This window comes from Rousettus aegyptiacus, unplaced genomic scaffold (genome assembly GCF_014176215.1).
Source record: "Rousettus aegyptiacus isolate mRouAeg1 unplaced genomic scaffold, mRouAeg1.p scaffold_m13_p_2, whole genome shotgun sequence".
NCBI classification, from domain to species: Eukaryota; Metazoa; Chordata; class Mammalia; order Chiroptera; family Pteropodidae; genus Rousettus; species Rousettus aegyptiacus.
In genome coordinates this window covers 68,723,520-69,876,952 of record NW_023416295.1, presented here as the reverse complement: position 1 = coordinate 69,876,952, position 1,153,433 = coordinate 68,723,520, and the positions used below count along the sequence as shown (strand labels likewise).

Sequence of the window (1,153,433 nt, the reverse complement as noted above, 5' to 3'; positions counted from 1 at the left end):
AAAAATGATGCCTTAGTTAATCTAAGTTGCAGGTCAAGTCTGTAACTACTGATTAAAAATACCAATGATTCTAGGTCAGGATTTTTAGCTTTTGTTGGACTTGATAGCCACATATGAATCTTGGGAAAAATTCCAATGAATTGCTTTGGGGAGAGGCTAAGGCATCAAGATTTTTAAAAACTTCCTAGTTAATTCTGATGTATGATTAAGATTTAAAATCCCACAATAAGCTTGGAAAACTAAGTATTCCCCAGAATCATGAATATTAATTATGTTAAAATAGCATTTGGGATCTTGAAAGATCTTAGTCCTAATCAAGGAAACATTTAAAATATAAAGGTGATTTACACATTAACTATATTTCATTTGGGATCTCTATTCTGTAATATATGGCTCAACCCCCCTAATTCATGGCTTGCTAAATCCAAATCTTGACCATCATTTCTGTACATTGCCAAACTTCCTTTGGTCTATACGTGTATAAATTCACAAGATCTAGTATAAGATTTTTGCTTTTACGAGTTACATTTAAAAAAAAAAAAAGTTACCCAAGCCATGAAATTTATGAGTTCAGCTTATCTGATGATTGTGAGTGCACAGGATCTGTGAAATTGTGAACTGCCAACATTTTATACTAAACTTTTCTTTGTCTTTTACACCTGACAATTGACACCTTCAGCTAAAAGCGATTCCCTTCTTGCCCCTCTAAGATAGGAGTGCACATCCAAACTTTATGCAAACTACATTACTTTGTTAGTATCACTAAAATCCTAGTAAATATTTTTTTCCTCTTATGCCTTCCTCAGCAAAAGTTATTTTTCTCTCACTGGAAATCGTTGGTAGATGAGACAAAGCTTATTTTTGGCTGTATATGGGCATCTTTAGCCTCATAGATGAACACTTCCTCTTTTTTATATTTGCTTAAGGTCAGCAGAATTATTTTCTGAAAGCCCTTTTATGGTCTGACTTTCTGGCTCATTTTGGTGCCTAAGGTGAGAGGATATTTTCTTATCCTGACCTCAAATCAATAGTTCCAAATGTCTCAGGAGCTGTCACAGATTATAAACAGTGATATTAAAATTTAAAGGTAATCAAGGAGACAGATTGTTCAGCACACTCCTCTACCATACTTCTATAATCAGAGATGTTCTAACTTTTCAAATTGGGAATGTGCATCATCAGATGAGCACACAGCCATTTCTGTGTCATCTCTCCATGGATTTACTGCAATAATCCCAGCCCACAGCGTGAGCTCATATTTCTGGTTAAATCCATCCTGTTCGATTTCATTCCCTTATAGAAAATGAAGCCCTCTTTACTTCCTAACAAGTTTGCTTGATGAACAACCACGATTTGGAGCTAAATGGTAAAAAGAGTGGCCTCTGCCTTCTTGTGTCCCCTAGTAGTAATGCATTTTTCACAGTGGCCACTTATTCTCACTGGCCTGATTTTTTTAATACGGTGGTACATTACCTTGTTTTTTAGATTTCTATGAAAGTTTCTTGAGTCTTTATCCTTAAGTATAGAACATTCCTTTTTTCCTATGAATGCAACTCCCCTTCATATGTACAACAATTCACAAAATGGAAGATGCTGTTTCCGAACCCCTTCTTTTCCACTTTCCAAAGATGGTCTTAATTTATAGAGCATTCATAAAGTTCAGTCTTAATGTGCCCATGGCAAATGTCTTCCATAGCTCCTCTAAGTTTGATGGTATCTCCACAGCTGCTGTTAGGCTCTGGAAAAGCTGTGTTGCCTCCACCAAAAGCTGACACAATATGAAATGAGGCCTGCAAAAATCATCCCGTTTTCAGATTTGGTGATTATCAGAGAAGCCTCATAGATTGTGATACTTATATAGAATTATCTACCAGAAGTATAGGCCAATCTTAGAAGAGGGCAGCAATGTAAAGGGAAAAAAGATGAAAAGTAAAGCTAATTTGTATTTTCCTTTTTACTACCCAAGAGAAGACACTTCAAGGCCTGAGTCTTTATCGGAGTTGCACTAGGAGCTCTGTCCATAGCTCCCCTTCTTTTTTCCTGCCTTTGAATGTATTTACTTATTAGTATCTAGTTTACATGTAAATCTCTAGTTGCAATTATGACAGAAGGAAATGAGGTAAACATTGAAAGCTAAATAGAAAAAGGGAACAGTTTTATTTGGTAGGTGGTCTATAAAATAGAGAAAATGTAAACTTTGAATTTAAACTTTGTTTCGAATATTTCACAGAAAAGGTGACCCAGATGCTTAAGGGGTTGGTTAACCAAGTTCTGTGCTCTGGTCCTAAGGTGGTGGTGACAGGAAGGCAGCTGACACTTGGGGAAATAATTATCTAGGGAATATGATCAAGGAAAATAGATGCTGCTCAGACCCGTACTGATGCAAGGCTCCCAAAGGAACATCCATTTGGTCCAGAGGAAATATCTTTTCTGAAGTCATTATGGTAGGATGAGGGTATAACTGGTCACACAGAGGTTAAAATTAGCCTAACAGACTTGGAACACAAGTCAGACAAGAAACACCTCAGGTGCTGATTCTTCCCATGTAAAAACTACCCTCCTGGAATTATTTCTGGAATTACTTCAATCACTCTTCCATTTATGCTTTTTAGGCTTGATTTAATCCTTCTCTTTTAATTGTGACCATAAATAGCACCTCTGCAGTGCCTTGAATTTGACCAAGGTATTGTTCAAATCCACCTGGCTCAGCTTCTCACCACTCTAGTTAACACTTAAACTACATGCAAATAAAATTACATTTATCAGTAGGCCTGGAGATTTATAAACATATGCTTATCTCTATTTCTATTTCTATATGTATCTTTTAATAGATGAATATGTTTCTGTATTACTCACAATATTACATATTATATGATAAAAGTTCTCCACAATGATTTTTTTCTAGTAAGTGTCATTCTGCATACTAGGCCTTATAATTCTTTTTAGTAAACATATATTCAGACTATTCATGTGTGATTTGTTAGCATACATATCTTGTCACATTTGTACAAAGGTCATTTAACTGAGATTAGCTTTTTGTAAAATAGTTTTCTAGTGGAAGATTTGTGTGTTTCATTAGCCTGAGACCTAACATAAAACTGTTTTTTTCTTACTATAAAAAGAGTTAAACAATGTTTGGCCTTAGATCATTTTACTGTCTCTACTAAATTATGGAACTATCACTCTGTCATAATAATTCACTAGATATTTCCACTTTATTTGAAGTGATTTGAGGACTTTAAGCCACAGGAAATAATTGCTTTGTCTCTAGGCAGGATTTTTTTGGAATATGGATGCTTATTCTTAGTTATCGATTATATAATTTTACCGATTAGTATATTGTTTCATTTTATTTCTATCATATTCACAATGATCATTGCCATTAAATAATAATTATTAAGCATTTCCATTTGGAAATTTGTAAGGATTTAAGCAAAACCATTAGAATATTTCCTCTATTCTCAGGAGATTTACAGTATAAAAACAGATGGCATTAATTTCTACAATCAACAGTAAACAAGATAATTATACAAAAAAAAACATAAGAAACATAATAAGAATTAAATGGTAAATAGTAGGGCTCGTATGCAGAGGTTGTATAGACTGAAAATAGCATATAAACTAAGGAGTAAGGACAAAACTAGAAATTCTCTAATCTCAGCAAGATGTCATTGTGATTAATTTAATATTTTCTAATTGAAAAGATGTCATTGTGACTAATTAATCTTTTCTAAATGCTCATGCTGTGATCCACACTGTTCGAATAAGTGAGAAAGCCAAAGTGATCCCATTAACTGTAACAAGACTCCTCCTGTGGATTGAGAAACATAATCAGATAAGGTTTATTACAAATAGAGAGAACTTAGAAAACAAGAAGATATTTTGTTGCACAGAGGCTGTAACTTGCATAAATCCACAAAAGAAAGTGCATTCAATCATTTTGAGAGTGTTTTGCTCAGGATGATTCTCAATTGACCTTAGATCCTTGAATGGGGAAACCCAAAGCGTTGAGCACACGTTCACAATGATTGGACCATCATTTTATTTGAATGAAATGATGAAACTGGTGTTCCTTTTCCAGAAAATTGAAGTTAGCACTAAGAATACCTCTCCCTGTTGTCGCGTTAGTGACATATAAACTTGGGACCATTGAATGACCATCTCTTGCCTTTCAGGTAAACTGAATATCAGAGAGAGTGAGCCAGGATCACAGAGAACAGTGGAGATGAAAGATTAGCACTAGTGCAACTGCCTAACATCTTTGCATTTCCAGGTTTCATTAGTATTCTAATATCTGACCACATTCCTAAACTTATTTCTTGTAATGAAGAGTCCTAAAATGGATGCAGCAAATGAATTAGATGGTTAAAGAGAGTAGGCCAGAAATCCATAGAGAAAGGAACAAAATGCATTTCAAACTACAGGTCCCATATTTATTTCTCATTTACTTTCTAAATAACTCTTTTTAAAAATATCACTGCAGTGTGGTTCTGTCTTTATAACTATATCGGGTATATGCAAATACTGTATTGAGAAAATCAAAACTCTCTCTGCGTATAGATAGATATTACAAAGAAACATTTTATTTAGCATTTCACACTCTGTAGTGATTTCGCAAACAGCAAACAAATAATTTGTTAAGGGATACACATTCTCATGTGCTTCAGTATTAACATCGAAATCAACTCTGGCTTCTGTCCTCTTCATCATCTATTAGTTTGTTCACTGCATGGTGTTTCTGAGATGAAAACCTTATGATTGCTTTTCTTTGGATCAGATTACCTCTTACTGTATTTTTAGTACTCTGTCTTGCTTGCCCTGACAAACTGTGCAGAACATCAAATATATGGTTTACAGGCACTCAGCGATGAACAATACCTCTAGTTAGGATGAGCAGTAAAATCTTCACGAAAATCAAAGAAAAAAAACCTTGGCTAATGGGATTTAAGAGACTTAGATTCAACACTTAACAGCGACTTATCAGTCTTTCTGATTCTCGGCTTTAACATCTGTAAATGGGAATAATAGTGTTTATATGATAGGACTGTTAGGATTGTAATGAGGCAACATATATAAAGTGTAGGACAGGGACTCTGTCACATTAGAGACACAAGCACAATGGATATTATTACTATTTGTTAGAGGGAAATCCTTTAACACGCTAATTCTGAACTTAGTCACGTTATTGATGACCCAAATCCATTTGTAGTCCTTATGTACGCGGAAGCTTTCAAACTTTATTTCCATCTGCAGAGCTGCGCTCAGGTAATAACTCAGCTAAAGAGATTTTTTTTTTTCCCTTGAATGAATTATGCTTCTGGTGTGCTAAATTTTCTCAAGGCAGTCAACCATAAAAATTATATTATGTATTTCTCTTGTGGAACTTGTGCGAAAGTAGAGTTTGTCAAAACTTGCTGCTCAGCATTTAATGAGAACCTCCACTGCATTTGATCCAAAGTCAAGCTGTATATCAACAAGGTAAACAGGAATGTTAGAGAGGGAAGTTAAAAATAATAAAACAAGGTAATAAATAATAAGGGGAAAAATTTTAATCTAAAATGAAGAATTTGGTGGAGAAAATCAACTGATTGTCACCTTTTTTTTTTTACAAGTGAAAAGTGAATTTCTTTTGTGTTGTACCAAGACCTAAAATTAGAGAACTTTATTTTCATTGAAGTCCTTAATACTCATTGGTGATATATGGAGCAGATGTCTCCCTGACCTCTACCTAATTGAACAGGAATGTCAGAGGGAGGAGAGTCATCAATCTCTTGATTGTCTAGAAGAAGGTCTTGAGGATTTTCAACAAATGATTCTGTTATATAGAGATGATGTGAAAAGATTATATAAAATTGGAAAAAAAAAATAGTAGCATCCCTGCAATTTGCAGATCTGGATTTAGAGTTTATGGATTTTATTATTTAAGGCATGACAAAGAAATTTTTCTTTTTTTGTCTCTAATCTATTGCAATGTTAAATCATATTATATTCTCACATTTACTGAAAGGTAATTCGGGATTCTGAGTTCATCTTAATTTCGAGCCACCTTGATTTGGGAGTCAAATGCTCATCCACAGTCCCTCTAATTCTTGCTCTGAGACAGAGTTGCAGTGCGTAAGAGAGTGTTTCTGAGTAGTTTGCTGCCTTTTGCAATTGTGTAACTTATAAATCCCATTAGCGCAGAACATGTTGCACTGAATCAGGATGACCATCTGCTTGTCTACTTTGCCTATTAAACAGTGAGAAATTATGCTTCAGTTGCTTCTTGTATCCTGAGCAGCAAAGACTATCTTCAGTCCTGCTCTTCAGCACATTAACTAACCATCTCTTACCTGGATTGTTGCAACCTCTTAAAGGTTATCTTAACCTCCTTCACAGCAAAATGATCTTTATAATTAGCAAAAACATGGTGCATTTTTTTCCCCCACCCACATTTTTCTAATGGTTACCTACTGTGCAGGGAAAAAAAAAAAAAAAGAATCAAATCTTAAACCGAACTCTTATATAAACTTTCTTAATAAAATCATATTATATTCCATTTTCTGCATTTCTTTCAACTATGTTCTAGCAATGTGAGGCCTACACACCTAGTATCTCTCACAGTGTTGGGCATATACTAGTTGGATGAATAACAAAATAGCAGAAAAGTAAATCGATGACAACGTAGAAACTGTAGAATATTTCAGAACTATAGCCCTTAAGGCAGTGTTCTTCAGCATGGTCAGAGATTCACCCATGCTCACATTACTTGTTAAAATCAAATTTCTAGGTCTTAGCTCATAATCAGGCCCAGAATCAAGGTATCTGTGATATGCCATGGTATTGCTAAGATACACCCATAGTAACTATCATACTCTCTGGTGATGTTTATGTTTGCTCTAGTTTGAGAACCACAGCCTTAGGTTGTGGGATGAGTATTCAGTGTGAGGGAAGATTGCAGAAGTGGAAGTCTATAATAACGTTGAACTTCAGTAGGACCTGAAGGCTCTGCATGTACTATTCTGAAGGCTAATAATACACATAAAAATGCTCTATGAAACTTTTGTAATAGTTACATAGACCTAAGTACTGAGTGGTCTTCTAAAATTTATTTTTTTACTATGGGTGGTGGTAAAAAAAAAAAAAAATTGAAAGCCATTGCTTTACCAAAATAAAAGCAAAATAATTTTAACATAGATAGGTATTTATGCCTACTGTTAAAAAATATGAGCACGAGAAAATTCAAATGAGTCAGTACATGGTTGCATTTCTTTGCACTAACTCAACAGCCAGAGGAGGCGTATTACAATGCTGATTCACGTGAAGCTTCTGACCAGGGTCACGTTCCATTAAATTAGAGTTTTCGGTGTGCATTACCTAATCATTTGCGAAATCTTCAGGCTTCAACAACTAAATGTATTGATGAAAGGTGGAGTAGTAGGGTGAACGACTCATCCTTGTTTTTTTGGGAGTTTCCCTTTGTTAGCACTGAAACTTGTCCTGACAATCCCCTTGGTTCTAGGCAAACAGGGACAGTTGGTCACCCTATGTTTTCTGCAATAAATTTTATTAGTTATTTATTTTTTATTCAAATTTTTACTTGGAATTCCAACATAAATGAGTTGCATGTAAATCTGTTTTGCTCTAAATGAGAGATGCTAAAGCTTTCTTCGGTCAACCCAAATTCAGCATCTATAGCTCTTATCCAAGGACTTGATGAGGCCCTGTATTTAGAACATAGATAGCATCCCTGCCTTGCCTCCATTTTGGTTAGGTTTCATTGAGTATGATAATTTATCCAATCTTCAGTTTCCTCGTTGGAATATGGAAAAAATATTTTTTGCTAAGCTGTTTGTGATATTTAAATTTATCCTGCTTGAGGCCGATTTTATTCCCAGACTTCCATAAGACAGTAAAATTCCTTTAGTGTTTTTCTATGGAAATGAATTGTAAAGGACAATCAAACCTGCTAAGTCATCTGCCTCACATACATTGATTTATACAGCAGTGTTTAAAGACTGAAATTTAAGTAAAAAACATAATGGAAATACAATTTTCAAACAGTTGTATTAGATGTCTGCATTTTAATGTGTGGATGCTGAATCATCACTGATAGAAAGATCAAGGCTCTGTGTAAGAATTATACAGTTATGGAAACCAAAAGTTACCAGACAAGCTTCACCTATAAGTTTGATCGTTTGTTGTTTTGGTGTTGATATGTGTGTTTGTTACTCAGCAGAGTTGGGCTCCCATAGGGAAAATGTTCATTTCACTTCCACTATTTCTTTAAAAAATGCAGATGTTTAGAGTTGATATTACAAACTTATACTTTGAAATGTCATTGGAAGTAAAGACTGAGCAATAAGTTTAACTGCAACAAAAATTCCAAAATGATTCTTAGTGAGCATGTTTAAAATATTTAAAAATTTAATTGAAATGGTCATAATCCCAGAGTACATATATTTATCTTTCCATAGATAAATATTACTTTATTAGTCTCAACATTATATGTATTCCACATCAAATTTATGTTCTCTCCAAATTCTTTTCATGCAACTATTTATTTTAGACTAAGATGAATTTAAATGACCTTCCCAGAAATCTGTAATGCAGACATGAGGTTTGTTTTGACTCTCATGGTAGAATGTGAGAATGGTGAGAAAAATATTCACCATGAGATTAGCAACCATTTTAATCACCCTCCTCTCAGAAACATCTGGCTGAAGCCCAGACACTTTAGTCCTACATTTAAAATGGGAATTGATTCCTGGAAAGCAACCAACTGCATCTACAATAAAATCCAGTGCTTTGCGAATGAATTCAATTAGTGTTCCCAACTGAATACAAGGAGAAAAGATAAACCTGTTGTTTTGTATGTGGCTTCACAATCTCACAGAATTTTGCCCATTGCAATAAAATAGTTTAATAGCTTTTCCAATTAAATAAATTGTCAGCTGCAGCAACGTGTTAAAACTTTAAAACTGTTCCTAGAAATATTGTTTTGAGCCAAATTTATTTCACTTAGCGTTCTTCCAGTTTGTGTGGCCCTTGTTGCAATTCATGAATGACTGTGTATCATCTTTCAGCTCTATTCTCAATGTTGTGTCTGAAAATGATTTTCCACAGTTCTTCTGTATTCCACCAGGATTCTGGACAAAGAACAGTTAATCTGTGTCAATTTGCAGACAGTCACCTGTGTTACTTTTTTCTCTGCTTTCTCTCCACTAATAGTTGCTTGGACGGTGAGTCCTACAGTAATGAGATTTTCCTAGACAATCTAACTTGCTGGTGAGTCCCAAGGGCAGCGACAGGGAGAATTACAATATTTTGGCTCTTCAATGTAGGTCACCTTGATGAATTTCAAAAGGTGATCTCACAAAAGCAAAAACATAATTTAGGATTATCTGCCCTTCACTTTAAATATGCCAATATCTTCTTTTAAAAATTAAACCTAAGCTTAGAAATGAGAACAGCAGGTCATTACCTTGAAAAAGAATAAGGATCTGCACAGGGTGAGTAAATTATCATGGTGATAGGGGTGTACTAAAGAGAATATAATAATGTTAGGGGAGAAAGCAAACATGTAGTCAGGGTGATGAATGAGTAGCTTTTACAGTGAATCCTATTTGCCTTTTGACACTGACCAAAATTCATTCTTCAAATAGTTCAAATTTTATTCACCTCTTCCTCTTATACCCATCGGTCTCCCTTATCCCTTCTTAAACTCTGCCCCCCTCTCCCCCGCCGCCGCTCCCGTTCCCCTTCTGGACACACAAACCTGAACACAAGGGAGCTATAGGATAACTTGAGATCAAGCAACAACAAATAGAATGAAAGTCTTAAAAATAACTTAAGAGCTGCCTATTTTTTTATGAGGAAAAATATTTTACACATAATTTTTACAACTGTTCTTTTAATTATTTCTAACAGTATTCAAGAGAACATTATACTCTCTTGAAAGTTAAAAAAAAAAAAAGATGCAATCTACAGTTTTTTCTACAGTACCTTATTTTATACACAAGTTGTTCGTTATGTGTTTATTTTACTCTGCATAGTACTGGCTTTTCATTCATAGGACCTTCAAAGTTTGACCTTCAGAAACACTGGCCCAAGACAAATTGGCACAGCAGGAAGTGATAGTTACTCTGTGTGACTTAAGAGGAAAAATATACATTATTTCTTTCTAATCTGCTGAAGCACATTTGACTTGACTCTCATGTTGATTTTCATTTGACAAGATAGATAGTAAGGGAAGCACAGTTGTATAGATTTGCACATTTATTCCCACTTGCAAGGCATGAATGAAGAAATCTTTCCTGGTTGATGACTTAAAGTGTCCTGTCACTCTGTTCTTAAGTATATAAGTATTCAGAAATCAAGATGCTGTAATATGCCATTACAATAACCCATTAACTCATTGGGTTGAGCAGTACTTTGATGAGTTAAAAGAAAATAATTCTAATTCAACTGCCACTAATTGTTACATCCACCACTGAAGCAAGGCACAGTGACACAGGGGGCTTAATTTTAAAAACTACCTTCGAATTCAGGAGGGGACATGTTCTTATAATAGGAAGAATGGATTCGTCAGCTTTTTTTGACACGTTCTTTACCCATTATAGCCAAGGCATGTGCTAACAAGCACGGTGCTATGAGAATTCTGTGACTAGGTAAGAATTTTCCCTTTATAAAGACACATAGTTCATGTCCTGATACTTTATGTGATATAATTTTTTGGTATCAGGAAAACTCTGATGACCTGAAAAAGGGATTGGGGTTGGTTTTTTGTTTTTTGTTTTTTAATTATTTTTTTTACAAATCTTCCCCTTATTTAGGCTGAGAAAATTGAAATTGCTTTTAAGGAGCCTGTAGATTATGATTCAGGGCATTTTAAAATACACAACAAAACCTCCCAAACATCAGAATATGGTTTTGTACTTGAAAAGAAACATCCCCCAAATCTATATTTCTTGGGTAAAGGATATGCATAACAGTGGATTTCATTCTTTAATATGTCTAACTTTATTATCTTGGGGTAGATTTTTACAACAGTGTCATGTGGCATAGTTTTGGTATCATATGATTAACTTAGCTATTTTGTTTGTTAACCACAGGCTGCAGCTATAAATCTTACTGGCCATCTTTCTATACACTGTTGGTGAAAAAAAAAAAGAAGGGAAAGGAGATGACTGGATATGTAAAAATCTATCAAAATTCTAAAATCACCTCTTCATTAGCAATTTCAAGCTGGAATTAATCCAACACATTTTATTTACACTTTCGTTATGTATAAGAGACTTTAGTAAGTTTTACGAAGGAATCAAACAATTAATTAGACACAGTGTCTGCCATCATAAAGGCGACAAAATTTTACAAAACAATAAATATTCACCTCTACACACACAAGCCCAGCCACATGCCAGTATATATATAAAAAAGAAGACAAAATCTGCTAAAGAAGCAAACATAATATCATAAGGCTGTGGAAAAACAGAAAAGTACATAGCTGAGGAAATATAACTAGAACATAAATTTTAAGCAGATACAAATTAGTCATTATTTTTAAAAACTTTTTAGATTGTATAATGAATTGAGATTAGAGAATAGTTGTCAAAAAAATACAGAGATTCCCTGTATACCCAGCTCCCCCTAATGTCACTATCTTTTATAACAATGGTACATTTGTCAAAACTAAGAAATTGACCTGGGAACATTACTATTAGCTAAACAAAACACTTTATTGGAATGTCACATGTTTCCACTAATATCTTTTTTTCTGTTCCAGGATTCAATCCAGAATAAGTCATTGTATTTAGGATATAAATAATTATGATTCATAACTTCCATCCTCAATTAGAATCCTTGATAGAGGTTACATGTTAAGATAAAGTTTGGTTCTGGACTCTGAAATGCTTCATCTCAAATTCCCGTTTTGACAATTATCTCATTACTATAACACTGAGAGTGGAACCAAACCTTCTTAGTCCATAGTGTGCTCATTTGTAATAATAATAGTAGCAACTTCTGAGTTGTTGTTCAAAGTAAGGAAATGTATTTAAAGTGCTGATCTGGAGTTCAACTCTAATATTTAATGACTACTAGCAAATATTATGTTTTATTATATTGAATCACTTTAAAAAGTAGAAGTTTGAAAGTGAAGATGTCAGAGACTTAAAAATGTCTAACATGACATAAGAATAGCAGTGCATTTTAAATCTCAAATTAACATTACATGTACTAAAAACTGGAGTTCACAGTAGACAGAAAGTTTTAGAGGGACCCTGCTTTAAGTTGGATAGTAAGAAAGGAATATGATTTGCATAGACAGGAAAAAAGTGTAAGATATTTTAGGCACTCATTTAAAAGAGCACAAAACAATCTGAAGTAAGGAAAACACATGTGTTTAACAATAATAGTAGATTTATGAATATGAGCATTTAAAGGAAAGGCTGGAGAATGAAATTGGGACCAGTCTTGATGAGCCTTCAATGTCAAGGTAAGAGGCTTAGACTTGATTCTATAAGCAACAGGTTGTCATTGAAGACCTGGTTCCATAAAACATGATTTTAAAAGGTGAACAGAATTTGTCATGGGCTGGGTCCTTTTGGAAACATATTAACTCTCATTAATATGTGAAATACCAAAAACTTTTTAGTTTATATAACAAGATTCCTGGACATGTACACAGGTACTGAATTTATACTCGAGTACTTTTAGAATGAGTTATTTTGGGAGATTTTTAAAGTAATTTTAGCTCTTGTGCAATAATCACATGAAACATTTCTGAATTAATTTTCATTTGGAAAACACCTACTTGAACTTGACTATTTGCAGATGTGAGGGTGAAAGTGCTCAACTACTTATTGAAAATATTAGATAATTTTAGTCTGTATTCATGTGGTTATAATGAAAAAATATTTATTCATATTTTTATTGGCATTATGTCAGTCATGTTTTTCATATTTATTATCTTAGGTACAAAAGGTATTATTGTACCTATTCTAAGGCTTATTTGTGAATATGTCCCAGAGATCTGTAGTATAAAATGGTGGACAAAATTATGAGGAGATTTTCTCTGGACTTGGTGTCAAAAAGCTATTGTCCTGGATATACAAGTTTTGAGTTATCATCCATGTGACTTGGACCAGTCTCAGATTCTTTGGGTTTTATTTTCTTCACCTATCAACTAGAAACAATAATGTAGAACAGCAGCTTGTCAAAGCTAATATAAGGGTAATATTAAAATGTAGGAGTACTTTGTAAAATGTAAAAGTTATACAAAGATAAGTCATTATTTTATGATATTCTCTAAATATTTCAATAAGCTAGATTTTTTCCTGCTTGATATCAAGAAACTGGCATAATTCAAATCTATATTTCATTATATCAAACACCTTTAACTTTATTTCTCACCAATTTATCACTTATGTTATGAAAAGAGTCAATGAAATACTATGAATTTCACCCTGAATACTTTTTTCTCTATATCCATTTTTAAATAAAGGTTCCATGCAGGTGTAAAATAATAAAAAGGACAAAATACTGAGAAAAGATGTGAAATTAAAAGATTGTTTTATCCAAAAAAAATGATCATTTACGTTTCTTCCCATTGAACTGACTACAATGTCTCTCTTTTTACCATCAGGTTCAAAACATATTCTGTCATTTCTCATAAATATTCCCTAATGATGTTCTCAAATGAGAGAAAAGATTACAAATGAGGTAGTGAGTCTGACCCAGGAAGAGAATCGAAGAGCTCTTTAACAAAATCTACTTCTAAAGAAATAGATCCCAGAGTCAGGCAGTTGTCCTCAATTCCCAGAAGTTCAAACCCAGTGATTAGCAAGCCGTGCCAAAGGTGATGAAGAGATTTGTAGACCTCTTGGTTCTGGTGAAATTTTTTCAAATGAGTAAATGATTAAAATGGCTCAATGAAAATCACATGCAAAAGGATAAAATATAATGACTATCTGATCTGTTAAAAGGAAAAAGCTTTTAAACTAATCGATCTTTTCCACAACAATTTATGTCATAGCCTTTTAAGATGATCCCATCTTAAATGGGGAAGTGACAAAGAAATATATATCTAATATACTTGTTCATTGAATAGATTTTCACTACCCTAAGAAAATGCATTTGAGAGCTTTCATTGTTAAAGGAGACTGCACATTAGATTCTTGTAGATGATCTTACGTTTAGTTTTACCCTTGTTATCACTAAGGGTTAGAAGGTAGAAAATTAAGACCAAGACAGTTTTTCTTCAAGGCTTGATAGGCAATCGTGCAGCAATCATTTAACCTCTATGTGCTTCATTGCTGGCATCCCTCAAAGGAGTACACTAATGTATGTCACACTAATGCTTGCCATCAATCTACTTCATGGACACATTACAAGGGTTAACTAATAAGACTGATAAGCACTTTGCAAATTCAAAGTACAAAGTAGAAGTGCTAAGTAAGCTAAATAAAAAGAAAAGACCCAGCTGATGGTCAACTGATTTGAATTTTCAATGATTATGGATTTCGTGAGTACTTTCTTTTATCTTTTGCAATAAAGTAAAGCCATTTTTGATATATTTTAAAAACTAATTTTGAAGATATAAGAAATGAACATTGTGTGTATCATTTCGAATGTGAAAATGGTTTATATTACTCAGATGTTTTAGTTTTCAAGATACATTACTGTTGTATCTCATTTGTATCTCACTTTTTACATAGAAATTATAAAGTTCTTTTATATTTCTTCACTCTGATAAGATCTTATGATAAAATATGTGACAATAACAGAAGAATAAAATACAGCTGACCAGCATGGAGGTTGGAACAATGCCAATCCCTGTGCAGTCAAAAATCTGCCTATAACTTTTGACTCCTCCAAAATCAAACTGCTAATCACCTACTGTTGACTAGAAGCCTTACTAGGTCAACAGTCATTAAACAATAAACAATCATTAACACATATTTACATGTATGTTATATGTATTATATGCTGTATCCTCACAATGGAGTAAACTAGAGAAAAGAAAATGATGTTAATTATAAAGAAGAAAAATATATTTATAATACTGTACTGTATTTGTTGATACTGTTAGTTTATATCCTCTGTTTATAAGATAAATCTTCTGTCAGGATCTATATCAATATTGTCTTATATAATACAAAACACTCTAGATGATATATGTGTTCCTAACATTTGACAACAAAAATGAAAAAAATAATGTGAAAAAGAAATTCATATTTATTTACAAGTATAACAATTTATGTATTAATGACAAAGAAGCAGCAATATGATTGCTATATGGTACCTTAGTATAATTGATATGATTGCTTTACGATAGCCTGGCCTATATGCTAATGAATGAATTGTTATAAACTTTTATGACAAAGAGTATCACAGTCATATTCATAATACAGTATTGTGAACTGTTACATTAAAAAAACACACCTGTAATGATAGGCTAATATGTAATTTCTCCAATTACAAGTGGGGGGGAGGGAAGCACACTGTGTGGTGATATAATTCTTTAAAAGCAAAGATATAAAACAGTAAGATAGATAACACATTACTAATTTTTTATTAGATATCACTCACCTTATGTATGTAAGTCTAGACTACCTACTTAAACAGAAGCCTTGCACATGATGTTCTACACAATGAATACTTAGATGACAATGACACGAGGTCTCATACAGTTCTTGACATACAGTTATTAGATTTTCACATGAAGACACTCACACACATACACAACATATAAGTTTATTAACTGTATGGCATAACGATGATTTACTACTCATCAAGTGCAAGTAGATCATCATAAAGGCCTTCATACTCATCTTCACGTTGAGTAGGCTGAGGAGGAGGAGGAGGAAGAGGAAGAGACAGCTTGGTCTTGCTATCTCAGTGGTGGCAGAGATGCAGAGATGGTGAAAGAGGGGGAGAGAGTGGCAGGCTCACTATGTGTAATGTAATGAAAATACATTGTGAATACATCTATCTGACTCGCTTTTTCATTTCTCTAAAAATGTTTCTACATAGTATATGTCTTTTCATCATTTGCTTTAGTTTCAATACCATATTATAGAAGAATTTATGTTGTAAAGGAAGTTAAAATCATTCTCAAATAATTGGAACTCTTCTACCAGATTATCTAATATAAAATTTGTTTTTTCTGTCTCTACTTTTCTATGTCTTCTTTCTCATCATCGGGCACTGGTTGAAAAGTATTCATTTCTATCAAGTCTTCTGTTAATTCTTCTGATGTGGTATCTGTTAGCTCTTAAATTTCCCCAAGATCCATATCTTGAATCCCTTCACTGCCACCTTTTACGCCATATCCACAATCTCATTCATGATTTCCTTAATCACCTCTACCATAAATTCTGTAAAGTCATGCACAACATCTGGACACAGTTTTTTTTCCAGCAGGAATTTTCTGTTTCTGGCTTGGTGACTTTCATGGCTTTGTCTGTAACTATGATAGTATCTTTAATGGTGTAATCTTCCCAGACATTCATGATGTTCTCTCTATCATGGATTCTCTTCCATAGCATTGATAATCTTTTCTACAGAGTACCATGTGTAATGAATCTTAAAAGTTCTTATGACCCTCTGATCTTGATGCTGAATTAGAGTTGATGTGTTTGGGGGCAAGTAAACCACTTTGATGCCTTGGACACTGAACTCATGAGGTTCTAGGTGGCCAGGGGCATTGAACAATATCAAGGGAACTTTAAAAGACTGTTCCTTACCAGTAAGGTACTTCCTGACTTTAGGAACAAAACATTGATGGAAAAGCAATACAGAAAATGGTTCTCATTGACCAGGCCTTCTTCTTGTACAATCAAACACTGTAAGATGGTATATATCTTTCCCTTTAAGGCTCGGGAGTTAACAGCTTGATAGATAAGCGCAGTCTTAATGGTAAACCTGACTGCATTTGCACAAAACAGTAGAGTTAGCCTATCCCTTCCTTCCTTTATGGTATTTTTTTTCCATAATAGGCACTTTTGTCTTTATTAAAAATCTGTCCAGGCTGTAATCCTTTCTCCTCAGTGATTTTCTTAATGGCATCTGGGAACCCTCCTGCTGTCTTTTGGTCAGCAGAAGCTGCTTCTCCGGTTAAGTTTTAAGCCAAACTTCTTTCTAAAATTGTCAACCCAACCTTTTCTGGCATTAAATTCTTCATCTTTAGAGTCTTCACCTTCTTTTTGCTTTAAGTTGTTATGTAATGGCTTTGCTGTTTCCTGAATTGCATTAGAGTCTGCTATTGCAATTCTGATACATACCAAGCAATTCAACTTTTTCTTCTAATGTTATGACTTTGCTTCTTGGGAGTACTTCCAGCATCACTAGTGGCACTTCATATGAATCCCGTGGAGTTTTCCAAGGTTAACGCTTTTCACTAAACATGATAAAAAATATACAAGAACTGTTTAGAGCACTTTTTACTGCAATATGAAATTTACTGAAAGGAGGAACTATTCATGGGGAGATGATTAGTGTCACATGGTGTTTTAAGCTGATACTTTTGAAACACTTGTGCTCACTGCAATAGCAACAGAAGGTGGCTACAAAATTATTACAATAGTACAGTATGTGCTACAGTCAATTTTATGCAGTTATGATTTAAGACTACATTTTTATATTTGCTTACTTTTCTTTCAACTGCAAATGGTATCATGAACATGTATGCTTTATAAGTGTGTGTGTTTTCATAAATGTTAACTTTTATAATAAATTTGTGTATAAGTATGGTAATAAACGATAAAATAGACTGTTTTCTCTATTTTTAGGGTATGCAGTTTTTCAAATTTTTTCAACTTGTTGTAAATATCTAAAAAGTGTTCCAATGTATTTGTTGAAAAAAAAATGTATAAGTGGACCTGTGCAGTTCAAACCCATGTTGTTCAAGGGTTAACTTAGTCAGAATACCAGGATGGCAAAAAACAAGTTTCCTTTGACTTCTGAAGACATAGATCTCAACTTTCTGAAAGAAAGATGAACTCCAAGGGAGAAATCAGTTGTTTTTTATGTTTTTTTTTTTTTTTTTTTTGGTTTAAAATTCAGTTCTAGTCATACTTCCTTCAGTTGTCAGGAAGGAGACTAATTAGTGCCAGTGATGATGGGAGTTTTTGTGATGCCAACTTCATCTTTTAAGAACTGGATTAAAGTCAAAATCATTTCCTACACTCTGCAAAATGAAATGCTTTGACTATGTCTCAGCAAAGTCACAGATGAAATTATTTTCATCTGACTTTGACCTTATAGTTATAACTAGAGGTAAACAATGAAATCGAAATAGGATAATTATCTCAGATAAAGCAAACCAATCAAACTTTGCTATGTGTATTAGTTTGCTCAGGCTACCATAACAAAATACCATAGACTTGCTGGTTTAAACAACAGAGATTTATTTTCTCATAGTTCTCGAGGCTAGAAGCCTGTAATCGAAATGCCAGCAATTGCAGTTTCTGATGAGAGCTCTCTTTCTGATGTGTAGAGAGTTGCCTTCTTGCTGTGTCTTCCTTTAACCTTTCCTCTGTGTTCAAGTAGAGGGAGAGACAGAGCTCTGGTGTCTCTTTCTTTTCTTATAAGAACAGTAATTTCATCTGACTAGAGACCCACTCTAGTGATTTTGTTTAACCTTGAGTACCTCCATAAAGTCCCTGTCTCCAAAAATACTCATACAAAGTTTAGGGGGACAAAATTCTATCCATAACATTAGGTAAATGAGATCCAAATGCTTTTATTTGACTACTCTAGATCTTCGTAGAATCATAATATCCTTGTATACTTTATAAGGATGTAAACTAAGCATACAACTGAATTCTTTCTCTTGTATTAATTTCCTATACAATAATATCCTTTTTTCTATTTAAATATCATCAATGTAGTTAAGAACAATATATTAAAATCAGACTGTCTCCAATGCATGAGCAGTTAAGAGGAGATGGAAATGTCTCTTATCCCTCTTAGGATCAGTTGTAATGCTAGTTAGACAAAACTGAGTAATATGGCCTCATGGATGTCACTTTTCTCACTTTAATAAGCAAGACGTAGTACTTGGTTGGCTTGAAATTCAACTAGAAAAAAAATTATTTTGGTCCATAAACCTCAGACAAAAGCAAAACCTGATTTAATGTAGAAAGTACCTTCCTAGAAACATTGGTATTGAGTTAAATTATGTAAGATATAATCATACTATCCATTATTCACCCTCCCAGACTTAAACATTCTCATTTGAACCCAAAAGAAAGAGTACACCCAATCCCATTCCCAACCTTATACTAGTAGTATCTATGAGTTGGTCTTAGAAATTGTCTGATTTACCTAATAGTTTATACTCCTGTATTTTTTTGTCTAAAATTGTACACACACACACACACACACACACACACACACATGCATGCATTATTATATTAGTACCTAATAATATTTCTTTAGTTAATTTAATAAAGAGAAGGGAACAAGTTAGCATGAAGGGAAGACTAAATGCTAATTCTTCCCAGAGTATGAAAAAGATTAGATAATTATTTGAATGGAGAATATAGTGGGATATTCCCCAATACACGGCTTCCAGTGGCATATAACCCTAGGAAACTACTCGTACACTGGTGACCTCTTTCAGAAATAATAATCTGTCACTTTTATTTAATAACAGAATCTGAATTATTTCTATTTAGCTATTTTGTTATTATTTAATTTGTAAATATATCCTGGTTACATAGTTGAAAAAATACTTAAATAGAGAAAGTTCATACTTAGTTTTATATCTGTACAAATAACAGACTGTAGTCTTTCAATATTTAAAACATATATGTATGTGAATATCACTGGCTTTGCCTTATTTTGACAGCTTTTCTAAATACAAGTGTAATTATTTAGCCCTTGTTTGAATGAAAACTTTATTACACTCCTCTCAAAGGAGAAGAATTAGGAGAGTTTATTTGTTAAGGCTCTAGGTCTATATTTTTGCAGCGTCTAGTTTTCAATTGCCTGTCATTAGGACTGCAAATTAATGTTCCACTGAGACTTTTTTTTACAAGAGCTGTTATGAGGGGAAGACACAAATAGAGCTTTTTGGTAAGGTGAGAAAAGTTTGGAAGACGGAGCAGCTATAGAAGAGGGGGAAGTAAGGATCCTGAATATTGGTCCTCCCTAATCTGTCACTGTAGGTGTTTGAATTGTAACCTCCCAAAAGATATGTCATGCCCCAGAACTTGTGAATGTGATCTTTTGGCAAAAGTCTTTGAATACATAATTAATTTAAAGATCTTGAGATGGGGTCATCCTTAATTAGAATGGACTCCATATCCAATGGCAAGTGACTTTATAAGAAGATAAGGAAATACAGAGAAAGTCATGTGAAGGTATAGGCAGAAATTGTATTTGTGGAACCACGAGCCAGAGAATGCATGGAACCATCAGAACTAGGAAGAGGCAAGGGAGAATTTCCCATTAGAACCTTCAGAAAGAGTGCAGCCCAGATAAAACTTAGAATTTGGATTTATGGCCTTCAAAACTATGGGACAATAAATTGCTGTTGTTTTAAGCCACCAGGTGTATGGCAATTTATTGCAGCAGCCTTAAGAAATAAATAGTTATTCAAGTATTTGATGTGGTAATAAAGATTCTGGATAGAAGCTGTGCATGAAAGAGTCAAAAGGAGAACTGTATCATTCCTGTACTAGGAGACAGATTCGATCAGAGTCCTCTTGGTCAATTAACTACACAGATGTTATACATATGGGAACTCTGGCTTCAACCAAGTGGCCTCCATGAGAAACCCCTAAAGGGAGCATGCATGTGTTCCATATTTTAAGCTTTGCTTTGTCGCTCTCAATCCCCAGTGCACGGATGTTTTAGTAGAAGTGCGGGCTCAAAATGTCCTCTCTGAAATGACAACATAATAAACCAGCTTCCCAGAGCCTTCGGTACTTATTAGAGAAAGAAAGAACAAACAAACAAACAAACAAACAAACAACGACAACAACAACAAAAACTCGACAACAGTCTAAGAGATAAAAGTGAAAAGAATACATATAGGAAGGCAATATGTAATATAAATAGCTACCAAGAAACTCAACTTAGCAGGGGAAGTATTGTACAAGCATGAAAAGCATTGATCCTTTCAGGTTTTGTAATAAGACAGATGGACTTGAACTTGGCTATATGAGCTCAGGAGTGGCAGCTAGGAGGAATATCTTCAAATTAATTGAAACATCATTTTGAGGTCAGTGGCAGGGTATATTCTGGTTATCTAGACTGTTAGCTCACTTGTTCTTGCATCCTATGGTTCTGCTTTAAAACAATAGTGGAGAAGAATAATCTCAAGGGTAATCTGTTAAGGAGGTCTGGTTATTAGAGGACTTTTGGACAAAATACATGCCAAATTTATATTGACTAACTCAAAAAAAAAAATATATATATATATATATATATATATATAGTGTGTGTGTGTGTGTGTGTGTGTGTGAGCTCCTTCTTTAGGTACTAGAGACATATTAAGGCATAACACACATAGAGTAGGTTCCCTCATAAAGCCATATCTACATCTTTACTTCTAAAAAGTAAACTTCTGTACAAAATACATAAACTAAATATATTTGTGACCTATGAGTTTGCACTTTGTTTAGTCCCAGATAACTGCTCTTTTGGAACCTACTATTCATTTCATGTCTCCTGTATGCTTGCAGAAGATATAAGAAAGTCAATAGCCTTTTTTTTTTCTTCCAGAAATTATCTGAAAGTCTATGAAAGGATCCTGTTGCGATTTAACTGTAGTCTCAAGACCTGTCTTGGAAATGTAAGAAAAAGAGACTTCTTTGTTCCCCATATTACTTGACCCTACTAATAATACCTTCCATTTGTGTATAACAATTTTATCTTCTTTAAGGAGTTTTTCGCGCTTGTTTCATTTCATCCTTACAAAGGGTTAAATTTCAAGGCCAAATTATTCTCTATATTGCCAACTGGCTCCTTGAATTTCTGGCTTTGGCTTCCCAGTATGCCACTAAATATTAAACAGGGATATTAAACAGGAACTTCCTGAGATCACATTTCTGTCCCAGCCAATGCCAACTGACATACTCCTACAATTTATTCTTCTTACATATGATCAGAGAAACACCATGTGTCATCAAGAAAGTCCTGACTTGTACTTAGTATATCAGAGAATCTGTCTCATTAGGAAACATAGTAAATGTATAATATGACCTTGGAAATGATTCTGCAATGAGGAACACAGTATATCAATTTTCCTATTATTCTCTCCTTTCTAAGAAAAGTGGTATCCTGGACCTTCACTTGTCATTAGGGTGAGTGAAGGCAGGTCTCATGTATCACATTTTTAGGAAACAAGTTGCCGTAACATCTTGCAACATGCTTGGATGTCCTGGATATCAGAAGACCAACCAGAAGGTCAGAAACTGAAAATTGTTTTGCAGAATAATTTGAGTGAGTGTCTTAAGGTTATAAAGGTAAAATGCTATCAATTTTTTATATATATTTCAACCTTTAGAAGTAAGACTATAATGGAAATGAAAGTAGAGACAGCAGTTAAAGTATGATTTACTCTTTGCCTCGGTATATCTTAGAGAGTTCTTTGAAAATCTTAAAACTGACAAACATTTAATAATGTCTCAAATAAAATAAAACTTTTTCAAAGTTTTCTCTGTTCTCAAAATTAGTGATATACATGAAAATAAAATAGCATTTTTCACAAAGTTAATTATTCTGTTGAAAAATTGAAGTATTATTAATGTGATTTGTTGGTAGAAATTCAAAGTAGATAATATATATTCAAGATCAAAATACAAAATAGAGAAAAGATTTAATAGTTTCAATACATAAATGGCATAAAAATAACTTTAAAAGTGGAATATATACAACAATATTTTTCAGAGTCATACCTACTATACCGTATCATACCATACCATATGAATGCAGAAAAATAGATCTAATATCAAATCTACATGCTCTCTCTATATTGGATACTTACTATGTAAACTCTCCAAGATGTTATTCCATTTAGAATCAAGAAATATGGCAAAGTATGAGAAATAGATCTCTCTTCCAAATTTAGATGAGAATAAAAATAATGATTTGGAATAGACATTAAAATAAATATGGAATTAAAAAAATGTTCATACCCTGACACCCAAGAAGTATGCTTTCAATAAGCTAAACCTGATATAATCCAAAATATAATTAGGAACTGAAAGCATCTAAAAATCCAACAACAGAAAATGATTTATCACTTTGCAGTATATATCATATAAATTTATGATATAATTACACATAGTGGAATATTATAGAGCATGAAAAAAGTTTCCAAAAATTCTAATAACATTATCAATTGCTTATAACAATATTTACAAAAATATTAAAAAATAGAATTTCATTTCATAAACAATATAAGCTCAAATATAATATTTTAAGAATTTATATTTTTAGTGATGGAGTTATGAAACACTTGAAAACTACTGTGTTTGATTTTATTATTAACATTTTCCAATAACTTTATTTGTCCAATACTGTAAAATCATCTAGAAAAAAATGTGCATTCATGTAAAAAAATCCTTGGAGAGTAAAGCTTAGGAGTAGTGGAACAACGAGAGAGAAGATGACTCATTTGAACAGATATTAAGTAAACTTTTGAAATATTGATTTAAATCTTTAGGAATTATACTCTCCAAGGGGATTCTCTCAGAGAAAAAAGCAAGTGGTTCATACTGGGCTTCTATTTTATACCTCATGTATTTTTTAAATTGGCAAACATAGCAAAATTTGTGATTGTGCCTTGGCCCTCCCTTACCAAAGAGTGACTATCTCTGAAAAATATTCTTGTTGTGAATATTGAGTTGCTAAATGCTTTCCACAATGCAAGAAAGAACTGAGCTGACTGTTCTCTATGTGCAATACATTCTCAAAAACTGTCATTTATAGTTTTGAGCATGAAGCTCTCAGCATATAAAAAATTTTTCTGATCTGATATTTCGAATAAATTATTTCACATTATTAAATGACTCACAAGAACACAAAAGACTCACTAAATTAAGCTAGTTAACATTTTCCTTATCAGCTAAGTCAGAAAATTTCAGGATAAGAAAAGAATTAAGTGACTAGAAGAAGGTGAGAAGGCAGTATTTAACAGAGGACCCAAGCTGAGCTCCTTAGGTGTGGTGCTGGAAGGACATCACAGCTTTTGATTTAGATTGTCTTACATCTTTTCCTTCTAAAGCGCTATGATAAGGCATGCTTAGTTCACCATGATGGAGAGCAGATTGGGTCAGTGCTCTTGCTGAAAATAGATTCCACATCCATACAAGGAAATTGAGGAAGGTTTACAGGGAAAACCAGTAAGAGTTGGTAAAGAATCTTAAGGTTAGTAACAATGAGAACTATTATAGCATCTGAACTCGAAGCCAATAAGAAAGAGTATTTACTTGAAAATCAGAAAAAACAAGTATAAGAGAGGGCCTCCCAAAAGGAAATAGAAGCCATGGCCTTTGGTAGAAGGACAGTGTCAACTACTCTGATCTGTCCAGGATGTATAATCTGATTTTACTTTCTTCCTTGTCTCTCATTGATAAATATTAGATCCAAGGAGAACCTGTTAATGCAATCCACAAAGGTTAGCACAAAACAAGATGGAGAAGGAATGGACAGCAGATCTGAAAAAATGGAAGTTATCTGGCACATGGATATTTTTAGTGATGACATCTTCTTCATTTAACCCTCACTCTCTTTTCTCAGTATGTTACAGCTAAAGATATGAATAAAAAGCAAGCATTTTAACTGGAAAAGAAGGAATATGAGAGCCTTAGGGGAGAGAGTAAAAGTAACTGGTATTTCATTTATTTCAAAAGTTCTGTAAGCAGGTTTGATGTTTATGGTTAGAAGTGAAAGAGCCAGAAACTGTGGGACCTTTTTTACAGAGATGTTGTAAAATTCTAGACACAAGAAAAGTACCTTCAAGGCACAGATGACAAAGTGTGGCTAGCAGTTGGAGACCATAGCCTTCTCAACATCTCTTCTTGGATCCCAGACAGTACATAGCCAACATGGATGCTCAGCCTTTCATGGTACACAGTCAGCAGTGAGGCTTCACTAGAAGCTTAGACAAGAGGAAGACAGAGAATGGAATGAAGAGAAAGGCAATACTTGATGACTGACTCTAAAAAGAGATACGATTATATAGGAGCAGCAGCCAAACTGTGACCCCAAATCAACTGCATTAAAAGCATAGGAAAAGGAGTGGTTAAGAAGACATGTGTCCTTAGCCCAGTGAGATTATTGCCCTTGGTCTTGGGTGTCCTGCTCTATCTATATTACCTGCCAAGGGCTGGCCCAGGGCTGGGTACCCACTTCAGCCAAAGAGGAGTTATGGAAAGTGTGTAAAATATTCTTCAATACTTAAAAAGTACAAAAGTTTGTTTACTAAAATATAACTTTTTTTCCCTCAATGTAGCTGAGTTTCTAAATGGATGAGAACAAAATAATTAGTGGGATACTTCAATAAGATGTATTAAGACAGTTTATAGAGAACTCAAAAAATCAAGTTTAAAAAATATATATATTGGCCTAATATTTACCTTAGGTGTGTAAAGAAGATGGAAATTAAAGACCAAAAAAAAAACTTTTGGAGAGATAAATTCGTTGGAGTGTTGAGGATCCCCCCACCATTTCCCCCAAGTGAAGTGAGAGAAATTAAAATGTGATGACTCATAAAGCTTGGTGCCTATTTCCTGGTGTTTGCACAGCACAGAATTTTGTTCCTATAGTGTCTTGAGAAACTTAAACATAAAATAAATAGACTATGGCTAACTGGAGATAATATTTAAGAATGAGAGAGAGAGAGAGAGAGAAATTGACCTATGCTGTTTTCCTCTCAAAATTCATATGTTGAATTCTAACCACTAGTTCCTCAGAATGTGACTATATTTAGAGATAGGGTCTGTAAAGAGATAATTAAAGCTAAATGGAGTTACTTAGATAGACCCTAATTCAGTATGTCTGGTATTCTTATAAGCAGAAGAGTTTGGGGAGATAAAGAAAAAAAGTGAAAATTAAGACACTGACACAAAGAGGTAAGACCATGAGAGGACACCAAGAGAAGGAGGCCATTTATAAGCCAAGGAAAGAAATCTCAGAAGAAACCAACACTGGTAACGCATTAGTCAGCCTCTAATGCTGTGAGAAAGTACATTTCTGATTTTTTAAGCCATCTAGTTTGTGGGACCTTGTTATGGCAGCCTTAACAAACTAATATTGGCTAAATTTCAACTTCATATATGAAAGAATGATATGTGATTATATCTCATGGAAGAGAGCAGACTTGCTCAATAAGCCAAACTGAAGGGTCTCTGTAACCCAATGAATGAGGTAGACTGAGAAGTGCCCAGGGCCTGAAGGATGAAATTAATACTGCTTGTCATGGGCCAATGAATATTCTCAACAGGGGAACCCTGGAGAAGCGGAAACTATTCCTATGAAAGAAAGAGTCAGCTTAGAAAATCTACAAATTTAGAGGAAACCAATGCAAGATAACATTAGTATTTGAAGTAAGACATTTCTTGTCTCCTACTTTGCTTCTTTTTTCCAACACATACTCAAACATGATTTGCAAAGTAGTAGAGAGGAAGGGGAGAAAAACCTCATTTCTCCCTTCGATCTACCTTTGGACTTAAAAAAAAGTAATACCAAGAAAGAAGAGGGGGAAAAGCCTTAGATTATTAGTTTAGATAGAATATTTTGCTGACTGAACCACTTGTGAAATTAAAAATGACCGAAAGTCTACTATTATGTAAAAGTGACTTGAAAAGTGAGATCTTATATAGGGACAGAGAAATGGATAGAGAAATGTAATGCTTTCTACTGACCCTCTTTGGAGACTTGCATTTGGATTATGTTAAGTGTCTACACTGATGAAAGTTAATTTCAAACATGATGCATTGCTTTTAGCAAGTACATGGAAATTCTTGAGAATTGCACTGACAGGAGCTATCAGGCCCTTCCAAATATCTGGTGCTATTTAATCTTCTTGGAAGCTCTGCATTTTATAGTTTTATACAATCAAGATAACTTCTCATTTTCCTACAATTTGTAAATAAAAGAACTTGGGATTTGTACATACCATACTGTGATATGTCTGCCACTAAAGCCCAGATATGTTTAATTAACTATGACCAAAGTTATTCCCTTATACCACTTAGTAGTTTTTTTCAATAAGCAGTTTAAAAAGAAGTTGTAAAATTCCTTCCAAATTAAGGACATTTATCAAATAAAACTTTAACAATCACCAGCAATTTAATTATTTTAATTAGCTTAAATATTTGTATAAAGTACATGGAAATTCTTGAGAATTAAACTGACAGGAGCTATCAGGCCCTACAATGTGCTACCTATTGTAGTTTATTTAAAGAATAAAATATAACCGTTGTTTCTCAAAGGACTCAAAATTCAATGAGAGAAATTTTATAATATGAAAAATCTAAAGAAATGCTCAGATAATCCCTCAAACACTTCTTTGAGAAATATTCACATGCGCTAAGGCAAAAAAAGTTTAAAACTGGTTTGGAAAGCATAGAAAATTTATTGAAGTACTTGATAAAATACAGAAGCTCCAGGTATTTGAAGATATTGAAAAATATATAAAATATAATTTAAAAGTATATTGAACATTTTAAATATTTCAAATAAGCATTCATATTTGAAAGTAGAATATAGGTATTCTGCTTTTCAAAAGATCATTTTCTGTTGCACTAATAATATACCATTTAGTGATAGAAAGATATATAATTTTATCTTCGATCTATTTTTGCCTTATCTTTTTAGTTTTTAAAGCTATTAGTTCATATACTTGTCAAATATTACCACATATGTAAACATTCACATTCTAATAATATAGAGGCTGAGAAAGCACTATGTATGCTGTTGTACATCGATATAATAAATATATATTTGTATCTTTCAAAACTATATTTTCTAAATTGTGTTCTGAGAATACAGTATATGTACTGATAGTGCTTATCAAGTCTTATGTACCAAAAATGCACTAAAAGATATCAGAGTCAATAATTTGGGAAAAACTAAATTAAACAAAGTTAAACTAGTGTATTTATTTATAAATAAATTTATTATTTCAAAAGTTTAGAGTACTTAACATAAAGATGTGGATTATGAATTTCCAAAGACATATTTTCTATGCAGCTTTTCAAATTAACATTTGAGCATAGAAAATATTTTCGTAAGAACTTTTGATGTCATAAGGTATTTAAATGTGAGTTGGGTCACAGTTTTGAAAAAATAAATTTAACTAAATTACAGATCAATGTAAAAAGCATTTTGAACTTAAGTATATTAACTAAAGTGCTAGTATGCATTTCATATGTCATAAAGAAGTTTATTAAATTACATTAAATGTCACTATTATAACTTTTCTGAGGGTATCAACCTAATTATTTGGAGATCTCTGGGTTAAGATGGCTAACAGTATCATAATGTCCAAGACAAAACCAGAGTCATGAAATCTCATAATGCTTGCCACAGTTGTTAATAATTAGAATAGGATTTAATATAATATTTACAATGTAATTCAATAATTTACACAGTTACAATATATCAGTCTTTGCAGGTTATAACTACAGTGAAAGCGAGTGAGTGAGACACTTGCCTCAGGTGCAAAATATAAGGAGATGTCAAAAACTCAGTAATCTAGAAGATTCATATTTTAATGCTGTATTTAAATAAGTGAAAGTTAATTCAAAACTGTGATGAACAAGTTATCAAAATTTTAAATAAAGATAGAATTAGTATTACTGATTTTCCTTTTGCTTGCCTTAGGCTCTAATGTAACTAATCATGGAACATTCTTTGCAATAGTTTTCTCTATAGCTCAGGTAGAAATTACCTAAAATAGAACAAATTATTATAGTTTTAAACATAAAATCGGTTTCATGGTAAATAGCATAAAATTTTGTGGGGGTTTTCAGATTAGTGGTTAGATTTATTTTTATAATATATAGGAGAAATGCAAAACAATAAAACTTTCTGAATGTTATAAAGGAAAATCTACAAATCAACATTTTCCACAGATATTTTTAAGAAAAGTTTCCTTCAGTTTCAAAAACTCTTTTCCCAAACTTATTTGCATATTTTCAAACCAATATGTAATAAGATATATATTTATACTTGGATAGAAATCTACTTACTAACCAGAAGCTATCTTTTCTGGTATCAGAATCCACGTTTTACAACAGTTTAAGTTAAATATTTTTGACAGAACATTTAGTCTTTGGGGTAGATAGGTAGAGGATATGGAAAATTCCTCTAGCAACACTTGATAGGTCCCTTGCGGCATTAAAAAAAAAATAAAAAACTAAGAAAATCTAGAACATATCTAGACACTCATTTGTAATTTGCCCACTGGGAAAATCTTTTGTGCAGATAGTGTATTTATTTGAACGGTATAGCAGATGTAGTGTATATTTTGCCTTGCACTATTTTTCCTTATGTTTAATTGTTACTTACAGCCAGGAAGATGTAAAATACAATCAAGTAGAGGAAAATAGTGGTTTTGATCATAGGCATGTGGTATCTACAGAAACTGTTATATTGAAAAGGATTTGCCATTTCAGTGATCAAGTTAATGAAGGTATCATTAGATCTCTATTTTAACACAGCAATTTCATTACATATTACATTTTATGCAGCTGAGCTGTTACAATGCTAATTTAGCTTTTCAGAATATTGGAATCAGAAATTCTTTTATTTCATAAGGAACAAAAGGAATACTGAGTATCTGAAATAAACACTTTTTTTTTTCTATTTAGAAACAAGATAGTATTGTGGTGAGATATGTTAATGAATAGATCCCTCTGTAAGAATGACTTCTTCTGCCTCTTTCAGGAAAGGCAAACACAATCCATGAAACTACCAGACCTGGCTATAATCTGGAAGAACGTACAGGTGTTAGATAAGCTAGAGGAAATGTTCTTTCCTGAAAGCCTAGGAACATATGGAATAGTGCAACACTTCTTAAACAATAAAAAGCTAGAGAGAAAAAAAAGAAAACAAAAAAGCAAAAAGCAAAAAAAAAAAAAAAACTACATAGTTCAACTGCAAGCTGTTTTCTAAATGTTATTTATAAGTTTCCATGAGAACAAGTCTCTAGGAGTACAGATTAACTAACTCTTTCTTTAATTTATATGCAAAATTTCCCAAACTCTATTATGAATGATCTATGCAGTTATTGAGAGAAAAAGGACTTCCTATGCCACAGACTCTATTTTCAAGGCAGTGGCGCTTGAGGGCTTGAACCCTGATCTCCCACTCATCCTTCTGCCTTCACCCTCACTATACTAAGGCTAGGTAAAATAAACAAACAAACAAACAAACAAACAAACAACAACGTATGCTTATTGCATTATTTTACTATCATTTTTGGTGTCTCTCAGACCAAACATAAAGAATAATTTTTTTTTATAGCGCTAAATGTGTCTTTACCTTCAAATTAAACTTCATTAAACCAATCACTTTTACTGCTTTCTAGAGAACATTTCCAGGTGAGCCATTGTTGGATTTGCCATTTAAATCTAACGGTGCTAATAGTTCATCTAATAAGTTATCCATGGTTATCACTGACAAAAAAAAAAAAAGACATCTTTTCAGGAATACTGAGAAGTATATTTTTCTATCTGTGTCTTTGTTTCAAAGGACCATTATAATCTTTCAGAGAGATATTTATTGTCATATACACTTTTCCTCCTATTGGTCCCTCACCGAAAGAAGGCCTATTCAGCAAGAGGTATCAAGCTAACGCATTTATATGAGCAAACTGCATGATCTAAGTTCAACAATCCAAGCTTTGTGTGAATGAAAACAGAAAGAATGAACAAAATATTATATTTCAAATTTTAAAAAGCCAAGGGACAATATGTTCCATGTCAGATTTTTAATCTTTTCCTTGCTCTCTTTATTAGTACCATGGTTATTTGATTTTTCCTTTCCTTCTCTTTGTAAGTCAGTTGCTCACTCTTGATTTTTTGTTACATCTTAACATGATGGCAAATCCGATGCTCTAGTCCTATGAGATAAAACATCTCCTCACTCTTCACCAAATTCTATCTTCTTACTTAACCCTAAGTGGTCTTCCAGAAACTTTATGTGAAATAGCTACTACAAACAAAGGGCATTTGATTGTGTGAAGGTTTGATTTAGTGTTCTGAATAAATAATATATCCCTACTGTACAAAGGAAAAAGAGTTCTCTACTCTTTTGCACTGTGAAAGGAAATTCTGAACATCTAAATCTGGTCCCCAATATTTCTGGCACCAGGGATCGGCACTGCTATGAGAATCTAAAGCCAGATGATCTGAGGTGGAGCTGAGGTGGCGGTGCTAGCGCTCGGGAGTGGCTACAAATACAGTGGAAGTTTTCCTTTCTTGCCTGTCACTCACGTTCTGCTGAGCAGCCGAGTTCCTAACAAGCCATGGACTGGTACCAGTCTGGGTTTTGGGAACCCCTGCTCTAAATAACAGACACTGAATTGTTTCTAGTTACTACAGACTAAATCTATAAAAATAACAAATATTCAATAATAAAAGTGAAGACTTAAAATTTAATATATGGGAAAGTATGATTATTGATCTAAAAATTTACTGTGTCAGGTGCTGTGCTAGGCTATAAAATACAAATTTAATTAAATCACCCTGAAGGAACTCAGTTTTTTAGCTGAAAGACACATATGTAGATTGGTTATTTCCTGCTAGAAATAAATGCCACAACCAAAGAGGTAAATTTTGAAAGTTTAATAAAGGGACTATTTAAAATGAAATGAGCAGGAGAGAGAAGTGGTAGGTGCTATTAATAAAAGAGACTATCTAATAGTGTATGCGTGGGTGAGAGGAACAGAAAGTGGATCTGGAGGGGCAAAAGAAAAATGCCCAGGACATCAGACAATTACATAGTAAGTAAAGTAGAATGTCCAAGAAATCTTGGAATCACAGAGGATTGGTGGGTGGGGCCAGAGGGCAGGGATGAAAACAGATGGGAACAATCTCATTTCTTCCTTGTGTGAGAGTCCCTCCTATTGTCCATTATGCTAGCACTGGGAGAGTGGCTGCAAATACAGTTGTAATATCCCCAGTTCTAGTTCAGAAGTAAAGAGGTCATAGTGCTTAAGACCTTGACTTTGCTTTATATGAAGATAATAAAACAAGGAGGTATTTTATCTACTTCTTCCTCTCTAATAAGCATACTTCGAGAAGTAAATGGAATAACTTCTCACAAAGATGTCATCTTATAAAGCCCCTGTTGTTTGCTTCTTTTGTCACCTAGAGGGGAATACTTTGTTGGACAATAAGTGAGAGCATGGGGAGTAATTTTACTTAAGTAATTAGTAGTTTGCCTCTGTGCTTCTATGATTCTAAAAGAATTACTTAAATAACTTGTTATGGACTTAATGTCTGTGCCCCGCTCAAATTCATATGTTGAAGTCCTAATTCCCAATGTAACTAAATCTGGAGATGGGGTCTTCATAAAATTAATGAAGTTCAGTGAGTTCATAGGGTTGGTCCATTGCTGACAGCTTTAGCGTCCTTTTAAAAAGAGACACTAGAAAACATTTCTCTCTCTCTCTCTCTCTCTCTCCCCCCCCCTCTTTGCTCCTCCCCCTTTTCTCTACATCTCTCTTCCTCTCTTTCCTATCCTTTTTTTTTTTTCCCACTCTCTCTCAATCATGTGAGCACAGTGAGACAATGACCACATACAAGCCAAGAAGGGAGCTCTCACCAGAAACCTAATTGTCCAATACTATGATCTTGGATTTTTCAGCCTCTCGAACTGTGAGAAAATAAGCTTCCATAGTTTAGGTCACCTAGCCTGTGGTATTTTGTTATGGCAGTCTCAGCTGATTAATACATAACTAGAAAACATCGTCTCATATTCTCAATTTGCTTACTAAAAAGGAAAAGCTAAAGAAAAAGGGGGGGAAAAGTCTTAACTAGAATTTGGGTAAAAATCAAACAGGATCAGACCTGGAGGAATTTTTTAGAGAAGTTGATGCTTTAACTAAGTTTCAAAGAATAAGAAAGAGGTTAGTTAAGCAAAGATAAAAGAAAGTCATTTTATAAACATCCTAGGATCATAGAAAAAGACCTAGAGGTAGAAAACAAAATAGTGCAGAAATACAAAGACTTAGCGAAAGAAAAAGTTTGAAACAAAGAGGGATAAAAGATGAGGTAATTAAGGGCAGATCAGATGGCTAAAAATTGTTTGAAAAATTGCAATATATCTAATGAAAAATCTCTCTTGAAATATCTAAGCCTGTAGGTGTTTGCTTTCTGTGTGTGCTCTCAAGATTGCTTATTTGGAACTGAGAGAGCACATTAGGAAATACTATGATATTGTTTCTATTATTAAAGAAATATCTCCCATTGACCTTTGTCCCATTTTTTTTCTAGTTATTTTATGAGACAGACAAACCTTAGCACACAAGAAGGTAAGCATTGGGCTTTTTCTATGTAGTTTCAGTAGAAACTCTACAAATTAAAACATAATAAGTAAGAATACAGGTGGTATATTGCAGAATAAAGCTCAAATTAATTTAGTCTTTAAAAGAAAAATAAATGAATGGGCCTAAATCAAAGAGAAAAACTTCTGCACAGCAAAAGAAACCATCAACAAGGCAAAGAGGTAGCCATTCAAATTGGAGAATATATGTGTGAATAATACCTCTGATAAAGGCCTAATATCCAAAATATGCAAAGAATTCATATAACTCAACAATAACAACAAAAAAGTAAAAAAAAAAAAAAACCAATCGAATTAAAAAATAGGCAGAGGACCTGAACAGACTTTCTCCCAAGAAGACATACAAATGGCTAACAAACAAAAAGATGCACAACTTCACTAGTTATTACGGAAACACAAATTAAAACCACAATGAGATGCCACCTCACACCTGCAAGAATAGTTATCATCACAGAACAAGCAATAACAAGTGTTGGAGAGGTTGTGAGGGAAAAGGAACCTTCATACACTACTGGTGGGAATGCAAATTGGTATAACCACTATGGAAAACAGTAGGGAGATTCCTCGAAACACTAAGAATTGATCTACCATGTGATCCAGCAATCCATCTTCTGGGTATTGACCCCCAAAAAATATGAAAACATTTATCTGTAAAGATATATGCACCCTGATGTTCATAGCAGCATTATTCATAGTGGCCAGAACATGGAAGCAACCAAAATATTCTACAATAAATGGTTAGATAAAGAAGATGTGGTACATATATACAATGGAATATTACTCAGCCATAAGAAAAAAATGAAATACTGTCATTCATGACAACATGGATGGCTCTTGAGATAATCACGCTCAGCTAAATAAGACAGAAAAAGTTGAAAACCACATGATATCGCTCATAAGTGGGGTATAAAACTGAAAGCAGCAAACAAACATGACAAACAGAGATTCATAGAAACTAATGGTGTGTTGATTAGTGGTTATCAGAAGGAAGGGGGCTAAGAGGAGGTAGACGAGGTCAAAGGGGTCAAATATGTGGTGACAGAAGGAAATCTAACTCTGGGTGGTGAGCACACAATGCAATATATATATGACTACTGTCGAATGATACACTTGAAGCTTATTTGATTTGTTAATTAATGTCACCCCAGTAATTTTTAAGAAAACAAAATAAAAACAAAACCAAAGTACATATAAAAATTTAATTTAGTCTTAGACTGAAAAGTTAACCAAAACTTTGATCTTGAGTTTATTTTTTTAATAGTTCATGACAATAATTTCTGATAATTAAATTATTTTAATATGTGAAAACAAATACACCAAAATGTTATAAGTAGTAAATAAATAAAGTCCCATGTAAAAAAAAAAATATTTATCTAGAGGAATGACTCCTCCTTCAAACAATTGGTGTGCTCACTTTCCTGGGTAGAAAAAGAAAACAAAATAAAATATTTAGCAATGTTTTATTTATACTAATAAATACATACTTTTACACTTTGAGATCTTTAAGTTCAAGAGAATTCTTAAAAATGATGATGGCTGGCTAAGCCACAGTCGCAATATAGTTGTCGTTGCCTCAGCAAGCATGAAATTAATCATAGCTGTTAATATTGTCTTTACAACAATTGAGTTATGTGCATTATTTGTACTGAGTGTGTTATACTTAATTGCTGCTTAAAATATCTTTAAAACGACAACACTATGATTCAGCATGAAAAAATAATGTGTGTGTGAGCAGAAAAGTATGACAATACAGTACATTAATATATAATTAGAAAAGAAACTCATGGCAATATAGAAGAAAAGTTTATTTGCAGTAGATGTAGAAATCAAGTTTCAAGTGATTTTTAGAATCATTTTGTTATACAGGAATTAACAGTATTTCTTCTCTTTTGGTGTAACTTTAAATAACGGTGCCTCATACAATTGATGGTGTCTTAAATGCACTCAAGTATAGTAGAGAGCTGCTCCACTCCCAAACTGTGTTAATACAAAGAATATTGCCAATAGGTTCTTAGGCCATAGGGATTAGCAATGCTTAGAAAAAATAAAATGATAAAAATTAAGAAAGTTTAAGCAATAAAATTATACTTTAACTTGTGAATCAATTAATCCTATTCTTGGTAGACTGAGTAAATGATTTGTCTATACATGCATTGTTGATGACTATATCTCAGCAATGTAGAATGATAAGAGCGAGTCTGAGGAAGTAAATGCTACATGGTCTCTCACAATCTCCACTTTGCCTCACTTCAAATCTTAGTTAAAATAAGTATGAGAGAGTGCTGCTTCCAATACAATAGAGTGAATGCTGGATCTTTCTACATATTTCAGTTATAAAGTCTGGATCAATCCTCCTGTGAACAAGAGTTATAAACTCTGAGCAAAATACGTGAAACAACTACCTAAGGGCTCTGGAAAATAGAAAAACAAACAAAAAGGTCTGACAAATATTAAAAGTAAGTCAAAACTTGGATGAAGTGTAATAGCACGAAGTATTCTCCAGTTTTATTTTGTTTCCTTGACAATGGTGATAGTTATGGTTGTCATTGAAGTATAGTAGCTGCAGGATTCTGAAAGAACAACCTATTATCTTTCTTACTAGAGAAATCAAGGAATGGGAGCCAGGGCAATAAAAGTCACTGGAGACTGAGAAGAAAATCCTGGAAAGGAGAGAGCCAAAGAAGAGGAAAAAGTTTATGCATAAATTCAATCCAAGTTTATAGCAGATCCCTGAACCTGCATAGGGAAAACTGAAAGAAACTTTCAACTAAAACTGACAATGTTGAATGAGATCTGAACTGCCATATGTCACTGCGTGATATTTTGAAGTTTGAGTCTAAGCAAGTTAATTGCTCAATAAAACAAAAATGTATATATTTTTTGGGACAATATTGGGAGATTCATAGTCTATATAACAAAATATCTAAAATTTCCAGGATGAAATTGACATTCTTAACATATCAGAAGCAGGAACATATGACTCAGTCTCAAGAATAAGCAATAAACATATGCCAATCTCGAGATTATCTGGATGTGGAATTATCAGAGAAGCTGCTATAACTATGCTTAGTGGTCAGGTAAAGTTAAATATGCTCATAATGAAAAAAAAAGTAAAAAATATTTTTAAAGAACCTAATGCAATATCTGAAGTAAATTAAGGAATTGAAAAATATAACATCTAAAATAAGAGATTTACTAGCTGTACTTAAGAGTGGAAGGGATATAAAAGAAGAAAAACTTAAATTGAAGGTAAACTTATAGAAATTATCCAATCAGAAGATGAGAGAAAAGATTATAAGATGTGCAGAGCTTCAAGAAACTGAAGGTTAATATAGAAGTTCTTCTCTCTCAAAAGATGAGGAGAAAATAGCAAAGACAATATATTTGAAGAAATAGTGGCAAGAAACCACCTAAATCTGATAAAACATGTTACTATAGAGACTTAAGACGACTTTTGAAATCTAAACAGGATAAATTTGAAGAAATTCGCATCTAGGCACATAAGTCAGATGCTGAAAACTAAGATAAAAAGAAAAATTTTGCAAAACAAAATTTTTAATGCCCCGAGAAAAATAAATATTAATATAGGGAAAATACAAACTAAAACATCACAGACTTCTAAACAGAAAACATGAAGATTAGAAGACAATGGAAAATCTCTTTAAAGGATTGAAAGAAAAACGAAACAACAGAAGTCAACAAAGAATTCTATATCCAGTGAAAATATCTCCCAAAAATGAAGACAAAATAAATAATTTTCATATAAACAAAAATTAAAGGAATTTGCTACTACCAGGCCCATAAAAGAATAAATGCCAAAAGGAAATTTTTAAGTTGAAGGAAAATAACAGCAGAAGACACTTGGATAATCAGCAATGAGTAAAAAGCATTAGAAATAGTCAATAGGTGGGTATATAAAACTATATTCGCTCCTAGTTTCTTTAAATTCATAGGTTTGAATAAAATAAATGTTTTAACACAATCTTTTGGAGTTGGCTGTAATGATGCTATCAATGTAAGATAAAATAGACTTCAATATAGAAAATATCACCAAAAATAAAAAGAGGCATTTCAGAATCACAAAAGAGGGTCAATTAATCAGAAAGACTCATATGCGAACACTTTAGAACAAATACACATTTTTCTTGCAAATGCACATGTATGTTCACCAAGATAGACCATATGCTAGACCATAAAATAAGTCTAAATTAGTTTTAAATGATTTAAATCATACAAACTATTTCCTCAGATCACAGTAGTATTACATTAGGAATAAATAAGCAATAAGATATTTAGGAAAGCACCAAATATTTGAAGATAAGCCATATAATTCTAAATAATCTATTGGTCAAAGAAGATATTGCAAAGGAAAGTAGAAAATATTTCAAAATGACTGATAATAAAAAACATAGTATATCAAAGTTTGTGGGAGAAGATACAATAGTGCTTACAAGGAATATTTTAGCTTTAAATTTAATTGAATTGAATTGAATAAGAACCATATTACCAAAACCAAATTCTAAGTAAATAATTCTATAACCCACTAATACCCCTCCTAAACACAGATACAGATATCTATAATAATGAATTAGCAACTTGAATATAGCAGTATACATGTATTTTTTATAAAAAAGAATAATACATAATGATCAAGTAGGATTTATCACAGGAATGTAAATATTCAATCAATTTAAAAATCAATCGGATTTGTCATGATATTGGAATAAAAAACAAAAGCCCTATAATCAATCTAATAAATACAGTATAAGTTTTTAAAAAATGTATTAAACTATCTTTTGGAAAAGTAGTCATTAATAAGAATTCCTCATTCTGATAAATAAAATAATAAAAAAATCTTTCGCAGTTACAGAATATCATCATAGAGTTATTACCATAACATCATTTCAAACTCACATACTAATTGTAGAGGTAAAACATCTGAAATACACTCACTTTATCTTATATCTTTGCTTTGTGTACAATATTATGTTAGTCTATTCTTAAGCTAACAACTTAACCAACAAATACCTTTATGTACCCTTGACTCTAACACCTATACTCTACTTCCTTTTTCTCATCTGTAAAATGGGAATAATAATAATAATAACAACAACAACAACAACAATAATTATCTCTTGGAGTTTTTGTAGGATAAAAAAATGTTATTCTGTGTGAGATGCTTAGAAGAGTGTCTGGCATACAGTAAATGCTTTACATGCTATTTATTTTTAAATATATAATAATTATTACATAAAAAGCTAATTTCTATCACAGAACTTAGATGAGTTCCAGATATTATTTTTCAGTCAGATTGCTAATATTTTAATGTCTCCAAACTTTTGTTAATTCGTGGGGATTTTTCACTACACATACTAATTTCATTTAAAATGACTTCTTTTATTTATTGTAATATGGGATCTCTTGAATGAAACTTTAGAGTCACCACCTCATATATTCATAATACTTACATTTAGTTGTTTTCAATTTGTCTGAGCTGTAATAAACATTTTGTGGAGCACAACATCATAGTAGTCATATTTTTGACAGCAGGAGTGAGAAGGTTTCAAAATGCCAAGAAAGCAATGTTTAATGTAAAAACATATAAAAGAATTTTCATTTTATTCATCAAGGTATAGGATTTTGGATAACAGAAGAGTAGTGAGCAATTATAAGAAGTGCTTACACACCTCATAGAATAAGCATGTAATGCAAGGATTGCTATCTGCATTTTGTAGATGAAAAAATAGAAACTACAAGACCTTGAGTAATGTGTCCTGGGCCTCATTACTAGCGAGGAATGCACTCAAAATCAGGTCTGCCTGATTCCAAATTCATTAACATATTGTGTATCAAAGTTATGTGTCAGACATATTACTTAGTAAGTCTATGACTAAAATGCTTTACCTGTGCAAGACCCTTGCAATAATTGCATTCCCCACATGTCTGTGCCACATAGCCTGAGAACTAGTGTTTTACATCGCTCAGCACTGCATGCTTTATCTGGCTATAAATTATCCATCAGAGCTCTACACAGGGCTCTCACTTCATCAGCTTCCAGCAGTCTGGTTAAAGTGATCCCTGAAAGCCTGTTTACCTCTTAAACTTTTGAGAAAAACAGAATATGTCCCTTCAGAGTTAGCACGCTCACTTATTTTCTATTTTTTCACAGCGGGTTTCATAACATATATTGTAACACCCCAGTTCATTTGGTTTATCGCTTGGAAATTAATTGCATCCTAGCAGCAGGTCCATCCCTCACAATCGATTATTTTCCTCCCTCTAGTTCTCCATGATTTATTCTAGTCATGCTTGTCTTTAACTAAGATATAAAAAATTTGTTTCTTTTTAAATTTCTGCTCTCTAGACACACCCTGACAATCAGAGATGCACGTTTACTCCCTCATGCTGACAGCATGCTATATGCTTAAAGGGTAGATCAATATTTCTTTTCAAATTGGAAATGCAATATTTTCCTAATAAAAGTAATTTAAATAACGCATAAAAACTAAAAAGCATGAACCCTTTTACTTCTCATCCTCGCCTCAACATTAAGTAAATGCACATTTAAAATTAAAGACCAAATTTTTATCTAAAGAATTTATACCTATTTCACTAACACCCACCACACACACACACAAAAAAAGCATGCCAAATTCCACGTATGCTGACTGTATCAGTCAGGGTCCAAACTGGAACTCCTAAATTTAAACAGAAAATTTGGGTCACAGATAATGAGAAAGTTGAGAAAGCAAACAGGTGATAGTGAAGCAACCATGAGATTGGTAACAGAAGGCCTCTCCCTGAGAGAGCTGCCTTTGTCACTCCTTAATCTGGATGGGTGGCCAAGTGGGGAGTGGGAGCCACGGAGTATTTTGGGAGCAAGTAGCCTTGGTGACAGGAGTATATCTTTAAGTCACTGACATTGTTTAGAATTATTAGCACATAGTAACATATAAAAAATAAACAAACAAAACACATTGGTTTTTATTTGGTTTCAGTGTAGTTTAAAATTTTTCTTCCCACAAAGTACCCTCTTAACTGCTTGCACCCAGTGGAATCGTTTCTATTGCTTTGCCCTCTGAGCATGACGCTTGTGGAAGAATAAAAGGAGGAAGAAGCTGGACTTAGCTGGAAGTAGAGCCAAGGAGGCAGTGTAACTAGCCAAAGGCTCTGCTCCAAAGAGAGAGAGGGGAAGAAATAACCTGACACTTTTTTCTGTCCACCTTAGAGTCTAATACCAGTTCATTCCCTTGGCAAATTCAGCTGGAAAGCAGCTGACATCGGTATCTGTATAATACATCCTGTCAAGCCAGTAGTCCTACAGTGAAAAATGAAGCAGAGAAAGAGCAAGAAATGGACTTAAAAGCAAATAGGCAAATAACCAGCAAACTTTAGATATTAGCTATTACCAAGCCTTATAGTATTGGCCATACCAGCAGAAAAATAAATGTTTTTCTTTGATTTGTAGTTAGGTCAAACATTGGTCATTTGCTTTGTTTTGTTTTGTTTTCTAAACTGTCTGCTGAATTACTTGTGAATTTTGTAGGGGGGCAGTTTCTCTGTGGATTTTTTTTTTTTTAGTAGTGTTTCTTTATCTGCTTTATCCACTTTTTAATAACTCTTTGTCATATATGTGACAGATTTACCCATTTTGCCTTTCAACTTTGTGTCATTACCATTCAAAAGTTTCATTTTTTTTTTTTTTTTTTTTTTTTTGAGACATTTACCCTTGGAATCCTGCCGCCATGCTCTGGTAGAGCCTAAGCTACACAAAGACATTATGTGTAAATGTCCTGGACAATAGCTGGGCCTGAAAAGGAAAAATCTTTTATAATAACACCAGCCTTAGCCACTGAATGCAGTTATGTAAGAGACGCATAGAGAACCACTTACTTTTTGCCCAGTGAACTTCCAGAACCATGAATAAAAATGTTAAATGATATTTGTTGTTTTACACCACTGTGATTGTAGCAGCATGTTATGCATCATTATACAATCTAAACAATTGTCAAAAGCAGAGACTATGGAATTTCTTACTAGGTAGGTATGTGACTTTAGAATTGTCAGTTTAAATTATCTGTAAAATTAAGGATAAAATATCTCATAAAGTTGACGTAGATATAAATGAAAGATATGTAAAATATCACTTACAGTATCTGGAACATAATAAACCCTCAATATTTTATAATAGTGGTCAATATTGCTGTTACTATAGCTAGAAGACAGAATGCATCCTCATTAAAATAATTTACATGTACATTTCTGTTAAAACTGCCATTCTTTAATCAAAGGGTTATAACATAACATCTAACATCAACCTTAATTCCTAAATTTAGGATATATCCCATTTTAACTGAAGATAGAAATTTCAAATAATGTAATTCTTCTACATTTGGAAGTCACAGAACTAAATTAAGTTTTATAGATTCTCATCTCCATTTTCTGCGAGACATTTAGAAATTCTTGGATGTCTGAGTTTTCTAAGAATGCAATGTATTGCTTTTGTGGTTACCCAAACTTAATTAGTAAATCTATTTTTAGCATTAAATAGATTTTAAACTTAATTAGTAAAATCTATTTATAAATATTTGTTGGCCATCTATTTAAATTAGGAGCGGGGAGAAGGGAAAGCTTTTCTTTAGAGCAGTTTCACTGTTGGATGCCTGGAACATCATCAATCTCATATTTTTTGAAGGCTTGTAAACTACAGAGTCACTGAACTTATTGCCAACTATATAGAAACTATCATGTAAACAAAAATATCTGAAGATTGAAGAGTCTTTCTGGACCCAATACAATAATGCGATGTGATGCAAATGGATCTATTTCCTTCTACTTCTGTTAAAATATGAGATGGTTACTATCACTTTCTTTACAAGTGAAGAAAATCGTCTATAAGGAGCTCAACTATAAAAAGCGTAATCACCAGCAAATTTTTATTCAGCAGAGGAAGCACTATTTTCTAGTTTCCTGCTGATGATAAAAGACTAGAATTGAAACTCTGTTTCTGTGTGGTTATATAAGCTGTTATGCCTAAAAATCTTATTAAAAATGCCTGGGAGTTGTAAACATTAAATGAGTTTGCATTGTTTCTTATATTTCTCAGAGTTCTGTGTCAAATTTTTAGCACACAAAAGATTCTTTATTATATGGTGTCAAATAAGGGCTTTGACTGCATTGCACAATAATTCTATTTTTGTTTCAATATTAGAATTGAGAGTCTATGAAATATTAAGAGAACAAGGAAGTTCCATTTACATTTCAGAGGTAATATCTGCAAACACAAAGACACTGAAAAAGAAAAATGGCTGAGAAGGTATATTCATCCTAATTGTGTTTATGTAAGTCAGGTGGAACACACTTACCTTTAAGAGCCACATAAATGCTTTGCAAACATCCGTAAAGTTCAGTAGAAAGCCTGGAAGCCCTTGCTATTTCTGTGACAGTAATAGGTGAATGATAAACCTCTTTGCTATGTAAGGAACTTTGAGGCAAGAATAAAGTCTCAACCTTTGGAAAACCATCCTTTGCAGACATCCTTTGAGAAGTCTGTCACTAATATGTAGGCTATTACTTTGGCCAAATTTTTTCTCAAAGTATGAAAGTCCCAGGTTTTGACTGCACACACAGCTCTTTTGCCACTGTCTAATTAACAACTATTCTTCATTTCCCATGCCTTTTCTTACTGTATGTTGGTTTCTGTAGTGCAGCCTCACATGGTCAATGACACTGTAACAATGATCAAATAAAGAGCTCCAAAAGCTGGTGTGAAAATCCTGAGGCCAATTAGATTATCATCCATTCTTCCTTGACTACACCACAGCAGAGGATGAGCAGTTCCCTTCTGCTTTTATTTGACAGTTCCGGTTATGTTTGTTGTCTCTCAAGAAACACAAACTACTTACTATTCCCTTTCCATTCTGCCTTTAAACTTGAGGAGGGGAGAGTAGAGAAAGGAGAGGGAAAGACTGTAATCCAGAGACACACGTGGTAATGTACCATGCAAATCTTCACTTCAAACTGGCCTTGGGATCACTTGTTTCTTTTTTTTCCTGATCGTTCTGCATACTGCAGAATCATTAAGTCCTTAATCATTAAGTCCATAAGGTCAATATCAAACAGTCTTAGGAGCAAAGCGTCAGGACTGTTGACCACAGAAACAGAGTTTTGGTCAAACTAAAGATAACATCTTGCAGCTCTGCACCCATGAAGGGAAAAGGACCCCACCAGCATCCCTTTGAAACCAGACAGAATTACACCATGACTGACATCGGGATCTAATACAATGATCAATTGCCTCCTACCCTAACCCCGACTAATCAGTAGAGCCCACAACCCCAACTCCCTTAGCTAATAATGAGTTTTCCCCTATATAACCTATCCTCTAGAGCAGCAGTCTCCAACCTTTTTGGTACCAGGCACTGGTGTTCTTGTGAGACTCTAATGCCTGATGATAGAAGATGGGGCTGAGGGCATGATGCTAGCGCTGGGGAGCTGCTGTCAATACAGATGAAGCTTCACTCTCTAGCCTGCCACTCACCTCCAAATATGCGGCCTGGTTCCTAACAGGCCATGGACTGGTACCAGTCCACGGCTGGGGTTTGGGGACCCCTGTCCTAGTGGTCCTCAGATAGCAAGATCTTTGAATGCTAGCTCGCCTGCGTCAGGCTTGGCACCATTTCCTTAAATAAATCTCTGCTTTCTTTGCTGCAAACTCCTATGTCTCTTTTGGGTTTGACGTATGCAGGCAAAACAAATCCCTCAAGTTTGGTAACGGTAAGAGACAACTGCTTTCTTGAATCCATCACAATTATAATCTTTAGCATTGCTTTTAAACATTTGGATTGCTGCAATGATTATTATTCAAATAAGCTTGCTGTGAAAGAATGCAGTCTTTTCTGGTCTTTTGTAAAATAATAGATTATGAAAATATTTCTGAAAGTCCTAAATTCTAAAAGTCCTAAACAAAAATGCTGTCAATATTGTGTTTAACATTTTTGGTGATTAGTAGGTTGGTTTTATATGGTTTAAATTTATTGCAGGGTTATATTTTTTACATATACTAACATTTTTCATAAAAGGAAGTTTTTTCAATAATTAATGTTTTTAGTATATTTTGTGTTTGTATTAGATAGAGATGGAAAAGTCTGTTAATACTGCTGGAGACTAATCTACCTGTACAGCCTCTGGGGTTTACAATTTTCCTTTTATTACAGTAGCACCTAGTCAGATAAACTGTTTCATTGGCTTGCACAAAGTATTAAGTGTGACCAAAAGTCATAGGTCAGGGGTTCATCTTCATTTCCCAGGAGAGCTAATCTTAATTTCACATGAATTTCCTAAGCTTGATAGGTTTCCCTCCGCCATGTTAGTACCTCATGGGAAAGGGGTGAGCTATATGCCCTGGTTTTCCATCTAGCTGGCATTACAGTTATTCTCAAAGTGTCCAAAACAGGACACATACTAACTCCCTGATTAGGAGCTCCAAGTATGTCATTTTTACTTACGTTTCTAACTTCAGCACATATTTATTAAACTTCCCGTGCATCTAGACCAATGTCTTAAGTCCAAGGATTCAGTGATAGAAATGTACTTAATTCCAACTGTTGAGCATTTTATGATCTAATATTCCAGTAGTTTTGGTTTCTAAGGTCTAGTTGCTCTCACCTTTTAATTTTTTTAAAAAATTTTGTTATTACTTGCAGGCACATAAGTGATACATGAATACTCAGCTTTAAAATCTGAACAAAAGAGAATCGTATGTTGTAAATATTAAAGATTCTCTCCTACTTTCACTTATTTCAATCTTGGATAGTTTCCTTCTTCAAAATCAACCTCTATTAACATTTTCATATAGCTTCCCAGTCTTCTGCTATGTATTTATATACTATTACTAGTGGTAAGATGTAAAAATTAAATTTCTAGGTTCTAAAATTTTAACTGAGGACAACAGAAGACATCACAGCACACCAAATCTGCCTCTAAAGAAATTTCTATTTTCCAATCTCTTTAGCAACCTAATTAATTTTTAGCATTCTTTTGTTTGAAGGTAACTGATAGGCTAATACTGACAGAACTTGAGATAAACATTGGAGAACATCACCATTTTTCTCTGGGGTTTGAGAATATAATTTGATTAGAAGTTGAACATTTCGAAATCTCAATCCTGGTTAGAATTCCTTGAGAGAGAGACTACAGATATATATATATATATATATATATATATATATATATATATATATATATATATATATATATACAGGTTTACTACACACAACCAGAGTGAGACAAAGATGAATTTGCCAGATGTATATCCTGACAAAGGAAGGAGAAAATAATTATGAACAGATCCCTTCTAAGAATACTTTATATAAGATGAGATGACTACTACAGAGGGATGGAACTTAGGAATTCAATGGCTGAGGAAATAGATAAATTGTTAGAAAGCGAAGGTATTACCCTTATTCAAAGAACTTCATTTATGAATCCCTTACTAGAGCAAATCCCCCAAAATGCATAAAGAAACCCCTTGGGAAAATAAGCCAGTATTTGTTGATATGGTACACAAAAGACCCAGTCAGCCTATACTCTTTCAGTAAATCCAGACCTGTCTTTCCCCTTACCTCCTCTCCCTCTTCAATGTCTAAAGGAGCCAGGGCAGCATGCATAGAGACCATAGAATAAAAGGTGGTGAAAAAATAAAGATGACCTAAAGGTTTACCTTTCCTATAATAAGTTTATAAACTTAAGGCAAGCTCAACTGGATTGAGAAAATATTTAAATTTAATGAAAGGTAGAAGTTTTGCTACTAGGTTAGACTAAATATTTTAAGAAGGTACGGATAATAGATTATGGATGACTCTCTGGAGTTGCTCGAAAGAGCTATGGTGTTCACCAAATATTATATCTGGAGGAGGAAAGAATAAGATATGAGTGGATTTAGAGATGTAGGGTAGAGTTATTTTCTTTTTGTATTCTATCAATGCCAACATATTTAATAAACCAATTACATATATAATATGCATGCATACTTAGAGTATTGAGAAAAATATGATTAGATTTTATATGTGATACTTATATATATATTAGATACATTAGCTAATATATATTATATATAATCTTTATTTTCTTTTGTAAACAGTTACAATTATTCTTGGAAATATTTGTAACTCAGTAAGAGCCAATTCACTCCCCTTTTTAGTGCTTTCCAGCATTCATTGGTATTCACATCAATGAGTATGCCTTCAGCTGCAAGTAATAGAAAAACAACATGAAATGGGTTGAATAATGAGAAGAAAATGTATTATGTTATAGAAGAGGCTACACAAAGAAAGGTAACCCTAAGATTGATAGATTTGTCAACTTGCTCTCATTCGTAAAAGCTCAGGTTCTTTTCAACTGTCTGCTCTTCTGTATTAACGCAATGGTGTAGCACCCAAGTCAGCTCCAGGTATCACACCCAGAGTTTCCAATGCCCGCCAGGAAACTGCCTCTTCGTGTGTTTTCTTTTATAAGTTCATGAGAGCTCTTCTAGAAGCTCTTCATTAGAGCTCTTTTCGTTTACCAATAACCGCTCCTAAACCAATTTCTGTCACAATGAATAGAATTACCATGATTAACTCAGAGTAATCAGGATTAATCATTATATTGAGAAGAAACGTATTTACCTTCTCAGAGCAAAAAGCTCTAGAGAATAAGGTGGAAACCTGGAAATAAAATTAGAGCTATGCCAGTGATGAAAAAAAATAAAAGACTGTGGATACTGCGAGAAAGGGTACCAGCAATAATCAGTGGTTCACAAAAAATGGGTTCCTTAAAGAGAGTTAACTATGAAGGATGATTTACACAGGTGTGAATGAGGCTTAAGAAAACAAGCTGTAGTGAAGAACCTACTAGTTCACAGTAGCGGAAAACTGTTACCTACCATCTCTAGATCTCAGGAAGTGAGTAATAGATAGTCCCTGACTGAAACTGTGGCTTTTATTAGACAGAAGCCTGTAACTTTCTGTAGTTTGGCATGGAGGGAGTCATTATCGTAAACATCCAAACCTTATTTGAATTAGTCTTCTGATTATTTATTGGTGAGCTCCAAACAGAAGCAAATGTTAAGGAGGAGGTCTGTGATAGTCCATAGCAATTACCCTCCCAGGTCCAGAGCAGTCTGGAGATGGGTGGAGAATATATTTGAAGGAGAAATGGAAAATCTTCAATATATATCTATCGGTGCCAAGCTGATCGAGAAGGGAAGGTTCAATGATGAGATGCCCAGTTAGAAGAATACACGAGAGGCAGACATGAGAATGAAACAGCAGGCACTAACTTTATTGTGTGGAATGCACTTCAGTTGTTTCTAGTGCAGTTCTATGGGGAACTGTAGTATTGCGCACATTTCTTCTGCTCCCCTCTTGTGCTCCCCTTCAGCTCCCCAGGGGACCGCATGGCTCCATAAATAGCAGAGTAAAATAGTGGCATTCAGCTACACATGCATGATACAATAAACTGAATTATGTTTACATATTTTAGGTGAAGGCACCCTACTACACTAATGTAACGTTCTAAATACAGGTCCTATTCCTAGCTGGTAGCCTGGATCATAGCCAGACCATGGACTAGCCAGACCTTGGACCAGAAAGACTGTGCACTAGCTGGACCTGGCACCCACAATATCCATAATGGCAATGATTATTATAATTATAGTAAATGCTCACATATAACTATGTCATATACAGTATCTACTATAGTATTTATGCACAATTTACTCAAAATTGTACTTGATTTTTAACTATTATAAAAATGTAGCAATTTCCCTCTTTTTACATGTGTATTAGCTTCAGTAGTGAAATTGCTGAAACAAAGAATGTACAAATTTCAAACATTGTTAGATATTGTCAAATTGCCATTTAAAAATGCTAAACCAATTTATACTCTCTCTTTTTTAAAATCTTGCCAAAGCAAGATTAAACATTATTCCCAAAATGATGGGTAAAACGTTATGTTAAATATTTTGCTTTTAATTTGCATCAATATTGGTGTTATTTTTTTTCCTACTTTTTATATGGAGATTGAAAATCTTTTCATTTGACTACTTTTGGGGGTTTTGTTCAGTATATTGTTTGCTATGTCTTTTACACAGTTTTTATAGGATTTGCTTTTCTATGCCACATATGTTACCTAATACATATGTTATTCTTATCTCCAGTCTATTCTTTATTTTGTTTTTTTCAGTTTATTTTATTTCTCTTCATGACTTTTTTTTCAGAAATTTTAATTTTTATGTGGTCAAATTGTCAGACTTTAACTTTCTAATTGATTTGTTGTGTTGTTTAGGAAATGTCTTCTCCCAAATTCTGTAAAACTATTCTATATTCAATCATTTAAAAATAATTTCTTTAAACTTGAGCTTTCCAATACTTGTGGGAGTTAATTTGTGTATGTGTATGGTGTCTATAATGTAAATTGAACAGCTAATGGTTTCTCCTAAAGGAGTAATGTGCATCCATGTAATTTATAATTCTATGCATATTTTTTTAAAAAACTTTTTTAATAAATCTGATTCTTGGCCATTTATCGTTTTTTGGTGATCTATTTATCTAGTTCTGTGCCCATGTTACAATTTTAACCACCAGATCTTTATAGAATGTACTCATGTTATGTAAAATGACAAATTTTTGTCATCAATTTTTTTATAGTTTGCTTGGATATTATTATAAAATTACACTTTTAGGTTGACATGTGTCTAAATTTTCAAGTCCCATAACAATACTATTAAATATTTTAAATAAAGATTATATTAAATTTATAAATTATTTATAAAATAGTTTTATCAATGTCTTATAGTTTTTAGTATACATGTTTTTTACCTCTTCAGTTAACTTTATTCCTAGGTATTTTATTTATTTATTTTTTGATGCAATTGTAAATGAGATTGTTTTCTTAATTTTTCTTTCTGATAGTTTGTTTTTCAGTATAGAAACACAACAGATTTTTATATATTAATTTTATCTTACAACTTTATTCATTTATTTAAATAATTTCTGGAGGAGTTATTAGGGTTTTATATATATAACATTATGATATCTGCAAATAATTACAAATTCGCTTATTTCTTTCTAATTTGTTTGCCTTTTTTTTTTCTTGCTTTATTGTTATCTCTAGGACTTTAAATACTATGTTGAGTGCAAGTGGTGAGAGTGGGCATCCTTGTCTTACTCCTGATCTTAGAGGAAAAGTTTTAACTATTTACTGTTGAGTGTGGTATTAGCTGTAGATCTGTCATACATGAGCTTTTATGTTGAAGTATTTTCCCTCTGTACCTACTTTGCTGAGATTTTTTATTATTGGAAGATGTTTAATTTTGGCAAATTTTTTTCTGTATCATATAATTTTTCTCTTTCATTTTATTAATGTTGTGTATTATGTTGATGGATTTATGGATGTTGAACTATCTTTGCATCCCTAGAGTAAACCCACATGATCATGGTGTACGATCCTTTTACTGAATTATTGAACTTGGTTTGCTGATATTTTGTTGAGGATTTTTTTCATCTGTGGTCATCAGAGGTTTTGGCTTGTAATTCTTTTTTGTTTTGTTTGCTTGACTTTTGTTTTGTTTTGTTTGTGCTGCCCTTGACTGGTTTGGCTACCAGTGCAATGCTAGCCTTATAAAATTATTTTTGAAGTATTCTCTCTTCAATTTTTTGGAAGAATTTGAAAAATGATATTAAATCTTCTTTAAATATTTGGCAAAATTCATCAGTGAAGCCATTTGTTTCTAGACAAATCACTGGCTCATCAAAGAAATCAAAGAATTAAAATTACTTAGAGACAAAAGAAAACAGAAATAGAATACAACAAAATATATAAGATGCAGCAAAAGTATTCTAAGAGAGAAGTTCATAGTAATATAAGCCTACTTCAAGAAACAAGAAAACACAAACAATCTAACCTTATATCTAAAGGAACTAGATAAGGAAGAACCATCAAAACCTAAAGTTAGTAGAGGAAAAAAATAACAAAGATGGAAGAAGAAATACATAAAATAGAGACTGAAAAGACAATAGAAAAGTTAAAAAAGATAAGAAATTAAGAGGTGTTTCTTTGTTTTTTTTTATCTTCTATTTTTAAAAAATTAATTTATTTTTTATGGTTACATTGGTTGATGAAATCTGGTTTCAACTGTACATTTTAACAATAAGACATATATATATTTACATAGTTAGATTTCTTTCTGTCATCACATATTTGACCTCTTTTACCCTATCTACCTTCCTCTTCTCCCTTCCCCTCTACCTTCTGGTACCCACTAGGCTATTGTTCATGAAGAGGTGGTTCTTTTAAAAGACAAAAAAAAAAAAAAAAAAAAAAAAATTAACAAACCTTTGACAAGATTCACCAAGAAAAAAAAAAATAGAGAAGGCTCAAATAAATAAAATCAGAAATAAAATAGGAGAAGTTACCAATGACACCACAGAAGTACAAAGGGTCAGAAGAGACTAGTATGAACAATTACAAACAAGTTAGATAGCCCAGAAGAAAGTTATACATTTCTGGATATTAAATTGACCCACATATTTTACTTTGAACAAAACTCAGGAAAGCCTTCTTTTTCAAAAGCCAGGCTACTTACTGTTAGATAATTATCCTGCCTACTTGGATTAGTTTTATGACTTCCACATTGAACTAACTGTTCAAAAATCAAGGTTAGAAATATAAACCTCTTTAATTCCAGCACTGTCAAGTCTCACAGCAATCAGATAACTTCTGGCCACCCAGGAAATTCCCCACAAATTGATCTATGTAAAATTTTCCTTATAAGACTATTTTAACAAATGATACTTCCTTATGTAAAGGCATAACCACTTTAAGGCTTTGGAATGAGATTCTTTATGTAAGCCTAGTGATTAATAACATTTATATATTCCACAGATGTTTTCTGAAAAAAAAAGAAAAAAAGGATCTCAATTTATACATACAATCAGATTGTCACATATGAGCTTTTTAGATGGAAAGCTCTATCTATTATATCTCTTAACAAAAATAAAAATAATAATGCTATGTACACTTTCATAGTGTTAGAACAGTCCAGTTGATGACCAGAATTAACATTTTCTAAACGGCAAATCTAGAGCTGAGACTTTTGAATTCTAGTACACTACCCTGTCTCTTTTAGTACTCTTACAAGTTCAAAATTTGGGTCCATGACATCCCTAATCATAAAAAGCCAAATGTCACATTATTCAGAGTATTAATCTGAACATTTTAACCTAAAAAGTGATATCTAAATCCTACTTTAACCAACCAATCAATCAATCAACCAACCAGCTCTGAGAAGTTTCCATTCCAGAGACTGAATGGAAAGAAGTAACTGAAGTATCTCCATACAGACTAAAGACAAAGTAATATATATAACTCCATATCTCTTCAGGGTGTTTCATAGAGTAATCAAATTTATAAATACTAGTGTATTTGAAGAACTATTTTTTACTATCATGGAAAATACAACATTCCTTTGTATATTTCTCTTTGAATATTATAGGATTATATGGCAAGATGCAAATACAAGGCCACAGTAACTATAAACTTTCCACATTGAAGAATGAAAAGTAGCTACCTTGTGGACTCACCATACTTTCTTCAAATGACTTTTTTTTTTTCTGGAAGCATGGTAACATTCAATGAGTAGCATAATTTTTAAAAATCATTTGTACCTATGATTAATACAAGTCCTATCCTATGAGAGTATTTTATAAATATTTATTAAATAAGTGAGCTAATTAAAAACAATAAAAAGGCAGTTTGGCAAATTCTTAATAATATCCACTATAGTGATCAATGGATATGAAATCCTTATTTCTCCCCTTTTTTTCTAGGAAAATCTGGAATAAAAGTGGTAAATTTCCACTCTTTGAGGCATCTTGTTTATATCTGGCAATTGGTACACATCTTCTACAAAAGGAGTGTCATAAACTAGTTTTATATAAAATTCCTCGAAAGTATCGGGACTGTGCAGGTGCTGTTCTACCTAATAGAATAGCTGCAAGACATGATCTTACTTTAGAAAAACTAACTCGCTTGTAAATCACTTCAATTTTCTGTGTAATGTAGGTCGGTCTAAAATAATTGAAATATAATTAGTCTGGAAATATAGAGATTTGAATTTAGACTTACATTTATCACCTACTAGGTTCAAATTCCCTTATGTTAAAATTAGGAGATTGGACACTGAATATCTGAAGCTTCAAAATACTATGATTATGAGCATATGTGCCCTATATTCAAATAATTCTATATTTCCAAGGTTGTAGTGTTTTAATTTTATGATATACTGTTAATTTATAGACACTATGAGGACAAATTTTTGATAAAGAGAATACCATTTACATATAATATTGTTTCTGAGAAAATACAATTGATTTTATGGCCATCTGCTTTATTGTATAACTTTTAAAAAAGCTATTTTGTAAACAATACAGCTAACATGTAGTAGCCAAGTTCCATTATGTTTGAAAAATAATACCTCTGTGAAGTTTTTGTATTACACACTGTGTGAAGTTGCATTATGTTATATGAGGGATTATTTTTATTTTTAAAAATCACAATTGACATATAACATTGTATTAGTTTAAGGTATACAACACGGTAATTAGACATTTACATAACTTACAAAATAATCACCCTGATAAATTTCGTACCCATTTGACACCATACATAGTTATTACAATATTATTGACTATATTTCTTATGCTGTGATTTACATCTTCATGACAATTTTGTAACTACCAATCTGTACTGTTTAATCCTTTCCCCTTTTTCATTTGCCCCCTGAACCTCCTTTCATCTGGCAAGAACATCAAAATATTCTCTATATCTGAGTTTGTTTCTGTTTTTTTTGTTGTTGTTTGTTTGTTTATATTCTTTAGATTCCATATGTGAGTGAAATCGTATGGTATTTGTTTTTGTCTCACTTACTTTACTCATCACAAATATCCTCCAGGTCCATGCATGTTGTTGCAGATGGAAATATTTTATTCTCTTTTCTGGCTGAGTAATATTCCATTGTATATGTGCACCACTTCTTTATTTATTCATTCATTGAGGAACATCCAGGTTGCCTCTACCTATATCTTGGTTATTGTAAATAATGCTGCAAGGTATATATGAATTCACCTGTCCCTCCAAAGTAGTATTTTGGTATTTTTTGAGATAAATAGCCAAAAGTGAGATTCTTGGGTCCTTCTTTGTCTCTTGTTACAGCCTTTGTTTTCAAGTCTATTTTATCTGGTATAAGTATTGCTACCCCAGCTTTTTTTTTCTTTTCCATTTTTATGAAATATCTTTTTCTATTCCTTTACTTTTAGTCTATGTATGTCTTTTGAACTGAAGTGAGACTCTAGTAGGCAGTATAAGTAAGGGTCTTATTTTCTTATCCATTCAACAACCCTATCTTGATTGGAGTATTTAATTCATTTATTTTTAAATTAATTGTTGATAGATATAGAGTGAGTAATTCCATGTGTAGGGCCCTTAAGAAGTAAGTCTATGACTCCAGCTACCCTACATCTTACTCAGCAACAATCTCTACTGATTTTCATAGCCAGAGTTTATGGAGACTTTTTTTTCCATCACTGGAAGCCTGGGCTGGGGAGCCTAATATGGAGGCAGGACCCCTTCCTCCTCCAGGGGGACTTCCATAGCTGAAATATCCTTCCTGTTTCTCAACTGCCACATGCAGGTATAGAACCAGCCCATTCCACATCTCTGCCCCTCCTACAAATCCCACTGTGTTCTCTTTTGTGTGTTCCCACTTGTAGAACTTCTGTTCAGCTAGATTTCAGGTGACTCCGATGATGGTTGTTCTGAGGTTGGTTGTAATTTTGATGTGGTCATGTGTTTACTTATTCTTCCATCTTGACTGGAACTCCGGTTATACTATATTTTTGGCCAAATTGATACACACACTACTCACACCTGTTTATTCCAGCCAGGTAATAAAAAATATAAAATGTATCTAATAATCACCTAATCATGCTATTAATAATAAATGAGATCATCTTTCACTTATACTTAGAAAGACACAAGCTGTACATTCCTCCTATCTGCTGAGGCAACTTGGCAAAATAATGTTTTATTGCATGGCCATTATTATATTATCGGAGGGACTTTTAAATGGGTAAGATATTTTTTAAAACTTATCATGAGAAAAGATGACCTAGATGTTTTGTATCCTGGCCTTTACAGGAAGTGTACAATATTACATTTAGCTAACAAAAGACGAAATGAAGTTGACAAACTGAATATGACAAAGGCCAACAAGATCTCAATAGTCTTTTAAAAGATATATGCTACCACAGCAAAGCCAGAAATGAGCCTTTCACTTGATCTGAATAGACGATAGTTTTGAAAAAGGTTAATTGCTATAAAAGTAGGAAAATCAAATCTTAGCTAGCCACTATTGTCTCAATTATTGCATGATAAAATTTTTTTCCACTGAAAGAGGGAAGACTAAAGCTTTTATTCTCTTGAATCAATTTCTTAGCTAGTTTTAATTCGTGTTTTACGATGGACTTTTACTTATATTTATTTTGACCCTCGCAACAGTTATATAGGTGAAGTATTAGTAAAAACCAGTTAAACAAATAATGAAATTGAATCTGAGAGGGTATATGAGACTTGCCAAAATTTGTTAGTGATAGCCCCAAGTTGCTTCATTTTAGAAGAGGAAGAATGTGAATACAGTACAAATCCTCATTTATAAAGTCTTCTAAAAATTCTACAGATGTTGCCATGACGCAATCTATGGCCAATTGAGCTCCATCACTCTACACCTGAAAAACGATGTTTTCTTTAGTTTACATTTTTTTCTGGCTCAATTACGCCAAACTCTTAAGAATCACCTGCTGTTTTAAGGTAATTTTATAAATTCTGTGCTTATAAAGACAAACAAAACATTAACGATCTGCCAAAAAGCTAAAATAAAAATCTGAATTTATATTCTTTCTATAATGTTATTTGAGTTTATCCTCCCAACAACACATTGTGCTTCACTGAAAAAAAAATAAGAAAACTAAAATGTAGAGAAAAGTAAATAAAATATCTACTGTCTTCTGTTAAATGCAAAACCAAGAATCATAATTTGAACCACTATCTTATAATTAAATGTGCTTTCTACTATGTAATTTAGTTTCCTGGATGGTTGATGTTATAGATCTTTCATAATATGTTGGTTTTATATATAAACTTCCTTTTAAAAAAAATGCAACAAATAAAGTGCCATTTTTAGCACATCCCCCAAAAGAGGGAGAAACCAAGGTTAAGTATTTGTTTTCCAAGGATTAAGAACTTTTTCATCGAAATAAGATTTAAAAATAGTTATTTAATTTAATTTGGCTGTGGTTTGTTGCAATTGTATTTAAAGAATCAAATTTAATAAATATAATTAATACTCAATAAATATTGAATTTAACTGAGTATTCTTTATATCTAAGAGTTGTAGTATTTGTTGGGGCAGAATACAAGGTAATAAAGAAAAATAATAAGAAAAAATAAAAACTAAAAAATAAAAATAATAATAACTTTAACTTAAAGAAGTATTCAATAGTGATAAATTGAATATTATTTGCTCAATTCAATAAAGCTTAACTATTATTAGTTACATTATTATAATATGGTATAAACTCATTAGTTGAAGTAAAATTTCTTAGGAGGACACTTTTGTATGCAAAAAGTATTGTATAACATTACTTTATTAAACACCATTTTTCAAATAGAAGTAGGTAACTTTATCTTTAACCGCAAGCATAATTTTCTCTGATCGTACATTTCTGATCATTGAATTTAAATGGATGTTAGAGTAAATAATATATCTATCTCAATTCTCTCTTTCAACCTCTTTTATTTTTTTTACACTTTTTGTGTAAAATGAAATTTGGACGTAGTGCAAAAAAGAAATTCCAGTACCTTCAACTTAACTAAAAGCTCCTATTGTAATAGTAGTTAAATAAATCTAATGGTGAAGGCATTGTCTTTTTAATGACATACATCTCTCCATGTAGAAGCTACAGAATTTATGTTAAATTACAGTGGTTAGATATGTAAGTAAAATATGTGTCATGTATCGAAATATTCTAGTTATTGACAGAATTCATCATAATATCAACAAAAAGTTTAACTAAACACTGTTAGAAACCAAACAGCAATGAAATATTATTTTTTAATACTGCGCGAAGTGCTGTGGGGAATATAAAGAACCATAAGGCAAGGCCTCATCCCCCATAAACATATATGTAGTAAATTTTCCAGGAAAAACAGTGTGTAATAATCTCCAAAAATGGATGCCACTTCACCTCTGTAATCCAATGCCTTTCTTCACATTAATAGGTGGACTTTATTTCTCTCTCTTTGACTCTTGCTGGTTTTAATCTAGAAAAAAAACAGCAGAAATGATATTCTGGGACTAAGAAACCCAACCAAGTTTTAAGAGGATTGGCAGTTTCCACTTCTAATTCTTGGAGTCTACTGCCCCTTGGAGGAAGGTTTAAGTTAGAATACTGAATAATTAGAGGCTATGATGGAACCCAGGGGATGAGTTAAACGATCCTCACATTTCTCATCTTCTGTATTCTTTGTTTCAGCTGAGTTTAAATTCCATTCAAGAGGTAAAATATTAACCACCAACCTTTACTATTATTGCACTTTATATGAAAATAAGAACAGTGAAAATTGACTTAAAAACCACTCTCTTTTTCACTAATATATTATAACATCTGGTTCCTGAGTACTTTTATATTCTATATCAAAGTCTTTTTTAAAAATAGAAAGAAAATACAAGAACCACAAGAAAGCAGAAAAATCCTTCCCTAGTAATTAAGACTTAAACCCAGTTGTACTAAAAGAAAAATAAAACTTTTATTTTATTATGTATATAATGACAACATAGGCAAAAACAAAGACAAGTGACAAGTTAAAAAAGTATTTGTGTTATATATAAAAGATAAAAGACTAATAATCAAATTATAAATAACTCTAAAATTGCAGAAAAAAGACCATACGTCTGATATAAAAATGAGAAACAGACATGAACAGATTTTTTTTTAAATATGTGCACAAATGGCTCTTAAACATATGGAAAATTTTCAACTTCATACATAATAAAAAAATCAAAACTAAGCTTAATGTCATTTTTGCCTATCAGGTATGAAAAAAAAATCAGAATACTTTGTTGGAAAGTCTATGAGGCGATCTTATACTTTATTTTTTCCTGATGGAATTCAAAATGGAGTACATTTTATAGAAGAAATCAGACTACAGTCAACAAAGCTATGTATTTATATACAAATGTATATAATGTATATATATAATCTATTTTACATATTAATATATATTACAGGACATTTACATATTAATATATATTACAGTACACTAAAAAGGATTAGAACCACAACACATCAAAAAAATAAGCACATTTAGGTCTAGACTGAGGGGCCTCCCACAAGGTAAATTCAAAAGGAAAAGTGAAAATTTTGGTTCCAAAGAAAATCAGGAGGGAGGGAGGGAGAGAGGGAGTGTGAGAAGAAAAGAGGACAGAAGGAAAATAGGCTGACATAACTAGAAAATCACTCATTTGAAGGCACAACTGATTCAGGCACATGGCATCAATGGATGCTAAATTATTGGTAAAGTTAGCTGTGGAAAAGGTTATCCACAAGATTTCAACATATCGACTCATGTATTATTTATCAGAATGGGAAAGCTGCTTTTGAAAGGGAGATTAACCAAATAATCATATTTAGCATCAGTAATAATAAAGCATGCTGATATTATTTACCTTTACTTCTTGATGTGATGAAATGGAGAGTATGTATCATCACCTATGTAATATTTTGTCAAAAATGTATAAATCTGCATTTAGTCATTAAAGTATTCCAAAACTCACTCTTGATATGGTTGAACAACTGTATAAATTTTCTGACTCATCAAACTATACATTTATAATATATAAATATTATGATATATAATAAAAATAAGATCTAACTCAATGAAACTATCATAAATGCATTTTTCAAATATTCTGCTTTTACAACTAATAATTTTTCTCACATGGCAACAATCAGTAAACACAATTTAATGCATGCCACAAACATATATGTAAACAAGTTTGCCTTCTGAACATAAAAGAGTATTTTGTTATCCCTTACATTCAAGGGAATGAAAATATTTTTACTTTTGACCTTATTGTTTTAATCCTCTCAAAGAGGAAGAAACTTGCTTTTAATGTACAATTTCCAAATGACAGGCAGGTACTGGTTTAGATTCTTTATATGCATTGTTACATTAAAACTGATAAAAATGCAAGATATAATAAGCATTATATATATATTATATATGAAAAAAAATATGACCTGAGAATATTAATGAATCTGTTGATGATTAGATACTCAGAAAGTAGAAAAACTAGAAAGTGAACTGGGGCTTCAAAGTATATGTTTTTCCTTTGTTTAGGCTTCTTACCCCACCCCACCCCCACGCCTTTAAAATGAGAATTGAGATTTCCATGTTCACACAGTTTAACTATTAGGATTGAGAATTCAGGCCATCTGTATTGCCATGGCTTAACAATTTGCTTCAGGAAATTACTGTAAACCAATTTATCTGGACAAATAGTTTGCTTCTGGACAAAAATCTTTCCTATCAGGGCAATATATTCCTTATCTGGTCAAACAACTCACTTTCAAACACCAATTTACTTTTTAGGGCTCACTTCAAGACTCTTGATGCTGTACACAATACTGAATGGTTATATCACAGATTTCCTCCATCTGAGTTAACCCCATACATATAAAGATTCATCTTAAATCATTCTAGCCCAGACCCCAAAACCCTATAAATATCTATTGACTGCCCCATGCCAATAAGCTACTGATACTCTTTCAGTGTAATGTTCTCCTTTGCTGTAGTTGGCAGTCCTTGTAGGACAAACTTTGGCTTAGGTCTTCTATTTATTATGTTTCTTCTGTGTTTTTTTTTTTTTTCTTTTCCACCTACTGGATTTGTTGGGTATGCAAATACAGATAGCCAACCATTAAAGTGAGTCTGAGCCATGAAGCACACTAGTAACATATTTAATCAACCATTGCCATACTTTCATGATTTTGTTCTCACTTTAAATCTGTATTTCTTCCAGGTCATATTCTTCCTTTTTTTAAATAATATATTCACATTTTAACTCTAATTTCTATTTTTTCAAAATCTATTTAATTTTACCAAATATAATTTAAAATTACAGCATAAATAAAATTGTTAATTTGAGAGGTCTTAAAACAAAACAGGAGTAAAATTCAAAACATCTAGTGATCTCCATTGTTTTAAATTTGTATGAGGAAGTTTTAAAAATAATTTTAGATAACAACTAATAATGAGGAAAAAAATAAAACGGAATAAGCATTGCTAAGGGAGTCACTTGAAATAGAGTCAGGAGGTTGTTAGGGAAATACAGCTTATGCACAGCACATCTTATGCTTCAGTTCTCAGAGCTGCTATTAAGTTGCTAACTGGCTGCTGAATTCAGCTCAAGGCTGAGTTATAAACATCCTAGAGCAAAACTGCCGTATGGACATCTATGGATGTTTTGCTTCCCTTGTTTCCATATTGGAAATAACCAATCCCTGTTAACCTAACCAGTAATCCTTCATTTGCATGAAATGATTACTTTGTGTGCTTTTTGCCTTTATAAATCTAGCCTTTCTTTGTTCTCTCCAGAGCTCAGTTTGAGCTACGACCTGAATCTGCATCTTTCAAGATTCAATTGAAGACACCAACTTTTAGATTGTTTTACAGCCTCAAATCTTTATTGGTTGACATAATTTTGCATGTTAAAATTTCCCTTAAATAGAAAACAGTTAAATCTGTGAAACTTTAAAATTTGCTTTCTCTCTTAGTTTCTTGCAATTGTTACTTAAAACTAACAACCTTTACACAATTCTTGTTATTTCCACATTACATGATCCTCTGTGTACTCTGCCCACACTCCTCAATCTGACCCACTTCCCTTTAGATAGCTGACCAGAAACTCACAAGATAAATGGTCTCTTCAAATTAATGCCAATTCAGAACAGAACAAGCATATTAAGACTGACTTTAGGCCCTGGTCTCTTTCTCAGATGAAAACCATCATTGAAGACCTCTACAGCTAGATAAGATAGAAAGAAATTTACAGATCAATGTAGACTAGGTCTAGATATACAAATTCAAAGATCCCCAGATCTGTATTAGTTGGTTCCTATGTTATTAGAAACTTCACATGCCAAAATTTATATATGAGAGGATAATGAAGGTGACCTAAGCGACCTAGATTTGATTATTCTGCAAATGAACATCCCATTGTTCTAGCACCATTTTAATAAAGTCTTTTCCTTCCTTTATTGAATTACCTTTGAATTTTGTTATAAAAAAATCAACCGATAACATTTATGTAGGTCTGTTTCTGGTCTCTGTTCCATTGATTCATGTGTCTATACTTACACTAATATAATACTGCCTTGATTACTGTAGATTTGTAGTACAAAATATACTTTTAAGCCTAACTTTTCCTTAGAAAAAACCCTAAAAGTTTAATTTATTGAAGCTTTTTCACATGTTTTCCTATTTAACTTTTCCTTACCACATTTCCTTATGTAAAAATTAGTTGTGAAGGTTGACCAGTGCTCCCAGGATGTATTGAGTAAAATGGAGCAAGACAAACCATTCTTTACTTCAGAGGATGAACAGGAACATATTGAAAGCACTTGCAAGTAATGGTATGACCATATGGTGGGGGCAAGAGAAGAGGAGGAAAGTAACCATTGTGAGGTATTGTGAGAGAAGGAGGTAGGTGTAATTCAGTGTGTGCAGAAGAGGAATAGTACTGTGGTAATATATTTTCTTCCCCTGACATCGTCTCTCTTCCAAGGTTACTCTATTGACATCTAACCAAGCAAGTTCATACTGTAGACGAACATAAGAAACATAGGATGCAGCAAATTTTTTGAGTAACATATTAACCAGAGTTATTTTTTTCTCATGTAAAAAAAAAAATATCCATGAAATAGAAAAGCTGTCTAAGTTTTTAAATGGTGCTTTTTCTACAAACATAGTAACCAGATTGCAGAGCTGAGGCCCTTCTGTTCCACTGGTAAATGTCCTTTTATGGAGATTTGACTCCCAGATGGCCATTCTATCCCCATCACCTACTCCCTCCCAAAGAAATACTAGCTGCTGATTTTTTTTTCTAACTGAATATATTTAGCTGTCCTTTGCAGTACTTCACACTGAGAGTGTAACTCTGAGTCAGGCTAGAACAGTCTCATCTCATTCATTTTGCATGAGTCTTTCCTATATATATTTTATTAATCTTAAGAAAATTTGAAAATATCTTTGAAATCATTTCACTCATATGCTAAAGAACTTTGTAATAATAGTTTTTCAAGAAAAAAATTTATAAATTTTCTGTATTTTTTTTTCTTTTAACCCTATTTTCTAAATTAGCATAGCTTGAGTTTGAGCACGGACTTCATTTCTTCCAAGTTAATATCTTCAGTTTGGACCAGTTTAGTCCTGAGACAGTCTTTTTCTCATTTGTTCTGCAATTCTTAAAAGATACTAGTTTTCAGAATTCTAGAAATTTCAAATCAACTTTAAATCAATATGTATGCCTGATAACCACTGGTTATGGACCCTTCTTAAGCCCTGAATCCTATGTACGCTATATTTGTATGTGTTTGCTAAGTTGCTTGTGTTGTAGGAAACAGCATACATATCTAATCTCATTTATTTAAAAACTCAGTGCAGACATCACAAAATAGCCAAATAAAATACATCATTGGGCTATAAAACTCTAGTAGTCTACAATCTGTAGCTCTCGCAGTATCCTATTACCAATAGAATTTTAAAAGTCAGAAAAGATATAGCCCACCTGAAACATACAAATGAACTGAGATCTTTATTCAGATGCTCTCTCTCTTTGAGAGATTTTCATTTCTTTCTTTCTTTTTCTTTCCTTCTTTTCTTCCTTCTTTCCTTCTCCCTTACTTGCTTCCTCCTTTCCACGTACCTTTCTTTACAAAAAGGAAAAAAAAAACTACAAAAAGCGCATTTTTAGTTCTAAATGGCATATTACTGTCTCTTCCCTTTGAAATACATTGTGGTGTTACTTTTTGTTTGAATCTGATGGCCTGATTCAAAACTCTATAAACTGAACCAAAGATATACTTAAAGAGAGTAAATTCAATACATGGGTTAAATGTATGAACACACACACACATACACACACAGAAATATTAAAGTGGACATTTAACATTGTTTCCAAGATCATTATAACCAAAATGAAGATAGTTACAATCTTTAATTACCTACTTTCATGCTAAAGTTTACTTATTAAATCTTTCCGAAATAGCTACTCTCTGTCATATCTTGGTTCCATAAATAAAACCCACAGTTGATCATGACATTACTTACTGGAAAAGGATGTTCCATAGTATAGAACTTAAAACCACTGAAAATCTCTTTCTGGTTTATCATTTTTTTTTTGCTATAAAGATATACCTTTATTTCATAACATTGAAACATTTTCTTGGCATTTTGTAGCTGTTTTATCAACAAGACATATCATGTTTTTGAGGCATCCATTACCATAATATCTACTATAAAACCGTGTATAAAACAACAGAGAATTCCTGCTTGACCTAGGCATCAGAATTCCAAAAATATTTCTGTAGGCATGTTAATGTCATGCCTTTACAATTTTTTTTTGATACTAAGCCAGTTTAGGGAATTTTTCTAAAAATAAGAATACAGATTATATTATAGCATAATTTAGTGCTGAAGTTTAATGCTTTGTCTATTACCTACTCTCAAGCCCCAGTGAAAAATTTAGTGCCTATGCCCTGAACACTCTGATCTTGAGTTCTCAGAAGAAATTTAAGTAGCACAAATAGAGGTTAAAGAATTTATTTAGCTGATATGAAATAGGGCATCTGACGATGAAGTGCTTCCGAATTCATAATTGATGCAGTCGGAGTGTTGACAGGACAGGGGACAGTTGAGTAGCTGCACTTGTGTTTTTGATTTAGGCAGCAATTTTTGACTTTAAATGAAACTCATAGTTGGAAGTCATGACTTTTGCTCAGGGTAACATCAGAACAGTATTTTCCCAGTATTATTTTTGCAAGCTTTGTGGCTTATGAGCTACGCAAAGTTTTTGAAGGTAGGGAAGAGAGATAATAAGGCAGAAAAAAAAGTATGTGTGGGAGGGGTTTGTCAAAAGCTAAAGAGCTAAAGACGAGAAAGATAAAGTTATGCTGTATCATATTGTTTAGACCTTTTACACCTTGTATTTTGGATCTATACTGCAAGTATTGATGGTCAAAGACTTCCCCAGCTTACCGTCTAAGGCTGATCAAATTATGTTTTAAATGTATGGGATAGTTTATTGAGGTGAATTTTTACATCAATCATTGAAAAATGGCCATGAAGACACTGCCTGAGAATTTTCAACTATTCCAAGGTGTCAATTAAATTACCTGTCTATAAATGATTATTATATGGTGAAATTACTTCGTTATGCTGGTCTCACTTGTGTTAGAAGCAAACACAGATTTCAGGTTTACAAGCAAGACTCTATCCTTTTTAAGAACTGCATTAAAGAAAGGAAAGAGAGGAACACTCATAAGGAGATGAAAAACTTTTTTTCTTCTCCAAGAGGATGGTGAATAAAGCTTTCAAGAATTGCTTTGTAATTCACTAGGGCGGAGGGTCTTCATGATCTTTAGCTAGGAAAAGAATTTTCATGAGCCTCAGACTGTGGGGAAGATATCTCATAAGCTCAGCACGGAATGGGTAACATACCACAAGTTAACTCACTTTAAAAAGTCTCTTTTAAAAGGGGTTTTAACGATATATAATTAAAATTCATCAATGTATTTATCCTGATAAATATTAAAAATATATCATATTTTAGTTTTTTTTCTCTCAAGTATGTCAGGTAGCACTGTCTTTATAGAGGGAATGCTATATCATCTTTCTTTTTTTATAGAACTTACCACTTAATGTATATATATTTTGTGTTTTTCTTGCTATTGATCTCTCTCAACTAAAATGTGAGGTGCAGGAATCAGAGGTTTTTGCCTATTTCTTTTACTGTTATATTCTTAAAACACATTGTAGGAATTCAATAAATATTTTTTGAATTAATGAATAGTAATCATAATATTGTGAGATATATATTATATATATTATAGATAATATATAAATATATTATATATTATATATTATATTATATATTATATATTATATATTATATATACATAACATATATAAGATATAGACTCTATTATTTATATATATATATATATATATCTCACATCCAAGCGTTATTTCAATGAAAGCAAACCTTACACAGGCATCTTCCTGTTTATGAAATGTGTAGGTGTCTCAGATAAGATTCCAAATTTTTAAGATGTCTCATTTCAGGAGAAAAATATAATGATTTTGTTGGGGCCTCAAAATATTTTCAAAGTACATCAGAAATCTGCTGCACAATCAGAGCCCTGTACTAGTTACTGGGAATACAAATTCTAAATTAGTATCTATTTCAAACAATGCTCCTTAAATTGCCTCAAAGGGATTAAAAAACAATCTGTGAAAAAAAGAACTCTAGGTGAGTTATCATATTTCATTTTCTTTAAGCAAACTTATTTAAAATAGATGCAAATACTACAAATGTCCTAAAGCAGACCTTTGTAAGAAAACAGCTATCAAAATTCTCTGTGTACAGTTAGAGAGAAAGAAATCTCTAGGTTTTCTTTCTCCTTTTATAAAGACACCAGTCCCATTGGATTAAGGCCTCACCCTTATGACTTTATTACAGCTTTATAGACTCTATCTCTAAATCCAGTTACACTGAGGGTTAACACTTCAACATATGAACTTTGCGAGGACACAATTAAGTTCATAATACTTTTCCTGGTGAAAACAAAAGAGTTAAATAAATATTTATCTACTTCTGCTCTAATTTACCTCCCAGTATCCATGCAAGAAACTGGAAAAGTCATCTCTACAATATTTGGGTAATCTAAAGTGTCTGATATGAAGCATTTTTTGCATTATAAAACCCAATAGAGTCACCTTACAAAAAACCTCACCACATGTATGGAGGAGAATGCATTCATGTTTAATACAACCTAAATTAACAGACTTTTAAGAAAAATCTGAGTTTAGTTTATGAACCATTGGCTGTTGCCTATTCAAAAAGTTTAAAACAAAAAACCTCACAGAAGGTTTGTAAACAAGAGCAAGCTCTATTTCCTATAAGTTATTATTGAGAAAATGGCCACCAAAAGACATTTAGTATAGTTAGACAGGATATGATTATGTATGCTGCAGAAACAAAGAAATCCTAAATCTCAGTGGTTTAGGTAGCAAAGACGTATTTCTCTCAAAATAGTATGTGAATTAGAAAATAGCCTGGATTTAATATCCATCTGATAACTCTAGAATTTCAATGCCTTCTATATTTTAATGCCTCCATTATATGGAAATGAAGTATTGCTGGGACAAGGGGACAAAGAATGTGGGGGACCCATTATTCTCTGATACCAGAAGCAACACTCTTCACTTCTTCTCACAGGACATTGTATAGAACTCATCCATATCCTCAATTTAATTATACTGGAGGCTAAAATAGATACAGAAGCATATGGAATACTTGGGACGCTCTATAATCTATGCCATACTGGGTTCCTCATAACTTCAAATGCCACATTATCTTTCATAAAAAGAGTCATCACCAATAAATTATTAATATAGTATGATTTGTAGATTTTTCCAGTCATTTAAATCAAGACTTACTGAGCAATGTAAAAATATATTTGGAAGGCTGTTGCTTCCTCTTATCTTTGGTTATTTGTAAAACAAAGTTTGTTATTTCCTAATAATGATAAAGTTGGATCAAGGTGAATTCCAGACCTTGTAATTGAGGTTAAGGAACACATGCTTTATAAAGTCAGTATAAATATACCGGTTAGCTCAATAGCGATAAGATTCAAAAATGATTTCTCCTAGGGTTACAGACATAGAGTATCATTTGGAGTATTTTTATACCTACTTGTATTACAAAATTGGAGAAAACATTTTGATTAAAAAAAAAAAGAAAGAAAAACTGGGTTAGGATGATATCGGCAAAGGAAAAATAGGTTTTGTTATTTTGGTTTGTTTTGCTTTTTGTATTTATAATTTATTAGAAATTTGATAACATTTTAAAAGGGTGGGGTATTTTTATTAAGTAATTAAATTTTACTTTTTGTTCAATTTTCTTTAAGAATCTAGTTACATACAGCTGTGATATAGTTCAAATTTGATTTTGCCTTTATAAAAATATATTGCAACTAAATTATTACTTTTACAACTTCCTGTGTTATTACTCTTTAAAAGCTTGATTCCCAAACATTAGTGAGCTTTAGAATCATTTGCCTTCTTGGTCAAACACAGATTGGTGAGCTATGCCTTAGAGTTTCTGATCCGATTAGTCTGGGTGAACCTGAGAATTTGCATCTGCAACAAGTTACCAGGTATATCAATACTGCTGATCTGGAGACTACACTGCTTTAAACTATAGGATATTCAGCTCACTAAAGTTTTCTCTACATCAGATAGTTTTTGTAGATGGCACATTGTTTCAAGAAAGAAATCATTTGTCATTTATTCTTTTAATCTCAGCACCAAGCAGACATACTAGAACATAATAGATATTGAATAAGTTTTTAATGAATGAATAAAATATCTACTCTGTATCTTCATATCAACATGTTTAAAATACATATGGTTAACCTTCAAAATTGATTTTAGTTCTATAAAATAATAGATGAGAAACTGAGGCTTCCACTATTGTGGTTTATTATGCTAAACTCAGCTCATCCCCAGATTTACGGTTTTCATGAATTGAATGTGAGTCATCTGCATCTTAATCAAGATAATCTAACAACTATAAGTAATTAGGATCAACACTTGTATGAGAGAAAGGAAGAAAGCAGTACTGGATAGGAAAGAAGTTGGTAGCAACCCAATCCCAATATAGGTCTTAGTTAGATCCACAAGGGGCCTTAAATTCTGCATAACTCTTCAGAGTTTTACCATGTTGCACAGAGAAAGGATTGAGTCCCATAGCAAGCAGTTATTAGGTTTAGGCTGTCCCAAAGAAAGGAAAGTGCCTTGGGGCAAGGCAACACTCTTTAACCAAGGGAAATTGCCTGAGTGCCTGGAATAAGTGTGTGTGTATATATAAATTATTAGCAATATATATTTTTTCAAATATTTTAATATTTTTTTTTATTTTTGAGATTTTTTATTAGTTTCAAATATATAGTCCATTGGTTAGACATTTATATAGCTCATGAAATGATTTCCCTGATTACTCTACCTTCCCTCTGGCTGTACACATAGCCATTATATTACTGCTGACTGCATTCCCAATGCCATACTTCCCATCCCCATGACCATTTATCAACTTCTTTAACACTTCACTGCTTTCTCTCAGCTCCCACACCTCCCTCTGGCTGTCACCAGATTGTCCTCTATATTTAGCAAGATATATTTTATTCTTAAAATCAATTTAGTTATTATTTAATAATAAAAATTTAAATATATAATTAGTAATTAATGTTTCGATATATATTTTAACTGTTTCTTTACATTTTAAATAATTTAAAAGAAGAAAGTATGCTTATCTATTACCACTGTTTTTGCAAGAAGTATTGTTGATTAGGTACCTAGATATTGAAAATTAAAAACTTGATATATTCTCTTTCAATGACACAATGAACATTTAGGATCTAACATTGATTTTTAAAGCTATTAAAGTTCACTTGCACATAGATGAAATCATTTATTTGATGTCACATTGTCTGCCAAATTGTTAATTGTTTTATTTGCTCTCTGGAGTTACTCTTAGCCAGGAATGGATAATGGTGTTAAAGAGGAAGTGCCAGGTAGACACTGAGAGAATAAAGTATTTCGGGTGCCTACATTAAGTGGGCAATACAATGGCTCATACCAAACATGAACTCAAACTTCTCTAGCTTAGTCACTTTAAACAGAAGCACAGGAACAGTGGGTCATTTTAGGAAACAAGAGTTGTGGAATTAAGAAGCTGCACTATTACTTTGTTACTATAATTGCAAAGAGAAAAGAGGATGTTGGACATCGCATCTTAAAAATTTGGCAGACAAGATTACATGGACTGTTGTCCTTCATCGTGCCTATTAGTATAATTGGAAAGTGTAAAATCAAATACTTCCATATGGAGAGAGGTGTAAATGTATTCCCTATAGTAACACTTATCTCATTTACTTGTCATTCAGGCTCTCTATTCACTTACTGGCATATGGTTATTAGATATGTACTGCCTATTGAAAATATTAATGATTATATGGAAAAACAGTCATTTATACATAAGTGATCAGAGAAATCTCTGGATGTAAAAAATAACTCCAGCAGTTTTTGAACATTTTTACGCATGTCTATTTCTGTTGTTACTTGTAATCTAAAACAAATAAGTCAAGTATTATAAATCTTCCTTGGTTCAAGTTCTTATCTTCCATATAATCTATTGTAACATTTTTTAACTAACATGTCTTCCTCTCCAATGTAAGTAATATGCTGACTCTGGTGCACACAAATTGTATTTTATGATTATCTATGTTAAAAATGTTCAATAGATCTTCATTGCCACATGATATTAAAAAGTTTTGTTTCATAGTACTCTATGGTTCTTATGAGTTGTCATTCCCCCAACCCTTAATTTCATTTAGTCTTCTATTGTTGTCATACCAAATTTCTCATTATTTGGCTCTCTTATAGTTCTTTTATCCCCTCTAATATTCCTTCTGCCAAAAATATTTTCACTACCTTTTTATTCCCTTCCAAGTAAATAGCTACTCATGCTTTCTGAACTTCTCTCAAATGTTATCTTCTCAGTGTGATAGTCTCTTACCTCTTTAGGCCTATGTAGTCAAGTCTCCACTGTGTTGCCATGGAAAGCCGTGTATATCACTTTTATAACATGTATCTGCTTATTTTGCCCAGCATATTATGAACTCTTCAAGATAAGAACCACGTTTTACTCATCTTTGGCTCCCTTAAGTTTATAGTCACTGTTAACATGTCAGCATATTATAAGTATATATTGAATTAAATTCATGTGGAATACTTAACGTCTGTGATCTAATACATTTTGATTAATTTTTTTATACACAACAATTAAGATATTTCTAAGAACTAAAATTGTATATTTATTTTGTTATTCTAAGTAGTAGGCGGTAATAGAAAATTGTGGAAGAAGACAGAATTTAAATAAAGAAAAGGTAGGATTTGGGGTTCAATAACAATTCAACACATATTCCTTGAGCCCTGCTGGTACCAAGGCTTGGTGTTCAATGCTAGTAGAACTTAGTCCCTGTCTTCAATATGCTTGTGAAAGAACTGATAGGGTGTGAAATAAGGCTCCTCAAAAATAAAAAAGTATATTTTAAAAGGCCTCACACTGGCAAGAATAATACAAAAACTATGAAGAAAATAAGTAGTCATATAAATATTTTATAATGTTTACCTTAGTTTATAAAATATATCCATAGTTGAGTATTTTTAACTATTAAATAAATTAGTAGTTGTACCAATTTTAATTTTAAATATAATGGTCAAATAAGGTTTGTATATACATATACCAAGAAGATATTATAGTTTACAGTTAAAAGAAGATTAATTTGAAGCAATCTCAGTCATCTCAAATAAAAAGATAAAATATCATCAATTGAATATCTAAAAATATGACAGATCAATATCAAATATGGTGTTATTTTATTTTTCAGCAAAACAAAAAAAGTAGTAGACAGACAATTCTAGACATAAGTACATTCTTTTTTTTAATTCTTTTTGAAATGAAAGTTTAATTATGAAGAGATAACTAGAAGCTATGACCTGAATTCAAATTAATTTTTGATTAAATTTCACAACACAGCATGGAGCTATTACTGGAATGAACAGTTTGATAAAATTAAAATTACTTAGTAAGAGATATTAAGCTAAGTAACTATTAAATTGCTTATTTCTTAGGGTATAATAAGATGTGTCAGAGGAATAGCAGAGATTTTTCCACAAACACAACCTTGGTAGACTTTCAGAGATTCAAAGCTGTGTGGGTGAACATCTCTTGATCTCAATTTGTATTAGCCCTTCAGACATGTGATGATGTTTTACAAATTTCTGCAAATAGCTGATGATGTTGGAAACACAAAGAGTTAATGTTCCTGAGCTACACTTTTAAAGGCTAAATGGAGGAAATTTGTATTGAAATTAGAAACCAGTTATGTGCTAAAGAAAAGGGAAAAACAAAATACAACATTTAACCCTTGTAAATGCGAAAGAAATAAATACGTTGGAACCATTTGGAAAAGAAGCACCCCAGAGCAGGGAGAGGAATTTCTAATTAGTAAATCATAACAGACACTTAGAGGAAGGTGTAGTTGAGAGGGAGAAAGGAGGCTAAACTGGGGATTCAATGGTGATTCAAAATGTTAAGTTCAGGAAAATGTATTGGTTTCTACAAGAATGTGATCCTTCCCTTCAATGTGCTTGAAAAAGATCAAGTATAAACAGACAGCTAAAATGTAATTGAGAATATGGTGAATGCCCTAACAAAATCACAATTTATAATGTACTTTAAAAATATGGAGATATTTCACTCTATGAGCAAGAGGAAGAGATGAGCAAAATTTTTAAGAAGGCAGTTACATTTGAGATAGTTTCAGATGTTGGTAGTAATGAATAGAACAGAAGCCAGGAACCAGTCTTTTGGCTAGAATAAGCACTTTGGTAGGTGAGTGTGGAAGTAGCCCTGGGATCTTATTCTGGAGAACCAATATTTGATCTTCACTCTGCCAAATATCTACTGAATTATGGATGAGTCATTTAGCCTTTTGGAATCTGGTTCTTTCAGCTACACATAGAGGAAATGAACTAGATAATAATTAAGGTCATGCTTGTTATAAAATGCTAGGATCTAAGTAGAATAAATTGATTCCTGTTGTGAATGGCCTGGACCACTAAGTTTATAATTTTTTTTTTTTAATCTGTAGGCAAATGAAAATTACTGAGTTTTCTGAGCAAGGTATGATTAAAGTTATACACTTAGAGATTAATCAAATGGGTATACATAGGATTAATTCTTGTGAGAGGATTATTTAGAGCCTCTAATGTTCCTGTGGAAGGTAATGAGGGGCTAGCAGAGGGACAATATTATAATAGCCCAATTCATAAGACCTGTCCTCACTATTAATTAGTGCCAATGAGACAGGATAAAGAAACAAACAAACAAACAAAAAAAGTACATAGCTTCTGGGCTTTTTATCTGAGAGATTTTTTACCAGACCAACCTAGGAAATTTTTATGTATAAATATCAATGCAAGATACTTGGAACTAAGTTGTTAAACTGCCATCTGAAAATACAAGCTTATATCTTCCTCTTCCAAGATATAAATTAGAAGAGAGCTTGCAAATTCAAATGCTTACAGGGATGAGGGAAATAACAGGCTATGTTCAAAACGGTACAGCTTCAAGAAATGTAGCACCCTGAAAAAACAGACCTTTCTAAAGGAGGTAGCTGCCACTCAGTTTCAACGGATTGGTGCTCTTGCCATTATAGACTATGTTTTTCTAAGACAAGCCAGAAATATAGATTGTTTCCCTTTTTAAATTATTGATAAGGAAATTAATTCAGTAAAATTAACTGTGGGGAATAAACAAAACATGACTCTATCTCATGTTATTATACAGACTGCCACATAAATTTAGGAAAAGTATATTAACCTTTTCAACATTAGTAGAAAGATAACAATGATCAAAATGGTGAGAAAAATAGAGATTTTTAAAAACATGAATTTAAAGAGCAAAATCTAAGGAAAGATTCTCAAATAATGTTTACACTTAAAAAGTCAAGTAAAAGAAAATGGTGGTTTCTTTATATAATAAGGATGTCAGAAATGATAAAAACATATTGGACAAACTTACTTATTAAATTAAACATGTGCTTATCCTAACCCCTAGAGATATTTACTATAATTGTGAAGTTACTATCCATTACAAGAAGACAACCTGGAAACAAATACTTAGAAGATTTAATTGTTTATTTGTATTATGAGGTAGACAGACAAGTTCACAGTCATGGCTTTTTTCGAACACATATAAGAGAAATTAAAAAATTAGTTCGATTTAATGTTTAGATGATATTTTAAAGTGTCCCCTCACACATACTGTATTCACTGACTTTAAGAATGAATTAGAAAAACAAGTGGAGCATCTCATTGGAGACATCTCAGTCTCTTATGGTAGGAAATTAAGAGTCTCAAAGTTGATAAGCTTTATGTTTTCTATGAAAAGAAACAGCTCTGCAAACAGATGGTTGACTGCCAGATTTTGCTCCATTTTAAAAATATTCTTTGTAAACCACCAGCAGTCAAATTTTATCCTATCTATGAGGAAGGAGCAATGAGTGGATCATGAATCAAGCATCATTAACGGTAATTTAAAAAAAAATCAAATGCAACAATGTCTTGAATAGTAATTCTAAGATATTAGAAAAACTTTTTTTCGAAAAGATTTTCCAAATGTGCAAAAGATTGTCAAGGAAGTGTTAGAACATGACAATAAAGAATATAAAAGTAGGTGATAAAAACTGCAATACAAACACATGTGCATGTGTGTGTGTGTGTGTGCATGTGTGTGTGTGTTGTAATTTGTATGTGGAACATACTAAGCACTCAATAAGTACTTGTTGTTGCATAATTTTTTCTGCTGCTGCTGGTCACAGATTTGTCCTGAATTTCTTCTGACAGCCACCTATAGAGCCCAAGAGACCTGACTGCCAACTTTTTTCCTTTCCAGTTTTCCCTATAATTTTGGTAGATTATAGAACCTTGCTGTCTTTCTTCCATGGTCTATTAGTAATTTTTTTTTCTTATAACTTTTTTTCTTTCTTGACTTACAATCAAGCTTAAATTTTCTTCAGGATTTAATAAGCTTTTTTCTTCTATTTCTGTTTATTAAATAGTACCACCCCAAAATTAGTGGCCAAAACAACAACCATTTTATTTTGCTATTGGTGTTCATGGGTCAGGGATTCAGACAGGGTATAGCCATGACTTGTCTCTGTTCAAGTCTGGGACATCAGCAAAGAATTTCTAATACCTGAGAGTAACTCAAAATTCTGGAGGTTGAAATCTTTCGGGAGGCTTTTTCCTCCTATGGCTAGTGCTTGGAATGACCCAAACCCTGGGCTCAACTGAAACTTTTGATTGGAACACCTATACTTGTCATTACCACATGGACTTGGCCTCCTCATAACATAGTGCCTGGGATCTGAGAACAGGTGTCTAGAGAAGGACAGTCCAAGAGACCCAGACAGAGGTTACATGACTTTACTGACTAGCCTTAAGAGTCACAAACTGCCACTTCCACCAACTGCTATTGTTTGTAACATTTAGATCCTAGATTTAAAGGAGGGGATGTAGATTTCAACTCTTAATGGGAAGATGTGTCAAAAATTTTGTGTGGTCACTGTTTTAAAAATGACTATTAAAATATGTATAATCATTTTAAACTAAACTTCTCTATTTGGCTTACCACTAATTCAAACTTATATATTTCCTTTAAATATCAATTTTCCTAAAAAAAATTGGTTTATAGTTGCTATCCCCATATTTTCATTACGGACTCTTCCACAACCCTTAGCAATCTGCCTCTTGTCAAGATCAAGCTACTGAATTTCTCTTGAAAGTCACCAGTAGCTTTCTGATAACAAAATCGCAATATTTATTTAAGTATTTACTGCATGCAATATATTATTTCTTTAGTTCTTTACTAATACCAAGAAAAAAGTAGTACTCCCTTTACATAGAACATAAAAATAACAAAAATTACACACAAAAAAATTGAATGATCTTTATAAGGTACTGAAATAATAAACATTTGAGGCAGAAATTCAACCCTTATTGGTTATAAAAAATAACCATCTTTATCTATAGTTACTAAACAAGAGAAAATTTGACACACAATATGAATGTCATATGCAGCATGAGAAGATAATTCAATTCTCTATGTTTATTCTATCTTCAAACATCTCCAAATACATTTTTAAAAGTTAATATTATACAGTTATCAAAGGTATTTAAACCCACCTCTGAATACTTAGGTGGGAGGTGAGCAACCAGAGGCCTGTGTTCTACTAACCATAATGAAATGGATATTACTGACTCTCCTTGACCTTGGGCAAGTCATCAATATCTTTGCTGTTACTCATTTTCTAAGTCTCATAAAACTAAGTGGTAGTATTCAAACTGGGTAAACCTTCAAGGCAAGCTCAGCCTTATTTTCAATTGATTATTAGATATATAGCATATAAGGGTTGTCATTGGCAGCAAACATTTGAGGGAGTGGATAATGAGTTAAATATTTGGCTGAACTGCATATAATGGAAAGAGAGCTGGGACTGGGTACCATGGCAGCAAAAAGAATGACAAACCAGTCAAACTCAGACTAATCAAAGTTGTCTAGCTGGCTAAGAACGAGCCATAAGAAAAAAATTACATGCCAGTCATCAGGTAAAAGTGTTAGTTGTTTATTTTCTGAGATCAACTCCCTAAGTGTTCTCTAATACTGAAACTCACAAACATTTCTCTACTTATCTTCTATGTATATGTATATGTAGGCAAACCAATGGATAAAAAGAGATGAAAAGATGAAGGCAAAGTGAGGTTTAAGTTGTGAAAGGTGTTCAAAATTATAATCTGAAATGACCTCTCTCGAAAGTACATTTTCCCTCTCATAAACTCTTATAACACATACAACAATTTAGTGTAGAGTTTATTCTCTTTAACATTTCTTTTAATTACTTAAATTTATATTAATTTATTAAATTACCTTCTCTGCTAGATGGTAAGGCCTTGTATGTTTTATTAACCTTGAAAGAAGGGAATATTTTATATATGTTAACTCCCTAGGATATAAGAAATTATTTTTCCCATGGGTAATCCACAATATTTCTTTGTTAAATTTAATTGGATTCTGTTTTCATGTTTGAAAATGCAATCCACAATGTAATGGTTAAGTAAGGTGAACATTGCAAAATCTCTAAGATTTCTTATGATGGCTGCCATGAAAATATTTCAGATGGATCCAGGTCATCAGGGACCTGTCTGTGTATGTGTATAAGACAAACTTTAGGGAGGTGTACGTTAATAAGTAAACAGTGAAAAGTAAGTTTCTGGCAACTTTATATTATACTTCTCTAAATTCCTGGAAGTTTTACAATGAAAGCATATTATTTTAAATTTTATTGAAAATATATACCTAAAGTGGAGACTGACCTTTTTCAAAATGAGTAGAATTCAATCACAAGTGACAGATGAGGCTGTGGGTGTAGTACATAGTTGAGGGGAAGATAAATGGAGAAGATGATAGAGGAAAATGTAAGAGGCATGAGGGGGCACTAAACAGAGAAATCGATGGGTTTCATAGACAACATCCTTTTACTTTAAACATTTGTATTATGTCAACACTGCCTTTAAAAAAAGAAATTCATGATTTAGGGAAAATTCCCATGTCTTACACCCTTTGAGTTAGAACAATTTAAAGAGTGTAAAATATTTAAATCTTTCCACATGACAATTACTGTGGCAGACATTATGGAAACAAATTATAGGAAGAAACTGAGAATCAAAATCGACATCATTTCTGTGCTTAGTTAAATAATGTTGAGTCTGAATGTACACTCCTGTATGTATGTGAAGCAACACCATGAGTAAACAAAAATAACCTAGTACTTTCTATATAATATATGTTTCTAGAAGATAGACTCTAGAACAACTAAACAAATTACTTATAAAAGCAAATAGCTTCTTCATCAAGAAGTGCTTCAAGACCCTCATTCCTGTGTGGCTACCAATACAAAGCTATTATGGCATTAAACTCTGTCCAATTTCAATCTGTTCTATACCTTGCAAGACCAACCTAAAATCAGCCAGCCAGCTCAGGACCTAAAGCATTATAAATATCCTCCTATGACCGCCACTTCTGAGATACTACAAGACTCAGTCATGGTGGTGTTCTTCCTCACTTCATTAAATCTGATAAACCTACCTTTATGCTTAAACAATTGATGTTGAGGTTAGTGTTTTGAGAGAGTCAACTGTTAACACATTGTTTCTTCCTTTAAGAATTTCAGAAGTTAAGAAAATGTGATCTCTAAATATTTATCTAGATAGAAGTTTATCAGACTTAAAGTGATGGAAAGTTGTATCCAACATATTTACTATGATTATTAGAGGTTCCGTATCTGTTCATTTATTCATTCATTCAACTATTCGAAATGGGTGACTATGAAAATTAAGAGTACATTCTATACATGGGGCTATATCTCATATATGCACGTGCATATATATATATGAAAATTTATATTATATCCCTATACTCAAAGAGATTGTAATCCAACAGAGGCAAAAATTCATGCAACTGTAAGAAAAAAATGACCATGATACTTATAATTCAGTATGCACAGGTAGCAATGAAACTATAAAAAATACCTACATGTGCCTGGAGAAGTAATGAAAAATGTCATGGAAAGATTTTTGAGTCAATAATAACTTAATAAAAGGGCATTTGAAGAGGAAAACATAATAAGTGCAAAAGATGTAAGCGAGCAGGCAATAGTGGCATTTCTGCAACAATCTAGTATTGTTGGACTGTATTACATAAAATGTGTGCAAGCAGATTTTTAAGGGCCCCTTATACCATGTTAGGAAGTTGCTAAAATACTCTTTAATTAATGGCAATCCTTAAATAATATTGAGCATGGGGAACATTTGCCCCTCAATACATGTTAGCCATTTCTCTGGCAGTGTTCTGAAGGATGAGTTATTAGGGGATGAGAATATAGGTAGAGTGACTGGCAAGAAAGTCCCTGCAGCAGTTCAGAGGAATGTGACGACAGTCTAACCTCCTTATAGAAAAGGGAGCATTAGAACAAGAGAAATTGAGGACATTGAATTAGAACAGTTAAAATAATTGATTAATCATTAAGATGAAGACGGTCAAAGTGAGCAACAATTTTTAGATCATTATCAATAAGTAGTTGGTTAAGATTATTGTGCTATTTAGTTGAAGTACTGATGATGGAAAATTATTGCCATAATATATTAGTCTTAAAACATTTATGAACTCATCATGGACATATCAATCTTATTTGATAAGTCAATATTATTGATCTACTCAACCACATGCAGTTTTTTTTATTTAACTATGTGGAAATAAATGACCATGGAGAGAGTGGTTAATAATAAAAAGAAATGATGGTGGCTATAAAAGTACTTAAAATAATTCAAAATATATATATAATAATTCATAATATATATATATATCCATCAATGCCAGCAACTGCCCAGTGTCAATCAATTCTTGAACTCAAACCTATTGAAAACAGTCTAATCCTTGATGTCTATTATATTAAGTATTATTATCTTTTTTGTCACACTGGTCTTTGTGAAGGCACATTGAGAGGTGAGAAAATCATTTTTGCTGCTTCATTCTATCAGAAATCCGTACCTACATAAGGTTGGATCAAGTACAGTTTTAAAAATAGAAAGGTACGAACTTGGGTAGGAAAGAGGGTGATTTTTAGAAAAGTGAAATTGAAACATAATAGGTTTACGTAATGTCAAAGAATTGTATCAGAAAGTCTATGAATTGTTTTCATATATATTACTTCACAGTAACAACATTGAATTAAAGCATCCTTATATAAATAAGTATTCACTTGTCCTATGCACCTCAATCATTTTTTCTAATGGGTAAAAGCAAAATAGCCTTTAATTCTTACAGAAAGACCCTGGAAAAAAGGTTGTTTATTGTGGAATACTGAGGTAGTATTTCTATCATGTTGCTTCTAGGCAGGTACAACATGAGCTGTTGTTGCATACATAAATTAACTCTACTAGCAGCACGAGTTCTAGCTGTTTGATGGATTGGCAGAAAGCATGAAAGTATGAAACTATTTAAAAATTTTTTACTTTACTATTAAGTATAGCTAGAAAGTCATGTCATGCCTAGAGATGGAATATATCTGTTTTCTTAATAGTACAAGTGTTTTGTACTCATTGTTTTGTACCCAAAATTCAGATTTCATTATTATTAAGATATGGCGAGGCCAACAGATCAGGTGAGAATTGCCACTAAAGAGAGTTTTTTACTCACAGTTTCCAAGAGGAGATGGCATGTCACAGCATGCAGGAGCCACATAGAAAATACCAAAGTCGTAAGGAGGCAGAGGGAGCAGGGAGTAGGAGGAAAGCATGGACAGGAGCCTTCACTGTAGTTTTCATGGGAAGGAATGGACAAGACAGAGTAAGCATATTTAGGATTGGCTTGTTTAAATAACTTCAGTGCTCTGGGGTATATCAGCTCTCTACAGTTGTCTGGTACCTGGCTCTGGGTAAATAATTAGGGGCAAGTAAATAGTGGCCTGGCGTGTAGAAGTCTTATGAGTCTGATAAAAGAAGTAGAGTATATGGGCTCTGGATTGGTTGGTTTGCACATGAAAGTTGATCTTTCAGGTTAGTCCTTTACTATTTCTAGGAATTGGCTAGCCCTGGGAGAAGCAGTCTCTTCAAGATCAGCAAGGCTCCAGATGTCAAAGCTTCAAAAATATGAAAATTAAAAAGGCATGATTAATACACTCATCAATGTCAAAACCTTTATGTTTATTCATCCCCCCCAAAAAAAATAAATAAAAATTAAATCTGTTCTTATCCATAAGCCCAAACTGATTAATCTTGCTAATAACTAGAGACTTCTGGGTTGGTCCTGCTCTTGCTGCTAAATCTGAGAGAGCCTAGACACAAGACAATTTGTAATTGTTTTTGCTTGTTTTTTTTTTCCCCCCCAAAGACTTTAATATACATCATGAATTCAAAAAACTATATTTAAGGTAAAGAAGTATTTCTTTTCCTGTTCATGTATTGGGATAAAAACATAAACAGGAGTTTAAAATCATCTGGGAGAAAGAAAATTTAGAAGGGAATTCAGTTTGCCTCTTTTGGCTTCAAGTAAAGTAACACATAACCTATTTACAGCAGAGAGAAATCCATTTCACTCTGAAACAGGTAATAACTTTATTACACTATGTTTCTATATAGAAGACTATGTGGGGTTCCCCCCACACACACACCTATGATATTGTACATCCAAAAATATAGAAGGGCAATTTATTGGTTAAAGACTTCAGGAGAAGATAGGCCCACAAATAGACTGAAAGTTTGTGCCCCCTCCCCCCATATTTATATGTTGAAACAATTACCAATGTGATGGTGTTTAGAGGTGATACTTTTGGAAGGTGACACGATCCAGAGGGAAGAGTCTTTATGAATGGGATTAGTGCCCTTATAAAATAGGTCTCAGCATGATCTTTCATTCCTCCTGAAATATGAAATTATAGCAAAAAGAATATATAGGAAGGAGCCCTCACATGACACTGAATCTGCTGTTACCTTGATCTTGAACTTCACAGCCTACAGAACTGTGAGAAATAAATGTTTATTGTTTATAAGCCACCCAATCTATGGTATTTTATTATATTAGCCCCAAAAAGACAAAGACAAGACCCTATACCTAGTGTTCAGATTGGAAGTTATAAAATTGTACTATATATTTTGAGAATTTCCTTTGGTTTTATTGTAATTACCTTTAAGATTTTTTTAAATGAATTTTATTTGTGTCTGACTACCTAATAACTTTCAGTTTTATTTCTGTCGAGAATAAAGGAATACATTTTTTTTCACAGCTTAATTGATGTACACTTGGTAAAACAGTCAAACAAACAAACAAAAAAACAAAAAACCCCTTCATATTTAATATATACAATTTGATGAGTTTGGATATCCATGACATCATACGCCCATGATACCATAATCACAGTAAAAATAATAAACATATTCATCACTTTCAGAAGTTTCTTTATGTCCATTTATTTATTTATTTATTTATTTATTTATTTATTTATTTATATTCTGGTAAGAAAACTTAACATTAAATCTCCCAACAAATTTTAAAAGGCTCAATACTGAATTGTAAACTATAGGCACTTATACAATATACCAACTGCCGTAACTCTTCTCTGACTATATTTCAAATCAAGAATGTGGCTGTCTTTAGATGAATCAAAATACTTATAACCATTCAACCACTCAGTAAGCATCTGCTGAATTCCAAATTATATTGTTTTTTTGGCTTAGCTATTGCAATCAATACTTATTACAAGATCTACAATTATCCCTATAAAACTAGATCACTTTTAAATGCACATTTCCATTTGATTGCTTCTGAGATAAGAATGGTAAGATGTAGTTGTAGAGTTTTCAGATCACGAATATACATCTTAACAGTCCACATTATAGCCTAATCCTGGAGTTAATTAATAAATTGGTTGAAATAGCAGTTTGATTAAAATCTCAGATGTGCTAATTCGCTTTCCTAGTGCCCTTTAATTAAAACTTTAATAGAGTCTGCAATTACCTGCAAATTTTTTCTTTGTCTTAAATATTTGTGCTTCTGTCCTTAACTTTCAAAGCTCCTTCAACTCGCCAAAGCACAAGAACAACCATTCTTAGAAATTAAGGCATAGAGGGAATAACCATTTTTTCCTTCAATCAGATGAGCAAGTATTGTATGCCTTTAAAATGCTTATTGAAATTTAAGTTGCAAAATGGGTATTTTACTAATGGTGTGGGTGTTTTTGTCGTTTTTGTTCTTGTTATAGAGAACACTACTTTTGGTAAATGAGGCAGCATTCTGTGGACATTTTCTACTTAAACTATTTTGCACTTAATTGAATTTTAATGTAGCATATTTAACATTCAAATTTGTTTTCTGTGTTGAATTTTGAAGAATTTTAAGAATGAGAAAAAATATACAACTTTATCTCATCATTTTCAACTACTTCTCTTTGAGATTTTACTGTGTCAGGCATTGTTCAAAGTGCTTTAAATTGTCATTTATAACTGAATTTGGTAGAGGTCGTTAATTGCATTTTAAAGATAAAAAATTATGAACTACAGGCTTGAGGTAAGTGGTTCAAAGTTACAGGCATATGAATTACTGACTTACAACTGAAAGGCAGATCTGTTTGACTCCAAAATTTGTGATCTTAACAACACTAAACTTATCTCAATTATTTGAGTTTATTGACTTGTTATTAAGTATACTAGCATTTTTTGTGTGTAAGGTAAAGGGGTCCCATGCTATTTTAAATATCATGGATAATAGGATACATGTTTGATACAAACTTAAAAACACAAAGACTAATTTACTGATTACATATTTTAAATGGAAATATAGACAATGTCATAATATTGTTTTATGGTGAATTATACCTTCGCTTTAAAGAATTTCTACTATACCTAAATCTTTCTTTAAAAACAAACAAATGAGCAGGCACACAGACCTCAGTCTAAGGCTTAAAAAAAAAAAATAAGTAGCAAAAATTGCAGCAAAAAGCCCACCCTGGATTTGATTGCTATCCAAAAACAGCTTCCCTCCCTCCTACCCTCAAAAGTGTTCTCTCAGAGAACTGAGTCTGTTGCTAGGAAACATAGCTAAGATTGATTCAGGAAACCTCAAGAATTTTGTAAAAATATGTGTTATGCGACATATTGGAAAGTTCCAAAGCAATAAAAAAAAATGTAGCTCTCAGCTTAGTTTAGAAGTTGTGCAAGCTAATAAAGATTTTATGTTTGGGGAGTTACCTCTTGAGAGAAATTCTATCATACTCACTGATCCAGAATTTTTTAAAAGTTTATCTCATAAAATATATAATTAAACAAATTTATTGAAAATTTAAAAAATTATGCTTGTATGCTTTGAAGTCACTTATATAAGATAGAAAATTAGTTTAAGAGAATGCCTTAATAGTTATTCTTGCATGTACTCTTGAAGTAAGCTCATTACAACACTGATACTATAAGAGATAAAAAAGATTTAAAGAGTAAATTTCAATCAGTTTGTATAAAAAATATGTTTAAAACTTGTTTGTACTCATTTAAAACAATTTTTCACAGATATTCATAATTTTTGAAATTGCAAATTTGTATATCACATAAAAAGTGTAGGCCGATTCAAATCCCAATAGTATTTGAAAGTGGGGTGTTAGTAGAAGGAACCTTCTAAAATAATACTAATGTTCGAATTGAAGAATAAATGCCAATGACAAGACTATTTTGGAAAAATACTTAGGAGCAGCTTGTCTTTCTAAGTGTTCAACTTATATAATAATTTAATCAATATGAAATGGTGCAAAGAGTAAAAAATAAAACAATGAAACAAAATATATATTTTGGAAAAGAACTAGTTTATATAAAAATTAAATTTTTTAGGAAAAGAACATCCACAAAATAAGAAATTATATGCTTTTAAACCTAAGTTACTTAGACTATATTTAAATGCCCAGACATAAATGAAAAGATAATTTCGAATTTGATCTATTAATACATAGAGTGTCAGTATTTGGGTTACTCTAATGAGCACAAAATATGTATTGATAACTATTAAATTTAAAAATATTTCTTTTGGATTTATATGCTAAATATCTGACTCTAGCCAATAAAATACCTATTATTTAAATATTTTCAAGTGCTTTTCTAAAGAAGAAATAAAGTTTTCCAAAAAAAATGTTTTGCCATAATAATAAAACTAGCTTAAAAAGCGTTAGCAACATCTTGGTTCTGGAGCTTCAGAAAATATACATAATTTGATGATTTTCTTAGCCCTGTCTTCTCTTCTGCATATGCACTTTCCTTTTTTACTTTTGCACTATTATTTCTCATTGTGATTATGTAATTCATTCTGGTATATCACCTTATTTCTTTCCTTTTTTAGGTCTTTCAAAAACAAATAACATGATCTCTTTTCTTTTAATACTTTTCATGTAGTTTATCCAATATCGTATTTTTATTAAACCATAAGAAAGTAATAAAAAGATGACATGTATTTGAAACCATGTTTTCATGCCAATGGGCTGTATGGTTATTTGATAAGTAAATACTTAGTGAAGAATACATTTTTAGAAAATTTAAATTTTGGAGGAATTTGTGGACCATTTTTGTAGAATCTTAAAAAGAATCTATGCCTATCAACTATATGGTCATTCATTAGAATGCACTATTTCACAATCAGCAGTGTATTAACTAATATACACCGATATATTTTATAATTCTCAGCTCACCTGATAGAGTCAGCTGAGAGAAGTAAATATTTATCCAAGAAAAAATTCTTAGAAAGTATAAATTTTGGAAGAATTCATGGACCATCTCTGTAGAATCTTGAGAATAATCTATAATGCTCCCAAGCTGCCATGGGTATTCATTAGAATGTACTATTTCACAATAAGCAGTGTGTTAATTAATAAACATTGATATACTTGTATAATTCTTAGCTCACTTGATATAAAAATAGACATTTCTACATGTCTTATCATAATTAAGATATTTTTAAATATCCTTCAATAAAACGAAATGTAATAAAGTTATAAAATGAAGAAATGGTAATGAGGTAACACTGAATCTAATAAGACTTAAATTTGTCGATAGCAATTTTAAAATAAGAACAGGTGATAAATTCAGAGACTCTTTTCTCCCTGATAAGTTTTATAGACAGATTATAAATGCTAAACATCAAAAATGGTATTTTATCAAGATTAAGGGAAGGAGAAAAACCTAGTTGAATAAGCCAAGTAAACACAATCGTAGGTAAGAAAACTTATTGTGCTTTGTAAAATCAGAAACGACCCACAATGCAATATATATATGTTGTACTATTGAATTGTACACTTGAAACCTATTTGATTTTGTTAACCAATGTTACCCCAATAATTTTAATAAATAAAAAAGAAAAAGAAACAGCCTGAATTATAGATAATTACAAACTTTAGAATATTTGGTGGGTGGATGTCTAAGAATAAGAGTTACAAAAACTGTAAAAAAGGATGTTCGGAAACTTTGGATACACTTTAAGAAAAAAGAGAACAATACTGAGCTACATGAAATGAACACCTGGAAATGGCAGAAACAGAGGAACCTAACCTAGTGAGAAAAAATGTGATAAGGAACAAAGAGGTGTTATTACCTTGTCAAGGTGTACTGACTGATCTCTGAGGAGAGAAACTGTGCCTATTTTGCTTAATGTAATTAGGTTCCCCAACCCCATAATAAGAGCATTTGAGCACATCATTTTTAGAAAAGTCAAATTAATGCTGTTCATTCTTTTTTAAACTATAGATATATGTGAGACCTATTATTGCATGTTTAGCTACCAGATATGGTGAAAGCATGTAGCTTCCACATGGCCACAATTAAAATAAATATTGTAATTATTCTTCCATATGAATGGTACAGTTTCCTTATTTATAAGGATTACAGTGCAAAAGTTTTTATATCTCCCCTAGTTTCTCTTTTTATTGAGAACAACAGCAATGGAAATTAATATTATGTCTGCCTTGCCTTGATTCAGCTCTCACCATTTCATTTCTAAACAGATGTAAGAGCTTTCTAACAAAGTTTGCTGCATTCAGTCTTATTCTATATGATCTGACCACTACATTTGTGCTGTATAGTCTTTCTGAAACAGAGTTCTGATCATGTTATTCTCATGAATAAAAATACTGATTGTCTTTATATTGTACCAGTACAAAGTAAACCCCTGAGCACAACATTCAACGCCTTTCAACAGTCTGTTCAATTTAGCTCCTATCTACATTTGTACCATTTTGTTCTCTCCTCTGTTTGCCTTGTGTTCTAGAAAACCCAAATTTCTTAACCATTGCCAGGAGTCATGCTATTTCCACTACAATAAGAGAGCCATTACTCCTAACCCCCATTCTTGGCTGTACTTCTCAGTCTAATTGTCCATCTGGTGAACACCAATTCCTGTGTTCAAGGACTTAGTTTAAATGTCTTCTCTGATGAGCCTTTGATGACCTGTCCTAGCAAAATTTGGCACACCTTCATAGACTATAATACCTCTATCTCAAATTTTAATCTACCAAGTATCAGTTTCCTATAATAATTTAGTTATATAAGTGCTTTAAAATTAAATGTGAGTATATAGAGGAGAGAATTGTTCTTTTGATTGTATTTTATATGAATAGAGTCTAGCATGTGGTAGGCTCATAAGAAATTTGTTGACATAGTAAATGAATAAGACAGCAATTACGAAAACTCTGATGACATCTTTTTTTAAATATTCAAAGCTATTTTTGACTTCATAAAGTTTTATAACTTTAATCTTCTTTAAATTTCAGTAACAGAATTATTTCCTGAAACAAAACTAAACAACTCTGCTACTTGTAAATAAATTATATAATTATATAATTATTAATTATATACAGATATAATTTAATTTAGTATTAAATGACTGTAATTATTTACCTATCAACATATAGTTCAGAACAAGCCTTAAAAACTTTTACAGATCAGCTAAAATTTGTTCACAAACTAAAGTTTTTATCCTTTACAGGTAGAGAGGAGTTCTTCAGATGCTCAACTTTTACTTACGATCTAATTACTCTAAACATGTACTTCAATCCATTGATCTGGTGATTATTGAGCTAATACTTAAAATAAATTTAGTAAGGAATATCAATATTAAAACTATAATGTATGCTTTCTTGGAATTGATAGCTCAGATTATTAGTATCTCTTTCATTGCATAATTAAAACAAGCAGACACTAGAATGGCTCCATCTTTCATTTTCCCTCCTCACAATAGGAGAGAAAATCTGTAATTCTTCAAATGACCCACATTGTCATAATAACTTTAATTTTCAGGTATTATAACTTTTAAAAAGTCTCTAAAATGAAGCAGCTATACACCAGTATATAGCTCTAAATGTTTTCTCCACTTGAAAAAAAATATATGTAGTGGGTTTTGTTGTTGTCGTTAATTGTAAAACATGCTTCATATATCCCTAAGATTTACTTTATTCTTAACTCTTTTTCTTTTCCCGGAGTGAGACTCAGAATGGGTAGTTTTTGTGAAAGATGACTATTGCAAATAGCACCTGTTATTTTTTTTGTAATGTACTCGAAATAGCAATAGTAATTTTTTCTTTTTAAATTTTTCTGTCTGTCTTTTTTCACACCAGCTAGAAAGTTCTTTAAATAATCAAGTTTTAGCCCATATATTATATACTCCTCCTACATGTTGTCTATTTGATGCAGAAAAAAATTGAATTATTCCCTTCTCTACTAGGTTACATTATGCTTCTATTAATTCATCCTAAGTTTACAATAGCTATTTTTTTTTGTGACCTTAATTCCTTATTGTCTCATACTTACCTAATGGTAAAATAAGACTTTTTTTTTAATGAATAACAATTGTTTTGTAGTAATGATTTTGATTAATCTTGACCATACTCTGAGAGAATAACAAAATTAAGTGCTTCATTTTTAAGATACGTTTATTCAACCATTAACTACTTTGGGGTATCTATTTTGTGTGCATTGCAGAAGGTTTTCTTTACAAAGTGCTTAGACAACTAAATCAGATAATTGAATAAAAACATTTTATTATTTTATTTTGTATGTTATCTAGGTCTTTATTTTTTGTATGTTATCTAGATCTCTTTTTTAAAGCAAATAGAATTATATGTATTTTTTAGCATTCTGAATAAGAATAAAATTGCTTGCATTTAATATGGTACACTCCAGGTAAATTATTTTTCATGATTTTGTATTATAGAGAATTCTAATAAAGAAGTTTCTGCCAATGGGAGAGGCAAAAGGGCAGTTCAGGGATTGTAAATTATTGTAAAAGAAACCCAGTAGAGTTGTTAAGATATTAAAGATAATCTTACCATACAAGGAAGCAAGGATTGTTTTTATTTGTTTATTTATTTGTTTAAAACAACCAATTTTCTGTCCAACTTTTAAAAAAATTACTGGGAAAGCTTAAGTCTTCCCTTCTGGTTTCCACCTTCCATTTTTCTCCCATTTAATACTTATTAACCTGCTCTAGTATCTATCTGTTCCATCCTTATTCACTCACCACAGACTTACCCTGGTTCTGTAGCAATCTCAAAAGTATGGTCATATGTCTATAAATGTGAAGTATTATAGATTAAAAGAAAAAAGTCATATTTAGGTCTAAGTTCTATGATTTATTAGCTTTACAGTTTTGGACATGTGGCTTTACCACAAAAAAAATATACATTTCCTCATCAACAAAACTGAGGAATAAAACAACTCATCAAGTTAGTATGAAGTTTTAATGTACTAAGTAAATAATATATAATAACTGATGTTTTAATTATTACTGTTATTTTCATTCTTAAAATCCAATACAGAAACACGTTTATTCCATGGTCTCCTTCCTGGTCCTTTGACAATGCCTATTTCATGAATAAACTTTCTTTGCCACAATATGTTTGCTGTCTAACTTGCTCCGGTATTTCTCAGGTGAATATGCCTCTTCTTGGACCTCTAATTCTTGTCATTTTATCCATTTTTCTTGGGAATTTGCTATGTTTTTACATGTCTATGGCCATTTGGTCATGCTTACTTTAAAAAGAGGAATCCAATATGGGTTTAGAAATTTATCTAAACCTATTGTAAATTATTTTGCATCTTTTAGCTTATTTATTTGTTTGGTTTGGTTTTGGATTTATGAATCTAGAAGAGTAACTTTCCTAAGTGCCTAGTAGGCATTTTATAAAATTTATTAAGTAAATGATTGAACATATGAATTTTGTATAGTTAAAAGAAATAAGAAATAAGTCTTATGATTGGGCAAATATCTGTGTTTGTTGTCTCTTATTATTTTGTACACTTTGCAAATTTGTAGTAGCCTTCTTTAAATAAAAAACTTAATTTTTTTCCTTTATCCCAGTAACATGTGAATCAGAAATTATACTAAAATAGGATCTTTAGAGTTTATTGTATTATATAAATTATACAGTAAACAAGAATTCAGTTTCGTTCAAATTATAAATATTTGGTTTTTTATAGTAGGCAAGAATGATAAGAATTTTACAGACAAAAGATCGAAGACAGGGAAATATTGAGGTAAAGGAGAACTTCTAAATCTTTAACTTGCAGTCTGATTTACTCAAAATTTTTCCTTTTGTATATTTTATGAATAAAAATGAGAAAGAGACAAGTCCATGAGAAATCTGAACAAGGTTTTGGTTTGACAGTCAATTGATTATGACTGATTGGTGACTTCATCATTGGCAATTTGATCAGTTTTCCGTTTCTCACAATCTGCTCATCCAGCTGTCCAAGGAATGCTGCTGAAGTAGGCTGTCTCCATGTTCTCTCCCGTCTGCTGTTTTAATTTTTACTCTCTAATTATGAAATTAGGTCCAGGAAAGTGTCAAAATTTGCAATATGCTACATCTACAGTAAGTTTTCAACATCATATAAAAAATTGGTTGGTCTTGTGTAGGAGCACTAGGCAAGATCTCACAGGAACAGGGTTCTTATTCCAGCTTCATTACCAACTAGCTGAGTAGCATTAGTCGAGTACTATGCAACCTTGCTACTCTATGATTTCATTACTTTAAAGGCCTAGGATGGTGTATATTATGGATAAAACAAAAAATTAATACTAAATCTTAAGATATCACTTTCATACAGATCTAGTGATACGAAAACAAATTTTTAAAAAAGAAACATTCTAAGTTTGTTACTGGCATAACAATAAATGTATATATCAATGGCATGGAATAGAGAGCCTAGTAATAAATTCACATATATAGAGTCAATCGATCTTTGACAAAAGAGCCAAGAATATATAATAGGATAAAAATTGTCTCTTCAAAAAATGGTATTGGGAAAACTGAATATTAACATGCAAAAGAGTGAAATTGAACCCATATATTATAACATACAAAAATATCAACTCAAAACTTATATATAAGAACCAAAGTTGTAAAGCTCTTAGAAGAAAATATAAGGGTACATCTTCATGACATTGTTATTGGTAGTGATTTCTTGAATATGATGCCAACATCATAGGCAATAAAGTCAAAAATAAGAAAAATAAGCAAGTAGTACTATTCAAACTAAAAATCTTCTGCCCAGAAAATGAAACAATTCAACCCATAGGTGAGAGAAAATCTTTGCAATTTACATATCTGATAAGGTTTTAATATCCAAAATATATAAGGAACTACTACATTTCAATAGAATTTAAAAAAAAAAGCCACTAAAAATGAGCAAAAGACTTGGCTAAGCATTTCTCAAAATAAAACATATAAACAATCAACAAGGATATGAAGTTTCTCAACATCATTAATCATCAGGGAAATAAAAATAAAAATCACAATGAGATCTTACTTTATATCTGTTAAGATAGTTATTGTCAAAAAAAAACTAATAATAATAAGTGTTGATGAGTATGTGGGGAAATCCGAATTCTTCATGGGAGTGTAAAATGGTGCAGTTGTTATCAAAAATAATCGAAGCTTCCTCAGAAAATTAAAAACAAAACTATCATATAATCCAGCAATCTTACTTCTGGGTATTTATCCAAAGGAATTGAAATCAGGGTCTCAAAGAAATATCTGCATTTTCATTTCATTGCAGATTATTCACAAAACCAAGATGTGAAAAAAGAACTAAAAGTCTAATGAATAGATAATAAATAGACAAAGAAAATGTGGTATATGTAAATGATCAAATTTATTTAGTCTTTAAAAAGAAGGAAATTCTGCCATACATGAACCTTGAGGACATTATGATAAGTCAAATAAGCCAGAAAAACAAACACTATCTGATCCTCCTTATAATGAGGTACTTACAATAAACTCACAGAAACAGAGTTGAATGGTGTTTACCAGTGGCTGGAGCTAAGAAGAAATGGAGAGATGCTTTTCAATGAGAATAAAATTTCAGTTTTATAAAATGAATACGTTCTAGAAATCTGTTGTATAATACTGTGCCTATAGTTAACAATACTGTATTGTACACTTAAAAATTTGTTACATAAATATTAGGAATTTAGTATACAACATGATGATCAAAGGTATAACTGCAGCATGCACACACACATATATGCTGTTAAGAGAGTAAATCCTAAGAGTTCTCATTATAAAAGAGACAATAATTTTTCCATTTTTAAGAAATTGTATCTATATAAAATGATGAAATTTAACTAAACTTATTGTGGTTATCATTCTGCAATATATGTTAGTCAAACCTTTATGCCACACACTTGAAATGTATTCAATAATATGTATCAACTATATCTTAATAAAACTATAAATAAAGGGAAAAAAATTAAAAAGTTTAAGAGGATAAATCTTGTGTTGCGTTCTTACCACAGTTAAAAGGAGGAGGAGGAGGAGAAAATGGAGAATAAACTTAACACACTGGGAAATGCCCAGGTTTAAGATAAAATTACTGTCTGTACAAACACTGGATTGAATAAGACCACATTAATTAATTGATTGATTAATTCCATAAAATAAAAATGCTATTTCATATGCTATCAATTTACCACCATGCTTTTTCAAAGTTATTTTGAAGTAATAAAAGAAGTAAAAAACACACCGAAGCTTACTGAACTTACATAACATTTTTTGTTCTAATAAACGTTTTTTCCTAATAAAACAGACCTGTAGCTGATAGGAAAGATGGTTCACTCGTGCACCTGCCAATGGTTTCAAGAGATTGGGAGCATAAAGTTCACAGAAGAAATAAAGGAGTGACGTGGCACCATTTAGTGAAGAACTTTGGGTACCCTGGTGAGAAATCAGAATTTATCTTAAAGATAGTTAACATGATTAGATTATATTTTAGGAATATTATTATGCTTGAACATGAAAAATTAATTGCAGGAAAGACAATATAAAAATTGGAAAATTAGATAGTAAGGAGTTCTTATGGATCCTTGCCTTATAAATCTTTCCTTGTAAGTCCAGACAAAAGATGATGATCTGAACTAAGAGAGTGAAAGTGAATATCTAGAGAAAGCAGGAGAAAAGAGAGATTTTTAGGAAGTTCAGTTAACAAAACTTGATGATTGGTTTATTATTCTTAGGTTCCATTTCAAAATATTCTGTTCTCTTATTCTTCCCTTGAATCTTAATTACTGATATACATTTAAAATCACCTTGATCTGTACTATTATTAATATTATTTCAAACTATAAATATTCTAAATTGATGCTTATTCTGTTGAAATTTGAATTATCGGTAACCCAAAGAAGCATTACATTAGGTGATGTTTCAGAAAGTAGGTTCTGCACAAAGGGAAGGTATGCTATTAAACATTAGCATGCAAAAATAAGGCAGTATAGTAGACTGAAGAAAATTTGTGATGAGTAGTTCCAGCAAAATCTTTACTATGGTGGTATAGAGTGGGATTTTTAAAAGCCATATATTCTGGATTCATATTTAGTATATGACTGGGAATCACTCTTGAAATATAATGAAAGTTACATTTTTGGAAGAACATTTAGCTCAGCTGGTCCTTGAATTTTATCATTTTGTTCAACATCATTGATAACGTTGATGAGATGTCATAGAAACTTAACTGTCACTTGTATCAATCAGCCTATGATAAAAGTGGTTTTGTTATACTTTGCCTCACTTAAAGTCATAGAACCTACAGATGCCATTAAGTGAGGACTGACTGTATCTGCAAACAAGATTTTCCTATTAATTGAGAGTTTATGTGTCAAAGAGACTTATCCAGTTTTACCCTGAATTTTATTAGGGGATATAAGTTATATATAAGAAATCGAAGTTGAATATATTTTACAAAATGGAATTGCTTTTAAATATTGCCTTGCGAGTTAATCTCTGATAATCATTATCATGCAATATTGACTTTTTCCAGGAATATAAATGGCTATTTCCTGTCTTTTAGAAAATTTGGGCCTAAAATGGATGACAAAACAGAAAACATAAACACAGAAAAGCAGATGAATAAATCTTTACTATATAGAAATCCTGAGAAGCAATGCGTTGAAAAAAATTAAGTCGAAAGAAAATAAATTCAATAAGGAAAAACCTATATTTTACAAATTACCTTATGCAGGAAATTAAATACATATAAGCAGATATGAGACAAGAATTGGAAATGTTCTTTGGGTATCCTTTTCAACATTCTCAGTGTCTATAATGATATTCATTATAGAGCACGTTCATTTCTATTACCCCGCTTTTTAAAATCTTCAAATATATTAAAAGTTATTTACATATTATACATATTTACAATCCAACTCCCATGGGCCAGTCCAACGAAAGTTCCACAGAAATTGAATATAAATTACGTAAACCTGAATGACTGCCAAAAGTTTGTTTCCCTTTACCTTTTTTGTTCTCTTGTTCTATTTAATTAATTAATTAATTAATTAATTAATTAATTAATGTGTTCCTGGAACAATTGTCTCTGGGCTTTTTATGTATTTATATGTTACCTGGAGTATTTATCTCAAATTTTAATTAGCATATTGTTCTTTTCCCCTTAAATATTTCTTTCTAACTATAGTTTATTTTCCTATTAAAGCAATTAGGTCCAAAGTCGTCTTATGCTCTATCACATTCAGAGACTGAATTGTTGTATCATTTCCCACCCGCTCCCTCTGTTACCATTAGAGCATTTGGAGTTCCGGTAATACACATCTCTAGGTCTTTTTCACTGCTGAAGAAATTAATTTCAACTCAGCAAATATGAGAAATATTCATTTGTTAAAAGCACATTATGAGATAGAAGACAGGTCAAGCTTAAAACTGGCTAACCACGTGGAAACAAGATTACGTACCCCTGGGAGGAGGAGGGTATGTAACCTTCCGGGAGAGAGAGGTCTATGTTATATTTGGGAGCGTGATAGGTAGTTACAAAGGCGTTCTTAGGTGATTGGCAAGTGAGATCATTTTGATTGACACTTTGCTTCCACATAACTCTGCCTAGTGTGCATGTGCTTACCCAAAATTCAGTCCTTTATAATTAGATTAATAAACCGCAAACATAAACATAGTATTATAAAGACCTTCTGCTTAGACATCTGTGGCCAGATTAAACCAATAAGACTATGGCCCGCCTACCTTTTGTCTCTGGGGAAGCAGGAGGGATTCTCTAACTACCAATAGCCTGTTCGCTGAGCAATCTCTAAGCTGGGCTTGTATTCCATTTTTGCCCCCTGTCACTCATATCTGACTAGCTACCTAACACCTCCAGTCTTTCTCTCAAACACATACACTTTCTTTAAATTTAAACTTGAAGACAATTTTTAAAAACCATGCATCATCTTCTGGTCTTTGATTTCCTTCGTCCTCTTAGCTACATTTTAAAGTTCTACTTCCTCACATTACTCTTTCCTAATCACTATCAATGCACAAAATGTGTCAATTTCTTTCTTTCTTTACCTTCCACTTTCTCAGTTTTACAGGATGGATTCTTCATAACCTGTGTTTCTTTACATTCTTAACTTTCCCTTTGACTGAGTACTCCCTTCACCAGGGGCTCAAAGTGAGTACAAAGGATTACAAACTTACCTGTTAGCCATTTCATCTTCCTTTCAGATATTGAAACTGGAACTTACTCAACTGCAGTGTAAATCTGTATTGATTTTGACTAACCATGCACCTTCAATGTTAGGTACCTAGGGTGCAGGTTCCTTGAATTGATCTTGCTGTTCAAGGAGAGTCTGCAGGATTCTGCATGATGCTGATATTCATTATTGCCCATAACTAATATTTGAGACAATACTCATCTAGATATTAACCACAGGTAACACATAACTTTAAGACAGTATGTTTTTCTTTTCAAAATTTATTTGCTATTCCTTTTCTGTCAACATGTATGACAGGTGTTTTTACTGTTCTGTCTTCAATGTTAATAAATCATACTTTGCATTTTCTTCTGTGACTTTTACTCATAATTCTCTGGCATAATTTTTTATATCTTTTAAAAATTTGTCTCTTTCTTTTTCTCAATTAGTTTGAGAAATGTCAACACAGAAGTCTATATCATGAATATAACCTGCTCATTACTTTCTCTTTTCCATCTTTCCACCATACTATTTTCAAATGTAGAATGCATTTTCCTGAAAGAAATCTTTCAATCCATAATCAGAGTGGAAGCTAAATGGGCCGCTTAACCTTACTCCCCTTGTCACTTTCATAGCTCTTCCCATCCACCCATTTAGATAAGGGATGCCTGTCACACTGGCAAACAAGAGTATTTTAGCATTGAAGACATCATTCAGCCTGTCTTCATATTTTCTTAAAGAGAACATAATTATTTGCTTGTTCAAACGTAATAAAAACAGCCCATCTATGTTCTCCTTTGGAAAAATTGAGATTTCTCATGTCAATTGAACAGCTATTTCTCTGTCCTTTAACGGTGACCACTTCTCCTCTAAAAGTCCTCCAGTGCAACACACTAACATTATCAGACATAATGGGGATTTAATGATGCTAACCAAAGCCTTCCAACTCCATATTTTCTCTTTCTGTCTCTTAGAATTTTTGCACTATTTCAAGTGAATAAAATATGCTTGGGAAATCTTAACATTTTTAGATGCCTCCCAAGGGGAGCTATAATTCCTAAAAGCAAGTATCTGTCTGCTCTTCCATCAAAATGTAATACACAGGCAGCTCCAATTCAAACAGTCTTGATGTCTTCACACCTGCAACTACTTGTCTCTTTCAATTTTCCTCCTCCTGGATATCTTTGCATAACAATATTAATGTAGCACTTCCTAAAAATAGGCAATGTCTGAGCACTTTATAACTTTTAACTTATGTGATCCTTATAACACCTTGTGAGGTAGGTACTATTATTATTTTTATATTACAGATAAAGAAACCATAACACAGAGAAGTGTTTGAACTTGCCAAGTATGAATAGCTTGTAGGCGACAGTAGAATTTGAACAGAGTCCTAGGCTTCTTGTTAAATCATTTACTTTGTGTCTATAGTAAAAAAAAAAGTCTTTTTTTTTTCAATTAGAGTTGACATTCAGTATTATTTTATATTAGTTTCAGGTGTATGGTATAATGCTGAGAAATTTATAAAATTTACAAAGTGAAAATAAACTGTAAGACTCAAAGCAAAAAAAAAATCTTAAACATTTGGTAACTGTAAATCTCAGAAATTTGCATTAGAAAGTGCTTAAATTTTATTTGTTGACACAAACGAGAATATTTGTTATTTTTAAGTAAGGGAATTTAGTATATTTGCATTATCAAATTTATATACTTAATCTAATATAATTTTAAAAGTTTAAGGTTTCTTTCTTTTTCTCTTTTAAGATTTAGAATATAATTTTTCTTGTTTTCTTTCTTTACTAATTTAATAGCTATAAAAACTTTTTGTAATTCTAAAGATTACTTTAGCATTTTAAAATAACACATTCAAACCTATGTTCTCTTACTATCACAGTTAAACTGATGTTATATGTTGATTCTTCCCAAAGAAAAAAAAAATTAGCACAATTTATTTTTCTTTTCTACCTATAATCATTTTCCAATTTTAACTTAATTTTATATTTTAACTTCATATTTACTTCATTTTTAAATTATATATCTTTTTATCCCAAACTGAATGCGACCTTTGTGTTTATATTTTCTAACTATTATCTTAACTTGATGTTAAATGACTTCATGTCAATCATGTGACCTTTCTTATTATGACTACTATATTTTTAACTTCTTAATTTTGATGCAGCTTTAAAACAGCTGCATATTTCAAACAAAAATATCTGTGAAGGTATTCTCTCTTTGTAAGACTGTGAAAATTACACATGTGCATCTGAAAATTTTTTTCTTTTTCTTTAAACATAATAGTTATAGAGTTCTTGGTGGTAATATTTACCACCAAAACCCTTTTGCTATTTCAGTGTGTTCTAAGGGTGGTAATATAGAATGAGTTTGAAGTCAACTTGATGTTATTCCTTTGTATGTAAACTTTTATTTTTTTCTGCCTCAGTGTCCTTATTAGTCCATGCATTTCAAAAATTTCATCAGGCTATCTAGAAATTGGTATGATTTCACTAATAAATCCAGATATTAGATTCATTGAGGTAAGCTGTTTCGTTCTAGATGCTTAATTATTACTTCTATCATGTTGTCATATGTATGTTATGTTTTTTTAACTTTACTAATAAATTATGTATGTGTTCATTTGTCATAATATTCATATTTTTGTCTTAATATTTTACCCTCTTCTAAATGTTGGACAAACTGTTTATATTTTTCTCTCATGCTTTTGATTTTATTTCTCACAGTGATCCTTATTTCTTTAAATTTATGTTTTAATTCATTTTCTCTCATTCATTTATTAAAAATTTTCTCTTTTTTGTCATATATCATTTTGCTTCACAGTTCAAAATTGTTTTAAATTTTATTTTAAAAACCCAGATGACTTCTAAAATTATTTTGTATTTCTCCCAATAAAAATATGCTCAGGAGTATTATTTTCCTCTGTATCTGTTATATAACACTACTGTTCTCTAAACTATAATATTTATTTATTGGTTCTAAGAGATTTGGTTTTGTTTTTTAATTAATAAATACAGAAAATTCTAGCAAAGCCAGATACTTTGGAATATTTCATCCTCCTCCCTTTATTCACATCATTTTAGATATTATGCTGAAGTATAGTTTAAAAGTCTTAGTAAAGTTTCAGGATTTTGTAGTTGTTTGAGATTGATTTCCTGCAGCAGTTCTGTACTTATGTAATTGTGTGGAAGACAATTTTTTTTTTGTCATTTGTAGGATTTTGTAGTTTTCATTTTGTCAAGAAAAAATATATGCAAAAACACATCCCTTTCAGACACCTTTATGCCTATAGATCTGCTAGCATCTGTCTACCTATTACTACCAGAGCCTCCATTTCCCAGGATTCAATGAGCATAGGTGTCTATTTACATCTCTAAAACTACATTATATTTAAATGAATATATTTTAAAAATCTGTTTTGGCTATGATGCAGTAACTTGCCATCACACAGTAAACAATTAGAACACTGAAAGAAAATACAAAACAACTGTATTTAGACACTGGTCAGCTCAATATTATTATCACTGAGAAAGGAATACAGAACAGATAAACACAATGATAATCTTGGCTACTTTTCCATAAGCAATTTTCAGACTGTAGTGTAGTTTAGAAAGAAGAATTCAGATTTATTTGTATATATAATCAATAAAAATTGTCGATAAAATGTTTTAAAAATATTAAATACCTAAGGTTGATCTTAAAGTTTGTAAAAAATTCATAAAATATTACTTAAGTTCATTAAAGATGACAAAATAAATGGAGCAATAAACTATGAATTGAAAAATTAAGATTATTTATTATATTTATATATAAATTTAATGAAATGCTAATCATCACCCAACATTGTTTTCATCATAAGAACTGACAAGAAGATTCTAAAATATACAGGTAAATAAAAGGACCTGAAATAGTCCAAACAGTTTTTAAATAAAAAAACTAAGTTGAAAGATTATACTACCTAACTTTATGATAATTATACAGCTATAATAATGAAGACAGTGGTATTGACATAACGATTATATCAATGAAATACAGATTTCAGAAATGAGCTCACACATGTATCATCAATTTAATTTTGAAAAAGGCACAATAATTCAACAGGAAAATGACAGTCTTTTCAACAGATTGTGCTTAAAGCCATGGCTGAATCTCAAAAACATTATATTGAGCAAAAGTAGCCAAATAGAAAAAAAGAAAACACATCTTTTATGATTCCATTTATATAAAATTTTAGAGAAAGTTAATTTAATTCATAGTGATATAAAACAAACAGGAATGAAGGAACTTATGGTGTAATGGAAATTTTCTAAATCTTGACTGTGATAGTGGTTACTCAAGTGAATACATTTATTGTATTTTCCTAACCATGTCATAAAATTATTCATGCACATTTCAGGAGAAGCGCCTCACTTTCTGTGCAGAAAGTTGTCTGCATTTTAAGAGACTGATATTGAGGGCGGATATGAGTTAATCTTGTGCAGTTTTTTCTTGGCTAGTTTTCCTTTATCACTTTTGAAGTTTAATATGTTGCCAATACTTATTACTTGTTTTCAAGATTATGCAATTTGGCATTTTGTTGTTTAGTCTCAAATACATTTTAAGAGAAAACTGACATTGTTAACTAGCTGTGATCCATGCTTGAGTGTAGTCACTTCTCTCACAAGCCCAAGGGAATTTCTTTGCATTTGTATAGAAGAAGTCTCTTAGTTCCATTACTTTATTCATCTGGAACTCTGAAAACAGCCAGTTGTTCATGCCTTAAGTTATTTTGCACGTCTTTGGTAAATTTGCATGGGTATGACTTTTTCATCAAATATTTGCACATATTTCTCTTCACCTGAAGCCTTGCTGTGTTCCTGTTTTTCATACATTTTTAATTTCTGAGGTGCCTCTACAGCTTCTCTGTGGCTGAATAACTAATTCTAATTGTTATCTTCTATTTTCCTAAATAGAAATTTCCTGGAGCCTTTTAAAATCAAACATTAAACTACAAACACTCCAATAGAAAAATTGATAGAACAGGCAAGTTACAATAAACATGAAAGGACTTAACCTCCCAAGTAATCAAAGGGATGCAAATTAAATGGTAAGGAATCAAATTTGCCCATTGTTAGGAAAAAAATCAAAATATTCATTGTTTTAAAAGCTGTAGGGAAAAGATAAATTGTTTTTTGAAAGAAAAACTTAGATTTTTTTAAAACCTTTAAAATGTGTATTATCTTCTGCTCAGAAATTCTATACCTAGTGGTTTCTTCTAAGTAATCAGACAATAGTACAAATATGTAGGCATAAACACATTTACCACAGTGTTTTTTAAATGATAAAAATCTTTACATTTCTAATAAGGAAAGTAATTGATTGTGTATCACAGGAATAACGTCTGTCCAGTATTTGATGGTTTAGAAAACTGCTTATCTACAAAGTATTTTATATAGATGTCATATCTTTTGTTTTAAAATGCATATGTATTTAGAAAAAAAATCTAGAAACAAATACACTGAAATGTTAATCAACAATATTTATGAGATTAAGAAAATGTTTATTTTTTTTTCCTTTGGTGTTTCTATAGTTTGCAAAAATCTGAAATCAATATATAGTATTACTTTTATATTCAGATTTCAGGCATATGAATAACTTTGTATTCCATGGGCCTGTTTTAACCTCTCAGTTTCATTGCAATCTGTCTGCATTTTGTCTCATTTTCATTTATCTACACTATTGTCTGGTATATTACTTAAGAGGAAAAAATCATCATATGATTTCCCCAAGGTTTTCTGGTGACTCGATTATCCCCAAAATAAATTCAAACTGTTTACATAGTACATAAGATCCTTCATATTCTGGCTCTAATTTACTTCTTCAGCATCTTCTTCAGTCACTGTTTCAATCCTCCTACAGTTATATTTCGGTCTCAGCAAATCCCCCACGATCACCTTTCTCAACCTCATGCTTTTGTGTATACAGTTTCCTGTAAGGCCAGTGCTCCAAGAAAAAAGCCCCAAGGCCATCAGGTCCCCGCTCCTAGCTCCCCCCCACCGGCCACCTTAGGCCCATGGACCAATCCGCAGGTGCCAGGACTACACGCTGTGGCGCCACACCGCTGCACCAATGAAAAAGCCCCACACTGTGCTTTTGCCTTTTTTGAATCTTCCCCTTCTTGGACGGGACCCTTAAAACCCTGCCCTGACCCCGCCCGGGTGCGACTTTTCTGGCCCCTTTCCTTGGATCCAGAGAACCTCACCCGGGACCGCTTGCCTTTCAATAAAGGATGCCTGTTAATCATGTGTCAGACTCTGTTTGTTGAGCGGCCGAACCTTACATTTCCTATGCCTAGACCATCATTTTCTTTCACAATATTATGCCTGCCATACTACCTATTCTATCTGTTCAGGTAAACTGTACATTCTGTTGAAAACTTCTCTAACTGTGCCAGATTGTTTCCTCCTCTGGCTACTCATAGTACTTTGATCATCATTATTTGAAGTATTTTGTCATACCTAATTAAAATATCTATTTCAAAACTAAGAAGCAGAGATTAGAGAATGAGTATTACATTTTTGCATTCCCAGATCCTAACACCTAGAACCTAGTACATTATAAACTTCATTATATATTTGTAAAGAGGAAAAGAGAAGGACTAAATTTCATAGCAAGAAACGAAAACTGAAGTACACAAAAACAAAATAATCACAAAGAGTTTGGGTTTAAAGTGGGGACATAGGAGACTCCTCAACTCATCTCCTCCCAAGGACACAGAGATTGTACAACTATACATGGTACAATTCCCTCTGAAAGATTTCTAAAAACTATTTGAGCAACTACTACAAAAAAAAAAGGGGGAAATATCCGCATCAAAACAGATGTTGGCTAACCCTCAACTACTAGGAGACACTTAAAACAAAGAAGGCAGCTTAGACAACCACAAAATATGAGACAACTAAGAGATAAGGCAAGGTTAAATGATAACATTCATCTCCTACAAGAGGCCACTTCATCAGAACTGGGAGAAGTGGTTGTTTTATGTTTTATCTAGTACAGAGAAGCAAAGACAATCAAGTGGGGGGAGGGCGGGGAGAAAGAGGAGGATATATTCCAAACAAAAGAACAAGAAAAAACTCTAGAAACAGACAATAATAAAACAGAGATAAGTGATTTACCAGATAAAGGGTTCAAAATAGTTGTCATAAAGATGCTCACCAAAGTCAGAACAATGCATCAACAAAGTGAGAATTCAACAAAGAGGTAGAAAATATGTGAAAGTACTAAACAAAAATCACAAAGCTGCAGAATACAATAAAAACTAAAAAAATACAATAGAGGTATTTAACAGCAAACTAGATAAGTGGAACGAAAAATCAGTGAATCAAAACAGGGCAGTGGAATTTATTTAATCAGAGGAACAAAAAGGAAAAATAAATAAAAAGAGTGAAGATAGCTTAAGGGACTTCTGGGATACCATCAATCTGACCATTATTTGCATTATAGGTTCCCCAAAAAGAACAAAGCCAGAAGGGGTAGAAAGTTTATTTACAGAAATAAAGACTGAACACTTCTCTTATTTGGGAAACAAACAAACAAAGAGACAAACAATAATAACAAAAAACAGACATCCAGAATGAGAAAGCTCAGGGAGTTCCCAATAAGAAAAACACAGAGAGACCCACACAAGACCATAATTAAACTGTCAAAAGTTAAAGGTAAGGAGAGACTCTTGAAAGTAGAAAGAGGAAAAACAACAACAACAACAACAACAACAAACCCCTTATTGGATAAAAGGAAACTTTGTGGGTTAAAAGGAGACGGCATGATGTAGTCAAACTGCTAACAGAAAGAAAGAAAGACAAATAAATAAATGAATGAATGAGTGAGTGAATGAAAACAAAACTACCAACCAAGGATACTCTGCCTGGCAAAGTTGCGATTCAAACTTGAAACAGAGGTAACGAGTTTTTCATACTAACGAAAGCTGACAGAATTCGTTACCACTAGGCTGGGCCTACAAGAAATGTGAAAGGGACTTCTTTAAGCTGCAACAAAAGAACTCCAGTTGGTAACAGAAGAACATATGAAAGCATAAATCTCACTGGTAAAGGTAAATATATAATTAAATTCAGAATACTTGAGTTTTGTAATGGTGGTGGGTAAATTATTCAAAACTATACTATGAAAATTAAAGACAAAAGCACTAAAAATACAAATTGAAATAATTTGTGATGGATGCACAAAGTAAAGAGTAAAATTTTTAGAATGTGGCAAACATAGTTCTAAGAGGAAATATCATAGCAATAAATTCCTACTTTAAGAAACAAGCAAAGTCTGTAATAAATTTATACCTCACGGAATTTCAAAAGAACAAACAAAGCTCAAAGTTAGTAGAAGGAAGAAAAGAACAAAGGTTTAGAGCAGAAATAAATGAAATAGAGACTAAAAACACAATAGAGAAGATTAATAAACTAAGAGCTGGCTCCTTGAAAAGGTAAACAAAATTGACAGACCTTTAGCTAGACACTAGGAAAAAGAAAAAATAGAGAGGACTCTAATAAATAATGTGAGAAACAAAAGGGGAGATGTTATAACTGATAACAAAAAAAAAAGTTCATAAGAGAGTACCATGGATAATCATATATCAACAAATTGAAAATTCTAGAATAAATAAATAAATTCCTAGATATATATAACCTATCAAGACTAAATTATGATGAAATAGAAAATCTGAATAGACCAATTACTAGTAAGAAGATTAATTCATTAATCGAAAATCTCCTATCAAAAAAAAAGTCCAGGACCAGAAGGCTTCACTGGTAAAGTCTACCAAACATTCAAAGAATTAATGCCAATCTTTTTCAAACTCATTCCAAAAAATAGAAGAGGGAAGTCCTTCGAACTCATTTTGAGTCCAGTATTACCCTGATACCAAAACAGACAAGGATGCCACAAGAAAAGAAAATTACAGGCCAATATCCCTGACGAACATAGATGTTAAAATCTTTAATAAAAATGAACAAACCTAAATCAAAAATACTTTAAAAGGATTGTATTAAATCCATCAACTCAAGAAATAAGTTGGACGAAGAAAGACCAATACCATATGATTTCATTTATATATGAAGTCTAAAAAACAAAATAAATGAACAAACAAAACAGAAACAAACAAAATTCATTAACTCAAAATGAATTAAAGACTTGAACATAACATCTAAAGCCATAAAACTCTTAGAAGAAAACATATGCAGTAAGTTTCTTGGCATAAGTCTTGGCAATGACTTTGTTAATCTGGGATTAAAAGCAAAAACAACAAAAGCAAAAATAAATAAGTGAGACTCAATTGAACTAAAACACTTCTGCACAACAAAAGAAACCATAGACAAAATAACAGTCATTTACTGAATGAAAAAAAATATTTTCAAATCATATATCTGATAAGGAGCTAGTATCAAAATATATAAAGAACTCATACAACTCGGTAGAAAAAAAAAAGACTTAAAAATGGGCAGAAGAGCTAAATATTTTTCCAAAGAAGAAATACAGATGGCCAATGGGCACGTGAAAATTTACTCAACATGAAAAATCATCAGGAAAAATGCAAATCAAAACAATGAAATATCACCTCACTTCTGTTTAAATGGTTATTATGAAAAATTACAAGTGTTGGTGAAGATGTGAAAAAAAATAATCTTTATGCATTGTTGTTGGAAATGTAAATTGGTAAGGTACTGTGCAATACAGTATGGAGGTTCCTCAAAAAGTGAAGAACAAAACTATCATATAATCCAGGAATTCTACTTTTGTGTATTTATCTGGAAAACAACCCACAAAGTTGAAAAGGGATGCACACCTACATGTTCACTACAGTATCATTTACAATAGCCAAAACATGGGAGCAGCCTAAGAGTCCTCTGATGGGTGAATAGATTTAAAAAAAAAAAGTGTAGTGTACATACATACACACTTTGGAATATTATTCAGTCATAAAAAAATGAAATATCGCCATCTCAAAAACACGAATAAACTTCAAGGTCACTATGCTAAGTGAATAAGTCAGGTAGAGAAAGACAAGTATTGTATGATCTCACATGTAGAACACGAACTCATAAAAACAGAAAAAAGATCAGTGTTTGTTAGAGTTGAGGAGTAGAGTATGAGGGGAATAGGTGAAGGTGGTCAAAGTTATGAACTTTCAGTTATAAGGTAAATAAGTCCTAAGAAAGTAATTAGCAGCATGTTGACTATAATTAATAATACTGTATTATATATTTGAAAGTGGCTAAGGGAGCAGATCTTAAAAGTTCTCATCACAAGGAAAAAAAAAGTATAACCAGAAAGATGATGAATGATAACTAAACTTATTAGGCTAAGCATAATAATACACATATATTAAATCATTTTGTACATCTTAAACTAATAATCTTATGTGTCAATTATATCTCAATAAAAGTTGAAAAACCATTAATCATACATTAGAACTATTAATCAACAAAACTAAATATAGTACTTAATTTTCTCTGATCAGTATTATTTCTTCTTAAACCCATCTATCTTTGCAGATGTGTTTTTATGGCATTACCTGTATTAAAAAATCAAATGAGGTTCTGAATGAGGTTTGTAAATTCTAAAGCCATGAATTATTGTTTTTAAAGAATGAAATTGCACAAAAGTCCATTAATTGACTTTGAGAATAGCTGTGATTCATAATATGTGTTAAAATATTTACATTTAGTTGATACTTATGAAAGTATAGGAGAGAGTTCAGTTTTAATCCTCAAAACTTAATGATTAAAATGTCTTGTTCCTTGTTCTGGGTAGACAAGATAAAATATGCTGCTTAGTTTTATTGAGGAAAATATTTCCTTCTTAGCTATTTCAAAATATCCTATGACTTCAAGAAATGTATTCACTAAAGTAAAATGGAACAATTTGCCAAAAATTAAATGAAGCAACACACAATCTAATCATCCAGGCAGAGTGATATTTTGCCTACCTAAACTCCTCTTGACATTTTCATTGGTTAAGGAATTACTCTTCACTTCACGAATTTAAGTTGCTTAGTGCTTCAGTAAAAACAGCTGCTGAGTTTACTTCCTAAAGTGACTGTTTGAAAACTGTAGATAAAGCAATATTTGACAGTATGTTGTATATTTATTTATAAATTAGAAGGAAGTCTTAGATGAAAAAAGCATTTTATATACATTTTTAAAAATTCCATATACTATACGTAGTTTCTCATCACCACATGTTAAAATAATTTCAATGAAAACATGACTTTTGCCCCCAAAAAACTCAATTACTACATAAATATTTTATTAAAAGAAAAAATACAATCCCTGACAGTAATCTGAAATCCTATTCCTTTCCTCTCAAAATAAATACTGCTTTTGGTTTGATGAGATCCTTAAAAATCATTTTCACGTGTTGACTGAATATAAAATATATACTTATATTATTTTTGTTTACTCAAATAGTCACATGATATGTTTTGTGTCTCAATTTGCTTTTCTTCAATTATATGTTTCTTTTTAACCAGACATTATGAATATATTGTAGGTTCTTTAGTTTTGTTTCTGTTGATAAAGATTGAGGTCATTTATTTACTTACCGTGTTTATATCTGATATTTTTGAGGCCTTCCTCTATACTCTTAAGTAGTCTAAATACATTAACTGATTTACTTTGCACAAGGTTTTAATGAATAAATTCTATTATTGTCCCTACTTTACAAGGAAGGACCAGTAAGGTGAAATAATTTTTTTTAAGGTCAAACTGCTAGAAAGATGTGATTTCATGATTCAACCCCTTGATTTCACTGCTGTTTTGTATGTTTTGATACTATTATTTGATATATTGACTGTAGATTCTCACAAAAACACCAAACAATGGTAAATCGATTAGGCTGATCGCAGTAAGAGAGAATATCAAGTTGATAGTCTTAGGAATGTCCTGATAAAAGGGGATCAAGGTTTTAGGGCTTGAGTGGGGTAATTTTTTTAGTAAGTCTTATATGGTAAGGTACTGAGTAGAATTGGGCCGAATTTATATTATAACATCTTTGGATTGGTGGTCATGAAGGTTTGAAGATCTGGAATCAAGTTTATATAAGAAATCTGCTATTCTTGATAAGTAAGCTATTGTAGTTGGTTCTAAATCTTATCTTCCTAGAGCAAGTATCTAAGTTAGTTTGCCTGTTCTCAGCAGTGTTTAATAAGGGGGCAGGAAGGTATGTCTATGTTCTAACCAATTCTGTTACAGTAAATAGAATTGTGCATGACTATGTATATGTACAAGTATTTTTCTAAGATATATTCCCAGAAGTGAGCATTGTGGGGCTTTATATTTGTACATTTTTTAAGTTAACAAATACTGTCAAATTGCATCCCCCAAAGACTGCAATCATTAACATTTCCAGCAAAGGAAATGTTATTCCCCATACCCTCACTTACATTATATATAATCAAGCTATCAATTTTATCAACCTGATAAGAGAAAAATGCTGTTATTTGATATTTTAATTACAATTTCCTTGATTTTTTTCTGCATTTCCCTAACAAAATTAAACATCTTTCTTATGGTATGCATTTATATTATATCTTTAGTGATATAGCTGTTTATATTCTTTGACATTTTTTCTATTGATTTGTAAAACTATTTTATATAATATGGATTTCTTGCTCATATGTCTAAGAGATGGCTTAGTCAGTTCTGCTAAAAGTCTGCCATTGATTTTACGTTTATTTCACCTGTACCAATTTTGGACTTTGGTTGAGTGGCAGTAGTTACTTGGAACATCTATTTCTCATGGAGAAAATGAAAGTTCCCAGAAAGATGAGTGGAAATATGAGTTTTTTTCTTAAAAGTTGACATACTTTCACTTGCTTCCACATTCTGCTCAAAACAAATCACATGGCCCAGCCCAAAGTCAACAGAGTAGGGAATTTATTCTTTTCATCAATGTCAGGGAGAAAAGGGAGTGAATATTTGCAAACAAAAATCTAATCTACTTAGTTATAGTTAAGACTTACTCTAGCTTGAGCCCTCCCAGGATATAGTCATGATGCAGAATTTGATAGATATCATTGCTATATATGTTCTGTCCCTAGTCAACAAATACGATTTATGTATCCATGAACTATATTGTATATTGTTATATTCAGGCTTTATCCATGTTTACAAAAGTAATCACTAATAAACATATAAAGAGATGCTGAATCTGGTAATTAGGGAAATATAAATGAAAATAATAGGTTTCTCATATAAACTTTCTTCTACACCTTTGCCTCTTCATGACCATGAATCCAAGGTGCTATATTACAAATTCAGCCCAATCTCCACTCAGTCTGTTACTATATGACTTTTTAAAATAATGTTTACATTCTTTTTATAAAAAAAAATAAATAAACATGATAACACCAAGCGTTGGTGGGTAAGGGTGAAATGAGAATTTTTTTATTCGGTGATGATAAAAGTGTAGTTGGTTATATATATATATATATATATATATATATATATATATATATATATATAGAGAGAGAGAGAGAGAGAGAGAGAGAGAGAGAGAGAGAGAGAGAGAGAGATTTAGTTTTGACTCATAAAGCTGAAGTTGCACATATCTTAAAACAAAGCATCTTCCCTTGCTTTCTTGCTTTTCTGGAAGAGATTATATACACAGGAATTTTCTGTTTCTTCAATGTTTTGTAAAACTGAGCAATATAACCTTTGAGAACTAATGTATATTTTTGTAAAAACTTAAGCTACGTTTTAAATTTTCTATGGTTATTATAATATCTAGATTTCTTCTTGATTTTTGAATCAGTTTAGATAATTTAAAATTTTGCACCATATGTCATTAATTTTATTTAGAGATCCTATTGATATTTATATTAACTGTTGATCCTTCCTTGTTTTCCAGAACTGCTCTGATGTACTGCTAAATTTTAGATCTATAATTTCCTGGACTTGATGTAAAGATGGGAGATAAGCCTGTCTGACCAGGTTATCAATCCGATTTCCTTTGTTCATTGCAACAGCGAGGCTAGATAGACAGTGTTATCTCCAATATGCCATGTCTTTAAAATTTCATACTGAAAATTTGTGGTAATTCAGAGGGCCATGCAGAAGGCCATGTATATAGAAATCAAAATGTTTAGGCTTCCAAGAAAATGTAGTAATCACCAGTGAGCCTAGTTATAGCTCTTGACTATAGTTACAGCATAGAAAACCGTTGATACGCTTTTTTCTTTTCTTTCAGCTACCGTTTGGTAAGAAACCAAACTTGGTGGTACCACCATTTTTTTCTCAGTTTGCTCTAATAGTGCACATTCTGTGTTTCTTTGTTTTCAGGTTGATACAAAATATCCATGTTCATACCACTTACAGAATCTGGCCAATTTTCAAAGTGAAATGGGCTATAAAACTCAATGATATCTAGCCAAGTCACAAAAACTCTTTTTCTTTATGCCTCCTCATGGCAGCCGAGATATACCGCCGGGGGTGTTGGCGGGGGGGGGGGGGGGGGGCGGTTCCACGGCTGCGGGTGGCTCAGGGCGCCACCTCATGGCTTTGGGTGGGTGGAGGCGCAGCACAGAGTTTCATAGCAGTGCTGAGCCTGGTGACGTCCCAGGTCCCAGGCCCTGGCTACAAAGAGGATAGTGGCCTGGCCTTACCTGGGCACATAGTCCGTAGAAACTCGGGATTCCCCCAGTCTGCATTCCTGTGCCAGGAGTGGGGAGATGTTTAATATAAGCAAGAATTCATTTCCTGTGAAAGGAAAAGGCCTGGCCAGATAACAGAAAATACTCTTTTAATTTTGAAATTCATATCTGAACAAACTAAAACTAATCTTACTATGTAATTAAAGCTTATTTTCAAATTGTATTTACACACATTGTTTTTTAAAACAAGTTTTAGTGAGTCTTTTCATGAATTATGGCAACATGCTCTAGAGATTTTATAAAATGGTCTATTTTTTCTATGCACATCAAATTATTGAAAGTTTGGAATCTCACTCTCCCTCTCCCCCTTAGGGACAAATCATTTCAATAATATATTATGACCTTGACTAAGTTATAAAGATAGAGATATCATGGGAAAGTTAGAAAGTCGAGCTGTCCTAAACTAGAAATAACTGAGGAGCTTGATCAATTAATTTATAGAATTAGTTCTTCCAATGAGTTTGCATTGAGTCAAAAACTAGTAGAAATCTATATAATTAAAAAGCTTTAAGATGAATTAGTGGCAAAACAATGATCACAAACACCTGTAATACCCAAATCATCCTCATTAATAACCAATAATTTATCAAAAAAATATGTATTACTTAGAATTATAAAATTACCAAAACCTTATATAGCCTTAGCCTAAAGTTATTTGGTGAGAGGATAAGTAAATAATCAGAACTTTAAATATCTTTTAGAGTATTTATCAAGTAACCCCACCAATGCCAGAGAGCCGGTTGGCCCATAACGAGTTAGCTTGTCTCATACATTTCAAAAATGAGATGAGCTATATATTTTAATGTAACCTCAAATGTTCCATTTTATAAGTAAATGAAAATCTCAGCTTCAAATTCATAGTTTATATGTATCAAAATTAAAGGACATAAGATTTTAACATATCTGAACAAATTTGGAGGTCTCAAGCTGCAATTCTATTTTAAAACTTCTTTGTATGAACAAAATTGCATTTCTCAAATAGCTCTATAATTTCAAACATTAAAAAAATTCAACATGTTTTCTATTCATTTTTTGTGCTTTAGGCATAGTACTGTTGATATTTTAGTCATTATCATGTACTTTCTAATTATCTCAATTTAAAACCATTAAAAATTAGATCAAAGTTTAAATGTTAGTAGTAATGAATTAGCCACCAAGAGTGATGACAAAATTGAATTCAATATAAATCTATTATTTTCAAATGTCACTTTTTTCATTAAATGAATTTTATTTTCTATTTCTTGAAAATACCATTTCCAGTAATTTTAGAAGTAAATTGTAAGATATATTTATTGAGAAGAAAGATCAACTGATTAGCAAGACATTTCAAAGGCCTATTTTCTCTAATGACACAAAACTATAAAATATTAAAATATTTTTTCTGCCCACACTAACCAGAACAATTTGAAAATAAGAGAGTACTTGTAAATAACCTGTGAGGTTTTAACGAAACAAACTTCATCAAAGTGCATAATCTCTTTCTATGCCACAAAAGGTGATCATAAGAGATCCAACTGATTGGAAATTTATGTAAGCATCAATTAAAAGGCCTTCAATTCCAACCAAAATGAATGGCATTTCAACAAATAAATGGGATTAAGTGACAGGTCTGTTAGGTGTGTGAGGAAGGTAACAATCAAAGTGCTTGAGGTACTATAGTCTTAGGGGTAGGATAACAGGTTCTTTGGGAGATTCAGTGTTTTAAAGGATCCAAATTCATAGTATACAAACTCAGAGAAGCTTTGTGTTTGAGCAGAGAAAACTTCTAATTTTAATGAAAATACAGAAAAATGTGTATATTTTTCTTAGAAAAAGAAATCTACACAATAATAATATGAGAGGCAATTTAAAATTGGAACAGATTGAAAGAGGTTTAAGGTTCATTGTGAAGTTTAAACTTGATTAATAGGAAACAGTGACACTTTGAAACAATATGCCAACATGTAGTAATTTAGAAGTTAGCTCTCCATTTCACTCAAGTGAGTTTAAACCATGTTTTAACATCTCAAGCTCTGGTGTTAAGGGCAAGGTTAAATGAGAGTTTTCCAACATATGACAGAGTTCTGCTGAAGATAATCAGGGAGGAGTTACATGAACAATAGAGTTTTAAATAATTATGAGGGCTGTTGGTGTGGTTTGGTTGTAGCTGGTATAAGGATTATAAAGGATAAGTAGAGGGAAAAGCAATTCTCAGAGAAAATTTGAAAAGAAAGAAAGAAAAGACAAAAAAATTCTGGAGGAAAATAAATGTGTCATAGGAAAAACTAGCTTAATTTAAAAATTGAAATTTATTATTCAGAGTAGAGTCGCAGATAAGAATATGGGAGAACAAAATAAGTATTACAGATTTTGAGATATACAAATATAAAATATATTAATATTTATGGGATTAGATCTCAGATCTGACATATAAAATACTTTTTTTTCAATAGTACTATGTTACACAAAGAAACATAATGAAGTGAGAAGTTGAGATAGATGAGGAATTTTAGGTTTTACGGAAATAAACAGACCTTGTGTGAGTGAGATTCAATGAATAAGAGAAGAAATAATATTGTAGTAGTGTACTAATGGTTTCCATGGAGAAAAAGGGTATGGTGTTTTTTTGTTTGTTTATCTTGTATGAGAGTGTGTAGAACTAGTTCAGTGGGAAAGTATGAGTCGTGGTACGTAATACAGAGATGTAAAGAATGTTTCAGTTTTCTAAATTTAAATTTCTATTAAGCCTTAACTTGCTTTGCGGATCACTAAAAAGATATGGGAACAATGAGGGAGTGCTTTTGGGGTCTTTTTTCTTACCAACAAGGAAGAATTGGTTCATCAATCGAACTTGGTAAAAATTGTGGTAGGAATTTACCATACTGTTCCAAATGTAGACTATTGAAAAACAAGAATGAAATATAGAATCACATATAAACTAAAGATCAAGATGTTTTCTCTTTTGTGATTCTCTAGCAATAGAACATAATTACATTGAACCGTCATCTGTTACTATTCCATCTCCTCAGACTTTGAACCATTCAAAATCCACAATATTTTATTCATCTCCATATTCTTAATGAGTAGCATAATATTTCTTATTTGAGAATTTAATACAGTTGATCCTCATTATTCATGGATTTTGTATTTGCAAATTTGCCTACTGACTAAAATTTACTTATAACCCCCAAACCAATACTCATATGACACTTTCACAGTCATTTGAAGACATGCAGATGTACAAAGAGGTAGGAAATATGAGTCATCTCATATAAATTTTCCCAGCTAAAATCAAAGAAAGAGACAGTCTGCCATTTTGTTTCAGCTTTCAGACTATAAACAAGCGTATTTTATGTGATTTAATGGTATGGTTTTCACATTTTTGTGCTTTTTGTTGATGATGTTGTTGTTTAAAATTATCCCCAAGCAGTGTTGAAATGCTGTCTACTGTTTCTAATTACAAAAGGCTGTGATGTGCCTTACTAAGAAAATATGTGTTAGATAAGCTTTGTTCAGGCATGAGTTATAGTGCTATTGACTGTGAGTTCAATGTTAATGAATCAACAATATGCATTAAATAGGTGTCTTTAAGCAAAACGCACATAAAACAAAGTTATTACAAAAATGTTGTGGCCCAGGCTTGCACCCTGTATTTCTTCTAGCAGCAATAATTTCATATTTGTCAATTCAGTGTTCACAAAAACATCACAGAGTAGAACTAGAGTGAATATTGAGAATTAAATGTATATATTTTTCTTGAATAAGTGTATTTCAAAGATGTATCTATTATTCATAAAGCTAGTTAGACCTACTTTTTTTATAAAAGCGATTTTCTGTATAATTGAGTGGATTTAGGAAGTTTAACAGCTGGAGTTCCTAGCTCAGTCAAGTTCCATATGACATGCTATAACTTTACATCAAGTCTCTAACTTCTTTGAGTTTTTACCTTCAGCTCTATAAATAATTGTCTCATGAAACTCTTGTAAAAACCCAGAGACAATGTGAAACAAAACATTTTCTAAACTCTAACATGCTGAACGAATAATTGTTATCCTTTGATTATATAAATTTTATCTATTGAGACATATCAAACTTAAATAATTACTAATATAAATATTGTACTCACTTTTAAAAAAATTGATCCAACAACTACTAGATATTTGGAAGTCATCTTACTAGAGGCTATGAGCATGAAGAACATCAAAAGTATAAGACTTTTATACTCAAAAGAGCTCATAGTTAGGTGAAGAAATTTGGCATTCAGACATGTCTTTTAAAATAGCAATATAAGGTAGTAAGTAATAAATATGCAAAAAGAACTTTCTATTAGGGCACCGAGAAGGGTGAAATCATAAACAAAACTTCCCTCAAAGGGACAATGTAAATGGTACACACTTCCCTCACATGGAAACAGGGAGAAAAGAAAAGAAAAAGGTTTTGTTTTTGGCATTTTTTCTCTTAATTTTAAAAATTATTTAAAACTCAAAAAATATTTCTAAGAAATAGTCTTATACAATAATTATTTTTATCAAGATATGAAGTACAATATGTTTAATGACTTTTTTAATAAAATATGATTTTTGAATTCATCTAATGCTTTTTTCTGTAAAAAATATAAGTTTTTCTAGACTTGTTATATGCTTTAATTATGTTTGCTAGTTGTGACATAATCTATACTAATTACTAACTGCTGTAATTATACACAACATGCATATACACACTAATTTACTTAAGATAGTATTTAAAAGAATCTTTTTCCCTGCCTGCAACAGGAAAGGATAAAGTACTGAGACTTATTAAATAAAAAAGTCAAAATCACAAGAGATATTATGATTTGTGCAAGCAAGTCATAGGGTGGGTAAATGAGGCAAATATTCTTTACTGTGTTGAGTGGTTCCCTTGCTTCTAAAGAGCTTTCTTATTCCTTAATGGCAAGTGTGCAACCAACAAAGTTGGGGATAAAATAAGATAGAATTACCTTACTGGATGATGTAGCAATACCATATACAATTTTTTTGTAACCAGAATTCTAGGTACATATTGGATCCTTTACTTATCTAACACAACATTTTGAATGTTATTAAGCATATAAATAAACCAACAGCTAATGGTTATAAGAGGCTCCTGAAAAAAATCCAGTCTTTATTTTATATATTATTTTCAGAAGAGAATAATGGAAAAAATATAATAAACTTTAGTTATATATTTTACTTTCAATATTTTACTTAATTGTCATAATGCAATGAGATTTTATTTAGGTCTATTTTGCCTATTTTAGAAAAAGCAAAATGGTTTTGATGAATAATTTTCTAAATTTACACAGTTAATAAGGGCTAGAATTGGTATTAGAACCATGATTTTAATACCTGCACCCATTCTATTTTATGTGACGTCAGTGGCACCTCTAGAACTTCTGTTAGAATTCTCTTGAGCCATAGCACATAGTCTTAACTATAAAACAAATTTAAAACGAAAGTTCCTTTTTTCTATGATGAGAGCTGATTAATGTTTGTTTCATTATGTTTCCCTTTGATTCTGGGTCTTGTTTGCCTGAGCCTGCAATTCCTCCTGAGATTTAGGCCCTTGGCTCTTACTGCTTTACTGTGCTTTTCTCCATTACTATTCATATTCCAGTGTGCTGGACAGAAATCAGCTCATCAGCAGTCCTCTTGGTATGATTTTTCAACCTTGGTATTGAAGACAAAACTTTTAAAATTTAGGCCATTACTTCCATATATTATAATGTACTTATCTGGAAGGGAAACAGAATTCAACAGATTGTTTGATTTTGGTGGTTGACATCAAGAAGGCAGAAGAGTGTTTTTGAAGGAATTGAGGTTAGAAATTGAAGAGTGAGTAGGAGAACCTGAAGAATTGTGAAATTAAGTGACCCATTAGGGATGTTTTTTAAAAATCAATTTCTCTTATCCCATCTCATTTCATATAGAGCTCATATGTATAATTTAGGAATCAATTCAAGTTTCTTTTCTTCCAAAAACCTTTCTCACCTCTCCAGTTTTGATCCTATTCCTTCTAAATGTTTTTATGGTATCTTTACATAAATTGCAACAGTTATCATATAGTTAACATATTAAAAACAGAGACTTCGCCTTTTAAATTTTGTTTCCTCAGCTGCAAACACATATTTTGTTTCTTTGACTAATAAATTGTGTTCCTGGAACAAAAAGATAATGAATTACAGCTAATCTAGTTGTACAGAGCTTCCATTTAAGGTTGTTTAACATACTCTAAGTTTTGTCTTGTAACTACTTATGAAGATCAGTAATATGGGTAAATGTTGTGATGCTGTAACTAAATTGAAACAGTGTATGGCAGTTTTTGTAGCTATTGGCCAAGGCAACATAGAAGATCTTTTTTCTGTAAATATGTTTCTGTTTTTATATAAAATAGTCCCTGAATGCTGACTTAAAGATCATTACTCTGGTTTTCTCACATTGGAAGTTTTATATTTAATTCTAAGTGAATTATTAAAAATAAGTGATGCTTTTCTGAGCATAAGTAAAAGATGAAGATCTCTTTCTAAAGGAAAGAGACTAGTTGCTAAAAACGCAGAGGGGAAAAAAGATAGCAAAATAACTGTGTTTCTTGTTTTAAGCTGCATAATTTTACATAAGAATGGGTCAAGATCACTTCTAGGAATATACTTTTACTAATATTACTGAGTTTTAAATCACAACTTAAGCAATATAGATATATTTTTTAATTGGGCATTAAAAAATAATCTGACTTATGAGGAGTGAAACTCAAAACAATTTAAGAAACTATTTTAGTGTACAGTTGTTAACATATAATAATACAAAAACTGAAACGGTGTGTTTGTTTTATACCATGAAAGGAAAGCAAATGACACCAATTTTAAGAAAGTAATTACAGTGTCTAAGACCTTTGATCCAAGAAATCCAACAGACCTATGTTTACTCTTCAAATAAGATAGAAATTAAGAAAATTTCTTATTTAATTATGCTTTATTTTTAAAATTATATAAAGAATTTAAAAATGTGTACTCTCTTTTCTTTCACATAGTAACTCTGTGAGATGGAAAAGTTTCATATTGTTACCACAACTTAGCAGAAGCCCAAAACAAGCATTTCAAGGTAGCATAAATAAGTGTTTCAAATACAACATGCTCACACAACCAAGAACTCTAAACTCTTTGAGGAAAACCAACCATTTAAAAGAGAGGCAGAAAATTAAAAAATTGAAGAACTAACATCTGTGGAAACAGACAATAGGGAAAACAAAGTATTACTTTAGATTGCCATTATTGTCAGAAATATATCAGCACAGTGATTGTACAAGTTTAAAATTCTATCATGAGAAACAAAACTTTCAAAATCTGCATTTCATATCATAACTGACTAGAGTAGTGAGTTAAATTGTTGAATAGAGGAATATTCCAACAAACTAATACAAAAAGGAAAATAAAACATAAAGGAGAGAGCAGTCTTAAAATACATTTTTTAAATATGTTACAGAAGATTTGAAGAAGGCAAATGTTATTTTTATTACTGCTTTTGCTGTATTCTACCAAATGTTGATATATTATATTATCATTCTTATTTTTCTCTACATATATTTTCATTACTCCCTTTATTTATTCTTTGACCCAGTTATTCTTTAGTAGCATGTTTTTTAATCTCCACATATTTGTGGGGTTTTCTTCTCACCTTTTTTTGCCATTGATTTCCACATATTGTGAAGTTCTGAGAAAAAAGAACAAAGCCAGAGGTATCACATGCCCTGACTTCAAATTATACTACAAGGCAACAATAATCAAAATAGTATGGTATTGGCAGAAAAACAGACACACAGCAATGAAACAGAATTGAGAGACCAGTAATAAACCCACATATATATGGGCAACTAATTTTCAACAAAGATGATAAAATCATGCAATGAAGAAAAGAAAGTCTCTTTACTAAATGGTGCTGGGAAAAGCCTAATGCAAAATAATTAAACCAGACTGCTATTTATCACTGTACACAATTAACTCAAAATGGATCAAAGACCTACACGAAAGACCCAGAAGAAAATGGGCACTAAACTTACAGACCTTAGTCTTAAAGAGAATTTTATGAATTTGACATCAAAGATAAGGGGAGTAAAAGCAAAAATAAATGAATGGGGTTATATCAATCTAAAAAACTTCTGCACAGCAAACCAAACACATCAACAAAACAAAAAGGCAGCCAACTGAATGAGAAAAGATATTTGCAAATAATACCTGTAATAAGAGGTTAAAATCCAAAATATATAAAGAACTCATGTAACTCAACATCAACAACAAAAAATCAAACAATCCAATTTAAAAATGAGCAGAGGCTCTGAAAAAAACATTTCTCCCAAGAAAACAGACAAATGGTCAACAGAAATATGAAAAGATGCTCAACTTCACTAGTTATTAGGGAAATGAAGATCAAAACCACAATGAGATACTTCGTCACAACTGTTAGAATGGGTATTAGCAACAAAACAAGTAATAATTTTTGGAGAGGTTTTGGGGAAAAAGGAATCCTCATACACATTATAAACATATAGACCCTTCGATGTTAATTGCAGCATTATTCACCCTGGCCAAGATATGGAAACAACTGAAGTGTCCTTCAATAGATGATTAGATGAAGAAGATGGGGTACATATATACAATGGACTATTATTACTCAGCCATAAAAAAAAGATGAAATACTGCCATTTGCAACAACATGGATAGATCTTGAGAACATTATGCAAATCAGAATAAATCAAGTGGAAAAAGTCAAGAACCATATGATTTCACTCATATGTTGGCTATAAAATTGAAAGCAACAAATGAACAAACAGGACAAACAAATTAACAGAAGTCTCATAGACACAGACAACAAACAGCATGGTGGTTACCAGAGGAAAAGAAAAGTGATGAGGGTGTAGAAAATGGTAAAAGGGATCAAACATATGGAGACAGAAGAAAATTTGACTTTGGGTGGTAAACACAATGCAATATACAGATGACATATTATAGAATTATACACTTGAAGCATGTAATTTTATTAACCAGTTACCCCAATAAATTTAATAAAATTTTAAACGTGAAGAAAAATTACTTAGAATTGAAGAATGATGGGACTACTAAATTGAAAAGTCTTGCCAAATATCGAATGCCAGGAATTTTAAACACACACATACACACACACACACACATACATTCCTAGATGCATCATTATTGTAACATTTCTAAATTCCCCAAATTAAAAAGAAATCACTTTATGAGTTAAAACATATTACAAGTGTTAAATGACATTAAAAACAGGCTTTTTATTGGCAGTATTTGCTGCAAAATGATTGTAGAAATATATCTTCAGAATTCTGAGGAACAGCAGATCATGATCATAAAATCTAATATAAATCAGATTGTCACTGAAGGGAGAAAACATACAAAAACTCATATTCTGTTTTAAAACTTATGCAATCTGAAAGTATTATAAAGGAACATACTCAAAAGAGCAAACCCAAAGAAACAATTCAACATGAAGAAATCAATAAAGTTTACATTAACTATGAAACAGATCTGTTTTAAAAATATATACAAGCTTATAACTGAAATTCCAGGGTTACTTATTAAATTTAAAAAATATATGATTTGGGGGAAGGAAAGTAAAAAAAAGAGATTAATGTTTTATTTTATTATATATATTTTAAAAATTTAAGGCTATCAATTAAAACATATATCTAAATATCTTTAGCTATCTTACAATGACCAAGAGTGAAACAAAGAAAATTTGAAAATCCAAACAAAGGCAGAAAATGAGAGAGCAATAAAAAAACATGGAAACTTGTAATTCAACATACGGGGTAGAAATAATCACAGATATTTTATTAATGAAAATGGGTTTAAATTCACATTTAAAAGGCAGAGTTTCATACATGAGTAAAATCTGTTTACAAGAAGGAGAATTAAAAAAATGCAGAACTACTATCAATAAAGACAGAAATACATAAATACTAAAAAATTTAACAAATTAAATATAGATGCAAAACATTAGAAGGGAAATCACTCATATTAATAAAGTTATGAGAAGATTATTTAATCAGACTAGTTATAATGTAATAAATGTTTACTTATTATTCAAGTCACAGCCTAATTGATATTTAATGGTAAGCTTCTTCATGATGATTCAGGCTCCCCAGATTCTTCCATTTGCTCCTTCCAACTTTTACAACTTCCTTTTTTCCTTTACATTCTGATGAAAAAAAAAAAAAGAACAGAAATAATTATGTTTTCCTTTTTTGGGGGATCCAGATCTGGGAGAGGTATACATCATTTTAGGCCCCATTCTACTAGCCATAGGCAGTTATGCAGACTCGACTAAACCACAAGAATTATAAACTTGAAGGAATACTGTGAAGTGTAGTCCCTCAAAGAGCATCTACTTGGTATCTAAAACAAAATACAACAATCTTTATACATCTATCATCATAACTTCAAAATATATGAAGCAAAAATTTATGGAGTGACTGACCATTTCACAACTATAGTGGGATGTTTATGTGTGTAAATTCTATGAGCAAAATTATCAATGTAAAATTTTACATTATTATTCCTTAGAGTTTCCCAGGAGCGGTATAAAAACATGCATTTTCAAGGAATCAAAAAAATGAAATTAAGCAACAACTTCTTTAGTTTTTAAAGTCAGCTTTCTATCATACATAAGTATGTGTGTATGGTTGTGTGTGTGTGTGTGTGTACACACATACACACACACATACTGATGTGAGCATGCATACTGTTGTGAGTATAAATTGCATATATATACATTTATATGTGTATGAATTGTGTATATATACACACAGCTTATGTTATTTCAAAATATAGAAACTAATACTATATACATTTTGTTGCTATTGATATACTTGTTATTAGAATCTTAAAGATCTGTGAAACACCATAAAAACTATTTATAAAATCCTATTCAAGTCCAAGTTACAGCTTGAATCAAAAGTTTTGTTATTGGTTTTGTCTTTTTTTTTTCTTAATGAAGTTTGAGCAGCATGAAATGAACCTGTTACAGTAGGTGATATTTATGTAAGTATTCCTAATTAAAAGTATTTATAGCCTTTAGAAGAAATAGCTTAGTAAGTTGTCAAATTTCCCCCAAATCTTGTTAGAAATAAACAATACCATTTTTTAGACTTAATTTTGCTGTGTTTGTATTTAGACTAAGGGGATTGAATAGATGAAATTTTCTAGCGTTCTGATTCTACCAGCAAGTATTTGAACTCATGGCGAAGGAAATGAGTTGTTATTACCTCATATCTCACCTCTTCATTGCTAGCAGAGAAAGCTTAGACATACATCATACTTATCAAACACAATTCTCACTGTGTGTGTGTTGCTTCATTCATGAGTTCTTTAAGAAAAAGACAAAGTTTTTAGTATCTTTGCATTTCTAGTACCAGGTAGTACCAGCACATAGTAGATTTCGGAAAAGTTTATTTGTGGAATTTTATATGCGAAGAGGAGGCCAGGCCAAGAACGATTTTAAAACAAGAAAAATTGTCTGTTCATATCATCTTTCTCCTTAACCACATTTATCCCTACTAGGACACCTAGCCCTCGACTTTTAAATTACATTGGCTGTATTTCATCTAACATTAATTAAATCTTTATTTCAACACGCAGGGATATCGTTGTTCATATCAACTGTGGGAGTGGGTCAATCTATATGTTAATTGCTAGCACAGAGACCAAGAACTGTTAATTAAAAAATATGCAGATTTGAAAGCATTCTTTTTGTCTTTTTTATCCCAAATCTGTGTGCAGATATTTCTTAATATGATGTTGAACTTCCTGACAGAGAAATGACATTTTCTTTCTAGTCAACAACTAGCCTTCTCCCACATGTAGTAAAATATTAAATAATTTAAGTATTCACATTGATAATTCATTAAGCTGACCTCTAGCAAAATGTGGATTTCTGGAGTTTAGTCTGCCTCCATGCACAGGCTTTCCCATGATTTATATGTTCTACAATGATTTCTACTTTTGAATCTTCCCGTCACCAATTTTACTCTCTCTGATCAGTCTTTTCTGTCACTCTCTCTGGAGTCTCATTTTAGTCTGCCTCATCAAAAATATATTAGTTATCATTCTAAAAAACCCAGCTCCTGTTTCTGTGCCCATCTACATGCAGACTACTCTAACAGGCATCACTGGCTTTGCTTGCTAGAGTTTATTAGGGTCCAGGATTATTATTCAAGGTAGCTTCTCAGGGCTCCAATGATCCCCTAGCCTTCTGCTAATGGCTTTTTCTCCTAAAGATGCAAATAACGGCTGCCTAAAATCCTGTTTTAATTGCCTCAAAATGAGGCAATCTGGCATCCTTACAGAGTCATAAATAATTCTGTGAAACTACTCAGAGAAATGCCCCATCAAGATGTTTTTTCGGGGCTTGATGGTAAAAAATGTTCAGTGCCAAGTAGCCACCATATACTAGATCACATCTGTAGGAGGGATTTGCTTAAAGAAGTTTCTCTACAATTCTTCCCTTTTATTGTAGATATAAAAACCGCCTTCATTCATTAATATCACTTGAGTAGTGATGTTAGGACTCAACACACTATCCAAAGAGCCAGTGTAAAGTTAAGGCTTTATGAAAATGGAAGTGGGCCTTCACCTCTGCTGCAGTCAGATTAATCTTGTTTATTTTATTTAACTATACTGAAAAAACTATATTCTATCAGTATTTGAATTTATTTTTCAAAACTATGCAAAAACCACACCTCAATGATTTATACCTGGAATTAGGAGAATAAATTGGGTAAATCAGAGTGGCAAAAGTTCTTGACAGAAATTTGATTTTACTACCGCATATTAAATAAATAATGTAGTTGATCCAATATGAACAATTCAATGTAAGGATCAAGAGTGTTAATGTTAACTGAGTTTCAATATTTATAATTAGCATGCATATTTATTATTATATACTCAGATGTATAGTCTCTGGAGCATAATTATTATCCAAAAATAATTATTAGACAGATGAATTAATGAATATGATTTTTAATATCATTTTTAGCTCCTCTGATAAAAACATTGTGTATAGTTTTATAGGCATTCACCTAAACAGTAATTCATCTTTCATTCAGAAATCAAATTACTGCAATTTTAGCCATCTTAAAAGGAGTCAAGAGCTTCACATGGTAAATGAGGAGGTAAGCCTCCATCACATAGAATATTCATTTTTACTAAAATTTGTATTATGATATATCTTGATAAACATTTTTTTTTTTTTAAGAAGACCTCGAACAGAAGATCCTGGAGCAGAAGAAGGGTGGGTAAAATATGTGTCATGATTCATCATTCTCAAAATGCATATGGTGATTGGATTACTCAGTGAGCCAGGCATAGTGAGGGCTAATCAGTGAAAATAGAAACTAGCTGATTAAGCATTCTTAGATGAGTAAGAGAAGCACATTATTACAAAAATACAAAACTTGGAAAATCTCAGTTATCCTGTTTAGCTTATTCGTCCAGAGAATTTAGTTAAAACACTTATGGACACAAAGTTCTTTTCTTAGTTTAAAGATTTGTAGGAGAAAAATAACATTGTAACAACTTACTTCACTAACCTACCTACATTATTTCTTAATAATCTCTAATATCAAAAAGCTATTCTATTTCATCCAAAATTTTGCCAAGTAACAAGTTAATAAGTTATCTGTGTGATTATGTAAGTATCTACCAACCTATTTTTCAACTTTTTACTTATTTTCATAGTTCTCTACTCAAAGTTTACAAAGTTTTCTGGGCACTTTTTTTTTTTATTCTCTGCATCAAATTATAAGAATTTCAGACCTTAAAAACAGTATCAGAATCTAGAGTCTGCTCAATCTGGAAACGTTAATTAAAAGATAATTATTAATTTTTGCTTCAGGTAGAGACAAAATAAAAGAATTTCTGCTCCTGCCCCAAGCAGCAGGGAAAATGAATAAAACATTAGAAACAATATTTTTCAGATATTGTGTAACAAGAAGCACAAGATAGAATGAATGAATAAAGAGAAGCCCTTTCATTACTTTAACTTCCCATGCAGAGGCAGTTTTGGGATTGTAGTGCAGGAAGGGTAAACCGTCAAAGAACATAGTGGTCACAAATATGAGGAGACAGAAATCAAAGTTTGTGGAGGCCATAGTGGCCATAATTTGTGGCACAATAATGGAGATGGATTACTGTACAGAGAAAAGCGTGAAGAGATCTACAGCGGGCCACCTCAACTCCCCAGCTGGGTACTAATCAGTGCCTGTGTTTAAGGAAGCTACAAAAAGCTGGGGAATTGTATAATGTAAATATGAGCAACTATTGTCTATTATATTTCAATAAAGCCTGAGGCTGGGGGTGGGGAAGGTGGGGGGTGGGGTAGAGGGAAGCTGGGGAAAGACCTATCAGAAAACAGGAGGCTGAACAATTTTAAAAGCTCACACATGACTGAGAATAGTTCATATTACTATGAGCCAAAATGGAAAAAGGTCATAAAAGAGGCATCAGATAAGAAGTCTCAAACACTATCATCTTAGTAATGAAGTTGAATTAGCCTTAGATTAAATATTGTTCTTTGCTGATCTAACAAAAGCTAAAAGCAAACCTCAAAAGATTAAACAAATTCCAAGTAACCTAACTACATGCCAAAAAAAATGTTCAACACTCTTTAAATGAATGCAATAACACCAAGTATACAAAATGTCAGATTCATATTGTTCAGTATCTAAATGATCAGACATACATACTAAGAAGTACGAAGATATGACCCATAAGCAATATAAAATTCAATCAATGCAGATTCCAAAATTATATCAATCAAGTAATTTTTAAATGTTAAGTTTTCATTAAAATTTTATTATTAAACAGAGATCCAGGAATTGTTCCATATGTTCAGGCTTGTGAAGAAAAATACAAACCTGGTAGGAAAAATGAGTGATACCAAAAAAGACAAATGAAAATTCTAGAGAAATAAAATTCAGTACTGTAAGTGAAGAAAATGAATATAGCTAACAGTAATTAGATATTAAAGAAGAAATCAATAGACATAGACCTATCATTAGAAACTATCCAAAATGAGGCATAGAAAGAAGATAAAATAACCATCATCAGAGGATCAGTGAAGTGATCCGAGGAAAAACATCAAGGGTGCTGTGATATTCATAATTTGATTTCCAGGAGAAGGATAGAAAGGGAGGCATAGAAAAAAATACATTTAAAGAAAATTAAACAGCTGAATCTTTTTAAAATTTGATGACAGTCATAAACCCAGAGATCCTAGAAACTCTAAGAAACTAAAGCACTATAAATATAAAGAAAACCACACAAAGGCACATTAAAAAGAAACGTGGATAGACCTCAAGATAATCATGCTACGTGAAATAAACCAGACAGGGAAAGCTGAAAATCACATGATATCACTTTTTGTGGGATATAAACCTAAAAGCAACAAATGAGCAGGACAAACAGAGACTCATAAACATGGACTATAGACTAGTGGTTACCAGAGGATAGGGGGATGGCGGAGGAGGGGGGAGGTAGATGTGATAAAAGGTGTCTAATATAGGAGGATTGGGTGAAGGTGAAGTGGGTAAAAGGGATCGAATATATGGTACCTGAAGGAAACCAGATTTTGGGTGGTAAAGTCATAATAGAATATACAGATGTCAATTTATAATGTACACCTGCAAATTGTACAATTATATCAACCAATATTATCCCAATAAATTTAATAAATTATTTTTCAAAAAGTTTTAGTGACAGAAGAAAAATTTGGAGCACCAAAAATGGTAATTATGGGGTTAATTACAAAAATATATTTATTTTTAAAATTTTCTCAAAAAATATAACTGCTTCTTTATGGCAAAAATAATAACAATATATTATAGTGTTTATAACATGCATAAAGGTAAAACCAACACCAACAATGCAGAGGATGGGAGGAGGAATTTAGTTGCAGAAAAAACCATACCCACAGTCTATCGAATGTTCTTATCAAGGTTATTCATTAGAACTACAATCCAAGATATATATGTAAATTTTTATTTTGTAGTAGCAATATTAAAAAACAAAAAAGAAACAGGCGATATTAATTTTAATAGTATATTTCATGCAACCCGATATATGCAATGTAAAAATATTATCACTTAAACATGTAAAACATGCAAAAGTTATTAATGAATGTTACATTCTTCTTCTTCTTCTTCCTCTTCTTCTTCTTCTTCCTCCTCCTCCTCCTCCTCCTCCTCCTCCTCCTCCTCCTCCTCCTCCTCCTCTTCTTCTTCTTCTTCTTCTTCTTCTTCTTCTTCCTTTTCTCCTTCTTTCTTCTTCTTTTGGTGTTAAATCTTTAACATCCAAAGTGTATTCTACACTAATAGCACATCTTAATATCAAATGCTCACTAGCCACATGTGGCTATTGGCTACCACTCAGAATGGAAAATACGTCTATATCATGATTGTTGTGGTTGTAACATGACCTAATATAACTATCAAAACTTGCCAAACTATACACTTAAAATTGATGACTTTTATTGTATTGCATTGTATTCAGTATGTAGTTACCACTCAAATCACAATATAGAATATTCCCATCATATCTGAAAGTTCCTTCATGACTCATCTCAATTTCAACCATTCCTGCAGAAGTAAGCACTGTTTTGGCTTCTATCACTGTGGAATTAGTTTTGCCTTTTCTTGACCTTCGTATTCATAAAATCATACATTATTTATTCTTTTGTGTCTCCCTTGGTTTACTTGACATGAGATTTGAAAGATTCATTTATATTGTCTATAAACATATATATGTAAATAAATATACATATATTTTTATTACTGAGTAGTATTTCACTGGGAATATGAGTTAGGTATCCATTTTCTACTGGAAGACATTTGAGATGGTTTCAGTCTTTGACTATTATGAAAAAAGTCACTGTGACATTTTTGTACACATCTTTTTGTTGACATATAAAAATATTTGTCTTAATACCTAGCAGTGAAATTTCTATGTCATAGATATTAGATATATCGCATACATGTTTATGTTTATTAAGAAATGCTAAATAGGCTTACAAATGGTTTCATTTTATACCTCACTAAGCAATGCACAAGAATTGCATTTGCTTCACATAGTTGCCAATACATAGTATGATCAGTCTTTTTAAATTTTAATCATTCCAATAGATATGTAGTGGTACCTCTCAGTGGTTTGAACATATGTTTTCTTAAAGAATGATGATACTGAGCACCTTTTCATATGTGTACTGACCATTTGGGTATCTTTTTTGTAAAGTGCTTATTCAACTCTTTTGCCCATTTTAATTTGGGGATATTTATATTTTTATTATTGATTATAGATAGAAGTCCTCCATTTGCTTTCTGTTGATAGAAATGTTTTTATCCTATTACTTAAATTTATGGTAGATCATTTCAGATTTCTCCTCCATATTATTGGTCTGATTATTATTTGATTTCTACCTTTCTCATTATAATGCAGGTATTAATTCTTCTCTTTTATTTTGTTTTTTTGATATAACTTTATTTTATCCAGGTCACTTTTCCTCAGTCATATTTTATTTTACATTTATTTATGTTGTTATCTCATCTTTTATTTCTTATTCAATAAATAGATAATTAATTCAATACATTGAAAAGAAAAAACAGGCAATTTCTAACTTTAAATCGGTTTTCTATAACAAAATATTCTTCAAAGTGATGCTTTCCTTTTTCATCTTGAGCCAAAATAACTTAGTTTAGCAAAATAATTTTTAATACCATGTTTTGTTTTGTTTTGTTTTGTTCATTTTAGGATGATTGATGCTTCTCAAAGTCTGGATGGTTAATTGTTACTGGTTCTTTTCAACCTCCTATATTTTAGACTAAGCTGAAGGACACACTGAGGGAAGCAACTGCAAATCAAATTTATCTGATCTAACAATGATTCTGCTGGAAGAAGGAAAGAGCTCCTATTCCCGAACACTGATGATCTGGTCACAGAAAGGAGAATTTATTCTTTTAGGTCGTCTTTTGCTTGACACTGTGCTTGAAATGCTGCCACACAGAGAAGACACTATGTTCTTGGCTTTTATCAATGTTTGTACTTTTTCTTACTAATTTCACTTCCCAATCTAAAATTTTACTCTATTTTCTTGCCTCTGATATTTTTGAATTATTAGATATGTGGGTACCTATTTGATAAAAAGCTTGAGATAAGAGGTTATTCACCTGGCTGGCTCGAAAAGCAGATCATGGTCAATAGGTAAAGTGGCTTCTGACTGCTCACTATACCAAATGATTTCTGTAACACTTATCACATTAAATTATATTTAGCTTTCTTTTTTAAAAATGACTGCTGGCTGAACTCAGAGCTCATTCATAGGCTATCATAACAAAGGACTTTTTGCCAAGCCTTCTATTGAGCATTTCACAGGCAATATTTTTTTTAATTACCAAGATAACATTTGAAGTAAATACTATTATTACTTCCATTTTACAGATGAGAAAACTGCTGATTAAGGTGTTAAGTATATTGCCCAAAGTCACACAACAAGGTGAAAATGAATGAAAGTAAAAATCTCAGTCGGGCTTTTAGGGGAATGAAAAGTATATTGGTAGAATCTCTTCTCTCTGTCTCCATTATATTCTTGCAGACCCAACTCAATATTCATATTGTTCAAGAAAGGTTGCCAAATAACACTTTCTTATGGTGATTGATTTTTATTTTCTGATTTCCTTAGCACTGAGATTCTGATGGTGACAATAAATTATCATGAACAGAGAAGAACACACAGATGGTGGCGGACAGAACTCGAATCTCTCCTGTCCTCCTACAACTCTAATTTCTATTTTTGAAATTAATAAAACTATTTAATATCATCTCATGATATTCTTTAAAATTCCAAAATAATAATGTGAATTCACATATAATTAAACACTCTACAAACACAAAAAAGAGCTGATAGAAAATATCTGCTCTGTGAAGTGAATTTTCTCGTAATATTAAAATTATTCACAATGTCTTAGTATAAGTGTATAAAACAAATTTTCTGTTGAAGATGGATACTCAAAGTAGCAAAAATATAAAGCTTTCCATCTCAGAACATTTATATGAGAAAATGCAATTACTTTTATTAAACTGGACAGATTAACAAAAAAGTAAGCCTAAAATACCTGTTCTGAAATCTCAGAACCATGCAATTCTTACCTTACCAATTTTATTTTTTTTTTTGTAAAGACATTAATGGAAAGGCAAAAACAAACTTATTCTGGTTGAAGAGTGTGGAATAGGAAGAGACACAATTCATTCGATCACTCAATTGAATCCACCTTGTTTTAATGATGTTCTTTAATGCTAGAAGTTTTATAGCTTCAAATACCTTTAACTTCAAGTAATTGCTTACTATTATTCAAATTGTGATCTTCTTGGCAGTTCCTAAAGCTTTTCAATAAGGATCCTATCAGATAACAGACCCTAGTATATAAGGAATATATAAGGAGACTACCGATATCGTAGACCAGAGGTTGACAATTTTTTTTTTCTGTAAAGAGTCTGGTAGTAATACTTTAGGGTCTGTGAATCATACAGTTTCAGTCAGAACTTCAGGAAATCCTTGCTTTTCATAGTAGTTAGAAAAGGACTAGAAGAATGACTATGCAAGTCAAAACTATACAAAGCAATCCTAGTAATTAATGATTAAGTTATGTTTGTTTCATAGCCTTTGAAATTGTTGTCAAAACATCAAATAGTCATGGTCAATTGTAAATGTATAGGTAAATTAAACAAATAGTAAAACTCATATTTATTTAGTACACTCTCACTGCAAACACTGAAACACTAAAAATTAAAATGATTTATTTCTTTGTATAAAACTTATCATCCTGATTGTGACTATAGTTTTGGAAGATGTTATAATTGTGTCAAGGATACATGGATCTCTCTGCATTATTTCTTAGCACTGCATGTGAATCTACACTTACCTGAATTTTTTTTTTAAATCATTAAAAAATACTTAGGAGTAGTTTGAACAATGTTTGCTTTCTTCTAGATGTTGTGTCACTAATATATGAAGTGGGCATCTTTTCTGTACCTTGGGGAATTGCCATGCATTTTTCTGTTTGCATCAGCTTCCAACATTTTATCCTTTGCTCTTACAATGTCATGAAATATCTCCAAGAGTTTCTTTATTGTGAAGGCTTTGCCAGTGTCACTTCCTCTGAGACATATTCATCTTTTCTATCACAACCACTTTACTTACAATATTGATAAGTTCTCTTCATCAAATTTTTCTGGCTGTCTATCTAGAGTCTCGTTAATAGCAGCAGTTAACAGTAGCAATGTTAACACTTGCGCAGGCAGCTATTGCTTCTCCAGCTCTATTTATGTTACACTCAAGTTTCACTTCCAGTATTATTACTTTCTATTTCTCGAACGCACCTTTGTCTTTTTCTGTTCAAGTCCCTCTTTAGGTTATACATTTTTTTTTAGCATATCATGTGAGTTTATCACTAAAAACAGGGAAGCAACACAATAACATACTTCTCTGCCTCTGCAAACTGAATAGTTGATACTGAAGAATCTTTTACTGATTGGTCACTGATTATAAAGTGCATCTGTTATTTACATAGTGATGTGAAGACTAAAAAGCTAGCAGCAAAGCTTGTGCTTTATGTAATTACAGTTATATACCATGATAACTGAAACTTAAGCCATGTGCTTCGGAGATCGGCGTTATCTAACTAAACTGTGGTTACTGAAATTTGTGCACATCAGAACCATGCAATACAAGGGCTGCTTGTACTCAACCCTGACACTGCATCATGAAAGCAGTCATAGACAATATGTAAACACATGAACACTACCATGTTCTAACAAAACTTAATTATAAAAACAGAGCTGACAAGATTCGGTTTGAGGGTCGTAATTTGAGTCTGCTGAGTCATATGACCCAAGCTATAGGAAATAGTTTATGCGATAGCTTGGACCTGCGATAATCCTTTCTTGCATGGCCTCTTATCCAAAGCTGGCTTCCCTGTCACCAACTAAATGAATTAGAGAAGTGTTTCCAAGTGTGAAATATGCTGTCTCCATTACTTCAAGAAACCAAAGGCTGTTCTTTCTCCTTAGTGATGAGAGGTACTAGTTTCACTAATTTGTCCTTGATTATGAATGGTCTATTTTGGCATATTCTAGTCCACTAGGCTCATAAACACTTCAGTGAAATGTATATTTCCTAAATCTTCATAGATTTTAAACATCCACCCTCTGGAGTACATGCTTTTCACCGAAGTTGCCAAAATGCTGCTTCTCACTCATCATGCCCAACTAACACAATGCCAACCATATAGTAATATTCTATGGACTATCCATGGAATCTTGGTCTCTTTGCAGTGTAATATGATAGAGAGGAGAGTTGACATAAACTAGAGAAAGATCATAAATATGTATATATTCTTGTTCATTCCATGTGAATGTCAGCTGCCTCTGATTTACAGTTGTTATAGGGATGAAAAAGAATGTTTTCTTTGGATAATGACTATATATCACATACTTAAAGTTATGTTAATGTGCTCTAACAACTTCCACCACAAAAACAGTAATTAGGGTTACTCTAATTTCTGATAGTCCTTTGTCAAACTTCAGGATCCATCTGGCTTTTATAGGGGCTACACTAGTAAGTTAAATAGGAACATAATAGAGACTATCACTCCCGCATCCTTTTTAAGACTCCAACGGTGACACTAATCTCTGTCATTCTTTCCAGAATGTGACTCTAGGTTATGATTTATTACCAAATTGTTGAAGGGACAGTTCTGGGAACTTCCTTTGGCCTTTCTCATTATAACTTTCTATCTGTTCCCCATGGAATGATTGCTCTGGAAGAAATCATCTACCATGTAAGAAGTTCAGATACTCTGAGAATACCATGCTAGAGAGTCAGCATGCATTGCTATAGATGACAGCCTCAGCTGAGCTCTTAGCCAATATCCAGCATCAGCTGCTATCCAGGTGAGCGAACCATCTTATCTACCTAATTCAGCTGAGTCTTCAGATGACTGAAGCCTCAGCCAACATTTGACTCCACCAGCATTAAAAGTCTTAACTAAACTCTTCTTAAAATCTTGACCATCAAAACATGAGAAAAATAAAATGTTTATTTAAAGCCACTAAACTTTGAGATACTTGTTATGTACAAGAGTAACCACAACAGAATATTATACTAACAAGATATGCATTTAAATTATATTTTGGGAAACTTGGGAGGTTACTATCAGGTACGTTTGTGGAACAACTAGAATGAGGGTAATATGAACCTGGGCCAGGTTTGTTTATTATCCATTCATTATCCCATTTATTATCTCACTGCCACATATTCCCAGAGCATCATTACTGAGTAAATATTCATAGATTTTGAGGGAAAGACTGGGGAATCATTACTTTATATGTTTCCTAGATGTTACAGAGTGCTGAAGACCCAGCCTCCCATTCGATTGGTGAATTCTTGGTATATAGACTGACTCATGTATGAAAATTGGGTTTTTATTAGTGCTGCTTCTCTTGACTTCTTGATCAACCACCATATATTGTTTGTTCTATTGTGTTTTATTTTATAAATCAAGCAACATCATTGTCGGCTGCCCATATAGCTTTTTCCCAGAAACTTTATGTTCTATTAACAATCACCATAGTGGTGGTTGTGCTGGTACCTGGCTTCCACTCTGACTTTGACATATATTTCAATAATTTCACTCATCTTTCTCCTACCAATTAAACCTTGCCACCTGGCCTCTATTAATTTGACATTCCATCACCTTCCTTTCAATCCAATAACATTGTCTTTTAAAATCATTTCTAACCTACAGAGGATAGCTATCACTGATATTTACAATGCTGATGCACCCCTCATTAACACATTCCTTACCGCTTTGTAAATGAATTGTACTCAGGTTGCCATAGGGTTTCACAGATGTATATGCTATATGCACTGTAATTGCCCCTGTTTGTGATTATATTACTTTTTTCCACTGTTCCCTAGGGTATTTCTGCATTTCTTTTTATTTAGTGAGGGCAAACGCTTTTTTGACCTTTCAAAAGCCACTCAGTAGTATATTAGCACCATATCCCAGCCAAATTATTCAATAATTTGGCCTTAGCTAGGAGTTTTAGGACAAAGAGCAAAAGTGGCAGTATAGCTTGAGGAAGAGATATATTGTTTTTCAAGCAGAGGTATCTGCATTATCTAACATGGATAAAACGATAGTCTTTGAACGTGAAGGAGAGGAGCACTTCTGAAAGGCCAGAGAATTTTAGATGATCTCAGGTTGCATGGTTCTAAAAACCATTGACTTAGAAAGCAATATCCTTAATCTCAGCGTTTCTCTCTTTTCCCATTATAGCCCAGACTGCGGTGTAGTTGACATATTGGGTTCTACAACCCTTCTGGTACAGTCCTGAGATTGATCTTCACCTTTCTCTGCTCTGTGACATCAGAATATAGGAGTCTCTTTACATATTTCAAAGAAAGCATTGCGATTTTCAGACATTGCCTTAAAACAATGATTAGTCACACTCTACCTTTCTTTGTCTTTTTCCAATGCATTGATAGTATCCAGCAAGAGTCATATAATTCTTTTACTTCTTAAATGCCTGAGATATTGAAATATCTAATGTATTTATTTCCATTTGTTTACCACTGGTGAAGTTCAATAATTGCATTGCTCTAACATACATGGCTTATCAACCAGTAATAGGATTCAAAATGCTGGCCAGCCAGTGGGTGATCCAGCTCCAAGATGCCATTTCACAGTTCACTCTTTAGGATCACTCTTGGCACCAATTGACTTATGTCAGGGTCCTCAGGAATAGTACTAAGATAAGAATTTGCATGCAGAAGCTGTACTAGGGAAGACATATTGGAACACCAGTAAAGAAATGAAGGAAGTAGAATTGGACAGAGAAACATATGCAACAGAGGCCTCAGCCAGCCCCAAAGACATCTGTGGAACAGGTTGGCTCCTTGGAATTGTTCTAAATTAAAATAATGGGCCAGGTCTTCGAAAACCTGCTTTTACCAGACACTGCATGAGAGTCAACTCCAACAACAAGCATGAACTTGGGAGAGGTAGCTGTTATATGCTGAGGGCAATTTCTAAAGTAAACCAATTATGAGCTGCCTATAGGAGATACTCATGACTACTAAAAATAAATAAATAAAGAATAATAATGTCTCCTTCTCAAAGGAGGGAGCTGAGGCACACAGCAAGATTTATAATAATTGCTACGTATATAAAGAAGAATGTTCAATTGTAATGCACATATTCACTAAGGGATCTGTTTTTAACAAGGATCTGTGTTGCAAATGACTCCGTGTCATAGAGCCCTGAATAAGAGAATATCCATGGGGATTGTGACAGGTTGAAAGTGTGTAGCAAATAGAGTGAAAATTGCATGCTTAACTAAATGAGAGAAAGAGAGAGAGAGAGAGAGAGAGAGAGAGAGAGAGAGAGATTGAGAGAGAGAAACAGTACCTGCAGTCATTCTTGATGATAAAGTAGATGACTAAGATTTTGAAGTTAGTGATATAAAGCAAAATTTCTGTACTCAAAGAATGTTATTTTAAGCAAAGGCAAACGTAAGAACCACAAGCTGTCTTGAAGTAGTAACAAGGTTCCAATGTGACATAATAGAATTGGGACATTTCAGGGAGAAAAGGTAGTTCGACCAAAGCTTTACACAGATGCAACCCTTAGACTTTCACCTAAATTAAGTTTCTCACATACTTTGTGAAACAGAAATCAGAACCTCACTGAAGGGTATATCCCAAGGGAAATAGTTACGATTCTCTTCTACCCCTAGATTTTGGAAGATGTAATTATAGTAACATATAATCCAAGTTGAACAATCCTCAAATTGACAAATGATTGTAGAATGCTTATATTTAGCAATGTTGGCTAGGCCAACTCGGCTCGATTATGACACTCAGTAATCTGTGGTCCAGAGTAGACAAAATTAGGTAGGCTCCACATGTAAGTATAGCTTTTTAATTTAGTCTCAGACTTGATTCTGTCTAGACTGACTACCTGTAAAAATCATTGTGTTATAACAAGAAATTTGATAGGATTTAGCTGTTAAGAAGTTTAAAAAATCAATTTGGAATAAAATTATTTAAAATAAACTACATTAAGAGAATTAGAAATACGTTAGCAATATAAAAATGTATAAAACACTCTTATTGGCAGGAAGTGGGAGAATAGGAACACAAGAATCTTTCTCTTTCTCTAGATTTAAGCAATCTGGGCCCAGGATTTGACTGTATCATGTTCATATTTATAGTCACATTAATTAGCAGGTTTGACACATTGATATTTGTTCAGTGAAGTTAATACATGCATAAACAATATCGATGTAATTGCTTTATTGACCTGTAAAGACTATGACTCCTAATGCTGAAACTTGTTTTGGTTTGAAATTTGGCTCTAGTTTTATCACATTCCTCTCTTCCATGTTTGTGAACTATTTTATCCAGCTCTGGACATTTAACGTCATTTTCTACCTCTAAATGCCTGAGATACGTCTTCCTTCAGTGTTCTCCGTCTGTCCTAAGTTCAGCTAAGGCTTTTTGCCATACAACATTGACCTTCAAATCCATGCAGCAGAGCTCTTTTTCTTCTCTACTGACTGAAAGCAGAAGAAAAAAAAAAAATTCTACCCTGTCAGCTCTTCGCTATCCTTCATGGATTTCAATTGCTTATAACTTTAGCTGTCTAAATTTAAAGTCATGTTTTCAACTCTGAAATTCACAAAGTGCAAGTGAATTTCAGAGTCATTTAACTACTACAGACATTTTATTAAGAAATATCAACTTTTGATGGTATAAACATATAACGATTTTATGTATGCAAATACTATTATGTAGTGAGTCCCTTAATTTATTAGTTATCAATAAATTTATTGTTATTTCTCAATAATTAGAAGAATTTTCACATTAGTATTTAATATATGGTCCGTTATTTTTTTAAAAATCACATTAAACTAAGTTCGACCTTTTTTTTCTCTTTCTCACCATCTAAAATCTCTTATGGCTTTAGTGTCTTGAAAGAGTAACAAGAAAGATCTGACAGGATCACTATTTATGTACTCACCTCCTTCATTTTCTAGTACCAGTCACTGCGGTTGGAAGAAGGAACGGAGAGAGGAAATGATAGTGTTCCTCGACTTAATAGTGAGAGGCAGCAATCTGGTTAGGTTGATTTGTCCTTCCTTTGGATAACTGAAACTGGCTACTCTTGCTTTATATGTAGCAGTTACCTAAACGCTGGCTTTTTGAGAAAGCACACCTGTTGGTTGTTAAGAATTTCTTCTAAAGTGGAATTTAATGGCATACTTTCCTAAAGTCAGAGATAAGTCTCTGGCTAGATATACTCCAATGACATTCATTTCCTACCAGCATCAATCTATCCCAGAGCCTCTTATTAAGGAAGTCCCTCCTATCTGTTCAGCAGACATTGCCAAATGGTGAAACACAAGCAGCTCCACCCAGCTCCCTCTTTCTTAGCTCTGTCATTTCTTTCTCTTTGTTGAGCTGGGTAGTGCAGGAGCACAGTGGCAAGAATGCTGCCTAAGCAGACAGCCAGTGGAGAACAAAATCCCCTCTACCTTTCTTCTGGCCACCTACTCTTCAGAAGTGATTCCCTTGACATCGGAAAGAGGAATGCTTTTCTCTAATAACATTCACAGCCTTCCCAAGTGGTCATCTCATTCCACAGTTCTTTATTATATCGCTACCTCTGCTTGGCTCAGACATTTGGGAAAACAGAAAAAACCTCTGCTCAGTCTCATTTGACATTAGTAAGAAGTACAACCAACACTACAAGTTTCTACTTCTTTCTTCAAGGGAAGCGTGGTAGGGAAGACCCACCAGGCATAGGCCAGTACAATTTGACTTGTGCTGGACCTGACAGATCTTTTTAAGTCAAGCATACCAAGAGGACCAGCTAAGATCTATAGAAGTCTGGCCAGATAGCAGTCAAAGTGAGAAGAGATAGTGGATCAGTGTAAACTGATTCCTATGAAATGTTGAAAACAAGTTAGTTCATTATTTAGGAGAACTACATCTACATAACAGTTTTAAAACACATAAAAACATAAATTTATGTTTTGAGTAAAACTAGATGTCTATATATAAAAAGTATTTCTTGGGACACAACAAATTAAGTCTGATATAATTAGAGTATGAATGGTAGGTAAACAATAACCTAAGAGCATGAAAAGAAAACTTTTTGACAATCCCTAACCAACTGGAATTTCCACCCCTAGCTCTTTCTAAATATTTTATGGATGAAAATGGAAAGTGTTAGAGATTCCTGGATGAGATTTGAACTACAGAATTGCATTTATACCACTTACAATTAAGTTTAGGTGCCATGTTTTGCTATAACCCCCTGTACTGCAAACCTCTCGCACCATATGCAATGATATGTATTCTGTACTGCTCTGCCCTGATTTCTAGGGCCTTTTTTTCCCCACTGTGGATGTGAATGTCTTCATGGGATGACTGTCATAACTCTATCCAAGAGAGAGTGTTTTTACCTGAGAGACCATATCATCGGGAGATATTGGACCCTAGGTGAGGTGAGGAGGATAGAATGAGGAAGATTTCCGTATTGTAGGGTGACTCCACTCAAGGAGTTGAAGCAAAGGTGGGGAGAACAGGACATTCACATATGACCACAAGGTGGAGCACAAGTGGAGTGAGAAAAGCATCTGTGCATGAAGAGGATGACAGTAGTGTTGGAATATTGGTTACACAGAGGGGGATTGATCGATCACATTAATAAATATGTTAGATAGGAATAATGGGAACTAGATTTCTCACCACCAGAGAAAGAAATTATAAATATGGAAAGGGCAAAAACCATTTTGAACTCTATGATATTATGTTAAAATTAAAGGTACTAATGTGAAATCATGATTTTCAATACAGAAGTATTAGGAATAAAGAAAGACATAAATGTGTGTTTACAAATGTGTTTTCTAGTTTTTCCATCGAGAAAGGCTGGAAGCAGGAACATCTCAATGGTAACAAACACAACTTGAACCCAGATCTTTATTTCTAAATTCTATTCTCCCCAAGATAAACTAAGACTCCTTGAAGAAAAAGTCTGATTGCAGAGGTAGGGCAGGAAAGGGCAACATGAGCTTAAAATGTCGTATTGTACCAGAAAACAATAAAAGGCTCAAACAATGAGGGGCATGCCAAAAGAACACAAAAGGCAACTTTAAGAGCTTTCACTGGCCAAATTTGGGACAAAACCCATAAATAATGGATTGCAGCTCACTGAATAACTATGGTTCATAGTGATATACGAAAATAAATAAATCGAAAGTCTGTGTAGTGGAAAAGTATGGTAGACACCACTTTAATGAAGTAATCAAAGTTAACTTTACCAGTAATAGCACAAATTAAAATCTTGGACAATCTAATAAGATGTAATGAATATACAATATTACCTCTGTGATATTACTAAAATATACAATCTGATTCTAATTGTGAATAAAAATCAGACAAACTTAAATTGAGGGGCATTCTACAAAATACATGGCCTATATCTATGAATACAAAATGTTATAAAAGCCAATAAAATATTTAGAAATATTTTTAACGAGAAGGGGACTAAAAGATTTAATGTACCACGGGATTCTAAATTGAATCCTTTTGCCATTAAGAACATTTCTGGAATGGTTGGTAAAACTTAGGTCGCAGCTTGAATTCTATTTTGTTAAGTAAATAGTAGTAATATGTCAATATCAATTTCTCAATTTTGATGGTTGTATTGTACTCTATAGAAAGCACAGTCTTGTTCTAACAAGTACACACTAAATTTTTTTTGGGGGGGGTGATAAGGCATCATGTAAACCACTCTTTCAAATGGTAAAGAAAAATTAATTTTCTTATGTTATACTTGCAATTTTTCTGTAACTAAGATCGTTTCAAAAATTAAAGAATACAATTTAAGAAAAATAAAAGCAAGATGTTATCAACTTATACTAATAAAACTGAAAAAAAGAAAGAAGAATTTGATACTTTTTTCTTTCTTCATATAACAGTTTAATGGAAAAAAGTCTACGCAATAGAAACATTACTGAATTTGGGGTCATATAACTTCAGTAACTACCTCCAATTTTTACTCACTATGTGAAATTAAACAAATCTACTTCAGGTTTCAGTTTTCTTCATGTAATATGTAATATCAACACTTAGATTCTCTTACATCAGTTTTATATTTAAGCTAGGAGACTCAGAGACATTGTTTGTGAAAAAATTTTGTAGACTGTAAAGTGTCATAAAAAGAAGTCAGGTATTAGATAATAACATGATCAGACTGGGCTCAACCTGTACTGAGTCCATTGCAAAATTCCTGGTGTGTTTGTTCAAAGTCAATTGATTCAAATCTCGTTCGATTACCCCTTCTGTTGGTCTGACATAGATCACAGTCCACAGCTATGCCATATGGCTGAAAGGGGTGTGTAAGTCTGAATCTATGGTGTTCTCTCTAGCTCCATTCAACACACTGCACTGAAGTTGCTTAACTCACTGTCAGACATTTTTGTGCATACTCAACCACACAGAGCTATATTTCTGCAACAATTTGCTTCAAGGTAGGTGAGCTGGATAAAGTCAAAAGTATTTCCTAGCAAGTCAACCTTAACTTTGAAATTAAGAACACTTATACATGATGTCAATAAAGGTCAGGCAACATATTTTTTTTTCTTTTTATTTTACAGTACAGTAACCCTCTGAGGTAAATACAACAGAACTTTTTCTTTGTATTTTTGTTTTTTGTTTGTTTGTTTGAAGAGTACTATTTCTAACCATTTAAAAGATCAGAAAACTAAGATCCAAAGAGATCACTGTTTTTTTTTTTTTTAGGAAACTCAGAATGAGGCAAGAGTCTATAGCCTCCCCCATTGATGTTTGTATAGACTATACTACTATGATCTTACTGTGACTATTGATTCTGATGTTGAATTTGTTTCCACCTTGAAGCTAGAAAGGAAAGTGTGTCAAAGGATGTGGTAACTTTCCTAACTAAGTAACAAATATATATTTAAAATATACTTTCAACTGAAGTCTGATACAGTTGTGTGTATTTGTGTGTGTGTGTGTGTGTGTGTGTGTGTGTGTGTGTACACGTGCTTGACCAGAATCAGTAAAAGCATTATTCTGATATATTACAGGAAAAAGAAAAAATCAGTAATACCGATTCTGTTTTTATTTAAAATTTTGACATTTAGTGTAGCATAGGTTTTGAATTAGTTTTTATGCCTAAAAAATATTGCATTGAAATACATTTATCTTGATTACTGAGATTTTGGGCACCTACCTAACTTTTATGTCTAGTCAAATAACCATATTTGCCTAAACCTAGACTTGGTGCTGGCCTCTAGAATAAGATTGGTTATAAAATATATAGTGATTATTGTTATTACATGCAGTCTAGATTTTTCAAAACCAGAATATCAATGAGACATGGATATACTCTGATATCATGGACTCTATGGCTGCTGAAGCCTATGAGAGTATGTGTTTGCATGTAGATTTCTCTGCAGAAACTGAAGAAACTGTAAGAAAATGTTTCCATTTTCACCCAATCATTCATCAAAGAGATTAAACTCTAAATGGGAGATGCCTGAGAAAGCATTTCTCATAAGAATTCATTTTTTCCTGTTACACTATAGCTATAATAGTAACCCATTTGTTGAAAGACTCCCAGTCTTCAAGAAAATTCCACAGAGAGAAATTTGTCCCAAGGTGCTGGCTTAGATTTATAATCTATCTTTTTCTCAATTACTGTTTTGTTTTTCCTTGTGTTAAGGATTAAATAACTTCATTTATTTATCTGTCTTTTCATTTATTCAACAAGCATTTTCTGAGCACCTATAGAGCTCATGGAAGGAGCTCAGGAAAAACTTTTAAGAAATGACATTTGAACAGAATGTTTAGAAAACAAATAGGTAGCCCTAGACAGCATGGGAACAAGAAAATCATTTTATGCAGAAGAAGCAAGCATGTGAGATAATAAAGTTTTCTGGAAAATTCTAGTTGTGCAGAAAAGCTAGACAGCATTATATGTTGTGACAAAATATGAGTCTACAGAGGAACAAAATGGAGCTAGAAGGAATATTAATGTGCATAAATGTGCAGAAAACTAGAAAGATTTAACAACATTCTTCTTGTCACATGGATCCTAGACTATTTAAGCAATTTGATTATGATATGCCTTGTAGTGGTTTTTCTTTATGTTTCTTCACTTCGGTGAGCTTTTCGAATATGTCTACTATTCTGTCTCTCTGTCTCTCTCTGTTTCTTTGTCTCTTTTTCTCTCCTCACCTGCCATCTGCACCTTCATTTAGCCCTCTCCTTTATGACACCCTATCTTGTATTTCCTACCTGCCTTGGCCTCCTTGAAATCTAACTTGTATCTCTCCACAGATGTTTCAGAAAATACTCTGTACATGGTATTGTGGGGCCATTAAGAAAATCATTTTTGGTCTTTTCTCAAAGATTGTCATCCTGCTATGCCTGTGGTCCAATGTCCATCATTTTATATATTTTGTTTTTTTAATTGTTTAAAGTAGAAGAGTAAATCTGGTCTCTTATTCTATTATGTACATACGGAAAATAATTTAATACATAAATCAAATTTTTAATTCATCATTTTACATTTTCTTTTACTCAATTTGACACCTATTTCTTGCTCCAGACTATTAAAAGGATTTATTATGTTTTATTTTCCCCCTAACTACAGTCCTAAGAAAAAGCAGATAAAGTTGCAGAGTGGATAGGAATGTTCAGATGTTGTCATGGTGGAGAAGAGTAGAAAAATAGAGTCCCTGTTTTTAGGTGGTTCTAAATCTTCTTCATATATGACTATCTCTATCTGTATTACCTAAGAATCTTTGGTTTAAAGTAACTGATTTTTATATCTATGAACTCTGGTTGTTTTTGGTGACTTGGAAAACAGCACACTTTACTTTTTGATTTTAACCCTAGAAACTTCTTTCTTTAATTCACTGTAATGGGTGTGAATTTATGCTGCTAAACTATCACAATTATAATGATTATTCTACATATGAAGCAGTTGATTGAAATTATTTTTCTCAAATCAGTGCTGTACGTGATCTGAATATATTTTCTGAGGCATTTGGAATAGTCAATAATGAACGGGATCTTGTTCCAGTTGATGTGATCCTGGGTAATAATAAGGCTTAAATTCTATTTTAGTATTCACCTTTAAAGATAAATATAGAAAAATAACTTTCATATATATAAAGTTATTCTAAAATTTTTAATTATTTTCAGAAAGTCAAGTGTATTTTCCTATCATATAATATTTCCAATTTGGTGTGTAAATGGCAATGGAATGATAAATCTAGTAGGTACTATTTTTCCCCAGAAAATAAGCCTAACATTGAATTCTAATTTCACTAACTTTCATGGCATCTTCAATTTTGTCAACAATTGTAAAAATGCATTTCTTTTTGTCTCAAAAGTGTTTGTCATCCAAAAAGTGCAAAAAAGGAATATTTCAGAAAGCTGATATTATAAACCTTAATGGTTATTAATTAGGCCGCCAAGTTTATTTTTTGATCAAGAAAAAAAGGTAACACTGGAGCACATTTTAATTAGCCAATTTTAAATTCTTCCATCACTGCCATTGAAGATTGTGAGAAGAGTTTCGACAAGTGATGCCATTTTTTCATATCTCTCCAAAGACATGGTCATTTAGATGATTGTGGTGGATAACACAAAATATCCAGTAAGAATTATACAAGGAGAGACTCTTACCCCTCCTTTAACCTTTGATTTTCTTGAGTCCATGTTAAGAACTGCACACTGAATCTCACGCATCCTAAAATATGTGCTGTCTACTTGAAATATTTCAGAAAGTTTCCTTCTGTTATAATATCCAACAAAGTTCTACAAAACAGCATGCTTTCATTCAGCGTTTTCGAAAGTATATCTTAGAAATACCAGCAACTGAGCACAACCTGAAACATCTGTGGATTTGTCCATTTATCGGGCAAAGTAATCACTTCCCATACTCTTTAAAACCAGCTGTTCACAGGCGTTAATTGCCATGTCACTTATACACTTTAGAACAGCAGCATTTGACAATGGCGCACGTGTTAATTTATTTACCACATCTGGTTCTGTTTCAGTGAGTATTGTCTTCACGGCAGATGGTAATAGCAGAGTTGTTACAATTATGTAGTTTAAGAGGGCTCTAAGTTGCGAAGGATGTGGTTTTCATTTAAGTGACTAGATTTTTATATTAAAACCCATATGTAAATTTCTTTAAATTTCTGGTTAAAGAGTTCCATAATCTTTTTTTTTGTTTAATTTTAGAAATATACATATTGAATCTATGATGACAAAATACTTTTAAAAACTTACCACTTTCATATGTCAGATCTTCAAATATATATCATGCCTATCTTAAAAGAGATACACATATTGGTGTCCTCTCTCCATGAGCATCAAAGCTCCCTCATAGGGAGTGCCAGTTTCCAACATCCAGGACCCGTTTGAACAATAATAAAGGTTACGACTTTTATAGAATTTATTTGGGAACAGTAGAAGGCCACTGGGGTCTGAGAAGAAAAAGCCACACTGTTTTGACACACAACCTACCCTAAAGATCCAATTAGCCTGGGGGAAGAGGTTTACACAAGAATTTTATCAAATATTCAGCCTTTGGAAAGCCCTCTGGAATTAATGTAAATCTCTAGTAGCTTTTATCCCTTCACCTTCCCTTAACTCGACTTCTAAAACTATTCCATATTCTTGATGCTCAATTTTGTCAGTCTTCTCAATCTTATTGTGTGTGTGGCATTTCAAACTTAATTGGATGTTTCAATAAGGAGTTAAATTGTAAAACCTTAAAAAAAAAGTATTAAATTTAACATAAATCTCACCCTATCCCCAAACTTGCTGTTTCTATAATGCTTCTTATTTCAGAAATTTTGTTATTCTTTTTTACTTTTTTCAAAAACCTTGTAGATACTCTTTTCCTTTCTTTGCCTAATATTTCACATACAACTCAGCAGAAAATGAGGTCACTTCCTCCTTCAGAATATATTTGGAAGCTCGCTACTTCTGTCACTTTCGCTTTCGCTTCCGCCAGCATCTCAGGCTTGTATATGGCAATGACCTCTTGACTGGTTTTCTTGCTTCACCTCCCCCTATTCACCTTCCACCACAGTCTATTTAAAACATATCAGAAAGAGGGATCCTTTGAAAATAGAAATCAGATCATATCTCCCTTTTTTTTCAAGACCATTCATTGATTTCCCATCCTTCTCAGAGTAAAAACCAAACTCTTCCGAAGGTAAACAATACTTTTCCTCTGTGATTCTCAAATCTAGATGCACACTACAATTTTTTGGCAAGCTACCAAAATACATGAATTTTGGAGCCCTACCCAAGAGATTGTGATTTAATTTGAATGAGATGAAGCCTGGTTGTTGGTCTTTTGTAAACTTGTGCAGCCAAAGTCAAGAACAACTATCCGATGGTTCAACCCATGGCCACCAATATGGCCTTGTTTTCAGTCACTCTTCCCCTTGTTTGTTTCACTAAAGGATGCTGGACTTTTAACTGTCCCTCTAACATACCAAGCACATTTTTCCCTTAAAGCCATTTCACTTGCGATGCTCTTCTTATAACAATCCTCTCTCAGTTACCTCCCTGGCTCTTAACTTCCTCAATTCCTTCAAGTCTGTGCTCAAAGATTGTCTAATTGACAAGGACGTCAATCACTATCCCTCATAAAACAGCAGTTCCACCACCATTGCTTAGTCTTTATTCTCCTCTCGCATATGATATTTTTATGTACTTATTTATTTACTCTCTTCCCTTCTTCCTCATTAAATGTAAGCTCAAGAGGGCTGGACTTGTTCAATGCTACAGAGGTGTAGGCCCAGAATAAACTTTGACTCCAATAAGTGCTGAATAAATATTCGTATAATATTTGTATAATAAATAAATAAATATAGAAATAGTTATTTTAAAAATGAAAAAGAAAGACAAACAATTGAAATTTTAAAAGATCAAGTAATATACATGAGCCAGAATCTTAGTCAAAGTCAGTTAAAACATTCGAAATATGACAATACAAAGATTTTTTTTATGAGGCATAGGTGTAGGACAGGGGTCTCCAAACCCCAGGCTGTAGACTGGTACCAGTCCAAGGCCTATTAGAAACCAGGCCACACAATAGGAAGTGAGTGGTGAGCAAGCAAGCAAAGCTTCATCTGTATTTTCAGCCATTCCCCCAGCACTGGCATCACCATCTCAGCTCCATCTCAGATCATCAGACATTAGATTCTCATAGGAACACTAATCCCTGGCGCGGAAAAGGTTGGGGACCACTGGAGGGAAACCACATGGCACAGGTTTAATGATATTTCAGCTAATACCAACCCTAGATAAATGAACAAAAAAAGAAATAATTACCAGAACTTGAAGTAACAGAGAGTTGTGAGAGTCTGATTGCCCTGAGGAGAGCTGTGACCTTCAGTCCAGGGACACAAGTTGGTTTAAGGTGCCTAATGGTGGAGAAAAGGATTATCATGAAATAAATACTCTAATTTTATTCTCCTTTCTTTCTCCTCCTGCTATTCTTTCAGAATCCTTATTAGCTAAATCCATTGAGAACCTAGATAATATAAAATCCTTGAGAAATCCAGCTCCAAGATAAAATCTTTTGTGTGACCTTTCAGGCCTGATCATAGGCAATTATAAAGTCTTTACCTGGCAGGTCTCATGGAGGGAAGCCACCCACCTCACAACAGACTAGGTACACAGCCAGTGCATCACAACCTCTGAAGAGAGATACAATTAAAGACTTATCCCTACCCGCTGCCACCTCTCACTGAACAGCCAGTCATGCTCTTATACATGTCTGTAGTCCTAGATCTGGTGCCTGTATTCAGAGGCCTCTTTATCAAGGGACTTTGTGCTGAGGCCCTTCCCAGGTATCTTTGCTTAGGCCACTGTAGGAGGTGAGGAAATTAAAAATACTTTTTTCCATTCTGACTCAGTACTCAGTGTTTTTACACTCCTAATCCTTCCAGCTCTCCCTTCCTCTGGCCTCAGTTCTACGGTGTGATAGGAGAGTTTTTTTTTTTGGTGGCATTCTTGGCAGAGAGATGATCTCCCTATCCACATTGATGCACATAACCCTTGTCCCAATGTTATTCTGTAGGGGGAAAATGAAACACTGAGGGAGTTTATCGGCCAGAGAAGACGAAAATGAGGGTGAGATTGAGCCAAAGCGAAGTATAAAACAGGCTTTATTAGGGTCTGCGGGCAAGGTTCTCTGGTGCTGAGGAAAGGGGCCAGAGAAGTCGCACGTGCCTGGGGTATAGGCGCGGTTTTTAAAGGTTCTGGCCCAGGATGTCGGTGGGGTCACAGGGTGGGGACTTTTCCATTTGGCTGATCTAAGGATGTTGGTGGAGTTACAGGGTGGGGACTTTTCTGTTTGGCTGATCTTGCCGCCCGGAAAGCCTCTGCTGTAACTTTGGTCGTGAGCCATCGACCATCTTAGGTATTGAGCCACCTTCCTGCTGGAGTAATGGCGCCCATGAGCAACCGAACAGGAGTTGTCTTTTTTCTGGCCATTGCTTATACTGTCTCAGTAAGTAAATAAAGGTTTGGCTACTACTTTTAGTTTGGCTTATTGTCCTATTTGACCACCTTAATATCTGGCATCTCTCTCTCTCTCTCTCTTTTTTTCTCTCTCTCTGACAACTCCTTTTGTGTAATCTATGCTCATTAGCATCCCTAGACAGATAGCAAGGTAGAAAAAAAAAAGTGAAACAGGATCTGAAGGATAAAACAAAATATATTCAGTATATTTCTGTCCTTTTGCCTCTCAGCCTCCTCCATGGCTCTGCACCTCAGCCTCTATTCTTGTCTTTCATCTAAGTAAATTTTGTGTCTCTAATATGGAGAATACATGAAGTCCCATCAATTATAATATCACTGCAAAATATTGCCAATTTAATCATATTTTAAAACCTAAATAAAACAGGAAGAATATAAACAATTTAATTTCATAAAAAAGAGATGCTGCAGTCAGTGTCTCTATATTTAATCACAAGATTTACGTTAAATAACATAGTTGACTTTCTCAATTAATTCCAGGTCCTCTTATCCTCTTCTCTAAGTTTATCCAAATGGATTTTTTACAGGTTGAATGACCCAAATCCTAATTCTTATAAGATTTGAATACTTGATGATCTTTTTTTTTATCAGATTGCTGCAGTTTTTCATTGACCAAAATTGACTATTTGGCAAGGGATTATTAGGATATACTCCAAATCAATCCTTTAAATTTCAAATACAGTCCTCTTGCAAAAATGTTATACCAGCAACTCATTTCCTTTAATAATCATGATCAATAATTCTAGCCAGTGCAATATTCCTCTTCCTAACGTTTAAGATTTGTGAAATGCTATTTCATTTGGAGAAAGTCTCAAATTTTGCTTCATAGAAAACATGGCCATGTTCCCTAATGGAAACAATACTTCCTTAGGCAAAGCACCCCAAAATCTATTGAGCCAAAGATAATGAAGAAAGTGAAACAAAGATAATGAAGAAAGTTTCCTTATATCTTGGGTTCGGGGAAGATGGTACAAAATGCTGGTTGATAGTTTGAGATATATGCTGTACCTCAGACTTGTTGGGTGAAGTCCTCTATTGGCATGGCTAAGCCTTCAATAGGCTGCTTCATCATTCTATCAGGCCAGTTGTTTGTGGATGGGACACACTATAAAACCAGTATACACCATGGATCTGAGTCACTGCTGTATGTCCTTTACCAAAAAATGAATGTCCTTTGGCTGGGTGCAATGTTGTGTGGTGAAATCTACAAAGAGCTGAAGTTTTTTGAGAAATCCATATGTTGACTATATTTTATTTTATGAGGACAAAGTATTGTATTTTTCATAAGAGAGAGGTCCAGTATAATTGATTTTCCATCAGCTAGCAGGCTGGTTCCCAGCATCACCTACGCTATCAGGAGATGATGCTATATTGAGGCTCAGCCTGAGCTGAAATCATGTAGACGTCAGGGAAGTAATGTAATCTGTCCATGCTAGAATGGGAAGAGAAAAATAGAGAAAAGATCAGGTTGATTCAGGAAACAAACAAAAAGTATTCAATACAACAATCAAATAAATAATAGTAAATAGACATTCAAAAGATGACTAAATTAATTCACAGTTCAAGTACTGCTACTTAAAAACATCAACAAGCTATATTTCATCCATCAGATTAACAAGGTTTTGTTTTTAACAAAATTGAAAACAGTACTAGTGGATAGAGGATGTGGTGAAAGAAGAATTTCCACGTGCTGCTGGTGAAAATAATAATAAAAAAAAAACATGCCTTTGGGAAGTAGATTTTCATCAAAATCAAAATGTGCTGAGCCTGATTCTATATCAAGGAACATAGAAATAAAATACTTATAAAGAGCACAGAAATCTTGTTCAAGTTGTTTATTGTTTCAATGTGCAATAAGCAAAATATGGGAAAAAATTTAAAGTCCATAAATATGTGATAAGAAATAAATTATGGAATAATAAAGTACAATGAGATTTCATTCAGCTGTTTAAAAAAGGATTAAAAATCCTTTTTAATCCTGTACTAACATAGAATTAATTTTGTGCCAAAATAATTAAAAGAAGTTGCAGTATAATTTTTAGAGTATGCTTCCATTACAGTTAAAAAAAAGTATACACAAATTATCCAGTTATTACTAGGAAATTTTATAAGATACAACCATTATTCAATTCTATTGTTTAGGACAGTAAATATCCTCTCCAGATTTTCTATTTCTCTATCTCTGCCCAAGCATGAAGATGGATTTAGCACATATTCACACACACACACACTGAAGTTTCCTATTGTTGTTTTTCTTATGGTACTTCTTTACTAAAATTTAAGGGAAGGTAGAGAAGAAATGCAAATCCAGAGTCCCAAAGTTTCAGCTATCTTCCTGTTCCCACCCCTTTTTATAACATTTCTTATCTTTTCAGAGATAAAGACAAATTGTTCCCCTTTTTAATTTTTTTTTCTTATTTTACAATAGTTCAGTTCTTTTAGTTGCTTAGGGGGTCTTTCCTTTTGCCTTAATTGTCTAGTGAAAATTTTTTTTCCAAACCATATAGCATAATCTACCTGGGAGCAATTCTGTTGAACACAATTTTCCCTATTTACTTATTTAACTTATGTACATTGTTAAAATATGTATTCGGAGATATTTATTAAGTGGTTAACAGTGGCTACCTATAGAACTAGTTGGTGTAGTGCATAGTAGAACCTTTACTGATTAATTTTATAACAACCATGTATCACATTTATAAATTTTAAAAAAATATTTGTTGTTTTAAATAAGTATACACTCCAGGATTTAATTTTAGTCCACATCTCCTTCAATTGTTCTCTCATCACATTTACTCCAAAGGTTTTAATTACTCTGTGTATAGCAAAGATCACAAATCTACATTTCCATTTTGGACATTTTTAAGCCAAAAATCTGTGTTTCCTACTGGAATTCATCCTATCATAGTAATATAAGTATTACCTGACTACTACATGCCAGGCGATGGGCATACAGTGTAAGTGGCTAATGCAAAGTGATAGTCCCTGCGTTCACTCAGTTGAAAGTCTTTGGAAGTGATATATAATAAGCAAATAAATAAGTGTATTTTAACATGTCATAAGAGTTGCCCTCCAGAAAAAAAAAAATGCAACACAATAATAATAAAAATAATTTGAGGTCCCTATTAGATTGAGTGGCCAGAAAAGTTCTTTCTGAAAGGATAATTTTTAAGATGAGCCAGATGGAGATGAATTGACCAACCATGTGAAGAGTAGCATCCAGGCAGTGGTTCAACAGGTAGAGAAATCTGAGTTGGGAAAGTACTTTCTTTGTTTTAGAAATGAAAAGAGGACCGTGTGGCTTAGGCATGAAAATCGAGAAGGGATATGGCATAAAATAATCTCAGAGACATGAGCAATCTTTGATCATATGGAAATTTTGGACTTTATCTTAAAAACAATGGGACTCATTGAAGAGATTTAAGTAAATTAAAGGTGCATTTTTGTTCACAGTTTTTAAAACTTCTCTTTGTTCTACCATGTAAAAGGAGGTCAAAGAGGCAGAGAAAAAGCATATCATAAGAACCTGTAAATTGTTTAGATTTTCCCTATAATATCTCCATTTTACATTTCAGAAATATATATATAGACTTTTCTATTTGCTTCATTTGCTCCACTATTTTGTGATAAAGTTTTGACAATTTTAGATTCTTAGTATTTCTCATAGGTATAATTTCTTCTTCTTTTCCTTTACTGCCTTAAATCAGGGCTTCATAATCTTCTATCTGGACAATAAAACACTCTTCTTGACATATTTCTATGGCTACTATCATGCATATAAACCCTGATGATGTAAACACAGGCTTATCACATTAATAAAATCAATGTTTAAACATGGTACTCCACTAATATTATCACTGAATGTCTGCAATAAAATATATATCTTCATTTACATAGAAAAATGTTATTTATTAAGGACCTTTGGTGGCAATGTTAATATACCTAATCTTTATAATAACTCTGTATGTTAGGTTTTCTATTACTCTTGCTTTACACATAAAAAAACTGGGACTTGGGGAAAGTAAATAAAAATGGAAATGAATTATTTGGTTCATTGCAGGGTAAACCCACAGTTAGAAAGTACTTCATTGATAGATTACGAATCACCTTGAGATTATTTTTGGAGGAGCTCACCATCTTGAATTTATAGGCAAATGTAGCTTTTTAAAGAGGCTCTCTTTAGGTTCTTTGGCATGGATCATCTTGACAACAATTTGGTATGCTGGCACTGGGAGCTTCAAGACAACTTTAGAAAGTAATAACAGTTTTGGAATAAGACTAGTAAAACAATATTTTTGGTGATTTATCACAGTGTTTTATTTTGTTTCTTTTATTAACATTAAAAATCTTATATAACAATTTAAAATGGTTGATCTTTGAGGTAAGCAAAACTAGATCCCATTTTTTTAACATGTGATAATCTGTGCAATAAGGAGTATAGATTTCCATCAAGTTTGCAAGTCATCAGAACTAAAGCTTGCTGTCTCTCTTCTAATCCAGGACCTGAGTCTGATTATATCAATATCTGTACTTATTGCTTTCCCTCCTCTCCCGACTATATCATTGGCTCTCTTAAAATCAGCTTCATTTCATGGAAAAGGTTACCAGTCAGCCAGTTCAACCAATAATGGCCCCAGTGGGCCTTAATAGAGTTTTGATTAAAAATAAAATAAAATAAAAATTACAAAGCAATAACTATGGAATTCCACAGAGAGCTAATCTGTTGTCAAAACATATATCACATTGCCTTCCTTTTACTGCTTTCCTTCTCTTATCTTAGTGAAGAAGAGAAAGAACTGAAGGTGATTTGTAATTTTAGGATCAAAGTTCTCTTGAGGATTTATTTTCCATATAGTAGTTGAGGCAAAAATTTCATAACCTTTCTGAAGATTTTTAATTCTGAGATTCTATAATACAAACTTGACCACTGTCTATCAAGGATATTACTATAAACAATAGCTGTTAAGCACAAACATAGGCAATGAGTAAAATATTTTTAAATCACATGACTTTCTTACTTGGTTTGGAGATTGCTTTTCCTTAGTCAAAAGATAGGACTTAACTTAATGACCACTAGTATAGCCCTTATTTTTTTCCTGATAAATAAAATTTTCAAAAAAGGAAAGCCTGTATAGAATATGGCATGCATATATGTGTGTATATATGTGTATATACATATATGCAAATATATTTTGCACATATAAATGAGCCCCTCTTAGATTTCCTTCAATGTATCAAGCAATATCACATTATGAGCTGAATTGTTTCCCCATAAAAATGTATGTTGAAGTTTTAATGTTGAGTGCCTTAGAATGTGACAATATTTGGAGAAAATTCATTTAAAGAGGTAATTTGATTTGAAACGAGGTCAGTAGTGTGGGCCCTAATCCAATTTGGAGAGTTTCCTTACAAGAAGAGGAAATTAAGATACAGACACACACAGAGAAAAACATGTGAATACATAGGGAGAAGATGGCCATCTACGAGCCAAGGAGAAAAGAGTAATAAGAAACCAACCTGGCAATTCCTTGATCTCAGAATGCTGGTCTCTAGAATGGTGAGAAAATAAATTTCCTTTGTTTAAAGCTAGTCTGTCTGTGTTTCTTTGTTATGGTGGCCCTAAAAAATAATACATTTGCTTATACATATGAGCCCATATTAGCCCTACTGGGCAATGACGATTTGCATTCTATTACTTTTTTCATAAGTTAACTTCTAGTCCTATAAAGTTGTAAAATAGTCTAGCTATAGAAAGAATAAAAAAATGCATACCCCTATAGAATCAGATATTCCTCCAAAGGTTAGCTCGTCACTTGTCACTCTCCTGAAAGGATGTCCCGTGATCATTTTTGCCCATTTCTGAGAGTTAGATATTTTTAATTGACAACCCACAAACTCATATGCTGAATACATCTTCTATATCATGCATTTAACAATTAACCATATATATCTCATAATTTATGTTTGTCAAGTATATTTTTCCTGCATTTAGAAATACTTGTGGGAGTAGTTTGCTTAGTAGCATCTATGTACATTAAACTCAGGGCAGGAAATCCTCCTGGATCTTAAATGGATCTCGTCTACCTCTAGGATACAGGTTTCTGTCTTCGGTTATCAGCTAATAATCAGAAGTTTTGTCATGCTCAGGTGCAACATACAGTCCACACATACACAAACATCAGATTCTCATAAAAATAATGAGGCTGCATATACACTTCAATAAAATGGATGAAGCCATTTTTGTACATACCAAATCTGTTTTAAATTGCATTACATCTTTGAAAAAATTCAGATTTTTCTGTTGATTATTTTTTCAAGTAAGCATAAGAGTCCTGACAATTGAAAAGCAGGTGGGAGGAGAAATATAAACAGGTTTTAGAAAAGGGACATATAAGGCAAAAATGAAGCTTAATTTGCCATACAGGATTTAATTGACAAGTCCTGCTCTTAAGCCATATAAAACCTTGTTTTATTCATTCATGACCTAATTTATCTTTAATATCATCTGGCAATACTTTATTCTTTTTCCAAGATCCCCTGATTATCAACGTAAAGCTGAAATATCTTGCAACAAAACATTTGAAGAAATAATTCAATCAATGTAAACTTTAATCCTCCTCATAAAGTCTGTTTTTAGAATTTTGCCCTAAAGTTCAATGGTAGGGACACTGGAAATTCTAAATTGTGTAATTCATATTTCCCAAAGGTTATGCTTATTTGTTTTTCCTGTTTTAAGTGAAAATTTCTCAACAAATTGGAACATTAAATTACTCAAATGCCCAGTTTAAAAATCAAAGGGAGCTGAAAATTTGACTTGGCAATCATCAGTGAGTGACAGTAATGAGTGTGGAGGAGATGAAGAACATGAACTTTTCAGAGTGTCTTAAAAATGACATTGTTATTTAAAGTGCCGATCATTTAGTGATTTTTTTTTAAATAAGATTTTTTTTTCTTCACCAAGAGAAGATTAAGCTGTGCTTTTCATTGCTTTATTTCCTCTAAAGCACTGGAATTATCCTCTTTGTTTAGTCCATGCCCAGCTGCTGCCCTAGTAAGCCCCACAAACTGGCTTCACAGCTGTGCTGGCTATTCTAGATTTTGGAGTTGGAGTTTTCTTCTTGGGAGTCTCAGTGATTTTGGCCCAGATTTCAGGTGAATATTCTCATAACTCTTAAAAGCATCACTTTTTTTTTGTGAAAATCGCATGCAAAGTGAGTTTTTTTGTATTGTTGGAATATTTAGACCAACTTACCACATCTTACAGATATCTCAGAGTTCATGAAGTACTCAAAATCACTAATTATTAAGGAAATAACATATCACTTCACATATGTTAGAATGGCAATTACAAACAAATAAGCATTGGGGAGGTATAGAGAAATTAAAACCTTACACACCGTTGGTAATAATGTAAGATGGTACAGCTGTTAAGAAAAATAGTATGCAGATAAAAAATTAAAAATAGAACTACCATATGATCCAGCAATTGCACTTCTGGGTATATATCTAAAAGGATTAAAATCAGAATCTTAAAGGATATTATTGCAACATTATTCAAAATAGCTGAAATGTGGAAGTAATCAGAATGACCATCAGTGGATGCATAGAATGAGAAAATGTGATATATATATATAATGGAGTATTACTCAGCCTTAAAAAAGGAAGGAAATCATGCCATATACAACAATATGGATAAACCTGGAGGACCTTATATTAAGTGAAATAAGCCATTCAAATAAAGATAAATACTGTATGATTCCACTTATATGAGGTATCAAACAATCAGACCCATAGAAGCAAAGAGTAGAATAGTGGTTGCCAGGGGCAGGAGGGAGAGGAAAACAGAGTTGCTTTTTTGATGCATGTAAAGTTTTGACCATCCAAGGTGAATAAATTCTAGAGAACTGCTGTATAATGTAATGCCTATGGTCAACAATATTAAGCACTTAAAAATTTTAAGAAGATAAATCTTACATTTAGTGTTCTTTCCAGAAATACATACACATACAAAAGCAAAAGGGAGCAATGAAACTTCTGAAGGTAATGGATGTGTGTATTACTTTCACTGTGGTGATGATTTAATAATTGTGTGCACGTGTCCAAGCTCATCAAATTATATACATTAAATATGTTCAGGTTTCTGTATATCAATTATATTTTGATAAAACTATAAGAGGGGAAAAAAATCTCAGGAGATATAAAGCTAAATAGCCTAACATTTCCAGTGATCAAGTGAAGCTAAACTGAATAATAATTCTATTTCAGTTCTAAGGCATTTCCAAATAACCTTAACAATTGCCAAGACACATGTGTAAATTGATCTCTATCTTTGACGAATAACCCCAGGATCTAAGTTCTGTTCTGTTTTGACATTTATCTAGGACCAATGTCAGTGACATTTCTTCCTCTATCTCTTCCCTTCACAGAGCTTCTTCTCACACAGAAGGGTTCTGAGCACTGCTGTTTCCAGTTTTTCAGTTTTTGTTCTCTCAGAAAATACTGTATGCTCTGAATTTTTGTCCAACAACTCCCAGAAAGCAAAATTCAATTGTCTTTTGTTTGATCCTATCAGTCTATTTAGTACAAAGCCAAATAATTTTATACACACACACACACACACACACACACACTCACATATATAAATTAAACTCTGAAATTGATGCATGATATCAATTTGTAATATTTATTCTCTCTGTATTAACTTTACCTTTGTACTATTTTGCCATTTACTATATTGCAAGTTCCTTGAAAGTAACAGTATATCTCATTCAGTCTTCTGTCATCAAAATTAAGCAATTACTTGCCTGACAGATGTAAATTCTAATAGGAACTGAACATTTGAAGTTCACTGGGGCTATGTTGCTCTGAACCAAACTTTGGTACTAAACTAACAATTTACAATAAATTGTAAAACAAAAAATATATGAATAGTTACAATCGTAGCCTGTGCCTTACTAAGAGGAAACAATATTTTGTTCCTTGAAATCCAGACTTTTATTTTGTTGATTAGGTTGATCAAATTGAGTAGAGGCATAACTGAAAAGATCTGAAATGGGCTAGATTGCTTTTCACTGGCAAGGTCTGAGTTTCACCAGATAGATAAAAATTAATTATGGAAGCTGGACTATATAGGCTTACTGAACAAAAATGAGAAAATTCTGAATTGTAAAGAGATTTTTGTATGGAGGTTAAAAATAAACAACAACGAAAAATGGAATAAAATTTTTCTCTAACATTTGTGAGATTTAAGTCAAGGATTGCATTGATATTCAAGATTTCTTTCTTTGTCTTTCTTTTTTTTCTTTTTTTCTCCTCTTCCTTCCTCTTTATCTTCTTCATGTATTCCAATAATTTTTAAAAAATAATAAAAGCAGAAAGAGAGCCAGATTTGTTCCAAGGATAATATTTTGCCAACCTATGGCCTAGAGAAAATCAAACATTTCTCAGAAAGTACACTAGGTGATCTATCGACTTACTTCTAATTCAAAGTTTTATGTATCTATGCTTTTGTGGTTAAAGACTCAGCCAAAAAAATGTATTGAAACAACATGGATGAATCTTTAGGGCATTATGCTAAGTGAGATAAGTTGTAGAAAGAAAGTCAAATGCTATGTAATATCACTCATACGTGGAATATAAAAAAGATGAAATCATAGAAACACAGAGCAAAATGGTAGTTATCAAGGCCTGGAATTGGAGAGATGTTATTAAAAGGTACAAACTTATAACTAGAAGATGAAAAAACTCCCAGTGCTTATTTTCAATGTTGGTGTTTCTTTTGCATGCACCCCATGCAAGAAACAGATTTAACAAATGCACATTATGCAGTGATTTAACCTTTGTGGCAAGAACAGTGGTGATGATAAGGAGAGGTGGTTCAGTGGTTCTTAAATCATACTGCATAGGTGACCATGGAAACCTGGTTCAACATACCCTAAAGGCTTTCTAATATATTTTATACATTTCTCAAGAAATAATTTAGTTCAGATACATCCAGTGTATGAAACAACTATTTGTAAACTTTACATTTACTGTATAGATATTTTATATAAAGACTATATTTTATTAATATATTTTGTTATTTATTATATTGTTTTCTTACAAAAGTAATGTGTATATTCTAATTAAAAAAACAATATTGAGAGTATATATCATAAAAAGATATTTGTTTTTTGTCCCTGGTTCTTGGCATAGAATTTCTAAAACCCTAGGAATTTCCTGAGTAATAAATGTAATAGAAACATTCTTTATTCAAATGAAGCACTCTTGATTACCCCTTAGATAGCTTCAGAATGATAGTTGATCTCCAGAAGGATCGAGTCCTAATTAGAAGTTTGGAACTTTCAGCCCCACTCTTCAACCTCCAGGAAGAAGACATTGGGTTAGTAACCAATAGCCAATAACTTAATCAATTATGTGTATATAATGAAACGTTCATAAAAAAACCCTAATGATGGGGTTTGTAGAATTTCCAATTGTCAGGAGTGTGGTACACTCCAACTCTATGGGGATAGAAGCTCCTATACTTGGGACCTTTGGAAACCTTTTCTTATATACCACTTTATTTGGCTGTTCATTTGTATCTTTTAAATAAACCATGAAACATGCATAGAGTACCTTCCTGAGTTATGTGAGTTATTCTAGCAAGTCATCAAACCTGAGCAGATAGGTTGTGGGAACCTTCAAATTATAGCGAGAGAGAGAGAGAGAGAGAGAGAGAAATAAAAAAAAGACAGACAGACAGACAGAAAGAAAGAAAGAAAGAAAGAAAGAAAGAAAGAAAGAAAGAAAGAAAGAAAGAAAGAAAATAACATCTTAGTGAGTCAAAAAATAAAAAAATTGATAGACTCACCATCCTCTCACTCCCCAGATAAACAGAGGTAAGATACATAGATAGATAAGTAAATACACACATATACATTTATTCTCTCTTCAACCACATACATTAAATCACACAAACAAATAATTTTATAATAAATTAAGTTTATAGCATACGGATTGCTTCATTGTCAATATATAGATATCAAAAATATTTTCTTTAATGGAATAGAAAACTATTTTACTGACATACATAATTTATTCAGCTAATGGCAACTACTACATTTCCAAATATCATGAGTAGTCATTTTAGTGTCTTAAAAGTGTAGTATTTTAAGACAAACTGTATTAAGGAAACATAATCTCACAAAAATTAGAGCAAATAACAATAAATATTATCTATATATCTTCTATATTCTTTCCAACAAAAGTGAGACTCTATAGTAACTTATACATCCTCTCTGAAGGTTTATTGTGTAATGTAGATGCTCCTCAACCTACATTGGGGTCACGCCTCAATAAATCTATTGTAAATTGAAAATATCATAAGTAAAAAATGCATTTAATATACCTAACCTACAGAACAGTGTAGTTTAGCCTATCTTTGGGCAATTATCTTGAGTTTCATCTTAAGAGTAAAAGCCTTCTTTTCACCAGAGGCATGACACACAGATGGGCATTTTGTAGACATGATGGAACGTGAAAACACAAGACATAATATCCAAAAACATTGATAGCGGAGTACACTATAGAGTATAGGTTGTTTACCCTCGTGATCGTGTAACTGACTGGGAGCTGTGGCACATTGCCGTTTCCATGTATCATAAGAGAGCATCCTACCACATATTGTTAGTCCAGGAAAAGATCAAAATTCAAAACTCTAAATAAAGAAAAAAATAGATTTGATGCAATGATCATTTCTGTGAAATATATCTAATAATACTAAAAAGTATTTATTATCTGAATTCTAGAGGTACTATGTTTCAAACTAACTTTTAGAGATTCTTTTATTTATTAAGCCAAGTTTCAGTGGAACAAAACTTTCAATTTATTTGAATTAGAATACACAGGAGGATTTTGGATGACTGAATCCTTGGATAAACTGAGATATTCTATTAATCAAAAGAGACAAAAGGAACATAAATCTAATTCTTCATATAAATTGAAATCAATAAGATTCTGTCAGGCTGAATTAAGCAATATTGTATCATTAACTTCAAATAATACCTAGTGTGTCTAAATAATTTTATTTCTTTTTTATCTGAGTTTTTTCCTCTTGACATAAGAATCTAGAGTCACATAATTTTTAGCATAAATAAATCTTAAATATTAATTAAATAACTCATAAGTTAGAGTTCAAACTTCTTTGACATAAATATTGTATTTTCTTCATCTGTTGATAATACAGTAACATGCACAAGTACATCTAATTTTTTAATTTAATTAAATTGAACATGGAGAATCTGTGTTCCAAGAAGTTAAGTAATTATCCAATGACTAATAGGAACTTAGATATTGCTAGACTTTAGAATTTATTATTTTTTAATCCTAGACAACCAATAGTACTATTTTGCCAGACTTCCTCTCTTAACACAAATTTCTTTAACAATAGAAATTATTATGCATGGCAGCTCTTCTCTAATGAAATTTAATAGTGGTATGGATTTATCTATACCCAGGTTCTGTACTGAAGTACCCAGGCAGGATGAGAAAAAACAGGGGATTACGATAAACTGAATAACTCAGGTTCCATCTAAATAAGGCTTCTGGAAGCTCCTCAGCTCCAGGGAATCATGGAGATTTATTACTGCTCAAGGTGGAGCAAAAAACTGTTTCTCACTCAGTACTTAAAACAGACACAAAGCAGAGTTTAACTGCCATTGAAGAAAAGGATCAGGAATGCAGAGACAAAATCCCACCTCCAAGGCCTCAGAACACAGAAGCTGTTTATGGCTGAAGCTGGGCCAAGAGATTAAAGAACACTCCTCCACACAGATGTTATAGCAACTCTACTCATAAGTGTCACAATTTGGAAGCAACTAAGATGTCCTTCAGTAGATGAATGGTTACATGAACCGTGGTAAATTCAGACAATGGACTATTATTCAGCACTAAAAATAAATGTGCTATCAAGCCATGAAAAGACATAGAAAAAACTTAAATGCTTATTACTTGGTGAAAGAAGTCAAAGCAAAAATAATATCTACTGTATGATTCCAATTATATAACATTTTGGAAAAGGCAAAACTATGGAGACAGTAAAAAGATCAGTGGTTGTCAGGGGTTCTGTTGAGAAGGGGGAAAAAATAGAGCACAGAGGATTTCTAGGGCAGTATAAATACTCTGTATGATATCATAATGATGGATACATGTCGCTAAAACTTGCTCAAATCTATATCATGTGTAACACCAAGAGTGAACAGTAATGTAGACTATTGACTTTAAGTGATGATATATCAATGAAGGTTCATCATTTTTAACAAATTTTACACTCTAGTAAGAAATGTTGATAATGGGAAAGGCTATATATGAGTGCAGGTAGGAAATATATAAGAAATCTTTATACTTCCCTTTAATTTTTGTATGAACCTATAACTACTCTAAAAAAAATAAAGACCAAAAACCTCAGACAAATAAAATAATTATTTGTTTATAAATAATTACATTATTTGTTTATTAAAAAGTAAAAGAATCTGATGGAAGTATTATCAAGAAAGCTAACTAGGTATATGTAAAGAAATGAACACGGCTGGAAAAACAAAATACAAAAGTAATCATAATTAATAATTTTTAAAATTATACTCTGAATAACAGCTATACAAATATTATAAATATATTATGTTTATACATATGTAAAATAAAACACTTGGCAACAGTAGTATCAAGAATGAGTGGCACTAAGATTCTTACACTACATAAAAATGGTATAATATTATTAAATATTATACTGTGATAACTCCGGAACAGAGGTTAGCCAGATATGATTACTCCTTCATCCTTCACACACACACACACACACACACACAGGACATTTGGCAATAGCTGGAGACATTTATGGTCATCATAATTGAGATGTGCTGCTGAATCTAGTGGATACAGCCCAGGGATGTGTTACACAGCTTACAAGGCAGAAGATAGGCCCCTATAACTAAGTGAGAATTGTCTGACTCAAAAATATCTATGGTGCTGAGGTTGAAAAGCCCTATTCAAGAATGATAATCAAAAACATTAAAAAGTGATATATCTAATAAGCCAATAGTGAAAATAATATGGAATAGGAAAAAAATATACCCAGTTAATCTAAAAGAAGTCAGGAAAAGAGAACAAAAAGAACAGAGAACAGATAGAACTAATAGAAAAACACATTGCAAAATGGTAGATTTCAATCCAACTATAATTACTTTAAGTTATATTTATATGCAGTTTGATTATATTAAGTGTAAGTGTTCTAAATACTCTCAATTAAAAGGCAGAGCTTATCAAATTGGATAGAGAGCAAAACCCAAATATATGCTGTATAAAACTCATTTTAAATGTCAAACACAGATTGATTAAAAATAAAAGAATAATATAATATGTTCCATGTAAACACTAATAAAAAGCAAAGTGGTATGACTATAATAAGAATGAGTGAAGTAGACTTGTAACAAGGAATATTACTGTGTTTAAAGACAGGCATTACATGATGATATAAAGTTTAATTCATAGGCATGTGATCCTAAACATATAGCCACTTAAAAACAGTTTCAAAATATGAGAAGCAATACTGATAGAACAAAGAAATAAATCAACAATCATAGTTGGCCAAATCAATACTTTACTCTCAACATCTGATAGAAAAAATATACGGAAAATTAATATAAATATAGACAACCTGAACAATACTATTAACCAATGTGATCTAATTGATATTTATAGAACACTTTCCATCAGGAACAGAACATGCATTCTTTTCAAGTACACATAGAACATTTATCATAATAAGCACGAGTCTAAGACATTAAAAAAATTAATAAATTTAAAAATATATAAATCATGCAATTAACCAATGGGATTAATATAAAAATAAATACTAAAAAATCATATCTAAGTGATCAAAAAAGAAATCACAAGGAAAATTAAAAAACAAATCAAATGAAAATACAACATATCACTATTTGAAGGACTCAACTAAAGTAGTGCTTTGGGAAAAATTTGTATCATTAAATTTTTATATTAGAAAATAAAAAAGTCTCAAACCAGTAATTGTAACTTTTGCATTAAGAAACTAGAAAGGTAAAAGCAAATTAAACCTAAAGCAAGCAGAAAAAATAATATAATAAAGATAGAAATAAAAAACAATGAGATTAAAAAATAAGAAACCAGGAGATAATATCAGAATATAAAAAATGGATTACTTGTAAAAAATCAAGTTGATAAGACTCTGGCCAGGCTAATCCAAGGGGGAAAAAAAAAATGTATTAATAGAATCAATATCAGGAAAGAATAAGGAAATGTCCCTGAAGATATACTAATATTTAAAAGAGAAAGAAATATTATGAAAAATTGTGAATAATTGTGATCAATACAGAAATTTGTGATAAAATACAAAAATTTTTTGAAAATCAAAGAGTGCCAAAAATTACATAAGAAGAAATACATAACCTGAAGTGCTCTTCTCTATTAAATAAATGTATTGAATTTATCATTAAAAATCTTTCCCTCCACTATACAATAGCAACAGCTCCATGTCAAATGGTTTTATGGATGAATTCAATAAAACATTTAGAGAAGAAATTATATCAATTAAATGCATACATGTTTCCATTATATATTTGTTAATTACAAAGAGAAAAATAAAAATCTAACATTGGAAAAACATGACTAGTGGATTGAAGTTAACTTTATCAGTAATAGGACACATCTACATCATTTGCACTTCGATGTGATACCCAAGAACAAAATATCTCTTCTGTGGTGTTCCTACAAAAAATGTGTTGCAGAATTGAATCATATCTTACAAAATAGCTGTCCTGTCCTCTACAGGAATGTTATGAATGACAAAGAAAAACTAAGAAAATCAACATCTCATTTCAAAATACCTAAAAAGAAATTTAATTTTTTTCTCCCCAAACATGTCCTTCCATCTGAATTTTTGAATTACACTTTTTTAATTATAGATAGTGGCAGTGCCACAGTCACACAGTCACACAGATCAATCACAGAATGACATTTTATTGACAACCTTATTCATTAACACTCTATGAATTACTAAATTCTGCCAATTTTACTTCTGAAATATTCAAATTCACCCACTCCTTTTTAAAAAATTATATTTAAATATAATTTATTTCAACTATTACACAATTAATCCATTGAAGTGTAAGGTGGAAGAGTTTTCAGTATCTTCCCAGAGTTGTGCAACCATTATCACAATTTTATAAGGTTTTATCACCCACCCCCAAAAAGAGAAGAATAGGGAATTATCCATTAACAATGATTTCTCACTTTCTTCTCAACCCTCCCTCTCCTGGCCAACTACTAATCTACTTCCTGTTTCTATACATTTGCTTCTTCCAAATAATTTATATAATGGCATCATATAATATGTAATCTTTCTTTTTTTGACTTGCTTCTTTCATCTAACATAATGTTTTTAATGTTTATCCACATTGTAGCACAGGTAAGTACTTCCTTTCTTTTTTCTTATTAATATTCCCTTGTATACCACATTTCATTTACCTATTCATCACTTGACTAACATTGGTTGTTTATTATAATTTTTGGCTATTATGAATGATGCTGTTATGAATATTCATGTACAAGTGTTTGTGTAGACATATGTTTTCATTTCTCTAAGGTATATACTTAGGACTGGAATTGCTAGGTCATAAGCTAACTCAATGTTTATGTTTAAAGAGCTGCCAAATTCTTCTCCAAAGGGGCTGCAAAATTTTACATTTCACTGGCAATATATAAAGATTCTAATCTTCTCACATCTTCACCAATATTTGCTATCTTTCTTTTTTGATTATAACCATTCTAGCAGGTGTGAAGTGCTATTTCATTGTTTTTATTTGCATTTCTGTAATGGCTAATGATGTGGAGTGTCTTTTTATGTGTTCACTGTTATTTGCATATCTTTGGAGAAATATCTATTTAGAAACTTTTCTGATATTTTAATTGTGTTATCTTTTTATTATTGCATTTTTATTGTTCTTAATATATTCTTAATATAAGTTCCATTTAAGATGAATGATGTGCAAATATTCACTCCCATTCTGTAGGTTACCTTTTTACTTTCTTGCAAATGAAAATATTATTTGCCATCCACTTCTCTTTATTCTCACAGTAACTATATGAATTAAGGTCTTTGTCATTTCTAGATCATTTCAGAATTGTTTAGTAGACTTCTGAATGGACTGTTGATCTTCAGTTTCTATTATCTCACATTGATCCATCATGTATCTGTCAGTTGTCTTCTAAAATCGAAATATCAAATTGCCATTTCTTTCTCGTAAACTTATCTGTGGCTTCTCTTTGTACTTAAAATAATTCTTAACTCTTCAAATACTGGCTTCAACCTAGGATTTTAGCATTAATCTCTGATGTTAATGTCCTAATACTCTCATGATCCTTGACCTCCCACAGCCTTCACCCAGGTTTTAGGTTATTTACAAAATTATTAATATATTTCTGTAATTTTGATCATGTCTGAAACATTTTACTCTTCTTCCATCTCCACCACCAGATCTGTACCTATCTTTTATGCCATACTTGAAAATCGACTTCTTTAGAAAGCCTTTTTCTAATCGTTATGTCCCTAAAATAATCTAAGAATTTGTCTCAGTCTGTTTAAGAGACACGGTGTGGAAGTGGCATAAGGGTTAAACAATCTAGTTAATGAGGTATCTGTTTCACTATTTGTTAAACTACTTGTTACAAAAAGCCATATATATCTTTCCATATCCAACATGTATCGCATGTTTAATTACTAAATACGAAAATGAAAATTTTAAAAGAGCATTCAGAATTTATTTGTCAAATCACAAAATAATTGTTGAGTTTATAAAAAGGTTAACTGCAAATATACTTTTGTTTACTTGTTTGTTTTTATGTTAAAATGCCCTGGGGAAATTTTTATTATCTTTTATAACGAAATTTCTTTATGGTCTACTTTCAAGATATCTATATTAGCATAATTGATATTTCTATATTGTCATTTCTATAAATGGTCTGTAATATATTACCAGTGAACATGATTCCGGAAATAGAGTGCTCTGCTTTGTTTTATTTATCTTTTCCATCAGTGATTTACATTGATGAGAAATGCTACATTTTTCACCTTGCTAATTTTTAGCCTCAGTTCCCTTATTGGTATAATAACTATTAGATCAAATGACTTATAATCTTCCATTTAATGCCTAATACATGCCATGTACTGGACATTTGCTTATGATCTTGGGCAGCTGCCATAGATTTTGGATGTTACTTTCTCTCTTTATATTGTCATCAGCATTTAAATTTCAGCTCCTTATTCAGTGGAAATATTGTTCAAAGCTCTTTCAATGTGGTAGTGCCTTTTGCTTTTGGAGACTTTAACTGGACAGAATATGCATGAAATTCCCCCAATTCTAAAGCTCAGCCAGTGATCTGTTCTTAGACTGTAACAAGTTTACAAGAATATGTGAAGATTTTAAATGTATTCAACTCATATTTTTTCCTTCTCCCTGAATTCCCAATGTAATCTTCCCTTTTCTGCCTCTACATGAAAAGTAAATGCTGATGAGAAAAATTTGATTTAAATCTATAAAATTATTTTTATTTCTGCTTGCTTTGCTCATCTTAACCTGTGCTTTATCTCATTATATATTCCAATTTTCTCATATTTCTCATCTGTATTAACATAATTAGCTTTATTTGATTTGTTAGGCTAGACTACATCCTTTCTATGACTCAATGTTTTTGAAGAACCCTTTCTTCCTCCTATTTTTCTTCATCATTATTATCATTATTAATATTATATCAATAGCAATAACAAATAATAATATATCATTATTGAGTGCCTTTTATGTGTCAGGAATTATTCTAGGTGTTTTGGATTGTTTTTCTGGCTAATCATTACAATGACACGCTGAGGTGAATATTATTAAATACAATTTAGAAAGGAAACAGAATCAGAATGATTAAGTACTTTATTCAGCTTTATTGGAAGTAGAGAAAGTTGGATGTGTGGAAATAAAAGTCTTACTTCAAACCGCGTTTTTTAATGTTATACTATCACTGAATATATCTATTTTTGGGGGGGGAGCTTAAAAACTCATGTATATTGAGGATTTCCAGGTAAATATTTTTGTATTTATCTATGTGGATTTTTAGAAGGCTGAGTCTAAAAATCATGAAATCTAGAGATAAGGAAAGAAACATTGTATTACGCTATATAGATCTCCATTTCAGTCTCAGTCTATGACAGAACTATCTAGCCTTACACTCCTCACAATTAAGTGAATCTCTCTGAGATCCGGTTTTTACCTCTTTCAAAGGATAAAACATTGTTCACCTTGCACAGATTTTGTAAAAATGATAGTCGTTCTTGTTATTTCAACATCAGTAGTGTTTAAACGATACTTTAATACAAAAAAATTTAGAAGCCAAAGAACCATGTGGACTTTAAAAAAATAAGCATTTAAGTTTTGAATAGGTCAAAACTATAATGATTATTGGTTTATTTCCAAAACAAAACGAAACAAAACAAAACAAAACAATTCAACTATTCTTTAAAAACACATTTTCTGATTTATTATATTATTATTAGCACATACTAAAAGGTCAATTAAGAGATTTCTGATCCAGATAAGAAGCTGTAGAATCATTTCTCCTCTAAGGACAGCTATATAACCCGGAAAGGGTATAAGATGCAACCAAAAAAATCTGAAAGGCAGTAAGAGGAACACCAGCTGGTTTATGACACCAAAATTGGAGGTACAACACAGTGGCAGCAGGACATCTTGTTTCCCTTACTCAACAGAAGGCACCAGACCTACCATTTCCCAAACCTAATGTAACAACAGAAGGCAGGTCATTCCTCTCCAAACAGAAGTACTTCTGAAAACACCAAGGAAGCCTGATACTGGAAAAGGGATTAATTGTGAGCTCTGACAGAAATGAGCAGCCAGTGGAAGCACTATTTCCCCCTAGGCTTGAAACTCCCCTTATTCACCAAGAGATACCCAAATGAGTAGGTAGAGCTGCCAGAAGAGACAAGATGCAGAAAGTGATCTGGACCAAGAAGCATCTTGGTCCCTATGTGACTAAATGTCTCCTACACTGATCAGAGTCACCAGGGTGAGTAGGCAGAATCCATATAAGGGACAAAATGACAGCGAATGGCCCTGGTCTGATAAGCGTCTTTGTTCCTGCTGTACCCAGACTCATTTCTCCCACATAGCAAAGGAAAATGAGCAGGTGGAACTGAGAAAACAGATGCAGCCACAGCAAACAAGGTGGTTTAGGAAAAATTTTTGTCTCAGTGAGACTCTGACAAAGGACAGTATATTGGGCAAGAGTTAAAGGACCTAGCTATCACAAGGGGCTAGGCCTAAGAAACATCTGTGTCCCTGCAGGCACAAGAAACATCATCATGAAAGAGAGGTATACAAGAATAAATCCCAATGCACCCTCTCCCACCGAGAGATGCCAGACATTCAGGCCTACAGTAACCCCTTCCACATCCTGAGGCAGCACCATCAAAGAACAGTTGGAGCCACTACAGCACCAGTTAAACCAAGCAGATCAAAATAGTACCACAAAAGCTCTGATAATGAAACTGACATTAGATTTACATACTACAAATGTAGGCCAGGATGTTCAACACCATTAGTCATTAGGAAATACAAATTAAAATGACAATGATATATCACTAAATATTTAGGATAATGGCCAAAATTAAAAACAAAAAATAGTAACAACACCAAACATAGACAAGAATGTAGAGAAATTGGATCAATCATACATTGCCAGTGGGAATCTAAAATGGTATAGCAGTTCAAAAAAACAGTTCAGCTGTTTTTTAGAAATGTATATAAATACTACCATACACCTGAAAAATTGAACTCTGGGTTTTTTTCCCATAGAAATAAAAACTAAGGTTTACAGCAAAACCTGCACATTTGTGTATAGCAGTTTGTTTTCAATTGCTGAAAAATTGAGATAAGTCCAGATGTCTTTCAGTAGGTGAATGGTTAAACTTTGGTACATGTATAAGAGACTATTTGATATTCAGCAAGCAATAAAGAGAAATCAACTATTGATACTTGAAACAACTTGGAATAATAGTTAGAAAATTGTGCTGAGTAAAAAAAAAAATCCTCAAAGGTTACAAACTATATGATTCCATTTATACAACATTTTCAAAATGCCAATATTTTAGAAGTAAAGGAGAGATTAATAATTGACAGAGGTGAGAGATGGGAGTGGGACAGAAATGAAGAATAGTGGATTTAGTTATAAAAGGACAACATGAAGAATCCTTGAAGTGTTGAAATTCTTTAGGGTCTTGACTATTATGGTAGATACATGAAACTATAAAGTGACAGAATTGTATAGGAGTTAATGTGTGCCTGTGTGTGTGCACACACACATACGAATGAAAGTTAAGAAAAACAACTGGGGAAATATGAATAAGATTGTTGAATTGTGTCAGTGTCAATTTCCTGGTTGTGATGTACGATAATTTGTAAAATCCTACTAGTAGATGAAACTGGGCAAAGTGTTAAAGGGAATCTCTCTGTATTCTTTCTTGTAACGGCATGCAAATCTACAACTATCTCAATTTTAAAAAATAATTAAAAATAAAAAACAAAAGTAAATTAGTCCGGAAGGCTTCTAGTGAAAATCATTGTTTACTTAGTACCCTGAAGACATAACTTCATTTATTGTCTTATAAGAACAATGAATCTAATCTCATCTACAGTATTTTTATTCTTTCAGAATTTTTTTTAGAATTTTAAAATTTTCTCAGTGTATCTAAGTTTTGATGATTTTTTATTTACTATATTTATATTCAGGCCTTTCTCATGTGAAAGCATTTAACTCAGAGAAATTTCCTTGTATTAATATTATTATTGATAACTTTCTAATACTTTATCATTTTTTATGTCTTATCTTTTCTCTCTCAATTTTACTTCTACGTATTTTCATGTTTTTTGTTTAGGGAGATTTTTAATTTACTTTTTATTTTTTTAATTTATTTTTTAAGCATATTAAATTTTGCTTTTAGTTTCCAGGAAATATTATTTATTTTGTGATTATTTCTTTTCACTATATCTTTTCAAATGGATGCAATATATATTTATTTTTTATCTTGGTCTTTGTCTTTCATTTTATAATATTGTGTGTATGAGGGGAGAGGAATGGTTAATTATCCAAGTTTAAATGAGTCAAAGGAAGGTTGACTTGCTGCTGTATTCACTTATCTGAGTTTTGTCACCTGGAGTATATTTCTTTTGGGTGAGTGTCTGGAACATGATCATTTTGCTGAAGAATCTTATATATATATATTTTTTATTAATTGTTTTTAATGCCTACAGCACCTGGTATTCCTAGGTGGTCTCCCATTCAAGTACTAACCAGACCTGACCCTGTTTAGCTTCCAAGATCAGACGAGATTGGGCTTGTTCAAGGTGGCATGGCTGTACACAAGAGGAACCTTAAAGTGTAAGAATAGGAATGGGGCACTGATGCCTATTATTTTTGCCCAAGTCATTCCTAACATGTTTTATTTAAAGTGATGAAACCTGATTTTAGATCATCCCATATGTAGAGTGGAATTGTACATTGGCATTCTATCATTCCTGTGACCTTACAGTCAACCTTACTTCTCACTCCTGCCTTCTATAGCCTGGTAGGCAGTTTAGCTAGCTTGTTAGGTATAATCCCTTCTGTTTGTCAACTAGACTGTGGTTTTCTCATGTCATTAGTCAACACTGTGTTTACTGTTTTCTGTCTTCTGGAATTTTATTAACATTATTCATTTTTTGTGGCATCCATTTGATATTCTTTATTGCTGTGGTTTATGATATTAATTGCATTTGTTTTACTATTATTTTAACATTTCAAGAGAAAGAGGAAATATGTATCTGTGTTATCTGCAATTTTCAAACATAAGTCACCATTATTCTCAGCATAAAAATATAACATATTCTAGTAGCAGTAATTTAAAAATTAATAAAAATTCTCTTCTCTCTAGAAATATAATTGAAAACTAAAGATGTAATTATATTTGCTGACCTAATAAGTAATTGAAACATTAATTTCTTTCACCCTACAAGTCATGTTTCATGTGATTTTAGCTACTAGACTTTTGCAATTAAAAATAAGTTCAATTTCTTACAAAGTATTTTGAAATCCTTATTAGAAATAGTTTTGTTTATTTATAAAGAAGTGTTTTCCTATACCATTTTTTATTGAGTCAATGCTAGACACAAGTATTCAATCAATTAATACTTGTTTGTAGATAACCACAAGTGTAATTTTGATGTGTAGTGACATGCAGTTTTATGTTTTGTGAATCTCGCTTGATTTTCTAACATCACCCTTCCACCCTCAAATCAATCTCCCTTCCAACCTTGTCATAAGTTTTACTGACAGTAAAGTCAGTCCTCTCAGTGGAGCAGAAAAGTAAAAGAAGAATCATTGTTTGGAACTACTGGCATATTGTACATTTATTTCATTTAGTTCAAGAATCAAAACAGCCAAGTCGTTTTAACCATGCCAATAATAGCAAAATAGCTTCCGGGCCTTTCAATCTCTTAACAGCTACAGAACTACAATTTATATGCCTTTTTTTTTTTTTTTCCTACCAAACATCTTATTTCTCAGTGAGGCCATTTTGTGTACCTTTGTGTACCTAATTAAAAGACTGGAACAAGGCAATGATGAAAATGACAACCAAGGAAAACATTTAAAACACACAAGGAAAAGCAATCATTGACACTTCTGGTTTAACCACTTTCAGTGAGGGTTTATGTTAAGGTATAATGTTGCTGCAGGATAGAGTAAATTCCACGCCCTCTTCCCTAGAGGCCTTGCGCTAAGAGGGAAAATGTTTTTGACAGAATGCAGGAAAAAATTCAAGTGCACACCAGAGTCAGAATGAAAAAGGACATTTATTAGAGAAAGGTGACACTCCATGGACAGAGCAGGGTTTCCTTCAGAGCCAAAGAGTGAGAGAGCTGAGAGAGACTCAAAGGGACAGAGACAATAGAGGAACAGAGAAAAAGACAGTGAGAGGAACTCTGAATGAGTATTCGAGGTATTCAGTTTCTATATCATTCTTACTTTCTGTGAATTACAATTTAAAGTCTTTGCTTACCCATTTTCCTTTGATAGTATGGCATACAGTGTGAAAGGTAAGATTATGTAGGAAGAAGACCTGCGGACAATTCACAGCCTTTGATCCATAGGTTCCCCATGATTTTAGCCCAAGGAATAAATGATTGTGATTTATTTTGTGAAGGGCCTGACTTAAAGACTGTTTTCCTGTTTTCCACTCACAGTATGGGTCAACGGTTTGCTAGCAATCCCAGCAGAAATCTTCCTTTGTTCTACAGGTTTCCTCCTGGTCAGCATATTGCAGTCTCTGAATGTAGCTTGATTTAACATTTAGTTCTCTTGCCTCCTTTCTACATTAATATTACTTATCATTTAAATGACTACTATAAAGTTTTAATTAGCAGTGAAAGAAAAGGAGAACACAAAATTTTATGTTAAAGTAGTTTAACTTTGAATAACTAAACATTTACATGGTGGCTTTCTCTTTATTCTTTATATAGCTACACAAGAAAGGGAATAGAACTCTCAGAAAAAAAAAAATCTAATTCTAAGCAGTAGTTATAAAATCATTGTGAAGGTTTAACTCTGTCATCAAAGTTAGGCTTGAACCGGGAAATGGCTAACTTTCCACAGTGTGAACTATAGAAAAATAAAATCTGAATTAAGTTTTTATTTACCTTGCCTGTAGACATTACAGGTTGGAGGAGTCAGATTAGGGTAGGAAAAGATTCGCTCTATTTATTAACAACAACTGAATAAACGATTGTTATTCTTGATGTTTCTTCCAGCTTCCATTGTTATATCTAAAAATATTATTTCTTGCTCAGGTAATTAAGATCCTTTTGTTTTAGTATAAACTACATTTTATTCAGAAAGGCCAACTACTCTAATAAACAATTCTCAAATATACAGGATAATCACAATGAAAATTTATTTCTAGCTAATACCGCATTTCAAATCAAGGGGTTTTGTTCCCCAGTGTCATTCTGGGGATCCAGTTTTGTTTTTTGCTTTTCTTTGTTTCTTCTTCTTCTCTTTTTCTTTCCTTTACTTTTTACAAATAGATCTTTGGAACTGATCAAAGAGAAGAACTAGCTCTTTTGATTACTGACATTTTTCTTGAAAAGTTTTATTTGCTTATTATTTTTATCTGATAATCAGGCTCTCTAAAAACATGTCAGTAATTCTATATAAGACTTTTCTTTTAAGTTGTATTTTCAATGTTCTGGTTCTAAAGAGGAGTTATGATTATCCATAATTAAAGGCTTTCACCTTTCACTCATTTAAAAAAAAAAAAAAGACTAAATCCTGTGTGGCTTCATGGGTTTGTGACCTGCACAGTTGCAGAAGACTCAATAGTCAGAAGGGCACCATACCGTGCTTGGTTCTGCTATTGACATCTTGAAATTCTTTAAAATTTTATCTTTGGACTTAGGTTTTGAAAGTTAAGTTGAAGGGACAATACAGCATACACATAAACAGAGGCTTAATGTACAATATGTGTGTCTACCTCCTTTCACTTCGGCTCCATTCCATTAGTCACATTCACAGTGCCCAGCGAGCACAGAATCCCCATTAGCTTTCCCAGTCTAGTGGGCTCTCTGTATCCTTACAGGATCCTCTAGTTCCTGTTAGCAAATGAAAGAGGAGAGACATAGTGGAGAATGGGGAAGCTTTAAATTTAATTTAATATAATTTAATTTAATTTGATGTTCTAGAGTTCATTTGTCAAAGTGGCGTATATCAACTTTATCAATGTCACTGGGCCAAACTCAGTCCTATAGTCTCAATAGGACCATCTACATAATTTGGGAGCCTAGTAAAAAAATGAAAACATAGAGCCTCTGTTTAAACATTATTAAGAATGTCATGACCATGGTAACAGTGCATTAAACCAACACAGGGCCTTTCTACACGTGGGTCACGTGTGACTGCACAGTCCACATGCCCATGAAGATGGCCCTAAATTTCACTTAAATTCCAGGGAAATTGAGAAATGTGGTCCAGCTATGTATGCAACAGGAAAAGTCAATGGTGTTTGGTTAAGTATATTACCAAAAAAGACTGCCGTGAAAAATTACCACAAACTTAGCGGTATAAAGAATGCAGATTTATTATTTTATAGTTTTAGATGTCAGAAGTCTGAAATGAGTCTTGCTGAGCTAAAATCAAGCTGTTGGCAGAGCTATGTTCTTTTCTGGAGGTTCTAGGGGAAATTTTATTTACTTGCCTTTTACTAAATCTAGAGACCACCACATTTTTTCACTCATAGGCCATTCTCCCTTCTTCAAAGGCAGCATGTTTCTGATGATTCTTCCTTAGTCATGTTTCTTTCTGACCATAGCTGAGAATGATTGTAAAGACCCATGATGATCCAGGATAATCTCATCTCATGGTGTTTAAAGACATTGGGATGGTCCCTTTTGCCATGTAAAGTAACATATTCACAAGACCAGGAGATTAGGGCATGGGTATCTTGGGAAGCCATTATTTTGCCTACCACAATAAGTATCTGACATTGTTTCTATTACAACTTGCAGCAGCATGAGATTTAGTATAACATATTTCTTTAGTGACGTCTACCTGAAGAAGTTTAGTTTCTGTTAATTAGTCCTAATTAAAACTGTGTCACATAATGGAAATCATGGGTTCCAGTGATGGCTCTGGTGCTATTTTTCCATTATATCCTCTCCGTAAACTATTTTCCTTTTTGAAAGCACATGATTGCGATTTTTAAACAATGTCTATTAAATCACCCAGTACTAGATCACTTTTTCTACCTTTGTTTCAATTAATCTTATTTCTAAAAGGGACACAAGATATTTGAATTACATGAAGATTGAATTACTGAAGTTAAATCAGTATAGAGAAAAAAGAAGGAAAAATATATATGTGTATGTACACATACCAAGTCAAAGAGTTAAAAATCATACCCGTAAGTTTTTTTAAAAAAAAAAAACTATATTTTTTCTTTATGTTAAATGCAGTTGCTTTAAATTCTGAAAAAATGTAACCTGCCAACTGATGCAGAAAATTTTTAAAGCAGTTTTATTTGGTACCCCAAAAGCAAAAAATCCACTAATTTTTTTCTCATTTTTAAAATTAATAGCAGCAAAATTCCTTATTAGATGTCTAGAGGCATGTTCAGACAATGTATTGAAGTTCAATGAGAGAAAAACCACATTTTTATTCTCCTTGGGCAACTTTGATTTAGTTTAACTATTTCTGAAAGAATGAAAGTCTCACTTGAATGCCATCTGCTTGATTTCCACTATGTTTCATTTCTTGTTTCTTTATTAATAAGAGAATTTGGAGAAAGTATGAGAATTCACATTTGAAAAAGGAAGAGGGAAAATGGGAGGAGCAGTTCTGTATATTTTATATTTCTTCACCTCACCTGCATGGGAACTAATTATGGACACTGTAAGATAAACTCACCAAATTCAGTCTCTGGCAATGATTAAAACATACATGTATGAGGAGGAAGAATGATGCCCCTCAAGTGGAGGTGACACCCTAGTTCCTATGTGTTTATTGAGAAATTTTAATAGCATCAGGGCAAAAGAAAAAGTAGAATTTTTGTTTGTATACTTATGTATTAGAATAATACTTATGTACTTGAGTATAGTCAACTGTTGCTAATGTATGCAATGATAATAAATAATCTTAACATCTTAGTAGCATGTAATAACATTAGTTTAGTTCTTGCCTGTGCTATACATTTGTGGTTGTCAAGTGTTTTGCCTCTACTCTGTATGCCATTACTTTCCAGAACATTTCAGACATGCTATTCTTATGGCAAAGAAAAAAGAGCAAGATAGTTGGTGGAAACAGACAACAGCACATAAAACTTCCTCTAAAAATAGGTTTATACCACTTTTGGTTTCTTTTATGGACTGCAGTAAGTCACACAGCCACACGTGACATTGGAGAGGAAGTATATTGCTAGAAAGTAATGCAAGTCACATAGCAATGTGCCAAGGTATGTAAACCTCTAATACAAAAAGAAAGAGAAATAAATGATTTGGAAGCATAATGTAATCAACCACACTTGTTAACACACTTCCTAGTATAAAGGAAGCTATTATTTTTTTTAAACACCTGAGTTCTTTGACTTACCTCTCTTATATTTTCAAAATTACATAAATTAAAGTAGAACATTTCAATATTGTAATGTTGAGGCAATTACAAATTTAAAGAGATAGTATAAAAACTCAGAGAAAGCTGGAGTATTGATTACAATACTACTTTATTTTTGCTAAGGGAGCAAAACACTTCAATCAGAGAATAGTACTTTCTTCTTTCAAGCCTGTTATGTTTTCTTTATGAATGTATTACTATTTTATTGCATGCGATTGTGTACTCAGTTAAGTGACTACATTTCTCAGACACCCTTACAACTAAGGTATTCAATGAGATATAAATGAGAGTTGACAATGGCACTTCTGAGAAACTCCTTAAGAGTGAAACAGAGGGCGAACGTGTACCTTTTTTGCTACCACTACCTTTAATCTCCTTTCTGCCTAGCACTAAGACCTCCAAAAATGAATATATATAATTATTTAGGTCCTTGGTTTTGAGGATGAAGAGAGCTAAGAATGTTGGAGCTAAATATTAAAGGCGTTTGTGTCTTTGCTGGCAATATGTAGCCTTCTTATTAGTTCTGGAATTCTTAATTCTATACTTCTTTTATGAGAAGGCAATATAAATTTCAGTTTTGTTTGATTCACTAAGATTTTATATTTCTCTTATTAGCAGCTGGGCACAATTACTGTACAACAAGACTTGATTAAAGAATATTGCCTAAAAATTGAGGTGAACTCTTTGAAACTTTGTAACAGAGACTTGTGTTGATGTTTAACTAAGAAATAAGATGATGCAGAGAAGATGCCAAAGAGAACAAAGCAGGATTATAATGTCCAAGATCAGAAAGAAGACAGAAATAGTACTAGTATTCAGCCAAAAGAGTAAAACTTAAAAAAAAAAAAAAAAAACGATATTGCTTTAAGTAATATATGACTGCATAGAGCTTAAACATTTAGCTATACTTATAGATACGAATATGTATCTTTGAGTAGACACAATTTACACAAATGAACATACATAAATAAATAAAAAGTTTATATTTTTGTGTATAAGTAGTGTCAAATCAAATAAACTCTTCAGTGATGCCTACACTGAGACACCACAGAACCATGAGTCCTTAGTTAAGTAGACTGATATAAGGCATGTTCTCTTTTATGGGCCACTTGACACCACTGCCAGCCACTTGCTATACACCAATGCTTGACAATGGGAACTGTTCGAATGGTTCTGTTAGGAATGGGATTGGGTCTCGTATATACACAAGTGTTTAATTTTGTTGTTGTTATTGTTTTTAATCTACCATTTGAACATTTTTCCCCTCTCTTATTTCCTAATAGATGTAAGATGAATAATAATAATGGTACTTCTCAGTTCTGCAGAATATCTGTTCTAAGTAGTCAGGGTCTGTTCCAAACAGTGGGCTAAGTAGGCACACCTTGGTGTTTCTTAACTCTTGTGGTGTGCTGTCTTTGTCCGTGCCCTGATTTTGTCCTCCCTCATTTATTCATCATCACTTGCACACAGCAAATCTAAGAGACCTCTTAATGGCTAAAATTTTTAATTTTGAAATGTGTCGGAGTAGGTATTCATAATTTAATATGGATTAAATAAAAGCATAAGAAAGAAATAGTCTCAAATGGTTATGTCAGGAAATATTAAAACACAGGGATGATTTTAACTAAAGCAGGTATGATCAGCATACATAAATTGATAGGTCCACATAGGTTGTTGCCAAGCAAACAATTATACAATTAAAAAATATTTTAGTTAGTTATAATTGCAGAGATAGAGGATGTATGGTAAATCTCTACTTTAGTTTCCAAAGTCAGAGGATTTTATTTTCCAAGGAGAAACTGAAAATATTTGACTGGTTGAAGTAAAGGGAGTATTATTAGTGCTTGTGGGTTGGAACATGAAGAAGTAGAAGGACTAAGAAGAGAGGAAGAAAGAGGAGAAGAAAGAGTGTGTGTAAAGTTAACATTTTAAGCAGAGAAGGTGAAATGAACAAATGTTGGAGGTGAGCAAGTGAAAGTTGGCTGAAGATCATAGAATAATAAAGGAACTAAACATTAGCTGCTGGCTAGATGTCTACAAATTAGTATGTTTAGGCCATTTAAATATTTACATCAATTTTCATTGACCATAATCAGAAATTCACACAGATTTTAAAGAGGAAATGAACTAACCCAATGCTCAAGTAGCATTAACATCCTGGTTTTATGGAGATGTTCAGGTAACATCTTTCTTTTGCTGTATATTTTATTGTTTTTATTCTACTAATGAAATATATGATAATTTTGTATAATTCCTAAACTGTAGTAAATTAAAAATTATTAAATAATTCTTCAAATGAATATCTTACCAATTAGTCAATAAAATAGTTTAAATCTATTTTCAATGTAAAGAAGCCAATGTTTTCTTTTCATTTATATTTCTTTATCTTCTGAGGGAAGTGAAGTATTTTTTTTTTTCCTATTTCAGAATCTACCTCTTAGAGATGTATCAATTGCATTCAAGGTCTTACAATTATATTTGTTCATTTAAAGTTATTTTCTGTACTTATCTTGGTGGTGCTACTTAGCACATAATAGCTGGTTGTCTTGTTGAAATAGAAATGTCCACAGTAGACTCTTTTTTCCTTTCAGAAATAATTTCAAGCTTGAAAAAGAAAACAAAAGGCAGCTAAGCACTTGTCATTTTTTTTTATAAGTACTACACTTGTTTCAGGCATTTAGGAAAGGACTGAATACATATTATTTGATTTATTTTACCCTCGCTTGAAGTACATTTGGTTTTGTGTATTTTAAACAGAGAGACAGAAATGACTTGATAAGCAATAACCATCGAAACAACTTGAAAACCACTTAAGGTGTTGGTCTTTATATGAATAAAGTCAAGATAGCTTTTCCATCCAAGTAGTTTTGAGTACTTCTGCTAAAAGTATATGGAAGGAAGGTGTCGAAGAGGGGAGTAAAGGGAAGAAAGAGAAAGGTTTAAGTTGGAAATATGACTTCAGATATTATTAGTGCCTTTTAAAACAGAAGCCCCAAACAGTAAGTTCCTATTTGATAGTAATAAATGTCAACATTTGGTCTGAAGTTATAGCACTGTTGAAAAGCTTCGGTGGTTAAATATAAAATTCTGCTTCAAATAACAACAAACTTGCAGATGTTCTAATTGATTCAAAGTGTCTTGCTCAAAGAAGATACTCATTTTATGTACATTGGATTGCTTTATCACCTTTCAGAAGAGTAACTAGGACTTTCCATTTTAGAGCATTAGTGAATTAGCTTTGAAATCTATCATAGTAAATATGTAACAACAAATGATGCTGATTAATAAGGGAAGAAAGGAATAGATATTGCCCCAGTAAAATAACGTTACGGTTCAGGAAGTTGGTAAAGAATTACCCAATTTGAAATTCGATCAGAAGACAATCATGAGTGCGTGCGCGCACGCGCGCACACACACACACACTCCTAAAATAACATGTTCTCTGCTTTTTTAAATGACCACGAACAGACAAAGCATTAGTGTTGTAACTGAGAAATGAGAAAATGATTGTTGAGACTAATGCCTTGAATTCTAATATCCATCTCTCCATTTATTTTGTTCATGAAGATTTCTCATTTCTTAACATTGGCCTTTTTGCGTGTGTGGAGGTCTGATGAGCTTAGCTCATGTAATGTAAAAATTAAATGTTCTGCCAAGGCCCAGAAAGTTAGAATGATAAATCCATACACAGTAATGGTCATGTATGAGAAGCAGAGATAATTAACCACAATTAGATTGAATAAAGAAATGAGTAGAAGCTCAGTCATTTAGCCTAGAATCAGAGTAGAGCTTAAAGGCAAACTACCACTGTGTCTACAACCATCAGAAAGAACCACACTACCCCTTATCAAAGTCTGTTTTAAGTTGCTGCAGTTTATCTCAGCGTGTTCTGGTGCCTAAATCAACTCCCCTCCTGGGCATAGTAATTCTCCAAATTTTCATATTAAATTCCCACTGAATAGAAGCAGGTTAGATGGCCAAGGATGATGGTCACTTAGTCACCCACCAAATGGACAACACAGTGTTTTTTGCAGGAGTCAGTGTGGTTAATTTTGCAAACTGAGAAAATCACATTTTAAATGCATTGTCTGTAGACCATTTATAGCTAGTTTGAGAATGAACACATTTCTCTAAGGCTAAATACTTAAATAAATGTTAAGAGTATACACATAACCTACATCACTCATACTGCCTTTGTGCAAGCTAGAAGTAGACTCGATTATATTCCTCTTTAACCTACCTCTACTTCACCTCTCTTAACAAACACACAATTCATGGAAAAAAGAGGAAAAGACAGTGTGAGAGTAAAGAATAATGAAGCTATTCCATCAGCTTATTTTAAAAAATTACCTGTTTTTTCTAGGTCAATAGTTTTAATAGACATTTTTAAGTATCTTATTTAAACTCACAGTAGCATTATGTAGTATTAATCACTCTCTTTCTCCTGAAATTCCCTTTTCCCTTAGCTTTCATGAATAATATACCCTTCTGATCTTCCACACCTGCCATCTTTCTGGTCCATTCATATTAATCTTTATTATTTTCTCATCCTCTTTTTAGATTATGAATGTTAGAAGTTCCCAAGATTTGGTCTTATTTATTATCTTTTCACTGTATCCTTTCTCTCTTGGTAATAGCATTCACACTTGTGGTTTTACTTACTTTTTAAATTTATTTATTAGAGAGTTCACTTTTGAAGTTTAGACCCTTATCACCCTCTTTCAACATGGCACCTGCATTTGAACATTTCAAAGACAACTCTATATTATCATATCCAAATCGGAACTCAGTTTTTTTCTTAAATATTATGTCCTGTTCTAGCATTCTCTGTTTGAATGAATGAGATCACCATCCACGAAGTTAAGCAAATTAGAGAGGTTTCAATTCATCTCTCTTTTTTATGTCTCATACAAGATATATTTACATATTCTGCATTTGTATTTTCCATGTGCTCTATCCATAACACCATCACTCTGGTTAAAGACTTCGTTTCACTCACCCTACTACAATTAATTCCCCCTTATCATTCACTTTCCCATATCGAGCACCTTGAATAGAAGTCAGGGTGATATATTTGTGTTAGTCCCCTGCTAAAAGTCTTTCAAAGATAGCCCAAATGCAAAAATGTATTTAAGAGTCAACCCCTATTTCTCTAGGTAATTTTATATTCTTCACCTCTATTTCTGCATTTCATCTATAGATGAAAACTTCTTTAAGTTTAAAAATGCCACTTTGATCTACCTACTCATGTCATTGAACCAGCTCCAATCTGGAACTGTACCACCTAAAGCAAGTTACTGCCTTTTCATTCATTATTTCAGCTTCATTGTCTCTCCCTAAGGTGAGCCTAATCAATTGCACAACCTAGAAATAGCCACATTATAACCTCTCATAACTCACCATCATTTCTCTTTTTATACAATTATTATGACTTATAATTATATATATATATTTCCATAACTAGATGATGAGCTCCATAGAGTAACATTCATGTTTATTTCTCTCCACCCGAACAATAACCTAGTGTCTGAAATATATATTATACATTCAAGAAATGTTTTCGAATGTCTAAAAAAAGGACCTAGTTTATTTTGTATATCATCAAGCTGAATTGTATCATTATAGTTGCTCCATATTACCTGTGTTCTCCTACATTTCCACATAGTATTTTTACTTTCACAGCATCTTTCTTCCAATATTGCCTCAATAGCTATATCTTTTTATGATCTACAAAGGAGCACAATGCAAGGTTAAAAATATGGTTTCTGAAGAAGACCATGTAGTTCAAATGATTTGTCTAATTTCTTAGCTTTGAGATATTTGGCAAGCTACTTAATCATTCTGTGTTTTAGGTCCCTCATCTGTAAAATTGGGGATTAATAATATTGATTTATGAAATTATGTGAAGACTAAATAAAACTGTCCATTTAGAGCCCTTAGAACAACAATTAATACATGCTCAATGAATATTAGCAAATGTTCTCAATCAGATTTTTTATGTATTGAAAAAATTGAAAGTACATATGGGGAAATGTGAGTATAGACAACCCATTGATTAATGCTGAGTTCTGTAGTAGAAATTTGGAATCCATCCAAAAACCTGATTTACGAAAATATTTTTTTTTCGAGTAATGATGCCGTTTTCATAAACTGTAATGAGAGTACAGGAAAAAAACACTATCCTATATCTTCAGGCACTTTTAAAGAGAAAAATGATAAAATACTGGTCAGTAATTTATCTTTGGTATAAATGCTTAAAGTCTATGTAGAGGCTTTTAATTCTAGTCTTGTTTTGGGTGTTGACTTACAGTAAAAACTACTTAATTGGTTCCTATAAAGAACATACTTATTTTAGACCTGATTTTTAAAGAGGATCTTCACTTCAATGAGGATTATTATAATTGCATGATTTTTAGTTCATAGCAATATATTTCTGGAAAAATGATTACAAAGTCTGGAAATAACCAGAATAAGAAACAATTTATATAACAGTTGTATTGTGACAAAAGATGATAGCTATTTTGCATCTTTTTATCTGGTTGTTGTGAAAATTGTTTGATCTTCACAATTATCTTGAGTTTTTATTATATTTGAAAGGTTATCATATTTAGTTTGCTCTTACCTAGAATTATCCACTGCAAACCAAAAAATAGAAACATATACAAAAATACTTAATAGTTCCCTTGTTCTAAATTTAAATCGCACATAAATATACTGCGGTCATTGGTTGGTTATACAATATTCCTTTATCTTTTATAGTAGAATTATAGCTAAAGGCAGTCTCGATTGCCTTTCCCAGAGGTAGAAACAACATGAAACATGAATGAGTATCTGAATACTGTCACTGACTTAATTCAGAAGATTTTTGTCTCATTTTGAGTATATTGCTGGCACCAGAAATTTTAAACATGGGTAGAAGCAAGAAAACAAACTATGGAAATATTTTAAATGTTACAATATTCCCATTAATTTATGTATATATAATTCCTAATAAATTGATATAAATGGCCAATTAACATATAAAAAGTCAACTCCATTACTAAAAATATGTATGCAAATTTTAATCTAGCATATTGAAGATATTTAAAAGGATTATAATATTCTGAGTAGAGGATGGTGTTGATAAATATGTATTTACAAACTCAGTTTATATGCATAGTACAACCAACTAGAGGACAATTTTAAACTATATATTAAAACACTTTAAATGTAAATATATTTTGATACAATTTTTTCACTCTTAGAACTTAATATTGAGTAATTTTACTAGTAGTAAAAATGTCTATAAAATTTATTTTTAATAAAACTTTTATTACAGAACAGTATTAGATTTTTTTTTGTAAAGTAAAGCATAGGAAATATAGCCAAAATATGGTAATAATATATATAGTGCCAGGTGGGTACTGGACTAGTTGGGGGATCACTTTGTAAGTTACATAAATGTCTAACTGCTATACTGTGCACCTGAAACTAACATAAAATAGTATTGAATGTCAACTGTAATTGAAAAATTTTTAAATGCTTTGGAAGGTGAAGAGAAATAAGAAGTTCAAATTTCCAGGTATAAAATAAATAAGTCATGGGGATGTAAAATACAGAATAGGGAATAGAGTCAATAATATTTGTGATAGCATTCTATTTGTGATAGATCATTCCTTTAGGTATATAAATGTTAATAACTATGGTGCACACCTGAAACTAATACAATGTTGTATGTTAGCTATATTTTACTAAAAATATTTTTTTTTAAAAAAGAAAGAAAAATTAAAGATAGAGTTCCTATATACTACATGCTCAGGTTTTCCTATTATTAACAACTTTTTTAGTGTGGTAAATTTATTACAATTAATGGAACAATATTGGTACATTGTGATTAACTAAAGTCCATATTTTATTTAATATTCTTAGTTATTACATAATGTTTCTTTTCTGTTCCAATTTCTTCCAAACTACCACATCATACCTTCTTAGGCTGTGCCTCTTGGTTGTGCATTTCTCAGATGTCCCTTTTTTTCATGATCTTTTGAGAAATATTGTTAAGATATTTTGTAGAATGCCGCTCAATTAAAATTTGCCTATTTTTTTAATGATTAGAATTAAATTACATGTTTTTGAGAGGAAGACCACAAAGTGTTATTTTTATCACAAGGGTACACACTATCAGTGTAATTTCTTAATATCAATGTTAAACTTGTTTACCTGGATGACAAAGTGTTGGTTAAGTTTCACTACCATAAAGTGATTCTTTTTCCTCTGTCCATGCGGCACTTTTTTTTTTTTTTTAAGAAAGTCACTATGTGCAGCCTACTTCCTTGAGGGAAAAGTATCTAAATAAATTATTTAGAATACTTCCGTATAGAAGATTTGTCTATTCTCTTCCATTTACTTTTTTTCAATAATTTATTTACATCACTCTCGACTCACATTGATATCATTTATATCAACACAACTTAAAAATACTTTAAACTGTCCACCATTAGTGATTGGTTAAATAAAGTATGAAATTTTAGGCAATAGAGTAATATGTAACATATTATATCTCAAAATATATATTGATATGAAAAAATATCCATATCCAAAAAGAAAAAAATACTTATTAATACCATCTTATTTTTACCAAAAAAACAAAATAAGGTGTGTGAATTTGTGTTTATGTGTATACATTTTAAAATGTCTGAGTTGGAAAAAAAGCACATTGTAAGTAACTATAACTGATGTTATAATTATAAAAGTGATTTTTAATTTTTTATATTATACAGTTCTAAATATTTTTGGATATTTTTGATACTGCATACATACCAGTTTTATTGTTTTTTTTTAATGTCTTTGTTTTTCATGTTGAATTCTGTTTTTAAACAAACATCATTATCCATCTCTTACTGCATAGTTTTATTTTCTCCTTGCATAATAAATGTGACAAACAATCCAGGTCTCTTTAAATGGATTTTCCCACTCATGGAATAGAAAGGGCTATTATTTGTTACATATAATGAATTCTAGGTCCTCTGAGTGCATCATCTGACTTCATGACGTAAAAACCTATGAAGAAATATCTATCATTATATTCATCTTCATTTCAGAGATGAAGGTCTTGAGGCTTCTAATGTGTCCCACACACTTGTAATGTGTGTCACAGTTAGTAAAGAGTCAAGTTTTAAACAACACTTTGTTTAAAACCCAAAGTTTATATTTCTAATTATTATATTACATATTGAGACACTTGCTCCTATAAGTGTGATCCAGCACTGCTCTCCACCCATCTATTTAATACCAACTGCATTTTTTTGTTTATTTATTTTTATTTATTTTTTTGTTTTTTTTTGTTTTTGTTTTTACTCACATCCTTCCTGGCTCTTCATTTCCCTTGCTTTCACCCTTATGTCAAAATATTCTGCTTGAGTCTTCTCTTATGTGATAATTCATCCAAATGAGTCATCATTGGTTTTTCCCTTAAATTTTAAAATGTATTCATGATAAAGTACTCCCTTTTGAGTTCACACACTTATAGTTATGAGGTGCATAATATCATTAACAAGCTTGGGCAATACCAGGTTCATTCTTATAAGTCATATTCATAAAAACAGTATCTGCTGCATTGCTTAGCTGTATTTTTGATACATGCAGAGTTTTCATTAGCTTTGAATAGGAAAAAGAAAATAAGACCCCCACCTTTGAGAACAAACATAATTTTTAAAAAATGAATTACCCTTTATGAATGAATTCTGTTTTAATTAAAGGATAAGTATGAAGTAATAACTCATTCCTTTTGTTTGACCAAATTAAGTAAATTGTGCACCTGAATATTTTAAATACATTATGATCACAGACCTTGACATCTTGTGTAGTTGGGTGACAAGCAAAAGTCTTAACTGTGGTTGAATTTTATAATACTCTGCTCTATTTCAGTGAGTTTTTGCATTCATTTTTTTTAAAACCTGAAGCCCTAGGAGATACATATCTCATTAATATTTAAGGACCCTCTTTCTTATTTTTTAAAAAATGTGTTCTAAATTTAAGTTTTAATTTTTTTTCAATGGTTATGGTTTAAGTTTTAGAATAATTGCATAAAGTCATAAAACAAGTCTACAGTAGGAGATAGTTAACTTCCAAAATTAAAACTGCTGTTAATAAAAATGTAAAGGTTCATGGGAAAGAGCTAGCTTCTTTAAAAAAAGCTTTCTGATCCTTTTGCTCTTTTTTTTCCCCTTCAACACAGTAACTCAATATTATATAACTCACAAATTACATAACATGAACTCAATGTTATATCTAATTTTGAGTTATTTATTTATTTTCTTAACTGTAGAGGTTATAAGAATCTTGTATTACTGAAAATGTTACCTACCATGATGGTTTCGCTATCATTTCATTCTGAACAAACCTTATCCTTCAGGTTGTCAATATTTTAAGAGTGGGATATCTTTGGGTAATCTTTTGTGTTATTGATTTATTATTTATAATAAATATAGTTGTCATTCTCAACCAATCATCTTCCTCAGATTAAGCTTTCAGTATAGACATGATATTTTTCAATGCTTTGTAGAGATGTTCTTTGAAAAATGTTTAATTGTTATGAATAATTATGAGTAATAATTAGGCAAGGTTCAAATTGATCTCATTAAAAGTCCGTGTTAAAGAAATCTAAATGTGTATTAAATTTGGTAATGGAATGTTTATAAATGATGCTCAACTTAGTAAAGAGTTTAACAACACAAAAACAAATTAACAAAATGCACAAGCCATAAAGTTTTTCAGAAAACATACATAATAACACTGAAATTATTTTTTCAAATTGCTCCAAGAAAATGGCAGAATCCAACCTTCCATGTGCAGGCAAGAAGCAGGTTATTTCCATATTTAATATTATATAGAAAGCATGTTAATAGATTAGTAAAATGATCTGAGTAGCACATTTAGTCAATCAGTGTCAAATATACTACTGTGGTCCAGCACTAATCTAAGAATTTTGATGCTCATCTCAGGTAGTGCTCATGACAACTGAAGGAGGCAACTACTGTTATCTTCATTTTACAAATGATTAAACAAACTGGAGCCAACAATCATTCTTTGTAAAAAAGTGAACAAAGCGGTAAGAAAGATCCTTGCAGATAAAAATCAAGAAGAAGAAACTTCTTTGACTGAGATTTTTAAACTACTAAGAAAAAAACGTATCTGTTGTTTTGTTTTTGCAAATGCAAGAGACTTTATCATCAGAAATTTACATAAGTAGAGACCATCAATTACTAGATAAAAACAATTCCTCTGGAAGGTAAAGATCACAAGCATCTATGAAGGCTCCACGAAAATTGGCTATGTGATTCTACCTTTATCCTAATACTGTATGCGGACACAGGATATTTAAAAACAAATAAATTACATCATTGAGTAAGAAGTCTCATTCATTACAATATTTTTAATGCTCCAGACCATGCCACTTTGGGCTTCCTTCTTCTGCAGTCACTGTCACATAATCACTCTACTGAAGTTTCTCTATTTGTGCTGTTACTTCAGGGAATGAAAATAGATGAAGTAGAAATACATTGATGGCCCTGGTTAGAGGAGAGGTCAAATAAACTGGCTCTGTACTATGCAGCCACAGAAGGAAATGGCTTCCTAGTCAAATGATTCTGCTAAAAATATTTGCATCACGGGAAGCAAAAATATTTGCTTTTTGGAGATTTTAGGTCCAAAAACAGATATAAATATTATTTTAAGCAATTATGTACAAATGGCCTTCCTATTTTTAATAATCAATCAGAAGAGCTAAAGAAAGATTGATAGATTTGCTTAAGATAAATAATTCCTTTGAAAGCGTATACAGTTTTTCTAAGATAAACCACATTTGGCTGGCCAGATTTAACAAATAAAACTATAAGATTCCCAGCTAAATTAGAGTTTCGGATAAATGATGAATGATTTTTTAAATATAAATACTCACAATATCACATGATACATACTTATATTTTTTAAAAAAATTCTTGGTTGTTTATCTGAAATTCAAATTATCCGGGGATTCTATATTTTATTTGTCAGCCCTACTAGAAAATGTATCAACTAGAAGACATTTTGGAAATATGGAAAATAAGATGATGGTTCAATAACTCCTCAGGAAGAAGAACGAATATATCAAAATAAAGTTCTCATATATTAGCCCATGGGTTAACATTTTTCTGGGCCAAAGCACATTAAGCATGAGAAAAAATGACAGTTCTCTGAAATAAGGGCTAGGTGGCTACTCTCTTTTTCGTTCTGTGGAGGTAAATGCAGTGCTTTCTATAAATGATGCTGCCTTACTCGCTGAGGATATGAAGGCCCACATATCACGTCCATTTCAACTGCTGGGTTTTCTAATCTTTATTACTGAGAAGCATTGGCCTGATCTCTATTTGATGTTTACTGTACACTTCATTTCAATCAGTGTTTTATGTATGCATAAGCTTTGTTTTGAAGGACTTCTAGGGCTTAGAAACTAAATAGGATTCTGGATTTTCTGTGTATAACTGTGTAATTTACATTCTATAATGTTGACAGATGAGGAAATAAACAAAAGGATTGTATTTTCGAAAACCCGATAAACCTAGTAGCTTCAGACACTTAAGTTAATAAGAATGGGGCTCAAAATGTCTCCCCTACTAGAAATAAAATGACAAGGGTTCCCCAGTCTCATGCTAATGAACATATACTTATTTTCTAAATTTATGAGCAATGTCCCCTCCCTGCCTTCATTCTCTCTTTGGTAAATCAATATGTAAGATAGAAAGTATGTCAAAGCTCTGCACATTCCACGACATTTATGGGTTTCTCTGAAGCTTGCAATCACATGTGTCAAAGGAGCAGGACACTAAGGTAGCTTGTTGCCACAAGCTATATAAAGAATTCAGATTTCATGCCTCAGGGATTGACAAAGCAATCCACGCTAGTCTGAAGAATGAGGGGCTGAACTAAAACCAAGTTTCTCTGAATCTCCAGCCACATGGATTAATTAACTGTGTGTTCTCTAGCAAAGGCCTCAGAAGAGCTTTATCCTTCAGTTTGCAATTTCCTAAATTAGTCTTCCACCTCATTTTTAGGGTGCACTTTTGTCTATAAATGGTATTACTGCTTGGTTATTGTGTTCAAAGTCACACAAAAACACTAAAGATTGAAAGTATTTTGCCTTGTGAATATTTTTTGTTTTTTCTCTCTATGGACCTCAGATTTATATATGGATAGACACAAATTAGATAGGTGATAAGTAGATAGACAGATGATACATATATATATATATTTATATTTACATATATAAATATATATTTCCAACTTTAAATCCATTAAGGAAAGTCTGTTACAAAATTGTCTCTGATTGTAATGTTGTCATTCCGCCTCACTAATCATTTTCAAATGACTTTGCTAAACTTCTAAAATGATGCAGACCTTAATCCCATCTTGGATGTACACTCACCCTTTGAAGATCCAGATCGCATAGAAGAAAGGCAAATTTGTCACATTTTTGCCTTCCTCATTTGGTTGGTGTTTGCTTAGTAAGCTGCAAGTTACTAGCAAGAGTGCCAGGCTTTCTCTGGGCACTGTAGGTGCTCAATGAATCATTAATCGTCAAGTAAAGCTGCATGGGTTACCAAGAAGTTAGCCACCACGCAGCAACTGCTGCGGTGTGCTGCTTTGAGAGAAAAACAATCAACTGACATAAAATCAGTTAATTCCTAATGAAATGAGGGACTTCCTTTAAAGTAAAAAGTTTTGCTCATGGAATCACTCAACAATAATAATAGTAATAAAGAGGATAAGAGAAAAAACATAATCTAAGCATTTTTTTCAAATTTGTTACACAAGTGAAGTAATAGAAACCCATATACATGTCATTCAAAAATGCATTTCCAGACTTTATCACTTTCTCAACTTCTCTGATGCTCTCTTGGCAATTTTATTCTTTTCTTCCTCCAATTATAACACCTTACTGTGCTGTAGCAGTTTTGAGTTACTGTGTCTTCCTGAGACATTGATAATTTCCATCTAATGCATTGTAGTGCTTGAGACTAAGAAAGGAATATTGTGATGTGTCATCATCTTGTCTTTGCGCGATTTCATTTGCAAAATTCTCTAAGTGCATAACTTACTCTGATATTAAGTTAGACAACTTGAATACTACATTATAACCTGACAAATCCTAAGATATCCTAAATTATTAGCAGGAAGATCAAATAAAGGATAAGTAGGTTTGCTAGTCTGTGGGTAGGTCGGGGAGGAAAGAGAAAAAGGCAAAATATAGAGAAATAATATAGGTTTGAAATTGTGTTCCCTGAATAAAAATGGCATTTTGGGTACTCTGTTGAAATATTAAATTACACTGGAAATACAAAAAGGCCAGACAAAAGAAGATTGAAATCAAATCAATCTCTTTATCATATAACCAGAAAATGTGAAAAAAAAAAAAAAAAAACAGAGGCAGGGATATTATAAAAATCATACTGAAAGTTGTCTGAAACATTTTATCACCCCAAAACTTTTGATTCTTTTGAGTTCTTCAGTAGTCAGTTGGATGATTCACATCATGTTGCCCTATTTCCTATCTCACAATCAGATTTTAATTTCCATTTAGGATAAAAGAACAAAATCCATATGAGCTATTCAAAATCATCTTCTTTGATATTTTTTCTTAATCTCCCCCTTCTAATATCCTCTCCCCATCATTCTTCTTTTTCATGTTTACTAGTCTAAGGCGTTTTCTATAGAAAGTCCAAAGGCAGGATCCTGGCTTTGGGATCTTTGACCCTCTAAGTGTGCTGTTCCATTCTATATAAGTCCTAGGTTTCAATTGAAATCTTTTTTGTCTTTTATACTTTTTGTTAACAGTTCAGGCTAATTTACTTAGAAATACTTGAAAATATTTCTCATTCAATTTTTAAATTAAACTCAAAGCTCTCTAAAACATATTTGAAAAGTTTTTCATTATCCCCTATGATTAAAAGCATTAACTAAGGCAGAGAGGTAGATGATGAGGCAGTGAGGTACACAGGTTTTTTTCCACAGAAATAATTTGTAAAGCGCCTTTCCTCTCTCTCTCGCTTGCTCTCACTCTGGCTCTCGCTCTCACTCTCTCTCCAAATATCTATCTTTAGAGAGTCTCAAAATTCACACTTTATTTACCTTGAGCAAATGCTAGAAAATATTAAATTTATATATCCTTATCTTTGCGTATAAAATAAATATCTTACTGAAGCAAGGATTTAGAAGAGATGACCCAAGCTTACCTCCTTTTTTTTATTTTTATTTTTCAATTAGAGTAGAAATTCAAAATTATTTTTATTAGTTTTGGGTGAAAAGCATAGTGGTTTGACATTTATATGATTTATGAAATGATCATCCTGGTTAGTCTAGTACCCACCTGGCACTATACATAGTTATTATGATATTATTAACTATATTCCCTATGCTGTACTTCACATTCCTATGATTATTTTGTAACTACCAATCTGTACTTCTTAATCCCTTCAATTTTTTCACCCAGCCCCCCAACCTCCTCTTCTCATCTAGCAGTAACCAGTTTGTTCTCATCTATGCATCTGTTTCCATTTCGTTAGTTTATTTTGTTCTTTATATTCCACAGATAAGTAAAATCATACAGTATTTGTCTTTGTCTGACTTATTTTACTTAGCATAATATTCTCTAAGTCCATCCATGTTGTTGGAAATGGCAAGATTTCAATTCATGCTTTTTTATTGCTGAGTAATATTCCATTGTATATATGTACCACCTCTTTATCTAATCATCTTTGGATGGCCACTTCAGTTGTTTCTGTATCTTGGCTATTGTAACAGTGAACATAAGGGTATGTGTGTGTGTGTGTGTGTATATATATATATATATATATATATATATATATATATATATATATATATATATCTTTTTGAATTGGTGTTTTGGTTTTCTTTGTGTAAATAACCAGGAGTATAATTTCTAGGTCTTAAGATAGTTCTGTTTTAAACTTTTTTGGTGTGTGGAACCTCCAAAGTGTTTCCCATAGTAGCTGTACCAATTTGAAATCCAACCAACAGTGCGCAATGGGTCTCTTTTCTCCACATCCTCACCAACACTTGTCCTTTGATTTACTGATGATAGCCACTCTGATAGGTATGAAGAGATATTTCATTGTGGTTTTAAATTGCATTTCTCTGATGATTAGTGATGTTGAGCATTTTTATATATCTATTGCTCATCTCTATGTCCTTTTTAGAGAAATGCCTCTTCAGGTCCTTTGCCCATTTTTTAATGCCAAGTTATATGAGTTTTTAAATAAATTTTGAATATTAATCCCTTATCAAATATATTATAGGCAAATATTTTCTCCCATTCAGTAGGTTGTCTTTTTGATTTGTTGATGGCTTCTTTTGCTGTGCATAATCTTTTTAGTTCGATGTAGTCCCATTCTTTATTTTTTCTTTTGTTTCTCTTGCTTGAGGAGATATGTCAGAAAAAAAATATTTCGAAGAGCAATGTCAGAGGATAACTGCCTCTGTTTTCTTCTAGGAGTTTTATAGCTTCTCTCTTTTTTTAAAGCATTTTATTGAAGTACGATTTGCTATAAAATTCACACATTTAAAGCATACAACTCAAGAATTTTTAGAATAGTCACGGAGCGCTATAACTTTCCCACAATCAATCTTAGAACATTTTATTAACTCAAAAAGAAACCTGACAGTCTTTAGCTATCACACTCCAACTTTTTCCACCTTCACCTCCTCACCTAGGCAACTGCTCATCTGCTTCTGACTATACTTGCCTATCCTAGGTATTTTATAGAAATGGGATAATATAATGTGCAGTCTTTTGTGACTGGCTTCTTTCACTCAGCCTAATGTTTTCAAGGCTCATCCATGTTACAGCGTGGATCAATCCTTCACTTTTGTTTAATCAAAGTAAGTTCACATAACATAATATTAACTATTTTAAAGTGAATAATTCAGTGGCTCATAGTTGTGCAACCATCATCACTCTCTAATTCCAGCACATTTCCATCACACCCAAAAGAAAACCCCTACCCATTAGCAGTTGTTCTTTGATCACTTTTGCCCCCAGCCTTGATAATCACTAATCTTCTTTCTTTCTCTATGGATTTACCTAATCTGGATATTTCATATAAATGAAATCATAAATATATGAACTTTTTTATGACTTCTTTCAGCCTAAGATTTTTCTGATTTATCCATGTTGTAGCATTTATCAGTAAGTCATGCCTTTTTATACACAAATAAGATTCCATTATGTTGATATACCACTTTATTTATTCATTCAGCTTATGATGGGCATTTGGGCAGTCTTCATCTTTTGGTTATATTGAATAATGCTACTATGAACATTCATATTTTATTTGGACATATGATTACTTGGTTTTTTTCAGCTTTATTGAAGTATAATTGACAAAATTTTAAGATATTTAAAGTGTATATAATAATGATTTGATATACTTATACTTTGTGAAAGGATTCCTCTCATTTAGTTAATTAACATATCTATCACCTGTAGATTTATCTTTTTCTGTGTGTGTGAGCATTTAAATTTTAGTCTCAGCAAATTTCAGTTATACAATACAGTACTATCAACTATGACCATGTTATTTATTAGATCTTCAGACCTTATTCATCTTATAGCTAAAATTTGGTACCCTTTTTCTATTTTCCCTTGGTCTCTGCCAACCACTTTGCTACTTTGTTTCTATGTATCTGAATTTTTATTTAGAATCCACATATAAGTGATTCCCCATGCAATATTTGCCTTTGTCTGGATTATTTATTTAGCATAATGCCCTTAAGATCCATCTGTGTTGTCACAAATAAAATGCTTTCCCTTTTTACTCATGATCGAATAATATTCACATATATATTTACATATATGTGTATATATAATCATATTTTTATCCGTTTATCTACTATGGGCACACTTAGGTTGTTTCTATATTTTGGTTATTATGAATAATGTCACAATGAACGTAGGGTGCAGATATCTCTTTGATACCCTGTTTTCATTTCCTTTAAGTAATATTCAAGATATTTCTTAATTCTTTAAGGAAAATATATACTATTTTACATAATGGCTGCACCAATTTGCATCCCTACCAATAGTGCAAAAACGTTTCCTTTTTTCACATCTTTGTCAACACTTGCTATCTCTTGTCCTCTTGATAAAAAACATACTAACAAGCATGAGGTGAGTTCACTGTGGTTTTGAATAGCATTTTAGTCATGGCAAAGATCTTTTCATGAACCTGTTGGTTATTCATATGTTTTCTTTGAAAAAATGACTTCGGTTTTTCTATATCTTTTCTAATCGAATTTTTTTTTTTGCTATTAAGTTGTGTGAGTTCCTTATATATTTTGAATTTTAACTATATATCAGATATATAATTTATATGTATTTTCTTTCATTCTGGAGGTTGCTTTTTCATTTTGTTGATGATTTCCTTTGCTGTGCAGAATATTTTAGTTTAATGTAATACTACTTGTTTTTGCTTTTTTTCCCTTTACTTTTGGTGTCAAATCCAAAAAATTACTGCCAACAGCAATGTCAAGGAGCTTGTCCTCCCCTTTTTTCTAGTAGTTTTATAGTTTTAGGTCTTAAATTTAAGTTTAATGCATTTTGAGTTGATTTTTCTATATTAGTCAGGGATCTAGTTCCAGTTTCATTCTGGCTATTTAGTTTTCCCAACATCATTTATTAAATAGACTATCTTTTCCTTATTGTATATTTTTGGCTCTTTCTTCATAAATTAATTGATTGTAGATGTGTGAGTTTACTTCTGGGTTCTCTGTTCTGTTTCTTTGATCTATGTGTCTGTTTTTATGCTGATACCATACTGTTTTGCTTATTATAGTGTTGAAATATAGTTTGAAAACAGAAAGAGTGATGCCTTTGGCATTATTCTTTCTCAAGATTGCTTTGGGTATTTGGGCTCGTTAGCGGTTCCATACAAATTTTATGATTGTTCTATTTCTATGATAAATGCCATTGGAATTTTAATAGGGTTGCAATAAATCTAAGATTGCTATAAATAGTATAAATATTTTAATGTTAATTTTTTCATTTATTGGTGTCTTTTTAAATTTCTTTCATCGAAATCTTATAGTTTTCAATATACAGAATTTTCATCTTCTTGGTTAAATTTATTCCTGTTTATTTTATTTTTTTTGATACATTGCAAAGGGAATTGCTTACTGATATCTCATTCTGATCATTTTTTCTTATGATATATAAATATAACTTATTTTTGCATATCGATTGTGTATCCTACACATTTATTGAATTCATTTATTATTTTTATTTTTGGTGAAGTCTTTAAGGTTTCTCTATATATAATATATCATCTGTGATTAGAGATAGTTTTACTCCTTTCTTTATGTTTTTGATAATTTATTCTTTGCTTAATTGCTCAAACTAAAACTTTCAATATTATGTTGATTAAAAGTGATGAGGGTGGGCATCCTTTTTTTGTTTCTGATCCTGTGGAAAGATCTTTCAGCTTTTCATTAATGAGTATGATTTTAAATATTGGCTTGTTTGTAGGTTTAACTCAGAACATAGCCCCACCATGTAATTAGAAGGAAAATGACCACCTGGCCTGCAGCCATGAGGAAGACAGTGCACAAAGGGCTCTGGGCAATGCCTGTTCCCAGGGATGTTTTCTGCAGTTCCTATGGATATTATCTACTTTCTTTGTTGGAGAAGGCAATTGGTCCACCGTTCTCACGGACACTATCTACTTCTGTAAATAAGCAGCACACCTTGCTCCAATCTGCTTGAGAAAGCACTGCTCCCTCAATGAGATAATTCCCCCTACCCCCGCTTATATATCAAAATGTTACTTGCTTTTGGACGGGTGCCTTTTTCTGAGCTCTGACCGGCCGCTGCTGAAGTTTCCTTGTCTCATGAGTAATAAACAGCGTGTCTCATTCCTCTGGTCCTCCTGGTGGTTTATTCAGAATATTCAAGGCTCAAGTTCCAGACCTGGGGCTCCTGTGTTACCCTTGTCATATATGTCCTTTATTGTGTGGAGATTTCCTTCTTCTATACCCAGCTTGTTGAGTTTTCATCATAAATAGATGTTACAATTTGTCCAGTTTTTTTTTTGTTTTTTTTTGTTGTTTTTTTTTTTTTTTTTTTAGGCATCTACTGAGATGATCACCTGATTTTTATTCTTCATTTTGTTAATGTGGTGTATCATATTAAATGATTTACAGATGTGGAAACAGCCTTGTATCTTTGTAATAAATCCCATTGGATCATGATATATGGTCTTTTTAATGTGCTGTCAAGTTTGGTTTGCTAATATTTTGTCGAGGAAATTCACATCTATGTTAATAACAGATATTGGACTGTAACTTACTTTTTTTTTTTGTAGTATCCTTGTCCGTTTTTGGTATCAGAGTAGTGCTGACCTTGTAAAAATGAGTTCAGATGTTTTCTCTCCTGCCCTATTTTTTGGAAGAGTTTGAGAAGAATTGGTGTTAATTTTTTAAGTGTATGGTAGAATTCACCAGTGAAACCATATGATCTTGATTTTTGTTTATTGAAGGGTTTATTTTGTTTGCTTTTTGTTTTTATTGGTTTAATCTTACTAGTAATTGATCTGTTTAGATTTTCTATTTATTTAATAGTCAGTTGGTAGGTTCTATGTTTCTAGAAACATAGAACCATTTCTTCTAGTGTGTCTAATTTTTTAACATTTAATTATTTATAATAGTCTACTATAATGCTTTATTTGTGTGGTATCAGTTGTAATGTCTCCTCTTTCATTTCAGATTTTATTTCATTTTTTGAGTTTTCTCTCTTTTTCTTGGTAACTTTAGCTAAAGTTTTATCTATTTTGTTATTTGAAAAAAAAAGCCTTGTGATTTTATTAACACTTTCTACTGTCGTTTTGATTTCTTTCATTTATTTCTGCACTAATTTTTATTTATTTATTTTTATTAATTGGGCTTTAGTTTGTTCTTCTTCTAGATCTTTACAGTGTAAAGTTAGGTTGTTTATTTGAGCTCTACTTTTCCTTAATGTAGATGTTCATCATATAAACTTTCCTCTTAGAACTGTGTTTGCTGCATCCCATAAGTTTTGATTGTATTTAAATTTCAGTTGTTTCAAATTAATTTTTGGTTTTCCTTTTGATAACTTCTTCCACCTATTGGTTATTCAGTAGTATGTTGTTTAATCTTCACATATTTTTTAATTTTCCAGCTTTCTTCTTATAATTGATTTCTTTTCTAACTACTATGGTTAGAAAAGTTGATTAATATAATTTCAATCTTCTTAAATTTATTAAGACATTTTTGTTTCTAATATACATTCTATCTTGGAAAATGTTTCATGAGTGCTTGAGAAGAATGTGTATTCTATTGCAGTTGGATGTAATGTTCTGTAAATATCTTCTAAATCCATTTGATCTAATGTGCAGTTTGAAACCAATATTCACTTATTGATTTTTTGCTTGGAGGATATAACCATTGAAATGTGATATCAAAGTTCTTAGTATTGCTGTTTATTTATTGCTGTCTATTTCTCTCCTCAACCCTGTTAGTACCTGCTTTATATGTGTGTATGTGTGTGTGTGTGTGTGTGTGTGTGTGTGTGTGTGTGTTCCTATGTTCAGTGCATAAATATCTATAGTTGTTTTAACTTCCTGTTGGATTTATTCTTTATTGTTGTATAATGACATTCTTCGTCTCTTATTACACTCTTTGGCTTAAAATTTATTTTGTCTGATATAAACATAGTTACCCCTGCTTTTTTTTCCCTTTCCATTTGCATGAAATATCTTTCTTCATCCCTTCATTGTCAGTCTGCATGTGTCCTTAAAGCTGAATTGAATCTCTTTTAGGTAGTGTATAGCTGGCTCTTGTTTTTTTAATCCATTCATCCACTTCATGCCTTATGGACTTACTATTTTTATTTTGTTAATTATTTAGTGAAGTATAAAAATTGGTAGAAATTAAAATGATGAATGGACTACCAGAACTATCACTCTTCCAACTAAAATGAGAGCATGCACGTTGACCTTTGGGAAGGTAGATAAAAATTACTTTTCGATAGTGTAAAATGCAGCTGTAAGTGGTCTGAGGGTGCTAAATGAATGCTTTTGCAATATGAGAAATTTTAAGGGCATTTGTCCTCTGATGCAAAATAGGTAGAACAACAAGGAAATGCTTCCTTACTGGACATTTGTTTCCCCCTAGAATCTTAGCAAGCATGTCTTTTGGATTACTCAAAACTGTTCTTTAGAGTAGGGACATGATTCTTGTGTCAAATCCATGCTGATGCCTGTTTCTATAAATAAGTTTATTGGAACGTGACCATGCCCATTTATTTTTACTGTTGTCTGTGGTTGCTTTCACCCTACATTGCAAGTTGAGTAGTTGTAACAGAAACCACATGGCCTTCAAAGTCTAAAACATTTACTCCTGTCTTTTACTAAAAATTTGCAAGATCTGTTATATAGTAAACTTTTTAAGTTAGTTCATACCGCTATTTTTAAAATTGAATAATTAGGTTTTGCCATATCAATAAATTTAATTAGATGCGTGTTAACATAGAAATGACAAAGGTAAGGAAAGGAAAACTATATAATGCTTTGGGACACTGCTGCCAATGACTAATGTTATGTTTACAGTTACAAACCATTACAATTACATGGTCTGCATTGAAATAAGTGTGCAGCAGCTAGATCAATTTAGAAGTATTTTCCTTGGAAGTTGGTATTTGGCCTTAGAAATGAATTTGGTGAGACCAAAGGCTAAGCCTAAGTAAACCGTTTCTGTTTAATTCCATGCCAGACAATTATACCCTGAGAACTAGTCATTCTCTTTGTCTCTTTTAATTGGCGCGCTCTCTCTCTCTCTCCCCCCCCTCCTCTCCTCTCCTCTCCTCTCTTCTTCACTTCTATCTCCTTCTCTCTCTCTCTCTGCATTTTGTATCTTTGTTTGTTCATTTCTGTCCCTGCTTCTCTCAGTCTTTGCTTCTTCTCTTTTTCTCTCCATTCTGCTATTTTGTTTCTTACACTTCTTGACTCATATAGAAGCCACACGAATACAACAGTTGCAGCTCTGCCTATATATTGTAACGTTCAGTATTTTATTAGGAAACCAATTGAGAGCTGCCTAATGATCCCAGGAGAGGACTCAAATGATTTGACATAACCTCTAAACAACATTTGAGAAGCAATTTCCCAGGGCCACATTGGAGCAGGTAGTGCAAAGCTGCCCGTGCAAGGGCAGTTTAAAGTAATATGTATTTTGGTTCCTCTTTTTTGCTTTTAGCACAGACATAGAGTCCTACAGATATTTGCTCCTGGTACTGCTGGCTTCTCACTCTCATTTTTATTTAAAAAAAAAAAAAAAAAAAAAAAAAAACCTAACAAGGAGCATTAAACAGCTCCCTGTTTAATTTCCCATAGAAAAGCAATAGTTTCAAGCATTCCACTGTTGGAGGGAATATTTAAATGCAAAATGCGCAGCTCTGCCAAATGTATGCACCAGAGCAAAAAGGGTTTCTTAATATGACAGGTTAATACCTTGGATTTTTATTTCATTTACCACTGAAATAGCTAATCAGAGAGAACGGGACTGATGGAAGCAAAAGTAAAATTGGGTAGCTGTTAAGAGACAAAGGATGTTGCTTGTCGACCTTCTATAGTTGTAATATCATGCTAGTTAACCACTGCAGAATTGACTAAAAGTTACCCCATGGGAAGATTTGTACTGAACTGCCCTCACTTATATGGGTCATCTAGAAGCTTTCTATACAGACACTAAGTGAGACTTGTGCCCATCCAGACACATGTTCAGGCCCTGACTCTCTCTTGTTCAATGAAAACAAAATTATATTAGTACAAAAGTTAGAAAATTTTACCTAGAGAAAATCTCTAAGGCTTCATATCAACCTGAATATTTGGCTTCCCTTTGCCTCCGAGTAAATGGACACATAGTAATGTCAATGTTTGTAGAAAAGAGGGTGCCCTAAGCACAGATTTCATGAAATCTTTGTACAAGTCAGGCAACCGTGTCAGAAGATCAGCTTAGCTCAGCCTAGCTTTATAGGAAACAATCCTTTAGTTTTATTTTTAACATATGTATCTCTTAAGCTGATCCTGCTTCCTTAGGCCAGGTTTCAATATGACTCTTCCTTTTTTTTTTTTCATTCATAATCTATGCATCCTAGTGAAATCCATAGAATGAATAATGGTGCTTTCTGATAGGAAACTTGGTAAAACTTCGCAATGATACTTGAGATCTTAGGCAAAGGCACAATTATCCTGTTCATCCTATAACCACACACTAACTTCACACAAGCTTCATTTCTTTTATATAGCTTTATTCTCCGATCCAAGCAGTCTAATATAACGTTGTGGCTCATTTGCTCTATCTGCCCATATCCTTCTACCTTTGTATTACCTGCTCCCTTGTTCCAAGACAAGGGAGATAAGTTTTCTGATTTATTTTCTTGTTGTCCAACTTCTTCATGGGCGTGTGCACAGGTGGCTCAACTCGCTCCCTAAGGCCAAGCCAGTATGAGCATTGGAGAGCACTTCGTCTAAGATACGTATATATAACAAGCCCAGAGAGAAAACAACTAAGCAAGGACGATACACACACAAATAGTTGACAAAGCATCACACAAGTTTAATCATACCAGATCCTGATAGATTTCAGTCCTAGTAGACCACCTGGCGGTGCTGGTGGAGACAAGACATGTATTAAGCAGTGACCAGTCAATCCTGGCTCAGATGCTGTTGATCTGCGATGGTCGATCGGCGGAGGCCTCTTCTTCCAAGCAAAGCAGTCAGGAAACAAGAGACATAGGAACGTAGTCCTGGGAGGATAGGGAGCACACTCTCTGAGTCTGCATTAGAGTCCCTTTCAATTTATACTCTTTGATGACGTCTTTGGTGTCTTATCAGCCAGCTGCACGGGTGTCTGTTTATCTTACTGAGTCAAAACAAGTTTCACACTTCAGGTGATCAAAACATGCTTACATTTTCTGAGTTTGCATTATCTGAGTTACACACACACTGCAACAGTAGCAACAGGGAGAAATGCAACTTTTAAATTCTTATATTCTTATATAACACACACACACACACACACACAAGTAATCATATTATGTTTGCCACTTAGATTACTGTAACACTTGGATACTATCAGGAATAAAATCTGTCTTAAGAGCAATTGTAAAGTTAAGTTTCACTGTATTAGTGTTAACATTAGTGTTGGGAGCCATTACGAGGCACCAAGGTGTCATGTAGCTAGAAGCAGCTGCTAAAGCTGCTTAAACAATGGTTTTAGGAAGCAGGATTTTAAGTTAAATATTACTGATGCAGGTGAGGAGATTTGCCTCCTAAAGAAATCCTTTCAAGATAATGGAATGATTTACAGCCTTGTAATCAAGAATATTTATGCCCTGAGAGAAGGATATTCATGATTTATGGGAACTAGGATGATGTTGTGTTTAGTAAACTGCGGCATGCCTAGAGCTAAGCTGATCTCTCTGTGCTTAGGTATAAATAGGCTGGGCTAAATAAACTCGAGGCTGCGGCATTGACTGTATGCCCTCCCGAAGAACTTTCCTGTCTTCTTTTTTTTTTTTTCCCTTAGGCTTCACCCCCCTCTTTCGGGTGCTGTTCAATCTCAGCCGGCTGGCTCCAGCACATTAGTCTCTTATAGAATGTTCAAAATAATCATATCTAAACTATGTAGTCAAGTTTTGACAATTAGAAAGCAAATGTACCTTGGGACACTTCCTCCAATTAGAGGAATTGAAAGCCATGTCTCATTGCAAGTTTGAGAATTTCACAGTAAATTACTGTCTCACAAGTCCATGACAGGTAGATCAGCAAAACTTCCATAGAAATGAAAATAAGGAAATGGAAGTGGAGATTGTAACTGTTTTATTATTGTAACCATTTATTTCCTTTCCTGTCTCATTTTTATGTACATAAGAATGCCTTGTTAACTAATGCTTAACTTGAAGGTGAACAGTTTGCTTGTTTGAGAACCCTAGAAATGGACTTCAAAGGAAGCTGACTTTGTTCCCAGGCCTTTTGGTGCCAGAAGATTGATTGCCAAATGGTCGGTCCCCTAGATGAAGCAAACCAGACCTCCGCTTGACCAGCTCCATGTTGTTTAGCAGAGCAGGCTGCAAAGGACAGTTGGTGATGCAGACTTGCACCTGAAAAGAGGAACTCCACACCCCCTCCTTGTCAGTTTTTTTGTTCTCTTACCTCCCCCTACCCAGGTGGCATGAGAAAGAAGCCAAGGCCAGAAGACAAGATAGTTGGCCTAGAGACATTCCCCCTCCCCTCCAGGATGTAGCCCTGGAATTTCTCTCTTGTCCCTTACTCAGACCTCTGCTTATAATAGCCACTGCTGGCACCAAAGTGGCAACATGGTCTTTGCGACAGTAGTTCGCCATCTTCTCAATGTTCTAGCTCTTGAAAAAAACTTTTTTTCTCCCAACAGCCCTTATTTCCCAATTATTGGCTCATGAGCGACAAGGAGCCGAACCTGAATTCGGTAACAATACCAGTTAGGTCTGTTTTTCCTCTTAAAGAGCAAGACTTTGTCAAACGATAGATCAAAAAATTACTTGCAATTCCAAAATAAATATTGACAAATATGCTAGCAAATCTTTTAGAATTTTTCCCTTTGCTTGAAATGAATGTTACTATTCAAGTTCTAACATTCTATTTCTAAAGTCCAGATCCACTGTCATCTAGATTCCATTAGAATACAACTACATGAAGTTTTGACAGATATATCCTAGTTTTCAAATGTAGAAGAAGACTCAGGGATAAGGTGCAAAGGAAGCTGCAATCCACATGTCTGAAGAAAGCAAGATGCCAGAAGGCTCCAAAATAATAGACAGATTGCCACGAATTAAAGGAAAGAGAAAAATTTCCAGCAATTTGTTTACTTAGAGCTCAGAGAACAATGCCCTTGCTTTCAAATTAAATCACTTCTGTTCTGCTTCCCTAGCCAAGCATCGTGAAGGAACTTTCTGAGGATCCGAGTGATGTTTTCAACAATAAATTGAAAATGGCCATTTACAAATTAATGCTTTCCAACAGGTCCTTTTTCTGTTAGCTAAGGCAAAAGAGCATAGCTTTCTAAGATAGTAACAACAGAGAAAGAAAGAGAAAGAAAGAAAGAAAGAAAGAAAGAAAGGAAGGAAGGAAGGAAGGAAGGAAGGAAGGAAGGAAGGAAAGGACAGAAAGAACGAAAGCCAGACCACTAACGCACATAAAGCAACCACCCGACCCCTCCCGAGCCCTACCTCCCTTCTCCTTTCTTCCTTTCTTCCTTTCTTCCTTCTCTCCTTACTGCCTTACTTCCTCCATTTCCTGCCCTTCAGTCCCTTCCCTCCTGCTTCCTCCCCTCCATGTTCCCTCTCCCTATAAAACATACCAAACTCAAATGTTATATGTACAAAAAAAGCTATTACATTTTCAGGGCAGAAACCAAATAGATCACTGGTGTCTTCATTAAATAAAAACATGATATCCTAATGACTGTGAAATAATGTTTTCATTTATTCTGGTTAAATGGTGCTGTGTATGAGTAATGCAGCATCTAAACACCGAGCCCAGAACACATATGGATAATAATATTTGCTGCCCTTTGGTAAGTGTCCACTGCATGTCAGGTATCATTCTAAGTGTTTTTTTAAAAATTAAATTTAAAATTTTAGGGATTTAGGGTTTAAGATGACTTAAATCAGCAATGAGAATAGTTTTTATTTTATCTTTTGCCATAGAGTCTTCCTTCAATTTGTATATACAAAAACAAGCTTTATTCTGTTCTGGGTTATATGAATATTTTTTTCCAAGATTTTACTTTCAACAATTTTTTTCAGGTGTATTTCTTGTAAGTTTTGCTTTCTTTTGTTGTTATCCGTCACAACATTTTTGTCATTTATTTGAACTCATTCCATTCCATTTAAGGCATTCACTGAATTATTTAGGCCTAAATCAACTATCTCACTATATGTTGTCTATTTGTCATATTTTTCTATGTTTTATTAACAGTTTTGCTTTCTTTTGATTAATTTTACATTTTTATCTTCTTTTCACATGCTCTTACTGTGTTTAGTAGTTACCCTACAGGTTAACTACTACTATAATACAATAACCTTGCACCATCTCTGGCAATAAGTTAGTTGCATTAAAAATCTCTCTACCCCTGTGCTATTGTTACTATGTGTTTTAATTACTTTGATATTTTTATTTTCAAAAGTTATTATAATTGTATTAGTTATCAATATTTTAAAAATAAGTGCAAATGGCTAATATCTTCATTTTTAATTATCTGTCCCTTATTTTTTGTTTTTTTCTGGGTTTATTATATATCTCTTTGAAAATTTATTTAATTCAAGCCTATGGCTGACAATTTTTTTAATGTCTTTGCCAAAATTTTTGAGGAAGTATTTTGCTGGGTTTAGAATTCTAACTTGGCAGTTATTTTATTTTAACACTTAAAGGATATAATTCAGTTTCTCCCTAGCTTCTGTTTCTGTTCAAAAATTAACTGTCATTTGTATTGTAGCTTCAATGGTATTATATATTTATTTTACATGTATTTATGTTTGTGTGTGCATTATTCTCCATCTCAGATACTTTTAATGTTTTATCGCTTCTCTGCGTTTCAGAATTTTGTTTTGTGTCTAGGTATGATTTTAATTTTATTTATCTTTTTGGGGGATTTTGGCAATTTTTGAAACTTTGATTTGACACGTTTTATTATTTTAAGAAAATTCTGGGCTATTATCTTTTTATATGTTACTTTTGTCTAAGTCTATAATTTCCTCTTCTGTCTCAAATCATGCACATGATAGAAATTTTTTGTCTTATCTAACATATTTTTAAATTTTTAAAAATTTTTATTTTTCAATTAGAGTTGTCATTCAGTATTATTTTATTTTAGTTTCAGGTAGTTAGATATTTACATAATTTATGAAGTCATCCCGTAATTAGTCTAGGACCCATCTGATATAATACACAGTTATTACAATATTATTGACTATATTCCCTGTGCTACACTTCACATCCCCATGACTATTTTGTAACTACCGATTTGTGCTTCTTAATCCTTTACCTTTTTCACCCAGCCTTCTAACCCTCTCACCCATCTGGCAATCACCAGTGTTTCTCTGTATCTATTCATCTGTTTCTGTTTCTTTATTTTGTTCTTTAGATGTCACATATAAGTGAGATCATACGGTATTTGATTTTCTTTGTCTGACTTATTTCACTTAGCATGATACCTTCTGGGTCCATGCATGTTTTCACAAATGGCAAGATTTCATGCTTTTTTTTTTTTTTTTTTTTTTTTTGTAGCTGAGTAATATTCCTTTGAATATATGTACTACGACTTCTTCATCTAATCATCTGCTCATGGGCACTTCAGTTGTTCCATATCTTGGTTATTGTAAATAGTGCCGTAATGAACATAGGGGTGCCTATATTTTTTTGAATTGTTTCCATAGTAGCTATACCAATTTATAATCCCAACAACAGTACACAAGGGTTCCTTTTTCTCCACATCCTCACTAGTACTTATTGATTGTAGATTTATTGATAACAGCTCTTTTGACAGGTGTGTGGTGATATCTGTTTTACTCAACCACAATCCCTGTTGGTTTTCACAGCCAGAAGTTGTGGAGACTTCTCTTCCCGACACTGGAACCCTGAGCTGGGTTCCCCCTGAGCTAGGGAGCCTGATGTTGTTAGTCCAAGACCCCTAGTTCTTCTCGGGAGACCTCAGCAACGGAGATATTTCTTCCAATTCTCAACTGCTGCACACGGCATGGGACTGGCCTATTTCACATGTTCATTACTCCTTTACATGTCTCAAGGTGGCTTCTTCTGTGTTTCCCCAGTTGTAGGACTTCTGTTCAGCTAGACTTCAGGCAACTCCCAATGATGACTCTTCCGTAGTTAAGTTGTAATTATGATGTGGTATGAGAAGAGACAAGCACAATTTTTACCTACTCTGCCATCTTGATTGGAAGCCCTCAATTAGAATGCCTCTTTTTTTTTTTTTTTCTGATTGCTGTGGCTAGGATTTCCAATAAAAGTGATGAAAGTGGACATCCTTGTCTTATTCTTGATTTTAAGATTAACACTTTTAGCTTTTCTGGTTGAGTATGATGTTAGCTGTGGGTTTGTCATATATGACATTTATTGTGTTTACGTATGTTTCCTCTATTCCTACTTTGCTAAGAGTTTTTATCATAAATAAATGCTGTGTATTGTCAAACACTTTTTTTTTTGCATCTATTGATATGATCACATGACTTTTATCTTTCAATTTATTTATGTGGTGTATCAAATTAATTAATTTGTGGATATTGAGCCAAACTTGTATCCTAGGAATAAATCTTACTTGATCGTGGTGTATGATCTTTTTAATGTATTGCTGAACTCAGTTAGCTAATATTTTGTTGAGATTTTTGCATATATCTTTATCAGTTATATCAGACTATAATTTTTTTTCTTTATGATGTTTTTGTTTGGTTTTGGAATCAAGGTAATGGTGGCCGCATAAAATGAATTTTGGAGGCTTTTCTTCTCTTGAAGTTTTTGAAATAGTTTGAGAAAAATAGATGTTACTTCATCTTTTAATATTTTACCTATGAAGCCATCCAGTCTAAGACTTTTATTTGTTTGGAGTCTTTAAATTTGATTTCATTAGTAATAATCAGTCAGTTTAGATTTTCTCTTTATTTTTGATTCAGTCTTGAAAGAATATATGTTTCTTTAAATTTATCCATTTCACCCATATTGTCCAATTTGTTGGCATGTATTGCTTATAGTATTTTCTTATAATCTTTTGCATTTCTGTGGTGTCAATTGTCACTCCTATTTTATTTTTTAGTTTTATTTATTTGGGTTCTCTCTCCTTTTTTCTGGATGAGTCTGCTTAAAGATTTATTGATTTGTTTATATCTTTTCAAAAAATCAACTCTTGGTTTCATTGATCTTCTGTACTGTTCTTTTAGACTTTATTTTATTTATTTATGCTCTAATTTTTATTTTTTTCTTTCTATTAACTTGAGTTTTATTTGCTTTTCTTTTCTAGTTTCTTTAAGTTTAAGGTTAGATTGTTTATTGGAGACTTTTCTTGTATCTTGAGGTATGCCCGTATTGCTATAAATTCCCCTCTTAGGACTGCTGTTCCCATGTCCCATATATTTGGGGTCATTGTGTCTTCATTTTCATTTATCCCAAGGTATTTTTTGATTTTTTACTTGATCTCATTGTTAACCCATTTACTGTTTGGTAGCATGTTATGTAGCCTTCATGTGTTTGTGGTTTTTTTCAGTTTTTTTCCCTTGTAATTGATTTCTAGTTTTATACCATGTGGTCATTGAAGACACTTGATATAAGTTTAATTTCTTTAAACTTATTAAGACTTGTTTTGGGTCTAATATGTGGTCTATCTTGGAAAATATTCCATGTGGACATGAAAAGAATGTATGATCTACTGCTTTGGTATGAAATTCTCTTTTAAAATCAATTAAATTTATCTGATCTACTGTGTAATTTAAGGCTGCTATTTCCTCGCTGATTTTCAATCTGGAAGATCTGTTAATTGATGTTAATAAGGTGTTAAAGTCCCTTACTATGTTGATGTTATTGTCTATCTCTCCCTCTACATAGGTCAATATTTGCTTTTTGTATTTAGGTCTTCCTACATTGGGTGCATAATGTTTATTAGGGTTATATCCTCTTGTTGGATTAATCCCTTTATCATTATAAAATGTCTCTCTTATTATAGCCTATGTCTTAAGACCTATTTTGTCTAATATAAGTATTGCTACTCTAGCTTTTCTTTTTCATTTGCATGAAATATTTTTTTCTATCCCTTTTCTTTCCATCTGTGTGTATCTTTCAATCTAAAGTGGGTCTCTTGTAGACAGCATACGTATGGGTCTTGTTTTCTTATTCATTCAGCTACCCTATGTCTTTTGATTGGAGCATTTAATTCATTTGTACTTAAAGTGATTGTTGATAGGCATGTAGTTATTGCCATTTTATCATTCATATTTATGCATCTGCCTCCACCCCCACTTCTTAAAAAAGTTATTTTAACATTTCTTGCAATACTTGTTTGGTGGTAATGAATTCCTTCAGTTTTTACTTGTCTGAGAAACTCTTTATCTCTCCCTTCATTTTAAATAATAGCCTTGCTGGGTAGCGTAGTCTTAGTTGTAGGTCCTTGCTTTTCATCACTTTCAGTCTCCTGCAAAGTGACTGTCTAGAAACTGGCTGAGTCTTAAGGGAATTCCCTTGTAGTCAACTAAGTGCTTTTCTCTTGCTGTTTTTAAGATGCTCTTTGTCTTTAACCTTTGTCATTTTAATTACGATGTGTCTTGGTTTGGGCCTCTTTAGGTTCCTTTTGTTTGAGACTCTCTGCCCATCCTGGGCTTATATGTCTATTTCTTTCACCATGTTAAGGAAGTTTCCTGTCATTTTTCTTCAAATAGGTTTTCAATTTCTTGCTCTCTCTCTTCTCTTTCTGGTACTCCTATGATGTGAATGTTGGTACGCTTGATGTTATCCCAGTGATCCCTTAAATTATCTTTATGTTTTTAGATTATTTTTTCTTATTGCCGTTCTCATTAAGTGTTTTCTGCTACCTCGTCTTTCAATTTCTGATTCAATCCTCTGTTTCATCTAATCTGCTATTGACTGATTCTTTTTAGTATATTCTTTATTTTAGTTATTGTATTCTTCATTTATGACTGGTTCTTTTTATGATTTCTATGTTCTTTTTTATACTTACTATCTGTTGACATTCTCACTGAACTCATTTCTTCTTCCATCAAGTTCATCGAACATTCTTATAACCAATGTTTTAACTCCGTATCTGGTAGGTTGCTTGCCTCCATTTTGTTTAATTCTTTTTCTGTAGTTTTATCCTGTTTTGTTCATTTGGGACATCTTTTGTTTTATCATTTTGTCTGCCTGTTTGTGTTTAAGTGCATCTGCTATGTCTCCCAGTCTTGACCAGGTGGCCTTATGGAGTAGATGCCCTATGTAGCTCAGTGGCTCAATCTCACTGATCACCTGTGCCAGGTCCTCTAGGAGTATTCCTTGTGTGTCCCTTTTGTGTGCCCTCTTGTTATAGTTTAGCCTCGATTGACTTTGGCACATCAGTGGGTGGGACTGATTCTCAGGCCAACTGAATGTGAGGATTGGCCAGACCCACAGCTTATGAGTTGCTGTGTGGGGATGACCCCACAGAGTGGAATTCGCCTATGCTTGTTGAGACCACCCTTTGGGTGTGCTGTTTGTGGAGCTAATCAAGTGGTATTCTGCTGTATCTGACACCAGTCTCCCAGTATGTTGGTTCTGGGTCCCCTTGGGAAGGGCTCCTATTCAGGCTAGGGTTAACCACTGTCTGTGACTAGCCCAGAGCTATCTGGTAGGAGCTGAAAAGGGCCTGGGACATCTCAGCAAAAGGCCTAGAGTATTCCAAAGCCTGAAGTGGTTCATTAGGTTCACCTAGTGAAAGAACGTTGGGCAGTACCCAAGTTGGAAAAAGCTGGGAACCAGGGGGTCACCAGGGTAGGCAAGTGATGTTCACGAAGTTAATAAAGACTCAGGTTTGGCACCAGTGCTGAGCTTAGGGCCAATCACAAAACCCTCAGATCACACCAAGGCCAACCACTGCCCTCAAGCCTACAGACTGCTAAGATTTGTTCAAGAAAGATTATATTGCAGGTCCACTCTTTCTTTCTTTTACTCAGTCTTGATAATTTCTTCTGATCGATTTTCTAATTTATTAATTGTCTCTTTAACTGGATTTAATCTGTTTTAAAAACTCATCCTCTGTGAATATTTAATTTTCTATATTATGTATTCTAGTTCTAAGTTTTTTTACTTGGTTCTATTTTTATATTAAACTTCTAGTCTGCTGAAATTTTTCATCTTTAATTTAATTTTAAACAAATATCTTAGTTTTTTTTTTAAATGTGTTCAACAAAGCAAATATCTTCTTGTATTGTGTTCCTTTTTTTCTTAATTTTCATTTAGTTCTTGCCTTTTGCAAAGTTAATCTTTCTGATTGAATACCAGACATTATGAATTTTTAATCCATAGATAATTTGATGTTCTAAATGCTGCTATCTCCCCCCAGAAGTAATTTATTTTTGCTTCTGAATCATGGAGTGAATTGATTGAAACTTGAGTTTCTATGTTTGTGATAGTGTATCTATTTTTGACACCTAACTCCTAGGGTGTGTAATCTAGAAAATCACAAGTCTGAACTGTAAGTCTGAGGTATTTCCAGAGACAGCTCCTCCTTGGAAGACCTCGAATTCCAATTTTTATTCCCCCTAGTTTCAAGAGATAGGTAAAGCATAAATAAAAGAGACAAACTAATATTTCATCCAGTATCTCTATTGATATTTAATGGGACAGTCAGTGTAAATTGAGTTAACCCATCATTGTTAAAATAGTTACATTTACAAAAAAAGATAATACATTCTATAAGATATTAGAACTTTTTAAAAGGAAAAGTAATTATTAGCAATCTGATCAATGTAGTTACCCGGAATGAATCATACCTCTGTTTTGCAGATGATCAAGTTTTTATCTCTTTGAGTGTGTGTATGCAATTGAAGGAAAAAAGCTCTATTTTAGTGTGTGCTTTGTAACTTATAAATCATTTTTCATAAGAAAATGTCTTATTACAACAATTCTGTGTGCTTGTATAATATGTGAAATGTATCATTAGATAAATAAGATGCATTTATTGTAAATATGTATATATTAGGAGTGTGCATCTATTAGATTTTTATGGATTTTATATTATTTAATTTTTATTACCAATCAAGTGCTAATTCTGCCTCTATCTTCAATAGGTATAATTTATATCCTGGGCAGTCTACCCATGTTTGCAGAATTCTGATTATAGAGCTATTCAAAACATTAAATCTATATAGCTTAGTATAAGCAAAATCATTTTACTAAAGGATTACTAATAAGTTATTTTATTAATTAGAATATATGCAAGTATATTTTGTAAAGCAACTGAAAATAAAGTAGTCTGTAAATGGAAATCTCTGGAGAGTGAAAAAAGGTGCGAGAGGGTAAGCAAGCAAGAAGTATTTAGAGAACATTTGACCCTAAAACAGTTTACCATTTTAAAGTTCTCTTTCATGTTTGTGTCTCCTTTCTCATCTTTTCCCTTTTATGCTGTATGCAAAGATTCAGAGCTAAAAATTATTCAAAGAGCACTTGTTTCAGACTTTCACAGCATTCATAAATAGGTAGGAGATCAAAAGAAAATTTCATGCATTTTTCAGCTTATCAAATGTAAAGCAAAGCATGAAACAAAGTTGTTTCTCTTTTTTGGTTTCTATTTCTTTGTTTTCACACTCAAATAATAATAATATGGACAGAAAGCCATTGTTGAAACTTATGTTCTACATCTTTTAAATGAGCATTGTACTCTGAGAAAGAATCCAATATTTTTTAAAATTTTATTTTAACTAATGCATGACATAAAGTTTCCAGTTGAATCATGGAAAGTGAGAGAGAGAATGAGAAAAATGAACCAGACAGTGAGATAGTGCTGAATGCACAGATAACAAGGAAATGGTTTCCTTGGCAACAATAGCACTTTAGAAGATTTCACACAAGAGCACAACTGGGTACAAAGTATCTGATTAAAATTTATTGCAGGAGAAAAAATTTGTGCGAATTAAAAAGTACTAGAATATGTACTGTTAACTTGAATGTGATTGATGAAAATTAATATATAGAATTTATCTCATTGAGATTATTTTCCCTGTTTTGGTTTAAAGTAGCATTTAGGGGGCTACGTCAATCTAGAAAAGAAAGTTCGAAGTATCTAAAAAATATTTATGCTTGATTTCTTACTTAAGAATCAAAGCACATTGACAAAAGTGACAAAGTCCATATCTAAGAGAGCAACTTCAGATACCTCTTGGGAGACTACTAATATCTCCTTAGAACTCCATTTCTTCAGAGAAGGGTAATATTCACTCTTCTTCATTTTCAACCATTAAGAATAAGAATTAATTATGGGTCATTTCTTGACTTTTAAAAATAATCCATATCTAGTGTTTAGCTTTCAAAGCTAAAATAGGACTATAGATCATCATGATGAAAATCTATGACATAAATTTTGGAGAAGCAGAGTCACTCTCTACTTGTCACTCTGATGGACATATTCTAGTACATATAATGCTGACAACCCAGTATTACATCATCTTAGGCAGTGTCCTGCATATTACGTACTACAGAGAAATAGGAAATGAAGAGTTGCTGAATCTCTAAAATATTACCAATTCTGGGAGAAAGAAATTCAAATATCATAGGTTAAAATGAAATATAAACAACATTTTAAAAATTCTTTTACATGCATGCTTGTGCACAAAATATTGTATATTTTCATAACGGTATATTTGCATAGTTTTATAAAGATAATCTTGTATTCTAAGACTTATCTGATTGGCACGAACATGTAAAAAATTGCACTATTTAGTTCTAATCACTTCACCTTATATGGATAATCATAAGCGATGTTGAGTGAGCTTTTATTCATTTTTATCTGTGATTACCAATAAATTTTCTGAGAAGCCAGTATGCCTAAGATGTTAAATCTTAAGGTAGTAACTGAAATAATATTTCATTAAGAACATTCAAATTAAGAAATTATTTTAGTTTTCTAATTTAGTTTGCTGAAAAAATATAGAAAGGAAGAAAGCATTTCTATTTATTAATTTTGTCCTTACCTACAACTAATAAGAAATTTAAATTAAAGAAAACATTTCTCTTTTGGCTCTCTAGAAAAAAATATGGCAGGTCAACATTTTAGCAAAGGATTTGGTGTTGACTAATGTAGATGTTTAATTTATCTCTAACTGGATAATTTCTAATGAGTATAAAGAGGGAAATAGAATTTAAATGTTCCACAAAAGAGTATATATTCCCATTTGCTTTTATCAATCCTAGTTCTGGTAAATTGTATTTAAAATATCACTGGTGAGGGGGAGGTAGATGGGGTAAATGGGGTCAAATATGTGGCGACAAAAAAAAAATCTAACTATAGAAGATAAGCACACAGTGTAAACATATATATGCCTTACTGTTAAAGTGTACAGCTGAAACTTACTGGATTTCAGTAACCAATGTCACCATTTAAAAAGAAAAGAAATAAATAAAGAAGAAATAAAGAGAGAAAGAAATAAAGAGAGAAAGAAAGAAAGAAAGAAAGAAAGAAAGAAAGAAAGAAAGAAAGGAGAAAGAAAGAAAGAGAAAGAAAGAAGGAAGGAAAAGAAAGAAAGAAAGGAGAAAGAAAGAAAAAGAAAAAAAGAAAGGGAGCAAAAATGAAAAATAAATAAATAAAAACTAGAAAAAATTTTAAAAAATAAAATACCACTGCTGAAAGAACAATGAAATTTCTAAAGCCACCTCTTCTATAACATATTTTGACAAATAAAATGTCTGACTTTGGCCCTGAAATATCACCATTAATTTTTTAGTTTATTTAAATTTCCACTTCAAAGGACTACTATTTTGAAAGAGGACAGCCCTGTATTGTGTATAATGCAAACTTTCTTTTCATTTCACAAAATTGATACAGTGCACGAATCATTATTGCAAATGCTAATTACCTTGCAATTGAAAATCTGATTATTTTTATAAAGATTATTACTAATGTGTGCATTTCCAGTAATTTTCAGCATATCTAATTCATTTCATTAAAACTTTATTGAGGAACTACTATGAACTTAATATTTGAATGGATACTCAGAATCTGAAAAAACAGTCTTGCACAAAGACTTTGCTCTAAAAAAGAATACATACTCCCTAAGGATATGAATGTTGAATTACTTCTACAGATTCTATGCTGTCACATCTTTGGGCCTAGATACAAGTTACCATATAAATGAATAAGAAACAGTTATGATAATTATATAATACCGCATATATAAAGTACCAAAGGAAAGTTTAATAATGCATAAATTTTAAGAAGAAAGTGATGATGAACTCAACTGATTTTTATAGAAAAATGTTTAGAAGTAATACTTGAACTGGATGTTGGAGAATTTTTTGATTCAAATAAGCAAAAAGGATGGGAGAAAGCATTCAGAACAAAAACGATGAATAAGAAAATGTTCAGAGGTAGAACTAAATAGTAAGTATGAAAATTTAAGTAAAGTAAAGGATCCCATTCATGGAAATAAACTAGAATATACAGTCATGCACTTCATAATAACTGTTGGGTCAATGACAAACCTCATATAGGATGGTGGTCCCATGAGATTATAAAGAAACTGAAAGATTCCTATCCCCTAGTGATATAGTAGTCTTTGTAACATCATAGCACAATGCACTACTCATGTGTTTATGGCGATGCTGGTGTAAACAAGCCTGCGCTACCAGTCATATTAAAGTACGATGAATATAATTATGTGCAGTACATAATACTTGATAATGGTAATAAACAACTGTTACTGGTTTATATATTTACTATACTATACTCTATACTGTTATTTTAGAGTGTACTCTTGCTACTTATTAAAAATTTCCAGTAGCAGTCTCATATGTCTTTTGTTTACCTCATCTCTTGATTACATCAATTTCTCTTGTGCTGATTTAATCTGTTGTTATTCTGTATAGTAACATACTGTACAGGCTTAGAGTGTAGAAGTAATAGGTTATACCACAGAGCATTGGTGTGGAGTAGGCCATACCACCTAGGTTTGTGTAAGTGTGCTCTATGGTGTTTGTGCAATGATGAAATCACATAACAAATTTCTCAGAATGTATTTTGTCATTAAATGGCACATGATTGTATATACAGAGGTAAAACTAGGAGAGTCATTTAAAGCTGGTTAAGAAGTTAAGACTTTCAAAAAGCAAATGGGAGGAACCTATGCAAAGTGGGATTTAGATTTATTAATATGGGACAATTTGAAGGATGGGTAGGTTAGACAAAGATTCATAACCCAGAAAGGAAAGTCAAGTAAGTAGTAAGCTGATAGAAACATGTGTACAGGTGGTGGCTTATGACACAAAAGAAGGGACAGACTAAGAAAGCTGACCAACCTTGAGGGTAGAGTGGTTATAAAGAGAGAAAAAATCAGGAGCTGAAGATAGTGCAATCAGGAATCAAGAATGTAGACTAATAAAAAGTGAAAGATGTTCTAGGTTCAAGTCTCAGTGATTCTTAACTAGTAGATTTTCTTAACTTTTCTTAACTTTTGCTTCAACTGTAAAATAGGAACAAATATGATACTTATTTCATCGGGTAGTTATCAATTCCTTAACATGGTATCTGACAGGCAGGAAGAACTTACAACAATTAAATCACTAATACCATTCTGCTGATTCAAGCCAGGGTGATGAGGAAAAAAAAAAAAAAAAAAAAAAAGACAGTTGAAGGGGCCATCTAAATAAAAAATGGTTTAGAGGGGGAAAATTGTCTAAATTATGTTCACTTCAAGTAGTTATTATAGATCTTGGAAACTAGGACAAGGAGTTAAAAACAAAAAATAAGAGACCTTTCCATAAATCCTTTTGAGCTGAGCTGAAAGCAGTGTCTCATCTACTCCTACAATGGCTCAGGAAGCACAAAATAAAAACAAACAAGCAAACAAATAAATAAAACTGAAATTCTGAAATTCTGTAAGTCAAACTGGTCTCTGACTTTAGTATGTTAGCCCCAATATCAGTGGGTTTTGCTAAGATTAACTAACAATGATATGTAATTTGGATAGAGGGTGAATGATCCTGGTACTTAAGGTGATTTCAGAAGACTTACATCAATAAAATACAGAAGATAAAAATGATAAGAAATATCACTAGACTGTAAGTTCCTTGGGCACAGAGACTATGTCTTGTTCTCTTCATAACTAGATACCCAACAAGAGCACTACACTCAATAAGCAGAATTTTAGTATATAAAATATAAGTTAATAAAAATTTGACCATCATTTATTATGACATTAGTCATGGCTGCCCATCTTGCAAGAGGTAGCAACAAGAGACGACTCTATAATTCTCTGACTTTAAATCCTATCTTGTTTTTCCATATATGTGTTAATAGCAAAGTCCAACGTTTGGTGAGAGTCTAGTGCTTTTAATGATCCACAGGAGAGAGAATATGATCGATTGATAAGTCTAATTTTCATGTTTTATTCACAAATTAGAACATATTTCTTGGTTCGGAGGGTATTAATATTTTAATGAAGTTAATATTTCTAAAGACCTTAACTTATGTTATAAAAATGCAAATTTCAAGGTAGCAAGATATATTTTGAAATCTAAAGCTGTCAACTAGAAGAATTTTATCTTAATCTAACCTATATTTTTCCTTGACTGCTTACTTTTAAGCAACTAAAGTATTTTTGGAAAATAGGCAATACTTTTTTGGTCCAAATTAAATTTAGAAGTACTTTCCATTAGTTTCAATATAAATAAAATGGGAGTGACTCCTAATCACTTCTTATTTGGCACCGACCCATTTAAATCTGTTTTTGTTCAAATAAACCCTTAAAAAATAAAAAATAAAATAAAATAAAACTGCCCTTCTGAAATTCAGTTCTAATGAAACATTCTACTTAAGGGTGTCTTGATTGTAATTTAATTTATATTATGCTTTTCTGAAAATTGAAAGCAACTTTTGAATATCATAAAGCTTTAGAAATAGTGTTGATTATTTCTTTGTTATTGTTAAATAAATGTTGGTAGGTGTCAAAATTTTCTGAGAAATCTTCAGCATTAGTATAGACAAATTTCAGGAATTCACTCTTAACTACACATTGAATTGAAGGACATCTCAAAGCTAAAATAGGTAAGATAAGTTGTTTCATTTATTTTCGTAATATGTATCTACTGTATATGCTAGCTTCAGAAAACTAGCCTATACAGTAGATACACATTAGTTTTCAGTAGCAACAGAAATTTATGTTTTGGCTTCTAAGGAGGTTTCACAATTTGTTCTGTGACTAAGTCGATGCTTAAAATAAACTGCGTTTTAAATACATCAATATATAAATCTCACTTTTATAAAATATTAGACTTTTTAAAATCTAAATTCTTTTATATTAGCTTAATGACATTTCATCTTCTTTTAATATCATTTTATCCAGTAAAAGTCAAATAGACATGACATGCAATCATATTTTATGCTTTGGATATTAGCCAAGTGTTAGAGTTTTTTGTTTTGTTTTGTCTTGCTTTGTTTTGTTTGCTTGTTTTTAAAATTTTCCTTAAGAACTCTAAAATAACACAAAATGACAATTGAATATGGATAGCACAATTCTTTTCTTAAGGGTTTTAGTACTCTTACCCATTGTTTTATTTTAAATTATGTTATTGATAAATATGCTAAGCTTAAGGAACAACTTATCTCTGCAATCTCATCAATTTAAAAGCTACATTTGATTTAATTAATAGGGAGAGTTTATGGGAAAAGCTTTTATGGATGGGCATTGGTTTAATTCAGCTTGGTCTTTTGAGAACGATGTGCTATAATAATTGATCTAAGATCACATTAAAGAGGGCAGGTCATTTTGTATTCTCTCCCAACTAATAGAGAGGTCAGGTGAGATTATTTCCTGACGCAGCTACTATTTCATTATTTTGGCTGATATTACTAACTCCAAAAAGCTATTTCCAGTATTATTTGGGCCCAGAAGACATAGTCATTGACAAGCACAGTGTAAACATAGAAAACAAAACAGTCTATTCATATTAGGACATCAATTTACCATTAATATTCCATTCTTGACTACATGATAAATTGCACACATCAAAGGCATCATATTGTAATCCAAAAACAAAGTAGGTAATTGTAGTGTAGTGACCACCATAATTATTATTCTGAGTGTAAGTGTAGCTATAATCCAGTTCAGATTTTGACTCAGTGGAAATTTTGTCAAAACATTTTATCCAGTGATTTTCATATTATAGTCACTGAAACACCTTAAAGAAAACAAAACAAATCAGAATGGTGACGATTATGTCCCACTGCCAGAATTTGATCCTTCTATGATTTTTCAGTGTATTAAATATTTCAGCATTAATCTTAATGAATGTATGCATTTGTGTGTGTATATACATATATATATATATATATATATTTGAAAACATGCAGAATCACATTTAAATCAAAGGCGAAAAGTCTAGAGCAAATGTTTAATTAAATCTATATGACTTTTTTTCTCTTATATATATATTTTAAATTACACAGTTGATGTACAATGTTATGTTAGTTTCGGGTATAGAACATAATGATTAGACATTTCTAAAATTTATGAAGTGATCACCCGATAATTTAGTACCCATCTGACATCATACATAGTTACTACAATATATATTGTCTGTACTTTACAACCCAATGACTGTTTTGTAACCACCAATTTGCACTTCTTAATCCCTTCCCATTTTTCATTCATCCCTCAACACCTCTTCCATCAGGCAACCATCAAAATATTTTCTATATTTATGTTTTGTTTTGTTTGTTCCTTTTATTTTGTTCTTTAGATTCTACATGTAAGTGAAATCATATGGCATTTGTCTTTTTCCGACTTACTCCACTCAGCACAATACCCTCTAGGTCCATCCGTATTGTTACAAATAGCAAGTTTTCTTTCTTTTTTTATGGTTAAATAATATTCCACCATATATATGCACCACTTCTTTATCCATTCATCTATTGATGGACACCCAGTTTGCCTTCATAACTTGGCAACTACTGTAAATAATGCTACAATGAACATATGGTGGCACATGTCCCTTTGAAGTAGTGTTTTGAGTTTCTTCAGACAAATACTCAGAAGGAGAATAATTGGTTCCTTCTTTGTCTCTTGTTTTCAAGTTTATTTTGTCTCGGATAAGTATTGCTATCCCAGCTTGCTTTCTCATTTCCATTTTAATGAAATATCTTTTTTCATCCCTCTACTATCAAGCTGTGTGTGTCTTTTGATTTGAAGTAAGTTTCCATAGGTAGCATATGTAAGGGTCTTGTTTTCTTATGCATTCAGCCTCTCTATCTTTTCACTGGAGCATTTAATCCACATTTACATTTAAAGTAATCATTGCTAGATATGTAGTTATTGCTATATCATATTTTTAATTTTTTTCTTCTTCTTAAATATTTTGTGTAATATTAGTTTGGTAGTGATGAACTACATCAGGTTTTTCTTGTCTGGGAAGCTCTTTATCCTTCTATTCTGAATGATAGCTTTGCTGGGTAGAGTCATCTTGGTTGTAGGTCCTTTCTTTTCATCATCTTGAATATTTCATGCCAATCACTTCTGGCCTGTAAAATTTCTGTTGAGAAATTAGCTGACAGTCTATGGAAGCTCCCAGTAGGAAAAGCTAACTGCTTTTCTCTTGCTGCTTTTAAGATTCTCTCTTTGCCTTTAAGCTTTGGCATTTTAATTAAGATGTCTCTTGGTGTGGGCTTCTTTAGGTTCATCTTATTCGGGACTTTCTGCATTTTCTGGGTTTATACATCTAATTCCTTTGTTAAGTTAGAGAAATTTTCTGTCATTATTACTTCAAATAGGTTTTCAATTTCTTGCTCTCTCTCTTCTCCTTCTGGTACCCCTATGATGTGACGTCGGTACCCTTGATGTCCTAGAGATCCCTTAAACCAGCAGTCCTCAGCCTTTTTGGCACCAGGGACCAGTGCTCCTATAAAAATCACCTGATGATCTGAGGTGGGACTAAGGCAGTGATGCTAGCGCTGGGGAGATGCTGCAAATACAGATAAAATTTTGCTCATTCATCCATCATTCACCTTCTGCTGTGCAGCCCAGTTCCAAACAGGCAATTGACAAGTCTGCTGTTGGGGGCTGGGGACCCCTGCCTTAAGCTATTCTTATTTTTTTTGGATTCTTTTTTCTTTTTGCTCTTCTGATTGGGTGTTTCCTGCTACCCTTTCTTCCAAATTGCCAATGCAGTCTTCTGCTTCATCTTATCTATTATTGATTCCCTCTAATGTATTCTTCATTTCGGTTATTTTATTTTTTAATTTTTTACTGGTTCTTTATGTTTTTTTATCTCCATTTCTATGTATTTTTTGTGTCTTTGATGACGTTCTCACTGAAATCATTGAGCATCCTTATAACCAGTGTTTTGAACTCTATCTGGTAGATTGCTTGTTTCCATTTTGTTTAGTTCTTTTTTTGTAGCTTTGTTCTGTTCTTTCATTTGGAATACATTTCTTTGTCTCCTCATTCTGGCTGTGTCCCTGTGGTTTTTTTCCATGTATTAGATAAAGCTGCTTATGTCTCCCAGTCTGTCACCCAGTCTTAGGAGAGAGGCCTTATATAGTAGGTGTCCTGTGGGGCCCAGTGGCTCAGTCTCTCTGGTCGCTTGAGCGAGGTGCTCCAAAAGTATCTCTTGTGTGGGTTGTGTGTGCCATCCTCTTGCAGATGAGCCTTGGTTTCTGTTTGCAAGTCATTGGGAGGAATTATCCTCCAGGTTGATTGATTGTGAGAACTGGCCATGACTATGGTGGAGGAGCCATTGTGCAGGGGCTGATCCTACAGAGAAAGATTTGCTTCAACAGGGCTCCAGTATCTGACAGTCTGCCTGTGGGTGAGTCATTTGTGGAGGTGGTTGGGTGGTGCTCTTGTATGATTTAAAGCTGGCCATCATGTTTGCCAGTTCTGGGGCCTCTTGGGAGAAGCTCTATTGTAGGCAATGGTTGTCCACTCCTCTGCCTTGCCTGGGGCCACTTGGTGTGAACTACAAAGTGATCTTCAGGTGATTGCCATTTGTGCTGGGCTTGGAAACACCTGGGAGGTGCACTAGCTACTGCTACTGCCAGGCTTGGTCCTGCTTTGAAAGAAGTACAAGCATGCTGAGACCCCATGCTGCTTGCTTGGGGTTCGTGAATATTAGAGATTTTAGGAAAGTCCATAGCATGAGCCAAGACAGGAAAAGTCACTGAAAACAGCTTGGATAGGCCTGCAAGTTGCGAGGGACAGAGTCTCTGGGAATCTCCAGTGTAGAGTTAATGGTGTTAACTAGATTGCTTGTGACTCAAATATGATGCCCTCCTGTGTCTGAACACCTGGTAAGGGGAGAGATCAATAAAGGAACAATATCCTCTGCCAACACTGCTGTCTGGGAGAAAGCTGCTCCTTCAGCTCTTGCCCTGAAGCCGGACAATTTAGTTCTTTCCCGTACATCTCTGATGCCTTTCAAACTGCTGCTCCAGGGCTTCAGCTCAGAGTGAATAAGTCTGTCAGTAACAAATGTGTGTGTGGGCCCTTTAAAAAGAACACCTGCAACTCCAGTAGCACCCTTATCTCACTCAGCCACAATCTCCACTGATTTCCACAGCCAGAAGTTGTGGGGACCTCTCTCCCCAGCACTGGAATCCCAGGCTTGAGAGCTTAGTGTGGGGTTGAAACTCCTTTCCCCTCCGAGGAGATAGCCACAGCTGAGATATCCCTCCCAATTTTTAACTGCTACATATGGGTATGGGACCAGCATTTTACATCTCTGCCCCTCCTATCAGTCTCAACATGACTTCTTCTGTATATCCATAGTTATAGGAATTTTATGTAGCTGGACTTCAGGCAATTCTCAATGATGGTTGTTCTGTAGTTTAGATGTAATTTTGATGTGACTGTGAGAGGAGACAAGCACAGCATTTACCTATTCCACTATCTTGACTAGAACTATTTCTTATGATTTTTAATAATAAAAGTGCTTAAATGACTTTAAAGCCATATATTATATACTTTTTAAAAGAACATTTCTTCTAAATTTTCTTCTTTAATAAAGTCCATATAGTATAATCTAAAATATAAATGACATCAAATTCAATCATAAATGTGAGTCTTTTATAGGGTATAGATTCCTGATTCTTTTTCTTTCTAAGGCAAAAAGGTACTTCTAACTGGAGATGCTTCTAACAAGTATTTTTCAAATAATTACCAAATAGTGAAAAAAAATCTTTGATTAGTTGGTTATTATTTAATACATACCTTATTGCTACCATTGCATTTAATTTGTAAGTCTTTTAATATTCAATTTGCAATCAGGAAGAATTATCAGTCAGTCTGCAACCTCTTCTGTTTGCTTTATGGTAGAGAAAATGTACTCAAATTATCATCTGTATATCATCACTGTGTTTGACAGATGAGGGGTGGATAGTCTTTGACTCCATGGATCTTAAAACCTTACAAAAGAAGACCTAGCTGTTGTTACTCTAGAAAATAAAATAAAAATCTTTGATTAATCAGGTAATTAATTTAAATTACATAAACGAAGGGTTCAATCTAGAGATTTTTAGTGTCAGAAAATAAAAAAGATAGCAGAAAGAAACCGACATACAAAGAATGAGGGAGAACAGCTATCTAATTTAAATATCTATGAATCTCCAGCATGTAAAGCTATGCATAATAACTTGACCTCATGATTTCTAGCTGTATGTTTTTTTCTTCCCTATACCTGACTATGATAATTTATTTAGGGCATGCATCTCAATCTGCCTTATGGTGGTTCCAAGCTCTCTTGAATTTTGACTGAGTTTGTATACAAATCATTAAAGTTGATCAAGGAAACCAGGTAAAGAATTATAATTTCACAGTTTATACCAACAAAGTTAATTTAAAGTTGAAAATCAGATATATAGGGTTGAATTAATGGGATGTTTAGAAGCTATGAGAATCCCGTCTTCAGTATGGAGGAAAAAACTAAATATAGACACCTTCCATCTTCACCTGACAGAGAAATTTAAGAACCTCTGGAGAAAAAAAAAAAGTCTTTGCCTCTTCGCTGTCTATATCTTGTCTTTTACTTCTCTCCTAGGTTTATTGCATCAATTACTATAAAGCTATTTTTTTAATTTATATTTCATACAATCATAAATTTATGAGACTGAGAATGACCTCAAGAGTCTCAGTCTTATATCCCTTTCTCCCATAGACAGAATTCTCTCCTCACAAGCATAGGCTGCAAAAAAAGTTTCAGAGTATTTCAGTGAAGCGTTCCACGTATATCAGCACCAGATATTCTGTCACCCCTTCTTCCTATAGCCTTTAACAGAAAAATGTCATTCTTTTAGATCTTCTTGAGAATCTACCTATCTTTTGAAACAAATTTTTTTTTGTGCCACATGAACTTAGGTTTATCCCTTAGCTTCACTTTTTAATCCATTATTGGTTTTATTTCATCTTTTTAAAAATATATATTTGTTTTCTAATTCATTTTTAGATGGTTTGCCTTTAGATATTCCTTTTCATATTGACCACCAACACAAATCTAGAAGGCTCTTTTCTATCACTATTTGAGGACCAAGATATTAGATTTATCTCAGAATAAAAAAAGGATTTAAGCTTAAATTACTTATATCTCTATTATCTAATATCCCAAAAATCTATAATTTACACTTTGGTTTTATTATCTTTACTTTTTTTTACCTGTTCAATTCAATTGGTACTTATTAATTCTCTATTAATTGATGACATTACATGATAGGTGAGAGAATAGAGCAATTAACCTTCAAGAACATTACAATCATGGACCAAAATGTCAATACGCCACAAGCATCCATCAAGTTAATTTGATTTAAAATCAGCTGTTGCTACTTATTCAAATACATCAACAGTTAATTGTTCCCTTCATCGAAATAAATGTGAATAGTTATTATCCTGCAAGCAGGTGAGGGAAAAATGTTAGTGCTTATCGTAGATACCATCACCACCTTTGCACACAACCTTCTGAAGACCTGACCCTACATGTATTTGGAAGATATTTTACCATAGTTTCTAGTAGATAAGAACTTAAACTTAATTACTGTAAGTTTAAAATTATAGCTTTTGGTAAAGAGTAATGTACTAAATCCAAGTTTATAGACAACCATAAAATTGAAAACGTTGGTACTTAGATCAAAGTGAGAACTGACTTTTAATGTCCAGTTGTTGAGCAGCTCTTTTAGATTAAGAGAAAAAGCAAACCATTTCACTCATGGGTTGCTATCTCCTTATGAAGTTTTGTAGCTTATTTTTAGGTCCGCTTCTTATTCTAAAGCTATTATAAAACAGCTTTATTATAAAATGTTTACATGTATAATTGGCCACGGTAATAAAAATACTTAAGTGCAATTCAGTTACTTTTCAAATGCACTATTCCTAGTCTAATATTAACAAATTATAAATAACATAAGTAGAATGTGGTCAGTCAAATTTACTATTGTTTTCCAGCATGTTAAATGTGAACAAAAAAAGCCTATTTTGTTCTTATTTATGTTATCAACATTTTGTTTTCAATATACTTTGTTATTACTGAAGTATGAATTCTTTTACATTTCAATGGAGATTAATATTCTGTAGGAAACAAACAAGTAAACAGAATTTAATACATACTTAATAGTGAAATAAAATTCTGTCAGATAAATCATTTTAGAACAAAAAGCTTAATTTTTTTTTACTTTCTATCTACAGTACCTAACCTTTTTGAAAACTAAATCTATTTTTCATTGTTTTTCTACCTTTCTCTCTCTTGTCACTTGCTTTCATCTTTGTCTCAAACATCACCATATAAGCACTAATTGTGCTACTTATCATGTGTCAGACACTGTTCTCAGTGCTTTCATGAATTATCCAATTTACTATTTATACCTATGTAACAAAGTGGTTATTATTATTGCCACCCTTTGCACAGATTAGAAAACTGAAATATAAGGAGATTTATAGCTCTTCTTCCCACATCTTTATTTCCTGAAAACCCTCAGGCATTTTAGAATGGATGAATTTTGCTCAAGCTTTTCTTGAGCAAAACAATTTATTTAGGATTGAAATGCTAAGTTGTTACTAAGAAATAAACACAGCTTATATGAATATAATTTATACATCCCTCTCTTGTTACTATTTAAATATAAATCTGGTCCTCATCTAAATAAGTTCAAAAGCTGTGTTTCAGCTCTCTCAGAAAGTAATCAGACCAGATTCTCTCTGGCACAAAAATCCATTCTTGGTAATCAAATATATAAAAATATCTCTGATACATCAAAGTGTCAATGTGTTTATTTACAATGAGAAACTTAATTTCCTTAGATTCAATGACATTTGTGCTGACCAGTATAAAGATGAAGATCAGGCTTATCCATGGAGGGAATATAAATTATATTCATATTTTATTAATACCACCTCCACTGTTCAGTCACTCTCTGAAATTCATCCTAGGCACTCATCTGCCCTTTTGTTAAAGAATTTACTACTCAAAATCTCCTCTGGTCTCAATCTACTTTACATCCCTAACAGCTTATTTCTTAAAAAAAAACTCTAAACCATCATCCTGATTAGTTTACATCCTCAAAGTAATGTTTACTTTATTTTGTCTCTCTTTCTCATATCTCTCTTCAAATTAAGGTAAACTTAGATTATATTTTTCTGCATCTGCTATAACATCTCTTGCCTTCCACTCCTGATATCATTCTGGTAAGAAATGTCACTATATCCTGCTTAGACTGTTTTACCAATCTCTGAATTGGAATGTTCAATTAATTGTCTCCATTCCCAGAAGATTTATTTTCTTAAAGAATATCTCAAACACTATCATTTATTCTCACAGAGTCCCCCATTACCTACTGAAATAATGAGTAAATAAATAAATATATATATGTTTTAAAACCCAGAGTTAAACATTCAAAACAGTCAATCCTTCATTAATCTCCTTCATGTGTCACTTATAGTTCTTTACATTAACTGTAAAATTTATTCATTTATTAATTTAGTTATTTTTTTCTGGAATAATTTTTCTTCCCATCTCTTGAATATTAAAATTTTTCTCGCTCTAAAAGTCCTTTTAAATGTCACCTCTTCCATGCAATCTTCCAAAGCTTCAGTAGATAGATATCATTTAATCCCTCCTTTGAGTTTTCAGAAAACAGCATTTTTACCTTTCTCATCACACTATTATTCTTTCTTATATTAGAGATATCTGAGTACTCATTTAGATTTTTAACATTCTACTGGATCATAAATTCTAAAGGCCAAGGATTATGACATTTATTTTTGTTTCTTAATAGCACCAATTTACGAAGTATTTAATAAAAGTTTGTCCCATTTTAAATTAAATAGATCAAAATGAAGCACTTGAATCCCCTACTTTCAGTTATATTTCATCTTGAAACTTTACTTCTCTGTCATTTTTCCAAAGAGGTTTATACTCTCCTTCATCATATTTGCTAATTAAGTCCACAGTTTCAACTTATATTTGAAAAGTGGAAAGAAACACTTCATGTCCAGACAGTATTTCGCAGTCTTATTAAGATTTGAGTTTAAGAAAATTGTCTGTCCTAGGTGGATACTATAAAGAAATGTATTTTCAGTGGAAAATTATTAATTTATTTAATTTTACATATTTGAAGGGTATTAACAGTAATGAATGATTCTTCTGTTTTTTCTTAATACAGCTAATGTCTTTCAGTGTTCGAATAATTTTAAAATTAAATTTAGTTACCATTTTACTCAGACACTATTGGTTCATTGGACTATTTTTATTGATGGGTTTAGTGTAGTAAATGTTCAAGTTAATTCCTACTGACATATAAAAAAATATATTTCTAAAACAAGGAGTGACCAGGGTTGTCTGAGTCCTAGTTCCTAGTCTCAGTCTTAAATTTTTCTTCCTCTTGTCATTCTGACCTCTCCCCTACAAGTATAAATTAATTACTTCTGATTATTGTTGACATCAGTATCCAGATCAATAATATTTTTAGTTTCTGACTATATTTAATCAAAAGTCAATATTTTAAGTATAAAGTCTTTCTGCATCATCTCAGCATACATTGATACATATTTCTGCTATTACTCAATGAGATGGTCTGCTGTTAGTTGTCATTATACCAATCTCTGCAAATAAAAAGAATTTCAAGAGATGGAAGTGAACAATCCTTTCAAATGCGAGCATAGAACACTAGACAAATGTCTTTGACTATGAATTGTATGAGGGGAAGCCTGTTGTAAACCCCTCTGGCTTAGGCAGACATACAAATACCCTTGGAATGAATTCTGCTTACAACATCATCCTCCATTACTGACTTGCCAAGTCTTTTCCCATGTTTGTCTCTCACTAGCCACTACTTTAGACTGTGCACTCAGGATCCAAACTAATAAAATGCAAGTCTTTGTTTTTCCAAGGCCTTATTGTTTCATGCACATGAGGTAAAGGTAGTAAATGGAGCAGTGCTGCAGAGTCTTATGTATAAATTGAGGCATAGACTCTCTGGGCGGTGACAGAGATGAAAACCAAAGATTTGGGGGAAGTCACTGTCACATTTGGAAATAAGATTTTGACATATCTGTTAAAGCAAAAAGGTACTAAATAGAAAAAAGGACACAACTTATAAAATATCATGATGGAGAAAGTCAAGGGAGTACAATTTCTAGACATTTTTCTTCAGAAATATGTTAGAGTGACTTTGTAAGGTGATGCATCTTCCTTTTGATTGCTTTGCCAGTGCTGGGAACAATTTTCAAGAATATTCCCTACACATTTTTTCTTAATCAAAATATCCACCTTCCTCTTTATTTTAATGTTTTTTGAATTGTATGATCAAATATCATATTCAGGTAAGAGTTTTAATTTGAACTTAAAAGTTATCATATAGTTGATGGGAGTTCAAATGAAATCAAAACAGGATATTTCTGCTAAGTTCTAGATGCATCACAATGATATATGAAGTGACAACATCAAAGAGAATACTCGTGGTGTTATAAAATGTGGAAAATGATCAATACTTCACAAAACATCCAAAAAAATCATCCTAAAAAAAATGAATCACTGAGTTGTGTCTGTTCTGTGGTGCTTTACATCTTGTTCATTTGAAGCTGGAACTTCAAATGGATCCCCCAGTCACCTTTTCATCCATACATTGCTAAAAAAAGAAGACTGCTTTGGTGCTTTTCCAGATATTGTGCTTAAATTTTGGCTTTAAATTTAGTTTTAAAAATACGTGCTCACTGATTTACAAAATATCTAAGAAGATATTTAAATTCAAATTACTGTAGTGGGATATTCAGAGCAAAACTATAATTGTATTTTATATACTGTCTTTTGGTTATCTCACAAAAATCTATGCCTCTGATACAATCCACAGACTGCAAGAAAGAATGGTATGACTTCTTAGTAATTTATCACCTTCTGTATGATGGAAAGCCTCATTTTCTAAAAGAATATCAGAAAAGTGAAGAAAAGCACTTTGTACATTATTTTATCATTTTACCAAGAACAAAAAGAATGTTTTAATACTTTCCGTAATTCTACTTTATTCTTCTGAATACAAAGTAAGTTGCACAAGTTCAAGATTAACAGATTCTAATTGAAATGCTAAAAGACAAATATAAAGTGTAATTATCCAGTTTAAAGTTTAACATTTTAAAGATTTTTAATGTGAAAAAAAATCTGTTCAGAGATGTCTTAACGCATGTCATATTAAAGAAATAAATGATCACTGATTTTTCTAGATGTTTTCAGTGAGTAAAAAAATATGGTATTTTATCTTGACTTTGTAACCAAACACCATGTTTTTTAACAGATGCCATTCTCTTCTGATTACAGTAGCTCTCTATGAATTACCTCTGTTGGGAAAGGGGTAGGGCTTTTAATCAAAACATAAATCTATGCACCTGAAATACACTGTGCTGAAGACAATAAAAAAAAAAGAATTACATACATACAAAAATCTATCTTTGCCAATTTGAAAAAATCATCAAACTTTTAGAGCAGAAATAGTGAGGTCTTGGGAAATACCATAAAACCATTAGAGCAATATATTTATACATCCAAAGGTAGTATTCCACCGTAATAAAACCTTTCTATATATGCAAACAATAATGGCATCGATGTAAATTGAATTATCTATAAAATACCATGTTTTTCTTATAGGATTGCTAAAAAGATGTTTTAAGTTATGATACTGTTAGAGTGCTATCAGGTTTCACATACCAAGGCTTCTTAGACTTGTCAATTGCTGATTGATTACTATCATAAGATAAAGGAGCAATTGCATCTTAGCAATTATATTATCTTAAGGGTACAAAATGAAGTGTTCTGCTCTTAGCTGTCAGCAAGATTTTACCAAACGAAGGCACATTCTATAACCACAGGCTGTTCAAAGGCCCTCTGAGAACCTAAATGGCACATTAAACTCTGGGTATATTGCTACTCAAAAGAAAAAAAAAATGTAGTAGAGTGAAAATGACTAGATTTTCATTGATAAAATTTGGCTCTGTAACCTAACATACTGTAATGTCAGAAAATATGGCCCATAGAAACATGCAAAATTACTCTAAGTGTTTTTATACTTCATATACTTTCTCATCTCCTCCCCGCTTTTCTCTCTGTTGACTCTCATTCTCCATGTATAAACAGCCTTACATTTTTGAGTAGATACATATGTTTCATATATTGAACTTTACTTTTCAATTTATTAGTTTTAAAATATTCTGTGGATATTTGTATTTTTAAATGTGTTCTGGCAACATATTTTTCCCTTTTCTTAAGAATGAAATACTGACGAGTCTATAATTATTTAATAATAACTCCAGATTACTTACTAAATACTATTTTTTATTCCAAAATATGCTGTTTGGGGATTAAAATATTTCTAGTAGCATTATTTTAGGTGTTTCTTTCAAATTCCAAAGTCAAGATTGTGGTAAATAAAAATATGGAATTTAAGAATTCTGCAGCCATAATAGCTGTTGTAGTTTCAAATATTTTGAGGTGGGGGGGTGCATATAACTGATTTGGGATATAGGAAAAAGGCTTTAAGTTAGAGATTTATTATAACTTAATTTTTTCAGTTTTTTTATTTTAATTTTTCAACCATCATTGACATTCAATATTATTTTATATTAATTTCAGGTATATAGCATAATGTTTAGCTATTTATATAATTTATGAAGAGATCAGCTTTTTAAATAAAGAATATTGAATGACATTTTAGTTATTATTACTGTAAAACAAACCACCCAAAACTTGAATTGGAAAACAACACCACTTTGTTATTCTCAAGGATTCTCTAGGTCTGGAATTAATTAGGATGGGATACACTAGTGACAGCCACTCTGTTTCACAGTGGCTGAGGCTCACCTTGGAATGTTTGAACAACTGGAGACTAGAATAATGTTGACTTATTTTCCGATGCTTTTCTTATATTAAGGATAAGATGACTCAAAGGACAGGAGTAGACAGATCTGTCTACTGAAGCGCCTACTGAGGCCTTCCACATGGCCAGTTATTCTCACCATATATTTACTGAGTTCTGAGAGAGAAAGTCATGAGAGTTAGCATTCCAAGTGAATCAGGAAAAAGCTATATGGGCTTTTAATTTTTTTTTTATTTTTATTTTTTTGTCATTTGATATTTTGTTTCCATTCATCAAAAATAAATATATTTACTGTCTGACTCCACATATGAGATTTTATAAACTAGCCCTAGTCACCTAGGATCTATTTGTGCTGGGATCTACTAGTTGAAGCAAATACAAACCTCACTCATATTCATGGTAAGGGTTCATAGAACCACCTCTCATGTGAGGAGAGTGATATAATTTGCTTTATCTGCTCATATTTTATTTATATAAATGTATAATTAAAATTCAGGATTCAGTCATCTAAATGTGGTCCAAGCATAGAAGAGTGTCCTTGGTATCATCCCTCTAGTACAGTCCTTAAATATTGTTTCTCTCAATCTGAAGGCTGGTGAACAAAAGTGGTCTCACATACCCAAAGTACAATGGTGAAATAGGCATAGGATAACTGAAGTGGCACTTCTGCTCAAATATGGATGCAGGGCAGGAAGAAGGAGAGGAACAGGAAGTACACAGCAATACTGTCCCATATTACTTCTGAAATCTAGAGAACATGAGTTACCAGCCTCTAGATTAGAGTTTAGTCCTATTCCCTTGCTCCTGGCCTTGGATTCTCTGTGGCTATTAGTTCTGCTCTCTGGGCCCTTGTTCTGTCTTCTCTGTCATCCTTGTTAAAGGTAGTTCATATTTGCAACTATTTGTTTTAACCTGATTCTTGCTTAGAAAAAGCAGGATGTTAAGTCTTTTTTTTTTTTTTTTTTTTCTCATTTCATACCATCTCTGTCTCTTTTGGTCCAGACTGGTATAATAATTTTAAAGCTTTATTTGTTACTTGTGTGCTGATGTATTATTTACTCTATTAGACGAAAGCCACATCTAAAACTTTTTCTCTCTCTTGGGGTTCCTGTAAAGCTGATGTGAGACAAAACCTTAAGAGGCTTAGAATCCCGATTGTTTTCCAAAATATGTCTGAGACACAATTTTATATTCTGAACAGGTTTATGAAGAATACCTTAAACCTTAAATATTTAGGAGTTTTATAAAATAAGACTTTTCTTCATTTTTACTCTGAAATTGTATTTTCCTTATTAGCATCCTGGATTTGCCTTGAGGCCTTCTGCTACTTGAAAATATTCTTCTGAAGATAGTGGGTGTGACAGTATAAAAGCATGCCACTCAGTTCTCCGTCTGGGTGAAGCATAATGACAGATAATCCCAGCTGCTATACTCTGAATCCACCATTATGTGATAAACCCATATTTCCCATGAGCTGCTCTTAGTGATGACATGTAGCAAGCATACTAAGCTAAACACATTCCTATGAGAGACAGAACTTCTTTGATGGGGGCCTCTGGTTTAAGGACTCCTCATCTGCTTACCAGAAATTTCTTCAAACTCCACCACAATCTGATAATTTGCCCATCCAATATTCTTTCCTTCCCACTCTCCTTAACTTAGACAGAGCTACATCTTGGCCTAATCGTTTTTCCTACCTTCTCTGGCTTCCAACTATTTTCCCTCACAAGATTTACTCCAATAAATCTCTTGCACATTTAATCCCCTCTTGTAATCTGTTTCGTCGAGTAACTAACACAAATGACATTGGAAGTAAAAAATATCACTGCGGAGAAAGTGAAACAGAAACCTCTAAAACCCTCCTCCCTCTCTCCACCATAAAAGTAAATCAAAAAAAATATTATAGCCTAGGGTGGATAGAGTTTGGAGCCTTCATTCGTGACCTAAAAGATGTAGAAATGATGATCCTTTCGTATCTCAATATAATTAACCAGTCTGGCCTCTACACAAACTTGATGTATCCTTAATAATGATTGTAGACAACTAAAGGCTTAACGATGTAGTATCCCATATTACAGCTGCTGTGCCACATGTGGTATCATTACAAGAACAAATTAGTAAAACTTCAGGTACATTGTATGTGACACCGATTTGACAAATGCTTTGTTTCCATTCAGATAAGAAAGGAATATCAGACAGTATGAGTTCATGTTGTTAGACAACAATATTCATATTGTTTTGCCTTGGGGCTATGTTAATGTTCTTACTCTCTTCCATCATATAGTGTGAAGAGATCAGTACTGTCTGAGCATCCCAAAGGACCTTACACAGATCATTACACTGGTTGCATCATGATGATAGATAAAATGAGCAAAAGGTAGCTAGTATCTTAGAGGCTTTGGTAAAGTTACACGATCCTCAGAAGCTGTGATAAATGCTACAAAAGTTTAGACACCTGACACTTCTGTAAAGTTTTTTAGTGGTCCACACTTTAGAAGCATGACAGGATAGCCCTTCCAAAATAAAAGACACATCACTGTATCTTGTATCCTTTACTACAAATAAGCACAAAACATAGTAATAAGCCCCTTTAGGTTGTTGAGACAACATGTGCCATATTGCATTCCACATAAAGAATAACATGGAAAACTTTCTGTTTCCTATGACATGAGATTTTTAATGCTAAAACCAGCCTTAGACAAACCAGGGTGATTAGTCACCCTGGTTGGGTCATAAAATCTGTCAGACTATGTGGTGTTGGAGGTTGGAGATATTAGTGGTGGAATAATCAAAAGATGGGTCCAGACCCTTGCAATTCTGGAAAAAAGCCATGTCACTTCCAATAGAAAACAATACACCATTTGGAAGCATCTCCTAACATATTAATTAGCATGACATAATAAATGACCTTGGAGCAGAAAGTGACCATGTATCAGGAACTTCCTATCATGGGTTGGATTCTATAAGATCCACAAATTGGTAGAGGTGGACAGACTCAGCAGCAGTCCGTAGAAATAGAACATTCAAGCTTAGAATAAAACAGAACCAGAGGACCTGGGTAAGCTAGCTGCATGAGTAGGAAGCACACATCTTCATATCGCCAATCATTATCTGCAATTGCACCCCTACTCCAGCTTTCACTACGGTCATATGGGGGATTTTACAAGACCAGCTAAGGAAGGAAAAGTTCTCATTTTGTTTTACAAATTGGTCATCTCTGTACACGAATGCAAACCAAAAATGAATATCGACTGTGTTATAACCACATTCATGAAGGACAATAGAGGTAGAAAATCTTAATAGGCAGAGTTTTTAGCGATACACCTAGATATATACCGTTGAGGAAGGAGATGTGGTGATCTGGGGAAAGAATATATTTAGATTCCTGGGCTGTGGTCATGGCCTGGCTTTCTCTCTAATCAAAGACTTAGGAGGAAAATGACTGGCAGATCAGAGACATTTGTAGATTGGCATACAGGAGTCGGCACAGAATTTGGAGATCTCTGTATACTTTAATGCTTACCAGAAAGCATCCACCATGGAAATGTCAGTGAAAATTCAAGGACACACAATGACTTGGCTAGTTGACCACAGTCAAACTTATTTACTAAGCATTCTAGAAGTACCATGATGGACTCGTGATTGGAGGAGCAGTGGTGCAAAGATGAAAGCTATACATCCTTACCTACTTTCTGGCAATGGAGAAGCTATATTCAGCTTATGACTATAGGATCTACTGGTCACATGCTTCAGAAGCAGATGGATTGGTAGAATGCAATGAAACAGGCTTGTAAAAAACATAGTGGAACTGTCGTCAACTTGATGGAAACACTGAAAAAAAGTAGGTGAGCCATGGGGCATTTCAGTGCTCTTGGGACTTCTTATATCCAGGAACCAGTAGGTGAAGAGAAGTTTCACATTTACAAGCATAATTGACCCTTGTCAGCAAAAGAAGGTATGGCTGCTTTTATTCAATGAGGAAATGGAGAGATATGTGTAGAATGCAGGTGATAGACTTGGGCACCTCCTGGCATTCTCTTGTTCCATTGTAACTGTGAATGGGCACAGGCAGCAGCCAGGAATTAATGAGTATGATTGCCAAGTGTTCACCCCTTGAGAAATAAAACCTTGGTCACTTTAATGGACCACCAAGATCGTCCATGGAAAAGCTAAAAGTGAGGGGAATTTAGATAAAGTGGATGAGTACTGCTTATGGTTCTAAGAAAAGATATAGCGATGGGACCTATAATCTATCTCATTAACCACCCCATTCTAAGTTTTTCCTCAAAAATAATGGTCCATGGGACACGAGAGGAGCTGTACTTTGAACCTGTGTAGAGAAATATATTTGTGCAATGTAAGTAGTGAACTGTGATGGCTAAGAAAATTCATAATCCGTATTTCTAACTTCAGGAATTCTAATTGACATATACCCTAGCTGTCGCACTCTAGAGCTACTACCATTTTCATACCATGGTCTTAATTGCCAGCAACTTTGACCTGGCTAAAATTTCTTAGAACTACACTGTAGTCTAAGACTATCTAATCCTCCTTCCCTTTCTCTTTCCTTCACAGATGTCATACCTGCATCATGGTCTACCAGCTCTTCCTCCCTTCGTGAGCTCCCTCTTCTTTTTACCTTCCAGGTATTTTCCCTTACAAACCTCTTACAGTCTTGACATCTGCTTTTTCAGAGAATCTGGAACAATACACTGGGATGAGTCGATGTACTTTAAAGCCAGTAAGTCCTGACTTTCATATTTTCTTTAAGCGCTGTTTAAAAAACTAAGTTTTTATTTACCTTATCTCTCTATTCACACATTGAGATGCACAACTATGAGAAAGTAATTTACACTTTGAACATGTAGGCTAGAAATCTCCTTAGCAAAATCTATCAGTTCATTAGAAAAATAGTCTATTTTCCATGTTACTGTGCTTAATTATTCATCACTATGTAACAAGAAATCATTTTCCTCCAGCTTCCAATAACAGCTTCTTCGTTTTTCTTTAAGCTTTCCCAACAGCTTCCTCAAGGCCCATTTAAGCATCTACCCATGACAAATCCCAAAGTTAACAACATGTTTTAGATTTCGCTTTATTTTTTAAATTATTGCATTTTGCCTATTTTCTATTTCCCTTTTGTTTTATGATTTGACCCCACCTCAAGATACCAAATTCCATTCCAATTACTATTGTTGCTTAGGAACCATTCTTAAACAAAGGACATGTAACAACAGTTGCACTATGTTTATGCATACACTTTGCTCTTCCCATATTCGAAGTAGACCCCTAACCCATCCAGTTTCAAAGGGAAGAGTATGAAGACCCTATTGCTCAATAGGAAATGTTCCAAGAAATTTGCAGCCATTCATTTAAACTTCTACAGATAGTATTCATCAACTCATTACCATTTTGAAAATGTGTGAATCTAAGATTCTAACAGCTTGGATTTTTTTTTTTTTTTTTTAGAAATCTTTAGATTTACAAAAGTATTCATTAACATTGCCTATTTAGGATTCTTCCTTCTATGTCTTACTACTATTCAAGTCAGTACTAAAGAATAATTGTTTTTAAACTACTTCTCTACTGTCTGGTGACGTGCTCTTCTTCTCCAATATGAAACTACAACATTTCTCATTACCTGTTAACTGGTAATCCAAAGTTTTTAAACTGCCTTTGTCTCTGCTTTGAATTTTGGTACTTACCTTTCTCTTCTCCTTAACACCAATTCTCTATTCCAGAAATTTCAGTTCTCCTTATATGCTCATAAAGTGTGAGTCTTCATTACCTTGCCATTTTCAATAAAATGGCATTTGTCTTTCTTCTCCTACAAATGGTTAAATACATAACTTTTTTCAAAAGATTGACCTGACTCACAATCTCACAGATCTTGTTCTCTTTGAAAGTCTCCTAGAAAATGTGTTTTCTAATTGTTTACTCTGTTAGCTAAATAAAAATGAGACTCACATTCCTATTTGTTTTGTGTTACTTAAAATCTATTTCTGGATTGATAAATTAATTCTATTTTCTTGGGAATTTTTGTACATTTTTTTTTTTTTTTTCTCATTCATGGTGCTGATCTTCTTCAGATGTTATGTTCTTTAGTTTTGTGACAGAATGCTCTCATTTGCATTCTGGGCTGTCTTACCTCCCTTGTGAACTGTGACATTCTATTTGGGTCCTTAGCTTATTGCTATTTTGGTAAATTTCAGGTGGATGCCTTTTTTTAATATGTTGTACAAATCCAATGCCTCTGAGACTTCCCCTTTATTTTGATCATGGTTACATGCTCATTAATCAGTTTTTGCAATTATTTTCCTGTACTTTTGTAGATTCAAGTGGCAAACAGTGGAATGTGTGCCTGGTCTGCCGTTTTAGTAGTGAAATTGTCCACTGTACACTTTACGTTGCTTTCCATATCATTAACAGGTATCATATTTTCATTATCTTGGCTTGCATAGTAGCTAAAAGAGTATATTAAATGTGGTAGGTACTAAATTAACATTTTTTTAAATGACTTAATTAAATGCCTTTGTTCCAACTTACAGTTTAATTCTGACACTATCTTGGAAATATCGTTTTAAAGAGGAATAAAACAACAGTATTTCCTCAGATTTAGATTATATGAAAATATTCATAATCACATATAAATTTGGGAATTACGAATACTTCAGAAAAACCATAGTTTTATATTCAATCTAGGTTTCTCAAGCCTTTCAGTTCAGACTGTGGTATATTTCTTCTTTCAAAAAATTTACAGATTAACTAATGTTTTCAAATATTGTTCTAGATTCCAAGTTTATAAAAATAAACAGAAAAAAACTATCCAGCCATTAAGTACACTGTGTTATGTACCTCTTGTTTTAAAGAAGACAGTGTAGCTAAAACAGGATGGCAGGAAAAGTAGCAGACAAAAAGGGCAAAGAGGTAATGAAGAAAAGATTGTGTAGAAATCCTTAGGTCATTGGAAAGATTTTGGATTTTACTCTGAGCTGTATGGAGTGGAGCACTGGAAGATTTTGGTAATGGAGTGACATTGTTTTACTTATATTTTATCAGTATCACCCTGGCTGCTGTGCAGATGTCAGCCTGATAGATAGATATTTACCTGGAAGGGGTAAGAGCAGAAGTCTGAAATCCAGTTAGGATGTCATTGTCATTATATAAGCAAGAAATGATGGTAACTTGATTTAGGAATAGTAGTGATAAATGTGTTAAGAAGTGGTCAGATTCTGGGCTATTAAGTAAAATGTAAAAGACTGAAGTAGAAATGGGTTTTGGAAAAAAAGTCAATATGTATTTTTAAATGTGCCAATACCAGTTTTATTAACTAAAACCATAGAGTAAAAAGGGAGAGTTCTAAAATTCTTATAACCACAAAAGGATCTCTCTTCCATTTTAGAAGATGTTTCAGTCTTCAAGGCTTTACTAGAATAGGAATAACTTGTTGTGAGAGGGACAATTGTTGTGGATGATATTGTTCCTTCGTCCCTCTAGTCCATGGCCATCACATCACCTGCACTTAACTTTTACTATACCTGATAGCAATCATTCTCAAACTTTTTGGTCTCAGGACATTTTTAGCAACTTAGAAATTATTGATAACTCTAACTGAGGGTCAGAGACTGCACAATAATTTAAACAGATGTTTAATGCAAATAATTATTATCAAGATATTATAGTAGAGTAGCTAAAAAATGGAAAGATAATGTCGAGGGGAACCCTAGACAGAGGGAGAGTTCTCAAAGAACAAACTTCAAAAAGGAATGTTGTTGAAGAAGGTCTAGAGCAATCTGGGGGATTATAGTGAACTTTTCTGAGTTGCCTGGGTAGAGCTTGTCCGGAGTCACTGGGGGAAGTGTAAGAACCCTCTGAGTTGCAGGTGAGCTGAAGCTGGTGTCTAGGCTCCCAGAGGGTGTCAGAGCACCATTGCGAGAACTGTTGAAAACAGAAGCTGCACAGGCCTCTGTCTGAATAAACTTAGTACACTCTGTGCCTGCATTGGGCTGTGTGGGACAAAGGTTGGATGGTCTGCTCAGTAGATGCAGCCTGATGGGACCTCTGGCACTTGTATATTTGCAGAGGACTGTAGAGAGGATGCAGGCAGCAGTGATCTGAGCTGGGCTGCAGGTCTCACAGTATTTGGGAGTGTTGGCTATACCACAGCTACCTACATTGAAAGCTACAGAAAGCACATTCTCCAGGATCCTGGAGATAAAGCCAAACCAGAAGCAGAAAGAAAAATCTCCTTCATCTCTAGTACCACTCCAGTACCCTTATTGACTGAGCTTAATTTCCTGCTGCCTGGGAAGGGAAAATTATTTATAAGGCACATACCTTCATTATCACAGAGCAGGCAGGTAAAAAGAACGAATTCAGGGCTAAGAGGTAATAAATTGATAACTGGCACAGGTACCAAAAGGGGCCTTTGTTGATGTGAGTTAAATGTGTAAATTAAAACTATAGATATTTTAAAAATATTTTTATTAAGCTGTTAGAACTGCTAATAATAAATTCATTACATGTTAACATTTAGAATTATTTTTATTAACAGTCTTATATTTTAAAAATAATGAGAGCAAAATTATTTTACATTTTGTTAATTTCTTTAAAATCTGCTTTAAGAGAAGGCAATTGAATTCTTATATTTGTTTTTGCATTCACTCTGTTTCAGTATGTTTTCTTGGTTGCAGAATATTGAAAAACACATCAGATTAATTATAAAGATATGTAATTGGAAAATGGAAGAATATTTTAATCGTTTTTTCAGATGATTGTGGGTCGTCTTTGATACAACACCAAAAGTTTATGAGAGGTAATTTCTTAAAGTTTGGCTGTACTAAAAAATCTGAAACCAAATCAATGAAGCTTTCATACTCTATTATACTAATATTTCTTGATCAATCTTGAATTCTGAATGGATGTTATCAACATATAATTTTATAACAATATATTGGTCATTTGGAAAATCTTGGTTTATTGATTGTAGATCTCTTAAATGTTGACACATTTTATTATACAACATCAAAAACCATCACTTTTATTAATAACATGATCAAATTCATCAGAAAAGTGTTTAAATATTGTGAAGCTGGCAGGCTTACATTGGCAGATAATAATCTTTCAGAATTTTAATTTTCCCTTAAAAATTCTAATTTTATCCTTAGCAATATATACTGTAATTTGCTTTGGTTAGTTGTTCCTTTTTTGGGAAAATATCTGAGAAACATCCAAGTCAAAACATCTATATTTTATCTATTTGTCATTTTTTTAAAGAAAAAATTATTTTCCATAAAAAAAATGTTTTTAGTTCAGCTCACAATTTTATCACATGAGGGTTTTTCCTTTAGTCAATCATCCTACTTCAGTATGCTGCAGAAGTATTTCTTATACACTTTCCATTTTGACACACAGAATATTAAACATGTGTACTCAAAGTTTGAGATTTAATCAAATTAATACTTTTAATCGAGGGCATTTATAAGTGAAACTGTCATTGTGTTACTGCAAATCTGTAGCAGTTAGAATACAATGACTACTAGAATATGCCTTAATTCCTACTAAGATATCAGCAGTTTTACCCACTTGTGCCTTTTAAGCATCATTTCTCCCTTTTCTGCACTCTCATAGTTCTTTCAATGCACTTCTTTTAGTGCATGTACCTTTCTCACCTTTGAGTTATGGCCAATTATGTTTCTGTCCCTGCCAAAGTTCTAAGCTCCCTGAAGTCAGCATTTATATGGTTTTACTTCAACTGCCCCAGTGATGTTCATGTAGTAGTAGTCTAGTAATAGTCTATTTTTTGAATAGGTAAATTAACATATTTTTTTTCTTAAAAAGGAGATAATGTGTTATAATCTTATTAATGATTATTCTCCACTGAGTCTTTCTGTACTTAAGCTATATAAAATGTCAGGTTGTAATATATGCAGCCTGTACTCAAAGTTTGAGATTTAATCAAATTAATACTTTTAATCGAGGGCATTTATAAGTGAAACTGTCATTGTGTTACTGCAAATCTGTAGCAGTTAGAATACAATGACTACTAGACTATGCTTTAATTCCTACTAAGATATCAGCAGTTTTACCCACTTGTGCCTTTAAGCATCATTTCTCCCTTTTCTGCATTGTAATTTATATTTACCAGTATATAAGAGTAATTATTTGCCTTACAGCAAAAAAAGTGCATAATTTTATTTTAATTATTGATTTACTTCCCTTTATCCATTATGATACTGGAGCTCTTTACAGGCAAGGAATATGTTTTATTTTTCATTTTGAAAATTTAGTGTCCAACACAGTATTTTGTACATATGAGTCATTCGGAAATTGCTGATGAATACACAAATGAATAAACAAATAACTTTTTGGAAAAAACTTCACACATAAAGAAGAAAGACTACACATGGTGTTGGAAAAACTGGGCATCCAAATGTTAAAAAAAAAAAAAAAATGAATGTAGACACAGATGTTATGCCCTTCACAAAAATTAACTCAAAATGGATTGCTCTAAATGTAAAATGCAAAACTGTAGACCTCTCAGAAGATAACATAGGAGAAAATCTAGATGACCTTGTTTTGGTAATGACTTTTTAGATATAACTCCAAAGGCAAGATACGATTGATAATCTAGACTTCATTAAATTCAAAAACTTTGCTCTGCAAAGGACACTGTCAAGAGAATGAAAAGAAAAGACGCAGATTGGGAGAAAATATTTGCAAAAGATGTGTCTGATAAAAGACTGTTATCCAAAACAAAGAACTCTTAAAACTCAAGAATAAGAAAACAAACGACATGATTAAAACATGGGCCAAGGAACTTAACAAACACTTCACTAAAGAAAATCTATAGATATCAAATAAACATATGAAAAGATGCTCCACACCCTTCATGTATCATCAAGGAAATGCAAATTAAAACAACAGCAAGATTCTAGTACATATCTATTAGGATACCCCAAACCTAGAACACTGACACCATCTGATGCTGGCGACGATGTGGATCAACAGAAATTCTCATTCATTGCCACTGAGAGTGCAAAATGGTGTAATTGCTTTGGAAGAGAGTATGAAAGTTTCTTGCAAAATTAAACATAGTCTTTCCATGCAATCCAGCAAATATGTGCCTTAATATTTACCCAAAGAAGTTGAAAATTTATGTCAACACAAAAGCCTGCACAGTCATGTTTATACTAGCTTTATTGATAATTGCCAAAACTTGGAAGCAAGCAAAAGTCTTTCAGTAGGTGAAATGATAAATAAACTGTAGTACATCTAGAAAATAAGATATTTAAAACAAACGAATGAGCTAGCAAGTCATGAAATAAGAGGCAGAAATTTAAATGCATAGTATTAAGTGAAAAAAGCCAACCTGAAAAGGCTACATACTGTACAGTTCCAACTATATGATATTCTGTAAAAGGCAAAACTATGTAGACAGTAAGAAGATCAGTGATTGCCAGAGATTAGTGGCAAGGGAAGGTTGAAGAGAGAGAGTACAGAGTATGTTAGGGCAATAAACTACTGCTTCTGGTACTAGAATGGTGGATACATGTCACGATAAATTTGTTCAATTCTGTAGAATGTACAACATCAAGAGTGAACCCTAATGAAAACCTTGGACTCTGAGTGATAACTGTCAATGCTGGTTCATCAATCATAAACAAATGTATCACTCTGGTTGGCATGTTGATAAATGAGGGAGTCTATGCATGTGCTGGGGCATGTGGTATATGGGAAATCTCTGCCTAATTTTGTTGTGAATCTAAAACTATTCTAAAAAATAATGTATATTTTTTTAAAAAGAAAATTTCCTTGTATGCTGTTGTACATTTAATATAATCTATACTCTGCAGATTGAAAATCAGATTCACACTGAAAATTTTATTTGTCCTTATGACAGACCAATTAAGTACAAAGCACAGATATTATTAACCATTTCTGTCACTTGTCATTGCTCTCCATTTACGCTAATATTAACCAGTCCTTTAACCAATGTTAAAAATTAAGCTTTGGCAAACCTATGGCTGCATAATATATGTGTACAAATAGATGGATTGATAATTAGTTTAACACTTGGACAGCTTGATCACATCATAAAATTATAATAAGAATAATAGTTAACATGTACTGACTATGTATTAAAAATTATATCAAATGCTCAATAATAATTATTTCATTTATTAACAACCAAGTAAAGAAGGTTACATAAGTATTTCTATTTTTCACATAAGACTGAAACATAGAAAAATCAAGCAATATACATAAAGCCACACAGTCAGCAATTAGAGCCAAGATTTGAACCCAAGTGAATTAATTCTATCATACTCTTAAATACTATAACATAGTGTCACCATCTTCACAAAATAATCATTAAATATCATTAAACATCATATTTTGGTAAACATTCTAATCAGACACTGTCTAACCTTTTGATACTTTACAGCTCAAGAGGCCCACTGCACAAATGAAAAATAAAACATGCAGCTGGAGTTTGTACTGACCTTTAATAGCTTGCTTTACATGATGATGTGAAATTAAATAACTATAATAGATTAAATTCCCCTGATTTATAGCTCTCTCACTATTTTAATAGTCTAACAACCTACAGCATCCTCTTTTCACTCACCACTAGTTTTGGGCATCCCCAAGTGGTATTGAATACACTCATTAAGCATATCTTATAAGTTGTTGCAGTTGTGATGGTTAATTTCATATCTCAACTTGAATGGTGTTTCTGGAGGAGATCAATGTTTAAATCAGTGAAATTTAGGTAAAGCAGAATGCTCTCTATAATTTAGGCAGGCCTCACCAGTTGAAGGCCTTTCTAGAACAGAAAAGATTAGACTTCGACTGCTCTTCCTCAGTAAGAGAAATTATCTAGCAGCCTGCCTTTGGATTTCATCTGAACCATTACCTCTCCTGGATATCTGCCCACATGCAGATTTTGGACATACAGCCTTTGTAACTATGTGAGTGAATTCTTTGTAATAGAAATTTCTTTCTTTTTTTGTTCTTTTTTCCTCTGGAGAACTTGACTAATATATACCAGGCCTCATCATCAGACTTGTCATGGTGCCCAAGTGACGTGGTGATTTGTGACAAAGTAGAGCAAAAGTTAATTCCCTGATAGTAGCTTTCTCCCAGAGAGATCCTAAAGCAGAACTGCTTGTGCCTAGTGTTTTACATAGTTGTTTGTTTGTTTGTTTGTTTGTTTGGGTACAACTTTTATTTATGGTTCTTTTCCTCCTTGGTATCAATGGGATTGGGCTGGAAGTATTTGTTATAGTGTAATCAGAATCACAATTTCTCTCCTACAATGATGCTCTGGTTTACACAATCAACTCATATACAGTTACTTCTTCTCTTAGGATACATTGTCTCCCTCTTTTACTCTCAGGTTGGCCTGTTTTCCTAGACATGCTCCAGATAATTCTACTCCTAAGTAGAGTTCTTTCCTAAGGATCTTTTCAGATACCATACAAAGGAATTATCTTAGAAGTGGCCTATCAGGACTTCAAGAGTGCCCACAAATGCCTGATTCCCAAAAAAGGTAATATTTCTGTAGTATGAAGCATCCTTACTTTGTTTGAATTCCCCTGGCATTCATAGTATGTTGGAAAATCAGTTTCCTACTCTCCTTTTTCTATTTTTTTATTTGACCAGATGTCACTAAGCATAAAACACTAAAAGTTTCGCTAACTTCATATATGGACATAAGGGGCTATAATTTTACCTAAATTTTGTTTGTGTAGGAAGCCTACTCTGCATGAGAGGTGAACATATATTTACCCTTTTATGAGGCAATGAATTGGCAAACATGTACAATGTGTAATTTGACTAGTAAGTACATATTAATGGGGACAATAGGGCAAAATTCGATATCTAGACTGTCCAAAAAATCTAGAATGTACAATCATATTAAACATCATTCCATAAAGAAATGAGATAGAGAAGAAAAAGTAAAAATACAAGAATACACAATCTAAAAATGAAGTTCTATTTAAATTGTGGAGATGGTGAACAATGACAGCTAATTTAGTTTTAATGTTTAAGTAGGTGAGGTCACATCTGTACTTCTGGTTTCCTTCTATTATTAAGAGTCTTAGAAAGAGGTAGAATTTCTCAACTTATTTGAGGATCAGAGGAGAAAATGTATTTAGCACTCCAGGGGATAAAAAGAAGATTCTCCAGACATTAAGACAGCTTCACTACTACCTACGCATTAGCTGTCTTATAACAATAGCTACCTATCAATGACTCATCTAAACCAAATGTGAAGTGTGTAACAAACTGTGAGTAGATCAAAAGCCTTACCTTCTAGCCTCTGGTATTAAGAACAAAGGCATTAACGTTCAGGAGACAGAAAATAAAATGTGATGAAAAATTTACTACAATTGTGGGCTGTGAAGGTTTTCCAAATGGACCAGCTACAGTCATCTGTTGTTTAAACAAAGGCACCCAGCTCTGTCTCCAGAGTTCTGTCTACTGGTCTAAAGGGTGCCCTCTGGATAATGTCTGAGGTAACAGTATTGCAGGTCTGCTTGTGAGTTAAGCTAAGTTTCTACCACATTAAAATTGGATGTATTAGAATTTAACAAATATGTGGGACAGAGCATTTTCTTGTTCCTGAATTTTCTGCTCATTTTTAAATCCCAAAGTATTACTTTTATAATTGTAAGCAAAAATCATTAGTTAGAGTATTGCTCACCTACTTAAAAAAAAATACTACTCTTGATTCTTTGTGCATGCAGCTAAAAGGATTCTAATCGATATATCTTACATTTAGGAGACATATATATTTATTACTTGCTTTCACTTATGCTCCAAGAGCTTGGATTTTTTTTAAAAAATGTTGAATTCCTATTCTGAGAGACCAAATTCTCCCAGATAACAATTGGTGAGGCTGCTACAGAGTACATTCAGGAAAAATATGTACTTTTTTATTTTTTAGGTATCAAATCTGATCAGGGATTCCCATCAGATTTTGATAACTATACAGTTTGGCAAAATGGCTCTATATTTTAAGTGAATAATGTTGAATTAATTAGACTTTAAATTTGATATCACTTTTAGAAGAGATGAGTTATCTCTATATATTATATATTCTTTATCTTATAAATATTTTAGACTAATCTGTGTCAATGTTAGGCAAATGGTGATATTTGTAATCTAGAAATCTCACCAAATTTTCAGAGAACAACTAAGAAACTACAAAATTTCTTATTAGAACAGATGGTCTTTTGATTAATGTTCTAGTGAATAATTCTACCTCTGTCGAGTCATTTTAACAAGAAATTGGTAAAGTGTTCTATCCATTGGCTGGTCAAATTAACATCAAGCACCAGTTAAGGTGTAAACCATAAGAATAAATGCATCTAGTGGCCCATGAACAAGTGAAATCATATCTACAAAAGTGCCTTTTTAGTAGAGATCATGAATTAAGAATTAGGAAAGTTGCATAGAAAAAAGTTTCTCTTTGGTTTAAATTCCAGTCATTGACAATTATTATATGATACAGGCCTATCTTAAAATTAGTCATCCAAATATTTCAAACAAATCACAAATAACCAAAGTAATCAAAGTCCTTCAAAACGTTCTGAAGATATGCACATTCTCAACACTAAATTTAAATGAATTAAAATGACTAGAGAAATAACATTTTAACTCACATTTCCATAGTTCTTTAGGTTTAATAGTGTGCAAACGTAGCATATAGAACGTTGTTGTATTACCTATATACCTGCTCCCATCAGCAGCCAAAAACTTTTTCAAATAATTCTACTAAAAAACTTCAAATTTGAAATGTAGCTATGAATCCACTTATCTTCTCTTAGAAAGATTTAAAAGCTACTATAATTTATCCATTTAGTTTCAATATAGATTATTTTAAAGGCCTTTTTATAAAAAGTAAGCCTTTTAGATTAAACTTTCCACAACTGCTGCTCCCAAAGTTTAAGTATATAAAATAGTTTTACTGGGGGAAAAAGAGAGAGAGAGAGAGACAAAGAGAAGAGACTCTTGAACTTTTAACCCTGTCAGATGGGCTAAGTAAAAAATTACCAGTAGGTTACTAGTACTCTTTCATATAAATTGGAAAGAGAATAATGGCAATGGATAGGTTTAGACTTCTCTGAGAATGTTGCTGGTTACCTTGATGTGCTAGTGTATTTATTGGATTAAAAAATATAAGGGTATATGCTTTATACAACTTCCAAGCTTTTTTGATCAAACCCTTTCTCCAGTACGATTACTTAATGATAACATACTTATTGAATAATAGTGGTCCTCCAAAAGCCCTTGTTTCCTTTCAGCAACTTATTTATGTGCACATATATCTTCTTAATTTTGTAGCTTATTTTAGTTCCCCAAGTGCATTCTGATATATTTGTTCAATGGCTATGTGGGCAAACCAAGTGTCAAGAGATAAAATAAGGAGGCCATCAGGCCAATATCTTAGAGAAGAATGTCAGTACAGAGTAGGTTTTGCTGTGGTAAAAAACAAACAAACACACAAAAACAAACAAAGAAATAAAAGAACAAAACACAGTCCCAAGGTCTCTGTGTTTTAACAAAACAAAGATTTTGTTTCTTCCTTGTACATAATCTATTATAGACCAGGGCCCCAGCAATTGAGAATGCAGGGAACTTAGCCTCTACTACATCAGCAGGAGGCCTTGTGTGCTCTTGCCTTAGGGAAACAGAGAGCAGAGCTGTGTGCTGACTTCTATAGACACTGGCTGGAAGTGACACATATCTCTATGCCTCTAGTCCACAGCTCGGAATTCATTACATGGCTAAGGGGATGGGGGTGGTGCAGATGGAATGTTAAGCAAATGCAACAGTCACTGCCATAGTCACAGCCTGAAAATATTCATGCTTTATAGTAACAACAGCAAATTCTGCTAACATTCCAGAAAGGAGTATAAATGGATAACAGGAGACTGTATCTCAGATGTGACCAGTTACTACTTGGTAAATTGGAACATCTTTGATTTATTGATTTGACAATTTTTCACAAATAAAGTGAGTTTTAAATGGAAGAGTTAAGAAATAGTAAGAGGCCAGATATTAAACACATGTTAATCATGTTAATTCTCCACTTGTCTTTATATATAAACTTTTTTTTCCTCCTTTCATTTGCACTGCATTCATAGAATAAAAATTTATAGAATAAAATTTGTCTTTATTTTAAAAAGCATAAAATTTTATATAGATTTGGCAAATCATGACTTTTAGACCCTCATTATAGGTTTTGATTATACGACCCATCTCTATTCTCTACAGGTAAGAAAATCGAGAAAACACGGAGTTTAAATGATCGCTATTGCTCTTGAACTGAAGGACATGCTAGACTATGTGTATTCTGAACCCAAACTCTGTGCTCTCTTTGTCTATATTTTGAAAATATCTCTATGTTGTGTTCATCTCATTCACTAGACAGAGAACTCCTTAAAGTTGAGCCACATGACTTTTTGGTATATGCTTAATCTCCACCATATAGATTACTAATTTCATACCAGTGATCTGACCAGGAATTCACTATTTTATACACTTCAAGGTCTAAGGAAGCACAAAGATTCATCAGGCCCAGATTCAATTTTGGACAGATACCATATCTGATATTCATTACTTATTAACATCCACACCACACCACCATTATAAATTCCTAGAGATGATAATTATCCAGGATAAATCACTAATCATAAAAAAAAAAAAAGAAGAGAAAAAGGATAATGGTAGAGACATTGTTCTAAACATGATGCTTACATTATATTATGTAACATTTACAACCATATTGACAAATGAATTAACTGGCTCAGAGAAATTTGATGACTTTTGAAAGTCAGTGTTAAACCTGAGATTTGACCTCATGTCTACCTAATTTCACATGTTGTCTAGTTCCTCAATTGCATAATGACTCTGCCACAGTAAGAGTATTTAGTACTCTAGCAAATAAAAACATCATCATGCAAAACTATTGTGGTCCTACTTCTGTCTTTCCTCCTTCCTTGATATATTACTTACTTTCATATTGGGTAGGAATTTCATTCATGCATACCAGCAGTAAACCCATCGGTTAATCTGCTTCGTAAAATAAGGCCATAGTGCATGAAGACTACTGTTTAAATATGTCTCCTAAAACTGACCTCTGCCTTTCTATTTTTTGGTTGAGAAATAAGAGAGCATAGCTGTCTTCGAACTAGGTAAACATATTTTTGGGAAATCATGAAGTTCATGAGAATGATTATCTCTCTTACATGTATACCAACATTTTCTAAACGGGAGAATATTCTGAGATTTAAAGAGTAAGGGGCATTCTGCTTTCTCCTGTGATTTTCCAGCTCCCTTCCTATTCCAGAAAAGACTCTTTTGTGACAATGTGTTTTCTGTTTCTTCATTAGAGGTCAGAGACATTTCTGATGATAAAGAGACATCAAATATGTATTAATTTGTTCATTCGGTAAATGTATATTTATTAAATAAATATTTATTGAATGTTTGAATGCCAGATGCTCTAGGCATTGCATAAATTAAAAGCATATTTACTGTTTTCTTTTGATTTACAGTCAAAAAAGAGAGAGCAGAAAAACAGCATGAGGGCAGAGAAAAGAGTACTTATCTCCTGTCCTTCATTTCAAACATAACAAAATGAACAGGTTTCAATGTTCTAATAGAATTTTCAACGTAATGATAGTGGGACAAAGAGCACATCCAAACCCTTTTAATGTAAAAGAGTCTTGGCTCTCAGTCAGCCTTCTAATTCTTGGATCATCCTCTGTGCCAAAGGAATAAGCCAAACATTCTATTCACTACCACATTATTGGTATCTAGTTCATCGGTTTCCTGCATTTGTTATTCCATCTAAGCAGCTTGTTTTTCCAGCCTGTAAAATTGTTACTGATTTTCAGAGTTAGGCGTGGGATGGTAATAAAAATGTTTAAATGGATCTTTGTTCAGAATGTAAAGTGGCTTTTTAATAAATGCCTTACCTACATTATAGGGACGAATTATTTGATATAGGTGATAAACCAGGAGGCACTGGGTTGTGTTCATACTTATGTATACACTGATGTCATCAAGTCCAGGTTCAATATTTTTGAACCTGGGTTAGAGATGTAGGTAAATGTTTTAAATTAAGGAAGAAATTTTCCATCTATTGTTTTTGGGAATAACTTGAATGGACTTCTCTGGGCTAGTCAATTATTTCTGTGTGTATTTGAGCATAAAGTAGATTCTCATTAGAGATGTTGTCCAGAAGTTCGAACTTTACACACAGCATTAAACTAGATAACTTAGAATGAATCCGTGTTAAGGTTTATAGGATCAGAAAATCAGAGAGTCATAGAACATTACAAATTCAGAAAATAGTCCCTCAACACAGAAGAACAAGTTTTATTTTACATATCAAAAAAAAAAAAAAAAAAAAAAAACAAAACACTGTCCATTTTAAATGACATATATTTGGTTGAATTAGAAATCTCAAAGAACACAAAATACCAAATCGGGTATATTTATAATTAAAATATCCTCTCATATTTTGTATTGATATTTGCAATGGGTGAGGCTGGAGTCAATTTTTGATCGAAAAACTCAATAAAAGAACTTGATTAAGAAATATGGTGGTTTTTTGACATTCTTCAATTAAGAGGTAACATCTGTGTCTTTTCTCTCTGAAACCGACTGGGTCTCTATGTCTTGACAAGTAGAATGTAGTGAAAGTGATGCTGTATGACTTTCAAGTATAATTTGGAAAAAGTCATGTACCTTTTGCTGTTTTTCTTGGGACAGTGGTCTGGGAGCATTAAGCCATCATGTACAAAGTTCAGCTACCCTGAGCTGCCATAGAGAGACCGTCTAGGGATACAGAGATGCCCATAGAGCTCAGTACTAGATACTTGGGGGGAAAAGCCTTCTCTTTGTCTCAGCCTAGCCAGTATCTTACTGCTACTCTGTGAGGTACCCAGAGAAATAACTGGCTTAGCTGAGTCCTGTTAACCTCCAGATTTGTGAGTAAAATAAATTCTTGCTATTGATTTAAGCCATTGTTTGGGGATGATTTGTTACATAAAAATAAACACCTCAAACATAGACATCTCATTATTATGCTTTCTTTATACAATGCTTGCCCATTGACTCGAAAAGAGAAAAACTCAGTCAACTGACCAGTATTTTTGGCTGTTTCAGCTCTCAATAAAATTTTCAATTGCCAGTTTCTTTATTTACTGGAGAAAGTACATTTTCAGTGGCTATGTGGAACTATATAGTTCATGTATGAGTTTAGATAAATAGTACTTGCCCTATATTGTTAGTTTGCAATCTATAATATATTAACTCCATTTAATAAAAAGGATATATAAGTACCTATATATAGAACTGTCTAAATATTAATCAAATTCTTAAATTAATTAAAGAGAGTATTTCATTATGCATAATAATAGGAAAAAACAAGCCCTGGAGTGCTGAGAAAAATAAATATCTTAGCTGTTAAGAGCCTGAAGATGAGTAACCATCTTAAGAAGGAATAAATGCCAAAAGAATAAATAGTAAGCCACTCCCCAGAACTGTAGGTGGGGGTATAATTGACAGGTCAGGTTAGTGAAGCACCTCCTTCTGACCTGAAATTATACAAACAACACATCCTTTTCAACATGTCACTGGACTACCAAAGATTTAAAGAATTAACATTTCGTTAACCTTTTCAAACATGTAACTTCAAACATATACATGACCTCTAATTGTTACTGTTTGCTCATTTCATGCATAGACAATACACACTTTTAATTGATAAATATATTGTGAATTGATAGGATGTTGATAAATATCAACATTTTAATATTGGAGTTTGAATGTTACAATGACAACATCACTCATAATAAAAACATTAAAATAGCCTATACAAAAGTAGTAGTAAAAAAAAAATGATAACTTCCGATGCATTATTTTTCAGATTCCAGTAGAAATTGGGTAAATACATATACTTATTTATGTCATAGTCAGCAACTTCCAAATATATTTAAAACAAAGAAAAGTGAGGGCTAACATTCCAACTTTATATGTGTAGTAAAAATTTATACATATATTTAAAAATAAGTTGACATTATACAAATGAAAAAAATCTCAAAAATGATTCCATTCCTTTAAAAGTTTCTTGCCAGAAGTTGATAGCTATAAGCTTTAGTTTTCCTGTGCAGATCAATTTTAATATATACTCCTCTACATGTATTCCATTAGATAATTTAATATAATTTTATTAATTGTTCATATTTTTGATAATTTTTTTAAATTGATGAGATTGGTTCTCATCAATAGTGTCTGAGTTCTTATTGATTATTCTACCTTAGATATTAGCAAATTTAAATTAACACTATTTTTTAATAGTAAAATTACCCAACTTGAAGAATAATTAATTTGTAAACCAAATGTCCTCAAACTAATCATTAAGTGTATCCTAAAATGCTCTTTTTTTCCTTATAGAAATGAATAAATCTGTATTATTAGATGAACAGGAGATTATTTACAACAGTAAAATTACAAGGTGATAAATATGAAAAATGTCAAAGTTTAAATACCACAACCAGTGTTAATTACACATCCCCAAGTGATTATTAGAATTTAAAAAAGGAAATAAAAACCGAAAGTTTAATATATGACATCCTGATCATATAAATTGTGCAGTACAACAGTATAAGAGTGCCTCCAAGTGGCATTTATCAAAATTCCTTATGAAAAATTTAAATATAAGATCAAAATTATCATTAAATATCTACAATTAAACCCCATTAATCCTCAGAATTCTAGTTTATTGTTAACACATTAACTATACTGTCTTGATATAGTATTTAGGTGGCTTATGAGGAATTATTTTATTTTCATTAATTTTGTATGATAGATATTTGTTTCAGTTAGTTATACTATGCTTCTCTTTTCAGCATTCTTCTTAGAAATATTTGCTAGACCCTCAAGAATAAGAAGGACAAAGAAATTCTCTCCTACTTAGAGAACCCCAGAGTTGTAGGATTGTGTAATTCCACCGCTCCAATTTAACAATTAAACATAAAAGTAAGTAATTTAGCTCAGGTCGTTATTGTAAGTGACTTAACTAATGAAATCTGTCTTCCCAGACTTGTTACTCAGTATTTTTTCAATCATATTTACTATGACACCAAAAATAGAGCTCTTCTCTATGCCTTAAACAAATGCATTTTTAGTACAAGGCTTTTAAATATTCAACCAAACTCTAGAACATCAAATAAATTTAAGAAGTTGCATAAGACAAAAAATGTTCAGGCACTGACAGATAAACTAGTAGATTCTAAATATACTTTAATAGGTTTTAAAATCAATGAATGTTTTGTATTTTGGAATTATTTCAGTTTTATGCTACAGAAATGTTTAAATCAGTAGACCAAAAAGGATATCCGGACAGTAATAAACAGAGCAATTGAGTTTATAACATAAATTAGAAACTGAAATTTGTTCGCTCTGAAATGTAATCTTAGAAGTGAAAGTTATTTTCAAACTGATTTCATTTCTAAATACTATTTCCATTATTTACCACTTTTCATGATATTTATTCTAAATCTTATGTTTTACTGTTTATTTTTCCTTCTTCTGTTCCATACAGATGATTCCAGTAAAGTATTCTGTCCTTTCCCAAAGGTGTCATAGCAATTCTATTTTCCTAATTATTTTTCCTTTTTCACATCTTAACTGCTTTTTATGGCTCTTTTTCTTTCTCTCCTGCCACTTCGTCTATAACTTTTTGCACTGAATTAGCTATCATTAATAACAAGATTTAAAGTTTAGTTTCTGAGGGGTGATAATGTAGATATATCTAGAGTATTGGGTATAGAAAAGTACATGTAGATTTTCAAATAGATATTTGGATATCTGCATATATAATATGAACCGTTAACTTGTTAAACTTTTGAATGTATGCTATAATATCTATGGAAATATTTTGCTGTGAAATTAGAATGTAATATTCAAATTTATTATTTACTCTTACTTATTTCCAAAATGCCTTATAAATATTGAACTCACACTCCATCTACAGATTCCATTAATTTTTTTAGCTATATCCCACTTACAAAATTAAATGTTTTAACTTTTGGGCCAAGATTCTACCCATTTAATGTAGTTTCAAATGCAGACTTTGTGTGTATGTATCTGTGGAATTTTCACTACCTGCTAATTTGAGCTCATTTCAGAATTTCATTAGTACTTTGTTTACTCTGTCTCTGAGATCATTAATGAGGTTTCAAATAAGACCAGGCTGGTATTCATCCCTATGGCACCCAGAGAATATGACATTGTTTACCATCACTCTGATTCAAGGCCATCATCCAGATTTTAAACATTATGACAATGCTCAGCACTAAGCCTAATTTAAATTAGCTTCTCTGAATAAAATTTCTGACTGAAATTTAATGAAACATATCAAAACTTGGCTATAATTAATCCAATAAGTTCTCCTACATATCTGTAGCTGTTAACCCTGCTTATTTCTCCCACAATTAACTCTTCCTATGTTTATTTTTCCCATAGTGAGTCCTTCAGATATTCTCCTTGATATTTGCATTTATTTTGTTAGTAATAAAAGATACATGTTAACCTTTATAAAAACTTCAGTATTTTTAGTATGGTAAATATTATTTAAGTTTTCATATTGCATGCCAAATAAATCCAGATGGTATGCATATATCAGAACTAAATACATATAATTATAAAATCCAAATTAATATCTTGCCACATTTTTGATGACTTACTCCCAGAATTAGAATAAGCAACTGAAAATGAGTAAACCACTCATTTTCTGGGTTTTATGCTAATTAAATATAGCAATAGATGGAATCATTTTTAAAAGACAAAAAAAAAAGAAAAAGACCTACAGATTAAACTGGGTTATAAGATATTTAATTAAGTCTAATAATAGTAATTTATATTTAGGTACTATCTACTCCTTAACCAATTAAGTCTAATAACAGTAATTTATATTTAGGAACTATCTATCTTTAGGAAAAAATGTAAAATTACCTTTATTTTGTATTCACCTTAAATGAGAAAGTTCAGGGAAAATTATATTAAAATAGAGGTAATAAAGGATACATGTATTTGAAAATTATGTTTGTTAAAAACTACTAAACTATTATTATTTGATGATTATTCGACAAATGGCTTAAAATCTGTATGTATATTTTTGCCTTCCTAAATAAATTGAAAAATAGTGACAGGAATGTATGCTATTGAAATTAATACACTGGTTTTCATTACAAAAAAATATTATTTGCTAAGTGTTTGATGTTAATGAGCTATATTGCCTCTAACAATATGGTCCTTGTGTTAATTTGCTTCAGAATTACCAGATTTTGTTTGTCAATTACTGAATCAGAATCTCTGTGATGCAGCAGGTTCTACATTTCCCAGATAAGCTGTGGAGTCAACAGTTTTGGGAATCATTGTCCAGTAGCAACATAAGAATAAATGAATGAATGAGTTAATCAGTTAGTCAATCAAAAAAATATTTATGTGCTTTCTAAAAGCACATGATGTAAAAAGAGCCACAGCATTTCTATTGAGGTAAGAGAGTAACTTTATAGAAGCTTTTTGAGTTGATTATCAGCATTCGTAAAATTTGATGACCAGATAATTACCCCATTCATCAGATTATGCTGTCTCTGTTGACTGAATATGATATATAGTGTATCTGTTTAATGTCATAATCAAAATGTCAGATTATAAATGGTATTCTTCAAGTTAAAGTGGCAGTGAATATTTAAAAAACTGATCATAGTTATCTATGCTTATCTCCAAAGATTTAGAGATATCTACATTGGTAAAATTGATGTCAACCACTGATCTGAAAAACTAAGTCAAAACACAGTTATATCACAAAGATATATCTGAATCCTCTGGTTAACTGCCTCTAGGTTCCCAAATTAATATTTCTAAATAAAAGCTACTTAATTTCTCCAGTTGTCACAATAGAATGAATATCAAGAGTGAGTGAAATTTAAGAGAAATTTAAAAAAATCTGTCAAGAGATAGATTTAAAGGAAAGCAAATTTTTGCTTAAATTCTCATTATAGAACTTGTTAATAGAGTGACCTAAGCCATGTTAATTTGTCTTCTCTAAAATGGAATAATAAAACCAAAGGAGGGGTCTATCATATAAGATGACTAATTCTGATTAAAACACAATGTTCGAAACCTAATAGAGGTATTATGAATGTTTGTTATTATTTTTTAAATGATAGGAAACTAGAGATACTACAGTTGAGGGCTGGTTGCAAAGACCATTTGAGATTCTTGCCTAAATTAAACACACAACTCTTATGTGAACAGGATTCAATGAGTTCATAACTTCTTACTTGCTTCAATAAAATTTTGTGATTCATGATTTTGTTCCTGCAGAAATGTTATACTGAGGAAAAAGCAGATGTTAGGGAAATTATTGTGCATCTTGTGAATTATAGCCTCTGAAGTGAGTACTTGAACAGAAGTACTTTGATTAGAGAGCCATTGGGAAAAAGGTCTCTTTTGCACTGATGCAGATAGACTATCTAATGTTTTAATTATTAGATGACTGAAAAATTGCTGTTCAGCTGTTTAGATATAGCTAAAAGGATACTAAAACTAAAAAATGCACACAGCTTTGTTGTCAATCTTATATGTTAACATATAAATTGAATAAAATAACTGATATTAAAAGTTTATGAATTACTTCTGCTTGTGATGCTTAAACATGGTCCATAGAAGTCAAATAAATGACATATTTTACAGAAATTACTTGATTTTCATCAATGTACTAAATACCTAAAATGTATAATTACAAAATAATAAACATTTTTTCAAGTATTGAAAATACAAAAACCAGCCTTAACCATATCGTCAAGGTTTATACAATGATATTCAAATTAATATTAATACTCATAAAACAATTAGAAGGCAATATTAGAAAATAGGTACATAGAAATACTATAGGAATTGAAAGAGAAAGATACACAGAATGTCATTTAAGAAGGTTTCATGAGGTAACAAAACTTTCTTAGTTGTTTTTTTGGCAACAATGAGGACCATGTAAATTTTTTTAGTTTTATTTTCTTACTTTCATTAAGGGTGAAATATTTTCAAATGACCCACTTCTGCTTCCACTGTTTAATGTTAAACAGGGTGTAGTTCTAGGAGATATTCTGTGCAAAGATATGCTAATGTTAAGGGTGTAGTTATCCTGTGTAAAGATGTGTTAATGGCCAGCCTCTGCTTCCGTAAACCTACTTGCCTTGCTAGAGGGGATTTTGGGGCTTTTTAAGCTATCCCCTGTAGAGGCTCGGGGCTGATCTCTTCTAACCCTGCATGGTAGAGAGTCAGTTGCGGCCTGCTAATAAAGGCTCATAATTCATCTCAATTGGCTCCATGGGTCTTAGATTTGATGGCACCACAACACTTTGTACTTATATTCACATTTCTAAGAGGTTTTCAGAAATGTACAATTCGGAGTACCATTTATTTTGAGGCTCTTAAGCACTACAAAGTATAAAATTGTGATTTAATAAAGAAAAAAATAAATGAATTAATTCAAGATCAGACAAAAATCGTGAAATAAAAAGTCAACTGATTTAAGTGCAAGAACAGAGGCAGTATAATAGAGAAGTAAAATTCATAATTGCAATGCACACTGTTAAGGGTAGAAAATTTTCAAATGGCCAACTTCTGCTTCCATTGTTTAATGTTAAACAGGGTGTAGTTCTAGGAGATATTCTGTGCAAAGATATGCTAATGTGAAGGGTGTCATTATCCTGTGTTAAGATATGTTAATGGCTAGCCTCTGCTTCTGTAAACCTGCTTGCTTGCTAGAAGGGGTTTTGGGGCTTTTTAAGCTATTCCTTCTAGAGGCTTGGGGCTGATTCTCTTGTGGGCAGAGTCAGTTGCGGCGGCTAATAAAGGCTCATAATTAATCTCAATTGGCTTCGTGGGTCTTAAATTTGATCGCACCACAACACACATCGATTAATATTTTAAGATCAAAATCCAATTACAAAAGAAATTACTCTAAATATGTGAAGGATGACTGTAACATAAAAATAAATTTAAAATATTAATTTAAAACAAGTTTAAAAGCACTTCTAAAAGACGTACTTTTCATAACAGGAAAACATATATAGTAAGAGAACGTCTTTGGCAATAAAATATAAAGGGAGGACTTCGCTGTTGGTTATAAAATTATATAATACATTCACAGATTAATTATTTAATGAAGACACAAAGCTATTTGATTTCACAAAAGCATTGTGACATTTTTTAATTTTAGGAGATAACCCTAAGTATCTCTGAAGAGTCATTTATGCTTAGTCAGAAAATGCCCATGATATGATAAAATAATTGTAAAAAAAAAAAAAAAAATCCATGTTGACCTCACTAACTTTAGCCTTTATTTTTTTAATTGTCACAAATATCTTGCTGTTCAGCTTTAAAAAGTAGTAATAAAATAAAGGACATCAAATAAATATAATGGATTCTTCGCTCAAGAAATGTAATGCTAGTTTTTTCATATTTCTTTCAAAGTGTGATGTTTAAACTCTTGTAATGGGAAGATTTCAGAACAGCAAGATCAGAGGATATATAGCATAAACAATGTTTATAGCACATAGAATAAAAAATAATGATGTTTGGAATTATGTGTTTTGATAATGAATCAAAAAAAGATTTTAGAGTATATTTATTTAGACATTAGGGAATTTGCACAATAACATATATTGGTTAGTACTAATCAATTTCATGTCTATATTATGAAAATAAAAACTGCCTCAAAATTCTGGTCAAGAGAGATTTAAAATCTTGCAGAACAGAGGATGTAACTTTAATAGGTTTCAAAAGTTGTGAAAATAGAGTTGTCACACTTCAATTATTTATGGTCATTTTTAGTACTGGGTAATACAATAATATTATGTTATTTCATAGCAGACAATATCAACCATTTACATATATGCAGTAGAGATGACTTTAGCATTAGCCGCAGGCCAGCTAATTGCCTATCTTCTATAAATTAACAATTGAGAAATTAATTTTACTCCTCATGACATCTATTTCTGTACATTTTCTGTCTCATTTCCCACATGATCTTGTTCTACCTCTGTCTAAATTGATTATTTTCTAAGCATATGATATTTCAGTATTCAATATAAAAATATTTACAGACAACATATCATTGCTAAGAAATATGTTGGCTAATGTGGGAACTTCCAAAAAAAAAAAAACAGAAAAATTCTTTGCTTTTACATATACCACGTATACCACAGAATGTAATTTGGTATTGACTATAAAATTGTTTTTAATTTTGTATAATTTGGAAGTAGTTATGAAACCTCATAGGAAATTGTTTTAAATCCACTAGGGAGAAAAAATGCATCAATCATGGTGTATTAATGGATGTATAAGATTTTTGTTGGTTGACACAGAGAGAATTCAGATAAGAAATATAAATGAGAGAGGAAGAATTTTAAAATATATGTTTTAAAGTTGCAGTAACAAAGGGGATCTAGTTTTGGGGGTAGAAAGGAGTCTAAATATATTTTAGAGCAAGAAACTCTTCTACTGGTCAATGTGAATTGTTCTGTAAATAATTACAGGACTCAGTCACTCCTCACTTTGAAATATGGCTGACATCTGTACTGCAGTTTTCTAATTTGGTGAGTTTTCATATACTCAGCTCTCATTCAGAAAGCTGATTATCAAATTGAGGAAATTCACTTATGTTTCCTGTCATTATAAGCATTTTTATTTTAGCTAAGTTTCAGAATTTTCTTTGGTTAGATTTGTATAAAGAAAAGATTGCAAACCTGGATTGAATTTTATTTTAGTTGAACTTCGCAATACAGTGTATTGTTTTATTTTTCTTTCCAATGATTTTTAAAAATTTATTTTAGCAAACAGCTTTCAGACTTAGTTAAACACTCTGCATTAAGCCAGGAAAAGTTAACGAAACTTATAAATTGAAGAGGCTTTACTTTCTAGAATGTGATATTTACCAAGTCTTAAAATGTTCATCTGTAGTATTTGAGTGTTGCCTAAAAAAACATAATGCATTTGTTAATAGCTTATGATTTAATTTAAAATTTTCAATTTCTCCTACATAAAATTAATAATCATTTACTTTTACATTTGCAGGTTTTAACTGCATAGCATTCAGCACTCAATGAAAATATATTGGGCAAATTTTACAGTTCTCAGAGAAATGCAAGGAGTGAATAATGTGAGGCTGCATTGGGAGTAAAGTCATCACTTTAAAAAGCAATTCTTTCATGGCCTTTCTATCTGCTTCTGCAGAAATTACTTGAAACATCCAAGAAGAATCACATCTCCTTGAACCGACTTTACACTCTGCAGTACCCTTAAGAGCATCAACAATGCATGAGTAAATACTTAGTTAATATTATCAAAAATAATACCTATATAATCATGATATGAAAAACTTTGAAGAATGGGACTGAGGAGATGTATAAAGAATATCTATTTTAGAGATGATAAAATAGCAAAAATCAGTAGTTTTCAAACTTTAACGTGAACAAGGACCATCTGAGAATATTGTTTTTACTGAATATGCCTTGAGGTGTTAAGATTCCTCATTTTTAACAAGACTTAGAAAAACAAATGCCAGTGTTGTTGGTTGGTGGACCACAAGCTGAGTGGCAAGTAATGATAGGACACCCAGAAAGCACAGAAGTAATCCGGTGAGGCATAATCACAAGAGAAAAAAATTAGTACGTGTCCAAACAAATATGTGACTGGGGAGCACACTGGCACAAGAAAAGGCATTAAATCCATGCTCTGTTATGACAATATTTGCCACCAAAATTTGTTTACCAACCGTATTAATTGAGGCTTGATTCTGGAAATAACCTGGCCATTGATATTCCAGCTAAAAAGTTTCAATCTCTTTGTAGACAGTCTAGCTGACTATCTAAAAAGATACCAGGTCCTAAGAAGAGATAAGGAATTGAAAATATTGAGAAGGAAAGTAGAATTAAGAAATGTGAACCAGAGAGAGAGAGAGAGAGAACACGAGCGGTAACCCATTTTCCGGAGAAAATATGGTGCAAAAAATAAGGCTGGGATGATAATTGCTTTGGTCAACTAAATGCAATGAAAGAATGGTTGTTTCTTTGAGCTTTGCTATGTAGCTTTTTCATTTTTACTGCTCAGCTATATTTCTTTAAAATGTTTTCTAATATCATTCACTTGCTTCAAATAATCTCTTTATTTTCTTTGATTGTAGTTGCTACTTCTCCTTAACATCACCACGTGAGTCTATTAAACCTCAAGCAGTGACTTGGGCAAGTTACATTCTCTGGGCTTTAGTTCTCTCCATGTAAATTCAAAAGTTCTTTCCCTTGAGTTAATGATAAAGGCAGGATAATGCTAAAGTTAGGTAAAGTTAGTTAAATTCTCAATTCACTTATTTCTCCACATTATCACAATGTCTCTTGTTGTATTAGGATGTAATGTAAAATCAAAGAACTTGGAATTAGAAGATCTGGGTTCAAATTCTGACCTGTGTAAACTTGTGGAATATATTCGACCTTTCTGAACTTCAGTTACCTCATCTATCAAATGAAGATAATTGTAACATCTTATTTCAAAAGTATGATTTAAAAATAACATGATAATGTTTGGCTGGCCATCAATTACTGTGTAACCACCTCATAAAAGTTTAAAAATGGGAATTATTATTAAGCAATTATGTTGCTGTTAGACAAATAATTCATTGCAGGATCATAAATCAATGTTTTATAATGCTATCCTAATATATTTTTATTACTCAAATTTCAAAACTAACCTATTATTAATGAATTTTTATTCCAAATAAAGTTTGTCTATAATTATTTCCTAAAACAAAAAGGTGTGTTTTCCTGATTAGTCAATCATTATAATTTCTTTTATGTTAAATATTAAATGTTTTTTAAAAGTTTAACATATTTTAAAAATATGGTATCACACCTTTGCTTCTTATTTGGAAGAGTTCTGCTGGCACATGTATCTTACCTAGGTAAGTGCTCTTTTGAATGCTATGTTGCCTCAAGCCAAATATTTGTCTCAGCAGCCCACAAGTCTAGAGTAAGTTTCACTATTTTTGTCTGATATTTAGAAATACTAGATTCCCTTCTGAAATTTCTCCTCTAGAATAAGCTAACAATAGAAATTAAGATGGGTTAACACATATAATAGCTTAATTTTGGAATAACTATAGGATTTAAAATTCTATTTCAAATAAATTATTTCAATAATTACATTCTATTTCCTAAACTTTAACAGCAATACAAGTCAACAATCAAACAATTGAATTTTGACATCTTTAAAATATCTCACCAATATTATATACAGAATTCCCCCTCCCTCCAGTGCAGTGGGGGGGGGGGGGGGGATGGACAATGATAATAGGATCCCAGGAGCCTATGTGCAAGACCAGAGAAGAGGTGAAGGGAACTATATAAATGACAAGTGAACAAGCACTCACTCATTTTCACTGTTTTTCACAGAATTACAACAGAATGAGGAAAAATTTATAGAGTCCTCTACTCAAAGAAATACAAAAGCTGAGATATTTCTAGTCTCAATTTACTCCTAATGCGGTGAGACTGAGATTCAAAATGTCTCAATGCCTTTCTTTTCCCTCTGCTTATCCACTAAAGACAATGACCTGTATTACTCTTTGATTTTAGCTTGGTGATTAAAAAATGCTTTTTTATAAAATTTGCTAACTTACAAATAATAAAGGTAAATTTCCCAGAGAAAATAATTAAGAAATAATTTTCAAGATTTAGTGGTGGGCTTCTCTGAAATAATAAAAAATTTAAAAAAGGAAATTTAACAGTTACTGTATATCTGCCTTTATTTTCCCCCACATAAACCTATGGAATAGTCATTATCAACACAGATTAATTGAAGAAATTGAGACTAGATAGGTTATACAACTTGCCAGATATCACATAGCCAGTAAGTGGAAGCACCTTGGATTTTTCTCAAACAGTGTTTTAAGGCTTCGGTCACATTTCCCTTATCCCCGGATATGTTATTACCTTTATGATGTCATAAAATCTTTAATCATTTTCTACTACAATTATGCTCCCCTTAAATGAAGCTGTTTGAATAGAAGTTCTCATTTGCTCTGAAACTCTATCATATCATGAGTCTGACTGGGAGATACATCGACAGAATAATTGGTCAAGAATACAAGGTTATGGCATCATCTCTGAAGCTTGCCACAAATGACCTGAATAAATAAAACTAAATATAATAACAACTCTGTTATAATTCACTCAATAGTGTTCCTTTTGCCTGAGAAAGTTAACACACCACCCTGAATATCATGTTTAATATAAGAGAATGAATGAGTCATTTGGAAGATGGAGATCAATGACATCCCTGAATGAACATCAATTGTAGAATAATTAACTAAAACCTAAAACCAGGAAGTTCAAAAATTGAAATGTTCTTCAGTGCACTTTTATATCACCGATCATCATTGTACATTAATGTACAGAATGTACTTGCAGTTGAGGATAGCAGCCTTGACGTTTTAATGAAGAAAAGATAAAATACAGTAATTCTACAGACAGCAAAGCTGGCGTCCTATTTATCAACAAATGCATTAGGAAACTTACATCACTAAATCATACATCAATAATGGTATGAAATGAAAAGAAACAAGTGCCAAATAGGTTGTCTGATATAACAAAGCTGTTGATATGTAAGCCCTCATACTCATAAAAAAAAAAAAAAATCTTACTGATCTATGACCTAATTGTATGGTGATATTAACAGGAATGGTTTTATGGTTCTTAATGAAGCAAAAATTCCATTGACATCAATAAAGAACTTGCCTAAGAAATACAACTTAAGTCCTAACTTCTCAAATAACATACACATTTTTACACTTAAATGGTACTTATTAAAATAATATTAGTGTTAAAATCATATAGTTCTGCAACATAGGAAGCAAAATAGCCTAATAGAAAGCAATAAAAATATGCTACATATTTTAAACATAACTTCTTTAATTAGATTTTAAGGGGGGAAAAGTAAAATTTTTGGATTAAAATTCAGTGATTATAAGATAATTTTCTAACAGCCTTCTAAAACATCAATAAATCATGAGAGAAGCTAGAGATTTCTTTAACCTTAAATTATTTATATTGTCATCCTTAAATAAAAAAGCATTTATTGTAAAACAATATTCTGCAAGTATTCGATTTATCTATAAATCATAGTCATGACAATGACCTATGCATAAAACTATGTAGTAAAAAAATAATAAAAGTATGAAATTTGACTATAATTATAGAAAATGTTAGATTTTTAATGTTTTAAAAATAAACTTAATAAACTTTAGTATTAAAATGAGAGTATCATTTTTCAAAGTAACTGTTTTTGGTAAATTTTGCATCAATTCTAAAAACATATCAAATATTCAAAAAATTTTGGAATTTATTTTTAAAAGTATCACTCAGAGATTTTCAAATATCCTGGCAGAGAAAAATATGATAGAAAGTAAGAGGAAGAACAGGTCTGTTTTTGTTATTGTTGTTGTTATTGTTGTTTTGTTTTGCTTTGATTTTAGTAATTTTAATCACCATCCTGATACGTTTTGCTCACAAAACTTGAACTCAACTGGGTGTAGAATTTTTGAGAGGTTGTGCTTAATTTCAATAAAGATGCACTAGACAAAGCAACAGAGTGTGATAAAAGCATCTTCTACTTCTTGGCTAGATAATGTTGGACAAGTTGTTCAAACTCTCAGAGACCATTCTCTAATATTCCAGATCGAAATGAAATAATTTCATGTAAAATAATTGTGAGGCTTGTATAATACTGCTGTCAGAGTTCTTGCTTGTCTGGGCTTTGGGTGTTAAGGAGGAGTTTTTTAGAAAGGCTGCTATGCAAGGGACATTTGCCTAGATCTAGCACTGCTGTGCCTGCCTGGAAGAGTCTGCATATTTCTGGAATTGATTTAGAAGGCTGAGTTGACTCCCATACTATGCTTTCTCCTATAAATTAGATGTTATCAGATAAGAGGGACAATTGACATCCATATTTAAAATTTAAAATACAATTGACCATCTTCTTCAGAACCAAGGAAAACCTCAAAACATAAAAATATACCATAAACTCTGAGAGTAATTTAAAACAAAAGTCACAAAATGTATAAAATCAAATTGCTGTAATTTGTTATAGTATCTCTCAGTGACTACTGATAAGGTTAGCACTTACATGTTGTATAAATCCTGGCAGGAATGTTATAAAATTGATTCAGAGTTAAAAATAATCTTTTAATTTTGCACATAGTCATAAATATCTTCAGAGTCCTGTATTCAAAATAAGAAGAAAATACTGTAGCATACTCTATGTATCCTTGCCATTATTAATTGTGTTCCAAACCAATAGAAATATCATGTTAATCACAAATATTAAAGTTTAAATCCATATAATTTAAATTTTCTAGCAGCCATATTTAATAAGTTAAAGAAAAAGATGAAATACAATTTAATAATATGTTTAACAGAAAATATTCAAAATATTACCACTTAACATGTAAATATAAAACATTAATAAGCTATTTTCTATTCACTTCTTTAATATACATTCATCTAAAGTCTAGTATTTTTTTACATTCACCTAAATTTGAACTAGCCACATTTCCAATGTTTAGTAGCCACATGTGTCTAGTAGATACTGCATTTGATAACAGTGTATATATAAACCTTTAAAAGAATACTATCTCAAAACATTACACACACACATACACACACACACACACACACACACACACACACACACACACACATTCATGTTTATTAAAGTAACAACTTCATTAACCAAAATAAGCAAAATGGAAAATTCCAATTGAATTCTTTTGATGGACTTAGGTAAGATTGCTCCCCCCCGCCCCACCCGCCCAATCAATCTTCTTTTCTTGATTAACTGTCATTTAGCAAAAGCATTTTTATAGTTTTTAAGCAAGTGAGATAATGAACAGTTTTTTTTTTCTTAGAAAAGAAAGAACAGATGCACGTAGACTGATTCGTCTACCATGCAAATGAAACTCATATAAATTGAACCTATTTTTTTCCCCAAATTTTCTGCAACACAATTAGTCATTTCAGATCAAAGCAGCTGAAACTATCTGATATTTAGCATAGAGGGGAATTGAATGTTATGTTGTTTTTATCAAGATTGGCCTATTACATTGCTGAGTCATTCAGCTTAGTTACACAAAACTTTGAGCTTTCTTACAATGCAGAAACTAAAACTAATAATAGATTAAATTTAGGAGCAATATAGATCAAATCAAGACAGGATTCTGTGCTCTTCATGATATTCTACAATTACTCTTGTAGAATACAAAATTTCATTCTTTTTGGCAGCTTGTGCAAAATAAAGACTTTGGTCACTTAACAGTATTTGGTAAGGAAAAATGTTCTGGTCTTCAGATGATGTAAAACTTTCTTCCAACTCAAATTTGAAATTAGGCTTAAATTTAATTTCTCTGATATTTTTCTTTCATCTTTCCATCCACTCTATTATTCCTAAGCACTTCTTCCAAGAGAACTGAAAAGATAGAAGTGCATGCTTGCTTTGGCCTTCTCCTACCCTGCTTTAGACTCCACCTGCTCTCACTATTCACCCTTAAAGTCAGAGGCAGACTCTAGCTGCAGTACTTCTTTAGTGGAGAAAAAAAAAATTTTACTTTCTGAATATTTAAGATGCATATATGAATAATTTTGAAGTTTTCAAGTTCAAACTTTTCTATGGTTTTCTCCACTGAGATGCGAATCTTAAAAAAAATTTTTAACTAAATTCAAATGATAAATTCTATCTTAAAATACATTTCAGAAGCTGTAGAAAATGGTTTATATATTTTATGATTGCAATCACATTAAAAGTAAATGTATGCATATAAAAGTACTAAAAGAAGTCAAGTGTTAATAACAATCAGTTGCTTTGTGCTATGGGATATAGTTGTTTCTTTGTTTATTTTAGAGTTTTATTTTTATTATGCTATAAACATTATATCATTTTTAAAATCACAAAATAAACTTCATAAAATAAAATAAAAGAGGCATCAATGTGTAGCATTAATCATAGAAAACTATTCTGAAACCTCCCAATGTACAAGGATCTCAAAAAGATTATGTCAATTTATCAAGTCAACTGAGTTTTTAAAATATATTAGAAGTGAACAGTTTAGTGAATCAGAAACTGAAAAGCATGAATACTCCCAACACGATCTGTTGTTAAAACATAATATTACAGTTTGAACAGATTTCAGAAATTATTTTGCTCCTCATCGCAGAGTTTTTAATATTGACTGTCATTGACTTGGTTCAAAATACTTAACCCTTATTTCAAATAACCTTCGAAGCAGAACTTGTCTTGCTTATCTTTGTTCTTTTACTTCTGGAAAAATATTACCTTTCCACTATTATATATTCTTCTATTTTTCACTGTTGATTATGATTAAATTGTAAACTAGAACATGAGAATATAGTAAGTGTAGCTATTGAACATTCCTAATACTTTTATACACATTAATTTATTCAGACAGGAAGGCAGGCAAAATGTTTATATTTTTTTGTTTTCATTTTAATATTGAAATGTTTTAAGCATAGAGACAAAAACAAAAAATATCATGACAGATATCTTTGTTCCCACCATCAAGATTTAGCAACCTTAACATTCTGTCATAGTTGCTTCAACTTTTTATTTTAAAGAAATAAAACATTTCATAAACAGTAAAGCTTCCCAGTGTATTCTATTTCCCCTTTTTCCTCTTTATCTAAAGGTAATAATTATCCTCAATTTGTTGTATATTTTTCTTGTGTATGGTGTCATGTTCTACTATTATAAATTCATAAATAATTAATATTGTTCTTCATTTTCATTTGCATAAATAATCCATATTATTTTGTATCTTATTTTATTATACATTTGGTTTTTGAGTATTACCTCAGTTAACACACCAGATTTAATTTATTTTAATTATTGCTTAAGAATTTATCTATTTCCATATTGATAATCATTCAGAATTTTTTTCAAGATAAACTGTAAGAAACATCATACCATGAACATCTCTATGTACATAAAGAAGGATGCACTAAGGTAAACATATCACAAAAAGAAATTCTGGATCATGCAACATGATCATCATCAGTTATTTAAATTTTGCCAAATAAAAATCCATTACAATTGTGTCAATATACACTCCCTCCAACCATGTATAGTTATCCATATCCTCAAATGAACTTGTTGGAATTATGATTCGACTTGCAATAAACATATTAATTTGGAGAGAACATATTTATATGATTTATGTATACTTTTATACATACCATATTTATAGATACCATGAACATGGTATGTTATGAACATGGTTACATGTTAAGAAAGACAGTTTTCCTTGGGATTCTTATTCCTACCATACATCTTGCTGGATGACTATTTCTAGTGGACTGAAACAGGCCATTTCTTAGTGTTGTTTATGTAGCTGGTAACTCTAAGGGATGAGGTAATACTTCCCCTCAAGCCAAAAAACAAAAACAAACAAACAAAAATGGTCTTGCTTACTGCTTGCTATGAAAGAGGTGGACTTCCCAAACTCAGTACTGCCCTTCTATAATCAAACCCACTGTGTGTGGAAGCATCCACCTGGGTCCATTATGTCACCCTGTGGTCTTGGGGGATGGGGGTTATCATGGCCAAAGCAAACATAGCAATGCTCATGATGTTTCTTTAGTTGTAAGTAGTAAAGTTTTGTTGTCTCTAATTCAAGAGCTGTATGTCTTCTGCTGTAATCTATAAAGTAATAAGAGGCTAATTTGGCAGCTTTTAAGCAGGATAAAATAAAATCTCAAAGCCAACAGTGTACATTTTGTTTATTGGAAACTTTTTTGTAAGTCACAATACAGATTTATAATTTACATCTTCTGTCAGAAGGAAGAAAGGGAGGAAGGAAGGAAGGAAGGAAGGAAGGAAGGAAGGAAGGAAGGAAGGAAGGAAGGAGGGAAGGAAAGAGGGAAAGAAAGAGGGAAAGAAAGAGGAAAGGAAGAAAGGATTGAAGGAGGAAGGGAGAGAGGAAGGGAGGGAGGGAGGGAGGGAGGGAGGAAGGAAGGAAGGAAGGAAGGAAGGAAGGAAGGAAGGAAGGAAGGAAGGAAGGAAGGAAGGAAGGAAAGAGGGAAAGAAAGAGGGAAAGAAAGAGGAAAGGAAGAAAGGATTGAAGGAAGAAGGGAGGGAGGCAGGGAAGGGGAAGGGAAGAAGGGAAGAAAAATGTGACATTTTGGCCAAATAAAAAACAGTTTCAATCAGATTTGGGATTGTGGTATGCTAATTTGCTAGCACTATGCTAAACTGCCCAACCTATGTGCATTTGTTTTTCTTACTGTTCCTCAAGAATACATACTCTGTATTAATCTTGTCATAATTTATATACTTGGTATTTAGTGTGTAATATGAATATGTTATCTTTCACATATTCATTTAAGATTATCATGTGCTCTCTTCAAATTGTGAAGTCTTCAAAAAGACACAGATAATATATTCTCCTTCCTTTCTATTTCACCAGTTGGCATAATACAAAATTCTGTGTGTGTACTCATAAAATAAATGCAACTGACTGGCAGACTGACTGTTTATACTAGCTAGAAGCATATTTTAAGATGTTCATGGTAATTACTCTCACTATTTAAGATGATTATAATCACAATAATCACTTTTATTTGTATAATACTATATATTTTCCAAAACCATTTTCATATACATTATTTAATGTGAGTTTATAACAAGACTGGATCTACATAATCAATATAAATAATATTCAGTTGGCAAGATAAATTGATTACATATACTATTACACATAAAATTAAAATAAGCTAACATTATGCAAAAATAAAAAAACAATGGACACATTTGCTTGTTATTTTACCTTTGGCGAACATTTGTTCAAATCATTTATGTTGACTTTGATCAAACTACATCTGCTTGTAAAATGCTTTGACATGTTTTACAAAGTAAGTTGCCCCTAGGGCATTAACAGATTGAGCAAAAGAGGGTAAATTATTCTTTCTTTTCAGATTTTGAATTAGATAGTTTTCTTAGCCAAAATATGTCAGGTCTGGGAATATTACTTTTCTCAATTAATTTATAAATGTGGTTACAAGTTGGTTTTTTTTTTCCCCTTTCCTTTTTCCCAGCCCATTTGTAATATTGTTTAGTACACTCCAGGACTAAAACATTTCCATGCTCAATCACATTAAAGTGTAAAACTGTCTCTCAATTGGAAGATCACTAAGATGGACTGTGTCTTTGAGAATAATTAATATCTGGAGACTCAATTTAGTTCTTTTTGTTTTAATGTTCAACAAAGATCCTCACTTATCAATGTATGTTTCCCACGTGTCACATTGCTATCTGGAAAGTAGGTCACAGGAAGAACAGTATTGAGTTTTAAGGTCTCATATTCAAAGATGCTGTTCCAGTGAAAATGCATGTTCTCAAAGCAATGATATCTAAAAGGTCATTGTAGGGACAACCACAAACACCTAATAAGGATGACAAAAGTTCAGGAAATGTCTCAAAGTGGTAGAAAAACTGTTTTCAATTGATTAATGTACTATTATAAACCTGGAGAATATATTTATATATGCACAATAACCTTCAAATAGCCCAATCTGCTTGAAGATAATACTGTAAGTGATACAACTATGATGTCTATTAAGATTTTAATTTGAGACTATGTTTTCAGTAATATGGGTAAAGCCATTAAATTACACAGCCAGGTCAATTAATGAAGATTTGTATAAATAGGAAGGTATTACAACTAGAGATAACTTTGACATAAGCGATTTTAAATTCCAAGTGAAATAAATACTAAAGGACATGAAGAAACAAAGAAAATAAGGAAAAAAGAAAAGGAAGGAAAGAAGAAAAGAAGAGAGGAAGGAAGGAAGGAAAAAATTGAAAGCCTAATTCATATATACTTTATCAAAATGGCAATCAAAGCAGCATATATGTTATATAAAGTATGTTTGCTTTGACATAATCTAAAATTTAATAACATCACCAGTTAACTCATTTTTAAGAAGTATTTTCAAGGCCACTTTGATTATCATAAGTGTCTGCAATCTTTATTTATTTATGAGCTTTTATCCCTAATGAAAAACTATAATTATTCTTAAAAGTAATGTTGCATACATTATCACTAAAAGGGCAAAAGTTTACTGGGTATGCTGTGAAGAAACTGAATCAGGTGCTGGGGCTACATGTTGAATCAAAATCATTCATTAAATCAGGACCCTCGGTTTCATTTTGATATTCTTAAATCGACATGTTCTTCTCTCTCCCTGACTCAGGCTGCTAGATCCTGCTATAGATATGCTAATTGGCTAGAGGAATTCTGCATGAGATTTGAGTGTTCTTCAAAAACAGCCCCTCTTCAGAGGAGTCTTTGCTGAAGAAGTGGAAAATATGTGCAAAACAACGTTCATCAAAGATTTTTCGGGAACCTCAGGGCTGACTCATTTCAGCAGGGTTCAACAGCCTACAGGAACAAAGAAATTTAGAGATTTCTCACCCTTCCTTGGATCCTACCCCTTTCTCCATGCCTTCCTCTCTTCCCCAGACATAAAAGGCATTTGAACTTGAGGCGCTCTCAGGATGGATTTGAGAAAATAGAGAAATCTCCTGTCTTCTCAGTCAGTGCCATCTCAGTTAATAAACCTTTCCTTATTTCATACTCTGATCTATTTAATATTGAATATTTGAAGTGTTGAGCTCATGAACCTTGTGACAGCAGCAGACATTCTGAAGTAAAGAGTTTGATAATAGGCACTGTGTTTATTGGCTAAATGTTGGTGCAAAATTGTATCTACCCCAATGTTTAACTTTAATAAGTAATTAAATAAGAACCATGTTTTAAAAAATAAGGACCAACTCAGAAATAATTTAATGAAGACATTATAACACCATAGGAAACTACCAGGAAAAGCAGAGTAAACAAAGGAAAGGTCGTTATACAGATTTAAGTCATGGCCTTCTGAATCTAGAGATAAAGTCATCCCCTCTTCCTGGTACAAAAAAAGAGAAATACTTACAAATGGAAATGTCCCTAAAAATATAAATGTATTTTACAAGGAATATTGTCTACCTGTTTTTCACAGCTTCTCTCATGTCTGCTATTTCTTAAAATTGACCAGACTAAAATAATTCTTATGCCAAGGAGATATATTTTGAGGTGACAAATTCTGTTCCCTACAGCTCCTAGGCTACGAAGCTGTATAGCACGTTACTGTAGTGAATACTGTTGACAGTTGTAATACAATCGTAAGTGTTTGTATAATGCATTGCACTATACTGTTAGGATGGCTACAAGGTCACTAGACGCTAGAAATTTTTCAGCTCCTTTATAATTTTACAGGATCATCTTCATATAAGGTGGTGTATCATTGACCCAAACATCATTATTATTCTGTTCATGACTGTCTGAAGACCCCTTACACACAGAACACTCAATTTTCTTTGACTGAGAAAGGAAGCAGCTTGATGACATTTGCTCTCCCATGTGAGAACAATGAAGCAATTACATAGGCCTGTGCTTGGAAGTCTTGGTCTCTCACGAAACAGGTTTGTTTAGGAATTTAAATGGTAACTGGATTGGTTTTAGAAACATATTTCAGCAAAACTGTCAGAACAGGAGCAATGAACACAATAAAAATATCAAAGAAGGGAGAATTAAGAGATTTTCTTTAAAAAAAAAAGTTATAATCTTTATATCTATAGGACAAGCTTGAAGTGCGGTAAGGGATATCAAAGACGTGCTTGAGTCTAATTCAATGTGCTGGTAAAGATGTGATAAGAAAAAGGGGAACCAATATTGTAAAGCAGAAAAAGAAAGACAAAATTTCATAAAGATGGCTGAAATGACTGAGGATAGCTCAAGAAACCAGAAAACAGAACAGACAAAGAGATTGTGAATATGTTGGAGAGGAAGGAAAGCAAATCAAATGAGTCCTGGTAACTGTAGTTGCCAAATTACAAATTTCGCAACTTTCCAAGAAAGTAGGAGAATTTCAGCGGGCACACTCAGAGAGTAGATATAATTCATAAACATAAGATTTTCCCCAAAGAAACATCAAACAAGACAGATGAAGTATTATAAATAGTCTCTTGATGAGATATTTCTTCCTCACTGGATTTTAGTTCATAAGACATGATCTATGGACAACTCTGATAGGCTGATGTGAAACTGAAAGCTAGAAAGCTGTTGTGGCTTGATCCCTTTCTACTGGCTCCCCTGTGGTTTCATCAGAAGGAATCAGAATTGCATGAAGTACTGGGTTCTGGAATCATCTTCTTGCCTAAGACAGAACTCTAGAAACTGGGGAGTCACTTAGATTTCTAAAAATTAGGATGGGGGTTTGCAATGTTATCTTTGTACCCAATTACAAGTTAATACTGTTAATACTCTTTAAAAAATTAAAGAATATTAATGAATTTTGTTTGGATTATTTTAAATTTTAAAAGTGCCAAAGAAACTATATCTAATCTATTTAGACAGCCCAGTCTGTTACTGCTGAAAGAAGAGGCGGGTTTCTAATATAGATTAATCTATGTGTAAAAGTTTTAAAAATATTGGCAATAGAGATAATTTTGTTTAAATTATGAAAACTTAAAAATTAGTTTTGTTTTCAAAAGGTAGTTTCCCCCCCCCCTTAACTTCACTTATTGCAAAGAATTAACAGTAGGGATTTTTTTTTGACAAATGAAAGTCTCTGATTTAAATTTAAAAACTGCTATTTCATTAGCCTTATCTGGTTTCTGTCAAAAAGACAATAATCATATTTTTAGACTTTGTTAGTTTTTTTTTTTAATCCAAAGAGGTAAAAATAAATCACAACATATGTAATCATTAAATGATTAACTAGAACTTTTTTCCTGATGAATACATGTACAATTATTTTAAACAAATAAATTTTAATCTAATAATAATTATCTTCCTGTTTTCTTCTTTCACATTTTGCCCTCCAATCAAAGGATGCAGTGTTTTTTAACCTAACTATGCTATATCCATTGTATCGGTTAGGAAGATTTTGTCTGCAAGGAAAAGAAACCTGTATGAAAAGGGGCTTACAATGTAAGAACACATGTGATCTCATATGACCAAAAAAAACCAAAAAACAAAAAAGGTTTGGTAATCCCCAAAATGGACCTCTTAACAATATCCTCAAGGTCCCAGGTTCCTTCCTTGTCTCTGCTCAGCCTTTGACTTGAATGGCTTATCCTCTTAAGTTTGCCCACCTTTTGATCCAAAGGTAGCTTTTGTATTTCCAGGTGTCACATGCAGATAAAAGACAATACACAGATCTAGAAAAACTCTTTCCCTCTATATATCTTTTTCAAAAGCAAGAATAATATTTTCTACAAGTTTCCAGCAGAAAATTATTTATTGGCTGAAATCAAATCTCACAAATACTTCTAAGACAATTAAGAAAAAAGAGACTGAATTATTTGGAATGATATTTAAATATTTAACAACCAGTATAGCAGTCGCCTGTCAGAACAGAACATTACTAATTAGAATGGACAACAGTCATCACAGTACATGTGAATTTTCAGGTGTCTCTTGTCTATCTGTATAGTATTAGGGATTACTATTATTAGGTTAGACTAGTAGTTCTTAAATAGTGTTCTCTGAACCAGCGGCATCAGCACCATTTGGGAACTAATTAAAAATGGAAGTTCTCAGGTCCTATCACAGATCAACTGAATGCTTGAATTAAGTATGTGTTAGAGCCAGGTATTACAAAGCCAGAACTAATGGTCTAATAGGAAGACAGATATGGACAAGACAGGGCAGATATTAAATAGGAAACCATCAGTGTTTCTGCCATATCCATACACTTTTTTAATCTCTAAAATTCTCTTTCTCTCCCTCTCTGTCTCTGTCATTCTCTTTATCTCTTTTATTTGCTTTTTAAAAAAGCACTTGTAGTGAAAATAATCATAAAGAAACATGGTTCTTTTTCTTGTGATAATTATGGTAAACTAGAATGTACTGGAGATATTTCAAACAAAAATGAGTTAATAAATTATTTAACTCTACCAATAAATATTATGCACTTACTATATGCCTAGCTAAATGGTATACAATAATTATCTTGCATTTTTTTCTTAAACTAATTTAAAGGACATTTTTAACATACATGTGTAGGAAGTCTCTTACTGTGAGGGAGTCTCTTAGGTCCAAAATTATTTGATTCTTAAGGCCCAAGGCTGCTTTTTCATAAGCAAGTCATTGCTTCATCAATGATTTATTATGGAATGAAACAACATGGATAATCTTGGTACGGAATGATTTAATATTGAGCATATAACCAGATAACAAATAATATTTTACTAATCTATAATTTTTATAGTGATTTCTATTACCTTTTACAAACTCCCAGGAGGGAGTCACTTATGATACTGCTTCTAGGGTGAAAAACATTTTTAGAAGTTCAGATTTGCACTTCATTGACACTTTCCCTTCAGAGATAGAGAGGATCACAGTTATTTTCTTTAAAAGAGATGTAAGTTAAAGAAAAAAGGCAAACTTTAAAGCTTTAAGGACATCAAACAGAATAATCGGATATTTTATAAAATATATATCTTGATATGACAGCCAATATGTGTTTTCAACAGAAGAAAAAAGTTGCAAAAATCATCAAACATCAATTTTCATGAATGCAAATATAAATGTTAACTCTGGGCTTATTTTAATTCTACTGAAATATTTAAACTTGTTTTATCATATTGCTTCTTATTTTTCAACCCTTCTGACAAGTAGTCTTTATACAAAAAGTGAGACATTTGCGAGCTGATGAATCATTATCAATTTATGAGGTATGAATATGTAGTGAAATTTGCAACTAAAGGATATTAATAACTTGCAATTTTGGAATTATTTATTATATTTCTTGTACCCAGCAGGTAATAGTGCTTTTAGCATTTGTATTTCTCACATATTATAAAACTTTCTAGACTAAAAGAAGTCTTTGGATTTAGGGTTAAAAATATTATATTTACTTATATTATATTTTCTCCTTCATGTAGTCTAATTCCCCTGGTCAATTTTACAAATTGTTTTTTGGTTCAATTTTATGTTTCTCTTTTAAATTATATAATATAAAAAGTAAGAGTCTTTAGTTTGTCTAGCACTTTTAAAGAATATGCAATTGTTCTATCTGTAAAAATATTAAAAATCAGAACTGTGGAGTTATTTACAGTGGGCTCTACCCTCTCCAACTAAACTTTAGAGGCTGTACTAGAGTGAAAACTTTGGTCCTAATTGTAGAGACTTATTACATTGAGGTTACTCACCAGATAAAGCAGTTCTGCTACATCTAAGATGATGCATTCTTATTTTATATCCTGCTGAAAAAAATAAATAAATCTGGGGTTAAAGTTCTAAACTGACATCAATTGCAAGACACATCCTGATTTTAGAAATGTTAAAATGTGTATGTAAATAAGTGGGCCCTAGACTGATGAAATAAACTACATTATATATCTTTCTGTTTTTCCTCAACATTATATCCAGATGCGATAGAGACTTATAAAAATTGAGTATACTACTACTAAAAAATAAACTATGTCTTTGGAAAACTTTTTATTAGAACTCAATATCAAACTTTACAATTCAGATTTTTAACTTGTTAAATAATTATTTTACTTTAGTTAAAATCAATACTACTAAAATATTTTGTTAAAAAGAGTTATTTTAATGTTCAAACGTGAAAACAACCTAATATCAACAATTTGGAATATGGGACTAAATCACTGGATTAATAAGGAAAGTTTTGATTAGTGCTTATCGATGGCTCTCCATTGCCTACAGGAGAAAGTGCAAGCCCTCGGCATAACCTACAGGCAGACTGAAGCCAAATCTCTATCTCCCTTATAGCATCTCATCTGTGGCTTCCCTTTTGCAACACATAAATACCACACACAGTGCAATAATGGACAGTGTCTTCAAGTTATTTTATACTTCTGTGGTTTCACAGATGCTCTTCCCATTGTAGACTCCAACGAATATTCCTCATTATCTTTCAAGACTGTCTCCACATAGCTCTTCCTCTCTGAAGACTTTTCTAACCTACTTATAAAAAAGCTTGCACTTAGCCACCACTATGTTTAACGCCTATTTTATAGCATTATAGTGTGTGTTTGTGTGTGTCTGCAAATTCCTTAAAGAATAGAATTATGTCCTTCACCTTTATTTCTTTCATAACAATCACAGTGCTATGCACATAACTGGCACTCAATAAAACTTTGTTGAATTCATAAGTATTTCAGTAAATGGACTCTATAGAAACATTATACTTTAGTCAAACAAATTACACTCAAGTTCCTTTTTAGAAAATTATTTTTATTGCCTTTATTGTGAGCATTCTTTCTTTTCTACTTGAGAAGAGCTATTGGGTAACTTTGTCTATATGGAGAGTGAGATCTTTGCTTAGGAATTAATTTTTGAAAGCAAAGTTAGATATTTGGTTCTTGAATTTTCTGTCTTTTATTTAGCTAGTATAAATGGGATATAAAGAAATAATTTATCTTTAGTAGGGATTTTAAGAGATGTAAGAGAAAGCTATGAAATATCTTAAATATTTTTTCTTTAGGACAAAAACAAAAATAATTTCTTAAGACTTCTCTAAAGAAGTTTGAATTAGAATTCATATTTTTATTTTCTCCCCTTCTTGTGGTGTATTCAAATCTAAGACCCACGGAGCCAATTGAGATTAATTATGAGCCTTTATTAGCCACCTGGCAACTGACTCTCCCCACTAGAGAATCAGCCCCGAGCTTCCAGAGGAGGCAGCTTATAAAGCCTAAAACTACATTGAACAAGCAAGCAGGTTTACAGAAGCAGAAGTTAGTCATTAGCATATCTTTGCACAAAATATCTCCTAGAACTACACTCTGGTTAAACATTAAACAAGCGAGCAGAAGTTGGCCATTTGAAAATTTCCCCCCCTTAACACTCTCTTCTTAAAATAGAAATGCAGATAACACAGGAAGCCAGGTAAGAAGATTCTTTGTTCAGATGTTATCCATTCATACTAGCTGTAACAATGGACACTCTTGTTTTATTGCTTTCTATTGATATTTATATTTCTTTTACTAATGATCCTAACCAAATGTGTAGCTTCAGCCACTGTATATAATCCACTAACTATCCACACCCACTCTCTCTTTTCTTATACTCTTTTCCCCCCATAAAGAAAATAAGACATGAAATAGTTTTATTTTCTAACATCCCCATAAAGATATGAAACTTTGGGAAGTATTTTATTTCTTATCCTTCATCTTTATTTAGCAGTTTTTGCTGTGATAGTTTGGAATTTTTAGTTCCTTATAGCAGTTTGTGTCTTTTACTTTAAGAAACCATAACTAGGCCTGATTATATAGCATTAGTTACCACATCTTTACCCACTACTGACCAGAGTATTGTTTCTTCTCTTTCTCCTATTGAGATCATTGATATGATTAATTTGTTTGCTAGTACTCTTTCTTGAATATATATGATATTTATACTATATATATATATATATATAAAATATCCTATTGTTGTGGTACGATCAAATCTAAGACCCATGGAGCCAATTGTGAGCCTTTATTAGCTGGCCAGCAACTGACTCTCTACCATGCAGGGTTAGAAGAGATCAGCCACAACCTCCCAAAAGAGGCAGTTTATAAAGCCTAGAACCACACCCTGGTTAACAAGTAAGCAGATTACCACACCCTGGTTAACAGAATCAGAAATTGGCTGTTATCATATCTTTGAGCAGATTACAGAATCAGAAGTAAATCCTTAATGCTGGCTTACTGGAAAATCTTCCATCCTTAACACTATGAAAGCTATATATTCACTAATATTTCATTGCCACAGGAAGCTACCTTACCTGAATAGAAGATTCTTGGTTTGAAGTTTATTTCTCTCAAGAATTGTCAGGAGCCACTTTGAGGAAAACAAAGCTGTTTGTTAAGCAGGATGTTTTTGCAGAGTCAGTCAGCTGTGCAGTCTGCTGACTCAGGAGGAAGTGCACCTGGTGTGGGGGCGGGAAATGGAATGATCTTTGAATAGCTATGGAGTTTCCCTGATTGGTTGTTATTTAGAGGTGTTTTACTTCTTACCTACTCAGTAGGGTATAAATACGTGTTGCAAAATAAACTCGAGGCTGCTGCAGTATTGACTGTGAGCCCTCCGGAATCTATCTCTTGTCTGTCTTTTTCTCAGTCCTCACTCCCCACCTTGGGTGCTGTTCGACCTAGGCCGGCTGGCTCCGCCAAAGAATCTATATTATATTCCATTGCAATATCTAAGATCACTGAGGAGAAAATTTTATTTCTCTTTGTATATAGCTTCAGCCTCCCATGTGGAAGACTACAAGATTTTTTTTTACCTGTGGAGTTCAGTAATTTTACCAAGATATACCTAGGTCTGTGTTCCACAAATCCTATCTAGAATTCAGTGAACAATTTTAATTTGCAGACTCAAGCATTTCTTCATACCAGGGATTTTTTTTTTTTAATTTGTTTAATTATTGTCTATCCTCCATCTGCTCCTCCTTCTCTTTACTGAAATTGCTATTGCTCACGTTGTGTTTTCTATATCTGTTTTCCTTGCCTCTTTTCTTCTACTTCATGATTTTCATCTCTTTATATTTTTCATCAATGTTTTGAGATATTCTTTTGCTTAATTTCCCAGACCACTAGTTCAAATATCAACAGTGATCATCCTTTTTTCATTCAGTTTTTTGAATTATTTGTTTGAAAGCGTGTTTATTTACTTCCAGTAAGTTATTATTATTATTTTTTTTGCTGTGTTGACTCTCCAATGATAGATGACAGATAGATAAATGATAAATGATAAATAGAGATAGAAATACAAGGATAGATATAAATGTATGAAACTGGAAGTTTAATATGCATTTATTGTCTGGATCTCTCTATGGTACTAAATATGCTTTAAAAACCTCTCTTTTATGGTTGTCTCTCTTTTATGTGTTATAATGTTTGGCTACCTCAAATTTAATTAACCATTTTGTAAACACCACTGAACTTTTTGGCTATTATAAGTTTTACTGTTATAAATATTGTTGCAGTAATATTTCTAATAGCACATATTCTAGATGTCATACATATGTGTTAATCTCTTCGGGTTGGGTAAGATTATATGATTTTTCTTTGCCTCACTGTCTACTTTATGAAAAAATTTGCAATAAATTTGTTAATATGAAAAGTTAATTTTAAAACTTACAGTACAATTTTAGCTACTTTAATGTTTATATATTTCTCAACTCATTTTCTGGCCATCCACCCTTTACTCTTTTTGATTATGTTTGACCGTTTATGATTTGTATGCAAATATATAAATGCATTTCTTCCGGGTTAAATCATCTGGGAAAGGACTATTTTATTTATTTACTTTGATCCCACCATGTAAAAAACATTCCACTGAAACATACAGATAAGCAAAAAAAATGATAAATTAATAAAGAATGTTGTCTTCAGTTCCATTGCTGTTATTGTATTCAATTTCCATGCAAACTTTTGTCATTTAACAAAGGTTAAATTTAATGTTTAGACATGTCATTTAGCAGAAGGTACTGGAAAAGTACATTCACATATTCATTTATTTTCCATTCTCATTTATTAGCTCATTCATCTAACATTTATTTAGTGGCAATTATGGCCCAGATCTTTAGTTTAGAGCTAAGTTCCATCTCTGTTCTTTTTAAAGGAGAAATGTCCCAAAGAGATTTTTTTCTCCCTTTTACACTTCATTGGCTTGGTCTCCACTACTTGCTCCAGATGCCATTCTTCTCATTTAATCCACCTTTCAATTAAGAAATCTCTCAACTCTGTTGTTAAAATAGCCTTATATCACCTATTGCATGTGCAGATATAACTATTTTATCAAAGAAAGCATTCCTTAAACAGCTACACATGATGTCAGTGTTTATTAAGTTTGAAAAAAGCAATCTTACTGTTTACTCATGCCTGCCTTTACCACTCTCTAAAAAGGATTGATGCTTTGGGGTGGGGTGATAATAACTGTTATGAAAGCAGAAAGTTTTGAAAAAATCTTTTAGCATCAGAGTTCAAGGCTCTAATCAATCTGGATGAACTAGATAGGTGTACAAAGTGGAAAACAGTAATTCCTGCCATCAATCGTGAGCTATAATGATATTCCTGTGTGTAGACAGACTAAACAAATACCATAAGGGATGTGAATAGCTTTAAGCATTGTAACAGTGATGCTAACTAATGAGAAACAAATGTTGCCATTCGATTATGAGAGAGCAAAATCATAAAGATGGTTATATTCAAAATTATTTCACCATTTGAATATTGCTTTGCATCCTAGTTTTGTATATGATATTTTCTTAAGTAAAAAACAATGAATCAGGTTTATGGACAAAGTACTGCTCTAGGACTATCAAAGCATCAAATTAATGTATTTGATTTTAGTACTGTCCTTTACTTTTTAACATTGAAAACAGTAAATATTTATATATATAGTTTGATGTAACAAATAAGAAAAATCTCTATTAAAGGCTACTCTGGAACAGTACTTATTGTTATGTCTACCTTTTAGGATCAATAGCCTAAATGGAAATTATGTATTGGATTTACCCAGACAACTCTAATTTGTCTTAAATGCATTTGCAAAAAATAACTCTCCCCCTTACACAAAACAAAAACATAAAAAAATAATTCTATGAGAAAGACTATATTCTTACTAAAGAATATCAACCATGTAGTTAACAAGTTAAGTTCATGAAAATCTAAAACTGCACAGTGTTATACTGGGACTGACTTATTATGTCTCACTAAGGAATAAGAGAAATTTTTAATAAGGCTAAGGAATTTTTTTCTAATAGCTCTGTCTAGATTATCTCTTTGATTAGCTCAACATCTCATCCTCTAGAGGTAGTGGGTTCTCTGTTGGAGTGGTAAGGAGTGCATTATATCAGTGAATAATACTAATTGAAAATAATTTCTAGACTTTGGGTTTGCAGCTGTTTAGAATTTAGATTCTAAATGCCGTTACACCTCCAATTAGATGTAATAAAGTTCCTTGACTTCTGTTCACTGTACAGAATCTTAATGCCTTTTCAACTTAGGAATTGCCTCCTTTTGCACTGCTGCTGTCCTCAGGTGTGTCCCTCCCGACCGTACCTCCGTAGGTAAGTGCTGATGGCTTCTATGTTGCACTCCCACCTGCAGAAGAGAAAAAGTTGTTTAGACCTTTGCTTTGTGATTCAGACTTAAAAGTTTTCCAAATCAAATAGAAATTTTGACTATTTGAGTGTGATTCTATTAAATTATCATCTTTTAACTATGAAATTTACTTTTAAAAAATTTACATTCACAGCTATATGTCTGGGTTAAGGTTCTTTGGTTTATGAGTAACAAGAACCTACTTAGGTTAGTATTAAAAAAAAAAACGACAACAGGAAATGTAGGATAAAATTAAAGCTGTACCTCATGGATCTCAGAGGAAGGTAGTGATGTCAGCCTTTGAGGTGAGAGAACTAAAAAGGTCTCAGGAATTAAGGCAGTTCTTAAGTATTTCTTCTGGTTATTCTCATTTATTTTGTTCCCCTCTTCCTTTCCATTTTCTCTTACTTTTAGGATAACTGATTATTCTGAGTAATTTAAATTCTACTCTGCTTGAAGTCTTTCCATGCTCTTATTTTAAATGAAGAAAATGTTTGTCCAAATCCTTTGTAGTTTGCAAGTTTCACTTCAGAAGAGCCGAAGTGGACTTCTCTGAGTTCGCAATTCAAGATTCCTGCTCCATGCAGGTGTCTAAATCAATTGTGTCCAGGAAAATGAAGTCACCCAGAATAATCACAGGTGCCAGGACTCCCACTTGGAGCTTGGCAGACAATCTAAAAAGTCTCCATTATACTTCTAAAATTTAACAAAAAGAAAAAAGGGTATATATATTTTTAAACAATGTAGCCAAAGTATAAGCACTCCTAGGTCATAAAGAAAAACTGAAGAAAAAATAAATAGTTTCTAGAACTAATATAGTAAAAAAAGTATATTGATGGATGTCAGTTTTCAGACATTGAATTTATACAAGGATAGGTTTATGGCTTCTTCAGGAAAAATTCACAACTAAGCAATAGAAATAGAGGGCTACTATGTAAGATTAGTTTAAAATGAAAAAAAAGATAATATTAAACTTACCAAAGTTAAATTAAAAACCTAGCACTAACTTTTCTAATATTATGTTAGTACATTAAGATTTTATTGAGAAAATGAAAAAAAATAAGCATAAGCATAATAAACATCTGGCCTTCATCAGGGATGTCATACTATTGTCATTTATCGCACCTGTTCTGATTAACAATTATGTAGAGAAACTTATAAAATAAATAGAACATTTTCTACCCTGTGGTGATTTTTTGTATGCATTATTACCAGCTCCTCAACAACCTTAAAGATTGCTATCATTATGTGTATTTTAGGGAGGAGGACACAGGTTCACAGTAGTTGTGATTTGCCTGAGACAATACAGTCAGTAAGGAAAAGAAATGAATTTTATTACAGGCCTGTGTTTCTTTAAAATCTAGGCGTGTCTTACTCCAAGTTTTCTTTTCTCTCTTTTTTTTTTTTTAATAGACAATGGTGTCTCCATTTGCAGCATATGAATCCTCTCTCATGACTATTTCAAAAAAGAAAATTTGCTTCTCTGGTCCCTTATTCTCCATGTCTTCTTATTCCTGAAGACTTCCTCGATCATATTTGGTCCTGGACAAAGATTTCTGTTTTCTTCCTTTTTCTTAATTGCCCATCATGAAATAGAATAGAATACTAATTCTTATTCTAAAATAACATCTATGATCCCAAATGTCGAGACTGAATGTTTTAGTACCAAAGACAGGGTATTAATTACTAAAATTCTCTGCATGTGACTGCTAAGGAAAATAAGTTTAGAGACTAAAAAAGAAAGGAATATAGTCATAGAACATAATCATGAGAAGACCAAGAGATATAAAGAAGATAAAAACAGGCTGCCTAAAAAAAGGCGATTTTGGAATATAGGCCAAAAAAAAGTTGGAGTGCAGAAAATAAAGAGGAGCATATAGCAGGCAAGTGACATTAAAGTTTGTTCTGGTGCCACAATGGGCACCATAGATTGACCACTGTGTACTGTGATGCAATGAGGATTTTACTCAAGGATAATTGCTTTGTTGTATATTGAATTATATTCTCCAATCGGATCAGGACATTTTTTTTTCTGAACTTAAAATTGATTATTATTTCTGTCATGTGACAATTCAAATTGTTTTTGTATATGAGCTATACATCTATCTATCTACTTAAATACCTATGTACATTTCTATCTACATATCTACCTATCTATGTATCTATGTATATAGATATGTATGTATATATGTATATATGTATCTATCTATCTATCTATCTATCTATCATCTATCATCTAACTCTAAAATAGATGTTTAATTTGATCACAAAATCCAAAGAATCTTTTAATTACTAATACTTTCTTTTGTTTTAAAAGTAAAAACTTATTAGTTACTTGTAAAATTCAGATACATGAGCAGGGAAACTGTTTGTTTGTTTGTTTGTTTGTTTTAAAAATGTGATCCTCTGTTCTATAATAAGCATTTATTAGCCTGAGTTAAGTTAGTTTCTTTCAATCATCACATAAGTTACAAAGACAACCAGATGCATCTTCTTTTCTATATTTGGTGTCATCAAGATATTCCAATTGACTGAATACATTATATTAGCACCAAATCTTTTTGTCAAGAGCTTTATCCAACAACTTCCACGTTTCTCACCCAACCATCTGCTTTTCTTGGTCCTTAGTCATAAAAAATATATATACATATTATAATTTTTTGTAACATCCATATCGAGCTAACCTAATAACAGATTCTCATTGACTTCAGAGAATGCTAAGCACTTGGATTCTTACTCAGAGTGTGCAAAAAAGAAAAAAAGATGTGAAAATGATTCAGAGAACTATATAAGTGAGGTAGTGTTGCCATTGGGAACAGATACAGATGCCTTCACTCTTCTGCACTCTGGATTTCAGTGAATTAAAGCCAAACATTCTCATCTATTGAAACAGTGCAAAATAAGTTATTTTAAGAAACAGATTGGAAGTAGAAACTGACTCTCAATGATGTACTCTAGTAAATATGTTTTTACATATCATCCATTTGATTTGACAGTAGACACAGAAAACCAAATTTTCCCCTGTAAATCTATCAATCATTAAAATGATTACTGGCCCATATATCTACAATTTAGTTACAAACAACAAATTCTCCTTCATTTATACCTAATAGTTTCTTTATGCTCTTTATAATATTTTCCTCCAATAAATATATCACTAATTTGCATATATTCAATGTTTATGAACTCAGACCATAAAACATGAGTAATAATTTCCCATAAGGATGTTATAATTGTTTTAAGTTCATTCGGTCATCATCAAGGTAATGAATACCCCTTAAGTTTTCTGGCTGTGTTTAGGCTAAGACATTCTTGGAACTTAGGTAAATTCCATCACTTTAAATAGAGATTATATAGTTTGAGTCTGTATATTTCTCTCTTCAAATAAACTAGAAACTCCTCTTCAACAATAACAGTTGTTGTTTATTCACTGTCATGGTGGTTTGTATAGAAACTCAGGCACAATCCCTATGCTGATGGTGAAAAGAATAAATTGTCTATCTGAATGGCTATATCTGGAAATACCTTCTTTCCAGCCATACCCATGTTATTGTGCGTGTAGCTGCATCATGAGCCCTTTACATGTTTGAAGTAATTGGGGGATAGGGAACAATTATATTCATCTTCATTTTTCTCTAGGATCTAGCACAGTGTTTGTCACATAGAACAAAGTATTCAAGAGATTTATTTTCTTGAATACAAAGGAGAGGAAGTAACTAAATTAAGGCTTCAACTGTCCCTTAATCATCTATAATCTATACTACATCAGTTTTGTGATTCTTTCATATCTCTATCACATTATATTATTTTACATAGTAAAAGCATTCCTTTTGTTGTTTTTCCTCTTGAGTAGAAGCATTTCATCAAAAGATCTATAATTACAGATATTTATCATCTTGACAAAAGAACATTATTATTCCATTCAGAGAGCAATCTTTGTAACTAAGCGTTATAATAGAGTTCTGTAAAAATAGTCCACATCAGTTCCAGTCAAACCATTTGTAGATTTATTGGAAATACTTCCAAAATGTTTCCATTGGTTATGGGATAGTGATAATTGTTGGATAAAGCATTTATGGTTTTCTGTAGTCTCACTACTTTAGAGAACTTAGTAATCATCCAAAGTTACTCTTTATGAATGATTGCAGCTTTCTTTCAGGCATTCAATGCAAGCCTCATTGATTCTTTTCATAATTTATTAAGCCAAGTCACTTTTGTGGTTAAGAGACAGAATTAGATTTCACTGTAATACATTTTGTGATAGTTTTTAAAAAGCTTTGTGGAAAAATATGAAGATGTATATTGCCTAAATTAAGTGTGTACTTATTCAGAGAAATATGACCTATTTTCAAACCATTTCAAAACCACTCATAGCTGATGCTTTCATAAGATATAGAATTATTCGACATTAGAGTATGTTTAAAACATTTATGCAAAGGAATCGCTTATATAATGAGTATTATTTTAAATAGTACTTGGTCAGAAAAATAATGGTCTTGTTAATAATGACTGAGACCTGGGAACCTAGTGGGTTAAAATATTTGAGAAAGACCATGGGAGATACACACTCCTACTCCAAGAGGATGCTTTATAAGAAGTTTGCTAGGTAGTTGTCCTCAGAGAAGTCTGAAATTCAGTAGTGAAGACTCTACCGGGTAGAAAAGGAAGAGAAAAGGAAATGTATTCTGGAAGAATGGAGGACAGGAGAATGAAATATTTTGGTTCAGTAGACTTGAGTATTATCGAAAGAACTAAGAAACAACCCAATTATATGCTGAGATGATAGGGATTTAATAATTAGAAATGTAGTCAATGAAAAGCCCTGCTCTTAAGTCTGGAGCATGTCAAATAAGACCAGAAGTCTAGCTAACTTGATCCTAAAGAAAATAAATAATAGCCCAGAGATTTATTTTCTTTCTTTTTCTTTCTTTCTTTCTTTCTTTCTTTCTTTCTTTCTTTCTTTCTTTCTTTCTTTCTTTCTTTCTTTCTTTCTTTCTTTCTTTCTTTCTTTTAACCTACCCAAGGGTTTCAGGTGCTTTCGAAGAGCTAAATTTACATAAGAAAATTAAAGAACTTCAACACCATTTAAGAGTCAAAGGGCTGCAGGAGCTGAAAGCTTGGCAGACTTTGCATTCATTGCATTTACTGCTTCTATGAATATTATGGAAAACTAAGGGCATTTAAAACAGAAGAAAAAGGGATTATAAAGTTTAAGTGGCTGTCTAGAGTTTTTTTGTGTGTGAAAGTGCAAAAGGAATATATCTTTAGTTTGCCATTGTGTTTTACTTAAAAAAAAAAAAATACAAAGGAATCAGAAATTTTCTGGCCTATGCAACAGGATAGAATGTGGGATAAAGATTTATACCTTAGGTAGAATAATGATGAAAGAGTTGGCATATTCTTTCTCTTTTAAGTTATAGATGGAGGTAACTCACTACCAGGAGAAAGGAACTGGAGGAAAGAGGAAGAGACCCTTGTGATTTCTTTCTTTTCCTTTCCTTTAAATACACATCATTCATTATTGATCTTGATTACTGTATCACTGTCTGCTACTCTTTTATTTACTGTGACTTTTTTTCTTATGAAATATCATTTTATTTGGAATGGAGGAAACAATAAGAAGCAAGGTAGAAAATTATGCTTTGAAAAGCAGCATCAATAGCTTTACAAGTGAAATTACTCCTTTCCTTTTTCATCTTTCCCTACCTCCTTTAACAGTTTAAACCTGAAAAAATCAATCTACAACTGCACAATGGTCCTTTTCCCCTCAGGTAAGAAGGAATCAGTGTGTGGTATGAGCACATAATTCAGAAATAAGATTTCTGAATGAGAGCACTGTTTCTATGAAAAAATTATGAGAGTTGGGTCTGCTGTGGAGAGCACATTTTTTAATGCACAATAGATGTAGGGAGGCTTAGTAATAAAATGTAATTAGCCTTTTCACAATACATTTTATAATTACCATTAATTTGGATAATCAGTTTCTCTGAATCTCACAACTCAAAATATTTAAAATGTAAATAAACCAAATAAATCTGAACTGGCTATCGGATGTAAACTTTGCAAGAAACTATATGTGGAATCAGCAGGAGCAGAATGAATGACAGGGAACTCCTGAAATTTCAGGGGACTGTGAGTTTATAAACATTTTATAAGCTGTTAATTTGCTTGCCCTTCTTGCCAGCTGCCATGAATTTTCTCTTTCCTCTTCAGTCACAAAGATGCAAATATAGTAGCCTCATTTTAGATGCAAAAAGATGAATCTAGGTCATTAAATAATTTATGTTGTTGGGAAAGATTTACACCCTTCCATATTCTGTGGGAAGAAGCTCAATTCCTTGCTTAGGTATTTGATTTCAGTATATGACCCTTTATTACCAGAGAGTGGGGATCCTTTCCCTGAGAGTTGTCCAGCTTCTTGATGTTTCAAACAAAGAATTAAGCAAAACATCAAAATACAGTGGAAAAGAAAAGTTTTATTAGAAGGGAAATTATACTTCCAGACATGGAAATGAGCCTGAGCAAGAGAAGCATGGCTCAAAAGGCCTGGTAACTACTCTTCAGGGTTTTTTATCCCCTTTTGCTATGGGTGGTTACTTTTCTTAGAGAAGTGGACTTCCTTAATTGACAATTAAGATTGACAAGACTCAGTAATTCATCATTTTGCTTTCTGTCCATGTTTGTTCCCAGAATTCAGTCTGTTGTAATATTAATGAACTTTCAGGAATGTGCATCATATTATAATGATGATATAATAAGGCTCAGGTGAGTTGAAGGTTGCTTGGGTCTTCATTGTGCAGGTGCAAGTGACTGGTTTAAACTGGTACCTAATTCTCTACCTACTGGTTTCTTCGTGTGAGTTAAAAAATGCCTTCTGGTTAGCTTAATTGTGGGAGGATTAGGGCGGATCCCTTCTAAGATAGGATGACTTTGCAAGTAGACCCAAAACTCCCTAACTTTCCTGCCTACCTCTTTTCTAAGAGCCATGAATCCCCTTATTATTAGTATGGATGTTGAGGGATGGGAGGTCTCTTCTTCCATACCTGCTTCCTGCTGAGAATGGCAGTAGTCCCCCTACAGGGATTTCATGGAGCTCTTTCCCTTGTTGTGGTTCACTCAAATCTAAGACCTACAGAGCCAATTGAGATGAATTGTTGAGTCTTTATTAGCCAGCCTGCGACTGACTCTCTATCATGCAGGGTTAGAAGAGATCAGTCCAGAGCTCCCAAAAGAGGCAGTGTATAAAGCCTAGAACCACACCCTGGTTAACATAAAACAAGATTAATAAACAAGCAGATTACAGAATCAGAAATTGTCCCTTAGCATATCTTTGAGCAGATTACCACACCCTGGTTAACAGAATCGGAGTAAATCCTTAATACCGGTTTACTGGAAAATTATTCGCCTTTAACACCCTTTCTGCCTCAGTCAGGGTGGGGTCTTGGGTTTCCTGCTAACGTGCCACCTCAGTCCCTAGACAAGAAAAAGATACAAACTTGTTATTTAAATCCTATATCTATTAATTTCTATTATTGATTTGCCTATTAAGCAAGTAAAGGGAAACAAGCTTGGTTAATATATTTCTTAGAGTAAAAAAAAAGACCTTTGGCCTAAAGTCCTCTCCCCTCTCAGACTCTAAGGGTCCTGTCTGACTTAACACCATTTCTTCTAACAATGGGTTGATGACCCTTATCAATAGCCAGAAGATCTGAGTTGCCAGTGCAATTATCAGGATTGAGGAAGAGGGCTTTTTTCCAAAAAAAAAAAGAGGGAAGAAAACTTAACTAGATTTACTAAAAAGATGAACTCTGCAAGAGATGCTCCATTTTATTTCCTGCTAAAAGATTAAGAATTTTACAAGTGATGTCCCATCTCACCTTAAGCCAATGTCTTAAAATGCCTAAGTCTGTTTTATTGTTGTAAGAAGTGACACTTGATGGAGGAATTTGGATGCACAGACAACTTTGTTAGAGGAAGGAGAATTTATTAGGCCGGCGGAGCACATGGGGTTAACTCCGTGCACGAGCTCAGTCTGGTTAGATTTATTACGGTTAATATACTTTTGCAGTGTCCATGTGATTCCTTTACCTGAGGTTTTTCATGTGCCTTCTTTCTCAGGATGAGGAGAGGGAACTTTAGGTAGGGGGCTGCAAGCGGGGAGGAATTTTCAGACCACTGGTCTTACGGGTCATTTGTTTTGTGGAACCCAGGGCCTTGTCATTATCAGCACCATTATAGGATTCTTAAACAGAGAGTCAGAACTCCTAGGCTATTGTTGTAGCCACCAGCCCCTGAAAGACACACGGACCACCAGAACTCAGTGAGTGAGTTATAGGAAATACTCTTTATTCAGCCAGCTGGGTCTGCCAGGGGTACGCAGACCCCAAATTAAGCAGCCCCAAAATGTAGAGGTACAGGGGTTTTAAACCCCAAATCCCGTTCTTCATTCTGTCTAAACACAAAGGTCTATCCTTCTATTCATTTACCTGTCAACTCACAGGTCAGGTGCGTAAGTGGGGGTACAGAAGCAGAAAGCTTATTGTGAGAATGTTATGTTCCTATGGGTGACAGCCTATGTTCCCATGGACACAGTCAAGCAGTAATTTTCCTGCAAGTAATAAATTTCTAGCAGTCATTTTTCAGCCATTACACTGTAAGCAGGGAGCAGCACTTATTGATGCCAGCACCTGCTCAGCGGATTCCTATCCAAAGGCTGAGCTCTAATTGTAACATAACAAGCAGTTTTTACACAGTCTTGTTATCCCTACACAGCTACAGAGATGAGAACATTAGTTGGTTGGCAAGCCATGAATCAACAGATGTGAGCTGGAGAGTCCTTGAGGTGGGGGAGGTAGCTATGAGAAAACATGTTAGCTGGAGAATCCTGGAGGCTGGGAGGAAAGGGCAGTCGAGAATGAGCTTTAAATGGCTGAGTCAGTCATTTCTGCAGGCTCTTTCCTTTGTTTTTTTTTTTTTTTTTTTTTTTTCAGATGCCTCCTCTCCTCTCCTCTCTCATTGTCATCTGTAAAAGCAGAAGCAACAAAACTCATTTTACTATTTTTATGGATGGTTCAGCAAATAACGAGAGTGTACCTTATGCAGCTAGAATAGATTAAAATGTTATGAAAATACAAGGTATTGGTTAATCTTGGGATTTGAAATCACTTATTTTTCTAATATTAAGGACATTTGAATGTATTCCTAAAATATTATGGGAGCATCCTGAAGAGATGAATTGCTCCTGCCAGCTTAGGAAAGGATCTTAATTATGACAGTAAAAATGCAATCTTTATTAATTTGATAAATATTTATTGAAAACTACTATTATGTACCAGTCATTGTATTAGTTTCTGAGTACAATGGTGAATTAAATAGACATAATCATTATCCTAGTGAAGGTTTTATCTAATGGCAAAGTAAATCATTTTATAAACATTTTACTCAAATGATCTTCCTATGAGTTTTCCTGTGAGAAAGAATTACATTTTTAATTTAGGCCTATAAACAATTCATAAAATTATAAGAAATTTGATGTCATTCAACTCTTGCTTTGGATTAGATCTTTGACTTTTACTATGTAGAAGAATAAAGAAGTAGGAGAAATCACAATCCAAATATATATATATATATATATATATATATATATATATATATCAACAATTTATTTATTTTTTCCCTGTAATGTTAGAATCTAGAATTGAACAAAATTTCTCAGCTAACTTATTTCTGTAGTTTACCAAGGCAGACTTAAGGGGCGGGGGAGTGGGGTGGGGCGGAACATTGAGGCTGATTTATAGCTCATCAAAATCATCCTAATAGTAGAGTGTCATCAAGATCAATCCCATAATGGTTTGAGTTAGTGAAAGTCAACCTAGCGCTGACATGGCACATCTTAAATTCAAGAATGATAGCCAAGATAATTGACACTACATTTGCCTCAGTAAAACCTCAATTCATCAGAAGTTCAAAGAAAGAAAGCTATATACATATTGGTTCTTCTGACTAACAAAAGGCTAAGAAGAAAACTTTTTCTAGCAGGAATTTTTTTCATTTTCCTTCTTTTAGTAAGTATGTAGATGACTGAATCTTTCATGATTCAGGTTCCTGTTTTGCTTCAAGTTTTTAAATTTATTTATGAAAGCCATTGAAGAAGTCATTTTATATTAAAGACAAAAATAATATTCAGAGGTATTTTACAATTCTTGAAAAATATAGATGACATGTTTAAGATAAAAGTTAGATGTAATAGGTAACAATGTAGTGATTAAGCAGGTACAAAGGGTCATGCTTTTTGAGTTCGGTCTAAGTCCCTAAGTTCTTAGATGTGTAACATTGAGCAGTGCTTCATTTTTTTAATTAATAAAGTAAAATCACCATATTACCTAGCACTGAGGTTGTTATAAGGATTCAGTAATAAACAATTAGAAAGGATGTCATCTTAGGACAATGCCTGCATCATATTTATCATACATAAATGTTTCTTAAGTAAATAATACACAGACAAATAATTTTGTGATTTATAAATGGGTTCTGAAACCAAATTAAAACAAAACTAACAAAAAGCTTTGAAATATATTGAATTATAACAGTATCATTAGAATAAATAAATAACCCCTGCAAAGGTAACCACTTAGAAGAAAACATTAATTCGAATGTATAAGTAGAAGCACATTTCTTAAAAGCTGTTTCATTTCTCTTGAATCTCACCTTATATGGTGGCCTAGATCTGTCTGCTGATCATATCAATGATGTTGTTTTTGTTGTTCATCTTCCTCTGAAATAGGAAGGAAGCTTTGAAATCAGATAACAAAAGTGAGACCTAGTACAATAGACACAATAAAGGGTTCTTCTTTTTTTTCAAACTAATAAAATGTCATTAGCTTTGTAGTGAAAATCAAAAATTAAAAAGATAAAGTACAGTTATTAGGAATTCGAGCTAGAATTCATAAAAAAATATATAGAAATCTAGGAAGACTAGAATTACTAAGTTGTTTTGGGTGTGTGTGTGGTGTCAATATTTGTGTTTAAAAACAAACTGCTTGTCACAATACATACGAGTTAAAAATATTGAAACTTTGATATCAATCTCAAACAAAATTTTAGAAGCTTAACTCTAATATTCAATTGTGAGAAACTAATTTAAAAATATTTTGTATTTTAATTTCTTAGGATATATTTCCCCTGGACCAAAAAAACAACTGGAAAAGTAGAAATTTCCTGAAATAATTGTGTGTGTGCAGGAGTGATAAGGGTAGACTTTTGTTTGTTTTGTTTATTACATACCATTAAGTAATTAGTCTGTGGTTTTTATCATTGTCAGACAGATTTAATTGGAGAAGTTTAAAATGTAGAAATGGTGTGTGCACTTCATCATATAAAGATATCAACATATGATGACTATTCAAAGTGAAGAAATGGTATAGAACTCAGGAAGATAAAAACTGAAAGTGAATTTAGAGGTTATAGATTTGCTGAATGATCCATCTCTATCCTCCAAAAAAAACCCCTCCTGACTTTGAGTTAAAGCTAATAATACTGATAGCATATTCTATCCCTCTGACCCAGCCTCTCTGGCCTCATGGTTGTTTTTTGAATTCACCAAAAATTCTGCTGTATTAGTCGAGGTTCTCCAGGAAAACAAACCAACAGCATGGAGATATATATATACCTATAGATATAGATGTAAATTTGAAGATATCTCTTTATCTATCTATCATCTATCTATCTATACACACACACACACACACACACACACACTCAGTCATTAAAAATAATAATGATGAATGAGTATATGGATCATAATGTCTTCAATTAACTCATTTATTATAAGGAAACAATCTCTTTGAGAATGGAACAGCTGTATTTCATACAAATGTTGAGGAACAAATTGGACAACTCTCTTCAATATACCACATTGTCACCCTCTTTTACTAGGTCTATAATTTAAGCTTCACAAAGAACATCTCACAAAGAAAACCCTATTAGAAGCTCTGCACTTCCATGATAATTCTCTGCTTTATCTCAAATACATTACATCAGTTAGAATTATGGTGATTGGTTGCAAGGGTCAAACTTGAGCTGACTTAAGCAAAAGGGAACCATATTGGCTTATATAAATGTAAAAGAACAAAAGTCAAACCTGGTTTAAAAATTGCTAGATCCAGGAGCTCAATGTACTTAAAAATTGGCTTCCCATGCTGCAAATCTCAGCTCATTTTTTCATTCTGTCCTAAAAGTCAAGTAAGTTTCTGCCCTTGTGGTGGCATGATGACTCTACATGCACATGGCCCAAAAAACATTTCAGGATTTGCTCTGATTGGATTAATATGGATGGACATCTCTCAAAAACTCTGTGTGTATAAGAGTTAATGGTCATTTGAGCAGCAGCATCTCAGAAAGAACAAGTGAGTTTTTTAAAATAAAAAAATTTTAAGTAGTTCTAGATTTAGAGAAAAAATTTCAAAGATAGTAAAGAGAGTTCCCATACCCTCCAGTTTCTCCTGTTATTAACTTTTTATATTAGCCTGGTACATTTATTATATTAATGAACTGATATTGACACATTTTTATTAACTAAAGTTCATACTTTATTCATACTTCTTCAGTTTTATCTAATGTATTTTGTCCTTATCAGGATCCCATTGAAGATATTGTATTATATTTAGTCAGCATGTTTCCTTAGGTTACCCTTGACTGAGACAGTCTCTCAGACTTTTCTTGTTTTTAATCATGTTGACAGAGTACTGGTAAGCTATTTAGTGGAAGATTTTTGAACTGAGATTTATTTCAAACTTTCTTATGATTAGAATGAGGATATGGGTTATTGGGAGGAAGACTGTAGAGGTAAATTGCCATTTCAATACATGGCATCAAGGGTATATACTATCAACATAACTTATTACTATTGATGTTAACTCCAATCACCTGGCTAAAATAGTTTTTGCCAGATTTCTCCACTGTAAAGTACTCTTCTCCCACATTTCCATACTGTGCTTTTTGGAGGAAAATCACTATGCTAAATCTAGACTTAAGGAGTAAAGAGCTATGTTCTACCTCCTTGAGGGCAGACTCTGCATAGCTCACCTGGTATCCTTTTACATGGGTTATTTGTCTATTCTCTCACATTTATTTATTTATTTATTCTGTCATTTATTCATATCAGTATAGACTCATGTATACTTATTTTATTCTTCAGGTTATAATCCAATGGTACGTTAATTATGTCATTATTCAAATTGTTCCAGCTGTGGCCATTGGGAGCTCTTTCAGTTGTCTCTTGTGTTCCTTTAACATAACTCCATAATAGCAGGATTTCTTTTAGAGTACTTTTTTAATTTTATGACAGTACAAGATGCTTTACACAAACTGGAAGCAATGATCAGAATGGTGAACGCAGATACGCAAAAACAACTGAGTAATCACATGTATCAAATCCTTTCTGCATACTGTAATTAGACCAAGAGAATTTTTGTGAACTGAGCTCAAATTCTGTTCTATGATGTATAATGTTTTGTTTTAGTTTCTTCTACCAGAAAATTCTGAGACTTTGATCTTGTATATGCCATTGACTATTACACAAAAATAGTTTAAGAAATGTCTTTATATAATTAATCATTGAAGGTTACATTCCAACTCAAATGTTAAGGTCCACATTGATTGGATTCCTTTCGGCTCATATATCCGCATTTTAGTATTTAATACAAAAGATGTTAAAGAAAGCTCAATTGTCTAAACCAGTAGACAAAAAAATAGTTTCTGTTCATCTTTAAGTTTGTATATAATACAGTATTCATTTTTTTGGAAAATATTTTCTTTTTTAACAGAGCTGAAAATTATAGATTATCACAGTTTTAGAGTAAACCACCATTTTATTGCATCTGTCCCAATAAAATAGTTTCAATTCTGGATTCTAGTGTGTAAATGCTTACTATAACATAGCAAGGATAAGGCAGACAAAGAGAAACTCACTGTGCCAAAATATTTTTGTAAAGAATACAAACTTGGTCTTAATTATTTTCCAGAACCCATTCTACTCTTGTGTTTCTCTACCCACTGAAGCTCTGATTCCTACAAATGATTCAGGCAGTAATATGTATATTCGTCCTACCTGTAATCCCTCAGTCTAAAGTCACTTTCTCTCAAGAACATATATTTACAGTGTCTTAGACTAAAGTTATTATCTCATAGAAAACTTCTTTCATCTACAAACACGATGCTTTTTAGCTGAGTGCTCTTCAAATTTATTTTTTGTCTGTGTTAAAATTGTTATTTTTTTGTTATAATTTCTTGCTAATTTCAGGGGGTTTTAACATTGTTTATTACTTTGGAACCAGTTGAAAGGGGAAAAAAAGGCGCATTTCTGAATTCCTAGCCAGTAAGATTTTTTTTTAATAAAAATCTGTATGCTCTTAGGAGGTTGTTAAGCTATGTGAATAGGGTATTCTTCCAACTACATGGCTCTCGAAGGTCATTTTCCTAGTATTAACAACCTGTGTTCTTATTGCCATATCACAAAATTTATACTCTATGCCTTTCTTCTTTTGTGTTTCTCTTTCTGAGTATCTTTACATAAATTCCTGGTTGATGTTCTCTAGCTCTTCATTCCTGCAATTTAGTATCCATTGATAATGTCCCCTGGATGACTGAACTTAAGTGCTCTTATCATCTATAGCTAATAGGAAAGTTGCTTCTGTTCCTTATAATCAGCTCCTTCCCAGAGATTTACTAGATAGAGCAAGGCATTAAAAGTATTGATCAAAGAATAGATTGTGTGTGTGTGTGTGTGTGTGTGTATGTGTGTTTGATACAATGAAAAAGGTGGTATCATATTATGAAATCAGAAAGAAAATTATTTTCTCTTGTTTCCATTTTAAAATTGATCCAACAGCAATAATAATGGCAGTGGGGAGCAGGGTAGTGGTACCCCACACCCTTGAATAAATAATCAGAACAATTGAATGATTTCTCCCATTATCTAAGAGTGTCCATAGGACATTTAATATCACAAACACAATTTCGATTAAGCGATTCAAATTATAAAGTCCCATGTAAAACCAAATCTTCCAAATTTACTTTGCCAAATAGTCAGCTATGGGGTGAGAGTGGTTTTCAGCAAACTCATTATGTCTTTTAGAAATATTTCCCAGAAATTTAAAAGCAATATAAAATACCACATTAGATTGGAATATACAAACTCAAAGATGAGGTGACAACAATAAGTTTAATTTATAGAAATTTGAAGTGAATAAAAATAAAAATGAAATACAATAAAATCATTTTATCATATCATCCTCATTCAGCTTAAACCCTTTAGTGACTATTTAATAGCAAAAGAATTGTAATCACTTTGTCCAGGAGGTTACAAAAGATATGGATAATTTTGCTCCTGAATTCTTTCCTACTTCACTTCTCACTAAAGCTTATCTTCTGTTATATTGCCATATAGAACTGCCTACTTTTTCTCAAAACTTGCCATGCAATTTCAAAGCTTCCATTTTCTCTCATGCTGTTTCCTCTACGTGGAATGTATCACTTCTAATATAGCCATTCAAAATCTCAGCTTATTATTGTTGGATATTTAAAGGCTTCAGACAGCTCTGGGTCTTAATTCTGACTCTGTCACTTCTTAGCTGTGTGATCACCTCTCTGAGCCTCAGTTCTCTCCATTTTAAATGAGTATAAAAGGACCATATGAGCAGTCTAGACAGAAAGGTGAGGGAGGGGGAGGTGTTTACTTCAGTCCAGAAGTCTGATTTTATAATAAAGAAGCCAGGAAGGAATTGAGGCCTCAGTCGGGAAGGAGCCCCTGCGCTTCTGGGCTGAGACGGCATCGTGTTGAATTGCGGCTCTGGTACTAGTCTGTCCACACTCCGTGGAGGATGTGTGCAGCCCAGAGGGTGTCTTGGGTGCAGGGATGGAAGGATTAGATGTGTCATACACCTCGGGTCTCCGACCACACGTGCTAGCCTTCTCATGTCTGCCAGTGAGCACCTTGGAGGCCCAGCTCACAGCAAGGCTCATTGGGCAGCGGGGGTTCAAATACAAAGAGGTAACAAACTCTGTGAGCCTGGGTAAGTGCCTTCTCCATAGCCTCTTTAGCACACTCTTACTTTTGCAGGGTAACAACACGTTCACGGCCTCTTGCATCCCAGTGGAGGCTATTTGTCCTCCCCTGGGCCAGAGCTAAACAGAACTTCTTGGAAGATGTTTTCCAAAGCATGTGCTTGGAAAGGCCTGTCTTCCCTAAAGTAGTGGGGGCAATGCCACCTCTTTTAAATAAAAACTAATATATATATATATATAGAGAGAGAGAGAGAGAGAGAGAGAAAGAGAGAGAGAGAGAGAGAGAGAGAGAGCGCGTTATGGAATAACACACTCAATTCACATGAATTGTAAGTTAAAAGTGATGACTTCGAAGAAATTTCTTACCCAGCATCCTGGGGGCGATGGAAGGGTGGGCCAAAGCTTCCCTGGGCATGCTGTCTCTGGTGGCCCTGAATTCAGCATGAGGATGCAGAGAGGAATGAGACTTAGTTTGTTCCCCAAGGAGCCCAACGTGTCAGCAAATGCTTCTCAAACTTCTGTACTAAAGTACTCACAGATGTACTCGCAGATGTACTTCTCAAACTTCTGTACCCAAGTACTCACAGATGTATTCACAGATGTACTTGGGTACAGAAGTATGAGAAGCATTTGCTGACACACTGGCTCCTTGGGGGACAAATTATGTCTCATTCCTCTCTGTATCCTCATGCTGAATTCTTTGACCCCAGGTATATGACACATCTGATCCTTCCATCACTCCACCCAAGTCACCCTCTGGACTGCACACCACCTCCCTGGATTGTTTACAGATGGGTGCCAGAGCCACAATTCAACATGGTCTTTAGCCACAATTCAACTTTCAGAGGTAGCATAGCCTTGCCTACACTCTGATTTTAGACTCATAGTCTCCAGAAGTATCGCAAATAAATTTGTTTTTTTGAGCCACCTTGTTTGCAGCAATTTGTATGACATTTCTAGTAAAACCAATATAAAACTAACAAGTAAATTAAATAAATGATTGTGCCTAATATAGATTTCCATTATTAAACCAGATTTTTTTCTCAGATTTTTGTTCATACCCTGTATAAATGGCATTTGGAATGATTTTCTTGATGATACGTACAATTTATTTCTTAACTCTCATTTGAAACACGACATGCAGACAAATGCCTTACTAACTGGACATTCAAGATTTGCTACAGTACCCGAATCTAAAACCTAATCTCACTCATTCCTAATGTCTAGGGTAGAGATTTCTTATATTTGTCCCCATAGATCCTCACTCCATTCCCTCCTGGTGTTCTCACATGGAAAGTCTTTAAAAATGTACATGGTCTGTAATTTTCCTCTGAAAAAGCCTACTTTTCAAAGCCATCTTTCCTTCCAAAATCTCTTATTCCCTTTCTTTCCTCCTGCAACTGACTTTGTAGTTAAAACAATTCTATTATCTTTTAACCAGTGACATCATGCTGTTCTGCACTTGAAAGGCTGAAGTACCACCAGTGAAAGAAACAGAGAATAACAAAAGAGAAATGGGAAAAATGATTGGAAACTGGAAGTTTTGACAAAAACTTTGCTAAAAATCACAATTTTGAAGAAGACCGCCTTTTTTATTATCAACACTGCTTTGACAAATATAAATGACAGGAATGGAAGTACTAGGGGTCTTAATGCCCTTCAGATATTAATGCTAATCCCTTAGCATGTGAGTGTGAGGAAGCGCTCAGAGGAGGGCTCACTGCTCACGGGAGAAGACTTCAACTCTGCTAATGGCTAATTTGGTATCCAGACCAAACACCCTGCTTAGGAACTCTAAAAAGGTAGGACAGTATATAATGATCATCCAACAAACATGAAAGATTCAGTAAGGTAGTGAAAATTAGAAATCTGAAAATAGAGGCAAAAATTACAGAGGTGAGCCCAGGGAATGGGACTGCTTAAGGCTACGTTAGGTACTTTGCAAGAAAGTGCAGAGGTAAGTTTTTATTATTAGTCTGAAGCTTAGAGCTGCCACCTTTCCTCAAGCAGTTTCCTTCCAATATATACCTAAACTATGAAAAAACAAAAAGTTGAGTGGAAGTCTTTTCTGTCTGCTTGGAAATGACAAGATTTTAGCCTTGTTCTCTGTAAGCTGTTTATGACCCATAGAAGCAGAAGATATACACAGATAATTATAGATAGTTATACATATACACATGCATACATATATGTATATGCATATAAAGGTAGAAAAAAATCAGAAAATAAAAAACAAATTAATAGATTATATTAAAATTTATCTCATTATTAACTCATTACAGAAAGGTTAAATTATGTACAGTGCCCCCAGTTTGAGGAATGTTACAGAAATGTGAAATTTACTTCTGTAAAACCCTCCTACCCATATGTACAGAATAAATGAAGCAATACTGTAAATACCCTTGCCTTCTCAGAGCCAACAGCACCAGCACACCACTCATAACTCATACTAAATAAATATTTATTGACTAGAAAGAAAAATTGCATTTTAATGTTTGTAATTCTTTCATAAACTATCAAAGGATGACATCGAAATCATTAAATTCAAAGACCAAGTTGCCTGGATCCTTTCACAGAGCCACTGGAGAAACTCAGTTAGGGCACTGTGATGACTTCCTGCCACTATTTCAAAATAGAACATGGATTCATCAGGAATCCAATTTGTTGGAGGTTAATAACATTTAGCATTTGACTGCAGAGGTCTGTTAGCATAGGATTTAGAAAATGTATGGATAATTTGGACACTGATGAAAGGGAAGCTAAAGAATGCCAAATTCAGTTGTTGCTTCTTCAATGAGCAATTTCTGTTAAGAAAATACTATAAAGAGCCTCTAAGTATAGTTATTAGAGAAAGAACGAGAAGCTGCATTTTCCCAAACTGAGAAACTAGACATGGCATGTTATTAACATTTTCACATTTTGTAATGGGGTTTTTATTTATTTCCTGACATTCTGTTGAGACAAGTTTAGGTCTTTAATTTTGTCCCCTGTATTACAAACAAAAGAGTGCTCTTAAATGCAAAAGAGGAGTTTAAACTGATAAGATTCAGAATTTGTATCTTTAACCTGCTCATTAGCTAGAGATATCAATATTACTGGAGAAATCTGTAGGGAGAATTTATAACATTTTAAATTGCTTTTAGATAAAATATAAGGGAATATATCTGAAAATAGAGAAATAATTGATTTTGATATCAAACTTGAAATCCACAAAACAAGATAATATATTCTATAACTACTCAAAAGCTTAACTGCAATTATGCACTGATATTAGAAAGACAATTCTAATATTGTTCTGTATTATTAAAAAATATTAACATTTATAAGTTAACACAAAAAAAGAAACAGTTTGACATAGCAACTGACTTCAATTATTATTCAACACATTGACCAAGCACTATCCAAATTTTGCTAAGCAAACCTTATTGAATATCTGTCTTAAAAATGCTTAAATCAATAAGAAAGACAAAGTTTATTTGACTCATAGTCAGGTTCTAATTCTAGTTTCACTTTTTCTACAGGCTAAGTAATTACAATTAACCACTGATTAATGGTGTAGTTAATGAGAAATTAAAGCATTCTTTAATTTTCTCCCCAAACCAAAAGCAACATTTAGCTAAAATATATTTCATTGTTGACAAGGAAAGCAGACTAGTAAGCGAATATTTTTTTTAAGTTAAATGCTACTTTCAATCTGTTTGTTTGTTTTAATACAAATCTATATGCAAGTTTTGATGTGGGAAAACTTGGCGTTTGATGTCCTTTCACAATCTTATGCCGCCTTTGTTTTCTGTGGTTCATTCTTTTTTATCGCATGTCTGAGACCTTTATTCTGCTCACTGGTACCCAGAATTCCCTGTCATAACCCTCTAGCAGCATTTCCTCTCAAGATAAAGCTTCACTTTTCTTGTGCTTTTCAAAAAGTGCCCACTTCAGCATTATTCTTGCAGAAGGTAAAATTTGAGTCTCAGAGATGTTAACCCATTTCCTGTTTAGAAAAAAAACAATGCTGCTCACTGCCAGTGTTAATTTCATTTTACATAAACACAGTCTTTGAGGCTGAAGCATATTTGACTAGTTTTCAATGTGAAAATAAAATATAAAAATAGTTCTTGGAGTTATTTCTAAACAAAACTTGTCTCTAATCCTAAAGTACCAGAAATGTGTACATAAATTGGGTTTATCTAATGAATCTTCAGCTAACTATTCAAGAACAATGTTAACATCATGAGTAAGAACGCTACGTTTTTTAGGATTTGGCATTTCCAGCAATCGAGAATTACTATACTTTGTAAATGTAAATACCACTACTAAAAACAGAATGCTATAAAGAGAATAATGTCATTTGTTTCCAAAGACTATTGAGATGCTAGAGCGATGTGAGAATAATAATAAAAAGCGAAATATTCCATGACAAACAATGAGGGTAAGGTTAGGACTGTAATCTTCGAGTTATCTTGGGGTAAAGGCTGCAGCCAGAGCACCGCTGGGGAGTAGTCTTGAGGCAAATGGGAAACGGGTTAAATATCTTGCCAGAGATCATCCTAGAGAAACACTTTTTGTGAATTACTAGATTCTATACTTTATGTACTTTTCACTCTCCCATACTGCTGTTATTTAATTAGAGGAAAAGAAAATTTCAGTTAAATGTTTTAGGGCAGGGGTCTCCATCCCCCAGACTGCAGACCCCTACCAGTCCGAGGTCTATTAGGGACCAGACAGCACAGCAAGAGGTGAGTTGCAGGCTAGCACACGAACTTTATCTGTATTTGCTACTGCTCCCCACACTAGCATCACTGTCTCATGTCATCAGGCATTAGATTCTCATAGGAGCACAGGTCTCTGATGCCAAATAGGTTAGGGACTACTCGTTCAGGGAGATGATGCTATACCTCTAAAAGATGTCATTTCCATCATATAATATGTGAATAGAAAACCTCCCTGGAGTTAAATAGTACACAACACGTGTGGCCACACAGGATGGTCCCGATGTTGCTAATTTAAGAAAGGGAAGAGACTGTATAGATTCCAAACAATAGTAATTAACCATTGAACTTAGAGAACTAAAGAGGGGGAGATACCGAGGATGATTCTAAACTTTAATTCTGAAAGATTACTTTAATTATAATAGAATAAAGAGACATAGGAAAAGTGGCACCTATGTGAAGGAAAGTGATACATTCGTTATTAGATATTTTGGACTTGAAATAGACACAACACATGAAAATAGAGAGGTCTTCAGATGACAGTAAAATTATGGTACTGAAAATTGAGAGACTCATTGAAGATTCAAATATAATTCTTACTGATAGAAGTAAGGATTAAGTCATAAGATTGACTGAAAACAGATTATAGAGAAACTAGGAAGAGCTCAAGTATGGATCACTGAGGAAAAGATATTTTGCTATTTAGAGAAATGAAAAAACAAGCATCAGAGTATTAACAGATAATTAGAACCAAAAATCTTACAATGGGATGAACCTCAAGGAAGGTAAGATCTTTAAAGAGGAAGATGCAAAGATCCCTATGAAATGATAACAAGCAGAAATAGTGTATAAAATCCAAAAAGGAAAAATCCAAAAAGTAGCTCATTGATGAAAATAAAATAAGATATAAGATATAAGATAAGATAAGATAAGATAAGATAAGATAAGATAAGATAAGATAAGATGAGAAAATAAAGCTACATGGAGATGTGTATATAATCAGCTAGGCTCATTTGGCTAAGGAATTCTTTCTTCATACTAGTTTTAATATATACTGCTTATTTTAGACTGTGCCTCAACATATTTTATAGATTGGATGTAGCCATTTAATAAGTCCATTTTGGGTATTCGAGTTTTGACAAAGTCTAGAATTCATAAAATCTATTATATCTAGCACTATATAATCCCAGACTTGAAAAGAACCGGGATTTAACAATAAGAGCTAAGAAGAGAGGAGGAAAGAAAGTTTCCTTTATTTCTCTTCTTGCTTTTTCCTGTGTTACAGGGAAAACGGAAAAGCAAAGATAATCAAAAGTGCTTTTACCTCACTTTTTTACGCATCCATTATAAAACATACAAAATGTATTTATCATGTCTCACATATTAAAACATAAGCTTCCTGAGTTTAGGGATTTTTGCCATTTTGTGTTTTCAGCATCTTGAACTATACCTGACAGCAAGTAAGTGTGGAGTCAAGTCTTTGCTGAATAATGAATTTCTTGACATTGAACTCTCAAAAATCAAAGTCTTAGAGATTTAAGGGTGGTTTATTCGATTATGTGTGATTCTTCAACTTATTCTCTTTCTTAGAATCTAATCTTTACATAAACTGGAGCACCATCATTTTGGACAAATATTTATGTTCAAAATTTGTGCTGTGCTCACAAATCTATAGCACAACAAGCAGTTGGCATCCACATATACACAATCATTTGCCAGCAGATGTGTGGAATATAAAGGACAAATAACAAACAAGAGTTAACTTCTAATAAGCTAGAAACATAAAAAAAGAAACTACTATGACATTTAAATTTTAAAAGTACATTAAAATCTAGCCTCAATACTTCTAAATTTTAAATATTTTTGTGGCTTCACTAAGATATTTAGAATTAGAAGTACTCCATGAAGCCCAGAAGTAACTCATTATGGACTGTCCTCTTAAATTGTATCCAAAATGTACAGATTTTAAAATATAGATTGCATATTTATATTTTTCTGGGGAAGAAATTTATAGATTTTTATTAAATTTTAAAAAATAAAGTTAAGAACTATTGATGAATGAGATTTTTTTTTTAAAAAATCATGGGTTTGTTTGTGTTTACTCATACCTAGTAAATTTTATTTATTGAACAAGCATATACATTTTAAGAGTACATACTAAGTGTATGCTATATATTCCAGGTAGGCCCTTGGGATAAATAGTAAATACATACGAACTATTAATGCCCCTTTAGTTAGAGTCTATTAACAAACATCTGTAATTGTTAAAAAGTATCTAGTTTTGGACCAAATCATCTTATAAGTATTTTCATCTTCCTTTCTGATTTGACCCTACTAAAATTCAAATCAAATAATATTCCAATGAATTCAAAATTTATAAGCACAGAGATGAACCATTTTACTTCATGTTTATGAAAATATATTTAAGGAACATGAAATATATTTCTTATTATCTGGTGCAACATCATAAATTATTGATAGCTTTCCTTTTACTTGTTAAAATATGCAGCATTTGGTTCTGATATTTTAAGTGTTTTACACATTTATAAAAATAGCACATTAGAGTTGTTTATGATCCCCAACCTTATACTACTGCAAATGTGTTTCTTTCTTGCAAATTATTAAGAAAAATACATAAAAATAAATTAATTTGAAATTGCTCTTACTTTCATTCTCTTTTCACAATGCTTCCTTATACTTTTGCATGTGTTTTAGAAGTGTTAGCTCTCCTTATGTACTAAATCTGTTAGGCTTCATGTTCCTCTGTTTACAGGATATTAGTCTTCTGACATAAGGCAATAAGATTCTTGTGGACAGTTTTCAAATTTTCTCATTCGTTTCTTGATGTATAAATAATCAAGTTAAGAATCTGTTTAAAGTCCTTATGAGATAATGGCTGTTTCTTCTGATCCACTTCTCCTTTCTACAATTCTTTTTTTTTTTCTTTTTTTGTGAGGCAACCCTTGGCTGACTTCACAGATTGCAAGGACCTTGTCAGCTTACAATTCTTTTTTTTTTTTTCAGTTTTTTTTTTAGTTTTTTATGCTTACAGCACCTGGTCTTCCTAGGTGGTCTACCATCCAAGCACTAACCAGGCCCAACCCTGCTTAACTTCCGATATCAGATGGGATCTGGCTTATTCAGGGTGGCATGACAATAGGATACTTATCTACAATTCTTAATCCCACACATAATGAAGATATGAGAGTAAACTATGATTTCATTCTGTTTGTTTGTTCGTTCGTTTATTTGTTTTTTGGTAATTCATCTAGTTGGCATTACACTTTCTGTGGTGATAGTAAAAAATGAGCCTTCATTTAATGAAGAGAAAGATCATCAATTAGCTTTTTCCATAAGCTCATGCAACTCTTATTTTTCCTTTATAATAGTTAACATTCAAGTTAAGTGCTGATTTAAAGCCATTCTTACCTAGTGAAAATTAGCATTATCTGCAAAGCATGACATTAAATTTATCATCAAATTTGTGTTATTTTGTTCTCATATTCAATGATTTAATCAGTTAAATGATTTCCATTAAATATACACTTTGCTATTTTTAGATACAATTCAGAATCTGCCTTTTAAATACCAGATTTGTATTTTTCTGCACACATTTACTCTCCTCTAGCAGATATAAGCACTTTAGCATATTTTAACTCTTTTAATTGACTTCTTAAATAATATTTTATATGTCTTAATATTATATGCTTTAAATTCTTCACTATTGTTATAATTGCCATCATTAATGTTAATTTAGATTTATGTCCAAATTCAAATTTTTGCCTTTATTTTCCTGCTTCATCGCTGAAATTGCATCTGGAATCATTTCTTTTTCTTCATGAAGAAATTTTTATAGTTTTCTTTTAAGTTTGTCTGCTGGTAATTTTTTCCCTAATAATTTTACTCTGGCAGTTTATTTCAAGGAAACAGACTGATAAACAAACAAAAAACCAGGGGAACTCTTTACACAAAAATACATTAATTATCATATTTTTTAAACTCTAAGAAAAATGGAAACAAGTCATGTATTAAATATAAGAAAAGATTTGTATCCATACAATGAATGAGTATTTGACAGTTAAAAGTATTTCTCTGTAATCATGCTACCTAAAATTCAGAATATAGAATTTTATAGACTATGTAATTAAAATTATGTAAATCAATGAAATAGGGCTATAAATCAAAAACATTAGTAAACAAATCACTAAAACGTTATAGTAGTTATTTCTTAAAGTTGCATTTATTTTTATTTAAATTTTTGAATGATGAAATAAGGCCATACTACTTTTAAAATCAAAAAAATATTATTTTAAACCCATCTGAAAGGAAATATGGCAAAATATAATCAGTAATTTGATTTGGGTAGTGAGAATTTGTTTTCCTTCTTTTTTGTTGGTATTTCACAAATTCTCTAAGATTAGTATGCACTGCTTTTTATGATCAAAACAAAATATACTCTACTAGAAAATTAAAGCCTTTATTCCTCCCTGAAAATAATATTACATAAGCTCTTGCTTATTAAACTGTTCATAAAATAAAGTTAAAATCATCCTAAAAGGATATGTGGTAAAGTTTTGTAAGAAATGTTGTAGGCAACTTAGACACCGTTTAGTGTTTACAGTAATAGTTTATACTGGTAACATAAACTGGTAGGATTTTTTTTCAAGTTTTTAAAAATAATTTGACTGTAAAAAAAATGCACTTACATTGTTGTTTAAATAAGTAGTTGGTATAAGGACTGAATTAAGGGAGAATTTCATGACATTAATTTTCTAGTCATTTCCTCAATGTAAAAATATAGCTAAAGAAGGGAATGTAGTCTTTAAATGCTTTATATTAAAAGCAAAATACTGTATGCTATTTTTTAAAAAGCTAGATTTCTAGAGCAAAACATTTTTACAATAAATATAATGTTAAAGAGTAACAAATTACTTGCATCAATGTATAGCCTTCTGGTCCATGTAATGTGATTCTTTCTTTTACAGCATCGAATTGCTTCTTTCAAAGGATTCTTAAGTACTTTATCTCATTGTAAACAGTGAGAGAAAACATATTTCTAATTTTTGTCCTAACATCCACTATTGTCTTGGTATCCAAATCTAATGTCTTAATCAATCACCTCCCATTAATTCTAGCTTTGTTTTCTTGGTCGCTCTTGGTAACACCCACAGTTATATTTCTGAGACTGCAATGGTTGCTATGTAATATTCACCTCGCACTGTATGTATGAAACTACCTATATTACTTTGTTCACAGTAGTTTTAGTTACAGAAATAAAACAAATTAAACAAAAATGCATTATGCCCTTGAATTGTTTCTTGCCTGGGCAGCAGGTTAATTATGACCTCAGTATAGGGAAAGAACAGTTAATTGAGCTGATAATGACATCACCTAGGTGGCTTGACTTGTTTGGAAAACATAATGCTGCTCTTTGCAAACTGATCGTGTAAAATAGTAATTTTTACTTTCTTCTCAAATCAATAACATTTGGTCACTCCTGATATTTAGATAAATAAATCAGTAAATACTTTTATATTTTAAATTTGTCTATCATTTTAATCGTGTTTTCCTTACAAAATTTGTTGACCAGATGGTCCATGCCAAACTTGAATATGAAATTTTAAACATAAATGCTTTTTTTGTAACTTAAGATACTTTATAAAATCAGTCTTTATTTATATACTTACATGTATTCATATCCCACTTTGTCTAAAGGATTTTAATATATATGCATGTAATGAGATATGAATACTGATAAAGTTAATGGGTGAGAAATGTAGGACAAAGGAAAAATGACCAAAAAAAAAGATAAGGTGACAAAAACATGACATTAATACATGAAAAGCTCACCAAGGGGTTCTATATATTTGATAGCTGCAGTATATAAATTTGGCCCTAAATTAATTAATAACATGAAATTAATCATCGTAATTAATATGAAATAAGAAATGTGATAGGTAACATAATTCAATAAGAAAAAAAAATATTTAAGTATTATTCTGCCCGATACTAAAACCAGAGAGAAGTTATTTTTGTGAATGCTCACAAAAAGGAGGCTGCATTATGCAAACAACAATTTTTATCGTAAACAAAGCTACTTGTTCAGTGGTGCTGTTTTCTATGTAATAGGCTCATTCTGAGTGAATGGGAAAAGACTATCATTCAATTCAGGAAAAACAGTTAGAAAGGGGACTCGAGATACAGCCGAGTGTATAGTTCTCTTCTGGCCTAGCTTAATTCAAGTCTCTGTCAAGATTCTTTTTTATAAATAAAGGTTGTCTCTACTGTGACTTTCATTCACATTAAACTGTAGTGATCCCAAAATTCTAATCCTTGCCCAGTAGCCATTTTATGTTTCAAGTTAAACAAAGAGCCACAGGCAATATCATTTAGTTGAGCTGGCATATAGTTGACATGCACTTTTGGAGATGGAGTACCCTAGAAGGATCTGCCTAAGGAGAAGACCACTGTCACCTTTGCACAGAAATGAAGGAACACTCAAGGGCTGATTAAAGTGTCTCTAGGGATTAGTTGTGGATCTAGTTCCAACAGCTGCTGTAATTTACAGAGATGTAGGTGGTGCTGTGCATAATGCTCTCTTTATGAGTATGGGGACTAAAGGATTGCGCATCCATGCGGATTTGGAGACACTTTGTCCTGATTAACATAAAGGATCTCTAGAAATTAGCATTGGCCAGGTTAAAATGTATTTACAAATTAAGTACAAGCAGTCCTTGCTTTTACATCATTTTGAATGCACACATTTTAGTAACAATAATTTAGTTAGCAGTCTCCTTAGAACACCATGTAAGTTTGCATTATCATGGTGTATGAGTTATAAGCATTTACCTAGTAGGACAAACTTCATTACTAGCTCTTCAGTGCACAAATCATAGTAAATCATAGATGTGCATCACGAACCATGACCAACTGAATCACTTATTTCAAAGCTTCTTGGTGATTGATTTCTGAGCAACTGTTAACAAATCTGCACAGAGACAGCGAGATATGCAATTGTGTTGATTTCTTGTCTCCTCAGTGGTAAATCCATGTGACATTTTACAAAATTAGATAATCGAAGGAGAGAAATCGTCAACAAAGATGAAAGTGCAAGGAAAAAAAACAAGAAGGAAGAGGAGGAATAGGAGGAAAACAAGTGGGAATGCTGGAAGTGAAATAGGAATTGAAGGTAAATGGGGTTAAGAAGAAATAGCTGACTATGGGTATGCTAACACTGGCACCATTCAAGAAATTCTAAACACGTAGGCATAGTAAATTAGTGAAGGTAAACTTGTTGATGTCCATTGAGTAAAATTGTGATGAAAGGATGCAGATGTGTCAGAGAAAGTGATGCAAACAAAAACTTCACATTAAAGAAACTCAGAGATATTTCATAACATTAAAAGCGCAAGGGATAAAATACTGACACCTGATTCAAACTTTGAAAGAAGTTAAGTCTACAGAACATGTAAAAGATGCTCATTTCATGTAGCAAATTATAGCAGGAGAAGAAAAGGGAACTGCTATTCAAACTACTCTTGGTAAGCTTTTTCACAAATAAATAAAACACTTGAATTTTCAGTGTCTCTAACGTTTTAAATTACAATGTAATAAATTAGCTTTACTAAATTAAATATATATATATTTGTAACCAATAGTAAAATTGTTTTTAATGTTTTGACAACAAAATTTTTCTTAGAAAGTTTTTTTTCCCCTTTTAGCAAACACATTTATAAGCTTTATGGACATTACATGCTTTAAAGGTAAAGGCTACATTCTGAGGGATTAAATAAAAACTTTGAAGTTAATAGTTGATTCACCTGGCGACAAATTTTAAATGTCACAGAACATTTCTGTTTCTCATTGATTATTAAATTGTTTTACGTGGTTATAACATGCATGGTCATTTTTGTAATTTTACACTACTATTGCAAAGAAAGGACTGCTTCATTAAAAATCATAGGTGTGCAAATAAGTAAATTACATAGAATACAATATTGGTAAAACAAATGTTATATATAAAAAACATTTTGAATTATTATGATAAAAGGCAGAAAGCAGAAAGTGTATTCATTTTAACAGTACTAATAAAAACTTCAAAAGTGACAAGTAATATTCAAAAGCAACAAACTAGAAAGTATTTATAACACGTGTGAAATAAAAGCCTTAACAACCAAGATAAATAATTCAAGCAAAAAAAAAAATGACAAATATTCCAAGAGATAAATGTGATGTCAAAAAATAATGATAAGCTCTAGAAAAGAAGATTTTTTGTTGCAAGGAACTAAAATACACTTAAGCTTGCACAAACTAAAAGAAAATAAGTGAAAAGCAAGAATTTCATTCAGTCTCCGTGGGGATTGGTGTATGGAGATAAAAGTCAGGAACGGAGTCTGTTTTGTTTTTCTTTTTGTGGATTCTCTTTCTCTCTGCTTTTAAGGCAATCTTGCTTTGTTTATGCATCTTCTGGTTGGCCATAAAATGGCCACCTCAAGTAAAATCTCATCACCGTTCGGGTCCAAGGTCTACTATGGCTGGCTTTAGTTTGTGGGATTTGTATGTCTAAATTCTCAATAAAGAATTCAATCAACTATCAATTATTTGCCTGATCTCAGGAAATGTTTTTTATCAGGATAATCTAGCAGTTTGTTGGCTGTTGTTTCCAGAGACTGAGCAGGGCAAATGCATTTACTGATGTGTGTAATTCACTTATTTAACAAAAGAGGAAATTAAAAAGACTAATGAACATTTGAAGATTCTTAAAATTGCAATTGAAGAATCTATTCCTACAATAATGAGACATCAAATTTTAATTTTATTAAATGTATTGGGGTAACAATAGTTTAGGTTTGAAGCATACAATTTTATAATACATCATCTGTAAACTGCATTGTGTGTTCACCATCCAAAGACAAATTTCCTTCCATTGGCATATATTTGACCCCCTTTACCCTTTTCTACCTCCCACCTTCTTTTGCCTCTGGTAAACCACCGTTGTCCATGTCTATGAGTTTTTGTTTGTTGCTTTCGGTTTTATATCCTACATAGGAGTGAAATCATTTTGTTCTTGACTTTTTCTATATAACTTATTTCACTTAGCGTGATCCATCCATGTTGTTGCAAATGGCAGTACTTCATCTTTTCTTAGGGCTGAGTAGTTTTCTATTGTATATATGTACCACATCTTCTTTATCCAATCATCTCTAGAAGGATAATTAACATATATTAAAGGCTTATTATGCCAGACAATTTTTTCTATACAAAAAATATTCAACCTTCAAAATAACCATGTAAAATAAATAAAATTGCTGCATGCTTTTCACTGACACACTGAAATTAATTAATTTTTCCAAATACACATCTAGTCAGTACTGCTACTTGGGCTTGAACCTGGGCAGTGTGACTCTAAAACCCACTTCCTAATGGTTCTCCTGTCTCCACTCACACTGCACTTCTTCATAACTGGAACCTGAACTACTTGGAACCATGGTGTAGAAATTGAACACTAAATGTGAACTGTGCTGAGATGGAGGTCTTCTGGTGGCAGAAAAGAAATTTGAGGATAAACACACTTTACAAAAAGAATTAATAGAATTTAATGTGGATTGTGTTCTGAGAATGCCTTTATCTATTCTAGTACATTTTTGATAAATTTGAGTCTTTGAACTCCCCAAAATATTGGGTATAATTGGATATATGGAGAAAGTGTGAAAGGGACCGAGGTATGTTTCTAGGTTGTCACTATGTTTCATCAATTGTACCATACAGGACATACCAAAATTAATTGTGCTAAAGGTTGCATTTTTAAAATTAGAAACTATTTTATTTATTTCTTTCATATTTATCTGTTTTGCAAGACCTCATATAGAAAGGGCTGTACTATTATAATACTCAGTTCATGACACATTGATCTGGGCAACAATCCTTTTTTTGTTTTATTATAATTTTGATTCTCTTTTGTCTTAACTCTTTACTTCCATTTCTCTACCCTCTAAAAAAGGCAAATATTTTAATATGTTATAGATAGGTAGATAAGTAGATGAAGATGACAGATTTGATAGAAGATAGATAAATAGATAGATAGATAGATGATAGATGATACTTTTTGGTAAATAGATAAATAGATGATAGATAGATAAATAGATGATAGAAAAATGGATGATAGAGCAAGCTATCTTATATTTATTCTAAAAATATATCTTATTTGCATATATTCTTATAAAATATGTATTTTGTCTATTATTTATTATTGTTTTCTTTCAAGATTATGTTTTTAAGATCAGGGTACATTAATGCCTATACATCTTGCTCATTGTTTCTGCTTATGTCACAGTGTGTGTTCACGATGCATTTTAACTTCAAGGACTCTTTTCCTCTTAAAGTCCTAATTATGACTCACTCAACTAAAATAAGTCAACATAACAAAATTAAATTATTTTTAGGTAAGATTTAATGAAGCCCTTTTGTGGTCTTTAGCTTAATTACAGTATGACATGTTAAAATAATAAATAAAATTAATAATTATTATTTAGTTCTGGTGAATTAAAATAAATGTCAATTGGTTTTACTTTTTAGACCCCAGGTTTCTAAGCTAATATATATTTTTTTTATATACAAAGTTCTGGGAGCATAAGGTCATTATATGTATAACTCTATGGACGTTCATGGCAATTCTAGAGTTACTTGGATAATTAGCATCTCAGTATGACCTAACTAAACTCTAAATATGCTTAGGATTCTCGACATACAAAATAAAAAATACATAAATGCTTTAAATTCACCAATTTTTTATAATCAGGACTTGGTGGGGAAAAAAAATAGATGATTAAATTTACTTTATACAGGCTTGGTATAGAAATGGAAGACCCATTAAATTAGTCAAAATTCAAAACAACATAAAAGAGAGTTTAATTTCATTTGAGTTAAAAAATTAGTGTTCAGCATCATTTTATAACTCAATAATAACATCACAAATAATGTATGGATAAGATTATATTTTATGTTTTTTGTTTTATATGATAAAAAACTATTTGATCTTATAAAATTTACTGTAAATAAATTTTAAAAATTAGCAATAGTGTCAAGATTAAAGGCCATTGAGCCCACTAGATCACAGGTTCCTAAAAGGATACAAGATGTTTTCTCACTCAGTATCTATAACTGAGATTTGATTATCTAAAGGTAACACAGCATAGTTAGTAGTATTGTGTATGGGATTTTTAAGATTCTACAAAGAATAAAAAATGTACATACAGTACTTGGGGAAAAGGAAATTTGAAATCATTGAGGATATAATGTTAAATGGTAGAGATAATATGAACAAACATATAGTCAAAATAAATCTTAGAAAGTTTTAACATAGATGTGTGCAGAGTACTGTCTATGATGCCTGCCTTAAGTCAACAATTTAATATTAGATCTAATAACAGTTTCAGAAGCATTTAATTCATGAAGTACATGCTATCCTATCCTAAGAAAGAGTTACAATAAACTTATAAAGTGCTATTTTTGCATGTAAAGATGACACTTCAGATCCCACAATTTTTTAGGTACATTATTGTTTTTGCTAGGCAAAATAAGGTGATGCTAGCATATCTACTTACTTCTTAGTCTCTATTATAACTTTTTTTTTTTTGGTGAGAAAATGTTCGAAAGGATTTTGAAACCAGTAGTTACATATAAGTGCGTGACCACATGGGATCAAATCCATAAAATCACAACATTAGTGTCCTACTTTTGTGAACTGTCTTTCCAGATACCGATATATACTTAGTAATTAATTTTTTCATTCCACAAATGTGCACTGTGTATTTATTGATTCCAGGTACTCTAACCAGTCTAAAAGGTAGAAATATGGAGGTTGACTTCTATTATAGTACTTATGATCGGGCGGGGGGGGGGGTCGTATATGAATATAATAAGATGCAAAAATATGATATAAAGAGCAAAGTAATTTAGGAAAATGAGAGATCACATCTGGATACACCAAAAAAAAAAAGGATTTCTTGGAAAAGGTCATATTAAGTAGTACTGGTAGTTTTATGTCAAATAACATGTATAGAATAGATAAATAATGTGTGTATAATATTAAGATCTCCGTGATCTCCATAGGAAGATAATGGTCCACAGTTTGCAGACTTGAAAATTTGAGATATGTCACAAGTTAACATATGGTAATTAATCATCTTAATTGGGGTGTCTCAACTAGGATTCTACATTTGAACCATAAAACATAGAAAATATTTTTGAGTGACTATTTTCTTAATTGTCTCAATAAGTACCATTAAATGCATAAGTGAAAAGATAATTCTTAACCTTCAATGAATACCTTAGGACAATAGGACTTAATTATCTCATGATAGTCCAGGTGAGAAAGACCTAAGAGGTATCTATCTATATACTTATATATTTGCGTGTATCTATCTATCCATCTCTTTCTTCCTTTCCTTCTTTTCTTCCTTCCTTCCTTCCTTCCTTCCTTCCTTCCTTCCTTCCTTCCTTCCTTCCTTTGTTTTTTCGTTCATTCATTCATTCATTCATTCATTCTTTTTTTCAAGACCGAGAAAGGAATTTTTATATGATACATATGATTATTGAGTTTACTGCTGATCAACATTTTCAACTCTTACAGGTAGACCTATATATGAAGGATATTTTCAGAAAAAATTATTCTTAGAGTACAAAATAATGACACCATTGACTTATAAGACCTAATTTATTTTTTTCCAAAATAAGAAAGACTTTTTGCAAAGACTTGATGATTACTTGTGGCCCAGAGTATATTCTCTCTCCCCTGAGCCTTGATACACTGTCATTGTTTGTTTGTCTGACTCTCTCTTTTAAGTACTTGCTTGAAATCTGTCTTCCAATCGAAGTATCTTCTCTTTAGATATCTCTCATACACATTATTATACTGATAATGTGTTGAACTTAACTTTCTAAGTCATGTGGCTTGCATATTTTAAAGAAGGAGATGCCCTTCTCAGAAGTTTAAAATATCATAAAATCTTTAACTGCATATTACATTTGAGGTGTGACCTTTGTGGTTATATTTCAAGCATTTCATACATGTACTACTTTGTTCTCTTCCTTTACATTTGAACACACAGTTGTCAGGCTTAGATCTAATGAACATCCATTTGAGTTAAAATATTCTACACTTTTGGCTCTCCTAGTGAGTTTCAACTTTTACCACAAGCCTATCAAGGTTATGACTTGTATTTCTCTTCGTTAAAAACAGTACTTTCATTTTCTGGTTTTTTTTTTTTTTACCCATTTAATAAAATAAACAAGAAAAATATGATAAAACAGTGATTTTAAGTTTGTCATGAGCAGAATGGCACATTATTCAAATAGTATGTAAAAGAACTACTGTATTTGAAGTGTAGCGAATGCCATGGGGCCCACTGGCTTGCTCCCTTTTTTCCTACAGCCCTTGTAACAAAGACACATTTGTGGTGTTGTACTGTGAGGTTTAACCACTGCAAAGATTGATACAGATATTTAGATAGGTAGATAAGGTAGGTAGATCCCTGGTCTGTAGTGTAGTGTATACATTTCCTTTTGCTACTGTAACAAACTACAACAAACTTTGTGGCTTACACAATATAAATTTATTATTTGATCTGTAAACTAGAGAAGTCCAACACAGATTTTACTGGGCTAAAATCCAGGTGACAGCTGGACTCTTTTTCTTTCCGGAGGCTATAACATTTTGAATCCTTTTCCTTGATCACTTGGGCTCTTGGCACAATTCAATTACTTGCAGTTATAGAACTGAGATCTCAATTTTCATTCTGATTGTCAATTGAGAACCATTCTTAGCTTTTAGATTCCATCTGGATTCCTTGGCTGATAGCCCTCTTCTTCCATCTTCAAAACCACCAGCAGTGGTCCAGTCCTTTTTAAGCTTTCAATCTGTTCTTCTTTCTTCTTCATCATTCTTACTCAGCCAAGATAGCTTGTTCACTTTCAATGATTCATGTGATAAGATTGAGCTAACTGGATAATACAAGATAATCTCTCCATCTTAGGATAATCTCAAGGTCTGTATTTGTGATTACATCTTAAAGTTATGTTTGCCATGTAAGATAACATATTCACAGGGATTAGAGCATCTCAACAGCTTTTGGGGAGGAGGGTGACTATTCTACTTATCACATAGAGTCTCTGTGCAGTTCTAAAGTGGAAGTCTGACCAACATGCAAGGCTACTATGAAAGATTTTGATTAGTCATTGTGCATTTAAACTTCTTTAACTAGTTTTTATGCTGTAGAAATTATTCTGACTTTTGAGGAGGCTTTGTATTTCACAGTTTATTTAATTATACATTGCTTTTTAGTTAATTTCTAGAGAAGATATTTACACCTTTATTTCCATATTCCAATTGAATGTAGGTAGGGGAAAACTTACAATTGCCCCATGATAGAGGCAATTTTAGAACACGGCTGTCAGATAGATCAATAACAAACTATTATTCTTTCTGCTCACAATTTAGCTATAACACACACACACATACATACACACAAATATGAAGAGTTACTGAAGTGAAAAAACAACCCAGAGCCAGGCTGACAACAGTTTTGAATATACTGAAAGACCAAATTTTGACATGCTTATCTAAATCTAATTGGAAATTCAGATCTCTATACAGTCATTAATTCTTAAGTTCTAAGCCATTGCACTTCATCTGTTATTTATGACCTCATTTAGATTTCAGAAAAAATCCAATACTTCATGACACGTCTTAATTTATACTTTACCTTAAAGATTTGGTTACTCTTTGAGCCAAGAGTATAACACTTATTCATGTGCACAGGTGTTATGAATCACCACCAAAGGTAAATGTCACACTCACATAATGAAGATGTGTTATTGGTCCAGCCTTAGTGTCTGAATGGTGATTTGAATAGTGATGAAAATAATAATACTCCTTCTAATAGTTTCAAGACAGAATCTTCTCGTGGGATTGTGGCTTTTGGCCATTCACTTCCTCGAGCACCATAAGTAGCAGAGGAAAAAAAAGGCTATAATAGCCATCCTGGGGTACCTTTCATTTGCTCTGGTCACTAGAGGCTGATGTGATTGTTGTCCAAGACAACTTCTATAAAACCCGGCAACAGAACACTACACAGACCTAATGTACTAATAAGAGAGAGAAACTTAGTTTCTTTACTCTCTCACTTGGGATACTAGAGGGCAGTAGGGCAGCTGCCAGCAAAAAGTCCTAGCACACACCTAGCCACACAGAAAAAGGTACATTGCACAAATGGTAGACACATGATATATTTTCTTCTCATTCTCTAGGGGTCAGCTGATTTCTTAAATGTCAGTTCCCATTACAATTGGTGCTTTTAACATTTGTGAAACACTTGATGTATTACATTCAGCTACAAAATGTGTGTGTTCAGGAAATGGGGACTGGTTAGCAACTGCTGATCACAGCTCCCCACTCCACAGGGGTTTTCTCAAAGGAGAACACAGCTTTAGGTCTACCTTTAGGGAAGGGTCCTGCTCTTTATGAAAGTTCACCTAGATTCTTGACTATCCTCTAAAACCCTGAATAGCAATAGGAGAGAAAAAAATTGAACATTTCAGAAAATGGAATATGTGCATAAACAGCATTACATAGGGTAAAAAAAAAATACAGGACTTATGGAATATAAAGCAGTACCACTATATATGTTTGGAAATATCACAGTTCAAAGGCATTCCGTGCTAGGGTTTTAATGAATCACAAATACAATGAGTACATTAGTGAATGCATTGTTGCTTTCAAAAAATCTGATCTGTTTCTGAATAACAAGAATAGTAAAACCATCTCTCAGTTTCCAAGGGTCAAATTCAGGAGCATATTACAAAAGCCCTTTCAGATTCACTGCATGACAAAGGCATTTTAGAAATGATTAAACCAATGTGTCATGACCCAAGGAGGAAACATAACAAGCTCACTGGTAAACCTGTTATAGCTGAGAGAATAGCCTATGGGTTCTTTTTTGTGCATTACAGAGTCTACCATCAGCACAAGGTGAGAGTAAAGGAGTAATTGACAAAATCTAACTAGCTACCAATTTCCATTCACTGGGTAAAAATATTTCTTATATTCTGATGTGAGAAAACACAAGGATTTGCTTTTTAAAGATGAGGTTATGCTAGAGGAATAATAAACAGTAGGTATCATCAACACTTAGATTCGTAGGTTTTTTTTCTTTGAGAAATGAGACATAGTTACACCACCTCTGAGACAAGCGCCTAGAGGTGAATCCACAAATACCAAGCTGTTTCATGAGCAGCTGGAAAGTCTGAAATTTCTTTGCCCTGTGTATTTTCTAACTGACATAATTGCTTATTTGAGTGCACAGCTCTGGAAAAGAAATAAGATTTTTTTTTTTTTTTTTTTTTTTACTGGCGCTAACTTATACTGACTTATTTGTGAAAGCCCAAACTACCTCATTCTGAAGTACTTTTGGAAGACCCACATATCTGTGGAAAATACATTTGGTTTGCAAAATTCACTTGAGCCTTGCATACAAATTTTCTATAGTGTCATTACTTCACCACTTTTTTTTCTCTTTTCCCGTTATATTATATGTTAAGAAGACAAGTATATGCTGGCTGTAAATGTGAGTAACATAATATATGCTAGCATTCCCTCACAAATAAATATTCCTTTGAAGAACCAAACAAAATAGAAAGGCCAAGCAGAACGTATTACACTTATTTAGTTTCATTACATCATTTTATTTAGGGCTGAAGCTGATCCCCTTAGTGTAGCTATAATTTCTTTCGATCCTACACAGTGTACATTGGGTTAATGAGGTCAACTTGATCTCTATATGGTACCCTAAACCTGTGCCATCTCTAAATAAAATATAATTCTTTCATGACCAAAGGGAAATAGAGAATAAATTTAAATGTAAATGAATCAGACTGAAATTGGGACCATTCTAGATTTTTTCTTTTAAGTTGGCTTTCTATGCTGCATATCTTACTGTTCTAGCTTCAATTCAAGCTACAATTCAAGCTTCAATTCAAGCTATCATTTCTCACCTGGATTTTAGCAGTAATCCTGCTGATACCTTTGCCTCGAGTCCATCTCTATATTTATTCTACCATGTACACTGATACTACAGTAATGCTTCTAAAGCACAGGATATTTTTCTAACTTGTTTAAATCTTTTGGTTATATCACTAATCCCTTGAATGTTCACAAAAACATAAGACCTCCATTAGTAGTATTACATGTTCCTTGGGCAAGTAATATCAAAGCACAAAAGCAGGAGTCAAGCAATATACTCTGAACTGATGGGTCATTAAACCTTCATGAGAAAGAAATTAAACATAATCCGTAGTAGGAATTCAGATCTATACAAACATGTGTGATGACTAGGAAGACCATGTAGTAACCTGGTTTTAGGAAGTAACTAATTGTGGCCCTGGGAGAAAATCTTTGAGAGTGGACTGAATTAATTATTAAGGTGGACTATATTCAAAGCAGAGACAAATGTTTGCTAACAAGTATTTTTAAAATAATTTTTATTTTTCAATATAGTTGACATACAATATTATATTAGTTTCAAGTGTACAGCATGGTGATTTATATAACTTATGATGTGATCACCCCGATAAATCTAGTACCCATTCAATACCCCACATGGTTATTACAATATTGCTGACTATATTTCTTATGCCATATTTTACATCCCTATGGCTATTTTGTATCTACTGATTTGTACTTCTTAATCCTGTTCCCTTTTTCACGTACTCCCCCCCAATCTCCCTCCTATTTGGCAATCACAAAATGTTCTCTGTATCTATGAGTTTGTTTCTGTTTTGTTTGTTTACTTTTTTCTTTAGATTCCACTTGTAATATCATATAGCTTTTGTCTCTGTCTGACTTACTCCATTCAACACAATGCCTCTAAGTCCATCCATGTTGCTAATAATTATTTTTGAGATGCATTATGTAGCCAAACTTGAGTCCACTAAATCCAGTTGTGTGCCCCACCCTCAAAGCATCTAAGCACTCTATAAGGATCTGTGCCACATAGTAAAACTCTATATAATTATGTTAGTATAACTCTCAGGATTTCTAAACCTGGACATCTTCCTTTCTTAACCAAGCACTTAAAGAAAGAATCCCTTTCTATACCAGACTCAAAAAAAAAAAAAAAAAAAAAATGTATAGTTGAGATGAGTAGAAGAGATGGCAAGGAAATCTGTGATGAAAATGGAGAAAATACAGATATTCCTGATATTTTGAAGCCAGATACAGGTTTTGAAGCATTTGTAGCTTCATCTAGAGAAAGATGTATGGGATCAGTGGCAGACTCATTAATGCACTTGGATCAAGAGATTAAAAAAACAAAAAATGAGACCAAAAGTCATGGGCAGTCACTCCGAAAACATATTTGAGTCACCTCTGACTATTTCAGAAAATTTCTAAAGAGACAGAAGAAAAATATTGAGATTTTGGTAGAGGTTACTGAGACAGCAACCTGAACTTACATGAGTTAGCTTTTCTATAAGGTAGGATGGCTTGGCTGAAAGCAGTAAAAGATACAACTCAGTATAGCTTAAAAAGTAAAGCTATCTCACAATATGAGTTCAAGTCTGTTCCAAGGTTTTTAATTCAGTGGTTCACAGGCTCTTTGACCTTTATGATCAGCTACCTTCAGAATGTCACCTTGACCTTTATGCTCACCTTAATAATGTCACCTTGATCTTTTGGCTCTCCTCTCATGGGTAAAACAGACATCACCTCATCAACCAAAAGAAGAATAGGTGCTTCTTCTTTGAGATCAGATACAATTTTGTCATATATAGACCCCGTACGGTGTTCATATCTAATTGCCTAGGCTAGGTTGTACACTCACCTTAAATTACTAGCAAAAGAAATGAGAATATCAAGATAGATTCACCCAAATTTTGCCTCATTTCAAACAAAATTGGGATCTCAATAGCTAGAGCGATGGTACAAAAATTATAGTTATGAAGGCACAAATGGTGTCTGCCAAACCTATGAGTCACAAATCATTTTGTTCTATGTCAATGCTTTGTGAACTTTAGATTCTGAATTTCCAGATCTGGGGCGGGGCTCAAGGTTCTACATTTCTAACAGTCTCCCAAGTGATGTTGCTGCTGGTCCATGGGCTTCACTGTAAATAGCAAGTATTTGGGTAGCATTAAAAACTTCTTATTTCATTGATTTCGATAATTGTAAAAATAAAATCCAAAGTTTGTAACATGACTGTCCTACATTGTCCTTAATGACACGCAATCTTGTCACTTAATTCTCATTTCCCATTACAACTTCAACATGTTCTGTCTTCCCATATGGACATATTAAGTGACAAGGGCTGAAAGAATTTAGTCTCATATGGCTTCTTGCTTTCACATTTATTTCTTCTCCTTATGATATAATTTCTCATACCTTCTCTCTATTTCCTTTCTTCATGTGGCTAAATAAATTAGTTTTGGTAGCCTTCTCTAAACCTAAGTTAGGTGCTTCCTTAGAGTCCAACGAGTCTATAATTGTAAGTCACACAGCAATATAATTAATTCTGTACTTTTTAACCCCCTTTTTTAAATAATGAATTCTTTAATGACCAGGTAGTCTAAATGTCACAGTATTGTAAGATGTCCGATAAAAAGTGTATTTAATAGATGAATTACCCCCCTCCAATAGCTTTCATATAGGTCTATCCATCTATATAGAATTGGGCCACCACCACTTAATTAACATAAGAACTGGAATTCCATCTTCCATTATATTCGATTCCATGAGTTTATTTGCTTTATACTTGTTTTGTACTCTACTTTTTTCTTTCTTGATATTCTTAATTTTCCCCTCTATTTTTTATTAAATTTTGTTCTAGCGGTATCAATAATATGTTAAATATCCCATAAATTTTATGTGTATTTTATTTATATTTTTATAGACAATTTGTACAAGTTACTAAATAAATCTTGATCCTAAAGGAGCTTAGAATCTACTAAGAGATCTGAGAACTGTGCATTATTCAAATCTAATGCATGATTGAAAATGAGAAGATTAATAATAGGGAAACACATGAAGTGGCATGTGAGTTCAGGAACTATTCCAGACAGGTTACCAATAAAGTTGTAACAGACTATTACATGCTCATTCCCTGGGTATTGGCAGGATTTGGTTCTTTGTAGTTTGTTGAACTAAAGGTTTTAGTTCCTCAATGACTATTCCTTATATACATTCCTCAGTTCTTTATTATGTAACATTCTGCCTACAGTAGCTCAAGACATGACAACTAACTTCCATTACAGTAAACAATGGAGTGATAAGAAGAAGTCAACAAGATGGAAGCCACAAACTTTTGGTAAAAGTAGTATTAGAAATGACATCCCAACATTTTTACTGTATTTTATTTATTAGAAGAGAGACATTAGGAACAGCTAACATTTAAAGGGAAAGGAATTACACAAATGAGTAAATGAAACGCCAAGAGGCAAAGAATATTAGGAGCCATCTAGAGGCATGCATACCATACGTACCAGATGAAACTTTCATTACAAATGTCAAAACAACAGTAAACAAAAGTAGAGAGCACAGACCTTCCTTGAAGCCATCTGAATAGGCAATTTTCAGAAGACAATCTAGAAGGCAAGACAAATATTTAAAAGAAATAGTAAGTGAGAAAATAGCAAATATGAGCAAATCTAAATGTTTTGACACTATAAAATAATAATAATTGATGACTAATATGGGCTACAATAAAAAGTAGGCAAATTTATAAATAAAGAAAAAACCAAGACATTAACATGTAAAAAAGGAGAGTAATTGAAAATAAATAATTCTAAGGCCCTTGTATTGTTTTTAAGTTTCCTAAATTCAAGCACACATTACATTTTAAGTGTGACCACTAAAAATAAATATAAATTATGCTGCTTCCAGACCAGTAGAATGGTTATGCATTTGTAAGACAGGCAGTGAGAATATCAGTAAAACTCAATAAGTCCAAAACAAAACAAAACAAAACAAAACAAAACAAAACCCTGGGAGGCATGAAAAAACTAAGTTAATTAGAAATCAAAGAATGGCAGACAATAAGATGTTTAAAAATAAAGAAGTCACAAAATGGAAGAGCTAACAATGAAGCAGAATCCACAGATGATAACAACTAATTAGATTTTGAGTGCAGAGAAAGAGAAAATTAAAAATCTGCCATTTTTCATGAGGATGGTTAGAAAGTTGATTGTGATATAATCAGAATTAGGGAATATAAGACAAGTTATTGTTTAGTGAAAATGTATGACAAATTTAATTTTGGAAATTTTATTTAAAATTGATCAGTTTTCCCAGAATTTCTAAGTAGCATGACCTTTGGTTGGCAATCAGGATAGAGTTGCTAAAGCTGTGTTTTTATGACATTTTGCAAAAGATTGAAAAAGTAATAATAATGATTCACATAGTTTAAATAGTTAACAGTTAGGCTATCATATTTCTAATGGTTTATATTTGTAGTAGTCAAAGCATTGTGAACAAATTTCAGGGGCTTAAGAAGTTAAAGTATTACATTTAGAAAGTAGATTGGTAGTTAAACTTAAATTTTTTGAGACTTCTCACTTCTCATTGTATATTAATAATTGTAAAAAAAAAAAACCTGTATCTAAGGTAACAAGAAAGAGAAAATGTATAGTTTAATCATAAGAAACCTTGCCCTACCCGGTTCTTTTTACCAAAACACATTGTGTTGATGGTGCCCTTTGGGCTCCAAATTGTAAACATGCTTCGACTTTCTTTACTTCGCTGAGAAAGGTAATTTCAATACAATGTTTAAATTCTTTAAAAACTATTTCACAAACACAGTTGAAACTTACTTAAGTTTTTACGATTATAGTCAGTCAAAGTTTATAATTTCTGACTTATTTCTCTGAACAATCACTTTAAAGCAAAATAAAATGTAGCATTAATCACAAGAGAGGTGAAACTATAAAAACATTATTTTTTTTAGTGACTCAAGTCTCTACTGAATCTAGAGGTTTGATAAGATTCATGTGGTATAGGCACTTTTTTTTGTAATATGTATACAAAAGATGTATGCAGTACTATCATTAATTCATTTTTAAATGTACAATACTGGTTTACAAGTAAAGATGATGATGTACTCAAATAACTTCCATTATTACATAATTATCTTTTAGTAAAACAGACATAATTTTAAACACCTTCGGCACTATAGATTCCAATATGTATATATACCATTCCACATTTCTAAGGGTAAAACTTCCCAAAGTAAATCTATTTGCTTCAATATATCTGGCATGGCCTTTGGAAATAGTAACAGATTTGATTTTCTTTCCATGATTGTTTTCTTTCTACCTGGATATCCTACCCATTAACTTTGTTGCATCCATTGCTTAGGCAGTTGAGGGTTGGGTGGTGGTGGATACAAGTGAAAGCAAAGTAACCAGCCAAGTTTCTTAAGAAAATGCTTTAAAAACTCATAGCTCATACTATGGTCCTAAACCAAAGAATCTTATAATTTAAATAGCTCGCCTATATAAAAGAAATTTTGATGTTTAATCACAGTTTTCTATTTTTTTTCTCTTCAAAGCAAAGAGTTTATACTATAAACAATAACGTGAAAAAGAAATAAATCTGATATAAGAGACATGTCTCATTCCAAAACCGATAAAGACATATGATTTGAAATAAGAGAAAAACTTTGAAAGAAATTTTTAAGTAAATAAGAAAATTAGATAATTTTGAAGGCCACAAGAATGTCCTGACCATTTCTCTTTGGTCTTTATTCCCTCAGCTGCCTACTAGGGTAGGGAGTGGATGACAGAAGACCAATAGTTCAAAAAGAACTTAACTGCAGAAAGATTGATGACTTATTTTCTTAGACTGGAGCTTATACAAATAAAGTTCCAAGAATAAGTGTTACAAAATGAATTGGCAGAAGAGATTCCTACTATTCCCCAAATCTTCTTGCAGTCAGAGAATCACGGGAATTTTAATGTTCCTCCATCTTTATCCCCAAGTGGACAGAGATAACTAGGGGCTATAGAGTTGGGCTGAGGAGGGACCAGAAAGTTTATATGTTCACAGCGATAGAGGATATAGAACCTAAAATTTGAGCAATAAAAGTAGGAGCTCATGATTAAAAACCTGTGGGAATTATATACCACTGAGGAAGCTAGAAAGATGCTTGTTGGTGCAAGAATGATACACCTTTCCACTATGTAAGAATAACGTGTGAACCCTCAACTGATCAGCCCCATTTATCCCTCGAGATCTATTCTCTTCTGCCTTAATTTAGACCTAGAGGCTAACTAATATGGACTGTCTTACTTAGGCAGGCTCTGTTGCCATCTGGATCTTTGTCATTTTTGGACAATAAAAAGTATGTCAAGAGATAAGAAAGAGAAGGAAAAATAGGTCAAAGTATTTACTTATGTTTCCTACTTACCCTTTCCATGTCTCTCTTCACTCCATCTGTTTCTGCCAAGACAAGTTTTGGCAGTGGCTGCTTTCCCCTCCATGACCTATGACTATGCATTTTCCCTGAATTCTAGATATTGCCTCTTCTATTGTTTCTTTAGGCATGAGATAGTAACAACTTCCCCTTCTTTTAAAGCACGGAGTTATGAAATCTCATAACTTTGCCCATACCTCTATAAATAATTCTGTCTTTACATTCTCTTCCTTTATTACTTTGTGTGTGCCATTTTTCACTTGAGCTTAAGCCATCTTCTGGCAAAAATTTTTACCCAGGAAATATTAGAAGCTATGAGTTTCCTTAGGACTGATAGATAATTTTTCCAACCAATAGAAAAAAATGCTGTACAAAAATTTAGTAAAATTTTTAGAAACTTTATAAATAAACTTCTCATTTTGTACACATAAATTTGCATTCTTTAAAATTCAACCAACTACATGTAAAGATATTGTTTTTCAATTTTCTTTTGCAAGCCATTTTAAAAAAATAAATTTTGACTCATTCTAAAAACCATCATTTTTAAAAGAACTCACTATATTTTTTAAAAAGTCTTATAATTGAACATTAGTCTCAGATAAAATTCTCTTTTATAGATTAATTTTCTCAGAATTTAATTATGACAAATGATTCATTAGTCATGTGTAATCTAGGAGTAAGTAGTAAAGATGTAATTATTATTTTCAGCTTGGACTAGTTTTAAATTTGTAGGTCATTAATTTGCTAGGCTTTATTCAATGGTATGACTCACAAAGGTTGAAAATTAAACATACCATGTCTTTAAACTCAATATTCTAGAATAGTGTTTTTTGTTTTTTTTTTTAAAGGTCTGTGAGTGTAGGTGTTTGTTTCTCCTTTTGTAAATGTGTTGAGAAAACCCCAGTTAGGATAAACCCAAAGAAATTCAGGATAAGACACATCATAATCCAACTTCTAAAAACCTAAGTCAAGAGAAAAATCTTAAAAACAGCACAAAGAAATGATGCATTGCTTACTTAAGAAAACCAATTCAAATGACAGAGAATTTCTCATCTGAAACCATATAGGCCAGAAAAAGTGGCGCAGCATTTTTCAAGTGCTGAACAAAAATAACCCCAAATTCAACATCTGATGAAAATATCCTTCAGGATAAAGACATTTAACAATGAATAACAGCAAAGAGAATTTGTCACTAGCAAACTTATCATTAAAGAATGGCTAAAGGAAGTTCTATAAATAGTTAAAAAATGGTCATAAAAAAAGATTTGAAACTTTAGAAAAGAAAGAAATTTGGAATGGGTGAAATAGGGTAAATACAATAGACTATCTTACTTGTAAAGAATCTTAAAATATTTGATTATTGAAGGAAAAATTATAACACCATCTGATGTGGTGTTCAATGTATGTAGAAGAAATATCTACCTATTATATTGTAAAAGTAAGGAGGGTAAAGGGATATAAATAGGGGTAAAATTTTACGCTTCCCTTGAAATGATAAATCCTCATTATCAGTTGGTTATATACATATATATCAATATCTTGAGTGACCAATAAGAATACTATACACAGCTATATACTGAAAATGCTAGAAATAAATCAAGGTGAGCCTTTTTAAAAAATGTATTAAAATACACCAATCAGGTGACATAAAGGGAGAGGTATCTGAATGTTTTCCTCATAAGCAATGAATGTAGGGGGTGAGATGTCCTATGAGGGAGGTTACTATGGGTTTAGGGTTAGATTTGGGATCCACACAGCCAAATTCAGAATGGAAGAAACAAGAGATTCATGTAGGATCACATGGGGTGATACAGAGTCATAATAAAATAAATTATAAAAAGTCAATAAAGAAAAAAGAGTCACAAAAATAGTTAAAATGCCAAGGTCAAGAATAAGTGCAAAGCCAAGTCAAATGAGATCAGAGTGAGAGGAGGTCTTCAGGTAATAGAGAAATTGGGAAAAGAAAGGCTGATTAATGGCTTGCTGTTACTGGCTGACAATTTTGAGATACATTATGCTGAAGGCATCAGACTCATCTGAGGTGCAGTGGTGAGGAAATACAGTATAGGGAACACATAATAACGATTAGAGGGTTTCATACCTTCAAGGAGCTTTTCTTATATCATCATCTTGTTTAGTCCTTTTGTAAGTCTGTATGACAAGAAATTTTAGCCTCATTATACAAATGACTTCACAGATGCTTAGCAAATTGAATAACTTAAATAAAATAATTTAGCCAAATATGACTGGATTAAGATACAAATCTGGTATTTTATAGGTCTTGCTCATAGGCACAAAACAGCGGAACTGAACAAATGGTCTGGGCTGATAACTAATCTCTCTACTACCTCCTCCCTCCAATATTACGTACCATGTACTTGTTCAGTTCATGGTTAAGAAACTATTTTCATAATCTTTTCTTTTATTGTTAGAGCACAAAAAGTTCTTTAAATAAAATAAAGCAGGATGTTGGTTAACTAAGGTCACAAGGAGCTTTTTAAACTAAATAAAAGTAAAGTGTGGGAAAAAAGAGAGCGATGCAATGGAGCCATTTTCTGTTAAAATATCAGTGTGTGTTGTTTGCCTCTATTAGTTTTAAAATAATAATCTTATAGGAAAGTAATATATTTCCACTATTTATATTTACTTTTCTGAGAAATCCATGTTGGTTAGTGTTTAAGAATATAGGCTCAAAGTCAACTGACATGAATGAATCCAGAATCTGCTACTTCTTAACTGTGCAACCATTGGGGTGAAGTTAACCTCTCTAAGGTTCAGTATGCTCTTCTGTAAATTGAGGATAATCATTGGGGTTCTTAGAGATTAAATCAAAGATACATATAAAATAGTTCAGTATCTTCTTGTCTAAATATTTCTTGGAAAGCAATAAACTTTTAAATGACTATCTGGCAAACAATGTTTGTTAAGAAATATTGACAGAAGATAATTAATTCACTAGGTCTTATTTATGACCTCCCATCAGAAATTTACCTCTACTTCCAGCTACACTTTGAATCTTGAACAAAAATAACTAATAAATGACTCATGATAGTCATTTGGGACCTGGGTGAAAGGCCTTTAAAGAAAACCAATGTAGCGAAACATAAAATAGTTTTTAAGAAAGTAAAGTAGAAATATAATGCTTACTCAGTATTAGACAGATTAGAAAAGGAATTATTTGGAAATAAATGATTGCAAGGAAAAACAAGTTGCAGCTTTTTCTCACAGCTAAAGACTATGAAATCATAGATGAAAGCTAAGCTCCTTAGATGGAATGCTATGAATTCCAACTGTGTGGAGTAGATGAATTGACAGAAGACAACTTCCTCAGGAAGAAAATGCTTGAAAAATTAAGTATTTAGATCAATACATTGTTCTGGTTTAAAAAAAAAATGAGTAGCATCTGAGAAGTGAATTTTTATTTTTCAATCAGATGTAAATATAAAAACAAAGGTCCTTTACAACTTTATTTTGTTATCAATGTTACCATGATTCATTGCTGTTATTTTATTTTTATAAGGAACATAAGGATTCAAAAATTATTTGCTTCTAGTAGTCATTTATCAACAATATGATATTATTATTTAATATTCTAATATGATAAAATACTTGGCATTGTAGAAAAATTGTACCCATTTCAAATAATTTACAAAGTATATCTCTATAATTAAGACCTAAATATTTTATATTTTATTTAAAAATTAAAATTTTAGAATTAAGATTTTCATTGTATTATACAATATTTGTATGCTAATTCACTCTTGTCCATTCTCACATCTTCAGTTGGTACCGGAATGTGATTTGGTGTTTCTGGGAAACAAAGCATCTCTTAAGTAATACTGTCAAGTAAAATCATACACTTCCCAACAAACTGTAAAGTATTCATTCATTGGTGGTTAGACTTCAGTAACTACAATCATTACTTATTATGTCATCTCTAAAGTAAATAAATAACTTTTGATATAAAATTTTATTTGTTTTAGTTTAATACAGTTTAAGTATGGACACCAGAATATACTTGTTTGGGGCAGATGTCAAGAAGATGTCAATTTATTTAGATTCATCATTATGTAAATAAATGAGCAAACAACACAAAAGATTATATGTAATAGATACAAAATTTATTATCATATAAGAAAAGGTTTTAAATTTTAGTGTGAACTCCAAAATACAGACTATATGAAAATTGAAAGTCACATTGGAAATTGCAAGCATTAAATATAATCGAGTTGTGTCAGTACTTAGAATTAGAGACATTTAGTCTTAGAAAGGTGTCTACTTTCTCAACCACAAAAAGAAAAAAAGGTATCTACTAAAATCCTTTAAAAATGTGCAGCAAGCTTCCTCATTAGTGTTAGTTATTGTATGCTCATTGAAGAAAAAATCTTTAAATTATTCATCTTGCAATGCTTAATGACTTTCGCCTCCATAAATAAGGCAGACTGGGAAAAAATATTCACAATACATACATCTTGCCCACAACTTTTATGCAGACATGTGAAGAACTTTTATAAATCTGTATTAATAGGAAAACAATTCAATAAAAAAAGTCATAACAAGATACCATATAAAAGATCAATAAATGTCAATAATTTTAATAAATATCAGAAAAATTCAAACTAAGCCACAGTAATATGACAATTGTTACCCACTAAAATAGCGAGCATATAGAAGCCTAAGACTAGTGTATGTTTGCAAATGTATGGCATAACTGAACATCCCATACATTGCTCATGGAAGTGTCAAATAATATTATCACTTCGGAGACCTGTTTGACAGTTTATTATAAATTTAAACATATACCTACCTACAGTGTGCCTGAGCAATTCAACTACCAGATTTTTATTAAAGAAAAAATGTGTATGTTTACAAAAAAAGGTTAAAAATATGTTATAGAAGTTTTATGTATTTTATAGTCAAAACTAGAGTTTTTAGAGTTTTTGACTCTAGTGTCCATCAGTAAGAGGAATGAATAAACTTTTTCTGATAAATTCATAGCATCCAGGACTAGAGCGAGACAAGGAAAATATATATGTATGTATGTCTGTGTTAATATATATACTATATATATGCACTCATATATAATATATATTATTAATATATTACATTAATATGTTTGATTTAATGCATTGTTTATAACATATGTATATGTATAAACATATATATATTATACATTTATCATGGCTAACTATATAATTTGAGTCTAGTACAGAATGAAAATGTGGGACTACTTGATCAAAAAGCAGGGAAAACAATACCATTACTGTTCATTTCTTGTGTTGCACAAAGCTGGTTTTAAATGCAAATAAGAGCATTTAACAAATATGTGAAATTGCTGAAATTACATCTCATATTTTATAATTGAGATATGCATATGTATTTTGTTCTTACTAGAGTGGTAGAAATGTACACAAGCTAACTCAACTAATTTTATTTTACTAATTGTAACTTCTTGTTACAGATATATTTAACCAATACTCTTTACTTTTGGTTTATTGATTAGTAAGGAATGATTAAAAGGAACAGTACTATGAGTTACCCTATCTTTTTAATTTTTTCCCATCTTTCCTATTCAGAGGCAGCACTTTCATAAGTGGTTGGCTAATAGAAGAAAGTAACATGACTAAGAAAATATGTGTTAGGGTTTCTTGGTTGTCTATGTTTCTGACAATGTCATTGCTGTCTTTCTGTATCGGAAACACATATTGGTTCAAATGAAAGTGTGGCATCTCTAGACTGTTAGCACTTCCACTTAATTATAGATATAGCAGACTTACCTGAAGTCTTACTAAACTTTCATGCATTGCAATTTCCCCAGATTTCTGTGATCTTGGACATTGCAAAAGCTATTTGTGATTGGAGCATCAAGGAATAGCAGTAAACACACATATAACGCTTGCTTCTCTGCTAATATGCATGTTCCTTTCTTCTATTGAACTACATTTACAGAACACAAATTTAAAGATGAAATTATAAATAATTTCAAGATGGAGATGATAAATCATTAAACCAAACATAGATCCTTCTAAACCTGAGCTGCTTTGAAACTGTACAGGCTGTGTATTCAGGAAGCCAGAACTGATTACATAGACAGATAATATAAACATGATAAGTAGATGAGATAGATCTTAGGGTAGTCCTTTTTAAAATCTAAGAGAAACCTCAGAGAAGAAAGGTAATAAGAAGTGATCAAAATCTGGATACATGTTTGAGGAGACAAAGGAGTTTTGAAGAGAGCTTTAAGACAAAAAGAGAAACCAAAAGTGACTCTAGATTTGGGGCCTAAGAAACAAGAAAGATGGAGACGTATTTTAATCAAATGGGGACTGCTACAGGAGGAAATGGCTTGAGAGATGACAGATGTCAGAAGTTCAATATTGAACGTATTAAGTGCCTGTTATAGATAAAAAATGTAAATATCAATTAGGCAGTTGGCTATGTAAGTATGGAGAGCAGAGAAGACATTTGAGCTAGAGATTTAGTTTGAGAGTAGTCAGCACAATGGTCACATAATATTTAAAGCCACAAGATGTAAGAACAGCTGATGTAAGAAGTAGTATGGAAGGAGACGAGAGAGGTGAGAGGACTCAGGCTTGGAGAGCTCCAGTATTCAGAGATCAAACAAATGACAATTGACCTACAATAAAAGGTTGAAAATTAACTTTGGCAAATGACTTAATCTCTCCAAACTTAATTACTCCTTTAAGTAACGGTGTTAATATCTACTTTTTAAAATTGTTAAGAAAGAAAATATAAAAATAGTATTATCTAAATTGTCTGAATACTCAACACAATTTCTTCCTCACTCCAAATGCAGTCTCTCCATTTTCTGCTTCATTTCCCATGCTTTCCCCCAGGGCACTCAAAACAAAACAAAACAAAACAAAACAAAACAAAACAAAACAAAACAAAGCAAAACAAAACATAGTAATCATTTCACTTATTTATTTGTACTACCACTCTTTATTTTCTTAAGACCTTTGATTGTCAAGGACAGGAAATGTGTTATCCATCTTTGTAACTCTATCATTGAACATATTGCCCAGAAATGAAAGACAGTAATTTTTTTTCAAAGAATAAATGTACTCTCAGCAAACAAGGTTATTATATTGCTCTAAAGAAGTCTTTACTATAGCTCCTACTCCTTCTTCTCAAGACAATCAGGAATCTGAGCTATAAGAAATAATGATTTACATTCCTCACTGTTATGTTTGCTTTAATTTGATAAACTGAAATGATTTGGGAATAAATTCTTCAGTTTTTTCTTCCTGAATTAAAAGGAATAACAGCAAAATCTTTAAACCTGACAGCCCCTATAGGAAATAAGTAACTCTCTCAGCCTACGCTGGTAACTAAGTTGGAAACTAAGTGTTCTTTGACATTCAAGAAGATTTATAAAATGTCAAGATAGCCTCCACTTTCCTAACTTATTCTTAACTTTGAAGTGCTTCATTCATGTTTATGAATTACCTCTCTATTTTCAGTGGGAAAACAGCCTTTTATATTAATAATAACTTACATAATTGTGTTAAAGGGCTAGACGCTGAACCTAGGAGAACAGTAATACATATACCCCTGCTCAAAGTTGCAAGCCTTTGATTTGGGTGGTATAGAGCCAAGTCAAAAAGCAACATAAATGTTGGTTAACTCCCCCTCACTTTTTTTTTTTTTTGTACAGCCTTCCCCAATAGTTACCGATTGAAAATATGCAGAGTTTCCTAGAAACTAAGTTAAAAATTGACCCTAATGTTTATTTCATATGGTCTTTGACTCAAGCAAGTATCTTTTCGACTAAAGAGAATACTGGTCATCTGAACCAGTGTCAGGAAATAAAGAGGAAAAAATAAAGTCACATTGAATATATAAACTGAAGGGATTGAAATGTAAGGAATTGGCTAGAACAAATTACAAATTATTGCAAAAACAAACAAATAGGAGACAGTAAGGGAATCCAGGCATTCACAATAATAAGAAGCCCCAACCACCAGACTTAAGGGACAAAGTGAGAAGGTGGTTTTACTAGGACTCGGATTGACATTTTCTGCTAGATGTTAGGACATATTTATACTGACTGGTCAGCACATTTTCTCTATGTTAGACAGTGGTTAAATTTGGTGTGCATAAAAGTAACAGGGCAAAGGCTTAAAATGCAAACTCCTAAGACTTAACTCCAGAGATTGTAATTCAGTAGAGTTTGATTCAGTGTTATTAGATCTAAGAATATGTATTTTTAACAAATATTCTTGGTGATTCTAAAAAAAGCAATACTTGGGGCACATTTGTAAATAAACTGTTAAAGAGAAATTTTCAAGAAAGGTCAAATTATAACAAAACTGCTTGTCAAGAAAGAAATCAGCCCAATGTTGAGTGAGGAGCAATGGAATTAGAGAATGTTTAGAATGTATTAATGTAGTACATTCATTAAAGCCTGTCTCTTCCATCTCCTTTTTTCAGATCTCATGCTAATTACATTCCATCTATCTCAAATTAAATATTTGTACATAAAGGTATATATTAATTGGGATTTTTTTGATTGCAGGTAGTAGAGACAGCCTTAGGTCCTCTCAGGATTTAGTATCAAGTTACTCTGGAGGGTAAAGAGCAAAGGAAATTGTTTTAACAGCTGCTCAGCTGTTTCCATAAAATAAAATTTGAAACCATTTTAAAACATCATGTCTAACATCAGCTGTTGTGATCTAATAGACAATCAGGTAACCAACCTTTCTTTATATTCTCATATATCCTACCTGCACCTCTATTTTCTTAGCCATTCTTATGACTCAGTTTTTCTTATTACCTTTTTTCATGTGTGTATTATTTCCTTCTTTCCATGTCTGCATCTTCCTCAGATGATTCATTCATTGCTAACTCTGATCTAAAGTGATTTATCTGTCTTTAGATTCAATGCTTCCTAAAGATGTTGCAATCAAGTAAGTGAGACAGCACTCTATATGGAGCCTATATTGAGCAGACATCTCAGAATCGTTCAGACTTTTCAGCAAGAATCAAATTCCAATCCTGCTTTAAGACTTCAAGTCCCCATATTTCTTCATATGATAACGGTTATTCACATAATTTCAGCTGATAACTAATTTTATTAATGGTGTTTTGCTATTTTTTCTAAATTACCTGTCAAAATCATGGCTATTCCACTGTTAAGCAGATGTGCTAATCAAACATATACTACAAGCAATAAATTAGCTGCTATTCAAATTTTTGAGTAAAGATGATATCACTATGTAATCTGTCTGCCTATTCTACAGTTTCAAATCATTCATTATTCCAAAGATCTTCTTTTTAAGAAGTAGCAACTACTTCACTAAAACTTTAATAAAATACACCAATGATGTCTGAAAAATATATAGAATATGTAGAATCTATTCTTTCTCAAACAGAATAACTACTCAAATATTTAAAAGCATCTATTGTGACTCTCTTAAGTCTTTTATCTTCAGACTAAAATACCTGTTTCTTTCATCTTTCCTCATCTGTCAGTTTTCAGACACCTCACTGCTCTGAACACATGCTAATTTGCCAATGGTTTTTTTTACATTAGTTGTATAGTATAGGAGAAATTATTCCAAGTTTGAACTGCATAGTAGATGGAATGAATAACTTTCTTTATCTGGACATGAGTATTTGATTAAGCAATTTAATACCCTGTCATGATAATATTTTCAGTGGTATGATCAGAGTGTTGACTCATGCTGAGCTTGTCATAACCAACACAAACACAGTAAGTTTCTATTCAAAGGTGCTATCATATCAGTTTTTCCCAGGATCCACTCACAGAATTTATTGTTTCATCCTAATTAGGCAAATATCAACATTTCTTTCTTTTAAATTTTATAATATTGATTTGATTCACTTATTGGTTTTATAACAATGATTTGAAATGTTAAAATTATTAAATCTTAGAACTTGGAAATGGTTTAGTTTTGTCTGTAAAATTGAAATAAAGCAAAATGGACAAGATAATCTCTATATTCCAGAATTAATTTACCTTCCCTATACATCAATTATGTGATTCCTTAATTTTCTACTTTATTCATGCATGTGCCATCTGAATATTTGATAACCATAATTAGTGAGCTTAATTTGGTTTCCAGTTATCATCTGATGTTTATAACATCTCTGATGCAGACACTTAAAATGATAATCCCTGTCTGAGACTCAGAGAAGAACTAATCTATATGGACAGGAAGCACACCTGGAAAGGGATAAAAGGTTTACAAAGAGGTATGAGAAATCTTTTATAGTGACGAATATATTTATTATCTTGATTGTGGTAATGAATTCACAAAGTACATCAAATAGATTTGCCTATGGGTAAATGTGTTCATTCATGGTAAATCTGAAAAAAAAATATTGATTCTCTGAGTTCTGAAGTTTTCCCTAAATTATGACCCATTTCATTTTTCGATATCAAAATGACAAATTTGTTTCATTTTGAGAATGAAGATTGTTTCTTCTCTGCATTACTATCATTTTCTTGGTCTTTGAGGCAATATTCTATTTCAGTAAATTAAAATATGTAATGTCATCCTGATACAAGTAAATCTTTAACTTAGAGTATGGTAATCTGTCCTCTTATGGATAGAAACTGTTTCAGTAAAAAACATATACTCATAGCATTCTTGCTATGCAATATAGACCTTTAAGATCTAATTTTCTTCACACATACGCACACACATTTTCAAGATTCTATTTCCTATTTTCTATACCCAGTTTCCAATATTCAACTTGCTTGTGCACATTTCATTGAATTTCCACATATGCGTTTATCTTATTCAAGAAAGCTCTTTATTGTTTTGAACAGGGAACTCTTACTATATACAAAGATAAGATTCATAGCCATTATTTGAGGTAAGCCTCCTTGACCCTTCAGAAAAGATAAGAGTTCCTTTTATATATCAGCTGATCCTACTACTTTTTTGGTCTTTCTTATGATTCAAGGAAAGGTATCCCTTCTAGAAAGATGCAGGCAGTCACATGGCTTGGCAAGTTGATAGTACCTTATACAATGAGAAGCAGGCATATCTTCCTTTGATTGGACACAACCAGGTAGGAGGGAAGAATTGGCTTGGATTATAACCACCATTTAATACTCGATCAGGAGCATTTATAAGGGCATAAATGTTAAATCCTTTCTAGATGCCCTAACTCTTTCTTTCTCAGCACTTTTCTTTGCAGAGTGTAAAGTTGTGTCCCCAGGTAAACTATAAGCACCTTGAGGGAAGAGTCTTTGCTCTATCTGTATTCCCGGGATGCAGCACAACATCTGACACATTACAAGTCCTCATCAAATGGGTATAAAATGAGGAAATATTTGTCAAAACATGTCGATGGATATATATGCAAAAAAAAATGATACTCATCAGAGACTTCTTCTTGAGCTTTTTGTTACCATATATATGTATTTTCCTTTCACTGCCATGTTTATCATACCATCCATCTGCATAAGATAGGCTAGTTGTAAAACTAACACATAAAAATGAAATTATTTATGGGAAAGTTCTATTTTCTTTTAAAAATGGGAGTGTAAAGGATAAAAAATAGATGAATAAATATATTTAAAATACTAATTTGGCTAATAAGGAAAGGAGAGAAAAGTGCACATCTTAAAATATTTAAATCAATATACATTACTAAAAAATACATGATACTTTTATCATCTGTGGTGTGCTTGGCTTCAAATAGTCAAAAAGATGACAAATAGCAACTTGAAAAATTAGAGTTTGCTTCACATAACATAAAATTTTGAGAGGAGACAGTCTAGTTCTAGTGAAGAAGCTTGATATGCCAGGAGGGTACATGGATTCTTTTTCTTTCCATCCACTCTTTGTTTTGTGGCATTTACTCATCATTGTGCTAGTGAATTCTATACAAATATTGTGTGGCAACCCCTAGCTACAAAAGTGGATGGGAAATTTAATTTTTAGCAATTCAGCACTTATAGTAGAAGACAAGTGAAAATGGACAAGAAAGGCCTTTTGACTAAGAACTGTAATGCATGCCATAGCAACTACTCAAACTACATTCATATATTTTCATATAAATGTTTGAGATTAAATTTAAACAAATTTACCAATATTCTTCTACATTATACTTCTTGCACCAGTTGCTTCGGTACTTTAACACTGAAAAATGTCAATTGCAGAAAAAAAAAAAGTGCATCCATTGTGTCAACAACTAAAGTATTAGGATATTGTGAATTTAATAAATATTTGTCATAAGATTTTCAAATGTAGAAATTCTGTTGAAATGGATATTAGATTTACTTTGCTAGACTTAATAATTCAAAATAATTCAAGATTTTAGTTTACTTGAATTATTTACTGTCATTTCAAAAGATTTCTGAAAATTACAAAATATCTTAGATTTAAATACTTTAAATATTTTTTTAAAACAAATCACATAAATTTTTAATCAATTGTTAGCTTATGAGTAATTTGTTGATAATTTATTTTGGTATAATTATCAATATTTTATAGCAATATCACATTCTTTAAAATACTTGTAGATGAGAATAAGAAATATTGTGATAGGAAATTAGGTTACAATACTATAGAATTTGACATCTCTAGGGATGAAACAGATTTCTGACTAAATTTCTGAAAGAGTTAAAAGTAGATCAGAGAGCTTTATAAATGGGAATGTTTTTTGTACTAACATAAATATTTTGATAATAATTTATAATATTTATCAATGGTGTTAAATGTACTTGTGATTTTTGATCATGTCATATTTGTCAAAAACTGGTACATTATGTGCATATTAAAATTAAGGGACACTAGAGGCCTTGAAATGTGACATGACATTATAACCTTTAAAACCTTCACCACTCTCATATTCTTTATTTAATCAGTCAGAGATTTTTTTTTTCCTTTCTAATATGCCTAATATTTATTTGCCTCTTTTTTTCATCACTCACTAATCTAATTCTTACTTAAGTAAGAGTCACCTTATGAAAGTATTATAACTCGTTTTCCTTCTTTTATTTTATCAGAAAACCAAACATTTCAAATAGCTCAAGTTATCCCAAAATAATTTCTTAAAATCATGTTACATTCACCTTATTTCCCTCATTTATTTTCTCTTATTTTTTCTACTATGTTACATTTTGAACCATTTTATATTTTCACTTGTTTTTATATGATTTATCCTATTTCTGAGCATCTACTTGTATTCTGACGAGGAGGAAAACATAAGTTATAATTTTGTGTGCATGTCAGTTAGTGGCATTGGTGAGGGTTGTGGAAACCAAGGAGATGGTACAGAGAAGAATGTCAGAAAAATACATAAGCTTACTGAGAAAATACTATATCAGAAAAATAGCTTGTAGAGATATAAGACTAAAAAAATAATACATATTTTTTTCAGTGATCAAGGTATATTTGGCAAATAAAATTATAAAATATTTCAACTGTACATCATGATGATTCAATACACATATACATTATGAAAGTATTTGTCTTGCTCTTCCCCTAAGCAGCCTGCAGTGACCTCTGAAAATGGTTTGCTATTCACTTGACCTAGAAATCCCCACAAAATCATGCAAATCAAGAGGTTCAAATCTTTATCTTCCCTTTAAGAACACTCATGAAACTTCTCACAAGTCCATCAAGGGTATGCACATCTGAAAAGGCACCAAGTGTCTGAGGGATGTCACTATACAGAAGCAATGTGTGCCATTCCATCCTTACAATGGTGGAGTTGGTAGGTGTGCCCAGGCTAAAAAAGGGTCGGTGGTCCAAAAAGAGCACTGAATTTTTACTGCACATACTTAAAAATGCAGAGAGTAATGCTGGACTTAAGAGTTCAGGTGTAGATTCTCTGGTCATCCAGACGAACAAAGCTCCCAAGATGCCATAAAGAACTTATGGAGCTCATGGGCAGATTGACCCATGCATGAGCTCTCCTTGCCACACTGAGATGATCTTTACTGAAAAAGAGCAGATGGTTCCTAAACCAAAGAGGCAGTTGCGCAGAAGATTCACCAGAAGAAACTGAAGAAACAAAAACTAATGGCCCAGGAGTAAAAGTATATAAAAAAAGAAAGTATACCTCTCAGTTAGTTAATTAATGGGTCCATCATCTCACATATTTTTATTAATTTATTAATTAATTTATTTTGGCGAGAACATTTAATTAAACTCTGCACTCTTAGCAAATTTCTATTATACAATGCACAATGGAAAATTAGTTACTGTTAAGAAAATAAAATCCTGCCATTTGTGACATGAATGAACCTTGAGATCATTATGCTAAGTGAAGTAAGCTAGACAAAGAAAGGCAAAAATACTACAAGGTATCACTTACTTGTGGAATCTAAAAAAGAATATCAAACTCATCATATGTAATTTTTGAGAAAAAAAAAACATACTTTTTCTTATGGTCATCCCAACGATGTCACTAATTATTTTTTAAACTATATTCACATGGAAGATGGAATTTTGAGATAGAGAAAATTAAAAATGAAAAGGGTAAAAGGAGTCAAATATGTGGTGACAGAAAGAAATCTAAGTATGAGTGGTGAACACACAATGCAATATATATATGCCTTACTGTTGAATTGTGCGCCTGAAATTTACTGGATTTTGTTAACCAATGTCACCATAATAAAAAATAGAAAGAAAGAAAAAAAGAAAGAAAGAAAGAAACAAACAAACAAACAAAGACGAATCATATTTTTCTTATTTATGGAATCAACAACACATTACACTTTACAAATGTATAAGTTCTTGAATAGTTATCATATAAAGAATATTTCTATCACTCTCAATAAATACAACATGTTCAATTTTTATGACCTCTATTTTATTATTCCTTATATACTAGTCCAACAGCACACTTTTATACATACAGAACTGTTTCATTCATTTTGATGACTACATAATTTTTTTCTACGTAATTTTTTCTACCTTTTCTCAGAGTGCATTTTTTTTTCACACTGCAATTTGAGCAAATTTTTAACTCACTAATATTAATTTTTTTAATTTTTGAAAAATAATAGTCATAGATTTTTTTCATTTATTTAAAGCAAAATACTCTTCCTAGTTATCCGTTTCACTGAATTAACAGCTAATTTATTATGTCAAATGGAGATGGTGTTTACACTCATAAATTGTAGAAAATATTATCAAAAGAGGTCAGAAGAGCAGTTAATAAAAATATTTTGAGAGATAAAATAATTATTTGAATTTCTTTAATGAAATTCATACTTTTATAAATGTAATTCTGTCATTATACCCTTTATTTTGTTTTTTCATCTTTTTAATCCTTTTATTGATTAAGGTATTTTCCCACTAAAAAAAATTGACTCATCGAAGGCGTACACTAAAATATATATATATACAGCCTCTGTTCTTCAGGAACACACATCTGATTGAGGGAACAAAGGTATAATAAATAGCATGCAGTGTTATTTTTTTTTTTTAAAGAAGACGGTACACTAAAGCAGTTTTTTTAGTACAGTCACAGTTGTGCAATCCTTAGCACTTCTTAATTTTAGAACATTTTCATTAGTCCCCCCCAAAAATTGTACCCACTAATATTAATCTTTTATTTGACATTCTCCCACAATCCTCAATTTCCACCCTCCCGCCCCCCCCCGCCCAAGAAAACATATACATACCCTTCCTTCTGTCTCAATAGACTTATGTATTCTGGATATTTCAAATAAATGGAATCATACAATTTTATCATATAGAACCATATAAACAAAAGCTAATGTTTTCAAAATCCATCTATATTATAGCATGTACTCATTTTCCATTCTCTTTAATAGCTGTGTAATATTTCTTTGTAGGGATATACAACATTTTAAATCAAATTTATCAGTTGATGGGCATTTGAGTTGCTTCTACTTTTTATTATGAATAATGCTAATATGGGCACTTGGGAACAGTTTTTTGTTTGAACACCTGTTTTCAATTTTCTTGGGTATATACCTAAGAGTAGAATTGCTGAGTCATATGGAAACTTTAAGTTTAACATTCCAACGAATTGCTAACTTGTTTTCCAAACTTCTGCACCACTTTAAAATCCCACTAGCAATGTATGAGGATTTCAATTTCTCCACATTCTTGTCAACACTTATCTGTTCTGCTTTAGCCATCCTAGTGGTAGTGAAGAGGTATCTCATTGTGATTTTGCTCTTATTCTCCTAGCGACTAATGATGTTAAGCATATTCATTTGCCTATTTGTCATTCGTGCATGTTTTTCAGAGAAATATTTATTCAATTTTTTTTATTATTTTTAAAATTGGTAACTTACACAGTACTGCAAATAGTAGATTCTTAATAAATACACATAAGTAAAAAGAAATAGCTTTGGTTTTTTATAATTTTTTTTGCTAATTAGTGCATGTTAAATTACAAGTATTTTTTTAAGTTCAGTTAAGTGCTAGATTAAGTATTATGGAAAGATAAAATGGGTATTTATTTTGCAGCGTATGTGGGTATTTGTTTGCAGCTTGGTTCTAGAAAATAACAAAGAATATCTTCATGACTTGGAATAATAAAGATTTCTTAAATAGGAAAAAAATGCTAAATATAGGCAATTACAATGATAAAACTTAGAACTTTAGTTGATCAAAAGATATCATTAAGAAAGCGAAAAACAAGTCACCGAGCATAAGTTATTTTAATTATATGTCTTTTGTTTAAAGAATTTCTATAAATCAGTAAGAAAAAGATAGTCAACCTAATAGAAAAATAAGGAAAAGAATTTAATGAGCATTTCACAAAAAAAGATACTAAATGTCCAATCAACATAAAAATAGGTTCAATATCATTACCAGAAAAATTAAAAATTAATCCACTTCTCTCTCTCTCTTTCTGTCACACACACACATACACACACACACACCCCAAAATGACTACGAACTAAAAGACTGTCAGTACCAATTGTTGATGTGGACTAGAAGTAGTCATAATTTTCACAGCCTATTAATGCAAGGTAAATGCATATAAACACTGAAAAAAATTGTCAATATATAATAAAGCAGAATACAAATCTATTTTATAAAACAGCAATTCACATATTTATCTCCAATAGAAATGCTTGCATATGTGTACCAAAGGACATTACTGATATGTTCCTGGCAGCACTATTTATGTAGCTTCAAACATGAAATTTCTCAAATATCTGTTAATAATAAAGAAAATAAATAAATTGTACCATATTATATAATAAAATGTTAAGCATTAATGAAAATTAATAAACCACTGCTGCATGAAACTAAATGGATAAATATCAGCAACATATATTAAATGAAATATGTTTCCCCCTAAAAAAATGAATAATTCTAGTTATATAAATTTTTTAATGGGAAAACTGATTTGTGGTGTTAAATGTCTTCCTAGATTCCTCCTGGGAAGCAATTCCTGTGAACACTTTTTTGTTTACCTTTCCACATTGGCTATACATGCTTTCTCTACACACTATTCTATACCTTATTTAGTTTCCCCCAAAATAAATAAGTCTAACAGATAGCACATTTTTATACATACAGAACTGTTTCATTCATTTTGATGACTACATAAATTTCATAGTATTAATGTATCATAATTGATTTAACTAGTCTTGTACTGATATTTAGCTTTTCCCAAATCTTTTCTATGTCTACTGTACTACAACACACATTTTTTATGCATTCATCATGAGTGAATATAGCTATAAGATAAATTCTTAAAGTGAAATTACTTTCAGTGTTATGTGAATTTTTAATACTGATTGATATTGCCACATAATTTGGTCCATTAAGATAGAAGCAATTTATGTCCTCATCGGCCATATATAATTTTAAGCATTTGTGTTTTAGAAAAATAATTCTGTGTAAAATTGGAACATGGCAAAGAACAATGATATGTAGGATGCTAACTCAGAAGCTAATACTATAATAAGTATATAAAATCGTCAGGGCAAAGGCAATAAGAAGTGAGAGGAAGTACAATTTCAAGAAGTATTGGAGTAGCAGAGTTGAGAAGATTGAGATAATGACACCTTTGATTGCTCTATCCATAATGGCCTTAAGTATATCTTTTACTAAATCATTCAAACAAGTCCCAATAATTCAAGAGACATCCAGTCCATTACTACCTCAACCTTTGACTTATCAGCCTCTCAGTTCCTTTTGCCAAATACTTACTTCGTTAAAGTGCTGCTAAAATGAATTCCCTTTGTCAAATGTCTCTACTACTTTCCATTAAGCCATTAACATGGGCTCTTCTCTCTCAAGACCTTTGGCTTTAAAGGTTAGCAAACTTGAAGTTCAAGTATTTGGGTTTTATCATTAAAAGGCTAAGAAAAAACCATTCTTAAATCTGTCCCCATGTTTATCTTCCAAATTATATCAGGTTCAGTATTAACAACTCTATATTCCCAGAAGAGAGCTGTCCTCATAATTTACATGTGAAGAAACATTTAATTCCTTCCAGAGAAACTGAAGTTTATCAGGAAATACAAGCAGCAACTCTTGATTATTTGCATAAATTCGATGAGTTTCCAAAATCCTTTGATATGCATGAAATACTCTTTCTTCTTGATATGAGAAAACTATAATTCTAATGTTACTCTTCCAAATGTTGGGAACTTATAAATTTGGAAGAAGATAACTAGAGCTAAAATTGTGAACCAGTTTCTCCTGTTAAAAAATAGTAAGACTGATACTGGATTTTTGCGAAAACTTTTATTAAACAGTTTTGCTTGGACCTGTATTCTACTTGGGAATTTCACTTTGGTCTTCCTATACAACCTTCCCAGGTAGTACAATTAGCTGAGTACAACATAAGAACGCTTCAAGAGATGGAAAAGACAGTGTGATCCCTAGAAAGGCTTAGTAAGGGCTTAAAAACATCTTTTACAGGTAGAAATGTCTGTAGAGGATGGGCATACCAGAAACTTTGATTAAAATTTAAATGCAAACTTCATCCTAATATCTTTGAGATCTAAAGTTGGCATAAATGTAATTGAAAGGGTAGTGGAGCAAACAAATAAAAAACTAAACTAAACGATGCTGTCCTTTTAAAGCAGTCAGGATATTTTCTGCTTTCTAATTGTTAGAGACTTATATTCTTCTTTCAGGGAGGCTGGTTTATTGTTCCAGGAAAATTGCACACTGAAAATGTGCTTTTTAATTTTGAAGATGTAAAGCAGAGACGTGACTCCAAGGGATGCAATTGCCCTGTAAAATAATGTAAAGAGGTTGGCTGTGTTGCAAGCAGAGTTGCATATCGGCAGATTGTGTTTCCCTTAGAGGAATTTTTTTCCAAACATGATTTAGAATGTGCTGTCTCTGAAAATTACAGCAAGCCCTTGGGGGAAATTTTTATAAAAATAGTGGCCACAAAACATGAGCAATAGAGACCTCAAAGGACTTTAAAAAGATAAGAAATCCCAATTAACTTGAACTCGAAGTTAAACTGTACATTGGAAATAAATTGGGCTTGGCTAAATATCAGACTATTGAAATAAAATAATGATGTCCCATACTATTACTATTCAAGACAAATAATTTGTTCGTCAAGAGAGGGGCTGATGCAGGACTATTGTATTCCAAGACAATTGTTCTATTGAAGGATTGGGCCAGACCACACCTCTGTGGTTGCAAATAAAACATTTCTTAAAGGAAGTAGAAATGTTCATGACAACCATCCTGGGAAGGGGTTAAACTGGGGATTAACGGTGAATTTGACAAATCTTAGAAGAAAAAAAGACATTGTTTGTCCTACTCTGGATAGTAGGATGGTCATGTCCAAGAACACTCCTTTAAGTGTGTAGAAAGCAGAGAAATTAAAAGGAAGGAAAATTGGCCACTACCATGCAGATAGACTAACGTTAACTAGGAGCCATCTTGCTAGGAATGTCCTAACAGAAAGTTTAATTTAGGTGATATCTTTGAGTTGACATATCTAATACTGAAAATATAATACACCCAAGGTTTTTCTTCTGTTGTATTTTAATTTTCAACATCATCGGTAGGAGATTAAGAGAAAGTTTATATCCATGCATGAGTAAAGGACAGAAGAGAAAAAAAGCGCATTCAAAAACAATATACTCATATGTTCATTCTGCAAATAGATTGGTGAGCAAAAAAGTTTTTGTGAATGAGACAGTATGTCTCATAAAGATAACACTTCAATGTAAAAAGATCAACAAAATTGAGAATTAGCAATTTAAAAATTGACAAATAATGTAAAGAATTTTGAGGGAAAATATAAAAATATAAACTAATAGTTTGATACTCATAGGCAAGAGATACATGTAGATGATATAGATATAGATACATAGATGATATAGATATAGATATAGATATAGATACGGATAGAAATAATTTTCCACTTCAAAAGTTGAACTCAATCTTCACAACTGATCTTGATTTCCATTTGGGGATATACGTTGTTTCAAACAAGCCAGCTATCCCCTGGTGCCAGGGTAACATATGTGACCTACACTAAGGAAATCAGTACATACTATTCATTATAGTGATTGGTTCGAGGATAATCACTTGCCCCATGATATTTCCATCAAATTGAATCTCTGGAGTTTTTCAAGAATTTCTGAGGCTAAAATACAAAGAAGGAAACGTAGTCCTGTGAGTTGCTGTAAGCCATCTTCGCGTCATGAATGGAGGAAGTCTTAGGATGATGCCAAAAGCCTTAAGGCAAAGTGAAAAGTCAAATAAAAAGATTTGGGAACATCATTGAGGACAATGCTACATCGTCTTCTATTTATATAAGTCATACAATTTCTTTTATTACTTAAGCCATTTTGGCCATATTTTTTCATTGTTATATTCAACAATAAAAATAAATTCTACCATTAATTTGCCTATAAAGTGGAGATGAGCTTAGAGTTCATCAGAGTGCAGTGATTGAAAATATTTATTAAATAATTTGAAATTCTTATGGGGAAAAGGGATAGACAAAAATCGCAAATCAGAATTAGATTTTAATATTAGTATTTAGAATTTAATATTGAGTATTTAAAATTTAATATTATAGCACTTTAACAACACATTTTTTTGTACCACAATTGATGCTTAACTCTTTTTATGTTATCAAAAATGCACTTGCAAAAGCTTTTGTTTTAAGAAGCTTGGAACTTCTTGAAAACATCTCATCAATCCTCATAATATCTTTCAAAAATATGTAGGTTATAAGTAGAATTTATTCATATTTTACATAAAGCACAAGCAATTTAAAATTCTTATATTTCCATTTTTCTAAAAAGATGAAAGTAATCACCCCAACAGATTAAATATAAATCGACAGTGAGACATGTTGATCCTGAGTTGCTTCAATGTTCAATTCATAAGGCAACCAAAGGCATTAAGTCTTTAGGCATTTTTTTCTTTAATTTTGGAATGGGAAAGCTGGTAAGGAAGACTTTATCCCATGCTTAGTTTAATGAAACCTATCTTATGTGCTAAAATGTATTTATATTTATGTATTTTAGTTGCATTGTTTTCAAATAATATTATCATACTGTTAAGAATTAATGTCATTTTCTATCCAGAAAAATAACTAAATTGTATCATAAAATAGAAAGAAATTTTGAGACACTTATTTTAATAATATTAATAATAGTGAACAATAGGTTTAATATTGATTATGCTTATCCACCCATCTCAGCTTCAGTATTTCTTTGCACTAATAATGCATATTTTGAGAGACCAGTTTTCAGAATTAGAAACAGTCTGTGGCAAGAAATCTACTTTAACCAGTTAAAACGAGTCATTATCAGATTGACAATCATTGTTTTGCCAAGAATGAGAAAATAATTAGCATGATTTCCTGTAGTAATCTTCTGCGAGTTTTAGTCTCATTTTTCAATATTAAACATTGCACGTATATTGGGACTGCAGTTAGCAAACTAGGCACATTATCACTATTAAACAGTATATCCTGTCTTCACAGATTGTCACAAAATCTGGTGCTGTAAATTAATGAGCTTAATTTTTAACTATTTAATGATTGCTGTCTAAATGGTCAAGTGTTCTTTAAATATATTTTCTAACACAAATGAGAAATGGTGTATCTTTCATAGACTATTCAAGAAACTAAATACATTTTTAAACTACTTTTTATAAAATTACATTAAAATGAAGAAATGATGAATTTTTGTAAAAGTAGATTCTTATATAATATTCCTGGAAAAAGAATCAATTTTAACTCTTAAACACTTTTGGATGTACACATCTATCAATTCAAGCTATTAATTGAAATGTCCTGACTACATAAAGTCACCTTAGATATTGCAAGGTCATAACTCACAAAAGTTAAATACTATTTCCCATAAAACTTTTCTCCTGAAATTAATAAAGTCTCGATGATTAGACGTTTCTCTGACTTAGGTGAAAATAGTATTGACTTAAGAATAGTTTTTACAGAAAGTAAAAATTTATATGTATGTGTTTTTAAATTACAATCTGGTTTTAAAATTAAAATTTTCAAATATATACCAATTCCTTTCTAAAATTACTAAAAAGGTGAAGGTGATGACATAAAGTAGCATTTTTTTTTTTTTTGCAAAGGAGGTACATATAATGGTATACAAATTTAATTTCAGAATTTAGACAATGTAGACAAATTATCGAATATGGAAAAGAACAATGTTAACCTAATCTTGATTATATTTGGCTACTAAATTACCTAAAAATAAAATGCATATACATTTTTTTAAATTTATTTTATTAGTTTCAAGTATACAGTATGTTGGTTAGACATTTATACAATTTATAAAATGATCCCCCTAATCACTCTTTCTCTCCTCTGGTTCTCCATCCAGCCATTACATTAATGCTAACTGTTTTCCCTATGCCGTGCTCCCCATTCCTGTGACCATCTATCAGCAACTAATTTATACTTCTTTAACCCTTCACACCATTCTCCCAGCCTCCTCCAATCCCCCTCTGCTCTGGCCATCCCCAGATTGTCCTCTATACTTCTGAGTCTGTTTTTGATTAGTGTTCTTTTTGTTCTTTAGATTCCACATGCAAGTGAACTCGTATGGTATTTTTCTTTCTCTGACTTATTTCACACAGCATAATAACCCCTAGGTCCATCTATGTCATTGCAAATGGTAGGATTTCATTTTTTTAATGGGTGAGTAATATTCCATTGTATATATGAATCATAACTTCTTTATCCAATCTTATGATGATGGGCATTTATACAAAGAAAACCAAAACAATAATTCACAAAGTTCTAGGCACCCCTATGTTTATGGCAGCACAATTTACAATAGCAAGATACAGAAGCAACCTAAATGCCCATGTACATTTCAATTACTAGCATTAATAGCATTTATCCTCAAGACACTCGGAAGTTTTAATTTGAACTTGTCAATATAATAGCACTAAGTTATTAGACACACAAAGTAAATTGGTTTACATATAATTTGATGGCAACATTCCTAAAGTTTATCTCATAAAGGAATTTCACCTTTATCTATCTTACTGCCCAGTATGTGATATGCATGTGTACCACACACACACACACACACACACACACACACACATAATATTCAGCCATAAAAAGAATAGAATCTTGTCATTTGCAACAACACAGGTGGACTTGGAGGCCATTATGCTAGGTGAAATGAGTCAGACAAAAAGATAAACTACATATCATATCACTTATACGTAGAATCTAAACAATACAATAAAACAGACGAGCCAAAAAAAAGCTCATAGATAAAGAGATAAATAGAATCATGGCTATTAGAGGTAGAGGATGGGGTGAAATGAGTGAAGAGGGTCAAAGGTACAAACTTCCATTTATAAAATAAATAGCATGATGACTATAGTTAATGATATTTCATTTCATATTTGAAAGTTGCTAAGAGAGTATTCTTAAAAGTTCTCATCACGAGAAAAAAATTTGTAACGACGTATGGTGACCCATGTTTACTAGACTTATTGTGGTGATCATTTCACAATATATACAAATATTAAATTATTATGTTGTACACTTACTTGAAACTAATACAACCATTATGTATCAATTATACCTTAATTTAAAAAAAAAAAAAACCAGAAAATTGACACTGGCATAAACCTATTAACTAAGCTACAGACTTTATTTAGATTTTTCTAGGTTTTATAGTCATTCTTTGTGTGTGTATGGTTCCATACAATTGTTTTTTTAACATTTTATTTTTTTTTATTTTCCCCCTTCCTCCTCTCCCCTCCATTCTGGTAACTACTAGTCCATTGTCCTTGTCCATGAGTCTCTGTTTGTTTGCCCTGCTCATTTGTTGCTTTTAGGTTTATATCACACATATGTGATATCATGTGATTTTCAACCTTTTCTGTCTGGTTTATTACTCTTAGTATGATTATTTTAAGGTCCATTCATGTGGTAGCAAATGGCAGTATTTCATCTCTTCTTATGACTGAATAATAGTCCATTGTATATATGTACCACAGCTTCCTTAGCCAATCATCTATGGTAGGACACTTTGATTACTTCCATGTCCTGGCCACTGTGAATAATACCGCTATGAAAATGGTGTGCAAATATCTTTTCGAATATAAATTTTCAAGTCTTTGGGGTAAATACCCAGTAGAGGGATTGCTGGAACATACAGTAGGTCAATTCTTAGTTTTTTGAGGAACCTACATATCACTTTCCATAGTGGCTGTACCAATTTGCAGTCCCACCAGCAATGTATGTGGGTATTATTTCTCCACATCCTCTCCAATATTTGTTATTACTTTTGCTGTTGATTATAGCTATTCTAACAGATGTGCGATAGTATCTCATTGTGGTTTTGATTTGCATTTCTCTAATAACTAGTGATGTTGAGCATCTTTTCATATATTTGTTGGCCATCTGTATGTCCTCTAGGGAGAAATGTCTGTTCAGGTCCTCTGCCCATTTTTTGATTGGATTGTTTGTTTTCTGCTGTTCTTGTTATTGGGTTGTATTAGTTTTTAGTATATTTTGGATATTAGGCCCTTATCAGAGGCGTTGCTTGCAAAAATATTTTCCCATTTGGATGGTTGTTACTTTACCTTGTTGACAATTTCTTTTGCTGAGCAGAGCTTTTTAGTTTGATGTAGTGCCATTTATTTGTTTTTGCTTTCACTTCCCTTGCCTTTGAGGTCAAATGGATAAAATCTTCTTTAAGCTCCAGGTCCTTGAGTCTAGTTCCTATGTTTTCTTCTATGCATTTCATTGATTCTAGTCTTATATTCAGGTCCTTAATCCATTTTGAGTTAATTTGGGTGTGTGGTGATAGACAACAATCTAGTTTCATTCTTTTGCAGGTGGCTTTCCAGTTTTCCCAGCGCCACTTATTGAAGAGGCTTTCCTTTCTCCATTGTATGTTTTTGGCTTTTCTGTCAAAAATTGCTTGACCATATAAATATGGGATTATTTCTTAACTTTTGATTCTGTTCCACTTATTCGTGTGTCTATTTTTCTGCCAATACCATGCCGTTTTGATTACTGTCACTTTGTAGTATAATTTGAAGTTGGGCAGAGTGAAGCCTCCAGCCTCATTTTTTTTTTTTTTTCAGGTTGGCTTTGTCAATTCGGGGTCTTTTGTACTTCCATACAAATCTGCTGATTTTTTGTTCCATTTCTTTAAAAAGTGTCAATGGGATTTCGCTGGGAATTGTATTCGATCTGTATAATGTTTTAAGTAATATGGTCATTTTAACTATGTTGATTCTCCCAATCCAAGAACACAGAATATCTTTCCATTTCTTTGTATCTTCTTCGATTTCTTTTAACAGGGTCTTATAGTTTTCATTATATAGGTCTTTCACATGTTTCATTAGATTTATTCCTATGTATTTTTTTTTTTTTGGTTGCAAATGCAAAAGGAATTATTTTTTCCATTTCTTTTTCTGACATTTCATTATTAGAGTATAGGAATGCTGTGGATTTTTAAATGTTGATTTTGTATCCAGAGTCTTCACTGTATTTGCTTATTGTTTCTAGTAGTGTTCTTGTGGAGTCTTTAGGGCTTTCTATATAGAGAACCATGTAATGTGTGCAAATAGTAACAGTTGGGCTCCTTTTTTTCCATTTGGATGCGTTTTTTATCTTTCTCTTGCCTGATTGCACTAGGACTTCCAATGTTATATCGAATAACAGTGGCAATAGTGGACAGCCTTGCCTTTTCCTGATCCTAGAGGGAAGGTTTTTAGTTTTTCATCATTAAGCGTAATGTTGGCTGAGGGCTTGTCATATATGGCCTTTATTATGTCAATCTACTTTCCTTCTATCCCAATTTTGTTAAGTGTTTTGATCATAAATGGATGCTGTATCTTGTCAAAGGCTTTTTCTGCATCTATTGATATGATCATATAATTCTTATTTTTTAATTTGTTTATGTGGTATATCGCATTAATCAATTCACGGCTGTTGAACCATCCCTGTGCCCCTGGGATGAAGCCCACTTGATCGTGGTGTACAATCTTTTTAATATAGTTGCTGTATTTGGTTCACTAGTATATTATTTAGGATTTTTGCATCTGTTTTCATGAGAGATATTGGTCTGTAGTTTTCTTTTTTTGTGTTATCCTTACCAGGTTTTGGTATCAAGGTAATATTGGCCTCATAAAATGATTTGGGAATATTGCTTCCTCTTCAATTTTTTGGAAGAGTTTGAGGAGAATAGATATTAAATTTTCTTTAAATGTTTGGTAGAATTCAATGGTAAAGCCATCTGGTCCTGGACTTTTATTTTTTGGTAGCTTTTTGATAATTGTTTTCACTTTCATACTACTGATCAGTCTATTTAGATTTTCCAGTTCTTCTTGACTGAATCTAGGAAGGTTGTATTTTCTAAGTATTGGTTCATTTCTTCTAGGTTATTAAATTTGATGTTATATACTTTTGCATAGTATTCTTGTATGATCCTTTGTATTTCTGCAATGTCAGTCCTAATTTCCCCTCTTTCATCCCTGATTTTTTTTGTGTCCTTTCTCTTTTTTCTTTAGTGAGTCTAGCCAGGGATTTGTCAATTTTAATAACCTTCTCAAAGAACCAGCTCTTTGTTGCATTTCTTTTTTCTATTGTTTTTGTTGTTGTTGTTTTCAATTTCATTTATTTCTATTCTAATTTTGATGATTTCTTTCCTCCTGTTGACTTTAGGCTTCATTTGTTCTTCCTTTTCTAGTTTTTTTTTTTTTAAGATGCAGTATTAGGTTGTTTATTTGGACTTTTTCTTGTTTTTGGAGGTAGGCTTGTAATAATATGAACTTTCCTCTTATGACTACTTTTGCCATGTCCCCAAAGTTTTGATATGTTGTACTATCATTATCATTCATTTCTATGTATCTCTTGATCTCTCTTTTTATTTCTTCTCTGACCCAGTTATTCTTCAGTAGTATGTTGTTTAATCGCCATGATTTTTGGTTCTTTCTGCTTTCTTTTTACAGTTGATCTCTAGTTTCAAAGCATTATGATCAGAGAATATGGTTGGTATGATTTTAACCCTCTTATATTTGTTGAGGCTATCTCTGTGTCCCAGTATGTGGTCAATTCTTGAGAATGTTCCATGTGCACTAGAGAAGAATGTATAAGCAGCTGTTTTGGGATGGAAGGCTCCGTAAATGTCAATTATACCCAGTTGGCCTAATGTGTCATTTAAGGATGTTATTTCCTTACTGATTGTTTGAATGATGTGTCCATATCTAACAGTGGGGTGTTTAGGTTCTCTACTATGATAGATGTTTTGGTCTGTTTCTCTATTTAGTTCTGTTAGTAATTGCTTTACATATTTCAGGGCTCCCCGATTGGGAACATAGATATAAATGTGTTATGTCTTCTAGGTGCATAATTCCCTTTATCATTATGAAGTGTCCCTCAGTATCTTTCTTTACCTTTTTTATTTTGAAGTCTGTTTTGTCTGATATTAGTACTGCTACTCCTGCTTTTCTCTGAATGCCATTTTCTTGAAACATCATTTTCCACCCTTTCGCTTTGAGTCTGTATTTGTCTTTAAAACTGAGATGTATCTCCTGGAGGCAGCGTATGGTCTTGTTTTGTTTTTTGATCCAATCGGCAACTCTGTGCCTTTTTATTGGTGAGTTCGGTTTATTTATATTTAGGGTTATTATTGAAATATAGATCTTCTTATAGTCATTTTATCTTTTGCTTTCTGGTAGCTCAGTGTTTCCATTGCTTCTTGTCCTTGTATTTTACTTTTTACTATTTTTTTTTTTTAAATTTTGGTTGGCTTTGTGGGTTTTCCCTCTGTTCCTCTTGTTTTATGTTATATACTTTAGTTTTAAATCTTTGGCCTGTGGTTACCATTATGAATAAGTTCCATACAATTTTATCATGTGTGTAAAACTATAACCACCACCACAATCAGGATACATTAATATTCCCTCACTCCAAGCAAAATTCTTCTTGCTACACACTTATTGCCACGATTTCCCCACAACTTTAACTCTTGACCATCACTAATTTGTTCCTTATCACTACCATTTTACGATCTTCAAAATGCTATAGAAGTGGAAATGTGGTATGTAACCTTTTGAGATCAGCTTTTTTTTCACTTAGCTCAGTGCCTTTGAGATCCGTCAAAGTTGTTACATGGCCAAATAGTTTTGTTTTTGTTTTGTATTGCTGAGTAATATTCTTTTGTATAGATGTATTGCAATTTGTTTACACATTCATCTGTAGAAGAATATTTAAGGATTGACTTTAGATACTAAAGTAACATGTTTACTCTCATAAAGCCTCAATTCCTAGCTAGATTAGCAGATTAATACACATTTATTGGTTGAATTGATTTCCAAAAAAAAAAAAAAAGAAAAGAAAAAATGGTATTAGTTCATTTTTTGACATGATGTCTAGTGAATGTTGTCAAATTTTGTTTTTAAGGAGCTCTGTTTTGAAAAGAGTATGCATAGGCTGTAGAACTTAAACATTAAACTTCCAACTCTACCTTTTATTAGCTATGATACCTTTGACAGCCTACTAAAAAATTTTCTCCACCTCTAGGTTATATTATCTTTTTAATTATTTTGATAAAAAATCCATGAAATATTATTTTCCATGTTCCAGATAAGAAAACTGAGCCTCAGCAAATAATGTAGAATGCAAACAAATAATAAAAAAGATAAAACAAATTCTAAGGCAGAAAATTAATGAAATGCCTAATAATTACTTAAAAATATTTATCTTAGCAAGCAAATGTGTACTTATTGAAAAATCAATATTATTTTTTAACTATCAAATTATTCAATATTTTTTAAACAGTAATATATACCCAACATTTGTAGTTTACTACTAATGAGATCAAAAGTTGGCACAAGGTTATAGAGGGCTATTGACTCCTATAATATTTTTACTAAAATTACTTAATGAATCCACTTCAAGTATTTAAAAAAAAATTACATGTGTGTAGACACACATATATATGTACTCATATACATACATACTTGTCAACAAGGTGTTTTTACTAATAAAAAAAGTCAGGTGTAATATAAATATATGAAAAATAATTACATACAGAATGAAATTGGAATATTTGTAGAATTTATATATGATTTTCATATATATAATTAGTGATCTCTATAATTTTTATAGTTTCTATGTTTTACATGTTGTAATATATATACAGTATTTATTTTAAAATAAGAATACCTATACATTAAAAACATACATTGTTAAGACACTTTCTACACTTAAAAATCACTTCTCACCTATGTCTTGTTTGACTTTAACAACAACCATTTACGAATGTCATTACTATTCCTATTTTATTGGCAGAATATTGAGACCTAAATTGATGAAGTGATTTACCAATCTCTCACAGATAATGAATGTTGAATTTAGTTCTAACAATCACGTTTTCTTTCTCAGACTGCAGTGTTCTTTGTAGTACATCATGCTGACAACATATGAAGAATTGCAGTTCATGGGTAATAAATATATTTCACCATATTTATGCACTTTAAAACTTACGTTTGCATAAGTAGTAGTTTTAAGTACATAGGCTTAAAAATTGTTATAGCAATTTTTAAAAATTATTCAGTATTTGACAAATGTAAACTGTGACAAATACATTTCGAAAGAAAGATTGTCAAGCATTGAATGGAACACCTCCATCAATATTTCCAATATTTGGTTGTTATGAAGGACATTGAATTTCTCTGTAATACAAGCATAGCCCAGGGGTGTTATATTTAAAAATACATCGACATTTCTATTAAAATCTCAGCTTTTCAAGGGTTTATGCCAAAGCCATAAAAATTCTATTTGATAGAAAGGCAGAAATGAAAATCTCCGTGAAAATTGTTTTCTTCCCTTTTCATATACAATCAGCCAACTTGTTTGTTATCTTCATGGAATCCTAACACTTTAGAAGAACATGAATCTTGGACAACTATTTAGCTGTTAAGATATACCAGAATTCTCTCAATCTGAGAATATGTAGCTGGTCATACTTTCTGAAGTCTTGGTTATTCTATATTTTGTTTTTACAAATCTAAAAAAGCTTTTTGTTAATGCTAATAGACTCCAGACCCACAATATTCTGAATCATTGTGCCAAGAGTTTATATTGAACGGAGAAATGAAATGTTAGATTGTCCATGTTATTGCGAAAACCCCATGATTTACATTTTAGTTTTTGAAGGGTGGCACAAGCCAGTCAGTTATCACTCAGAGGCACAGAAATTTAAAAACTCAGTCTTTGTAATTCTTTATCTATTATTTAATTAAATATGTCTTTATCAAACCATAAAAGTATTCACTTAGAATCATATTATTACTGTAGGAGATAAGAATATTATCAGAGGCGGTTCTGTCCTCAAAGAGCTTCAATTTTATTGAAGACACGAGGTAAACCCATGATGCAGTGTAATTCAATACATAACTTTAATCATTGTGAAGCATTTAGAGAGAACATAGATGAAAAACCTTGTGCTCTTGAATACAATTTAATTATTACCTCACTTCTTAAGGACTTTGTGACTGGAAACAATGTGACACGACTATGTACATAAGGAACATTAAGAAATTGGTAGAGTTATTGATCAAACTGAATCTCAGTTTTCGTAACTATAAGATGAATGTTTTTCAAACTTAAAAGGGACTGTTACACCTGTTAGCAGTTATTAAATTAATTAAATGGGTCACAACCATCTTTCTTTACAAAATAAAATAGTAAAGAATAAATAAAATAGAAAATATCAAAGTACATCACGTAGTTGGATTAATTACGTTATTTCATGAAACTTTGTTTTTGTGTGCATGTGTGTGTGTGTGTGTGTGTTTGTATATGTAATTCACCATAAAATGTATTTCCTTTTGTGGATCATACTAAAGTTTAAATTAGATGGAGTAGTTTTGTTCCATCTCTTAAGGTTTATAGTTTTTAAAACTATCTTAGATTCCATCAAGCTATTGCAACACTATATTGCATTAAATATTGGTTCCCACTGGCTTTAAACTTTAATCAGTTTAAACAAGAATTTCATCCCTTCTAAAAATCCCTGTACTCCCAATCTGTTATTGTAGAGAGTATGAAGGTTGATGGTATCTCATATGTGTCATGACTTTTCTAAGATAATTTTTTCTACTCTGACATTCTTTTCTGGGCATTGAGCCATGTCTGTCCTGAGACTCGTTACTAGGTCTTTGAAATCTCTACAAATCCTCAATTTCATGTAAGGTATCACGTTAACCCTGAAATAGCAAGGCTTGTACCTATGTTCCCATAGTGCAGTTTATGAACTGAATTCTTTCAACTTCTAGTTTCAGCCTGCTTTTTTTTTTTTTTTTTTTTTTTTTTTAAAGCCAGAGATCAAATCTTGTCCACCTGGCTGGTAGAGCAACTGATACTACTCCACCATTTTCATATTTTGTCACTTCCCTCTCCTCTCCTTTTTAAAGTATTCCTGAAGAATCCCTCCATCTTCCTCTTGTCAAAAGATAACAGTCTTTTGTGTAGTTCTTTTGCCTGTTTCCTGCTGGTCACTAAACCCTCCTCTTCTATGCTCTGCTTATATTGTAGGAGTCATAATGTCAGCGTCTTATTTTTCCCAAGTCATTTTGACAGTTAACTTTTCGATGAGTTCTTATCATTAGGAGCTTTAAAAAGGAGATCAAAAAGTGAGGGAGAGAGAGAAGTTTCCTACCCCCTGTCCTTCAACTGGGTAGTTGTTGAAAATTGCTAGAGATGCAGAGAGGGAGTATGATATTGGGCATAAGCAATCTGGCAAAGGTAGTTACCTTTTCAGGCCAGTCGTGGTCAAGATGAAACTTCTTTAGTGGTTAAAACAGCAAATAGAACAGTTTCCAGTAGAATCACAGTAAGCATTAGCTCATAGACTCCAGTAGAAGGACTTTTGCAGCTTTCGATCTCTGAGTATCACTTTTTTTTTTTTTTTTACTTCTTTATATAACCTCTTTTTTTTCTCTTTTGCTCTTTATATCCCTTTAACACTTGTATAACCAATTCTCCAGATTAAATCTCCTCTGAATTACTAGAGTTGATCTGTATCTCTTACTGAATCCTGATTAATATAGTCCTGTCCATGTTAAATTCTTCATTGTAATTAAGGATGGAGACAAATCACTGAACAATACTTTCCAGAAGAATTTCGTTTCTGGCTCTGGTTTAGTTCATAAAATAACAGAGGAAAATATCTGCCTCGGGTTTATTAGTAGCTTCATCAATTTATTTTTTCCCCAAAGGTTCTTGAAGTAGATTGGGATATTTTTCAACAAAAATTTATTTCACCCTACTTCCATATAGGGAGTATATATCTCTGCTCCACGGAAGAAAGCATGGCCATGTGATTTCTTCTGATCCATGGGATACGACTTAAGTAACAGCATTAAAATAGTGAGCCTAAGTCTTATGGGGCATCTACATATTTCTGTGAGATGTTTGTTCTGACTGCTACCAGAACAAAAACATGCCCTTATTGGCTTCTGTCCCTGTATCTTAGGAACTCTGGGTGAATATGCAAGGAATAGAACCATCCCAACACACATATGGACCCATAGCATGAAAATGAGTTATCTTGGTCAAGCCACAGGCATATGAGCATTAAAATAAAAGCTGTCATTTGCCATTGAGATTTTGCAATTGGCTGATGTGCAGACAATGCTACTAATGCCATAAATCTCACCACATTTTAGCTTTTCCAACCTTGTTGAATTGTCTCTACGTAATTGCTGAGATAGATAATCTCTGCAATCAATATCTATGTAATTCTGACCTGTCCATTTGGCCTGCTGTGACCTGCTACATAACATTTGGTGATTTCACTTAGAACCCTGAGGAAATGGAAATGTGATTAACTTTTCAGGATTTGCATAACACTGAAATCAAGTGACAGACTCAGCCAACATTTTTAGGAAATTATGTTTCTTCAAAATAGATCCTATATTTTGCTTAAACTAAAAGTTTGTTATTTTTTATTCATTGATTCATTGATTTTTAATTATTTCAAGTATGAAGAATACAGCAGCAAACCAAATGAGGTTCTCTGTTCTCTTTTTGGAGGTGAAGACAGACTCTAAAACATAAACAAATCTTTACTATATTGCCATAGGCTGTCTTAGGGTAATCACAGAAGACATTTGGTCTTCTGCCAGAATTGTTGTAAACAATAGCAGAGCTTACATCTGTGTTATTGTTAATACACACACACACACACACACACACACACACACACATTTTGTTTATAAGATTAGTTCAGAAATTTTTTTTTTGTTTTATTCAGCAATAATTTTGTTAAATGAGTTCTTGTACCTTGCAGAATACCTGATGATAATTTCTTATTAGAAATTATTTCTAATTTCTTATTAGAAAGTTACAAAGAGTATCTTTCAGAACCTAACAAGGACCCAGACATATCAAGTGACTGGAAAAGTAAAATAACTGCTTTCTCTATGTCTTTTTTTCCCCTGAAGCTATACTGTCTCTTTTTCTGCTTTATACTTTGCTCTGTGAATGTCTTCTGTATTCTTTTCTCTGAAAAATGATTTTCTCTAATTGCACATGACCTAACATGGCCACTGCACTCCCAAATTAATAGATTTTATTTAAGATAACTTGTAACATTCTCAATTCCAAATTCTTAGTAAAGCAAATATTACTAGCTTTCCTCAAGCTCAGAATTTCTCTACATCAATGATTCTCAGAGTGGTCCCTGGATCACTAACAACAGCATCACCTGAGAATCTGTTAAAGATAAAAAATCTCAGACCTAGCTCCAGACCTACAGAATTAGAACCTCTGGGGTGGCAATCAGAAATATGTGTCTTTACAAGCCCTGGTAAAGGTGATTCTGATGTGTGTTAAATTTTGAGAACCGCTGTTATATTTTGTGTCTCCAGCATTGATGAAATTATCTCTAGGTAGATTGTTTGCTTCACATATTAAACTTTTTTATTTTTATTATCCATGAGGTGCAATGGAGAATGAATTTAAAGAAGAAATTTCCTTAAAATAGAAAAAGGAAATATGGAATAGAAATGATTAACCTCCTTCATGTGTTTTCTATGATTTATTGTTTCATTTTAGAAATTGATTATGCATAGGTTTTCTTTCATGTAAAAATCGGGCTATTTTTATTAATATAAATTATCTTGATTAAATATAAGAAATTTGTTTTGGGTATTTAAGTAAGTCATAATTTGGAACACACAAAAAATATGTTATTTATTTATTTTTCATATGGATTAGTTCTAAGGATATTTTTAAAACATTTATATGGCTTCTCATAAAAAGTGAAGGATTTTAATTTCTTCTATATCGAGTTTTGGATTTTAAAATAATGTAAATATTGTTTTTATGGACTTCAATGGCTAAATAGTTCCATGGGAATCTCAACACAATATAGTTCATAAATATTGAATAAAGTGATTTGACATTCTTAAAGGCTTTCCTCTGACATCCTTACAAGCTGTTAGTATTAAATTTATAAAGGCAGCAGTGAGATTTAAAAGCATTACTTATTCAGACTATTTGCCAGTAAAAGTATGTACAGAGGCTTTGGTGTTTGGATACATCACTAAAGAAGAGGAAGAGAAAATTCATATGACTTAATAACTACTACCTACCCTGAAGAAGTAGGTATTACAGAAAATCCTCACCACCCTAATACTGTCTCAGGCACTGAACAAAGAAAACTATAAGATATGCCTTTTGTCCTTCAAGAGATTACCATCTGAGAATATTTATTTTGCCTTAAAAAGACTTATTTAAGTGACCCAGAGCAGAGTAGAAGTCACAAATGCAGTTCCCAACCAGTTACTGTGTAGGTGAAATAGAAATGGGAATGACAGGACCCATTTTACGTCACTGGAAATGCAAATCTTCAAGGGGTAGGAGAATTGATATTTTCATTGTGTTAAATGTTTAGGCACAAAATAACTTGCTTAATTTCTGTTCAAAATCTTTTCATTGTAGTTCATTCAGTACCTTTGTTTCTCTGTTTTCTCTTTCAACTATCAACTGCTAAAAGAAATCATAGGAAGTGAGAAACTACATTCTTCTCGTAAAAATAGAGGCAAATAAAACACATTATGGAAATTCATTTCATGCAGAATGCAACAGAGAAGAATGTTTTTATGGTAGAGACACGGAAAAAAATAAAACAAGACCTGGGCATATCTTAATGATATAAGGTAGCTAGTCAAACATGAGTGACAAGGGAACAAAAGAATAGAAGCCCAGCCTAGAGACCACTCAAAGAACACTCTATGGTAGTTAGAGAATCCCTCCTGCATCTCCAGAGGCAAAGGACTTGGGGGGCCATAATCTATACCTTATTTAATCTGGCTACAGACTCCTGCAGAGAAGGCACTACCCTAATTTGAATACAATTTTAGCTTCAATATGATACTATGTTATGCCTGAAATTCATGAATCTAATTATAACAGACTGAATTCTGGGTACACGTATGCATATTAGGCAGAGTTATATAGGAGCTAAGTGTCAATCAAAATGACCTCACGTGCTAATCACATAGGAATGCCTTTGGAACTACCCCATCACGGCCTAGATATAATGCAGACATTTCCACTTCTGGATCCTTTTTGCTCTTTTGTGGCCTTTTGTGTGAACTTTTGTGGCCTTTGTGGTCTTTTCGTGTTGCTTATTATGATTGTTGTTACAGTGCTCTGTTATAGCTCTTCAATGGGACCATGTGTCTTCTTGGAGCATATTTTGTCTTTCTAAAATATACTTTTAATAAATCTTTTCTAAATCTCACTGACATGTGATTCTTCACTGCATCAAAGACAAAGAACAAAGGAAGAATGCTAACTACACTTCTGCACCCTCATCATCCCTTTTCCCCAACCCCTGCTGCCGCTGGGGTGACAACCAACTCCTGATTGGCTCCAATGGTAACAATGACATGAAAGTGCATAAAGAAAAGAGTGAGAATTAGAAGATGCTTGAAAAACTGAAAATTAAAATGGAATCTATAGTGTAAAGGCAGTGAGATTTTTGTTTTAAAACACTAATGCAATATTTAATACATATAAAATATATATGCTTTAAGAAATAACTCCTGAACCCACCAATAATATAACAACTGGAACATACCTATGTGCTCCTACTTGATTTTATCACTGTCCTTATTTTTCGTCATCATTTCTTTTACTATAAAATGAATCTTGCCACATATGCATGTGTCAAAAGAAAAGACTGATAAAAATATGACGTCAAAATGAATGTTTGATATAAAAGGAGGAAAAATAATCTTAAAGATACACTGTAAATGATCAAACTTATTCTCTCTATATATAATTGATAAAATAAGTGAATAAAAGTTAAATAAAAAATCAGCAAAGAATACGAACAATAGTATGTATAAGAAGAAACTCAAAAGACCTATAAATATATGAAAATTTACTTATTCTCAGTAGTAACCATAATAATTTAAATTTATAGAAATAGTATTACTTTATTATTGATTAGATTAGAAAAGTGAAAAAAAATACTATTAATACTCCAACAACAAATTATCAAATCATGAGGAAATAGTGTCTTTTTTATTCCTGCCTTAGAGCCATTTTGGAGAAGAATTTGGAAATATCCATTAACACTGAAAATGTACATACACTGTGATTCAGTAATTCTAATTTTAAATATTTAAGATTGAGAAAACAAATTTACATATGCATATGGAGACATGCTAAGATGTTTTATGAAGCCTTTCTTGCCAAAATTAAAGACTAAAACAATTCCTAAAAGAGTTAAATCTAATTTGTTCATTTGATGGAATAATATATTGCAACTATAAGGAATCAACCAGATCTAGTTGAATTAGCACAGACAGATTTAAAACATGTTTGTGTAAAAAAAAAAAAGAAGAAGAAAAATGCAAACCGCAAAATGATATGTACACTATGGTATTGTTTATGTGAAAATAAAAACCTGTAAGAAAATTTTTATATATTTTTGGTGCACGTATGAAGTCTTTTTAGTTTCTGCTTGAAAGTATTTTTTTTTTAATAAAGATAAAACTAAAGAAGATCAAGGAAGCACTTTTAGGGAAATGGGAGCTTGAATCACACACTTAACCTGGACTCTAAATATAATACATATTATATCTTCATGAAAATAGATCCACCAGATTATCATAACATGAGGCATACAAATAATTGGTCTTCCTTTGAGTCTCTATTATTTCCATAGAGTAGGTTTTAGTATCAATATCCAAGGAAAGAATATGCTTAGCTTAACAGAATAAATTCATTTGTTCACCAAGTATTGGATGTCTACCATGCACCAATCACTTTTCTGCATAATGGGGCTATAACAGTGAACAAAACAAGTCATAATCCTTGCCCTGTGGAGCTTCATTGTAGTGTAATGTATTAAAATGTTAGGTGTTGGTAAATTATATGGAGAAAAAATAAAGTGAAAAATGGGGCACAGAATTTCAAGAGGGAGTAACTGGAAATGAAAGATTGGCACAAGGATCATTAGGTTGCTGTAAGTTATCTTTAAGATTTTTTATCTTACTCTGAGTTAGATAGGAAGCAGTTGCTGAGTTTTAAGCAAAGGAGATTTTATTAGGACCTCTTCTGGTGCAGTGTTGAGAATACACTAAAACAGAGCAAGAGTGGAAACAATGATACTTATTAGTAAGTTATTAAAACAATCTAGGCAAGAGAAGATAATGGTTTGGACTGGTGTGATAATCAGGAAATGGTAAGAAATGTTCAAATTCTAGATGCATTTTGAATGTAGAGTCCTTAGAATGTGCCGTTAGATGGTTGTGAAGGTTCTCAGAAACAGAGATGTCACAGATGAGTGCAAGGCTTTTTGCTTAAAGTATAAGGATCCAGTGATGATTAACTGAAAAGGGCAACACTGTAAAAAGAGCAGATGTGAGTGAGTAATAAGGTAAATAATATGTTCATTTAGGTGAACATGTTAAAATCGAGTTAGAAATTTCTTAATGTATGACTGCTCTAATTCTCATTATAAATTAACAATAGGCATTCCAGTTAATGTATCATTGCTTCTGAATATGGTTAGTGTTTCTCTCTCTGTGTAAGGTAGCACAACTATCAGTATAAAAGTATAATCTTGAATGTAGATTGTTAAGAAGAGAGAACGACTGGAATCTTTTGAGAATCTCTTAGCAGTCAGCCAGCCAGCCAGTCTACCTTGTGACATTTTCTAAAGACATCCATGCTTCGGCACCTGCCTGCTTTCAAACATCAAGACTGGTGGAAAAATAAAAACTAAATAATAATAATAATAATAATAATAATAATAATAATAATAATAAAACATGTAACTGCAGCCTGAGACTTGATGCACATAATCTTCCATTTAACTTGGAAGAGAAATGGGGACAAAGGCAAGAGCTGCACCTTCTAAGGCTACTTATTTAGATGTACTGAATAGATAGGAGCAATTAGTAATAGAGGAACTATGTGTATGAACTTGAATTTAGCTGAGGTTGATAGCTCTTTCTTTATATCTTTCTGAGGGTTGAAGCACAAGGAAGCAGTCTTAGCTTTGATGTCCAGAGAGAGAGAAGAGAGAGAGAGAGAGATTATTTTCACCCTAAAGGGGTAGGCAAGGGTTAAGAATAACAAACTTGATCCTTCTTCCATTCTCTGATTTTTTTTTTTGTTTTCCATTGCATCCTGACATAGTTAGAGAAATTTTAATGTCATCTATTCTATGACATGGAATAATTTTGTGACGGCTTTAAGAGAATTTTGAGAGTAATTTTTACATCATACTAACTGAAATTTAAATTACTCTGTTTTCTTTTAAATTGCTATGATTATGTATTTCTATTATAAACTAAAAAAAATAGGGTTTTTCTTTCTTTTCTTACACGTTGCAGTTCTACCTCTTATAAATTTGGAACATATATTTTAGTTTTAAGTAAAATTACTAATCTATTTACTAAACAATTTAATTTAAATAAGTTGCTATTTAACCTTTTCTTTAGATTTTTATCTTTGTATCATCCATATGTATAATTATTGGTAATTTTTATATAACTTTGTGTTCGAAGTACACATTTGACTTTAAGCTAAACAATTTTGCAAATTACAATTAGTGAATAAATAACATGTATGTGGACTTTAGAGAAACATCTTTGAAGGGTTTTTTTTTTTTGTAATAAATACTGGGTAAGCATAGTTTACTTCTGGATATATATCAAATCACAATTACAGAATTGATTACATTTTTAAATTATTAGACAATCACTTCACAAGTCTTTCTTTCCTTATTATGCACTCTTACACAGAGGAAACATTAAAGAATTCCTGTTAGTTGATCTTTAGAATTTTAAAACTGTAAGCTCATCTCAAGGTCTAAGATTACTTCCTCTGAGATGAAAATTAATACAATGAAACATCTTCTACAATAATTTAACAAAAGTTGAATGCTTTCTTTCCTGCCTCTCTCTAAAAATTTAAGCTATTTAAGCCATTATGATAGTACTAACAACAACATTTTTATGTCTTACTTCTTGTCATAAGTACTAGTGTTAACTATGCATAGCTAAGACACTAAGTAGTCTGCGCAGGTTACCTCATTTAATATTAAAATAATCCTATGAGGCAGGTAGTTTTAGAGCTTAGAAAAAGCAAAATGGAGATGTGTATTAGAAAAACTACAGTTCTCCTCCTGTCTTTCTTTTTTTACTTCTACTCAGACCACTTCACTTCTGATACATTTGGTTGCTAAATGTATGGTTTTATTTTCCCCATACCACACAATTTTTCACTATACCCTCTGGGTGTCCTACATTAACTAAGTTCTGACACTCTTTACCTAGAGATAGTGTTAAATCCCACAGATTAAGGGCTCAGTCCCACAGGATTGCTGCCACCCCAGTTCAGATGCCAATTGCAAGTCATAGATCCTCATGTTACTCACAACTTCTTAGCTATAAATCAGAGGTTCTCATAACCCCCTTGTTAGGTTCTTTGTTAGGTTAATTTGTTAGATAAGCTCACAGAACTCAGGGAAATACTTACTCATGTTTACTAGTTCACTAAAGGATATGGTTAAGAATACAGATGAACAGTCAGCTTAAGAAATACTTAAGGTGAGGTCTGAGAGGGTCCCAAGTTCAGGAGCTTCTGTTGCTGTAAAGGTGGGGTATGTCACTGTCTTGGTACACCAATGTGTTCACCAACCTGGAAACTCCCTGAACCTTCTACTCTTAAGATTTCATAGCGCCTCCTTCAAATAGGCATGATTAATTATTAACTCCATTTTCATCCTCTTTCCCCACTCTGTATGATAAGGGTTAAGGCTGACAATTCCAAGCTTTTAATCATGGCTTGGTCTTTCTGGTGACTATCTCCCAACCAGGAGCCCATGCAGAGCCACTTCAATAGAACAAGAGTGCTCTTAGTGATCGCACCACTTAGAAATTTGCAAGGTTTGAAGAGCTCTGTGCCAGAAACAGGGAGAGAAATACATACAGTGAATTTTGTTTCTATTATTCAACAAGAAGCAAAGAAATTTGCCTCAGATTAAAGAGCTTTAAACACAGGTCTCTCTAACTCTAGATCCCAAATATTGACCATGGTGTTATAAGGATATGCTATACAATAATTAATTATCTTACAAGGTACAACTTTATCAATTGTATAGACAATTTTATTGCAGTAGAACATGTTTAATTAACACTATTGCTTTAGTTATTCCCAATAGTCCTCTGTCTAAAACATCTGAATTGAGAGGACTTAAACTGAACTATATTTGAGAAAATGCCTATTATAGCTAAATATACTAGCTATTATGATAAGCAAATTGTAAGTTTAGTAAGATCTCCAATACATCTTTCTTTATTAGTCTAAGTTAAATAACACATTGTGTCTGTAACACATAACTTAGCTCAAAACTTTTAGCATAGATGATTCCTTTGACCCATATGAGTTTGTATTTTTGTTTTGTTTTGTTTTGTTTTTAGGTAATTATTAGTCATTTGTCTTACAATTTGCCACACTAAACATATGTGTACATAAGTTATCTTAAATTAAGCTGCAGAACATATTCATATTCTTATCTATAGATCATAATGTTTGTCATGCAATAAATATTAAGTAAACATTTTTAATAAATGAATAGCAGTAATAACATAAGTATCAGAAAAGTAATTATTCAAAAAAAAAAAAATAAAGGTGCAGCATATGCACCCATAAAATATCTACTTGTTAGCTCTGCAATTGTCTTAAAATGATTTTGACATGAATAATGGCGCCTGAAAGATGTCTTTGTTTTAATCTCTGTTAGCTGTGAATATGTTACTTTACTTGATAAAAGGAACTTTGCACATGCGAGTAAATTAAGGATCTTGAGATAGGGAGATTAAACTGAATTATCTGGGGGAACCCAAAGCAATCATAAGAGTCCTAAAAGCGGGAGGCAAAAAGATCAAAGAAAAGGAAGATATGCTGATGGAAAGATGTTGGAGTGATGCACTTGAAGATAAAGGAAAGGGTCATGAGTCAAGGAATGCAACAATGAAAAAGGAAGGAAATGAATTCTCCCTTAATGCTTCCAGAGGGAACAGTCCTGCCAACACCTTGACCTCAGCATTCTGACCTCCAGAACTATAAGAGTATGGTGACAGTGAAAATTGGGAAGATAAAATAGAGTCATTTAACCAAGCTGCTAAAATTGTTAGCATGAAGGTTGAGGTATGAGGAAAGACTTAATTCTTGTTCTAACTAGCCTGGGATCTTAAACTTTTTAAAATGTCAAGACATGAGTTGATGTCTGGAAATACATCCAGCCTCCAGGTAAACCTTTAATTATCCTTTGAAGGACTCACATATCCAGGCCACCTGATTACACCCTGAAGGACTAATGTATACATCGACCTGACATTCGTTATCCAGGCCACGAGGGCCTGACCAGACCTCCTGGAAACCATCTTCCAGACAACTGGCATCCATCATCTTGACTACCTAACATGATAATTGCCTTAGACAAATCCTAGGGCTAAGAATGCAGGACTGATCATTCTCAAGAATGTACTTTTAACTATAAGAACTTTTAACTTTCAACTTTCTTCTTTGGAACATTTCTGGGTTTTTTTTTAGCTGGGTTTCTAGTTTACAAATTCGAAGATCCTTGAATAAATCTCTATCATTTATTTCTAGCAAGGCCTCCAGGCACCTTTTGAGTTCATTTAATAAGAGAATAAGTTCATGTTATTTTAAACCACTAAATTTATAATAGCTTTATAATTATAAAAATAATTATAGCAGCAATAGAAAACTAATAGATAGTGATCATTAAATTGAACTTTCTACACTTTTACCTTTGGCCAAGATTTACAATCATACCTGAAATAACCAAAAACAAGCAAAGCAACCAACTAAAAACAAAAATCCAAAACTACAAAAAAAAAAAATAATAAGATATGAAGAAAAAGGAACCCTTGTACATTGTGGGTGTAAATGTAAATTGGTGCAGCCACTATGAGAAAGAGCATAAAGGTTCTTCCTCAAGAAATTAAAAATATAACTCTTGTATGATCCAGCAATCCCACCTTTGGGTACATATCCAAAGAAAACAAATGAAACCACTATCTTTAAGAGATATTTGTACTCCCATGTTCATTGCAGCACTATTCACAATAGCTAAGATGTGGAAACAACCTGTGTCTTTCAGTCAGTAAATGAATGACTGTAGAAAATGTGAAAATATATATGTACACACACAGCCCAAAATATTATCCCAACTTGAAGAAGAAGAAGAAGAAGAAGAAGAAGAAGAAGAAGAAGAAGAAGAAGAAGAAGAAGAAGAAGAAGAAGACAACGATCCTGTCATTTGTAACGACATGAATGAAACTGGAGAACTGGAGATCATTATGCTAAGTGAAAAAAGCCAGACATGGAAATACAAACACTGTATGGTAGCACTTATATGTGGAATAAAAAAAAAAAAAAATGGTCAAACTCATAGAAATGGAAAGCACAAAAATGGGGGTTAGGGAATGGGAGCAATAGGAAGCAGTTGGTATAAACTTTTACAGTACTAACTTTCAGTTATAACTTAAATAAGATCTGAGGATCTAATGTATGAATAACATAAAAACACCGTGGTTTTGATTGAAATTTGCTTAGAGAGTAGAAGTTGAATGTTTCATCAAAAAAAAAGGTAAATATATGAATCAATCAACTCAATGTGGGGAATCCTTTTACATGTATATGAACACTGAATCATTATATTTTACATTTTAAATATCTTGCAATTTTATTTGTCAATCATACTTCAATAAAGCTGAAAAATATAATCGAAAAAGGGAAAATTGGTAAATCATACTTCCTCAAAATTAAAAATCTGCTCTTTGAAAGGTACTGTTTAAAAAAACATAAAGTACAGATAAAGATATTTATAAGCCATATTTTAGGTAAAGCATAAATATTTTACTGCCAAAACACAATAATAAGAAGTCAAAAACCTGATATAAAGAAATGGGCAAAGATTTGAACAGACACTTTACCAAAGCAGGTATACTGATGGCATATAATCACAAGAAATATGCTCAACATCATTAGTCATTAGAAAATGCATATTTAAACACCAATGAGAAACCACTATGCATCTATTAAAATGGCTAAAATTAAAAATATATATATACATAACAAAGGTTTGAAAGAACTAGAACTCTCATAAACCTTTAGTGGGATGTAAAATAGTGTGCACACTTGGAAAGCTGTTTGGTAGTTTCTTTAAAAGTTATCCATACACATACCATAAGAATCAGTCATTCCATCGTTTCATTACTAGTTATTCACCCAAGATATTTACCCATGTGAAAATACATGTCTATACAAAGACTTGTGCATGAATTTTATAGTATCTATATTGTATTGTAATAACCAAATACTGGAAAAAAATATTCAGGAGATCCAGACAAATAAAGTTGTAAGATCTTTAAAATGTACAATGTGATGATTTAGTATACATATACATGTAAAAAGATCCCCCCCCACCACCACATTGAGTTCATTAACATCATTGCCTCACATATTTACCTTTTGTTGTTGTTGTTAAAAACATTTAAGTTCTACTCTCCAAGGTGAATAGAAAAGCACATTGTGTCACATCCATACAATGGACTGGTGTACTCAGTAATAAAAGGAATGAATTATTCATACACAAAACAATATGGACAAGTCTCAAAAGAATGATGTTTTATGAAAGAAACTAGACAAAGAGTTGTTTTCTTGTATGATTTTATTTATATATCACGAACCAATCTATAATGAGAGATAGCAGATCTTTAAGAGTGCAGAAAGAAGCGAGAGGGAAGTATTACATGTTCATGGGGAAGTGGGGTGATAGATGTGTTCATTGCTTAATTGTGATTTCACATGTGTTTACATATCTCGAAATTTATCAAATTTCTCACTATGAATATGTGCAGTTTATTTCATGTCAACTATATTTCAGAAAAGCTGTTAAAAAATGAGCTTTCTCTGTCTCACTTTAAATAAATAAATGAAGATATATACTCCAAACTAAGATACGTAGACATTTGAAATTGGTGTTTAAAAATTAATAAGGAAATCTTATGCCTTTCACCCATATAAAAGGGTCAGAAGAAAATTAAAAGATTTCAGAGTAAAGATTTTGGTTTTGGAGTAAATTATGGTTTTGCTACAATTTGTACCTTTCCTTTCATGTTGGTTCTTCTCCTTTTATTTGAACTATATAAAATTCCTAGAGAGTTAAATGTGTCTCCTATAATTTGAAGATTAGAGGAGATTGATGTCTTTTTTTGTCTAGAACATGTAAAGTGACAGCTACCTGCTTTGAACTAGATTGAAAAAGAGGTGAGTGAATTAGCCTGCATTGTGCACCTAATCAGAGTAAGGAGGCATAAATATTTCTTGTGAACCCATCATGGGCCATACACACAAAGAAAAGCTATTGTGAAATTGACAGATTCTGTAGACGAGGGCTGCCTAGAAAGTAGTAGACTAGAGCAGAGGGAAACTAAGGAAAGACAGATAGTTAATCTACATGGAGATGTAGTCACGCATATCAAGGGAGAGTAAATGATATCTAGCGTGCTCAGAAAAAGACACAAAAGCATTCAGAATGGAAAGGCAGAAATAAATATCTACAAGTCTCAGAAAGTGAAATGCCAGTTTATAAGAATATTAAGTAGATAAGAACCTTTTCGCTTTCTTTTTTCTCTTCTGCATTCTGTCTGCACACATCTTCCTACCCTGGAATCCTCCTCCCAACAGCAGAAGCCACTTTTAGCCAGCTCTGGAAGGGAATGAGAAATGGCCATCTGGAAAAGCCACTCTCTTTTCCTATCATGAGTTTTGTAGTGAAACTGATCTCAGCATGGGATGACAGGGAAAGATCTCATGTTAAATTCAACTCTAAGTTTTGACTATTTTCTAAGTTGAGATGTTTTTTTTTTTTCTATTCAAAATGACCAGAAAATTATTTATATTGTATAAAAACATTTTGGACAAAATCAAAGATTGAAAACAGAGCCCCTGTTGAATCTACATGGGGACAGTGGAAGACAGTCTCTTTATGATTATATACCACTAACTGTAATATGTAAAATATTGTGATTCATTTAATAAACAAGGCATCACTGATAAATTATTCAAAACAGTTTTAAGTTACTTATTTTTTGACAGAGATTTTCTGAAATAGGAACATAAGTGATGTTAAGTAGTACGTAATCAATCTGAATTTTTTACAATCCTTGTAAAAAGGGATCAAAATATTCTCTTGAACACGAAGCCACTGATAACAATGCTCCTGGTGATGAAGGGTCTGTGAATGCATTTTTGGGTTTAACAAAAAACTTAATGTCAGAATGACCTTTAAATATTACGAAGTTATAAAAAGAAATGTTATACACCTTTACAAGTATAATTGAAAAGACTACAAATAAATACTACATCTCTATTAGCAGCTTTTTAGTATTGATTTAAGTGATGTTTTCATAAATGCCCCCCATGAGAACCTTGAACTGAGAGTCAGCAATATGGATTCTTTTTTCAGCCCTGTTGCTGGTTTCACACAGTACTAGAGAAACTATAATCTCTCCTTTCTCTCATTCTACATTTTTAAGACATATATTAATTATAGCTATTCCAAATAGGGCAGAAAGTCAGTTTCATGTGCCAGGTATGTAGCTCTGGTATGGTTCCCTAGTATCTGGAACTATGCGTTACCTTGTGCTTAAAGAAGTCTTTTTAGAGATTTAAAGTTGCCCAGAAATAAACAATTAAAAAGGACTTTTAAAAAATTCCACTTACAATACCTTCAGAAAACAAAAATAAGAATGAATTTAATAAGACATATATGTGCATGATGTCTGCATAGAAAAGTGCAAATATCTGCAGAGAAATTAGAGAAGACCCAGATAAATAAAGAGATTTACTTTGTTCGTAGGTTGTAAGTCTCACCATCTTTATCGATTTTCCTTAAATCAATCAATAGATTCAGTGCCATCTCAATCAAAATCTCAGCAAACTTTTTTTTTTTTTTGGTAAAAACTGGCAAGTTAGGAGGTACTAGAATAACTAAATATTTATATGAGGGGGAAATGAACCTTCTCCTTTATCTCTTGCAAAACACAAAAAATAATAATCCATGGGTTAATTCATGGAGACAGAAAGTTGAACAGTGGTTACCAGAGATATAGGGGAGAAAGGGAATGGGGAATTATTGTTTTAATGGGTACAGAGTTTCAGTTTGGGATGATGAAAATATTCTGGAGCTAGATAGTAGTAATGGCTGCACAGCAATGTGAATGTACATAATATCAATAAATAATATATTTAAAATTATTATAATATTCAATATTATGGCATATACATATTTTTAACCACAATTAAGAATAAAAAGTAATGTGAGTCTTTTCAAAGCAGGGTAGGCTTCATGGTAACTTCACGTCCTGACTAATGTGAGGCTTATCAAATAGAATGAGATAAAACCACCACCTTACTTAAAGGCGTGGGGCCAAAGTCTGAATAAAGTGGTACTTCGAACTTGAAAGTATATATTAGACGGGTGAAATAAAAAATGCATACCCAGTACATGTTGAAAATGTGTGCTTTGAAGTCTAAAAAGGGGAAATAACATAATTTCTATTGGAATGAGACATTAGACCAACTTAAGATACCATACCTGGTTTCTTGCACAACATGTGCCGTTTAATGTATGCCATTTATACCTCAAAAAACAAACAAACAAAAAAATTCAAGGTGAATGATAAAAATGTAAAACTTTTAGAATAAAAGAAGAATATCTTTGTGATGTGGTTTGACAAAGATTTCTAACAAACACAAAAAGTACTGATAATAAGACAAAAAATGGGAACTAAGACAACAAAATTAGAGCTAATAAAACCATTAAAAAATCAAAATGATAACCACAGATACAGATATAAATATTAGCAATGTCTATATATGATAAAGAACTTGTGTCTAGAATATACATTTTTTTTTTAAATCTCTAAAACTCAATAATAAAAAGACAAGCACAGTAAAAATGGTCAAAAGACTTGACGAGCATTTTCCCCAAAGAACATATAACTGTTCAATAAATACATAAAAAAGTATTTAATATTATTACTCATTATGGAAATACAACTAAAGACCATGTTACTAGAATGGCTAAAAAAATAAATAACAATACCAAGTGTAGGCAAGCATGTGGAGCCACTGGAACTCCCACACATTGCTGGTGGGGGCAAAAAAAAAAAACTGATACACTTTGTAAATTGTTTGGTAAACTATGAAGGTAAAATATACCTACCCCATGATCCACAAAATCCACTACAAGGCATTTTCCCAAGACAAATCAAAACTTATGCTCTCAAAAATACTTGTTACAAGAATGTTTATTACAGTTTTGTGTATAATACTAAAAACTGATAAATTAAAATATGAATAAACAAATTGCAGATATTTATATAGAGAAATACAAGCCAGACATATTAATAAAAGTATGACTAAGGCATACTGTATCATGGTTGAATCCCACAGAAATCATTTTGGACTAAAGCAGCCAGATATTTAAAATTCCGATTATAAACAGTTATAGAACAGGGAAAATTGATAATAGAAGTTAAAGTAAAGGTTACCCAGTGTGGGAAAAATTGAATGCAAAGGTGCATGAGTGAACATTCTGAGGTGATGAAAATATTTTGATTGTAGTGTGGTTAATTAGAAGAATATATTTGTCAAAACTCATTCTACTGAACACTTAACATCTGTGTGTTTTATTCAAATTATACTTTGTAATGGTTAATTTTATGTATCAGCTTGGAGGGTGTTTTCAAATGAGTTTAATATTTAAATTGGTGAAGCAGAATGTCTTCCATACATGGATAGGCCTCATTCAACCAGGTGAAGGTCTGAATAAAACAAAATAGTGGGCTTTGCCAACACAAGAGAATTCTCCAGCTGATTGCCTTTGGACTTTATCTTTACCACTACCTCTTCTCAGTCTCCAGGCTAGTGGCCTGTGGACTAGAATTGTATCATCAGCTCTCCTGGGTCTCCAGCCTGCTTGCAATTTTTGGATTTGCCAACCTCTATAACTGTGTGAACCAATTCTTTATAATAATTCATATATACCATACCTATCTCTCTCTATATATATCCATATATAGATATATATTAATTAGCTTATACTATATAATAATTAAATTCCTTATAATTATATATATCCATATATATACCTGAATACACACACACACACACACACACACACACACACACACGCACGCACACTATTTATTCTATTTCTCTGGCCAATACTAATACCTGAAATTCAAAAAAAAAAAATGCAGAGAAAATTCTCTAGAAACATATGTTAATTCAAGGAATTTTTTTTCAAGTCAATAGATTTTATTCCAAACTAAGATTCAGAGTGCATACTTCAGAGATAGCCAAAAATACGGTTTATTTTTCTCTATAAGTTTTGAATAGTCCTACTACAAGAAAACCAAGTCTGAAGTTCATTGGGTCAACTTCATCAACTTCCTCCCTCCTGACTGATCTCCATGAAATCTATTTCTAAGCAGCTATTTCAGTTTATCCCTACTCCTTGACCATAGCTCCTTATGCCTACACTTCTACATCAGAATCATATTCTAGATATGACCTTTCTGGGGTACTGGAGGTACTTGGAATTCCACAGGGCCCTTCCATCCTGAGTGTCTGGATGTTGATATCTGCCTCCCCAGCATTGTGTACTTCAAATCACTGCTTACCTGTTTGGCTTTTAGACACTGTTTTCTGCCGGTTTTCTTGGAATCTTGCTCTATGTAGACATTGCTCAAGAATCAGCCAACTACTGAAAGAAATTTGCATGGAGATTTTTGTACTAACTTTTCTGAGGTTTCCTCATGGCTGAATTTTTTCTCCCAAGTCGTATCCATTTTTCTAGTACCAAGCTCATTCCTGTAAAATCAGCCATTTTCTGCTTTGGCTCTATTCCCATTAATTGAAAACTGAAAAATACCTTTAGAGAAAATAGCCAAAATGCTTGAGTAACATCATTTTTGCTTCCTTTCTCTTAAGAGAAGGAGCCCTACTTCTGGCCCATCTCAGTTGCCCTCCAGTACTTTCCAACAGTTGTTTCCTATACTTTTTCCATATTTCGTAAGAATTGTTTTCAGGGCCATCACGGATAGAATCAAGGTTAACAGAGCAAATTGAAAAATGAATCAGATTGTCAACCCTAGAACTGTAAAATTCTTTAATGATTTCCCACTAACTTTGAACAAATTCAGATATCTACCCTTGACCTGAAAAGGCTGCATAATCTAAGACTTGGCTATTTCTCATGGTTCACCTGGAGCACTGACACATTATTTACAGTTATCTAGCCACATGTCCTACCTTGCAGCTCCTAAAACACAACTTAGACACTTGATGCCTCAAGGCCTTTATATTTACTACCCTCTTACCTCTGCCTGAAACACTGTTCTCTAACTCTTTTATTAAATTATTTCTTCTCATTTCCATGGTTGACCTAAATGCAACCTTCTCAGAGAAGTCCTCCTTGATCATATTATGTAATTTCATACTCCCTTGTTCTTCACTATTTCTACTCATTTTTATTTTTCCCTTCCAGGCTATATCACAATATAATAAATCATGAAGCAAAACCATACACAAAGAATTGGAGAAAGTGAATGAAAAAATAAGCAGGATTTAGCTATTCAGAAAAGAAGAGAATTCAGTTACACCTTCTGCAAAGTCAATTACATGAAGACTAGTGACAATATTCAAGTCTGAGGAAGGTGAAAAACGGGACATGAATACTACATTTTTTACTAAAAATTGTGTTCATATATTATTGCAAGTTTTGATTGACATCTGAAATGAACAATTAACAGACATTAAATTATTTTATTTTTATCAACACTTAGAACAAATTTGCTTTGTGTCTTCTCATCTCTTCTATGCAAGTAAAGAAAATTACCATTTCATGTTGTCTTCTGTTCTCAGTGCTTTATTATTATTAATGGGGTTTTTGTTCTCGGCTATAAACTGTCATCAAAGTATTTTATATATCAATTTTTCAGTAAGGTTAATAGATCTTTATTATATATATTATACATATTTTACAAGTTTTTTACTTTTAATTTTATTCTAACTTATTTGCCATATTAAAAGTTTTAATTTTGTGTGGTTAAATATATGTCCTTTTCTTTATGGTTCCTCTATGTGTCACACTTAGAAAGTATTTTCCTACACTAAGATGCATTCAATTTTTTAAGTCATCTTAAAAGTTCATTGTTAATATGTTTTAAATATATCTAGAATTTACTTTGATTTACGTGGTGAAATAAGGAATCTACATTATTATTTCCTAAATGTCAGCCAATCCTCACTATGTGCTGTAAAATGATCTTTTTTCCTCATAACTTTAAGATGTCACTTTAATGAAATATTAAATTCATATACATATATATGTGTGAATATATATGAATTCAGTACACACACACACACACACCTGCTTAATTAATATACTCATTAACTTTTATAATAGTATTTCATGATGACTGTTAAATAGAATTAAATTACTATATTAGTTATTAATTTTTTCTTAATTTTACTTAGTAACCAAATTAAATAATTAACTATAGGCTATAATATCTCAACTTTACATATATATTTTAAAATATTCTAGGACAAAGTACCATTGATTATCCTTATTTTCAAAAGCTATTGAATATTTTATTTTCTTTATTCTTAAAATATACAATATTAAATCATGATCTCAAAACACGTTAGAAAAATGTCATGTTTGGTGCAAAAATAAGAGTCATCTAGAGATGAAAATAAACATAGGGAGAGAAATGCTTTTCATAAAACTAGGATGAAATGAGATTTTAAGGATTTGTTCCACCTTATTATGATTCATCCAGTGCCTTACTACACACTCAGAAACCTTCAGTAAACATTTATTTATTGATTGAAAAACATATTTGAAGGCATTTGAAATGTGATCTATTTGTCCAAACTGTAGAAATAAAGTTATACAGATAAAAAATTCCCCTTTACAATTTTATGAGACATGAATGTTTAGTTGGCTTGAATCCACAATTAATACATGTTTATTGGTTATATGTAGAAATTTCAGTTATTTTTATGGTCTGTACAAAGGACTAGATAATGTAATGGGTCTATTGTTTGAAAGAGTTTGCAATATAATCAGGAAAACGTAATGTACATTCTACCATTAGAAGAAAAGTAAGAATTTTGAGGGTTAAGAAAGTTTGTAAGCTCTGGAATCCTACAGGTTCCCCTAAAGAAGGCTAAAGAAGAATGGTTTTTCCCCTCAGGTACATGACAACAGGCAGGAAAATGTCAGCATAGCAGATTTTCCCTTCTAGGAAACATGAGAGAGCTTTGATGAAATATTCCCATAGAAGAAAGTAGACTACTCAAGTCCTATGACAATTAATTTACGTGGAATTCTTTTGAAAAATATGGTTGACAGAAAAAAATAAAACATGATATTTCTGATTCTTTTATACATATTGTGAATTTTCCTTTCTTTTTCTTTTTAATTGTTTACTTTCTCTTCTTTTTAAAATTTTATTTCCAGGCAAGAGGCTTGGTCTGGGGCAGAGGGTATTAACATATGTATTCAGTTCTGTTTTCTACAGTTCCTAGTATTAACCAGATAATTAGGTTATCTATTTTCTACATATTTATTTCCTTTACCACACAGTAACATAAAAACAGTATATACTAACAAAGGAAACAAGAGAAAAAATAAACATATTTAAGCCCACTCTGTTATGTCTATAGACATGATGGTAGGCATCTTCATGGACATACACAGAATAGGCCCTTGAATGGGTTTGACATTTGGTGCACTAGGCAAAGACACATGCAAGAAAAAAAAGAAAAAGAAGAAAAAAACAGAGCAGTTAACAAGCTAATGAAAAATTTTTATTGAGGTTAAAAAAATAATTAGATACTGATATTTTTTATTAATGTGTACATATAATTTACCCTTTTAAAATGTTGTTATATTTTATGATCTTTTGGAGAAGTAAATTCAAAACAAAACTCTTCACAATTATTATGTCATTTAGAGCATTTCATTTAGTATTTTATCCTGGTATGTTTATGAACTTTCTGTTCACCCCAATAACCTTGGAAAGCCCCTTAAGATTATTCATTTTAGTGCCTGCTGTTTGATATTTATGCCTTTTAGCAACAAATGCTTTTATTTTAAAATTACTTGTGAAGGGGTTAAACTACTTCAGAGGATAAACATATATTTTCCCTTGATAAAATACCAAGAAAATAAAAATAAATAGATGGATTTATGGATGTATACCAAAATATCACTAAAGTTTAGTCGATTCTGCTTACAAAGCCACCTTAATAATCAGTAGAGATCACTACCAAATCCATTAAACCATAACAACTGATAACAGTAAAAACAGTCAGTTTCATCCTTCCAACTATATTGCATTCAAGCACAGGTGTGCAAGCTATGTACTCACAGTCCCAGATACTGAACTCTCTTTGTCACTCTCCATCTCTTTCACATGCTTTCTATTTTATATACAAACATTTTATAGAAAATAGATTTCTGTAGCCCATTTTTGACACTAGAATTTCAATATAAAAATGAAACAGACTTTCCCTCTCTCGTATACCCAGTTCAAGACGAGAGAGGATAGAAAGAGACATCTGAGGCTCAAGTGTCCTCAGTTACTTTTTCTTGGTTTTGATATGTGGTAACACCTGAAAATAGAGCAACTAGGGCTTCTAGCCCTCAACTATCTCCTTTTATATTCAAGTCAAAGTGATCAGTGAAGTTCAGTTCCTTCCTGGGAAGGCCCTATGAGCTAATAGATAATGATTTGTGGTGATGCAAATCCTTTTAAAAGTTTTAGCTTTGGTGTTGGTAGTTATTCTTCTGAGTAGCTCACAGGAGAATGGGAGATGCAGAGTTTCCAGTAATTAAGACAAAGTCCTGTGGACTTTTTAACCCTTTGGAAAACAAATGTTAGCTAAGTAGATAATTTACAACTCAGATTTTGACAGAAGCTTTTTCCACAGTTTTCTGTTCTAAATGAACCTTACCTACAAGCTGTCCCAAAGAAACCCTTGACAAATAGTACTCTGCTGCTGAGTGTAATGGTTTTCTTTACCTATTCAGATCCAAAATGGATGTATAGCTATTAGTATCACCATTATGATAACTCTGAGCCAAGGTCAGAATGGCAGCCCCTCATCTGATGTTTCTTCCCTCTTTGTTCAATGTTGCCATGTTTCACATGTTAATAATGATACTACTTCATAGTATTGGGAGAATTAAATGAGCTGATACATTACAGCACTTAGAACAGAGCAAGCATTCAATAAACATTAACAGTTTTACTCTTTTGTTTCTTGCTGTGGCTCTTGTCTCTATAATTATCAGTATTGAATGTCAGCCTGCATGACTGCCTCACCCTCCTGCTCCCTCTACGGTCCCCAAATCCTTTGGATCATTACTGCTATGAAAATGAAGGCAGGAGGAAGTAAGCGGATGGGAGTGGAGAAGGCACAGCCCTCCACTTTAATCTTTTGGGTTAAAAATAAATACTTATGTAAAATTACCTCTGCAGGATTGTGACTGAATTGAAACTTTAAAAATAAAATTAGCTGAAAGTTTATGGTTAACAAAAGGGTATACAAATAGCAGAGCTTGTTTTTTACAACTGCTGATCAATGTGGTTCAGTTCAGAGTCCACTGACCCAAGACCACATAATCCTCATGGATTTTCTAACAGTCCAGTGCTCTAGCTGACTATTTGCCTACCAGTAGCAAGGTCAGCTTATCTCTCACCATCAAAAAAGCAATGAGGTATTCTGTTTTAGGTTTAATTCTTATGAGGCTCAGAGGGCAAAAACATTTCCCATTACCTGACCAAGGAGTTGTCTCTTGAATTTTCAGTTCTTATACCAGAATGCGCCTTTTCCTCTAAGTCATTTTCAACAAAAATTCTCATCTCTACAATATAACAATACAATTCGATGTAGTTTAATCCATTCTAAGTCTTAAAAAAGAAAAGAAAAGAAACATTTTTGTCATCTATTTCCTCCTTCCTTTTCATACAGATAAAAAACAGCAACAAAGTCCATGGAAATAGGAAGTTCTGCCTCAACAAAATGTACTCAATTTTATATTGCAAAGCTGAATATTCTAGCTTCTCCATCTAAATCATTTGCATTTAGGTTAATGGACATTTCAGTTCTTCCCATGTAATGATGATTGGGTATATTATGGTACATCATGAACATTTATAAATGTACTCATTTATTTATTTTAAAAATTGCTTTAAGTGCCAATGATATGCTTAGCATGAGTAAAAACAATTTTTTAAAAAATATTTGAGCCTATCTTCTGAAGCTAAAAAATCTAGAGTTAGAGAAATTAAAGTTAGTTTAAAAAACAATATTTTAATGGCTTGTTATAAGTTTTATGAAAAAACAAAGCAATGTGGACTAACAACAAATGGCATTAGTGATGGTGTGGGATTCTTTCAGCCACAGTGTGGTTTGCCCAGGAGTGGTATGTTTTCTAGGTATGATCTTGTTTTTGAGAATATCATTGTTTCCATTATGTCTGAAAAGTGCAGAAGCTGGGTAAGTGTTGAAAATACTAGTTAAACAAAAGATTCACTATAATGAAGCTAAAAATGGCAGTAACAAAAATAATTAAATTTGTAAAGAAAATGGCAAATTTGGCATGTGTGGGATGAATCTTTTGAAAAGAGTATCAATATCGAGGAACAAGTAGCAAAGTGTACATAATGTTAACAAATACTAGGCTTATGCAAGAGCCAATAACCAGTAGAGTAGCCTGCTGGCCTTCCTCATTTCCCATCTGCTCTATTTTTAAAGAGTTTTAACCGCTTTTCACAATCCTATATATGTTTATTATTTACAAAGCTTATTGCTTATTTATTCCCACTAAATTATAAGTTCCACAAAATCAGATTTGGGTTTTGTTTTTTTATTATTTTTTATTTTTTTATTTTTGTGAATCTCGAGCATAGCAAATAGTACCTTTCACATAGCATGGGCTCGATTTTGTTAAATAAAGGACTATGGAAAGTAAATGAGTGCACAAAGAAACCAATAAGGAATCTGATAATTTCAAGATAAATAACATTGGATAAATTCTAAAAATAACTTAACATAAATAGCCCCATTTAATATTTCCTATCATTCCTTTGTCCCATAGAAATCTGATTAATTTCAGTGTATAAATAATTTTGATTACTTGTATATTTTATTAAAATATAAGATAATAATGTAAAAAACACTTGGAGAGTAATTCATAAGAGAAAATGTAGGAATTTAAAAAATATTCTTATATGATGGTCAATATAGTTACCCATCAATTAAATAGTTATTTATTGAGCGTCTACTCTCCGTCAAGCATATAGTTGTGAAAAAGAAAGATGATATTACTGACCTCCTGGAAACACATGTAAACAAGTCAACAAACCGAATTATTTTAGAGAACGCTGAATGCAATGAAAACTTAAGATGGTGGAGGGATGAAGATCTTGCTTTTAGTCAAGGTATTTAGGGAGAGTCTATAAGAGGTGACTTTTGAACTGTGATCATAATGAAGAGGTTATAGATGCTATGAGAAGATTGGAGAAAATAGTTTTTCAGGCAGAGAGAACAAGTATAAAAGATAAGAAGTGAGCACAATGAGCATGATTTGCGGAATAGAAAGAAGGCCAATATGGCTGGAGGTCATTGAGAAAAGAGGAATGTTGTGCATTGAAGTCAGAAAGGTATCAGGGACTAAATCATGTAGGTCCTTGCTGACCATGAAGAGAGTTTGGTCTATGTTTCTTGTTTCCTTATACTTTGCTGGAAGGTTTCATGCTGCAAGTAACACAATTTTATTTACTTCATACCTTAAAAGATATCCTAGATGTGTATAAAAAAAAAGACCTGCTCTGTGAGGGAAAAATATTTTTATCATACGGTTTCCTTTTTTCAATTAAGTTTCTCATTGAGAAATTGTAACAAAAGATAATATGCTGAATTATTATTATAATTCTATATATCTAGGCTTTTATGCTTTAAAAATCACAATTTTGCAATTTATTCATATGTATTGCAAATAAAAAAATTTTAATTTTATTATTAATTTTGGTCTGAAAGATATCCACTTACTCAGGACTAACTTAATTTTTTTTCTGGAGTTGGGGAAAAAAAATTAATGACTGTTACTCCAGTCCAATGATATTACTTTCTGTAGAAGTAACCTTAAATCTTAGTTTACTTCATTCCTTTTCAGTAAAATTGCACATCAATCCTGGCTCATTGCAATGGGTAAAAATCATCAATACTTCACTTTTTACTCCTAAAAACTAAAACCTGATGGGCCGAAAGTAAATTTAAAATTTATACCACCACGGAGTTATATTAAATTCAGTTTTGACATTTAGCAGATATTTTTTATCCTATGACAACAGATGTGAAAAAAATAATTGATCTTGTTGACATCATTACCCTTGTATGAATAGAAATCAATATTAACAATAGCATTTACCATTGCACATTCTGGCAAGGAAATTTTTACTGTTCATAAAGTCAGGTTGAGCTTGTTCCCCATTGTAGTGTCACAGCCTACTTTTGATGGGAAAATTTTTTTTATTTGCAATTGGTTAGTCATTTACTTAGTGAGACATCACAGGCAGTAGATGGCATCAACAATTAGATATAGGAAAACTATCATCATTAATTTTACTGAGACCTGGAATTGGGATACCTGAGCTTCCAGTGGCAGACTCAAAAAGAAGGTGATACAATTTGTGATTCAAACAAATGAAGTGTAATACATTGTTGTTTTTCTCATCCCCCTTTTTAAGTGCAGGATCAATTCTAAGTCTACATAGTAGTGAGTAGCACCCAAACAAATTTTGGGTATTTAATCTGAATTTACTACTGAGTTGCATTTGAGCTTCCTAACAAGTTTCATAACAATCAGCCATGTGTTATGGGTAACTTTATTTTGAAGATAGATAGATAGATAGATAGATAGATAGATAGATAGATGGATGGATGGATGGATGGATGGATGGATGGATGGATGGATAGATAGAGATGATAAATAGAGATTGAGATATAGATAGAGATAGAGATATATAGATAATCAAAGACTGAAACAATATTCTAGATAGTTGTTCTCATACATTTTGATTGGATAATGAAAATTTCAAGAGAAATTTGCAGAGAAACACCAAGTTTGTGTTTTAAAAAAATTTTCCTGTCTTTTAAAATACAGTGACATTGTTATTTTAACAAACAGAACATACTTTCAGAACGTAAAACTGAATCAATAAATATAAAAATTTTGCTGCACCTATTGTTCCTAGCATAAGATATACAAATCTAGCTGATCCTAACTACTAACCAATATTAATTTAATTATTTATGTATTTAGCTATTGTCCTTTATATTTTATGTTGTACAATTTGCAGTTTTAAAATATGTTTCTACTTATGCTCTTATATATCCACTGCAGTTGATTTCTGACTAGCCTGTTTCTTCTCTTTGAGTTTGACATTTCTTTGTGCTGTTCTTTCCATTTAAACGTAATCATGTCTTTAATTTTCAGTCTATTTAGTATTGAACTTTATTTTGGCCTGCTTTCAACTTTTCTTTTTTAAAATTACACTGATATTTCTCCAAAAGCTTATCGGAAATTTTATATGTTAGTTCATTTATTTTTACCATTCTTAAATTAGAAAAAAAAAATTCTCATGCAATAAAATTCTGCCACATCGCCCATTCAGAAAACTCCATGATTACATAAATCAATGATCTGATCAAAAATGCACATGCTTATTACAAATGTGGTTTTGCCCCCTCCCCCACTGGATTAAAAAAATATATATATTTTGCAATATCTAAGGTTGTTTTAGGTGGAAATCCAAAACTTACTTTCAAAAGGATAAATTTATAAATCACTCAGAGATATATATATTTACCAGTCACCTATCAATATTCACATTTATAAATTAACGTGTGTGTGTGTGTGCACATGCGTGCATATTCACGTGTGTATTTTAAGTTATCAGTTGGCTTTGTATTTGGGAATTTGTATTTGGGAATTTTTTGGCTTGGTATGATAATGCAGAGTTATGTTTAACCAAAAACTTAGAAAACTAATTTAAAAATTTATGTAGATCTTTTGTTTCTATTTCTTTCCCTCATTTTCCTATTGATTTATAAACTAGTACTGTGGCTTACCCGCTGGTGCTAGTATTAACACTATTTACCCATTTTAGCAAAGATGTAGGCATTTGCCTTCTCATATACAGTGTACATAACTCTGAAGATAAAAATAACTTGGGCACGCCACACTTCTTTGTGGCTGTGAGTGGGGTGTGTGCGAATGTGTGTGCACGTGTGTGTGTGTGTGTGCATGCTCACATACTCTTGCATGTGTACGGTGGGGTGACAGAGGAGTGGACTAAAAAAAACAGGAATATACCAGAAGCCATTAACCTGATTATAGAAGCTCTTACATAAATTCACTTCCTGCTATTCTGCTATTATTAGATGAATCCAAAGAAATTTCAGACTCGGACAAAAGTAACTCAATTTGACTACCATTCTTTTCAGGCTGGCACATTCTTACAGGACACTGCCTTAATTCACTTTATCTTCTCCATCCTAATTTTCTCCATTCTGTTCCTCTCCTACAAAAATAAAAATCAGCAACTTTAAATTTATCAACTAATGAGCACACGTGTATGAAATACAATATGTATGTAAAATATACCATTAACACAGCAGTGGCTTGTCTCAAGGTGGTCTTCATACTACTAAAAGCAAAACAGTCACATTCTTTGCTTCGAAAGAACTTAATGGTCAAAAATTATGGACATTCTGAAAGTTCTTTCCGGAAAAAGATCCTTCTCCACTCAGACCTGGTGTTTCATCTTTCATAACCACAGAAATTTTTTATTAAGAGATGGATGGAGAAAGAGATACTCTCTGAACATATTATTATGCTCCTGTGGCCATGGACTCATCAAGTGAGCCTTCTATGGGAATATTCCTACATGTATATTATTTCATGTAATCTTCACAGCAATCCTGTGAGAGAGGGAGACAGATGAGAAAACTGAGACACAAAGAGGTTGTCTTCAGCCAAAGACTTCATACTAAAAAGGGGCATATTCTCAATATAAAGTCTGAATGTTCTGGCTTTAAGGTCCACATTCCCTCTTCCATGTCTTATAGCCCCTAATGCAGATCTCAGCACAGCTGGCAATGTCAACAGAGCACAATAAACTATTGAGTACTTTGCTCTCTAAAAACTTCTTGGCCTAATTATACATCTTAAAAAAAAAAAAAAGCCAAAAAAGTAAAAACTGATGAGTTGATCTTGTGCCCTTTAAAGTAAAAAAAATAGTATATATAATTTTTAACAAAACATTTAAAATATATCTATATATTCTCCAGTGGCCTCCCCCTGATAGTTTTTAATTCCACCAATTCTAATGCATGCAATCATATTATACATTTCTTTCTCATGGTTCAAGTTGCAAATATTTCTGGAACAAGTAGAGCACAGAGACTGGTGTCACCTATTAAAGTTTCTCATCTAACTGGAAAGGTGAGCAGTAAAGAGCACTAAATAATTTTAAGTGAGAGACAGAGGAGAATTCAGATGGATACTTCCAAAGAAGTTTCTCCATTTCAGTTTCCCCTATATTTGACCTTGCTCATATATCAAGTGATGGTACAAGTTAGAAACATAAATAGCATATAAAAGTCTTAAATATGCACTGATGACTGTTCCATATGGGCTTTGAAGAAAAACAGTGGTGTTTTAGGAGCTCTTTTTTGACATTTGAGGTTAGTATCAAGTACAAGCATGTCTCTCCATAGCAATATTTTGGCACACTGTTAAGTGACAGGATTCTGATAGGGGCAATGTTCAAGTCTCTCAGATCTAGCAAATATTATCCTTTGACTTATAAACACAGCCTCTGCTTTTATGATGCTATCTACAGAGAAATGAATCAACGCAAAGTTGACTGAGTGTGTCCTATGTTCACCTGTTGACTATGTTTGATATAATTGACTGACAACAATAAAAGAGGATTAAGACAAAGAGACATCAGTATTGTCAAGTGGGTGTCGCTTAACCCACACTCTCCAAAGGATGGTCAGGATAGAGATAGATTGAGAGGAAAGAAGACACCATTCGAGGAAAGTACAGACAGATAGTAAAGAAAGAGCGTGGCAGCACACGTCTCTGTCAGTGTTGGGAGGGGTTTGCATGTAGAAGAAGAAAAGTGGAGGGGTCTTTTACACAGTTAAAATGTTAGTCCCATTGAATAAATAGTTCATGTTGTTAACTAATAGGAGATAATTTTAAAACTGTAGAATTCACTGAAATTATTGAACACCCACAATTTGGGTTTATTTTTATGTTGTGTTTGACATTTCAACATAGTAGCACCATAGCTCACTAAAGAAAATTAATTTTAAGTGAATATTTTATATAGGCTGTGACTTTCATGCTTATTACTCCTCTGTACGCAAGAATATCGATCTAACAAAAACTCACCGTCTAGCCAGAACAGGACACTTTATGCATAACAAAATTTTGAAGTGTTTTTAGAAGGATTGTATAAAAAGAAATAAAGAATATGTAGAAGATAGCTAAATCCATATCTGTAATGAGAGTTGAGTACATGTTATTACTACAACAAATGTTTACACACAATGAGCTATAACATCCACGCACTAGGTTTTGTTAAAACTTTTACTTCTTCCCATTAAAGAACTTATGGAAGCCACTGGCCAGAGTTTTTCTGATGGTCCAACTTATATTCTTATTACTACTCAGATATTTTTTAACATTTTCTTGTTAATTCCTTTAATCACTTTTAAAGTTTTAGTTCTGCTTTTCTGACTTGAGCCTCCTGTGTGTGTGGTCTTATCCTTTGGTTAGCAGTCTTCTGAAATGAGAGAGAAAGAGGATTTTTTAAACTTCTCTTTGAGGATCTTGTGAATTGACTCAACTTAAAAAGAAAAAAGTTATATAATGCTTAAACATCTCAATTTTCTTCCTTTAAATTGTCCCTATCTTAGAAACATGGATACTCTAAACTCTGTCTTGTAAGTAGATGGTCAGGGCATAGTATTTAATTGCTGTAGTGTGACAGACTATGCCACTCCAAAATCTCCCATTTTACCAAAGCTATTATCTTGAGCTGAAGGCAATTAATAATAACTATAAAAATTTCTCTGTCCTCTCCTATTTGCACAAGAGCAGGACATAAATTTACAAAGATGTCCTTCCCCCTTTCTCTACCAGGAAGGACAAAAGTAAATAATTGAAAACAACTTTCAACTCTAAGAGTCTAGCGACAGCATAACAAACTATACTAACTAAACTTTATCTACTATTAATTTCTCATCTATTTGCCTTTGCACAATCTGCCATCTTTAGAGACTCAAGGTCCTTTCTACTTCTCTAAAAATTCATTATTCCTCTGTTAAGTTGAGGTATAAGCCTAAGTTCTAACCAAATCTTTGAGTTACTCATCTTCATGTACTCACATGTGCCATATGCATGATGTATATTTTAATTAACTTTTGTTTTCTTTTCTCTTATTAATTTATCTTTGACCAGTCTAACTTAAAGGTCATCAGCTGGAGAACCTAATGTGTAGTGGAAGAAGTTTATCTTCCAATACATCACTTAAATTCAAAATTCTGTGGATTTATCTGTAAATCTTTATGACCAGATAAGTTCATTCTATGCCTAAACATAATATTCAATATGAGAACCTTAAATCCCAGCTACACAATGTTGAGCAAATTCTTCTTGCTCCTAGCCTTGCTATGTGGTATAGGTCTAAAGATGGATAGCAGTGACAAACCTAGTGGGCCCTTGTGCAGGGAGAGAAATAGGAATGACAGATAACGTGACAAATAGAAGAAACAACCAATTAATCAGTCAGCATTGATACATGGTGCTCCTACTAGAATCTCTGCTAGGCAACATGGGAAATGATATAAGCCTTGCCTTAGAAGGTCTGATTTGAAGATTCAATATTTATTCAAATATTTTCAAGTAATTACTCCAATATTCCAAATTTTAAGAGTTAATGATGATATTAAGTAGAAGAAACATTATGAATTTAAGGTTTAGGAAATATATGGACATTTTTATAGGACTTTGTAGCAGGATTTAAAATGACAGAGTTTCAGAAACAAATATGGAAGGTATTATAAGAAGCAAAAATCACTGAAGCAGAGAAGGTAAAAAATAAAAGGCTGAAGGAATATTCTAGAAATAGTGAGGAGACGTAATTGAAGAGAAGCATTCATCAAGATAAAGCCTGAAGTAAAGAAAGACCACCTGTTTATCAATCAGAAATGTCAGGATAAGGGCTATTATTCAAAGACAACAGCAAAGAGTGTGGAAAAGGAATTCTGCAATTAAAACAGCTTTAAAATTATGTTTCTTACTGATGGTCTGTTGACACTCTACGTATAATAGGCATCCACACAATGTCCAAGAATTATTGTCTGGGCAGAATAAACATGTCACTTTAAAAGTTAAATTAAAGCTTTTATCCCCCAAATATGATTTGACTTTGGGTTTAGAGTGATCAATTTCTATCACTAGTAGAGAACTATACTCTGAATATTGAGTTTAAGATTGGTCATTTGCTTGAGCTACATTATAATGGTTTAATGTTTAAGACAACACTGCTGAAATCATTTTCATACAGAAGCCAGATAATAGATTGTAATACAGATTAGAAGAAAATGCAATGCATTTCTTCACAGTATAAAACAGGTGCAGTTATGTCTCTGTGTGTACCCTGATACTCATATATTTTAAATGTAAGTTGTTTTCTTTTAAGAAAAAAAATGTTCTATTGAATATTGATGCAAAGAGATTATATGTTTCCGTTTTATTTTCCTGAGTTGTAAAACTCATTTTCTTCCTTTAATGAGAGTTCCATGAAATATTCCACAATATTTGTAACAAATCTGGCTTTTAAAGAAGCAGATTTATATAAACTAAGCTGAGATTTTTTTCTATCTATATGCAATTTCTTTGTAACATTTTATGCAGGCTTATGATGATTTTATCTATAGATGTATTCAAATATGTTTTGAATAGTAGAAAAAAAATCAAAATTTGAAATTGAAAAAAGAATTCAAACTGAGTTACCAAGACAATGAGTTCTTAAATAATGGATTTTAGAAGTAAGTTAAAATTCTTCTGAAATGAATGCGCTATATAGAGCATATATCTGAACAATTTCAAGTAGTAACTTAGTAATCAAGATTTCTTTATAACACTGCCTACAATTATTGTTGTATTACATATATACAAAAACCTTAAAGAGGTCTCCTTTAAAATCAGTGACCAATATAATTATAACTCAGAGGCATTTACATGAGCAACTTTGTAATAAAGAATAAGCCCAATGGTATAAGCACAAGTTAATTTCAATCTCAGTTTGAAGTTAAAGCACAAATGGGGACCACAGTGAGTGTTTGTAATTACAGGGATGTGCTATGCATTGGTGTTTTTGTTTGTTTGTTTGTTTCCTTGAAGCTATTTCTGAAGAAGATAAATGTGGCATGATGTTAGTACTTTTTCATTTGGTTATATTTTAAGTTGATCCTTTGTAATAAACATAAGGTGACTTAGGAAAACAAAGACTGATGGACCTGAAGATGTTGATACCAGAACAATCTCTCTATACAATGATAAACAAAGTAGTTGAATTCATCAGTGGAACTTATCCATGAAAAATGAATAGGCCGTACATTATCATTGTACGGCCTAAAAAGCTGGAACTCCACAACCATCGAGTGAAAAAGTAATAACTCAAAAGAGATTCTGGAAAAATGATACTTGAATTCATGTTCTTACAATTCTACCTTCTTAATTCTAACTATATCCACAACTACTGCTCCTGAATGAAGCACTGCTGAATAGATTGTTAATGTTTCAGGCACTGCTGGGTTTTGTGTCAATGAGTAAATAATTAAACCCACCACTCTGTAAATGCTAAGTTCAGAAGAGTTCTAGTACTATTCAAAGATAGTTTGAAGTATAGTGGTAGTGGGTTCCTACCCTTCTGCAATGCATCGAATATATTCCCCCAGGAAACAAATAGGTTATTGCCATTTCGAACCAGACTCTGTCCTGATAAACTTACCATGTCGGTGAACCAAGCAAAATGCAACTTTTCGACAGGTGAACAGTTCTATAATAGGGAAAACTCAGAAGTGGTTTGAGCAAAACAACTCATGCTGAAGTTTCTATACATGAAAGCTTGAGACCAGGAAAACCAAACCCCTCTCTCCAAATCAAACCCCAAACTGATCTGGAAAGAAAGAGAAAATACATGCAGAAAGTTTATGTTTTAGCTAGATAGATGTGTGGCAACTGAGTGTGGAGAATCCTGGGATGAGAACTAAATTCTGCGGTTTTTAGAGAAAGCTCAATCTGCAAAAATCAATAGATTCCGGAGAAGATGGGTGACACTTGAATAAATATGTCATCCTAGGAGTACCCTGGTCTTAAATGAAATGTTGAAACATTTTCAGTGGGCACATCTGAATCTGAATTTTGGAGAATAGCGCATTTTTCAGTGAAAGAGATTATGCAATGTGAATAGTTCTTAATGGCACCTCAAACAGGGGCAGACAGATTGCCAGCTGGTTTATCACCAGTGCCTGTTTGGGGGCACTTCAGGGCCTTCCATCACTTGTATTTTTTAAGTTATCTCAATAGCTTGGTCTGACTTATAAAGGCAAATAAAGCCAAGAGTAGGTGTATGCCTAAGGAAATTTAGTACATAAAGACCAGAACAGTAAAGAGACAACCATCCAAATGGGAAAATATATTTGCAAGCAATGCCTCTGATAAGGGCTTAATATCCAAAATATACAAAGAACTCATACAATCCAATAACAACAACAACAACAACAAAAAACAAACGATACAATCAAAAAAATAGGCACAGAATCTTAACAGACACTTCTCCCTAGAGGACATACAAATAGCCAACAAATATCTGAAAAGATGCTTAATGTCACTAGCTATTAGGGAAATGCAAATCAAAACCACAATGAGATACCGTCTCACACCTGTTAGAATAGCTATAATCAACAGGACAAGTAATAACAAATGCTGGAGAGAAAAAGGAACCCTCACACACTGCTAGTGGGACTGCAAATCGGTACAGCCACTATGGAAAACAGTACGGAGGTTCCTCAAAAAACTAAGAATTGATCTACCATGTCATCCAGCAATCCCTCTACTGGTTATTTACCCCCAAAGACCTGAAAACCCATATCTGAAAAGATATTTTCACACTGATGTTTATAGCAGCATTATTCACAGTGGCCAGGACATGGAAGCAACTGAAGTGTCCTACAATACATGATTAGATAAAGAAGCTTTGGTATATATATGTATATTATATATATATATTATATATATTGTGTATGTGTGTGTATATATATGTATATATATGTATGTGTATATATATATACATACAATGAAATATTATTCAGCAATAAGAAGAGATGAAACACTATCATTTGCAACAATGTGGATGGACCTCGAGATAATTGTGCTAAGTGAAATAGCCAGACAGAAAAAGTTGAAAATCATATGATATCACTTACATGTGGAATATAAACCTAAAAGCAACAAACAAACAGGACAAACAAACAGAGACTCATGGACAAGGACAATAGACTAGTGGTTTTTACCAGAGAGTATGGGGAACTGGGAGAGGGAGAAGTAGATGGGGTAAAGGGGGTCAAATATGTGGTGACAGAAAGAAATCTAACTATGTGAGGTGGGCACGCAGTGTAAATATATATATGCCTTACTATTAAAATGTACAGCAGAAGCTTACTGGATTTGGTTAACCAATGTCACCATTAAAAGTAAATTAATTTCAATCAAAAGAAGAAGACCAGAACAACCAGGAAAACATTCCAAACAGGCAGTTTCTTCTAGTGAGTTTGAATCTGGATTTGAATTTAAATTTCAATCTAGCTTTGAAATTGAATATGGAGGAAATAATGACAACTGTTAAAGAAAAAAAAAGGAACATTGAGATTCATTCAATTATATCATAATAAGGCTTCAGGAACTAAAACATATAATTTTCAAAGTTAAAAATTATTAGAAGGACAAAAAAAGAAGATGGTGATTATTAAAATTGAGGTAAGTACCCTGAAATCTTGTAATGATAAAAATAACAAAGATGCTGACAAGAAACTTGTAGGACATATCCAAAAACTCTAATGTTTGAAATATAGAAGTTAAAAAAAATGATGGCAGTTGGGGAGAGACAATAACTAAAGAAATAATAAAGCAGAATTTTCCCACACATATGCACATGCGCACACATACACACACATCCAGGAATGCTTTGGCAAAATGTCTGAATCTAAAAATAGGAAAAAATTCTAACAAGCTACCAGATCAAAGGAACAAGTTACTTACAAAAGATAATCACTTGGGCTGGCATTGACTTTTTCTTTACAATACCAAAGGGAAGAAGTACATGGAATAACATTGTCAGGCTACTAAAAGAAAAAGATTTGAATCTAAGTATCTATACCCAGCTCAGAATCATTAACCTGCCAGCAAGAAAGAAGCATATTTGTTGATATTCAAATATTCAAAATTGTATTATTTTCTATACCCATCAGAGAAATACTCAAGAACGGATTTAAAAACACACACCAAAAAATGTGGAATAGATTTCACAAGAATCATTATAGAGGATTATGGGCAAGAGAGATCCTCTGAACTAGAAAAGTGAATTCTGTTAATTTCTATCCTTCTGTGTCTGTGCATGTTTTATGTTAGGGGCATGATATTTTCACTTAATGGACATTTGTATTGTCATTGTTGTAGTTTTTCCTCCACTATCTTAAATTTGGAATGGGAACATGGGTTAATCTTTATTATAAGTCATAAATGCCAGAAAAATAAAAACCTATTTGTAAAAAACAAGAAGAATGCATATATCCTAAAGTTGCTGCTTTTTAGGAAAAAACTTTAATTTGCGTAGATTTTGGATTGTCTCTCTTTGGACAATAGGGTGATCATGTTCCAATCACACATGGAATAGTTGAATTGGGACCCTGGGCACATGTTTAGAATTATGTATTTGCAGGAAAAGATTGTTTGTGGATGCTAGAAGTCAAACTGTAGAATATAATAGGTATATTGTTTGGTCAGTTTACATCCTTTCATCAGGGAGCAAAGTTCTGCTCTATACTAATTCTTATTTAATTGTGTTCAGCCTAGAGTTATTACATCTGTGGATTTTGTCTACGTGTCTGCCTTTTTTTTTTTAAATCCAGATTTTAATTGATATTGGTTTTATATTCATATCCAGTTTTCTAGATTTTCAAGTTTTTTTTTATTGCTTAATCTAAAACACTTATTCCTAATCCGTTGCAGAGTAAATTTATCATGTGTTTAATCATTGTGTATGTCTGTTAGTTCTAAACCACTTGATATAATTTCAATTTTAATTTGCAGACTTACTTTGAAAAAGAGAATTTTGTGTGATTATTCACATTCTCTCTCTCCTCACATTAATTGCCTTATCCAACTCACGCCCACCCACTCCTCTCTTTTTTCAAAGTGTGGGTCATAGTTCTGATAGCCCAACTTGTAAGGGGAACTTTTGTCTCTACAGGAGGCAAACTTACAGACTTTATTTTTTTAGCTCTATCCAGAGTCCTGTAGGCCAGTCACTTTAACTCTTTTTTTGTTTGTTTTTTCTTTATTGCCTACCCACGGAAATATTTGTCTTTTTTAAAATTCTAATTATTTTGTTTTTTCTTTTATCATGTTTTCTATTATTCTTGATTTGGGGATCTATAGTGCACAGAAATCTCTCCCCTCCCCAATGCGCGTCCGTGTGCATGAGCGCGCGCGCACAGGTGTACACACACACACACACACACACACACACAAATATATTATATTTTATTTCCTTTGACACATTTCTATTCCCAATTTCATCCCACTAATAAGAACTTATTCTTTTTTCCATAATTCTAATCCTTCCCAAACCACTATCTGTGACTTACATCCATATGAATTTTTGAAAAATGCATGGTATGTTTCTGTATGTTTTATGCTGATAAATCATATTATGCAATACATCTCATTATGTAACACCTCTCAAAATGTCATGATTCTGGTTTTTACTAAATATTTCACTTTTAATATTTACCTATGTTGATACAGATAAATCTTGTTCTTTCTATTGTTACATAATATTCTATTGTAAGCATATCACATATTTTATCTATTAACTTGTTTTCCTTGATAACATTTTTAAATCTTTGTTTTGCAAAGCACGCTAAGATGGACATCATCACACATTTTTCTGTGGACATATGGAAGTGTTTCCATAGAAGAGAGAGCTAATTTCCAGCTGGACAGGAAGAGTTGTGTCTTTATCTCTGAGAATGGCCTGGATGCCTGGTTTTTGACTAGGCTAGGATAAGGGCAGTGGACTTTATAATGTTTTGGTTATAGTTCCCAATTACCTTGAGGACACCCCAGGTTAGCTTCTTTACTGATAGTTTGCAGTTGGCCTAATCAGTTAGATGAGTCTGACCTGATTACTTAAAGAGCCACTGAGAGCTTTTAGATGGAGGTCTCCCAAAGACAAAATTCTTGATGCAGACTTTGGCAGTTTAAGTCAGAGACTCCGTCCAGTTCCAGCATGCAGAGATCTCTAATGCTTGCCTGCATTACATAAATAAAAATTTTAAGTGGGTGTAAATTGTAGCTTTGATAAGTCAGTTTAAATATCTGAACTAGAAAAAACAATACCGATATATCCCCAGGAGTGGAATTGCCGAGTTATAGGTTACATTCCTGTTTCATTTCAATGAGTACAAAAGGACCTCCCTAAAGTCTTTATAAGACCAAAGTACACAGGACTTCCCACTTTTCTTCATTCTCTTCAGCTCTAAATGTCATCTAAATTTTTTATTTCTATTAATGATTGATGTAAAATATTCTCAGCATATCTTTAATGTGCAGTTCTCTGATTCCTAAAGGGTTTGTGTATCTCTTCAAAAATTGTATTGGCCCTTCAGGTTTTCCCTTTGTAAATTGTGTACTTTAATTCCTTAACCATTTTTTATTGTTTTCTGTCTTTTTTTCCGAGCCACTCTTTAAATATTCTGTATATTAATCTTTTTCTAATTTGTTAGCTGGATCTATTATTTTCATACTTCAGTTTTCTCCTTTGTAAAGTTGAAACAGTAATAGTACCTATAATTCTTTTTTCCCTCTAAGGATTAAATGAGATAACACAGATAAAACACCAGTACAATATTTGACACAGTGAGGATTCAATACACACTAGTTATTTATTAAGCTTCTTTCAAATTAAACTGAAACATTTTTGGAACTGGATATATGTATAAACTTAGATTAAAATTTAATCGATCTAGATTTAAATCAAATAATTTTTCCTGTACTATATTTAATCCCAGAGCAAAGTCTCAGGTTAGACACAGGAAATTATAAATCATCTATAGTGATAGATGGAGGAGATGCAGCTGGGAAATCAGGAACCATTACTCTACTCTTGAACTCACATTAGCCTTGCACTCTTGCCTGTGTGGGAAGCAGACCCAACCCTTAAAGGTGACCTTCCTTTCTGTAGCAAGGACCTGACCTGATGGAGGGACCCACACTCTCTTCATTTGGGCACAATTGTATTTATTGAAGCCATACGTTTATATTTTCAAAAGTGCAACACTTTCATCACCATTACTCTTGCCCCTAGTGCACGATTGATCACCCAACATGTCAAAACATTTTGAAAAAAGCATCATAAAATACAAAATTGTGTTCGATTTTTTTACTAGAGAACAAACCTGGAAAGGAAAGAAAAATACTGCTAATGCCATGATAGAAAATGAACTCATTCATAAATTCATGAAGCAAATGTTTTCTAAAATTTATATTATAGATATTGACAAATAGATATAGATATGAAAAACAATGCAGAAACTGGAATGTTCTTATAAGTGCATAGAGTTTTCTCTTAGTTGAAACTTTTCCTTTTAGTTACTAAACAAATTCTCTAAACATTGAAAATATTTCAAAAGTTTTCAGGAAATGATCATTAAAGTAAATTGTTAGTGTTTGATAAATTCCCACTCCAGTGTCCTTTTTTGGCTCTTTCAATCAATACCTCTATCTTGGCCAGATTCTTTACCACCAAGGCACTTTGGGGAATATGTTGTATTTGCTTATCTATATCAGATTAGTCTAAGATGTATGTTGTCTTTGGTTGTGCATGCTCAGCTAGGTTGGTAAAAGCAAATCATCCCTTCAAATTAGTTCCTGGAGTACTCTGTTAAGAAGATGAAAGAGCACTAGCACAGAGGAAGAGAGTACTCTGTCAGCTCCATTAACTGTGGCTGTCACAGGTAAGGGGAAAAGCAGCAGCTTCATATGTCTATTGACTCTTCTCTAGAAACCTCTCTGACTTCTCCAAGCAGAATCATCATTATCTTCTCCCAGTTCCATGGGATGTACTTTCAGAATACTTTAAATAACTTAATTGTAATTATATTCTTTGGAGATCCAGTAGATTGAATATGAATATGAAATAACTGCTTTTCTTAGAAACTATGAATCTTTATTACAGTAATCAATAAGTTCAATTAATTAATCAAGTATATTTCCAGGTATCATGGATTTAGCGATAGTGCAAGTGCTTCCCAAACTGAGCTAACTCTCTTTGTAATTCAGTGAGCAATAAAGTGTGGTCTTGTGGTGTTTGGATTATTAGATAGCACATTGTTCTGTAAACAATTTGTCAACAGGCTCAATTCTCACACACATTATGGGAAATGTTCCTTTTACTGTGTACTGTAATCCAGATGTAGGGCACAAGAATCCATAATAATAGACGCACTTGTTAAATCTCATAAATTATGAGTGAGATTCATTTAATAAGCAGAGTCTCCAGGTCAACTCAGGCTAAGAGGCAGAGTTACAGAGAATAAGCTTTTCATAAAATCTCTTTAGCTAAAAATATAAGCGCAATAATTTTTGTGAGCATACAATGAAAAAGATTAATTTTTACTCTGTGTAGGTATGTATGTGTATTTCCCCAACCATGCCTATGTCTGCTCATAATAGAAGCAACTTAATTTTTGAAAGAGTCAGCTGTGAGGGTATGATAAAGAAGAAAGAAGCTCTGATAAAGTACATTTCTCTTCCTAGTGCTTCTATAGCTAGAGTTTAGTACCTAGTAGATATTTTTTATTAATCTGGGGGGGAAAAAGTATGTTTATTTTATTGGTGGGATTTTTTTTGTTTTATTAAAATTGCATACCTCTGCAATGCTTTACATATAAAATTTTATGATAGTAAAAATATAGACTAAAATAGTCTTTTCAGACCACCGGCTAAGAACATGGTAGTGATTTCAATATACTTTCTAATGTGAAAACTAAAAGTAAATCTTTTGATATTACAGAATCTTAAAATTTAAGATATTGAAAATAAGCATATATATGTATATGAAATAACATTCTCCTTTGTCTACTTCATTTGTGTCTACTTATTCTAAGGTCTTGTGTTCATCTCTAATAATGTTGGGTTAAGACAGTAAACAGATTCCCAGGCTCATGGTTCAAAGAATTGTTTTGTTTTGTTTTTAATTTACTACTCCATTTCCGTATTGCTGTCTTTTTGCCTTTGATTACAATTAGCGATATATTAATATATTTAATTTATGAATTTATCTGGCTAATAACAGATCCTAGAGACTAGATACAGTACAGAGGCAACCTAATTGATTAACTTATGAAAAAGGCAGTAAAAAAAAAGGGTAAAACCTCATGCTCAAGTAACAAGAAGATAATCATGCATACAAATAGATGGAGAACTCAGCCTGTGCTAAGGGCTCTTAAGACAGTACAAAAAGTGTAACAAGTACAAAAACAAAGGGATGTGTTTTTATTATTAATTAAGGAAAATATCATGGCGTGTGACTAGAAGAGAAGAGACAAAAGAGAATGAGGAAGATTAAACTGAGATTCACACTGAAAAACAAGTGTTAGGAATAAGAGCTTTCAATGTAGAGACTGTCAGCAGAGAAGACATTTTGGATTTGCCAGTTAAGAAATCATTAGAGCTTTGCCAGAGAGGAAGTTCAGTAATACAGTGAAAGTGGAAGTAAGATTTAAGGAGGCACATTAAAGGCATTCTATTCTGTTCTCCTCTTTGAAATCATGAGAAAACTAAAAAGAAAACTTCTTATAAAGTGGAGAAGAAAACTCTTGCTTTAATAATACAGGTAATAGCTTTAATTCCAAACCACAAATTATAATGAATAGCTACTGAATACAATAAAGTTTCAGAACTAGCAAGTCTGGGTGAGGAGAGTACACTCATATCTCATGTGAGCCCTGGAGCACTCCCAAGGCAAGTGGCATGATCCTATGAAACACAGTGAAAAATATCTTATCCAGAGCAGTAATTCTGGAAAATTGGATAGGCTGAGGAGCAATCTCTAAACTCCATTCTACACTGAGTATTGGAAAGAGACATAAGACTGGAGGAGAAAGTACATAGATCAACCATTATCATAAGAAATTGTAGTCAGTATAGTAATGGAGGAAAAAGCAGCAGCAATTTGCTTTACCCACAAGGGTAAGAGCTAGAAAAGTCATCTCACAACACAAAAACCTGTGCCACCTGGACCTAAACTCTAAGCCATGTTGATTTATTGATTCGACAACAACAACAAAAGGATTGAACCATACTGAGTAAATAAATCCTCTCATACCTCCTGGATACCTCAGTCATGCTTCTAAGTAACAGACAATTTTAACTCACTCAGAACTCATCAGTCATCTAGATAAAATATTGAGGGAAGTATCATAAAAATAGATAATAAAATCTGACTGGAGTATAAAGGAAGACCTCAGAATTAAGACAAAAACTTAAGCTGACTTTTGGAAGAGGGCAATAAAAGGAGAAAAGAGCATTTAACTAGAAGGAAGTAACTGAATAAGAGGAAACACCAAGGTGGTGAGAGAGTTTGGGGCAGTCAGATTATAATAGTGACTTTAACATTGCTGGACCATAGCAACCATGGGGAAGAAGGATCGGAATGAGATTCCAGAGGTAGACACAGGCCAAAGCATAAAAAGCCTCATATGTGATATCAAGAATTTCATCCTTTTTGTATAACACTTTAAAAAAGCTTTTAATTAGCATTTTAAGACATGATTGGAAAGATTAATCTGTGGATGACACGGAGTTCAGGTTATAGTGGAAAGTATAGAGATAAGGAAACAAGTTAAGAAACTGTCCAACGGAAGTCACAGGCGATAACAGCTTAGACAGAGACAGGCAGTCGAGTACTGAATTGACAGTACTTGGTCAAAGTGAGGATTTCATGCTTTCTGTAAAGCACTGATAGGGTGATGATTCTGTGATCTTTATAAAGAATCAAGGATAAAAGAAAATTAGGGAAGAATTCCTTCTGCATATTTCCTCCTGCTGATGATATTTTAGTTTTATAATAGTGTCCTTTTATTTTAAATTATAAGGTGTCTTGCTTAGCTAGTTACTGGTGTTAGTAAAACATTAACCTACTATTGTTTCCATCCTGTGTTAGGGCAGGAAGCTCAAAAGTCCATTCTTAAAGCACAAATAAAGATACAGAGTTTTCATGTGAAGGGATTAATTACAAGGCGTTTCTTAGGGGAATAATTACAATGAAATTATCTTTCTTCTAACAAAGAACAAAGGTAATTGAAAAGTAGCAGTTATAGGATATATAAACTGCCTTAGCGGAAAGTAGGTCCTTTGTAAACCACATAGGAGATATAGCTAGTTGCTTACTACTCTACAACAGATGCTGCTGACCCCACAACAAACATCTAGACCATAAAACCCCCTTGTCATATAGAATGACCTGTAGATGATCTAATCAATACAGTGAAGGCTATGGGGATCTGAACCTACTTTTTGAAGTCTTTCTCAGATGAAGAATCATGAGAGTGGATATTAAAAATGGATGTTCTAGAGAATACAATATGGAATCAACATATGAAGAGTAAATGGATTACTAAGCAGCAATTAGGGGCCAACGTGAGAGAGGGGAAATTTGTATGGGAGCAATAATCACCTAATTGTTTGTTTATTTGTTTCTCTGTTCACTACCATTTAACCAGGGCTGGGGGACTTATATTATGTATTAAAATGCAATAGGTACACGGTGATTAAAAATAAATAAATAAAGAGATTGATGCAATGAAAAGATTATTGTACAGTAAATACAAGAGGAAGTTAGAACTCAGTTATGTTAACCAAGTTTCCCACAAGAATGCTAATTGGAGAGCAGAAAGTTCGTTTTAATTTCCTAGCAGCCAGAACAAAACTAGAATAATTTGGCATAGTTTTCCCAAAATTAAAATTTGAATTGTATTTCCCCTATGATTTCTTAAAGCACAATCATGTTTTGAGGTAGAATATACATAAAGTGAAATTCATGTTTCTACTTTTTTTGTTTCCCATGATTCACATCAAAGCAGAAAGTCAAATTGGAGTTCTACGAGAGCCAAACTTGTTAAAACAAAAGAAATGGTGTTCAAGTGTGCAATATAATGTAAATCAAAAATCTTGAAAAGTCACCCAGATGTCAACTGATTTCACCATTTTATTTTAATTGCCAATAATATCTGAGGATATCCATCCTCAGAATGTCTTTCCTTGTCCCAAGAGTATGTGTGTGTGTGTGTAGTGGGGACGGGTAAGAACATACTTGTCATCAGTTCTTCCCTGAGTTCCTACTTCCACAAATTTATTTCATTTTATAGATTATCTCATTCCACTAGCGACTCTCTCTTTTGCCCTTCAAATCATACTCTGCTGAACACCAACTCTATTATTTTATTCTCAGCAAGTATAATACAGATACTAGACTTGTAGCTGGACCTTTAGGCAGAAAAGACTCACGCTGCAGTACAGTATCATGAATAAGCACCAATCTTCTTTGTCTCCACCTTCTTTTATCTCTTTGCCCATCACTTTCCACATTCAGGAATCTTAACATTGTCTCAAATTTAAAATGGCAGAAAAATTTTTCTTTCTCTCTGTTCCACTCTAACATAGTTATATTTGCTTTACAGAATGAGCTGCTTGACAGTAAATTTGTGGTGTAGGTTTGCACTTTTCCCTCTGTACTCAAAGGATTGAGAGATCAGAAATTTACTTTAATCTCTTGAAGATGTTAAATTATGTCTGAGTCATTAAGTAGTTTTTTGCCTCATCCAGACGGGAATAGTAAGGTCCAGTTGAAACACTTATGGTATCTGCCCTTATAGATAAATGGATAAATAACTCCATGTTCAAGGAATAAGTTGCAGTCATTCCCTTGTGTTCAAAGGGGTGTGTGTGTGTGTGTGTGTGTGTGCGCGCGTGCGCGTGTGTGTGTGTAAAGGTTTATTTTGTGTTTGAAAGTTTGTGCGTGTATCTATGTTATGTTTAAAGATGTATGTGTATGTATATGTATACATAGAGAGAGATGTATTTAATAGAAGATTCTTAGGCTTTGGGTTCATATGGTGGCAAACACTGTAGACAAATCTGTCCTCTGATTCAGCAATGGGTCTATTGGTGGAAATGACTGTACAAAACCAGTAGAGAATGTTTGAGGTAGATCGAGCTTGTGCCAATACCCAAAAGTCACATTATAATAGAAAACTATGCCTTAGGGTCGCAGACACAGCCCATTGAGAGAAGGTGCCACATATGCTTTCAAGATGTCCCTTCAAGAACCCGAGGATGATATTCATTAACCTCCTTGGCCACTGTATACACAAAACTCCTATGAGTTACATCTCTGTGCTAGGCCATTCATGTGAGACTACCATCCATACTTCAACATGCAGTCACCCCAAGATATGCTGATTCCTGAATTTCTCTTCTAAATACATCAAAATTTGACTAAATATGAGATGGTTAATGTCCTCTTAAAAAGTAGATAGTCTTTGACTTTACAATATAGATGGATAAATAAATATAAAATGGTATGTTGATATGTATTTAGCTAAAAGCCTTTTAAAATACAAACGAAATAATGGGGCACTAAAAGGTTGAAAATGAGGGGAAAATGTGAACAAAAAATTGGGTTAACCATTATTAATACAAAAAATTAAATTCATGATAAAAAGTATTAACTAATAATAGAAAATATTTTCATTGAGTAATATAAACACAAGTAGTAATAATTCTTTATATAGTAGGAATATTAATCTATATGTATACTATGTATTTCAATTATTTTTCCCAGTTTGTCTTTTATCTTCAGTTATTGTGTACAGGGAAGTATTTGTTTGAAATGTAAAGAGATTTTTAAAAATTAGTTTTACAAAATCAAATTTATCAAAAATCAAAAAAAAATTTTGATACTGCATTTTTAGAAACAACAAGGAATCCTTTCTCTTTATCCAGGTTTTAGAGAAAATCAATGTAAGAAACAAGTAGAAATTAATCAAATTATTTATCAGCTGTGAACTTAAAACTACTCTAAAAAATAAAGTTTACATAAAAATTTTAAAAACCAGATAAATTTGAAAAGGAAACATTAAGACCATGTAAAACAGAACAAAATATGCCGAGACATGTAATGGAAAATAGCTATAACTTATTTTAAAAATAATTAACATACCCTGAGTAAAAATAATTCTGGAGGAAAAAGCTGTGTCATAATTTCTTATCGAATTTTTTAAAAAATTGAAACAGATTTTTATAGCTTAGACACCTACCCTTATCAAGCATCAGTATTTAAATTTGAACAATTTTAGAAAATGAACAGAAAAGCTCCTCTTTTCCTATAGTCTGAAATAGTTTGAATAATATGGGAATCCCATACTTTTTAAAGTTGAGCTAGAACTCAACAATAGTGCAAAACTATTCAAACTATATGCTAACTCTTTAAACACATTTTCAATCTCTTCTTTAAAATTTATTGTTTTCAAGCATTCCTTTAACTCAATTTTGAAAATATGTATTTTACTAAAAAAACAATCTCTTTCCTCCAGATTACAAAACTAATTCTATAGAGTGGGATACGATTCCCATATCTAAGAAAACAAGTTAAAATTTCAAGTTTATGGATGTACATTTCCTCTTCTCGTTAGTTCTTAATCTTCTCTAATACAATGTGCTTTCCTTATCTAAAGGAGAGTCCCTTAAAATGATTTTCCTCTGGTTCTTGAGGACTTACCATAACGTTCTGTAGATTCCAGACTAGTAAAATCTCTTCCTTTGTCTTCAGTGTGGGATTAAGGAAATTTAGGAATTTGCTACACATTGATGAATGTGTATCATCACTGTGGTAAGTCACAAATGAATATGAACTGGCAAAACTGGTGTCCAGATACTAGACACGCACACAGTGGGAAATTTTATAGCACTTATTAATGGTGCTAGAAACCACATTACCGGTCAATTACAGGAAGAAAGTCAAATGCCAGGGGAAGATCTTCAAGAAATACCTCTAAACAAACACTCATTACTGCTTTTCTTGATAGTCATTTTTAATATTCTGAAAATTATTTTGAGATATCAGTTTTTATGGTAAAAAGAGAACATTTGTATCCGTTTTTGTTTTGTGAAAAACTAGTATATAAAAGCTTCACCTTCTAATGGAAATTTGCATTTTTGCAAAGAGTCATCACAATGTTGAATATATCATGAAGTCAATAATGTCAACATGACTTAAGTCACTCTGTGTTTTGTGTTTTACAGGAAACTCAGGGGGCCTCTATTTATGCAGAGGATGATGATAACAGTAACAACATTACAAAACTGTATTATTAAATAAATAGTTAAAGCAACACCTATGATTGCAAAATGGTTTATTTGAAAGCTTGGAATGGGAGTTTTACAATCTGTAACGGTCATTTACTAATTAATCAAAGTTTTGCATATCTAGATATGATAACTCATTGAAATAGGGCCAGTGATGTTAAAAGCAATTGCTTGTTTCAAAATTATTTTGAAAACTTTGTAGCTAAGCTCTGATTCTTTAATCCACTTACTATTTAAATACAGAGAAACATAGATTATGTTGTTAATTCCAACTCTCCATGTAAACGATCAGACATCTGGGCAAACTGACATACAATTACATGTAATAGAGAAGTATTTAAGTTTCCTTGCTAGAGTACGACATATAAATTGCCTTAAATACCTTTGTAAATTTAACAGTGAAAGAGAAATTCTGATCTAGGGAAAAGTAAATGTGTTACAGGAATTTTAGTTTCTAAATGAATTTTAATGAAAAATTGTCATTTGATTATAATGAGCCTTTGTGTTTTTCTCAGAAAAACAGAAAATACTACTTATAGAGGAAAGCAAAGTCCCTGTCCATTACTGGAAAATTTTTCTAATAACTAAAATATATATCTCATAGGAAGGAGAGAATAGATTATCTAAGTATAGCCTAGCTATTTATTGGCACATTAAATTGCTTTGCTTTCTCTGCTATAGAAGTGAGGGAGAGGGAGAAGAGAGAAAAGGAGAGAAGTGGACAAGAGTGGAAGAGAAGAGAGAGGAGGAGACATGATGGGGAGAAATGGAGGGGGAGAGTTGGAGGGAAGGCAAGGGGAGGAGGAAACGGGGAGTGAGGAAGAGAGGAGGAGGGGAGAGGACGAAATGAGGAGGGGGATAGGAAGAAAAGGAAAGTGAGGGTAGTAGGGAAGGAAAAAGAGGGTGAAGAGAAGGAAAGTGGATGATAGAGGAGTAGGGAAATGAAAGGGAAGAGAAAATAGCAAAAGAGAATTTTAAGTATGAATTTGTTCTGTTCTTTATGTTTGTCCCTACTCATATATAGAAGGTTCTGCATTTCTTGGCTTCAGAATAGAAATTGCTTGATGGGAAAGCCCTTACCTGGTTTTGTTTGGAGAAGGCATGTGTTAATCCCATGAGGAAAGACAAAGAGTGCTAGGGTGTGGGGGGTGGTGGGGAGGGGTAAAGAAAGAGGTAGAAAGGAAGAAAGAGAAGGAAGCTAACTGGCCAGATCCACAATATTTTGCCGTGAGTAAAATGTCTGAATTTTTCATCACCCTCTTGAAGAAGGAAGGAGAACCCCAATAATGACTCGGATTAAATTTCCTTCTACAAAAGTAAGAAGTGAGCTCCTGAAAAGTTTTTTTTTTTTTAATTTAATTTAAAAAATAGATTAATGTGAAATTTTCTACATATTATCATGGAGGAAAAATAATTTTTCCTCTACTCATCTGGGTTTTTAGCTGGGTTCCCTATAATAAAGAACGGATTAACAAGTTAAAAAAAAAAAAACAGAAGTTTATTAACATGCGTAGGTCTCTTATGTATATAAGGGAGATACCCAGGGAATATGAGTAACTCATAGAAATATCTTATAATTCCAGCTAAAATCTCATTTTAGTAGGGAAAGGGGAGTGGGGATTAAAACCGCTCAGAGGAGATTAAACGACTTTTAAGAAAGAAAAATGAGCCCTTGAAGAATAAAAAGGGGTGTAAAGTTTGTGACAAAGTTCATCCGTGTGTAGTTTTTACTTCCAGTCTTTTCTGAGATGGTTCAATCTTTCCTGGTTGATGAAACTCCTGGGAGAAGATTTATGACAACTAAGTTCCTTTAGGAGGCTCTGTCTTTAGGCAGAATGGGGGAGTTCAAAAACAATCTCTCCCTGTATTAGTTGTTTTTCAAGTACCTACTGCTCAAAAATAATTAATATAACAAAGACACATATTTTGGGATGGCAACTCCTGAATTGCTACAGTCATATATTGGGGTGATACAGTCTGCTACCCTTCAGCACCCAAGTTTGAGAATGCAGCTTTGTATTTATTCTTTCTCAACCGGACCTTGAGGTTGCAGTTTAGCTTCACTTTTACAAAACACTTTTCATAGTGGGATCTCAATTGGCCACCAAGTTTCACCCATTTTTTCTTATTGATCTCCTTACTCATTTTTACTTATCAAACATTTAGTGATAGAGTGTCACAGTTGGATCTGCAGGCTTGGATTCTTACAGAAACATTGTGCTAAACTAAATTTAATTTGGTGAATATTACAGCAAGCACTCATTGAAGTCTACTGTATGTGCTAGCCACTGGGCTAGCTATAGAGAATTATCCCTGAAAAATAAGAATAAAATTCACGATTTAAGAATTACTTTTGGGTCTATATCTGTGCTACCCTGATCAAACCTGATCTCATTTAATTTCGTCTGATCTTGGAAGCTAAGCAAGGTCAGGCCTGGTTAATACTTGGATGGGAGACCACTTAGAAATACCAGGTACTGTAGGCATAAAATAAATAAATAGATAGATAGATATCTAGATAGATAGATAAAGGGACTGTAAGCTGACAAGGTCCTTGAAATCAGTGAGGTCCACCAAGGGTTGCCTCGCCTAAAAAATAAATAGAAAAAAATAAAGAATTACTTTTGGGAGACCAGAACCTCCCTTATAACCGATCCCAATTATTAATTTTAATGTCAGGACCTGAATCTTTTTTTCAATTAACTAATTTAACAAATATTTATTTAGCTGTATTCGTGGACAAGGTTTTGAGGAAGATAAAATTGATCTCCGCCACTCAGACATATCATGCTGCAAGTGAGATGATGTTCATGGAAATTAATAGACAAATCCAAATTGGTGCACATATTTATCCTAGCAACATATTTCTTCTTTCTGTTTCCAAAAAAAAAAAAGGAGAAATAGAAACTTACTCTGTTTTTCTTTTCCCTCCACAGCTGGCCATTGAATCTTGCTTTTATTACCCCCCGCTACAACTTGCCATCTCACAATTCCTTTATATTTTTAGGAGCATATGTTAATATTATAAAGATTTTGCTTACCATTATATCCCTGGCATTTAGCTTTCTACCCAGTGTAAAGAATATGATTAGTACTTTTTTCTTTTTAAATGAATGAAAGTAACAAATTAAAAAAAAAAGATTTCTAAAATACAAATAATAGGAGTATAGTTTAGACCTCCAAGCAAGTGCTTTTAAAGTGACTATGTTAAATAATACTTTTTAAGATAAAACTTTAATGGAATGGTTTTTAACATTATCATAAAAGATTTTAGAAGAAACAGTGTAAAAGCAAGAACTCAGTATATTGATCTCTATCTCTATTTCTTTATCTATAACCGTAGTCAGTAATTAAAAGGGTATAATTCTCTTACTAACAGTGACACAGACTATATCCTTAGGCCCACTTCCTGGATATTCGAACTTGGTAAATCCTCCAAAGTTCTTACAGCACAAGAAATAAACAACATAAAAAAAAAAAGTACAAATTTTGAGACACCTTATTAAATTTAAAGTTTTACACTTCCAACTTGAAATGAGGATATTTTATGTACTCTTAATAGGATTACTATAAGGATAAGATCGATAAGATGAAATATATTTTTTTCACTGTTCAATTACTTGTATTAAAATAATTGCATGTGTTTTATTCCCCTCTTTTAGAGACAAGAGGACAGTACTTTTGGACTAGTTAATTTATAAAGGAATATATCACTTATTAACTTATGTGTCTTGGTATACTAAATTTCTACATGAAATTTTTTTAATATATCAGCAATCTTGTGAGGAAAGGTAGTTTTATACCTCCATCTGAAAGATGTGATACTGAGCCTCATTACAGATTAAATGAATTGTCCAGGGTTATACCGTGAACACATGGTAGAAGATGATCAAATCAAATAATGCTTTACCTGGAGTGTTGTGGTAGCTCAACAAGGTATAGATATACAAAAGTGATTCAATTATTCAGATCCAGTTTTTATATTTGGTCTTAATTCTGAATCTCTTTGCCCTTGGTTTTTATATCTAAAAGAATATTAGCCAAAAGATCCAAGCATGGAATTAAGCAGAAAGAGATAATGGAGGTAGAACAACAATCACCCAATAGGTTTACAAAGATAATTTACATTATGAGTTTTCTAGGTTATTTTTCCTTTGATATGCAACTCTAACTCTTTCTTTCTTGGTTGTCTTGTTAACTGTCTATATTTATGATCTAAGAGTTTTAAAATCACACCTATTGGACAACAAAGTATATTCTAGAACTGAGAGTTTATTTTAAATTTTTGACTAAAATGTTCAACCATTAAATGTTATTCTGCCTTCATACTGGAAACTCACAGTGGAGTACTGCCTCAAAATACAAAGTTCCATTATCTGCAGAGTTGAGGGGAAAAGTTTCTTCAGTTCTTAGTCTATTCCAGGGCCCAAAGCAAGGAAGGAATGAGAATTTTTAAATGTTAGCTCCTGGACAAACTCCTTGGTTCAGCTTGCAGGTGACTGAGGATACTCTGCTTACTCTACAGGATTATATTATAGGATACAAATCACAGTTCTAGAGATCTGCGCCGTTGGAGAGCAAGGACGTGTTTACAGGAGTTTAAAGGACAGAGCTGCTTAGGGGAAAGTGGGAAAAGGAGAGCCCCTAGTGTTTGAAACAGAGCAAGAGCAGCATTTTGCTTTAAGATGTTTGTGACTGGAGATCTACAATTACTTTAGGTAGGGTGGGAGGAACTAAAAGTAGCTCACAAATTCCCCACAGGGTGGAGTCTGAGCAAGTCTCTTGAATTTCTTACTCCGAGATCTAGCCTATAAATCTACTAGGAACTCTTGAGAGTTTGCTCGGTTTGTTTTTTTAAACAAGACTGGGAGGTGTAAACACCATTGGAATCCTAGCTGGTAAGCACTGAGACACTGATACACACTCTGTACACAAATCTATATTCCGTGAGTTTTCCAAAGTGATATTCACTCTGCTAGTATCCTTGTCACAATGTTTTAGAAGCTTCTCTTGCCAGTTTTCTTTTCTCTAAATTATATTTATAAAAGTAGTGTAACTCTTTAGGGGCTCCCCTCTTTCCTGCAGCCTTTAAAATTTTGTTTCAAGACTATACTTCCAGGGATCGTTTCTATAGTTCATAAAATTTTGTGTGAAATGAAGAGATCTTAACCACTATAGTAAAAATGATGTCAATAAGCACTCTGAATTCATCTACTAAAAGATGAACACTTTTGATCAATTAAAATTAATCCTGTAGTTATTTGAATTTAAATGATAATATTAGATCAAAATTAAAATCATTAAATACGCTTTAAGTCCTTTATTTACGGGTAACTCTCTAGTCATTCTATGGTGTTATTAGTTGTATTAAATATTTATTTAGAGAAGTGAAAGTATCTATTTCTTAAGCAGGGTTTCTTCCCCTTTCATTTTATGAATATTTGCCTAGGAACAGAAAGTTGATACATTTTTTTTTCTATTAAGCTGAAAGAAGGGTTTATTTTTGATCCTACTTTTATTTAAAGAGAGTGGGGTGTTATTTAGGTAGTAAATTGGAATAAATGCATTGCTCTTATTAATGTGAAGCTCAGAACATCATTAATATACTCTTAGATATGAAATATGCAGTTGTGACAGTGATGTCACTCATTTATTAAATAATGATAGGTTTAAAGAATGTTGTTCTATGCACATATATTAAATGATGCCTTATTTCCCTTTTTCTCAAAAAAAAAAAGTCACACACGTTCTTTATAATTTACTTTTCTGGGTTCTAAACTTTGAACTCTGGTGTATAATTAGTTCATTTTAGCATGAAACCTGAAACTGTATAAGAACTAACCACTGGATACTCAGAGTCGTTTACATAACTGTTTAACCTTAGACCAATGTATTACTAGAAGATCCTGATTTCCATGATTTCATAAAAACAATTAGTTTTTATAGTTATAAAATTTTTAGCTATGAAGTTTTAGCAGTCTAAATAAAATTGTGAAAATACAATTTAAAAAGTTTCAAAAGCTAAATTGAAGGTGAAATGACAAATTTTAGCACAAGGTATTAGTATTGAAAAATATCATGAGGATATATTTTATCTCGTTATAAAGGACTTTACTTCATTAATTTCACTTGATATTAAACATGATCCTCTGAAGAAAGTACAATTTAACTTAGTTTCATATAACATTACAGCACAAAAGTTTAGGTAACCTGCCCATATGTGTATATGCCCACCTTCTTAATCAAATTAGCACTAAACACGTAAACTGTAAAATTTGGGGGCGTGTTTAACTTGGACTGAGTGTATTTCATAATAACAGCATGCCAATTTACTTGAAAATGGTAAACCTATACAAAGCATAAAATTATATTAACTTTGGATTGAATGCAGAATTAAGCAACAATTCTTATGAGTTCATAAGTTACTTCCTTGGAGTGTGGGTACTGTGTCATCATGGGCACTGATGATTGTGTTTATTTCTGTTTTGAGGCTGCACATGGTGAAAAGGTGAGAGGAGTACTTGCAAGAATATTCCGCCAGCAGGTATCTCACTATCATTGCCAGTGAGGTTGTAACATCTGGGCTGTGACAGGCTCAGAAGTGAAACCAACTTCTTTAACTTTTGTGAAACCAGGACTGAGGGAAGTGATTAAAAAGAGTAGATGGATTCATAGCCTGTGGTGCTTTGCAGACTGAATACAGGGCTGAAACAGTAAATAAAGGAAGATAAAGGAAGATAAAGGAAGATAAAGGAAGATGGGTGAAAGAATATTTAAAGAATAAAGAAATTAGGAAGGAAAGGGCAAGTGAAAATAAAGTGAAAGTTTCAAGTCCTGGGCCAGGAATTCTGCTCTGCACATTCCACCCACATGCCATGTCAAAGACAAGTGAAGCTGACTTAGGTCCTCAGGCAAAGTGTAGTCCCAAATTGTCAGCTTTATTATGCTTTTTTTCCTGTCTTTATTTCTGCTCTGTTTATTCCGGAGTTTAGTCCCAAAATGGGGGAAATGATTCTGATCCCTTATGATTGTTACAAGGATTACATAAGAAACAAGTATAAGGAGGTTTATGAATTATTGTGACTATTTTTTTAAAATAAGGAAAGCTGAATTTTACTGGGATATGATGGTACCAAAATAATCTGTATATTTATTTAGGCAACCACCCCTATTTCGAGTTTAGAGTCAACCTCAATGAATTCTCAAAGAGCTCACTCTCCAAAGAAGTTCTCTTGATTCTGAGACTCACTTGAAATGTTTCTCTAACTAGTTTTCACGTGGTTGGAATGAGAGAGCATACCCCACTAGTAACATGTCATTAGTCACGTAAAATAATTTACTGAGCTGTTTTGTGTATTCTTATTCAGCTGCCATTTGGGGAAAACACTCAGTCTAGAGGGCAATGGGGTGACTATAAAGATAAATTATACAAGATTCAGGGCCTTCAGGTGAATAAAATTTGGTAGGGTAGACCAGCAACTCAGTCAAGTGATCCTAAGTATTGGCCTTCTATTGAAGACACACCTTACTGCCTGCCAAGTAGGCAACCTTCCAGGCTTGCACATAGTTTGTTGCATGGACTGATTCAGTGATTCTCCAGACTGACTTGTCCTGTCACATTTTCAGGAACCACAGCTGTTCTATCCCTGGCTATTGTGTAACAGCGATTCTTACTTACTGTTGGAATCACTTCATACTTTACCAATCAGTGGTTCTGTTTGACTCTGAAAAATGAGTCACTCATGATAATACCCTTCCTAAATTCTCCCATTTTATTACCCTGTCTATGATTCTTTTAAAGTTTTGCTCCTGTTTCTAAATAAACACCAGTTAAACACCATCATGATTGTTTGGTCAGAGCTTTTACAGCAGGTCATTCCACGGACCATTGACAGAGTCATTGCCCTCAGTGAGTCAAGTGTCAGGGAGAGATCTAATTAATGATGACCAGGCGACTGCTAATGTCAAGTGGTAGAGTCACAGTCATCTCTATCCAGAAGGCAGTTGTCTTCATCTGAAAGTTATAGGTAGAGATCCATTTAGAATCAAATTGTTGGCATGGCAAGCATGTTTGATTTTCCCCATCCACGTATGTATTTGAATAAATAGAATACTGGCAGAATGTACTACTTATTACAAGTATGCTTACAATAAGATGTGTGCTCATAAATGTTACAGGTGTTCACAGGAGGAAAGATTACTTTTAATTGAGGCATCATGACAAACCTTATGAAAAAAAGTCACATTTCAGTTAGGGCTTTGCATAATGGCTAAGATCTGAATATGTAGAAGAAGAAATAGAATGTTTTAGGTAAAGAGAGTGGCATGAGAAAAATCACAGAAATAAAATTTTGTGACAAAAATAAATAATTTAATATGGTCTGATATTGAAAAAGAACCGTAAAGATCAATGTTGAAATCATTGACTTGTAAAAAGCATGATTGTAGCAATTGGAACCCATTACTGGTATCAAAGCTAAAAAAACATGCTTAGATGAATCTTAGTATCCTTATCTGGGGAATATAAAGGATGACTCATAAGGGGAGATCATTAGCAGTTGAGAAAAGAAGAGGTCAAATAAGCAAAAGAAATGAAGTTTACAGGATAGGAAGAATGTCTGTTTTACTGACATCGTATAACACTCAGACAATTCTTTATTGCTTAATAATGAGTATTTGGGGTAAGAGAAAAAGAGTGGGAGGTAGAGGAAAGATAATTAAATCTTGATTCTAGAGACTCATCTATGTCTATTTTAGTTGGTCTCTAGGTATTCTAGGCTATGAGTTGAAAACTATCAAACTTGTATCTTGTGATCCAATATTCCTGAGCTACATTCTTAAACATTCTATAGCCAGTCTGATATTTCTACCCTGATGTTCAATATTTATCTGAAACTTAACATATCCTAAATAGAACTCTTTTTTATCTTTCCGAAATGTTTCTTTCTTGAGTATTTCCTTTATCATTGCTTTTGACATAACTGCTCAAATCTCAAAGCTAAAAGTTACTTGCTTTCCTGTCTTCATCAGAGAATATCTAGTTTCCTCCAAAATATATTGTAAATCTAGACACTTTTCCTTCTCTACCTTTCCCTCACCATATTTAATCTACCATCGTTTTCCCACTGAATTACTAAACTAGCCTTAATTTACCTTTCTTTTTTAACTCAAAACTCATCAGAGAGTAGAAAAAGTGACTTTTTTGTAATGTTAAATTACATCATGTTATTTTCCTACTCAACATTCTCCAATGATTTCCCATTAAACTTAGAAAAATATCCAAACTCTTTCCTGGCCTTCAGAGTTCTTTATGACTAACTTCTGCCTCTACTCTTCTTACATTATAGTCTCTCACTCCTCCTACTCCCCTCAGTGCATTAGATGACCAGGCCAAGTTTATCTCTACCTTAGAGCTTTTGTAGGTGCTGTTATCTTCCATGTTCATGTCTTCACCATAGCATGATTCAGAAATTATCATATACTCCTACCTCAGAGAAATGCATGTGAGCCCCCAAGGTAGCTTATTCCATGCTCTAATGATTCTATCCCATTACTCTGCCCTGTTTACACATAGCTCTTGAAACTATCTGAAATTACATAATTTAATTATTTTTTAATTCTTCTTAGTAAAAAGTAAATTCCACATGAGTCACTACTTATAAATTATTATACATTGTTGTTCCACCAGTTTGCATGGTGCTACATGGTAGACGCTCAATAAAAATTTATTGAAAGAGTAAATGAATGGAGGAATGTAGAAGCAAAGCTAGCAAAAGTATACATATGTATATCAAGTGAAAAATTTTTTTCTAATACTATTTTTACTCAATTTCAAAAAACTATAACTTTGAGAATTACAAATGTGTATAAAAATTGGGTGAAGTTTAAAAATATGTATGTAAATCTCCATTGTTATTTATCCACTTCAGAATGATTAAGTTTTTGTTCCCAAAAGATGGGGAATGTTAAATGATTAGATGAAGTAGAATATGCTTTTAAGAAACACCAAAGTGTCCTGCTTTGTTCTAAGATGTGTATATGATAGTGAAAGAAGTTTCTCATCATCAGCTGCAAGTAGATCTCTTCGGTCTTCATATGCCAAAAATTATTAACATTATTTAAAGTTCTCTTGTTTATCAATATTGTTTTCATTCACAGTAAAGAATGTTAAGGTTCTATTACATATATCTTTATAGTTTTAAAACTATAATCTAAGAACCATCCAGGATGGGATAGTGGAGAAGAGATAGCAAGAAGGACAAGCTCAACGGGGCACTGTTTTTCTATACTTTTCACAAAAGTATCTTTACTGTTAATTTTTAGTAAGGCATTTAGAGGAAGAGGTGATAAAGATATATATTTGAAAGCCATTAATTTCATTCATTTTTCTGAAAATAAAAATGAAAAGAGCTAACATTACCTAATTCAGTCCTTTCATCATCCCTAAATGACTATTACTTTCTTCATTTTATACATAAGAAAAACTCAGGCATGGAGTTTAGTGCTGTTTGGTTAATTATATTATTTCTGAAGCTGAGAAGATGAGAATCTTAGTTAAAACAAAAGATATTTTACCTAAAGTGTTAATTTTCTGCAGCAAAATGATGGTGGCTTTATTAATTTTTAATTTTTATATTTATCTTCAGTGAACAACTTGTAATGGAGCCTTTACTCCCTGAGTTACCCACTGACACGCTGCAACGTGTGTCATCTGAACTTAGATGTCACCCAACAGATGAGAAAGTCGCCCTACACCTCGATGAAGAAGATAAGCTGAGGCACTTCAGAGAGCATTTTTATACTCCCAAAATGCAGGACTTGCCTCGAGGTGAGAATACTAGAAAGGGTTTTATTTTTTTAATCAGTTTATTAATTTATTTTTACTACTGCAAGTGCTTATTATAAATCTTTGAAAATCATAGTTCCGTTCCATAACAGAGCCATTGTAATTGTGTCTGAAAAACAGCAGGTTCCTGGTGCTACTAAATCAACAACATGTCAGTCTACCTTAGCCTCAGATTCTGTTTCCTCTCTCCTGAATAAAATATTTACATGGTGCTTATACTGTCATCTACTTCTCTGAACAATAGAATGACTGATTGAAAATTATAGACAGATGCATTTAGTTGTTCTTTAAACTTAGAGCTCAAAACGATTCCTTTTCAATACAGTATTAGAATATCTCATATTTTGTGGTACCTAGTTTATGATAGCATGATATTTGCCTTAGAGGAAATGTTATTTTGGAAGTTGGTATATTAAACTTTATGCGAATAGCCATTTTGTGTGTGTGCTGTGAGTAAAAATAGCATGAATAAGACTTACTCCACCCCTGCCAAAAAAAAAAAAAAAATCAATGATTGAGAAATGAATACTGCATTAAAAAAATAATGGAGTAGGCTGACTCTGTTCTTGGTTATGGGGATGTTCTGTTTAAAAAAAGAAAAACAAAACCTAAGTAGCACAGGTATAAAAGTATGAAAGAAATTTCCATATTTGGCTTTGCTCCATTTCACATCAATGAAAAAGGCTACCAGGCTGAATGAAATTAATCCACCAAAATGGATTCCACATATTTTGCAAAAGTCTAATTTCCTCTCTTCTACAAATTAAGCGAGGCAGGTACAATTTTGGATACTCTCAATCTAAAAGAATCAGCTAATATGATTTTCAGATGAGACCGAGTCACATGATCATCTTAATTGGCTTATTTGTTATTGTGTAACATAGGATTCTATCCTGTAGAATTACAGAAGGATGAAATAAGAGAAAACCCTACATCTAATTTAAAGTATTGCAATATCAATTGAGAAATACACTGACACAAATGACAGCTTTATAAGACCAGATAAAATAGGGCTATAAATGAAGTGATCTGAGATCACAGAAGAAAAATCATCTAGGTCTTTCTAGAATCTAGAATGAAAAGGTATTTTGATTTTAATTGTGATAAAAAGAAATGTTAATATGTGAAAATGAGGAAATTAAGTCTAAGAATATTCTTTCAGTGATAAGAGTGAAAAGGCCAAGTGACATGCAGCACAGAGTGTGGAAGTCCTTAGAAATACTCATGACTCACTTGAGACAAGTCAGCTCTGGTGACCTGCCGGAACCCACCGGCAGAGATCGGACAGTACCTAAAAGAGGGGGGTGAAGCCTCAGAAAAAAGAAGACAGGAAAGTGCTTTGGGAGGGCATACAGTCACTCCTGCAGCCCGAGTTTATTTAGCACAGCCTTTATATAGGTTTTTGGATACAATAGCAGAGTAGATAGCAAAGCACAGAGTACAATAGCAAAATACAGAGTACAATACCATAGGAATGCTGACATTTACATAAGTTCCAATATATTCTTCCCTCAGGGTACAAACAGACTTTTCTGGGCCGTAAAACATTCCACTATCTTAAGAGGATTTCTTTAGGAGGCAAACCTCCCCTCCAGGGTCAGTAACGTTTAACTCCACGCCCTGCTTCCTAGAACCATTGTTTAAGCTGTCTCAGCAGCAGCAGCTGCTTCATGGCTATCAGCTACGTGACTTCTTCAGTGTCTCTTAATGGCTCCTGACAGTGACCCTGCCCCAATGCACTCTCTAGCCCATGGGCTGCCTGGGAGATTTGGTGAGCTCCTACCTGAGGTATGATAGCAGCCCTGGAGTGCCACACAGCATTTGGTCTCTTTCTCAGCATGCAACAAGAACCATAAATCAGCAATCAGCGCTCTAAAGTTTTATAACATTTATTGGAAGTTATAATTTCCTCACGATTAAAAAAAATTAGTTTTCATGACAGATAAGAAGAACAGATACAACAAAATAAGCAAACAAAAAATACTAATGAAACCTTTCCAATGAGGGTGGATGGTGGTATTGCAGAGAGAAAGCAGAACATAGCATAAACACTGAAGAGAGAAAGTGGTCAGTAGTGCACTATGGTCTCAGTTTAGGGTGAGAGGTTTTGGGGAAGGATGTTAAATAACGGCCACATCTAAACACACATTTATGAGCAATGGCTACTTCCTGGGCACTAGAGTTGATGCAATTAGGAGGGGTTGGTGTCTTTAACTTTGTTTTCTTAAGATGTCTTTATTTATATAATAGCATTAGGGATTTGAGGTAGGACCCAACCTTGAATTTTCAGAAACAAGAGACTGTTCAAATTAAGGGGTACACAGAAAGTTAAAATGGTATTTTGAATTTGTCACTTTTTCTGTTACTGAACACTCATTAACTAATATAACTTTCATCCTCACGTTTCATCACTTCCATTCAACAAATATTTATTAGTTACCTTTTCATATTCCTCCATATGCTTTGAAACTTGCCTTTTAATCCATAACTGCCATTCCCAGTTCAATGGATTTGCAGCATTAACTAACAAAAGTCATAATGTTTGTCTTAGGAGCCTCTGTGGCCTGAGATTACTGTGAATTTGTGGTTCTAACTTTAGTTGGGTGAATTTTGGAAGCAAGTAGCTGTTCAGCAGAACCATAGTTATAGGTATAACATTTGTTTTAATTAGATATCCAATGGAAAAAAAATTTTAAAATTACAGTTTTAGATGCTATTGCATCTAAGTTTATTATCTGTCTCTGTATATTAGAATAAAAGTTCAGGTATGTCACAACCTAGCTTTTTAGTTCACTGATAAACCATTCCAAAAAATAGTGTCTTGAACAGAGTAAGTGCCTAAAAAAATTATCTCTTGAAAGAATGAAACCCCAGAGTAAAAATGAGAATAAGAATTAATTGATCCAATTCTGTCATCTAGAACAGATTTATCCAATGGAAAAAATTTTTTAAATTACAGTTTTAGATGCTATTGCTTATTTTTAAAGAAATGTAAAGGGAAAGAAGATAAACTGATTCAATAAAGAATTTAAACAATGTATTTGTTCAAAAAGTACCGTTTTGAATGACACTAAAATTTACTACACTAATCTCAAGCATTCTTCTAAATTAGGTATTGTCAAAGTGTGTGGCCTCCTGACCAGCTGCATGAGGATTACTGGCGAATTTACTAGAACTCGCAAATTCTTGGGTCCCACCCTAAAATGAGGAAATCAGAGATCCTGAGGGGAGTCTGTTCTAGATGACAGAGTTGGATTAATTAATTCTTATTCTCATTTTTACTCTGGGGTTTCATTCTTTCAAGAGATAATTTTTTAGGCACTTACTCTGTTCAAGACACTATTTTTTGGAATAGTTTATCAGTGAACTAAAAATCTAGGTTGTGACATACCTGAACTTTTATTCTAATATACAGAGACAGATAATAAACTTACAAACAGTAATATATACTCTACTATCAAGGAGTGCTCTAAGTGTTATTAGGGTAGCCGGGAAAGTGGGAGAGTGTTATTTTATCCAGGGTAGTCTGGGAAGGAAACACTGATGAGATGACATCTGATCAGAGATGAGAATAAAGTGAGCAAGTAAGCTACATATAGAGAGGAAGATGAACCTAGTGGTTGTTCAAGTTTATACTGCACAAAAACATCGAGGACACAAGGACAATCGGTGTTTAAACCTCCTTTTGATTTTGTTTTTTGAAGTAAGAATTCATCAAGAAATTAGCACTTTCCCTTATTAAAACCTTCCAAGAATATCTAAAAATGATATTGTATCTCAAATTATTATGAGACTAGCATAATAACAAGAACAAATATTCTTTAGCGACTGAATAATAAAAAGCAAAGAACATAAATAAACAAGTTTTGAACAAATGAAAGGATCACAACTCCCAGTATAGGCTTTAAAAAATACTAAAGAGAGGTTTTAGTTCTAGCCTATGGTTTTCTGATATTTTTGATATTTTGTCATTAAGAACAAAGTTTGCTTTGGGTTTCTAATACAAAATTTTATCAAAAGAAATTTCTCTCTATTCCTAGATGTTTTCTGAGATGTTAGGGAAAAGGATCAAAACTATTTTTACTCAGATGGTTTTCCACTTATGTTCAGCATTGTTCTAAAGACCATAGCTAAAAAATAAGAGAAGGTAGAAGGAGAGGAAAGGGAAAGAAAAAAAACATGGAAGGAAGGGAGAGAAAGAAAGAGAAAAGAAGTAAGGAATTCAAGATAAAAATATTGGAAAAAACCTGTCTAAATTTTTGAAATTGTAAATATTTTTGTTTGTTTGTTTGTAGGACAACTTCTGGTATCTAAAGATATTTCTTCCCTGTAGCTGACTTAGTTAGTAGGCTCACTTTGAAAATTTTCCACTGTTAACAATATATAGACATATACTGGCAAACACAAATAGAACACTTGGTTCCAAATCTTGTTTTGGAAGCCATTTACAATTTATATCTATCCTTGAGAAGTTAAGTTCCAAATGACTTTCCCATTTTTAATTTTTAATTTCTCAAAGAATTAAAAGCCATTTTTAATTTCTCAAGGAATTAAGTTGACATCTAAACAATATACATAATAGGTTGATCCATTTATCTAAATCCACTTTTATGAAGCTTTGAGAAACCAATTAAATGTGTCGTCTTTTCTTTCTGCCTAATTTTATAACCAGCTTTTTCTATTTGTGTGTGCAAAAGATTTAAAAGTATCAAAGGATCTTCATCTTGGTCATTGTAATATTAATAAGAGGCTGACTGTTGTGGAGCGTGTTGGCCTTAGAGGCACAATTTCCAATTTTAATTTTTAGATCTAAAGAGTCTGAACAAACTTCTAGGGAAAATCAGCCCTTACATGCACTTCTGCAGAAGAGTTAAATGTGTTGAATAGCTTGATAGGGCTGTTTTATGCTCTAGAAAAAACTTCCCCTCAGGCAACTCCCAAAAGATTTTTAGTCGCCTAAGAATGCCTGAGCAAATGCCAGCAAGAGCTTACCAGATGCTGCTTAAACCAAAAATACTTGCCAAGGCACCGGCCCCTCTCTAGGGACTCTCTCTCAGGGTGCACCTATTCCTGGGCTCTCTGCCTTCTTCCCAGAGCTCCCTCCAGCTTCTCTGAGATCAACTGTGTTACCACACTGGAAGACTCCTGGTGCCCGTCATAGATTGCCACTCTGGATTCAGTGATCTGAACAGTTATTGTCACCCCTTTGACTACTGGATCTGGGAAAGTGCTATCAAACTCAAAGGGTTCGTTTTGCCTACATGTGTCAATAGCCACAAGAGACATGGACAGGAGTTTGTATAAGGCCAGTGCTCCCGGGAAAGGCCCCAAGGAAGTCAGGTCCCCACCCCTAGCTCCCGCCTGCTAGCCACCTGAAGCCCATAGACCAATCCGCGGGTGCCAGAACTACACGCTGTGGCACCACACTGCTGCACCAATGAAAGAGCCCCACGCTATGATTTTGCCTTTTTTGAATCTTCCCCTTCCTGGACAGGACCCTTAAAACCCTGCCCTGACCCCGCCCGGGTGCGACTTCTCTGGCCCCTTTCCTCAGGACCAGCGAACATCCCCTGGGACCGCTTGCCTTTCAATAAAGGATGCCTGTTTTTCCTGAGTCAGACTCTTGTCTGTTGACCGGCCAAACCTTACAGTTTGCAGCAAAGTTAAGTGGAGGTTTTATTTAAGAAAATAGTGCCAAGCCTGGAGACACAGGTGAGCTAGTGCTCAAAGACCTGGCTCCCTGATGGCTTCTAGGGGATAGGTTATATAGAAGAAAACTCATTAATCATGATGACTAAGGGAGTTGGGATTGTGGACCCTATTGTGATTGATCAGAGCTAGGAGACGGTTGATCATTGTATCAGGTCCTGATGTCAGTCATAGCGTCTTTCTGTCTGATTTCAAGGGGATGCTGATAGGGTCCTTCCTTCTTTATAGGTGTGGAGCTGCAAGATGCTGTCTTTAGTTTGATCTAAACTCTGTTTCTGTGGTCAAGAGATCTGAGGCTTTGCTCCCAAAATTGTTTGATACAGATACAAAGATTAAGGGAGTGGTGGGGCAGTATGCAGGAGGATTAGGAAAGAAAAGAAGCAAGTGAGCCAAAGGCTACTTTGAATCAAAAAAAGGAGAAAAGAAAAAGTCATTTTAAAGAAGTAACAATTTGCTCAGTTACGGAAGCAAATGTCCTTTCTCTTTTGCAGCTGGAGAGAGTGCAGTCTCTCATTTAACCAGTGAAGATTTTGTTCAATTAGTAAGCAACCCAACTAAAAGCCGAACTTAAAAGTGTTGTGGATGGACAATTTTCCAGTAAGCCAGTATAAAATATTTACTTCTGATTCTGTTAACCAGGGTGTGGTAATCTGATCAAGGAGATGCTGTTAACCAGGGTAATCTGATCAAGGATATGCTAATGACCAACTGTTAACCAGGTGTGGTGACCTGCTCAGGGATGTACTGGTGGCTATATAAACTGCCTCTTCTGGAAGCTCAGAGCTGATCTCCTCTAACCCTGCGTGGTATAGAGTCAGTCGCCAGCCGGCTAATAAAGGCTCATAATTCATGTCAATTGGCTCTGTGGGTCTTGGATTTGATCGCACCACAACATTTGGAGGCTCCAGTGAGATATGTCCAAAGGGGTAGGTCTTCTAAGACCCACGACCCCGGCCACCTTGGGCGAGGACCTGCCCCATCTAGGGGACAGCCGCTGAGAGACTTTCCTCAGCCCCAGACACCAGGCGGACTCGCCCAGGAGGGCAGGCAGACAAAAGGTACAATTCTGTAACAATTGGGCACGAGCCATCTGGAGCAGCTTCACAGGTGAGTCAGACTGCACTACAGGTATCCAGGTTTCTGGGTATCTGTCGGGGAACTAGTGGAAGGCTGGAAGCAGCAATACTTCCATAGTTCAGTCAAGATCTGAGACATTACACTTGACTTCTGGTATTACAGGTATTCAAGTTTCTGAGTATCTGTCTGTGAGCTCTAGGGTACATCTAAGTTTCGGCTTAGACCTGTCTGCTGGTAAGCCCTAGAGTTTGTCTAAGCCTCAGCTTAGACCTGTTCCTGTCTGTGGGCCCTAAGAACTAGTGGAAGGCTGGACGCAGCACAACTTCCCTAGTACGGTCAGGTCTGAGACGTCAGATCCTGACCCAGTACCTGCCTGATACGCTAGCGTTTTGTGTTACTTGTAGTCTGTTTTGTCTGTCTGTCTGTCTGGACTGGTCTGCCTTAGTCTGTTACTGTTCTTGTCTGTCTGTATTGTGTCTATCTGTCTGGACTGGTCAAAATGCACTGTTACCTTCTTATTGCCTTGGCTTTCATAAATGTACTCAATATATCGATGTGTGGTATTTTAATTCTTTCCTTAGATCTGGCCACCGTGGCCCTGTCCGATTGGATGCTGGGTCAGAAGTTGATCCTAGCCCTGGCTTATTTGGCTTTTGTGGGGGCCTTGCCTGTTTTTATTAACATGAGTCAAGCTTCTTCCTCGAATCATCCTACCCCCCTTCAGTGCCTTCTTAATCATTTTAAGGATTTCAGAAGACGAGCCCATGCCTACGGAGCCTGTGTCACTCCCTTTGACCTCCAGAGGTTCTGCTAGTTAGATTGGCCCATATTTGGAACAGGGTGGCCATCAGAAGGGTCACTCAACCTGCAAACAGCCTTTCAGGTGTGGAATATTATCTATGGAAACCCTGGCCACCCTGATCAGGCTCCATATATCGATGTATGGATCAATATTGTTTCTGATGCCCCCAAGTATTTGAAGGACTGCCGCAGTGGAAAAGAATCAAAGACGACACCCAAATCTGTCTTTTTCTCTACACCAAAGGAGCAAAAAGAGAAACCGTTCGGACAAAGACCTAACCCTCTTTACCCTGTCTTACAGGCGCCCCCTTATGCCCCTTATGCCCCTTATGACCCAGTCCTATCTCCATCTAGCAGGGAGACAGAACCCCTCCTGAGTCCTCCCCATACCTGCACTGGGGTTGTGTACCAACCCCCACAATACTTTGATACTGTCCTTGATTCATTGAACCGGGCAGGAGTCCTGGCCCCACTCCGGAAATTGGATCCCCTGATTGGGGGAAAAACCCAGAGGCCATTCATGGTCTATGTCCCTTTCTCCACCAGCAATCTATATAATTGGAAACACCAGAATCTCTCATTCTCAGAGAAACCCCAGGGATTAACCTCTCTCCTAAGAGACTATTTTCTTTACCCACCAGCTGACCTGGGACGACTGTGAGCAACTCCTCCAGGTCCTGTTTATCCTAGAGGAGCGGGAGCAGATCCAGAGGGAGGCTGCAAAAGCGGTATTAAGAGCCCAATGGGCAGCCTTCCACTGACCCGGCCCGCATCCAACAGGTTCTCCTGAACGCTCGTCTACCTTGGGACCCCAACACCGACCGAGGTAAGGAGGCTCTCCAACGGTATTGTCAACTTCTGCTCTAGGGCCTCCGGTCTGCCTCCCAATGACCTACTAACTTATTTAAGGTAAGCGAGGTCATCCAAACTAAGGGTGAGTCACTGGTGGCATTCCTGGAACGACTCATAGAGTCATACCGGTTATATACCCCTATTGACCTGGAGGACCCTAATAATAGGAGGGCTGTGAATTTAGCCTTTGTCAGTCAGTTGGCTCTAGATATAAGAAATTGCTGAGGATGGAAGGATTTGAAGGAAAGAACCTATCTGAGCTGGTCGAGATAGCCCAACGCATATTCAACAATAGAGATGAGGTAGATATAGCACAGACTAAGAGGATGACCAAGGTCCTGCTTGCAACTATGCAAGAAGCCAAGCCAAAGGGACCACCAGGAAAAGGCAGAGGCCGAGAACAGGCACCCAGGGCGAACAATAAACCCAGAAGTGTCGGGTTAGAAAAGGACCAGTGCACACATTGCAAGAAAAAGGGACATTGGAAGAATGAGTGCCCCGAAAAAGGACAAGCCCCCCAAAAGAAGGCCCCCCTTGTACTTTTTGAGGATGCAGAATGAGGAGGTCGAGGCTCTTATATTATGAGCCCCCAGGAGCCCAGGGTAACTTTACAAGTCGGGGGCAAACCTGTGAACTTTTTGGTGGACACAGGAGCTACCTACTCTGTCCTACAAAGCATCCAGGGCCCACTCTCAAAGGAAAAGACACTTATACAAGGGGCCACCGGACAAGGAAAATCTTACCCTTGGACCCAAGCCAGGATAACAGATCTGGGAAAAGGAACAATTACCCATTAATTTCTAGTTATGCCAGAATGTCCATACCCGCTGCTGGGTAGAGACTTGCTACGGAAGTTACAGGCCACAATTTCCTTCAAGGAAAGGCATACTGAACTGACTTTCAGGTCAGGTCCACCAGACTGTTGGATTTCCAATGCTCAGATCACCCAGTATCAGGTCCTGCTTCTCAACCCACCTCATATTCAGTTCCTGAAAACTGCCACACTCAACCCAGCTATCCTACCGCCTGACAATGACCCTTGCCAACCCCTGCATGACTGCCTTGAAGTCCTAGAGAATGTCACTTGCACCAGACTGGACCTGACAGACAGCCCTTGCCCGAAACAGGATACTACTCTATTTACGGATGGGAGTAGCTTTGTCTCAAAAAGAGTCAGGTATGCTGGGACTGCAGTGGTTACCACTGAGACTCATCTGGGCACAAGCCCTAAGCCATAGAACTTGAACTCAGCAGGCTGAACTAGTGGCAGTGACTCACGTTCTGCAGTGGGGTAAAAACAAGACTTTTAACAACTACACAGACAGCAGGTATGCCTTTGCCACGGCACACGTACATGGGGCATTATATAAGGAAAGGGGGATACTGACCTCAGAAGGAAAAGAAATTAAGAATAAAGAGGAAATACTGGCCCTCCCTGAGGCAATTTGGCTGCTGAAAAAAGTGGCAATCACCCATTGTTCAGGGCACCAGACCTCAAGCTCTGAGATAGCACAGGGCAACTCCTCCGCTGATCAAACAGCAAAGGAGGCTGCCCCAAAACCAGTGGGGCCAATTGACATTCTGCCAGCCCTACCACCCAGAGGGCTAACGGACACCTCTACCTATACTCCAGGGGAAGCTGAACTATGCAACAAGCTGGGAGGCAAAGAAGAATCTTCTGGGTAGGTTAGGCTCCTGGACGGCCGCATTGTAGTACCTGAGGCCTTGAGCCGAGACCTTATAACCCAGGTTCACCAGAGCACTCACTTGGGAGGACCAAGTTAACTGAACTGTTAAAAAGAGACTATTACATTCCATAGCTGCAACGATGACCAAGCAGGTATCAGCCCAGTGCCACGTCTGCGCACAAGCGAATCCAGGGCCCTTCAAGGAAATACAACAAAGGACGAGACTTCATGGACAAGCACCGGGGGAACATTGGGAGTTGGATTTCACTGAGGCCAGCCCGGGAACTTTTGGATTCAAGTACTTGCTTGTATTCACTGACACTTTTTAGGATAGACTGAAGCCTTCCCCACCAAGCAGGAGACCACTCAGGTAGTAGTAAAGAAATTAGTCTCAGAAATAGTACCTCAATTTGGCCTGCCCATAACACTGGGGTCCGACAACGGCCTGGCATTCATCGCCCAGACCAGCCAATCTCTAGCAAAAGTGTCAGGAATCAATTGGAAATTGAATTGCATTTATAGGCCCCAGAGTTCAGGACAAGTAGAAAGGATGAATAGGACCTTGAAAGAAACCTTAATTAAATTCAAGCTGGAAACTGGCAAAAACTGGGTGAGTCTCCTCCCCTTTGCCCTTTTAGGGGTACGGTGCACACCCTATTGTGAGGGCATCACGCCTTATGAAATAATGTTTGGAAGACCCCTACCTCTCCTCCCCAAGTTAGGGGAAGAAAAGCTAATAGAAGTTCATAATTTTCACTGCTTAAATCTTTGAAAACTCTCTCCCTCGCATGACAGGAGACCCACCAACTGGTCTCTGCCACCAGAACTGCTGCTCAGCATCCAGTCCAGCCACACAACCACACTGCAGGTGATTGGATCTGGGTGAGAAAGGTACAGGCTGCTTCTCTTGAGCCCCGCTGGGATGGACCTTTTCCTGTCATCCTCACAACACCCACCGCAGTCAAGGTAGCTAGACGCCGTCATTGGATTCACTGTACCAGAATCAAGGCTGCACATCCACCACAGACATCAGAACAATGGACCCTGTGATGGACAGAGGACCCACTAAAAATAAGACTATCAAGGGTCCAGTTTGGACCATCTTAATTCTCTCTGTCCTAAAGTAAGGGGGTCTTTATGGCTTTAGGTGAGGCCTGACAGAGTAGGAGAGGATTAGACCTACTGTTAACCACATATGTCAAAAAAGGGTGCAGGCAGTGAAACTCAGAGCTCACTGCCCACTGCTCCCTAGAAAACCAGTGGAGAATGTTATGAGTGGAAAATTTTCCAATAAGCCAGCATTAACGATTTATTTCTGATTCTATTAACCAGGGCATGGTAATCTGATCAAAGATGTACTAAGGGCTAACTTCTGATTGTTAACCAGGGTGTGGTAATCTGTGTGCTTGATGTTAACCAGATCTGCTAAGGGTCATCTTCTGCTTCTGTAATCTGCTTACTTGTTCTAGGCTTTATAAACTGCCTCTTTTGGGAGCTGGGGCTGATCTCTTCTAACCCTGCATGGTAGAGAGTCAGTCACCGGCCGGCCAAAAAAGGCTCACAATATTTTATTTCTCTCACAATTCATCACAATTGGCTCTGTGGGTCTAAGATTTGATGGCACCACAACAGTTCCTCTGGCAATATGGTCCTTGGGTGACATTAGCACCCCAGGAATAAAGATGAGAGTAGTCCAGAAAGAATATTAGACCAGCAGGGTTGTGATCAGTAAGCAGAAGGGCATTAATCATAAGTTTCAGGGCAACTTTCTATGGCAGAGGACTTTCCATGCTCTGGGTCAAGCTGTTACTGGAGAGTGGAGGTCTTTTCCATTGTGTTGTCCAGATTCTTGATGTCTCTAATAAAAAATTGAGCAAGACACTGAAATACAGTAGAAAAGAAAAGTTTTATTAGAAGAGAAAGTACATTTCCAGACGTGGAAGCGGGCCTGAGCAAGAGAAGCGTGGCTCAAAAGGCCTGGTAACAAAGCCTTTGGGGTTTTTATCCCTATTTGCTGTGGATGGTTACTTTTCTTAGTGGGGTGGGCCTCCTTGATTAACAACTAAGATTGACAATACTCAGTGATTCATCATTTTGCTTTCTGCGCATGTTCGTTCCCAGAATTCAGTCTGTTATAATGATACTAATCAACTTCTGGGCATATACATCATTTTATAGTGATGGTATAATGAGGCTAAGGTGAAGGTTGAAGGTTGTTGGGGGTCTTCATTGTGCAAGTGCGAGTGACTGGTTTAAACTGATACTTAATTCTCTACCTATTGGTTTTTTTGTGTGTGAGTTTAAAAAATGCCTTCTGGCTTGCTTGATTGTGGATGGATTAGGGCCTACCCCTTCTAGGATAGGACGACCTCAGTGTCTTTGTAGGCAGATCTGAAACCCCCTAACTTCCCTGCCTAACTCTTTTCTAAGAGCAATGAACCTCCTTATTATTAGTATCGATGTTGAGGGACGGAAGGTCTTTTCTTTTGTATCTGCTTCCTGCTGAGATTGGCTGTAGTCCCTGCCTACAGGGGTTTCATGGAGCTCTTCCCTTTCTCAGTCAGGGTGATGCTGTGAGGAGTCTACCATGGGGATCCCAAACAGGCCCTTCTTCGGTATTCCAGTAATACAAATGTTATACCTTTTGGTATTGTCCTATGTATTGTTGAGGCCATGTTTATTATCTTTTGTTTGTTTGTCTGTTTTTTATCTGATGGATATATTGGATAATTTCTATTAATCTGTCTATAATTTCATTTCCTTTTTTGTCATTGCCATCCTGCTTTGAGTCCTGGGAATTTCTAGAACTTGTATTTTTTAGTTCTAAAGTTTCAATTTGTTTCTTTGAAAAATATTTTATTTCTCTGCTAAACTCTTTTTATTTATTTCAAGAGTGTCTTCCTTTACATCTTAGATTATGGTTATGATAGCTACTTTAAAGTCTTTGATAATTCTAATAGCTATGCTAGATTGAGGTTGCTGTTCATTGATTTTCTTTTCCGTCAGGTATTGTGCTTGTTCTGATTCTTATATTGAATAATGTTATTGTGTATCTTAGACATTTTGAATATAGTCATGTGCCCAATAAGGATATTTCATTTAACAATGAACTGCACATATGATGGTAGTCTTATAAGATTATAACGGAGCTGAAAATTTTCTATCATTTAGTGACATCATAGCCATTTAACATCACAGTGTAATGCATTACACAAATACTTACCATTATGTTACAATTGCCTGCAGCATTCAACACAGTGACATGCTATATGAGTTTGTTGTCTAGGAGCTATGGGGAACAGAATTGTCATTTTAAAGTATGTCTCTTTGGTATTAGGATTATTTTAGGCTTGTTAATTTAAGAAACAGCAGACAAGCAGGAAGGTCTGTAAACCAAATCAAAGTTTACCTTTGTAAAATACATTTACATTTTTAAGGGAAAGCTCTTTGTAGGAGTGTCTCCTTGGCTGTACCAGAAAGAAGGGGATGATCTTACCTCTAGAAATTCTTATCAATGCAGAAGATAAAGACAAATCTACATAAAAAGCTTGCCAGTGTTCACTATGCTTTGAACCTCCTATAACTGGCCTCCCCCACCCCCCATCATCTTTTGTCTTTAGCTGAAGATGGTATTTAAAGTGGTGACTTAAGCCATTTTGGCAAGTTACTAATTTTTCATGGTTGTCTTCAATGATGCAGGAGGTATGATGTTATTAAACTTTTTTTTCTTCTGTAAATCTTTTATTATAGGAGGTGTCACAGCCAAGAACCTGGAAGGATAAAGGGCAAATTAGTTTTAATCCCCTACAGAATAATAAGCTATACCATATAGCTAGGTGTGTAGTGAGCTATACTTTCTAGGTTTGGGTAAGTGTACTCTATCTTTACAAAAGGACAAAATTGCCTAAGGATACTTTTCTCAGAATGTACTTCTCTAGTTAAGTGGCACATGACTGTATTGTGAGACATGGTATCTTTTTCAACTCTTTGATATTGCTTGTTTCCCTTGGTTCGGTTAGCAAGCAATCTGCACAGATAAGTTCAGTTTGCAAGGTCCTACCCAGCTACTGTGGATGATGGTTCCAATGTAAATTCAGTTCTTAAAGCTTCTGCAGTACTCTTTGGATCTGTCTGTGTGTCTGTTACTTGATTACCAATGTGGGACCTGGCTTTAGCTCTCAACGCTATGTTACACCATTTAGGTTTAGATCAACTTGGGCTCAGTACAAGGGTGAACTTAGTAGTTCATGTACAACTTTATACTTAAGCTCCCTCTTTGTAATAAGCTTAACACTTTTCTGACCTCAGGTGGCCACCTTCATTTTTCTTTGACTAAAAAAACTAAAACTTTACTCATTTAGTTATATACTTCCTGTGACTCCAATTGATTCTGGTTCCCAGCAGCAAGAGAACGGAGGACAGAGAGAACAAATGCAGTCAGAGTAACCCCATTTTTTAAGAACCATTCTTCCTCTGATTAGAAAAAAGGGGACTCCTTCCTCAATTATTTTAGTGTTTTTGATGCTGTTGCTGTTACAATTGTCACCACTGTGACAGGATTGACTGCTGACTACTATGAACACACACACACACACACACACACACACACACACACACACACACAACAGAAAAAAAAAATCCTACAGGATTTTGCCAGTCTTCTTGTTAAAGGTGGAAAATTTTCAAGTGAGCCAACTTCTGCTTCTGTAATCTGCTTGCTTGTTTGATGTGGTTCTAGGCTTTATAAGCTGCCTCTTTTGGGAGCTGGGGACTGATTCTCTGACCCTGCGTGGTGGAGAGTCAGTCACAGGCCAGCTAATAAAGTCTCATAATTCATCTCACTTGGCTCTGTGGGTCTTAGATTTGAACGCACCACAGCACTCTCTGATCCTTGGTGATTCTCTCTCTCACTCTGACCAGAAATAGGAATAGTGAGCTTCTCTTGGAGTTCTTACAGTCCACACTCACCACATAGTTTGGGTTTTCTGGCTGTCTTTGAAACCAAGCCACAAGAAATTTCTCGAAAGTGGAGAAAAAAAAGAAACTCAATGACAATTTGGTGGTATTTCAAATTCTGCTTTTCTTCCCCAATATATGTGTTACCATTTATTTATTCTTCAGAGTCTACAGTGCTACTCTGCATTTTAGTTACATTCACTGTGTCAAAGTGGAGTGTACTTCTCTATGTCAAGTTGTGTCTTAGACTTCTCTGAAGTGGAGAAGCAAGAAATGGTTTTCTGTGGTATAAGAAAAAAAAATGCTTATTAAATCTAAACTATACTTTAAAAGAAGAAACATTTATTTTAAAATATTTTTTAAAGAAAAGAAAATGTTAATAAGCTAGTCTTTCATTCTAATGACCAGAACCAGGACTGGCCCTCAAAAGTAGTGAGATACAGTTCTCGACGTGCCATTTATTAAAGTGACAAGTTCTGATCCTGTTGGTTTGCTTCTGGAGATTATTTGTCTATTGATAAAATTTTCCCTTGTTCCTCAGAGGACTATGGTAGAGGACTATGATCTCAGAAATTTATAGACATAAGCATCAATTCTAGTTAAGCAGTACTCCAAATTGCCAAAATTAATTCAATATTGTCAGTGACAACCACGAAGTTCCAATCACATTAGTAACTCAAGTATTACTATTGGGACAATTTTACAATTAGACAGTTGTTATCCAAAAATTTGTATTAGCTGCTTGCAAATTTTTGGGCATTAAAAATACTCCAAATAATCAAACTATAAATGAAACAAACACAGCTGGAATCTCTTTCCATTACTGATTATAATACCATCAGCAACAATTTTATGTTCACCAATCTGTGAAAACAATGTTTATCTTTGAGGAGTGTCTTTTCTTTTTCTTTCTCTTCTTGCTTATTTTTTCTTATTAAATTTGAGACAGAATTCCTCATTTTAAAAAATATTAGTTTGTATTTGTCAAAAGAATGATTATAGTAAGTTAAAATTTTAGCCTAGGATTTCTAATCAGAAAAGCACTCTAATGATTCCCTGAAACTCCTAATTACATGACCTTTTAATGGTATTGGGGGGATTTATCTTTTGGTACATATATGGAAGAAAGATTTCTTAAATATAAATTCTTTTAAAACAAATAAATGAACATGTTTCTTGTAGGGGTTAACTTCCACAGAGATGGTTCGAAAAAATCATCATGAAAATCTAATAGTCACAGCAACCATTCCCTGGATATTGCTTACAAAGTAACTTTTGACCAATAATACTCTTTCTTAGATCATTGTCTAAAGCTTTGATTCAGCTTTATTTCTTTATATTGAGTTATATCATAAGACTTTTTAAGTTTAAGTATAACAGCCAAGTAAATTCCTTAAGTTTGAGGTTAAAAAAATCAATTAAAATTAAACTATATTTTAAAAAAAGAATATTTATATATATTTTTAATTACAGAAGGATATGTAAACAAACTAGTGTTTAATTCTAATAAACAAATATCTAGTAATATTCCAACAAAAAACAATTTTAATAAATCAAAACATTTTTGAAATGCTGAAAGGAAATAATTAGACTTCAAATAGTAGCATTGCCATTTTATGTTGGTTTATGTATATACAATATCCCCATAACATACATATCAAAAATACACACTGGCATCTGATAGACATAACTATTAACATTTGAGTTCCTATTTAAAACAATTTTAGAAAATATTCTTTAACAAGTCATTTTTAAAATCTTTGAAACTCATTTTTATTTTTTTAGTCAAGCCACATGGTTACTTTTTGGTTTCTCCTTTCTATGTAAAAAGAAAAAAAAATTACTTCATCGTTCTGTTAATATTGCAAAAACAAAACTGGATCCTGGTTAGACTTCAAACATATAACTAAACTAAAAGAGTAAGAAAATAAGGTCTAGAGTGATAGACACTTTTGATGCACTAAAATATTCCTCAAAAGCAGTCAATTGAATTTCCAGAATCATGAGCTCTATAGCAATCATCCTGGAACCTTTGTTGAGAGACGAGACCTCCCACCAAATGTCTCTAAAACTGTTGACTTAAGGCCTAATTTAGGTGAGACCTGTTTGTAGAAAGTTGAAATTCTAGTTCCTAGACCAATTGAAGTCAAATAAACCTTTAAGAAAAGTGTTATAGGTTGAATCGTGTCCCCTAAAAAAATGTATGTGCTGAAGTCCTAAACCCTAATACAACAGAGCGTGGCCTTATTTGAAGAGAGTCTTTTTAGACATACTCAGGTTAAAATGAGGTTGTTGGGGTAGACCCTAATTCGATATGACTTATAAAAAGGGAAAATTTGTAGACAAGCAAGGAGACATGCAAGGAGAATGTCTGTGAACATGAGTACAGCTATTTATGAGTCAAAAAACTTAGAACAGGTCCTTTTCTCACAGCCCTCAGAAGCAATGAACTCCGCCAATAGGATTTCCAGCCTCCAGAATGATAGATAATATTTTTCTATTATTTAAGCACCTAGTTTGTGGGAATTTGTTACAGAAGCCTTCACAAACTAATACAGAGGGCCTATAATAAGAAACAAATATTCCCAACTCAGGGAAGACTTACAAGAGATGGAGACTTGACTGATAAAGGAAATTTATAAATTCTTTCCACATGCCCAACATGTGCTAGAATAAGGAGAGTGACCCTAGGATGAGGGTCACTAAACATTTTTTTGTAATAAAGTTTTATGAGAATGCAGCTACATTTATTTATTTACATACTCTCCTGTGGCAATATGGTCTGGACAGTATGGGTTAAGAGGAAGAAACTGAGACATTTCATTTCATTTATTTCTTCATCTCAAATGTGAAATGAAACCAAACACAAAAGATGACCTTCTCAAATAAAAGAAGCAAATGCGCTAAAAAAGAAAAAGGTTGGAAAACGAAGAGTTGATCAGTCTTGAGGCATTATGACTTAACCAAGATTTCAAGACCCACCAAAATGATGTGTTGATCAAGCAGAAGTTTATTTGGAAAAGGGAGAAATTGTAGTAAGCTGCATGTCCTTTGTGAAAAGGCTTTTAAACTAGGAGAGAAAGCCAAAAAAGGCTAGAAAAATTATAATGGCTTATGCCCAAATTGGCATCTCTTACTTCAAAGAAAAGAAATATGAATACTATCATTTTAAAAATATATATTTTGGAAGAACATCAAATCTTCAATATGCTAAAAAGTTGTCAACGACGGAAAATACCCTAAAGAACAAGATGACTGGTTTGTCATTTCTGACTTGAATTTGGAAGAAAGAATAAATACAGTGAATGTATTCATAAAGAGAATTCTCCCATGCCCTTGAACACAAAATATTAAACAAGCCATCCAACAGAACCCAAAGATGTAGAATCGTATAACAACCAGGCCACTGGCACTGAAACAGGAAGAAGTATATTCTCATCTAGAGCTCAAACGTTCTATATGTATTCTGGCAGACTCTAGATTTGAGCTCTACCTATAAAGAAGCAACAGCTGATTATTGGTAATGATTGATGTGACAATCAATAAAAATTGACATTACAATCTTGAGGATGGGAATACATAAGTCATTGTTGACCCCAAATTCTAAAAAATACCTGGTATCCTAACAAAGGGTCTCCCCTTGGCACAAATGCAGAAAAACCCCTAGACATTTGGGGAACACATGAAGAATCCTATAATTGAAGATCCAGAAGCTGATCACAATTTGAGAATGCTATGTTCAACTTAATTCTTTTCCTCCTATATATGAAATATTAAAAGAGTTGTTGGGTTGCAACAGACTAAGGAACAGAAGGGAGAGGAGGGGAAAAGGAAAAATAACTTTGAGCCATATAATTATAAACATAATATCTATGTACATGATATAATCTTTGTACAGCAGCTGTCTGAGGGCCCTCTCAATACCCTCAAGGGTCTTATACTGCTGTCAGTTGAGTTCTGTATCTCCTTGTCCACTCTAAGCTATCATAGCTATTATTTCTCAAGGTTAGTTACTGACAGGGGAGTGGGGGAGGGTGGTGGGTATACAGTAGGTATGTATGAAGGTAGGAGGTGGTACTTCCTACCTCAGGTTCCAACTATCCTTCTCACATTGCTAACTTATTCTCTTTTCTCTAAGGAAACGTCCCATTCTGGCAGTGCTGGCAGAGAGAGAGAGAGAGAATGAGAGAATGAGAAGAGGGGGAGGGCTGGGGAGAAGGGAGAGAGAGAGAGAAGAAAATGAATCTGTAAAGAAAATAAATTTACAGGTATAGGGCATGATGGAGATATCGTACAGGTGATTGAATGAGTCTTAAGTGAAATTTATTTGAAGAGTAGAGGTGTGAGAAAAATAAAGCTAATTCTTAAAGAACTATATCTTGGGCTGTCATGGAACGAGATAATTTAGTTTACAATTCTGCTTTTCTTTCACATTGAGCACCCTTTAAAAAAAAAATGACTTTCTAAATAAAAGCAACCCACTACCTATTTGTCTATAAAAGCATCAGCAATGAAAGAAAAAGTAAGGTAATGGGAACACAGATCTGGGTTGTTGCCTCCTTATCTGAGATCATTGATAGGGCTGACACATCCAGAGAATATGTTTAGTTTTCAATATGTACTTATTTGAATGCTTAGTTGAAATTTGACCCATGATACACCAATTAAAAGCACAGAATTCTAAATAAAATCCTTCAATATTTGTTCTCTAGGTCAACAAAGAACTTAATGAATCAATTTAAATGTGTGAACAATATTTACACCTCTTTTATTGGATCAGGCTTAAGAGATGCAATGAAAAAGATGCACAGTATCTATAAAAGAGGCCAGGTTGAAATTGATGGTAGGTCTTTAAAGAGCCTGGAAAGGTTTAATTAGGTAGTCTAAAGTAAGGACAAATATATTACCAAATGATTCGGATGAAATATCAGCCAGGAGTATTTTTTTTCCCACAGAATTAAAAGAATATTTAGTAGAACACAATTATAAACTTGTGCATTTTTGGACTATATTTTAAGCAAATGGATTCGCTTGCTGATGAAACTCCATTCATTGTAGTAAGGAGAGAGTTATAAGATAGACAAATCACTAAAGTTCTGATTTATTTGACTAAGTAGATATAGAGAATGATCTTTGTCTATATATGTTTTAATAATATATGTATATAGATATATAGAATGAGAAAAGGTAATAATTCAATATATCTACTTTAGATGTGTAAATGATCAATTAGATTTCTTTAAAAGTTGCCATATCTACAACACCAATTAGTACTTGCCTAAATTCTGGTAACCTTCCACTCTGACTACATAGGCTGATATTCTTCCTTTTTTTTTAATGCCTTTGGCTATTTATGATTGAGAGTAGTTGCTAATTAGATTTTCTAGTGAAGCAAAATAAATATGCGTGATCTCGACAAAAGCTATGTAAATTATATTTTAAAACATAAGTGTAAAAAATTAATTTTTTTCAGAGAACTTGATGTTATCCTTGGGAAGAATTAAACGATTTATTATCCTTCTTGGAGTTAATCATATTAATTGTTTGTACTGGATTAACAATGCCAAATGGAAGAATGTGAATTAATTTAATAAGCATTTTAAAAATATTTTCTTCTGTTTCAGTTGATTTATCTCTAGTGAATAAGGATGAAAATGCCTTCTATTTCTCAGGACATTCTCTTGGCCTTCAACCAAAAATGGTTAAAACATATCTGGAAGAACTAGATAAATGGGCCAAAATGTAAGTATGATTTCAAAAGCTATCATTCAACATCTCCTGTAAAAATTTTAAAAATCACACTAGGTTGTCTAATATTTGGAAACTTATCTATAAAATTCTGGAATTTTAGGGCAGAAAGGAACCTTAGCAACCATGTTTTTCGATACTCTCATGTTGATGAAATACCTGAGGATCAATAAATGAGGTCATATGGCAAGTTAGTGGCAAGAGTAAAATTTTTAATTATTTAAAAATTTAAGTCTCTCTCCTGAGTTGTTACTTTTAAACTACATATAATCATATATTTTTTTATTTCTTTAATGATTTAGAAGAGAGTTAACATTTATGATTTAATTCAGCCATTTGATAATTAGTTTTTAGCTAAACTCTATCACGCTAATTTTTATAAATAAAAATTGTGGGTTTTGGGGGTTGGGCAAAAGGTCTAATGGAGCAGACGGCACGTTCCTTTCTAAACTGAACATGATTTCTGAGAAGATTCTCCACTTGGGCTTAACTAAGCAATTCACTCCAACCATGCAGAAATCTTAATTCAGGATCCATTCTTCTCTCTATTTCTTCTGTTCTAATTTTATTTTGCTGCCTACAAACTTTTTGCACTCTCTAATTACCTGAATGCTTACACTCTTTAATCCAAACCTTTCGACCACATTAATAGCCGTCCCAAATGTCTGTTGCATTAGTAGTCAATTTAGAGATGTTTATGTTCATTAAGTTCATATTCTTAGTTGTATTATAAATCCTAAATCCTATATACATCTTATCATTCCCCAGTAACTACTGATAAAGCCGAAACTAGAAATATTTTCAAAATATTTTTAACGATTTAAAAAATTTTATATTATTAAAAATGTTTATACATTTATAATTTAAAAATAAGTAGAAATATTTTTAAAATATTTTCTGATTATTAGAGTCTGAAAGTAGTTATGAAGAAGGAGCCAAAACTGAAAGTCAGGAAAAAAATTTCAGAAAAAAATGAAACTAAGCCATGTAAGAATTCTAAAGGCGAGACATTTAGCTCTAATAGAAATTCAGAATGTCTTTTCCATCTTCCTTTACTCTTTATAACATTGATCTTTCATATTGGAAATAGTACCTTTTTAAAAAACTTAGTTTACATTGACTCTGCAAATAATTACACTACTATTAGATAACTCTGTAAAGTCCTTAATTTTAGTTGTTAAAAATATAAGTTCAGATCTTAATACAAAACGATAGTTTATATAACTTCTTAAGCTCATTATAACTTTATCTGCATAACTTTTGTGCATACATTGGAAAATAAATATCACTGAATTTGGAAGCATATTCTAATAGTAGGTTTCAACATTTTAAAAAGGAGGGCCATAGTTAATAAAAATGGTTAATATTCATTTCTGGCTTTAATGTAAAAGAGAACAGAGACTTAGATTAAATGAATTTAAACTTCAGAAAGTGTCCTTGCCTCTTGAATATTCAACCAGCAAGGTTGTGCATTTTTATTATCTAGGCACTTTTAAAAATGCTGCTTTGCTATCCTATTCATATCTTTATGATTATCCTACTTATTAAAAGACTGATTGATTATTTTCAAGACTTTAAAATTATAGTCCAGGAAAGGACCTCCCTGTCATAACACTTACTTTTCTACTGCCATTACCTTTTAATTTTATATTTTACCTTGTGACAACAGAACATTACATAATCTTAAACTCTCTCCCCTTCTATTTTTCGTTAGACAAATAATTCGGAAAGGAGGTACATTTTAATTCTTCAAGCAATATAAACTAAAAAGACGTCTTCTGAGAAATAGATTAAGTAGTTGGTTTGTTTCGTTTTGCCTAGTCTGTGTTTTATTTAGCCTTCTTGCTTTGTGTTGGAGTAGCCCAGTCAGCATCATGGCTGATCAGTGCCAGTGGTGTTTGAGGTGTGTGATTACAATCCTCTTCCCTCCTATTCAACCCCCATCTTTGATCTCAAAAGAGTTTTTCATTATTTCTTTGCTCCTACATATATAGTTTAAAATCCTATTCTGGCCTTTTCCAGTTAAGGTTCTGTTGGGAGGAAAACTTTTCTTCTACCAATTTATACTCTTTGATTGGAGGCCTCTTAATTAATTAATGACTGTCAAATTAACAGGAGAAAAATTTTATTTTACTTGCATGCAGAAGCACTCTAAAAGCAGTAGTTCACCGAATAGCCAAAGGTATAGATTTATATACCAGTTTAACAAAAGGGGATAGTTTTAGAGCATCAGTAGGAAAGTACAAAAGGTTCCATTAGGCTTCTTTTTCATCCTGATGACAACGTGCACTATTATCCCTGGCTGGAAGCTCCACAAGAGAGAGATTGATAGCAACTGAATTCAGAGAGTCACCCTCCCTCTGAGGGTGGGTCAATAGCAGCTGTATTTCCAGGGGGTTCTGCTTAAGTTTAGACACTGTTTCTTTCTTTGGCTGCTGTTTATTCACATGCTCCAGTTTAAAGTTGTCTTCATGCCATTGTTACCCTTCCTGGCACCCTGGGAACATTGAGGGGCTTGGTTCTTCTCGCCAATGCAGTAAAGAATTGCAGATCAGCAAAGTTTAAGAAAAGCAAAATTTATTAAAGTATTTCAAGAAAGAAACAGGCTATGCCGGAAATGGTAATAGCCCTGCAAAATTACGGAGGTATACCTTATATCGACTTTTGATGGGTGGTTACGAGGGTAGTGTTAGATGATTGACGTGTGAGGTCAGTTAATTGACATTTAGCTATTACATAACTGTTTGTATATTGTGCATGCAGTTATCCAGAATTCAGTCTGCTATCATTAGATTCATGAACTTCCAGGCATATGTATGATATTATAATGCTGGTATAATGAGGCTACAGTCAAGGAAGGTCAGTGTATATACTTACCGCATGAGCACTTGTGACCGGACCAAACCAGCAGTTATTTCTGAGGTTTTTACTTCTTTGTATTACAGGATGTAAAGGTATTTTTAACTGTAAAATGAGTGTTTCAGGGAGGCCCTAAAGGAAGTCTCTGGGTTGGGCCTTCATTCCCCTGTCATTCATGTGTATCTATCTGCCTAACACCATTCTGGTGGGCTGTTGGTCTTCTCACTTCCCTTTCTGCTGCTTTGCTTTTTGTACTAAATCTCCTCTGCATATGTTTCAGTTTTCCTCTAGATCCAGTGCCTCCCATTATTTTGCTGTTTTATCTGATTGTCTGTTCCTCTTCACTTTCTCCTACCCAACTTTTGTCCTACTTCTTGGCAGATACCCAAGCCTGGCCAGTGCCTCCCTCTCTTCTTGACCAGCAGAAGATCTGAGGAAGGACTGAGTCAAAAAAAAAAAAAACTACACAATCACTAAATACTCTAATGCACATTGAAATTAGTTGCTTAACAGGAAAAAATAATATTAAAATTTTATGATATTAATAGTAACAAAAATTAGACTTCTTTCATTATGTAAGATATTGCTCTGATATATTGATATCAAGTCTCTGACTGGCCATCCATAACCTAGAAGATAGGAAATGGCATTTGGCTCATGGTTGTCATTTTCCATGTCTTCATCTTTTATGGCCTATGGCATACATACTACCTACCTCTTATAAAACAAACCATCACTGGTTATAATGCAACTTGACTTTATAATTCATATGATAGCATCTTTGATTACTTATACTAAAGGAAAGTCAATAACGGAGGCATACTTAGAAGTATTTTAGGACCCAAATCATTTCTTCTAAACTTCAAGTTATTTAAGGCAAAACTGTGAAAATACAGCACTTTACCTTTGTGGTTTTTTAAAAAGTGCTTATTTCCTAATATAATTTTCAACTCTGTGATTTCTAAAGCAGATTAATGACACTACTTTGAATACTACTTTTGTTTTGTGAAATGACAATATTCAGATAATATTCTAAAATAAAAAAATATTTAGGGTGATTTGACCCATTTGACATATAATGATTAATTTTCAGCAAAATGGTACTATAACCATAAGTAACAAGATCAATATGTGGATCAGTTGAATAGATAAATGATAAGGTTAAAATTTTTTTCTGAGAACATCTTTTATTAAATATTTATTAATGACTCAGATTATTTAAAGGTAAATAGCATGGGTTAATAATCATATTGATAAAGCTCAGCTAGAAGAGAAAGATACATCAATCCTAAAGAGCAAATTGTAAGCTAAAAAATGTCCCTAAGATATAATCACAATATTTTAGGTCTTCGGTATCATCATATCTACTAGATATAGTTTTCTTTTTCATAGGAGCAAAAATTTGTCATAATCGTGTTTTTATAGGGATTCTTCTAAGAACTATAAAGTTTTAGGTAGGATTACTTAAAGAGAAAAACAGCCCACTGAATTACATATTAGGAGCAAACATCTGGTTTGCAGACAATGGCTTACTTTATATAGCGTGTGCAGAAAGGGCACTGGTGAAATAGGGGAGAGCTGTGCTGCCGCAGACACTGTACAGTTTAAATGATTTCAATTTAAATGATTATTTCTTTAAAAATATTCTCTGAGAGGGGAGAAGCGACTTTCTCTCTACTCTCTTAGGTCTGATAGCTGGACCTATGAAATAAACTGACAACGGGTAAATTAACAGGAAAAAAGACATACAGATTTATTAAATTTTAATATGTGCAGGAGGACATCACAGGAAAAGAAAAAGTAAATACCCAAAAAAGCAGTGAGATTTGAGAGCTTATATATCATCATAATAGGGAAAAAGTAGGGAGATGTAGGCCTCTTAGGGGGAGAGTAAATGATTTTTAGGAAGGCTGATGGACCCTTAGAAGAATAGATGGAGGGTAAGATAGTTTGTGACAGTACTGTCTGGGTGAGGTGTCAACTTATAGACTCCTTCTGTGACAGGAGTCAATATTCCCTGGATGATAAAACTCCTGGGGAGGGGATTTAGGAAAATGGAGTTTCTGTTGGAAGATCTGTCTTTAGACTGATAAGGGGAATTCAGAGATAGCCTCTCTCTGCATGTGCTGTTTTTCAAGTGCCTATAGCTCAAAAGAATTCTTATGTCATAGAGGAAAATTTTAGTGAGGCATATTCTGCCACCCTTCGAATAAGAAAGCAGATGGTATGACATGTTACAAAGATTTTTCTGAAATCTGTGTTAGTTAATGATCTATTGGGTCACAGAAGAAAAAAAAAGTTGTGCTATCATGAAGAAATACTGTGAATTCTTATTTATTTATCTATTTATTGGAGAGAGAGCTTTTAAAACCAGGGCCACTTTTCATTTTGTAGGATAGTTAAAGCATAGCCCTATTTAAAGAGCAGCCACATTTCTATTAAGCTCTTAATTAGATTTTATATCTCAAAATCTAATTTCATGAGCAAATACTGCTTCGTAGACATCTCAAAGAAAACTCCACTCATGGCAATGATTTATGCGATGGCAGCGAATTAACTCTCTCCCATCCTTTCTTCCTTTCCAGTATTTGTAAATGAAGACTGCAACTATGCTGTAATTATATTAAGCAGTTTTTAAGGAGAACAAGATAGCCTTTCTTAATACTAGTATGAATGTTTACAAATGCTCTGTAATCGACATCAACTTTTTCTAATGACAGACCATTTTACTTTGAGTTTATTTGGTAATACTCTCTAAATACATTTCACTACCCCAGGCTAGTGGCATGACAAAATGAAGGAGCAGATTCTATGTGTGATATTTTAAAGGGAAGGAGATGCCAAAAGCATTGCAGGAAGAAACATATCCTTAAAGATTATTACTACTACCACGGTGTCTACCAGAGTGAGAAGTAGGTGGCATAATATTCTGAGATATAAATTCTCTGAGGCAGAACATAGAATTTTACTACCTAAATGTAATAAGATGCATTGTGCTATCAGCAAAGGCCATGAAGCTCTATGTGATTAAAATAAAAAAGGAGCCAAGTATCTGCCTTTAACTACCATTTAATGATAATGATTTCTGACTTTAACATTTATATTAGAAAGTCAAAAAATGAAGCGAGCTGCAGGCTATCTAATAATAATATGAATAATAATAACTAACAATTGCCTTTCTCTTCCTCTTGCGTTCTTATAGTTTACATTTATTCTTAAAGAAAGTCCTCTTCCTTCATCTCAGTTTATATGGTAATTGACATATTATTTTAAAGATTGTGTTGTATTCCACATGCCCATGAAAGGAGTGTTAGCCTTAGATTTACATTAAGAAAGAAGACTCAGAAAATGGATACTGTATACCAGCCTTTTTTACAGGTTATTTTATTTCACATCACTCCTTTAAAGTACATATTGTCACTCATTTATTTTTACAAAAGTGGAAAATTAGGTCCTATAGGCTTCTAATAATTATAGTCTCATAACCAGTAGCACACTAGAACTGGCTCAGACCAGGTAGTGAAAGCCAATTGTTAAATATTCATGATTTTTATTGATACGCTGAAATTGGCTACAATGGTAGTATTCACTTAATGAAAATAAGCAAAGTTTATAAGACTGGTGCCCTCTCCTCCAGTTTTCCCACTGATCTCTAGGGAAAGAAAAATAATTTTCCCCCCTACTCTTCTGAGTTCTTAACTGAGACCACTATAATAAACAACAGATTAACAAGAGAAAAACAAACAAGTTTATTATCATGTATCCTTCAGGTATACATGGAAGAGACCCAGGGAAAAATGAGTAACTCTCCAAGGTGGCTTAGAATTCAGGCTTAAATATCATCTTAATATGGAAAAGAGAAGAGGGGATGAAGGCCCTTTGGGGGAGGGTAAATAATTTTTAAGAAAGACAAATAGATCCGTGAATAATAAATGGGAGACATGAAGTTTGTGTCAAAGTTTGTCTAAGCATGGTGTTGACATCTACTCTCTTCTGTGATGAGGCAACCTTATAAGAAGAGATGAAATACTTCATTTGCGACAAAATGGATGGACCTTGAGATAATCATACTAAGTGAAATAAGCAAGACAGAAAGAGTTGAAATTCACATGATATCACTTATATCCTTATAAACCTAAAAGCAACAAATGAACAAGACAAACAAACAGAGACTCATAGATATGGACAATAGACTTGTGGTTACCAGAAGGAAGGAGGTAGGGGGAGGTAGAAGGAGTAAAAAGAGTCAAATATGTGGTGACAGAAATCTAACTATACGAGATTTTATATTACATATTTAGATTGCATATTAACAATGTGAACATATATATGCCCTATTGTTAGACATACAGCTGAAACTTCTCATATTTCATTAACCAATGCCACCATAAAAATAAATTAATTAAAAAAAGAGTCGATTTCTTTGATTGATGAAATTTATATGTAAGGGATTTACAAAAATTGAGTTCTCTTGGAGGGTCTGTTTTTAAGCAGATAGGAGAGTTTAGAGAAAGCGTTTCCCTGAATTTGATGTTTTTCAAGTGCCTACAGCTCAAGGTAGTATACCATAGAGACATATTTTAGGGTGGCATATTCTGCTACCCTTTGCCTCTGAGAGCAGGTTCACCCATTCACCACTGCCAGTTTACTGAATTTTAGAGCATGTATTCACTATACCAAAACACACGCTTATTCCTTCCTTCCAAGTTTACATAGTTTCTGAATTCCTAAAGAATTAAGAACAATCATATTCAGAGCTTCCTAAAATACAAGTCGTTTGTAACAGCTCCCCTTTTGATCCTTTGTCTAGTTTCTTCTATATTTTTCAAATATATTTGTCTTCCTCATTTGGCGGAAACTTTTTGAAAGATGAATTCTCTTATGTATTTTATGTTTTTCCATTATGCTTACTGAGATATTTACTAGAATAATGAAATTAAGCTGGAATATGATAGATGAAATTGCTAGAAAATAGGGCAAGATGTAGTATTGGCTTTGATTATTGCAAAGTTTATCTACTTAAAATGTCATCATGAATATAGTTACATTTTATATACTTTAATTTATAGATTATAGCAATGTATTAAAATTGACTTATAAGCAGTTTAATCTCTAGCCTCAAAAAATAGGTATGTTTCAGTATAGATACTCCATATGTTACAGGTATACACGAAGAGTATTCATATAGGGTTGATATTTTCAAAATAAAAGAGAAAAATAACAGCTTGCATTCTAAAAGATAATAATAATAAAGTAGAATATGGTAATGTTCCCTAATCTCCAACATAAAAGAAGTCAAAGATATTTAAAAATTACAAATTAAAACACAGAGTTCTTAAGTATTACTTTTGGTTTTAGAAAGCATGCTTTCATATAATTAGTAAAACATTACAAAGACTCATCTAGAAATGTCCAGTCAATAATGCTTATATTTAAAAAATCACGTGCATGCGCATATTCTCTCTCTCTCTCTCTCTCTCTCTCTCTTTCTCTCTCTCTCACACACACACACACACACACACACACACACACAAGCTAAGAATGTTTATGTTTCTTTTCAATTTCAGGGGAAGCTATGGTCATAAAGTAGGGAAACGGCCTTGGATTTTAGGAGATGAGACTATTACAGGCCTCATGACTGACATTGCTGGTAAGTACAAAAATAATTTTTTCCAAAACAATTGTAAAGACATTATTTAGTTATAAATGTAGATTATAGGGTCAAAATCTTATTGAAGAATATCTTGATTTTCTATTTTAACCAATAAGAGTAAAGAGCAAGCATACCTTTACTTGAGACTTGATCGCTACAGAGAACATAACTAGGTTATTTGGTACAAAAATAAAATGTTATTAATTTTCTTGTATATTTTAAAATTAATATTCCCCAATTAAAAACATAATCATTTGTTATAATTAAACAAATTTCATAAAAAAACAACTTAAATTTCTAAGATTTCATTTTTTAGTAAAATAAACACTAACTTTCATATGCTAAAGGCCTAAAACATCAATCAGTTTTTGTCTCATTTCAAAATAATTCTTGGTGATTTTATTTAAAACTAGGCTGAGCATTGTCAAAAATAATATAGTTCATGCTTTTTTTCAGTCTATAATGTGTTTTTTAAAGTGAATGATTTGTACTCTTGGTGGTACTCAAGCTAGTTTTAGAAGGTAAATGTGTTAAAATTTTGAAAAATAATTATTTTTTAAATAGAACGAATATTCAATATTGCCTGAAATCTTATATAAAATTTAAAGTATTAAATACAAAAAAAAAATGACATTTAAGAGTTGGAGTCATATTATTTGGAAATAAAAGGAGGACTTAGGAAAACTCCAACTGTCAAAATGTTTTTCATACCTCACTCTCCTATAGGCATTTGTAAAATATCTTTATTGTTTTACCCCAATTGTATCCTGGCCAGTAATCAGGGGGAAAAATCAACTTGAGTTGGAGGGAAAATAGAATTAGAGTGAAGAAAGTAGAACATACACCCAGAAAGAATTATGGCAATTGATAATCATGAAAATCTAGAGAATATTTCAATTCTTAAAAAATAATTATTGAACCCTTGCTGCATGTCAGGACTTGTGGTAGACACTAAAGATAAAATCCTTACCAGCGTCACCCTCATAAGATTCCCATTAAAGATACAAAGAAATGTAAAATTAGTATGTATACATCATCACATAATACAAAGAAATATAAAATTAATCACCGAGATTAGTGCTTCAAAAAGAGTCAATTTTCAATTAATGACAAAAGTCTGAACACATTCATTTAAGCACTCTTTTTTTTTGAAATGTCACTAAACTACTCTTAATAGAATTAGAAAAAATAATGTGTAAGCCCCAAAAGACAAATAGAATGACAAAGGAAATGATAGCAACATTTTGGGAACTGAATAGCAAGCAAACGAACATTAAATGTCTCTGTTAAAAAAAAAAAAAAAAAAAGCTAACCAAATTCTAATCACCCAATGATGGGCCAAAAATAAACTGCCACTTGCTTTACACTGTAGATCCTTCAAAAAGCTTGGGAATTACTCCCAGTAAGCACCTCTAGAAGTGAGAGTGAAGATAGGAATAAAAACAGAAAGATTTGTTTTTGAAAGTCTGTTTAAAATGCAGTTAGAATACCAGATCCCCTCGTTTACTTCATGCAGCCAGGTGAAGCCTTCCCCATCCTGCTCAGGAGACACCTGGGTGAGTCTCTGGAGAAGGGAGAAGAAAGGCTCTCAGGGGAGGACACACAGTATACTGTCTCAGTCAGCCTGGGCTGCCATAACAAAGCATCACAGACTGTGTGGTTTAACAGACATTTATTTTTTTGCAGTCCTGGAGGGAGGCTAGAAGTTTAAGAACAGGGATCAGTTTCTGGTTCGGCCTCTTTTTCTGGCTTGTAGTTGCTGCATCCTGCGTCCTCACATGGCCTTTCTTCTGTGTGGCTTAGAGAGAAAGAGATCTCTAGTGTGTCTTCTTCATCTTATTCGGTCACCAGTCCTGTCAGATTAAGGCCTTACCCTTATGATGTCATTTAACCTTCATCACTTCTGTTTAGGCCTTATTTTTAAAATCCAGTCATGTTGGCGTTTAGGGCTTCAACATACAAATTTTGAGAGGATACAGTACGGTCCATAACATATTCCATGGCGAAAACAAAAGAGTTAAACTTACTTAGTTAAACTAACTTAGACCCCAGAAACCATCCAAGAGACTGGAAAAGTCTTTGTGGTATTCGGACAACTTAAATAAAGATTCTGATGTGAGTTTTCTCAGTACAATGGCCCAATAGGGTCACTTTACATCGAACCCCAACACACTCATGTTTAAAGCAGCCCAAATTAACGGACTTTTAAGGAAAATCTATTTTTAATTTATAAACTATATGAATATGTTACCTATTCAAAATGTTTAAAAAACAAACAAAAAAAAACTTTATAGAAGGATTGCAAGCAAAAACAAGAGCTATTTCTTACTACTTATTATTGAGCAATCATTACACTGTACACATTTCTGTTTTATATGATTATATTATAGGATCATAATGTGACTTGTAGTTTGAGGTAGGTAGCGTGATAAGTACAAACTAAAAATACTCCCTTCTATTTCAAACACAGAGAAATGATAGAAAAATTAAATTTACAAACATATAGCAACATTAAAAAAAATAGAAATTTTTTACAGACCAGAAATATAGCTATCGCTGAAGAAAAGAGTGGCTGGAAGCATAGAAAGGCAGTATTTTGGGGGCCGCACATGGAGCCAGGCTGAGCATGTAGGGCCTGAGTCCACAACTGGCCCACGAAGCTCCAGGGCTAATATGCTCAGCTCTGGGTGCCTGGGACTGGGATTTGGAGCCAGAAATTTTGTCTCCTGGGGCAGGTAAAGAGGAAAACCAAGCATCTCTGGCCATACCAGTCAGGGAACACAATGCTTGATCAGGCTGTCAGCATTATTTAGAAGAGTGTATATTTATTGAAGAAAATTCTCACCTTAATAATCCTGGATTGAGTTTAAAGGTGTGCTAAATAGTTGTTTAATAATGCTTTCATTTGTCTTCACTTTTTAGATGCCACTAATATTCATTCAAATGTCTAACATGTAAATCAAAATTTTGAAAAAAGTCCTGGATTAATTTGACCTGAAGATATATATTTCCTTAGTTGTAGGTCTTATTTTTTTTCTTTCCTGAGTTTGCTTTCAGAAAATCAATTTTATTCTAATCCTGTTATTTTGTTCTTAATATTTATCATTCTCTAAAGAAGAGTTTGGAGGTTAATATACAGGCCAGGGAAGTGGTAAGGTGATATTATTTAGTGAGATTTATTTATGAAGCGAATCAATCCTGTAAAAAGACTTCCTTTGACATTTAAGAGTTTAGCCCTCTATTGCTACTTATTAAATGTTCCCGTGTTTTGGTGCCTGATAAATACATATATGTCACAATGGTTCCTAAAGTTTTAAACCAGCCACCTTTCATTATCTTTAATCAAGAAAATGAAAAAAAAAATTAAATATCCAAATTAGCTTAGATGGGTAAAGAGACCTAACGTATTTAATTTTTTAAAGGATACTTATTAATTCTAGCTTTCAGAGGTTTTATTCGTCTTTGAAATAGCATACAAAGTTATAACACATATGGAACAAATTTCTTTTCATTTTTTGTGTTTTTATCATATTTCATTTGCAACATTGTCAGTGAATGAAGGGAATCTAGTTTAATGGTTATGTTATTGTTTGTTTTGTTCTCTACGATTCATGTTTTATCAGGGAAAATATTTCTACTATTTGTTGACCAAAGGAATAAAGATTGACAGTGTCTGAAAAAATGTATTAAGGGCAATATTTTAAAATTTAGGTATTTTTCTTTAAATTTTAGCAACTATTACTCCCCAAATTTATTTATTTTAAAAATTACATATATTAGTCAGAAAAATGTTTCTTAAGTTGAAAAATCAATGAGTTCACTATTTGCTTTAGTAGAAACATTTTTTTAGAAGATGTTTGTGTGTGTGTGTTTGTGTTTAGTTTATTGGTTACAAATTTCATTCAGGTTCCCTTTTTGCTCTAGTTGTTAGGAAGTTCTAAGAAAATTTGGTCAAGTTTTAAGTAGAAAAACACTTAATAGATTTTAATTTGTTTCTCATCTGCATATATTATATTCTGTACTTACTTTATACCATTTTTCCTCACATGGTAATACAAGAAACCTGAAATCCACTTTGAAAGTAAACATGCTATAAATCACAAAATAATTAAAATAACTATATGACATCTTACAGTAAGGAGCAGTAGAAATCATATTTATTTTTGCTACTTTCTGAGCTATCTAATTGTGTCATGAACAGACAAGTTGTATATTTTAGGCTATGACTGAATCTTACAGGTTCTTGAAAAACATCACCTTTATTTTACCATAAAATATCCCAAAAAGAAGTAACAGGAGAATAATAAAAATTACTATGTGTAAAATTGGTAGAGTGGATAGAGAGAAGGAAAAGACAATGAGCAGCCATATTTATTCATGGACACAGAAAAGAATTTAAATTTCAGATGAGAAGACAAGCTATTAAGAAGACATTTTATAGAGAGCCAACAGTTCTGCAAAACATGGAATGACTTTCTCTTATAATTAATTTCATATTATCACGATGCTAGAAATAGAATTGCTGAAAAGTATTATTAGTATTATTATTAAACCTACTTCTCCCTGGGTACATAAAAATCACAAAGGGATAGATACGTGCATTCTAGCTTATAAAAACATTGTATATGTGAACATAAATTTGCTTTATGAAATTTGTGGTTGACCCTTGGAGAAGCAATAATCCCTGGAAATGCTCTCTAAAGAGTTTTGAATGCTCAGTCATACAGTAGCCACCTCTATAAGCCAAAGAAATTTGCTATTTGAAAAATAGAGTGGAAAGCTTTTGGACTTTGCCTAACTACAAACTTTATGACCATATCCACAATAACATTTGCACTACTTAATAAAATGTACAGAAAATAGTATGGCAGTTGCAAGACCCATCATGAATCCTGTTATCAAATGCTAAGCAGCTGGGAGCCCTGTCATCCTCACTTTACATTATATTTGAAATTACAATGGGACACAGAGGGAATTTGGTGATAAACATGGGCCTCCTATATTTGACTTACAGGGAGTAAGTAGATAATGTAGATAACTCTTCCAAATGTAATTTGAACAAAAGATTTTATTTATTTATTTTTTCTACAAGAGAGTGAGTTTTTGTCTACTTTCTATCTGCAAGACTTTAGGCAAGTCAATTAATCTCTTTGGACTTCAGTTTTCTCATTGATAAAATATGGAAAATCGAAGTAGATACCTTATCATTTTACTGTGAAGACTATTTGAGATAATACAAGTCACATATTTAGAAGTATTGGCGCATTGTAAGGGTTCAGTAAATTTTAGCTCACCAGGCATTGAGAGAAAAGGGGAGAGCTTGCATCTAACTAAGTTTCACCTTCTGGTAAAGCAAAAGTATGTTCGATAAGTAAACAATCAGGAAATCACTCCTCAAATGAAGCCCTGGCTCACACCCATCTCAGGTGAAGTGATTCAAATCTTGGCTGCAATGAGTTTTGATGACCTTTGAAATAAAGACTCTTTCAAAGCCTGATAATCTTTCTGGAGGCTTTTTTTCTTTTTTAATTTGCCCCTACAAATACTTGTAGTTCTTGATGTTGCAACATTAATTTTAAAAAAGCTCTTAGGAAAAAGAAGAGAAACAAAGAAAAACAACATGAAAGAATTTCAGTTTGCTTTTTTTTAAAAAAAGTTTGTTTTCTTGTGGAATTCTGATATTAAAATGTGTTGGTTTCAGAAATACAAATTGAATTAAAAGAGAGGCAAATTAGGTAACTTTTCTTTTAAAAATACACTAAAAATTTGTCTGACTTATAGCATTTGAAGTGAAAAACACTTCATTATTCAGTGCCTTTAGGTTATATTTAGAATAAACATTTCAGTTAATGTTCTACTTTAATATTAACACCATCCTCAGATACACATGTGTGTGCATGTTCACACAATAGACTGACCCAGTCTTGATAAAATTCAGTAGCAGATGAGGAGAGCATTTTGTGAAGCACTTGGTGGAATTTTATTTAAAGTGTTCTAATGTGAAATAATTTTTGTGCACGTGGTCAGACAATCCATTCGAAGCAGCAAAGGATTATTTATAAAGAATTGGTTTGGTGTTAGCATGCCATTGAATGTAAGGGGAGGAAAGCACAATGCCAAGTGTCTGTCTACATTAATTCAGCTCCGTATGTCTAGTTCATCACATTTCTATGCAAGAGAAAATTTAGATGATCCTAAATGAATGCTATATTGTTGGGAGGACTAAAATTTTCCAGGAATCTATAATCATTTTAATCAGAATATAAACATTAAGCAAAAATAGAATGTCTAAGCTTCTATAGAGAGTGTCTCCTTATCCCTTTCGACTCTTTTATTTCTTTGTTTTCATTTTGTGATAACATGTTTTCTTTTTATTTCTTTTCCTCATTACAGTACATTCTTTCAAATGATTCCCTTTATAGTAATTCTGCTCATCCTTGTATTACATTTTCTTCCTTTCCTCCTTCCATTCTCCCTACTGAAATATTTTTTATTAAAATAAATGGTTTTCAGAAAAGATGCACATAAATAACTAACAGAATAATATCAGATTACATCTTAAATAATATTAGAAATAACAGTGAAAATTTATACTATAATGCAAATAAACAAATAAAATAAAGCTAGTATAATTTATTTTACCATATTTCAAAAAATTTTTTTTTGTATTCATATCTATCTAGTATGTTTAAGAGAAATTTTCTTTAGTGCTAGAAATATAGAATGAGATTGTTCCTTTCACCTCTTAAGTTCAGATACTGTACACTTTACAATGAATGACCACAGATACACCCATCACTTGTTTACCAGCCTTGCACATCAAATAGTAAAATCCATCTGCCAAATGCAACAATAAGGGTTTTTTGTTTGTTTATTTGTTTGTTTTTTGACTAGATAAAAAGACATGGGCCATTTCTTAAATGGCTGTGTTGAAATCTACATTCCTAAATTGTACACTTATTCCCAGTGGCCTCCCCTCAAGTCAACTTATCCTAGAATCTATTGATTAGTTACTGTCTATTCTTTTAAAATGAGACTCTAGCAAAAGTATCTCTGTAGATACAAATGTCAGACTTGTATTATACATTTTTCTTAACACCTAGGATAGCCTTACAAACATTAAAGCTCATAGCCCAATTTTCTCAGTGATGGTAAAGAAACATTATTCTGATTACGCCAGTCTAATTTCCTTTAAAAGAAATCATAAGAGCTAAAAATAGGGGAAGTATTATTACTGTTGTTATTATGTGCTGTGTTCTTAAGTGTCCAATGTATGCTTTGTCTCTGGGTCTATTTCTAGAACCAAAATCTTCCATAATAGGAATTAGATCAAGTTATAATTGTGTAGTGGGTATCTTAATTTTGCATATTTTCTCCATCAGACAATACATATCTATATTTTCTTGCATCAGTGTGTATGAATAAGCCCCAGATCTATTTAGCTTTTTGTTTTTTATTTTCTAGCTCTTTTGTGATATAAGCTATTATATATCTCACTGTAATAACAGTGAATTATGTTTGGTAAAGTTGTCTTCTTTTAGGTGCATTTTAATTTGATGTTAGAAATAACCAGCTTTAAAAATGTTATTTGCCTTCATTTCTTTCAAGTTTTCTTTTGGAAATACACTTATCACATAAATGTGCTCTGTGGGAATTTGACAAACTTGCTGATACTAGTATAAATCATTTTTAGTTTACAGGAAAAAGCAAATGTTTCATTATTTTGTTGTTATTGTTTACTAAATCCAAAAGGAAATATAATTTTTAGCTAGCTATGTGCTTATAAGTCCAAATATCATTTGATAAAATGAGTCAGGTGGGAAAACTTCGATTTCTTTATGATGACATATCAAATATGCCCTTATCTCTAAAAACATTAAGAATGAAAGAGTGACATCACTCTACTTTGTTTTTCTAAGTATCTTTAGCACTAATAGAAAAATTTTAATATGACATTTCTTTACAGGAGCCAATGAGAAAGAAATAGCCATAATGAATGCTTTAACTGTTAATTTACATCTTCTACTAGTAAGTTACCTTTCTCACTAATGTTTAATGTATGCTCAATTTACAGAATCTAAAATTGTTCTATCTTTAATTCATGAGCATTTGGTGGTTTACTTATTTAAAATAAGTTGTGTGGTTATTTTCATTTTTACCAGGAAGTGGACCATGATAGAATGGTTTCTTCATAATCATGGTAGAGTTGACTCTTGCAAAGAGCTTCAGAATAATGAAGAACTCTTATCACAGAACATAAAGAGTCGTAGTGGGTAAAAAAGCAAAATCGCCTGCAAATACACGAAACAGTGTAGAAACACCAGCAAATACCGAGCTTTTCAGAAAGACAGTTTTCCAGTGTGCTGGACTATAGCAGGCTAAAATTATGGATCACTACGTTTTTGTAGGTTAATTTTGGGGGATTAGGTTAAAAATTTTTGAAAATAAAATTAAATTGGAGAAAAGAAACTTAGTACCTTAAATGACTTGTTTAAAGTGATTCTTACATTCTAAGTATTTAATAAATGTTTATAACTTAAAATAGATACATTCTTGATTTGGAATATGATGATTATAGGAATTGTTTGATGCTTTAAAAAATGTTTATTTTTTAAGTGTTTTAAAAACATGTCTAGATGGCCAAGATGCGCAATGAAGATTTTATTTTATTTTATTTTAGTAAAGTGGAAAAATGATTTTTAAATATTACTGAAGGAACGTGCTTGTGCAGTATGTTAAGTATCGTGATAAATGGCATAGTTTTCAGTTCAGACACCCCTGGGTTTGACTCTCAGCTGTTATTTAATACTGTTTGACTTTTGGACGAATTTTTTTTGGCATTTCTAAATCTTACTTTTCTCCTCTGTAAAAATGAGGACAAGGATATCTACCTTGTAGGTATGCAAGAGTATGAAATATAATAATGTCTAAAAATTATTTTAGCACCCAGGCTGATGACCAACACCAATTAGCAGCAGCAATCATTTTCCTTGTTATCATTGTCAATCTCATTCTCCAGGAACTATAGGAAAAAATAAAAGGATCCCTCTGAACAAATGAGCCACTTCTCTCTGGTGCCTCTAGAAATGTCAAATATTTCATGTTAGGGCTAAGGTACTTTTAGTTGCGCCTAAAATAAAGTCCCAAGAAATAATAAAGCAGTGGAAATATTATTTACTAGAAATCAAATAGGCAGTGCAAGATAACTCATTATTAATAAGACATACATAAAACATGAACTTTTCAGTCTCACAATGAAGAAATTACCATTAAGTACATTGGGAAGATAATTTTTCAATTAAAATTTAAGTAAAGTTTGAGAATTCATATTTATCTGATTCCCATTTTCTCCTGAATTTGCTTCTCCATCAATAAATGTAATGAGCCAATATCATCTTCTTCTTTACAATTCATTAGAAACAAGGCTAAATGAAAAAGGTACCCTTGACAGACATCTAGATTTGTAATTATTTAAAGCCTTTAAATGCTGGAGATTATAAAATAAAAGCATGGTGTAAAATAAATAAATGTAGAAATTGTGCATTAATGCTTTTCTCAATAAATCCATTTCATTACAGTTATTGTTTTTTAAGCCTACACCAAAATGGTATAAAATTCTTCTAGAAGCCAAAGCCTTCCCTTCAGATCATGTAAGCATTCTTCAAATTATATTTATATTCTTTCTGTCCTTCCCAGAGGAGCATATCATTTGTCTGACTTGAATGTTTATTCACTAGTCTTTTCCCAATAACTTCAGACTAAAAAGATCCGTCAAATGCTTTTGATTTAGACATTAAAAAAAATAAAGTGTAGCTTTATTTCTTTCATTCAAGTAAAACATGTGCTAAGGGAGGAAAGAATTGAATAGGAACATTGATTTATTATCTTTTTTTAACAGCATTGAACAAACCGCTGGTCTAAATCAAGTGCAGTTATAAATGTTTTGTTAATTCTTGTTATTTTATTTTATGAAATCAAATCAATAGCATGCCCCAGTGCTAACCATTCAGCTACAGAGAATAGAAATATAAACCTTTATTTGCTCATTTGTTTTTATAACTTGCTAGTATCATTACTGGTGCTTTAGTATTGAAAAAAATATATTTATAAGAGATCAAAAGTATTTTTCATGACTCACGAAAAAATCTGTGCTATTTTTCAGCAATTCAGTTGATTAGAAATTTGATTGTTCTAGACACAGACACAGATAAAACTACATTGCATATTTCAGTTTTAGTGTTGGAGAAACCTGAATTTTGTCTTTACATTATCACCGTTAACTATTCTAGCCCACATCTTGTAATTTTAAGGCATTTAATTATATCCAAATTAATAGTCATTATCTTACTAAAAAGGATCGAAATCCTAATATATTGAAAAAATATTCAAGGCCCCCATAATTGCTTGTTACCATTCACATCTTATAATCTCAATGAAGGAAACTTTCTGGTGTTCATTCCTTGTGTTACCTTACTCTTTCTAGAGTGAGTCATTTCTATGTTCTAGTTCAAGTCTAGGAAGTCCATACTACTCATCTTGGAATTTTGTAAACTCCAGTGTTGACTTATATAGGTGATTTAATATTTCACTAAAAAAAATCTCTCGTAACTCCTTAACTCCCTAAAGTCTAGATGACTCTTATGTTTCCATTTATCTCTGATATTTAGTGTTTCAAGGAATGTTCAGATTCTTGCATGCAAATTATATTAAACAGTTCTTTTCTGACACAGTTTAGTCAGTTTTAACCTTGACCTTGAATTTTATATCGTAAAATATTTTTATTCTTATTTTATTATTTATTTTCAGAGCTATTTCAAAGTACTTCTGTGCATTGGACTTGATTTAATAAATCATCTTTCTTTTCCAGTATGTTATTGAATCACAGCTTCAACTTCATGGACTTGACATTGAGAAGAGTATGCGGATTTTAAAGCCAAGAGAGGTATATGCGATAGAGAAATAAATAATAAACATTCAACATGCTTCTATTTGTATTGTTTTTTTTTCTTCATTTTTCTCAAATGTTTATTATCTTTATTACTTTAATGGAATTCTCAAGAAAGTTTAAAAGACCTATACTTTTGTTACTAGTAGGTCATTTTGCTTAAAATGAAGAATTAACTCAGAAGTGCATTTTTATTTTAAGGTTAGTCATATTACAAGCAAATTGTTTTTTCTGTTAATAGCATTGGAGTCTGCTATACTCTTCACTGGAATGGGAGGAGATGGCAAATTACATATGTCATTTTCGATTTCAAATGCCATTACCCGTGGATGCCATAAAAATTGTATTAAAGACTGGTGATATTGTTGAAATTGCATGATGCCTATCTTTTATGTCTTAATGTAAGTATCAAGTGTTTTCCTTTGAGCTTAGACTAGAGTATAGAAAGGGATGTGGTGTAATGGGAAAAGCTTGGGCTTTATACCCTACTAATATACCTCAGAGAAATCCCAGACCCACAACTTTCTGGGTAAGGGACTTTGGGAAAGTTATTTGTTCTCTATGTGATTCCTTCATATTTAAATAGATAACAAAGGAAATACCTCATCAAAATTGACCTATGTTCAAGATCTAAAACACTGCACAATTTATATTAATAGAGATATAAGACTGTCGTATAAACTTTGACATCTAAACCCTGAAACTTGTGAAATATCACACCAAGAGATGCACACAAAATAAATTTTAGGTTTCAAAATGATTCTCCCAGGCTGTTAACTCAGTGTTCGAGGAATTATTTCTTTCAACCAAGAATACTTTGATAAATTAAAATCTACTTCATTCACTTTTATTTGCCAAAATGTAATAAATCGATGAAGTAGAAAGTTCTCACACCTGTGAGAGGATACCTTTTTTATAGGTCATATATAAATTGCTAAATTCTAGCAAAAATGAATATAGTCACTGACATACTACAAGTCTTAATGTTAAAAGTGACAGTGTTGTGGAACCTCATGAGTTAATCATAATCTTGGGAGTATTCTTCATCACTACTAGATTAAAACAAGTCAGCATGAGAGAGGACTCTATCTTACCTTTAAGAAATATATTTCTTATTTGCTTAATATTGAATTTCTTAAAGTTCTATATTAAATATTAATATATATAGTACTTTCCGTACTGTTTTTTTTTTTTTTTTGAAATTTCGGTGGACAAACCATATTAGATTTTTTGAAGAAAAATTTTTGAATTACCATGTTATTCGTTTTACTTAGACTTTTTCTTAGAATTGTCAAAATCCTTTTCTTCCTACATAAAATGCACATCACTTAATAATTCAGAGATTTCAATATCAATACTGTTTTTATAGATTTCTGTTTTGTAAACAAGTTTCAAACTTCTAGTAGAAACTAGAATATTTGCGATATATACGTAATATATGCCTAACATGGGACACAGTAATTCACAAGTAACAAGAATGATCAACAATTAAAAATAACTGAAGAAAAATTCATAAATGTCTTAATAAGCTTCCCTCAAATATTAATACATTTAATGATCCTTTAACCTCAAAATCATGTTAGATTTATCACTGGAAAAAATTCATGAGAACTTAATAAATAAATAAAAATTGTTAGACTACAAGAAGATACTTTGTATTTAACTAATATCTTTTTGCTCATGTTGTTTGCAAGACCGAATCTAAATTTATTCACAATTTTCACTAAGTAACCAATCATTAGTTTTAGGTGGGAAGAGGTGGCAAAAAATGATCTTAATAATTGAGCTTTATTGATATTTTTCTTCATGTTTGGGCCTTGATCTTTAGATTGGTGTGGAGGAAGTTTAATTCTTAAGTTAACAGGAGATATTGGTTAGGTTGCATTCAGATGAAAGATGTATAAGTGTTTTTATTCTGCAAAAAAACAACAAACATATTAGATTGATAAGTGAAATACTAATTTCTAAGAAATTTTTCTTGCCATTTAATATTTCATGGACTTCTTGTACTTTCTGATATTTTATTGGACGGAAATAAAGAGGAAACAATTTATAAGTATATAAGTAAAGAGTAATTAAAAACTGAAGAGTAAGTCAAGTAATGTTTTGCAAAGTCTTAATTTTATAAAACTCTAGTATTTTATTACCAGTACCTAATAATAACAAAAAGCATGCTCAAATGCTTCCCTCTTGCCAGAGTTTTGAAGATCATTGAGTTGAAAAAAATTTTTTTTTCGATTTTACTTATGGTGGGAAAGGGCTCATGGTGAATTTTAGATTGGGAAATATGAAGTGAGACATTTAACATTGTGGGTATAAATGTAACTTATACCTAACTCAACTTTAGGGAGAAGATACCTTGAGAACAGAAGATATTCTTGAAGTAATAGAGAAGGAAGGAGACTCGATTGCAGTAATCTTGTTCAGTGGGCTGCATTTTAATACTGGACAGCTCTTTAATATACATGCCATCACACAAGATGGGCAAGCAAAGGTATGCACTTCATTTGCTCCTTCCCACCTCATCACAAATATCACTCTACTGAGAAGTATTCTAATTATATATCTAGTGAAATACCTTTGTTCGTGCCCAGGTAAAATTACTTAAAGAGTTAAAAAAAAAAAGAGTAAGCTTTACATTTAAGAAACCTTTATGCTTTTTTGCCATAGGCTATTTCTCTATTTAAACTTCTTTTTATCAATTCTGTAGTCTCACCTACTTACTAGTATCTGTTTTCTCAGTGTTTTTCTTCTCTGGTCAGCGGGACAGGTGAGCTTCTAGTAGGTGATGTCATTGGTACCTAGCTGCTCATTCAGCAGGACACGGACAGAATATTTAGGATACTAACTACATGCTGGGACTGTTAGAAACTCAAGTCTGGTATTTTGTTATACTATATCTCATTCTACTATAATTCAGTTCTCACTTAACCCTAGGTACCTGAAGAAGGAGAGGTGCAGAATAAAAGTTGATCAGTAGATTGATTTTCACAGTTTATTTTAAAGAAGCCATTTTTTTTCCCCTCAAGAATCTTAAGAAATTGTTATACTGCCTATAAGGAGAGTTTTTTCTTACATATTACCAAATCACACTTAAATTGTTTACCATTTTTAAACTGTGTCTCTTTATATATGTGTTTTAAAAAACTGATTTTAATATTTGTTTGTCCGAAAAAAGAAATTAGAGAGGAGCAACAGTCAACAGTTATAATTTGGATTCAAAATCCTTAAATAACGGTTCTATTTGAATCAGCAGTCAAGTCATGTATTTAAAAGATGACCATCAAATTTTGTTCTGAACATTAATAAGTTATGGGATTAATATATGTGTGAGGTCTAGTTAATATACTCAGTTATTGAAGCTAATGAATGGAACTAATGAAAAGAAATTTAGTACCATTATGAGCAGTCTCTAGGAATTTCCAGCCACGAGTTCCAACTGATTTGATAGATAACTGTGAAAGTGGTGCATTCAAAAGATATAAAGATAATATCTTCTTAATTTAGATATTAAATGTTAAGCACCAAAATAAAGGGAGGCTAATAAAAAGTCATATTTTAAAATGTTATGCAAGTAATCAGTGTTCTCTGAATCCCTCAGTATACATGTATGTCTCATTAACCACCCTAGAAATGAGGCAGGAAGGTAGAGAAGAAAGACAATGGGTTTTGGAATCAATCATACAATCTGAGGTTCAAATCTTGGCTACAACATTTAATCGTTGTTTGATCTCAAACAAGTTGCTTAACTTTTCAAGTCTGTTTTTAAAAGTGTTTTTTTTTTTGGGGGGGGGGCAGGGATAACTATACCTGGTTCATAAATTTAATGTAGAGATAAGAGTATAAAATATCTACTGGATTGTATAGATTCTGCTGTTAAGTGATAGTTACCTCCTCTGCTTTCTACTGTCCTCAATAAGTATGCAGCTATAGAAAGTGGCTCAGATGGAAATTATCCTTTATTTCTCATTAAAAAGTATTAAAAAGCAAAATATATTTGTTTACTTATACATACATATATATATATAATATATATGTATGTATAATTCTTTCTTAACTACTTTGGTTGCTAAAACCATTCTCTCAGCACTTTGTATGCTTTCTTTCACTTAAAAAATATAAGTACCTACCAACTGAAATTCTCTTGTAGCTTTCAGTCAAATAAAGGAAAGTAGAATGAGCAGGTCCATCTAAGTTTAACCACACAGAAGTGATGGATACTGTGGAAGATAAATAGTGATATAGCAGATGTATTCATTATAAAATTATTCTAACAAACATTTATACTCTTGCTAGACAATTCCTCCGCCCCCACCCTACCAGTCTCAATGAAAGTTGAGAAAAATTCTTTAACATGTAGATTTACATTACTATCTTGTGTGGTCTATGAAGATAAATCTCAATGAGAGGCAGAGAATATATTAAAGTAGTTAAATCAAGAAAGAGTTTGGAAATTCTAGGAAAGAAAATGCCGTTAGAAATGGCTAAATGAAATAAAAAAGAGGAAATGGCTAAATGAAATTAAAAAAAAGCAAAAAATGAAGTATGGTAGGAAACAAAAATAATGTTGGGATGGAGCAAGGAACATCAACAGGAGTAGATTTTGAAACAGGAACTTTAAAATTATGTAAAAGAGAAGTGAGGACAAGAATTTTGAAAACTATATTAAAGAAAATCATGACTACCAAAAGGAGCACAAATCATAAGTGATTTGATGAGTTATTTTGAACCCTTAAAACCATACACCTACATCAAGAAACTTCTAGGACATTCATAACACTCAGAATCCTCAAGTGTGCGTTCTCCTAAATACTGCCTGTTACCTCCCCTCAAAAAGTACCACTCTTCTGACTTATAACCATATGTATTAGCTTTGCCCATTTCTGAATTTTGTATAAATGGATTAATATGTATTCTTTTGAGTCTGGCTTATTTGCTTACTATTGTATTTGTGAGATTCATTCATGTTGTACGTAGCAGTAGTTTTGTTTTTCTTTTCATTTCAGTATATTATTGTAGTATGCAAATAGATCACAATTGATTATTTTTTTTCTATTCTAATCTGGATAGGTATTTGGATTTTATTTCTACTTGAGGGTAATTAATATAAATGCTCCTCTGAATATTCTTATAAATTTCTTTGGATAAGCATTCATAGACATTTCTATTAAGTATATAGTTAGAAGTGGATTCTTGAAGCATTAAGTATGTGTATGTTCATGCCTTATCAACTTTCCAAAGGGTTGTATCAATTAGGCATACACTCCTATCAGCATATAAGAGAGTTTCTATCACTCTCCAACTTCATTAAAAGCCTGTCTAATTAGTTTGTAATGGTAATGCTTTGTAGTTTTTTATTTTTTTAATTGATGTGTAATTAACATAAAATATCCTGTTAGTTTCAGGTGTACATCATCGTGATTTTTTATTTGTATATATTATAAGATGATCCCCACAATAGGTCTAGTTACCATCTGTCACCATACAAAACATTACAACATTGTTGACTGTATTCCCTATACTTTATAGTATATCCCCATAATTTATTATTTTGTAACTGGAAGTTTGTATTTCTTAATCCCTTTTATCTATTTTACCCGCCCCCTGTCCCCAACCCCTCCTCTCTCTGGTAACCACTACTTTGTTTCCTGGATTTTTGAGTCTGTTAAGGTTTTGTTTTGTTTGTTCATTTGTTTTGTTTTTAAGATTCCACTTATAAGTGAAATCATACAGTATGACATTTCATTTAGTGTAATACCCTCTACCTAGGTCCATTCATGTTGTCACAAATGGCAAGATTTCATTTTTTTTTTTTATGTCTAAGTAATTTTCCATGATTGATATATATCACACTTGGGTTGTTTCCATATTTTTGCTATTGTAAACAATGTTGCAATGAACATAAAAGTACATATATCTCTTCAAATCAGTGTTTTGCATTTCTTTGAGGGACTTCCATACTGTTTTCTATAGTGGCTGCACCATTTTACATTCCTACCAAAAGTGTATGAAAAGTCACATTTCTGCACATCCTCACCTATATTTGTTATTTTTTGTCTTTTTGATAATAGCCGTTCTGACAGATGTGATGTGATATCCCATTCTGGTTTTGATTTGTATTCCTTGATGATTAGTGATGTCAAGCATCTTTTCAGATGTTTGTTGGCCATCCATATGTCTGTCCTCTTGGGAGCAATATCTATTCAGGTCATCCGCTTTTTTTTTAAATCGTATTATTTGTTTGTTTGTTTTTTATGAGTTCTTTGTATATTTTAGATATTTACCCTTTATTGGCCTTTTCTAATATCTTCTATTCAGTAGCTTGTCCTTTCAATTTGTTGATGGCATCTTTCACTGTACAAAAACTTGTTAGTTTGATGTAACCTCATTTGTTTATTTTTGCTTTTATTGCTTTTGCCTGTGGAGACTAGTTCCCTAAAAATACTGCTAAACCCAATGTCAAGAGTATACTGCCTATGTTTTCTTATAGGAGGTTTATGGTTTTAGGTCTTATGTTCAAGTCTTTAATCCATTTTGAATCTATTTTTTTATATGGTGTAAGATAGTGGTTCAGTTTTATTCTTTTGCATTTAACTGTCCAGTTTTCTCAACACCATTTGTTAACCAGACTATCTTTTCCTCATTGTATAATCTTATCTCTTTTCTCATAAGGTCATTGACCATACATACGAAAGTTTATTTCTGGGCTCTCTGATTCTATTGATCTATGTGTCTATGTTAGACTGACATAGAAACCACTAAAAATATATTTTAGAAAAGAGTATATTTTGTCTCACATCTAAATGGATTTCTCTCTCAAGTGTTAATACCATGTAATTGATAAACTAGATAGTTGCCTTAAATCCACTTTACAACAGGACAGACAGATAAAAATAGATAAGTAAAGGTCAAAAGTCACCACACATCCAAGAAGTCAACTACACATTGTTGAGGAGATTGTGATTGACTCATATATCTCCTATTTGATGCCCTACCTCGCATTTCTCCCACATAATGACTATTATTCTTCTACCATTTATGGGAAAGAGTCTAAATCACTTTAGCCTTTTCTGATTTCACATACTTAAATTATCAATATCATAGTTTCCTTTGCTCACCACATAACTTATTTTGCAGCTAAACTAAGCATTTAATATGTTCCCTGCCCAGATATCATATTCTTTTTGCGTGTGCTTTTATTATTAGTTTTCCCCCCACCTACAATTACCATATGTAAATATTTTCTCTTCCTCCACTCCAGCTGTACCACTATCTGCCTCACAGGTTAAAATCTGTCCTAGAGATTTACTTTACTTACCCCTCTTTGTATATGTAAATATTGTATGTTTAAAAGTTTTTAAGCAAATGCCGACAATGGAATATCAGGAACTTTCATATAAAAACTTCTATTTCCAGATATCTTCTGATAAATTAGAAGTTTGTCAACACTGGATCATCATTCCTGTAGAATAATGCATGGCAAGGCTGAGTAACAGCTCTGCCCATTAGCTAGGATTCAAGCAATCCAATACAACTCCACTCATATGTATTGAATCCAACACTGAAGCATAGTGATAGCTGCCATATATATTTGCTTATTGTTGCAGTATTCTTACAATAAAAGGCAAAGTGAAGTATTTCTTAGAGACCAAACTTGTATGTTTCTTGACTAACTCATGTAGAACCATGAATGTACAATCCTTGAACTTCATCAAAATTTTTGTGCTCTCTGTGTCAGACTAAATCTATCTTTCTTTTGTATTTTTTATATCATGATAGGGAATGTATTATTGGCTACCTTTTGTACTGTCTTGTAATTATTTCTACGCCTATCTTAACTCTCAAATTTAAAAAGCTTATGTCAGTAGAGTGTTCAATGACTGATTGAGGCTATTGCCTTACACACTGTCATATCTTTAAACACAAACTTATTTGGCCAGTGAAAAGATAGTGTTTGTACATCAGCAAAAGTGAATCAGGCTAATTTTTTGGCTCGCATATTGCACAAAAAAGCACAACTCAGTTCCCATTTAAATAGAATCAGAAAAAATTGAAGAATTACTTTATAATGGTTAGTTGCTCTAAAAATCAAAATACTTTTTGTAAATTTTGAGTTCTTTTTCAAATTCCATTTTTATTCTTTGACACACTTAGGATATGCAGACTGCTTCATTAAATCATTAAATATAAAATGAACTAAATTAAACTTGAAAAGTTATTTTGAGCTGTTTTTCTCATCTTGGATATCTGGAATAAATCAAACAAACAATATTTTGTGTGAGATCTTTGCCAACTGGAGAAAGACTCTAATTTGTTTGGTTCTCCCCCTTTACTTTTGTACTTACAATTAACAATAAATAGAAAAAAAGGTCACTGTTTTTCATGTAAAAAAAATTGAAATTTGCTCTTGAAAATGCACCCTTAGATAGCAGGATATTTTCACTTACAAATCACTCAACTCTTTGCGGTCTCAAGATCTATTTGCTTTTCCTCTCTCCCAAATACTTCATTCTTTCCCTCCATGTAGCAGTTAGCTGTGACTCAAACTTAACTGACAAATTCCCCTTCAATTTTATTAGCAGAATATCCCATACTTCCCACCTCCTATCTCATCTCTGGATTTACCAGTCTAATGAATATCTACTTTAAGAAAGCCAAGCTAAAGGGGTAAATGTAGCTTTTGCAATAGTGTTTTGTACAAATGTGAACAATTATATGTACTGTTGATGGGCTTCTGGGCTTCATTCACTTGACATGTAATATTTCCAATCTTCTCAGTAACCCTGACAGTAAGCTCGTACTATTGCTTAGTTGAGTAAATTGAGTCTGAGAGACGTTAAACGCTTGCCGAAGGTGTCTTAGCCAGCCAATAAAGGCTAGAATTGTAGTCTAGTTTCTGGCTGGTATCATACCTTTCTTTCCACCACATTGTCTATTTTTATATATGTAAAGTAACCATGTAATGGCAAAGAAGTCGCAACACATAGAAAAGTCAAAACAACAACAACAACAACAACACATATTTGCATACATAGCCCTCCTTTCTTGGTCATTTCTTTTCTTGGGTACCTGAGATCTTTGTCTTTAGAGCTGGTACAATTGTCTCTTCACTTCAAAGAATATCAAAAATTCACAATTTTTACTTTGTACCTAGATGTCAAAGGTAGGAATCAGAATTATTGCTGATTGGGATTCTGTTTAGTGCCAGCATTCAGCAGTGCCACATCTTAGAACTTCAAACCCACTTGTTCAAACTGCTCATTTTAAGAGAGACCCCTAGACACTGGCTTCACCCCACCTCCTTCTGGTACATCTCTCGGGCAGTTGCTCCACTGACAATAGCGCCCACCAGTGATGGCAGCATTATTACTCCTTTTAGTAGCTCTTCAATGGCCTACAAATATTTGCAGGAGGTCTTCCTCTAATTAGAAGAGCTTACAAACTTCTATATGACTGGAAACTAATCTACATGACATGAGAGAATTTCAGCAGGAAGTTCAGTGAGCTCTCTAATGGTAGCTGAGTTGTGGCTTATTCTCAAGAAATTGTATTGTCTCCTCTGTAAAAACATATTAGTATAAATGCCTTCAATCAATAGCTCTAGGACAATGTGGGAATTTTCTTAACTTATGTAGGGTAACGGTTACTTGTGATGTCATCCTTCTCTATACACTTGCACTTTAAAAAATATTTTGACAGAAGATATATTTGAAATTATCAGACTATAATCTTGCAGTAATTCAACAAATGGCCTAGGATAACCTTCCCAATTTTCCTTGTTTCTGTTCCTGTTTGCTGTTGAACTGCAATATGAACATTTAGATTTGATTATCAGATGCCTAGCTTCTGGACTGGAATATTTTGTGTATTTTTTTTTTCATGCATATGCTTGATTATTTATTTTTCTGGTCAGGACTAAAATTACTTTGAATAGCATTCAGGTTCTGCTCTGCAAAAAATTTTAAACTTTGATTCTGGTTGCCATACTACTTGATTTCTGAAAAGATTTCTTATTGTTCCAGTTGAAAGATTACATCTTGTTCCTTTTTATTTGTATGTGTCTTGTCATTTTTTTATTGTCTTAAGTTTCAATAGTGAGGAACTGCTATTCTCATTAAACTATTGGTACAAATAAGTTAAGACTTATTACTTCAAAAAAGAGTAGATAACTGTTTTATAGAATTTTTGGAAGGAAATTGTGATACAAATAATGTTGACTTTAAGTACAGAATGAGCATAATACCAGAAATAACGCTTAGTTCCTGTTTATAACTACTGAGTTAAATGAAAAGAAAAAAAAGGGAAAACCATAATAAATTTAGTCTGGACAAAAGGAAGAACTTTTAAAATTAAAGTTCACTCTGATTTGAAATACAGGAGGGTATAGGCCTTTATTATAAGGATCTTTATTAGATAATATTTTTTTCTAACTTAGCATCTATGCATGTTTTTGAATCATAGTTCTTGAATGAATTTTGAAAGTTAAGTGCTTCAAGACTGTGGAAAGAAACTCTACCAGCTTTCATGTTCCTTCTTTTTATTCTCACCTGCCCCAAGTACTATTCAACAACTCCCTAATTAAGAATTTCTTTGGAAAATCCTAAGATCAGATCAGAACTAACTATTCAACCTGTCATTGTTAATCTACCATTTGTTTATACCATCTATATAGAGTTGACCGACACACACACACACATATATACACACACACGTACACCTACAGAGTTATACCTGTAACTTTTTTTGTTCACCTTCTTCCCATTTTCTCATCAGTTTTTTTTTTTAAGGTGATATAAATTTATAGCACTTCAGTTATTTGATTATTTCCTATGGCATTTATATCAAGACAGGAGCAATGTTGAGAATACTTAAAGGCCTGACTGATTTGCTGTGGAAACTGTAGTTCCCACAAACAGCCATGACAAGGCCACACTTCCAGCACTAGTACTCATTACTAGCCTTGAGGGACATAGAGGCACCTATAATTTACTGGCCATGATGCTAGTGCCACTGCCAAGGGCATCCACTGCAGTCTGGACCTTTACTGAGCAGGAAAGTTGCAGAGGCTGGTATATATAAATGGACCCAGAGTAGTTAGCAGGCACCTCTTGCAGGAACCTCCCAGGTTCTGTGGGGCCTGCAACCATGGGTAGTTTACTCAAGCAGCTCAGGACAAAGGCTACTTACCTCCTTTAAGTATTTTATTACTTTAACAATTATACGGGTATACCAATGCATTACCAGCTAACTATCAGCTCTGTGTATAACTACAAATATCTTATCTTGTATAATTTCCCTTTTTAATACCAAATCTACTACTTACTGATGATTTCTACAATTTATAAAATTTTCTTGGTGAAGAAAGAACAAACTAAAATATCAGTTCAAAGTCAACCTGTTACAGAATGAATCAATAATCAGGATTTTAATACTACTTGAAAAAACATTAAACTGTACTTTTCATATTTAATTTTAATAAGTAGACAAATAATGAATCAAATTTGAGAGACAGTGAGCTGGCATTTCACCTGGAAATTCTCAACACAGGCTCTCTGTATAATATTCCACTGCTTAAAGATAAACATTTATTATTGTGCTAAAGAAGGTGGCAAAGACAAAAACATATGATATTTCTTGCTTTATTGAGTGGGATTTTGAACATTTTTAAACTACTGTTAATTGTCCAAGAAACTTCATTGTAAAAGCTATCTGAACAAATAACTTATGCAATAAAATTACAACAGAAACAAAAGACCTCAAATAATATTCTTTTGAGATTTAACATCAGTTTAGAGAATATATATTAACAATTATATGACATTATTTGTTCTTTGCTTATTTATTCAACAATTATTTAGGCTCATATTGTGCAAAAGTAGAAGACAATTAATTGGAAAATTGCTACAAGAGATCTATGAAAACAGGGCTGGAAGATGAGAAAGAAGAGAGTGTTTGGCAAAGAAATTTTTCCATAGAAGTTATCCTGTAATCAAAATCTGAGCTATCCAGACAAATGAAGAGGGCAGAATACCCTAGAAAAAAAAGGTTTATGCAAACAGAGGAAGGTAGGTATGAGGCACCTGAGACAAGAAAGTTGAAAAAGACCAGATCATAAAGTCATACCAAGGAAAATAAGTTACATTCCGAAGTTAAAAGGAGGATCTTTAGAGGAACACAGGGAGTCATAATTAATTGAATGTGTGATTTTAGAAAGTTCATTGGAGGCAGGCAGGCTGGAAATATTCAGAATGACATAAATCACTGGACACAGACTATTAGAATACTATTTTAATAGTTTGGGGATTGACTCTAAAGCAAAGTGACTGAACACTGCTATGTTTCTATGTGATTGCAGCAATATGAGTGTGAGCTCCTGTGGATAATTTTAATAAAAATCTGTTAAAAATATTTGTTAATTTAAAATTTTTGATAGATACTCATATTTGGAATTTATGGTTTTTTTCCTAATCATATTGTTTTACCTACTTTTAGAAATAAAATACTAAAAATATTAACTGGACAGCCATAGAGAAGTTTGAGGGAATTATTAGTTATTTCTTTATTTTTATGATGCTGCCATCTAGTGAAACATTTGTAAAATCACTTTGTGGTGAGATCAAGTTTGTATCTTCTAGGGCTTTCCTAAAAATGGTTACATTTTAATAGTTAATGTTTTCTACCATCCATGGGGAAAGAATTGTACATGCATTAAAACATTATAGATGCCACAGGAATTTTTTTTTTTTTTGATGTGGTACCACAGATGTGACCACAGGGCTTTTAATAACAAGATAAGGTAGGTAAAGTTTCATGGTTCATTGTGTCATTCTTTATAAATAATTGATAATAAAATGAAAATGCTGCCTTTTCTATTCCTTGATTTAAATATATATTAAAAATTAAGTTGTAAAAATTGTTTCATAAAAAAATCAATACTTTAATTGAAAATGTTGATAAAAAATTTTCAAATTCAGAATTTTCTTTCTGAAATAGGATTTCAGTATTAAAAGTGTATCTTAAAATATAAACAGGAGACCATTCAAGAGAATATAGAAAGTAGATGCTGTGCATGCCTCCTCTCACGACCACACCAAACTTATAATGAAACTATAGAGCAATCATCACTGGGAGTCTCCTGAGGTCTGGCTGAACAGAAGTCCTATAACGGAACACACATAAGAGGTTACCTCAAAACTGGTAGGAAGGAGTGGAGATATGAAATGGCCCAGTCCCACAACCACGTGTGACAGTTGAGAATAGAGAGAGTTATCTTGGCTACAGAGCCCCCACCTTCCCCCTGAGGAGCAAGGGGTCTTGGACCTACACTGGACTTCTCAGAGCAGGCTCCCAGTGTCAGGATAAAAAGTCCCCATAACCTCTGCTGTGAAAACCAGCGAAGGTTGTGGCTGAGTGAGATGGGCTGCAGGAGTTGCCGACGTTCCTTTTAAAGAGCCATGCCTGGACTTACTAACAGATTCATTCGCTCTGGGCTCTCACACTGGGGCATCTGCTCGAGGAGTGACAATGACATACAGAGAGACACTGAGTTGTTGAACTTCAGGGTGAGGGGTGGAGGGGCAGCTTTCTCCTGGACAGAAGTGCTGGCAGTACTCACTGTTCCTTTGTCAAGCCCTCCCCTCACCCAGCATGAAAACACAGGCCGCCTCTATATCTGAGTTCTCATCAACCTGGGTAACAGGTCACTTCATCTAGGTAATTCCTTAAGACTCTTGCGGTCCCACCCAAGCTGTGTCCAGTGGTTTATTTCATACAAATAGCCTGCCTTGGCTCATGCTGCAGACTTTCTCAAAATCTCTCAGAGGCTCATGAAACTCAAAGAAACAGCATCTGGCTTCAGTGTGCCCTATACCTTTTGCTGAGCAGCTCCAAGTCCGACATTAGCAGCAGGCAGCCTCAGTTCCTAGCTTGGCCTCTTGGGGTGCCTATAAGCCCAGAATGGGTGGCAACCATCTGCAGTTTGCCTTGTGACTCTTACCGGGTAGCTCTGGTTGTGCACAGGCTGTGGTTGATCTTAGCCTGCATCTGGGACCCTTGTAGGAGGCCCTTGGGCCAGCATATCCAGTGGCTTGCTTTGACCAGAGCTAGACACCGCCTAGGGCTGCATCTGTGGAGGACATACCTAAATAGCAGACTGAGCAGGCACCAGAGTCCTACTGAAGTGAATCTTACTCCATAGGCGCAATCTCTCACTGGCTAATTCTCACAAGCAATCAGCCCAAGGGTGAATTCCTCCCATCATTGTGCAAATAGCAACCAAGTCTCAACTACAATAGAAAGGCACAGGCAGCCCACACAAAGAACACACTTTAGCACCTGGCTCAGATGACCAGGGAAGACTGTGGCAGTGGACCCCACAGAACATCAATTACATAAAGTCACTCTACTAAGACTAGGAGATTAAGGATCCCTGCCTAACACATAGAAGCAAATGCAGGAAGGTAGCCAAAATGAGGAGACAAAGAAACATGTCCCACGTAAAAGAATAGAAAAAAGTTCCAGAAAAAGAACCAAATAAAATGGAGACAAGGAATCTACTAGATACAGATTTCAACAATAGTTATAAGGATGTTCAATGAATTTAGGGGTAGATGAGATGAACTCAGTGAGAACTTTAATGAAAAGATAGACAAAATAAAAATGGAGATGGAAAACATAAAAAAGAACCAGTTGGAAATGAAGAATATAACATCTGATATGAAAAGTGTGTTAAAGGGAATCAACAGATTGGCTGAAACGGAGGATCAAATCAGCAATATAGAGGATGGGGTAGCAGAGGACACCCAATTAAAACAGTAACAACAAAGAAGAATCTAAAAAAATGAAGATAGTTTAATGGGCCTCTGGGACATTAAGGGTAACAACATTTGCATCATGGGGTCCCAGAAAGAGAAGAGAGAGACCAAGAAAGTGAAAACCTATTTAAAGGGATAATGATGGAAAACTGCCCTAACCTTATGAAGGAAATAGACCTACAACCCAGGAAGTTCAGAGAGTCCCAAGCAAGATGAACTTAAAGAGGCCCACACCAAAACACATCGTAAGTAAAATGTCAAAGGTTAAAGATGAACAGAATCTTAAAAGCCAAAAGAGAAAAACAATTTGTTACCTACAAGAGAGATCCCATAAGACTGCCAGGAGCTTTCTCAGTAGAAACTGTGTAGGCCAGAAGGGATTGGAAGAAAATATTCAAAATGATGAAAAGAAAGGACTTAAACTAAGATTACTCTACCTAGCAAAGCTATTATTTAAAATCAAAGGACAGATAAAGAGCTTCCTAGACAAGAAAAAACTAAAGGAGTTCATCACCACCAAGTCAGTATTATAGGAAATGTTGGAAGGACTTCTTTAAGAAGAAGAAAATATGAATCAAAAATATGAATAAAGAAGGGCAATAATTATATATCTATTAGAAAAATACTTCAAGCAAAAAATTATTAAATGCTCCAATCAAGAGGGTAGCCAAATGGTTAAGAAAACAAGACCCTTACATATGCTGCCTACAAAAGACTCACTTTAGATTAAAATACACACACAAACTGAAAGTAAATTCGGTTAATTGTGAATATTTCATGATGGACTTAGAGGGTATTGTACTGAGTGGAGTAAGTCAGATAGAGAAAGATGAATGCCATACAACTTCACATACATGTGAAATCTAAAGAACAAAATCAACAACAACAACAAAAAAACAGAGACAAACACATAGATACAGAGAACATTTTTGAGGGTTATCAGATGGGAGGGTGGCTGGGCTCAGTGAAAAAGGGAAAGAATGAAGAAGTACAAATTGGTAGTTACAAAATAGTCATGTAGATATAAAGTATAGCATAAGAAACATAGTCAATAATATTGTGATAACTATGTACAGTGTCAGATGGGTACTAGATTTATTGAGGTGATCATTTCATGAGTTATATGGATGTCTAATAACTATATTGTACACTTGAAAATAATATAATATAATATTGCATGCCAACTATAATTGAAAAATAAATAATATTATTAAAAAAAATCCATTTATTTGTATGAGGGTACCTTCCCTCTTGCCAGTATTCAAACATATATAAAAAAGTGTGTGCACGTGTGTGTGTGTGCATATGTGTGTGAATTGAACCTAAACATTAGTCTGCAAACCTGGGTTTTGATAATCTCTAAATTTTGATAGAGTTTAATTGTATTTCTTTCCTATCACTCACAAAACTTCTTTTAGTATGAAATATCTGTTGTATTTTTATGACATGTATTGCTTGCTTATTTTTTTGTGAGAAGCAAAATCCAAACAAAAATTAATTGATTATTTAGTAGTAGTAAAAACTTTTTTTGTATGAGATGCTAGCTCAGAGCACATTATAATGAGCAAGGTTTCCAATTAACTGACTCTTCAATATATTGAGTTTTCTTTACAGATACTAAGCTATAGGGAAGGGGTCAGCAAATCTTTTCTGCAGTAAGTCATATTAAATATTTTAGACTTGTCAGATATATAGTCTGTATTGCAACTACTCAATTCTGCTTATAAAAGCAGACATAGACAATATTTAAACAAATGAGATTGTTGTGTTCGAATGTAACTTTATATTAAAAAGAGATCATAGTTTGTATCCTTCTGTTCTAGGGAAAGTACCTGTAATAGCAATTTGGCGTTAGTTATTGTTAAGAGGCAGAACAATCTAAAACCGGTCTCTCTGCAATTGCTTCTCTCAAACACTTCTATCAATAGATATGTTTCTTCGAAGTTGCAGGATATCTAAAATTTTGAGAATGCAATCATTATCTGTGCACTTAGTAAGCTAAGAATAGAATTTAGAGGTAAAACATTTTTGTAAAGTATCATCCTCATTTAATGATGAGTTTATTTTTTAATTCATGTTCATGGACAAAGTTGTCAATGTGGAATGAATCACTATGTTCTCCAAGTAAAACTTTAAAAATTTTGATATGCAGAAAGCTAAATGGTTTGACAGTAAGCCATTAAATGAGAAAGTTGCTACTTGGGTGCACTTTGGATAATAAAAATTTACTGCTCCAGGTTATCCTTCTGGAAACTTAGTGGAAACAGAGGATCAGTTTCTAAAACACTGAATTCTCCTAAGCAGAGATACAAAACATGGGAAGCCATACAAATAAATAGCTAAAACAGAATAGAGTCAGATAGTAAGAGGCTGTTCAGGTCTCAAATCAGTAGGGAGAACACAATTTAGAATCAAAAACAGCATCATATCTTATTGGTCAACTTTGTGTCAGCTGATCTAGGCAGATGTTGGTCTCAGGGATCTAATTCACATTTTTTTTTTTTTCATTATCCATCTGAGCCAGACAGTTGGCCCAGACTAGTTCTTTTCACAGAGATGGCAAAGGGAAAGAGAGGGCAAGCACTCAAAAGCTTTGGGATTCTGCTTACATGCATTACAATTCACCTGGCTGGTCACAGAGGCAGAGAATTGAACCCTGCCCACAGTGGGTGGAACTGAAAAGTGACATTGCAAAGGACAAGGATACAAAAAAGGACAAAAGAACTGAAACCATTAAGGCAATTTCCCACAGCATGCATACACTTGAATTGATTAAATTAAATATGGATGTGATATGTGATTAAGTGATAAACTGCAAACTTCTATTAATTCTTTCAGATTGATAGGATACACTAAAGCAGATGTTCTCAAACTTTTTAGTAATGCGAAACCTTTAGACTCTTAAAAATCATAGAGGACCTGTATTTGTAATTAAAACAGAATTTTAAAACGCATGTATTTATTTTATTTTTAGAACAGCAATAACAAACCCATTACACATTAACATAAATAATATATTGTTAGGGAAACAAAACCATATTTTCTGAAATAAACAAAAAAACATTTTAACTTTGGCAAATCTGTTTACTGTTTTGTTTAACAGAAGACAGCTGATTTTTTATATCTACTTCTACATTCAATCTCTTAATTTTCTTTTTCTTTGTGAAGAATAAAGAAAATTAGCCGTTGTGCAGATATATAGTCAGAAAAAGCAGAAGTCATTTAACAAGCTTTTCAGTTAATGGTGAATATTTTTTGATAATACCGCAAAATTTAACAAGTAAGAAATTAGAAGTTATAGTGTGGAATGTAAAACTAAATTACTAAACTTTCTGTACTTTCTTATATTAAAATCCATTGGTTGGTTTTGCATTTTGAAGAGTTCTTTTATCCATAACATGTAACATCAAGCATTTGTCATTTGGAAAATATTGTTTCGCTGAGTTATGAATATTTTCCAAATATTTACATAGTTTATTGTACATTATTTTAAAAGTAAATATTACTACTAAGCTCATCAGAAATAGCTTTAAATCCTGGGAAGGGGTCATCCTCATAGAAATGAATTTTCCAAGTTCTAATTTCCAAGTTCTAAATTTCTAAATTTTCCAAGTTCTAATTTCTCTTGGAAACTACTTTTTTTCTTTAGAAACAAATACAAGTTGTTTTCCTTGACTTGACAGTCTCATGCAACTCACACTACTATCAGTTTCTCTTTCATTAAAAAAAAAAAAGTTATCAAGTAACAGTGGCTTGCAACTCAAATAACCTCATAAGTGCATTTTGTTGAGACAACCATCCTACTTCAAAAGGTGATCAAGTGTTTTATGCATAAATCCCACCTTAAACCTTAAAAATATGAGAATTTAGATATGGAGATTTAATAAAAATGTATCATGTTACAGCTTTACCAAGGAGACTTTTAAATGAAATTATCTTTTCCCCCCCCGCAACTGAATGGCTCTGATATGCAGTGGCTACCAGTACTATTTGGTGCCACTGCTTTGATTTATGCTAAGTTGCCGGTAATTTTACCTGTCACTACCTTTGCATTATCAGTGCAAATCAACACAGTGACAAAGGCAAATAATGTATATTATGAAAACTATTTAGACCTAAGAGGGTCTTGGAAATGCCCAGGGTTTGTGATTTACACATAGCGAACCACCGCACCAACTGGTGAACCATATTTATGGTACAGCAGTTTGTCAAAGATTTTCTTAAAAATATTTGTACTTACTATTTTAATCATTAAGCAAATTTAAACCTTGGTATTATGTTCTCCCCTAGGGTTGTTTTGTTGGCTTTGATTTAGCACATGAAGTTGGAAATGTTGAACTCCACTTACATGACTGGGGAGATGATTTTGCCTGCTGGGGCTCTTATAAGGTACAAACTGGTTAATATATTTACATCCTTTTATTCCACATTAACTTTAACCTTAATTAAAAGAAAAATGAATAGGTGACCATTTTTAACTATTTGTATAACTTTTCTCCATTTCTTTTATTAGTATATTTTGTGGTTTTAATTATTTGTAGAGTCATAAAATAGAATAGTATGATTAAATTTTGGTGTTTCCATCCACTATAGAGTACTTACTTATTCCTTCAATTCCCTGGCTGCTATTTAAAAAAAAAAATTTTAAAGTTAGGGGATTCTGGAAAAGAGCTCCACACTTAAAACTTAATTCAAATTGATTAAGTTCTGAGTTTGTTTTCTTTTGTTTTTATTACTCTTTTTGATACTTTGTGAAATTTCTACATATGTAAGATAATTCTTATTTGCAGACAATTTAATTAATAAGGAGCACGAAAATGAAACTAATTTTATTTTAATTTAGAAGTTTTTAAAATATAATACTTTGATAATTATTTAAATATTTTTGTGACAGAATAATTGAAAGTAACATGTTTTGAAACTAGATAAACTTCAGTAAAACCATTATCTACTAGCTGTGACAAAATTTGGCCAAAAAAGTAATAGCTATTTATTCTCTAATAATGCTATGTTTCATTTGTTTTTCTTTAAACAAGGTAACCCAAAATTTTGTTTAATCATAAATGCTTAAATAATCACACATTTGGATCTGGCTAAAGTTTGGTTTCATAACAAAAAAGTATGATTATATTGTTAGTTTTTGTCATGTATTCAGATAAACTCATGCAACTTAGTTTATTTTCAAGCCAGTATTTAAATGCAGGAGCAGGAGGTCTTGCTGGTGTCTTTGTCCATGAAAAGCATGCCCACACAATTAAACCTGCATGAGTATCATCTTTTGATTATTCTTTGATGATGATTAAGTTACTTTTCGTTAATAATATGCTAAATTTACATAAATTCTTTAAGATGCTACCATTAAGAATCTGAATTGATTATAATTATTTTACTACTTTGTTAACAATAATTTGTTTATCAGGAATAAATGCTTTCCAAAGGGTTCAATTGTTTGAACAAGAAATTTAATCACAGAAATGGAAGCTTTGGTGCTAAAAAAAAAGTCACTATGATCATGTAGAGCATATGGTTTAATGCAAAGAGACTACTTATTTTTTTCCAAAAATTAAACTTTAGAAAATTTCAGATTTCTAGCATTAATGAGTAAATCAAAGGCATCCAGAAATGTGCCTAATAGAGCTTTAAATGTGATGCGTTATTATTTTTAAAAATCTCATTTGCCTCTAAAGCTAGAAACATAATACGATGGTCTTGTAAGGAACATCTCCTGTCCTAAAAGATTTTATAACCCATGAAAACTGAAGAAGCTGAACACTGAGCAACAGACTATGTAAAAAATAATACTTTTCTATTTTATGTAACTTTCTTCATTTTTATAGAGCAAGTATAAATGCAAATGTGATACATCAACAAATTTACACATTTTTATTTGAGGAACTCATAGTATTTCTTTAACTTTTTTTTTTTGTCTGGTATGGCGATAAAGAAATAATATTCTGGGGGAAAAGAATCTTCCATAGTTGTACCACAGTGTGTAGTATAAGGAGACTGTCTAGACTCTTAATAGGTAACGTAATGATGTTTGATTAGTTTTCTGAATCTTCTCCACCACTGGCTTAGTGTTATATAATCTTCACAAGCATTAAAGCTGAATTAGTAATAATACTTGGAGCGCTTCACGTTTCTGAGTTCCTACACATATAAATCCTAGAAATTTAAGATTATTTTCTATAGTTCATTTAATCATGTTTAAAAATTCTTCAAGATTTTAAAGTTTTGAAATTAAAAAGAGCATTCTCTTTAGATAGGTATTTGTCAGGCAGAAATCTCCCTTTCATAACTGTCAGTACATTAGATTTCTCCTCTTGTCCCAAATTCTCTGAAAAAAATATAAAACATATGTTATAGGAATACTAGGCATTTTTTAAAAGTTCTCTTTTTCATTTTTCACAAACTTCATTGATGTTTTACCTAGCATACTTGTTTTCCACACAGACCGTATATAGATATTACTGGCTTTTGTGTGGTGATTCATCCTGATTGATTCCCACTCTTCACTTATTTAAATTGTAAAAGAGGATCTGATGTATTATACCCAAAAGACGAGCCAGATGGGGGTAGCAGGGTCATTGTAACTAATCTATACAAATTCTAGAGAATGCAAATTTTGATAGTTAAGCTCTGCTCTTACAGCATCAGTCTAATTCTCTCAAGATTTTTTTTCTCCATTATTTATTCTTTATGGCTAAGAACCAGAAGAGGGTGAAGGGGTTATAGTGTGTATATGTATGCCTTATCTTATAGAACTCCAACATCTTCTAGATGCTGTAATTGTTAAGTTTATGTTCTTTGAAGAAAGACCATTTAGGCAGACAAGAGTCACATTCAGTATGACCACTTGCTGATCCATAACCTGAAGAATGTTCCTTGACATCTCAGTGTTCTTGCCCCTAAAAATACAATATAAGTACCTACCTTATAGTTAATTATTGCGAGAATAAAATAGGACGATGTATGTAAAGCACTAACCACAGCCACTTAAGCATTATATGTGATCCATACATGTAGGCTAAGCACTCTGTTACCTCACTGTGAAGTTACCTTTTTAACTTGCAGACTTTTGCCTAGTAGAGAACATTTCTCTCAAGCAGGAAACATAACTCCAAAGGTTATATTTTGTCACCTTTATGACATTAAGCAGTTTTGTACCTGTCACCAAGTTCATTTCAGCAGGCCTTTGACAGACGAACTTTGTAAGTCTCCATTGCTTGAATTCTCTCTTGTACCAGACTTACCATCTTACTGGTTTCTTTGCTAATAAATTAGTTGAATGAGATCTTTGTGTGTGTGTTCATTTTATATTTGTACCAAAAACATACTTTAAACTTTTTTTGAAAATTGTGCATTACTAACTATTATTGCATTTTAACTATCTGGCTTTAGAGACTGACAAGACTCAAATTAGGCTTGACTCACAAAGCCCTCCTTCAAGAAACCCTGGTTCTCTGTTTGTTTGTTTGTTTGTTGTTAAAGCTTCTTTTTTATATTACATCAGAATGACTAATTCCAATGGTACTACTACCTTCTACCCTATAGTGGAATATAACTGATAATGATGTTGCAAACTTTGTTGCTTAAAAAAGGATGACATCTAGTGGCTAACCATGTTATTTAAAATAAATAGTATCCAAATAACATTTCTTTTCCTGGTCATCATACATTCTTTATCAAGGATTCTTAAAGTATATATACTTAAATTATTTTTATTTTAGATCATTTGACTATATATTTATAAGGCAATAATTGTGTAGTCAAAGCCTTCAAAAAAAAGGTAGAACAGGATGAAGGTAGAAGTCAAGGTGGGAGGTATTCTAAGTGCAAGGTTAAACAGCATGCATAAATGTTCCTCAAGGCCAGAGAAGAAGGGTACTATGGAAGTGGCTGATCTACCTTGTGTAGAGAGCAGATTCCAGGATATATAATTCTGAATTCTAAAATATCTTTTGTATGATGTTTCCATAAGCCACTGGTAAATTACATTTCTACCAAGATATTTCACTTCCTTTTGTTTGTTTAAATAGGCATTTTGGCCAAACTGATGACCTAAGAGTTTTTCTAAGAATGCTTTACCAGTAAAGAGAATGAGTAGGGATCAGAGTCAATCCATCGCATTAAACGTCATAACTGAAGCTGTAATTTACAGCTAGAATTTGACCTTTTCCTAGTTTATCATCACTTTTTCTCTCAGGTAGCATATGCTAAACTTCATTTGTAGCTAAGAATTATACTAAATAAGGACTGATAGTGAGTAAACACCATCTTGTGCATTTTTTTTTCCTTTTAGGTCTGACTTCAATTCAGTCTATAAAGTTAATTGTTGCTTTGAATATGAAAAGAAATATTTTTATATGTAAAAATTTGACAGTCAGAAATGTATCACTAAAAAAGTTCTTAAAATACCTTTGAATTTTTCTTTTTAACTTTATAAATGTCGACTTTTTGGGTACATTTTAAATTAATATTTAACTTTTTGATTTTAGTGGTTTCAAAGATATCCGAAATCTATAAAAAGATTCTTCTGCAAGAACCCATAGACTACAATTCAAGATTCTCCTCTCCTGCATTTTTTCAAAGAGGGATTCTAACATGAATATAGGAATGGATTATATGAGCTATTAAGATTCCTTCTATCATTTACTTTTTCACCCTGTCCAGTGTAATCATACATACTGGAAAACTGCTCTCCCTTACTTTCCATGATGGTATAATAAACCTCCAAATATTTCCATGTGTTAGATCTCTTGAGTGTTCATTTCTCCTGGATTTTTTTTTTTTAAGCTTTCTGAGTGGCTAGTAATGGGACTGAGTAATAACTTTGATGAAAATGCTAGAATTTCAAGTCATGCCAATACATTTTCATACTCAACTAGAGTTTGATTGATGACTTTAATAGGGATGACATTTTAAAGACTTCATTAAGGGCTTGAGTCATCCCCTTTATTGTAATTTGCAGGTAAACAGGAACCAGTGAAAGAGGTTAGTTGACTTCAGTGCATGGTTAAGGCAAATTTTTGAACTCAGATGTAAGTTAGTATTATCATTTGGCACATTAAACAATATTCAAGAAGTCTAAGAAAAGATAAAAATAAGTATTAAGAATTTTGGCAAAAAAAACTTTAAAAATTATAAGCATATATCATGCTTGGCTCAACTGTACAATTAATGTTGTAAGAGGAGAACATCTAATGTGCCTTCCTTCTGGGCAGTGCTGAGTTGGTTTATTTAATTCCATATACTTTAGAGACAATGCTGGAGAATGCCATAGCCCAAAACTTATCTACAATTTAAACGTTGTTTTGTTTTCTTAGTGATCCTTTCTGACTTACTACTTATCACATCCTTGTCTAGTGTCTGCATAATGTCTCCTTGTTAAAGACCGAAAGAACGAGGACGTGTAGGTGGCAGTAATGAAGTGTGTAAATTCACAAGACTCCAGGTGCTTTCAGTTGGGATAGGCCAATATCAGTAGATTTCTAATCGAGCGTTTCCACAGAATCTCTAGTTGAAATATGACCTAGCCTTCCCAGGTCACATGTTTTATTTACCTCTTCAGCCTGTTACTGGAGTTGCATGTTCAGCATTAATGTGGATGACTCCTCAGCAACAACTTCTCAACCTCTCAGCCATGTTAGGTATACTTGGCCATCCCCTTTGTCATTAACATCGAACTTCCACAGCCCTAAGTCGTGTATGATTTTATCTTGATTCTGTACCAATGTGGATGATTACTCTATTTCACAAGGTTTACTCTTTCACCATTTCATGAGTTCTCTCCATGTTCTTTTGTCTGGGAGTATCTCATCCATAGTCATGATTTCAACAACTGACATTTCTAGAAGACACTGATTTGCATTTCCAGCTTTACCACTTGCTCTCTTTTTAGCCTTTATTTTCATCTGATTACAAATTGCAAGAGTTCCCGATTATCAAAGAATCCCTGAAGATACATGGTAATGTAGAAAAACAAAGGTTGTCATGACAGGAAATATTTGCGAATGAACGACCCACTTATAAAATTAGCCCTTACTTAACACCTTTTCTCAATTATTATTAGTATTTATGTCTAAGAGTTATTATTTTAAAAAAATCTTGCTGATTATAAAATGTTTTAATATCAAATAACAATGAAAACATGATGAAAATGGGTTATAAAGTAAAATTTTTTTAAGAGATTCAAGATTTCATGAGGCAAGTGATGCTCAAGAACGGCTAAATTACAAAATCATGAAAAATGAGAATCTTTCAGAGTTAGAACCATTAACAGATGAAGTAGAGGAAATTAGACATGGTTCTTCAAAAGCAAATGACTTGAATATCAGGGATTAAAAGGAAATGAATGCTTCAAAAACTTTTGTAAAATGATCATTTTTATTGTCATGCTAAAGAAGTTAAATGTAATATAAAAGAGATTCATTTTTGCTATTATAACATTTATCAAAATATACCAAAAAGTCAAAACTAGATTTATTATTTATTCTTTTTAATAATTATCAATTATAATTTTAACCTAAGTATTGTAAAACATTTTTGCAAATTTTTATGCTTATTCGAGCCAAACTGATGGCATATGCCCATGAGCAAGATCTCAAATGCTCCTTAATATTATAAAATTATAAGTTTAAGTTTTTAGGTAATGTTAAATGGTTTTCAAGAACATCTCAAACAAGTATTTCATTTTTTCTTCAATAATTACTAAAAAGTATGATTACTGCTATAAAATAAATTTATTTTAAGTGGCTTTTCCCCAGCATTTCATTTGTCATTAACTAATGAGGACTTTCAATATATCCATGTCTTTTTAATCTCAGGAATTAAACATGATAAAATTTCTATTTTATCTTACTCTAATAAAATCATGTTTTTTTCCTAAGCTGTTCATTGATTTATCATATAAAGAGAATAATTCTGAGTCAATTAAAGAGACAGAAGAAATATAACTAACACATACCTTTGTATAAAAAATTTTCATAGGCAGAAACAAATATAGAATATTGCCTATGATTTTAAAATCTTACAATCTGGAGAGATATCATTTAATAGGCAAATAAATGATTTAAATAACAAGTAACACAAAATTAAAATATTTGTCACAAGGCAACTTCTTAATAATTGCTAGGTGAGTTCTTAGACACTGCTATAGTAGTTGTGAAAGGGTACATGACTTTAACTCAGAGCTGCTTTGAAAATCTTGACCAAGGTTGTGGGGAAACTTATGGATATATATCCTCCAAAAAATGAAATGCTATGTTAACGAAGTGAATAAATTTACTGTTACTTTGAAAGCTGAAAATGTTGCCTATGAGAAAGATTTCACGTGATTAGTTTCATTAATTTAAGGAAGTATAAAGAAGAGAGTATTACCTAAATGACTTTTCTTAAAGGGATATATCAAGTGATCTTTTCCTTTTTCAACTCCTCAGTAAAAATTTTAAGGAATCTGAGTTATTGACTTAACATTTAAATGTCTGCCTCTTATCATAGAATTGTTCTTTATCTCTTTTCTACAATATTTTAAAAATTATAAACCGTAGCAAAATCAAGTTTGCTTCAGGCTTACACTTAGTTCCAAAGCCATGCTCATGGAGTGGGTTGTACATGCCATAACTCCTAGCCTCCAAATCTTCACTTGTAAGGGATCCAAAAGAAGACAGACTGATTAAAGAAAACTCATTTATGGAATAATGATATATAACCTACACCTGTTTTAATTTGAAAACCTCTTTAGGTCAATAATTTTAAAAGAATCCCTCATTTTCTTTGCCTTACAATTTTACTATGAAAAATTTTCCAGATAATCTTTGTATGTGGTGAATTTAAGCTGGGATCATAAAAATATCATTTATGTACTAAGGAGTGATCACAGTTAAAAATAAGTTCAGTAAATACTCTGACTTTTTAAAAGTTATACAGGCTCTTAAAAGAAAGCCAAAATAGTAATTATCAGTATAAAAAAGATAAATTAAAGCCATTGTTGCTTGAAAAATCACTACTCTCAAATAATGATAACATAATAATTAATTTGAGAAAATTAAAATCTTTTGAAATCTTAAAATTTGTTTTCTAGAATTTCCATCTAGTGTCTCTGAAGGCATATGAGGTCAATGATTCTTTCAGCCACAAATAGTACAATTCGTCAAAGAGCTTCAGCTCTTGTTTAATTGTTTCTAATTTTATCTCTAAAGTGACCTTTGAAATCTGTATTTTTTAAATATTAATTATGAGGAGTAATTGCTAAACTTTTATTTGTTCTTCTTGCAAATATACATGTGTTCATCTGGCTCTTTATGAATGCCAAAACAACCTTGGCACAATGATGCATGTTGTGTGGAGCTCATCACACACAGACCCGCTGGGTCCTGGGGCTTCCAGACTGAAAGGTTAACTTCACACATCACAAGAACACTTGTGTATACATTGCACAGAACCAAAGTCTAAACAACTCTAATCCATTTTCTCCTTTGTTCACTTGTTTTTACTCTACTCTAGAGGAGAAGATTTGATTGGGAGTTCTCCTTTTCTCTAGAATTGAATTCTGTCTTCATCATGACCAGTTCATGTATAGATAGATAGCTTGCCTTGGTCTCCATATCAAATCCTGCTCTAATCAGCTTTGCTCAAGGCCACAGACAATTTGGCACAAGCCATGACAACTTAAGCAGAAAATGGCCATTTGGCTTTTTTTTATAAGAAAAAAATTAAAAATTGATTATAAATTAATTCTAAATTGAGTATAAGGCCATTGTTTTTTCTGATCTTTCTTTATTTCCATAGTCTAAGAAACCCTGGAAAATATATATTTTTTTAAATTTTGTTGTTGAATATATAGCTTTTTCTTTACTCCCAGCATAATAGACAAACCATCTTCTAACATATGGAAGCATTTCTATTTTCCAAGTTATTCTGAAGGGGGTATGATTTGCAAAATACTGTCAAATTAAATATGTATTTCCATATGCTTCTACAAAGACCAAATATATCCATGAAAACTAGCTACAGACAACTCAAAAAAAAATTTTCTTCATGAGTATTTCAATTAACGTTGCAAAAATTTCTTCTAAAGTCTTAAATTCAGATGTATTATCTATGTTTTGGGGCTTTTAACATCAATATAACCTCATAGTATTCTAAATCAATATTTTAAAATAATATATTTCAATCAGTATATGCAGAAAATTTTCAGGGACTTTATTTAATAAAGCTTTCACAACAAGGAAATACTGACTTAGCTCTTTTAAAGAAAATATATTATTTTGGATTGTCAGTAAACAGTTTTTGAGAACTAAAAGTCATGATGTCAGGAAGTGATAATTATGGTTATCACATTGTTAACACACTGGACATATTTGAACCAGCCTCATGTTAAGTAAGATTTGAAGATGTAATTGAATATGTAACAGAACTAACCGAAGTACCGCATCTTAGCAATATTTAATGATCAACGAACAAATGAGAGGAGAAAAGGAATAACTTTGTGATACCTTCTCAAACTACATTTCAGGGTATTGGTAAATCATTTTATTTAGAACAGAACAGAGAGACTGTAAATAGATGCATTTTTTAAAAAAAAAAAAAAAATCAGGATTGAATGCCTTTACTAGGTTTGAGTTGATAGTATTCTACCTGTAATCCTAATATCATGACCATATCAAGCCATCCTTGGAGACCGGTTGCTGGCATCAAGGGATAAATGTACCATTTACATGTTGAAGCAACCTATTTTGGCAGTTTTCAAGATTTTTATTTATCATTAGCTTCTTTGAATCTGCTTCTGTCACTTAGCCATGCATTTATTTTTCCTACAAATGTGCCGGTCACCAACTGCCTGGATTTAGCTTCCCCTTGCTCGTTGTCTCTTTTTTAGTTTGGTTTCTTGGGGGCCTCTTGTTATAATTTATATCTACTGATTTTTCTCCTCCTTATTCCTGTTCACTAACTTCACGTTGCCTGAACTACAGTTATTTTTGGATTCTAATATCAACTTGAACTGTAGCAACTGTAGCGACTGCATTTCTGTTTCCCAACCCTTTCTTCTCACTCTGTATGGTACTTAAGCAACACTAACATCCTGCTGTGAGAAAAGACCTAAAAAAATTGACTGGGAGACCTATGTATCCACTGCAACCATATCCATATCCTACGAAATTGATCTTACTTCCTCATGGGCAGAGTTTTAATATAGTCAAGCCCAACCTTTTTTTGCATTTGCTCATCCAAATTGGATTGATTAGTTAATAAAGACTGTCAGTGGATGCTGGAAGAAACATTTTTACTAATGATAGTTGCATAAAACTTCAAACAACCAAAAATAAAGAACAAAAAAGTCTATAATGTGAAAGGAAGTTAATATTTTCAGTGAACATTGTGGAAGAATTTTGACTTCTAATCCTTGAAGGAACAACTTCAAAAGCATCTGTATGACATTTGTACTCATTAAAAATTTATATATTTATTGAGTATCTGCTATAATCTAGACAATTTTTAATGTATTCAGGACGTATAGGCAGCAAAGATCCCTGTCCTCATAGAGCTAACATCCAGGAAGGGAAGATAGACTGCATACATAACAAAGAGAAAATTAAATATTATATTTGAAGTTGATAGGTCCTGTGAACAATTGGAAAAGTAAGACAGGGAAAAAGAGGTATAGAAATACTCTATGTGAGATCCTTGGCAAAGTGCAGTATTAAAAAGGGATTTAAGAAAGCCCATGTTGGGAAAATAAGATGTGGATGAAGAGGTGAAGGAGGGAAGGATCACCAAGCAGTTATCTGGTGAAGAGAGTTCCAAGCAGAGGGACTATTTTATCAAGGGCTTCAAGACAGGAGTGTGTTTGAAGAACAGCAAGAAGGCTCCCATGGCTGGAATAAATTGAGCAAGCTAGAGATTAGTAGATGAAATTAGAGAGAAAAAGAGGTTTATAAAATGCAGTTTATTATAAGGCAATAAAGACTTGACAACCATTGCCCATTTTGCCATAAAATTGACATGACATAGCAACTTTTAAAATGATCGCTCTGGTGGCTTTGTTAGGAATGGATTGTGAAAGGGTAAGAGTGGATGTTGAAAGACTGCTGGAGAACCAGTACATGAAGTAGGTAATAAGTGACAATTCAAAGCAGAGAAGTAGCAGAGGAGGTGATAAGAAGTTGTAGGATTCTGGATCTATTATAAAAGATAGGTTGCATCACTGTAAAGGAGGTCAAGAACAGAAACATGAATTTCAGTTAAGAATTGTTTGCAATCATAAAGAAATGAGTTGCTCAATATCTAAAATATGGTAATGCAAATGAAATGACAAAAGGAAGACAGTTATTAGAAAGTTGAATCAGAAGGGCACACATATTTGGATAGAGGGTCAAGAATCAGGGAAAATCAAAGAGTAACTTAATGTTTGGGCAAAAGGATGCTAAATCATTAATCAAATGTCATACAGTTTTTTTTTTTTTTCATTTATCAACTAAAGAAAAACTTCTTGAGCATATGCTATAAACAGAAGCAGTATGCAAAGCATTGGGGTTACAAACATAAATGAGATCCCATTGCCCTGGAATGTACCATTTGGTAGAAATAGCCAAAAGAAAGAGAGAGGTTAGAAAATCCTCTGCTGAGGAGATAGATGAGCTGACTGGATAAGTCCTCCACTTAGTCTGACTAAAAGGCAACAGGCAGTGGTGGGTGTTCCATGCAGGGCAGCTTTACATGCATTTCAGTCAGGGGCCAGGGCACAAGTCTTTGAGTTCCAAGCAAGGAATTCTGATTGTCTTAAAGACAAAGAAGAGCGAGCCATGTGATTGTTCATGTGGAGCAAAATTTATGTCTCTTCACCTCGCCAGGTCTTGATTTGCTCAAAGGGGGAAAAAATAGCTATGCCTGGGACATCTCTAAGGTTCCCTTTCAGATTTTAAACTCTTTGATTCTTAAGTGATGAAAATGAGGCATAGGAATAAGAACCTAAAACCAACCGGATGAAAATCTGTGTGTCATTGACCATATTGATGGCTTTGGTGATTCTCTTCTCTACCTTTTTCTAATAGATACAATCAAACACAATGACTGCAGATGATTTGTAACAAACTTTATTATAATTTTCTCTTCTTTTTTCTTTTCTCATATATGAGAAAGTACTATGTATATATTTCTTAAAATTTGGCTGCCAAAAATTGTATTATGAAAATACTAAGAAAAATATATAAAAGCTATTGAATTAATAAATTTCTCCCTACTTTCTGAATAAAACAATCTTTGTGGAACTTTTGATTCTATTAAACATGATTATTTGATGAGGATCATAAGTAATATACTTTTACTTGAGGTTAGGTTATAGAGGATATTAGGATGTAAGATGACAATCAAAGTTATTCCCAATGTTATTACAGATTTTGTTTATGAATGAACAATTATGCTGTACCCCAAATGTCCCATGTTTTTGCAATGCAATAACAGTTTGTCTGATTGAACACGTTTTTGAAGCTACGAAAAAAGTAAGACAATTGTATTTATTTCTAAGTTGTGACCTTAAGAAAGAGAGAGATAGAGAGCAGAGGGAAAGAGAAGAAAAAGAAAAGAGAAGAGGAAGAGGAAAAGAAAAAGGAAAAAAAAGTTTACTTCTAATCAGGTACATATTTCTAAGCATAGACTTAAATTATTAAATATCTGGTGATAAATATTCAAATTAAAGGGCAGTATGAAAACACTCTTTTATGCAAATGTACCTTCTTAGAAAAGACTGTGATCTCATTTCTTTATATGTTGGATTTTGCTCTGATGATGAACTGCATATTTAACATAGGCTAAGAAAACTGGGATAAGTTGTTTTGTTTAGTTTTAGTGAGTTATGGGGTGAGGAGAGGTAAGGGGTTTGCAGAATAGTTTAAATTAATTCCATGCATAAAATATTTAGGGATTTATACTGGAGTTTTTGCCACAAAAGGCTTGTTAAGGAGATCAAGGAGAGTTTGGATATTTCATTTCCTAATTCTTAGCATCCAAAATCATCTAAGTGGATCCCTAGTGGCTTTCTCTTACTAAATCTGAATATCATGCCTCAAGATGCCTTTATAATAAGTGATGCTTTCCATTTGATTATACTTATTTGAAACTCCTTTTAGGAAATTTATGATGTTCAAAGAACATAAAGCATATTAAATCTTTACTTTTTATTATTTATTGGATCTTTTCCAACACCTTCTCTCAAAATTCTGTTAATATCTTCATTCGAAGTAAATTAACTTCCTGCTCAATTTTTAATTTTTGATGGCAAAAGGTTCAAATTTCCAGTCCAAGTACAATGAGATTGCATCTTAATTGTTATTGTTTATATTCAGTTTGTAGGAATGATTTATGAGCTTGTCGTGATAATAGCTACTTATAAACTAATTTAATGGTTTTTACTTTTACTTCATTAACTGTAGATTTTTTTTTAAATTCCTGCCAAGATTATCCATTTGTAAAGATTTCAAATTATAATATATGAATAATCTGCTTACCTAAGTTCCTTAAATAAGATGTCTAGGTTCCTGCATTTTGAAGAAGAGGAACTGAGTGTAGAAATTACAAAAGAATGGAGAAAATTAAAAGAACAGTTTTTAAAGTAGAAAAAAAAATTGCATATATAAAGAACGTGGCTGTTATCTGCCAGCTCAGAACCCTAAATGGTGTGTTTAAGTAATCCTAGGAGTATTGTTTTTATAGAATTTCTTTTTAAAAAAAAAATATCTGTTGCAGGTGATTTTGCATTTGTTTGTGTATATCCTTGGTCATTCCACACCTGGGCTTCAACGACTAATGATTGTGTTATCTTGAGCTATTTACAAAGGCTCCTGGAATCTTAATGTCCCTATCTATGTAATGAGGATAATAATAGTATATACTTCATGGGATTATTTTCAAGATTAAGCCATTGCTTAAAACAGTGACTCATAACAAAAGTTTAATTAACATTTGTTTTTGTTGCTCTCAAAATTATTAAAACAACTACAAGAACTTAATCAGGAAAAAATATATGTCCCTAAATTAAATTTATTTGACTATTTTTGCAAGACATGTGCTAAATGTCTTTCTATCAATTGGAAGATAATATGGGAAACATACTTTATCTCTCTAATGTATTATTTTAGTAAATAGAAATCTGTTTTCTTATTTTCTTTACATTTTTAATTAGTTATATTAGCATGGTTCTTATATTAAAAATATATCATTCATGTTGTTTTTCATGAAAGTATCTAAATAACCTGGAAAATGTCAGATATTAAAGAAGTGATCTAAAGACTTTTATTATACAAGGATTATGAGTAAAAATAAATTTTAATAAGATTAAAATGTCATTCTCTTATAATGCCTCATTTAAATGATTAAACTTCTTTTTATCAAGTGAAAGTGTAGAGCAATTAATTTTGAAAAGTTGCAATTATTTCCAGAAGAAATAACATTTAGAATTTCATTTAGATTGAAGATAGATAGCACTAATGATTAAAAGAACATAGTAATTATTAATACTTTATGTAAGAATACAATGCAAAGGAAGAAAAATACCATATGAAAAATCAATGGCAGTTTGAAACAATTAACCACTACTAGGCCCAAGACTTTGAAGCACATACAACATGGAATACCTCACCCCATTTTTTTAATGGCTACATAGCGGAAACTGTAAGAGAGTTTGTATTTATGATTTGTTGAGTTGTCTTGATGTATATTTTTTAAAGTAATTGCTTTGATCACTGAATGCAATGATATCACTGTCACCTCTAGATATTAGACTTCCTGTTCTGGAGTACTATGGCCTCATTTACTATTAGTTGTTGGGGAATTATGGTGTAATTAATCGCTATAAAGAGCTGCGGTTTTCTTCTGTTTTTCTAACTCTACTTTCCTTCTTTTAATAAACTCAATATTCATATCGATGAAACTAAAACTTCTCATCTTCCTGAGTTTCTAGTTTTATTTCTTTCAGAGTTTCAAGCCACTCACTGTCTTACTCCTAATGAAACATGCCAGTAACTCTGTCTTTCTTGCTATTGTTCGATATAAAACAGGTGTCCATTTTCCTTCTATTTTTTCCACCTCACTATGCCCCCTGAATTATTGCTTTTTGATGAAGAGTTGAGAGGAAAGAGGTAAATCAAAGTCATGAACACTAGGAGGCAGAGATGGGGTGAGGGGGAAACTGATCACCTTTTTGTTGACTTAATATTTGTTTATTTCCTACCTCCGCCACACCTTGTGGTCAGGAATCATTTTTTTTAAACTTACTATTGTACTACATCTCTAGTTTCTAGCAAAGTGTCTCATTAACCATTTTTGAAGAAATAATGAATAAAATATAAAAATACTCTAATAAGTGTCAAAAGGAAGGTAGTTTAAATAGGAACATAAACAATAAAAAAAGAGTCACTAATAACAATTTTCAGCTGCTCTTACTTTTTTCTCACTTCTATTAAACTATCTTACTTTACACAGGTTTACTTTTAACTTCTGTTCTTCTACTAAGCTTCCAGGGATTCTATTCACTTATTGGCTTGTTAAAATATTGGCTTTAAAACACACTCTTTTAACTTCTTTTATAATGCCATCTCAGCCACAGCTTCCTGTTTTGGGGCAGTGTTCCTGCTTACTTACTCAGCAGGATATGGGTTTAACTAGCTTTGTTCGTTTGGATGATTACTCATTTCTGGAAGCCTTATTTTTCTCAATTTAAAGTGCTGGAAATAATACCTATCTCAGAGTGTTGCAAAGATTAAGTGAAATGACATGAAACTGTCATACCCATTTCCCAGGAAATGTGTTTTAGTTTCCATCCTTCTTTCTATAGCAGTCCCCTACGCAAAGACTTGCTCAATCATATCCTTTGAATAGGATTCCCTACCAGCATGAGAATCAATAATTTGATTAGCTAGAATACTTTTAAATGTTCTTTGAGATTATATAACTTCCATCCAGGTTATATTGATGTGATGGTGGAAGGTAATTGATGGCAAACAATTAGAATATCCATTGGGGCTGGTCTAGGGAGTGGTCTCCCAGTGTCCTTTATACTAAGCTTTGGGATAACAAAAAATAATTTCTTTAGTGACTAAATGCAAAAGAAGCATATCATCACCAAATAATGTGGTAAACAACGTGGAAACAATTACAATATTGTATTTGTACTTTTTCAAATGTAAAGTTAAAGTACTTTCATCAATTCAGCAAGTAAAGCATTAAAAAAATGATGCTTTGACCTCCATTATAACATCACTTCCAAGTTTGTTCGTTTTCTCTAAGAACAGATTTTTCTTTTCATGGAGTCTCTTGTTTCTTTCATAGTTGGGTTATGAACATGTCATCGGTACATTCAAGTAGAAGCTATTATTTTTTCCTATGATACTAGGCCTTTGATGTTTCTGTCAGATAAACCCAGCAGTCATCACAATTCATATTCTTGAAGTTTTAATATCACTCCACAAACAGGAATGACAAATACCTAGTCCTTTAATGAATACACAATAAATGAAAGAAAAATTGCTAAGTAAGAACAATATATTGAAATATTCTCCAAATTTTTATTTTGATCCCTTTAAAAAGAAATGAGGGTGAGGGAAAGGAACATGTCACCATGTTGTATCACAACCACTGTATTTTCTCCTGATTTTTTTCTAAAAAAATGCCAAGGGTAAATTTTGAATATCTTTCTACAGAAAGCATTTTGTGTAAAAGAGCTCATTTATTATTTTTTGATGTGTAACTACAGAAGAAATAATTCTCTTTAATACACTGTAGCATTGTTTTTTTCTTCCAAAAGATGAAAAATAAAATAGTCAATTCCTCTATTCTAAATGATGGTGAGTGAATCTAATTCATTCAGGCTAGAATTCCTTCCTTCACTTTTGCGTTTTATACAAACATAATTTTAACCTCAATAGAAGGTGCGATACTGAATTACCCTCAGAACCCAGCACGATTCCATGCCTACTGAAAGAATGAGCTTTCAATATATATATACATCACAATAAACATAAACACCTCAAATAAACATTTACTTTTTATGATGGTTTTGTTTTTCCACTCAATTTAACTCATCGATATAGCTCAGGTATGTATTCAAATTAATTCAAGATAGGTTCTCATTCTGATATTTAATACAAAAACATTTCAGAACTTTGATAAATATATTTTTAATTTTATTAATTCCAGTTGTCATCTGAAATTTGATAACTTTTTTTAAAGCTATATATGTAGATGTCATCAGGCTATAAATTTAGGTGGGCAAAATACTTTCCTTTTCTTCATTTTTTATCTGTCAACTTATCTGATGCAGTAAATGCTTTCTTGAAACTTCCAGGTAAGCTTAGTGACTTCTGTGATTTTTCTAAGTAAATTCATAGTTTAAACTGTCAGCACAGAGTTCTTTTCTTGTCCTTTTCTCCTTATGATGACATCTAAGGTTGCAGGGGTGGGTGATGTACAGAGCACTCAGACATAGGTAAGGGAGAGCATCTGACTCACAAACCACCTCCTGGAATCCATTAAAATGTACCTGGCATCTCCTTGGGCATCTGCTTCCTACTGGTGCATGCTCCAAAATATCTCTGGAACTATCCTTATCGCTTGCCCTCTATCTCAACCTTCCAGGTCCATTGGAGATGTTGAGTTTCTCAGTTATGTCTACTTTCTTCCAGGGGGACACAGGAATCTCAGGATAGTCTCTTGGGTCTCTTGAGTTAGTATAATGTTAATGGAAATGCTATCTCAGGTCCATTCTGGTAACATTTTTCCATGAAGACTATGGCATCACTCTGGCAAAGAGGGAGTCTATACAAACCCTTTGGATTGCGTCATAGGTTTGAGCAAACATGACTCAAGTGATTTTTATCATCGGGTCCTTCCAAAGGTACCTGGAGTTCCCACTGACCTCTCAACCATCCCAACTCTCATCTCCTAGAATTTAACTGGGGGATGGGAGTGCAGCTGGATTCAATATTAGGAATCTGAATCCAATGGTTTTTTGTTTTTGTTTTTTTTTCCATTTCTGAAGCTTCTTTTTCAGTAGCACAAGGAAACTATATTATTAATAGGTTAGGTTTATTGCTTCTATTCTCTTTTCTCTTTGCTTTTTACAGCATGAACTTTGTACTGGGCTATATGAGAAATGTGGCAACTAGAATTCTGAAATGTCTGTTTATTACAAATCAGAAACCTTGGCTTTTAAATATTACTGTCTCTGCTACAAGTTGCAAAACCTCATTTTGGAACTCAAAACTGAAAAGGGTTTTGCTATTGTCTTTGGTGGTCTCCACTTAACAAATGGCCCTGAAGCAATAAAATTTTTTAATTCACTGTGAAAAAGAATAAAGTTTAGGAAACTATGTAAGTAATGAGAAAATATTTTAATTTATGTTTTCAAAGTTTTTACTACCCAAAACATTTTTCAAATAATATTATATCAATAATTGTCCTTGAATCCATAGATTTTTTTTAATTGACAGAGAAAATTGGCAATTAACATGTAACTAAAAATGACAAATAGCAGGAGCAGAACGCAAACTGCATATCAGTTTTCTAATCAGATTTAGTAATTTATTCTGTAAAAACCACTCAACAACAATTCTGAAGTTGAATATTAAGTGCACACCTAGAAATTTAGTAAACTTAACTTAAAAAATTAGCAGAATTCATTTAAGGTCAAACAGTAGAGAATCCATACGTACATGTGTGCACGCACACACACACACACGCACGAGAGGTAAAGGAAGTGGGGCAGGGGAATTGTCCTACATGGTCTATATGTGTATTGGAGGAGTAGGGAAGTTAAGGGACAAGCAATATGCTCAGTGAGCCAAACAGAATGAATTGGTATTTTGTGATTTTTCATGGTATCAATGTATACAACTGAAAATCTGAGAGATTTTAAAATGTTAAAAGACAAATAGCTTTTAAAATGTTAAATTCATTTTAGATAACACCTCTTCAGTGCATATCAGCTACATATCAAATGATTGACATAATTGTCAATTATACAACATGAAGTAGTCCACTTTGGAAAAGTCATTAACTTTAAAAGAGCCTGTCTTTTCTCAGCTCTGGGCCTCTGCACACACTGCTTTAACTATCTGGGATACTCTTTCCTTTCTCTTTTGCTAAAACATACTCATCTTTATTGCTCAGCTTCCTTGACAGCCCCCCTCTCTGACTGGTTCAGTTGCCCTAATCTGGGCTTTACCTATCAACAATTCATCACTCACATTACAAACACTCTTCCATAAGCACAGAGAAACAAGTCTCTGATCTCTTGAGATTACATTGAAGTTGAGAGAGAAAAACAAAAAGCAAGTGATATTTGGTATGTGTAATAGATAATACACATTTTGTTCATCATTATTTTCTGGTTCCATGCCTCTTATAATCATTCCCTTTCAGGACATAGAACTTTTCTTCATTCACTTTTAATTTGAAAACCAAATGGTATTTTATTATATAGATTTACTGTAATTTATGAAACCAGCTTCCTACTGAAGGAATTTTACATTCTTTTCAATCTTGGATTATTACTAAAAAGGATGCAGTGATTACAGTGATACATCATTCACTTCATACTTGTACAAATTCTGATGAATAAATTTCAAGAAGTGAATTTGCTAGGTCAAAGGGTATATGTATTTACAACTTATATAGCTATTATTCATTTGTTTTCCAGAGGGGTACATTGACTTATACTCCCACAATACATAAGAACTATTCTTTACCCATGTTAACACCAGTAAAGTTCATAATTAAACTTGAATTTTTGCCAGTCTAAGAAGTGAGCTATGCCGTCTCAATGTAGTTCCAATATGTATTTTCCTTATCATTACTTTTTAACTTTTAAAAGCCATTTTTCTTTTCAATATGATTTATTCACATATTTCGGTCATTTTCTTGGGTTGTTATTTTTGCATTATTGACTTTTAGATATTTTCATTTCGAGATTAACTAACGTCTTGTGACATGAGTTGTAAATGATTTTTTAAAAATAGGTTGTTGCTTGATAAAACTTTCTCTTATGATTCATTAATCTATGGAGATGATCCTCTGATATAATGAATTGTGTATTAATTGACTTATTAACATAGTACCACGTTGTTCTTATTTAGAACTTTTGAAATGTAGTGACATTATGTAGGAATATTGATCATCATTGTTATTATTTTTTTCATAGTTCTACTGTCTACTGTCTTGTGTTTTCTCAATTAATTGATATCCCTCTCCTCCACCAAAACTGATTTTTTTATCCATGTAACTATTTTATGTATTCTAATTGTTAATTTCAGCTTTTATCTTTATTAATAGCCTACTATCTCTTTATTTCAGTTTATTTTCATATTCTTTATAACATTTTTAGTTTTATTGATTTATTTGCTTTTATTTAATTTTTTATTAATCTGAAATCTAAAGCTATGAATTTTTCTTTATGCCTTATTCTAGTAGTATCCAGAAGATACTACTATATCTATATAGTGTTTTCATTATTCTTAAAACAAAAAATTCTAGGCATTCAGTTTGACCCTAAAAGTAATTTTGAGACATATTTCATTTGAATTTTTCAGGTAATTCAGTCTTTCTTTGGTTTTCTGAGTTTCTTATTAATTCCTAGTTTTATTTGATTATAATCAGAAAATACAGTCAGCAATATGTCCACTTTAGAAATATTAAGATTTTATTGTAGTTAGTTTTAGTCAGTAATTTATGAACACTTCTTTAAAAGCTATAATCTCTGTTTCAGAGGAAAGCATTAAACATTTACCAGTTAAATTTCCCTTCTTAATTGATATTTTTACTTCTAACTCAGGATATTTCTACCTCTCCTGTAGCTTTGGTATTGTCTGTTCTATGAATGCTCCTGTATTGTTATATTTTGTCTTTATTGCGAATTATCTTAATTAACATTTTTAAATGTCCTTATTCAAATCATTTTATTGTTTAACTGAATTTCTTCTTGTTTGATATAAAAAATATATTCAAAATTGCTTTATTTTTGAATTTTTCACTTATTCTTATATTTGTCTTTTTATTCTTTTTGTTTCTGAATTACTTATTTTAACAAAACCTCTTCTATTTGTGGTATAATATGATAGTTTTTCTCTTTTGATATATGAATTAAACCTTTTGACATTTATCGCTTTGTCAGCTGTGTGTGGTCTTCATTAAATGCCATTTAATGTCATATTTTCTGTTTCTAGAGCTTTTTCAACATTAGCTACATTTTTTTTGTCTATTATTTTTTAGTTAATACCTGTTCTGATATTTATAAAGATTTTAATTTAAAATTTTATCTTTCTTGTTTTTTCCTATTTGTTTCCTTCCATATGCAATAATAGATTTAACAGTTTTTCTCTTCTTCTACCTAACCTTCTATCAGCCCATGGTTTAGTCAGTTTTGACTTTCTTGGTGTTTATTTTATATTTTTAGCTCTGATTTTACTTCTACTTGACTCATCAGGTTTAAATTATATATGATCAGTGAAATTACTTTACTTCCCCCCATTTTGCCATTTGTTCATTTTTACATTGTCAATATATTCTCACATTTGTTTGATCTGAGTCCCATAATTAAATACATTCAATAGTCACAGCACATCTTCTTGTCACAATTTCCTTAGTCATTTCTTGGCTGACTTAAGTTTACCCTCAAGTAAATTTTCATGAAGAATCCATGATAAAAATATTACCTGAACTCTTGCTTGATCAACACCAGTAACATTTATATAGTTCAGCTTATGCAAACATGATATTTTACATTATTCTTTATTTCTCTTTCTTTGAGTATTACATAGGTAAATTTAAAGCCAATCTGATGTTTTTTTCCTTTATTCTGTCTTCACTTTTTTTTTTTGCCTAGAATCATAAATTTTTGTCTTCATTTTTAAAATCCAATAACTTTAATAAGCTATAAAAAAATTAATACTTGGGGTTAATTCTACCCAAATCTTTCAGACAATGTTATATTTTTTCTATATGTAGATTTAAATAATTTTTTATTTAATCAAAGTTGTCTTGAATTACAACTTTTTTGAAAGCTTATTCTTTTGCTTTCTTCTTTGGAAGCTCACTTTGGGTATGACAGAAATTTTTGTCAGCTTATTAAATTTATCATTTTCTCTATAAACTATTTTAAATCTCCCTTTTCTCATTTTTTCTTATTTTTTCTCACAGCTATCCTCTGCCCTTTGCTGTCTTTTCCATAGTTTCTTAACTTCCTTGAATTTCTTCTAAATTCTTTATTTTTGTGTTTATTTTCGTTTTCTTTTTTTTTTTTTTTCTTCTGATTTCTGCAAGCTTGTTTTTATCCTTCCTATTGTCAGGCTATATCAGTACTATTCCTGCATTTCTACTTGGTATTTTTCCATCATCTGGAATATTATTTTATTTCCTCTTGCCTTATTTATTTATTCCTTCACTTTACTTTTTTATCAGCTTTCTGGCAAACTTCTGGTGCACGTTTTTCACCTATGGATAGATCTTGCTATTTTTACAGTTTTTATGGGAGAGATATCTAAACTGGAGGTTAAGTGAAGAAACAGGGTAGCCTTTAAGGTGTCTTATTCTCTGACTACTCCCAACTTTTATGATTTCTCCTGATTCTTTATAGGCTTCCTCTCCTTTTCTGCATAAGAGCTAATATAGCAGCCATTCTGAAAATGACTCTTCTCGCGCCCTGTTCTTTACCTATGGTTGCATCGAAGGTATAGCTTTTGAAATTCAAATTAGAAAAGCTTGCCTTCACTTTAGAAAGTGTATTTTCACTGGAACTTCCTTAGATATTATATCACTTAGGCTCTGCCTACCCCTCTAATTCTTTTCTTTAATTTCTCGTGTGCAGCTTCTACCCATGTCAGTATTTCAAGCAGAAAAATTAGGGTGTTGGGGCCAGTATTTGATAGGTTTTAAGAATGAATAATTTAAAATGAGAAAAATATTAAAAATGAGGTTCGAAAGGTATGGTTGAGTTGATAAGCTGTAAATTTTCTCTTTAAGGGTAACTATGTAATATTTTAAAGTGATAAGGTAAAAAGTTTAATCATCTTACATAATTCATCAAACTTGCTGACTAAATCTATATTAATATATATACAAAAAATGTACAAATTATGCTATTTTATAGCATTTTTTAAAAGTTTGGATTAATGAATATAGGTTAAAATTATAATTGAAACTTTTCTCTGATGCAAGAACAACACATGCTCTAGAAAATTTTGGAAAACATAGATATGAATAAAACAAATATTTTTTTTATTTTAACATTTTGGCCAGAGTTACATATAAATGCATAATTTATATTTGCTTTTTCTCAAATTGGAATAACACTTTAAATATTGTAATCTCCATTTTTAATTCTTTTTAAATATTTTTTTAAATAGAATGTTTATAATGGTTACACGGTATTCCCTTATATAAAGGTAGAATAATCTACTTTATTAATTCTCTATTATAAGATATTTAGATTGCTTTAACACTTAAGCATATTGTGCTAATTGTACAGAAATCATAGTATGCTCTGAATAGTGTAATCCAAATAGTCCTTCGCCTAAATTGAAAAGAGTAAAAGGACTAGAACAGAAAATTATACATGTTTTTCATGTATATTTTCAAACTTTCAAACTCTACAAAGTTTTTATTACTTTACTGTTTTCTTAAACAAAAGGTTCATTTCTTTATATTTGATTAATTGATGAAAATAGGCATCATAATTTTAAAATGACTTTGCCAATTTGGTATATGAGGTATGGGTTCATATTTATGTTATTTCATATTTTTAATTAAGCATTGTTTTTTTTCTGAATTTGTGGGGGCATTTGTATTTCTGCTTTTATAAATGCCCTTTCCATACTCTATAGCTGTGTAGCATTGGAGGCATTGCTCTTTTTCTGATGAAAAACTTGGCGAAAACTCTTTTACATCAAGCAAATAGCACCATTTCTTCTGATTTTGCCTGTCATTTTTATACAGAATTTTAGATATTTATGTATCTATTGATAGGTTTCTGTATATTTTATTTCTTTTCATAGTTAGAAAAAATTTTTTCTTATAAAAACCATATAAATATGTGAATGTTTTCTTCACCTTTACATTTTTTGAAATGTCATAATTACCACTTGTTAAATTGTTGTATGATCCGAGGACCCTTTTATATTTTCTGTCATGTTTTATTTGTCTCCCCGATGCTTCTTTACCAGTACTATTTTCATTTATTAAATGAATTTTGTAATATGCTGTATAACATATAACATAAAAAACTTTATATTCTTCTACTTCAAAATGTATTTTTTTTTTTGCTCATATATACTGTATAAACTTAAAAACGTTTGCTGAGTTCCAAAGAAAACTGTCTTAGAATTTTTTTTTTGACAACATTAGAACTAAAATATGTATTTAGGGGGAATTGATTATCAAGAATATTGTATTACTCTTTCTCAAATTTTTCTTTAAACTATTTTGTATTTTTTTCATCTAGTATGCACACATGCATACATGATTTTTCCTACATATTTTTCATTTTATCTCTGGCCAAGTAACATTCTTATTAAACTATGAAGGTAACTAATTTCTTTAGAAATTTATTTAAAAATTTTCAACAATGATATAGGTTTTCTTTAGGGATATATTTCTTTTTAGGGAAACAATCATGAAAATATATTATTGTATTAATTGATTTTTCCTGTTCAGCTTTTACCTTTGTTTTAAAATAAAAAAAACACATTTTTGTTCATTTTATTTTATTTTAAATAAGAAAAAAAAATTATACATAGCTCTTCAGATGACCTAACTTCATAAAAGAACACAACTAGTAATATGAATAAATTGATTTTATCCTCATTCTTGATGAGATTACAAAAATTGCCTTAGGATATCATATAGAACTTAAGTATTTGATGACTTGTATCACAAATGATTTCAATATGATTTTTATATTAATTGTGGTTATTTTTATAGACTAAAGTATCTAATGTTATTTATATTTTAGGTTAGTGGGATGGTTTGGCAATGAACTCAGCACCAGATTTAAAATGGATAACAGTGAGTGTATTCAATTTCACTTCACAAGTCATTTTATTTTAACTTTATTTTAATTTTCATCTGTCTTTGTATGATGTATAATATACATGCCTCATGAAGAGCGCACTTTGAAAATGCCACTGAGAATTTTTAAAATAAGAAGTGACATTTCCAGAGTGTAAGACTAAGTGTTTATAGATTTTAGCATGATTTTGAGTCTATCCCTTTGTCGAGAGATAAGAGAAAGTGAAATCTAACATAAGGGACCCAGATCTCATCAATATGGAGTACCCAAAACAGTGGGCAGTGAGGACAAGAACTTTTGGCTAGCAGTTAGACTCAGAGGGGTTTAAGTGTCAGTCTCACTGCTTAATAGTTTTGTGATGCTGAACAAGTTATATCACCTTTGTTTTTCTTCTCACATATTTAACATGAATAATGTCTATTTCAGGATTTGATTTAAAGGTAAGACAAGTTCAAAGCCATAAACCAAGTAGCAGAGCAGTGCTATTTAAGAAATATTCATTTTTATCTTTCTCTTCTCCCAAATTTTCCTCCTTTTGTAGTTTTGCAACATACTAAACAGTAGCAGTTACACCCCAGTTGGGTAGAAATTAAAGTACACCATGCACAGGATGCTCCTAAACTTTCCTAATTCTTTTCCTCAGTTACTCTATCTCCAATCACATGGGATGCAGAAATCTTCATGTTTTGAAAGTTCCACATAAACAAATGCGATCCTTCAAATTGCTTCCAACCCAGAGATACTATTTGAAATATATTCACATTTGCAACAACCAAGACGCAAAGAATCAAGATGAGCTCTTCTAGTCGATTAAAGAAACCTGTATTTTATCCTAGCTGCTAAAATAATTAGCTCTGTTATTATGCAAGTTACTTAAATTCTTTGTGCTGGGTTTTCTATCTGTAAATGAAGGAATTAGATTCGATCAGGGAGCAAAGTTTTTCTGTGAAGGGCCAGACAGGAGATATTTTAAGCTTTGGAGGCTATACTGTCTCCATGGTATATACTCAACTATGCCATTGTAGTGCTAAAGCATAGACATACATAATGAATGAGTGTAACTATGATCCAATAAAACTTTATTTATAAAAATGAGTAGTGGGCCTATCTGTCCCACAGGACATAGTTTGCCTAAACCTAGATTAGATAAATCTCTAGAGGCCCAGAATATTTTGAAATTCTTTCAGTTGGTTTTAGTTTTAATTTAATCTCTAACAACTCTATTGGATTTAACTTTCTATTATTCGATCTAATTAATTCTAGTTAGGATAATATCTGTATTCATCTTTTTCATATTTCATACTTAGCAAGATTACTTTTTATGCCCTCTCCCTTTTCTTTCCCTAAGAAAAGCCACTCAACCTAATAATTCTAGTGCTAAAAGTCACCTTCATAGGTCATTTCATTTCTATACATGCCTTTGGGCAATGTTACAATTATAAGCCATTTAAATTCTGATATTTTCCTCTCATTGACATGGTTTCATAATAGAAAAAGAAGTAAAGCATGGAGTAGAACAAAGAATACTGGTTTAGGAATGGGAGGCCAGAAGGTGGAGTCTAGAAAAGCTTCTAGGAGAAGTCATTTTAATTTTGTGTCTAAGGGCTCTAGTGTTTGGTAGTCTGCTGAAATGTGAGGCAGGACAGATGGACAATGTAGGTGAAGAGGAAATATGCCAGTATTTTAGGTCCACAGAGTTTCCCTTAAATATCTCAGAAATTTTAGGAATAAAAGTTTTTAAATCTTATCTTTTTCTCTAAAACTTTATTATTATTTTAAAAAATCTACAAAGGTCACTTTATGATACATTAAATAAAAATAACATGATATTAATTTTTCAGAACTGCAGTTGATCTCTGGGGCCAATGGATTTCGAATTTCAAATCCTCTCATTTTCTTGGTCTGTCCCTTACAAGCTAGTTTAGAGGTAGGTAATTTATGCTTCAACCTTCCCACATCTTTACCTTTTTCTTTCTTTACCTGGTTGTGACATATTTTAACACTTTCTCTGCTAATCAGCAAGATTATAAATGTTCACTATGCACGAACAATGTGCCAAGGGTAGTGTTCTCTTTTAGGATAGTGATTGTGTGCTAATTGTCACCTTTTATTTATATCCCCAGCCCCAGCAGAATGGTTGGCACATTGTTGGAACTTAATAAATATTAAATAGAACAGACCTGTAGAGACGTATTTTAAGTTCCGCTTAGAATTTATGTGAACTTGAATAAGTCATTTAATTTTCTATTGGTCTCTCTGTATACAAAATAAATATGCAATATTTAGTTATTGATTCAATCATTCACCAATTATTTATTAAGAAAGTACTATGTGCTAGACATTGTTGTGATTACTGGGGACTCTGCTTCTATTTCATGAATCGGTGAACTGACAAAGTGCCATGTGACAAAGTTATAGGCAGACTAACTTTAAGGAGAGGAAAACAGAACTATCTCATGGGATAGGGTGATTTTTTTTTTTAACTGGGGTTTCTATGTCATTGTATTCACGTATAATCTCTACTCTTACTGAATCAATATTTTTCTTTAAGTTCATTAATATTTTCACTTAAAAAAGTTCGTCTCACCTGACTAATATCCAAGGAATCAGTTTGTTTTTCTAGATATTTGTATCTGTCTATTTCTATATATCTAGATACTTATCTATATCTATATTTACCTATCTTTGTATTCTAATTATTTAGATATTAATTAATTTCAGGGTGATACTAAAGTTGGAAAATCTATTTTTGATAATTACATACTATATGATAACAATATTAATATATTTAAGAAAAATATATCTTTATATACACATTTAAGTAAAATATATTTTAAGTAAATATACATATATATTTTAATAGAGATTTAAAATATATAGCTATTCAAATAAATTTGATATTTTTAAATTGAAAAAGCTAGTTTATAATATTTTAAGAAATCCTGTTTTGGAGTATTCCAGCATGACTGGATAAAGACTTCCAAAACTCTCTTCTAAACCTATATTCTAGGATCGTGATCACTTATAGCAGTTTCTCATGTCGGCCACTGGATGGCAGTGTCAAGCTCCTCTATTTTTATACAACTTCACCATTACAAGAACGTAGGAATCAACTCATTTCATTTTATCCCAGTTTAAGGAGCACCTACTCAGTTTGAGCACTAGATGGAGCTTGTGCTGTTTTTACTTTTTGGCAGTGTTTTGTTTTGTTTGTTTTTAAGTTGAAATAGACCCAGTAACAAGATTTTTCAATCAGTGATACATTTTTTTTTTGGCGGGGGGGTGGGGAGGGCGGTCCGGAGGGGACAATCTGCTTAAAAAATTGATAATGCTGTTTGAGTTTTTTTTATTAAACATTTTAAACAAAATAAAGTTTTGCTTACTCTGCAAATTTATATCAGGGTGAATTACATTATCAAAAAAAGGCACTAAAGAATATCTTAGAAAGAGCTAGAACCTAAAGCTCTTTCCCTTGAATTTCCTTATCTTTGCAAATGACTTCTTAATTATATCTAGAAATGTTCTTTTCAAACACTCTCACTTTGGTGTATTTGCTGCAGTGGGCAGGCTCTTTTCCAGTATTCACTCCTCAGCCGTGAGAAGAGTCAGATTCTTATTCTCCTTACCATTAGTTTCCTTCTACACTGTATTATAGTCACCTAGATATGATTTCATTCTCAGCTGGAATCTGAAGACTGACTTATCTTTTTTTTAATATCTAAACTTGAACTTAGCAAAAAGATCCTAAGAGCCACAAGAAGAGAGATATACACTTCTCTGGAGTTTCTTGAAAATACCTCACTTATGTAATTCACTGTTGGGGCTATGCTCTAACCCAAATTATATTTAGGGAATCAAACATTATGTTGAAGAAAGTGTTTTAAGGAATTCTTCCTTCCCATTATAATTCGTGAAATTCTGAAATTACAAAATAATACATTTCATTGCTTTCCATTCTCTACCTGTTAAAATGTCCTACTTTCTAGATCTTTCTGAGTTTGCCATATGGTAAATTAATCATGGTAAATTTCTTTATTATTGCTGCCTCGTAATCATTTATACAATACTTTTTAAAAATATTGTGGATCAAGGCAAAGAGCACTAGGGTACAAATTAAGTGGCAAATATTCCATCCCTATGGGGAGACTGTCTTACACAAGTGGCAACTACTCTTTAATTCATTTGCTTCAATTTTTAAATGAAGATGTTTAAACTAGATTATTTTAGAGGTACCCTCAATCATTCAATTACTAACTTGAAGTTAAATAATACTTATATTGTGTTTTGGTCATATTTTTTTATGTAGCCATATACAGACAATTTTTAGACCCTTTCAGTATATGCATTTATAATGAAATAAATAGCATCAAAGTACAAAATTAGAGAATTCAACTAAAATACATGGTAAATCAGGAAAAATATACTATGTAATTCTTCAGAAAGTTTTTAAGGAGCCAATTTTAAGAATTTAAGAGAAAAAATATATAACAATCGAAAACAATATGCTATACTTATTTTTACTTTTTAAACTTAATCTAACTTTTTAAGCTTTGCATTCATTTTATTCAGTAAGAAAAATAACGCAAGCAATTGAAACTCTGCCAAGAATCAAAGCTGAATATGTTCAAACTATACTTTTTAATTTTTTATATTTTTTTAAAAAATTATTCTTTTTCAGTACTGAAAGCACAGAAATAATGAGAAGCAAAAATAAAAACTAAAAACTAAAAGGATATTTACTCCATTTCCCTGTAAACTCCTTCATCGGCCCCTCTTAATATTTTTACATGAGTCCTCAGAAGACACTTTGACACTCTGTGAGAAGAGTTTAAGAGTACTTCTGAATGCAGCTGCCCTTGTTATGGTCGTATGTGAAAAATAGTTTTACATTTAAAAGTTATTTTATTGTTATCAAAGAGTAACTATGTTAAGTTGAGATATTTGTTATAAAAACATGGTATCTAGCTTTTAAAAGACATTTTTAAGGGCAAAGCCTCCTGTAAAAAAACAAAACAAAACAAAACAAAAAACTATAAACTTAAGTAATATTCCCCAAAGTTTTCTGAACCTATAAATGCAAAATGACATATCATTATAAGTATTAGTTCACCCTTTATCCCCATCTACATTTTGTGCAGCTCATATCAGAACCAGAGAATTTTCCAGAATTATATAATAATTAAAATTCCTTTAAATAATTATTAATTTCCAAAGAGAAGCTTGGAGAAAAGATTTATCTCATATTTTTAATTCTAAATCTGAGAGTCAAAACACTGCTGGGCAGCACCTTGCCTGTCCCTGCTCCTGTCTTCTGTTAGTACACTGACTCTTGATCTGCATCGCTTGTCCCAAAACTTGAGTCCTCATTGTGCCAAATGTGCTTACATTTTGTTTTACACAAGAAAACTAAGAGATGCCTTTTACCAAACTCATATAACTGGGGTTACCTGAGTCCTAAAGCTGTACAGTAATCCATCCTTATCTGCAGGGGATACATTTTAAGACCTCCAGCGATGCCTGAAACCACAGATAATATCAAACGCTATATATATTATTTTTTCTTATACATACATACCTGCAATAAAGCTTAATTTGTAAATTAGGCACAGTAAGAGATAAACAATAATGTCTAAAAATAAAATGGAACAATTATAACATTATATATTATAATAAAAGCTATGTGAATATGGTCTCTCTCTCAAAATGTCTTGTACTGTACTCGTCCTTGTTCACACTTTTTTCACAGCTTCACGGATAGAAGATTCATTTTTCTGTAGATCTTAGCAACCTCAGCATATGATTCTTTTTATTTCTTTATTAAGTTGAGAACCTTCAGCTTTTCACTTAAAGGAAGCACTTTATAGCTTCTCTTTGACATATCTGAATTGTCAGCATCACTACTCTTGTGCTTTGGGGTCACTGTTAAGTAAAATAAGGGTGACTTGGATATAAGCACTGTGATACTGTAATAGTCTATCTGCTAACCTAGACCTCTACTAAGAGACTAAGGAGTAGGAACATATACAAGTGGAGATGCTGGACAAAGGGGTGATTCAGGTCCCAGGCAGGATAGAGCAGAACTGTGAAAGATTTCATCACACTGCTCAGAATGGCACACAATTTAAAACTTATGAATTGTTTATTTCTGGAATTTTCCATTTAGTAATTTCAAACTTTGTTTGACAGAGGGCAACTCAAACTGTGGAAAGCAAAACTATGAATGAGGGGAGACTACCGTATTATTTACACTGCAGACCTCGGATGCCTTTTGAAACAAAGATATCAGCTTCTCCTGGCAGCTGATCTCTTCGCTAAGGGCAAACATAGTCTGTGAGGTCTGGTTGGCAAAGGGAGACAGATATCACTCTATTCTCTGTTCGTTCTCTCCTCCTTAGATACTACTACTTTCAATACAACTCCCTTCCTCTACTTCAGCCAAATCTACAGCCTCCATGCAATAAAGGTAAAGAAAATGTATGCCCAGATGGCTTGAGTTCTATTAGAATGCCTGCCCACACATGTATACATATATACAGAAATAACTGTTTTCATAGGCTTTACAGTCTAGATATCACCAAATGACCCTATCTTTGCTCTGTGGCATAACATGATACAGAAAATGAACATTAAGTGAACATCACACTCTGCAGTTCATTCAATTCTTATATGTAGGATATATTTTTAAACTCTATTTGACCTTAAGAGATAAGCTAGAAAAGCATGTCTGTTCTGACCTCTAATGTTCCAACACCAGTGATTGTGTGCCCTTGTCATTCATCTTACTATAAGACACTTCAGGCAGAAAACGGCAGTATTCTCAGACCAGTGCTAGAATCTAGCATGGAAAAAAAAAAATGATATCAGAAGAAAGATAGAAAAAAAGAAAGAAAGCCCAAATGTTTCAGTACTCATAAGTGTGTTATCTAACATTTTTCACTTCCCTGTCTGACAAAACTTAGATTTATTATTTAACTGCTTGTTTTCTTACTGTTAAACTGAGGGAGATTTAGGAATTGCTAAAACAATTATAAGTAATATTGGGAACACTGCCTTTCACATATGCATTCACATTTAGTTCTTATTGCATTGTTTTGTGAACCAAACAAATTTGACATCAGAATAGAAAAAAGACTTCTTGATTATGATTGTAAAAAGTGGTTTTGGAGAAAAAGTTTAAATTTTATGTATTTAAATGTATTTATTAAGGAATATTCATACTAATTATACTAAGTTAACCTAAGAAACATTATATCAACTTTTTTCTTCTTTTACAAGTATCATTTAAATCACATTTTTACAGTTTTTCTGACATGGAAACCTTGCATTTAGTTTTTAATGGCAAAGAATATAAAAAAGGACATGTTTTTACAAAAAGACTCTTTAAAATGAGATTATTATTGGGGAGATTAAAAGTGGTCATTTATTTTTTTATGCATGATTAATAGTTAATTTTTGCTTCTTTGTAAATCAACAAGACATTGTAAATCTGATTGTTTCTCATTGTACAGATTTTTAGGAAAGCGACTATGAAAGCACTGAGAAGAAAATCTATTTTGCTAACTGGTTATCTGGAATACATGATTAAACATTACTATGGAAAAGATAAAACAGAAACCAAGAAATCAGTTGTGAACCTAATTATTCCATCTCATATAGAGGACTGCGGCTGCCAGCTAACATTGTCATTTTCTGTTCCAATGAAATATATATTCAAAGAACTAGAAAAAAGAGGAATAGTTGTAAGCAATCTCTTGCTTTGGTACCATGTTTTCTCTATTAGTTGCATGTTAGGGATAAAATTTGGATTCTTTGGTTTATTCACTGTTGCATGTTATTTCACATCAATCAGTCAGTTAGTAAGGATAAATTAAGTGCCAACTAAATATTCAGCACTTGCTAATTGGAGGCATAGAGATCTGTCATTTCTGATGAAAGAGAATAAACCACAAATTTTGGATATATGAAACAGTTTTACGTCATATATTCATTCTTTTCATTACAGTTTGGGCAGAAAATTTTGTTTTATCATAATCAGTTATGACACACTTTCATTAGTTTCCATTAATAAAAGTTCCAATATATATTTATTGAATAGATACAAATTTAAAAACATATCAGTATGGTGGAGGTGGAGAGAAGTCAGTCTTATTTAGTTGTTTGATTGAGTTGTTATTTCAACAGTGTCACTGAAGTCATAAAAGATTCAGAGGTACATTTCAGTAGTGTTAACATTGTATGGAATGATTTTTATTTTTAACTATCGAGCATGACTAGGCTTCTTAGTCTTCTGAAGGGAACTAATAAGTGTTAATGAAATAATTTCAGGGAAAAATGGCAATAATATATCTATTGCCAGTGGTAATGTATTCTAGGAACTTCTCCACTCATGTGGTCCTCCAAAACTTTAGAAGAGATCACAGTAGATTCTAAAGAAACAAATCAGAATATCAGCATTCCAAATCAAGCTCTATGTCCAAGCTATATGCTCTCAGGGAAGTTAGTTAACATTTGGGTGCAAAAATACTTACCTCAAAAAGTTGTTATGGGAATCAAATGGACCAGCATACATAAACCATTTATTATATTGTCCATCCTATACTGTGTGTTTCTTAAGATAGTTGTAGCGATCGTCAGGCTAGGAAAACTATCTAGGCCCAATTTATAACATTTCAGCATTCCCACTGTAAATCAAAATTAATTTTAGACTTTAATAAAGGAAAAAAGTATTATTTAAGCAAAAAGGACTGTAACCTGGGAGACATAGGTTCAGGTAGCAACCTAAATTGTTTCCCCTGGAAACAAAGGGGAGGTTACTGACCAGGTTCCAAATTATGTCCATTTTATGCAAAGGAGGTATCCAAATTATACAGTTCTGATTGGTCAGTATAGATGCAAATGAAAATACAATTTGTTTAGTTCTGATTGGATGTGACAAGTTTCAGTCTATTGGTGGTAAAAAGATGAAACCAGGGTTTCTCTGCAGTTGTTGACTCAGAGGGCGTAACTAAGCAGGACAGAGTACCAGAAACCAAGGGTTTGGTCTGAGGTTTTTCCTTGTATACAGAATACATGAGGAGCCCTTGTCAGCACATGGCCTCTAGACTTTTTTATTCACAGCTTGAGACCTCGATTGACCATGGGAGTGCATCTCAGCAAATGTTTCATATCAAATAAATCTTTTTTCTTAGAGTCTATACCAGAATTACAGCCAACTCCTCACCTGCAAGATTAGGGATTAAAGAATTAAATGTAAGAATAATTGACCAAAACTGTCTAGAACAGTCTGCGGTTGTCATTCATTTAAATATGTCCAAGAGTCTGGGCTCTTAAGGGTCTCTCCACAGACAAATTATACATATGATCTATTGAATGCTTAAAGAAGATCATTGCTAAGTGGACTTTAGGAAAGTGCTTTTGGATATTATTAAACAATCCATTAATGTTTTAATTAATTATAATTATGAAGAGAACTTCAAATAACATAGAAATGCTATATTTTAAAGTGAAAAAATTTGCTTATATATTGGTTTTTAGGGAAATCAGTATGATTGTTTCAGTAAATTAATCTTGAATATAGATTTTTATTGTGGAATAATGCTGATACTTTTGTGGCTTTATTCCCCCACCCCATAGTGTGACAAGCGAGAACCAAATGGCGTACAAGTATCTCCAGTTCCTCTCTACAATTCTTTCCATGATGTTTATAAATTTATCAATCTGTTCAATTCTGTACTTGAGTCTGCAGAAATAAAAAGAAAAATGAGTGTCATCTAGAATAAATTAAGCAAATAATACTTAAAACATCTGTGGTTATTTTATTATGATTATGATTATTCAAATTTTAATAAGTGGAAGCATTTTAAAAACTGATTACATGTAACTGTCCATGAATTGCATACTTCACACAAAAAAAATCTGATATAATTTTTATGAAAGTCTAGGTGTCTGAGGAATCTACATGGCTGTCCAATTTTTTGGTGTTTTATGGATCAAGGTCTTAATTGATTTGAACATTATGTATACAGTCTTGGTGAGCCTATTACATTTCATAGTCAGTGAAATGTTTTTGTTGGTTTAATTTATAATTTGGCAATTTTATAATATATGTAAAATTTTTGTGTCAATTTTAGAAATATTATTATAGTTGAACGTTCTGATATATGTATAATTTTGTAATATTTTCCCCAACTCTAATCTAAGGAACAGAAAATAAATTGTCTAGGTCAATGGTTTTCAAATATTTTTGGCCACAATCCAAACTAAGAAATATATCTAATATCAGAGACCTGTATTTATGGTGCATGTGCCTTATTTCATTTATCCTAATACACAATTTTTAATCATATTTTAACATCTGTGAAAGAAAAATCTTTCAATTTTCAATCAACAGTTTCTCACAGTTGCCATTGGCCATTTTTGCCATTACTGTACCTGAAATTAGCATGCATTTCACAGTGAATAGATAACATATAACAGTCTATTTAAAATAATGTACATAGCAAAAACAAAAGTTTCTTAAATTATTTGTCTGTGATCTGCTATTTATTACTCTAATTTATCTCATTAAAACAAATGTTGGTTGCAACTCATTAAATTGATTTCTCCACCCACTCTTGGGTCCTAATCCATTTTTCAGTTGGGATCCCTTTATATAATGTTATCGGAATCTCTCTCTTTTTTTTATGGGAACTTCCCCTGATTAAAATAACAAAACAAACAAAAACTTTGAATGTTGCTCTATCACTAAAATAATAAAACAACTCACCCCAAGATACTTGCATTTGAAGGTTAGAATTAGGAAATGAGTGCTTCATCTCTTGACTTCTATCTCAAAATTATGGATCTTCCCTTACCCACTATGAATACCACAGTTACATTCAGCCCTGCTGGACTTCCCTAGTTTTCAGCTGTTGATGTCATAACCACTGTTCATGGATTAGCAAAATAGTTTACATTTGTATATATTAGCATCAAGAAAGAGTCACTATGACATAATTATTACCCTATTAAAACAAATTTGAATGAAATTAACTTGAACAACTTTGGATGATAGAGTTAAATAAAAAGACACTACAGAACTCCTTTACCAAGATCAATAACTACTAATATTTATCGTGACCCTACCACATACTATGTACTGTGCTACTCTATTTATATGTTATCTTATTTGAGTGATTGCATAATTGCTTAAGCAAAGCTTTCCACTCTAACTTTTGCCAAAGTTTATCCTCATAGATGAAAAAGTTCTAAAAAACTTAAAATTCAACCATATATGAGTTCATCTAGAAAAAAATTATTTTTGAACCTCACCATGGTAAAAAAAAAAAAAAGAAGTCACAGTTTCAGCTCTCATGGAACATATAGCTTAATGGGAAAAACAGATAGCATGTGTGTGTGTGTGTGTGTGTGTGTGTGTGTGTGTGTGTGTGTGTATCTCCAAGTAAATATATAATTACAAACTGTAACTTCTATAAGACAGACATGATACTATGAAAGAAAAATCTCAGGGGTATTAATTAGTTGGTAAGGGAAGGTGTATGAAGTTGGGGTTCTAAAATATTTCATGTTAATCACATTCAAATTACATAGAATTATACCATATATACAAACCATTCAAAGCATAATTGGTACTGTGTCCTCATCACTAACATCATGAAATAGAGCATTAGAAATTCCCTTTCTCACAGCTTACATTCCTCTCCCCAATTGAGAGGTAATTATCAAATTATATTTTGTGTTAATGATTTTCTTACTTTCTTTAAAGTTCTATACCTTTGTATGTACCCATAAAAATATATTAGCTAATTTTGCCTGTGTGTGGGCTTTGTATAAAGGTAATCATACTGTATATGTTCTGCTTCTTTTGTTCAACATCCTATTTTTCGAGATTCATTCATTGCATATTCTCTTTTCATTCATTTTCATTGCCGCTCAATATTTTTTATATAATTGGAGTTATTAATTCATTCTACAAATGATGAACATATGAATTGTTCCACATACTTTTAAAATTGCAACAATGCTTCCCTTAACATTCATTTGAAAGTTTTTCTAGGACATGAACTGTGAAAATGCTGAATCATAAGGCATACACGTGCTTAACTTTACTATGTAGTGCTAAACTATTTTCCAAAGTGCTTGCATCAGTTTCCACTCTAAACAGTAGAATATGATAGAAAAGACATTTATAACTTCTACATAAGTAGAAGAGAAAAACAGAATGAGAACACACACACACTGCAGTTAATGCTTCAGAAACCATCATTAAGCCAAGACTAGAATTTTACACTTGCTCAGTTCTTTCTGTCTCCATAATCTTCTTAATTCTCCTCCTCATAGTTTTCTTCCTGATTAGCACTTCTTCGATAAAACATACTTATCTAAATCCCCATCTCAAGCTCTACATCTAGGCAACTCAATCTAAGACAGCATTTCCTTTATCAAGTCTTAATAATCATAAGTGTTTTCTATTCTATATCTAATATATGATAAATATACAGTTCTGTTTCTGTTGGCTTTTACATACAATACTGCCTCCCTGTGTATATTGTAATTTTAACTTTAAACTGCTCATTTACCTTGATCTTTTTGGAATTTTTTGAGAATGGATTGAAGTATGTTTCTCCGAAGATACTCATGTTTGTTTTTGACAGTTGTCCAGGGCTATTTCTGACACAAGAACATGTGAGGGCTAATTTATAGTTACAAATCTTTAGAAGATAGTTATTTTTCTTGCTGACCCTTTACATAGCCTTTGGTTGTCAACATTATGCAGGGCTCTCCTATCAGCTCATTTACCTTGATCATCCGAAACTTGTTCCATGTCCCTTTTAGTTATCAATACCGAAGTTCAATGACTCTAGGAATTGGCAAAAACTGTTAGGAAGAAAGCCATGCTTTGATCCTAAGCTCACTTTGATTTTTGCTTACCTCCCAGGTTTCTGCTTTTATTTCATTTTAGGGTTCTGAGAATTTTGTGCTTTCACACCATCTCATTTTCAAAGGCGTTTTTTGTTGTTTTTCTTTTTTTCTGATATCTAATCTCCTACAATATGCTAAATTGTCAAGAAATGTTTTATGGCTAAAAATAAAAATATAATGTATTCTTTTTATTTTTGAAGTAGAATATCTGAAAAATTAATTACGCTTTCTCAATAACTCAAGCGCATTTATATAAATGCTTATTCTTTTATAGTGATCCCCTGAGATTTATTAGAACACATAGGTTTGTTTGTGTATCACTAAATTTTACTTATTATACAAAACTGACTGCAAAATATGCTAGGTGTGAGGTCAATGACTTAATTTAAAATTAAAAAAAATTAACTTTTACTACAGCTATTTTCTGCTCAATAACATTTTACTTATTCTTAAGGAAAGTATATGGTATATATTCAAAGTGTGTTATGTCTTTCATACACTAAAATTACTAAAGCACTGATTTTTAACTAAATGGATTTTTTTCACAGTCTTAAGAAAGAAGCAAGCAAACGCTGTGGAAGCATCACATCATAAAGCACAACATGGAAATCACTGGATTAGGGCACTCTATTACTGAGATGATAAATTTGATATTTGTATGGGCCATTAGCATGTGCATTATGTGTTTGAGAAAGATAAATGATATGTTCCTTGCCCTCTTGTAATATGTTTAAGCTCAAAGAAAAAAATAATAAAGAGGACCATTATAAAACAGATTTGAATATTTGTGATGTGTTTTTGGTTTATTGCAATTATTATTTTTATTAACGCTCCAGTTTTTCAATTTTTGACTCTGTAAGGTGTCTTCTGAGGCCTTTTGATGTCACCGCAACTATTTTTTGATAACTTTATTGCTTTTAGATTGACAGGATTTCTTACCTTGTATTTTTTCTACCTCAAATTTCACAGCACTCAATCTTCTAACAATATCCAGTTCTTTTTGAGAGAAATGGTATTTAGAAACCATAATCTAAATAGTAAGAATACTCATTGTAATTCCATTGATTATTGTTTACAGGATTTCAGTTAACAGACTTGGAAAACACATATTTTTAAGAGAAAATATATCTTCATTTTATATTCATATTTTAAATTCAATTAATGATGATAAGATTTATTATTTAACCTAATTGATTCATACTTTATCTCTTATGCTGATAAAAATCTTGGTTCTAATAATAGTAATTACTAGTTTTATCATATATAAATACACTATTTTTGTCATATGTGTGTGTATATATATACAATTTAGTTTTAGAATTAGTAATACCAAAACTATCATGAATAATGTAATTAAAAGAGTTTAAATTTTTTGAAGCTTTTTTTGTTTTGTTTTAAGAATATATCTTATTAGAAATAGTAAGTCAAATTCCTATAATTTAAAGATACTTGTAATAACTCTCTTCTGAGTAGTTATAACACCAAAATTACATATATCTTTGGGTTAAGTACTTTGGAATTTTTTTTAATCTTCATAAAATTCTTTAAAATTTTAAAACACATTTCAGAATTGTATGAAATATTTAGATAATTTCAATTTTAAATATGCAAAACAAGACATACTCAAAAAAGCTTGGATTGTGTTTCTATACCCTTCACCCTATTCCCTCCCACTATCTGTATTTTTTTGTTTTGCTTTATTCTATTACTTTATATGTATTTATACATATATATAATTTATAAATTTATATAAAAATAGGTAAATATATCTACATATACATTAAAGGTCTTTCCAAAGTGGATAAAATATACACATACATGTTTCTCTTTTTTCTTAGACATAAAAAATATCATAAAACATTTTCTCTACAGAAAATTATAGTTAATCCTTAAGGAAGAAATAATAGAATTAGAAAATAATTATTTTCAACTCATAATAGAATAATTGATTCAGGCAAAGGTTAAACATCAATAATAAAGTTGATGAGAAACTAAACAGTTGGAACATCGGATTGTTACTACCTAAACTCATTGATCAACATTAGTACCTCTAAAAATGGGTCAACCTGTAACTATGTCCCTGATGTAATGCGATATGAAATGCCACCATTATGTAGCATATTCAATAAATAATAAACCTAAATCCATTTGAACTTTTAGAATTATTTTCAGTCTATAAAAACTATGAAAAATAAAGGAAAAAGTTATATAACTCAACAAAGAAGAAAATATGGGCTATGGCAGTTCATCGAGTTTTCCTTATAACAAGTCGATGGTACGAATAAAACAGGGGACAGGTGATGGAAAAGGAACAGTACTGGATTATGAGAGTAAAAAGAAATAATAAGTAAATGCAATATGTGGACTTAGTTTAGATCTCGATTCAAAGAACAACTATAAAAGTGTATTGCTGAAAGAACTGAGGACATTTAAATAAGAAAAGAATTTATGCAATTTATTAGCCATGATAACTATACTGTAGATGTAAGCAATACTAATATTTTTAGATTATATATATATATATTAAGTACATAAGAATGAAATAATATAAAGTCTGGAATTTGCTTTAAAATTTCACTATAAAAAAATGACAAACAAGTTACCACAAACTTAGGGGCTTACAACAACAAACATTTATTATGTTTTGCATTTCTGTAGATTAGAATTTCAGCATGGGTCTCACTAGACCAAACTCAAAGTTTTGTCAGGGTTACATTCATTTCAGGAGGATCTAGTGGAAAATTCATTTTCTTGCCTATCTTATCTTTTAGGACTGCCCACATTCCTTAGCTCTTTTCCATCTTCAAAGCCAGGAGTGTTACATACATCTTATCTTTTTTTTTTAAGTCACAGCTCCCTCTTACTCTACTTTTCTGATTCTTTCTTCCACTATTAAGGGTTTTGGGTTCGACTGGGTTATTCAAGATCGTCTCCTTATTTTAAGATAAATAGATTAGCCATCTTAATTCCATCTGCAATCATAATTCTCCTCCTGCCATATAAAGCAAAATATTCATATATTTTGGAGATTAGAACATGAACATCTTGGGGGTCATTATTCTTCTTACCAAAGAAAGGAAGGAAGGAAAGAGGAAAGAAGAAAAGAAAGAAAGAGGAAAGGGAAAAAGTGTATGACAGAATCTTAATAATTCAAAACTGAGCAATAATAAGAGATTTAAAAATTAAGAAAAAAAAAACTGGTGATGACTGAGATGAGACTCCAGGACACTTGCCTCAAAATTCATGATTTCAATAAGATCATGTCTACAATATATCCCACCACATATTCTTATGATGGAAACAATCCCTTCAGCCTCCGCATATCAAAAATTGCGTTCATAATTTTCTTATGATGATTTTGAAAAAAACATATCTTACATTGCATGTGTGTATATCTTTTCTCCCTAACTTAATGTACCTTGCTCATTAATACAGTTAATATTTTGTTTTTCTTGGTATATCCCTCAGTTCTTACCACTAAACTAAATATACAGTTAGTCTCTTCCAAGCAGGTAATAAGTGAGAAATATGCAGTTCTAACACTTCATATATGCTGTCCACATTTACATTAAAACCACCCCTGTGACCTCTGCCTCAAAAGAGTAACAGAAAATCTTTTATGATTGCATGTATTTCAGATGTGAAATTACTAGAATATGTCAGAAATATATAAGTTATATAGAATACATAGCTTAGATAGATACCAATTTTCCATAGGTAGAAATTAATATTTTTTCTTTTATCAAGGTTGGAGATAATTCTAAAATTTTCAGAATCGAGGGCATCTAATGTACTGGTTATGCCATTTACTACAACCTCTTTTGCCTTAAAAGGGCCTCAAAACCCCTCTCCCAGTGTTCCACTCAGGACCAAAATTAAGAATGACTTTATCGTCCTAAATCAAATGAGAATAATGCATTAAAGCACAACTCCCCATAAAAGACAAACTAACACTGAATTCTTGGGCTTCGGTTGAAATTTCAATAGTGTATATTCACAATATTATTTTAGGTAAAGAAAACTGCTGCATTTTTATGATGATTTTTACTCAACAGTGGTCTTAATTTTCTTTTCTCCTCAGTAAGTAGAGGCTTCACTTCATGCAACCCTCCTTGCATTCTATTGTGTTAAAACAACAAACTTGTCAAGAATGGAGACATTGCAGTGATATATATGGAGTCTATGAGAGACATTTTCTCTATGGGTTAAAGTAAGTAGTTGGATGAAAGTCAGTACATAGATGCTACAGCTGGTCTGGGGGAAAAAATGGCAATTAAGGAGAAAAAAAAAGGAACAGAAAGAGAGAATCACAGACATTCTTTTTTTAGGTGACAACAACAGAACCAAACTGTTTGAAACTGGTAACTGACTCCAAATGTCATATTTTTCACTGAATTCTAAGTAATATTGCTATTTCATAACTGTGGTTATACTGATGGCCATATTAACTTATTTTACAACAAACTTGTTACATATATTTTTATACACTATTTTGTTACCTTTCTCTTATGTTTCTTTCCTTTAACAATACTTAAGAGGACCAAGGAAAACCTGTTAAATGTTAGAGAACATCCTTTTGAATGTTTTTTTGTCTTGCTAAAGCCCACACATCCACTGTGATCAATTCATGCACTCCTCTGCAATTTAACATCCAGTACCCATGTGTTTAGCTATTCATCAGGAAATGTCATCTCCTTTAAAGATTTAAATGTATACTTGAGAAAGTAAAAAATAAAATAAGAAAACAAGAAAACAAAAGCTTTTAAAGTAGTTTCCCTGAGAAAGTTGGCTAACTTACAATCATTTTAAGGGAGCAAAATTACTGTATACTGATTTACATTTCCAGGTAATATTAGTCATCTATCTCACAAAAAATAATAGTGAGTAAATAAAGGTGACATAAACATAGAAATACCCCAAAATGATAAGGAATAATAGTTATGTGAAAGATGTCAGCGCACTTTAAAAGCTGGAAAGTAGAAGGAACTGGCAGCAGGATGAAGAAAGGCAAAATATAATCCTCTTCTGAGAGGAAAAGATATCCAAGGGTAATAATGTGATTCAGGTCGAAGGACCATTGAAATGTTTAGGAATTGGAGGTACCAGTTATTTCTGAAGGCCAGGATGCCTGGTCAGATGGGAAACAGGTGATCGAAAGTCTCAAATTAGCAGTTAGACCCGAGATCCCTCTCTTCAGCCTGTGCAACTTAAATATTGCATCTTCCTTATACCAACCAAAGGCAAGAGTTTACTTTCTAAAGAGGACAAACTACTGTAGTTCTATATTTAGGGACATGAGGACAGCCAGGGAGATGGATGAGCCATTTGACTAAAGATAGAGTGACTTAGCAAAATTTTGCATTCTAAATGATGAAAGCTCTAACTCTCTTCCCTCCTTGGCTCTCAAGAAATTATACATGCACCCAGGCTCATGTCCACCTTCTTCCTTCCCTCTGGAAAAAACCGTCTAAGTCCAATCAACAAGAACTGCAGATCTTTATATGTATCTCATGGTGGCATAATTTGCCCACCAATCAAAAATTTTTAATCCTGCACAAAATGCTTGCACCTGGTTTTTAGAGTTCCAGTTATTAAAATGAATGGACACAAAGTATTACCAGACATTTGACAATGATATTTAAATTATATAATAGAATTAAAAAAAAAAAAAAACCTAAAGGAAACAAATAATATATTGGGACAAGAAGGAAAAAAGGAGAAAAAAGAAACAAAAGCTATAATTACTATCTTTCAAGAGAAGAGAAAAACCATGGAACAAAACTAAACTAGACATTTAAAAGGGTACAGAGAACAAGAAAAAAAAACCTCAAAATTAAAAATATATCAGAAATAAAAATATAAAGGACATTTTAGAACATGCAACTGAGGAACTGCCTTAAAAGTGAAACAGAAAAGATGAGATGATTAAAAAATTTATACGAGGTTGGCATTTGTGAGAGAATAGATAAAATAGAAAGGTGGAAATTATCAAAAAATAAAAATCATCGCATGAACTCTTCCCAACACAAGGATGTACTTTCAGAAGAGCCTCAATGAGTACTAAACATAATGTTTAGTTTAAAAAACAAATCACATTATGGGAAAAACATAAGGCACTAAGGATAAAAAGAAAATCCTGAAAACTTTGCAGAGAAAATCAAATTATATTAAAAATACCAGGTATCACAATGATAGAGAGATTCTCACCACCAAATCTGAAAGACAGAGAACAACAGAAAACATTTGAAATTCAGATGAAAAATGATTTCCAATCGAGAAGTCTGTAGTAAGCCATGCTATCAATTGAATGGGAAATAATATAAAGACATGTTCAGGTTAGCAAAGTTTTAGAACTTTTTTTCCCATGTACTACTTCTCAGAAATTACTGGAAAAAAACTAAGCAATTAAATAAATAAATAAATGGCAATGAAATTTTCAAACTGAGCCTGAAGGGAAATTCCATGACAACAGCAGTCCATCAACCCTAGAAAGGAACTACACCAGACTGGAGCAAACATTCAGAGGGCTCTGGGAAATAAATTTCTGTCTCTCTCTGTCTCTCTCTATCTCTGTCTCTCTCTCTCTCTTTCTCTCTCCCTCTTTCTCTTTCTCTCTATCACATACACGCACAAACTGCTGAAATACCTAATGCCTGAATTGCTTCAGTATTTTGAGAAGAGTTTTAAATTTTCTCAGAATTAATTTGAGGATCCAGATTAATAAAGATAATAATATTGAGTAAATGTAAAAGAAGGAAATTATTAACTCTAAAAAATAAGACTGTATGATAAAATAAACATCACAGTAAACCATTTAGCATAGAAGATATACCCTTGATTTCTCAATTTAACGTTAAAAAATGCTGTTTGCACTATATTTTAACATATGTTCCTATTCTTTCACTTACACACAACACCAGCTGTAAATAATATTTATGTGGTTATAAACATGCAAACAATGAATATTGATGTAATCTAAATCTTGATTTCAGCATATTTGGAGGATGAAAGAAGAGAAAGTGTGTTCGTGTATAAGTGTTTGTAGGCCGGGGGGAGAAGAAGATCTGTAACGACTAAATCTTTAATTTCCACAATAGGTCTACCATCATGCCACCCTGAACAAGTCCGATTCTGTGATCTCAGAAGCTAAACAGGGTCAGGCCTGGTTAGTACTTGGATGAAAGACCACCTAGGAAAACCAGGTATTGTAAGTGTAAAAAAAAAATTTAAAAAAATAAGAGATTGTAAGCCGACAAAGTCCTTGCAATCTGTGAGGTCAACTAAGGGTTGCCTCACCTAAATAATAATAATAATTTCCACAGTAGATAGAAAAACAATGTTGTAAATTCAAAATTAGGAAACTGTAAGAAATTCATATAATTTAAAATATGGAGCTAAATATACTCAGAAATAGCTAAAATGAGAACCATTGACTCAATTAGAAAGAATTAAAGGCTAAAAGCAGGTGTGGACTACTGTTTGGTTCACAAAGATTAAAACATGCAAAGCATTCAGTAAAGGTTAAGTTCACAGACTCTGAAACCAAAATACAGGGTACAAATATGGGCTCTAGTACCTACTAGGCCTGTAATCTTATGACTTAAATGCTCAACACTTTCATTTCTTTGTTTGTATAGTTAGGCAATAATAGTAGTACCTCATAGGGTTGTCTTGCAGGTTAAACAGTTCCATAAAACACATTTGTATAATATGTGGCACATACTACTAGTATTGGAAATACTGTATAACAGTTAACTATATACATGAATAACTTTGATAGAAAGTTAAAAAGAAAATCTAACACATGGGATACATAGAAAATAGTCAAGAAATAAGAAGAATCATTATATTTAAAAACTAAAAATTGATGAATAGTCATCAGTGAAATAAAGTCAGCTCAAATTACTAAAGTATGTTTCTTATTAGCTAATATCTAAATAAGAATATTTAATTATTTATGCTTACTTATGAAAGATTAATTTGCATCCATTGTAATTATCAATATATGAAGATATTGCCTAAGATATAAATTAAAACAGACTTCTATAAGAGCAGAATCTCATTTACTGAAAAGAATAAAGATAGTAACATTGATTTGAAACTAATAATTAATGTTTGTCAGAGGCTGATTGATACTTATGCTGTCTTCTTTTCTGCTGAGCATTAGTCATATCTGCTTCAGACAGCCTCACATAGTAGCAGGTATGCCTTCCATGTTTCAAATTAATATTAAGAAAACCTTAAATTCTCAACATGTTTTAACATACTCTTTCATGTATAGTGAATCCAAAATTGCAGCAAAACTGATACCAAGTGTTGTTTTTACTTCAATAGAAGTCAAAGACATTACACACACACACACACACACACACACACATATGTGTGTGTGTGTGTGTGTGTGTGTGTGTGTATATATAAATAAACTGTGTTTAAAGAGATGCTGTTAAGTTGGAAAGGAAGATAATGTTTTGATTGCAGTGGTTTATTAATTGTAACATGCAGTAAACCATGTTTGTGTCTTTATTCATAATTTCAACATACATGTAAATAAGAATACCTTTAAATATTCTTTTGGCAAGCACAAAAGCTGTTTATTTAACAGATGACATAAACAAAAAAGTATGGCTTATAATTAGAGGGAAAGTTGTAACTTAAGAGTTCTAATATCATTCGGTTTGTGTGCAACTAAACTAAGGCTGTTCATGAATTGCAGCATTAAAACATTTTAAACATGTAGACAAAAAAAATTGAATTTTTACTATTGTAACTGAAAAAAGATTTCTGATAAGTTAGACAACAAATTGTAATCCAGGCTCGAGCAAGTCGAGGAGGTATGGTGTCATATAAATAAAAACCTGCCCTTCCCTTTATGTAAATAACACACATAAACTGAGAAAGAGGAGAGCTATTAGATGACAATGCACAACATCTTACATCTAGTGAAGACGTAGCAGTGTTTTAATTCTGAGTATCAGAAACACAAGAAAAAAGACACAAACATATTTATCTCTGCAAATCTAGATATATCATAGAAATGTTGAAAAATATACTTTTTATAAGAAAATATTAACGCTAATGAGTTAGGGCATATATGTGTGTGTTGACTGAAGGAGAGAAGTTATCCAAAGGACAAAACTTATTTCAATCATTGCTATCAGATACATGACAGCATTTAAAAACATTTCTAGTAAAGGGAGTTTGAGTTTAGAGAAACTATACAATAAAGAAAAATTATCTTCACAGTCCTCTATTCATCCAATTGAAATAATGTTTAGCTATTTATTAGTTATTTGCAGCTTAGAAAATATTTTAAAATTATAGTTTTTTCATAAGAGAAAATTTTAAAAAATATATAGAAAAGGAGAAAGAATTAGTAGGACTGAGGCGAATTGCTGCTTTCCTTTTGAAACATTTGGTATAAAAAAATAGAGCTACATTAGAGCAGTGTTTTTATATGTTATTAAAATTAAGCCGATGATAATCCAAACTAGATTGTTTGAGTTAACATGTTACTTGTATTCCTCAGGGCAACCATTAATAACATAACTATTAAAAATCTAAGTGTTTCTTCTAAAATCATGAACAAAACCAAGATGTCTACTGTTGCACTTCTATTTAACATAATATTGGAAGTCCTAGCCATAGCAATTAGACAAGAAAAAGAAATAAAGTTCACCTAAATTGGAAAGGAAGTAACACTCACTATTTGCAGATGACATAAAATTATATGTAGAAATTCCCAAAGATTCCATCAAAAACTATTAGAACTAATAAACAAATTCAATAACGCAGCATGATACAAACTCGACACACAATAATCTATGCATTTCTATGCACTAATAACAAACTATTAGAGAAGCTAAGAAAACAATTCAATTTATAATCGCATCAAAAGATAGTAAAATATCTAGGAATAAATTTAACCAAGGAGGTGAAAAGCCTGTAAACTTACAACTACAGCACGTCAAGAAAGGAAAATAAAGAAAACACAAATAAATATAAAAATATTGCATGCTCACAGATTAGAAAAATTAATATTGTTAAAATATCCATATTACCCAAAGCTATCCACAGATTCGATGCAACTCTATCCAAATCCCAAAGGCATTTTTCACAGAAATAAAACAAACCTGTAATTTTTATGGAATCACAAAAGACCCCAAACAGCCAAAGCAATCAGGAGAAAGAACAAAGCTGAAGGCATCATACTCCCTGATTTCAAACTCTATTATAAAGCTATGGTAAATATATAGTATGGTATTTGCATAAAAACAGATAATTAGATCAATGGAAGAGAGGAGAGAGTTCACATTAAATCCATGCACAAATAGTCATTTAATTTACTACGAAGGAGCCAAAAATATACAATGGGGGAAGAACAGTCTCTTCAATAAATGGTGTTAGGTAAACTGGACAGCCACATGCCAAAGCATGAACTGGACCACTATCTTACTTTCACCACACAAAATATTAACTCAAAATAGATTAAACACTAAACGTAAAACCTGAAGCTATAAAACTCTTGAAAACATGGACAGTAAACTCTTTGACATGCATCTTTGCAATAATTGTTTTAACCTGAAAGCAAAAGCCACAAAAGCAAATATAAACAAATGGGACTACATTAAACTGAAAAAGCTTCTGCACAGCAAATGAAACCACTAACAGCATTTTAAAAAGCATCCTACGGAATGGGAGAAGATATGTGTAAACCATATACCTAATAAGGAGTTAGTATCCTAAGTATATTTAAGAACTCATACAACTCAATAGCAAAACAGAACAATGCAAGACACTCAAACAATTTGATTTAAAAATAGGCAGAAGATCTAATGAGCTATTTTTGAAAAAAGACATACAGATGGCCAACAAGTACATGAAAAGATGTTTCACATCATTAGTCATCAAGGAAATGCAAATCAAAACCAAGATGAGATGTCACCTCATACTTCTTAAAATGGCTGTTATTAAAAAGATAAGAAATAAGTATTGGCAAAGATGTGGAAAAAAGGAACCCCTTGTGCATAGCTGATGGTAATGTAAATTTATGTAGCTACTATGAAAAAAAAGTATGGAGTTTCCTCAAAAAATCAAAAATAGAACTTCTATATAATCCAGCAATTCCACTCTTGTCTATTTATCAGACGAAAAAAATGCAAACACTAACTTGAAAAGATATGTGAACCCCTGTGTTCTTCGCAACAATTTTTACAATAGCCAAAATATAAAAGCAAACTTAAGTGTTAACTATTCATCAATGAATAAATGGAGAAGATGTAGTATACATATATATCAGAGAAATGAATACCTGGATAATGCAAAAACCTGTACAAATGTTCATAACAAATTTAATCATAATTAATAAATAATGAAAACAACTTAAATTTCTTTCAATGAATGAATGGTTAAACAAACAGTGGTATAGACACCATGAAATATTGCTGTTAAATATAAAGAAAGAAACTATTAATACAGCAACTTAGTTGAACCAAGATCAAATAGCTGGAAAGTAGAATTGAAGTCCAAATCCAGCAGTCTGTCTTAGAGCTCACATATTTCTAAATGGTTGATTTTATTTTTTAATTTCATGACATATGATAATTATATGAAATTCAAATTTTATTGCCAACTTTTTAATTCATTTAGGTATTATCTATGGCTTTTTTCATGCTATTAGGTCAGAATTGTGTGGTTGTGATAGACCTTATAATCCACAAAGTCTAAAATATTTATTCTTTGGTCCTTGACAGAAGATGTTTACTGGCCCCTACATTAAAACATTAGTATGTTGAGATATTGTCAATAACACTCGTATGCCATTAATCTTCAATTCAGTTGTGTGCCCATACATTTATCGTAAACTTTAAATGTATATGAATTGTTTTTTCTACCTTTAATTTTTCAGACATATTATCCCATTAACACCAGACAATCAAATAACTAAGTTTATTTTGAAAAACTATAAGATTTTTTTTCTTAACCTTATTTCTTTAGTAGATTTCTAAATTCTATTTTGGGATATTGAAAAAAACTTTTCTGAAATTATATTACAAAAAGTTAACATTAGGTGTCAGTATTTAACATATTATTTAGTTAGTGTGTGTCAATGAAGAAAATGTAGTGGATTATTACAGACAGCATTTTCACTGGAACATTTCACCCTTGTTTATAATGTTGGCTCTACTGTTTTGTTTTGTTTTGTTTTCTTTGCGGGGTGGAGTGTGTGGGGTGTTGTATTATTGAAATGTTCTTTATGATACCTACAAAGCACATTTTTAAAACTCTTCATTTTTTTAGTTATCTGTTTCTATACTTTTGTCATATGTTTGAGAATAGGAATATATATTGACATAGTACTAACAAGTGTCTTTTAAGTCTCCTCTATAATGATCTGAATGAAGTTTCAGAAAATAAACAAACAAGCAAAACTTGAGTGGCAGGGTAGTTTTTTGGGGAAAATACCAGGGAAGCATTATAGGGAAATGGAAAGGATACTGAGTTTGAATTCCTACTTGTGATATGCAGCAATTTCCTTATTTATCATTTATAACATATTGAAGGTTATTCCTTAACCTTCTAATTTATAACATTATGAGTGAAATGAGTGCTTACTTAGTTTCTACTCTGCAAGGTTTCTGTGAGGATTAAATATCCTAATATTTTTTTCATAAGCTACTTGTCTAAGTAACCAGCTCAATGGATAACTCATAAATGTTAGCACTTTCTCTCCACCATCTCTGATGTTTCTTTTATCTTTAAAATTATTTTGAATAAAATTATTTTGAATTAATATGGAAAAGATCTAGCACATGGCTTTCAAGAAATGGAAAATTTTATCTCTAATCATAACTTCGTGTGTGTGTGTGTGTGTGTGTGTGTGTTGGGTATGTTTCACAGGCCTTTCATTTGTGTTCGTATCACTAAACTTGAAATAATTTCCCAAAGATTCACTCTCTCAAGGGGATGCTGACTACTGTGAAAGAAGTCCCTCTGCCTTCAGAGTGTCATGCTGGAGGAAGCATGTAGACACTCTGACCAGCAGACCCAGTGGAACCCAGTCATCTCCTGATTCCCACTAAAGTGGCAGATGTGTGAATAAAGAAATCTTGGCCCCTCTAGACCAGTTCGATCGCCAGCTGAATACAGTTGATTTCAAATAGAGCAGAAGAATCACTAAGCCAAGCCCTACTTAAATTCTGAACCAAAAATTCATGAAATGTATTAATTTTAGCCTCTAAATGCTGAAGTAATTTTTTTAAACAGCAAGAGGTAATCAGAACAATTGGGACAATACCCAATGCTGTGAACAGCATGGAGAAAATAACAAAAACCTTAAATTACCATTTAACTTATAACTTAGCGATAAGATAAAAGAGTAAGAATTGAAACACTACTCCTCAATTAAGCAAAAAGTAACCTCTTTGCCCTCGCTCCTGATAAATCTTTGTTGTTCTGAAGCCCTGTGAAATAATTAGGACTAGGGTAGGGTCAGGACTCAAACTTGCTAAATATAGGTATTCTTAATTCATTTGATGGCAAAATCTGATCTGGCTTAAATTCATTTGATGTGAATTTTCACATTGCTTTTATTTATTACACTTAGCAAGCTTATCCAAATATTATTTATAAAGGTAGAAAACGAGAATCAACTTAAATTCAAAACTATAAAGGACAGGTTTATTATGCCATCATTAGAAATTTTACTTTAGAATTTTTAAATGTTTTTAAATGCACTATACCCGATATAAATAAATGTTGAAACAGAGAAAACACAATTTCTACCCCAAAATGTCAAAACCCAGACATATACATTAATATCAAATCTAAGTGAGAATGGGCTAAATAGAGACATATTTACCAGGTTTTATAAAAGTGAAGAGACAGGAGAGTTTTAATCCCAAGATGAAGCTGTCCTCTTTTTTTTTCAGTTGATGGAAATTCTCAGAAGTCCCAATTTAATGGATTTTTCTTTAAGAGAAGGCATGGGTGAGTCAGGAAGGAAGCGGTATCACCTAAGTTCAGTGACATTGCTGCATATAGTAGGTTTCACTTCCAAAAATCAACTAAACATGCACAATCAAAAAAGATTAAAAAAAATAACAGCCTAAATTGTGTGGGTAACTGATACAGCCCACCATTCTACTGAATGAGCTGAGGACCAGGTGCAATTTGACAAGGTTGTCACAAATTTTTCACTAGTTCCCAGGTATCTCTCAAGGCACTAGTATGCCCACATCAAATGAGATTCTAAGATTTTAAAGATGAAGTCCATTTTTTTTAATAACATTGTTTTTCCAAAATACCAGCTAGAGTCTTTAGTGTAATATTAACCAAAGCATCCTGTTTTTCCAATAATGGAGGAATAACTATTTATATTGGACTTATTTAAAGAATATGGGTTCCAATATGACACTTCCTTTGTAAATTTTTGGTTTGTTTAGGGGTCACTGGGACCTTAAATTCTACATCCCTATATCTTACAATGTAGCAACTCAGGACTAATGCAATTGAGCTCTAGAATCCTTGAGTTCTCACTCTCTCAGTATAACTTTTCCCTCTCTCTTGCATACTGTGCTACACAAGGGCTCTCTTGGGATAACAAGTAGGAATTACTAATGATTCTGTTAGCTGCTAAAGTGTCTTCGTAAACCTGGTTTTCTCCTGTCAGAATACAGAATAGTACCTCAGATGATTCTCTGGCTTCAATCACTACACACTTATTTTAAACATGGGAGACTCAGCATTGAAAACAGGATCTATTCACTGATATGTAGTAAGCACATGAGCAACTTTTTCCTTCACTAACCTCGATCCCAGGCAGGAAGGGATAGTCTCACCTGTGGGAGAACTGACTTTCTTCTCTTCCCACAACCGTTTCAGCTGCTCTCACACTAACTTTAAGGAGAAGAAAATAATAATCTAAACATTATGTCATCTAAAATATTTTATCTTAACCTAGGCCCACTTCCTGCAACCTACAGAGAAGGGGAAATACTTTATGGGTAACAGTACCTACTCAATCCTAAATTCTCTAAGTCAAAACCCTCCTCAGCCCTGAGGGACACACTGGTCATTTTTTTTTCTGCTATTCCAGGAAAGTTTTGAAATAAATGTATAGGCTGGAAATCAGGGGCAACAGAGTAACCTTTCTTTATGCACAAACTTTCATCTAATCTACATTAACAGATTATTAATTAAGTAATATTTATAATACAAAATATTTCTTTTCATTATTTAGCACCTTTAGGTTACATGTTTGCCTGTGTGTCTATATATAACCTTTTGTACTAACTGGAGAACCAGGTTTCATCACGTATTTTAATAATCTGCCAGCATCAGAAATGTGGAAGAGTCTTCTCAGATCTTTCATAAGCAGCCAGCCAAGGATAAACAAAGATAATCATCCAATGACAAATACTGCTGTTCTCCAACCTCTGGGATGTTGCTTATATGAAAACTAACTTTTATACTCCAAATTGTTGCTCCTTCCTCCAAGATGCTTTAGCTTTCTGTTACTATAATTCGCCACATCTTTAATGAGCCTTTGTTTTCTTCAAGTTCTTCCGTAGGTTGGTGTACTAGTTTTCTACTGCTGCTGTAACAAATTACTACAAATTTAGTTCCTTAAACTAATGTATAGTTCTATACATCAGAAATCCAACACAGGTCTCACTGCGCTAATATCAAGATGTGAGCAAGGCTGTATTCCTTTCTCCAGAATGTGTTTCCTTATCTCTTGTAGTTTTGAGAGATTGCACATAGGTTTTGGCTCATGAGCCTTTCTTCCATCTTCAAAGCTAGAATTATTGCATCCAGAGTCTGTTCATTGCTCTGGAGATTCTTGCCATAGCCAGGAAAGGTTCCCAGCTTTTAAAGAGTCATGTGATTGGGCACAAGTGAATAATCCAGTGTAGTTTTCTCATGTCAAGGTCCTTAACCTTAGTCACATTTGCAAGGTAATTTTTGCCATGTAATAGTAATGATACAAAAAATATAGTTTCAGGGGCATAGGGCATAGACACCTTTGGGATTCATTAGATCACCTACCATAGTTGATTTTTGACCATTTCCCCTTGTCTACTCTTACTTTTACTTTGCTGCCATGTAGAATTGCTATTCCCTTTTTACCCTGTAACACTTTTCCTTTATCTTCTACTAGTTGTCAATAACCAAAGACAGATTTTTTTTTTTCCATGGAAGATAGGCTTCCAGATGATTCTTTTATGTTCTCTTTGAAGTTCATAGTTTCAGGAAGCAGACTCAGAGGGAAATTTGTGCGCCAGAGGTTTATTGGGAAACCCTCTTGAGATCATCGTGTGTCTGCATGGAGGGGATGGTGAAGGAAGCAGGACTGTACTGATGGAAGATGAGCTTTCATACAGCTCACAAAAAAGTTCTCAGCCACTCTTATGGGGAGTTCCTGTTGAGACAGCCCAGAATTGCCCTCCAGTTGCGTTTCTTTGTATGGGGCTGCAATGTCCTCTCCATAGATGCAAGATGTGGGGGGAGTGGCGTGCTGGCATGACCTCAGGATAAACATAGAAATTCACTGAAAGAGGTCAGTCCTCAACACTCCCAGCAATAAGTGTTTTTGAGAAATTAGTGTTTTATGAGTGAAGGGTAGGAAATGGGCATCAAAGTCAGAGAACGAAAACAAAAGACTGAGATCAGGAAAATAAGATCAAAGATTTAGGATCAAATTGTGATGGGGACAATAATTTCTATACTGATCACTTCTACTTGCTGTGAGTTGTACATACAGGTCTATGTGAGATGTCAGGCTTAGGTAACAAGAAAGGAACAAGGGTAATAATTTTATTCCTGCTACTTTAACATGGATTCCCCTTTTCCCTGAATGGTTTCTCATCTTTAATCTAATGAGCTTGGGTACATGTGTTAATGTGTGAATTTTATTATAAGCCATATCGAATTCATGTTTAATGTAGAAATGTTATCAAATATAAACTAACCATGATATATATTCATATACATATGCACAATATACAAATACACACAAAAAAAATACACTCATATTCAGAAATATGTGAAAACAGCTAAACTTGCTTGATAAATGTATGTGGTTTTGTGGGGTGGGGAGTATCTTTGAAGGTGGTTTTGGGGTAACTAAAAGTCTAATCTTAACTTGCTTTTGTTAACAAAAAGAAGGAAAAACCCAGTTCTTTTTACTATTAGAATCAGATCATAAAATTTATTTTTTATGCATATTTATAAAATTTAATAAATTTAATAATCAAAAAGAGTTACAAAGAAAAAATTATCCCTAACCTAGTCTGGGGAAGACTTTTTAATTCATTTCTTTCTTCTAGGAAGAAAATAGCATTCCTGATAAACTGCTTAAGAGATTTTCGGATAAACTTTTCATGGTGTTAGGACCCACTCAGCTGAATGATATTTATGAATTCAATGATCTTTAATCAGACTGATTTTTTTTTTCCTTTTAGCATATGGTATACAAAAGATCTTACCACTCTTCCGTGTGTGCATGCACATGCACATGAAAGAGAGACAGACAGACAGAGGCAGAGACAGAGAAAGACAGACAGAGAGACAGAGACAGAAAGACAGAAAGAGAAAATCGAAGTTGTCCAAATTAAGATTTCCAACAATTTGGAAATAAAATTTAATTAGTGTATATTGCTAAATTTTCTTGGGGAAAAAAACTCTTTCAAATAGGAAGTATTTTATCGATATTTAGAAACATAAGATTCTCTATACATTTTAAAGTATATTTGTGAATTTCATACTTGGTTTTCATTTATTATATTTTTTCTTTGTCCAAAAATTTTCAAAGTATTTATGTAATTCTTATAAAATTTACTAAATTAAATTTAAAAATAGAATAAGCCTATACCGATAGATAGTCTAATACTGTAAATAAGCTTACTGAGATTTCAAGTTAATATCTCATGTTGAAATCAATTTCATAATTGCATATTTTAAACTAGTTATAGGCCTTACTTATTATTCTAATATGCTAAAGTTCCCTAAATATTTCATATATTTAAAATACCATCTATGCATAGTTTGCTTACAATGACAAAATAATAATCATCATCATAATAATATCATGCATGTGATTCTCTTAAACATCTTAATACTTAGTTTTAAGTCTTCCCAGTTTAAAAAAAAAATGCTACACTTCATGAACCAATTATGATGCCCAAAACAGTTTGGGGGATTACCTTCTCATGAAATTTTTGGAATTGCCTTTTTTTTTCTGATTCTTAGAGATCAGGCAATATTGACAAAGAAACAATGGATTCTTATCTGGAATTCTGATGCATATATGATGTGTATTTGTAGGATCCAACAGAGACTTCTTAACTTAAAATGAGTGGATGTTTGGAAGTTTTCTTAAAGTTGAGTCACATCATTACTAAATTTTTAAATGAAACAAGAGTCTGTAATCTTCACTGAAGAAAGAAATTTGATTAGATTTTCATTTTTTATTTATGGAAGTATGTTTTCTTTCCAAGTCTAAAGACCCATGAGTTTGTAGAAATTTTTACATTATCTTAGTATCATATAACTGTAGCAGATATGAAAATGATATCAAAATAATTTTTATATATCTCTTGGCTTTGTATTATTATTCAGTCATAAATTTCAAGGTCATTTTGTGAACACTAGCCTTTCTCCTAAGCTCTTAAATTTTTTGCTTACCTTATCTGAAAAGAATGCCATAAAACCTTATTTTCCTCACTAGGAAATAAGAATAATAATATCCAAATAACAGGTTTGTTGTGAACACTAAATTAGATATTTGTAAAATTTCTTTATAATAAAATTAATGTTTCTCTTTTTCACCACACCTACTAGCTACCCTTTGTTGAATTTTTATTATAGGTCAGATACCACAGTAGGGGCTTTATTACCCATTTAAACTTCTAAAAAATTTGGGTGTTGGATAATAGTAATCTTCACTTCAAAACCAGGGCTTTGAGGCTCTAAGTAATTAATTAGTTATCACCTATTACTAGGTTATACTAGTAATTAGGTTGCTAATACTGGCGGAACCAGTTAAAGCATATCCGATGGACTATGAAAGCAGTACTTATAACCTCTATTCCATCCATGTAAGAACTGGCTTCATGGAGATTGCCTAAGTGTTGTAGGCAACCAGAAATGGGGCGATCAGTATAGACTGGACCATTGGATCTCGTTACACAGGAGAACCACTGTTTCTTTCATCATCTTTTTTCTTTGACCTCCACAAACAATTTCTTGTAGCTCTTTTACTGTTTGGTCTTTGCACAGCTTATAGTATTGAGTATATGATAAGCTGTTCCAAGACAGGGAATATGTTTTATGTTGTTTGGAATTCCTTGGTGACATGCAACGTTACTCCATACACGTGGCAGGTGCTACAAAAGTATCTATTGAATAAATGGGGCAAACAGCAAAAAAGGGGGGACACAGATTTATGTTATTTAGCACTTAAAGCAGAAAAGATACTTTTTTGGGGGAAAATAAATCTATTCTTATCTATTCTTATCTATTGAAAAGTCTTTTTTTTTTTTTTTAGTTCTGCTATATCCTAAACTTTAGTTAATACAATAGGCATTTACATATACTTTATTCCATTCAAGTCTTTCAATAACCTGCCAAGATAGGTTGTATTTTTCACTATCTATTATTATTGTTGTACTTGTGAGGACAGTAAAGAAGCTAAGGAAACTGTCAAAGGATACAAATCAAATAAATGTCAGGACCAGCCTTTGCAGTCTTTCTCTTGATCATAAGGTGAATACTGAAAGCTGTTTGTTGTCAAAATTATTTTCTACCAAAATGTTGAGCATTCTTAGTAGGACCCTTCTTAAAAAGTTCTTGTATTCCTTTACTAAATTGACTTAAACATAATAACCCTAATTCTGGGCCAGTCATTTGAGAAAATGTAAAATATGTCAAATTGATCTCAATGACCTTCCACCCCACTTTTAACACATCCTTTACTCTCCAAGCATCTACGGGCTTTTTAATACCCAATAGGTCCTTAGAATTTTCCTGTGATACCTTTCCCATCCTACTTAAGTCTACGGGGATACTTTATTGACATCTCAGTCTCAATATGGTTGAAATTAAACTCACTGTCTTGCTAACTGCCCTAAATAAATCTTGTTCCTGATCATCCTCTTTCAGTCTCCATGTCATTTAATAATCTTGCCATCTATTCATTTGCCCAAGCCAGATAATCATTTATTGACTGCTCCCTCCTCTCAAGATCCCACATATAATCAGTGACCGAATTTTATTGACACTTCTTTCTTCTACCCCAAGAATTGGTTCACTTTTTTCCCCCATTTCTATTATCAGGATTATGATTCAGTCAGTATCTTTTTATTGCCTTGGATTAATGAAAAAAGACCGTCTTATAAATACTTCTCTGTTTGGCGTCACATTCTACCTACCCTTTGAGTTCTCTGCATTGCAGTTAAAAATATTTTCTAACAGGCAAATATGTTCTGGTTGGATCCCTTATTTAAACTCACTCTTTCCAGGAATTTGGGGGCAGAATACATATCTGTCTCTGTTACCTTTTCAAGCCTCATGTTTTACTATTCACTTTCTCCTCCAAACAGCTCTTCGACCAAGTTTTCTCTTACTAAGTTTTCTCTTGCTTTGTGGTATTCGCCATTCTCTTCTAAGAAGACATTTCTCACTCCTTGTCCCTGGTTACATTCTACTCTTCCTTCAAATCTCAGCTAAATCTTAACTTGCTAATGAAATCCTTGCTGTTGGGTATTATCACCCTTACCTCCCACAGCAGAGTTACATGAGCTATTTAAATATTCTCACAGCAAAATTTGAATACTTCTTTATGGTTCCCTTATAGTTTTGAACTTTTTTGTTTTTATTCTTATCTATTGAATTGATCCACATATAGTAAGTACTGAACAGAGATCTAAAACTGTAGGTATTCACAGAACACTTGTTTATTTGAAATATTATATTTATTATAAATTTAATGTAAGAAAATTCAGATGACTAAGACACACATTTTTAATAGATCCTTTCTATGTCAGAAAACATATATATGTAAAGCAAAAAACAAAAAGATAACAAATCATACTAGTTAAAAGTAGAACATTATGCTTACGTGAGTTTGACAAGCATGTAAATTTCAAATTAATGTAGAAATATTTTTAATAAAAGTGTGTTGAATTAATGGAAGAATAGTTAATGTAAAACATTTTTGTAAAATTCTTATATAACTTAATGCTGTATATTTTACTTTTCTTCTTTTTCTACCTCTTTCTAGAACACATTCTAGTGGATGACATTTTGGGTCAATTCGATTAATTTAAACAAGTGAGATAACGAAATTTAGATTTATAAAAAGGAAATACTAAAGTTAAAGATAACAGAGAAAGAGTTACAAATAATGAAGTTGGTTCAGCGAGGGAATATAAAATGTTTAATTCAGAATAACACAAAATAAAAAGTGTATTTGCTTGATATTGTGGCATGCATCTTTTACTGCATTTAACATTATTTTTAAAAAAAAATAAATCATATAGGTTTGATACGGGATATCACCTGTAAAATTCTTAATCTTTTAGCAGAAAATGACATGGGACATCTCTTGCAGAGTTCTTAATTTTTAGTAAACCTAGTTAAGTTTTCTTCCCTCTTTTCTTTGGGAAAAAGGCCCTCTCCCCCACATCCAGATAATGACCCTGAAACTGATAACTCAGGTCCTCTTGCTTTTGAGAAGGATCATGGGACCATCATGCAGGCAGGGTCCTTAGAGTCTGAGAGGGGAGGAGACTTTGGGCTAAAGGTTTTTTATTCTTTAAGAAATATATTAACAAAGCCTGTTTTTCTTTACTTGCTTAGTAGGCAAATCAATAATAGAAATTAATAGATATATGATTTAAATAACACATTTATATCTTCTTCTCCTTGTCTAGGGCCTGAGGCGGCACTTCAATAGGAAACCCAAGACCCCACCCTGACTGAGGCAGAAAAGGAAAGGGCTCCATGAAACCCCTATAGGCAGCGAAGAGGACTCTTCTCAGCAGCAGATATGGAAGAAGAGATCTCTCATCCCTCAACATCAACATTACTAATAAAGGAGTTCATTGCTCTTAGAAAAGAGTTAGGCAGAAAAGTTAGATAGGGGTTTTCAGGTCTACCTACAAAGACATTGAGGTCATCTTATTCTAGGATGGGTCGCCCCAGCCTGTTCACAATTAAGCAAACCAGAAAGCATTTTTGGGCTAAAAGTAACTCATACCAGGAAACAAGTAGGCAGACAATTAGGTGTCAGTTTTAGCTAGTCACTTGCATTTGCACAATGAAGATCTCAACAACATTTAATTCACCTGAGCCTCTTTATACCATCATTATAATATGATGCATATGCCTGTAAGTTCATTAATATCATTATAACAGACTGAATTCTGGGAATGAACATGTGCAGAAAGCAAACGATAAATCATTGAGTCCTGTCAATCTTAATTGTTAATCAAGGAAACCCACCCCTCTAAGAAAAATAACCACCCACAGCAAATAGGGATAAAAACTCCAAAGGCTTTGTTACCAGGCCTTTTGAGCCATGCTTCTCTTGTTCAGGCCCACTTTCCCTTCTAATAAAGCTTTTCTTCTCTACTATATTTCGGCGTCTTGCTTAATTCTTTGTTCAAGACATCAAGAACGTGGAAAACGCTCCAGGAGAGGATCCCCACTCTCCGGTAACATCGTCATTGAGTTTTATACTGAATAGGTGGGATATGTTGTTAAAACACTAATATTCTACAAGATTTCTGGTGGGTAACATAGTTTTAGGCACTAGTTTGATCAGTTAAGTAATAGACGGGTTTTTGTGAAGTTTTGTGGGGGGCTTTTGTTTTGTTTTGTTTTCATCATGCACCAAACTTTCACTCAATATTGGTGACACATTTTATTTACATACCCTGAAACCTCTACAAATGACTTGGTTATAGATCAGTAATTCATGCTTTTTTATTCTTCAGTTTTATTACCTAAACTTACTCTTCTAAGCATCGTTTTATGTTTCTAGTTAAATATAAGTGAAAATTGATTGGAGTATTTCTCAATGGAATTCTATCTTTATTTCATCATAATTGCTTCATATTTGAATAATGACAGATGAACTGCCTCATTCGATTGCAGTTTTAAGGCTTTGAAGTCACAATAACAGCACAGGATTTAAATCCTCAAGCCATTATATTAGCAGAAAAGACATTGAGGAAAATTAAAACTTATGGTGCTATAATTTCCAGTAGGGGAAAAAAAGACTCCAATGGTAAAAACATATTATTTCTAATGCAATTTCTAACCTAAGACATTATGACATAAGAGTGAACTGGACAGTTACATTGTGGTCCTACCTTCCTGAATTACTTCTTGAACAATATTTGATAACTATTGAGCCAAAATTCACATAGCCAGTAAATGACACTGCAATTACTTTGCTTCAGGATGAAGCATTATCTCAGTTGCATTTATAAGTCTATTCAGCAACAATTCAGGATTGCACCAACAGAGTTCATCAGATCTCTGTCTTTTTTCTTTGGCATTTACATGAAAAGCTTAGTACTTGCTAATACTCCGAGGTATGCATTTCAAAGTTTTCTTTGTCTTTGTATTCAGTTTTAAGTAATGAATCAAACAACATGCAAAAAGCTAAAAGTAAAATACAGATCTTGCATTTAAAATTTAATTAAATATGGCTAATTTATTTTGCAGTAGCTGATTTATACATACGACACTTTTCTTTCTTGATTAACACACAATGTTTCTACCAGTGTGGCATCAAAGGATTTTTAGACCTCAATATACAGTGGCATGAGATGTAAACAGGATAAATGAGAACATGAAACACATGCTTAGCATAATCCAGAGCACATAAAATAACATAAGAAGGAATATTTATAAAGGATTACAGTGAAAACATGAACATGAAAATGACCTCCTTTTAAATTACAGAAAACCCCTTTTTAATGGAGATTTTCTTTAGCCATTTACCAAAGCAAGTTGATACTTCTAATAAGTGAATGCCTTTCTTTAAGAATAAAATTATAAGAAATAAAATTGTTATAAAAATTCTATTTTGCGCTAACACTAAATTTTGTGATGTTAGAAAACTCAGTATATATCAGTTTCTAGTCAAAGAGGAAGATCATTAGATATTTCTGTCATAAAAGATCATGACACACCATGGACTGTGCAACTCAGAGTCCAGCAAAACACATAATATTTCTCTGATTGCATAGATGTGTTCAATACTAATGGAGTTTGTTTAAACTATAAAACCTTGCTTGTTTACATTTAATGTTATGTAACTACTCAGATGTTTTATGTCATTTGGGCTCTAGGGGAAAAGTGAGATTGAGTATTCAAGTTTCTCCATGTGTCACAGACCACTAAAGAGATCACAATGTCTTTTGGATCTTGGGAATGAGACTAAAATTTGAGAAAACATATTTTATAACATTCCATGACAAAACATATATCTATATCTATATCTATCTATCTATCTATCTATCATCTATCTATCTATCTATCTAACCTTAATTAACTATTAGTTAATTTCCAAAAAAAAAATTATTATGTTTCATTTTATCCTTTCCATTCTGACTTTCTTCAATAGTTTTAGGTTCCTGCCTGAGTTGAGAAGAACTTCGTTTGGTACATTTTATCTTTGAATTGGATTTGGCCATGTTTAATCAAATTTGTTAATTCTCAACATATGTCTTAATTTATTGTGATTCGAACCTCCATTTGCTAACTTCTCTCTTTTGAACTTCTTTCTTTAGAAAAGATCAGGCACTTAGTAAAAGTTTATAGCAATTGTTGAGATCTAAACTGGCAAAAAGGAAGATGAAGAAAAACTGCACAGAAATAAATTAAAGCTCATGTATCTTTCTGTGCCCAAATGCACAAGATGGCATCTGATAGCACAGATCTAGAAAAATATTTTTGCAAAAAAACTATTACCCTGACATATTCACATTGGACTTTCTGAATCCAGTTCTTAAGTTCTGGGCACTTTCTGCCCTGTCTTTCAACTGTGGTGCATAAGTCTTTCTATTTCTAAAACCCTCCACTGAAATACCTCTTTGACCTCACTGCTCCATCACCAAAATAATATTTCTTTCCTCCAATCCTTTCTCCATTTACAGGGCCCAGGGCAGAAGTACAAATAGATACCTGCATATCACATTATTAAATATTTAAACGTTACAAAATAACTTATTCATAAACTATTAAATAATAACTAGTTCTATTTTCCTATCTTGGCATATATTCCTTTATATTGACTTGGAAAACCAGATTCAAAGTTTGAATTCTTGTGCTCTCAGAGTCTACCTGGAAATGAAGGTGTAGGAGAGCCAATCTCCTGTTCTTGATCTTTGGTTGAAGCCCTTCTCTATTTTCCCACTCTAAGCCCCACCCAACAGCTGAAAGGACCTCACTGGCATTCATGTTCAGCTTCATCCAACCTTCTCCCCAAACCAGCTCTTCCTTAGCCATGTCTGGAACCTTGTGGTGCACACACCTGGCAGTGCGGCCAACCCTTGAAAAGATGAAGCAGAGAAGAGGCTTGAATAAGATCTAGAAGGAGACTCAGGTCTTTTGGGGGCAGAAAATTTCCAAATCTTAATATTTGTAGATAGTGGAATAGTATCTAAGGGGCCAGAGACATGATTCTAGTTGGGCACACATTCCTGGCTCTGTGGACTCCTCACTCATGGGGAGGAACACTGCTGGAAGAAAACCAGAGAAAGAACCTCTAAAACATGGCTCTCATCTCCAGAAAGAGAGTTCTCTAGTCTTAGCCACAGGTTAAAGAAGAAACCCAAGATATTATTTATATTAACGCCTGAATTGTCAATGACAATAATCTTTCAGCAGGGTCGATAGGGCTATTTCTGAAATAAATGAGACTACCAACTTTGCATTTTAGAGATCAATTTGCAATGTCGTTGTTTGAAACTAGGAATTCTGTTGTCAAATGGCGCAGCAAAAACTTTCTTACTTTATAACATACTTGATATACTATTGAAAAGGAAACAGGAGATCATACTTATCTTGCAACAGTAGTTAATTAAATTACAGATAAACACATAAAGGGAAAATAAACCCAGAAGTCTTTCAGTTTCCTGTAATTCTTCATAAAATTTCAAGTCTCTGAGTAATAAACTGTTCATCATGACTATATCCTGAGACTATTCAGATCACAGAGTCTCCTTAACTCAAAGAACATTATAATTCAAAAAAAAAAAAAACTTAAAGAATAAGGAGTTGGCCCCATATTGTTATGTCAGTTTGTAGTTTGAACCTGGAGCCTTTGGGCATGGCTGGCCCCTAGTCAGTATAGGTGCAAAGCTATATCTGCTATTTATGTGCAATATCTACTAATATTAATAATCAATAATCAATAGTCAATGTCTATGCCTTACCTCTATTTAAATATTTTGAAAATCATCCTTGCTCTCTGGATCCATTCATTGTCCATGGGGAAAATGAAACATAAAACATAATCTTAAACAACAACAGAGTAAGATTTTTAAAATTTACCAGACCTATACAGAAAATCCCCAAAATGCTGCCCATCTATATTTAAGCTGAAGCAAACAAGTGCCATGAGGTGGCACCAAACAACAGATGAGACCAACATCGATTTGGATCCTGTTGGTAGATGCGTCTCGCAGAATTTCCAGCTTGCTGGACAACAGCATAGCCCCTGCCCTTTTATTAACCTCACAATAATACAATCCTAGTTTTTACATGATGTATTATTGTTTGGATCCCATTTGTCTTAACTTAGAGAGATTTTTCTCTACAAATAAATAAAACAAGGAGAGAAGATGGAGACAACAATCCACTAGTAAAGCCAAACAGAAAATTCTGCATAAAGAGACATCGCAAGTTTGAGTTTGGACAGCAGAATGTCTAACGACTGGAAAGGATACCTGTATGCAATTCTAGAAACTAGAGAAAGACTCAATTCCGTTGGAGCTAGCTATGGAAACTGCAGGAGGTGGGCATGAAAAGGGAGGGCAGAGCCTCCGCGGCAAAGCAGACAGCTAGAATAAAATCTTTCAGAACAAAAAAGAAAAACATAGCAATTCAAGGACCTGGAAGAAGATCAGTGAGGAATGCACAAAGTAGAATGTGCCTAACGTGTCATCAATAGTCAAGAAATATTTGTTGATAGATGTTATATCTACTGTGAAATAATTCTATCAGTATAATTAATCAATGATAATTAGTACTAAACTGAAATCTAAAAAAATGACATGCTAAAATAACTCAATTTTAAAACTTTAATCTGTAACTTATGGTCTACTGACCACATTCTCCTTATTATGAACTAAAATGTATTAACTAGATAACAGTAAAAGGGCTCATCGATAACAATGATAGTCTTAAACTTGTACCATTCTTCAGAGTTCAATTCAGCTTCTGAATATTGTTAATATTAATTCACTTGTTAGAGTGTTCACAAAATTCATCAGATATTATAAATGAAATTGAAAGGCAGTAGAATAACATAAGTAATCAAGTTAATCTTCAACATTTTCTTTGCTCTTTGGATGGTCATGCCCCATCAGATACTAAAAGGGTTTTAGTAAAGTGTGTTAAAGAAAGTGGGAGAATTTTCTTGAGATGTCAAAAAGAAACTCCCTTCATTTCAAAAGTATCTACTTATATTTGATCAGGACACATACAGAGTAAATTTTTCTAAATATCTGTATATTTTAATCTCAAATATGATATTTGACGTTAAAAATGAATAACATCTTTCATATAAAACAAAGTTATACCTAACCTGTCATTTTAGTGAATATTTTTACTTATAGTTCTTAAAATATCTTAATATTTTTATTTTACCCAAGATGTATATGAACTTGAAGAGAAAAATATTTATAACTACATCTTTATTTTGGAAGAAGGAAATTAATCTGCTCAATAATTTCTGTAGTAGAACAGTTATAACTAAATTCTTCATCTTCTATTACTGAAATAATTTATTACATAGTATCTACAGATTATTTTTGAATGTGCAAAGAAAATTATAGCTCAAGCATTATAATGAGTATTACTATATTGAATCAATCAGACTATGCTGAGATAAAATTGCATGTCCTAGGATTTTTTTTTAATAAAGATTTTCTGTGCCTGTGCCAAGAAGCTCTGATTCAGTAGGTCATTGGATGGACACAGAGATTATTTTTTCAAAAAAAATTCCTAATCATTGCGGTGCAGGAGTTTTGACCAGATTTGGAGGGAAAAAATAAGCTAACATTTAAATAAGCACTGCACTCAAATTTCTAGTTAGCCAGCAAAGGTTTTCCAAAGAGTTAACAGTATCAAGAAGACAGTACTGTTTCCCACAAGCTATAGTATAGGTTTTGTTCATTATGTGGAAGGATAAATATATGTTTTTGGTTTTAATAACCAAGCATATCTTGAGTGAAAATGTAACCTAGATAAAGAGCCATTTTAGGATTTTTTTTTTAAACTAGAAGCTTCCTCTCCCCCTTTAGCTGTCTGCAGAAAGAGATTATTTCTCCTAATTTCCTGATTTAGTTATAGTCATAGTGTACATAAAAACAGATTTGATTTTCTTGGAATCAAACATGAAATGAAAGCCAAGGCCTTATCACTGAAACAAGACAGCAGTTTTGCAGAACTGTGTACATTCTTTGAACTCAGATGACATTGTCTCAGAGGAAAAGATGTTTGATGAGTTTTTTACACTTTAAAGCTTTTGCTAAGGAAAATGAGCTGGGGATCTCTTTTGGTAGAATTGAAGGGGGGTGGATCATTTCGTCTTCAAAAGATGAGGGAAAAAGTGTCATTTTCTATTTCCCTTAAGTACCATTCTTTCAAATACTTGTGTGACAAGAGGTTCAACAGGCTTAGATTTGGGGTTTTATTTTTCCAGAAATGCATGGAGGACTTAAATGGCCCTACACATCAAAAAGAAGAGAGAAAGGGAAAAAAAATCTCCTAGGAAGAAGAAAATGGTGCAACAAACTTTTAAAAAGTATATTTCATAAAATTGTTTCAATTAATACAACATTTTCAATTTTAAAGGAAATTAACAATTGAAACTCAAAGCTGAGTTAACTAACATTGTACACATATAATTCAAGTTGCCAGTGTTAAACAAAGTGAGAAATGCTTCTAGAGATACAAACTTTTAAATGCATTTGTTCATTCAACAAATATATATCATGTGTCAAGATCTGTACTAAGTACTGTGTCTGTACACAGAAGATGAGGTCATGTTGAGTAAATAAAGAATAATGAGAAATAAGATGAGACAGAGTAAAAATAAGGAGGAAAGCATGAAATAGAGATTAAGTGATGAATAGTGCAAGGAAGAGAAGTTCAAATTGGAAGGATTGAATGTGTTGAGAACTATGGAAGGTCTGTTGTTTTGCACTGCTTACATGCTTACAAATTAATCTGCCACATTTTCATAGATAGCAATGGAAGACAGAAGATTCCTGGGTCAGAGTAAGGACATTTACTCACAGCATAGCAGACAATGTGTTCTTTATGTCCACATCAACTTCTCTTGCTCCACAGGTCCCACTGAGGCAATGTGTAGATGGGCTCAGGTGGATAAAGTGCACACAGTAGATTTGTGTCACAGCTGAGGTACTTTGAAATTAGGAAACCTCATGTATAAGGGCAAATGTATTCAATTAATATTTGCCCCAAAGGGAGACATAACCTGCATTATCCTGAACAATGAACAAAACTCCCTATTGTTTCAGAAGAAAACGTTATGCCTTCTCAACCAAGGTTATTTGCCATACACATTCCTTGAAAAGCTACTCCAGAACCAAGCCATTAACGCCTCTAGCTCATGAACGGCCAGAAATGCAAGAGACCCGTGGAGAATTGTCTCAGCATAGGATATAGAAAGCATAGCGGTTTCAATGAGCATTCCTGCAACATTGTGTCACTTTATACCTTAATAGACTTTTTTATTAGACCAAAGAATCATTGACAGTAATCATTCTTCACATGATTTTTTAAAACTCTACTCAGCTGGGTCATTCCTGAATAAAACAAGCAGACATGTCCTAGCCAGTTTATAAGACACACAGGTGTATAAAACCCATGACAAACTTATAAAGACATAGTTTTAGAGAAAAAAATTAGGTATTTTCATTATACACATTTTACAAGTAAGTTTAAAGGATTCTATTTATTTTTGTTTATTCTTATTGCTGCCATTGTTTTAGAGGAAAATATATCATTGTGGTGTTTGCTAAGTCTAGCAACTTTAAACTGCTATTTATAATTTTATCCATGTCCTAATTACTGGTGGTGAACAAAAACAAAGCTCTCAGCCTTATTGTGCTTTTTCACAGAGGATATAACAGTCCACTTGAAATGAACAAGATAGAAAAACTACTCTTGGGTTTCAGGATAAGTCATAGTAGTGATTACAATATAAAGTCTTAAAATAATAACCCAAATCCCATTTCTGAGAAGTTATGTTATGTGTTTGGGAGGTTTCTTTGCCATGTTTTCAGTTTGGGAAAATAACTCTTTAGATGCAAATTTTATATCATTGCTTTGAGGTCTGGTGTTGTTCCATTCTACCAACAGAGAATAGCTTCAATGGTATGTGATACATTATTTAATAATTGACCCTTTGAAAACTAAAGCCCCAAGTTGTAGCATTTGCCAATTTATATTGTGTAAATACATCCGTCATGGACAATTTTAAGCTATCAACATTATGTCACTGAACACAGGGTTGAGAAGATATGTTCACACTTGGCTCTTGCAAGTAGGTTTGAGCCTGCTCCTGCACACTGCTAGATAGCTCCATCAGTTACTTATGTATTCCATTTGTGATAAGACTCACTGGAAAATAAGAAGGCTATGACTTGGTTTGTAGTTGGCAAAACAACATTTGTACCTAAGTATGATGAGAGCCGGGTCATTACAGAGAGAATAATCAAAGCCCTCTTTTATTGGCAAACATGGAATTTGTATGTAACCATATTTACCAAAATAGAGGGCACAGATCCATCAGTCAATATCTTCTTTCATGCGCACACATACACATCCTGATAACTCAGCAGCATGTTTCTTCAAAAGTCAGCTTAAAAAAATTTCAGCTCATGGAACTCATACCTAAATCACTTCTCATCACAATCTACCATCCTCTAATCTATTTGTTCCCATAACATCTTCAAGTCTTTTTATGAAGTCAAAGAAATTCTCAGCCTTTACCTCTTTATATCTTGCTCTCCCCACTTTCTCTATTCTACTCCTCTGGAACTCTTTTGAGATGCATTCTATTCTTCCTATCTCTTAGTCATTCATTCACATTTTACATTGTTTTTAGCACTTAAACACATTCTAGGAGTTTTCTTCAAGTCTATCTTCAAGTTTGCTAAAATTTTCTTTACCTGTCATTAATTTTAATGTATCTTTTGAATTTTTGATCTCTGTATTTTTTTTCTTAGTATCAAAATTTACCTGAGACAAGGAAGGTGGAAACTATTATTTTTGGCTGAGAGTTTAGATTAATTGATACTTATTACCATACAATTTACATACACTGATAAAGTGATTTGCTAGAAATTTTACATCTGCATTACTTTTAGAAATTAAAAGGAAAAGTTTAACACCTACAATGCTATTAAAGTTTTAGGATTTGTTATATACTCATGAGAAAGTAGATATATATTTTAAGATTATTTCACTTCTAAAGATGAGAAATGCAAGTTGCTAATATTTTTCATAAGACACAAGTTTTTTCATAAGAAGTTTTTATATAAAAATAATCTTTAGTTTCTAGTTCATTTTTACAAAAAGGACAGAAAGAAAAGAAAAAAATTAAAACTTCACTAATTCTTAGTGTTGCTTATTTTTTCAGCTAGAAGAGTGAAATATATTCTATCCACGATAATGCAAATAATTCTTCAATCATATTCCAAGAGTGACAAATTTATTCGAAGTAAATTATCTTTTAGGTTATATTGTTTCATTAAGACTCAAAAATATTCATTGTTTGGTCAAATCTAGTTTCTGAGAGTTACATTTGGAAAAAAGTTATGTGAATGATTGTTTATAATGTCTTGCATCCAAAATCACCTAGTCAGAAATGTCACCACTGAAAACTCCATACCCATTTATCTTTATCTGGATACTCTCTTTTTTTTTCCTGTTTCTATAAATTATCTGTGACTTAATGTCAAAGCCGATACCTCACCTTTCACCTACTTCAGCAATGGTCCCTTTTGTATGTTATATCAACAATTTTTTCCTCTTTACTACTTCTGTTCAATCAGCATAGACTCGAGCTATTATTTTTCCTTCTGAAAAACAAAACCAAACCATTCATCACATTTCCCCCTCAAGGCACTGCATATCTAACTCATGTCTAACTTCTCTTTAGATTATGATTTCTTGGAAAAGGTGTGCATACTTATCATTTGCTGATCTTGCCTTGCTGTCTCCATAGTGCTTACTACTCTTGGACATATTTTATATTATATGCTTTATATTCTCATTAGTTTATTACCTGTCTCACTCTAGTCAATGAAATTAAATATTTCTGAGAAATTGTATACTTGGAGCTCGGTGCTGTGTCTAGAATAAAGTAAATGCCTCACATACATTTGTTGAATGACTCAGTAACAAAAAAAGCACACGCATTTTTTTTTTCCTATAACAGTATGTGTAACATTTGATTGCAAGGAATTTCACATTTCCTTTATTTTCTATTTTATAAATAATCTAAATCTTGCCTTGTCTTCAACCATTTTCTTTAGTGAGAAATTAAATTTCCATCACACTTTGCCCTTTAATTCTACACCTAACTTTCAGCCTTGAAATATTCAGGATTCCCAGTTTCTTCTATGGGCCTCAGAGAAGCTCCTCACGCAATTATGAATGTCTCTGAAATGTTCCTTGTCCAAGTTCAGTGACATAATTTGAAACAGGTGGTTCTGATGCTATTGGCAAAGTTTAGAGTATGGAGATGCGCCCACCTGGCACCCCAGAATCCTAGTAGCTATGGACCATTTCACTTCTTGCTACTAAAATCTAGTACTCTGATTTTTTATAACTTTGTCTTTAATGCTTTATAATTAACAAAAAATCGTAATTATTGTGTAGTCAAATCTGTGTAGTTTATTCTTTTCTTTTTAATTTAAGGATACTGTTTTAAAAAGTTCCATTTTGAAAAATATTTGTATTCATTTTATTGTGTCGGTCTCATGGTTTTACCTTGCAAATGTAGATTTTTAATTTATCTGGGGTCCATCTTTGCTGGTGATCTAATTTACTGACCCAGATCTATTTTCCTTGATTTAGTGAGTATGTCTTGACACTATCTACTAAACAATCTGTTTCTTTTTCTTTATGTCATGATGCCATCTTTGTATTTTACAGTCATTTTCTGAGCTGCTCCTGAAATGTTTTTAAATACCATTTCGAGCTATGTCTATATCTGACAGGGCAAGGCACCAGTCTTTGCTCTTCTGTTTTAGAATAAACTTAGATAATTTTTGACACTGTTCTTTGAAAATTCTGTAAAGAGTTTGTCGCATTCCTTAAAAATTCAGCTGATTTGAGGGAAACTGACAAATCTCAGGAATGGGTACAGGCAGTAGAAAAGACCCATGACAAAGAGGGAGCTCAGAAAGCAAAAAAGCTATACCATTCAGCAATAAAGTGTCCAATAAAAGTAACCCAGAAACAAATGTAGTTTGACATCCTTGCTGCTGGTAGCCCACCTGAAAAGATAAACCAACAACCCAATACTGTGTTGGTCAGCCTACATAACACCTTAAAACCTAAACAACAGGTCAGAACCTCCACCATCTGCCCTAACAATCCCTGATGCCATGCTCCAGCAAAAGCCTCAGAGATACAGTACTATTTGAAATAAGTGCCTTCCAACCCCTGAGTTATAAAATGGAAGCCAAGATTGTTTCCAGGTGAAGGCCATTGGAGGCAATTTGAAGCCTCATCATTAGTTCATTATTCACTGGACCCCCAGAAACAAACAAAAAGTGAAGGTTCTAGTTGACACGGGAGTCAAATGTGCTCTAATACATGGTACCCATCAGAAGTTTTCTGGTCTTCTCAGTACCATCGATGGTTACAGAGGGCTAGGGGCTATGCTCAGGAAAGTCCCTTTGACACTACAAACTGGGTGTTCTCAACAAAAGTATGAAGTTTTCTCTCTTCAATATCAGAAAACATTTGGGCATTGATATCCTACAAAGCCAAACTTTGCAAACCTCTCTCAATGAATTCCACCTCTGGATTAGACTAATCAAACCAGGGCTGAAGGAAAATGCCAGCTGAGAACCAGTAAATCTACCACTCTGATGAAGAATGATAACTGTCAAACAATATAAATTGTCTCGGGGTGGGGGTTGTGAAATAAGAGAATAAGAAAAACTATTAAGACCTGAACCTAGTAGGTATTGTACACAACTGTCCACAGTGCTTTCAAAAGTCTGGTATGGCTGGTAAAAAAAAAAAAAAAAAAAAAAAAAAAAAAAAAACCCAGCTGGTTTACGGCAGATGACTGTGGACTACTTAGAATTGAACAGGGTAATGTTTCCTCAAATCCATGCCTCATTTACACCATGTTAGGTACTTTGGCCATGGTTCTAGGAATGCACCATTATGCACTAGACTTAGTAAGTGCTTTTTTCAGTCTACCTCTGGTCTCTGAGTCACAAGATCAATTTGCCTTCACATGAGAGGAACAAGCTTTCCAGTGCTTCTGCAAGGCTACCTAATACCTTCAATATACATTATGAGATGGTAATCTGAGAACTGTTCCTGTTCTCCTTTCCCACATCAGTAGAATGGGATAATTACATTGATAGTATAACGTTAACAAGTGAAGACTTGCCTCTGCTACAGGATACTCTGTAGACTTTGCTGGAACATCTGCAAAGGAGAGGATGGGCAGTGAACCAACAGGAAATTCAAAGCCCAGGCACCACTGTAGTTTGGGGGATTTATCCAGTCAGGTAAGATGCAGTTTGTCTTAGAAGCAGTGATTTATAAGATACAAGCAAAACTATAGAGTTTTCTAAGAACAGGAAAAACATAATAACTGTTGTAGTAATTTGGAGAGTTTTGAGAACTTTTATTCCCTATCTGACACAATGTCTTCATCCCTTATACTGTCTGGTAAAGAAAGCACATGCGGGACTGGGGATCAGAACTGCAAGCTGCCTTTAAAAAGGCAAAAATACTAGTAGAGCTGATTAAAATCCTGGGTGTCTCTCAAAGCAGGGCTGCCATTTCAGTTACATGTGCCTGTCACTCTAGAAGGTGTGGGTTGGGCACTATGGCAGAGACACGGAGAGAGTAGCCCTAAGATTTTGGTACTCAGGTATGTAGGCAGAAACCCTATATACTTCCATAGAGCAACAGCTCCTGACAAAGTACGCAGCATTATTCCAGGTAGAGCCTCTCATTAAGGAGCAGCATATTCTGGTATGAACGTCCCTTCCTATTAAAGGTGAGTTGAGAATATGTTCCATTGACCCTCTCTTACCACGGCTCAAACTCCCACATTGGCTGAGTGGTGTATCTATTTGCAGTAGAGGAGCATACTCTCCACCAGCTCACCATCTCTAGAAAAGCAGGGGCTACTCGGCCCTGTAGAGTATGTAGATCCTCCAAATGCCCTGTCCCTATACCACTGGCAACCCCTGTGGCCTGTAGAAGGGGAATTAAAGAAATTCCTGATGCCTGGTATACAGTTAGATCTAGTCAGGGCACCCCACCTACATGGGCCACATTCACTCTTTATCCCAGCACTGACACCATTTGGATGAAAACAGAAACAAACCACAACGGCCAGTGGGCTGAACTCAGAGCAGTTTGGTTTTTGATTGCTCACAAGACCTGACTGTTAACCATTTGTGCTGATGGTTGGGCTGTTCTACAAGGATTAATCCTATGAATTGAAAAATGGGAAGCTGAGAGATGCATGATCATGAATAAATCCTTATGGGTCAGGATATACAGAAAGACTTTTGGGTTCACAAGAGCCTCAAGCATCCCTCACTGTTTTCAATGCTCCAGTTCATATGGCATTGACACCCCTGACAATTAGCCAACTGATGCCTTAGCTTGAATATGAACACTAACAGTGGACCCTTCAGTAGATATAGCATATTAGATGGTAGAAAGAACAACCACTATAGCACCAGGGTAGAATGACATTTCCAAAGATGCTGAATTGCCAGTGAATTATAGGGACTTGGTTAATACAGTAATAGTGTGCCCTGTTTGTTCTGAACATCCAAGGCAACTCCCAAAGGAGTCTGAGGCCATTCGCCAGTTCTCAATTGGTGAGGGATTGGAAAATTAAACATATCTGTCCTTTCCCTCCGAATGAGCATTATTATATGCTTTAGTTTCTATGCACATTGTATCTGCACTAACCCAAGCTTTCCTCTGTACCCCATAAACCAGGCTGCCACCATTCAGGGATGAAAAAAGCTGGGTACTATGCATGGATACTTACATCAAGTAAACAGTGAACAGGGGTCATATTTTAAGATTTATAATATGAAAGACTGGATAGAAGACCATGATATTGAATGGAGGTTCCATCTTCTGTACAAGCAGCAGGGTTGATAGAAAGAAACAATAAAATATTAAAGAAACAGATTAGGATTTCAGTCAAGATGACAAAGTAGGTAAATGCTGTGCTCCCTTCCTCCCATAACCACATCAAAATTACGACCATAGAATAGCCATCATTGAGAATATAGTAGGTGTTCTGAAGTCTAACTGAACAGAAGCCCCACATCTAAGGACATATAGAAGAAGTCACACTGAGATTCTAGGAGGGACGAAGATAGTGAAAGGGCTTGTTACACACCCACATGTGGCAGCTAAAAATTGGGAGGGATGCCTCTGCTGTTGAGTCCCCCCTGAGGAGCAAAGAGACACAGCCCCACCCCACGCTCCCCATCCCAGGGTTCTAGTGCCAGGAAGAGGAGTCACCATAACTTCTGGTTATGAAAACCAGTGGAGATTGTAGCTGAATGAGATGGAGGGTGGCTGGAATTCTAGGCATTCCTCTTAAAGAGCACTCACAGGAACTTGTTTGTTGGTGAACTCACTCTGAGCTCCAGCACTGAGGCAGCAGTTCCAAAGCCACCAGGGACATCTGTGGAGAAATGGAATTATCTGGCTTCAGGGCAAGGGCTAGGAAAACAGCTTTTTCCCAGATTCAAGTGCTGGCAGAAGCCATTAACCTTTTGTTGCCTCCCACAAACTGGATACATAAGCAGGTGCCATATCTGAGTCTTTATCAGCCTAGTTGCCTGGTGATTTTCTGAGACTCCAACCCACCCAACTTGCAGGCCCACCCTTGCCACTTTCAGTAGCTTTGCCATACAAATAGCCTGTCATGGTTCATGCTGTTAACTTTTCTAAAACCTCTCAATGTTTCGCGAATCAAAACGAACAGCATCTTGTATCGGTAATCCTCATACCTCTTGCTAAGCAGCTCCAAGTCCAGCACTAGCAGCAGATTTGGCAGACCAGCAGACTCTCCTGCGCACCTCCAAGCCCAGATCGAGTGAAAACTATCTGTAGACTACTTTGTAGCTTATACCAAGTGGCCGCAGGTAGGACATAGACAGTAGCTGATCTTGGTCTGCACCAGAGTCCCTCTCTAGAGACCCCAAAACACCTGTTGGCCTGATTCAGACCACACCAAAGCATCACTAATTATCTATGCAAATGAAACACCCAAAGGGCAGACTCAGTAGGCACCAGAGCCTAGCTAAAGTCTGTGCTCCATAGGATCAGCTCATGCGCGACTTTTCTACAGAAGTTACAGCCAGTCCATACCATCAATCATCCACACAACCAATCAGCCTGAGTGACAGTTCTCTCATTGATGTGCAGATAACAATCAAAGCTCAACTATAACAAAAAGGCATACACAACCCAGCTCAGGTAACAAGGGAGACTATGCCACTGGGCCCCACAAGATACCTACTACATAAGACCACTCTACCAAGACCGGGAAACATAGCAACTCTACCTAATAGAAGAAATATAGGGAGGCAGCCAAAAGAGGAAACAAGAAACATGTTCCAAATGAAAGAATAGAACAAAGTTTCAGAAAAAGAACTAAAAATGGAGATAAGCAATCTGCCAGATGCAGAGTTCAAAACACTGCTTATAAGGGTGTTCCATGATTTTAGTGAGAACTTTAACAAAGAGATGAGAAACATAAAAATGAAGATAGAAACATGAAAAAGAAATCAAAAGGAAAGAATGCAGTGATTGAAATGAAGAATATATTAGAAGGAATCAAGAGTAGATAAGATGAAGCAACAGAAGATCAAATCAATGATTTCAAAGATAGGACAGCAGAAAACATTTAATCAGAACAGTAAAAAAAAATTGTTTTTGAAAAGTGAGGGTAGTTTAAAGGGCTTTAAGCATACCCATTGTATGGGTGCCAGAAAGAAAGAAAGAAAGAAAGAAAGAAAGAAAGAAAGAAAGAAAGAAAGAAAGAAAGAAAGAAAGAAAGAAAGAGAAAAGAAATTGAAAGAAAAGAAAAAAAGAAATTTAAAATTTTTTTGAAGAAATAATGATGGAAAATGCCCCTAACCTGACAAGGGAAATGAACATACAAGCCTAGGAAACAGAGAATCTCAAACATGATGAGCCCAAAAAGGACCACATGAAGACACATAATAATTAAAATTCTAAGGGTTAAAGACAAAAGAGAAGCTTAAAAGCAGCAAGAGAAAAGTAGTTACCTACAAAGGAGCTCCCAAAAGACAATCAGCTGATTTCTTAACAGACTCTTTGCAGGTCAGAAGTGATCGGCATGAAATATTCAGTGATGAAAAGCAAAGAAAGACCTACTACCAAGATTACTCTACCCAACAAAGCTATCATTTAGAATCAAAGGACAGATAAAGAACTTCCCAGACAAGAAAAAGCTAAAGGAGTTCATCGACGCCAAACCAATAATACAAGAAATGTTACAGGGACTTCTTTAAGAAGAAAAAGAAAAAAAATAAATATAAAAATATAAATAATAAAGTGGCAATTACTACATATCTATCAAAAATTACTTATATACAATGGAATATTAGCCGTAAAAAGAATGAAATCTTGCTATCTACAACGACATGAATGGAGCTAAAGTATATTATGCTAAGTGAAATAAGTCAAACAGAGGAAGATAAATACCATGTGTTCATTTACATGCATAATCTAAAACACAAAATAAATGAACAAAAACCTAAACTCATAGATATGAATAACATTTTGATGGTTGTCAAATGGAAGGGGTTGGGGGGCACGTAAAAGGAAAAGGGATTAAAAACTATAAATTAGTAGTTACAAAGTAGTCATAGCATATCCTGCCCCAGTCCACCCCCTCATGCCTGCTAGAGCTGACTTTCCCCATCCATATGTATGATATGCACAAGTAGGTCACATTCCTAAAGCTGCAGTTGCATTACCATCCAAGGATCAGGCCAAAAGTAAAATTCATGTAGAAGGGGATGACTTCCCCATGCAAGTTCACACTAAATACATTTGACCTTAGACTAGATTTAGACTTCTGCTGGTTCTATGGTGTCCTGTCACAGGACAGGTACATGATGAAAATATCTTTCTAAAATGGACCCACTCATATGCCCAAAGAAGGAATTATCCAACTGTTGGGTATATGGATATTTGCCCTTCTCTACCTCATTAAGATTGTCATGGTGGTTATCGCTACTATAGGAAGGAAATTAAAAGTCCCTAAAAATGTATAATAAGGAAGAACAAGCTAACATCACTAATCCCATTCATTTCATGTTACTAATACTGATCCAGAAACCTGGCCTAGATATACATTATCAATAACACTGGGCATTGGATTTCTTTTTCTGTCGAACGAGGAGCCCATCAAATTACTGATTGCAAGTGTCCAAAAATACTACGATCAGAGCCATAGGTGACTATGCTCAGATTTGGAACAAGTTCATATGGCTCACTCTGGGTAATGGACATTTGAACCCCTAAGCACTCCAATGTTGGGATCAGAAAAATCACTCTAAACAAAACTAACCCAATTATGCCAGGAATATAAGCTGGATATAACTGGAACTATGTAGTCATTTGTCACATTAAAAGATAATAACTAGTTTAGTACTAACTGGCTGTGATACCTATGTGTTTATTGGGTAGCCCCAAATGAGACCCAATGGTAATGTGGTATAAATCTTTGACTATGGCTTCCCCCGGGATGGTTGGGTAACTCCACCTTGGGTTTTTCCTTGATACAGGGAGAATCTGCCCAAGGAAACAAAAATTGCCAACCACTCTCTCTTTAAGACCAGATGGGCTTTTTTTTTTTTTTCTGCTGATGAGATCATTTGGCCACCATCTTTGTCCTTACCATTGGCCCAGGGGATGTTATAGCACACATAAAAGCCCTTACTAAATTCACCCAACAAACCTTAAATGATAGCCAGTAAAGCCTATCTTTCCTTCCTGAACACTGAAATGTCTCTTGTGAGAAGAGCCGTCCTCCAAAACAAGATGGCTTTGGACATTATGACTGACTCACAAGGAGGCACCTAGGCCTTTGTCCACACAAAATGTTATACATTCATATTTAATGAGTCTGCTAACATATTGTCTTTATTAAACCATGTAATAACGTAAGTGAATGCCTTGAGTGATCCAACCTTCAGCCAAGGGAACTTTATATATCAAAGTTTTGAGTCATTGTACTCTTGGTTAAAAAAAAAAAAAAAAATTACTTATTTTAAAAATTATTGTTTTAATCTATATTTTGTCTTGCATATGTCTTCATTTTTTTGCTGCTGTGAGGTCAGATAGGCACTAATACTGATGCCTATCTGACTACACTGTAGTCAGTGTAGTCAGTGTAGTCAGATAGGCACCAAATGAGCCACCTCCATGCTAATAAAAACCCCTTGCTGATCCTTCAGGGCACATTACAAAAGAGAGGGGCATATAAATTATAATTGCTGGTCATTAGAGATAAAATATTGGAGGAGGTCATCAAGAGGTCGTAACCACCAGTTGACTTGAGAGCTAGACCAGAGCAATCAGAGGCTCCTCACCCCACCCCCTCTGCTGTCCTTGGAATGCATATTCAACCTACCATAGCCACAGTGGGAGCCATTTTCAAGGAAGCAGCCTTGAGAGAGCAATATGTTGTTGAGACCATCTCAGCAGAATACGTGACCAAACCCAGGTAAGGCCTCTACATAAACTTTTAAGATTCTGTCTGACAGGTATGGAGATCTACTGACCTTGCCTAAGACAAGTCTTTTATGTAAGTTCTTTTGCTTATTGAAATCGCAACCTACAAATCTGGAGTGGTCTGTCTCTTCCTCCTGTGGCTCCTTGCCCTCCATGCATAGAGGCCCAGTTTCAGATCTTACTGGGGAAGCTCCCAAGTTTGGGAACCAATAACATCATTCTGGGAGATAGATATTTTTTTATTTGTATGCTCCAGTGTGTGGATGAATAACTTGAATCTCAGAGAACTTAAGTGACTTGGCCAAGGTTAAATAAATAGCAATGTCAGAATTGAGGCCTAGATTCTGATTTCCTTACTTTCAACATTTTGTTCTTTTCATTATTTCTCTGTGTTAAAGAAAAATTGACTATAAACCTTCCAAGCTCTAACCACTTAAAAAGATACATCCAAGAATGACGATTGACTCTAAGTTCTAGGGTCCATCTGAAATATGATTTTGAAAAGAGTGTTGTCTAGAGAAATTAGATTAATTTGCAGGCACATGTCATCCTTACCTTGGGATTTATAGACCAAATATATTTTTAATGATTGTGTTTATGTGTGCCTAATATTCCACACCTCTGAGAACTATTGCACAAATTTTAATCTGATCAGTTTGTATGACAAAAGATTATGATTTAACTTTCTCATGTATTTTGAAGAGAAGTTTTCCTTTCATGAATATCCTGAAAATCTCACAAAACCTGCCAAACCTGGACATCCAGGAGTTTATTTCTTTAGCTTCATGGTTCAATACATTTTCACATCTTATAATTGTTGAGACTCCCCCTCCCCCCAAAAAAATCTGTCTTAAATTGGTTAAAGGTTGACATAGATGGATACATGGCAACACGCCAAAAATGATACCCTTTGGATCCTTTACTTTATTTTTTTTTAAGTCAGGCCTCACAAAGATTCACTCAGCTAGATTTAAAGCTCTTCAGCAGATTTCAGAACTGCTTAGGAAACTGCCAGAGAGAATACACCAATGTGGGAGTCACAGTCAGAGCAAATGTCACAGCACGTGCTAGACAAGCACCCTCCTATCCTCCAGATGGCAGTGTGGCCCTGGGCTGCGTCATCTGAAGTTCTAATGCAACCTGTCCTAGACCCCATGAACTCGTTAACTAGAGTACCTTTTTATGAGTCCATCCATGAATGAGACAGAAGCACCATGTCTGTGACTTGGAGGTGGCTTCTTGGCTTTCCAAGTCAATAGGCAGAGCTTACTGATGGCATGTGAATGAATAATGCCCAAGTCCACTGAGGATAGTAGAGGCTTAGGTTTTAAGCTCTTGCTAGAAGGCAGAGAAAGAGGAAGTGTTCTCAGTCCTCAGCAGCCTGCTCCTCCCCCTGCTACATATTTAAACACACGTTTGCCCCATTAAATCAGAATTGATGAAAACCTATATAAGTGTGTAGTGCTTTAGAATTAAAAATCACATTGAAAAATAGTGATATTGTTGACTATACAAGGCAATTTCTTCAAATCGAGTAATGCTGTGATGTGTGTGGTTAACCGTATCTACGCAGGAAGTGGTTTTATTTAAAAGTTTTGTACTCACCCCCACCTCCTCCTTTTTTGTCTTCAGTACTGAAATTAAGCAGCATCCAACACAGGCCTACTCTTACGACATGTGACTTTACTGTTTTCCGTTTTTGTTGAAAGAGTCATTAACAGTTAGAAGTTGACGGCAGTTTCAATAACAAGTCATCACTGAGAAAAGGTAAGTGAGTTTTCACTTTATATTGAACACGAAGTTTATAGACTTGAAAACATTTGACAGAGTATCCTATGCTTTGGCGTGTACATATAAACATCTCTACAAAAATGTGATGTTTTCACCTGTGATTGAAACATCAGTTTATTTCCTTTGGTGTAGGAAATAATATTCTTTTCGTATTTGTAGCCATCAAATTTGAAAGTCCTTTACTGAGATGTTATGCTAAGATCATTTGTTACAATTTTATACTAAATAGTAAAGACATAATAAGGTATAGTTTTAATTTGAAAGTGTTTTTTAAAAGTCTTCTAGAAAAATTTGTGATTTTATTTCTTTAACTCATTGCTTTATAAAAATATGTACTATTCAAGATCCAGAGAATGAAAGAAAATAAGGCATTGTGTAACAATAAGAAATAACAACTGCATTGTAATATGAATATCCATTGTAAAGTGTTGTATTAAAGTTAGCATTAAAAACCTTTAAAAAGGTATAGTTTAATAAATATGTAGTTTATTAAATAGTTATTAAAAAGCAGAAAAGTTTAAAATGCAAAAGAAAGCTTTCTATCATGACAGTTGAGTATGTTTTTCCTAAATTTTATTTAAGATATAGGGTGAAATGAGAGAAAGTTTTTAGTTCATAAGCAAAACTCTATTTAAAAGAGAAGTCACAGTTGACTTCACCAAAGGTTACTTCTGGGAAAAGAGGCAAATTAGAGATATACTTTGTTATTTATGTAATTATACAACTTTCCTTCCTTGAGATTTTCCCAAATAATAACCCTAGAAATGAAAAGATTCTGTTAATCATAAACTGACAAGAACTTTTCTTTTATAGTGATTTCTTGCTTTTATAGAGCGTCTTTGTGTGCTGTAACATATGTACAGAAAATATAAAAGTATTGCTAATCTTGGAGACAAATACCTAAAATAAATCTGACTGCAGATTTTTGAAAGAATTTTAATAAAAGCTTCAGATATGATCCACTCTTCCCTAATATTATTTTTATTGTGCTGTTGAATGGGAGAAGTGATGGCCCCCACACCACCTATTTTTTTGTGTTATTAAAAAATGGTTACAGGGTTGATAAGTGGCAACAATTTTCTTTTCTTTTATTGTCTTTTATTGGAAGACACATAAATATTTTTTGATGTGGTCATTTAGCAGGAAATTATTAGGCATACTAGTGCACTCTTTTTTTAAGACCTCTTCAATTGCCAATACTGAAGCAAGATACTTGTTGACTTAAAATGATCGTGAAAAAATAGAGATTAGGGCTTGGTGCTCAATATATTCTTTTTTTTTTATTGGTAGAGTGTAAGAAGGCACTGGTAATATGTATTTGCTTTGATATACTGATTAGCTTTTTAATTTATTGCATTTTCTCACAATGGAAAACGTTATTTAAATCAGTCTTCAATATTGTGGTTCTGAACCTCTGCCTCTATAGAAGATATATAATTCAGATAGTTTTGGTTGATATGTTATTACTTTATTTCATTTTATTATAAAAGAACATTACATAAATAAACCTATGTAGTACTTACACATTAGAAAGAATAAATACCCATACAAGTATTTGGCATTTTAAAAAGTCTAGAAAAAATTTTAAAAATTATTTAATATGTTTACAAGCCAAAGTATTTTTAGTATGATTGTTTCTTGCAGAAAATGTTAAATTAAAATAGACATTATATGGAGTATGTGTAAAATTAAGAATTAATTAAACATACATTAGCACGAATTATAAAGAGTAACAAGTAGAATTGATAGACATGTAAACCAGGATACTCTAAGAATTATTTAGAAAAGCAAGTAATGTATTATCTCTTGAATATACAGACCAAATCTTAAAAGAAATTGCAAATAAACTACTTTAGGTTACTATATCTTTGTACATTTTATATGAATAAATAAGAAACAAATTTTGATGAAATGAACACAATGCAGAAAATCTCATTTCGAGAATCATTTCAAGCTGATTTATTAAAAGAGTATCATGCTTTTCAACTTAGGGCCAACATTCAGCAATATGCAAAAAAAAGAAATTTTTCCATTGATAATCCTCTTCTTCTTTTTTAATGTTTTGTTCTATTCTTAAGTGATGAATTATGCCCTTAATTTAGAATTCCCCAGCCTTGGTACCACTTTGCTTCCTCCATCCCATTCCCATTGTTCTTAAAAATGTATCCTATTCTCAGCACGTAGAGCATCTGATAAAAATAATTCATGCTCACAGGAGAAGGCCATAGAGCTTTGTTTCTTTCAATGACTTAGTCAGATCTCCCCTCCTCCTCTGAGTAGAATTTTAATAAGGTGTATTAGCAGATGGGATCCAAAGGAACAGCTAAATGTTGAGGACTTCAGTCTTGAGTGAGGAGACCGATGCCATGGCAAAGAGTTAGGGAGAAGTATTTGGGGGTGGAAAGAGTGTTTTGTTATGCATTATTTATGCCTGTGGTATTTAATGACAGAATTTCTGAGAATGTCTTAAATGATGGGCCTATCAAAGAGACGTGTCCATTTTTCTAAGATATTTCTGAAGAAACAGACATCTTTCTTGTAGTAGATGAAAATTAATTATACTGTATCTTTAGATGTTGCCATACACTTAGAAAATATTTAACATTATCAATAGCTTTATATATGTATTTTAAAAAATCATTTACTGTCTTAAATTTAACACTTTGGGTACCAGAAGCATATTGTTTTGCATTGCAAAATAAATGTTATATAGCTAAACTTTAAAATGTACTTATAAGTATTCTAAACTTCAGTTTTGAGTAGATAAATTCTTTTGTTTGCAAATGATAAGAAATGAGTTAAAATTAGCCTAAGCAATAGAGATAAACAATGATTTGTATAACTAAAAAAATCTAATGAAAGCAAAGGAGGCATCAGTGAATCCAGGAACACACATAGTTATCAGGATTAGGTCTTATTTTTTTTGTACTTTAATTATCTTTTCACCGTGTTATAAGCAGTTTCTGGCAGAGGTTCCCACTGAGTTGACAAGAAAACTTTTGGTTTACATCTGATCCTTTCAGCAAACTGTCAGAAAAGAATGCCTTTCCACTGTCATCACCAATTGATTTAGATCTGATTGGACTGAACAGGATCATGTGACCATACCTAAGTTGATCATTGACCTTGAAGCACAGACATTCTGAGTGACCAGGCCTAGGTCATAGGCCCACTCTCTCATTGAGGAGCTGCCTGCACCTGCAATACATGAATTCTTAGCTGAAAAGAGCGGTCTCCACATACGAGATAGTAAAATGCTTTCCTCAGAAGAAAGGTGACTACGTTTCTTATAGGGAAAAGCCACAGAACTCTACTACACAGCCATATATAGTCACATTTAAGAACATTACTTACTTAAATCGTCCAAACTCTATAATCAGTTTAAGGGTAAATATGAATGAAACAAGGGTTTCAATTAAACTAAATTAAAAAATATTTTTCACCAGCTACTCCATGTCTGGACCCCCCTCCCCCATACTTGTCTTCTAAAAGCTTACAATCTAGTATGATTGTTAAGTTCATAATTGAGGCACAAATAAAATAAAAAGATACAAGGAATCGATTAGGGTCCAGAAATTCACTTAACATTTTTGTATTCCTGTTATGTGCCAGGAAATAAACTAGAGAATTTTGCTGGTGTTGTATCACTTAATCATATCTTATCAGAAAAATCAGCACCATTTTAGAGAAAATATTTGTTTTTAGTTTGAGAATAGGTGATACAGCAGGATGGTTCAAAATTAAAATAAACCTCAACATAAAATTTTTAGAGATAATCTTCCTTATGTTCCTATTTTTGTATACCCCACTCACCCCCACCTTAACCAAATAGACCAACACTTTTTATAGTTACTTTTAAAACCCTTTACACTTTCTATACACACATATATGTGTGTGTACATATCCTCCTTAATTCTAGTAAAGATAATGTACTATACATACCTACTTTGCTTTTTTTTTGTTTGTTTAGTGATATCTTGGAGATACTTCCATAACAAAAGAAAGTGTCTCATTCTCTTATCTTTTACAGCTGTACAGTATTCCACTATATGGATATATCATGCTTAATTTTATCAGTCTCTTATTAAAAGTATCATGGTTGTTTTTAATTTTTTGCTATTTTTAATGTAATTATATACATTTAAAAATGTATCTGTGGACTGAATTCTCATAAATACTGTTTATTTAAAAGCTAAGAAATAAAATTATTTTGGTAGTTATTGCCAAACTATTTTACATGTAAGTTGTAACTTTTTGAACTTTCACCAATACTTAATAAGAATGCGCTATATCTTTACCAACAGATTATATTACCAAAGTTTTCAGATTTTGCCACTCTGTAGAAAATTATATCTCAGTATAGTTTTATTTGATATTTCTGTTATTATGATTGAGGTTGAGCTTGTTTTTAAAAGATTAAAGGTCTATTTGTCTTTCTTGATAAGACAATGTATCCTTTCTTTGTGTAATAAAGACTCAAAAGCATTAGCGAACCTCAAGTCTTAGACTGAGATGTGAAGGAAGTAAGGAATTGTGGCTAGCATATGCAAAACATACTTTTCATAAAGCTTAAAAAAAGTAGTAGTTAAAAAGAGATGGATGTTGAAGGGAAGGACAGGAGAAAAGGATAAAAATAAAGAAAACAAAGAAAAGTATTCAGAAACACAACCAGATCTCAAAGGATACTTAGACAGATGGGTGTAATCACTAGCTTAAGCAGATGAATTAACCTGAAACAGAAGGAAGAAGAGCACTTTAATGAGTGTGTATGTTGATGAATTGGATTTAGATAAGATGAAGTGAGGAGAGGAAGTTGAGGGAATACATGCTTCATGGTTTGTATCTTCTCCGACATGGGAGGAAAGCTTGTCTGATGAGAGTGAGTATTTACAAGATGCCAAGTAATAGACAGAATATCTTATGTAAAAAAATGGCCTTGTCAGTAACACACAATACAATTGTGGATTTTTAAATTGATTTTGTTCTTTTGAGTGGCATCCACCCAATTCAATTCAGTTCCATAAGTAATGTTGAGTTTCAAATAAGTGCACTATATTATGCTAGAAATTATTAGGGGTACAAAGAATTGATGTGCTATACAGACAGTGAAAGTTTTTAGTTTCACAAACACAAGAATATAAATATAAATTATATATATATATATATATATATGCAATGCCATAAACATAGTACACAACATACTGCTAGAGTCCCAATGATTTTGTTTTGCCAAATCCAATGGTCATTTATATGTCTTTATATTATCCATTGTCTGTGCTACATTTGATGCAATTGAACATTCCTTCCCTCTTGAACCTGTCTCTTTATTTGACATCTGGGATATTTCGCTCTTCCAATTTTTCTCCAAGCTAACTGGATGTTCCTTCTCTGTCTCCTTTGCTATTTCTTTCTCATTACTCAACCCTCTAAATGTTGGAATGTCTTGCACTCAATTCTCAGATTTCTACCTCTCCAGTCTCAGCTTCTGTTTTCTAAACTTATTTCTAGGTGATCTTATTTAGTGCTATAGGTTTAAATATTATCTATATTCTGATTAGATCTCAAGACCAAACCTTTTTACTTAGCACTAAAACTATAAATGCAATCGCTTATTTATCATCTTCATTGGAATGTCTCACAGAGACATAAAAAAGACTGTGTTCAAAACTAAGCTTTACTCCCCACCTACCCTCAAACCAACCTGCTTCTTCGCTATTTTCATTCATCTCAGTTAATGGCACCACCATTCATCTGTGTTTTCAGGTCAATAAACTAAGAATTACCCTCGATTCACTCTTTCCCTCACTCTCTCTACCCTAAACCACATCCAATTCATCAGTAATATTCAGAGCCTGCAAAATATTGACCTACCTCACATTACCCTGTTTACTTTTCTCGATGATGGTTCATAACGTTATATCTTTTTTTTTTGCCCCAAATGGCTCTTTTTACTTTTTCTTAATTTTTTGCTTGTTGGTATGAGTTTCCCCCAAAAAATACACTACAATATATGGTGTTTTGACAACACTCCCATTTTAGATAAAAACCACACTTACCAACTCACTTTCTAGTGTCAAGTTGGAGAAAAATCATAGAAAATATATAGAATAATGTTCATATGCACACTTTGAATGAACTCAAGAAGGTTGAGGAGGTAGCAATTTCCAGAACCTTCTAATAGGTTTTTTTCACTAGTAAATGTGTTTTTATGTGCTGTAATTTATTAAGTACACTCTGAGCATAAGAAAACTCACAATCTTCAAAAATTTTGGTAAAAAAAAGATTCAGAAAAAAAGAAATTTAATACATAAAAAACTTTTTTATATTTTATGTACAATTTCTTCAAATTGTTGATATTGTTTACATGAACCCAGTTTTTAATCTAATTATTTTTATATTTATAAATGCTTGTATATCTTGAGCTTTTAATAGAGTTCTCTAAACAGAAATGAACTGGACATTTAGCAATGTGTAAATATTTATCAAAATATCCCAAATTCAATCACATATCATCACTTCTACCACTGTTATTGCAAAATTCTCCTGACTTATTTCCCCGCTTCTACTTTTCAGATGAGAGTCATTCTCCAAGGAGTAAGCAGAGTGACTTATTTAATACTTAAATCATACAACTTTCAACTCTCCTACTAAATGATTCTAAATGACTTTCTAATGTATGTCAAATTAATTCAACCACCTTTTATGATTTGCAAGACTCTCTCTGTCTCAATACTTTGCTTTTGTTTTCCTAAATGGCATTTGGATATGGGGAAATGTGTACACACACACACACACACACACACATATTTATACATATATATACACATGCACACATATATATATGTATGTGTGGCATGTGTGTATACATACATATATATGTAGTTGTTGTTAAATTGCTTAGCAGCTATCTTTATATTGGACTGAATGGTCCATGAGAGTATTGACTTTGTCTTTTTACAACTGAATATCTAGGACCTAGAACAATGATGGCATATAATAAGCACTCTATGAGTAAATGATACAAAGTTGATTGTGGACTTTAGACTCAAGGAAAGCTTTAAGGATTTGTGACTTTTAAAAGATTTAAATATTTGTGACTTTTCTTGGGTCTGAAAAATAGAAGAAATTTAGGGGAAGAGGAGCTAGAAACATATTTCAAACAAATGACACTTTATGGGTATATTTTGAGTAACAGGGCAGTGATGAAAAGTTGGAGTGGAATCCTGGATCCATTATATACTATGGTGTCTTTCTGAAACCCAGAACAATTAACCCACCTTCTGAAAATATATTGTCATAAACTGATAGAAAACACCTACCACTTCTAGGCATTTAAATATTAAGCTATTTTTAAAACCATGGTATTAAAATTGAATAATTTTATGTTCACTTTAGATTCATTTCCTAAAAACTTAGAACTTTGTGTTCTAGTCTCTACTGATACAATGCCAAGCTTAGAGTCAAAACAAGACAACTTTTTAGAAGATCTATGATCAGGAAACAGTGCTGAGTAAAGGGAAATTTTTGTTTCTGATAATTTATCTTTCTGCTTTAGTTAGTTTCATACTAGATTTTTAAGGGATAGAGACTGAGCTATAGAGCTCATATTCAGCTTTTTTATAAATACATTGAGAAATCAAGTAATCTGAGACTCTATCCAATATTACCTATTCATATCTTGATGGTTCTCTTAAAGGAAGTGGAATTTAGGATTGTCGATTACCCCAGTGGTGTCTCTAGCACTGTAGTAGGCACTACGGTGTTATAAAAAGTAGACAATATTCCTTTATTCTCAAGATGCTTATAATAGCATGAGACATTCATCAGTATAAGTTATTAGATTGGGATTATTAAAAATCATCATCATATCTATGATTATGCCATGATGTACAATGCATATATATGTGTAATGCATGTTATGTATTAGATGCTTTGCCTACCTAATAGCATTTGATATCCACAACAAATTGTGTAACGGAGTTAGTATCCTATTTTAATGATAAGAATGTTAAGGTTAAGTGGTTAAGTGTCCAAATTTATGCACTACCTGGTAAGATGTGTTGTGATTTTTAGGGAACTCTGGGTAATGATGAAAACATATTGTCTTCACAACTTCATGCTACAATTTCTAAACTTGTTAAGTGTCGCCAATTAAGCAATGCTAGACCTAATTCAGAAGGCCCTTGAAGTCTGAAAGTGTCTAAAAAGATCCTGCTTTGTTCGATGCCTAAAACAATACCATCTGTGGAAAATCTGTTGCTTGTTCACTATATATATTGTCTCATGTAGAAGTGTTATAAAACATTTGAGGAAGAAAACACTTTTGCTTTAGTTCCTGTCATACTGCAGATACCTTTTCTATTTCTCTTTTTCCGTCTCCCCCCAGCCCTTATCTCTCTCAAATTTCTTCTTAGGCCATGCTGTCCACTATGATGTGGCAACCAGCAACAAATAGCTATTCAGCACTTGAAATGTGTTTAGTCTAAATTGTCTTATAAAATGAACACCAGCTTTTGAAGACTTGGTAGAAATAAAGAGAATGTCATTAATATTTTGCCATTGAGCATATTCTGAAATTATAAATTTTTGATATATTAGATTAAATAAAATGTTACTAAAATTAATTTCAATGACTTTATTTTACTCATCTAATGTGGCTACCAGAAAATTTTAAATTTCATGGGTGACTCGCATTATAATTTTGTTACTGGCACATCTCTAGGCCATCTTCTCTTTTCACAAGACAATTTCAACATTCTTATTCATTGTTATGATTTAAATTTAATCCTTCAGGTATGATCCTTAAATTTCTATCTTTGTCCTTTACCTCTCTCTGAATATTGTTCCTCCTTTCTAATTATCACTTGATACCACTTTTATAAAGTCACATCATCAGTTCAAATTGAACATGTCTCAAGTTAAACCCATAATCTCTCTACAGAATCTTTCTCATTCTTCTTCAAATGTCAGATACCGTTATTCCTCAAGTCACCTTAACAAATAATCATGGAACCTCTATGGACTCATCTTATACATTCACTTAATTGCCATCTTTTAGGAGAATCCAGTCCTTTCTCTCCATTTTCACTTATTATCATAGTTACTTGTTTGGTCATCCCTTAATTCTGGTATAGATTATGGCAAAAAGGTATTACTTGCTTTCATATTCCTATTTCTCTTACTCCTTAATTTTGCCTTTTTCAAAATTAATTTATATCTTCAAGTTGATAATTGGATTAAAGTAAATTAACACAAGTAAAAATATCTATTATCTATATCTTATTTAAAGTTTCAAAAGTGATTTTTGTATACATTAGTTTACTTGATTATTTTTAGCAAGCTAGTGAGAAAAACAGGAGTTTTTAATAGATTTAATAGAAGATGATGATGCATAGAACAATTGAAATGTTTGAGGACATGAGAACATATTGCTAGCAAATTCTAGTCCAGAATTTTTTTACTCCTTAGGGATAGTAAAGATATTAAAAGCATAGTTTAAGAAGTCAGAAAAACCGAAATTCAACCCCAGGCTCCGCCACTTGCTAAATATTATGTTATTTTTGCAACTAAATCTCTCTGAGCTTGAGTTTCCTCACCTATAAAATAAGGATTTTCCTCACAAGATAAAAAATAAAATGATAGGTTAAGGAATTTTGCCTAGTTTGTGGCATATAATGATTATTTTTAAAAGGTTAAGTATGGTGCAATAATAGCCATAGTAATTGGTTTATTAGGTCATCTTGATTCAAATGATGATCATTTTGTCTCTCATTAAGAAATAAAACTTATGCCAGTATAATTTTGATTTATTTCAGTTCTAAGTATTATGATAACATTATGAATCTCATCAAAAGCAATTTCTTGCTATTGGTTTCATTTCCCCAATACAGCTGTGTGGGGGAGTATAGTATAGTTACGTGTGGGAGAAAGAAGAAGGCTCACTCTTTTTTTGTTTATTTACCAATTGTTGGTTGTTATGGAAATTTTCCTTCAGAAGCTCAAGATGTGTCTTTATCAAAATTACCCTTTATTTTTGAAAAATTAAAGGTAATATTCATCACATAATGCAAGTCAAAAAGTGACAGGAAGTCACTGACTCCTGGAGTTAAAGTTAAAACAAAACAAAAAACAAAACAAAACAAAACAAAAAACCCTACAAAGATAAGGAGAAAAAAGGTAGAATTCTCTTCACCCACTTTTATTTTATATCTGTATCAGGGAGAACTTGCCCTGTTTACAGGCTATAGAAGCTTCCCACCTCCAGATGACAATTACCATGCATACCTTGATCAGTTTTCCACATTTTATGATTTTTCGAGAGATGACACACAGATATACACCTTTAAAAAAATTGAAATCTTCATTTTTTCAATGGGAAACTGATTCGAAACATTATTCAGGTCCAACAACATATGTCTGTGGGTTGAATTTGGTTGGCAGCCTTCTGGTTTTCTACTTCTTGAATTTATAGCTGCTCCTAAGGAAGCAGGAACAGAGTACAATGATTAGCAAGAACTCCAAATAATTTCTGTATAACCAATAAATCCTAATAAATGTTTAGTGACTGACCAGCGCATTAGGCTATTCTATGAAAAAAAAAATCCATTTATGTACAGATTTTTCATTTAAGTCATTGGAGGTTTTTTGTTTGTTTGTTTGTTTTGTTCAGCTTTAATAACTGGGCTCATTTTTCTAACCTAAAAGCACAAAACTTCTGCTGCTGCCAGTCTTCCTCAAAGGATTTTTAAAAAACCATTAACAGATGTCTCCAAAAGGTTAACTTTTCTAAATTATAGCAAGTATAGTAATCCTTAATTTGTCTGATATTTTCAAAGTCACATAATTATAAGATATAGACAAGAGCATCTACATTTGTATGGATCTATTGTTGTAGGGAAGTTAAAAGAGAGGTTTAGATGCCTTGGATAGTGATAATGATAGGAACGAAAATTTAAACGCATGTGTACACACACATACAGATGCAAATTCACAGCACATAAGATGCGGAAACATAGCTTGGGTGTGGTTTTATAACCCATTTCATCATATGTGTTATCTATTAATAGATCAGAGTCTTTAAGTCTCAGAAGTAGTCATAATAAGACTGTAAGTGAATAAAGAGAGGAAAGAAAGAAAAAAGGATTATTGTTCAATAATTTTTAAAATTAAATAGATAATCCCGATATCCATTTTAAAACTAAATATTTATGCATTCCCTTGTGACTTCAGTGTGCCCCAGACAAAATCATATACTTTCTATCGTGAAGAGCCTAATTTAAGACAGAAATTTGGCTATGCTACTTCAAATTATGGTAACAACTGGAATACAGTTAGATAGATATAAGATATCTGACCATCTCCTTTACCTCCCACCTCCTAGGGAGAGCCCTCCCCAACTCTACTTTGAGAAAAGAGAAACAAAACACCAGTTGTTTAAATGGGGGAATTTAGCCCCCAAACAACTCATGGATTGAGTTTTCTGATAATACAGCCGAAGCTCTTCAAGAGACTAGGGCATCAAAAGAGCCTTTATTTGATCAACCTGGAAAGAAAAAGATACATAATAAGATATACAATTTGCATAGCATATTGGAGAATCTGCTAAGATAAGGATAGAAAAACTCATTTAAACTCATTTAAAAACTACCAGTTTAAATAATGGGAACTGATCAAAATAACAAAAAATATATATTTTTTGTTATTTTGATCAGTATGGGCTTAATAAAAGGACACCTCACTGCCCAAGATTTCTGGAATTTGTTTTGTTCCCACACCAAAGACCCTTTGATGTTTAATACACAAAAGAACTGTTTTGCAAGTGTTTAAATTGATGTTTTGCTCACACTTACAAAGTTCATGATGTAAACATTAAAACAAAAAACACTCATACTGAAAGTTATATAATAGACCCTGATTGCTTCTGGTATGACCCTTTTGAATGTGTATTTTATGTAAAATAATTTATTTTGCAGCAACAGTTAAGACTGGATGTGTGTTTTGAGTAGCTAAACACCATACTTAAATTAACCTCAAATAGATGTACATAGTATTACTTTCATATGCCTATATATCTATTTATCTATCTTTGTATCTATCTACTTAGCTTAGCTTCCTACCCTCTTCTTTTATTCCCAACTATGATCCATACCACTTCCTCCAACAGCCAGTATATTCTAAAATTAAATGTATTTCCAGAAAACTTAGAGTAACAATACTAAGAAATATGAGCCTAGCAGCAATGGACTTTAAAAATAAGAAGACACTATAATAATCAGTAACAATTTTAGAACAATGAAGATATAATATATAGAAGGTGATGGCCAAACATGTAGTTTCTCAGGCCCCTCCTCTGTCTTGCTGAATGTTAATATCTTTTGAAGGTACAAAGAAATCTTCATGGTTATGAAGCTCCTTACACTGACCCTTGAGAATCACTGCTCTACAGCGTTTTTTCTCTTCACTACTAGAGCCATTTATTCATTTTCAACTGAAGTTGAGTTATTTCTGACCCTAAGTCCCAGGAAAAATCTTAGCTTATTGCCAGTAGTCTTTAATTCCAATGGAATGAAGCTCTATGAGTTCAATAATAAATTGTTAAAAATGATCATGGCTTTGGTCTTCACTTGTGATGCACACAGTAAGTGTGTTCCTCCTCATTTACAAGTCCCAGTACCTCAGCAAGTCATGCCTTCATCATTAGGCATTTGCTTTGTCCCTGACCACAACTTTCTCTACTGGTAACTTGGTCATTTATTGCCTCATTCTCTTGCCAGTCTCTCTTGTGTATAAATTGAGCTAGCTCTGAACAAATACCAAGCATTCAAAACTCTTAACACTTAGTAACAAACTTCCTGATTGTTAACATTCTATAAATTTGAATTTCTGAGACTGCTCTTCTCAGATTACTTATGGTTTTTTCTTCCCTCTGCTGAATTGCCCAATTGCCAATGTTTACCAAGACTATGACCAGAAATTTATGTAATTATTGGACAGAACTGAACTTCTTGTCAATATTTGTGGGTAGGAGAGCTAGCTCTCCAGCATCTGTTCACTTCAAATGGAGAGCCAGATTCTGGGCCTTTCTCACTTTGATAAATGAGAGATATCAGATCTTTCTAATTTAAAAATATATACATATGAATTATCCATTTAGAAAGAAAGTTATTTCTACCTCACACCAAATACAGAAATTATTTCCAGAAGAATCACAGTTCTAAAAATAAAAGTTGAAACAACAGATCGTTTTAGAGAAAAATGTAGGAACAGTCTTTGTGGCCTTGGATTAGACAAAGATTTTTTAAGAGGACAAAAAAGCACTATTGATAAAAGGAAATACATGATAAATTGGAAATATTAAAATTAAGAACTTCTATTAATGAAAAGTTTCCATTAAGAATATAAAAAGCAATCCACAAGTGAGAAAAGACCATTATTGTAACACATATAGTAAAAATGACTGGTATCCAGAATAAGAAAACAACTCCTACAAATCTAAGTAAAAGACAAACAACCTAATAAAAGACCTAAAAAAAGTTTTGCACGGGCACTTCATAAAAAGATTATTACATAGCAGTCAGTCACACAAATAAAAGTTTGAATGAAAGAAGCCCAGCAAAAAAAAAAAGTACATACTCTAGGTTTCCATTTACATGAAGTTCAAAAATAGGCAGAACTAAGAAGACAAGAAAAATAATTATCCTTAGTGGGGTGGGGTGGATAGTGATTAGTAAAGACCTTCAAGGGGTATCTGGAGTGCTGATAATGTTGAGTTTTTTGATTTAGGTGTGATTACATGAGTGTGTTCGGTGTGTTATATTCATAGACTTTTATACACAAACATAGGCATACACACATACAAACACAGAAACTAAAATGTATTTCATGCTTACATAATTGAGAGGGAAAGAAACTACTTTTTAAATGCATTAAAGGAGATATTCTGAAATAGTTTAATGATGTTATCATTGTCACAACAATGGACTATAATATTACTGTCCCATTCTCAGACACGTCCCTTTGGCACTGAAATCCAATCCAATCAGTTCAAAGTTTAAAGATATGAGCATTAGGAAAAGACTAATTGGATGCAATAACAAATTTGCTAAATAAAACAAATGTCAGCCATATTTGACTACTGTCAGTTACCAATTCCTGTTAATTACTGTTGAGCACTAATTATGCAATATGCAGCTTCTCCATATTTTAACTTGGGCAGACCAAGATAGAGATAGAGAAAGTCTGGTGTACTGCAATCAATGCGTGATTAAATGTAATCTGCTTGATAAAAGGGCTTTATAATTGAGTCACATCCTTTTGGAAATAAATGCTATAGAACATGAAATTCCAGGAAACAAGCTATCGCAGGTCAAAATGTATTTTTTCCACTTCATACTCTTCCAACAAAGATCAGTGAACCAGTTCTGTTCCAAAGAGTTTCTGAGACTCCATTTGTTCTGCCAGTGTTTTCTGATACTGTAGCTACTGAGCAACTTGTTCTATCATCCATGTTTTCTCCTTACATGACATTTCATCATTCAGCACCCTCAGATAGTCACTCTGTTTTCTCTTATTTGATACTTGTTCACAAGAGGCGGAAAATGGCTCAGCATTTCTTGCTAGATTAGGTCAAAACTGACAGGGGAAACGGAAGATTGCATCACTTATGCCTCTTATGTCTCTCCTGTGTATCTAAGGAGATTGCCATTTCATAAAATGTCTTATCTTGCCTAAATATAATAACAATGGCAAAGGCATTTTGTTCCTATTTGCTTTTTAATTTTTGCCTCTTACCTGATCACCAGAGGGACATTCAGAAGCAGTTCCATTAATCTTAATTCTATTTTTTCTACTCTGCCCTTAATCTAAACGTAATTGCACCCTTGGACCTCTCTTCCTTAAATGTTTCATTTGTCATTCCTGTGAAATCTTTACCTTTCTCTTCATTTGGTTGGTAACAAGAAACATTAAATGTATACCTGGAAGTTCAAAGTGAGGTTCCTAAAGTTCTAGAGAATTTTTTCCCCAGATCACTGGGTGTCCTTATCATAAGACTGTTGTTTACAAATAGATGTTGTAATATTTATTCTGATTTAAAGTTATTCAAGCAACATCCCATGAGAATAATATTGTTCATTGTATAGTCTCAGTGGCTGGAAATTTATTCTTTCTGGTCTCTTTTCACCAAGTCTTTTGGGAGAAAATTATGCCGTAAAGAAAGTCATCAAAGTTTCCCAGGATCTAGAAGACACAACCAACCTCTTTAACAGGAACTGCAAGGTTCTCCTAATCCAGCTTTAATTAACTATTTCTCCCTAACTTTCCCACCTAACCACCTACATTCTAACATTCATTGTAGATATTCACTCCTCCTTTCCTTAAATCTTGTGATCTCAGCCTGCCTTGCTCTTGATATCCCATCCGTGCCTTTGGAGTCCTATTTATCACACAACATCAAAGTCAAATGTCACCTTTACCTTGAAATTGTCCTCAGTCCCATTCTCCACTACACTCTTATTAGACTCCAAGGTGGGCAAACATGCTTATTTATAACTTAATCCCAGGTTCTTAATAATTTTTGCAGAGACTGTGGGGCCTACAACTCTATTTTTTAGGGTAGAGGCTTAACAAAAATTTGAAATGTAAAATCAGTTGCTTTGCTCTTGATAAGATAGAGACTAAAAGGCTAAGTAAGATGTCCAGGGGATGAGAAATAGCAATAGGATACCAAGACCTAAGAAAAGATCAAGGTTACCTTCCACACAATTTTATCCAGGACTTACTCTACTCAAAAAAGTATTTTACTTGTCATTTTCACCATTTAGGATGCTTATATGCAATGACAATCACTGTATTCCAATTTATCCATGCAGCTGACTTTGCCAGTAACTGCAACATTCACCCAGATTCCCTGATGTAAATTAAATAAATGCAAAACCTTATTATCACATTTCCTATATATAACACCTGCCCAGTCAAAGACAATGTTACCCAATGGGGTGGCTATGGTCAAATTCTGTTACTGTGATCTTCCTTTCTCATTATATTTGACATTTTTGAAACTGAGTTTTATTGCACTCCCTCCGCTTATGGAAGTGGTCTGGGGAAATTAGACTTAATAGAGATGTAGAAGCCACAGGGAAAAAAGAAAAGGAAAGTGAACTGGAAGGAAACTGAAATTAAAATGTTATTTTGGTAAATGGCTGCTGTGGTGGAAACGACAAACAATTGCAATGCAAGTTAATTACTGACCTGTCAGAAAAGTGTAGCATGAAGGTTGTGCCACACATTACTGGAACTACCGAGGCCACAAGTCATTTCCACAGGGGAACAAACAGACTGTGCTGTACCACAGATCAACATAAGATCTTTCCAAGGTTTACAAATGAATTTCTTAGAGAAGTAATATTTGTCTATGGAGTTGTTGTGAACTCTTAGCCAACATGGAGAAACAGCTCTTCTCACATATTTTGGGAAAGGAAAGGGGTCATATCACCACAGAGGGTTCTTGTGTGTTTAGGCAGAGGAGACTGTAGCTCTTGGGGGTTGGAGTGATGAGGCAGGCAGCTTACTTGCCACATAGTGAAAACCCAAACTAATACCCATGAATGGGAATTCCATAGGAGGCACTCAATGCTTACCTCTGAGATGGTTTTCCTTACAAAATTCTCAGTGCTAATTTATGTCAGGCAAGAGAGTCTTTTTCTTTTCTTTTCTTTTCTTTTCTTTTCTTTTTTTTTTTTTTTTGAGAAAGAAAATAAAGCACCTAAAGAAATTTGAAACTCTAGGGAAATATTCTTTATTGTCAGAACAAATAGCCCTGCTAAATTCTAAGACAGTGATAAGTGTCATTTTTTTTAAAGAGACATAAACGAGAGGGTTATTCTGAAATGAAAATATGGTATTCTTTATATTTTTGAAAATTCTTATGAATCTCCAAGTATACTTTAATCTTAGCCTCATAAGATGTGAAATGCATTGTATTTTTTTCTGCTTCTAACTGATCATGAAATATCTAAAGTTCATTTGGCCCTTAGAAACACTAACTAGGGCAAGTTATACATATTTTTTTAAATAAGAAATAAACTTGGTCAAGGACATTTTCCTATTGATAATGCTTTGTTAGGCTATGCCCAGTAGCATGTACTACTAGTTTCCATATTTTTTTTCTAGTTATATAGTCAACAAACATTTATTAATTTGGTCAGGAATGTTATAAATGATTAAATAGAAAGAATGATACAATATGTGTCTAACATGGCTGCCCTATGATCATTTTATCTCCCTGTCACATTTCCTTTAGGATTCTCGTTACCTTGTGTTTTCACACACAGTTTCCACTTGACTTGTCGGGGTACGGGGTCTATGATTAAAGCATGTGAATGTAGGCCCTGAGTTCTGTCCTGGGACTGCTTTGAACAGGCTGTGCACCTTAGGCAAGCTTCTCAGTATCTCTGAGCTTCAATTTTCTCTGCTCTGCAGCATAAAGATATATCATAGTGCCTATTCAATTTCTCCTAGCTCAAAAAATTCTTGATATACTTTTAATGCTGCTGAAGAGAAAGAGATGTCAAAAATACACTTTCTAACTCAAAAGGGCAAGCTTCTGAGCCTTAGTGTAATGAACTGAGTGCAACAAATAATTGATAGAACAGCTACAAAATTTTTAATTAAGTGAAATACCACATTCACTTCTATTTGAGTATTTGCAGTGATGGTGGAGAATCAGACCCAGAACAGGACAGAACCACGTCTGTTGAGCAGAACCAAAGTTTGTGTGGCTCTTATGAAGAGCATTGTCATCACGGCTTCCTGTTTTTAAAACAGTATTGAAAGTAGAACTAGTGCAATATCAAAAGCTATTCTTGCTCTTCTCTTGGTACATGTAAAATCAGGAAGTCTAGAGAAATTGTGAAGGGCATCTTAACTGATTTACATTATAATTTCTAACTCAGGGATGTTTATTTAGAGAGTTTTGTGAAATCAATTGATGTTTTAGAGACATGCAAAATGAACTAACTCTTCAATATTTCCATCAGTCATTCACCAAGACTCTGTGTGCCTCTTGAAAGAACATAAATGCATAAGGCATCAATGTTTTCTCTAATAAAATTAGTAATGATGATGATGATGACCAGATATGTTATAGGAGGAACAAAGGAAATGCTGAATAGGCATGTAGATCACATGAAATTTAAAGTTAATATGACTTATAGCTAACAAAATGCTTGATGTTATTAAGCTGCATAGAAATACTCAGTGACAAATATTATTGACTTTACAATATGTTCCACCAAACCTGAAAAGTTGAGGGATGAAAACATGGGTGGAATAACAGAATATGATTTAAAATCTCTGTGAATATTCCTGGAATAATAACACAGAAAGACTCGCAAATTTGAGTTCTTCATTGCCTTTCTGACTATATCCTGGAATTGATACATATGTTCCTGGAAGCACATTCACTCCCTGATGATGGCAGCTTAGTCGTGACTGACCCTGTTGTATAAGGGTTTCTTTTGACTCAAATTTAGGCAGTTTGTCTCCCTAGAACCTTCTTTCATAAAGGCTTAAAAATAAGACCTCCATGGCATGCTGTCACATTGCACAACTCCAGGAGGCACCATTTACTAGACTGCAATGCTAATTAATATCCTGTTCCTAGTCACAAATGCTACTTCCCCCTGTTCACTTAAGGTTATAGATGGAGTAGACTGATCAAAACTCTTTACTGCAAGATATTTCTCCCATACAGCCAAGAAGAGATTCCAGTTTAAGATTCAGGTAAACGCTTCCCTGAGAAGTAAAAGGGAAGCCTGACTAATCATTTGTGACATTACTTTAATTAGTTTAATCATTTCCCTCCCATATACATCTAAGTGATTCACAGAGAGAATGGTATGTTTCAGGTATGTAGGTAAGGAAGAAAATATGGAGGAATTTCAGAAGTATTGACTCTGAGGATGAAATGAGGCCTGAGTAGGTGCTGCAGTTGGGATTTAGCACAATGTGTAAAGAATCACAGGTGCCTGGTAGAAGGGAAAAAAGGGAGTTAGGATGTAGGTGAAGAGAAATGAGAAGTTGACAGTGAACAGAAAATACTACAAGTGGGGTCCAAATATGGCTTGTAAAATTTGGCCTAGAAATGGCCTTGTCAATTTGGTATGAGAGTCCTAACAGGATGGAAGAGAATAAATCACCTCTAAACCCACAAGTACAGCAGTTACAAGTGTCACAGCCACTAGCACAGCTGCTATTTCAGTTCATCGGTTTTCCTTCCGCCTCTGTGCTCCCTCCTTCCTTCTGCACCTCCCTCAGGCCTGCTGGGGGGTCTTGCTTCTGTCTTGACCTCAGTTCATCCATACAAAATATTTGTGTATCATACCAAGGAAAGCCCTCTTCCCATCTTCTCTCCCTCAGAGTGTCTAGAATACCAGCCTCTTACATTAGTGGTTGGGTTTGAAGGAGTGGGGCTTCCAGTCAATCCTTCAGCTCAATGAAGGGCTAGCAAGACGATCAGAATCACCCATACCGAGGTCAAATACCATTTTATTTATGAAATCCAACATATCTCCTTTTCTTGAAATTCCTTGATATTATATTTTTTCTTCATAACACATTTCAGGATTTACATTATAATCTTACAGTGATTTGCATACTTTTGCATTGCTGAGCCCCTTGCCCAAAGTGTCCAACCTGCTCTGACTTTGGTCCAGCATGGGCTGATCTCTTCTGCAGACTTTCTCTCCATCTCCCAGTTCCACCTGAGTTTGATGCCATTGGTCCTCCTGGGCGCAACTCTATTCTCATTTAATTATGAATTATTTCTCTATCACCCTCACCAACTATAAGGTAGTTGGTTTAAAAAAAAAAAAAAAGAGTATATCCAGCCTCTAATGTAGTGCTCGCCACTTAGAAGAACCTCTGTAAATGTTGAATGGATAATTTATATTCTGTTGGTAGGAATCTTTAACAAGAGGTTTTGTGTCATTTTCTGCATTATTCTCAGAGCACTGTAGCACTCTGCAAAATTAGAATCCACTGAATATTGGCAAATATGAGAACAATTATGAGATAGTATCAAGTGAATTCCATTGTGGAGCAGAAGACAAGGGAAGCTGAATAAAGAGAATGAAAAGAGTGCAGTAGGATATCAACAAAAGGTGAGAATGAGGTCCGATGGGGAAAGAAGTGATAGCTAGAGGAGAGAAAGAGTGAGGAACGAAAAATAACATTAGCACTGTGCTCAGGGAAGAGATTAGCTGAACAGAAAGATCTGAAGGAGAAAGATTTTGAAAATGCTTTCTGCAGCCTGTCCCTGAGAAAACAGGTGGGGAAGCCAGATAAGAGGCCTGTTATGTAATCCAGCCCTTTGACAGCAATGCATCACTAGGCAAATTATGGGTTGATTGTGAAATCAATACAAGAATGCAAATGTTGATTTGACAATAAAATTTGTGTCCTATAAATGGCACATGGCAAGGCTATGTAAATACAGTGGCTTCATGCTCTTGGTCAGAAGATAGTAGCTTTAGCCTGAGTGATTTCCCTCATCAATATTACAAACACAGCATCCTTAGAGTTTGAATCTATGAGTAATAGGGAAGAACAAGCCTTGAATTCATTCAGAGGAGAACCCACATTTTTCTAGAAAAAAAATTGTATGTTTAATCACAGATTCTCCCATCCCCCACCCAAATCCCTTGAGTATCAATTCATACTACAGTTTTTATATCATTGCTTATCTGCCTAAAACTATTGAGCTCTGTTAAGTCTGTAGAAATACTTCTTGAGCAAACGAACTTTAAGCACATCAGTATCAGAAGTGAAAAGGACCTGACAGATCACAGCAATCCTCTTGGCTGCCCCTGCCCCTTCACTATCACTTTTTTTTTTCCAATGATGAAACAGGTTCATTGACTTGTACAAGATCGCAAAGGTGATCATTACAGATAACACTGCTACTGGAAGTCATGATGGGCTCTTTCTATGAAGCCGGTCTAATTACCACGAGTCCAAAACTCCCATTACAATGGCAATCCCTAGATTTTCATTCCTTCTTATTTCAATTCGCTAAAATATACCCTGAAAAAAAAAAAAAACTGTTTTAATAATAGCATTTAGATATATGCCAAAGATTCATAGATTCACTTTATTTTTATTTTTTGAAATATTTATAACTTGGCTAGGAAAAACTAATGGCTTCAATAATAAATCATATACAGAATAAAACTCAAACTTATTGTCATCTACTATGGTATATGGAGAAATAACTATTTATATATATTGCCTGCATGTAACTGCATTTACTTTTATAGAGTTATATATATAATACTCTATTATCTTATTCTAATTAGATATAGAAGTAAGATACCTTTTGCATACATTATTGGCCAGATTTGATACATTTTAAAACTATTCTTGTAAAAGTGGCCGTCATTATATTTCTATGGAATAGTGGGGATAAAATTTTCTTTTATTCAAATTATTATTTTAAATCTTATTGAAAGAGCCCTTATTCTCACTTAGATAAATTTTTACAAAACATCACACAGGTAGGAACATGGCTGCATGCTCTTGGTCAAAAATGAAAATATGATAAAAATAAATCTGTTAAGGAATTCTTAAAACAACTTTCCCATAAACAGCTTTTTGGGGTGTAACTGAAGTATAATAAAGTACATGTATTTAAAGTCTTTAATTTGATTATTTTTAATATATATGTACTACTATTGTTAAATCATCATCACAATCAAGATAACGAATGTGTCTATCAACTCTCAAAGTTTTCTTGAATCATTATAATCCATTCCTCTCTCCAACATATTTCGAGCAATCACTGATTAACTTTCTGTCACTATGTGTTACTTTGTATTTTCTAGAATATTATATAAGTGAAGTGACAAGCACTCAATGAGTACTTTTGGGGGGAGGACTGATTTTCACTCAACACAATAAATTTGTAATTTATCCATGTGGACATATGCATCAATAGTCCATTCCTTTTTATTGTGAACAAAATTTTGTTGTGAAAATTAACTAGAATTTGTTCATTTATTGACCTGTTGATGGACATCTTGGTGTTTGTTTTGTTTTGTTTTTTTCAGAATAAAATACATATTGCTTCATTTCTTTCTGCCCAGTGTTCTTAAAAAAATTAATAGTCCCTCAGATCCCCATTTTTCTCTTCTATAAACAAATTAGTTTAATGTCTTCCTCCTAGGAGTTTTGCAAGGATTAAACCACTAAACACATTGCCTGACACATAATAAATACTCAATAAATATTAACTTCTAAGTTATCACTTAATTGCTTTACTGACATCAGTTAAGAGGTAACACTTTCTTCTTGTTAAAATGCTTTCATTCTTTTTTAATCATGTCTGTGTCTACTTAACTTGAACATTATCATAATTCAAGCCCGATTGTCTATCCAACAAACAGAGGTACCAATACAGTTGGTTTCTTAAAGTACAGTCCTTTGGGATTCTATATTGGCTTCTATAACTAACTGGTGACAATTTTTTTTTAATGTATATACACATGCCCAGGCTAGCTACAGAATGTCTATGAAGGTAGGACATGGAGACAACAATCAGGCTAAAAAGGAGTCTGTTTCTAGAAGCTTAGAAGCTGTATTTGCATTGCAAATGTTCTATTTTAAATGAGATGACATGTTCATTTGTGGGGCTTGTGGGGAGGAACAGCTCAAAAGAATTATAGATTTGAGGAAGCAACTAAACTCCCAGTTCACCCACCGATGAGGCCAGTTTAGTTATCTTTGTTTTCTTTATCTGAATTATTGTTTCTTCACTGAATCTCCTTTAAAATGTGCCCACACTGAATTTTTCTGCCCAAATCAGGTGTCTTCCATTAAAATATAAGTAAATAAATGAACAAAAAAAGTTTTGATTTTCTCTTTTTTCATAAATATTATGTCCAACTAAGCTACTGAATCTAGTTCTGTTGGCAGATGGTGAAGGACAAAAGAATTTTAATTCCCTCTCATGGATACTATGAGTAGTGGTGGCATCTCAGGCTGAGCACCATGTTAATAAGGCGAAGCCAACACATTTGATAGTCAATGGGACTGGCCTGGTTTGCTTTGACACCAGTTCTACTAACTTAAATTTGATTTTATTGATGTAGGTTTTTGTTCACCAAAATAGAGTGCTGGTGGTTACATGTGGAGGTGGAGTGGAATGGGGTTAGTAATAGATCAGTGACTTTGTGAATGAAAAGAGTATATACCTAGAGATGATTAGTTGGCAACATCATTTCTGTATAAGGAAGATTGTATTATATTGCCATTAGTTTCTTGATGGAATTAGGAGCTACACAGAGTAAAGGTATGCGGCCTATAAACTTGGAAGTCTTCTGGCATATACAGTACTGTCCACATATAGGGGTCACATAATGTAATTGATTAAAACAATTACAAAGGAATGACCTTTGTCTTCACTATGCAGAGAAATGGAGACTATTTCATTTTTGTACCTTACTAATTAATAGGAATGTGCACTCCACCAAAAAGGTTTTCATGGAAAAGTACATGAGTAGAATAATATAATGCTTTTATATTTTATCAGGATAACAACGTAATATGCAGAAATCTACAAATGCAGATACCTCTGCGGAAACACCAAGTTCCACCCGCCAAGGCACCGGAGCTGTGCAAATGAGAATAAAAAATGCCAACAGCCACAATGACAGGCTGAGCCAAACCAAATCCATGATCCTCACTGATGGTGGGAAGGTCACTGAACCTGTAAGTCAAATACCTCTAATACCCCAAGTTCCTTAATGCCAAATTTTGTAAAGAAAGAGAGAAAGAAAGAAAGAAAGAAAGAAAGAAAGAAAGAAAGAAAGAAAGAAAGAAAGAAAGAAAGAAAGAAAGAAAGAAAGAAGAAAGAAAGAATTAGTCCTGTTTTATTCATAATGTGCATGAGAAAACTGTTTTTGTAATGTATTTTATCTTGCCTACTTATAGTCATAATAATATTCCCAGTTCTGAGAGAAGAGATGGACTTAATCCAGAGTGATAAAGTGGATTTGGAGCTAGACTGAAGAGCACCTTTGACTCATTTTAAGGGCCTTCACTATCATGCTTCAGTGTCATAAAAATAATGAGGTTATGCTAGCATGTGGTGTTTGTACTTCCAAATACAGTACATCACTTTGAAAAGCCAGAGGCTAAATTTAGCTAAGAATGAACTGAGAAATAAAAGTCTTTTTTAAAAAAATGTGAAAATCTCTTTCTTAAAATCTCCCAGCCATACGTGATGTTGGAAATTAGGATTCGATTTGGAACAAACTTAAACAATTGAAATGGTGTGGCGATTTAAGGTTTGGGGAGGAAGCCATTTTGTCTCGATAATGTGTCATTAGGAAGATTTGAAATAAAATAGTTAGAGATGAACTCTACTGCCAATTGTGTCCCTGCCCCTGCACGCATCCTGAGCCACTAAACACACTGATTGTGATGAGTCTCCTCTGGTTAATTTCCTTCCATAATGGTGGTAACTTGCAGCTGAGGCCATAGAATGTTACAAAATTATTTATGCAATGTTAGCCACTCTTTTGGACCCTAGACCAATTTTGTTTCTCACAGTGAGAGCAAGAGTGAGGAATAGGTTAGCTGGGGACAGGCTGCAAGTTTCAGTCACCCTGCAGAAACATGTGAGCTATTAATTGTGTGTTCTGTTAGTATTGTAGGAGACTATGAAATATTCAGCTTCCTAACTGAGTTATTAAATGAGATAAACTTGCTGAGTAGCATGTTACTGATTATATTTATTCCCTGTTTTTCACTCGAATTTCAAGGGCAAAATTAACGCACAATAATCTCAGGAGCCTGAGAAATATATGATTTTAATCATCCTTTCTTCAGGTATTACAAACAAATTTAGCATGAGGAAGCCGGTGATTATATTGTGAGAGTGCGAAGTACATCCTTAGATAAGGTTACTGAGAGATGCATTTTTCTTTATTTACTTTCTCATTTAAAAGTATTGTCTGCTGGGAGGCACAACACTGCCAGCCTGACTCTGCTTTCAAAGCAGCTAAAATGTTCCTCAACTATGAACTTGAGACAGTGGTTAGAGTAAATTATTGGAATCTCTATAATGTATTATCAGTAAGAACTGTACCTTTGAAAAAGTTTAAAAGTTAAGTATATTTAATGATGCCTAACATATTTTATTGGCTGTGTTTAACAAAAGGCACTATGCCGCAGTTGTTTTTGACAAGCATGAAAACATCACAGCATGAGACTGCAAAAGGAATTATGGAGAGAAATTACAAGTGATCCATCTCTCAATGAATTATCCACCTCAATAGCCCGCAGAACTCAGCTACCAATTAACACCTACTTTATTACATGTTGGGATGTACTTAATAACTTTCATGTGTTTATGCACTATTACCTTGACTGATGCCTCTTGTACAATTAGGCATAATTGGCATATCAATATGCAAAAGTTAAAAGGATTAACCCTCTTAAAACTAATGAGCATTTCTGTATCCAGCTGCTAAATGAGACAAAATTAGCATTTTTCACTTTTGGGCAGGATTTTATCATGCAGTTTCTCATTGTTGATATTACCTTGTTACATAACTTTAGTTTGGGGGGTTATGTGCCGGGCTGCTAGAGAATAAGAGTTTTCCAAAGTTAAATTAGCTATAATTATCCCAGCTTTTGTTTCCTCATTCTTAGCCTGGGCAATATGTATTCCTCGATAAGGAGCAAAAATAAAAGTTACTTTTGGTTATGTGTGCTCAGTGCATAATTATATAAAAAGGGTATTTCAGTGAGGATATGTCATTTCACCGAGAAAACTTGGCTCAGAGATACTGTATTGAAAGCTTGCCATGGCACTAATTTTCTTTCTGTCTCAGTTCTTTTCATCTCTTTTTTCCATGCACAATTTTCTGACTAGATACTGACAGAATGTAAAGTATTTTGGCATATTTATTCAAACAAGCCTGTTAAAGATATCTACTCAAGCTAAACTAAGAGCTTGATTTTTCAGAAGTTGGAGGTTGGGGTGAGGTCAAGGGGGAAGATTTTGAATTTAGGAGAAACAGAAGATGTATTCTAAAAATGCGTGTAAATGGTCATGTGTAGGATGGTGTGTTATAACAGAGTCACATACATTTATCTGTACAGAAAAAAATTAAGAGTACTTAGAGTCTATATATGTTATGCACTCTATTCAATATGCATGGCATATATAAATATATATGTGTATATATATATATACTATTTGTTCACTGGCATAACAATTATGATAATCTAATATGGACTTACTGGAGTATGTAATAACATGAGAATCTGATATTAGATTCATAATGCTTTAACTTATTACAAAAATGAGAAAAGCTTCTAGGGTCAAATCAATTATATAATTTTGTCGTTAATTTAGAAATTCCTCTGTTTTATTTTGTTCGGTTAAAAATATATTTACTATAACTGTGATCTCAGAATGCTGTATAAAATTTGCCTAATATATGTCATAAGATTCTCTATTTTGGGTATTTTAAAAAGAAGAGTACATAGTTTAAAATGCCAATATAAACATTTATTCAACCCTAAGAATTGCAAATACAGGCGAATTTGAATTGTTAAATTAAAAGTTATGATTATCTAAATGCTGCAGGGGATCATTTCAGTGAAACAGGTATTGATACTCCATTAGTATTTTATTGGTGGTATGCATCATTTTCTTTAAACAGCAAATAATCATTTTTTACTTGGTTAATAACATCAATGCCTTTTCAAAATTCAAAGAAGTCACCTTACTGCCTTGATAATGGAGAGGTGGGAAGTTTGGACATAGAAGAATACGGTTAGCATGAAAACAGCCTGTGAGAGAGAACTGGTGACCTCTTCTTGGTGGGAAAGGGACACTTTCCAGTGTCAGTGATTTGTTGTCTTATCCTGGGCACCAGAGTGAGCCCTCTTAAAGGTAGACTGCTTAGTTACCGGAATGTGCTAAACAGAGAAGCAGACGGCTTAGGGATAGTAAATGGGGGCAAGTGAAGTGTGCCGTTTTAAGGGCTAAAAAGGCTAATGTGCAATCCGGCAAATAGCTAATGCAAAGGTTTAATGTGGTTTTGATGTTATTTATAAGAAGGATGCTCCAGCCTGGTTGACAGTTTAGAGTAGATATTAATGAAGAATTTAAATAGCCCACGTCAGGAAACTGTAGGCATAGGATTTGCAGGCAGAAGCAGTTTCGACATTTAATGCTGGTGTCTTAAGGAGCAACTTATATGAATATTCACCATTTCCAGTTTGTAAACCCTACAGAAGTTCATCACTTCATTCATGGCCATTATGGACAGGGAAATATCTTTTTATTAGTGTTCGGATAAAGACTTAACTCGAACCATTCCTAAATGTTAACACACAGGACTCCTTTTGCTTCTGTTAAAAGTATGTGCTCGTTCATTTTTCATTTTAATACAAGAAAAAAGAGGAAACAATTTTCTTTTGTTTCTTACTTCTATGATTATAGGATACTTGCCAAAGTTGTGGCTAGCCAAAAAGGCAGACATAAAAATTGCTGCTAAAAATATAAGCCTTCTGTTTAGCAGAGTTTTTGAGAAATATTATGAGACTGTAGGACTTGTCCATGTTTACTTCGAATGAAGCTTATAGTTAGGTTTGAGGCTTTGTTTGTATAAATTGTCCTGAAGTGGATACTGATATTTAATTAAAAAGACACTAAATCACATTGAATTGATAAGACTTGGCATCTCAAACAAAGGTAATTGCCCGTATTGGTTTTGTGCAAAAATAGTGCTGCTTGGAAAATGTGCAGCCAACACAGACTGTCAACTCCATTTATAGATCAATATGTGAAAACCATTGATCAGGCAGGCATGTATAACAGTAACACTTTGCATTTATTTGTTGTTTTTATACCACATTAAAGCTTACAGGATTATAGGCTTCCTAAATATTTTGACTTCCTCATAAATATATGATCTGTTGCATGTTAATTAAATGAGAGTCTGCAGCCATTTCTAAAATTGTTTTTAGTTTGATGATTTCCTTTTATTGCTGTGGATCATATGATCTGAAAAGGGATTAGTTTCCTTCTGCATAAAGATTATTAAAGCTTATTTTAATGTGCCCTGTTTAGTGTAAGATGAGGTTGCCGTTTGCTTTGAAAAATATAGATACAGACAATTATTTTCTCTTAGTGAGTGGCTGATCTTTTTTTTTTTCTTTATTAACTGGGCATTCTCAGCATTCAGGGTAGAATTATTTCCTGACATATTTTGCACGCCTTGTAGATAACGGGTCATCTTGATTTCTCCTGATAGAATTTGTTTTCTTTCTTTCTTTTTTATCTAGCTCTGTAGTACAGGCATCTGATCAAGCATTATGTAGAAAATAAACTGATCATCTCAATTTAATTCTAGGCACACACAAATATAATTTGAATTTTATTTTTCTGATTCGAGAATAAGGCTTATGAGCTGTTCTTATACACTGCATTCTGCAGTTAAATCTTTCTTATCTCATCAATGTAAGGACAGTGTTTTGTTCCTAATCTTTATTGGACTATTGTGGATGACATTTGTAAGCCATTTTGGTTTATAAGGAAAAGCTGGAGGACAGTGGAGTGAGACTCTCCATAGATCCAAGCTTCTGATATGACTACGCAATAATGTGTCTTCCACTGCAATTTTCTTTGCCACTGAGAGGTCAATTTTGTTGAGAAATCTTTTTATATCCTCTATATACATCAGGAGTGCTGCTTTCAACAAAATACTTGGCTCTATATGTGATATTAAAGCAATAATAAACGAAACAAGATTTCAGAAACAGCAAAACAAAAAACTTATGAAATTCAAGGGTTACCTAAGGTAACTAGTCTGCTGTAGGGAAGACAAAAAAGTTTTTAGTCTGAATTTTGACTTTTACATAATGTGCCCTGTGGGAGGAAAAAGAATCAAAACCCACCAGAGACTTCTTTCCTTGTCTTTGCCTTCCTGTGTCATTTCATGCTGTGAAAATCTTTAACTCTGTTTACCAAGCACAAATTGGACTTGCCAAAGGTTCAGAAAGTTTACAATGACACCACACTTCAAAGAATGAGCCTGGTCTTGAATTCACATATGTGTCTGCTTCATTTCCATTTTAACTTGAGCATAGCTAAATTTGTTTATAATGTCCTACTGATCGAACATGGCGCTGAATGTACACGAGATACATTTTTTGAAAAGTTAGTCCTCTGATTACTAATTTGAATCCAAAACTCTAACCTTGTTAGCATCTGGACTTATTTCCATAATAACAACCCCTTCAGAACCTACAAAGTAATGAATAATTGACAACAAATGAAATGTTTTGATAGTTGTCGGCACAAAGCATGTTTAATGTTTTGTGTTGCTTCCTAGCTAATTATGTAGATGACACATTTGTCAGACCTTGACTGCCATTAGAAACGTGTTTCCAGAGGGGAGAAAAACAGGCTATTCATAGAGTAATTAACTAGAATGCTCAATGACCTGTGAGAGATTCAAATCGCTGCCAGTTCAGACATTGTTTTGTTACAGAAGCAGAGGGGTAATTAAAATTCCAAATTACAGTCCTATGATGGAGCATTTGTTTGTTGACAGTATACTCTTACTCTAGTTTGTTAATTCTTTTTTAAATTGCTTCTAATCCATTTTATAGCTTTAGGAGTTCCGTCTTTGAATTTACTGACAACTAATATTATGGTAAATTGTACTTCAATGGAGTACTGAGTGCCTCACAGTTTCAAGGGAGCACAAGGTGGGTGGGATAAAATAACTCGTTCCCTAAACTGACGTATCAGGTGCTGTCAGTGGGTTTGCCACTAATGTGAAACATCTTGTTAAATACCGCTTTTTCAATTCTGTATTAGGAGAAAACATCCTAGTAGGAAATACAGAGATAAAAAAGAAAGCGATGATAAACATCTAGAAAGGAGAAAGAAACCTAATCTCCCAACACAAAATGATTGATCAGAGGGAGCTGTTACCAAGAAGGAGGAAAGAGGAGTTAGGACTGAGGATAATTTGGGGGAAGGTGTAGAGTTCAATTCCAAAGATGCAACAGTCTGTAGAAAAGCTCTCATAGGTCACTCAAAATAAGAACATGTTTTACAGCATTACCTTGCGTCTTAGGTCAATAACAAAATGCGGGATAATAGGTATTACCCAGGAATTTCTCAAGGAATTATTGGGATAGTTTACAAATCCAGAAGGCTAATGGTCTAAAAAATTCAGCTCAAGTGAAATATTTATTTAGATTGCTGAAAGTGAGAATATAGTTTTATTGAAAAGATCTGACAGAAGTCACACGGTATTTGATGCAGGCGAGCTGACAGAGGCATCCAGTGAGCGTTGATTATCCCGAAGTCACTGTCAGCTAGGATTGATTTTCACTTTCTCCGTTTATGTAACAGTTCCTGTAATACAGCTGACCCCGAATCACGTTACCTTGTCATTTCTCTGCATGGATCAAGAAGAGATGAGCTGAAAATAGCTAGACACTGACCTTGAACTTGCCAGAAAAGTGAGAAGTGACAGTGGGATTTTTCTGTAGTTCGTGTATGAAGATTAAGGCAAACTGTTCCTCTGTTGAGTTCACTGTAGCAGCACAAGGGGGCAGAGCAGTACTAGAGATTACAGGTAAAATAGATTCTGCTCCAGCATGTAAAGGCTCTGAAATACCAAGTTAGAGCCAGAGGTCTCGTTTTTACATCTTAGTGTAGACATAAAGGAGAATTACTGATGAATCAAAATCTTGGGTCCCCTGATGTTCATAATCAGTAATCAAAAATGTACATTCTAATTTAAAAAGGTTACCTAATATTCTATGTGGCAGCAAGTATGCTTTGCCACTAAATTATTTGCAGTATCTCTTATTTAATTTATATAATACTTTTCACTCAATATAACTTTGGAAACAGTTAATATTATTAAGAGAGTTTTATGGAAAATTCCTAAGGTGATGTATGTATTTTATGTACAATAGTATCAGAGAATGGGAAGTCTTTTTATTTTTATTATCAAACCCCCAAATTAAAATTGGCGATGTGTACCCACCAAAAGGTAAAATGAAAGCTGAAAAAGTGATGTTTGCCATTTGATTTATGTTTGTTTATACCTTGTACATTTTCCTATTTTAATATTTACCTCAGTTTTCAAAGGTCTTTTAATAGATCATCATTATAACCTTGATTAATCTTAAACACAGTATGCTCAACATTGTCCTTTGCTTGCAGGCACTTAGTTAAGATAGATCATTGTTGCACTGATGCCGAATGTTTCTCATAAATGGCTCCCAAAGAACTTGCCAGCTGAAGCAGAGAACTGAAGCAGGTTGAGAAACAGAAGAAGAAGAGCAAACACTGACTTGATTATCCCCCAGGTTGTAAGTGCCTTATGTAATAGCAAAATAGCATCTTTGCATGTGTGACGGCACAACACTGCAAACCTCCACAGTAACATTTTTGTGTATAATGGATCCTTTCTGTATGTACACATACATACACATATATATCTATTATACTTATATATATATAGTATATGTGTATATATATATACACACACACACGTACATCTTTATCTCTCTATATACATATACACAGAGAGAGATGTATTTTTAAATGTTTATATATTTGAGCTCACTTTATATTATAGAAAAATAACATACATATATTTATTTACAAGCTGAAATATCAAGATTGCTTCAATTTTCCTCTTCTGTAGACTTAAGTCAACACAAACTGACAATGTTAAGGTCTGAGGAGTAAGTAAAATTCCAATTTGTATTAAAGATAGAATAAATAGGGGATTATTCTGTTGACAAGAATGAGGTTGAAAATATTCAAAATACCTGTTTCATTACAGAAATCTATCACATCTAGTTTTTGACCTCATGTAGAAAAAAATGGCTTTATGCTTCAAGCATAAGTCTTCCAACTGAGAAGGTTTTGGGTGTGTGTGTGTGTGTGTGTGTGCGCGCGCGCGCGCACGCGTGTGTGTGTGTGTATGTGTGTGTGTTGGAAGGGTAGGGATGTAGTGAATTGACTACAGAATTGGTGTGTCTGAAACTGACATCTTTGATGGCAATCCTGAGGAACAGTTGCATTCCTTTAGAGTCATATTTTGCATTCCGGCTCTTCAGGGTACTCAGAGGATCTCTTGCGTGCCCTCTCTCAGGTGGTAGGAAACTCATCTCTCAATGGTTGATTAGCTTCTGCTTCTGAGGTCAAGGCAGACATAAAGGTGTTGGCCGCTAAAACACTTCCCCAGAGTTGTTTCTTCCCTCCCTCCAATGCATTAAGGCTTTTAATAAGGGACTCCAGTCCCTGATGTGTTCAGATTCACTTTATTGTTACCATCTGTTTAATTACCCTCTCAGGTTTATGTTGGGAAGCATGAAAGTATTTTATCCAGCCTTTGAATCCCTGTGTTTCTAAAGAGATGTGGGTAAAGTACTGTACTTGTCAGTTTTCAAAGAGCATATTAAGAACTGATAAGCAGAACCATCTCCAAACAATATCAAGTAAGGAAGAGGCTTTTTTTTTTTTTTTACATTAATGCATCTCGCAAGTAATTAACAAATGTACAGTGATGTGGCACTCTCTCCCAGCAATGATGCCATCTCCTTTACATGCAATTTCATATGCTTCTCCTTTGAGGTGATGGATTTTTATGATTCCTATCCACTTCCAATGCACTGGCAGTAAGTTTATTGAAGAAGAGATATGGGGTTTGAGTTGTAACGAACGGGATGTATGGTTGTCATATGTTAAGCAGGTTTAGGGATCTGTTAAAGTGAAAGAGAAATCACATATTCAAAAAACAAAGAATTTCAGGGGAAAGGTGAAAAGAAAAACAGAAGAAATTCAGTTTTTTCATATTTTCTTCTCTTTATATTCCACTATTATTATTATTATTACATTGCATCTTTTTTTATTATTATTATTGGAGAAGCATCAGCATGCCATTTCTGGTTGCCACTATAGTCACCATGATATGGTGAATTCGTCATATACAAATGCCTTTGATAACAAAAATTACAGTGGCTGACAGACTTTTCACCCATTTATCCATAATATATTCTGTTTACCAGCATTTGGGTGAAATAAAAATAACATTAAATGAAACAAAACCAAATTTGAGTGTTTAAGTATCAAAACATTTTTGAGGTCTGACTCTGAAAACCAAACAATAAATAAATCAGCTGATTTTACTTTCTAAATCAAAGAAGGCAAATGACTACAAATGTTTAATTTGTATTGGTCCCTTAGGAGGTGATTTCAATAAGTGAATATGTTTTCCCTGATATTCCAAGGTAATATTAGATTAAGAATGTATTTGTAAGTGTTCAGAAATCATAGTCTGGTTATTACATGAGTTTCCTTCCACAATACTGTAAACATAAATAAATGGCCAAGATATTGTTTTCTTTTTATCTCTTCATGAAGAAACCGGTGCTGTTTTTGCCTCGTGATCCTATATTATTTCTGTGGAGGAAGAGAAATAGTGATGACACCAACTTTCCTCCACTACTTTTGGACACCTGACCTGCTTTCTTTCCCACAGGGTGAAAGGAAGCTGCAGTCTTCATATTTCCAATGAGAAGGGACATGTGTCTCCTTGCATTGAATTGTCTTAGATCATATCATGTAGAGCAAAGTGACCCAATATAGGAAGACAGGAAAACAAAGTGACAGTTTTGTTTGTTCAAATATAAACGCCAGCATTGAGACATGGGGACAAATCCTAGAGGCCCACTGTCAGATCACAGGAATTAAATAGCGAGAGCTGATATTCTGTATTTGAATAAAATGTATTCAAGCATAGTCTATAGTTAGCAGTGAAAAGAAAAAAAACAAGCTTAGCTCAGGTTACACAAACTGAGTGTAACTACTACTGTTTTTAAGACCCATGAGAAAGTGATTCTTGCTGATACGTGATAATACATCACCCACTGTGGTCTTAACTATTGATCATAGCCTGACAATGGGTAACCTTTCATGGCAACTTCCTCTTTTACCATGAATTATTGACAGTGTTAATGCCAATAACGTATGATCAAATAGACAGGAAAGAAGTTTACATTCCTGGATATGCTATCTTTAACCTCCAGGTTTTTACTATCATAGTTTAAAAAAAAAAAGAAAGAAAGAAAAAGAAAAGAAAGAAAAGAAAGAGCAAGATAGAAGACATTTTCTTTCTTGTCTTGAAAATACTAATGAATAACTTACTTTGACATGAATCATTAGCGTGACATCCTTATAGTTCTCATGCACAATATATTTTGAATAATAAAGTCCTGCACTTAAGGGAACATTTTAATTGTTATTTCTACCCTTATGTCCTTTTGTCCTTTACCATATATATATATATATATATATATATATATATATATATATATAATCCTAGGAAATGTTACTCTAATTGTGTCCTGAGAATTAATAATTTCTGGCTTACTGGGTGATCATCATCCCAACACTGCCTCTGTGGCCCGTTAAGAGTCCCCAAAGTGGAAAGTGGGCAAGAAGTTCAGCTACTTTCATCTGTTCATTCATTAGTCTACTCTTTTATTCATTCGACAGATATTTATTGCCACCTGTTATATGTCAGAGGCTGCTTTGAAAGATGAAGACAAAAACGAAAATGATTATCGTTCCTGTCGGAAGTTACAGTCAAGCAAGATAGACTCCTTATCCTAGGATAAACCAGGCTTAGCCCATTCACTTCTTAGATGTCATGATTGTCATTTTTGACACTAGTATTAGCACCCTGTGCCTTATGTATTGTTACAAATATTGTACACAGTGTTTAAAATTGGCTCGTGCAATAAGATACTTTCACTTTTTCTTCCTGTAGATGCATTTTTTGTGATTTGTCAATCTCGAATGAGATTTTTTTTTTTTTATTTAAAATTGTGGTACTCCCACCATATCTTAACCTACTTTAAACTCTCTTTTGCATACTTCGACGTATTTCTTATGACTTGTCTCCTTTGGCATACACAAGTCACTAAAGTACTTTCTTTGGTAACAAGTCAAGGTGCAAATATTCTCTTCTGGTTAAATTTTATTTTTCACCCTTTCTAATTTCCCCTTCCTTAGTCTTAATGAATTTATGATAAACTTTTAATTTTTTGAGTAAAAGTTGAAATGTCAGTATGTTCACTTAACATCTATGGCTGTTTATGCTTTCAACATGGAAATTTAAAACAGGCTCAATTTAGATTTTATGGAGCCTTAAAAAATTTCACTACTTCTTGACTATTAAAAAATATTATTGTGATATTTGCTGTTGGGGTCTGGCTGAACATTGTCTTTCAAGTACCCATGATTTGCATAGTTTTGTAGTGTTGATTGTGAAAAAAATAATCTAATTTACAAAGCTACCTAAGCAGTTTGTATCATCGGTGTTATTCTTGTCTCTTTAAGAAAAGCATATCATAATAGCCCTTAAAACATGTTGCTAGTCATGATACCAAGGTTAACCTACATTAAAACAAAGGTGATAACACTAACCATGAAGCAAAGATCAGAGAACATAGGCCTAATTGACGTTAGGAGTTTGAGGCTTAATTCATTTGGGAAAAAGGAAAAATAAAGCGAGATAAAACTATTTTTTGAAAAGTAATTTCTTTCAATTGCATGACAAACTTGAGCCTGAATACAGTAACATCCACATCTTGACATGAACTAATCAGCTAACCAGTTTAAAGATTTATCTCTTCCTAAGCAAGGTAATTCTCAGATCTTTCTGATTACTTGACCATATAAGTTCTCATAATTCCTTAATTTTCTCATATGTACACAACGAGACTACAGCTTTGCTATAAGAATAAACAAGGACATCCAGATCAGATTCTGGAAGCAACAAGAAGAACTGTTTTATACATTTAATTGTGAATCTAAACCTCTTTCCTCTCATGCTCTTCTTTCTAATTCTGAGTCCCCCAGTTCCTGCCTGATTGCTTAGCTGAAATCAGTCTTAAAAGAATCATGCTTTGCAAAATCATCAACATGCACCTAGAACTCTGATAACATCCTGTCATCTGTTTCAAGGACCTATTTAAAGACAATATTGACTTCATGTGTACTATTTACATTCTACAGTGAGGCAAATGGGACTAAAGCAGGGGTTACCATCCAGTGGCTGATACAATTCTGCCACAGTATTTTTCTTCTGCTAGAATGGTGTTTTTAAATTTTTGATTTTGAAAACCTTTAATTAGAGTTGTGGTATCTTCATCAATGTATGCAAGATGCTTGGTCCCAAAGACATATTCATTTGTAATTTTAAAGTTATTTTCATTTACTGGCTATTCAGAGGTAAAGCATGATGTGGCAAGTCAAGATGGCAATTGTTAGATATAAATTTGGAAATTCAGAAGATGACAATTGTCAGTCATACATTTGGAAATGTAGTCTCTACCACATTTTACTGACAGTATAAAGACAGCCTGTTATATAACTAACTATGAATAATTTTCTTATTTAGATTTTCTCATTTAGGCTTAATTTCAATTTTAGGCTTCTACATTATTATAAATTAACAAAACATCTTGCTGTCTTTTAGACAACACTAAAAAATAACTGATTATCTATGGAAATGGTGTTTTCTTGTCACCAGGTTATAAATATTCTGTTTATTCTGGGTTATCTTTGATCTAATTTTGTGGGTTTTGTTAAATAGCTCTGAAAAAATTGACACAAATTTACTCTGTATTTAGGTGAAGCAATGTACCTCTAAATCTTATTTTTAAAATTACACTAAACCCTTAAAAATGAGAAACAGTGCTAACAGTTCACAATATTATACTATATTTAAGTCTTCTGAGATTTGAATAATCATCTTACTTATTTACTTTATATTATTACTAATTAGACTTAATTTGAAGATGTTTAAATTTTGTTAGAATTATTATTTCTTCAGTTGACATGTAACATCCATAAGAAATGGAACAAACCAAAAAAATGAACTCCATAAGCAGTCTCAACTCCACTTTTTATAGGCAAAATTTAATTTTCTTAAGTACCTGTTTTACCAAATCAGAAGCTGTGTGCCTTTATTGAGAGGGGATAGTTTCATATGAGGGAGAAAAACACTTCTTTAAACAAAATTGAAGGGCTCTCAAAGATCTCTAGACTTATATTTTGCACGTTGAATTTGACCTAAAGATGTGTTTTATTTGATTCAGATATTGCTTTCTCCTTCTTTATTTTTAAATGAAGAGATATTTTAATTTCACACTGTGAGTTTTCAAATAAAAAGTTGTATATGTGACATCTTTCAAAAACCCCGAGAAATGCTAGCATTATTTGGCTGGCTCCCCAAAGAACAGGCAATAACTAGTTGAAAGTAAATAGCTGTTGCCCAGTCTAGATGAGCAAGTGCCCTCTAGTTCACAGCCGTAGAACCAGGCCCCTTTCACTGGGTCAGATTACCCACTGAGACTTGAGTTGGCAGTGCCAGCTTTGTATTATCTATTCTAACCTTTTTTTACATACTTTCTAAGGACAAAAAGAAACTGAGTTGTCATTCAGATAACTGCAAAACTCATGTATCCTTTTAGTCTAACTTTTCCAGTTTGCTCTTATAAGTAGAAATAAGGTACTGTTTCTTTCTGTTCTAAAATCTTATTTCTACCTAGAAGAGCAAACTGGAAAAGTTAGACTAAAAGGATGTGTGTGTGTGTGTGTGTGTGTGTGTATGTGTATACATACATACATACATATATATACATACATACACACACATATATATATGTGTGTGTGTGTGTGTGTGTGTGTGTATATATATATATATATATATATATATATATATATAGTTATTTACATAAATGAAACTTTGGAAAACTTTATCCTTTGCTGATTCCCAAAGACACTAATTAGTGCCCCTGTGGCACACAAATCTCCAATGACAAATCAAAGATTCAGTCATGGGGAGATTTGGCAAGCCTCTGTCCCTGAAGTGGCCCTTCTAGGTTCAATCAGAACTGTCAGTGGCAAGTGTCATGAAGCAGTTATAATACCCTTTTTTTTTAGTTATGAGTTTAGTAAACATTCAGTATGTTAACCAGTAACATTTTACCCTAAGCAGTATTAGAATTAATTTTCAGCATCATAAGCTTAAAAATAAGTAAATTACCTCCTCAAGTATATCTACATGATGGTTACCTTCGGAGTGTTTTTGCCAGCCTTGGGAGCAAATAGATTAGTGATTATGAACATGAACTTATACTGGGAAAATCTGGGAAGAAATCCTAGCTCTGCCTCTTACACACTATGCTACTTTGGGCAAATTTCTTGATGGTGTTGGGGCTTTCTATTCACATTTTTAAATGAATATAAAAATACCCATTACCTACAGACTAATGAAGATTAAAAGAGATAATGTATATAAAGCACAAAGTGTAATACCTGGGCAGGTAGGAAGTATTTATAAATTATTTTTTAAATGGCTATTATAATTTTGCTACCCATTTGTAAAATGTTCTTTTGGCAGGCCTGGCTCTGTTGCTTTGAGCTGCCCTATGTGCACCTCTGCCATTTTGACCAACACCTTTCAGCAAACCAGCTCCCAGAACCCACCTATTTTCTGAACCATTTAGATTCAACCACTTTGAATTCTTACTCAGCCAATTGTTGATTTATTTAAGCTTCTGATTCTTAGACAAATCTTCTCTGATAGCAGATACTTTTTATGCAATAAATCTGCTGGCTTTCATCCTCAGCTATGACTCACAGCTCTTATATTATAATAATACAAAAGTTTACCATTTGAGGTCATTCATGCTGTACCTGGGACTGTGCTAAGTGCTATAACAGAAGAGATTGACTAAAACCTCACACCAATAAATAAATGCCAGAACTGAGACGTGACCCAAAGATGTCTGATACCAAAGCCCAATCTTTGGCCATTGTGACTCACAGTCTTTATTATAGATCCTAAGCCCTAAAACCCTACCTTTGTCCTCTGGCATGGCAATCTGCTATGTACATCCTGGCCCAGAGAACAGGTGGGAAGCAGATATATGTCCTACTTTATGCCAATTAAAATTCTATTCAACTTTTTAAAAACCAATTAAAACTCAATCTCCTACCTGACATTTACTCTGAGCGGTCTTTCTCTCATCTGAACTCTTAGAGAAATTATTCATTTGATTAATTATATAATGATTCATTATGCACAGTTGTAGTTTATTTTTTTTCTGTTTTACTTTGAAAATGTGTTACCCTGTATTATTGTTGTCCAACCTTTTATATTTCATATTACATATCCCCTACTAAAGCGAAAACTCCTTAAAGTCAGACATTATAGCTAACCCCAATTGAATTTGGCTAAAAATAAACATTTAATATATCACCTAGTAATATCTCTTCCAATTTCAGAGAACAAAACATCTAAAGACACAGAGGGAATGAAACATGTACGAAGTAAGAAAAAATTAGATTTTAGGGATATCTCATAACTAGAAAGATAAAGAAACTGGATCGAGGGAGAAAAATCCCAGTAATTTATCTGTGTTTCATCTCATGAACAGTGAAGTCACCAATGTATCCAATTAGGCCAAAATAGGTAGCTCATCTCTTTGACTGTCTGCCTATAATTCAGAAATTACAGAGCATGTGTCAACCAAAAACTAGGTAAGACCACCCTCTGCCCCCCTTGCATAGTGTTGTTTTCTGGCAGACTTCCATTGCTCTTCACCCTTCCTTCATCTTTTTACATCCACTCAGAGGCTGAAACTCCCAGAAAGCAACATGGTAAGGATAGTAGGGAAATGAGAGTGAACTAAGATATCCTGGGAATTATAGTAACCACACATATATTGCTACAGATAGAGCTGGAGTTACCATGAACAGCAGTAGAAGGGCAGGCTGAGGATTTAATCATAAATGTATGTGTGTGTGTGTGTGTGTGTGTGTGTGTGTGTGTGTGTGTGTGTATTTCACTAGGCTATTACATCAGGGAAATCTGAAGACGATCTCAAGATGATCTTATCAGTATCTAGTAAAACTATACTAGGTAGTCTAGTTGACTAAAAATTTGATGGAGAACAAAGCTCATCAAACTGCTCTCAAGCTTTACCTAATTCCAAGAGGGAAATTTGGCCACCTGAGTCTCATATCCATTATTTGTATAATAGATCCAGTCCAGGAATAGTCACATGACCTTTTGTAATCATTACACATTGCATTTATCCCCATGTAACAGAAAAGTGGACATAGTTGCTTAAATAAGTATTGAGCTTAATTTTTTTTTTCGGCGTAACAATTATTTAGAGATAACAACTCCACGGCAACAGTTCTAGTACTTGCCAGAACAACATGTCAAAGACAAGGGTTTCTTTTCTCTCTTCACTCACCATTTTTAGAATGGAGCTTATTTCTTATTGCTGATCTCATAGCCAGTAGATGATTGCTTTATCTTTAGCATTTCAGATGCATTCTAGGTAGGAAAGAAGATGGGCAAAAGGAGAAAGGCTAAACCTACCCTTTTTAAAATAGCTTCCATGGAAACCCATTTAGCGATTTCTACTTCTGTCTCATTGTTAAAAACTATATCATCACATTTAGCTTTGAGGAAGACTGGGAAATGTAATTTTTAATCAGAATACTTCACTCCTGCAAACAAAATGATATCAGACGAGATAAGAGCTAATGAAAGACCAGGATTAAATGAAAGAATGGATTAAGAGTGAGGTAGAAATGGAAACATTTCTTAGATTACTCAGGGCTTTGCAGTCTACTATTAGTTTAGATTTTATTATTTGAGCACAATTGGAGGATACTAAAGGATTTTAAGCAGATGAATCTCTGTGCTTGGTGAAGAATAAGTTAGGAGAGGAAGAGGGAAGACATGAACACTATTAAGGAGTCCAAACTATTCTTGACCCACTAAATCATGGTAGCTTCTGCTAGATTGGTTGAGTGGAGACAAATGGAAGAAAAGAAGTTTAAATAAATATATATATCATATATACATATACATATGTATACATACATATGTGATATGTGTGTGTGTGTGTATATATACACATTATATATATATATAATCTCAGAACTTTAAAGACTTGCAGGTGGAAAAGAAGTAGGGAGGTTTCCAGGTGTCTAGATAAAAAATCTGGATTGATGATCATGCCAAACTGAAATGGGAAGAACCAAGAATGACATGAATTTGACAAGGTGAGATATCAAGTGGTCAGATTTGATTGTAGAAAGTGTGAGATTGTGGAAAGTAGTAGAAAGTCAGTGACACATCAAATTCAAAGTGTCAAGGAGAAAATCATTATGTGAATTTGGAGCTCAGGGAATAGGAATCCTCTAGAGATACAATTTGATGCCAACAACTAACAGTTGACGTTTAATGCCACAGAAATAGCCAAAATCTCATCGGGATATAGAAGAGGGCTCGGATCTGCAAAGGTAAGCCTGCAAAGAAGTTGAAGGAGTGACTAGAAAGGTGGGCATAAACTATGAGACACCCATGAATTCAAAAACAAAGGGGTGCCTAAGAATACGCAAATTAAAAAAAAAAAGATACATATATATTTCATTTAAGTGCATGTAGAGTTCATTATTTTGAAGGCAAAAATACTTGACATAAATTAGAAATGAAGTAAAACTAATGGATTATGATCTAAACATATAAAAACAGATATTTGTTTCATGTGTAAGTATTTTAGAAATAATTTATAGACATATGAATATGCAAATGCATTTTAGTAGTATTTCTCCATTTTAATTTATACTCTGTTAAAATCTAAGCAATATTAGATATATTTATATGTTTTAAATTCTATTTTACCCCCACTCAGAGAGAAAGACTCAAAATTCATTTTGCATTTTTTAACTTTCTCATAAAAAGTGTCAGATTCTGATTCAAGAGAAGCAATCTTTCTTTGAAACATCATAAGGAATAAGAAAAGGTTAAAATGATAACTAGCTTCAACATGCAAAATAAATTGTTCAAAGATAGACTCACAGGGCAAACATCAAGGTAAAGATAAAGAAATAAACTACACAGATAATAAATACAATCCACAAAACTTAAAGAAGTACTCTAATTTTATCAAATAAATTGAGTGGATATTTTTGAACTTTATTTTTCATTTACAGTTTGCCCCAGGATAAAATGATAAGCTCTATTAATCAGAAAAGGTTAATGGCATATTATTTCTTTGGTAGATTGATAACAGTCTCTGACCAATTGGTTTATAACTTCTGTCCAAGGGGCCTATTGTATGTACCTCAGCAGCAAATCACATGAAAATGTCAACCGTATGTTTGATTTTACCCACTTAAAGAAAAAAAATCCCACAAGTAACATTATAAGATAATGGAATGTGTAAAATTAATCGTTTTTCAAGGGGTCTTTTCCAGTTTTATTCTCCTTAGTTGAATTCCCTTCCCAATTTGGCCCCAGATATGCATTCTCTTATTGGAATATGTGCTTGTGGTGACTGTACTAGAGCCCACTTTGAGGCAGCTCACATTTATCAAACAATTCCCTCTCACCCAATATTCCCAGTGTAGTAACTACTAGCAAGTCTCCTTTATTTGTACTCTCTGTTTGTACCTGGTGGATTCTATATTATATTAATTCATAAAACCAGCTCTGCCAGACTCCCTACGGTTACAATTATTAAGGCTGTAACTGAAACGATAGCTCTCATATTGATCTTCAACCAAAACTTCTTGTCCTGAAGCTTTTGTTTCACATTAAGACACTAATGATAGCCTCGACCAAATGAGCAGCTTAATAGTCACCAAAAGCTGAATGAAAAGACTTTGATCATCACCTTTGAGAGCACTGTATTCAAATATCTTTCCCATTCGTAACTGGCAAACACTAACACAGCTTTTAATTTTGAAAGAAAGTGAGAGAGAGAGAGAGAAAGAGAGAGAGAGAGAGGGAGGGAGGGAGGGAGGGAGGGAGGGAGGGAGGGAGGAAGAAGGAAGGAAGGAAGGAAGGAAGGAAGGAAGGAAGGAAGGAAGGAAGGAAGGAAGGAAGGAACTATTTTTTATAAAAATTTTCTCCTTTTTTGTTTGTTTTTGACAAGTAATTTTAACCCTACACACTCTACTTGCTCTTCAGGTCATGCAGAGTCTGTTTACTTAAGGGTTGTTTTTAAATTTTTTATTTTTAACAATTTTTTTATTTTCTTTCCATAAGAACTGAGGTGTTATAACCTCATTTGAAATGATAGAAATGAGAAAGAACTTTAGAGGGCCTATTTGATTTATTTTTTAAAAGAACTGCTACAGATTAATCAGTGTGGTCTCCCCCATGTCTGTAGGGACAGAAGAACAACTTAATGGTTCTTCATATTCACATCTCCTCCTGGAAAAAGTAGAATAATGACTTTATAATGAAATCCTTATACAAACACAATGTATCCTGAAAAAATATTAACTATATATACAAAATTTTTGTAATTGGTCAAATGGGGAAAAATCTCTTAAGGTATTAATTAGACATATGAACGTTATTCACTTCACTGCTAAAAATTAACAACACTATGGAGACGTTTCATATCCAAGTTTTAAATCAACTTCATATTGTAGACTATTAATTTTCCCTAGGAATCTACAGATGCATAATTTGAAAATGGACGCTGTAGTGGTGAACTTATTCATACATAAAAAGAAAACTAGAGAGGGTTAAAAAACATCAAGACTGAACTTTTATGGGTCATTAGCCTTTTAATGCATCTCAAAGGCTCCTAAACCAACGGACTGAGAGCCTTGGGAAGTCCCTAGTCTGACCTGATGGAAGAAATGGGAAAGAGCACAGTATTACCAGTGTTCAATGCTATTAAAATATTCACAGAAGCCTAATTTGAAGACCTATTAACCACATAGTAAGTTAAGGCTCATCACAGATCAAAAGCTAAGTTTTGGGACAGGAAACAATTGGTGGAAGTAACTGACAGATATTCAGGGAGGAAAGACTTGAGGAGACAAGGCTGAGATGGAAAAGGACTCGATAGCCTTTTAAGGCCTGTAGTTGGCAGAGATCTCTGTGATAATGATTGCTTCCATTGGTGTTCCCCTCTTAGGAGACAAATGCCTAAAAAATGGAAGCCTTGATGTCTCCATGAATACGATAAAGGCTTCTGCAAAGACAGAGGGAAGAAAAATTATCTCCACCACTTTTATTCTAACCACAGATCCTGGGGTGAACAATGCTCTCTAAAGTCATCTTCACAAGTCACTGTAACTCTTTAAATCTTAAGGCTTCTTTCTTGAACTTAGAAATCTATACATATTGTATTTTCAGGGAGGCCTTTCTAACTACTGCAAACCACCAGTATCTCTAGGGCTGCGAATAATGATCATCTTGAAATCTCAATCAAATAGCAGGTATAATTTCAATAGAAAAACAGAGAAGCCAAATTTAAGTTATAGATTAAGAAAAGAAACCTATTTGAATAATATAATGGAATAATATAATGCATACAATACCAGAAAGAAATTAATATTTTCTGACACAATAAAAGTAAAATATATATTGTAGACTGGAGAGAATTTTTTTTTTTTAATGTTGGCAAATTTCAAAGGAAAAACTACACTGTCAAGCTTGAACACAGTTGAGTTCTTATATCTTGAATGGTTCTTCCAAATGTTGGTGAGCTGATCGGATGAGAGAGATGACCTTATTCCCTTAAACAAAATACTTCAGGATGCTTTTGTGATACAGTTATAAGGATTTACAAAGATTATTTTATATTTGTGGAAAATATTGAGTGGGCAATGATATAGAAAACTTTTCTATTATTCATCTATACAATAATACTTTTGTAGTTGCAATTTTCAAAAACAATTAAGAAAATTGTTCAAGAAAATAAATCTATTACTTTGTTAAATTAGGTTATCTACTTCACATTATTCAAAGTAATCTGGAATTGATTCTCACTTTCAGAAATCAAGTTATTAATAAATTAATCATTATATATCCAAAACAAGTCTGGGCTTTGGGCAGCTGGCTAAAATTATGAGATGACAGCAGTATAAATCTCTTTTATCCTGTCTTCTCTATCATTTAATATCAAATAGCAAATATCAGCAAACAAATAGGAAAATCTATATAAAAATCAAATTGTACTAGCCAGGTTTCCTTTGTTTGCAAATGTAGAAACCCAATTTGAACCAGTTTAACTATGAAAAAAAATACATTGACTCTCATAGCATGTATTAGTTATCAATTGTTGCATAATGAACCATACCCAAATGTTTGTTAAACTCACAAATCTTCAATTTGGTGAGAACGCAGTAGGAAAGGCTCATCTCATTGGCTGGGGCAGCTCAACTTAGGCCTGAAGGATTTACTTCCAAGAGAGCTTACTCACATGCCTGGAAAGTCAATGCTACTGTCTCCTGGAAGCCCAACTGGGATTGAGGTTATGAGGTGGTGTGGGGGAATCTATTTCCTTTCACATGGGCTTTCCATGGCCTGCTTCAGCTTCTTCGTGGCATAGGTTCTAAGAGTTTTGCATCTCAAGAGGAACAGATGAAAGTTGTCTGACTTTTTATGTACTGGTTTTACAAGTCATATAGTGTCACTTTTCTGATAGTTACAAGTCCTCTAAGATTAAGAGAAGGGAATATAGGTTCTTAATGAGACTAGCATAAATGTTGTGCTGTAAGAAGAACATGTGGCATGGGAGATCTTGTAGACACCTTGAAAAACAAAATCTGCTGCATAATCAAAGTTTAGACATTCTCTATTTACCATTTTTGCCCTTTCCCCTCTTCTTTCTTCCCTGCTAGAGACATTCTTTCTACAAAAAGTGAGTAAGATTGTAGCTAGTAGTTTGCATGTTTAGTCTATAACAGAAGAAAAAGTTTTTCCCCATCAGCCCGACCAGAAAAATTGCAAGCAAAAACCTCTAATTGGCTTTGTTTTGGTCATGTAGCTGTTCTTAGACCAACGCCTTTTCAATCTGGGAGAGGGTGGAGCAGGACTTAAAAGGCATAGTTATGATGTGGAAAGTGCCCACCAAGATTATTTTATTAGATTAGGAAAGGCTGTTCCCACTCTCCCCAAAAAGTATCGTATTCAGGGTAGACAACATAAATAATATCCACTATAAGATTAGATAAAACAAAGGACTTTTTGCATTTTCTATCTTTTACATTCTAGTATTATTCATTTGCTCATTCATTCATGCTTTTGTGAATGTGAATCTGACAGGCAATGTTCTACATCAGTGGTTTTCACAGGGTGATTTGGGGATCCCTCCTTTTAGGAGGTCCCAGAGGTCAAATCAATTTTTGTAATATTTCTAAGATATTTTTGCCTTTTTAGCTCTTAGTCTCACACAATTTACAGCAAAGTCTTCCAGAGGCTACATGACATGTGATATCACAGTAAGTTAAGTGAAGAAGAAATATGAGATTCCTGTTGTATTCTATTAAGCTAGACATTAAAGTCATTTACAAAAATATAAAGCAATACCTCTCTTACTACATTTTTCTATGTTTTGGAAAAGAGTTATTTTCATAAATATATATTAGTTATGTTAATAAGCAATATATTTATTATTATTGTATATAAACTGATTACTCAATTTTAGTTTCTAACATGATAAATATTATTAGACCTACCCAACATTAACAAAGTTTATAAGATTTTTAAGAAATTTATTTAAAAAATTTTGAGTATTAAGTCTTCTGAAAAAGTTTGAGAAATTTTGTCTAAGTCAAGCATGTGGCCTCCAAGAAAGTAGACAAAGTCTCCACTCTAGAACATAGTAGAGAAGCTCACCAACTTCTAGAAGTCTAAGATTTTTCATACTGAACTGTATTTGCCTATTAATATCCTCTACAAAACTTTATAAGAACTGTGTTTATGTTAAGGAAAAAAAATGTTAAAAATGATAGCTATTGCTTTACAAGGAGAACCATAAAGAAGTGTTCAGTTTTATGCATTCATGAATTCCATTGGAGTATGAAATCCTTCATACTAATTTACTCCTAAAGTGGCCAAAAAGTAAAAAAGAAAAAAAAAGAAATTGAGACATTATCAATTGGCTTGAAAATGCTTACTAAAATTTTAGGTTTACCACAAACTGGTATTGTTTAAATATTATCTAAAATGACTAATAATTGTTTGTGATGTCTGGATTATAGAATTCATTGTATTCAGAAAAATTATGTCAAGTGCATTTTAGTAAGTAAGAATCATTATCAACCTACAAAAAATGTTTTGACATTATTTCTCTGACAGTTGAATTTTGCTGCTATTGAGGGCTTACTTTATATACATAAATCTAGAGCTTTATTTCTGAGGTGAGATGCAGACTGTAACATAAAACACCAACTAAAACTGCTTGAGCTGCTAGTGATTATTGGTTCTAATCTTCTCATCTCACAGATGGGGTAAGTTACTCCATGGCTAACTAGCCTAAATTGCACTCAACTGGTCAAGAAATTGTCGAGAAATTCCTCATGTCAATATGATTTAGTGGATTAAAAATGTGGGCAGATAAATGAGCTTCAGATCCTGGTTTAGCCACTTATTTATGGGAACATTTTGCATGTTCCCTAACCTCTTCACATCTTAGTTACCTCCCTTAAAAAAATGAAATAATAAAAGTAATTTCTATAAAAAGATTGTTTTTAAAATTAAATAACTTTAATATACATAAAATACAAAGCAATTGTCACATGTCAATATCCAAAAAATTGTTACCTTCTCTTATTATAAGTCAGTGCTCTGTTCTTGAGATGGTTTATAGTCGCACTTTAGATTTTTTTGAATTGCTAGAGGATTTAATAGTGATAATAATAGCATGATTTATATCTTGGAAAGATTCTTGGGCTGCTGTTCAAAACTTCTAACTTCTGGTATCATTCCTATGCAAATTCTGGGTATCATTTTTCACAAGTTTCAAACCAGAGATTTGGCCTACATTATACTTTATATTATGTTCCAAATTTTGTACGATTATATTTAAGTAATCTTGGACACAGGGCAAAGTAGATTGGACAACCTTAAACTAGCTGGAAATGCACAGAGCCTGGGTGGATTAAGTTGAGCATAGGCATCCCCACAAAGAGCCACATGCCCACAGGATACCACGAAGATACAAATGACCAGAATCATTCAGCTCAATAACAATTGTCATTTATGGATTCCTTAGAAATCTTTCTAAAAAACAGATGCATTAGAGAAAAGAGAAGTTCAATAAATTAACATCTTTACCTACATCAGCAAGCCACTGATTACCAAAACCATGCTTGACTAGAGAGGGCTTCCTCCTTTATCAATGTAAAAAATAATATATTTATATTTTCCTTTGGCAAGATCATGGTAATTCTTCTATAAATAGGCTTTTCATATTAATTTTCATGTTTGGGCTTTCTTTCCAAAATCATTTCATTCTAGAAAAGACAAAATGGGGATTTCAAATTGTAAATGGCTAATATTTATTAAGTATTTACTACACGCAAATATATTAATAGGTTTAATCATCAAAAGTACTTTATGGGATGTGCTTGTCCTATCACTTTCTCACAAATTAGGAAACACAACTTGCCTCAAATTACTTTCAAGCACATGGTAGAGCATGAACTCAAAGCCTGTCTAACTTAATAAGTGTGTTCTTAGTATCCTATACTGTCTTAGAACTTCTCAGTCTTCATTTTCTCCCATTGGCATGAATCTGTTGATACTGGACACTAGGCATGACCATTATGATTGTCTCTATTGTCTTAGGAGACATTTACTTTGAGGAGTAGGGAAAAAAACAGTGGCATAAATCAAAGTAGGCATCAGTGCTTTATATACATAGTCTCAATTAATCCTTGAATCTGTAAGGTAGGTTTTAGAAATCTGGTCATAATTTAAGGTTATAGAACAATTACTGGCTGTGAAAAAAGATGCAAATCCCAGGGTGTGAATGGTGCTGTCACTCAGGAGATTTTCCTGCTCCCTAAACTACTTGAGTTTTATCCCTTTTCATAGTCAACTAGGTAGGTACACTGAACTCATCAGCTTTAGTTTAATCTCAAATAAATAAAGAACATTACTCCTCTTTATCTGGTTGAGCATTGTCAATTGTTTTTACTCATAGTTCCAGGATTATCTTCATACTCTTTCATCTTTACTTTTTTTTTTTTTAAAGGACAAAGCAAATCCAGACAGCCATTCAGGACCTAGGACAAGAACAGCTACTTTCTTCAGGCTTTTGTTCTTTCATTAAGGGAGATGCTTTTCTGTCTATGGTATTTTTCAGCACTACTTTTCATTCCCACTTGGCAATGATTTCAGGGTCTCCAGAAACCAACACCAAAATCCTAGGCTCACTTGGAATGGGAAATGCTACCATGCTAAGGGTGCTGGCATGGTACCCAGGGAAATTACTACCATTTTTAGTGTAGTAATTATCAACTTTAGCTGTTCACAAGATTCATTTGGACAGCTTTTTAAAAATAGAGATTCCTGAATGAAACCTAGATCTTACAAATCAGAATCTGGCTTCAGCTATACACTAGAGGTCAAATCTTTCAGTCTTCAAAATTATACAAACGAACGAAAACTAAGAAGCGTCTCTTCTATTAGGCAGACTTTCCTTTGAAAATCAGCCTATGAAACAAATAATACTGCACCATACAAAATTAGTTTGCATTAAGAAGCTAGAGACATATACCTTTTATGCTGCAAAGCTCCAACTCTTTGTATGCCTTAGAAAATGTAGACATAGCTGATCTATGTCTTAGAAAACCAATACTTTTAAATATTTTTTCTATCAAAACATTTCCCTAAGGGAGGAGAGAGATGCAGAGAGAAGGAGGAGAAGGAGGAGGAGGAAGAGGAGGAAAACGAGGAGAAGGAAGAAGAGGAGGAGGAGGAGGAGGAAGAGAAAGAGGGGGGAGGGAGAGAGAGAGAGAGAGAAAGAGAGAGAAGGAGAAGGAGAAGGACAGGAGAGGATATTGAGTTATCGAGAACCAAAATGGCTATCTTCCATATGGCTTCACAAATTTTATAGGAGCTTCTCTCTTTTGCTACCACTCACCAGAAAAATTCAGTATCTATTAGGGTAGGGATAAATACATTTTCAGAGAGTGGCATTGGTAAGGCAAATGTTTCAGGGTGAAAAAAAACTTAGAGATATTTTAGGCAACTATGTTTACTAGCTGGTTCAACCACCTGGCAGGAGTAAGATCACAAAGAATTTAGGAGAGATGGTATTCTCTATGTAGCAGGACCCTCAGTAGGTAGTAGGGATATTAGAATATAGTCTAGTTCTAGGAAAGAGAATGAGCAGGATCTCAGAGGAGGCAGCTCTTCAGCTACCAAGAATAGTTCACGGAAGGTGCTCTTTGTCTCTGGGTACTGAAGGATAGCTGTCAAGGATGAGAGATCAATCTTATAAATTAAATCTCTGCTAAAGGCATGTAAAGAAGATAGAGAAGGGGTACAGAGTTCTCAAATTTGGACTTAACATTTAAGGCTTGAGTAGCAGCAGAGATTCAGGGAGGATTGTTCACCAACTCTGAGGTCCTGAGATGCTCACCGAGTATTCATCCTCTCAAGATTAAGGAACACAGAGAGCTGACATGTTCTTGTTCTGTTACAATTAGCTCTGGAGCTAAACTAAGCCCATTAGAAGAACTAATCTTCAGAATTAAGATTAGGAAAGGTAGGAGAAAGTCAGCAGGGCTCTTGGGTATTGTCAAAGAGTATAATTTATTCATAACCAATGAATTATTTATTCACAACCAGTGATTAATTATTATAGCTTTAAAAGTTCCATGCTATTGAAATTACAAAGATTTAAGTTCTCTTTCCGATTTAAGTCATGTTTCTTCTGTGTAAAGGGAACAATGATAAGTAAGGAAAGTGAGAACGACTTCAATGGGCATCATCAAAAACTACTTTTTTCTATGTACTGATATCAATATATCTTCGAAAAAATAATAAAATATATTAAAGTATCTAAAAAGAATCTTATAAGAAATAGGAACACACTAAGGGGGAAAGAAACATATATAGTAACTAAAAGAGTCACACAGCTCCAATACTGATGTGAGAATAGGACACTATTTAAAACACTCCATAGATTTCTGTTTGGGACTTTTTTTTCTCCTTTTTTTAAAGCTAAAGATAAAATGCTGTCATGTTATAAGTTTGTTTATTGAAAGCAAAATTTAAAAGAAAAAGACAGTGTCCTTAAATTGAAGTTGAAAGTTGGAATGACATGGAGAGAGTCTTAATAAGGTCATCAAGTTGGCATGGTGAGGTAAAAGACAGGAATGTAAGATCAGGCAAAATAGAAGTTTCCCCGCTGCACTGTCCTTGCTTTTTGAGCTCTTTCTTTCTCTTTAACTAGTAGCCCATGGCAGTCAACTGCAACTGGAGAGGTCAGCATTACAGCAGCCCAAGTCTCATGAAGAAAGGACAGAAATGTAACCTGAAATGACACGGCCGCTGATGCAGCTTGTTGCTCCGCTAGCTTATTTTTTGAGGTCTATCATGTGATCTGAATTGCAAAGAATAACATTCGACAGGGTGAAGGGTTGCATACACTAAAGAGAAGGCAAGATTCTTGGTGAGGCAAAAGTCTGAAGGATAAGTGCCTTTAGCATGAACTGAAAGTCTACATGTGTAAAAAGGACCTCAAAAAATTGGACAGTGCAGTGCATAGACAATAGAGAGATAACAAATCAGACAAAATTATTTAGTTGTGTTGCTTACTTAGGCATTCTCTCTGATGACTTTGACTTGAACATTGCAGGATTGTTTTCCTTATCCATATTCCCACCCATAAATTTCCTGGATATTTGGGTATGGAATTGCCCGTTGGAAAGGGAACAGCAGCTTCGACTGTATGTGGCCTCAAGGAAACATTGTGTATTGCTGTAAAATCAGATGACTAGCTAATATCTAGTTACCTAATATCTTTGAGCCTCAGTTTAGAGATCAATGATACTTATTTAAGAGGCTGATCTTGTAGATTAAATGACATTTTGGGTGTAAGTAAAAACAATATATTTATTGTGATAGTAGTGCTACCTGACCTAAACAGGACTCAACACAATGTTTCGCTCATAGAAATCACCCGTGAAATACTCATTTAAACAGTAACTCAATTTCCTTATTTTCCAAATGGATGTAATAATTCCCTCTATATTGTAAAATACTGCTTTTATGAAATGGTCCAACATTTGTGAAATCATTTTGAGAAATAGTGAAATTTTTAAAATTAATGCTTTAATATTCAACTTAGCATTTATTTATTCCATGCCTGCCATATATCGGGTATAGTGCTGATCTTTTGGACTACTAGGATGAACTACATATAATCTCTATTGTAAAATTAAAATAAGTGTTTTCTCTGTTTACTTTATCCCTGTTGAAATTTTCTTTCTTCATTGCTTTTAACTACTAACATTGGTTGAAACTCATACACTTTGAACATTTTCTGTTTTTTTCCTTGCTTTGAACTTTTGGTTCTCTCATTGATTTTTAAATTTATTATTATTTTTTAATTTTTAAATTACAGTTGGTATACATTATGTCAGTTTCAGGTGTACAACATAGCAATTAGACACTTATGTAACTTACAAAGTAATCACTCTGATAAATCCAGTACCCATCTGACACTGTACATAATATTACACTATTGTTGACTATATTCTTCATGCTATACCTTACATCCCCATGAGTATTTTGTAACTAATAATTTGTACTACTTAATTCCTTCTCCATTTTCACCCAGTCCCCCTACTTCACCCCCCACATCTGGCAACCATCAAAATGCTCTCTGCACTATTAGTCTCCTGTTGATATGTAGTTATTTATTTTTGCTATTTCTTTTTTTGATTTTTTTCTTTTTTTCTTAAAGAAGTTCCTGTAACATTTCCTATAATATTGGTTTGGTGGTGATTATCTCCTTTAGCTTTTTCTTGTCTCGGAGGCTCTTTATCTGTCTTTTGATTTTAAATGCTAGCTTTGCTGGTTTAATAATCAACCAGCTGTAGACCTTTGTTTTTCATCTTTGAAAAACTTTGATTATTTGACTATTTGACTTTAACTATTTCATGTCACTCCCTTCTGGCTTGCAGAGTTTCTGTTGAGAAATCAGTCTTATGGGAGCTCCCTTGTAGGTAACTAATTGCTTTTCTCTTATTGCTTTTAAGATTCTCTCTTTGTCTTTAAACCTTGGCATATTAATTTTGATGTATCTTGGTGTGGGTCTCTTTAGGTTATCTTGTTTGGGACTCTGATTTTTCATCTCAGATCATAGTGGGAGCAGATAATAATCAAATGGAAGTTTTCTTTCAAACTGCATTGTCCTTAAAGATTCTGCAGTACCTCATAGGTTACCTCAATGCCTATAATCACTGAAATAGTAACTATTGTTACTCACAGATGTGTTTCCTTTAGGTATTTTGGAGGTCAAAAAAGAGTTGAGATTTTTTTTCTAGAAATATTCTTGTTTTACATTAAAATGAATTTTGCCTTCTTCCCTATGCACTGTATACCTCCATTATTAATTGCTATTGTAGGAACTCTATTTATCCTTTGTTAGTATTCTCAGAAGCACTTTATAAATCACATGAGAATGACTTTTCTTAAGCATAAAATTTAAATGATGTTTTATAATGTGAAAAAAAGTATTTTATCCTGTTTATAAAAAAGGTATGAAATATGTATTTTAAAAATTTTCCAAACCCAAATTTATTAGCTTCAGCAAGACCTTCTAACTTCCATCTTCTTCTTCTTTTTTTTTAAACTGCGACCCCAAATTAACTTCCCATAGCTGCAACATATCTTTAAAGATACTTAATAAATATTGTTTGCATTCTTTCAAGGACTTTGCCATTAAGTTTCTATTAAGCTCTTGACCAATATTTCTACAATAATTCTCAACTCTTTCATTTTTGTTGCTTCTGGTTTGGGTATATCTTGCACAGTGGCTAGCTAAGGAAAATCAACTTAGTGGTAAAACCAAAACTTATCAAGGAAATGTAAGCATATTAAATAGAAACAAAACCATATTTTTTTTTGTGCATGTGATTAAAACTTATCAATCCCTGTTTAAATCATCGCTACTTACAAAGAGTAAGAATATGCTTTTTACACTATGAAAATGTATTTTGAAAGATTATTAAATTAAAGTTTTCTATATTAAATTTTAGCTATACATATAATTTTTATGTCGAGTTTATAGTACAAAATTTGTTTATAGTATAAAAATTTTATTTTAGCATATAACTTAAATCATTGGTTCCCAGGTTTGTTTTACAACTGCTTTATATGCTATGATTTAAGGTTCTTATTCCTCATTTTTGAACTGCTGCTGATTTCAAATCCCTGTCCCAAACCAATATAATGACCATTGTAAGAAAGTCCCTTTATCTTCAAAACATTCCCACTTGGTCCTGTATTTTATGTCTTCACATTTCCCTTAAAATATCTTTTAAATGAACCACAGAGAATTCTCCTCCTAAATGCTCAGGATCACAGTTTGGGAACCATTACTCTATGTGACTGATTTCTCCCCAAACAAACACTTTGATCATTTAAAAATGATGGTCCTTGCCGAGAGCACTAATGAGCTAACTTGTGCTTTGTGGTGTGTACACAATGGAGGATAAAAAATGGACTCAGAATTAAACTCCTTCTATTCATCCAAGGGGAGTACTAGTGAAAGTTATTTTTTAAAAATGAATACAATTTTGGCAGCTTTCCTTGATTTGAAAATTAAAAGATTTTAAGTAGGTGACTAGTGAAGGGGTTCTCTCTCTCTCTCTCTCTCTCTCTCTCTCTCTCTCTCTCTCTCTCTCTCTCTCTCTCTCTCTCTCTCTCTCTCTCTCTCTTTGTAGATTCTATAAGAAGAAGAAATATGCAAAGGTTTCTGTGGACATCCCAAGATCATGGAATGAATGGCTCCTTACTGGCTAATAACAACCAAGAGGTTAATTCCCAGCCTCTTCCACTTGATGTCCAGAAAGATAAATATCTGGTTAAATACCATGAATGCTTTATTCTGATATGATGCTAAATGCAAATTTAAGCTTTTCACTTCTTGGGTTTTTTCTTTGGGAAGTCTTATTTGACTATGTGAAATGCCTTCACTGGGCAAAAGGAAGTGAGGACTGAGGACATTGGAGAGAGGCTAGGGCCCCCACTTACCCTTGCTTTCTCCTTTGACCCTGATTCTTTCACTGACCTTAGTAGATGAATTAGGGAATGAGTCATCAATCCAAAACCCTAGGAAGATCAAAGGGCTGACACAGCTACCTTGGGAGGGCTTCTCTTAAGGTTCAAAATCCAGGAGCTCTTTTGATAATAACTTATTGATCACTTATTATATACCAGATGCTCTTATAAACACTTTGGGAGTATTAATCCATTGAATTGTCCCATAATTCTATGAGCTAGAAGTTGTTATATTCTCTACTTTGTATATGAGGAAACTGAGACACAGGAAGGTTAAGTTTCTTGCCCTAAATCACACAGATTAATGATGAATGCAGGGCTTGAATACACTAATCGCTACCATTGTGATTCTGTGACAATTATTCTCTGCTGGACAGACTTATGATTCTTTTTGTATTCAATTTGTATTCAAGGATCTGATAGGCAAGGGGTACTTTTTCATGATGTAGATCGATTGCCTAGAGTCCATGTTAGGTATTTATCCAGTTGGGTGTGAGAATTCCCTGCTTCCTTTTACTCTCTCTCAAGCCTATCTGAGGAAAATTTTATTTTTTTAAATGATGTGACCTAGTGTATAATCTGTTCTTATTTTCTATGACAATTATACATGAAGGTAATACATTAGTTTAAAAAGTTTTTGATTAAACATAACATTCCTCTGGCTTTTCCATTTGTCTACCTACCAATTTCACATCCTAGTTGCAACTACTTTCAACATCTGAAGTTTGTTATTGTTTCATTTATATATCGACTTTGTTTTCAACACTATACATATACTGATTTATCTTGATTTATACATTTTATGCATTATGTATTGACTTTCTGTTATGACATTTTAATATTATCTTATACTCCATAGTTTCTTCTCATCTCTCAATTTTTCCACTATAGCTCTATCACAATTTTTGCTTCACTTACTAGTACACATTATTGTGATTTTCTAAATATTTCTAGTGGGGTTAGAATTATTATATAATCATGATTCCTTTTACATTCAGTTTTTTCAGGTAGTTAAAGATTGACTTAGTTTAATTTACTTATATTTTTGTCGTACCTAAAGATAATTTTTCTAAGATGCCAGCAAATCTGTCAAACTCCTATCAATTCTTTACTTATTTCTTGTTTTCTGTGATTTTTCTCTTTGTTTTTTTTCTATTTCTTAGCATATTTATCATTTTATCTTCCAAAACTTATTTTGCTTTAACATATGTATTTATATTATTAATTTTTAAATGCCTTTTTATTATTTTTTTCATTTTTTAAAATTTTATATATTTTCTTTTCTCTTGATAATATTACTAATGGTATTTTTTAAAGTTTTTATGTTTTTTGTATTATTTCTGCTTATTTTGAATTTATTTTTATGTTTGCTTGTTTTGATATTCCTCTTGCATTTTGTGACTTTCTCTAAAGACTTTAGCTTCATTAAAGCAGAGATCATTTTATTCAGCATTTAGAACAGTGCATTGTACATACTGATGCTCAAAAAATACATAAAATATAGTAATTATAATTTATAATATATAATATAGTAATTATATAGTATTATATATTATATAACATAAGTATATAGCATGTTACATATTATATAATTATTATTAAATATAATGCATAAACATAAGTTTTATTGTATTATATATCATATATTAATTAATTAATTTCTGGTAACCAATGTCTGCATAGCTATATTTTTAAAGGAGGCACTAAAACACTCTCTTTATGTTTGAAGTTGGGGTGCTGGGCTTTTTGACTGATAAGAGTCTCTGAAAATCATGCAGAAATAGGCTTTTGTAGAGCATATCTAAGTTTCAATATCTGAAGTACTTTGGAAACATTCAATCTTCTAGAGAAGACTCCTTAAGTCTTCTAGATGAAAAGATACCATCTTTTCTGGGAGAATGGGTGAGAATGAGAACTGAGGTTTCCATTTCTTAAGTAGGTAAACTTCAGTTCCCTAGTTCACAGTTCCACACTTATCTCTTCCCTCAGCATTGCCAGGGGATTATGAGTCAAGACCCTAGAAGCTACTTGGTTTAATATTTGTCACATACAGGTCTGGGAGTAGTCACCTGGCAATGTGTGATGAGTGAGTGTGCCTGAGAATCCAGCTTTTCTGAATGATGGCTGCTATAGGCAGTCTCGACCTTGTCTTTCATGGCACTTGATGCTACTAAGTGATAAGTTTTAGGAGGTTCTGTGAAGAGGGGGTTAAATTTTTTATCATTCATACTTCCATCTTCCGCTACTAAAAAAATTGAGGTTATAGCTTCTTTCTTTTTGTAATGTAATTACAGTGCTTTCATACATTATTCTGACACTAGTAGGTAGAGGGGATTGAAGTATATGGTCAATCCACAACTTTCAACTAGAAATCCATCCTGGCATCTTTACCTCAGCTGATATGTTGTCCAGAACAGACAATCGTTTTCCAATTCTAGGATTCACCAATTAAAATCTGTAGCACTGTTTTTAAGTGAATATAGTTGTAAAATATACATAATTTAAGTCTGTTCATCTTCCTGATGTCCAAAACATTGCCATCATTATTTCAAGATAGTTATAAAGAATACTTACCTGAGATGTGATAAAAATAGAAAATAGGCACTTTAGTAGTTTAAAATAATTCCGTAGAAATGTGATAAATAGTATTGTGTATTTTGATCTGCAAACTGTACAATATGATGGTCAGGCAACAACATTTGTTGAATATCCTCTGTGAGAAGCAGTAAATTCACATTTAAAAGCTTGTTGTCAGAATGCGTGGGGTTTTGAATTAGATGAATCTGGGTAAAACAACAGCTTCTTACCTTTACTAACTTTGCGACCTTTTCCCACTTGCCTTAGATTTATCATCTACGCAATGACTGCAATCATCATAACTACTTAGTAACATGAATATTGCACAGTACTTGTTAAACGCAACTGGATATAGAACCAAATTACCTGTGTTTGAATTCTGCCTTTGCAACTTAATAGTTGATCTCAGCTCAACTTCTTTCAAAATTGGATTTAGGTGACTAGATTTGGTCTCTGAGCTGGTGAGATAATGGGATTTAGATTTAAATGATGAGACTTTCTGCTTTGAATTGATGCTGTAATACAATGATACTCTTTGAAATCATGGAAGGGAATGACTTTTTGCTTGTGGGAGAGACATGATTCACTGAGGGTCAGAGGTAGAATTGTGGTGGCAGAATTCTAAGATGACTCCAGGATTCCCATTTCCTAGTGTGCCTGCCCAATATAATCCGATCTCTTTGACTGTTAAAAGATTTTTCTAATAAAATGTTTCAAAGTATTCTGGAAGAAAATGGTTTGAGTTTCTTAAAGTAAGAAATCATTTTAAAGGAGTTTTTAGAAGCATGAAAGAATATAAATACATTGGCTTAATGTTAATTACCTTTTTACTAGAATATGTTTACCCATTTACTAGAAGAACTGAATAAAGGTTGGTATGGGGGGATTATAATAATGAGGACTTACCATATGGTTAAAGCTGTGTATTTATTAATTTCCTTATTCCTAATGCAGTTATATGTGGAGTAAGTACTATACTATTGCACATTTTATAGTTGAGGACATAAAGTCACCAAGAAGTTAAATAATTTGCCCAGAGGGTGAGTGATAATAGAACATAGAACTATTCAAAATAACAATCCACATAATCGTGTGATGCTATTTAAAATCAGAAATAAATCTGTACCTATATTCATGTCACTACCTATTTGTGTCTATATCTGTGTATTTTCCTTTTTTTTTTTTTTTCCTGTAGAAGAGGAATCTAAGCCCCAAGCATCATATATACTACAGAGACCAGGGAATTATTATTTAGTTAGTATCAGTGATTTCAATTGTAGATTAAGGTGAGGGGGATCATTTTGAAAATATAACCTATTTTGGTAAGGATAGATGACAAGTATCCCATGAGATATTATGGAAATTCATCTGGAAAAGACTACTGACTTGGTTGATATTTTGAAAAAGAAAGATGGATGTATTTATAACAAGATATCTTTGGGTAAGACACTATAGGTTATTGAAGGTCTTGGTGAATTCAATGAAATAATAGGTCACATGTATAGAGAGAGGTAATACAAAGTTTGAAATAGCTAATCTCATAATATGGGTTCTACATTATTATATATGCTAAGTTCTGTGGATTTTAAGATGAGTTAAAAATGGCCCTTACCCTCAAGACCTTCTGGACAGGGTATTTGCTTTTCTTTATTTTCCATAAATTAGTTATATATGATTCTTACAGTTATAACTTCAAAGTGTGAGGAAAATAATTTTCTCTAGGAACTTTGAGAGTTATAGCATAGTAATCAGATGGAGAAGTTTTGGGTGATTATACCAATTCTTTGTCGATATTAACTATAACCTCTCCATATAATTCCGAATTTACTTTCACATAAATATTTTTTTCAAACTATATTGTTACCTCTTCTTTGACTAGTGCTCTTTTAAGCATATATAGAAGCAAGTGGTGCTAATGTGAAGGTCAGTCAGGAAAACAGGATGAAGGATCTGTCTTTTATGAAAATGTGCTGCCTTTGAGTTCTTTTTTTTTTTTTTTTTGACAAGAATAAAATGGCAGATCTTTCCTTATAAACCGTATGTTCTTGCATTTCTGATATCTGGAATGAGTAGCTTGCCAGAAACATTTCCAATCAAAAGCCAGACTAACCCATAAAGGTGTCCAAAGAAGTCTGTTCTGATTACTGAAGATGTAGAACTAGTCTTAACTTCAAACAGTAGAGATTTCCACACTTTAGTGGTATATGACAGCTCTATTCATTCCACAATGTCAAATTCTTTGGTTTTGGCCATTGGGTATTTATGCATTTCTGGCTAGGGAAGCAGAGAAGCCTAATTTGATTCTGGAGCCAAAAGTTTTTAGGCCCTGTTCCTTTGGAACTTGGACTGCAGGATTTTGGCACTACATAAAGACTAGGACAGAGCAAGTAGTCACACATAACTAACTGACTCAACAGAGCATATTCAGGGAGAAAGATCATGCCTACACATTGGAAAACCATTCTCCAAGGCAGACTGACAACACCCTGAATTCAATCACCCTTAAATAAACACACAAAGAAAGCATGGCTTTAACATACCTTCCGGCACTGCTCTCCAATGCTGCCTGATTGGTTTGAGTGCCAAAGGCCAGGCTGCAGATGCAGCCATTACTGTTGTTCTTACTTATGTCTGTCTGCTGTCTGCTAACAAGCATTCATATGCTTTGGATCATTAAAGTCACAACCTCCGATGCCAATCTATTTCTCTCTATGGGTTTGCTGTAGATTAGAACAAGAGATGCTATTTCTGTTTCTTTTTCTTTCTATTAGGCCCTACAGTTGGGGTTATTTCTGAGGTCTGAATATCATAGCTTACACCCTTACCACTACTGAGCATATAAATTGTGTTCCCATTAAGCTTGTTCTTTTTGCTTGATTTATTTCGATTGCTGTTGCGTGTGCCTTTTCAATGCAAGGCAAGTGATTTGCACTGGAACTGCAACAGACAAAAAGTGCTGTAACTTAAGCTGCTTTCTGGTGCCATTGCTATTTGTAAGAGGTCTGCTGTACTTATACCCATGCTAAATTTCTTCTGACAGACTCCAGGTGGTCGGGATTTTCACAATCCAGCCCATTTGAGTGTTAGAACTTGTCATCTGGAGCTTTGTGGATTCTTCTCTTTCATCTCACTGTTAGTAGCAGGTTGAGTACATTTGTATACCTACATGGACAAGGCCACTTGTGTCCACAGGTATAATCAAAGGTGGAGAAACACAACTCTCTCTTTCAGAGAAGGCACAGAGGACAGATATTATAGAGAGAGGAAGAAAAAAAAATTGTCACTTGTAGTATTATGCAGGCCGCCCATCTGAACCCATCATTGCCTGGCACCTACACACTAAGGGCAAGGATCCAGCCAACTTGTGAGTGGGCACTGTGCCATTTGAGCAGATGGGCATGGAAGTCGGCAGCCAGTAGACCATGTATGTGCATCAACGGTGGGTGTTGAGGGCACGATTCCCAGAGGAGAATGTCCTAACAGCTGTCTGGCCTGAGCCAACATACTTACGACCAAGGAAAAGTGCCATCCTTCAATCCTGCTGAGTTGGATTAACCTTCAGAACTAAATCTGCTTTTTCAGCAGCAGAAGGTGAGTTTGGGGTCTATAAAAACCAGAAAGAATAACTGAAGAAAGGAAGCTGAAAAGATATAATTATTAAATATTCACTAAAGATATTGAGGATATTTATGTGCATATTTTAAATATTTGACCAAAAGTCTCTTAATTCTTAAAGAATGTCATAGTTATTAAAAGCATTGCCTCCCATGGTGATTTTAGAAGTGAAGTTTTCATGTAGGCTGAGCATTCTCAGTGAATTAGGTAGTGTATTTCCACTTCTGCATTAAGAAAAAGTAATGTATGGGGAAAAGTGTCAAAAGACCATAGAAATCTGACTATAGGTAAATATCTTTGTCACACATTACATATCATAAATCAAACTTGATGTATCTTTGATTACAGCTTCCCAAAGAAGAGAATTTCTTCTTCAGTGATTAAATCTACACATGAAAAAGAAAAAAAGTAAAATTGATTTTTCGATGTAAGCCTTCTGGGCTATATTTGAGACTAAAAATAAAGCCTAATTCTAATTTGTTGAGAATTTCCAGGCAGTTAAACATCACGAAATTAAATACAGATTGTTTCTGTCAAATCTAGCCAAATAGTGATTTGACAATGATTTGTTTTATTTGACTAAAAATAGGTAGACCATTTTAATAATTTAGAACCTCAATAATTAGTTGTTTTCTATTATGCTTTGTTTTGAGGTGTTTGTGAGATAGGTTTTTTTTGGTATCATTTTCTGTTGTCTTGAATCTTGTTATTTAAAAGCTAATGTATAACTTGCAGTTGTGGAGGAAATGTTAGTTTGGCCCAAGTGTTCTAAATACTCATCTATATTTTCTTAATCAACTCTCTAAACTGTTTCCTTTTGTTTACATCAACAGAGTAAAGAACTCCGTTATAAAAAAAAGATGAATAGGCTATTTTAACAGTAAATTTTAGTAATTCTACCTACTAGAGTTACAAATTATATAAAGTCTTAATTCTAATATCATTAAACATTATAAAATAAAATGTTTATGTGTCTTTTTTGGCCCTTAGTTTCATTATATCAATTTGTAAATACATAGCTAAATATAAATGAACATCCAGAGAAAAGATACGGTGAACCAAAAATTAAAACAATATATAAAGGGACTTTCTATAGAAGAAAATGTAGAAAATTGTGTTACCCTGGTACCTCTATGTTTCTTGGTTCTGGTAGTCTTCATCTTAAGAGCATGGCTTTTCATTCATTTGTTTGTTTTTATTAAAGTGTAATTGACATATTCATTTCAGGTGTATAATATAGTGGTTCTACACTTACATAACTTACAATGCAAGTCTAGTAACCATCTGTCAACATACAAAATTATTAAGATACTATTGACTACATTTCCTGTGCTGTACATTATACCCCTGTGACTTATTTATTTTATAACTGGAAGTTTGTACCTTTTATTCTCCTTCACCTTTTTTACCCATTCCTAAGAGCATGTTTGAAGGCTAAAATTGTGGTGTAGCCAAGTTCTATGTAAATGACACCTCTCAGTCTGAGAAAACACTTGAAGAGAAACATTCTACTGAAAGTATGCAAAAAAAATGAAAGAACTAAAGGAAACAGTAGATAGAAATAAACAAGGATATGTGCACTGTACATAATTAAGTTTTCTTCAAACAGGAAGGTATAAGGCAGTTTGACTTTCTTCTTAGATGAACACATATACTTGGGACAAAATAAATCAAGGGAAAATTATTAAGGAGTTAAAATCATTCCAGCAAGTGATTTCCTTTAGCTATCTGGGAGATCAGAAAATGTGGTTAAAGCTGAATTTAACTCAACCAGACTTACCCGATGATTGAAAGGCCGATGAACACCGCAGGTGATCTAGATGCTGACCTAGGAACATTCAACAAACTGAAAAAAAGAATACTGATAAACTTTAATATGTTCTACAGAAGTTTTTTGAATCTTTCCCTTTCATTTTCTGCAAGTGATGAAAGAGATAAGAGAGTGTCAGATTTCTGACTGAAAATATACAACCAAAAGAGGCTTATGGAAAAGCCAAAAATAGAAAAGAGGGACAATTGCTTATGGATGTCCATTATGGTAATTGAATGAAATTGTGAGCAGAAGAAGGAGAACACAGATGTTAAAGAATATACGTGTGGTACATTAATAAGGATCAAAGCAAAAGAATTTGTTTTTTTTTTTCTATAATTTATGTCATTACCCCCATTAGGACTAGGAAAGATCTATTTCATTAGTGGTAGAATAATTATGAGACATGGATAAATTTTATAAGTGTCCACAAATAAAATCAGAGATTAAAGTCATGATAAGGTAATGTCCTCACATCTTAACTTTCTTGTTTTTTTTGTTTGTTTGTTCTCAAAAACAGTTATCTACCACATACACATAATTTTAAAAATATTGCCAATACTTAGGTTGATGTTTATTATTTCTAAACTAAATTTTTGTGAGTATAAAAATATTGGCAATGTCTCCACATTCCCCCAACGCCAAAAAAAGCTTCACTTACTTTTCTTCATTTCTAATTGTAATAGCTTTAAGAAAAGAATTTGACAAACAAATAAAGATCTGAACATAAGAATTGAGATACACCAAAAAACAAACAAACAAACAAACAAAAACTTTTGAGACAGTGTGAAGAGAAAAACTAAACTTAACAACAGATTTATTTCTGTTTTTGTTTTTTTTCCCAAGTATCCAGGGAGGTTGCTAATGGGAGGTATGCCTCAGAAAATGTATGTCTGTGAAAATGTTAGAACAAACTAATGCTTGTATTCAAGTGATTTTATTTCAATTCTAAGCCACAAGATATAAACTTTCATCAAAAATGGTAATCTATTTAAAATCAGAGCTATGTGGAATGTTTCATGTTTATGTATAACTTTCCTAGTAGACCCTCCTATACAAGGAAAATAATGTGCCCAAATTCTGTTATTTTTACAGTTTGTAATATATCAAGTACTAGTTCCACCCATCAGTTTCATATTCTTTAAATAGATAAAACTGAAAAAAAAATGAAGAAAACATAAAGACACTTTGAAAAAGTGACTTTCTAATTCCTTTTTTGGGAAGAAAGGATATCTGAAAAACTTAATTATGATACATATTCTAATAAAAAAGAATTTAAAGGAAAATATGCATTGCACACCCTTCTTATCCCATTGTTCCACTTTGCTTTGTACCATTAGAAAGCTAAAGTATCTGGGAGGGGAAAGAGAAAGACTGGAAGTGGGGAGAGTGGTGGGTGGTAATAAAGAAGGAAAAACTCATAGATTTGATATGAAAATGGTGCAGTGATATATTAATCCGATATTGAGCTAAAAAAAAATCCAAATCAGAAGACATTTGTGTTTCAATTTTCTTTTCAATGATCAGTACAAATCATTTTTATTTACTGCACATAATAAATGTATGGCATCATTGAAAAAAAAATGAGGTCTGACTTTTTTTCCCTCCTCCAAGGAAGGCTTGCCATCAACATGAGTGTTTATCATGAAAGCTCAGCTACTTAAGATACAGAATACTGTGATATATATAAAAAAAAGGCTAAGACATACCATGTCACCTCAAAAGAAGAGAAACTTGGAATTATTACAGACATTTTTTGCAAAAATACTGAAAGTAAAGTGAGAAGTAGTAATTCATAAAATTCTCAAATTGTAACTGTAAAATGATCTTGAAACCAACATTTCATAATTTAAGAGTATAAGAATTAGAAAAAAATCAGGCTGTAAACATTAAATATGTGGTAGATATACGTACATGTCTACTTAACATTTACAGGGAGTATCTATATACTATTTCAGAACATTTGGAAACAAAAAAGAAAACAGACACACATAAAAACTATATTTTCAAACTTCCTCAGAAGAAATACTTCTCTAATTCTTAGACAAAATGCTGGAGTAAAAGAAAGTTATATCGAGCTACTGCTAATACAGTTATTGGTATTCGAGTTTTCAAAATTGAATGGTTAATTCACGATTTCTGCAAAAGTGAAAGAGACCTAAGATCAAAAAATGGAGCCCACTGCTGCCTGCATTCAGAAGCAATTTACAGACAAAATGTAGTTTCTGATATCAGATACATTTAAAAGTCACAAAATTTTGAAGAAAAAACCAGGACTATACAAAATGAAGTACTTTGTAATACTAGTGCTAGAGATATTTTATAATACTAATTTAAAAAGTATATTTTGAACATTGACTATTACAAATTACTATCATATGAGTGTACTAAACATGAAATGATTACTGGCTAAAATTAATAATTCAGAAGGACATCTAATGTATTATGTGAGACTGTTTCTCAAGAAGGTATCCCATAATGATTTTCGAAATTATCAGATAATGGTAATAAGTTATTGATAAAGCATTATATAAATACTATAAGATTTTTTGGTGTTCATACTGTAGTTTAGGAGAGGCTTTTTTCCCTTCAAACTTACTTCATGAGATTATGATTGACTTCAAGTTTTCTTTATAATTATTATTTCAATTAGGTATATCATATTAAGGCAGCTCTCTTGAAATATCCTAATTTTCCTGATATTCATGCAAGACAACAGATCAATTTTGGATCCAGAATTTTCTAAATCATAAGTTTTAGTCAGCATAATCTGATTTGGGATGATAACATATTTCTGCATCTAATGCTTAACTGAGAAGAACAGTAAAGCAAAAGACAGGTAATGAAAGTTTTTTTTTTCCTCCCACATCTGCATAACTTGGTTGAACATGATAGATTGGCTAGTTTATTGATCTAGGAATGATCAGCAATATTATTTCTCCTAAAGGAATATTAAGGCGATTTATAACTGATTTGAAAACTGATCCTAGCTTCCTGTGCAAATATATACAAATTTATAAGTTTGACTCTCAGTTTTTAGCTCAGAGATATCTACTTATGCACACAAATGATTTCAACTTTGTAGCTCCTCAAGCTGAATTCAGTTCCTGTTGTCATACTTATACATTTATACTGCTGGAGCAACCATAAAGAACAATAGTTGAGGGCTAAGACAAGGCTTAAAATATTGTCCATGTCTTTCACTAGCTGTGGATTTTCAGCTACTGAAACAATCCGTCGTGTTTCTAACATTTATTAAAAGGGGGTAACGCAATCTCTTATATTACAACTGATCTCTTAAGTTTTGGGTGAGAATTAAATATATTAAAATATACAAAACTCATAATGGTGCTTGTCAAATAATAAACACCCAATAAATGTTAGCAGAGAATATCATTGTTGCATTATTTCTCATTTTGAATTCTTGTTTATACCATGGAACTAATAAATTCCTTCAAGGGTGAAATGTATGTGTTCAGTAACTAGTCATATTTGTTCCAATTTTTTATTAAAATTTTTCTCAAACTTTATTCAATTATATTTGTGGGGTTTTCCCGTAGTTCATGGACTTAAATAACTATGTTAATGGAAAATATATTCTTATCATTAATAAATGGCTCTGATGTGATCATTTTTTTCTACTAAGCCTTAAAAGTATGTAAATGATAATTAAAATTAAAACATTTGTCAGCTAAAATCATCTCTTGTGCCCCTAGCGATATGTACACAGCACATTCTGCAACAGTGCCTTATAGGAAAGCTTTCTATAAGTGACTGGAAGGAAATATTTAGAGGATGATGGGCCACTAGACTCATCAAAATTTAGTAGTGTTAGGACAAAAGATGGCATCGACTTGGCTATAAAAGAATGGTAAGACTGACACAGGTGAACGCCCAGTTACCCATTCATCAATATTGTGGATACATTTTCTTGCTACTAATTTCTGTAACATTTGAAGCTTGAGGTACTTTACATGCCAGGAGAATGACTTTTACCCTAAGACTAGAAAACCAGTTGGGTTTCAAGAAAATGGAACAGGAAGACTCCCCCTAACCCAGAATTCTTCCACCCTTGTAAGTTGAATATAAGACATATATATTAAAATTTCACTGAAGATTATAAATTTTATTATAATGAGTAGTGGTTAAGAGGAGTAAGTTCTAAATATATGGCAATATAAAATGATTCTTAGATCCTTAAGAGAGTTAAATACCAAACAAAAATATTTATATTTTCTCTCTGAGAGGCTAAAATATCAATGAATAACAGGTGTGAAGTTTTGGTGTCTAAGAGCACTCTCATTTACTCTTCTGCTCTCATATTCCTTATACAAAAGACCTTTCATTTCAACATTATTTGAGCATCAGCTATAATTATTTTATTTGGGGTAATGGTAGCCGCTATAAAATTCTCTAACATACATATGGATTCCAAGAAATAGAAATTTATTTCTCACTATATAACAGTTAGAAGGAAGTTTTCTATAGGAATTCTTTGTACTCTCGGCAGCTTTCTCTAAGTAAATATAAAATTATTCCAAAATAAAAAGTATGCTAAATAAAACAAAGTTAGTCTTCCTGGCTTGTGTTTGGCTTTTTTCAACATAGTGATTCAGGGCCCCAAATTCTTCCATTTCACATCTTCATCCTCCACAAGGGCCTCTTTCAATGTTTTCTCCTAGCCAGTATATGAGGAAAGAGAGAACTTTCTGGGGGAAGCACTCACTGGAGAATAACTTTCCATTGATCTGAACTAGTCACATGGCCACTCATAACTGCAAAGCAAGCTAAGAAATACAGTCTAGATGTGTGCCTAGGAAAGAGAGGACAGAATTTGGTGAGAGACCATCAGGAACTGCCAATCTTTCCTCTCAAATATCAATTTGTATCTATCTCCCAATGCTTAGAAATACATCCATCTGCCTCTTCAAAAGAGACAACCAAAATCCCAACCAGTTACTGCATAAAACTCCAATTCCAGAATCTCTGGTGATAAAGAGCTTTTTGTATCACACCCAATTTCTCTTCAGGGGGAGTTAAAGAACTTGAAAAATAAGCTCTCTGTCCTGATTTTCTCTTCATATCCAATAGACAATGGTGGAGCAAAAATTTCATAACTGGAAACTAAAAAAACCCCTTCATTTGTAAAGGAAAGAATGGTATATGGCCAATAGTCACTGGACTAAAATGATAATTGAATCCTCCTGGGCAGGCCCTGAGACACCCCTGCCCTGACAGTAGAGAGAGTACCTGGTTCTCCTGGCTGTCTTTTCTCAGAGAATTTTATGTCTATTCTTCTCCAGCATTTCTGACTCTGTTTTCCAGGGGCTCTTCCTTGTCTATTGTCCTCCACGGACCACCTCTGAAGTAGGTATTGAGGATGATGGCTTCCTTGAGGGTTGTACTGCCTCATAAACCAGTTTTGTTGTGGAGTAAATATGAGATTCAAGGGTTTTATAGAATCACATTTTTTAATTTTTTATTATTATTAGTAATTAATTATTTATTTTTGGCCAGGCTTCTCGTTTCTTTGGTAACACAACTCATTCAAAATATTAGCAGACATTGATCTAATCCCTTCAGTCAATTACATGTGCCAGTAACCAGAGCCAAAGACATCCGAAGTTCTTTTCTAGACTTTATCCTTTGGCTTTTGTTTTGTTTTTGTTTGTTTGTTTGTTTGTTTTAATAATTAAATTCTCTCTCTCTCTCTCTCTCTCTCTCTCTCTCTCTCTCTCTCTCTCTCTTCCTATCACAGCCTGTACCTCTCCTCTCCACTCTAATCTCTCCTTGCAAAAAAACTGGACAATTCCTGTTAGGTGAAGTAGTACTACTAATGAGAGCATCTGTTTGTTATTAAACAGTACGGTATTGTTAAAAATTCCTTCTCTTTCTCCATATTTTATTATAGAATCTGTTTATGATGCTTCTTAGGAGAAAAGACAATAAGGCATTTAAAAAATTGTTTCAAAAGCACTTAATCGTGTGACAACTGTGTGTTTAAGGACATCTGGATAATAGTGGAAGACATGAAAATTAATAGAAAATTGACTGAAAAAGCTGACCTCACATTATATCATAAATACAAAGTGTTTCAATATTAAGTATGTTATTCCAGTTATCATCACAGCTTTCAAATCACCCTGAAATATAGCAGTATAAAACAATGATTTTCTGATGATTACAGAATCTTGTTAAAAAATTCAGATAAGGCACAGCAGGAACAGCTTGTCACTACTACACAGTGTTTGAGGTCTCTGCTGGGAAGACATGAGGCCTCAGGCTGATTCAATGCCTCGGAAAAGGAATCATCGAGGGATCTTTATATTTACATGATTGGTGGTTGATATTGTCCATCTTCTGGAACCTTAGTCTGTCAGCCAGAAAATCTAGGGGCCACTCCCTGTGGTCTTTCTGTGTGGGATGATTTGGGCTTTCTCAGAACATGGTCGCTAGGTTCCAAATATGAGGGTTCCAAGAGAACATGACATTTTTATGCTATCATATTTGAAGTTATATAGTATCACTTCTGCTATATCTTTTGACTGAAGCAGGCATAAAGGTCTTCCCATGTTCAAAATGAAGACCACAGACTCCACCACTTGTAGGAAGGGTGTCAAGTTTACATGGTAGGAAGAGCAGAATATGAAATATTGTTGCAGCCAGCCATCTTCGAGTATACATTGTATTCAAATTAGTCAATGTCTACAACATTTACTTCCCACTTTGTATCTGCATTATTTACCTTCTTGAATGTATTTGAATATGGTTATTTTCATGTGCACTCTTATTAAATTATATTCTTTTAAGTCATTTATAGTTTTTTTTTAAAAGAAAGATAATATAATTGTATCAAATGTCAATATTTTTACAGATATCTCGACACAGAAGGAATCATTCACAACATGTCTTGAAAGATGTCATTCCTCCATTGGAACAATTGGTAAGTAATTCTTCCATTCCGATGTTGTATTATCTACCTACTGTTACAAAATGAATTACCCTAAAACTCAGCAACTTAAGCACATATTATCTCATGTTTTTGTGAGTCAGGAATTGGGCACAGCTTCGCAGAGTCTCCTAGCTCAGTCTCTCAAAAGGTTGTAATCAAAGTTTGAGCCAGAACTGAGGTCACATCTGAAGACTTGTCAGGGGAAGGATCTGCTTTCAAGCTCATGTACAGGTTTGTTGCCAATGTCAGTTCCTCCAGAGGCTGCTCTCAGTTACCTGCCACCTGGGCTTCTCCAGCATGGCAGCTTGCTTCCTCAGACTATGCAAGTGGAGCAGGCAAGCAGTCTGCTAACAAAATGGAAGTTGAAATCTCTTGTAACCTAATCACGAAAGTGATAGCCCATCAACTTTGGCACTTTCTATTGGTCAGAAGCAAGTCATTACATCCATTCTACACTCAAGGAGAAGGAGTTACACAAGGTTATGAATAGCAGGAAGCAGAGATTTGGTGCAGGGGAGAGGCTACTGCAAATTTTGACAGTTTTTTTTTTTAAAGAAAAATTAATCTCTTAACATTAGATCCTAAATCTATGAGAGCAGGGATTTTTTTTTTATTTCACTTTTGTTTCTTGTTGCATCCTAATGACTAGAAGAATTCCTGAAACATTGTCAATAACATGAATAAATAGAATATTAAAGATATCTTAAAAACACATAAGCCCAGCCTTTCTAATATATTCTAATGCTTTTTTTGGTTACTGATCACCTTTTTGATAAACATAATGCCTTTTTTCTGCATGCCCATTCTTCCTGCTATATTTCACATTGGTTGACATTCTCCCAGTCCATTGGCTCAAAGGTTACTATACAGCAATGACTTTATTCCTATTTCCTACTGTTCCATTCCTATTATCTTTGGGCTTTCATTCTCAACACCAAAAGTACTTCTTTTCTAGATTCAGTTCTCTTATTTTCTTTTGCTTTCCATGTTCTAAATCCCTCATCTTCACTCCAGCTAATGCTCCATTACTTCTTTATGCTTTAGAATATAAATTCTTTATGAGAATTGTCTACCTTTACTGTTGTTAAGTTCGGTCCACCCTTTATTTCTTAAACTGACTTCATTTAGAATTTTGTCCCAACCACCTCCTGTTAAGGTCATCAATTGCTTTATGTTTCTAGACCTATCCAAGAATTAACCCAATTGATAATATACATATTTTTCCCCCTCGTCTAGTTATTTACCAATAAACTACTCTCTCATGAATCTCCAATCAATTAAATGGCCACCATTTTCTGTCTCCTTTGCTGGTTCTTCTTCATCTTGTAGCTCAGTTCTTAACTTTGTTCCCCCGTATGCATTCCCTAGAGTATCTCATTCAGTGTTATGGCCTTATACACCATGTTAACTAACCATTTCTCTAGGATGGAAAACTGCGCTAAACTCCAGCACTGTATATTGTGGTGTTTTCACTTATATGTCTAACGTACATCTCAAATTTAATGTATCCCAAACTGATTCTAATTTTCTCCCAAACCCAGTCTTCTCTGTTTCACAAGATGCTAACTCTATTTTTCCAGATGCTTCAGTCAAAACTTTTAACTTTTAACTTTGCTTTGAATTCTTCGTTTCTCTCATAAGATAAAACTTAAATATCAAGGAAACCTCTTAGCTCTATCTTTAAAATACGTCCAGAATCAGCTCGCTTCTCACCACATTTATGCTATCATCACTTGCATGATTTATTTTAATATCTCCTAACTGATGTGTCCATTTTTACCCTCGCTCCCTACTTTTTATTTTCAACACAACAAACAAAGTGAACTTGTTAAACTATAAATTAGATTATGTCACCCCTTAGATCAAATTGCTCTCTGGCTTTCTATCCCTCCAAGGGTAAAAGCTCCAGTGGTTCATAAGATCCTACTGGTCCCAGCTACCTTTCTGGCCTCATTGTTTCTTTTTTTTCCTTCTGGCTTATTTTGTTCCAGCCCTGCTGACCAATTTACTTCTCCCACAGGACCATTAAACCTGTTTTCCTCTCTGTCTAGTACAAAATAATTTATTCGGTGCCCAGAAATTGGTAAGGCTCATTCCATCATTTGATTTGTATCTCTGTTCAAATATCACATGTTAAGATAGGTCTTTCCTAATCTCCCTTAAAAATAAACAAACAAAACCCCCACCATTTCCATCTACACTTTTTTTTACACTAAATTAATTTTATCCATAGAGTTTATCACAATATAGCACACTATAAAATGTATTTTTGTCAGTCATTTCATTAGAATGTTCTATGAGAGTAGAAGTACAGTTTCTTACGTTCATAATTTCATTCTCATGATTGTAATGATTGCTAGAACATGGTAAGAACTTAGTAAATACGTGTTGAATGAATGCACGAATAAAACAGGTGGTGGCTCTGGTTTTTACTTCCCAGTTTATAATACACAAATCTATACGTATATACATTCTCTTTATTCTCTCGTCCTATATCTTCAAGTGCTAACCAGTCATTTGTTCTAGTGTGTCTCAATGTCCTCTCAAAAGTGAAATCTCCCAAATCAAATTCATCATCACTTCCTTCCCATACTGATTCCCCTTTCCACTGCAGTAGCGAACATTTATCTAGGCTTAGAATACGTTTTATTTGGATCCTTCATTTTCTGTATGACCCTTCATATAAGTCATCAGTTTCTGAAGCAGTTTCTCCACAGTGGATGTGGTGTACATGCATACTCTTGCCCAGGCCTTGAAATACTTTTGACACCCCCTATTCTGTACTCAGTGCTTCACAGAATCAACCCCTTTTCCACTGATCCTATGCAGCAATTCCACACCAACCTTCTTTAAACAGCACCTTCCCTCTTTCATTCTCCTTGTCAAAACCTCCAGCAGCTTCCTATTCTCTACAGCATCAAGTCTATAGACCTCTCTCATGGTACTTGATTTACCTTATTTACCACCTACTCTGAAATACATACCCTCAAGCCAGCAATAGTAACATGATTAAGGCATGGCTCACATTGAAGGAGCTTGGATTTTCTGTAACAATTATAGTTCCTTTATCCCACCGCTCTTTTGTGTTGTTCACTCTTATTTCATGGGTAATAGACTTGTTCCATGGCTAGACTGTTAATGCGCTGAAGTTAGGGGTCATGACTTGCATTTTCTTTATTATATCATACTTTCCCTTCCATTGCTTTTGGCGCTAGTGTTTGTTCAGAAAAACCATGTTTGTCAATTGATTTAATAATAAGATATTAAAGGTATATTAAAATAATATTATTGGTTGCAGATATTAAATAATATGTGCCTGCTCTCCATAGCGAAAGCCAAACTTTCAATATAATCTGATATAACAATATCTTGTTTTCAAAATAATTACTCAGGTCTCAACTTAGAGAACATTTCTTCTGAGAAGTATTTCTGAGTCCTCAAATTTGACTTAGGTAACCCTTCTTTATTCTGCTTTCCTATAGCTTTTTGGTTTTGCTTTATCTCTAAATTGCCTCTCTCTTTAATCACACTAAAATTGTCTGTTTCCTTTTCTATCTCTTACTGAACTGTTATGCTATTTGAGGAGAAGGTTATGCCTCACTCACTGGTTTACTATTTGAACTTTATATAAGGTCTGGCACAGTATAGTCGTCCAGAAAATAGAAAAGTAATTGTGTTTCTTTTCCATAACTTTGGATTATAGAACAAATAACGTGCATATAAATCATTATAAAAAGTCGTTTATTTTAAATATAGCAAATGTAGATGCTGGTCTGAAGTATTTGATGAAAGATGGCCAACAGATTGAAAATGGAGCTATGTGACTTTGTATAATATAAATATACATGTGCAATTATATATAATTATATATGTGTAAATATATATGCAATTTTATTTGAACAATGCCTTAAGATATCTCAAACATTGTGCATAATATAGATATTAATTACAAATTTTAAAAATTCAAATTATGGCTATTAGTAAAATTTAATGAATAACCGATGCTGTATTTGCGCTATACTTATATATCAAAAATAGACTAATATTAAAGAAATAATAGAATATTTAGAAATGTTTTTCTTAATTTACTTTTCTAACATTAAGGTTATTCATTTTTTAGCTGGCCTGGTTGGCTGTCTTGACTTTGCAGCCTCAATTCTTAATAAACAAAATTCATTTTGAATATCCTAAATTATGGATAGCACATTAATAGATAATGCATCTATGTTCTCAATGCTCTATTCTAGGTCTGAAAGGTGGCATTGGCACTGATAAATGTGAGGAAAAAACAATAATTTGTAAGCTCTTTAGTTTTTAATCTCTTTAAATCTCATTCTCTATCTCTATTTCTCTGTCATGTGCATGCGCGCGCGCACGCACACACACACACACACACACACACACACACACACACACACACACATACTCACTCACACAGTTCTAGAAACTTTTGGAGCTACAAACCAAGTTACTTCCTATTCTTGATTTGAGTTTCTTTGGTTCCTCTTTCTGAGTACTTGTTTAACTCACTTTGTCTTATGAACACAGGTTATCTTCCATTTTTATCGATCAATTTCTACTTGCATTACATTGCTTATTTAATGTGATTTTAAAAACAGAAATGCTTATCTTTCCCCACAGCTCTTATGTATGCATTATTCTATTATAGTGGGCAATGCCAAAATAACCACCAATTCCCCCAAGCAGCAAATTCTGATTAATTTTTAACTATCCATTACCATTTGCACCAAAACTTGAATTATTCCTATAACATTTACTTTACATCTAACTAATCTAACCTTATATATGTGTTTTACTTAGATTCATATATATATTTTTTCACAAATCTGGAATGTTCTATTTTCTATCTCTACAACCCTCCTTCCTTCCTTCATACTTCAGTGTTACCTCCAGGGTCATCCATATGTTTTTGCAGTAGTTTCTTTTGGTAGTACACACCAGTATGAGCTACCTTTATGAAGTAATAGACATGAAAATAATTTAGAAAATAATAAAATTATTTAAGTTGATATTATTATTCATTATTTTTATAATATGAATTTTTGAGATTATTTATGTCCAACATTTGGTGCTATATAAATCTCACTTCTTTTATCTCTCATATTCAAAACCTCCCTGAACATTTTCCAGGAACCATAAGTGGCCTTTGCTTTAAGCATAACTGGCAAAAGTATACTATCGGATCCATCTCCTTTGGAGGAAGATGATTCACTTTACAAAAGTGGAATCTGCCATGCTGGAGCTCCAAAAGATGCTATCCTCCTTTGGTGGCCATCCTTTATCTCTCAACATACCCTTTAATAAAGTAGATTGTGATACATGTATTTAAACAGAAGCATAATTCATTTCTTTTGAATAGTGTCAAAAATACATTTCTAATTGAAATCTAAACTTCCATGGTAGAAACTACTCAGTTCACTGACAGGTGACATTATTTATGCCACATGGTATGCGAATCCATATGCTATCAATGCAAGAGACCTAAAATTTTTCTGAGAATTCATGTGGGTGTTTAACAAGTGCTACAATACAGCAATGATTTTAAACAAGAAATGTCAAATATACTAATATGTGTTCCTTTCCTGGTATCATATATGCCATATTATAACTGTTCATGAGATCTAATTATTTTCAGGGCACTTTCCCTTCTTCCCCTAAAGAAATGTTTGAGAAAATAACCCTGTTTATAGCATGTTAAATCTTTATCATCTTTATTTTTATCAAAAGAGTATAAGACATGGCTATGGATAACTCTGCAGGAGTCAAAAGCCTGTGGCAGTTTTCAGAGAATCATCTGCTACCTCCTGTGCTAGGAGGATTTGGAGGACGGAGCTCAGGAAGTTGCCATGGCTTAGGGGCAAAGCAGGTTTCTGCAGATAAACCTTAAGTCACAGATTCTACCTTTTGGAGCCAGATATCATTTTGTGGATTAATTAATACTTGTGAGGGCTTTGAGGATGAAAGGCATTGTGAACATACAGTGTTTTCTTTTTTTAAAACAAAGGACAGCCACTTTGAGGGAATAATCTCATTGATCAGGCTGTGCTTTCTTTAAATTGCAAAAAAATTCCAAATGCTCTTTAGTCTTTCAAAATTCTACTTTGGTAAGATAAAATTAGGTTTTCTAAAATAACATCCTCCCAGATCTTCAAGCTGGTAGTATGTTAATAATAAGTTATATAAGTTAATAACTCCAATAAAAAACATCTCCAAGTTTTTATTGTTTCTTGTGCCTTTTCGTTCAAACAGGGATGTGTTTATGAATGTCAGTATTTTTTGAGGTTACCCCTGTACTAGGTGCTGTGCTAGTTTGGGGGTATGCAATGATGTGCTAAATACTCTTATTCTTTTCTTAAGAAGCTTTAAATCTAGAGGTGAAGTATTCAACAGATAAAGGAAGGAATTATTCTATAAATGAAAATTTTTAAAAAAGTATGCTTTGACAGCAGACAAACAAGTTTTTATGAAAGAGAAAGAGCCTACCTTGGGGTAAGCAGTCATAAAAGCACTCTTTGAAAGGAATATTTAAACTGAGATTTACAAGATAGATAGAGCTTGTCAAGCCAAAAAAAAAAAAAAAAAAAAAAGCAACTGAAAGAAGAGTGATGCAAAGAGAAGGAACAGCAAGCACAAAGGTCTGGAGGTCAGAATAAAGTTGTTACATTTGAAAAATTTACAAGAACCACACACTGGGTAGAATAGAGAAATACACCAGCGGCAGAGGAAGGCAGCACTCAGCTCATGAAGGACCCGGAAATGATGGTAAACTTAGAAGCCATTAAAACGCAGAAACAGTCACAATAAGTTCTCTCATCCAGGGCCATATTTTAAATTCGTTTAGCCCTAGAGTAGAGAGAGAAAAAGAATATACACGACAGCAACAAAAAGGCTATTAACATTGAGCAATCTTTTCTTTCTACTGCCTAGACTGAGATTAGGTTATAACAAAACAATGAATTATGCTAATAAGTTGCCCAGGCAGTAAGTAACCAGGAAGGCTATTCTCACTGAACTCCACTGACAGGCAAATAAAGAGCAACATATTTAAATCAAGGACACAAAGAAATAAAATTCAGGAAAGAAGAGAGAACCTGAAGATTGGAGAGAAGAGGTGAGATATAGGAAAAGCCTCCAGAAGACTGAAGAAATCTCTTGACACAAAGAGGTGCTTTTATCAGCCCATTTCCCAAACAGAATCTGAATTTTTTGGTGTGACCAAAAGAAATACTCTGGTTACAAGATGAAAGGCTTGGGAAAGAAGCTACGGGGTTTTTAAATTTTCAAATAGCAGCTTTTTCAAGATGACATTTTGATGAGATAGGGGTAAATAAATCAGAAACATGTTAAAATTTCCCTTGAAATACATAGAAGTTTAAAATGATAGGGAAAAGCACTTGGCAAAACATAATGTATACTTTGCTAAACCTAACATTTGAAAAATCGTTCAAGATATTCAGCAGAACCCTAAAGCCCAACATTTTCTCTCATCTGGAGTGAGAGAAAGTAAGAGAGAGAGAGAATATCAATGAAAGCATTGAGCAACATATACATAAATAAATTGGTCATAAATAAGTTGCAATGAGCAAACCATGCCTAACTTTGGGACTTGAAATCAAGACCAACTTCTCAAGAACTTCTTGGAGAATGCTTAGTTGACCCTTCCCAGGCACCACTCAAGCATGATGTAGACTCATTTTTCTTTGCTTTTCTTCTACTCTCCTTTTCATGTAATCATTGTATTTAATTTGAATTTTGGTTTACCACTTTTAAAAAGTATGTATACAATAAATTTTGTATTTACATTAGGCAAAAAATTATAATTCATGTCACTAAAAACATCACATTTCATTCTCTAGTTATATGGTAGTTCTATAATTAAGCATTTATATTTTTAATTAGTACCTTGTATAATATGTAGATAAACTGAATTTTTAAGGTAATTTTTTCATTGTTTTCATTTCTGTTTCTAATGGATTGTGCCCACAGCAAGTCCACACACGCAGTTAGCAGATCTTTTATAGCAAAAAAGAGATAGTACAGAAATAATTGAAGTCTAAGAATAAATGTAAGCAATGAGGTCCAAAAAAGAAAAGTGCAATCTAAAGTGGTACAATCTAAAGACAATGTCTTGAGAAGAAAGGCCAACTGAGTTATGGTAGAATGAATATGTTCTAGAGCTCTAATCTACAGCTTGGTGATTATAGTTAATAATATTGTATTGCATACTGGGCATGTGCTAAGAGAGTAGGTCTCAAGTACCCTCATCACAAAAACAGATAAGAAAGCTTTGGGGGGAGATGGATATGTTAATTAGCTTAACTACAATAATCATTTCACTATATATATATGTATAGCAAAACATAATGTTGTATACCTTAAATATAATTTTTATTTTAAAAAATATAATATAAAAACAAAAAACAAAAAAAAAGAAAGCCAATGGAAAGAAGACAGATAGTTATATCTATTTCTGTAGGTAGTAGAGAAGTAAAGAAAATTAAGAAGAAAAGAAACAGCATTTGGGGGTAAAATGATGTAACCAGGTATGTCCTCAATCTGAGCTTTATAATAAAATTATCAAAACAAACAAGATTGTCAGCAAAGTACTGTGATCTATTAAAAGTTCAGGAAAAGTAAAGTTTTTCATTATTAAATAAGAAAATTAAATGCTAAATCTGAAAATTATACTAGCACTGGAAATGATGCAAAATTCTCCTAGGAGCAGACCAGACAGTAATAGGAAGTTTCACAGGGTATAGTACTTTGAGTGGCTCACTCAAGTTTAGGGCTGTGATTTATTTCAGTTTTGTGAGTCTAGAAAAATTATGCTTATCAATATTATCAGGGCTTAACAGAAATAATGCTCTATAGGGACTATAAATCTCACAGGTAATCAAATTTGTAGGAGTGTGATGTATAAAATATAATTCTGATTTATAAATTTATAATAGTGGTTGTACAGATGCTAACTATTTAAGTCATCCATGTTCTACATCAAAGAACTTAAGAAGCTGTATTAGGAGTCAAAGGGTTACCAACAAACCCAGAATCAGAACAAAGGGGAAAACAACAAATGTTGTAAGGCACAGGGGATTTGTGGTTCTGGCGTGCCAATCCCTTCTCATCAAAATTTGGTAAAAGTCTTAGATTTGGTTCATTTCCATTTATAAACATGTATTTTAATAGAATACTTTTGGTGTTGATGAAAACCTATTGTTTTCTATTCTATTCCTTTTATCTGAGAACACTGCGAAGCCTTCACATAAAAAAATTGCAATGTCTGTACTTATGATTACAGGCTGGTCTTTCTGCCACAGCTGTTACATTCATCAAAGATTGTCTTCTGCTCTCCTGCCTTGTCTATTGCTTCCAACTTAGGTTGATAAACAGGTGCTATCTGGCTATCCTATTGCCATTCATTCTTTTCATCTGTATCTGCACAGTCGTATGTACTGAGTACTTCTTCAATGCTAGCAGACTGGCTGGCATCCAATCTGGACAAATTGCTGATTTTTCCTGTCATTTAACATTAAATAGGGCTCCTAAGGGACATTGGACAGATAGCTCAAGAAGTGAGATTCAGCACCTAAAACTTAGTTGACATTTCTCAAGTATACGTAGTTTAGGGAGTGTCACTACCTTAAAGATTTTCAAGTTGGCCCAAAACTTGTCATATAGCATCCTAAACTTAGACTTAAAGCCATATATAATTTTGTAGATTACTAGAGACAAGACTAGAGTCCCAAACGAGCGACATACTCACCTGTAATTTATACATCATTGTCCTTTCAAACCATGAGATTAATGTCAAATAGAAATAATTAGAATAATTAATATGGTTCCATATATAAATGCACATACAAAATACATAACAATCTTCTGCTTGCCCTAATACTTCTTTTAGCTCCCACAAGCCTCCCAGAATAACTGATTCCTTGTGCTTGGAACATAGTGAGGTATTTCAAAGAATAATAATAAGGAATAATAAAGTAATTAAATCTACCTTGTGGAAGCTTTGCTTGCCAGCATGGGACTTAAAATAATGCAGTAGTTTCAGTGTGGAAAGCTTGTCTGGAAATTTCTATTTCAGGGCAAAGACTGGTGGGAGGAGTATAGTACCCAGTAGTACCCAGTCCCCTCAAAAGAGGAACCAGAAGTAGCTTGAATGTGAGCTCACAAGGATATAAGCCTCAATAAGATTAAGACTGTCCTATTAATCTTTGCAGTCCCATTGTGAGCAGAGCAGGTGTATTTAAATGAAAGGGGATGTTACTAATTGAAAATTTATTGAAAGAATGAATGACTGTCCATCGAGTATGAAAGAGACAATGGAGAGAAATAAACACTTGATTTCAGAAGTTGTAACATGTGCATGATGGTTGTACATGTATATAACTACATGTAGAAATATGCCTACAGACACATGTAGGTTTGTAAAAATATACATGGTAGTGGTAGATGTAGCAGGTAAGAGTACATAGCAGAAGAAATATTAGCTTCTTCTAATGACACTGAAGGGAGGTTGGACTTTGAGAGATGATATAAAAGAAGATAATGAACTTGCTATTGCCCTCTTCCTCTTTCCTATTTTCTGGGATTTCTGTGTGGTCATGCCTGGCAATTATATTGCATTGACCCGAGATCGTGAGAAGTGGCTCAGTCTATTCTATAGCAATGTTGTCACATTTGTAGAGTCTTAATATGAGAAATTCAGCCCCTGCCCTCAATCTCAGGTATTTTAAAAGGTCTAGCACTATCTGGAGGAATACCGTTTATGTATTTAAGGAGAGAGAATTTCAAGGTATATAACTCATGTGTATACCTTGTATATAACTTATGTTGATTTGTTCCTGCAAGAGTATTAGCTCTTTGCTTTCATATTTCTCTTAATTTTTTAGAGAAGTGATCATCATTAATACATCTCGGGGTACTAAATGTCTACCCAATGGTCATTAAGTTAATATTTTGGGAGTAAGAAAGGCAATATTCTTAGCTGAAAATGCATGCATCAATTTTCGTGATTGGTTGAGAGGTTTGGTAGTTTTTTGGTATAAATTCAGGCTTTGGTAACTATTTTATTTTCATCAGAAGAAAGCTTAAACAAACCAAATTTTTTCCATGGTTACATGAAAAAATTTCTCATTCATAAAGAAAGGAACCCCCTCTCCCCAACTTCTGATGCAAATTGCTACTGAAAACATCTTTCTTCCAAACATTTGTAGAAACCAGTGATGCCCAGAGTTAAACACTGAACTTATTATATGGGTTCAGGGGGTAGACAAGATTTTTTGGTACCAAGAAAAAGCATCAGCATACATAGAATAAAAGGTAGAAAAAGCAAACAAATAGATGTATGCAAATACAAAAAAAAAGCATTATTGAACATCATTATTCTAAAAATTGTGCAAGAGAGCTTCGTTAGACTATTCTACACTTGTGGAGAGTATCCTGAAGCATAATAAATTTTCTGGAAATGTAGATACATGAAAAATATTTTGCTATAATTATCATAAGTCATCCTTATTTATTCAAAAATGTGTTTGTCAAACATATTTTGAAGGCTAAGTACTGTGCTTTGTATTAGAAATACAATAATGAGCAAGTCAGAAAAGATCTCACCTATATCAGAGTGAGTCTATAAATAGCCAATTCCCTAACTGGTAAAATTTTAGTGGCTTGGGACAACTTATTTATTCCCCAAAATTTCTTCCTTGCACCTATCCTAATGCAGATGAATTGGGGGTGGGGGGAACTTGTCCAGTTTCCTATAAAGATTTAAATAAATATTTAAACAGTCATTTATTCATCCACTCATTTGTTCAAACAATATTTATTATTGTGACTATTCATGCCAGCAAGTACTCTAGGTGCTGGGAATCCAGATGTGAAAGGTAAAGTCACAGCACAGGTGTATATACAACTAAATAAGTGGACAATTACAATATGTTCCAAAAAAAACTATGACAGTGACAATGGCAGAATGAAAATGGAGATTCAGTATAGGGGCATCTAAAAGAGATTGCAGAAGAATCGTGGAAAGACTCTCACACAACAAGCAGATTGCATTTTAACATAGATTTAATATATTTAAGCATTTGTGAGATGGAGACATGGTGGAGGTAGAGGATTACAGTCAGGGGAAAGTATATAGAGTGGTACTGAGGAAGTATGGTCCTTTGATGTTAGGCAGGTAACTTCCTAAAGCTTTTAGCATATAGCATAGAGAAGGTGTCAGCAATTCACCAAGATGAAAAGATGGAACATAGAGAAAGACTTGATTGGGAGATGTGGGACAGGGGGAAAGTAGAAATAGAATGCTAAGAAATTAAAACACCTGTTATAGACTTTTCTGGGAGTCAACCCATCATAATTTTCATTTATTTACCTTAGAACTTCACAAAATCTCTGTGGACTAGTGAATTATTGAGTCTCTTTTAAGAAACCTACAGATGTATTAGTAGTAAAAATGAATAAACACAAATAGAAAAGTAAGCAAACCCATATCAGAGAATTAATGAAATATCGATACACAGTGCCTATTAATAATAGAACAAAATGCATGAAATATTATTAGTTTAAAAGCTCTTCCATGATACAGAAGGCTCAGTTACCTAGTTCTACTGAATTCTTCTTAATCCCTTGCCTCAGGAGATACATGAGGAAGTGGTGGTGAGGAAAAAAAAAAAAACTGAACTTTTCCAAGGATGATCGGGAAAATTAAGGAAGACATTAAATTTGTCTTTGTTTTACCATTGTTAATCAATTTTGTAAGCAAGTGACTTCAATGCCCAGAAGGAGAAGTGAGTAAAGGTGTATCACTATCTAACAAATCATTCACACTATTCTTTGTAATCTTTCTTTTGGATATTAGGGGCTTGTAATGACTATGATCTTGCAGGTACTTCCCATAAGCTATATATGCATTATTAATGAAGTTCTATGACTGGAAACTTCTATCACTGCTAGGACTATTGGGAAGCATAGGCTCATTTAAACTAATAATGTATGAAAGTTTGTCACAGTTTTAACATATGCATTCTTCTTGCAGATGGTTGAAAAAGAAGGTTATCTTCAAAAAGCTAAAATTGCAGATGGAGGAAAGAAACTAAGGTAATAAAGGTTCTTTAATTCACTTTAATATAACTGCTAGTTCCCCATCTCCTCAATTTGTGTCACCATTACTGTTTGGAAAGGCCCTATGGTACAAGACTAGAAGACACCCTGCAATCACTATGATCATTATTTTTACTATAATTATAGTTTTCCAATAAAGTATTACATTCTATATTATTGCACGTAATACATAAATACAGTGCTCTTGTAATCCTGGGACTTGAAATCTTAAAAAAATGTAATAAAAATAAGATAATGTGTCTTGTTTCTGGGGTTAACAGAGTAGAGCATGAATGGACTTATTCTGTAATATATAAAATTTCTCTACAACACTTGGGAGCACAGTTTTTTGAAGAATCGAGGATTTGAAATACATTTGTTGTCCAAATAAAAATTATGTGATAAAAACAAAAGAGCAAATAAGATCATCTGTCAGATGAAAAGTTGCAAGTTGCTGCATTTGGTGGCGAGATGAGCATAGAGTAAAAGAGAGAAATTGAAAAGGTAATAAGCATTTTCTAGTAAACAACAGAAACACCTTTAAGGAAAAAATAAGGTTAATAGGGAATAGAGAAAGATGCTAGAATATTGTGTATGTAGTATTCAAAAACAATTACCTCAATTTTAGAATATTTCCTATTTGTCACATAAGTCCTATAACAGTTATCTTTGAGCAACACAGGGTCCGGGTCATCCCTCCCTGCACAGTCGAAAAGCTGTGCAACTTTGACTAGTTGGCCCCTAGCATAGGCAAATTCAACTAACTTTGGACTGAAAACAGTATTTTCAGTCTGTGGTTGGATTCTCCAGTGGGGAAACTGCTGTTGAAAATGTGAAGATACTGCTTTCCCTCTGCTTGGGTCAGCAGAGGTGGATCCCGAAGGTAGGAAGGGTCGATTGTATTTATTGAAAAAAATCCTCCTGTTTGTGGACCCATGAAATTCAAACCTGTGTCCTGCTAAGTAATATGAAAGCTACAAAGGTATGTAAAAAGTGTTCAAATCAGGAGATGTGGCATTTACTCATGGCTGTATTATTAACAGTTAAAACCATAAAGAATAAATGTACTAATTAGCTACATAATAGGACACTTGTTAATTGTATAAGACAATTCATTACTAGAATGGCACTCTGGCCAACACTAGAGAAAGAAGTATACTTTTATTTGCTTTTTGATCACTATGAAGACGTATGTATATATTTATTTTAAAAAAGTAAAATTGAAGGCAATAATAATTCATAATTCCATTACTTAAAATATCTATTTCAATTTTAAAGAACAGTGTCTCTTGGTAACTTCTGCCCATGTTGTTTTATTCTGGGATAGTGAACAGGGCATTCAATCCTCTTCTAGAGAGTGTCTCTGCAGTAACCCTATACTCACCCCTCTTTGAAGGGTCCAGGAGATGCACAGGAGATAAGATCAAATGCAAGTTTTCTTTAAGAGATGGAGCAAGCTTCCGCCCCTATGGAGAAGCTGCCTTAGTGAGTTGAGTTCTGAAAGAGCAACAGAAGAGATTCTTTAATGTTGACTAGCCCAGATTAGTGTCCTTTTTTCTCCTGGACCTAACCCCCAATTATATCAGCTCATGGAAGGAGTGTGGAGTGTGCGAAAAAATTCTTCCTAGGATGAATAAGTCAAGACCCTCTCTTACCTTACAAGCCACATGGGCAAAAAATCCAAATAGGGACAGTAAAGGACACAAGGACTTTTTAAATTATTGCTTCAGGCTTTCACTGGGGAGTGGGAGGAGAGAGCAGAAGACAGCTTTGGTTAGACTTACCCTTTAGCCTCATGCAAGGAGAAAGGGGAGTTCTAAAAGGAATTCCAAGAACACAAGATGATGCCCTGCCACAGTGGTTCTGTAAGGTGTCCTTGCTCATAAATCATTCATAAACCATCTTTATAAATTGTTTTCCGAGAAGGTGATGTTGAGAAAAACCAGAGAACAAGAATTTTTCCCTAACCTACTCACACGAATATATTTTTAGGTAGTTTCTATCAGTGTGTATACCATTTTGTCTTTGTTTTCTTTGTTATCTTAATCAGTTTGCATACCATGTCTGTGTTCTGGTTTAAATTCATATAAACATTAGTTTGTACTTTTATTGTTATTTCAATCACTTTGCATGCCATTATGAATTCTTTCAGCTTTTTTTCATTTAAAGGTAAATAAATTTTGTTTTTGATTTTTTTTTAAACTTCAGGTGCATAGAATTGAGTTCATTATACTCTTTAGTGTGTGACCTTGTATTGCTATCATCTGGGCAGGAACCCTAGCTAATTTTGCTTTCTTCTCAGTCTCCAATCCTCATTTCAATCCCTTGTAGGAGGTGTTTTCATCAAATTCACTCTTCATGTATTTATTTAGCTATATGTGTGGCATTCTAGAAAATAGTATGTACTTGTGTATATGTGAATGTGTTCTAAATTGCATAAGTCTTTTTGTGTTATAAACCTCATTCTGTTTCTTACTACTTTCATTCAGTCTTTGTGTTTGGACATCTAACTATATCTATATATTTAAAATAAGTACATTTCTTCCAGATGCGACCCATATTGTCATCATGTACATACACCAAATTTTACTTACCCAAGCTCCCAGGAGTGGGCACCTAAATTGTCCATAGGTCCTTCAATCCCAAACAACATTTCAATAAACCATACACGTATGGTTCTTTACAAACCCGTTAGGAATTCTCTCTGGTGCATATACCCAGGAGTGAAGAATAACTTGGATGTCAGGTACACACATTTATAAATCTATGGAGTGCTGCTGCCAGATTTTCAACTGAATGAATGCACATTTCACACTTCTGCAATGCAAAAGGGCTCTGTCTTGCCATAATCATCAGCACACATCTTCATATAACTCTCAGTTTTACAAGTCGATAGCCATAGAACATTACTTCAGCATTGCATTTATTTTTATTCCGCTGGTTGGTATTTCAGTTGAGCATCACTTATCTATTTATAGTCAGTCAAGTTCTGCATTCTAAGAACTGCCTATGTGTAAACTTTGGCTGTTTTATATTATTTCTCACTTTTTTGAGAGAGAGAGAGAACTTATAAGATACTCTAGGTAGTAATACCCTGTCAACTTTAGACTTTGCAAATATCTCCTCCAAGACTCTCATTGTCTATTTATCTTTTTAATGAAAGTTTTTAGTGACCAGAAATCTTTAAATTTGATCCTTATTATTGCATAATATTATTCTTAATTATTTTTATTATAAACACTTTAAAATTGAATATCGTAGATATAGTCACCATATTTAATAACAATATTCCACCACGTGGATGGGACTGTAATATACCAAACTATTCCTATATTTCTCTTTTATGTGATTTTTAAGTTGATTCTGGTTTCTTATTAAATAGTCATAATTGCAGTAAACCTCTTATTACTTGTCAATTTTTCATTTATATTTTTCTAAGATAACTCTAAGCCCGCATTACTTCATTAAATCAGATGACTATTTTTAAAAATTACTCTTATATGTGGTCATATTGCTTGCCAAAGGAGTCTGTATATTTTTGTAACTGGCAATAAAATGGTCGGTTTAATTATAGGCTTAAAAAATTCTGTAATTTTTAGCCCACTGATAATTTAGCAACTATTAAAAAGTATACCATAGTTGCTATAATTTGTATTTCTTATGTAAAATTTATTTTGATAAGCTTTTCCCTATTTATTAAGGTGCTTTAATATATTTTATACATTTTAGTGAATTAATAAGCAGTATTACTGGATGATTACTCTGTCAGGCACTTGGGAAATGTTTTATCAGTAATACTCTAAGATAAGCTGTATTATTACCTTCAACTTTTCAAATAGATAAATTTTTCCTTCATATTAACCTCTCCTTTCTCCCAACTTTTATTGTACAAATTGTTAGAGTAAAATTTTAGCTCTGTCTTCTGTTTGAAGTAGGTTAGTTTTTTTCTCTCCTGTTAGAAGTCACTTTAAGCCAGGGAACAAAAATTGTCCTTTCATTTCATACCATCGACAGTATTAAGGGCTTTAACTGCCACATAACAAATACTATTTTATTGATAATTATAAATTTTTCTACTAATTAATCCATGAGAGGACATCTATAACATGAAGAGGCCCCAGCCTCTCTGAAGCTATATGAGACCTTAACTAAGAGTTAATTTCAATACCTTAACTTACAAAAGGCACCTGACAGCTATGTACACTATTTTAGTACCCTTATCTCTCTGTCTCTTACTTCATACTTGTCCCTTCATTGTCTCACTTGTGGCTCTGCACATCTTATCACATGAAACCTCTTACTCTGTCTGCTCTTCAGATAGGCATGGGAAGATGTACTTGCAGCAGAAAAGGTGGATGGAAGAGAGGTATGGAAAGAAGTGGAGTGAAGATAGTGTAGTGGTTATGTCTGCTAGTGCCCATTTCCATCCTGGGGACCATAACTATTAAGTCTAATAGCTTTGTTTTGTTTTTCTTTTATTTTTATTTTTAAATGATTGTTACTCATAATAGACTTCTTTTAGAATAGATACCCAAGTACACTTCTAACACAAAATATTTTTTTATTTAGTACTTTCTGCTCAGGATCCCAATAAATTCTTCCAGGCTGAATCTTTTATTTCTTTTTGTGTTCAGTAGTGAGGACTAGAAGGAAGATTTAGAGAGTACGTAATATAGAAATTAATTTGTTAAATGTTGCTTTATTTTTATGATTTTCATCATATGCTCTGTTATAATTTCCAACATCTGATAACTCTTCAAATACATAAAGCTTTTACATTTCTTGCAATGCCCAGAGATGTATTTATACCCCCAGTGTCTATTTGACCTTCCTTTTAGAAGTGAAAAGTTACAAGAAGCTGAGAATATGAGAAATAAGAAATAAGTTCTTATCCTACCAGTATGAGGACGAGTCAGAACATTCAACAGTATCTGAGTGATTTTGCGGTAAATCAGTCAGGGACACTGCAGTAAATCACTTTCACTCTCACCATTGGTGTGGAATCAAGTCAAATCCAGTGTGACCAAGTCAAATAACAAGGCAGGCAGCCCAAAGAGAGTCTGAAATTTACCAAGTAATCTCACATATATTTTCCTCTGATGTTTTGGTTTACCACCCTATCATTACCCAAAGGAGTCATAGGAGAGGTGAGTGTAGGTTATAAAGCTCTGATGTTAGAGCAAATGATCATGTTAAACCTGGAGCTCAAGCTAACAGATTCTTATAACCATAATGAATATGTTAAGGGCTGTTTTCCATCAAGAGTTCTTCAGATAAGCAGTTAGAATCAAAATTGCTGTTATTATGTGCTGCCATCTGGTGTCCATTTTGTAGAATGCAAATAGTTTTCAGTCAAGCTGATGCCTGTGTTGAGATTTGTTGTTGTTTTGTTGTTGTTGTTGTTTGACAATTTTTTTGCTTTGTTTTATCTTGTTTTGTTTTGAATTTCTGCCTTCACAATTCATGATTTGTTTTAGGAAAGTTCTGCGAAGTGTCTCATTTGGATAAAATGCTCCACCGATTGCATAAATTGTAAATCATTGTCCTTATTTGAATTTAGTTCCTCTTCCTAATTGAAGTAAACACCTTTTCTCCATTAGATGTGATTTGATTTTGCCAAAAAAAATTAAAATAAATGTCTGCATATCTTTTATCTGTTTCCTATGCTGCATTACTACCATTAATATCAATCCCTCACCTGACCATTACCCTGTAAATTTGTGTGGAGACTGTCTCATCTATTTATGGCACCTCTGACTTACTGAAGTGGGATATTTTCTGAACTTTGTGTCTTATTCAATCCTTAATTCTATCGAACAGTTTGTGTTTTATCCTGCTGTGTGGAAAAATAGAAAAGAGTGCCCTAAAAGTTAAGATGATCAAATGATGAGGAATTAACTGGCTCCCACTAATGGATAAATTTACCTCCTGTCCATCATGGGAAGGTAGAGATGAAGGGTTTGCAGTTCAGCATTCTAGGAAAGCATAGGTCAGGCTTTGCCCCAAGAAGAAAGGCATTCAAGTACTTCTTTGACAACAATTCTGTATCTTCCTTTCTCAGAACCTTTCATGACTTGCTGCATAGATATGTTCAAAGTGACTAAGGGAGAGCAGACATGCCACCTTCTCTAGAGACAGTTTATAACAGTGGAATAAGCATGGTCTTCAAAGTCCAGGAAGTGTGGCCTGAGTCCCATGTTTATGACTTCTGTGCCCTTGGGTAGGATGCAGCATCACTAAACTTCAGTTTTCTCATCTGTAAAATGCGAGTATTACCCATTTTCCAATGTGTTGTTTGGAGGATTTATTCATTTCCATGTTTATTGCTTGTCTCCTGTGAGGTAAACTTCTTAAAGTCTCTCTTATTTGCCTTTATATATTCAGTCTTTGGAATTGTGTCTATCATGTGGTAGATGCTCAATAGACACTTGTGAATGGCTTAGTGATTAGATTACTTGATACATAAAAACATCAGGCCATCTTATTGACACATGTCAAAGAAGTCAAGAAGACCCCTAGAGAAAGCTCAGGTATTGCCACTAGAATTACATATTAGAAAAAAATATATATACTAAATCAGAAGCATTAGTTTTTTGTTTGTTTGTTTGTTTTTTTTAATGCTAGGAATGACACAAAAACACCCAGGAACTAAGGAACAAAGAAGAGAAATGCAGGGAGTGGGTGCTTTGTAGTTCTTGTTAGTGAATAACAGCAACGAGTGGGAAAATCTGTATGTACGACCCTCCTGAAATTTGAGATCCCATAAATTCTTTTACTCAAAAACTTTTAATAAGCACCTACTAAGTGTCAGATCCTGTGCCCAGAATTGGGAGAGCTCCAAGAGATTAGGGATGGTGTTTATCTCTTTGGGGGAATTAGGAGAATAAACGGTCTTACTTTCCATTCTGAAAACTGTTTTATTTCAAAAGGTCTATTCTAAAAGTTTCATCAGATCTTGCTAGACTCACCTGTCCTCTAAGCTCATAGTCACTTCCTAAGTTGTCTCTCAGTATACCACAATACAGTCACCTGTAAGGATTTGGTTTCAGACAGAAAGTATTAAAGGTTCAAATCAGGGCAAAACCTTGCCAATTGACCCTTTTTACGCTCTCTTCAGAGCTGACAATGCCATTCACAAGGCTCAGTGCGTTAGAGTAATGAGGTAAGAAAGCTCTTCCACTGATATCCTGAGAACAACAGGTGGCGCAATGAGCCAAACCCATCAGATGGGGAATGGACAGGACAGATACTATAAGGATGATGGTCAAGTCTCTAGCACAGCAGTCCCCAACCTTTCTGTCACCTGGGATGGGTGCTCCTATGAGAATCTAATGCCTGATGATCTGAGGTAGAGCTGAGGTGGCGATGCTAGAGCTGGGGAGAGGCTGCCAATACAGATGAAGCTTCGCTTCCTGGCCTGCTGCTCACCTCCTGCTATGTAGCCTGGTTCCTACAGGTAACGGACCAGTACTAGTCTGTGGCCAGGTAGTTGTGGACACCTGTTCTAGATTACTTTGTTAAAAGAGGAGGTTCCAACCTGAGGTTGAAAGTTATTCTCAGTAGCTGAATTCTCAATCACTCCTGGACTAGAGGCTTTTGACTTACTTTCTGGTTTTATGTTCCTGCTGAGTGCGATGAGTCTGCTCATCACAGACCAAAAAGAGATAGGAAATGACTCTCTTTTTCTCACAAGAAAGAGACACAGGGGCTGCCATTAGGAGCACACCTCTGCTTCCGGCTTTTTATGTGGAGTTGAACAGTTCATCATGTGACTTCTTTAAGTCTGTGCAACTTCTAAGGGAAGAAGAGAGCTTGGGAGTGGCAGGCTTTTGCCCAATCCTTGTGATTAGTATCAGATAAAATAGTTCATAAGAGAGCCCAAATGGCTTATTCTTTGTTACAGTCTATGCACACTAGCTTCTTAATTTGAGAATTTCGACTAAAACTATGATGAAATTTGACATAGACAATCTCTTTAACCAAGATAGTGCCACTTAATCCTTAAAAAAAAAAAAAAAAAAAAAAGACAGCATAAATTAGTGAATAGATTACAGGTTTCAGAATCAGAGAAACCAGGCTTGACTCTAAATTGAAGTGTGTGGCCTTAAATTACCTAAACTCTCTGAACCTCATTTTCCATATTAGTAAATGGACATATTAATGCATCTTTTTTGTGAAGCTAAACCTCCACTAGACAATCAAATTCATACTAGATACTCAAAATAATTTGTACTAATTATTGTTTTAGAAGAGATCATGAAAAAATGAAATTAAATTGGGACATCTAAGAAGTTGATTACAGCATTTTATTTTTCCTTTTGAAACAGTTATTTTACACCAGTTGAGGAAATCTTTACTTATTCTAATACTGTAAAAACATTATTCAAATTTTATAAATTCAAAATGAAATAGCGCTGTACATAAAGTGCCAGAGCAATTCCTATTACTTAGGTTTTAAGACCAACATTTCTCACTCTCTTTGGCCTGTTCATCAGATTTTCCTAACAGGGAACATTTCACAGAACAAAGTTCTAATTGAGAATGAGGAGATAATTGAATTTCTTGCAACTTCAGTTCTAACTAGTTCCAGTTCTAAGTTTAAGGAATGGAAGAGAAATAACAACAAGTTCTATTAATGATCAACATCCGAAACAGATTCAAATCAGAACCATTTATCCAGGGGTTGCTACAACAGGAAGCAAATAAGACATAGTACCTCCCTGGCAGGTGATGAAAAATGTAGTGGGAAATGTAACAGGCAGGTTAAATATGGGTTCCATCATGTGTGAGGATGTTCCATAAGACCTGATCACATACAACCAAAATAAAGGATGGAAATAAAAGATGTCCAGCCTAGACCAGCAGTCATTCCAATGTTTCTTTTTTATCTGGGGACATCTAATGTGGGGTCATGTAGTATTATGGTCTGCATAAAGAGAAGACTATGGCTGCTCTAATACCTTGCTGCTGCTTATACCTAAAAGGAGGAATGGAATCTATGGCAAAGGGTGGAAGAGGTCTACATGGCTTTCTTTCTGTTTTTTTTTTTCTTTTTTGTTTTCCAACTTTTTCATCATTTGATTGAAAAAGCGACTTCATTTGAAGACAAGTGGGTCCCAAAACAGTGTTCATATTTGCATGTTGGAAAAACATTGTAGCATTTTGTTTCTGTTTATTGTTGATGTTTTTAACATAATGGTATATCATTAAGAAAGGTTCAGGTATGTAAGAGTACTCTAATCTTGTTGCAAATATTAACTTCACTGAATCAAAACTGTCCTTTCAATCAAGCCCCTAGATTCTAAAAGGCAAGTTGTAATAAATTACACAAAGATCTTGACTGGTCATTTTAAACACACTTCAGTGTAGTTTTTCAATTGACCTGAATAAAGTCTTTCTGTAAGCTTATTTTATTCAAACACTTCTATAAAATGAATTTAGCTATTTTGAAATGAGTGTTAAACCGAAACAAACTGTAACAATATAATATAATGGATAGAAACATATGTATATTAATCTCTTTAATGTTTTACCATTTTAAAAAGCCATTATTTATGACAAAAATACACACATATAATTACTGAAGTAGTATATTCAATGCAGGAGATTTGATAAACACTAAGAAATACAAAGGAAAATCAAAAGCTATGATTTCACCACCAGAATTAATTGTTGTTATACCCAGCCATTTTCCCCACGTCTAAGTTCAATCATTGACTCAATAAATACATATTTCCTGCATACTCTGCCCAAGACACTGTTCTAGGCACTTGAGGCTACCTCTGTAAAGATGAAACGCTTTCTATCATTTGGGGCTTTTATTTTTAATGGAGGAGACAAAGATGAAATGTACAAAATCATCTTTTATTTCATCATAAGCGCTATGCAAGGCATTTTTGAGGACATAATAGTTGCACTTCTGTTGAATGAGAGTTAATAGTAAGGAAGGATGGGTGAGGACAGTCTTAGGAAAATAACACCACATGGTGTTATAAATTACATATTGTGCTGTGGTCTTCACTAAAATCTTCCCAGATCTTCTGTAGCATAGGAATCCTTATTCCATTATATGAATCTATTATATGTGATTTATATACTATCTCTTCTTTTGTGATATTTTGGGTGCAGAATTAAGCAATAATGGTGCACTTCATTCTTGTGCACACAGCCTTAATAACTTATGAGATGATTTCTTTAGGATGAATTTAAATTCATCGAAATGGACTTGTTTAGTCAAAAGATATACATATTTTAAAGATTAAAAAGACATATTGCAAAATTCATTCCAGAAAAGATGTGCTAGTTTACACTCCCACCGAAATTGTATGAGAGAATCCATTTCTCTACATCCTCAGGATCCCTTAGTATTTTTCCTTCAAATTCTTGCCAATTTGATTGGCAAAAAAGGAAAAAGCATTTCACTCTTTTTTATTTTCATTCCTTTGATTTCTGGTGAAATTCAACATTAAAAAATATTTTGAACCAAGCAGAGGCACATTAGCTGTTTAGTTTTTCAAACTCTGAAATATATTAAATCAATAAGAAGTAACAATTAAAGAAGGATTTCTGATTCCTATTTTCACTTTGCTATTTTTGGCTTGCTGTAGAAACACAGACATTACATGGAGTGGATATTTTATGGACCATGGATGCACAAAATTTGGACTTTTAGTAGTTGAAAAAGATTTGGGGAAGATCTACGAATAAAGAAACTTTTACTATAAATGCTATGATCTTAAAAATTGTAGAACATCTTTATTATTACTCAAATTCTTTACCTCCTATACACTTTAACAAAGACTTTTAGGAATTCTTATTAAAAATAGTCTCTACTATTCCAAATGTTGTTCATATTATATTTATGAATAATTTCTTCAAGTGATAATGCTTTTTTTCCCTTTTTTCCCCTCTAAGAAAAAACTGGTCTACTTCCTGGATTGTTCTTTCGAGTAGAAAAATTGAATTTTACAAAGAATCCAAGCAACAGGCTCTGCCTAATACGGTAGGTAGTTCTCTGTTTCTACCATTATCATCTTCACAGAAATATTATTAAATTAAAAGTTTGGTTTCTGCAGAAATCACACTCGAGCTTTCAAGCTACCAACATCTGAAAGCAGATGGAGGAAATGACTCAATAAACTTTTAATCAGATGAAGGGAAAATAGAACTTAGTGTCTGTTTTATTAAGTGGTGCATTTGGAGAATAATCACAAAATAAGATGAATGGTGAGCAGCTACCTAGTAATACGAAGGTAACACTTTAAATTAAGGTGCCATTTATAAATGCTTTATTCTTATTTATGAAATGATCACTAAATGCAGCTACTTGCTCAAATAATGTATTATAAAGTATGTTATAAAATGCATTAGTAATAAATGCTTAACGGATGAGACTATGGGAAGCTGTTTTAAAGAATATTATAAGACGTAAATCGTGTTAAACCATGTATGTGCATCTTTAATACATGAATTTAAGTTGTTATCTAGCATGCTATAAAGTGCTTCATACATTAATAAATAATAATAAACTGTTTATAAATGGCACCTTAATTTAGGGTGTTACACTCTAAGTTAACAAAGTGATTTTTTATCTTAGTCTAGCTGTGACATTCACTATATCCAGCTAACCTTCCCGAATATATCAATGACTCCATCTAATGCAGCTAATACAATTTCTGTATCCTATAGTTATCACAAAGTGAAATTTGTAAGGTGTCTTTATTGTACCTGGAGGAGAGCCTCACATATGCCCACAGAGATTTGACAGTGATAGTAAGTAGGAGCAATTGTGAACTAGTTACTGGGGCAATTCAAGCTCAAACCCTTGCTGCCCAAACACCAGATCTGCAACACGAAGTAGGAGACAGTGGGCAGGCAGCATATCTGACAGTCTCCTGATTAGACAGGACTGCAGGCAGGAACCAACCTGCCATACCCCATCGGGCTGATGGGCGGCAGGGAAAGGGGTAGCTTGGCAGGAGTTAACCACAATGAACTAATTTGTATTTGGCAGGTAATAAAACGATGGAAAGTTCTTTGCTTTCCAGCCACTAGTCGTGTTTGCTATGTAATCCTCTTTAAATAGGAAATAGAAAATCATTTGCAGGAGATTTTTTTTTTAAAGGAGAAGATTTTGGTAAGAACAAAAGGTAGCATTTGGCTTGCTCCTGATAATTGCAATAGCCTTTATCCCCAAGTGGCTTGCTGATTTGGAGTCTCAGTGCGGTCCAATCTGTAAACTAATTATGAATAAATTAAAAATATATCTCAGGCCTTTGTATTTTTAATTTAAACTGCCTCAGAAATTTGTTTTAGGGTTTTGTTTAATTTTTATTTTTTGGCTACAGTAAGTAAGGTTGAGATAATCTTTTCAAGAAAAATAAAGTACCCCTAAGGCCCAGGCACAAAACAGCTCCCATCTACTCGTAGGTCCTTTGTCTTCCCTTTGAATGAGTTCTAAGGGGGAAAGAAGTTCAGGAAGGGAGGAAGGGTGCTGCTGAGAAGATGATCTTCATCCTACTGGGTGAGAAGAATTCCACTGGAACAGAGTTTATGTGAATGTGCTGGGAAAATGGGAGAGATTAGATTCCAAATTCAAACATTTGGTTTATTTTTATTTTATTATTTTAATCTCCTGTACCAGGAGATGTAACTATCAGCTGCTTTAATTTTATACGGGTTAAAGAAGGTTCCCCTTTCAGATGATAGGCAAACCTTGCAAGTCAGCTCACTGATTGCATGCCTCCAGTTCAACCTTCGGAATTGTTTTAAATTGACAATAGACTTTACTTTTAGAAGATATTCGTTAACATTTTTCTTTTTGGCAGCCTCTATTTATTACTTCTAGCCTGATTTTCAATGTTCTTACCATTTCTTCCAGGCACTTAGTGTCTTAAGAGTGAGTTCAAGGCAGGGACTAACAGTGTTTTGTGGTAATGAGAAAGAGAATTACAGATTCATGTTTATACTGTGTGAATTGTCTTGCTAGTCAAATTCTTGGATACATTTCTAACCAAGTATTAAAGGCCTGGTGGGATAACCCACATTTACCAATTCCAGTCTCAGAGAAGTGATACAATGATTGCCAGCTTTTGATTAAAGATGCCATGGTTTTATTTTGAGAGAGATTTATGCCTAAATTTATAATTTTCCCTTGAACCCCCTAACACTTGTCCTGATATTGTTCATGTGCTTCTGGTAAAAAGTCTGTCCTTTCTTCAAAGGGGTCAGTAGAAACTGCCTGTGTGAGTACAGAATGTGGTTTAAAAGAGCAAATGGCATTTTAATCTTTATAGGAATGCTCTTTGAATGTTAATGCAGTAATGAGACAAAGCAACAGAATAATAGCTGGGAGCAGAGCTCTGAAGTTCGACCACAGGGAACTTCATTCTAGTTTTGCCCCTTCTGAGCCGACAAAGTTACTCAACTTCTTCGAGCTCCAGAATCCTCATCTGTAAAATGGGGACAGTGATATATGTTAGCAGAATCAGTAAGGAATGAAATTAATTAATAAAACAAGAAAACGCAGTAGCCACAAATTATTACATTCTATTATAATATGCAAATATCTTTATTATATTCTATGGTACGTAATCTAGAATATAATATGATTATAACATATTAGTCCCTTATATTAGTTTTGTACTTGAACTGATTCAGAAAAGTATAGAAGAGAAAATATATTAATTCAAAGAATACCAGTATATGCGGCCTTCGGGAAGAGAAGTATATATCCATAGGCAGCATAAAACATTGTGTCTGATCAATGAATAATTCTGAAAATGAAGCCATCCTTCCATTTAGGGCTCTAGATGTAACCTCCATATACATTTTCCCGGAACCCTCATCTTCCTCCATTGGCTCTTACACTTAACGGCTTTCATGTTTAATATAGCATGTCACAAAATATCCTTCTGATTCTACACTCCATGTTTGGCTGTTTTTCATTCTCACTGATGTTCTTTCAGTTCATAACCTGTTCATATTTTTATCAAAAGTTGCCTTCTCCTGAAATAGACACAGAATTACTTCACTGGTGTGTGTAAATTAGAGATTCAGAGACTCCTTCCATGTGTGCATACATTGTCTCTGGTTTATTCACTTTACCTCAGACCAGAGAAAGTTTGGTCCAGACTGGCTGGCCCTCCCATGAGGAGAAGCATTTGAAAACCACTGGTGTCTCTAGATCTGGATATCCCGAACTATGAAGGAAAGAGTAGCATTCATATTCTCATAGATTTTTATGTATTCTGATATGTAGCACACTTAAAAATTTTTAAATATTGTCATTGGCAAGTAATACAGAAACAGCTTTTTAGTAATACATATACAACATATATATATATGTTTCAACAGTTATCAATCAAACTTCTATATAACCACCACCCAGTTCAAGGTATAGACCCTGACAGCCCCCATGAGAAGCCCCATTTCTGCAATTTGTTCCTATGTCACCACAACCTTTCTCCTTGCCACAGAATTAAATTGCATTTTAGTCATTATTTCAGCACCTTTCATTATTTTTATACCTATATCTATAGCCCATAAGAAATATAGTTTATTTTGTCTGGTTTTGAATTTATATAAATGGAATCACAGCATTTAAAAAAAAAATTTTGCTTGTTTCTCGAAATATGTCTTGCTTTTTCTTTCCTTTTTTTTTTTTTTTTTTTTTAATTCTATATTTTTGGCTACTGGTTTGGGAGTGATATACTTTGTTTCAATTCTGTTAGTAGTTTACCTAGGATTACAACATTGATACTCATCGAAGATTAAAGCTAATCAAATCCTTTATCCTCTTCCAAAATATTACCATAGACTATTTTAATCTATTTATCCCCTTCCCAATGTATATGCTTTTGCTGTCTGGTATTTTAATTCTTTTCTTTATTCTTTTTTTTTTTTTTAAATATCACTAGACATTTTTATTCTTTTATGGGATCAATGATGGTTTCCATTTGCCCTATATTTACCATGTTCTTGGCTATTTATTTCTTCCTGCATGTTTTTCATTATTTATTTCTTCCTACTTTTTAGATCTAACTTCTAGGATCATTTTTTCTTCTGTGGGGAGTATATTATGAGAAATTCTTGTAGTAAGTGTCTTGTGGTGACAATTTGTCTCATTGTCAGCTTGTTTCAAATGTCTCTGTTTCTCCCTTATTCTGCAAATATATATTTTCTCTGAATATAGAATTTTCAGTTGGCAGTTATTTTCTTTCAGCACATCAAAGATATCATTCTACTATTTTCTGTCATCTGTTATTGTGATCGAGACGTTGCCTGCAAGTCTAACTCCTGTTCTCTGGCTGTTCCACAATATTTTTCATTACTTTGTTTTTCCACAGTTTCACCATCATGCATCCAGATGTCAATTTGTTTTTATTTTTCCTGCCTGGGTTTTTGGGCCTCTTGAAATTGTTTATAATTGTCATTAATATGTTTTAGAAAATTTCCAACTATTATGTTTTTAAATGTAGTTGCTTTTGTATTTTCTCTCTTTTTCTTCTCAATTTTCTGTTTAAACCTGTGTTGTTTTCTCACTCTGTCCTCCACACGTTGTATAGTCTACTTTTTTTCCGTTTGTCTTTCTGAACTGCATTCCAAATAATTTCTTTTGATTTATCTTCTAATTTTTAAATTCAGTCTCCCCTTGTTTTCATTTCTAGAAATTTGTTTCTTTTTAAAATTTACTGTGTCATTTGTTATAGTTGTTTCCTGCAGATATTTTCAAGACTCTCTTTTATTTTGTTAAAATTAGAAGGCATAGTTGTTTAATAATTTGTCTTGTGATTCTAATATCTAAAGTTCACATAGGTCTCTCTGCTGGTTCTCACTCATGTTGCTTTGTTTCCTTGTAGGTCTGGTTATCTTTGACTGTGTACTAATCATTGTTACTGAAATATCCTGGGAGGTTCTCTGAGGTCTGGGATAAATATGTCCTACTCCAGACTGTTTTGCACTTTCTCAAAGGGTCTGAGACACTCCTAGTGACCAATTAATTCAATCTAGGTTAACAGCTTAAAATTCTTGAGTTGTATGTACACAATAGGAGGGCTACAGCTGTGCTACAGCTTCTAAGATAGAATCATTCTTTACTCGTCCTTTTTTTTCTTCTCTTACATTTCTCATCCACAAAGGCAGTCTTCTTTATAGTCCCCTGGGACTGGAGAAAGGCAACGAGTTTAGTATCAATTCTTCTTTATCCTTTCATAAAATCTCAGGCACGCCTCTTCTGTTATTTTATAGGGTTGAGTGACCAAAGTTCAGATGTGTAATATCAACAAATGTCCTCAGGCGAAACGCACTTATGTTCAGATACTCAGCCTTTCTCTCTGAGTTTAGATTCCACATCAAAAAATATTTCCCCTCTCAGTTTCCACTATCAGCCTTTTTGTTCTTTTAAGACAATTTTAAAAAATATCCAGCATTTTTCATTGTGTTTAGTTGGAGATTTGATCCAAATAACATAGTTTCTCATTTCAATCTACCTCACTTTCATTTAAATATGCATTTGGTTAATCAAGTTTGTGCTATTTATATAAGCCTTGGTGGGAAAAGGCTTCATAAGAATATGTATTGAAATCCTACAATGAACAGCTTGCTCGTTAGGGCTACGTATAAGGCATAGAGATATAATCAGGAATAATCAAGATACAGTCTTTGCTTTATAGCAGCTCTGCCAAAAAATAGGGTGAGATGAAATAAGAAACATGGAAGAGTTTTTTGAGATTTAGAGGAGGGAGAGCTCACATCTGTGAAGATTTGAATTGGGCCTTAAAGGATGGTTCTAATTCAATATGAGGGGATTTGTAGGCAGGGAATTCCAGTGGAGTAAAAAAAATATGAACAATGGAATGAAACGGAATGGGCAAGGTCTGTGTGCTCAAAAGAGGAATAAATTTTTTGGTTTGGTTGGAAGATAGGATAAAAGAAAAGGTTTGAGAAGAATGTCATGGGCTGAGAGATGCTACCAGGGACAAGTTTTTAATAAGGCGTGTCAGTATTTCCCAGATGTCTTCACCCTAGAATAATCTAGTATGGTTTCTTTTAGCAAGTACATACTGAAATGTAGTATGACCTAGGTGTTACATACATTAAAAAGACTGGGCCTATCATGGGGATAAGGGAAGAAAGAAAACCAGTTCTTTTAGGATCATGGTTTCATTTCATTAGATTAAGAGCAAAAGTGTTGCCTCCAAAGCACCTACAATATTATGTTTTATCTTGTGCTAGAGAAGTCTTAAAGAAACAAGAGTTGTCACTTTCGTTTATCCTCTGATGTCTTTACTCACATCCTTTGCATTTTTCAGGTACACTAACCTATATTAGTACCAGTGAAGCATTTCGCAATCTCCAGCACTTTAATTGCAACTTGCCTCCTCAGTACCTGCTGTGCTGTGTGATTTTAGAGCTTTTGCTTGATATGGAGTAGACACCTGACTCTAGGCATAGAATATGGCTAATTTACATGCCTGGTTAAAAAAAAAAAAGGTAGATTATCTCATGGGGAAGAAGCTCTGTAATTTAGAGCACCCATTCATTTATCTATTGTATGAACAGTTAACTCCTAGCAAGTGTTACACTTTAAATCCTAGAGATATCCAGATGAATAATGTATAGTCTTTGCTCTTAAGGTGCTTATAGTCTGGTAGAGGAGACACAACCATATGTAGGTTCATTATATAAAATCATATGTAGGTTTATCATAATAAAATAGATGGTCCTTTTATGCAATGGACTGTTTTAAGTAATGCTCAACCTATATACCTCTCTATTGTTTATTTGGCAATATCACTGAGCACCCTTGATGTTTAATCCACTGTGCTAGGTGGTATGAAAGGTGAAAAAAGGAATAAAACTGAGATCTTTCCCTTGAGGGTTCAGAAACAAATAGAAGGCATGCCCATAAGTCAAGTAATTTTGAAAAAATGGACTTTGATAATTGCTACAAAATGGCACGAACAGATGCATGTCTTAGTTTTATGGTAAGTCAGAAGAGAGAGATTGCTTCCTGGAAAGGATTCTAAATATATGTATAGAGGAAATGATATTTGAGCATAGTTTTGAAGGATGAATAGGATTTCAATGTAGAAATGAGGGAGGGCATCTTATGTAGAAATAAGGGAGCAGAAATGATAAAATATGGGAAATTAATTCCTAAATTTGTTTCTTTATTTTAAAGATATGTATTGATCTCTTGCCTTGCCCTATGCACTATCTGATAGTCATGGCTCTTGAAACTGTTTTTTGGAGGTTCCTGGAGGTCTAGAGTGAATGTTCTCCAGTCCAAACTATTTTTATGTTTCATCTACAAGTGGTAGTAAAGAATTGCCTCAAAATAAGTTGAGTAACAGCGTTGTCGAATAGCAAGCATTCTAATTTGGTTAGAAAGTCACTATGGAACTAGCTTATGAAAGACCTTGAACAGGATTGTGAGAAGAGATGATTTCATTCTGTAGATACTTTAGAGCTCTTTGTAATCAATATTCCCAAACTAAGAGAGAGATTCAGTTTCCAGAGAAATGTTTGGGGAATTAAGATGTATTTTTGTTTCTACTTTTAATAAAAAGAAGACAGGCCTTGTTAAATTATCTGAGACAAATTCTACAAATCTGTGGAAATAGATGAGAACAATAAGGCCTGTGATCTTATTGGCAAAGAAAATGGCAAAAAGGTTAAGTTTGTCATCATTATGGCCCAATGCATATAGTAAATCACGGGATATCGTCTCACTATTTAATAGTCTCATATGTCTTTGACCTTTTAATAGTATAGTCATTTCTAAAGATGTCCTAGTGCAAAAAAAGCAAACAGCGCAATTTATTAAAGAAGAATTAAAATATGCTATCCCAAGAACATGGGTACATCAGCTCATCAGTGAGCATTGGTAGCAAACCTGGAAGTGTTTTCATGGACTCCAGAATACGTGCTCGATGTTGCATGTTATTGAAATAAACACATTGTGCAAAGTTCCTTTCTAGTTTAAGAAATATCTGTCACTACATCTACCAAAAATCAGACTAATTCAACCTTGTTATCATCTATCAGCATTTCTGTTATATTTATCAGAGTGCTCTCAGAAAACTGTCACTTTTAACATTAATTTAAAGGCATTATAAACATTTAAGTGAATATTTCTCATCATAAATTGTATGGTTTATAAATTTTTTAAGAATCAGTATGATCAACATGGAGCCTACATGTTGCTGTGTTACTTTTCTTTTTTTGCTACTTTATGTTTTTCACTTTACTTTGTACTAACACTTTTAGTCAGAGGGAAACACTGGAAAATTTTACTTCAAATGATAGAAAACTTTTCCAAGGCATTCAATAAACTCTTACATTTTTCAAACCACTCATTCAGCCATAAACTTGATAGCTAAAAAAAAAAAAAAAGATAAAATAAAAGACCTCATTACAATAATTTGTTTTCTTTTTAAATTATTTACTTCTAATGCAAATAATGAACATAAGCATTAATCAAATAATGCTTAATTAAATAACAAAATGGACTTATTTATGGGAGCAAAATGTCATTTAGCAAAAAGATGAAAATAGTTTCAATCAGAAAGCTATTCATGAATTTTTGAGTATTCTGTTGAAAATGAATATGGAATGATTTTTACCTTTGTAAAGTGAGTGTTGAGCCCTTATTCATATCTCTACTCAAAAAGATCATAAAAAACGGAAGGGCAAACAATAGATCTACCAACCTTAGCCTAATGAAGGCATTTTCATTCTCTCCTTAGTATTTTAATTCTTATAATGATAATGATCTGGCAAAGTTAACATGGTTATTATTAAGCATAGATTGCCCTATCATATGGCTTCATCATACACTTAATAATTAAATAATTTTTTAAAAAAACAGTCTAAAATCTGGAAAATGATGGGTGGAGATGGAAAACAAGAAAAAAGAAAAGGAAGTTGAATTCCAGTGCTTTATTAACATAAACTTTGTAAGAAAAAAATGAGATCAAGTGATCAATATTACTGTAAATGAAGCCATGTTCTCTGGTTATACTTTGCTCAAGATTTGGCCATTAACCACAATAAATTCTGTATCTCACATAATTTTTAATAACCACAAAAATCTATGGAATTGATAGGATGCTTTATAAATGGATAATAGCTTACTGTCCAATAAACCTCACCTTAGGCTCTCTCAGAAAACTATTTTAATTATGAAGTTTGACTCTCTGTGGTTTATCATTTTGGTCAATGTAATGCATCTGATTTAGAGCTTGCATTTCCCTAAAACAAAATATACTTTTATTCCACAGTACATATTTTTAAATTTACTGAATATATGTAGTCTTTCTTTAAAATTCACTACTAAATTGAAATGTTCTGGGAAGCAGTATACCATGTGAGGTGAAAATATGGGCTTCTACGTCAGACCAGCAGGGTTAAGAATCATATGTTCACGTTTTGCTTGTTGCTATAATCATTGGCTTTCTCAGCTGCAGTTTGGGGTTAATAAGAGTAGCTATCTCGTAAAGCTATTGTGAAATTATGTGAGAAAATTGATGAAACACGCCTGGCATATAGCAAAGATAATAAATCTCAATTGTATTTTGTTATTGTTATTGTTATTATTACTACATGAAGCAATATAATGTAGTGGTTAAGAGAACAGGCTTTGAAACCAGATAGAATTTTGGATTCAAATGGCCAAATTGCCACTTAATGGCAGTATATTTAAAATCTGACTTTTTTTTTTTAACAATAATATAAAGATTTATCAGTAGAGGAACACTACTTGCTGTCCAAATTACAACCCAACATTTTTGCAGAACCTCATTTCTTACTCATGCCACAGTCCAAAACAGATATTCCTGATCAGCTTTCTGCTACATGGTGCTTCTCTTATCTATGTGTTCTGCCATCCCCTAGCATCAGAAGAAGGAAAGGTAAAGACAACACAAGAAGGTCTACATGCTCTTTAAAATTCTTGAGCCTAGAAGTGTCTCATACGTTCTTGCACACATTTCAGTGATTAGAATGAGTCATGTGGCCATTCTGATGCAAAGAGAGCTCGAAAAAAATGGAGTCTGTCTAGTAAACTGCTTCACACTGACAGCTCTAGACTTCTGAGGAGGGAGCACAGCATACATTTTGGTGGAGAGCTATCCATCTCTGCCACAAGGAAAGTAACAATTGTCTCAGTCCTGATTTCCTAGAAAACAAAGCCTGAACTAAGCATCTATGCTTTGCTGGGGAGGCATGGATCCAGGACACAAGGAGTGAAGTAAAAAGGAAGTAAGGCAGAACACGATGGGAAATAATAGAGGCGGATGTGTGTTAGTGTTATTATGCTACCTACTACTCTACAATGAACCTCAAAGGGACATAGAGGATCATTGGGCAGGGTCAGAGGAAGGAGAAGGAACTTATCTGTCATGTTTCTTCCCATTTCTTGTTTCTTTTTTGGTTACCATCCAGTCTTTATTGCCTGCCTCATATAGACTCTGGGTACACTCTATGATGGCAACTCAGAAAGCCAGATCCTATACTCTCTACAGCGGTATTTCATCCAAATCTGGAAGTGGTCAGGGAACCAAAAGCCTGTCTGCACTCTGGCAGTTGGGAGGGAGGCTTTAGAATTCCAAGATGGTGACTGGTCATCCTCAGGAAACGGGACCATATGGGCCCAATCAAGGTTGGTTATCTGCAGGGACAGCTGAGATAGACCGTGTGTAGTAGTGTCTAAGGAAGGGCTCCAAAGGGACTCTGAGGCATCAAAAATGTGCCCAAGCTACTCACCTTGCAGAATTAGGTTTTCTTTTTTTCTTTTTTTATTTTATGTAATGTAAATGTAAAATAGTATCAGCATACAGTAAATGTAGACTAAGTAGAAGCTATTATATTTCTTCTAACAAGATTTTGATTCAGCTATAATGCAATAGGTATTTCTTGAAAAGGTGAGAATACTTTCTCCTCAGAAAAACAAACAAACAAAATTACAAAAAAAAAAAAGAAAAGAAAAAAAAAAAAAAGAAATGTAACATTCTAGTGCCCAAAAATCATGAACAGGGTTTGCTTTTATGAAAATCTGGTTTGATTTGGTCTTGTTATGTACTGAGAAATTTCACTGTAGAAACAATTTCAGTTATTATTAACATCATTTATATTCATATACATAAAACTCACATCTCACAAAGTATCCTCTTCTATCTTGACAATGACCATACTTTAGACATTAATAAGATCAGGTATCCATTCAGCACTCTTTCCTAAATCATTTTGCCCAAATGAGAATTTATAAGTGAGTTTTAGCCTCCTCCATGAATGAGTTTTCAGAATCAAAACCAGTTATGTGATAAAACTTAATTTCTCTAAACAGATTTTGTGTTTCATGTTTCAAACTGATAAGGACAATCTGAGTCTATATTCTAGAATAGCAATTAATCCAAAATAAAAAATGGTAGCTAATAACCTATTTCATAAAATCTGAGCCTCGTCATTTAAACACACACACACACACACACACACACACACACACACATCTAGTAATAAGAGTATGAGAATAAGTGGCCCAATGATTTGTTGCCCACACACATGCCCAATTTTCATCATGTAAAATACCATCAGGCAAAAGAGCATCGTTCCTTTGATATTTCTAAATATACATTAAAGGACTCCAAATATCCCATGAAGAAAAATGGGAAAGTTAATCCCAAAGGTTTAATCTAAGTCATAGAAAAATATATTATAAGAGAATACCTTGTCAGCTGTTATTGGGAAATTATAAAGATGGACTAAGAGAATAATAAAAATCTTAAGTGGACAAGACCTAGGATCAATTTTTAATGACTTCACATTGCTCCAACAAAAAGGCTTTTATGTTTTATTGTCCAGAAGTAGTAACTTTTAAATAATTCTATTTAAATATTTTAAAATCAGTCATTTGTATTTTAAGTTTACCCCGAAAGAGATACAACATATACATTCCTATTTAAATCCATATTTAGTCACTTTTTAAAAGTACATTTTTTATAATGGTGTACAATATGATCCATTGGCATCATGTAGTTCATTAGCAGACTTTTAAAAATGTTTTTTAGCTGTAGAAACAGAAATATGTTTTCTATTAAAGGATCCTTTAATTTCAGTCTTCTTGAATAAAATCTTGATTGTCTTCCAAATAAATTCTATGACTTTTCTGAACAAGTTATTCCAATGTTTAACAACTCTTAAATACCAAAAATCTTCCCGTATAATAAAGCTTAGTCCCTAACATTGTTCCTCAAGCCTGGGTCTTTCTGCTTTAGCTTTGTTAAAATAAACTACTAATTAGAATTCGTTTTATGTAGTCCTCTCTTTATTTATTTTAGTTTTTCCTTCTTGAAGCTAATATTTATTTGATTGAATTTTATTCAAATCATTTTAGCTTTTCCTGGTATACTTCTGAATTCACCCCAAATCTGTATTATTGGCTTTGATTGTGCCATCAGATCAATTTCCACTAAAGGTCAGTATAGATGGGAATGTTGTGCTTTTACTTCCTATGTAGTTCTCATTTTGTAAGCTATCATTATGAGATATATTATTTATTTTTACTTACTAATGCATTGGAATGAATCTAGAAATTTTCCATTGTAATCTCCATCTAGTTAATAAATTCATTCAACAATTAACGAATAATTGTTGTGTGCTTATTTTGGGCCACGTTGTTACATTTTGGCAAAATAAAGAAGTGTAAGACAAACCTAGCTTGTTCTCTGATTGTATAGGTGGAGGAACAGACACACCCGAAAGTGGTTGTAATGTGTAATAACAAAGTACGTTTCAGAGTAGAGAAAATGTAGGGAAGGAGTGAGTGATTGTGCCTGGAGAGGCAATGGAGAGCCTCACGGAAATTATTTTGTTACATCATGAAAATGACAAGATTGGGGCAAATGGCAAGCAAGAAGAGTGGATTAAAGAGAGATTAATGTGTTTTTGATAAAAAGCATGCATTCCTACTAAGATCCCCAGTGTATAAAGTTGTGTAGGCATGTCGCAACTTGGAAACTGCTGTGCATTTAGCATAGCTAGTGTGTAGAAAAATGGAAGAATGAATGGATTGGAAAAATATGGTTGGGAGATGATGAAAAGAAGCCTGTATACCTTACTGAGAGATTTATATATTATTCTGGAGATGAGAAGTTTTCCAGAAGACATATGGTGAGATTTTTGTTCTAAGGAAAACAAAAAGTGACCAGTCTCAGAGGAAATAGTAAGGATAAGACTTCGGATAAAGGGACCACCTAGGAAGACCATATGCTGTAGGCTTAAAAAGTAAAAAATAAGGAATTGTAAGCTAACAAGTTCCTTGCAATCTGAGAGGTCAACCAAGGGTTGCCTCGCCTAAAAAAGAAAAAAAAAGACTTCAGATGAAGGAAAGGAAGAGCTCTAATGAGGTTGTGGTCATGGGATGATGAAGAAGATAGTTCTGGAACTTGGGCTCTGTACCTGTTGGTTGTAAATGGTGAAAGAAAGGAAAAAAATTAAAAAGTAAAGAAAGTGAAGCAGATAAAAGGATTATTAACCAAGACAAATAATAGAGAAAAAGAAGTAAGTCTGAGAAAACAATGATTTCATTGCGTTGTTTGTGCTACATCTTAATGGTAATGTTGACCTCAAATGATTAGCCAAATATTTCTTCAGCAAAATGGGTTTACTTGGGAACAACAAAGAATTCCACATGCAAGTCCAGAAAAACAAAAGAGGGAAACACTGTTTTATGGACTTGGGAGGGGCTGTTGTAAACAAAGAGTCCATTTAAGGAAACTGAAAGTTCAAAGTATAGTGACTTCTCATTAACTGATTACGGCGGTCTCCCATTGGCTGAGCTGTTACTGGGCAAGGAGGAATCTTTTCTTTCTCTTGCCGAGGTAGTAAGGTTGTATCACTTCCTGTCAGAGATGCAAGGTGTGTCTCTTCCAGTTTATACCTGTTTGTTTTTTTGATTACACGGGCTGTGAAAGTGGGAAAACTTGTGAATTTTCTAGCACCTGGGTTCTACAATCTCTATGAATTATGAGTAAGCCATTTGATGTGCCAACTTGAAAGGAGTCAAGCTTTGAGAGAAAGTGTCATGAGGAAGAATAGAAAGTGACTAGGAACACTACTAAGGTCAGTAGTGTGCATTGAGTGACAGGTGTGTGAGAGTTCTCTCTTCTAGTCTCCCCACTCCACTTTAAATGAAGTTTCTGTTTATTAGTTTTCATAGTATTTAGTTAGAAAATATAGTCCTGGCATATTAGAAGGAGCTGGGGGCCAGAGGAACCACTGAGGAGTCAACATATTATAAATAATGAATCAGACCAGAGACAAGTCCAAAATCCTTTGGAAGTGTGCAAATTATGAGGAATAATGAAGGCTTAGAACAATAAATTCGAGATTACCACATTTAAGATGTGAGAAGAGGAAAAGAAGTCAGTGGAAAAACAAAAATAAAAACAGAGAAAGAAAAGTATATAAGATAAAAGAAGAATTTGGAGAGGAAATGTCTCCACAGCTGAGAAACAGGGACTTTTAAGAAGGACCAGCAGAATCTAATAATACAAGATTCAAGTAAAATGTTGATGGGAGACAATGTTGTTTTTGTCGACCGTAATTGTGGAGATGTTTTAGATTAGTCAAGGGAGGGAGTAAAAGACTGAAATAGGTTGAAAAGAGATTGGAACATAAGCAGAGGATGTGACTATGGAAAACCGAAGAATCATGACAATAATGGAAAGGAAATAGGTGAGGTTAAGAAAAGTGAGATTATGGGGTTGATACTTTCTTTCTTTTATATATATATTTTTTAAAGAAGAGGGACTTGAGCATGATTATAGTCTAAAGGATATATTCTGAGAGTGAAAGATTGAGAATATAGCAGAAAAGGGATAACTCAGAAAATGAGGAATGGAATGGGATAGAATAAGGAAATAGAAAAGAAAAACCTTGGGCCAAAGAAGTAGCATTTCTTCCTCTGAGGCAAAACAAGACATGTTTTATGAGTGCTTTACACACTGTATGGCACTTAAAGGCCAGGTAATTTTGATATTCATAGATGCCACTGTAATCCCAGGCATGAGAGTTTATTAGACAGGTGGACCACAGATTTAGGTCCAGAATTCTGGGAGCCATGAGAGAAAATGGGAAATGATGACACAAGAAGGAAATAGAAAAGGTGAATTCTTATTTAGGGACCTAAAAAGGGCATTAAGTAACTTAGTAGAAGGAAAAGACATGCATGGAGGGGAGGACCATGTATGTGTTGTGATTAAGAACTGGGGACTTAGAATCAAATAAAAATGAATGTATAGCTCAGGAACTGATTGTGTTAACTATGTAAGGCACTTAACCACTTCCTACTTGAGTTTCTTCACCTGCAAATTTAAGGCAATATTAGTAACTTCACATTTTTGTAAAATATAAATGAGAAATTAATGTAAGGTGTTCAGAGGGCAAAACATACAGGAATTTATTCCAGTTTATATCTGTTTGTTTTTTTGATTACACAGGCTGTGAAAGTAGGAAAACTCGTAAACTTTCTAGCACCTGAGTTCTACAATCTCTATGAATTATGAGTAAGCCATTTGATGTGCCAACTTGAAAGGGGTAAAGTTTTGAGTGAAAGTGTCATGAGGAAGAATAGAAAGTGACTAGGAAAACATAAAAAATTTTATGTTTTTTTTGCTTCATGACATTTTAATGCTTCATGACATTAGTCTTAGCAGTGATTTCATGGATATGTTAAATGTCTTTATCACAATTAAAAAAAAAGTTTTGCCAAGTAAAGTCAGAAGCTCTAATGAAGAAGGTGGTCATTATTAGTACACTGAGTAGTCAAAAGTTATTTCTCCAGAATTAGGGAATATAAGGAAGACTGTAGAAGAAAAAGTAGATGAGAGAGCAGAAAGGATTATTGAATGCAAGAGAAAAGGCAGATAGATACTGACAAAGAGAGAAGCTGAAGTGACTGCCGAATCAGGGACGTAGGTCTAGACATGGAAAGAAGTGAGAGCAGGAAAGTATGAGAGACTAGGAGAACTCACAAAAGTCTGTGGATTTTAATAACATCAAAAACAAACATAAAGGGGTGGGGGTAAGAAAAACTCAGGACATGGGATATGTTAGATGAGAAGCTGATTGAAGATTGCTTAAACGGAGGGAAGGTGAAGCAGTGAACTCAGGAAGAATACAGGCACAGGGCAAGGCCATGAATGAGCAGCAGGAGATAACTGAGAGTGAGAGACAGAATTTGGATTGAGATAAATCCAAACTAGGTGCTAAAGCTACGGAATTTAGTGTGTGATACTGATGAGAACAGTGAGAGTTTGCCAGAGCTCAATGGTGAGAATACTGGGAAAGTTTAGATTACTTTTTACCTATAGCTTTCCTTTAGCTCCACATTTATAAAAAGAGTATACAGAAAATACATTGAGTCTGAGGCTAGTAAGGAAATCTTAAAGGAAAAGTCAATATCTTTATCTCTGGAGTCCCAGCACCCAGCACAACAGCTAGTACATTGACACAGTATAGGTATGCAATAAAAGTTTATTGAATGATTTTGTGAAATTCTAAATTCAATCCATATGAGTCTATTAAATTGTTTACCACTTTTTCCAAATCACGAAGCAAAGACTGTTTAACCATTACACCAAATACAAATCTCAACTGAAATTGGGAATTTCAGATGCCCAAACTTTCCTTCCAAAGCACAAAAGCTAGTTGCATTTTCGTATTTTTTCTTCATTCATGAATTCAGCAAATATTCATTGAACAACAACTATGTGCCAGGCACTGTTCCATACATCGGGGAAAATAGTGGAGGAAAAGGCAAACAAGGCCCCAGCTCAGGGAGCTTAATTCTAGCGGGAGAAAAACAGACAGCATATAAAAATATATATGTTAATTTCAGCTAGGAGGAGGGCGGTGGTGAAATTAAAACAAGCAGTGAGATAGAGCATAATCAGGAGTGCTGGAATATAGCTCTTTTATATAAGATTGTCAGAAAAAGGCTCTAACAAGGGGACATTTAGTTGGGACCTGATGAATAAGGAGGTATCCCAGGTAAACAGGTCATGTAAAGGCCCGAATGGAATATCAAGTTTAACAGAGGACAGAAATAATATCAAAATGATGGTACTAGAGTCTAGTAAGAAAGGCATATATTTTCTCAAAATGTTACATGTTTTAACATAAGTATGACCACAGTGTAAATTCAAGTTTCAAGGATTACATAATGGTTAGGAACAGACTCTGGAGTGATGCTGCTCACATTTCAATCCTGGCTCCTCCTTTTCTACCTCTATTACCTTGGGAAAGTTTACCTAGCCATTCTGGCATGCTATCTTACCTGTAATATGGTGATAATAATAGTACTTACTGCATACAGTTTTAAAATAAGTAAATAAATTGGTAGTTGTAAAACAGAGAAGTGCTTGGCTCGTAAAAATGCTTCCTATACAACAATAATTTCAGCTTTTCCCCCTGATTGCATTATATGGGAAAGATATTATCTTTCGTTATATACTCTTAATGGCTATTTTTGTTGGTCCTGTGTTTCCATAATTTAATTAACTGCAGAAGAAGCAGGTTGTTTTAAATTTTTCTATGTCATAAATTACTCAACAATGATCATTATCATGCTTTGAGATTTTGGACAATAGTGATCACCTGGGTGGCAGAGTATGGATGAACCAGTAAAAATATTTCACTGGCTAAAGCATCTGTGAGAGTCATGCTCATATCGATTGGGTTCCCATGAGATTACTACCAAATAACAAAGGAAAGATATGCTATCAGTTGCTGTTCTGTCAGCCTAATTTATTCTGAAGGAAAGTTATGCTTGGATTGCACAGTGTTTCCAAAAAAAAAAAGAAAAAAAAAAACAATTTTATTGAGTTGCCAAAAAAAAAAAATCAAAAATTTACTATAAAAAAACATTTCTGGCTTCTTCTGAAAAATAGTCTATTTCTGTTAAACTGATAGAATTGGTCGTAGTGGCTATGAAGCAACACATGAACAGATTTCCTTTAGCATTTTTGTCATTCTTTCATAATTTCATGTTTTCCTGTTAAGTTCATGCTGTTAAAACATTTGTATAAAATATTATAAGCCTTATATTCTAAAATTTTAAAGTATTCTATGAAAAATGGTTTGAACTCTCACTGATCAAGATGGTGGAGTAGGAAAACGCTGTGCTTGCCTCCTTACATGATCACATCAAAATTACAACTAAACTACAGACTAACCACCATTGAGAATCACCTGAAGTCTAGCTAAGCAGAAGTCCTACAACTAAGGACATTCAGAAGAAGCCTCCTTGAGACTGATAGGAGGGGCGGAGATGCGAGATGGGCTAGTCCCATTGCCACTTGTGGCAGTTAAAAACCAAAGGGGCTGTCTCGGCTGCAAAGGTTCCCCCCAGAGGAGTGAGAGGTCCCAGCTGCACACTGGGCTCCCCGGCCTGGAATACTAGTGCAAGGAAGGTTGGTCTCCAACTTCTGTCTGGGAAAACCAGCAGAGATTGTGACTGAGTGAGGCAGAGGGCAGCGGGAGTCCCAGGAGTTCCTCTTAAAGCGCCTGCACATAAACTTAACTCACTTACTCTGAGCTCCAGTGCTGGCGCAACAGCTTGAAAAGTGCCAAGGACATACAGAGAGAGACTGAATTGCCTGGCTTTGAAGTGAGACCTGGAGAAGCAGCTTTCTCCCAGACAGAAGTGGTGGTAGAATCCAGTTTCTCTGTTGAGGCCTTCTTCTTCCTAGTATGCAAACAGGTGGGTGCCTATCTGAGTCTCTTGCAATCTTGTTAACACTGGTTGCCCTGCCCTGATGATTTTTTGAGACTCCACCCCTCCCAATTTGTGGGCCCACCCAAGCCATTTCCAGTGGCTTTTCCACACAAATGGCCTATCTTGACTTATGCTGAGGACTTTCCTAACATCTCTCAAAGGTTCACAAACCCCAAACAAACAGCATCGGGCCTTGGAGTGTCCCATCCTTCTTACTGAGCAGCCCTAAGCCTGGCACTAATGGCAGCTGGCCTTGGTTCTCAGCTTGGCTTCTTGAGGCATCTCCAAGCCAAGTGCAGATGGTTGCCATTATGGATTGTTTAGTGGCTCATATAAGGTGGCTCTGGGCAAGACATAGGCTGCAGTTCAACTTGGCCTATTGCTTAGCCCATCCCAGGAGATTTTGGGGCAGACATGCTCAGTGGCCAGCTTCAGATTGAACAAAACCACTTGGCCACCTCCAAGGATGACACACCCAAGTGTCAAACTGGTCAGTCACCAGAGCTCCACTAAAGTGAATCTTGCTCTGTAGGTTCAGTCCCTGCTCAACTCCTCTACTGTAGTCATGACCAGTCATTACAACCAATCAGCTTGAGGGTCAATCCCTCCCACTGATGTGCAAACAGCAGCCAAGGCTCGACTATAATAGGAGGCCACATACAACCCACACAAGGGACATACCTGGAGTACCTGACTCAGATGAACAGGGAAGCTACACCACTGGGCCCTACAGGAAGGAACATGTCCCAAATAAAAGAATAGAACAAATTTCCAGAAAAAGAACAAAATGGAGAAAAGCAATCTGTCAGGTGCAGAGTTCAAAATACTGGTTATACAGATGCTCGATAATCTCAGTGAGAACTTCAACGAAGACATAAGAAACATAAAACTGGAGATAGAAAACAATAAAAAAGAACCAGTCAGAAGTGAAGAATATAATAACTGAAATAATGAATACATTAGAGGGAATCGAAAATAGATCAGATGAAACAGAGGACTGAATTAGCAAAATAGAAGATAGAAAACACTCAAGCAGAACAGCAAATAGAAGAAGAACCCCCACCGTCACCAAAAGGGATAGTTTATGGGACTTCTGGAACAACATCAAGCATATTAACATTTGCTTCATAGACGTACCAGAAAAAGAAGAGAGAACAAGAAATAAAAAAAAATATTTGAGGAAATAATGATGGAAAACTTCTCTAATCTGGTGAAAGAAATAGACATACAATCCTAGGAAGTGCAAAAGGTCCCAAACAAGATGAACCCAAGGAGGCCCACATCAAGATACATCATAATTAAAATGCCAGAGGTTAAAGACAGAGAGAAAAATCTTAAAAACATCAAGAAAAGTGCATAGTTACCTTCAAGGGACCTCCCATAAGACTGTCAGCTGATTTCTCAACAGAAACTTTGCAAGCCAGAGGGATTGGCATGAAATAGTCAAAGTGATGAAAAGCAAGGACCTATATATATCTAAGATTACCCAGTAAAGCTAACATTTAGAATCAAAGGACAGATAAAGAGCTTCCCAGATAAGAAAAACTGGAAAAGTTCAACACTATCAAACCATTATTACAAGATACTGTAAAAGGATTTCTTTAAGAAGAAGGGAAAAAAAGGTTAAAAATGTGACCAATAAAATTACAGTAACTACCTATCTATCAATAATCACTTTAAAAGTAAATGGATTATTTGATCTAATCAAAAGGCATAGGATGGCCGAATGGATATGAAAGCAAGAACTTTACATATACTGCCTCTAAGAGACTCACTTCAGATCAAAAGACACACGCAGACTGAAAGTAAAGGGATGGAAAAAGACACTTTATGAAAATTAAAACAAACAATCAAAAAAGCTGGGGTAGCAATATTTCTATCAGACAAAATAGATTTTAAGACAAAGGCTGTATCAAGAGACAAAGAACCCAGTAACTCACTTCTGGCTATTTATCCGAAGAAACCCAAAACACTACTTCAAAGGGACATGTGCATCCATATATTCATTGCATCATTATTACAATCGCTGAGATATAAAATCAACCTGGGCATTCATTAATGGATGGATGGATAAAGAAGGGGTGGTACATATATGCAATGGAATATTACTCAGCCATAAAAAAGAATGGAATCTTGCCATCTGCAGCAACATGGATGGACCTAGAGGATATTGTGCTGAGTGGAGAAAGTCAGACAAAGGACAAATGCCATATGATTTCACTTATTGTAGTATATAAATAACAAAATAAACAAAAACAACAAACTCAGATACAGAGAACATTTTAATGGTTGCCAGTTGCAAGGGGTTGGGGGGTAGGTGAAAAAAGGAAAGTGATTAAGAAGCACAAATTTGTAGTTACAAAATAGTCGTGGGGATGTAAAATATAGCATAAGGAATATAGCCGATAATATTTTAATGACTATGTATGGTGTCAAGTGGGTACTAGATTTATCAGGGTGATCACTTTGTAAGTTATATATATGTCTAATCGGTATCTATACACTTGAAACTAATATAATATTGTATGTCAACTGTAATTGAAAAATAAGACATATTAAAAAAAGAAAAATTGAGAAAAGTACTGAATTTATCTATAAATAAACCTAGAGTAGCTCAAAACATATGAAAATATTTTAAGTCTGAAATATGGCATCACTTTCTTTAAAAAAAAGTAATTTCTGGAAAAAAGTAAAGAAAAACTGGAAAACTTTTGTTTAATATTTGTAGTTATGCAAATTTAAAATTACATAAGTATGATTCATTTGAACCTAATAAAAATATGAAGAGTCAGGTATAGATGATATTTGTATTAATTGATTATTATGAATTAAAGAAATAGAAACAGCTTTTACTTAACACCCACATTGTACTGTGTAAAAAGGAGCATATGCTATAATCTAGTTGGTCTAAATTAAATTTATTAAATACAAATAAACATATACTTATTGCATAGTCTTAAAAGTCTGTAAAATGAACTTCTAAAAAACACAGTTGGCACTTAAAAATATTAATTAAATTCGTTTCTTCCCTTTTTTCAGCTTTACTGAGATATACTTGACAACACTAAGTTTAAGGTGTATAATGTGATAATTTCATATATGTATGTATTGTAAAATGATTACCACATCAAAGTCAGTTAACACACCTGTTATCTCACATAATTACCTCTGTGTGTGTGTGTCTGTGTGTCTGTGTATGTGTGATGGGAACATTTATAATCTACTCTCTTAGCAACTTTCAAGTATACAGTACAATGTCAACTATTTTCACCATGCTATACGTTTGACCCCCAGAACTCACCTATTTTATAACTGAAAGTTTGTACTCTCATTAACATCTTCCCATTTCTCCAGCCCCTGATAGCCACTCTATTAGTTCAACTTTTTTAGATTCCACATATAAGTAGATGATACAGTATTTGTCTTTCGCTATCTGACTTATTTCACTTAGCCTAACAAGATCAAGGTTTATCCATGTCACGTATGGCAAGAATTCCCTCTGTTTTTTTTTAATGACTGAATAATTTTTCCACTGTGTGTGTGCATATATATCACGTTAGTTTTATCCATTCATCCACTGACAAACACTTAGGTTGTTTCCATGTCTTGGTTATTGTAAATAATGCTACAAAGAACACATGAAGTTTCAGATATCTATTTGAAACTGAAAAAAAAGGGGGCCTTCAAATTATAAATGTGTATAGCTGCTAATTCAATAAATTTTCATTTTTTTCTGACATGCAGCACCAATGTTGTATGCTTTTTATACTTATTTCATTTTTGTTTACAGAAAACTGGGTATAAACCAGAAAGTGTGGATTTGTGTGGAGCACATATTGAATGGACGAAGGAAAAATCAAGCAGAAAGAATGTATTTCAGGTAAGACTGTTCGATTATTTCTATTCCTTCTAAATCTGAGGTCTTTTGGATAAAAATATGACTACCTTCTTGTGATGTTTTCATGTGCATTTTCAGATGTAACTAATTGTGGGAAAGTCATGGCAAAAACTGACCTCTCTTCTTTGTTGAATTTTGAGTGGTTTTGTTGTTTTTCCCTCATGACTGGTTGGTATCTAAACACAAAATATATGTTGTGCGTTGATTAATTTTACACCGGAAGTCATTGAATTTGCGACGTATTTGCTAGTTGTTTGGGGTTCAAACCTGGAATGTTTGACTTAAAAAGATTTAATGTAGAATTTTCAGACATACACAAAGTAAGATTAACTAATTATGATAAACAGCTTGCATTCATTGCCATTTCTGCCTCCCAGTAATAAATTACATTAACCAGTGTGATTTAGGGGAACGTAGAGAGGTGAACAGCTATAAAAATTAGATCTTTTCATATTACATAATTTAATTTTTCTGGAAAAAATAACTGTGATTAATAATTTCAATCATGTTTCATTGAATGGAAAGAACTAGATGAAATCCTTGAAAAAAAGAAATAGGAAAACTTAATATTTCACAGATGATGTTACTAAAATCCCTTTGGCAATTAATAACTTTAGATTATGGAGGTTGATGTTTTTCTATATTCATGTGAGATTTAATTCACTTTTATATTTCCAAAGTAACCAATAACTTCATAGGTATATTTTATAATTTATATCATTTAGTATCCAAGGAACTAGATTATTATAATTAATATATTAACCCATTTAAGACCATTTTGGTCCTTGAAGACAAGTCAGTTCTATTCTTAAATGCATCACTGAAATTAATATATTGTATCTTCTAGAAGTATAAGTTGGTGAGAAAGTCTAGCTGAACATGCCCTAGGGAGAACAAAAAGTGGTTTCTAGTTTGTTCTGCATCTTCCAGAAGCTACTTAAGGTTTATCCAAATAATTTGGACCCATGTTAATTAAAAAAAAACATTTCAACATATTCTGGAGTAAATTATTTTGGAGGGTTCTAGTATTATTCCATTTAGATATTCATTTTTTGACATATTAATGTTTTTTTTTTTACTAAAAAAAAGAAAGAAAACTAAACATACTTGCCTAGAAACCAAAAGACTAAAGCCAAAAGTGATTAGAATGTGAATTACAGAATGAAGATGGAAAAATAAATTTTTTCTAAAGTGAGGAATTGTAGATCAGTGATATATCCTGTCTTCCAATTTCTTACTCTTTTTGTTAGTTTGCTGTAATAGTAGTCTCTATAACAACCTACCTAATCAGTATGAGACTTTCTGAACTGGGTTAGGTGAACTAAGTGGTTTAGGTTTATTACGTATTGTGAGTTTAGCATCTTAGACAATGGAAACATTTAGAGTTGGTCCAAGGCAGCCTTTTTCAGTTCTTTTTGTTAACCTTATGAAGAGTTAAATTAGATTACAAATGAAGATGATAGTCGAGTATGTGTGATATATATATAGGGCCTCAAATATTAAAAATATTTACGTATAATTTTACATAGCTATAAACATAATAAGCATAGATATATCTTTGAACTGCCTATACTGATGATACATATCAGCCTAACATTTTCTGAATATGGCTAAGCACTGCTTGTTATATTTTTTTTTACTTGATTTTTATATTTCTGAATATGGGTGCTTCCAAATATATTAAAAACTATTTTCACTTTCAGTAGCTTTGTAGAGGCGACAGTCTTGCCAGTTAATTTTGTTTGTAAGGTACCTGAGTAGTTCACAGGACCTCAGCGTTCTTATATCCAGTTTATATAATTTTTAGTATTGTGCTTTTTAGTTTGGAGAAACAACAGGTCATTATCAGAATGTTGTGAATAAAGCTAGAGAAAGATTCAGATTTAATTTCCTGCTTTATTCTTTTTGGGGTGAATCACGTGATCGTCACATCATGCTGAAATCTTTTTATCACCTAAACGCATGAGCTTAGGTGAAATTTACTAATATGTATCCACAGATACAAACTATGAGAGTGAGTCTTTTGAGAGGAACAATATAAATAGCTTTTACAGTTATGTTAACGAGAAAGCATTGGGAAGGATTTGCCAGAGAGCTAAACCTCGACAACTTGCATCAATATTTGATTAGATACATTAGCTGGTCTAACTCTCAAATGATCAAAATAAACATGATTATATCTCAAAAACTTGGTAGTAAGACATTGTTCTGTGTTTGAACATGTGTGTGCAAGGGTTTCATTACCTACAGAATAATGAAGTGTTTCTTCCTGACTGAAAAAGACCATCATAGCTTTAGCTGATAAGCTACAGCAGAAATAGCTTTAGAATTCCAAGTTTGAATTAGGCTTGGTGTTCAATCTCAGTCTATGAATTATAGATTACAGATATCAAATGGCTATTGAGATTTTTGGATCAAGAAAAATCAAAGGAGAGCAAAATTAGAAATAATTTAGAATTTGAAATCTGTTTTTTAAAAGTTGATGGATTAGCAATTATATGCTACATAATTGCAGTGTCTGTAGAGAAGTCAAATTTAAAATGAATAGGAAAACAAACAAAATATGTGCTTGAGACTCAGAAGCACACATTTGCGACAAAAAGAAAAGGAAGGATTTCTTTTGGTTTGTACTTTTATATATGCTCTTTGGACATATGAGTTGTTCATTTTCTTTTTGTATTAAAAGCCAAATTTCCTTCATAGTTAAAGTTTTATTTAACTCTTGATGTAGATTTAATCTTATTTGATTGGTACTTGGTAACATACCAGTGAAACGTTAATTAAGCATTAAGGCTTGGAATTCAGCTCTCAGTATCTCACAATGATGGTCACTGGCTGAGTTCAAGAACATCTGCTTGTAAGTAATAAAAGGTCAGTCTTTGGCCTAATTCGTACTTCTAATAATAAATAATATATATTTTAAAAATCATTGGCAACTTTTATAATAAGTTAAATATAGACAAAACAACTTTTATAATAAGTTAAATATGTTTTTAAAAAGTATAAACGTATAAAAATATGCATATATAATGTATATGTGTCTGTGTATATACCCACGCCTAAAGTTGACCTTAGAAAATAGGGTGATCGTTGCCACACATACACACAAACACAGAAAGACACTTTGTATTTATCAAAGGTCATACAAATTCGAAGTTAAATTAATAAATGTTCACTGCTGAGAACTTTTGTTTAATTCTGCATTTAGCATAATTGTCGAGGACTGTCTCAAGTTCAATGTAGCTTGAGAAAGCATTTAGCAAGCAAGTGATTTGTAATGAACTGTGGTACGAGTTTTCTTAGTTAACTTAAGAGCAACACTAGGTCTTCATCAGGGAAAGAGTGCATAAAAAGATTTATGTTCAAATCACATGTTTTAAACATTTCTGCTAAGTGCTAGTTTGCTCTTCGGTGTTTAGCCTGAAATTTAAAGCACTAAGGATTAAAAGGATTACAACATAATCTTAAATAATCCTAAATGTCATTTACAGAGAGATAGTTGTAATAACTAAATAAAACCATGTTAAAGGTTGGCAGTATTGTCAGGCAGCCTCTGTAACACAAGCACTGCTTCTGTCCCTTCTTCCTTTTCCTAGAAGATAACATTAGTCATTTACAAAGCTTTGCAATAGGGCGTTCAACTGAGAAAATAGCTGCAAAGTAATTTAAAACAATCAGTAATTTTTTAACTTTTAATATCTTCTGCTTCAAAGTTGAAGGAAAATTTTTACTAATGTTTTCTTCCTTCCTTTGAACACAAGGATCTCTGAGCAAAATATTTTTGAAAGTCGGGGGAAACAGAGTTCATGACACACTATGGAATAGATAGATGATATATCTCTAAAATATTCCTGTTCTCCAAGGAGTTGCCCCCTTATTAAATATATGATGGTCCCAAGCACTGCAATTATTTCCATGCCATTTAATTTAGCCCTTAAATATTCTTTAGTGCTGTCATGTAAATTAGTTTTTGTCTCCCCAAAGAAAATACAAAGACAGAGACTATATTCCGTATTGCTTTATATGTATTAAATCAGAGGACCAGATACCTTTTAACTAATTCAGTGGTTACTGCTAAGGCTAGAGTTGCATTTGTTTTAGTTAAAAAAAAAAAATTACTGTCATAAAGCATTTTAGGAATTTGTTTCCATAATATAGGCTCTGTACTCCAAGATGATTTCCAGAGTATCAATCAGCTCTAATCCCTTTGGTAAATAGGGGGTAAAGAATAAGAAAAATATGGTTTCCTTGGTCCTTTTCATTACAACATATAAGATAGTAAGTAGATGATTACTCATTTAAAATAATTAAATAATTTTTATTCTGAAGGTTTGTCTATTTTCAGAACTGGACCGTGACTAGGCCTCAATTTTTTCTGAGTTTTTTTTTTTAAATAACATTTTTTATAAAAATTTACCCATGAACATACAGTGGATTCATATATTGATTATGTGCTTCAAGTAAGACGATTCTACTATGAATGAATTATGGCTGATTAGCACAATATCTATTGCCTGCTTGAAAGGCAGAAAAATTAAATGACTCAAGAAGATGAAAGTCTATTCTCCTCCACCAGCACCAACTGATAACTTCAACAAAAATTATAATCAAATTTACTGGATTTGAGGTTCTTTTTTAATATATAAAAATATCTCATGGGAACAGGTTCTGTCCCTAAAAGTAAGGAAAATCTCAGAATAGATTTATCATTACTTGCATTACTTTTCTGACTTTGGATGGAGTCTTCTGGCTATAATGTATATTAAACATATTCATGTAATATTTTCCATGGATATGCTCTACATATAAACATAATTTTATTGCTCTTCCTGATCTGAATATGTCTTAGCTTAAAATGTTTAAGTACTGCTTACATTTATTAATGTGAAGATAATTTAATAACATCTTGGAAAATGTCATTTTAAGCCAAAAGGAAAACTACTGGTATTTTGCTTTTATCCATTTTCTTCTGTTAAAAGTGGTGGTTTAAATAAATTTAAGCTTTTACCAATTTTCTCTTTCATTTTTCAATCCTTATAGTTAGACTAAATGCAAAAGGATGATTCTTCACATTCATATATGCATTAGATTTCAAGTAAAGCTGGTTTCACTTCAGAGAATTACTCACAGTATCTTAAAAGGCATAGCATTAAAAATAAACCAGAGTAAGAGCAGCATTAATATCTAATACAGTTGTCTTTTGCTTTATAGCTCGTCCCCAATCATTTTATCTACCGATTACTCATCCATCATTTAGAAGGTGCAGTAGAGAGAGCACAAGAGTCTGGGGACATGTGCTCCAGTTTTGGCTGTGCCACTTGGATCTTTATGTAGAACTCAGAGCAAAATATCCCCTTCAATTTAGCTTGTCACACCAAGGAAATAATAGATAACAGTCCTTACCTTACCTACTCTCCACCTGTGCTTATGTTAAAATAAAGCAATCTCGTATTTAAAAGCAACTCCAAAGGATTGATTTTAATATAGCTACAACCAGGTATTATTATTCATCTACTAAACCACATCATCTCAACAACGCTTTGAGGGAAATTTCGGGGTGTATTTGGAAGCGTCTGGATAGGAGAGGTAGACATCTGTGAAATACAGTCCAGGATTTCTGCTCCACTTCCATTCGGTATACTGCCCTGTGAACTTAACCACTGGACTAAGAGCTAATACACCATTGGAAAATCTTTTTATTCACTGTTTAACTAAGAATATGTGTCCTTGAACCTTACTGAGATTATTTTTAATATTCTATTCTTATAAATAGTGTAGTTAATATAGAATCTAATCAATGTAAGTTAATTAATTGATGTCTAATCCCAGTTAATACTTTAAGAAAAGCATTTTGCCCTGAAAACCTTTAACAAGCTGTTGATAGCAACATGCTAAGGGAACTTAGAGTCAAGTACAGCAACTATGCCTGAAAAATGAAAGTGAGACAATGGCAACTCTTTTTATTCTCCTACTGAGATATCAGGATAATACTTTTTTTATTGAAGAGAAAGAAATATGATTATTTTTATGATTTTGGCTTCATTTTTTTGCCAGTGGGATAGCACAGAAGAATTTTGATGAATGAAGTAATATAATTTTATAATTGGGGCTTTGATTTAGGAATATTAATGTCAGGGATGCTTAAGATTTACTACAAAGGAGAGAGCCTAGGGGTAGGAAATAAAATTGATTGTAAGAATGTAAGGTGAGACCTAAAGAGCATGTTAGCCTGACCGATGAAAGAAGAAGCAAAAAACAAGTTGATAGATAGAAAATACACTCCTTAAGTGAAACATGTCTACTTTAGACCACGTTACTTGGGAACACCACTGTTTTGTTGCAGGTTTAATTTTTAAAAGAACAATAAAGCTCTCTTAAAAAAAAATCCTTATAATCGCAAGTATAGAATTAAGACACTGATAAATTGAGTATATTATTAGAGAAAACAATAGCCAGTGTATGTTGCCTGATGATTCCGTGAACCTTAGTGGTCTATGAGCATATGTATTCATTTGTACAGTTTTTTTTTATTACACTAACTACTAAAGAGTATAGCACTATTTTTTTGTATTCATTTCTTTTTGAACTGTCATCAAAGCGGAATGTCATTCAAAGCTGGATGACAGCAAAGATTGTGACAATAGCCATATTAAAAAAAAAAAAAAAGAGTCCCAAATTAGCCAAGGAAATCAAGATTTTTAAATTCCAAAATAAAATAAATCAAAATTAAAAATGTAAAGAAAAAAAAAAGAAAATGTCAACATGGTTTCCTATACTTCCAACATGTCAGTAGAAGGATGTATACATATGACCTAATGAGTTTAGGTCACTGATTAGCTCGATTGACACTGCTTTCTGAAATAACTAGCTCCATTTGCTCAAAGATAAGAGTCATGCATTGCGAATAAATTCTGGATTTTAGTTTGACACAGGTTAAATGCAACATGCTGTTCTTCATTTATCGACATCATGATGCAATTCCCCTTGTCTCATGGAACATACTCTGTTTATTGATGTTTTAGTAAGCAACTGTGATGGTCTCTGTGCCACACATGAGCTAACCGTGCAGTTCCCCATGTCCACAGAATCAGAGGGAGGCTAACTGAGATACATGGAATCAAACCTGGGACTTCAGGCCACATGCTCTACCTGAGCAAAAGCAAATACCGCCAAGGGCGTTTCATGGGATCCAAGCAGAATCATCAAGTGTTATGGTTTTGCCATTTGTAATTTTCATCTTGTAAAGTACAGAAGATAGTATCTTGGTACTAGCAAGATGACATTCAAACCAGCAGATCTCTTTTTCATATCTATTTCAAAATTCTAATTTTATGTTTTTGAAAGAGAACAGCCATGTTTATCATGCTGAGTATGATTTTTTAAAATAGCAAACAAGCCTCTTCCAGAAAAAGGAACAATTTAATCCCTAAAGCTGGTACATAATAGATGGGGCCAGTAAATGGTATCACATTTTATAGCTTGTCCATAAGGATGACACAGGGTGAAATAAAATTGAGAGCTTTTGGATAGGATAGGATCACTGGCAGATAAATAGCCATTGCCATTCAGTTGTAAACATAAGGCAATGAGGCTGAATCTGAAGGCAAGAGAAAAAAAAAAAAAATATATATATATATATATATATATATATATATATATATATATATTCACAGTGTTTATATGCCACAAGCCACTGAGCAGGAGAAAAATCTGGGTAGTGGTGAGCAAAACTCTCAAACCTCAGAGTAATGTTTAAAGCAGTATAAGAAAATAACAAAGCAAACATCCATAAACAAGGGCTTGAAATGAACAGAAGAAAAAAAAAAAAAAACAAAGTATAAGATGGATTGAAAATGCCAACACTTACACAGAACTGTAGAGGCCACTTGTGGAATCCATGCATAAAATCCTTCAATATCTGAATTAAACATGCTACTCAAAATTTAGTAAAAAATAAACATTTAAAAGGAAGGCTTTAAACACTTTAGAACAGTAAAGGATTCTCAGTATTTGAAGAGGAGAGGAGGCTGCTCTTTTTTATTTTAACAAAACAGGATGTTGAGAAATAACCTAAGTGAAATAATGAAATGAAATGCTTGAGGTAGGAGAGAAATTAGGAAGGAAGTTGTTAGAATTGTTTTCAGATAACAGATCAAAATGAGATGACTTGACCATGGAAGGAACATTCACTTTGAGGGTTTAGGTGAATTTCGTTGTAGTAGAAAGTTATCAGTTTCTTGGCCTTAGTCCTGCCGGTTGCCTAACGTTTCATTTCCAACACTAGAAGAATTTAATAATCTGACTTCCTTGGTGAACATGTGCAAAAGCAAAAACTTTACAGTGGCAAAATTAACAAATTGCTACTAATGGCTCCAAAAGGGAAAGAAACACTGATATTAAAGATTCCTTTTACAAATAATTCAGACCTCGATAGTGTTCTTTTCAAACTTGAATCTAAGCAATGCTTCATTTTTCAAAACTCTCACACTTGTGATCAAGTAGAAGACACGCATCAGATATACGAGATCTGTGATAGATTTGAAATCAGTTCGTGGAAACAGGTTATGAATACACTCTTTTGATGTGTAGGATGCACCAATGAGGGTGGCAGGAAATTATATGAAACCCTTGTCTTTTGACAGCTTCACTGGAACATTTACAACCACAGATGTTATTTGTCCATCAGGAAGGAAAATATTTGTTTTAAGCCACAGGCATTTTCTACCACAATATCAAAATGAAATTCAACAGCAATTTAATGTTTAATGTGCAAGAAAATAAATATTTGGGGGGGGGGGAGGGGCGAACAGTACTAGAAAGCAAATAAATCCTACAAAATATAACTAGTGACATGAAAAAAATGGCTGCTTTTATTATGAACAAATCTGTCCTTTTACTAAAGTAGGATTGTTCTATTATTAACATAGGAAATCTTAGATGGACTGAACATAATGCTGCATTATTCATAAAAGCATTGCTGCCATCTGGTGGCTCATTGGTGTTCCAGCACTGGCTTTACTGACAATTTGGCTGGGTACTCTGGCGAGATATTCAAAGGAGGGTTTTTCTTATGTGGTAAAATATCAACGTGAGATCCCCTGGTCCTAGGTGTCATTCATGTGATGGCAGTCCTTTCTCTCTGTCCTGTTGTAGAAGGGAGGATTCAGGGAGACAATAACAGACTTGTATATCTTTGTCCTAAACAGGCACTTATATTTTCCTTGGCTTATCTAAAGAAGTTACTCTTGGCTGTTATTGTCTGATGAATTTTATCAACACTCATTCTGTTAGCAAATAAATAAATATGTGACCAAATAGTAGGAGCATTTATTGAATCTAAAAACACAGTGTAATGTTTAAGTAAGAATATATGTGTGATGCTATGTTCCCTCATTTGTACCCAAACATGAACTTTTTAAAGTTATCATTCACTGAGTTTGAATTTGGAAATAACATAATTTACAGTGTCAAAGGAGAAAAATGTATAGAGTTTTATAAAACTCTAGATTCCTTCCCAGTCTTTCATTTGTGTTGAAGAACTTTGATTAATTATTTATGACTAAGAGACTTATGAAGTCATCTTTCTTCATGGATTTACAAATTAAATAAATATTATTCAACTCATGGTGCACTTTTGCCAAAAATGAAATCATTAAAATGTAATTTAAGAAATTTTGATGGTTCTTAAGCATCATTGTATTAACATATTTTTAATCAGAAGCAATAAGTTAAGCTTTATAATTTTAGTATATGCTTTAAGTTTCTAATAACTGTAGAACATGTCATTGTGTAGAAAGAAAATCCTAATCTATAAAGTGGATATTTATATAGATCTCAAGTCTTTGAAGATTATTAGGAGATGCAAGTTAAAATTACCCCAAGAGGAAAATTGAAGCTTAATCCTGAATTCTCAGGAATGTTGTTTCATAGTTAATATTCAGCTTCTAGTGTATATTTACCTGTATCATTAAACAACCTTATGATTTAGTAAAAGTCAGAAAACAAAAAGCCATTGCACTAAACTTGGAGAATCATAACATCAAATAGATCTTATTCTTTGCAAGAAAACTTGTAAATGTCTATTTTTAAGGTAAGACTGGAGGTTTTATTTTAAATTCTTGGTTATAATTTTTACTCTGAAATCGTAGTTGATAGTACCCTTGTTACCAGCTATTTTTTGCCAGTTAAAATGTTTCCTTCTTTAAAACATGCAGTTTTGACTTATGGAAGAAGATCACTAATCTTCCCCAGAAAGATTTTTCAATTCCCTACCTCTGCTTCTATTTATGAAGAGGATATGAAAAATAACAATGAAGTCTTATAAATAAAGTAAAATTGATGATGATTATGCCCCTTTTCATCCATCAGTATAAAATTTAAAGTGTATTGTTCTTATAACTGACTTGGACACCACTCAAGGTGGTTTCTAATGGACTCAACATAGTGATAGTAGCTATGGTCAATGTAACCCCAGATTGTAGTCGTAAGTTGCTAATATTTGTTTCAATAAGATCTGTTTTTCGGCAACTTTTATAGCTATTTGACACAAAATTCCCACTTAGGACAATCATTCACATACTGTAATGAACGAAGTCACCTCAAATTCTTTAGTATGTAATTACTACATGATATACTGGGGCATTCGATGTTTTCTCTTTTTTTTATGACAGTGGCAGCTGTATCTCAGTTGAGGAATGATTCTTTCCTTTCATAGGGAGCTAGTTTTGAAATCTGTTTAAGCAAATAGTTTTGCCATATATGTCTCTAGCTTAGGCTGGGTCCCCCCTCAAAGCAAAGTTTGAGACTAGAGATTGTGTTGCAACAAGTTTATTTGGGAAGTGATCCCAGAAAGCAGGAATTCTGAACTAGCAAGAATAAAGCATAGGAAGAAGAAAAGGCACTTACAAGAGTCATTTTTGAGTAGGTCACAGAATGGCTAGGACATTTGTCAGAATTTTCTAACCAAGGACGGACAGTATCAGCTTCTCACCCATTTGGTTTACAGTTACCTTTAGAAGGGGATAATCATCTTGACTTTCAGGCTGCGCATGCGTGGGTGTGCCAACGAGGCTTTTTCAGGTACCCTACTCCATAGATTCAGAGAAAATACACGACAGAAAGTGAACCATAGGCAGTGCATGCATGAGGTAAGATACAGTCCGTACGAAGGGATTTGAAGCCCACACAGAACTGTTTACACCAGCTGCAGCTGGAATTACAGGTAAAACTGAAAGGATGGGATGTGGTTCCATAGTGTAGCAGTTAGCATGTCTGCTTTACATGCAGAAGGTCCTGAGTTCGCACTCCAGTGGAGCTATAGTCCATGGTCTAAAGCCATGCCACCCTGAACAAGCCCGGTGTCTGATCTTGGCAGCTAAGCCAGGTCGGGCCTAGTTAGTAATTAGATGGGAGACCACCTAGGAAGACCAGGTACTGTAAGCATAAATAATAATAATAATAATAATAATAATAATAATAATAATAAAAGAAAAAAGAAAACCGAGAGTGGAAGGCAGGACACAAGAAATATCTGGTGCCGTCCATTCCTTGCAATACACAAACTAATTTATATCTCACGATAAGTCAAATCCACTGCTGAATCTTCAAGGTGGTGGCTGGCCTCAATCCCTACAAAAGAGCTAATATAAATGTTTTAGTGGGAAAAAAACTATGCTCCTCTACTGCAACTGTGCCTGAGGCAATATTTGATAATCATCATCTATTGCCTCCATTACTCATTCTAGATTTTCCTCACCCACAGTCAGGTCTGTAACTGGTCTGTATGTTTGCCTTATGAGGTGCTTCCGACTTTCATACCCAACAAATTTGAGCCCTTAATTTTTGACATTGCCAGGCTCTGTTTGCTGCAATTGATGGTTCACTGCTCTCACCAGGCATGGAAGCACCAATAGAAATCTCAGTGAATCCCCTGAGTTCCTCAATCATTTCTCCTATACCCATTGTACAGGGGCAACTTTACCTTCCTATTATAACTACAGCCAGTTATCCTCATGAGTATAATAGCTATTTTATATGCCTGTTGGTCCACATTTTAAGTTTCTATGGTTACCAAACAGTGGTTATAGTTATAAGTACAGTGGCCATTACTAATCCTGGCTAGAAGCAAACTTCTCCCCATCCTAAAACAAACATTCCTAATCCAGCTGAGCCAAAGTTGCAAAAGTCAAAAACATAGATGCTTCAAATGGGTTATTACAGGAGCTACTCCTGTTTCTACTTCTTAGCCCTTAGACTCATGTATCCTAGACATTAGGGACACTGTGACATGTATCAAATATTGGTTCAGTATATATATTACATCTTGGAATATAGTGCCTTAGCTAAACAGGGTCTTGTCCCCTGGCTTCTACCTTAACTAAGATTTTAAGAAATCATTCCATCATTCTATTAGGTTGCTTGCATCCAAATAATGTGTTATTTAATAAGAAGAATGGCCTCCAGCCTCATATGCTCAGGGCGGTGCTTCTACCACGTCTTGGGTTTGAGGCAACATTGTGAATGACCCCATGCTGCTAAATTGGGTATTCTGAAAACCATGGAATGGTGAGGCAGGTAGAGCAAGCAAACCCATGTCTAGAGCTGGTGTCAATTCCAAGGAGAATCACTGTTCCCCCAAGGATGGAAGGGGTGTGATACAGTCAATTTGCCATCAAGTGCCTGGCTGGTGTCCTCGAAAGATTCAGGTGTCTGTCTCTGCTACTGACACACTGAGCAATCAGCAGTGGTAGACGTTGCATCAGCTTTGGTGACAGGGAACCATGGTATTGGGTCTGTGCATAGTTTCCATCTGTGCGACCATGGCCACTCCATTTGGGGGCACACTGTGCATGTTCCAAGTGACTAATGACAGAGGCTAGAGGAATTCAATGCAGTCATCTGGTATACTGGCTTACTCTCTGGTAGATATGAAGACATTAAGGTGAGACACAAAGTTTTGCATGTTCTGTGCCCCCTCCTAGGAGTCCACTGACATTTGCCAGACTCCTTCATTTCCAGTTTTCCAACTGTTACCTTTTAGGTCTCTGAACAACAAACGGCCACTCTCCACTTTCTGGAAATTAGTCTACATCCTTATCTCAAACTATTCTAGAAATCAAGTTTATTTTTTTATATCTCTTTCTGTGAGATGATTTATACTTCTCCTCACCGCCTTCCTGCATGATCACCCCATAGTGGACCTATGGTGCAGCTGCAGGCCTTTATCTTTCTTTCTTTTTGTTATTGTTATTGACGCTATTTGGTGTTCACCAACATATTGAAGTGACCTAGTCATGAATCAGACTTGAATTTTTTCATCCTTCATCAGCTGGCTTTCAAGAACCCCCATGAGGCCAAGCTCAGGGAGAGGCAGTAGCATAACAGTGACGGATGAAATAGAAGTTTGAGTTGTATGTTCACGTAACTTACTCAGGCCCTCTGGAACTGCTTGGGCCAAATTCTGAACATAGCATTTCCATCAATGGACTGTTGCCCAATATTATGATTCAGTGGATTTGACAATATCTAGATCATCATGGGAAGCTGAAGTTAGTCATTTGATGTCTCATGATCAGATATTCATTCTCCTATTCTGATCCAGTAATAGGCCAGAAACTCCTTTTCGATTGGTGAAGATTTCTTTACTGCAGGAGGTAAAGGCTTTCTCCAAAAACCTGCAGATTTTTCTTGTAAGGTTCTTATTATATAACTTGCCACAGACTCTACAGCAACATTATAAATCTAATTCCTCATTGAATTTTCTGAGTTGTATAGCCCTAGAGTCAAGGAGCTTGCACCATAGTTTGGACTTGCTGAAATCATTGGTAAGTTATGGATAGCCACACCCTGGGGTATGAATGGTGCCCAGATACTCCTGCCCAATGTAGTGATTCACTTGATAATGGGGGTCCAGGATTTGTGGTCATATTGCTGTATGAGAACATCTAGATGCAACCTAGATTCTTGATTGTAAGCAAATAAGTGATTGTTGTTTTAAGCCACTTAATTTTGGATTGGTTTGTTACAGAGCAATAGCTAATTGATACAAGTAATACGTCTAAAGATATAATTCAATGGCTTAATTTTATGGGAAAAGATGACATATTTGAAAGTAAATTTCAACCAGTATAAAAGGCCTTTTAAAAGGTTATGGAACCCCTATTCGTGGAATGAGCTTCTGATAATTACCAAGCACTACTAGCTCCTGACAGGGCTGTAGGGAAAGCGCAGGTAGTGCCATTTTATCTGGTCATGTATCTTTTCTATTACTCAGTTTGTTCATAGAAATAGCAGCCTAACAGAGTTAACTTTTAGGAAAAATGCCAGGTTACACAGAACCCATACCAGAGTCTTAGAATCACTTTGGGTGAAAGCCCAAAGCTTTTGCAACATTAGGTGGAGGCAACATAATTTGGCTTAAAAAGTTAAAGGGAAAAAACGATAGTAAATGCTTATGGAACAGTATCTTCTGAGTCTTCAAGACAGTATCTTCCTTGGCCTCTTAAAAATCAGAGAACATTACATATCTATGCTATTTTTGAAAATAGTCTGGACCAATAGGATCCAAGGTTATCACAGATTATTGTTAGGCTAGCCGCTATAGAAGTTCTAATCCCAAAATTAAGCTGTAAGACATAAGAGCAGATAGAACTATGTTGAAAAATTTAAGTATAGCCAAAAAGTTCTGGCACTTCAAGAGTTTCTGGAAGAAAGAAAAGAAATTTGATTTCTGTGCCACTGATGGAAAAGCTCACAAATGACCTAAGAGAATTATATTTGTCATATTTTTGTTGTAAATGGTATTTAAAAAACTTTTCCTGTAAGTTAGAAATGACCTTCCATGTTAAAAAAATAAAATAAAACATTATTTAGGAGAAAAAAACATAAAATCCATGTTGCTTTGGATTTTGGAATATTTTAATCATTTCTTCAATTTTGAAAAATAAATACATAGAGAGTGTTATTATTATTCTACGCCAGAAAATATTTATTTATGCAGACTAAACATGTGATTCCTAGACTTACCTTCATCAATATAATTTTAAGTTTCTTTTTAATTCCCAAAATATATAATAAAGAGGTTTAACTCTTTGATTTCTTTCTGGATTTTTTTTAAATTAACTCTTTGATTTCTTTCTGGATTTTTTAAAAATTAAACCCAGTACTAAGCATAATATATTCATGATACGAAGACTATTCTGTCTTAGATTAAAATTTTATTTGAATTCCTTAATTAAATTAAATTTTTCAGTACCATTTATTATTTTTAAATCTGTGTTACATTAACTTCAGGAACAGGAACTGTTGTAAGTCAGAGGATAAAGTTATTCAGTGATAACAAAGTCTAAATTTTAAATATTTTTCATAGTTATTTTAGAAATTGTGTTTTCAGTCATTACCTTTTCACAGTACTGAGTATAACTCCAAAATCTTAGAAGAAGTCAGTTTTCAAAAATGTCTAATTTATGTTTAAGAAATTGAATAACACTCAACTATTTCCCATGTATTTCCATTATATTTTTTGCCACACAGTTTATTTTAAATCAATTTTCCCACCCCATATAAAATGTCATTTTGATAACACATGTTTATCTTCTAAAGTCAAATAGAATTATTTTCTCCAGTGTAACACAAATCAAATCACTGTGAAAATTTCAGTGATTAGAGAAAGTAACAGATATTTTTTTAAAATTCAAGATTTAAGAAAGTAACTAATGCTTGATTATATGGAATACTTATTCGCTATTGGTAAATCCTACTAATTTTGCTGGAACCCAAAACACAGCAAACTAAATGTGGTATGTGGTTACCACTGTAAGTAATTAGATTGCTTTTATAAAACACAGGATTTGGAAATGACATGTCTACGATGCTAATTCATATGTATTATGTTTGCTCACTTAGCATATGAATTTGTTAGATTTATTAAAAGTAAAATATTTCTGAGTTTTCTACTTTGATGAGTCCAGTCTTATGCAGAGGCAGAGAGGTTACTTCTTAAGTTACATTGCATAAGGTTTCCATTGTATGGACAAAAACTTTATACTGAATTTTTAAAAAAATAAATTTCCCTCCATATTCACCCATGTTTTTAAATAAATAAAAGAGATTCAATAATTAAATGAAGAAAAGATTAACAGAATAATACAAAGGAACAAATATTATCAGGGTTTTGATACACTATACTTCAACTTTTGGGGTTCTGTTAGGCAAGATAAGCTAAGGTATGTTTTGGGAACAAATGTCTGTTGTTGAGCTCTACGCTTTTTTTATTGGGCTCCGGGTTGATGGAATAACCTCTAACTGGAACAGATATGACGATTACACAGTGGCCTTTAAAGCTCCTTCCTGGACGTGGTATGTGTCAGGTCTGTATTCCTTTGATGGGACTAACGAAATTACAGAGTCAAAAGAGCATTGAAATATAATCCTCCCATATGCGGGCAGGGCTGCTGCAAGAGGAGGCACTAGTATAAATGGTAAATAGTAATAATGCCTAGCACAATCCCTACACAACTAAATATTCAAATCCCCTGATATAACCTTCTCAATCTAAATAAAGTGTTGCTGTTGTTATTGTTTAAATGGAGTAAAATTTCATCAAGCCATTCCAGAGATAAAAGTACATTTAACATAATTTATTGTGTACTCGTAATTGATGGTAACATAATGTCTCATTTAAAAGAACCATTCAGCTCCTTCAATAAATACTGTTGAGTGTGAAACTAGAGTTCAAGTTATTCAACAACATATGTCAACCTGCATACCAATTCATATCTATTTTAAAATTAGTTCAAAAAGGTTAGGAATATAGAAAATTTGCATCAGTAATTATTTAAGTCCAAGTAAGATTCATGAGTTATAGGAGCTAAAGCTTAAGAATTCAAGATGAAGTAAGTACTTTCTGTGGGTGACAAAAATGAGGTAAGAATTGGAAAGTATTTGTATTCTATAATTAAATTATGTTAATAGGTTTATTCCTTTTTTTTAATGGTAAATGCATACATGTCTTACATCATCAAAAAAGTGCGTTCTAGTCATAGATATTTATATACCATCTTTGAAGATATAAAGCGCACACATGTTATGCGTCATTTTTGGACTGTCAAGGAATGCTCTGCTGAGGAAGCATACTGTAGAGCACTTTATTGTTGAAATAATTATTTTCTAAAATACAAGGATTTGGCATAGAAAATTATTAATTTTTTCTATGAAATTGGTGAATTATATTATTTTGGGATATACATTGAACAGATACTATTAGGTGGGATGGAGAAGAAATGAGGTTCATTAATATAACTTGTTTAATATCAAAAAAGAATACATTTTGCTGGGTAAAATCTGTATTTTCAGAAGGAGACCTAAACATTTTTAATGTTCAAGATTTGTTATAGGTAAAAATTACTTTAATTTTGGGAAAAGTACCAACTAATGTCAGTGAAAAATGATTTCAATTCAACTCTATATATGTAGCTATCATAGCAAAGTAATTTTAGAGAGTATAGTTGTTTTCGTTTTTGTTTTACTTGCTTGCTTGTATTTTTACTTTGAAGGCCTTGGTTTTAGGTCCTATTTTTCTAATGTGGAGCATATTGGTATAAAACTAAAAGGCCCTCAAACAATAGTCCTAGTAAACAAAGTTGCAATTAGCTGCCACTCCTGGGAAATATTCTAGTATATGTTGCTGGCGCTTGAAAAATTTATACCTTCTGAGAAAAGGCAGAAAAATTCTGTCAAACAATTAAACTGATTGGAATTCCCTAGAATGTAAAAAAAAAAAGAGTCCTATGTTAGAAAAGAATAGCAAATAGTTATATATATAGCTGCGAATTGGAACAGAAAAAGTAAAAGATTTTTTGCACTTTGTATAAACCAGTATTTTTTTTTTCTTTAAAATAAAATGTAACGCAAGTCAGGTAAAAACCTTTAGTACTGATTTATGAAAAAAAGATTACACATTCTAGAGTTTGAAAATGTGATTAATTAAATGACCTCTAAATTAACAATAGACACTTGGTATTAATATTTTTGGAAAATGAGATGGTTGTTAAATCTATGGATGAATATACATTTGACAGCCAAGTTGGTTAAGGTAAAATATGGGTTTGTTACCATCAAATAATGTAGAAGTTACCAAGAAGAGAACAAATATTTGGGTAAATATTAGAATAGACAAAGTTGGCATTCAAAAGATTGAATTAGGATCAACTCTGATAATATTGATTGAAAAACAGTCATCCAGTGCAATGAAAAGGAAAGACCCTGCTATACACTTCCCTTCATAAGTATATTTCAAAGAGTTGTAGAAAAAAAATTAGAACACCTTGAATTCTCAAGGAAATAAAATACACTTTCATGTTTTGAAGGTTATGTGCTTGGTTGGTAGGTTTCCTTAAGTAAGAGAAAGTACTATGGTTTACATGGTACTTTCTGAGATCAACATTCTCAGATAGGTGTTTGTTATGTTCATGTGCTCTAATTGCATAGAAATTGTAGGAGGTGATGACTAAGTTTATGACATTGTTTGTGATGATGATTTCACAGTTGTGTACTTACCTCCAAATGAATCATATTGTGCATATTAAATACCTACATCTTTTTGTATGTCAAAAAGAAAAGGATAAGTGAATCATGACTACTTTGAAAGAATCGGTACCCAGAAGATGTCTAACATTTTGTACAGTTAATAAACACAGTATCATTATTTAAAATAAGAAATTATAAATTCATTAAAATACTGTTTATCAAACTTTTCCATTAATATATCCCTAAAGAGAGAATTAAAAACTCTGAAAGTAAAGGAGGGGTCAGAGATGATAGAGATTTAAGAATCTTTACGATTTATGTGGTATATAGCAGACGAGGTTGAATTTCTGCCATAAAGCTATAATTTTCAGCACAATATAAAAGAAGTGAGTCTTCCATAAGTCGCAATCCTGAAAATCAACTTGCTCAATCGATTCTTGAATTTCAGTGATTTTTGTTTCAATTCTAAGAATACTCCTTTGTAGCTGATGGTTAAGACTCTTGTGCTCTGAATTAATATCTACTCAATGAGTCATCTTTTATAAGGTGAAGAATGAATTTACATTCACCCAATCAGATTTTTACTGTTTTTCATTAAGATAAATAACAAAGTAATTCTGAATTTTAAAACTTTGACTTAGTTATGTATACACCTTCAAGTTGAAAAAAAAAGTGTTCCGAGTCACCTATAAATTATAAATTTGGTTAAATGATTTTTAAATAGTCAAGCTATTTTAAAAATATTTATCCTTTTTACTACTTCATTGATCACATTGAGAAAATCAAGAGGACAGTTATTCAGAACAAAATTATTATCAGCGAATGATATATAGTGGCTGTGAATGTGTTCAGAGCGCTAGCAGTCCTACAGATCTGCCTGTTAGATGGATGTGAGTACAAGTCCCATGTGTGCAAATATCAATACCTTTTAAAAATAGAATTACATAATGAGGTACAAATATTTTGTTAATAATTTGTAAGCTTCTCTAACAAAAGCTCTCTTCTAGTTCAAAGACTCTATAAGACCCAGGGGGTGTGTGTGTGTGTGTGTGTGTGTGTGTGTGTGTGTGTGTGTGTGTGTGTTTATAGTTTTTTACACCTTCAGTTCCACTCGAGTGCTGACAAACTCACTCTCTCCTTTAAAGTTGAGAGGAAGTCTATGTGTTGAATATTCTTTTCTATTGTATGTTCCACTAATTATAAGGAGATGGATTTATTTGTGAGAATTTCAAAACAATTTTTACTCAAACAGGAGTATGAATCTGTAATTCTCTAGAGGAATAAATCATTCCTTGGGTTCTTTTTAATCTGCAGTAATTGTTGATTTTATTCATCAAGTAAACTCTATCTTTTTTTTTGTGCTGGACCTATGCCTCCTTAGAAACTGATAGTGCCAGGAGGAGGAGATGGGGTGGGAAAAGGATATGTGAATGGTTCTTGTGGCCTCAGAAAATAGATCCCTTTCAGTAGACACAAGGCCAATGATTACAAGACTGCAGTGAGCAGCGCAGGCCAAACCATATTAGGTAAGAGAAGTTAAAAGGGATTTTCTTAATGTCTATGTTTTTTTCTTTCTGTATTATCCTGCTTAAAAGGTGTAGCAATGCATTCACTGCTAATGTCAATCCAGACAATCTGCAAAGTATTTAGGGATTATTATCACCAGTCTCTGAGAGATCACTGCTTTATATTCTCAATTTCAGTGCTACTGGGACTTGATCTCTTCTGTATTCTCATGACTGTTTCAGTAGAAAAGTATTAATCAAATATGTATTTAATCACCTGGCCGGTCCAGATTTTTGCTTTTTATAGGCTGTTTTTAAAAATATAAATGTATCCATATCAAATGGATTTTTTTCCCTTGTGATCTTAAGTTTGACAGTGGAAGGATAATGATGTCAATGAAGATCATTTTTATTCCATGTGTCCAAGTACTTTGTCTAGATTTTTAGCTGTGTATTATTTCATTGTTCTTGTGGATTTTTTCAGTTAAAGATTAGGTTAAATAAATTATTTACACTGCTTTGTCTATTTGTCTACTTAATCACTCTATTTCTACTTATAGATCCTGTGCTATTTTAAAAAATTTACAGTTAAAATATTCCTGCACTGATACTTTGTTCATTAAGTAATTGATACCCAGAAATGGAGATAACTAGGTTGGGATTCTTTTGTTAAGAAAAATAAATGATAAACTAGAGGAAAATAAGACAACCCTCTCTAATAGAATCTAATACATATTTATGAATAGTTAGATGACTGTATTTGGTAGTAATAACTAATAATTTTTATTTTATAGTATAAAATGTTTGCCATAACTCCATTTCTCAGTAATAAATGTATAAAAGAGCCACTTACTAATTTGATAAAATATGTTGCAAATAAAAACTCATGATTCATGTCTGTTAGCAGCAAATTGTATGACATCATTCACAACATTAAATATTTCAAAATGTAGGTTAATATTTTATTTGTATTCTTTTTTTTCATTTTATAAGTCTCCTCTTCTAATCTTAATTACTTTTAAAATTACCTTTTATTTTAAAGGCTAGTCATTTCCAAATTTTTTATTTCCATATTTTATTTCTATAAAATTTCATCAAGTTAGTAATTTTCTCTTATTACTGATTTATTTCCTGGTAATTCCAAAGATTCTAGAACAAAGTTTGGTTCATAGTAGAAGTTCAGTTTTTTTAGTGAATGCATATATTTTGTACTTTTTTTCTAGCATTCCAACAACTCATATACTGTTACTGAGAAACAATATGTTAGATGTAATTTTTACCTTATTAAGTACTCTGCTGTTTTTAAAAAATAAATTCTACAATACAGCTTTGCAATCTAGATGAAAAGTGGCAAATTTATCTCTTTACTCTTTGTTATCTGTAGCTAAGTATGTTATCTAAATCCTAGCTGGTTTCAAAGTCCACGATTTTAGCCATATAAAGCTGTCTTTAATAACTAGTTTGTTTCCATAGAGGAAAAAAAATTCAAAGTACTACATTAATTTTCATTGTTACATTAGAACTAGCTTTTCTCTGGTCTTCTCATCTGTACTTCATTAAGTCACATTCTGTGGTATAATGTTGCAAGTTTGGAAATGCAGTAACAGTTCAAGAAATTGATTCTATTTGTTCTTTCTGTTCAATAGACCTTTGATCTGAGACATTCAATGGTGCCTGGCTGTTCCACGCAAGCCACTTTTAAACCATTGTTCACATTGTAATAGCCTTGTTATCAGGTTGTATGAATTAATTCCATCACATTAGAAAGAGGAAGCCAGACTTGCACAGCACAGTCTAATAACTGTTTCCTGTTACTGGCCAATTGATTGGGTAATAAGATGACATACCACAATTATAATTCAGTTGTCTTGCAAGGTGGTCTTAATTTCAGAATTTCAAAATGACAGTAATAAATGTTGATGTCCCCAGGACACCTTGCCTAACTGGTTTTGGAACCTAAGAATGTATAACTGAAAAATGTCACAATTAAACAGGCCACCACTTCATAAAATTCTTGAATCAAGAAGAAAACACTGGGGGAGGGGGGGTGGGAAACCCTTCTGGACAATGGAAACAGCCACCCACAAACTAAAACAGAAACCACTCTCATACTAAAAGGCTGAATTTCTAAAGGGGGAGAAAATACTCAGGAGTAATATCACAATTCTTTAGGAAGCTACTGTCAAATCTTGGGCAGAGACTACCCATGGACTTCAACTGCTAGAGAAAGGGGAGGAGAGATCTGAGGGATGCCGCAGGCTATCCGCACCATCACAGAACTATTGATAATATGACCAGGCAATGGAAAGGAAGAACATGTATGTTGATGTCTAATCACATATTGTTGATCTTGTTGATGGTGAGATGCAGTTAGAAGATTAATTTGAAAATAATTGTTCAGAAACTTTTCAAATTGACATTTTAACAAAATAATTATTTGATGAGTAGAATTTATTTTTCTACCTGATTAAGTTTGTACATATGAAAACAGGCTGATTTATTCACTTACTTAATTACTTATTTACTTACCTACCTACTTGTAACAGAAGCTCCAGTGAGCAAATTTTCCCTTAGGCTTGTAGCTCTTTAGGTCATCAGCCTGAGAGAGATGACCAAGTCAGTTCCCAGATTCATTTGTGTAAGGCACCTTCCAAGCATATTCCTCTGTGACGCACAGTTCCTCAGACCTAGCAATGCTCTAATGTATGATTTGCTTGTGCCCATACTCTTGTCATGAAAATGCATGACTTCTTTAAATGATTGATAAGTCCTTTAACATCACTGTTCATTTGTTTGATTTCCCAATGCTGAAATATTTCCTTTCTTGGCATGCCATCATATAGCCTCTCTTCCATTTCAATTCTTGTGTATCCTTTATAATAAAAATTCCATGAATTCTTCCCCAAGTCTCATCACTAAAATGAACTCTTCCCAGAGATAACTTAAGCAGAATGGCTTCCACACCAAAAGCATTAAATAAGCATTAGCTATGCTTATGAAGACCGTTTATGCAGCCCACCATTACTAATCTTATTATTACCCTTTATCAAGCATTCTACCGAGGGCTCAGCACTCTGATGGATACTTCACATGTATCATTTCTCTTCCTCACAGCCAACCTACCAAGTCTATAATTTGGTCTGTTTTCTAGTTAAAAATGAGAAAAGAGATTTACAGAAAAGTTAGTTAACTTGCCCTATTTCATGCGGCTCTTACGGCAAAGCTAAGGTTTAAACCCACAGTCAGGTTGCCTCTTATGCCTGTATCACTAACATTTACTTAGTCCTGCCCCGAATGAGAGCTTTGGTGTCATCGTGCATATTAGTATTATCAATCCTGTTTGTTAGACACTTTTTGCTTACTACCTGCAATTTTTATGCAAATTTTCACTTGTCTGTGCATTATCTCTCTCATTATATTTTACACCTTTGGAAAGCAGGGACCAAAGCTACTAATTCTTTAAAAGAATTTATTCCTTTTAGTACCTAACAATAGTTCCTTGCATAGTGATGCTAAAAATTGTGTTTATTCTTTGTTTGGTATAATTTTGTTTCATACTAAAACATTGACTCAGCACTAGGCATACAATAAAAACAAGCGAAAACTTGTAGAGTGGCTAGTAACTCCACTACTGGAGGCTCACTCATGCCATCTTATCATTCTTCACTACTCACTCAGATGCCTCATATTTCTTGGTGTTCTTTGTAGTTTTGTTTTGTTTTGTTTTTGTTTTTGTTGTGGTTTGTGTTTTGATCCCGGAGTTTATTGAAATACTGCCTTAAACCCTTCTGAAATTTCTTTGTTTTTCTCCCCTATGGTATACCCAGGGAACCTAAGGGTGGAAATGAATTTATTCGTAGCTTTTCGCTTTTCAAATAACAAGAAATGAAGTAGTTTATATTTCATTTGTTGTGCACTCCTCAATGAGAAAAAAATGAGCAATTTTATTATGTATCATTTGTTGCTTATTTGTTTAGTGTAACTGGCAGACATGGCTTGTTTACGGTTTGAAAAATGAATAAGAGGTAGATAGACTCAGGAACTCACGTGGGGATTCAGAATGTACCTTCCATGCCCTAGAATTATGTATGTTCTTGACCCATGGATGGGTGGTCTGTCTGGGCATTTAGACAGGGAGAACTTTTAAATCTTAAGCTATCAGCCATCTTTGGGCACCTTTCTCAAAGAATTTTCAAGCAGCAAGACAATAGGACAAATCCATACTGTCTTGTTTTGTTAATTAAATTCATTCTTTCATAGGCCATATAGACCTACATGATGTATTGTGGATGCAACATTCATTTTTATCATCCAGATAATCTTTGGTTTATTCTTTAGGTCCAGGGTAAAATAGACCATGATTTCTTCAAATTCTATCTCTGCATCACAGTCTTTCCATCCCATTGACAATAGATTTGTAGGGGCCTCTACCTCTCCAGTGTGTTCCATGTGATTTATTTAGGGAAAAATACAGACAATATTTTTCCACCCAGTGAGGAAATTATGGGTACAGTTTATGTATCTTTGGCATCTCACAAACCTTGTGCTCATTATCTCAATATTTTTACACTGTGGGATACTAGCAATCCTGAAACTCCACCAGAAGTAATGACATAGAAATAATTCTGGAAACAATGCCTTTCAGGTCACATTAGTGACAGCTCATCTCTGTAGAAACCCAACATTTCTATACTAAATGATATAGAAATTTTATCTCATGTAGAAAGAAAGTACCAAAAAGAAAATAATAAAATAAAATAACAAAAAAAAAACAAAAACCAAAAAAACCCAGCTCCAGAGATTTCAATAATTTAATGATGTTATCAAATATATAGTCACAGTCATTCCTTCTTCCTGTCCTGCCATCTACCATGTCTCCTTGTCTAACTCATGGCCACATGTTTGCTATTGCTGGTCCAGATAACCCATGAAGATCTGACAAAGTTAAAATAAATTAGAGAATTCTTTCTTGCACCTCTTGAAGATCAATGAAGCCACCCCCAGATGCCCTCCCCCTTTGTGTCTCACTGGACAGAACTGGACATGAGTCCAACCCTGCACAATAACGTGAAAGAGAAATGGGGTGCTATGATTTACAAGCGAGGAGTAATATCGCCCCTGAACACTGATTCCTACCTGTGAAGAAAAAAGTAAAGTGACTTTTGAGTAGATAACACAGTGCCTGCTGTCTTAGTCCCCTCTTTTAGACTCTGTTCGTGGTCATTATCTACTGCCTTTCATGTTTCCTACTCTGAGTGTCTAATTACCTAGTCTAAATGCAGGTTTCCTTCCATGCCTGAATGTGGAGTTCCATGGCCCCTCAGATATTTATATTGTGGTACTCACAATGCACATTCCACTGTTTAAATAATACTAAATTGACTACTACAGCAATTTAAAAATACAAGAAATCTTCTTATTTATAGTTTAATAAAAATAACCTCTAGCTTCTTGGCCCAGAAACCACTGCTAAATTCAAAGTCACATTTTGAGTTATAGATATTTTGTTCTTTGTACCTAGCAACACTGAAGACTTTTTTTTTTTTTGCCAGACTACATGTAGGATGGGTTAAAAGAAGGAAGATTTAATATACATTGTAGGTGTTCTTTTTACGCAAATAGCAGAGAATTTATAGTCCACTTATTTAAGTGCAAATGCTGCCTCCTACCTAGGTCACTTAATCAGAATACTTTAATTTCTACAACTGCTAAATTCAGATAATAATACCTGCCCCCCTATCTAACTCTCTGGGAAGCTGGGAGGATTAATTAGATAAAGTATTTAAAGCTCCTCAGAGAGAAGTGGCATGTGTAAAAGATGTTATTATTTCTAGGGAAGAATGAACCACTGTCTCTTTTATGGACAGTCCATACTTCTAAAATTTTTTCCTCTTATGAATTCCACTGAAGTGCCAATTTAGTGGATTTTAATTCATCATGTGAGACCCTTCTCATTCTCAAGTAGTTGCATTCAAAGAAAAGATTTTCAAGTATTGCTATCAATGATGGGAACTGCCTGTGATTCCTGAGTTTCTCTGAATATTTCCGAGTGTTGCTTTGCAAATTAGTGTGCATGCTGTAATCTGGTTACATTTGTAAAAAACAAGCCATGATTAGATTGAAGACTGTGACCTAGGCCAGTTTTTGAGGCCACACTCAATTCTGATTTCTTCCATAAAGCATATTCTAATCCCAGCAGTTCTTACTTATCTTCCTTCCCTGGGAGCTCATCGAGCCTTCACTCCTGAGTTTAGAACTGGTTCTCAAACATAAGACACCCGAATTAAAACTGAGTCTTGTTTTGAATACACCAAATTGTTCAGAGCTTACTCGAGTTTGTACAAGAGGAAAGAAATGTTTGCAATAAAAATGGACAAAGTCAGATCATTTTGGACATAGAAAGAAGACAAATTGAGGGCATAGTCTGTATTCATTCTCCTATATACCTTGTGAAATAATTTACACTTAAATACCTTGTTAAAGCAATAGGTTTTCCTATTTAGGTCACAGAGCCCTATTTCTTATTTTCTTCTAGGATCCTCAGTTTTAGTTATACACTTGAAATTTCTCCACTTTTATCTACCTCTACTCCATTTTACAAAGGTTTACTATGCTTGACTTTTAATTTGCTTTATTAAATATTAAACACCTTTGTTAACTCTAACAATGATGGTTTCTAGTTTAGAAATTCAGTTAGCAACTCCTTGTGTGACTTAATGACTGCACCTGTGACTCGATGTTAACAAATCTGCATCCCAAGGGCATGGAAGCTCGTTGCAAGGGCAGCAAGGCCTCTTTTCCCACAGCATATTGTGAAGCAAGTGAGTCACTGGGACCACTACAGAGCCTGGGAAGTGGCGGCTGCTGTCGACGTCGATGTTTGTTAGATCTCCCCAATCATTTTTGATCAGTTTTTGATAACTGAATCATTCACTCTTTCTAGAAATAAATTCAACCTACAATTCTTCAGAAATCAAAAGACTTTCTTCAAAGCAAAAACATACTCATAGAATTTTATCTGAATCTGGTATTCATAATTTTATTCTCTTAAAAAACATTGCTTATTTTCCTCATATTTCTAGTTCTAAAGGAAAAAGAGAAACAGGTATGGGGTTTTACTCTGTAACTCATTCTAACTTGCTTAGGCAGCTAGCTTTCATGAACTAGCAGCTCAGTAAGAAAAGAAGCAAGAAAAGGGGAAAAGGGCATGTGCTTTCACTTTGACAGAAGTATTACATGGAATAGAAAATCAAGACTCAGGTCATATCTAAGTCCACTTATCATTTGGAGAAATGATAGAAGGAACAAGGGGAAAAGAAATAAGAGAGAAAAAAGAGATGAAAGAGTGATTTTAAGACTTGGCAACACCATCCATTGGCATAAGTCGTGTAATAGGCTCTCACCTTTCTGATCATAAACTCTTTCCCACTTGGTAGAAGCTGAAAATGAAAGTGGGAGGAGATGGAGTTGGCATGGGAGAAGATAGAAATATTTCTTTCCCTATAGTGCTAACATGACTGGCCCTAGTAATGCCAGCTTCATTCATCCCAAAGGTACTGTGTCTATAGCATCTTCTTTTCAAACATTCACAGCCAAGAGGGATGCCAGGACTAACCTAAAAAATCTAAGTTTTAAGAATTTAATCAAGGATTTGATGAGTTGGTTTCAGAAGGGAACATTATGGTTTTGATATTCAAACATATCCTACTCCATCAAAAAATGAATATCCAACAATTTATAAGAAAGTATCCACATTTTAGTTTTTGATTCAAGGAGACAACAAGTATAAAAAGAGCACCCTCCTTTTTTTGCTAGAAGAAATAACTGTAGTGGATGTATTTGCAACACAAAGGTTATAGAACTAATTCTTATACTTACTATACACTAGACATTAAGGACTTTTTACTTATATTTACTGATTTAACACCTAGAACATCTCCAATTATTATACCCATTTTACAAAAAAGAAAAGTAAGGCCCAGAGAGGTTCGGTCACTTGCCCAAGGTCATTTAATTATTAAAGAATAAAAGTCAGGCTTAGAACTAGGGCATTCCATCTGTAGAGTTCTTGATATCGATCATTCTGCTATGCATGTGATGAAGAAAAGTTAAAATGTAGAAAATATTAAATATTAACTCCAGATTTTCAAAATATGTAAAATATACACGTAGGAAGAATAGTAATCACAAGATAACATTAGACTGTATTAATATAAGAGGACCTAGAGCTCAGATAAATTCTCTTATATGAAAAATTCTAAGCAGCGAGTCAAGATCAAGAATGTTAGAATATAACATAGAAGTAGAACAATATTTACTTACTGTTAAGACTTTTTTTGCAATTAAGAATATTTGTTTAAAAATAGAGACACATCATGAAGCTCTGAGACAGTTTGTGTAGGAAGTAACAGCTAAATGGAAGTGAAACTAAAGAAAGCATCCTACAAATCACAATTCTTCCAAAGAAAACATGGGCCCAACTTCTCGAAAGCTATAATGAAGCTGCAGATTCTCTTCGCAATGACCAGCCATTAACGATGGTACATCATTATCTTAATGAAATGGCCAGTAGCCACCTACTGACTAACATATTTTATTAAAATGTACCTGTGTTTCAAGTACCACATTTTTAGTAGCAGCGATGGACTCCAGATAGTCTAGTTTCTTCTTTTTTTTTTTTAATCCTGCTATTGAGATAAGGAAGAGAGAAAAACTTCTAACTTTATTCCTTCTTTAATGCTTTTTTTTTATAGCTGAACTATGTGAAAGTGTTACCTAGCCAAAAATATTTTTAAAGTTGTCTATGAATCCAGTATTCATAAGCGTATGTAACTTCTTCACTTTCTGACTAAATGAAATTGCGATAGAAGGAATCCAATAAGGTTGTCATCTACTGCGAAAAAAGACTTCTTTTAGTAGCTCTTAATTTTAGCAACTTTTAGTTATCTCTTTAAAATTGCATTTCCAGTCCTCTTGTACCTGTAAATAAATTTTTGAATTCATGAATATAATTTATGATGTATGTAAATTTCAATTTCCTAAAGAGAAGTATATAAACTTTCAATCTGCCCTCCTATAGAACTCCTACTGCTTTAAAATAATGATTTTAATAATGATACAACAATAATAAAAATGCCATTTACAAGACAAACATTTACCTGTCATTATTCAACATCATTATTAGGTAAATATTAATTCTCTCATTTTGATTGAGAAAACAGGAATTCAGAGAGGCTAAGTAACCTATCAGATTTCACATAGCTAATCAATGGCAGGAGCAAAATTCGAACCGAGATCTGTCTGTCATCAAATCCTGTGCTCTTTCTAATCCTGGCACACTACTTAGAAGCTTGACCCTCTCCTGGTTCAGCCTCCTTCTTTATTTTATGTGTCATTCAGTGCTGCCTCCTGTTGATCTCCCCTGGTATTACACTGTAGCCAGCTCTTCAATACAGTCCAGCGAAAACAATCAGTTCTTGTTGGGAGCAGATCATTTAGGAGTATTGATTCTAGATTTGTCATTGTTTTCCATGAAAGCTAAGCATAGAGTATAAATTGCCACTCACCACATAAAGTTGATGACTTTCTATGCCCAAATGATTTGACAATTTGTGATTTCACCCCCAGGAGATTTTTTGCTAACATTTTTCAAGGCAAAATATTCAATCCCTGTCTAAAATGATCAAATTTTGCCCTGCGGCAAACTTGTAAATTTTTGCAAGGACTTGTGAAACTTCACAAGGCAAGAGATCAATAATTTCACACTGTTCTGTTCTCACCGTTTTTCTCAATGTACACTATTTCGTTTGAAACTGCCAAGATGAGAAAGTAAAAAATTAAGGGACAAGTAAGGAACTACATCCCAATCTTTTATAAATGTAAGTGCTATGTTTAAAATAAAAGTGATCAATCTGTTGTCAAAAACTTAAAGAAAGCGAAACAATTCAATTCAGATAGTTAAAAATTAATTTTACTAAAAGAAGGCACAATGAATGTTTCTATTCTTATAATATCCTATTGTATGTATTGACATACTCAAAAATATGTTTAGTTCTCTGCCTATTGTGTCCAATACTATCGGCCTTTTTTGCAGATCAAGATTTAGGCTAAGTGTCCTGATGGGCTTTATGCTGTTGTTATGCTGAGGTACCAAGCCATTTTGCCCCTACCTGTAAAAATGTTATACCTTTAACTGTTTGCCATAAATTTTATGCATACTTATCTTTTTTTTTCCATGTTAAAAAATGCCAATAAATTTGAGCCAATAATACTGTAGGTTTTTATCATTCTTTCTCTTTAAACTTTGCTTTCCCATTAGGTTCTTTTTCTCTGCCTGCATGACAATTGGGAATATTTCCCCATGTTCAGCTATTGCTCTTTTATTCTTCTTGCTATCTAATTTCTCTGTCAGAGAACTCATCCATTTTCATGGCTTCAGCTCTGCCTTTACTTGAATGATTTCAAAATCTCTATCGCCAATCCCCTTCATATAAGCACTAGTCATTTATTTCCAGTTGTTCACTGGATATTTCTACTTTGAAGACTCACCCTTTCTTCCAAATAAACATTTTGAATCCTTCATTTCACCCCAAAACTACCTCATTCTCCAGATTTTCCTTTTTATTTTCAAGAAAAGGAACATGTTTCCAATCACTCATACTTGAAACCTTGGACCAGGGCACAAGGATGAAAACAACTCAAATGTATACCAGAGCCAGGAGTTAAATTTATGGGATTACAGTAGGAAAGATGCAGCTCAATGGACCTGGAGCCTTGGCCCCTTATTACTGAGCCATCTAATGGTCACCATATAGAAGAGCAGGCCCACTTTTTCCAGATCCCGTTTTTTAAAATGAATAAATAAATAAGTCTTGATTTTTGTAGTGACCCAATTGTTTAAATTCTGTTAACTGTTAAAATTTAACTAACTCCGTGAAAGCCACAAGAAGCTTATATATGAGCGTATCTTTTCTGAGAGCTGCAAATTTGTGACAATAATACAGGCACTAAACTAAAAGGCAAATAGAAAAAATAGAAATAAGGGAAAGGTAACCTGTACATAGATGATCTCAGTTATGATGATGATGAGAGGGCTAACAAATCCAGCCCAACAGAGTGGAGCTATTCCAGTCATCCCAAGATCTTGAGCCACTTAGCATAGTATTCTAGAAAAATAGACTTAACTAATTTAATCAGTGAGAAAGCTGACTTTGAGCTAAAACCCATAAACCTGAACTTCAATATCACACATTCTAAATCAGTGAGCAAAAGTAGCCAGGAACTACAAAAGGTGATCTTGATTCTTTGAAAATAAGCCATAGATTATATTTCTTTCCTTCAGGGTTCTCCTAGGCTGAAAAACAAATTCCCAGCCTAAGACTAGTAGATTTCAATGAATATGCAGTCCACATGCCTCTAATTCTTACTTTGTTCTTTTAATATTTTAGAAATAATGTACATTTGGGTTTAACATAAAGAAATTATTCTAACAAACTTTTGGAAATAAATATAGACTTCTCAAGTTAGACTTTTGGAGGTTGATTCAAAGATATATATTATACCAATGACATAAACAATTTTGTGACAAGATGTCTTAACACATCAAAAAACGTGCCGATGAAATTAAGTACATTAAATTCATCCAGTGGTTACTTACAAAACTTTTAAAATTTGATTATGTACCTCTACACTTAGGGCTGTTACTTGTGAACTGAATACTGATTGAGAAAATTAGAGAACTGTGAAACTTAATTAATTCAATATTTTTTTCAATATACTATAAAGAGTATTTTTTAAACATAAAAGAAATGAAAAGTATAAGCATACCAAAATCTGGTTAAGATTATATAGTTAAATACTCAAACTACCAGTGCAAATCCATGTTAATTATAAGTTAGCTGAGTGACTGAGTAAATAATACCTAATTTGTATTTTGTGTGTATGTGCTTTAGAAATAGTCTTTTATGTTCAAATAACTTCTTATTCAGATCAAGGGGCAAATGGGTTTGATTAGAAATATCTTAATAATGAAAATGGAAAATACATTATATGAAATACCATGGTATAAGGGCTCTTGAATTTTTTCAGAGTTGTCATTGATCTGTATGCATTAACTTTTTAAATTTGAAAACATCTAATATTTTTGAGAAGATGCATGTTTTTTAAACTGAGAAACAAAATTTCCAAGTTAATGCAGTATCAGTTTATTGTACTTCAGATTTCCAAAGCGCAAGCATTTCAGAACACTGAACGTCTATATTTAGAGTGAGATCTACATATTCCATGCAGATGGAATAAGTCCATGAATATATGTTGGTATCATTCTTGCCAGTCCTAATAAAACTCTATTTTTAGTGTGTTTGAATAAGACTTAAACATGAAAACTGAAACATCAAACCATTATATACCCTTTAAGTGTGGATAAAATAATTTTACATCCACACAATATTTTTAAATGTTGACTTTAACAAAAACTTAAAAATCCCCTGAAATCTGAAATGAAAATTCATGATGCACAAAATTATGAAAGAAAAATGTCTTTTCCAAATACCCCATAACTTTTTGAACAAAATTTCAGTGTTGTGATTTAATCTTTCTCATTTACATTTGCCAAGTGTACTTGCGTTTTAAAGTGTTTTCACATGCACTTCAACATTTAAACCACACAATGGCTATTGTGAAAAGTAGTATTATAAGAATTTCATGGAGGTGAATGACCATCTTCATCACACATCTAGAAAAGAAATGCAGAACCAAAGCCTGAATCCCTGGCTTCAGAATCCCAGCCCAGAGCTTTCTTTCTAATAGAGTCGATCTACTCTGCCAGTTTCTGATCCAATCTCTTTTCCTCTATCTATTTTGCATACATATAATACATGAGGTTAATGTAAATGTGACAATTAAAAATTTTAGAGTTTCTCTTTTTAATATGACCCTGGTATCCTCAGCTTTGTCTGAGCATTTGCTTAATCCTGTCCATATATGCTTATGCATGTAAGTGCACATATGCTTATGCATGTAAGTGCACATATACGTGTATATACATGTAATGAATTTCTATAGAAGTAAATTTACTGCTGCCTTTTATTTACTCCAACAGAAAGTTTGCTGTGGTTTTGTGAGGAGAGTACAGGGAAAAGGGAACTTCAATAGCTATGTAGGATTGAAGGTTTTAGTAAAATGGAAATAGGCAGGACAACCTTAGTTTCTTGTTGTTCTTTTTAATATATAGTCAAGTGTGTAGAGCTCATTCTGAACTGTAAATTTTTAATTCTTAAGTGTCCAAAGTTCTAGAAGTGGAGTGACTTGGCCAAAATTTTTGAGAATGGAATACTGTACTGAACAAATATGTAGTTCTACTCCCTCAACTGGCATAAGCCTACTCTGTATTACTGTAATTGCCTGGCCATATAGTTTATATAGCATTTTTTCTTTAATGTCAATATATTACTTATCTAATAACAATATAAATTATATTAGTCATTAGGGGGGAAGTTTGCTTCTGACTTCAATGAAAAATGTTTCCAAAAGACGTTAGAAGAGATCAGTCTTAATTTAATTACCTGGCTTTGTAGTTACTTATGGAAAGTGTTTTCTTCCTTTCTCAGAATCCACCTTTTGTTTCTGCTTGACTTCACTGTAGACTTGAAATCTCACTTTAGGACATCAGCTTGTCACTCTGAAAAGGACTGCTATCCTAGATGTATCATTGAAAGTTTGCTTCCAAAACAAAGAGGAGAATACTCCCATGGAATTCTTATCCAATTTAAAACAGTGTCTGAGATTTTTGCTCGGTACGGCTCTCCAGGGGAGGCTAAACCCTAGATTTACCTTACTCGTTGGAGGCCACCTCGTTGGAAGCATCCCTCCCTGTGCCTAGGGAGGGATGCTTTGCTTAGTGTCCATTTCCGAAAATTGAATTTCTGATCTTTTCAAACTTTGGGAGACTGTATCGAAGTCGTTATGAGAAAGATGATCTCCTCAAGTCCTTGGCATTTTGATGGTTCTGAAACTCGTACACCTTTGCATACATTGTGTGAATGCTCTTTGCATTGATGAGAAGCGCAAAGAACCAAGCCCATCGCAAGCCCACGTGGGAAAAAGTGCCACATGATGCAATAGCACATGAATCTGCCTCGGATGGTGTTGGAAAGTGTCATGCTAGGCCACAGGCCATGGGGAGAGTGTCACTCATATATATGCACATTCAGTTAAGTTTTGTGTACATCCTACACCTCCTAACTGCAGACCAACCATTTTTCCTCTGAAGTCACGTATACAAAATGCAGAATGGATATGCAGGAAAAATCCATGGCAACAGCACATACCGAGTTTGTTGATTTTATTTGAAAAATAAGTTTACCTATTTTTCATTTCTAACTTTTTAAAAAGATATGTTTCTTTAGATTTACTTGATTCTAACTTAAAAAAATCATGCTGCACAATTTTTTTTAAACCATAGCTTATCTTAGATTTTATGAATAACCTAAAGGCTATTCACTTTCCCCTTTAGAAAGCTTGGAGCTATTTTTCTGTGCTGTGTACATTTTCATCCACAAGAATATTTTCTTCTCATTCTCCTAGACACCTTGGGACGTGATTTTTTTTTCTCTACAGACACCTTAGAGGACTGTTTAAGACCCTATTCACTTCATCTACTCTTAGCTTCACCTGAAGGGCAAAATCCCTAAGATCTTGACACAAATACTGATAAATACATGGAATTATTAAAGGTGCCATCTCAGCAGAAGAAGATTGCTGCTGCCTTTGTTCTCAGGGGAATGCATATTTCACCTAGTAGCAAGACACCCAACTGCTGCTACAATCAGAAATCTCTGAAATGCCTTTAAGCTAATCATCTTTGAACATAAGCCTTTGTTGTTGAATCAGGGACCTTCTAGATGCAAGGCACAGAAATGATTTTTTTTTATTATTATTATTTTTTTCTCTACCTTGTACAAAACAGCATCAAGCCTGTCACTACCACCAGTAAGGTTCACTGATCTGTCAACATTCACCCCTGATGAAGACAGTGAAAGAAATCCGTAGCCCTGGAGAGTTCAGGAGAGAACCAAACAGAGTGTTTGCAAAAGAGCATTTTTATATGTTTTCTTGTGACAGCACTAGTTTAACAGAAAATAGTTGGAGTGTGCCAAAAAAGGGGAAAAAAATGAAAGACAGTAGTAGTAAGTTAGGCTAGCATGACATGATGGATCTGGGCTATGACAAACCGAATTGGAAAAAAGCTTCCCTGGGGACCAACTATACCAGGTTTGCTGAATTGTATTTCTTGATTTCTTACTGTGCAACAGTGCTTTTTACTGTTAGATTGACTAGGCTTCAGAATATTTTTAAAATTGAACAAATCAAAATCCATGTAGCTTAAAAATGAAGGATGTAAAAGGTTTAGGAGTTTGATGTATTGAAAGGCATTCTGTATTCCCTCATGTGAGTATTAAATATACACTTTGTCTGTTCAATGAATTTTAAATCTTTGTGGAAAGCAGTACACACGATAGCAGTTCACAGGTCTGAAAACCCTGGTTGGAAAAGACTTAGACTACAGAGATTCGTGGCGTCTTCCCTCTTATCACATCCAAATGGGCCCAGGAATTACGACATGTAGCCTCAGTAGGTTTTCATTTGTTCTGAGATGTTTATATAAAGGACAAGTAAAGAAACCTTAAATCCTGGACCCTCTTAACAAAAGTATGGTGTCTTGTCTCTATTACTTGTCCTTTTAATTCTTATGTAGTGGCTTTCACAAACCCTAAGGTGAAGTCAAAAGAAAAATAAAAAGAGAAGAAAGAAGAATTATTTCACAGCTGCTAAATTTTGCTAGTCTTCATATACCACATGGCATCAAATAACTAGTCAGTCTGATTCATTCAAATAGTCACTCACAATAAGCTTTGAAAAAAATACCTAAATGAATCGCCTATATTAGATACTCAGATGGCTTCAGGTACTTGAGCTACAGAGGCATAAATAATTTTGGTACTACTTTTAAGGACTTTACAACCAATTGGAATAATTCATGAAATTGTCAGAGTGTAAGGTGACAGGTACCAAGTGACAATCAAACTCAAGGCAGACAGAAAACTATCTTTTCCCAACTGAAAAAAAGAAAAAAGAAAAGAAAAAACGGCCGCTTTTCAACTATAGAAAGATCATGCATGTAGAAATATAGAACAAAATTGCCAAATCTTTGGGTTTTTTAGAAGCCAGAAATCTGGATTTTTACATGAACTCTCTTGATTTTAAATATTAGCAGATAATTTTAAAAATTTTTTGCATGATGTGGGTCAAATAAAACACACCTCTGATTTGTGTTTTAGCCTATACACTTTCAGTTTGTGACCTCTCTATTAGTGTAGTCAACTTGAATGATGGATACACAACACAGAAAGTCTTTAAGCTTGAGAATGTGGAGAGTGAACTATTCTGGTAATTACTTCATAAGATTCGAATGGTTTTAGTAGTAAGTGGCTGTAGTGGATAGGACTGAAGAAATAAAAGCATTTGAAAGTCACAGAAACACAGAGGTTATTGGAGAGGTAATTTAAAATAGCTGGGGTGGCAGCAGATAACAGCATCAGCTCAGGGTTGACATCCTCAAAGACTATGAATGATTTGTCTGAGAGGCCTTGAACGACAGAGAGAAGGAAGCACACAGGGAATTACAAAGTTGCCAGTGAGATTATCAGCACGAGGAAAAACACAACTGTGGTTTGAAAATGGTATTGAGCAGATCTTAATGAAAGGCCCAAAGTCTAAGCAAAAAAAGGTACGGAAATATTAATGAGAGCAACAGAGAAAACCTACATAATTTTGACATGGCTTGACAGTTTCTATCAAAAATATATCAAATCAACTGGTTAACTGAATTCAGTGCATTCACAAAATTATATTAAAGGCTTAGTATGTAAGGTCTAGATTAAATATTTGGGTACTAGAGAGGACAACAGAGTCTGTGAAGATACATAAGACACTCTGCCTGACCTCAAGGTGTTTCAAACTGTATGAAAAAAGCAGCAGGCATGCACACATACACACACATACCTATGTGTTTTGTTCGTTTTGTTTTGTTAATGTTAAAAAAATGGCAAAGCATTTTTATATGGTAGTTCAAAATCAAATGATCTTTTTTCAAGAATTGTCTAAATCTGTGCCTATGTCTATGTCTATGTCAATGTCTATATCTATATCTATATTGAATCTATATCTATATCTATATATCTATATCTAATCTATCTCTATCTATCTATATCTATCATCTATATCTATTGTTCTCCAAGAGAACTAGTAGGATGCTAAATATGTAAGTATATCTATAAAAATGTAAGCATATATACAGTGAGTTCTCACTTAATGTTGTCAATAGGTTCTGTGACTTTAAGTGAGACAACATGTAACAAAACTGGTTTTACCATAGGCTTATTGATATAAATGAATGGAGTTCCTACTGCATCTCATTAACATTATAATGAAATGACATTGAATGAAAGAACATTCGTTATTCAAGGACTTGTTCTCTGTGTGTGCGGGATGGGGGCGAGGGAGGAGATAGAAGCTGAAACAGAGACACAGACAGAGATGAAAGAGAGAGAGAGAGAGATCAATTTATTATGAGGAATTGGCTCAAGCGTTTACAGAGTCTGAGAAGTCCCATGATCTGCCATTAGCAAGTCAGAGACCCAGGAAAGCCAGCGGTGTAATTCAGTTCAAGTTCAAAGACCTGATGTAAATCCCATTTCCAGGACAGGAGAAGATAAAATGAGATGTCCCTGATCAACAGTGAGATAGCAGAAAAGGATAAATTTCACCTTCTTTCACCTTTCGTTCTTTCTATGCCCTCAGTGGATTAAGAAATGCCACTTTCATTGGAGAGCAGGGACTGCTTTGCTGAGCCCACCAACTCGAAAGCTAATCTCATCCAGAAACACCCTCACTGGACACAATTGGAAATAGCGTTTAATCTGGACACGCCTTGGACAGTGAAGTTGTTGCAAAATTAACCTTCACACCATGAAATAAGCTTTTCCCTAATTCTAAAGAACTACAATGCATTATTATCTGGTGGGTTCTCTTCAGAGCATTCCAATAGCAAATCAGAGGGAGCACTCTGCAAGATGTCAGGAAACACAGACAGGACCCTCTTTTCTTCCTTTCTTGCCTTTTTTTGTTAAGACCTGGCCCAGGTTAGCACTCGGCAAATGTGGAGTGAGTTAAATGTTTTAATGAGGATGAATTGATTTGAATTCAAATTGATTCATTTTGAACCTCTGCTCTCTATATCTACCCATTTTATTATTGCTCTTCTTGGCTGGAACACCAAAGCCCTCCCTTCTTCCATCAAAGCTGGAACTGAGATTATCACAAAAAAGTAAATTATTGGTAAAGGGATCCAATATCTTCAAGAGTTGTACTTGGATACTGGACAAAATTACTAGAAATTCATTTAGGTAGATAGACACAGCATGTTTTAACATTTTAGAATAAAAATATTTTAGAAACTGGAAGAATTCAAAAACAGTTTTGGAAAGTTGTAATTGCTTCTCAAAGAAATGTCCATTTCTCAGTGCTGCTAACTCACACCTGTAGCCAAGTGCCCCACAATTAATAACAACAAATATAAATAGCATTTGGATTTTCTGTTCTATAAGCACATTCTATTCTTATGTTAAAACAGCATTGCCTGGCTTTGCAATGATTTACCAATTTCATCAGATATTTGGGGTAACATTAGCTTTCAGTCCATAACTCAGAATGTTGTAAAAAGAGAACATTAGAAAAAATCTAATAGTTTCTATGTAAGTATTGTTACTTTTTTTTAAGTTAAATCACTTACTTATCAGTGCATTTTTCAATATATAATTCAGGAAGATGCCAATATTACTTAATTATTTTGATCCGTTTACACCTTAAACTAAAGGAATAATAGGTATGCCACCTCTGCTATTCATTTACACTAGATTGGTATCCTCTTTGGTTTGGTTTTATTTATGTGTAAATATGCATAGTTCAAAACTTGTTAGTAGCAACACTAATAATGTCATTTATATACTTCACCTTGTCCATTTAAAATGGATCGTTCTATTTATAGAGTAACAGCCTGTAAAATTAAATTAAAAAAATTTAATAGAAAAGACAGTCCTTTTAAAAATTATTATAATAGAAAGTAAGGTCATTTTTTTCATAAATTGCTCCCAAAGCAACTTTTTAAAAATCTTTTTTATTTCCAAAACTTTAAAATAGTCTTATTGATTTTTAAGAATAATTATTTATGTAAAATAATTTATGGCAGAACTTTCAGTATTTGAAATATATTTTCTTATAATAGGAATTTTACAAGACCATTAATTTTAGCAATGCTAGGAAACACAACTATAATTTAGGAGCTATTGTTGATTGTTTCTAGAAATAGATATTGACCCCATTAGTTTTAAGTGATAACATTACTAAGCCAAAGTATTAATCTAACACTACCAGAATTGCTGATTTTAATCAGTGTTTTTATTCAAAACCTTCCTTTAGCATTTAAATTTCACTTAGCTTATCATATATAAACATAAATGTAAAATTTAAATAAATTATCTTAGACTTCTCATTTTTAAAGTTATGCGAAATTAATGCCTGTGGAGGCTCCAGTATCTAAAGTCTTTTGTTTATTATAGTCGCTTTGCTATGCAATTCGGGTCTGATGATATCGATGCTACCCTCTTGGACATTGTTTCATTAATTAAGAGGGCACCCTGGGGTCCATAGAAGACTTGTGACCCAATAATCAATCACTGAGTCATTTATTCATCAAGTAATGCTCTTAAGGAAAGGAAGTAATCATTGTCAACAATAGCAACAACAGAAATAGCAACTAACATTTATTGGGTCCTCATTATGTGCCAGGTGTGGTTCCAAACTCATAACATGCATTGAGATATTTAGTCCTTGCGACAAATGAAATTGTTTTAAAAATGATTTTGTTGAATCCTTACCTTGATTTACAACTGTTAAAAATATAGATATATAGCATATGTATATCTCCACTTATATTCTTGTCTTGAGACTCATATATGTGGGAGGGAAGGTGCTTGATGAAGGCTACTCTCAAACAAATCAATTTTGTACCAAGATCATGATTTGTATTAATTTTGGCAGAGGTTAGATTAGCACTGATGTTAGAGTTTTAAACCACCTCAGTGCATGCATCAAAGATGTCAGGCTTTGTTAGTGATGCAAAATTCTACAAGCATTTGATGAAAGGCAGAGACTTGAAGTGACTCAAATATGGGTCTTAAGGTTGGGTGTACTGAGAGAAAAAAGTAATAAATGTGTTACAAATATTAAGTGTTAAAAGGATAGTGTGATGATAAGTCATTTATATTCAAATCTGAGTTTAGGTATTAGTTGATAACAAATACTTAACACACACACACACAAAACACAAAGAAAAATCTTTGTGTTACTTTTTTGGCCTATTCAGTTTTAAAGTTGTATACTTATAAGTAGAGACAACAACAAAAACAAGCATATTTATTTGTATTACTTTATAAACCATGTAAGTGTATTTGATAGAAATTCATTAAAGTACTGGGACTTAGTGGTAAACTGGTCTTACTCAACTTCCTAAAACTCCTTTGGTATTTGTCATGATGATAAAGGATAATCTCTCCGTAGGTCTTCCTTCCCTTCCCCTACACCTGAATCTTATTAAACACTTTTGAAGATCCTAGGATAGTTTTTGCTATAAATGTCACTTAGTTTGGAACCCAGAGCATGTAAGTTTGTGGATGAGTTGAGAAGTACTGGCAAGCTACTATGCAAATTTAAAACAATTTTCTGAGAATATAAGCACTAAGTAAGTAGGAAAGCATTGCTGCCTGCCTGTTTTACTTGGTGCTTCTGAAACTTTGATATATTATGGGTTAATAATTAACTTTTGGTCAGATGAGTTAGCTTCGTTTTAGTTTACTGGTGGGTAACATAGTAATTAGTTAAGCTAACTCTAGCTGGTATAACAAATAAACTCAACACTAGGTAACATAATAGAATTTTATTTCTCATGCTTCTGAAGTCCATCATGAGCATTGCTGACTACAGGCGGCTTTGCTGCAGGTAGTAAATCAGGGACTCGGTGTTGTTAACATGTGGTTTTGAAGGTCACCATGTGCATCTGCATCAAGCTAGTGAAAGGGGAATGAAGAAGAGGAGTGTCATACCTGCCTGGAAATGACACACATCACCTCTGCTTATGTTTCATTGTCAAGAACATGACTCACTTTTAAAAGCAAAGGGAGAGGTCTGGGAAGCGTAGTCTTGGGGACAGCCACTTTGCAGGAATAAGTGTGTACTGTACAACGGGGACCACACATAATTGGTGTTTTATCATCTGCCAAAAGCAATCCAGAAATATCAGAGATTACTCCTGAAAAATCCTCGGCTGGTGCACTGACAAGTGACTAAAGAGTCAGCTAACATCCAATCTAAAGCTCTGGGTACTAGATCCCTGGTTTCCAGCCAGTGGTACTCTGCTTTCAAACAAGTGACCTTAAGTAGAGAGAAACCAGAGGGAAATTTAATTGAATAATAAGGTAACGAGAAGAAAGGTAATTATAACAGAATAATAACCTGCATTTATTGAGCATTCACTATGTTTTAGGCATTCTTTAAAAAACACTTTATATTTGTTAATTTAATTAACACTCAGGGTGATGCTAAAGGCAATTGTTTTTATTAAGCTCATCCATTTTATAGTTGGGGAAACTGAGGCACAGAGAAGTAAGTAAATTCCTTAAAACTATATGGTAAACATCACTTAGAACCTGGAGTCAAAGCTAGGAAGTCTAATTCTATTAGAATATTTTATCTCCCATAAAAGGTAGAAAAATATTTAAAAAGAAAAGGGGAAATTGGGAGGAACACTTACTTTCTGAAAGAAATTTTCTCTGATTAGACTTGGCTCAGGTTGTACAGGTTATAATTTTTGTGCAGTTCACTTCCAGCCTGCAGACTCCCATTCTTTTCCCTATAGCATATTTTCTAACTTATCCATGTCATGGGCTCAGCGAAGGTCAGAATTTTAAAATGGCCTCTAATCTGAAAGAATTACATTTTGTTGAGCAGGATAGAGATTCTGAAATGATTGAAAAGGACAGTCATGATTAAGGGACAAATAAACAGTAGACAATAGGATTTCTAAGAAGGGTGGGATTCCTACACGTGAATTATAAAGAAAGAGTTCATGAAGGATGGAGATTTTAGCTGGTCCTTAATAAGTGGGCAGGATTTCACAAATAGAGAAGTGCAAAGGATTTCTAAGGAGAAGGATGATAAAGATTCGGGTGGATAAAGACAGTATTTGTAGCAGCATGGCTGTAATAGAAGGCAATTTTGGGAATTAGTGAGAGTTATATCTTTATCCATTTTTACTTTAGAACTTACTTTTGCATATATTTTTAATTCAGTGTAACCATCTGGTAAGGCCTGGCACTCTATGATTTGTTGCAGTAGTAGTGTTTATCTAAGGAGCTACGTATGTAGGCGCAGGAAAATGAATACTGGGTTCTGGGGAACAAAGACTGGGGAAGGATTTCCAAACAAATGCCACCTTCTACTCATTTCAACAAGTGTGAGAGTTAAGGAATGTGCTTCACTGCCATTATGTCCTGGGCCCCAGTACTTGTTACAGAGAACCTAACCAAGACCTGAGCATTCAGCCTGTTCTGCTTTTAAGTACCTTTTGAGTAACTGACCATCCTTATCCTATATCCCTTCTCATCTCTGCTTTTGAAAACAAAACAAAACAAAACAAAACAAAACAGAGAACACTGCATTCCTCCTTCAAATCAAGGGATGAGCCCCTGGAGCACATCCAATGAGCTCTGAATTCTCAGAGGAACCACCTCTGACTATTACTGTTCTTCTTTGTCAATCGTAGAGCAATTCCAGTGACATCATTGCTGTTTTCAGTATTATGCTGTTGCTGTAGGCAGCGTGAAATTGACAAGGAATGGCACCTAGAAGAGCTGAAAGGGCACTTCTGCTTTTTTGATGCATCTGACACCTGTAGTTATAAGAAAGAAAACAGCTTTCATAAGCATATTGCTGGGTGTTGTAGAAGACGAATGATTATTTAGAAGTAGCTTTTCAATGTAATAGCACAATAGACTAAACTGCTTCTGTGTACTTCTACCCTAAGAGTACCTTCCCAACTAGAAGCAGTCTGGTCAGATAGTTTCCTAGGAGTCTCAGGATCGGGAGTTAGGCTCAGTGAAAACCACATCTAAATCTTGGAACTTCTTGGTCTATGAGATAGGGATTTCACTAGCTCTGATTTTAATAGAATATGTCTTTTGTTTTTAGCCTATATGTTTGTTTGTGTTTCTTCTATTTGCATAATTATATTACTACTAAAAAAGCTAATGTCCAAAGTGAAAAGAAATTCAAACATACTCTTGTCTCTTTTTGGAGAGCCTTTCCAAAGAGTCATCAGACACATCTGTCTAAATTCAAATTGTTATTATTGTTGTAACAATAATAGCAAGTCTGACAGGTAGCAATAGCAAATGAGGGGTCTTAAACCCACATCGAGTCAATAATATTGATAATTGGGTAGTTATAACAGTAAGTGGATAGATTACAAAATTGGGAAGTAATTGATCTTACTGTGCTAGAGATCACAAGTTCACACACCATCAATAGTGCATTGAACTTGAGCAGTCAGACTGAGTTGACAGTATTTAGTAGTGAACATGGTTGACTCTTTCCAAATCTTCACCTTCCTATAGCAGCCCACAGTGTGGATGCCTTTTTGATAACTCTGCTTGGTGGCTTTTGTGACACTGTCATTCTGATTTTTCTCCAGCTGCCTGGCCATAATTTTTTCCTTGTTCTTCTTTACCCTCCATGTGTGGAAAAGCATTCTAGTCTTTAGCAGCAACTCAGAGCATTTTCAGGCAACACTGTTGACTGTCTCTCTTACCAGTACATTTTCTATTTCAGGCACATTATGATGAGTGCAAGAAACATGGTGAGAAAAGCCATCATCAGTCTTACAAGCACTATAGGAAAAAGGATAAAAATTCTCTTTATAACTGCATGTCTTCTAAACCATAGCAACTAAGAAAAACTACAATTATTGAGATAAAGTTATACATCCCAGGCCAAATATTTAGCATAAAGCCTCCATGTATTTCATATCTATATGCAGTTAAGGGAATATAACAAATACAAAAAAATATTCACAACAAACACTGTTATTGAGGGCTAAGTTAAGTGCCAACTACTAGGCCATATGTTTTGCATACAGCATCTCATTTGGTTCTAGTAACAAATGATGCACTATTGTCATCTTTCATTAACAGATGAGAAATTTGAAGCATAGAAAAGTTAATTAATTACCCATTTTAGATAGATTTTTTCTTTAAATTGTTTCACATATAAGTGCATCTCATTTCTACCTTTTGTTCCAGCCATTTCTCCGTATTCTTTTATTGCTTGATAAATTTACCATTTTAATTCTTAAATTATATTACTCTGGGTTTATAGGTATTGTTGCCTCCAGTGCAAGTCTCTTATATTCCCTGGCACATATCTGGTTATCAATTGCTTCAAAAAATAGATAGCTAGAGTTGATTTGTTTTCCGTCACTTCTGGATTTAGAGCACATCTTGTCCTCAGATACCTCATCCATGTGTATATTACTATACAGGTGTTGATACTTCACTCTCAGCTATGAATTTCCATGTGGGAGAATTAGTAGTAAGGAAATGTTAAGATGCCACCTCAAATGGATGTAAGCTCTAGTTAGCATCTTAAAATACTGAAACTCTTTATTATCCTCTTAGCACACCGTGTTACTGACAGCACTTTGTTTTACCTTATCATTATAACATCATCTCTGAGAATTTCCACTTGTATCATTACAAGATGATTATGACAGCCTCACTAAGCCTGATTCATGTGAATGGAAAATTAGTGCCATTAAGAAAATTTCTAATAATTATTTTCCAAGACATATTGGTACTTTTCAAGCTTAAACTCATTAAACCGATCTGAATCTCACTTTAGCAAATCCAAGCCGACTGTCCTTATTAAGACAGTTTCATACTACTTTTTAAAGTAGTCAAGTTTTAATCAGAAAGTATATTAGTAAAATCCGCATGCATAGCCTTAATCTTATCACATGTATGGCAGTAGTGTACATGGATCTCAATACTTGGGAAGTTAGTATCAAAATAGCTGCACAGTAAATTATATTATTAAAATAATTCAAAAATTATTAGATAGTACATCACATAGTGTGCTACTAGTTTTATATTTATTATCTTATTTAACATGCACAACCTCCCCATGAGAATTTTGTTCCCGTTTTACAGAGGTGGTAATTGAATGTCAAAGATGTTAAGTAATTTCCTCAGAGTTACACAGTTAGTGTGTGGCAAGAATCTTTTTGGGATGTACTGTTATGCTAATTCACATTTCTAGTACTGGGTTCATTGTTTTTTATCATAAGAATAGGAAAGAGAAAGGTTAAGGATGAGTCTGATATAATGAGAAATAAATGCTGTTTTCTTAAGTTCTAGTTCACGATCTAAAAAATACTTTAGGAATTATTAAGTTTCATTTCCTCAACTTATCCATTATAATATAACAAACACAACTTATCCATTATAATTGAACAAACACATATTGCAGTAATTAAAATCACTGCAAAATGCTTTATATAAGTCTATGTAAAGAGAAAAGAGAGAGAGAGAGAGAGTAAAATCTCTCCACTCTGAAAAATGTGTTTGAGTAGTTATATTTTCCCAGTAACTGAGAATGTCCTCTTTAAACAAGTAGTATCCAGTATTTTAGACAGAAATCATAATTTACCATGACTTATATGTACATAATTTACCACAATGCTTTCTTGATGACCTCCCACTGTGAACATATATTATTTATTATAGTTCATTTCAAACTGGCCCTTGATGCTTATTGAAATGTAGGAGATTACTGAATCTTACACTGAGTTTTTTTTTCATATTTTTATATAGATTTTTTTACCCCTTAGTCTCATACTTATCTGTCACTCTTTTCTACTGTTGGTGTTTCATTCTGTGACATTTCATCTCTTCTTTCTATTTTGCTCTAGGTTGATAAAATTATTTTCTTAAAATCATGTCTAAAATAAATGTTTATAGGCCTTGAATGAGGACCTGAAGTTATATAGTTATATAGAAAAACAAGTGTTCTTCATGAACAGGTAACTCAAGTAGTGACATTTTTAAAAAGTTGTTTTATGGCGAATGAAGACAAGGGGTCTATCTGCTGGGGAAATATTTATGGAAGATTTTGGAAATAGCGTTTAAGTCATAGTGGGGGGTAGGAGGAAGGGTTGTTATCTTTCAGACAGAAATCAACCTAGAAAGTCTTTTTTCTCCCGCCTATGCAATAAGTCTATAAAGCCTTGCCAGTGCAGAACAAAGCACTTCCTATCTTACACAGTTTTATTTAATAGCACTTGATAAGTAAAAACTCTTGGATTATAAAGGGAAAATGATTGAACTTTTTGTAGACAAAGCAGAAAGTTTATTGTTCAATGGAAGAAATTGAACACTTTGGGGCAGAAAGTCTGGGAACTTTTTAAAGGAGCGTTATTAGTCCACTACCTACATGGAAGAGGCCAGGCCTGCTTGTACCAGTGTGAGACATAGAAACCCGCCACTTAGTTTGAACAATAGATTTAGCACATTGAAAGATTAAAGTGAAACAGGACAGGATCAGGTATGGCCTTGGTGAGGCAGAATTAATAGGTAACACTCTATCCTACGCAATTATAAATTTTTCACACCTATTAACACTTAGTAAACTGTATATGCCACCTGTCCTTCGATTTACGTTGATTACTGGTTCCACGCATCTTTCCTTCCTCCAGGGAAGAAAATTGCATAAAAAAGAGTCCACCAGTGCAAAAAAAATACTAAAGAAATTGGCAGATATGTATAAAAATATTTAATTCACATATTTTCACAAAAAAATCCTAATGTAATTTCAGGAAAAAAAATAAATTTTATTTGCTGTTAGTGTCTATACTGTAATCTAAAGCAATCAACCTTTTCTTTTTAATTGGCACAAAGTCACTATCCTCATTGCTTGAAATATTTGGAATTACTACTTATGTTTGACAATTTATGTTTATGTTTTTGTATGCTCTTTCTCCAACCCCATCTTTTTACTAAGTTTTCATAAATTCTTCAATATTCACTGCAACAATTTAAAAAATCTTTTTGAAATTTTAAAGCTCAATGGATGTTTGGATCAATATCTAGAATTGCAGTTTCCAGTTTTGTGGCCAATTGAAGAACTTTGTAAATATTTTCTGCAGTGAATAAAACTGGTTCAAGGTCACTGCCATATTCATTGGCAGGATGGGCTTCAGATATTAAGTGAATTAATTCATTATCAGTTAATTCATGATCAACCAGTAATTCATTATCATCTACATTTAAATTGTCAGACCCTTCTTCTTGAAATATATTTAATAAATTAATAGTGCTAGTTAATTCTTCTATAGTTGGAATCATATTCCCTGGTACAATCACTTCTGGCCATATTGCTTTCCAGCAAGTGTTTAAAGTTATTGGCTTTATAGCACTCAAAGCTAAAGCAATATTCTTAATATAAATTAAAATTGTGTATTAATTACAGGTTTCTCTAACTATAAGTGATCAACTATCTTCAGGTTTATTAAAAATATCCTTAACACTCTATTTAATGTAATTAAACTTAAAAGTGAAAATAATGCCTTTATCTAAAGGTTGGATCAAGGAAGTTGTGTTTGATGGCAAATATACAACTTTTGTATTGGGATGTTCTAAATTGTGTGGATGACCCTGGTGCATTATGCAAAAGTATTTTAAAAAGAAGACATTTTTCCTTCATATAATTTTCAGCTTCTACAGTAAACATTTGTAAAATCAATCCTGAAAAATATCAGTAGTCACCCATGCTTTTTAAAGAAAGAATTGTATAAAATGAGATCACGTAAATGGAAACCACATGTAAAAAGTCTGTGTAAAAGGGGTATTTACTGCATATTAAAAAAAAAAAAACTCATGTAAAAAGTACCTTGTAAGTCAAGGGATGAGTGTATTTCATTTTATATGTGTTAAAGTTATCTCTAAGTATTTATTTGTTATCTACATAATATCCTAAATGTATGAGTTGGTGTCTCCTTGTTACAATGAATAGACTCACATATTATAATAGCTTAACCAAAACAATTTGATCTTTAACTACAACATGCTTATAAACATTCAGAGTTTGGAGTTTCTTGGATCAGCAGCTCTCTGCCTCTACCCTTGTAGAGGCAATGATTCCGGGACCCTGGCCCCTTACATCTTGTGGCTCTCCTTGCTCCTGAGCCTTATCATCATGGTTGCTTTATAAAGAGAGAGTACAGAAAGGGCACAACAGCTGCTTAAAAATTTTGTCTCACAAACAGGAAACATCTCATTCTCTTATAATCCAATGACTAGAATCCAGGCATGATCACTCCAGCCCCAAGGAAAACCAATAAATGAAGCCTAATATATTACAGATGAGAATGCTATCTGTAATATATCAAAAATATTACAGGACCTATATCTAGCAGAGAATTACCAAACCAATAAGTGTAGCAACTACATCATTGTATTGATAGAGTAACTACATTGAGAAAAAAGCCTTAAAAATGTGTGCTTAAAGTCCAACTACACTTGTGTCCATGAGCTAAGCTTTCAACATGAACTCTAAAACAATGCCTTTGGTTTCTTAATGCCATTTTTATTTTCCCCAGTGACTAATTTTTGGTCAAATTCTAAATGGGTGAATTTGATAAGAGGTAATTAGGTGTTCCTGGAGTGCCATATCTAATAACTAAACACCAAGAATATATAATTTCTGTGAACAGAACTTTAATAATTGCCTTCCTTTCACAATTTATTTATTTTTAGATCTTATCAAAAGAGAGCTGTTAAATGTCTCTATAATAATATGTTCTAAAGATAAGATAATAAAAAGAACCCATTTCTCAGCTTTATCAATTTATCACTTTTTTAATAATCGAAGCAATAGTCAGTATACTTACTATAAGCTTTAGCTATACATATAAAAATGTCCCCATAGGCAACTATGATCACTTGACAGATGGATAAGATACACATACTGCCATCATTATCTCTTTAAAATATCTTCATTCTTAGAGCTATGACAAGATATATTTAAAGTCAAAATTGTTTCAAAATAAAAATAGATTAATGCTAATTTAGCATCATTTGTGGTTTTCAAAGAGTTACAGTGTTATGGTGAATTTATGGGTTATGTATATCTACATGAATATATATACAAATGGAGATAGATGATTAGATAGATAGATAGATAGATAGATAGATAGATAGATAGATATGGATAAAATGTTCTTTAAAGGTTTTAAGTGGTTAATATGATGCCGCTTGGTTAATCCAATCAAATGTTGACCAAATATTATATGTGAAAAGTTTAGAACTTGAGTTTCTACTATATAATTGTGTTTGGTTCTAGACTCTGTTATTTATTCAAAAGCATAACCTTAAATGTATTTTAATCTCACTAATCTCAGTTTCTTCATCTACCAAGTGAATCTAATAACTTCTCCTACATAGGAATATTGAAATGATCACTTGAGATAATGACCTTCAAGTGCCTGTAGAATACATTCTTGGTGTTCTATATCCATCAGTTCTTCCTCATTCCTTCTGTGTGATTCTACATTTAAAATGTCACCATGACCATGATCAGTATGACCACCCTTGACCCCACAAGACATTGCTAAAGAAGACCTTTCATGAAACTGATATTCAGATTTTACTTGTTTTCTTCAAGTTAATTTTTTGTTAAGCTTTTACATAAAAAAAAAAAAAAACTATAGCAAGGTATAAATAATACTTCTTGGTCTGACTAAAAATAATTCTGACACTTTATATTCTTTTTGAAAATTTCAGTCCAATGTGGTGTGAAATTCTGGGCTGTAAATCTGCATTTCTGGTGAAAATACTTATTTAACTTAGTGGCACAGATAATATGGAAGGTGGGAAGGAATTCTATTTTATGATTTTATAACAAAAAAAAAATACTTGAAAGAAGAGACTCAGGCATTCTCCAGCTTGCAGATGACTCTCAATTCTCTCAGGTAGTGAAATATCAACCCTTTTCCAGTTGATAGCTGAACTAAAACATGTAATCTATGCATATCTATTCTTTCATTTGAACTTAGGAAGAGTAGTCTTGCCCTTTCACAAAAGCAACCCATTTATCAAAGAGAAAATTCACAACTGAATAAACCATGAACTTGACCACAAATAAACTCTTGGGATTTTATAATCTAACCCTTCATAATTGGTAAAGATAAACATAATTCCATGTCCATAAAGATAAATATAACAATTTCTTTGTAAGTAATTATAAAACTATGAGATAAATATGCACATTCACAAGATGCTAGATCCACTTTCTTATTTATAGCTTGTCCATTTAACTTTTTAAAGCACTTTGGGCTAAAAGTATTAGTTTTATGCTTATTAAGCTTTATTTTTGGACATCCATAGTCTTGTTTAAACCATATGAAGTTGGTCGAATCTTGGCTCTTCTATACATTTAAAAAAAAACAATATTTCCAAAATCAAAATCGAGTTTTAATAGTAATGAAATTATCAAATCCAAATAGTTTAGACACATCGATCTTGAGACACAACCAATCTCCTTTTTACAATGTTTTATTTGTCAGTGGACTCATAGGAGAAAACAAATCTTTAATGTAAAATAAGGAGTAGAATATCAGTGCTTTAGGCAAAATTGGTCCTTTTATACAAATGGAATTTGAGCAACTGTTATAAACAAATTAAGGGTAATTTAAAAAATATAAATATTGTTTAGTGCCAAAAATATGTCAATCAAATAAATCTAGTTGATAGTCTATTCTTTAAGATATTTTCTAAATAAGTATATTGTGTATCTTATAAGTAATTTATTTCATTATAAAAATAGTTTATGGAATATAACTAGATCAAATTTTTAATGAAGAATTTTCTTTTTAATTTTCAAAAAAAATTTTTTTGCAAACAGTTCTTCCCCATCTCTACATTAAAAACTATTAGTACAATCTCAGTAACATTATTGGGTGTACTGTGAAATTTATATAAGGAAATTCCATTTTTATTCAAATGAAATAGTACATTAGGGTAAGAAAAAACCTTAATATCTTGATGACAAATATGAGAAAGACTTAGAAAATTCTTTTTAAGATTATGGGCAAAGATCAAAGAGAATAGTGTTTACTGCTGTGCTCAGATTAAGAGGGAGGGACGAGTATCTGTAGAGAAGGGGAAAAAATACAGCAAAGTGTTCAGATCATGGGGCTGAGAGTTGATTAGATTTGTGTTTGAATCTTGGCTTTGCCATGTACTAGCTATTTGATGACAGGCATATTATCTAATTCATCCAATAAATAGAACTGGTAATAGCACATAATCATACATCTCGGGGTAATTATGCCACTCAAAATAGATATGTATACATTGCCTTGCACAGTGCCTGGCACCTAAGAAATACTCAAAAATATTAGTTGTTATTAGCATTATTTTGGAGAGGGTATTTAAGACAAGTACAACCGATCTGGAGACAATCAGAAGTGTGCTTCAGAAAATGGACTGTAGGCCGTGACCCCAGGCTTCCATTTAATTTAACCACCTCTTCAGAAGAAACAGGAGTTTATTTTCCTGAGTGGAAATAGCCATTGGGTCGTCCTCTTCTTCCCACTCTCCCCTCCTTTTGCCAATATCTCACCAATCTGCCGATCCCTTGTATTAGCTGTCTGTTGCTCTGTAGCAAATTACCACAAACTTGGCAACTTAAAACAACACACATTAATTATCTCACATTTTCAATGGCTTAAGGTTCTGGGGTTAGCCTCTGTTCAGGGTCTCTCACAAGGTGACTATCAAGATGTCCTAGCACAGTGTTGATGGAGCTTCAGTCTCATCTAAAGCTCACTGGATTTGGCAGAATTTTGTTCCTTGTAGTTGAAGATTGATATCCTGAGTTCTTAGGTAATTTATAATATAGCTGTTTAGTTCTTCAAGGACAGCAGGAGAGTATCTTTCTTGTTTCCAGTCTTTCAGGAAAGGACTGATCATCTTTTATACAGCATACTTGATTAGGTCAGGCTCACTCAGGATAATCAATTTTTTAATTAATTCAAAATCAGTGGATTTGTGACCTTAATTATATGTGCAGAATCATTTTACCTTTGCCACAAAACAAAACTTAACCATGGGAATGATACTCCATCATGCTTACAGGTCCTGCCCACACTCAAGAGAGGGAATTATATAGGGCAGTCATCCCAGGAGGCTGGAATCTTGGGGACTATATTAGAATTCTGCTCACCAAATCTCTAAACTATTTAAACTAAATAGAGGACCTTTCAATTGGTAATTATGGATAAGATTTAAATGCTGAAATGTTCGTAACAATGTAATATGATCAAGATACAAATTAAGTATAATCTGCCAATATAGTCTGATCAAAATCTCTTGTTTCATATTACGAATTGAATGAAAAGTGAAAGAAGTTGGCCTGGAAGTAGCTGGGGCATATTGTTAGTGCTAAAGGAGAGAGAGAAAGAAAAACTGCCACTCATTGAAATAAAGACGAATTTCAAATGCCTACTTCAAATTTGTTTCAAGTCTATAAAGTATACCTTCTGATGACTTGGGGCAGAGAAAAAGGGCACAGTAGGCTCTTAATCAGGCAGGTGATAAAACAGGCAGACTACATTACATAATTATGAATATTTTCTTATTTTTCATAATATAATTCTTATAGTATAATTAGTTCTATTTAAATGAAGCATCACTGAATTTATTTGTGGACTCAATGTATTCTTCGTTTCAGTTATTGTATGCTTCATTTCTGACTGGTTCTTTTTTTTTTCTATCTCTGCTTTTATATTTTCTTTCTCTTTGTTTGAGTTCTCGCTGAGTTCATCCACTCTTTCCTAAAGTTCATTGACCATCATTATAATCAGTGTTTGAACTCTGCATCTGGTAGATTGCTTGTCTCCATTTTATTTAGTTCTTTTCTTGGAGCTTTGTTCTGTTCTTTCATTTGGGACATGTTTCTTTCTCTTCCCATTTTGTTTGCCTCCCTGGGTTTGTTTCTATTTATTAGGTAGGGCTGCTATGTCTGTCCGTCTTAGTAGAGTGACTTTATGTACTAGGTGTCCTGTTGAGCTCAGTGGTACAATCTCCTTGGTCACCTGAGCTAGGTGCCCCAGGTGTGCCTCTTGCATGGGTTGTGTGTGCCTTCCTGTTGCCTCGTAGCTCTTTGCATATCAATGGAAGGAATTGACCCTCGGGCTGACTGGTTGTGAGGACTGGCTGATAACTGCAGTAGAGGAGCTGTTGTATAGAGGCTGATCTTATGGAGCAGGATTTGCTTTAGTTGGGCTCTGGTGCATTCCCAGTCTGCCTTTTGTGAGTGTGTCATCCTCAGATGTGGTCCCAGGTGGTCATCTGGCTCAGACTGAAGCCAGTCACTGTCAGGCTGGGGCCTCTTGGGATGGACCCTGCCACAGGCCAAGTTGAACTGTAGCCTATACCTGCTCGGGGTTACCAGGCATGAGCCAACAAGAAATCTTCAGATGGCTGCCACCCACGCTGGGCTTGGAGGTGCCTCAGAAGGCCAAGCTGAGAACCAAGGCTATCTGCCGCTAGTGCTGGGCTTGAAGCTGCTCAGCAAGAGGTACGGGGCATGATGAAGCCAGATGTTGCTTGTTTGGGTTTTATGACCTTTGAGAGATATTAGGAAAGCCCTCAGCATGAGCCAAAACAGGCCATTTGTATGGAAAATCCACTGGAAGCGTCTTGTGTACGTCCACAAGTTGGGTGGTGCAGGGTCTCAGGAAGTCACCAGGGAAGGGCAACAATGTTAGCCAGGTTGATGGAGACTCAGATATGGCAGCCGCCCACATCTGCAAGCTGTATGGGGAAAGGCTCAACAAAAGAACAGTACCCTCTACTAGCACTTTCGTCTGGGAGAAAGCTATCCCTCCAGCTCTTGGCTCAAAGCCAGATAATTCGGTTCTTCCCTGTATGCCCCTGGCACCTTTCAAGCTACTATGTTGAGAGCAAGTGAGTCTGTCAGTGAGTTAAGTTTATGCGGAGGCCCTTTAAGAGGAATGCCTGGCACTCCCGCTGTCTTCCATCTCACTCAGCCACAATCTCTGATGGTTTTCACAACTGGAAGTTGTGGAGACTTCTCTCTCCAGTCCTGGAAACCTGGGCTGAGGAGCCTGATGTGGAACCAGGAGCCCTCACTCCTCTTGGGAAACCTCCTCAGGCCAGATATCATTTCTGATTTTTAAGTGCCACACATGGATGCTCCACCTCTCTGCCCCTCATTCAAGTCTTTAGGTGGCTTCTTCTGTATGTCCTTTGCTGTAAGACTTCTGTTTATCTAGGCTTCTGGTGACTCTCAGTGATGAGTATTCTACAGTTTAGTTGTAATTTTGATGTGGTTGTGAGAAAAGGCAAGGGCAGCATTAAACTATCCTACCATCTTGACAGGATATCTTGGATCGAATTAGCCATTTAGAAAATAAGGTAGCATAGAACAGAATATTAAAGAAAAAAGAATACAAAAAAAAAAAAGGATAGTTTAAGGGGTCTCTGAGATAACATCAAACATACTAACATTTGCACCATAGGGGTAATAGAAGGAGAATAGAGAGGGCGAGGAATTAAAAACCTTTTTGAAGGAAAATGACAGAAAACTTTTTTAACCTGGTGAAGGAAATAGACATACAAGCCTTAGAAGCCCAGAGGGTCCCAAACGAGAGGAACCCAAAGAGGTCTACATCAAGATATATCATAATTATAGTACCAATAGTGAAAGACAAAGAGAAAATCTTAAAAGCAGCAAGAAAAAGCAGTCAGTTATCTACAAGGGAAACTTTGCAGGCCAGAAGAAATTGGCATGAAATATTCAGTGATGAAAGGCAAGAACCTACAACCAAGATTTCACCTCCAAGCAAAGCTATCATTTAGAATCAAAGGACAAAGGGCTTCCAGGCCAGAAAAAGCTAAAGGAGTTAATCTCCACCAAACGAGTATTACAAAAAAATGTTAAAGGAATTTCTTTAAGAAGAAGGAAAAAGAGAAGGAGGAGAGAAGGAGGAGGAGAAGTAAAATATCAAAGCTATGAATAATAAAATGGGGCAATCGCTACATATCTATCAATAGTTATTTTAAATGTAAATGAATTAAATGCTCCAATCAAAAGATAAGGTGGCTGAATGGATAAGAAAACAAGACCCTTACATATGCTCCCTACAAGAGACTCAACTTCAGGTTGAAAGACACACAGAGACTGAAAGTAAAGAGATAGAAAAAAGATACTTCATGAAAATAGAAATGATAAAAAAAAAAAAAGCTAGCGTGGCAATACTTATTCTGGACAAGATAGACTTTAAAACAAAGGCTATAACAAGTGACAAAGAAGGAACCAGTAATTCTACTTCTAGGTGTTTATTTGAAGAAACCCAAAATACCAATTTAAAGGGACATGTGAATTCATATGTTTATTGTAGCATTATATACAATAGTCAAGATATGGAGACAACCTGGGTGTCCATCACTGGATGAATGGATAAAGAAGAGGTGATACATATATACAATGGAATATTACTCAGAAATGAAAATGAAATCTTGCTATCTGCAACAACATGAATGGACCTAGAGGGTATTGTGCTGAGTGGAGTAAGTCAGAGATGGACAAATGCCATATGATTTAACTTATGTGTGGAATATAAATAAAAAAATAAACAAACAAATGAAAGAGAAACAAACTCAGAGATATAGAGAGCATTTTAATGGTTGCCAGTTGAAAGGAGGTTTCGGGGAAGGTGAAAAAGAGGAAGGGATTAAGAAATACAAACTGGTAGTTAAAAATAGTCACAGGTATGTAAAATATAGCATAAGGAATATAATCAAAAATATCATATAACTATGTATGGCTTTAGATGATTACTGTGTTTTACACCTGAAACTAATGTAATATTGTATGCCAAATGTAATTTTAAAATTTATAAATATTGTAAAAAATTTTAAAATAAAATTTATGAATAGTTTATTTCTGGAATTTTTTATTTAATATTTTGGACTGCTGTTGACCACAGGTAACTGAAACTGCGAAAAGTGAAACTGGATAAAAGGGGACTATGGTGTGTAAACTTTGAAATACGAGCAAAATTTTTAATATTTTGACAGCTTCAGAGGATATTCTATGCTGTTAGGTCTATGATATAGCTGTAGATCGGGGAGAGTAGAGAAAGAACCAGAATAGGAATGAAATGAATTATTACTCAATGATTCAATAAAAATAGCAATATTAGAAATTGAATTATATCATACCTAAACTTCTATCTTAGAATTTGATTTCATACTCTATTTAGATTTTTTATTTTTATTTTTTTAATGCATTAAGTGGACTAACTAAAAGTGAGAAGAAGCAACTACTTTACATTCAGACATATCTGTGATAGAGTTCTAGGTCTGCCACTAGCTCACTGGATAACATTAGGTAAGTTAATAGCCCTCTCCAAGATTCTATTTCTTCATTTGTAAAATAAGGATAATTTTATCCAATTTGTAGGATTGAATTAATGATAAGAAGAACACACAAAAATACACAACAGAGTGGCAGCACATAAAAGAGCTTTGGTAAATATTGTAATTACAGTCTTTATACTGCCACTGACACGCTAGGTTGTTTTAAGCACGAATACGATAGAAAAAGCATCCCTGGTAACCTATCATGAAATTATAGGGAATGCAATAGCTGCAAAAATCATTGAGTAAATTATGGGAGAAGAAGGTGCATGTTAATTATTCAACTTTAAAACTATTCACGATATTTTTATTCTATGACATTATTAAGTAAACTTTCTAGGAAATCAGATATGTCTACTTAAATAATTAGTGTATTCATACTTTTCCACATCTTAAGAAAGAATAAATCAGGGTAATGAAAAAGATAAGGCATATTAAATGTACAAACTGATATTTTTGCTGTATCTGAAATTCTTATTTGGCTCTGACTTTGCTGGTGGCCAAGGCAAAAAGGAAGAGAATAAGACCTTTTAAGAAGTGAAAACTTTTTCTGGATTTTAGTTTTGAAAATATCATCTCATGCTATTTTTTATACCTGTTACGGCATTAACAAAGGAATTTTTTGTTGTTTCTGTTAAGAAGCCTCAATAGAAATATGAAACTATAATATTAAAATAAGATTCAAGGTAGATGTACCCAGCTAATGACATCTAATAAAAAATATCACTGTAGAATCAACCTTTGTCCTTCATATTCTACCTCTGTTTCTTAAAATTTAACAGCAAATATCCTATTCAAAGCTGTGAAAACAAGTTGGAATTTTAACCAATATATGGGAAAACAATGCAAATCCAACATATGTGGATACCATTCCTAATTGTTGACTCTGCTAAGGTTTCAGTGTACAAAAGATTTGCCTGGAAACTCAGTCAAGAAAACTCATTTCAAACTTAGCCAGGCCAGGTGAGTATAGGCAAATCACTTTATTTACCAGGACAATTATTCACCAACCTTTAATTGAGTAAATCAGACTAGACAAATGCCAGCTTGTTCTAGAACTATGCCCACAACAATGCCAGATACAGAATATGTTCTCTATAAATAAGTATTACGAATGAATCCTACTTCTCTATGATGATGGTCTTATTTAAACAGTTGGATGCCTGAAGAGGATTAGTTGATGTACTTGATGTTTCTCAATTAAAAGAGGGCAGGTGGTAACAACAAAAGCTGTAGGTATAAGTCAGAGGTTCTCAATCTAGGCATAGTGATCTTTTGGACCAGATAATACTTTGCTGTGGGAGGCTGTCCTGTGCACTGAAGGAAATTTAGCAGCATCCCTGGTTTTTCACCACTAGGTACCAGGAGCACTGCTCTTCACTTGTGAGAACTAAAGATGTTTGAGACATTCAGACCCCATTTGAGAAAAACTGGTGTATATGACCTGGTAGGGTGTTTGTGTGCGCGCGTGTGTGTGTGCGTGTGTGTGTGTGTATAACATGGATTGATAGGTTTTTCTACTGCATGTTATTTACATTTATTGTAACTTACATATATGAGATCGCTTTTAATTATTAATTTTATGTTTTCCCATGAAACAATGGGTAATTAACGCAATTAGTCCAACTTTAACTTCTTATTTTGAATATAGCATGACTGGAGTTTAAAAGAATCTAGTGTTTTCCAAAATTACAGCTAATGTACTTCATTCCATTGCTTATGGTTCTTGATAAAATCATGCAAACACAAGCAATCTGATGTTATTTTTTTGTTTACAGTATTACTGTGTTGTTTTGGTTAACAGAATGAAAAACAGCACTGTAATACCACAAGTAAAAATGTTTTATTCTTAGTTTGTTTCATCAATAAAAGCTGACATTTTTGCAAGAAAGATGTTATACTATTGAAATTAACTCTTAGTCAATTGTAAATAATTGTATTATATCGGTATGTTATCATGAAGATTAGAAATCATTTCCTACAGAATCATGTTTTTGCTTTCTCAGCACTGTTTCAATTGAAAGGAATTTGAATGAAGTGCATCTCATTACTAACATAAAGTAGATGGAGCTTGAATAATTTTTATATTTATTTTCCATGGATGGCTATTACATTTCTTATCCTATCTATCCAAATTTTATAAAATAAATTGTTTTAATCCATTCTTTGGAGAGGAGCAATGAATTTATTTTTGCAAAAGCTATGCATCTGAATATATTGTAATATGCATAAAGCTCTGTTAACACAGTTATTTATATAAAAAGTGTAGCTGCCTTACCTTTTATTTAATTTACATACTTTATTTACTTTCTGACAGGTTCTTCTTGCATTTTTATTTACATACCAAAAATGTCTTTTCAGATAAGTCAACTAAAACTTTAATGTACTGTATAATTTAAAACTCCATAAAATGTTTTATGTATTATGTAGTTTTATATGAATTTTTAGGCTGATGATATAGGATTTTAGAAACATTTCATCAACGATTCCTATACAATGATTATATTTCTTAAATATAATGGGAAATAGAGAATTATCTCTTTTTTTTGAAATCATGTTTAAAAAGAATTATAAAACATGCTCAGTCTATTTTTTTCAAACTGAAAAAAACATATTTGGCTATTCTTATGGATTGCTATTGTTTTTTCCTGAATTATTATTATAAACCTTATATAATATGGACATCTCACATCCTTAGAAAATTCAGTACATTTGCTCTAAACTATAAAAAAGATCATTATTTTTCAATTCAAATGTTAGAAAGATACATTTCCCTTATGTGTTTCATAAACTATACCAGGGATCAGATCACTCACCAGTGAAGTAATAAAGCCACAGTGTGCTAATTCGAAGTCCAGTTTTAGAAATATAAACTTAACCCCCTCCTTTTATGTATTTAGCTTTTGTAAGCATGGTTTGTATTTGCATAACCCACCATTCATATTCTTGTGAGTTCATGATATAAATAATTTGAAAAATTTCATTCAGTTCCCCAAATTATTCTAGTCATTATGGATGATTCATGAGAGGATTAATCTCTTGGATGTGACATAAAACTAGAGAGGAAAGACACTACCTATCATATCATTTGCAGTTAAGAACATGCTGCATATCTTTAAGCTTTACTTAAAGTGCTTATAGTAATTGGGTGTGCATGCCTTAGCTCCGTTAAAACCCAAACAGCAATATGGGAGAGTGTGGTTTGTTTTTTAAATGTGCAAGGAAAGAAAATTAGTGAAATCTGTTTAAGTCACAAAACTGCCTCATTCAAGACCCAATTCGGCAGCATGGAAAAAGTAACTCAAGTTAACTGTACTCTTAGCATATGTCTAAGCTCACAAATTTCAATGCACTTCAAATTCCGTTATTTTCCCATGCATTGGACTGCAAAGAAAAGAGATACAAAGATGGCAAACTGGTTCAATAGCTCATGGGTCAACATTCTTTTAAGGTTTTCAGAATAAAAGTGTGTCCAGTTACAGGCCAGGTTCCTTGTGTGTTGGAATGGTCAAACACACAAAGAATTGTTTTCATTTTATTACAGGCCATTTCTCTTTTTCATACTTTTCTACCCTCTCCTACTACCACCTGTATACATAATCACACACATGCATGTGGACTTAAGGGTATAATGTATTTTGACTTTATCCACACAGGGAAAATTTCAGGGAAGAAGCAAAACTGAGCTAATGAACAATAGATTTAGGCCATTATATAGAGATTGTGGTTCAGTGACCTAAACTGCACCATAATCTTTTAAAGGATTATAGTATCTGGGTAGAAAAAAGGGATCTCTCTATAATGGCATCTCTGAATAAGGAGATATTATTGGATGCGAGCTGCGTGGTAGCAGCAGATATTTTTCTCTCTATCTTTCAGTAATTTGGAGTGTTCTCAGATACATCTGAGAAGTAGCACTGAAGAATTAGTCTTCATTTATAATCAAACATTCTTGAATAACATTTTCTTCCAATTTTTGTTTTAAAGGTCTAACATTTGATCGTATGTTTTCTTTAGTTAACTTTCTATATTATATGGCAATCTCTGCAGTTATTTTTTTTCAAACATAAAGAAGAAAAAGCATGCTCAAAATGTAGAAGTTATTTTTGCAGTAACGTATGTCATGATTTTTAAACATTCAGGCCTTTAAACTTTTTTTATAGTGTATGTTCTTGCCAATCCCAGCACAGTTCTACAAAGTAAAATATTTGGCAGTGAATTCATATTAACAGATGGAACAAGAAATTAACACGTTTTTGCTTCGCTAATTCACAGTTCTTTTAATACGCTAATTCTAAATCACCTGTTCTGACTTTGACAGGCTACAGACACCTGTTTGTGGTAATATTCCACAACTAATTATTACATGACAAATTCAGTTTCTAACAAAAGAGTTTCTGTGTGAAATTGTCATAGTTAAAAAAAATAGTAATACCAAATATATTTCTGATGTCTTAATTTAAATGTAGTTAATCTATTACTTATCTTTAACTAAAGAATGGCATATGAAAACTAGAGACTGTCCTCTTAGTGTTTGAATTCTGTCTATCACACTTTACACTGTGGTTACACTGATCAAATCAGGATGTTCTTCCCAGCAGCAGTGATTTACTATAATACTGTATTTTAAATGGCAGGAAAAGAATATAGAATTTTTAAGTGGCTGGAAAAATTCCTAACTGTATGTTAAAAATGACTCAGGAGAGTTAAAAAAAAAATACTGATAAGATGAAAAAGAAATAAATGGAAAACTTAGCCTGGGGTAGGATCCTATGGAAAACAGAGAATAAATAAACAGAAAGTTAATGGAACTACAGAGTTTGAAGTATAACTGACTCACAGGAAAAGCACCAAGAGGACCATTGACTTATTTGCTAAAAGAAAAGCAAAGCAATGGTACCAGGGATTTTATGAGTATGAAATCAAATTGCCACCCCCCTACTCACAGCTCAACTTCTTAAGGGAAAAACTACTTCTATTTTCCACTAAAAGCTGGTTTTCTTTATCTCCTCCTATTGTTCTTCATTATTCCAAAAGAGCCATCTCCCCTCTGTCACTTCAAATGATTTTCTTTTACTGTAACTCTTCTTCACTTCAGTTTCACCACAAAACCCTGCTACAGGGGAATGTGGAGGCAAAGATTATGTACATGTGGGAGGGTAGATTGGTGGAACAAGAAGCAAAAATCAGAAACGTAAGGTTTTTCGATGTTTGTAACATAACGACAGATGCTGAGGTAGAGTCTATCTCTAGGCTTGCCAAAGATTCCATTTTGTGTGTCTGTTTTTTGATTCTCTCTAATTGCTGTTCAGCTTTGTATGTGGCTTTACTAATGTGTCTTCCTTAGCCATGTTAGAGAAGCAGAGAACTTGTCGTTTCTTTAATTAACCTTTATATCTTAGAACCCAGAGAGTAGAGTTCACCAAGCAGGCACTCTTGGAACTTTTAAGATTCATGCTGTTGTACTCTGATTTTGAAAAGTCATTGTACAAAGTGTATTTTTAAAATGCATTTTTATTTTGCAAGACTTCAGGTGGATGGGGAAAAAGCTTGTTTTTTACATTTAGCCTCCTTGTAATTTTGTTGTTTCTCTCCCAATTGCTACTCTAGAAAGCACATGGTCTTTTTCTAAAACCATGCTTTATGACATTGCTATTTGCAGAAATTTAACTGGCAGCCCACCCTAGGAAGATAAAATCCTGTTTCATCCAAGTTTGGTTCCCCTCCTACACCCACACCTGAAACCATATTTCTGCCAGAGCCTACATTCTGCTAAGAAGGAAACCAATCTTTTATAATGCTTTAACATACGTGAATTTTATTTTATTTTTAATTAAAAAATTGCATTTCTCATCCAAAAAATGGTAGATGACATTTAAAGCTAGAAAAGAGTTTCCAAATAACTCACCTTTACAATTAACTCTTATCAGAACCCGACAGTTACTTCACTGCACAGGGTAGAAGCGAATGCCTATGACGTATCTGTAAGGTTGAAAGGCCTTCACTACCACGCAAGTTCCTGGGGAAGTTCAGATGCACATTACCCTACAGGGATTTGAGCTCAGGGCTCAAAGTTTGAAAGAGAGTTACTGGCACAGTATTGGAATAAAACCAACCTTTATTTTTAGTTAATAAGATGCTTCAAGAAAAAATAAAACTTTCTGGTCTTTAAGAGAAGAAAAAAGAACTCTAAGAAGCTTCTTCATAAATCTCTTAAGTTTCCCTGAAAACAGTTTTAGATACATACTTGCTACCTCTAAAGCAACTTGAATGAATTAGATCTAGATTATAATGCAAAATATTCAAGGCTTAACATTTAAAGGATTATGACCTTGAAAATGTGTGTTTGGGATTCATATTCAATGTGAAATTCTTAAGGAAATTGTTCAAGATGATGAATGACGTGACAATGCAATTCCACTTATCTGTCCTCAGTTAAAACACTTTCACAAATCAGTTAATTAATAAGAAAAACAAATATCTACGATCTGTTCTACTTTAATACATTTCTTATGTCTAGTGCATGAGAAAATTATGTCATTTTGCTGTGGACTAATACATATGTATATATCTTTATTTGTATGTACGTATATACACATAAACACGTGTACATACACATACATTTAAGGGAGGCTGTTTCATCCTTCAAAAAGGATTGCTGATTATAACATTAAAGAGTTATTGTGGCAACGATTATATTTCAATTAATCACTTTCCTAAGCAAGTAAATGTTCAATATATCAGGTTTCTCTAAAGGGGAAAATTTGCTTTTTGTAACTAACAGATGCCATTAATTAATAATCAGCATTTATTTCCTTATACATATTTTTAAATATTTGCCTATATATAACTCAGAGTACTATATTTTCTTTCTTATTTATAGAATATTTTAAAAAGAATTAAGTAACCTTCATTTAAAAACTTTAATTATCTTAATGTAATTCATTTTAAGCCAATTCTATTATTATATCATCTATCTTAGAATTATAATATTATTATAATAACTATAGCTTATCATTTATTGAGCACCTAATGAGCACTGAATACTCTCCATAAATTATTGGCAACCCTAGGTTTATTGTTCTATTTCACAGTGTGGGTAGCTGGAATCAAGGATTAATAACTTCTCTAATATCTCAGTGTGGTGCCCAAGATAAGATCCTAACCTGGGACTCTATAATCTCAAACTCCATCTTTTCTCATCACATGTTACTAATGAGTAGTAACATTACAATAACTGGATATGGAGAATTCAGGTTTGCCAGTGGTCATCATCAAAACCAAAAAAGGCACTTAGTTTGTGATAGGGTCAAATGAACTGTCTATATAAGAACTCAAAACTAATCTTTATTAAATACTCAATGAACAAATTGCTTTGCATTATTAATCTACAGGAATGTTTGCCATTAGAAGTATTAATGTCTAACAGGTCATGATGATGAATAGCTTATATTTTTAAAAACTCCATTTTTGTGTTATTTACAAACTATTTATTGACATTGCCTCTGCCTTCAAGCTCACAATTTAGTAAGTTGCAAAGTTTATAACTGAAATGTTTAGTTTTAATATGCTTCTATGTACTTCTATAAAATAATATTTTTTATCAGCAAACTTCTTCTAGATGCATTGTTACTTTGAAAGTTTTTAAAAATTTTTATCCTCATATATTTGGCAACTATTGTATAATAGCCTGTTTAATTATAGTTCATGACTGGGTGTAATATTCTTGTGTCATATTTGTCTTATTTATCATCAGCTCTTTAGCCTTTATCACAGTCATGAGGACATAGTGAAAGTTTAATAAGTCAATGTTAAATAAGTGGATGGGTGGATAAATGGATGGATGGATGGATGAAGGGATGAATGGATACATGTGTGCATACATGCATGTGATTTTTGGCAGATAATTGCATGGCAGTAAAAATGAGGAGGAAAGAACACACAAACACACACACTCGTTATCCAGATGAGAAAAACTGAAGACTTAAATGACTTCATTTGGCAAATCTTTATTGAATATCAGGTACTGATTAAACTTTAGAATATGATGATGATGGACAATTAATAGTGGCTATCCACATAGTGTTTACTTTCCAATAAAGGAGGTACGAACAATAAATTGATAAATGAACATAGTAAACAAGATAATTGTTTTATTTGACTATTGCTATAAAAGTAAAAAAGCTGCATGAACACAAAACTCACATAGGTGACCATAGATAGCATAGGCAAGGAAAACTTAGAGGAAGAGACTTTGGGGTTGGAACCAAGCAACTTGAAGGGGAGGAAAAAATCATTCTTTTGAGCATAGATAGAGAATTTCTGATTATTGGCAATGAGGATGAAGAAAAGTTACACATCCTTTAAGGGAGTCAGTGGTCGCTCATCATGACACATTCTTTGTCTTCATTACTTAAATATATATGTTCCTCTAAACACAACTAAACATAAGAATTTCTTTGGTAATTTAAAAGAATACAGATATCAGAGTACTTATATATTGCTAAGGGGTGGGACACAGATGTTTGTATATTATAAGTTTCCCAGGTATTTTCAGTACAGAATAGAAAACAACAATACAACACTATAATCTCATGGTTTCTACTAGCTAAAAATTTTAGCTAGTAGAATAATATTAACAACATTAACAACCATTATAGAAATAACAACACCAAGAAGAACTCCACTAAAATTTACTCTCTCCAAAACATTTAACCTAGAAAATAACAAGAGTTATTATCTATAGCTGAATAACCTAAATATCTTAAGAAATAAATACATATATTAAATCTTTATTCATAAGCATCAAAAAATTTTTAACTAAAATTGACTCAAATGGGGTATGATTTAAAGAAAATTGTAACCATCAGTCTGTCCCGTAGTTTAGTTCATCAGTCTGTCATCTAGAACCTTGCTACATAAATGTGATCTTCAGATAGGCACTATCGGCACCTCTTAGTGTTTGTCAGAAATGCAGAATTTCAGCCCATCTCATAATGATGGAATCTGAGTCTGCATTCTGATAAGCTTCTCAGGCAATTGGAATGCACAATAACGTTTGAGGACTTGTATCATCAGGCTATTAACCTTTAACTAGAAAGTAGCTATAAGGACTTTCTAGTGAAATAGAAATAAAAATGAAAGAAAATAGAGAGGGAGGGAGGGAGAAAGAGAGAGAGAGAGAGAAGAAAGGGAAGGAAGGAAGGAAGGAAGGAAGGAAGGAAGGAAGGAAGGAAGGAAGGAAGGAAGGAGAAAAGAAAGAAAAAGAGAAAAGAGGGAGTGGAATGAGTGTGTGTCGGGAGGGAAGAAGGAAAGAAAACAGGACTCTCCTCAGGATGCATACATTCATGGTTTTCTTCAGTTTTGAAATGCAGGGTATTTCAGTCTCTACATGCTCAATGGATCTATCTTGTCCATTATATATAGAATCCTCATATTCAAGAAAAAGTAATTAGGAAAGCTTAAGTATTGTTATTGTTCCAGACAAACAGGAAATTTAGAGCTATGCTTATGTGCCAAAGGTTATTACCTCCGGTTTATGTTTAATTTTAACCAGAGGAAAATGAGTGTTTATTGTATTGGAACTAATTTTATTGATAATAAATCATACATTATAAAACCTCCATCGAGCTACCATGGATTGGTATCCTAGGTGAATCTGAGGTTTCTATCTTCGCTTACCTTATCTCAAGCTAGGTGCTAGAGTACACAGAAGCAATACAAATTTATCAGGATTAACTTTGTGCAGCAGAATCTAACTAGTTGTAAGTGGGAGAGAAAAAAAGAAAAAGAAAAAGAAAAATGGTTTTTGGAGACTTTTGTTTGAATTTGCATTTGAGTCAAAGTCCTAATTCTGGTTAGTTACTCTGATTCATAATGTGAGATTCTCTGATCATTCTGTTTCTAAATATATGTAACCTCACTGCAAGACTAACATAGTTCAATCCATCAATGTTCAATATACAGTGAGAATCCCACCATTATTTTCAGTCTCGATTATGGTAAATAGCTTCCTGACTGGGTCCTTACTTCCATGCTTGACCCTATTATGGTTTATATTCCAAAGAGTTGTTAAACTCAGTGATATTTTAAAGATCTTTGGCTTATTGTTTTCCTCCCAAATTGTTCTTACATAATTAGTGTATGTATCAGGTGTATACTCAAATAGTAATGCTTCAATTTAAGTTTTCCTGGCCATTTCATTAATGCTAGATTCCCTTCCATTCCCCGACTCTCTCTCTCTCTATCTGTCTCTTTAACATTTTCTTCCTTTAAGGTCCCTAACACTTTCTTTAACTACATAGTGTCATATTATTAATTAGTTTATTATCTGTCTTCACCCTGAAATATAATCCAGAAGGCAGGGATTTTATCTTTCTTGTCCACCAGTGCCCAGAACAGTGCTGCATAAATAACAGAGATGGAAAAAATAATTCTTGAGGGAATGTTGAATGAAATTAATATTCCAGGAGATTCATAGTATGTGTGCCTATATCATCATCAGAAATACTTATTGAGAACCTAATATAGATCACTGTGGTACATACACTCTAGATAATAGCAGTATGATACGGTATATGCCATCTGGAGTTATATGCTGCAATTGGGTAATAAATAAATTAATAAAAAGGAGAAAGGCATATAGTACACAAAATAAATTCTTCAGGGGTTAAAAGATGATCTCAGAGGTAGGAAGTGGAAGAAAGAAGACCATTTTAATAACTAGATAACATGGTGATGGCATTTTCCTAAGGACAAATGGCAAGCTTTAGAGTGAAATATATGCAGCATTATGAAACTGTGAAAGTACTTGTGAAACCTGTAGTTAGTTGGAAAGATAACTAGTAACCAGCTTATGGTAGCTGTACCTTTTAACCTGAGAAATTTATACTTTATTGTATAGAATAAGATTTCTTGAGAAAATGGTCATGTACTTATAATGACGATTTAGGAGGATTTATGCAAAGGCAGTGTGCAGGATTAACCGGATTGAGAAGAGACTGCACAGATAAGCAATTGGCTAGGGGATTCAGATACGGAAGGTAGACTAAGTTAAGGGGTAGCATTAAGAATGTAATGTCCTAAATGAGGTGATAAGGCATTAAGTATTGGAAGTGCAGGAAAAATACTATATGAATATTTGTCGTCATCATCATCACCATCTGCTTCTTCCTCACCATTATGGCACACAAAAATATCCACAAAACTTTCCACAATCAGATTCTCTGGTGATTTAAGACTCAAATCACTCAGCTCCATTTTAATATAACAGTTCTGGCAATTAGAAATCTAAAAGCAGGAGTTTATGCTCATCTTAGAAAAAGTCATAACCCTATTTCCAGATAAAGGAGTTTTTTTTTTTTTTTTTTTTTTTTCCAAATAGTCAACACAGAGAAGGAGTTCCAAAGTGACTGTTATTTGTTTACTAGATGGGAAATCCCTCATAGGTACAAATATTTCATTCTCTTTTGTTTTCCCTTCAGAATGACTGTTTTTAACCAACAATAAGACTATTAAAATCAACCTGGCAAGACTGTAATGAGGATTAAATGACAAAATATAAGTAAAGTCTCAGTCTCTGTACCAGAACAGGAACTTAAATATTTGTTGTACTCTCTTCTTTGCTAACACATAGTATCTTGACGAGGTTAATGCTCAGTAATTGTTTATCAAATGTTGCAAAAGTTACACTAAGCACTTCTGAACCATTGACTGATAAACCTTCAAATGACCAGGTTCAGAAAGTTTGCATATAAACATTTTCTGGTGTTGAACCTCAACTATAAACTTGAAATGTCTTCTTAGTCTCTTCTAATCCACAAATTTTTCTCCTATATATTTGTATAGTTATTTTCTTTTTGGTACAGTATTTACCCTAATAATACATCTCATCTCCTAGCACACAATTTGTCATTTGGTATTAAAGATATTTGATGCTTTTAGAACATTTGCTCTATTTTCTTTTTTTGTCCCTTTCACTTCCTTCTTGAGTATCCCAATAGTTTTTCTTTATTGGGTCCTATTTTTATCTGATGCTATTAATTTATATTCTAAAAATATATTTTTATATTCTAAAAATATAAATTATTTTTAGAATATAAATTTCTCTTCCCATATCTTATAGGCTATGTTCCCTAAACCCATCACTCTCTTCTTATATGCACTTTTTCCTTCTTCTTTTATAAAACTCTTTTTCAATCTGCTCTATAAAAATATTTCCATCTTTTTGCACATTTTGTCCGTTGCCCAAGGTATTATATTCCTAATTGGATTAGAAAACTCAACTTTATAGGGCCTTTTATGTGTTCTGTGCACTTATGGTTTTCTGTAAACAAAAATAATAAATAACAGGTGGGTAGCTAAATATATAACTCACTGGGAATCAAGCATTTCAAAGAGAAAGAAAAGGCTATCAAAAACACTCCGTATACATTACACTGAGTCTGGTACAAATACAAGTGGTCTTCAGCTGTCACTTTTAATAGACTAAAACCTGCTATTTATTAGTCAATAGAAAGCAAATATTTCTAATTACCTATGAATTTTTTTAGAAATGTATTATAATAAATGTTATTATAACTGTGTGTGTTTTTTATAGCACCAAATGTAAAACCTCTCTTCTATCTCATTTCTATCCACTTCTTGGTAAGGTAGACAGATGGGCCCAGTGAAGGACAATTAAAACTGTGTGGGCGATAACCAAAACTCAGAGGTTTCTAACATAAAATGCATAACCTGGTTGAGATTCTTTATCTGAAATGATTCCCTCTTCTCATATCCTACCTCCTACCAGACAAAGAAGGGGCCGGGAAGGCGGTGGGCTGGATCTGGTGGCAGAGCTAATTGTGTGCATCTCTCCCCAGCTCCACATTTGGTGACATCATATAGTTAGCCTGAAATGGGCTGTGGTGGGAGTCTGTGGAAATCAGTGAATGCTACAGATCAGAACTTTCCTTTCCAGAGAGCTCATGGTAAACATTTACTAGCACAGCACTAGGCAAGGGCCTGAAGCCTGGACAAGATATGCTGGAAGCCTCTTTGCTACAAGCCTAGAGGCTAAAAACTGAAAGGGAGCAACCTAGAGTCTGACTGAGCTGGGCAGAAGTGGGACATTCAGGGGCAAATCTATGAGAAGCTATTCTAAGAGAAAAGACCAGAGGAAAGAGTTAAAGGTGAGACTAGTCAGGGAAATCTGGGGTAATTCTCCAAGCAGGAAAAGGGGGGCTGTATATGTTTTGTATTGGACAGTTGTAGTCTCTTCATGGTTGGGGTGAGGCGGGGTGGAGTTAGTAGAGTGGGGCATTAAAGGCCCTAAGGTAAAAAGGCTGAAGTTTTAAACAAAAAAGGATATTTTTAAGGTCATAATACTGCAGAGGGAGCAAGGCTTCTGACAGGTAACAACAAATTTGCCTGGTAATGCTTCAGTTACTGCACCTATGTACAGCTGTACTTGGGAGAGGCACTACCTCACAGCACAAGACCTGTGCTCAGAGGCCAAAAGCCTGCACTCCTTGTAAGAGAAAGCCTCAGCCCCAGCCCTGGATAGTAATGGATAGCCCTGGTTCCCTGTGTGCCTTGCCTGGCTCGGGGAGGTGGAGGGTGCCACCATTTTCCTGCTATCTTCTCTACTCTCCATGGAGAAGAGTAAAATATTATTAAAAAAAGATATTTTGTTTTTAAGAGGAAAAAGGCCTCAGAACATCAAACCTAGTTGCTCAAGTTTATACAAATTGTGTAAACATATTTTCAGTCTAAATGCCTCAGTCCAACTTTAATTCATGGAAAGTATAGGGCTCTTCAGGTTATAGGTGACGAAAGCTCACTCAAACTCACGTAAGCAAAAAATCGAATGAACTGATTTGTCCCTCTCCTCTTTTCTTGTCCCTTGGTTTTATTTCTAAAGAGGTCTTCTCTCACAGCGGGTTCAAATTGATGTGAGCTTCAGCATTCAGGCAACCAGGATAGGAGATATTGCCTGTTCCAATAACTTCTGGCAAAATGTCCGGAGGGGGCTTCTCAAAGACAGAGCAGTGGTCACATTCTCTTCCTTAAACCTATTACTACAGGCTGAGAAATCAAATTTTTTCCCAACCTGGGGCTGGTGGTCATATATGGAGAAGGGCTTGGACCCCCTGGCCTGAGAGGTGAAAGGATATTTTCTCCAAAGGAAGAAGGGCAGACTGGACATAAAGAGACATCCACTACAGTTGTCATCTTAATAGAGCTGCAGGGTACTTAACCACTATCTCTTAAAAGTAGGTAAAAGCTTAATTATAATCACCGTCTAGGCATTGCTTTCATTTTGCTAAAAAGCTTGTTTTCATTTTCCCCAAACTCTATGCTTTCTAAGATTGCTTTCTCCTATGCGTGAACAATGTTCTTTATTTCTTTTAAATTGCTGTTCTAGTTCCAATCAGGCTGCTCAAGCCCTCTGTGCCATGCCCACCCTCTTTTTGGCTTCCAAACCTTTCCCAGGGTTGGGATCTCTCAGTGGCTGGACTCTTGTGTGCAGTTTATTTTTGTCAGACTTACCGAAGCATTTAGGAGAGGTTGTGTTGCCTCAGCCATGAAAATCCATTGTTTAAGTAAGGGTCTGCTTTATTAGCAAAAAGAAACTAATACAGTTACTAAGATATTATTTTTATTCATAATTGGAAAAATTTAATCAACCAAAGACTGTTACCTGTTCTATAACTCTCTAATAGCAGCCGTCCTGGGTTACTTGTAAGAGGTATGATGCAGAAATAATAGAACTGTGATTATTTAATCTAAAAATGCAATTACGATCTTCCTACTAAACATGAGAATACAGTACAATAATATAATAATGTAATAATATTATTCCTAATAAATTATAGTAAATCACAAATTTAAACATTTTTATTTTGGTAGAGTTTTGAGGATCAAATAAGTTTTCCCATTTTAAATTATAAAATTGCCTGATGGAAAAAACCGAAGGTCAGTATTTATGATATACACAATGACTCAAGATGTAGAATAATTACCGCTCTCACAGAATTATTTCTTTACTTTCTGCCTGTACTTCATGATGCTTGTATGTGGTACCGGAGTAGAGTAGGAGAAATTCATGTGTGAAATGTTTATCTTACTAACTGGAAGAGTGGCTCGGGTGAAGGTTTTATGTTATTATAAGAAAGCGACACATTTCTTTTTGCAATGATATGAGCTTAGTTTCTTATCTTTTAATGTTTATACCTCTAGTTATTAGTCAACTCATTGTCTGTCTTGGATTAATGGAAATTAATTGACTTTTGATATAACATTTACTGCTATGAAGGTAAAGGATTTTACCTAAATGCCTCTTCCCTGAGTGCACTTCCCAGTTTGCCTTGGGTTCTCCAGTTTGATGCCTACTTTTCCAGTGTAATTTTAATGGATCCTACTTGCACTCTATAAAGTGTTTCAGTTTAGAAAATGTAGATAAGCTAATATTATGATACATATGAGAATAATTTTTGTGTTTTGAAATGATGGACCTCTCACCAAAAGCAATGGAATTGGATAACGAATGGAGTCCTAAAAATAGCTTTCTTCAGGAATCTTTAACATTTAATGAAGGTAGCTATGTGCATCACCCTGAAATGGCTAAGGAAGAGTCTGTGAATGTAGGAATTGACTTGTATTTGATGATTGTCCTAGCTCAGCATGCAAAAGTGCAAACATCTTAGAAAAGAATGAAACATGCAAAAGAGTGAGGAAATTTATTTCAAGATTGGAAATCAGTCTTATCTTAGAAATGATTTATTATTTTCTTCTACTGTGTTATACTTTCTAATTAAAAAAAAATACAGATAAGCAGGCAATAGGCAGGCAAAGTGAATTTCAAATCTTAGGATTTCCTTAAAATGCTCTATAATTTCCTTTGGGAAAACTATATGAAGAGATATAAGCGTGGAGGAGAGGCCAAGGCCATAGGTTATGCCATCTTACTGATCTGGGATTCAAATCTCAGCTCTACCACTTGTTAATTTGGTTTATGGTTCTTTGATTTTAAATTGTATTATTAATGCACCATGCATACATAGAAACACACCCACACATACAACTACAGAAAGAACAGAGATTAGAATATGATCATGTCTTTCCTTAGTTATAAAATCAACTAAGGTTAATATTTTTCTGTCTTATATTTTGTTTTCCTAGCATATTTTATTCTTCCTTGAAATTATGACACAATCTGTGTGGACTGAGAAAATCTTCCATAGTTTTTTTTCACTGTTCACATACTTAAATCCTGAGGTGAATAACCTGCTAAAATGATTTATGTTTGCCTTTGATGGACCACCACCAATATAGAATGCATGAGATATTCTCCATGGCTGAAATATTTATTACTTTGTAACCTAATACTTATTTTTGTTGCCTTTTAGGGAGGATTGTAGAGAGAGTAAAATCGAATTTATTAGTTCAGTTTTAAACATTCACTAGTACTTTCTTTTCTGTATTGTACCAGCTTAGCTAGGGAAAAATCTATACATTGGTTTTGAAGTCATAATCTTATGTTCGGTTTGTATGCTGGTCCATTGTGCAAATATGAATTTTTAAACAATTTAGCATTTTATCAAAGTAACAGGGCACTTGATTTTTATTCATCCATATGAAAACAATTAGGAAAAAATGCCACTTATCTTAAATAGTATTTGTCAGATTTTCTTCATCAAACTTGGTAAATACAGATCTCTTGACATGTTGATGAATTTTCATCACTCTGTGGTAAACCTAAGTGACTAGGCTGTGGCCCGTGAACAGCTTTTGTTTCTGTGTGACATTAAAATGTATTTCTTTTTCTTTTTTTTTCTTTTTTTTTAAAAACATGATTATAATGAATATTCAAAATTAGATTTCTTCTCCGGCATGTGCACAATAGGTCAGAAGTCGTGGCTGGAGAAGAACACTTACTAGTCAATCTCGAGGTTTTATTATTTCTTATGAATCTCATCTTTTCACATGGTTCAGAGATATACTATCAAAAAAGGAAAGCCAGCTAAATATATACCAGTTCCGTTTACCTAGACAACTTTGAAAATTCATTTCACATGTAGTTAAGCTAAAAGTTGGTGTCTTTCTCTAGCTGTATATTATCTTGACTCAAAATTTCTTGGACCGTATGTTCAAAACAGCTTGAAACAGACATTATAAATGAAGAATAATCAGTTACCATAGTTCAGAGCATTTTCTTCAAATACTCTTCAATTTCAGGTTCCAGCAGAATTTTATTTACTCAAATACAAATCTTTTTTTTTTTTTAATACTCTAGAGCCTCATCCTCAACAAAACACCTCATTTTAGTACAATTGTTTTTATATCCTGTCACGGGGTGATGATGATAAATGGAACATGATTAAGTATGTTGTTTGTCAAATTTCTTCTTTCACAATTCAATAAATATTCTCAGAGTCTTCCCTTGTCACCTTACTTACAAAGATTATCAAGTGGAAGATATGTTTGGAATCCAAGGCAAGATCTAGTTTTTATTTTGATTGTATAAAATATGAATTAAAACTGTTGATGCCGATAAACTAAGTTATTCGCTTAGAGATATTAATCCTTTATTTGGAGAACTTGAACTATTATATACTTACATCAGAAAAAAATCACTTTGAGCTTCTAATCTCACATTTTTTTTTTGAGATTATAGATATACCTATATATACAGGTATATATACATATATCTTTTTGGGAGATATATATATAATTCAGTGGGAGGGTGCATATCTGTAATGCATGTTGGTCATACTTTTAAGATTTAAATCACTGGTTTCCACATTGCACTTATTCAATGAAAATGTATTATATACACTGTTTATTAAAAACCAAACACAATTACTAACAAGAATGGTGACAAACAAAAAAGAAAACAAAAGCAAATCCTTTTTCTAAGTATTACCCACACTGGCCTTTATGTTCCCTGATATTTCCATGCTTTTTTTTTTTTCTTTTGTGGTATTAAATCATAAAAAAAATTCTCAGTTGAAAAACTAATTTACTATTTGTCTGTTTATTTTTTAACTTCCTTATTCAGAATAGTCTTAGAGTTGCTTACATATTTATTAGATCAAATGTGGTAAGGCAACAAATTAGAGATCTTTAACCAAGGAAAGAATGTCACTGAGGAACTTATGATACAAGTGACCTACATTTTTATAACACTTGCTTTACAGTTTTCAAAGTAATTTTCTCATTTAATATTTTTGTTCCTGTATTCTTTCTGTGATTCTGTGAGTAAGCAATCCAGAAATTTGATTTTCTGTTCTCTGATTAACACCTGCGACATAAGCATTTTTACTCCTTTTTCATAAGTGAGGAAAAGGAGGTTCAGAGAATTCAAATAACTTACATAAAGTCACACAGCTACATATTGACAAAACTGGAATTCAAACTCTTGTCTGCCTGGCTCTACACTGCACTATTGAGAAAGAATGATAAATGGCTTAATAAGCTGAAACTCTAGTCTCTGTCCATTCAGTCAGCCTTTTGTATCTTTTAGGGTCCAGCCTAAATCTCTTCTTTAATGGGGCCTTCTCCAACAATTAAAGCTCATTTCAAATGATTAATGTTCTGAGTTATTGTACATGCCACTCATTTTGACATTTAATCATAGATTATTTTTCAATGTTATTTATGAGTGTATGCATTTCTGATTTCCCTCCCTTATGATAATAAATAAAAGCAACTTATCAATGTATTTTGTACACTTTTGCTGAAAGGTTGCCCTTGATTTCTGAATGATATAAACTTGCCCTCACTAATGTTTAGGCAACAATTTTATTATGCTCAGTTAAGGTCTGGTAGGCAAATTCTAAAAAGACCCCCATGATCTCTGTGGCCTGGACTTACACTCAGGTTTAAGTATATGGCAAAAATAATATTATTCCCTTGATATGGTTATGTTTTATGGCAATGGTGAACAGACTTTTCAGATGTAATTAAGGTCTCAAAGCAGTTGACTTTAATCCAAAGGAGATTATCCTGGGTGGGCATCATTTAATCAGGTGAGCCCTTTAAAAGAGGGGCTGGATGTGAATGATAATCTCCAGCTGGCCTTGTAGAAGGAAACAGCTATGCTGTGCATTATCTGTGGAGAGGAGAGGTCTCTAGGAGCTAGGGGCCTTAGCCTTAAAACCAAAAGGAAGTGAGTTCTGCCAACAACCACACAAGCTTGTAAGAGAATCCCTGAGCTTTAGAAGGGAGAACAACCTGAAGCCGACACCTCGATTTCCACCTATGCAGTTCTGAATAGAGTACTCAATAGAGTAACCTGTGTCTGAATTCCTGATCCATGGAAACTGTGAAATAAGAAATGTATATTGTTTTGGTCTGCTAAGTCGGTGGCAATTTGTACACTGTCATAGAAGACTAATATATAAAGTTATGTCTAACATACTACAAGATCTGTCAATTTATATGGAAATTATATATCCATATCCATTTATATATATATAACAAATTATTTATGCACACATGCACACACCACACATGCCTAATTTAGCAGCAGAATCTCTATCTTAGAGTTTTAATTGCAAAACTTTCACCAAAGTTATGGAACCACTCTAAAGTTATGAGAGAACATATTTTAAAGAAAAATGCCTGGTGATTATGAATTATTTTAGGGGGAAAAAAGTTAACATTAAACTTAAAAGTTTAGTGACTATTTGTTGAAAGTTCAAGGGCTTAAGTAAAAATTGGCCTGCAAGATCTATGAAGTATAAATAATGTACTGTAATGTTGATATTTCACTGTTTCTGCTTAAAATATTTTTTATGGATATATCTTTCTACTATGCTACCATTTTCCCATCGTTTTACTATATAAAATAAATACGCTTATTAGAAATAAAGTTCTCAAGTGGCACAGTATAAGACAAAGATGTGACATACACATAGTCATATGTGTGTTAAATTTAGTAGTTCATAAGTAATTGTGTATGAGTTCTAAGTCACTATCACTTTACAGTTGAATAAAGTATACCTTTTTTAGGGTTTTGGGGACATTGTATAAGGGCAAAGAAACCAAGGGAATCATGACTTTCAAGTCTTGAAGTAGCATATGCACAATATTACTACACTCTTTATGCAATTTCTACGTATTACCCAAATATAATTACAAGTTTTTTCTAATTCAATTTGTCCTCAAGGTTTTATTTCTCCATCAATGATATATTGAAAAACTCCTCTAAGCAATAAATATACACAGAATGAGTTGCAATTTTCCATTTCTAAAGTAATATGTTTGGTAACTCTCAATGTCCCTAGATCAATTTGGATATCCATAGAGAAAGTATTTATTTGCACACTAGACATAAGTAGCTTATATTGTATACACACTCTAGTTTTCCTCATCAGCATGTTCAAGTAACAATTGCTAAACCTATGTTACTTTCTCTCAAAAGAATATTATTTCTTAGGTTTGAGTTGTAAGTGATGTTCTCATTCTGCCCCTAATTAGATATGGATCTCTGAGGTGATCATATATTCATTTATTTCAGCTCCACAAGGAGAGGAATCATTTCAGCAGTAAAGGCTGGTAGAAGGATCAGATGTGAATGAAGGTGCTTTGCTAACTATGAACTCATTCACAAACCAGAGTTGATTATCTTTTACATGATTGTACTACCTAACGACTACTACCTAACAACTAAACATTTATTGTCCCCCTTGGAACGTCATTTTAGCAATATATTTTTATTATGATTTTTTTTGGGGGGGGGCGGGAGTCTGTTGGACACTGATTGCCTTTAAGATCCCTTGGTGAAACTTTCTTCACATTTCCACTCCTCTTCCCTATCCTCCTCTTTTGTAAAAACAAACAAACATTCAAACAAACAAACAAAACGCATACCTTTTATAGGCCACTAAGGTGCCATAGACCTATTTATCTCTATGCTGGTACTTAACAAAAAATGTTTGTTTGTCTGTCTCTTCTAGTAGACTCTGAACTCTTCAGAGCAGGAACAGTGTCTTGCACACTATTTGTTTTGTCAAAATCAAGCAGAGCACATAATGTATAGTAATCTCCTGATAAATAGTTTTGATTTTTTTCCTTTGATAAAGGAATATATGAATAGATGAGTAAATAGGACATTCTTAATAGTCAGATCTAAGTAAAGATTATATAGACACATCTCCTCTCAGTGATCAAGCTAAACTTTCTGAGAGGACTATTGTTGATACTGTTACAACAACAACAACAACAACAACAACAACAACAGCAAAGATATACTTAGGAAGTACATGAAGAAATGTTTAAAGTATTTAGCCACGTTAGGAAGGCTAAGGTCATCTTTTGGAGCAAAAAGGGAGATGACTGGATATTTTGACAGTAGTAGAAGGGTTAATATCATTTTTAAAATCTGACCTCAGATTTAAATTATGATTCTAATGTTAATCATTATAAGACATAAGCTTCACACCTCATAAATTCAGTCAGCCTGTTTCCATTATCCAGAACCGTGTTAAATAAAGAACAGTTTCACAAAGCATACATTTCTAGAGAGTCCTTTCTGCAATTTTTTCAAATTAGTTTTCTTGTCGTACAAGCTACCTTTCATGAGCTGTCTGCCACAAAGCCCTAAAAATAATAATGCAGATGTTTGAGTCAATAAATTGTCCATCTCTCTCTCAGTCAACCTAGTGTATAAATAAAATTGTATTTCCCCCTCCCAACTCATTTATACCATGCTTATATCACAATATCAATTCAAACAAAGAAATGGATGTTGTAGGAACTGGGCATACAAATACATTATTTCTTCTCTTTGAAATGAATAAAGGGAAAGGAAACTCATAATAATGTGACATTGTTGCCTATTCACTAACAGCAACATGGCATAAATAAAAAAAAGTCTTTCTTTGGTCATCTTGATAGTGAGATATAAACTGGCTTTCATAATGCTAGAGGTACAAATACCCTCATATTTTAAAAATGTTTGATAAGATCCTTATCTGTCCTATATTTCGGCCGAGGTATTTTCTGCTCTATATTATATCTAATAGGCCTATTCACAAATGAAGAGTACATGAGGAGAAAGATGAGCATCACTTCATAACAAGACATTGAGATAAACTATCCTAAATTATGAAAGTTTCCAAATGCACATGGCATTTTTATTCATGTCTTTTTCTATTCAAATATCAAAGTGCTTCAAGTGGCTTTGATGACATACTTATGAATTCATGAAAGTGTTTTTCATAATGTGCTCACCTTTGGTGCTCAGAGGTTATGCAGATTTCTTTTATTTGCTCTGCTAGAAAAGAAGAGCTAAGAGTGGATTGCAGACACATACCACTTTAAAACAATTTCTTACATTGTCCTTAGCTACTTTTCACAAACTTGCTGGAACTCTCTACCCAAACTTCAGGCAACGATAAGAATAAATGTCAAATATTATTAGTTCTGGAGTATAACTACTAATTTTGGTTTTCACTGAGCACTACATATAAAAACCTTGGAATACTTCCAGTTATCTTCACTATCATTTAGTCCTTAAAACCTAGAACAGACGTTTGCAATGAAAATAAAGGGGAAAAAAAGTGTACCATTATATTGAGGCAGCAGATGCAAGTTAGCATTATCAGAAGATAAATACTTGTAGCCTTCATTGGCAACCTGATCAGATATATTCTGTATAATTAAATAACGGAGCATTAAAAAAAATAAAGTTACAACATCTTGGGCAATCCTTTGTGAATCATGGAGTAAGCAGAAGAGAGAAAAGAAAAAAGTCCAAATGTGATTAGTGGCTGCTCTTTATGAAAAGTTTCTCCACCTCTAATTTGACTTTTCTGAAAAGCTTTAATGAATACTTTTTTCAGTGATACTGTTTGTTGTTTTAAATATCATCATGAACTCTTTGTGGCGTTATTACCATATGAAGACGACACATTGGTGAACTTTGTAAAATACCAAGCAGCTCTTGGCATGACTTGTCTATGTTAACTCACTTAAGCCTGTCTTGTCCCGGTTGCAGGGCTCTTTTGCATAAATGTTAAGGTTATCACAATTCCAAAAAGAAACTGGAATTTTCAGAGACTTGCTCTCTAAAGAAAAAAACTTTGAAGGAAGCAGGAAATATTAGTACATTGAGCAAAGTGAAAGACAAGGTAGTTTAACTTGTTGGTTTGTTTGCTGAAACTCAAAAGTAAATATACTGCAGCTGAAAGTGTTCCATTTTTATCCGCCCACCGCAGTAATGGTTGTGTTACTTCAGGGCTTCTAGTTCAATAATTGATCAGGGTTTGTATAGCACCGGCTAAGAGCAAAAATAAGAGTGTTGCTTTGAACAAACTGCTGCAATGTTATAGCATTAGGCACAGAAACAAGATTCAGGAAATATAGATATAGAAGAAACAGGAGAAAGATGGATACATTGGGTGGTAAATACTGCTTCAGGCTAGAAAGTAATGAGAATTTTTCCATAGAGAGTTTTGACCTGCTATTCAAAAATTGTTTCTTGTCTTAATAAATCCTAAAAGTGTAATTTACTTGCAAAAGGGAAAGAACAAAGGCACCAAAATTCTTTTGATAACAACACTTGTTAAGGTTGATAAGTTGGGTTTCAAATGTGTGAAGAAAAATGTGTGACAGTTTGTTTTAAGGTGACAACCTAAGTGTTCAGATACTTCCATCTTTTGCTACTTATCAAGCGGTAGCCCAGTTGCAGCTTCCGCTTGTTTCTGCAGTATAAACCATACTGAAGTAGTGTGAGCAAATTCATCTAGAAAATGTACTTACATTTACTGGTAAATTGATAACTACAGATCTCTCTAATTTTTCTTAAGGAGGTAAAAATTAGGCTTTTGGGCAGCTTGGTTCTAATTTATTTGCATTATAAATAAGAAATATCGAACGTTTCAGAAAATATTTTTTCAACATAGAATTTTCCAAATATAGTTATTCTATATTTTCTTTTTTGTTCCTGGATTGAATCTCACATGACTCACAGAGGTATCAATTGTTAAATACCAACTATTACATACATATGTGTCCATTCAACCAAGCTTTGCATTTGTCTTAAAAGACATTTAGGATTTTTAGTTTACCCTTCTTGGTTATATGTATTTATATGTGTGTACATGCATGCATGTGTGAAAATGAACTTTAAAATTTGGAAGTATTAAGTAGTAAGTTCTAAATTTAAATTAAGATTCATGCCATTAAAATAACTACTTTAATCTGTTACTCTGGTGCAGCAATAGTGATAGGATGTAAAGAAAATTTATTGAACTTTAGTAACAGTGTAGGAAAGTTACTATGCCATTAAAAATAATCAGTGTGATTTATTCCATTATCAAACATATCATACATATTTATTTTATGCTTAACTACCATGGGAAAAACAACAACAAAATAAGCAGTTATATATTTCATGCCAAAGAATAAGCAAAAAAAAAATCATCTAAAATAGTATGTTCTCAATCGCATAGACCCTTCGAGGTAAAGATGATGTCCCAAATAATCTTTTTGGATCTCTCCTTTGCATGTACGAATACCACTGTAAATTAAAAGGCAAGCATTGGGTTGAGAATTTGATGATCAAGATTAGCCTTTTCCAAAATGATTTCTTATAATGTTCATAGAGATCCACAATCAAATGAGTTTGGGAATGTTGAGCTAAATAAAGATAGATTTTTTTTACTGAAGAATTTCTCAGAGCTTTTTAAGTGCTCATATATACTGCAAACCTCCTTGCAGGGCCAGGAATGCAGTGTTCTCAAATATATCTCCTCATGCACATTTTTGTTCAGAATCTCAAGGGACTAGTGGATTAGAACATACGTTGAGAAATACTGATCTTTAAACTATATTAGCACCATCCCTTATTACCTGTGCAGTGAGAAAATCACTTTCTTTGTTTTTCAACTTTCTAAATTTAAAAAGTCCATAGAGTTCCCAGTATATTTCACAAGAATTGAAAATTGTCAAAAATTGTTGTCATAATAAAATTTATTTATCATAAAAATAGCAAAACTGTTAGAAGCTGAATTTAGAGTAGTTGACTAAACTCTCTAACCAGCTAAAGGATGTTTGTAGGGAGAAGTCTCCCAGCATGCATAATTTTGTTTGGGATTCAGCAAAGTTCTGTATGGCATACACTTTGGAGATTCTCACAATGAGTTGAAATTATAAATATTAAATGTTTAAGTGCCAAGGAACTATTTAAAGTGATTTGAATTTTTCTTCTACTCTTTCCATGTACATTTATTATAAGAAGCAGTGATATAAGAAGTAGGGACACAGAACTTAAAAATACAGAATCTGGATTTAAGGAGATACCCAGGCAGGAAAGACAGACAAAAAAAGTAAACCAGAACCAGTCAGTGCATTAAGGCCTATGGTTAGTGGAAAACCATAGGGTTCTATCGGTGCACATGGTAGGGATTTAGGTAAATTATCCAGACAAGAAAAAGCAAATGGTAACATCTGAGCTGGTTCATGAAGGAAGTGAAGGAATTATTCAAGAAGAGGTAGTACATTCCACAAGACAGGATGGCAAGTACATGGGTACAGGCATGGAAAATTATAATGGTCTGTTTCATGATTTAAATGTAAAGCGCAAGAGGAGGAGAAGGGAGCTGGAAAAGTAAGCGAAAATAATGATAGGGTCTTTAAACGCTATTCCATGGACTTGCTTGTTTTCCTCTGGGCATCAGAGGAACCACTGAAGGGCTTACATATATGAGGGGAGAGAGATGATCGACAACCAGAAATAGACAGTGATACCTGTATTTTCTGATATGCATGAATGTATGAGAGCATGACTGCCCGTTGGGAATAGAATTTAGGGAGTTGAAAAAGTACATCTGCTAACAAAGTTTACCTAAGGCAACTTGACCTTGCTATGACATTTAAAAACAAAATAATTATTCCATGGTTGCATTCTACATCACTGATTTTCAGGTTATTTTTATTCTCTGAATTCTTTGCTCGTGGATTGTGAAATAAAGAAAATACAGTGGAAAAATACCAATAGAAATTGGTTCTCTTTGATTGGTGGGGATATAACCATTGGAGGCCCCAGGGAAGAACCCAAATGAGTCCCCTGGAATTTAGGAAAAAGCCCTGGACCATAATGAGGCAGCATTTGAAAATCACTCTTCTAAATGTTGAAAACTCACGTGTCTGACCAAACATGATAACTGGCTTTTTTTTTTTTTTTTTTGATTTCAGAAGGCTTTTTGCTTTCTTTTTAAAATTATTTTAAGTTTTTGGTTTTCTTTCTTCATTCCATATATATTTTTTTGATAACATACTGCTCGCCAGGCCCTGTGCAGGATTTTGTGAAAACAATGTTGAATGAAGACAATATCCCTACACCTAAGGAGCTGGCAGGTTAGAAGGGAGATGTGCAGATCATCTCCTATAAGGTATAAAGCTGAAGCTCTGCAAAGTGTTATGGGGAGAGACCTCAAAAGCACCAGGCACAATTGAGCAAGTGGTTGATCTGATGGAGGAGGCCAGGAGAGGCTCCCTGGGGAAGTCTCCATTCAAGGAAGATGGGCTGAAGGTAGAGCTAGGTGGGGAAGGGGTGGCTGGCTGGATGTGCACTCCAGTGTGAGGAGAGAGCGTTTGCAGGACTGTAAGGACAGTGAGCATGACACATTTGAGGAATTGTCAGCAGGCCAGTCTAGCAGGTACAGAGTGGTGAGGGGAGAGGTCGGTAGGATAGGAAACTGAGAAGGCAAGAGGTAGGAGTCAGACTGCGGAGAGCTTTGTAGGCTGAGTTAAAGATTTAATATTTATCCGAAGAGCAATGGGAAACCTTTAAGTGATTCAAGGCAATGCAGCACAACATTGTTTGAGGCAACATGTGGCACTGTTCCTATAGGCTATATGTGGCAAATCTATCAAATTTTGCATAGCATTAATGTTTCAGGGATTTTGTCTTCCTAGGTTTCTGACTGCCATTGATCTAAGATTCAAGGATTTTTAGGAATTTAACCTAATATAAATAACTCCTTCTGGAGTTCTCTTTTAGGGGCTTTTATACTTTAGGATCATAGGATTTATTTTCAAAATAACTCCAGGTCAACTAAATTTAGCCATGACTGGCAAAATATCAAACATTTTTAAAAAGAATGGGAGGTGTGCTGCTTATATGATAGCAAAATTCTATCCAAACACTGGAAGGTAGAATGCTATTGACCTATGATAATTAACTTGAAGAGAAAAACACAGCATTAAATTAATTGCCCAGCTGGAAATTATTTAGTAATTCTCTGACTTTTAAATCCCAGGGGTTTTCTTCTTGATTTAATATTAGACATACTAAAGTCATCATAAAATGTAAATTTTGGAAGGCATTGCTTTCCTTCCCTTCTAGTTTGTTAATGTTCCTTTATGTGTCTAATAATAATAATAAACATTTCTTGAGTGCTCAATGTATGGCGAGCACTAAATCTAAGCATTTTAAATGATCTATCTCAGTTTACTCTAACAATTACTTCTATAAAATTGGGATATTTTTACTCTTATTTACAGACAGGAAACAGGCTTTAGAAAAGATAACTTATCAAAGTCTGTACCAGCTAGTAAGTGGCTGAATGGAGATTTGAACCCTGGAAGCCCAATAAAGGACTAATTTATTAATTAAGATGTCCTGCCTTGAAAATCAATAAAAGTAAACAAAGTAGTACATGTCATGTTACTCAATAAATTTCTAATGTGTAGAGAGAAGAAAAGGATAAGTATTATCAGCTCATGGCTGATGTGGCCAGGACTCTGTGGTGTTTTATATTTTAAGGATGATTATTGACAAGAAGAAAAACAATAGATCTCAGCAATTAGAATGTATAAATGCAAGCCCATCTGACATTGAAATGCTATGAGCAAAAGTCATCCACCATCACTCCAACCAGCAGAATCCAGACCCTACATTGGTTACTTGACAGGCAATAGAAGATAAAAGACAGCTTTGTAGAATTAATCTAGTGGCAAATTGTTAAGTAGTAGGAGTAGAAAGAACTTCCAGTAATTAATGAGTATATTCCATTTAGGTACCTTCCTGTTAATCCAGTCAACCCTGTTGAAGCTAACTAATAAATCAAATGGAAACCTTATTTTAGGACATTACTTTGGCTCAGGTTTCTATCAAGGAAAGGAAAGTACACAAACCTGTGCAGGAATGCCAGCTCCACAGGATGCGTAGTTCAAATTCTGCTTCAGTTACTCACTTGCTGAGTGATGCTTTACAAGGTTGTCAACCTTTCTAAATCTTGATTTGTTCATCTATAATGTTAGAGTAATGGTACTTCCCTCACTGCATTGTTGACGAAAATCCTGGGTGTGCTGGACGTCAAAGTCTCTGTTTCCCCACTATATCATACTTGAAAATAGAAAACATGAACTGAGACCATAACGGGCACCGAATATGAGGTAATGTGCTCTCTGTAGGGAATAGCTATCCATTTTTTTCATAGACATGGATTAAATACACATCGCCTGGCAGAATGGATTCTATTGAATAGGCCCCTTAAATGTCACACTAACTTATGATATTTAAATGAAAAGTAGGGAAAAGGTTGTTATTGTTGCTGTTGGTGAGTGGAAGTATAGTGTGGGGTAGTGAAAAAGACACTTGAACTAGCATTAGTGACCTCAGGTTCAGGCCCATTCCTCCTAGGTGGGCCCTTGAGCAAGTCTCTTTACTCCTAGACCCTTCATCTGTAGAGGGAAAGACTAGAGGATATACTGGGCCATATATTATCTACAGATTTATGGTCAGATTCACAAACTTTTGATAATCAGATAAAGGAGCTAACGGGCTATACTGGAATAGCAAAGATGAGTTACAGAAAGAGTGGGTGATTCTGCTTATCAGTAACATCAAGCATGCCTTCAAAGTTGTCAGTAGTGCTCTTACTATAAAGGAAGACCGAACTATGTTCCGGAGAATCTTGAGTGCCTGGAAAGAAGTCTAGAATTATTCCATTAAGCAACAGGGCTACCAAAGAAAAGCAGTTCTCAAATATTTCCCTCATGGCATCAAACATGAAACCCAGACCTATAACTTTTTCATTAAAATTACCTTCGATTCTGAATTGCTTTTCTTTGGTATATACTTTTTTATCTACTGAGGATAAGATTCTCAAGTTACACTTTTATGTGTGTTCATATAAAATACCATAACGTAATGTACTTTAAAATGTAGCCAGCTATTGTATTCAGCATCATCATTGTAATTTGCATTTGGATGAGTGCAAATGCAAATCATCGTGCCTCACTATGTGAAACTCTGTAGAGTATTTTGGATGTTCACACACATAGTGTTCATGTAAACAATAAATCAACAGGGATATTCTTTCAGTCAAATCCTTTTTCCTTTCTTGATGTCTAAATGCCTCAGAGTCACATAACCCAAAGTTACTGTTCTTTCCTTCTCTTTGAAAACTACAGTCAATAGGTTTAAAACATACTGCTCTTAAATACACATATAATAGAGATAAAAAAAAATATATGAATTTCAGTTTCTTGCGTCCCAAGAAGGAAGAACATTTTTTTGTTGAGGAAGATACCTGCCAGGCCAGGCTGTCTACGCTTTTATTTTGCTGATTGGAATAAGGGTTAAGCTGGAGAACCAAAGAGAACGAGGACAAATTAGAAACCATTTAGATGAGAGTCACCAGGAGTAGACCAAGCAAGGCAAGAGGAGAGAGGCTAAAAGATAGCAGGGCCTTCCCTCTGAATTCTAAGTTGAGAGCTTTCAAAAGTTTTGATGGGGAGAGTAGGGTGTTTTTGAGGCGTACTCTACTGTGTGAGATATTGGAAGAGATTTTTTAAGGTTTTCATATCTTTGTAACATAAATTGTTTGTTGTCAATTGCAGCATACAGTATTTTCCCCAAAAATTGTCACTGGTGGATTATATTTCTGTCTCTTTTTTCTAATTTTAAAAGAAATCAATACTTTTTATGGAGACAGCATCATGCTGAATGGAGCAGAAACATGCAGCTGGTGTGTTCAAGTTGATTATAAACCACATGTCTGGTAACCTCTAAGTTGGAGAACTAACAGTGGCAATAGGAGCTGTGAGGTTGCTGAGGTTGCTGAGATGTTGTCCTCATTTGTCTGAAGGAAGGCAACATCATTGAGAATGATTTGCTCATCTTTGCATACCTCAATAATCTGGTTCTAGTGGCCAGCTTGGGGAGTAGGGGAGCATAATGAAAAAGAGAGTTATTGAAAAAAATTTTCTTGTTCTGTTTTTCTGACACTTGATCTGGCAATGCTAAAAAATGAGAAGAAAAACTATAACTATAATAAAAATAGAAACTGATCTAATAATAAATCAAAATACTAATATTTTTAAATTATGTCAGTTTAATAAGGTAAAATAGGTAGCTTTGGGTTTTTATACTTTTGGGGACGTCTATTCTTTCATTGGACCTAATTTTGTCCATTGACAATTTGTTTTCCATAAACATGTAGGAAAGTCCTTGCTTCTTTGAGAATATTTAGGAGACTGTAGGTCTCGCCTTTTGGTTCTGTCATTTTGTCCTTTAACTACTATATTTATTTATCTCTCTAGTTTAGAATTATTGAGAAGAGGAGCTAAGTCATATTTTTATCTTCATTATCTTAGATAAAAACTTTACATGGTAGCTACTCATTTAAACCTCAAGAATCACTTTTTAAGATAATGTTGCATTTGAATTGAGACCTTCTATGTTATTCCCTACTGTCATGAAAATATAAGAAAATATTTTATCTACATGACAATTTTACAGATAAAGCTAACAGAAGTCTCCGGTTAGAGCAACCAATATCTGAAGCTCTCTCTAGGGTAAATAACTCCCTTAAACACACTGAGTGATATATTTTCTGGAAATTATTTTGAAACAATAAATAATTATTCTGTTTATCTCCACTCTCAAATCTCTAAAATCTTCCTCTTTTCCTTCTTGATTATAACTTTGCTTCATCTGAAGCAACAAGTGCATTTTAAAAGAATGGGACAGGGAATCCCTCTGCATCAAATTGTGTTTCACCCAAACCTTTCCTGTTTCCCTTTTATATAAACTTATAAATTTTTTTATTTATACTCTGCATTAATAATAAATAACACATAGAATGCCTCTTCCTGATTTCCAACCAAAGACATATTAATTACTGTTTCTCCTTATGCAAAATTAACAAATTCAGTAGATCCAAATAGCCCTACCAGAGTAATAAGAAACATTATTAAAATTATACAAAATGTAGAGTTTAACAAAATCTTGGTTATCCTTAACTCTTGCCAGTTCTACTTTTCAAGAGTTTTAAAAATGTAACTTGCTTCCAGTTTGGTGACATGAGAAATTATATTGTTTAGAACTATTAAAAAAAGTTTTAATCATTAAAAATAAATATAAATCCTATATCATATTTAGCGTATCCAAAACCCTGCACATGTGTTATGGGGAAATTGGTGACAGCTCAGAATTTATGTTTCCATATGCCACAAGACTAATTGTGAGCTATATGTTCATTTAAGAGCAGAATTTTACCCATTGTACATAACTACATCATAGACAATTGTGATGATTTGAAGATTTGTGAAAATTACAAACTATATGCTAAGTATCAACAGACGTTTTCTGGGCTTTTCATGGAAATCATGGGTATTGCTTGTGTTTTTTGGGGAAAAAAAATGTGCTCGTAAGGAAAGTTTGTATGTCTAGCAATGCAAGACAGGACAGTCTTTAGAAGGATAGTCATTTTGCAGTATAATATTTCATATGGAAAAGAAGTGCCTGGAACTAGAAAGATGACTTATCTTTTTATGCTATTAATAAAGCTTTAATAAAGGGTGTTTTAATGAGAATACACCATGATCATTCTTTCCTGTATGGCAATAGAGTATTTTACCTACTTAGAGGATATTCTTGCAGACACATGATGATTCTTCAGAGTTATTGTATAAGTAATTCCATTTTAAAGGCATAAGACTTGAAAAGGTCTATGTCTAGCGCTAAAGTTTCAAGAGGCAGAAATAAATCATTGCTTTCCACCCATTGCTCTGACAGCTTTTAAGTTTGCACAAAATTATTTATTCCTAAGTCTCAGACTCCATCTATTTGCTGGGTTCTGTTTGAGATAAAAAGGTGACAGAGTCTCAGAAGAATAAACTTGAAGACTATTGGTTAAAGCACACCGTGAGCATATGCTTACTAGATATTTTATTCAAAATCTCTCCTTGGTTAGCCCTTTCCTGGCCACAATATCAACAACACTAATTACCTTCTCTGTATGACACATCTTCCTTGCTTTACTGTTTCTTCTGAGAACTTAACACTGTCTAACCAAAATTTATGGGTATAATATTAAGTAGTGTACAGTACAGAAATACATAATATAGATTGCATTACTCTATATATAATAGTGTGTAGTAGAGAAACATATATTACATAGATTGCATTACTCATTTTCTGCATTTACATTTTTTCTATATTTATTTTTTTCACAATGTATCTATCCCCAGTACTTAGCATGTATTGGAAGCTTGATAAGTAGTTGCTGAGTGAATGAAGACAGTATGATTGGTAGTATGGTATCACTTTTACAGTGAGAGTGAAGCACAAGTGGGAAGCCAGAATTGGTTAAATTTTATATAGAAAAAATTTACGTTTGATCTGGATTCTGATGGCTGAATAGGAGTTCACCTTGCAGACAAGGAAGTGTGGAAAGATGCTAATTCAGGAAGAGAGAACAGCACCTGTGGAACATGGAAATGTGTGTTAACAAGAGCTGTCAATTCTGGGATAGATGTCAACAGGCCTCGAGGAGAATTTAATAGGGAGCAGAGTGGTCAAGAAGGGCCAGAGAGGAAGGTTGGCAAACGAAGGTCCCAAAACAGGTAGCTACTGGACTTTTAAGAATCTTTTATATCATGGTCGAAAGTTTGAATTTAATTCTTAAGGCAATAAACAATCCTTGAAGGATTTTCTGCAGAGAAAGATCAGATTTGCCCTTGAAGGATCACTCTGTTGGCAGTATGGAAGGTGGATAGGTACTCAATATTTGCTGAGTTAATGAATGATTTCTCAACATTATTTCAGACCGTACAACTTGGTGATTCTTCAAGCTTTACTATAAATATTGGCAGGTTGAGAAAATAAATAACTGTGAATGATGGAGTAGTTCTAGTGAGGAAGACAAGATTGCACCTGTTTTTTCAGAACATTAAAGTTGGGAAACTCTCTGAGCCTCTAACTGGTTCTATAACTATTCCTATCACTATGCTAATCTTGATTATTCCTATTAATGATCTCTTTTCTTTGATAATCTTTAACTGTCTTGAACAGAAGCTTTCTACTTTAAAACAAAAAAAACTTTTGACTTTCTGCCGTCTTCAAAAATTGACTTGCTACAAGTCAAATTAAGCTATGTACTTTTTATTCATTATGGAAAACAGTTCATTCAAATTTAAATATCAGTGTTCCCACCATAGATATAAACAAACTTATATAAAAACCAGATTGCCAGGCAGGCTTTGAGGAGTCTCTGATATACACACATTCAGAATGATTACTCATTTTGAATTATTTTCAATAACACACCTCTTATTCTCTCACCTACCCTAGTACTATGAGAATTGGCTCTTAAATGAAAAATCATTTTCTCAGATGGTTGTTTGAAAGCAGTTAGCATGTCTAACTCTGAATAAAAAAGTAGTGTAGGCAAAGCCTAATATGGTTAATGTTCTTATCCAGAAGAGAAATTAAGTAGTCTCACAGTTGCTATTTATATCTAAATATCAACAAGATTTTTTAGGTTATATGGACTGGCTTGATTAAAAAAAAATCTTTTGAACTAAGCTTTTAATTATAAAAGGTTTAGGTAGCAAGGTAGTAAATATTAAGGAAGTATGAAGCTAATTTTCCCTAATAAAATAAAATCTTCTCACAGATTATATAAACCAGCATTAGTACCCTGTGAAAGTTTTCATTTGTCATTAATGAAATAGGATTTTGTTCGCAAATTCATACAAGGCCAGTAAATTTTGACCATCCCAAGGAAAAGTTGAGAATATCTTGCATACCACAGCTTATGAAGGACATTGTATATGTCACCTTTATTCATCTTACACATTTTTTTACTGAATATCTCATAGGTATCATCAGGCAGATAGGAATGAAGAAGATCAATAAGAGCCCTTCTGTGAGGGACAGAGCTCACACTTCAGTAAAAAGGGAAGAAAGACAATGAACAAATTATAAACTGCAAAAAATATCAAGTAGTCAGTCATAGAGCTTTAATGAAAATAAAACCAATAAGGAAGGCCACAGGGCTACTCTGCAGGGCTATTAAATGGTCAGAAAAACCTTGCTGAGAAGACAAGACTTTGATCTCTGATTTTCTCTGAAGGCCTCTCTTACTTCAACAATGTATAATCCAGCAACAACGGCAGTAGCAACAACAACAAATCACACCAGCAGATCAGCAGTTTGAGTTGATCGTTTGCCAACATTTTTTACCTTACACTGTTAGTATTTGAGAGTTACCTGGCTTTGTTGGCAAGTACACTTATTTGCTATCTGATTACCTATTAATGGGACTTAGAACTACCTCAAAAAAAAAAAAAGGAAATTATGCTTTGAATAGTTAAAATTTTCTTATGGATTTGGAGCATATGAAATCAGGGAAGAGTTACAATTAGCCTAAGCCAGTATCAGTTCAAGCTTCCTCCACATGGTTTTACTAATACCCTTCAAATTCTGACTTCTGCCTTTCCAGCCATATGTCTCTTTAAGCAGATACACTCTGTAGTGCCAAAGTGTGTCAAGGACATTGCTAGGTTATCAAAATCATTTTTATGTGCAACTTTTTGCCATATTCCAAAGTATTCTTCCACCTGAACCCCACCCAAACCCCTAAAATGTAATTTTAATAACACGCATTAAAATGTCATGCTGATAATAAACCCAGAGATATATTACAGAGAATCTGTCTGCATTTTTTTAACGCCTTTTGGCACTAACATAATGGCGTGAGCACATGGACTCACACACATTGCCTTTTTTTTTTTTTTTTTTTTGCAGGTTTTGGGTACCGAGTAGTGCAAAAATTCATAATGATGTTATTCAGTGCATAAACGTTAATTTAAGAAAGAGCTAGGAAGGTAGGAATATAAATTTATGTTTGAGAGATGTACTAAGAGAGTGGAACTGTACATATATATGATGTGGCTTTTAGTTTCTGATCACAGTTTTATCATATTATCCTGTGTTGCTGCTGGGGAAACCAACAAACAGTGGCTTCTGCCATCTCATTGAACAGAGATCTCTGAAAATTGCACCTGTTCATTATGTGAGAAAGCCTTCTGTGGGCAAAGAGGAAGAATTCAGTTTTATTCTCAAACTGTCGCCTAATTCTTATAACTTGTGCATATTTTTTGAGTTATGATTATACAATCTGCTACCCATTTGGGGATAAAAACAGTATTGAAATTAAGCATACTAACTTTAACCAAGCTGCATTTTTTTGTGAATCAGGTTTAAAGCTGAGTGCCATACAGCCATGTTCTGTAAAAATTAACACACACACACACACACACACACACACACACACACACGTATATACTCTCTCATAAACACACCACAGAGTACATCACTTGGAAGCTCATTATTTCTTCTAAAATAAAGAGTTAATTTTTTTTTCCCTATTGCTCTTCCCATTTTGAAACACCATGAGTCACAGTATTTCCCATGTAACAAACACCACGGACTCTTTATTGTCTGTGAGGCTTCCATATTCTGCAGCAAATTTGAATTGGATATGTTATGTCCTAATTGACAGTAGTGATTAAGCCAAAAATAAGTGCATTCTCCTTTAAATGTTAGCTGCAGCATCAAGTAACATTCCCTACATTATGCCATACTGAAATAAGTCAGTTTGCACAGACCAAAATGTTGATGGATATATAGCAGATCAAAAAGAAGAGAGTCATTTTGAAGTGCTCACTCTCTGTCAGAGACGATAGGCTTATGAATTTGTACCTCTTTGCAAAAGAGACTTCATATTATTTTGTCAGTTTGTTTCAATTTGAGAGGTGTTGAAAATTGGTATTCATTTTTTTGATATAACCCTTAAATTGTACAATTTAAGAAAACTGACTGAAAGAGATAAATTAAATGGGTAGAAATATTTTCAAATCAAAGACCAACTGACATATATAAAAATGATGTATGTTTCTTACATGGTCCACAGGGAGAATTCTGCAGGCTTGCTATGATCTCTACAATTTGCTTCAGGGCAAACTAGATTCTGGGATATTCTATTATCCCTTTGGTCTGTTTATCATGGAAACTGATGTACAAATCGAGAGTTCTTTTTGGTCTCTTTCTTTATATATGATTGGAACTGGTAAGAATTCACTTATCTCATGTCCTCACCTTCGGCAAAGTGCTACAGAAGAGTTCAGTGACCAGTAATCAATTATTATTGAGAAGCAATCAATTGCTAATTTCCATAATTATGCACATCTAAACACTATGAACAAGAAAGAGAAACAAAGCTGCACTCCAAGCATTGCCTTGTTAGCAGTATTTTGTTAACACAGGCTCTAAAAAAAGCTGCCGCAGCTGGTACCACAAATGTGTTTCCAGTATTCAGGCCATCAACGTGATTCGTCGCTAAATGTATAGAATCAGCTTCTTGCTAAAAACTACAATTACAGGTGATATACAGATTGAAATCACAGGGCTGGTTTGTCGAAGAAAATTGTCCTAATGATGGGTTTTTGGATGGGGAATGCAGCTCTTTTCTTTCTCTGTGATGGGTTGTGAAGGCAGCTGCACCTGCCTCTATGCTGTATTCTGCCGCACTTAATGATATCTGATGATATCATTAGGCAAAGTGTTCATAAACAGATGTTGAGCCTGTGCCTAAATGCTGTCAGATGAGCGGTTGCTGGCCTGAAACAGTATTATTTATATAGAACATTTACGTTTGTTATGTTAATAACCCCACTATTAGCTCTCTGGATGTTACGTTAGGAATGTAAATGTAGTTAATATGAATAACAACCTCTTTACTCTTTGTGCTGCAGTTGAGTATAACTTTTAGGCTTTGGGAGAGAAACAAAGATCCCCCCACCAAGTCCTTTTGACTTCTTTTCTTTCTTTTTGTTTTTGGTCACCAATTGAAATTTTGATCAGAAGATAAATGGAAGGAATTCATAGGACAGATGTTAAATATTAGGATTTGATTTTCCTAACACTAAATAATTTCTGATTCTGATGCCTGTCGATTTTCTTATGTGAACCCAATCCGCGATCCTAATACATTAGGGTTGTGATCATGGACATTGAGTCGACAAGTATCCATTTCAAGGAGAATGTTCTCAACACGTTGTTGGATATGGACCCATTTTGTTCTAGCTTTTTCTCTGACACTACACATTTTTTCCCCCATATTACATATTGGAATGCTGAAGTTATATGTCATAGCTAGCAGTTATTTTTTTTAATATATATATATATTTGTGTTGGTGATCTAGACATTACCTTGATGTCACGCTTGCAGTGCCTAAAAATGCCACATGACAATTACTGTTTCTCGATGTTTAAGCCAAAATTGAATTTTATACCTCTTAGTTAATTCGTGTAAGTTATGTAAATTCTGACAGTCATCAAATGTGCACTATTTCTCTGAAATACTGTTCTACTGATACAACCACATTATTTTTTTTGGAAGTGTTTTTGTCATTTTTTATGATATTTTAACTCTTTCAGGAAAACTGTTATTTCAAATTTTTAATGAAGAAAAAAACAGTATTAAACTGGTGCTTCATTATGACCATAATTAGAGGTTAGAGTGATTTTTGAAGTGTCATTCTCAGCTCAATTATACTTATGAAATCGTTCATATTGCCAAAACTAGTAAAGATGTCCACGTGTGTTTGTTTCAAAGTCTGTAGGTGTGAATGGAGTACAAGATGTATGTGTTTACATATGTAATTTCTTTCATTTCATCTTATACTTAAGGATAACCTGAATTACCTTTGATTTTAAATAATCATAGTAGAATCTCAAAAATGGCAGTTTTTCCTATGCTCCAACTATACGTCATTTTAATTCTGATCTTCTGGGAAATGCTAGAAACTTTGGTTTCTTTTTACATGGAAATTTACTATCATCTTCCACATAAGCAAACAGGGAAAGTAAATTACATCAGAGAATGTTCTATTTCACATAAATTGCTTCCTGACTATGATGTTTACATGGATATAAAAAATCAGTAACTTCTTAAATTGGAATGATTAAAAGTTAACTTCTCTTAAAACGTGGTTTCAGGTAGTAAAGTATAAAGAACTTTGCCTTTAAGAGAAATTTGGGTACTGGAAGGAATGAAATAACTCTCAATATATTCTGAACAATGCATGCAAATATGAAACGTCAAAGGACTCTTCCAACATGTCCAAGATGTCTTTTATAGAAGGAAATCTAAAGCAAGGAGTGAGGAGCTTCAACCACTATGGCATTGTACTTTGATTTGTTTGACACTGCCTTAAGTCGTTGAGAAGAAATTTGAGGATTGCCTTTTTATTTGTTCATCCAATCAACACTTTGAAAATCTAGCCAATAAAAATGTTCATTTTGGACCCCTCAGAAATTTAGATCGATTTGAATGAGAGGATAAAGGGAACTGATGAAAGCATCAACTATTGTTGAAACAAGATCAATTCATCAAAGTCTATTTAAGAGGCATGGATGTTCACCATTATCTCCAAGAAGTCTTCATTTCCTGTCTTGTCTTCAGTAGCAGTAATTCTGACCAATTCATTAGCATGAATGCATGCATATAGCATATATTAATTTCTCTTTATTCTTAAAAATGTTAAACGATGCAGTTATTTAGCCTGTAACTTTCCAAATGTTTCAGTTTCTTATGTGGACATTTGGTCATAGTCACTTTGAATTTGAAAATATCTCTGCTGAGGTCCATCGATGCATTTTACCTTTTTTTTGGTTGGGGAGGATGTTTCTACTTACCTAATGAACCAAATGTTTTTGTAAATCTCTTGATGTATAATAAATATCAGTTGTATTTGCCTGATGACACAATCCCCCTATGTGCAAGGATTGTTGCTTTTCCAGTGTCCCACAATTAACTCCAGAGTTTAAATTGAAGGCAATGAATAAATCTGGAATCAAGCAGTGTGAATTCTAGCCTTGGCTTGGCAAATTACTCTCTATGCTTGAGCAAGTGCATTACCTTTTTAGGTCTCAATTTCTCTGCTGTAATATATTTATACCATTTTATTATCTTTTTTTCTTGAAAAGATATCTATATATATAATAAAATTTTAAAGATTTGTAGAAAAATAGCATATGAGTCCAATTTCAACTGAAACTGAGTGGCAGTTAGTATTGTTATATTAAAATATAATAGGCCTTTTTGAGCAAAGACAGTAAAATAAACACTTATTACTTAATATCTCCTTGTGACAATAGTAATAATAATCTTGTCATCAATTTGGTTAAATTTTATTATTTTCTTAATTTTTTATTTCTGCTTCCAAGATGGAGAGAAGGTATATGAAAAATATATTTTACCAACACAAATAATGCCATTTGTCTATTGTCAAAATATTCCCTCTGAAGTGAAATTTACTTAAAAGGAATCCGTCCTTTTTTAGTTAGCTTAATTTCCATCATGTTTTTATAAAATATATCTTTGACTCACTGATATGTGTGTCACTAATATGGCATTTTGTGTCACTGAAACAATCAGAGACTTTTATTACTTGCCTGAGTTTCAACATCTGTAATAGTACATTCCACATAGAACTTTACACATTAACGTATTTAAGAAAAATGTTTGCCTTTTATAAGTTAAACTAGTATCTTTAAAAATGGGTCATAACTAGTTTTTTATATCAAAGACAAGTTAGAATTACTTTGGTGATGCTAATTAATTCACTATTTTTATCACTCATTTTTCTAACTTATGAAGTTATTATTTTGTATATTAGATGGGCCTCAAGGAGCAAATAGAAAATATAAATCATTTAGCCAACTGTGCCTGTTCTCTTTATGTAACTTACTGGGCTTTATTAAAATATTCGTTGTGTGATGGTATATATGTAAAGCCTATTTGAAAGTTCATGTGTCTTACATTGTGTATAGAGATCATTTGAGATTCAGTGAGAGGAAATTTGGGGATTTTAGTAGATGTGTCATAGTTATTTAAGGTTAACAGTTGAAAAATGAATCAAGTATGCAGAGACTGCTTTGCCAGTAAAAAAAAAAATGAAAAAAGTATGTGCATTAATATGAATTGCTCCTCATTATTTAGTGTGTGTAAGGACTATTGGTCTGTTCCTACAGTTTTGTGTGTTTTGTGTTGGTACCTCCGTCTAAAATAGCCATAGCAATCAACTAATAAAAGTGTTTTAAAGGATTATTGTGATACATGTTTTTGATAAGGCACATCTTTTCATTGAGTGCTTTAATATCATCAGGGAATTGTCCAAGTAACTGTACCTCAGAGCTGATTTTCACCTTGAAAGAGGGGAGTTACAGAGGAAGACAAAGAGTGAGAGAGAAAGCAAGACAACTGAACTTTTGGATATAACACTGTTGACCATCTTGCCTTCATTATGCAAGATGCTTAAATGAACAAAACATATTTGCCATGATGAAAAGAACTTGCCCTAGAGGGTCAGAGTCACCAGTTACTTGGGTTCATTTCTTATATAAAGAAAGGATTTTTAACCTGGGAGGATACATGATCACTGTGATGGTGGTCCAAATTTGAGCACTTGTAATTACTTTAGCTTGCAATTAAGCAGCAGACTTGTGGTGGGAGGATCAATGTGAGAAGATTCCCCATTTTTCAATTTTGTGTCAACATCAATAAGATTGAACTAATCACTAATTGGCATTTAGACAATGAACTACTCTAGTACCCTGGAGCTTTGACGTAATATGGCATGGAATTAGGAATATGATATTTCTATTTTAGATAACAGTGAATGGTATTTATTCCCAGAAAGTAATATTCTTATTATAATATTAGTATCTATACCAAATATAGATAATATATATGAACCATCAGAGAAGTGTTTCTAGGATACGTTCACTATTTATAGTATACATTTATTCATGAGATATAAATTTCCTAGAATTTATTACCTTGGACAAAATTGTTGGAAGCTCATGTTGTTCATCAAAAATTAGAACAAAACTTTACCCTGAATAGCTCTGTTTATTCCCATCTTTCAACTGTCATTATAAGAATTCTTTGTGGTTTTGATTCACATTGTATTGTAGAATTTTAATTGTCTTTTCTTCATTGTCTTTGGCATAAAATAGTCTAGCATATTCAGTGATTTTCAGGATTTTATGACACATTTTTCAAAACAATTTATAATTTGGGAAACATTTATACAAAGAATTTTCTGTGTGTACAACCATCATCTAAAGAAATAAATAAAAATATTCTCAGCAAGTTACCATTAGAAAATTAGATTCTTAGGATTCATTTAATAGATCTTTAATATACATGCCCTTTCCTGCCTTCTAGAGTCATTGAAATAAAATAATGATCTTTGAAATATGGTTTTTTCAAGGCATCTAAGTAAGTATTAGGAGTTTAATTTTAATCATCCATGATTAGCATTATTATTTAGAATAACATTTTCTAAAATGTGACTCATGGTCTCTATGATGCTCAATGGAAAAATTATCTGTAATTGAATAAGTATGAGAAAATTTTTGTGCACTGTTACCCTCACAAAGAGTCACTTTATAAATTAACATTTAAAAGGAATGTAGGAAGTCCTGTATAACAGTATTTCTCTGCCTAACTTAATGTCTTAAAAATTTGTATAATTATGAAATGCATTTTTCTTTTTAGATTATATGTGCAGAACTGATGTTCAACCCAATTCACTTTGAAAAACATTGAAGAATTTTTTTATGAAAAGGATAGGCAGATTACTTACACATAAATAATCTGACTCATCTTTAAAATTGTATTTTCTTTCACATTTTCTGAATCTGCTAACTGAATATCTAAAATATGTTACCCAGTTGGATATAAATCTTTCTTGAAGAGTGAACAATCTTTGAAAGTTTCATTACATCATTATTAACAAAAACTATTATGTTCAAATTTTATATTAATAAATACTCTAAATTTTCAAATTTAGGATTTTTCACACTGTTGAAATGACATAAAACATTGAATCAGAACATAACTTTAAAAAATAATTTGAAGAAACATTGTTTTTCAAAAAAAGTGGATTACTATAATAATTCATTTTAAAAAATTAGAAGGCAGATAAGCAAGAAACGATTGACATTAAAGCAAGGCCAAGATAAGGTCAAGACTTTAAGAAAAACGCATTAAGCTATGGAGTTTTTATAGAGTTTTTTTTATAGAGTTTTCAGCGAACTGGGGTAGTGCAGCAACATATTGACACCCCATTGGTTAACAGGCAAACATCCTACTGGTCTCCACACTCTATATTTCGGCTAAATATATGGTATAAAGGTGTATTTTTTTTTCCATTTCTAAAGATCTTTCTATTTTTTGAGACTCTCAAAGCAGTTACTCATACAGTTATATAAATGAAGAACCTCAGTAGGAATTATATGACATGGGAGCAATATCTAGTAATACTGCCTAAGAGTCTTCAACTTGAAACCAGTGATCAAAAGTTTCTTTTCTTTTCAGAGATCTAAAATTACAAAATTGGTATAGCCTGATTTCATTATTTTCTTATATTTATTGAGCGATTCGAAAATTTCAAATGCAACTTACAAACTATTTTTAATACACTGAGCTTATTTTGAGGTGTTTAGCAATTGATTCTTATTGGTAAATATTTCCTTGGGATGTCGGTAATTGTTTTTCAGTCCAATAATGTCAGTAACCAAATCATCATTGAGGCGGTCCTAATGTAACGATGGCACAAGCATTTAAGGCTCTAATATGATGCTCTCCATAGTGTGCTTTCATCTGCTTTGGTATTATTTTTTTTAAACTAAGAATCCTTCATTTGCATTGGCTTCAGTGAAACATAAATGGCCCTCTGAACTACTTCCTGATGAATGAGTTCCTAACGGAAATGACAATTATTCCACATTCATAGATTAAAACAAGAAATTCCTATCATCTCCAAGTGTCTTCACACTTTCAGAGGAAACTGATGAGCTCTGAGGTTCAGTATGGGAGGCAGAGTTTTGAAACTGCAGCTTCTCCTTCCCAAGAACTGCGCTTACCTCAGTCAGTGAAAATGTAGAAATCTGTGACATAACGATAGTGGCGCTATTTGTGCAAACAAGTGTCTCATTGAAAGCAGAGAAGCGCATTGCTTGAAAAGATCCTTTAGAACCTTGAAATGAAAGTATGACTGCCTAAGAACACACTCATGCACACAGTACTGCCGGCTTAGCTAGCAAACAAAATATGGTTCAAATGGCTTAACACTTCTAGAAATGGAAGGCACCAGTTTAATAGGTCTCCTCTGCTTGAAATTAAAGTAGAAGGAGTTTTACGGAGAACAGTATTCAATAACAAAATATTAAATGATAAACACAGATTGCTTAAAATCAGACGAGCCATTTTAAGAAAGCATTTTAGCTCATCATGATATGTAGCACCTTATTTAAATTAGGAGGTGTTAATTCGTAGCTTGAATAATATATTAATATAATATGTAAAGTGAATGGCATTGTTAATCACAGTCGCGCCTGGAACGACTTTGCTTCTGTGCACTGAATGTTAATTTTGCAAAACATTAATTTCAAAGATTTTGCAGCAGTGCTTTTGTAATTAAATATTAATGTCACATGTTATTGCAGTAGCATGTTTATGAAAGCCGGCAACACTTCAAGTCAACTCATTTGTTTTTATATTTATTCTTGTACATCTGCAATCCCTTCCATTTCACAATTTCAAAGTGAAGGCCATTTTGAATAGTCAATATGTGAACATTTTTCATTGTAAGCGTTTTTTAACATCCAACAGGGTAAATATTTAATGTTGTGTTTTTAGCTGGTATAATTTTTCAGAAAATTGGCTATAACTTTTAACAACTCAAAGGTACCTAAACTGTCTCCAGTTTTGGCGTAAGTGATCTGAAAATAAAGTAGCAATAAATGTGATGAAGCTGTGTAAAAATATTTAAGAATTAGAAGGCTTTATATGAAAGTTTGAAATTGGAACTGCGATTCTGTGCATGAGATACCTCGGCGGTTACTTATTTTTATATATTTTCATTATAACACTCTATTAGCTTAAGAAAATTTTTAAAAAATGAAACTCGCTTTTGGATAACTTTGTCCAAGTTCTATAACTAGACAAGAATAGAAAAATCTCACTTTGCTGTCACGTGCTTCATCCTTATTACATTTTAAAGTTATACATTTGCTTTAAAAGAGAATCTTTTTAATGCTCACCAGCTTACTCCAAGTATATACAATATATATGTCATTGTATTGGTTTGCCCATGACTACTTTGACTGAATTGCTACATCCAGTGTCTTGCCCATGATACTCCCAATCTGCTAATTACATTTAGCCCCAAAATAAAGTCATTTCCATTTTTGAACCTTGACAACAAGAAATAACATTCAAGGGATTGTATTTTAAAGCTGTCGTTTATCCATCTAGTAAAGTTGTCTTTTAGAATCAAGTCCCTTAATTTTTTTTTTTTTTTTGAATTATGGAGTAAGTTACCCATACTCCAGAAAAAAAAAAAAAAAAAAGAGGAAGAAACAGAAAAAATCAAGATACATTATGTTTGGTTATGGGCACATTTAACAGTTAAAAATTATATCTGCACCTGATGTTGCATGTTAACAGCTAATGCCATTTGACAGTGATGAAATTAAAGGATGAAGAAGAGATACAAACTACATTTTATAAGCATGATGGGTCTCCAACAATGCCATTTAAATATTATTTGTCACTATTTAAAATGAACCTTTCCCCTTTAAGCTATGCCATTACGCTCATTTGTCCTGTCACTGCTGACAGGCTATATGACTCACACACAAAAATGGTCATTAGGTACTGCATCTTCATCTTATTTAAAAAAAAAAAAAAGAAAGAAAGAAAGAAAGAAAGCATTCTGATGCCTCTAAAAGCCTATAATTATTTTCAACCAAAGAGATAGTGTTGCTCAGAAGGTAATTTAATAACCTTTTGCATGTACCTGGGGAATGCCTCTCCAGGGGACCAAGGTGCCGACATGCCATTCAGTCGTCAAAACATGACCTTTAATGGTTGCTTGGAGAGAAGTTAGCGTGCAATGTTGTACACATGCAATGCTAATTCTGCTTTCTAATATATGCAAAATTTAGTTCTTGAGCAATGATCTTTGTAAGATGAATTAATATAGGTACTGCTCTAGGAAACAAAAGAAATTGCAATGTGAAAGCTTCCCTCCACCCATGATCCTTTATACTTCAGTTTGAAGTAGCTAACAACTTGTGCCATTTGTATAAAAAAATAGTGTGAAACACTCCAGAAGTCATTTGCTTCTTTCTCCCCTTTAAGTTGGTTGATGAATTCTATTCTGTATACTACGGAAATGTAAAATAGGATTAAAGGGATTTCTTTGATAAGTTTATTTCCCAAAATAAGGCACTGGCCCCAACTCCATGAAAAAGAAAAAGAAAAGCTTACCTTTAATATACCCTCTCTGCTTAACAACACAAGCTATGTGGCTCGCTGAAATTATTAATGCAGCTACTGAGTTAATTAAAAAAAGAAATCCTTCATGGGTTTTCCTGTTAAAATATGACATTTTGAACACTTGCATGTACAAAAAGATGCACAGGCTGCTTCTTGTGACAACCAGGTTCAGAAACTCCTTATTTTGGTAGTCTGATATTAGATCCCGCCTTAGAAATGCTGGGATTTCAACTCCTACCCCTGACACGCCATCCGTCAATTTATTAGCACGCTGGTGCAGTAAGCCACTGAACAGGCTATATCAATTCGTTTAGTTTTTTTCTTTAAAATGTCTGTAATCCTCTGCTCTGCTCTCTCAACCGGTCAGCATTAAAGATTTATGTTGCACTTTTTTTCATTGCCACACCTGAATATGGATTACTTAAATGGGCTGTAAATAATTCATATCTGGGAATAAGTTTCCATTACTGACCAATGTTGTAGTTTAATATACTGTATTATGGGTTATACAATTTTAGATTGTTTTCTGTGTGCATTCAGCAGTCAGGCAGACAACAGTTTAAGTGAAAAGGGTGAGATGTTTGTTCAGCTTATTTTCATGTTCACTCTGTGCTCAAATCAGCAACAAGGCTAAAGGAAACAGAAAGCTACTTTCGACTGCATGTTTTTCTGCTATTTATGGAAATCTTTAAAAAAAACAAAAAACACTTGACCTGAAACAAAATACGAAAATGTGTAATTGTATACTATTGATAAATTCAAGGAAGAAATAAAATGTGTTAATGTAGGTGGCTAGAATTGTCTTAGTCCTTTAGAATTAGAAAATAATCTTGATTCTTGTACCCAAAGGTTAACTTCCCAATTCAATGCTAGATTATTCTATACATAAGATGTCCATAATAAAATTATAATTTACTTGACAGGTAGGTTTCAATGAGGCTATTTGTGGATGAAATACACAAAATGTTAAAGTGTAAAATAGCTTTAAAACATAAGCAAGTGTTTACTCTTAAAAGAGCTTTAAACAATTTAAGATTAGGTTGAGTATAATAAAAATTAATAATAGATTAATATATGAAAATCTATGAAGACACATAAGATAATGATTTAAAAAGGAATAATTTAAAAAGATGAATTAAAAAGTCGAATCAGAAAAGAAGGCCAGCATAAACTAGGGAAAAACATGCTGTGAATAAAGTCTGTTAGATCTTGAAATAGGAGAACTGCTAAATAATGCATAGTTTTATTTTTCTATAATTTGCATAAACCTTAAGAGAGTATTTATTTGTGTAAAACTTGATGTATCGAGTAAGGAGAATGAAAAAATGGCATTCATTTTGTTTTCATTTTGGTATTTAGGAAAAATATTCTGTTACATATGGACTACTTAGACCTAATCATCTGACTGAATGTGATGTGTGTCTTGAGCCAGGTTGGAAAGGGGCTGGCTGGAGAACAGTGCCCTGGTCTTGCTGCAGGCGATGCAGGTTGGCCCATGCTCTGCTGGGGAGCAGATGGTGAGCCAATGCTTGTAGTCACACTTACCTTCCTTGCTAAATCCATAATCCCTCACTGGACACGGAGCCAAGGCAGGCTTTGGAGGCAGAAAGGAGGTTACAATCTGGACTTGGGTAGTGACTGCCAGAACTGAGAAAACAGCTCAGAAATTTCAAATGCTTAACAAGTTATCTGTCTTGTCCCTAAGCCAGTACAGCATTTTTAAAAGTAATTAAGACATGATTGAAAATGTGTATGCCATCTAAATACAAAAATCTTCAAAAATCATCAAAACCAATAATGAAAAGCCACATTTAATATGGCATTATGCACAAAATACATTTAAAATAAATTATATTTTGTGTTTAAAAGGAAATATATAAAGTAAAAAACAGGAAAAAGAAAGCATTTATTTTATAGGAAAAGGCATTTTTCTTTATAAACTTTGACCTTATAAAGGAAAATATTTCATACATGCCTTAAATATGCTGCATGTATGATATATTTTCCTCCTATAAGGAAATGCATAGCTATGTAATATCTAAATCTCTACAAACATATGTTCCTCTCTATGTTATTTTTTAAGAATATTAAATGATTATAGTTATTTTTTCTATATAGAATATGATAGTTATGCATGTATATGTATGTTTTTATATGTGTGAGTGGGGTTCATTATCAACACAGACATTATAACTCAAAAAGACAAAATAAAAATATTGAGTGGATAGCCAAATCTAATGATTTGTAATAGAAGGGATAGTAAATGCCATCTGTTTAATGTAAAACAAATTTTTAAAAAACTGATAAAATGCATTCATATCTTGTAAATTGAACCATGGCAAAATTTATATACATATATACGTTGTCAACGTATTTCATTAGGGTGATAAAATGCATACATATCTTGTAAATTGAACTATGGCAAAATTTACATACATATATACGTTGTCAACATATTTCATTAGGGTGGGATTAACTTAAACATGTAGTATCTACATAATAATATAATATAAGAAAAAATGAAATTATCTGATCATGGTTTATGCTATATGACAAACATTTTTTGAAAACATGTTTTAGTCTACTTTAGTAAGTATAACAAAATTCCTTAGTTTTCTCTACTGAATTTTTATGGCCCTCATTCTCTTAGGCAACACTCTTTCCTTGCAAATCATTCTTTTGCATTCTCATATTGAATTTCATTCACTTGAGCAGATTTCTTGTAGCCTCCATTAGTCCATTGTACCACCTATATTGAGCAAGCTGATAAAATGTTACCAACACTCTACTCATATATATGAATAACTTGAGCTCTCCACTTTGAGACCATCACTAACCTTTTTCCTTATTCTCTTTTTTGCCCTCTCTGCCCTTTTCTTATTGCCTTTCTTTTGTAAAGTATTTAGCATCCTTATCTATACTTAGGAAATATCTTAATTTCTTTTGTTTATATATCTCCTTCAGACTTCATTTTTTGCCAGTGCCCTCCATCCCTAAATATGTCCTTTCTTGATAATTTTTTCTTTAAAAATTAATATAAAGACATAAACACAAAAAAATGTAGAAGCATCTTACTCTGCCTCACCTTATAATTCAAGAAATGTGCCTTGATATGCAATATGATTAGATCAGTATTTAAAAAGGAAATGTAACAGCAAAAATGTTCAATATCATTACATTTTATAACTATGTTTATAAATAAAATATAAAAAAATTTTATCTATATAATATACTTATTTAAATTTTATTTTATCTTAGAATACATTGAAAAAGTAAATGCCAAAATGTGATATTTATAACAACTTTTATTATTTTAATAGGAAAGTTTTACACCAAAAAATGACATGTTAGTTTATCACTTTACCCCCAAACCTAAAATGAAAATATATCTTATGATTTTGCATTTTTTTGAGGGAGGATAATTTCATAGGCTTTCAAATAGGCCTGAAAGAGATTGATTTAATATGATTTTTGTTTTCAGATGAAAACAGAAAAGAAACAAAACTCTAAAGATTACTTTTAACAATCTAAGTTTCCTGTAAAATTACATTTTTATAATATCAAAAGATTAATCTAGAACACTATGGGCATCAACAGTTTAAAAACTAACAAATGAAGAAAAGATATAAGATAATTTATTGATAGCTAAAGACAATACAAAGAAGTATAAGACAGTCCCTCCTTTAAGAGTTTTTAACAAAGACATTAGACTTGAAAATGAGAGACTTGAGTTTTCCAGATCTTCCTTTTGCAGTCTACAGAAATGTTGAAAATATTTGCATTTTGGGACCTTATTTTCCTCATTCATACAATTATAGCATTTGCCTAATGATTTCTAGCATGTTGATCACCTATAGGGGTCCCCAACCTTTTTGGCACCAGCGACCAGTGCTCCTGTGAGAATCTAATGCCTGATGACCTGAGGTGGAGCTGAGGCGGTAATGTTAGCCTTGGGGAGCCGCTGCAAATACAGATGAAGCTTCACTTGCTCGCCTGTCGCTCACTTCCTGCTATGCGGCCGGGTTCCTAACAGGCCATGGACTGGTACCGGTCCATGACCCAGGCATTCAGGACCGCTGAGCCCTACAAAACACTATAACTATGTAAACATGTAGAGACAAACTAAAGAGGTAAATAACAAAGAGTTAGGTACCAATAAGTAACACGTTGCAGCTGATGTCCTTGGGAAACAAATAATTCATTACCAAGTAAGTGGTTCAGGCAATACTTAAGGCCAATTAATAGGATGGACATTTATGGATTCTTATTGTTTTATATTTTAAATTTTCATTGCCTAGTTTTTGATACACAATTTGAAACACATTTTGGCCAAATTAAATTGAGACGTTAACAATGGGAAACATTTCAAATATAAGCCTCCAAGCAAAATTTTGTAACATCCGTCATGTCTCAGGACAATGCTACAAGAAATATCATGGCCATGTACCTGCTAGAATCCCAGAATTGCAGAGAAGAAGCTATATCTATAACCACAAGAGAGAAAGTGAGTATCAGATGTGAGCTATACAAGCAAAACATGTACTGCCAATTGAATTAAAAATTTCATTTATCTAAATTCTTGGAGGTGGTTTCTGATTTCTAGTTGTATCTTCAGCACTTCGATATGTCACCTATTAAGCTGCAGAGAGGCATATGCCAATTCTTATGTGGTATATAAAGCCTCCAAGTAATTATTATATTGTCCATCAACATTATCACAAACATTATTAATTAAGAGAGACCTCTGTATTTCCTTAAAAGGGAATAGTACTCTTAATGGCAAATGACCTATTGTAGAATTGGAAATGACTGTGTTGTCAGAAGTTGCATCTCTTGGATGCAGCATAAAGCAGAGATTTTGATGTTAATGGTCATGGAAGATTCTGTGTTGCCATCTGTCAGGAATTATTTACCAGTTTTCGCTGACCAAATTCCAAATTAAGGGGCTCATTTACTGGCTTAAACTCATCCTCTATCTTAATTACAAATAGTCTCCATCTTTACTATTTATGATCTGTTATAAAATATATGGACTTCAATGGACTTAGGTAAGATATTTTAAATTCTATTCCCTCTTCTTTATTTCAGGTACTCATCATTTTTTGATGAAATTTGTACCACAGGTTCTTAAACCATATTTACATCAGCCTTCTTCACTCATTTGAAACCATACTCCGAGGGCTTGCTGACAGATAAATTATTTTAAAATACAGATTTCTTTCATAGTTGGCCATGCATTATAGTTCCTCCATGACTCCTGTTAGCCTTTAGAAAAAAAGTTCCATCTCTTCACTATAACTTTTAAAGCTCTCCATGATCTGACCCCTGCTTATTTCTTTAGCCTTCTATCCTATGTTGCATCTAAGTTCTATTCATCCTAAAAGCATACCTGTAGTTATCATTTTAAAAACTATTCTGTTTATCAGGAAGGCTATTCTATGTAGCCACATCTCTTAATTTTTATCTCAATGAACTCTTTATTATATTCCCTTTAGATGACATATCCTCCAAAAGACCATTTCTAATTGCTCCCTCCAAGTCTTAGTGAACATATCCTTCTTTCGTGCTCCCATAATGCCCTGAACTATCATAATTATACATGGGGGTGAAATTATCTGTTTGCTTTTCTGTCTACCCAATTTGAAAATGAACTTTAAGTTAGGCATTAGGTTAAATTCGTCTTTGTACTCTCAAAGCCTAGACTAGTATGTGTCAAAAAAGCAGTATTTGGCATAGTTGACCTTTCTGTTCCTGGCACAGTATCTTCTTTTGGCTTCTTTGGCATTATGCTCTCAAGGGACATTTCTTCTGTCTCCTAGTTTTCTGCCTCCTCCTCACCATCCCTTACTTGTAGAGTTAAACAGGGCATGGTCTTCAACCCCTTTATCTCCTTAATATCTCCATTTGCCTAGTTGACCTTATTCAGGAACATGGCTTGAAATTATTATCCACATGCCACACACACTCAAATCTACATCTAGCCTTGGCCATAGATCTCCAGTCCTGCATGTCCAACTCTCTCTTTGAAGTCTTCATTTGGATGTTTGATATGTATCCTAAACTAACAAGACAAAACTACTTCTTTTCCTCTCCACTCAAAATCTGTTTCTCTGTTAGTATTTTTCATCATGACAAATCACTCCAACTGCTTAAGTCATTCAAGGTAAAAGTCTAGGATTCGTTCTTAATTTCTATCTAGATCCAGCTTAGTCAAATCACCAGTATGAATTCTCAGCTCTACATCAAAGCAACCCGAATGCATCTACCTTTTTCTATCTCTATTAAGTCACCATCATCATTCTCTAAATACTGTAATAATCTTCTAGTTGGCCACCATACTTCTGTTATATCCCTCTTGTCATCCATTCTTAAACAGCAGCCAGAGCATTCTTCTAAATATGTTAATGAAATCATGCCATTGACCTAGTCAAAGCTTTCCAGTAATTTTCATTCTGTTTTGAATAAAAATTTAATATTCTGGTTTAATGCACCCTACATGATTCATCCCCATTCCAAATGTTCTAGTCCCATCTAATTCGATCCCTCTCTTTTTTACTTTGCTCCAGTCACACTGTTCTTTACTTTCCTGAACTTGTTAACTCAGTTTTGCCTTACAGGTTGTGTCCCTACTGTTTCCTTTGTCTAGACCATTCCTGCTCTTGATCTTTGTACAGTTTTTTTTCTTCTGTCATTCAGATTTCACCTACTTTCTAAGACTTTTCCTCACTGACAATTTTAAAAGCAAACAGTCATTTTCAGTTACATTATACTATTTTAATACTCTGAAAAACAATTATCATTATTATACATTTCTGTTTGCTTGTTAATCAATTTTTGGTATATCTTTTTCAAACCCCCCATAAAATGTTAATTTCATCAGAGCATGAGACTTGCTTATGTTATTCAATGCAGTATCTCCAGCACCTAGAACTGGGCATAAAACAGTAGAAACCCAATGAATATATGTTAGATAATTGAAATAGCAATCACTCAGGAATTCCAGTTTGAAGGAGTGAAATTTTGAATTTCATGAATTTGAGGATTGCTACTAATAAGTGGAGAATAGAAGTTACCATGCCTATAAAGAACTCATATGACTCAATAACAACAAATAAAGAAATGATCCAATAAAAAAATGAGCAGAGGACCTGAACAGACACTTATCCCTAGAGGACATACAAATGGCCAACAAATATATGAAAAGATGCTCAACATTGCTAGCTATTAGGGAACCGCAAATCAAAACCACAATGAGATACCATCTCACACCTGTTAGAATAGCTATAACCAACAGAACGAGTAATAAATGTTGGAGAGGATACAGAGAAAAAGGAAACCTCATACACTGCTGGTGGGACTGCAAATTGGTACAGCTACTATGGAAAACAGTATGGAGGTTCCTTGAAAAACTGAGATTTGATCTACCATATGACTCAGCAATCATATCTGAAATCATATCTGAAAAGATATTAAAAGATATTTGCACACCGATGTTCATAGCAGGATTATTCACAGTGGCCAGGACATGAAAGCAACTGAAGTGTCCTATGATAGATGATTGAATAAAGAAGTTGTGGTACATATATACAATGGAATATTAATCAGCCATAAGAAAAGATGAAATACTGCCATTTGCGACAACATAGATGGACCTCAAGATAATCATGCTAGGCGAAATAAGCCAGACAGAAAAAGTTTAAAATCACATGATATCACTTACATGTGGGATATAAACCTAAAAACAACAAATGAACAGGAAAACAGGGACTCATGGACATGGACAATGGACTAGTGGTTACCAGATAATAGCCGGTGAGGGAGGAGAGGGGAGGTAGACAGGGTAAAGACGGTCAAATATAGGGGAGTAAGGGAGGATGAAGTGGGTAAAGAGGATCAAAAATATGGTAGGTGAAGGAAACTGGACTTTTGGTGGTAAACACACAATAGAATATACAGGTGTCAAATTATAATGTACACCTAAAATTATATAATTGTTAAATTATAAAAAAAAAAAAAGTTACCTGGCCCTTTATCGGTGAGCATACATTAAAAAATAGATTGCTAGAATAAAAAAGAGCCTTTCAAATTATCTGATTTTATCCTAAAAAGTGCTAATGAAGCCAAATCCTCTCTTTCAACTATTTCTTTCCAGAGAAAGAAGCCAGAGAAGTAGAAGTCAGAGAGGACACAATAGCAGGAATTAGAAAGCATTCAGCAGTCCATTACATATATTAACAATTTCTGAATAATTCTCTCTCTGATCTCGGAAATCGTAATGAGCAGTTCCTCATTAACCTTAGCCTATGAGGAGATTACTTGGTTTATTTTAGACGCCTTAATCTTCTTGCGCTATTATGAAAAATTCATGTTTTTATTTTCCTGAACTTTTACTTGGAAATTATTTTGTTTTCTCACAGAAATGGTTTAGAAAGTATTCAAAGGGGAAATACCCCAACATTTCAACATTTATTTATGCAAGGAATATTTATTAAGTACTTTCTAAAAAATGTGAAGTCTAATAAAATATACAAAACATAAGCATAATGTTTGTAACAAATGCAGGGCAATTATAAGTACTAAATAAATGCTAGAAAACTTCAAAAAAGGGAGAAATTATGCCCCAATGAAGGATGAGTAGGACTCATGTATTATAATATCAAGAAAGTTTGGCTTTGATGTATACATAGAAAATCACTATATATATATAAAGGAGAATAAGGAGAAGCAGAAGAGGGGAAGAGTCAAGCAAAAAAAAAAAAGGAGAAAGAGAAAAGAGGAAGGAGAAGGAGAGGGAGGGGAGAAGGAAGAGAGAGAGAAGTGATTTCAAGAAAAAAGAGAAATTTGATCAGGGTATGAAAAAGGGCTATCATGGGGTATATGCAATATTTAAATAAATAGTTTTATTCCATGGGGCACTAGCGACAAGGAGAGGAGTAAGAAATAAAGATGGGACAATAGTCTTTGGGTCTTTTATCACAGAGGGTGTGGTATTCAGAATAAGGAAAAGTGTTATTCTAAAGTTCTCAGTAGACAACTGATCATTCGATTTTTGTCAAAACCCTATGACACTTAACTCATGTTTTGTTTTATCTTGTGATACTTCTGTTTTCATCTTTGGCTTCTGATCCACCCAGCCCTAAGGAATAAAGTCGATAAAAAGTCACCAGACCATCTATTAGGACAGACTGAGTACTCAGCAAATGCTTTCAAAAAGGCTCCCAAATATTTGGCCCAAAGTTCTGTAACTTTAGGCCTTGGAGAAATCTGACAGATTTTTCATATTAAAATTTCTAGACTATTGATTCAATTTTCTGCTACTTACTTTCTAGTTGGTAGTTTCTACATAGAAAATGTTGAAACCCTCATCTGGAAAATGTCACATGGCTAAGTGCACTGCACATTTTAAGTACTCAAAGATGCTGTATCACGATATGCACCAACCTTCACATCCATCCTGATGTCTAACTCCTATCTTTTCAATATGCCATCAATTCACGCTCAAAAAAATTAATAGAAAGAGTCTGAACTGTAAAGCTAGAATCTCCTGGAATTGCATCTTGGCTCCTCATTTAGAATTTTCTAGGATTTGGGATGATTTTTAAAAACATCCCTAACATTAAATTGCTTTATATATAAAAGGAATAATCATATCCACCTCTTAAAGAACTTTCTCTGTGGAGTCATGATCGTAACTATTTTTTTTGGCTTTAATATACAAATGTTCTAAGGATCAATGACAGGTATATAAAACACCCCGTACACACTAGCCACTTAATAGATGTTAGCTCCTTTACTATCTTCTTGATTTAGATTTCCTGATTCCTTCCTTTGAAAAGTTTCTTATTCCACATTTTCAACTGTCAAACTTTTACCTATCTTTCAATATACAAACTCAATTTGTTCTTAAATATTTTTAAATGACCAATTGAATGGCAGGTTTATTATCACAAATTTCTCTCTCAAATTCTCTAGACATTTTGTCTGAACCTCTTTTATGGTGGTTTCAACTTTCTACCTTGATTATAGCAGCAAAGGTGTATGTTCTCTTCCTTATTATGAGTTAAGTTCCAATCCAATTTTGTAACTTCACGATATCTAATATGGCCTTTTTTCAAGCAGTAGATCCTATATCTATAATGTTGAATTTGTTTTTATGTATAGTCCTTTTTATGTGAAAGTTATAATGAAAAATAATTTAGACTCTGTAAAATCTATAAAATTATGTCTAGAACTCTACCTAATAAAGTATATACTTTGCTATGGTCAACTAGATGGTACAGTGATATGAACTTTCTTATTTTCCTGTTTACAAATTTATATTATTCAAACTACTTGAAATCTATTGTGTTTTCATAACTATTTAAGAATATATATGATATGAAATATAAGTCCCAGTTCAGTTTCCATTACATATGTGTAATAGAAGTCAGAATCACGATTCATAAGAATAATTTGCATATTTAACAATAGATTCATAATAAAAATGATCTTTGACCTTAAGTTCAAAGTTGTAGTATTGATAATAAACTTACAACTCAAAAATTATGCATTTCAGGATTATGTTGTCTTTTTTCTTATGAATTTTCTTTAGAGAATGTGATTAATGTTTTCTAGAAAAATGTTATAAAAATGAAATCCTTATATTTCCACTTTATTGTTTAAAGGTTCTTCTAATAGATTTATGGAAATTGAATTCAAATAAATTTAAAAGCAAAAAAAATTTAGAAAAAATTTCAGTTGAAAAGGAATCATTATTATTCATTCCTTCTGAAATTTAAAATAAAATATATAAAATGTTGACCTAGATATTTTTTCTGTATTAAGCAACGTCTTTTAAGTCTGCTCTGATGGCCTAGTCTTTACTGGATTTTTCTTAAGGATATTTTTTAAAGTGTCACTTTTGTCCTTTACCTAATTGACAGGTACACTCCACTCACTATCAGTCAGCTCTGAAAAAGCTTATTGTAGATAAGATAAAGTAGCAATATTGGTTAGTTTTACCTTTTGTTTTCAAAGAGAATAAAACCTGGAAAAAAAAAAAACACTTTAATTGATTAGACATTTCACAGCAATCTTAATTTTCTTTAAAATTTCTTTTCTATTTCCTGGGAAATGTTTGCCTGTCTTTGCCATGTTAGCCTCTCCACTACTTGTGGACACTGAGGCAGAAAAAAATTAATTTTGCTTTATCAGCTCTTCTACCCTTGCTGTCAGTAAAGGAGCTCTTCCATCTCTTTGAGGGACTGACCTCTTGCCCTTCCTACAGTTGAAAAATGTCATTTTATTTATCTTTATCACAATTTTCCTTTTATTTACCACATTCCTTTTTTATCATTTTGTATTACCTTTACTCCCTTCACTTCATTTTATAATCTTCCACAAACTGTTTTGAATCTCATGCAACTTACCCTGCATATTGCTCTTCCTTATTCCTGATTATTTTTGCATTTTCTTGTTCATACTAATTGGCTGCACTTTTATTTCTCATATATTTATTACTAAATGGCATTCATTGCCTTTGGGCATACATTAATTTATCTTTCAGTACTTTCCATTTGCTCTGTGTCTTTTCCTTATATATTTATCTTGGCAACCCCCATTTCGCTTTACTTGCATGTGTTCATGTATTTTCTGTTGTTACTTTTTTACTATGGCTTTATATCTGTAATTTATGCTTCATGTATTATTAGGAGAGTTTATAAAATAAACCACTATATGTTTGTCACAAACAGCATTAATTTGAATTCTCTAAAAATAGGTTTGAATTCACTGTACTGCAATTTGTCAGCCACATTTTTTACAGTCATATTATAGGGTTTAACTAAATAAGTAATTAGAAGCTAATTTTATGATTTTAAAGGACTATAGATACTCTAATGTATGGACCTGAGGTCAGAAAAGGGGAGTTTATTGAAAGATCAATAAACAAAATGTAAAACTTATAACTTATTTCAAGAGAAATATACTTAGACCTTTTAAGGTATTTACTGATAAGAAAGTTTTCAGTTTATAACTGATATAAATTATATTTATATGTACATTTATAATTATAATCTCCATACTTTTCTATGCCTTTATGCACATAATAAGGAAACATTTAAAACCAGATATACCTTCAGTAAGAAAACCCATGAAAAGCATGAAATTTAATGAGTGCATTGTGATAACTATTGTAAGATTGAATAGAATTATACTTAGTGTGTAATTCAAGCAAAAAGAAATGAAGTGTCTCAGGAGACTTCCTAGAGTAAAGGACATTTCAGTTGAGTATCAAAAATCATATGTTTCTTCCTGGAGATGAGGAGAAGAGAGTCTTTAAAGATATTATGTCATGCTGTAATTACAAGGTAACTTCAACAGAAAGAGTGGTAGGAAATAAATTAAAAAGTAAGTGCATGTTTCACTAATAAATTCTGATTTTTCTGTGGTTAAGTGGGAGTAATTGAAGATTTTAAGCAGAAAAGTGGCATGATCCATTATATTTTAGAAAGAGAACTCTAGCACAGATAAAAAAAAATTATGAGCCTAGAGATACCAGGAACCATTGGGTGGTAAAATAATAATGATGAGAGAGAAAGAGGATGCAAAATAAGGCAGAAACTGAAGGAATAATCAGAAGTACATGAGTCATTTAAAGGGTTCATTCAAGAGAACTTGGGAACTCTTGGGCATAGGTATAGGAGAAAGTAAGGGAGACAACAATTTTTGTAGAATTCAGGACCGATCAATTTACATTAGAAAAATAAAGCTTTGAAATGGCTGTCTATTCAGTCCAATTTCATCCAGATAGATTCCCCAATTTCTATTGACTATTTAGTTCATTACCATCTCATGACAGTAGTTAATAAATTATGATTAACAATTGATTGAATTAAATGTATAGTCAACAGGGAAAATAAAAATAGCTCAATATTGGATTAATACTTTATTGCATAAATGAATAGTGACACATCCATACTCCTTAATATGCAGCAAGAGAGACACCCCCCAATAAAAACAATAAAAAATATTGCATAGACATTCATGTAAAATGAACACTGATGGTAGTAAATTCTAAAAATGGCAGAATTTGGTTCTAAATCAAATGCAATTTCCACATTTGCATACTACGTTTGAAAGCATCTTATAACTATGTTCATAGTATATTGTTCAGCTCATTTCCATAATTGAATTCAGTGATACTTATGCTCTTCAAATAGTATTCGCTGATCATATTTTATTTCTTCTTTATCCTAAATAGTGGTACTGTGAACTATAGACCACATAAGGGAGAGATTGTATAGATCATAAATATTATGCAAATTTCTTAAAATGGAAAATTATGTAAAATTTATTTTCTGTTTGTTCTTAGAAAAATCAAATCAGAAAAACCTTTGAGCTTAAAGATAGATTTTAATACCTTTTAATTACATAGCATACATTTTTAAATCCATTCATTTAATAAAAATAATCATTTTTAGAAAATAATCATGTAATGTAAAGCTATTGAATTTAAACAGTCTTCAGTGTGATCAACTTTCTCATCACAATTTGCAAAATTTCCAATATAACTGCTGGTTGAATTTTCAAAACATAATGCAAGTATTTGTTCCATAGATTTAACACATTATTTATTCATGTTGTTCATTTGTTATCAGTAAAACAATGATTGCGATGAATTGAGATTGTATTAGGAGCAAAATACCCTTATCGGGTACTTTGCAAAGACTATTTCATGTAATACAACAACCTGTCAGAGAGAGTAGGCAGCAGTGGCAGTGACAACAGCTTCTCCTCTTCCTCCTCCTCATTATTTATTATTATTATTATTATTATTATTAATTACATTTTATTTCTTTTTTCCCCCAGAAATTTATGTCAGGGGGTTTATGTAATTCATCCAGTTTTTCTCTGCTTATAAGTGTAAATCCTGGATTGAAATCCATATGAGTCTTTTTTCTAAATCTCATACTCATATCCATTAGATTACGCTGTCGTAATGTGACATTAGCACTTTCATTTGGGGGGGGGGCAGTACTGGGTAAATAGGGAATAGGCCTTAAGGAAACAGTTCTTATTTTGTGCAATAGAACTATATTAAGGTATTCACCAAAAAAGTGAACCATATGAGCCCCAAGAAATAATAACACAGACCTTAAACAACAAACAGGACTTATGCAAAGATATCAGTCTCCCTGCGATATGTTTAGCCCATGGTTTTTCTTTACTATCAAAACTAAATAAATAAATAAATTTTGTAAATTAATTACTTAAGATATTTGTGTATTTATACCTTTTCATTTCTCTATCTGACTTCAGTAAGCTTTTTGTATTAAAAGCCATACTCATTATAGTATATATATTTAACATCTTTTGTAATTATTTGATCTAGCCATGATGTCTTATAAAATGTTTTAAGAAATTTAGTGTGGTATACAGGCCTTTACCAAAAAAATATTACATAATTGGAAGAAGACATCTTATATGTCATTTCTAAAATTATTTGATTATATTTATTTACCAATGGTTAGAATTCTTAATTCTGATAAGCATCTACTAAATGGAGCTCAAATCTGTTCTACTTATGTCTCTACATCATAGGTACTCACAATAAGTTTAGGTTCCTTTCTCCAATGACATGTGCTGCAATTTTTTTCATTTATTCTCTTCTACAACATACTGTGAACCCATGTGAAAAGTTTAATGCTTAGTTTTTTAGTGTTTCTAATGAGCATGCAAGACAAAAGGCCTTGTTTCCATAATCATTACTTTTTTTGTCCTTGAATATCTTGGCCCAAAGTAACTTTACGGGTATTTACATGATATATCCTGCTTAATTTGGGAGAATAGGTTGAGGGGGTTGTTTACTTTTATTTGTCGTCTGTTGTTGATGGTGGTGGTGCTACTGTTTTGACACTATGGAAGCCTATTTGAGGTACGCTTTTGACAAAGAACGTTATTGGATATAGAAAGTAATTCAAATATTATTGATTATATAAATTTTGGAGACATATAACAATGAGGATAATTTGGTGAGGACATTTTTGAGAAAGGAAATTTAATAACAATAATTTTTTATATTATTCAGCGATCTCTAGAATTTCTGTGTGAGATGCCAAGCTGACATATGACATATTCATTCTCTCTCTCTCTCTCTTTCTCTCTCCCCTTCACTTCCCTCCCTCCATATAACACACACACACACACACACACACATACACTAGAAATTAATACACTCAATACACTCAAATAGATATCTACAAATTTGGTTTGGTAGCAGTTTAGACACTGGGCCAAGTATTACATTTTTCTGTTTTTATTTTTTTTTTCAATGCTAGCTTAAAACTGGTACAAGGATCAGTTCGGGCCCAATCTTAAAGTAGGAATCCTGACTAGTAGGTCTATGAAACATAAGGCTTCAAACCCGTTTTTATAAATTTCTCCTTGATTGAAACATGGCATTGCAACCAATGTTATATTTTGTAAACTATTTTCTTATAATTCTGATGATCTATGAAGCAACCATTAATATATGTATTACTAGTGCTGAAGACTAATAAAAGTTTTCAATGTGTGCATCTCATTACCATAAATATTAAGAAATGGCTTAATGATTTATTTTGTAACCCAAATGGTTAATTTCATTGGTTTGTCTTTCATAGAAATGTCATTAATCTCTCAAGAATAGGGACCAAATATTCTGTTTTACCAATAACACCACAGCTTTTAGTTGACTCATGTATGTGTATGTGTGTGTGTGTATAAATTCAAATTTCAAAAATTGCTTGTAGATAAATTAAGATGAGCAAAAGAAATGGTGACAAAACCACAATACTTTGAATTTTCTAATAATTTCTTATATAAACTTCATAATACACATTTCAAATGGACCTGGAATTTTTTTAATTGTTGTGGAAATTAGAAGATTCTTTTTTCTATTTTTGTTGCATAATTATATTAAGAATTTGATGAATGATATGAATAGTTACCTCAAAAAAAAAGCTGCATATAAATAATTTCACATTGTGGAATTCCTGAAGCTTACTCATGGGCTCCTTGGAGTATTTCATTCAAGCATTATATCAATCAACATTTATTAAACTCCTACCATATGTTAAGCAATTTTTAAGAGAGTTTGAAAGGTTTGGTGGACAAGAACAAATTACATGTTCTCAGTATTAAATAAAGAATATCTATTGCGGGAGATACACACTTGTGCAAAAATTATATTTAAAAGGTAGGTGATAGACAATAGATAGATGATAGATAGATGATAGCTGGTTGATAGATGAATGATAGATGATAGATAGATATAGATAGATAGATAGAGATAGATAGATAGATAGATAGATAGATAGATAGATGATAGATAGATAGATAGATGATAGATAGATAGATAATATCACCTACTTACATGGTATTTGCCATATCAGACAATTTTATAACATTTTTTATATATTTATTCATCTACTCCTCAGGTCCTTATTAGTGACTGCTATTAGATAAGTGCTCTTATTAGGTATTATTTTCATTATACAGATGAGAAAATTGAGGCACAGAATAGTAATAAAACTTGCCCAAAATAACACAAGTACTAAGCGGCAGAACCAGGATTCAAAACCAGGTAATGTGTTTCAAAACTCCATGCATTTACCCATTATATCTTTTGTCTCATAAAAAACACAGCAGAAGTGTATAGAGCAACATGGAAAATGAAAGAATGATCAGTTTCGTTGATAGTGTAGGAAAAGTCTCAGAGAAGCACATCAAATTTGAGTTTGACATTGAAGAAGGAGTACAAAACACTCTAGGATGTTTTCATTAAATAAAAATATGGTTTGCCAGCCTTAATTTAACTTTATTAAAGATCTTTGTCTTCTGATGAAAGAATAAAACATAATAATAATTGAAGTACTGATGAACAGGAAGTCCTAAATGGAAGAAACATTCTCTGGACTTAGTAAAACTGCAAAATCACTTTGCTGAGATTAAACTGTTATTGGAATCATGGTTAGCTCTTAAAAAGAGGTAATAATATAATATTACCTCTTTATAATATAATATAATATAACATAATTATATTAAGAATTTGATAATAGTAAATATCAAATGCTGTACATCTAGGATGTAAATTATTCTGTTAATGACATGTATCTGAATTTGTACTTTTGTTACTTCTCAAATTGTTGGCAAAGGGTGCTGAGAATAAGTTGTCGAAAGCCATTATAATGGGTGAAATAAAAGTCAGTGGGTAAGAAAGAACATATTTTCTAAGACGAAATATATTTCTCATTTCTTTTTTTTTTAAAAAATGGGATATAAAAATATCATAGGTAGATTTTAAAAATTAATTTATTTAAATTAGTTTCAAGTGTTACTGGAATGTGCCACATTCACTTAATGCCACTGTTTGCTATCAGTAGTAGACGTCTGCTCTTGCAAGCTTCCACCTCATTTCTGCACCACTGTGGTCCACCCTGCATGACCCCCATGGCAATGATCCATTCTCTGATTCTGAAACAGTAATTTTCACATAGCACTACTAGAGAATTCTCCCTATGGCCATAGTAACTACTTACTGAAAGAGTTGCTCTCCCGCACCCTCCTCCCACACCTCCAAACCCCAACTAGTGACCTCTTGAGGACAAGTACAATGCCTTTTCGAGCTGCATAATCTGAGAATCTAACACTGGTAATAAATGTGTGCCAAAAGAATTAATCAATTAAAGAGAGAAAAAAGTGAGTAGATGAAGGTCATCACGGTTTCACTATGAGAGGAAATCACTAGAGGGGTGCAAATCTGTAAAACAAAGCAATGAACAAACAACAGGTTAGATGGAAAGGAGATTTGACTAGATGTATTGATCAGAGATGTGCACCATAAAATGTATTCTAAGTAATTTTCTAATAAGACAGATACCAATAAATAACATAATTCATACTTTTTATGAACCAGATGCTCATTTAACTTCAAAGCTAAGGTTCAGCATGGTTACATTAAACTGTGTGTATTACTACTAATCATTGTATTATTAGTGTTATGCTGGAATCAGAACTCTTTATTTACTCGTCTATGGAAATGCCACAGGCCTTTCTTCCTCTCTTCACCTCCCATTCTGCCATTCCTCCCTAGGGCACTATTAAATATAAATTTCTCAAATTCTTTTTTGTGAGGTTTTATGGTCTGAAAGTAAGTAATCTGATTGGTGATGAAAATTGAAACAACATAGCCCGAATACCTTGGGAATCAGAGTTCTGCCAAGCAATTATGAACTAAGAAAAATATACTCTCTTTCACATGTGGAATGTTGGGGGGACTGTGCGGCTCACTAGGTGTTAGAACAACAGTGCAAGAGTACCTAGTGGTGACATGCGTAGAGACATAACCTCCCTGAGAGCTCCAGTGATTTAGAAATGAAATCTTAGACTGCACTGTGAAAGTTGTAGATGTTGTTTCTTTAGGAAAGAATGGAAACTGTATAGGTTTAAGGTAAAAACAGCAAACCACTGATAACATTGCCATGGTTAAGTGTTCCTACTGAAAACTTCTATCAACACCATGACTCTAAAGAGTTCATTCTGGAAGCCAAGAACAGTGAAACACCAACTAAAAAACCAACTTTTCTAAACATTCATTAAATGAATTTTATTTTTCTTGTGGGAGTGTGCTGGGAGCTAGGAGTGTCTTGGAAAAGAACAAGCCCTGCTTTAAAGAAAATCTGTTGGCAAGTGACAATAGAAAAAGTTTACATTGTAAAGTGCATTGTACAAAGAGAAAAACACATACTGAGTATGGTCTAAAGTGCATATGCATTCATTCTCATCTCTGACCTATTTTCTTTGGGTATGGTCAGAATTGATGTTTAAAATCATGACTGCTATGTACTGTAAGATTCTTAACATCACAGATATATTCCATTATGAAGCCCTTTAGAATGCTAAAAGTAGAGAGATGAACTAAAACATTTTAAAGATAAATTTAAATTACATAGACTAAAGAGCTTTTCATTCACCTTGAGCTAATTGGGAAAATCAATTAACCAAAATCCCTTATTGCCAGAATGCTCCATATAAATTTGTGCTATATTAACTTGAGTTTTACTTGAATTATTTTTGGCCTGTCAATGTTGATACTCACTGTATGGTATTCAAGTCCGTCAATCAGCATTGACAGAATTCACTCATTGAGGTCTCCTCGGTATGGCATTTCCACATGAGGTTCATGTGGAAAACAAAGCATCTAAAATCATGACCCTGAGCATGAAGAGTCCTTTTTAGGCCATGGGCTAATGGCATTCATTTTCATTAATTTCGTTGTATACGTGATAAGGCTTGGAAAACATAGAGTTAAATTAATAAATTAACATGTACTGTGGAAGCTAACATTAAGCATCAGAAAATCTGATCTTAATTAGATTGCTTTTAGATACCATAGGAAATCTATTATTAATATCATAATCATATTTTAATATTTTAATTTAATTAGTACTTGAATAACTGTACTTTTCTTCTAGCTACACCTTTCTCATTTTTATATTTCTTTTTTAGCTAATAAAAAAAGATGAACCAGATCTTAGTCTTGGTTGAATATTTTGAAATGTTTAATATTTAATTTTATAAAAATACCTTTCCTCTCTTCAAAAGCATTTCTCCTCTGCTTTTTAGTTTATGCATATAAGCATAAAGGTTAGATTGTCAACCCCTATTGCATTTTTTATTATTGGTAGTCATAAGTATTTTCCTGTAATTTCTTTTAATATTCTGCTTTGTAAGTAATAAGCTGAAGAATATCAATTCATTTCCCTGACATTAAAATAAGACTCTGCTCCCTTATTGAGGAAGTACAAGTTTTGGATTTCATTTACAAATAGCATATATATGGATTACTTTCCCCAACATCTAATAAAATTTTCAAATACAGGATAATTTAAGTAAACTGTGTCTCAAAACATTTGGGTAAAATTGTAATACTATAAATAAATACTTAAAAAAATATACAGCCAATATTTACCTAATTAAGTTACAGACAATACAATAAAATTTTAGTGAAGGAAGAAATTTTAGTGATCACTTATTCTAGTTGCTTGTTCCAATTAACATACTTTTTGAAAACCCCTTTCTAGAAAATTGAAGAGCAAAAATCACTAGCACATTTTCAGTTATTGTATGCTTTTCATGATAAAAAAATACTATTTTACAGCACATGATTATTTTGGGAAAATTAGGAAAGAGAAAAAGTTCAAATAACAGCTTCCAAATTATGTTGTTAATTATATTATACCAGAGTTATACATTTCCTTTCTATCTTTATTTTTTCTCTGCATGCATGTTTTGATTTTATAAATTGTGGTTGTATAGATAATTTTGTTTTCTGATTTTCTTTCACTAAATTTAGAGTACAAAAGTTCCAAGTTACTGAATATTTTTTAAAAAATAATGTAATGGCTACATAGTTTTATGATAATTAATATTACAAATACGATGTTAAAAAGGTTTGAATGAGTTTTTATATTAATTTTAAAGCAAAAATTAGCATGATGTATTAAAAAATGTTAGCAAACATATGACTTTACATCAGAACTCTTTCATTCATTATTTTAGCACATTTACATTTCAGTCTTTTCAGTGCACTTCTCAAAGCCTAGTTCCTTGAATGATCCTTATACGTAGCAAAAGCCTTTTAATATATAGTTTAAATCTCTCTCTCGTATCTATTCCCTTCAAACAAACATACCAAATTATTATCTCCAGTTAAACATTAATAATTAATTTATATACTCAATATGTCATAAAACTTAATGAGAGTATAACTCTAGCTTTAGAAATAGCCTTGGGAGATAAATGCAGAAAGGAAAACAAATAAACAAACAAGCATTATGTTTACTAAGATTTATCAAATGTTGAAGGTTCCCCTGAACCATCGGTTTGTATGTGTGTCTTTGGAGGTATGTTTCAATTCAGAGCAAAGCAGGTGATCTGATAATAGTGACTAATATGATTAGCACGAGTGAAAATGAGATCATAAAGCACAATTTCTAAGATCTTTTAGAAATAACTTGCAGATGACTGGAAGTTCAAAGCCATTCTTGAGTCTGGAGATATTAAACAGTTTATTAAACAGATATTAAAGTATTTCTAAAACTTTAAGAAATAAAGATACTTTTCTACAAATCTGGCCTGGTATTAAGGCTAATGTCATATATCCATGTTACCTCTTGGCATATTCAGGTCAATTCCCAGTTATCTATCCAAAATGGTAATACAGTGTATCAAACTTATTATCCTTTCCATTCTGAATTCTCCCTCTGATAACAGCAGTAGTTTATAAAAGAGCCATAGTCTCCCTTAGTGCCTTAGAGAAAAGGATATATTCAAAATCAGTGAAAACCTCACATCACTCAAAAGTATCATTTTAGCTCACTTTTTCAACATCTTCCCATATACCATCCTCCAGCAGTTCTGCTAAAAGTAGAAACATTGATTGATGTGTTTTATCTTCTCCACCCTCCACCGCTACCCTCTAGCAGAAATTCAAGAGGGAGAAGAAATGCCCCAGACTCAAGTTGCTTGAAGGAAACAGAGAAGTCAAGGACTTGAATTATATCCACAAACTTGATAATCAATCTTTGAGGTATTGAAAGTTGACTGTACAGAAGTACAGTAGATAAATGATAAACATTGCAGTTTACAAGGTGAATAATTTAAAATACTGAAGAGTATAGGCACACTGTTTGGTGGTACATGCAACAAATCTTGGAACCATGAAGTTGTTATCGTTTAATAAAATGGAAGCTTCAAAAGTTCCCAAGTTAGAGTATCTTCAAATGAATTGTTTTGGAAGTTTAAGTTTCCAAGTGTGTGCAGATTAAAAACAGAGAAGATTGTCTATGTGCATACAGGTCTCCCATGTACATAACTAAGTACGAAAAAAAGTGAGAGTGGAGTCTGTGCACAACCCCATAAGTAAATCATCCCACAAGCAAACATTTTGCATGTTGCCGTTGATCATTGCTAAAGTTGAATTTACAGTGCAATGATCCATGCTGACCATTCAGAAGGCCACTTTCTGACACTGTATCAGTAACCAGCTTCATTATGGAATAGTTTATAAAATTCTCTTTTTAGTCTCCTGAAAAACAATCTGGATTTCTTACCTTGAATCTTCATTGTATTTGTCTGAAAAAACATACTGTCAACTCTAAAGAAGGGTAAACAACAACAACAACAAAAAGTTATAAAACTTAAATTGAAAATCAAGGAGTCTAAGTGACAATATTTGCCTCTTCAGAGTAAATATGATTAAGTAGAAAAAGGAAATGACTATATTTTTTAAAAAAAAAAGAAGTAAAGGAAGCCAATACACATAGGTAAATTTTTAAAAGGTTCTTATTCCACATCTATTATACAGATATTTATTGTGCCAGGAACCGGATGTTCATTTGCAATCCTCAAAATATGCACTGGAATAGGGCAAGAACAAACTTACCTATTTTTGCAATTACCTCCTTTATGTACGATGTTATACAAGGCACTTTGCAAAGAAAATGATAAGGGAAGGAATGAAGATAAATACATTAGACCTCTAGTTTATAGCCTTTGAGCAGATCTAATCTAATTGGAGAGTTGAATATGCATGTGATAGTGTAAGCAAAACAGATTAAGTAGATTAATAAGAAGTACTAATGTATTGTAACGATATGTTAGTACTCTGCTTCCTATTAGTCTCCTATTTAATCTACTCTGTTTAAAGTAACAAAGTAGTATAGTAGAAAGAATTTTACCTTGTGTTTTCCATCCTGGATCTGTTATAAACATTTGGATAATAATAAGAATAATAGTTACCATTGATTTGGTTGCCTGGGTTCCTTACATTGTTTCATTCACTCCTCACACCTACTTAATGATGTCGATATTCTTCTGACAATACAAGTGGCTCTAAGTTTGTCAGGAATAGGTCTGCTTTATCCCTATTGTCCAGGAATACGTATTATTTGTGTCTTCTTTCCCCCCATCCCCCAAGAATGTCTCTGTTTAGATAATATATTAAACTGGTGATGAGAAATTTGATAGTAACTATTGAACAAGTAGTAGAGGCAGATTTGATCAAAGGCTGTTAATAGCATAAGCCCATATGCATAACAATGTTCCTTCTGGTTAAATAGTTATACTGCTTCCTAGTCTCTAAATAAAATTAGGCCATTAAAGTAAATGATCTGCAGGATTCTGTCCATCTCTAAATTCTAAGATTCTAACTACAAAGAAACAAATGTGTGGGCTCCTGATACTGGGATGCAAACTTCACACCAGGATTATCAAACAGTTAGAAAACAGCAAAGGGAAGAAGGGGAGACAGAGTGGAAGATTTAACACATTATCTATTTCATAATAGAAGTATTGCTCTGAATGCTTAAAAAGCCAGCCTCTTCTAGCAATGTATACGGCAGATAAACCTTGACATAAATTAAGGGAGTTCTATCCTTCTGTATCTTTCTGTGTTAAGAGCATGAAATGACATATCATGTTGTTCTTTATATTTTGAATATGTGTGAGTATTGTTTCAAATAGGTTGCATTTACTTAAACCAAATTCTAGTTCATAAAATAGTGAGATCTTCATTCAAATTTTTATATCACAGAGTATCATATTGCCTACAAAAAATTGTTTGGCTCCCCTGTGACTTTAAGGTGTACTTCTCCCCAGATTATATTTTCCTGGACAAAGGTGATGCCTTCTCTCCAGCTTTGACTTCTCATATTTTCCTTTTTTCTCTTCCTTTTATTGGATGCTTGCCATAAATATTAAATAGTCTTAATCTCAATTTTTCCACCTATTGCTGCTTTTGCAGTTGGCACTGATGTATGAATCCCCTTAAAAGATACTTGTGCGGCAAAAGATTGGAAAAAAATTGGCAGTTGCTGTCATGGTTAACATAGAAAAATAAATCTCTTATACTGCCAGTTTGGATTTACTTTTCATTTTTAATGGCCCCAACAGATGTTGGAGGAATCCTCCACTTCCTGCACACTTCCATTTTTACAGCTGGTACTGCTTGACTGGTTCTTGACTTTGGGGGAACAGTCCTGGGTGTTTACACAGTGATTGGCAGATATCCTCTCACTGCAGATTCTGACCATCCTCTAGATTTCTTTCACAATTTTCCCCTAAAATTGGCTGACGTCACAATTACCCAGTTTCTCAACAAGTTTCTCCATCTTGGTATTTCCTAGCAGTTGATTCTTTCCCCATTGTGCAGCATTTTGAAATGCTTGGGTTATTAGGTAAAACACATCAAGAAGAAGGAGTACTAATCAAGGTGATTTTCGACGTAGCAAATCGGCCAATCCATCTTTTTTGGTACCTTCCTTAGCATCTTTTCCTCATTTTTTCAAAGGTGCTCATGATGATTTGCAATTTGAGTGATTCACTTCTTTAGGACTTTTTCTTTTTTTTTTCCTCCCCCCCTTTCCTTTCTTTTCCCTTTCTTTATATATTTTATTATTTTAGTTTATTTTCATTTGAGATACTAGCCTTAGTGGTACTAGTTTCGCCAACTGTTTTCATTTCCCAGAACTGCCATAATAAAGTGTCCCAGACTGGTGGCTTAAAACAACAGCAATTTAATGCCTCCTAGTTCTGGGGGCCTAAAGTCTGAAATCAAGGTGTCACCAGGGCTGTGGGCCCCTTAAAAGTTGAAGGAATCCATTTTTGCGTCTTCTAGTTTCTGATGGATTGCTAACAATCCTTGACATTCCTTGCTTCAAATCTGCATGGTTCGGATAGCTCTCTTTGTCGTCACATGAAGTTCTTTCTGTGTGTCTTTGCATCATCTTACCTCTGCATGTGTCTGTCTCCATGTCCAAATTTCCCCTTTTTATAAGGATACCAGTCATGTTGGATTAGGGCCCACCCAAATGATCATGTTTTGACTTCATTACCTCCGCGAAGACCATCTTTCCAAATAAGATCACATTCCGAGGTCCTGGAGGTTAGGACTTCAACACGTCTAATTTAGGGGGACTTAATTTAACTTGTAACACCAACTGAAAATTCTTCTCACACTTGCTTACAAAGGAAATATTGACAACTTTTATTAGTTGGGAGGATCCCACAAGTCTGAAAGTGCTATTCAGTGCTGCATGTGGTCTTGTCTGTGACTTCTCTGAACTATTTGCTCATTCTTTTTGTTTGAGAGGTCCCATAAAAAGGGCAGAGTCAGATACAAGACACTGACCAAAAAGCATTTGCTTAAGCCTCCGATTCCTACAATAACTCATAAATAACTTTTCTATGTACTATGTAAAATTTGTTTGGTAATCAAGTTAACTTGAGAAAATAAAAGCTAAGCTATCCCACATTGAGGGAAAGACAATTATCAAGTATCAGTAACACCAGCTATAGTTCTATTTTCCTTCCGTAATGTTATTACTTAGACATGCATCAAGGTTGCAGAGGATTCCATAGAAGTTATCAACCCACGATTTTAATGTCTTATTCTGGTAGCCAGTGAAATAATTTTAGATATTTCTGAATTATGTTTGAAAGAGAAAAAAAAGAGACAACATATTCAAAATAGATAAAGCCATTTCGAGCCATAACTTTAGGCATATTTGCCTAAGAAACTGGAAATTTTCTTTTGATGACACTTTATGATTGTTCATATTGTCACCTTTGTTTTGCCTTTTTATTTTCTCCTGGAAAATTGAAGAAAATAAAACATTTAATTCAAGAAGTTATTTTGGCTCCTTGAAATAACAGTAATGTGGCAACGCTTTTATTTGAATATAACTTTAATAAAAATTATGGATAGCTATCAATGAATTAAGAATTTTTAATGTTAGCAATAAAATTTAAATGTTTTAATTGCAAAAAAGAATTATATTTGCAAATCCTATATTGTTAATAATGCAGCTCTAACCCTGTGGTGGATCCAACCCATCTCCCTTAGAAGTACTTTTTAAAAGTAATTATGCCAAACATAGAAAGTATACAAAAATAATTTGTCATATATTCTACACTGAGCCAAATCCTTGTAGTTCTCAAGCAATTCTCCACTGTGTTGATTTGAATTTCAAAAAAAAAAAAAAAAAGTTGATTCAGGAAACTGTAAGGAAAAAATAGTTAAGCCAGTTGTTCAGACAAAACCAGTAATTATTTGTCTAAATTATTTTGCCTCCTACTTCATTTGCTTTAACATCACACAAACCTAGTCTTATTCACATATGGTAGCTGGTACAAGACCACAAGGGTATTACACAGTGAGTTACTAAACAAGTTACATTGGGGAAATATGATGAAATCAGGATTCTAGGGAGAGGACTTAAGAGATAATATCTTGGAGTAAGTGATGAAATTTTTATAGCAGCATTAAAGAAAGGGAAAGCTATGGGAGAAGAAACTGAAACTAACAGCCACCTGCCTGATCTTCTGGGCCACCCTGAAAAGTTCTTACCATCCGCATTAGACAAGAGAAAAGCCATCAGTAGGTTCCCTGGGTTAATTCAACCTTGCAGATGACTATGCTTCCAACTGAAAATAGTTTGACACTATGTAAGTGAAATACAGTTGAAGAATTTTATTTTAGAATTTTATTTTTAAAATTTCAGGACATTTAAACACACAGGTTTTGATTTTTTTTTTCTTTTCGTTGATTTTTCATGGAGTTGATGGAGATAAAAAGATCAGCCTGGCAGCTTGCTGGCATGGAACTGGAGTGTTTAGGGTTTGTTTTGCCTTTTTGCAAGATTGGTCCACAAGAACTTTAAAAGGAGAAAAAGACGATGCAAATTAAATACGTTAGAAACGTATGCCCCATCTGTTTTGATTTCATTTTTAGAATAAGGTTTTCATACCTTCTTTTATTTTTATATTCTATGATACCACACTATAATGTTGGCCACCTCAGAGACAAACTAAATTAGCTATCCTGACCATATGGAAAGGAAAAGCTTTACCAGCTAAGGAAACAAATTTAACTCAGGCAAAAAGGCCTATGTGTTTTAGAGTTAAAAAAAAAAAAATGTTGCTAAGTACATAGGAGGGGAATGTAACCCACCTGCATAAGTAAAATTTGAAAAAGAGTTTGGGAATTCCAAAATAGCTGTCTCTTTTCCTGGCGTCATTCAGGAATCACCCATATTTGAAATATACTTCTGTTGTATGCTATCATCTGTATTATTTGTAAGTAAACTCGTAATCAAAGGGACAAAGGCCTTTGAACGTTCATCTACTCCTTCCCTCTGTCTCCAAGCGGAATTAAACCTAGGCTGTCTAAATATACCTCATTCCATGATGAAAAAGCTTCAAAACATTTCAGAGAAGAAATCTTTTCCCCTAATGTCTATTCTGTGGAAAATTGAATAAGACATGCCTTTATAGAAAAAGAGATTTTATTTCATTCTACAAATGCCTATAGTGTAAAGCATTTGATAGAAACCGTAGGCTACCATTTTGTTTTACCTGGAGAGAAGTTTCTTATAAATTCACCATGTAAAATTGATGGCTGCTTCAGAAATCTCCCAATCTAAGATTTTTATACAAACCATGGTGAGGAAATAGAGCTCACAGAGGTCCAGCGTGTGTTTTCGAACCACACAGAGTAGAGGAGTGTCGGCCTGATCCAGAATTACTTCAGATTGATATGTGCAGTTATTTACAATGATTGAGAACATCAGGTTTTATGCACAGACTGTGAAGAGAAGATAAATAGATCGGTAGAGAAGCTTCAGCTAAAAAAGAATCAACCAAAGTGTTTGCTGTCACCTGACTGTAACTCTCAGTGTAGCCAAGCTAGGGCCACTCAACTGTCAGAACACTAAGGTTCAAATTCACTTGATTTCATCAAAATAATAGCCAAACTTCTAAGTGAAGTCATATGTTTCGAGAGTTTTTCTATAGACATTGGAATGGCTTTTTCCCTGGACACTCCTACTAGCAGGAATTTCACCAAAATGCACATTGATTACTAAAATTACCTGAATGTATTCAAGATGTGTTTCAATATTTTTTCTGTACTAAAGGAGGTAGGATTGAAGTAATAGTTCCCTTTCTTAAATCTTTGGACACTCGGTGTAACCATTATCTAGCCTTCAAGATAACTTTCCAACTCTCAGACATCAACCTAGTAGAATAGCCTTGAAGTGCCTATAGTTCTCCTAAATTAAAATCATTAATTTGTACAAGATGAAATGGATTAATCCAGCAAAAGTAATGTTGGTTTAGAAAATATAAAGTCTTTAGGTACATATTGATGTGGCTTTTTTTTTTTAGCTTTCCAGTTAATACTTGTATTAATATTAAGATACCAGAGGAGACAGAACTATAACACCAGACAAAGGACCATCTAAGGCCTAGAAGCCATCTTTGGCAGAAGAATATTGTGTTAATGCTCTGAACTACATAAAAGACTCTTTCCTCCCTGTTGTTTCCCGGGACTTCTTAATGTTCTTATTCAACTCTTATCATTGTCATCTTCTATTTTATGGCAAAGCATAAAATATAAATGGTTTCCTTAAAACATATATGATGCAATTTACATTATCGACAAGGAGAAGAAATGCAGATAAAGTCCACTTGAGGTGTATTGCAACCTGAAGCCACGCAGCCACCAATATAGAGTTGATAGATCATCTGATTATTATCAGGTGGGATATTATTAAGTAGACAAAAAATGGCCATGCGGTTTTCCAAGGAAGTAGATTGATAACAATCTAAAATCAATATGGTCAGATGTGCTATTTGGATTTATTCTGAGATAATTAAATGAACTGTATATCAAAAAAGTTTTTATTTTAAACTTAGAACTTGTTTTGCAGTTATGGAATGAACTTTTTGCGAAGTCCATTGAAAAAAATAAAGAAAGAACAATTTGTCTTGGATTAAAAGGAGGAAAAAAATCAATGCCTACTGAAGGCTCATGTTCAAGAAGTTCTCTTATAAATAAATAGTAAGACTTGTCTTCTGGTAACATTGAACATAAAATATGTGGAAGGAATAGACTGAGGTTGGTCTTTTGTACTATTTATTTTTTTCCATGTGTCCAAAAAAGTCTATCAGCAAAAAAAAAAAAAAAAAAGAAAGAAAGAAAAAAAAAAAAAGAAAAAAAGAAAAAAAAATTTAAAGACATCTCGTGCTGTCATTCATCTTTGTTCAAAATGGCCAAGTCAGCTTATAATTTTCCATAGAGAGTATTTATTACAGAGCATGAGCAGGAGCCTAAAATCTCACTATTTTGCCATATAATATAATATCTAATTGGAAATATCTACAAAATATTAGTCAATAGAAAAAAAGTTGAAAAAGTAGTAGCACAGGAATTAAACATTTTTGTAATAGTAGAATTTCACCAATTTAACTAAGGGAAATTAGGAACATCAATGAATGATGAATTAATATAATTTTACCTAAATATTCTTAATACCCACTAACGGGTGGGAACAGTTTTGAACAATTACATAGAATAATGATGAGATGGCAATAACAGCGATAATATAAACATCAGTCACTGAACATCCACTATGGGCTGGGACCTGTTCTATGTACTTTGCATGTGTTAATCCATGGAATTCATAAAATAAATGGACATTTTATTATTATTGACATCTTACAGATGAAGAAACTTGCACACATAACTTGTCTAAGCTCATGTAGCTAATAGACTACTAATTACCAAGTGTGAACCAGGCACTGTGCTAGTCCATGGGGATAAAAAAAGAATTGAAAGTATTGAATTTTTCAAAAATAGTAAAAGAAAAATGGCCCTACTAATCCTTATGGTAAAAAGTGAGGGAAAATGTTGACTTCTTAACTACCCCTCCATTCCCTTGCCTCACTCTTATCATAGATGTGAAACACAATCAGAAATTCTCTTAAGCACCCTCACTTAAATGCCTCAAAGATTAGTGAATACTTTCCCTGTTCTTTCTAAAATGTACTAACTGGTATCAACACTATGCTAAATCCTCACAGCAAATATTCCACTTTCTGGTATGCCTGTACTATTTTGTGCCCAGAAGTTGTGTAGAATGCTATGAAGAAAACTTTTAATTTCTTCCAAAACTATTTACATCATTTTTATGTGTAGAAATACGTAATTTAATTCAACATTACATGAACTGATGACAAAGGAATTTTCAAAGAAAGGACACTATTGTTTGTATGAAAATCATAGGTGAATACTTTGGAAAGATTTGATAACAGAGTTGCTAAAAAAAATTGTTCTAAATTAGGTATGGGCAAAACAACTGTAAGAAATTGAAAAGAAATCTTAAAAATCCAGAAATATTCTTTACCTAATTTGCCTTTCCATGTGTCACTGAATTTGTTCTCTACTTCAAAGAAACAAACAAACAAACAAACAAACAAAAAATAGAAGTGTTGCCTGTATTACATATAGGTTTATGGAAGACAGGTAGCCTGAAACCCCAAACCTCGACCCTCATCCAAAGAAAAACTTTGTCCCTATACAAAATATATATTTTGTTTTCAATTTAATTAATAAGCAGGTATTATATACATCTAATTCTATAATAATTTCTCGCTTTTTAAATTACTCGTTAGATATTGATCCTAAGTGCTTTAGATAAAAATATTTCTGTGATGATTAGATCTAAATTTTTACTTATGCTTTTAGTTTGTAAGTTAATTTTATGTTTAATGTAGAATAAGAAAAATCAGATTTTCACAAAGGCCTGTACCATTTGGAGTATTTTTTTAAAGGTTTAATTTGATTGTGTTATGATGAAATGAAGACATCTGTATGAATATGAATACTTTTAAACCTCTAATTCATTTTATGAGATGTCAAATGGGAAATTTACTTTTTTTTTTTTTACATTTGGTAAACTAGTAGTTTAGAGGCTTCAGGCTAGGTAGTCCTTTAAAAATATCTAAATACACTGAGAAATTTTCCCATATGCCTCACTAATTTTAATTTTTAAAAAGAACATCTTGAAATTTGTATTTTCCTGCCCCTTTTATTATTATTTTTTTACTAAGGCATTACTCATTTTTGCAAACTGTACTTAGTAGATGTTTTTTGAAACACAAAAATGGCATGATTCTGTATCTAGTGCATTTACTAATAAGCCCAGGTCTGCACCAGATGGGCAGGTGAAAATGTGATTATGAAGTGTGTGGAGATGGTTCCATCTCTATAATACATGCCTCTCCAGGTTACTTGGGCGTCTGTTACATTTATGAATTCACTTCATGGTTATCCTTAGAGGTACTTAAAGAAGCAATCTTATAACACAAAAGGTCTCTGGAAGATGAAAAGTTCTCTTTAACGCAATCACAATAAATGGTTCTCCTTGTTTCATAACAATCAAACAAACAGAAAGAGGTCAGCATTTTTCCCTGGCAGGTTTAGAAATTTGATGCTGAAATATTGGATTGCACATGTAGAGCAAGACCAAAATGAGTTTGCTATTTAGTAGGTAGATGCAAATTGAGTTATGTGCTGCATCATTCATTTGGGAATAACACATGGGGCAGACCAAGCCAAACCCCATCCAGGTGGTTGAATTCCCCACATATTCATTTGGGCTGAAACTTACAAATGTCAGGTGCCTGGAGAGCTCATTTAATGAAAGGGTTATCTCTGCCAACCAGTCAGTAGTTGATATGTTTTTCTCCAGAAGTTGTGAAATATTATTTATGTATGTAGAAGGCAGGGGCTTCCTGCCGTTGTTGTTTACTTGTGGGTTTGGGCAAGTTTCCTTCTTTCCAGAAAGCAAGTTTTCCATAAAAGCAACTTTACAACAGCCTCACTCCTTTTGTTTGGTACCCGGGGCAAAAAGCTTTTCATGGCATTGAAATCATTTTCATTTAAAAACAGAGAGCTCAGATGAACCAGTTCTTTATTGAAAATACAAAAAAAAAAAAAAAAGCAGGAAGGTATCCTTGGTTAACTTTTTAGTTATTTAAAAGTAGCTTGTTGAAGATTGAATATTTCTATGTTTCACTAGAGCCTTTAAATATAAAAGAGATATGAGACTATATCTGACACCATCAGGCATATTATATTAAAATTTATGAACAACTTCATCAAAAACCACTTTCCCTCTCCTGCATAGAGACAGATTTGTTCTGACATAAACGTTACATGGCTGGTTGCAGCCTCAGATTAATGCGAAGACCCTGGCGATTCCTTTTAGACGTTATTTTATGAAATAATACCTGTCAGCTGCTGCCTGATCCTAGAAAAGGGGGCAGGTTTTCCAGGTCATCTTGCCATCTGTCAGCTAAAGCTCATCTGTCCCTCCACATTACCACCTGATCTGTGCTAACAGGCCTCACAGGGAGGCCTGCTTCATTGGCCCAGTGGGAACCCGGGAAAGAGGCTGTGTAAGGACATCACCTGTGATGCTGAGATTTAATTATCGCTGAAGTGATGAAGATGTGCACGCAGATTGAAATGCTTTTGAATAAATTCATGGAGCAGGATATGCTGTGCCCCTCTGCTTCTCCCTCCCTTCCCTTCCTCTCTCTTTACCCCCCAGCCCTCAGCCTAGTATTTTCACTAGTTTATAACAAAAGCTTTCAGATTCACTCTTCGATATTTGCATGTACACCCTTGGAAAACACACACAGTCACTTATGCACAGGCATATAGGCACACACACCAAATACAACGAAACACGTCTGCTAAAGTATCTACCTAAAGTGAAAGAACAAACCATGTAGTTGAGAGAACATTTGCCTCAGCTTTTTACAGCAAACCTGATTATTTTCTACCAAAGTTTCTTGTTATCAAATTTTAAAGCTATATTGATTGTCGCTGGCTTGAAAATCAGATTTTATTGTGGGGCCAGCTTTTTACCTATGGTTTTACTCAGTCTGTGGTAACGCCAGCGCAGAGTTACCTGGGGTCTCCTGTGGAGAGTTAATGTGAGGTTTCACAGTGGAGGTGGAAGTGTGGTAGAATACAAAAGGTAAAGAAGGGCATGGAAAGCCCCTGGAAACCTCTGAGACTGTGAGCTCCCTCAAGCTCTCTGAATCAATACCTTGCACAAAAGTTATTACAGGTCCAGACCTTTTTGCCTTCAAAGCCGCTTAGGCAGTATGTGGCATTAATTCCCTCCTGCACAAAAATGTAGTTGATAATCACCTGGCTGAGGAAAGGATTTAGGGCTAGAACAGCAGATTTCCTCCCAGATTACAGAATAAACCTAGTTTCTTGGGATAAATCAGGATAATTAACTGTAGTGAAATATGTGACCCTCGTGGATTCATGTCCATGTGATACCTTTGTTAGATGCCACCACAGAGAAACATTTATGCCATTATGTGAGGCAAGATCTGATTTCTACCCTGTTCTAAAACACGCTATGCTGTACAAGTTTTTATTTTCTCAGTTTAGGAGAACCTGCTCCTTCAGTCTGGAGGCCAATTATTAAGCAAGCACTTAACTCAATTAGTTCCTAATTATAAAGTTGCAAAAGAAAATGCTAAATGACAACTAGTCCCCAACTAGTCCTCACCTTGTGAGCTCAATCACATGGTCCCAAACCACCCTTGACCATGTGGCTGTCAGAGGTTACAGACTTTCCTTCCCACCATCACTTTCAGAACAGAGTACTCCTTGCCCTGAGAAGGAAGATTTGGAACAAAGAAGACCCAAGGGTTTTCCCAGCACAACAGTAAACTGAAATTGTATATTTTCTGTTTCTGTTTTAGGGGAAATCATGAGCAAACATTGCCTTAATTCACATTTCAGAAATAATTACTCCAGATTCAAGACATTTATCATGTTGTCATTGGAACCTGGGAAAGGTTATTCTTGTGGTACTTCAGGTCACAAACAAGAACATATTATTTGAAACTAACACACAGCCTATCCAAGAGATTCCGGGGGGAAAAATAGAGGTCCATTGGCTTTGAAAAAAGGTGACAGGAATGAATTAGGTAACAGGGGCCCACAGAAACTTATCAGGCTTTGAGAGGTCAATTTCCAGAGTAACTATCCATTACATTATGTAGCTCTTATGAAAACATGTGAGAAAAGTGCTGATTGTCACTATTATATTTTTCCAAATATTTACTACTTCTATTCTCTGAGATGGCATGGATTTTTAGGAAGCTGCCATTTTTTAATCATTCTTAATAAAATTCAAATGTAAATAAATATAGAATATAAATATAAAAATTTTGAACAGAAATTCTAGCCCCCCAAGTCTTTTGCAAATAGGTTGACATCTTTAATTTTTTTATATTCAAAACATATATTAAACTGGTTATTTTGAAAATTATTTTGTATATTTTTGTCAATCAATGTATTATTGATAGATTTCAACTGATATACATTCTTTTGAATGTTACATTCAGCCTATATTATGTGAGCATCATTTAGAAATGCAAGTTTAAGTAATAAGTATAGTTCCACAATATATACCCTTTAGATCACAGTAACACTTACACATATACTCAAAGAAGACATATGAGATTTATTTTGGATAGTTTTGGATGAGTGTGGTTGTTTCAGCAGCTTGAGGTAATGCTATGAGATCAGCAAATGAAGTAGAGATGGATGCGATTTTAAAGAAGCATAAATAGAAAACTAATGAGCATACTGAGAGTTTTATGTTGTGTTGGCTTTTGGAGGTTATAGGAACAACTCTGTGCTGCATATATAACTCCTTATATGATATGATTTTGACCTTTGGGTGACCAGTCTAATTTTCAACAAGAGTCATTTTCATAGGAGAATTTGTTCAGTAATCACAGAAAACATCATATTCTTCAGCTAACTCATTGTAGACTCATATCCCAAGATAGATATTTTGACAGATAAATCTTTTTAAAAGCTCATAGTCAGGCTTAAAAATATAGGGAATGTGTTAAATATATATATATATATATATATATATATATATATTATATAAAATTTAAAATAAGAAAAAAATTGATTTTTCCAGACATAGCTTTTTTCCTCTCTCTTTTACAAAATGAGTTACAACATTTATATATCTACTTCCAAAGAGATTGTTTAATATACGTTTCATTCTAAAGGTCTCTGTTCATATTTTCAGTTTTGGATTTGTGAAATTAACAACGAAAAAGTTGGACCTAGGCAGCACACAAGATCTAGACAGCCAAAGTTAGCTTTCTTTCTGCTTTGCCTAGATTAAAGGATTTAGATTATTATAATCCAAGTACTAACATTTTCAACATTGCACTGTATGCACTAAGAGCTAGGATTTATATCACCAATAGTGATTTATCCACTAGGTAGGCACTATTATTAATATTACTAAGAATAATTCAATCTATCCATAATTTATCTTTTGTGAAAACTCTCCAAATAGTTTGCAAGAAATCTTATTACTTAATTGGTACTTTAGAAATACTAAGTTAAATTTTGGGGAAAGCCATCAAGAGAGGTGTCTTTCACGGGATTGTCTTCCCAGTTGGAACATAATTGAAACAGAAAAAAGTCTACAAATTGCTATTACTGTAAGGCCAGGAAGAACTATCCACCAAATATGCCCATGAAGCAATTTACTTTGTAGTAGTAACTTTTGTTAGTACTGGCATTCTTACCTGCCAGAGGGTGAGGCCCGCCAGGTCCAACCTGCTTCTATGGTTTAGGACACAGCAAAAATTAACAACTGTTTTTTTCAAAAACTCCACCCTTTTGTAAAACAAAGCTATTCATTGTTAATGCCTATACACAGTGATCACTAAATAAGCGCGCAGTACACACTATAACAACTTAATTAGAACTTTTCACATGGACTTTTTTGCTTATCCAATGTGACACTAAACTTCCCTACAGCTTTAAGCTACAATTGTATTACCATTCTGTATGAAATAATAGACTCTTAGAGATGAAAACAGCTACAAACATACAACTCTATGAAGCATGGGATAATGTCCTAGATGACTCAAGAGCTAGTGACAGCCACGACTCTCTTCCTTATTGGCAATTGGAAAAAAATTAAGACAGCAAAAAGAAATCCTATACTACAATTGTGAGTATGTGGAAGAATAATGAAGAATATGGCCAGGATACCTGTTCACAGTGCAAGTGTGATTCTCTAGGGACCTTGACTAAATATTATAATTGCCTTATACGCTCTGTGAGTTACCAACTTCAGATAGACTTTTAATAGTGATAATAATAAAGAGAAAGTTTTTTAATCTCTCATATTCCCAATGGTAATCTTTAACGACAAGTTCTGTCTTCTACCTACTGAAAAAGTAGAAATGAAAGTATAAAAGATTTTCAGATAACAATAGCCATATTTCAGGAGTAAACATCTTTTTTTATATATTTTTTTTATCCTACTTAAGGGCTTCCGAAGTACAAAGAATCATCTAATATACTTCAATATGATTTTTGTTACACATTTTGAAATAGTTCTTATTATATTTAGAGCTAAAGAGACTGGCAAATCCCTAGATCATGTGATAAAAATACATTTCAAAGAGAAATAAGGCAACTTAGAAGTTTTTCCTTGCTACACATTATGACAAGGAGAGGATAAAAGTATCAAAGATTCCATCGCATATCTTTAAGAAAAAGGTGAAAGTGGTCAAAAATTATCATTCTTGGAGGATAGAAGATAGAAAGTAGGAAGGGATTGAAAGCAAGAGAGAAACATTACTATAACTTACCTGAAAGATACTATATATCTGGATTACCTACCACCATAGTTTAGCGACGAAGACAAATATGAGTAATATAAACTCAAAGCACTTAGAGTATATAGTATGAAGAATATAGTCATTTTTAAAATGCATAGTTGTTGACATTAAAAGAGCTTAAAGTTTATTAAGCAGAAGTTATTATTATATAAGAATACCAAAGATTTAAATCAGACTGCAGGGGAGGAAAGCCAAAAAAAGAGATGGGATTTCTACTTGACCTTGAAGAATTGAGTAAGTATTCATTAGGCAAGGAGGTGAAAAATATTTCAGTGAGAATTGGAGAATCACTCATTCAATAGTTTTTGAGCCCCTCTAGTGTTCCAACACTGATCTAGAATTAAGAATTAATTGGTGAACAAACACAGTCCCTGCCCTCATGATGTTACGGTGTAAATCGAAAGACATATATTAACAAAATATATCTCTGGAAGATTTTCTTCCCTTATAAAAAGGGTAGTACATCACTTAGTGTTAAAGACTGTCTTTAGTAGTATCTAGTCTGGAGGGTCAAAGAAGTTTCTCCTAGGGAAGAGAACTTTAAATTGAGAACGAGATAATAAGTGGGCATACACGAGTAAAGAGAAAGGGTAAGAGAATTATATACACAAAGAGCATCTTTTTCAAAGATTCTGTGGCAGGGAAGAATATGACATATTTGAGAAAGCAAAAAGGTCTGGAAAGAGTGGAATGAGGAAGACAGAGTGTGATAAGGCATAAGGCCATGAGGTAGACAGTAATCAGATAATGCAGGTCTCTGCCAGCTATTCTAAGCATGTTTCACTTTTATCTAAGAGCAATGAGATAGCATTGATGATTTTAGCAAGCAGAGAAAAGGTGAATTTGAACTGGAGTACAAGGCACAGAGTAGAGTGAGGATAAGGATGAGTTCTAATCAAAAGCTGAATCAGAACAAAATAAAAATCCCAGGGAACATAAGCACTTCATTCATATTATATTAATTGATACTAAAATTGTTAGTCTTCGTCACTTGACCAGAGAAGCTGTCAGCTTCTGAGTAAATGTTACTCTCCTAAAATTTCATCATAAATCAAAGATGCTTCACTAAAGGTCTCATCAAAAGCATGGTATAGGGAATGCAGTTAGCATTAATATGTTGGCTAGGTGGAGGGGTAGGGGAAGGGAGGGAGGGAGCAATTGGGGGAATCGTTTTTTGAATTATATAGATGTCTAACAAATGTACTGTATACCTGAAACTAATTAAAATAAATAGTTTTTTTTAAAGGAGGTGAAATAGTACTGCATATTTACCTTCTGATTTGCTAAGTCTATTTTACTCAGCTATTTTTGAGAGCAACAATAAGAACCCAAAGATTTATATTATCATTGCCATAGTACGTCCAACAAATTCTTCCATTTTAAGACAAATCATTATCAGAAATACACCAAAGTTCATGAACCATATCACAGGATCTTCTCAGGACTATGACTGCATTTTTCAATAACACACCAAAGAATGTTAACTGATGACCAGCTTGAATCAAGAACACAGCATCATATTAAGGATTTACAGAAGCAGTGAGTCCCCCATTTAAGGGCTCCCTAATGACTAGAGTAACATATAATTTAGTGGCATGCTATGGCAGACCATGTGAAGAGCTTGATCCAATCAAAAAGCCTATTTTTTAGAGTAAGTTCCATGTAGATTCTAAAGAAAAACTGATTTAAGTCATTTTCTTCTTGATCAAAGCTGACATCTCCAGCTTCCTGAATGATTTCATGAGCTTTTTGCTAAGAAAATAAAAAGATCCTAGAGTATACTCCTCAATTGGGATATTTGTTGCTCTGCTAGATGTACATCAAAAAGCCCAAATGGTTATGGCACATTCAGTCAAGAAGATGAAGTAACCCGATGCCCAGCATCCCAGGAGCACCCTGAACTGCCTTAACAATTATGGTTATAGTAGTTTCTCTCATGAATATAGCTCTTTGAAGTTTGAAAATAATTTTATATGAATTATCATACAGCTCCTCACATTTAACAATAGAGACAAGTAGTAAGACTTCATGACACATCTAAAGTTAGAGATGGAGGCGATGGGAGAATTACTGAAATATTTTTGACATTTCCTTGAAGACAGACTTCTTGTCCTTTATCTTATTTTCTAACTTTCCAGAGCTTCAAATAGTAAAAGGCCTACAAACTACTTTTTTCTAGCTCAGCTACAACTGGTAGATGAAAGAAAGTAGACACAGACTTTTGGCATGAGAATATAGGTCAGATGATATAAAACCCTAAACATATTATGGACAATTATTCTAAGTGAATGAAGTAGTTGTGAACATTACTGATTTATGTGGACAATAATGATAAATAAGAATGATGATAAAAATCAATATGAGCAATAGTAACAAATAAGGAATATATATATATATACATATATATGTATGTATGTATGTTTTCAACTTTAGTTTTTTTATGATGAATTGTGAACAGTACATAGGTTTCTGGTACTTTTCCTGAATAGAACATTTTTAATACATTTTTTCTATTATTTATTAAAAATTGCTAAATTTTATACATTCTCAACATAAGATAAAATTGTTGAACTAGAGACGCTTCCATGAAATTAACTAGTATCTTAAAGATACGGGGATCTTATAACTATTGACTACTGGCTACAAAACAGAAAAATACAATTGAACCCTAGAACTTTTTACTCATAGCCTTTTCATATTTGCTTAATATTTTCTTCAATTTAGTAAATTAAGAGAAAATTTAAAATGCTACAAATTCTAAAAATTTAGTCAAATGTAATGCTCTGCAATGCATTATAGCTGGTATGGTGCAGGATCTCACCATGTTCATAAATTTGCACTAATTTGAAATTTACCTAACATGTAGTTCCATTTCACATTGCTTATCTTCACTTGGAATATTTAGAGTATTTTTTTGAAATCATTTGGAATGTGAACAGATAGAGTCATACCTTCAATGAACTGATTTCTAAAATTCTTTTAAAAAGCAATAAATTATTTTCCTGAGTAGATAAAAACTGAAAACTGAGTCTATACCATTACCATTTACTCCTTTCTGCCTTGTAATATCTGCTTTGTGCCTTGAAGTGATGTCTTAAATAATCTGCCTTTAAAAACTTTCAAATTGTATGGAAAGTCCCATATCTATGAGTCATCTCTATTTTATCTTTCCACATTGCAGATGTGAGAGGAAGAATCAGGTTTCATACCCTTGAGCATGAACAGTTAGATTCCACTGTGGACTCAAGAGATGCTGATGAGGGTGATACCGCTTTGTGATTTATGCAAAGTTAATGTACCCCTCAGTTATGGGTTAACTGTCATTTGCCAAAAACCTCTAAGAGAATTAGACTTTCCTAGGATTTTATTGTCTCTATCATTGCTTAAACCAAGCAGCTGAGCTGGGGCGTGGGAAGCTCTCAGTGCTGAGCCTATGTAGTTGCTAACTCAGCTTGTCATAAATGCATCCATCCTGGATTTCCATCTGCAGCGTTGTTGATTTCCTCTAGAAAACACTGAGGCACACTCAGTTCATAGGCACAGATGACTGGGTTAAGAGTTTCCTCCAAGCGTAATGCTGAATGTGATTGAATGTAAACGACCAACTCTGATCACTGCCTACACAGTGGAATGGAAATAAGAGTTGCCGAATGATCCTGAATTTTCTGGTTCATAAACAAATAGAAAATAACAAACCTAATATATTGAGTTTTATATGCAGTTTGGCCATGAGACAAACTTTTTTCCCCTTGCAATGTTTAATGAGAAGCATCCATCTCATTGCACTTCCATTTAAGGTACAAATTTCCCTATCTCAGATAATCAATTGCTTATAATAAATGGAAAAATCCGTAAAATTTTTGAAATGATTTCTGGTGTCTAATTACACAGGATTTTTGACCTGGCTAGACAGATAATGCTAACATAGCTTCAATACTAAACAAGTCTGAACATGTGTGTGCTTGACTTTTATTAAACTCCTACTGAAGAAACAGATTAATTGGAGGCTGATTCACTGGTGAACAGGCGTTAAAGACAGAAGGACCTTCTCACATTTTGTTCTGTTATCCAGGCTTATGCCATCTCAGGTTGGCAAGGAGATCCCAACTGTAGTGTTTTGAAATATAACTGAAAGAAATTGTAGAATAACAGGTGCAAAAAAAATTCAAACCACTTATAAAATGTTGATCTTATTCCTTTCTTTTTCTCATGCCAAATGGCCACCTGACACTTTATGGACTCAGGTACTGCCCAGATTTCGTTTCACATAACAATATTATGTGGAAACTGACTATAGAGGCTTGCAGCTGTTGAAATTACTTCTAATACAATTATTACTTTTTTATTCCTTTCACAAATTTTTTTGGGAAGAACTTGGGTACAACTGTGAGGAAACCATTTCAGATAGTCTCAAAGAACATTGAAACAAAAGAAAATGCCCTTCTTGGCAACTTTTCTTCTATCTATAAAAGCTGGAATTTTATCCCCTGATGTTTCCTTTGCTGTTTAATGATTTTTATTCTGTAAGAGAAGCAAAACAATGAATGAATGAATGAGTGAATGAATGAATAAGAACTGGGAACTAAGTTGCTGGTAAGTTGGAGAAAGGCCCTGTAATGTATTTGTGAAATATATTATGGTTTATAGGACTTTCCCATGTATTATCTGATTCATAATATCTCTGTGAAATTGGTGTCACTAGATTTTATAGCTGGGAAAAATTGCCTCTTAAAAAAGTTAAGAGACTTCCTAAAGTAACTCGCAAAGTACAGAGGACATCCAGGACTCCATCCCAGACCATTTGACTTCAGGTCTGTCTAGCGCTTTTCTAGGAATGCACCCTCTGGAAAGACCCTGAATCCTTCTGGGTCTAAATCTTTTCCTCCGTAAGATAAGGAGCTTGGTGGAAAGATAATCTTTAAGTCTCTTTCCAGTTTCAAAATGTGATTTTGCAATTAAATTATAAAATCAGTAGACTGGTAGAAATAAGCAACAGATTAATCAACAGATATCTAAAGCAACTTGATTCTAAGCAAGTGTGGCCTTTTCAAACCCCCAGGGTCACCTGTGGCACACCCTCAGGTCTAGTTCACACCACTTGGGGGTTCTATTATTTGGTTTCTTCTTGATAAAGCTCCATTAATATCGTCATTTGCCTGTGTGTAAGTACTTTTGTGCAAATCATTCGCATAAATGTTGAGATGAGTGTAAGGATTTCAGAGTAACCTGCTTAAAGTCCTAACTGTCAGAAAATAAATGTTAGCATAGAAATTTGGATAGGTTACATATTTCATCACATTTCAAGTCATTTAAGGCACAAAAAAGGAATGAAAATTGTTAATTTGTTGAAAGTGAAAGATGGGAGATTAAGGTGGTGGCTTTCCAGGAGGAATTTGTGCTTCTCATTATTCTATTTGAAATAAGATAAAATGTATTTACCTTAGAGAGGCAGAAAGGATAATTACTTGTTTGTTTATCTAGACCCTGTACCCTTCCATCAAAGTTTTGAGACATCGTTTAGCATTACTTTTAAATTTTTATTTAAATGCCCTGAGATCACCTGGTTAATATTACCTATCACATAAAAATATTTTCAGTTCACTTCAAACTAAGATACACATTCAGGCAATTGAAATGGCCCACAAAAGATACAAGAATAATAAAATACTAAGTGAAGCACTTATTTTTAGTAAATACCTTTAAAATATTATAAAGAGTACTTTCCATGTCTCTATTTTTAGACTGGTTGTTCAACTCTTCTTCCTTATTTTCTGTCCTGGATAACAAGTACATAGCTTGAAATATAGTAGAATTATAAAATGTTTTCTAGTTTTCATTACTAATGGAAGAGTCTAGTAGACTTTTTTATGTGTGCTCTGCAACAGCTGATTGGAGACTTCCTGATTTTTTACTAAATTTCAGTTCCAATGTAGAATGAAAGTCCAAGAACTGAGTGAACTTTTTCATATCTCAACATTCCAAGCCTGGTAAAACCGTTCCGCTTGCTAAATGATGTTATAAATATCGAGATTAGTTTCTTCTAAAATTACCAGTGCCAGGTGCATTACATTTCTCATGTCATATAATATTCTGCTACCAGTGTTCACAGTGTAAAAGAAGGTTTAAAGAATGTGTAGACAAAAAAAAAAAAAGAAAGAGTAAAGACATTTAAATGTGACAACTGTATCTACACAATCTACATGTGAGATGCTGAAGAGTAGAATTAATTTTTTTAAGTCTTTGTTTCCCTTAAGAGGGTCAGGTGGTTGGGCGTAGGGAATGTGTAGTTCTAAATTATCTATTGTCTCCATCATAGATAGATACAAAGGTTTAAATATATAAAGCAGTTGCAAAACCAATGGTATTGTATTTTTTTAGTTGTACTTCCCCTGCATAAAATCTCAGCACTCAATATGTCCCCATATAATCCTTCACTAAACCTTTGTGTTAAAGTATTTGAAAGGACATCATTCCATGTGGGAATATTACATACAGCCACTGATTCAACAGTAACTGAGAACTTATGTACAAAACATTCTTTACATATTGACAAATATTTCTAAAAAATGAATTGGTATTTTTTGTTGTTGAGTGTTTCATGAATGACCTTTACCTCTGTAGACATATGCAGTTTTCAGTTTTTTGGGTGAGACTTTCAAAATATTTTTTTTAGAGTGTTCAACGTTAGCAGTGACATTTTTACAGTGATTTCAGAGCCTTGTAGTTTAGAATATTCTATTTGCTTTATTTCTAATTACTTATACCACCCTCATTTTAGAGACTGGGCAGATGTAATTGACAGTGATGATATACAATATGTATGAAATGAGCTTTTCTCTATCAGTGGTGTGTGTCATGCAAGACTCCATTGCAATATTTACAGTTAAACTAAACTTTTTAGAAGGAGCAAAATTGCATTTGTTTTGCAGATTTGCTCATCATTAAATGTGAAACATTTCACATTTGTCTTTTTGAGTAATTGGCTTTTTAAAATGATAAGGTGCTCTGAACACTTGTTATGTGGATAGGTCTGACGTTGTATCCCAGAAATCCATATGCCATACAGACAGAACAGAAGAAAGATATTCACAAGCATGTCACAGATTGGACTAAAGCAAGCCAAAAACCCAAGTGCCATGGCATTAACAATAGCACCAGATTTACTGTCACGATCACAATCTGTGCTGCATCACAGACAGAAGGAGAACTTTTGATAGGTAACACCTCAGTGTTTTTTTAATCTTTTTGGCAAATTATCATTTATCATTATATTTTTGCCTGCCATATAATATTATTACAATGATAAAAAAAAATACAGTATAAGTTTAATAGTCCCTGACAAAAGGACTGGCTTATGAGCCGGGTCATGTAGGATTAAGGAGAGGGAAAGAGAAAAGAGAGAGGCAGATACTCTGTTGTTTCATGGCAGATTAAACTAAAGTTGGAAAAATAGAAAACAGTTAAGATACACGTGAGGATTTTAGCTTTTTTGAGTTCACAAAACGAAATGGCTTATTAATGACTGGAAAACAAAGGAATTACCCCTCTTAAGAATTTAGGAACTCTGATGTTTCCAAAATATGTGATTTCCCAGGATAAAAACTCAGAGCTAATTTTATTTTACAAATTGAAAGAGGTGTGGGTGGAGATATTTCAAGATGTGAAATTGTCCGATCTTTTTTGATCTGTGTACATTTCCCCATGATGCAGAAGAGACCACAATTCACAGGATGCCCCAATAGGTACTAAAAAAAGATTTACAGAATCACAGCTTGCAGCACAACCTCATGTTGGGCTGATTCAAGAAAAACTCTAGAAACACTGCTCAGAGCTTGCTGGCATCAAATAAAGAAACATCAGTAGATTGTTTTTCTTAATTGAAAGCCATTTTGGGACCTCATTGAAAAGAATGTTTCCACCTATCTTTTAGCTGTCTACCTGGCTAGGAAACATTTCTAGAGAACAGCCTCAATGGCTATCGTTTTCATATAAAAGAATGTATCCGAAAGTTACACAGTTTTGTTAACATAATTAAAAATATTAAAGCTGGTTTCTGAGAGGTATAAAAGGAGTTTTAAGAAAAATCTAAAAAAAATTAATTAGCAAGATGATAAGCTATTCAAATACAGCTAAGTAGACACAAAAGAATGTCAATTCATAAATTAATTTGAAATTGAGTTGGCTGAAATGAAGAAAGTTTGTTAACTACAGTAAATATGATATATTATAAAGTAAATAAATAGGTTTCCATCTTTTTCAACCTATGTTTTTTACCAAAATTATGACTTTTTTTTTTTTTTTACTTTTTAGCCTTGAAACCAATATATTTGATTTCTAGTCTTGTATCAATGTGGAGACCTGGGCACACCATTTCTCTCAACATTTCCACTTGCTAATGTCAGTCTTTCTTAAAGCCCTGAGGATTATCTACTGTTGACAACTTCCAGTTCACATGCCTCGCTGTCATGAGACTTAATATATTCTAATTTTCAAACTCTTGTCAACTCAATTTTAACTTATTAAGTATTACCCCAGAGGTAGATTATTGTAAGAGTTACAAAAAAGCACATATTAGTTACTGCTTTTTTTTAAAAATAAAAAAATGCATGTTGTTACTAGGGAGCAAACAAAAAACAAAAAGAAACCACCTAAGACAAAGTATAACAAATTGTTTATTTTTTTAATTGGTCATACATAATAATAGTGAAGTTATGCTCAGAAATGAAAGAAATGTATGAGTGAGATACCAAAAAAGATCAGAGACAGAAAACTTGAAGGGAAGGGGATGAGAAAGGAAGAGAAACTTCAAATAAAATTTTCATCATTTTATAAAATAAATTGTTCTATAAAATCACTCATTCCCTTTTAATGTTGCATTTATACTGTGAGTATGTAAAGCTGATACAAACGAGGCTCAAAAATTAAAGAACTATCCATACACTATCTCACTTGGGAACAGCACAGTGAAGATGGAGACAGTGATATTAGGATATGAAGTTTAAAAAAAAAAAAAAAACCTTAAAGTTTATTCAGGTGAGAATATATCGAAATATTTCCAATTTAAATAGGAAATCCATGTGGTATTATTTTTTTAAGGTTTTGGAGTTGGTAGGAGACATGATGTAGCCATGATATTAATGAGGGATTTTAAGGAAGGGGGTCCAGAGTCACTATGGTGGCAAAAGTTGGCATGAATAAATAGCATGTGGAATACGCTGACGGTTCTGAAAAATCAAAGAAGAAGGAAACATTATAAAAAGATGATATATTGAGGACAAAGGTGATGGAGAAAACAAAAATGATAGAGTTATAGGATAAGAATTCAAACAGATGATGCTGGCATTAGAATTATGAAAATCTGGAAGGGAAAACATTTTAAAGAAAAAATTTTTATTGATGAAGTAAATATGTATAGAATATGAATAAATCTGTTGACAGAAAAATGTGAAAATCACCATAGACTAAAAATTTTGATGGGTATCACTTAAATTAATGTAATAGAAAAAAATTATATTATTTTCAGAACCATGTTTTACTCCTGAAAAGTCTAAAAAAATTTCTGAAACTGAATATTTGGCTTCCATTAGACTTGTATTTGTTTATTACTATTTTATTTATGCTCTCTTTGTTCAGCTTAAGTAAAATGTAAACTATGAAGTCATGATTGATTTATTCATTAGTCAGCAAACACATATGACTTCCTACCATGTAGGCACAGTTAGGTATAGTTTTTAGAGAGGTTCTGGCACAAAACAACCAAAATAAGATGAGTGCCTCATTGAGTAACAGTGTTAATAACAATTGGTGAATTGAATTGAGCTTATAAAATAAGATAAACAAGATAAGGGGACTCCTGGTTATACTTTTAAAATAAGTAAAAATTATTATTATTTAGGTGATGGTAAGAAAGTATGCCTTATGTTTTTACAGCTTAAGTTTTTAGTTCTCAAATTCTTAAGAGGCAGGTTCTGTTGGGATATATAATATGAAGTTTCTCAAAGGATACCTGAGATGAAACTCATATTATCATATTATCGTAATGTATAGCTTCTACTTGAAAACAATTGTAGGTTAGATTTTTTTTTCTTTGTAATGACTCCAAAGTATAAAGGTAATTTGTAAGAAGTAAAGGTAAATTTTAGATAAACAAAAATATCTCTAGTCAAGTGACTTGAAATGCAAACAGATCCTTTCAATGAATTTTAAACCAAATTAATAAGTAATGGGGGAATGCGTTTAGGAAATGGATTTAGTAAGTTTGATCATACAAGGTAGATATTCTTATAACAAAACAAATAAATAAGCACCATGAGAAAGTCCTCTTTGTTTTTTGTTTTGCATTGTGGTCTCATAAAATTTTGTTTTCCATTCTGTGTTTTTTATTTTTGCCCTATGAGGATTAGTTATTCTAGCAATTATTCTTATAAATTTAATACTTGTTCCATTAACTTAAGCAGAATTGACTCCTTTTATGAAATATGAGAAATGTGTGCACTCATACTTCTACTTTGTCATAAACTACCTACAGATTTGTTAGTTACATTTTTTATATTGTCAGGTTTACAATATTTGTATTTTGTTCTGTCATTCTAATTTTCAGAGACTTTTAGCTAAATTAAAAATTGCCCCTTATTTTATACAATGTTTTCACTTGAAAATAAATATTTTCTTTGAACTGTTTTGATTGGTTGTTTGGAACCAAATATATCATGTGACTCATATGGTTCAAGGAATTATTTTGGTGTCTTTGTAAGCAAACAAACTTGAGTGGTTACAAAGTACTTGCATAACACTTTCATTTTTTACCAAGACTCTTAGGCTACTTGCACTATTTTCTGAATATGAATATTGATATGTAAAAGTCCTAAACCAACCTCTTTTCTCTATAATAAGTGTCTTTATGTTTCTGAAGGTCCATAAGACTATTTTTTTTTATAAAGTCTGGTAATTCGGCAAATATACCTCTTGATATTTAAATTCAACAGTAAAAGTTCCTAGAACACTTTCCTCTTATCTACTCGTAAATTCAGATTTCTATTTTAGTGAAATTTTAATGTCACACCTTTGGACATTACATCTCCTATGTTGTTTTCTGTATCTATTGTCTTCAACAAATAGATGTGCCTTAATTAATAAATTTTCTTATTATTTAGTATTTTGATCACTTTATATATTTTATAAACTGATGCTTATTTTTAAAGTTTATAATTCTAGTTTTAATGTCCCTTTTAACCCAACTATTTTCAGAAGTGTTTTATGTTTGTTTATACATTATTACTTTCAAGATAATAGATTCTGTTCAGCTATTCTGTTTGCTTTTAATTTCTAATTATAGGAAATTGCGATATGGAGGTATGGCTTTTAATTTTTAAAAATAGAACTACCATATGGTCCAGCAATCCCACTTCTGGGTATATTTGTGAAGAAAAGGAAAGATCTGTACTTCTATGTTCATTGCAGCATTATTCACAGTGTGCAAGACATGGAAATAAACTGTGTGTCCACCTATGGATGAATGGACAAAGAAAATGTAATATATACATACACACAAACACACACACACACACATACATATACGTGTGTGTGTATAATGGATTATTATTTAGCCATAAAAAAAGAAGGAAGTCATTTGTGACACATGTATGAAGCTAGAGGACATTAAATTAAGTGAAATAATTTAAGACAGAAAGATGTATAATCTTACTTATATGTGGAATTTTAAAAAGTCAAACTCATAGACACAGAGGGTAAACTGGTGATTGTCAGGGGCTCAGGGGAGGGGCAAATAAAGAGATGTTAATCGAAGGGTATAAATTTTCAGTTATAAAATGAGTAAGTTTTGGGAATCTACTGTACAGTTTGATGACTACAGTTAACAATATTTTATTGCATACTTGGAAGACACTAAGAGAGTAAATCTTAAATGTTTTCACCAGACACACTCACAAAAATGGTAACTATGCAAAGTAATGTATGTTTGGATTGTGGCAATCATTTCGCAATATATGTATATCAAATTATCATGTTGTATACCTTAAACTTACATATTATTTGTCAATTATATGTCAATAAGTCTGGGGAAAATAAAAATCTGGGGAAAAGACTGGGAGTATACATAAGGAAGGAAAGAAGGAAGGAAGGAAGGAAGGAAGGAAGGAAGGAAGGAAGGAAGGAAGGAAGGAAGGAAAGGAGGAAGGAAGGGAAGGAGGGAGGGAGAAAAAGGTAGAGAGGGATGGAGAGAAAGGAAAAAGAAAAGGAAAAAGAAAAAGTGCCACAAAATTTTTGGTAATATTTCATTGATGTAAATTTGTATTTTTATTTTCAGATTCATTGTTTCCTTAGTTTTTCTCTCACAAATAGTATATTGTTGTATTTCTTTTTTAAAAACCTCAACTTCATAACCTCTATTTATTACTGAGGAAATATAACCCATTTTTAAAGATTAATAATGTTTAATATTTCTGTAATATTATATTATACTTTTTTTTTTACCCCATAGTTTGTTATATTTTTTTCCTTGCTTTTATCTTTAGGAAATTAAGTTACTCTTTTGGTCTATTTTTATCCATTTTGTAGTTTGGAAATTAAAGTTCTATTTGTAACTGCTATTAACTATACACTTTAACTCTGTTATTTAAATTATATATTTCACTTAGTTATCGGAAATTTATATTATCCATTGAATGAATCAAGATGCTAGCACGCTTTTCCTCCCCCTGCTGGAAAAACAAAACAAAACGAACAAAAAAAAGAACCTGCTGGGCTCTTCTTTAGTGTAGTTTATTGTTTTTTCTTGCTTTGATGGGAATATGACAATAGTAAAATTAATTAATATTAGGTTAGCATCTTTATTAAATCCTTCCAATGTTCTTCACAATAACTTTGATCTCATTGTTCTTTTTCAGTTTATGTGTTTTTCTTCAGTGTACTATTTGCTACTTTAGTATGGTTTAATTTTTCTAATAATTTTTGTTGTGAAACTCAATTATTCTTTTAAACCCTGAAAATTTTCACTTTACCTTTTTGCTAAACTTTTTTTCTTTGATCATCTATGCTCATCCCTATGGCTCTGTTTCAGTAGGTCCAAGTTCCTATATTTCCCCTGAAGGCATAAAATATTATGTGTGATATTTTCACCTGTGCCCCAGAATAATTTTTCTTCTGGTGTGGGCTTTTTGTATGACTTCCATTTATTTTTTATCTTTTTCCCCCCCACTTTTTTTCTGATTAAGTGAAAAGAGTTACAGTGCCTGTGCACTAGTCTTTTTGGCTTGCTCTCTGCTTATTACTCTTCTTAATATAGCAATGACTGCATTCAAACTCAAAGTATTTAATCTGAAAATAGCTGCAAATTTTTCTTTGACAAAATCTTAATCTTTCTCCCTCTCCGTCCCACCCCCCGCTCTTGCTCTATCTCTCCCCCCTCATTTTTTCTCCTTATTTCTCCACTAAATTTGTGCACTTCCCTATTTCTTGACTTTTGCTTTCATTTTTTCCTTATTGAGAACCTTAGAAAGACTGTTAAAGTCTCTTCCAGCTTTAGATTACACATATCTAAAGTCTGCATTCTATTTTTTATTCATAGGAATTCTTTAATCCCTTCTAAAAATTGAGATTGGATTAAGGATTATCCAGCACCTGATTTCTAGGATTCATTTTCCCTGTATTATGCAAATAGTCCTTAAATAATTTTTGCCAAGTTTAATTTCAAGTGAATTAAAAACTCCAAAGACATTGCATGTGCTTTTTAAATACATCAATATTATGTATGTGTTTAAATGTCTATTATGTAGATTACTAAAAAGAAAAATGTGGCCTCTTTAAATACAGATGGTATATTGGCATTTGATTAAAATTTGTATGGAATTATAATATTATCACATGATAATTTTTATAAGTTTGAAACAGAAGACTTGATCAATATAATGAAGAAATAATATTTTAGCCCTTCAGAAAAAAATGATATGCTATTTGGGGAGGAATAGTGGTGGCTTGAATCAATTCCCTTCAGTATTTTAAGATTTTTGTTTAGTTGGAACTATAGATAAAAGAGGAAGATACGTTCTATTTCTTCAAATTTTGACTGTAAGTATGTATCTTACATGTGTATCTTACATGTATTACACGTAATACAAAGTTCCGATAATGACATTGTTTAATGATGAGGGTTTGGTATAAAAGGCACTGATCTCTGACACTTTCATTTTTTCAGAATAAAGTAAAAGATATTTTACCTGGTTACCAAATCCATTAAGGTGCCACCACCTTCTAGAAATAGCTTGCTTGACTTCAGAGATAGCCAGCGTATGTAAAGCATGTTCTTTGAGGATACAAGTCTAACACATTGACACATATATCACACATCCACACCTACCAATGGAAAAACAACAACAACAACAACCACCTCATTAAATTTAATGAGGCAAATGGTGCTATTTTTGATGGGACACTAATGAGAGAATCTTTTTTTTCAACCAAATAGAATCTTATTAATTTATGTCAGAAACAGAAGTGGAGACACAGTCATATTAGAAGTGTTAATTCCACAAGGGAATATCTCCAATGGTCCTTTAACTGGGCTTAACCACTTATTTAATCAAACTTACTGAGTTTCATGTTAATGCTACATGATTTAAGATCATTTCTATACCATAGTGTGTGCTCCTTAAAGACAAGAATATCATTATTCACCTATATATCCTCTGTCATATGTATCAAAGGAGTACCCTTTCTCCTTCTATTTTAGATCAATAAATTCACTTTACTTTTTTTAAAGAAATAGCTTTTGCATTTAAAAATAAATAAAATTGAGATATTGATTTTTAAATCTAACTGAAAATCATTTTGAAACTAGTATTGGCATGCATCATTTTAGAAAGTAGTGTATAAAACCTGAAATTAATAAGATTTTAATTTAAATGCATTATAGAAACTTGCAATTTAAATTAAGAGTGATGGTGATTCTCTTATAAAATGCAATATTCTTTGTAACATGAAAATCATCCACTTTATTATATGTTATGATAAGTCTTAAGATACATATGGTATTTCATAAACTACTGGCAACATGCACATAGTCAAACATTTAACTTGGGGAATAATATAAAAATATATTTGTCAACAGTAATCCATGTGGTTGTTTATTATATCCTCTTCTGCGTCAGCATTTTTTAGTATAGAATACTAATCTTCCATTCTGGAGGAGAAAATAGGTGAAATGTGTGATCATTCAACAAATATTTAATGGGACATCTTTGTGCAAACCCGTGATATCTATATGTTCCTATCAAGATATGTACTGGGATACAATAGTTAAGAAAGAGAAAAGAATTCCACTCTATGTCATTTATACTCCAATTTGGCGAAGCTGGAAATAGGCAAAATAATAAGATAAAGTAAGATATATAATCTATTGATGTTGCTATGGCAACTAGAAAAGTAAAGTAGACAACACAAATTAGACAAAGAGGATGGTCAGAGAAGGCCTTATGTTTGAGTAAAATCTGAACAAGGTAAGGTTTAATTAAGGTTCGGGTTAGGTTTTGTTGATGACAATGATTAATATGATCATGATAGCTTGAATCACAATGAAAATGAAAATGAGAATACAGTAGGACAGTTTCCATTAATAGAAAACTTTTAAAACAATATATTTTAAAGACCATGGCATAATTCATATTTTAAGAACCACAGGCTTCAATTCTGTATTTATTAAACTTAACAGAGAAAGCTCATCTAAATGTAAGTATCTAAAATAAATCATTAACTAGCTGGGTGGAGATGATAATTTAATAAATCTTTTTCTACCGAAACACAAAAATAAAATAAAATAAACAAATTAAGCAGAGTAATGCCTGGAAGCATTTATTATAATTTTTGAAAAAATAATTAATTCATTCAACTATTTATTGCTATACTGCTTTAAGAATTGGAGATACACTGGCGGTGAAGACAGAAAAAATTCCTAAACTCATAGAATTTGCAGATTGGTAGGAAATAGTCAATAATTAAATAACTAAAAGGTATATAATATGTCACTTATATTAAGAGGGAAAAATGTAGGGAAAAGAGATAAGGAATAAAAGAGAGTATACTCTTTTGGAAAGAGTGATCAAAAAAGACCTTTCTGAGACAGAATTGTGAATAAAGGAACACATTTGAGTAAAGAGCAGTCCCAGAAGAGGGAATCAAAAGTTTAAAAGCTTAAAGGCAATAGCTAGAAAGTTATGCATCTGAATGGGAATAAGGAGGTGATGTGTATGAGGGGAGTGGGTCAACAGAACAAGCAATGTTTAGATTATATAAACCTTGGAGATTGTGCTAATTTTAATTTCTACCATTACGATGTTTTGAGTAGAGAAGTAACATGGTCCTATTAACATGTGTAATGAAATTGAGTGTAGAGTGAAGAATGGAAGCAAGGAGGCCACTTAGGAGGCTCTTGTCATGTAGGTAAGAGTTAATTCCTGTCTTGGTCTAATGTAGTAGTAGCAGAGGTGATTTGAGATGAAATAGAGATGGATTAAACATCATAGTACAAAGAGAAATTCTTTGAAAACATCTTGTTGAACTTTTCAAGCACATGGGTTCAAATAACTGTATTGATATAAGAAATGGTGATATTAGAATTTTATCACTGTGATCTTTTTAATTTTCAGTAAAATTTCCAGATATTGAAATGAAATATTAATTGTAATTAACCTCAAGAATGGTTAATTAGGATGCGTACTATCTTTTTATGAGGTTCTTATAGGAGTTGATTTTACCTAGTAATGCTACCTGGAAATTTATTATTGCTCCTTTGACATCATTTTTTTTTCCTAGGTGCTTCTAACATATTCTTCTTTCTCTTTAGACTTCAGCTGTTTAATAGTGATATCGTAAGGATGGTTTTTCTGTATTTATCCTGCTTAGGGTTTGTAGTGCTTCTCAAGTCTGTGGCTTCATTAAGCAGCTTTGGGAAATTCTCAATCATTAACTTTAAATACAACTTTTTCCCATTCTCTCGCCTCTTTCTGGAAATGAAATTCATATCTCTCAGCTCTTCTCTCATATCTAACAGTCTTTTTAATATTTCCCATTCTGTTGTTTTCTGTGCTTCGGTCTACACTTTTTTTTTTTTTTCCTTTTTCTTTTTCAATGCCTACAGCACCTGGTAGTTCTAGGTGGTCTCTCATTCAAGTACTAACCAGGCACAACCCTACTTCGCTTCCAAGTTGATCTACACAATTTATTCTGACCTAATTTCATTTCATCGTTCTCTATATATTTAATCTGCTGGAAATCTGTCATAATTCCACTTATTATATTTTCAGTCCTAAATTTCATTTTATTCTATTGAACATTTCCAATTCTCTGCCAAAACTTTCAATTTCATCATTTATATTTGAATCTGTTAAATGATGTTTTACAACCAGATTATCTAGATATATTGTAGACCTATTTTCATCACTTTTTCTATTTGTTGTCAATCATCCATTGCAAACTTACTTTTTAAATCAAGTACAGAATATTGTATATGAAAAATTGTAGACATGATTTAAGAATCTAGATATTTTCTTTCAGGGAGAATTTCAGTTTTATTTATGGCTGATGCTTTAGGCGAGGAGCAGATCACTTTAATTTGAGTAGATATTAAGCTAATTTAATATTGGATTTCTGCATTTATGAAGGCTGGTATATTTTCAGTTCATTTTTATGCTTAGGGCACAATTCTCCAGGATCCCAAACGAGATAGCCTTAGGGCCTCTTCACTTTGGTAGAATCTAAACTCCATGTTCCTCAAACCCAGGGAGATTACCATCGATTCTGATGAACCTCTTTGTTGATCCCCACAGTTTTTAAATACAGAATGACTGAGGGAAAAACACAAGACCAAATTCTGAGCTCACTTCTTTGGGCTTCCATTCTTTTTCTAATCTTGGTTCATACATTTTTGTGCCTTGTTGGCTCTTTAACGTCTTCAAAGAGAAGTGGTAGGTGTATGTATGGCTTACGCATGTGTGTGCGTGCGCGTGCGTGTGTGTGTGTGTGTGTGTGTGTGTGTGTGTATTTCTCTGGCAGAGATTGATCTGAAGCCAGCCAACTATTGCCTGAAACATTTTGTTTAATGAAAATAAAAAATAATGGTAGAATACAAAATAGTTTTTAGAGGAATATTTATCATTTAATGTATATATTTAGAAATAAAACTATAAATATATAATTTAAAAAAAGATTTAAGACAAAAGTTAAAAAAAATCAAAATAACCCCAAAGAAAATGTAATTAAGAACCTTATAAAAGTAAAAGCAAAAAGTGATAAAGCAAGCCACAAATGAAGCAGATTTTATCAATAAAACAAAAAGCTAGACCCTTAAAAAGAAACAATGATAAACGTGAAATAAAGAAAAGACATTATTTTAGAAATAAGAAAATTACTACAAATGACTTGCAAGAAAATTTTCATAAAACTTTGTTAATAACAGAAAATCTAGATGACATAGATTATTTTTAGGAAAATTTAAATCTACAAAATTAATTCAAGAAATGCAAAAATCTGAATAGAAAAATTACCATAGAAGGACTTTTAAAAGTAATAAAATACATATATACCTAGAAAAGCCTCAAGAACAGATATTGTATAGATGTATTTCGCCAAACCTTCAAGGACCAAGCAGTCCCCATGTCTTTTCTCCAATAGAAATATGGAAAGCTTCACAATTTATTTTATTAGAGTGGCATTATCTAATATATATATATATATATATATATATATATATATATACAGGCATAGGTCTAAAAAGGACACTAACTTTAGGCCAATCATAATGGTGAATAAGATGGTAAGATGTCTAAATATAATATTAAAAATCAAATGTTATTAACCAAGTGAAATATCCCAAGACTGCAAATATCTCCAACATGAGAAAATCTGCTTTTGTATGTTCTTACTATAACTCACTAAAGGAGAAAAAGCATACTATCATCTCATTCAGTGTTAATTTTTTATAAAATTCGATACCTGCTTTAAAAAAAAAATTGTGTGCCAGCAATAGAAATGAATTTAGTCAGCCAAAAAAGACTGGCATGTATGAAAATATGAAATTAAAAACTCTATGTGACTAAAGACGCTATGAATAAAGTGAAAGAAAAACAACACATAAGACAATGTATATTTCTAAAAAGGACAGTTATAGTGAGATTACCTCCAAATGATTAAGAAAGGGAGAAGCATACCAATAGATAGCTGAGAAAAAAAATGGGAAAAAGCAATTAATTAAAAATTTTAATACATTTAAGAAAAAGTTTAACTTTACTAACAGTTGCATAATTGTATCCTTAAATAGGATACCATTATTACTCCTCAGATTGATAAATATTTTAAAAATCAGTTATGTCAAGTTTAGAAAGAACATTGGAAAAACATTCTCATTCATTGTTAGTGTAATTGCAATTTTTGAGTAGAATCAGGTAGAATTCATTAAAATTACATGTCTATTACCTTTGATCTTGTTTTTTCACTTCTAAGAATCTATCACACACTTGAATTTGTGTAAATATATATAGTACAACATGTCAAGTGTAACAGTAGCTTATTGTAATAAAGAATAATTTTATTAATTATCTACTCGAAGGCAGTAAATAAAGTACATTGGCAAACGTATATTGGACAGTGGTTAGAGAGAATGGTGTGCTTTTGTGGGAATCATTATATACACTATATTCACATTGATACCACATGAAGAAATATTAGTGGCTGAGGGCACCTATGAAGTGGTTAGAGTGAAAGAATTTGACCCAGGAGGAAGCATTTCAGTGTTGTTTAGCAGAATAGCAAAGCAGACTGAGGAGGAGTTAAAGAATTAGGAGAAAGTCAGGAAGATGGGTTATTCATGATGGAGGGTTAACGTGCCTACAGCTACTGAGATATCAGATATGAGGTTGATAATTGTAATGGGATCAAATCCCATATCTGTGGGGCAGAGTGGGGGCGGGGGTGGGAGGAGGCATTGAAAGAAAACAACAATAACAAAAATACACTTTGCTATTTCAGTTAACTCAGTCTTCTTAGATGCACCCTCTGCCCTCCTGGGTTTTCTTTCCAAGATGGTATCCAGGTGAAATGAGGATACCATCTAGCCTTACGACAGATAAGAGAATGGTCGTTAGTTTCCTTCTCTTTATATATTTACTCAATAAATATTTATTGAGTATTTACTATGTGCCAAACTTTATTCAAGGTTCTGAGGACACTGCAGTAAATAAAGAGGCAATAACACCTGCCCTCATGGAGTTTACATTTTTAGGGACACCTGTGCCCTGCTCTTCTCTATCCTCTGATATTTTGTTAAATCTGCCTGGGTTGTTGTTTATTTGCTTTGTTTTGTTTTCTGGTGGGCATTAAGCAACATTCTCATCAAAGTTCACAATTCTTGTCATTTGCTTAAATTCTGAGGTTCCTTCTTTCTTCCGCCTCCTTGACCTGTTCTCAGGTTGGAGCTTTCAGCAGTTCAGGGGGACCCCTTTGAGCTACATACAGGTTATGGGGATGAGGAGATGCTCTTGGGCTTAGTTACAAACACTGCCTCCTTCCCCTGCCCCTGCTGCCCTGCCTACCACCCCTCCCACCAGCAACTGCCACACACTGGAAACCCAGCACCAGGTGGGGGCTTTCTCATCTCTGACCCCTCTTTGTACAGGGGTCCAAACTCCTCATTCCCTTCTCAGGAACCTGGGAAGGCCTCTTCATTCTGATTGCGATTCTGCAAAATCTCAATGGTTGAGGTTTTTCTTGTATTGTTTTTCCTTGTTTGAAGTCACTGTTGTGATGACATCTTTTTTTTTGGAAAATTTAGGGTAAGTGGTAGCTTAAGAGGGTAGTGCCTGGGAAAGGAAAAAAGACTAGAACCTGGAACCCCACAGACTTTATTCAGGTCTCTTTACATTGTGCTACACAGGAATTAATTCCTGCAGCCCACAGAGTTATGATTGTTAATTTTGTTGTATTCTTTAACCCTATTTTATAATTTATCAGTCTTTAATGATCGTACACGTGGATTGTGGAAGTACTCTGCACGTGTTTGTGCATATATGTAAATGGGTACACAAACGTTGCCCTTTATACTCTCCCACTTTTCTTTCACAAAACGAGCTAGGATCATTTAAGAAGGAGATCTGGGGAATGGTGATTACAGAAATACTGTGTTCTTTACTTGTTTGTATTTATCATATGTAATTATAATAATAGTTAATACTTTTATCAGATACTTTTTCACAGGACTTTCACGGGTTGCATTTAATTTTCACCACAATTCTATGAGGGAGATACGCTTTTTATTTCTATTTTATAAGTGAGACTAAAGCACCGTGTCATGCAGTGACACACAGAACTCAAGCTTATGAAAGGCAGACCTATATCTGGCTATAAAGTGTTATCTGTAGAGCCCATATATTTAAACTTGAGTTATATTACATCGAGTTATACTGTTTCTTTTATGTTCTCCATTCATGCTAAAAGTGATAGACTTCATTTTGTTAGACATTATCAAGATACAAAAGAAATTAAAGCCACACTCCAAAAAAAAAAAATTGAAAATAGATGTGATATATCCAAACAATAAAATATTACTTAACTATCATAAAGGTTGTGTATGGAGAGTTTACAATAACTTGGGAAATAAAGTTTGAGAGAAAGGTAAAGGCCTGGACCCAAAATAGGTTGAAGATTTTTATAGCTGCCAATGGGGAGGGGTTTACCTGCCGTGGTCTTAAGAACAAGAAACTCAAACCAAGAGAAATGGCACATTTGGGGTATTAATAATCCTATTTTTTATTGTCAGCCAGTGAGCATAGCTTTGGATTAGTTTATTCTAGTAGCACCTGTTAGTTTAGAGTCATTTACAGGGACCATGTCTTGTGGGAAATGTTTGCCATGGGCTTCATGATAAGCACAGGGGACTTAGTGGTAGTGAACTTATCAGGGTCAGCAGGATAGAGATGGCCAGTTTTGTGCTAAATGCTGCAGTAGAAAAAGTGTTCCCCATCTACTCCTCTGATCCTTCTTCTTTCTTTGGAGTCATAGTTTCTCTTTTGTTCTAAAGAACTTATTACCCTCAAGTTTCTCTCCATTCCTCTATCAAAATTCTGTTTCAAATACCTAGGACTAAAAGTAAAACTAAAAATCTACTAAGAGATATAAACGAAACCTTAAAATAGAGAGACATACTTTATTCCCGAAGATTTCTTACTACTAGCAAATGTTTTCATTTTTCCTAAAGTAATATACAATCCTATAAAAATCCCAATAGGATATTCTGGGGAAAGAGAAAAAAATATTTAAAGTTTATTTGAAAGGTTTAGTCAAGAATAGCTCCCAAAGAATCATATAAAAAATAACAAAGGGGAAACATGCCTTATGATATACAGGGAAAAATCTAAAAGAAGACTATTTTAAAGGTTTGAAATAGCATAAATCAAGAAAGAATCACACAACTGCAAAGAAAGCCCTCCCCCCCCAAAAAACATTGCCTCTCTATAATAACAGGAAAATCATAAATCAATAGAGAGAGGAAAGATTAACCAATAAATAATGCTAGATAACACATTCTTTGGAAATAAATAAAAACATTAGATTCTCATATACCCATAGAACAAAACAAATCTAAGAATTTAGTACACAAATGTTTTAAAAATCATTTAAAAAATAGTGAAAAAAATATGTCATAATATGATATCCTCATGGGTAAAGAGTTTTTAGGAATTAAATATTAATTGGAAAAAATTACAAGGGAACAGTTATACAATGTAAAAATTAAAACTAGCATTTTTGTATGTAAACAATTTTATTAGAAGTGCCTTTCAAAATATACAGGGGAGAATATTTATAACAATTATAACTAAGGTTTAGTAAACTTATCAAAGTCTTCTTTTGAATAAATCTTAAAAATTCTATCATTGAAAAATGTAAAAACATACTAGCAACAAATTTTAAGAAAATAAATGACATTGTAAAAGAAATGCAATATTTTAACAAAAAATATTTTCTACAAAATTTGCTAAGCATACAATATTACATCACTTAGGAAAAAAATATGAACTTAAATGGTCCCACATCTAAATTTTAGTGAGATAATGCGACTTAGAACAATCTTTCTAGAAAATAATTAGGAATGTATTTCAGCAAATTTCCAAAACTTTAGTATTTAATACAATAATTTGTTATCTAAGAATCTCTTCTAAGAAAAACAAATCAAAAATTTAAACAAGAAAATTATATTTATGTAATGTGGGCTTATTTGTTATGACAAAAATTGAAAACAGTTAAATTATGAAAAAATAGAAAAACAAAAATATTATGATAAATCTCCATTACAGAATACTATGAAGCCATTAAATTAAGGATCTCAAAGAATAATATCATAGAAACTGTCATAATATAGTATTAAAAAACAAAAACAAGATACAAGTTGTATATTTAATTTGACTCATTATGGCCCATATATATTATATATGCAATGCATATGTTATATGCATGAAAAAATCTGAAAGGAAATGCATTAAATATTGAGGACTATCTTTGAGTAGTATGATTAGAGGGGTTTTGATTTGCATTTTACATGTTTTTGATTTCTCAAGAAAGATAATATATCAGTATCTGAACAAATAATTGTACAAAAATATTATTCCTCCATTTAACTTTTTAAAAGGTTTCATCTAAAGGAATAAACTGATCATTATAATCCCAGTCTTGAGACAGCAAGTTTAAGGAATTCATTTGTCGTCCAAAGGGGCTTTTTTATGCTCCTAGATTCACACTGCATGCCAATTGACAATACTGCCAATATAAGTTTTAAGGTCAGGTCAGCATATGGATACTGAAGTCTCACTCATGGAAAATGTAGTTCGTCCACATATAAGGAGCTTATCCAAGTGTCTCAAATGTAGTGGCAGTTTTAGAAGACATTCATGGTAATGAGACTCAATTTACTCATTTTTTTGAAGCCAAGAAAATGGTCAAAGAATGTCATAGGAAGAGAATGGAAAAGAGAGAAAGAGTGTGACCTCAGAGAAGCAATCACCCTGAATTGCAGTCTTCTCAAAGATGGCATACAAAAATCAGAATAGCTGAAGTTAATTTTATTAACTATTTGAAATATACCAGGTCCCTTTTGTTGACCTTCTTCCCTATATTGTCCAGGTTATATTACAAGAACACTCTACTCCACAAGGAGGATAAATCTCTGATAATTTTGGTGCAAAAGGATGAGTAAATTTTACTATATTTAGTTACCATAGTGGTGAGTGTTCTCTGAAAGCTTTGTTATAGTCCAAGCTCTGCTATAATTTACCAAGAAGTCTTTGGAGTCTACTTTCAAATAATGCCATCCTGAACCCTTTGAGAATCCTGACTCTCTGTGATTTCCTCAAGATAGCGTATCAGGTATCTGATTGACATCATGGGAGCATAAGGGCATCTGTTGATGACAAAGAGAGGACCATTGAGTTATATTCTCTGATAATGTTTATTTCACATCTGTGATTTGTGTCCTACAAGGCTCTTGGGACTTAAACCACATGTGGTGTATTTGCATTAATGGGAACTTGAGAAGGAGAGGCCATAATACTATTAAAATGTTTAGCTTTCTCTCTCTCATCGCACAGACACATGCTGATAACTACTCCCAGACCTTGTATCATGGTACTGCAGGATGCAACTCAAGTGCATTCATTGTTTCGATACAAGAGACTTAAAAACAAATAGTTGCCATCTCCGCCTCTGATAGTTTGCCAGGCTTTTAACTTCTTTGGTTATTCCCTCTTTAGATCATGGTGAGGTATCTCAGATGTGTTCCAAACAGCTATTACCTCCAAGTCTTTGTTTCTTCTTTTATAAAGAAACTCTTGCTTTACGGTATATTTAGAAACCCCAGGGTCTAAGCCAAATTCCAAAGAACCACATCCTAATTCTGCTTTCAAGCGGCAGGAAATTACTTATCAGAACAGAATCCCCCACATAGGGTTATTGATTACCCAGGCCTAATTGTCAAAAACATGACAAAAATTCTGGAGACTATCTGTAGGGTTAAATATCCAACAGTCAAATTGTATCTGGGAACATTTCGAAGCATCTTATAAACCCAAAGAGAGAAAGACAGAGATAGCCAAGGAGCAGGTCTTGAAGATTGCATCTTTCATTACTCCTAAGGCTGGTGTATATTCTAATTAACCCTTTAGTGAGCCATAAAATCAATTTAGTGAGTTGGGACCAGTATTTTTTAATGAAAATAATTTTAAAAAGAATAGACTAGAAAAAAATGTCAGACTACATTACATATAGTAAGGGAGAAGTATTATATAATTATATAATATGTACATAGGTATACACATGTACACATACACACAGTATATATACTATTTTATATAGAATAATGGATAGATGGACAGATTGATAGACAGAACTGCATGTGTGTTTCTCACAAAGAGAAAGAAAGAGGGAGTGGGGGAAGAGGTACTAATTAGTGATGTAAAATGCATCACTATGGAAGAATTTACCATGGATGGCCAAAAAATTTGAAAGCCTTCACCAGACTAGACCTCCCAGGCAGTGGTTTCTTTAACTTTTGAATAAATTCTTCCCTTAATGCTTCCTTCATCTGCTTTCAGGTAAATTCACAAGCTACATATAAACATAATCTAATTAAATCTAAAATATTTTTAGAAAACTTCATGAATGAAACTCAGTAAGACGAGGATCCAATGCCGTGAGCCATTCATTAAAAGTAGCTGGTTACAAGCCAGATACTGGTTCTAATGATGGGAGAATGTTCTCCTTAATGTCCTGTGCCTCGGGACCCCAGAGAATGACAAGTCGTACAACAATTTGTAGTGAGCCTCAGAAACTGGGGGAGCAGTTCTTGGTATTGAAGACCTTTAGATATCATTTATCCAGGGGTTATCTGTCCAGGATTATTTCTTAGGAGTAGAACTAACCCAGTTTATGGCAACAGAACCATCTTGATGAAGTAGGCAAAAAAGTACAGTTGGGACAGGTACTAGGGAAAAGTTTAAACTGATAACATTAAAAAGAATAAAGAACCAAAAACTAAGATGATGGAAAACAACCCACATTTTTAAAGTTAGAGTATGAGTTCCAACCTGAAATAAGAATATTTAATAAGGCAGTGGGATAGTTGACGAGAACGTGGAAATGGCTCATTTTCAGATACTTATATGACTCTCTGCCTTGAATGCAAGGGTGGATTATTGTTTGATTAAACGTCTAGTGATTTAAATAGATGGGACAGAAGGAAGGTGGAGTTAAAGAAAAGGATGGGGCAGTGAGACTCAGGGAAATGCTCAGCGGAGCCCGAGTTCACTGAGGGATACAGGCAAAAAGGTCTCCTGTCAGCTAAGAGTTTGGTGCACTGTGTAAACCACCAGAATAGGAAATCAGAAGCCAACAAACAAGATGAGGGCCAGAGTTACAGAACTGAGCTTCAGCCAAGACAGGATGTTGAGAATCAGTGCATTCTCAACTATCAGGGCCCAAGATTACATCAAGTCACCTTAGAGTGAGTTAAAGGTCTGAATACAAATGTCAAGCATCCCAAAAGTCAAGCATCAAAAATCAAAGGCGGAGAAGCAAGCTGCTTGAGCTGTTTTGAAAGGAGAGCAAAAAGGTCGAGAATCAGAAAGAGCCTTAGAAAGTACAGGAGATCATGGAAGAGACATTCTACATCAGATAGAACTTGTGTATCATCTTTCAGAAAAGTTGCAATGGCATAACCTTAGAAGAAGACAGTTTCATGTTCACAGTTAGGGAAGTTGCAATACAGATTCAGCTTTAAGAGAATATTTCCACTTCTCTGACACTGTGGTGTGACTCTGCTGATAATATCTGCAGAAAACCAGCACTATTTTCCTCTTGCCTAACATACCAAATCAAACATGGTTCCTAAACACTGAGGCCTTTTTTAAAATCTGAATGCCACAACTCTATAGTATTAACCTAAGTCAACTGAGCTATCATTCATCTTGTCTCCTTTTATTGAGGACTTGTGGTATTCCAGGTGTTCAGCTAAGTGATGGAGATGCATGGTCTTTGTCATCAGGGAGCTCGAAGTGTAGCAAGGGTTAGAAAAGAAAATTAAATAAGTACAATAGGGAGAGGAATACCATAATGAAGTAAGTACAGGCTACTGGAGAGACATTTCATTTTTGGCTTTCAGAGGTTAGAAAAGCCTTTCCTAAATAGTTGATGTCTGAACAGTTTCCTGGATAAAAAGCAGGCATTTGCAAAAATCCAGGAGATAATCAATGACTCAATTAATCAAATAATAATACTTTAAAGTAATTACAGGTACTATGCTAAATTATTTTGCTGCATTGTATTTCATATAACAGTGATCCTATGAGGTAAGTTATTTTCTTCAGATTATAGGTGAGGATAGTGAAACACAAATATCCTAAATAACTTGCTCAAAGTTAAGCAGTTAATAAGCAGAGGACTTGAGAAGAAAAGGTTAGAGACAGAAAGAGAGATCATGAAATACTTGGTAATCCATATTAAATAATTTAGGTTTTATCATGAGGAAAATAATGATTCGGTCAGTGACTTTTAAACCATAGGTGACAGATATGGGTTTGGATAGATCATGTGTCTATAGTTTACAGGGGGCCAGCCCCATCACCAGTTACTTTCAAATTACATGTGGAACTCTGTAAACAGATTCCTAAGTCCTACTCCAAGTGTCTGATCTTTTAAGTCCCTGTGAGCATGAACATCTATCCTTAACAAAGATCTCCAAGGGTGATTCTGATATCATTTAAATTAGGAATTTACTAATAGATGAATGTAAAGAGTGGATTGTAGCAACACAAACTGACACTAGGAAGGTCTGACAGGGAATAATGGTATCTTGAATTAGAATAAGTACCAAGGAAGATGTCTGAACTAGAGATATAAATTAAGGTTTTGTCAGTTCATAACTCCAATTCAAAACAAACCAAAAAAAAAAAAAAAAAAAAGCAATGGTGTGGATAATGTCATTCAGGAGTACATTCCTAAGGGAGAAGAATTGTGACTTATGAGAGAATGCTGATGAACACCTCATTTACAAGATGAGTGAAGGGAGAAGAGCCCACAGAGAACTTAGGAGCATTAGGAGCAGTTTCTTCTAGAGATGCCATATTCTTTCTTGCCTCTGAGTTATTGTACAAGTTGTTCTTGTCACCTGTGTTACTCTTTTCCCTCTCCGTTTCTTTCACTAAACCCCATCTGTCCTTGTAAGAAACTTCTTTAACATTATTCCTTGAGGGCTCCAATCTACCCTCAGAGAAACTTTGGTTTGTTTCCTAAAAATTAGTATGTATGTCCCATCTTGGATCATGATTAATTATTGTTTTCCCATGTTGGTCTTATATGTCACAGCAGATTAAAATCTTCTTATGATCAAGGGTCACTGATACTATTTTGGGGAAGACTTCACAGCTCCTAGAATTAGAATCTAGGAGGTGTTCACTAACATCTAAAGATCAATGCTTGTTGAATGGCTCCGTAGTGTTGTGTGTGATGAATAGTGATCTATATGTCCCAATATACACAAAGTAGACCTATTGTCCTGCTAAAATTATGAAGAGTGTCCTTTAACCTTCAAAATTCTCATAGTATAGGCAATAAATTATATAATCACCTTACTGATAATGGAATATACATATACATATTATATGTATAGATATATATTACATATATATTTATATATATCCATAAATAATATATACTAAAGTCTAGCATTTTTAAATAGTACTATGTCTAACACAAATATCATGGGTGTGAGTGAGTAAGGAGTGTTAAGGTTTTTTCACACATTTAGCATGGAGTAATGTTTGTGTCATGCCAGATGTCATACGTCTCCATTATTAGATAGATGTGGCCTGCTTCTCAATTGATAGATGTCATTGTTTATTATATAATCACAAGTGATTTATATTTTTCAAGTACCATTAAATCATATACATACTATTTTTGTATATATTACATCACTAAATTATAATTTTAGAAATGCCAAATACTTTTCATGTTTGTTTAAATACAACCCTTTTGAATAAACAGGGATTTTCTCAAATGAGCAGAATTGCCTCTTTTTTTTTCAATTTATTTATGCCTATAATTCATGGGAAAAGAGAAATTTCTACTTATTCATGAACTTCTAAATACACATATGCTTAGTCTGTCATCCTTAATGAATGGGACACTGTTTTATAGAGGGCAGAATCTAGCTCATCATACCATTGGTGAAATATGATTTTAAAATTTTCAGAAACCAAAAGTAAGATTTTATTGTAGTATTAATTGTACTTATTGAATTATGAAGTTTGGATTCCAGACAATAAAAATTCACTAACTGATCCCCAAATCCTCAGCTAATGTTTGTTATTCTTCTCAGACCACATATTGAGACATCAGAGAAGGAAATAGTTACCACTCTTTCTTGCAATCTACACATTCTCCAAGGGTAATTCTCAGTTCCCTCATTTTCCAGGTCAAAGTGTATTAATCCTGTGAGAATAGTTTATCTGTGTCCTAGCTAATCTGTGTTTACTAGAACAGCACAGAGGCACTCTGTTTATGTCTGACAAAGTAGTTATAAATCACACTTCTTCAGATCATAACTACACATTTATCTTTAGCATATATCACTAACTGAGTCATTTTGATGTAAATATTGCACCTCTTAAATATAATGATGATAATAGAGGCTGTGAATCCACAGATTTGTTCAAGTGCTCCCTTTCAATAACTGAAAATATTTAAATCACAGAAGTTTTAACATCCTATGGGGAGTGGCAGACAGACGTGTCAATAGAGTGAGACCTACAAAAGTTGCAACTGTTTTGTCTGGGTAATGAATAAGACAGACTCACTAGCTTCTGCAAGGGAATTATGGTACTTTTTCTAAGTTGATAGGTTTTGGTTATGCTGTAACCAGCAGCCCAGAAGTGACTAATCGGAGGCAGTCCTCAGCTCTTCATTCATCCCAGTTTTGTCATCCCATAGAAACAGCTATTTAGCAAAGGGTTGTAAACAACACAAGGTAGACAATAGTCTGCAGGTTTCTTCATTTAGTCCAAAAACCTGTGGGAATCATCAGCTTTCTGAGACTGCTAAAGAGACTATCTCTGGATAAGGGGTCGCTGAGATTATGGAGAATCTACATTGTAGTGGTGTTACCATCTCTTACCTTTGGGCGTCTTTGTTGGAAACTTTCGGTTGGCTGTGATTTTCCTTGAAGATTAAAGCACAGGTTTTTATATGTATCTTCTATTCTCCAAATGTAAAAAATATAAAATACACCTACATTCACTCCTAACTGGCAGTATTGTAATTTAGCAGATTTCTGTTTTTCACTGAAACCTGGAGTTGAATTTTCTTGAGCCGGAAGGCATTCAAGCTGCTGTTTTTCACTCAGCTATATTTCTCTATAAGCATCTAATTGTTTCAAAAAGTGATGTACAGTATGCAAAAACCTGAATCTAATGCAAATAAGCCTGTACAGCACTAAAGTTAACAGGTGTTCTCATTAATGTAAGTAGACATGGAACAATTCTTGAATGTTTTATAAACACTCATAATCATGGCCAAATATGTTACAATAGCATAGAGATACATACTTCAACATCTTTTATTCTTGTTGTGCAGTCTCAGAACTCATTAATAGAAGACATGTGTGAGTACTAAACTCATGGCAACAATACCTGTTTCTGCTTAAGTTACTGCATCTTAAATTAGCTAATACTTCTAAATAAAATTATTGGTAACATATAGCTACTGACACCCATCCTTCTTCAGTTTGCTTGTTTATTAATGTTAACAGTGCTTTAGTGAAAAAGAGGGTTACAATGTTGATGGACCAGCAATGAGCACCTCTGCATTATGAAGCTTCTTCAAAGACTTGATGCATTAACCTAAGGATTAACTCTTGAAAATATTAAATTTGTGTCCAATTTCCCATATTATCAACTCTAAATTAGAAGGGTCCATACATAAGGTAAGACTCTTGGTTGATCCCTGCAAAATACGTGGTGGCTTTGGAATATAATCAAGAACATTCTTTGTTAGCTCTGTACATTAAAACACAGACCCACTCAATTGTCAGAAGTCTGGTACTTACTGACTGATGGGAAAATATAGTCGCAGATTGCTGCTCTCAATCTTTAAAATGGATTGCCTACTCAGCTCTGATAAAAGTATTATCAGTAGTTGTCAACATAAACTGCTTACATTGCCTGAAAAAAAAAAAACACACAATGGTACTATAACTTTCAAAATTATATTTCAATGGAGGATGTGTTAAATAAATTATGGTATATCAAACAATAGGCTATAATGCATTTACTGAAATGTATAAAGAAAATAAGGTTTATTTACTATTTACTAGTATCCCTTAGATGTGGGTTGAACAACCACTCAGTGGGTAGACAATTGCCCTTGGCTTCAGAGTGATTATAGTGTAGTGGGAGGAACAGAGAAATCAACAGGGCATTGCCATATAGACCACTATGTCCTAAGATGAAGTAGAGCAGGATATAATAGGAGCACTTAGTAGGGACATCTGTTTTTAAGAATTCTTTTCTGTAAAGGTGACATCTAAATTGATTTGAATAATTTGATAGAGAAAGTCAGAGAGTTCTGGACAATGGAAACAACTTGCTCTATGGGAAGATGTAAAAATTAGTATGGAATAGCTGGGCAACAAAAAGAATTCAACATGACTGAATCAGAGAGATGCAGAGGGAAATTTGGGGCAGGGTCTGCAGAGCAGGTAGGTGGCAGAGAACACAGGGTCTCAGGATCTGGAAGCCCAAATTTAAAGAATTTGCATTACAGTGTAACAGCTATGGGGAATCTCAGAATTATATCAAACAGAGAAATGGGATGTTCAGATCTAAATTTTAGAGAAGAGAAAACATAAATAAGATAGTGAGGGAACTAAAAGATATTGTTATTAAATCCATGTGGGAGATGATGGTAGTACAGATAGTTAAATGAATTTTAAAATGTTTATAACAGTACACATTATCATTAGAATTTAAACACATATGTAATGTTTTTCCATTGGTGGAAAAAATATAGAAAGACAGACAACAGTTCAGTATATCTTGGGGAAAGGGAAATTTTATGTTTATGTTATACTTTTGTATTTGTTAAAAATTTTAAATTGCACATTAATTAATGATATAAATAATTAAACTCATTCTACTTTGAAAATAGCATGAGAAGCAGATTCTCAAATACCATCTGACTAGATGAGTAATATTGCACAGTGAACATAGCTCAGGCTAGAAGCTGATCTGTGTTTGGCAGGGACTGATTGAGTGGTGGTTACCAGTGAACACAAGTCTTAGTGTAATTAGTTTATCTAGATGCAACTACTCCCCCCAAGTTTAACATTAACGTTAACAGCAATAAAACTCTAAGCTGATATCTTTATATGCCAACTGCTTTGATTAGTCACTTTTTCAGTCGTTTTTCATATGAGCACCACAGGCAAAAGTTTTGGTGTAGCTGACTACAAAACTGTGGAAACTGCTAAACTATCTACTAATTACTTGGATAGTATTCTTTCATGAATATTGAGAAGACTGTTTCTCAGTGCTTAAAATATTTTACTGCAGATAAAAGAATGAACACAAGTTTTTGTTTATTTGAAATGAATTTTGGGTTGGGTATTTTGTTAATAAATAGAAAAATAGAGTAGGCAAATGATATGGAGTGTGAATGTTCACTACAGGGCCATTTTTGTTATGCAGAACAAATCTGTGTTGTAAGAATGCATGGACCAAATCATCTGGGTGTCAAAGGTACAGCTCAATTTCAATTAAAAAGCACTGTTTCTTCAAAGGTTGGCCTTAAACCTTAGATTTTGGAATGCACTTGAAATCTGTCATACATGTAGTTCAACACTTGTTTACTTTCCATTAAATAAGAAATTGCTTACATGGGCAGGTTATTTTGATATGATGACACCACTGAGGGTTTCAATAAATGTACAGGAAAATCAATCAACCCCAAACACATTGAAAACATATCCAATAAACATCTGGAAACTAATGAACGCACATTTGTTAACACAGGGGGAGTTGTGGAAATGCAGGATCCATTTTTGTTTAGGCTTATTTAGTAGCATGTGGATTTAAGAACATTTCACAGAGTCAGAAGAAACAGGGTAATTATAACATAAGGTTCAGCATCTTTAAATATGTAGAACATTTTCCATTGCTTAAAACAAATATTCCCTAAGAAAGTATAAAACATTTTTCTGACTCACAAAGTTTTTGCAGTCTATCATTTAAATTACTTAAATAAAGGGAGCTTTACTGCTCCCCAAAGCTGAGAATATAACACCCTCCATGCATATTAGCTTGATCTTCTTGACAGACCAGAAAAGTGTTTGTGTGTGCCAATTAAAACAAAAATGGATCCCTAGTGGCTTGTTCCTCACACAACTTCTGAAGACTGCTATCATTGTTTGCTAGGGTAACCCTGGATAAGGCTGCTAGCCAAAGTAAACAAACTTTTCAAAACTTTCATGACAGATGGGGGTTACAAATGCATTTTAATAAGAGAGTTGCCAAAGCAACTTTTTTTTTTTTTTATAATCAGCATATATTTACTTAACATCTAGCAACATTGGGAACACAAGGCAGATACTTTCTCACAAAATGTTTTAACAAGTAATATTTTTAGAAAGACAAATTGAAGACCTTTTACTTCTAACTGATATTTTACCCTTAGTTTTATGTTAACTTTACTTGACATGTTAAGAAAAATGTTAAGAGTTACTCAGACCCGACTGTAATTTGAGACAGACATGCAGTTTGATAATGTAATTTCTTTGGTGGTCATAAACACCTTTGAGACCAAATATTTTAACTATTAGTATAACTATGACAACCTTCATTTGATCAGCAATATCAAATGAGAGTGTGATGTATGGTGAGAAAAATGTGAATCTCAGAGTTTTTATTTTTAAATCATTATTGTTTCAATGTTAGGTCTTTATATCTCACACTGGTGTAGCCAAAATATGTATCTATAATTTTTGCTTTTAGAATTCAATTAAGATAAGGCCAAAATTAATATCAGCAATAATTTATATTCACTTTAAATGAATTTAGTATGTTTTGACATAACTTTTTATATATACTTAATTCAAAATAATGACTTCGTTATGAAGTCCAAAGTATCTCCAAAAATAATAGTAATTACATTCCATTCCTTTTAAATGGGTAATCTACTTACCTGCATGATGACTGTAGCTACATTATTTAACATTTTTTATGTCTCTTTGGATGTTCGGCATTTTTTTTTACACATTTTCTATATATTATTTCAGCTTCATTAATATGGAATAAACTTTCCTTAGGTTCATAGTCAGAGATTGATCCTAAGTGAAATGTGAAAAATATTTAGTTCAAACTTGGGATTGTTTGCTGTCATTTAGGCTCTGAAGGAGTTTTTTGAATGCCTCAATTCTATTTTAGATATATTTTTTCATAGCAGCATACTGATTATTTTTGAGAAAAAAAAATCTGAATAAGGATGTTGGCGATCTTTTAAAAGTGTGGTATTTTTAGCATAACAGTGAAGAAATGCAACTTTTGTCTAAGGTTTATATTCCAAATTTTACAACCAAAACCAGAATCATCATTGTTCTTTCCCCATATGCACAGAGTCCTTGACTGTACACAACTGTTTGCTAAGGACTAGTGAACTAGAAATCAAGATCTTTGTAATCTCTTAATTCTATCATTTAAAATGATGTCAGTTTGATAGAATGGCATTCTCATTTTCTTCATTTGCTTCATTTTCTTCATTTGTAAAATTACTTTATGATAGTGGAGGGAAGCTGCACTTGAAGAATGTTTATTATGTGCTTTGAGATCATTAAAGCTGATATCACTTTGCATACCAAGTGGTTGTATTCATATCCTTAATATACTAAAGTTCTGATACAATCAACCTTTAACAAATAACCTATCATGACCAACAGTTTACGCATAATTCCATGATGTAAATGTGTCTGCTGTAATTACTCCCTCCTCTGAAATCTTGACATGAGTATTGTCTGTGCCATTCACATTGGGACTTAGTATAAGCAATTTTCTATTGTTATTTATTTTATATGCATATGTCCTATTTATCCAAACAGATCGTGAGCTCCTGAGGGTGGGGGTTGTGTACCCCTAAATTCTATGCGCCTTGCACTTAATGGATGTTTAATTAGTTATTGTTGATGATCTGGGTGATGTTTGGTCAGAAACAAATCCTCTCATTTTCCTGAACAAAGAATTATTTGTGGGATTGATTCTATAATAGTAAGAGTGCTGCTATAAAAGAAGGAACACATGTCACTCATTATCTCTTGTGTCTTTGATAGTCTCTCAATATACATTTGAGGTCAACTGAAATAGAAGTAGCCAATAATATTTAAACACCAAATATATTTTATTGGTGAGATCTTTATCTATAGCATAAAGTTGTCCAATGATCATTATCAGATTTATTTTAGTATTATTTATGAAAGATTTACTATTATTTTTGAAAGATTAACTAAAATGTCTACAGTGTTTGTGAAGCTATGACTAGGTTTAATTTGCTTTCTCATTCTTTATGTTTTCCAAATTCTCCACAATAAATTGCAATCAGAAAAAATATTGTAGTTTTAAAACTTTTTGCTTCTATTCTAGAAAACCAAATTATGGAAAATTTTAATAGTATAGATGCCATTCTACATATTAATTTCTCATTTAATTTAAAATCTAACATGGAAAAGACTAACTGCCAGAATTCACATTGACAAGGGTGATATTTAATTGAAAATATTGAAAAGGGCAATACTTAAATAAACATAAATGCTACTTATTAAAACTCATTTAAAATACTTTATTAAAATAGCTTAAAATAGTTTAAAATAATACTGCATTTGTTAAATAACATCTAAAAAACAAATTTCTTCTCACCTCTTATCAGCAAAGTTTGGAATTTGATATACCTGTCTCCATCTTCAGAGGAACTATAACAAGGATAAGACTTAGGTTCTTAGCCCAAGAGAAGGCTATTGTTGAATTAACAGCAAAAAGATTTAAGGAATGTGTTTGTTCTGTATTTTCCCAGTGGATATGTGTATACAATTTTCTAGGCATACATTTGTTACCAGCAAGAATTTAAACTGATCCTTATTTTACTGTGAAAATGTTTGGGGCAAATTTTCCTAGACAGATAAATAAAGATATCTACTATTGAGAACACTAGCACATTTTATTAAGACTACTTTGGTGCCAGGATAGACCCCCTTCCAAGCAAGACGTGGTGGAGAAAAGGGATTTCAAGAGACATTTGTCTAAAAGGAGGCTCGAAAGCAAAATGGAGGCCAGCAGATCTTACCTAAACTCATCATACTTTCTATCAGTTTTTTCTCTGTCCACTTTGCCCTAGCATCTGTCACTTAAATAGAACATAATATAGAAAGAATACGTTAGTATAGCTTAATATCAAATCTTTCATGTCTATTATTAGTTCTACATCACTTTAGATTGTCATCAGGAGTTGTTCAATCAAAAGATTTAGAGTAAACGTTCTTTACTGATGTCTTTTCTTTCCCCCAAGGGTGTTGAAAATTCGATTGTTCAAAGTGTAAATATGATTGAGAAAACCATTTATCAGAAAACCTAAAGAGGCAATGCAAAAAAGTGGATAGAGAACCTGAATTAAATGGGCTTTACCAGTCAAAGGCTTCGAAACTGCTTTCCTGTGAGTGACTGGAATGGAGCAGAACAAAGTCAATTACCGACTGTAATTAAGAAGTAGATGCATTTAAACTGTAGAGAGCAGTAGCAGACTTCTCCAGACTGCCTAGTAACTCAAAAGATTAGTGGGAAGACAGAGGGAAGGATGTGAACTGTATCTCTCTGATAGTATGTTTTTGAATGAATTGCATTCATATAGTTCTCTGATCCAATTTCTCAAAATGAATTTATAAATCACTGATTACATACGATTAATGCAGTAAAGTATTTATTTGGACAAATAAACTTTTAAAATACACCGCTTTTGATTGTGTGCGCAGTAAAAGATCATCTTTGCATAGCATGCACCAAAAATGCAAATGCACTGCTGAAGTACTTATATTTTATCACTGTTTGAACTTACTAGACTGAGAAAAGAACTATGTTGGCTCTTTCTTAAACCCTCAGAATACAGTAAATCTAATTATGTGTTTTTCTTGTACTTTGAAAATGTTCCTTTTTCATAATTTTAATAATGGTTTATTTATAATGGCAAGGAAATAGACTGTAGATTGTGTTTGGGCTAATTCATTTTTCTTTGTGTATGTTAACAAATTGTGAAGTTATACAATACATTCATAATCAAAATATTTACATTTAGATTAGGATGAAGGTAGAGGTCAAGGACGTTACTAGTTTTCTTGGGTTAGTTAGAAGTGACCTTATATTTTTAGATATTACTATTTCTGTGGCAACACTTTATAAAGTAAATATTTGGAACTTTATGTAAGTAAAGAACATTGCAAGCATTTTCAGATAATTAGGCAAACATCAGCTTAACTGTCTTTTACTGGAAACATAAAACAAAAGACTGGAGGCTATTTTGAGTCATCTCAAATTTTAGATACAATTTTACTTAAGAACAGAGTGAAAAAAAAAAAGAATAGAGTGATTGACCCTGGTAATCTGTCAAATTCTAGTGTGGGTAATTAATTTGCTCTTATTTTCTAATCTTTTATTTCTCATAATTGCATATACTTTGGATAGTTCCTCTCCTTACATCTGTGAAAAGTTGGAATTCATCTCACTCAAGAATGGTTGCATTATAGTACTGAGTGATGTTGTATTTCTATATAGTTTTTCTGAAAATAAATGACAAATGAATATTTATGTATGTCTAACAAAGATTTCTTTAAAACTCCAAAATCATTGTTATTAAATGTTGCCATAGAATTATTGAAACCTTCAGAGTGAGCTATTCTGGGTAATAATTGTCACTTTAATGGTAGAATTATGGAGACATCTGAAGCATGATTTGTGATTCCCTGAACCTGTGCCACATTTCAGTGTTCACCTCCTATTTAGAGCAAGTAAGGCTGAGAAGAGGTGACTAGCTTCTGATTGAGTACATTGAAATGTCAGTCCTCTAAACCTCTGAAGCCTTGGTTGATCTGTGACAGCAGTCAGGAAATGTTCATCTTCCTGTTGAAACAAAAAGTCAATAATACAAAGGAAAAATCTTCACAGTTCAGAGTGATGGCCTAATGCAAAAAGCGTGTCCGCACCCATTCTAATCAAATTCTTCTCTAAGTGGCCCTTTATGTGTGAAATTAAGAGCATTGCTCTGTTTCTATAGGCTTGCACCCCTGTTGTAATTCTGGGGAAAAATAGATTCACTGCAATGAAAAAATGTATAGTTACATGCTAAATATTGCCAACTACTTAATAGCTCTGAAAGTCTGGAATGTTCGTTTGATAAATACTATCCATGAGATGTTCAAATATGTAAATAAACTTCCATACTAATATATTCCCTTTGTGGGGAAACTGCTCCTTTATTACTTTCCTATAGATCCTTATGATAGGGAAGTAGAAATAGCCAAATGTTATTCATTTCATTGACCTTTTAGAAAAGTCTGCATTAGTCTCTTTGGTAAATAATCTGTTTTAGAGCCCTCCATAAAAGGAAATCAAATATAGAGATACTATTAGATTTGAAAAAGACAAACAGGAAAGAGCCAAAAGTGCAGAATGAATTCTGACACACCCGAGTGCATTTTTCTGAGGTTCTGACTTAAGTGGATACTGTCTGCATTATTCTGAACTTCCTGGCTTGCTTCTCCTTGAGCTGGAGTAATTCAGCTTTAGTACTACTTTGAGTTAATCATTCTATTATTAAAACAATAATGTATTAGTTATGAAATGAAAAAACAGTTTATAGCGAGCAGTTCAAAATGATCCTAGTCTCTCAGTTCCCAGAAAGACAATTACTGGAATACGAGAAAATATTTCAGTGTATTAAAGTGTGTTTTTTCAAAGGATATATATTTTTTAAATGTAAGGATCTATTTGATTTGGGTTGCTTACCTGTTAATTTTTCTTTTTTTAGATCACAACAGTATCAGGAAATGAGTTCCTTCTACAGTCAGATATTGACTTCATCATATTGGATTGGTTCCACGCTATCAAAAATGCAATTGACAGATTGGTATGTATTTGTTTTGGCTGTTACCTTTATTAATTAAAATGTAGTCACTTAAATCTTATTGTTTAGGCATATAACACACATTTAAATGGATCTTATGGACTGAGAAATAGTAAGTCATTTTAAGCTTAACCAGAGTCCACTAAAAACATTTCACCAGACAGGAATTGTGGAACAAAATGTTATTTGATTTCTCTCTTTTAAAAACAGAGTGCATTCATTTTATTTTTTTATGAAATAACGTGGACATTCATTTACTGGAGGCTGTAAAAATCACACAAGCACTTAATAACTACCGAATTTCCACATTTTCAGTTTATGTAGTCTGTAATACATATTCTTGAAAATAAATATTGATGTATATTTAAGCCTATACTCACTGTTATAATACCAGTAAATAATATTTTTTTGTATTGATTTTCATTGTTTTTCCAGCTAAGCTAGATTGTTCTTCTCATGAAAATTACATATCTAGAACTTCATGAAATTACCCTAAATCGCACATTGAGAGTATGTTAATAAAAGAGCCAAATGATTTAAAAGTACTCATTTCATACTGATTCTAATTCTAGACTAAATATCTAATTTTAGGACATTAATATTTGCAAAATATTGAGGAAAAAATATTTTTGAGAACTTTTAATAAAGTGTACAATAGGAAAATACATCTTCTGTGTGATTTTATTGCTATTTAATTTCAGTCTTTCATTATATCATTTTGGGACTACAACTTTAAAAATAAAATAACAAATTTACTTTTCCCCATCTTCAATATATACTCTTTTCCAGGCATGTGCGAATGCTTGTGTACCCCCAGTCCTCCTTTCCCAGCTCCCCTCCACACACACATTGAGTTTATTGTTATTAAGAGTGCATTCTGGAGTCAAACTGCCTGAGTTTGAATATTGGTTCTATCATTTACTAGCTGTGTGGCCTTAGGCAAATTACTTATCTCTTTTGGCTTTGGTTTTCTTGTCTGGAAAGTAGGAATAGTAACAATAATACCTACTTCGTAGGAATACTGTGATGATTGAGTTAATGAATATGGAGTTCTCAGATTAATATAAAACATATGGTAAGAACCACAGATGATAGATAGATAGATAGATAGATAGATAGATAGATAGAGATATAAAACTATAATTAAATTTGAATATTAAGCTTAGCATAGAAGCCCCATCCCAAAAATAATTATTTTAAACTTCCCTTTAAATCTAACATCAAAACAGATCTCCAAACTATTTTTTAAATTCTTTCTTCTTTGTAAAATTATCAAGCTAATTGTTTGTTATTTCCAGCCAAAGACTCCAAGTAGTCTTCCCAGAAACCTGGAATTGTTCAAAATCAAGAGATCCTCCAGTACTGAGTTGCTAAGTCACTATGACAGTGATATAAAAGAACAGAAACCAGAGCATAGAAAATCTTTAAGTAAGTATTTTTTTTTTTACTTGCTCATTTTAACTCTGTCCAAAGGCAGTGCTTATGACATATAAATGCATTGAAATGAGATTTGAGCCAAACTCATAGTACTCATGGAAGATCTGTAGCCATTTTTTAGCCAGGAATTTATGCACTGGACAGTAATCTGGATGTTTTGCTTGCTTCATTGTCGGTAATGCATAATTGTCCCAAGGTTATGGTCTCCTCTTACACCAAACTTCTGAATCTCTGAGTAATAACCATGATGTTCAGATTGGTGACTGATTTTAATAGCAGGGAATGTCAAGCGCCTCCTGACCTTGGTGTGCTGACTATTTGATTTCCACACATTAAATGCTGTATGAGTGACCATCACAGTTGGCCCAACTTAAACTATCAGGCTATGCAACTTTCCACAATTTCAGACCACCAAAAAGATTTAGAAATATGGAGTATGAATTAAATGTTCTCTAAAGTCACATCTAATTCTAATAGGAAATGAATTTGGAATAAAAAGGACCAGCCTTGCCACTGCTATCATCATCTTGAGTATATCTCTTGACCTTTCCCAACCTGCTTCTTCCTCAACAAAAGAGTGATATTAAAAGGTGTCACACTTACCTCATAGAGTTGGTTTGAATTTCAATTTCCTGAAAGAAGAAATAGATATCTTTGGAATCAGAGAAAATCTAATTTCCCAGTCTCAAGAGTTATAGTACCTTTACTGGATTATCTATCTAACTAACACAATTTTTGGAATCACCATTTTTCTGCCATTTTCTTTTGCCAAAAGTTCAATGTAGTTACATATTAGCTTTTTTAATTTAGGGAGAATTCAGTGAGTAGAGAAGGCCTACTAACAGAATATCTACATATTTAGTTGTGTTAAATTGGAGTTTAAAATGATTAGTATTAATGTATTGAACTGCGTGGTGCTTTGCAAAGATATTGTAGAGAGGTAGTAACGTCATTTAAAAAGATTTTACCACATGCTGGTACTGTTTGGAATTGTCTCATTGGAACATTTCCCTTTAATCTCTGGTCATTTTCCACTTTTACTTCGTATAGGATCAAACATAAGGTAAGATTTTAGAATTAGAATTTAATTATGAGTATATCATTAATGTTAATTATGTAACTATTTTGTAGTAGATATAAAGGATGTATGAGCAATGATCAGTAGATCTAGAATCTCAGATATACTTGCTGCTTTGGAGGAGACCATGATATACCTCTAAAGCCTGGAACTCTGGAAAAAATAGAAGTTCATAGAAGTGTGTTTAAGAAACATTGAGGCAAATGGATTGTTTGTTCAATAGTCATGTGAAATATTTTAGGATGATACCGGGGAAAAATTTGCTACAGAGAGAATATCAACTACTCCTCTTTAGAATTTATTTTTAGTTGAGAAAGACAATTATTTATTTATTTGGGGCTTAAAGTCAATCCTGTCTAAAGACAAGGGAAAAGACATTTATGACTGACTCTTCATTTCAAAATGTACTTAAATGTATAATAATCTCATATTCACCATTTCCTTTGCAGTTAAAAAATAATGATAGCTAGTAAATATTGGGCATTTAATGTTTACTAGGCATTGTTCTAAGAGACTGTCTTATAACAACTTACTTAATAATCCCGCTAACCCAAAGAGGTAGGTACTATTTTAACCCTGTTTTGTAGATGAAGCACAGAGAATTAAGGCAACTTATATAAACACGAGTTATGGAGACAAGTTTCAAAGTCAAGCAATCTGATGTTAGAGGCTGTGTTTTTAACTATTACACTATGAAGAGAACAAATAAAAGGTAAACTTAGTTTATCAGCCTTGGACTTGGAAGGAAACACTGTATTAAAATGGGATCCATAGAAATCAGTAAACTTAAATAGGGACCCAAAAACATATTAGCAAAATAATTAAAACCAGATATTTTCTTTGGACTTTGATTTCACTATTAAAACAAAGGGGTCATTTAATCTTTAATGCTAGTCCTAATTTTAGAAAATGCTTCTTTTCTGTGTTTTAATGGATATTTATAGTTACAAGTCTTTGTTAGGGCTAGCATATTTTTTGCTACGTAGGGTAAGTTAATATCCACCTATTACTTTAAATTAAGTTTACTCAGTATAAATTCTGAGTTGGAATATAAATTCTGAATAAACTTAATTCAAAGTAATAGATATATTCATTTTCATTTGAGAAGCATAATGATTTACCCACCCACACAGTATCAAATTAGACTATGCATTTGAAATAGTGATTGGCACATTTTACATTGATGTTTTTTAAAATATTTTTTTTCAAGTAGGAAATATGCTGTGTGAAACTCCTCTGATCTCAGTCCTAGATTTGAACACCCAAACTTAGGTTTTTAAAACATGCATTCAGTTTTATGTTACCCTCTTGAGATTAAATAATTATGTAGAATTAGAGATTCACAGTTTCTCCTTCCTTATTAGTAGTCTAAGCACAAACTTTATTGTCAGTTTGCTGCCTTTGGCTTCCTGTGCCCTTGATGTTCCCACGAGTTTTGTCGCCAAGATTGTAGACAGATAAAGCCAGAATTACTTTTTTAAAAGCATGTGAACATCATTAGCAGCTAACAGGTGGTCATTTCATTGTCCAGTTTTTTGTACAACATGGGGGAAAAATGTGCTTTCAGTGAGTAAATTCAGGAAGTTAATGCTTAAATATACTTTTCTTTTTAAAATATGATTCTAACCTGCCAACACTATTAAGTACTAATCAGATATTTTAAGATATCAGTTGAATCTAACAGACAAGAAGCCAGAAAATTCAGTGTAAGGGCCAAATCACTGTGGGAAGTTCAGGACACCAGCATGGGATGAGAGTGGAGAGCAGCTCTCCAGGGACGGCTGTTATGGAAAGTAGAGAGTCAATCGAAGAAAATGCTAACATATTTTTCCAGGGAAAAAGAAGTATCTTCAACCGATGGCAAAGAGGAAGTCTGAAGTATGAGCCTGCATCAGATAACCTTGGAGGGGTTTCATAACTTTTCTGAGCTTCATTTTCTAGATCTATAAAAATGGGCTTAATACTGTCCTTGCAAGATCACGTGAGAATTTGAAATTAGATATGTAAATACTTAGCTCACAGCAGGCACTCAATAAGTAAAAGCTCTTATTATTATCCTCTATGTCCCTAAGCAGATGGCATCAAAATAGGGCATGAGCCAAGGGTGGTGTCTGATGGAAGACGGGAGCAGGACGTATATACTTGACATCCTCTCCCTGAGTGTAGAGAAGATAGGGGAAAGGAGCCAAGATCGGATAAGGGAGCCATAGCTGCAAATATGAGCAGCTGGTCTTTCCCCTGGCGACTACCCAGGTGAAAATGGCAGCCAGGGCATTCTTTGGAGCAGCACACCAGAAAATAGTAGAAGGGAGCCAAGAGATACTCTTGATTCTTTTATACCCAGGAGAACATGTCATTAAGAAGTTCCAGTTGATGGAAAAGACCCAGCTTCTAGCCAGTTCACTATTCCTTTAGACATAGCTTTAGTTTATTTATTCATTCATGTATTCATTGTTTTTCTTTAACAGATACACCTGAAAGTGCACCACAAAAATTCTTGACTCCACTCATCTGTGCTTTCAGTTTTTTAAAATTATTTTTGTATTTAGGTTATGCTTTAGGAGTAATATATCTCATGTTAATCAATTGCTAAACTATAAAATCCATGAGTGGAGACCTTGGATTACTTTTATATAAAGGCAATATTTTTAGTATTATAAATAAGCATCTGAAAATAAGCATGAGTTATAAGAATAAAAGCAGAAGTCAAGAGAAATAAAAGGAAATGTGTTTCCTTTTATCTGTCATTTGATTAAATTATCATAAAAAAATGTGTTCCGGGTTAAATCCTAAAAGTATTTAGATATGGATTTTCCAATTCCATAGCTGCTTAGTAATGTATATAATAAGAGTGTATGAAGAAGGTTATAGGAATAAAGATAGAAATGGAAAAATTGGATTAAAATAGTTATATAACGTACAAAGTGAAAGTGTTATGAACCTTTAATGGTAATTTTTGTTTAAAAGTTTGCCTTCAAAAAAAAAATGTAATAGAGAAGGCAGTTAGTTTTTGTACCCATCTAAATAATGATAATACTGGCCATCCATGACCATAAGCAGACTCGAAATCCAATTGTAAACTGGTTGCTCAGATCTCAACATATTTTCATAAGGAAATCATGTACAAACCACAAAAGCACACCTGAACCTTATACAATCATTCCCTAGAATGTTATTTCTAGGGAATAGTTCATTCTGTTTTTGTTGCACCCCAGATCTTAGAAGCTAAGACTTCCTTATAACATTGCTTTCCATCTGATTTCTCTTTTCCTTCTCCCCTGCCCTTGCACGAACCCTACAAAGCAATTAGAATTCTCAGAATGGCTCTGACTAGGAGGATCTTAAACTCTGAAAATCTGTGGTGGCAATCAGAAATTGCAGAGCCTCTAAACCAGAGAAATAATGGGGAAAAGAGAGAATGGAGGACTGGAGAGGAAGTTTTTGCAACATGGGTAGAAAATAAATCCTCAGCAAAGGCAGATGTTTTTTGTAAGAAATATCTGTAATGACAGATTAAGTCTGGCATTGTCAACATTTGATGAATCTAGGTGGTGTCTATTTGAATGGTCATGATGCTATTGTTTTCTGTATATTTGGAAAGTTTCACAAACTAAACACAAACTACACACACACACACACACACACACACACACACACACGTTAGGCATTACTCATGTTCATAATTCAATAAAAGAATATATATTTTTTCTATTTGTGATTTTAAAACCTTTAAAGAAAGATCAAATTTTGTGAATATGAAATACATTGACCTCTTTAAATACAAAGCATTGATAACTCATTGTTTTTTCTGTTTTTTCCCCCCGCAAAAGCCAATATATTTTTTACTCGTGACTTCTCTGGTAACTAATTAAGAAAATTTCTAAGATGTTTATTATTATTCAAAATGGATAAGTCATACTAGTTTCTTGGATAAATATGTAATTAACCATTGGTTTAAACACATATTGTGAAGCCTCTTCTGGAGACTCATAGATACATATTTTAAAGTTTCTTCTTAAGTATTTTGTATAAAACAGACTAATCTTGCCAATCCATGAAAATAATAAGATGAATAAACCATCTGCCAAGAAAATAAAGACAATATTAAAGTTGTAGAAATAAATTATATCTAGCTCTGAAGAAACTGAAAAGCTCTAATGTGGAAACAAAAAGTCATAATATTTGTATAGAATATTATGGGTTATTGTGTTGTCAAGAGGACAAAGTTTTCTGATTTGGGTAAGATGGTCAGTCATTTGACTTTTTGTCCTAAAATCAATATTTCTATCCTGACACCAGTTTCATAAAATAGCCACCTGAGAAAAATAAACTATTGCACTAAAGTGTGAAAATAAAAGTAAGTTTGTCTTACTATAGTTATAGACAATATCTAAGGAACAATGAATGTCAATCCTCTTCTTGATTGTTTTCCAATGGTTAAGGGAGTTTTTATTATTATTATTATTATTATTATTATTATTATTATTACTACTTCAAAGTATTCTAGTTGGTGGAAAAAGAATGAAAAGTTTTAAATAAAAATTAATGTTGCTAAAGCTGAATGATTTAAACATTATAAGAAAAAAAACAGTAAAAATTAGATACATACTTGATAATCAGGGATTCGAATTACTTTGTCAAAATAGTATTATTCACAAAGGTTCCAGGGCTTTGCTGAGGCACTGTGTGACTGCAGTGATTGCTCTGAAATGTGTTCCCAAGATAGTTAGCAGCAACCCCAACTTTTCTGGGACCCATAGATTGTAGTTTCTTCAAAACATTCAGTTTTTCATGAATCATATAATAAGAGAAGTTAGTTATAAGCTGAGCAAATAATGTTCTGATTAATCTCTTCTTTCCCATCTAAGGGGATGATCTTGCCTTCTGACCTGTGGGTGTCCATTGTCATGTATCTTGTAGCATCAGCTACTCTGAAAGTCTATCTAACCCTATCAGCACTCAAACACTAGATCACCCCATCTCCTCCTGACCCTAGCAGTAACTCCGTGACTATATTTCCCCTTAGATGAACTGCATTTAATCAATTTCTGATTTCATTAGGTCAAATGGCATCTTTCTTCCAATAACAGGCCAACTACAGAGGGCTTTTTGCTCTATTTCTCAAGCAATAATTCCTTAACATTAATACACTACTGCAATGATAAACAATAGGGAAAAAAATGCTCTTTGGTCTCCTCTGAAAGTTTCCTTCTGGTTATTCCATGACCCTAGAACAGGCATATACTAACCTTTCTTTGTAAAGTTAAGCATATAATATTTGTTCACTCTTGTCATATCAAGTTTAAAGTATTTTAGCTAAACATTAGATTTCAGGCATTCTTACGGTGAATCTCTTTGCAGAGAAAAACATCCTTTTGAGTACAAGTGATCACCTCTTTCTGTATATGAGATTTATTTGGTGTACTCCTTTTTGTTTCTGGAGCGTAGGAATAATGCTGCTGTTCTTGAAAATCATAAAAGAAAGTAATTTGCTTCTGCTGCATTTATTTGAGTATCTCACATAAGCCTAATGGTATACTTAGGAAAAAATATATTATGAAGATATATAATCTATGAGATTTTCTTGGAGTATTATTTCTTAATACTCATAGTAAAGCTCACATCAATTTAAGGAGAATGAGGTATTTCTTCTACCCCAGAGTATGAGAGATATTAACTCAGTCTGTCAATTCATCTTTCTTTGATTATTTAAATAGACCTGAAGCAAAATACTTCTGCTACCCAATTTCCCTAATGTAAATAAATATAACCTTTTATATACACAATTAATTGGTCTAGAAAAATAGAAGCAAATTAGGAGATGCAATGGCCAAATAGAAAATGTAGGACTGGGATAATGCCATCCAAGATGGTGTCCTATTCAAACTGTCCTTTGAATAACAATTTCTAATCAAATTACTGTATTGGAATGGCTCAAGTTCAAGTTCCTCAGTAGAATGCTCTTATGACCTGTATCTCCTTCTTCAATTTTTCCCCACCACTCCCTGACTCATGATTTATGTTCCAAAGAAATAGTTTCTATAATTTCTGATGCACATTACTCTATGCTAACTTTTACCTTAAAGTCAAGACCTTCTCTTAGCTAAATTAACATTCTGTAAGACTCAGCTCAGGCCACACCTTCTCCAGAAAACCTTCCCAGAACTCTGTGGTAAGTTAGGTGATCCTCCTTAGTTTTCCTGTCATGTTCAGTGTATACCTTTATCATGTCAATTGCTAAAATGTGTTATAGCAAGCTAATTACAGCTGGTTCTTTGTCTATCCTAGACTACCAGAATCTGAAAAGGATTCTGTCTGGTTTATCTGTATATCTGCAAGTAGCAGAGTGGCTTGATGCTAGCTGAGGATATGGTTGACCCTTGAACAACAAGGCTTTGAACTACGCAGGCCCACTTACATGCAGACTTTTTAAAATAAAAACTGAAAATTTATTTTTCTTTCGTATGATTTTGTTAGTATTTTTTTTTCTTTAGCTTACTTATACTGTAAGAATATAGTATCTAATACATATGACTTACAAAGTATGTGTCGATGGCTGTTTATGTTATCAGAAAAGCTTCCCTTTCACTTTTGGTCAACAGTTGGCTATTGATAGTTAAGTTTTAGGGAGGTCAAAAGTTTCATGTATATTTTCCACTGTACTCAGAACTGTGCAGAGTTAAATAAGTAAATGAATTATGAGAATATTCAACTGATCATCATAATGTGCTTCTCATTCTGTGCTAAACAATGAAGGTGGAATTCCTGAAACTTGTTTTGTAGAATAACAATAAATTATTTCTTATCCTTGACTACTTAAACTATTTTAAGATTATTATGTGTCTCTCTCAATTTTCTCTTAGAACTGTAAATCACAAACAATGGTATATTTTGTGCAGGTCTTATGTACTGTGCCTAGAAAAATCGTGTACAAATAGGTGCTTTATTACACAATAAAAATAAAAATGACTAAGATCCTGGGAAAGGGAAAAAGAAAATCCTAGTTTCTTCACTCAAAGTTAATCTCTTCTTAGCATCTTTTAACCTAGAGAAATATTTCTATCACGACTTCTAGCCTCCTATTTTATTTGAGAGAAAACTTAATCTTGGGACTCTTCTATGGGCTCTTAGCATTTTCAAGACTCTATTGTAGAAAGAAAAAAAGACAAACTATGTAATGTGCAAAAAAAAAGTAGTAGTTTTGATAATTTTTAGAAAACTCTGAAAATAATTTTCTTCAAGGTCATCTTTTAAATTCCAGTTTAACACAAAAGTTATCAAAGCGTCGTATGTACCCTCTTCAGAAGGTTGTATGTGATTATATCAGAAATTTAGGTCTAAAAATCAGAAAATTTACCTCCAGGATATTCTAGATATAAGATTTAGACAAGTTCTTTAGGTTTCTTGAAACTGACTTTCCAGATAAATATAACGGGTACTTTTTCTATGAATATAAAGTGATAGAGATATATAAATATATAAATGATCTAAGTAGATAATATATATGTTATATCTAAAGATAATGAATACACTGGATCAAAATATACCCAAGAACTTTGTAGATTTATATTTTAATACAAATATTAGATATAACAATTTCTAAGTAGGTGTAGTGTGAGTGAAATAACCATGACTTTTATTTGTCTACTATAAATACATCAGTTTCTCTCTTTAGAAATTTAACAAGACTGCACTTTGCCAATGGTTTAAACAGTTGGCAAAAAAATGATTAAATGAATGTGTAATTTACTGAAGACTTACTTTTAAAAAATATATTCATTATTCTATTGACTAAGAGGATCATACATACTTTTACCTTTAGTTTCCTTAAGGGTCTCTGAGTGTAATAAGGAATAAATGCTCAGTTTTACCATTCCTGGTTATAAACATTGTGTAACAAACTCTAGAGATTAAACTTTACTGTGTTAGTTGCCTTTTTTCCATTTTGTATAAAGTAGTAAAATAATATAGTTGTAGAATTTTAACTGTTATGTAATCACTTAAAAACAAGGAAAATTTTTAATTTTATTCTTTTATATCTGTATACATGTATTTATATATGTATGTATACATATATATTCTTAAATATATTAGAATCAACTAAAGTATTATAACACATCTGTTGATAAAGATATGGCTTTTTTTGACTGAAGTAAAAATATCAAAACCACATAAATATAGAGCCATTTATAAGGCAGGAACTAAAACATGATGAAAGTCTGGTGTCACCAAAGCACACCTCATTGACAGGCTGGCATACCTGGATGCTCATCATGTTGGCTCTGCCTGAATGAAGGGATTTTGATATCTGGGAGAAGCAATCCTAGCTGACCAAGCCTTACTTCTTCAATCATTTGCTGAAGCCAAGATCTCTCTATTCCATTAGACTGTAAGTGCCTGAAGGGTATAAACCACGAGCTTCTGATGATTACTCCTCCTCATCTCCATTGCCTAGGACAGAGTCTCAAATATATCCATGTTCAATTAAATGTCTGAGCGAGTGATGAAGAGAAGAAATCAATTATAAATTTTATGTGTAAGAAATTAAGGGAAAGGTTGAAATGTGAGGCACTGACCTCTTTATCAGTGTTTTAGTTTGGGTTCCTCCTGAAGCAGTTCCTGAGACAAGGACCTGAGTATAGGTTATAATTCTGGAAAGTGATTTCTCTAAACACAGGTAGGAGATGGGGAGAGAGAGGCAGGGAAAGCAGCTAATAAAGGGAAATAAAGGTGCTTATTTCCTGGAGTTTAATGTTGATCTTTTCATTCAATTGAAGAGAAAGGAATGGCGGAGGAAAAAATAGATACATATTAGGATAAGAAAGAAAGAACTATAGAGTATAAAGTGTTTGGAGAATAGCAAAAGATTAGTGAGCCTAGAGTACATAAAATATTAGAGGAACAACTGGAAATCAGGTTGGAATGAACACAGAACATTGGCACAGGGCCTTGCATGGAATGTTAGGAAATTTAGACTCTATACTCTAAGTAATGGGAGCCTAGTAATAGACTTTTTTGCAGGCATAAGATTAACAGATCTGATACTCAGAGTAATAATTTGGTGGGAATTTGGAGAATGGCAAAGAGACAGCACAAAAGTGAATGAAAGATTGGAGGTAGGGAGATAAATTAGGAAACTATTATAGTGGACCGAGTAGCAACGCAGGCTGAAACTAAGCGATGAAAATGGAGAAGGGAAAAGATTCCAGATTTCTGAGGAGATATTGATAGGTTTTCTTATCCTGTATTGGAGGGATTCTTGGCAGTTCCCAAATATCTTTTGCTTCTGTAATTTGGAAAAAAACATCAGGATGCCTAGGAGTACAGCAGAATTTGAATCCTATATCTCATTCTTTCAAAATCCTACCAGATTCTTGCTACTCGAAGTGTGGTTCATGAACCGACAGCAACAATATTTCCTGAGAGTTTATTAGGAAATACAGAATTCTATGGCCCACCTCAAACCTACTAAACAATATCTGCATTTTGTTAGGTGATTTATATGCACATTAAATTTTGAGAAGCATACTACTATATGAAAAAAAAAAATACTCTAAGTAGATATTTTTGAAAGTCCAAAGCCAGAGTGGCTTTTCAGACTTTGACAAGACCTACTTAGGTAGAAGTTATTTAGTCGGCCTTTGAATAAAATAACCCTGCATGTGGTTATTATTCTATTGGGCATACCATGACAATGATTTTGACGGCTAATATTTATTTAATCTTATAACCCCTTTCAACCCATGATTTCAGACTGAGACAAAACTGGGACTTAGAGTTTTCTTGTAACTTTTGCCTGTGCCACACCCACATCATGAACTCTGAACTATCCATGTCAAAATGTCAACAACTCTAGCCAAACAACAATGAAAATTAAGCCAAAAATAAACTACCCTCACTAAAACAGTCAAGAAGCCAAAGCTCAAACAATTTCTTGGAAGTAATCCATGAATTCCCTGGATATTCTAATGTGCAAAGTCCATCGAAAATTCTATTTACCCTTTATTTTCCATTTTACTCTTCTTTTGGAAATATAGTCTCATATGTAGTCTTTTTGTTATTTCAAATGCAAAAGTAATAGTATTTTATTGCTTAAATGCCTTTTATTTTTATATTGTTCTTGAGTACTTAAATTCACTTCCCATAGCTTTTTAGGTTAGTTGTCATAATTATGAATAAGCCATAGCTTAGCTGTTTTACTCATAAAGTAAGTTTATCTGCTGTGCCTGCCAAAGCAATGAAGGCCCACCATCCTGCACTTCAGTCAAGTTGTTTTGAAAATTGCAAAAAACACAGAAGTAGGCTCACAATTTAGTTATCAAAAAATAAAGCATAGATTCAAAAGACTTGTTAATCCTTCTAGTAGTATTAGGTTTCATTCACTGGGAAGAGCTGATAATGACTATTTCTGAAATTTTCTGAAATAAAGCATACTTTCCTCAAGCTCACCATCTAGTCTTGTAAAGGGAAATTGAAATGGGAAAATGATAATTCTTTTCTAAGTAAAAATCTTCCTCATAAATTTGCCTCTAAATATGCAGTCTTCTTAAAATTTGTTGGATAGTAATGAGATTGAAAGAGTTTCCTCTAAACTTTAGTAGTGCCTGGATTCACTTCACTTATTTAGCTTTATTACTCTGGGATGCTTACATAAGAGTAATTAATCTTCTATTTTTTTTCCCTAGTTGTTACTTGAGTTTGTTATTGAGTTTCCAACCTTATTTTTAAATTATGCATTACTGATTCCACAGAAAAGTTTGGCTGAATACCCATAGAATCTTTGCTTAACTCATTTTTATTGAATAAAATCTAGATTTTTAGTCAAGAAGTGTTAGATATTAATCACATGTGAGTGGGATCATTAAAATTTCCTTTACCTTTCAGAACAGCAGGTCATTATGGAATCATAAGAAGTGAGCTCACTTAATAATCTTTACAATTACCTAAAACCAATCATTTTCATAAGCCTTAGGAGAAGCTTTTAACTATTACTTGAAGAGCATATTGAAATATTTGAATGTATTATATTGTGTTATTATAGATGTGACTTGTGAATTGAAAAAAATGTTTTCTGACACAAAACTCAGAAGTTATTCTTTCCAGTGTGAATAGTGTTGTTTAAATATTAACAGTTGTAATTACATTTTTACATGGTGAGTAGAGATCTTATTGCTGAAATACAATTCCAGTATCATTTCTTAATTATTATACTCTTAGCTTTATAGAAAATTAGAAATGCATATTTTATACTGCAGTTAAGAACAATTGGTGACAATTTAAGGTGAGTCAGTAAGGGGAAAAATTAAAACAAATCCCACCTCTAAATTATTATCGCCTTTCTCCTTCCTTTTCTTGCAAGCACTTCTCATCTCTGACTTTGAAACCCAACAGTTTAAACTTGGTTCTTATTTCAGTGGGCTAATCCCTTTCATAAATCATGCTCAAGAGCTGAAATAATTTGCACATCATTTAAAGAGTATTTGCTTTGAAATATTCACCTCAAGCCCTTTTGTATATCCTTTCTCTCTAAAGATTTGTAGTATTTGTTTTGTTCTCTGAGGTATAAAAGACCTGGATAAACTTTATTCCTGTTGTTTCAAGATTAGTTAACGAAAATGCATATTAATTCAGCAGGGATGGGAGCGACTTCAGTAAAGATGATCATACAAACGCCTCTTGGGAATAGTAAAGTACAAAATGTCAGTCTTCAAATCTCCTTGGACTTGCTCAAAAGAGCATTGAGGGATTTAAATTTCCAGAATATGTCTACAAATGTATTTTCTTTGTTGTAGAGGACAGGAGCTATACTGATTATTTTTCCCCAGAAAATTGATTCTAATTTGTGTTTGAACAAAAATTAAGCTATCTACAAAGTAGCTCTTCAATTATACAGAGAAAATTTAATGTTAAAAAAATTATATATCTGATATACTACTACATGTTTATTTCATTTTAAACCTCAAATGCTCAAATAAACTTTAACAGTAGAACATCTTTTTTTCCCTAAAAGCAAATGGATCTCAGAAAGTCAGAAATTAACATATGTAGGTAAATTTCAATGATACTTTTAAATGCATAAACTCAAATTTTATAGTTTTCTGGAAAACTCAGGGAAAAATGCCTATTTCTTCAAATAATAATCTATTTTGTATGTTAAGAGGTACCTTGTTCTGTTCTTAAACTGAAATGACCGTAAACTTTGGCACGGAAGTGCTTATCCGGAAATGACTAAGTGGATTCAGGGGTAACAAATCACTGATATGGATATAGCCACCCACAGTCTTGTTCCACCTCTCTTCTTTACAAGTATAGTAATAGACATTTCCACAATCCTCAGGGTGCCAAACTTTGCACCATTAGGAAAATCTGCAAGTGGCTTGATTTATCTTCTTCATTCAGTTAGCTAAGACTCAACTAAGTAAAAATCAGCAGGAATGAATTTGACTTGTTAAACTTTTTTAATAGGGAGATGCAACAATTACAACTTTCCTCCTTTGCCACTTCAATTTACATTGGATGTGAAGCCCCTTGTGAAAAATATTCAGATGAGATCTCAAATTATAGGTGCATGGCTGGATGATGCTGATTCTGAGTTTTCATGATACACAGAGGATTGTCTGCTGTTTGCAATTAATACAGATACAATCCTCTTGGTAGTTTGGGAGGAATGTGGAAGAAATAGCCATTTTATAAGTTGTAAATTCCTAAATTACCCTAAATTAGAGACACTATTAATCGGACATTTAGATATAGATAGGATCTGCTCATTATGTAGGTTCGTCTTCCCCTGATGGAGAAATCAATTAAATATTTAGGATGTGGAATACCTTCCAGGTTGGATAATGCATTTCATTTAAATTATGATCCTCCAATCTGAAACATTAAAGGGGATCTTAACGGATGGAAGCACATTACTGTCTCTTGGATTGGGCACATTAACACTTTAAAAATGAATGTGCTTCCCAGGATTTCCTATTTGTTCCACCAGCTGCCTGTCGATGTGCCAGATAAACAGTTTAAAGATAAGTATGTAAAAGATGCATGTGTAACATTCTGTGTGCTGAGGTGCACCCTTGTAGGAAGAATCTCCAAGTGCAGCCCCTTTGGATGTTCTTTCTCAGTGCCCTAGCAATCTAAAATGAGAGGGCAAATTCCAGCATGGTAGTGTGGGAGGGAAAGCCACAAAAGAGATGCAAATAGTCCTCTCGCAAAGATTCTGTGTATTTCTAACCTTGTATCATTTCTTCCTAAAAGTTATCTTAACAAATAACTAATTATTATCACAAGAAAATATTAGGACAATATGGCAGAATTTAAAAGAACATAAGCTTTCCCATTCAAAAAATATTTGGTATGAAAGGTAATCATTTCATTCCCACTCAAGGACTATTACTATGCTAAATTTATGAACAGTATAATAATAATAATAATAATAATAATAATAATAATAATAATAATTTTTTAAAAAGCTGTCATGTCCCTCATGCTACAGAAGTATGGTATGGAATAGCAAATGTGTTGGAGTGCTTACCAGCCACCGGTACACCTTGTTCTAAGCAGTGTACATGTTCTCTCTCATTTAATCCCGTTAATAACACTATGAGATACAGTGGTATTGTGATCATTCCCCTTTTACGAAATGGGTAACTGAGGCTCTGAAAGGTTAATCAGTCTGCCCAAGGTTACACAGCCAAGAAATGGCAAAGTTAGAATTCAAAACCAAGCATTCATACTCCACACCCCGGAGCCATCACCTTTGCTCTGATAGATTTTTGAGTTCTGGAGTGAGGTTCCTGTTACTTACCAGCTCTATAAACTGAGCCAATCACTTAACCTCACTTAGCTTCTGTTTCATAATCTTGAGAATGTCAATAATAATACCAACTGCAAGGAGTTCTTTGGAAACATCAATTAGATTACATATGTGATATTGATAGTAGTGTTTGGCACAACATAAGCACTCAATAAATGTATATAATAACATTAGTAAAAGTATTCTATCTTTTCCCAAAGTACTTTGAAGAGTCTTCCTAATATGGTTAAGAAAAGGTTACCTTAGAGATAAATAATTGAAATCTCTACATATTTTCGAAAATTCTTTTGGATTTATGGGAGGAAAGTAATACATTGAATGAACTACAGAAGACTATAAACTTCCTGAACTGAGTCAAACATCAATTCTCATTCATTTCCATTTATAAAAGTCTTGATTCATAGTTATCGTAAATAATTATATTAGCTTATTTAGAGAAAAAGTTATCTAATCATAAAAGAGATGATGAAGATAGGGGTTAATTTCTTTGTTTCTAGAAGCAGATTCCTCATGCCAAATCTGATAGAACACATGCTTCATTGCATTTGCCTTGCTTTAGAAGACAGCAGAAAATTCAGCTGATATAATTATATAAATCAGATCGTCATATTGAGGGGGTTAAACATTGGCAATAGAATATAGAATTACAAGGTTAACAAAGTTGCAGGAATTTAACTGGAAAAAAATTCTTAACATTTTGAGGGAGAATAAACAAAAAGGAACAAATTGATCCTTTCAAAGTTGGGTGGAAAGAATGTTCCAGAAGCCTTCTTTTGTAATCACTGTCATTGAGAGGCCCTGAGACCTCTTATTTGTTAGTAATTGATACCTAGACTTCAGGCTCAGATGCTAAAGACAACTGGTATTTTAAAGGCTTGTCAGGAAAGTTGGAAATCAGTTGGAGTTCTTTTTTTCTACCCAGTCTTTTACTAGTCTTTCACTCTTGGGCCAACAGGGGTGAATCATATGCAGAAACTTTTACCCTTTCAATATGTCAGGAAGACTTTGGGATAAAATAAGAATCTGACATAGTACCCCAACTCCCATGCACAGTTTCAGATACCTGCTATCAACTGTGGCCCAAAAATATTAAATGAAAAATTTCAGAAACAAATAATTCATACATTTAAATTGCATGCTATTTTGAGTAGTGTGATGTAATCTCATGCTGTGCCTTTCCATCTCTCCCAGGATGTGGATCATCTCTTCATCCAGAATATCTACTCTGGATGCACTACCTATTCATTAGTCAATTAGTCACCATCTTGGTTATCAGATTGACTGGCTTGGTATAATAGGACTTGTGTTCAAGTAACTCTTATTTTACTTAATAATGGCCCCAAAGCCATTCACATAACTTGTATTACAGTATATTATTATAATTGTTTTGTTAATAGTTATTATTGTTAATCTCTTATTGTGCTTAATTAATAAATTGAACTTTATCATAGATATAAGTATAGGAAAAAACTACATATGTATAGAGTTTGGTACCGTCTGTGGTTTCAAGCATCCATTGCAGGTTTTCTTTCAATGCATCCCCACAGGAAAGCAGGGGACCACTGTATTTAAAACAACCATAAATTGTCCTTTATTTGGCTGGAACACAGCCTGATTGACAGTCACTTCATAGATGTTAGTTTTCTTGTTTATTTGGAGATACTAACAGTAGAGCAAATCTCCTCACCTAACCCTAAACTCTGCTTCCTTCCACTGAACACATAGAAAGGAAAGGACTTAAATGGAATGATAATTAAAAAATGGAACCCAGGCCAAATCAGATAGATTAGCCAATGAACTCTGAAAACCAATGAAAAAACAACTTGCATAGAGTGATACTTCTCCCAATGTTTGTGTTACTTTCATAATATAGAGAGATTAATAATTTATAATATGTTGATGATATAAATGTATTAAATCAGATTAGAATGAACTATATTCTAATCTGAGGGAAGACAAAATAAGCCCTGAAAAGCTAGACTATACATGTGGGGTCTAAGTAAAGATGACATAAACTCTAAAAACCTAGAGTAGTGGGAGCAAGAACTTAGTTCACACCTTCCCATTACAATTATTTGAGAAATCATTTTGTGCATGCACTATTTGAAACATTGAAATTGGATAAGTCCCCAGAATTCTCAATTCTACAGAGACAAAGAGTGCTTATGGTCATATTTTAATAGTTATTTCTTATTTTCTCTCAAGATAGTTTAATTTGAAGATAAACTTACACATGAAGTATTGTTAAAATATGCCCACTTGATTTTATCAACAAACAAATACAAATGTGCTTTGGACAAGTACTTTCCTCAAATTCATATCTATATTGCACATTTAATTTATTAGAAATTTCGCATTCACATTAAAAACAAACTTTCTTCTACGGAGTGTTAAGTAGGACCATGGTCCACCAAGAACTTATAAGGGAATTTTAAAAAATCAAAATCTGCAAACTTGAAATCTTGTCTCTTTTTTCCAATGTTCTAGAAGCTGGAATTGTTGCCTCCATTGCCTTGGGAATGAAGATCTATCACTTTTCAATAGAAACAGTGTTAAATGACCTAGAGCCCAGCTGTTAGGAAGCAAATACTACATTTAATTCCAGATTAGGGCAGCTCACCTGGCTGTCCTGCTGCATGCAGTGCAGTGATGAAAAGCATTGATTCTAGAGCCAGATGGCCTGGGCATAAGTCTTGGCCCTGCCAATACCATCTGTGTGGCCTGGGTAACGTTTGCTCATAGATTTGCAGTAAGCACTAAATCACTTAGCCCCCAAAAGTGCTTAGAACATGGCCTGGAATAGAGAAGTGCTCTTGGAATGTTATTAAGAGACTTCTCTTAAACCAAATAGACTTAACAGTCTATATAATCTGCATAAGTTTAAAAACAAAATGGTAAAAAAATAAACCATAGAGTAGCAAATTAATTAGAGGGTATAGAAAAATTTAGAATAATTACAAATGAAAGAACAATTTAGAATTTTCCTCTGTCTTATACATTAAGGTCAGGTAATGACATGAAGTAAAAAAAAAAAAAAGATATAAAGTGATACGGCTAAATTATTTCCAAAAAATTAAAGTACTTTCTTCCCACAGGGATAAGAATTTTGATCATTCTTTATATATTAATAAATAGATATATATGTATATATATACACATATATGTATATATACACACATCATATGTGCTACGTGCAGTTCTAAGCACATTGAATGTATTCTCTCATTTCTCACCTTTAAAACACTCTATATAATAAGAATAATTTTATATTCATTTACAGAGGAGGAAACACGAGTATTTTAATTTTGCAGCCCAGTTAATAATTTAAGCAGTCTAACTCAGAACACCCGTTGCATCTCTTAGGCTTTGTACAACTTTGTTTTTATTGTCTCTCATCTTTAAGTTTAACTTGTTAATAAGTATAAGTAATTACATTGTTAAATGAGTTTTGTATGTGCTTGGAAAGATGAAGAAATCCGTATCCAGATATAAGTGCATGTGTGTGTATGTGTGTGTGTTTGTGTGTGTGTGTGTGCGTAATATAAAAATAAATTTTAGGGGCAATATTGACAGATGGAAAAAGCACTAATGTCAAGGAAAGTTGATTTAGAAATTAATATATAATAACAAAAATTAAACTCTAGCATTTATTGATTTAACAGATGGTGAGTTAAAAAGTAAAAACAAAATCTTAAAATGTAATTTGATTTTTAAAATTAGTGAGATTATTTTATAAACTTGTTCAGAACTTTGTTGTTTTCCAATTGCATTTTTTAAAATTCTAACCTTTAAGTTTCCCCTTTCCTAATGTCTTTTCTCTCCTATGTGGATAAACCATCAGTCATTGTTTTGAAGTCATGACTCAATTGCTTTCACATCTCGCAGTTACATACTACTTTTTTTTTTGTAATGATAGTTACAGTGCTTGGTCTCTGATCAGTTTGAGATTATGTTAATAATGGTAAACTACTCTTGCTTAGTCTGTGATCAGCTTGAGATAATGTATGTAAATATTGGTAAACTAGCCAGGATGATCAAGGTCACCTGACCTCTTAAGTTTGGCTGTTAGGTACACCATATTCATTTTTTTATATATTTATTTTTTAATGGAAGCAATTGGCTTGATCTTCATTAGCCTCAGGGAATTAATGCTCTGAAAATTGTCCTAGCGACATGATTTCAATGTTTAGAGACATAGTTTTATTTTTTTTATTTACTAACAACAATCTTTAAGACTCCTAGAGGCTTGGATCAACCAAGAGGGAGTCAGCTTTTAATAGCCTGTTTCCTGCCTTTCCAAGGATGTCAGCTTAAAACTTGAAGACTTCAAGAAGGTCATAGTGAAAGCTGTCTTAGAGTTCCAATGGCATATGAGAAATAGGATGATTTGAGTAGCCACAGAAAAAGATTCAGGTTGCAAAGATTTCTTTTTGCCAGTTTGCAATCCAAATCAAAGGGTCAGGGTACCTGCATATGATCAAAATGCCAGAATGATGCATCTGGTTTAAATGGGAAATAAAAGAATGCTTTACTTGCCTTGTTTCACCATCCTGCCCTATAACGTCTTAAATCATAAAGATGGAACAAGTCATAATATTTCAGAGCTATCATTTAAAACCAAAAATAAAATTAAAAGAAACATTACATTTCTCATAAATCTTATCAACAACTACATTCCCTTGCATCACAAACATTTAGATATAAAAGCATATGTCTATACAGGTATATATAAACTTTCCACATCAATTATATATATGAGAAGAAATCTGGAAATGAGTACTGATAGCCTTAAAAATATTTGTACTCTCCAAACTTAATTTCAGTTCTACATATGTTTATAAATGATAACAATAATCTAAAAGTTTGAATTAATGTGCTTTTGATCATAGTGAAAATTGAAAATAACCTAATTGCCCACAGTGGGCATTTGTTAAACAAGTCATGGTGTATCTGTATGATGGTGTATCATGTAGCTATGAAAATTTATGTCGTCAAAGTACAACTGGGGAATTAATGTGCATAATAGCATAATACGAAGTGGGAGGAAGAAAAAACAGGCTTCAAAACTTATTTGATGAGGAGTGCGAAAGCAGGTACCTAGTCTGCTTGTGCAGAGCTGTATCCCTGTGCAAAGTAAGGGCTCGTTAAATATCTGTTAAATACGTGAAGGAATATATGATATGAAAGAAAAATATACTAAATTAGCAACAGCAACAGTGGTCAACTCTAAGTAATAATGTTGTCATTACATTTTTTTTATTGTTTTGTTCTCTGTTTTTTGTGTATCTTCTAATTTTTTTTGTAATAATGCTTTTTTCCAAAATTAAAAAAGGCATTAAAATAAGGCATTATTTCAAAAGATAAACATTTTTATATGAAATATACCTCACAAAGTGCCTACTATTCTGTGCTTGTGAGTATTTGACTCTTCTTTGCTCAAATTTGAAACCCTTGGGTCTGTTCACACTAATTTTCTCCCACATGCTTCACCTGTCTCAATAGATAGATAGACCGATCGATCGATCGATCGATAGATAGATAGCTAGATATAGATAGTTAGATAGATATAGTGAGTACAATGCATACTACTAGTTTTATTAATTTCAGTTTATCCTCTGCATATATGAATGCATGAATGACACATGTAAGAAGAAATATAAATCTAGAAACTGAAAATATAATTTATCTTCAAAGAGCTGGAATGTAAAGTTTTAGAAAACAAAGTACTTGAATAATGTTAAATTAGAATCTTTATTTTACGCTAACCAGACCTCGGGTATGAAGCACAAATTGTGGTTTATTCTTCGATATGGTAATTGCATTAAGGCTATTAGTCTCTTTGCTTTTTTTAAATTGTTTTTGTTTGAGTTAGATTTGACCCAGGAAGTGATTGTTTTCTAGGAAGATTTTACCTAAATTTTGATCCTTTTTAACTAACACATGTGTAATTCTCTGCTCTTTGACAAGAATAAAATGAAAGAATGAGGAGAAAGCTGAAATATTGCCATGTTAGAGGAAACTTAGGAAAGGAACCAAGAGCACAGATGACCTCAGCTGACTCATTTCGTGTTGTGATTCAGAGAAAGGCCCCACACTGCTGAGGCAGAACAGCTGGCAGCTCCCGGGAGTACTTCTGCCACTGTGTCAGGGGAAGTAGACACACAGTACATAGAGGAAACACTTGATATCATCCCTGGGATAGAGGCTGCTTCTGCCAGAACAATTTTCCTTGTATTTGAAGTTAGACCCTAGTCTTTTTCCCAGCTTCAAAATACATAGTGAGTCTAGAAGACACAAGCCCACCTACACGAAAAATCCCTGAATATTTTCTTCAGATTTAACTTGTACTGCAAGACGACTCTTTTACTTTACACATATGAGGCAGTCAAGTTATGACGTGGGGACTTTATTTCCCTGAACTAGAGGTAACCCCAAGGAGCATGGATATGTATCATTTCTTCATTTGAGCTAAATGTTATAAGAACAATATAGGAGCTAAATGACTTTAGTTTTGCTACCATTACAGAAAACTATTTTTTTCTCCCATCATTAACAGGAAGGAAATGAAAGTAATGGAATCTATCTATAAATATAAGAACATTAGTAAATCCATCAAAATTTTTTTAACTGACCAAAAAATGAACAGGGTCCATTTTCTTCAGCATAACCTATAATAACTTTGTCTGGAAAGAAAAATTCAATACTTGTAACACTGAAGATACAAGTTAATTCTGCTTCTGAATTGTCTGTAAATATAATTCCCCTTTGGGGTGTCTTCTTCAGTATAGTACATTAAACAAATAGGCGTTAACACTGGCTCCAACAGAACTGGAAGTTTACCATTAAAAAAGGACTGTGTTCACATGACATGAAATGTAAAGGTGGTGTGGTAAAGTGTGTAACATAAATGGGAATTGACTAGTCTCCATTCTGCCGGGGATGTTTGTTTGTTTTTTTTTTTATTCTTTAGTTCTGTAGTATAAGTTTGCTCTTACAAAAATGACAGCTTAAAGTTTTTAACTCTGGAAGAAAAACTAAAAGCCTGAAAAGAAATGTTTAAAGTCATGACAAGAAAACACAAAGCCTCACTGAAGGTTAGACGCACTTTGCATCCCAGTAGATATTTACAGGGAACAGAGTCCCATTCATTCATTCATTTATAGATAGATAGATTAGATAGATAAGTAGATACATAGATACATAGATACATACACAGATAGCAAGGAAAGGACTTACATAATGGCACGGGCTGGCTAAGCAAGCCTGAGATCCATAGGGCAGGCAGTCAGTGAAGACCGGGTGTAGGTTGGAACTCTCCAGTAAGGGGCTAATTTGAGTCTGACCTCAGAGAACGCATAAACCCTCTTTTAAAGAGCTTACCTGATTAGACAAGGCCTCACCTGATCTAATCTCTTCTGAATAACTTAAAATCAACTGATTAAAGACGTTAATGTCTTCTGCAAAATCCCTCCACAGCAGCACCTAGATTGGTGTGTGATTGAGTAACTAGGTTCTGTAGTTCAGCCTTACAAGGTTAACACATTAAAAAGCCACCACAGGTACATGCATTTGCTCAGGGTCACACATTGGCCAAGTAACTGGGCAAAACTAGAATTAGCTTTCCTATTCCCCAGTTCATTCTGTGATGGGAAGACCAGGCAGATACACACTTCACTGTCCTCTTCGATAAGACATCACCATTCAAAGATAAAATTTACCTTTCAACTACGTAGCTCATCCTCTTTCCAAAAATAAGATTATAAAGTGACATAATTGTTGGAATATCTATAAATTTAATTATATTTTAATCAAGATCGTTCATTTAACTTTGATTTAGTGAGGTTGATGACAGCCTCGCTAGAACTTCTAGAGTTTTAAAAACATAGTCTATTTCCTCTAAGAAATAAGTTAAATAGCCTTTTTTAATTTATTAAATTGATGTGAGGAGAATAAAAGTCAATGATCATTTATTTAATTATATTTATTTTAATGGTGATTTTGTGAATTAGACAATAATTTAATAGAAATTAAGAATAGACTGAAATTATATAATTTTATAAAAAATGGAGGTCTAAATTTGAGTAAACAACAAATTGCATTAGTGATTGAAGAGATACAATAATGTAACCAAAAATGAATTTTTGTTAATATGGCAAGCAAAAGTAAATAAATAACCCTCTGTATATTCACGTGAATTTGGAAGCTTTGCACGTGCTCTTGCCAGACGAGTTATTTATATCTAAATATAAATAACACAAATTTCTAGGACAGTTTCTAGTCAAGAAAACTTGTGATATAGTGGAAATTATATAATCAAGGCTAGTTTTGCTTCTTGCTAATGGTCAAAACATCTCAAGAAGTTTATGTTGGAAATCTGGCTTTTCTGGAGGATTTTATCAAAGACTCTACCCTCATAGTGCTTCTTAGTTCTTTTTTTTTTTTTTTTTTTTTTTTTTCTTTATCATAGGGAATCATGATAGCAAAATCCTATTGTTTTTCTTTGGATTTTTACATCAACTTAAAGCCTTTTATTGGATAATTTTCTTTCCCTTATAAGATAATTCTTTTCATCTCCTAGAAAGTAATGATGCCATTTTCACAGTCGGGTATTTATTATAACAAGTTTTACTTTTTAAAACTTTTTTAAAACTTTTATTTTAAGATAGTTTTATAGGTTAATGAAGGAATTTTACTTTTAAAATGTTCTTCCATCATTCTTTCAAAATAGTTCCACTGTCCATCCCCCTTTGACCCATTGCTATTTTCTTTCCCTCTTCCTTTTCTCTCCCCTCCCTAACTTCCTCCTGTTTTTGTTCTGTGGCTTTCCATTAACATTGTTTAATACATTTTGATGAGCACCAATGAAAAGATCCAAGACGAACAAAGGTGAGGGACAACAGCGGTAGAGAGAGGAGGAGAAGGGGAACAGTGGGCATTGCTGTCAGTCTTATACTAATTTCTGCAGCTGGCTCCCATTTCCGAACTGAACCAAATTCTACAGCATTTAGTAAGGTGACCTGAGAAGTTAGAGGAAAGCAAGACTCGGTAATGACTATAGTCCATGAATCATAGATTATCACTATAATTTTTACTTTTACATATTATGAATAAGGGCTATTACAAGTATAGGAAACCTAATCACTGAGGGTCTTTATTGTGTTGCTACCTGTACTTTTAGGGTGTGGCTGATATAGTACTTCAAAATCCTTGTTTGTGCTTTTTTTTAGCGTATGCTTCATGTTTTTTTTCCCGTTCGAAAAATCTGAATGCTGATATATTACATACAAAGCATAAAATGTTTGAAAATATAATTATATTTTAGACTCTAATCAAGTGAGAAACAGTATAAATGTTTTTCTTTTCATCACTACTTTTTGACATCTCAGCACATAAAAATTAAGTAAAAGCCACTTTTTGTTTTATTAGCAAGAATGATTTTTAATTAGTTTTATTATCTCCGTTTGTGCCTAAGTATGATACTTTGCATCATCTCTCTAGTTCCTTCCACAAAGAGGACAGAAAAATCTCTCAGATGCCTTTGATAACTCTATGTCTTTCTTTAGGGTTCTATTTAACAGATGCTTCATGTTTGCCAGTCAATAAACTGGTTCCTTGATCAGCAGTGACTTAATATAAAAATTGAATTCTCCATTTCTCTTCATTACAAAATGGTTTTTCTTATTGTTGCTGCTTTCTCTGTAGTTCGTTTTGTCACACTGTCAGGGTAGAGGATAGGGGTCAAGGAGTGGCGGGGGGATGATAAAGTTATTCCAGTATAGAGCTTTTGTTTTGATTGGCTATTATATTTTCAGTCTGTCATGGTTCCCCACTTCCATATAGAAGGACAAATTATTTGGGCCAAACAATGCAGTGCGGTTTGGAAACAATTGGTTTTTATGGGCACAATCTTATTCTTTCCATATCCATGTTTTAAAAATTGTGAAAAATCAAGCCAATTTTTTTTTTTCAAAACAATGCAATTTCTCAAGACTCATGGAAAAGACAGCTTGGGTTGAATTTTTTTTTTTTTTTTTTTCAATTTAAGCTTATGAGAAAAAAGAATGGGTTGTATAAATCCAGCATGTATATCCGTCCAAACATTCATACATTGTGTTTTGAGTATTAACAGAAAAGAGTATTTTACATGATGAGCTTTGTCTTCTGGTTTCATTCTTCAAGTACTTGTCTCCTAGTCCTATACTCCTAAATCAAGCATATTCAGGCACAAAGCAGGTAATTGAGGGAAGACATTCCCTGGGTAATTCCATCCTCTCTTTTGTGTGCACATTTGCAAATGTAAGTGATTTGCATCTGTGCAGACACCCTTGAGGGGCTTGTCTATCCTCACATCATTTTTAGACATCCAAGAAGTTTTTTTGTGAAACTCTCATTCTGTGTTGCCAGATGGTTGATGCCACCCTACAACACCATATTTTGAGCAAGGAGGACCAGTTTAGCAGGTAGATGAAACAACACCCATTACAATTATTGTCACAACTCCCAATTCAGTAATGGCAAAATGTACTTCTCATCACATGTTCATTCCAAACACAAAAATGAGTAAAATTGACATAGTTTTCCTTTTACACCAAGAATTGGGCACAGCTGCTCTCTTGCAAACGTTAAAAGAAAAAAATAAAAGATAATAACATCTTTAATTTCTCATGTTTCTCAGCATCTCTTAGAAAAATAGCTTCATCATACATGGCTCAGTGGCCTGAGAATACCTAGTCTTTCTATACTTTTAAGCACCGTTTTCCTTCACACTATAATATGAGAGCAGGAATATTTTGAGCGAAAATAAAGACTTGGGGATTTAAGGAAGAGAATCTGAAAACTTAATATAATGCCTACTCACGTTGTTCAGTTATTTCAAGATTTTTTTGCAGCCTTTTGTTTAATCACTACCCTATGCCATTCATTGACCTAGTCTGAAAAAAAAAATTAAACTAATAGCTATATCCATGGCAAATATTAAGTAAAGATGAATATTTTAAGTACTTGCTGGACTTTCAGATATTTCTCATAAAATTATAATACATTGATCAGACAAATAACAGCAGCTGGCTTTAGATTATATAATCTTCAGGTAATTATATAGATAATACATTAATTTGTTGATATAACAAAATAGGCATTTCTTCCTAGATTAAAAAACCCTTAAAATAAACCCAGGTGTCCAAAACTATTGTTTTCCTCTATCAAAAGGGTTGGTTAGAAACTCCCCTGAGACCACTTTCAGGTCACAGCATAGGCATAATACACAATACAAGTTATTGGCTTTTTCCATTTAGGCTCACAGATCTTATAGACACAACTATTTTTAAAAGAGGAGCAAGATTTTCATGGAGAAAACATGAATTATACAGTCATTTTATTGAGTCTTTATTGCTAATGCACATGGGGTTCAGAACCATAATGACGATATTGGACACTTAAGTCATTAGGCTGTCATATTACAGCAAAATTATTTGTACTATATAATCATTGTTTCTTTTTTTATATATTACACAGATCTAAGCTCAGTTCATCTATCTTTGCCATTACAGTACGACTTTGTTGTTGTAAATACCTATTTTTTTGGATGATTTAAGTATGTTCATTGTAGTTCAAGTTCATGTTTATTAGACCTTTGCTTCTTTAATGCTGGGAAACATGATTGAGGGAAGTTTGCAATCTGCCTCATGGTGTCTTGTTTGATTATGTATTGCTTCACAGTGTCAATTGCTATATAGTTTTATTTTAAGTACTTTTATACACACTAAAAATTTCAAGGCGAATGGAAGCCAGTTTCTTTTTTTTTCTTTTTTTTTTTTCTTTTTCCCTAGAAACATTTTCATCATACTCGTCGTGTTTAAAACATGCTCTTGTTCGTAAAACTAAAGTGGAATTCTGTTTGTATTCAACATTTTTCCTGTAGGGACCTTAAGGATGAACACATTTAAATGTTCTCTGATGATTGTTTGCAATAAAAACAAAACCATTTGGGGGGAAAATAAAGCTGAATCTGAAAAGTTCAGTTAAAAATCATTTGTTAACATAAGGTGAACATGGCTTTGGTTTTGAGAACTGGCTCCAGGTTTTAAAACCTTTTAAAAATGGATACCGATTATTATTATTCAACTGATTGAACTACTTTCTCAGAATTTGCTTTACTTCTATTCAATGCCATGATGGATTGTTCATTTTATTGTTAAATCCAATATAACTCACCTAGCACACAGAATACTATGAATTCCTTTGTGTGGGGTGTGGGGGGGGGAGGGAGAGGGAGAGGGAGAGGGAGCAAGAAGGAGAGGAGAGGAGAAGAGAGGAGTTATTTACACCTCTAAGTTTGAATACTTTTTGGCTGAGACTGTGTGAGTTGATTCCCATACTGGGAAATGGCAATAAGTAAAATCAGTACTCTATTCAAATCATTATACAGTCACATCAGCTAAATATATGGCAATTAAGAGCAAAACCAAACCCTGAACAAAACCAATTTATTCTGTAGTCAAGTCTACATACACTATGCCTGAATATGGGTCTCCAACTTATTTCCCCAGACCAAAATCATGATTTGGGGATCGCACTGTAAATCAGACAGTGCCTACCTAGTCTTTCCTATGTTGAAAGAGATAATCTGAAACTGATTCTTTGTGCAAATTTTAAGTATTTAATTTACCATGAATTTTCAAAAATAAATTACTGTTTAATAAGGGAGAGGGTTAGTAAGCACTGCCACTTTGAAACTATTATAACTGTCCTAAACACAGAGAGCACAGAACTTGAAATACCCAGCACCCATTCACTTCTTCCAGATATATTTTGGGGATTTGGTATAAATTCAGTTATGGAGAGATGACTAGCATGTGTGAAAATTCACAGGTAGCACGTTACAACAGAGCAGCACTTGAAAATAGGCATACTAAAATTCAGAAGCCTAATTATTGCAGATAAAAGAAGAGAATGTAACTCATTTAACCTGCTCTACCAACTTGAGATACAGTTAACGTCATCTTGCTTTTTTTCTAATTGTTATCTTTTTTAATGAATCACTCTGGTTCCTCATATATATCGTCCTACTCAGACACTAACATACAGCCAGGTGGAGAAAGAACTGGAAATACAAATCAATTCAGAAATAGTCTCTGGTTTGGGTGGCTGTGATTCCTGTCACAAGCACGTGGCTTTGCAGTTGAAAGCTATATCATCTGACACATCTCTGCCCACTGTTGCAGTAAGGCTATCTTGAGCTAGGTCACCATACCAACTGCAGCGATGCCCCACACGTGGGCTCCAGGAGGTTGTCTTTGTACTGATACATGCTTGTGTTCAGACAGGACACCCAGAGGCTTGATTCAGAACTGCACCATCCAGCACGGATACCACTAGCTACATGTGACAATTGAGCATTTGAAATGTGTTTAGTCTTGCTGTCTGTAGGGGTGACATACATACCAGATTTCAAAGACCTAACACAAAAAAATAATATGCAATATCTCATCTATAATTTTCATATTGGTTAGAGTGAGTTAAAGAAAACATACTAAAATCAATGTCTATTATTTCTATATTAATGTGACCACTTTAATATTTGTAATTATATATGTGGACAGTGCTGGTCTAGGAGGTTTGTGATCTCAGCCATGTGCTAGACCAAAATCAGTCCACCTGTACAGCAATGTCAGTGTGCCTGTCTGTCTGTCCGTCTCTCTCCCTTTCTTTCTCTCTCTCCTTAATTGGTACAGAGAATGGGGTTCGTCATCCTTGTCATCCTGATTATCATTAGCCATGCAAGTCTCCAAGCTTTACAATTTTTTTCCTTTATCTCTCATTCACTTTCCTCCCAATAAACAACACCTAGTGTAAATCTAATATATCTTTGGTTGTATAAGTATTCTTAAAAGATATTTAATGTCAGTTTTAAATTATGTAAATTCTGTTTTTCTTATTTAAATAAGATATGGATAATAATATGATTTCATATATGGTAAATAAGGAAAGAATACTACGAATATTTCTATATGGTCAAGGTCTGAAGAAAAGGACCCGAGGCCCGGCATCTGTTTCTCTTCTCAGATCTTTTGTGTATAAGTCTGAGTATAAACTCAGACTTCCATTCAATGATAATAAGCAATTATAATTTTCTTTCTTCATAAAATATTAGATGAATATTTACTTTCTTAGGACATGAAGTTTTGTCCACAAATGTTAAAGATGTTGAAAAAGGAATTAAAGTTTTTATTTTCTAAGAAAGGAATTCAGAGTATTCTTTTATTTATTCAGCAAATATATACTGAGCACTTGTCATTTGTCCAACAGTGTTCTAGATACCAGGACTAGAGTCTCTAAAACATAAATGAAATAGAATAAAATACAGACAAAAATCCTGCTTTCATGAAGTTAATGTTCTAGTGGGTGAGGAAGAAGAGATGTTAAAAGAAGGATATAAAATATATATTAGCAAGGTAGTGAAATTTAAAAACTTTAAAAAACAAACAAAAACAAAGAAGGGAGATAAAGAACATCTAAATGGGGAAGACTTGCACTTTTAAGTAGAGCAGGAGAAACTTTGAGAAATTATATTTGGGAGAAGACCTGAGGAAATGAGGAAAGTAGCTATGTAGATATCTAAAGAAAGAATGTTTAGGTTGGCTCATGCAAAGATCCTGAGGCCCTGAGGCAGCAAGAAGACCAATGTATCTCAGTAGAATTAGCAACTGACAATAAGTATAACCAATCATTTACATGTCCAGGAATGGAACCTTATCAGTGACATATTCATTCTGAGAAGTTTTCTTTTACTCTACTGATCAGAGCTAATCTTGCTTGAAAGTGGTGAATATAACCCTTTGACCTCCAGCAACAAAGCAAAAAATCTTCTGCCTACTAACCTATTCCCTCGCCCCTCACCGCACTCACAAGTTAGTTCCTCAGATCTTTAGATTCTCCTCAGAACTAATGTTCCATCTATGATTAATCAAGTAAGCATTAAGGATATTTTTAAAAAATTAATAAATAAATTATATTTTAGTTATGATTATTGAAGTACACATTTTTGTGCCCTAAGGCTGCATGGCATTGGACGCAATTCTGAAATAATTCTGATGGAAATTATCATTATATAAAGTATGTTGCTGCTATATTTATCAAAGCAGACCTCCTGCCATTTCTATTTGAGTAGACACAAGATTTAAGTCTTAAGTCATAAAATATTTTTATACTTGTTGTTTTTGAACTATTATTATTATTATTATTATTATTAGCAGAAATGGTAGTAGTGAAGCATACTATGCATTCATCTGGGGAAATTTATACTGCTGGCAAATTCATTGCCATCAAAGCTGCAATTAATAAACATTCTTGCAATTGGAGAATTGGGTATGCAATGTTAAAAATATGAGAAAGGGTGTTCTGTCTCAAAAAGCAATTCCGAGGGCTTTTTATTGACAGCTATTTTAATATAAGTTTAACTTAACTTTTATATACTTACTCCAAATTTCTTAAATTATCCATATTCTCTTTCTATTTAGACATATCAGTATTGTGATTTTTAATTTTTAGTTCCCAAAGCCCAAGAACCACTTCTATTTAAATCACTTTCTAGAGTCTAGTGTAAGCTGTAACTTATATAAATGATGGTGAGCATGATGGAGATGAGGAAGAAAGAGATGAAATGGATTAAGATAGTAATTTGCTTGTGTACATACAAAACATTGTGATCTTTTACACTGCAGCATTTAAACCTTAAAACATTGCAATCGAGCTATTTGTATTAGAATTGGGATTCGGGGAAGCTAAGTCACACATTTTCTAAGCATTAAATTTGGGACTTGAACTCAGATTTCTTAACAAAAAGCCTACGTGCTTTCTGCCATGCATCTTGCTCAGACACTATTCAATTACAAGTCATTTTTTTACTGATCACCAACTACGTGTCAGCCTTGATGAGAGCATAGGGAGCACTGTCAAATTCCAGACTACAAGGTGAATATCTGTGTCATGTAGATATGCCTTTGTTTCAGCATGTATTCCAATAGCAGTTTATTTCATGTGGACACAAAACTGGCAAAAGAAATATTTTTGTCAGTTAAGTGACCCAGAGCACTTAATTCTCAGTTGGGCCGTTTAATTTTCCTTTGCAAAGACCCACCCATGATTCCCTGCCCTGTCCCCCTCCGCTTTCCTTAGCCATTACATAAACTAGCACCTGTTTGTGTGTGTCGTCAGGGGTATTTTCAGACTAAGGTCCACAGGTTCCCCCACCCCTTCGTTTTTTTCTCTTATTTCATAGCATGAAAACAGCTAAACTTGCTTTCTGGTGACTAACTTAAGGGAACATTTCCTGGTGGAAATTTCCTAATTGGACTGCTTTACAAAAACGGGAGAAAGTGAGATCCTGCTAGAATATTTCTCTTTTATTCTTTGACAGTTTCTGCTTTGACAGTTTGAAGGATTAAGGGATAACAATGAGAGTAGTTCTTATTATTACCCAAGTTTTACCGTGTCTTTCTCACCATTCACAATGTCTCTGTTGGAATAGATGCTGATGACTACATTTGTTGTGTTATTTAAAGTAGATCTTTAAGTCAAAATGAGGATGTGTGTGCATCGCTTCATTTTGAGCTTGCTTAACGTTTCCAACCATATTTTAGAAATAAATCCCAAATGCTTTTTTGCTAAGTGCATTTTCCTTTCAATTTTAAACCTATGTGTATTTTAAAGGTCATTTAATCTGCTCATTTCCAGTTCCTCTGGTCTTAAATCATCGCTGTGTTATTTTATGTAAGAGGTACTTAATGTCTCAAGAAGCTTTCGGAGACCTTTAAAACCCAAAGACATTTTTTTTTTTCTCAAGACCAGAAGTTCTATTTTGTCAAGAGTAAACAAGCTTGAATAAAACCGAGATCTCAGCCTGTTTAATAATCCAAAAGTTAGAATTTCATAAAAGTTGGAACTTGGTGAAATGCATTTTCCCTTTTGTAGCTCAATCCTCTCTATTCTTTTCTAGTTTAGGCCAAAACACATGGAGAGGATATCCAGCAGAGCGCTCTCCTCAGTGACATCTGTGTCTGGAGGAGTGTCCTGACAATTGGCAGCAGGATCCTTTCCCCCCAGGGAAAGAGAAGGCTCGAAACCCCAAATAATAATAATCTAGTACAGATTTCAGGTTACCAAAAGTTAAAGAAAAGGATAATAGCAGAACACAGCATTACTACATGTCAGAAGGAAGGCTACTGTAATTCCCCCCTTTGGGGCATATATTTTTCATAATAGTATGCATAATTATGCATATAAATTTAAATATATTTTCATATTCAATTCCAAAGTCTATAATTCTAAATATGTAGAATAAAATAGAATTAATTGATGACAATGACTGTATTTAGATTCAAATCCTAGTCACTGGAAGAATTAGGTCAGTATTAAATGTCTAGAGGAATAGAATTGCTCCTCTGGAACCTTCTTCTGGATTTAGGAACAGTTTTTCTAATGAAAATAAATTGAGATTACAGAGACACAAGATGTCCTGAGAAATACCTAGAAATTGTGGTTGAGAAATTTGGGTTCAGTCTTTAAACTTCTTCATAATATGTGGCCTTCAGCAAGTGACTTAAATAATTTGGGTCTCTTTTTCCTTGTCTCAGAAGTTAGGAGCATTTACTCTGTGTTCCCTCGAGTTCATGCTAGATTTAATATTTCATGTTTCTTTGAGTCCAACATGAACCGCACCCAAGAATGGGGTTATCTGATGGTCAAAAATGAGAAAAAGCTTGACAATTTAATTACAATTAACTCATTTAGGAAAAGAAATAAGATATTAGGAATAATAATTGGGTTTTTGGTAGAAAGTAAATCTCCCATTACTATTTTTTTAATGGAGAGGAAAGGTAATATGAAGGTGTGTCTGGAAAGCAGAAAGCAGTTTTATTTGTCACTGACATGGTGACTACCGTCTTAGTAAAGAACCCCCAGACAGAATCAAAATGGACAACAAACAAAACGAACAGACTATAATCTGACCACATCGAATATCAGAAAAATATAGGTCTTTAGGGGTCTTTTCCTAGTTTTTCCCCTTTCTTTAGAAATGTATGTTATGAATTATGATCATTGCAGTGGAGCCAAGTATTCACTGGGCTCCAGCTAGATCTTTGTTTAGGGAGCATAAGCTCGCTGCCAGCTGCAAACTGCAGCTGTCTGTCAGCATTTGTGAGGACAAACTGCTCCACTATCCCTGATCGCTTAGCCGTAGACTACATACTGTGTCCTCAGATCTGCTCAGCACATCCTTTGCATTTTCAATACACTTCCTGTAAGAGGAGGATCTCAGTGTTTTGCATGCACATTTTGGAGCAAATAGCTTGAAGCTTATGTCAAAATTAGGTCCATAATAGAGGGTTCTGTCTCAATAAAACTGTTTTGTGAGAGACTAACTGACTCTGGCATGATATTTCCTGATCTCCAATGTCCTGAAAAAGGCATGGGAGGCTGCGGCTATGACAACCACTGTTCTTCAGGACAGAGTGACCCCTACGGAGAGAGCCAAGAGAATGGGCCCAAGGCCAAGGAACCTGTCTCAGAGCTTGGGAATGTGGGGGTGAGAAGGCCATGGCCAAGGGGCAAAGCCAGAGGAAAGGCACAGCCCAGGGTGCTGAGTGCAGCCATTCTCCTGGGCCATCGTGTGGCGCAAGGGAAGATTCAAAGGAATTTTTATCTTGGGAGAAATTCTAGTCTAGAACGTTTAAGTAAACTTGGAACTCTGTCACTTAAGAAGGGGATTTGAAGAATGATACATTTTGCTCATATAGCTTTTGCCAGCCTTCAAAGCAATTTTTGTTTCCCTTTAACTTTCCAGGCATGCTTAGAATGGGAAAGAAGCTGGCATCACCATACTAGATTTAATTAAAACGTTTGTAGAGTTAACCAGTCTCTTCTGTTTTATCATCAAAGTGACTCATGTAAGCTATAAAGATCGTTTTTAAAGGGGTGGCAATTTTAGGAATACCCTGAAAATTATCCTAAGAATTTAAGAATGCCCTGCTTTCCCCAGGCATTTTCACAGAGTAAACTATGAACTTCTTAAATTTAGGGTAAAAACCAGGACTGATGTTTCTTTGGGTCCTGGAATGCTCCTAGTACACTGCAGAAAGCACGAGACATGGAAGGTATGTTTTAAGGTTTTGTTTAATAATAATATTTTCAAATAAAAAATAAATCTGGAATTCTTCCTACTCATGGAAGTATTATGAGAACTGTTTTTTATTGTGCAAGAGTATTTTCTCAGTAAGAAATGTGCCCTCTTGGGAAGAAAGGCACAATGCAATTTCAAATTAATAATAAAACTGTACAATATGTAGCATATGGTCAAACCTGGCCTGATTCACTCATTGAAGAAAACATTCTAAAGTTTGGAAAAAGTCACAATCCTGGTGTTTGTGTGTGTGTGTGTGTGTGTGTGTGTGTGTGTGTGTTAGCGTGCACGCGTGCATGAATGTGTCTGGCTGTGTATGTTTGTGGGCAGGGGAGCAGTGACCCAACATAAACACTCTCTTTCCCACAACCTTAACATAAACATAGTACTCAAAACAGTTTCATTCGGGGGTGTAAACCGTGAGTGTCTCAGGATCATTAAACAATAGCAAAGCTCTGTTAGTCCATGATCTTTCCATATTCAAGAGGATGGTAAAATGAAAACAAGGCTCTGCAAGGGATCAATATTTTCCAAAGGAATAGCAACTTACAGAACAAGAGTATTTGGATTGCTAAGTGCCTTCACTGCTCTGTTGCAGTTTGCTGCTTCCTTCATTGTGAAACATTTTCGCTGGACGTATTACATGCAATGAGCTTGGGTGTTATAATAAACAAAGAGAAAGGCTGCAATAATGTATTTCAGTTAGGAAGAAACACTTGAAAGAAATTGGTTTTGCTATACACATGATGTGAGCCAATCAATAGTGGTTTAGTCTGACAAGCACTGTCAATATCCATTGTCACAGTTCAGAAAGTCTTTAATGGATAGTTCTTCAAAACCCAATGATTTCAACACATGTTCAAAGTCTTGAAATACACTCTACCTGTCAGAAATTAATCACAGATAAACTCTTGAGGTTGTATACAAGTATTTTTTTAGCTGAGAGCTAAAAAACAGTCAATTAAAATTTTAATATATATTAATATGTATTTCATTTATATAAATTAATATATAGTTAATTTATGCAACAGCTAAGGGTGTAATCTAGTAATACCAGAAAAATAGTAAATGTCCAATAAATATTGAAGAAATTAGAAGCACTGAGATGGAGGGTGAGGAGGCACTTCCCATATCAACTGTTCTGTTTACTTACTGATTACTACAACTATGACTATAATACGGGACATTTATTATACCCTCACAATTCATAATAACTGTTAGCTTTTATCAAATGCTTATTATTCACTAGATTTTGTGAATAATAAGCTGGGAATTTTGCAAATGTCGGGGCATTTAATTTACACAACAATCTTTGGCGTGGGTACTGTCGGCCCTTTTTAACAGATTAGAAAATAGAAGCACAAAGAATTTATGTTGTTTGAAGAAGATCCCACCACTGATAAGTAACAGAATTGAAATTCAAAATTCAGTACCTGTAGTATTCAAAAGGGAGAGGGAACGCATGAGAGAGAAAAGAACGCACATTGTTTGAAGGAAGAGCATTATTTGTTGGAAGGAGGCAGTATATTAATGATTATCAACTTTCCCCCTAAATGCTAATCCTGAACTCTTACTCCTGCGAAGCAACCAGGAATAAAATAAGCAAACTCTATGATTGGACATAGAGAAGAATGAGACTTCCTAGTTTAACTGAGAGAAGAGCTAAGGGTTATGTAGGCATAAATGGATGTGCTCATACTATTGTGGGCTATATCTATCTGTCTATCTTTGAAAAAGAGTCAAGAAAAAAGACTAAGGAACTGAAAGACCTGGTTAGGTCACTAGCTATCTTTGCTTAAAAGGGAGCCTTACTCCTCACCCTACATCTCTACTTCTATATCCATACCTGTCCTGCTACATCCAGCTACCTAGAATGTGTTGATTCTCATATTCGCATTCTGCCAAGAAGAGCTCAATTTGTATTCATGGCTGTTATAACTTTATGAAACCCAGATGCCATCTTCAGCTTTTCTGACTGGTAATCCAGAGAGTATTCAGCCATCGATCCTGTTGTTGTCCTGTGATTCACGAATCTCACCTAAGGTAACTCATATCCCCTTTTAAGTCTAGAGTGATAGACACCACCCTAGTTATTTCAGTCAGCAGTTCAGGTGAAGAGCTGAGGTTGGAAGTATTTGACTATAATGGGAGGTTAGCGCCATCTTTCTATGTCTTTAGAACTTTGACAGCATTGTAAAACAGATGGAGAGGAGGGCAGTGAGGCAAGCTAGGAGTCCCCACAGGCTCAAATTTAGACAGCTCTACATTTGATTTCTGTCTCTGCCATTTATTTGCTACCTGGCTTAACCTCTGTGAACCTCAGATTCCTAATCTGTAAAATGGACAACAATAAGAGATTCTACCATATTGAATGATTATAAGGACTAAATGAGATATAACATTCTTAGTACAGTTCCTTGTCACATTGTAAGTACTCTAAAAACATTAGCTGTTATTAATAATACATGTAATGTCAGGATGATCAGACTGGCTAATCAAAGTTGAAATTGAGATGGCTTTAAAGCAGCACTATTATGTACATATTATTATATGTTATTATATATAAATTATATATAAATATATAAATTATATGTGAATTTTCTATAAATTATAGAAAAATTCTTAGAACCTAAATGAACATTTTATCACATCCTCTAAAATACTGTTTGGCTTAAGACATTTCTCAAACCACCTATGCCTGTAATATATATTTTTCTCAACTGGTTTAAATTTCATGATCAAAAATTAAGGATACATTATAGCATATTTTTGATAATGCATAGGGCCAGGAATTTAGAGATTAAAGAAAAAGCTTCAAAGTTGTCATATATTACTCCCATCTATACCCACTTAGAATATAGTGTCTATACACACACTTTCACAAAGGTACAAACAAATACACACAAAAATATGTAGTGGTATTTACGTATACATGGAAAGAATATTTAAATACCACCCACACAATTCGAACACTGCTAAGCATGGTTTAGTATCTGAGTCAGTATGTGTAGTATAATCAGCATTGAAATTGTCTGATGCTATTAAATATGAATATTATTTCATTCTTCAACTTGACTTTTTTAGTCACAGAAATCTAAGTGTTAAGTTCTGAGAATGTTGCCATTTTCTTACATCTATGGTGGAATTGCCATGCCTACAACTCTATTTTGTTCTCTGTGGACTGAAGTGCACGGTCATCTATAAGGTGCTTCTCATTCGATTTGGCTGCAGCCTATTTTCTATCACCAGGGGAGAACCTGTTCCTGTATTTAATATACAATCTTTCCTATAGAAAGCACATTTCTACTACATGGTACTCTTTGTCTGGACCAATACCCTATGTTGGTTTTTCTTTTTATTTTTTTTAATAATTTTGTTTTGAAAATAAGCTACTAGTAACCACTTATTTTATTAGCAAATTTATCAAAGTTTAGATTGGCTCTCAAGTGACAAAGTTTTACTGACACTACTATATCAAGTCATAAGAAGCCAAGACAAAACATCCAGTCAACAGAAGATGTCTTGATGATCTGAATTTTTACTCCACATCTTATACTGTATCTGATTCTGTTTCAGGGAAAAAAAAAAAAAAAGTTGTCATATGTTTCAATACACACCATAGTTTTTTTCTATTTAATAGGTTTATTTTCTCTTTTTCTTTTCTTTTTTTCTGAATATGTAGTATTTCCATAACCTTTGAGGCAAAAATCCTTTCCAACTCAGTCTCACAAGAACACAGGCTTATAAACTCAGGCTCACAAGAACACAGACAATTGAAAAAAAAATTGCATTTGTAATATTTGCACTACAGCATTGAAGTTTTATCATCATTGTAACTATCATGAAAGTTAGCTTTTAAGTAACTTGAAGCTATTCTAATGCCCTAAAAAGAGTAAACAAAACACCAACTCACACTACAGCAATACATTATCAACATAGACACACCCTAAAATATATTATCAATAAAATAAAATGATTAAGCCTATTCATAAAATGACAGTGAAGAGTTTATATACTAGACAAATGACTACATTAGAGGTAGAACACATGAATACAAATATTACTTAGAAAAGCAATCATGGACTTTCCATACGGCTGAATGACAGAGACTTGACAATAAACTGCCAGCTCTGTATTGACACTGAAAATGTAAAACTGTGGTTAGATTTGACTATTTAAACTAGATAATTTAATCTAAAAGTAAACATTTTTCATCGTATAAATTCTCACTTCTCTTTAAATGAGTAGATGGCATAAATATGAATCATTGGGTAGATCATGCCCTCATACCATTTGTTTCAAACTGATCTTTTTTATTTATTTGTTTGTTTGTTTGTTTGTTTTATTTCTGCAATATATAAGTGGGAATTAAGTGGTTAAAACAAAGTACTGCTGTTAAAATGCCCCGCATTCCCTCTTCCAATTATTTCCAGATTTAATCGTGATTTGTGTTTCAAGTCACTTAAAGTTTCAATAACTTAGTTTCTCAGGCTGCAAGTTGGAGGTTGAAATTATAACTTCTATTTACATTGAGCATGTGAAAAATAGAGGTATTAAATGGCCAACAGTACATTAAGCCCAAACCTACCCTTTCTGCTCACTCTGACATGGGGAGTTATGTGTAAAGTTTTGCAAACTCTAAAACCACAAGCTGGAGAGGGCAAAGTGGTATTTATTACAGCCTCATGGATTAGCACAAGTGTGTGGGCCCTGGAAAGGAATCAGGCAGGAGACTGAAAAGAAATTTAATAAACTTTATTTCTCTTTTCAATCGATTTTAGGTACAGTGCTCTTATTTCAGTAATTTAGAAAGTGGTACAACAGGGTAATTCAGAATACAAGAAGGTTGTATTGGAAAATATGAGTAGAGACAATTTAGTACTTTGTTATGTAATCTGTGCGATGGTTTGAAAAGTGTTTGGGAATCTCTGGAGAGTAAGAGCCTGATATAACCTTATTTTGTCATTTCTTTCTGGATCTCCCTCTCCAGACACTGCAGCATGGTAAGATGATTGCACTAAGCAACTGCCGCCAGCTCTGCTCTAAACATCCTTCTAGACTTGCAATGTGGGGAGCTCTTAGCCTCTAAAAAAACTATCTATTTATACACCTGATGCTGACCCCTCTGTAAAACCTCACCAAAAAAGTGACAAGAAGCCTAGAAAGTCATTTGGATTCGCATTTCTCTCCTTTCCTTTAGCAACATTTCTGAAACATTAGCTCTCCCAGCATTTCCAAATTAAAAAAATAAAATAACAACAACATGTAATTGTAACATGGGAATACCGCGAGAACAGCAGTTTGGCAGGAAATGAGGATATTTCAAAATTAGGTCCACGGCAAGAAAAGTTCTGGCAGATGCACAATTCTGGATCATATTATCCAAACCATTGGATTCTGGAAGATTTGAGGGTTTTCTTTTGTGGTTCCCATCCTTTAATAGAATGGTAGTGGACGTTCATTATTCAAATGCGTTTTTTCCCCCTCCCATTACTAAAGTTGGAAAAATATATATGCAAAGGGCCCTCATTACAATAAGCTTTTCTACCTCTAGAGGTGGTTTTAACATCAAGGTGACTGTGTCGAGTATAAAATTTGTGTTGGGCTAATACTTATCCTCCTACGTAATGATATTTATTGAAGATCATCTTAAAAAGGCCAAGATCCTAACCATTCTGGGGTGTGAGCAGGTTTAACACAAATTAAATCTCTCAACTGGTTAAGAATGGCGCTTAAAGCTAATGTCTTTGGCCTGTGTGTATTGAGACTTAAATTGTACATTATTATTCAAAATTCTTAGGCTTTGAAAAATATTCTATTTGTTTGCTCTTGCAAGAAAAGATCACATATCAGTTGGGGCACGGGAGGTGGGGGGGGGGGAGATGAAAGCATAAAAGAAATAAAAGTAAAATCTGGAATACCTGGAAAGTTAATCCAATTCGGGTTAATTTTTCATGGAGGTGAAAATATGTAGAATTAAGAGTGATTCTGCTGTAAATCAGATTAAATGCTTTGGAATTTAAGCCCATATCTCTTTAGTCTCCATTTTTAAATAAAAAGTTTAAATGGGAATGGAAAAAAACTGCTCATGGGTTTAACATAAATCTTTAAATTGCAGTAAGCTTCACCCTCAAAAAGTAGTTGAATCTCTGAGGAAAAAGAAAAGGCTGAATTCTACTTTTCATAAATGATGGATTATTGTACCACACTGTGTATTTTCCAGTAAAGTGTCCTTTTATTTGCACTGTGTGATTACAAGTTTCTAAAAGTATGTGTGGGGTCACTTGGGTGCTGTGGGAAAATGGAAGGAACACTGTTCTGTTAAAATCAGTAGTGAAATCAGAAGCAAACTATGTCCTGATTATCATAGGCATGTGTTTAAATTTTGCTTTCCTTAATTGGTTATGTTGTATTTACTTAAAATGAACAATGTGGCAAGTTTTTCTCTCGACAACAGAAAAGTGTAAACTGTTTTATAAGTTTGGCTGTTAAAATCAGTTTGTAAACCCACAATATTCAAATACTTTTAGCACTGTTCACAGGGACCCAGTGATGGACTTTGCTTTATACCCATATGCTTTTTACATTTTAAGTTTATATTTACAGTGCTTTCAAGTTATTTGATTAATAAAATGTAAGCCATGTATTACAGTCATCTATTGACTTTAACTTCTGCATTGCTGGTCTTAGAACAAAATGAGCGAAATGAATGACGGCAAAAGCCTTGTAATTTAACTCTTCATCTGAGGACGATTATTTTATGGCATCAGGAAATGGAAATTGACCCCCTAGTCTGTCTTCAGGAAAGTCAGTGCTAGAGGCAACTTTGGAGAGTTTGGCTCTGTTAAAACTATGTAATGATACCAGTCTGCTAGTTTCTTAATGTGTATAAGAAGGAAACACGATAAAATATTTAAAATTATATCTTCATTTTCTTTGAAAAACCAATACATCTTACACATATTTCTCATATGCAAAGCAAGATAGTAGTATTCAAAACAATATAATATATACATGAGTACTATCACCAAAGACATAATTACTATATAATTATTTTCATAATCTCACACTTATACCATGCTTGTTTTAATTTGCAAAGTACTTCCTAATCACATCATTTTTATTACTTCCAAATTGGCAGAAAAAAATACTTCTTTTGACCCTCTATTTGTTGACATCCCATCATAGAAAATGAAAAGGTTTTGAGATGAGACTAGAAATAGAAAATATTACCTTTGGTAACCTGCGAAAATGTAGATTGATTATTCCATATCATTTAAAAGGCAGACTTGAGACCCAAAATTACCCTGAGGCAGATATTTCCTGAAAGATGTAAGTATTTCGTCAGCCTCAAATACTAGAACCTAGACCTATGGGACTATAATTTAAAAGTTATAAGTTGAAGCAGATCACATATGCTGGTGATCATGGCAATGAAAGGACCCAGATGATAATTGATAGGATATCATGTAAGTACAGTATATTCAGATGCTAAGAATGACTCTTGCAATCATACAACTTTGAATCAGTTAGTGCCTGATATTCACGGTCCTGTAAAAACAATTGTTGCTAATAGCACTTGCTATTTCTCCAATATGACTGGAGATCAATTACTCCTCTAAGATCCCTTAGTCTCTTGCACTTTATACTCTTCAACATGTTGTCTTATAATTACACAAGATGTACGCAGCTTTATACACAACAGTTCAATCCAGCCATGTATGTAGTAGGTGGTCAATGTGTGTGTGTGTGTGTGTGTGTGTGTGTGTGTGTATTTTAATCATCCAGCAGCATTACCAGAAATATAATTGTGCCACATGTATAATATAAAATCTATTAGCTTCATTTTAACAAGGAACAAGAAATACATTTTAGTAACATGTTATATTTAGTAATATATTTTATTCAACCAAAAACATCTAAAACATTATTATTTCAACCTATGGCACAAGCTACATTTCAAGTGCTCAATGGCCTCAAATGACTAGGCTACCATATTGGATAGCACAGACCTAAAGCAGTGCTTCTCAAATCTTTTTAAGTTTAGGTACATGTAGAAAATGATGATGTTTGTATGGCTTACTGGAGTAAGTGGATAAGACTATACATAGCCAATAGTAACTGCCCCAGGGTCTCAGGCTGCCTTGGTCTTCCTTCTCAATTACCCTGAGTGCTGAGGACATTGTGGGGAGGAAGGATATTTCCTCTACCCTTGGTTTTCTTTGGGCTGGCCTAATAATCAAATAGACACGAGACAGATTAGCAAGAAAAAATGACTGAATTTAAATACATACATAAGGGAACCTCACATACAGGAAAGAGTCAGAAACCCCACATACGTGAGAGGTTCAGAGGAGGATTTGGTATACAAGACATTTCTGAGCTAGGGATGAGGTAGCGCACCTTGGGATTTTAGAAAGTAATTGCAAGGAGGGTGCATGTTCAGTAATTATTAGTTCGCCCTGCCATGTAGGTAGGTAAGAAATCATTTCTGGTAGTAATTCTTTATCATGGGCCAGGCTCCTAATTTAAATTCTTCTGGATATTGAGAGTGGACCAAAAGTTTCTCTTGAACTCACAGTGTCTAAATTGCCTTTAGCTCAAAATAATCCACATATCACTAAGGCATGTCTTGGGATGGCTTGTTCTGAACCTCTACAGCAGCCATAGCTCACACTCTATATAGTCTTCTGTCAGACACAATAGTTGGGAACCTCTAGTCTGCAGCAGAGATTCCCAGCCGTTTCAAATGACGGACATATTGACCCTTCGTATGTAATAGTGGTTGTTCTTTCATAACCAATTTAATTTAAAAATAGCAAATACATGATAGATCAGATATGTATTTTAATAAAATACTTTTATTTCTTTTTTTTTAATTTTTTACTTTTCACAGTTCCTTTACATTTTCTAAGTGTATAAATCAATCTTTCACCACCAATAAGTGAGAACTTAGACAGATCCTATAACTTTTCCCTTCAGTATTTAGTAGATGGTCAAAGTGTGTTTATTGTTTCCCTTTTCTTCTCCCAGGAGACATTTGGCAGTGTCTGGAGACTGTTTTGATTGTCACAACTAAAGAGGGGTTGCTACGGGCACATTATGGGTAGAGGCCAGGGAAGCTTCTCAACATCCTGCTCCCCCTGCACAGAACAAACCTGTTCCAACAAGCAAACAAACAAACAAACAAACAGTCCAACCTAAAATATCAGTAGTGCTACGGCTGAGAATTCTTTTTAAAATAACATAAAATATGGTCCTTTTAAGTGCCAAGTATTGTCTTAATTCATTATTCAATTACTCCTATTTCCATGTGATTAACTTAATTTCAAATTAAAACTCTACTTTTCACCTAGGAGGAAGGTAGAATGTTTTCCTCTTTCTTTCCTTAGCCTTACACTTCACCCTAACTTCTCAGGTTGCTATCAAAAGTTTGCAACAACTTTGTGGTCCAAGTTGGGGGAAGAAGGATCAAAAAATGTCCTTATTTGACTAGTTGCAAGGAGATTTCTCACATTCTGGGCCAGGTAGACTTTTTAAAGCAATTTCCCTTAGGCTCTTTTGTGGGTTCCTTGGAGACCCACTAGGAACATTTGACTTCGATCTTCTCATTTTAGGCAATTTTTTTTTCAGATGCAGCTCCTTTCTAAGTCTGTCTTTCTCTTTTTCTTCTGAGTTCCTCAGAAGGGGATAAAATGACTCAAGTCTAGTTTTCTTACAACTAGAACTTAGCAAAATTTTTTGCACTCGGTAGCTACCTAAAAAATTTAGTTGATTGAAATCTTACCACTTTAAATGAGTAACTGAGCTCCCGATTTCATCTATACTCCAATAAATTAGAATACCAGACTTGGCTCCATATCCAGTCTTGAACTTGGACAAGTTTTTTATCCTCTTTGCCTCAGCTTTTCATCTCTAAAAAAGGTAGAATTATTTTATATACTTCAAAATCATTATGAGACTTGGTTCAACATATATTGACTGAATGTTACTATATGCTAAACAATATTTGAAGTATCTGGGCCACATTAGTGAACGACATTTACAAAGGTAGATGAAAATCCCTACCTACATGGAGCTTATATTGCAGTAAATTGATGTTAAATTATGTTAGATGCTTAAGGGAGTAGCAAGCACCCAGTAAGTTTCCTAATGCATTTTAGATATATTATTATTAACCCAACTGAATGATTGGCTTATTTTAAGATATGATTTGAAAGGAAAAGAAGTTTATGTACCTAATAAAGTATCCCAAATTCTAATATTACACCAATAATTGAGTTAAGACAATGGAGGGCCCAGTTAAGATCTATATCTTATCTTTACAGGGATAATACATTACTATTAGTCATTTATAATAAGACCTTGAATGTATTTAGACTCTGCTAAATGAAGTTACAGACCTGAAGTGTTATGTTCATCATTGAATTTATAGCCTTTACATGGAGCCTGATGATGAGCAGACATTCAACAAATATTTGTTCAGGAATTAATTTGATACACATCTAACTTTGAAGATAAAGGTGAGAATACAAAGCTGAGGATTAGGGACTGATGAACACATGGAAAGAGTTTGAGGCAAATTTGTGTTTCAGAACTTCCCCTAGAATTGGTTGGGGTAATTTCACATCAGTAAGAAGAACAAGAAATATCTGCTTCAGAAAAAAATCACTTTTCGTTAATATAAAAAAGAAGATTTACAAAATTATTTGAGCAAGCAGGACCTTTGAAAATGCATGAAATACCTACAGTCAGTATATAATCATAATTAATTGAAATTAGTAATTCTAAAACATTTTTCCTCTTAGTTTAGATGAGTTTTTTTTTACCACAATTTCGTGCATGGAAACAGATAAGTGGAATTGTCTAGACAAAGGTTATCATGTTAAAAATGAGGGAATAAAAATGAAAATAAATTGTGACTATATGGAGCTAGCTGCATTCTCATTGCACATTCATGTTGCAGCAGAGCTAATGTTTTCATATGGGCAAATTTTTACTCACATGCCCTGTCTAAGCAGAAAAGCCTAAGCTATTAATCCAGGTAGTTGTTCCATAACTACTGTTTTCTATTCATATTTGCATAAAGTAATAATCATAAAGGAGAAATTTACTGAAAGCCTCTGACTTTTTTTTTTTAATCTCCAGTGTTCAGACTGCATCATAGTGCTTCCGATACAAGCGACAAAAACCGAGTTAAAAGCAGATTAAAGAAGTTTATTACCCGAAGACCTTCCTTGAAAACTCTGCAAGAAAAAGGACTTATTAAAGGTACAGGACACTTTATACTTTTACTCTAAAAGTGATAAATGAATGTGCCTCTATATCCATAGCTCTTCAGCTCTAGAGGAATATTAGGATATTTTATTCTTTTTAGGTTGCTTATTGGTTCTGTAAAAGAGAAAAAAATAGTTGTCTAGAAAACTGATACTAATAAAATAAATGTTGCATTATAATAGGATCATTGCACAAAAACAAAACAAAACAATGATAACAGCAACAAAGAAAAAAACTGGTTTTGCCCTCAGAGGATGTGGGCTCTGAACCCAGAGCAGAGAAAAGGTATCCTAGTGGCCCATCAGAATGACCCCATGTCTCCATGTGTCTGGGAAATCCTAATTTATACTTAGGATTTAAATATGTCCTAAGTATATTCAATGTCCCAGCATATTCAATAACAACAGCCCTTTTCACTATCAGAAATGTCCTGATTTGTCTAAGTTTCTGATTTCCCTAGTCATAGTCTGAAATAAGTGCTCAGAAGAAAGTCCTAGACAAAGTAGTGTTATGAAAACAGAAATTTGAGATCTTGAGGACTGAGAATTCAATCTAATCTGAAATAAGCATGTATTTTTACAAGTATATCAAAAGTAAAGAATAAAATATCCTAGAGCAACCTAGCCACCAGAACAGAAAAACACTGACTATGGCGTTAGACTAATTAGAATTAGGACCTTGGTTCTACTACTCACTTGTAATGACATTGAACAAGTTCCGATATCTCTGAGCCTCAGATATTTCATCTGTTAAATAGAGGTACTTACACACACTATTGAGAGGCTGTTGAGTGAAATGAATGAGATAATTTAGGTAAAGCATTTAAGAGAGTTTCTGGAACATATGTATTCAATAAATGTTCACTGCTGTTAATATTATTATTTATTACTTTTGTTATTACTATTAGTCTTCCAGATATATGAAAGGATAAATAAATAGATAGAACCAGAGATATAACAGATTTCTATAACTGAAAATCACCGTATAGAACACACAGGCAAAATGTATCATTTGCCTAACCAAGAAGACATATGCATCTAGCTCGTTTTCCTCCTTGTTTTTCAAATTTTCTAATGGATGGATATATTTTGAAAATTAAATATTAAAAAAATTTGAAAATAGGCTGAAATAAATTCCTTAAATAAACTCTGAGAACAAAGTTGAAATACTGATTCTTATAGGAATCAAAAGAGGTGATTTAATAATATACACTCATTTCTCAGGAACAGGGCAAAGCTGATTTTAATATTTTCAACAATAGTTAATATAAGAATTATTTAAATATTTTATAATAACTGTTTGATTTATTGACTTTGGTGTATTTTGAAAAAGGTGAGCACATCTCAAAAATCATCTGGCATTTTGAACCAATCGTGGAAGGTGAAATTTATGAAGCATGAACATAAATATCACTAATTGAATGGAAAAGTCTTAGAATATAAGTATTTGAGGGTAAAACTAACACTTACTTTAAATCTGGTGTATCTCAGACTTTTTCTCTCTGAAAATATCTTTTTCAGTGCCACAGATGTATTTGATCCTCTACAGATGCAATTACATATAATAATATACTAGTACATTCAATTATACCTTAACATTCATCCCACAGATTATCATTTAGACAGGATTCAGTTGCAGGTTACCTGCCATTTTGAAAAAATATAAAACCAAATTAGTAGCCTAAACAGTCTCAATCTGACATAAAGTTCAAATTTTTCATGATGCTGGCAAAATGAAAAGAATTTTAATTCAGTGGCAGGGTCTGTGCCCAATCAAAATGCTAAGGAATTAATAACTATAAAGCTCTAGAATTGATCTCAGAGTAACTGGGTGCCTAATGCAGTCTTCATACTGATGTAATGGAACCATTGAACACCCTTTGCTGTGTACACTCCCTGTCTTAGAGCTCCATTAAATTTTCACCATAGCTGACCAATGAGTCAGTATTCATTAGTAGGGCTGTGGAAAATCTATGTGAAATTCTGATTTGATAAGCTGCCATTGTTGTCTTCAGTGGAATTTTCTTCCAAATACAGATCAAGTTATGCAAATATAGTCACTTCTTGGGCTCATTTCAGTTTTAACTGTGAATTTTTTAAGGCTTTTACTGAGTTGTTTTATAAATGAGTGAAAAGCATTAAACCAATTTTTAAAAATATAGGCCTAGTAAAATTTAATACCCTAAGTCCATTTTCTTAACATATCTAAGGTAAAGACTTAGAAAAAGCAATGAAACCAGGGTTTTTGATAGGTTGAAAAAAAATCATATAATATAAATTAATAATTAATGGTTAGATCATCAATTTCTCCAAGTACAATGACTTAACTCTTTCAAGGAGAATTATTTAGAGAGAGGTATAATGGTTTTTTAAATCGTTCTGTGGTGCATTTTCCCAAGGACTATGTATCAAATTCATTAAATTTTCTAATTGTGCAGCTCTGGAATAAAGGCCCCGTTGCCATGGTTCAGGAGAGGTGTGCATAGTGGTTTGGGTCTTACAAGTGTGGTTCCTGATAGCTGGGAGGGGCTTTGCAGGGCCACAGCAACTTTTAGGGATCTTTAGTTTTCATGTAATACTAGTAGAGCTTCATTTTCTAATTTCTTAAATCTGGGTAATGGGAAGGGTACATTGTGATACCAGAAAAAGGCCAGCAGATAATTCTGAATGATAACCCTATGGAAATTTTAATAACTCAGCTGGGTGTAGCAATCATTGTGCCATTTGCCATGGTAGCTTCTGAAAAGCCTTCAACTTCTCCAGCTACGTTCCCATTTGCCAAGGAGGGAACAGCTAGTGTTTTTTAAATACATGAGTTTATTGCACTGAGCATCTTGTTGGAAATAAAACTCTAATCAGTTTAATATGTAAATTATAGGCGGGAGGGTGCAGTTTAGGGTGGTAGGTGTGTTTGTAAATGTCCTCTACTTGCTTTTGGAACTGAAGTAATACCTCTTTCACATCAGTCAAACTACTTTATGTAATCTTTCAAATAACAGCATTGACCTCCAAGAACAGAAAACACTTGGCAACGTAATTTTTAGAAAAGATAACAACTGTTTGGTTTTTTAAGGGCAACTATTATTTCCTAAAATCAAATGACAGAGTTAGAGAGGGTTTGTATGTTTAAAAAGTAGTTTCTTTCATCTTAATATGGATGAAACCATACCAGGCAGTATTAGTAGAAATTGCTAGCACTGCTGGACTACTTCTTTTTTTTTAATCAGTATATTATAAGAAAACCATCTGCTTAAAGATTAAATAGTAAGCTCACAAAATTTATGAGGAAAAACAGTGCTCTTCTGCCTCATCCCAGTTTTCCTCCTCGCACATTACCAATTGGAAGTGTTTCTATTTGTAGTTCTTCTTGTGGGTGCTTCCTTATATTATTGTTATTTGAGGATTAGATCAATATTTTGCTTATCTTTAACCTTATAGTATCTTGATTTATCAAGTTTAGACATTACCTCAGATTTCTTTTACAATCAGCATGAATTCAACTCAATTAAACCAGACCTCTTCTACCTGGCCCTTTTCCTCCCTAAAAACTCATGGTCAAATACAGTTGGCCTGCTGTTTTCATTGGCTTTCTCAGAAACATCCAACATACTTAAATCTCTACTTATTGTTTTATTAACCACAGAAAATTGAGACTTACTGCGTCTATTGACATGATGAGAAATTTACTGTCCCCTTTCATCTCCTCTGCCTTTTCTATTGTAATCTTTACTTCTACATCATGAAAAGTTATATTTTTCACTGGTTTATATAATTATGACTTATGTATAGTTTGATTCTAAAAGTTAAAAACCAAAAACAGCATTCCTTGGATTACAATTATGTAAAGTTGGTTACTACTATGCCAAGTATTAGATTTCCTTCTCTGTTCTTGCACTATCATGACCTTCAAAGAGCAACGTCCTTTGATCATGGTAAAAAGAGCTTATCTTTTACAGTTGAAGGTTATATTATCTCTCTTGTGCTGTTTCACAATCACAATTAAGTCCTCTATCCTCCTCATATTTTACATCTAAATGGAAAAAATCTTACTTATCAGCATATACTTTATATTGATCATGTAAATATTATGCAGTCTTTGGCCAAGTAATATGTCAGATTGGTTTAATGTATCCATGGGCTCAATGCTATGCTTTATGGGCCACATAAATTATATTCTGATTTTTAAAGCTTATGCTTCATCATTTACTTATAATCATGCTATCTTTTAGCTTGATATATTGTTTGATTGCGAATTTCTCATGCAGATTTTTTTCGCAGAGTTTCATTTTTTTCTTGCTTTCTAGGCCTTTACATCATTAAGGGTTTGTCTCAATTAAATAGTCTAAGTATTCTAGGCTGCAATTCCCTGCTTTTTTTTTTTTTTCTAGAGTATCTTCTCAAGTTCTCCCACCATCTTATACCAATTTGAATAGGTTGCTTTCCAGGCTTCATTCACCTTTTCACCCTGTGATTACCTTTCACTGATTTTTTTTTCAGTTATCTTCAGTCTTCTAAATCCCATGCTTTGTCCTTATTGCTTTGACTCCTTTTATTATTATGTAACAGCTCCAGTAACTCATTTAGAAAACACAAGACCTTGAATATCTAAAAATATCATAAGTATGCCTACACATTTAATCAATACTTTAGTGGGGCATAAAATTTCATTGCCTCTAGAATGCAGAGTCATAGGTTCCATTCTTATTCTTGTTACTTTGATTTTTTTTTCTTTCAGAGTCATTGGTATTTTTTTGTCTTTATTTTGAGATCCTGTGATTAATATAATGTATATAGTTGGCAGAATTTTTTAAATGTATATTCTGCTTTGCACTCAATTTGAAGAATTGTGAGTCTCTCTAGCTGTGCAATGTGTTCTCTTTATTATTATGTTAATAAGTTCCCCCATCAGTTTTCCCTGTTTCCTTTCTTGAGATATTTATGATGTGAGTATTAGATCATCAGAATTGATTTTTCTCATATTCTGAAAAAATTCTGTTTTATCCTTCTGTCTTTATATTAATTTTTTTAACTGTAGCAATTATATTTCCAGTTTTGTAGATGTCTTTCATTTTCTCAGTTCTTCTTTGCATATTTCACCCTTTCACATGCACAAGGATAAAAACTTTATTAACCACTCTTCTCCAATATTGAATAGTGTGTTAGCACTATTTAATTAATTAAATATTAATTAACCAAATAAGTAAGAAAACAGAAAATAAGTTATATCTTTACTAACTTATTTAAGGGTGTAAATTATAATTTGATGTCATTTTAGACTTTTTCTTTTTTCTTATTTTAAAACATTCTCTTCGGTTCTTTAAATCATCTTTTTATCTAAGTTCCTTTCTTTTATGTATTTTTCTTATTCTATTTCTATCATATTAGTGACTTGGCTCAAATGTCTGGTGGACAATGGTTGTCTGTTTTTAATACAGAATGAAGCTCCACAAAGACTAGCTGGAGCTCTGTATACACTGGTAGAGCTTGTCAGTGATATGGTTTTACTGTGGGATGATCTCTAGAGACTCACATCTCCTTGAAACATCAAATATTTCTAAAAGATTCGGAATACTTATATATGCTTGTTAAACTGAATCAATCTTTATAAATTTTTCTGATGACATAAAATTTTCAACTTCATTTTACAGTTAAGAAAACTGAGTTTATTTGAAGGCATAGCAACTTTAGAATTTGACTAAGCAAGGGTTAAGGCTGGGTTTTGCTATTTACCAGCTATATAACTTAATATTTGGTTACTGACTTGTTCATTTATGAAATTTATATCATAACATTTAAATGAAACATTGTATGGAAAGAACCTTGCACGGTTCACAGCTCATCTTAACCATTCAACAACTTTTTTTTTCTCCCTTTCTTCCTTCCTTTCTTCCTTCTTTCTTCTCTTCCTTCTCTCTTTTTATTTTTCCTTCCTCCATTTTATCTCTTTTCCCCTTTCTTTCTTTTCCTCTTCTTTTTTTTATTTGGGTTTATGGGGCAAATCATGACCACAATGGCCCAAGGAAACCATTCTCCCCAGTATTTCTTCAAAGTTTCAGAAATTAATCCAGGCAAGTGTCAGAAAAGGCAGCAGCAACTTGCTTTACTTTGAGGAAAATGCATAGATAGTTTGCAGTTGACTCATATTTATCTATTTGGTCATTTTTATCATGGTACTCTTTATATATAAATGGGCATGAGCTCATTTTATTTCCTAACTCTACCCACTTACATAATGTCATCTAATTACTGGAACATTTAAATAATTACCTGCACAAACACAACTAACTGTTTAAGGTATCCATCATATGAGAAAATAATGTCTTTGAGTTTGTAGTACTTTTGTAAAATATGCCAATTATATTGAAAAGTAAAAAAAGATTGTTCATTCAAATTGCAGATACAAGTTATCAACTCTAAGCTTTTAATATCCATGTTTATGAATAATAAAATCATTGAGTCAAAAAGAAATGTATTTTTAAAATAATTTGTTAGAACCAATGTATGATGAGCAACCTACCTGTCACATTATCAATTTAAGCAAAATATATATGAGCACCACTAAGTATACATTTGAATAGAGATATGCTTCAACTTTGCCAGTTGATGAGTGTTAGTCTGAGAATAATTGTATTTGAATTTATATACTGGGGCATGGTTTTATCATTGCTTGGGTATGAAATATTTTCACAACTTCCACAATATGCACTAATGTACTTAAAATATCTTGTAAATCTTCTTTTCTTTAAAGTTTTTTATGGTTCATAATTGAACTGTGATCCTTACAAGTGAGCTATGTCATGATTTAATATTAGCCAAAATTAATAGCCAACCTTAAGCTTCTTTATCTTGGCCTATGAGCTTCCTGTTTCCTTTGCATTTATAATTCTCAGGCAGTTTCTGTTATTTAAAAGCTCTTAGGAGCAAATGTGTTGGTAATAGAGTACCAGATAGCTAGCTTTTGTTCAATAATAAAATACAGGTCACCATGAAAGATAGCAAATATTGAGAAAAAAAGTGCACCTGGGTAGCAGGTTAAGCTCATGTCTTTTAAAAGCCTGTTATCCATGGAGGAAATGATCCAGGTCTTATGAGATATTAAAAGCAGAATAACTTTAGAGCAACAAGAGAGAAATGAGGTCCAGAAATCAGAGGGAATTAGGTAAGGGGAAAAAAGAATAAGCCAGAATAATAAATTGGTTTCCTTGTGGTTCAATAATTTACTTTCTCATGGAGAGAAAACTTTTTACATGAGCATTAGTTAGAATATAATATTTGAGGTGGTGATTTATAAATTCTTAGATTTTAGTATCTAAAAATGGTTCTATTAATAATTTTCTAGTATAACCCATTTCATTTTGTGTATTTATAAATAATAATGATAATAATAATTAATAATAATAATGCTTCTCCTTTTCCCTTTCTTTAAATTATCATTTTCCCTTTAAATCCTCAAGATCTTTCTCTTTTTTACTAAAAGAAAATTCCAGATAAACTGACTGAATGCCTGGTAATAGTTATGCTAAATGCTGGGAAGGAATAAAGATGAATAAGACCTAATTGATTCAAAACCAGTCTATTGGCTTTTTTTTTTTTTTTTAAGTCAAGGACCTCTAAAATCCATATTAAATCTTGCCCTGGCAATAGATGATGGTTTTATTCATTTCGTGGGCTATCTATCCTTAAAAGATTTCCCACAGTTTTGGTATACTCTATATGGTTAGTCTAATCCTGGTGCCAGTTGGAAATATTGTCTCTAGGCCTTCCAGCTTGAGGGCTGATAAGTTTCTATAAAATAAGAAGAAATAAAGCATGAACATCAATGAGGAAACAGTAATGGTAACAAGTTTGCCTCATACTATAAATCTATACCAAGTTTTAAGCATACCCTGTGCTTAAACTCAAATTTTATGTGGGTCTAGATTGTAGAAAAGATAGAAAAGCTCCTCTTCCATCCCTGACATTGTACAAACCAAAGTTTATATGCTGTCTGAAGCATATGCTCAAACTAGTTTCTGACAGCCAAAAGTCAGGCAAACATTTCCTTCTTGTGCCAGGAGGCTGCTGCCCTCTGGAGAGGTGGTCTAAGACCATTTCAATTCTCTAAGCACATACTAATCTTTCCTTCACGAAACCACCTGAAGAGAAGAAAAAGATGTAGGATCCTCATCAATGTTCACAAGAATCTTTTTTTTTTTTAAAGGTTAGCATTTATTATTGATGCCCTGCTGTTCTCCAGCAAGTGTTCTACCTCATAGTTCCCTCATGACTCCTAAACCCAGCTTCACAGGCAATGGAAGAGTCTTCAGCTTAGTTCTTGTTAGCTCTTCAAGGCCTCCGTAGACCCTATGAACCATATCCAAAGCCAATGCTAGCTACACACTTACTCTTTTGCAGTTTTTATAATTCTGCTTACCTAAAGTGCTAGCTGGTGATTTCATTTTGTGGTAAAGTGAATAATGGAAGGGGAAGAAAATAGAATTTCATCATAATCTGAAGATTGATAATTTGAATAAGTGTATGAATAAATGCTTCATATGCAGTGAGATGAGTTTAATTTTCCATAGCATTTGAGAAAAGAGGTCCTACTCCTTACTTGCTCATGTTATAATTGAGATTTGAGAGTCCACATTCTGTGTACATTGACTATGTCTCTAAAAACAGTACATATCAGAGTTCTCACAAATACTATCTCCTCATCAGGGTCCACATTCAGCAAATGTGTGTACTGCTACAAGCACAGGAAATATTACTATCAACAATTCATTTTGATATATCCTAAGATTAATATAGTGCTCTTTCATCTCCTTTAGCATCGGTGACATTTTCACCACCCCCAATCCATGTCTATTATAAATCAATAATATTCTACAAATTCCCAACATACAGAAAAAAATAACTCTATCATTTTATTTTGGGGAGGAGACAGGGGGATTTTGTTTATATGGATAAATCTCTTCCTTTTTGACTTGTTACCTTTCATGATTAGTGACAATGAAATTTAACCAGCCTCTGTAAAATTTAGTCATCAGAAAAATAACTCCATGTTGCAAAAGTGCTATTCTGGCATTTTTTATTTTTCTCTGTGGGGAGGAGGCAAGAAACTATATCAGAATTTGGATAATCATAATTGGTGGTCTGTCAGTGTTAGTCATATTGCAGTGTGGGGAGGTAAATCTCCCAACTTTTCTTTGAAATTGACTATATTGCTCTAAGTGTGTTTTATCAAAGCATTTTCTGGGGCAACAGATCTGAAAACATAAACTTTATGTAGCATTATTCCTCCTTAGATATTTCCCTTTAATATGTTCTTTCTTTTTGAAGATAAAATAAAAGTACATAAAAGAGTTCTGGGAATAGGCAGCTATATGTCATAAACACCCTTCTCTCCCCCTGGCCCAGTGCTCCCAGCCCCTGAAATTTGGAAATGATTTGATTGAAGTGATGACTGCCTTGATCTTGCTTGAATACTCCTCCTTCTTCATTGTCTTCTTCTCTCTATGGGAGGTAGCAACCCTGTCATAGAGTCGTTCCTGGGAGGGAAAGAGGTATTTCCAGCACCATATTTTCCAACACAAAATTGAGACACATGGCCTGACAGTGACATATTTGAAGTAAGGACTGTGCTCAAAGATCCAGAACATATGGTTGAAAGAGTTTTCTTATAAAAAGCAACTATTAAGGTGGTTTCTAGATTCCTATTCACAACGGACACATTCCTTCATCACTTTTATTCTCATTATAAATATATATATATATATATTACGCACAAATCAGAAAACTGACCAGTTTTCCGTCAAACATGTTGCTTTGCCAGGGCGAGAAGCAGAACCCTGTTGACTAGAAAGTTAAATGCACAGCCATCAAGGAAGCAATGCAAACCAGACTGCCAAACATATTATGAATATATTGCTCTTCTTAAAAATGCTAGTTGGTTTTTCATACTGGAGTATTGACTAACTGTCTGTGTTTGATGTATGGTTTACCAGCCTGATGTCGACTTATGGTTAGAGCTTAACTTGTTAGTTCTGCTTTTGCAGCCAATTCAGAATAACTACAGATGCCTCGAGATATTAAAATTGACTGCTCAAATGGACTCAGTGTGGGGGTTTCATTGGTTTTAAATTGATAACAGCTGAAAGAGTGAATGATTAAAGTGTACATGGCATAGGACACAGTTCTTTCACAGAAATTTTTGTGAACAAACTCCTTTAGTGTGGGAATGTTTTCTTTCTTTTTATATCATAGTTATTTCTAAGCAATCTTTAAAATTGCACAGGAATATTCAGGAGTCTACAGATGAAATAATTCCTGAGAAATTGAGATAAATTTTGATGAAGTGAGTTTCTATTCTATAGGGAACGTTTAAAGTTAAGTAGCATTCCATAAGGTGGTAATTGTGTCTATTTCCCAGGCATTTGAGTTAAATAAGCTGTATAGGAAGCATAAACTGTCATAATAGAGAGTTGGAGTGTTGAGTACATCTCTTTCTTCAACTCACAAAAACTGAAGCTCTAAAGTGCCTTATCACAGATAAGTCAAACAAAACCTCTCCTTTGCTTTCTTTTTCTCCTGGGAACATTTATTTGTTTTCATTATTAAAAAAGATGAGATGATCTGAACACTTTATTCTCATGCAGGGAAAAAAAACACACACACACACATAAAAGAGAAATAAGAAAACTCCCCCCTCCCTCAAATCAGTAACACTTATATTAAAAAGGTTTTATGAAAATGTACTTTCACAATTGAATAGTAGCTTAGGGAAAAAGTCTAGTACAAAATTCAGAGAAATTTAAAGAGATTTATAAGAAAGAAAAATCTGTTTATACATGCCTTCTTCAACTTATATTTTTCCAAGAGTTCAATGTCCTTACTGTCCAATACTGTGATCTAACACCATTCTATTTTTAATTATCTCTAGGATTTTACTTTTTTGATATTTCATTAAAATTATTAGAAGTACTTTATATAGTTCACTAATAGAGAACATCAATCTAGAATAATAATATTAAGTTTGGGTTTATTGAAGAAATATAAAGTCAAATACTATGTACCCATTTCACATATTATTAAAAGAAAAACTGAAACATTGTGCCCAGCTAGCATATTCTAAATATACAGCAAATATCAAGTGTTAATTATAATTAGTGGAATAAGAAATTTAGATATATTTGACAATAACATCAGTGAATGCTAATACATATGTTCGGATATGTAAGAGTCAAATTATTAAGAATGCTCTAATTCTAAAACAAAATAAATCATGTATGTGATCAATATTTATAAGAAAATGTGTTACATATTGTTCAAATTTTGCTTCAAATTATAACCTGTGTACCTGGACTACATCTTAAAATTGCCTTCCTGGGATGTATGTAGTCATTGGATTATGTTTTGCATTGGATAACTTGTACAGATAGCCATCTAAGAGGCTACTATAAGAATTGACATTTTTGTAAGGTCTAATTTTCTTAGAAATGTTAGAGCACAAGAGAAAAATTTTCATTCCCTTTCAGCAGTTGTTGAACTCCAATTTTTTAATGATTTTCTTATCTACCCATATCAGACAGGAGGGAAATGTTAGAGGAGGTGTCATCCAAGTTAAACACATGTGAGGGTCATTAACTTGAATATATGACTTCTAACTTGTCCCTTTGAACCTGAAACTCAAACTCATAGAAGGAAAAGAAAAGATGGAGGGAAAAGAGAGCTGGCCTCAGTTAACCTCACAATGAAAGAATCTATCATGCAATCTATCTAGAGACTGAGAAATAAGAAAACAGATGGTCTGAAAAATTATCTTGAGGATATCTTAATATCTTTAGATTCCAAATAATCTAAATTTCAGAAAAACTTTTACTCCTCCAGACTGCCTCATCATTTGTACCACCTCATGCATTCGTTCTATGAACAGTAAAATACTGTTTACATCTTTAGTGAGTCTGCATTTCAAATGCACTGAGGCCTTGAGTATGTGACAGTTTTCCATCTTAAAAAATTAATCAGCATAGGAGAGCATTCAACATTATGCAAAGAATTTGACAGGACCTCACTTAATGTTTTTTTTAAAAACAATTAACATGTCAAAGGAGGAAGTCAGAGCCTATTTTGGTTATAAATCTGTTTACAAAACCACCAGTTGAAGAAGTCAAACATTTTAGAGCAGGGGACAAAAGCAAGTCTAGGTCATTTCTTAATCAAAAAGAGAATTTCTGATGATGTTAGATATCTCAAATTCTATAGCATGAGTTTCTTTTATTCATGTACATACATACATACATGCATTCATGTCTCTTAAACCAGAAAAATCACATATTTATAGTATGAATGAATGATCTTGAGGAAAAGTAGTATTGGTCAGAAATACACTGTTAATCACAACCGAGGAGGGATAATCACATCTGTGTGTGAGGTTGTGTTCAATTCTAGTGCCACAGCACCATGGAGAAAGTACTCCAAGGGTGGCTATGCAATACAGGAATACAAATTTGACTGGACAGTGCCACATACTAGAGCACTACATTAGTAGATATGACTGTCTCATACTGTAGCATGAAGGACAAAATGGGAAGCAGAAGCTCTGGTCAGGGAGCCGTGGTCTCAGATGAAACTGATGGTCAGGAAGTAGATAGTGAGAAAAACAAGGACTGCAGTATTGTTCCAGGATCAGAAGATAGAGAATAAATAGCTTATTGGAGAAAGTTAGGGAGGTGAGATGTCATATCTGAGGAATTCTGGAGTTGGTAGTATGTACTTTTGGGTAAAGTTTTAGTGGAAAGTACTTCTCTGTGACAACCCAAAGCCATCTGTTCCTACATTTATTATAGTATGAATACCATCAAAGCCCAGAGAAAGTTTCTGTCTCCCAGATGCAATTTTCTAAGTCAAGAGTCTGAGAAGCTGCCTTGGATTTGTGTGTTGAGCTTCAGTTTCACATTCTGAGCTGGATCATAAATGTTCATCTGAGATCTGCTGGAAGGAGCCTGTCTGTCCTCATCAATTTGGCACACCATCTGGAGCCTGGGAATGGTCTAGGAAAGCCTCTGTTGGAGAAAGGACCCAGCCTGTTGTCTGCATTATCACCATCCTAGAATCCTGGACTCCAAGAATATCTAACAAGAAATTCAGCTCATTCTTAGGAAAAAGAGATAGTTGAACACAAAACTATACTTACTTTTCTATGATAAGTATATAAAGAATGTTTGAAATAATTAAATATATGAAATACTACTTTCCTCATTGGGTCTGAGTACATATGGTGTGAAATGAAAAGGAGGCAGTGACGAACTCTCCCTATGCTACTTGAAAGAGCTATATGTATTCTATTTTACTCAGAAAAACAAGGTATTGCAGTCATTAAGCCATAAGATCACCAAATGTTGAAGTAGATTTGAAGTCTAGTCTTGGCTCTGCTATTTACTTGCTTTGAATTTGGGCAGATGAAAAGCAAGGTAATATCAATTAGTACAACAAGTAATACCTATTAATTAATTCTTATATTCTACTCCTAATTCCACTCTTACTATGGCATGGCATATTGCAAGTGCTCCTTCTCCTGACTGCAGAGTAGGTATTCTGAAGATTGCAAAACAGATAAATTATGGTGAGAATTTATGACATTACTTTAATAAAGCCAACATTTTAAGCATTCTATGTACCTAGCACTGTGCTTGTAATACTGCATGCACTCACTATTCAATAACAATGTTGAAGAATTATACTTGCAATCCTTTATGCTTTGATTGGTTTTCATATTGCCTACTCATCTACATTCTTTAAATCACTGTGTTCTCAGAGGATACTAAGTTACGTAAAGCAGAGTCCTCCAAGAAATGAGTAAGGGAAATAAGCATACAAAAAATATGGCATAATATATCAAATGTAAAATATTTGATATTCTAAGGAACATTCAGGTCACAGATTTGAGGAAATTATAAATGGGAAAACTATGGGGAAAATTAACGTTTCTTTTATGATCTTTAAACTGAGTCTTGACTTTGACTTTTGGATGTGTGGAAAAATGGGTAAGACATCTAAGGTGGAGAGCTGTGGGAAAGCTTGAGAAGCAATGGCTAGAACAAAGTGTAGAGGGTTTGATGAGAAGAGTCTGCAGCAGGGGTTTTGTGCAGTGCGAGGCTAAGAAGTTTGTACTTTATTTTATAGGCAATTTTATTACTCACTTTGTATCCATTTTTTTTTAATTTGGTGAACATTTATAGAGGACCTACCGTGTGATGGGTGATGGGCTAGACACTGGCCCGCAAAGGTGTATAAGATATGATTCCTTCCTTCAAAATTAGACACTGAAGAACTGCTTAGAAAGAAGTATTCTGCATCAAAAAAAAAATCACTTTTAAACATTACAAACTTGGCTCCACTAGAAGACTACTGGAAAGATGTATTTTAAAAAATATATAGAATTAATGCTTATTGTCTAATATGACGTAATTTCTATATAACCTCAATGGGCTACTCCAGCAGTCTGTGGATATGAATGAAGAAATGCTGACAAAAGGAGCAGAGACCACAAATCTGGGCTCCCACCTGTATAATTGTAGCTACTCAGCCTTATCTTGTCTCCAAGGTCTCCTTGCTGCTTTTGGGAGCACCTGGAATGTATTACATATAATGAGGACTGCCTGCCTCATATTCTTCTTTGGTACCTAATGCTTATAAACTGCCCAAGGAAGGTACTTCACGATTGCAAAACAGCCAGCACTTTTTCAGAGATGGCTGCTTCACTGGCTAGGTATTGCCTAGGAGCTTCTGAACCTACAAAACCTTCCAGGAGCCAAATAATGCTCTTAGACTTTGAATCTCACAAGGTGAGAAAACACCTTCTTTTCACTCTGTCCAAGGCCCTTTCCTCCACAGAAATCTTATCTACCCACTGGGACTTAACTGGGATACACATACCATTTGCCATCTCGCAAAATTCCCATTGACTTCCATAAACTTAAAATTCCTCTTAAGTTACTGTCTTTTCACCAGCTAATATTAATGCTTGCAATTACACATCTGGATGGTGACTGTCATTCTCCCAGTTCAGTAGGCCCAACCTGAGATATTTCATTCCATCTTTATAAGCACCCAACCCTCACTGATGAGAAATCCTGTTAACTAGAAAAGTTGTATAAGTGAAGAGTATACAGTAAAGTCAGAAAATATCCAATGTGCTAAGTGCATCCCACAGTGAGATACCATTTACTCAATTTTGTGGGCAGCTTTGGGACAGGATAAGGTGTTTAGAAATGTCATTGCCTAGTCACTTTCTAAAGTAGGAGCTGAAAAAAGAGAAATGTCCACTATATTTGACTGGAAGCTCAAAAAAGATACAATGTTTTCAGAAATGTGTGTAGCGTGACCCACTAATTTGGGCTCATAACCCCTTTTCTCCAATTAGATTCCTGGAAATGTTTTTCAATTTCTTTGCATGGAATAACCAGCAGACCACATTGTTCAGAGCAGCCCACAGGAATGGGCATAGCTGCGCAGAGCTTCCACCACACCTCCACACAGCTAGCCAACACTTCCACAGAACCACGTGGTTCCCAGCTCTTAATATGGTTTATTATAAAATCCTTTACCTGCCTCAAAGCACTTTTCATCAAAGCTGCTTTTAAGCTGAAGCTGAGAACCAAAGAACGCCTTTAACAGAATCCTGAAATAGCTTTTAACCCGAGGCTGAGAAGAGAAAATGCTTTTAACCTAAAGTGCTTTCCTCTTAGGTACTTCAACAAGTACCTAGCACTCAGCATTAGTGGCTATGAGAACACCCTTAAGACCCAAATGAAAGAGACTCCATTATAGATATTCAAACCTGTTATATTAATATATTACAAGTAATATTTGAAATCATTAAGCAGTTTTACTCCAACTAAATTTGAATCTTTTCTTATTGAACTATGCATTCATGCAAATAAATTGAAGTCTTACCACCTGGGATTCTAACAAATCTATGCTACTATTAGGAAAAGTACAGTGTTCTTTCCTAGATTTTACTTAAATCTGAAGTGAATTCAAATTTTTATATCCTCTCTACTCTAAAAGAATCTTTCAACTTTTATCAATCACTGAATGACATTTCTAGCTTTAGTTCATATTCGTTGGGCTAAAAAGGTAATTTAAATCATTTAGAATTAATTCGATCAATTATCTGAATAAATTGTATGTATCAAGTTTTCTCTTTAGACTTGTCACTCAAACAGAAATAAAAGTACTGACTTTACTGTAGTTGTAACTCCCCAGTGAAGTTCCTACTAAGTCAAGTAAGTAGACAACCTAATTGATAAAAGTTTTAACTTCATAGTAATTACAGTAAGTTATGTGATTGAGCAATTAAATTCTGGACAGAGTTCTATTTTAAGAATGTAAAATGTACACAAGCATGAAATAGGTAGCAATATTTGACATCTTTAAATTTTATCCCCCCTCCCTTTTCTAATCCCCCCTGTAATTCTAAGGAAATGAAGACAAGCAGATGAAAATCAGAAAATATTGTCAACCCACAATCTTTGCTAAACAAAATTTGGCCGTATTAATCATCCAGAATGCACTTAAGCAAACTAAACTGAAGCATATTTCTCTCATACTTGAGTGCTCATGTCAAAATCTTTAGATAGAAAACACTTCCTTTTATACATTGCTTTCTTATTTATTCACTCATTCATTTATGTATTTGGCAACCAGAAGGGAATGTAATAGAATGTTATATAAATACAAGTAGAAGGAATTACATTTATCGTGTTCTACTGTATAAAGTGTCTTTCACCTTGAATATTCTTTGCCAACTCCCCCTTACCTAGTAAATTTCTATTCATGTTTACTCTTCCAGCTGTTACAACTCCAAGAAGTTGTCCCTGTCTTTCTCATTCTGAATTAGTCCTCTCTTCTCTTTATGCCCAAACTATAATTTTATTATTTAATTATTTTAATGTCTTCTAACTGGACAGTGAGCTGCATTGTGGACTAGAGAACATCTTACTCAACTCCTCTTTCACAGAAGGTTGTTGCCTAGAAAGGGGTAGATGGGAAAGGAAGCAGGACGTGAAGTCTTCTAGTGGTTTTAGAATTACTACTTATTGATAGTTTCTTGTTCCTTCTTATAGAAACTCAGTGGACTCTGCTCGGTGGAGCCTGCTCCTCTCACTAGCCTCGCAATGTTGGGTCTCTCCTGTGTGAAGTCCTTAGACTTTTCTTTTCATTCCCCTTCTCAGATTGCTGAGCGCTATTCAGATATTTCAAGGATGAAATATTTCAGTCCTATGGCTTTGAATTCCATTTATAGGTTTTCTAAGCTTAAAACTTCAGCTCCAAACTTCAGACTCTCAAAACTCCAGATTTACACATTCAAATGTCTATTTAACATTTCCTTGGATGTTTTGTAGACGTCTCACATTTATCTAGAGCAACCCTTGATTCTCCAGCTCCTAAATGTTCTCTACCTCAGAAAATACTATTGCCATCTGCCAGCTGGAGTCACCTTCCCTTCTATTCTCTCTCCTACTCTCATCAGCAAATCCCACCTTAAAAATATATTCTAAATTCAACCACTCTAAGTCACTTTCATTGTTGCCGCTCTTATCTAAGCACCATCTTCTCTCCCTGGAATACTTCGCCGGCCCCCAAACTGGCCTGGCTTTTCTACTTCTTTTTATGACCCCCAAAATACAGTCTCCACACAGTAGCTAGAAGGATCATTTAAGAACATAAATCATATTATGTCACTCCCTTCTCAATAATCTTCAATTACTTATGATAAAGTCATACTTAAAATAATATCTAATGTCCTTGCTGTGGCCTATAAGGGTTTGACCTGCCTTTGCCCTCATGCTATCTTTACAATATTATCCTCAACCACGCTTCTGGTTTGTCACTTCACTCTAGCCATACAGGCCTTGCTGTTCTTCTAGTTTACTCCACTTACCCCTACAGCCTTATACCTTCACTTCGTTTGGTCTCTGTTCAGTGTCATTGCCTCAAGTATGTCTTCCCTGACAAAACTTCCCACTAACTCTCTATCTCTCTGCCTTGCTTTATTTTCTCATAGCACCTATCACCATCTGAATTATATGCTAATATGTCTTTTTTTCTCCACTTACATAAAGGCTGTGTAAAGACAGAATATCCTATTTATTATTCCATCCCAAGCAGGCACTGAAAAATACTCAGGGTTGGATAAATTGAATGAATGGGTACAAAAATGCACGAAATACTCTCTTGGTCAAATAATTCTTTATACTGTTGTGACTCAGAGCATATACATGTATGGGGAATTGTGTGTGTGTGTGTGTGTGTGTGTGTGTGTGTGTGTGTGTGTGTGTGTGTATTCGTGTGTTGTGTTACTTCTGGTAAGAAAAGAAAGGGAAATATATAGGATGAAGTTGCTGCCTAGAATATAAAGATACAGAAAAATTTTGTACTCATTGTTCCACTTAGGTTAATAACCCCTACATTTAAGCTACAAACTTCTTCCTGGCTGGTGGACTCACCATTATCCATTGCATTAATTGGACCAAAATTGAGTTGAGTTCTATTTTCATGACAATTTAGGAGCTTAGAAGAAGGAGCCAACAGAAGTATTGTTTGAAATTGAGGATGAAATTTTGAACAGTAGAGATTGCTGTAATCTTGAAAAAGAAAGGAGAAAAAATGGAGAATCCTGGGGAAAAACTGCCATTCAATCTGGGCTGCCACTGCTCTGTCTCTGGAACTCATTTTCGGTCTTCTCTTGTCAAACGATGCTAACCCTGCAGCCAGCTATTCAACTTCCATTGAAAGCTGCAGACCACAGACTATCCTTGTTTGGGGAGATATTCTCCATAGAGTCTAAGCAAATCTCCTCCAGGCCAATCTTTCTAGAGGAGACAGTATCATTATCCACCAGGGACTTTAAAAGCTATTAGATTAAATGAGATACAAAAATATGAATAAACATGTGGGGGGAACTATACACAGAAGTGTATATACGTAGAACTTCTATTTATTTATATCCAAAACTACTTAAAAGTTAAAATAGTTAAGCTTTTTTCCTGTACTTCCCTCTTATTAGAAAAAAAAAATCATGAGTAAACAAGGTAATGAGAGAGATCTACTTACTATGTATATAAGATATTCATCAGAATCACTTCAATTTTTGATATCTGTGTATCAAAAAGCAGTAGCTGATATGTTTAATCAAAGCCCCAAAGCATTGTAAGATAATGTGGTACCTTCTGCAGCATTTTAGATAGATTAAATTCAATAGTGTTTTAGCATTAGTTATATTTTTCTGCATCTTAATTCAAGGACATAAACTATAGTACTTACTTAAATCGCCCATTTCTCCAAAAATTCTCTGGAAAGTTGTGATAAAGTTATATGATGGGTGCTCATATGGTATTTTAAAGGATAAGAAAAGGTGGTGAGGATGGAAGTGTGTCTGTGCATGCACATGCACGTGCATGCGTGTAAGTGTTGAGGAGATATAAAAGATAAGAGAAGAAACAGGATTCCTTGATAAGCAGTCTGAAAGTTTTGGTCTGAGAACTTAGTCTCTAAAGGAAAAATAAATATCACTTATAGTTTAAAATCAAAGGATGAAGTCTTTTCAATTGCTGAAATTACCCATGTTAAGAATATTTTTTGCCTTCCAGTATCCACTGTCCCTTCTTTAAAGTAACCTAATGGGAAGTAATCTCCCCCTGTGTGTGACATTCTGGAGCGTGAAAATTTCCCACCGAATGCTACTTGCTATGGAGGCTATAGGGTTATGTTTTTTTTTTTTTTTTTTTTTATTCCTACCCATTTTTTAACATAATCTCAACCAACCGATCATCCTCTATTGGAACTTCAGATCTGAAGTAATGGAGGAATAGAAGTCATTATGACAGTGCTAGTAGTGGAGGTGACATGAAAATTGTATCTTGACCCTGCTCTCAAGTTACAAGACAGTTGATGTATTTCCTGCTTCTTATTTCATGGATCTCCTAAGCACCTTGGATTTTAAACATCCCAAGACTGGTACCCCAGCCCTCAGTAATTTCTTTGAGTAATTAATAAATTACTTTGAGTTCCCAGTAAATTCTTTCAATTCCTCCCAATCTCATAATATCATTCAAATAAATTTTTCTTTGCTTAAAATAGTCAGAGTATTTTCATTTTCTGTTGCAGCAAAAACCAACATGAATATATCTCATGACCCCAATAATAGTCTAGTGTGTGTGTGTGTGTGTGTGTGTGTGTGTGTGTGTGTGTGTTTCTGAGTAGTTTAGTTTGCTGATATTGTTTTCTGTTCCCCTCCTTATTCTTTATGTATGTGTAGTTTTAGATGCTTTGTTTTTTCCTTTTTAAAATTTACTAGAGTGGCTGCAAAGGCCCTCTGTCCTGAAAGCAGAATAACATCATTTCGAAAAGCATGTGGAGACTGTCTCCCTGGGTAAATGATGATAACACCGTCACATTATTTGAACATTTAACTGCCTTTATTGAGTACTTTTCCTCGTAGTTTTGATTCATTTGGAATCTAACTGACAAAGATCCCATTACTGGGTGTTCTTTCCATAATTTGTCAAAAAATATATAGCAGAGATGAGGTAGAAAGAAGCTAATTTGTAATCTGGGAGACTTAACCTGGTTATGCTGATGAACTAACTAAATCGGTCAAAAGTTTGAGAGCTTAAAGATTAAAAACCACCATTTCCTAGTTAAACTCTAATTCATTATGTAAACAACATGATTTATAAGTGCAGTCATGTGGAAGGTCTATTTGTTTTTCTCACCAAAAGATGCTTTCAACGAAAAATTGCAGAAAATGGATTTTCTCCAACCAATGTGTTGTCTGCCACCCCTGGTATAAGCGCTAAAGCAGTAGAATGAAGATATAATGATCACACTAGCCAAGGCCATAGGCATTTGCAGAGCATTCCAAAAATATTGGCACCCCTAGCAAGAGGTGTTTTCTAAATACAAAAAGTTGTTAAGAGAGGAAAAAAAGATTACCAGTGAGCCCACAGATGGAAATATAGGTGGGGAGTCGGGAGCTCAGGGTTCTGGGACTGCTCCCTTTTTAAAAATACCATAAGGAAGGGGAATACAGAAATATTCCTTAACATGGTGCCAGGACAATAGGCATGGAAGTTTAGGGGGCAAAAGTTAGTTCATTGATGCTTGCCAAAAAAATCCCAAATAACAAAAAAAACAAGACAGAATACCTTCTCTCTCCCTTCCCCTTTCCTTACACTATTTGAAGATAGACTATTCTATGGTTCAAACGCATTCTTATAATTTAATGGTCCTCCTTGGTTTATTAAACGCTGACTGTGTCAGATTTGTGGATGGATGGCAAACCTACAACAGCCCTTAAATTTGACGGTGACATTTTAGCTAAATCTCTACTATTTACTTTCTTTGAATTGCACTTTTCTCTGCAGTCATTTCATGTGTATCATCTCCTCTGAGTTATATAATTCACCATTTTATGTTGAAGGCAAAGTTGTAGTCAAGATTCCTTCCATTGTAATTGACAGAGATTTGTCCAAACTTCAAAAGTCAGAATGGAATTTATTGGACTACTTAATTGAAAAGTCCAAGGGACAAGGACAGCTTCAGGCATGACTGGATCTAGGGGCACATAAAGCTATCAAATATTTATCTCCTCTATTTATTAGTTCTGTATTCCACTCTGTTGGGTTAATTTTCCAGCATATCTTCCCAGAAAGTGGCAATATAACTTGTGGAAGCTCATACTCACATCCTCATAGTTTACTGCCTGCTTAAGAGAGAAGGTCCTTTTCCCAGTAGCATTAGACAAAGCCTTGAGATTTATTGGACCAGATCCACTTGGACCATGTATTCATGTTTGAACCAATTATTCTGGCCAGGGAGATGAAATAAATACATGTTCATATTTGGAGCTAGAGGTGGCAGGGTCAGCACTCAAAACAAATGTTGCAAATTGAAAAAGGTGTCACCCCCAAAGGAAAATCAAGGCACTCTTACCAGAGGATAGAAGAATAGTTACCGGACCAGCAATACCAAAAGATGTCCACCATATTCTTCTTAACCAGTGCCTTCTCTGTAACAGTGGGTCTCACTGAACTATTTTGCCAAGTCTGGCCCTTTCTATTGTCATTATAAGCCCTATCTTCAAACCTCTGGACATTGCTATGCCTGTGTTCTAGCCAAGTATATTCGGTTGGATTAAACAGAAATTCACTGTTATTTCTAATATATCTCATGGCGAGGATATATGGTACCTGGAGTTAGGCATCAAAAAACGTGGAATTGAGTGTATACTTGATTCACCTCTCTCTGAAAATTAGCTTCTGTGCTCACTACCCATTGCACCTGGCCGTCTCCCCACATGGCTGCTCCTGGCCCCCAAAGTCTAAGACCACCCAGCCTTACAATTCAAACCTCAGGAGCCAATTACTTCAGCCTGAAGTATCCCAATGCTAAATTTTTTTGTAGGAAGATGTGTGTTGGCCCAGCTTGGACCACATGACAGCTTCTGCTTTAATCAGGGTTACCTGGAGGGTTAACATGTCCTCAGACTCCAGAGCCAGTTCTTCTTGGGTGAGTGTAGCCAGTTTAAAGAGAGCATAGAAACTGAGAAGAAATGCTTCTGGCTTTTCTGGTAGCTGGCAAAAGTAAACATCTTTCTTCTATCTAATGAAGTTCAATATATCCAGACTCTTTTCACACCAGGGTTTTATTGGTAAACAGGGTGGACAGTTTTTCCCTGTGAGGAATTGCCTGCACTTGCCTGGACCCCCCAGTAAGTGGCAGTAATGCACCTCCCCCACCTCCTGCATTATAACAACCGAAAATAGCCAGTAGTATTGCACTTCACCCCTCAGAGCACTATGGCACTCAAAAATATCCTGCAATTGAAATTCTCTCCCATTCACCCCAACTCAAAATCCTTCTCTAAGTCCATCCTTTCTTTATCATTAATCCCCACCATGAAATTTCTTAAAAGGAGTTTCTTTACTATCTCTTCCTCACCTTCTCTTCAGATCTTGACCACAAACATCTGCTTTTCAGTTTCATTCTTCTACTAAAGCCATTTTCTTTATGATAACCAGTATCCTCCGAATTGCCAAAATTCAACAGAAAACTTTTCACCTTTATCTCCCATCACCATTCTGCTGCATCTGAAATGCTTATCTTAACTTCTAAATATCACTCTCACTAATCTCCAGATTCTTTGGTTTCTGCATCTGGCTCTCCTTCAGCCAAGCAAGAAACTTGAAAGACCTTTTGCCCAATGGGTAGGCTCACCTGCATTCAGTAAACAAAATCCCATGAATCACCTCTTTTCTCTTCGTTTACATACTTATCTTTTTCCCCCTAGATACTAATGCTTTGTAGCTATAGACAAATGATTAAATGTCTTTATGCCTTACTTTTCTTTCCTGTTAAATCAGGATATTGATAGTATCTACCACAAAAGGATTGAAAATTAGTTTAAAATGTAAATAAGTTAGAATGTATTAAGTACTTTGAACCTTGCCTAGCTTAATGTAAGTGCGTAATAAATCTTCACTATTATTATAACGTGCCCTTATAATGGTACTAATCACATTATATTATGTTTGTGAGAGAACATCTTTCCCCCTAGACTTTAGGAGATCATGCTTCACACATCATTGTATTTTGAGGCTGGAACACAATGTCTGGCTTATAGTAGGTATGTAATAGGTAGTTACTGCATGAATTAATCTTTGCATTCTTTACAACACCCAGCAGATAGTAGGTGCTCACAAAATATTCACAGACTTGAATTCGATAGAATCAAATTGGTATGGAGAGAATGCAGAATAAGTAGTGCCATTATACTAGATAAGGCATGGTGAGTTTAAATTTTAAGGTGAGAGCAGTTTCCTTTGAGATTCTTTCCATGGATGAATCTAAACTAATGCATAATTCACATTCCTAGCAAATCTAGAATTATTTTTTTCACTATTTGCTCCCCAGTTTCAGTTTTCACATTCCGTCAACTCTCTTTGTTTCTATTCTCAAAATGTAACTTAAATCACCAAAAACCTAGACACCTGTTATCATTTTTGTCAGTAAGCTATTGCTACATAACAAACACAAAATCTCAGTGGCATACAACAAAAAGCATTTCTCATATGTCTGTGGGTCAGGTAGTTTAGAGCAGACTTAACTGAACAGCTCTGCTTTAAGCTTAGGTCTGACTGGCCTTGTCTCCTCATTGAGAAGTTGGCTTCAGTTCTGTGCCATAGATATTCTGAAGCCCAAATTGAAGGAGAAGCTGCTACCCGAGTAAGCTCTTGTCTTGACCATAACAGAGAAGGAAGCAAGCTAGTAGAAATCTGTAATGTGTCTTAAAGCCTGTCTGAAACAGACACATTGTCATTTCTACTCATACTACGTTGTCTAAAGCAAGTCATATGGCCAAGCCCAACATCAATGAAGTGGGAGAAATAAATGTTGCCCACTCTAGTGAGTTATACCATGCAGTCACCTGCCAAAGGAGATAAATGTGTAAATCTAATTAAGAGAAAATGAGAAGAATTGTAAACAAATAAATATACCACACTTCTATCCTGATTCTGGTCTTCAGAGTGTCTTTCCCAGGCAATGACATTAGCCTCCTTGTGTCCAATCTTGCACATAATTTGTGTCCTCATTTGGTTATTAACCTTCTGGTTACAAGTGATAGAATACACAGTTAAACATGGCTTATATTACCTTATATGACAAGAAGTCAAGAGAAAGTGTTTTATAATTAGATTGAAAGTTGAACAATGCCATCGAGGTCTCATTTTTTAAATCATGTTATCTTTCGTTTGTGTACTTGTTGCCTAATGGTGACAAGATTGTTGCAGTAGCTCCAAGGATCACATCATTGCATAATGATGTTCAAAGAAGGAAGAAAAAGAAAAGTGCTTCTTCATATACCCCTTTTCCTTTATCATGGAAAAAACATCTCTTCTCTGATAGCTTCCAAAGTCCCTTCTCCTGACCAGAATTATCTGATCACTCAAAGCTGTAAGAGAAACAGAAGTAATAGAAAACATTTCAGGTTCTGTCTTATGAATGGACTCTAAAAACAAGAAGTCGAGAGGGGAATATATCTGCACACTTTCAAATAATTTAACTTACCTGACTTAATATTTAAGACCTTTCATCACACAATCTTTATCTCCTTTTAAAGCTTAATACATTAAGATTTCTCTAAATAAGAAAGAGTAAATGTTTTTCTCAGCTCACAACATTCTTCCTATCATTCCTCACATTACTGATGTGTTTGTTTACCTCTCCTTTATTTTCCCCACATGCCCTTTTGCACCTTCTCTTAACTCTCCACTTTAAGTCTTACTTATTCTTGAAAATTCAGTTTTTCTACGGGAAGTCTTCCAGGAGAAGACATGGGCACTTAAGTTTTTCTGACGCCCCAGCATATGCTCCCATTGTACTTGTGCTTCCCCAATTACAGGATTTTTTTTTTTTTATGATGGAGTCTTTCTATGTGCTTATTTACATGCTGCTCTACTAGAAAACAAACTCTTAGAGCATAGGGGATGGGTCTTAGTTATTATATTAGCAGCGCCTTTTAGCTCCTGACACAAAGCAGTCACTTAGGATTTTCTTTTGCAAATAACCGAATGAATGAGAGTAAATGCTCTAGAATTATTCCATCTCATTTTTTATGTATCTACTCATTAAAAAAAAAAAAAAAAACTTTCTCCAGACTTTAACATTCACTTCATTCAGGAATCTGTTTTTTTAATGACCCTCGTCTCAGAAACTTCTCCCATTTTCCATCACACACAAACTACATCTGCACTAAATGTCAGAAAGACCTATGCTATAGGACACTTTTCTTAGCATTTAGTACCTTTTATGACATGATATATTCCATTTTGTATATTATTTGACCTCTTCTGTTAGCCTTTACAAGATTATAAACATGTTGATTTCTTTTTTACCATTTAATATGCCTACCTCATTGCTATAAAGATAGACGATATTCAATAAATATTTGTGAAATTGATATGAATTATGATTTTCATTAAAGGATTTTATACTTTATAGCAATTCTTCATGACTATAAATCTAGCCAACCTAAATTATTTGATTTAAAGTTCTGGGTTATTTTTCTTAATATTTATGTCATTTTTCTTTATAGTGGTGGCTCACTGTTTTTGAACATATCTTTGATACTGGACTAAGTATTAGAGCAAATATCCATGATTATTTACCACTTTTCTACACTATGTTGATGTTTTTGAGCTTATCTTTTTTCTCTCCCTTGGACAAAAATATATATATCCATACTGGATTACATTATTATTAGTGTTTTAACCTTAATTGCTTCTCTTCCTGCTGGATTGTTTCCAATTCAAGCCATCATTTTTTTTCCTAAGAAATGGATGAAAATCATGACTTCCTTGAAGTCTCACCACACTCCACTTTGATGACCCCTTTGTAAAATATAATATTTATTGTTCTGTTGTGCTACATTTTATATTTTTCTTTCCACTTATGCTACAAATATTTTTTAAATTCATCGAAAACCTCCACTGATGATTCAGATGATGTCTTGCAGTCAGTGATTCTATAAATGTTAATTGAACTTTTAGTATATGTCAAACATTGTCTAGTTAATGGGTAGTAAAAGAAATAGGGTAACCTAAGTGTCTTTCAATAGATAAGTAGATAAAGAAGTTATGGTACATATATACAATGGAATATTTCTCAGCCGTAAAAAATTAAATATTGCCATTTGCAATGACATGGATGGACCTAGAGGGTATTATGCTGAGTGAAATAAGTCAGACAGAGAAAGATAAATACCATATGATTTCACTTATATGTGGAATCTAAGGAACAAAAGAAACAAACTAAATGAAAACAGACTCACAGATACAGAGAACAAACTGGTGATTGCCAGAGGAGAAAGGGAGTGGGGGGCTGGGTGGAAAAAGTAAAGGAATGAAGAAATACAGATAAAAAATAAAAATACACAATGCAAGGTGGCATAAATCATGTTCTAAAAAAGAGGGTTAAGCTAGGATTTCACAGTGTGTTTTCTCGGAAACATTGGTCTAGAGAAATGCCCTTTGAAATAAAAGGATCTTACTCAAATAAGTGCGGGAAGTATTGCATCCTCCAGCCCTTTGTGGAGATTCCCAGGGCACATTGGCATATCACAAGCTCAAAAATAAATACACAAGAAAGAAACCTATTTAACTTTTTTTAACCCAAATGTTGCTAAACCATTTTGATCACCAGCACTTTTTCCTTTATAACCTACTAACATCATAAAGAGCTAGTATTCCAAAGATCCTATGTTACAGGAGACACAAAGGTGAGATGGGAAGGATAGAGTTGTAGGTAAGTTCAATCTGAGCTGAGTCCTAAAGGAAAGGGGACACTTAGGTTAGAGAAGAGGAAGGTCATTTAAGGCAGGAGAAATATTAAGAAATTCACTTCGACATTAAGTCTCCTAGAACTTACCTCGTCAAATATCACTGAGCCACAGAATAAATCTTTTACATATACTGACAAAAATAATAATTTTTACGATCATTAATAAATTTCTTCTAAAATACTTGACATTAATTCATTGATATTTTGCAGAAGTTTTCTTAATTCTTTATTATTATTTTTACAGATAACAAAGTTAAGCTTAAAGAGACTATAATTTACTCAGTCACCCCTGTCTAATCGATGGCATTGTGTTAGTTTTTTTCTCTGGGGCTGGTGTCCTGGTCCAAAAGGGAAGAAGTTATGATCTTTATATGTCTGTAATAGACACTTTCGAATTAAAGCAAAAAAAAAAAAAAAAAAAAAATCAATTCCTATGCAAGATGCAGATTTCATCATGCAGTGGATATGGAAACAGAATTAAATTAAAGAACAACGCAAGCTTGGATTTTAATGGAGCTCATCTTTGTTTCTTTTGCAGATCAAATTTTTGGCTCTCATCTGCACACAGTGTGTGAACGTGAAAATTCCACAGTTCCGCGGTTCGTAAACCAATGCATTGAAGCTGTCGAAAAAAGAGGTGAGTAACTGAATATGCAGCAATTTCTCCCTATTACTGCACCCTCTACACAACCAATGCTGAAGTTAACAGCGCCACTCCATTTGTCTGAGAAGCCATGCAGTTAAAATTTGACTTTTGTTAATCAGTTAAGAGGATCAAGTTTCTTATTAACTTTAGTTTGTTTTTACAATAGGGACATCAGTAATTCCCACTAATGTTCTTTTTATTTTTTTAATATTTTGCCTGTCTGACGTGTTGTTGATTCAATTGCAAACTTCTTGTTTTCAAGCCAGTGATAAAACATTCATAAAATATCAGCACTCACAGTGTTAGAACCCTCCTAACATTCATGCTGGTAGATGTTGTGCCAGAACAATTTTTGGTAAGCCACCAATGTTACCCAAGTGAAGCAAATAGCATCTCTACTTGCAAACAGCGATATTCCATCTTCCATGTGTTTCTCTTCAGTGAGAATACAGCTAACTGGCTTTCCTGGAACAATTAACAGATACACCTCCAGTGTTAAGATGACCTCTGATCCTTACATTTCAACATTTTGTTTTTCCTCTGAAATCATTTCATCTTACTGAAAAGAACAAAACAAAACCTAATTGAATCATCATTTGTATGCTAGTCTATCTGTGGGATATTTTTCCTTCACACTATGACTTCATTCATTCAAGGTCATTTTCCTGGAAGATGCATACAGTAGACATACAATCTCAAAAAATGTATTGTATAAAAATATGAAGCTTCATCACCATCTGTTACAAGTTTACAACATATTCCCAGGATCTAGGGGGATATATATCATGTAAAAGACAGAGGAGTTTTCAGAAAAAGAATTGGTGAATCTGTTCCCATTTTCAGCTCCCAATCTCTTGAAACAATAGAACCAAGGGGAAAAAAATCTTTACCAAGTTATCTGCTAGAGAAAGGCTATTTTAATTCTCTCAGTGTTACCTGGCTTTATTATAGTAGCATAATAAAAATGGTCTGCAATTTCCAACTCCTGGAAATTCATACTTTAATTATATTGTAAGGACAGCCTTGGGATCCTATTATTCCCATATCAGTAGGGAATGAGAATAACAAGAATGGAATGAGTGGGTAGGGAAAGTGGATAAAGAGACTGGCTTTAGGAAAAAGCATATCAACACATCAGAGAGAAAAGATGAGAGAGTTCAGAGAGAGAGAAAGCAGAAAACAGTAAAAGCGGAATGAACGTGAGGAGAGGTATCTGTGAGGAATGGAGTCAATTGGAGTTTAGAGAGAAATGTGTTTTTATTGCATGTTGCAATTTCATTTAATTTTGTAAGTACATATTTGAGAAATAAATACTATTTAATAAGTACTTAACGCCAAAGTGGATCACTGAAAATGTTATAATGTTATTATTGCCAATAGCTAAATTATCATTTTCAGGAAATCTTCAGTCACTTATAAATACTCAGTACTGACAATGTGAGCACTGTTATATTAGAGCAAAAATCCAAATAGGACTTTTGGGGAAGCTGTACATGATAAGATGTATGCACATATGGAAAAGGGCTCTGTACCTCTTAATCCATGCACATACGCCAGGCAAGATGAAAACCCTGCTTGATACAGCCTTGTGGGATGCAGATATCATAATATTGTAAAGTGAAAATTGTCTATAAATAGAAACTGTATCTTTTGTTCATGGCATTTTGTTGGAGATTTTTTAAAAAAATAAGATAATGTTTTTGCTGACAGGAGCAATCATATGTGGCATTATATTTTATTGTCCTAATGTTTAATCTTGAACAAATTTGTAGGTCCAGTACTAAACAGAAACTAATAACACATATAATTATTAAAATAAGTTCTAAGCATTTTAATGAAACTTAAAGACCATAAAGAAATTGATAATTCAAAGCACTTTGGCAGTGTCAGTTTAAAGGAACTCTACAGAAATCTTCAATAAAAATTCAGAGGCACAAGATGAATCTCTCATGTCATTACAAGATTTACAAGTGTGTACTTTTGATTATATTTTTCTATGATCTTTTTTTAGATTAATATTCTTACATTTATATGCCAATTCTATTTACTCAAAGTGCTGTTTTTACTAAATTCTGGCATATAGCACCTTAGGACAGAAATAATTTATGTGAATCTAAGTCCAATGTTTATGCAGGCTTCTGATGACATTTTATGCTGGGATTGGTATTAGGAAGTAGCAGAGAAAGGTGCCAAGTCTCTCAGCACGGCTGGGACCAAGCATATCTAGAGCTCTCTTTCTAATGGCCAGATCCTCTTCCAGCCAAGATACTCAACTGCAGAGTCATGGGAAATGCTTATAGACCAGTTATGGGAAAGGCACATTTAATGAAATCTGTGTGTTTGCTCTCACAGTCTTAGGGAACTAGCCTCAATACTCACTACAGCAGTACATTGGCTGTTATTAAAAAAAAAGACTTGTTTCCTTTCTCTCTCTCTCTTTTTTTTATCCTTAAGATTCCCTGCCTTAAAAGAAATCATCTATAAACTGTAGCTGTATTTTTAAAAATGCTTTTCACATGCTTGATTTCAAACAAAACAATATCAGCAAGGCAGATCTCACCATTTATTCATTCATTCATCCACTCATCCATTCATTCATTCATTCAGTTAGTTTCTTGCACTTGGCAGAACCAAATTGCTCATGCTCCTGTAGTCTCCTCGGTGAAATTTCTACCCACTGCTCGGCACAAGATGCGACTAATGTAAGGTGGTATTGGTTACATTTGAAATTTTTCAACTCTTGGACATGCCTAGAGTAAATCTATTAATGAGCCGAATGTAAACTGATTTAGCGAATAACTCGTTTAGTATTCCTTATCTTTATTTGGTTTTCTTCGTTCCTCTAAATCACCAGAGCATTCCCTTTCTCACCAACTGTTATAACTGGATTAAAATCACTTTTGTGGTTTCTGACACTATCTGCTTAGCCTAAAAAATAGACACAAACCTAGGAAGACAAACTGTAAAGGAGCAAGTTGGTCTTCAAAGCTCTTCCAAGTAGTTAATTTTCTCTTGCCTTGCCTTTACACTTGCAGACTGTGTATACGAGATATGTAAGTTGCTGATTTATGTTTCTTCTTCCAAAGCAATTTCTGCAAAAATATCGAATTATTATTCAGTTAACGCTCCATACATATGGGAAACTGACCAAAAGCATGAGATCATTGGACGTTTATTTGTTTGTTTGTTTGTTGTTTGTTGTTTTGAGGTCTGGGGAAACAAGCATGTAGAGGAAGATATTGTGACATACAGGTAGTAGGTAGCTACAAACAATGAGAACTCCATTTTTCACTTGTGTAGTTTATGATGACCTTGAAAATTGCTTACTCAAGTATAGGGTCCCTGTGTCTCTTAGAAACAAAGGTCTAGGAGATGTGAACTAAACTATATTGTCTAAACTGGTGTTATTAGTATTAAGACTTTAATCTTTAGTTCTTTTTATTTAAGCATGTAAGAGTGACTACTCTTTGTGAAAGTCTGTTTTTTAGAAAGAGCCATATCCAGTATAAGAACTCAATAAATACTGGTTGAATGAAGTAACGGCCACTAAGTTTTTGTTGCATTTGTGCACAAAGCAACTATTTAGTACCTTTATGTGTCATTCTCTATACTACCAGTTGAAACTATAGAGAAGATATACATTAAACAAACACACACACACACACACACACACACACACACACACACACACAGCACAAACCATGATAAGTGCTTTGAAAGAAAAGAAGAGATACTAAAAAGGAGAATAACTACTACAATTTTTTTTTTTAAAAGTAAGGCAGTTCACTTAAAAATGACATAACCAAGAGTGGGGGAAATGGGGAGATATTGGCCAAAGGGTGTAAAGTTACAGATATGTAGGATAAATAAGTCTAGATGTCTAATGTACAGGTGACATGAGTTAATACTGTATGAAATACGGGAAATATGCTAAGAAAGTAGACTTCAGGTGCCCTTATCACAAAAAAATAATTGGTAGCTATGTGAAGAGATGACATGTTAATGACCTTGACTATAATAATCATCAAATCATCATGTCGTACACCTTAACTACATACAATTTTTACTTTAAAATATTTTAAATGACATAAGAAACAGTGGACAATAATTGCATGTTTGTCTTGTTTTTGCCTTTTTTTAAGACCAGGAGAAGTTTACTTTGGCCTACTTCCCAGGTTATTTTCTCAGCACATTGTGGCAATTCAATATAAGGAGTCACTTGGTGTGAGATACCCAAAAAGACATCCCTTAAATGGCAAACCAATCCTTTTTCTACCCAGCAAGGCCATTGCAATGGACTTCTTTTACATAATAATAGAGTTAACTTAATGAATGCACATATTACTACCTTAAATGTATTTTTTATGCATCTAATATATTTTTGTTTGTAAGGGAATAAGACTGGTTTTTAAAAAATCATTTCTTAATTCCTCATCCTTTTAAATATGGTTTAACAATTTATTCTTCCTTCATGATTCTCAGTTCAGGTTAATATGCCCCCTAAATTATTTAACAACATTAAAATGATACCTAGAGATCTATTGCACAACAGTGTGAATGTACTTAACACTTCCGAACTATACACTTAAAAATGGTTAAGGCAGTATATTTTTGCATTATTTTCAATTACAATTAAAAATAAATGATACCAAGTTTTCCAAATTTGATGATTCCAGCTATATAAGCTACTTTCCAGAATGCCTCAGCAGATGCTAATCAACAAGTTTGTCCTCTCTTTCTTTTTCCTGGAACACAAAATACTATGACAAGAACGATATACAAACTTACATATTTGACTTGGTGCCTAAAAGCCACCCTGGGATCCATAACCTTGCTTAAAGATTTAAGAAAGACCTTTAGTCTACTTCTGAGAAGGTCCTTAGCCTCAAAAACTTTATCTCTCAACTTGACTTCTTAGCAGCTGTTATATTTTTTTGCTGTCGTTTGTTTGACAGGATCCAGTTATAGGTTCCGATGTCTGTTTAAAGAAACAAGGAGGCCGTTGGCTTTAAAATTCCCTCATTGCTTGTATGATCAGCATTTTCCCAGGCTTTTCTACATAGTTTGCCAAGCAAAGGGACTGACCTTTTGTAGCAAACACTTTTTCATTTCAAAATGCTCACTTTGATTTTTGTCCCATTTTATGCTCATTCCAAACTGTTTACAACCCACTAAAAATGACTGTGAATTATATGTTTGTGTAATGGATTCCTTTTGTGGTCGGAGTGGAATGTTTACTTTGAACAATTAGTTATCTTTGGGTAGATTATAGCAACATAGAAAAAGAATGGCTAAAATTATTATTATACCTTAACTGTTTGTTTTTGGTAATCCCTCTGCTGTTACATGAAGTTTGAGAGAATGTCATATTAACCTGTCCCCTGACATTGTAAATTAAATCTATTTCTCTAACTGTGTGAATAATTATTTGGAAATATTTGTTCATACTATAAGAAGGCATAGTTATGCACTACTTAGGAATATGCTTATCTGACTCATAAAATTCAAAATACAGAATCTACATAAATACATAGATATTTACTATACATATATATATATATATGTTGCAGTTATATAATAGGTAAGGCATGCATATGTATACATTATTACATCAATAACAGTCATGATTGTGGTTGAGCTATTATGCCAAGAGATACCATGCATTATACTTGTTAATATAATTTTCCTCATACTCAATTCAGTGCACCAGTCTGCCTCCTGAGATCTTACCAAGTGTTCACTTGCAAAAGTTAAACTTTACACAATCTTTTCCCACTGCCTGAGAATCCAGGCCCCTAAAGTGCAGATCGTATTGCCTTCACCAGACAAGCTCTGCTCTCAGTTCTGCTAATTTTGTACCGGTCATTCTTTCCCACTTTGGGATAATCTATTATAGTTGGATCCAGGCACGCACTAAAGGCTGATACTTCCATGAAGAATGTGCAATTTGTACTGTTTAGTTTGTGACGAGATTCTTGAAAACTTTTATGATTCTATCTTGTTCCAGAGAGACTTCTGCTTGCTTGTTTAATAAGCAGTGAGTGGGAAAGAAAAGTAACAAAAACAAAACAAACTGATAAAAATTACATGCTCGAAAAAAAATCAAGAGTTCAAGATAAGCACTTTTTCTTTTTCTCCAGAGAGTATTTGTGGACTGAACAAAAATGTTTCTGAGGGCGCTGACCTGTATGTTGCTATTTTTTTTTAAGTGCTTGCTTTTCATGCTTAAAGCTAGGGATCCACAGGCATTTTCAAGAGAGATAGTCCTCAAAGAAACTCCATGAAAGTTTATAGCGAATTTTCCTTAGTTTTTACTTCTGAGTTAAAACTACGTTCAATTTAATGTTTTGGTGTTTTGTGTTTTGTTTTGTTGGGTTGTTTTAATGCAACCCCAACGATAGTCACCTTCCTGACAGTAATCAGAATATCTTGTGCTGGATCCAAGAAGGAGATGGCCCTTTGGGATTGTCACGCCGGGGCCTGTGTCTGTAAGAAAGCCACATTCAGGGCTAGAAGGGAAGACCAAAAAAAAAAAAAAAAAAAAAAGAGAGTAAACAGGAAACAGCCAGCAATAGTATGGAAGAGAAACTAGAAAAAGACAAACAAAAGAAATCAGAGATGACAAAGTGGAGAAAGAGAAAAAAACTGTGTTTTGCAATTGAGAAAACAAATGCAGATAAAAGAGCAGGCTTGCGAGGTCTGTAATGAAGACAGACTATTGAACCAGTAATCATCTCTTCCACAGTTACCTGATACTTGCTTCTCTTTTCTAAAAAATTTTGCTCTTGTTCAAAAAAATGCTTGTAAGTTAAATCTTGCCATGAATGTCAAATTTACAATGAACGTTCACAAATTCTGTATATAGAAGTGATTAATTCACTGTACTTATTAGTGGCATTTAATGGAGTTTATCTACATCTAGCAATACACAATAGTCTTATTCTCAAAAAGAGAGCTTAAACATTAAAGAAGTTAACATAGGAATAAATGTGCAGTTCAAGAACCGGAAAGGCTATCTAATGTATCCAGCAATGTGGCTCTGGTCAAATCGGTCGGCGGATATTCCCACACTTTCAAGTCCAGAATACATAAGAATAAATAATGTCTCTTCCCAGATAAAACCTGAGTCTAATTTCCAACTCCCACCCCCTTTCTAAAGTTTAGGTTTTTAACATACTTTCCTCTGGGAGTCAGTTGGAAGGAAACAGAGCCAAAATGAATACCCTAGACAATTAGCCTCTTAATGTGCATGAAGGATTTAAATAATGCAACACCTCAACATGTGGAGATGCAATACTCTAAAATATCCTATCATGGTCTCATTTACATGATAGGAGTTCTGGGTCCAGGAGATTTTTTTGTTATAAATCCCTATATTCAGAAGTTAATAGTTCAATCATAAAAATAATCTTGGCTGAAAGTTAGCAGGATATTTTCTCCTGGAAGCAAATATTTACAGTTTTTTTTAATCACATGCTTTTGGAAAGTGTTCAGGCTTTCAAATATGTGAGCAAAATAATAATAATAATAATAATAATAATAATAATAATAATAAAGCAGTCAGAGAGTTTCAGACATTTGTTGCCCTGAGATTCCAAAATGGATTTGCAGTTCTTAAATAGAATTTTTAAAATTCTTATTGCATGTGAACAAATTGATTAAAAAAAATAAATTATCAAAACTTTTTCAGAAGTGTCACTACATTTTGTGAAATAATCCATTCTTTATTGATTGAACAAGAATCTATGCATTCTATTTTCATAGACATTTCTCTAGAGTTTAAATATTTATGAAAATTAAGAGGTTTTAAATTCAGGAAGCTATGGATAACCCCAAACGATTATACTCTTTTGTGGGCTTCCTAATGAATAACATTCCCTTTTAAAATGCCTAAAAATAACTTGCCTTTTCCAAGGAATTTTCATACTTCTAAATGAAGTGTGTCCAACTTAAGCATTAATCCTTAATCTATGTATACAGTAAAAGAGACATACAGATTCCAGAAGTAGTTGCATTGGTTTATATAATTGAACACAGCATATTTTCCTCTATAGGATGTTTTACAATAATTTACTCTTCTCTTTAGAAGATTTCTGTCTCTGAGATTCTTCTAAACTCTGCGAGAGCTTTTCTTTTAGTCTAACAGGCTGTGGAGTTAGAAATATTTTTCTTGGGGTCAAAGTAATCTTTTCTTGCTAGTTTTGTCCCTTTTTGCCAAATTTTATACTTTGCAAACCACTTCCTATTTTCAGTACAGAAGAAAAAAAACAAACAAAAAAAATCAAGAGCAAGACACTTTGAGAAGAAAATTTAACCATGCAAAACCAAAATAGCTCTGAAACGATACTGCTGGAAGAATTCTTGAAGTTATAGTAGACTGTAGACCCAAAATGTAAAATCACACTCTTTTTAAGGAAATATGAATTTCCTGAGATTTAAGATGAAAGCATAACTTAAAAAAGAAAAATATTTAAAATATTACCTTTAGTACATTATGTACTCTTTCATACAAGGAGCATGGATTTATTTTTATCTCTTAACATGGTGTCTGGCACCTAATGGATTCTCAATAAATGAAAAGTAAATGGATAAATTATATTCAACATTGCTTAAATCTTCATTGGAAAGTTACACATCATTGCTACATCTGCATATAGTTGAAACTAAAAAGATCAATGACCAATGGTTATTGGTTAAAGGCAGCTGCATGATGTAGAGAGAATAACGTAGTTTGTAAATCTGCTTTTTAAGCGTTTAAACCATTTCTGATGACAGTATATTATATTGTTGTAAATGATATCATTCTTTTCCATCTATACCCAGCTATGCTAAACATTTGAAGTTATGTTTTCTTACAGATTGTATGCTCATCAATTTTTGGATACTATATTTAGTGCATCATCCAGCAGCTAAAAGAATATCCATTCTCTACTCATTTTCATCAGAGGAAGCCAGATCCTATTAGGTATTGTTTCGACACCAGTAGCCTGCTGTTTTTAATCAAGGAACTGAATATAACTATGACTTGTAAGTGACATGCTTGAGAATGGTCAGACATAAGCTCAGATTCCATAACCACACAGAAAGTTGGGCACCACATCTCTTTAATTCAGACTTTGAATACCACGTGGGTGCTGTTCTGTATTAGTTTATGTCCCTGCGAACATCTCACCTTCTTGATTGAGTCAGTGTTTATTTCTATGTAATCTCAATAAATTTTTATTTTAATCATAACTTTTTAGCCGAGTCTGCCAAAGAATTTGAAATAAGAAATACATAGTCAACTGCATAGACCTATCAATTTGAAGCTAATGAAGACAAGATATCAATATTCTAACTTCTGACATGATTTTGCTATTGGATATTGATTTCATTTTCTCAAAATTTACTTCATAGCAGAAAAAAAGTTAAGCTCTCTGATGCTATCAAAAGCTCTATTACAACTTTGAATACACCAGTCATTAAAATAAGACTGTTATCTATCTCATTTTAAAAAATGATGCTCTTATTATTATGTTTTTCATTTTTGACAGTTTAGGCTAACTTAACTCTTTAGTCTCTCTAGAAATAGATGGCATTGTAATCATTGTAGTAAGCTTTCTTTAATTTTGTCTTAAAGGCAAGCAGTTGGCTTGTATTTGAAATTGCATAGCATAACATCAAAGTCCACGTATTTGGCCTAGAGTCTGACAGCACGAGAAACACGAATTTCCTCTAGATTTAATTCTTGACTCTGATAATTCATACAACTCGTTTTCTCAGTGTAAGCTCAATCATACCTAAGGGTTCAATAATTTCATCAGTGACATCAAAGTTCCTATATGAGAATGACTCTTCAAGCTATTTCTTACATTCAGACCTGAGGTCTAGGAACAGCCTTTCTTGGATTTTCTTCTGACATTGCAAACTCAGCTTTTACAAACCAAACGTATCACTTTCCCCAACACACGTATTCATTCTCCTTTATTTCTTAATTCCGTCATCATGACCTATTTTCCCCACCAATCTAAAAAGAAATATATTGGGCATGTTAGATTCTTCTCTCTCATTACATACTATTATCATTCACCAAGTCTGATTATCTCTGCTTTTTTACTATCTCTTGAATTGCATTCTTCCTTTCACCTCTTATGGTTTTGATTGGGCCCCCATAATTTCTTTTAAGATAAACCTCCTAATCGATAACATTGCCTTTGTTCTCATTTCTTCCCAGGCCACTCTGCTCAATGCTACCAAATTATTTCTTTTAAATAGAAACAGGATCATGTTATACCCTCTTAGAACCCTCTAATGGTTCTTTTTTTCTCATGAGGATAAATAAAATTTCACACTAATTATTCTCATTAAAAATATGACATCTTTCTAGTATCCAGCTTCATGTGTTCAATAAGTTGCTTCCTATGCTCCAGGAATACCAACTACATTAAGTTTTCCAAAGTCTGATTCTCCTTATGTGTGCTATTCCCTCTCAAAGACCCTCTCCCCATTTATCTACTTATCAAATTCATGCTCATTTTCTTGTGCATGACACAAGAGTCACCTTCTGCAAGGAATATTCTCTAACCGTTATCCTCAACCACCTCTGCATGGTGCCTTAAACATTATTAGGGTTTCCTTCCACAGTGTTCCAGTAACAGCTTTACTTTTTCTAATATAGCCCTCATTGTATGGAACTGTAAAGGCTGGCTTCATTATCTGCTCCTCCATCTAGAATGTGAGTCCTTAAGTCTAAGAATTGTGCCCAGTTAACTCTATCTCCTCAGTGCTTAACACATTTTAGCTGGCATATGATAAGGGCCCAACTCGTGATGGATGATTAAAAAGATGAATAGATCACAATTACCCAAGATTTCTTTTCATCTGTTCATCCATGAATCCATCCTTAAGAATCAAATCCTATATACTGAAAACTCATTGAACTGCTAGTAGTGATTAAATGGCTCTTTAAACATAATTTAAAGTCACATTATCCAGAAGGTAGAGTAACTACCTTAAAAATGAAAGTAATGTGTTTTTTTTTTCTTTTTGCAGTATGGTATGATATCTGTATGAATACCACATTAGCAATAGTCTATAATAGTAGAATGGTATAAGACAGGACAAAAAAGAGCAATGAGTCTGATGTTCAGTGCAAGTTTTAAACAAAACAAACTTCCTCATCCTTCATAGGGAGAAAACAGTTCTCTCAACAAATAGCATTAAATTGTTTCATAAACCTGTGGGACTCAACTAACTAAGGCCAAATTTGATGCTTTTGAGAACTGCCAGTATCATAAGACTAGGACTGTCATCTTTCTGGCTCAAAAAATTATACCCTTTTATATATAAACCCCCAGGCATTATGCCTACTTCCTTGTAAGTTTGGGTATAATTTTTCCCATTATCCCCTGCTAGGTCTCTTTCGCCATCATTGCTTTCCAGGCATCTACCATCTACTGAATAGCCGTGTTACTGATTATTTTCTCCCAAATGTATTAGCTTGCATTATTTAAGGCTGAATCTCATTTTATAATTTCCTGCTCATATTTCTAAACTCCTTAAGTCCATTTGTATGATTCCTTTGTCTTCACAGATGTCCACAGTTCCTCCCAATGTAGTGTCATCAGCAAATTTAATTAATGCTCTGTTTACCTCTCCTTCTAATGAAACCAGTCCCATGTTTCATTTCATCATACAAAGTAAAAATGTATCGGCAATAAAACAGTCCGAAGAAATGTTCCCTCACTCTAGGAGGGGAAGTTAAGGATACAGCAAAGAACCATGTGGTGAGGAGTGGACTGGGCACCGAGGTGAGCTAGTTTGCTATTGCCCTAAGGCAAAACCTTTTTCACAGCAACCACACATTGACAAATTGCCTGGGTTGGTGCTGGAGTGTGTGTGTGTGTGTGCGCGCGCGCGCACGCCCACGCATATATGTATAAGATAGCTATGTTATCCTGAAGACTTTTTACTTATGATACACTTATTAATATATGAAAAGCATATTTATATCTATAAATACGAATACCAAAGTAAGCTAGTATCATTCAATTAATAGTATAACTGCAAATTAACTACAACAGAAATACATCCGGATATACACAGGGTCACAATTAGGGAGTTTTTTCTAACATTCCCTACTGTCTAAATTTTTATCTCAGTCCTTAACTTGATAAATACTTTAAATCCAAATTACACTTTGCTTTTAAATAAAAGTCCATATAAATAGTAAATTTATAGAATATAGTAAGAAAAAATGTAGAGGTACACAACGAACATGTCAGTAAAAAGTGTATATATTTTAACCTCTAGAATTAATAGGCCAGAAAATTGAGCTTGATTAGAGAAAGAGATTTTTCTTGTTAACTTAAAGGTAGGCACGTTTATTTTTAAAAATTACACCATTAGTCTTTGAAGATATGGTCATAGAGTGATTTATGTAAAGAAAGCATTTATTAAGCACCCATTGTGTGCCACAGATCATGCTATTGCTAATGATTTCTAACATGAACCAATAGTATCGATTTAAAGCCTTCATTAATTGTTACCAAATACTCCATAGATTGTATCCCTAACTTCAGTAAAATCTTGCAAATATTTACCATGTTACATATGAAGATTCATTGTTCATAACGTGGATGTATTAGTATAAATCCATTGATTCCACAGGAAAAAAAATGTTGAAGTTTTTGCTTCGATTAGAACAGATGGTAGAACAATATCTCTATTGTTAGATACAGAAGACAATGTGTGTTCCGTGTTGAAATGAAAGTTGATATATATTTTAAATGTAGTGCAAGGTCACCAAAGATGTCATCACCAGTAGATGGTATTAACAAAATAGTGACTGGGCATATTGTTAAGTAGTCACAACCTCGCATTGTTTTTTTAGTGAGAAAAATCTGTTGCATAATGCATTCTTATGAGAGAATTTTCTCAGATGCCAAGAATACAGGCAGAACTTCTCTAAGCTTTAATGGGAGTTTCTTGCCAGCACCTGTTACAGTATAGAGTTTATACATAATCCAAGCCTGGCTTGAAACTCGGACTTGAAAAAACTAATATGATGAAACCTTCTTATAATGTTTCCTCACGAGTAATGTTCATCTTTTAATCCTATGTCTGATATGTGTATGTCCGTTTTTTCTATTCAAATTCTTTTCCCATTGGAAAGGGTTCTTTCCACAAGCTTTTTATGGATCAGATCAGATAAAACAAGTTTTCTTACTAGATAAACTAGTGGAAAAGATACATAAGGGGGAAAGTTATTAGGCTAGAACCCGAATTAATGCTAGAAATCAACTCTTCTTAACTGAAAATAGTTCTAGTGATAGAGTATAGATTCCTGAGGAGCCAGCAGAAACAAAGTACCATGTGCAAAAAGCTATAGCCAGTAACTCTAAAACAGAGATCAGAGGTCAAAATAGTTTGGCCATATTTTCCCATATCTTTACAGACTAAATATAAGGAATTATAATATTTAAAAAGATATTGCATTTAATCCCATGGATAAATCAGCTGGGTAATGTTTTGTATAGAGGAGAAAGAGTTAAAAGAATTTTTAAAATTCCATATTTTTTAATTAACTCCCACAAATTCTCATTACCAGAACAAAAACAAAAAAAATTTCAGTGCCTATTTAACCAAGATTGTTGGAGATTGCACAGAAATACTATTTTATGAAAAACCACCTTCCTTTTAAAGGTGTTTGAAGTCTCTTTTCTACTATTTCTAACATGCATAGCATGTAAGAATGAAAACAAAACCCTCCTACTCACAGTCCTAAATTACTTATTGTCATTGTTCTATTTGACAGGATGGCAAGTTTTTTATTTATCAAATAGCAAATTTTTAGTTCCATATTTATCACAGGAATTTATAACTAATGTTGGTAGGTAACAAGGTTATAAATGGAAGTAGCTGGAAACCCTGAAACCATGAGAAGACAATTACAAACCTTTTAGTGAAATTTCTCACAGAGGAAAAACATGAGGTCTGAACAAGTACAACTCCAGACAGATAATGACATATTTTGCATACCCATTTGCCCCCTTCCTTTTTTTTCTTTATTAGGTGGTTGTGTTAATTAATACACACTGTCCCCTTGAGCACTATGTCTGACTTCCAATACTCTTCTGGAAAACCTGCCTAAAGAATATTATTTATACCTTAGCTTGAAGTTCAGATATCCTTATAATTCTTCTGAGTACTACCTTGAGTATAGTTGTTTTAAAACATATCAATAATTTAGCATTAAATGGCTTTGTCTCCTGTTAGAGCATTTTCAAGCACTATGGAAGAAAGGATTTTGTTTTGTTTTATTTTATTTTGTTTTGTTTGATAAAGCAAAGAAAGGAAAAGGGAGTCATACCGACACCTCTAAAAGCATGATGTGTTCTCAAGCTTAGTACCTTCCTCCTCTCTAGGAATTTCGCTTGTAGCACACTTTGCTCTAAACCTGGACCAAATAAGGTCATTATTTTCTTTTGATATTCCAACCTATGAACTCATAGAAATGTATTTGTGTCTAGGGATGGTCTTTGATAAGTTAATAGTCTTGGTTAAGATATATTTTAAAACTTGAAATTAGGTTGGGAATCTAAGACCTCGTGAGTCAACCATCAGTCGGGTCCATGTGCCAGGACCATAGGCTGATAAGCTTTATGCTGAGTTACTGGGGAGATTTACAGCCACCGGGGATATTGAAGATGAGAAGTGTCCGATGGAGCCAGTGGTCTATACACAGGCAACTCTACATGCAGTGCAGAAGTAGAAAAATGATGCAGTGGGAGAAGTCCTTCCCCCAGACTGTATTTTCTGTAGACCATAACCAGAAAGAGGACAGGCCTAGTTTTCAGAGATCTCAATATTCTAAGGAAGAATGGTGTATCTCTTCAGCATTTTATTCTGTAGAGCGAAGCTCTATATAGATTTTTGTAAGTTAGGCTCTTGAACCTCAGTTTAGAGCATTACACTTGCCTAAAAGAAAAATCCTTGTATAAGCTGTCCCTGAAGAAAGATAGATTATTTATTACACTTTCCATATGATGGAAATTATTATGATGATAAGAATAAATCATGTTTAAGAATAAACTGTGTGTTTAGTCAAATTCAAAAATGTACCTCTTCACTAAATCTTTAAATACAATAAAAACATTTCATTTCCCTGTATCCTGGTATAAGTGAAAATGGCAGGAAATCCAGGTAGGGTGAACATTTGGAGAATAGCAACTACCCTTTTGAATTAGCTTGAAACTGATATAATACACCCGCTCCCTCTTTTTTTTTTCCCTATCCCATTAGGTATTATACTTGACCTCTCATCCTTCATCTCTTCTTCTCTCACATCCTACACAAATGAAGTCTTGCTGTATTTGCCTTCTTTTTAGCTAAACTGCTTTCAGAATAGGATCTAATAGATTAATTCACATGAAAGTGTATACAATTAGTAAGGTTTGATGTGAAAGACCCCCATGGCATTTAAAGACAATAATATTCTAATTGCAGAATTGTAGACATAAGCAAAACTGTATAAAAGGCATATTTTAAGACAGAATTATCTTACCAAAACTTGTAAAAAAATACTACAAATGTAGCCTTTAAGTTAATGTTAAGACTACCCTTGGAGACTGATGCCATAAAGTCCATGTCTTCAAATTGATAGTCTTTCATTTCTATCTTCCCTAGCACTTCAAAGGTCAACTGTAGTGATCATGGATTTTTAAATATTTTTCTCAAAATTCAAAATCTGACAGCCCTTGGGGAAGTGGGAAAATAGAGATAACTTTTTATTTAAATGTAATGTAATGAAAAACATTAAACAGATTTTTAACTTAATTTCTTACCACTTAGAAAATCAAATATGTGAGGTAAATACTCAGTAAATATTGTATTAATGGACATCAACATATGTAACACACCTTAGTTTAATACACCTCCTTTCCATAACAACAGATCAGGAAGTAGTAATAGATGCTAAATATCTAACGATAGATGCTAATTATGTGTATGTATGGCCACACAAATATTTCAATAACACTTTTGATGTAGATCTATGTGAAAATTATCCAAGAGCAAGAAATCTGGTTTGTATTACACCAGTGCTAGATGAGTTTAAGTAAGGGAACAATTGGTATTGGAATGCCTTTTTTACTCAAATAATGTTTGAGTAATTAGAGAGTAAGCAATTTTTTTCTAGATGGTTAACAGTCCTCAAGTAGTCAAAAATGAAGCTGAGAAAATAGGTCTCTCCTACACCATTTAAACAAAACCTTTGCCTAATCTTTCTAGTTATAACCTGATAATAGAAATTAAGAAAGTCAACCTCAATGCTAGCTCTTGGCTTTTATCCATACATTTCTTTTTGTATGAATCTGAAAATCATGAATGACAATTGTATAAATTTTCCGGGAATAGTTTGAGCTTCTAATTAGGAAAAATGATCATGTCTTTTTAGCTCTATTCCGGAACCTTTTATTTGTATTGCAAAACCTGGGTATACTTTTTCTAATAATGGGATCATTTGTATAATACTTAAATTTTGAGATTTCTACTGTGTCTCATAAAGATTTGGAATCTGATATCATGGGTCTTAAAACATCTTTCAACTAAATTAGAGCTATAAAATAGAACATCCAAGGACACAGTAGATAGGTGATAATCACTCAAATTTTTTCAAATGGACCTATGAAAACATAAAATGTCAAAAATTTTTTAAAAATGTAATCTATGGCATAATTTTTGATAATAAAATAAATCTCATTATTTATGTTCATGAGTACATACACATATTGTAAAATAGTTGAGAAATTAATAAAATAATAAATAAAACCAGAATTATTTTTATAATCCCACTATACATAGATAATCACTGTTAATGCAGCAGTATATTGTAGACATGTTATATATAATTATATCTATTATAATATTATAATATCATATTATAATACCATACAACATATAATACAATATCATTGTATTATCTATATGTGTATATACCAATAACATGTATTATTTATTTCGGGATATAATGTAAAATTTAATATATATCATAATGGTTGTTTCCTTCTGAAGTTATCAATCGGAGTGTCTTGCTCAGATGTGTTGTATATGTGAAAATATTTTTTAAAATGCAAGTGTCATTGCCACTAACACAATGAATTTGTATGCAGGAGTCACTTTCAGTGCCTCAAAACAATGCTGGTGCTATGGCTCCATAATATCAAGACTGTACTCTTTTCTTTAATGTATCCCCAAAGCCTAGCATGCTTTTGCTACATAGTAAGTACTTAATCAATATGGGTTCAATTGCATAGAGAGTTGGAGTTCACCAACTCAAGGTCTTTCCATCCAGAATTTATTGGAATTGTTCTGTCTTTCCCTTTAACCACAATTTAGCCTAGGTTCATCTGTCAAAGAGGGAGGATTATGCACTAGTCTCATCTTTCTGTTTAGCAGAAGTATTAACAATATCCACGTGATATTCTCTCCTGTATTCTCTAAAAGAAAACAATAATCTTCTTTGTGTTTCCTAGTTAAAGGAAGCTGTCTTTTCAGTCTCATTCACTGTCATGGTCAGGAGCATCTTCTTTGACTAGGAAAGAGTCCAATGACACCAGAATATGTCGTTAGTTTGGGAGAGCATCAAAAAGCTGAAAAGATCTATATAGGACTTTGCTGATGCTTAATATGTTCAAATAGGTTTGTAGGCTATTTTGCCTCTTTACTTTTGTGTCTGGAATTCTGCTTACCTACTCACTTTAGAAGCGGCAGCCAGAAAAGTCTCGCTCTCACCTGAATGCTCAGCAGAGCAAGCCTTCAAAACCCTCCAGGAAGTGGCTAGCCCAAGGACCTGAATTAGAGGCACTTCCCCAAAGAAGATCAAAAGTTATGCTCTACCAACACAGAGACACTGAGAAATGGTTGAATGTGTTCTAAATTAAACTGCCCTGGTGGTGAGCAGAGATCTGCCAAAATCTTTCAATTAATCACTTTTACCTTCAGGGCAGAGTTAGGCCGGAGAGTATTTCAATAGGTTTTTATTGAAACAGGGTTATTTCAGATATTAAACTATGTTGTACAAAGTAAAAATAATGTTATTTTTAAGTTGCTACTCTTGTTAAATAAAAGTTGGCAAGCATTCTTGGGGTCTGTATTGTGTCTGTGTATTTGTGTATGTGTGTGGCTTTTTCCTGTGCCATAAACCTCACTCATTTAAAAAAGTGAACAGCAATGAGTTAGGTGGTAAATATATTCATACAATCATTTCATTAATAATATGTCATAAATAATGGAAGAAAGGTTTTAAGTGTATAATTTTCTACAATACAATTGAGATATTTTTTCCTACATCTTCAGCAGTAAGTTAATTAGAATCACCTGCATTTCCTTGGGTGGACACCAAATGGATTGCAAACAAAAACAGATTAAAATAGCTGCTAGAGCTCATGGCATACAGATGACAAGATTCACAAAAAGGACAACAAGGTACTGAAAATGTTCACTTTTCAAACAGTTTTAGAGGATATTTAGCTCTTGCAACTTCTCTGTAAAAGCTGCTTGTAAGTGTTTTGCTGAAAGGCTAGAATAGCTTTGTTTCTGATCCCTTGATGAGTGAGAGAAATGTTTAAGAAAGATCACTTTACAGAGAGATTCGGGCTGAAATGCAATGACTATGATTCAAGCCAAGCCAAAAATTACAGTTCAGAATGAAAGGGGAGGTACGTGGTTTGGGAATCCATTTTCCCACATTCCTGAATCTCAATCATCCCAGCCAATGTTTTAAAAAAAGTCCAATGGAAAACAATGAGGTCACTTTGTTTAGATATTTTTTAAAATAGAGGTGGAAGGATTGAAAAGAATAAGAGCAAATGTATGAATTTTAAATCAATATCTACTTCATGTAGGATGAGATCGAAGGCTTGACTTTGTGAAACTATTATGACTTCATCATAAAAGGAGCCATTCTTCAGTATTTTCTTTTTGTTTGTGTTGGTAACCCTTTTATTCCATGTCTTTAACTTATGAAAGAGTTGTTGCTAAAATTTTAAAAAGAAATGTGTGTATGTGGGCATACTTTACAGATTACTGTTCCCTAGGCTGCAGCCTTTCCTTCAGAAGAGAATCTTCAGGTTATGTTAGCCTGCTTGCTTCCAAATTACCAGATGATAGTAGCTGACCAAATTCAACTGTTGATTCTCAATACTTTTACTTAGTTTTTAAAAAACACTCTGAGCAAGTCACAATACCAAGAAAATGATTTATTCACACCAGCATGATCGTAGGATAACATAACAATAAAATTCACGTATAAGAGATTCTCAGAAAATGATATGAGACAAACCAAATACACTTCTAACTGCAATGTTTTCCATGCACTTGAAGTTTTCCTTGAAGGCAAGAACTCTCACTTGATGATAATTAGAATCATTGACCAATATTTGTCTTCAAGACTAAGATTTTGAAAAAAGAAGAAACATATTAGAGAATTTATCAAAGACTGTTTCTTATTTCTTTGGTTCCCACTTTCTAAAAATTATTTCAGGTGCTTATCTTTAGTCTTATGAAATCAAGGGTATTAGGTTTCCAAGTGAAATTTCACAGGCAAACTCAAGGTCTTTCTGAGATGCTTTTTACTTTGAGATATTTCCTAATGATCCTAAGACTGGTATAATTCTATGAATTATATTTGCTATCATTCTGCAGGCTTCATACTGTTAGGCCTCAAAGTCTTATCTGAGTTTAGACAGATATGTAAAAATCAATGTATAAGAAATAAGGAACCACACATGTGATAATATCCTTAGACTCTCATTTTACCCAGGTATTAAGCAGAATATACAAATGGCTTCCATCTATATCACACTAGTCACATTGTAACTTGTTTTCCTCTCATTTTATCCCTTAGTCTCCTATTATTAGTAATCCATAAATTAAAAGGCATATTTTTTTTTTTTTTTTAGGCAAGGCAACCCTTGGTTGACCTCAAAGATTGCAAGGACCTTGTCAGCTTACAATCCTTTATTTTTTATTTTTTATGCTTACAGCACCTGGTCTTCCTAGGTGGTCTCCCATTGAAGTACTAATGAGGCCTGACCCTGCTTAGCTTCCGAGATTAGATGGGACTGGGCTTGTTCTGGGTGGCATGGCCGTAGACTAAAAGGCATAATTTTAAAGGCAGTTGGCCCAGTAGTAAGTCTGAATGGAACATAAGTTGAATTAAATATATAGAAGTTATATGCAAAAATAAGCCTGATACATAAAAGAATCATAGCAAATGGAAACTAAGATCTAGCCCGTGGTACTAGCATCGGTTTTCATAGGACTTTTCATTTATTCTACTATTTACATTTCTGGATTCTAGTGTTGTAGATAAGTATCTCCAATTATGAGACAGTGAAATATTATGGCAAGAACTAAATAAAAATATAAGGGGTTGGGAGAGGATTCAACAATGAGGAATGATAGTGTACCTTGAAGATAGATGGCTTTTGTCTTCCTAGTAACATTTAAAGAATTCAGTGTGATTTGCTTCTACTTATTGAAGTGTCCAATACCCTTCTTAAAAAGAATTGTAGAAATAGGAAACTAATGCAATAAGTGTTTTAAAAAAATTCTAACAATGTAAAATCGATACAAGAATATTTAATAATAGTTAGAAGCAAGATAGCCAGCCCTTTCTCCCCATACACAGTCCCTAATTATTACTGCTGTAGATCTTTTTAAGGTCTAAATGCTACAGTAATCACTAAGAAATATAACCAGTAGTGCACTTAACAGTTCAAGATATTTTGTCCTTTCCCTCCCCCAGTTTTAAGTTTGTCTTCCCAGGTGCTCAATAAGACAAAGCTTGTAAAGAGGTAGAGACTGAGCCAAACAGCAAATATGAGATGGTAAATGATTGATGATGATGATAGATAGATAGATAGATAGATAGATAGATAGATAGACACAGATAGATAGTATTTTTGACTAGGAATCTTAACTATTTTATTTTCTTTATAACAGATTAAAGTAATTGAGAATGAGGGTGATAATTCCCTTAACCATTCAAATGTTTAATAAAAAGCCCTTGAAGAGAAACTTCAAGGAATCTTTCTGATCCAAGATTCTTTGTATTCGACATCATTTTGTCTTTAGTCCCATATATCATTTTATTTATTTGGTGCTCTTTTCATTTTAGGATAATTTAAGTCTGGAATTTGCCCTGACCTGGAACACTGGCTATATAAGCAATATAAAATGGTTCATTTATTAGCATACTAAGCCATTTTCTCAGAAATAAAATTTAAAAAGCACCCTTCTCTTAGTAACCTCTTTTCAGTCTTAATTTTTTAGAAAAAATTTTAGCAGCAAATATGTGTCACTTTCACATCTTATAAAGATAACATTTTTCTCTTCTATATGAATGTACTATAAAATATTTGGTAGATGAAAAATTAAACCATGTAATCCACAATTGACTAATCAAAAATAGACTGTTACCCAAATGAAACAAATAAAACTAATGAAGAGAAATTGAAGATAAATATCTTGATATTGTTTTTAAAAGAAACAGAAAAACTTGTTGCCACAATTGTCTCTATGCAACAAGAATTTATAGCAGAGATCCAAGGATGGTAGGACAAACTACCAAATCGAGATCAAAACTGTAAAGAAGGGCTAGTTAAACAAATAAAAGAGAAAAATATAACAATCTCAGTAATAAAGGAAACATTGGAAAAAGCATGAAGTGAAACTCTGTGTTAACATATTCTCCCAACATTAGAATTTCAAATCTTTACAATTTAAATCTAAGTAATTTATATTCCAGGTGCAAATAAAGGAAATTATTATATGGCATTATCTTCATAATGTAATGAAACTTTTCAATATTAAAAAGCCTATCTTTATGAAAAACAATGAAAACCACCCTTTAAGTAGGCAGACTGAGAAAACATGCCTGATTCTCTTTCCTCAAAAAAAAAAAAATCCCAATGAAATAATAGAAAAGATATGTTGGAAAAATATACATAATGGTGCTGAAAACAGAAAAGGTGCCATCAGCAGATCAGAAATAGAAATTCCAGGAAGACAGAAAGCAGATGGGATAAAACAAGTGAAATTAGAGCAGAAGAAACACCATATTTAGGCACAGTACTTTCCAGGGATGTCCTAGAGAGAATATCATAACTTGAAGTTGACAAATAAAAAGAGCAAAAATTGATAAGAGGACGGTAAAGAATGTAACTTACTAAATACTGGAGCTGGAATCTGACATACAGGAGAGCTGGGTCCTTCTCCATTTATTCTGCACAGAAGAAGGACCTGTAGCAACTGCTTGAACCTGAGTCAAGTTCTACAAGGACAGATGAGAGGATGTTGGTACCTGAGAAGGGAGATGGTAGAGAACAAGGTATCTCAGATCCTCTACAACCATTACTGGGTACGAGAGCTTTGCCTAGGAGCAAAGTAGTTAAAGTATTCCATATCCAAAATTAAGTTCTCTTTACTTTGGTAACTGAAGAACCTCTAGACTACTATCTACTTACCACCCACTCACTCTACAGGAACCCTTCATTCAGCCTGTCCATTTAAAATTGAAGCCGATTTGTGGCGGGGGGCGGGGCAGGGAGGCTAATGCGAGATGTGTTTGAATCCAGAAATATCAATGACTACCATTTATTCTAATAAGTTTGGTCTTTTAATTATAAGAATAATATGATATTTGAACAATATCCATCTTAAAGAAATTCTAGATGAAGAAAAAAGAGACAGCAGAGGGAGGGACATATTAAGCAAATAATATGAGAAAATGTTTTCTAGTTGAAAGAGCCTAGATTTAGGTATATCTGAGTGAAATTTTACTTCCACAAACTTAAAGAGAAAATATTTTTTTTAATCTAGAAAGTAAAAGCAATTTACCTACAAAGCATCAAGAATTAATTTGATATCAGACTTAACAGCAGCAATGCTAGAAGATAATGAAGCATTATTTTTCAAATGTAAAAGATCATGAAACACAAGTATTTATTCAAAACAACAATTAATTATGAAGCAAAAGAAAACAGTTATTGAGATTGAAGAAGGAAAACTTACCAATTACATACTTTTACGATAAAAGGACACTTAAAAATAAATCCAAGAAAGAATAAGTAAAATACTTATATCAGTAGTTGACTCTGACCTAGAGCTTCACTGTCCAATATGGTAGTCATAAGCCACACATGGTTGTTATTTAAAATTAAATAAAATAAAAATTTAGTTGCTCAGTTACATTAACCACATTTCAAGTGCTCAGCAGCCAGCCATATGTGGCCAGTGACTACTGGTTTCAACAGTTAATATATAGAGCATTTCCATCATCACAGAAAGTTCTGCTGGGCAGTGTTTAATTTCGAAAAAACAAAAGAACCTAGAAAAAAGGAAGATGAAAAAAGTCATACTAGACCTTAACTTTTGAGAGATCTCTTTTGTGAAAAAAAAAAAAAATTGTAAAGTTGATTCCAATTACACTACTTAAAAAAAATAGTGACTAATATTAGCCCATAGATAAGTCACAAAATATAAAGAATAAAGTAAAATGTTCTAAACTTTGAGAATATAAGCAATAATAACAAGAAATAAAAATTAGAAGTGATGAAAAAGAAAAGGGGAAGGAAGAATAAATGTACAATTTCCTTATTTTTTAAGAGCAAAAGGTAATTTGATATATTAAGAAATAAAAATAGACAAATGTAACTAATAATAACAAATAAAGGGTATATAAATAAGTGGTAGGAATTATCACTAAACTAACTTTTCTGATAAGAAAATTTGAAAAAAAACATTCAAAGTTAATAAATTAATAAACAGAAATATGACACCTTAACATAAAATGAGTAAAAATAAGAACTAAAACAGAACTTTTAATAGTGATTGTTTTTGAACAACAGGACAGAGTAGAAACTTAGTTTCATTGTATACACTTCTGTATGGTTTAATTTTCATTTTTACCAGTGAATTACATTGCCTCTATGATTTTAAAAACTCTATTTAAAATGGTTATTATTAAGTTATAAATTTTTAATAGAATAAAATCATACTTGCTTGATAATTGGAATTATGTTAGCCATTTTCTAAGGTAACCATTCTTCAAGGATGGGCATCTCACAAGACATTAGTAATAAAGAAAGTTGGCAATAGATACAGCATAAATACCAGCCATCGAGACAGAGGAGAAATGAAACTTAGAGTTTCGAATTATAGCCTGCATTCTCAGTCATTGAATTTAAAGTGTATGAACAGGTAAATTAGCAATAGAAGATTGGAGGAAATGCTTTAATTTAGAGGAGAAAATTTATGCCATTCAGAATGGCATAGAACATCTTCTCATATTCAGCTCTGAACCCAACCAGGATCTTCAGAAAAACTGAGAAGGAAATGTGAAACAGTGTTTGGGGGCAGTCTGGGTGTTCCTGTGCTCAAGGCTCTTGCCAGAGGGAGAAGCACAAGACCCAGAGTATTGGGAGAATGACTGTTCTTGTGGTAGCTCTGGCCTCCTAGGAATTAGGAAGTGCCATAAATCTCAAGAGAGGGACTATTCCCAGCCCACATTTCAGACTCCAGAGGCTCAGATGCATTTTTTTTTATTGTTATGTTCCAGAAAAACAAGCAGCAAATTAGGGGCACATCTCTCAAGCAGGCTCAAATTCGACATCTCCATGATTTATCCAGCATTCGAGCTACCAAGAATGCTACCTAATCCACAGTTTGCAACATTTTTAACAGGCTCATCTGCATTGTTAAAAAATGTCCATATTTTGGCAGATAAACCATTCAACTCTGGAAACAGTGCTTGTCTCTTAGATTTCTTTTTGGAAAGTGTCTGAGATTTATGGTGGGAATTATTCATGACAGCTGCATTCTTTCCACTGGGTTTAGACCACCGTTTAGTCTAACAACTTCTAATTGTGTGTCTATCATAGTCTAAGCTTCTTCAGAAGAAAAGGGGCACATGAGGGGTAGGAGTAATTTTGAAAACCTCCTACAGCAATACCTGGTGATGCCTGTCAATTGTAAACACTATTTGGAAACTTCAGAAGGTCAGCTGATGACTCAGTTTCATCCTGTTCCCAAAGTATTTTTAGCATAACCGGCAAAATTCCTGTCAGCGTTCATGGCCACAGTATTTTCTTGAAAGAATTACCTCTTAAAGTGCTTTTTCTCCCAACATCACCAGAGTACAATATGGATACCTTGAAGACATTGCTCATTTAAAAATCATAAGAGGTCTAATTATATTTCCAAAATAAGTAGTTTCCAATCCAACAAGGATAATGTGGTCATGAAAGGATGTCCAAATCTACCAATTTACATTGGTTTGGTTTGGCACAACTTTTAAAGTTCTTGGAGCAAAAGGAGGATGGCACGTGAATCATTGTAAGTTGGGTAATATCTCCAGGACTTTGGGTTTGCCATTCTGTGAACCATTCAAGGGAAAGCTAATCAACTTCAAGACTGTTCCTATATAATTTATAACTGCTAAAATTCACTGATATGTTCCAGATTATTTTGCAAAATGTAATACCCTCCTTTTTAATATGTACTTTGTCATTTTCACTCTATTTATGTAATTTAAAAAGTATGATAGCAGGGGAGCAGGAGCCATTCAAAGCAAAAGCCACTAATGTCAGAGATTGTTATCCTTCACAAGATAAATGGTATTGATATCTCTGAAGCTAAAGAGTTTGGAAGTTGTGTCACGTTAGAGTCAAATTGCATCCAATGTGTTTTGCTTTACTCCCGCTTACTTTTCTGGTTTTTATCTTAAGCCGCAAAGCAGTTTCTCTGCTGTGACTTAGTTCTACAACCACAGTGGTGGCGCTGGTCTGAGTTACCCTCCCTGTCGCCATCTCCAACCCTCCCTCCTTTCATCCCAAAAGAAAATTGGGTTATTAATTTAGGATGAGGCTGCTTTGTTTAAACAGTATACTGCTTCTCAATTGCTCATACTTAATATATCTAACCCATACTGCTCTTTCAAATGTTTTTGATTACTGAACTTAAAAAAAAAAAAAAAACTACTGAAATTTATGAAAGGCCAAGGAGGCACTTCTTATGTTGTAACTTTAAATTTCTGTAAGAGAAAAAGAAAGTTATTGGATATGGAGGAATTTAACTCTAGACAATATTTGCATTTCGATAACATATAAAAAATATAAGAAAAGGAAGAGTCTAACTTCAAAATAGAAAAGTACCCAGTTTCATACTTCATATATAGAGATATGCATATTAAAGTGAGGTTTAAGCAAGGTGTTTTTTACAATTAAGATATGTTGGAATTGAAATAATTTCATTTACTACTGACCTCTAATAACGGTCCAACTAATTAAGAAGATAAAAATTAATGTAAAAATATTTATATAATAATTTTTCTCATTATTATTATTATAGGTGTTAATTGACATATCATCTTCAATCTTTATTTTAAATAAGGTTACTCTGACTGATTCTTTAAAAAACATTAATATTTTTCATTTGAGGGACACAGACCTACATATTTCATCGATGTTTTTATTTTCTATAATATTTTGTTTCTCAAATTCCTTCAGAGCAAGAGATAATTCATGGAAAAAATCAGGACTGTTTTTGTTTGGATAAACTTTGTATTGGCAAAGAGAGATTATTCACCATTCATGATTCTAACTGGCCTTTGACTACTTCCAAATCCAAAACTGTCACCAAAGGCCCCAAACTTGCCATTGTGAGCATTTTTCTGTAGACAATATGTAGCTACTGAAGTGATTTTAGAGAATTCCAAAATACATTCCTTAATGGCTATGTATTCAGAAAATTTAAGCACACTACTAAGAGAGAAAACTTTGAAAAGGATATACTTACTTGAATGCATAAGTTTTAATATTATTTAAATCTGTCATGTTGTTTTTATATTTAAAACTAAGTACCAAATATTATCTAATGCCAAAGCAAGAAAGAAATGGTTAATAGGTTATAAAGTTCTGGGTATGCTAGCATAAATTAAAGACCAATATGGTCAAATTCCAAAACTAGGAGTCAAATATTAGAACAAATTTGATTAGGATGATTGACACATTTAAGTTGTCAAATGTACATTGTACTTAAAAGCAAGAAAATTGGAGCATCTTTTGATTAATAGAGCTATTTAGTACATCAAGAAGAAAGAATGTATTTGATTTTTATTAGCATGTGTCTTAGACACTTTCACTACACACTAATAGATTTCCAACCTCATTTCAATTCCTCATATATTTAAGTTGTCAGGGAAGAACAGAGAGCTGGTAATTTATTATTAGATTATTTTTGAACTATAAAACTCACCAATTAATACATTTGCTAATAGCTACTTCATTTTATTGATGTTATCTCAGGTTACTCTGTAGTTTATTACATGGAAGAGTAAAACCATAGTGAGAATGAATATGTGGGGCACAGGAACTTTTAGGGCAAAAATACTCAGGATGATACCATAATGATGGCTATATCCTTATGTATTTGTTCAAAGCCATAGAATGTACATCCAGACTGAGTCATAATGTAAATATTGGACTCTGAGTGATTATGATGTATCAGTGTAGTTTCAGCAGTTGTAATAAATGTACTACTCTGGTGGAGGATGTTGATAATGGTAGAAGTTATGCATATGTGGGGGCAGGAGGTATGTGGGAAATCGCTGTACCTTCCCAACAATTTGGCAATAAATCTAAAACTGCCCTAAAAAAATAAAGACTTAACCAATTAAAGATTGTTTCGAATTATGCCATTTATACCAGTGTTATAGGTTATGTTATTCTACCCTAACCTACTGATGATATGTTTTTTCACAATGACAGAAATGTTCCTATTAAAGTATGTGAAAACAGAGATGATATAGCAATAAAGAAGCCCGTTTCATGTTGGTAAAGAGCTTTTCAAAGCTTTTATTATGTTACACTATAAAATTAATTTCTATTCAATTTATTTAATGTTCATGAATTTAATGTTTAACCATGCTGCTATACCACCTTGGAAACTGCTAAGATAGTGATCTCTACATTGGTTGGTAATCCTACCCAGGCCTCTCTGAGGGCATAGACACATACACTCCTGACATTAAAATTGTGTTATCAACGTTTTTTAGAGACAACGATAATGTTTTAATAAGTGTTTTTCTTTTTCTTTTCCTGGTTCTTTGTCTTTTTAATAACTTGGTCACAGAAATAACTAAATGCTACAAATAGATGTGTGGAACACAAATGGTTGGTTATCCAAAACCAATGCTAGTGTAAATTATTTAAAATTATAGATGACCAGTTTTAAAATAATCTGAAACTAATTTCACCATTTTGTCAAGAATTTCTTTATATTTTTTCCTTCCATAATGGAGCACCCAATTACCTCTAATACACTAGAGATTATCAAACTAGTTACATATCCAGAATAGAATTGAAATAATTATACCAATAAGATGTTATGCTGTGATGATACTGGAAAAAGAATGGAAAGAAGTGGAATAGAATAGAATAGAATAGAATAGAATAGAATAGAATAGAATAGAATAGAATAGAATAGAATAGAATAGAATAGACCCGACCAGACCAGAACAAGAAGTAATAATGGAAGGCAGAGAAGAGACAGAGAGTGACAGGAGAAGGGAGAGAAAGAGAGGCAAGAAGAGAGACAAGAAGGAATGAAGGAAGAAAGGAAAGAAGGGAGGGAGGGAGAGAGGGAGGGAGAAAGGAAGGAAGAAAAGGAAGGAAGAGAAGAAAGCAAGACTTCACAAACATCTTGGGTTATTCGATCTTGCCAAAAAAAGGGCAATGATACATGTATATATGAAGGTTCTTCTTGCCTGTAACATGCCCCCTCAGTTTAATTCCTCTCTTTTTTTTTTTCATTTACTGTGAAATCCCATGCTACTGCTCTTTTATGGCTCAACTAGACTCAGATTTGTTGATCACTTAACTGTTACCAAAATTTATGATTAGTCTCCTAGAATTAAAATATTGAAGACCACTTGATTTTAGGACATAGAAATGTGTTTTTTTCCTGTGAGAAAGATATTTGATGGTGATTTACTACTGTCTTTCTTCCCATATTTATTAATTATTAATTTTCTCCATCTCAGTTTTCATATCAACAAATATAAAATATGCACTTTTATTTTCAGGTCTAGATGTTGATGGAATATATCGAGTTAGTGGCAACCTGGCAACAATACAGAAACTACGATTTATTGTCAACCAAGGTAAGTGATTTCCTCACCTCAGATTTTTTTTTAGTAGTTTTATCTCTACCACTATTTCAGATTTTATGCTGTATGCATAGTGAATATATAATGATAAAATCTTTGAAGGGGAAAAGAGAAAACTGAAGAAAGTAAACAATTATCACCAGAGAAGTAAAAAAAAATTAAGTTTATATGAACATGAAAAAAATAGAGAGGGGAACCAACTAATAGTTCATGTAAAATAAAGAGTGAGTGGCATATGATAAACTAAAAATGGAGATGAGAATAATAAAAAAATCAAAAGAAATAAAAATAGCCTAACTTTTAAAAGTGTTACTGGCATACAATAGACACTTAATATATGTTGATAAATGAATGAATGAATGAATGAATGAATCATGGAAAATTAGAGTCAAAATTATAGACATTAGAAAAATATATACTTGATAAGTGAGAGTTAAAAATTAGGAAATGCATGTATCATTAAAGAATTACAAATTAAAAACAATAATGTGATACCACTGCACAGCTATTAGAATGTCTAAAGTCTGAAATATTGACAACATCAAATGCTGACAAGGATGTGAACCAACAGAAACTCACATTCACTGGTGGAAATACAAAATGGTACAGCCACTTTAGAAGATAGTTTGGCAGTTTCTCATGAAAATAAATATTTTCTTATAGCTGTATGTAGTATGGATATTCTTACCATACTACACAGAAATTACGCTCCTCAATATTTACCCAAATGAGTTCAAAATTTATGTCCATACAAAAACATGCACACAAATTTTTGTAGCATTTTTATTTATAATTGGTAAAACTTAAAAGTAATCAAGATATCCTTCAATAGGTGAATAGATAAACCATGGTATGTACTTTCATATAATGGAATATTATTCAGTGATTAAAAAAAATGAGCTATCAAACTACAAAAAGACTTGGGCAATTATTAAATATGTATTGCTATGTGAAAGAAGCCGGTCTGAAAATGCTACATACTATGTTATTCCAACTGTATGACAATCTGGAAAAGGTAAAGATTGCAGACAGTTAAAGTTCAGTGGCAGCAGAGGAATCGAGGAGAAGGGGGCATGAATAGGTGCTCATGTGATTTTTAGAGTCATGAAACTATTGAGTTTTGATATTGTAATGGTGGATACATGACATTATGTTTCTCAAGATCTATATAATGCACAACATAAAGAATGAAACTTAATGTAAACTATAGACTTCAATTAATAATAAAATATCAATATCGGCTCATCAATTACAACAAATGTACCATACTAATGCAAGATGTGAATAATAAGGGACACTGGGCTGGGCAATGACATTCGGTGAGTGGAAGAATAAAAGGGGAATATGGAAACTCTATATTGTTCCATTCAATTTTAATATAAACATAAAGTTCTCTTTAAAAAACTATGAATTTAAAAAAAATGAAAAAGTAGAAAATGTTAAAAACAAGGAGACTGATACATCACAACGTGGTGTTACGGATAGTTAATAGGTTTAAAATCAGACATGTGGTAGAAGCCACTCTCTCTACTTGTGTCCTTGGTATTTTACTTAACTTCTCTGTGTTCTGGTTCTCATCAGCAAATACAGGAAAAGTTTTGGGGATACCTTGGAAACAGTTGTAAGAATTACCTTAGTAACATAACAGACTCATGGTAGAGGTGTTCAATACATGGAAGTTTTCTTTTCACTTAAAAACAGTCAATTATGTCTCTGGCTTTGAGAGAATTTACACAAAGACTTCATACTCTGGCTTCCCACCTGACTTCTAGCTAGGAAGTTGTCTGAATTTCCTTCACAATACATTTCTAACTATACTCCCATATTTACATACTATTATATTACTTAATGTTTTTGCATACTCTCTTCTCTCTACTTTCAATATCCTCCTATCTTTTCCTTCCCGCCCCACTTCCTGACTCGTAGATTTCTCCATAGTCTTCAAGCCTCAGGTTATGAATAATTTCCTCCTAGCTTCCCATTTCATTGGATAATTGAATTTACAGTAATACATACATATCTAACTTAGAAAATTCCACTTATTACAAGACCCAGAGATATAATGCCATCTTTTGGAGAGAATATTATCACATATATTCAGAGATTACATTTCAGAAACATTAAAATTTGAAAGTCTTAGAATAAAATAACAAGATACTGGTTGAAATATCTGCCTCTTCCATAAATCTCTATTCACTTAAAAAGGAAGAACCTGAATCATTCTTGTATCTTCCTCCGTTAACCAGTAGTAGCTCTGGGTCTCCATAGAAGGAAATTCATAGTTCTTGTTTGTTGAATAATGTGTATGTATATACATACATGTGTGTGTGTACATGTGTGAGTGTGTGTTTTGCAGATAGAAGTATTATTACTAAGAAGCATTAAACTTTCCAGCAGTTCAACTCAGGTTGAACCACCCTTTTAAGTGTTTACTGCAGTACTTTTGATCAGTGGCCACATGAGTCTTATTTCTGAGAATCTCTGTAACTGAAAATCTCCACAGCTTTGCTTGCTCTCACTAATGTGAACCTTTGCCTTTCACAATTACTCTCCTTCCTGGGCAAAAAACAGAACTAAACTTTACCTCATTTACTCATATTGGCTCCATTAGACTGACTCAGAGAGCCCCTTCTGTGGGTAAAAATTAGATAAAATAGTCCCGGCCTCATTTTCATTCCTGTTTATAACCAGCTAAAATCACTCTTGTAATATATTTCATACTGAAACCATATCCTGATTGGAATTCTAGACAGCTGGGCAACACATTTCTTCTACAAAGAAAAATCTCAAAACAGAAGCCATGGTAGAAACAAACACTAGTTGCATTTCCTGCTTTAAAAAAAAAAATTATGCTCAGCAGTTTGAAAAGGCAAAAAATATATATATATCTCTACAATGAAAATATAAAATCTATTCATCTCCTCTTTCACAATCCAAACTTCAGCATCCTTGGAGGCTGTGAAATTGCTCATGTATCCGTGAGAGTTGACAACACAGAGCTGGACAGAGGCCTGAGTTGGTATCTGGTAACGCAGAATTGTCAGTAAACTGTCTTCCTGGTTTATAGCACTGTCAGAATGCAACACACTCAACACAAATTATGCTACATTAGGACCTTTGATAGCAGTGGTTTTATCCAAGTTGTGTTGTGGAGTTTTTTTTTTTTAATTAGATGATAAAAGAAATACATATACCAGCCTCTCTCAAATTTTGTTAATCAGATCATCTTTTGAATGAAATTTCTGGAGTGAACCCATAACCTTGGTGTGAACACCAGACCTTCCCCTCCATCTATAACCTGGTCTCTGACAGCAGAGCAGACTTACAAGGGAATCAGTGCTGGATACAAAGAGGCTGAGTGTGTATTTCGTGGTCTTCCCTCTGGGTGTATATATGTACGTGTGCGTGCATGCACACACAATTTAATAAAATGGCAATGTGGTGATAATTCCATGAGAAGTGTAAAGCGATATGTGAATGCAGTGAATTCTCTTTTGTTTTCAAAGGTGGGACATAAATGATTTGAGCATACCCTTTTTGTCTTAACACCTTTTATCTCTTCCAAGTTCACATTCCACAAGGAGAAGACTCTAAATATACATGTTTAAAATGAACAAGCCCTACCCATGATTAAGCTAGACAAATGAAAACTGATTTGGGGGATTTTCAAGAACAGTTCAGTTGCAATTTATGTATTTCACTAACTTTCTTGAATGCTATAATCATCAGCAATTCTAAATACACCAGTTGAATGATTCAATTTGTTTTGGTTTTCTATTTGACTCACTAAATCAGTAGGAATTGGATACCCTTATTATACTCCCAGATCAGATGGCATACAAGTTAAATTCAAAGTGATCACTTTTGAAAAGCTTTTCTTAATTATAACTAGTAATAGTGGTGACAATAATAATATTTATTATAAAAATAGCTAACATTTTTATAGTTTATTATGAGGCAGGCACTAAACTAAGTGCTTTACTTACATAATTTAATCCTTTCTACCATCCTATAGAACAGGTACTATTATTGTTTCCATTTTAAAGACTAGGAAACTGAAACTCAGAGATATTAAAACATGCCCTAAGGTCATACGCCATGTGAAGGACCTATATCTCAGCTCTCTCTGATTTGAGCCTATGCTGAAAACCACTGCCATGATTCAGCATAATTGTTGATTATCTATTTATAAAAGTGGAGATTAGTCTTTTCATGTTACATGCACTTGTTAGTGACTTTCCATTTATACCTGCTTTCTGGTATAGGTAAGTGAAAGGTACTTTCTTAGGAGTTTGGCTAAAACTGTTCCAGAAAGAGAGATACCTGGGAAAACACCAAACATTGCAGTTACAAATAAGCTTGGCACTGCCATCCTCTGTAGGGTTTTATATATCTATGTTTGACCAAGAAAGTGCTTTAACACAACATTCCATTGCAGCCTTCAGGAAAGGCATCACAGATTCTCAATTTACAGGGCTCTTGGTGCATTAGCGAGCAGTGCTCTGCCCTATCTGTTGTATTTGGTGACAGCTGTCAGTGACATTTTGCTGATGCAACTCTTGCTCTCTATGAGGGCATCCCCCAAAGAAAGCTAGCCCATGACCTTAGATGTCAACCTGTCATCAGCCTGTGACACCGAGTTGATTCTTCAAAATGATCTGTGACCTGATAGTTTTCTTGCGTAAGGGTACTTTTGCAAAGGACAGACCTCAACGTGGAGGATGCTGTATAACTGTCTTGAGAACATTTGTCAATGAGTGTTAGAAATCCCACCAGGCTGAATTCCTCCTCCTCCTGACATCAACATTCTGGTTTGAGCGGCGCATTGAGGCTTATTGCCCCAACTCAAAATTCAGTTCAGACTCTCTGTAGTATTACTTAGACATTCTCTTTCATCCTTTAAAAAACAGATGAGAAAGACCAGCATCCTTTTTGGAAAAAATCAACTATTAAGTTTCTCAAGCCCATGAGCCAACGGGAGGATGAACTATAACCCATCACAGGAATAACTGACTTGGAATTTTCCAGACTGGTGGTTCTTAGTACAAATATTCCCACTAACCATTTATCTAAACCAGAAGAAATTGCTTCTTAGCAAGGTTTTAGACATGTATTCCATATGTAGAAAAAAATAAGAGAAGATTCTGGAAACACCCTCCTTCACTTTTTCACACCAGGAGGAAAGAAATATATAAATGTCATAAATCTACATGGCCAAGAATCTTAATTGGGTGTGTGGGTATGTGAGTGTGTGGGTGTTTGTGTGTGTGCATGTGCGCATGCACACATGCATACTATTGTGCGTGTAGTTTGAAATGGAAGAGGTTTTTTTTTTTTTCCATTAATTTGCAGTCTTGCACTTTGCATATTTTTATTCACCCAGATCTTATTGGCATAATAATCAACATTAAATATTGGCTTAAAGAGAGTAATTTACTTATTTTGAACATGCTAAGAATAAGCTCCCTCAAAAATAAACTATTAGGGAAACAATTTTTTGTTACCAAGTATATCTGAACTACTTTTATATAGATTCATGCCACAAAGCAAAGCAAAGCATTAACTTTAGTAGCTATCCTATGCTTTTCATATTACTTGCAGTATCAGAAATTGAATAAAGGAGGAAAGAGAAAGAATGTAAACAATTGGCAGTTTCATCATGAAATAAGCAATTGGATGAAACAGAAAAAGATCTGGAAAACTTTTAGTTCTGTTCGTATAAAATAGCCCTCATATCAAATCCAGTCATTTTTCTATTAAGTGTGTTTATAATGCCCTCTTATTATTTTTAAAACGTGATATTTCCTTAAGTCTACTTCACTCTCACCATCAAGCACAGCAGCAATAGAACAAACTGTGTTATTTGCTTTTTATCCCATTCCGCAGGGTGGTTTTTTGGTTAAGTCGAATCATGGTTATTGCACCTTTCTGGCTTTCGTGTGACAAGATTATCTTTTAAAAATGATTTATTTTTCCCATTAAAGCTGAAAAGATCACTTGATCATAAAAGGGCCAGACTTTAACATCATTCAGGGCTTTGGAAACTTTCTTAGACCTCATTTTTCAGCTACATTGAGTCAGGGAGTTCAAAGACTACTGAGGGCAAAACTTGTATTGCTTTCTAGCTGCTAAAGGAAATGTATTGTCATTATTAAATAATCTGAACACAGAGGTCAAAATAACCAACTCTTCACATTCATACACATTTATATAACATTTAGCGTTTTATATAATATTCTAATAACAACTTAGTGACTACCTCTAGTCTCTAAAGTACAAGAATTCTGGTGACTTATTTTATATCACATATTTATCATAACTTATATTTTATAATTCATTACCTACCAAGCAATAAGGCCTGACCTAAGGCCGTGGTGAAACAATTAAAGGCAGAGACCATCTAGTGGGAAAAGAGCACTGGATAAAGATCGATGGAACTGCCTCCTTATCTCGATTCTGAGTGATTTGTCAGTCTAATAGAAACTATTTTAACCCCTTTGAATCACAGACTCTTCATATCCAAAATGGTAATAATAATGAAAATGTGAAACCTTTAAAAACTCTGAATCAGTTCAGTAAAGTTTAATATTAACTTCAATTTAGATGACAAGTAGTCAGATGAAATTAGATCAATATTACTTAGTTTACTTAATATCATCATGATACTAAATATTAATAATTTAGTTTAGTTTTTGCATCCACATGACTGAACATTCTTTGATGATATTAAGATTGTTTTTCTAGGAAATAAACCAAATATAGGAAAGCTTTGGAGACTTCCTCCTATCTAATGATTCATCTCATTACTAGTCAAATTCATGGGACTTCTGGGTTCCTAGACACACAAAAAAATAAATTTAATTTTATGTTATCAATAAGCTTTTGGAAGAGTCCACATTCCAAAAGAATAATCCCATGATCATTGGTGAGGGTGAGTCAGGTCTACTGATTTTTTAGATCCTAATTTGGTTGTGACTTTTCCATGTAGATTTGGCCATTGAGTCCAGAAATCAAATCACTCAGAGTTATGCAACTGCCAGTCCCCAAGGAAACCCTCAAGGATACTTGCAAAATTCCATTATCATCATAAATCATCATCATCACCATTAGAATTAATGAGCAATCACTAAAAATTGTGGGAAAACATATCAAGTTTATTTCTGCTCTATGCTCTATAGCATTGGTCCCAAGCCCTGATTACATTTCAGAGTTGTACAGGTTATCTACTGCTGCATAACAGTATTACCACCAACTTAGCTACTTATAGCAACATACACATTTTTTATCTCTCAGTTTTGGTGAGTCAGAGGTCTGGGCATGGATTAACTGAATCCTCTGTAAGGCTACAATTAAGGTGTGGGCTAGTGGTGAGTTCTCATCTGGTGGCTCAATTGGGAACAGGTCTGCTTTCAAGCTCACATGATTGTTAGCAGGATTTAGGTCCTTGTGGGTTGTTAGACCTAAGGTCTTAACATTACTAGCTGTTGGCCATAAGCCTTGTGGACCTCTCCATAGGCCATCCCATAACATAGCAGCTGCCTTCATCAAAGCAGCAAGAGGGAAAGACTGGTAGCTAAAGCTGAAGTTATAATCTTATGTAAGATAATCATGAAGGCTATATCCCATCACCTTTGATACATTCTGATGGTTAGAAGTCACAGTTCCTATTCATACCCTAGGAGAGGAGATTACGCAAAACAAACCCAAGGAGAGGGAGCTGATCAGAGGTCATTTTAAAAGTCTGTCTGCAGCAAGAATCAAGTGGTGGAACTTTTTAAAAACTAGGATTCTGGAGCCCAGTCATAGAAACACTGATGTAAAAAGTCTGGAGTTGGAACTAGAGGTATGTATTTTAAAAGAAAAACACCTTAGTTGAGTCAAGCACATAGCCAAGTCGAGGAAACTCTTCAAAATATCCAGTAAGTTTTATTCTGGATATCTAGTGGAGTCAAGACCTACAAGCCATAACACATGTGGTATTTATGTTTGAGGAAAACAGAAATAGACCATGAATCTCTTTTTTGTTAACAAGTTTGCTAGTGATGCAAGGTTTTATTTTTGACTATTGATCGATGTAATATTGTTCACTAACTTTTGTGAACTCTCAACTCATTATTTGGAGTATAACTTTAAAAAATGCCATGGACACAACATGTATATTATTAGTAAGATTAAAATTACTGACATTTTTCACAACAGCACTTTTCCAGTGCTGTAGATTCTGAAATAAATGAAAAAGAAAGATATTTTACCTATGGATGTGCTAACAAAACTAAGGAATAAATAATATTTTAAAATGCAGTGGAATAATGTTTATGCTACTGATAGTTAGCATTTAATTGAGAACCTACTTCATGGCAGGTATGCAAAATTAAAGTTATCTCTAACCCTCATGAAAATTTTCAAGGTAGATAAACTTTTTATCCACATTATTCACACAAGAAAACTATGGCTCAGAAAGATTAAGTAACTGTTCTAAGGCCACAAAATTAATATGCTCTGAAGCTAGACAGGGAACTCATTTTAAATTTACTCTAAAGAATATATTGCTGGTTGCTGGATTCAATTTACCAAGGGGGAGGGGGCAGAGAGACATTTTCTTCCTTTAAACATCAAAGAATCGAAACCACTTATTCTCCTTATAATATTATAGTATAATACTATACTACCAGTTTGTGTGACCCTTTCATAAGAAAAAAAAACTTATTTAAAAATATCTTTTTAAAATAATTAACCTCTAACTGTAACTTCATCAATAGTAGGAAGCTTAGTTTATCTTAGTATCCCCTATATAGAAAAGTGTCCAATAATCTGTATGAACTAAGGATGTGTTTCTACAAAATAAAATAAAAGAATGATAAACTTCTATTACAATCAACTCTATATCAAATGGTGACATTGGTACATTGTATTAGGTGCCATTTCTGAGTCTCTCAGTAATGAAAACTCAATCTATATTTTGCATTATATTTTCCCACAATTTAATCCTTGATTTTAGATTAAAGAATAATGCAACATTTACATCATTTATTCATCAATACAATAAAAAGTTCTTACTATGTGTCAAGCAACATGCAGGATACTGGAAATACAGCAGCAAATACAGCGAATGACCTCAATGATGTATTCCCATGGATATTCCAATCCAATAACCAAGAAGACTGGTGACTTATTAAATTTAAATTAGTGAGAAAATTCTAGGTCGTGTAGGCCCTACCTGTTCTTCTTTCCCACCTTTCCGATCTCACCATGTTCCTCTCTCTTGTCTCATTATTTTCCAAACTCTGTCTTCTTGTATTCCTCAGACACATCAAGTTCATTTTCTTCCCAGAGCTTTGGCTTTTGCTCCTGTCTACCTGAAATGTGCTTCCTTCAGATCCTCACTAGATTCACTCTTCTCAACATACAAATCACATTCAAGGATGTCCTTGACTAAGCATCTAAAACATGCCCCCACCCTACCTATCCCATCACTCTTCATCCCAATACCTTGTTTTTATTTCTTCAGAACACATACTATCTGAAACAGCCTTGCTTCTTTATTTGTTGTTTTGGCACCTTCCCTCTTCCCTATACTATGGTCTCTATATGATCAAAACCTTGTCTGCTTTGGTTACCTAAGTATCCTCTGTTTATTGCACCAGGTACATAATAGCCTTCAAACAAGGATTTGTTGAATAAAAACGAATTCAATAAGTGAATTAATGAGTAATGTTGGACCACTGGTGATGATTAAGTCCTGATCCAAAGGTAACCTTAGGACCAGGAAGAAATGTATAGCCCCAAGAAAGAAGATCTTTAGAATTTGAGAGTCCATTTTGAACCAATTCAGTGAACCATATACACTTCTCCCTACCCCATCCCCACCTCCACCCAATGTCACAGTCTGATTGTCTTACAAGAACCCCATAGGAAAGACTTGATGAAAAGAGGAAGTGACTGCCAAACTGGGAGAGCAAAGTCAGCCCTACCAATCCAGCTCATTAAGCCAAGAAAGATGATCTAAGCAATGGATGACTTCCAACCAAGGTGGTACTAAGACCACAGTTAGGACTGTCACCTGCATGTATGAATTTCCAAAGAGTGATCCCTCTCAGAGGCATTGCTTGTTGCCAAGGCCCTGCCAGCCCAGGATTACTCTGCCAAAGGACACCTCTGATCAAATTGCAAGTGACTTTCTTGGTCTTGCCATGGCTCAAATAAAGTAATACAAACTGCAGAGCATATGAGAAGAATCGAGGAAAGAGGAAAATTAGTTTGAAGATGAAAATAAAGCTTCAGTTTTCCTAAGGAAAATGTCAAGTGAGGATTTAGTCATTCTAGGTACTGGGAGAGCCTGGGGGAATCAGACCTTGGTGATGTGTTAATTTTGTGTCAGGAGATAGATAATAAGCAAATATGCAAGATGTGTATGGATTATGTCAAGAATCAAGACATAGCGGCATGATAGAGAATAACTGATGGAGATGAGAGGGATGGATGGCCCTTAGATTGGAGGAGCTCTTTGAGGAGGAGCCATTTGAGTAGAGACCAGACCTGATAGGAAAGAGAGAGCCATGCAAAGATGTGGGAGGAGAGCAGAGCAGGCAGAAGGAAACTGACTACAAAGAACAAGGGCTTGTATGAGATTAAGACACACAGAGGTCAGAGGTGAGCAAAGCCAGCTCAGCAGGGCTCTTGAAAATCAAGGTAAGAAGTTTTGTCTTTCATTCTAAGTCACTATGCTAGAGGGGGATAGAAATCAGAATATAATATGATATTATTATTTTTAATCTTCTGGCTATTATGAAAAGAATAAATTATAGAGAATAAGACTGGAAACAGGAGAATAGTTAGGAGGTTGTTATAGTAGTTCAATTGAGATATAATAATAATGATTGATTTGTATGAGGTAATCTCCATATTCTAATTTGTCTCATTTTTCATATGCCCTTTGAGCCATTCCTTCTAGGCAACAAAGTGTAATCAGAACAGTGACCCAAGAGTTAGAAAATCTGGATCTATTTCCATATCACCTCTTACTAGCTGTGTTGTCTTGCCCAAGTTATTTAACCTTCCGAGGATGATTTTCTTATCTGTAAGGCAAGACTATCTGTTCTCTTGAGATGGGTTGATGGCATGCGAAAATGGTACAACATATAGAAATGGAAGTTATATCCAAATGTGTTTCTCACAACCATCCTAATGAAGATATCTATCGTAATATAATGAGGTATATGGCTTTTTACAGTAAAGAATATTTGATAAAGGGCTTATCTCATGTCCTCCTTGGATTATTTAAACATATCGAATTTTCTCTGGACCACGCCAAACCACAGGAATTACTGCTCCTTTAAAATCCTGTGCTTGGCAGTTTCAACTACGTAGTACACAATAATCTCATGTTGTATATATTGTCAGATATCATTAGCAAAAATTATGTGCATATGCATCTGATCTCTTTAACACACTGAATACTTAAGAGCAAAGCTCATATCTTCTAAGTTTGTCTACACTTCAAACAATATCTTACACTTGGTAAAATCTCTACAAATTTTAATTAATTTGCTGATTAGATCCAAGGTTGGGCCATTTCCTTTAAAAAGAAGGTGGGACATTCTATGCATGCTAGAAATCAGTCTCAAATGATGTCACTGTATATTACTGAACTCTGTTCCAGAAACAATGGCAAGAATGCATAAAATGTTAAGACTAGGTACTGGTGATTTTTATTGTCTTCTTTTTTTCCCCAAACTATTTCCTAATTTCCTACAATGAACACATATTTCTTTTGAAACAAGAAAAAAGCTATGTCTTGTTTTAAAGAATTATGTAAATCCTCTTTAAGAGAATGGAGTTTACTCCTTAGAACATGTCAAGAGAACATCAGTACTTGAGTTTTCCAAAGCACTATTAAATGCTGTCTCACTAGATCTTTATAAGAAAGCTATCTACTTCATAGATGAACAGAAGTCCCTATGAGGTTAAATGAATTGCTAAAAGTTGTGTTTGTTCATTTAGCTGATGTTTCCAAAAGGCACTATATGTCTTGTGATAATCCAGGGACATACTGGATTTAAAGCCCAGCTATGGTCTCCTAATGCCTAAGTCTCCTTCTTGGAGTCTCTCAGGGCAAGCAGAATGTCCAATAGTCTACTTAACATAATATCTGTGAGAATCTAAAAGGCCCATTGGAATGATTTTGCTTAAATATCGGTCTTTCTTGCTGTTTCACCATCTCCTTATCTTTTACATTTCTTCGGATTATCTTTTTGTGGCGTCCTCACCCCCTGCTACATTTTTTTTAGTGAGTGCCCTAGTTTCCCTTATTGTTAATCTACCCCTTTCATGTCCTGAGAACCATAAGGGTTCACTCACCTTTCCCTACTCAGGATATTGGAATTCGACGTCCTATTAGCCACAGGAGAAAGAGTATATATGCATATTATCATTTGATTGGTCTCAATATAAAGAACAGCATTTCTCTCTTTCCAAGCAAGAAATGCATTATCACTGGTTTTGCTGACTGATTAATTCTACTCATGAAGACAAAGCTCATGATTCTTAAAATAAATCACAACAAGAATTAACTTTTTTTCCACTGTGTTCCCATTGCATTTTGTATCAGCAGTAGCACACTGATTTTGGTCGTATCTCTTTTCCTTTCCTGACTGTTAGATGTACTTTATAGTCACCTCTGGATTCCCCATTATGCCCATCATATACCAATCACCTTATGGGCCCTCAATATCATTGGGCCTGCCGAACCTCTTACTTCTGCTTGTCAAATATTCAGCTAGGAGAAATACATGCCTTGACATCAACATTTCTACCCCAGAGATCTACCTGACTTGAAACTGGGCTCGAACATCAATTAAAACATAGAGGAGTCAAGTGTATTTAGAGGCTTCAGGTCACCCTGCCCTCACTCTTGACATCTCCAAGTTGTTGAGTCTTAATAAACCCACTTTCTCCATATTCATACCTAAAGCACCCATCTTCTTCATTCCCTCTTTACTTCTCCCTGTTTCCTTACCAAATGCTGAACTGTATCATTCCTGTCTCTCAAAAGTCTGATCAGACTTTCCAAGGTGACAGTCTGTTAATCTGAGTTTACCAGTTCAAGCTCTCTACTGTTCCTGGGAAGCATAACGTAATGGGCTTCTCTGATAATCAGGTCAAGAGTGAGGATATCAAGTTTTCACATAGGGCATTTTCAATAAGTAATGTTGACTGACCTCAAATCACATCACTTAGGCAATGGTAAGCTAGCCTTGCCTGAAATTTTCTTTTTTATGACTAAAGAAAACATCATATCTCTCAAGTATTACTCTTACTTCTGAATTAATATAGCCCTCCTGAATCCAAAAGTCAGGTGTAGTTTCTGAGATCACCACCCTCACTCACTACTAATCTTGTTTTCTAGGAATTCCTCCTAATTAAAAATGTTATAAAGACACAAAATACAACTAAAACACAAGAGGCTTTAAAAGTACTTTTAAAAAGTGAAATATACTAGGTAAATAAATTCAAATCTCCAAATTATAAAAAGGAGAATTCAAAAATAAAAAGAACACCTTTAGATATTTTTATCTGCTTCCTAATTTATACCACCTTGTATGTTTATAAAAGAAATAATGTTCAGGTATTTTTTCATTTTGCTGGGATAAGGAAATGTTAACTACAATGCAGCTTTATGACTCAAAGTCAGTAACTGATATTAATGAACTTTTAAAATGCTAATTTTAATGCTTACCCTAACAGAAAGATGCCTTAAAGCAAAACCTCTTATTTCTTATCTGCTAAAAGCAATGTGTTTGCATTCCTTACAAAATAAAATGGGGTTGAAATAGAGTTTTTGTATAGTTTAAAGTTTCAAGGACTTCTCTGTTCACAGTTATTCTTTTAGAGAAAAAAAATTATAAAATCTCATCTTTTAATAGTCCCACTGCTTGAAAATGGAAATACCCCAAATATGTTCTACTGTAGGAAAATCAAAAATAACACAAAAACTACAAATATGTTAGCCATTCAAGAATATTTATTAACTAAATAATTTAATAATAAAGAAAATGCCTACTTGATTAATTGTTACAGAGTAAAAATTACAATAAAACTGTCTCAATCAGTGCTTTGCAGAAGCGCCATTACTGTCTGTGCAGTTGTTTAACAAGGATTTAATTGGAAAGATAAGTGAATGCACATTTAAAAGTATTGTTAATTTGCTTTATAATCACCCCATCCTTCACAGTATTGACAGCAAAGGCACAAACCCCTTTCTGTTTTACAAGTATTATTTTCCATATGTGCACAATAAATTCTGAAGCAGTAATTGGAAATTTTATGTGTTTCAACATACCTAGTGTAGTTGGGTTTAGAGGTACACTCTTCCTTTATAAGAGGTAACCCACTTCTAGTTGCTGGAAAGGAGTAACAAATCTGATTTACACATTTCTCCCCAATTATGATAGATCATAATCATATTTTGTCCACTTCTAAAAAGTTTTATCTTTTATATTTTATTTCTAATAAAATGAAGATTGAGAGAAAAAAAGTCTGCATTATTTTCAATCTGTGACTATGTTGTTTTCTTTAAAATATGCGTAAACAGCGGAAGTTCTAATGAAAGATGATTTCTAGGCTGTACCAAAACACCTTTTTCTGAGACTAGTTGTCCCTAAACCTATTAAGGGAGACAAGAAAAGGGGCAAAGAATATCCCCTAAATGATCTCTAGTTCTATAGTCAAGAACACCAACACACACCCCTTAGAATTTGGAATCATCTGGACAAAAAGTCAATCAGTGTGGCTTTCAAAGCAATGAGAGTGTAATGCCTCGGATTTCTAAGAAGTGGGAACCTTGCTGACAAGTTTCAATCGCCTAAGGCCCAGAGACCTCCTTAATTCTTGAGAGTCTAAAGCTGCTTTAGAAGCAGGTCATTTGCTTAGTCCAGTGGGGAGAGAATCTTGGAGTATGTTATTTATTTACCAATTCTAAAGGAGCCACAATCCCCAAATTTTGATGTAAAGTTGTTTTTTATATCAAAAAGAAAAAGACAAAATGAAAACTATGGACCTAGTCTTGTAAGTAGTGAACTATAATTGAACCTATTTCAAAAGCAAGATTGTTCCAATTGTCTGTCGTTTCTCTATAGATAAAGGCTCCCACCTAATGTGATGAGAGGGGAGTGTCCTCAGAGTGTCTCATGTCAGTAACTCTAAAACCATGAAAAGATATGGAGAACATGTTTAATGTCCCCCTCTGCCATGCCCCCATCCTACTGGAATTGATAGAAATACCTTTAACTTTGGTTAACCATAGATGTGTTTCTATAGACAGCAAGAGATTTAGCTATAGGATGACAGTAGCTGAGAAAATCTTTCGAGACAAATTTTTGTTAGAATCCTTTTCACTATAGACCCTTTGCCCACTTGATAAAAGATGTTATTTCATATACTCTTATAGGAAACATTATTTTTTCTCTAGTTTGTCTATGCCTCTGAATCTTTAAACCTCTCAAATTTATAGTGGCTTTTTATGCTTACAGAGTAATATGTGTGTTTATAGTTATATGTAGATACCTACAGATATAGATATAAATAGATATAAATGCATTCTAATATCCAAATATTAATAACAACTCACCAATCAAATGACTCTTTTTTTATTCCTTCCTAAGCGCGCGCACACACACACACACACACACACACACACAAAAGAAATAAAAATAACCTTTAAAGCGGTACATATGCGTGCCTAAATGTCCTCTCTCTTTCATATGTCTAATATATGTGTATATATACATATATACATGTATATAAATTTTTCATGCTGTTTCACTCTATATGTATATGTATACATGTGTGTTTGTGTGTGTGTGTGTGTGTGTGTGTGCATTGTGAAAATCATACACAGGCAGATGTATGTACATGTTTAAAGAATTTTTTTAAATTCCTTTATCAGAGGCATGGGTTTTAAAACTGTCTCGGGTGAAAGTGTCTTTGGGATCAAGATCTTTACGTGCCCCATTTCAACTAGGCAGAGCTGAGACTGGTGCAATAACAAAATGTCCAGCTGTCCTTTAATTAACCAAAATGAGGAAAATGTAATGTTTTGATGAGAGAACTAGGATTCTGTGTGAGATAATGGGAAGACTATATGTTTTCGTGCCTTCCTGCATATGATGGAGCCATGGGGTGCAGGAAAGCGATGAGGCTTTTTTATGCTCCAGTAGGGGGAGCTTTCTTTTCCCTCCTGTACAAACAGCATGGTGCATGTGTTTAAATATGCCATCCTAAAATGCAGACTTTTCATTTTCATTTTGCAAGTGGGAAATTTCACTATGTGATGGGCACATTACTCTTCTTAGCGACACATTTTGTGCAAACTCATTTGGGAAAGAATAGGAAATTTAGAATACTGCCTTCATATTTCTTCTGGAAACGTTAGCCTGAATCCATTATTTCCAAACCTGATGAGGATTACAGTTCATTTGTATTTCACAGCAACCCATATTGTATTCTGTTTTGTGAAGTAAATAAGAGATGATACCATTCTAATAGTGCCTGTATTTTGTTTTCCATATGAATAGCCTTATTCTGGGGGCAAGGGGGAAGGAAAACGAAGCAGGGACTGAAGTATTTAATTTAGTCTTCTCTAGATGGAATGTGTTATTTTGACAAAAAAAAATTATTTTATAAATAATCTAAGTTGGAGGAGGGAGAATATAAACTCACTTAGGTCACTGAATACATTTATATTCAAATGACAATATAAAAAGCACTGTTCAGTAACACCCAAATCTATATCTTTTTTAACTATCTTTAAAATACTCATGGACTAACTTGATATGACAGCAGTGTAGGTGGATGCTTACATGCCAATGAAGGAAATTCTTTATACAAAATAATTTCCCACCCATCATTTCACTGTGCCTGAAATGCTACAGTTAGAAAATTAATTAATTTAGCTAAGGCAAGGAGGCAAATAATTTCACCTCTTTAATAAGTACAATTGATTGTTAGTGGCTGATTATATGAGTTGTGTTAAGAGAGATACTGAAGCACCGTCCTAAATGAGACAGCAAGCTCTGCAATCCATTAGGGATGTATGGCATAGGCATTAATTTTTAAAAGATCCTCAATATGCATGTCGCATATTTTTTTTTTTTAGATTATGGTATTGGATTAAAATTTGACTACTGTCATGCAAATATCATATGAGGTTTACGCATTAAGGAAATATCATAAACATAACTCTTATCAAGCATGATAGCATATAACTTAGCATACCTCCAAGGGAATACAGCAAAGAACAAGAAACTTTGAAAGAGTCAGAAGAGGAAAGGAATATATGACAAGAAATGAAGAACTCAGGAAAGAACGTAGGAAGCTTAAGAGCAAAAACAAAGCAAGAACACTAATAATGAGTCAACCAAAAATGTCTCGTTTAACCTAACAATTTTGCCAAGACTAGCCCATTTTTATCCATTAATTAAATTCTTCCCTCATTGTTAGGTAAGACGAGACATTTTTGGTTGACTCATTATTAGTGTTCTTGCTTTGTTTTTGCTCTTAAGCTTCCTACGTTCTTATTCATTATGGCAACCATATATTGAGTTGATTTCTGCTGGAATGACAGGAAGTTCAAAATAAACTTTCTTATAAGAAATGTCCCATCTCAATTAATGATATCAGCTGACAACAATATACATTGATTGGCTTTCTGTTTATAAAACTGTCACCTAACTGTGGATAGAAACAATTCCCCTAATTTGGAGATAAAAGCAAGTCACCTGAAATAGAGAAAAACTAAAGTGATATGTCTAACCACAGCCTTCCTACTTTATTTTCACTTAGTTTGGGCTTAAGTTGATAAGGTACATTTTCATGAAAAGAAGTTTTTGGTCAGACCCTGAAAAGATAAATGAAATCTACTATCTATACTAGATCTTAATATTTAATTTCTCTCTGGACTTTTAATATGTTATCAGCCCATTCCTTATATCAGCTAAAATGTAGCCCCCTTCACTGAGGACTATACTGAAATTCTGACTTTTCATTTATTGACATATTTGGTCTGTCAATACATGAGAATGCAGCAGCTGAAAAACGGTACTGTTAAGGAAACAAAATATTTTTTAAAGATTTCAAATGAGTTAGTTAGGACTCCTGGTTTCAAGAGACATTAAAACCAATCCAAACTATGATAAACCAACAAAAAGTTTTCTTCCACGTAACTGGAAAATTTAGAAAACAATCAAGATTTCTGAGGCTAAACAGCTTCATCCGGGACCTAGTTTCTCTTGATCTCTCAGCGCTGCTCTCCTCCGAGCTTCATTCTCAGGTTCCCACGGTGGTAAAATGGATACGGTATCTCTGAGTCAAAGTGATCCCTGCTTCTAATTCATCAGGAATCTCTTTTCCCAACAGACTTGATCACTAATGACCAAAACTGGGTCATTAACCAATATCCCTGAATCAACCACTGTGACTAAGGAAATAGGACAGGCTGGTTGGCTTAGAAAGTCACGTGTTCTGTACCTGAAGGTAGAGGTAGAGTCCCATGCAGAGCACGTGAACTGGGTCAAGGAGGAGGATGCACCTTCGAGAAAACTTGGTACACATGTCCAGAAGTAAGATGCTCTCTGTAATGAGTAAATGAGTTTTTACAGTTAAGACAATAAATGTCATGCCATGGGGAATGGTATGTAAAAGAGCTTTGGGGCATCACTCAAGCGATGTTCTTACTCTCAAGAAGTCCTCAAATGTGCTTAAAACTGTCTAGGTAGATTAATTTTACAGGATGTGGAAGTTTTTTTTTTTTTCTAATATGCATTAATTCCATTGAGAGATGATGTACACAAACTTTGCTGTAATTGATAGGTTTGAGAAAGGGGTAATTGTGTCCTAGTTAAGTTGGTTAGCTTGCTGGAGCACAGCAGGGGCCCTTGCATTTCCTTAGCATTCTGTTAATACATAATCTTCAAAATGCCTTAGGAACAAAACCTACATGATTTCAAGGTGTTTCAGGCTAGTCATATTGAAAAGAAAAGAAAAACTATCCTTGAAGTCAAGCCCAGGATGATATGCAAGCAACTATGCACCAAGATACGTAAGTTACAACATAGAGTGTGAAATAGGAGAAACTTCATCTTGGACAGGTGAGGGTGAATATTGGGAGGGTCAGACTAATGATGAAGAGCTGAGTACCTGAGAACCGGGTTAAGGCGTGATAACAAATACAGTCCAGCACAGGGTCTGTCAGAAAAGCATTGAGACCTTAGGTGATTCCAGGGTATCCAGAAATCCCCAATAACTATACATAGGAAGAAGATGCTTCTTTTGCTTGATGTTTTTGGTAATTATTAGTGACATCTGTGCAGAAGAAGATACTTTCATATAAGAAGAGAAAAACTGTTTTTGTTTTATCAGGAACACAAGACAAAGCATTCAAACATAATACAAATAATTGCAAACTGATATATCTTGTAGTTTAAAAAACGAATGAATAATTTAGTTTTTACAGATGGGCAATCCTCGCTAAAAAAAAAAAAAACAAAAAACACAAAACCTACAAATCAGAACCTTTCTGTTTGAATCTATTTTCTTTTGTTAATAAATGAGCTAATCTTATAGGCATTTAATTGTATAATGTATTATTAGCCATTTTCTTTGGCATAGCATTAACTTTAAATAGTATTAATATTTAAGATTTCATAATACACATTACAAAGTTATTTTTTCCATTCAAACAGAAAATCTGCTTTGATAGTAAATTTCTTTAAAGTGAGTTTTAAGACACTCAGTATGCAAAAGCTATTCCATTTATACTGTTGGATCAAAAATACGCAAAATGCTGCAGCATAATAAGGCAAATGCTATAAGATGAGAATGATGCCAAAACTGAATTATGATTTTGTATTCAAATACAATATATTGCATAATTAGACATAATTATATAATTTTAATATTTAAGAGAGCATTTAAGATATGATAGGCATCTAAGGGCATTGACTTCTCGGGGATGGTTAAATCAGAGGGTTAAAGTTGCGATTAATATTTGTTATTGAAGGGGAAACTAATTCAAACAAAAGTTTGCTAAAAGAGGACGTAGCTGACTCACATCATAGGCACTGTCTTGGCAAATCTGAATCTGTTTGAACTTGAGCTACCACAATTTTTTCTCTTTGAGAAAACACCATCAGTATTTAGTTAGTTGAGTTGAAACACAGTACTTCTAGTTTCTGTGTAGGTCAGTTGAATGCTTTGTGTTCCATGGATATAGATTGTACCCATATTCAAATTAGTATTCTCAGAAATGTGTGCTCATGATCATAAGGGAGCATCTCCATTTCTGGAAAGACTGCTCAAAGGATATGCCCCACATGGAGGAAATCAGTTACATACTTTGCCAAGAGAGGCCAGTGTTAGAGGCAACTTTTTAAATTGAAGATGAATCATGCTTTCTTGTTAATAAATATTTTGGAGGAGTGTATTTTGATGTGAACAAAAATTAAGTCCCTGAGCTTTTCCCAGTCTCCTTCCTACCTCCACTTCGTGTGATTCTGCCTCTGTTACCAGCACTATAACAACATTTGGCTTTTGTTTATTTGCTGGTTTTAAGTATCTTGTTTTGGTTTGGTTGTTCTGAGAGTTGAGGAAAAGCCTTTTATTTCCAACCTTGTCTATATTTTCAATAATCAATACAGGGCCAACAGAACTAGGTTTATGGTATATTCTAAAATTAGAGGAGAAACTCATGCAATTTTTTTCTCTTTCATATTTATTTAGATACGACTTATAGAGGGCCAAAATGAATAGTTAAAAATAATTGTCCCAATTCACAGTATTGGGTATTTCAATTCTTTCAGAGATTTGAGCTATCACAATTAAATAGGAAATGAAAAGACAAAATTAAACTCAAAGTCTCCTGTATCTGTAATTACCAAAGCCAGATAAATTTCTCAAGTTCTTCACATTCTCCAGAAGCTGACCACATCCAATTACTTTCAACCCATGCCCAACAGAATCTTATGCTCCTGAAGTTGAATATAATTATTACAGGCAGAAAATGGTATGTGCATTTCCACCTCTATAACTTGCTGGTGCCAACATATTTCATGTGTTGGGTGTTTTGTCTTCCTAAGATTCCTTTGCTTAGCCCATTTTTTAGAAGTCGACCCAAGTTCTAAATTCCTTTGATAAAGTCATCTTATTTTCTTACACTTTCTCTTTTCACATTTTTAAAAATTTAATATGCATTTTTATAACTAATACCTTAAAATAAATTGTTCTACTTATTAGTTTCCTATATCTTAACATATATAAGCTCTTAACACTAATTAATATATGTAAATTTTTTTTTACATTAACTCATACACTTATTCCTTCTCTCTTCGACCAAAGACATCTAGATCCTCATGGATAGGATCATATCTTATTCTACATTTTTATCTTCAAAATTCCCAGAAGAGTGCTTGTGACACAATGAATGCTTAATAATGATGGTGGTAGTGATAACTAATATTTATTACTATGTGTTAGGTACTGTGTGTGCTGTTTTGACTAGCATTATCTTTCTAATCATCACAATATTCCTGTGTAACAGGTGCCAGTAACATTACCATCCTCAGATGAAGAGACTTAGAAATAGTAAGATGAGGAAAATGACTAAGGGCATAGAGCTGGTAACCAGATTTAAACACAGTATGCTTAAACAGAGTCCATGTTTTCAAGCATAGTTGATCAATTAGTTAGCTCCAGAAAAAGCCAAAAGATAGCAAGAGCCAAGCAACATCTATTTCAGTATACCATAACCTCTGTTTGACAAATTGCAGTTTTCTGTGACTTTGCAAAGAGCCGTGCTTATTATGGTGTCAAACCAGCAACTTACTATGCCTGCCGGTGCATAACTATGTATTACTGTACACACTCCAGTCCATTCCCAGGATATACTTACCCTACAGCCCCCAAAATATATTCAAGTCTCTTCTTCGTCCTTCAAAATCAAACTAAAATCATCAAAACCATCACCTCTCTGAAATTGTCTTTAAATCTCTCAGGCAGAGGTTACCACTTCCTTCCTCCTGTACCCTTCCTTCATTTTATCCATGCTTTTGTCATACCATTTAGTATTGTGTAGTCATTTACTTATTTATTTGCCTTTCTCTACCTTCTTACCTGAAGACCTTGAATTCTGTAATGGCAAGTACTGCATCTCATCTTTGCTTCTACTACCTGGCATAAGGACTTGTGCAGAAGTGATGTAATAATTTTTCATTTCATTAACCTCATATAAAACATTTTTTAGAGACAAACTCAAGTATTGAGTGATGGAGGAGAAGAAAAGATGTCTACTATTGCCAACACCTCAATTTTCAGACTCCATTCAACAAATCAAAAGCTTTCCTCTTAACTGGACTCAAACTCCTTAGAATACAATTTAACAACATTTGGGGTCTTAAATGAGTTATTCCAAAAAGAAAAAAAAATGCAGTTTAATTGTAAATGAAATTAGCTGCTCCAATTCCAGAAATGGCACATTCCGGGTCCCTTGTCAACTTCCCTAACTTCACATTCTCAGAATCTTTGAAAGAGCAAAAATCTCTTCTTCAAAGATAATTCCTTGAAACTTCCCAAGGATTGGAGCTTCTCTCACAGTTGCTTCATTGGTGGAGAAGGGATTTTAAGGGATTAGAAACAAAGCTACTTCTTTCTTTGAAAGACATTAGATTAGAATAGATTACATTTATAAAGACTCTGGAAAGTGATAACTGCCATTTAGCATACCTTCATTTCAAGTGTTTATGATATAGTAGAGCTCTTGCTTCAGCAGGCTGAGCAATCCAATTTGAGTCCATCATTGGATGTGGTATAAGACATGCATGTCTTTTACATTATAAAGCTTTATATTTCAAACTCCCCTATCTTGCATTTTTGTGTTTGAGAGCTGGTGTCCTGCAAGGCAATGGCCAGTAAGAGGCATGATTGCACTAAATTGGAAGCATGAGGCAAAGGGGTGTGTTTTTATTAGGGGGCAGGGAAGGAAATTTGAGGGTAGAGGGTTAGAAGAAATAATCCACAGATGCCGATCTCTGTCTGTTAGTGGATGGGATTTTTGAGTTGTGGTAATTCCTGTTTCTGTGACAGTTCATCAAAAATTGAGGGCACCACGTTTAAAAATTACCCATGATTTCATTTCCAAACTAGATGCAGACTCCGTGCCTTTGATTATTAGAATTGTTCAACTCACTCAGTAGGACAATGAGGAGGGGCGTTGGTAAATACCACCCCAACCGATATTCTGCAAGAGATTTTGGTACAGAAGCACAAGGCAGCAGAGCAAACTCCATCACTTTTTAACAAATGTTATCTGAAGGCACAGCAGCAATCGATGAGTGAGCCAAAGTGACAATTTGGAAATTCATTTCTCTCCTTCAGAAATGTGTATGTGGTGAAAGGGCAGTCAAACTGAAAGATGTGAAGACTAACTATTCTCAGCTTTTATTAAGACTTTTTAGATGAATTGTGGAAGGCAACTCAGCAGATATCTCCAAGCTTATCTCTTCTCCCCAAAACTTTTTTTTAAAAGTAATATAAAATATATCTCATATCCGCTTGTAGATAGGTGAGAAAGAAACAATACTTTTAAAATTTTTTCACAGGCAACTCCTTCAGCTGCTTTTCTTTCATTTCACCAAACACTGGGGTTCGGTCCCAACTTTCTCTTCAGGGAAAGGAGAGAACTCAGATGGAAAGTGTGTGGAAAGGGAAAGGAGATGAATGTGCACTGGCCATAGCTACTGAAAGAAATCTTTTCTTTGCTGGTGTCCTGTAGATCTCTGCTACACTCATGATATAAAGGGCACATAAGTGCCATTGTAAAGAAACAGGACTTAAATTTTAAGAAGGATTTCAAGAGAAGTGGGTTGCTGATTCACAAAGGAACGTGTCAAAGATTATTTAAGTGGCCAGTAATATAAACATCATGCTACTAACGCTGAACAGTTTATCACATAAATATAATTGTCTTCTTTTAGAAGAATAATAAAAGCTGAATCCATATGTTACCTATTATTTAAAATTGTTTCTGTAAGATATATTCTTCCCACAGAAGAAGCAATTCTTCCACCAGAGGAGGACAACAGCAATTTTATTATATTACATTGTCATTAGTTTAATTTGTTTGTTCCCAGTAGTAGTTTTACAGATTTTTATGAACTGCTACTTTTATAGAAAGTCAACTTAATCATGATAGATGTTGCTTGCATTCATTAAGAAAAAAACGGGTCAGGAAGGTAGATGGCATGGATTTAACTGTTTAAACCAATGTTTCTGGATTCTTACATAAATCAAAAATTAATGTATGAAGTTAGGTCTGTTAGGGATATTTCTAAGATTTTGTCTGAATTTATCTAAACATGGAGATCAAGTTATGTTCAGACTAGAAGACCTCTTGTGAGCAAAGATAAACTAGCAAATCTTATGTTTGAAATAATTCTGAATAAAAGAGTTTTCTAAAGTTTTTCTTGTTTACTTTTCTGAACTGGTTACTACAAAATGCTAATTTTATTTAGCTTATAATTAAATGTCTACTACTAGCTTTTAGATATTATAGTGGTTAAGAAAACTACGTTTTCCTGTCATTTCTTAAAATTTCAACCAAACCTCATTTTTTCTACCTATATTAGATGAAACTTTTCTAGGTTAATTTGAAGTTTTAAAATTTGAAACATTATAATTTGTATTTCCTATTAACTGAAAGATAAATAAATTATTAGTATTAGAAAATGCCACCCAATAATTATTTGCCTTCATTTTTTCATTCTTCTATTCAAGTCAGATATTTGGGAAGGAACATAATGGGAGTAAATACCCAAAAGAACTTGAATAAAGCTGTCCTAAGAGGGTAGTCACAAGGCAGGCAGAAGAATTAACTACCTCCCAAGTCTTCTGATAGCAATGTGATTATTGGCAATCTACTCATTTACAGCATCTTGGAAAACAATACTCTAGGATTGGATTGCAACATTATTGCAACATAATCTAGATAATCAGAGGATTAGAAATCTGACAATATAGATACATAGCACATAACCTACCAAAGTCAATTGAAAATGAACTATAATCTAACTAAGTAAAATTTACGAATGTAAATAACTTAAATCATACATCTTTTATTCTCATTGCAAGATTGTAAATCTAAATACCTGAATAATTCTGAAAATTAAATTTGACTGCATCAGAACCACACACAGATAAAATTTGTAATTCTAAACAGTCCAAAATAGTTTATTTTGGAGTTTGTAATATCTTGAAAATATCTTGTCTTTTTGTTTTACTTTTTGCTATGAAAACAATTTTGATAAAGGCACAGAGAGATGGATCAGAAACATACTGTTAAGAAATCATCATGAAATTTAGTGTTCTTTCTAAATTTAGACAAATGCAAGAAAAATTCTGCAGGAGGTTCACAGTTCTGTAGTTGACTGAAAATAAAAGAGAGCAGAGATTTTGCTTAGCCCCAGGCCTTTTCTTTATAATTGTATACTGACTGAATGGGGAACGATATAAACACATAAGCCTTGATTTTATGCAGCTACATTGCTGTTTGTTAAAAGAATATTTTAAAACCTTCTTTATGTTAAAATATTATTTATTATAAAAAATTAAAACAATAAAAAAGTAGATGAAGAAAAAAACATTCTAAAGAAAGCTTTATATATTGCTATGGACAGACAGAGAGAGAGAAATATAAAAATATGATTCTGCCACAATGATTATTCCTTAGTAAAATGTTTTATGTTTAGTGTTACTTGAATTTTAAGAAAAAAATTAAATGAGCTTGAAAAATCTGCTAAACTTCAAATAAGTGTTTATTTAACCCTTTAAAATATTAATTCTTAGAAGATAACCTTAAGAAACATATTAGGAATTTGAAGTACAAAAATAATATTTCCATTTATACCAAATATTTTGTTATTTGTTTATAAGGAAATTAGGGCAGGTATTCCTTCTTCCAGATGGTTTTCTTATAAGGATCTTATTACTGATGAGTTTAACATTCATATTTGTAATAATTAACTCTAATGTTGCTTAGACTTACTTCTTTGCTGCAAAGAAAAGAAAAATCACACCTGATCATTTTACCAAGCTTTTTTCATTATCAAGTGCTTCGGTTTAATTTGCTGTTTATTTTATTTTATCATCCAGTTCCATTTCCAAGAAAAGATTATGAATAAGTCACTTTTAAGTTTCTGAATGAATTTCTCTGAATTTTGTATACCTTTTTATCTGGCATTAGGTATTGTTGTGAGTCTTCTGAGACCAATCATTTTTCCCCTTTTAATATGATTTACCTGTGCTGTCTAGAAAACCATATGCTTTTCTTCATCTTTATATTTTAGCAACTCCACTAGTATATTTTAGATTAATCATCCTATATCAGTTTTTCTAAGACTAAATGTATCCTTTCAGTAAGCAAATTCGAGTCCTCTATTTCCAAAAATTTTTCTTCTATTACATCTTCTATAACATCTTTGAGGGTTTTTTGTTTCATTCGCTCTTTAATCTTCTTCAAGAGAACTGGTTTTATTTGTCTTCTGCTATCACCTTTATCTATATATAAAATTATTCATAGACATATTTCATATCTTTAACCTTTTCCTTTTTATTTTACATAATTTCTTCTAGATTGTGTACCATTCTGTGTTTTCAATTATATATATTCTATTTTGCCTCTACTTTGACATTTATACATTTTTTTTATTTCACTTATTTTCTGTGTACCCTTAATTTGTTTTTCTTCTCTTTGAATACTTATAGCTCTTTTTAAAAACTATTTTCTGATACATTATATGTAAATAATTGCTTTGAAACTATAGATAATTATTTGCCCAAACTCTCCTGGTTTCTTGAATAATTCATCTTATGATTTATATTCCTCTGTCTTTTTACACTTGTCTATTCAGTGATCCCATGGTGCTTCTATAAATCCTACCTATCTTTTTCTGATTACTACTAATCCTTGAATGGGGCCATTCAATCAATCAATCTCTCTCTCTAGCAGTTTTTTGTCTCCTGTTCCTCTTTCATTCCGCTTTCTCCCTTTGAACTCTTCCAAAGCTAGCAGACTTGAGAATAAACAGTAAAATGTTTTTTTCTTTCTAGGCCATCTTCCTCAAATTTTTGTGGCATTAAACTTCTAGTGTATGTCCCTACTTACAGGATACACTTATTGCCTGATACTCTAATAAGATCATCAGATATCACTTTAAATACTATGACCCTTTTAAGGAAACCTCTTATCTCTGACATTTCTGAAGGTCGTGTTTGTTCTCAAATTCTCTCCTCATTTTGGTATAGACTCCATGGTAATTTACAGTATGCATGACTGTTGTTAGTGTTGTTTTGGTTCCCTGTTTTTTAGTCTTTATTGCTTTTGATGTGCTTTCAAAGTATTCAAATGTTTTTTAAATGAAATAATCTAGAGTTCCTCTCGACTTCTGAAGTTTGTGTCACTGTGTTTAGATATTACTTCAAATGTTCCTGGAAAACAATCTCTTTCTTTCTAACGAATTAATTTAAACAAATCAAATATGCTACTCTTTCCCAAATCTTCCTTGCTTTAGTTGACTTTTCCTTCCTCAAGTGAAGGATAAAGACCTTCCTTTCCTTCATTTCTTCCATCACAGTGATTTCTGGAATGCCAGTCCCTCCATCAGAACTGAATGGAGGCATGTAGACAGTCCTGGTAAGCTAATAATTTTGCACCATGGTCACGGTTATCATTTAACTGCCAGTGAAAACCAATAAATTATCACTTCATTAATCTCATATAAATATTTATTAATTTTTTTTTTTTTAGAAACAAACTCAAATACTGGGTAATCAAAGAGCCGGGGGAAAAGTCCACTATTGCCAGCACCACACCTTGCAGACCCCATTCAACAAACCAAAGCCTTTCTCTTAACTGAACTTAAGCTTTTTAGAAGACAACTTGATATTTTCGTTTTACTCAGCATGACCACTTAGGATTTTAGCCCATCTTATTCTTCCTGAACAGCTTAGCAAAGAACCATATGTAATTCTCCTCCTAAAAGAAGTTCTAGTGACATAAAGTCCTCCTCCTTATTATATTGTAAATGACGTTTTAGAGTTGCATCGGACAGGTGCTCAGGGGCATCAGTGGTACCCTCTGGACAGCCTATCTGGCTCTCTACCCTTTATCACATTCTAGAGTAGCATAATTGCTTTAAATTTGTAACATATGTTCACAAGTTATTTACCTTATTATAAATAAGTTGGAGAAAAATTGATGTTTCCATTTAAAAAAAAGGTGTGACACTCCATTACATCCGTTTGTTTTTATGAACAGAAAAGAAAAATGTGGATTTCCAATTAGTTATATTAGATTTTACACATCAGAGAATGTCCATCAGAAATTCTCTCACAAAGAAACACTGCCTGTACTATGATGAGCAAAAGATGGTTCTGGAATCTGTTCTTTTCTGCCCAGTTTAATTGGTCTGCTTTCTGGCTTGGGTAAGTTCCCAATGCTCTTTAGTAAATATACATTCATATTTGTGCTCCCCAACCATCTGTCATCTTCTATGGACATTTTTATCTACTTCCTGATTCAAGACACTGAGTCAGGACTTTAAAAAGGCTTTTTTAAAAGGTCTTTTTGCTGGTTCCTCAACTTTATTTAAACTTATTGAATGATGCTTGAAAAAGTTTAACTTTGAGCTCTCTTCTCTACTCACTCTTTCCTCAGAGCACTTGAAGAATTCAACTGACACTTGCAATCAAATTTTTCTGAAACCTACCTTTCTATCCCTTAATCCCCCTTTTTCGACACATTATTAGAGATGTGATTTCATTGTCTGAAAAGGTCAGTTTCACTTAAGTGGTTACTAGTCATTAGAATGATAGAAAAGCTTAATTTCTACTCTAAAAAATCCACTTCATCTGTGTATACTCTACTGCCTACAAAAACTGACTGCTCTTGCTATCCTAAGATGACAAGTTTGAGTCATTTCCAATATTTGCTTTTTGACTATTCCAACCACTATAGTCTTAACAACATTTCTTGCACCTTTATGATGTATCAGCTATGGCATGGAATGCTTTATAAATATTATCTCATTTAATAATCACAGAACACAAAGAGGTAGACATTATTATCCCGGTTGTATTTATGGCTTAGTGAGGTTCATTTGCCCAAGGAAACACAGCTAGGATGTGACAGAGCCCAGGTTCAAATGTGGAATTGATTAAATAGAAATTTAGTGTGTTCTTAGTCACTGTGTGTATTATCTTAAATTCTCTCTCTCTTTAGATCTATGGTAGTCTTGAGTCCGTAGTCATTCTCCTTTCAACAAACAGGAGTTGAATGGCTATTAGGTCTCAGGCACAAGGCATCAGAATATAAATATGATACGATCCAGGATTAGAGGACTTGGGAGGCTAGTGAGAAACAGAGGTACTAAAGCTCAGTGGGGCGGGCGGGGGGTTGGAGGGGGCAGGGATAGGCATCTTTTTATGAATTGGTGGGTACTATTGTTGCTATATCAAATGGTTAATTCTCAGTAGTTAACACATATATCTTTTCTCTTCCTTGATTCAGTATGTACTGAAGATGATAATCACATTTGGTGAACACAAGTTTCCCAAATTTTCTTTGTAATTTATATTCCACTCGGGGCTTTGTTCTCCTAGTGATGATCTATGTGAGTTTGAGACATCGTGTATTCAGGAGCTGAAAAAAAATTCTTGTGAATTCCAAATAAAAATACTGATTGGTGCACCACATCCACTTCACTGTGCACAATTATATTATTTTGTTACTATTCCTTGTCTATCAATTTCAGTTCTATCCAGAGGATCCTTTCCCCTGGTTCAGTTGGCTTCACTTTTCATTTTTCAGTAAAGTTTCCAAAACACATTCATCAATTCACAAAACTAGATTGTGACAATCATCCCCATTTTATTTCTAGGCACAATATAATATTTGCTTTAAAATGCAAGTTCTGGAATCACAGTGCCTTGGGATAAAAGTGTAAAAGTGGCACAGCCTTGAATAGGTTAAAACGTCTCAGAGTTCTGATCCCTCCGCTAAACACAAATTTAATAACACTTCCTACTTCATGAAGTTTTGATATAAAAGGCAAATAAGATAAATAATTATCATTTTTTATTATCATTCTATAAGTGTTGCTGAGATAAAATTTCTCATAACTATTTTGAGAAAGATTTGTTTTTAAAGGCACTTTCTTGTTCTTCTTTGTTTTGCCCAAATAAAGCAGCATGATTCATTTCTCTGTTTCAAAGATTATTACATTCAGTATTTTCTGGATGACATGCTCTTTCTGAACGATAGTCAAATACTACTTCATAATTCTCTTTTTTATTTTTTGCTAGTGTCAATCCTAGTATATCCTAGTACAGCATATCAAAAGATTTATTTATGAACAATTTATTTTTTTTAATTACACTCTGATATAATTAGGTGAACTATATTTTTCCAGATATTTATTACTTTGGGTGTGTTTAACTTTACGATTCAGTAAGAAATTACAGTATCATTTTGGAAAATCTCCAGTCAAACACAGATTTTTGTCTATGATGTATCTGGTTTTATTTAAGTGAAATTGGGGAATTGAATACTTTTAGATTTTTCTACTATTCTTAGTTGACTACTTGACTTTCGTTGTGTCATTCTGTAAGAAACCTTGACAAGTTAAATTTATCCACACAGAAACCTGTAGTTAAGAGACCTGTGAGACGACTATAATTTCCTTCCCATTAGTTTCAATGAATTCCATGCATTTGAAAGAGAACATGGAAAGTGGAGTCTGGAGCCCCACATTTGCAGTTGTTCAGGTATATTGAGTAGAGAGATATAGTCCAGGTCTCCTTACGTTGCTCCTCTGCAGCACATTACCGTTAATCCTCTTTTGAGCAAATACAGACTAGAGCAGCTATGCCAACAATTGGAAACTTAACTCTTTGAACACAATAGGCCTATGGACATGTAGCTTACTTATTCTTTGCACGAAATCTGTGAAATGGTTAATACACAAATGTGTCTATTGTAACCAATGTGAACCAGAAGAATTGAGTTATAGCCAGTTTTTCTTTAAGCATCATTTTTGCCATCTGGATTCTTTTGTGGGTAAGGAAACATTTGAGAAGAATTGCCTTTAGTCACAAAGGTGATTTGACTTTCCTCCCTATTTATATGTTAATTATCCCTAAGGTGCCATTGTTCAAAGTTCTATAAAGAGGCACATTTTTTTTCTACTGCTGCTTGAAACCTAAGGTAGCTTGGAGATCTATCTTGAAGAGGGTATGCAGAGGTTTAACAAACATTTCTGTGAACAAAGCACATTGGCCTATATGTTGAAAAATCAGCTAAACAATTTAACCCAAGTGAAAAATCATGCAACGAGTCACTCAGAGAGTGTCAGTTAGCCTCTACTCATTGGCTCTTTCCTATATCACATGCCATATGGTATGGAAAATCATTTGGAGATCAGTGATCAAATTCAAAAACTTTATTGGCCACATACTATCAGCCGTTTTAGATACTGATTCAATCCATGCCTAAGCATTGAAGCAGAAAACAAAAATATGACAAAAGCTCAGAAGTCATAATCTCTAGCCCCACTTTGAACTGTGGCAAAGTAAAATATTTCAAAGACAATAGTGAAAACTATCACAAAAGATTAAAACTCGAGGAGATTGACATTTATATCCGAGAATTATAAATTTCATTCTCATGTCTGAAGGAAAGGTTTTTACATTAATATGGTTTAATTTATTTTATTGCTATGTTTCTAGGATTCAGACCAATGGTCATTTTGTGATAATTATAAGATCAGGTAATTTTTATCTCAAGTGACTACTCTTTAATAATACTGTATTAATTAAATCTCTCATCTGAATAAAGGGTTTAAATGAAGCAATAAATAGGCAATGAGGCAAAGTTTTGGGGATCCCTAGCCACACAATATATTATTTTAAAATGTATTGAAGTAAAACTATGTATTGAGTACTAACTCCTGGAACAAATGAAAGAAATACCCACAAGTAAAGGTCTTTTAGAGGAACAACAAAGTAATAGATAACAAATGCATAATAATGCAATTCATAAAAAATATATTTGCACTGTTCACATATACCATAAAAGGATGATGGGAATGGAAATGAAAATACCAGTATATAATTCTAAATATTTACCCTTAATAGTCTGAATTGGAAATTGGTACCTTATTTAAGTCTTGAGCAGGAATGTATGATGTTTAAAAGATTAAGAGGAAATTATAAAGTCAGAAGGTAAATGTTAAAATACACATATATGTGTGTGCATGTGTGTGCGTGTATAGATGTATTAATCTCATCATTAAAAGGAGGAAAAAAGAGCCTTTAAAGTTTCCATTATCCATTATGTCAGGTAGCAAATATCTTCTCAATGTAACTCCAGACATTAAATCTGTCGAGAGGAATGCTGTAAAATAAATGTCTGGGATACCTTCATAAACAAAAATCTTATTTCCATAATTCATACAGCTGGCTGGCATTTATTGGCACGTCAGGTGCAATGGGGACATTTCAGGAACATTAACATGTACAGCATCATTTGTCAACAAAGCAACAATGTAAGCAAATCGTTCAGAACTCATACAGATTTACAGCTTTCTCTGCCAGCTGCTAATTACGGTGTGCTCGGCCTATTTGGTATGGTCTTTTTATTGGAAAATGACAAAGGGGTTATAGTATCCCAGTTTGGAATATATATGTGGCTTTTAGTAATAATATGAGTGTAATATGACCATGTAGCTTGGAGTTGTGATCCAGTTTTGCTGGTCTTATAATTGATCAGCTTTGATTGATGAAGGACAAAGAAAAATTCACAGCCTATTTCATTTCTGAAGTAAGTAACCTCTAAAACAAAGGGAAAATAGAAAAAAAAAATATCAAAGACCATGTCATTGCAGTTCTTAATGTTTTACCCTATGGAACATGACACATAATATTTACCTCTCAAAGAAAAGCTGATGTGTTGATTGCTGATGGAGCAAATGTTACAAGAGCCTGTACATTTCAGATTCTGGGTTGTGCTTTGAACAATCAGGAAGGCCTTCCATAAATATGCTTAAATAATGTTAAGGTTATGACATAAGGTGACAAATGTCAGCACCGTCAAAGTTAACATCTATAATCACCCTCTGCTTAAGTTGTTCAGTTTTAGGAAAAGACACAACTGTGCAAGCAAATGATGAAGTGTCAACTCTACCTTCAAATTCCCCGGATTGCGTCAAGATATATTATAATCCATAAAATGAATAGTGGTGCTGCCTTCATGCTCATGATGTAAATCTGTATTTAGAGATATAAATGCTTCCTATTTAACCAAAATATAAAAAGTTAAATTGGTAAATACTTATTCAAACATTATTTAGATTTATCCCATCCCCAACCTTATTAAAACCTATTAAATTCTGAAGTGAACGGATTTGACATTCAGCAAATCAATTGCTGTCAGAGCAGCTGACTTGACCAGATATTAAAATATTTTAAGCTTTGCTGGCACTGGATATTCAAAGAAGAAATGTAGTGAGGCATTCCTAGAGCTGGTAATGTCAGGCCAGCAATGGTTGACTGGATTCAATGTGCATTATACTAAATAAGTATCTTCTCATATTCCTATAAATAAAAATTCTAATTCTAAAAATAGTTTCTAGATAAATAGAGTCCCTTCATTTTACATAATCCTCCAGTGGAATCCCTTACAGTCTTCTCTTAAATATTTGTCACTATGTACCTTGATTGTTGGTTTCTACCTCCTCCACTAGCATAGGAGTCCTAAAAACAGAAAATATATTGTTTATTTTTGTACCCCCAAGGCCTAGCACTGCCTGGAACACAGAGGGCCAGATTAAAGCTAGTCAGATGAATGAATGAACACATGCCTGTGTAAATATTGGGGAAGCCCTTGATAAGATTATGATGAAGGAAGAAGAAATTTGTTTCAATGTTTTGTCCACTAGTTCTTTCTTTAGGGTTCCCTCTCCTAAATCTTCTAAGAAGCATGTTTCTTATATACTGTTCTCTTCTTTTCTCTTTTTCTAAAACATACTTTCAGGAAAGTATCTGAAACTTACAAATATTAAGCTAGAAATTATTATCTTTTCCAGGGGAATTTATATTCTATTGAGATTCAGCCCTCAAATTAAATTTAAATCTTAATTTGAGGATTTTAGGCATTCTTTTCATGTAAAGAAGGATTTTTAAGGTGAGCATAACATTTTGGTTTTCTTTAAGAGACATTCTCAAACCACCCCTGCTTTGTACCAAGGGAGAAGACAATATTGACTCTACATTCCAGGGTTATGTGGCATCCAGATTATACCAGGAATTAAAGCACAGTCCCTAGAATGGGAATGTGGCTTTGCTCAGGAAGAATGCTATGGTCTAATTCACATTAAAATGAAATTTTTAGATTGAGTCAATATGAAGAGAACCATCTGAGTAAAGGCTTTTCAACCCATACAGTCACTTCCTTTGTGAAACAGAACTTTCTACTGAAATTAGAAACAAGCAAGAGTTTTTATATTTTAATGCTCGAAGAATGCTAAACCTTTCAATTTATGTCATAACAACCCCAGAAAAAAATGGGGTTGATAGAATCTGATCATTTAGAACAGAGTCACAATAATTCTTTGAATAATGCCCACCATTTCTGAATCTACCTAATTTGCCTAAAATGAAGTGATTATTTCTGATAATAGATCCCTTATATATAAACTAGCATTTGTATTAATCCTTACTAAAATTATCTTTATTTTCATTTAGAATTATTAAGCCAGTTCTTTAGAATATATCATCCTTCCAAATAATTTAGGTTGCTCTAATGAACAAACGATTCATGTATACTTGAGACAGACTGGGTCAATGTTTATCTTTTTAAAAGTCATCAAAGAAAATACTTTCGAAATTCCAGGAACATTTTTAAGCATTCTTAATTATTTTTAGAAATATCTGTTTGCCTTCACAAATGTGGTATTCTAACTGTAAAATCTTCATTACTACTTACTCAGATCCAATAAGGAATTCCATAAAGAACCATTTATTATCCTCAATAATTCATAAGAATGCTATTCTAAATGATCTCAAAGTTAACTATAATTTTATTTCTCACTAATTTAAACAGATCTCTCCTTTTCTTGTTCTCTTTCTTCCCCACCCTTCAATCACCACTTTTTCCCCATAGTAATACATTCTTACTAAATATACTGAAAACATAAATGATATTAAGAATTATTGAGAATTAATTTACAATTCAAGAAACATGGACTTATTCTGTTGATTTACTTAAATATAAAATATGATAACAAAGAGATAAAAATATAAAATTGGTATTTATTGTAAGAGCTATGGAAAAATTATAATTTATGGTTTATATTATACTTAACATGTATAAACTACAGATGTTAATACAAACACAGATGCAGATAGAAGGTCTACCTTTAAACCAGTTTATGAGGAGATGCCCCTCTGTGGCCTTTCCAGATGAAACCAGGAGGCCAATTATGAGAAAGACCCAGTCTAGCTATTCCTCAAAGTGTTAGTCACAGGCTTGATAAGAGGGAGCATTTAATTAGCCTAATAGTTTCCTCCTATTGTTCCCTTCCCAAATCTTGTCAGAGAGAGAGAGACTTACTCTCAAAAGGTAAGTATGTAACTTAAAAGATGACACAGAAAGGTGAGAAAAGATAGATTTGATAAGAAAATAGCATTTAGTTGCATGAGAAAATAACATTCAAACTAATAATGTGTGACTATATTTTTTTGAGATCTCCAGCAAAATAAACACATTTTGAAGCAAAGAAACCCAAGTTTAATATCAGACTCTTGAAAAGATATTATAAGGACATATTTCAGTTAAAAGTTAAATTATCCCAGAAGGAATGTCTGAAATGCAAGAAGAAAAGATTAGAAAAGAACATCTAAACTTGTGGGTAAATCAAAAGAAACTGTAAGATAATGAATAATTTGTGAAGTGTATAATAAAAGTCTAGATACAGATAAAATCTTGATCAAAAATAGTTTTAAAATTGGTAAGGCAGTGAACAAAGTAAAAGCTTAAAAGATTTCAATAATTCTGGAGTGCCGTAGATTGTATTAAACGAAATACACATGTTAAATACACATTTCTAGGCCGTGTTATGTTATATGGCCACCAATAACTGGCAGGCGGCTATCAACAGAGATTAGGAGCTAGGCTGGATCAGCCACCCAGTAGGGTTGGCCACACATTATACATCTCTTTTATCACACCCTGCTTGGTTTCCACAGCAATGAGCACTTCATTCTTTGAAAATAAGCTTTATTTTTATTTTCTGTTGAGGATGTAAAGTGTACAACCTGCCTGTGGAAGAGAGAAATTCTAAGAAGTGTGTTGGATAGAAAAAAAGGAGAGTAGAGTAACTACATTTCTCAGGGTTAAAAAGTGAACTTGAGTCTGAAAGAGAAGGAGGGCTGTGTACTTCCTTAAAAACAAAGCATCAACAGCTAACAGGAATACAAGCAATGTATTCTAGAAAAAGAAGTTCACCATGGAGAAAATTGTTTATTCACAGAATGATTCCACTTGGAAAAACAACAACAAATCATTTTAATAAACATGGAAATTTATTTATATAGTGTTGTTGTTGCTGTCCATAGATGATAGCCTAATTTTCCTACCAACAGAGAATAATGTACTTTGAGAAACATTTGTCCACCTGTAAGTTCCTATTAATGCATATTTCTTTCAAAAATAAATTTGATCATGAGCCATTTGCATGTTTCATACTTAGAAGGGGAAAAAAACAACTTTTGTGGTAATAAAACTACAATGAAAAAATTGTCGATCAAAAACAAGTGATGAATGATAAAAAAAAAAAAATGAAAAAATTACTACCAAACCCCCATAAATGTGTCTCAGAGAACAGAAAATACTTTGCATCCAAAATCAATTATCCATAAATTTATCATAAATTTTCAGTCTAAACTGTTTTAGCTCCTTTTTATTTACTAGTGGACAAGGATCACTTTTCTCTCTCTCTCTCTCTCTCTCTCTCTCTCTCTCTCTCTCTCTCTCTCTCTCTCTTTATTTTTTCAGTTTTACTATTTCTTATATAGATCTGCCTCAATGAATTTTAAATGCCTAAACTGTTTGCTTAAAATTCAGGTGTTTTTCATAGCAGATTATTTCAAGCTGAAGCTGGTCCTTTCAACACTGTTGAATTTCAAATGCTCCCCTAAAACATAGTCATGAGAGTAATTTCTTTCCTATCCTCATCAACACTTGAGATAGTTAATAGCTGCAGGCACATGTTATAAAAGAAGTTGCTGAAGAAGGGAACTTGAAGTGAATCTGGCATAGAGTCATGGATGGTACTAAACACATGGATGAAGTTATTTACTTAAGATTTTTCTTGTCGGCCTGATTTGGCTATATTTTCAAAATTGACACATACTATGCTGTAGACTTCTATTTTCACTAGCTGAGAAACAGAATGATTGCAGACTTTTGCATGTTATGCATTTTTAAATATCACCAAGTTAAACTTAGATTTTGATTCTGTGCCCAGGACCAAGTGGAAAAATCTCCATCTTCAATAGCTCCTATTATCTTTTAGTCACAGGGCCACATACTGTATTTCTTCCATGAGTAAAACTCCTACTTGGAATTCCAAGCATTGCATAACCAGTAGAGTATTCATATTATATGTGGTGCACTAGATTTTCGTGCCCATGATAGATATTTTATCTGCACGATATTCTTTTTAGTAGTTAAAACTCTTAAAATCATAGTTCAGAATGGAGCCAACATTTAATTTATACACCAAATATTTATTAAACATCTCATCAACTAGTTGTATTGCTTTATGTGGTTCTTCATGCTTTAAATTCTTTTACTAACTTCATTTCATTTAACTACTGTTGTGAAATTGGACACCATCTTCAAAGAGCTTAGAGTCCCATAAAGTAAATTAAATCAATTTCCAGAAAAACTCACCTTTAAAGTCCTTGTCTTTAGAAAGTGAAATGGTATCAGTTAATCCAGTATTTTAGATGGTTTTAGTGAATTGACAAGTGATCTTAGGTAAAAGATTCACCTGCACAAATATACATTTATTTTTCATTATGTCATACTCATTCCAAAATAATTACTTACTTATTGAGAATTAAGGAAATGTACATAAAATATCATTTAAAAAACGATGCCTATTTGAATGACATATCTTGAAGCACATCATGTCATGAGCTAAATTTGGCCCATGGGCCATAGTTTGCCCATCTCTGTACTAAAGCAGTGTTTCTGAGTGTTTGGCTGGAGCATGTGTACGATTGTCGAAGTCCCTAGATTGATCTCCATGGCTTAAAATAATAGAATTGCTGAGTTTGAAGGAATCTCAATAACTTATCTGACTTACTCTTCAAACGCGATTCAGTTTTTCTCTTTAAACCTTTAATATTTTTTACAATATGATGGTCTTTATATTTGTTTCAATTTAACGAGTTTATAAAGTTTTGCTGACACCCTGTACTAGTGTCTCCAAACTCTTTACTTTTTTTAATCTGGAAGTTTTCTCACCAGGAGAAGTTAGGAGTAGATGTGATAAGAAGTACAAGGCAAGAGCATAAATTAAGAACATAATGCCATTTTCTGAGACAGCTAGTTTTTGTAAACCTTAAAAATTAGCATTGGCCAGCGATCAAGCAAATGGCACTAGTTTTAAACACAAGAGGGAGGAGGCTGCCTAACCACAGGGCTTGACCATTTCAAACCTGAGCTCTGTGATTATTAGTTTGGTAAAGTAAGTTGGAGACTTTCAATTTTTTTGTAATAACTATTTGTCTTTCATATCCTAATCATGAGAATATAATTGAACATTTTTATTTCATCTGGTACCGAAAATTTTGTATGATGCAGGATTTAAAGTTTTCCATTCTAATTCTTAAAAGCCTCATTTCAAACTACTTTCTATTAAGTATGTCTCCCTGAAAATAGGAAAACTATTATATAGTTTAGCTTGTTTTTGGTTTTTGTTTTTTCTTTTCTATATCCACTCAATTATTTGTCACTTACTTTGGGAATGACTTGTTAATCTTACCCCAGTCCCATTTATGTGCCTTCACTTAACAATAGACATTGACTATTGGACACATATCTTACACCTTTACAAAATATATTTTTCAGGTTTTCTTTTTTTTTCCCCATATAACATAAAATAGTAAGGCATTCATTAATCGTTATTAAATCCATTCTTTTTTTCCTCTTTATTGAATTCAAAAGACAAATCAGCTAGTTTTTTTTTTTTTTGGCATGCATCAGCAAAAGTATGTTATTATGAGGTATTCTAAAGTAATATATCTTCATAAAACAATATAGGTGGAGGTTTAAAAAGAAATAAGGAAAGAAATTGGAACCATCTGGATATCCGAAGTAGAGAAAAGTTTTTGCTAATGGTTGTCATGTACACATTACAAAAATAACATGGTATGGCTTGCTAACTGGACAGGAAAATGTGAAGCTATCAAAAGTTTAAAAAGAAGACAGTTCTGGAGTGTAGCAATTGAAAAACTAAAATTATTCTTAAGACCTGTACTTAAAAGGAGAGTGGAGATTCACACTTCTGAGGTCAGTAGGAATTAAACGTATCTCAAAGGTGATCTGCTTGGCCCTGGGAATGGAAATACAGCTATGTTCCAGATGGGGTTGGGGGCAGACTTTCTTCTTGGCAGAGGTAAGTGGAGAGATCACCCTTTGCTGATTTGCTCCTAAATCAGCCTGACGAATTGGGGAAGAGTAGAGATTCCATGAAAGAAAAAACATGAATACATGCTTTAGAGATAAGACGGGAAATGGAAATAACAGAAAGAGAGGTGGGGGAAGGAAAATTTCGGAAATAAACTGGACTCCCTTACATGTAAATGTTACATACAAAAAGCAATGTTATTGGAAACTGATTTCAACAGATATTATTTAGGTATTGAATACATAAATTATAAACCAATTTTAGGAGGGTTATTCATCTAATGTAAGTGTTTTTCTGACCTGACTTCTTGTCATTTTACCACCAAGTAACTACACAAGGCGGAGTGTCTGTCTCTTATTAAATTAGATTAGTAGAGGTGGTTCTTACCAATTATTCCTAAGCCAAAACAAATAGGCATGCCCTAATGTTGCCTGTTTCAGAATTCTGTTGGCCAGCATAAGAGAATATTTATTTAAACAGATATATCAGTCTCAGAGATCTATATGTATAGTTTACCTTGAAGTCGATTGAAAATAGAATATTCCTTATTGATTTTGCCTGCCCAGATGCTGTATGTAATCAGTGGGACTCACAGGGATGTAAATAGAATGAATCAACTCTTTACTGGCCTGGGGCTCTTTGAGTCATGTGAAGTAGATTTCTGATTCCTTTATGTTCAGGCACAGCCAGGAAGACAAGAGTGCTACTGTCTTCTGCTAGTGCACAGAGTTACCTCGGGCTATGCAGGAAAAATGCTTTTTTCTTATTTTTAGACCTGAATCAGTCTATGCCACTAAATGCATTCTTGCGAATACAGATAGCACTTTGTTGTCATGCTCATGGGAAGGCGACGGAGTAACCTGTTTGGATGCAGCTGCAGGCCACCTGTAGAGAAAGTCAAATTAGGGAGAGACCCCACTGTTCTTTGCATTAATGCTTTTTGTATTGTTGTTTGACTTTTCCCCCCTCTGTCTATGTATCTTTTTCAACTCTGGAGATCGGGAGCACATTTTAAGGCCTTCTGTCCCTTTAAGGCATCTAGTGATTGAAAGGACTCTAAGATTTGAAAGGCTGTAAAAACTCCCCAGTTACCAATGAATGATGGCAATACAAAGAATCTTAAAGCCGTTGAAGTTGAAGTAGTCTTCTTACAGATTTAGTTTGTTTGGTGAACTTCCAGTGGCAGCTCTTGCAAGATACTGTTCAAATATTCCCATCTATCTGCGCCGCTCCTCCTTATAAAGATTTATCATGTTCTCAGAGAAAAAGTAGTCATCCATATTAGCAGTTAAGTTTACTGCAGATAAGAAGAAGAAGAAAAAGGAGAGAAATTCTGAAAAAAAAAAAAAGAATAAACTCCTTTTCCTCATCTACCAATTTGAAGCTTTGAAAAAGAAACCCATAAATGAAATATCTACATTAGCCATAAATATTAAAGGAGGGAAATGTGCAAATAAAACTTGTTTTTGGAAAGCTTGATTTTGGCTGAATATCAAAAACCATTTCCTGACAATGAGATCCATTAGACTACAAAAGAATTTCTCATAGTCGTGGTTTCACTTCTCCTATGATTTAACATTTAAGGTTAGACTGAAGACAGCCACAGACATCAGGCTCAAGTGGAGAGATTTATTCTGGAAGTTGGAAAAACCAACTATTTTGAGCCTTGTTGTTTCTTGTTTTTTTGTTTCTTTAATTGAAAATTCATATCCAACCATAGGGTTGGAATTTGCCAAGATTCTCAATCAAGGATCCTTACAAGAAAATTGTAATGAAATTATCTCTACAGACCTGGTTATGTCTGTGCACCTACATTGTTCTTCAAGCATCTGAAGCAGAAGGGTCATCACTGTTATCCCTTAGAGGATTCTCTCCATTCAGCTTCCCGGGGTTTATCAAGCTCCTACACTATCGTATTTAAACATCATACAGTTACAAAATTCACACTTTTGGTCATTAGCATTTTGTCTATATGAATTTATTTATACAAAATGCCCTTTCAGAGAAAGTATTATATCCAGTACCTACTGAGATATTCTTTAAGAAATTCTTCTATATGAGGCTTTAGTACATAGTGATGACCATGATTTGATTTATTCTGTACCTATAAATTAATGATATAGAATAGATTTGCTGCAATGAAATAGTGACATTCTGACAACTTTAATTCTCAGATATGTGGCATGTAAACTCATGAAAACTCTGCCCAGGGATTTTTTCCTAAATGTCCTATTTCTTGAAAATCTCTCTTCCAGTGAAGAAAAGATTGAAGTAAAGATAATGCTTGATTTCGCATGATATTTTTCAGTTTTATAGATTTTTTACATATTTTTAAAAATAAATTCTCACAACAACTCAGCAAATGAAGCTAAGGGGTTAGGGCCAGAGCCAAGCAAGACCTGAAGTAGGAGCTCTGACTCAGCTCCTTCCTGCTCCATCCACCTTTGCTTTGTAGCTGAACTCTCACATGAAAAACATTTTTCACTTGGCATTCTTTTATGAGAGAATGGGACTGGGACTGGCACATAATTAGCACTTTAAACTACTCATCCAGGGAAAAAACACGGTCCTTGAAGAAGAAGGTAAAACTTACCTAACTTCACAGAAGTAAGGCACTCTACGGAGTGTAAGATGCAGCACTTCACGTCAGGTACTTGGAACCCAGGGTCGAAAACAGGACAGGTCCCAAAGGGGGACGGGGGCAAAATAAATGATCCTGAACTAACAATTATGCCAATGTATACTGCTATGAAGCAGATTCAGGGCACTTAATGTAAAGACACTTTTGTTTTCCAGGATAAGGAGACGAAACTGATGGACCACAGGGAGCTAATTAAGACTTACCTTAAAACCATTCATCTATATCTTTCGAACTACCTGTGTTTTGAATTTGAAACGGTTTTACTAATTTTATGCTTTCTTTATCGTTTAACCTAGATATGGTTTAAGAATTAAAATGAAAAGCTGATTTAAATAGTAACAAGGATGTTATAATGGTGCAATAAAAAGAGCACTTGCATTCAAAAACTTGGTTCAAATCCTGGCTCTCCTATTTACAATATTTGTATAGTTATTTCACTGAACTTCCATCTACTTCCCTCTAAAGTGCTGGAGAATATCTACTAATAAGTTTTCCCCAGATTGTTATGATTATTAAATGAGATGCTGACTGTGAGAGTGTTTGTCTGTGATGCATGATATCAACATAATCTATGATTACACTTTGCCTCAATTAGTTCAGTAGCTTAGTAAAAATAATTTCTTAAATTATCCAGATAATTACCTCTTTAACACCCCAGTTTGATCTCTGTGTGCACTCGGTCCATATCAGAGTAATTAAAAGTGAAATGGAAAAGACGTTTAGAATTTACAATAGTCCTTGAACCACTGTATATGGACAGTCTCTATTTTTTGTCAGTTTGTATATGAGATATCCATTTCCAAACTTAAAGCCTACTTTGTAAAGAAGTTTTCAATGCCAGAAATCCCATATGGTTTTGATGTAAGTGAAGGGTGTACATTTTCCTCAGGGTCAAGTCTAAAAATTAGACCATTACAGGCTCTGACCACATGTGTAAGGATCCAGGGAACCTGTGATCTCACCTGCTTCAATCATATGCTCTACTTGCTTCTTTTGAATAGATATTATCCTGGCCAAACATAGTGGATGAGAGGGTCAAATAAATTTGGAAAGTCATTACAAGTGAAAAAACTAAATTATATGAGTTTGATGTAATACAATCGAATTATAACTGTATACATAATTCAAATCCACATAAACCGTCAATGTGGAGGAGTCCTTGAAACTACATTCCTCTCTCCAGTGAAATATCAGTCTTTCATAGTTTTAATTTATGCAAAATTTGGAAAATGGTTTTCTTATACATCATAAACAATTCCTACAGATACCTTTCCATCACAGCACTCTAACTTGGGAGGAGAAATAGTACCAAAATTCTACCATGTTACAAAATTCTACTATGTTTTCAAAATTCTACCATATGGGGCAGAGTCTGAGACGACAACTCAAAGAGAGGCTAGAGTCTTAGCAAAAACCTACAGATCTCTCTTCTTTCATTAGCATTTTTTTATAAAATTGTCTTTGGACTGTGAAAATTTGCCTGAGAAATCTCTTCCTAGAGCAAATGTCCTGATATTTTAGAACCCAAAAATGTCTCATAATTTTGCAAATATCTATGCATTATCAAAATCCCTGTGAATTACTAGTCATTAAAATAGCCGTTATCTATTTTTTCCTGATTGCTTTTTAACTTTAATTGCTTACATTTCCTGTCCTGACCTAATATTTCAGAGAAAGGAAGGCATCCCACAGAAAAGAAGGCGAGTCATCTTTCATTTGTAAACTGCAAAGTTTCTTAGGTCCTAATTTGGCCAGTGTGTTTGCCGCAAAGCCTTGGAATGCTGTTTTGCAGTTTCAAAAGTGATCATACTCAGCTTCCCAGATTTTCTTATGCCTGGAGGATGCCACTAGAACAAGGGCAGCCTTGTTAACAAGTTGCAATCCCTCAAAAACAAGACAGGATTTGGATATAAATCATCATTTCAGTTGACAAAGCTATGTTCTCCACCCTACTAAAGGACTTCATTTACATCTAAAATGGTTAATACTGCACCACTAGAACTCCTAAGTGGAGGAATGCAGCTGCCATGTGCTTAGTGACTCTGGGGTTAGGGAAGAATGACATCACCAAATTTAAGCATATTATCTTGCTGACATAGAGGCACCTTGTTTTCTCTTCTGTAGATAGAGCAAGGATTGTGTTCTGTGTCTTGTTTTTTTCCTCCCAAAGAATACCTTTCCCCCGCACTTCTTAGCAGCTGCAATATGAAGGGTTGAAAATGTCACTTCAACTAATGATGAATGATGCTTGACCCCTGGATGGGTTACTCTGAATTTTATGCAATGCTAAATTAATATGAAAGATCCCAACTCAAAGGACTTTGGCTCTTATGAATGCTTCAAGGATGGATTTATGTAAAGCAGTCAGTAGCTTTAAGGTTTTTTGTTGTGTCCTTGGTGGTGGTAGAGGGGTGGGTGTGTGGGGGTTTGTGCTCTATAAGCAAGGTAAAAGACAGAGCGTGCTAACTCGTTAATGTGTTTTCTCCTGTGAGATTAATATCTTTTCATACTGGAAATATTGTCAGTAAGCAGAACCAGTTTGTGAAAAAAAAACATTCTCGAAAGGGCAACTGGGCCCACATGTCTTTGTTGTTTTTATTTGAATATAATTAATTATGTAAAGCAATAGTTAGTGGAAGATTAACAATTAGTAGATTCTGTCAAGTAGTCTCACGGAAATTACTAACTAATTGAACGATGGGTCCTCTATTGTGTCACAAAGCAATGCTGAGTGTCATTCTTCTTATCTTTTTACTTTGTTGTTTTCACAGATATCCTTTTTCTAAGATGTATGTTTCACAGCAGACTAATAAATAAATAACCCTGGATGTAATTTCATAACATGCAAAAGGGTTAGAAATAAAAACACCTGTTTTAATTAGCATTATGGTTTGTTCACTTAAAAAAAAAAGTGATAATCCTGATGCAGTTAGCTGACATTTTTAAAGCTTTGGATTTCCATCTGTATCTTATATTACGATGTTTCAGGATTGTCACGAGTTAATTATGTTAACTTGGGAAGCGTTGCTTGCATTTAGAATGAAAAACTTCAGCTTGAATAGACAGAAAAGCAGATGCTATCTTTCTTGTCAATTGCTTTGTTGTGAGCTGCCTTGCAACTTTTCTTGTATTTCTGGATCCAAAGGGAAGTGTAAATCTCTATTTATTTTAAGTTTAACATAAACTACACAATGTCAGTATTCTTCTGTTTTGGCTGTATGTGTCTTGTGTAGCTTTACATGTATAGCTTTCCTGCCCCAAAATCAAAAAATCTGCAGTCAAATTATCTCTTCTTTAATTCTTAATTTGTTTTGTTGTGTCTAGCCATTATGGAGATTAGAGCATAATAAAATTTAAGAATAGGACAACTCTACATGACTAAATCCTCTCTCCAGTTAATTTTTCTACCACCTTTTTGCTTTTGTACATCAACCTTTTAAATGGTGCGAAAATACGTGCAGCATCTGGGCACAACAAGGCATGTTAAGGATGGAGTAAGCACTCTAAGTAGGAATTTCCATGCTTTTGTGAGCTTAATGTTCCTTTAACATAGAGAGCAGCTGTGTTTATGTCAATAATTACACATTGAAATAAATGCATGTACATGTGTTTCTTTATGGGATTAAGGATGTTAGGAATGGCCATACACAAAAGTTCTTTGTCCCTCCCATCCCCATCCAGAAAGTTTCTACAAAATTCAAAACCAAGTTATGTTGTTTAGAGATTGTCAAATATTTCTCTGGGCAGTGGGACTTTTAGGTTTCAGTTGACAGATTATTGGATTGACAGGTTTATAGTTTTCTGTTTGCCTCATTATACCACTCTCCACTCTTCACCACCCCGTTTGGTACCCAGGATCACCTGTATGTTCTAGAACACCAACTAGACTGTGCCAATAAAAGCTATCTGCAGAAGAACAGAGACAATGCAAGAATGCTGTGATTGTTAATGCATAACCCCTAAATTAGTGTCATAGACAATAAACATTCAGCTTTCAAAGCAATGTGAGATCAAGGAAAAGTAGATCGCTCTAGGCAGAATTCCTGGAGATGTGAAGGCTTCCTTTGGGTTTTAAAGAATTGGTAGGAAGGGGTAGTAGGAGGGAGTGAATAAGATAAGTTTAGATCAAGAATAAGCAAGAACCAAAGTATGGAGGTTATAAAGTACAGTTCTTGTTTGTGAATAGCAAGTATACCAGTTTAACAGAAGCATATGATCAGAGTCTGAGGGAACTGGAAAGTTTAGATTAAATGGCAGATTGTGCCATATAGTGGAGGCCTAGAATGGAGGGAATAAAAAAATATTAGACTTTAAAATACATGACAAAGGTGTGTTTAGTATATATACAATTTGTAAATGATACGTAGCGTGGAGGTTCATTCAAGTGCTTTACCACGTTAGAATTAACTTATGACTGTTCTACCACTTACAAATAGCTCTGTTCATTTAAGAAAATGTAACCTAGAGTTTCTGAAAATTAAAATATAATGTTCCTAAAAATCATTTTATGCCTTTAACCAAGATTCATCATTTAGTACTGTCTTTCTCAAGATTTTGGACTCAGGCAGAGAGTAAAAATCTGACAGGTTGTCTGTACTTGACCAACTAAGTGTCCAATTTGATTGAAAACTATGAACTTGTTATTTGAATACTCACAATCATTGCACCTGGGAAAAACCTATCACTCCATGTGTTCTATTCAAATGCAACTTTAGATGCATTTGCCTTATAAAATTTGTGGCATAGTAATTATGCAATCAGTATCAATCAGTAGCACAGTGAAGAGCATTGGGTTTGTAGTGATCTGTGTTCTTCAGCACAGATGACCAGAATCACAAAGTGTGAACTTGTCTGGTGTACTGAAGACTACTGTTACTCCTCTAGAGAAAAAACTGCAGTGGGATTTATCTTGTCAAACAGACTAATTGGTACAGATGCTGATCATTGGAGATAAACTATTAATACAAGAATTTGTATTCTTGGTTGATGTTGCTTTCATATCATAGTCTAGAGCTGTTGCTGAAACACCTCATGTAAAAATATGTAGAGTCTCGCTTCCAGGACATAAATTTGAATGGCACTTTTCTCTTCTTACTCTGTTTCTGTATGACTATTTCCTCTCTTATTATTTTAGGTAGTCATGCAAAATAGTATGCGAGTGAGACAACTACGTTAGAAACTTCCTGTATGAATTTGAGCAAATTAGTTAATTTCTCTGATCCTTAGATCTTCATATGTTAAATGTGGATAATAGTACCTTGCTTTGTTGCTAAATAGCTTAACTAAGATCATATGTGTAAAGTGCCTATCACAGTGACTGGCACATAATATGTGCAAGTTTAATGGCTTTGCCATCATTGCTATAGTTATTATTATATTCAACTTTTACTTCTATGCTGATAATTTCAAATCAAACTATCCAATCTTTATCCCCATTACTAAGCTCCATATTCAAATATACAAATGTCTACTGGATCTTACCATGTGAAATATCAATAGCATACCCAAATCAAACTCATTATCCCTGGCATCTTCTTGTCAAGAACAAATCGAATAAAGAGTCCTAGCTCTTCTTTCTCAGGTGTCCAATATAAGGCAAGAGTATCAGCACATCATCCTTCTAGCTAGAAACAATGGAGTTTTACTCGATTCTCTTTTCCCTTTACCACTGCTACTTTCATTAAATTTTAAGGTCCCACATACTCAACCTCTTCTTTGCATTTCCACAAACACTACTTAATGCTGGCCTTCACGATGCCTTGGACTGTCATACTAGCTTCCTATTAATTTGCATATTTCTAGCTTCTCACCTCTCAAATGCTTTATTATATTCCCAATTGATTTAACTCCATAAAACACAGTCTGAATAACATTATTTCCCCACTTGAACTTTTGATGGATCTCTCTTGTCTGAAGGAGAACATTTAATCTCTTCTCATGCCAGTTAAGGCATTCCACCAATGTCCATGTTAAATTCTCACTACATTTTATAACCACCCTCTCCTTTTCACTAGCCATAAAGAGGCTGCTTGCTAATAAAAAAAAAAAAAAAAAAAAAAAAAAACTTTTATCTATTTAATATCTGCTGCTAGAACTGTGGCTCTCAAACTTTAGCTTGCATAATAATCACCTGGAAGACATGTTAAATCAGAGGTGGCCAGGGGATTCTGATTCAGTAGGTCTGAGATATTACTTGGTAATTTGTATGCCTAACAATATCCTCTGTGATGCTGATATGGCTAGTACTGGGGCCACATTTGTAAAACCCTGGCCTAGAACATACTTCTTCACCTATGAATCCCTTACCATCATTGCCTAAAAGAAATTTTCTCTGCCAGCTTACTCAGAATGAACCAGTTCATACTCTGTGCTAGCAGAGTAACTAAGGTTTCAGATTTGGAGTCAGATTGACTGAACTCTAACTAAATGTTTGAGTAAACTTGGACAGATTACTTCATTTCTGAACCTTTACTCATCAGTAAAATTCAACTAATAATAGTACCTATAGTATGTGTTGGTATAGAGATAAAATGAATTAATACTTGTTGAAGCACTTAGGATAGTGCCTGAGAAGTGCTTAACTCTGTGATATTAACTAGTAGCTTATACTACCTTTAATCTAATACTCCACTTAGTCATGTAATGACATTTGGGTTTCTAGACCTATGTCTTTTTCTGAATGTTATGTTCCCTCAAAGCAGAGACCACATCTTTATGTATCCCCAGCATAGTAGCCCTGGGATTAGCACTTTATGGAAATCCAGTATTTAAAAAAATGTAATTAAATTAAAATTGAGGGAAAAAAAATAAAGGAATCTTAAGTAAGTAAAAATCTAAACAACAAACCAACCATTTCTTTTTCCTACATCATATGGAGGAAAAAAAAGGTTGAGTATTAATAATATGTTTGCCTTTTTCTTTGCATTTTCTAAAGTCTATAATTAAAAAGATTTCAAATTGAAAGATTGTAAAGAAGAAATTAATCTTATTGGTAAGTAAAAAGCAAATCCCATGGTTGATGGTAGATATGACCTGTTAGCAATAGTTAACACTTTTATACTTTCTTTTCTTATGATCAGCGTGTGAAAGCCAGCATAATCCAATTAACTATAATTCCCTTTTGTGGAGTCCTTAAAGTAGTGTGTGATACTGAAATACCATTGAAGTTTTATCTCTGGTCAGATAATCCAAATGGATTCTCATTTTCCAACTACCAGCAGGTCTTTATAAACTTCTGGAAAATAGAATATTTTGACTTCCCTGAACTTATGATAAATATGATACACAATAATTGGTCTCTGAACTTTAATCCTTTGTACATGCCTAACCATCAGTTTTTTAGACTTACACCTGAGTGTCTCTCTCTTATTTCCTGACCTCCTGTAAAAATATTTCTTGCATCGTGAATAGATATTTTAACACAACACTCTCTCAGCTGAGCAATTTGCTCATGGTGTCTCTTGGACACACCACCTCTCATGCATATACACACTCTGATCCAACCTACTCACTCCTACTAGAACATCTTTCTAGAAGGTTACTGTTTTATTATAGTTATTCAGCCTATTTCAGTTGTAGGGTCCTTCATGCTCTGGCCTATACCTTCCTTTCCATCCTCAATACTCTGAGGTATGGTACCTACAGTTCTGTGCTCTTGAGAAACTCTTGGTTCCACAAATGCATCATGTTCTTCAGTCTTTGACATGGCTGTTACTTCTAATGTTCTTTATAGATCTCTTCCCTTCTTCTTCCCCATCTCCCGCCATCATCCCCATGGCTGCTCATAAATTAATATAATTGTTATGTGACACTTCATGTGGGAAGGCTCCTTTGATGATTATCCAAAGCTACATATCAATCTTCTATGTTGCCATAACTATGTCCACAAATTTATATAGTAATGTATACCATGATCTATTGTAATTTTTTTTCTGTTTGTCTGAATTTGTTACATACTGAAATATCTTTGAGCTTAAAACTTAGATTAGTGCTAGACCACTAATAGTTTTTGAAATCTATTTTTTCACCCCAGCAGCTGCAACATGCCTAGTACAAAATTTGATTTTAATAAATATTTGGTAAATGAGTGAATGAGTGATGGAACAACCTGCTTATGTCATCAGTATTGGTTTGATTTGAACTAATTTTAAACTAATTCAAAAATGTTTTGAAAAAGAAAAATGTACAAAGATAACACAAAAATTTTGCTACATATAGCTATTATTATCATTATTATTATAGTATGAAATAGCACATGTGTGTACTATATGTGTACATCTAGCTATTGTTATTATTATACTGTGCAATAGTCTTTGCAATCAAAGGAAGTTAAAATTTGAGAAGCAATGAAAGTATGTCCAAAAATAGTAAAACAAAGTACTTCAGGCACCAGACACTAAGCTAATCACTTGAGATGCAAAGATTAATAAGAACAAACTTCTTTGGAGAAGAATATAGGATAAACTAGTTAAATCAATGTAGTTACTTAAGATATGCCTCAGGAGAGATGGGGATTATCAGGCTAGGATTAGAAACATAGTAAGTGGGATCTGAAATGAAGCCCAATGTAGGCTAGAGTCAAGGTTAGCAGCACAGATATCTGAATGATATCAGAAACCATAGGGAGAGACCCAGGAGTTAGTGCCACAGATGTGTTTAATGTTAGACTGGAGAGAATAAAAGCAAGTAGAAGAGTACCTGGTTGCAGAAGACCATATCTCCCCATATACATCACAAGAACATGTATGATGAAGCCAGCCCAAGAAAGGTTCATATGGACCCAAAGTGACTGGGCTGCTTGGAAATGTGTCTTAATACTAACAGGTCACCTGAGAATGTAGAAAATGATGTATTCCTATCTTTTTATGAGAGGAACTGTAGAGAACTCTCAGGCGTGGGAGTTTACATAGTTATCATCATCATCATCATGTTTAAAAAGGTACTTATTAAGCAACTAATTAAGCATGTCTCTGTATTAATGAAGCAAATATAAAATTATAAGGGGTAACTTCTTCCCTAGAAACAGCACAATACTAGTAGTAATGCTAAAGAGAACTTGAGAACTGTCAGGACTTCAAGAGTAATTTGTATGTTATTTCTTAGACATCTTTTTAATCCCCATTCTGTCCTTTTAACTGTATTCTCACCAATACCTCTTGTATTTGGAACAAGACACCTAAATTGTTTTAATGAATGAATATATTAATTAATTTGATTGATATTTTATTCATTTGATTTTATGTGATTAATTATAGTACTCAAATTAACACGTAATTATGGAATTTCATTCATTTATTTTATTATCAGCATGCTTATTCTTTATTTTTTATTTGACTTTGTTTCTATGTGGTTTCTTATTTTATCAGAAAACAGCTATTGTTGTTGGAACTTATTTTCTTATTGGTCTTTATATTGTTATCGGTCTTTATATTATTATACATTTATTAAACACCAATCATTTACTGGTTATAATTTAAATATTCAAACATTTCACTTCATCAGAAGTTAAATCTTCCATAAGTCTCTTATGTTTAACAAAGACTTTATGTCTATCTATTTTTAGTCCAAGTCTCTATATCTCTCCTCATTTTACTCTTTGTTATGTATTTTTTCAACTGTATAATCAAAGGCACAATATATTATGGCCATCTGAGAAGAGCTATAGTCAGTAATGAATATATATTCCAAATGAATCACAGTCTCTCCAATATTGTGGTGGTAGCATAAATTGGTGCACTGTGTGGGAAATTTGGCAAGATATATTAGTATTTTAAATATACACACAAACTTTGACCTAGAAATCCCAAGTCTTAGGAATTTTTTATATTCATGCAGGTACATGCTTATACTTAGATATAAATGATTTAGGTACAAGGTTAGTCACACTAGCATTATGCAAAATGTTTAACAATCGAATAACCAATGTTAAGTAAATTATTATACGGACAAAAAATCAAATATGTAGCTGTAAAAAAGAAAAGAATGATAAAGCTCTGTGCCCTGATTTTGAGTATTCTCTATCATATATTGTCAAGTGAAAAGAATCAAGATGCAAAACAGTGCATATATTATATCAGTTTATGGATTTAAAGAAGTGGTGGAGGGTAATATTGTTTGAGTATAAAAAACGTCTGAGAGGATCCACAGAAAACTGATAATATGTGTTTTCTCTGAGGATGTGAACTGGCTAGTAGGGATAGACTAGAGACTTTTGCAGTATACTCTCATAGTTTTAACTTTAAATTGTGTGAATACATTATCTATTTCAAAATAAAATAAATAAAAGTTTTAAAATAGCTATAAGCAACATACTTTTCATATCAAACATAAGTTTTCAAGCATCATGTTATCAAGTGTTTTGACAGTTTTGATCAACTAGTTTTTATAGCTCCTTTGTAATAAAAACAACCCACATTGTGAATTATTTGTATGAATTATGGTTCTCCAAAGTTACTGTAGAAAGTGACACAGAGTGGTTTTATTCTTCAGATCTTTGAAAGTTGGAAGCCCTTGGAGTCAGACAGGCAGGCTCTTTTTTTAGTTTAAAAAAAACTATAGAACTTTTTATTCACACACACACACACACACACACACACACACACAAGCAGTTATTGATAACAGTTTCATTAAAGAATCTATATCACTATCCTAAACTTGGAATATTGTATAAAAAGATGCAGAATTAAGAAGATAGTGTTATTCTGTTGTTTCTCAAAGAAACTAATATATAGAGCTCTAGCTATCCTATCTAACTTTATGCAAGCAGTTGCAAAATTTGTAAATATCCCAACTCTTACTACAGGTACCCTTATAGAGCTCTGATTATTCTTGTAATGTAAAGTAGAAAATTTACTTAATTACTCACATAAACCAATTAATCAAGATAACACAGGTACAATAAAATTATCCTCAATAATTGCTAGAAATCTCTTCGTTTTGGTTATCCTTAAATATTGACAACTAATGGATGTCATATTTTGGAAGAAAATAGTTTCAACAAATGAAAGTAGCACTGTCTTAATCTACCAATTTTGTTTAGCTTTTATTTTCTATTTCCTACCGGAATATTTCCAGACAGAAGACTTCTAAACTAGCAAAAAGCCCAGTCCTTCTCCTACTAAATGATACTATTTCTAACCCAACATGCACCAACATTGTAGTAAAGGGAATAATGGAAGCCAGAAATTACATTAGAGTCTGGAAACATTTTGCCAAAGTCTGGCTGACAAAGAAGACAATGTCCAAATAAAAATTTTAATAATATTATAACAAGCCTGTATTATATCTTTTACATATATTACTTCACTTTATTCTTACACAAAATTAGGAGAGATGACAGTTCTCATTAGACAAGTGAGAAAACTAGCACATGAAGTAACGTCTATATATGTGCCTGTGCCTACAGTAGACATTTTATTTGTGTATGGGCATTTATGGGCTTAGTTATAGTTATTGCTTAGATATCATTATGAGATATGTTTTGATCTGAACTTCTGCTTGATATTTATAAATGTCATATAACTTAAAGAGAACAAATAGCAATGGTGTTGAAATTTAGAGCCGATAGGAAGGAAACTTTCAAAAATGACTTTGTTGAAATTTAATCCTACGGATTCTCTATCCTTTGGAGTATGTAATGTATGAAATCATCCATGGAATTCAAGCAAACTCAGAATCTGTTCGGGGAAGACGGTCAGATAAAATGAACCATTGTGTATAGTGTCTGCAGAGTACAAAAAGCCTTTCACTAAATGAAAATAAGAGCAGTGTTGGAAGCCTTGAATATGAAAGGAATTAAAGAAATATATATATGGTACCATGACTTTTAAAAAAATTTACGATTCCAACAAATTATGTCACTTCGTTTTTGTTGTTGTGGTGTTGCAGTGGCAGTTGTTAGAATCCGAACAGGGCTACCTTACTCAGATGCACAGACAAAAAGCAAAAAATCTAGAAGCCTAGAGAGAAGCATACTGTCAATAACATCATTTTATAAGGTGGCATTATACATGGAGTTATGATCATGGGAAGATGTTTTATGTTATGCCATTATAAATTAAAAATGTGCAAAGCAATGACACATTTGTTATACTTTCCATCTGTGGTGCTTGCTTCACAAATTTCAGTTGTACCTATTTATTATGTCATTATTTATATTCAAATGAAAGCTGAAAAAAATAAAAATAAGACATTCTCATTCCCAATTAGGTTCTGTACTGAATATAGTTGAAGGCTGTTCCACCTCCTTCAAAGAGAATAACTAGAGATATTTCATGTCAACCCGTGACATTATTTTCATGTCTTGCCTTCGTAAGTAATTTCCAACAAAATGTACACAACATGAAGTATTCAGAAAACATGCCAACATGGCACGCCAAAATATCCCATTGAGTACTAAAAAATAAAAGCTTTTCTTAAAGAAAATTTTAGCTTCTTAGAGAGTTTCTGGTAATTTGCTTGGTTCCTCCTTCTTTCCTACCTCAAGAAGTTCGCACAAAACGATGTCGCAGAACAGGTGGCAAAACCACCCATTGTGTACACAGGTCCAACCATCTCCTCTTATAGTAAATAACCGTTTTTCAATGTAAGCCTCCTAATAACTTCCTGGAGGTTACTGTGATGAGTTGTCAGGAATAAATCTTTTTGGAATGCAAAGTTTTGTATCTAAAACCACTTTTTGTTTATTGTTTGATAGATACCATGACCATAGAGAGCTGATTTGGCTGGCACTAAGTTTGTCCTGAGAACATTTTAAATGTTCCTTAGTATTTTGTGTTCAAGCTGTAGCAGCAATGAAATTATTTGTACTCTAGAAGTAGTGGCTAGAAAAAAAGAATGAGTAAAAAACTTACAATTATAATTTTATTCTTTGTCTAGAGGTCATGCTAGAAAGTATCCTGCATATTTATAAAGCAAATGATTTTAAATATTTAGATTGAGTCTGAATAAGCAGGCAATTTTTTAAACTAATTTCAGCTTCAAACCCTTTCTCTGAATCTAGAAATTATTTTTATTCTACTGGAGTTACCTAGCTATCTCTGCTGTCTACCATATTTCATAAATGTAGCATAGCCCATGTATTGAAGAAATGTTTTGATATGATCCGGGAACATGACATCTTCCTCTTTGCAAAACCTTTGGACATTGTATTCATTTTCTAGAGATACCATAACAAAGTACCACAGATTACGGGTGTTAAGCAACAAAAATTTATTTCCTCACAGTTCTGGAGGCTAGAAGTCCAGGATCAAAATGTTGGCAAAGTACTTTATTCTAAGGCCTCGCTCCTTGGCTTGTAAATGGCCATCTTCTTTCTGTGTCCTAATCTCCTCTTCTTATAAGGACACCAGTTACATTGGATTAAGTCCCATTCATATGACCTCATTTTACCTAAATTCCCTTTTTAAGGGTCCTATCTTCAAATACAGTCACAGACTAAGATACTGGGGGTCAGAAGTTCAACATATGAATGGGAATATGGGGGACAATTACAGACTTAATGCACATTTTGAGGATGATGTTCTTTGAGTTTATTGAGTTTGTTCTTGCTTGTCCTCAAGGTCAATAGAGTGTTACTCTATGGGACAAAATAAGTTGTAAAATGTCTAGAATTTAATCTATATTCACTTGTGTCATATTTCTGAGCACCTGTTGAAGCCCTCTCCTTTGAGGAATATAAAGCAGCCTCGAAAGCTGTAGCTTTGAAAAGCATATACTACAGTCCCTCATATATAGTCTCCAATGTATGTTTGTTTAATAAAAATTAAGTGAGCAAACAAATTAACTGCTTGAATGGTTGGTCTAGTTGCCTAAGAATGTCCTCAGCGGAGTCTCATGTTATACCCAAGATGTTGTAGGGAACAGCTTTAGCGAGTGCAGCATGAAAAAATGCTGCTTTTGACACAGGGTTTTACATCATTGAGTTTGAGAATGTGGAACCTCTCTAATCCAGCAGAAATCAACTGTCACTTTAAGGAGCCAACACAAGAAGATAGGTTGAGCTAGTCGAATGATTCAATGAACTTCCTTTTGATCCACTCTTTTAAACACTAAACCGAAGATCAGCTATAACCTTATAGATAAACAGTATGTTTTATCTACTTTAATATCTAATCTTCCAGTTTGATTTTATGGCCAACATAGTATTATTTTTCAGATCTATAGTCCCTCTGGCATCTCTTTCATTCATGATGTGACTTTCATGTACCCAGCAGGCTTTTCAGATAAGATTTCCAAATGGTCATCTGCACTGGAAGCAGATTCCACATTCTTTATGAGAATTTCACAATTTAATAGGTTCTTGTCACTATATTAATAAAACCAGAGCTATTCTCTCCATATACTGGGAAATTTGGGGTGTCTTTTCTTCTTTTTTTTATTACAATTGTGAAATAAAAGTTGGAAAGAAGCATTAAAAGTGCCATGGAAAAAATTACATGTTTAAAATGCACTTGTTTTTCAATACACGAAGAAGTACCTCTTTACTCTTATGACACTATTCTGTTCTGGATAGTTCAAGTTATCAGCAGCCACATTTCGCCCAACACTGGGTTCATACAGTTATCTTAGTTAAAATCAGACCTGATGTTGCAACTTCTGGTACACGAACCTATAGAGTAATACATAATATAAGAAGACAGTGATGATTAAACTATTAGTGACCTTTATTTTTTTAATTTTTAAATTTTTTTATATTTTTTATTTTTTGGCTGTTAAGCAGGGAAGAAAGTGCTACCAGAATCTATTGAGTAGAGGCCAATGTTAAACCTCCTGCAATGAAAAGGGGAGCACCCCCGCAACTAAGACTGTGTTAGTGATATTTAAATGTGCCTTTTTCCTTGGAAATTACCACGACCTACTGTGGCTATCACAGGTCCATCTCTTAGTTCTCCTTTTTAAGAAAGATTGTCCCTAATAGCTATTGTCAAATTTATTCTTTTATGTATAATTGTTTCAGCTTGATGTAGACAAGTTCTTACTTATAAACAAACAAACAAACAAACAAACAAAAAGACCCTCCAGGAAAAATAAAGGCATTTCAGGATGGTCTAATGTTAAGATATAGCATTTAGATATATTTTTAGTAATCTCATGAGTAATTCCATAAAAATCACACAGTATTTGGATTCTGGAGCTTAACCTATCTTTAATTTTTCTTAAATGCTTTAAACCAAAAGCCATGATTGAAATGAATTTGAGATAGCCTAATTAGAAATCCAGGAGAAACCAGCACAGATTATCGGAGTATCTTGTGAGATATCTTGATTCCATCAGACTTCTCAGTGTTGGCCTCAAGCATGTGAAGTTCTCGTTGATCTCATATGACAAACTGCATCACACTGAGGTAAATCCTCTAAAACAACAAGGACGATTTATGATGTTTGCTCGATATTTCCATTTCCTTAATCCCTTATGTAGTTTGCCTTTTTTGCCTTTATTCACCTTCCCCATCATAGTGGCATTTTGGATATGTTTGTTTCCCAGTGCTTTCCAATTTTTTTTTTTTTTAGATATGTTTTCTCATTTGATCTCAACAACTATCCTTCTATCTTCATTTCACAAATAAACAGATATACAATGAATTAGTGGTAAATTCAGGCCTGGTATTTTGTATGATCTCTCCCACTCTATCATATTTCTTCTCTACCCTATCACACATTACAATTTTCACCATCTTCTGCCCTTTTCCTGATGCAATTTCTTTTTATTGCCAATTTCTTTTATATCTGTTTATATAAGAATCTCTGCCTTCTATACATGGGTAATTATAAAAGATCAGAGTCAGTTTGCAGGTAAAGATATAACCTCAATTACGACATTTAGGGATGAAATGTAAAAGTCACTATCTTTGAAAAAATAAGTGAATCTACTATCACTTTTAACTATTATTTATTTGCCTTTTCACTTTCAGCTTCTGCCAGCCAAGATTAAGTCTGAACATAGTAGTTTTTGGGTGGGCTTACTGGCTCCTTATCCTGGATTCATCACTTGTCGGACGTGGAAAAGCTACTTAACCTATCTGTGCATGTTCCCTGTCTATGAAATGGAAATAATGATCACAATATCATGGACTTCATTTTCTTATTGAAAAAATTACATTAGACAATGAATGTAAAGTTCATAGCATAGTCCCTAGTACAGTATAAGCACTAAGCAATTATTGATTATTGTTTTTGTTACAAAGCACCCTGAAATGTGGTTGTGTGAATTTTGTTCCGTATAAGGTTTTGATTTTGTCAAAAACAAATAACAAACTCGAGGTCATATTAAAGAAATTTCAGTAGGTATGTACCTAGTTTTCTAGTTCTCTACCTACTTAAGGTAAACTCCATAAATTAATATTTATTGAGTAACTCCTAGAGAATCTTTGAGCTTCATTGTAGTGGTTCTTAACTGGAGATAACTTTGTACCACCAAGAGATATTGGCAATATCTGGAGAGATATTTTTCATCATTACCCCTGGAAAGTGTTACTAACATTGAGTGGGTTGAGGCCAGAAATGCTACTAAATGTCCAAGAATGTATAGGACGACTCCCACAAAAAAAATTATTCAGCCCCAAGTGTCAATAGTGCATCACTGTTGAGAAAATTTACTCTACTGGAAAAGGAAGAAGCATGAGACCTTCATCACTATTTACACTTTAGTTAAAAAATAATATACATGTGTTTCTAATGATACCTGTTAACACCGAGATAAAGTTATGATCATTTCATCTTGAGAACTGCTAGATTCATGAGAAGGCATATAAATATGGACATAACTGTATATTTAGATAAATCACAGTTGTCTTGATTCAAAAATATACCTTAAAGCCCTCCGGTTTACAAGGAATCTTAACTTTGGTTGCTTATGAAAAAAATTAGTATAAAAATTAGATATTGTATTTCAAAAGACTATTTCCAACTACTTTCCATATTATTTCTTTAAGCTACTTTTTGGAGTGCTGCAATTTGTTTTCATAAATGGAGATTGTAGATATCTATAGTAGGAATGCAGGTTTAAGTAACACAGTTGATATTGATATTACATGGCATTTCAAGAGAGCATAATCAAATGGTATTTATTGATTGGTAAATTTTTATGTATATTAAAATATTTCATTTTCAAAATCATTTGAATTAACATGCTTATGCGGGGGTAGCTAATTTGGCATTTGCCTTTGGTTATGCAATTATTTGTTCCTGTTTTCTTGCTCGAGATAAAATCAGTTTTACCTGACCAATTCCCTTTAACAATTTTAAACCTATGTATCAGAATGGCATTTTATATTGGAATTTTCTAATAAAATTTTGGTAGAGACATTTGTGTGCATGAGCATGTATGTGTGTGTGTGTGTCTGTGTGTGTGTGTGTGTGTTTAGGTTTCCACTTAAAGTTCAGTGCCAAAGCTACAGTACTTATGCATTTTCTAAATGTGTTTTAAGCAATAAGTTGTACAACATTTTTAGAACATGTGTTAAGCTATTTCTCTAAGAATGAAGCTCTTAACAAAACATAAGCACTCTGCATGAGATCTTAGCAGCAAAGTGCTTAAAAGATAAAGTAAGAATTGGTACCATGGGAAGAACACCAGCTGTAGAGCGCACAGGTCCATTATGAGAAGTATGGTAGTGGGTAGGGAGAAAATGATTTAATCAGGAGTAAAACCAATTTTATTATAAGGGCACGCAGGGGGTGTGGCACCATAGTGAGAGGGACATTTCAAAATATCTGACAGATTTCAACAATGTGAAAACCCCGTTCTTTAAAGTGACAGTAAACCCCATCAGGTTTCCCTTTTTGATGCTATTGTTAACAGTTGACTGTTTAAAGCTGGCCTGCTAAGATGCTGTCTTGCTATTTCAATAGTGTGTAACCAAATAAAAGACTAATTGTTGAAATACAATCAATCAAAAATGATTGCAGGGCAGAAAGAAGGTCTGCTCTGCTGATTTTGTTGTAGATCATATTATTGTGTTATGATTGAGGTAGGAATGAAGACTGAAAAGGAAGAAAAAAATAGCCTATTTGAAATACACAGATCCACCTTCATTCCTTCTCATCGCAGACATCTTATTGAGCAGGAACGTCACTTAATAGCCCTGGAAATAATCGTCCATTTAGAAAAAAAAAAAAAAAAGATCTGGTAAAGATTTCAGCTAATATTTTTAAAAGGACAGGAACACTGTTAGCAAAACAGCCCATGCAGAGATTCCCTACAGTGACAACTCTCAGCTTTTCTTACATTTTTTTGTGCAAATTCTCTTCTGCATTAGTAAAACTGACACCAAGGGAGCATGTGAATGTGAGACCAATACATTGATTGATAAAGAAATAAAATTCTGGTTGACCAAATACCAATTAAATTTTTGCCAGTATATTTGGCTGTTCGGTTAACCCTCAGGTTGTCTAAAATGATTAGATTTAGTTTTCATTAAGCCCAGACTCCAAAAGCTTTTGCAGGTTGCGTGTTAAAAACAAACAAACAAACAAACAAACAAACAAAAAACAAATACAATATGCATCAGTATCAATGCTTTTTGTGTCTTATGTCCTTCCAGTTGTATATAAAGATGTCACTTTCACCTCTATTATATCCACTTCTTAGATGAAAATGATTCCAGGCTTTCAGATTGAGGGTGAAAGGAAAAAAATAATAATTTCCCAGCATCTCTTTCTTCTAAAAACTTTATTTTGGCATTTATTTTCTTTAATAGTTAAATATCTCAACTCACTCAAGCTTCCTAAGCAAGCATTTCCATTGTTTCTAAGAGGAGTTGATAAGCACTTGTGGTTTGTCTTTACTGTGTTATCATTTTTGACAGCTTTGCATAGCCTGCATAGGCCAACAGGGGTCTGTCTAATATTGTTGCTGGGCACATTTTCCTCACTGAGATGAAAACTAAAAACATGATATTTTTGAAGCAGTAAGAAGGAATTAATATCTTTTCTCACTCAGTATTCTATTCCTTACTGACTTTATATTCAGGAAAAAAAAAAAAAGGAAAAAAGTGTTACCCATTATTCCCTTGTACATAGCAAGGCTAACACATGTAAAGCAATAACTCATTTTCTATTGCCATGTTTAGCATATGTCTCCTGTTGGCTCAGCAAGAACTTTAGGCCGGTCCCTTGAGCCGGCCATCATTGGCAACTCTTAGCCCCTCGGCCTCAAAACCAAATAGCTTTGAATCACGTTGAGCTGTGATGCTAATTTTCATACTGATGCATTATGGGAATAAATGTATCTGACATACTGTGTCAATGGCACTGTCTCTTTGTGTCTCTTGTTTTTTTGTTAGCTGCATTCCTACAGATGGTATTCCATTGAAAATGTTCCCTTCCTACGGAAAAAAAAGGGGGAAAAAAATGCACAGCACCAAACCTCTAGGTGCAGAAGGCTGTTAACGGTTGCTGATGATAGTAGGCAAACATTAACATAATAATTAGTGTCTTGTAATTGTTTCATTAAAACCAGTTGTTCCATTTCTCCTCGTGTTTTCCCAGAAGAGAAGCTGAATTTGGACGACAGCCAGTGGGAGGACATCCACGTTGTCACCGGAGCACTGAAGATGTTTTTCCGGGAGCTGCCTGAGCCGCTCTTCCCTTACAGCTTCTTTGAGCGGTTTGTGGAAGCGATCAGTAAGTACCTCACACACAAGAGCGGTTGGTGGAATAAGCTAGCAGCGTGGAACTATTAAGTAAATAATATGAATGATGATAATAGCAATCATGGAGCTAATAATAATGACCCAATACTCCTTTCATTTTAGCGTTTGTGTTTTTGAAGGCTTATTTTTATTTCTAGCCCTGTAATATTATGAAGGGGATTTTTCTTTTTTCTTAATTAAGAAAAAAAAATAAAAAGGCATTCTATTTAGGCTGGCCAGTGTTCAACCAAGCATCCTTGAATGGCAATAGCTTCTCATGGAATCTGTTTGAAAGGAGTCACCTTTGGCACCCCCAGTTCCTACCTCTATGCTTCAGAGCTGCAATGAGTTCACTGAGAACAGAGGGATCTTTATTAATAACTTCAGTGGATTAAACACTACGTTTCAATATAAGGATGTTGAACCATCAACTGAATCATCACCTTCTCTTGGCTCACTCACTCTTCACTCACCAAAAATAGTCAATATTTCACTACAATTTGCTTATGAGCAGTGTGAGTATTAAATTAGGTAGTGGCAAATGTCTTTTGTTAAACCGGTGACGTATGGAAAGTTGAGTTATCACTTACTAGCCAATAGTCATTGTACACTCCATGAAGCTTCCATTTCTATTATTTTCTCAACCATCACACACACACACACACACACACACACTCTCTCTCTCTCTCTCTTAAGTAAAAATGAATGAATGAAAAATTTTCCAAGAAGCAAGAAAGCTTCTGCTTTTGATTCTTGGAGAAGCAGCTACTAATTCATTCCTAAATGTAATAGCTTAGGGTGTACTTATGATAATTGTGACAGCTTGGAAAAAGTTACCTTGGCAAGTAAACTGATTCAAGGAAGAATTAGAAAGAAGACAGGTAAATTAAAATGCTTGCAAACCTGCAGGAGCTTAATTAAAGTCCAAACAAGAAAAATCTCCAAGAAAAAAAAATTCTCTACTTAGGAGGTCTGATCTTGGCTGGCTGTGTGTGCTGTGTTCCCATTAGTGGAAGCGGGGATTTGGGGAGCCCATGTTGGAGAACAGCCCCTCAATATGCCCTTTATTCTGTTTTTACTTCACAAAAGTCTTCATATTTGTTTAATTGATATCAAGAAGAATAAAGCAGATTTTTTTCTCCCAAGATCTTTTTCTTATTGCCTTCTCACAATTTCAGATTGTGTCGTTGTTGTCGTTGTTGTTGTTGTTGTTGTTGTTGTTGTTGTTGTTAAATATAGTAGCAGTGGGTTTTGAGGTAAGGCTGGAGCTCTTATCCCCTGGCATAACATTTCATTTCATGACCCCTCTGTTTCTCAGGAAAAAATAATATTTTATAGTTCCCAGGCTCTCTTAACTTCTTTTTTGAAGGAAGAATAAAGAATAAAATTAACAAGCGTGCATTTCCATCACAGCTTATTCTGATACTCTGTTTTGGAACACACAAGCATGAAAGATCACTCACAATTATAAAAGAGTGTTCTGGTAGGAAATTGGGAAACTTGCATTTGGCTACTTATCTCTGATTATGTATATTTAAAGAAGTCATACAGATTTCACATCATGGTCTTTATACTTTTAAGTGAATATCATCTAATTTGAAACATACGAGTACATGTGCTGATTTGAGGACTGTAATATAATATACCCATTATTTAAGCTTCCCTTAGTTCTCCTGATTCTAAAGGTATTAGGCAAGCCATTCTCTTAGCTTAAGAAATATGGGAAGCAGGACTTCGGAACCCAGTGAGCGTCTGTTCATTGAATTTCCATAAAGAATAGCACTATCCCTATACTATCCTAAGACTCATGTCCAAACTGGACAGAATTTCAGAAACACTGACACTATCAGATCAAAACAAAGTTGAGGTGAGAAGCTATTGCCAACACCTATAAAATGGGTAATGGTGAGAATGAATGAGATCATGCTTAAAAAAAGTCTTTAAAAATGTAAAATACTGCATAAATGCTAACAGTGTTTCTCTAGACAAGCTTTATTTGAGAAAGCAATCTAGAAGTGAAGAGATAGGAGAATCTCTCTTCATTGTCCAAGCAAGGAGAATCAATCTCAGCAACTTTGCCTTACCTAACTTGGGATAGTACTTATCACTTATTAATATGTAAAGTGGAGGGACTAATCAACATGATAATATGCGTGAGAAACATGTCATGATGCTGAACAGAGGCGAATGCTTGCTAACCCATGTATTTCTGGCTTAACCTTGAAGTTAGTTCCTGTGTTCTAAACTTAGTTCTGGGTTGTAGTTTATATTTAAAAATCCTTAAGAAATGGGAGAATGGCCACCTAGTTCCTTGGGAACAGTAAAACTACACCAGGGGAGCTACTTTTACCTCATCGCGCACCAGCTGAGTAAAAAAAAAAAAACTTTCAAAACATAAATATGAAGATATTAATATCCAGCCCGAGAGTGGTGCTGAGCATTACTGTAGTTCTCACCGTCTCTTGCAAAATCTGTGCAGTGAGATGCTCAACAGATCTGTCCACAAGTTCCTGGCTTTTTATAAAAGGAATAAACCGGGAATCAACCACGTAAAGTAAATTCCAAGAGAGATGATCATATATGTTGTCTCTGGGCTTCTTTGGCCATTTTCATCCCTCACTTCCATGTTCTGTACCTTCAGAAGCTTGACCCTAATCAGTTAAATTTCACAGGTGCTCTTGCGGGCTGTCTTCCTGCTGCTGTAGCCAATGGAAGCCACCAGTAGTAGATATCAGGGGCAAGGGAAAAGAAAAAGCCAGCCAGATTATTCATTTATCCTTGCCCACCTCTCTGCCTCAGATAGCTTCTCTACCTGAGGATCTATCTCCTCCACGGCTTCAGCTTGGGCTGGAGAGGCCCACTCTTGTTCCAGCTTCCATCTTATAATGTGGATCCTCCTCTTTTCTGCTCCTCTATCCTGGGAGTGGATTCCTGCAATGGCTAGCTTCTTGGTTACTTCGCTCTTTCTTATTTGACTCCTAGCTCCTTCATCACACGGGTAACCAGCTCCTTGCATCAAAATGATTTACTCCTTTGGTATAAAGTGGTTTCTGTTCTTTGGTTTAAATACTATCAGAACACCATGCCAGTCAATGCCACAGTTCATATAGCTATAACATTATTTCCTTTTCTTTTGTCAATATACCTAAGGCTGGTTTGTGAAGGTTTAACATTTTTATTTGGTCCCAAATTGAGCTGTTATCCTTTTATGACAGAGTTAAAAGTGATTAGACCGAAAGAATTTTACATCCAACTGGAATGCTTTACTTCTGAGAAAGAAATTTTATTTCACGGACAAGCAATTAATGACTACTTGTGCTATTTGAATTACTGTTAATTTTCATTACATGTTCGAAAGTCATCATTACATATTCCAAGAAAAGAAAACAGAAGGCATTTACTTTTTAAAATAGTTTCTTTTTGGACCAAAATCAAACATTAATATGATAAGAACCTGCAATTGCCATAGTGATCCCCTGTCTGATAACATCCATTGGGGTAACAAAAATACTAGAGATTGTTTTATATTACAGAATCCAAGTACTGTTGTTATTGATCTGAAATTCTATACTTCAGGTCAATGCAACTGGGTCACCTACAGGTTTTTTCATGGGGATTTAACCCACTGACTGCAATGACTAATTCTCTGGAAATGACTTGTGCTGAAGGCATTATTAATCCTGTAAATGTGAACTTGGTACAAAAACATAGCTATAGAGTTTTATGATAGGTGACGCAATCTGTGGCTAAAGGCCTGCAGGGGTCTGGACATTTCCAGTACATCTAAATCCTAGGAAATGTATCAAGTTTACCTCTATTCCATACATTTTTGTTTTGTTTTGTTTGTTTGTTTGTTTTTATTCTGGTAACTCTATAGATAGAAAGAAGAGAGACAAAAAGCAGTGTCTTTCCTATTTTAATATCTATATTTTTTCAAAATTACTGAGAAATGGAGAGAGTAGAAAAACTCATTACATTTTTTATAACTATTTCTTTTCATTCTGAGAATAACAGAAGGAGATATTGGAAAATTGAACAAATTATGTGAAAAATAATTTCTAGCTCATAAAGTTACTATAAGAATTAAATAAGGTTAATATTTTCTTTATTTTAGATGCTCAATAAATGATTTGATAGAAATTCAGTTTTCAGAAGAGTAAAACAAGTCACAAAATATTTCCCAAGTTCACATTGCTCAAAAGGTTAAACTTAGCATTCACTTTCAGACTCTAAAACATAAATACTTTCCATCATCCTACATTGCCTTTCTGGGAATGTTTATCTAAAAGAATTCTTGCTCAAAGAATAACTAACTAGCTGTTGACAAATATTTGGCTGTTGCATTACCCTGTATAAGTCTTATACATCCCATATCATATATAAGACCACATATATATTCTATATAAGACCGCAACTATTTCTATCTTTTTTTAAACCAAGGTTAGAATTAATTAAATGATTAGAAAATTTAGTTTGGGGGTTTTAGAATAGAAATAAGGCAGAGCTTTCCAAGATGAGCACTGTTTCAATATGTACTGCTAGATACTAAAAACATCAATGCTTTAAATTTGTCCTCTCTGAGTACATTTTAACCCTTTACTATATTATTTTTGTAATCCACTGCTCACCTATACCCTTTTGAAATTCATTTAGATATACATGTTATTTTACTATTTCATATGATTAATTATTTCAAGCTTAAGTGTTATTAGTAGTCTTTTCTACAGTTTTTTTATTCTAACTCAGTTAAATGTGTCAGACATGTCATATAGAAGTATAACATCATAAATCACTATATTTTAAAACACTGATTTTTGAGTTTTCTACTATTCAAGTAGTCTTACAAAGATTTCTTCTTTAGAGTTCACTGTCACAGTTTCCACCCTTCTCAAAGACTATTCTTCACCAGGTCAGTTAGCATCTCTCTTATTATACTCCAAAACTTACTTAAAACTCTTGTCCACATTTAGTTCCTTTTGTAATTGGACCAGGATTTTCCTGTTTAGATTTTATATTTATTTTTTTCTAGACTTTGCTATTGTTTTTCTTTTTCCTTACTTTTTTTCCTTTTATAATGTACTTACTCTTTTCTGACACTATTATACAGAGTCCTGTTTTCTTAGGATGCTTAGTTTCTGGAGCCTTCTATCTCTTTAATTCATACTGAACGATCACTTTCAGGATTGCTTTAGGGTGCTTAGCCAAGGATTTCTTTCTGCTTTCTGAGTCAGAGCCCCTGTTTCCTAGAAGACATATGTATTAGTTTTCTATTGCCGCCATAACAAATCACCTCAAACTAGTGGCTTAGAATATAGTGATTTATTATCTTATACTTCTATAGGAAAGATGTCTGACACTCATTTCACTGAGTTAAAGTCAAAGTGTCAGAAGGACTGTATTCTTTTCTGGATGCTCTGGGGGAGAATATACTTCCTTGCCTTTTCCAGCTTCTAGAGGCTACTCGTATGCCTTGGCTAGTGGTTTCCTTCCTCCACCTTCATAGGCAGCCATGTAAAGTAACATATTCTCAGGCTCTGGGAATTAACATATTCTCAAGCTCTGGACAAGCAGAATTATAAACTCATAAAAAATGCAAATATAAATGTTTATTAGTTTTCTAACTAGTCAAACCACTGAAGACTTAGAACAACCATTAAAATTTAAAGGAGTTAATGAAATGATTGTGAAAGAAGGAAAGAGAGGGAAAGGTAGAAAGGAAAATATATTCACCTTACAATGAGAAGTTAGGACATCTTTGTGAAGCCATTTTTTTGCCTACTACATGTTTTTTCCTCTGTTAGTTTTTACAGGTAGCACTTGCTCTACCTCCACGTCAAAATGTTCTTAATCCATCAATTTTCATGTGCCTTCTCTCAAATCCAAACTGTCATCAGAGTTGACATGAGAGTTAACTATAGATTGATTAGTAGATGATATGGAAGTAAAGAAAAATGACACTGTGCATTTACTTACAAGATATGTTATCTATTATTTGTGATGGATATGCTTAGAGATTTGATCCAAGACAGGACCAAAGCTGATTTATTCAAAGACTGTCTGATAATTTCATTTGGGTTAGCTTCTTCACCTCACCTCTTTGTTGTAAGTAATTGATCATGTGAACTTATATTTGTTGATTTGTTGTAGTCTTAGCTGCCTTTGATATACAAAAATGATTACTTTTCTTCCCAGCCTGAATGATGTTCTATATATTTCCCATTATGGGAATGTAGTCAATGCTAACACCTCGATCAAAACAACCTTCTGATTCCAATATTAATTTCCCCATCATCTTTTCCAGCTTCTCTTGAGTAAATATTATATATAATTTTTCTTATATATATCATGTTTATTTTATACATGTGCATATGCATATACGTATGTATGTATATAACACTTTGATATTAGGCAAGCCAGTGATAAACTGAGACAGTAATGATGTTGCATACAAATCATCAATTTAAAGGCTGTAGTCACACATACATCTGAAAAAAAAATATTTTTAATGCCCAGTGTTTGTAAGCACTGATTAATTAAACAGTAGAACAAATTATGAAAAATAGTATCCATAAGACTGACTGAACACCATTAAAATGCAGGCTCTTAGTCACCAAAGGTATAAGAACATACCTCATGCCTAGTTCTCAAATATAGCTCATACTCTTATATGTCAGTCATGCCATCCTCATATAAAAATGATTTAACTTTAAGGCATCGCTCTATGGCAGGCAGACGGTATCTGTTGCATGTCCTAATGGTTTTTTCAATGACTATTATGCCATTTTACCTTTAATGTATACTTTCAATAAGTAGATGAGGGGAAAAGCCAGTCAACTACATTTGCAAATATTTTCTTTACTTTTGACTTTATCTTGCCCTCTGGTCAAACTATTTCTTATGCATCATCAACTCCATGATGACACACTTTGGGAGAAAAGAAACAGAGCTTGCAAGGCACTTGATTACAAACAATAGTTAAACACAAAAGCATGATAGTGACAAACTGCCTTAAAACTAGGGAAGTAAAAAGCAACATTTGAAGGGTCATGACAAAGAAACCAGAGATATAAAAATAATATAATATAAAAATATCTTCTATTGCACCATTTCTAGAAAATTTGAAATTAAAAGAAAGGTAGATTTTTACAAATTCTCCCTTTCTACTAAAGTTTACACTGCAAGCTAACATTCTCACAGACTTGGCAGGTTTTTTCTTGTGGTTGCTTGTTGTGTGTGTGTGTGTGTGTGTGTATGTGTTAGCAAACTAGAAATTTTATGGCTGATGCCTAGCTTGTCTCTTAACTCATTCTAATTATATTCATAATCAAATTGTAAAAAAAAATAGTTGACTAGAGCCAAATGGCCTGCACAGGTGTCTTTTTGTAGGAATGCTTTAGTGATAGATAATAAACAACAGGACCTCCTTCTACTTAATTTGGCTTAACGAAAAGTCCTTTGTAAGTAAAAGTAGAAAGTGATTCGGAACTAAAATAGGGCCTTGACTCTGAAATTAATTGAGTGGTAAGACCTCAGCTCCAGTGAAAATGTGGTGCTTGTCATTTTGTCTTTTCTTAAAACTTTTCTTTTACTTGCACTCCTTTCTTCCATATCCTTAAGTCACTTTTCGAAGCAATAAACTTTCAAGCTGAACAGTCAGCCAATCAGCCTTCATGAGTCAGCTTCCTGAGCAGCCCCGCTCCTATGGAAACTACATACTTTCAAAAAATATAAAACAAAATGCAGAATTTCTCCTCAATACCTCAGTGGAAAACAGTTATCTTGACCCATTCCCCTAATGGTAGATTTAAGCGGCTGGTTTTTATTGCCTGTTATCAGGTTCACTGCATCGATAGATTCTAATGAAACTGAGAGTTCGTCGCCTTTCATTTTACATTGAGAGGCCCGCCTCATTTCACATTCTTCTGTCTGACACTGACACCACATTGTGATCACCACTGAGGGGTCTTCCAAAAATTTTCTGCCCACCTGCTTTCAAATATGACTCTGGGCACATTTCCAAAAGGATCACTTCTACTTCCTTGGTAAGTTTTTTCTCTCACCCAATTCAGTGTGGGTTTGATATATATATATTATGCTTATTTTATTTGCTTACCTAGTTACAGAGGTAGGCAAATGATGCCATTCCCTTTGGCAGAAAGGGCAGCTCTTTGCAGGGTCTTCCAAGCCCTGCATGTTCTGATGGCGCACACACTTCTCTTGCCTCGCCAATCTCATTTCAAGTCCATTAGTCTCTTGACTCTTCTTTGAATACCCCAGGTGCACTGCCCGATCCCTCTACCAATGCTACTCCTCCAGATTGCCAGTCACATGTTAACTTCTGAGTGAATGAGGCCTACTCTCATTCAAATTTTGGCTCCACAATAAGAACTTACAAGACCTGGAGCAAGTTCTTAACTTCTCACTACACCTCAATTTCCACATCTATAAAATGGACATAAAAATAACATCTTCCCCACAAGGATTATAAAGAATTTAAAGAAACGTTAATCATGACAAAGTACTTACAGATGACCTGGCACATCGTATTTAGTAAATGTTAGCTAGTGTTATTAAATCAGAATACCATCAGACCGTACTCCCGCATGACTTTTTTTGTCCATTTTCACAAGCCTTTCCATTCTCCAATAAAGCTGTCCTCGGTGACACATCCAGCTATCTTTATTCTGCTTTAGTATTTGTTTCTAGAATTCCAAACAGCACCAAATATGTTGATGATGATATACAGGATATTCTCTAGCTTCATGATCTAGGGACTCCCGATTTCTTTCTTTATCTCATGATATTTCTCCTTTGCTCTGCCAGCCATTCCCAGGTGCAACTACACTTGATTAATCCAAAGCCTGTCACTTTATTCTAGAACATACATCTTAATCATAACCCAGAGATTTACTATCTTTTCCAACCCGACTCTGCTTTGCTGCTATTAAATATTAGTAAATCTGTGACATTCACAGTGACAGCAGAAGAGACAACTTAAAAGTAATGCTTTCTCCCAGTTGGGAAATGAGGCACTTCACTGATAGTGAACTCTGTGTTTTGGCTTGTGAAGGTCATAGACTTATTAGTAGGTGAGGAATTAAGGGTGCGGCAGAGTAGGCTATATACCAGCCTGTGCAAATATTTGTAACTCTGTAGATCTTTATCATAGATAAAAAATATTTAAAAAGTTATCAACTAAGCCTTACTGAACAAAAAGTTATTCTTCCTCATATGCACACATAGACACATGGACACATGCACATGCATACCCAGTCATTTTCCAAACCCTAAATGTTCCAGTTCTCACAATTTATGATAGTCTAGCTTTAAAAAAGTAGACTTACTTACTTACTTATTATTACTATTATCTCAAGAGAACTTTCACGATAGCCTCCATGAAGCTATTTTCAAAACATGAGAACTGAGCCCTTTTCCCTGCTTTCTCTGACTTACTCGCACTCAGTCACAGCTCTCCTTTGCTCAAGCACCCATCTTTAGTTCCCACCTCTCTGTCAATAAAGGAATTTTCTTTGAATAGCTGCTAGGACTATCATGGGCTCCTTGAAATGTGGCATTTCTTCTTCTGGCACACCCATTTTTGTTCTGGAGAATTAAACTTTAGATGTGACGAGTGCTGGAGTACTATAAATTTCCTGGGAGAATACTGCTTAGGTTGGAACAGCAGAATAGCCTTACTGAATATTGCTATGTGGTTTGGACATTGGAATTCTTTCCTAAGGATTGACTCATACATTTTCTACCTACATTTTGGGAAACAAAAACATGGAAAATGGATACACTTTTTAGAAAACAAGTAGCAGTACAGGTTTTAAGAGTAGAAGTGATATGCTTGGAAGAACGAAAAGAAATATATATTTTTAAATCCATGAACAATAAAAAAGTTATATTGGATAATTATGAGAGTTTCCTCTTTTCATTGATTTATTTATAGTTTTTCATTTAAATGTGCAGCACCCCCCATTTTATTTCATGCAACACCTTTGTTTTTCAGAAAACTAAAATTTTAAAAGGTCAAATGCCTAAGGCCCTGAATCCATGATTACTGTCTAACCAATCAGTTCTTGTCCCTTTTCTCTTTTTCTTCTCACTTTGAGCAGATCATCTCAAGTCTGTCCCTCTGCCAAGTAATGGATGGGCAGAACTAGTTAGTGCCATCTGTCGTGCTACATGCAGATTGATACTGTCTTACTAACAAATGAAATCGGTGATCTTTTCAGCGCCTTCTCCAGGCCCCTAACTTTAAGCACAAGAGTTATATTGTTCTTTGACACATTTGTGGATTATTCTCTGAGTATCTAATTAACACCTAAGGAAGAAGTATTTATTATCTCATTGAAATATTTTTCAGAAATTTCTATTCCTTTGTGCTGTTATGAAAATGTTTTAGGAAAACAAAATGAATGATCCTGAGCAAATATTAGACACAGAAAAACCTCAGTAACCCCTGACTATTACAGATGCTCAAATCTGTAATGGTCAGGGCTTCTGAAAGCTGGACCCCTGGATAAATATGAAGCAATGTTAGCCAAGCAAAAGACCCAGAGCTCTCCGCAAAGAGGAAAGACAGAACAGCTAGAACATAATTAGAAAAATCACATTGGCCCATGTCAGAATCCAAACAATGTCATTCTCTAACAGTCCCTTAATATTTGAAAATATTTAAAAATCCCAACATAAGTTCCAATCCCTGTTCGATGTTCTCCTTTTCTTCTTGTTCTTTCAAGGGCACACGAATTCCAACATGGAACCCCACCCTCTTGACCTCATTGAAACCTAGTTATTACCTTCCCCACCTCCAAACACCATCGCACTGGGGATGAGGTCTTCAACATGTGGATTTGGGCGGGGGAGGGTTACAAACACATTCAGTCTGTAAAAGAAATCGTACTTCAGCAGAGTGTTTGGGTATACAACTTTATCGATGCAGGATAAAGTTTCCTCCCTTATTCTGGCCATATCTCTATTTCAGCATGAGATTTAATTAGGTCTTTATTAATATTATTTAATTATATTATTGGTGTCTGAAATTGAATTTAAAGTCCCAGGTGTCATTTTTGCCCATTTCTCTCTCAGATTAAATTTGTGCATTTTTAAACCTACATGTAGAAATGTGCATGCAACCCTGTACAACTGTGCTCTTTTCCTCGTGATCCCAGGCTGTCACGACAATAACACCAGCAAGGGAGTTTGGCTCTAAGTTTTAAATTTTGCATATTCCCAAGACTCATTTTACTTGAGTCATGTAACAGCTGGAACCAGGACCAAAACCCAAATTTTTAACTCTAAATCCTTCAGTCTTATAATTCAACATCCCTCTCAGCATTATGACATTTGCAATGTGAACAATGTGTCTTATACGCCCACGTACAGGTCCTCGGATGCATTTTAAGACTGGAAGGCCATTTGGAACAATAGAGCAATTAGAGATAACAACTTACAATATTTTAGGGAAAATGTTAACTATTGTGCCAGTAAGAAGAATTGTAGAAAAGGACAGTCCAAATTTACAAAGCAGAATTCTTTAGACTTTTGAACAAGTTTTAGAATTAATTTGAATATAAATATTGTTAACTAGTAGAGCAATGATAGAATAAGTTTCCTTAATGATAATATGGAACTGTTTATATAATTACAGTTCAAATTTATGGTATACTTACCATATTTTTCTTGCATAAGGAGAAGTGCTATGAGTACATTTTGCCATTTAAGTTACTATTTGTGACACTTTTTTGTGGAAGATATTATTATTCCCATTATTTCCATTTAGGAAACTCAGGCTTATAGACAGTAAATAGCATGCCTAAGGTGACCAGCTGAGAAGTTGCTAAGCTGAGATTTGAACCCAGAACAGGAAGATTCCAAAGCTGTTACTCTTAACCATAAAATCCGTCAGTCTTCCCTAATTTGGGAAAAGTGATAACAAATGTCTACTTAGAAATAAGATAATTAGTAGATGTAGATGTGGTTCAGATAAAGACTCTATGTTTTCAAGAACTACAGTTAGAGGAAACTAAATAGAACATGAATAAATTTCTCTACTCATACACATGGTCTCAAAATCTCATTATTTAAGAAAGGCTTCTCTTTTGACTGTTCAATTTAAAATGAAATCACGAAAAAATATTATTGCTTTCTGTATCCAAGGCAACATTATAAGTGCTCATTCTTGTGCCTGCATCACTGGAAAAACTTAAAAATAAAATTAAGTGAACTTCAAACACACCTAGCAGATGAAGATGAAAATGCTTTAAAGTATGTATAGAAATAAGGCACTGTGTCCTTATCATATTTTCCAACGAGTGGATTAAGAAATAAGCCATAAAGTTTCTTACAACTTTCATCATACATATTATTTAATTTATTTTAAAGGTAGGACCACAGCAAAGCATTGCTTTGCCTCTCATATCATGGACTAGAAATGTATTTTCATGGAATCCATAACATAAATTCATTATTTCAACCCATCATATTTATAATAAAAAAAAGCCCAAATATAGTTAAAATATCGGTACTATGTCCACTCACATTCTATGGTAGCCCTCTTTTTAAAACATACAGAAAAGTACACAGATTGTGAGAGTATTATTTACGGGGAATTATTTTTATATAAAATTCCAGGCTTGTATGTTTGTGACTCTTTGACAATTAATTGTAAATTACCTTTGTTGAATTTTTAAGTGTGAAACTGAGTATTAGTTGTCTTATATCTAAGTTTAGAACTTCACAGTATTGTTTTCCATCTCCTAAGCATCTCTGGGGTAGGAGTCATGTCTTACTCATCTTTGTAGCTTCAGCACTAGGTGTATATCAAAACATAACGTGCTTTATGGTGATTGCTTCATATAATTCCTTCTTTAACAATGAACAGTAATTAGCAGCAACAGGAATGTTGAAGTGGGGAGTGGGAAGGACTGGTGAATAAGTGCATAAAAGAGGTAGAAACTGAGTTTAATTTAACCCATTTGGCTGACAATATATTTAAGAATGAACTACTTATTTCTCTCCAAATGCCCTTCTCTGTCTTTTAAGCTCCGTTGCATGGCTTCATTCAGAGAAATATGCCTGCTCTATCTTCGTATTTTCTATATGTAAAAATAGTATTACTATATAATTTACAGAGATTTTATCTTGGTGGTTAAAAGTTTATGAGAGACGAAGGGGAAAATTAAATGAGCAAGTAAAGAATTTTGATTGGGTTAGTGAACTTTTGCAGTCTTCAAAGGGTTACCTGAACTACTAACACAACTTGCCAGACTTAAATTCAAAGCAATGGTGGAGAGAACAGTGAAACTGTACTATAAAAATAAATTACTGTCATGAATATTAAGCAACAAGAATATAATAAACATGACTGTTTGCATGATTCTGATTTATTCATACTGATATGCGTATAAATTATGACACTAAGTGTTTATTCTAGTTGTTTCAGAATATAGGCCAAACAAAGCTGGGTGGACACTTCCTGCAGACCTTTCCATCTGCCACCAAATTCCTATTTCACTGCTCCTGTTGCTGTGTTTCTTATGTCGGTGGCATCAGGACCATGTGTGAGCATCTATTCCCTTTAGTTTACTTTGTAGACTGAAGTAAATTGACTTTTTCTAGAATCTGGTGTTTTAACTACAACCATCATGAATTTCCTTACAGTGGAACAACTCCAGCTTCAGAGCATCTCGAAGGTTACTCTTACTTATTGTTAAATAGTGTTCACTTTTGACATGAGAGGGTTCATTACTATATTTATGAACCTCTAAGGCACCAGATTTGGGATTTCCCCATCCTTAGCAGCACTGCATTTTGCATACTTGTTTAGCAGTGGGTGTTCTGGATCACTAGTTCTGAGAAGTGAGACAGACAGACAGACAGACAGAGAGACAGAGGGAGAGAAGGAAGGATGGAGGGACGAAGAGGGAGATTTACGTAAAATCTGGTAGCACCATAACTGCCATAAGTTAACTGTACAAGTAGCACAATGTTGGTCTTTCTGATATTCACAGGTAGAAGTTATTAAGGTTAGACATCAGTTTTAATTGACACTATTTCCAACCAGATATTTGTTAAACAGATGGCTAGAATAAGGTATCGCACAAGAAAGCAGCATTCTCCTGCTTCAGGTTTTTAGTTTTTAAGTTACGACTCATCAACATTTATTTCAGGAGATTAATTATTTTCTTTTCTCTAACACTGGTGGCAACCTACAAGGAAGAGAGCCAAAAATTTAATTATCTTAACAAAAGATGTATTTTCCATATAGTAAGATATGCTATATGGGTATAAGTTGAGAATACCTGTTAAGAAGACCTGATGTTATAAACACTTGGCTATAGATGAAATGCCATTTAAAGTTCATGATGAGGCAAATAGTATTAGCTACTTAGAATTGGAACTCATGCATTCTTGAAAGACATTTCAACTGTATATATCAAAAGGCTTAAAAATGTGCATACTTTTGTATTGGCTATTACATACCATAGGGAATTTTCAGAGATATGCACAAGAATATGTACAAATGTGCTTCTCAAAATGTTATTTATAATAGTAAAAATGTAAAAGTAACATATTGGTCCAAACTTAGCCCAAGCATAAATTATGACACATTTATATAATGAAATACATGGTTGTTAAATTGTGCTGGAGAAAATATTACATCACAAGGGAAAATGACAATAAATATTAAAAGAGAGCATAAGCATTTACAGTATGAACTTATTTTTAAATATATATAAACATTTATAAGTAAAGACAAACTATTTACTTCTAAATAATAACAAGGGTGGTCTCTGAATGACTATACAACTCCTGTTATTTATTTATTTATTTATTTATTTATTTATTTATTTATTTATTTATTTATTTATTTTGGTTTTCTATGGTCTGCAAGTTTATGCAGTAAGAATAAGTATACTTGCAATGATTTTTTAAAGAACTAAAAATTTTTTAAAAAGTATAAAAAGAGGAAGACTCGACAAAGCTGTAAGAGATCTCAGAATCAGTTGCCCTAAAGGGCTCCCAAATGTGGTTTTGACCCAAATCACCTTCACAGAAACAGATTTCTAGACTTATTGATTTCTAGACAAAATCTGATAGATTTTGATTAAATGTGCTTGGGGCAAAGTTGAGAAATTTTTACAGAAAAGCAATGAGCAAATCCTCAAGTGATTCTGAGGTATGGTATGATGTCTCTTCTTTCTTCTTGATGGCATCAGAAATGAGGAGAGCAGCTCTCCTTCTTGTAGTACATTGATATCACAACACCTTACCCCAAGCCAAGATGTGCATTCCTTGAAAAGGATACTGAAGAAAGAAGAGGTGAATTCCCTGAACTAGAGAAGAATATGCAACTACATGTGATCTAGTGGCACAATAAGTGTGAAGACAATAAATAACTCTACAGAAGGGAAAGATAAAAGTACAGTGGTGAGGATGACTCCACAAAGGAGTCATATAGTGTGTATGGAGTTTGAAGAGCCAGCAAGGAAAGGAATAGGAGCACGTGATCCAGCTCTGAGATGAGTATGTTGTTTTAGGGAGAGTGAAGAATCTAAGTAGAATACAGCAAATATTTTGGAGGTAGCAGCAGAAGATAATGGAGAGGAAATACAATTAAGCCAGTATTATAAATCCCATGTAGTTTGCAGCCTACAAATGTAGTATTTGATCTCATATCCTCCTGCCTAACACAGTACCTTAAACAGAAAATCTACTTAGTAAATATTTGGTCAATAAATTAACTAACAAATTGCAGATAATTTAATATCACAGAAGGGTTTCAATTTTAATCTATAGCATTGAAAATCCCATTAAACATTTTCATTACTTTAGTGAAAAACTGAAAACTATATTTTAGACAAATTATTCTGGTGGTAATTGGCAGAACATGTTTTAGGGAAGGGATAGAAGGCAGAAAACCCTGTTTTGTTTTTTGACACTATACTTGGTTACCAATCAAGTAAGAGCTTGGGCAAGTGAACTAGTTTTTTTCTCTCTGTAAAATGATGATGTTGTACTACATCAAAATTTGAAATCGAGATCCATGGATAAGCAAGAGGTTCATGATCTACTGCCAAAAGGGTTTCCCTAATTTTATGTGTCTACCTATGTCTTTTCTGGAACAAGATTTTCAGAGGATGTGTGACACACCCTCCAAAAATAAAAAAGTTTATAGAATAAACGCTACTCATAATGCGATCTGCACACTGGTAGCATCAGAATCACCTGGGATCTTTTTAGACATAAACATTCCAGAGCCTTATTCCAAACTTTCTAAATGACAATCACTGGAAATGGAGCCCAGGAACCTATTTTTACAAGCTCTCCAGGTTATTCGTATGTGCGCGAAAGTCTAAGAAGCATCTAGTAGCTAGATGATTTCTACGCTCCTCATCAACTTTAAAGTCTTTGATTGTTTTGTGGAAGAAAAGAAGTAGGTATATATAAAAAAGATTACCCCCCAAAAAAGTTGCAAGGATTTAATGACAACTTGGATAAATAATCAAGGTCAGGTTTTAAACCTAAGTAAGTAAGAGGATAGAAATTATTCTATAGCAATAGAGAAGCTGTGGTGATGAATTGTTTTGCAAGAAAGGATGGGCCAAACACAACTCATCGGTGAACTCATTTTTTCCTGGCATTGTTCTTGTAGACATAGGATTGAGACAGTTCAATGTAAGAAATTTATCTCAGGATCACCCAACTATATACAGCTAGGTAAATTTCAGGATCACCTGAATAGCCAATCAGAAGTTGATAGTGATCAGAACTAAAATTTAGGCACAATTGAAGATTTCATGATATATATTTATGTGTGTTTAAGAAAAAAAAAATTAAAGCATAAAATTGGGATTCTCATGTGTGAAAAGAGTTATGTGATTTGATGAATATGTTTAATGTAAAATTCTTATTTCATAGATAAGATTGTTTAAAATTTTTAACAAAGCATCGAGAAATGACCAAAAATTTGGCTAATTGGATAAGCAAAATTGAGCCTTTGCTAATTTTGATATAAGCTTTACAGCTTTACAAGCCAAAGATATCTTTAAAGTAAATGAAACCAACTCCTTTGATTCAAGAAAGAGAAAAGATATGCAGATTGATGAGAACTTTTAATTCTAAGTCTACACTGTCATTAAGTGTACTTAGATTTGCACCATATAATTATTATGATTGTAGCAATTAATCAATCAGCTGATTAACATGTAGGGTCAGCAGGATCCAGTGATCTTATCTTGAACCTTGAATTAATTAATTATACTCTCTTCAACATTATTATTTTCTATTTGTGTACCCAGTTTGTGCAAGTCGCCCCTATTGACAAAATATGTTTTAGTCTCTCTACTTATCACAGCAGGTATGAGCACTCACTTTTTACTAATATAAAGTCAGAATTATAAGGAAACTGAAATATTTTCAATACTTCCTAAAGTAATTGCTTTGTTATTTTTTATCATTAAATGTCTTATATAAATTACAAAATTTAATAAGATTCTTTTAAATGATTTCCGAACATAAGATTTAAAATCAAATTCGACGCTATTGTATATCATATTATATTATTCAGAAAATTTAGCTTATATTGCAAGAAATGCCCAAATCTGCACTTTGCAAATACATGCTTATTAAAAAATATTCTAAAAAATATTTTCAAATATATAACCTCTTTCACTAATTTTTTGTGCATTGTTTAAAGCTACATTATTCCCATTTGATAATGAGGAAACTGAAGCTAAAACACATGAGGTGGTTTATCTGGAGTCTGCCAGATAACTAAGAGCATTATTGGAATAGAATGTTTTCACCAAATTATGTTTTGAATGACTCCTTAGATAAATCATATGTTGAAAGTTAGAGACGTAATGTGAACAGGACCTGGAGCCACTTTCATGAAATTCACAGTCTAGCAGACAAAACAGGCAGGTGACGAGATATTTTTAGTGCAACGTTATAATAAAGATATGAAAGGCCAAGAAAGTATGAAGGTATTCTCCTCCATTGCTCACAGTGTTTCAAAATGACACTTTTGTTGGAGTTGATGCATATGAAAGAAGGTGGAACACAAAAGAAATAAATATATTGTGATATGAGACCTGTTGTATGTGGTAAAACTGGCTTTTTTTTCCCCCTTTTAACTGGAAGCCACTTATTAATAGGGCCTGTCTCAGTTGGAAGTTCTGCCTTTTTGCTTACAGACTGTCTGACGCCTTTATAAAGTGGGCCACTGCATTGTTGATTACTGCACACCAGGGTGGTCCACAAGCCACTGTTGTCTGCCATCCCACAGTGAGACAGCATCTTCTGAAGTTCTGGTCTCATATGTCCTTAGAGAATGGTTTGTGTTTCCTAAGAAGCTTAAGTCTGGATGATTTACATGTAACATTTTGAACTCCTGTTGTGTAATGCCTAGACAGATTTATATATGCTGAAAACAGTTTTTCAGGTCTGTGTATGACAATTTGTTATGTATGGTATCATCTACCCTCAATTATCCATGCAACTAGAGAAGAGAAGATGTTCATGTTGTACACTGTAATGAAGATCTGGAAATCCTATATCCTACTGCAGAATAACATTATGCCATAGATGCTCTGGCTACTTACTATAATCTTATAATCAAATGATAAAGTGTTTTGTCAACACAAATTAGATGTGTTTAATTTTGACTTGAAAAGAAGAAAGAGAGAGGCAATTGACTTAAGACATAAAATGGTCAGAATTTGCTTCTTCCTGATTTGAGTTTGTTTTCTCCCACTTACTTTTTTGCTTTTTTCCGAGTTAAATAGCATAGTTCCTATCTGTGAAAGTTTCTCAAATGATCACAAGAAAAATTCCAAATACAAAATGAACATTCATACTCGTAAGTATTAAAAGAGAAATAATGCACAAAAATCCACAGAAATGTGACTATCAAGCTACACTGACTGAAACCAGAAGACCCAGAATTTGATATTGCTAATAAACTGCATGTGCTGAGTGTGTGGATGTGGGTATGTCTGTATGTGAAATGTATCATTGCCATAGTGTAAAAGAGTTGAATTAGCTTCCACTTGACTAGATGAGAGCTCTTGGTTCTTATTTTGAAAGCAATCAATTGAGCATGGTTAATTAGGATATCGCCAAGTAGTTAAGAAAGAAAAACAGGTGGGGGTAGAGAGGCAAGACATTTATTAGAAAGTATATTTTAGATCTGCTCACATTACAGGGTTGATCGAGGATTGTGGAAAAAATTTACCAAAGCTGGTTTTTAGGTGCTTTCTATACAAACACATTTTTGTTCAATTACAAGAAATTGCTATAGTTACTTTATGTGGTGCTACAGTGCTACCTTTATGGGAATCATTGAGATATAAATGAAAAACACATTCCCATCTTCCAAGCAATAATTAAAAGGAGATAAGCCAAAAAGATCCCATTTGGGAAAGTATATACACATATCTCTAATTCTGTCCCTCAGAACTCTTTTAGCTCAATTTGTAAATATACATCATTTTAACGTAGTATTTAATTACAATAAAAATTTAAAACAACTAGTGGTATTAACCTGCTATCTAAGATTTATATCGCTCCATTTTATTCAATGTGTGCCTTTGACTTGAAAGTGTCTCAACATCCCAAATAAACTAAATTTTCTCATTAATATGGAATATGAGAATGGATTCCATATTTTTATATACATACCCTCTTCATTATATTCCGATGGTGTATGACACTCTTTTCAAAATGGTTTCAGAAATCTATTGGCCCAAGATGGCTGAGTATAAATCTTCAGACTATCAATCCACTCAGAGGATTAGTATTCCACCATTCAGATTGGTCCTGGCCTGTACTAATATGCTCCCTGGGAATGTTCCTAACCTTGGGTGAGTTCAAAGATTTGCATGGTTTGAGGCTTGCAGACAAAAGTTCAAAGACAAAATCCATATTCTCTCCTAATGCTTGGATGGCTTCTTATTACTCAGGTTTTATATTTGAGTTTTAACTCTCTTTCGTGCATTAATTTGAGTTTTTGTGAAGAGAGTATCGTACTGTATGTTTGAATGCAGGAAAATACAAATGTTAAAATTTTACATTCATGTCCTAATTGTTTGAGTACAGTATTGGGGAAGTTCTAAGTATCAGTAGTCTACAGGACAACTCAGACATTAACATATTTTCCTACCTTCAAGAAACTCTTAATGATTTCAAGAAAAATTTGCTGGGCATTTTTATGGCAGAAATAAGAGCCATTTGTCCTTGTTCTATCTGAACCTAAGAGGGCTGGACAGTATTCCACTCAGATCCACATGCTGAAATTGGGCATAGGGAGTCCTTGCTTATTCACATAAACTGAATCTTGGGGATATTTTCTTTGCCTGCTTCTATTTAAAATATACTTCAATTCACCTGCAAATAAGTGGGAATGTAGGTAAAAATCTAGACTATCAAAAATAATGGCTTTAAATTTTCAAGTGAAAATAGTTGCTTTGTGTCCAAAATTATAGCAGAGTTTCCCACCATGGATTGTAGGCAAGTGTAAAATTTCATATGATTTCCACCCAATCCTGGTTTTCTAAAGAAGACTTCATGCTCATAAAGATGCATTGTTAGCATATTTTAGCACATTATTTGTTATTTTAATTTTAATTTTTATTTTTTTGGCATTATGGGAGTGAATAGTAAGGAAGTCTTTGCAATTCAACAGTGTGAAAGAGGGTCGTATCTATATGAACATAATGAAACATGTGAGGGACACTTGACCAGCTCACTGAGGTCACTATAATACCAATCCTGTAATGAAAACCATGCATTTAATCTCCCACACAAAGTGACTTATAAGCAAGTCAATGGATTTCTCTCACCTTACTTTATAACCTCTAGTCATTATTCTCACTGTGTTTAGGCATAGTCAAGGTCAATAGCAATTATTATTTTTAATAATCGCTCCCATTTCTTTTTAAAATACTGTATAAGAGCAAAAACTCTTGAACAACAAGCTTAATTCTCTTCTGTCTCATTCATCATCGTCATCATCATCATCATCATCATCATCATCAATACCATCAGCATCTATGTAACCAGTTAAGTACCCAGCATGTGGTTCTCTCCTCTAATTGGTATTTGTTGAAGAAGCAAGAGGTTGAAATTCAGATCTCTTGTTCCTTTCAAAACAGTTGTCAAATTCTCCTTTGGACTGCAAAGGAAAACTGTGCAGAAATTGACATCTCAGTCACTGGTTAGGAAGTAAGTATGGAAGTGTAAAATGGCATTTTTAAACAAAACTTCTTTTCTGACCATAACTAAATTTTCACATTGTCAGCACTTCCATTATAAACATTTTTTTTTTTTTTTTTTAGTTTAGAGTTTATAACGCAAATGTAAAGATTTGCTATGGGCTAAATCTCAACCCAAGAGCAAATGTTTATACCAATTTTGAAAACAATCAGCTTGCCCATTTGTAGTTATGCATGTGTTCATCATCTGTTATTGCTTGTCCAATGCTCTCCAACTTCTGGGAGAAAAAGCAGACATCTGGAGAGAAGAAAGAATGTTTGCTCTCCAGCAGATGTAGCCTGTTTTCCACAATCATTGAATAAAGAAGGTATCAAATAAGTGTGCTTTTTAATACAAGGAAATAAAAATGACAAAATTTTGCATGCATATCAATACTGTTGAAATATATTAATGGGCAGTGTAAGAACTGGTAACTTTAGGTCACTGGAATTCAGAGTTATACCTATACCCATTTGATAGATGGAGGGAATTGAGATACTATCATGAATCACAGCAATGAAATGCCCTCTCATAAAATACATCATATTCAGGGATTGCTAGAGTAAATTAATATAATCAGTTTGGCCAAAACTATTTTTCAGCAAGAATCATTAATATTTTCCAAAAGATTATAAATTATTGCTTAATTTCCAATTTCATGTTTTTTTTCTCTTCCTGAAATTCATCCAGTAACCTACGTGTTCAATTAGCACCTCGCAAAAAAAAAAAAAAAATGATCAGAAACTAATTAATATCTAGAACAACTCAAAATGTATCACAGCTGTGGGCTCACATGGGTTAAAGGACCAAGGCTGAGTAGACACAGATTTCTTTGTTTTTTTTTTTCAAAATAATGTGATAAAATTTCACTGCTCCTTTTTGTCACCTACATTCAATGGCACCATGACTAGCAAAGGGCAAGTATAATTTACCAAGAAGAGAGTAGATTCATAAGTGATTTAAGTTCTCCTACTTTAGGTTTATTTTAGCTCAACCACATCAAACTCGTAATTTGTCCTTTCAGATTTCATAGTTGAGGTTATTGATCTAAGTAATCTCTGATCATCTCCTTCTGCTCTAAAGTCCTATGGTTTTATAATGCTGTATTTTGTAGTATCTTCCTCAGATGTTTATATTCTAAGTGAATCAAGTCAAGTCTTTTGGTTGATTTTCCCGTAGTCCTATAAATTCACCCAATATACTCACACAACTGAATGAAGAAAACGGGAAAGCGCCTTTGCCTTGTTTTTAGGAAGGTAAAATTAAAGATCTTTAAATATAGCATTGGCAAGGATTTCTATAGTGCTGGGGACAATATTAGATTATTGCTTTAATTTGTAATATCTATCTGGTGGCACTTAATGTACCTCTCTATTAGGTAGGCTTTCAAATATAATTAGTTATCATTTTACAACCAAAACCTTTAAAATAGAATATTATCTTTAAAATCAATTCCAGATTATGATTATATAGTGTTCATCACATGGCTTATTTTTACCAATATCAGCACATTCCCATATGTTGTCCATTATAGCTATGCTAAAGATACATTCTCGTAGTGTTCAGAGGAAAATCCTCTATCTTGAGGTACTAAGTAAATTTTTAATACATAAAACCTTCAATTACTTACGCCTTTTCATCAACAGAAAAAGTCAAACATGGTGTATTTATTACATTTAGGTTTCTATATCTTACCCAAAATAAAGAACAGGGTACAATTAAACTTGGTTGCTGTTGTTGTGTGTGTGCTTTTTTTTAATGAAAGCTACAGCAGTAAAAAGTAAAAGTGCTCAGGATTGCAGCAATTTATATGGATCTTTTTCAACTGTATTGAGGTATAATTTGGTGCACAAATGTAGCACTCACCTTGAAAAGTTTGACACTATTTGACATATGTATACACCATGAAATCATCACTACAATCAAAATAATAAGGTCATTCTTTACCTCCACCTTTTCCCCTTGCTTTTTTCTCTGGTGTCCTTTCCTTACAACAAATGATTTACTTTCCATCACTATAGATTAGTTTCTAGAGTACTATATAGATAGAATTATATAATATGTATTCTTTTTTGTATGGTTCATTGCATGCAAAACAATTATTTTAAAATTCATCATTGTATGTATTAAGGGTTTATTCCTTTTTATTGCTAAGTAATATTCTATTGTATGGATGTATTGCAATTTGCTTATCAATGGATTAGATGGACATTTGGATTCTCCAGATTTGAGTTATTACAAATAAAGCTGCTATGAACATTTGTGTATAAGCCTTTGTATGGACATATGCTTTCATTTTCATTTCTCTTGTGGAAATACTTCAGAGTAGAATGACTAGTTCACACGGTAGATGTATATTTTGCTTTAATTAACTGCCAAACTGTATTTCAGAGTACTTATATCATTTGTCATTCTTAATAGCAATATACGAGAGTTGCAATTTCTCCACATCCTCAGCAACACTTGAGATATTTTAAGTTTTAGCCGTTTTAATAAGTTTGTAGAGATATCTCATTGTGGTCTTTATTTGCCCTTTCTTAATGACCAATAATGTTGGACATTTTCTCATGTGTTTATTTGCCATTTTTAGATCTCCTTTGGTGGAATGTCTGTTCGAATCTTTTTGTTCATTTTTCATTAGGTTATTTGTTTCATGATAAGAGTTTTGAGACTGGTTTATACATTCTGGGTATAAGCCCTTTCTCAGACATATGCTTTACAAACATTTTCTCCTAGTTTGTATTTTCCCTTTTTATTCTTCTAGCAGCATATATTAAAAAACAGAAGCTCTGTGGACATTCAGTTCTTCCAGCACCTTGTTGAAAATACTATTCTTTTTCCACTCGGTTGCATTTACTTCTTCATTGAAAGTCTGCTGTCCATGTAACTGTAAGTCTATTTGGGAACTATCTATTTTGATGCATTGATTTATTTATCTCACTCGGTGCCAGCACCACACTTTCTTTATTATTGTAAATTTATAAGTCTTAAGGTCAGGTAGTATTAGTCTTGCAACTTTTTTTCAAACTTATTTTTGCTATTCGAGGTCTGGGTTTGGCAACACAATTTCTCTGAAGCTAATAGTCATTCCCTAACAGTAAATAGTTTAAGGTTTGCAGGTCATACAGTCTCTTTTGTAAGTACTCAACTCTGTCATTGTGGTGCAAATACAGCCATAGACAATATTTAAACAAATGGACACGATTATGTTCCAATAAAACTTTATTTACAAAAGCAAACGGTAGGTCGAAAATGTACTGCAAGTTATAGTTTGTTTACCCCTGTTGGTAGATCCTTTGCATTTCTAGATTAATTTTAGAATCATCTTGTCAATTTATATATATATATATATATATATATATATATATATATATAGCCTGCTGAGATTTTGATTGGCTGTGAATTTAATCTATAAGTAAATTTGGGAAGAAATGACACTTTAACAACATATAATCTTCCAACCAATAAACAAATTATATTTCATTATTTATTTAGATATTCTTTAATTTTCCTCAGCAATGTTTTATCATTTTCATTATGCTTATCTTACACATTTTTTGTCAGATTGATCCTTGAGTTTTTAATATTTCACATCATTGTTATGAATTGTTTCTTATTTCAATTGTTGGCTCTCCATTGTTTCTTTATAGAAATACAATTGATACTATGTTTTGTTCTTCTATGCTGCAACATTGTGATACTAAAGTATTGGTTCTGGTAGTATTTTAGTACAAATTTTCTATGTTGGATTAAAATATTTTTTATCTCCTATCCGTATACATTTTATTTCTTTTTCTTGCTTCGCTGCACTGACTAAAACCTCCATAAGACACTGTTAAATAGAAATGATGAGAGTGGACATCTTGGTCTTGTTGCTTTCTTTAGAGGGAAAGCATTTACTCCTTCACCATTAGATATGATGCTCGGTTTTTAAATCTCATCTCTTCCTAGTTTCCTGGCAGTTTTTATTAGAATAAATGTTAGATTTTGTCATAAGTTTTTCTGACTCTATTAAGATGATCATATGGTTTTCTTTGTTAGTTTCTTAAATGAGTTAACTTAATCATTTACAAAGTTCTGAAAGTTTTTCTATGATTTTCTATGGAGTTTGGCTTTTACCCCCAGGGAAGTGAAAATATGCTGAAAATTTTAAACAAATGAATGACATATTGAGATTTGCAATGTAATATGTATTTAGAGAATGGAAGACAGTGAACAAAGGAAGACTAGGGATAAGAGCCAGTTAAGAAGCCATTTGTTATTTAAGAAATGTTTGGGGAGTAGAACTTACAAAATTTGTTTAACTACTTACAGTTGAGAATAAAGGAAAATTATAGAGAGAGAATGAGAGAAAAAAAGGAAGCAGAACATATCCTCAGAATTATATCTTGAGCAATTTGTTGGATTATGGTGCCTTTAAGTAAATTTAAAAATAATGGAATAGGACAAAACTTTACGTTTCAAAAAGACAGGTGCCCACTTTATTACCTATATAAATCAGCGCTTTGACTCTTTCCCCTGCAATCATTCTCAATGAGGTTGCTATAGCTTACTTTAAAAGGAAATGAGAAAAGCATAATATATTTACAGGTTCTTAATAATGTTGCATTATCACTTATTCAGCCTGGTAGGTACAACGGATTCATATTAGTGAATTTCCCAATAAGTGAAACACATCTTTAAGTATGAAATCTTTTGATTTTAAGCCTGAAATGCATGACATTCTTCCCTAACATATTTTCAGATTTTTCATTTTTTTGCCACTCACTCTGGGAATAGGTACTATAAGCACCTTCATTTTTCTGATAAATAAAGTGAGACTCAGGTTAAGTGACTTTGCTAATGTCACAAGTTAAAACTGTCTACTACAAGATTGAAACCCAGGTGTTATTATTCTAAATCCGGCTTCTTCCCACCTTACTCTATGACCTCCATGTGTACTGTGATATTACACAGTGATGTAGTTTCATTCCGTTCCCTGCAGTTGTTCTCACTGAGGTTGCCCCAGCTTGACGAGTGAAGCAGAGACAAAGTTTGAGAAAGAAAGCCGGGCAAGTCAGCATTCTGTGTGGCTATTTTCTGGATTTATTTCAACAACTACAGGATATCATTGGTTTTCTGCTAAGACCAAAGACCATTAGCTGCCCTGCAATATGTGGTTTTTTCACTCCCTGCAGGTCTCGCTTAAGCACGTTCTAATTCTGAGCTGATTAAGTGCAGCTTGATTTCTGCATGGCAGTTGTTTATGTTATAACAGTTTTCTTAGTTATTGTACATAATCCACAGTGATGCTTACCTCGCACACAAGATGATTTTTTTTGTGTGTCTGCAGAAGTCATCTTTGACCACACTACCCGCAGGTCTAGAGTAAAAAGACACCACAAATGGCTGAAAGTGTCAACATAAATATCTATCAATAAATATTATGAAATGTACCAAAGCATTTGGCTTGTATCTTGCTAACCTGTCAAAGCTAACTCTATGGCTATTATTGTCACAAGGGATGCTCCCAGTTTAGCTACATACAGTATTTATGAAGTACCCATCACAATGGTATCTAAACACTTGGGCAATCTAATTAAGCTAGTCCAATTACTCGTGTAGAAGTAGAAAAGGTGCAGTTCCTTATATCCCACTCCACTGGAACCAATTTGATTGTGTTTTTAAAAGCAAGAAAAGCCTTCAGTGAGAATAGCTTTCTAGGCCTCTTGTTCCAAGATTAAAAGACTGTCTGGGTAAAGAAATGACTGTTTCTTATTCCTGAAGGTGATAATGTTCAGAATCAAGCAACTCTCCAGTGGTAGAAAACACCACAGCCCAGAGAACTTGATTGAGAACATTCTACTCCCTTTTCTTTTGAACTTCACTCTGGGGGCAGGTAACTGAACAGAGCTTTGTAAAAGGAGTTCACCTGAAGGTGAATTATTTCCAAGGATCTCCTTGATGAGAAAGCTGTGTTCTCTCCTGACCTAGAGAGTCAGCGTCCTCCTCATTCTCTCCGGGAGATTTAACTAGGTCAGACCTGAATTTAGCCTTGATAATGAAGACTTCCCTTTGGACTTTATTTCTGAAAGACAAGGGGGAACTTAGGACATATTTTTTGGTCCCTATGTGTGTGTATTAGTTTGTTTTTAACAAGTCACATATACAAGGTGGCATCAATTGACTTCAGAGCCCAGTTCTCAATGTCTACTGTGTGTGTATGGGTAGGGTATATTATCCATTAGTATAATCACTAATAAACGGTTTTAGAATTTGAAGATACTCAGAGATTTTAGGAAGCTATTTTTGTGCACTGAGGTAAATTGTGAATACCGTGCTTATACAGAAAACATATAAGCTTATAAATTGCTAATACATACCTTCGGGAACAACAGCAGTTATACTTTTGTACTGCCAAGACTTCTCTCTGAAATTTATCACTAATTCAGGTTGATCTGAATCTAATTTATCTGATATTTTATTTTATTATAATTTTCAAAACTAAGTAACAATCAAGTCAACATGGTCTGTAATGTTTCAAAGTATAATTTAGAATTACAAAGAACTAACATTTTCCTTGAAAATGGACAGACTGTTATTTGCTCTTTAGTCATCTCATCTATATTATACATATTGTTTGTTGCTCAGCCAGTTTTTAAATAATCATTTTCTCTTTCTCATCTCTTAACATCATAGAATCTATTTATGTGTCTTATTGATTTGTTCTTATTATTGTAGCTTTGGACATAATTATGAGTCTTTTTTTATTTTTTTAAGTAGATATACTTTCAGTGCCTCAACCCTCCTGATCCTGTTCCTTCAGCTGACCCTTCTTTTTTATGTACATTCTTGATTGTAAGGCTTTTCTTTTCTCTTTTAATATATATTTTTTAAAAATATCTGAGTTCAAGAAAAACATCCCTGTGAAACCATATGAGTTCCTTTGACTACTCCTTTTATTTCTCATCAGAATCATTTGCAATTGTGTTCTCAGAATTTCATTTTTCAGAATGTTCTATTCCTCTTGAGCCATCTTCCTACACAGAATTTATCACCAAGGGATCTTAAACAATTTTCTTTTCTGGCCATTAAAATGATGGTTGCAATTATTGAACATCTACTTAATGACAGAAATTTTGTGTGCATTATCTCATTTATTCTCTACCACTATCTTATAAGATAGGTTCATTATCTTCATCGTATAAAGACTAGAGTTCAGAAAAGACAAGCATAGGCAGTAAAGGACAAAGCAAGGTAAATTTCAGGTGCATTTGGCTCAAAAGCCTATACTCTTAACCATTTGTTCGCATCTAGGATACTCAACTGAGGTACCAGAATTAAACTTTCCTAATTGATGTTCTATAAATTACTAAGTAAATTAACTATTCCTATTTCTCTGTGAAAAACACTGTCAATTGGATTTCATTCAGCTGTGGTTGACAGAAAATCAACTCAAAAGGGTTTAAGCAATGTGGAAATTTGTTGGATCATGTAACTAGAAAGGGTTATGTGAGATGGGTGAATTACAGGGTTTATTGATGTAGGGATTCAAATTTGAACATCATGAAATCAGGCTCATTCTATCACAGCTCTGCTATACACGGTGCTGGCTTCTTCCTAATGCTAATTGCCATCATGGAATAGGGTCACCACCAGTAGCAACACAAACCACGTCCTTCCTCTGTTATATCTATTGAGAGGTAGGTGGGCATATTTCTAAGAAATACCAAGCAAGCATCTCCTTTTACCTATTTGACTTAAATTATATCGCATGCCTATTTCTTAATATAGCCAGGAAAAGTACATTGGCTTGGATTAAGCAAGGATGCTCCTGGGTCAGGGACTGTGTTCTAGTAATCACAAGTTAGTAATCTAATAGATCCCTGACCAACACTAACATTCTGTTTAGAAGAAGGAGAGGGATAATGTAGGATAGGTAGTTAATGATATCTCCACTCCGACTCATTAACTCAATGCTCACATGCTCTCTTCCGCTCCCACATTTACCTTCCAAGCCTTTGTATCTACTTCATACCACTTGTTCCTCCTCAAAGCCTCATACAGCTACTGCAGCTAGTTCCAAGAATCAAAGTCTGTGCTCAGTTTTCTTTATCAGGTATGACATGACTTTAACTAAAAGATCTGCCACCAAAGCACTTACTATTCACGAGTAGGGTAGAAAGGATAACTTCAACTAAAATTTCTGTTTGTAAAAGTAAACAATGGTCCATAGAATATATGATATTCTGCTGAGCAGGAAGAGTGTGAGCTCCATGTTCTGGCTATGGAGTGATTTTTCTGAATTGACCAGTATAGTAGCTCCTGATTAAACTCTCTGGAAAATTCTCATTTACTGTCTTCATGGTCATAGTTGAGAAAGCTATGGTGAAAGATATCCTTTAGCAGCATCCACTCCCCCAGGAGCCCAGGGACATGTTAAGGAATTGTCTGTCCTAGCCAAACATGGATTTATTTGATAATACAATCCTTTTGAAAAGTTGAGAAGACTTCTAGTTTATTTGTTTCTAGTCAATTATATCAGCTTTCAATGTTTCTAGAGATCTTTCATGGTCATGTTCTAGAAACTTCAGTCTCTTACCAACAAGTTTCTGTATTCTGCCCATTTTGCTGGCATTCTGTTTAATTGATGCTATCTTCACCTTACAACTTTCCTCAGAGAAATTGAAGCATTAGGTGGATATTTTCCATATGGAAGGAAGGACACTAGAAATAGCCAACATGGACCAACATCCTGAATTTTGAATTTTTCTGACAAATTTTCCTAATGTGATAGTGTGGATAGGCACATGGTCTGAACTCCAAAACACAACAGATGTGTCTAATCAACTGTTTTGCTGCTTTGTGACAAGAATAATTACAAATTTCACAGCCTGGAATGATGGGGTCCTCAATGCCTTCTCCTCTAACTCCCACATTCAAACTTTCCTCTCTTGTAAAACCTGTTACTTAATGCATATTCACTTCTGTTTTTAAAAGTTATATATGAGTATATTTCTCCCTCCTCCTCCATATTCAGTATAATTCTTCAACTCTTAAAAGTCTTTCCATTCTGTGATTCCAAGAATTCTGGGAGAGCCAATGGGGACACCAGCTGCATTTATGAAAAAGCCATTTTTGCTGATATTACTTTAAACCAGATTATAAAGTTCGATATTTCTGCAGAGGGACCAGAAAAGAGATCTGTGCCCTGAGAGGTTAAAGCAGGGTTAGTGATTTAACATAGCCAAGGACCGAAGGGTAAAAAAAAGCACAAGAAAAAGAATCAATCCTAAGACACACAGCTTATAAATTAATAGGGGAAAATCTCAGGGAATTAACTATTTAGAGATAGACCTGCATAATCTCAAAGAACTGTACATGTGATATATCTTTAATGGGGTCATCTTTATTTGTGTATAAGTATGCTAAATTTCAAAAGTAAGTACTAAATTGTCATGAAAAGACTGACCTTTTTTCTAAGAGTAATAGCAATAAAGAGAGTTTCTGATAGACAGCAAACGATACAGGTATATGCCCTAGTATTATCTTATTCCACATTGTATTAGTTTTCTGTTTCTGCCATAAAAAAATTACCATAACCTAATGACATTATTTTACAGTTCTATAGCTTAGAGTTTTAACACAGGTCTCACTGGTTTAAAATCAAGGTGTTGGCAGGGCTGTGATCCTTTCTGAACTCTAAGGAAGAATTCATTTACTGGCCTTTTCTGGCTTCTAAAGGCCTCCCACACTCTCCAGCCCACCGCCCCTTCCTTACATCTTCAGAACCAACAAAGATCAACTTTGTGTCTTTTAAAACATTCCTCCATACGCACATCTCACTCTGATCACTACCAGGAAGTCTCTGCTTTTAAGGTTACCCACCTAGGTAACCCAGGATAACCTCCTCATCTCAAAGTCCTTAATTTAATCGCGTCTGCAAAGTCCCTTTTACTATGATGATAACAAATTCATAGGAGCCAGGGATTAGCACACTGGCATCTATGGGGTCTATTATTCTGCCTACCATACATGTTAAGTAGGATTTAACATTGCTAAGTGATAAATACTTGAAATCCTGCATCGGCCTTGCACAAATTAATGAAACAATAAATATTTAATGAATGTCAACTTCGAATAGAGAGGTAGAAAGAGAAGAGGAGGGATATAAGGGTAAATAAAAAAGACCCTCCTCACTTAAGGAGTATGAAAATAAGATTACCATTGGTAACTATCTTGAAAATACAATTTATAACTTGGTATAAATCATGATAAAAGTTCAGAAAAGAAAAAAGCATTGAAGACATGCAAGGAAAGGGGTTTGAAGCATGTTTTGTAGATTTAGTAATATTAAAATAGAGAATAGTTAACACTGTGGTTAAACCTATATGCAGTCTAAGTTTCAAATTACATAGGACAAAAAATACTGTAGAGATAATAATCTGAATCTTGACAATTTTTTGATGTAACACTCCCATAGCCTTCTAAAAGTTTCCCTCGCTGTCTTTATTCTATTTTCTTTTTATTTTCAATCATTGTATTGTTTTTAGCATACAGAGCAAAATTTGGCGACAGCTTTGACTTCTGAATGACTAATGAATTGTTCATCTGTGTGTAGGATCTCCCTGGTGCAAGCTCTGTGTGACTCTCTATTCCTCCCTATTCAAAGGTGACATCGTTGATTGTGGTGATATTACCCATGTATGCAGACCCAGCTGAAAAGACAAATGAGAGACCAGCATTCCTTTCTAAAACCGCATGCCCTTAAACTATGTCCTTTGTTTGCAGGCGCAATTTGCTGTTTGGCAAGTCTGTACTCTGACTCTTCCTTTTTGTGAAGCCTGCAGGGCCATCTCACTCTGAATAAGTCACCCTGTTCCTTTTTCTACAGTTGTTGATCTATCAGTAATTTTTGTCCTAGAGAAGCCTGGGGTTCAGATGTACTTGTGGTTCAAGTCATCCTGATTCCAATTCTTTGATGAGTAATTCCAACTTTCTATTTGAAGCTGAATACATAAATTATCACTTAAAGTCAAGGATACAGGCCACAGAGGGCTACGGGATCATTCAAGTTCACAACACAAAATTCATGTCCCAATAGCACTTCCTGAAGAGGAGGAATGAGACATTAAATACATATGGCAACAAAATCTAATTTTAAATGTAGTCTTCTCCTCTCTTATGAAATAATCAGAATTTGAATTGTTTTTGGATCTGAGTTAAAAGTTTAAATTTCTATCAGGACTCAGATCCCTGGTTTAGACCTTAAAATTTTAATTATAACTAACATGTATTGAGCATTTATTATGTGCCAAGCACTAATCTAAGCACATTAAAAGTGTCAACTTAAGTTTTATAGCAACTGTGGGAGATAGTTACTATTATTATCTCTATTTTACGGAAAAGGAAAATAGAGGTATGGAAGAGTTATACTAATCTATTCAGCTTTGCAGTAGAGGGACTGGCATTCAACCCTAAGCGCTGTTGTGCCAAAGCCAACTTCCTTAACCACTAAGTATATCACTTCTTCAATGTCTCCTGTCTTAGAATGTAGTTGGATATAAATCTGTTACCTGCCCCATGATTGAGCTCAGTGAGAGAAGTACAGACTTAGAATTGTGGAATGCCTAGAACAATGCCTGCAACACAGTAGGTTGAATGAATAAATGAATGAATGAATGATGAACAAACTAAACCTACCATGTTATGGGTCAGGTGTCTGAAGGACAGACAAAGTGTAGGTACTCTATGGAAATCCAAAAGGATAATGATAGTAACAACCACGATTTGTTGAGCACAAACTGTACTAAAGACTTTGTATAAAGTCAATGTAACTTATACAGGATGGTGAGGCATCTATCACTCTCCCCATTTTTCAAATAAGGAAACTAAGACAGAGATTTTATGTGACTTGCCCGAAGTTTTGTCCAAGGTCGGACCACTAGTAGTTTAGAGACCAAAATTTGAATCTCGTTCTCTCTGCTTCTATTGTCTATAGACTTAACCTCTTGCTTGCTAAAAGCCCTTAGTCCAGCAGGACTTTGGTCACTATCAGGAGACATATATCATATGATGCTATAAAGGTGAATCTAAGATTCGGTTATATTGTATAAATCATATAAACAACTGTATTAGCAAACACTGCAGATTTGAGAATATAGGACAGTTTCCCAATCCAAAAGCTGAGAAGCAGAGATTTGAAAGTCGAGATTTGCTTCTAGGCATGCATGTAATGTGTTCTGTTTCTACTTGAGTAGAAGTCTTTCTGAGAAAGACAGGGAGAGGGACCACAGGGCTCCAGTTACTAGAGGAACCCAGGATATATCTGATCTCTTCTTGAACACAAAGATTCAGGCAAAAGAGGACCAAATGGAAGCCCAGTGTATTACACTGAACTTAAGCCGAGATAAGCAGCAGAGGTGACATGTCTTTTCCACTGCACATGTAGGGTATGTAGACTAGAGTTCCTTGAGTGTCCGCCGCTGCTTCAAGACAGGGCAGATCTTGTGCACTACTAGGGAGGAGCTGAGGCCACAAGCAGCAAGTATTCCAATGGACGGACTTGAAAACTCCTGAAATTGAGCTCCACCTATAAGGCCCTTGCTGCTTCTTAAAGTTCTTAGAGTAAACTCTGCCTCTGACCTGACTCTTATTCCAACTTTATTTATATCATCTCTTCTTTTTTTCTCTCATTAAGTGAAGACCTTACCTCTTTTTCTATATTTCTAGGACTATTGTTTTTTCTATATTTCTAGGACTATTGTTTTTTCTTCTTGGTGCTGACATATTTTTTATGTAACATATATCATACCTATTGGAAGTTGAACTAGGACAGATGACAAAATCTAGGTTTAAAGACTGGTGAGACTGATGACTCAGGGTCTGTTTGAGTTTGCTTTCCTTTGTTATACTGTTTACTGGACCAGCAAAAAGGACACACAAAAGCAAGAATCCCATGACAGTACTTCTGCCTGTCTCTGCCAGTTCTGCACAGTGGTATGCCCCAAATATCATGGTTTCAACAGCCTGCACAGAGTGAGGGATCCAACAGGTCACTGGAGACTACAACCCTCTGCGAGCATCCTACTCTTTGTACTTTTCACCATTTGAGTCTACCCTACAATCATATTTTTGTGTGTGTGCCAGAATTACATCTACCACACTCCCCATTGTCTTTTAATCCAATACCAGGTCCCCATCAGGCAGCAGGACTGGTCCTGACCTCTTAAAGAAATCTTCATAGAAACTGAATTTTACATATAAAACAATTTTTCCAAACACCTTATCTCTATTTAATCAGCAAGTACACTGCCTTGATTCACTAAACAAAATGTGTTAACTAAGGTAAAATATCAGACCCGGGCCAAAGGAAACCATTGGCAGAAATTACTGGAAAAGAAATCTCAGGAATACTCAATAGTTCTTCTTGCTTTCACTACACCACCTTCTTTCTACAACTGTATTTTCTTTGGGAACAATGTGCTAATGGCAAGTCTATTGGGAAAATGATGTGTCAGAAAGCTAAATAACATACTCTATGTTATTGGTTAAACAATAATTAAACATTACTATGAATGATGTTCATGCAATATAATGCAATGAAGAAGCGGCTTTAGGTTTTGTTTTGATTATTTATCAGCCTTTTGGCTAAGATCAAGTATGGGTGTTGTTTGAAGCAGTCCTTTTGTGAAACAATTATTTTGGTCCAGTGGTTCAAAAGTTAGGCTTTATAAACCAGTTCCTTTATATCAATGGGATATTTGCTTCCAGGTGTACATGTGTGGTGCTCTGAGTATTTGTACTTGAGTAGCCACGTGGAAGAGTAGCTCTTTGGAGTCTGTCATTAACAATGGCTCTTTTTGACATATTAGAACAGTTGGCTACAATGCATCATTCTTGATTTAGGAAATAATTTTGTCTTTTATGACAAAAGTGAAAGATTATTGATTTAACTAAAGAACTCCATATTTATGGATATCTTAAATAAGATCATGTGACAGGGGATCCCAGCAAAAATTTTAGGCGATTAAATAAATGGCACATTTTTAGCAGTTCAATTAAAACAGTGGTGGGAGAAAATCATGCAGTTTACTTCAGTAATGATCTATAGTCAGTCATTCTTGAACATAAAAAAATGACATATAGCCATGTCTTCAGTTTGTTATGCTGGAGATAGTTTCATGAAATCACGTTGTCTATTATCCATATCCCTATGCAATCTTTAAAGAATTATGCAGTATATTTAACTGCCTTTGAACACTTTATTTGGAATTTTTTTTATGTATTTACTTAAATATAATTAGAATATTCATGTAGGTAAGTTCATAGCAGTCGTTTAATGTGAGTTCAGGCCTAAATTCTCCCTTTACCATCAGCTGAAGATAAGGGAATTATCATTATTAATTTACTTAAGTTTCCATGATAGAAACTTTAAGGTTTTATATGTACCATAGACAAATAGCATATACTGGGTGCTATTAAAAGCCCATTATGAATAATTTTTATTAATATAGAAGCAATTTTAATGTGGACCATGCCATGACTAATAAAAATAATATTTTACCTAAATCAAGGGAAATGAATAGCATTATTTGGAACAGATTAGTAGATTCTCATTTCAGGAGAGGTGTAAGTAATTCATAGAATAATTTGGATCTGGTAGAACTAAAAAGTTGAGATGCAGCATTTGGCATACTTACCTGACATTAACATCAGTGTAAACTGATATTCTCAAATCAAAAATCAAAATATACAGAAAAACATATACATATGGCAGATAAAATTCAGAAAGTAGCTCATTGTTTAAATATGAGGAACTATCATAATTAATGGATACAAAGAGGCCAACTATGAAAAAGATTTCTTATATACATATATTAGAAGACTGGAATGATTTTTAAGTTAATTAATGGACCTCACTACAGATAAAGTATCCATTGATTTCAAATTTTAGCAAGAAGGTACGCTTGAATTAAATTGGTTCAATTTAATAAAAGGGGTACAGAACCTAAACTCAGCCCTACTGATTCATATGCTAAGAGGAAATGCTGAGCCAAGAAAGCAGAATAATATTTCTATGAAATTGGGCCGTTTTCCACTTGCTATGGTATCCTTTAATAGTTCAATTTGAGAGTAAGTTAGATTACATGAATATCTATACTCTTTGCTTTGTCTAAAGTGGAAATATCCAAGGCCAACAATACAACACACAATTTAGAGTCGGTTTAAGCTAATTTGAATATATTAGTAGATCAAGGAGTTATTGAGACAATTTTGCATTCCTAGTTCTTTCTATAATTACTGAAAAGTTGAGTTAAAATATATAGATATTGAAAAGGCAGTGTTTGCATCTTTTTGTAGTACAGTAACCACTAATGAACTTCCCCTCCTACTCTAAATAACTATATAATTTGACAAAATATAAGAGGCATTAAGATACTGAAACATCAAAACAAGGGAATCATATGAAATGAGCTTTCCATCTAGATGCATTTTGATGTTGTAGCATAGGGAACAAGAGACCAAAAGGAGTGGTAGTGTTGTTGAGGTGAAGAGGTAGGGGCCAAAGTTCAGGACTGCTAAATTGGCTGGAATTTGTGGAGGATAGTATGAGAGAAGGAGCTTTGTAAAGAGAACTTTCAGAATCATCTGCATGATAATTTGCTGTATATGTGTGCCTGCGAGCTGAGCTACATATGCCAAAGGCCTCCATGATGCCTAGCAAAGATACACCAGTTCAGGACTGAGAGCTAAAGCAAGGTAACCAGGAGTTTTGCAGTACTGAAGGACATTAGAGTTTTAGTTTAGTCAGAGTAATCTCTGTGAGCAATTTCAACATTTAGATAAGACCTGTGAAAGATTGCTATGTAACAAGACCTAGAATTGAGTTCAAAAATGAAATAGACCTACCCTAATAGGGAAATAACCAAACCTCCAAGACCAATAGAATCTAACAGTAATTTAAATACCTTCCATTAAAAACATCTGTTCTTTAAAGAAAGGCAACATAATTCAATTCCATACAACTTATTATCCATAACAATACAATGAACATTTTTATAGATGTAAAGAAGTAGAAGATATGACTCATGATCAAGAAAAAAGCAGACAACAGAAAAAGACCTTAATACAACCAGGATAATGAAGTTAGCAGACAAGGATTATAAAAGAGCCATTAAAAATATGTTCAAAGACTTAAAGGAAATGGTGACCATATTGAGTGATCAGATGGGAAACCTCAGCATAGAAATGGGAAAGAAGAAAGGGAGGAAGGAAAGAGAGAAGGAAAGAAGGAAGGAAGGAAGGAAGGAAGGAAGGAAGGAAGGAAGGAAGGAAGGAAGGAAGGAAAAGGAAAGGAAAGGAAAGGAAAAGAAGGAAGGAAGGAAGGAAGGAAGGAAGGAAGGAAGGAAGGAAGGAAGGAAGGAAGGAAGGAACAATAAGAAAAAGGAGGGAAGAGAGGGAAGGTGGAAAGAAGAAAGAACCTAATATAGTTCTGGAACTGAAAAGGACAATATCTGAAGTAGAAAAAAATACTTAATAGGTTTAGAAATACATAGGCACTTCTAATATAAAGGGTAAGTCAACTTGAAAACAGCTCAATATATATCCAGCAAGAAGAACAGAGAAAAAAAGGTTTGAAATAAAAGAACAGAACTTTGGTGGCCTGTGGAACAAAATCAGTATAACATACATAAATTGGATATACAGTGGGAGGGTAGAGAAAGAAATGAACACAAAAGAATATATTTGGAGGGAAAAAAAATAACTGTTTTTTTTTAATTTGATGAAAAGTTTCACCTTAAAAGTCCAATAAGCTCAGCAAACCTTAAAAAGAAAATATACAAAACAAAAACAAAAATCCTAAGAATGTATTTAGACTTAAAATCAAAGATGGAAACAAAAATCTTAAAATTTTACAGAGAAATAAAGATATAATTCATGCATATATGGAAATTGCAGGAATTATGGCTGACTTTCACCAAAAAAAAAAGAAGCAAAAGCATTCTTAAAGTGCTAATGAATAAATCTACTCAGTGTAATGCCACTTCTATTTAAAATTGTACTGGATATCCTAGCCAATGCAATAGCAAAAAATGTTTGGAAAAATAATTCACAAATGACATTATTATTTATATAAAAAATCCTAAGGAATATATAGAAATATTACTGGAAATAATAAGCAAATTTATAAAAGTCATAGAATTAAGCACAATAAAGAGAAAGTAATTGTGTATCTGTATACAAGGAGCAAACAATAAAACATTGAAATTTTAAAAATTTAAATTTAAAATTGTATCAAAATGGCTCTGAATATTCAGCAATAAATATAGGAATAGTCATATAATACTAATACATCAAGGACTGTAAAACATTGCTGACAGAAATTTTTTAAAATCTAAATAAATAAGAGAATATACTATATTTGTGGATTAGAAGATTCGATATTTGCAGATGTCAGCTCTACTCAAATTGATCTACAGATTTAACACAATCAAATTCCCAACAGGTATTCCTGTAGACATTGACAGGTTGATTTTAAAATTAATATGAAAATGAAAACAGAATAGAATAATTCAAACAATCTTGAAAGGGGAAAAAAATCAGTGAGGAAAGAAAAGTCTTTTCAACAAATAGCAGTAGAGTGATTGAATAAGAAAATGAAGAAAAATTTTTGGTTCTTATCTCACAACGTACACAAAAGTTAATCTGAGATAGACCATAGATTTAAAGGTAACATCTAAGTCTGCATAACTTCTAAAAGAAAATATTGTAGAATATATTTAAGATTTGAGAAGTAGGCAAAAATTTCTTAGGGCAGAGAAAGTATTAACTTTAAAAGAAAAATTGTTATTAGGTTTTACAAAAGTCACCATTAAGAAAACAAAAAAGCAAGTCATCAGTTGGAAAAAAACTGTTTATAAGAAATATATCTGAAAAAGGCCTGTGTGTGTGTGTGTGAGAGAGAGAGAGAGAGAGAGAGAAAGAGAGACAGACAGACAGACAGACAGAGACAGAGACAGAGACAGAGAGACAGAGACAGAGAGAGAAGGAGAGAGAGAGAGAGACATCAAAAAGTCCATGGGTCATTAGAACCCTCAGCCCTATTTTCTTTCATGCTTATTAAAAAAAGGACCGAAGACTTGAACAGACCTTCACAAAAGAAGATATACAGATGATCAATGAACACAGAAAAATATAAAGTTTTTTGATGTTGTCATCAGGATAATGCAAATTAAAATCACAATGAAATGTAACTTCATTTCAATAAGAATGGCTAAAAATTAAAAAGACTAATAGCACCAAATATTGGTGAAAATAGTGAGCTACTAGAACTACTATATTGCCTGTGAGAGTATAAAATGGTACAATCATTATGGAAAAAATTTAGGCATAAATTTAGGCATAAACGTACCCTTAACTATGACCCAAAAATTGTACTCCTAGTTATATACTCAAGAGCAATAAAAACATTTGCCTACAAGATTTGTACAAGAATCCACAGGCTATTCATCACAGCCAAAACTTTAGAATTACTCATATGTTCATCGAAAAATCACATAATGGAATACTATTCAGGATTTTAAAAGAATGGACTATGGATACACAAAATAACATAATATATCTAAATTTTTTTCTTGAGGTAAAGAATTCAGACACAAAAAAAGTATATACCTATATGATACTATTTATATGAAGTTCAAGAACAAGCACAATTAATCTATTAAGACTGAAATCAGAACAATGTTCACACGTGAAGGAGATGGAGATTGACTGGAAAGATGTCTGAGGGAAGGTTGGAGGGTGATAAAATGTTCTGTACATTATTCTAACTCATTCGGGGCATTGGTTACATGAGTGCATACATTTGTCAGAACTACTCAAATTGCTCACTTATGATTTGTGCATTTCATCGTATGACTTTTGCCTTAATTTTACTTCAGCTAAAAATGGAAAGTAATTGAAAGATCATTTATGGTTTGTTTCACTATGTGCTATCCTATTTTGATTCTACATGGTTCCAGTAGTCATCTCGTTCATCCTTTCGTTAATCTTCATAATTCCAATAATTCTAACATTCTCTCAGAGCCACTCAAAATGGTGGAGACCCAGAGCACTAGTTAGTTCAGCTGAAAACAAAGAGGAATTTAGATCTGATGGGCCTGCTTGGGGAATTCTGTGCTCTGAACACCAAGTTTTGGAGTGCATGGTTCGTGCACTTGGTAACTAAATCATAAATTTGGGTGCAAAAATCAGTAGATAAAACAAGGAATGTATATTGCTCTATTTATCTTTAGACACTGGAATATAGAATGAAGCAAAGCCCTTTTTTTATTGAAAACCTCAGCCTCACTTTCATTCAACCTTTCTGGATTTTCTCGGATGGATATGACATTTCTCTTCTTCAAATTTCCATAGAAATTTGTACCTCTTTACCGTGCTTTGCATTTTAATTATGTTCATGTCTTTTCACACCTCCTAGTTGATATGCTCTTAAGGTTAAAAACTGTTTATTATCTCTGTCACTCATAGCACCTAGAACATTAATTTAGATCAATTGTTTGGTAAAGGTTTTAAATATTTGGTGAATTGGGTTCGATTGTAGTATATAGAATAAGCTTGTATATAATGGAGTTACAGGTAAGGCAATAGTAACAGGAATTTGAGGAACTGAATGCATTTGTGCCTGGATATAGAAAAGTTATTGAATACTTACCACTTGTAAAACACTGAGATTCAAAATTTAAGAAAAAGTTAAATAAGACACAGTTCCTGCATGCAAAGTTCTATCAGGTTGTTGGGGGGGCGGGGGCGGGGAAACACTCAATGTCTATAACTGATGCACAATAAAAAGTTTAAAGTCATACGCAAAGAGAAAGAAGAGATGCATTCTTATGAAAATCCAAAAGAGAAAGAAGATGTTTGATTCTATTTTCACTTTCCCCACTTTGTCCATTAGACTTAATTTAACTCATATTCAGTGTATGCATGTTGGGAAAGCCAAAATAAATACTAGTAAGGAGTTTTAGGGGTTCTCTTATCGGGAAGAATATTCAAGAGTGAGTGAGTGAGAAGAAATGCCAAAATTTCCAACTGAGTTTGTACTTTTCTTCCTAACAACAGAGAACACTAACCTGTGAGAAGCCCTCATTTCTAATTGCATCTTTGCCCATAACTAAGTAGGCTGTTTTGTCATTCACATAAGCCTCCTGTATCATATAGCCTTTACCTCCATAAAATTAGAGAATAGAACAAAATGGTTTCCAAAGTCTACTCCGACTCTAAAATTGCCATGATTTTATATTTTGTGGCTCTACAATTCTAATTATCTTCAATGAGATATTTCGTGTGATTCTGGTGAATGGAAAGAGATGGCTAGATTTTCCAAATGTCATTAATCCACATGCTAATTTTATTATGGTATTTTCGTTAACATCAATGTTAAACATTTTTCCTAAAATCAAATGACTTTTACACTTAAATATACCTAGTTTTATCTCAAGCAATAGTATCTACATTAATATCTATTATCTAAGCATACATTTTGTTACTTATGCTTTCCTAATATTCATTAAAATAAATACGTAACCATTAAATTTATCTCTTGTGCCACCAATAAAATGGATTTATACTTTAAGAAATACCACCTTACTGTATTAAGAAAGACCTACCCAATGTCTGCCAGTTGACAGTCTAAATGTTATTAGCATAGGCCAATCTATATGCGTCAGTATCTATAAAGACTAAAAAAAAATATGTTGCTCTCAATCAGAATCTTCTAAATCCTGAGATTCAGCTCTTAAGTGGGTATATGCATTACCTGGAAAACAATTTGCAAAATAGATTTTTAAAGTTCAGAGTAAATTGGAGAAAGGCTACATTACATTTGAACCTTAATAAATACTTAATAACCCATAAGACAAATAGCCATGAATTACTAGAATGATTTCAAGTACAGTGCCTCTGCACAGAGCCAACCTGCTCTTATTTTTGCTCATTATAAAACAAGAGTTATCATATTGCAAAGTTTATTAGCTCTGTTGATTTGTGTGTTTTATAAAATAAGACATTTGAATAATATGGAAACAGAACCGTTAGGAAAATCTATTTCCTTTCTCTTCTCTAGCTAGTCTCCTCTGCCCAAGATAGCTTTAAAATATCTTTCTCATTTAAAGGGGAAAACGTGAACATTCCTCTAACTCTGTCTTTTTTTACAGAGGTTGTTTATTTCTTGAATGAGTGTGTGTGTGTGTGTGTGTATGTGTGTGTGTGTGTGTGTGTGTGTACAAGCTTAGGTCCTCAGGTGGAACCATGGTTCCTGTGCTTTCGTCCTCGAAGCTGTTTTTCTGGAAGGGAATGGAGGCAGCTGTGTTTACAGCTCAAGTCTTGGCATACATTTACCAGAATCTATTATTCATATCATTCAGTATCAGGGAGAGATCTCAGGCCACCTGTCTATCTGACAAATTCACCCTTTTGTGAGCTTTCTGTTCATAGCAAATTATGTTCACATTGATGAATTGAGTTTTTATGAGCATTGCTAACTAACATTCTCACAGAAGGCCAGGGGCAAGAGCCTGCAAGTGTTTCTGGTCCACAAGTAAATGATAAAAAAAAAAGAAGAAAAAAAATGGTAGTGTTTAAAGACAATTTGCCATGGAGGGATAGTTAAATCATTTGGCAATGCCTTATTATTTATAATTCCAAGACTTTCCATAAATTATTGCAAATACTCTGCACATAACAAACAAAAACATGGAAAAAAATTCACACATTATTTTTCTCTGTGGCACAAAATATTCTTTGAAAATCCACCTACATTTTGACAGGTAACCATTGACCAGGGCAGAACGTGGAGTAGTTGAAGTATGCGCAGCATTAATAAATCCAGCAATTTTATACTATAATGTGGAAAACTTGCAGCAATTATAGCTTAAATTCCAGCTTTGTATTTCCATAGATAGAAATGGATTTTTTTTTAATCTCTAGAAACCCTATACTGGTTATGAAGCTAAGCCATGTGGCATAAGTTAAATAAATGAGAGCAATCTTTCACAAAAGACTACCAGAAATCCTTCTAAATGGTGGGTGGGGAAATACCCAATGTTCATGATAGAAATGAAGATTTCCTCCTGTTTACATATAGAGTTGGCTATTCTCTCAGTCCATCACATTTATTCTGACTCATATTCTGCATTTCATTTAAAGCAGCTGAAAAAAAGGAGAGGATTTCATGAGAAAGACACATTTTAGTTTTACCATACCCACATTTCAAAGCTCTAATTCAGAATCTACTTAAAATGATAAACTTGCCTAGGTGGCAGATTCACTAATCAGTATGTATTTAAATTTAAAAGCAACAAAATAGGAATTTTAAAGAATAGTAAGAAATACCATCAATAATGATTCATATTCTCAGTTCACTCCCAAACTATGACCCTGTGGTTCCCAACGTCAGATTATTACTTTGATAAAGTACAATCTTATTCTCTTAAGTCTTAGTGAAAGTCAGTAGAAAATTCTAAAGCTCTTCGCAGTAGCCTGCCAAAATGTGTCAGACACATCACCTTTCAATGCAAAGACACTATAGCACAAAGAACACTTGGCATTATCCCTTGAAAATGCACACCTTTCTGAGGAGCAAATGGGAAGTGTAGTCTGTTAAACACCATATGTGAGGGAGCTGCACCAGTCTCATTTCTCTTTCCAAATGCTACAAGCTGCTACTTCGTTGTGGTATGTGTGACTCTGGGATGAAATCGGTGACAGCCAAGTGTCTACCTGGTCCCCATGTCAATTGGCCTGTAGGCCACTTGAGCTACTGCTCAATATGATACTATACTTTAGTGACCTAAGCCTTTATGTTAATTTAGTAGCATATGTGATGTAACTTTTGCAAACTTTCCAGTAACTACTGTTGTCCTTAGATTTACGGGTAAAAAGAGGAGACTGGTTTTGCCATCCTTAAAGCATGGAGAGATGTAGAGGCAGATAATTCTTAAATTTACTTGACTTTTCCTTCTGGTCTAAGGATATTACGGATAGATGCTTATGTCTTAAAAATAAATTTTTGGAGATTCGTAGCAAGAAATACAGGTTTGCTCGGAATTTTCTGCAGTAAGCATGGTGACCATTCATCCCTGATTCTCTATAATAGTTCAGTTTCGAATAGTCTATTCTCTTAACCAACCATATGTTTCTATTTTAGTTCAGAAAATATGATAAATCGAGCTTTCAGGCAATAGGACTAATTTACCTGCAAAAATTTTTCACTATAAAATTGTGGAAATTAATATAAGAGATAGAGAGAGAGATAGAAGGTTTTCATCCCTAAGCAATCAATTTGAGATAAAGTGTGCATCCTTTGGTGGTGACTGCATGGCAGGCTGCATTCTGCAGCTCAGTGCCATATTCATAGTGTCAAGCAGCTGAAGGACCACCATTTTGCTCTCTGGAACGGCTACTGCATTTCAAACATTGCTAGAAGGCTGAAAGTTGGCTGCAGCTGGCAGAACATTGTTCTTTTTTTAACCCATGTGATAGGTATCTTCAACAGTGTCAAACAAATTTGTAGAGCTGGTGATTAGTTGCCCAAAGAGCATAATGTATGCATTATTAATTAAAGAAGGTAAGTTTGGCTAATTGTCATTTCTATACAGTAGCAGTGCACTAAGATACATTTTAACAATCTATAAATAATTGATAATTTTTTTTCTTTCATCTTCCTTCCTAGTTTGCATAAAACTAATGACTTGGTAAATGTTACTCACTTCAAAATATTCTACTGCTTCTATGAAAATTAAACTAACACTGTAACCTTAGCAAATAAGATTTTTTTTCCTTTTATTGCAGGTTAAAAAAAGATAGGAAATATAACACTTGTAAAAAAAATAGGATTCTGTGAAATCAGAATGAGAATCATAAATAATATAAAATCAGCATTAGGACTGTGACTTAATAAATAGAATCAACTTTAAAAATTTAGAATCGTGTGTGTATGTATGCATGTGTGTATATATATATAGTATATATATATATATATAGTATATATATATATGGTCTTGTGTATATGTGTGTGTGTGTGTGTGTGTGTGTGTGTGTGTGTGTGTGTGTATCTCCAGAACCCCAAAGTCCTGCTTGTTCAGCTTTTGATAGCCTAAAACTATGACCCAAAGGTTTTTTTTGCTCCAGGATATCTTCCATTTCTGGTGCTTATGTTTCAGTACTTAATAATAACTACATGCATAATCCTTTAAATTGGGTTGGCAGAGGCCACAGAATTTTTCTCAGATGAGGTGTTTGAGTGTAGTTTCTGTATGCGTTGTTAATTTGGTTATAGCACCTAGCTATATCCTTGTAATAAGAGATTTACTGCAGCAAAAGTACCTACTCCTTCTCTTTTTGAGGAGTTCTCTGTTATTTTTACAAATCCACAATCTGTCAGTCTTGTGTAATAGCACAAGAGCTTACTCTCTAATTTTCAATGCAACTGAATACAGTCCCAGAGTTATTGATGGCCCTATAATTTTACGTTTATTTTGTTTGGAATACATAGCAGTTTTTAAAAAAACTTTTTTAAAAGAATACCCACAAACTAAAGTATTGGCTAAGTGACATATTGTTATTTAAGTCTTTGTTGAGTTTTACATATGCTTCATTATGATAAAAAACAGGTTGTAAGGACTGATTCTGTGACCTTTTTTTCCTCATTTTAACCCTACTGATATGTCACCCATGGCAACCTTAAACTAATTTTAATAGAGTCGATCCTATTATTCATTTAAATTGAGGTGCAAGAGCACTTAGACCAGGGAAATTTGCATTCAGCAAATGGGGATTTGATGAGCAAAAATGATAAGATATATGTTGTATAACATGGCCTATTTTGCTAGCAAATAAACAGCTCTTGAAATTGATAAACTTCAGAATATTTTATCCTCAAATGTTTATACATAAATGATTAAAATGCATTAGCAATTCTGCTTTTGAAAAAAAACATATTGGGAAAACAACACAGTTGTGTTGCTTAAATTTGTAATTAACAAATTTATTACTAATTCTGTTCAGTTCTTTAATATGCTGCATTCCTGAAGAAGAACATTAATACACAATGGCAGAAAGAAGCTAATTTTAAGACTTTGGAGAAATGAATGTCTTTTAATGCTGTGTGTTTCTCTTATCTACATGCCACATTATTGTAATAAGTACATTCAGGAATAATTTCTTTTCAAATATTTTTACAAATCTTGCTCTTATTTGCATGCAAGTAAGTTGTCAGCTTAAATCTTTGAAATGCAAAATATATCTCATTTCTATATTTCATCAAGGAGCCTTTCATGTTTAATAAATTACAACTTAGATCCTCCAAGACTTTGTTTTTCATTAACTAAAAGCAAAAGGATACATTTAAAATCTTAATCACAACCTGCAAGGGTATTTGCATGTTGCTGATATTTGTCTTGATGGGACTTTTAATATTTGCAAACTAATCAGGATAGCAAGGTTATACCAATAATTTCTGAAGACAAAAAAACTTTCTGCATTATTTTCTTTATTATATTCAAGAAGAAAACTTTTTTTAAAAAGTTTCAGTGCCTTAAATCCAATAATCTACATTTTTATACATACTCTTAAAGATTTTATTTGGAGAAATGGCCGCATCTCAAAAGCACTATTGAAAAATTTGTAGAAGAATGTCACATCTGGATTCAGTCTAGACTTTTATTAGTGCTTAATCAACACATATTGGACAGAATTGTTAACAACACAAAATAAGCAAGGTAAACCTCCCACTAACACCCCGATAACCATGCTGTGATACTGCATAGAGATGTGGATCCAGAAGAAATCAAAGAACCTTTTTACTCCCTTAATTTAACGCAAGTTTAGATAGGAGATAAGGATGTTTCTGCTTTTTAAATTTTAGTTGTTATTTTTATTTTGCCCAAACATCCTAGTTGATCTTCTGGACTCTGAAATAGGATGGATCATCTCATCTCAGCAGAGGCAAAAAAAAATCTTGACAGCATGGTATTCTTGTGGTGGGGAGGGAAGGGCTGTCCCATGGGCCACAGCAATACGATGTCACAGGAGAGGCAAACTTCTGCTGAACTTGCTGACCTGAGACTTTCGGTTAATCGTTTGCTCTAGAATGTAAGAGATCAAAAAACCCGGGGCAGTTTCAAAAATATGCAGCTAATGTCATGCAGTTAAACTGATGTAGCATGCATGTTGTTTTGCAAGCTAACAGGTTAAATATGGCTTTGCTTTAAGATTCCCATCAAATTTCGTTTTTATAGAGAAATCTCTGAAAGCAGAAGGGGTTGAGGGAGGGTGAGGAAAAAAGAAATAAATCATTGTAGTCTCAGGAACAGTAATCCTTGTTGAGGATTTTGGCTGATTGATATAAATAACATCGTCCCCGCCATCTGTCCGAAGAGGGACCTTTCCAGTCAGTGTTAAGCTGCAACGGCAGAATAATTAATGAATGGTGTCCTTTGTGCTGGTAATAAAGACAAGACAAATTATGTTATAATCCAACTGCTGCTCATTTGTCACAGCCAAATAAAATGTCAAATAAAAGTGAGGGGGGCACTGTGTTTGTTTAATGGACTGCGAGCTACCTGTTTCTATTGTTGACAGACAACTAAGTTCTGAATGTTGCAGGAAAGAAAAACCTCCAAATGGAATTCGAATTTCCTCCCGGATGAGGGTGGGAATGTAGGGAGACCATAGGGAAGGACTGACAGATAAACATCGAAGTAAGTTTTAATTAGAGAGCTATAATACCACCCGTTCCTCTGAGTAAGTTGGTTGCAACTACAGTGCAAAAGGGCTGCCTGGAAAGTCCAAGTTCAAAACACAGACAAGCTATTTGCAAATCTGTAAGAATTTGGTAGGGCTCTCATCTTGCATTTTCAGGATAGACGCATTCATCCAGTTGCTAGGAAAGCCAAATAACGAAAACATAGCTAGGATTTAGCAAGTTCCACTGGGAATTACCTATGATAGAGGGCAGGGCTGCACTTCCTCAGAACATGCTCCTGCTGTAAAAATTCACAAACCTGGCATTCATACAGGCATCTGTCGCTTGCTCTAATGCCAGTTCATAGTATACATACAAACATCTGCTTCCGTGCACAAAGGGATACAGAGCGCTTGACAGGTCTGTGTTAGCAGGGTTCGCAATGCCAGTTCTTTATGCAAAAACCCTAATGCTTCCCGTCAAGCCATTAGAAGTGATACAATCAGCCCAGGCCCCATTAAGCCATCAGTGTCCACCTGTGATAAAGATGGCCATTTGTTTTCTTAAAGCCCACTTAATGTCTGCTTAACTCAATTTGTCAGGAAATGTAGAACAATTTCCTCACAGCCTGAAATTTGGTAGTGGTTCAAAGTCAAAAGGCCAGGTCTAGTCCTATTCAAATGATATAATAAACAGTCTTCAAATCGAAATCTCCCTTGAGGAGCTGATGTTTACTTTAAAAAAAATTATGTTAGCTGAAAAAGAATAACATTTGCATCCTTTATTGTTTTTTTTTTTTCCTAAAGTCCTGGACTATGTCTACCAGTGAAAAGGGCCATTGCTTGATTATATGAGAAAATAACTTTATTCTCTTTTTTAAATTCAACCAGAAATTGGTTTTAGAAAGAACAGAAGAGCTTTTGCAAAACATCAGTCTCTTACTATCACAATCATTTCCATCCTCTTAAGGAATCCCATTGTAATATGTGCAAATTTACTTTTTAGTCTAATTCAATTTAAAACATTTTCCATATTGCTTACATTTCTAGCCATTTGTTGGAAGTTGATATTGTTTTTTTTTTTTTTTGTATTTCTAAAAAGAGAAAACTAAATGATGCTTTTTGAAAATATTTTATTTTGAAAATATATTAATCAATATGGAAGCTGACTTTGCCCCCATCCCAATTCACTTTGAATCTTATGGTCAATTAAATATACTTAAATATATCTATCTGGTATTCTGGAAGACAGAAAGGAATCAGAAGACATTCCTAAGATTAACGAATAGGGGATTCTCTTAAATATTCCAGATACATTCGCTTTCTACCATTCCACATTTGTAGTCCATACAAATAAAACACCAATTCTGAATAAAATTTAAACCAAAAAATTTAATTTTTGTTTTTCCAGTAATTTCTTCATTTGGAATATTTAATTTTTGGTTTCTTGTGTTTCTGCTTAGTAATAGAATTGGCAGCTGGCTACTGATGGTAACTCTAAAGAATAATTTTTTAGCTCGCTTTATGTATAGGTAAACTGAACAACTGAGTCAATTAGCTGAATAATTTGATCAAAAGCTATTAATTGGGCAGCTAATATGTACAGAAATTGAGGCAAAAGTAAAGTTTAAGGATATAAATTATCTGGATGCTCCCTCATTTTGCAAGTCCTCTCCACCAGAATAGAAAATGTTAACAAATGTTGTTTCCAAAAAAGAAGAAAAATTGATATGACTTAAAGGGTTAGTCACGGGAATAAAGGGTGTTCCAATATAAGATGAATAGCCACCTATTTTGCAACTTAGAAATATTACCATACAATGTCATCCATGAACTAGTGTTGTGTTTATCGGTTTTATTTTGCACATTTCAGAGATTTAGTTTGATAGGCAATAGAAATCCCTGAGAAAAGTTTTGATTAAGGAAGAATCAGAAATTAGAATATGGAGCTAGAATATATTTATATATGCGTCAGTGCGGGTACTTGGTCTTTCTTCCGTTTACAAATACATTGTCCTATAGAGTTTTACAACTTCTGTATTCTCTGCCAGTGCTGTACACCCAATATTTTCACCCAGGAGAAAAAAAGTGTCAGACTATGACTTTGCTTTCTTGATTCTGGAATATATTCACTAAATAAAAGATTAAATGCAACAAAAATACCTAGAGGAAAGTCTAGTATACTGTTTTCCTAGAAAAGTTTTGATCTGTGAAAATGGTTTATTTTTCTGTGGCATGAAACAACTAAAGGTTCTCATCTGTACCAAACACAGAGCATTATTTTTATTATCGAGATAACACATACTCATAGAAAATTTGGAAAATCCATTTTGAAAATGGAAGAAAATCATCCATAATTCTATTATTAAAAGATAACTTGTCATGGTTAATATTTTGGTATATTTTCTGGCAGTCTTTTTAATTAACTTCTTAGCAAAGCTATAATTATATGGTATCTAAGCAATTGTACAAACTTACTTTAAATTGTCTCTTTTAACAGATTATAAAAAAATAATAAATATTTATTAAAGATAACTTGAACAGAAAAATAAAAGGAATAAAATTAAAATCACTCTGAATTTCATCATCATATTTTGGGACTATTTCCTTCCAACCTGTTTGCACTGCATTTTTTTCCTAGCTTACTTAATTTTAAAACTTACGTAACATAGGAAATTTATACATACAACTTATCATTGCTTGATTTTTCAATCTTTATCACTTTAATTGCCCCAACTGAGGTTTTTTTTTGAGACAATTATTATAGAAATAATAAAGCACTTTTACCAAATATTTTTAGCAATCAATGGGAATAAAAACATTCTATGGTTCTCTGAAGCTTTGGATTTTTAAGAGGGAAAGAATTTGTTTGTAGTTGTCCAATGCAATGTTCCAGTAATAGTGTTTACTAGCAAATGCCAGAACTGAATAACACCAGTCCTCATTTTAAATGGTCATCATATGTCCCCAGAGCTTTCACCTAAACTGTGAAGAATGGACTACAAGAAATCATTTCCTGGTACTGAAAATTAAATGAAAGCCAAACAGAGATAACTCAATGGGGCTTTCTGGGTTCAGGGTTCAAAGAAGTAAAGAAGATACTTGGTTTTGTTTTTAGTGTCTCTATTCTTTAGGTATAAATTTTGATTCATCACTTGGTAATGATCTTTCTATCTTTCTATTGTCTTAACATGCTAAAGATAATTTAAGTGCACACAGTTTGTGGGACAAAATGCCTTCTCCCCAAACAGTAGATACTGCTTTGTTTTACTTTAGAATTTAGTGAAATAAGTCTTAGAAAAGTCTTATCTTTGCTTATTTAGTCTTACTTTTGTAGGATAGTACTTGATCTTTATCATTCCAAAGTTTGGTCAGAATATTTCAAAATACTTTATCTACTAAATGATGTTTTCTTAGAACCTAGCTATTATTTTTAATACTGAGTTGTTTTTCACTCACAGAAGTTTTCTTTTATTTTGTCCTTTATTAGTATATATTTTTTAAATGTTCTGGTTTCCAGCATGTCTACTTCCTATCATTTGTTTGTTCATTTGTTTGTTTCTACATTCTGGGGAAGCTTCCCTAGTTTGTCAATCATATCACTGACCTAATTCTTCTGCAATGACAATTTGGCCTTTAATGAAAATTTTAATTTTGTTTTGCATTTTTAGTTTTCACAGTCTTCCTCATCATCTATCTCTTTATCATTTTATCCTAGTATCTTTTCATCTTACCTTGTTCTCTTCTTATGTCTTGCTAATCCTTTTCATTAGACCCATTGATGTTTCAAATTCTATCGAAGACTCTAAATTGTTTTCTAATTAGCTCATGGTTATTGTGAGAGTTTTGTATTTCTGAGCATTGTTCTCTTAGGTCATGTGTTATTGAAATTTTGTTATATTTACTCATCTCAAAAGGTAGAAATGTATCCAACATTCCATGCATATCTCCTTTTCCTCTGTACCTCAGTTCTAGTCTAATTCTTGTTTTGGAGCTATACTCAGATGACAAATTGACAATCACAGCTCTTATATTAATACTTATCCAGCATATTTATTATCCTATAGCCTTAGTATACTGTTATTGAATTTTCTCCTACCATATTCTTTAACTCACTGGCAAGCTAAAAGATGAAATACATAAAACATTAGAATTCCAAGAATTAATTCCTAATAGAATTTTGCCAGTCTCTATCCCTCTTATGTTTTACATATGGGACTACAATTCCTGTGGTAATATGTGCCATTATCAAGGCATCCTTTCTGCCTTTCACTCACAATCTCCTACGTTATGTTATGGATATTGCTATCTCTAAATTATTGCAGCTAAAAGAGAAGTCTTCATCTACAGTTATAAGGGAAGAGGACTGGTGAGAAAGGAGGACAGCATTCACACTAACCAACAGCATTAGCTGTGTAGAAAAGAGAGTTGCCCAATCTTACAGGTTGGTGTAGACTTTGAGTCTTCTATTCTGAAATCAGACATTTGAAGAAAAGTAAGGATATTTCTATCTGTTTTTAGAAAGTCAGGCTTTCTGGTTCACTATTAGTTCACTAGCACAACTGGACCCACCACTGGCATTTTTCAATTAAGTTCAATATTTCTTGAAGGAAATTACTCAACTTTTTGTCATCACATTGGCTGACAGTCCCTGTTTATTTTAAGGATTCTAGTCTAGTTTCTTTGTATTCAAGCATATTTATTGACAAGTTCAAAAGGTGGTTAGGTGTTGTGAGCCAGATGCTATTTTAAACAAAAGTCAAGATTTGCATCACTTCTTTTTAGAGGACATCACATTGAAAGTTTTCATTCAAATTCTCCCTTGGAGTGTGTCCTCTGCCTATGACTTCTTCTTTACATTTGCATCTTTACCTGGAAATGGTAACAGATCTGAGAGAAGTATATTTATTTTTAGTCCAGCCAATTGCAAGGCCCTTTGAGCTTCTAAGAAGATGCTTGGAATCACAAAATGCAAATCAATCATTTATCGTAATGATACATTTCAAAATATTTTTCCATTTGGGGGTTTTATTTTTTCATTACCCAAACTACACCTTAGTTCTTTATAAAAAGAATCTTATACTTTACACCCTAGAAAAAAAAAGTTTCTATTGGCTTGAATTACTGGGAAGGAGGTGTGCGAATGGCCCCAAGTTATACATTTGCAGAGAAAATATCATCCAGATGCTCAAGTCAGCCTTTTTTTGGCAGACAGCTAAGAACTATACTGAAACTGAGTCTAAAATCTTTAACAAAAGAATTCCACAATCTCTTACCTTTGGAACGGACATTAATTAAAAGAAACAGTCATATCCCCCGTGATCAGAGTTTAACTACTATTAATCAGAGTTCACCACACAATTAACACTTTGAACTGATTAGCAAATGGAAATCATAGCAAGAAATTTTGAGGTTACAATAGGGAATGGACATCTTCTCTTACCCAACTCACTGTCCCTTATCGTTTAAAAGAAAAAAAAAAAATTAAGCACTCTAGTCATAACGAACTGGGCAGATTTTGTTTTCGGTGAGGTGTTTTGCCATTACATATTGCACATAATGTATGGCACTGTTAAGAGGAAAAAATTGGAGTCAAAGTGGCTGGAAAGTTAGGTCTGCTCTGTAGCACTGTGAGATTGTTGACATCTGCCGAGGTTGGAGCGCTCAGTAAGCAGGAAATGGGGTGTCACTCTGAGTGGTAGTTTACCATTATCCTGGCATCCTAATGAAGTGTCTGCAGTGCACAGAGCTTCTGGATGGCATCTTAACGCACGGCTAAGCAAAAGCACTTCTCTCCCTGTCACTGTCATCCATCTGCCTGCACCCTACTGTAGCCAATGGGATGGAACCATGCTACAATGTGCTATAAGCCATTTAGAGTTGCACATTGCATAATCAGTCCCATCAAATATGTAAAAAAAATGGCTATTATTGGTTATTTTCCTCAAACTCTGGCACCTGGAGTTCGATACATTAAAGTTAAACTTTTCTGAGTGCTGTTTATGCTATTAATTCAACTTTCCCCCCACTACCTAAATGAGAATGGGTTGCATCCTCATTGTCTTAAGCCCTGTTAATGGATTGAAAGAGTTGTATGAATATTCATTAAAAAAAACTTCACTGTACATCACACTTAGTGAATTCATCAATTTACAATAATGGAATGGTCATTTTCTTTGAGATATTCATTTTTAAGAAGAGGACAAAGAATAAACCAACTCAAATCACAAATTAGTTGTTTTTATCTTAGAATACATAATTTAGTCTTCAGTGAGAGTTTGAGGTTTTTCAAAAGATTTCCTTAAAGACACAGTGCATGTCACCAAATACATTTGCATTTTAAGCTAGTGTTTTCGGTGCTGGATGATTAAATGTGGGGCTTTAAGATTACCTCCAATGAAATTCAAATGCCTTAGAGAGGAAGATACCTGTTATAATGTGGCAGAAGTAGAGCAAGGTGTGTGTGTGAGTGTGTGTGTGTGTGTGTGTGTGTGTGTGTGTAATCCTTCCGAAACTTCTAGATAGACTATGTATGATTCTCCAGATTTGGCTACAAAGCAGCTGGGCTCTCCTGGCAAGAATTAAGTGGTAAGATGGCTACAAAGTTAAGAAGGAGCTTTCTGTAATATGCGGGGGCAACAGGAATCTGCTAAATTGGGGAGGGGGGGCGGATTGACATGGGGTTAGATAAACAAGAGGGCATAACATAATTTGGTTGCATCAGGAATTTTTCGCAGACATTAAAACTATGGTAAACATAACAGCGGGGAAGCCTGCACTGCAGCACAGTGGGAAGCTTAAAGCGTCTGCCTCGCTGTGCCTGGCTACAACCACTGCTAGAAGTCTCCGACTTTCATTAGCACTCAATGATTCACCCAGTTCCCCCAGAAAAGGAGGAAAATCCAAGCAGCAAAGCCCTTCTCTAATTATTGTAAATGCTCCCAGGTTACAGTATATGGGGGACAATATGGCAGGGTGATGTTAAACTAGAATAAAAGAGTCATTCTGGATTTTAAAAAGCAGAAAAAAGGTTTGTTTGTTGTTTGTTTTAAGTAAGTATAGCCTTTCATTCGATTGATAAGGCAGCGTGTTGGAATATTAGACCACCTCTTTACAGTGAAATTTTAGACGACCCAACCAAAGAGTGTACAAGTCCTTTTGAGCAGTAAAAGTACAAGTTAATTTCACAAATGACTTCCTTCATCACCACCCCACCCCCAAATTTATTCAAGCATGTCTCACAAGTCTCTGAAACAGAAACTGTTTCCTCTGAAGGAAACTTGTAGTAAATAACAATTGATATGGAACCAAATGTAACACAGTAGGCAAACTAATGCACATCACTGCAAAATACTGCAAGTCAGGGTAGGGTATTTATCCCCACCCTCCATATAATGGAGTTATTTGAGAAAAATATTGGCTTCTTCAAAGGAAGAGTGGTTTGCTATTGATGCCCAGAAACATTTTAAATGGTAAAGTTTTTTTAATGGAATGATAGGTGTTTATTTTTGCTAAATCCAGTCTTGGGAATCTAGTTTCTTCATTCATATCCCCCCAGCTGCTGTCAGCATTACAGCACATCAGCTTTCCTTCATGTGAGAATATTTCTCCAGAACTCATTTGCAAAAGAGTCGAAGCAATATTAAACACCACATCCAAACCTCTTTTAAACACACAAAGAAATGGGAAAACACATCAGAACTAGACCATTGAGAAAATCCGCCTTTCAAATTTACTGTTTGCTTCACATGCTAGTATAAAATAGCCCACAAAGTCCCGTTTGTGATCCATTTGAAACAATCTTGATTTGCTTAAATTGTCACATTCTTCTTGCACATTTCTTCCTAAATGTAAAAGTAGCAAAGAATTCTCCTCCCTCTTCATTACAAAAGTGCAGAATTTCTGGTTTGTTTATTCCTAATGGAACACTTGAGAAAGAAGAAAATATATAAATATCTCTTTCAGAAGATTAGTTGTCTCAATCTTTTTAAAAGAGAGTATTTGTTCATTGCTTCCCCATGGTAAACAACTTGGGCTTTTCATTGTAATTTTCCATTGTCAAATTAATGCATTTCACTTTAATGACTTGGCCCCATTCTTCTAAAACACCATACCTTTTAATATCCCTATTTCTTCTATGCTATATATTGATGTTTGTCATCAGGACATAGATAGTTAGGAATATAATCTAAGTAATTTTTTAAACAAATTTGATGAAGGAAACTTCTACTCCACTGTAACTCATGAAAACAGAATGTGAAAAAACTCAAAATCTAACAAAATAAAACCATGTTTTACTCCTCACAAGAGCATATTTCCAAGCTAAGGATTTCAGGCAAGAAATAGCATAAATGTTTTGAGTATTTCAAATCAAACATCAGAAATTTTGTCTGATCTACTGTTAAATATCCTATTGACAAGGTCAAGAACAGAGAAAAGTCTGGCCACCAAGACAGAAGAGAAAATAAGCATTTTAAAAAAAGTAGACAGTTCATCAACTTCAATTTCTAAAGTACTATGCCGTCTTTACAGAATGTGGAGGAATGCCTCCTAACTATAATGAAAGTGTATCTGTATGTTTGCCTACCATATATTTGGTTCTTCAAAAGTTATAGTAAGGATGTTAATAAAAAAAATAGCTAATATTTTCAAGAAACTATAAAGAAAGAGAGAGAGAGGGAGAGGAAAGCAAGCTGTGGCAAAAAAAAAAAAAAAACCTGGGCTCAGCAGCTTTCTGGGGGAAATGGTGAAATGTGACTATGTGATTTATAATGAGAAAAGGTATCTACAACATACAATTTTCTACCTAGCTGCAAATAATAATTCATAGTGATGTCCCTTCCAGATAAAAGACCTTTGCTATGTAGGACCCATGTGGTAAAATGATCATGATAAATGTCAGACCAGTGCAGGTAACGGCTTTACAAACCATTAAGATTAGCTGGCTCTTTTTTCTGATGATAACAGTAACCATGCTGTGACTCTATGTGGTAATAATATCTCAGTCCTGATAAATGCCAGAGCCAGGCAGAGGTGTTTATCATTCCCAGTTCAGAAATGCTGACTAAAGTTGCCACGTGTTGCCTGTTTTTCTTCTTTTACAAGTCTCACAATTAATAATAATAATAATAATAATAAAAGCTGAATCATAAAATTACTTTATTTCTCATATCTTAATGGGTTTTGATATTCATGCTATTAACTTCCCCCTCCTCTCAATGTCACTGTATGGGCATGTCAAACGAACCAGCCAGAAAAACAGTTCATATTAACCATTATCCTCTTCAGAAGCCTTTTGTTGAAAATGAATGATTATGGATAAAGTTTAATTGTGCTCCCTTTAAAAAGTATATTTTTAAACCAAAGGACAGGGGAAAATATTTCTTAGTTAGCATTTATCTTAACTGTATGACAGATCTAAGTCATTTTCAAGTGAGATTTTCCAAATCCCCTATAAATTTAACTTGTCTATCAATGGAAAGAGATAGACATTTGTATTAAAAACTTTATATCTAGAAAAGTATTTGTACGGTGTCCACCCTTATGAAAATGTACAAAGATAATGTTTAACATAAATAGCTACTTGAGTATTTGAAAATAATTACAAGTTTATAATTAGAAAGATGTCAAATGACTCACAATGGTAAGCCTCACTTTAAAAGAAAAGTTTGTAAAACTAGATATATACGAATAAATATAGTTTAGTGAAAGTATAATTTAGTGAAAATTCAAAGAAATAAACTAATGAGTTTTATTTTCTCAGCACAGACTATGGCCTGAGGATGAATTAGTTATCATTTATAAGTTACAGAAATCTATTGAGCCACTATGACCCCCCAAAACTACTCTGAAAACAAGAAACTCTATGGAGGACAATATGATCATGGTTTTCCTGTGAAGACTGCTGTGTGTGTGTGTGTGTGTGTGTGTGTGTGTGTGTGTGTGTGTGTGTGTGTGTGCATGTCAGCCATTGCCTTATTCTTCAATTCAGACAAAGGGGCATTGCTGCAAAACTGAGGAAGCCAGGTTTAAGAGGCAGTGTCAAGTTGGTGACTTTTAAGAAATGTTATATTCCTCAAACTGATTGAACTAAAAAGCAATACCATTTATTAAAAGTGACTGAGAACCTAAAACTTGAATATCTGCCCTCATCGTGAGGTCAGTGAATCAGAAGTCTCTAGAATAACAGATATAGTTAATAGTTATATGAAAAAGAACAGGTGGTTATTACTTTCCTGAATGCATTTGGGGATATATAAAGAGGCTAATAATAATTTTAAATCCTTCAGAAATTGATTAAATAAAATTTTACATTCATTCATTTGGTATTTATTGCATTTCTCAATAATTTTATATTTATTTTTGGTATAATGAGCTGACACTTCAGAAGCTTTTGAATTTAAGGATCATCTTAGAGTATTCCTTCAATCAGAAGAAAGATATAAACTTCATTGATACTTATATTATGATAGAGTTTAAATTTAACCATCTCTATGTCATATTTTATATTTTATCTTCTCCTCTGGATTATAAAATGACAGAAGATAGGGACCAACTTTGTTATCTGCCACAGGTTGCACAAAGGCCTTAATATATTTGTTTTCTTCAACTATATGTATACATATATATATATATTTAATAGTTTTAAAATGTTTTAAGAAATAGATAAATTTATTTTCTTTTTAATAATTTACGAATTTTTTATTGCCAGAGAGTAGAAATAAAGGCAGAAAGAAATAGAAGTTGCACATAAGATTAGGTTCACTCCTAACAGCATGCTGTGGATGGCCTGACTTCTCCAGGACACAGACCAAAAATGGCCTCTGGAAACGATGCCAAAGGGGCCGGCGGGCTAAAGCTTTCCTACAGGTTAAGGAATCCATGGACTTATGGCAATCAATTGGCCAAAGTATTTTTGTTACTGACATTTGTTAGTTATAGAGAGTTATTTCCATTTTAAATATTCTTCCTGAAAGAGTTTCTTTATTCAAAAATTAGACAAAATATTAACATCTCCTGGAAGGAGAAACTGTAAATACTGGAGAAGTCTGGTGTGCCAGTAAGGTGATTAGGTTTAATTCTCAGGTGATCCATGCCAGAGAAAGAAAGAGGTCTTACCTGAGTCAAGTAGATTCAGCTTCAGCTGTAAGTTACATACTTGTGTTCTCAAGCTGAACTGTTTTGACAGATTCTCAACACCTAAAGTCAAATGTACCAGTTATCACAGGCACTGAGAATTTGCCTTCCTTTTAATTAAACATAAAAAATGGCTTTTCTGTTTGGAGGCGGACATAAACTTGAAAAAGTGAAAATTGCCAGCCACAGGTAAGCTCGAAGGCCATTGTTTATGACACAACAACACTCATTTATGACGCACTATATCTATTTATGAATTATAACCAAACATTCTGATAATGGACAACAGTCTACATATCTATGAAACTGTCACATACTGTGGGCTGTTTCTGTTTTTAGGAAAGAGCTAAAGAGTAAAATTTATGGCTTCATAAGATTTTGGAAACAACTTTGAACCATGAGTAATCATGTGTCAGGACTGATAGGATGATGATTCGAAAAAATTTTAATGGCAAGGGGGACTTACATTTAATAAGCACTTGCTATATGTGCATTTATGAAACAACTCTGCTAACCATCCTGTGAAATATGTATATGAGTTTTTTGCTACTTTCAAGTAAGAAACTGGAAGCATCAAGAATTCAAGCAACTTGTCCCTAATCATACAGCAGAGCCAGAATTCTAACCTAGTTCTTTTAGACCTCTGCAACACACCACTTCTCTTATTTATAACATGAGTTTGAAATATGTGTCTATCTGTATCCAAGTGTGAGTCTTGAATTTGCCCTGGGACTATCTCTCCTTAAAGTAAATGTGATTTTTTAAAGGAATTTATCAAGCAAGTGTTGTCATGCCTTGGATGACTCCTCAACACCCAACTCAAGTTTCATAATTAAAAGGCATATCTTCAAAGATTTGTAAGCAGTTTCAGGGTACACTAAACATATAGAATGGTCTCTGAAGATCTTCATTCCTCCTATAAGCCAGGACAATCTCTAACTAGATTCTGAAATGGTCATGATATAAAAAGTATAAACCGGATAGGAACTAAACTGCTTTCTTCCAAATATAGTCCTGACATATAAGTGACTACCATTTTTTTTTCACACAGGATGCATTATACATTCCAGAATAACTTTCAGAAGCAGAACAGCTGTGATACTGCTGACTTCCTTAAGACAAAGGGGTACAGTCGTCCATTAAGAATTACAGACAAATAGAATGCAGAATGCTCCTGATACATTGGTTACTGGGAGAACTTGGTCTTTTCTTCCTCTGGGTGGATCTACATAAGAAAGCAGAATTAATTTTGAAATATGATGCAACATGTGGTTATACATAAGTTAAGAATAATAAACTCATGGATGATAAGGCCAGAAAAGTGTCCAGGGGTCATCAGGTCGGGGTTTCGTACTGCACAGAATTCTTTGCATCATTGTGTAATTTTATCTTATCTCTTAGCAAAAAGGCATTCACAGTTGTAAATGTCCTTGTTTTAGTAGCAACATTTCATGCAGATAAATGCAAATGTAACTATCATAAGCCATAATTTTAAAAAATGTGTCCTCAAAACCATGAATCAGGGAAAAACTATAAAGCCACATCCTTATCAAAACATTAAAGGCTATTTCACATCGTGTAGGAAATGTTACTTCTCTAAGTAGCCTAGAGTTGCTTTCGAAGAAGCTCACTTACAGCAGAGTTTAGGGTAGTCTGAGAAAATAGGGCCAAGAGGATGAGGAGTGGAAATCAGTAAGAAAAGTTTACTATTTTAATACATATATATGCATTATGTATATTCTGCATAACTTTTTCTTTTAATACTGATGGCCAAAAGGAAATCCAACAGAAAGTTTTTGTATGCAGTTGTGGGTCCTAGCTTAGACTTTGGAGAGCCTATTAGGATATGGGTGGGGTACCGAAGTGGAGGTATTAAAGAACATAGAGTAGATACAAAATTTTATTAGGGAATGAAAGTAGGAGTAAATGTGAGTGAAAGGAGAAAATTATAAAATTTTTTGTTACTGGAAAGATTTTTACATGAGTCTCTTATTATACAATTTACCTAAGAGGTTGTCTAATTCTCGATGTAGAAAAAGTTCCTTTTTTTCCCCCTTTAGTCATAATGTAAAAGAGTCAGAGATATCTCAAAGTCTTCTCAAAACTCTCAGTACTTCACAATAATGAGAAACCATATGCTGAAGGAGAAATATTAATAGAAAATGCTGTCTTTCAGATGCTCACTGAATCAATTGAAGACAGTTGACACATCTTTAGTAAGCTGTGTATGAATCTTAGCTCATTAACCACTCCTGTATTATGTATGCGGATTCCAATTCCTAATATGACACATCAATAAACCAGATCTGAAAAGGTGTCATTTCAATTTTAATGTTTCCAATTGTATTTTTAGATGTTCCTCCACTTAGAAGTGTTTGTGTTATTTCCTGATTTTACAAGCTATGGAAGAGTGGGTGTGGTATTGATTTGAATGGGAAACCACTACTTTCCTATAACCTTTTCAAATATTTTATTCTGATGATATTGTAAGAAAAATAAATTGCTCCTTCTTGATATCTCGGCCCTCTTTAAGCCATTGTCCACTTCCCCCTCCATGTATGTATAACTTAACCACAAACATGTATGTACCACTATTCAGGTGTCCAATTCCTCAAGTATGGATGAAAGTAGAGAAAAAGAAAAAATACTTTTAACAAAAGATTCTTCTTGTAGAATGTTTTTATGAGCACATATGAGAACCAACATATACTTTTATAAGGATACTGTAACTATTTACTGCTCACCAATCAGATCATCAGTCTCTCAGGCTATTACAAAGTATTTAGTGTTGTGACATGACAGACTACCATAGCAAGTGCATTGTCAACAATTGGCACCAACTCAGTTCAAGCATTAGCACCTATGTTTTGAATGCTCATTGTAACCAGATAGTATGATTATCACTGAAAATGAAAGGTGAACCAAACCTAGCAAGGGCCTCATAAATGTTGGAGAGGAAAAGGGGTGAACTTTTATGGAGTACTTATTTTTTACTAGTCATTGTGCCAGGTATATTTCATACTAACTTGTTTAATCCATAAAACTGGCCTTTTAGATATTCAAAAGTAAGAAACTTATCCATGACCACTCAGCTAGTAAAAAATTGTTACAGAATTCAAACCAATGTCTGTCTATTCCAATTCATGTTCATGTGTTTTATTTATTCACTTATTCTTTCCTCATCTGTTTAACCCCATTATATGCCAGCATAGGAGCTGCCTAGCTTTGCAGGAGAATCATCAGGCATTCAAAACATGAATAAATATAATGTCCTAAGTACCATGGAACACAGAAAAAGGAAAACTGACTCTGTCTAAGGAGGTTTATAATTCTTTTACCTGGTAGTTAAAGAGGTTTACTAAAGTTTTAATTCCTGCCCAAGCACCATGTTAGTGACCTTGCAAATTCAAATATTTCCAGTTAAACAACCCCCAACTTTTCTGAAACCCACCTCATACGTTCCCTAAAACTAAGGTTTGCTAGATTTAACCATTTGGCCCACTCCCTACGAATCATTTGTCCAGCTTAATTTATTGGTGTTACTTCTATAGTCCTCAATGTCAACTCATCATAGTATTTTTGGAGACTCTGATGTCGACATGACCAGAGATTTTGATAAAATTAGAAAGGTATCCTCTCCTCTCCTCTTCCCTTCTCTCCCTCTAATATCACGTGTATCGCTTGAACCAAGTGGTTCACCAAATCCTCAAGTGAATTCTATTACTAACATTGGCTATATTTTTGTATATAATCATTGGTGTGTGGCATTATCTTCAGATGGTTAAATATAAGGTATCCAGGTGTTTCTAAGAACTCTGTCCTGGGCATTACTGTACCACTTTCACTCTCATCTTTACTGACTTATTTTACTTCTTTTCTGTGTTTCTGGTATCCCCTGGGCTCCACCTGGTCTTATGAAGCATCAAGTTGTCTTACCATTATTAAGTTACGAGGGAGCTTTTTACCCTTTTGGCAGAAAGATTAGATCTACTTTCTGCTCTGATGTTGTACCTGGCTCTTCTTTTTTACTTTCTACCTCCCCTTTGTCTCATTCATTTGCTGTTGTCCAATCCATATTATACTGGAACTCTTCTAAGAATAACTGCAATTTTGAAAGCTCTGACTGTGGGAGGTATTATTTATAGGCCTTTGTGGTTTTAGGAGGAAGAAGAGAAACTTCCAAGCATAGTTCTGCTAGGAAGACTGCCCCCATCCCACTTTAGCCACATACCATCTTCTGCAGGATTTTTTTCTGTAATTTCTTATAAAATATTTTTTTCGACAGTGAATTAAAAAACTGACAGTTTCTAAAATAACTATTTCTTATTCCACTGTATTAAGTTTATATACCTAATAACAAGTGATTATGAATTGGGGTTTAGGAAGCACGTTGTATTTGGAACTGCATTTGGCTTTAGTATCAGAGAATCACCTATACAAAAGAGCTTATTTTCTGCTGTTAGAGAAACTCAGACAGACAGTACAGGACTGATCTGACTGCTCTATAGATTCAAGAGCGATTCTTCTAGCTGTGTGTTCCATTCTGCTTGGACTCAGTTCTCAAGGTCATCTTATGGTACAACTGTTCTCTCTACATTCTGAGGAGCAGAAAGATAAAAAGACTAAAGAGCTAAATTGCCACTCTGTACCTGACCTCTCAGGAAGTCTCACATAACACTTTGAGTTACATCTCATTGGCCAATCATGGTCACGTGGCCGCTCCAGCTGCCAGGGAAGCTTGGACATGAACTGCTTTAGCTGTGTATGATGCCATTCCCTCAACAATTGGATTGTCTTGATTAAAAAAGAAGAGAATAGATGTTGGGTGGGTGGGTGCCTTATGTATTATTCTCTTATAAATAAATCATCTTTTGCAGCAGTGACCTCTTTAGTATCATCAGGACCTCTTTTAAGATAAAATATAAAAAAGGAAAATTACATAAATCAATATACATACAGTGTTTAAGTTCAACAAATAATTATGATTCTAGGCCATGGTTAAAACTGTGGTAAGATGAATTCTCTAGTCCAAGTAACTCAATTTTTATTATACCATCCATGCCCATAAAGGAAAAAAAAAATAAAGAAATAAAATGAAAGAAAGCAACCTATATGGCATGTAGTTTTGAAGAACTTCTTATTTTTAAAATGTATGTGACTAGGTTTTATATTTTCAATTTTTATTTTTGTACTTTCCTAATTTATAGCAAAAGCAAAATGTGTTAGGGAGAAATGATAGCATAGAAGTAGTAAAAATATTCTTTACTCTTCCACAAAATCAAGTGAACAATAGAATATTGGTAATTGAATCATAATGTGTGTCCTTGTCGTGTGCATTTCCCATTGCTGCTGTAACAAATTGCTACAAACTCAGTGGCTTTAAACAAACATCTATTATCTTACATTCCTGGAGGTCAGAAGATGGAAATCAGTTTCACTTAGAAAAAATCAAGGTGTTGGCAGGCCTGAGTTTCTTCCGAAGGTTCCATTTCCTCTACTTTTCCAGTTTTTAGAGGCTGTCTTCATTCTTTGGCCCCACGGCCCTTGATCACATAGCCGTTTCTCTTTCTACTTCCTTTGTCACATCACCTTCTCTCTCTGACTCTGACTCTGTTGAGTCCCTCTTAACCACCTTTGTGGTTACACTGGGCCCACCCAGATAATCCAGCATCTCCCCATCCCAGAATCCTTAATTTAATCTCGTGTGCCAAATTTCTTTTGCTGTGGAAGGTAACATCGTCATAGCAATTAGGACTTGGACATCTTTCCGAATCCATTATTCATCCTACCACACCTTATAAAATAGTAAAACACTTGTGAAAACTGATTCAATATCTGATCTTAACAGGAAGCTCATGTCAAAGGCACACTGTTGCTGTTTCATATTACCGTGATCTAGCTTAAGAGTCAAAATGAAGAAACTCCATGATAGCGATATTGAGTATACCTATTCCTTTTGGCTGCTGAGTAGAATTTTAAGCTGCTCTCAATCTAAAATTCTCCTAAGAAAATTCCCTCGTGTACCTTTGAAAACTCATTCTTTTCTAACCTTTGTTTTTATTTTTATTTTTTCCAGAAAAGCAAGATAACAACACAAGAATTGAAACTATGAAGTCTCTTGTACAAAAACTCCCTCCACCAAATCGTGACACCATGAAGGTACTCTTTGGGCATCTAACTAAGTAAGTTGTAAAGGTTTCTGGTTGTGTCATTACATACTCATTTCCTAAATGAGCAATATTTAATTTCAGATCACTAAGACAAGAGTTTCTAAATGCATTTATTTGAGATTTTTCCCTTTCATTGACCTAAATCCTACAGAAGCTAGAGAATATACTAGAGGTAGTAAGGAGAAGCTACAAAAGGAACTTCTAAATGAATTTATTTTTCTGGCCTTTTCAAAAAGTAGATATTTGCTGATTGATTGTCGGAATTGTAACCAGAGCCCCGGGATGGGCCATCTTTACTTTGTTATGTAGTGTAATGGGAAGAGCATGAGATGATTCAGATATGATTCAAAACCTAGCCCTTTCGTATACCAAATGCTGTGACCACAAATAAGTTACTTGAACTCTCTGGAATTTGATTTCCTCATCTAGAAAATGTTGATTCAGATAATAAGGTGCCATCCATGTAAACAGCCAAGGGTATTCCAAGCAGGAAAACAACAACAACAACAACAACAACAGCAGCAGCAACAGCAGCAAAAAGAGTAAAAACCCAGAGAACACAAAGAGTTTGATGTATCTGAAAAGCAGGAAGCAGGCCAGGATGGCTAGAGCCTAATGATCTAATAAGAGGATGGTGGTAGGTGTAGGGGGTCGCATATGTTAGATGGGTGTCAGATCACATAGGTTCTCATGGGCCACACTGAGAGTTTTGTGTTCCATTGTAGATACAATAAAGAACCACAAAAAGTGCTAAATTTAGGGAGTATGAAAGATTTCTCTGGCTGCCATGTGGAGAATGGATTGTAAAGAGTGAAAGCAGTGAGACCAGTTAGAAGACAATCCTAGTAGTCCAAGCAAGAGATACTGGTGCCTTGAATGGAGCCCTTAAAGATATATTCTGGAGGTGGGTCAGGTTGGCTGTGTTGCTGGTTGGGATGCAGTGAGGAAAAGAATGGAAAAATCAAGTATGCTTCTTAGGATTTGGGCTTGAGTAAATGGAGAAATGATAGTGCCACATGGATGGGTAGAGTGGAAAAGAAGCAGGTTGAAAAGGAAGAGCAGACTGGGAGTTCCATTTAGGTCATGTTAAGTTTGAAATGACTATTATTCATTTGCCCCCTGTTAACACCTTCTTCAGATAAGGCAGAGTGATGAGGTTTTAGCTTTCACCATATGCATATAGTAATGTTGAAACCTGATAGAGTTTCAAATATATTGGTCAGCTTAGCTTTTGTGAGATTAAATCTCTTTAATTGCCTTAATCACCCATTCCTTTGGGTCAAGACATTCCTACAGATTATTCAACTAGTTCATTACATAAATTTTAATTGTAAATGTAATATATGCAATCGCACACACAAAAAAAATTTAAGCAACAGTGATGAATATTTTATTAAAAAGTAAAATTTGCCTACTGGTCACTCTTAGCCTGCTGAGCAGAACTAACATTTTTTTTATATATCTTTTTAGACCTTTTTTCTAAGCATATATGCACATGTGTGTGCATAGTCGTTTACTGTGTTAAAGTATGTCATACAGTACATATTATTCTGAAATACTTTGCAACTCATCAATGGCCTTCAATTTCATTTAATGGACTTATCTGATTCTTTCTAATGATGACATAGTATTCTATGGCATGGATGGTCCATAATTTTCTTAGCCAATCACTGGATTAGGTAGCATGTTTTAATATAATTCATCATATGAATTTTTTTTTTTATCATTTTACTCCCAGAAGGAAACATGTGTCAAAATTCAAAACATCCCTTATTATTAGAATGTCCATTTTTGTCACCTCCACATACTGGCTACAGTGGGAAACCAGTGTAATTTAGTGATAGGATCTTGGCTTTAACGAAATAGAAAGAGAAATCTGGAGTCATATCTTTGTTCTATACTTTATTCTCTTTATGATCTGAGTCACATAAAATTGGATTAATAGTATCAACCATATCTTGTGGTTATGAGAATTAAATGAGATAATGCATATAAAATGCCTGGCACGAGGTAAGCATTCCTCGAGTGTTTAATTCTTTTCCCTTAGGATCCGATCACACCATGAAAGGGGTTTCAAGTTATAAGTAAATACTGGAGTGGTTATCTCAGTAACTTTAACTGGACAAAGTCATAAAATAAATGGAAAATTATACTCTGTAATTCCATGCAATACTTAGTCTTGGAGATCTTGAGAAATAGTGATTACTCAGTCTCAATTATTCCCTTTTTTCCAACCGAAAGAACAGCTATAACATGAAGAAACTGATAGTCAGCTAAATCTTCCTTTAATAAAAGTAAAACACACAGATGAGAATCTATCCAATTAAATACCTTTGAAGAATGAAGGATAAAGGATGAAGGTGGAAGATTCTTTTCAGTGTTAACAAGTGATGCCTGATTGTGTTTTTTATATCTAAATTTATTTCTGAATTTTTTTAGAACTTTCATTCACTTCAGTAGAGATGTAAATAGCTGTATTTAATTAAGATTTAAGATTGAATTATTATATCACCTTCACAGTATTCACATTTTAAGATATTTTATTATAGATGAAGTGAAAAGTGTTATTTGCTAGCCACCAACCTTTCTTGAGTGGTGTGACCATATTCCACCCCACACTGATTTATAAACTGGGTTTAATTATGTACAAGAGTGTGCACATGATTATATCTTGTTAAGCATTTCTCGCTAAGTTTTTGATAAACAGCCAATCGTGGCACGTCATCAAAGCTTGAGAAGACTAAATAAGAAGATTGTTTAACGAGAATTTAAATATATTCATGTTTGAAAGAATCATTAGAATGTTTTCCTTAGTCTTGATGCATTTGGTAGTTCTTCAGAAAATCTACCATTAACACTTGTATGTAGTGTTTATTCCAAATTGTTGCAAATATATATATTTTGAAGTTTGTTTAGTAAGGGTCAGGGAATGTAATGATGTGCCAGAAATTCCACTTGACCTACGTACTCTACAGCCAACAGAATAGAACTCTATTTCTGTAGAGCTCTGAGTTAAACATTCTCTTGAAAGCAGAGCAACTACCAACAGAGAAGGTTTAATACAGCACAGTTGGACTAGAAGGTAAATGCACGTTCTGGCCACGAGGCCAGAATATTAAAAGAGTTGTGATTTTATTAAGCATAAGATTTCACAAAGGCTGCAAAGGCTGAATAGTCTCTGACTCCAGAGTCCTCATTCTTGATCTAACTCAAGGTCAAATTCTATCCTTCTGCTATGATAGCTTGAGACCAGGAATTTAGAATAAGTTATCATTTCAAAATGCCATCAACTAGAAAACTTTATTAATAGCCACTTTCACAAGTTGACATTACAGTGATAATCACTGGGAGGTCCTCAGTACCTTCTGAATCATCATATAAATAGCAAGGTCTATCTCTTTAAAATATAAGTGTCAAACACATTTTCCTTTAGCTTGCGTCTGTGGAAAGTCAGGGAGGCAAAGCAAAGATGAAGTTAATGGGAAGGAGGACTTGGAAAGATAAGGTTTACTTGCTGATGGGTGTAGTTGGAGGTTGAGAGCCAGGCAGAGGATTTGTATATGAAATAGAGAACCACTGAACTACCTATCAGACAATTTCATGATGTGTTTAGTGTTTATGAAAGAGTAGTCAGACAACAAAGTGTAGGGTGAACAAGATAGAAGGAGAAAGGGACCCAGGGGCCACAAAGGAGTTATGATTGAATTGGAGTGATGAACATCAAATGGAAAGAAATGATCCAAATCTTAAGACTTTTCAAAGAAAAATACCACACAGTGTTTATTTTTCTTATTTCTTTATATTCTATATCCAGTCAGCCATGGAGATAAGTCTGAGGTTTCAATGCTGGGTAACTATGGAAATGGTACCTCTGACAGTAATAACAAAAAAAATAAAAAAGCAAAAAGATACACTGTTTAGAAGGATAAATCCTTTTCTCCGCTTTGCAAATACAGAGAAGGGAAAGAGGAAGATGAGGTTATAGAAAACTAATGAAATAAGATTAATTCAATTTTGTCAGGTGTGCATTGAGCCAAGCCCTCTACATGCTGCTGATTGGGATGCACCAGCCAACGTGTTGGGAAAGTCATATGTGTAATATATCTCAAGAACAAAAACCTTTCAAACATCCTTAACTTTTGAGTGGTAATCTTAATTGCTGAGACTCTATCCTAAGTAATGAGGGACAGACAGTTTATGCAGATAAAATTGTTTATGACAGTACTGTTTCCACTGGTGGGAACTTGAAGACAAACCTAAGTGTTCAGTGAATGGGGAAGGCTATATAAAACATGGTGCATCATAGCAGCTTAGTGAATTCATAGCTAATTTTTAAAAATTTTTAAATGGCTATGTTGAGTTAAATAAATTCAGGGATACAGTACTTTATATACTCAAAGAGAGTATAACTATAAATATGTGGAAAAGTAGTGCACCTGGAAAAGAATGTAAAGATTTTTGCTGAGATGTTAACGTTTTTTTCTTAAAGTGGTTGAATTACAAGTGATTTTCCCCTCATGTGTTTCTTTTTCTCTTCTACTGATAGTGTAGAAGGAGACACTGAGCTCAAAAGGACAAGTGAAGAGAATAGGTTTTGGAGTTAGGCAGACCTGAATGTGAGTCTTGGCTCTGCCAACTTACTGGAGGTATAACTTTGAACAAGCCACTAAACTCTGAGCTTTCATTTTCTTCTTTGTAAAGTAGAGATCATAATACAACCTATTTCTGTAGTGACGAGTAAATAAATAATCTTTTTAGTAGTCCATATTAAGTCTTAAATAAACATTATACATTGACATGTACTATTTTTATAGTGAGAGAAATATAAAATAACTTTTAATGAAATAAATATAAGAAGAATTGCAGAGGTTGGGTTGTCAAATTTCCCGGCTTCCGGAAAATTCTTTATCTCACCACAGAATCTTTTTCCAAAACCATAGTTTCTGTGGTGGCCTGACTCAGCCAGTTTCCCTAGTCAGTCCCAATGAGGCTATTTTCACATTTGTGACAAACCGCGTGACACCCCCATGCTGTGTCCAATCCCTGTATGCAGTCTCCAGCACAATTCTGTTCTGTCACTGACTTTCCATCCACCTGATCCAAATCTTGTCCCATGTTCTCAGATCTAACTATTTTCACCTTTGAAATGCGAGCTCGCTGAGAAGATAAGTTACTCTACCTTACTTTTGGGCAGGCATGAGGAAGTTGGAGGTAGGCACGGGTCTTCCTGTGCTTTTCATCCAGGGTCTCCCCCATTACAGCAGTTTCCTAAGGACAGTTCTCTTGCTGTTGTCTAACTTATCAGAGTGTTTCTCACAGTGAGAGTTTCCTGCCAGGCAGCACAGTGCTCTGGCTTTGTGGAAGCCTGGTATGTGAGATATTTTGAAGCCGTTAGGTCCTTATCCTATGCCTTAAATCCCCAAGGTAAACCCTCCTAGATCTTAGCAAGTACCTATCCATCTAAAACCAGCACCAACCTTTTGAAGTTCTGGAATTCCTGTTGCCATTACTATTAGTAAGGTGTCCTAGTTATTGCTGAAAGTCTTTTCCCTATATTTTTATTTCCGGATAAAAATAATACAAGATTATTACAGAAATTTAGAAAATAAATACAAAAATACAGAGCTAAATTGAGCTTGTTAGCCAGATTTACTATACGGCATGCACTTTGAAAATCAATACGATTTCATATTTTTGAGGTGGGGAAACATAAAAGAACATTCAGTTCCCATGTAGGTTTACATTGTTCAAAAAAAGTCAACATGCCTTAGAAATGGGTGGGTTTTGGAGATGGCTTACAAAATAAAGTCATTCGTTGACTTTCAAAAATAGCTTTGAAAGAATATATTTGCTGCAGATTTTAGATGCTAATAAACATTCTTCTAGGAGACTTACACTTTGTTAAGTAGTTTGAAAGGAGAGCTAAAAATCCTCCTTTTTGCATTGACTGTAAGAAAATCTTCCAGCTGTTCGTAGAATTCCAAGGTGAAAAAATGATATGGCTGAATAGACAAATCTCATGGAAGCATGCCAGTTGAATGCCTCATTGAAAGGCGAAACTGTTGAGCTGTGGCTATTTTGTGAGAGTAAACTGATATTTAAAGCTTCTCTGTGGTCTTCATGGATGTTAGATACAATATTCTACAAAAGCATGTCAAAGGCAACTCAGATGATGATGACCTAGAAGTATAAGAGTTGTATGAGGAAACAATAGTGAGGAAATAATTCTCCCGCCCTATTTAAAATAGCACAATGGGCATTTCTGATATATATTGGAGGGGGGAGAGGGGAGCATGGGGGATGGGAGGGGCAAGGCATGGCTAAAGAATAGACTTGGAAACCTGAGAATCCTCTCCTTTCTCTCTGGTTGTTTAAGAGCAATGGCTGGTGAAGCGCTCTGCCTTCCATCAGGCCTCTGAATTCTCAGCTCTGGTGTGCTTTGGAACAGGGCGTGTTTTTCTGTCCTGTCTTCTTGGCACTCCGCCTTTTTTCTGTACACTTTGGTCTCTCACTCAACCACAATACCTGATATTCAATGACTTGCAGGCCATGAGTATTTTTACTGGAAAATGAGGAACCTGTGCAAATTGTTATTTTCTTTTTTCTCTCTCTCTCTCTCTTTTTTTTTTCCTGAGAGACAGCGGCTGCAAGTTGCCTGAAATAAGCCAGAAGCTTAATAGCTCCTTTGCTTGTATATTTGAAATGGCACCCTAATCACTTTGAAGAGCTAATGTACTTCCTATGGGCCTGAAATTTCTCAACCGGACTCCCGTGGCAGAATTTGGCCTGGTAGTTAAGAAAATTAATTACTCTGATCGTGAGGATGAAGCAATAGTTCCCAACTCCCTGTAGTAATCATTAAAATGACATCTACTTAGGAGACATCTTGGCACAGGATTTATAAGGTTTGTGAGCTAGGGACTAAGGTTCAATGATCCTTCCAGTGGTGGATCCTTGTTCTAGAGGAAGGCTTTCAGAGATAAGGTTTCTAAGACAGGAGCAAAATTATTATTTTACATCTTTTGATTTGAAAGTTGAATGGTAACATTAACCATTGAATAATAGGAAACAAAAGAAAATTTAAAATGGTGACTGCCCATCTATCACCATCTTCTCTATTATTAGTGGTGTCCCAACCTATAGGAGTATTTTTCTCATAAGAAGTAAGTTTTTAGGTTGCCCCACCTTTCTCTACTACAAATCTTGGCCTTTTACCAAATGAAAAGAACCAAGGATTTGGAATCAGAAGACATAGGCTCAAGTCCTAAACTCAGCCCTTAGAAACTGTACAACATTAAGAAAACCTTTAATGTTTCTAACTCTCCTTTTTGCCCATGTGTGAAATAGGTTGAATAAATTTACACTTGTGAAAGTGTTTATTAACTGTAAATTCTTACTCACCCATTCCTTCAGGAAGTCTTAAATAAGTGACCACTGGGTTCCAGCCACTGAACTACATCAGAGGTTGGAAACTAAGGACCACAGACCACATTCAGCCTACTGCCTGTTTTTGTCAATAAATTTTTGCTGGAACACACACACACACACACACACACACACACACACCCCTACATGTTTATTTATTGCCAGCGGCTGCTTTCATGTTACAGTGACAAGTTATATAATTGTAACAAGTTGCACAAGGCCAAAAATATTTACTATCTGACCCTTTACTATGCTGAACCCTCAACTCAGTACTAGAGACAAAAAGAAGACCCCTCCTCTCACGTATCCTACAGTTTCCTGGGGTAAATTAGTAAACAGTTATAATAAATATGGTGTCATATCACAAGACACTATGAGAGCACCAAGTAGGGGCTGAAATTTAGTCTAGAGAAACCAAAAAAATGCCACCCAGAAGAGATGAACCAGGCTATCTTTAATGATGTTCATTTGGCAAACAACAGGCCGGCTGTAAGCAGAGATGATACTGTGTACAAAGAGGCATGGAGGAAGAGAACTACGGTGTGGTAAAGAAATGGTGAGCAGCTCTCTGGAGTGATGGAGAATTATGCGATAGAACATAAGCTAAGAATGTGGTAAACTAGAGCTAAATCATGAAGAATATTATATGCTTTGCTAAGGAATTTAAAATTCATTCTGTAGACATTAGGTAAATCACTGAAAGGTTTGAAGCAAAGACAAGGTGATATGATTTGTATTTCTAAAGATCACAATTTTTATAAGTGTGAAGGATAGCCTATAGGAGGGCAATACTAGAGGCAGTGAAACCAGTTAAGAAGCTGGTATGATAGTCCAAGCTAGAGATCCCAAAACAAATGAAGTTGCAGGGAGGATAAGGGATGAATAGATAAAAGAGACACGAAGCAGATTGATTCAACAGGATATGCTCACAAAGTGCATAAGAGAAGTTAAGAAGAAAGAAGATCCCAAGATGGCACCCACGTTTTGAACTAGCCAAGTGATGGCATCTCTAACTCACATAGAGAAAAGAGACACAATTGAAAGCGTGAAAGAAGTTGAAAATTTTTGGACATGATATGATTAGATCATTGCTTATATTTCATTAGTGAGGTTGATTAGAAGATAAGAAATATATATTGTGAATGCAGAAAAGGTGACAAGGTTATAGATATGAATTTGAGAGTCATCAGTTTGAAGATGGCAATGGGGTAGGGTCATGAATAACCTCAAGAGATGATGCGAAGACAGATGGAACTGAGGACAGATTCCTGGGGATGTCTAACACTGAAGGGGTCATCAGAGGAAAAGGCTGGGAAAGGAATCTGAGAATGGCTGCGTAGTTATAGAAAGAAAACTTGGCAAGAGCAGGGTTATTAGATTTCATATTTGAAACTATTACTTCTGCAAAGGAGACCTAGAACATTCTCATGATTACAGGACATTGGGCAGAATTTCTAGTGATGACTAGCTATTATTCTAACCATCATCTTTTGACTCTTAAAAAAGATCACAGGAATAAATATAATAATCTTGAAGAAAAAAGTGTTATGTAGTTAGGTCCTGAAAATATTGACGAAGATGGAAATTTCAAAGAACTGACCTGATCCTTTCTGCCTTTAGACCATAGGCTCCAGGAGGGCAGGAATATGTGTCACTTTGATTCCTGCTATATCCCCAGAGCCTAGCACAGAGTCCCACACATTATAGATACTTAGTAATTTTTGTTAAACAAAGGGAATCACATGACTTCATTGAACAAAAATATGATAATGTAATAGCCAGCAATGGTTCCAGTTAACATCAACTGGAATCTTGGAAACTTGATCTATTTCAGACTAGGACTAGGGCATATGCCATTTTGAGGATATTGGTTAGTAATTGCTCCTCTCAAATCTCTCTCTCCTCACCTGATATTTATGTTTTCATCATGATTAGGAGAACAGCGCTGATTGTAAAAGAAGCAATATTCATTATTCATATTAAGATTGACTGTTAAGAGTCCCTAAGTACAATGATGAGTGAATGTTGAAAGAGACTGATCTTGCCAAGGAAACCTTGATCAGGGGATCTGTGACTGCCCATCAGTGCTGGAGCTGTTGGATCACTCACCACCATCTGGGATGGGGTTACAAGTTCTGATTCCTTGATTATCTGGGACTTATAACAGATCTTGGAATATAAAAACTTAATTTTATATCTTCTGTCATGACTCCCACTACTAAGTTAAAGACTCTCTATCACTCCTGTCTCCAATCCTATCGACGCACCTCTCTGTCCATCATTTTTTCCAGATCCAGTATTGACTTCCACAGTATTAGTATTAGGTGAAGAAAACACATCACCTTGATTACAAAAGCTCGCCCTTCATTATTAAGCGTATAAAGAAATTTGGTTCCCCTGTTTTATGGAGCAGAGACACAAAGAACTTCAAAGTGGAATGGGAAAAAAATAAACCAGACTTCAAGTCACCTGATTTCCAGTCCACTAGACCACACTCTGCTTTCTTGCCAATACCAATACTCAATTGTGTTTCCAGGGAAGAAGGAATGGTAAAACAAAAAGTGAGAAAGACAAGCCAACTGTGATGAAGGCACAGGCTTATCACTCAAATTCTCCTTTTTAAAAAAATTGAACACTAGTGATAATTCCAGGTCTTTAAGTAAAATTACCTAATTAATTAGTAAACTGACATATTGATATAAGGGTTTTTCTTGGTCTCTGTCCTATTTCTTTCCTTCCCTCCCTTCCTCCTTCTAACACATTGCTTTCCACCTAAAAAGCACCAGGGAAAGTTTTATTTTTAGAGGTTCTTTTTAAAAACAAGTCCACATTTAAAAACATGTCCACATTTATTAATGCTGTGTGTGTGTGTACGTGTGCGCACATGTGTGTGAGAGCATACATGCATACCTAGAAAGAGTACGTTTTTTAAAAGGCAGTGATGGTTCTGCCTTTTACTACCTTCTTTCTCCTCTTTAAATGGAAAGCACTGAACCCAGATGCCCAACCACGGAAGATATTCTTCCAGAAGCAGCATCTGGCTTCCTGGCAAGCCCTTCAGGCAAGTTGTTTGGGGAGCTTTGCAGTTGTCTCTCGGTCTGTCACGTGTATCAGATACCGTGGCCTCTCTGGCTGGCATGTCCAGGCAGCTGCCAACTCCTTTTGATTCACCTTTAATTCTGAGAACTAGTTCTCTCATTTTAATTTCTTACTGGACTTTTTTTCCTCCCCACTGCACGTAAGAATTCCAGGATAAGACTAATGTCTCCCTGCTGTCTGCCTGACATCTTTCTCTCCAGTTCTCTGTCTTTTGAACCCAAGTGAAATCCTAAGCCATTTAGTCCTACATTGTAATAGGTTACTTTTAATAATATTTCTTCTCCACTTCTTGTCAGCCTAGCTCCTTGTAAACTGTGTGGCTGTTCCCTGAAAAGAAAAACAAAACATTCCATCGGAGTAATTTATTCTGGTCTGTACACAAGACATGAAAGTATTCTTGACATTTGTGTATTATTTAGTTAAATCATATTGGCTCCCTGCATCCTTGTCACATCATGAACAAAAGAGCATCGTAGGACTGGAAAAGAGGAGGCAACACAGCAGCATTTACAAATAGAACCCTCTTCAGGATACTAATTTTAAAAAGTAGCTTCATTCTTTTACCTGTTTATATATACAAATACACACACACACACACACGCATGCACATTTGTGTGTGTGTGTGTGTGTCTATTTACTTCTGAAGGATTCTGTGGGGGGGGTTTATGGATAATTGTGAAGAACACGAAGTCCAATGGTAGCCCACGCACCAGGAAGCTGTGACAAGGTGCTGACAAGTCCGGCAGCAGTACCCAGCATGCAGAGGAGAAAGCAGAAATTAGAGCTGCAGGGTGACATCCAGGAATAGTTAACACAGGGTAGCTGTGCATTTCCGTGTTGGTCTTTTTTTTCCCTCATGCAAGAAAAAATACAGATTATGTATGAGACTTCAGATCTCAAGAATATATTGTGTAAGCTAAGAAAAGACTGAACTTTAGCAGTGGACAGGAAGAAATCTCAGCCGTAAATAATAATTGGTCTGTGGCCAGTGGCAGACAACCCACACTTGACTTTGAAGAGATACACAACTAAAACCATGACGTTAAATAGAATGAGAGCCTCAGGGAGGTAAGGAAATGAGTTTAGGGGCTGTTTGGATCAGGACATTGGAGAAATCTCCCTTGAAACCATTTATATAAAAGTAGAGCTCAAATCGAAGATTAGAATTCTTAAGTATTTTATCTCTGCCTCAATCGGGCTATTTTCTCTTACGTTGTCCCCTTTCTTTTTTCTGCCTTTCCTCCCAATATCATCATCATCCTCAAATTTCTCCCCTCATTCCTCACTCTGAGAACTCTCTTCACCTTCAACGTACTGTCATGTATACCACCCATTGACCAATTTATTCATGATACAAATACATATCAAGAACCTGTTGTGATAGACATTGAGCTGGAAATGAAGACAATTTTACCAGGTAACAATCACCCCTAGGATCTGAGGACTGTATTCAATTATATTATCTACTTCCCTGGGGATGTTCCCTTCACTCCCACTCACTGGAACAGAAAGTCGTAACTTTCTGTCTCTAACACTTTCTCTTCTCAGGGGGATTTGCAACCCAGCCTGTCTGTTATAAACATTTGGTTAGTCCATTCATCCAACTGAGGAAATCCCTGCTCTTCTTTTCTTTCCCATTTTCAAAGAAACAAGTAGAACACTTTGGGACAAGTCCATAGCAAGAAGTAGGCGAGACATAGGTGCTGCTACCTAGGCACGAAAAATACTTTTTTCCTGCTCTCCATGAACTGAAAGTCAACATCACCACTTAATAATAGTCTTCCCTTTATCAATTTTATTCATTCATTCATTCATTGTTCATAGTGTTTAGAATATGAAAAGATAAAAGAAATTACCCTTGCTCTAAAGGGATTTTTATGTAATCCATTCGAGTCTCTGTGCTTAAACATTAAAACAATAAATTTACTCACATGGTGAAAAGACATGCAAAGTGATAATTTATGAAATCTGATTTTTTTTTCTTTCTGAACACTTTTTTAGTAGCCATTTTACATCTCAGAAAAATTCTACCCTCAAATGTATCTCTTCTCTGAATAGAGCACACCTCTGTCCTCTTGGCTCCTTGCTTACCCATCTTTTCCCATTTGTCTTTCATTGCCAACTACCACTCCAAACCATTAGCGCTTCCCTGGTACTGACCCTTGGGTCATCAGAAAGGGATTCCATTCACTCTCCCAGTGCCACATTTTCTGTTTAGGGTCAGACATTCTCCACAGAGATAGTGAGGGATTGGGGGGGGGGGGGTGGTTTACATGTCCCACTATATTTTTTTAACTAGTAGAAAAGGAGAAATAAGATACATGCTCTGTTCTCTCTGACCTCACTCTCAATTCACATTGCAATGAAAAGAACTAATTCCTAGAATGCCAAGCTCTTAAAATAATTCATGCTTCCCTGGCAATCCCAGAATTTTATCCTTCATCTTCGCAGAGGAAGGCCTATTTTATCCAGCCCTTGCCACATTTTTGCTATTCTCTCCACGAGTTTCCCCTCTAAAGCCCTATAATAGGCTAGGTAGGCCTGGAAGCAGGTGGCCACATAAAGAAACTAAGAAAATGTTCATTGTCCCACTCTAAGAATTTCTGATCCCAAAGCACTTTTATCCAAGAAATGGTAATAGAAAAGGAAACAAATATGTAGTTGTTTGGGGGGTTGTGCGAGGTAGAGATCGTAGAGGCGGGAGGGAGATGGCCAGAGAGAGACATTTTCTTCATCATGAACGCAGCCACCTGAAAAACACCGGCTAATTAGCAGTCTGTAGCCACACAACACAGCAGTTTAGTACAAGAAGTGAACAATACTTTACCTAATTGAAACTACAGAGCAGGCTTAGGTAGACTGCATGCAATTACACAGATGGGAAGTCAGCCAGGACACTGAGGTTAACAACTCCTTCTCTCACAAAAAGCACCACGGGAACTTTAATGACCACAAGTGGCAAGGGCCATCATCCTGCAGTCCATCCAAAAGGCTTCACCTCTTACAAACCAGAAGAGCTTAATGGTGTCGACTAATTGGCTGGAAAAAAAAAAAAAAAAAAACAGCGCCCTCTATCGTTGCCGTGTAACTAATCGCCATTCTGTGGAAACGGGCTTTAATGCTCTAGAGTGAAGGGGAAATTCAAATGATAGAGGACATCCAGGGGGTCCAATGGTGGACAACGGGAACTAAGAGCTTGTCTGCCTGACAATCCTACAGTTGACACTACTGCCTCCTAAGCATTTCAGAAGGTTTAGCCTCAGGATTTCTCAAACTTTAGTGTACTTACTAATCAAATTATCTAGGGATCTTGTTAAAAATTAGATTCTGATTCAGGAGGTCTTGGATGGGGCCTGAGATCCCCATAAAGAACAAACTCTCAGGTGCTGGTGATCAGGAAACCACACTTTCAGAAGGCAGTTCTTACAGGGAAGAAGGAAGAAGTCCTCTGTAAATCAAGAGAGCAGAGGCTGGGCAAAGAGAAAGAGGACTTTAAAGTGAGATTTAACACCCAGAATAATCAGATTCACTTTTATTTGTCCTAAAAACCAAAGGAAACAAAAACATAGAGTCCAAAATAATAAATGATACAAACTACTCCTAAAATCCACTCTTAAAGGGGCTTTTTCTATTGGGGGTGCAGAATTCTTCAAGTTTTGTAAAATAAAATCTGAGTTGCTGAAAAACATGAAAGAATGGGCCATTTTAAAGTTTATATTATGCAATTTATTGCCGTGTGCTATGGAGGCTTTTCATATGTAGATACTCATATCTACATATTTTGTGACTTCGTAATGATAGAATTCACTTTAGGTATATAGAAACACACGTATACAAATGTACACACACACACTAAAAAAGTATGATCCAATTAATCCCTGGTGAAAGTAGTATCACTTTCGACATTCAGACATGCTATAAACTAGATAAGACTGCAGTTTAAATATACATTTTTCCTAATATATAGCTTATCAGTATAGCTGCAAAAATGCTATTACTTGCCAAAGATATATAAATTTAGGATATCATTCAAAATATATCACTTGAAATGTTCAGCTATCTAAAGCCAGCAGAGCAAAGTAAATACACAAGAAGGAGAAGAATATAAGCATCGATCAATGAATCAACAATATCTATCGATGGAGTGTCTATATTATGCTCCATACTACACTGAGGAGAGCTGGGAAGATAAAAGAAGTATAAAGTTCTGCCTTTGCAGAGCTACTAATCTAACAGGGACAAAGCACTTAAGAAAAAAGAGTAGAGAATAATTAACTCTTAAGTAGTAGATGCAAGGAGAAATAGACTAAGATAACCGAGACCTCGCCAATGAAAGGTGTAGATGAAGTTAGGTTTTGAAGCATGGGCAGGGTTTGGGAAGCACAGTGATGTTCTCTGGGTTGGCTTGAGAAACACTAAAGGAAGCCAGGATGTGGCTGTGAGCAGCCTGTGCTGTCACAGCAAAGGATTAGAGACCCAAGTACAAGGAGGAGCCTGGTTACAGGTGGGGTTTTGCAGAAAAGTTGGAATCTCACATCTCAGACCACAGAGAACATATAAGACACATATAAGTTTTGCTTTTGTTTTTGTTCTAAGTATTTCAGTTTATTGCACGGTCATATGTAAAATGGATTTGGGGATGGAGGAACTAAAGAAGGAGGCTGGGAACAAAACTGGAAACAGCAGTTGTTGCAACATGATTAGAGAGCAATTATTTCTGTGTTGGCTGTGGAGCTCGGTGAGAAGGGAAGAATTTCTAGAGAGACTTTCAAGGAATCCAAGAGGATGTGCTTATAGGTTTGATATTATGAATGCATCACTGGAAAGATTAGAGACAATGCCAAGGTGTCCAATTTGTAGAGTAAATAGAGTAGAGATGTCACTGGTATAAGCTAAGTCAACTATGGACTTTGAGCACCAATGTTGTTCCAGGCATTGTTCTAGAAACTTATGATACATTGGTAAGCCGAACAGAAATCTTCTTTGCCCCCATAGAGTTTACATAATTAACATAATACACATAATATAAACAAGTCCATCCAATACACATAATAAACAAGGAAATTCTACAGCATAGTAGAAAGTGATGGTGGCTAAGAAACTAGAAAAAAAATCTGGCAGAGTACAGGAATCAAGAGTGCTATAGTTTGCAGCAATAAATCAGGTCGTTGGAGAAACAGATGAGATCTGAGAAAAGACATAAAGGAAGGGAATTCACGAAGTAGGTACCTGAAATCAGAGCACACCTTGCAAGGATAACATCTACAGTCTTGGGGTCTTGGAGCTACAGCTAAACAAGGAGGCTAGTGTGGTTGAAGTCAAATGAGGGTGGGGAGAGAAGAAGGAGAGTCACATCGTTCACAAGCCCAGATCACATACGGCCTTGTGAGGATGGGGGACATGGTAAGGAATTCATCCGTTGCTCTCACATAAAAAAGAAAGGAGCCAGTTGTAGAGTTTGGAGCAGGAATGACGTGAAGTGACTTCAGGAGAATAGGAAAACCAGCTGGAAAACTATTTAAATTATCTAATTAGAGTTATTTCTAAGTAGAAAGTGCCTCCTGTATTTGTCTCATAAGTTGAGAGAGTATTAAGAACTGGATTTCAGCGCCAGCTTGAGTATAAACTGCCCAAATACCTTTAGGCCTGTCACTTCACTTCTCAGACACTGATTTATCATATTTAGTATGCAAATAATACTTAATTTTACCTACCTTGTAGTATGTGTGTGTGTGTGTGTGTGTGTGTGTGTGTGAGAGAGAGAGAGAGAGAGAGAGAGAGAGAGAGAGAGAGAGAACATACACAGTTATTAGAATTTGAAACAATTGAAAACTCAATTGGAGAGTCCAGCCCAGACACTTGATCTTTTACTGAATCCAAGAGAGAAAGTGAAGAAAGCACTTGATTCAGAACCAGAAAACATGTTCGTGACCTAAGTTGATGACTCCTAAGTTGTATCACCTTGGGATAACACAGCTTCTCAGAGCATCAGTTTCTTCTTCTATGTTAAAGGAAATTACAATACCTTCACCTCAAAGGACATATATAAATAAAATTCCATTGTAAACTGTAAAGCACAGAAGAGATGAAGGCTCCTTCCCCCAAGCTCCTACTGCAATCATAGCTCTATTTAGGCCATTTTAAAATTGTAATTAATCCTTTCCTCATACATAGGTTTACTGTAATTCCTTGGAGGCAGGAATCATTTCTTCCTGGATTTCGTAGTGCCCCATGTTATTAGCACAGGCTAGTGCAGTCAGAGGTATTTAACAAATCGTTTTAGCAAGTGGTCAAGTGAAAGTATGATGTTAAAGGAGGAAATATAGACTTGAGAATCTGCTTCTTAGAAGAACTATTTCAAATCATGAAAGTAGATCCATTCACCAAGAGAGTTCAGAGCCTAAGGAGAGAGGATGGAGTTAAACACCACTTCAGGGGCAAACACAATAAGAATCATTAACCAACAAAGAAAAGAAATGTAGAAAGTCAACAGATAATTCAGAATCATCAGCATTATAAAACCCTAAAGAATATCATCAAATAGTATGACTCAATAAATAACTTCCACTCCAAAAGGATCCAAACAAATTTCAATTTAGAAATCTCTAATAACCGACCATTTATCTAATAACCACTCTCTAGCACAGAGATAACACAAGTTTCTAATGAGAACTTCAAGATTCAGAAGTTCCTTGTGAATTATCAAAGGTCGATAACGTTGTGTCCATTGTAATTTTAATATTAATTGTTTTGTTTGATTACTGCTAATCCACACATGGTAATATAATGTAAGTGTTCTTCACCAGAGCATTGTCTTTCTTAATCAGAACCTTATATTCCCCAGGCTTTGTGAATAAAAGCGGTTAACTGGGAATGAAGGAAAATTGCACATAAAAAACCATTTTCCCAGTCTGTTTCTTAAATCCATAACAAGGCCATCTTGCAGCATACCTAGCCAATAATCTTCACTCTTCTCCAGAGCCTGAGGTTTTTTTTTTGTGTCTTTTTAACTGACATTTTGGAATTCACCTGAAAACACCAACAATTTGCCAAGACAAAACTTGGCCTGTGGAGAAGATACCATATTCAGCTCCAATCTGGAGAAAACAATGTACTCATTTTTTTTCTCATTATGATCTTAACATTTATTTTAATTATTATCACAATTTGAGGATTGTAACTTAGTCCTAGGAAAACTGGCCTCTAGGCAATAAAGAGTTAAGACCAGAAAGTTTACTCCCTGTGCCCTTATTTCAATTCCTTCTTCCCTGTGGTACCACAAAATGAATAATGCCTTAGACATAATTTTTGCAATGCTAATATTTGAACAGTAAAAGATACCTTAAGACCTTCATCAAGATTTTTTAAGGCCTCATTTAATGTCAGTGTCAAGGTTCTGTGAGGAATAATTAATATAACAAAACAAGGTCTATGTGCTCATCGATTGCTAGGGGATTTATGCAGGTAACTCATTAATGCCACTGAGGGTTCTGCATGTAAATCCCAAAGCCTCGATAGGGAAATGGGACCCAATGATTTTTCCCCTATAAAAAACACAAACAATGACAAGTATAAAAGCAGATAACCTGAATATCTATACAAATGGCTATATGGCTTGTAAAAGTTTTCCATTTACATCCTGTCACCTCTTCTTCTAACATGTATAAAAGATGGGCAATTATTTCAACAAACCTACCCATATAAATCAATGCAGTTTTGCTGTGGGAAGACTGTGTGTTTAAGGCATTTAATATTTCAGCATCACCAGATTATCACTGGGATCTATTTCTCTTTGTGGTCAAGTGCATGATTAGCACTGTGACAGGATATTGGCCATTTTCGTATGAAGATCTGCAAATCCTAGTAAACAAATACCAGTTGGAAAAATTAAGAACAAGGCTGTGGACTGGAATGCACCCTACTTGTAATGGGAACAAAAAGCTGGCAATCAAATCTAAAGAAAAAGCTAAATCACAGCAGAATGACCTACTTTAAGGCATTTGCCAAAGAGGCAGTGTTTTTAGACAGCTCTTCTGAAGTAGCGTCTTTCTGTCTATGCCATCTGCAGATTTATTACTGCCTGAAAAAAACAACCAAAAAAAAAAAAAAAAAAGCTTTATTTGAATGATGCTAAGAGCCTGGTCTATAGGAAAGATTCCAGTATTGTGGGCACCACACCCACACCTACTGATGTGGTCCAAGGTTTTGCTTTAGAGGCACCTAATTAAGAAACCCTGACTCATTTACATGGAGACGTTTGATCTAAATTACACTCCAAACCGCACCAAATTGGGAGCATCTGTGAATGTGAAATGTTTGTTCCCTGTGACGGCTAGAACAGGGCCAGCTCTGGACGGCACATGTTCAAGTGACGAAAAATATTTCACATGTAACGTACTTCTGAGACCCACTTTTCCACTAATAATTCATAGTGATCCTAACCAGTATCTGTACTTCCACAATTATTTCAGGCTGTGAAAAATTATGTCACTTTTTTTTTCTACAGCTAGAAAGAGGTAGAAGACCACCTACTTTGTTTGTTGTCATTGATAAAAGCCCATGGGTGATGGGTGCAGCCAATAGCAAAAAGGAAAAGGTGAATAGTGTATTGGCTGGTGTAGTGTCTGGTCATTTTACGTACACACACATACACACACACACACACATATATACATATATATAAATATATCATATATATATCATACTCTCTATATAAAACTATTCTCTCATGTATGTGTGCATGTGTGTGTGTGTGTGTGTGTGTGTGTGTGTGTGTACACACACAAGGATGACTCTTTCTCATTACTATCTTAACTTCTCCAGTTTTCTACTTGGCTTGCTGGTTCTCTGCAAAGCTTTGCCTCCCAGTTCCTCTGAAGCTGTTATTTGTGTCCAGAAGACACAGCTTATAAAAGTGAGAATATTGAATAATTAAAAATCACATTATCTGCAATTTGAGGGCATTTAGATATACTTCATCTCATTTCTATCAGGTAAAATGTCTAAGAAAGTAAAAGTAAAAAAAAAAAAACATTTCTGATGTATGTGTGAACAGTAGTACTCAGCACATAATTTTCATGTAAAAGTGTTGTATTCTAAGGGTAAGAAATAGTGTTTTATAAATACAGTTAACCCTGCACTTTGGCACCTGATGGCTACTTTACCTTTTCTGGTCATATATCACCTATGTTTCAGTGGGAGTCCAAGGAACAAGAAAGAAACTTTCAAAAATAATGTCAGATTCTTTTGTCTAAGAAAGATATTAATGCATTGAACTGATGCACTGTTTTTTGCAGTAGCTAGAATGAGATTTGAATGTATTAATATTTGCAGCAGCAGAGCCCAGGAAGCCCAGTTAATAACTTATGCATGGATACATAGACAGACTTCAGACAGAGGTAAGGTTTTCAGCTCTCATATTGGTAATACTTAGAGAGATCGAATGAAAGGGCTGTTCTCCCCGCGTCTTTGTTGTGGGCACGCATTGTGACAGTACGGAGCCAGAGTTCTTCTGGTTGTCTACACAGCCTGGATTCAATAAGCTGTTATATATGCATATTATGACAATGTGGTCAAGGAAACCAGATTTTTTTACTCTACCTTCAAGAGCCTATGTAGCCTGAATCTGGTGCATATTTTTCTTGTCCCCATTCAATATGTTAACATATTCATAATTTAATACAGGTTGAGTTCATTTTATAATTAAAGTTATGAAATTAGTTGGGAAAGCCCTTAAACTATACTCTATAAAAAAAATTTTTTTTCTATATTGTACTGTATGGTTCAGTGCGGATCCTAAATCTGGATAATCCCAGATTATATTAGTTTGCTGCAGCTGCCATATCAAAATACCACAGACTGGGTGACTTGAACAAACGAAGTTTTTTTTTTTTCCTACTTCAGGAGGCTAAAAGTCTAAGATCAAGGTGTCAGCAGGTTTGGCTTCTTCTGAGGCCTCTCTCCTCAGTTCCCCTTCTCACTATGTCCTCACATGGTATTTTCCTCTGCGCACGTGCATCCCTGGTGCCTCTCTGTCCCAATTTCTTCTTCTTATAAAGATATCAATCATATTAGATAAGGGTTCATCCTAACAGTCTCATTTTCACTTAATTACCAAAGGCCTTAACTCCAAATATAGTCACTTTCTGAGGTGCTGGGGCTTAGGGCCTAAACACAGGAATTGATGAGGGAGGATATAATTCAGCCCATAACACAGACCAAGGGGAAAGACATACCCATGCTGCCGACATAACCCCTGTGCCCAAAGTGCATATATCTGAGACCAAAACTATTACTAAAGTTAATATCTAAAAATCTGTTGTACTTTTCCAGTATGATTTTCAGTCACTTCCTCCTCTGTTATTAAGAAACAATGATGACCTTCTAAGGTTCAAGGGAACACGCAGAAGCGTGACTCTTCTCATACTTCTTGCTAGACTGGAAGGAAGCAGTTACCAAGTACAGTAAGTGTTACCACAGTACCCGCCCGAGCTCCACCCTGCCTTCAGGGACCCCGGTCTACAGGCCTAAGTGCCTCCCTCTCCATTACTGCCGCCCTCCATTAGGAACAGATAATGCAAGAGATATCACTTTCACAATAAAACATTGCACTTACACCACACCTTTCAACTCAGCATTTCCAAATGCTTTAAAAATCATTATTATTTTTATTATTTATTTGTGGAATCCCAGCAGTCTACTCAGCACTGGGAAGTGCAGTCAAAGCCACAGAGCTATGGTCTCAGTTTTGCAAACTTAAACCAATGCTCAAGTTTCCCTCTTGATGTGCCAGTAAAAAATCTGACTGAAAGTGGCTGTTTATATGTGCATACATATGTAGAAAAAAAGTTGGGGGGAGGGGGAACTCATCTGAATTACCCTGCTACTTACGTAGCTGAAGAAATTTGGAAATGATCCATTGGATAGTATTGTTCCAATAAACTTAGAACCAAACCAAGAAAAAAGCAAGAAAGCAAATACACAATTTGGGACTTAAAATTCAGAAAATGAAAATGAATCGCCCTAATCAAGGGCAACTACAATACACTTTTAAAAGGGTTATTAAGCAATGCAGGAAATAGAAATCAATCATGCTCTGCATATTGTTCAATGGTCATTATTTCCTGGGTCAAATCTGCTTGACATTCAATTTAATACAGCCTTTCATCAAGATGAAAGGCCCTGGAGAAACTCTGACTGGCCACTCACATTTTCTAACAGGTCCCTTGCCTGGTCCACCTCACTTTTGTTTTCTGACTTTTATCATCATTGCATACTTTGTTTTCTTCTACTGAAACAACTCTACTGCTTTATAGGACTTCCAAGGTGGTAAATATATGTTGTTCATTCCTGTAATGCTAGAACCTGGTTCAGTCACTGCCTGGCACATAGTAGGTGCTCAATAAATGTTTGTGACATGAATGGATAACAAATTTTCATAGTACTCTGCAAGACAGTCGAAAAGTGCATTTGGCACATCCTGCTCCTTCAAAGAAGTTATAAGTTAAGACAGATCACAAAAGAGCAGAAATAGTCCAGATGCAGATTAAAAATCTAATGAAATGATTTAGATTGCTTTAAATCAAAGTGACCAAAAGCATTTGTAGAAAGTATATGTTGAAAGTTATTTTGACTACTCTTGGATTTAGCCAGGGAAGGTTTTCTGGAAGAAGTATGAGTTCAAAACTTTTTGTTATTGTGGGAGGGAGACATTATAAGTGTTCTAGAACATGGAGTGAAACCATGGAGGAACAGTGAAGGTAGAAATGTGAAGATAGAAATAGAGATTAATAATTGGACTTAAAAGATCAGAGGAATCAAGGGAGTCAGAGAGGTAGAAGAAAGATTATATGGAGTGTTTTAATGAAAGGCTTTCAAAGCAAATAAAGACCACCAGGTACTGAGAGTACTTTAAGGATATTTTTAGTGACACAGGAACATCATTATTAAAATGACTGGGGGTATACTGAAGAAGGAATTCAGGAAATACGAGCTGCCACAATGCACCCAAAGGCAGGAAGATGTTTCTTCTGTCCCCTGTGTTTGGTGTCAGCCACCACTCTTGACAGTTCTGAATTATCCTCAGAGCTGAGAGCTTAGAAAGGGCCTAAACACACACTATAATCATATGTCTTTCTCAGTCTACATGGAGAGCAAATCACAAAATGGCATTTTGAGTGCTTAGAGAAAAGAATGTAATATTTCTTTCTTTTTCACCATCTCAAACTGGTAATGTGGAAAGACCATATGCCCTTCTGTATTGGGCTGTTTTGAGGCCTAAATATCCTGTGCCCTTCAGAGGAAAGATGCTGCAAAGCAGAGGAGAATATGAGGGGTATTCCGAAAATGAGTGAACTAAGCCACTGAGAAGTTGCTGGCTTCATCTTGAAACCTGACAAATAATAGTAGCTCAAAAGTCAAAGGTGTTCAATTACCCTAAATTGAAACAACTACAAAAAAATTTTCAAATTACACAGCTTAGTTCGAGCTGCTTTATTATATTTTGTATTTAGATTTCACACACTTATATCTCAAAGTGAGATATCTCTTTAAAAATATAATGTTGAGTTTAAAATCTGGAAGTAGAAAAGTGGCTTCACAGAGAGACACATATGGAAGGTCTGTGGAATTTCAGTCCAATCAACATCTAGGCCACTCCTTGAAGAAGAAGAAGAAGAAGAAGAAGAAGAAGAAGAAGAAGAAGAAGAAGAAGAAGGAGAGGAGGAGGAGAAGAGAGAGAGAGGAAGGCAGAGGAGGAGGAGAGAGAGAGCGAGGAGGAGGAGGAGGAGGAGGAGGAGGGAGGAGGAGGAGGAGGAGGAGGAGGAGGAATACTTTTTCCTTTTTCTTTCTTTTTCTTTCTTTTTTTTAATGATTCATTGTGCAGAGAGTTTCTTGCAGACATCTGAGAATTTAACCAGAGACATCCAAAATTCAAGTAGAGGTACAGCTGTAATAGTGAGCATCTGACCTTTGTTCTCATTTTCAAGAGAGAAATGAGGTGTCAGTGGCAGAAGGGAAGCTGTCCAATCCTTTCAATTCAAAAATGAGCAAACCTGGGACTTTCCCAGGTCATCTAGCCAGTTTACAGGTTCTATCGACCAAGTTTACTTTAGTGGTGGGAAGAAAACAGAAATAAGCTACCTGGAAGGTATTTGAGGTCCAAGTGACTAATTATTCTAGGTGGTTAGGTACTGTTAAAGTTCTTGGATTTTCAGTTTCCAGTGGGGGTAATTTCATCACAAAGTTCCCTATTCTATAAAATTGTCAGTACTTCCTCACTGTCTTAGCTCTACCTGGTACTTTAACCATTACTTCCCTGTATAAATATGTCACTACACCAGATGAATGAATTTTCTTAATCAACTCCATTCATGTCTCATGCATCTCCATCTGGAAGGCTTGGCCCACACTCTCCTTTTCTTATTCAGGCTCCTCTCTCTGCTCTCTGCTCATCCCAGATTCTACCATTCCTTCAAAGGATCTGGTTTGATGTCCAGCTCTTTCAATAGGTGCTTGATCCAAGATCTGACCCTATATGCAGAGACCTTCACATACAAAATAGCGAATGTAGGGCAAAGGCTACACTTAATTTTATTTTGATTCTTACAAAACACCTACCATGAATAGACATGATATATTGAGCATTAACCAAGTATCTTACACTTTGCTGAATATTTAAAATAATTAGCATTTTAAATTCAGCAACCATGTAAAATAGATATTATCCTCAATTTATGTAGCCAAAATCTAACATTGAGAGAGACCACATTATTTTCCCAGATCACTCATCTAGATAATGGTGAGGCTAGTATTTAAATGCAGGTCTGTATGATTCTAAAGGCCTGATGCCTAACTTCTGTACAAAACTGCCTCCTTTCTCAGGGTAATCTGCACATAAATGTCACTAAATATTTTGTGAATTTGATGAATGGATAAATGAATAAGTTAATATGGAATGTGTTTCCTGCAACAATCTGACTTCCAAAAGGGAAAATACTAAGAAATTTGGGATCTTGCTGCCTTTGAACAGATGTGGTCACATAGCACAGGAGAAGCAGAAAGTTTCTCAAAAGTTAACAATAAAGTCGATCACTGGCAGCCTATCTGGAAGTGATATGACTCATAGGGAATGAAGCAAGCCTCGAGTCGATCTTGGCAAGCGTTTGGAACTTTAGAGCATGCATCTTGAATATTCTACTAACTTCATCCCCTGATTTCCCTTTGCCCTTATTTTCTTGCTCATTTTTAATGCATTATAACCTTTAATATTAAATGCATTTTATATACAGAAAATGATTTTATTTCAAAGATGGAAGTGTAAATCAGCTTAATATATAATAAAATTAATTAACAAAATAAAACCAGTGCTCCAATATACAGAACAAGTTCAATAATGTTTACTGAAAAGATACAAATAGATGACTCATAGCCTCACATATCATTTCAGCAAAGCATAAGACTATAATTATGAAGTTGTGTTTCAGGGAAGATCTGAAACGTGTGGAGTTCTAGAAAGGTATTTAAAGATACAGCTTGTCAGTATTAAAATCAGTAGAGTTTAAAGGCCAACGGAAGAGAAGTGGGACTTTCATAGAACAAAAAAAAACTTTTTCCACTAAGCACTACAAATGTCTCTGAGCTTGAAAATGATTTTATCCTCAAATATCATAAGGTTTACAAACTAATATTTTAAAACACAGAAGTGAGGGTTGACTAAGACTGAAAGAAAAGTTTTCTTGAAGTTTCTAGGTAAATTAACATCCAGACAAAAAAGAGAAGCTCATCTTATTGCATATTCTGAGGCCACCAGATGGCATTTCTCTCTATTGCCATCACCAGCCTTCAGTTGTGTTTCCCAATGGTACGAGAAGCTGAGAACTACTGATGTTCTGCAGTCGTATCACATGAATATCTCAGTTTTAATAAAGAAAGCCCTGGTCCAGGATTTTCCACTTGTAAAGAGCTGTGATGGTGAGGCGACTCACAGTTCGTAGGGACCAATGTAGTTCTGTGAATGAATCGTAAAAAGGAAATCAGGGAAAGCGAGAGAGTATTTCTTACTAAATTGTCATTGCCCTCTGCTCAGTCAGTGGGTGTCTTTGTCTACGACAAATTCTCAAAGACCTCTTAAGAATCAGAGTCAAGCCCTTTTTAGGAGTGTTGAAAGGATGGGTATCTAATTTGTTTTAACTGCAGGCATGTGTGTGACCAAATAAAGCAGATCCCCAAAGAGTCTTTTTCCAGATGTATATATGACATTTGTACTTTATTTGAGCCCATTCATGAGAGTGAAGGCCCTTCAAAGGTAATATAATCTGTGTAGATTGAGAGTTTGATTCTCAAGATCCCAGATTTCAATTCCCAGTTACATCAATGAACTGTACCTTCAGCTACTGATTTCAACTCTAAGGAAGAAAAATAAAACTGCTCAAATTTTATTTTTCAGAAAATATCATGGCAAGTTTAGCAAAACTATTTCCCAACTCATATGTTATAATACAAGCTATCATAAATTTTCAGTCAGAAACTGTCTGTAGATTTATTCAGAGGCTAGAAGAATTCATTTCCATTTTTTCATTTGCTCAGTCTATGGAATTATGAAGCAGGAATTTTATTTACTCTCTGTTAAAGGGTATTGACTCCTATCTATTAAAATGAAGAGGGTCTAAGTCTTAAGACAGGCTTGGGGGAGAATGCAGGATTTCTAAGACTGAATTCCCAGAAGTCTTTAAAGTCTTTAACAGGCATCATAGAAGTCCAAACTATAATTATAACATAATTATAATATGATATAGTTTTCTTAAAAAATTCCCTGTTCTAAATTTATTTTTACAAAAAAATTAAATATAACCTAACAAAGCTAGCAAATTCAAATAAGTATTCATTCTAAATTGAATTTGCTTTTAAGTTGGCCTATTCTCATTCATGTTAACATTTGATTCATGAGCTTTATCATTTTGTAAAGGGTCCAGCCTAACTAGTCTCGGATGCAAGGGCAGTGCTTACCTTGGTTTAGATGTGCATGAACACTAAATTCCCCTTAAAACAATCACAGTCCTTTTCTCCTCAGAGATAGCTGGGAGCAGCAGCAAAGGGTGAAGGAGATCCATCATGAAATGTCCAGTATCAATGTGTTCTCCCAATGTGCTTACTGACCTTCAGCATGCAGCCCTACTCCTGACCCTCATGAGATGGAGCCTAAGGGGGAAATGGCACTGAGTACCAATTCCTATGTCCTGTTGTTCTGTGGTCTCAATTAAGTGCTAATTAATTACCACTGGCATCTTTGCCAGTGCTTGTCAAATTGCATTTAGGAGTATCTTTTCAGTGTTTAAATATCAGTAGTTCAAAATCCACAGATAAAAATCCCATGTGTTACTGTATTCTTTTTTTCCCCTTTTCAAAACTATATTTTAAAATTCAACAAATATATCTAGAACCACTGCAGGTAGCTTTCAAACACAACAAACAGGAATTGGTATTGTCAATTTTGATTAATAGTACTTCATTAATAAACATCCTGTTATTCAGTCTCCACCTGCACTTGCTGATGTTGCCTGGAATCAATTAACTCATATAATTTGATTTATTTTACAAAGACGTTTTGGGATGTGCTGTGCTGATGATAAAGGTCCTATTTTAGCAGTTTTTGATTGCAAGTTAGATTGTACCTGAATGAATTTCTGCTTCTGCATGGATATGTATACGTGAATGTGTGTTTTGCAAGTGAGGTGGAAGAAAATGCTGCTTGAAAAAGTCTTGAATTAAAGAATTCATTTTAAAACATGGCGGGGGGTATTCCTCCTGAATATTCTTACTTTATCTGAAGACTCCTAAAGAAGACAGATTCTGAAATGTTATGTATTCTCTCTCTTAATCAAGCCATTTTACTTAGCAGATTAGTGAGGCTGCCTGTAAATCAAAGAACAAAATAACATTACTAAGCGATGAAGGTAAAACACCAGGTAGGGCTGAGATATTAGAGCCAAATATTAGATTCAGCTTCGTATAGCATAATTTTGTTTTGCTTTGACTTCTTTTAGATATAATTTCTTTTTCTCTCCTAAATGTTTACAAGGCATGGTTTCCAGATCAACCCATTTGATCCCAGTTATGTACTTTATGAAAACATTTCTTAGATTCTATAGGTGCTTAAGAAACACTAAGTTTGGTGCAAGTGACAAAGGCCAAAATCAAACTGTTAGGGGAGAAAAAAAGAATTTATTGGATTACTTAAGTGAAAGTCCAATAATTAATGTTACTTTGGGCATGACTAGACCCAAGTGCTAAAAGATTTGCCAGGAATTTGCTCCTTCCATCTCTAAACTCTGCTTGTCTCTGGATTAGCTTCTTTTTCATGACTGCAAGATGGCGGCAGCATGATCATATCGAATCAGCTTCCTCCAAGGCAGGTAAGCTTCTCTTTTGCCATGAGAATAGAAAATTCTTAGGAATATTTCTTTTTGGCCTGGCTTGGATCCCTTGTTTATTTCATGTTTGTTCCTGGTCCATTGACTGGCAGAGGACTGCATGGCTCTCATTAGTTTGACCTGGGACAGAAGCCCATCCCTGGAGTCAGGGACTAGGTCAACTCCACTCAAACCACAGAGATTGGGCATAGAGGAGAGGTGGTTTCTCTCAAAAATGGTACCAAAAGAAGAGAAAAGGATGAGTAGAAGGCAAAAACAAAACAAAACAAAACCCCTACTTATCTACAACAGTAAATTCCAACTACAATCTCTTACATTCTCAACATAACTATCCTATCTCTGATCGTAATAATATTTCGATCAATAAGAGAAGTAAATGAAGGCTAGGTCACATAGGAGCCCTGGTATCTATAAATAGAGAAGCTTGCCTGTCTCTCATTCTCATGTTCTAGAAAATTGACATCAAGACCTGTCAAGCAAAATTGAAGTAATATCCATCTGTGCATGTACTCCTTTATCCAAGTAACACTAATAAACCCTGTGGTGAGATGGGCACTGAACTAGACACTGGGGCTATGAAAATAAATAATGCAACTCCGTAAAGAACCTGTATGTGGAAGTAGTATAGTGTACTAATAAGAGATCCAGTTTTAGATTTAAATAAAACCGAATTCCAGTCCCAGTTCTTTTACTTCTTAGTTGTGGGAGTGCAGACAACGTTCTCATTTCTTCTGTGCTTCAGTTTCCATATTTAAAAACAGGTGTATTATAAGAATTAAGCGAGTAATATGTATGATCTACTCAGGCCAAGCACGTAAGGTAATTGTTCAATAATTAGTAGTTATTACTTGTGTAGCTCAAATGATATAATGTAAACAGATCGCTTTATACAATGCCTGGCACATAGTAAATGCTCAGGAAGTGGTAGTTGGCAGTTATTATCAAATGAAAAAGAATGAAAGACTAATTCTAAAGGAACACAAAATTTAAAAACCCAAGAAATACCTATTACAGTAGATTTTGAAAAGGCTTTGATAGTTCACCCAGACCTCCCCTCATCTTCAGAGAAAACCCTTTAGAAATTTCAGATATAGTAGAATTTAACTTCTCTTCAAAGAAAGTGTTCCCCAAAGCAACTCTCTTCCCTTTTGCTCTCATATTTCATCAGTTTACATAATATTTAATTAAATTACATAATTACAATAATAAGAACAACTGGCATAAACTTGTTTGAGACCCTCTCCTGGGACTTCCCTCTAGCGGGAACAGATGTGCACAGTTGAGAGTCATTAACTAGCCGCGAACATTCAGTGTGTTGTGGGCACTGGTCAGTATATTTCGCAGAGGAGACAGAGAACTGGATCAGCAGAGTCAGCCAAGAGAGCTTCTCTGGTATTGCAGCAGTCATCTGCATTTTCCATCTCTTAAACGACCCCTAGCTCTTGAAAATTTGTCTCATATTTGACATATTTACTTGTATTTTTTAAGCATCTGTCTATAGCCGATATGCTCAAAATTTTATAACCAGAATTTTAAACACATCTTCTGGAATCACTTTCATTATTCTATAGTGACAACTATGTATTGGAGAAAAAAAAAAAGCAACGTGAATAGAATATGGTAGAATATGAAGGATAAATAGTTGATGCTGCCCTAAATCCATTTCTAACTCTCATCTTAAATAATAGGTTATATATTCATTTCTAGGAAGGAAAAGATAGAAACTTGTCTCACACATTGAAATAACACTATCAATTGGGTAGAACCCAAAAGAAGATTAGAATATGCTTTCCACATACGCCTGTCCAAATGCATGAAATTAAAGGACTATTCTTTCCATTCTTCATGGTGAGCTCATGAAACTTTTTGAATCTTATTTGTTTATTGCCTTACAAACCTCAAAATCAGAGTGCCACAAAAATAGGAAGCATTGGCACCATATGTATTTTTACAGTTGGGGGGTTGGGGAGGTTAATGACTCTGTGTTAAATTTTAGGTAATAGTCCTTAAAGATTGAAATCTAATGAAATTCTATACTCGGCTGAGAAGAGTATTAGAAGTAGCTTAATCTGTGTCTCAGGAAGTTAAAATTTTGTGATCAGAGTAGAAAATAACCAGTCATGTAGAATTGGTCAAATTTAGAAGATACATACTTTTCATTGGTGGTCTCTGAGGTAATTTAAAGAGTCCTAAACAATAAAGGCATACTCCAGTCTTCAAGTGTATGTTACGAGATTTCGATTTTTCTCAAGTAATCACTGGCCACCCAGCAGACACCAGTATTCTACACAATGACCCACTGGTTAAAGATGACTTGAACCAGATCAATTACTTTAATACGTGCAACCTACAGGCCTCTGCTTGAATGTCACAGAGATTGACTAATTTCACTATTTATGTGAAATATGTCTTCTGCAGTCATTAAAATTTCAAACATTTTCATATAGATAACAATTTAAAGTTTAATAATTACTTTTGGTGAGAAAAAGATTTATGAGCCATGACATTTCTTTTAGTTTGTTTTTCTTAATTCATGAATTGAAATAGTTACACAATCCAAATTGCATGTTCTGCTCTGTAAAGAAGTTATATTTACAACCATTTCACAGACTGGAAAATCCTTCTTACATGAGTTTAAGTGCCAGGAAAGGAATGCTGGATGGTCCCATTCCTAGGTACAACTCTTCACCCCTGGTCCAAACATTTGCATAATAAAATATAACCCAGTCTACTTATTAGGAGAAGAAGGAATTGGTACATACTCATGGAAACCATTGAATGAGGGCACACTGAAAAGAGAGGCTGGAACCAGGTTATGAAAGGACTAGTAAACCCTAGTGAGGACAACATAAAGCCGCTGATGGTCTATAAGCCAAGAAGATTGACCCACATAATGAGACTGAAATTGCTCAGCTGCCTGCAGACTCTATCTTGGAAAACTCTATGACCTGTTTTGGGGGACAGGCAATGATAGTAGTTCAAGTATACTTTGGAAAGCAGAAAAAGACAACAGCCTTAGCAGAAGGAGCTGGCAAAAAATGAGTCACACTCCCCAGCAATCAGAGATGGGTTCTGGTCCTTAAGGGGAAATGAACGGCAGAACCAAAAATCAAAACCACAAGCAGAAAGGTCACTCGGGAAAACCGGACACATACACCTCAGGCCTGCTGCATCCTGGAATCAATGAGCTGGCAGGATCCACAGGCTCTTAAGAAGAAACTTAGGGGTACAGCTGAGGCAGACAAGAAATGACATCAGGAATCCTTAGAAAATATCTTTCGTCAGTTTGCATCATCATTACTATTAAAATTGAAATTAAATGAGTTCAAACTTTCAATCCTTATACAATTAGAAACCTAGTGCCTCTCAGGTTATTGGAAAGGATTTATGTTTCATCTAGTTGTTTCTGGCCTGATTTCATGCTTCAACTAAACCCACCACTCATGCATGCCTCATTGCTTGTCAGTGTTCCCTTATCTGGACAACTCCTTTGCCTTGCTTTCTAGACGCTTCCTCCGGGAGATAGTACTTGGTAGACAGTTACAGAAGATTCATGGAGGATAGAAAGACTACATCACACCCAACCCAGCAGATAATTTAAAATTTCAACTTAAATAATAGGCATCTCTATTAACTTCTCAACATGTTACTCTTCCCCAATACTTTTCTTTCATAGCCTTTCTTTTTACACACAACCTTCGTAAGTCCATTTCATGTTTTGTACAGAGAATTTGGTCATCTCTTTTTCTGGCTGTATTCTTAGGATTATCTTTTCACAACCAAAATGGTCCACCAAAACATTTTGCTAAGAAAGTAAAAAAGATGGTTTTTCTCCTGTAAGAGGAATTCTGCTGCTAGCTATTAAAATAAGATTTTTTTCCTCTAGTGTGCATGACTTTATAAGTTGAGTGTAATTATATATCTTTGTAAGTTAGGTATGTATTCATATATGTAAACTTATCTGTAGATAGTATGCTGCTCTAGCCTGTATCGTGCTGACCCTTCTGGCTATCACTGACTGACAGCATATTAGGAACAACAGTCATGTCAGAATCTTCCTCTTGACTTTCCTCTCAACAATTTATAGATCCAATGCTATTTAGATAGGTAGAGAGGTAATTTCACTAGTGAGGCAATTCCGTTGGGCCATTTACATGCAAGATATTTATTTCCTCAATTGGAAAATATTCTGGGAGGATTTCACTGGGAACTCAGTAAAGGAATTCCTGAAATTGCAGTATTGTAACTAGTAAAAGGGCTCTGCTATAAGGAGCAATATTCTCACCAGGCTGCTGATACCAACTGAGAAATTTACATCTTGATACTATGTCTGATAGTGGTGATAACAACTGCAGTGTCAATGATCTTCCAGGTCTGTGGATTGATCTTGTTCCAGGTAAAGGAGGGACAGTTTACTATCTTATTGCAAAATAAATGCAGGCCCCCAAACTGTCAGTAGCTCAGCATGAGCTATTTAATGTCTAAAAAAATAATGAAATCCTCTTGGGAAATGATGAGCTCAAGGTCCTTTCTGTTTCCAGTTTGAGGACCGTATTTATGTGCTTGAGAGTTGATTTAAAGTGCCTCCTGTTATTCAAATGCTACAATTATTCTACCTATTTTTTTTTGGGGGGGGGAGGATATTGACTTTGTGGATAATTGAGAGGGGGTAAAAAACAGGCAAGGATCTAGCAGCTATACTCAATGTACTATATTGTTGTAAAACTACTTCAACACTGTCACTCACTCCCCTCCTCCATATTTGTCCCACTCCAAATCACTGAACTGAACACTGACTGAAATTTAAAAGACCAAGGTAACTCACCAGCATTAAGTGTTAGTGGCCTCTTGGCAAACATGGTGAAAACATCACCTTGGCAGGTGACACACACTTTGGCCTTGGCTAGAGGCTCGGTGAACAATATTAATAAAGATTAATTAGATAGCTTTGGTTGAAATATTTCCAAAGTGACAAGTGAACTAAAGCCATCCTAGAGAAAATATTTAAAAATCTCCCACTGAGCATGCTCAGAGAGAACATTTTAACTTCTTTTATTTTTAAAGTGCTCAACCATTTTCTTCAAAAACTTGGCTTGATCTGCTTGATTCAGTGATAACTGAAGTTATGCCAACTTTGATGTTTTTAGCTTCAGCTGTTTTAGAGCTATATGTGATCCCCCCCAAAAGGTTGGAACGAATTTTTTTTCTGAGTGAAGAAGGAAGCATATGTTTTAAACGCTCATGTGCCTTTTTTGAAAAGGATGAATTAAAATCCTATAATATTTTACCTTTGGGCTTAAAATAAAGAGTTCAGTTTAAAAGTCAAGGAGACATTTTCAGAAATTAAAATGGAAACTCTGGCCTTAAGGATTAAGTTCATGGATTTTGTCTGTGTTACCAAGTACATTTTGTGACTTGCACGTCTGCTGCTATTGTTTTTAAAATGGCAGCAGAGACAAGGCAGTTTGGAGACTTGAGCAAGATGGACCACACACAAACCTAATTTCAGAACGTCAAAGGACAATAGAATAATATGTAAAAACACTGGAGCATCTTGAGTACATTCTTTTCTAACCAGATAAATGACAGGAAGACTGGGAAATAAAAATGAATTCAGAAAGCTTTAATCTACCTGACAGTCTAATTTTACTTTTTAATTTATAGAAACAGGAAAGGAGGAATAAGGAATAAACAGTGAGAGGTTAGAGGCTGAGTGGTACCAAGTATAACTGATCCCATTGAAGAAGAACATACTTAAAGGAGAGGACTGTCAGCCTGGCTTCTGATTGCTATGACTACATTCTTTTCTATTGTTGACCATGTCAAGGCTTCCCTCAGGTTTCCCTTGGGATCAACTAATTGTTGGATCTCCTTAGGATACAGCAGAGATGGCAAGGAAAGGAAATCAAGTTAATGATGGCTAATACAATTATTAGCTGGAAAGGTAGACAGCAATCCGAAGAATGCAGGAGAGGTATATCAGATTGCTCCCTGCGACCCCTGTGGTTGATATAAAACTTACACAGAAAGTGGTTTCTGACCAAGGGCAGATATTCCCCAGGTTACTATAGATGTAAACATTGGGTGATATCGATGCTTTTAGATCAGACTTAGGTCATTTTTGCAGATGACCATGTGATGCCAAGTCTACGAGTATCAAGTTGAATTTCATTAAATCGCAACTCCCACTATATTCTGGTTATGTAGCCTAAACCCTGGAAGAACAGCAAAAGGAAAGAATTGGTAAAGAAATGACAAATGTCTCACTCTCTTATAATGTCAGAACTATGGGCAGAAAAATTAAAACCAGAATGAAGGAAAGGTTTAAAAGAAAATTGAGTCTGTGTTTACAAAAGGATTCCAATTCTGGGTGAACTGTCCAACTCAACCAGTTGCTTTAGAGAAACATGATTAAAGTGATGACTGAGGTGTTTTGTGTCCTAGCCTCAGTTTCCTTTATTCCCCTCTGATTCCAGTAACAGCCAATCAGAAAGAAACCTGGCCTGGAGGCTTGTCAGTGATAATAATTGAAAACATCTGTCCATGTAGCAAGTGTGGGAAGCCAAGGCAGCTCCCTGACAGAGGGAGTTCTCAGACAGCAAACCACGACTGTGCTCATATTCTCCTTCACAGACTTTTCTCCCTGCCAGCTGTCTTTATTCTCCTGCCAGGAAAGCAAGGGGCCTGGGGTTCCCACCAGGGCTGGGGTTAAGTGAGCTGGGGGAAGAAGGGGGGACAGGCTGGCTCAGAACTCTGGGTATAGGAACACGGGCTATCTCATTGGGAGCTAAAGAGACCCAGGACTGAAGGGAAAGAATAACAAACAGAGAAACCAGTGAGGTATGAAAAGGACAGAAGGATAACAATATAAGAGTTCAGACTATGCACCCAGATGACTTGGCTTTAAATCTTGTCACAACCATTTCTTTGTGAAACTGGACAACCATCCTATGCCTCGAGCTTCCCATCTTTAAAACAGGAATAATAATAGTACTTAGCTCATAAAGCCATTGTCAGGAAAAATAAAGTATTGCACTTGAATTGTACAAGGCAAGAACTGAAGAAATATTAGCTCTTTTATCAGATAGAAGATAACACTGAAGGTTCAGAAAAGTAGAGGCAGAGACCTCTACTGGAGGGCCAGATACTTTGACCATGAGTAGAGATGTTCACACTGATGGTGGTGTCATGTTAACTTAGGCGGTCACCATGTTGTTCCTGCAAATATTATTCATGCTTGTCTGTGGCCTTTTAAAAGCTACTTTACCAACCTGTGTTGCTCAGCTGCTTGTGATCTCATGTAGCCTTTTTCTGCCCTTGGAGCCATGTTCTGGGCCATACCAGCTTCTATCTGATCTAGGTGACTTCACCTCACCCTTCTGTATCAGTGCCTCACAGCAGTTTGCCAGATCTTTTAGCCTGGTGTTCAATGTATCAAGGAAATATCTGGTCAGAAGAATGCCAGGAAAACATTATTTCTGCCAACTGAAGAGGAAATTCCAGATTATAGGTTAGAGAAAATTTAAAACAAGGAAAGTTGGAGCAAGGAGAAGAAAAAATAAAGTTCTTAATAGGAAGATTTAGATGTTTTCCCTGACTGAAGGAAAAAAAAGAGAAAAAAGAGAAAAAGCTTCATCGAGAATGTAAAGAACCAATAGTTTTAGAAAGAAAATATAAATAAAAGATTATAAAGAACAACATTTAAAAAAATACCAAATTATTCAGATGATTTCATTGTTTAAGATATTCTCAGTACATAAATTAACCACCTCTGAAGACTGCATTAACAGTCGCATCATTGCAATTGTATTTATAACTAACTCACAGTTATTTGATGTACGATATTCACTTGGAAGCTAGAAAGAATAAATCCAGCTTGCAAAGAAGCAGATCTTACTTTTTAGGGTGGGGCTTAGGTCCTGAGAAAATCTAGCTGAAACACATGGGTGGCAAGAAATAATACAAAAGGAGAAACTTGGGGAGGCCAACTTTGTATCATTAGTTAAGAACAGTTATGTATTGTATATGTATCCAACATAAACACTTGGCTAAGGATGTTATTCTACTGACAGTGTTTGCCTTTCCTTATGGTCATCAGCTGGTGACTACCGCTACTTGGCTGCGAAGCACTTCATCCATAAAGAAAAGCACCATAAGTAATAATGAGTGTGAGTTTGTATTCATTGCAAAGTAAGAATTCAGATTCAACAAGAGGTTTTTTTTTAACCAATTGAAATTAATCAAATTGTTTAACCTAATTGAGCTTCTATAAATCTCGAGTGTTGTCATATTAGTAATCCTCCTAGATAAGGCATTGCCATGAGGCGCCATGCAAGAGTGCAAATGTATAAACATAAAATAAGTATACTCTATTGACTCCCTTTTATTCAGCAGACTTTTTATCTTCTCTCTCTATTATCACTATTTAATAAAATTATCACTTAACAATTGACATTAGATCTTTTGAACAATTGAGAGGCTAAATTTTTTCTATGACTCTCTCTTTAATTGGCATATACAACCACGACCTTTTTGATGATTATAAGGTCAACGACATGGGAGAAGCGTTAGTAATGTACATCCATTGGGAGCTGGGTTTTAAAAATAAATATTATGAATATCGCGTAATTGCTTTTTAAAAATAAAACACGTATATATGTGTTAATCTGAAAGGATCACCAATATATATCTCTTCTGCATGTATTTTTAAAATCTGCTTCATATTATATTTGAAAATTATATTTCTAAATTTACTATTTATATTTTTCCCCTATAATTTTCCTTTTTTTCCCTCTGTACTCATTTAAAGGCTACATGATTTAAATCCCCCCAGCAGCTTGCCTCTTAAGTTTCCAGATTCTTTCTCATCCTGGAATACCTTGTATTACTTCTATAGATGTATCTTGCTTCCTTTTGAAATTACTTTTCCACTGAATGGCACATTCCTGGCCCATATGCCACCATTCTCCATGCAAATCCCATGTAGACATTATTGGTTGATCATATCACCTTTTCACACTCAGGCTTCAACTTTAGGGACCTTCCCCTACAGACCAGACAGCTACATCAGCCAGGTAGAGCAAACCTGTGTGTCATCCCTCTGCCAAGAGTGGGTCTCTTGATCCATCGCCACCATTCTTTTATACGTGTTATGAAAACAAAAATGCAGACTACAGACACACCCTTATGCTTCCAAGAGAACAGGAGGCTCATGTCTGTTTCCATAAAAATTCCCAGTGTCTGCCTTTTTGTTTCATTCTTGATTTTAATAAATAAATTTATATCTTACCATGAAGATATACATGCATACCTTTTATATAATATATAAAGTATGCATAAGTATATATTTAAAGTACACACATATATATGTAAGATATTACTACAATCTCTTTACATTTCAGGCTTTCCTTATTTTTCAATTGATAATCATGCTTGCCATGTGTTTCCAAGCTTGTCGATTTTTCTACAAATTATTTCAACTTTGAGGAAGGAAAAAAGGGTTAAAACTTTTCTTTTAAGTGTTAAATTGTTCAACAATAGGATTTAGAGCACAAGGAAATGAGAATTCTTCTGGCTCACCTGTCAGATTTTCCAAATGAGGAAGCAGAGACTGAGTAAGGGTATATGAATCTTGAAAGTCCTACATACAATAAAAAGTGGAGTCAAGAGAGAAAACCTGGCTTTCTTTTTCCTTGTACAAGTTGATCTTTCATCTAATCACTAAAACTAGGGTACATTGATGAAATCAAAGTTTCCTGACTGAATCACCATTTTCTCCAGGTTCCTAAGATATTCTTGGTCAGTAGGCCTCATGGATCTCTACACAATTCCATAGGTCAGTGAAAAGGATTCTTTCTCATTTATACGATGTAGACATCACCTGTAAGGAAGCAAAACTGTTCAAAAACAAACCTCATAACTGCTGCATTTTGTTTTTGACACCCGAATCTAAAATAATTTCACACTGCCTCATAAAACCTTTGAAAATGGAGCATCTGAGGATGCTATCTTGCACTTACTGAATTCCTTTTTCAAAGAAAAATACACCTAAATTTTACATTAGATTGTTGTACTTCTGAATTATTTTCTCCAGTCAAGCTCTGTAATTCTTTTTCAAAGAAAATAAAAAGAGAAGGGAGGATAAAGGAGAAAGGGAAGGAGGGATAACATGCAAAAGGACTCGACATCTTTGCTGAAGAACTTGGCTCTCCCTCCTGGACTTAAGAAAAATACCTAAGAAGACTATCTATGGACAGCTTTGTCTTGACTGTAGATAGAAAATATTGGGGAGTGCCTCATCATGTTCAGTTCACCTCCCTTTTCACTGGAGCAAAAAGGCATCTGGATGAGGAAAATTTTAACCTGCCAGCCACCTATAAAGCAAAAACTATTTTGTACTAAGAAAAAAGGCATAGAATGCCCAAACTCTACTGCAAACGAAAATAGAAATAAAACTGAAGGTAACGCACCACCTAAACTCAAAGATTGTGCAATCTAATTGAGAGATAAAGCATATGTGCATGAAATAACTTAGAGATAAAAATAAAACATGTCAACTACAATGTAATACAATCTGAGTGTTTAAATGCCAAGAAAGCAAATAACAAAATGATCAGAATACAATTTTTAAAGGCTTTCTAGTAGAGACAGGTTTAAATATGGTTTTGGATATGGTGACTGACATAGACTGCAAAGCAATTCAAATGTGTGTGGCCATAAGGATAGATGAACAGGGATACTGACCTCTGCACCATGAATGTATGCAATCTGCTTTCATTATCTTCTTTAATTACTAGATTTAATTTTTCAAAACATATTTAGGTTTATAGAAAACTGGGCAGAAAGCACAGAATTCCATATATTCTCTCTCCTAACACACACACACGCACACACACACACACACATGCACGCATGCATGCACGCGTGTACACACACACACACACACAGTGTCCCCTATTATTAATATCATGCATTAGTGCGGTACATTTGTTGGCAATTGATGAGTCAATATCAATACATTATTATTAACTGAAGTTCATAGTTTACATTAAGGTTCACTCTTAATGTTGTATATTGTATAGATTTTGACTAATGTATAATGACACATATTCTCCATTATAGTATCATATAGAATAGTCTCACTGCTCTGAAAATCCTTTGTGCTCTGCCTAGTCATCCCTCCCTCTCCCCTAACTCCTGACAACCTCTGACTTTTTATTGTCTTCAGAGTTTTGCCTTTTCCAGAATGTCAGGCACTTGGAATCCTAGTTTGTAGACTTTTCATATTGGCCTTTTTCACTTAGCAATATGCATTTAAGTTTCTCCCCATTTTGTTATGGTTTGGTAGTGCATTCCTTTAATTGCTGAATAATATTCCATTGTATGGATGTCCCATGGTAAAATATCGTAAATTTGATGTTATAAATAATTTGGTGTAGTAAGTTTAGTCTCACTTCTTTAGTTGCAGTGTTGATTATGTCAAAAAACAAGATAAAAAAAAACAGAACTGATAAGGCCTATCTATGACTTTTTCAAAAATGATATCTTAAGCTATTGTTGATTCTCTAAGTGGTACCAAATGTCACCTGGAACACCTGTGTCTTTCTTTCTGACATCAAATAACATTGATAGATGAATTGCTATAATAATAATAATAATCATAATTATAACAATAACAATAATATAGGTTGACCTGCCATTCGAAGAGAATTTACAATGAAAGTCATTTACTTGGTTCCATGGTTATGTATACATATTGATTTTAAAACAGCACACAGGAGGCTTTGCCAGGAAAATTTAAAAGTTCAAGCAGAAGAAAATAATCACAATATCTTTCAGTCATTTGCTGCTTGTATTTGTTTCCTTAAAATGCATAACTAAATGGTCTCTACATACAGATATTACTTGGTAGGCAGGGTGTATCTTATTACTGGGTTATTTTCCAGTACATTTGGCATAGTTAAGGTAAAGTATATTAACTTTCTCTCAAAATAAAGATAAAAACAGACTTGTAGTGGCTGTGAATGCTTCAGCCATTGTCAGGAAGTTAAGAACTGACAGGAGGTCCAAATAATCAACTCTGCCTGGTGCATATACTGTAGTTTTCCCCTGGGATATCTGGTCTAATCCTACAATGTATCTGACTGGCATGAATGTAGAATTACTTTCAATAAAGATTTTATTTCAAGCTTGGATGATTTCCCCCAAAACATCTTGTCACTAAGGCAAAGTATTTCATAGAATATCTGATTTTTTTCCCTATAAGTCAGCTTTTGAGGCGAAAATATACACATTTCAACTCAAGTACTCAACTCAGGTCAATTCACTGTAAAAGATCACATTTTAACATATCTAGACTGATTAAAGATTTGCTATGTTAAAGAAATCACAGAGCTGTTAAAGAAAGCTTACTAAAGTCTGCAAGTAGAAAGGATATGTAATACGTTTGTTCATCTTGCACTCCCCCTGTGGCAGCCCCCATTCTAAGAGCAGGCAAGACAGATGACTCCACCAGCTAACACCTCGCTTCTATAATATTTGTCTCTTTGCAAGTAAGGAATATTTAAAGGTCACATCTTCCAATAAGTATGAGATCGTTTCCAGGCTATATGAGAAATATGAATGACCTGGTCATGAACACACTAAAATAATCTTCATTTCTCTACTTATCCTTCTCTTTGTCTTTAGCCTTTTCTCTTCCTTCATGGTGCCAGATTAAGTCAGCATGTTCAAGATAAGAAAGCAGTACAGTAGCAGTACATTACTCTATTTTGAATTCACTGAAATGTTTCATTTTGTGCTTGCTTCCATTATTTCAGCCTTGGTGTCATTTTGTTTAATTTATGCTTAGTTCATATATAATCTTAAAAATATCTTATGTTACCTACAGAGTTTTACCCTTCACTTACTAAAAGCACACAAATCATATGGTTTAGTTCTAATGGGATAAGAGTCATTATTTTAATATTTAATAATCATAGCACATTATATTTATATAATGTTTTAAATTCAAAATCCCTCTTATCTCTATTATTATATTTTATGACTAACATATAATATTATGATAAGACGTGCAAGAATGAAAATTCAGCACGGATAATAGCAGATAAAAATGAGATAGGCATGAAAAAAGTCCAGATTTGAGTCTTGGCTATTTGACTTAATTGGCTGTGTGACTTTCAGACGAGTCATTTAACAAAGAAGTTTTTTAACACAGTTGCACACCAGATTTGCCAGTGAAGTTTTTTAGAAACTTAGAGACCTGGGCCTCAACCCTGAACTGCTAAATAAGAATCTCTGTGTAATGCCTTTGCTTTTTTAAAAGCTCTAGCCAGAGCAGAAAACTAATGAGTCCTACTCTCCCTTTCTTCATTTATAAAATAACAATTTGCAGAAGCAAATGTAATCACACATCATAGAAATGCATGGTTCTATAATTTGGAAAAAATTTTACACACATTTTTTACTTTACCTTCAAAACAACACATGAGGTCAGTTTTGCCATTAAATTCACTTTTCGGACAAGTAATCTAAGGGTCAGAGAACCAATAAGGTTATCTAAGACCACATGGTCAATACATGAGGAAGAAGAATTTAAGATTCTGAGATTCCAGGTTACAAGTTCTCCCTAGAACAGTGGTTCTCTCCCCTGGCACAATAGAATAATACTCAGAGTTTCTATCAAATCCAGACCTCATTGCAAGACAGTTGCAACAGAATCTTCATGGGTATTAGCCCCAAATTTTGATATGGTTTTGAATGCTTCACAGATGATATTAACATGCAGCAAGAACTGAGAATCTCTGCTCTAGAATGACCAGAACAAATTTAGAAAATGTAAAGTACTATACATAAAGCATGATAGTTTTATCCCAGTTTTTTTTAATTAAGTTTATTGGGGTAATATTGCTTAATACAATTATATAATTTTCAGGTGTACATTATCATTTGACATCTATATATTCTATTGTTTGTTTACCACCCGAAGTCCAATTTCCTTCAGCCACCATATATTTGATCCCCTTTGCCCACTTCACCCTCCCCGAACCTCCCTATATTTGACCTGCTTTACTCGTCTACTTCCCCACTCCCCCTTACTCCTTACCCTCTGGTAACCACTAGTCCATTGTCTATGTTCATGAGTCTCTGTTTGTTAGTCCTGTTCATTTGTTGCTTTTAGGTATATATCCCACATATGTGATATCATGTGATTTTCAGCTTTTTCTGTGTAGCTTATTTCACTCAGCATGATTATCTCAAGGTCCATCCATGTTGTCACAAATGGCAGTATTTCATTTCTTCTTATGGCCAAGTAATATTTCATTGTATATATGTACCACAGCTTCTTTCTCCAATCATCTATCATAGGACACTTCAGTTGCTTCTATTTCCTGGCCACTGTGAATAATGCTGCTATGGAACATCAGGGTACAAATATCTTTTTGGATATGGGTTTTCAAGTCTTTGGGGTAAATACCCAGAAGAGGGATTGCTGGGTCATATGGTAGATCAATTCTTAGTTTTTTGAGGAACCTCCATACTGTTTTCCATAGTGACTGTACCAATTTACAGTCCCACCATCAGTGTATGAGGGTTCCTTTTTCTCTGTATCCTCTCCAACATTCGTTATTACTTATCCTGTTGATTAAAGCTATCCTAACAGGTGTGAGATGGTATCTCATTGTGGTTATGATTTGCATTTCCCTAATTGTTAGCAATGTTGAGCATCTTTTGATATATTTGTTGGCCATTTATATGTCATCTATGGAGAAGTGTCTGTTCAAGTTCTCTGTCCATTTTTTGATTGGATCATTTGTTTGTTTGGGTTTTTTTTTTTGTAATTGAGTTGTATGAATTCTTTGTATATTTTGGCTATTAGGACCTTATCGGAGGCATTGCTTGCAAATGTATTTTCCCATTCAGATGGTTGTCTCTTTACCTTGCTGATGGTTTCTTTTGCTGAGCAGAAGCTTTTTAGTTTGATGTAGTCCCATTCATTTATTTTTGCTTTTACTTCCCTTGCTTTTAAGGTCAAATTCGTAAAATCCTCTTTGAGTCTAAGGTCCTTGAGTATAGTTCTTGTGTTTTCTTCTATGCATTTTATTGTTTCAGGTCCTATATTCACGTACTTAATCCACTTGGAGTTAATTTTTGTGTGCGATGATAGGCAACAGTCTAGTTTCAGTGTTTTGCAGGTGACCTCCCAGTTTTCCCAGCATCATTTATTGAAGTGGCTTTCCTTTCTCCACTGTATATTTTTGGCTTTTTTGTTGAAAATTATTTGCCCATATAAATATGGGTTTACTTCTGGACTCTCGATTCTGTTCCACTGGTTCATGTGTCTGTTTTGCTGCCAATACCATGCTGTTTTGATTACTGTTACTTTGTAGTATAATTTGAAGTCAGGCAGAATGATGCCTCCAGCCTCATTCTTTTTTCTCAGGATGGCTTTGGCAATTCTGGGTCTTTTGTGCATCCATACAAATCTGATGATTTTTTAGCCCAGTTTTCTTGATGATAAAAAATTAATTTGGAGTGGGAGGGAAAGATTAACAAACACTGAGCTAGTCAGGGCTGGACTCAGGACTAGAATTCAAGTCTCCTCTTTCACAAACCAGTTCTCCTTCTATTAGAGCTTCTCTGATTCTCTAGAGCACATGGCAGGTTGAATTTAACATGGCACCAGTTACCTACAAACATCAACAGAAAGAGAGGTAGAGCAGGATGGGAAAGAAAGAGAAATCACACTATGCTGTGGGCCCAACAAAGCTTGGTTGACCCTCATGAGCTCTGGAGCATCTATGGCCCATCATAGTTGTCTCTAGATGGATCAAAATGACTCAGCCTTTCTACTCTCACTGTGAGCAGTTATTAGCAAGGGTTGTCTCCAAGAGTCTGTTGGGGTGAGACTGTCTTCAACTGAGGGAAACCTGGCAAGGGCTGACTGATGACTAACACTTGGAGCTGGAGCAACAAGAAAATGTGGGCAGAACACCTTGTATCCACCACAGCCCACCTGTTGTATGTATGTTTGGGGAACCGCTCCCCCAAGACTTCAGGAGGCCTCCCAAGGAAGCCTTTGAAAAAGAAGCTTTAGTAGGACAAACTCAAGCCCTACAGCTAAAGCTTGGCCTGAGCCCATAACTCACACTCATCTTTTCCTTCTTCCACTATACATTCTAGATTCACCTCACCCTCAGTTATCACCTCTGCTGATCATGGCAGTTGAGCCAATGCAGTGATGCTCACCCTGGGTGGTCCAAGTTCCTGATCACCATATCTTCATAGATAAGGATTTCTGCCCTATCCATTAACCACAAAAACTGAGTGACAGAGAACTTGGAGGCCCCATGTGAATTGTCTGGATGCCACACATAGTATTCCTTATCCCTATTTGTGTAATAATAACCCTAACTCCTTCACTAGATCTAGGTTAATGACCTCTGACTAGACTCCTGACTAGGTCACTCTTCTCCTTGCCTTCTGGTCCCTAGACCCAAGAAGCCCCAAGTGCCCAGGAAGCATCAGTAGCTTATAAAACAACCACTAGATGTATTATTCTAATATAGTGATATAACCTAAATAGCATCCTTGTTGGCTCTCTATTTATTGTGCTCCTGGGGAATGCCATGTTCCATTAACCATCTTCAAAACTCCCTGTGAGTTAAGTCCTCTTGGCTGTCACTCTGTCCCTGCTGCTTATTATTATAATTGTATCTATTTGGCTTCTAGCAATTAAGTCCACCATCTGATCTTTATTATTTTACTGTCTTTTCATCTCCATTGCTATCAGGGAGCCTAGTTCTGTAATGGGCTCTTCTATGGCCAACTCTGATTTACAGAGTAAAGGCCCCTATAATTGCAAACACCTTTTTTGTGGAGTATCGGTGGTGCTTAGTAATAGTCCTTCAATCTCATTGATCTTGTAGTTACTATCCACAACCTGTTACCATTATTTTTAAATAGCTAATACTATTCTCTCCTTCATGGATATAACATCCGAATTTAACATCAGTGAGAGTTTTAACAATTGGACTGCTACCTTGTGCCAAGACTCAACCGTACTTGCCTCTCACCACTGACAGACTCCTCATTGCCAGCAAGCAAGTGACCCAGCTCCAAATCTACATTTTGCTGTTTTCTGCAGATAAATTAAGCATTTTACCTAAAATAGAATGTGATGGTCAGATTTTAGATGACCAAGAAAAATGGTGTCATTTTCTTTAACTTCAACCATCCATAATATAAATCAGGTAAAAATTGCATTCTATTCTAAACTCTTCTCACCCGTTTTGTTCAAACTGCATAAATGTTGGAAACTCATCATATAGTACATGGGGAAAAAAGACACCCTTCATGATTACAGACCCTTGGCAAGCTCTTGAAAAATATTAGCTCTCTTCATCTCTTTCTTTGTGTTCTTATTATCTTGAAGTAGGTATGAAATTCAGGAGTGTGAGAAATGTTATTATCGTGCCATAATCGAATCTAATTTCTCTGTCAAGGCCCCATTCTAAATGATTTCAATCTAGTCAATTCAGAGTGTCTTCTAGACATTTTTCTGTCCCATTTCTAGTTCTGGAAGGTTACATATGACCCAAGCATTTGGGCTAGGGTGGGCAGAGAGAGCATTTATTTATATAGTATTTAATAAATATTTATTGAGCACTTATTACTATGAGCCAGACACTAATCTTAATCTAGGGATACTACATTAAACAAAAACAAATAACGCCCTGTGCTTAATATGTTTACATTCTAAAGAAGAAAGATAATAAAGCAGATAAACACAATAGAATATGTCTGGCTTACATCACCTAGCCAGGCTGGTCTTCAATCCCTTCCCGCTTTCTGTCATCATCCTCAACTTCCAATCCCAGGTATAGCTTTCAGTCATTGTTCACGCAGAACTTCGTGAAGCTATCCTAATGCTACCTTTGCCTCAGTATACCATGCAGTAATTTCTATTTAACTATCTCTGATATGTTGAACATAAGGAACTCTGGAATCTTGCTATATCCCCAAGTTTTCTCCAAAAAGACAAATAAGAATCTGTCTGATCTCAGGTCTTCAAACCTTCTATCAGCCTATATCCCTAGGAAACTGGGGTAGGAAGGGCTTGGAATTCATCACTTCCATGGGACCTCACCAAAGTCTCAGCTCTCTTCTCCCTAACTTTCCTTCTCCCAGTCCAGAAAATCTTTCTTTTCTGGCAGCAGGCTCTTCATCTACTTTCCAATTGGTTAGATCTATTGGTTAGGCCACAGCCGCAACTCTGAGTCCTTGGACTTATACTTTTGAAACTCAAAAATACAGTTCTTTGCAATTCAAATGCTCTAGCTTGCAAAAATCCAAGAATTTTCTCTTCTTTTCTGCCATATCATCCCTCCACTGAGGTCAAAAAATGCTGTTGACTGAATCTTGGGAAAAGGCAAGAGGTACAAAGAAGTATAGAGAAGAAACATTAGTTATTATACTTCATCTCGAATGATAGTTTGTCCATTCTTTCATCATTAATCTGGTAGCCCAAATCACATTTTAAATGTTACTCAACTTGCCATCCAATACAGGTATCTTGGGCATCTCTGAATACCTCCTGATGGGGAACTTATGGCCTTTTAATATACAGAATATTTAATAACCTTGATAGATGCTCCTACTACCTTTTCAGAATGAATATGGAAAAATCTATACCAACCAAATAGTAATATCTAATTGATGGGATTATGAGGGATTTTTATTTTCTATTTCAACTTGTCTGAATTTTCTAAACTTTCTATAAAAAAAAATATGAATCTTTTGAAGCATCCTAGTTTATTTTCACAAATCTAATTCTTCACATGGAGCTGAAATTGGTCTCTGAGCCAATTCCAGGAACTAGATTTACAAAAGGACAGTTGATTTTTTTGCTCCATGTCACAGCTTTTTGCATGCAGTCATCATGGCTTCCCTAACTATTCTTTTTTTCAAATCAAACTCCTTCAGTCCTTTACCAGTGAGAACATGTCACTCTGCCAGGCACGTTCGCCTTGGTGCTCTCCAGTTATGCCGTGTCTCTCTTAAAGTCAAGTCACTGTAAAAAGCATCTAAAACTTAATTTTCCTCAGAAAGTAAGATTAAATGGGGACAATTGAATTAAGATACCCAAATTGCAACTGATTCTCTTTTGTATGTTCTGGGACCTTTGAAACAGAGATAGTTTTCAAGTAACTACTATAACTAGGTGCCCTTAGTGAGAAGTGAAATAGCTATTCTCTTCACCTATGTGAAAAGGAAAAATAAAAGAGAAATTGATGAATTCCGACCTTGTATATTACAAGTGTTCCTTTTAGTTTTATCTAACATTATAAGGCAAATATTTAAGTCTTACATTTTCACTAATATCTCACAATTATAATAATCCGTATTCTACTTGGCCTAATTAATGCTAATCCATGCACAACCCCCAATATTCTGTATAAAATGTTACTAGTTTCTTTAAATGCCTGATTGAACAAATTCTGGTATTTTATTTATTGACAATTTTTTTTTCCTTTCTAAGAATACTCTCAGCATGTAATATAGTTTCTAACCTTTCTTCCTTAAATTCAGGACAAGCCTTCCAAGGATGGCGATATTATAAGTGGTACTAGTAAAACAGCAGAGCTCAAGGAATAAAAATTAAGACTTCTTTTACTGCTGACATGGTCAAATATGAACAGCTAAAATCATTCTAAAGCTTGAGAGACAATGCCTAAGAGAAAATATAGCTGAAGTTCTCAGTTTATCTCACCAAGAGTGCAGTTCCATTCACAATGAGAAATAAATGTTTTCAGAGGTTTGAAATACTGTGTGAATCTGGAGAAAAAAGTAATGGTTATTAATTTGGGTTTTCTTCCACCTGAAAACCCTTCTCATCTTTATAAATATATCCTTGGATGTGAATTAGGTGGTTAAAAGATTAAAAGATGTCACCCAAGACTTTTTTCTGACTCTCTAACTCACTTCTTTTCCAAGTACACAGGCCTCAGACCTCAGACCTCACAATTAGGAAGCCCTCAATTTCAAATTTAAAATTCTTGAATCATAGTTATTCAGTGAAAAAATATCTATATCCCAGAATAATAAAGATCTGCTTCTTAATCTAGGTGCTGCTACTTACTACATGGCTTTTATTATATTATTCAATTTCTTTAGGTTCACTGTGTTCACCTGAAAAAATTCATCAGAAAATTTTCTTTCATGCCTGAAAAAGAAAAAAAATGGGAGGAGAAATATTACTAATATATAATAAAGTTACAATTATTTAAAAAACAAAGTATTAATTTAGAATACACATGGAATTATAGAGTAGGATGTACCAGGTGTGTGTATCTGTTAGTATAGGAAACTGAACAAAAATGTAGTATCATAAATTAATAGAGAATGAGCGATTTATCCAACAAATGTTATTGGGGAAATTAGCTAGCTTTGGGGGGAAAATTAATTTGGATTACCATCACATTTCACACAGTAAAGTATTTTTAAGATAGATTAGAGGATATGAAAATGAAATCATTTTTTAAAAACTAGGATAAAATATAAATGAATATTTATAAATATAAATGATATTTACCTGATGTATTTAAATGGATGAATTTTATAATAACAAAAACAAAGTAGAAATTCTAAAAGGAATAATGCTAGATATACTACATAAAAGTTTAAATAAATAAAATGAAGGAATAAAAGAATTGGGAGAATATAAGTAGAACAAAAATAATGAAATGCATACTTCTTCATACATAAAAAAAACTCCAAAATCTGCATATAGAAGGATATTGATTGTAGCATTGTCTGTAATAGCAAATAGTTAGAAGCAACCTAAAACCTACTGGTAGGGGAATGGTTAAGTAAACTAAGGTATTTCCATATATGAGATGTAACAACTTTTTTAAAAAGGATGAGGTATTTTTATATATACTAACTTGGAAAGATGCCCATAATATATACTTAAGGGGGTTAAAAAGCAAATTGTAGCATTTTATATAGTTTTTATCTCATTTTTTAAAAGAAAATATATATATATAAGAAGATAGGTAGATGGATAGATAGAAAAATATCCAGAAGGAACACCCATCTGTTAATTATAGTTATCATGAAAGAGTTTGAATAGGAAACAAGGAAGGATTTTACTGTTTTGCTCTATACTCCTGATTAGTACATTTTTTTCAAAGACTATGTATTAGTTTTATTATATAAAATAAATAAGATAGATCAAACAAACAATGATAAGCTCTCAATAGGAAAGGGGCAGAAGATATGAACAGTATTATTCACAGAAGAGAAAATCCTCATAACTAGTTTTTAGGATTTTTTTCTTTTTTTTACTTTTTCCCCATTGCCTAAACTCAAAGAATCCTAAATTCAAAGGACGGGTCATTTTTTACCTATCTCATTGGCAATTTTTTTAAAAAAAATAATGCCAAATGATAATAATGATAAAAGGAATACACGTTACATACTGTAGAATATGCTAACATCTCATATCATATTTTAAGAAAAGGAGAAACATAACTTAATGATCTAGTGCGAGTTCTCAAACTGTGATCTCTGGACCAGCATTATCACCATCTGGGAACTTGCAAGGAACGCACATTCTCAGATACCCTCCCCAGATTTGCTGAATCAGAAATCTGGAGTTGGAACTCAGCAATTTGTTTCAACACAGCTTCCAAATTTTTCTCATGAACAGTAAAGTTCGAGAACCTTTTATCTAGTTGTCACATTTTTACTATTTTACTCAGGGTTTCTCAACAGCAGCACTACTGGCATATTGGGCTGGATAATTCTTCATTGTGGAGATGCTGTCCTGTGTATCACTGAACATTTAGCGGCATCCTTTGCTTCTACCCACTAGATGCCAGTAGCAACTCTCAAGCCCACCCAGTCATGACAATTAAAACTGTCTACAGCAATTGCCAAATACCTCACAGAGTAGGGTTGAGGGGAGAGAGAAGGGCAAAATTTGCTCCTGGTTATGAACCACTGCCTAAAGAAATACTCCAAAATGTGGGGGAAGAATACATGGGACGACTATTTTTTATATCAATTTCACTCAAACTAAGAAATTATAGCACACAACCCATTATTTCCCATATAAGGTAATGAGTAAATATATGAGTATATATATGATAGAAGGGGAAAATGCTGGATATATAATTATATAGAAAGGATTCTCTCAAATCAATATGTAAGTAAATTATTTATTTATACATTTATATCACCTAAATGCTGGGCAGTGTCGTTCTCCTGCTCAAAACGAGAGAATGGATTTTCATCATCCTTAGAATTAAATCACAAATCCATACCAAGTTCCATAAGTCTCTCCACAGTATTTCCTACCTCCTTCACCTCAGTCCCCAGGCTCCAGCCACAATATCTTCCTCTCTATTCCTAAATCCACCAAGTACATACAACCTCACCCTTGGGCTTTCTACCTACTCTTCCCCACCTGGAGTTCTCCCCTAGGTGTGTGTGCCTAAGCAGGTCTCTGCCCAAGTGTCATTACCTTAGAAGGGCTTCCTGAGTACCTTGTCTGCTATGTGTAGCACTTCTCACCACTCTCTGCTCATGAGAATTATCTAGCAGGCTATATTACCTGCAGCCAGCCAGGCATCACTCATCCTAAGTAAACAAAAATGTCTGGGGATTTGAGGACATTAGAATTTTTTTTGAAAGGTCCCCAGGTCAATGGAAAAATGACTACTTCTCTTTTTCTTAGTTTTTCTTGATGTATTTCAGTGCCTAAAATCACATTATACATCATTAGTGTACTGTCCGTTGTCTGGTTCTCCTGCTAGATTATATGCTTTATAAGTGCATGGACTTTGTCTATTTTGCTCATTACACTGTCTCCAACACCCAGAACATTATAGAGCACCAAGTAGGTACTCCATAGGTTTTTGTAAGTAAATAATGGTTACATTGAGTTACGATTTATGGTTACTGGTCGATTTTTTTCTTTATTATACTTTTCTAAACTTTAATTCAATGTTTTACTTGATAATCATAAAGAAATCAAAGCTGATTTTAAAATCTGTCTTTGAAAACTGATATATTTGAAGTACAGTGATAGCAGATAATATTCAACAAGTAGCAACAACTTAGTGTTCCTTTTTGATAATGCTTATGTAAAGAATTTGGTTATGATAGTTCACTTTACCTATGGTTGTTGTCACATTGTAGAGTACATATTTCAACCAGAAAGAAGTCATGTTGAATGAAGCCTATGACTATTCACTCTTTTCACTCTATCAGTCCTCCTAACATTAGATATTATGAATATTACTTTAAAAGATAGTTAGAATTGCACTATAATGCCCAATCAATGAAAATATGAATAAAGTGAATAATTGAAAATGTTTCAATCTTCAGCATTGAAATCAGGGCAAGGAGATTATTTAATAAGTGCAAAGAATAAGGCCATGGCAGCTATGAATATACAAATGCCATAGAAAACTCCTTTTCTATAATATGCTTTGAGAGAATCAAATACGCAAGGCTTTAAAGATTATTTAAAAGCAAAAATGTCAATATAGCAATAATTTCCATTTAGGAGGATAATTGTTAACTTGCTTTAGAAAATAATAATTATATGATATTTAGATATAAAATGAAAGACTTTACAATTATTTAAACCAGTTTATTTATAAATTAACATATACAAATGGCTCAATTATCAGTGAATGACCACCTTGAAACACATTAGTATTAAATACAAACACATTGGTGAATGTTCTTCTGCTTTTGCAATATTTGAACATCTTCTCTGACATACAGCCATGACTTTAAGGGAGAAAGTGGAATTTCTGCTAAATCCTCAATCTTATTTAAAAAAAAAAAAGTTCAGAGTAGGCAGCAGTATAGTTTGTGCAAATTGAAGGTAGGCAAGCATATGGTTAGCATGAATTTCCCCCAAAGTAGCTATAGCTCATAGGAAACAGAAGTTGAGCTCATTGAAAATTTATTCTATTTTTAACAGCCTCTTTCACTTAAGCGGTCAAAGTCACAATTAACATTTCACATACAGTGGCTGGGCTGTATTTTGCAAGCCAGGTGTGACCTGATGGCAAGGGTACATTTACCACCACACTTTGTCCATTCAAGTTAAACCACCTTAAAGGTATATGTGTTGGAAACTCACAGCATTTCAGAGATAGGGGAGGGAACACTTTTAATACACTTCCAATAACTTGAGAGTTGTCCTGCAGGCAATTATGTGGCTTTCAACTTCCTTTGCAAGTCACTATGGTAACAGCGAAGCACAAACTTAAAAGGAAGCTTGCATCCATATATTTGTTTAGAGCTGGACTGTTATTAAATGCTTTGGTCTTCTTAATTCAGCAATAATTTTGAGTTTTATACTAAAGCTTTCTTTCAGTTTGAGTCATTTGGCTGTGATTTGAAACAACTAAGAAATTTCTTTGAGTTAGCAATTCAGCTCACTCTTGGAAAAACTTACCCAGCATAAGGCTGCGAGGATTTTTTTGTCTGAGGTCCAACATCTGTAGCATTGGATTATAGATTGTTTCTAAAATAATCTTAAATTGATGGATCATTGCTCCTTCCATTTGGGCCCGACAAAAAGTAGCTCTGGCATTTCCTCTCCTTTTTATGCTGTAAACTATATATCACCCTTTTAAGCTCTTGCCAGAAAAATGAATTCTTACCCACTTCAAGATTTTATAAACTTAAATTTTATTTACTGGTATAAGAATTCCTTTTACGATGAACATATATCAAGTGCTATTTCATGAACAAATTCATAAAATTATAATTATTTTGTCAAGCTATTTTAAACTAAGCAGTATTAATAAATAGCCTTTTTCAAGAGTTGTGCTTTGGGGTCTTTTTCCTATTAGTCAAACATTCACAGGCACTAAACTTTGAGCTCTTCATGTTGCTTAGAATCAGGTATCTTTGCTCTAAGGATTTCCAAGGAGTAAATTAATGGTGAGTAAACAAACATGTAGAAGATTTTTAAAATATTGACCCAAGCTCTGAATGTTTTTTGCACCTTCTTAGCCATCCATCAATTCACTGTACGTTAATCTCTCAGCCATGTCTTCGCTCTCACCGTTTTCCTTCAGATGTGTTCTTTTGCCTTTGGTTTTTGTTGTCATAGATGAAGAATTTCTGTCATTTCTTTGCTGAAAATAGGTTAAATTGTAGCTAAAAATTTATAGCAATGTCATGGAGTCTAAGGCCTAATGAAATCTAAGCCCCACCAGAGGGGTGGAACCTACCAGGAATGACCACAATCTGACCTCTTTGAGTTAGCTGCTACAGAGTTCTGAAGCCAGGGTGGCATAGAAGTATAAAATTCATGATGTTTTCAGACTTACTTAGTTGTCCTTAGCAAAGCAACTAGAGCAACATTTCCTAATATATGTTCCTTATTGTTATTCAGAAAAATCTACAACATTCAAGTAAGTTAAAGAACATATGAGTCACACAAGATAAGCAAAGATACTTTCTGTAGGACTTGTCAGAGCCTTTATTATGCTATTGTACATTGTGAATATTCAAAAAGAAAAAAAATGGCGTACAGTTTTCTTCAACACTTATTTTACTCTGGAATGCTATTTTTGTGAAGTATATCACAGAAATGGTGTTTTGCAGAACTCATGTTCATGAAAGCTACCCTGGAGGTATTGCCAAACCCATAACAAATTTGTATTTGATTTCTGAATCAGATTCCAGCCCCTCCCCCCTTCCTAATAATACAACTCAACTTCATTTTAAACTACTGGAAGTACGACTTAACCTTTTTTGAGAGTTTTCCGTCTTAGATATTAGATTGAATTTTTTTCCATGAAGGGCTTTTATTTCTTTCAATAGCTTGTATTTCTCCTCTACATATATTTCACTAGTGAAAGCTTCAGAAATAATGGGACTTACAGTGCCCAGCTCGCAAGAGTGGAAATTACGATATCTGTTTATTTGAGGTAAAAAAAAAAAAAAAAAAAAAGATTTAAATAATTTTGTAAGAGAGTATTCTAGCTATATTTTGAAATTATAGTTGACTTCCTATGTGATCCTAAATCAGTCAATCACTTAACTATTTTAGAGTCTATTGAGATAGAGAGTAGGTAAGTTCACATTTGAATAATGAAGTTTATAACAGTATTAATACATTTTCCCAGACATCTTGCTTGAGGGCCTTTTTTGCTAGAAATATCTATCCTAATATTTCTAATGTCTATTAGAAAGAGGTCTAATCTAATTTACATATTGACACCAAAATAAATTTGCCTATCTACATGAATCATATGGTTTAGTAGTTGGTGACTTCTACCCCAAATTAGTCTTTATTCTCAGCATCTTTTCTGACTAAATATTGATTGAGTTCTCATTGCACCAACTACTAGTTAGTTGATATTTAGAGCATAAATTGCCAATGAAATGTGTATTATATGCACACACACACAGAGAAGCACACATTTTGTACCAGTGAATAAGCAAGATGGCATGTATTCTATATAATGCATATTCACATTTCTTTCTTAACTACATTTAATTTTTCTAAGGATTGTTGCAAGTAACTTGCAATAGGAAAATTTAACCTACAGTAATGCAAGTATAACAAAAATACAAAACTATATGTCGTTTAGTAAAATCTACTTATGATAAGATTATTTTAAAGCACTCATAAGTTAAAACTTGTTTTATTAAAATCAAATGAAAAGCATGCAGATAAATGGACACAGAAGATACAGGTTTGCATGGGAATGATTGCTCTATGTTTATACATGATTGTTCCATATTAACACAAAGTGAACATTTTTCACAGGAAATGCAGGAAACTGATGCACTGGCAGAAATTCATTACAAGAGTTCTCTTCCATGACCCACTGGCTAAGATAGGGAATCTTTTACCCAAGGCGGGCGCCAACACGCAGCTCCAGCTGCCTATATTCCATCTTATTTAAACTCAGTCTTGGTTTTCTCCTCTAGATTTGGCCCTGCTCTGGATTCAAAGACCAGGACCTTTGCTGAGAAAGAAAAATAAAAAGAACTCTGGGGAAAATGATAAATAGTTTCGTCCTGTTTCAGCCTCTGTCTCTCCCCCAATGGCCCGAGTCTCACATGCTGTATTTTTCTGGTGTGCCTTGAAGAGCTAAATTACTTTTCCAGTGACCCAAGTTCCTCCAGATACTACAGATCTCTTCCAGCTTCTACCTCATCACTTTCTGACAGTCGCAACTGCCCCCTCCAATAATTAGCTCTTGGGCCTCCCTTGATTTCTAGCCTCACCTTTGAAAGTTTGAAGCAATTCTGGCTCCCAGCCATCCCAGACCTCACTGTTCCTCCTACCAAACAAAATTATAAACATTTTTAAGACAGAAAATATATCTCCATTTCTCAGTCTATGTTTAGCACTTTCTTGCTTTTGGTTCTACCTTCTCCATACTCAGTGACCTCTGAGCCCTGTGCTCCATTAGATAAATCTTATCAACTTTGCTACAACTGAGTGAAGTTATTAAAATAACTTTTACCTAGTAGGCACTCTTAATTGATTAGTTATATTATCTCTCTCCATATTTGCCTTTAACAATCTGTGGTGTGTGTGTGTGTGTGTGTGTGTGTGTGTGTGTGTGTGTGTGTGTGGTGGAGTCATTGAAGGAGTTGGTATCACAAAAAGGTATTACTTTAAAACCAAGAGAGAAAATCTGCTTCACTTCACAGTGAATCTTCCTAATAACTTTAATAATAAAGAGGTCTGGGAGAGGCTCATGACAAATCTTAAACCAAGGTAAACAGGTATGTTAAAAGGAAGCAAAAGCCCACTCCATTTGCCCATATTCTAGGTTAGGAGGATGTTTAAGTCATTCTATTGACTTTTGGTAAATGTAGTAGCAATATGGCGTAGTTTTTTATATTCCAGAGGAATCTTTAAACTTGGAGTCTCAGATAACTCACTGATGCTCTAAAAATATGAAATTCCCTTCCAGAAATGTAGCCATGCCAACAGTCCTCACAGGTACAAATGCTCTTCATTTAAAGCAAAAGAAGTGAAAACGGGAGACAGAATATCTTGAATATTCAGTTCAGTTTTGAGAGTCGTTTTTGCCCACAATGAATCTATTGGATCCAGGCTGTCGATCACAATTCTACAGTAAGAAATAAAAATCCAGACCTTCTTATGAAAGGAACTGGAAGAGTGAAAAATCAGCCAGTTATTAAGCATAAGAGTCATAACACATACCATGGCAATAATGCATTTACAGGCCCTGGAACCAGGCTGCCTGGGTTTGAACCTCAGCTCTGTGTTCTTGGCCTCATTTGTAAAATGGGCTTAATAATAGAAGCTACTTCAGGGGATTGTTATGAGGATTAAGTGAGACAATAAAATTGCTTAGAATAATATGTGGTTATTATTGATATTGATCAGGTCTAGGACATTTTGCTGACCATGAACTTGTACTGTTGGGAGTCACAAACGGATGACTCTTGTCCTTCTCAATCTCTTTTGGGAGAGAGAAAGCACAGCCTCTTGGTCACAGAAGTAATATTTCAAAGATTGGGTTTACAAAGGGATAGAAATAAAGCAAGTTTTCCTGCCTCCTCTGACAGGGACTATGTAGGTCCACATAAGCCAAACAAGGTATCCTCCAAAGTCCATCCAGCAAGCCAGTGTTCCACAATGGGCTCTGATGCTTTCCAATAAAATCATCCTTTGTTTCGCTTTATTCTCTACACTCATGAGTAGCCAGGGTGTCTGGTAGAATGCAGGGTTTGGTATTTCTTAGTGCCCTGTCCTCTTTCCCTGTGATATCACTATTTCCTTCATATCGCTAAACCCTCACTCTTCCTAATTTTAATATAAAGCCAAGCAAGCTTCAGTTTTAAGAATAAACATATTTAAAGTTTCAGTTTATAAAGTGAGGCTTTATAAGAGTCCAGTGTTGAAGCAGGCAAGGCATTACCACTAATAAAACCATATCTAGCATTTTATTGAGATGTGTGCTAAAATGGCTGACCAAAACGAATGAAGACACTTAGAATTTTGCCATCCACCTTAATGTCTCAGAACCTACCTTCTCTACAATACATATTCCAGTCAGCATTTGTCAGGAATACTTTACTCACACTAATCACTAAAAACTTATTTTTTCTCAGTCTTTATGTCTACCTTCCATTATTAATTATTCCTATATTTTTTATGTTTTGTGTTTGCATTTTTATATATTTTTTGCATGGTTTGCCTGTTTCCTCCATTGACTATAAACACTTCAAAGACTGAATCTCATTGATGCTCCATAGTAGTTTCTGCTGTCAATTTATCTATTCATTCATTCCAAAAACATTTATAGAGCACCTACAATGGCTAGACACAATGGGGTTAAAACATTGTACAAGGCATTGAACCTTTCCCCCAAAAGTCACAAGTTCTACGTCCACACAGCAAAGCATAGAGTAGAAGATTCAATAATGTTGTGGTAGTTGTTGTTTATCTGAAACTAGAAAACTTTTTTGCTTGTGTCGCATTCTATGTTTTTTCCAAGCCAATCACTGCCCTTGCTTTCTTTCTATAAATTGAAATTAAAAAAAAAAAAAAAAAAGAATTCAAGAACACAGGATTGTATAATTCAAAAGTAGCTACAATTTTACTTTAAACACCAATGAAATCTTTCTTTTCTCTCTCTTTTTTCTCTCCCTTTCTCCATAGGATAGTGGCCAAAGCCTCCAAGAACCTCATGTCCACACAAAGCTTAGGGATCGTATTTGGACCCACCCTCCTGCGAGCAGAACATGAAACAGGGAACATGGCGATACACATGGTATACCAGAACCAGATAGCTGAGCTCATGCTGAGTGAGTACAGTAAGATCTTCGGCTCGGAGGAAGACTGACAGACAAGACAAGTTACCGAATATGTTCACATCTGTCTCGATGCCTAATATTTTTACATTTCTGTAAACATATTTCTGAAATATTTTTTTCTTTTCAAGCGACAGATGCCTCATTTTGTGAAAACTTAATGATGATTTTGTGTTTAAGCTCCAAACATTTGAATAAAATAGTTGACAATATTTGCCTATATGTGTTCTACATTAACCTCTTCAGTGCTCTTCCTTCTAGCACTTCTAGGCTCACATTATGCATGCTCCACAATATTCAGAGTACAGCACATATCCAAAATATGGTTGTTCCTGGGCAGTAAGTATGTGGTTGTGTGTGTGCAGTTGTGTGAGTGTGGTTGAGACTATGTGTCTCACAGGTGAGTCTTCTCACTACCCTGGCTGCTTCATGTATATTCCCATACTCCCACTTACAGTTGAGTAGAACCAAAAAAGGAAGGAAAGCAGAAATTAACAATTTTTAAATAGAACAAAGGAGGTCAAGTCCTCAACCAAAATAGACATATTTCATCTTTCAAGAACATTTTTGTATGTGTAAATATATTCCAGCTATCCTTGGTTCTCTATAGAGGAATTTACAAATACATGTTGAATGGCAATTTTTCTAAAGAAAAATGACAATTCAAAACATTTGCCATTGGATATGGCTTTTTTTAAAATACACACTATTTGCAGTATCATAAACATGCTGTCTTATAAATTAGAAGAAAAATTAGTGCCCTGCAATTTTGATTTTTATATTATACAGAAATTACATGAGTGTTCATTTTTAATGTTGACGTCCACTTTGAATCTTCATCAAACTGTATATCCTTCTTTTCCCTGGCTATGTCATTTTGTGTAGAATTTTTATTATGCTTCTGAGGATGTTTTATTGGTGAATTACATTAAATCAATCCAGAAAAAAAAAAAAAACTTTTTAAAAGGCATTTTTTTCATATGCCCTAAGGATTACTTGACTAAACTTGGATTGCTTTATCCATTTGATGGTTAGTTTCAGTTGTCATAGATAAACAAAAGGGTAACTGTCTAGAATATATCAAACATTGTTTTATTTTGAAAAGTATGTTCTAGCTGAATACGTCTCATATCCAGTTTTGTAAAACTATTTTGCTGATAAAAATGTAGACTTACGTTTGACAGCTTTTTAATCAAATTCAAACGGAATAAATAAAACTAATCCAGTGCAATAAAGAATAAGTCTAGTTATCGATTTGTTCATAAAATGAAAAACAAAGCATATAAAGAAAATGTGTGAAGCACAGATCCGAGAGCGAACACTTAGAGCTATAATGAGCTCAGAGGCATAGGCTGTCTGCATAGAGGGAGAGAGTCTGCTCAAGAGACAGCCAGATGTGCGCGCAGCTCCAGCATCCACAGAACTGCCTGAGGAAGGAGAGACTGCCCTTGCCCCTCTTGAATGTCTTCATTTTGGCAATGGCGCCAGTAAATCGGCTCAAGGCCAAGAACAGTAAAGCGACCACAATAAACGCTGAAGTGTGGTTTCATCAAGTGAGACATATACACATACCACAAAGCCATAGAAAGTCACATGAGGGAGAACCCCATGATCTAAAGTCACTGATAACAGTGAGCTAATAGACTTGCCAGTTTTAAGCTCATTGTACTTATTATGCCTTTCAGGAAAACATGGAGCTGTAAAACAAGAGTTTCAAGTCCTTGTTTCTGTGACATTCCATATTCTCAATTATGTCTTTCTCAAGACTTTAATTACTTCTCTTTTTAAAGGAGGGAGGAGTTGAGTTAGCAGTCCCAGCACTAAAATCTTATTCCTTCACATGTCCTTCTTTAAAGTAATTCTGGGAGCATCAGCCAGAGAGAAACAGCACTAACAGCCAAAGAGATGTGGCACTACTTACTTTGAGCAGGGACTCACAGCCCCTCATCTCTGCTGCTTTCCAGATTTATAATCTTCAAAAGCACCAGCTTCTTGATTTCCAATCTGATGGGATTTAGCCTGATTCAAACCCCAGCTGTGTCCTGTCCCTGCCTGCTAAGGGCATTTAATCAGAGGCTGTGTTTCCTTTCTCTAGGGAAAGACCATTCTGAGGTCCTGAGCCAAAGTGCCCATCACAGGATCAGACTTATACACACTAAAGGCATAGAAAGGGTTACATCAAAAAGTCATTAGATTCCATGACATCTCAAAAACAGCAATGACAGTCCTATCAACTAACAGTTCCAACTTTAAAAGCCAAGATTGTAGGTCTAATAGGTTATCTCACTAAGATATTAGATCTAATAAAACTGATCAATAAGTGTTACAAAATCAAAAAGACATAAAAAGACAGTGAGCATTTTTCAGTCACCTTGTTTGAGCCAGGTGCAAGTCTAGGCACTACTGATCAAATATAAAATAAGGCAAATAATCCTGTCCTCTGTAGTTTCACAGTCCAGCAAGGGAGACAATCGCCTAAGGATTAGTTACACTTTAATACAAGATCAGGGACAGCAGCCATCCTGGGGACAGCAGGCCCAGGAAGAAGATGTATTTAAAAAGCCTGCTGCCAGGTCAGATAAAGAGACTTAACACCTGAAGGCAACATAGCAAGTCTTCCCATTGTAGCAGGTCCCGAAGTCAGCTACTTAAGAATCTTTATCTTCTCCATTTGAGGAAGACTGCTTTCCTTATCGAGTATCCTAATCCTCATTTGTGCATACAAATATCTGTTTTTGCAGTTTTTTTTTTTTTTTTTACTTTTGGGGATGACTAATTAAGAAACTTTATTACAGAAAATGAATGCATCCAATGTCCCCAAATACATTTGTGACAAGAGACACATGGAAGACAGAGATAATAGCTGCTACATTTGGCCTATGTGGCCCCAGGGTTCAGTCTTTATACATAAAGATGCTCAAAAGTATTTTTTTGTCCAGTTTTATTGAACAAAAGGTATTTTTGAATAAATTAATGAGCAGAAGCTAGTACAGAGATATTGACAAAGCTCAGTGGCCGACAAAGAACCAAATAACAAATAGTGCCTGGAGGTGTCAGATGAAGTTTCCCCTGGAAAGGTAACCTTTCCAATCTAATCTTGACCAATGAATTAGATTAAACAGACAACGAAAAATGTAGAAGATATACTAAGAAACAGGAATGACGTGGACAGAATTGTAAAAGACCCAGTATCTCCAAGCAAAAGTAAGAAGCTCAGTAAACAGAGGATGAAGTGCATGCCTGGTCATTTTTGAGAATGAGCTGGAGACAAATATTGGGGTCAGATATGGGACATAAATATTTAGATTTCATCCCATAGGCAAAAGAGATCCAGTGGAGGCTATAAAATAAGAAAGCCATAGAGAACCTTTGTTTATTAGAAAGAGGATCTCTAAATTCACCAGAGGGCATGAATTACTTTAATTCTTCACCAGAAGAAATGAATTACTTTAAGGAATCGGGCATTTTCTTTGTGTGTGTGTATGTACACTTGTTAACACTTTCTAGGAATGAAACTATAATCTTATATTCTCAGGAGCATATCTATATCATGACGAACAAATATTTTAAGAAAGTATAACCTTAAATTAATAGAGCACAAGTCCAAAACAGTCTCCCCAGAAAATCAAGCTAGTTACTATGTCCCGTTTCAGCATAGACTTACATAGACTTACCTACCCAGGACATGAGAGGTTGCCCCTCTTTCTTATTCACACAAAAAGCATCTTGAAGATGGTATTTATTCTGTTCTATATGTTGAGAGTCTGACTACTTAGCATGTGCCATATGACAGGATCACAGCTAGTAATTGAAAGCCATATGATGGTTCTCCCTATCCAATTAGAAAACAAAGGATCCAATTAAGAAAAATTAGAAAAGCTGTTAAAAGGGAACAATCACTTGCCAATGGTGCTGTCCTTACAGTTTAACACAGCCAGAAATTGACCTGTACTTCTCTTTTTCACATTTATTTTTGCGAATTATAAGTTAATCACCCTGTCAATTCCTAATTAAAAGGTCTTGCAAAGATTTTCATCCAAAAGGACTGTTGCTAAGAGTTCTGGGTCAAATTGTTATGTTGTCAAAAATAAGTAAAACCCAAACAATATCAACTCTCTCCTGGGAAAACCAAATCTTAACACAAAACAACAAACCTGATAGTCACATATTATTTCCTCAATTAAAATATTTTGTCTTATCTTTAGAAAATAGATGGATCTTCTTCCTCTTTCTTTAAAATGAGGGTTGCAAACTCAAATGCTTACTTGTGCCATGCAGGTAATAACAGATGAGTAAAGAGGAGTGGGCGTATAGCACAATGGAGTGGTAGTAGCTGGGAAAAATTTAAGCCGACCCCTGAATTAAATGGTGGGCTTCTACTCAGTTCAATGCTTATGTGGGAATGTGTGTGATTTGCCAGACCTTCAGATCTTTCGTGAAAAGCCAGAAATTCAGTAACTCATGTGAAACCTGATTTTTAAGGCCACCTAATAAAACACATCTGAGCAGACTCTGCTCAAGCACCTCCATTTTTGTGAACTCAGTGTTAGACTTTCCATGCTGCAAAACCTCCTCCCCATAAAATGGTAGCACATGAAGCAAATGGTGGAGATATGTGAATGAACTAGCATGATGTGTCCAATGAGAAAATAGATAGATTAACCACCTAGGCAAATTGCTGTTTAGGTTCTGAACAAATTATTTACTCCATCTGGCTCTCAGTTTTTCTACCTATAAAATAGAATTATACTTACCTTATCTTGCCTCTTAGAACTATCTAATGGAATCACATGAAGGAAATCAAAGCACATACTACAGCACAAAACTATAAATTGTTCTTACTGGACATAGATGATAGCCCTCCAGCTTATTGACTAACAATTAACTTTACAATCTTCTAAAGATGATGAGAAGAAAAGTTGGGACCAGACTCTAAAAAGCCTAGAATGCCGGACCAAGACGTTTTATACTAAGTCTAAAGTCAATCTTGAGATCCTAAAGGCTGTAAAGATTCCTCTGGCAACTTTATGGAATAGAGTTTTAGGCAGAGAGAAATTATAGGCATCATTGCCAGACAGATTATTACCATAATATTATTAATGCAGATCTGAATTCAGATGGTGGCAACAGATATGGAAACCAATATTATAGAGCATTATCCTACTGAACCTCTGAGTTTCACTTTTCACCTCTTAATTATGACTGTTAAGTGAAAGCAGAATTTGTTGTCACATGGAACTCTTATAGCATGCTGGGTTGGGGGAAGGGTTGATTATGGTACTCTGTCAATGATTTAGCATTTGTCAGTAACCATCTCAAATATTTGGACCAAGTTTTTCCCAAGTCAGATGAGTATGCATGCCATCACCTTCTGCTTCCAGATGATCATAACGTCATTTCCATTTACCTGGCTCTGATTTCTCCTTCCTTTCTCTTTGGGCGATACTGTTCCTCTGGCCACCCATAAAATCACCTGGAAAGACTAATTCTGATTAACATTTATTGAGTGCTTGTTATTTGCCAAGAACTATGCTTTCATATATTATTTTATTTTATCTTTAAAACTCTATTTCAGGAAGTGTTATTATTATCCCTGCTTTATGCTTGAGGAACCTGAAGGGGGAAAATAATGAAGTTGCCCAAGTTCATGCAGTTAGTGTCAGGTTAGTAGCTGAATCTAAAAAATAGAGGCTCCAGAGGCCCCTGCCTTAACCACTATACCATATGCTCACTGGGTCAGGAAAAGAAATGTAAACACATAAACACCTTAAATATTTATCCAGGTTATGTGGGTACCTTGTCACTATCCTGTTAAAACACCTGAGAAGAATTTTACTTTCACATTAATTTTCATGAAAGAACAAGAAAGATATTAGGTATTACCCCAAAGAAACGTACAGTACCTTTGTTGTTGTGAGTAGATGGCTAAATCACCGTCATATTATTGCTATTATAATTTTAATATTCATGTGCCATTTCATTTTACTACATGTTTTACAGATATTGTACTGGAATGTATTTACTACTTTACTACATTATAGTGTGGTCAGAAGAGAAACCTATTTGCCCACATCTTTAAAAGTACCTGTCCTGCCCTGTGTTACATCATATTATCCAGCATTGGATCATCTTTGCCAATGCTCTGCTTTCATCCGTCATATTATACTGCCTAATATTGTATTGAAATTAAATCTGGCCCTTTAAGGGTTCTGTGCAGGATGAAAAATTGGGTCCCCAGCAGTCTTCCTCTTTAAAACAATTGAAAAAGAGGCAGGCATCAAGACACGCTGTGTCTCATGCTGCCAGAGAATGATCCTCGATCATCCAAATGATGAGACTACAGTGAACATCTTGTACAAAAAGATGACAATTTTCTGTAGTAGTGTTGTCAAAATGAAAATGTCTAGCCATCTCAGTGAGAGACCTGGCAGAAGGATACACACACACACACACACACACGCACGCACGCACGCACGCACGCACACGCACACGCACATGCACACACACACACACACCCATGCATCCCTTACAGACTTATCCAGCTGATTTTTGCTATTTTACACATGCGATGTCTACAAAATTCTTAAGCAGTCATCTGGATTCTATGACACACTCTTCATTCAATTAGGAGAGTGGTAAGAAAGCAGTGAGGAAGAGCGGTAGTGCTGCGCCCATAATCGGTGCTCAGTATACATTTGTTGAATGAATGAACCAAGACAAACACCCAGAACATAAGCAACATTAAATATGAAAATGATACACCATCATGTTTTCTATCAACTAGTCATAGCAAATTAAATGTAGTCTCAAATCACTAGTATTTGTAGTAACTTGTACTCTCACCATTAAAAGGATCATCAAACAGATACCCCTTCAACTACCTCTTTCGAAGCCTAAGTCCCTAAGAAATCCTTCTTTCCTAAGCTCAGCTGCAGAGAGAGGGTGAAACACGCTGACCTAACTCCTGCAAGTCTTACAGCAAATTCTGACCACCTGCTTCAGATCTGGAACAGCCAGGCATCCTTGACACCCAGCAACACCTTCTACTCCTCTTCCCTACTCGAACAAATATATGGTTTATACATTAGATAAATGCTGCAGAGCACAGGCTTTCTGACCAACGTACAAAAATCTCAATAGCCAAGAAATCTGGCAAATACAAAGCCTTGGCCTGAAATATCCTCACTTTCCTCTGGCACCATTCACATTGACAAGTCTACTTGAGATACACACACACTCACATTTTAAGAGCAGGACTTGTGCTAACCATTCTCACATCACTAGCAAAATGTGTTCTAAGTCCATATTGTGCAGCATACTTGAAGACGTGTGGATTTTTCCACATCATTTGGTGACATTTTACACAGTTTAATTTCTGCTCTTTATTGCTAGACCCTACCTTTTTTTTCCCCCCTCGCAAACATTCCACCAATAGGATTTCCTTTGGCATTTAACCTTGGATTTAGATTCTTTTCTCTCAGCATCTATTTGCATTGCTGCTGCACAACTTTGCCATGATGTGACTATCTGTCAAATTCCAGCCTCGCTGACCAAAAGGACGAGGACAGAAGTGTTCAGCTGCTGAACAGAGAAATAGAGCCAGTGGAGGAGGAGGCAGCCTGTGATTGTATGAAGCGAACTCTGAGCTTAGAACTCCAAAGAGAGGTCGACGCGGAAGGAAACAAGGTCCAGCTCAGGATGTCCCGTGCCTATCATCTCTCCTCACAAGTCCAGGTGAAAAGCAGCTTTTAAACTGAAAAGGGTGAAGAACGCAATTGAAATCAAAATTGGTTTGAGCTCACTATTTTTCTACCTATCAGTTCTAAGGTCACAGTCACTAAAACTAGAAACAAAAGTGACTTCAAAAAGGCAAACGCTAACTAGATTTCACACTGGATTTCATTTTACTCGGCATTACAGAAAGAATGCAGGTATTAAATACACTGTTTCCTGTATACAATAAGGTTAATTAGTAGTGAAGGATGGAAAATCAGTGTAGACATAACTCTTTTCGACAGGTATCAAAAATAATCCCCTGATCCCTACAGACCCCAGCTGCATTGAAAGAGGGGCAATATAAAAGGTTCTTTAAGCACAAAATTTTCGGACACATTCTCCAGGTGTCCACAGCACCAGTCAAATAGGCCCTGAGTCCCCTGTGCATAAGCTGACTCCCCGCTCCCTTCTCCTGCTCTACCTTAAAGGCGCAGCTACTCACGCTGAATTTTGAGGTGTAGCATAAAGGCTCTCCATACAAAGCGTCTGGGATTGCAAAGGGAGACAGACAGGAGAACAAAAAGAAGAATATATTGCAGCCTGAATGGGACTTTCCTAAGCTCCTTATCAATAAGGTTAATAAGGGTCTATGCAATTTACTGATCACTAAGATGGAACAACTCTCTTCACACTCCAAATCTCCACATTGGCACTGACTTTTAATGCTTTTCACAGCCAATCACATAAAAGCCCCTTTGCCCCACACCCCAGAGAATAAACTCCAGTTCACTATCCCGGCCTCTATAAAATCTCTGGTCTATTATTACACTTCTACCTGCCCTAGTTAAGCAGATTAACAGTTATTCCCTAGAATTTGATCTATGAGGTTCTTTGTAATTGAAGCTGGAGTCCTCAGATATTTCTAAAAAAAAAAAAAAATGTATTTCTGTAAAACACATTTCTTTTTTTCTCTGGTTTAATTTTGTTATCCTCAATCGTATGCATGATATAAAAAAAAATCCAAACTTCTATCTCCTCTATAAAATACATGTCATATCAAAAAGGTGACAAGAGGGGGGAAAAGTAATTAGTGAGTTCACAGAGTTCAGTAGAAAAGTTAAAATGGAGTAACACATTACTTTTTATGTTAAGATTTCACAAGACAAATCTTGCCTGTGTTTTAATTGCATGTGACCCTGGCAGTCCTACTCTGAAATGAAGTGCCGTAAAATTAAAGATGACAGACGCTCAAAACAAGTCTTGTGATCTTGATTAGACTACAAAGACCACACTCTCTCTCTGCTGCAACTCAGATATCATGGACTGTTTTATTTGGGGAATTGCTTCATTAATGCCTTCTTTGACTAGACATGTTTATTACTAAAAAAAAAATTCTGAATATGGTGATATCTTGCATAACTAAATAATTCCAAAAAAGCAAGTTATAAACGAGTGTTTAAATAACCCTAAGACCTGATATTATTATAAATACTTTCATATATATAATCATACGGATATAGGTATAAGTGGATGTATATGCATATATTATTTACCCATCTTTGATACATATATTATGTATTCTAACCCAGGAATCTCTATTATAGCCTGAGAAGCAGCACAATTCATCTTTCATATTTCCTTATAGCCATGTAAAGTTTTCCAAGCGAACAGAATATACAGAACTATACATTATCCTATGAAAACTGTTTCTTAGAAACAGTTCTTGGAATTTCCAACTTTCCAAGTATAGTCATAAAAGTATTGGATTTTACTCACACCTAATTTTTCAAAATTGTCCCTCATTAAACAAAAGCAAGGAATTGGGACACAAGTCCCCACTGTATGATACTCTAAGTGTTTCCTCTGCATGTCTCCATGGACCAGCTAGAGGGCCTATCAACAGGGGTATATTGATTCAACCTAGAATCAAAGCTGGGAAATCTGGTTTCTAAAGTTCACTTTTTTATTGTAGGTGTGATTCCAGGAATCTCTATATACCTCTGTCTTAATTTCTTTAAACATAAAATACATATAGCAATTTCTCACCTACCTAACGAGTAGGGCAATTGTGAAAAGAAAATATAAAAACTTTATGAAAAGTATAAGAGATATGGCTTCCTTATCAGTACTATTTTAGTACAATTATTCTATCAATGATCTTCAGTATACACAAAAGGCTTTTTCATTTACAAGCCAAATGGTCCTTTAACTTATAATACTGTGTTTTATAGGCCTACATACTTGCCTTTAAAATGAAATCTTTGTCCGTGTAGACTTTATCAACACCATGTCAAAAATCTTTAGAAGTGGGATGTGCTATGTCTCTCATATAAGAGATTTTATTCACCAGAAGAATCCAGAATCATGATAGTCAGAAAGTGTTTATTAGACTCTAATTGTGCATAGTATAGAGAAAATGCATCACACTAGGAAAATTGAACTGATATCTACTTCTTGTCTCTCAATATCTCTCTGCCTGTATTATCTCTCTATGTGCCTCTCTGTCTTTGCCTTTTTCCAACTCTGTACTTCTCTGTCTCTGTCTTTCTAGTCTCTCTGTCTCTCTTTATTCCGGTCCCTACCCTCACACCCGAGCAAGAATCTTAACCTAGGATTCATAGTTTCCTGGACCCCTGGGCTTTGGCAGATACATGAACTCTTGGAACTTTCATGCTAGATTGTGCATTTTTCTGGAATTATAGTCTAGAGTTTTCATCATATTCTCAAAGAAGTCTATGGTTTGGAATTATTGCTCTAGATTCATTCCCCAGCTCATTAATACTACTATCTAATGTCTGAATTAAATCTCAGATGAGTCACTTTCAACCAAATCCTAAGGTCTACCAGGCTCTGAAGTGTCTCCATGGCTTTCTGTCTGACTGCCTGGTGGGGAACGTTGTTCCAAGGAATTAGATATAGATCTAAGATCAATTATTATACATCAAAGAATGATGATTCAGTCCTTAGAAGAAGAACTGTTTAAAATTGATGAAAATAGTAAATAGGGGTGCCCATGAAATGTTGCTTATTATTCAATGGAGGGTATTTAGTATTTTAAGAATAAATCCAAGAGTAACACAAATAGTCCTTTCTCTCAATGCCCACATTTAAACTGTGCCAGACACATGTCCTGTGCCTGCATGGTACTTCTACACCATTAGCTGCCACAAATCAAAGAGAATGTCATTGCTTTTAATAGGATTACATAGAACCCAGTAACAAGCAGGAAGACTAGCTTTAGCCTGAGTAACTGGCCAGTAATTTGAATGTTTAACTAAATGATTGGCTGCCAAATTGACAGGTCATCCACACTGAACTAGCCACTATCCCATGAATTTTCATGACCAAGATCACAATGGTTCATTTGCATGTGTGAAATTCTGCTGTGAAGCTGGCTTTTGAACTGGCCAGCTCAGCCAAAGATGTGTTTCACAGGGCCATGCATTAGGGCCCTGGAAATACCATCACATGAGGGTAGCATAGATCTTCCCAAACCCTTCTGTTTAAACACAATTTATAATAGAAGGGCCAAGCAACAAAAATGTTGATGTCTAGAATATAAGGAATACAGGGTAAAATTGGAACATTAGAAAATTAAGCTCCAAAATGAGCATTTCAAGGAAGAGAGAGAAGTTTATAGTCTTTGGGTCTCAAGAAAATTCCTGGATTTGCACAGGGCTATTGCTAAGGGTAACTTCTTACACGGTATTCAGTAAATCTTGAGGCATCATTGTCATCATTATTAACAAACAGCTGTTAAACACCAGTTGTGTGCTGTCCATTGGGACAGACATGAGGACAAGTATAAACCCTATGAGACAAAATCTTTCCCTTAAGGGATTTATGATCTAGTTATAGGTAAAATGACATGAGGCAAAATAATAAAAATCATAATAACCCACATTTATTATTGACTTACCATGTGCCAGTTATCTTGCAACAAGACTGTGATATAGCAGTGAAGAAATGAATATTTCAAAGATGAGGAAATGTAAGTTTAGAAAGATTATATCATTGCCCAAGGGAATACAGTTAGGAAGTAGATTTTAAACCAGGTATGTTTACCTTTAGACAAATATTCTTAGTTACTTCATATTAAGAAGATAAGAAATCTAAATATGTTTCTTGCAACATATAATAGGAAAATATAAGTATCTAATAATATAAAATTGGGTAACTAAACAAGGGAACAAATATATGATGAGAAATTATGAAGACATTTATAATATATGGTGTAGACTATTAACAAGAGAAATTTTGTTAAGACAAAAATAGCTTATGTACAGGTACAATATGATGCCATTGTTGTTATAAATACTGTGATATATATGTACACATACAACAGAATATTAGCAGTGGTTATACTTTGATTATGAGATTATCAGTAATTAATTTTCTCCTTTGTGTCTGGCACATCACCAAGTTTTTTCTGTGAGCATTTGTTACTTTTATACTCAGAAAGAGCCCAAATACAATGTTAAGTATATGTAAGTGGAAATCTAAATCTACATATGGTAGTTTATACATACAATAAGATCTGCAGAATTTCAGATGACATCATAGTAAACAAAGGCATGAAGGAAACAGGAGAAGATCCAAGATGGCAATGGCTCTTGAAGGAAAGGCAGGTCAAGAAGAAAAGAAGGCACCAAGGAAAGTATGTAGCATGAGTAAAAGCTTAGAGGCAGAAAGTGGAAAGATGCATTTGGGGAACAATAAGACTTAATGACTATTGTGGAGAGTTCCAACAGAGGAGGGGTCAGAGATAACTGACTTTACATCTTTAATGAAACACCTCTTAAAAGATGGAAGTACTTAATACTTGAATGTCCTTATATGACAATGTTTCTAGGAAACAAAAGTGTAGAGCACAGGCATGTCCTTGGGTTTGGGAACCCAGTTGACAGTCAACTTCACAATGGAATTTCACACATCAGAAGATAGGTAAGGGCCAAATGTGGGAAACTGAAATGCCAAGCAAGCAAATTGGACTATATCCTGTAGGAAGTGGGGACTCTCTGAAATTTTAAGCAGGAGTGTAATGAGAACAAAAAATATTTTAGCAAAATTAATCTGATAGCAATGGGTAAATGGGTTGGATGGGAAACAAGTACATGTCTCTATCTCTTTATGTTTTATGTTTTTTTCTCTGTGAAGATCTTATTTTCCTCAGTTAAGATTTTAAGTTCCTTGAGAAGAAAAAATATGTCATATTTTTTTGTATCTCTAGCATTTCTAAGCAAGAGAAGAAGCATTAAATAATTGTTAAAGGTGTCAGCTTTGGATTCGGAGTCCTCTGTGGGACTCCCAGCTCCTTAAAGGAGCAACCTGACCTTCTAAGCCTCAGTGTGCACACCTGTAAAGTAGGGATGGTAACACCCACTTCATAGGACTGTGAGGAGGATTAAGTGAGACTATGAGATTGTGTGTGCAAAGCCTTTAGAGTGGAAGTGTGCGCTCATTGGCAGCTATTGTTCTAGCAATCACTATCATGCCCAAAATAGTTACCAAGACGAGTTGGTTGGTGAAGATGATAATGTTGATGTTTCATTTTAACTCTCTAACTTAGACACTGAGTGTGAGCCAAATATAACTTAGAAGCCATTATTCTGGGCTAGATTGGGCACTGGAAAGATTTGAAAGACAAAGATTGAACTAACTGAACCTAAAACATACAAAACCAGCAGCGTAGGTATCTACCTGTAAGCCAAAATAAGTCTTCAGCAAGTTAAAAAAAGATTGCTTGTAGGGCAAGCCTTGCTGTAATAAGAAGTGGTTTCTGTGAGAGGAGCAGGTCATATCTCCATCCATGAGAAAGAATGATAATGTCTGTTAGGAGCTCATCCAAAGAAAACTTTCTATTGAATTTTTGCTAACCAATATTATCCCAATGTACCTTTACTTCACAGTATTCCCTACATGTTGTTAGAGCAGGTGGCTAGCTCCATGGCTCAGACTGAAATGCCCTGAGCTCTTGAAGAGACAACAGATTCTACGTCTTGGACAAGAAATTCACAAATTACTCTAGAGCAGCTCATTGTAGAAAAAAAAAAAAAGGAAGAAGCCATCAAAGAGTAATGTAATCATGTCAAAAGGACACAAGAGTCAATTCTAAGAGACTCCTCTGACCTAAAGTGCGACTTAAGCACCAAATGTATAATAATTGCAATGGATTTAAAGATATCAAATATATATTTTTAATTCCAAGTAATAACACTAACAAAAGAAACAAAAATCCACTTACCCTCCCAAAAAGTGTACTCAGAAAACCAGACAATACTCTGAAAATTAATGTATAAAGGAAACAAATCAAGTATTTATTATGACACTCTTATATGAATAATATTCCAAGATTACCAAATAGTTGATGGGAAAAAACATTTTTATAGAATTCTAACTAAGAAATGCAGAAGGAAAATTTTACATGTACTTGAAAGTTGATAAAATAGTATAATAAAGGTTCAAGTATTCATCGTCTAGTTTTAACAACATTTTCTAATATTATTTCATCTATCTATCACTTTTTTGTGCTTCAGTATTATAAAGCAAATCTCAGACATCATCTCATCTTGATTGTCAACTGTAATTTTTAAAAAACTGAAAAGCTATCATTATACATTTATAGCATCCAGAAAGTACATTGAAGGTAAAATAAAGCTATATTAAATAAAAGTGGTTTTTCACTAAGCATAAAAAATAATCAGTTTTTATGAGCAAGGTACCGTAACTGACCATTGCTGTCAAAATGGACTTGGTACCTAAAGAAGCAATAGAGATCACCGGAAATTATTCTAATGGACCGGAGTAAACAGGCACTATTGCATTTTAACTTACTAGACAGTAGAGAAGAGCTTTATTTACCTTTCTGGGTAAATCTGGGGCCTGAGACTATTCCTTCTGTCCCCACGATAAGTATATAGTATATAGCGTATCTGTGAAGAAATTAAAAAAAAAAAAGTCACAAAGGAGACATGTTTGATCTCAGAAATTTTTATTCATATAATCTAATCTTGCCTTTCCCCTTAGATTAGTTATTTAAAACTTCTACAAGTAAATCCATTCTCCCAGGTGAGCACAAAGAACTGCCCTCTATATCCATGAAATTGATTTTTTGTTAGCTTTTAAATTCTTCAAAATCCTGAGGAAGGTCTTGAAAAAGACTGTGGCATTATAGTTGTTGTTAATGCTGTTATTCTGGCCAGCAGATGTGTGTTTAAAAGCCCAGAGGTTAACATTCCGATGAACTGAACAAAATGATGTCTCAGCAATAAATGAGAAAAAAACAGGTATTTGCAAATGTTAATGTAAAATTTTATTTTTCTATTGATTAGAATTTATAATTTTCATGCCTTTTTTTTTATTTTCTCTTTCTTATATTTTCAATAGCATAGCTACAACTTTTAAAAAGCCTTTCTTGGCCTACTCTTATTTATCTCTAAATTATGTTCTTTATCTGCCTTCATTATGGAAACCTCTATTCCCAATCAGCACTGAAAGACAAAATACTATCTACATACATCCAGAAAAAGCAATTTCACACATTTCTCAGTGTCCTGATGGTATCCAACCTGATGGTCTGAATACCAGAATTATAACACAGAGAGAAAAGGCAGCAACATATCTGCTTTGAGACATACAGAAAGATTATTTCTCTAAAAATAGTTTCTCTATTTTTATGGCATAATGCCTGAAATTCACCATGAATTTCACCGCAGTGACTAGAGACACCATTTGGGGGTAAGTGGAAAATTTTAAAATGTATAGGTACTTGCATTAATTAATGTAGTATATTGACCATTTTACATTAATTAATGCAGTAGGCTGGATTTGCCTTTCTGACATGGAAACAATAAGGCTGATTCATCTTTAAATTAACGCTGGTACAGTGCAAACTATTAGGAGTGGTACCCA

General features: G+C 33.5%; 2 protein-coding genes and 3 pseudogenes across 2 annotated transcripts; 2 read left to right on the top strand and 3 right to left on the bottom strand.

Annotated features, from left to right (window-relative positions):
• Positions 1-167,952: 167,952 nt before the first annotated feature.
• LOC118614693 lies at positions 167,953-168,071 on the bottom strand (annotated as a pseudogene).
• A 135,059-nt stretch (positions 168,072-303,130) lies between these two features.
• LOC118614748 lies at positions 303,131-303,249 on the bottom strand (annotated as a pseudogene).
• A 104,006-nt stretch (positions 303,250-407,255) lies between these two features.
• Positions 407,256-507,221, top strand: KYNU (kynureninase). The gene is made up of 14 exons (XM_016136366.2): positions 407,256-407,348; positions 413,097-413,278; positions 434,004-434,121; positions 442,554-442,636; positions 450,606-450,667; positions 452,218-452,289; positions 453,507-453,581; positions 455,932-456,078; positions 472,688-472,786; positions 473,588-473,661; positions 497,391-497,443; positions 499,289-499,374; positions 504,956-505,186; positions 507,081-507,221. The coding sequence occupies exons 2-14, from the start codon at positions 413,110-413,112 to the stop codon at positions 507,219-507,221; spliced, it is 1,410 nt and encodes a 469-aa protein (XP_015991852.2). The 5' UTR covers positions 407,256-407,348; positions 413,097-413,109.
• A 45,898-nt stretch (positions 507,222-553,119) lies between these two features.
• ARHGAP15 (Rho GTPase activating protein 15) lies at positions 553,120-1,138,018 on the top strand. Its single transcript, XM_016136367.2, has 14 exons — positions 553,120-553,415; positions 577,024-577,202; positions 623,515-623,583; positions 636,662-636,723; positions 647,641-647,728; positions 670,296-670,385; positions 848,532-848,630; positions 849,926-850,055; positions 895,284-895,406; positions 923,334-923,432; positions 952,567-952,644; positions 1,014,573-1,014,707; positions 1,079,916-1,080,021; positions 1,137,655-1,138,018. The coding sequence occupies exons 2-14, from the start codon at positions 577,038-577,040 to the stop codon at positions 1,137,836-1,137,838; spliced, it is 1,428 nt and encodes a 475-aa protein (XP_015991853.1). The 5' UTR covers positions 553,120-553,415; positions 577,024-577,037; the 3' UTR covers positions 1,137,839-1,138,018.
• LOC118614318 lies at positions 943,457-943,575 on the bottom strand (annotated as a pseudogene).
• Positions 1,138,019-1,153,433: the final 15,415 nt, after the last annotated feature.

Coding starts and splice junctions, on each gene's coding strand:
- KYNU (XM_016136366.2), top strand. CDS start 413,110: ATGGAGCCTTTACTCCCTGAGTTACCCACTGACACGCTGCAACGTGTG. Junction 413,279..434,003: donor AATGCAGGACTTGCCTCGAG/GTGAGAATACTA, acceptor CTTCTGTTTCAG/TTGATTTATCTCTAGTGAAT. Junction 497,444..499,288: donor CAGATTTAAAATGGATAACA/GTGAGTGTATTC, acceptor TTAATTTTTCAG/AACTGCAGTTGATCTCTGGG.
- ARHGAP15 (XM_016136367.2), top strand. CDS start 577,038: ATGCAGAAATCTACAAATGCAGATACCTCTGCGGAAACACCAAGTTCC. Junction 647,729..670,295: donor AACAGGCTCTGCCTAATACG/GTAGGTAGTTCT, acceptor TTTTGTTTACAG/AAAACTGGGTATAAACCAGA. Junction 923,433..952,566: donor TGAAGCTGTCGAAAAAAGAG/GTGAGTAACTGA, acceptor TTTTATTTTCAG/GTCTAGATGTTGATGGAATA.